The sequence below is a fragment of the Rhinatrema bivittatum genome, chromosome 18 (genome assembly GCF_901001135.1).
Source record: "Rhinatrema bivittatum chromosome 18, aRhiBiv1.1, whole genome shotgun sequence".
NCBI classification, from domain to species: Eukaryota; Metazoa; Chordata; class Amphibia; order Gymnophiona; family Rhinatrematidae; genus Rhinatrema; species Rhinatrema bivittatum.
In genome coordinates, this window is record NC_042632.1 from 6,140,757 (window position 1) to 7,129,736 (window position 988,980).

Genomic DNA, 988,980 nt, shown 5'->3' on the forward strand with positions numbered 1-988,980 from the left:
GGTTATGATACAGTTCCTGAGGAAGGAGATGTTCGCAACAGTTGAGGGTAGACTGCAGGTAGCAGTTGTTGTACTCAGCTCTTGAAGTGTGAGAGATGAGCACTCTAATGTGGAATGGTAAATCCTTGGGCCGATGGCAGATGACAGCACCCTCAGGAGGATATCATGAGAGGGACCACCGACTAGGCTGGAATATGGAGACAGACACAGATAGTTCTTTATTAGACAGGTAGTAGAACCACCGGAGGTGGCAGTAGTGAGCTGATGTGCCCAGCAGGGCTGAAGTCCTTCAGATCCTGGAACTGCTATCTCCGGGTTTGCTGAGTTGTAGAGACAGACTCATAGATAGTGAGTAGATAGGGTATGCTGAATACATAACCAGAAGTAGATGATACACTCACATAGATTAATAAGAAGGCTCAGTAGCTGGAGAGAGTTAGGCCCTCAAGGAGCAAGTACCTGGTTCCAGGGCCAGCTCTGAGAGAGCGATGGTAACTCACAGTTATCTATCTCTGTATGGTTTCTAGGCCAATAGAGAATAGTTAGTATATTCAGGAACAGAAGCCTCTAGGCGAGTACTGGTTCCTGTATGCAAACTGAAATAAGAACTCACAATATCTGTATATGAAATAGCTTCTGAAATAGAAGAGAGTCTTCAGAGGGTTTTAGGAACATGGGCCCTCGAGGAGCGAGTACTGGTTCCTATCTGCAATCTGTAATAATAACTCACGATCTCCGAATCTGCAATAGCGTCTTAGACAAAAGAGAATCTTCAGAGTTCTAGGAACATGGGCCCTCAAGGAGCGAGTACCGGTTCCTATATGCAACTGGAATAGAAACTCACAATGTTCACGTCTGCGATCGCTTCCAGGCAATAGGGAGTCTTCTGAGCGTTCAGGGACATAGGCCCTCGAGGAGCGAGTACTAGATCCCATCTTAGCAATCTGAAAACAAGAGGAGAGAGCGGGGCCCCCAAGGAGTGGGTACCCCTGGTAAGTTCGAAGAGGCAGAGCAGCGGAGAATGAAGCGGGTCGAGATGATCCCCGCAATCAATCCCTTGCTTATTCAATTCGTAAGCGTAAACAAATACCTTTTATGTTGAAAGGGGATGACGTCACTACGCCTCTAATAAAGTTATGCCTCGGGTAGGCGTAACTTTCACGATAAAGGTAGGGGGGGGGAATTAGTTTAGGGCCAGGGGCGGGTTAGTTAGGAGGGGAAGGGAGGGGAAGGTGCGGGGGGGGGGGGGGGGGGGTGTGGAAGGAAAGTTCCCTCCGAGGCCGCTCCGATTTCAGAGCGGCCTCGGAGGGAACGGAGGCAGGCTGCGTGGCTCGGCGTGCGCAGGCTGCCGATTTTGCGGCAGCCTTGCGTGCACCGACCCCGGATTTTAAAAGATACGCGCGGCTAATCTACACTCCCCCAGATCTACTTGAGCACACCCCTCTCCCCTCATAAATTTATAACTGGCAATTTAAACATTCGTATCCCGCCATTATACTGGGAGATTTCAACCTCCACGTGGACTCCTTTACCCTCTCCCCCTCCTGTGAGTCCCTGCTTAACGCCCTCAAGACCATAGGCTTCGGCCAAATCATCACCTCTCCCACACACAAGGCTGGTCACACACTTGACTTAATCTTCATCAACTCATGCATATTGTGATGTAGTGCAGCGCTGCCGGGGGCAGGAAGGGATAAGATACCATAAGGCGAGAAACTACAAATCCCAGGTTCCTAGAACCACCACCTGACCTGTAGGGAGCCCCTGGAGGAGAGCAGGTGGCAGATTCTGACACTAATGAGTCAGACACAGGTGAACCTAGGGAGCTAGAGGAAGAGGGCGTGCCTAGGTGGTGGCAATGGCCAGAAAAAGCCAGTGTCAGGAAGCAAGGGGGTAGGAAGGAAATGGAGGTAGGTTCCAGGGGAGAGGAATCCTCCAGATGTCTCATGGATACAGCCTAGCCAGAAAAAGGAAATGTATAACCTGTACCATAGAAACATAGAAACATAGAAATGACGGCAGAAGAAGACCAAATGGCCCATCCAGACTGCCCAGCAACCTTCACACATTTTTTCTCTCATACTTATCTGTTTCTCTTAGCTCTTGGTTCTATTTCCCTTCCACCCCCACCCCCACCTTTAATGTAGAGAGCAGTGATGGAGCTGCATCCAAGTGAAATATCTAGCTTGATTCGTTAGGGGTAGTAGCCGCCGCAATAAGCAAGCTACACCCATGCTTATTTGTTTTACCCAGACTATGTTATACAGCCCTTATTGGTTGTTTTTCTTCTCCCCTGCCGTTGAAGCAGAGAGCTATGCTGGATATGCGTGAAGTATCAGTCTTCTCCCATGCTGTTGAAGCAGAGAGCCATGCTGGATGTGCATCGAAAGTGAAGTATCAGGCACATTTGGTTTGGGGTAGTAACCGCCGTAACAAGCCAGCTACTCCCCGCTTTGTGAGTGCGAACCCTCTTTTCTTCTCCCCTGCCGTTGAAGCAGAGAGCTCTGCTGGATGTGTGAAGTATCAGTTTTTCTTCTCCCCTGCCGTTGAATCAGAGAACTATGCTGTATATGCATTGAAAGTGAAGTATCAGGCTTATTTGATTTGGGGTAGTAACCGCCGTAACAAGCCAGCTACTCCCCTCTTTGTGAGTGCAAATCCTTTTTTCCACATTTCCTCTTGCTGTTGAAGCTTAGAGCGATGTTGGAGTCACAGTAAGCATGTGTATGTTTATTTAATAAGGGTATTGACTCCAGGCAGTAGCCATCATTCTGGTGAGTCACCCACTCTTCATTGGCAGCCTCTTGACTTTATGGATCCACAGTGTTTATCCCACGCCCCTTTGAAGTCCTTCACAGTTCTGGTCTAAGGGAAGTTAGGGCAGGGGTGACTGCTGGTGAACTGGAGAGCCGGGGGGGGGGGGGGGGGGGGGCTCAAACCGTACTTTCCTAGCGTGTAGCAGATGGACTCATTACAAATGGGTATAGTGTGCTAGTGTTAGCAGTTGGAGACGAATCTGACGTCAGCACGTAGTACATATACCCCTGCAGGAAGTGCAGCAATTCAGTAATTTCCGTCTCCAAAGCAGTTTGGAGCTACCTTACGCTCGCTGAGTGTTTTTCCAAATTATAACGACTAAATTTTTAGCAGAAATCCTACCTGAAGACGAGCCCCGCACTCCTGCGGTGATATCCTCGGGTCCCTCCCCCAGTTGAGTTTCCCGAGGTGATTTCCGTGGTCCCTCGGAGGTAAGCGCCTCGGTCTGGCGGCCGGATCGTGGCAGGGACCTAGCCCCCGAGTGAGAAGGGCTCGGGCGCGGCATAGAGGCAGCCTCGGTCCCGGTGAGGACTTAGCCCCCGAGCAAGACGAGTTCGGGCGCGGCTTAGAGGCAGCGGGTGCACTTCCTCGAGCGCGGCGGCAACAGTACTTACCCTCTCCCCCCGCAGCCGGAGACCGCCCAGGTCGCAGCCGGGAAGCGCTGAAGATCAGGTAAGGCGTACATCTTACTTTACTGGTCTCCGAAGAGCGAGGATTAGCAGAGTCTGCCTACGTGGCAGCCCGCCAAGGAGGTCGCCATTTTGCCTGCCTGCTCACCGTTGCCATCTGCCCTGGTTCGCCGCCTCGAGCTAAGCGGGGCGATGGGCGCGTATCATAGGCGCACATTGCTACGCGCATTGTAAGCGCACGCTGATAGGCACACGTTACTAAGCGCATGCTGATAAGCACGTTTATAGGCGCGCGTTCATAGGCGCACGTTCATAGGCGCTCATTGATAGGAGATCAGACGCTATGGAGCGTATGAGTCCCTGCAGCCGCAGAGCCGGCACCTCCAGACTCAGGCATAAGAGCTCTAGGCCTCTGCTCAGCATGCCACCTCAGAGCCACACAGAGCAAGGAAGCAGACTCCCTATGTGCCCAATGTGAGGAGGCCCTGGGAGTTCCAGGCCAGGGCCGGTCTCAGCCCAGTTTGACTGCCAGTTCCTCAGGGAACACCCCGAACCTAGCAGACCGCGGTGAGCAGCCAGGGAACCCCACGGACCTGGTGCCCCTACGGCTAGAACCTGCTTCCCTCTCCTGGGTGGAATTATTCAAGGGGATTCATGCCTTCGTCAAGATGCAGTCTGATCCCCGACCGGACCCGTACGTGCCGGATGGCCCTGCCCCGGGACCCTCAAGACCTACGCATAGCCACCCGCCACCCGGAAGCCCCACTTATGGGGACTCGGATTACTCTGAGGAAGATGGCGAACCCCCCGAGGAGGGAGAACTCCCCTTGGGGATAGAACCATATCGAACCATGAGACGCTTCTTTCCTAGGGAGGATCTTCCAGACCTGGTCTCTCAATGCCTGTCGGAGCTGGCTATCCCGGGCCAGGGCACCCCAGGGGAACCTAGGATGAACCCCCTGCTAGAGGGCCTGCGTCAAACGGCTCCCCATTTTCCCCTTCTACAAGCAGCACAGCAGTTAATCGATCTGGAGTGGAATGCGCTGGAGGCTTCATTCAAAGGGGGTCGGGCTTTGTCTAGCATGTACTCCCTAGGCCCGGCAACCAAGGAGCTGCTGGCGTGCCCGATGGTAGACGCCATAGTTAGCGCAATTGTGAAGCGCACCACCATTCCGGTGGAGGGAGGGGCGGCCCTCAAGGATGCACATGACCGGCGCATGGACGCCATTCTGAAACAAGCCTTTGAGGTGGCAGCCATGTCCCTACGAATTGCGACCTGCTGCACCGTGGTGAAGCGCTCCTGCTTATCACAAGCCAGGTACAACACCCTGGGAGAAGAAATGGAAGCAGCCCTCTCGTTCCTCACTGACACTGCCTCCGACCTAGTTCGTACAGCAGCCAAGGGAGTATCATCCTCAGTGGCAGCCAGAAGACACCTCTGGCTACGAAATTGGTCGGCCGACTCCTCCTCCAAGACGCGCCTTACAAGAATGCCCTTTAAGGGATCCCTCCTGTTCGGCAGCGACCCTCGAGAAACTGGCTAATAAATGGGACGCATCTCCATTACCCTGTCTACCAGAAGACAGGCCAAGGAGGAGCCAGCGCCCTTTTCCTAGACCATCCAGAGGTAGAAACTCTCAGCGCTTCAACCCTTACAGGGCTCGCTACCAAGCACCTCGTTCTCAGACCAGGAACCAGTCCTTTCGGACCAGGCACAACAAGAGGGGAACCGGCTCAGGGTTCCCCTCTTGTCCCGGCCGCACCCCACAATGAGAATCAGCCGACCCATCTGGGGGAAGAAGCCATAGGGGGCAGGCTAACCCTATTTTACCCCAGGTTGGTCGAGATTACTTCGGACCAGTGGCTCCTCGCCATTGTCCTGGAAGGGTATTACCTGGACTTTCTTCATCTCCCTCCGGACAAGTTTGTGGAATCGCCTTGTCCGCCCCTCAAGAGGACGGCGCTGGCAGCTACCTTGGAGAGACTCCTGTCCCTAAAAGCCATAATCCCAGTGCCTGCATGGGACATAAATTCTGGGCATTACTCCATTTATTTCATTGTCCCCAAGAAGGGGGGCACCTTCAGACCCGTCCTGGACCTCAAGTCAGTCAACCGGCACTTAAGGGTCCCAGGATTTCGCATGGAAACTCTGCGGTCAGTCCGAAGTGCAATACAGCCAGGGGAGTATCTCACATCCCTGGATCTCTCAGAGGCCTATTTGCATATCCCAATTCATCGGGATCACCAGCGTTACTTACGCTTCAAAGTCCTGGATCAGCACTTTCAGTTCCGGGCTCTACCCTTCAGGTTAGCCACCGCGCCACGGACCTTTACCAAGGTAATAGTAGTGGTGGCGGCGTCACTCAGGAAGGAAGGCATTCTCGTCCATCCCTACCTAGACAATTGGCTGATCAGGGCAAAGTCACCGGAGGAGAGCCACCGGGCAACCAACAGAGTTATATCTCTTCTGGAAAGCCTAGGATGGGTAGTCAACATAGTTCCCTACAGCCTTCGCAGTCGCTGGAATACCTAGGTGTCCGATTTGACACCTAGGAAGACAAGATCAGCCTGACCTCCAAGAGGAAATCAAAACTCCGGGATCGCTTGCAGAATCTGCTGAGCACCACTCGGCCCACAGCTTGGGATTACCTACAGGTCCTCGGCCTAATGGCCTCCACTCTGGAAGTGATACCATGGGCACGGGCTCATATGAGACCATTACAGCGCGCCCTCCTATCTCGGTGGTGCCCACGATTACAGAACTATACCGTGCATCTACCTCTACCGGCCAGAGTACGGTATCAGTTACGGTGGTGGCTGCAGCCCGGCCACATGAGCCGGGGGTCAAGGATGTCCTCCCCAACCTGGACCCTGCTCACTACAGATGCCAGCCTGAGCGGATGGGGAGCACACTGTGAAGAGCTAACCGCCCAGGGGCGGTGGAACAGAGAAGAGTCGGGGTGGAACATCAACCAACTAGAGGCACTGGCAGTCAGGTTGGCATGCCTGTGATTTGCCCACAGACTTCGCAACAGAGCAGTCAGAGTGATGTCGGACAACGCCACCATGGTGGCATACATCAACCGACAGGGCGGAACCAGAAGCCGACAGGTATCCTTAGAAATAGCCCCCCTGATGGCTTGGGCGGAAGCAAATCTCCAGGACATCTCCGCCGTCCACATTGCTGGGAAGGACAACCCCACGGCAGACTTCCTCAGCAGAGAAAGCCTAAACCCGGGGGAATGGCAGCTGTCACCCACGGCCTTCCAGATGATTGTGGATCAGTGGAGGACCCCGGGCATGGACCTACTAGCGGACAAGTCCAACGTTCAAGTACCCAGATACTTCAGTCGCAGGCGAGATCCTCTATCCCACGGGATTGACGCCCTGGTGCAGCCATGGCCTCTGGAGATCCTGCTATATGCCTTTCCCCCATGGCCCCTGCTGGGTGCCATTATACACAAGATTCAGCAGCACAGAGGCCTAGTTCTTCTGGTGGCCCCGGATTGGCCAAGAAGATCCTGGTACGCAGACATGAGAAGACTACTGGTGGGGGATCTTCTACCCCTGCCCCCTCACAGAGACCTGCTGCGACAAGGTCCCATCCTCCACGAGAATCCAGCTCAATTCTCTCTTACGGTCTGGCCACTGAGAGGGCTAGACTGAAGAAAAGGGGATACTCGGGGCCGGTAATAGACACATTCCTCTGAGCACGCAAGTTCTCCACATCACTAACTTATATAAGGATCTGGAGAGTATTTGAAGCCTGGTGCGAAACTCGCAGCACCAATCTGCATGCTGCTAAAATCCCCATCATTCTGGATTTCCTGCAAGATAGAATTCAGAAGGGTCTGTCCCTCAGTTCAATCAAGGTTCAGGTGGCAGCGCTATCCTGCTACGGCCCCAGGAGTGCCAGCAATAGCATTGCCACACACCCAGACGTTTCACGTTTCCTGAAAGGAGTCAAATACATTCGCCCGCCACTGAAGTGGCCAGTGCCCCTGTGGACCCTCAACCTGGTCTTGGAATTCCTAGCGGGACCCGCCTTCAGACCCCTCCGAGGCCTGTCCCTCCATTTGTTAACCTTGAAGATGGTGTTCTTGTTGGCCGTATGCTCAGCACGCCTCATCTCCGAGCTACTAGCGCTGTCCTGCCGCGATCTGTTTCTCAGAATCACTCCAGGGGCTATCCATCTTCGCACGGTTCCTTCTTTCTTACCCAAAGTAGTCTCACACTTCCACCTCAACCAAACCATATCCTTGCCAACCACGGAAGGTTTGAAGAAGTCAGAAGAAGGTCGCAGACTGCGCCATCTCGACATCGGCAGGCTGCTGTCCAGATACCTGGAAATGTCGGAAGCAGTACGAAAGACGGACCACCTGTTCGTCCTTCACAGTGGGAAGAAGCAAGGAGAAGCGGCCTCACGGGCGACTATTGCTCGCTGGATCAAAGAAGTTATCAAGGCGGCCTACGTAGAAACGGGAAAATCACCACCTCTACGGGTCAAGGCTCACTCTACCAGGGCCCAAGCAGCCTCCTGGGCAGAAACTAGGATGCTGTCGCCTTCAGAGATATGTAAAGCGGCAACGTGGTCCTCCCTCCATACCTTCTCCAGATTCTACCGTCTGGACGTCCAGGCCAGGGAGGATACAGCATTTGCGAGGGCAATCCTAAAAGGACCTCGGGCAGCCTCCCACCCAGCCCGGGAGTAGCTTTTGTACATCCCATTTATAGAAACATAGAAACATAGAAATGACGGCAGAAGAAGACCAATCGGCCCATCCAGTCTGCCCAGCAAGCTTCACACTTCTTTTTTCTCATACTTATCTGTTTCTCTTGGCTCTTAGTAACCTTTGGTTCTATTTCCCTTCCACCCCCACCATTAATGTAGAGAGCAGTGATGGAGCTGCATCCAAGTGAAATATCTAGCTTGATTAGTTAGGGGTAGTAGGGGCAGTAACCGCCGCGATAAGCAAGCTACACCCATGCTTATTTGTTTTACCTAGACTATGTTGTACAGCCCTTGTTGGTTTTTTTTCTTCTCCCCTGCCGTTGAAGCAGGGAGCTATGCTGGACATGCGTGAAGTATCAGTTTTTTTCTCCCCTGCCGTTGAAGCAGAGAGCCATGCTGGATATGCATTGAAAGTGAAGTATCAGGCACATTTGGTTTGGGGTAGTAACCGCCGTAACAAGCCAGCTACTCCTCGCTTTGTGATTGCGAATCCTTTTTTTCTTCACCCCTGTCGTTGAAGCTATGCAGGATATGCGTGAAGCATCAGTTTTTTGTTTTTGTTTTTGGTTTTTTTTCCCCTGCTGTTGAAGCAGAGAGCTATGCTGGAAATGCGTGATGTATCAGTCTTTCTCCCATGCCGATGAAGCAGAGAACCATGCTGGATATGCATGGAAAGTGAAGTATCAGGCACATTTGGTTTGGGGTAGTAACCGCCGTAACAAGCCAGCTACTCCCCGCTTTTTGAGTGCGAACCCTTTTCCTTCTCCCTTGCCGTTGTAGCAGAGAGCTCTGCTGGATGTGTGAAGTATCAGTTATTCTTCTCCCCTGTCATTGAAGCAGAGAGCTATGCTGTATATGCATTGAAAGTGAAGTATCAGGCATATTTGGTTTGGGGTAGTAACCGCCGTAACAAGCCAGCTACTCCCCTCTTTGTGAGTGCAAATTCTTTTTTCCATTACCTCTTGCCGTTGAAGCTTAGAGCGATGTTGGAGTCACAGTAAGCATGTGTATGTTTATTTAATAAGGGTATTGTGTCAATAGCCATCATTCTGGCGAGTCACCCACTCTTCATTGGCGGCCTCTTGACTTTATGGATCCGCAGTGTTTATCCCACGCCCCTTTGAAGTCTTTCACAGTTCTGGTCTTCACCACTTCCTCCGGAAGGGCATTGCAGGCATCCACCACCCTCTCCGTGAAGAAATACTTCCTGACATTGGTTCTGAATCTTCCTCCCTGGAGCCTCAAATCGTGACCCCTGGTTCTGCTGATTATTTTCCTACGGAAGAGGTTTGTCATTGTTTTTGGATCATTAAAACCTTTCAAGTATCTGAAAGTCTGTATCATATCACCTCTGCTCCTCCTTTCCTCCAGGGTGTACATATTTAGATTCTTCAATCTCTCCTCGTACGTCATCCGATGAAGATCCTCCACCTTCCTGGTCGCCCTTCTCTGTACCGCTTCCATCTTGTCTTTGTCTTTTTGTAGATACGGTCTCCAGAACTGAACACAGTACTCCAGGTGAGGCCTCACCAAGGACCTGTTCAAGGGAATAATCACTTCCCTTTTCTTACTCGATATTCCTCTCTCTATGCAGCCCAGCATTCTTCTGGCTTTTGCTATCGCCTTGTCGCATTGTTTCGCTGTCTTCACATCATTAGATACTATCACCCCAAGGTCCCTCTCCTGCTCCGTGCACATCAGCCTTTTCCCCCCCATCGAGTACAGTTCATTCGGATTTCCACTCCCCATATGCATGACTTTGCACTTCTTGGCATTGAATCTCAGCTGCCATATCTTTGACCACTCTTCCAGTTTCCTTAGATCCCGTCTCATTCTCTCCACTCCTTCCGGCGTGTCCACTCTGTTGCAGATCTTAGTGTCATCCGCAAAAAGACAAACCTTACCTTCTATCCCGTCCGCAATGTCGCTCACAAAGATATTGAACAGGACCGGTCCCAACACCGATCCTTGCGGTACACCACTTAAAACCACTCTCTCTTCAGAGAAGGCTCCATTTACCATCACACATTGTCTTCTGTCCGTCAACCAATTTGCAATCCAGGTCACCACCTCGGCACTCACTCCCAAGCTTCTCGTTTTATTCACCAGTCTCCTGTGCGGAACCGTATCAAAAGCTTTGCTGAAATCCAAGTAGATGACATCTAGTGCTCTTCCTTGATCCAATTCCTTGGTTACCCAGTCAAAAAAGTCAATCAAATTTGTCTGACAGGATCTTCCCCTGGTGAATCCATGCTGCCTCTGGTCCATCAATTCTCCAGACTGTAGATAGTTCACTATTCTCTCTTTCAGCAGTGACTCCATTACTTTTCCCACCACCGAAGTGAGGCTAACCGGTCTGTAGTTGCCTGCCTCTTCCCTGTTCCCACTCTTGTGAAGCGGGATCACCACCGCTCTTCTCCAATCACTCGGCACCACTCCCGTTTCTAGGGATCTATTGAGCAGGTCACACAGCGGACCCGCCAGAACATCTCTGAGCTCCCTCAATATCCTTGGATGAATCCCATCAGGCCCCATGGCTTTGTCCACTTTCAGGTTCTTTAGTTCTTCCCACACATTTTCTACTGTAAAAGGATTTTCATCTATTCCCCTTCCCTCCAGTTTCTTGTTGTTTAGAGATGGTCCTTCTCCAGGGTCTTCTTTAGTGAACACAGAGCTGAAGTATTCGTTTAATATTTCTGCCATTTCTTCGTCTCTCTCCACACATTGATCATTACCACCTTTCAATTTCACTATACCACTTTGGACCTTTCTCTTTTCGCTGATGTATCTGAAAAATGTTTTGTCACCATTTTTTATCTCCTTGGCAATCCTCTCTTCTGCTTGACTCTTTGCCAACTTGATTAATTTCTTTGTCTCCCTCAGTTGATACAAATATTCTTCTTTGTGCTCCTCCCTTTGGGATCCTTTATATTTCTTGAATGCTGTTCTTTTAGCTTTAATTTTGTCAGCCACCTCCTTTGAGAACCAGATAGGTTTCAGTTTTCTTTTGCTTTTCTTTACATTTCTAACATATAGAGCAGTTGCCTTGGTGATTGCTCCTTTTAGATTGGTCCACTGCTGATCCACATCTCTCTTGTTCTCCCATCCTTTAAGTTCTTCCTCCAGGTAGTTCCCCATTTCCTCAAAGTCTGTGTTTTTGAACTGTAAAACTCGGGTCTTTGTGGTTCTTTTCCCTATTCTTTTAGTGATATTAAACCATACCGTTTGATGATCACTGCTGCTGAGGTGGGCGCCCACCTGGACATCTGAGACATTATCTGCATTAGTGAGCACTAAGTCGAGTATAGCTCCTTCTCTCGTGGGTTCCAACACCATTTGTTTGAACAAAGATACTTGCATGGCATCCACTATCGCTCTACTATTTTTAGTTTCTGCAGATGGGATTTTCCAGTCTACATCTGGCATATTAAAGTCACCCACGATCACCACTTCTCCCTTCTTACCTATCTTATGGATGTCTTCAACCAGATCTCTGTCCAGCTCTTCCTTTTGGTTTGGAGGCCTGTAAACCACTCCAATATAAATGGACGCTCCGTCATCTTTTTTTAGGTCGACCCATAGAGCTTCTTCAATACCCCAACTTCCTTGTAGCTCAGTTGCTTGGATGTTGTTTCTGACATAAAGAGCCACACCTCCCCCTTTTCTATCCTCTCTGTCCTTCCTTAACAAGTTGTAGCCTGGTATTGTTGTATCCCATTCATGAGATTCTGTGAACCATGTTTCTGTGATAGCAACAATGTCCAATTCTGCGTCAGCCATTAGGGCCTGCAGATCTGGGATTTTATTTCCCAAACTATGAGCATTTGTGGTCATAGCCTTCCAGGTACTCTCTTTACGGTTATTGCATTTCCTGGACTCCTTGTGAGATATTTGTTGAGATTTGTTATTCACTTCACTATTTCTTTTTGCGGTAGTGCCACTGTTGACAGAGTTATCCATCTCAATTAGATTTTTCTTTTGCTTATGGATCTTGAAATACTGCATGCATTGTGTTTTCTCTCTCTTTTCTGGTAATACTGCAATGCTTTTCTCAAGAACTTCTTCAGTTTTTATTTTATGGTACATTTGGTACATTGTGTGTCTCCTCATCACAGGTCTAATTCTACCAGAGCCAACTGTATTCCTGGTTTTTAAAGAATTTCCTAATGACCTGTTTGAGTGGGGGGGTATGCCTGTTGGCTGCTCTTCTGTCAAGAATGGGTGACTGTGGGTCCTACCTGAGCCTAATGGATCTCCTTTTCTTGACTTCTGGTTTGTTTGTGGTATTGGGGAATTATTTTCTGAGTAATGCAATGTGGGTGTAATTCTTTTAATTGAAGCTAATTGATCTTTAATCACAGTCAGCTCCATTTTCAAGGAAGAGAGTTGTGCACAAATTGGGCAAGCTCTAAGTTTCCAGATGCTTTCCCTCAGAATAAAGGCTCCACAGCAGTTACATTGGATAGTCCTCATCTTGGTAATTTGTGACTTTATTTCCTTGACTGTAACCAATGTACTAATTTATCTTGCTGCCAATGGTAATCTAGGCAGTCTTTATTAGAAACAAGCCCCAGGGGTGGGTGGGTAGAGGGGTAGGATGGGAGGGAGTCAAACAGTTTAGCCTGGGACAAGCTGGGTAAAGCAGGGCACTACTGGACTGTTGTCTTTGCGTTTTGGTCAATTCTTTTTTAAAAAACAGTCTTTATGCCCCAGTTTTTAGTTTGTGCCAGCTAACCCCAAACTAAAGAGATTTTACCAGTTTAAAAGCTGATAGCTTTGCAGACAGGAAATAATCACAGAAGCTTTCTACACAAGCTTTCTACACAAAATGAAACAGACTATAAAGAAGTTAAAACACAGGCAGGAAATAATCACAGAAGCTTTCTACACAAGCTTTCTACACAACTTCAGATCAATAAGCAAAAATAAGTAAAAATAAGCAGAAAATACTTAGCCACAATGAAGATTTCGCAATGCAGTAAACAGTTCCACCAGAGAAATCCCTTTAGCATGTGCTCAGGACAACAATGGCTAACAATGGCTCCCTTCCTTGCTCTGATTACCTTGCACAGGTCTGAGTCACACCCAATTTAGTTAGAGTACGTCACTTCTGGACTGTTGTCTTTGCCTTTTGGTCAATTCTTTTTTAAAAAACAGTCTTTATGCCCCAGTTTTTTAGTTTGTGCCAGCTAACCCCAAACTAGAGAGATTTTACCAGTTTAAAAGCTGATAGCATTTGTAATGAGTCCATCTGCTACACGCTAGGAAATGGAGAGATTACTTACCTGATAATCTCGTTTTCCTTAGTGTAGGCAGATGGACTCAGCATCCTGCCCGGCTGCCGATAGACATGGAGTTTCACCAATTCGAGGTAAGCCATGTTTTTCCTTACATAGGGCATCCACCCTACCGGGTGTCGACGCTTTCCGGTTGAGAACACTGGCGGTCTCCAGCTACTATCAATCGGTCAGGTTAATCATGTTTGGTTAATCAATTGGTCAGTCACACATATATCCATGTCACACATATATCCAACATCGCTCTAAGCTTCAACAGCAAGAGGAAATGTGGAAAAAAGGATTTGCACTCACAAAGCGGGGAGTAGCTGGCTTGTTACGGCGGTTACTACCCCAAACCAAATAAGCCTGATACTTCACTTTCAATGCATATGCAGCATAGCTCTCTGCTTCAATGGCAGGGGAGAAGAAAAACTGATACTTCACGCATATCCAGCATAGCTCTCTGTTTCAACGGCAGGGGAGAAGAAAAACGGATACTTCACGCATATCCAGCATAGCTCCCTGCTTCAATGGCAGGGGAGAAGAAAAACAACCAATAAGGGCTGAATAACATAGTCTGGGTAAAACAAATAAGCATGGGTGTAGCTTGCTTATTGCGGTGGTTACTACCCCTACTACCCCTAACTAATCAAGCTTGATATTTCACTTAGATGCAGCTCCATCACTGCTCTCTACATTAATGGTGGGGGTGGAAGGGAAATAGAACCAAAGAGCTAAGAGAAACAGATAAGTATGAGAAAAAAATGTGTGAAGCTTGCTGGGCAGACTGGATGGGCCGTTTGGTCTTCTTCTGCCGTCATTTCTATGTTTCTATGTTTCTTTTGCAAGGAAGATTACTGAGTTGCTGCACTTCCTGCAGGGGTATATGTACTACGTGCTGACGTCAGATCCGTCTCCAACTGCTAACACGAGCACACTATACCCATTTGTAATGAGTCCATCTGCCTACACTAAGGAAAACGAGATTATCAGGTAAGTAATCTCTCCACTTTGGTCTAGCACGTGTGTTAAGGGCTTAGAGTGCTGGAGAGCGGGGGCAGGGTCATTTGTTCAGCTCCTGAGGGGATGGAGCCAATGTAATAGATTCAGCTACTCTGCTTTATAAAAATGCTTTGAGGAACCTTTCTCTCTCTGTGTTATCTTTGGGGGTTGGGGGGACTGGTTCAACCCCACTCCATACAGAGAACCCAGAAGCCCAGCAAAACCAGGGCCTGCGGAGACCTGAACCCAGGGAGTCCTGTGCGACTGACAGACTCCAGGGATATCCAGGACTCGCGAGGGGCCTGAACCAGAGGCAGAGGAGCAGCACCCAGGGCAGCACGGGCAGTGAGCCTTCACATATGGTGGCAGCAGTGGGATCCAACGGAACTCGCCATACAGAGGAGCCTTAAGGAGGAAAAGGCATACCAGGGCATTTACTGACCTGGGGAAGGTAAAAGTACCTCGAAAGCCTGAGAATAGGATTCCCAGCATGGTGGGGGGAAGAGGCTAAGCCACAGCAGGGGCTGTAGTTTAAAAAAAAAAAAAGAGGAAAACAAATTATTTTTTTTTGTTGTTTTATCCTCTCCCCTTCGTCTTACTTGGTTTGCTACCGAATGAATAGCAGTTGGTAAGCCCCTAGAGCTACGGGGTGAGGGGGCTGGCTACCCCCCAGATAAGGAGCCAGAGGGGTCAGGTGTAGAACGGCCGCACTTGGGTCCCGTCTTGTTGTTTTCTGGCAGAGATGGTGGCAGAAGATGTACTAAAGGGGGATAATTGAATCACACAAGGATACAGCCCGGACGAGTGCCCAACTTACAGACGAGGTTGCTGAGCCTAACCAGACCGCTGAGAGGACCGGACGGGATTAGGAGGAGCAGACCAGGCTGGGGATTAGCCGTGGAGAGCTCTGGATGCCTGTTGTGTCTAGGTTCCGGTAAGCGTACCTGGGGCTAGCTATACCATTGGAAGGAGAGGGGGCTCCGGGTACTGTTGTGTGTGGTGGTGCCAAGGAGATGCCCAGGGGTTATGCAATCGATGGCGGGGATGTATACTGCAGAAGTGCTGGTGTAATCTGTTCCTCTGGTGCCTAATAACTACGAGGATGTACGAAGAAACCCTGGCAAGCAGCGAGAGGCACCACATAGAGAGGATGCGGAAGCTCGCTGTGTTGGGAAAAGAAGGCCTGACGACGATGGAAAAGCCAAAGGAAATGGACGCCTGTGATTCACAGAACAGAAGCTATTACAACCCACCGTGGGAAAAGAGATGGGACTGTATACCTTCAGTTAAGAAATCACTGGGACTGATTCAACAGGGTATAGATTGTGATGTTAAAATTGGTGGTTTTATAGGCAGCCAGGGGGGCTGGAATAAGGAGCAGGGTCCTCAGGAGAAAGGGATATACGAGGAACCGCAGGAGACTGACACAGCAGGGGCCAAGAAGGCTAGATCTCCAGGGGTTGGGAATGAACCCACCAGCCAACGGCCAAAAGTAGAAATGGCTGGGAAGTCTCCTAAAAAGGAGAAGGAGGAATGCTTATGGGGCCCGCAGCCAGACCATCTTAAGGAAGACTGCCCGTGTGAAGAAGTACACAGAGAGTGGCAGGAGATTAAGGTGGCAAAGTTAGGGTCTGGCACAGGAAGTGTTGTACATAGAGGAGCCCGAGGGACACGCCAAAGAAAGGGGAAAAAAGGTAGAAGCCGGGGGGGGCAGTACCTCTTGCCAGATTTGTGGAGAAGACAGCCATGTAGGGGAGACTTGTCCCAAAGACCCACTAGAAATGCTATACAGAGAGTGGGTTGGGGAAGGGACGGACCTTGAGGGGTCTCCGCATGGAAGGGGTGAGAGTATAGGCAACCCCAATGTTTGTACCCAGGTTGAGAGTAGGGGTGGTCTGAAGGGGGAACAGTCAAAAGGTGCTTTGCATAGTTTCGGTAAGGACAATAAGACCCAGAAGATGAAGGGGGGTCATGCTAGGCAGATAATTTGCGACGGACTGCAACAGCGATCACAGGTCCCCGGAGCAGATAGGCGCTGGGAGAGAGGCCCGCGCAGCCGGCGCTTGAGCCCATCGGGGTAAGGCCTTAAATCTCGCCCTACCTCCGTGGGCCCCTGCTCCGGCCACGGGGAAGCGTACCACCTACCTCCTCCTCCGGATTCTTCTTAGGGTCGCAGCGATCCGGCTGCCTCGCCGCTCTCCGCCCACCGCCGCAGGAAGCCACAAGAAGGGCCCTCCCGCATGAAAGACGGACCGACGCCGCCCCAGTCGCGCTGGTGACCTCAGCACCACGCAACCGCGCCAAATTTAAAGAGCCAGCTCGACTTCTGCCACCCTCTTTGCGACGGACTGCAACAGCGATCACAGGTCCCCGGAGCAGATAGGCGCTGGGAGAGAGGCCCGCGCAGCCGGCGCTTGAGCCCATCGGGGTAAGGCCTTAAATCTCGCCCTACCTCCGTGGGCCCCTGCTCCGGCCACGGGGAAGCGTACCACCTACCTCCTCCTCCGGATTCTTCTTAGGGTCGCAGCGATCCGGCTGCCTCGCCGCTCTCCGCCCACCGCCACAGGAAGCCACAAGAAGGGCCCTCCCGCACGAAAGACGGACCAACGCCGCCCCAGTCACGCTGGTGACCTCAGCACCACGCGACTGCGCTAAATTTAAAGAGCCGGCTCGACTTCTGCCGCCCTCTTTGCAACGGTTCTTCCTCAACCAATCCCGGAGAAGCACACGAGATTTAATCCCGGACATCCGAGGCGCCGTGCGCCGTGCGTCGCGCGCCGAAGGAGCGCGACAAAGGGGCCCGCCCCTTTGTGCGCCCCTTCGTGCAGCCCCTGAGAGCCCCGGAATCCTCGTCCACTAACTGGAAGCCGGCTGAACACCTGCTAAAATCCACCAAGATTTCCAAGCGTATCAGAACCAGGTCCGTCTACACATTCAAGGTCAGCCATCTAACGCTCAAACGCTCTCCCTCTCAAACAACAATTCAGGACGACATATACAGAGGCAAACAGCTGTACCGGTGAAACACACTGACAACTCTGCAGGACTCCAGCAGCCTCTCAACAACGCTAAACAAAGACAATCAAACTTCACAAACGACTACACACTCCAACAACCACCCAGGAACCCAGCACTCACCCAACATCCACGCCAGGACTCCAGCATCCACCACCAGGACTCCAGCATCCACCCAGCAGCCACTCCAGGACTCCAGCATCCACTCAACAACGCCACTCCACTCAACAACTCCACTCAAACAAACACAGCATCCTCTATAACAACACCCACAATTAAAATGGACCTAGCCTCTAAAATGCATCCAACATTTGCAATCCCAATCATACCTCACTATTTCTCACAGAAAAGAAATCCAACCAGACAAGCAAACCTTCGCAACCTTAAAACACTCACACCAATCCTAATAGCTCCGATAACCCAACTACTAGGCCTCTCCCTATTCACCCTATCACTATTCAATGCGCAATCTATAACCAAAAAATCACTAATCCTCAACGACTACCTCACTGACGATAAACCAGATATTTGCGCAATAACTGAAACATGGTTGAAACCCTCAGATACTGCAATATTAAACCAACTACCGACGCTAACCTACGACATCTTCTCCCTGCCTAGACTGAAAAAGAGGGGAGGAGGAATCCTACTTGCAACTAAAAAAGACCTCAAATTCTCACAACATCCGATCCACTCCGATACCAAACTTGAAATTGGATTCTTCACATCACACCAACTTCAAATACTTCTCATCTATGCCCCCCCAGGACTCTTAGAAGCCGACATCTCACCCATCATCGAAATAACCACAACCTTCCTAAACCTGGACGCCCCAGCAATAATACTAGGAGATTTCAATCTCCACATGGATAACCCAGCTCTCTCAACTAGCTGCCAAACTCTCCTTCTAGCATTCTCAGCGATGGGCTTTACCCAAATAGTCAATAACCCGACACATAAAGCAGGACATACGTTGGACCTGATCTTTATCAACAAAGGCATAAAATCGTCTTCCCCACCAAAAAATACGAAGATACCCTGGTCGGATCACTCCCTGATTTCTACCTCATTCGCATTGGAAAAATCTACTGCTCCTCATCCACCTACTCCTTCCTTTAATTACAGGAAACCTTGTCACCCCGACGACCTCACCAATCAGCTGACCAAACACCTTCCCGCTATTGTTCTCACCGATCCCAATACGGCCTTACGATCATGGAACTCCATCACAGAATCCATAGCCAATAAGCTCTGCCCTCTAACAACAAAAAAATCCCACCCAGACGCCTCCAAAAAACAACCATGGTTCACCGACGAGCTTAGAAGGCTAAAACAAAAATTAAGACAAATGGAATCCAACTGGCGGAAAAGTCCTACTGCTAGCACACTCTCAACCTACAAACGCACGCTACAACAATACAAGGCCAGCACCTCCAAATCAAAAAGAGACTTTTTTGCCTCCAAAATCCACAACTTAGTCTTTGATGCGAAAGCTCTATTCTCCTATGTTTCCTCCCTAACCCAAGTACCCTCACCAGAATGCCCTAGTAACCAAGCTCAAGCTAAAGCAGATGAACTCGCCATCTTCTTTCAAAACAAAATCACAAATCTTCTTACTCAACTTCCCTCCAATATCATCCCTCTAACTCCAGCCCTAATGCCTCACATCAAAAACATTCATCTTGAAATGTTTGAACCCACTTCGTCTTCCGAAATCCAAACCATCCTTAAAAGAATGAAACCATCTTCGCACCCAGCGGACCATATTCCCTCAAAACTTCTCCTCTCAATACCAGACACCATATCCAAAACATTAGCAGACATCATCAACTGCTCGCTATCCCAAGGTTCCTTCCCAGAAGACCTCAAACAAGCCTCACTCAAACCTCTTTTAAAAAAACCCAACCTGGACCTAAAAAACCCCAACAACTACCGTCCAATAGCTAATCTCCCTATCATAGCTAAGATTATGGAAAGGCTTGTGAACGCCCAACTATCGGACTTCATCGAAGACAACAAAATTCTATCCGCCTCACAGCATGGATTCCGCAAAAATAGGGGCACAGAATCCCTACTTACCTCCCTAACAGACCTACTCATCTTAGGTACAGACAAAGGTCAATCCTTTCTATTGATCCTTTTGGACCTCTCAGCAGCTTTCGATACCGTAAATCACGCTATCCTCATCAAACTGCTAGCTGCGATAGGAATCTCTGGTTTAGCGCTCTCCTGGTTCAAATCGTTCCTAACCAACAGAGGCTACAAGGTAAAAATCCAGAATAAAGAATCATCACGCCAAGACTCGACCATCGGAGTCCCACAAGGTTCCTCTTTATCCCCTACACTCTTTAATATTTACCTCCTACCACTATGTCAACTCCTCATCAACCTCAAGTTAATACACTTTCTCTATGCAGATGACATCCAGATCCTGATCCCCATCAAAGAATCATACTCAAAAACCCTTGAATACTGGGAATCCTGTCACCTAGAAATCAAAAACCTCCTCAACAGCCTCAATCTGGTACTAAACTCCGCCAAAACTGAAGTATTACTCATAACTCCTGATAACAATCTCACAACCTCTCTGCCAAACAACCTACAAACCACTCATGTAAGAGATCTAGGTGTGCTAATCGACAATAAACTAAACTTCAAAGCCCACATCAATAAAACCACCAAAGACTGTTTCTATAAACTGCAAGTTTTTGTTTTTTTTTTTTGTTTTTTTTTTTTTTTAATTCTTTATTTTAATTTTCTTGAATTATAAAAGGCAAAAACAAATAATATGCAATCTTACAAATAAACTATCAAGATAAAGCAATATACCATTAATTACCCTTATAATCAAAACAGTAATATCTAAAGAAAAAATGTTACCATTGAAGAAGAATCAAAATAAGCGAAGAGTTACAAGGTATAATGGAAATAAATACCATTATTTTAGGTAAATAGAGATGACAACAATTTCTATATTTAAGCTCTCACCCATTTTCTGCATTTTGGGGATGTGAATCTAGGAATGTCTGTAGAGCTAGAACTTCAAAGAATACATACTTTTGATCCTTATACCAGATTTCACATTTGCATGGATATCTTAGCATAAATCTAGCTCCCCTTGATAGGGTTGCAGACTTTAATTTGAGAAATTCCTGTCTCCTTACCTGTGTTGCCCTAGACAGATCTGGATAAATCCAGATCTGTTGGCCATGAAAGTGTAACGATCTATTACGTAGAAATAGACGCAGAATTGTATCTCTTTCATGTGGGAACAAGAAGGAGACAAAAAGAGTTTCTCGTGCTGTTATTACTGTATCAAGAGCAGATTTTAAAATATCTGATAAATCAATTGATTGCTCTTGCTGCACGTCTCTTGTACCAGATTTTTTAGCAATATAATAAATTTTTGCAATAGCAGGCATAGCCTGTTCAGGTAGCTTTAATATATGTAGTAAATATTCTTTGAACATATCCTTCGGGGAAACCATTCTTATGAAAGGAAAATTTAGTACTCTTATATTAGAGTACCTAAGATTATTTTCCATATATTCTAGTTTCCTCATACTTAATGTTTCACCTTTAATCAGATTGTTTTGAATATTTTCTATTTTACCCAAACGGTGTTCTTGAATCTCTAAATTAGCCTGATTAGTTAAAACTTTTTTCTCTATTTCTGATGTCTTCTTTTGATCTTCAACATATGTTTTAGTTAGATTTATTATTGCTTTCTCAAGAGACTTAATTGCAGTCCAGATCACATCCATTGTTATCACAGATGATATTGGATCTACAATTATTTTTTCTTCAGGCTGTCCCGGTTCACAAACCCCTGCTTCAATGTTTCCCATCCCAAGTCCTACTTCACTTGATATAGCAGAAAATGTTATGTCTTCAATTTTATCCTGCGGGACTATTGGTGGAGATGGGATATTGGGAGCTCCGGGGCTTAAAGAGATGGCTTCAGCCAAAGAGGCAGATTCTCGCTCTGAATCTGCCTCTAATGCGGCCCTGTCCTCCGGATTGGTAGGTGTTGTCGTCACAAAGAATGATGGAATGTGGGATTAAGTTGGACCCGGTACTGGAGATGAGGATATAACCTCCCTTACTCGGGCCTTCCGTTTAGTATGAGGCATTATGGATCCGGAATATCAGTCTTTGTGAGTATCTCTAATTTAGTCTTCAACGGTAACAATAATGAGGCTAAGAGAGAGAAATAGCACTACTACTCACCAAGGGCTACGTGTAGAGCATGTTTCAGAGGAAAGTTCTTAGGCATAGGTTCAGTCCTCAGCAAAGCCGCGCGCCGGCGTCGTCTGCGCGCCGCAGGGGGGGCCGATTTTGTCCGTACCGGTCCCGCCCCCGATGACGTCAGTGGCGCGACAGGCAGGAAGGAACAGCAATGCGGAAGCGTTGAACAACGAGCCCCAGGAGGTAATACTTTGGAGGTAATTTAGGCAAGGGGAACTCGAGCCCTTTCTCCTCACCTCGCAGTTCCAGCTCTCTTTCTCTCTCTGCCCGTCTGCGCGCCGCAGGGGGGGCCGATTTTGTCCGTACCGGTCCCGCCCCCGATGACGTCAGTGGCACGACAGGCAGGAAGGAACAGCAATGCGGAAGCGTTGAACAACGAGCCCCAGGAGGTAATACTTTGGAGGTAATTTAGGCAAGGGGAACTCGAGCCCTTTCTCTTCACCTCGCAGTTCCAGCTCTCTTTCTCTCTCTGCCCGTCTGCGCGCCGCAGGGGGGGCCGATTTTGTCCGTACCGGTCCCGCCCCCGATGACGTCAGTGGTGCGACAGGCAGGAAGGAACAGCAATGCGGAAGCGTTGAACAACGAGCCCCAGGAGGTAATACTTTGGAGGTAATTTAGGCAAGGGGAACTCGAGCCCTTTCTCCTCACCTCGCAGTTCCAGCTCTCTTTCTCTCTCTGCCCCTATAAACTGCAAGTTTTAAAAAGGATAAGACCACTCTTCCATGCCAAAGACTTCAGAACCATCCTCCAAGCCCTCATTTTCTCAAAATTGGACTACTGCTGCTCCACTTTACTTGGCCTCCCCTCCTCATACACAAAACCGCTCCAAATGGTCCAAAACGCAGCAGCCCGTCTACTGACAAACACTAAGAAAAGAGACCATATCTCCCCAGTGCTACAAGACCTCCACTGGTTACCAATTCATTTCAGAGTCATTTATAAATCCATCACCTTGATATACAAAATCATTCACCAACATACCACAATCGATCTACAAATTCCTCCCCGCTTCCACAAATCCACAAGACCGACCAGGGAAGCCTACAGAGGATGCCTCATTGTTCCACCCACGAAAACCACTAATCACAGCACCTTAAGAGACCGAGCCCTTTCCACCGCAGGCCCACAGTTATGGAACTCCATCCCTCCAGAACTCAGAAACGAACCATGTCTCCTAACCTTTAGGAAAAGACTCAAGACATGGCTTTTCAGGCAAGCCTTCTCGAACTCTACCTAATATGCACCATAAACAAACTCTCTACTCAGAGACTGTACATATGAGACACCATATTTATATTGAACTTTTGTATATAATTATTCTCCTCTATCTCTTTCTATTTCTTACATTCCCAGTTCATTAGCCCTTGTTAATTGTAACTGCTTCTCTTCATCACGTTATTTATGTTTTTTGGTTGTATTATCCGCACCCCTGTTTTCTGTAAACCGACATGATGTGAACGAGTTCATGAATGCCGGTATAAAAAAACCTTAAATAAATAAATAAATAAATAAAAATAATGATGGGGGAGGTTGGAGAGAGTACCTCACAGTCTCAAGGTACAGGTGACCCAGATTTCTTCATGGGGGTTTGTCTTTCAGCAGAATCCCACGAGGTAGAAGAGGCACACTCTGGGCAGGAAGAGGCAGTAGAGGGGAATAAAAGGGAGGAATTTCTCCAAGCTTGTTTCCCAGCCAGAGAAGGGGGCCTGGCTCCGGAGGGGTTGAGCACTGCTGATACTGAACAGGAAAGCAGCACCAGTGACAAAATAGTAAGAGACTCCCCTTGCAGTGGTCAAAAGGGGGAGGGTTATTTGAAGATAAGGAGTGGGGAAGGAAGCCTAGAAGTACGCAAGACTCCAGGTCTAAAGGGGAGGAAAGCAAGGAAGAAGCAAGCTGATTTTAAGAAGAGGATAGAAGAAGAGAAAGTTTCCTCAGTACAAGGCATCCGGGTTGAGCAGGAGAGTCCGAGCAAGTCAGTGAGAAGAACAGGCCAGGACTCTGTGGGAGGGTCCTTGGCCCAACAACTAGCACTAGCCCTTCAGGAGAAGGTGAAGGTAGAGCTGGAGGTGGGGGCAGCCCTGAGTTTATTGCAGCAGCAGATAGAACAAAATCAGCAGTTGCTAATGTCCGGATTACTCGATAGCCATTCGGCAACTAAGGGGGAAGTTGCATGCCTACAGGGGAAGCTGCAGCAAGCACACCAGAGTAATGCTGAGTCAGAAGAAAGGTGGACAAGGGTGATTTGACCAGAGGCAAGTCTCTGCACTCTACAACTTTAAGAGGTTTGAAGGAAGCGATGGTGTGCTCTCTTCTAAAAGAATGGCTTTTTGTGTTCTGCGTGTATCCCGTGCAGAGACTTTTTAAGGGGGGGGGTGTGATGTAGTGCAGCGCTGCCGGGGGCAGGAAGGGATAAGATACCATAAGGCGAGAAACTACAAATCCCAGGTTCCTAGAACCACCACCTGACCTGTAGGGAGAGCCTGGAGGAGAGCAGGTGGCAGATTCTGACACTAATGAGTCAGACACAGGAGGGCCAACTGCAGCTACTCTGCCACACCCAGGCGCCTTGCCTTGGTAAAATCTCAGCAAAAAGTGTGAAGAAAGTGGCTTACCTGGGGTGAGACAGCAGCAGCTGCAGTGAGTTCAACCTCCTTGGGGGAAAGGGAAAGATTCTCCCCTGCTTTGGGGAGAAGAACCAGGGGAAAAGTACCCTGAAGAGCAAAAAGGTTCCCCGAAGGAGAGCAAAAAGCTAGCTGCTCTCTCCTCGGAGAGAGCTCGGGAATGCACCCTCCAGACAGCAGGGGGCCATATTTCAACCCAGAACAAACAAATCAGGGAGGAAGGCACATTGGCCGCCCCCCCCCCCCCCCCCACAATACAATAAACATCAACTGATGCGACCCTGCATCCCGCAGGGTGCACAAAGGAGGATTGAAACAAAGTCACGTTTGGTGGTATCGTGACTAGCTGCAAGATGCCGGAACTCATGAGCTTTGAGCAGGAGAAGTGGGAAAGGGGAGAAAATCGCCCACTGCTTGGTTCAGAGACCACCTGCATGACGGCTTTCCAGGGAAGAGGGGGTGGGATGCCGTAACCCAGGCAGGGGGGCTTTGGGGTTGCTCCCAGTTGCCCACATGGGACCCCAAGGCTCATGACAAGTAACTGGGGCGGGAGCGCCTCACTCTTCCCGTGCACGCGCTCCCGAAGGAGGGCGTGCGCCATTGCCCCGAAGGAACCCCTATGCGGCCTACAGCTGGATTGTGAGGGAAGGCTGAGGTCCAGGGGTAACTGTACACAGTCCATCGTCACACGCCCAATGCCAGACGAACTCCTGGACTCTGTCCGCTGCCACAGCATGCTTAAATTCCATCGTTAGCCTGGTCCGCACAACACCGCAGAAGATGGGCCAGCAGGCTTCCTGAGTACCGCCATCCATCGCCGCTATTCTGGAATGGTGAATAACCTGTTTGGCGGTGGCCAGGAGGAAATTGATAAGGCGGTCTCTCGCTCTCAGTCTGGGATTCTTGGCGGTGATGTGACCAAAGACCAACAGGTGCGGACTAAAATGGACCCAGAACCTGAGGAGGAGGGCTTTGAGGTCTGCGAGGAAGGTCGTCAGCCGTGGACACCGGAGAAAAATGTGCTCCAGTGTATCCTCTTCTCCGCAGAACTCACACCCTCCTCCCGAGCCCCGGATACGCTCCAGCAGGCCCCCAGTAGCGATAGCCTCATGAGCGATGCGCCAACTGATATCCCCGGTGGGTTTGGGAATCAATTCGGAGTAGAATTGTTCCCACCGAGGCTTCTGCGCACCGCCCAGCACCCTCCGCCACGGTGTATCAGGGCGGCTAAGGAGGGTACTCTGGTGCACCCGGTGGTGTACCAGTAAGTTGACAGCTACCTTCAGGGCATCCTGGAAAGACAGCTGCTGGAGCGTATCCAGCCGACTGAGGCTGGGGGGCGGGGGACAGGGAGGCCGAGGGGGTCCTTGAAGGTGTTGCGGCGGGCCGATTAGCAGGTCTGGGAGAATAGGGGGAGGGACGGGCGGGGGGGGGGTCTCCCGGCCTGAAGGACCCCCCTCGTACGGACTGGAGGGGTCGGGGGGTAAAAAGGCTCCGTATCTTCCTGAGCAGATGACCGGCTACGTACGGGTGCCCCATGCCCATGCGCTGGGCCAGCACTTCTGGGGTCACCCAACATCGCCGGTCTGTGCTCAGGAGATCACCGACCCGTGTGGTCCCGGACTCTATGAGCCATCGGCGCACCTGAGGGGAGCCCAGGGCATTCACAACCAGAGAGGGGTTGTGAATAAGGGGCTCTTCCGGAATCTCCAAACCCAGGGGCGCCAAGGGGTCTCGTGTTCCGGAGACCACACTCCAGGCTTTGAAAATGTCCTGGTAGAAGACCGGCAGCGCAGGGAAGTCGCGAGAGTACACTTCCCTGTCTATCACCAAGAGCTGCCAGTCGTACCGCAACCCGCCCACTTGCTGGAGGAAAAAGGCCCCCAGCGGGCGCCACTGCGGAGGCGGGTCTGCGTACAGGAACCTCCGCAAGGCCTGGAGTTGCAGGGCGTGGACCTTGCATTTTATGTCCACTACCCCCTGCCCTCCCTCCCCGAGGGGGAGCCCCAGGACACCTGCGGAGACCCAGTGCTTCCTCCCGGCCCAGAAGAAATCCAGCAATTTCCTCTGGGTCCGGGAGATGAACTCCGAGGGCGGCCTCAGGGCGGCCAGCCGGTGCCACAGCATGCTTGACACCAGCTGGTTCACCACCAAGGCCCTCCCTCGGAAGGACATGAGCTTTACGAGACCCTTCCACGTCCCCAGATGAACTGCGATCTTATCCTCCAACTCCTTCCAGTTCGCCGGGGACGCAGACTTCACAGCGGAGAGGTGGACACCCAGATATTTCAGGGTCCCCCTGCCCCACGAAAAATTAGCAATCTGACTAGGGGGCGGGTCCACCTGTTGCGGCCCTACCCAAAGTCCGGAGCTTTTGGCCCAGTTGATTCGGGCCGAGGATGCGGCTGAAAAAACCCGCTGGCAGGTGTTGTGACACGCCTCCTTCTATGACGTCACCCCCTTCTGTGACATCAGATGCTGGGGGGATTTAAACCCGGCGTCTCCTAGGTTTCCTTGCCTTGCAACACAGTTACCAAGAAAGTTGCTTGCCTGCCAGTCTGCCTGCTTGCCTGCCAGCCTGCCTGCCTGCCAGTCTACCTGCCTGCCTGCCAGTCTACCTGCTTGCCTGCCAGCCTTCCTGCCTGCCTGCCAGTCTACCTGCCTGCCTGCTTACCTGAACTGCCTCCTGACCGTCTTCCATCAACGGTTGGCCCAAGGATCCACTTCTGGATTTACAACAGTTTGCAAGGCCATGGATCCGGCAGACCTCGCTAGCCTTCAAGCCATTCCCGGACTGGCTCAACGGCTAGTACAGCAGCAACAGGTCTTGGACAACCTGGCTGTCACTGTGGAGCAACTGGCCGCTCGGATGGATGCTGGTCCGCCAGCACCAGCACCGGACCCGGTTCCGGCTCCGGTGGTGACCCTTCACACTCTTACGCAACTCCCTGCGCCAGCACGGTACACGGGAGATTCCAAGGCTTGCAGAGGCTTTCTGAACCAATGCTTCGTAAGGTTCGCTCTCCTGCCCAACCAGTTCCCCTCGGACGCCGTCAAGGTGGCCTACATCTTCTCACTGCTGGATGGTCGGGCTCTGAACTGGGCATCTCCTATGTGGGAGAAGAACGACCCGGCTCTGAACGACTTGAATGTCTTCGTAGCTGATTTCAAGGCAGCCTTTGATGAACCAGCTCGCCAGACCTCCGCAAACTCCGAATTGCTCCAACTCAGGCAGGGAATTCGGCCCCTGGCCGATTATGCTTTGGAGTTCCGTACCCTCGCACTGGAGGTCGGATGGCGGGACGACGCCCTCCGTGGAATCTTCTTAGAGGGACTTGCTGCAAGGATAAAAGACGAATTGGCGGCTCGAGACCTTCCGGAGGACCTCAATGCTCTCATCGAAGTGGCTGGCTGCATCGATCGCCGCCTTCAGCAGAGGGCCAAAGAGGGGCGACCTCTCCGCCTAGTTCCGCTGGCTCCAACCTCTCCTCGCCTATTCCCACCGGGGGCTAGCACGTCCATGGAAGCCACATCCAAGGAGCCCATGCAGCTGGGAAGAGCGTCCCTGACACCTGAAGAAAGGCGGCGCCGCCATAGTATGGGTTTGTGCCTGTACTGCGGGGGCAAAGGTCACTTCCTTGCTCAGTGCAAAGAGCGAGCGGGAAACTCCCGCGCCTACGAGTAAGGGAGGAGTGCCTCCTAGGTTGTTTGAATGCTGCTCCTCTATGTACCGTTTCTATAACCCTCAGATATCCCGGAGGGTCTTTCAAGACTCAGGCATTCATTGACTCTGGGGCAGGAGGGAACTTCATCGCTGCCAATCTTGTACATCAGCTCCGCCTGGCCACACAATCCTGGGAGCCTCCTTTACGGATTACTTCCATACAAGGTACCTGCCTGCCTGGCCACATTTCTACCGAGACTGCACCACTGATCATGCAGACCGGGATCCTACATTTTGAGGAGATCTTGTTTTTGGTTCTGGAGAACTCAGTTCATCCGGTGGTCCTCGGCCTACCCTGGCTCCAGCAGCACTCTCCAGTGATCCAATGGAGCGATTTGCAAATTACCCAATGGAGTCCTCACTGCGTCAAATCTTGTATCAAGTCTCTACCAGTCCAGCACATTCCCTTGGCTCACACCGGCGTCACCCTTCCCAGTCATTATGCGGACTACACGGACGTATTTCTAAGGAAAAAGCAGAACTTTTGCCCCAACATCGTCCTTTCGATTGCGCCATCGAACTGGTGTCTGGGGCAACTCCACCCCGAGGCAGGGTGTATCCACTATCACAACCTGAAACCAAAGCAATGTCTGAATACATTGCTGAGAACCTCGCCAAGGGCTTTATCCGACCTTCAACGTCACCCGCAGGGGCGGGATTCTTCTTCGTGGCAAAAAAGGACGGGTCCTTGAGACCATGCATAGACTATCGGGGATTAAATGCCATTACTAAAAAGAACCGCTATCCGCTTCCGCTAATTCCAGAATTATTGGATAAACTCCAGGGAGCCCGAGTATTTACCAAGTTGGACTTAAGGGGGGCGTACAATTTGGTGCGTATCCGTCCCGGGGACGAGTGGAAGACAGCGTTCAACAGCCGGGACGGGCACTACGAGTACTTGGTTATGCCCTTCGGTTTGTGTAACGCTCCTGTGGTGTTCCAGCACCTCATGAATGAGGTCCTCCATGAACTGCTGAACTCTTGCGTGATAGTCTACCTAGATGATGTCCTCATCTACTCACAGAATTTGACCTTTCATAGGCAACAGGTTCGGCAAGTGCTCCAAATCCTTCGTAATCACCACCTATACGCTAAACTGGAGAAGTGTCTCTTCGAACAGGAGTCGCTGCCTTTTCTTGGGTACATCGTTTCAGCTACGGGATTCCTCATGGATCCAAGTAAGGAGTCCGCCATTAAGAATTGGCCCCAACCAGTAGGCCTGAAGGCTTTGCAGCGTTTTTTAGGATTTGCCAATTTCTACAGGCACTTTATACCACAATACTCCCGACTGGTCGCACCTCTGACCGCCTTGACCAAAAAGGGGGCCGACACGCACGTTTGGTCAGCCGAGGCATGTAAGGCCTTCAAGGATTTAAAGGAGGCCTTCCTGTTGGACACTTGTCTGCGCCATCCGGTTCCGTCAAGGCCCTTCTTTGTGGAGGTTGATGCCTCCAATATAGCTGTGGGGGCAGAACTGTCTCAAAGCTCCGACTCCGGGCATTTGTTGCCTTGCTCCTACTTCTCAAGGAAGTTTACGCCAGCCGAAGGTAATTACGGTATAGGAGACAAGGAACTGCTTGCCATTAAGTTGGCACTTGAAGAATGGAGACAGTGGCTGGAGGGAGCCGCTCACCCCATCACGATCTATACCGACCATAAGAACCTGGAGTTCCTCAGCCAAGCTCAACGACTCAACCCAAGGCAAGCACAATGGTCGCTATTCTTTAGTCGCTTCGATTTTACCCTCAAATATCGTCCAGCATCTAAGAATGTTCGAGCGGATGCGCTCTCTCGGAATGCCATCATGGATGAAAAGGAGGAACCCCTTCAACATGTCATCGACCCAGCAAAGATCGAATTAGCCAGCACCACAATCTCTACACAGGGCAGAATTGTTGTTCCACACAAAGACCAGAAGAAAGTCCTGCAATGGGCCCACGATTCCCTCATTGGAGGCCACGCCGGCAGAGGGAGGACGCTCGATCTATTAAACCGTCATTATTGGTGGCCCCGAGTCCGGCAGGATGTGCGACTTTACGTAGACTCGTGCCCGGTATGTGCCCAACAGAAGCCTCTCGGCGGCCAACCATGGGGTCTTCTACAACCTCTACCAATACCTACAGAACCATGGACTCACATTGCCACAGACTTCGTGGTGGACTTGCCTCCTTCCGAGGGTAACACAGTAATCTGGGTCACCGTAGACCGGTTTTCTAAGATGGTACATTTGGTACCATTACCTAAGCTTCCGTCTGCACCAGAGTTAGCACTTCTTTTCACGCAACATATCTTCCGGGCTCACGGCCTTCCACAGAGCATTGTCTCCGATCGGGGACCACAATTTACAGCCCGGTATTGGCGTGCCCTCTGCAAAAAGTTTGGGGTACAACTGAACTTGTCTACCGCTTTCCACCCACACTCTAACGGGCAAACCGAGCGGATGAACCGTTCCCTCAAGACGTTTCTCCGAAGCTTCATTTCGCAGAGAAAGGACAACTGGGTCTCCCTCCTTCCCTAGGCTGAATTCGCCTATAATAACCACACTCACTCGGTTACTGAGCAATCTCCCTTTCAAACGGTCTTCGGACGCCACCTCAGGACACCCGTCCCGGTACCTATCGATGTCGCTTCACCGGCGGCCCAGACAGTGGCTACCCAACTTCACGATCTCTGGAGAGCCCTTCAGCGACGTCTCACCTCTGCAGCAAAGAAAGCACAAAGCTGTGCAAACCGCCACCGACGTGCCGGTCCAACACTTCTACCCGGTACTAAAGTATGGTTAAGTACCAAGAATCTCCACTTAGCTGGACAATCACGTAAGTTGGCATCCAGATACTGCGGCCCTTTCCAGGTGGCAGAACGAGTTGGTCTGGTGTCCTATAGACTTCGTCTGCCATCCTCCATGCGCATCCACAACATATTTCATGTGTCGTTGTTGAAACCAGTGATATTCTCCCGTTTCCATCGGCTCACGCCGGATGCGATCTCCACCTCCCCGAACGAAGATCCTGTTTACCAAGTACGGGAAGTATGGGACGTACGTTTCCACAACCGCCGATGGGAGTATCTATTGGCCTGGGAGGGCTGCGGCTCTGAGGAGGACTCTTGGGAACCTGCCCGAAATATACTGGACAAGTCCCTGTTAACCCAGTTTCATCATGACAATCCCAATAAACCCGGACCCTTGAGGAGGGGGCGTAAGAGGGGGGTACTGTTGTGACATGCCTCCTTCTATGATGTCACCCCCTTCTGACATCAGATGCTGGGGGGATTTAAACCCGGCGTCTCCTAGGTTTCCTTGCCTTGCAACACAGTTACCAAGAAAGTTGCTTGCCTGCCAGTCTGCCTGCTTGCCTGCCTGCCTACCAGTCTACCTGCCTGCCTGCCAGCCTACCTGCTTGCCTGCCAGCCTGCCTACCAGTCTACCTGCCTGCCTGCAAGTCTACCTGTCTGCCTGCTTACCTGAACTGCCTCCTGACCGTCTTCCATCAACGGTCGGCCCAAGGATCCACTTCTGGATTTACAACAGCAGGCTCGCACCCTCTCCAAATCAAGTGGGTCCTGGACCACGAGGAGTACGTCGTCGGCATAGGCCGAGAGGGTGATCCGCATCTCCGGCGCTCGCAGCTCCAAGCCAACGAGCCACCTGCGCAGGAGACACAGGAACGGCTCGATGGCCAGGGCGTAGAGCTGCCCGGAGAGCGGGCACCCCTGACGTACTCCTCGACCGAATGCCAGAGGCGCCGTAAAGGACCAGTTGACCTTAACAAGGCACTCTGCAGAGGAATACAGGACACGGAGAAGACCCACGAAACGGGGGCCGAACCCGAATGCCTGGAGGGTGCCCATGAGCTAGGTGTGATCCACCCTGTCGAAGGCCTTCTCCTGATCAAGGGACAAAAAGCCTACCGACAGGCCGGTCCTACGGCAAAAATGAAGCAGGTCCTGGACCAAAAAGATGTTGTTAAAGATGGTCCGGCCCGGGACGGTGTAGGACTGGTCGGGGTGAATCACACGCGCCAACACAGACGCCAGCCGCTGCGACATCGCTTTGGCTACGATCTTGTAGTCTGTGCAGAGTAGGGAGACCGGACGCCAATTCCGAATGTCAAGCGGGTCCCCACTCTTGGGTAAGAGGGTGAGCACCGCGCGACGGCTGGAGAGGGGAAGGGCGCCGGCCTTCCAGGCTTCCTCTAGGACCCGCAGGAGGTCAGGTCCTAGGAGATCGAAAAAATGGGCGAAGAACTCAACGCTCAGGCCGTCGATGCCCGGTGTCTTATTGTGGGGCATCTGACCCAGCACGGCAGAGAGGTCGGCCAGAGTGAAGGGCTCCTCCAGCCTCTCTCTGTCACGCTGACTGAGCGCGGGAAGCCCATCCCATAAGTCCCTACAGGCATTCGGATCGACAGGGTCCGGAGAGAAGAGGGCAGAGTAAAAGTCCCGTGCCCTCGCCCTGATCCTTTCCGGATCCGTGAAGGGGGTTCCGTCGGCGGAGAGTAAACAGGTCATCCGCCCCTTCTTCCCCCTCCTCTTCTCAAGTGCGTAGAAGAAGCGCGAGCTGCAGTCCATTTCACGAAGGAACTGGACTCTTGAGCGCACAAAGGCCCCTCGGCCTCGCCGCTCCTCGAGGGCCCAAAGGGTGCGCTTCTTCTCCTCATACTCCGCCTGCAACTGGTGCTGGGCGTCAGAGAGCCCCGCCTCGACAGCGAGCAGCTCCCCCTCGAGCAGCTCCATCTCGCGACGCCGCTCCCCGTTAACGTCTCTAGCATATTGCCGACAGAGAAGCCCAAGACGGATCTTCCCCACATCCCACCATTCGGCGAGCGAGGAGAAGTCCGCCTCGAGCTTGCGCCAGTCTCCCCAAAACTCTCGGACCGCCGTCACGAGCCGTTTCTCCTCTAAAAGCGAGTTGTTAAAGTGCCAATAGGCAGCACGAGGCCCGACCGGGTCGAACCTCACCTTCACGGTCACCGCATGGTGGTCCGTGAAGGCCGCCACCTCATTGGCACTAGAAAGGGCTCGTGACATCAACCCGGAGGAGAAATAAAAACGGTCGATCCGAGAGCGAGACACCCGTCCGAGCCACACCCTGATAAAGGTGTGGCCGTCGGAGGCCCCGGGGTGTTGCGTTCGCCAGACGTCAGCCAGGGACAGGCGACGGACCACCTCCCTCAGGACGGCCGACGAGGCGGGGTACCAATCGCTCCCCGTGTGGTCGCCGCGCTCGAGGGTGCAATTAAAGTCACCCCCGAGCACGACCTCCTCATCGGCATCCTGGGCGTCCAGGTAGGCTGACATCTGGCGAAAGAATGCTTCACGTTCGGGTCCGGCGGTTGGGGCATACAAGTTAACCAGGTTAATCATGCAGCCCTCGATCCGGGCCCGGAGGTGAAGCATGCGACCGGGCACGACAGGTCGGACATCCAGCACTTCGGCCTGCAGGGATTCCGCCAGCAGGATGGCCACCCCGCCGGATTGCCCGACGGAGTGGTTGAGCGCCACCCCAGGAGCCAAGCCTCCTCGGTCTCCGGGGTGGAAAGGGTCTCCTGCAGGAAGGACACCGAGTACCCTCCCGCCATGAGGAAGGAGAGCACCCAGTGCCTCCGGAGACCCCTCCTGCAGCCGCGGACGTTCAAAGTGCCGAATGTCAGAGCCATTCTCTGTCAACAATGCAACCGGTCACATGGGGTGGCAACTTACAAAGGGTCACCAGCCCCATGTTGGTCCATATTCTCCAGCCCGTCATGCTGGCCGAGCACCTCCTCAGATGACAGGAGGAGGGTCGGCTCAGCTGAGGGAATGAGGGGTCCCGGGAGGCCAAGGGATACGGCGGCAGCCGTAGGCCCTCCCTCAGGGGATCGACCCTCATTCCCTGCCTCCCTGGTAAGGGAATCGGACCTCCCCCTGGGTGACGGGGGGGGGGGGGGGGGTGAAGTTGCGGCTCGACAGCCGGAGGAGCACACGTTGATGAAGTTCCTGCGTCCTCCCCACCAAGAGAGCCTCCCACAGTACTATCGGGAGCTGCAGAACAGTGAGGAGGGGATGTCGCACCACCATTCGCGTGCTCCTCAGCCTGTCGAGATGCAGATGGAGCAACAGAGCACTGTGTGCCCCCAGTATTCCCTGGCGCAGGCTCGGGAGGCCTTCCCCTTCCCTCCTCTACAGCACCACCAGAGGGAAGAACCATTTGCGGTGGGATGGAGGGGGTGGAAGGATCCACTCCTAAGTCGGTCGTGTTGTCGCCAGGAAGCGGGCTAAACAGGGGGAGGTCCAGGGCGGTGGTGAACGGGAAAGGAGAGACTAAGGGTCCTCCGCAAACCAACTCCAGAAAATTGTCAGCGTCCCAGCTCTGGGCTGGCAGGCCGGAGGCATCAAGGGCAGGAAGGCCAGGAATGGGCGGTGGGGCCTTCTTTTTCGGGCTGGGCGGGTGCGCCTCAGAAGTCAAGGACCACCCTAACCCAGGTGTAGAAGCCCCCTGACCTGATTCGCAGCCTTGAAGTCTCCTCTTCCTGGAAGGAATGGTTTGCGGAGGAGGATCCGGTGTGACACCATCGGTAGTAGCCAATGCTAGTTGGTTATGAATGTGTCCTACACCCACCGCGTGGTCAGATGTTGCCTCCCCTTCCCCGGCTGCCGAAGAAGCCCTCAAAGAACTGGGGGGACAGGATGGAGCCTGGGCTGCACTGTCACCAACCTGAGCTCTCTGTTGCCGAACAGGGACCCCACTACCCTTTTTCGGTGGAGGCTCGATCACCTCCATACTACTGCTGGACGAGGGGGAGAAATGTCCACTCCGGGGGCCAGGAGCAGCTCAGGCTTTCTCCCTTTTCCGGTGACATTCTTAGTGACTGCCACCTCTAGGCCCGTGGGTACGGACTGGGCGCCCACACTCTCCATCGGAGGGTCGTGACCCTCCGAGGCTTGCTGAGGTTCGGCAGCTGCAGCAAGTCGCTTCTGCTTTGGAGGCTTAGCACGTGGAGCCGGTGGAACTGGTGGAGTTGACGCCTCTCCCAGAGGTGGAGAGGGGGGGGGGGCCTGGCGTCCGGGGTACCATTCACGAGTGCTGCGGCTCTCGGAGGACCGGCTTCGGGGGCGACCTCGTGCCCTGGCTGTAGTTGTCCTTTCCGCAAAGGACACTCCTTCCTCTCGTGGCCCACCTCTCTACAGAGGTAGCACCGGTCCTCCATCGTACTGTAGAATATTTTGTACGAACGGCCCCCAACCCACACAGGGAACCACCCCTCGACGGTCTCCGTGCCCCTGGGGAGTACAATCCACGCCTGGCGGCGATGCGACTCCACGTGCTTCATCGCCTTTTGTTTGAAGCCTAGGGGAAGGACAGAGATGGCGGTTTTTACTTCCCCTAGGGAAGCGAGCTTGTGCAGCAGCCCCTCCTCAGTCAAGAATGGTGGCACATTAGAAAGGATAATGCGCACCCCCTGTGCATCTAGCGGCTCAAGGATGTGAAAGACATCGTCCACCACAATCCCGGTAACTAAGGCCGCACGAGCCGCGGCCAGGGATCGAAGGTAGATCACTGCCTTACCACTTTCCCGGCTCGCGGAGTGTACATTTTCTGCCCCCACTACCGCAGCCGCAGCCAGCGCATAATCACGAATGCTTTTTGTGGTCAGCATGCTGCACCGGACGGCATGCTTGCGGCTCAGGCCGCACCTCCCCCCAACGATGCCCGGCGAGGGGGCGGGAATTTGCCTATTCCTGGTGTACCCGGTGGAATGGGCGGCGCTGGTGCCGGCAACGGCAGCTGCGTACGAGAGGCCTAGTGGTGGAGGCGTGGCTTGGGCAGGGGCCTCTCGCACAGTCTTGTCTTTCCTCTTTCTCCCAGCCGGGGCAGTAGCGATGGGACCTGGAGCGCTCGGGTCGCCGGGGCCCGGGGGGGGGCAGAGGTGGGCGGGTCAGGCCTGCCCTTCGAAGTGGTAGAAGTCAGTACGGAGCTAGCTCCTGGCGAGGCGGGAAGGGCGGGAGGCTCCACAGTGGCCTGGGAGCCACCCACAGAATCCCCGCCAGCACTGGCATGAGGAGGAACACTCGTGGGCTCGACCTCAGCGCTCGCACGCCGGATGGGCTCGATGTGGTCACCCTGGGGATCGGTAGGACTCGGCATCGGAGCGGTCTTCTTCTTCTTATTGGAGCGCCCCGCAGCCCCAGGGCCTATAGGCGAGGGAAGGGGATCTTCCACGGCGGGTACCTCGGGGAGAGCTCCCTGCGCCTCTGGTTGGTCACGGACAAGGGTCCACTGTACCCGCTGCAGTAGCTGAGGAACGGGGACATCATCTGGGTGGCGAAACACGTGAGAGGTCCCCTCTCCTGGACTCTCCGGTCCTCCATCTGAGCAGGGCGCTGCCGGCGGCCCCGCTGGCTCCTTAACCTTACGGAGCTTGATAGAGGCTACAGAGTCCTTCTTCCTCCATCTCGCAGGCCCCTTTATGGGCATGATGGCTTTGAACGTGGACCCTAGCCGCCGGCGATGTAGGCGAATGCGCCCAGGGAAGGGATCACTGAGCCGTGCAGGGTTTCTGTAGGATACAGTCCGTAAGTCCTTCCTAGGACCCTCAGCCCTCCTGGATTTCAGCTTGCCTCTCGGTGTGAACGAACAAAACGGAGGGGAGGGGGAGGGGAAGGGGGAAGTAGGGTGGAGTACACAAAGCAGGGGAGTGGGGGGAAGGGAGAAACTGCTCAAAACTCAGGAACTGCAGAGGAACCGTACGGAAGTGAAGAAGGTAGGCTGTGCACAGGCCACCAAGCACTGTGCACTGTGGAATAGCCTCAATGGGGGAAGGGAGAAACAAAATGGAGGAAACCAAAATGGGGGAGGGGGATTAAAGAAAACTGGGAACTAAAGAACCGAAAAGGGGACAAACACAAGCCAACACAGAACTAAAAAAAGGACAGACAACACCACAAACACACAGAACTACAAAGGGACAGACAATACTCAAATAACCCCCTCAAACAAGGAACCAAACACAGAGAAACAAAACCTCAAACTATAAACTATGCAAAAGAACAAGTGGAACTAACCACCAACCAAACTAATTCCAAAGAAACTCTAAGGAAATACAACAAAGGGAAACCAAAGCAAAATGGGGGAAGGGGAGAGGGACAAACCACAGCTACCCCTGCCCCACCCCAGGTGCCTTGCTGGGCAAGTTCCTCAGCAGAAGTTTGAAAACTGGCTTACCGTGGGTGAGGCAGTGGTTGCAGCAACAAGTCTAACTCCCAGGGGAAGGAAGGAAAGAGATTCTCCCCTTCTAGAGGGGGAGAAGAGCCAGGAGAAAGGCAAGTTTCCCCGGGGAAAGAAGCCAAGAATTGCAGCTCTTCATTGCTCGGAGAGAGCTCCAAAAGCTGCAGCCTCCAAGCAGCAGACGGCACGGGGAAGAGGAGAAGAACTACGAATCCCAGGTTCCTAGAACCACCACCTGACCTGTGGGGAGAGCCTGGAGGCGAGCAGGTAGCAGGCATAGAGGGTAATGAGGTAGACACTGATGAGTCCATGGAAGTGGAGGAAGAAGGCGTGCCCCCTTGGTGGAACTGGCCACAAAAGCCCAGCTCTTCGGAGTCAGGGGAGGAAGAGATGGAGGTAGGTTCAATGGGAGGGGAGTCCTCCAGTTCATGTATGGATACTGAGTAAGATGTGTGGGGGTGAAGTATACTCTTTATCCTAAAGGGGAAGCCCGGGAGGAGGGCTCTAAAGGGGCCTGTTGTGTTGGGTTTTAGTAATAGCACTGAGCAGAGGCAGTAAAGGTTACTCTGTAATAGCACTGCTTGTAAGAGTACCGGAGGGCTGGAGGGGGAGGGGGCAACCCTCATGTAATGTATCCAGTTGTTACTTTATAAACTGCTTGGAAGGAACTAGCTCTCTCCCTGTGTTGTCTTTGGAGGATTGGGGGGGCTGCTTACCCCCAACCCTGCTCTAAGGGAACTTAGGAGCCCAGCAAAACCAGGGCCAGCCGAGGCCCGGACCCAGGGAGTTACGTGAGCCTGTCGAACTCCAGGGACCTTGGCAGATGGTGGCGGCTCAGAACTGAAGACCGAAGAGCGGCACCCGAGGCCTCACGGATGGTGAGCCATCACAATTATTTAGTGTGTTTGTGTGTTTGTACTTTTAATATTCAGTAAGGCAGTGAATAAACAAGTTAGACTTTGTATTTTTAAATAGTCAGTCAATAAGGCAGCTAGTAAGCAGTAGGTAGTGTGTTTATTTTTAAAAGTCTGTAAGGCAGCTAGTAAGCAGAACTGAGTGTTTGTATTTAAAAAATAAAACAAACCCCCAAAAAGTAGCCAGAAGCTAGAAATAAGCTAGGAGCAGTGTATACCTAAGTAAAAAGGTTGAAAAGATCAGCTCAGTTACTCACCTTGGAAAGGTGTTGAGGTAGTATGATTTGGTTTGAATACGTACCAACATTTGTTAATCAAGAGAGCAGCGAGTCACTCTGGCTGACTAACTGAAGTTAGACTGTTTTTCCCAACCCACCCCTAGCTCATCCTTTAATTTATAGGCAGGTGACACTTTCACAAAAAAAAAAACCCCAACAACAAAAAATTTATTGAGAGTTTGATCAGACACCGGTAGGCCACTACCAGACATATAGTGAATTCACTAATACATTTAAAGGACGTTAGACACATTCCTACTCCCATAGCAACCTAAAATTTAACTAGGAACTGATCAAAATTGAGATGAAGGCAGCAGTCCAGCAGCAAGAGGGGGGCTTCCTAGTATTTTGCATCGAGTGTCACATGTATGATTTTTTACCCACCGGTGAGAAGTTGTACATGTGCATGCGATGCAAAGAGCTCCTGGCTCACAGAGAACGAGTCCGATCTCTGGAGGCTAGGGTGGCAGACCTGGAGGAGCTGAGGCAGACAGTGAGGTATATAGATGAGACCTTCAGGGACATAGTAGCCAAGTCCCAACTTCAGACTGGCAGCCCTGGTGCTGCCTTAGAGGAAGAAGGTCTCATGATTGGAGAGCATCAACCAGGTGCAGCAGGAAAGGATCCTGTAGCAAGGACCTGCTCTCCAGGTGATGCATTGTCCTTTCACACTGAGGATATCTCCCCAAGGCCTACTGCCCAGGAGAGAAGGGTTAGGTCGGCCGTCATAGTTGGTGATTCGATTATTAGGAATATAGACAGCTGGGTGGCTGGTGGGCGTGAGGATCGCCTGGTAACATGCCTACCTGGTGTAAAGATGGCGGACCTCACGCGCCACCTAGATAGGATTTTAGACAGTGCTGGGGAGGAGCCGGCTATCGTGGTACATGTGGGCGCCAATGGCGTAGGAAAATGTGGGAAGGAGGTTCTGGAAGCCAAATTTAGGCTCTTAGATAGAAAACAAAAATCCAGAACCTCCAGGTTCTGCTGGCACTAACCTTTAAAAAGGAGATAGAGCAGCTTTTAAACTAGAACAAAGGGGAAAGCCGACAGTCGCTCAGCAGCGCATGGTTCGGAGAGAGGTATCTTCAAAGGATACTAATGATGCATTAGAATTAAGGCATCCCGACAGTGAGGTTCCAATAATAAGAAAAGTAGTCCAAGTGCCTGTAATTGAAAACTCACCTGAGCTAAAAAATTCTAACTTATCCCTATCAATTAAAAAGCAGAATGTAAATACAAACAAAAAATGAACTTTGAAATGTTTGTATGCGAATGCCAGAAGTCTAAGAATTAAGATGGGAGAATTAGAATGTATAGCAGTGAATGATAACATAGACTTAACTGGCATCTCAGAGACATAGTGGAAGGAGGACAACCAATGGGACAGTGCTATACTGGGGTACAAATTATATCGCAATGACAGAGAGGAGCACCCGGGAGGCAGTGTGGCGCTTTATGTCTGGGATGGCATAGAGTCCAACAGGATAAACATCCTGCATGAGACTAAATGCAAAATTGAATCTTTATGGGTAGAAATCCCTTGTGTGTCGGGGAAGACTGTAGTGATAGGAGTATACTACCATCCACCTGGTCAAGATGGTGAGACGGACAGTGAAATGCTAAGAGAAATTAGGGAAGCTAACCAAATTGGTAGTGCGGTAATAATGGGAGACTTCAATTAACAAATATACACAAATGTGGAACCCAAACAAACTTCAAAAAATAGCCTATGAAGGTGTCAGCAAGCCTTGACGTTATGTGTCACTTTTCAATTAGACACTAACCGGTCTTATCGATCATTCACCTTCCTCATTTTTTTTAATACCACAATTTGATCTTTTTTCTTTTTCAATAGATAAAAATGTCCTCCGTTTGTATTAGCCAAAATGACTCTTTCAAAATAGTTAAACAGCATTGCCCACACGGGCCGGTGTTTCGCTAGGTAAGCTTCCTCAGGGGCATATATAGATAATTACAACGAGAGCCATTTATCTTTTTCGACGGGACCAGACGGGACCAGACGTATACAGAAGAAACAAAAAGTTTTGTTTCTTCTGTAAGAAGGTTGAGACGTCTGGTCCCGTCGAAAAAGATAAATGGCTCTCGTTGTAATTATCTATATATGCCCCTGAGGAAGCTTACCTAGCGAAACACCGGCCTGTGTGGGCAATGCTGCTTAACTATTTTGAAAGAGTCATTTTGGCTAATACAAACGGAGGACATTTTTATCTATTGAAAAATAAAAAATAAAAAATTGTGGTATTAAAAAAAAATGAGGAAGGTGAATGATTGATAAGACCGGTTAGTGTCTAATTGAAAAGTGACACATAACGTCAAGGCTTGCTGACACCTTCATAGGCTATTTTTTGAAGTTTGTTTGGGTTCCACATTTGTGTATATTTGTTTCTATATTGTGGTGAACCACCGACTCCTTTTGTGTGAGTAGACTTCAATTAACCCAATATTGACTGGGTAAATGTATCATCAGGATATGCTAGAGAGATAACGTTCCTGGATGGAATAAATGATAGCTTTATGGAGTAATTGGTTCGGGAACCGACGAGAAAGGGAGCAATTTTAGACCTAATTCTCAGTGGAGCACAGGATTTGGTGAGAGAGGCAACTGTGGTGGGGCCGCTTGGCAATAGTGATCATAATATGATCAAATTTGAATTAATGACTGGAAGAGGAACAGTATGCAAATCCACGGCTCTCGTGCTAAACTTTCAAAAGGGAAACTTTGATAAAATGAGAAAAAATGTTAGGAAAAAACTGAAAGGAGCAGCTACAAAAGTAAAGTGTGCAAGAGGCGTGGTCATTGTTGAAAAATAACTGTTGAGGTTCTGGCCGCGAGCGCCGCGACCAGACCCTTATCTCTGTGTTCCTGGACCTATTCCCGCTTCTGGAGGCCTGGTTTGCTCCCTGTTTGGTGGCATCCCCGCGGGGGCTGCGCCGCCGGGAAGCTTCCCATGGACGTCCTCTTCTAGGCGCACGCGCGCGCCACGTGGACGCTTTTCTAGGCCGTTTCCCGCCAGTGGTGACTCCGCCCAGTTCCTGACGTCAGACGCCAAGGCCTTGATAAGCCGGCCGCGGACACTCAGTCTTTGCCTTGCAATGGGTTTACCTCCTGTTTCCCTGTTGCGTCGTGCCCCGGAGTGAGCTGCCTTGCTACTCGCTCCGTTCCTGCTTGCCTGCTACAGTACCTGCTTGGTCCCTGCTTGCCTGCTACAGTTTCTGCCTGGTTCCAGTACCCGAGTCCTGCTACAGTTTCTGCCTGGTTCCAGTACCCGAGTCTTGCTACAGTTCCTGCCTGGTTCCAGTACCCGAGCCCTGTTACAGTACTTGTCTACTGTTCTAGTCTGTTTCCAGTCCTCAGTCCTGATCAACAACCCGCCTAAGTCCCAGCGGTTGGGCTCCTATGGGCTCCTCCCGGGGGAGTACCAGCTTCCAGGGTGAAGAGCACCTCTACGTCCTGCCTGAACATCTGCCTCCCGGCCTGCCACATACTAGAGACATTGACCACCTTTCCCAGTCTCCTGCAGGTCGGCCCAAGGGTCCACTAAATTGAGACTCCATAACAGATTGCAAGGCCATGGACTTGGCGGAAACACCTGTCCCCCTGGACCTGCCATGGTTGGCCCAGCAGCTGCAGTATCAACAACAGTACCTCAAGGTCCTTACTGGGTCGGTAGGGGAGTAATCGGCCCGATTCGATGCCAGGGCCTAGTCTGCCCCAGAACCAGCACCCAAGGGTCAAGACTCTTCAGTGACTTAGCTGCCGGCACCCTCTCATTACGCTGGTGATTTAAGGACCTGCCGCGGCTTTCTGAACCAATGTTTTATACGGTTCTCTCTGTTGCCCCGGCAGTTTCCCTCGGATGCGGTGAAAGTGGCGTATATCCTGTCCCTGCTTGATGGGAAAGCCTTAATATGGGCTTCTCCCCTTTGGGAAAATAATGATTCCTCGCTAACGAACTTACAACAGTTCATCTCGAACTTTCGACAGGCCTTTGATGAGCCTGCCCGAGTAGCCTCGGCTACCTCTGATCTGCTGCAACTCCGTCAGGGGGCTCGCTCCTTGGCAGATTATGCTATGGAATTCTGGACTTTAGCCCAGGAAGTAGGTTGGCAGGATGGTAGTCTTAAGGCCATCTTCTTGGAGGGCCTCTCTGGACGCATAAAGGATGAGATTGCTGCTCGAGATCTGCCGGAGGACCTCAACGCCTTGATAGAGATGGCTGCCCGCATTGACCGCTGCCTACAACAACGGGCCAAGGAGCAGCGCTCCTCTCGCCACAGTCCTGCTGCTGTGTCGGCGAGACCTGTGTCTTCTAAGACTTCTCGTCCAGATGCTCCCACCTGCGAACCCACGCAGCTGGGACGGGCCCCGCTCTCTGCTGAAGAGAGGCAACGTCGCCGTTCGTTGAAGTTGTGTTTGTATTGTGGTCAGAAGGGCCACTTCTTGGCACGCTGCCAGGAGCGTGCAGAAAACGCCAAAGCCTAGGAGGTCGGGAGGAGCTCCTCCTAGGCTGTGCTACAGCTCCTCAATGTACCGTGCCTGTTACCCTGGAATACCCTGGAGGGTCCATTGAGACGATTGCATTCCTGGATTCTGGAACCGGAGGTAATTTCATGCTGCAGGACTTAGTCTCCCAATTGCGAATCCCTATGCATAGACGGGAGGTCCCGTTACAAATTACCTCTATCCAGGGGATGCTCCTTCCAGGACTTGTCCTGATGTCCACAGCACCCGTTACTGTCTGCACCGGGGAGATCCATTCGGAGGAGATAGCCTTCCTAGTGTTGGATAAGACTGTCCACCCTGTGGTGCTAGGGTTGCCATAGTTACAGAAGCACTCGCCCACGATTCAGTGGGATACTCTACAGATTGTCAAGTGGAGCCCTTTCTGCCTAGCTAACTGTATGAAAGTGCCTAGGGTTCCCGCACTTCTGTTGTTGCACTCTGCCCTAGGTCCTCCTGCACCGTATGAGAACTTTACGGACATTTTTTCTAAGATCAAGGCGGAGATCCTTCCGCAGCATCGCCCATATGACTGCGCTATAGACCTGTTACCTGGAACTATGCCCCCCCCCCCGAGGAAGGGTGTATCCCTTATCATTACCTGAAACCCGGGCCATGTCCGAGTATATTTCAGAGAATCTGGCCAAGGGGTTCATTCGCCCATCCAAGTCACCTGCAGGGGCAGGCTTCTTCTTTGTCAGCAAGAAGGACGGCTCGCTGAGACCGTGTATAGACTATCGAGGCCTAAATTCCATTACTAAGCGGGACCGTTACCCGCTCCCGCTAATGTCGGAGCTCCTCAATAGGCTCCAGGGAGTGAAGATTTTCACAAAGTTGGACTTACGAGGTGCTTACAACTTAGTCAGAATTCGTCCTGGAGACGAGTGGAAAACCGCTTTTAATACCAGAGATGGGCATTACGAGTATCTTGTGATGCTTTTCGGCTTATGTAATGCTCCGGCGGTGTTCCAGCACCTTATGAATGAGGTGTTCCGGGACCTTCTGAACTCCTGCGTAATCGTCCATCTCGACGATGTGCTAGTCTACTCCCAGGACATGCCTTCACACTGTCAGCATGTCCATCAAGTGCTCCAAATACTTAGGGAGCATGGTCTGTACGCGAAACTTGAAAAATGTAGTTTCGAGAAGACGTCCCTGCTGTTCCTGGGCTACATAATCTCCGCAACAGGCTTTCAAATGGATCCTGAGAAAATAGCGGCAATTAAGAATTGGCCCCCGGCCGAGGGGCCTTAAAGCGTTGCAACGCTTCCTCGGATTTTCCAATTTCTACCGTCACTTTATTCCTTAGTTACCGTATTGTGGCCCCGTTGACTGCCCTCACCCGAAAGGGGGCCAACGCGGTGGATTGGCCTGTTCCCGCCTGCCAAGCCTTTGAGACCCTTAAGGAAGCGTTGTTGTTAGACACTTGCCTTCATCATCCGGATCCCAGCCAGCCCTTTGTGGTGGAAGTCGATGCCTCCAATGTGGCCGTGGGGGCCGTGATGAGCCAGTACTCTGATTCTGGACAACTGTTACCCTGTTCATATTTCTCGAAGAAATTCTCCCCGGCAGAGAGCAACTACTGTGTTGGTGACAAAGAGTTGCTAGCCATGAAACTTGCCCTGGAGGAATGGAGACAGTGGTTGGAGGGAGCCAACCATCCGGTTACGATTTACACCGACCACAAAAACTTAGCATTCTTGAAGGAAGCCCAACGCCTGTACCCAAGACAAGCCCGGTGGTTGCTGTTTTTTGATCGGTTCGACTTTACTTTACGCTACTGACCCGGTTCTAAGAATGTTCGAGCCGACGCGCTCTCACACTCCTCTGAGGTCGAAGAGACTCCTGACACTCCCCAGTATATTTTGGATCCTGTGAAAGTGAGCCTTGCAGCAACCTTGGTGTCCTCCCAAGGGAAGACCGTCGTTCCACGTCACTCCCGGAGAGCAGTTCTTACTTGGGCCCATGACTCCCTCACTGGGGGCCATGCTGGCTGTAAAGGGACCTTAGACTTGTTGAACCCATTCAACTGGTGGCCGATGGTGAGACAGGATGTCCAAGCTTTTGTGAACTCTTGCCCTACCTGCACCGTTCAAAAGCCCCTCATCGGGAGGCCCAGGGGCCTGTTGCAACCATTGCCCATCCTTGGAGCCTTGGACACACATCTCCACCGACTTTGTCGTGGACCTTCCCATCTCAGGAGGTAATTCGGTCATTCGGGTGACAGTAGACCGATTCTCCAACTTGGCGCACTTTGTCCCCTTGCCAAAGTTGCCTTCTGCACCTGACCTAGCTAACCTCTTCACTCAGCATATCTTTAGACTTCACGGTCTCCCGCAGGATATAGTCTCTGATCGAGGACCACAGTTTACTGCTCGATATTGGAAAGCACTTTGCAAACGCTTCAATGTGCAACTTAAGTCTTTCGTCGGCGTTCCATACCCAGAGTAATGGGAAAACGGAACGGACTAACCGAACCTTAAAGACTTTTCTCCGTTCGTTCGTGAATGAACGACAAGATAATTGGGCCAAGCTACTCCAGTGGGCGGAGTTCTCGTATAATAATCATACGCATGCTGCTGCTGGAAGTTCGCCTTTCCTCGTTGTCTATGGGAAGCAACTTCGACCGCCCTTGCCTTGAAGACTAGCTCCGAGATTCTGTAGGCCTTTTTGAGTCGCCGAACGAGTGGGAGCAGTCTCATATCGACTACGCCTACCCTCCTCCATGCGCATGCATGACGTGTTCCATGTGTCATTACTGAAGCCTCTTGTTTTATCCAGATACCACTCCCGGGCTCCTGAACCATCGGACCCTTCATTACCGGACGAGGTTACATATCAAGTACGTGAGATCTTGGATGTCCAGTTCCATCAACGCCGCTGGGAATACTTGCTTGCCTGGGAGGGTTGCGGACCCGAGGATAATTCTTGGGAACCGGCCCATAACATCCTCGACAAGGACTTATTACGGCAGTTCCATCTGGACCACCCAAGTAAACCCAGACCGGCTAAGAGGGGGCGTAAGAGGGGAGGTACTGTTGCGGTTCTGGCCGCGAGCCGCGAGCGCCGCAACCAGACCCTTACCTCCGTACTCCTGGACCTATTCCCGCTTCTGGAGGCCTGGTTTGCGCCCTATTTGGTGGCATCCCTGCGGGGGCCACGCCGCCGGGAAGCTTCCCATGGACGCCCTGCTTCTAGGCATGCGCGCGCGCGCCACTTGGACACTTTTCTAGGCCGTTTCCTGCTAGTGGTGACTCTGCCAAGTTCCTGACGTCAGACGCCATGGCCTTGATAAGCCGGCCGCGGATACTTAGTCTTTGCCTTGCAACAGGTTTACCTCCTGGTTCCCTGTTGCGTCGTGCCCCGGAGTGAGCTGCCTTGCTACTCGCTCCATTCCTGCTTGCCTGCTACAGAACCTGCTTGATTCCTGCTTGCCTGCTACAGTTCCTGCTTGGTTCCTGCTTGCCTGCTACAGTACCTGCTTGGTTCCTGCTTGCCTGCTACACTTCCTGCCTGGTTCCAGTACCTGAGTCCTGCTACAGTTCCTGCCTGGTTCCAGTACCTGAGTCCTGCTACAGTTCCTGTCTGGTTTCAGTACCAGAGTCCTGCTACAGTTTCTGCCTGGTTCCAGCACCCGAGTCCTGCTACAGTTCCTGCCTGGTTCCAGTACCAGAGTCCTGATACAGAACTTGTCTACTGTTCTAGTCTGGTTCCAGTCCTCAGTCCTGATCAACAACCCGCCTAAGTCCCAGCGGCCGGGCCCCTACGGGCTCCTCCCGGGGGGGCTTCGGCTTCCAAGGGTGAAGCCACCTAAGTCCCAGCGGTTGGGCTCCTACAGGCTCCTCCCGGGGGAGTACCAGCTTCCAGGGTGAAGAGCACCTCTACATCCTGCCTGAACATCTGCCTCCCAGCCTGCCACATACTAGAGATATTGACCACCTTTCTCAGTCTCCTGCAGGTCGGCCCAAGGGTCCACTAAATTGAGATGCCATAACAATAACATTCTGGAAGCGCAGTCCAGATGTATTCCACACATTAAGAAAGGTGGAAAGAAAGTAAAATGATTGCTGGCATGGTTAAGGGGGGGAGGTGAAAGAGGCTATTTTAGCCAAAAGATCTTCATTCAAAAATTGGAAGAAGGATCCAACAGAAGAAAATAGGATAATGCATAAACGTTGGCAAGTTAAATGTAAGACATTGATAAGACAGGCTAAGAGAGAATTTGAAAAAAAGTTGGCCGTAGAGGCAAAAACTCACAGTAAAAAAAAAAAGTATATCCAAAGCAGAAAGCCTGTGAGGGAGGCAGTTGGACTGTTAGATGATCGAGGGGTTAAAGGGGCACTTAGAGAAGATAAGGCCATTGCGGAAAGATTAAATGATTTCTTTGCTTCGGTGTTTACTGAAGAGGATGTTGGGGAGGTACCCGTAATGGAGAAGGTTTTCATGGGCAATGATTCAGATGGACTGAATCAAATCACGGTGAACCTAGAAGATGTGGTAGGCCTGATTGACAAACTGAAGAGTAGTAAATCACCTGGACCGGATGGTATACACCCCAGAGTTCTGAAGGAACTAAAAAATGAAATTTCAGACCTATTAGTAAAAATTTGTAACTTATCATTAAAATCATCCATTGTACCTGAAGACTGGAGGATAGCAAATGTAACCCCAATATTTAAGAAGGGCTCCAGGGGCGATCCAGGAAACTACAGACCGGTTAGCCTGACTTCAGTGCCAGGAAAAATAGTGGAAAGCGTTCTAAACATCAAAATCACAGAACATATAGAAAGACATGGTTTAATGGAACAAAGTCAGCATGGCTTTACCCAGGGCAAGTCTTGCCTCACAAATCTGCTTCACTTTTTTGAAGGAGTTAATAAACATGTGGATAAAGGTGAACCGGTAGATATAGTATACTTGGATTTTCAGAAGGCGTTTGACAAAGTTCCTCATGAGAGGCTTCTAGGAAAAGTAAAAAGTCATGGGATAGGTGGCGATGTCCTTTCGTGGATTGCAAATTGGCTAAAAGATAGGAAACAGAGAGTAGGATTAAATGGGCAATTTTCTCAGTGGAAGGGAGTGGACAGTGGAGTGCCTCAGGGATCTGTATTGGGACCCTTACTTTTCAATATATTTATAAATGATCTGGAAAGAAATACGAGTGAGATAATCAAATTTGCAGATGACACAAAATTATTCAGAGTAGTTAAATCACAAGCAGATTGTGATAAATTGCAGGAAGACCTTGTGAGATTGGAAAATTGGGCATCCAAATGGCAGATGAAATTTAATGTGGATAAGTGCAAGGTGATGCATATAGGGAAAAATAACCCATGCTGTAATTACACAATGTTGGGTTCCATATTAGGTGCTACAACCCAAGAAAGAGATCTAGGTGTCAAAGTGGATAACACATTGAAATTGTCGGTACAGTGTGCTGCGGCAGTCAAAAAATCAAACAGAATGTTGGGAATTATTAGAAAGGAATGGTGAATAAAACGGAAAATGTCATAATGCCTCTGTATCGCTCCATGATGAGACCGCACCTTGAATACTGTGTACAATTCTGGTTGCCGCATCTCAAAAAAGATATAATTGCGAAGGAGAAGGTACAGAGAAGGGCTACCAAAATGATAAGGGGAATGGAACAACTCCCCTCTGAGGAAAGACTAAAGAGGTTAGGATTTTTCAGCTTGGAGAAGAGACGACTGAGGGGGGATATGATAGAGGTGTTTAAAATCATGAGAGGTCTAGAACGGGTAGATGTGAATCGGTTATTTACTCTTTCGGATAGTAGAAAAACTAGGGGGCACTCCATGAAGTTAGCATGGGGCACATTTAAAACTAATCGGAGAAAGTTCTTTTTTACTCAACGCACAATTAAACTCTGGAATTTGTTGCCAGAGGATGTGGTTGGTGCAGTTAGTATATAGCTGTGTTTAAAAAAGGATTGGATAAGTTCTTGGAGGAGAAGTCCATTACCTGCTATTAAGTTCACTTAGAGAATAGCCACTGCCATTAGCAATGGTAACATGGAATAGACTTAGTTTTTGGGTACTTGCCAGGTTCTTATGGCCTGGATTGGCCACTGTTGGAAACAGGATGCTGGGCTTGATGGACCCTTGGTCTGACCCAGTATGGCATTTTCTTATGTTCTTCTGTTCTTATGGTGAAGGAGAGTCTTATCTAGGATGTTAGAGGCCGGCTCCCATGTATTCTCCTCGGGGCCATACCCCTCCCAGGAGAGGAGGTACTCCCATCTACGATGGAGGAACCGCACGTCCAACAGTCCTTCACCTGATAGATGACATCTTGTTCAGCTGCTGAGTTGGTGGGCTCAGGAGGCTTGTCGTGGAAAACAGACATGATCAAAGGCTTGAGAAGAGATACATGGAAAATGTTGCGGATCTTCAGGGTAGATGGAAGGCGTAGGCGCTAGGAAACTGTACCTACTCGCTCCGCTATGGCGACCGGGCCGATATACCTGGGAGCCAGGCGCATAGAGAGAATACGCAATCGGATGATCTTGGTGCTCAACCACACCTTATCCCCTGGGAGAAAGACAGGAGCAGGGCGTCATAGCCTGTCTGCATATTTCTTCGCCATAGCGGCAGTCTGTCGAAGCTTCTCCTGAGTGGATCTCCAAAGGTCATGTAACTGTCGTCCTGTAAGTTGCATGGCAGGGGACGGAACCATCAGAGGCAAGGGCAAGGGAGGTCTAAGGCATTTCCCATAGACCACCTGGAAGGGAGACATGTTGGTAGCAGAATGTTTATGGCGGTTGTAGGAGAATTCTGCCCACGGCAGTAAAGCCACCCAGTCACCTTGGAGATCTCCCACAAAGGCACGGAGGAAGGCCTTTAAGGTCCGATTTGTGTGTTCTGCTCAGCCATTGCCTTGGGGGTGAAAAGCCGTCGTAAAATCTAATTGGACCCCAAATTTCCTGTAGAGAGCTCTGCAATATTTACCCGTGAACTGCGGGCCTCGGTCTGAGGCAATATGGAGCGGGAGCCAGTGTAAGCGGAAGATGTGTTGTGTGAAGAGACTTGCGAGTTCGGGCACAAAGTAGGGGGAACAAAGTAGGCCATTTTCGAGAATCTATCGACCGTAACCCATATCACAGTCTTCTCTTCTGAGGGAGGCAAATCCACAATGAGGTCTATGGACAGATGGGTTCATGGCTCGGTGGGAATGGGTAATGGTTGTAGAAGCCCCAAGGGGCTTCTGTCGAGCGCAAGTAGGGCAGGAACTGACGTAAAGACGGACATCCTTCTTGACGAGGCCACCAATAGTATTTAGTCAACAAGTCCAAGGTCCGAGCGACTCCCGGATGACCCGTGGTCAATGAGTCGTGAGCCCGCGACAAAACCTTCTTGCGCAGGTGGGCCAGTGCTACCGTCTTGCCTGTAGGAACCACGTTTGAAGCAGCAAGAAGGACCTTGGCCGGATCAAGGATATATTGAGGCAGGTTAGGGCTATCCTCTGTCTCCGTAGTGCGGGAAAGGGCATCTGCCTGGATGTTCTTGGAAGCTGGTCTATATCGGAGGAGAAAGATGAACCGACTAAAGAATAGGGACCATCGAGCTTGTCTGGGGTTGAGGCATTGGACTTGACATAGGAATTCCAGATTCTTGTGGTCGGTATAAACAATCATGGGTTGTTGAGCCCCCTCCAGCCACTGGTGCCATTCCTCAAATGCCAGTTTTATGGCCATTCACTCCTTGTCCCCTATACCGTAATTCTTTTCAGCAGGCGAAAACTTCCAGGAGAAGTAAGAACAAGACAAGGATTTGCCGTTGGTGGATATTTGGCTCAGGGCGGCTCCTACCGCAAGGTCAGACGCGTCTACCTCCACAATAAATTGACGCTGGGGATCAGGATGATGGAGACGGACGTCTAGCAGAAAGGCTCTCTTCAGTTCCTGGAAGGCCCTTAGCTCCACCGGGGACCAGTTTTTTGCATCAGCTCCCTTCCTACTAAGGGCAGTAAGCGGGGCCACCATCAGGGAATAATGGGGTATGAACTAGGGATGTGAATCGTGTTCCATATCGTCTTAACGATAGAAATCGTGTGGCAGGGCAAGAAAATCGTGTTAGGCACGATTTTTTAGTTAAAAAATCGTTAAAAATCGTTTTTTCCGATTAGTGCGCACTAACTCGAGTTAGTGCGCACTAACTGGGAGTTAGTGCGCACTAACTGAAAATGATACAATTTGACACTTTTCAGGTCAGTTAAGGTCAGTTTAGGAATGAATATGTATTCCTATTGGCTGCCCTCTTATTTATTCATGTTACCAAGGTTCCCACTGACAGTATATGGGGGATGGGAAATTGAAACAGTTGGTAGCTTGACAAAACAAGTAATGTGATCAGTCAATGTGACTAGAACTTGTGCCCTAACCCTGATACCAGGGGTATTGTGATCTTCCTGCACACAGTGCCCTATCCCTACCAGGAGTGTTGTGATCTTCCTGCACACAGTGCCCTAACCCTGACACCAGGGGTGTTGTGATCTTCCTGCACACAGTGCCCTATCCCTATTAATACCAGGAGTGTTGTGATCTTCTTGCACACAGTGCCCTAACCCTGGCACCAGGGGTGTTGTGATCTTCATGCACACAGTGCCCTATCCCTATTAATACCAGGAGTGTTGTGATCTTCCTGCACACAGTGCCCTAACCCTGGCACCAGGGGTGTTGTGATCTTCCTGCACACAGTGCCCTATCCCTATTAATACCAGGAGTGTTGTGATCTTCCTGCACACAGTGCCCTAACCCTGGCACCAGGGGTGTTGTGATCTTCCTGCACACAGTGCCCTATCCCTATTAATACCAGGAGTGTTGTGATCTTCCTGCACACAGTGCCCTATCCCTAATACCAGGGGTGTTGTGATCTTCCTGCACACAGTGCCCTATTCCTGATACCGGGGGTGTTGTGATCTTCCTGCACACAGTGCCCTATTCCTGATACCGGGGGTGTTGTGATCTTCTTGCACACATCCCGGTATCAGGGATAGGGCACTGCATGCAGGAAGATCACAACACCCCTGGTATTAGGGATAGGGCACTGCGTGCAGGAAGATCACAACACTCCTGGTATTAATAGGGATAGGGCACTGCATGCAGGAAGATCACAACACCCCTGGTATGAGGGATAGGGCACTGTGTGCAGGAAGATCACAATACCCCGGAGGAGTGAGGGTCAGGCAGCTCCCCCCTGTCTGTGAAGCCAGCCTCTCACTAGTAATGCAGGGAGGGAGCTGTCTCAGACTTCACCATCCTCCCCCCCCCCTCACCCACACACCATTCACTGGCTGGGACATGGGGGAAGTCAGGAGTGAGGGTCAGGCAGCTCCCCCCTGTCTGTGAAGCCAGCCTCTCACTAGTAATGCAGGGAGGGAGCTGTCTCAGACTTCACCATCCTCCCCCCCCCTCACCCACACACCATTCACTAGCTGGGACATGGGGGAAGTCAGGAGTGAGGGTCAGGCAGCTCCCCCCTGTCTGTGAAGCCAGTCTCTCACTAGTAATGCAGGGAGGGAGCTGTCTCAGACTTCACCATCCTCCCCCCCCCCCCCCCCCCACCCACACACCATTCACTGGCTGGGACATGGGGGAAGTCAGGAGTGAGGGTCAGGCAGCTCCCCCCTGTCTGTGAAGCCAGCCTCTCACTAGTAATGCAGGGAGGGAGCTGTCTCAGACTGGTATCAGGGATAGGGCACTGAGTGCAGGAAGATCACAACACCCCTGGTATCAGGAATAGGGCACAGGTTCTAGTCATATTGACTGATCACATTACTTTTTTTGTCAACTACCAACAGTTTCCATTTCCCATCCCCCCAACCATCACCTCAGTTGGAACCTTGGTAACATCAATAGATAAGAGGGCAGCCAGCCAATAGGAATACATATTCATTCCTAACTGACCTTTACTGACCTGGAAAGTGTCAATAATTTGTATCATTTTCTGTTAGTGTTCCTGAGTTTCCATTTCCATTTCCCATCCCCCCAACCATCACCTCAGTGGGAACCTGGTTAACATCAATAGATAAGAGGGCAGCCAGCCAATAGGAACACATATTCATTCCTAACTGACCTTTAATGACCTGGAAAGTGTCAATTTGTATCATTTTCAGTTAGTGCGCACTAACTCGAGTTAGTGCGCACTAACTCCCATTAGTGCGCACTAACACGATTTAACGATTTTTAACGATAAATCGTTAGAATTTCTATTGTATTGTGTTCTATAACGATTTAAGACGATATTAAAATTATCGGACGATAATTTTAATCATTAAAAAACGATTCACATCCCTAGTATGAACTGGTGGTAAAAGTTGGCGAACCCAAGGAAGCGTTGATTGAGGCCAATCCTTGATGGCCGCTACTTTCTCTGGGTCCATATGGAAGCCTGTGGAGGAGATAATATATCTGAGGAAGGGCAAAGATTCTTGCTCAAACTGGCACTTCTCCATCTTGGCGAAGAGACAGTTGTCTCGAAGCTTCTGTAGCACTCATCGAACGTGTATGCGGTGCGTGGCCAGGTCCTTAGAATATATCAGTACATCATCAAGATATACTATGACAGAGATGTGCAACATATCTCTTAACACCTCGTTCATTAGGTTCTGGAATACTGCAGGGGTGTTGCAGAGGCCGAAGGGCATAACCAGGTATTCATAATGCCCGTCTCTCATGTTGAACGCAGTTTTCCACTCGTCGCCTGGTCATATCCCTACCAGGTTGTACGCCCCCCGGAGATCCAGCTTGGTAAAGACCTTGGCTCCTTGTAGTTGATCTAGCAGCTCATGAATCAATGGCAAGGGATATTTGTTGCGTCGTGTAATGGCATTGAGACCATGGTAGTCTATACAGGGTCGAAGTGACCCATCCTTCTTCGCAACAAAGAAGAATCCGGCTCCTGCAGGAGAAGTAGAGGGCCGAATGCAGCCCCTGTCTAAATTCTCCTGGATGTAGGACGAAATGGCCCGGGTTTCTGGAAGCGACAAAGGGTATACCCGCCCCTTGGGTGGTGTAGTGCCAGGGATCAAGTTTATGGCACAGTCAAAGAGCCGATGTTCAGGGAGAAGTTCAGCTCTCTCCTTCGAGAAGACATCCTGGTAATCCAGATATTGTGGCGGAACTGCCACTGACATGGTCAGAAGAGGCACACTGGGCCGAGGAATAATCGCCAGGCAGGAGTCGAAACAAGACGGACTCCAAGATGCGATTTGGAGCATCCCAGTGGATAACGGGGGAGTGCTTCTGAAGCCAGGGCAAGCCCAAGATGATAGGGTGAATGGACCTCTCCAATATGAGGAAGAAGATCTCTTCGGCATGGAGGAGACCGGTACGTAGAATTAAGGGCTTGGTGTTGTTGCGACCGTTGCTGCCCGACGTCTCCACTCTGCCCTCCTCACCTCTTTGGCGACTCCCTCTTGCTCAATTGGAAGGTTGGCTGCCGCGGTGTCATTCTGCCGTCTTCCTCCGGGGTCCCCGGAGTGGCTCGACACTGCAATCCGCCATGTTCACAAGGGCCTAAGGGCGTGCGAGCAGCGCAGCCCTGACTGATGTACCAGCAATGGCGCGAACCTCAGGGGCGTCCCCCTGAGATGACATCAGCAGTACCGGATATATAAGGTTTTAGAAATCGCTAACGAATCGAGTTAGCAAGGACCAGTTTCGCACTCTCCTAGCTACTCTGCCTCCTCGGACTTACCAGTGTTCCGAGCTGGTTCGTGGACCCTTGTTTCTGCGGTAGATACAGGACGGAAACTCCTCGATGACTACTACCGTCAGATGGCGAGGCCTGTGGACGACGTGGCTCGAACTTCGCCCTGGAAGCACGTGAAACCCCCAGGAGGAGCCCGTAGGATCACAGCCGCTGGGACTTAGGCGACACACAGAAGACAGAAGGTGGTCTGGATGCAGGCGCCTCCTGCAGGTCGTGATTTCCAGACGGCTGGCGCCTCCAGCAGGTCGTAAGAAGGTCTCTGTGGGGAGTAGGGAAAATCCAACAAGCCGGTCCCAGAGTCGGTACACAACCGTAGTCCGCAGCCAGTCCAGGGGTCAAAAGCCAGATCGTGGTCCAAAGCCAGTCCAAGGGTCGAAGGTCCAGTGCGAGGTCCAAAGCCAGTCCGAATCAAAGTCCAAAGCGAGATCCAAGTCCAATCCGAAGTCAGAGTCCAAGAGGGGTCCAAATCCAATCCGAAGTCCAAACCAAAAGAATCAAGCAGCAGGGAAGGCAAAGCAGGAGCAGGACGAAGAACCAGGAACCAAAAGCGCAGATCCAAACTAACCTCGATACCAAGGCAAGGTCTGAGGGACAGACCTTGCCGTTAAATACAGAATCCAGGGGAAGTGCTGCAAAAGGGAGCCACGACACTTCCTGTCGTGGCCCCTTTAAGAATAGTCTTCAGCCGCGCGCGCGGCCCTAGGCAGTCCGGGAAGGGGGCGGAGCCACGGAGGGAGTCAGGAGCCTGCGGCCGGCCGCCTGTCGGCCCTGGCCGCATGGGGAACAGCGTCTGAGGCTCCCTGCACCCGCAGGAGTCCCCCTGGAGGTCCGACGCTGAGGGTGAGTGCCGGGTCCCGACCGCGGGCCGCCGCGACCGGCCGCCATGACAGTTGGCCCCGGTCGCGCGCTGCCGCGGCGGGCGGCCATAACAGTACCCCCTCCCCTAGGCCTCCCCCGAGAAGGCTTGGGCTTAGTCGGATGTTCGGAGTGAAAGGTATGAAGAAGCGATTTGTCCAAGATGTTCTTAGCAGGCTCCCAAGAATTCTCCTCAGGCCCGAATCCTTCCCAAGAGAGAAGGTACTCCCATGTCTTGCCACGTTTCCGAATATCCAGTACCTCGTGTACCCTGTAGATGGACTCATCTGCAGACTGAAGCTGAGGTACCCCAGGCAGTTTCCGAGAAGGCCAGGTGAGGACCACAGGTTTCAAAAGAGACACGTGGAAGGAATTATGGATGCGTAAAGTCGTAGGTAATCGGAGCTGATAAGTCACAGGTCCCAGTTGGCGAAGCACCGGAAAGGGCCCAATGTAGCGCGGAGCCAATCTCATGGAGGGAACACGGAGGCGGATGTGTCGGGTGCTCAACCATACCTTATCGCCAGGACGGATTTGAGGTCCGGGCGTCCGGTGCTTATCGGCAAATTTCTTGGCCAGAAGAGCTGCCCGACGGAGCAGCCGCTGGGTACGGATCCAAAGCTGTTTTATCTGAGCCGCCGTAAGTTGAGCCGCCGGGGAAGGAACCGGTAACGGGAGCGGCAAGGGAGGTCGGGGCTGCCGGCCGAAGACGATCTGAAAAGGAGACGCTCCCGTAGATACACAAGCGTGGGAGTTGTGTGAAAACTCAGCCCAAGACAGAAGCGTTGCCCAATCATCTTGACAGGAATTGACATATAGGCGTAAAAATTGCTTCAAACCCCGATTTGTGCGTTCCGCCTGACCATTGGCTTGCGGGTGAAACGCGGTTGTAAAGTCCAGGGAAATATGAAATTTTTTACAAAGGTTACGCCAGTAATGAGCAGTGAACTGAGGTCCCCGATCCGAAACAATGTGAAGCGGAAGTCCGTGAAATCTGAAGATATGGCGCATAAACAACTGAGCTAGCCGGGGAGCAGACGGAAGAGAGGGTAGAGGAATGAAGTGGGCCATTTTGGAGAAACGATCCACTACTACCCATATAACAGTGTTGCCTTCCGAGGATGGTAATTCCACAATGAAATCCGTCGAGATGTGTGTCCAGGGTCTCGAAGGAATTGGCAATGGCTGCAAGAGTCCGTGCGGTCTTCCTGTAGGAACTTTATGTTGTGCACAAGTTGGACAGGATGCCACATATGCACGAATGTCTTTACCCATACCCGGCCACCAATAATATCGCTGAATACATGCCTGCGTCCGGGCTTGTCCAGGATGCCCAGATAGCAGCGAGTCATGTCCCCAAGCCAACACCTTGTTTCGTAGTCTCTTAGGCACCACCGTTTTCCCAGGTGGTACCGTGAATGTTGCGGCCAAGCAGACACGAGCTGGGTCAATAATATGTTGGATAGGTTCCTCTGTATCCTCTTCCAAAAATGAGCGGGACAGTGCATCTGCTTTAATATTCTTGCTAGCCGGACGATACCGTAGTTCAAAGTCAAATCGTGTGAAAAACAAAGCCCATCGGGCCTGACGAGGGTTCAAACGTTGGGCTTGTTGAAGATAAACCAGATTTTTATGGTCTGTGAAAACTGTAATCCGGTGCTGCGCTCCCTCCAGCCACTGCCGCCACTCTTCAAAAGCCAGTTTAATGGCGAGCAGTTCCCTGTCTCCAATAGAATAATTTCGTTCGGCTGTGGAAAATTTCCGAGAATAATAAGAGCAGGGATGAGAAGTTCCCGTGAGATCGTTTTGACTCAAGACGGCCCCTACCCCTTCAGCAGAAGCATCAACTTCAACTACAAACGGTCGTCTAGGATCTGGGTGTCGCAAGCATGGCTTCTTGAGAAAAGAGTCCTTGAGTGCCCGAAATGCCTCCTCGGCTTCAGGAGGCCAAACTTTGTTATTAACGCCTTTGCGAGTAAGGGCCGTGAGAGGTGCTGCTAGTCTGGAGTAGTTCAGGATGAAACTACGGTAATAGTTAGAAAAACCGAGGAAACGTTGCAAGGCCCGTAGTCCAGTAGGTTGAGGCCAATCCTGTATACATCTTAATTTGGAAGGGTCCATCTGAAAGCCTTCTTTCGAGATTATGTACCCCAAAAATGGTAAGGATTCTTGTTCAAAGATGCATTTTTCGAGCTTGGCATAGAGGTGATTCTCTCTTAAACGTTGTAATACTAGGATAACGTGTTGTCGATGCACCTGTAAATTCTGAGAGAAAATTAAGATATCATCCAGATAAACGACCACACATACGTATAACAGATCCCTGAATATCTCGTTAATGAAATGTTGAAATACTGCTGGAGCATTGGTTAACCCAAACGGCATGACTAGATATTCATAATGTCCATCTCTTGTGTTAAAAGCGGTTTTCCACTCATCCCCATTTCGGATTCGGACGAGATTATAAGCTCCTCGGAGGTCAAGTTTCGAGAAAATTTGGGCTCCGTGTAAACGATCAAAAAGCTCCGCTATGAGTGGTAGCGGATACCGGTCCTTTATGGTAATAGCATTTAGCCCACGAAAGTCTATACATGGACGTAGAGTTCCATCTTTTTTTCCCACGAAAAAGAACCCAGCTCCAGCAGGAGATTTGGAGCGTCTGATGAATCCCTTCCGTAAATTGTCCCGAATATATTCAGACATAGCTTGGGACTCTGGAGCTGATAATGGATAAACTCTTCCCCGGGGCGGAGTGGTACCGGGGATCAGGTTGATGCCACAGTCATATTCACGATGGGGAGGTAAAATATCCGCAGCCTTTTTGGAGAAGACATCAGAAAATTGCTTATATTGAGAGGGCAGACCCTCTAATCGGGAGGTGCAGATGAAACTATGCGATGAATTGGGTACAGGGATACATGTTTTCTGACAATTGGGACCCCAACCGATCAGAGCCATAGAAGTCCAGTCGAACTGTGGATTGTGCTGCTGCAACCAAGGGATGCCCAGGACTATGGGGTGAATAGCCCTCTGAATGACATAGAATGAAATACTTTCAGAGTGGTTAGGAGAAATGTGGCAGTCCATCGGAACGGTGTGATGAGTTATCCTCCCCGGCAGGGGATCTCCATGGATGGAAGAGATAATCAACGGCTTAGGACATAAGCACGTAGGAATGTGTAGTTGTTGGACCACATCTTGAAGAATAAAATTCCCGCCAGCTCCTGAATCCACTAGAGCTAATGCGGAGAATCGATGGTTGTCAAACCCCAAGGAAACATGCAGCGTGAGTGGGGGAGCCGGAGAGGTGATGCCTAGGGTAACTCCCCCGATGGAGCCTAGGCTTTGAAGTTTCCCGGACGCGTGGGACATCGGGCAATCAGATGACCTGCTTCTCCACAGTACAGGCAAAGCCCTGCTTTCCTGCGTCTCAGTCTTTCTTCTGGAGAAAGTGGACCCCGACCCAACTGCATGGGCTCTTCAGTGGATCCTTCAGGTTTATTAGAGGTGTGGGAAACCGGAACCGGGCGATTAGCTGCAGCCCCCGGAATGTGTCTCCTCGTGCTAGATGCTTCTCTTGCTCTCTCTTGAAGACGCCGGTCAATTCGGGTTACTAACTCGATGATAGAGTCCAAGGGTTGAGGTAATTCCCGGGCGGCCATTTCATCCTTTATTCTGGGTGACAGTCCTTCCAGAAAAATAGATCGAAGACAATTCTCTTCCCAGTGGAGTTCGGATGCCAATGTCCTAAATTCAATGACATAGTCGGCCAATGGTCTTCCTCCTTGTCTGAGCTGTAGAAGTTTGGAGCCCGCGACCACTTGCCTTCCAGGATCGTCGAATACTGCTTGAAATAGTTCTAGGAATTTGGACAGGTCTCGGAGGACTGGATCTGAACGTCGCCAGTATGGAGAAGCCCACGCAAGGGCTTTACCCTCCAGTAATGATAAAATGTATGTGGTCTTGGTGATGTCATCTGGAAATAAGGAAGCTTGTAGCTGGAAATGCATACTGCACTGGTCGAGAAACCCCTGACAGGATCGAGAATCACCGGCATATCGCGGAGGGGTAGGTAGAGTAATCATATGCCGGGTATTACTTGGTACCACCGGAATCACAGGTGGCGGGGTAGCCTGAGCAATGGCCATAGCGTCCATCCTGGCGTTCAGTCTCTCCAAGGATGCTGCCATGGATTCCAAGATGCGCTGTTGTTCCATAACCTTCTGGGCTATGCCAGGAATAGCCTGCCGGGCTGAGGCCTCTGCCGGATCCATGGCCTTGGTATTCTGTTACGAGCTGGTTCGTGGACCCTTGTTTCTGCGGTAGATACAGGACGGAAACTCCTCGATGACTACTACCGTCAGATGGCGAGGCCTGTGGACGACGTGGCTCGAACTTCGCCCTGGAAGCACGTGAAACCCCCAGGAGGAGCCCGTAGGATCACAGCCGCTGGGACTTAGGCGACACACAGAAGACAGAAGGTGGTCTGGATGCAGGCGCCTCCTGCAGGTCGTGATTTCCAGACGGCTGGCGCCTCCAGCAGGTCGTAAGAAGGTCTCTGTGGGGAGTAGGGAAAATCCAACAAGCCGGTCCCAGAGTCGGTACACAACCGTAGTCCGCAGCCAGTCCAGGGGTCAAAAGCCAGATCGTGGTCCAAAGCCAGTCCAAGGGTCGAAGGTCCAGTGCGAGGTCCAAAGCCAGTCCGAATCAAAGTCCAAAGCAAGATCCAAGTCCAATCCGAAGTCAGAGTCCAAGAGGGGTCCAAATCCAATCCGAAGTCCAAACCAAAAGAATCAAGCAGCAGGGAAGGCAAAGCAGGAGCAGGACGAAGAACCAGGAACCAAAAGCGCAGATCCAAACTAACCTCGATACCAAGGCAAGGTCTGAGGGACAGACCTTGCCGTTAAATACAGAATCCAGGGGAAGTGCTGCAAAAGGGAGCCACGACACTTCCTGTCGTGGCCCCTTTAAGAATAGTCTTCAGCCGCGCGCGCGGCCCTAGGCAGTCCGGGAAGGGGGCGGAGCCACGGAGGGAGTCAGGAGCCTGCGGCCGGCCGCCTGTCGGCCCTGGCCGCGTGGGGAACAGCGTCTGAGGCTCCCTGCACCCGCAGGAGTCCCCCTGGAGGTCCGACGCTGAGGGTGAGTGCCGGGTCCCGACCGCGGGCCGCCGCGACCGGCCGCCATGACAGTTGGCCCCGGTCGCGCGCTGCCGCGGCGGGCGGCCATAACAACCAGGGGTACCCGCTCCTTGGGGGCCTCACTCTCTCTTTGTTTTTCAGGTCACAGTCAGGAATCGGCACTTGCTCCTCGAGGGCCCATGTTCCCAGACTGGTTGCTGAATACTTACTCTGCCTGGAAGTCATCGCTGCCTACTACACCAGTGAGTTACCATCTCACTGGTGTAGTAGGCAGGTACTGGTGTAGTAGAACCAGGTACTCAGTCCTCGAGGGCCTAACTCATTCCAACACCAGGACTACTTCTAGAGACTATTGTGTGAGTGTTACCATCAAGGTTCTGTTCCTGAACTCTGCCTACTCACTATATTCAGTTTCTCTACAGCTCAGTTATCCAGGATCGCTATTCCAGTACCTGGGGGACTACAGCCCTGCCGGGCACTTCCAGCTCACTACTGCCACCTCTGGTGGTTCAATATACTGTTTAATAAAAGAACTAGTGTGTGTCTGTCTCCATACTCTGAGCCTGACCGGTGGGGTCTCTCGGGATCTTCCCCCGGGGGCGTGATCATCTGCCACTGGCCCAAGGATCCACCCACAACTACCTCAAACACCAACAGGTGTAGGTAGAAATGCTCCCCGGCAGAGGAGGGTACCGTGAATTGAAGATACTCAGAGTGGAGGAAGTCAGGGTTGGACCTCAAGCTGCAACTGTCAGACGAGATCCGCAAGGATGAAATTCCCTCCTGCTTCAGAGTCAACCAAAGCCAACATATCAAAAGTACCTCCGGGGTAGACAATGGTAACCGGTACGATGCATGGGGAGGCAGAATTTGTATTACCTAGGGTCAGCTCCCCTATGATCCCTAGGTTCTGGCATTTTCCAGTCGGTCACTACATTGAGCAAGGAAGTGCCCCTTGTTGCTGCAGTATATTATAGGCTGTTGCGACTGTCGCTGCCCGACGTCTCCACTCCATCCTCTGCCTTTTGGCGACTCCCTCTCTTACCTTCGCGGCCAGTCGGGCTGCTGACGCTGCTTCTCTCTCCCTGAATCAGCTGGGGCCGTCCCTGTAGCTGTTGCCATGCGGCCAGCTCCTTTGCTGCTGTTTCTGCCTTTCCCCGACGTGCTGCTGTGATCCCGGGACCTTCAGCCCGGGTCCTCGTCCAGCAGGGAAGCCATCCCTGTCGGTGCCTGCAGCCTGCTACAGCTCTCTACTCTGCCTGCAGTCTTACCTCTCCTCCTGGGACTGTCTTCACGGCATGGAGCCGTTCCTGCAGTCAGCCCTTCTCCTGCTTCCTGCTTCAGTCCTTGCAGCTCTCGGTTCTCCCTGCAGCCAGCTTACCTCACTTCTGCCTTCCTGCTTCAGTCTTCGCGGCTGGGAGTCGCTAAAGCAGCCTGCCACCTCTTTACCTTCAGGGCAGGGCTGCTCCACTCCCTGCCTGGCTTCCTTGGATTCTCCACGTGGCCGGGAGGACGCCACCAGCTTCCAGCTTGTCTCTCCAGCTTCCTAGGGCGCAGGCGCGTGCCTCTATACTCCTCTTCAAGGGCCAGCCAAGTGTGGCCCCCTGCTGACCCTTCCCTGGGCGTTGTCCACCTCAGCTCTACTAAAGGGCTCAGCGTTCAGTCTGTCTTTGCCTTCGCAAGGAGTTGGTCACTCCTGAGATCCTTCGCTCCAGGAAGTCGTCCGTGTTCCAGCACTTCTGCAAGGTCCTGTGTTCCGTGTTCTTTGTCGGAGCTCCACGTCCAGTCCTGATGTCTGCCTGCTGTTCCAGTCCTGATGTCTGCCTGCTGTACCAGCCCTGATGTTTGCCTGTTCATGTTCCTGCCCTAAGGTCTGTCTTCCAATCCGGTATCCATGTTCCAGTCCAGATGATGCAAGCCTTGTACCTTGTTCCTGAATTCGCCTGAAAGCTAAGTACCTTCTTCTCGAATCTCCTGAAAGCTAGCACCTTGTTCCTGAGTTGGTTAATGTCCTGGTACCTCGCGGCAAGCTATGTCGTGGTCCGCGACCAGCCCCACGGGTGGGCTGAGTAGAGCGCTTCGTGTTGCAAGCCATGTACCTCATTTCTGAGTTTCCGAGAAGTATTTACCTTGTTCCTGAATCTCCTGAAAGCTAGCACCTCGTTCCTGTGTCTTCAAATGTCCTGGTACCTCGCGGCAAGCCATGTCATGGTCCATGACCAGCCCCACGGGTGGGCTGAGTAGAGCGCTTCGTGTTGCAAGCCATGTACCTTGTTTCTGAGCCTCCAAGAAATCCTTACCTTGTTCCTGAACCTTCTGAAAGCCTGGTATCCTGCTGCAACCCATGTCGTGGTCCGTGACCAGCCCCACAGGCGGGCTGTGTAGGGGCCTCATGTTGCCAGTCTCGTACCTCGCCCTTGAGTCTTCTGTATGCATCATACCTTGTTCCTGAATTCGTCTATGATTCCAGTACCTCATTCCCGAGTCCACGTCTGTGCCTGAGTCTATGTCTCTTCTCCCAGTACCTTGTTTCTGAGTCTACGTCTGCACTTCCAGTACCTCGTTCCTGAGTCCACGTCTCTGCCTGAGTCTAACTCGTTTCTAAGTCTTGTCTGCATCCATGTTCCAGTCTTCGCTGCCCTGGCCTCCATCCAGCCTGCTGCTTCGTGCCGTACCCTGCGGCAGGTCCGAAAGGGCTCGGAAAGGTCGGAGGACTGTTCACAAGACCAACATTGCGTTGTTGGGTCTTCCGAAGCGTGCAGGTCCGGAGGAGGGCCTGTCTTCCCAGTCTTCAGTCCAGCCTCACTCCCGTCCAACCCATGCACGGGCATGCCTCACCTCCCGCGGCACCTCTTCAGACTTCTCTGGCGTCGAGCCGCAGCCCAAGGACACACACATCTCCCAGGAGTGGGATTGCTCTCCTAGCGCTCCTCAACACTCTCTGCTCGCTGGAAGTTTTGGTTGCCGCGGTGTCATCCTGCGGTATTCCAGAACCAAGCTGGATCTCCAGGGGGCGTACAACCTGGTAAGGATACGACCAGGCGATGAGTGGAAAACTGCGTTCAACATGAGAGACGGGCATTATGAATACCTGGTTATGCCCTTCGGCCTCTGCAATGCACCTGCGGTATTCCAGAACCTAATGAACGAGGTGTTAAGAGATATGTTGCACATCCCTGAAATGACATCATACGCTCTGGATATATAAGGTCTTTGAAATCGCTAACGAATCGAGTTAGCAAAGGTTAAGGTTACACTTACCAGGGGTTACACTACCTAAGCTACTCTGCATCCTCGGACTTACCAGGGGTACCCGCTCCTCGGGGGCCTCGCTCTCTCTTTGCTTTTCAGGTTGCAGGTTGGAACCGGTACTCACTCCTCGAGGGCCCATGTTCCCAGACTTGCTTCTGAATTGGGAATTATTAGAAAGGGAATGGTGAATAAAACAGAAAATGTCATAATGCCTCTGTATCGCTCCATGGTGAGACCACACCTTGAATACTGTGTACAATTCTGGTCGCCGCATCTCAAAAAAGATATAATTGCGATTGAGAAGGTACAGAGAAGGGCTACCATAATGATAAGGGGAATGGAACAGCTCCCCTATGAGGAAAGACTAAAGAGGTTAGGACTTTTCAGATTGGAGAAGAGACGGCTGAGGAGGGATATGATAGAGATGTTTAAAATTATGAGTGGTCTAGAATGGGTAGATGTGAATCGGTTATTTACTCTTTCGGATAGTAGAAAGACTAGGGGGCACTCCATGAAGTTAGCATGGGGCACATTTAAAACTAATCGGAGAAAGTTCTTTTTTACTCAACGCACAATTAAACTCTGGAATTTGTTGCCAGAGGATGTGGTTAGTGCAGTTAGTATAGCGGTGTTTAAAAAAGGATTGGATAAGTTCTTGGAGGAGAAGTCCATTACCTGCTATTAAGTTCACTTAGAGAATAGCCACTGTCATTAGCAATGGTAACATGGAATAGACTTAGTTTTTGGGTACTTGCCAGGTTCTTATGGCCTGGATTGGCCACTGTTGGAAACAGGATGCTGGGCTTGATGGACACTTGGTCTGACCCAGTATGGCATTTTCTTATGTTCTTATGTTCTTACCTCTTTTGCCTGAAAGTCATCACTGCCTACAACACCAGTGAGTTAACATCTCTCTCTCAGAGCTTTCCCTGGAACCATGTACTCGCTCCTCGAGGGCCTAATTCATTCGAGCTCCTGGGATGCTTCTAAGAGACTTTTGTGTGAGTGTTACCATCTAGGTTCTATACCTGAACTGCATATCCTGCCTACTCACTATATTCATTTTCTCTACAGCTCAGCCATCCTGGGATAGCTGTTCCAAAATCTGAGGGACTACAGCCCAGCCGGGTGCTACCTGCTCACTACTGCCACCTCCGGTGGTTCAATATACTGTTTAATAAAAGAATTAGTGTGTGTTTGTCTCCAACTTCTGAGCCTGACCGGTGGTCCCTCTCAGGATCTTCCCCCGGGGACATGGTCATCTGCCACCGGCCCAAGGATCCACCCACAACTACTCCAAATAATGCAGATTGCTAACTCCATGGATCCAGCCAACTCAATGCCTTGCAGGCCATACCGGGCCTGGCCCAGTACATTGAGGAGCAGCAAGACGCCTTGGAGAAACTTACTTCAGCGTTTCATCAGCTACACACACAGAAGATTCAAAGCACAGCTTCCAACCAAGAAGGTCAGTTACAGGAGGTTAGGGGTGTGCATTCATTTTGAACGCATATGTAAAACGCAACTTTTTTTTTTTTTAACTTAAAAAAAGTGATGATGTGCAACGCATCACATTTTCAACTTATTCAACATAGCTACGTTGAATACGTTGAACCTAAATAAACACTTAAACCCCCACGCTCCTGACCCCCCCAAGACTTACCAAAACTCCCTGGTGGTCCAGCGGGGAGTCAGGAAGCCATCGCTGTTTTCCTTTGTGAGGAGCACATGACGTCGGCGTCACATCGGAGTGACGCAGACGTCACGTGTTTCTCCGCGCCTCCGCTCCGGGACCCCCGTTGGACCCAACCGGAACTTTTGGCCAGCTTGGGGGGGTCAGGAGGCCCCCCCAAGCTGGCCAAAAGTTCCGGTTGGGTCCAACGGGGGTCCCGGAGCGGAGGCGCGGAGAAACACGTGACGTCGGCGTCACGTCGGAGTGACGCGGACGTCACGTGCTCCTCGCAAAGGAAAACAGCGATGGATTCCTGACTCCCCGCTGGACCACCAGGGAGTTTTGGTAAGTCTTGGGGGGAGATTAAGGAGGGTGAGGGGTTTAAATTTTTATTTAGGGAACCGGTGAACGTATGGACAGACCCTCAACTTATGGGATTCTCCATATATCCATACTGAACGAAATCGACCCTCACCTTCAACTTATCAACTTATGAACGCAAACTTTTTGTCTGCACATCCCTACAGGAGGTAACTTTGAAGACTGCTGTACCACTGGCGGCTCCAATTTGCTTCTCCGGAGAAATCCAGAAGACCCGGGGCTTTTTAAACCAGTGCTGCATGCGTTTTGCCTTACAGCCATCTTTATTTCCTACGGCTCTCTCCAAGACTACCTACATCCTTTCATATCTGGATGGTAGGGCCTTGTCTTGGGCATCTACCTTGTGGGAACGCAAGGACACCATCTTGCAGGACATAGAAGGATTTATGGACTTGTTTAAATCCGTTTTCGATGACCCTGCTCGAACCTCTGTCGTCGGTTCTGTTTTGGTTGAATTGAAGCAAGGCAACAAATCATTGGCTGAATTTGCCATAGAGTTCAAAACTCTTGTGGCAGATCTCCACTAGGACCCAAAATGTCTCAAGATTCTCTTTTGCAGAGGCCTTGATACCCGTTTAAAGGATGAACTGGCTGCTCGCGAAACATCTGACTCGCTGGATGAATTAGTAGCCTTGGCCACTCGGATTGATCACCGGCTCCGGGACAAGGTGAAGGAAATCCGGCTTAAGGTGTTACCTGGGTTGAAACAGGCTAGTGCTCCTATTCACCTCGGATGATTCCAGTAATCCCTACTGCTGATACAGATGAGCCTATTCAACTTGGACATGGACGTTTGACCTCCAAGGAGAGAAGATTTCGGAAGAGGCGCATTCTTTGCATGTACTGTGGTCAAGCCGGCCATGATGTCTCTACATGCTCTATTCGTCCGGAAAACGGATGGGCCTAAGTCCTGCAGGAGGACTGTTCTTAGGCCATACTGCGACTTCTCTTCCACTCTCTCTCCCAGTCTCCTTGACTTACGGACCAGTCACGGTTCAAACTCCTGCCCTGGTGGATTCAGGGGCAGGAGGCAACTTCATTCTGGGGGGAGGAGGAATAGCCTAGTGGTTAGAGCAGTGGACTATGAACCAGGAGACCAGGGTTCAAGTCCTGCTGTCACTCCTTGTGACCTTGGGCAAGTCACTTTACCCTCCATTGCCTCACATACAAACTTAGATTGTAAGTCCTTTGGGGATAGAAAAATACCTACAGTACCTGAATGTAAACTGGTATGATATCTCAATTGAGATCAAATGTCAGTATATAAAAATAATAAATAAAAAATTCTCAGATGATTAGTGGAAGACTTGAGGAGTCCCCTCATCAAGTTGAAAGATCCACTGCTGTGTCATCTTTGAAGTGGGTTATGGACGTTCCCCAACATCACCACTTCCACTGAAGCTCAGTGACGTCCCAACAGCTCCATCCACCACTGCTGATATCTATTTGCTTTTCAGCAAATTTTCTTCCAAATCTCAAGATCCACCTGTGATCAATGCAGAAGACGACTTAGAATTCAAAGTCGAAGAGATTCTGGCTGTTCGTAAAAGAGGCAATGTTTTTGAATACCTTCTGAAGTGGGAAGGTTTGGGCCCAAAGAAGATTCTTGGGTGCCTCAGGCCAATATCCTGGATAGAGATGCTTCATCTGTTCCACCTCGCACATCCTTCAAGATCCAAGTCTGGTACCCGAAGAGGAAATCGCCCCTTGAAGGGGGGTACTGTTGCGACCGTCGCTGCCTGATGTCTCCACTTCACCCTCTTTAACTCTTGGCAACTCCCTCTCTGCTCGCTGGAAGCTTTGGTTGCCGCAGTGTCATCCTGCAGTTCTCCTCTGGCGTCCCCGGACTGGCTAGACACTGCACTCTACCATGTTCCCAGAAGGCCTAGGGGCGCATGCGCGGTGCGACCCCAACTGAAGTACCAGCAGTGGCGCGAACCTCAGGGGCGTCCCCCTGAAATGTCGTCATATGCTCCGGATATATAAGGTCTTTGAAATCGCTAATGAATCGAGTTAGCAAAGGTTAAGGTTAAGCTTACGAAGGGTTACACTACCTAAGTTACTCTGCCTCCTTGGACTTACCAGGGGTACCCGCTCCTCGGGGGCCTCGCTCTCTCTTTGCTTTTCAGGTTGCAGGTTGGAACCAGTACTCGCTCCTCGAGGGCCCATGTTCCCGGACTTGCTTCTGAATACCTCTTTTGCCTGGAAGTCATCGCTGCCTACAACACCAGTGATTTACCATCTCTCTCTCAGAGCTTTCCCTGGAACCAGGTACTCGCTCCTTGAGGGAGCAACTGGGCAACTGGGCACCGCTCCTGGGCTGCTTCTAAGAGACTGTTGTGTGAGTGTTACCATCTAGGTTCTATACCTGAACTGCATATCCTGCCTTCTCACTATATTCAGTTTCTCTACAGCTCAGCCATCCTGGGATAGCTGTTCCAAAATCTGAGGGACTACAGCCCAGCCGGGCGCTACCTGCTCAGTACTGCCACCTCTGGTGGTTCAATATACTGTTTAATAAAAGAATTAGTGTGGGTTTGTCTCCAACTTCTGAGCCTGAACGGTGGTCCCTCTCGGGATCTTCCCCCAGGGGCGTGGTCATCTGCCACCGGCCCAAGGATCCACCCACAACTACTCCATATAATAACACAGGCCCTGGGTGCGGCGACATCGTCTCTCCTCTTGCGAGATTGGCCCTCGTCCTAATTGCATGGGTTCTGCCCCTTGGGCGCTGGTAGAAGCAGAGGAGGAAGGCACAGATCGGGGAAATGTAGACCCCGAGTTACTGGGTCTACGACCGGACTTCCCTTCACGGAACCAATGTTGGATTCGGCATTCGACCCTTCCTGTCAGGTCGATCAAGCTATCCAGGTCATCCTGGATAGCTGAAGCCATTCCCCTTGAAACAGGAGTACCACAAGGGTCCGCTCTATCAGCGACACTCTTTAATATTTACCTACTGTTGCAGTCTGCTCCGCAACCCTCGCGTCCCGGCCCTTACCTCAAAGTTCCAGCTGGGCCACTCGATGCCTGAACCAGCTCCATGAGCGTCTCCGCAGGGGAGGCGCCATTACCCTGGGCTCCTTAGGCGCGCGTGCGCTGTCACGGCGCTGATATAGCCCATTTCCCGCCAGAGCGCGCTCCGCCCCCGCTCCTGATGTCAGACGCCCAGTCCTACTTAAACTCCCCGCGGACCCCACTACAACGCCTTGCAACAGGGTCCCTTGCGGTGCCCAGTTGCCCTGAGCTCCGGTGTGTGACTCCCTCGCACACCGTTCCTGCCTGCCTGCTTGGTCTACTACGTGACTTGCTCGCACTTCTAACCTCTTAGTTCTTGCCTGCTTCAGCACCTGTCCAGGTTCCTACCTGGCCCGCTCTGCCTGCCTTCAGCTTGCTACAGTTCCTGCCTGGTTTCGCTCTGCCTGCCTTCAGCTTGCTGCAGTTCCTGCCTGGTTTCTCTCTGCCTGCCTTCAGCTCACTACAGTTCCAGCCTGGTTTCACGCAGCCTGACTTCGGCCCGCTGCAGTTCCTGCCAGGCCTCCTTCATCCGCTTCAGCTCCAGCCTACTCAAGATCTGGACCAGAGATCACCTAAGCCCCAGCGGCCGGGTTCCTACGGGCTCCTCCCGGGGGGACACCGGCTTCTAGGGTGAACCTCCTGAGTCCCAAGCGGCTGGGCTCCCAAGGGCTCCTCCCGGGGGAATACCAGCTTCCGAGTGAAGCCTACTGTCTACATCAGCCTGGTCTGCCTACCGGCCTGCTGCCCCGAGACCATAGTCCAACTACCCCAGGTCTCCCACAGGCCAGCCTAAGGGTCCACTGTCTAGCTAGTCCACAACACCTACTCCCACTCTGCCAACTCATCGCAAGTCTAGGCGTAACATACTATATGTACGCCGACGATATACAACTCCTCATACCAATAACGTCCACCATCAAAGACGCTCTGTCACTAGCAGCCTCTCACCTGGATTCAAATAGAAACATGCTAAACCTCCTAAAGCTATGCCTCAACATGAACAAAACAGAATGCATTCTGATAGAAAGAAAAAACTCAGGATCAAAAACCAACCCTTCCTTGCAAATAGACAACATCAGTATCCAACTAAAGGACAATGTAAAAGACCTTGGTATATGGATTGACAATGAACTAAACTACAAAAAACACATCAACAAAAACAAAACAAGGCTTTCATAAACTCCAAATACTTAAACATTTAAAACTGCTGCTCCACTACCAAGAATTCAGAACCGTCTTACAATCCCTTATCTTCACCAGCCTCGACTACTGCAACTCACTCTTGATAGGACTCCCAAAAATGGCCTTAAAACCTCTTCAATTACTACAGAATGCAGCAGCTAGAGTTCTATCCAGCAAAACAAATCAGGCCACATTACCCCGGAACTCATCAATCTACACTGGCTACCAGTAGAAAAAAGAATCAAATTCAAAACACTGACAATCTTACACAACACAATATACAAAGCAGATAACACTGCGCTCAATAACATCCTACAGATACACAGATCATAATGCACGACAAGAACTGCAAGTAAATTACATCTAGTCATACCATCACTTCCATTAGCTAAGCTATCCAACAGAAGGAACAGAGCCATTTCCATTGCAGGACCAAAATTATGGAACTCACTACCAGATCACCTGAGTTCACAAAGCAACATCAAATCATTTAAAAAAGAGCTCAAAACATGGATCTTCAGTCAAACTTTCAAAGAAGGTATAGGATAACTACATACAACTGATCCAACACATAACCAATTTCGGTCATGCATGAACAATCCCAAGACTATTCACTTATAACGTTCAAGCCTAACAATAAGTTGTTTTAATTTACATAAGTTTCAATCAATTTGTTGACCACCACCCGGTTTAATCACAGTTATTCCCTGTTTGTATCAGTTGTTTGAAAAAATGTAATAAGTTGTTATATCTGTAAACCGGAGTGAAGGCTTCTAGATATACTTCGGTATAAAAAAACATTTAAATAAATAAATAAATAAATCCGGGAGGTCCCTTGCTGCTAACTCGTCCTTGAGACATGAAGATATTCCTTCCAGGAATATACCGTGAAGACTGTCGTCCCGCTAATCCAGTTCGGCAGCCAGCATGCGGAATTCAACTGCGTACTCGGCAAGGGAACGGCATAACTGGAGTAACTCGGAAACTGCTGTGGGTCTGCGGGCAGGCTTGTCAAAAATATGTTGAAAGGCAGAAACAAACTGTTCCAGGTTTCCAAGAATGGGATCCTTACGTTCCCATAATGGGGAGGCCCAGGCCAGGGGTTTCCCATCTAGCAAGGACACGATATAGCTGGTCTTTACTAGGTCAGTCAGAAATTGAGCAGGCAGCAGGGTGAAACATATGTAGCACTGGTTGAGGAATCCGCGACATTGGTTCGCTTCCCCAGAGAATCCGGGTGGCACTGGCAGTTGGGTAGAGGTCTTAGGAGCAGGACTAGGCATAGAAGCCAGTGCTGGAGGTGCTGCCAAAGACGTGGCGTCCAAATGGTTAGCCAGCCTCTCTATGGTCGCCGTCAGGACATCTAAGCAGTGTTGCTGCTGCTGCAGCTGTTGGGCGATTCCAGGGATGGCCTGAAGGCCGTCCAGGTCTGCCGGGTCCATGGCCTTGCAAACTGTTGGATTCGTGGACCCTTGAGCCGGCTGGGACCCACAGTGGATGTCGAAGCCGGGAGGCAGCACAGGACAGGAGACTGAAGGGATCTTCACCACTGGAAGCCCAAGGTCCTCCCAGGAGGAGCCCGTGAGGACCCAGGCCGCTTGGACTTACATGCGGTCTCCTGTGGGCCGGTGTCTGAAGGGGAGTTCTGGAGGATTGAAGAGAGTAGAAGCTGGAGCCAGGAGGCCAAGTGGAACTTCACCACTGGAAGCCCGAGGTACCCCCAGGAGGAGCCTGTGAAGACCCGGGCCGCTTGGACTTAGGCGAGGCCTCCTGGACTTAGCGGAACAGGACACCGAGAGCAAGTTGAAGTCACGAACCAGGTACGGAAGCTGAAGCTGAAGACTATGATGATTGATACCATGTTGAAAGATGGTAACCACGATTTTATTGCAGTAACAGAGACATGGCTGAAAAAGTCAGACACTATGATTTTAAATCAAATTGCAAATGAAAAATACAAGGTAGACTCAATCCCCAGATTACAAAAAAAAGGTGGAGGGATAATGTTGATTAGCAAAAAAAGTTTAGAATTAAAGAGAATTAATGTAGAACCTCCTGAAAAACATGAAATTGCTGTATTCGAATCCAACAATCTGCAAATATGTATTGTGTACTGTCCTCCTGGATTATTTAATATATCTCCAATAATTGGATATTTGTTATTAGTCATGAAGCCGAATAAGCCAGCTATTTTATTAGGTGACTTTAATTTGCATATGAACAATTGTCCATTATGCCCAGCCTGCATTATACTGATTGAAACACTTTTAAGCAATAGGCCTAGAGTGCCTCAAAACTAGCGCCACACATAAAAGAGGAAATGCATTAGATTTGATTTTCCTTAACTCTAAATTTACCACAGCAGCTAATACCTTTGTCGAACCAGTTCCTTGGACGGACCATTATCTGATACATGTAAACATTTCACAGCATGATAAAACCTAGAAAAAAATTGGAGTTCCAATATAGACATCAATTCAACATAGAAACACTTCAGAATGATCTAGTACAATATTTACCAAAGTTAAAGTTAGAAACAGCACAGGAATCCACTGAAGAATGGTATAGATTGTCACAAGAAATTACAGATAAAATAAATCCACTGAAAACCAAAATAGTGAATGATTCCAAAAAACAAAATCCCTGGAATAACAGTAATTTAAGGCAAATAAAGAAAGACCTTAAAAGAAAAGAAAGAAAATGGCAAAAAGAGAAAACTTCTATTGCACTAACAAATTATCGTGTGTATCTAGCACATTATAAAAAAAAACAATAAATATAAGAAAAAGAGAGTACTACGACATGAAAATTCAAAGATTCACAAACAATCAAAAAGCATGTTTTGATATTGTAAAAAATTTGACAAGCAATCCCTCTGAAAGAGAGAACAATCTATCCGAGATAAATTGCAATGATTTAGCCCTATTCTTTAAAAGGAAAATAGATACCCTACTAGAGACATTAGATAAAAAGAATAATCAGATAATTGTCATGCCAAAAAAAGAGATGCCTCTCTGGTCCAACTTCAACAACACAACCATAGATAAAATTGAGAAGTTAGTAAGGAAGCTAAACCCGGCAAACCACCCTATTGATGTAATTAATACATTTACATTTATTTATTTATTTATTTATTTATTAGCAGTTTTTATATACCGACATTTGTTTAGTAACTTCACATCGGTTCACAATCAACATAAAATTGCAACCGTGCTAAAGAAAACAAGAGGTTAGCAACGGAGCATTACAGGTAACAAATTAACCAAGGGGAGATAGCCGTTCCGGGGACGCCAGAGAGGTCAGCTTGACAATGCTGCGGTAGCCATCTTGCCTAGGTAAGCGAGAGGAGCCCAGATAGGGGTGCAACAAGCAGGGCGAAGCCGTTGAAGACCGACGGATGCACGCAACAGTACCCCCCCTTCAAAGGGCGTCCACGCAATGACCTACCAGGTATAGGTTTTTGCGGATGTAGATGATGGAAATCCTGTAGCATCTTCCTATCCAAGATATTGGACACTGGAGTCCAAGACTTGTCTTCTGGGCCATAAAATGGTCATAAAATGGTCAATTTTCTCAGTGGAAAAGGGTAAGTAGTGGAGTGCCTCAGGGATCTGTACTTGGACTGGTGCTTTTCAATATATATATAAATGATCTGGAAAGGAATACGACGAGTGAGGTTATCAAATTTGCGGATGATACAAAATTATTCAGAGTAGTTAAATCACAAGCAGACAGTGATACATTACAGGAGGACCTTGCAAGACTGGAAGATTGGGCATATAAATGGCAGATGAAATTTAATGTGGACAAGTGCAAGGTGTTGCATATAGGGAAAAATAACCCTTGCTGTAGTTACACGATGTTAGGTTCCATATTAGGAGCTACCACCCAGGAAAAAGATCTAGGCCTCATAGTGGATAATACTTTAAAATCGTCGGCTCAGTGTGCTACAGCAGTCAAAAAAGCAAACAGAATGTTAGGAATTATTAGGAAGGGAATGGTTAATAGAATGGAAAATGTCATAATGCCTCTATATCGCTCCTTGGTGAGACTGCACATTGAATACTGTGTACAATTATGGTCGCCGCATATCAAAAAAGATATAGTTGCGATGGAGAAGGTACAGAGAAGGGCAACCAAAATGATAAAGGGGATGGAATAGCTCCCCTATAAGGAAAGGCTGAAGAGGTTAGGGCTGTTCAGCTTGGAGAAGAGACGGCTGAGGGGGGATATGATAGAGGTCTTTAAGATCATGAGAGGTCTTGAACGAGTAGATGTGACTCGGTTATTTACACTTTTGAACAATAGAAGGACTAGGGGGCATTCCATGAAGTTAGCAAGTAGCACATTTAAGACTAATCGGAGAAAATTCTTTTTCACTCAATGCACAATAAAGCTCTGGAATTTGTTGCCAGAGGATGTGGTTAGTGCAGTTAGTGTAGCTGGGTTCAAAAAAGGTTGGATAAGTTCTTGGAGGAGAAATCCATTAACGGCTATTAATCAAGTTTACTTAGTGAATAGCCACTGCCATTAATTGCATGGGATCTTCTTAGTGTTTGGGTAATTGCCAGGTTCTTGTGGCCTGGTTTGGCCTCTGTTCGAAACAGGATTCTGGGCTTGATGGACCCTTGGTCTGACCCAGCATGGCAATTTCTTATGTTCTTATGTTCATGACAGGAGGTATTCCCATACTCTGCTTCGTTTTCTTACATCGACAACTGCATCAACTTTGTATTTGATGTCTTCTTCTGCGTCTACTGGAGTAGAATCGGGTATCTTGTTGGAAAATTCACTATCACTGGTTTCAATAATGAGACATGGAATGCATTGTGGATCTTTAGAGTAGCCGGTAACTTCAGACTGTGGGTGAGGTTGCCCAGTCGTCGGAGAATGGGAAATGGTCCAACGAAGCGAGGAGCGAATCGAGCTGAAGGAAGTTTGTGTCTTAAATGTTTAGTTGAAAGCCAGACCTTGTCACCAGGCTTGAAGTCTGGAGCCTTGTGGTGATGAGCATTGTATCCTTTCTGGGCTATTCCTGCTTTCATAAGCATCTCTTTAGTCTGAGTCCAGAGCTGATGGATATCTGTAGCAGTCGTTTGAGCTGCTGGGGACGACACTGATAATGGAAGTGGCAGTGGTGGTAATGGTAGTCTTCCGTAGACCACTTTGAATGGTGTTGATCCAGTGGATGTTGGTGGATGAGAGTTTATGGCAAATTCTGCCCATGGCAACAGTTCACTCCAATCATTCTGTCAGGTGTTCACGTAAGCACGAATGAACTGTTTGAGTGTCCTGTTCATCCTTTCTGTTTGGCCGTTGGACTGAGGATATGCCGATGTGAAGTCGAGGGCTATATCGAACATCTTGCATAATGCCTTCCAGAAGTTAGCTGTGAACTGAACTCCACGGAGACTATGTGCTTAGGCAAGCCATGCAGGCGGAAGATGTGCGTGATGAACAATTGGGCGAGCTCCATGGCGGTGGGTAAGCCTAGGAAAGCCACAAAATGTGCCTTCTTTGAGAACCTGTCAACGGTTACCCAAATGGTGTTGTTTCCTCCAGATGATGATAATTCTACCACAAAGTCAGTGGCAATATATGTCCACGGTTCTTCAGGGTTGGAGGAGACCCCATGGATGTCCCGGCGGCATCTTCTGTTTAGCGCAGCTTGCGCAGGAAGCATCGTAGGCGAATGTGTCCTCTTTCATGGTGGGCCACCAATAAAAGGTTTGCAGTTTACACAACATCCTTCGTTACCCAGGATGTCCTGAGAGTTTGGAGTCATGGGCCCAAGCCAATAGCTTTTTCCTGAGGTTCTTGTGTACGATAGTCTTTCCTGCAGGCACTGAATGGGTAGCTGCCAATATGACCTTCTCGGGGTCAATGATGTGCTGCGGCTCTTCAGGTACGTCCTTGGAGATGAAGGAGCGTGAAAGAGCATCAGCTCTGATATTCTTGTCTCCTGGACAATACTTGAGCACAAAGTTATATTTGTTGAAAAACAGCGACCATCTTGCTTGTCTATGGTTCAGGCGCTGTGCGTGGTGGAGATACTTTAAGTTCTTATGGTCTGTGAAGACCGTTACTTGATGTTGCGCTCCTTCGAGCCAAGGGCGCCATTCTTCGAATGCCATCTTTATAGCCAGAAGTTCCTTGTCTCCAACTCCGTAATTTCTCTCGGCAGAAGAAAAGCTACGGGAGAAAAATGAGCATGGATGTGGGACCTCAGAATCGCCATACTGGCTTAGTATTGTCCCTATGCCAAGGTCTGAGGCATCAACCTGTACGATGAAAGGTTTTGAGGGGTCTGGATGTTGAAGGCATGGCTTAGTCAAGAATGCATCTTTCAGCTTTTGGAATGCATCAATCGCTTCGGGAGACCAATTAGCTGTGTTAGCACCTTTTCGTGTCATAGCTGTCAGCGGTACTGTGAGTAAGGAGTAATTCTTGATGAAGGTCCTATAATAGTTGGTGAAACCTAAGAAGCGTCTGAGAGCCTTTAACCCAGTGGGTTGTGCCCATTTCTTTATACTCTCCAGCTTCTGTGGGTCCATTTGAAAACCTTCTTTGGAGACAATGTAGCCTAGGAAGGCACTGATTCCTTATGAAATTCACATTTAGATAGCTTGGCGTGGATGGTTCTCATGAAGCTTCTGTAGTACTCTTGACATCTTCTTGGTGAGTGGTGATGTCTTGTGAGAAGATTAAGATGTCATCTAAGTAGATAACAATAAATTTATAGAGAAGGTCTCAGAAGATGTCGTTCATTAAATTTTGAAAGACAGATGGAGCATTGCATAGGCCGAATGGCATCACTAGGTACTCGAAGTAGCCATCTCGAGTGTTGAAGGCTGCGCTGGGTAGTAGAGAGAGTCCCGGATGCAGACTTGCAGCGCTGAAGCTGAGACAAGCTGACAAGGTTAGTTGCACACTGAAGTAGATAGCTGTATTAATGAAGATCCTGGCAAGCAGAAGTAGTTGAACTGTAGGCACTAAGGTAGGGAGAGTGTTATTATTTGGAATAGTTGTGGGTGGATCCTTGGGTCGGTGGCAGATGACCACGCCCTCGGGGGAAGATCCCGAGAGGGACCACCGGTCAGGCTCAGAAGCTGGAGACAAACACACACTAATTCTTTTATTAAACAGTATATTGAACCACCAGAGGTGTAGTCCCTCAGATACTGGAACAGCGATCCCAGGATGGCTGAGCTGTAGAGAAACTGAATATAGTGAGTAGGCAGGATATGCAGTTCAGGTATAGAACCTAGATGGTAACACTCACACAACAGTCTCTTAGAAGCAGCCCAGGAGCTGGAATGAATTAGGCCCTCGAGGAGCGAGTACCTGATTCCAGGGAAAGCTCTGAGAGAGAGATGGTAACTCACTGGTGTTGTAGGCAGCGATGACTTCCAGGCAAACGTGGTATTCAGAATCAAGTGCGGGAACATGGGCCCTCGAGGAGCGAGTACCAGTTCCAACCTGCAACCTGAAAAGCAAAGAGAGAGCAAGGCCTCCGAGGAGCGGGTACCCCTGGTAAGTCTGAGGAGGCAGAGTAGCTTAGATAGTGTAACCCTTGATAAGCGTAACCTTAACCTTTGCTAACTCGATAGTTAGCGATTTCTAAGACCTTATATATCTGGAGCGTATGACGTCATTTCAGGGGGTCGCCCCTGAGGTTCGCGCCACTGCTGGTACCTCAGTCGCGCACCCCTAGGCGCACCCCTAGGCCTTCTGGGAACATGGCGGAGTGCAGCGTCTAGCCAGTCCGGGGACGCCGGAGAACGGCAGGATGACACCGTGGCAACCAAAGCTTCCAGCAAGCAGAGAGGGAGTTGCCAATTTTACTTAGGGAATATCCACTGCTATTAATTGCATCAGTAGCATGGGTTCTTCTTAGTGTTTGGGTAATTGCCAGGTTCTTGTGGCCTGGTTTTGGCCTCTGTTGGAAACAGGATGTTGGGCTTGATGGACCCTTGGTCTGACCCAGCATGGCAATTTCTTATGTTCTTATGCCAACAGTTAAAGAGGGCGGAGTGGAGACATCGGGCAGCGACGGTCGCAACAGAGAGCAGGCCCTCGAGGAGCGAGTACCTGGTATCCCAGATAGGTACCTGAAAGAAATCATAAGGGCCCCCGAGGAGCAGGTACCCAGGTTAGAGATGAAAGACCCCGAAGGGCAAAGAGAGCTTCCAGCAGCAGCAAGGAAGCGGCAGAGCAACTTAGACCGGAGGCAGTCCAATGCATTCACGATCCTTGCTAACTCAGCTTGATAGCAAACGAAGGGCAGGCTAAATACCCAGATGTCGTGATGTCACTTGGAGGAGACGCCCCTGAGGTTCCCACCATGACGTGGATGGTGTGCGTGCGCGCACCCTAGGAGAGCCTCGCATCCCGACGGTGGGGACCTGTGGGGCTCAACTCCACAGGTAGCACCAACCCCACCTTGGTTCAAGGGTCCACATTTCCTAACAGATTGCCAAGTTCCATGGACCTGGCGGAGGTCTCTGCAATACAGGCCATTCCTGGCCTGGCGCAAAAAATCATCGAACAACAAAAGATCCTGGAGACCCTCACGTCAGCAGTGGAGAATCTCAGCATTCGCCTTGATGCCGCCGTTGCAGTACGTCCGCCGCCAGCATCCAGCTCTTCGGCCAACTGTCCCGCTTCCGGCGCCTCCGTGCTTTTCAGGAAATCCCCTTGATGTGACAGGGTTTTCTAAACCAATGTAAAATGCACTTCTGCCTTCAGCCGGCCTTCTTCCCAGACATAGTGACTAAAACTACTTACATCCTCTTTCTTCTGGATGGGAAGGCCTTGGCCTGGGCCTCACCCCTGTGGGAGCTCGCGGATCCCATCCTCCGAGACCTGCTCGGCTTCCTCGCCCTCTTCCGTTCGGTCTTCGATGATCCGGGCAGACAATCAGCATCAGGATCCACGCTTCTTCACCTTCGTCAGGGCACTTGATCCCTCATGGTCTATGTCATTGAATTCCGAACCTTGGCCTCGGAGCTGCACTGGGGACCAGATTGCCTTCGATCCATTTTTCTTGAGGGACTGAGTTCCCGGATCAAGGATGAGCTCGCAGTCCACGAACTACCCACATCCCTGGATTCTCTCATTGATCTTGCTGGATGTATCGACCGGCAGCTCCAGGAACATTCGCAGGAGTTACAAGCTTCAAAAAAACCTGCTACAATCTCCCGCCGCATCCGACGCTCTCCTTCCCCCAGGTTGGATCAAGCTCCTCCAGCCAGGACCGGAGAAGGGCCCATGCAATTGGGTCAGGGTAAGCTCACTCCTGAAGAACACCTCCGACGCCATCTGTCTATATTGTGGTAAATTGGGGCACGTTCTGGCAACCTGCCCTGTGCATCTGGTAAACTCCTGGGCCTAGGTTCAGTGGGAAGACTGCTCCTAGGCCTTTCACCATCTCCTCCACTAACAATTCCGGTGTCTATCACCGTGAACAATCAGGAATTCCATACCCTGGCCCTCGTAGATTCGGGAGCCGGGGGCAACTTCATCTTAAAATCATCCATTGTACCTGAAGACTGGAGGGTGGCCAATGTAACCCCAATATTTAAGAAAGGCACCAGAGAGCCTGACTTCAGTGCCGGGAAAAATAGTGGAAACTATTCTCAAAATCAAAATCATAGAGCATATAGAAAGAAATGGTTTAATAGAACACAGTCAACATGGATTTACCCAAGGGAAGTCTTGCCTAACATCTGCTTCATTTTTTTGAAGGGATTAATGAACATGTGGATAAAGGTGAACCGGTAGATATAGTGTATTTGGATTTTCAGAAGGCGTTTGACAAAGTCCCTCATGAGAGGCTTCCAAGAAAACTAAAAAGTCATGGGATAGGAGGCGATGTCCTTTCGTAGATTACAAACTGGTTAAAAGATAGGAAACTGAGAGTAGGATTAAATTATCAATTTTCTCAGTGGAAAAGGGTAAACAGTGGAGTGCCTCAGGGATCTGTACTTGGACCAGTGCTTTTCAATATATGTATAAATGATCTGGAAAGGAATACGACAAGTGAAGTTATCAAATTTGCGGATGATACAAAATTATTCAATCACAAGTGGATTGTGATACATTACAGGAGGACCTTGCAAGACTGGAAGATTGGGCATCCAAATGGCAGATGAAATTTAATGTGGACAAGTGCAAGGTGTTGCCTATAGGGAAAAATAACCCTTGCTGTAGTTACATGATGTTAGGTTCCATATTAAGTACTACCACCCAGGAAAAAGATCTAGGCATCATAGTGGATAACTCTTTAAAATCGTCAGCTAGGTGTGCGGCAGCAGTCAAAAAAGCAAACAGAATGTTAGGAATTATTAGGAAGGGAATGGTTAATGAAACGGAAAATGTCATAATGCTTCTATATCGCTCCATGGTGAGACCGCACCTTGAATACTGTGTACAATTCTGGTCGCCGTATCTCAAAAAAGATATAGTTGCGATGGAGAAGGTACAGAGAAGGGCAACCAATATGATAAAGGGGATGGAACAGCTCCCCTATGAGGAAAGGCTGAAGTGGTTAGGGCTGTTCAGCTTGGAGAAGAGACGGCTGAGGGGGGGGATATGTTAGAGATCTTTAAGATCATGAGAGGTCTTGAACAAGTAGATGTGAATTGGTTATTTACACTTTTGAATAATAGAAGGTCTAGGGAGCATTCCTTGAAGTTAGCAAGTAACACATTTAAGACTAATCTGAGAAAATTCTTTTTCACTCAACGCACAATAAAGCTCTGGAATTTGTTGCCAGAGGATGTGGTTAGTGCAGTTAGTGTAGCTGGGTTCAAAAAAATTTTGGATAAGTTCTTGGAGGAGAAGTCCATTAACAATTATTAATCAAGTTTACTTAGGGAATAGCCACTGTTGTTAATTGCATCAGTAGCATGGGATCTTCTTAGGGTCTAGGTAATTGCCAGGTTCTTGTGGCCTGGTTTGGCCTCTGTTGGAAACAGGATGCTGGGCTTGATGGACCCTTGGTCTTGACCCAGCATGGCAGTTTCTTATGTTCTTAAACAACTGACGGAACACCTTCAGATTACCACCATCTGCACCCAGGTGCCTCTGCTCCTTTCAGCAATCCACGGCGAACCCTTGCCAGGAAGGGTCACCTATGCCATCTCCGCACAGGTTCCTTGCACGTGGAGTCCATCACCTTCCATGTTCTGGACAAGGCCATACACCCAGTGGTCCTAGACCTGCCCTGGCTGCAACAACATTCACCCCAGTTTGACTGGGCTACTCTGCAACTCTCTCACTGGGGACCCTCCTGCCATTCTAATTGTCTGGAGGTCATCTCGCCCCGGCCCTGTCTCAGTACCTCGCTCCTACCTCCGGGCCTTCCACCACAGTATTCTGCTTATGCAGATGTGTTTCCAAAAAAGGCCGCCGACACTCTGCCACTGCACTGTGCCTACGATTGCACTATCAACCTCCTACACAACATCAAGCCTCCCCGAAGCAGAATTTACCCGTTCTCACTCACCGAAACCCAGGCTATGTTGAAATACATCTGCGAGAACCTGGCCAAGGGATTCATCCATCCCTCCACATCCCCTGCTGGGGCTGGTTTCTTCTTTGTGGGGAAAAAGGATGGAACGCTCCGTCCCTGCATCGACTATCGTGGACTGAATGAAATCACCCAAAAGGACTGTTATCCTTTACTCCTCATCGCAGAACTCTTTGATAGGCTCCAAGGGGCCAAAATATTCTCCAAGCTGGATCTCGGAGGAGCCTATAATCTCGTTCACATTCGAGAGGGTGATGAGTGGAAGATGGCTTTTAATACCAGGGATGGCCACTATGAATACCTCGTGATGCCATTCGGCCTTTGTAATGCCCCAGCTGTCTTCCAGAACTTAATGAACGAGGTCTTCAGGGACATGTTGTACTGATGCGTTGTGGTGTATCTCGATGACATCTTGGTCTTCTTGAAGGATCTGCAAAGTCATTGCCGAGAGGTTTCCTGTGTCCTCTAGCATCTCCGAGAAAACCAGCTGTTTGCAAAATTAGAGATATGTTCCTTTGAGCAGGAGACTTTTACTTTCCTGGGATACATCGTGACAAGCCAAGGCTTCCGGATGGACCCTGAGCAGCTGAAAAGCATTCGAGACTGGCCTCAGCCTACCGGCCTTCATTCTCTGCAGAGGTTTCTCGGCTTTGCTAATTACTATCAGTCCTTTATCCATCATTACTCTACTTGGCAGCACCCCTTACGGCCCTGACACGCAAAGGGGCAAATCCATCACAATGGCCACCTGAGGCCATTACCGCATTCCAGAATCTGAAGGCTGCCTTCCTCCGTGAGCCCTGTTTCCGGCATCCCGACCCTTGGCGTCCATTTATCGTAGAAGTTGACACCTCCGCCAAAGGAGTTGGGGGCAGTCTTAAGCCAGTACTCTGCTAATCACACTTTACATCCATGCTCCTTTTTCTCCAAGCGTTTTTCCCTGGCGGAGCAGAACTATGCTGTAGGAGATAAAGAGCTCCTGACTATCAAGGTAGCCTCTGAGAAGTGCGCCCTTGGCTTGAGGGGGCCCAGTATCAAACCACTGTGTACATGGACCATAAAAATCTCAAATATCTGCATCGAGCACAACGCCTAAACCATCGCCTAAACCATCGCCAGGCTCGCTGGGCCCTCTTCTTCACACAGTTTAACATCCTGCTCTTCTGCACTGCCAACCTGCCAACAAGAACTGCTGGGTTGACGCCCTCTCCAGATCCTTTGTTCCAGAAGATGTTCCAGACCCTCTGCGGCACATTATCGACCCTGCTAAGATCATGCTTGCTGCCACTTACCCCGTCCCACCTGGGAAAACGGTGGTTCTGCTCAGGCTACACCGGAGGGAATTACGTTGGGCCCACAATTCCCTCGTCGCGGGGCATCCAGGACAGTCCAGCACCCTGGCCACCCTCCACCGGTTCTACTGGTGGCCAAGTATGAAGAAAGACGTACAGGCTTATGTGGAGTCCTGTCCTGTCCTACCTGCGCCCACCACAAACCTCTGGTGAGACGTCCTTGTGGACTACTACAACCTCTACCAATCCCTAGTGAGCCCTGGACCTACATAGCGACTGATTTCATTGTCAACTTCCCGCCCTCCGGTGGCAACACTACCATCTGGGTCATAGTGGATCGGTTTTCTAAAATGCCCACTTTGTTGCCCTGCCTGGCCTTCCATCGGCCCCTCAACTTGCCCAGCTCTTCGTCCGCCATGTTTTCTGGCTTCATAGACTACGTAAGCACATACTGTCCGACCACAGAGTCCAGATCACTGCCCGCTACTGGAGGTCTCTCTGCAAAAAATTCAGCGTCACTCTGGACTTTACCTCCGCTTACCATCCCCAAGCAATGGGCAGGCAGAGAGAACCAACAGGACACTCAAGCAATTTCTTCGTGCCTACATAAATATCAGGCAAAATGGGCAGACCTACTCCCATGGGCAGAATTTGCTTTAAATTTGCACCCATCCTCAGCCACCTGTTCCTCACCTTTCCAGGTAGGCTACAGTCGACAGCAAATTCCTCCGCTAACACTACCTCTGTCAGTTCCATCACCAGTGGCTCAATTGACTGCCCAGGAGCTGCATTGGCTTTGGGACCTTACGCAGCAATTACTGCTTAAAGCGGCCCAAAGAGCCAAGAAATTCTCTGATGCCCATCGTCAAGCTAGCCCTCAGTTCGAACCAGGCGACAAGGTGTGGCTTAGCATACAGTATATCCGCCTTAAGCTCCCGTCAACGCACTTCACGCTTCCGTATATCGGTCCCTTCCTGGTGCTCCGCCGTCTGGGTCCAGTTACCTACAAGCTCTGCCTTCCACTCTCATTAAGGATCCATAACTCCTTCCACGTGTCCTTACTAAAACCCGATACTGTCCTGGCCTTCCAGGAAGCTACCTCAGCCACAACTACTCTCATCCGAGGCAGATGTGGTATACCAAGTACAGGACATTTTGGATGTATGGAAGTGTGGATGAAGATGGGAGTACTTGCTTGTATGGGAAGGCTTCGGGCCAGAGGAAAATAGTTGGGAGCCAGCCTCCAACATTTTAGACAAGGACCTCATCGCGCAATTCCATACCACCTATCCTCAAAAACCAAAACCCCCGGGGTGGGGGTCTGTTATATCTACCGGCCGCGGCCAGCACAACTCACCCCGTGTCTTACTTTGTTCCTTGCTCCGAGTGTTCTCACGGCCACAGCCAGCCACTGCTGCCGTGCTCTGTGCCTCCAGGACTCCATGTGGCGACCGGGATGCCGCCGACTAACGTTCTGACTCGGGCCCCCCCTAGGTGTGCGCGCATGCCGCCAGCCCTCCTTTTAAAGGGCTTTCGGTGGGAACTTCAGGGCCATCCCCGGCTGATGACATTAGACACCTGGAATATTTAAGGACAGCCTCTTTCCTCCACTAGTCGGCTTGGCAACGAGTCTCTTGGTTCCTGCTTTGGTGCTTTGGCCCCAGCACTCCGGACCTTTTGTTCCTGTTCTACGCGTTCCTGCCTTGCTTCCCGCTCTACGGAATCCGGCTTCTGCTCCACGGAGCTTGATCCATGCTTCTACCTCACGGGACCCTGCCACTTCGCTCCTGCTCTTCGGGGCCTGCTTCAGCGCTTTTACATCACGGGACCCTGTCTCTGCATTCCCGCTCCTCGGGGGTCTGCCTCAGTGCTTCTACACCATGGGATCCTGCTACTGCACTCCTGCTCCTTGGGGCCTGCCTCAGCGCTTCTACACCACGGGATCCTGTCTCTGCGCTCCCGATCCTCGGGATCTGCCTGTGCTTCTACATCACGGGATCCTGCTACTGCGCTGCCGCTCCTCGGTGCCTACTCCAGCACTTCTATTTCGCAGGATCCTGCTACAGCGCCTCCGCTCTGCAGAGCCCGCTTCAGCGTTCTATTCCACAGGTTCCTGATCCTGCACTCCTGTTCCACGGGGCCTGTCCAACGTGATCCTGCTGTAGTGCCCCGGGAACTGCTGCAGCACCTTATCCCTCTTCCTCCTTGAGGGCACCTCGACCTCGGACTGGACTCTATACTCGCTTCTTACCGCCTGCCCTCGACTGGACCTGACCTCCCTGATTCTCCCTGTCTTCATCCAGCTATCTCTCTGGGACCAGCCATGTAGAGGCCCACCTAAGGCTAGCTGGCCCCGGCACCCAAGGGCTCAACCTGCGGTGAACGTGGGCTGGTACTGGCAAAGTTCCTGTTAGCCTTGTAGGTAGTGCCAACCTCACCTCCTAACAAATGAGTTACTTGCTAATTTCATGGAGTGCCCCCTAGTCCTTGTATTATCTGAAAGAGTAAATAACCGATTCACATTTACTTGTCCAAGTCCTTTCATGATTTTGTAGACCTCTATCATATCTCCCCTCAACTGTCTCTTCTCCAAGCTGAACAGCCCTAATCTCTTTAGCCTTTCCTCATAGGGGAGCTGTTCCACCCCCTTTATCCTTTTGGTCACCCTTCTCTGTACTTTCTCCAGTGCAACTATATATTTTTTGAGATGCAGCGACCAGAACTGCACACAGTATTCAAGGTGTGGTCTCACCATGAAGCGATACAGAGGCATTATGACATCCACCATTTTATTCGCCATCCTTTACCTAATAATTCCTAACATTGTTTGCTTTTTTGATCGCCACAGCACACTGAGCCTGTAGGGAGATATCCCATGTTTTACCACTGAAAGCACCAAATATGAATCATAAAGCCAAGAAATATGCAGACCAGTGTACTGACAGGCCAAGACTCTGTCTCAGAGGAAAAAGAAGAAACTTTGGCTGTATGAGAACTGTAAACCAGAACTGAAAGATGCTATCAAAATCTGCCTGTTTGTATGCTCCTGTGTAAATAAAAAGAAGACAGAGGGACAATGCAGCAGCTAAGCTCATAAGCTAAAGGCAAGGACCGGCCAAGGCAAGTCGAGGTCAGAAGGACCCCCATTCTTGGAAGAAGGGAGGGGGGCAATCTGAGACAGAGAAAACACTGACTCTGGCAAACAGCCTTGGTCCAAAATGTGGCAGGACCCCTGTTGAAGAAATGGGGAGGGGGAAAAGACCTGCAATGAGGCAAGGACCCTCCACCTACCAAGTGATTATGCATGAGCTTATGCATATTTATTAGGGATGTGAATCGTTTTTTGACGATTTAAAATATCGTCCGATATATTTTAAATCGTCAAAAATCGTTAGGGCCACGATACAATACCAATTCCCCCGATTTATCGTTAAAAAATCATAAATCGGGGGAAGGGGGAGGGCAGGAAAATCGGCACACTAAAACCCCCTAAAACCCACCCCCGACCCTTTAAATTAAATCCCCCACCCTCCCGAACCCCCCCCAATGCTTTAAATTACCTGGGGATCCAGCGGTGGTCCAGAACGGCGGCGGTCCGGAACGGCCCCCTCAACTGAATCCTTTTGTCTTCAGCCGGCGCCATTTTGCAAAATGGCCGCCGCAAAATGGCGGCGGCCATAGACAAAAACGATTCAACGCAGGAGGTCGTTCCGGACCCCCGCTGGACTTTTGGCAAGTCTTGTGGGGGTCAGGAGGCCCCCCCAAGCTGGCCAAAAGTTTCTGGGAGTCCAGCGGGGTTCAGGAAGCGATTTCTTGCCGCAAATCGTTTTCCGTACGGAAAATGGCGCCGGCCATACGCGTATGCAGGAGGTCGCTCAGCGGGGGTTCCGGACCGCCGCTGAACAACCTCCTGCAGTCGATCTCCTGCCGGCGCCATTTTCCGGAAAACGATTCGCGGCAAGAAATCGCTTCCTGAACCCCGCTGGACTCCCAGAAATTTTGGCCAGCTTGGGGGGGCCTCCTGACCCCCACAAGACTTGCCAAAAGTCCAGCGGGGGTCCGGAACGACCTCCTGCGTCGAATCATTTTTGTCTATGGCCGCCGCCATTTTGCGGCGGCCATTTTGCAAAATGGCGCCGGCTGAAGACAAAAGGATTCAATTGAGGGGGCCGTTCCGGACCGCCGCCGTTCTGGACCACCAGGTAATTTAAAGCATTTGGGGGGGGTTCGGGAGGGTGGGGGATTTAATTTAAAGGGTCGGGGGTGGGTTTTAGGGGGTTGGCTCATGATTTTAACGATTTTTCACGATATTTTTAAAACCCAAACGGCAACAATACGATTCCCTCCCCCTCCCAGCCGAAATCGATCGTTAAGACGATCGAGGACACGATTCACATCTCTAATATTTATCAGCTGGAAAGTATAAGATTATTATTATATTATTATTTAAAGCTTTTCTATATCGGCATTCATGATACAATCATATCATGCCGGTTTACAAATAACAGGGGGTGCAAAAAACTTTGTTCTTTTAACCAGTGCCTAGGAAGTAAAAAAGTTACAATATAACAAGGTTGTTAAAACTGGGGGAGGAAGGAGACAGGAATAGACAAGAATTATATAATCTTTACAGAGGTAGATTATTTACATTGTGTAGTAATGTCTCTTAATGGATATTATTTACATTGTGCAGAAGGGTCTCTCAATTGTGCAGTAAGGTCTCTCAATGGGTATTGCCGTAGGATCTCTCCCTGCTGTAGGATCTCTCCCTGGCTATTAGACTCGGGAAAGGCTTGTTTAAATAGCCAAGTCTTAAGCCTTTTTCTGAAAGTTAATAGACAGGGTTCAAGTCTAAGATCCGGTGGTAAGGTATTCCAAAGAGCGGGGCCCGGTGAAGAAAAGGCCCGGTCTCTGAGTGCAATATGGTGTGTAGATTTAGTTGGGGGAACAGACAGCAAACCTTTGTAGGCTTCTCTGATGGGTCTGGATGATGTGTGTAGTCTGAGGGGGATTTGGAGGTTGAGAGGGGCTTGGGAGTGGATTGATTTATGGATGATGGTGAAGGACTTGTGGAGGATTCTATAGTGTATTAGTAGCCAGTGTAGATTTATTAGAATGGGAGAGATGTGGTCTCTTCTTCTGGAATTAGTTAGGATTCTGGCTGCCGCATTCTGGAGTATCTGAAGTGGTTTGATGGTTGAGGATGGGAGACCTAGCAAGATAGAGTTGCAGTAATCTATCTTGGAGAATATTACGGATTGTAGGACTGTTCTGAAGTCATGAAAGTGTAGGAGTGGTTTCATTCTTTTAATTACCTGCAGCTTGTAGAAGCAGTTCTTGGTTGTATTGTTAATAAATGATTTTAGATTCAAGTGTTTGTCTATTACTACCCCTAGGTCTCTTGCTTGTGTAACCATGGTGTTAATTGGAGCAATTTGTGGGGGGTTGCTGTTGTCTGGGGTGATGAGGAGAAGTTCCATTTTTTAGCCAAGTTTAGAATCAGGTTTAGGTTTGCGAGGAGTCCGTTGATCTCTTGGAGGCAGTTTTCCCAGAATTTAAGCGTTTTTGTGATAGATTCTTTGATGGGTATCAGAATTTGAACATCGTCTGCGTATAAGAAATGTTTTAGTTGCAGGTTAGTTAACAGTTGGCATAGAGGAAGAAGATATATGTTGAATAGTGTTGGGGATAGTGAGGAGCCTTGAGGAACTCCTAGTGAGGAATGGTAGCGGGGGGATTCTTTATTATTGATTTTAACTTTGTAGCCTCTGTTACAAAGGAATGTTTTGAACCATGTGTGAGCAGAGCCTGTTATTCCTATGTCCGATAGGCGGTTGAGGAGGGTGGCATGGTTGACAGTGTCGAACGCTGCCGACAGGTCCAGTAGAATTAGTAGGAAAGATTGACCTTTGTCCAAGTCCATGATGAGGTGGTCTGTGTTGCGATCCCGGGCCGTCCCCGGGACCGCCACTCACCCCGTCGCGGTTCCCCTCCGGTTTCGCCGCATCTTCGGGCTCCCCCGAGCCTCGGTCGGGCCGTGCAGGCCCCGAGAACGGCGCTCCCACGCCGTGCTGGCTGCCGGCGTTCTCCGCGGCTAGGCCCCGCCCCCTAGCCACGCACGCGGCAGGCCCCGGGTCTTAAAGGGGCCAGCGCGGGAATCCACAGAACTGCCTCCTAGAAGACGTCAGACGCTCAGGGTATTTAAACCCTGCTCCGAGATCCTCTCCTTTGCCTTGCAACGAGGTTCCCAGGTATTTCCTGTCTACAGTTGCGGCGTTCCTGTCTCGTTTTGTTCCTGCTTGGCTTCTGACCCCGGACTGGCTTACGGCGATCCTCTAGCTTCTGACCCTGGACTGGCTTACGGTGATCCTCTGGCTTCTGACCCCGGACCGGCTTACGTTGACTCTTTGGCTTCTGACCTAGGACTGGCATTCGGTGATTCTTCGGTTCCTGACTCTGGACTGGCGAGCGACGACCTTCCGGCACCCAACCTTGGACTCCACCTGGCTTGGCCCCCGCGGGCCCTCCTAAGTCCCAGCGGCCGGGTTCCTACAGGCTCCTCCTGGGGGAACTCCGGCTTCCAGGGTGAATCTCCTAAGTCCCAGCGGCTGAACTCCTACGAGCTCCTCTCGGGGGAGGATCGGCTTCCAGGGCGAAGATCTTCCCACTACTGGGCCGGCTCCATCGTCTCCTTCTTCCTCGCCAAAGCCCTTGGTCGCATAGGGTTTCCAGAGGCCTTCCTTCAGCCATCCACGAGTCCGTCTTTGCCGCCTCCCGGTCGGGGCCACTGCTGCAAACATCTTCAGCAACTCATCCTCTGGTTCCGATCGGCCCAAGGGTCCACGAATCCAACAGATTGCAAGGCCATGGACCTGGCCGGCCTCAAGGCTATTCCAGGCATAGCCCAGAAGCTGCAACAACAACAGTCCTGCCTCGATACTCTGATGTCAGCCTTTCAACGCCTGGCGGATCGCGTTGAAGGAACCTCTGCAGCTCGCCCCGTAGTACCCTCATCCCAGGCCAGCGCGGCTTCCCCTGTCCCGGTACAGATGCCAGCACCGCCTAGATATTCTGGAGATCCGAAGGCGTGTCGGGGGTTTCTCAACCACTGCTATATCCGCTTTGACCTACTGCCTGCTCAGTTCTCCACGGACCGGTCCAAGACGACCTACATTATTTCTCTCCTGGACGGGAGACCCTTGGCCTGGGCTTCTTCCCTTTGGGAGCGCCAAGACTCCCGACTGAATAACCTTGTACTCTTCGTCAAGGCCTTCCGGAGGATTTTTAACGAACCATCCCGGGCCTCCACGGCTGCCTCGGAACTCCTCCAGTTGAGACAAGGTAATCGCCCCCTAGAAGAATATGCGATGGAGTTTCAGACCCTGGCCACCGAACTGGCCTGGGGGGAGGACAGTTTACATGGGATATTCCTGGAGGGTCTTTCCCCACGGCTCCAGGATGAACTCGCGGCTCGGGACCTCCTGGACGACCTCCAAGAGCTCATAGAATTGGCCGGACGAGTGGATCGACGCATTCAGCGCCGCTTCCGAGAGCGAAGGTCGGTGCAGGGGCCGGCCGCTCATCGTACCATGCCACCTCGGCTCAGAGCTTCGCCTTCTGCGGCAGCTGCCGTCCCGCCGGAGGAACCCATGCAGTTGGGCCGAGGCCCCCTCTCGGCAGAAGAACGAAGGCGTCGACGCTCGCAGGGGCTATGTCTCTATTGCGGTGGTAAGGGGCATTTCCTGGCTCGCTGCACAGAGCGTCCGGGAAACGCCAGAATCTAGTCGAGTGGGGAGTTGACCCTAGGCAGTACCTCTCCGAACTCCCCATGTACCGTTCCAGCTAAACTCTGTCTTCCTGGAGGAGGGTTCGATACCCTGGCACTGCTCGACTCTGGGTCCGGAGGGAATTTTATCCTCCGTGATCTGGTGCAACAACTGCAGCTTAAGGTCCTGCCTCAGGAACCCCCTTTGCGGGTATCATCCATCCAAGGGGTTCCCTTTCCAGGGTCCATTACTACTCGTACGAGTCCTCTCCAGCTTCAGGTCGGGCTCCTTCATAAGGAGGAGATCTCTTTTCTCATCCTCGAGAGATCCATTCACCCGCTCATCCTCGGACTGCCCTGGCTAAGGAAACACTCGCCAGTAATAGACTGGCACTCGCTTCAGATCACGTCTTGGGGGCCAGCCTGCTCCCACAGTTGTCTTCCTGCTCGTCCGCTTCAGACGCTTCCACTTCTGACCGCCCCGCTGACAATACCACCACAGTACCAGGCCTTCCGGGATGTCTTCTCTAAGGAGAAGGCTGAGTTACTACCTGAGCATCGCCCGTTCGACTGTGCGATTGATTTACTGCCAGATACCACGCCTCCTCGCGGTAGAGTTTATCCTCTATCCCTGCCCGAGACCAAGGCCATGTCTGCCTACATTAAGGAGAATCTAGACCGAGGATTCATAAGACCATCCAAGTCCCCCGCAGGAGCTGGCTTCTTCTTTGTGGCCAAAAAGGATGGGTCTCTTCGGCCCTGTATCGACTACCGGGGCCTGAACCAGATCACCCGACGAGACCGCTATCCATTGCCCCTGATTCCGGAACTCCTAGATCGGTTGCAGGGGGCCCGCATCTTCACCAAGTTGGACCTTAGAGGGGCGTACAACCTCATACGGATACGACCGGGAGACGAGTGGAAGACCGCCTTTAACACCAGGGACGGTCATTATGAGTACCTCGTCATGCCATTTGGTCTCTGCAACGCTCCAGCCGTGTTTCAAAATTTAATGAACGAGGTGCTGCGCGACCTCTTGTACACCTCAGTCATTGTCTACCTGGACGACGTGTTGATTTTCTCCCGGGACTTTGAGGAACACCGCCAAGACGTGCGCCAGGTTTTGCTAAAGTTACGAGAGAACCGACTGTATGCCAAGCTGGAGAAATGCCAGTTCGAAGAGGAATCCTTGCCCTTCCTGGGGTACATCATCTCCTCGACTGGCTTCCGCATGGACCCCGATAAAGTTGCAGCTATCCGGAAGTGGCCATAGCCGATGGGAGTAAAAGCGCTCCAGCGTTTCTTAGGCTTCGCCAACTTTTACCGTCACTTCATCCCTCAGTACTCCGCCTTGGTGGCCCCTCTAACGGCCCTCACACGCAAGGGTGGCGATGCCCGAAACTGGACTCCAACCGCCGTACAGGCCTTCCAGGCTCTAAAGGAAGCCTTCCTTCAAGACACCTGTCTCTGGCACCCGGATCCCGTACGCCCATTCATAGTAGAGGTGGATGCCTCCAGTGTGGCCGTTGGGGCCGTCCTGTCCCAGATTTCTAAAGACGGTAAAGCCCGGCCATGTTCCTACTTCTCCCGGAAATTTTCGCCTGCCGAAAGGAACTATGGCATCAGGGACAAAGAACTACTGGCCATCAAGCTGGCCTTTGAAGAATGGCGCCAGTGGTTGGAGGGGGCCCAACACCCAATCGTAGTGTATACGGACCACAAGAATTTCTCGTACTTATCCCAAGCACAGAGGCTCAATCCCAGACAGGCACGCTGGTCACTCTTTTTTAGTCGGTTCAATTTCTCCCTTCGGTACCGACTGGCGGCCAAGAATATTAGGGCGGACGCTCTCTCACGCACTACAGAAAGTGAAGACACCTCGGAACCCCCTCAGTACATTCTGGATCCAGCGAAGGTCCAATTGTCTGCCTCCGAACTGGCACCCGCTGGGAGGACGGTAGTTCCACTCCGCTCGAGGAAAAAGGTCCTAGCTTGGGCGCACGACTCACTGACGGCTGGCCACCCCGGGATCGCCCGGACTTTGGAACTACTGACCGAGTTCTATTGGTGGCCACGGGTAAAGGAGGATGTTCGCCTATATGTCCAGTCTTGTCCCACGTGCGCACAGCAGAAGTCGTTACCAGGCCGTCCCTGGGGCCTCCTCCAGCCACTCCCTGTACCCACGGAACCGTGGACTCACATCTCCACGGACTTTGTGGTAGAGCTGCCCCCGTCCCAGGGTAAAACGGTGGTGTGGGTCACCATTGACCGCTTCTCGAAGATGGCTCATTTTGTGCCACTGGCCAAGTTACCTACGGCTCCGGAGTTAGCTGAACTGTTTTATCCAGCACATCTTCTGACTGCATGGTTTGCCGCTACACATTGCCTCGGACCGAGGGCCCCAATTTACGGTGAAATACTGGCGGGCGCTCTGTAGGAAATTTGGGGTTCAGCTAGACTTGACCACGGCATTTCATCCCCAGAGCAACGGCCAAGTGGAACGCACGAACCGAACTCTGAAAGCGTTCCTCCGAGCCTTTGTAGGGGAAGAGCAGGACAACTGGGCTGCTCTTCTCCCGTGGGCAGAGTTCTCTTACAATCGCCATCGACACTCCGCCATGCTACAGTCTCCCTTCAAGCTGGTTTATGGAAAGGTTCCCAAACCGCCACTACCGTTATCAGTCTCTACCTCCTCGCCAGCGGCGCAACTGACGGCCAGCCAGATTCAGCAGCTTTGGCACTCCACACAAGAGAAGCTCCACCACACCGCCGCACGGTTCAAGGCTTACGCGGATAAGTCTCGGCGACCTGCTCCAGTGTTTCTGCCCGGTTCAAGGGTATGGCTCAGTACTAAGAACATCCAGCTCCGGCTTCCGTCTATGAGGCTAGCGCCCCGTTACATTGGTCCCTTCCAGGTAGCTGAACGTGTTGGCGCGGTTTCCTACCGCCTACGTCTTCCATCTACCCTTCGCATCCATGACGTCTTCCATGTCTCTCTCCTCAAGCCGGTGGTCCTCTCCCGCTTTTGACCTTTGCCTCCGAAGCCCACCACTGTCACTTCTGACCCGGGAGCCACGTACACTGTTAAGGAGGTGCTGGATGTCCGGTTCCGACGTCATCGCTGGGAGTACCTCCTTTCTTGGGAGGGCTACGGGCCCGAGGAGAACTCGTGGGAACTCTCCTCTCACATCCTGGATAAGGATCTCCTCTGCCGGTTCCATCTGGCTCATCCGGCCAAGCCCCGGCCTCCAGGAAGGGGGCGCAGGGGGGGGGTACTGTTGCGATCCCGGGCCGTCCCCGGGACCGCCACTCACCCCGTCGCGGTTCCCCTCCGGTTTCGCCGCATCTTCGGGCTCCCCCGAGCCTCGGTTGGGCCGTGCAGGCCCCGAGAACGGCGCTCCCACGCCGCGTTGGCTGCCGGCGTTCTCCGCGGCTAGGCCCCGCCCCCTAGCCGCGCGCGCCCGGCAGGCCCCGGGTCTTAAAGGGGCCAGCGTGGGAATCCACAGCACTGCCTCCTAGATGACGTCAGACGCTCAGGGTATTTAAATCCTGCACAGAGATCCTCTCCTTTGCCTTGCAACGAGGTTCCCAGGTATTTCCTCTCTACAGTTGCAGCGTTCCTGTCTCGTTTTGTTCCTGCTTGGCTTCTGACTCCGGACTGGCTTACGGCGATCCTCTAGCTTCTGACCCCTGACTGGCTTACGGTGATCCTCTGGCTTCTGACCCCGGACCGGCTTACGTTGACTCTTTGGCTTCTGACCTAGGACTGGCATTCGGTGATTCTTCGGTTCCTGACTCTGGACTGGTGAGCGACGACCTTCCGGCACCCAACCTTGGACTCCACCTGGCTTGGCCCCCGCGGGCCCTCCTAAGTCCCAGAGGCCGGGTTCCTACAGGCTCCTCCTGGGGGAACTCCGGCTTCCAGGGTGAATCTCCTAAGTCCCAGCGGCCGAACTCCTACGAGCTCCTCTCGGGGGAGGATCGGCTTCCAGGGCGAAGATCTTCCCACTACTGGGCCGGCTCCATCGTCTCCTTCTTCCTCGCCAAAGCCCTTGGTCGCATAGGGTTTCCAGAGGCCTTCCTTCAGCCATCCACGAGTCCGTCTTTGCCGCCTCCCGGTCGGGGCCACTGCTGCAAACATCTTCAGCAACTCATACTCTGGTTCCGATCGGCCCAAGGGTCCACGAATCCAACAGTCTGTTAGCGATAGGAGTAGGGTTTCAGTGCTTAAATCCTTGCGAAATCCGTATTGTGTGGGTTGTAGTATTTGGTGATCTTCGAGGTAGGTGGAGAGTTGCGAATTGACCAGTTTTTCCAGAATTTTTGCTACAAAAGGCAGGTTGGAGATTGGGTGGAAGTTGTTTGGGTTCTTGGGATCCAAGTCTGGCTTCTTTAGTAGTGGTCTAAGAGAGGCAGTTTTTAGGGCTTCAGGGAAGATTCCCTGTGTTAAGGAACAATTTATAATGTCTGCTAGCGGTTTGGAGATGGTTTCGGGTATTAGCAAAAGCAGTTTTGATGGTATTTGGTCGAAGGGATGGGAGGCAGGTTTCATTTTCTTCAACAGAGATTGGATCTCTAAGGCAGTGGTAGGTTCGAACGAATCCAGCGTGATTCTTTTGTTGAGTAGGTGGTAGGAGCTAGTCTGAGGGGAGTGGCTAGGTGGCAAGAGTGTTAAGAGATTAGTGATTTTACTTTGGAAGAATAGGGCTAGTTCATCAGCTTTGGATTGTGCTTGTTCATTGGGGATAGATGGTGTGTTGGGTTGTGTTAGTTCGGAGACGTAGGAGAAGAGGGCTCTTGCGTCGAAGGTAAAATCATGGATCTTGTGAGCGTGGAAATCCCTTTTTGCCTTTAGGGTAGAGTTCCTGTAGTGGTGGAGGGCAGATTTGTAGGTGCAAAGTGTGCTGGGACAAGGGGTTTTGCGCCATAAGTTTTCCTTTTTTCTGAGGATTTGTTTGAGTTTCCGTAATTCATTGGTGAACCATGGTTGTCTCTTTGGGGAATTTTGGTTGAGTGTTTTTGTTGAAAGTGGACATAATTTATTTGCTATTTCCTCTGTGATATTGCTCCAGGAAGTTAATGCTGAGTTGGGATCTGAAAGGTTTAAGTGTGGAAGTTCTTTAGCCAGGTGGAAGCTGAGGTCATCAGAAGAGCAAGATTTTCTGTAGGTGAATGGGGGTTGAGGGGAGTGAAGATTATGGGTTTCTGTTATTGAAAAGGTAGCGGAGATTAGTGAGTGGTCCGACCAGGGGACTGGAGTGCAAACCGGAGGGGATGAGTGCGTGATGCTGGAGTTTGTGAAAATGAGGTCCAGGGTGTGGCCTGCTTTGTGGGTGGGCTTGTTGATAATCTGTTGGAAGCCCATGGCTGTCAGAGTGGAGAGTAAGGCTTCACAGTTGGTTGTGAGTGTGGTGTTGTTGACGTGAAGGTTGAAGTCTCCTAGGATCAAGGCGGGGAAGTCCAGTTTAATGTGTTTAGCAATTAATTCTATTATGAGGGCGGCATCCGAGTCGAGGAGACCTGGAGGGGCATAAACTAAGAGGATTTGGAGTTGGATTGTTTTGACGAGGCCTATTTCCAGTTTTGAATCTGATTTTACTGGTAGTTGGACGACTCTCAACTCTTTTTTGGTTGCTAGAAGTAGGCCCCCTCCCCTTTTCTTTAGTCGGGGGAGGGAAAAGAAGTCATACATCTGTGTGGGGAGTTGATTTATTAGGGCTATATCTGTTGGTTTAAGCCAGGTTTCCGTAATGGCGCAGATGTCCGGTTTGGCGTCCAGGAGATAGTCATTGAGGATCAGAGTTTTCTTAGTGATGGATTGTGCATTGAAAAGAGTTAGGGAGAATAAAGCGAGACCTAGGAGTTGGCTGAGTGGGGTGATCAGGATCGGGATGAGGGTTTTGGAAGAGCATGAGTGGTATTGCATTATCGTTTTATCTGAGTTGTAGCAACTGCGCTGAAGAATAGGGATTGGGAATCCCGGTGGCATAGTGGTCTAGTTATGCGATAGAGGATGAGATAAGTGCTGGATGAGTGCTGGAGAGGCTGGATGAATGCTGGAGAGGCTGGATGAATGTTGAGAAGGCTGGATGAATGCTGGAGAGGCTGGACGAATGCTGGAAAGGCTGGATGAATGCTGGAGAGGCTGGATGAATGTTGAGAAGGCTGGATGAGTGCTGAAAAGGCTGGATAAATGTTGAGGAGGCTGGATGAATGCTGAGAAGGCTGGATGAATGCTGGAGAGGCGTGAGGAAGTTGGAGGTGGAGTAAGTATGTTGGCTGTGACGGGCCTTAGTCCTAATTCCTTGGGCTCACCAAGGGGCGCACTAAGGGGCAGGCCCCTTAGGTCGCGCTCCTTCAGGCGCGCGACGCCGATGAGGAGTGCTGCGATTTAAAGATCTTTTCTGCGCTTCCTGATAGGCCTAGTGCCTTTCAGGGGGGCGTGGCTGACTCACCGCTGTGATCGGCGGCTTCTTTTAGTTTTTTTAATTTTCTTCTTTCCCTCTCCCCATTGTTTCCGGTCCCGATGGCCTCCTCTGCACGGCTTGCTGGTGGAGAACAAGCAGGTTCTTGCCCCGATTGGGCCTCGTGAGCCTCAGCAGAGGAGGTGGCGTGGAGGGATTGCTGCTGGGAGAGGGCGGGAGCAAAAGATGGGGGGGGGGGGGGGGGGGGAAATAAAGCAAGGGGACCCCTGAAAGAAGCGGAACCAGAAAAGTGATTGGGGAGCCCGAAGCAGACCAGCACCCCCTGCTATCAAGGAGGGAGAAGACTAAATGTGGGCAGGAGACCGGAGAGAGGAGACGCCCTGCTCAGGTTCAGAGAGTGACACGGAGTCTGAGACGGTAAGGGGCGAGAGCAAGCCCCAGACAGCTCAGCAAGTACCAGAGCCAGAAGCAAGTCTCCTTCCCAGACCGCCTGCCAGCTCTGCCTGTACCAAGCCTAGAAAGCAAGCCTTCTTCCCTGCCCACATTCTCCAGTCCTCCAGTCAGAGCTGCTTCAGAGGTGAACTGAGAGATATCGCTTGAAGTTGGGACCAGGGGTAAGTTGCCATAAGTATTAATATATTGAGCAGGCTAAGGTTTATGGCATGTTTGAAACCACCCCTGGTACAGAATTTTCTTAGGGTAAATTGATGCTCAGTGGCCAGGATGTTAGATAAGAATTGTAGTTATTTCCTAAATGCTAAATCTGATAAAAAAAAAGTCTGAGAACTCGTTGTCTTTTTCCTTAGCTTAGGATCATGAAGTAAAGTGGGAGGGCAACTGGAAGTGTCCTGTAGCAGACAGGTCCCTGCACCCCTAAACTTGCTTACAAGCCGACAATTTCACTATGACGCCTAGATCTCTGTCCTGAGTGGTAACTCCTAATGTGGAACCTAACATCGTATAACAAGAGAGATCCAGCTGTAATTTCAGTTTTTTTATGAGTTGGACATTGATTCAGTTTTGATAAAAATAAGTAAACTATTATTTAAACATCCAATTCTGTGTCATAACCATCTATCTCAGTCAAGCAGCACTACAGCACCACTTCAGATAAACAGACACATGGGTGAAGGAAGCACCTCACCACTTGGGCTATAAGCACCAATTTCCCCTCACAGACAGGAACCATACCTTTGGAGATACAGGAGAGGACAAGCAGTAACAGTGAAGACAGCCCCATATCTATGCTTTGTGTGTTCCTTTGAAGAACATACCACTTCAAAGAAAAGGGTTACAGCCCTATTCTGGAAGACCTAGACAACTTTCCTTCTCCTTGCAGGGAAAAATAATATTGAAAAAATCTGCCTGTTTGGCTCTGACTCATTATTGATATAAGTCCCTCACTCCAGCCAGTGCTATCCTCCTTAGCCTGCTGCAAATTAAACCCTCAGCTGTCACTACAGTGAGGCCCCATGAAAAGTAGAAAAGAAATGAAAAAAATATTTTATACAAGGCTTAGTGCAGAAATCCTTGAACTGACACCATCTGCTGCATTATGAGCATCTGAGTGAGGCTGGTCAGAGAAAAGCCTCAGGCTAGACACTAGCTTGTCTTCAGAAACTTCTATTAATAACAAAAAACAGCTGTTTACCTTTACAGTCTTAAACAAAAGAAAACAGTATTGTAGTTTACAACTTCTCAGTCTGTATCCCGACAATCCACTCCCCTAACTTCAAATCGAGGTGAGCATGAGCATGCATATCAATGCTCATCTGGAACAAAGAGACAGGACAGCATGCTGCTGAAGGAGATGCAGGAGACCTCATGCAGCAGGGACCAGAGCCGGTGGAAGCACAAGAGCAGTAGCAGTGATTGAGGGGCCAGCAGTGGCAAGGTTGCTGGGGTTTTCCAAGCCCTACGAGCAGCAGGAAGATGAGGCCAGTGGTGGGAAAGAGAGGTGATGGTAAGAAAGGGGTGGGCATGAATTAGACAGGAGGGTGTGAAAAGGAGGGGAGAGCTAGAGGAGACGGGGAGAAAAGAACATGGAGGGGGCAACTTAAGAGTGAAATGAGGAAATGTATTTATTTATTTATTTATTTATTTATTTATTTATTTAAAAGCTCTTCTATACCGTCGTTAAGTTAGATAACCATCACAACGGTTTACAGCAAGGCATGATAATGCATAAGGTAAGTGGTATAGATTACACTTAATCATGTGCCATCATAGTGCGGTAACAATTCACTTCAATAAACTATGTGTGTACATTAAGTTTGAAATAAGGTACACATAAACACACGCAGCCTTCCATCCCCCTCTTCACATCCTCCCCAGTACACAACCACTGCCTCCATACCCATCCCCCCCCCCACCACAGTAGAAGGAAAGAGGAAGTGAGAATGGGGGACAAGGTGGAAAATACGAGCGGGGAAGCATACATAACAACATAAGAAATTGCCAAGCTGGGTCAGACCAAGGGTCCATCAAGCCCAGCATCCTGTTCCAACAGAGGCCAAAAGAAACTGGCAATTACCCAAACACTAAGAAGATCCCATGCTACTGATGCAATTAATAGCAGTGGCTATTCCCTAAGTAAACTTGATTAATAGCCGTTAATGGACTTCTCCTCCAAGAACTTATCCAAACCTTTTTTCAACCCAGCTACACTAACTGCACTAACCATATCCTCTGGCAATAAATTACAGAGCTTTATTGTGCGTTGAGTGAAAAAGAATTTTCTCCGATTAGTCTTACATGTGCTACTTGCTAACTTCATGGAATGCCCCCTAGCCCTTCTATTATTCGAAAGTGTAAATAAACGAGTCACATCTACTCGTTCAAGACCTCTCATTATCTTAAAGACCTCTATCATATCCCCCCTCAACCGTCTCTTCTCCAAGCTGAACAGCCCTAAACCTCTTCAGCCTTTCCTCATAGGGGAGCTGTTCCATCCCCCTTTATCATTTTGGTTGCCCTTCTCTGTACCTTCTCCATCGTGACTATATCTTTTTTGAGATGCGGCGACCAGAATTGTACACAGTATTCAAGATGCAGTCTCACCATGGAGCGATATAGAGGCATTATGACATTTTCCGTTTTATTAACCATTCCCTTCCTAATAATTCTTAACATTCTATTTGCTTTTTTGACTGCTGCAGCACACTGAGCCAACGATTTTAAAGTATTATCCACTATGATGCCTAGATCTTTTTCCTGGGTGGTAGCTCCTAATATGGAACCTAGCATCGTGTAACTACAGCAAGGGTTATTTTTCCCTATATGCAACACTGTCAGAAATCTGTTAACAAAGCTCTGTAGAGAAAGCTGGGAGTTAGCAATCTATCAGAAATGTTGAGATTACTTACCTGATAATCTCCTTTTCCTTAGTGTAGACAGATGGACTCAGAACAAATGGGTATAGTGTGCTCGTGCTAGCAGTTGGAGACGGATCTGACGTCAGCACGGGTACATATACCCCCACAGGAAGTGAAGCAACTCAGTAATCTTCCTTGCAAAAGCTGTTATGGATATATGTGTACTGACGATCAATGAAAATAGTGAAACAGGATTCCCCTGACCGATTGATAGTAGCTGGAGACCGCCAGCGCTTCCAACCGGAAGGCGTCGACACCTGGTAGAGTGGACGCTCTTCTGTAAAAAAATGACCTGGCTTACCATGAATCGGTGAAACCCATGTATACCGGCAGCCGGGCGGGATGCTGAGTCCATCTGTCTACACTAAGGAAAAGGAGATTATCAGGTAAGTAATCTCAACATTTCCTGGCGTGTAGCCAGATGGACTCAGAACAAATGGGATGTACAAAAGCTTTTACTCCCGGACTGGGCAGGAGGCTGCCTGAGGACCGCGTAGGACTGCCCTCGCAAATGCTGTGTCCTCCCTGGCCTGGACATCCAGACGGTAAAATCTGGAAAAGGTATGGGGGAAGGACCATGTCGCCGCCTTACATATTTCTGCGGGCAACAACATCCTCGATTCTGCCCAAGATGCTGCTTGCGCTCTGGTAGAATGAGCCTTGACCTGTAGAGGTGGTGACTTTCTGGCCTCTACGTAGGCTGCTCTGATAACTTCTTTGATCCAGCGGGCTATGGTAGGCCGAGAGGCCGCTTCCCCTTGCTTCTTCCCGCTGTGAAGGACGAACAGATGGTCCGTCTTTCGTACTGTTTCTGTCATTTCCAGGTATCTGGGCAGCAATCTGCCGATGTCGAGATGGCGTAACAAACGCCCTTCTTCAGATTTCTTCAAACCCGCCGTGGTTGGCAAGGATATGGTTTGGTTGAGGTGAAATTGTGAGACAACTTTAGGTAAAAAAGAGGGAACCGTGCGAAGATGGATAGCCTCTGGAGTGATTCGCAGAAAGGGATCATGGCAGGACAGCGCTTGTAGCTCTGAGATGCGGCGTGCTGAACATACTGCCAGCAAGAACATCATTTTCAAAGATAGGGAACGGAGAGACAGGCCCCGAAGGGGTCTGAAGGTGGATCCCGCGAGGAAATCCAAAACTATGTTGAGGTTCCACAGGGGCACTGGCCACTTCAGTGGCGGACGAATGTGCTCGACTCCTTTCAGGAAGCGGGAAACATCTGTGTGTGTGGCAATGGTCTTGCCATCCCTCCTGGGACCGTAGCAAGACAGCGCAGCCACCTGGACCTTGATGGAGCTTAGGGAGAGACCCTTCTGAAGCCAATCCTGCAGGAAATCCAGAACAATAGGGATTGTGGTCGCATGTGGATTGGTGCCATGAGTGTCGCACCAGGCTTCAAATACTCTCCAGATCCTTATGTAAGTAAGGGATGTGGAAAACTTAAGGGCTCGGAGGAGCGTATCTATCACCGGCTCCGAGTAACCTCTTTTCTTCAGTCTAGCCCTCTCAATGGCCAGACCGTAAGAGAGAATTGAGCTGGATTCTCGTGGAGGATGGGACCTTGACGAAGCAGGTCCCTGAGAGGAGGCAGGGGGAGGGGCTCCCCTGCCAGTAGTCTTCTCATGTCCGCGTACCAGGGTCTTCTTGGCCAGTCTGGTGCCACTAGAAGAACTAGACCTCTGTGTCTCTGAATCTTGCGAATAAGGGCGCCCAGCAGGGGCCACAGAGGAAAGGCGTATAGCAGAGTCCCTGGAGGCCATGGCTGAACCAGGGCGTCGATCCCGTGAGAGAACGGATCTCGCTTGCGGCTGAAGTATCTGGGTACTTGAGCATTGGACCTGTCCACTAATAGGTCCATGTCCGGAATCCCCCACGGATCCACGATCATCTGGAAGGCTGTGGGGGACAGCTGCCATACTCCCGGATTTAGGCATTCCCTGCTGAGGAAGTCTGCCGTGGTGTTGTCCCTTCCGGCAATGTGGATGGCGGAGATGTCCTGGAGATTCGCCTCTGCCCAAGCCATCAGCGGGGCTATCTCTAGGGACACCTGTTGGCTTCTGGTTCCGCCCTGTCGGTTGATGTATGCCACCGTGGTGGCGTTGTCGGACATCACTCTGACTGCTCTGTTCCTCAGTCTGTGAGCAAATCGCAGACAGGCTAATCGGACTGCCCGTGCCTCTAGGCGGTTGATTTTCCAACCCGACTCTTCTCTGTTCCACCGCCCTTGGGCGGTGAGCTCTTCGCAGTGTGCTCCCCATCCGCTCAGGCTGGCATCTGTGGTGAGCAGAGTCCACGTGGGGGAGGACATCCTCGACCCCCTGGTCGTGTGGTTGGGCTGCAACCACCACCGTAGCTGGGTCCGCTCTCTGGCGGGTAGAGGCAGATGCACGGAATAATTCCGGAAGCGTGGGCTCCATCGAGATAGGAGTGAGCGTTGCAGTGGTCTCATATGGGCCCGCGCCCAGGGTACCACTTCCAGGGTGGATGCCATGAGACCGAGAACCTGCAGATAGTTCCAAGCAATGGGCAGGCTGGCTCCCATCAAGGACCGTAGACGCATCTGGAGTTTTAACCTTCTCTTGGAGGTGAGGCTGACTGTGTCTGCCTGGGTGTCGAACTGGACTCCCAGGTATTCCCGTGATTGGGAAGGCTGTAGGCAGCTCTTGTTTAGGTTGACTACCCAACCCAGGCTTTCCAGAAGGGCGATCACTCTGTTGGTTGCCCGATGACTCTCCTCTCGTGATTTCGCTCTGATCAGCCAATCGTCTAGGTAGGGATGGACAAGAATTCCTTCCCGTCTGAGCGCTGCAGCTACTGCTACGATCACCTTGGTGAAGGACTGCGGCGCCGTGGCTAACCCGAAGGGCAAAGCCTGGAATTGGAAGTGTTGTCCCAGAACCTTGAAGCAGAGGTAGCGCTGATGATCCCGATGGATCGGGATATGCAGGTAGGCTTCTGACAAGTCTAAGGCTGTGAGGAATTCTCCTGGCTGTACTGCGGTCTTGACTGAGCGCAGGGTTTCTGTTGCGATCCCGGGTCGGCCCCGGGACCGCCACTCCCTTCCCGCCGAGCCCGGGCCGCCTCCACCTCCGTTCGGGCCGCACAGGTCTCCGACGCGGCTCTCCTGCTCCAAAGGAGCAGCCGGCGTCCACCCGCGGCTGGCCCTGTCCCCTAGCCGCGCGCGCGCGCTAGGCCTCTGGATTTAAAGGGGCCAGCGCGGGAGAAATCACTGCTTCCTCCGGGTGACGTCAGATGCTGTAGGGCTATTTAAGCCCTGCAGCCAGAGCCGTTCCCTGCCTTGCAACGAGGTTCCTCAGGGCTTCCTGACATCAAGTTGCTGCGTTCCTGCTTTGATTGCTTCCTTCTGACCCGGCTTGCTTCCTGACTATTCTTCAGCTTTATCCTCTGGTTCCGGCATCGTCCTCTGACTCCTGGCTTGACCTGTTTCCGTCTTCGACTCCGCACTTGCCTCTCCCCTGGTTCTGACTCGGATCCGCTTCACGACTCCGCCTTGCTTCTCTTTTGGATTACGACTCGCCTGGACCACTGGACTCTGCCTCGGATCTCCTCGGCTCTTCAGTTCCTGGTCGGCTGGCCCCGAAGACTCTCCTAAGTCCCAGCGGCCGGGCCCCTACGGGTGCCTCCTGGGGGGGCTCCGGCTTCCAGGGCGAATCTCCTAAAGTCCCAGCGGCCGGACTCCTACGAGCTCCTCTCGGGGGAGTACCGGTCTCCAGGGCGAAGACCTTTGAGCTACAGGGCCAACGCCGTCACCTCCTCATTCCACTACCGAGCCCTTGGTCGCATAGGGCTTCTCCGTGGTCCACTATCCAGCCGTCCACGAGTCCGTTCAGCCGCCTTCCGGTCGGGACACCTTCTGCGATCCGTCACAGCGCTCCACCTCTAGTCCTGACTGGCCCAAGGGTCCACAAAGCTAACAGTTTCCATGCGAAACCTCGGGACCCTTAAGTATCGGTTGACTGACTTGAGGTCCAATACGGGCCGGAAAGTGCCCTCTTTCTTGGGTACCATGAAATAAATGGAATAGTGCCCAGAATCCATTTCCCCTGCAGGTACTGGGATAATGGCTTTCAAGGACAGGAGCCTCGCTAGGGTAGCTTCAAATGCTGCCTTCTTGTGGATTGGACACGGAGATTCCACAAACCTGTCCGGAGGGAGGTGATGGAAGTCCAGATAATACCCCTCTCGGATGATGGCGAGGACCCACTGGTCCGACGTAATCTCGACCCATCTGGGGAAGAAGAGGGTTAACCTGCCCCCTATGGCTCCTTCCCCGGATGGATCGGCTGATTCTCATTGTGGGGTGCGGCCGGGACCTGAACCCGAGCCGGCTCCCCTCTTGTGCTGCTTGGTCCGAAAGGACTGGTTCCTGGCCTGAGGACGAGGTGCCTGATAGCGAGTCCTAAATATACAATATGCGCTTAATAATATGCGCTCAATACACAATATGCGCTTAATAATATGCGGTCAGCAATATGCGCTCAATAATATACAATATGCGCTCAATAATACGCACTCAATATACAATATGCGCTCAATAGTATGCGCTCAATATACAATATGCGCTCAATAATATGCGGTCAGCAATATGCGCTCAACAATATACAATATGCGCTCAACAATATACAATATGCGCTCAATAATATGCGGTCAGCAATATGCGCTCGATAATATACAATATGCGCTCAATAATATGTGGTCAGCAATATGCGCTCAATAATATACAATATGCGCTCAACAATATACAATATGTGCTCAATAATATGCGGCTCAACAATATGCGTTCAGCAATATGCGCTCATCAACAGGCGCCTATTATGGGCGCTCAATACTTGAACAAGGCAGACAAAATGGCGACCTCCACGGCGTGCCACCTGCAGGGAACGCCGCCAATCCTCGTACCTCGGAGACCAAAAAGTAAGAGACATACGTCTTACCTGATCCTCGGCGCTTCCCGGCTGTAATCCGGGCGGTCTCCAGCTGCGGGGGGAGAGGGGAAATACCGTCACCGCCGCGCTTGAGGAAATGCACCCGCTGCTTCTAAGCCGCCGAACTCGTCACGCTCGGGGCTAAGTCCACTCCGGGACCGAGGCGCCTCTCAGCCAGGCCCGAGCCCTTCTCGCTCGGGGGCTAGATCCCTGCTGCGATTCGGCTACCGGACCGAGGCGTAGACCTCCGAGGGATCGCGGAAATCACCCCGGGAAACTCAGCTGGGGGAGGGACCCGAGGGTATCACCGCAGGAGTGCGGGGCTCATCTTCTGAGAACTTTGGAAAGTAGAAAGTAGAAATAGAAAGTAGATTTGGAAAACACGCTCAGCGAGCGTGCAGGCACTCCAAACTGCTTTGGAGACGGAAATTACTGAGTTGCTTCACTTCCTGTGGGGGTATATGTACCCGTGCTGACATCAGATCCTTCTCCAACTGCTAGCACGAGCACACTATACCCATTTGTTCTGAGTCCATCTGGCTACACGCCAGGAAAGCTCTGTTGTTAAAGCTGGTATTTAGCAATCTGTAGTTATTTAGAATAGTTGTGGGTGGATCCTTGGACCAGTGGCAGGTGACCATGCCCTCGGGGGAAATCCCGAGAGGGACCACTGGTCAGGCTTAGTGTAGGAGACAGACACACATTAGTTCTTGTATTAGACAATATAGTAAACTACCAGAGGTGGCAGTAGTGAGCTGGAAGCGTGGAAGTGCCCGGCTGGGCTGTAGTCCCTCAAGTACTGGAACAGCGATCCCCAGGTGGCTGAGCTGTAGAGAAACTAACGGCTCGATCCAGTAAGGCCGCGGTAAAAACAGTGAGGTAGTGTCAGGCGCACCCTTCCTCCCCGCACGCACAGTTCTCTTCACTAACTCCCCGATACTCTCCTCTAATCGCATGCAAATGCATGCCGCGGCTGTGAAGCGTTAGGGAAGGGTTATGCCCGCGCAACCCATTTTACTGTATAGGCGCTGTAACAGCGCCTATACAGTAACCTGGGTGCGCTGGTACCTGTCATTTCAAATGACATTTGAAATGACAGGCACCAGGAAGTGTAAAAAAGTTTAAAAAGTGTAAAAAACAAAAACCTGTGTGTTATATAAAAAAATAAAACAATTTTAAATACCTGTCGGAGGGCCGTGGGTCCAGGCGGCCGGTGGGCGGCGGGCAGCCATCAGCGGCATCCGGTAGTCCCTTCTCCCTTCCTCCCTCCCTCCCCTGCCTGGATGAGCGCCAAAATCGCACGGGCGGGTCGGCAGCGGGGGGGGGGGGGGCGGCAGCAGGATCCGGGAGCGGCGGGTAGGCAGCAGCGGGGTCCGGGGGGGCAGGGGCAGCGGCAGCGGGGGGGGGGGGGGGCAGCAGCAGGGGGGCGGCAGCAGGATCCGGGAGCGGCGGGTAGGCAGCAGCGGGGTCCGGGGGTGGCAGCGAGATCCGGGGAGCCAGCAGCGGCAGCATGTACGATCGCGCAGGCAGGTAGGTGGCAAAGTAAAGATGGCCGCCAGCACGGGAAAATCGTGCAATTGGCCGCTGAAGACGTGACGTCACACCCCGTGACGCCAAACGTCGTGACGTCACGTCTTCAGCGGCCAATTGCACGATTTTCCCGTGCAGGCGGCCATCTTTACTTGCCACCTACCTGCCTGCCCGATCGAACATGCTGCCGCTGCTGGCTCCCCGGATCTCGCTGCCACCCCCGGACCCCGCTGCTGCCTACCCGCCGCTCCCGGATCCTGCTGCCGCCCCCCCGCTGCCGCCCCCCCCCCCCCGCTGCCCCGGACCCCCCGGACCCCGCTGCTGCCTACCCGCCGCTCCCGGATCCTGCTGCCGCCCCCCCCCCCCCCCCCCCCCGCTGCCGACCCGCCCGTGCGATTTTGGCGCTCATCCAGGCAGGGGAGGGAGGGAGGAAGGGAGAAGGGACTACCGGATGCCGCTGATGGCTGCCCGCCGCCCACCGGCCGCCTGGACCCACGGCCCTCCGATAGGTATTTAAAATTGTTTTATTTTTTTATATAACACACAGGTTTTTTTGTTTTTTACACTTTTTACACTTACCATAGCAGGCCCGAGCCTTGCTACTTTTTCGTTTGTTTTTTTTTGCCCTGGTCCCGTCCGGTCTCCTGCAGCCCCGTCCGGTCCGGACGGGGCTGCAGGAGACCGGACGGGACCAGGGCGGGTAAGCAATGTTTTTACCCTACACTACACTACACTAACTCCTACTAGGGGGAGGCGGTAAACTAGCAGGTTAAGGCCGCGGCAGAACAGCGGGTTACGGAGGAGATAATATCAGCGCCCGTTACAGTATCGCAGGGGAATAGCTAATTCCTTCATTATACAGCTTTTTCGTTCATTTACATGCCGGGTGCGGAAAGGGTTATGCGTCTGTTTTCAGAAGCGATACGGACGCGTGAAACTGGACACTGTATCGCCGAACTGCCTTGCGCGCCCGAATTGTGCGCTACGAGCACGTTACAGACGGGCAATCCTCGAGCGGACGATACTGGATCGAGCTGTAAGTGAGTAGGCAAAGAATGCGGCGTTCAGGAACAAGTCCTTGATGGTAACACTCACACAATGTAGAGATTACTTACCTGATAATCTCCTTTTCCTTAGTGTATGCAGATGGACCCAAAACAAGTGGGTACAGTGTGCTCGAGCTAGCAGTTGGAGACGGATCTGACGTCAGCACGGGTACATATACCCCCACAGGAAGTGTAGCAATTCAGTAATCTTCCTTGCAAAAGCTTTTATGGATATATGTGTGACTGACCGATCGTTTAAATGAACAGGATTACCCTGACCAATTTGATGGTAGCTGGAGACCGTCAGTGTTCTCAACCGGAACGCGTCGACACCCTGCAGGGTGGAAGCCCTATAGAAGCAAACATGGCTTACCGTGAGTCGGCGAATCCCCATGTATACCGGCAGCCGGGCGGGATGCTCAGTCCATCTGCATACACTAAGGAAAAGGAGATTATCAGGTAAGTAATCTCTACATTTCCTAGCGTGTAGCAGATGGACTCAAAACAAGTGGGATGTACAAAAGCTACTCCCGGACTGGGCGGGAGGCTGCCCGGGGTCCATTTAGGATTGCCCTCGCAAATGCTGTGTCCTCCCGGGCCTGAACGTCCAGACGGTAGAATCTGGAGAAGGTATGGAGGGAGGACCACGTCACCGCTTTACATATCTCTGCAGGCGACAGCATCCTAGTTTCCGCCCAAGAGGCCGATTGCGCTCTAGTAGAGTGAGCCTTGACCTGTAGAGGTGGTGGTTTTCTCGCCTCTACGTAGGCCGCCTTGATAACTTCTTTGATCCAGCGGGCGATGGTTGGCCGTGAGGCCGCTTCCCCTTGCTTCTTCCCGCTGTGAAGGACGAACAGATGGTCCGTCTTTCGTACTGCTTCTGACATTTCCAAGTATCTGGACAGCAACCTGCCAATGTCGAGATGGCGTAGGATTCGACCTTCTTCCGACTTTTTCAAACCTTCCGTGTTTGGCAAGGATAAGGTGAAATTGTGAGACTACTTTGGGTAAGAAAGATGGAACCGTGCGAAGATGGATAGCCTCTGGAGTGATTCTGAGAAACGGATCACGGCAGGACAGCGCTTGTAGCTCTGAGATGCGGCGTGCTGAGCATACGGCCAGTAGGAACACCATCTTCAAGGTTAACAAACAAAGAGACAGGCCTCGAAGGGGTCTGAAGGCGGATCCCGCTAGAAATTCCAACACTAGGTTGAGGTTCCACAGGGGCACTGGCCACTTCAGTGGCGGACGAATGTGTTTGACTCCTTTCAGGAAGCGTGAGACGTCTGGATGTTTGGCAATGGTGTTGCCTTTACTCCTGGGACCGTAGCAAGACAGTGCTGCCACCTGAACCTTGATGGAGCTGAAGGACAGACCCTTCTGAAGTCCATCTTGCAGGAAATCCAAAATGATAGGAATTTAGTCGTTAGAATTTGGAAACACGCTCAGCGAGCGTGAGGTAGCTCCAAACTGCTTTGGAGACGGTAATTACTGAATTGCTACACTTCCTGTGGGGGTATATGTACCCGTGCTGACGTCAGATCCGTCTCCAAGTGCTAGCACGAGCACACTATACCCACTTGTTTTGAGTCCATCTGCTGCACGCTAGGAAATAGTCTCTTAAGGCAGCCCAGGAGATGGTATACATTAGGCCCTCGAAGAGCGAGTACCTGGTTCCAGGGAACGCTCTGAGAGATAGATACAGACTCTCTGATGTTAAGCAACAAAGACTTCTTAGAAGCAATATATCAAATCAGCAAAGGTGGCAGTAGTGAGCTGGAAGCGCCCGGCTGGGCTGTAGTCCCTCAGGTATTGGAACAGCGATCCCAGGGTGGCTGAGCTGTAGAGAAACTAAGAAAGTGAGTAGGCAAAGAATGCGGCGTTCAGGAACAAGTCCTTGATGGTAACACTCACACAATAGTCTCTTAAGGCAGCCCAGGAGATGTATACATTAGGCCCTCGAGGAGCGAGTACCTGGACCCAGGGAAATCTCTGAGAGATAGATGGAAACTCACAATGTTGTAAGCAGCGATGACTTCTTAGCAGAAGTGGTATTCAGGAGCAAGTCCGGGACGTAGGCCCTCGAGGTGAGAGTACCAGTTCCGGACTGCGACCGGAAAAGAAAAAGAGAGAGCGAGGCCCCGAGGAGCGGGTACCTGTAGTGAACTCCGAGGAGGCAGAGTAGCTGGGTTTGCTGAGAGCGAATCCCATCCGCAGCGACCAGGAGGAAGCGAACCGTTGCTAACTCGTCTTGTTAGCGAAAACTGAGACCTTAAATATCTGGAGCTGATGACGTCATCTCAGGGGGACGCCCCTGAGGTTCGCGCCAACGCTGGTACATCAGTCGGGCTGCGCGCCCTTAGGCATCTGGTCAACATGGCGGCTTGCAGCGTCGAGCCGGTCCGGGAACGCCAGAGGGCTGCCTTAAGAGACTATTTCCTAGCGTGTAGCAGATGAACTCAAAACAAGTGGGTATAGTGTGCTCGTGCTAGCCTGGAGACGCCGCAGCAGCTAGCCTTCCATCAACCCCGAAGGGAGTCGTCAGTGAGGTAAGGCGGGCAGAGCAGAGACGTTGGACAGCGATGGACACAACAAACACCTTGCACTTGTCCACATTAAATGTCATCTGCCATTTGGATGCCCAACCTTCCAGTCTTGCAAGGTCCTCCTGTAATGTATCACAGTCCGCTTGTGATTTAACTACTCTAAATAATTTTGTATCATCCGCAAATTTGATAACCTTGAAGGAGTTCAATCTTATGAACAATCATTGAATGAGAAAACTGAAAACTTCTAGTTAACAACGCCAGCAGTGGAACGCATTGAAACGCACAGCCATATTAAATGCATTAACATTTGAGACGCAATGGCATGTACTACGTACTTACGTACTGACATTCAGTGAAACGCACTACCATTTTGTAATAATAATTTGTATTGTATTAATACGATTGCTGCTATAAAATGTCTAACATATCACGTCAATTAAATGACGAAAACAATGGTCTGATTATAAGCTACACCTACTTGAAAGAATGTATAAAAGTCCACTCCCCACGGGGAGTGGCATGCAGTTGTACTAAGCCATTGTCTTAGCTGCATCTTGCTGGCAATAAAAGTCTATCTTTACGGATCAGTTGTCTGGACCTCTTTCCTGACTTTTAGAGACGGTTACATTTGGCGAGCCAGCCAGGAGGTGCCAGGGACGCTATATTAGCCCCCCAGTTGGTCCGGTAGTTTGGTGGCGGAGCGATCCCCCAGACTTACCTGGTGAGTGGCCACCGCTGAGTTCAGCGATCAGGTTTCTGAGGGGACCATTCCACAGAAAATCTCCTGAGACCTCTGGGCTGGTGATCTGGAAAGGAGGCTTTCTTGACGATCGAAAGAACTTTGCAGGCAAGTATTTTGGGAAAAGAAAGAAATAAGATAAGAATAATTTTAAAGCCGATCCGTTATCACGAAGGATCGAGGGGGCCTTGATCAAGCCCAGCGCAGTGGCAAGTAAGAATTAAGCTCTGAAACCACTGCGATTTGGGAATACTTTGGGAACAGGTTTCTTGTTGTGTGAAAGAGAACGAGTGGCCTCGCAGTTCTAGGCCGGGCGACCGCGTCCTAGTCGGGGCGATTGTGACCCTTTTGTGTCTGGCGGATATGGACCCCTTACCTATCCGCTTTCCCCTTTTGTCTGTGTTTCTATCCTACAATGGGAGGGGGAGGTTCTACTCCATTAAAAACCATGACTGAACACTTTAGTGAAGTGTTCGATAAGCACAAATGCACTAAAACCGGAATGATTCAGCGATGCGCATATAAATGGCCGAGTCTATCTGCTAATTGGCCCCAGATCGGAACTTTTGATTTTCAAACGGCCACGAAAGTTCAAAATATAGTAATAGTAGAAGGTAATCCAGGATGTCCCGAGGATATACCGTATATCGATGCCTGGATTGCAGTCATTTTGGATCCACCGTCATGGGCAAAAAAGTTAGTGGAGGGAGCCGCTCTCGTAATGGTGGCGCATATACAAAAATCCAAAGACCGGAAGTCCTCAAACCGAAAGAGAAGGGAGAAGGCGGCCATTTTGACTACAAAAGAAGATACGTCATCGGCGGCGGCCATATTTTTAGTCAAAGGAGATGACGGAAAGCAAGAGAAAGTTAAAACGCCGCCTCCTGTAGCGAAACCCATTTATTTATTTATTTAACACTTTTTTTATACCGGCATTCGTAGGACACATCGTGTCGGTTTACAAGTAACTGAGAAAGGAAATTACAATGAACGAGTAAAGAGGGCTAACTGGATAATATACAAAAGTACAGATGAAGAGAGTCAACGAACAGGGTTACCACTTTTTGCATTCATGCTAGGGTTAGATATGCAAGTGAACTATAAACAATGTTATAAACCCATATTAACAGACGAACCGGAAAATCCCTCTCCGCCACCATATGTTCCGATCTACCCACAATTGATTAATTTGTCAGCGACTCCCTCTTATGAGCAAGTTGATCCCTTACCCGGACCGTCACATGAAACAAAAGAAGAAATAGAAACGGCGAAAAGTGAAACAGATGTGAAACCCTCCGTTTCAGACTGCACTCGCAGTAAAACACAAACCGCAAGTTTACAGCTCCTACGGAAGAAAATGATTATCACACTACACAAACTATAAAGTTATTTACATATGTACTTTTCTCATCTGCTGATCTTTTTAACTGGAAGCAACATGGTCCTTCATACGCCGAAAAGCCAGATCAGATGATCGATTTTTTATCTGGAATTTTTACAGCTCATAATCCTAATTGGGCTGACATTCGTCATTTAGCCTCTTTCCTTTTTACTACAGAAGAACGACGACAAATACAACAGAACATGGAAGAATCAGCTAGAGAGGGAGCTGGGTCAGACGGCAGCCCCGATGAAGCAATGAGAGAATTTGCCCCACTTACAGACCCCTCTTGGGATTATCAGACATCAACAGGACGAGAGCGCATCGCTGCCTACCAAAAAGCCTTCCTAGAAGCTTTGAAAAAAGGAAAAAGAAAAGTTATGAATATGAGCAAAATACAGGACGTAGTGCAGAAAAAAGATGAAACTCCCGGAGATTTCCTAGAGCGCCTGATGGATGCCTATCGCAAATACAGTCCTTTTGATCCAGAAGATTCGAAAAATCATTCTATTATAGTAATGAGCTTTGTAGGAGAATCATATCCAGATATACGTCGGAAACTTCAGAAGACAGAGGGATTTGAAGGAATGACTATCAGCCAATTAAAAGTAATGGCGGATAAAGTTTATGGAAATCGGGAAATAGAAGAGGAAAAGAAAGATAAAAAGAAACTGGCCGCCGGATTAGAGAAAGTGTTAGTGTTCTAGGCGCAGCCATGGAGGAGACCAACTTTGGGGACCAAGCCAAATATTATCAAGGATATCCTGGGTATAGAGGAAGAGGCAGATCACCATTTAGAGCACCGTTCAGAGGAAGATTATCCAGAGGAGGACCGTTCAGAGGAAGAAGAGTGCCTCTAGGATTGAATCAATGTGCATATTGCAAACAAGAAGGACATTGGAAATCTGATTGCCCAGAGACACCACAACCAAAAGGGGAAGGATACAAACAATCTAAATCACAAGAATCTGAGTGGCAAATGGCAGTAGATGAGATGTCTGGAGATGATGGTGACAATGCTGGACAAGACTCCTGACTAGACAAGGAAAATCTACCACTCGACCCTTTAGTGGAAATAAAAGTGGGAATAAAAACGTTTAAAGGATTATTGGACTCAAGAGCACAGCGATCAGTCATGACTACTGCAATAACTACTCCAACATCAAAAAGTATTTCCATTGTAGGAGCCTCTGGAAAACCACTAGCAGCTCCTATTCTTCAGAATCGACAAATTCGAGTTGGAGGACAATTAGTATCTCACCAATTTCTTTATGTTCCAGGATGTCCAGTGCCACTAATTGGTAGAGATCTTCTTTGCAAACTAAGAGCAAATTTACAGTTTGAATCAAATGGTGAAATTAAAGCTTCCTTTGCTGATAATCCAGTTTCTTTAATTTGCCCTCTTCAAGAAGAATGGAGACTACATCTTCCTGTTATTGAAAAAGCCATTGAACATCGATATGAAGAAGAAACACCTCTCAATGAAAAACAAAGGCAACTGATGGACAGTGTACCTCAAGTATGGTCTGAAAATAATCCAGGAGGACTAGCTAACGAAGCTATCCCTATATGGATTGAAATGAAGGAAAATGCACAGGTCATCAATCAAACTCAATACCCCATTCCATACATGGCCAGACAAGGAATACAAATACATCTGCAGAGATTATTTGACTTGGGTATTCTTCGACGAATTCGATCTGCTTGGAACACTCCTTTATTACCAGTAAAGAAACCAGGAACTAATGATTATCGGCCAGTGCAAGACTTAAGAAAAGTGAATAATCAAGTAGCGGACCTGGTAGCCCTCATACCAAATCCGTATTCAATCCTGGCTCAAGTTTCTCCTAATTCTAAATGGTACAGTGTCATTGATCTCAAAGATGCTTTCTTCTCCGTTCCAATAGCGGAGGAATGTCAGAAAATTTTTGCCTTCACGTGGGAAAATGCCCTAACTGGAGAAAAGCAGCAGTATACTTGGACTCGTTTACCGCAAGGATTCAAACATTCACCTACTCTGTTCGGAGAACAGCTGGCCAAGGATTTGAAGATGTACCAAGTTATGTATGGACCAGTTATACAGTATGTGGATGATCTCTTGTTGTTTAGAGAAACTTATCATGAATGTGCAGTATCAACCCTACATTTGTTAAAGACTTTGTACTCGAAAGGGTACCGTGCAAGCAAAAAGAAAGCGCAAATCTGTGAAGTGGAAGTAGAATATTTGGGCTTTCGTATCCGAGAAGGCACTCGTTGCCTCGGAATTTCTCGTACAAGTTCTATAAGAGATCAACCTGTACCTACCTGCGAAAAAGAACTTCGTGCATTTCTAGGAGCCGCAGGATACTGTAGACTTTGGATTGCAAACTATGCCATTTTGGCCCAACCATTATATGATAAATTAAGAGGCAAAGAAGCAGAATCTCAGCCCTTCCAATGGGAGAGACATGAACTAGCAAGTTTACATCAACTGAAAGAAGCTTTAATTTCACCCCCTGCTCTAGGATTACCTGATGTAATGAAACCATTTCATTTGTTCATAAATGAGAAAAAAGGAATGGCCATAGGGGTATTGACTCAAACTTTAGGATCATGGGAATGACCTGTGGCATATTTATCAAAAGGGATGGACAATGTTGCTAAAGGATGGCCTGGTTGCCTTCGAAGCATCGCTGCCGCATGCTTATTGATACCTGAAGCTGTTAAATTAACATTTGGACAAACTCTGCAAGTAACAACTCCTCATACGATTCAAGGCCTACTTGAAACTCATGGACCAAAATGGATGACTAATTCACGTCTCGTCAAGTATCAAGCTTTGTTATGTGAAACACCTGAAATTCAAATACAAGATAGTAAAAACTTGAACCCCGCTACTCTAATGCCAGCACCTGAACCAATTACTCATAACTGTGAAGAAGTCATGGCTACAGTACATTCTAGTCGACCCGATTTGAGAGATCAGCCTTGGCAAGGGGCATGGACTTTATTCACTGATGGAAGTAGCCAAGTTATAAATGGGGTATGAGTTGCTGGATATGCTGTAGTCTCTGAAGATGAAATCATTGAATCCAAACCTTTGCCTCCAGGAACATCTGCACAAAAAGCTGAACTAATTGCCCTTACTCGAGCTTTACAGTTAGCAGAAGGAAAAATTGTAAATATTTACACGGACTCTAAATATGCCTTCCTTACCATCCAAGTACATGGAGCCCTATATAAAGAACGAGGATTTCTAACTGCAGAAGGGAAACAACTAACCAATGCACCTGAAGTACATGAATTGTTAAGTGCAGTCTGGTTGCCTCGCAAAGTGGCTGTAATGCATTGTAAAGCACATACTAGGAAATCAGATCCTATTGCTCGAGGAAATCAAAGAGCAAAAGAAGCAAAAGAAGCAGCTCAAGAACAATTTCAAATAACCACAACTACATGTCCTCTTTTACAGTTCCCGACGGAGATTCCTATTTATACCACAGAGGAAAATGAATGGGCACAATATGAACATTTTCATCAACAAAACGGATGGTGGATCATACAAGATGGTCGAATATGGATACCTGAAACTATTGCCTGGACAATAGTTAAAGAAGCACATGATAATACACACCTTGGTCGTGATTCATTAGCAAGACTACTGGAAAAAACGTATTACATCAATCGGATCACTCAGCTGACTAAACATGCAATCACTCAGTGTGTTACATGTGCAAAGAACAACCCTCGAAATGGACCTGGTTCCGCCCCTGGACATGTCCTTCGAGGAACTATACCATTTCAAGTTTGTCAAATTGATTTCACTCACATGTCTCCATCAAAAGGATACAAAGCTATGTTAGTAGCAGTCTGCACTTACACTGGATGGATTGAAGCAATACCTACACGGACAGAAACAGCTAAAGAAGTGACTACTCTACTTCTATATCAGATCTTACCACGATATGGACTGCCAAGACAAATAAATTCTGACAATGGACCAGCTTTCACTAGCGAAGTCACTCAACAATTAAGCAAGATTTTGGACCTTAAATGGCATCTACATTGCGCCTGGAGGCCACAAAGTAGTGGAACAGTTGAACGAGCTAATAGAACTTTGAAAAGTCAATTAGCCAAATTATGTCAAGAAACAAAAACCAAATGGCCAGATGTCCTACCGTTAGCTCTGTTACATATTCGATGTATTCCAAGAAAATCTGGTTTAACACCATACGAGATGATGTATGCAAGACCACCACCACTTCCATCCTTCCCTGAATCATTACAAATCCAAGGAGAAATGTTGCTCAGCAAACAACTAAAAGGATTGCATGACACAGTAGTGGCGATCCGCAACTATACATGTGAAACGGAGCCACTAATTTTGATTACGCCTACTCATCAATTTCATGTTGAGGATTCTGTATGGGTAAAAGAATGGGATGAGTCTGACTGCCTCAAACCTCGATGGAGAGGACCATATACTGTACTGTTGACTACTCCTACTGCTGTGAAAGTCTCTGGATGTCCATCATGGATTCATTGGACCCGAATTAAACCTGCCTCCAGTACTTGGCAGGTCTCCAGAACTGGCGACAACAAATTAAAATTCACTAGGAAATTTTATTTTATTTTATTTATTTGTGTTTTTCTATACCGGCATTCACGGGAGTACGTATCATGTCGGTTTACATAAAACAAGGGGTGATCAATACATTATAACTACATAACTAAAACAGTAGATGATAAAAATGAAATACTGAAGAATAATAATGTGTTTATTTCTTTTCCTTCTTTGCAGGCATAAAAATACATGACTTCATCACTTTGGAAGTGGGCCATCTATGCTCTTCTGATTACCATTTTCAGTACTATTTGCCCATCTAACAGTTTTTAGAAGTGGTTCATCACCGTTATCTACATCATCGGTTCTGCTCTATTATGGATCATTTTCATTATCTTCAGAGAATTATACAGTTCCTAATGATATAATAATAAAATTCCAAGTTTATCCTCCTGTTCGATGTAATTGCACTCTGTCGTGCATGTTTAATTGTTACAATGTAAACCGAATTGATATGTAACATTTGCTACATGAATTTCGGTATATAAAAAAAATTAAATAAATAACTAAATAAATAATCAATCCTGTGCACAATAACAAGATCTCTTAACTCTCCCTTAAGTCAGAATTGCACTGAATGTATCAAGCAAGTACGCACTACAACCCAAGATGGATTTCAACTTGTTTCTACCATTATACATCAATCTCAGCCACCATCATCCTGCACAGCAAAACCTGCTTGTTCCTTAAATACTACTCAAGGATATCAGTCTTTTCATCGATGTATACTAAACAACAAAGTTATTTGTCATTCTCCAACTACTCCTAAGTACTACAATGTAACACTTACAACAGGTCTTCCAAAAAGTCCAACAACTCACATTATACCGGATGGAGAAGGAATACTATATTACGTTAACTCTACAAAAGTCTTAATGGGAGGACATTCCAGTGTTACACTTACCTTTAATGCGTGCAACGCAATTGATAAACATCCACATCCACGTGGATCTGATTCATGGAAAGCAGCATATGTTTTCAACCATAAATATCTGTCCATACAATCGAGTATACAATCCATCCAGTTGGTTACCATGTGCTGGAGATATTAAATTCTCTGGATGGAACTTAGTGTGTGATTATACAGGAGGAGGATACACAGGTTGTCCAGGAGTGGGTAGATTGGAGAAAGGAACTGGTAATATCGTCTCTTTGGACTGGACAATTAGAACTGAAGGATCCCCTTGGCAAGATACATGGGGATTTGGAATCGATGGATTAGGAGGAGATCCTATGACGTACATTACAATCACACAACAAAGAGATAAGCCACGCCCGATTATATATCAAACTACAATAGTTGGATATCAATCATTCTTCGATGAAGTATCTCACCTTGACGAGGAACTCAAGAAACATGCTATTTCACATCAAGCCAAGAACATGTTCGTAAATCTGGCCGAGAATATAGCCCTATCCTTGGAAGTGAAAAACTGCTTTGTATGTGGAGGTACAAATATTGGAGAACAATGGCCTTGGGAAGCTAAGGAAATCTTCCAATCCGACCTGACTGCTTTAAACGCTACCATAACATATAACCGAAAGAACAATCCCTATGAATGGGCCCTTCAGACTGATGTTGTTGGACGCCAATGTTTATCAAGAGAACGTTCTAAGCTGTATACTGTATCAATTGGTAATTCACCGTGTACAGGAGTCCTTACAGTTTCAACAGCTGATCATAAATGGTGGCAAACGGAGAATCTTACCATACCTGCTTCATTCTGGACTGAACCAATTCTGAATGCTACATGGGAAGCAGCTGGAAAATCTTCAACATCATTCATATCTCCTGATGGATATTACTTTGTATGCGGACGAAGAGCTTATGAGCAATTGCCTCCTAAATGGTACGGAACATGCTTCCTAGCAACAATACGTCCTAGTTTCTTCCTGTTACCAATTACAGCAGGTGAAACTTTAGGTATTCCTATATACAGCTCAATGAAACCAAACAAACGACGAAGAAGTGATAAAGTTGCAATTGGTGATTGGACTGACAAAGACTGGCCACCAGAACGTATCGTACAGTATTATGGACCAGCGACCTGGGCAGAAGATGGGTCATATGGATATAGAACACCCATCTACATGTTAAATCGTAAACCCTGTTCATTGTAATTTCTACCTTTAAAGTTACATTGTAAACCGGTATGATGTATGCATACTAATACCGGTATATAAAAGTTTTTAAATAAATAAATAAATAAATAAATAAATAAATAGTCTCATTAGACTTCAAGCAGTACTTGAGCTTCTTACCAATGATTCTGCAATGGCTCTCAACATTTTGGCCAAATAAAACACAAAACTTCCTTCTAGCTCAGGAAGGTGGAGTGTGTGGAAAATTTAATCTTTCTAATTGTTGTTTACAGATCGATGATAAAAGCAAAGTCATCGAAGAAATTACTGATCGTATGGTGCGACTAGCTCATGTTCCTGTGCAGACCTGGTCCGGGGCTTTTGATTGGACTTCATCAATGCCTAGCTGGTTATCATCCATCCCAGGACTCAGGGAACTTTCCATTCCTGTAATACTTTGTTTACTTTCCTGTGCTATAATTCATTTATGCTTTCCTCTTTTACTTAGGAACTTACGTGCAATGATGGAAACCATAGCTGACCGAAGAGCAGCAGCCCAAATCATGATGATGAACCAATACACTTCAATCTCAACATTTCCCTCATCAGATTCAGAAGATGAAGATTCTTTAACTAACCTTTAAAATAATTAATATAACTAATGTACATGGGCCATCATTTTGTTAGGGTTAAGTCCGGCTACAAAGGGGGGGGGTGCTCCACTAGGGACCCCTCGTCTCAACCCCGGTAAAGAAACCAACGACCTAACAAAATATTAGGGTCCACACAGAGTGATTATGATACTAATTATTGTTTGTCTTTTCAGCTACCTCATGGAAGAAGGTGATACTTGCACCTTCTAAAGAAGTTGAAGTATCAAAGGGGGGAATGAAGGAGTTCAATCTTATGAACAATCGTTGAATGAGAAAACTGAAAACTTCTAGTTAACAACGCCAGCAGTGGAACGCATTGAAACGCACAGCCATATTAAATGCACTAACATTTGAGACGCAATGGCATGTACTATGTACTTACGTACTGACATTCAGTGAAACGCACTACCATTTTGTAATAATAATTTGTATTGTATTAATACGATTGCTGCTATAAAATGTCTAACATATCACGTCAATTAAATGACGAAAACAATGGTCTGATTATAAGCTACACCTACTTGAAAGAATGTATAAAAGTCCACTCCCCACGGGGAGTGGCATGCAGTTGTACTAAGCCATTGTCTTAGCTGCATCTTGCTGGCAATAAAAGTCTATCTTTACGGATCAGTTGTCTGGACCTCTTTCCTGACTTTTAGAGACGGTTACAACCTCACTTGTCGTATTCTTTTCCAGATCATTTATATATATAGTGAAAAGCACCAGTCCAAGTACAGATCCCTGAGGCACTCCACTGTTTACCCTTTTCCACTGAGAAAATTGACCATTTAATCCTACTCTCTGTTTCCTGTCTTTTAACCAGTTTGTAATCCACGAAAGGACATCGCCTCCTATCCCATGACTTTTTAGTTTTCGTAGAAGCCTCTCATGAGGGACTTTGTCAAAAGCCTTCTGAAAATCCAAATACACTACATCTACCAGTTCACCTATATCCACGTTTATTAACCTCTTCAAAAAAAATGAAGCAGATTTGTTAGGCAAGACTTCCCTTGGGTAAATCCATGTTGACTGTGTTCCATTAAACCATGTCTTTCTATATGCTCATGTAACCGTCTCTTTTTAGTCAGTAAGGAGGCCCAGACAACTGATCCGTAAAGATAGACTTTTATTGCCAGCAAGATGCAGCTAAGACAAAGGCTCAGTACAACTGCATGCCACGCCCCCTTAGGAGCAAACCTTTATACACTTTAAGGTTCTTATCTTTCACACATGCGTTCTGGTTTTTGCTGAACAAACAATTTACAAACTGCTGAACAAGCAATAGCTAGCGTGGTCTCTAGTAGGTGTAGCTTATGATCAGACTATTGTTTCGTCATTTAATTGACGGGTTAGACATTTGCGGTGGCGTTCGTATTAATACAATACAAATTGATTCCAAAATGGAGTTACGTTTCACTAAATGTTAGTGCGTGAATACGTCACTACGTATTAGGTTCCGTTTGCGTTGCAAATGTTAGTAAATCAAGATGGCTGTGCGTTTCACTGCAAGCATGAAGAGACGAGAGGCGTCTCAGGGGTGCAGTCTTCAGGGGTTCATGGAATCGAACTCCTTCACTCACACCCCAGAACCTCCTTTACCGTATGCATCGCCACCATCTTCCATACCCCATAATCACACACCCTACATCATACCCCACCTCCCACACATGGGGAGAGGACGCGGGAAAGGTCGTAGGCACACATCCTAAGCCCTGCACCCTGCCATGTCCTTGGATTTTCTGTAATCTGCACGTCTTGTTCATATAGCATGCTCTTTGAAGTTGGCATGCAATTCTAAATATTTTATTTATGTATTTAAGGTACAGGCATGCTCAGACAGGAAAAACCGGAGGGTAAGGGTCATAAGTTCTATACCTTTCTCCCTGCCCTTTGTTTCTTTAATACACCAAACACCCTATTAATACATATCACTCAGTATCTCCTCCTGCAGGGTTGGCAAGCGAAAAGTGAGGGGCCACAGCCCTTAGTATCTTGAAATAATTCGGCTGTAAACGCATCTACCTAAAATCTTTTGATTTAATAAATATATTGGAAATCATTCCACCCTAGCTTTGAGTTAATTTTGAGACATATAGTCTTTTTCCAACTGTTCAGATCAACCAGCAGAAGACCAAACCAACTCTTCTCGCGCTACGGAAACAAACATGTCCCGGACACGCTTTTAGCTATAAGAAGGTCATCATAGGGCGCGCCATCGAAGTTTTTTTTTCGTTTTGGAGTCGCGTGCGCGGATATTGTATTGCTCATGGCATTGGAACGGGTTCACGAGAGGTTGCGTTTGCGTGCGAACCGCGGAGGGATCTGTGCAGCGAAGTTGTGTGGCGCATGCGCACAGCGGTCCCGGCGGCTTCTCTTTCTCTGAGAACCCGGCGCAGAGAGTTGGTTTGCCGGAGGGTTACGGTGTGGGAAGTGCTACAAGGTGACGGCGAACGGATTCAGCTTTGACAGTAGGCTCTGTGTTGTAGGAATACATTGATCTGCGCGACAGTGTTTCCTCTTTAATCTTTGTTTCATACACAGAGCCCTTCCTACCTGGCTACCGCATACCATGGCGCTGAAGAGAATCCATAAGGTAAGGGGAAAGAGTCGCCTGCGGCTGATGCAGGCCGCGCGGAGAAGGGGAGAGCTGTACTGGGTAGATATACTTGCCGCTGGGTTAAGGAGAGACAGGGAGAGTGCTTGACTGGCTGCGGGCGAGTAAAGAGATTTAGAAGAGGCCGCGAGAGCAGCCTTGTGTTAGGTAGAGAGGTCACAGGCTCCGGATATGAGGCAAAGGTGAAGAGCGACATCCTCCGACTCTAAGGTTCTGGCCTAAGAAGGCGTCAAAGATCTGGGCAGCGAGTAGGAGCTGGGCCTAAAGCCGCCATTCTAAAGTGAGGTTCTGTGTTCCCGGATGGCGGTCTTGGTCTGTCCTGTCAGCAGCGTTGTGTCTTACTCCTACAGGCTGGACGATCGGGTGAAGGAAGCTGTCCCTGTTACCAGGTTTGCGTTAAATGAGACTAGAAGACTTTGTGAGTGTAAAACTGGCCCCTTTCTGTTCTGAACAGTGTTTCTACTGTACTTGGCAGAAAACCTTTAGCGCGCCTACTCTATTGGTTTAAATGCTGAAGTTTAAGGTAAGCTGCCCCTGCAATTTTTATGTACCTCTGGGAGTAGCCTTGTGTAGAATAATCTCACTAATTATCGTAGAACGAATTATGATTGTGGCGAGGGATGTCCGTGTATAAATTACCACAGACCAGCTTGATGGCCGACAGCGTAGTTTGTGGCTTCTTTTTTAATATGGCTGGGGAAAGTTGCTTACAAATTACTTCAAGGTCTACACAAAAATGCTATTGCTATTAATATTGTGTCCCCGATAGGAAACGAAAATCTTTTCAGTAAGTCATTTTTTTAAACTCTAAAACTGCTGCGCAGAGTTGTTCCTGAACCTTCTGAAAGGCAGTGTTGCCAGATTTTTAAAAGGGTTTGGAGCCCAGGTAGTCCAAAACTAGGCCAAGTAACCCATGGAAAGGGAGATCCCTAGCCCAATCTTCAAAAGACTACATAAACACTTAAGATAAATGATATTTTCAATAATCATTTTATTCTGATGTATTAAAACATACAAACTTGTAGTGTATTCATTGTATAGCAACAAGTGGATATACAAAACTGCATCAAGCAAAATTCAAAAGAAATTGAATTTTGTAATTAATAAATGTCTGTGTTCACAAAACTGTACTCCATTCCTTTGGTGCTCAACATCCTATTTTTCTTCACCAGCCCTTTTCTTTCCCCTCCTCCCCTTGTACCTAACAACAATCCCACAGTGCTGTTGTCTCTTCCTGAAAAAGTAACCTGGATTTTATTTCCAAACTCAGTTGACACCTTCATAACTCATTAGCATTCCTCCAAAAATGAAGATTAAATTGAAAGAGAACGCTGCCATTCACATCAGGTTTTAACATAGTAATGACGGCAGAAAAAGACCAAATGGTCCATCCAGTCTGCCCAACAGGTTATCCCATGTTTCTCTTAAGGGTAGTAGCTGCCGCTCTGTGCAGTTATCCCCAAACCATTTGATAACGGTAGTAATATTTGCAATCAAAACCAAACAACTGTCAAACACACAAAAAATTACTGCTAGCAACATTTTTACTGGGCAAGGAGCCTTCATGAAAATGCAGACAATGCTGCTTTTGATGTCTTTTGCTTTTTCCCTTATGTCTGTCTACGTATTAGTACCCAAGACTATAAAAGTTGGGGCCTGCATTGGTTGTTGTCTGAATCCAGTTTCCCCCCCTCCCCCACCTTCGAAACGGAGAGCAATGTTGCGTCTAAAGCATCAAGGTGTATTGGTTAAGGGTAGTAATCCCATGCCTTCTGTTGAGGGTAGTAACTGCCACTCCAGACTGTAAAAGTCGGGGCCTGCCTTTGTTGTCTGAATCCAATTCTCCCCCCCACCGTCGAAGCAGAGCACAATGTGATTGCTTCAAGAGCATCAAGGTTTATTGGTTAAAGGTAGTAATCCCTTTGCCTTCTGTTAAGAGTAGTAAGTGCTGCTGCACCTTGCAGGTAACCCTATGCATTCTTTTCTTCATTTTCATCCTTTAGGGATCCATAGTGTTTATCCATTGCCCTTTGAATACTTTGACTGTTTTGTCTTCATCACCTTCTCCAGAAGGGCATTCCAGGCATCCACCAGGGTGGATATTTCTGTGAAGAAATATTTCCTGATGATCTGAGTCATTCCACTTGATCATTTTATGACTTCTCCCCCCCCCCAGTTCTGGTTCCTTTCCAAAGGAAAAGGTTTGAAGTTCATGCATCATTAAACCTTTCAATTATCATATCTCCCTTGTACCTCTTTTCTTCTAGGGTATACATATTTAGATCCTTCAGCCTCTCCTCTTAACATATTTGGTATTTCTTTAACTCAAGAGCATATAAAGTGTTACATTTTCAAATGCTCACATGGAATTTACATGTAAAGTAACTTACACCGATACACTGGTTGAATTTCCATACATGCATATTGAGCCATCTGAGCGTACATATATATTTTCATAAAGTGTACTTTTGTCTGCATTGAAAGAGGCACTCATAGGGACATTTCAGAGATGTTTGCAAGCCTTGCAGGCATATTTGTGTTTAAAAAAAAAATGCATGTAATGGAACACAACTTAAATTGGTAGTTTATGTTGTCAGTCAACAGGATGCTGGGCTTGATGGACCCTTGGTCTGACCCAGCATGGCAATTCCTTAACATTCTAAGGCAGTGGTTCTCAACCTTTTTTCTGTCGGGACCACGCCTGACAGATGGTTCTCACATGCGTGACGCACTGACCCATGATCGTCACGGGGCTAGATGTAAAAGTACAGTTTCATCCACGGGAACCCCCCTGACCCACAATAATGGATGTAAAGCAGAATTATGACATTCCCCATACAATTCACCCTACAAAAAAGATGTTCTGGTGTCATCTCAGTAACAGCAACTCAAACTCCTTCTACTTCCAGGCTCAATAGCCCTACTTATGAAAAGACAGCAGTTTACCACCAATGCATATCCTCTTGAGAAAACACAACAAATAAGACTGATAAAACTCTTACATGCTAGTAAAATATCTCATCTCGGTAACAGACACAGAACCGACCTAACATACTCCCAGGATCTGTAGTAATGCACTTAAACTAATCCGCACACAGTTACACCTGTATTATGGAATACACTCAAACAGGAGCAACCCTATCTATGAAAAGGCAACACTATAAATATTAAATCAGGCCCTAAAAACCAATACACCTCTTATTAGGAAAACAGAACTAGCAAGCAGCTATAGATCCCCACACAGAAATAATTGTAAAACTATACTAATAAGCAGAATAAATGTTTCTAAACAGCTGTGAACAGAATAACATCCAACAATTAAAAACTCATAAAAACTATTAAAAATTCTCCAAACACCAATAAAATATTTCAAAAAAAGCAGACACATCACATAATATTAAATAATTAAAATGGCAGTCAATCGAGAAAAATAAACTTAAAAAGCCACCTTTACTTACTCTCCTCCAGCAGCTCTCCTACTCCTCTTCCATGCAGGCCGTAGCACACAGCAGAAGCAGCAGTAGAGGCTAAGCTCTATACTCATGGTCCTCTTCCTTAATGCCCATGTCTCTCACACACACACCCCATACCAGTCATGCCCCCATGACCAGTTTCTGTCTCTTACACACCAATCATCTCCCAAACAGTCTTTGACACACACACCAGTCACCTTCCTGAAAAGTTTCTCTCATGCCATACACACACACAGGCTTCCCACTCCCGTGTTCTACTTACATATACGGGCTTCTCACTCTCATAATCACTTTCTCTGTCTCACACACACTCACCAGTCTCTCACTCCCATGCTTGTTCTCTCCACATGCACAGGCTTCTCATTCCCATAATCACTTTCTTTCTCTCACACACACACACACCAGTCACCTGATCTCTCTCATGCATACACACACACAGGCTTCCCACTCCCATGTTCTTTCAGATATACAGGCTTCTCACTCCCATGCTGTGTCTCACACACACCCAGGTTGCTCACTCTCTTCACATGCACAGGCTTCTCATTCCCATAATCACTTTCTCTCTGTTACACACTCACACACGTCACCTCCCTGACTAATGTCTCACACTCTCACATACACATCAGTCATCTCCTTGAGCAGTCACTTTCATTGTCTCTCACATATACAGACATATCAGCTCTCTGACCAGTTTCTCTCACTCACACACATGCTCTCAATCACACGCAGGCTGGCTGCTTCTTTCTCTCACTCACTTCCTCTTCCCCGCCCCTCCCCGAGCACAACTGGTAGCTGCAGCAGCCTCCTCCTCCAGCCCCCACAAGCCAAGAAAGAAGAATCCCATCGGCCGTGGGAGGCTCAAGCTGCTCTCTCCTTTCCCGATTACCGTCTGCTTCAATTGCTCGGGGGCCGATGCTGCAGCCGCCGCTGCTACTTTATCACGCGGCACTGCTCTTTCTCCTTCCCGCGCACTGCGTATCACTTCCTGTTCCGGGTCACGGGGGGGGGCAGGCGCGGGAAGAAGAAAAGGCCCAGCCACAAGTGCCACAGCTTTTTTTAGCACTGCTGCCGTTCCCACTGGGCTTGAACGTGTTGATAGTCCGGCGGCAACGGCAGCAGGGAAGAAAGAGCAGCGGGAGAGACCGGGAGCACGCAACACAGCAGCCGGTGCTTGGCAACACACTAGTGTGTCGCGACACACCGGTTGAGAACCGCTGTTGAGAGCCGCTGTTCTAAGGTACGCACATACTTTTATCTGCATCACAAGCTGATATTCAAACACACTACACAGAGGTATTTCATGTTTGAAAAATCAGTTGAGATTGTGCAGGCTAAAACTGTTGAAAATTTACTGTTAAGTTACTAATAGCAGTCTTTGCTCTTGCCCTTCAGTCCTCAGCCACCAGCTTTGGTCCTTTCACTGAGCACTCACCTTCCTCCCCCATCCTTCTCTCTATCTCCCACTTTTTTACCCCACACTCCTATCCCTCTGTCTCCAATTCATCTCTCTTCCACTTTTTCCCAGCTTCTCTTTCTCTATTGTGCTCCCCCTCTTCTCCTGCCCCACTTTCTACAGATCACCAGCTTCCCCCAACTAATTTATGAACAGCCTGGAAAAGTGTACAGAAAAGCAGAAAATACTAGGGATGTGAATCGTGTCCTCGATCGTCTTAACGATCAATTTCGGCTGGGAGGGGGAGGGAATCGTATTGTTGCCGTTTGGGGGGGTAAAATATCGTGAAAAATAAAAAAAACGTAAAATCGCAAAACCGGCACATTAAAACCCCCTAAAACCCACCCCCGACCCTTTAAATTAAATCCCCCACCCTCCCGAACCCCCCCCCAAATGACTTAAATAACCTGCGGGTCCAGCGGCGGTCCGGAACGGGCTCCTGCTACTGAATCTTGTTGTCTTCAGCCGGCGCCATTTTCCAAAATGGCGCCGAAAAATGGCGGCGGCCATAGACGAACACGATTGGACGGCAGGAGGTCCTTCAGGACCCCCGCTGGACTTTTGGCAAGTCTTGTGGGGGTCAGGAGGCCCCCCCCCAAGCTGGCCAAAAGTTCCTGGAGGTCCAGCGGGGGTCAGGGAGCGATTTCCCGCCGCGAATCGTTTTCGTACGGAAAATGGCGCCGGCAGGAGATCGACTGCAGGAGGTCGTTCAGCGAGGCGCCGGAACCCTCGCTGAACGACCTCCTGCAGTCGATCTCCTGCCGGCGCCATTTTCCGTACGAAAACGATTCGCGGCGGGAAATCGCTCCCTGACCCCCGCTGGACCTCCAGGAACTTTTGGCCAGCTTGGGGGGGGCCTCCTGACCCCCACAAGACTTGCCAAAAGTCCAGCGGGGGTCCGGAAGGACCTCCTGCCGTCCAGTCGTGTTCGTCTATGGCCGCCGCCATTTTTCGGCGCCATTTTGGAAAATGGCGCCGGCTGAAGACAACAAGATTCAGTAGCAGGAGCCCGTTCCGGACCGCTGCCGTTCCGGACCGCCGCTGGACCCGCAGGTTATTTAAGTCATTGGGGGGGGGGGTTCGGGAGGGTGGGGGATTTAATTTAAAGGGTCGGGGGTGGGTTTTAGGGGGTTTTAGTGTGCCGGCTCACGATTCTAACGATTTATAACGATAAATCGTTAGAATCTCTATTGTATTGTGTTCCATAACGGTTTAAGACGATATTAAAATTATCGGACGATAATTTTAATCGTCCTAAAACGATTCACATCCCTAGAAAATACTGCTTTTCTGTATACCCTCCGACTTAATATCCTAGCGATATTAAGTTGGAGGAACCAAAAATGTGTAAAAAAAAAAGTGCCGTCCGGTTAGGAGAACGGGTGCTCAATTTTACAGGCGTCCATTTTCCTAACCGATCAACATGAGCGGGTTCGGAAAACAGACGCTCTTAAAATTGAGCATCTGTTTCCTGATCCTGCTGACAGAGCCCATCTCTCCTGGGCCAAGGAAGCGCTAGGGGCGCGTAATTGTCCCTAGCGCCTCCTTTTAGCATGACCCCTCATTTAAATATAGGATCGCACGCCCAGGAGAGGGGGCTGGAAGTGCGGCGGGAGAGAGGGCATTCAACACGGAGCGCCCATTCTCCTGGGATCTTTATTGAATTGGCCTGATAATGATTAAAATAAGAGAGGAAAAAATTAAAAATTAGTAAAGTAAAATTACAAATGACAGGAAGTAGAAGAACAAGTCTCAGGTTTTTGTAGACACATAAAATTGTGAGCTTTGAGAGAAGTCTCGACTTAACAACCATATTCCCTTTACTGGCAGATGCATCGACTCACAGATCCTATTAATCTATGTAATAAGACCTGCAGTGAAATAGGTGCCATTTTTCAGTGCATATTTTTTTAGTATGCACTGCAAAAGCAGGAGCTTCCATGGGATATGTAATAAGGGGATGGCTTACAAATGAGATAAGTGCAGAAAATCCACACAAAACAAATATCCACACAGATGCGTGCTACAATGCATGCTGAAGGTTCTATGCAATAAACTGCAAAAACACACTTTCCTAGTGTGTAGCAGATGGACTCAGCACCAATGGGTATAATGTACTCCTGATAGCAGTTGGGAGACGGAGTCTGATTTCAATCTGATGTCAGCCTACATATACCTGTGCAGGAAGCTTAGCTCTTCAGTATTTCTACGTCTCCTAAGCAGTTAGGGACACTACACACACTTGCACAGTGTGAGAAAATTCAAACCAAAGAAGAAATAAATCTCACCTCTACAAGACAAGCCCTCCCCCAGTCGAGAATTCCTGAGGTGATTTCCGAGATCCCTCAGAGGCAAGCTTCGGTCTGGTAGCTGGTTCCCAGCGTGGACTTAGCCCCCAGAGTGGCTGAGAGGCAGCGGGTGCGATACCGAGCGCGGCGGTGAAATAATTTTCCCTCTCCCCCTGCAGCCAGAGACCGCCTGGCATGAGACCGGGAAGCGCCGAGACAAGGTAAGGTAGAAAACTTTTTTAAAGTCTCCGATCTCCGAGGCTCGGATAGCTGCACAGATCGTCCTTCCGACGTCTGTTAAATCGGGTTGAGCAGCCCCGTCTGGGCTAGACCACCGATCCTTTGCGAGGGTCCACACACGAGTGTGGACCCTCGTACCGGGAGAGGTCTAGCCATCTTGCCTGCGTGGTCGTCTGCACCATTTCCCCCCCTAGATCGCCGTATTGTTCGCATAACTGAGCCATGCGCACAAAGGACTCGTGTGCGCATCTGTGCTGGGCGCACAGATAGGCCTGTGCACACAGCGACGCACGCATCCCCACTAAGTGCACAAATAGCGGCCTGTACGCACATCGTTGGCGCACCTGGAGTGCACAACTAAGTCTCCCGGCGCGCGCACCTAAGCGCACAGATGAGTTTTGAGCCACTCCAAGTGCACAAATCATGGCATTGCCGGTCAGGAAAGCCAAGGGACAAGCCCTCTGCCCAGCCTGCCACCTGAGAGCTGCGCAACCCGAAGTGGCTTCTGCCCTATGCCTGCAGTGTGAAGATACTCAGGAGGAACCGAAGCAAGGCCCCTTCCAGCCAGTAGAGGAATCCGGCCCCACCAACGATAGTACCCCGGACCTCTGTATCTCCGACCCAGTCCCTCCTCAGATGGGCTTCTTGGGGAAACTCCACTGGATTCTATATGGACCCAGGGACCTTTTCCTGGGTGGAATTCTTCAAAGGGCTACAAACCTTTGTCCAGGCACAATCGGTGCCGCCTGTGACACAGCCACAGTCTCCACCAGAAGCGCAAAACCTTCCAAGCCCTTCTCAGCCCCCCCCCCCCCCCCCGAGATGTGCCCCAGCCGGGCAAAAGCCTCCCCCTAGGGGACACACACCTCGGGGGAAGAGCCTGACTCCCTGGAGGAAGGGGAAATTCCTCCAGGGATGGAACCATACCGAACTATGATGCAGTTCTTCTCCAAAGATGAGCTGCCAGATCTCGTGTGTCTGAGCCTGATGACGCTGGCCATCCCTGGCGCAAGTTCCACAGCGGAGCCAAAGACGAACCCAGTTCTGGTCGGTCTCCATCAGGTCTCATGCTATTTTCCAATGCTGCAGGCCGTACAACAACTGATTAACCTGGAATGGGAATGCCCCTGAGGCCAGCTTCGAAGGAAGACGGGCCCTAGAAGCCCTATACCCCCTGAAACCTACGACCAAAGAGCTCCTAGGGTTCCCAAAAGTGGACGCCATGGTCTGCGCGATCTCAAAGCATACTACCATCCCAGTCGAAGGAGGAGCTGCACTCAGGGATGTTCAGGACAGACATCAGGAATCCATCCTTAAACAGTCATTTTTTTTTTTCAATTTAAATTTTTTATTGAATTTCATTTAAAAATCCATTTAAACAAAATATATAGATTGCAATATACAGATCATAATTTCCAAAATGTATACACAAAACATTTCATATCTGTAATTACTAAATCCATAATAGGGGGAGAGATAACAAATTTTCAACATATTAACAAAGATTCGATAAGAGAGAATCCCTACTTTTATTCGGCCTTATTATTTCCTTCAACATTGGTCTTATCCTGCAAAAACGTCTCCAAATGCATCGGATCATTAAAAGTAAACTTATTTCCTTGATATGTTACAAAACATGAAGATGGGTACTTTAAGAAAAAGGTAGCCCCCAAAGCTAGTAATCTAGTTTTTAAGGATAAGAAATGCTTTCTCTTCATTTGGGTAACCCTGGAAACATCATGGAACATTTGTATGGGTTGACCACAAAAGTTCAAATCCTTAAACCTAAAAAAATCTCTAAATACTTTATCTTTCTCAGATTCCAATTGTAAGGATACAAACAATGTTGATCTCTTATTAATTATGTCAATGGATTCCTCCAGAAAGGTGGAGACTCCAATTGTTGAGTCATCCACCTGCCCCTCTAACACCTCTCTATTATCTTTACTCACTTTACTGGAAAAATAAAAGATCTTAGAAATTTGTGGAATATCTTTAACCTCGTACTGCATTATTTCTCTAAGATATTTTAGGAACATTTCCTTAGGTGAGAGGAGTCTAGTCTGTGGGAAGTTGACCAATCTCAAGTTTTTATATTGTATCATATTCTCTAAATGTTCCATATTTCTATGGATAGCGAAGCTATCTTTTATATGGATAGTCTCGGTATCCTGTAATGTTTTAACCTTTGTTGTCAATTTTCCCAACTCTTGTTCCACACCTATTATTTTCTTTCCCTGATCTTCAAGTTTCAACTTATTTTCATTTACAATCATTGGTAAAGATAATTTCATTTGGTGGATGTTTGCATTTACTGACGAAATCATTTTCCATATATCTACCAACGTTACATTGTCTGGGGGAGTCGTGGGCCACTCTTCTGGCCTCAACAACTCTCCTGACAATGATAATGATAGATTATCTATAGGAGTCGAAGCTCCTAAAGCCATATTGGCGTTTCCCAAGCCTACCTCACTATCTTTTGAGGTGCTTGATTTCGCCATTTCCAAAGATATTGGTAATGATACCGTCGGTTGAGGTGGAAATACCTGACCATTGCCGGGGCTCAGAGAGGCAGAATAATGCTCCTCTGAATCATCCCCTGTTGGCGTTTCAACCCGTCTAGTGACATGGTTGTCCATGGGGCCTCTAGTTACTACTGGGGAAACAGGAAAGTTCTTCAATTTTCTCTTCCTCCCCATACACCCAACTGGGGAGCGCCCAATTTAATCAACAAATATAACACCCTCTCCCGTTTCACCAGTAGTATCCCCCAGCTTACCGAACTTATCCGGACAAAGCCGGCGCCCCTTTGGAGCGCGCGGCTTAGGAGGCGCGCCGGCGGCGAGATGCGCCGCAGGAAGCCCGTTCTTATAGGCAGTCGCTTGCCTATGACGTCAGTCCCAGATTTCTCTCAAGCCGAGTCTCCCAGCTGTTCTCAGCGATGTTATCGGGAAACGCACTCGTGTGGCAGATGGTAAGCTGGTTTGAGCCCTTCTCTCTCCTCTCCTCGGCTCTCCCCAGAATTCAAACTCTGGCGCCCGCTCTTATAGGCAGTCGCTTGCCTATGACGTCAGTCCCAGATTTCTCTCACGCCGAGTCTCCCAGCTGTTCTCAGCGATGTATCGGGAAACGCACTCGTGTGGCAGATGGTAAGCTGGTTTGAGCCCTTCTCTCTCCTCTCCTCGGCTCTCCCCAGAATTCAAACTCTGGCGCCCGCTCTTATAGGCAGTCGCTTGCCTATGACGTCAGTCCCAGATTTCTCTCACGCCGAGTCTCCCAGCTGTTCTCAGCGATGTTATCGGGAAACGCACTCGTGTGGCAGATGGTAAACTGGTTTGAGCCCTTCTCTCTCCTCTCCTCGGCTCTCCCCAGAATTCAAACTCTGGCGCCCGCTCTTATAGGCAGTCGCTTGCCAATGACGTCAGTCCCAGATTTCTCTCACGCCGAGTCTCCCAGCTGTTCTCAGCGATGTTATCGGGAAACGCACTCGTGTGGCAGATGGTAAGCTGGTTTGAGCCCTTCTCTCTCCTCTCCTCGGCTCTCCCCAGAATTCAAACTCTGGCGCCCGCTCTTATAGGCAGTCGCTTGCCTATGACGTCAGTCCCAGATTTCTCTCACGCCGAGTCTCCCAGCTGTTCTCAGCGATGTTATCGGGAAACGCACTCGTGTGGCAGATGGTAAACTGGTTTGAGCCCTTCTCTCTCCTCTCCTCGGCTCTCCCCAGAATTCAAACTCTGGCGCCCGCTCTTATAGGCAGTCGCTTGCCTATGACCGTCAGTCCCAGATTTCTCTCACGCCGAGTCTCCCAGCTGTTCTCAGCGATGTTATCGGGAAACGCACTCGTGTGGCAGATGGTAAGCTGGTTTGAGCCCTTCTCTCTCCTCTCCTCGGCTCTCCCCAGAATTCAAACTCTGGCGCCTGCTCTTATAGTCAGTCGCTTGCCTATGACGTCAGTCCCAGATTTCTCTCATGCCGAGTCTCCCAGCTGTTCTCAGCGATGTTATCGGGAAACGCACTCGTGTGGCAGATGGTAAGCTGGTTTGAGCCCTTCTCTCTCTTCTCCTCGGCTCTCCCCCTAAACAGTCATTTGATGTCACAGCACTGACCTTGCAAATCGCCTCCTGTTGCGCTGTGGTGACACGTGCCTGCTTGCTCCTCTCCAGGGATGCAACCACTTCCACCAAAACATTAGAACCGGCGATATCTTTCCTCATGGATGCGACCTCAGCCACGGGCGTCTCATCCATAGTGGCAGCCAGAAGGCAAACTATGGCTCTGAAATTGGTCAGCCGACACGATCTCCAAGACGAAACTCACGAGAATGCCTTTTAAAGGATCCCTCTTGTTCGGAAGCGAACTGGAGAATTTAGCCAACAAATGTGTTGAATCCCCAGTCCCTCGGTTACCGGAGGACAGGAACAAAAGAACTCAGCGCTCCTCTCCCCGAAGAACCAAGGGCAGAGGAGCCCAGTGTTTTTAGACTGTATAAAAACCATACCAAGCACCTCGCCCCGCAGGCAGGGCCCAGTCCTTTCGGAACAGGCACAACAAGAGGGGAGCCGGCTCAGGTACAGGCCCTGGCGGCAACCCACAATGAGAATCAATAGACCCATCCACAGGAAGAAGCCATAGGGGACAGACTTACCCTCTTCTACCAAAGATGGGTTGAGATAACGTCGGACAAGTGGGTCCTTATCATTTGAGAGGGATACTATCTAGACTTCCACAGCATCCCTCCAGACAAATGTGTGAGATCACCGTGCCACTCCCTCTCCAAGAGGTCAGCAGTGGAAACCACACTGACAAAACTACTCAACCTAAAGGCGATAACCTCAGCGCCCACGCACCAACAAAATACTGGTCACTATTCCATCTATTTTATAGTCCCCAAGAAGGACGGAACGTTCTGGCCCATCCTAGACCTCAAGACCGTCAATCGCTACCTGAAGGTACTGCACTTCCACATGGAAACCCTACGCTCAGTCATAAGGGCAGTACAATCGGGAGAATTCCTGACTTAACTGGATCTATCTGAAGCCTATCTGCACATCGCGGTCCACCACGACCATTAGCACTTCCTACGCTTTGCGATACTGGACCATCATTACCAGTTCCGGGCGCAACCCTTTGGACTAGCTACTGCTCCTCGGACATTCACCAAAATCATGGTGATAGTGGCGGCAACATTGAGGAAAGAAGGAATTCTCGTACATCCGTATCTGGATGATTGGCTGATCAGGGCAAAATCTCCAGAGGAAAGTTACCAGGAACCACCAGAGTCAAGAATCTACTGCAGAATCTAGGGTTGGTCGTCAACACAGCCAAAAGCTGCCTTACAGCCCTCCCAATCGCTAGAGTACTTGGGAGTCCATTTCGACACCAAACAAGATAAGGTCGTTCTTCTTCCTACAAGGAGAAGGAAACTGATGGACCAGTTGCGAAAACTGTGGAACTATGCTCGCTCCAAGGACTACCTCCAAGTCCTCGGTTTCATGACATCAACCCTAGAAGTCGTCCCATGGGCAAAGGACCACATGCACCCATTACAATGTTTCCCACTGTCACGATGGAATCCGATGTCCCAGAACTACTCCGTTCGCCTCCAGCTACCGGCAGAGGTTTGGACCTAGCTCCAATGGTGGTTACAGGAAGACCATCTGAGCAAGGGAGTAAGACTGTTCCCACCGATCTGGATCTTTCTCACCACAGATGTGAGCCTACGAGGGTGGGGAGCCCACTGCCAGGAGCTGATGACCCAGGGGCAATGGGACAAGGAAGAGTCGGGATGGAACATAAACCGACTGGAAGCCCGAGCAGTCAGGCTAGCCTGCCTACAGTTCAGTCACAGACTTCGGGGCGTATCTTTCAGTCATGTCGGACAACGCCCCAACAGTTGCCTTATCAACCGCCAGGGAGGAACCAGAAGCCAACAGGTGTCCCTGGAAATAGACCCCCTAATGGCGTGGACGGAAGCAAACCTGCAAGGGATCTCAGCTGCCCATTTCGTGGGAAAAGACACGTCACTGCGGACTACCTCAGAGAGAGAGCCTAGACGCAGGGAATAGATGCCGTCGATCAGTCTTCCAGATGATAGGAAACCGCTGGGTAACCCCAGCCATGGATCTCCTGGCAACCCGGTCAAACGCCCAAGTTCCCGAGTTCTTCAGCTGCAGACGAGAACCGCAGTCCCGGGGAATCGATGCCTTCATCCCGACCTGGCCACAGGAAGACCTGCTGTATACCTTTCCCCCATGGCCACTACTGGGCAGGATCATCTGCAAGATAGACCACCACAGGGGGGCAAGTACTTCTTGTGGCTCCGGACTAGCCAAGAAGGCCATGGTACGCGGACATGCGAAGACTTCTTGCGGGGAGCCCTCTGTGCCTACCTCCACACAGGGACCACCTCCGGCAAGGACGATCTCCACGAAGACCCGACTCATTATCTCTTATGGTCTGGCCATTGAGAAGATTCGCCTGAAGAAGAGCGGATACTCTAAGGCAGTGATTGACACCTTGCTCCGAGCACGCAAGTTCTCTACGTCTCTAGCTTGCATACGAACATGGAGATTTATTTATTTATTTATTTATTTAAGAGATTTTTATATACCGGGGCACGTTAAAACATCACCCCGGTTCACAGTGTAAACGTAAACGTAGCAACGGGCTTTTACAATAATTTAGAGTAGAAAAACATATGTAACGTAGCAACAGGCTTTACAATAATTTAGAGTAGATAAACATAGGTAAACATTATTTAGATTTACAGCTTATTTGAAGCCTGGTGTGAGGACTGCGAGATTCTTCCACGGACAGACAAAATCCCCATGATCCTGGAATTTCTGCAGGACGGTTTGAAGAAGGGGTTGTGTCTCAACTCGCTCAAGGTTTAGGTGGCCACGCTGGCCTGCTTCAGAGCCAAAGTGGACGGCATCAGTCTATCAACCCATCCAGATGTTTCCCACTTCCTGAGAGGGGTCAAACAAATCCAACCACCGTTAAAGTGGCTGGTGTCCCTATGGAATCTCAATCTAGTACTAGACTTCCTAGCGGGAGCTTCCTTCAGACCTACTCGTGGTCTTTCACTATGGCTGCTGACCTTGAAGACTGCATTCCTAGTGGCAATATGTTCATCCCTTCGCATCTCCGAGCTTCAAGCCCTATCCTGTCGAACCGTTCCTCAGGTTCACACCAGGATCCATACAACTGCGCACGGCCCCCTCCTTTCTTCCAAAGGTGGTTTCTCAATTTCATCTAAACCAAACCATATCTCTACCATCTCCAGATGAACATAAGGACTCGGAAGACTCATGCCGTCTTCGCCACCTAAACGTCGGCAGACTCCTAGTCCGATACCTGGAAAGATCGGAATCTGTAAGAAAAACGGACCACCTATTCGTCCTTCACAGTGGAAGAAGAAAACAAGGGAAGCAGCCTCGCGGGCAACCATAGCCCGCTGGATCAAAGAAGTAATCAAGGCGGCCTACATAGAGGCAGGGAAACCTCTGCCTTTACAAGTCAAGGCACATTCTACAAGGGAGGGCCCAGGCAGTGTCCTGTGCAGAAACCAAGATGCTGTCACCCGTTGAGATCTGTCGGGCGGTGATGTGGTCCTCCATACATACCTTCTCCAGGTTCTACCGCCTGGATGTCCAGGCCCGGGAGGAAACATCAATTGCAAGGGCAGTACTAAGTGGGCCACGGGCAGCCTCCCACTCGGTTCAGGAGTAGCTTTTGTACATCCCATTGGTCCTGAGTCCATCTGCTACATGCTAGGAAATGGAGAAATTACTTGCCTGATAATTTCGTTTTCCTTAGTGTAGACAGATGGACTCAGCATCCCGTCCATGGCTGCCCCAAAATCAGGAAACCTCGAGTGACAGTCCCCGAGAGCAAGACAAGCACGGGTAAGCCCGGCATTACCCCTAGTTCAAGACACCCATAGTTGCCGGGTGTCGGCGTTTTTTGGTTGAGTGCACTGGCGGTCTCCAGTTTGGAAATCAGTTGAACCAGTCCTAGTTAATCAAGTTAATCAATGTAGCCAAGTTAATCAAGTTATTAAAACACTCATATATCCAATGTTGCTTTTCGAGGAGAATACTGAAGAGCTAAGCTTCCTGCACGGGTGTATGTAGGCTGACGTCAGATTGAAATCGGACTCAGTCTCCCAACTGCTATCAGGAGTACACTGTACCCATTGGTCCCGAGTCCATCTGTCTACACTAAGGAAAACGAAATTATCAGCTAAGTAATTTCTCCAATTAATGTGGCAACCCAGGATTGATTCTTGGTTGAAAGCCTGCCCTTTTTTTATAAGATAAGAGTGAATTAGTGGTCCAGGAGTGGGACTGAAGGTGAGTAGAGCAGTGTCTAACCCCTTCATGATCTGTCACCGACTGCATGGGAGCTATAATGGCTAATGCCGATGAGCGGGGGAAATGCAGCAGGATTTGGAAGGGACTACAAAAGTATTCAGCATTTCTGACATGTTCCTCTTCCCTTTCTGATCTCTCTTTGGCTTCTGCTGCTTAATTTTTTTGACTTCCAGGCAGGTGCTTACACTTAACTCCTGCCCTAGGCACTAAAACCCCCCACTAACTCCAGCATTGCTCTCTGCATGGCCCATGAATAGTTAAGTACATCCTTTGCATGACATTAGCATGGACTTGCGCTAAACCTGCTTTTTGAGCAGGTTTGTACATTTTTTTTCCGCACTAACCTTATTACTGCATACACATGTAAGATTACTGTGGGGGAAAATGCGTGTACAACCAAAAACCTGAGGCAGGTTTACCTTAGCTTATTACATCGGCCCCATTGTCTTGTATGATTTTGGGGTGTTTAATGCTCAATTTTTGAGACCCATATTTTTGGGAAAAACAAGAAATCGGACTAATGCATAATGATGGCTGTATTCAGGATGGGGAGGCTTCTGCTATTCGGATTCACACTTGATGCCGGTTTCATTTCTACCATATTGTCTCTGTGTAGAACCTCCTGACTGGAGTTAGCTATGTTTAGTGGTCTGTTGGCTAGAAAATGTCAGTGATAGCACAAAAACAAGCTTGTGAAGAACTTACTTACCTTCCAGTTTTGAATTTCATGTTAATCTGTTATTTGTTTCATGAGCATGCTGGTTAAGAGCTTTCTTGCTATATGATCATACTTCTTCCCCATCCCAGCTCTGTAAGCTGCAGCAACCCTTGCTTCCTGTGGCACTGCTGTTCTTGCAGCTTTTGATTGGCTGCTGCTGTTGAGTCATCACACTGTGACTGCTGGCAAAGCTGGCCGGCTGCCTGCAGCAAAGACAAAACGTGCTAGCAAGAAAGAGGGTTACTGGTACTCAACTACCCATTTGCCCAGCACAAAAAAAGTGTGCCCAACGGGGAAAAAAAAAGTAGACCATTTGGGTAGGAAATAGCCCAGTCTGGTAACAGTGGTTGCAAAAGGCCTCACCCAGATGGGAATCTGCTTACTTTGTGTGGAATGTGATGTCATTTATGACACATCCAACATGGACATTCAGAGTCTATGTGGGGTACTAAAAATTACAGGCGTTGGATGGCATCTTATAGACTCACCAGTTTATTTGAAGCATGAGCTTTTGTCAGATTTTTCCACTATATGGGGTATTAAGTTTAATGCATGGTTGCCATAATTTTAAAGCATATATTATTTAACTTTCAGTGTATTAATGTGATAACACACAAAAACAGCGCTGTTTGTCTTAAGACTTAATGCACCTCTTTTAGTAACATCCATGCAATTGAGATTTAATGTGTAAAACAGGAAGGACTGGAAAAACCTTTTTTTTTTTTTTTTTTTTAAAGAATACTTAAGGGCCTATTTACTAAAGGTTGTATCTATGGGTCAATGATTAATAAATAGAGCCCTTGAGTGTCAGCCAACATTTTTAGGGGGGAAGAATGAGAAGGGGAAATCTTATTTCCCGTTGATAGCAGGGCTGAATTAACCATGCTGTCATGGGAGCTGTCTGTCAGGCTTTGGAGGCAGGGCTTTACCAGGCTGTTAGAGCTTAGCTCTGTGCGGCTGAAAAATAAATAAATACAGATAGAGAGCAAGACATCTGATCCATGACATCGCTGCTGCACACCGCGATGTGCTAGCAATGCAGCTGTATGTCGCCTTGAGCACAACGTCAAAGGGCCGCTAAGATCTAGAAATTAAACATTTAGCTCATGAGCTCATACGCCCGCCCCCCCCCCCCCCCTCGGAGGCCCTTTCCTCCCCGGGACCAATACCAATGCACGCCCCCTCGCAGAAGTGAGCGATCTCCCTGGAACCCAGCACCTCTCAGTCAAGCCGGGGAAGATCTAAGGTAAAACACCGCGAGGCATCGAAGCATAAAAAATCTGAGCAAAAATCTCGACGCCACCACCGAAACTCGGAGGAGTTGGTGACCACGTTGACGCAGAGGCCCGGGACATCCAAGAGCATCTATTCCGCCTCAACCGCACCATCGATGCATGTCCAACCGCATCCTTCGCCCTCGACGCACTCAAAGAAGAGGGACCCGAAGCGTCTGTCGACGCAACACCGGCATGTACGTCGAAGCACTCGTCGACTTATGCATCGACACACCCACGGAAGAATAGGTCGCCTCAGTCAACATCGACCCAACCTATGATGGAGCGTCATTCGACACAGACCCAGGGCCCCGCTTCGTAACGGGCATCGAAAGAGTCTAATACGAAAGGCTCTAGTTTGCAAATTCTACAGCCACAAGAACCATCAGGACTAGAAGAGCATACGCCACCCTCGGGCATAGGCACATCCAACTGCAAATGCCTGACTCTGGCAGATCGGAGTCCCCACTTGAGTCAGAAGACGATTGGGTGGCAATTTCTTCGTATTCCCCCTCATCTTCCTCATCAGTTCTGACCTTTCTTCTGTTTCCAGAAGGAAACGCGCCTCTCCGCAATTACAGGAACCATTGGTGAAACTTCAATGAATTCAAGAGGATGTAGGGCCATATAAACATCACCCTAGAGTCCCAGACTCCGATATACTCCTGACGGCGGTTCCATACCACCCCCAGTGACCCATACTACAGCCCAATCAGCCTCAGATACCTGACATGGCAAAACAAGCCATTGCCCAATTATTGACAGCTTTCTCTGGTTTCCTTGCCTCTCTGCAATTAGGCTACACTCTCTCTCACAACCTGTCCCAACCAGCCCTCGTGGGGTATCTCCACTATCACCAGATCCTTCACCGGACAAGTCAACAGTGATACCACGGCCTACGCCAACAAAGGTATCTTCGCCAATATCACATAACTCACCGGAGCATTTGCTTTACACTCCTATGCCTAGAACCTTTCTGCAATAACCTAGACAACCAGACTACTCCACAGGGTATCCTTCTGACCCACCAGAGGGTCCACAGGAACCTTATGCTCCACTGGAGGATCTTTCATACCCGAAATTTAGACAAAGTTGGCTCGGCCCTCAATGTCGAAGTCCACAAATTGCCAGACCCCAGATTAGAAATGATGGGAATATTAAACATTTTCGATCTTCCATCTGAACCAACAGCGCTCCTATCACATTGGGTTTTATATGCGGTACTTGAGAAATCCTGGGAGACACCATTCTCTATCACCCCAGTATCCAGAAAAACGGACATGAAATTTTAGGATGCAGCAATCTACGCTTTATTCATCTCCACAACTGCCACACAATTCTATCGTGGTGGAATCTGCAATGCAACGTGCCAAGAAAAAAAGACTGCATTACACACACCACCCAGTAAAGACAATAGGTATCTCGACGAATTTGGAAAAAAGTATTTTCCGTCAGTGATGTTAGAAGCTCGGATTCACCAACATCTGTTCTATATCATCCAGTACCTGTATGAGTCACCTCAACAACTCAAGGGACTCCTACCAGATACGGATCCCACGACTCCCCCCGCCACAGCTGAGGAAGGCATCAGACACCTCCTCAGAACAGTTTATGAAGGTTTTGAAGAGTCTTCCAGAGCCTCTGCATCAGCTATCGCGACCAGATGCTTGGCTCTGGGCTAGTGCCATAAGAGACGACGTCCTTGAGAAACTGGCCAACCTTCCTTGCCGAGGGGTTAATCTGTTCGGTAACCATCTCCAAGAAACAATCGCTTAATTAAAGGAGCATAACGTGGCAATGCAATCTTTAACAACTCACACATATGGTGCCTTCTCTCGGTGCTATTTTTCACCCAATCGTCGCGCACCATATCAAAGACGTCCGTTCCAGTCCTATCCTTCCTATCACCTGGTTCCCTATCAGCAGCCACCTCGACAGCTGTCACAACAGCATCAGCAACATCGAGGTAGGCCATGGTTGCAGCGACAACAGGGCCAACCACTCTCCACCTGCTCAAAAACCCCACCATCTTTTTAACTCCAGCACAAGGCCACCACTCCTCATGGTTGTGGGAGGAAGAATAATGGTATTCAGACAAGCCTGGTCTCAGACCACAACAGATTGCTGGGTTTTAGAGATAATCCACCAGGGCTATCAACTCCAAATCCCCCCTCTACTAATCCACCCAGGCTATCAACTCCAAGACCCCCTCTACCAAATCTTGTTCTGATCAAGAGAGTGGGATCCAATTATCTTCAACTAGCTGAAGAGATATCAACAGGCAATTCATGTCATACCCCCACGGTTCCGGAATACGGGATTTTACTCCCCCCTACTTCTTAATTCCCCAAAAATAGGGGGGGTCTACGCCCGATTCTGGATCTATGTGAGTTGAACAAACATCTGGTCCGGGAGAAATTCAAAATGGTCTCCCTGAAAATAGTTCTTCCCCCTTCTTCAACTCACCGATTGGATGTGCTTGCTGGACTTGAAAGATGCCTACATGCATATACCAATGCACCCTTCTTCATTGTAATACCTCTATTTCCAATACAGGGGGGCAACATTACCAATACAAGGTTCTTCCCTTTGACCTATCGGCAGCCCCCCGAGTATTCACAAAGTACATGGCAGTGGTGGTGGCCCACCTTTGACAGCTGGGGATCCAGTTATTGCCGTACCTGTGTAACCGTCAGTAATGAGGCAGGAAAGAGGTCCAGACAACTGATCTGTAAAGATAGCTGCATCCTGCTGGCAATAAAAGTCTAAGACAAAGGCTTAGAACAACTGCATGCCACTCTCCTTGGGGAGTAGACTTTTATATATTCTTTTAAGTAGGTGTAGCTTACAATCAGACCATTGCACACGTCATTTAACAGACATGATATGATGGACATTTTATAGCAGCAATCTTATTAATACAGTACAAAATATTATTACAAAATGGTAGTGCGTTTCACTGAATGTCAGTACGTAAGTGCGTAGTGCATGCCATTGCGTATCAAATGTTAGTACATTTAATATGGCTGTGCGTTTCAAGAAGAATGGAGACTTCATCTTCCCATTATTGAAAAAGCAATTGAACATCAATATGAGAAAGAAACACCTCTCAATAAAAAACGAAGACAATTGATGGACAGTGTACCTCAAGTATGGGCTGAAAATAACCCAGGAGGATTAGCTAACGAAGCTAACCCTCTATGGATAGAAATGAAAGAAAATGATCAGATTATTAATCAACCTCAATACCCCATTCCATATATGGCCAAACAAGGAATACAAATACATCTTCAGAGACTATTTGTTTAGGTATCCTTAGACGAATTCGATCTGCCTGGAACACTCCTTTATTACCAGTAAAGAAACCTGGTACTAACGACTATCGACCTGTACAAGATTTAAGAAAAGTGAATACTCAAGTGGCAGATTTGGTAGCACTCGTGCCAAATCCATACTCAATCCTGGCTCAAGTTTCTTCCAGCTTCAAGTGGTACAGTGTCATCGATCTCAAAGATGCTTTCTTCTCCGTTCCAATAGCAGAGGAATGTCAGAAAATTTTTGCCTTCACTTGGGAAAATGCCCAAACTGGAGAAAAGCAGCAGTATACTTGGACTCGCCTACCCCAAGGATTTAAACATTCGCCCACTCTGTTTGGAGAACAACTGGCCAAAGACCTGAAAATGTACCAGGTCATACATGGGCCCGTTGTACAATATGTGGATGATCTCTTGCTATTTAGGGAAACATACCATGAATGTGCAGTATCAACCCTGCACTTGTTGAAGACTTTATACTCGAAAGGGTATCGTGCAAGCAAAAAGAAAGCACAGATTTGTGAAGTGGAAGTAGAATATTTGGGCTTTCGTATCAGAGAAGGCACTCGTCGACTTGGAATCTCTCGTACTAGTTCTATAAGAGATCAACCTGTACCCACTTGTAAAAAGGAACTCCGTGCATTTTTAGGAGCTGCAGGATATTGTAGACTTTGGATTGCTAACTATGCAATTATTGCTCAACCATTATATGAAACTACGAGGCAAAGAAGCAGATCTCAGCCCTTCCAGTGGGAAAAACAAGAACTAACGAATTTACATCAACTGAAAGAAGCCTTGATCCTCACCTCCTGCTCTAGGGTTACCTGATATAACAAAACCATTTCATCTGTTCATAGATGAGAAGAAAGGAATGGCCATTGGGGTATTGACTCAAACTTTAGGATCATGGGAACGACCTGTTGCATATTTATCAAAAGGAATGGACAATGTTGCTAAAGGATGGCCTGGTTGTCTTCGAAGCATTGCTGCTGTATGTATATTATAGAAACATAGAAGTGACGGCAGAAGAAGACCAACGGCCCATCCAGTCTGCCCAGCAAGCTACGCAGTTTATCCATTTATTTTCCCCTTTTTTTCTCCCTCCCACCCGTCTCTATTGGCTTCCAGCACCCTCCAGTGATACCTGAAGCTGTTAAATTAACATTTGGACAAACTTTACAAGTAACAACTCCTCATACTATCCAAGGACTGCTTGAGACTCATGGACCAAAATGGATGACTAATTCACATCTTGTTAAGTATCAGGCTTTACTGTGTGAAACACCTGAAATTCAAATACAAGACAGCAAAAACTTGAACCCGGCTACTCTTATGCTGGCACCTGAACCAGTTACCCATGACTGTGAAGAAATCATGGCTACAGTACATTCTAGTAGACCAGATTTGAGGGATCAACCTTGGCAAGGAGCCTGGACCTTATTCACTGATGGAAGCAGCCAAATCATTAATGGAATACGTTTCGCTGGCGTTGTTAATCAGAGATTTTCGTCTCCTGGGTCACGGAGGAGATTTCCCCTTCAATCGTTTCCAACTTGCTGCTCATTGTTGCCTCCGGCCGCTCCACAACCATCCACAGAGAGCCCAAAGTCCTGGGCTGCAGGGGATCCAGAGCCAGCCCTGCCCCCTCCTCTGATCCCGGGGGCTCTGCCAGAGGCTGCACCGAGGAGGGATCTGGCTCTGGAGAAGGCAGAACCCCCTTCCTGGGCTCCGCTGAAGTCCCAGAACCCATAAAACCATCCATGGGAGACGGGCAAGATTTAGACTTTCCCTTTCTATTCGTTGTAGTCAGGATCAGAGACAGGTCGGGTTTAGCTATAGTAGATCAAATCCATTTAGTAGCGTAGCAGCCAATGACGGAAACAGTAGGTATGGACAGGCTTTCTTACAAAGGTGATCTGAAGCAAGGAAGGCAACTCCTAACATCAGGACCTGATGACTCTCCACAAAGGGTCAACTGTCTGCGATAAGGCTTACTGATAGGATAGTTCCTCACTAGCGTTTGAGGACATCGCTGTCTCTTTCTCCCAGGAGGAGTGGGGGTATTTAGATGAAGAGCAGAAGGAGCTTTACAGGGAGGTGATGAAGGAGAATTATGAGACCCTGAGCTCTCTAGGTCTAGCAGACAATGAGGCAGGAAAGAGGTCCAGACAACTGATCCGTAAAGATAGACTTTTATTGCCAGCAAGATGCAGCTAAGACAAAGGCTTAGAACAACTGCATGCCACTCCCCTTGGGGAGTAGACTTTTATTCCCCAAGGGAAGTGGCATGCAGTTCTAAGCCTTTGTCTTAGCTGCATCTTGCTGGCAATAAAAGTCTATCTTTACGGATCAGTTGTCTGGACCTCTTTCCTGCCTCATTACTGACTGTTACATTTGGACGACTGGCTCTTAGTAGCCTCAGATCCGGAAACTCTTCAATCCCACCTTCTAAACACCATCTCTTGTCTTCAGAACCTATGACTCATCATCAACTATGAAAAGTCAAATCTCCAACCCTCCTGAATTCTTCAGTTCATAGGAGCTCAGTTGGATACGACCAAAAACAGAGCCTTCCTTCCCAAGGAACGACTATTAATACTACAGACCCTAATGAGATCTACGTTCTACAACAAAGCCAACGGCCTGCCAGATTCTGACAGTTTTGGGTCATATGAGAGCAGCCATTCACATGGTCCTAAACAACTGTCTTCACATATGCTGGCTACAATGGGGCCTGAACCGTCATTGGTCACAACACTTTCAACCATTATCTCGGGCGATCTCCTTGACTCCAGACATGATCCTAGACCTAGATTGGTGGATAAAACTGCACATGCGTCTCAAGGGAGCACTATTCACTGTACTACCTCACATCGTCATTCTAACAACGGATGCTTCCCACAAGGGATGGGGAGCCCACCTCGACCACCTACAAACGCAGGGCATATGGTCCCCTCGAGAACAGTCATATCAGATCAATCTCCTCAAACTAAGAGCCATTTGATATGCCCTCAAGACATTTGTCTCAAACTTACAAGGGAAGCGGGTCATGATATACACGGACAACCAAGTGGCTATGTTCTATATCAGTTGCCAAGATCCCCATGGTAACCAGTTCATCGTCTCACATCCGATGAGGAGCTCATGCTGATAACATCACATTCAACATCTTCTGCAGAATCACAGGTCTATTCAGATTTGTCATCTGTGTCTACAAACAGAAAGAAAACACAGAATCTACAGGAACCCCTTACCAAAAAATGGAGGTTAACCTAGGACTTACGTCCACAGAAACCGGTAGATGTAGTGTATTTGGATTTTCAGAAGGCGTTTGACAAAGTCCCTCATGAGAGGCTTCTACGTAAACTAAAAAGTCATGGGATAGGAGGCGATGTCCTTTCGTGGATTACAAGCTGGTTAAAAGACAGGAAACAGAGAGTAGGATTAAATGGTCAATTTTCTCAGTGGAAAAGGGTAAACAGTGGAGTGCCTCAGGGATCTGTACTTGGACTGGTGCTTTTCAATATATATATATAAATGATCTGGAAAGGAATACGACGAGTGAGGTTATCAAATTTGCAGATGATACAAAATTATTTAGAGTAGTTAAATCACAAGCAGACTGTGATACATTGCAGGAGGACATTGCAAGACTTGAAGATTGGGCATCCAAATGGCAGATGAAATTTAATGTGGACAAGTGCAAGGTGCTGCATATAGGGAAAAATAACCGTTGCTGTAGTTACACAATGTTAGGTTCCATATTAGGAGCTACCACCCAGGAAAAAGATCTAGGGATCATAGAGGATAATACTTTAAAATCGTCAGCTCAGTGTGCTGCAGCAGTCAAAAAGCAAATCGAATGTTAGGAATTATTAGGAAGGGAATGGTTAATAGAACGGAAAATGTCATATTGCCTCTATATCGCTCCATGGTGAGACCACACCTTGAATACTGTGTATAATTCTGGTCGCCGCATCTCAAAAAAGATATAGTTGTGATGGAGAAGGTACAGAGAAGGGCAACCAAAATAAGGGGGATGGAACAGCTTCCCTATGAGGATAGACTGATGAGATTAGGGCTGTTCAGCTTGGAGAAGAGACGGCTGAGGGGGGATATGATAGAGGTCTTTAAGATCATGAGAGGTTTTGAACGAGTAGATGTGACTCGGTTATTTTCACTTTCGAATAATAGGAGGACTAGGGGGCATTCCATGAAGTTAGCAAGTAGCACATTTAAGACTAATCTGAGAAAATTCTTTTTCACTCAACGCACAATAAAGCTCTGGAATTTGTTGCCAGAGGATGTGGTTAGTGCAGTTAGTGTAGCTGGGTTCAAAAAAGGTTTGGATAAGTTCTTGGAGGAGAAGTCCATTAATGGCTATTAATCAAGTTTACTTAGGGAATAGCCACTGTTATTAATTGCATCAGTAGCATAGGATCTTCTTAGTGTTTGGGTAATTGCCAGGTTCTTGTGGCCTGGTTTTGGCCTGTGTTGGAAACAGGATGCTGGGCTTGATGGACCCTTGGTCTGACCCAGCATGGCAATTTCTTATGTTCTTATGTTCTTAAACAATCCAGACATAATGACAACTCAGACATCCTGTCAGCGGCTCTGCCTCTTAAATGGGTACAAGGAGCGTCAAAACCTCCAATGCCCCCTGACACACAACAAGCTTTCTCGCAACTCTCGGAGGCGCTGTCTGGGTTTTTCCATACATTACAGACCACATTCACTCTTACTCCGTCCCCGAGGGAGAATCCATATGTTCCAAACCTTCATCACGGGAACAGTCGCCGGAGCCTACTCCTGTAGCTCCACCGGCCAGTCCAACACCAAGGGCTCCCATAATGCCTTCACTGACCCGGCCGGACTCCCCTTGTTCGTCACCGGATACCTCCACTGGGTATCCTTTGGAGGCACTGGACGAACCTCCAGAGCCCTATTCGCTTCCGGAGGATTTATCCTATCCGAAATTTTTAGAAAAGGTGGGGTCCATTCTTCATGTAGAAGTTCAAAAAATACCGGACCTGAGGGCTGAAACACTAGACCACCTGAAAATCTTTGACTTACTGGCTGAACCAACGTCCTTACCCTCCCACAAGGTTCTGGACTCAGTTTTAGAAAAATCGTGGGAAACACCTTATACTAATGCATCTGTGTCTCGTAAAACAGATCTAAAGTATTGTATGAAACAATCCCCGTGGTACTTATTACCACAGCTCCCATACAACTCCATTGTGGTGGAATCAGCCATGCAGAAGGCTAAGAAATCTAAATTGCATGCCTCTGCACCCTTGGGCAGGGATCAGCGGACACTGGATGAATTTGCAAAGAAAACATTTGTCTGCCGTGCTAGCCGCTCACATCCACCAACACCAGTTTTATATTGTACAATATTTGTTCGAGTGCTTGCAAGCCATTAAGGGTCAACTCTTTACCGCAGAACTCCCGGATCCTAACACATCCAAGCCTATACAGGATATTGAAGAAGGAATTCGACACTTACTTAGAACAGTATAATGAGGCCTTTGAGACCACTACTAGATCATCTGCAACAGCCATTGCGGCTCGTCGTATGGCATGGTTGAGAGCTAGTGCGATTCGAGAAGACGTACATGCTAAACTCGCCAATTTACCATGCAAAGGTGACAATTTTATTCGGTTCAAGATTTCAAGAGACAGTATCCAATCTCAAGGAACAGTCGGTAGCAGTACAATCGTTGACGGCACCTCCGGTGTACAGCGCACCGAGATGCTACTTCTCGGGAGGACGTAGACAAATGTATTCCCGTAGGCCCTTTCGGTCCTACTTATCCTATCAGCTCCCTCCGTACCAACCGCAGAAACAACTGCCACACCAACAGCCTCAAAGAAGACGGGGACTCCAGAGACCTAATCGTAACCAGGCTCAACAACAGACGACTCAGGCTAAACCAGCACAGTATTTTTAAGGATTCCTTCGCCATCACCACAGTTCCATCCACCAGGACATCTCACAGCATGCTTCACGAATTGGCAAAACCTGACCTCCGACCGTTGGGTTCTGGACATTTATTTATTTATTTATTTATTTCTTTCTTTTATATACCGACATTCGATCGAGATATCACATCGGTTTACAGGAAACAGAAAAAGGGCGGGGTCCGCCCTATTTTACATTATAACATGATAATAATTATAACATGGTAACGAGTATAACAAATACATGGAAAAAATAAAAAATAAGAGTATAGCATATAACATATATACATTAAAACTTGGTGACAATATAATTTAGGTATCAGGATTGGTTGAGGGGAGGTATGGGATGGGTGGGGGGGGGAGGGTCGGGGGGGGAATAGGGTGTGTGGTTGGGTCAGGGGAGGGCGGGATGCATGCGGGGGATTGCGATGTGGCGAGGGTGTGATCATTCAAAACGGATATCAACTTCACTTCCTGGGAAAACCCCCACTACCGCATATGTCAGCAGGGGATCCCAAACTACATTAACCTCAGTTAGCACTGAGCTCAGTCTCCCTCTTCCTGGCTTCACCCTGCCCCCCTTACTCCCAACAGGATCCACTTTATAGCGAGGTACTATCCCTTCAAGTGTGCTGGTTTCTGGGTGACCAGTGGCTTGCCAGCATTGATGTTCAACCTTGTTCTGGCCCATAAGAGGAGAGGCTCCGGGGCAGTTAATGAACCTAACAAAAAAAAAAATTCCTCCAAAGCAGGTGAGCCTCCCAATCTTGTTAGAACAGTTAATAATCTGCAGTAGCAGCAGTCTCCAGTATTAGGTCCTGTCTGTGGTTAGGGTTGACAGAGTACCTGTAGGTGTAGTATCAGGTAAAGTGGCGCCAGTAAGTGGGAAGACTGCCCCCAAGCCCAGTTAGCATGGGGTTGGAGGCACAGCACCATGGAGGAAGAGCAGCTGGAAGAGTAGACTACTATCTTCATATTTTAGTCCATTCAGGACAACTGTGACCACCTGTCTCGTCCAGCCACATAAACCGATGGTCTTACTGCTGCCTTCTGAACTTCGTAGCTGCATAGAATTCCCCCAGGAGTGTATGCTTTATGCTTTTTTACAGATTAGGCATTACATTCATGTCTTAATTGCTAATGATAGAAATCATCTGTGTGATCATGCCCTTTGATACATTTTGTACATATATTTCTTTAGGGAAAATATTATTGTCTCTCTTGTCCGTCTGGTTTCTAATGTTTTACCTGAAGTTTCTGAAAAATGATGGGAGGATGCATGTGGCAATTTTCCAATTTCTGCACTGTCTATAGTTTTAAACAGATCAAGGGTTTGGCAGAATGTGTGTGTCTAAGAACATCAATTTAAAATTTTGCATAGAATATATGTTTCTCCACTCTAGGCACATAAGGCAGGTGAGGCTGAGACAAATGTTTATTTTGCAGAAAAAGATATTTTCATACATTTTATTTGGAAATGCCGAGGTTAAATTTTGAGATGGTATATATTTTGCCCACAATACTAAACATCCACTGAATAAATCAGTACAGTTAATTTATTTTAGATGGTACAGAGGATATTGGGGGAGGGGAGGGAGGGGGAAGAAGTGTAAACTATTTTTGCTTAAAATATTTCTGGTTAGAGAGAAATTGATTATGATTGAATGAAAGTCTTTACCTCGGGCATAGTGCTATGTTAAATGATAGTGATGGAGAAAATGACAGCCAGTGTAGTTTATCTGAAAGGTATTGAGGCATTCAACCAAGTACGGAAGTCATATTTTTGCTTTTCCTCTTAGGGCATATAAATCTGAGTTCTGACATAGGTTAGAGAATGTGGTGTGAGAAGAATAAGAAAATCTATCTACATTTAGATCCATGTAAAGATATTGGTTTGTATTATTTCTCATTTTCTTTTTACTTACTAGAATTTTTTGTTGGATATGAACTAAGGAAGTGGTGGGAATGATTTGGGGTGAAAACAAATTTGAAAGGAAGCTAATTTAGGGAGAATAAAACGTAGTAATATGAAGTTTGATTTGCAGTTTGTGTAACTTCGTAATATTTTAACAAGTTTAAAAAACCCCCAACATTTTAGTTTAAGCACTTCACCTCCACTCTGTTTTCAAATTTCATGGCACCTTATTATTATTATATATTAATATTGGTTCGAATTATATTAACTTTTATTTTTTATTTTATTTATCACTTTTTGTAATTTTGCGCTTTTTTAAATAATTTTTTATAATTTTATGCTTTTTATCAATTTAGTCTTTTTATTTCATTTATGTAAACAGTTTTGATTAAACATTGTTTGTAAAAACGGTATACAAATACTTTTAAATAAATAAAATGTGCTCCCACCTCCTGCAACATAGTAACCATTCTTTAAACTCTACTCTTTTCTTCAAACATTACAGTGTACTGAAGGTTTTATTTCTGTTTTCTCTCAGGGATAGTTTCTCTAAACGGGTTTGGTTTGCACATACTGTGACAGGAATGAACCTCATTCTCAAGCCAGGGTATGTTGAATACAATCTCACTCTCTCCATTTTTCTGGCTGTGCTCTTTCTAATACTTTCATTTTTGCCAGAGAAATTTCTTCTGGGGCTTGTAAGGGAGCAATGATATAGGCAACATATTGGAGGGCTGCATCAGTGTTTTGATTAGGGTTGTGGCACCTAGAATAACTGACTTTTTGTATTTCTACCACATTTCTTTCTGATTGCATCTCATCATATGCAATTCTTTTTTTTTTTTTTTTCTGTGCTTAGTGCAGAATAATGACTTGGAACATGTATGTGGTGTGTTTTTTACTTGGTCAACAAAAACTCTTGGTAAAAAAAATGTAGCATGTTACTCAGTAAAATGTTTATGTACATGTTATCCAATACATTTTTCTGAGAGCATGCTAAAACTTTCCCTCAATAGCATGGCCATGGTCATTGACACAGGAAACTCATGCAGATGTGAGGAACTGTTTATTCAATTGTAATCAGCTTTGGACTTACTTGTTAAAGTGGGATATCAGGTTTTACAGAATGAATGGGTGCTGCAAAATTTCCCCCATAGTAACCTCTCCCTCATTGAGACTAGGAGGGATGGGGAGGAAGGTGGCCCAGACAGGAATACATCATTGTTGCTGGGTAAGAATGGGAGGACTGCACCAAAAGAGGTTGTATGATACTGGGAGTGGGATGGGATTGTATAGTAAAGGTTGGTAAATGTGTGGGGGATGGGGAACAAGGAAATCCCCTTGCTAACTGGCCTTTGCGCTTCAGGCAGGTTAGCATGGTGAATTTTCAGGTAGTATGCAATTTTCAAAAAACATTTGCCCGGGTAGGTACTGATTTACTCTGGTAAAAGGACTGTGAAAATTGCCCATCCTTTACTTAAGTGTGCATGGGATTAGACAACACATACTTTTAGCCACATTAGAATGTAGCATTCTTGGGGGCATGTTTGGGTCAGGGAGAAAAATAATGAACATAGTTTGCATTTTCAAGTCTGTAGGTAATTTTATTTATTCTAACTTCCATACAAAATTGTGTTCAGTGCGGTCAACATAAATAACATGCATGCAATTATTGAAAACCAGTACATCAAAACAACTAAAATCTTAAGATTACTAAAATATTAAAACAATCACTACAGTATTACAATATAACATTACGCTCTAAAAATGCCTCTTGGAAAAGTAGTCTTAACACACTGCCTAAACGTTTTAACATCAGCCTCTTTCCTTAAGTTCAATGAAAGTGCGTTCCATAGTGCTGGAGCTACATAAGGGAAAACTTTGGCTCTGGTTAACTTCTATTAAAAAAAAAAAAAGCCCCGGATTAAAAATCAGGGGCAATTTTCAAAGTGAAAGACATCTACTTTCAGTGTGAAAATGGATGCAAAGACCACCGGTAAAATGAACTCATGGACTTTGCTCCAATGTAGGGAGTTTCTCAGAGGACAAGCAGGATGTCATGTGTGGATGACATCATCTGAAGGAGCCTGGTCTGGCACTTTTAGATCAGTTTGTAGAACTTTTTGAGTATACCTCACTGGGCATGCCCATGTAGTGGCCCCTTCAGTCTTTTCTGCTGAGCCCACCAGCTGCAGTTCTTCACTCTCCTGTACCTTGTGTTTTTCTTTGGGAGATGAATTTTGCAGAATGGTTCATCATGGGGCATCGTGATCTTGTTTTCTTTTAGTTACCTAGGTAGAGTTTTTGTTCATCTTTCCAAGTTTCCTGAACTGTACACCATCTGTTCCTGGCTATTGAGTTTGATTTTGCTTCCTTGTTTTCTGGCAGCCAATGGATTAGTAGACCAGATGCTTCTCATGATGCCTTCAGTTAGGGTTATATTAAGTTATTTATTTAAAAGACTTGTATCCTGCACTGGACAAAGTTCTAGGCAGGTAACGGGGTAATGCAATCATAAAAATTGTAAACAAAGATAAAACCAATTACGATAAAATGTCCTGTTCTAGGAGAGACCTTAATCTGAATGACTTTGCTAGACTAATCTAATCATCAATAGGTGGGCGACATTGGATTTTTTTTTCTAATGGCTGAGATGTTGAAACTGAAAAGGCTAACTGAAATAAATGTTAAAGATTTTCTTAAACAACTTAAAACAGGTAGTTAGCTTTAGTTGCTCTAGAAGACTATTTCAGAAAATGGGCCGGCAGTAGAAAAAGCTTTATCCAGTGTGTTGACCAAATGTGCTGCTTTTATTGAGGTAATGTCGAGGAATCATGTAGTGGCTTACAAATTCAGAGAATAGGACTTATCCATGGACACTCAATTTTCCCCAGGACTCTATGGATTAATGTGCCTATTTTATATTGGATTATCTGAGCAATATGTAACCAACTGTTCTCTCAACTGTTCTCTAGAGCATGGCATTGTCCCGAATTTTCTGAAACAAGCAATAGTGAAACCACTACTCAAAAAATCAAACCTTGACCCCCACCACCCTCTCTAATTACAGACCGGTGTCCAACCTACCCCTCCTAGCTAAAGTTCTTGAAAAGCTAGTGAACTCACGCCTATCCGATCACCTTGAACAGAACAACATCCTCCCTTCCACCCAATATGGTTTCAGGAAGCATTTAAGTACTGAAACACTGCTCCTCTCCCTACACGATACTCTTATCAAAGGAACCGACTCAGGATCCTCCTATCTGATCGCCTTACTTGACATCTCGGCTGCGTTCGACACAGTCAATCACGATGTCCTACTCAACATACTCAGAAATATTGGGATCACTGGCAAGGCCATTGACTGGATTCAATCGTATCTCCAAAATCGCACTTTCACTGTCCTAATGGACAACAATGAATCTGATCCCATCAGTCTTCCCCAAGGTGTACCCCAAGGTTCTTCACTCTCCTCCACGCTATTTAATATATACATGCTTCCCCTTACCACGCTTCTCACTAACCTGCACATCAAGCATTTTATTTATGCTGACGATGTGCAACTCATCTTCCCTTTCTCTGACACTGTCCAAACTGCTTTACAAAACTGGGAATCCTGTTTGTCCTCCATCAACCAACTCCTAAAGGACATGCACCTAGCTCTCAATTCCAACAAGACTGAGCTATTAATCATATCTAATAGGCAACCGCTCCCAGACATACCACTTGCTTACTCAGACACCAATTTCCCATCGCACACTCGCAATTTAGGAGTTATTATTGATAATCACCTCTCATTTAAACCATTCATCAAATCCATCATAAAGGATTGCTATTTTAAGCTCCAGACAATAAAGAAACTCAGACCCCTACTCCACTTCAATGATTTCCGTACAGTCCTCCAAGCTATTATTTTATTGAAGATTGACTATTGTAATGCACTCTTACTTGGCATTCCTGCAACTCACACCAAGCCACTTCAACTCCTACAAAATGCCGCCGCTCGGATACTGTCAAACACAAAGAAAAGAGATCACATCACCCCCACGCTTATTGAACTACACTGGCTCCCTATACAGTCAAGAATTCTTTATAAAACACTTTCCATCATACACAAGAGGTCTAGTAAATTCCAACCTCAACTGGCTTAATCCCCCCCTCTTACCCCGTACATCCAAGAGACCTACCCGCCCAGCCCTCCAAGGAGCACTCCATGCCCAATCTATCAAGTCTTTTAAACTCTCCGCTACTATAAACAGAGCCTTCTCTCTTGCCGGCCCCACCATTTGGAACTCACTGCCCCATGATATTCGCATAGAGACATATACCCCCACTTTCAAAAAGAAACTTAAAACCTGGCTCTTTCAGCAAGCCTACTCCATCTCACCCCCTATTACATCAAACCCCCTATGAATGTTACACTGATATTTTGTTATGAACGCCTTATGTCTGATGATTTTGTACTGTGCACTTTCATGTATATAGTTATAGTTCTATTCCATCGCATCTACCCATTGATGCTTGTTATATGTAAGGGCTCCTCCCAAAAGTTATTTATATTCTTCCTAGTTCACCACGTTTCCTGTTATATGTAAGGGCACTGCCCAAAAGTTGTTTGTTCACTGTGAACCGATGCGATGTGCGAACGGATATCGGTATAAAAGAGATGTTAAATAAATAAATAAACAGTGATGGCAAAAAAATTGGTATAATATGTGTCTTCGTGCCTATGCCTGTTAGAGTAAGCAATTGCATTATGTCTGACCTGGAGTGCCCTTAATACTGCTACATTTAGTTATAGGGAATTAAATAGTTGCGGCCTCTATTATTCTCGAGCCTTAACACATTTCAAAAATCTTGCAGTTTGTTCAAAGGTCTTAACTGATGCAAAATATGTAACTTGACAACTGCAATTATTTGTGGCCACATCGATAGTGTTGTCCAAAATGACTCCAAGATATTTTTTACCTGAGACCTAATTGGGATCTGATGAGCCCCCAAAATAAATGAGCTGGGGCCTATCAGTTGCTGGGATCTTCTCCAAAACCAGTACTTCGGAGCCCCATGATGTTTCCTGTGCCTGGGGGCAATGCATGATGTCCAAAGGTGTTGCTTGTGTGTGACTTCAAGGGACAACTGTTCCAGCTAAAGCTGATGGAGAAGCACTTTGGGTACTGGACTTGCCATACTGGGTCAGACCAAAGGTCCATCAAGCCCAATATTCTGTTTCCAGCAGTGGCCAATCTAGGTCAGAAATACCTTTCATGATCCCAAGGGGTAGGTAGATTCCAGGCTTCCCAGGGATAAGCAGTGGATTTCTGCATCGCCTCCTTAATTAAATGGTTTATACATCTTTTCATGTAGAAGGTTGTCCAAGCTTTTTTTAAACTCAGCTAAAGAAATAGCATTCACCACATCCTCTTGCAACATTCTAGAGCTTAATTATGCATTGAGTAAAAAAATATTTTCTCTTATTAGGTTTAAATGTATCATCTAATAACTTCATTTTGTATTCCCTAGTATTTCTATTTTTTGAAAGAGTAAATAACCGATTGTTTACTTGTTCAATTCCACTCATTTTATTAACCTGTACCATATTTCCCATCAACCTCTTTAGCCTTTCCTCATAGGGGAATTGTTCCATCCCCTTTATTACTTTGATCGCCCTTCTCTGTACCTTTTCTAATTCTGCTATATCTTTTTTGAGATTTGTGACCAGTACTGCGTGCAGTATTCAGGATAAGGACACACCATGAAGTGAAACAGAGGCATTGTGATAATCTGTTTTATTCTCTATTCCTTTTGTGATATTCCTAGCATTCTATTTGCTTTCTTGGCTACTGCTGTACACTGATCAGAAGATTTCAAAGTATTATCAATGATGACACCTAGATCATTTTCCTGAATGGCGACTCCTAATGTGGAACCTCGCATTGTGTAGCAATTTTGGATTACTCTTTCTAAGTGCATCACTTTACACTTGTCCACATTAAATTTCATTTGCAATTTACATGCCCAGTCTCCCAATTTTGCAAGGTCCTCTTGAAATTTTTCACAGTTCTCCTGTGATTTTAAAAACTGAATAATTTGGTGTCATCGACAAATTTGATCACCTCATTCATTATTCCCATTTCTAGATTGTTTTATAAATGTATTAAAAAGCAGTGGTCCCAGAACAGATTCCTGGGGCACTCCACTATTCACCTTTCTCTCAGGTCTATCCAGTAACGAGCGGTAGGAAGAGCTGCGTTAGTGCCCGGCGCACCTGCGGTTGCTGCACGCACAGTGCAGCTCACCTATCGCTCGATCCTGTATGTAAATAGCTTGCAAATGCAAGCTGCGTCTAAGAAGCGACCGTGAAGCGTTAGGCCCACGCAACCCATTTTACTGTATAGAGCGCCTATACAGTATCCTGGGTGCGTGGGCCTAACGCTTCACGGCCACGCTGGTATCTGTCATTTCAAATGTCATTTGAATTGACAGATACCAGGAAGTCGGGATTGCCAGTCCCCTCTCCCCTCCTCCCGAAGCAGGGCGCAAAAAGCAGCCTTGCTCCGGGAGGAGGGAAGAAGGGACTGGCAGTACGAAGCGGAGAAGCGACTTACTTTTTGCACCCCCCCTCCGGACATCGGATGACCTCTCCTGCCTCCAGCTGCTCGCGAAGATGGACGCCTGCACGGCCGCTGAAGACGTGACGTCACGACGTTTGGCGTCACGGCATGTGACGCCACGTCTTCAGCGGCCGTGCAGGCGTCCATCTTCGCGAGCAGCTGGAGGCAGGAGAGGTCGCTTTACACTGCCAGTCCCTTCTTCCCTCCTCCCGAAGCAGGGCGCAAAAAGCAGCCTTGCTCCGGGAGGAGGGAAGAAGGGACTGGCAGTGTAAAGCGGCGAAGCGACTTACTTTTTGCACCCCCCTCCGGACATCGGACGACCTCTCCTGACTCCAGCTGCTCGCGAAGATGGACGCCTGCACGGCCGCTGAAGATGTGACGTCACATGCCGTGACGCCAAACGTCGTTACGTCACGTCTTCAGCGGCCGTGCAGGCGTCCATCTTCGCGAGCAGCTGGAGTCAGGAGAGGTCGTCCAATGTCCGGAGGGGGGTGCAAAAAGTAAGTCGCTTCGCCGCTTTACACTGCCAGTCCCTTCTTCCCTCCTCCCGGAGCAAGGCTGCTTTTCGCACCCTGCTTCGGGAGGAGGGGAGAGGGGACTGGCACGGGGGAAGCCACAATGTCCGGAGGGGAGCTGCAAAAGTAAGTCGCTGAGCGTAGGATTGCCCGTTCTCTCCCCTCTCTCTTGCAACTTTTTTTTTCGCTTTTTTTTTGCTTCGGGAGGAGGGGAGAGGACTGGGGCTGCCCCGGAGACCAGCATCCATGGACGCGGCCAGGGCAGGTGAGCGGGGGCTGGGGGAAAGCTTGCCGCCTACCCTTACCCCTGCCTCTAACGCAGGGGTAAGGGTAGGCGATAAGTTAGCAGGTTAAATGCGCGGCAAAACGGCAGGGTAAAATAGCGATAGTCGGGGCGCGGGTTACTGGATGCTAGGGAATAGCTAATTCGCTCGTTTGCATGCAATATACATGCCGCGTGCGGAAGGGGTTGCCCGGGGATTTTAGGACGCGGTAAGGGTAGTTAAAGGGGGTTGTGGATCGCAGGAAGGGCTAAAGCTGCCGGAAAGTGAGTAGAATGCGGGTTAGGAGTGGGGTAAACGCGGCCGCACTTTACTGGATAGACCTGTCGGGAAAATATACCATGTAGCCCTACTCTGTTTTTTAACCAGTTTTCAATCAACAATTGGCCACTGCCTTCTATCCCATAATATTTTTTATTTTCTTAGGGGCTTTGTCAAATGTTTTCTGGAAATCCAGATACACTATATCAGCTGGCTTAAGTTTATCCACACGTTTTATGCCCTAAAAAATTTTTTCCCGTTGATAGCAGGCTGAATTAGCCATGCTGTCATGGGAGTTGTCAATCAGGCCCAGGAGGCGGAGCTTCTTTAAGTGATGTCAGAACTTTGCTCTGATCCTGCACGTGAGTTCCTGTGGTGGAATTGACTCTCCTCAGTCTGTTTTTCCATGCGCGGGATCACACGTGGAGCTTCAGACCTCCTCAGCAAAATTCTCCAAACTTTTCTTAAAACTCAAAAAAAAAGTCCAGGAAAACCAAACCGATGAAAGACCGTGGTAGAAGGAAGGGGGGCGACCCTCTGGCTTCAAGGCCGTGCCCCTGCAGCAAGGGGATGTCCATCACAGATGGACATGACCACTGCTATCTGTGTCTGGGCCCAGACCACTCAATGCAGACCTGCCAACACTGTGGGAAAATGTCCCCGAGAGTGCGCCGACAACGGCACGAAAAAAATGATTGCACTCATAGGCAGAGGAAGGCTCCTATGCCCTCCCATCGGAGGCCCGATCGTCCTGGGGCCGCCTGCCCCGACGCCTCCGCAGATGTTGCCGAGCGTCATCACTAAACCGACGACATCCACAGGGAGCACTGACAAACGACTCAAACTGACCAGCACCATCTGTCTCGAGGGCAGGGATCCGAATGAGTCGAGTGCCTGAGTCGAACTGCTCAACCAGCGCCGGACAGACAACAAAGTCTGAAGTGGACGCTGGAATACAGAGGCTTCGGTCCGGCCGCACGGTGCGAAGGCGTCGAAGGGTGCCACAGTCATCGCCTCGACGGCGCATCTGACGTACGAAACGTCCTCAAAGCGGACACACGACGCACCCTGTTCGGCGCCATCGACGCATGGGGCAACTGCTAAGTCGACGCAGGCACGGAGCCACAACCTTCGCCGGCGCTGATGCACGGGAGTAGCTCCACAAAAAGCCTACCAGAGACCCCAAGATCGGGCAAGACAGACTACCATTGACGCAGGAGAAGCGCGTCCCCAGCCATAAGCGACGCATAACAATGCAGTCGTGGGAAACAGCATGCAGACCATCTCCAGTACAGCTCATTGCAGCGCCGTTGACGCAACCTTCAACATCTGGCCTGAAAATGGCGTATAGTTCGATGGATAAGTCAACCAAAGCACAACGGGAATTCAATACTGAACAGGGCTCAAGTTCCCTTTCATCCTCTGAAGCAGAGGACCCACTGGAGAACACCCTCATCTTCGGGATCGTCCTCACCGTCTCTTCAAGTATTCTCGGACCTTTCTTCAGTATCACGACGGTCCGCCAGAGGCTCGTTGCAGGAACCTCTGTCAAAAAAGCCTAGATTACCGACGAAGTCTCGGGAACCCCGACACCAGACTCCACCGCCAGACTCACATCCTAAAAGCGGTGTTACCACTGAGATCCTTGACCTCCCCTCGCCAACCGATGCCTCCTCAAACGACTCTATCCTTAGCACTAGCAGGATTTTATGAGGTGATGCAAGCGTCATTTCGCATGCCAATTTCGTCCCCAGACAGCGGTGACCGATCACCGCCGCCCTCGGCTCATAGGTCTCCCACACAGTCCAGATCACCTTCTTCACAGGTCAAGTCCTCACCTGCGTCCAGCTTGCCACCCTCACCGGCCCATATCACTCGGCCCGCCTCTCCGGGGGATCCAACTACTACGCCGGATTCCTCCACGGGATACCCATCTGACCCTGGAGAAGGACCGGCGGAACCCTACTCCTCACCGGAGGACCTAACATACCCCAAGTTCTTAGAAAAAGTAGGGAAAACACTTAATATACAACTGCAAAATGTGACAGATCCTTGAGCAGACACCTTAGGCCTCTTAAAAATATTTGATCTCCCTGTGGAGCCCACAGCCCTTCCAGCACATGAGGTCCTGAATACAGTCTTGGAAAAATCTTGGGAGACATCCTTCTCGTTACCGGCGGTGTCCAGGAAAACGGACCTAAAGTATATAAGATGCAACAATCCCCTTACTACGCTGCGCTGCAATTGCCCCCGCGTCAATCGTGGTGGAATCGACAATGACTAAAGCCAAGAAATCTAAACTTCACTCCGCAAACCCCCCGGGAAGAGATCTGTGTTCCTTGGATGAGTTCACGAAGAAAGCCTTCCAGTCTTCAATGCTGGCGACCAGGATCAACCATCATCAATTTCACATCGTACAATACCTCTATGATCCAATGAGTGAAGGACACCTCCCAGCCTACAGATCCTGACCCCAGGGCCTCGGACCACGTCAGTTAACTAGAGGAGGCCACTCGTCACCTGTTGAGAATAGTTTATGAAGGCTTTGAAGCCTCGTTGCGGACTTCGGCAGCTGCTATTGCAGCACGTCGCCTCGCCTGGTTTAGAGCCAGCTCCATCAGAGACAACGTCCACAGCAAGCTAGCCAACCTACCATGCAAAGAGGACAATCTGTTTGGCACAAGGTTCCAGGAAACCGTAGCCCTATTAAGGAACAGTCGGTGGCAGTTCAATCACTTACTGCACCGCAATCCTACCCGGCAACACGCAGATGATACGCTTCTCCCAGGAGGAAACCTTTCCAAAGACGTGCGTATCGCCCATATGCTTCATACCGACCACTTCCCTATCAAGCCCAACCGAGGCAACAAACCCAGTCCTCCCAAAGTAGAAGAGGTCATCCTCGGCCGCAGCGAACCCAACCCCAGCAGCCGGCCACCTCTAACAAATCGGCGCAGTCTTTTTAACACACCCACACCCGAGATATCCAAGGTATTCGCCCGAGGCATCCAAGCACACTTTCAGCACTGGCAAGCCATCACCACGATCAGTGGGTCCTAGACATAGTCCGCCTCGGCTACTGGATCCCATTTCCTTATCTCCACTTCCACACTTAACATCCAGAGGGACCACATCCAACCTCACGAGGTTGGAAAAAGAGATCTCCCTACTGCTACAACAAAAGGCAATTCAACGAATTCCACCTTCCCAACACCATACGGGATTCTACTCCCCTTACTTCCTTATACCCAAGAAGTCGGGGGATCTACGTCCCATCCTGGACCTCCGAGACAACAAATACATTGTCACAGAAAATTCAAGATGATATCACTCAAGGCCCTATTGCCTCTGATTCAACCCAATGCTTGGATGTGTTCCATAGACCTCAAGGATGCTTACACTCATATTCCAATGCACCCTTCCTCCTGGCAATAACTGTCTTTCCAAGTCAACAGCCAACACTTCCATTGCAGTGTGCTACCCTTTGGTCTCTCAACTGCACCTTGAGTGTTCACCAAGTGCATGGCAGTGGTGGTGGCGCATCTCAGACAGAAAGGAATCATGATATTCCCTTTCCTCAATGACTGGTTGATTGTGGCACCAAACCCAACAGTACTACGCCAATACCTTCATGACACAATCACGTGCCTCAACCAATTGGGTCTAGTCGTCAATTACCAAAAATCACACCTGCAACCGTCTCAACAGCTGCAATTCATAGGGGCCTGCCTGGATACAGTTGTAAACCATTATGATGGCTCTACCGAATGACGGTATATAAAACTCAACATAAATAAATGGGGGCCTGCCTAGATACAGTCAAGCACAGTCTTCCTGCCAAAGGACAGACGGGCCACCAAGCGCCAGTTGCTTCGCTGGCTCCGGATTACCCCGTCTCCCTCCACCCGTCGGGTGTTAATGGTCCTGGGACACATGGCGGCATCGATCCATGCAGTGTCCAATATGTAACTTCACACGAGACATATTCAGTGGGACCTCAAAAGACAATGGAAGCAACATTCACCATTGACGTTCAAGATACACCTGACGGCGACAATGACTCAAGAACTAAATTGGTGGCTACAGCGCTCAACACTCACCAAAGGCGCACCGTTTGTCCTGCTTCCACACAATGCATACTCACCACAGATGCCTCCCACATGGGATGGGGGGGCACATCTCAACCAACTGCAAACTCAAGGTCAATGGACCTCACACGAATGATCCTACCAAATCAACCTCCTAGAACTAAGGGTGATAAGTTATGCCCTTCAGACCTTCGCTTCTCACTTCCAGGGCCACCGAATCATGGTATACACAGACGATCAGGTGGCCATGTTCTACATCAACAAGCATGGAGGGTCGGGCTCCTGGATCCTGTGCAAGGAAGCCCTCACCTTCTTCCAGTGGGCCAACAGTCATTCAATTCTGCTACAAGCCACTTACCTTCCCGGCATCACCAACACTCAAGCGGACAGGCTGAGTCGAGTGTTCCACCCCCACGAGTGGTCGCTCAATCCGGAAGTGACCGACACTCTCTTCTGCAGGTGGGGAACACCCTCGATAGACCTCTTCGCCACAGAGGTCAACCGGAAGGTGGATCTTTTTTGCTCAGTATGGCCCAGCCTATATAGGGACGCTCAAGATGCGTTTCTTCTACCATGGAGAGAACCACTAATGTATGCATTTCCACCGATTCCACTTATCACTCGTACTCTACAAAAGTGCATGCAGGACGGGACCCAACTAATCTTAGTGGCACCTGCGTGGCCACGTCAACCATGGTACACACACCACCTGCAGTTATCAATCGATACACCGCTACAGACTACCAACAGTGAGAAAGACCTGCTGTCCCAGGAGCAAGGGACACGCCTTCACCCGCTCCACTCGTCTCTACATCTAACAGCTTGGAGATTGAACGGGTCCTGTTATCGGAACAGGGATTCTCCATCACAGTCCAAGACATAATGTTGGAATCCAGGAAACCTTCTACCAGACGCAGTTATCAATTCAAATGGAAGAGATATGCGACTTGGTACGCTGCTAAGGGCATAGACCCTCTCACATGTGTACCGGAACTGCTACTAGATTACCTGTACTCCTTTTATGCCGCAGGGTTTGCTACGGCCTCAGAGTTCACCTTAGTGCCATCGTGGCGTTTCACAGACTATATGAAGGTCAGTCCATTTCACTACATCCTTCTGTGTCCAGATTCATCAGAGGTCTCCACCGTCTCCGACCACCGGTTTCTAAACCGCCAGTACCCTGGAATCTCAATCTCGTGCTAGAACTGATGTCACCACCATTTGAGCCAATGGACTCTGCACATATCAAATACCTTACATGGAAGGTAGTATTTCTAACAGCTATCACATCAGCTCGACAAGTTAGTGAACTACAAGCGTTAGTGCATTATAGCCCTTATCTTCAATTTTACCACAACAAGGTACTTTTGCGTACTCATCCCACTTTCCTACCGAAAGGCATTTCTCAATTCCATCTCAATCAATCCGTTGAACTTTCAACGTTTTGTCCGAAGCCACACCGTAACGAAACAGAGAAACTACTACACACCCTAGACTGTAAAAGAGCATTGGCTTATTATAAACACCGAACCAACTCTGAAACCAGATCTTCTCAACTGTTCGCCTCATTCAATCCCAATGCGATAGATCTTCCAGTAGCCAAACGCACAATCTCCAGCTGGATCACCCAATGCATACAATTCTGTTATGAAAAACAGTGCAAACTATCTTCCCTGCCCACGGCTCATCAAACCCATGCAGTGGCAACATCATTGGCCCATCTTCGACACGTGGCTCCACTGGACATTTGTAAAGCTGCCACATGGGCTTCTCTCCACTCTTTCACTTCCCATTACTGTTTGGACCAACAGACTGCGGAAGACTCCAAAGTGGGAAGAGTCATACTACAAACATTGTCCACAGTCGACTGTCACTAATTTCATCACACTGCACGCAGAATGAGACAGTATTAATCGCAACAGTGTGAAGTGGAGCTTAGGACTTCCATGATAGCATGGCTAATTCAGCCTGCTATTGATGGGAAAAAGCAGTTTGCTTACCGTAAACGATGTTTCCGTAGATAGCAGGATGAATTAGCCATGCTGACCCATCCACCTCCCTGAACAGTCGACTTCACGTTACGATCACGCTTAAGGACTGAGGAGAGTCTATTCCAGTGCGGGAACTCACGTGCAGCCTCAGAGCAAAGCTCTGACATCACTTAAAGAAGCTCCGCCTCCCAGGCCTGATTGACAGCTCCCATGACAGCATGGCTAATTCATCCTGCTATCTACGGAAACACCATTTACGGTAAGCAAACTTGCTTATATCAGCTGAATACATGTTGGCTTTGTCCCATCAAATTATGCCTATCTATATACGTTCAGCAATTTTGTTCATCGTTATAATTTCCACCATTCTACCTGGCACAGATATCACTCACTGGGTCTATAGTTTCTTGGATCACACCTTGATCCCTTTTTAAAATCTGGCGCTACATTGGCAACCCTCCAGTCTTCAAGTAACATAGATGATTTTAATGATAGTTTACAAATTTCCAATACTAATTTCGCAATTTCAGTTTTCAGTTCTTTCAGCAGTCTTGGGGTATTTGCCATCTGGTCAGGTGATTTGCTACTCTAACTTGTCATTTCCTAGCGTGTAGCAGATGGACTTAGGACCAATGGGTATAGTGTGCTCCTGATAGCAGTTGGAGACGGAGTCAAATTTCAATCTGACGTCAGCCCTAGTACATATACCCCTGCAGGAACTCTGCTCTTCAGTATTTCTGTCTCCATAGCAGTTCGGGACTCTAAACGTGCTTGCACAGCATTAGGTTTTTTTTTTAATTTTATGTTTATGCATGTTAAACATTATAGACAGCAATATCAGCTTGTCAATGAATAAGTACAGTTATTACACTTAACGTTACATATAGGCTGGTCTTTATAAAATCTTACAAAGAAAATATAATAAGCAATTTTTTATCCTAATTTTCCAGCCTTATATTTAAGGTAATTCCCCTGTTTATAAAGCAATTGGGGATACAAGATGCATAACAATTGAGCAAATACAAGAAAAATCAAATGTAATTAGATGGAGAGTAACACACATTATACATTTCCCTGATTAGGATACAGTGTTAATAGGTAATCTTGCATCAAGAAATTTGCGCAACTCAAGCAGTTCTAAGAATACAAACCTTTCATTCTGATCTTTTACTACACATTTACTAGGATAGTAGATTGTAATCTGAGACCCTAAGTTTTTTACTTCTTGACTCATTTGGAGAAGATTTCTCCTTTGTACTTGTGTAGCTCTTGTTATGTCCGGAAAAGCCCAAACTTTTTGGCCTAAATACAACTTTTCTCTGTTTTTAAGAGACAATTTTAATATTTTGTCTCTATCTGCTACATTAACAAATCTTACACATAGCGTTCCCTGATATATGAACATAAAGAAAATGCCATACTGGGTCAGACCAAGGGTCCATCAAGCCCAGCATCCTGTTTCCAACAGTGGCCAATCCAGGCCATAAGAACCTGGCAAGTACCCAAAAACTAAGTCTATTCCATGTTACCATTGCTATTGGCAGTGGCTATTCTCTAAGTGAACTTAATAGCAGGTAATGGACTTCTCCTCCAAGAACTTATCCAGTCCTTTTTTAAACACAGCTATACTAACTGCACTAACCACATTCTCTGGCAACAAATTCCAGAGTTTAATTGTGCGTTGAGTAAAAAAGAACTTTCTCCGATTAGTTTTAAATGTGCCCCATGCTAACTTCATGGAGTGCCCCCTAGTCTTTCTATTATCTGAAAGAGTAAATAACCGATTCACATCTACCTGTTCTAGACCTCTCATTAAACATCTCTATCATATCCCCCCTCCAAGCTGAAAAGTCCTAACCTCTTTAGCTGTTCCATTCCCCTTATTTTGGTAGCCCTTCTCTGTACCTTCTACATTGCAATTATATCTTTTTTTGAGATGCGGCGACCAGAATTGTACACAGTATTCAAGGTGCGGTCTCACCATGGAGCTATATAGAGGCATTATGACATTTTCCGTTTTATTCACCATTCCCTTTCTAATAATTCCCAACATTCTGTTTGCTTTTTTGACTGCTGCACGACACTGAACCGACGATTTCAATGTGTTATCCACTATCACGCCTAGATCTCTTTCTTGGGTTGTAGCATCTAATATGGAACCCAACATTGTGTAATTATAGCATGAGTTATTTTTCCCTATATGCATCACCTTGCACTTATCCACATTAAATTTCATCTGCCATTTGGATGCCCAGTTTTCCAGTCTCACAAGGTCTTCCTGCAATTTATCACAATCTGCTTGTGATTTAACTACTCTGAACAATGTTGTGTCATCTGCAAATTTGATTATCTCACTCGTTGTATTTCTTTCCAGATCATTTATAAATATATTGAAAATACAGATCCCTGAGGCACTCCACTGTCCACTCCCTTCCACTGAGGAAATTGTCCATTTAATCCTACTCTCTGTTTCCTGTCTTTTAGCCAGTTAGTAATCCATGAAAGGACATCACCTATCCCATGACTTTTTACTTTTCCTAGAAGCCTCTCATGAGGAACTTTGTCAAACGCCTTCTGAAAATCCAAGTATACTATATCTACCGGTTCACCTTTATCCACATGTTTATTAACTCCTTCAAAAAAGTGAAGCAGGTTTGTGAGGCAAGACTTGCCCTGGGTAAAGCCATGCTGACTTTGTTCCATTAAACCATGTCTTTCTATATGTGTTCTGTGATTTTGATGTTTAGAACACTTTCCACTATTTTCCTGGCACTGAAGTCAGGCTAACCGGTCTGTAGTTTCCCGGATCACCCCTGGAGCCCTTTTTAAATATTGGGGTTACATTTGCTATCCTCCAGTCTTCAGGTACAATGGATGATTTTAATGATAAGTTACAAATTTTTACTAATAGGTCTGAAATTTCATTTTTTAGTTCCTTCAGAACTCTGGGGTGTATACCATCCGGTCCAGGTGATTTACTACTCTTCAGTTTGTTAATCAGGCCTACCACATCTTCTAGGTTTAACGTGATTTGATTCAGTCCATCTGAATCATTACCCATGAAAACCTTCTCCATTACGGGTACCTCCCCAACATCCTCTTCAGTAAACACCGAAGCAAAGAAATCATTTAATCTTTCCTCGATGGCCTTATCTTCTCTAAGTGCCCCTTTAACCCCTCGATCATCTAACGGTCCAACTGACTTGCTCAGACATGGTTTGTCCAGGAAAGCAGTAATATTGCTCAGATCGATCGTTCTTTTGCAAATCATTTTTTTGATTCCCTTCATTTTCTTTATTCCTAATAGTACAAAGAAAATCTTTGCTATTGGGGGAATCTCTTCCAAAGTTAACTAAATTTTCCATCAGGTATTTCTTATATTGCTCATATGGAGATATGAGCCTCACACTTGGGGAAAATTAAGACTTCTTAAATTATTATATCTTATTTGATTTTCCATAGTCTCAATTTTGCTGCTGTTTGCTAGCTCTCCTTGGATCAGTCCAGCCTGTACTTTCACCACCTAGCAAACCCGATTTTCAAGGCCAGATAATTTCTCATTATGTGTACTTACTAACGGGTCTATCTGTAGCACACGATTCTGTGTGTCTACCACAGTTGTGTTCAAATTCAGAATAATTGCTTTTAAATCCATTAAAGTGGACCATATATTTTTCCAGAGTAATGGTATGTGTCTGTAATTTGCTCGAGTTTGCGGGTACACTCGCTGTTCCTTGCAGACTGCGTTCCTGTCTCAACACTGAGGCCGCCGCCCGGCCGTTATGCTCCTCCGGTGTCGAGGTTAGAAGGGTTCCACCATTCCCATTGCCATCCCTTTTAACCTTCAGTCTCGCACCTTCTCCCTCCAGGTTTCCCCGATGGGGTCAGCAACCTCCGGCTGCTCCGGTCGGCCATTTACGCCCAAATCCAGGGTCTGTGTAAGGTGAGGTGGCAGAGGCATCAATGAGCCTGGGGACTCAATGAGGTGTTAAAATGCAGCGGCATCTGTGCTTGCTCCACACCCATGCCGACATCTGGTAACTCTCCCGGGATTCTAGCGCTACTCGGAGAGAAGAAGGTCCCGATGGTTAGCTCTTAGTGTGTGGCATTTTTTTCGGGGAAATTCAATCAAGCTCAGGAGCACTCCTCTCTTGCAGCCTTCTAGTCCGACACCATCTTGGATCCCGGCTTCTCAGCATTAGATTATTCCAACCAAAGAAATTCAAAAAAAAGAAGAAATCTTACCTCTACAGACGAGCCCCACTTTCCTGCGGTGATACCTACGGGTCTCTCCCCCAGTTGAGAATTCCTGAGGTGATTTCCGCGATCCCTCAGAGGTAGGCCTCTGTACGGCAGCCGGTTCCCGGCGTGGACTTAGCCCCCCGGCAACGGGTGAGGCTGAGAGGCAGCGGGTGCATCTTCGAGCGCGGCGGTGAAGGTACCTTTCCCTCTCCCCCTGCAGCCGGAGACCGCCTGGAACGAGATCGGGAAATGCTGAGACAAGGTAAGGTAGAAAACTTCTTAAAAGTCTCCTGTCTCCGAGGCTTTAATAGCCGCACAGATTGCCAGCTGGCATCAGTGCTGCCGGGTTGATCAGCCCTGTCCGGGTTAGACCCCAATCCAATATGAGGGTCCTCCCACGTGGAGACCCTCTGAGGTGGTTGCCATATTGCTCATGTGGTCACAGACGCCATTTTCCCTTGATTTCTGCCCTGTCCGCCGATCCGATCCGGGTGCACAAATCTCTTGTGCGCACATTGGCGAGCGCGAGGGTGCCAGGCGCACAGCCACATGCTCAACTGTGCCGGGTGCATAAGTTAAATCTGTGTGCACAGCGGCGCGCGCATCTGACCTACACGCACAACTTCGGCGCGGCCGGAGAGCATAACTAAGCCTCCCGGCATACACTTGAACGGGGGTTTCTACAATTCTACACGCACTAGCCATGGCACTACCGGACAAGAAGCTCAAGGCTCAAGTCCTCTGCTCAGCATGCCACATAAGAGCTGCGCGGCACGAAGAGGCCACGGCTCTGTCTACAGTGCGAGGAGGCCCTGGGTGAACGAGGTCAGTGTCCTCCCCAGCCAGTACTGGGATCCGGATCCACAGACAGTACACCGGACCTCTACCCCACAGTGGGAGCCTTCTTCAAACGGGGCTCCCCGGGGACGCAGTGCCTCTCAATTTAGACCCAGCATCTTACTCCTGGGTAGAATTCTTCAAAGGCCTACATACCTTTGTCCACATGCAACCGGCGCCTCCGATGTCACAGCCTCCCCCAGAGGACCCTAACATCCCGGGTCCCTCTAAACCCAGAGAAGTGCCTCTCCTGCCCAAAAACCCCATTATTGGGGACACGGACACCTCGGACGAGGATCAGGACTCCCTGGAGGAAGGGGAAATTCCCCCAGGAACGGAATGAACTATCAGACCTCGTGGCTCCACAGCCTGAAAGAACTCTCTATCCCAGGCACGAGTACCACAGGGGAACCAAAGACTAACCCCCTCGAGGGACTCCGTCAGGCCTCCCACCATTTCCCTTTGCTGCAAGCTGTTCAACAGCTGATTGACCTGGAATGGGAGGCTCCAGAGGCCACGTTCAAGGGGGGATGGACCCTGGCAGCCCTATACCCCCTGGACCCTGCTGCCAAAGATCTCCTGGCATTCCCCAAAGTGGATGCCATGGTCTGCGCAGTCTCAAAGCGCACTACCATCCCAGTCGAGGGAGGAGTGGCACTCAAGGATGCCCAGGACAGACGTCTGGAATCCATCCTCACAGTCATTCAACGTATCAGCTATGTCAGTACAGATCGCAGCCTGCTGTGCCGTGGTGACAATCGCCTGTTTATCAAAGACCAGGAACCAGCAGTATCATTCCTCACGGATGCGACCTCTGACCTGGTGCACACCGCAGCCAGAGGCGTCTCGTCCGTTGTGGCAGCCAGAAGCAAACTCTGGCTCCGAAGCTGGTCAGCTGACGCGGCGTCCAAGACTAGACTCACGAGAATGCCATTTAAGGGAAACCCTCCTGTTCGGAAGCGAACTGGAGAAGTTAGCTGACAAATGGGGCAAATCCCCAGTACTGCGGCTACGGGAGGACAAGAACAAGAGAAGCCAGCGCCCCCCCCCCCCCCCCAAATATCTAAGGGCAGGGGATCACAGCACTTCAAACCGTACAAAAGTACATATCAAGCGTCTCGCTCCGCAGGCAGGGGCCAGTCCTTTCAGAACAAACACAGCAAAAGGGGAGCTGGCGCGGGTCCAGGCCCCAGCCGCACCCCGCGATGAAGATCAGCCGACCCATCCACAGGAAGAAGCCATAAGGGGCAGACTTGCCCTATTCTACCAAAGATGGGTCGAGATAACTTTGGACAAGTGGGTCCTAACTATCATTCGAGAGGGATATTATCCTCCGGACAAATTTGTGAAATCTCCCTGCCACGACCCTTCCAAGAGGACGGCAGTGGAAACCACACTGACCAGATTGCTAGACTTAAAGGCCATAATGCCAGTGCCCACGCATCAACAAAATACTGGACACTATTCCATCTATTTTATCGTTCCCAAGAAAAAAGGGTACGTTCCGGCCCATTCTGGACCTCAAGTCCGTCAACTGCCACCTGAGGGTACCTCGCTTCTGTATGGAAACCCTGCATTCGGGCATAAGGGCGATTATAGCTGGGAGAATTTCTCACATCCCTGGATCTGTCAGAAGCCTACCTGCACATCCCGGTCCATCATGAGCATCAGTGTTTTTTTTACGCTTAACGATCCTGGACCACCACTACCAGTTCCGGGCACTACCCTTCGGGCTAGCCACAGCACCCCGAACGGTCACCAAAATCATGGTTGTAGTGGCGGTGACACTGAGGAAAGAAGGAATCCTCGTACACCCATATCTGGATGATTGGCTAATCAGGGTAAAATCCCCAGAGGAAAGTCATCGGGCGACCACCAGAGTCAAAACTCTACTGGAGAACCTTGGGTGGGTGGTCAACACAAACAAGAGCTGTCTGCAGCCCTCCGAATATCTCGAATAACTGGAAGTCCGGTTCGACACCAGACAAGACAAGGTCATTCTGACTCCTACAAGGAGAACAAAACTGATGAACCAATTGTGAAGCCTGTTAAGCAGTCTTCTCCCCAAGGTGTGGGACTACCGCAAAGTCCTCGGTCTCATGACATCCACACTGGAAGTGGATCCATGGGCAAGAGCTCACATGCGACCCCCTACAGCGTTCCCTACTGTCACGATGGAATCCAATGTCCCAGAACTACTCCGTTCGCCTCCAGCTCCCGGAAGAAGTTCGAACCCAGCTCAAATGGTGGCTACAAGAAGACCATCTGAGCAAGGGAGTAAGGCTATCCCCGCCGACCTGGATCCTGCTCACCATGGATGCGAGCCTACGAGGGTAGGGAGCCCACTGCCAGGAACTGACCGCCCAGGGGCAATGGGACAAGTAAGAGTCTGGATGGAACATCAACCGACTGGAAGCATGGGCAGTCAGGCTAGCCTGCCTATGGTTCAGTCACAGACTCCGGGGCTAATCGGTAAGAGTCATGTCTGACAACGCCACAACAGTTGCCTTCATCAATCGACAGTGAGGAACCAGAAGCCAAAAGGTGTCCCTGGAAACAGTCCCCCTAATGGCGTGGGTGCAATCGAACCTACAAGAGATCTCAGCCACCCACATCGCGGGAAAAGACGTCACTGCGGATTACCTCAGCAGAGAAAGCCTAGACCCAGGGGAATGGAGGCTGTCGGCCACAGCCTTCCAGTTGATAGTAAACCACTGGGGAACACCAGCCATGGACCTCCTGGCAACCCGGTCCAACGCCCAAGTTCCCAACTTCTTCACTCGTAGACAGGAACCACAATCCCAAGGGATCGATGCCCTCATTCAGGCCTGGCCACAGGAAATCCTGCTATACGCCTTCCCTCCATGGCTGCTACTGGGCGGGATCATCCGCAAGATAGACCACCACAGGGGACTAGTACTTCTAGTGGCCCCGACTGGCCAAGAAGGCCGTGGTACGCAGACATACGAAGACTACTGACAGGGAGCCCTCTCCCCGTATCTCCACACAGGGATCTGCTCCAACAAGGCCTGATCCTCCATGAAAACCTAACTCTATTCTCTTATGGTCTGGCCATTGAGAGGACATGCCTGAAGAAGAGCGGATATTCGGGGGCGGTGATTGACACACTGCTCCGAGCACGCAAGTTTTCCAGATCTCTAACCTACATACGAATATGGAGAATATTTGAAGCCTGGTGTGAAGACCGCGACATCCTCCTGCGGACAGTCAAAATTCCCACGATTCTGGAATTCCTGCAGAACGGCTTACAGAAGAGGTTCTCTCTCAATTCCATCAAGGTGCAGGTGGCCGTGTTGACCTGCTACAGAGCCAAGGTGAAGGGCGGCAGCCTAGCCTCTCACCCAGACATCTCCTGCTTCCTGAAAGGGGTCAAACAGATCCGACCACCCTTAAAGTGGCCGGTACCTTTATGGAATCTCAATCTAGTTCTAGATTTCCTAGCAGGAGCCTCCTTCAGACCCACCCACGATCTGTCCCTCCGACTACTAACATTAAAGACTGCATTCCTAGTGGCAGTCTGCTCGGCCCGTCGCATCTCCGAGCTTCAAGCACTTTCCTGTCGAGAACTGTTCCTCAGGTTCACACCGGGATCCATACAGCTACGCACTGTCCCCTTCTTCCTCCCAAAAGTGGTTTCTCATTTCCATCCAAACCAAGCCATCTCGCTGCCATCACCAGACGAGCATAAGGACTCGGAAGAATCTCGCTGCCTTTGCCATTTTAACGTATACCTGGAAAGGTCGGAATCTGTATGAAAGACGGACCACCTATTCGTCCTTCACAGTGGGAAGAAACAAGGGGAAGCGGCTTCATGGGCAACCATAGCCTGCTGGATCAAAGAAGTTAAAGGCGGCCTATGTAGAGGAAGGCAAGTCTCCACCTCTACAAGTCAAGGCCCATTCCAATAGAGCCCAGGCAGTGTCCTGGGCAGAAACCAAGATGCTGTCACCTGCCGAGCTCTGTGGGGCGGCGACATGGTCCTCCAGTCACACTTTCTCTAGGTTCTGCCGCCTGGGTGTTCAGGTTCGGGAGGACACAGCATTTGCAAGGGCAGTACTAAGTGGGCCACGGGCAGCCTCCCACCCGGTTCGGGAGTAGCTTTTGTACATCCCATTGGCCCTGAGTCCATTTGCTACATGTTAGGAAATGAAGAAATTATTGACCTGATAATTTCGTTTTCCTTAGTGTAGACAGATGGACTCGGCATCTCGCCCATGGCTGCCGACAAACACTGAAACCTCGGGTGACAATCCCCGAGAGCAAGATAAACACGTGTAAGCCAAGCTTCCCTCTAATTAAGACACCCATGCCTACCGGGTGTCGGCGGTTCTCGGTTGAGGGCACTGGCGGTCTCCAGCTATAACCACATCAACCAGTTCAAGTTAATCACGTTAACCAAGTTAATCAAGTTATTCAGTCACATATATATCCACTATTGCTTTTCGAAGAGAATAATGAAGAGCAGAGCTTCCTGCAGGGGTATATGTACTATGGCTGACGTCAGATTGAAATCTGACTCTGTCTCCAACTGCTATCAGGAGCACACTATACCCATTGGTCCTGAGTCCGTCTACATTAAGGAAAACGAAATTATCAGGTAAGTAAATTCTCCAATTTACCCTAGTACATCTTCCAGAATCACTGAGATTTTTTTCAGTTCTGCTGAATTATCATCTTTCTAGAATGGGTATCTTTCTGAGGTGACACAAGTAGAAGGAACAGCAAAACTAAAATCAAGGCGAGAAGTACGGTTAGCGAAGCCCACAATGGGGAATGACAGATCTGGTTTGAGCGACTTCCAAGATTACACCTCGTTTAATATAAGTCCCCCTGATGCATGAGATCCGAAACGCCAGCTGATGTCTAGGTTTTATTTCTCTCATTCTTGTTGATTTCTCTTAAGATGTGCCTAGAGGCATTTTTATTTGCATAAAAAACTGTGCTTAAAAAAGATAAGTGTGTAGCAGAATTTCCACAGCACCTATGGTGCTGGGGGTGGATGATTGAGAGGTCTGGGTAACCACATGTTGAAAGGAGGTCTTACACATTCACCTGGCTTGCTGACAATGCATTCTTCTTATTTGATAACTGATTTGGCTAACTGTACTTCTCGCCTTGATTTTGGTTTTGCTGTTCCTTCTATTTGTGTGACCTTATTGATTTGAGGGCAGTTCTTGTGGGCTTTTTTTTACGTCTTCCTCAGTGAATATAGAAGCAAATAATTCATTTAGTTTTTCTGCTGTCTTTGTCATCCTTTAGTACCCCTTTTACCCCTTGATAATCGAATGGTCAAATTGACTCCCTCGCAGACTTTAACTATAGACCAGTGAGCCTAACTTCAGTGCGGGAAAAATAGTGGAAACTATTCTCACGATCAAAATCGTAGAGCACATAGAAAGACATGATTTAATGGAACACAGTCAACACGGATTTACCCAAGGGAAGTCTTGCCTAACAAATCTGCTTCATTTTTTTTGAAGGGGTTAATAAACATGTGGATAAAGGTGAACCGGTAGATGTAGTGTATTTGGATTTTCAGAAGGTGTTTGACAAAGTCCCTCATGAGAGGCTTCCTACGAAACCTAAAAAGTCATGGGATAGGAGGTGATGTCCTTTCATGGATTACTAACTGGTTAAAAGACAGGAAACAGAGTAGGACTAAATGGTCAATTTTCTCAGTGGAAAAGGGTAAACAGTGGAATGCCTCAGGGATCTGTACTTGGACTGGTGCTTTTCAATATATATTTGTGATCTGGAAAGGAATACGACAAGTGAGGCTATCAAATTTGCAGATGAAACAAAATTATTTAGAGTAGTTAAATCACAAGCAGACTGTGAAACATTACAGGAGGACCTTGCAAGACTGGAAGATTGGGCATCCAAATGGCAGATGAAATTTAATGTGGACAAGTGCAAGGTGTTGCATATAGGGAAAAATAACCCTTGCTGTAGTTACACAATGTTAGGTTCCATATTAGGAGCTACCACCCAGGAAAAAGATCTAGGCATCATAGTGGATAATACTTTAAAATCGTCGGCTCAATGTGCTGCAGCAGTCAAAAAAGCAAACAGAATGTTAAGGATTATTAGGAAGGGTATGGTTAATAAAACGGAAAATGTTATAATGCCTCTATATCGCTCCATGGTGAGACCACACCTTGAATACTGTGTACAATTCTGGTTTCCGCATCTCAAAAAAGATATAGTTGAGATGGAGAAGGTACAGAGAAGGGCAACCAAAATGATAAAGGGGATGGAACAGCTCCCCTATGAGGAAAGGCTGAAGAGGTGTTAGGGCTGTTGAGCTTGGAGAAGAGACAGCTGAGGGGGGATATGATAGAGGTCTTTAAGATCATGAGAGGTCTTGAACGAGTAGATGTGACTCGGTTATTTACACTTTCGAATAATAGAAGGACTAGGGGGCATTCCATGAAGTTAGCAAGTGGCACATTTAAGACTAATCGGAGAAAATTCTTTTTCACTCATCGCACAATAAAGCTCTGGAATTTGTTGCCAGAGGATGTGGTTAGTGCAGTTAGTATAGCTGGGTTCAAAAAAAGTTTGGATAAGTTCTTGGAGGAGAAGTCCATTAACGGCTATTAATCAAGTTTACTTAGGGAATAGCCACTGCTATTAATTGCATCAGTAGCATGGGATCTTCTTAGTGTTTGGATAATTGCCAGGTTCTTGTGGCCTGGTTTGGCCTCTGTTGGAATCAGGATGCTGGGCTTGATGGACCCTTGGACTGACCCAACATGGCAATTTCTTATGTTCTTACCTGTAGAAATTTTTATTATGAGTTTTTGCTTCCATGGCAAACGTTTTTCCTAATTTTCTTTGCCTTCCTCATCAATGCTTTTTCATCTAACTTGCCATACCTTATGCTGTTTCCTGTTTTCTTCATTCAGATCCCTTTTCCATTTCTTGAAAGATGTTCTTTTAGCTATTATAGCCTCTCTCACTACCTTTTTAACCATGCTGTTAATGTTTTAGCTTTCCTTCCACCTTTTCAATGCATTGAATACAACTTGTCTGGGCTTCCAAGTTATTTTAAACATGTCCATGGTTGATCTAAACTCTTACCTTTTGCAGTTGCACCTTTCAGTTTTGTTTTCCTAACCAAGGCCGATCCATGTGTATCGGAGGCATCTGTGTAGATGGACCTGAGAGCTGAACTGCACATTTTTGATGCACTGAGATAGATGGGGCATTCTACTCTGGATGTTGATAAGGACCAGAGTGACCAGTCATCACCTGCCCTTTCCTGGGGCATTGGAGCATTTGGTTCCACTTCTTTGACAATGGCATTGAGGAGCTCCAATACCGGACACCCAGCAAATGCAAAAAAGCATCAGTCTCCATTGGCTCTTGATGCAGAGAGTGGAGACAGCCTGACAGTAGCTGTGAACCTCTTGAAGAGGTCCCATGGAGAGGAGAGCTCATCCTCTCTGAAGGCTCAGGAACTGTACCATGGGTCCAAATAGCCACTGATACACCTCTTGACAGGTGGCACCTTATGGACTAATCAGTTTATTGAAGCATGAGCTTTCGAGTACAGTATCCACTTTGTTAGATGCATGGGTAAAATACATACAGAACAAAGAGAAGGTATTGGATTAGGCTGGACAAGGTGTGGAGAGAGTGTTAATACCATTATAGTATAGCCTACTGACAGCTGAACTAAGTGTGAAAAGACAGAATGATCTGATAAAGCAAGTTCCTATATAGTTGAAATGAGTCATGAAGCCGTGGTCTCTGTTCAGACCTAAGGGATTATGTTTTTTGATGAGTTCCAATTCAGTATTTCACGTTGGAGTGTTGCTTTGAAGTTCTTATTTAGGAGTATAGCAATCTTGAGGTTAGATAGAGAATGTTCTGGAAGGTTGAAATGTTTTCCATCTGACAGTGGACACTGTCCTCGAAAGCTCATGCTTCAATAAATTGGTTAGTCTGTAAGGTGCCACCTGACTCCTGTCATTTTTTTGCTACACCTCTGAAGATTTTTGATGCACCTCTTGTTCCTAGGAAGACATGGCCAGCCTTCCTGGGTGTTGGCATTGGCTGTCTTTGAGGAGGAGCTGGACAAAAAGATATACTAGATCCTTGTTTAAAACATTGCAAGGTCTCAGTACTCTGGTATTGACTGCATTGGAACCAAAGGCAAAAGTTGAGTCCTTTGTATCTGTGCCTATGCTGATTCCTGGAGAGGAATCTGTGTCAAGGGCAGCCAACCCTATCGTGATTTCTGGCACATTGAGGGAGGAAGCTGAGATGCTGGAGTTCCAGGCACAAGCAAACAAGTGTGTCCCTCTCTGGTGCCTTGTCTGGAGGATATGCACAGTCTGGGACTTCATCACTGGCCTACCAGATCTATATCTGGTTTTGTCTCTGAAAAGGGGGCATTTATAAGTCTTCCTTGAGATCCTTCTACCCCTCTCCCAAGAGCAAAGAATGACCCCTCCTGAGGACTACTTCTTCACAGGATTCATTCGAAGAATGACTAAGGTCATTCCCTTTACTTCGCTAATGGAGGATGAAACCAGAAATAAGATGCTGGACAGTTTGTGGAGTCCCCTAAGGAAGTTATGGCAGTCCCAGTTAATAGAGTCAAGAGGTGCAGAAGAGGATGGTGGGAGAACTGCCTCTCTGACCCCCTGTGAATAAGAAGGCGGATGCAATTTATCTCATCCAAAAATCTCCTGGGTTTGAAAAACGGCAGCTACCACACTTCTGTGGCGGTTGAATCCACACCCAAGAGGGCCAAGAAGAGTAGGACCCATTTGTGGGTGCCCCCAGGAGAAGAGTTTTAGAACCCTGGACATGCTTGGGAGGAAGGTGTTTGAAGGAGCTATGCTAAATGCTTGCATAGCCACCTACCAGCTCTTCATGGGAGGAGAGTACTTGCAAGACCTGTTGAAGCAGATACAGGGGTGTAGCTGAGCAGTTTCTTCAGAAGCAGCAAGATTGCCTCCAGTCACTGGTGGAAAAGGAATTCAATTGCAGAAAACACACGGTCTGCTTGATCCTTAATGAAAGAGAAAGTCAAGTTGGGTTCCCTGGGTGCCTTGATTCCTTTTCTTCAAAGAGGGGACTGGCTGTACTCTCTCAGTCTCAAGGATGCTTACACCCACGGTGATTTTTTTCCCTGTTGCACAAAATATCTTAGATTTGTTGTGCAAGTCTGTCATTTGGCCTAGTGTCAATCCCATGTGTCTTAACGAAATGTCTTCCTGTTTTGGTGACACACCTGTGCAAGCTGGGGTTCCACATGCATCCCTGTCTGGAGAATTGGCTTGTCAAGAGCTCATTGCAGGCGGATGCCATAGAATCAGTGCACAAGACTATCCAGGTGTTGGAGTTACCAGGGTTTGTCATCAATTTCCCTAAGTCTCACTTGATCCCATCATCTCAATTGGAGTTTATCAGAGTTGTGTTAGACAAGACTCAGGCAAGATCCTTCTTTCTGCCACAGTGGACGATCACCGTGATATCTGCAATGGAAAGAATCCAGATGAGTCAACAGACATCAGCATGGGACATGTTGAGGGTATTGGGCCTTATAGCCCAACAGGTGGAGGGGTAGCAATCCATATAGTCCATGAGCAGGGCGCACACCCAGGGTGTAATTATTTGCATCCACTTAGAACAGGAAAGTTCCACTCTTTTTTTCCAGGAAAAGGGCGAAGGGCAAACCAACCTCAGATGATTTTGCCCTAGATTGGAGCAAGAACTTGTTGTATGTGTATTCTCCGATTACCACTAGTTGTGAAGACTCTGAAGCTGAAAATAAACCAGGGGACCATGATACGCTAGCTTCCTTTTGGCTGAGACAGATTTGGTTCCCGCTTCTCAGGGAGATGTTCATCAGAGAAACAATTGGGCTGGGAATTCCCCAAATATCCCTTGGAATCGAGGCAGCTTGAATCATCCCAATATTAGGTCCATGGCTCTCACCTCCTAACCGTTTGAGAGGCTAACCATGCAACCTCTTAATCCGTTAGAGGAATTGTCTCGCATTTTTTAGATTCAAGAAAGGATACCACTTGGAAGTCCTGTGGACTGAAATGGAGGAGGTTTGCCTTGTGATGTGAACAAAAGGCCCTTCATCCTTTATCCTCCTCTATATAAAAACTGCTTGATTTCCTTCTGCATTTATCTTAGTCTGGTCTCAAGACCAACTCAGTAAGATTTCACCTCAAGGAGGCTGTCGGTGAGAATTTCCTGTTTCTCTCGTGCTAGAGAAAGCTAATTTGTATTGCCTGAAAGAGAGAGACTGATGTGTGAGAACCCGTTCATGATGTCAGAGGGAGGCGCCGGAAGATCTACATAAAGAGAGCACCCCTGTGGCACGCTGCCAAAGCCGTGCGCGTCCCTTTGTTCAACTTAGTTTAAATTAGTTTGAATTGGTTGCGAGGAAATCTTTTTCTTTTTTGATCAATTTGATTCTCCCTGGATTAGGGTGCAGCGACATAGAGGTCAAGGAACGTTTTAAGAGGGATTAATTATGTCAGCGAAGAGGAAGGGAAAAATTAGAGTGTTTCCCTCAACACCCATAACTTTTTCCCTGACTCAACTTGAAATTAACAAGTTCCTGACACAACTGGAAAGTCGGGGAGCTGAGGAATCTGTTGGAGCCACACAACTTGGAGAATTGGGTGGCTCCCAAAACGAAGCGTCCCTAAGCTTGGATAGCCGACCTCCACCAGCCCAATGCAGTTTGGAGAATGGTGTTGCCCAGTCGCCAACCATTGATATGGGAGTGGCGATAGAGCAGGAGGATCCGCCATCCCAGAATATAGAAGATCAACTGCAGACTCCAACTCTGTCTGGAAAGGTAACATTGGAAGCAATATGGGAGCAGTAAATGGGTTGAGCACTGCCATGACTAGACTGGAACAAAAGATCGATGCTGTATCTTCAGAATTTGAAGGGAAGCTAATGTCTACTCAGACTCAAAATATTGAGATTTTACAGAAAGTAAATGAGAACGAGAAAAATATTCAGTCTTTGCAGAAAATAAATGTATGTGTGATTAAAGATCAAATTGTTTGCTCACGACGTTTAGAAGTTCTAGAAAATCATGTAAAACATCTAAACATTAGACTGACAAATTTTCCGCCGGTTCTGGGAGAACTTCCTTATATTTCTCTAAAAAGATATTTTAGAGAAATATTATACTCAGAGAAAGAAATTCCTTCGATTAACACGTTGTTTCTTATCAAAAAAATCTCCTGTTCCAGCTAATCTTACTGATTTCCTAGAAGATTCTAATTTAGATGTCATACACAGAATTACGTTGATAGTATCTTTCATAATAGCTCAAGATATAAACAAGGTAATGAAAAGATATTTTCAGAAGTTTCCAACAATGTTTTATGGGCAAGCGGTTAAAATGTATCCAGATTTAGCCCCGGTTACCAGAACAAGACGTAGAGAATTTCTGGCCTTGAGGCAACAGATAATTTCATTAGGATTTACTTTCTTTTTATGTTATCCTTGTAAGTGTGAGATCAAAAAAGGAGAACGTATTTGTCTTCTATCAGATAGAGCAATTACAGCAGTTTGTGGAGGCTCAACAACCTATTGTGCCCTCTCCATTGTCTATTGATGAACCACCTGTTAGTATTGACGAACCATCTGCTAGTGTTACCTATTAGTGAGTAGCTTGAATCAGGCATATATATAGAAGTACCAGTTGTATCTATGTAAAGCTTTCTATGAATATTTTCAATATTATCTCCTAAAAATAACCTATGCACTCTAAAATAGCCTCATTTTTCCTTATATTGATGATTTAATTAGTGATGTTTTGTGCTCAGATATAGAATATTATCTATATTCTTCTTTCTGTTTTTGGACTTGTCAATATTTTATTTTTGTATTTTCTATGAATCATGTCATGAAGTGGTAATTCTTTTTGCTTAATGTATATGTGAAATTAAAATCTATAAATAATTTAAAAAAAATTGTCACCTCAGTGCAATTGGCACATATTACCAGCATGTAGAAGGTAGACCCATCTCTGTACTGCTTTTGGTTATCTAATTCATGCCCAGTGAGATATAAAGGTTCTGGGCCAGGTTCCGTCAGATGGTGACACCCACATGGGAGGACTGAGCAACTCTGATTTGTAAATTGCCCCTAAAAATGTAATATCTGGTCTGAAGCAGGTGTTAAAATTTTGATGTAATGAGCCCACAGTTAAATAGGTGTGAAGAACATATTGGAGAAATTACTAATCTGATAATTTCGTTTTCCTTAGTGTAGACAGATGAACTCGGGACCAATGGATATTGTGCTCTTCTGCTAGCAGATGGGAGACTGAGTCAGATTTCAAAGCTGACGTCACTCTACATATACCCATGCAGGAAGCTTAGCTCTTCAGTATTCTCCTTGAAAAGCCATTGTAGATATGTTTGCTTAAATAACTTGATTAAACTTGTTTGAACTCAAACTGGTTCAACTGAAATTTATTTATTTATTTTTTTAAACGAGACCGCCAGTGCACTCAATAAATCAACGCCAACACCAGACAAACCATTGGTGTCTTGAACTAGGGGTAGGACATGGCTTACTCGTAATAGCTTAGTCTCAAGGTTTGTTATTTGAGGTTCTCTTTTTCTGGGGCAGCCGTGAGCGGGATGCTGAGTCCATCTGTCTACACTAAGGAAAACGAAATTATCAGGTAAGTAATTTTTCCATTTCCTAGCATGTAGCCAGATGGACTCAGGACCAATGGGATGTGCAAAAGCTACTCCCGAACAGGATGGGAGGCTGCTCATGGCCCACTTAGTACTGCCCTTGGGAAGGCTGTGTCCTCCTTGGCCTGAACATCCAGGCGGTAGAACCTGGAAAAGGTGTGTATGGAGGACCACGTCGCTGCCCGACAGATCTCGGCGGGCAACAGTAGCTTGATTTCCGCCCAGGAGACTACCTGGGCCCCCGTAGAATGAGTCTTAACTAGTAGATGTAAGGGTTTTCCTGCCTCCATGTAGGCTGCCTTGATTACGTCTTTGATTAAGTGGGCTATGGTTGCCCCTGATGCCTCTTCCCCTTGTTTCTTCCCGCTGTGAAGGACGAACAGATGATCTGTTTTGCGCACAGGTTCAGATCTTTCCAGGTATCGGACCAGGAGTCTGCCGACATTCAGATGGCGAAGAAGGCATGAGTCTTCAGAGTCCTTATGCTCATCTGGAGATGGTAGCGAGATGGTTTGGTTCATGGGAAATCACTTTCGGTAAGAAGGAGGGGACAGTGCACAGTTGTATGGTTCCAGGCGTGAAACTAAGGAACGGTTCCCGACAGGATAGTGCCTGAAGTTCAGATATGTGATGAGCTGAACATATTGCCACCAAGAATACCGTCTTTAAGGTTAAGAGATGTAGTGAGACCGCTTGTTGGTCTGAAGGAGGCCCCTGCTAGGGCGTCTAGTACTAGATTGAGATTCCATAGAAGCACCAGTCACTTTAGGGGTGGTCGGAGTTGTTTAACCCCTTTCAGGATGCGGGACACATCTGGATGAGTTGATAGTCTGATACCATCCACTTCAGCTCTGAAGCAGGCCATTGCAGCAACCTGGACTTTGAGGGAGTTGAGTGACAACCCCTTCTTCATCCCATCCTGTAAGAATTCCAGGATCATGGGAATTTTGGCAGTTCGCAGGAGGATCCCTCTGTCTTCACACCAGGTTTCAAATACTCTCCAGATCCGTATGTATGATAGGTATGTGGAGAACTTGCGTGCTCAGAGTAGGGTGTCGATCACGGCCTTTGAGTAACCGCGCTTATTCAGGCTAGTCCTCTCAAGGGCCATACCGTAAGAGAATTAAGACGGATCTTCATGGAGGATCGGGCCTTGCTGCAGAAGGTCCCTGTGTGAAGGTAGGCACAGAGGGTTCCCTGCAAGTAGTCTTCGCATGTCTGCGTACTATGGTCGTCTTGGCCAATCTGGGGCGGCTAGTAGAACTAGCCCCCTGTGATGCTCTATCTTGCGGATGACCCTGCCCAGTAGTGGCCAGGGTGGGAAGGCGTACAGGAGGTCTTCCTCTGGCCAGTTCTGGAAGAGAGTCGATTTCCCTGTGATTGTGGTTCTCGTCTGTGGCTGAAGAACCTGGGAACTTGGGCATTGTGGTGGGTTTGCCAGTAGATCCATGGCTGGGAGGCCCCAGCGATTTGCTATCAGTTGGAAGGCTGTGGTCGACAGTGTCCATTCCCCCGGGTCTAGAGACTCTCTGCTGAGGTATTCCGCTGAGACGTTGTCTTACCGTATGTGGGAGGCCAAGATTCCTTGCAGGTTTATTTCCGCCCATGTCATGAGGGGGTCTTATCTCCAGAGACACCTGCTGGCTCTTGGTTCCTCCCTGGCAGTTGATGTAGGCAACTGTTGTTGCATTGTCCAACATTACTCTGACTCGCCCCAGAGTCTGTGGCTGAATCTCAGGCATGCTAGTCTGGCTGCTCGAGCCTCTAGGCAGTTTATATTCCATTCCGCCTCTTTCTCATCCCATTGTCCCTGGGCCATCAGTTCCCGACAGTGTGCTCCTCACCCTCGCAGGCTCACATCCATTTCTATTGACGCAGCCGTGGCCCGGGAGTGGAGGATCGCCCCGGGACCCCCCCCACTGGATCCCAGGTGGTTTGGAGCATTTTGGGGGGGTTCGGGAGGGTGGGGGATTTGTTTTGAGGGGTCGGGGTGGGTTTTGGGGTTGTTTTGGTGTGCCGGTTTTCCCGACCTCCCCCGATTTACGATTTAAACGATTTAAAAAAACAAAACAAAACTGCGACGATCAGATTCCCTCCCCCCCCAGCCAAAATCGATCGTTAAGACGATCGATCACATGATTCACATCTCTAATGGTTACATGGAATAGACTTAGTTTTTGGGTACTTGCCAGGTTCTTATGGCCTGGATTGGCCACTGTTGGAAACAGGATGCTGGGCTTGATGGACCCTTGGTCTGACCCAGTATGGCATAAGAACATAAGAAAATGCCATACTGGGTCAGACCAAGGGTCCATCAAGCCCAGCATCCTGTTTCCAACAGTGGCCAATCCAGGCCATAAGAACCTGGCAAGTACCCAAAAACTAAGTCTATTCCATGTAACCATTGCTAATGGCAGTGGCTATTCTTTAAGTGAACTTAATAGCAGGTAATGGACTTCTCCTCCAAGAACTTATCCAATCCTTTTTTAAACACAGCTATATAAGAAACTGCACTAACCACATCCTCCGGCAACAAATTCCAGAGTCTAATTGTGCGTTGAGTAAAAAAGAACTTTCTCCGATTAGTTTTAAATGTGCCCCATGCTAACTTCATGGAGTGCCCCCTAGTCTTTCTATTATCCGAAAGGGTAAATAACCGATTCACATCTACCCGTTCTAGACCTCTCATGATTTTAAACACCTCTATCATATCCCCCCTCAGTCGTCTCTTCTCCAAGCTGAAAAGTCCTAACCTCTTTAGTCTTTCCTCATAGGAGAGTTGTTCCATTGACCCTTATCATTTTGGTAGCCCTTCTCTGTACCTTCTCCATCGCAATTATATCTTTTTTTAGATGCGGCGATGAGAATTGTACACAGTATTCAAGGTGCGGTCTCACCATGGAGCGATACAGAGGCATTATGACATTTTCCGTTTTATTCACCATTCCCTTTCTAATAATTCCCAACATTCTGTTTGCTTTTTTGACTGCCGCAGCACACTGTACCGACGATTTCAATGTGTTATCCACTATGACACCTAGATCTCTTTCTTGGGTTGTAGCACCTAATATGGAACCCAACATTGTGTAATTATAGCATGGGTTATTTTTCCCTATATGCATCACCTTGCACTTATCCACATTAAATTTCATCTGCCATTTGGATGCCCAATTTTCCAGTCTCACAAGGTCTTCCTGCAATTTATCACATTCTGCTTGTGATTTAACTACTCTGAACAATTTTGTGTCATCTGCAAATTTGATTATCTCACTCGTATTTCTTTCCAGATCATTTATAAATATATTGAAAAGTAAGGGTCCCAATACAGATCCCTGAGGCACTCCACTGTCCACTCCCTTCCACTGAGAAAATTGCCCATTTAATCCTACTCTCTGTTTCCTGTCTTTTAGCCAGTTTGCAATCCACGAAAGGACATCGCCACCTATCCCATGACTTTTTACTTTTCCTAGAAGCCTCTCATGAGGAACTTTGTCAAACGCCTTCTGAAAATCCAAGTATACTATATCTACCGGTTCACCTTTATCCACATGTTTATTAACTCCTTCAAAAATGTGAAGCAGATTTGTGAGGCAAGACTTGCCCTGGATAAAGCCTGGATAAAGCTTTATCCAGGGCAAGACTTGCCCTGGATAAAGCCATGCTGACTTTGTTCCATTAAACCATGTCTTTCTATATGTTCTGTGATTTTGATGTTTAGAACACTTTCCACTATTTTTCCTGGCACTGAAGTCAGGCTAACCGGTCTGTAGTTTCCCGGATCGCCCCTGGAGCCCTTTTTAAATATTGGGGTTACATTTGCTATCCTCCAGTCTTCAGGTACAATGGATGATTTTAATGATAAGTTACAAATTTTTACTAATAGGTCTGAAATTTCATTTTTTAGTTCCTTCAGAACTCTGGGGTGTATGCCATCCGGTCCAGGTGATTTACTACTCTTCAGTTTGTCAATCAGGCCTACCACATCTTCTAGGTTCACCGTGATTTGATTCAGTCCATCTGAATCATTACCCATGAAAACCTCCATTACGGGTACCTCCCCAACATCCTCTTCAGTAAACACCGAAGCAAAGAAATCATTTAATCTTTCTGCGATGGCCTTATCTTCTCTAAGTGCCCCTTTAACCCCTCGATCATCTAACGGTCCAACTGACTCCCTCACAGGCTTTCTGCTTCGGATATATTTAAAAAAGTTTTTACTGTGAGTTTTTGCCTCTACAGCCAACTTCTTTTCAAATTCTCTCTTAGCCTGTCTTATCAATGTCTTACATTTAACTTGCCAGTGTTTATGCTTTACCCTATTTTCTTCTGTTGGATCCTTCTTCCAATTTTTGAATGAAGATCTTTTGGCTAAAATAGCTTCTTTCACCTCCCCTTTTAACCATGCTGGTAATTGTTTTGCCTTCTTTCCACCTTTCTTAATGTGTGGAATACATCTGGACTGTGCTTCTAGAATGGTATTTTTTAACAATGACCACGCCTCTTGGACATTTTTTACTTTTGTAGCTGCTCCTTTCAGTTTTTTTCTAACAATTTTTCTCATTTTATCAAAGTTTCCCTTTTGAAAGTTTAGCACGAGAGCCTTGGATTTGCACACTGTTCCTTTTCCAGTCATTAAATCAAATTTGATCATATTATGATTACTATTGCCAAGCGGCCCCACCACCGTTACCTCTCTCACCAAGTCCTGTGCTCCACTGAGAATTAGATCTAAAATTGCTCCCTCTCTCGTCGGTTCCTGAACCAATTGCTCCATAAAGCTATCATTTATTCCATCCAGGAACGTTATCTCTCTAGCGTGACCCGATGATACATTTACCCAGTCTATATTGGGGTAATTGAAGTCTCCCATTATTACTGTACTACCAATTTGGTTAGCTTCCCTAATTTCTCTTAGCATTTCACTGTCTTATGTTCTTATGAGCAAGATCCAGTTCGGTGGGGTAGGTTCACTCCTCTGCTTAGGTGGTTTTCCTGTAGCCACTATTGGAGCTGATCCTGAACCTCTGCTGGTAGTTGGAGGTTAATTGAGTAGTTCTGGGACAGTGGGTTCCATTGTGACAGGGAGCGCTGAAGCGGCCGCTTATGGGCCGTTGCCCACGGATTGACTTCCAGGGTTGATGCCATGAGGCCGAGGATTTGCAGGTAGCCCCAAACCTTGGGATGTGCCTTGGTAATCAAAGTTTGCAATTGTCCCATCAGTTTCCTTCTCCTTGGAGGAGGGAGGAAGATCTTCTTCTGTTTAGTGTCGAACCAGGACCCCAGGTACTCTAGTGACTGAGAGGGCTGTAGGCCTTGTTCACGACCCACCCGAGCTTTTGCAGTAGGTTTTTGACTCTGGTTGTCCCCTGCCGGCTCTCCTCCGGAGACTTTGCCCTAATCAGCCAATCGTCCAAGTAAGGATGTACCAGAATCCCGTCTTTCCTCAGTGTTGCCTCCACAACCACCGTAATTTTGGTGAAGGTCCTGGGGACGGTTGCTAGGCCAAAGGGTAGTGCCCCGAACTGGTAATGGTGACCCAGTATCGCAAAGTGCAGGAAGCACTGGTGATCCTGATGAACTGTGAAGATAGGCTTCGGAAAGGTTCAGGGAGGTTAAGAATTCTCCCGGTTGTACTGCCATTGTAACGGAGCGTACCCTCAGATAACGGTTGACATTCTTGAGGTCCAAGATTGGCCGGAATGATCCTTCCTTCTTTTGGGGACGATAAAATAGATGGAATAGTGGCCAGTATTTTGTTGGGACGTGGGCACTGGGGTTATTGTTTTCAGACTGAGTAGTCTTGCTAGTGTGGTTTCTACTGCCAGCCTCTTGGAGTGGGAGTGGCAGGGTGATCTCATAAATTTGTCTGGAGGGATATTGTGGAATTCCAGAGTACCCTTCTCGACTGTTTCGGGCCCACTTGTCCGACATTATCTCGACCCATCTTTGGTGGTAGAGGGCAAGTCGACCCCCCCCCCCCCCCCATATCTTCTTCCTGTGGATGGGTCAGCCTCTTCTCATTGTGGGGTACGGCTGGAGCCTGCCCCTGAGCTTGCTCCCCTCTTGATGCATCTGTTCGAAAAGGACTGGGACCTTCCAGAGGGGCGAGGTGCCTGGAACTGTGTATTCTTGTAGGGTCTAAAGCTCTGCGATCCTCTGCCCTTGGTTCTTCTGGGAGAGGAACACTGAGGTCTTTTATTCCTATCTTCCAGTAGTCGGGGCACTGGAGATTCGCCCCATTTGTTGGCTAACTTCTCCAATTCGCTTCCGAACAGAGATCCTTTAAAAGGCATTCTCGTGAGGTTCGCATTGGATGTCGTGTACGCCGACCAATTCCATAGCCATAGTTGTCTTCTGGCTGCCACTGCTGAGGCCATGTCCCTGGTTGAGGTGTGCACTAGATCTGAGGTAGCGTCGGTGAGAAAAGAGGCCGCGGGTTCCTTCGTTTCTCAGGACATAGTTGCGTCTCTGGAGAGGAGCAAGCAGCAGGCCTTCGACGCAACAGCAATGACACAGCAATCTGCAGTGTCATTGCTGTTGCGTCGAAGGCCTGCTTAAGGATGGACTTCAATCGTCTGTCCTGTGTGTCCTTCAGTGCCGCTCCTCCCTCAACGGGAATCGTTCGCTTCGAGACTGCACAGATCATAGCGTCCACTTTCGGAAAACGCAGGCGTTCCTTGGCTGCGGGTTCCAGAGGATATAGGGCTTCCAGGGCCCGCCCCCCTTTGAAGCTGGCCTCCGGGGCATTCCATTCCAGGTCAATCGGTTCCTGGATGGCTTCCATCAGTGGAAAGTAGCATGAGGCCTTACGAAGGGACACCAAGATGGGGTGGTTCTTTGGTTCCCCCATAGGGTCAGTGCCCGGAATGCCCAGCGTCTTCAGTCTGGGAAACAAGGGCTAGTAATTCGTCTTTGTGGAAGAATCGAAGTATGGTTCTATATGGCTCCATCTCTATATGGCTCCATCCCTCCATCCTTCTTCCAGGGAGTCACTCTCTTCATCTGAGGTGTCTGGATCCATATTAGGGAAGTTCTTGGTTAAGCGAGGCATGTCTCGAGGAACCGGAGTGGTGCCAGGAGGATCTTGTGCGTCTGGCAGGGGTTGAGCCTGGTGCGCAGCAGGGGCTGGTTGCTTGGGCGAAAGTTTACAGCCCTTTAAAAACATTCTACCCAGGAGAAAGTCTCTGGATCCATGTTGATCCCTGGAGGAGTTAGAGTAGGGACCCCAGAGGTGCCTTCCTGTGGGGGGTTCAGATTGGAGATATATAGGTCCGGGGTACAATCGGCAGTGGTTTCGGACCCCTCTCCTGGTTGTAGGGGACCAGGCTTTGGTTCCCCTTGGGCTTCTTCGCACTGCTGGCACAGGAGGGACTCCAATTCAGGTAGCGCAGCTCTTATGTAGCTCTTATTTAGTAGCTACAAAAATAATTGAAAAACCAAAAAAGGAACCAATGATAATCACTTATCGCCCCCCTTTTAACACTGAAACCCTAAAAGATAAACTACAAGATGAACTTAAATCTGTTAATCACCCTGACTGTACTACAGCAACAACAGCGTGGATCAACCTGACTAGAAAGTTAGTGGATAACATAAACCCGCAAAAAACCATAATCGCAAAAGAACCAAAACAAAAAAATCCATGGTACACGAAACAAATTAAGGAACTAAAACAAAAACTTAGGAAACAGAGAAAATCTGGCAAAATCACAAATCGGTCGACCATGTGACACAATATCGAAAACAACTAGCCTTTTACAAAAAAACAATCCTCGAAGCCAAAAAAACTTACTTTAGCACAAAGTTAGAGAAACACATGAATAACCCCAGAACCCTATTCAGAATAGTTGACAATTTTACTAAAGACAACACAAACTCACCAGAGAATATACCAGAAAACAGATGCAATGAAATAGCGAGATTTTTTAATGACAAAATTGAGACCCTGAGAAACAAAATACCTAAGACACCTGTAAATAATGTAAATAAATAAAGTTACCTGAAAGCAGGAAACAATGGGAATCAGTATTTTGGCCAGCAATGCGATCTGAAGGTAAGCAGAATAGTTGGGAGAGAGGGTGCTGACAGCCGGACATCTATTTTGTTCTCTCTGTTGTGATAGTGCTCAGTCAGGTCTGATACAGAGAGTCAGGCAACAGAGTAGAGCACTGAACAAGATACATCAGGAAGTAAACAGTGAGAGAAGAGCTATGATGTCTTGGGCAATGCTGCTGTTCAGAGTGATACAGGAGTGAGGAGAGGAAAGCAGCATGTGAAGGATCAGCTAGCTGGCAGCGATCTGCTGGTTTTGATCCCAGTCACTGCTGGTGGCTGTCCTCTTCCATGTGCAGAGCACCAGAGCTGCTGAGGAGCAGAGCTTCTGGGTGAGTTTTTGATGAGGGAAACAGAAAGGATTCTGACCTGGTGTGGCTGGGCAGGGGTTCCGGTGCAGGCCTAGGTTCTGACAGTTTAAATGAGGTCATCAATGACATAAGCAGGAGCCTGTGTTTAAGTGGGGAAGACTACCAATTTGTGATAAAATAAAAAAAATGATACACTTTTAAAAGTAAATGGCAGTAGTGTTTAAGAAAAGTGACCCTGACTTCCTGACTGGAACCAACTCCACAGTCCCAGGAACAGTTTTAAACATACAAATTGCCCAGTTAGAAGCACTATTCATTTGAGAATAAAATGACCTGTGAAACTCAGGGAAAAGTTTTTTTAAATATAGGAAAAGGGTTATTGAAACTTTAGAGCTTAAGTTTAATTATTAAAAATAATTTTTGATTTGTAGTTTCTGAGACACATATTCGTGCTGACTGCTCATATTGTGTAGGTGTTTAAAGAGAGAGAAATGTAGAGAAAGTGAAAAATAAATATAAATAATATATTTAGTAGGTTTAGAGAAAATTTGAAAGTTTGTAAAAGCTAAGAAAATTAATTAAAAAGACTATTGGTATGATCCATACATCCCTGGTTGGGATGGTGCATTCCACAGCATAAAAAAAACAGAAGGTTAAACATGAAGCCTTGACAACGGCTTCCCTAGAAACCAGTGAACAGGTGAGCGCAGGTATACACAGTTAAGCCATAGTGCTTGATTAAAAAGAGAAATAATAGGCAATTTGATTAATAAAAGATGTACTAAAAATTTTATAAAGATGAAAATAATAATCCCAGCTAAAAATTCAATTGATAATACAAAATAGAAATAGCTAATATATAACATATAGTACTATTTAATAGGGTGACATCAGCAAAAGTAGGGATCTGCTGAGCTCAGAAAAAGAAAAAGCAGTTATAGAATACAGACAGTTGAGAGCCAGAAGTCTAAGAAAGCAGAGGTGCTGTCGAGGTCCTCTGACTTCTAGGCCCATAAAAAGTAGTATAAAGCATAAATAAGTAATGAAAGAACATTCACACTAGTAGAGATGATTGAGTGAATGAGTGAATGTATAAGGGTAGGTTCCTGATAAAGGTAAGGTAATAGTAAGGGGAAATTAAATATAAAGTTAATGCTGTTTCGCGTATTAGTACAGCAATTAATAGGATTAATGATGGAATGTGAGTGGTGATCTCTAACCCTGATGAACACTAGAAAATTGAAAATTCAGACTGGTTCATCAAATGAAGTAAAGGTCACATGATATACACTCTATGCTGAGAAGTTGTTAAAGATACTGTCAAATGACAGAGAATCTGTTGATTGCAACAGTAATAATAATACTTGACAAAGCCAAGTATTATATGCACTGATATACAGAATAAGAGAAGCCAAAGTTCATACTGGATGCAAATAAAATCTTAGTTTCATGGGACAGGAACCAAAGAATGAATGCTTGAGTCACCAAGGTAATTTTATTATTTTGTGATTTGTTCTTTCATATAAAAAGAAAAGTAGGGACATTGAAATTATCCTTTGGTTTATACTAGCTAGATGCACAAGTAACAATAAACTGCAAACACATCCACATTGAGGGAACACACTGACCAGCTTACGGAAAATCTGGAGCGGTTTTAGGGAGAAAGTTTCTTTTGTTGATTTCATTTAAAGAATAAGTTAGTAGGAAGAAGAAGAAAAAGTAGTAGTAAAGAAAAGAAAACTGGCCAGCACCGACAGATGAAGAAACATAAGTTTTCATACCTAAAGAACACTTTTGTACTTGAGCCAGGCCTGAACACTTATAAACATCAACAGCGTATTTCTAAAGATAAAACACAGGAAAATACAGTGAAAGAATAAAAACTGAGATAAAGAGAGAAAAGAAAAGACTATGTTGAAAGAATAACACTTAACTGAATGACAAGAAAAGAACTAAGAATACTGGACCTAAAATAAAAAGAAAATATAGAGAATCAATTTTTTAGTCAAAAGAAACAATATATGCAATAACTTAGTACAGAGTTAAAAGAGAGAATTAAAGGGTAACGCTTATCTGATAAGTTGACAAGATAGAAGCAACTGAATACTTGAGTAATTTTTCTTTATTTGTAATTTCTTGTTTAGTTATAGATTATAATTTCTGTAGGAAATAGAAGAGAAATGTGTTAAGGTTATTTGAGAAAGTGGTTGTTTAAATGTGTACACTTATAAAGAAACAGCATATTTTCTTTAGTGTTTTAAATAAAATAAAAAATAAAATATAAAACAAATACAATATCATACTATTTATCCTTGCCTCCCCTCTTTACAGCCAAGAGACTTTACTGGGTGGGTGGTAGCATCCCGGATCCCTACGCACCCCAATCCTAAGTGAGACCCAGAAGGGAGGAAGGCATTGAACTGCACTCTCTTGTGGGTAACATCTGAGAGCTTGCTGCCTGTTCTGAAGACTACATTTTAACACCAATCCCGGTCACGACAGCAATCCCATCCCACAGGAAAGGTGGTTTACACACCCAAACGAGATTAAAATGAGTAAAAGAGACGTGACACCTTGGTCCGAATTTGTCGAAATAACAGACTATCAGGTCGAGAACATGATCAAGAAACTGAATCCTGCCCCACACCAAATAGACTCACTACCCATAGTAGAAATCAAAAAGCTTACTGAAATCACCGCGCCCACTTTCACAAAAATTATAAACTACTCCCTAGAAGAAGGACACGTGCCAGACACACTGAAAGGAGCAATCATCAAACCAACAATCAAAAAGAAAAACATGGACCTCCAAATACTAGCAAACTACAGACCAGTGCCAAACTTACCTCTGTTGGCCAAATTATTCGAAAAAACAGTACAAACGCAGTTATCTGAACACTTAGATAATAACAATACCCTTTATTTATTTATTTATTTATTTATTTATTTAACAGTTTTATATACCGACCTTCATAGTTAAATAACCATATCGGATCGGTTTACAATTAACAAGAATATAACGGGGGTAACAATTCAAGTAAACGAAAGGTAAACAATAGGAATGAGTCAAAGTTACAATCAACAGGGTAAGAGAACTTGGGAGCTTGCAACAAGCTGGAAAGAAGATAAGGCAGGAAATAAATATAAAGTGATAAAATATCCAGCATGGCTTCCGTAAGCACTATAGTACTGAAACACTCCTACTCGCACTAACATAATATACTAAGAGGGTTCGATAACGGTCAACAATATATTCTGATATTATTAGATTTATCTGCAGCCTTTAACACAGTGAATCACATAATACTTATCAAAAGACTCGAAGAAATAGGTCTACAAGACAAAACAATCAAATGGTTTAAATCATATCTAAATAACAGAACATTTCAAGTTCAAATCAAAAACACACTATCCGACAAGATAACCTTGAAAACTGGAGTCCCACAAGGGTCAGCACTTTCTGCTACGCTGTTTAACATATATCTTCTGCCACTATGCCATCTCCTCGCTGGACTTGGAATCATACACTACATCTACGCTGACGACATCCAGTTAATCTTACCAATCGATGATACTATTGAAAAAACAATAGGCCTAGCCATGATGTATCTTGAAATAATAAAACAACTTCTAAACCAAATGGAGCTAATAATCAACATTGATAAAACCGAATTTATACACTTAGAAAGGAAAAGCATGAACATCACTCAAACCCCAATATTTCTCAATAACAACCAACAGATTGACTTAGCAAAGAAAGTTCGCAATCTCGGAGTAATAATTGACAATGAACTAAGCCTCAAACACGTATCAATAAAGGTTAAGGAAGGATATGCTAAACTCATGACACTAAGAAAACTCAAACCATTACTATCATTACCCCATTTCCGTACTGTGCTCCAATCACTAATTTTCGCCAGCACAGACTATTGTAATGCCCTGCTACTAGGCCTACCTAACACTACAGTGAGACCTCTACAGATTTTACAAAATGCTGCTGCAAGAATTCTCACAGGAAAAAACAAAAGAGATCACATAAGATACGCTTGCCACCCTACACTGGCTTCCCATAGAACAAAGAATACAGTTCAAAGCACTGTGCCTAATACACAAACTCATCCACGACGATAAAGCAGAATGACTGAACACAGCACTTAGAGTACATGTCCCACACAGAAATCTAAGGTCAGCTAACAGAGCACTCCTTCCCATTCCCTCGGTAAAAACCGCAAGACTTACCCAAGTAAGGGACCGAGCTCTGTCTCTAGCTGGTCCCATATTATGGAACTCCATGCCCCTTGACCTTAGACTCCAGAGCAATCATAAGCTTTTTAAAACACAGCTCAAAACCTGGCTTTACATACAAGCCTTCAAGAAAGAAAACTGATGCGGGCAATGACGGAAAAGTTATGCGGCTTAAAGCACCGAATGCCTAATTTTATAAATCCTTACCGAATTATTTCAACATTTTTAACTGTAGGCAACATTCAGGACATATTGCTATGATACACTTAATCCCCCTAATAAACACCTTATTGTTACTGAAAACTATTGGCACCACCTATGTAATGTACGACCCATATTTTTACTGGTGCCCTATTGTAAACCGTTGTGATGGTGAATAACTTAATGACGGTATATAAAAACTCTTAAATAAATAAATGTGGCAGGCTATGCAAAGGGAGTGTCCCTTGGCCTTCTTGGACGGCGGTGCCATTGTTTGTGCACGTGGAAAACCTCAAACGAGGCTGTGCTTAGTTGTGCGTGCTGGATGTGCTCAGATTATGCGCACGGAGTGCGCACGTCTCAGTTGTGGGCGCCACTGCGCAGAGCTCTGCGTGTCTTTATGGATGCGCGCAAGTTAGACACTTCGGCCGACCGGCCTGCCTTGCACGTACCGCCGGTCAAGGAGGGGATATGGTGCCGCCGACCACACTCGCAAGATGGCGCCTTCCCCCCTCCCCCCCCCCAGATCCAGGGCCTAGCCCAACTAGAGCTGCTCAACCCGATCGGTGTCCCTTTAAACCTCGCTGGAAGAAACGCTCGGTATGGCTATTCGAGTCCTGGAGACCGGAGACTTAAATTTAAAGGTTTCTACCTTACTTGGTCTCTGCGCTTACCGGTCGCGTGCCGGGTGGTCTCCAGCTGCGGGCGGAGAAGTAAATACCTTCACCGCCACACTCGATTCTGCACCCACTGCCTTTCAGCCACCCTGGGGGCTAAGTCCACGCCGGGAACCAGCTACCGGACCAAGGCTCACCTCTGAGGGGTATTGGCAATCACCTCAGGAAATCTCGACTGGGGGAGGGACCCTTAGGTTTCACCGCAGGAGAAGCGGGCCTCGATCTTCTTTAAAGGTAAATTTTCTTTCTTTCTTTGTAATTGTTACACTATTTTAGTGTGTGGATAGTGTCCGCATCTGCTGGAGACGGAGAAATACTGAAGAGCTAAGCTTCCTGCACGGGTGTATGTAGAGTGACATCAGCTTTGAAATCTGACTCAGTCTCCCATCTGCTAGCAGAAGAGCACAATACCCATTGGTCCTGAGTCCATCTGGCTACATGCTAGGAAACACATACTTATCTTGCACTTGGTAAAGCTTCCTTTGCAAATGACCTTCCCTTATTCATTTTAAACTACATTCTAATTTTTGGAGACCATTTTAATGTGAATGTTAAGTCTTTATAGCTGGGGACCTTTGTTTTCAGTTTTTATTATTTTTTCCTGGGAATTTTAAAGGTGTAACAAAAAAAAAAAAAACAGTGGAAGGCCCTTACCATCCATGTAAAACTTTATTTCATGTATGTAATTAGGAACAAACTTTGTTTATTGGCATGTTGTCAATACCATAGTTTATGTACTCTGCAGCAAAAAAGCAGGGTTAAGGCTTTAAAATCTTTCATTGCTCATGCAGTTAGCTCCCATGCTGCCATGACCCTGTGGCTCCCCTTTGTTTCTTTATCTCTGCCAGAGCCATTGGACACATTATCTTCTCTGTGGCCTTGTAGAATTGCTGAGGAAATATGTTTTTTTCCTCTCTTTAAAATTTTCCTTTTGGCTTAGACCAACCACCCCTGCAACCTCTCCATCATTAGGACATAGGAATTGCTACGGTTGTGTCCCCTTTTAAATTAAACAAAATCCAGTTTTTCAACACATTCAATTCTTTGGATAATATACCAGTACATTTTCATAATCTTAATATTCATTGCTAAATGTAAAAATTGTAAGGGGCAAACTATTTATTCATTTGATAAAACTTATACATTTCTTAAGGTAATTTTCTAGCTAGAAATCTTTCCTTTATATTTTCTCCTTGTGACTCTTGTGGGGCAGTGTTTCCATCTTAAAACTTGACTAACAGATTTACTTTCAGATGTCTACAGTGCTTCTTTTTGAAAATGTAATAACTTATTGTCATAAGAATATAAGAAATTGCCAAGCTGGGTCAGACCAAGGGTCCATCAAGCCCAGCATCCTGTTTCCAACAGAGGCCAAACCAGGCCACAAGAACCGGGCAATTACCCAAACACCAAGAAGATCCCACTCTACTGATGCAATTAATAGCAGTGGCTAATTCCTAAGTAAACTTGATTAATAGCAGTTAATGGACTTCTCCAAGAACTTATCAAAACCTTTTTTGAACCCAGCTACACTAACTGCACTAACCACATCCTCTGGCAACAAATTCCAGAGCTTAATTGTGCATTGAGTGAAAAATAATTTTCTCTGATTAGTCTTAAATGTGCTACTTGCTAACTTCATGGAATGCCCCCTAGTCCTTCTACTATCCGAAAGTATAAATAACCGATTCACATCTACTCATTCAAGACCTCTCATGATCTTAAAAACTCTATCATATCCCCCCTCAGCCGTCTCTTCTCCAGGCTGAACAGCCCTAACCTTTTCAGCCTTTCCTCATAGGAGAGCTGTTCCATCCCCTTTATCATTTTGATTGCCCTTCTCTGTAACTTCTCCATCGCAACTATATTGTTTTTGAGATGTGGCGACCAGAATTGTACACAGTATTCAAGGTGTGGTTTCACCATGGAGCGATATAGAGGTATTATGACATTTTCCGTTTTATTAACCATTCCCTTCCTAATAATTCCTAACATTCTGTTTGCTTTTTTGACTGCTGAGGCACACTGAGCCGACGATTTTAAAGTATTATCCACTATGATGCCTAGATCTTTCTCCTGGGTGGTAGTTCCTAATATGGAACCTAACATCATGTAGCTACAGCAAGGGTTATTTTTCCCTATTGAAAAGCACCAGTCCAAGTACAGATCCCTGAGGCACTCCACTGTTTACCCTTTTCCACTGAGAAAATTGACCATTTAATCTTAGTCTGTTTCCTGTCTTTTAACCAGTTTGTAATCCACGAAAGGACATCGCCTCTTATCCCATGACTTTTTAGTTTTCTTAGAAGCCTCTCATGAGGGACTTTGTCAAATGCCTTCTGAAAATCCAGATTACACTACATCTACCGGTTCACCTTTATCCATGTTTATTAACCCCTTCAAAAAAATGAAGCAGATTTGTTAGGCAAGACTTCCCTTGGGTAAATCCATGTTGAGTGTGTTCCATTAAACCATGTCTTTCTATATGCTCTATGATTTTGATCTTTAGAATAGTTTCCACTAGTTTTACCGGCACTGAAGTCAGGCTCACTGGTCTATAGTTACCCAGATCACCCCAGAGCCCTTTTTAAATATTGGGGTTACATTGGCCACCCTCCAGTGGCCAATGTATGATTTTAATGATAGGATACAATGGATGATTTTAATGATAGGATAGAAGTTTTAACTAATAGATCAGAGATTTCATTTTTTAGTTCCTTTAGTACCCTAGGATGCATACCATCTGGTCCAGGTGATTTGCTACTCTTCAGTTTGTCAATCTGGTCTACTACATCTTCCCGGTTCACAGTGATTTGGTTTAGTTCGTCTTACTCATCACCCTTGAAAACCATCTCCGGAACTGGTATTTTCCCAACATCCTCATTAGTTAACACGGAAGCAAAGAATTCATTTAGTTTTTCTGCAATGACCTTATCTTCCCTAAGAGCCCCTTTAACCCCTCGGTCATGTAATGGTCCAACAGAATCTCTCACAGGTTTCTTGCTTGGGATACATTTAAAAATATTTTTATTATGAGTTTTTGCCTCTATGGCCAACTTAATTTCAAATACTCTCTTCACCTGTCTTATCAATGTTTTACACTTAACTTGACAGTGTTTGTTTTATCCTATTTTCTTCAGATGGATCCTTCTTCCAATTTTTGAAGGATGTATTTTTGGCTAAAATAGCCTTTTTCACCTCACCTTTTAACCATGACAGTAATCATTTTGCCTTCATTCCACCTTTCTTAATGTGTGAAATACATCTGGACTGCGCCTCTAGGATTGTATTTTTAAACAATGTTCATGCCTGTTGAACACTTTTAACCTTTGCAGCTGTACCTTTCAGTTTTTTTCTAACTATTTTCCTCATTTTATCAAAGTTTCCCTTTTGAAAGTCTAGCGTTAGAGCTGTAGATTTACTTATTGTCCCCCTTCGTTATTAGTTTAAATTTGTTCATGTTACGATTACTATTGCCAAGTGGCCCCAGCACCATTACCTCTCTCATGAAATCCTGCATTCCACTAAGAATTAAATCTAAAATAGCTCCCTCTTGTTCATTCCTGAACCAGTTGCTCCATGACGCAGTCATTTATTACATCCAGGAATTTTGTCTCTAGCAAGTCCTGATGTTACATTTACCCAGTCAATATTGGGGCAATTGAAATCTCCCATTATTATTGCACTGCCAAATTGGTTAGCTTCCCTGATTTCTCTTAGCATTTCATCATCTGTCTGACCATTTTGTCCAGGTGGACGGTAGTCTGCTCCTATCACTATACTCTTAACCAACACACATGGGGTTTCTATCCATATTGATTCTACTGAGCATTTAGTCTCTTGTATAGAAACGATGGCAGAAGAAGACCAATGGCCCATCTAGTCTGCCCAGCAAGCTTCATACTTATTTTTCTTATACTTATCTGTTTCTCTGACCACTGAGGTCAGGGCCCTTATTGGTAACTTTTAGGTTCTAATTTACTTCCACCCCCCACCATTGAAGTAGAGAGCAGTGCTGGAGCTGCATCAATGTGAAGTATCAAGCCTAATTGGTTAGGGGTAGTAGTAGTAGTAGTAATCGCCGCAATAAGCAAGCTACTCCCACCCTTATTTGTTTACCCAGCCTTTGAAATTCAGTCCTTGTTGGTTGTTGTCTGAATATAAATACTCTTTTCTTCATTCCCTCCTGCCGTTGAAGCATTGAGCTGCGCTGTACATGTATTCAAAGTGAAGTATCAGGCATGATTGGTTCAGGGTAGTAGCCGTTGCATGAAGCAAGATACTCCCATGCTTATTTGTTTTTCCAGCCTGTGCAGTTTAGCCCTTGTTGGTGGTTTGAATATAAATCCTCTTTTCTTTATTCCCCATAAGAACATAAGAACATAAGAAATTGCCATGCTGGGACAGACCAAGGGTCCATCAAGCCCAGCATCCTGTTTCCAACAGAGGCCAAAAACCAGGCCACAAGAACCTGGCAATTACCCAAACACTAAGAAGAACCCATGCTACTGATGCAATTAATAGCAGTGGCTATTCCCTAAGTATAATTGATTAATAGCCATTAATGGACTTCTCCTCCAAGAACTTATCCAAATCTTTTTTTAACCCAGCTACACTAACTGCACTAACTACCTTCTCTGGCAACAAATTCCAGAGCTTTATTGTGCGTTGAGTGAGAGAGAATTTTCTCCGATTAGTCTTAAATGTGTTACTTGCTAACTTCATGGAATGCCCCCTAGTCCTTCTATTATTCGAAAGTGTAAATAACCGAGTCACATCTACTCGTTCAAGACCTCTCATGATCTTAAAGACCTCTATCATATCCCCCCTCAGCCGTCTCTTCTCCAAGCTGAACAGCCCTAACCTCTTCAGCCTTTCCTCATAGGGGAGCTGTTCCATCCCCTTTATCATTTTGGTTGCCCTTCTCTGTACCTTCTCCATCGCAACTATATCTTTTTTGAGATGCGGCGACCAGAATTGTACACAGTATTCAAGGTGCGGTCTCACCATGGAGCTATATAGAGGCATTATGACATTTTCCGTTCTATTAACCATTCCCTTCCTAATAATTCCTAACATTCTATTTGCTTTTTTGACTGCTGCAGCACACTGAGCCGACGATTTTAAAGTATTATCCACTATGATGCCTAGATCTTTTTCCTGGGTGGTAGCTCCTAACATGGAACCTAACATCGTGTAACTACAGCAAGGGTTATTTTTCCCTATGTGCATCACCTTGCACTTGTCCACATTAAATTTCATCTGCCATTTGAATGCCCAATCTTCCAGTCTTGCAAGGTCCTCCTGTAATGTATCACAGTCTGCCTGTGATTTAACTACTCTGAATAATTTTGTATCATCCGCAAATTTGATAACCTCACTCGTCGTATTCCTTTCCAGATCATTTATATATATATTGAAAAGCACCGGTCCCAATACAGATCCCTGAGGTACTCCACTGTTTACCCTTTTCCACTGAGAATATTGACCATTTAATCCTACTCTCTGTTTCCAGTCTTTTAACCAGTTTGTAATCCACGAAAGGACATCGCCTCCTATCCCATGACTTTTTAGTTTTCGTAGAAGCCTCTCATGAGGGACTTTGTCAAACGCCTTCTGAAAATCCAAATACACTACATCTACCGGTTCACCTTTATCCACATGTTTATTAACCCCTTCAAAAAAATGAAGCAGATTTGTTAGGCAAGACTTCCCTTTGGTAAATCTATGTTGACTGTGACCCATTAAATCATGTCTTTCTATATGCTCTACAATTTTGATCTTGAGAATAGTTTCCACTATTTTTCCCGGCACTGAAGTCAGGCTCACTGGTCTATAATTACCCGGATCGCCCTGGAGCTTTTTTTAAATATTGGGGTTACATTGGCCACCCTCCAGTCTTCAGGTACAATGGATGATTTTAATGATAGGTTACAAATTTTAACTAATAGATCAGAAATTTCATTTTTTGAGTTCCTTCAGAACCCTAGGATGCATACCATCCGGTCCAGGTGATTTGCTACTCTTTAGTTTGTCAATCTGGCCTACTACATCTTCCAGGTTCACAGTGATTTCATTCAGTTCGTCTGAGTCATCACCCCTGAAAACCATCTCCGGAAATGGTATCTCCCCAACATCCTCATTAGTAAACACGGAGGCAAAGAATTCATTTAGTCTTTCTGCAATGGCCTTATCTTCCCTAAGAGCCCCTTTAACCCCTCTGTCATCTAATGGTCCAACCGACTCCCTCACAGGTTTCTTGCTTTGGATATATTTAAAAAAGTTTTTATTATGAGTTTTTGCCTCTATGGCCAACTTCATTTCAAATTCTCTCTTCGCCTGTCTTATCAATGTTTTACACTTACCTTGACAATGCTTATGTTTTATCCTATTTTCTTCAGATGGATCCTTATTACAATTTTTGAAGGATGTTTTTTTGGCTAAAATAGCCTCTTTCACCTCACCTTTTAACCATGACGGTAATCGTTTTGCCTTCCTTCCACCTTTCTTAATGCGCGGAATACATATGGACTGCGCCTCTAGGATTGTATTTTTACCCCTGTCATTTTTACCCCTGTCATTTTTACCCCCTGTCATTGAAGCAGAGAGCTGCTTGGATATGCATTGAAAGTGAAGTATCAGGCTAATTTGGGTTGGGGTAGTAACCGCCGCAACAAGCAAGCTACTCCCACGCTTATTTGTGAATGCATATCCTTTTTCCCACATTTCCTCTTGCCGTTGAAGCATAGAGCAATGTTGTAGTCACATTAACTGTGTGTGTTTATTGAGTAAGGATAGTAGCCATCATTCCCGCAAGCAACCCCCATTGCCTCTTCTCTTCATTTCATTCACATCCTCAAGACTTTACTTCATTTCCCCCCTGCCATTGAAGCAGAGAGCTATGCTGGATATGCGTGAAGTATCAGACTTTCTCCCCTGCTGTCGAAGCAGAGAGCTATGCTAGATAGGCATTGAAAGTGAAGTAGGCTTATTTGGTTAGGAGTAGTAACCGCTGTAACCAACAAGCTACTCCCCACATTTTTTGGGACTGGAAATCCTTTTTTATTTTTTTTCCCACATTACCTCTTGCCGTTGACGCTTAGAGTAATGTTTGAGACGCATTAACTGTGTGTATGTTTATTGAATAAGGGTATTATCTCCAGCTAATAGCCGTCATTCCCGCGAGCCACCCATTCTTCATACACATCCTCTAGACTTTATAGATCCACAGTGTTTATCCCACGCCCCTTTGAAGTCCTTCACAGTTCTGGTCTTCACCACTTCCTTTGGCATCCACCACCCTCTCCGTGAAGAAATACTTCCTGACATTGGTTCTGAATCTACCTCCCTGGAGGTGGTTCTGCTGATTTTTTTCCGACGGAAAAGGTTTGTCGTTATCTTTGGGTCATTAAAACCTTTCAAGTATCTGAAAGTCTGTATCATATCACATCTGCTCCTTCTTTCCTCCAGGGTGTACATATTTAGATTCTTCAATCTCTCCTCATAAGTCATTCGATGAAGACCCTCCACCTTTTTGGTAACCCTTCTCTGTACCGTTCCATCCTGTCTATGTCCCTTTGTAGACACGGTCTCCAAAACTGAGCACAGTACTCCAGGTGAGGCCTCACCAAGGACCTGTACAAGGGGATAATCACTTCCCTTTTCTTACTCAATATTCCTCTCTCTATGCAGCCCAGCATTCTTCTGGCTTTAACTATCACCTTGTCACATTGTTTCGCTGACTTCAGATCATTATATTATTATACACAAATTAATTCATTCCGATCACCACAAACAAACAAGCTTAAAAATCACGCTACAGAACAACAAGGAATCTTCGATCAAATAATACTTCTCGTCTAATAATTCCACCCATTAAAGATGCTCATCTTTCAACAACAAGAAATAGAGCTTTCTCCATTGCCTGTCCTAAAAAAAATGGAACTCCTTACCACCTTATTTAAGAACTCAAACTAACATACAAACTTTCAAGAAGGATCTAAACACTTTTCTTTTTCATAAAGTCTACATTAACGATTATTTATTTCAACAATCTAATTTTAACCAAGACTACCAACCATACTCATGCAAAAGAGAGAATGAAATATAGTCTGGCAACGACCATTATAATAGCAATATGAACTTATAATTAGCAACACTAGAAGACCATCCCGAAGATGTTTAAATACCAATACTGTTACCATAATCCTTTTCCTTTCTTTTCCTTATGCTCCCTTTTTCTTCACCAACCTCTCCCCGATCCCTTCTTCTTTCCCACTATTAATTTATGCATCAATGTTTTTAATGGTTTATTCTCTGTTTGATTTTTGTAAACAGTTATGATGGCTGCACCGAATGACGGTATATAAAACTGAGCGAACAAATAAATAAATTAGACACTATCACCCCTAGGTCTCTCTCCTGCTCCGTGCACATCAGCCCTTCACCCCCCATTGAATACAGTTCTTTTGGATTTCCACACCCCATATGCATGACTTTGCATTTCTTGGAATTGAATCTCAGCTGCCATATCTTCGACCACTCTTCCAGCTTCCTTAAATCTCGTCTTTCTCTCCACTCCTTCCGGTGTGTCCACTCTGTTGCAGATATTAGTGTCATCTGCAAACAGACAAACCTTGCCTTCTAATCTCGTCTGTTATGTCGCTCACATAGATATTGAACAGGACCGGTCCCAACACCGATCCTTGCGGCACTCCGCTTAACACCGCTCTCTCTTCAGAGTAAGTTCCATTTATCATCACACATTGTCGTCTGTCCGTCAACCAATTTGCAATCCAGGCCAACACCTCGGCACTCGCTCCTAAGCTTCTCATTTTATTCACTAGCCTCCTGTGTGGGACCGTATCAAAAGACTTACTGAAATCCAAATAGATGACATTGAGTGCTCGCTCTTGATCCAATTCCCTAGTCACCCAGTCGAAAAAGTCGATCAGATTTGTCAGGCAGGATCTTCCCCTGGTGAAACCATGCTGCCTCTGGTCCAGCAATTCCTCAGACTGTAGATAGTTCACTATTCTTTCTTTATCCTGTTGGACTCTGTAACCTCCCAGACATAGCCACACCCCCACCAAGTTGATCCTCCCTATCATTGCGATATAATTTGTACCCTGATATAGCACTGTCCCATTGGTTATCCTCCATCCACCAAGTCTCTGTGATGCCAATTATGTCAATCTCATCATTTTACTGTTTGCATTACTGTGGCATACAGACATTTCAAAGTGTGTTTTTTGTTTTATTAATAACTTGCTTTTCAGTTGTTAGGGATAATTTGGAAATCATTAGCTTCAGTGATTTTTTTATATATAGGTATATGGGCTACGTTTTCTTTTATTGGAACCTCTGTTGGGATGCTCTAATTCTCCTGTTTCATTAGTATCCTTCAATGATACATTGCTCCGAACCATGCAGTGCTGAGTGACTGTCTGATTTCCCCCTTGTTCTAGTTTAAAAGCTGCTCTATCTCCTATTTGAAAGTTAGTGCCAGCAGCTTGGTTCCACTCTGGTTAAGGTGGAGCCCATGCTTTTGGAAAAGTCTCCCCCTTCCCCAAAAGTTTCCCCAGTTTCTTACAAAACTGAATCCCTCTTCCCTGCACCATAGTCTCATCCATGCATTGAAACTCTGGAGCTCTCCCTGCTTCTTGGGACCTGCACTTGGAACAGGAGCATTTCAGAGAATGCCACCCTGGAGGTTCTGGATTTCAGCTTTATACCTAAAATCCTAAATTTGGCATCCAGAACCTCTCTCCCACATTTTCCTATGTCGTGGGTGCCCAAAGATACCACGACAGCCGGCTCCTCCCCAGCACTGTCTAAAATCCTATCCTATAATCCATAGGATTCTGATATATTGTTGTGAAAAAAGATCTTTTTTTTTTTTCTAAAATATCCGGGTCTGGACCTCTGCTGTGTTAATGTTTATTTGAAATGTTAAATGTCTGTTTCTCTCATTCAACCAATGATAGAAATTATTCAACTTCTCAGTATCTCCATTCCAGAATGTCATCTATGCATCTCCTAAGGTAAACTAGTTTGAAAAGAGTGCATTGTCAGAAATCTTTCTTTAAACTCTGTTATATAAAGGTTTGCAATGTTAGGAGCCATAGTGGCTCCCATAGCAGTACCCTTAATCTGTTGAAAGAAAATAAATTGTAATTTAAAGTCATTTTTAGTAAGAGTGATTTCAGGTAATGTACACATGAACTCAGGGCTTCTACCATATGTTTTCCTAATGACTCTGTCCAAAATAGCAAGGATAAGATTAGAAAGATCATAATCAAAATCCTTAAGAATATTAATATGAGAAGAATCATATACATAGAGCATTTGTTGTATAAAAGTTTAAAAAAAAATCAGTAAAAATGAAAAAAGTTCTAAAATGGATCCAATTGCAGAGTCTACGGGCTGACCCAATGGACTGATGTGATTTATGGATCTTAGGTAATAGGGTTAGTCACAGGACATTTATCTTCAAGGAATTCAGTCTTTCCTTGTTAGGAAGCCCCCTATTTCCTCTATTTCAAAGTCTTCCTGTATCTCTGCTAATAGATGAATCTTCTTTAGAGATAAGACGTAGGAATGTGCATTCTTGTGTCAATTCGTTTGATTCATTTTGTCGGGTTTCGTGGCTAAGCATGCATCTAAGGAATGAACACACAACGAATGGTGTGCGTGTATGTGGGTGCATATTGCCCTAAGCGCGCACATTCATTTTTTGCTGCAGTGTTTACTGAAGCGGATGCTGGGGAGATACCCCTATCAGGGAAGGTTTTCATGGGTAACGATTCAGATGGACTGAACCAAATCACGGTGAACCTAGAAGATGCGGTAGGCCTGATTGACAAACTGAAGAGTACTAAATCACCTGGACCGGATGGTATACACCCCAGGGTTCTGAAGGAACTAAAAAATGAAATTTCAGACCTATTAGTAAAAATTTGTAACCTATCATTAAAATCATCCATTGTACCTGAAGACTGGAGGGTGGCTAATGTAACCCCAGTATTTAAAAAGGGCTCCAGGGGCAATCTGGGAAACTACAGACCAGTTAGCCTGACTGCAGTGCCAGGAAAATAGTGAAAAGTGTTCTAAGCATCTAAATCACAGAACATATAGAAAGACATGGTTTAATGGAACAAAGTCAGCATGACTTTATCCAAGGCAAGTCCTGCCTCAGAAATCTGCTTCACTTTTTTTGAAGGAGTTAATAAACATGTGGATAAAGATGAACCGGTAGATGTGGTATATTTGGATTTTCAGAAGGCGTTTGACAAAGTTCCTCATGAGAGGCTTCTAGGAAAAGTAAAGAGTCATGGGATAGGTGGCGATGTCCTTTCGTGGATTACAAACTGGCTAAAAGACAGGAAACAGAGAGTAGGATTAAATGGACAATTTTCTCAGTGGAAGGGAGTGGGCAGTGGAGTGCCTCAAGGGACCCGTACTTTTCAATATATTTGTAAATGATCTGGAAAGAAATACAATTAGTGAGGTAATCATATTTGCAGAGGATACAACATTGTTCAGAGTAGTTACATCACAAGCAGATTGTGATGAATTGCAGGAAGACCTTCTGAGACTAGAAAATTGGGTATCCAAATGGCAGATGAAATTTAATGTGGGTAAGTGCAAGGTGATGCATATAGGGAAAAATAACCCATACTATAGTTACACAATGTTGGGTTCCATATTAGGAGCTACTACCCAAGAAAGACTGGGCGTCATAGTGGGTAACACATTGAAATCATCGGTTCAGTGTGCTGCGGCAGTCAAGAAAGCTAACAGAATGTTGGGAATTATTAGAAAGGGAATGGTGAATAAAACGGAAAATGTCATAATGCCTCTATCGCTCCATGGTGAGACCGCACCGCGAATACTATGTACAGTTCTGGTCGCCGCATCTCAAAAAAGCTATAGTTGCTATGGAGAGAAGGTACAGAGAAGGGTGACCAAAATGATAAAGGGAATGGAACAGCTCCCCTATGAGGAAAGACTAAAGAGGTTAGGACGTTTCAGCTTGGAGAAGAGACGGATGAGGGGGATATGATAGAGGTGTTTAAAAGCTTGAGAGGTCTAGAACGGGTTAATGTGAATCAGTTATTTACTCTTTCGGATAATAGAAAGACTAGGGGGCACGCCATGAAGTTAGCATGTGGTACATTATTAATGGAGAGGGGAGCTGAAAAGTTAACAGGGTAGAAACAGAATCAAACCCTTTTCCTTATTCTTTTCCTACTCCCCCCCCCCCCCCCACCTGATCATCACTTCCAACTGTATATGGTCTGCGAAAGACACTTAAGGCTAAATTTTAAAAGGCGTACACGTGCAGGAGATACGCTTGTGTCTAGGTTGCGTGCAGGCCGCACGGATTTTCAAATGCTTGTGGCCATGTGCATGTCTCCTGATATGCGCGGAAGAATGGCTTTGGGAAAAAGGGGTGGGGTCTGGGCAGGGCATGGCTGGGACAGCGTCATTAGAACCTGTCCCTCTGAAGTGTGCGCTGGGAGCAGACTGCCCACGCATCCTGCTGCTGCCTCGGTGATCACATACAGGCCGATACAGTAAAGTTCGCGGGAGAGCGGGCGAGCGCACAGGACACTGGCCTGTGCACGCGATTCAGTAAACTAAAATATTTAAATTAGGGCCGGCGGTAAAAAGAGGCGCTAGGGACACTAGCGCGTCCCTAGCGCCTCTTTTTGGACAGGAGCGGCGGCTGTCAGTGGGTTTGACAGCCGACACTCAATTTTGCCGGCGTCTGTTCTCGAGCCCGCTGACAGCCACGGGTTCGGAAACCGGACGCTGGCAAAATTGAGTGTCTGGTTTTCAAGCCGCGGGCCAATTTCAAAATTTTTTTTTTTCTTTGTTTAACTTTTGGGACCTCCGACTTAATATCGCCATGATATTAAGTCGGAAGATGCACAGAAAAGCAGTTTTTACTGCTTTTCTGTGCACTTTCCCGGTGCCGACAGAAATTAGCGCCTACCTTTGGGTTGGCGCTAATTTCTGAAAGTAAAATGTGCGGCTTGGCTGCACATTTTACTTTCTGTATTGCGCGGGAATGACTAATAGGGCCATCAACATGCATTTGCATGTTGCGGGCGCTATTAGTCTCGGGGGGGGGGGGGGGGGGGGGGGTTGGATGCTCGTTTTCGACGCACTATTACCCCTTACTGAATAAGGGGTAAAGCTAGTGTGTCCAAATGCAGAAAAGTAAAGAAAAGCAAAAGTAAAATGAAACCTGTATGGTTCTCAAAGAAAATGGCTGACAAAATAAAAGCTAAAAGAACAGCATTCAAGAAATATAAAGGATCCCAAAGGGAGGAGCACAAAGAAGAATATCTGGTACAACTGAGGGAGACTAAGAAAGTAATCAAGATGGCAAAAAAGTCAAGCGGAAGAAAGGATTGCTAAAGAGGTAAGGAGAGGTGACAAAACATTTTTCAGATACATCAGAGAAAGGAGAAGTTCCAAGTGGAATAGTGAAATTGAAAGGTGAAAAGGATGAATGTGTAGAGAGAGACGAAGAAATGGCAGAAATACTAAACAAATACTTCAGTTCGGTGTTCACTAAAGAGGACCCAGGAGAAGGCCCGTCACTAGTTAACAAGAAACTGGAGGGGAGTGGAGTAGATGTAACTCTGTTTACAGAAGAGAATGTATGGGAAGAGCTGGGAAAACTGAAAGTGGACAAAGCCATGGGGCCTGATGAGGTTCATCCCAGGATACTGAGTGACTGCTAATACCTGGAGATAATACCAATGATGGCTATTACCTGGAGATAATACCCTTATTAGTAAACATACACACAGTTAATGCGACTCCAACATTGCTATAAGCTTCAACGGCAAGAGGTAATGTGGGGGAAAAAAAATGTCCATTCACAAAAAATGCGGGGAGTAGCTTGCTGGTTACGGCGGTTACTACTCCTAACCAAATAAGCCTGATACTTCACTTTCAATGCCTATCCAGCATAGTTCTCTGCTTCAACGGCAATGGAGAAAGTCTAATACTTTATTTATAAGTTTTCTATACCGAAGTTCAAATAACAGAGTTAATTATCACTCCGGTTTACATTGCAACCATAAAACAGTGACAAAGTTGTCTTGCATAGAACAGGGGGAGATAAAAACTTGGATACAGCTTAAGCATGGGGAGTAACGTGTCAAAACTGGTAAGAACTGATAAGAGTTGGCTTTTTGGGGTAACAAGGTATTCAGAGGGAAGGGGTAGGAATGAGGGATTGGAAGGGGGTTGGAAGGTGGGGACGGAGGGTAGCGGAGGGTTACCATAGATTTAATGAAACTAATATACATATATTAAATAGCTTAGTCAGCAGAAGAAAAAGTGCTTAGGCATCTGAGCTTAGGAAGAGAAGGTCTGTGGAGGATGAGGCAAGGACAAGTGTTATGGGAAGGCTTGTCTGAATAGTAGCATCTTAAGTCTCTTCTTGAATGTAATTGGGCATTGTTCCAGCCTAAGGTCTGGTGGGAGCAGGTTCCACTGTTTGGAGCCTGCGGTGGAAAAGGCTCTTTTACTAAAGGAGGTTTTGAATGTAGGTGTTCTAAGAGTCCCTCTTTGCGCTAATCTCAGAGGACGGGTTGAAGTATGAAGTTGCAGGGGGGTCGATAGGTCCAGCGGAGAGATGTTAAGAATGGCTTTGTGGGTGATTACTAAAAGCTTGTAGAGGATTCTGAATTTTGGAGCCAATGGAGCTTCTTAAGGATCTGTGTTATGTGGACCCTTTTGTTAGACTTTGTGAGTATCCTTGCAGTTGCATTCTGAAGCAACTGGAGAGGTTTAATGGAGTTGTCTGGAAGGCCTTGAAGAAGAGCATTGCAGTAATCGATTTTTGAAAAAATGATCGCTTGTAAGACGGACCTGAAATCTTGAAAATGAAGGAGGGGTCTTAGTCTTTTTAATACTTGAAGTTTGAAGTAGCACTCCTTTATTGTGTTGTTAATGAAGCCTGTGAAGCTCAATTGAGTGTCCATGACTACCCCTAGGTTTCTGACTTTGGGAGAGATGGTTGGGAGAGTTGTAGGGGGTAGGTTGTTTAGAGAAAAGTTACCATCCTGTGTGATTAAGAGGAATTCGGTCTTGTTTGTGTTGAGAATCAGGTTAAGATTTGAAAGGAGGTTATTAATGGAGCACAGATAGGTGTTCCAATGACATAAAGTACTGTCCAGAGAATCTATTATCGGTAGGAGGATTTGGACATCGTCTGCATATACGTAATGTGTTAATTTGAGCTCGGAGAGGAGTTTACAAAGTGGGAGTAGATAGATGTTAAATAATGTTGGTGATAATGACAAGCCTTGAGGGACTCCGAGGGTGGAACGGAATGGAAAAGATTCTTTGCTGTTGATCTTGACTCTGTAATATCTGTTCTGGAGGAAGGATTTAAACCAGTTTAAGGCTGTGTTTTTGATGCCGATGTCGGTTAATCTGTCAATGAGACAGTCGTGGTTAACTGTGTCTAATGCGGCGGTTAAGTCCAGAAGGGTGAGCAGGCAGGACTGTGTTTTTTTCAGGGTTCATGAGGATGTTGTCTGACAGTGATAATAGCAGAGATTCTGTGTTTCCGGATTTTCGGAAACCAAGTTGTGCTGGGGAGAGGATGTTGTTGATTTCAAGGAATTCTGAGAGCTGTTTGACTATTCTTTCGAGGATCTTCGCAATGATAGGGAGATTTGCAATGGGGCGAAAATTAGCTGGGTTGTCTGTGGAGAGGTGGGTTTTTTTAGTAGAGGTTTCAAGATGGCAAGTTTGAGAGGGTCAGGGACATGACCCTGGGATAAGGAGTCATTAATGATCTGGGCGAAGGGCTTAGCGAAGTTTTTGGCAGAAGCTATCAGTATGTTGACTGGAATCGAGTCCAGTGGGTGAGCGGATGGCTTTAGTTTTTTTAATATTGATTTGATTTCTAAGGCTGATGTGGATTCAAAATTCTCTAAGATGTCTGCCCGTGGAGGTAGGACACCGGGTAGTTGTGTGTGGTTGGGGATGGGAGGCTGAGAGGTGGAGACCGGATGTGGTTGGCTTGTAACATTGTTATCTATGCAGGAGGCAAGTAAGTTGGGTATTTTGTTCATGAAAAAAGTAGCCAGCTCCGTGGCTTTGTAAGATGCTTTGTCATCTGGAATTTCTGATGTCGGTGGTTTGGTAAGGGATGATACCAAGGAGAAAAGGGCTTTAGGGTCAAAGATGAAATGGTGAATTTCCTGGCGTGTAGCCAGATGGACTCCGAACGAATGGGATAGTATCTGCGTGCTAGCAGTTGGAGACGGATCTGACGTCAGCACGGGGTATATAAATCCCCACAGGAAGCGTAGCAACTCAGTAATTTCCGTCTCCAAAGCAGTTTGGAGAGCCTGCACGCTAGCTGAGCGTGTTTTCCAAATCTACTTTTCTTTTCTTTTTCTACTTAGTAAAACTTCTATAGCATCGAGCCCCGCACTCCTGCGGTGATACCCTAAGGTCCCTCCCCCAGTAGAGTTTCCTGGGGTGATTTCCGTGGTCACCCCGGAGGTGTAAGTCCTTGGTCCGGTGGCCGAATCGCGGCAAGGACACAGCCCCCGGGTGAGGTTCGGGTGAGGCTTTCGAGGCGCCTCGGTCCCGGCGTGGACGAGGCAGCGGGTGCATATCCTCAAACGCGGCGGTGAAGGTACTTGCCCTCTCCCCCCGCAGCCGGAGACCACCCGGGTTCCAGCCGGGAAGCGCCGAGGATCAGGTAAGGCGTACATCTTTTATTTCTGGTCTCCGAGGAGCAGAGGATCGGTGGCGTGGCACGCCGTGGAGGACACCATTTTGGGGCCTTGTTAAGATATTGAGCGCCCGTAATAGGCGCGGCTCTATTCCTCCTTGTGCGTATATTGACTTATTGCTGTGTGCATATGCCACTGAGCGTGTATTACTACCCGCCTGTTGATGAAAGCATATTGAATGCCACTGAGCGTGTATTGCTAACCGCCTATTGCTGAGAGCATATTGCATGCTATTGCGTGTGTATTGCTAAACATTTATTGCTGAGAGCCTATTGAATGCCATTGAGCGTATATTGCTAATCGCTTATTGCTGAGCGCTTATTGAAAGCCGCGTGTATTGTTGGCGGCATATTGCTGAGAGCATATTGCATACAATTGTGCTGTTTTCAGGACCGCCTAGTGCTGAGAACCTATTATTATTTTTGTGCGCCCGTTGTACTAAGCGCATATTGCTGCCGCATATTATTCTTATTGTGCGCCCGTTGTATTAAGCGCCTATTGCTGCCGCATATTATTATTCTTGTGCGCCCGTTGTATTAAGCGCCTATTGCTGCCGCATATTATTATTCTTGTGCGCCTGTTATATTAAACATATATTATTGCCGCTTCTCTTTCAATGGAACAGAACGCATCAGCGTCTTCAGCGGCGGCGCCGCCTGCATCAGGCATTAAAGCCCTTGGCCTCTGCTCTGCATGCCAGCTTAGAGCCACGCACAGTGAAGAGCCAGACTCCCTATGTGCTCAATGTGAGGAGGCCGTGGGACCCTCGAGCCAGGCCCAGTCTCAGCCACGGTTTGCTGACAGTTCCCCAGGGGCTGCCCCGGATTTAGAGGGCAGTCTCGACCAATCGGGAATCCTGGGGGATCTTGTACCCCGGCGATTAGAGGCTGCTTCCATTTCCTGGGTGGATCTCTTTAAGGGGATTCATGCCTTTGTACAGATGCAAACGGCTTCCCGTCCGGGCCCTGCGGTTCCTGTTGTTACTGCGGTGGCTGCGACTGCGGCGGCTGCTGCGGCTGCCGCTGCGGTGGCGGCTCCTGCGGATTCTGTTCCTGGACCCTCACGCCCTTATCGTGAGCGGGACCTCCCACCGCTGGACAGTCCAGATCAATCGGACCAGGAGGTTTCACCGGATGAGTCCGAACTCCCGGACGAGGGGGAGCTTCCCCCAGGGATTGAGCCATATAGAACCATGAGGCGGTTCTTCCCCAAGGAGGATCTCTCCGACTTGGTGTCTCAGTGTCTGGCGGAGTTGGATATTACAGGTCCCAGCGCTACGGTGCCCTCTGCGCAGAACCCCCTGCTGGAAGGGCTTCGTCCTACAGCCCGCCACTTTCCATTCTTGCAAGCAGCACAGCAATTGATAGATTTAGAATGGGCGGCACCAGCGGCCGCTTTTAAAGGGGGTCGGGCCTTGACGGGCATGTACCCACTGGCACCGGCTATCCAGGAGCTGCTTGCGTGCCCTCAGGTGGACGCCTTGATTAGCGCTGTGGTCAAGCGCACTACCATTCCAGTTGAAGGGGGGGCGGCCCTCAAGGAGCCTCATGACCGGCGACTGGACGCCATTCTGAAACAGACCTTTGAGGTGGCAGCTCTATCTTTGCGGATCACGACTTGCTGCACAGTGGTGACGCGTGCCTGCTTGTCACAGGTTAGGAACAACGCTCCAGCAGCTGACATAGAGTCGGCTCTTTCGTTCCTCACAGATGCTGCATCAGACCTGGTCCGGACAACAGCTTAAGGGGATTTCATCCTCTGTAGCCGCCAGGAGGCAGCTCTGGATCCGGAGATGGTCAGCTGATGCGCCTTCAAAGACACGCCTCACCAGATTGCCCTTTAAGGGCTCTTTCCTATTTGGCAGCGACCTTGATATACTGGCCAGTACATGGGGTGCCTCTCCAGTGCCTAGACTGCCGGAAAGATCGGTTCAGAAGGGGCCAGCGCGCCTTTCCAAGGCCCTCCAGGGGCAGGAGTTCACAGCGCTTTGTTCCTTACAGGGGTCGCTACCAGGCACCACGTCCTCAGGCCAGGAATCAGACCTTTTGGACCAAGCAGCGCAAGAGGGGAGCAGGCCCGGGCTCGGGTCCCGGCCATGCCTCACAATGAGAATCCGCCGATTCATCTGGGGGATGGAGCCATAGGGGGCAGGTTAACCCTCTTCTACCCCAGATGGGTCGAGATCACGTTGGACCAGTGGGTCCTCGCCATTATCCGGGAGGGATATAATCTGGACTTTCATCATCTCCCTCCGGACAAGTTTGTGGAATCTTCATGTCCCATGCACAAGAAGGCAGCATTGGAAGCTACCCTGGCGAGGCTCCTGTCCTTGAAAGCCATCATCCCAGTACCTGCCTGGGAAGTGAATTCTGGACACTATTCCATTTATTTCATGGTACCCAAGAAAGGGGGCACCTTTCGGCCTGTGCTGGACCTCAAGTCAGTCAATCGCTACTTACGGGTACCGAGGTTTCGCATGGAGACTCTGCGCTCCGTCAAGGCTGCAGTACAGCCAGGAGAATTCCTCACGGCGTTAGACCTGTCAGAGGCATACCTGCATATCCCGATCCATCCGGATCATCAGCGCTACCTACGCTTCAAGGTTCTAGGCCGCCACTTCCAGTTTCGGGCTCTGCCCTTCGGGTTGGCCACGTCACCACGGACATTCACCAAGGTGGTCGTAGTGGTAGCAGCGGCACTCAGGTGGGAAGGAATTCTGGTCCATCCCTACTTAGACGACTGGCTGATCAGGGCGAAATCTCGAGAGGAGAGCCTTCGGACAACCGACAGAGTGATCGCCCTTCTGGAAAGCTTGGGCTGGGTAATCAACCTCAGCAAGAGCTGCCTACAGCCTTCCCAGTCTCTGGAATACCTGGGAGCACAGTTAGACACCCGGGCGGACACAGTCAGTCTCACTTCCAAGAGACAGTTGAAAGTTCAGCAGCGTATCCAGTATTTGATGGGAGCCAGTCGGCCCATAGCCTGGGATTATCTGCAGGTTCTTGGTCTCATGGCATCCACCCTGGAAGTGGTGCCTTGGGCGAGGGCCCATATGAGACCTCTACAACACTCCCTGCTCTCTCGCTGGAGCCCCCGTCTACGGAACTATTCCACGCACCTGCATCTGCCAGCCAGAGTGCGGACCCAGTTGCGGTGGTGGTTGCAGTCCAACCACATGAGCAGGGGGTCGAAGATGTCTTCACCCATGTGGACTTTGTTCACCACAGATGCCAGCCTGAGCGGCTGGGGAGCACACTGCGAAGAACTCACCGCACAAGGGCGGTGGAACAGAGAAGAGTCAGCGTGGAACATCAACCGTCTAGAGGCCCGGGCAGTCCGATTGGCATGCCTTCGATTTGCTCACAGACTGAAGAACAGAGCAGTCAGTGATGTCCGACAACGCCACCACGGTGGCATACATCAACCGTCAGGGCGGAACCAGAAGCCGACAAGTATCTCTGGAGATCGCCCCACTGATGGCTTGGGCAGAGGCCAATCTTCAGGACATCTCCGCCGTCCACATTGCCGGGAAGGACAATACCACAGCAGACTTCCTCAGCAGAGAAAGCCTAAATCAGGGAGAGTGGCAGCTGTCACCCACAGCCTTCCAGATGATTGTGGATCACTGGGGGATTTCGGACATGGATTTACTGGCGGACAAGTCCAATGCTCAAGTACCCAGATACTTCAGCCGCAAGCGCGACCCGTTCTCACACGGAATCGATGCCCTGGTCCAGCCGTGGCGTCCAGGGACTCTGCTATACGCCTTTCCTCCATGGCCTCTGCTGGGGGCCATCATCCACAAGATTCAGAAACACCAGGGCCTAGTTCTTCTAGTGGCACCAGACTGGCCAAGAAGACCCTGGTACGCAGACATGAGAAGACTACTGGCAGGGGAGCCTCTTCCCCTGCCTCCTCTCCGGGACCACCTACGTCAAGGTCCCATCCTCCACGAGGATCCAGCTCAATTCTCTCTTACGGTCTGGCCATTGAGAGGGCTAGACTGAAGAAAAGAGGTTACTCGGAGCCCGTGATTGATACACTCCTCCGAGCTCGTAAGTTTTCCACGTCCCTCACCCACGTAAGGATCTGGAGAGTATTTGAGGCATGGTGCGACACTCACGGCACCAATCCACATGCGACCACAATCCCTATTGTGTTGGATTTCCTGCAGGATGGACTTCAGAAGGGTCTCTCCCTCAGCTCCATCAAAGTTCAGGTGGCTGCGCTGTCTTGCTATGGTCCCAGGAGGGATGGCAAGACCATCGCCAAGCACCCAGATGTTTCTCGCTTCCTGCAAGGAGTCAAGCATATTCGTCCGCCACTAAAGTGGCCTGTGCCCTTATGGAACCTCAATCTTGTTTTGGATTTCCTCACGGAATCCAGCTTCAGACCCCTTCGGGGACTGTCTCTCCGTTCTCTAACCTTGAAGATGGTGTTCCTATTGGCGATATGTTCGGCACGCCGCATCTCAGAGCTACAAGCACTGTCCTGCCGTGATCCCTTTCTCAGAATCACTCCTGAGGCTATCCATCTTCGTACGGTTCCCTCCTTTCTACCTAAAGTGGTTTCACAGTTTCATCTTAACCAAACCATATCCTTGCCTACCACGGCAGGTTTGAAGAAATCTGAAGAAGGGCGTTTATTACGCCATCTCGACATTGGCAGATTGCTGCCCAGATATCTGGAAGTGACACAAGAACTACGAAAGACGGACCATCTGTTCGTCCTGCACAGCGGGAGGAAGCAAGGTGAAGCGGCCTCGCGGCCCACCATCACCCGCTGGATTAAAGAAGTTATCAGAGCAGCTTACGTAGAGGCTGGGAAGTCTCCGCCTCTACAGGTCAAGGCTCATTCTACCAGAGCACAAGTGGCATCCTGGGCGGAATCCAGGATGCTGTCACCTGCAGAAATATGTAAAGCGGCGACATGGTCCTCCCTCCATACCTTTTCCAGGTTCTACCATCTGGATGTCCAGGCTAGGGAGGACTCAGCATTTGCTAGGGCGGTACTACATGGTCCTCAGGCAGCCTCCTGCCCAGGCTGGGAGTAAAGCTTTTGTACATCCCATTCGTTCTGAGTCCATCTGGCTACACGCCAGGAAATGTTGAGATTACTACCTGATAATCTCCTTTTCCTTAGTGTAGACAGATGGACTCAGCATCCCGCCCAGCTGCCTGTGTACATGGGTTTCACCGATTCAAGGTAAGCCATGTCATCTATTTCCATAAGAGCGTACACTCTACCAGGTGTCAACGCCTTCCGGTTATGAATGCTGGCGGTCTCCAGCTACTATCATTCGGTCAGGGGAATCCTGTTTCACTTTTCACTGAGCGTCAGTACACACATCCATAACAGCTTTTGCAAGGAAGATTACTGAGTTGCTTCACTTCCTGTGGGGGTATATGTACCCGTGCTGACGTCAGATCCGTCTCCAACTGCTAGCACGAGCACACTATACCCATTTGTTCTGAGTCCATCTGTCTACACTAAGGAAAAGGAGATTATCAGGTAAGTAATCTCAACATTTCTGATAGATTGCTAACTCCCAGCTTTCTCTACAGAGCTTTGTTAACAGATTTCTGACAGTGTTGCATATAGGGAAAAATAACCCTTGCTGTAGTTACACGATGCTAGGTTCCATATTAGGAGCTACCACCCAGGAAAAAGATCTAGGCATCATAGTGGATAATACTTTAAAATCGTTGGCTCAGTGTGCTGCAGCAGTCAAAAAAGCAAATAGAATGTTAAGAATTATTAGGAAGGGAATGGTTAATAAAACGGAAAATGTCATAATGCCTCTATATCGCTCCATGGTGAGACTGCATCTTGAATACTGTGTACAATTCTGGTCGCCGCATCTCAAAAAAGATATAGTCACGATGGAGAAGGTACAGAGAAGGGCAACCAAAATGATAAAGGGGGATGGAACAGCTCCCCTATGAGGAAAGGCTGAAGAGGTTTAGGGCTGTTCAGCTTGGAGAAGAGACGGTTGAGGGGGGATATGATAGAGGTCTTTAAGATAATGAGAGGTCTTGAACGAGTAGATGTGACTCGTTTATTTACACTTTCGAATAATAGAAGGGCTAGGGGGCATTCCATGAAGTTAGCAAGTAGCACATGTAAGACTAATCGGAGAAAATTCTTTTTCACTCAACGCACAATAAAGCTCTGTAATTTATTGCCAGAGGATATGGTTAGTGCAGTTAGTGTAGCTGGGTTGAAAAAAGGTTTGGATAAGTTCTTGGAGGAGAAGTCCATTAACGGCTATTAATCAAGTTTACTTAGGGAATAGCCACTGCTATTAATTGCATCAGTAGCATGGGATCTTCTTAGTGTTTGGGTAATTGCCAGTTTCTTTTGGCCTCTGTTGGAACAGGATGCTGGGCTTGATGGACCCTTGGTCTGACCCAGCTTGGCAATTTCTTATGTTGTTATGTATGCTTCCCCGCTCGTATTTTCCACCTTGTCCCCCATTCTCACTTCCTCTTTCCTTCTACTGTGGTGGGGGGGGGGATGGGTATGGAGGCAGTGGTTGTGTACTGGGGAGGATGTGAAGAGGGGGATGGAAGGCTGCGTGTGTTTATGTGTACCTTATTTCAAACTTAATGTACACACATAGTTTATTGAAGTGAATTGTTACCGCACTATGATGGCACATGATTAAGTGTAATCTATACCACTTACCTTATGCATTATCATGCCTTGCTGTAAACCGTTGTGATGGTTATCTAACTTAACGACGGTATAGAAGAGCTTTTAAATAAATAAATAAATAAATAAATAAATAAATTTCCTCATTTCACTCTTAAGTTGCCCCCTCCATGTTCTTTTCTCCCCGTCTCCTCTAGCTCTCCCCTCCTTTTCACACCCTCCTGTCTAATTCATGCCCACCCCTTTCTTACCATCACCTCTCTTTCCCACCACTGGCCTCATCTTCCTGCTGCTCGTAGGGCTTGGAAAACCCCAGCAACCTTGCCACTGCTGGCCCCTCAATCACTGCTACTGCTCTTGTGCTTCCACCGGCTCTGGTCCCTGCTGCATGAGGTCTCCTGCATCTCCTTCAGCAGCATGCTGTCCTGTCTCTTTGTTCCAGATGAGCATTGATATGCATGCTCATGCTCACCTCGATTTGAAGTTAGGGGAGTGGATTGTCGGGATACAGACTGAGAAGTTGTAAACTACAATACTGTTTTCTTTTGTTTAAGACTGTAAAGGTAAACAGCTGTTTTTTGTTATTAATAGAAGTTTCTGAAGACAAGCTAGTGTCTAGCCTGAGGCTTTTCTCTGACCAGCCTCACTCAGATGCTCATAATGCAGCAGATGGTGTCAGTTCAAGGATTTCTGCACTAAGCCTTGTATAAAATATTTTTTTCATTTCTTTTCTACTTTTCATGGGGCCTCACTGTAGTGACAGCTGAGGGTTTAATTTGCAGCAGGCTAAGGAGGATAGCACTGGCTGGAGTGAGGGACTTATATCAATAATGAGTCAGAGCCAAACAGGCAGATTTTTTCAATATTATTTTTCCCTGCAAGGAGAAGGAAAGTTGTCTAGGTCTTCCAGAATAGGGCTGTAACCCTTTTCTTTGAAGTGGTATGTTCTTCAAAGGAACACACAAAGCATAGATATGGGGCTGTCTTCACTGTTACTGCTTGTCCTCTCCTGTATCTCCAAAGGTATGGTTCCTGTCTGTGAGGGGAAATTGGTGCTTATAGCCCAAGTGGTGAGGTGCTTCCTTCACCCATGTGTCTGTTTATCTGAAGTGGTGCTGTAGTGCTGCTTGACTGAGATAGATGGTTATGACACAGAATTGGATGTTTAAATAATAGTTTACTTATTTTTATCAAAACTGAATCAATGTCCAACTCATAAAAAAACTGAAATTACAGCTGGATCTCTCTTGTTATACGATGTTAGGTTCCACATTAGGAGTTACCACCCAGGACAGAGATCTAGGCGTCATAGTGAAATTGTCGGCTTGTAAGCAAGTTTAGGGGTGCAGGGACCTGTCTGCTACAGGACACTTCCAGTTGCCCTCCCACTTTACTTCATGATCCTAAGCTAAGGAAAAAGACAACGAGTTCTCAGACTTTTTTTTTATCAGATTTAGCATTTAGGAAATAACTACAATTCTTATCTAACATCCTGGCCACTGAGCATCAATTTACCCTAAGAAAATTCTGTACCAGGGGTGGTTTCAAACATGCCATAAACCTTAGCCTGCTCAATATATTAATACTTATGGCAACTTACCCCTGGTCCCAACTTCAAGCGATATCTCTCAGTTCACCTCTGAAGCAGCTCTGACTGGAGGACTGGAGAATGTGGGCAGGGAAGAAGGCTTGCTTTCTAGGCTTGGTACAGGCAGAGCTGGCAGGCGGTCTGGGAAGGAGACTTGCTTCTGGCTCTGGTACTTGCTGAGCTGTCTGGGGCTTGCTCTCGCCCCTTACCGTCTCAGACTCCGTGTCACTCTCTGAACCTGAGCAGGGCGTCTCCTCTCTCCGGTCTCCTGCCCACATTTAGTCTTCTCCCTCCTTGATAGCAGGGGGTGCTGGTCTGCTTCGGGCTCCCCAATCACTTTTCTGGTTCCGCTTCTTTCAGGGGTCCCCTTGCTTTATTTCCCCCCCCCCCCCATCTTTTGCTCCCGCCCTCTCCCAGCAGCAATCCCTCCACGCCACCTCCTCTGCTGAGGCTCACGAGGCCCAATCGGGGCAAGAACCTGCTTGTTCTCCACCAGCAAGCCGTGCAGAGGAGGCCATCGGGACCGGAAACAATGGGGAGAGGGAAAGAAGAAAATTAAAAAAACTAAAAGAAGCCGCCGATCACAGCGGTGAGTCAGCCACGCCCCCCTGAAAGGCACTAGGCCTATCAGGAAGCGCAGAAAAGATCTTTAAATCGCAGCACTCCTCATCGGCGTCGCGCGCCTAAAGGAGCGCGACCTAAGGGGCCTGCCCCTTAGTGCGCCCCTTGGTGAGCCCAAGGAATTAGGACTAAGGCCCGTCACAGCCAACATACTTACTCCACCTCCAACTTCCTCACGCCTCTCCAGCATTCATCCAGCCTTCTCAGCATTCATCCAGCCTCCTCAACATTTATCCAGCCTTTTCAGCACTCATCCAGCCTTCTCAACATTCATCCAGCCTCTCCAGCATTCATCCAGCCTTTCCAGCATTCGTCCAGCCTCTCCAGCATTCATCCAGCCTTCTCAACATTCATCCAGCCTCTCCAGCATTCATCCAGCCTCTCCAGCACTCATCCAGCACTTATCTCATCCTCTATCGCATAACTAGACCACTATGCCACCGGGATTCCCAATCCCTATTCTTCAGCGCAGTTGCTACAACTCAGATAAAACGATAATGCAATACCACTCATGCTCTTCCAAAACCCTCATCCCGATCCTGATCACCCCACTCAGCCAACTCCTAGGTCTCGCTTTATTCTCCCTAACTCTTTTCAATGCACAATCCATCACTAAGAAAACTCTGATCCTCAATGACTATCTCCTGGACGCCAAACCGGACATCTGCGCCATTACGGAAACCTGGCTTAAACCAACAGATATAGCCCTAATAAATCAACTCTCCACACAGATGTATGACTTCTTTTCCCTCCCCCGACTAAAGAAAAGGGGAGGGGGCCTACTTCTAGCAACCAAAAAAGAGTTGAGAGTCGTCCAACTACCAGTAAAATCAGATTCAAAACTGGAAATAGGCCTCGTCAAAACAATCCAACTCCAAATCCTCTTAGTTTATGCCCCTCCAGGTCTCCTCGACTCGGATGCCGCCCTCATAATAGAATTAATTGCTAAACACATTAAACTGGACTTCCCCGCCTTGATCCTAGGAGACTTCAACCTTCACGTCAACAACACCACACTCACAACCAACTGTGAAGCCTTACTCTCCACTCTGACAGCCATGGGCTTCCAACAGATTATCAACAAGCCCACCCACAAAGCAGGCCACACCCTGGACCTCATTTTCACAAACTCCAGCATCACGCACTCATCCCCTCCGGTTTGCACTCCAGTCCCCTGGTCGGACCACTCACTAATCTCCGCTACCTTTTCAATAACAGAAACCCATAATCTTCACTCCCCTCAACCCCCATTCACCTACAGAAAATCTTGCTCTTCTGATGACCTCAGCTTCCACCTGGCTAAAGAACTTCCACACTTAAACCTTTCAGATCCCAACTCAGCATTAACTTCCTGGAGCAATATCACAGAGGAAATAGCAAATAAATTATGTCCACTTTCAACAAAAACACTCAACCAAAATTCCCCAAAGAGACAACCATGGTTCACCAATGAATTACGGAAACTCAAACAAATCCTCAGAAAAAAGGAAAACTTATGGCGCAAAACCCCTTGTCCCAGCACACTTTGCACCTACAAATCTGCCCTCCACCACTACAGGAACTCTACCCTAAAGGCAAAAAGGGATTTCCACGCTCACAAGATCCATGATTTTACCTTCGACGCAAGAGCCCTCTTCTCCTACGTCTCCGAACTAACACAACCCAACACACCATCTATCCCCAATGAACAAGCACAATCCAAAGCTGATGAACTAGCCCTATTCTTCCAAAGTAAAATCACTAATCTCTTAACACTCTTGCCACCTAGCCACTCCCCTCAGACTAGCTCCTACCACCTACTCAACAAAAGAATCACGCTGGATTCGTTCGAACCTACCACTGCCTTAGAGATCCAATCTCTGTTGAAGAAAATGAAACCTGCCTCCCATCCCTTCGACCAAATACCATCAAAACTGCTTTTGCTAATACCCGAAACCATCTCCAAACCGCTAGCAGACATTATAAATTGTTCCTTAACACAGGGAATCTTCCCTGAAGCCCTAAAAACTGCCTCTCTTAGACCACTACTAAAGAAGCCAGACTTGGATCCCAAGAACCCAAACAACTTCCACCCAATCTCCAACCTGCCTTTTGTAGCAAAAATTCTGGAAAAACTGGTCAATTCGCAACTCTCCACCTACCTCGAAGATCACCAAATACTACAACCCACACAATACGGATTTCGCAAGGATTTAAGCACTGAAACCCTACTCCTATCGCTAACAGACTGTTGGATTCGTGGACCCTTGGGCCGATCGGAACCAGAGTATGAGTTGCTGAAGATGTTTGCAGCAGTGGCCCCGACCGGGAGGCGGCAAAGACGGACTCGTGGATGGCTGAAGGAAGGCCTCTGGAAACCCTATGCGACCAAGGGCTTTGGCGAGGAAGAAGGAGACGATGGAGCCGGCCCAGTAGTGGGAAGATCTTCGCCCTGGAAGCCGATCCTCCCCCGAGAGGAGCTCGTAGGAGTTCGGCCGCTGGGACTTAGGAGATTCACCCTGGAAGCCGGAGTTCCCCCAGGAGGAGCCTGTAGGAACCCGGCCTCTGGGACTTAGGAGGGCCCGCGGGGGCCAAGCCAGGTGGAGTCCAAGGTTGGGTGCCGGAAGGTCGTCGCTTGCCAGTCCAGAGTCACATATATCCATAACAGCTTTTGCAAGGAAGATTACTGAATTGCTACGCTTCCTGTGGGGATATATATACCCCGTGCTGACGTCAGATCCGTCTCCAACTGCTAGCACGCGGATACTATCCCATTCGTTCTGAGTCCATCTGTCTACACTAAGGAAAAGGAGATTATCAGGTAGTAATCTCAACATTTTCTGAGAATAGAAGTCTCTTTTAGCTTGCAGGATGACAATTCTGTATTGGTGCATGAGAGATTTAAAGGTTTGCAGGTTTGAAGGCGAAGGATTTTTGCGCCAGGTCTGTTCCATTTTTCTAAGATCACGCTTCTTGGTTTTTAATTCAGGAGTGAACCAAGGTTTTTTGTTGGCTTTGTTGGAGTTGATAATTTTGGTTGTGAGGGGGCAGGTCTTGCCCGCCACTATGTTTGAGATATTGATCCAAGAGGCTAAAGCTGAGTTAGCGTCTGTAAGGTCAAGTTGGTTTAATTCCGGTGGGAGTTGGGAGATTAGTGTTTCCTGGTTACAGAGTTTTCTGAATTGGACTGTGGTTTTCTGTGTTGCTGAGTGGTTTGGATGTTGGTATAGTAAGGTGGTGGAGATTAGCTTGTGGTCCGACCAAGGGATTGGTTGGCAGACAATGTGTGAAGATTGGGTTAAGCCTTGGTTGATGAAAATAAGATCCAGGGTATGTCCTGCTTTATGAGTGGGTTCATGAATGAGTTGATTGAAGCCCATGCAGAGGAGGGTGTTAAGGAAGGATTCGCAGTTAGGGGACCGAGGGTTGGCATCTACATGAAGGTTAAAGTCTCCTAGAAGAATGGCTGGTGAATCAGTGTTGATATGTTTAGCTATCATTTCAATTAAAGGAGATGGGTCAGAATCAAGGAGTCCTGGGGGGGCGTAAGTAAGTCCAATTTGTAGATGGGGAGATTTGAAGACTGAGAATTCAAGAGCCTGTTGTGAGGTCGCCACATGGAGCGACAATCGAAAAACCTTTTTTGCTGCAAGAAGCAGTCCTCCTCCTCTTTTCTTCACTCTAGGGATGGAGAAGAAGTCGAAGGATTGATGGGGGAGTTGATTGAGGAGAGCCGTATCCTCTGGTTTTAGCCAAGTTTCTGTGATGGCGCACAGATCTGGCTGCTCATCAGTGAGGTAGTCATATAAGAGGTGTGTGTGTGTTTTGTTTTTTTTTTGAGTGATTGGGCATTCAAAAGGGTTAAGGAGAATAGGGTGAGACCCAGTAGTTGGTTTAGAGGAGAAAGCATAATGGGAATGAGTCTTTTTTTGTTGTTGTTGTTGCTGCTGGTGGCGAGGTGTTTGACCAAGTGTAGTGGCGGCGTTTCTCCTGTAGTTGTGGATGATTGGAATGGCCGAGAAGAGCATGCCTGTGCAGCTGCCTATTTGAGGTGCGGGGATAATTGGACAGTGGAGATTCCAGGCGCTCTTAGTGGGATAGTTGAACTGTGGTTGCGGACAGCGAGTAAGGGAGAGGGGTCTCCGGTAATAGTTGAGTCTGAGTGTAAGCAGTGTCTTGCTTCAGGGGCTGTACTAAGGGGCGTACAAAGGCGCGACGCCGGGAGTTAGAGCCTGAGATTTAAAGGCTCTCACCTGGCTTCCTCTGCCTCGCTGGTCGTCACTTCCTTATTCTGCACTTTCAAATTTGGTGCGGTTCGGGGTTTCTGGCTCCTGGCTTCTGATAGGCCGGCTGGTACCCACGTGGTGGCGATTGTCGGGAGCGGCGAAAGGAGGGCCGGAGGAGCGCTGAATCTGGTTCGGTGGTCGGCGGGGCTTGAATCCCAAGACGGGGCGGCGCCGACTGGGTGAGGCTGGGGGTCCCAAAGCGAGCTTCCGGGTGGTGAGCCATTCTTCTAGGAGACTTTAACCTTCATGTAGATGCCAACCCTCGGTCCCCTAACTGCGAATCCTTCCTTAACACCCTCCTCTGCATGGGCTTCAATCAACTCATTCATGAACCCACTCATAAAGCAGGACATACCCTGGATCTTATTTTCATCAACCAAGGCTTAACCCAATCTTCACACATTGTCTGCCAACCAAGTACAAGTATGTTAGTTGCGAGTTGTGTGTAGCACTGCTGTGGTGGGGTAGTGTAGCGAAAGGAGGGCCTTTGTCTGAATCCTCACAAAGGGGCGCACTAAGGGGCAGGCCCCTTAGGTCGCGCTCCTTCGGGCGCGCGACGCCCCGGGGAGCGTCTGTAATTTAAGGGCCTGAAAACAGTGCTGGGCTAGACCGGCTGGGTTGGGGGTGGGAGCAGTATCACTCACCACGTGGTCCTGCTGCTTCTCTTTATTTTGCAGGTTTCTGAGCCCTCTTCTCCCTTTTTTTCTCTTAATTTCCCGGTTCACTGTTCACTGCTGGCTCACAGAAGGGAGGGGTGAGCGGGCTACTTCACGCATATCCAGCACAGCTCTCTGCTTCAACGGCAGGGGAGAAAGTCTAATACTTCGCGCATATCCAGCATAGCTCTCTGCTTCAGTGGCAGGGGGTAATGAAGAAAAGTGGATCTATATACAGACAACAACCAACAAGGACTGAATTACATAGACTGGGTAAACAAGCATGGGTGTAGCTTGCTTATTGTGGCGGTTACTATCCCTATCTAAGCTAGATATCCATTTAGATGCGGTTCCAACACTGCTCTCTGCGTTATGGCGGGGGTGGAAGGGATACAGAACCAAAAGGTTACTAAGGGCCAAGAGTAACAGAAGTATGAAAGAGGAGAAAAAAAGAAAAAGTGCGGAGGCTTGCTGGGTAGACTGGATGGGCTGTTTGGTCTTCTTCTGCTGTCATTTCTATGTTTCTATGCTTGTCCTCAAACTCCTGAATGATCAAACTTGTCATTGGGCCAATGCAAGTCTTAAATTGTATCAACCCACCAGGCTATTGCGTTCCTCACAGCGAGACCTTTTGGAGATTCTTTTGCCCAAACAAGCTAGGCTTCACATCGCTCGTGAATATGCCTATTCCATCGCTGCACCTACTTTTTGGAACTCTACCAGTAGATATTAGTGTGATTAATGCAAGATGTTTTGAAAACTGATTAAAACTTTATTTAATCTGGCCTACATTTAATATTGTTATCCTTTTGCTTTTATTTTAACATGGCTTTATTTAATTTATTTTTTAAGCTAGTTTGTTTTAGCCTATGTAAATTTTTTTTAATTCAATTATTTTATCACTTAATATGTTTTATTATATCATATAGGTCTGTTTGTTTTTTCATATGTATGTAAAATTTTTGTTCTCTGCCTAGGCCTTTTATTTTAGGTGGGTTATAAATCCAAATAAATGTAAATGCCCTAGCTTGACAGTACCATCTTCACTGATGTGTGCTGTGCTGTTCGTATGTCTGCCTGTGCATGTAAAACTGGCCCCAAAACCCTAGTCCACCACCAAAACCTCACCTCGAGTTACTAGATGACCCTCCTATAGTGGTATAAATAGATGACTAATGTATGCCACCCCAGAGTTTGTCTGTCTGTCTCTCTCTCCCTCCTCTCCCCTTCTACTCCACTCTCCTCTCCCCCTCTACTCCTCTCCTTTGACTACATTTTCAAAATTTGCATCACATTGTGGGATGTGGAAAATAATGCACACATTATGGTGTTATCGCGGGCATTAGGACCCTAATGCATTTTGATGAATGACCCTTTTAGTCTGTAAATTAAATGCTCTGTTTATAGCTCAAGGGTATATAAGGCTCTTATAGTCACTATCATATTTAATTTTTAAAAATGTCCATTTTTTTTTAAATTGAAGTCATCAATGAGCATATCATAATTCAAATTGCATTCTGTAATTTCTTTATTTTTTTTTTATCTGTGTTCACCCTATTAGGCTCTGCCTTCTTCTTAGAGTTGTCTATGGTCATAAGATATAAGGAACATTAATTTATAACTTAATTCCAATTGTTGACATTGTCATCATTGAACATTTTAAATTCATTATACATAAACATCGCTGGATTTTCTTAACCCTGCAATACTCCAGAATGCTTTCTCTAATGAAGTTAAGCTTGTATAAGTTTTTTTAAGTCTTGTTAGTGCCGCTCATTGATCGATTATTTTCAGCAAGAATTTTTGAAAAGTAGTGGATCCTATAGTAACTATTAGATGAGTATCATGATAGCTTAGAACATTATCCCAAGGTACAAATCAGGAACTGATTTTGTAATTTGACTGCTTGTATTTCTATTTGTTTTATGTATGTAATACTGTATCCTGTCCTGAACTGTGTGTGTGTGTGGGGGGGGGAGGGTAATAAATATTTAAAATAAGTACCGTATTTTTCGCTCCATAAGACGCACTTTTTTTCCCCCAAAAGTGGGGGGAAAATGTATGTGCGTCTTATGGAGCGAATATAAAAAAAACAAAACAAAAATCTACCAACCCCCCCCCCATACTCCCCCAAGACCTGCCGACTTAGTTTACCGCAACCCCCCACCCTCCTGACCCCCCCAAGACCTGCCGACTTAATTCACCGCAACCCCCCACCCTCCTGACCCCCCCAAGACCTGCCAAACGTCCCTGGTGGTCCAGCGGGGGTCCAGGAGCGGTCCGGGAACGATCTCCAGGGCGTGGGCCGTCGGCTGCCAGTAATCAAAATGGCGCCGACGGCCCTTTGCCCTCACTATGTCACTGGGACTGACCAATAGCAGCGGTCGGTCCCAGTGACATAGTGAGGGCAAAGGGCCGTCGGCGCCATTTTGATTACTGGCAGCCGACGGCCCACGCCCTGGAGATCGTTCCCGGATCGCTCCTGGACCCCCGCTGGACCACCAGGGACGTTTGGCAGGTCTTGGGGGGGTCAGGAGGGTGGGGGGTTGCGGTAAATTAAGTCGGCAGGTCTTGGGGGGGGTCAGGAGGGTGGAGGGTTGTGGTAAATTAAGTCGGCAGGTCTTGGGGGAGTCAGGAGGGTGGGGGTTGTTAATTTAAAGGGTTGGGATGGGGTTTTTTTTGGGGGGGGGGGAGGGGTTCCCAGAGAAAGAAAAGTTTTCTGATCTGGGGAGTGGACCTTAATGGCCCTCCCCAGACCCGAAAACAAAATGGGGAGGAAAAAAAAAGCTATGCACTCCCCTAATTTGCTCCATAAGACGCCCAGACGCAGAGCCGGTTTAGCACAAATTTTTTTTTTTTTTTTAATTTTACCCCTCTGAATCCTAGGTGCGTCTTATGGTCAGGTGCATCTTATGGAGCGAAAAATACGGTAAATAAATGCAATACTGAGGTCTCACTAGACCAACAAAACTGAAGAGGCTGGTGAACACACACCAGTGAAGTAGATACCAAGCAGCAGGAACGTAATGAAAACGTAATAGCAATAAAAATGCAAATATAAAAAATATATATTTTAAATACAGAGAAGTGAAAACACAATAAGATATAAAGTCATTTAATAAAAAGTATAATATATATATAAAACAGTCAAAATCTAAAAACATACATTATATATGAGAAATAATACAAATTAAAACATAGAACCTAACATAGTAACAAGGTAAATGAATGCAGATTAAGACTCAAATGGGCCATTCAGTCTGCTCAGCAAATTGATTAGGATTGTAACTGTCTATGTAGGCCACCACTATACAGAAATGTTACACAGTTACCACAGGTACCCCATTTCTTCATTTCCTTTCTCTAGCCAGCCACTAGGAATCCTCTGTGTTTATCTCAGTGTGCTACAGCAGTCAAAAAAGCAAACAATGTTAGGAATTATTAGGAAGGGAATGGTGAATAAAACGGAAAATGTCATAATGCCTCTGTATCGCTCCATGGTGAGACCGCACCTTGAATACTGTGTACAATTCTGGTCACCGCATCTCAGAAAAGATATAGTTGCGATGGAGAAGGTACAGAGAAGGGCGACCAAAATAAGGGGATGAAACAGCACTCCTATGAGGAAGACTGAAGAGGATAGGACTGTTCAGTTTGTAGAAGAGACGGCTGAGGATGGATATGATAGAGGTGTTGAAAATCATGAGGTCTAGAACGGGTAAATGTGAATCCATTATTTACTCCCTCGGATAATAGAAGGACTAGGGGCACTCCATGAAGTCAGCATGTAGCACATTTAAAACTAATCGTAGAAAGTTCTTTTTCACTTAACGCACAATTAAACTCTGGAATTTGTTGCCAGGGGGTGTGGTTAGTGCAGTTAGTGTAGCTGGGTTTAGAAAAAGGTTTGGAGGAGAAGCCCATTACCTGCTATTAATCAAGTTGAATTAGAAAATAGCCACTGTTATTACTAGCATCAGTAGCATGGGATAGACTTAGTTTTTGGCCATTGTTGGAAACAGGATGCTGGGCGTGATGGACCCTTGGTCTGACTCAGTATGGCATGTTCTTATTTTCTTACCTTTTGAATTCCATTACCACAGTCTTCACCACTTCTTTCTGGAGGGCATTTTATGCATCTACCACCTTTTCTGTGATGAAATTCTTCTTGATGATCTCAACTCTATTTTCTTGTAGTTTCATCTTATGACCCTAGTTCTGCTGCTTTTTTTTCCATCTGATTTATGTGCATTATTTCTTTCAGGTATTTGTCTGTATCATATTTTTTCCCGTCGATAGCAGGCTGATTTAGCCATGCTGTATGGGAGCGCTCTGCGTTCCTGGTATGCGGAGCTTCCCTCAGTGAGTCAGTTTTGAACTCTGTGCAGCTGCGTGGTGTGTTCATGCACGAATCAGCATTCGTGCATTACATGCATTAAAGGGTCCTCATGCGTCGATGGCGCTGGAGTGCGTGCAGTATGCTTCAATGGCGCTGTAGACAACACAACTTGCTTCGATGGCTTCCTAGATGGCTCCATATGCTTTGGTGTCATGCATGGCGCATCATGCGAAGGTGTCGTGAACGGTGCAGCCTGTTTCGAAGGCGTCGTGGACGGCGCCTTGTGCTTCCTGGGAGTCGTGTATGGCTCAAGACGCTTTGATTGTGTCAAGGACAGCACATGCGTCGTATGTGATGAGTGGTCATGCACCGTGTGCTTCGTCGCAGACAGCGCCCTAGGCCGCAAAACGCTGGGGACAGATCCATGTGCCTCGGACGACACAGCGTCTCCTCCTCAGTCTATTTTTTTCCACGAGCCGAATGCACGTGGGCTTTTTTTCTCTCTCAGTGAAGTATTTTTCCATTCAAATTTTTTCGAGTTCCCCCTCCCCCCCCCCTCCCCCCCCTCTCAACCCGCAAAATGGCACTGAAACAGTCAGGTTTTAAATATTGCCAATGCGGGAAGATTGTCCCTGACAGACGGACATAATTATTGTTATTTATGCCTCGGGCCTGATCACGACTAGGGATCCTGTTGTGATTGTGGGAGAATGTTACCCCGAGCGAGCTGACATCGCGCAGAGCGGATCGAGTGCTTAAAATCAGGTGCTTATGCCCCGACGCCATCGGCGCTATCTTTGCCTAGCCAGGTGAAGACACCATCGACATCGCATCAGAAACGGGCCTCCTCCCTGGGACCACTGGAGAAGCCGCGACATTTATCAGGAGCTGGGCCCAGGTACTCTTCGCCTACAGAGCCCAAGAAATCGTACCAGGGGTCGAGGATCCCATTAAGGCACCAGCTGTGTCGTCCGAGGCACATGGATCTGTCCCCCAGCGTTTCGCGGCCTAGGGCGCTGTCTGCGTCGAAGCACACGGTGCATGACCGCTCATCACATACGACGCATGCGCCGTCCTCGACACAATCAAAACGTCTTGAGCCATACACGACTCTCTGGAAGCACAAGGCGCCGTACACGACGCCTTCGCACGATGCGCCATGCATGACACCACCAAAGCATATGGAGCCGTCTAGGAATCCATCGAAGCAAGTTGCGTCGTCTACAGCGCCATTGACGCATACTGCATGCACTCCGGTGCCATCGACGCATGAGGACCCTTTAATGCATGTACCTTCCAAAAAACATAAAATAAAGACTCACTCGGGGTCCAGACACAAACACAGAGGGTCTAAAGGAAAACCAGATACATCCTCTGTACATTTGGGCTGCTCGTCTCATTCCAGAGCAACACTTACAGATGTGGATGTAGAATTTTTCTCTGACCCTCCTTCTCCTTCATCCAGGGCGAGCTCCAATAGTGCGATCTCTATATATTCTGACATGTCTTTCACCTCCAAACGGAGAAGCCATTCGCCGGCCTTACATCCACCTTCTACTAAAAGAATAAAACATCCATCAGGTCTTCATTCTCAAGAAATTCCATATCCCCGCCCATCTTCCAAAAAAAAGTCAAACTAGAACACCACGGGGCGCACTAGCATCAAAAGCTATGTCTACAATTTCTCAGGCGTTATCTACCTTCTTTGAAGATCTAGAATCCATGGAGGTACTACAATCTCCACCTAAGGATTCTCCACCACCAGCTTCTCCTATGGAAAAGATTTCTGCACCTCCAACAGGAGAGGATATTCCCTAGTTTCCAGGCCCGGATCACCCCCTATAGCCTGGAATCGCCAATTACATCGGCCTCATCTCCCTCTTTCTCCACGGGCATGCCGTCAGACACACTGGACACCTTACCAGAACCCTATTCTCCATCGGAAGATCTCTCATACTCTAAATGTATTGAGAAAGTGGGAACACTCCTCAATGTGGAGACGGAGAAAGTATCTATCTGACCCACTTTCAGAGACACTCTGTATCCTTAAGATTTTTGACATGCCACATGAACCCATTGTGCTACCACCTCATGCAGTTCTTCAGGGAGTTATAGAAAAGATGTGGGAAGCTCCTTTTCCACTCCTTCCACATTTAGGAAAACTGACTTAAAATTCCGAATGCGAAACTCAGCAATTTATAACTTTGCTCAGCTTCCGCACAACTCAATCATTGTTGAATCTGCAATATCCAAGGCAAAGCGTCCAAAATTGCATGCCAACACTCCACCAGGTAAAGACAACAGATATCTGGATGAGTTTGGCCGAAAGTCTTATGCTGCAGTGCTGTCATCAAAAATAAGTACTCACCAATTTTATGACGCAGTACTTATTTGAGTCTGTACAAAAGTTATGACAACTCTGCCTAACAGATGACAATTCTTTACCGCAACCCTTCACAGATTTGGAGGAAGGCTTGCTTAATTTGTTACGTTCCATATACTAGAACTTGGAGACATCTGCCAGGACCTCGTCTGCAGCAATTGCAGCTCGTCGCATAGCTTGGTTGCGAGCTAGCGCCATATGGGACGATGTCCATGAAAAGCTGGCAGATCTTCCCTGCAAACCTCAATCTGTTTGGAGACCAATTTGCAGAGATTGTTTCCAAGTTAAAAGAACAGAACTTAGCGGTACTCTCTTTAACTTCACCAGCTGATTTCTATTCTTCATTGAAAAGATACACAACCCCTTGTATCATCGTAGAACGTACCCAAGGGGCCAATTTCGCTCTTATCCTTCATATAGAGCACAACCATTCACTCCAGCTAGATCTTCTTCACAGTCTTCGCTACCACATCAGCGTTCTCGACAGTAGTGTCCTGCTAAACAAACTACAGCACCCCCACAGAAGCAGTCTCCGGCTTTTTGAGAGAGGTGACGCCATCCTCACGGCTACCAGTTGGGGGACGCCTACAATTCTTCCACAAGCATTGGGAATCCATCACTTCAGATCATTGGGTACTACAAATTATAAAGGAAGGTTACCAATTGAATTTCATATCCAATCCCCCTCTGCCACATATGCCACCTCTGCATGGCTTCCATTATCAGATACCCTCATTAGAAATGGAGGTCTCAGAACTCCTGGTAAACATCCATTCAGCTTCTTCCATCTCATCAAAAGGATCAAGGATTCTACTCCCAATACTTCCTCATTCCCAGGAAATCAGGAGATCTTCGACCCACTCTCAATCTTCGAGACCTGAACAAACATATCCAGAAGGAGAAATTCAAAATGACCTCTCTCAAAAACATTCTTCCTCTTCTGAAAAAGAACAATTGGGTGTGTTCCATCGATCTGAAGGATGCTTACTCACATTCCCATGCACCCGTCCTCCTGGTGTTTCCTATGTTTCCGGGTCCAGAACACACATTACCAATACAAGGTCCTTCCGTTCGGCCTTTCCTCGGCACCCAGGGTATTCATGAAGTGCCTAGCGGTGGTGGTGGCTCATCTCAGGCAACAGTCAATCCAAATTTTTCCTTACCTGGATGACTGGCTTCTAGTAGCCTCAGTCCCAATTACGCTCAAGGCCCATGCAGCCACCACATTGCAATGTCTCCAGAATTTGGGATTCATTATCAATTATGAAAAATCCCATCTCCAACCCATACAACTACTGAAGTTTATTGGAGCAGTGATACACACCGTACACAACAGGGCTTATCTGCCTCGAGACAGATCTCTCACCCTCTCGAATCTAGCACAACATATTCACATGCTCCTCTGCACAATGTGTTCTCAAACTACTCGGCCACATGGCGGCTTCAATCCATGTAGTCCCGCACATGAGACTCCATATGCGACAACTGCAATGGGGCCTGAAACGTCAGTGGTGCCAGTACAAACAGCCTTTAACCAAAAAGATCCACATTACTGCAGCAATGAAGTTGGACATTCAGTGGTGGCTCTCCCATTCCAATCTCTCCATGGGTTCCCCATTCAGGACGCCTCCTTATCAGCTGATTCTCACCACGGATGCCTCCTGAAGGGGCTGGGGAGGACATCTAACCACTCTAAAGATTCAAGGATTGTGGTCCCCCAGGGAATCGACACTACACATAAATCTCCTCGAACTTCAAGCAATATGGAAAGCACTCCAAACCTTCTCAGCTCAAGTAGTAAGGAAGCGACTCATGATTTATATGGACAATCAAGTCGCCATGTTCTACATAAACAAAGAAGGCGGGTCAGGTTCATGGACTCTTTGCCGGGAAGCCCTCTGGATATTTCGTTGGGCGGAGTCCATGCAGACGTCCCTCCAGGCAACCTACTGGCCGGGATTAGACAACACCACAGCAGACCGCCTCGGCAGGATTTTCCATCCACACAAGTGGATGCTCAATCAGGAAGTGGCAGCATCTCTCTTTCGAGAATGCGGCTATCCCACACTCGACTTATTTGCGGCAGAGGACAATCGACAATTGCCTTGAAGATTCGATAGGGCAAATTGATAAACTAAAGAGTAGCAAATCATCTGAGCAGATAGTATACATCCCAGAGTGTTGAAAGATCTGAAAAATGAAATTAGAAATCTGTAAACTATCATTAAAAGCAGCTACAATACTTAAAGATTGGAGGTTGGCCAACATAACGTCCATTTTAAAAATGGGTTCTGGAGTGACCCTGACATCCGTGTCAGGAAAAATGGTTGAAACTATTATAAAGAGCAAAATTACTGAACATATAGTCATAGTTTAATGTGACAAAGCCAACATGGATTTAACTAAGGGAAGTCTTGCCTTATCAATCTGTTACTTTTTTTTGAAGGAGTGAATAAATATGTGGATAAAGGTGAGCAGTTGAAATAGTATATCTGGATTTTCAGAAAGCATCTGACAAAAGTACCTTATATGAGAGACGAGGAAATTAAAAAGTCATAGGACTTTTTAACCAGTTCTCTGTTGTGGATTAGAACTGGGTAAAAGATGGAAAACAGTCGAGCTAAATGGTAAATTTTCTCAGGAGAAAGGTGAATAGTGGAGTGTCCCAAGGATCTGTACTAGGACCACTGCTTTTTAGCATATTTATTAATGAGCTAGAGATGGGAACGAGCGATGTGATCAGATTTGTTAAATAACAAGAGGATTGTGAGAAATTCCAAGAGAACCTTGTTATACTGGGCATCCAAAAGTCAAATAACATTTAATGTGGACAAGCGCAAAGTGATGCACGCAGGGAAAAACAACCCAAATTATAGCTACACAATGCATGGTTCCACATTGGCAGTCACCACCCAAGAAAAGGATCTAGGTGTCGTCATCAATTAGTTGAAATCCTCTGCTCAGTCTGTGGCAGTGACCAGGAAAGGAAAGAAAATGCTAGGAATTTATTAGGAAAGGAATGGAGAATAAAATAGAGAATATCATAATGCTTCTGTAAAACCTCATGGTGCGACCTCATCTAAAGTACTATGTGAAATTCTGGTCACTGCTTTTCAAAAAATTAGCAGAAGGGCGACCAAAATGATAAAAGGGTTGGAATAATTCCTTTATATAGTGTTCTTTAGCTAGGAGAAGAAATGCCTGAGGGGGAGATACGATTGCGGTCTAGAAAGTGAGTGGAGTAAAATGGTAAACGTGAATCTGTTGTTCACTCTTTCAGAAAGTACAAAGACCAGGAGACAAGCTTTGAAGTTACTAGGTAATGCATTTAAGACAAAATATTTTTTATTCATCACATAATTAAACTCTGGAATTCATTGCTGGAGAATGTAGTAAAAGCTGTTAGTGTAGCTGAGTTTAAAAATGGTTTGGACAAGGTCCTGGAAGAAAAGTCCAAAAACAATTAAGGTGAACGTAGGGAAATCCACATCTTATCCCTGGGGTAAGAAGCATGGAATCAATCGATCTTTTGGGATCATACCAGGTACTTGTGTCCTGGATTGGCCACTGTTGGAAACAGGATATTGGGTTTGGACTGTTGGTCTGATGCAATAAAGCAAGTCTTATGTTCTTATGACCTTCACTTTGGATCTTTTCAAGGTTCTGTGCACTTTTGTCTCACATCCAACTTTTTATTGCTTTTAAGCAGCATATAGTGTGCATCAAAGCAACCAACATGGTTGATTATCTGTCTTAGGGCAACATAGAACATTTCAAATCACCTGGGAGAAGGGTGCAGGAAGAGAGAGAGACTCTCATGAATTTGCGGAGAAAGATTGAGGGGAGGGGGGGGGGGACCATGTCTGAATTTTTCTGGTTTTAAATGCTGGAGTTCATAGGGAGTAGGGTTATGGCAGATAGTGACAGTAACAATATTTTTAGATTTCTCCAAAGGTGGCAACCCTGCCATATCCCCAACAAGCTTGCCCATTGCCTCCCCGCATTTCCAATATCTACCTACTGGAGTCACTGAGGGTAGGTGAATGGGGGTGTGTGTGTGTATTGTGTGCTCTCTTATACACCACCATGAACGCTTGATTTTCTCTACTTCTGTTTTCTTTCCTCCACCCTTCTTTTTTTTTTCTCCCTTCTCTTGTAATACATGGTATGAGACTTGGTCTTTGTATCTGGGTTATAATAGAGGATTTCTGTGCCTCCATAGCCTGCATCCTTAGAGGATGATGCCATGCTCCCTCCCCTGCATATCCGCAGTATGGTTGGGAGCTCCATGAGCCACTGCCCGTACTTGGCTTTGCCTGGCAACCCTGCAGAACCCATGACTTGATACTGCAAGTGCCACCTTCCCTGTGGTCCGCACCTCCCTCCACAGTGGGTGAAAACTCCTTGGGACTGTGTTGCAGCCTCTCTCCGTGTCTTTGGCTCAAGTGGCTCCACCTGCCAAAGCATCACTAACAGTAAAAAGGCATAATGCAGCCAGTGAGTGGTGGCCTTGTACTGGAATACCCTATCATGAAACTCTGACATGCCGCTACTTGCACTTCTGATGTCAAGTATCTGAGCTGGTGGTGGTGGCAGAATGCACTCCTGCCATTGCAGACCAGATCAAGCTTCTCCAGCCTTCGCTGCTGCATGCTGCTGTTGCTGCTGGGGGCCGGATGAAATGCAGCCAACAGCCACATCCAATTTTCAGGCCATAGTTTGGGGATCCCTGATCTAGATTGTGGTATCTTGATTTTTTTTGTCATCTTTTTCATCTTCACCAGATGTTTCCTGTCGATAGCAGGGCTGAATTAGCCATGCTGTCTGGGAGCGTGCACGCGACCGGAGCAGGCAGAGTTTTTCTTGGTGACAGTTTTAACCTGTGCGGTGGTCTTCCCGCATTATTCTGTCGTTTTCTCCTCATTTTCTTTTTTTCCACGAGCGCATGTGGGTTTTTTTTCCTCTCCTCCTCATCTCAACTTTTCGAAACTTTTTTGGCACTGCGAAGGCTCCTAAGCCACCAGGTTTCAAGTATTGCCAATGTGGTAAGGTTATGTCCATCACAGATGGACATAACTTGCTACATTTGCCTGGGGCCGGACCACGACCAAGCCTCATGCCGAGACTGTGGTTGTATGTTCCCCAGGCCCAAAGGCAATGTGCGGAGAAAATGGTGCATTTGAGGGCACCTTCAACTCAGTCTTCGCTGGGACCGGCGAAGAAACCTAAGACGACGCCAAAGAGAGCCTCTTTGGAGCCGGGGGGTCATCTTAGCGCCGACCCGGGCGCCACAACCAGGTTTGACATACTGTCAGGGCCAGGGAAAAGAATTGAGGCCTCATAGAAACATAGAAACATAGAAATGACGGCAGAAGAAGACCGAATGGCCCATCCAGTCTGCCCAGCAAGCCTCACACATTTTTTCTCTCATTCTTATCTGTTTCTCTTAGCTCTTTGTTCTATTCCCCTTCCACCCCCACCATTAATGTAGAGAGCAGTGATGGAGCTGCATCCAAGTGAAATATCTAGCCTCGACTCCTCTTCCTCCAAGACCCCCTCAGGAAACGGTTGGGACACAGGGAACTGTTCCCGTTCAACTATGATCCTCTGTGCTGAAGCCATCGGAGCATGCAAAATCGAAGGATCCAAAACTATCAACACATGATGCATCGAAGCATCCGGAGCGCCGGAAGATTACAGTGCATTCGAAGCACAGCACATCCTTGCACAGAAAGTATATGAAGCACTTGACGCCTGAAAAGGACACGGCACGTTCCGCGTGCCCGGCACAAACCCTGACGCACGCGACACTTTTTTCGATACAGTCGCTGCTTCAGGGGCAGAAACAACACCCCAAGAAAACAGAGAAGACGAAACATAAGAACATAAGAAAATGCCATACTGGGTCAGACCAAGGGTCCATCAAGCCCAGTATCCTGTTTCCAACAGTGGCCAATCCAGGCCATAAGAACCTGGCAAGTACCCAAAAACTAAGTCTATTCCATGTTACCATTGCTAATGGCAGTGGCTATTCTCTAAGTGAACTTAATAGCAGGTAATGGACTTCTCCTCCAAGAACTTATCCAATCCTTTTTTAAACACAGCTATATTAACTGCACTAACCACATCCTCTGGCAACAAATTCCAGAGTTTAATTGTGCGTTGAGTAAAAAAAAAAACTTTCTCCGATTAGTTTTAAATGTGCCCCCTAGTCTTTCTACTATCCGAAAGAGTAAATAACTGATTCACATCTACCCGTTCTAGACCTCTCATGATTTTAAACACCTCTATCATATCCCCCCCTCAGTCGTCTCTTCTCCAAGCTGAAAAGTCCTAACCTCTTTAGTCTTTCCTCGTAGGGACGTTTCTCCATTCCCCTTATCATTTTGGTAGCTCTTCTCTGTACCTTCTCCATCCCAATTATATCTTTTTTGAGATGCGGCGACCAGAATTGTACACAGTATTCAAGGTGCGGTCTCACCATGGAGTGATACAGAGGCATAATGACACTTTCCGTTTTATTCACCATTCCCTTTCTAATAATTCCCAACATTCTGTTTGCTTTTTTGACTGCCGCAGCACACTGAACCAACGATTTCAATGTGTTATCCACTATGACACGTAGATCTCTTTCTTGGGTTGTAGCACCTAATATGGAACCCAACATTGTGTAATTATAGCATGGGTTATTTTTCCCTATATGCATCATCTTCCACTTATCCACATTAAATTTCATCTGCCATTTGGATGCCCAATTTTCCAGTCTCACAAGGTCTTCCTGCAATTTATCACAATCTGCTTGTGATTTAACTACTCTGAACAATTTTGTGTCATTTGCAAATTTGATTATCTCACTCGTCGTATTTCTTTCCAGATCATTTATAAATATATTGAAAAGTAAGGGTCCCAAAACAGATCCCTGAGGCAGTCCACTGCCCACTCCCTTCCACTGAGAAAATTGTCTATTTAATCCTACTCTCTGTTTCCTGTCTTTTAGCCAGTTTGCAATCCATGAAAGGACATCGCCACCTATCCCATGACTTTTTACTTTTCCTAGAAGCCTCTCATGAGGAACTTTGTCAAACGCCTTCTGAAAATCCAAGTATACTATATCTACTGGTTCACCTTTATCCACATGTTTATTAACTCCTTCAAAAAAGTGAAGCAGATTTGTGAGGCAAGACTTGCCCTGGGTAAAGCCATGCTGACTTTGTTCCATTAAACCATGTCTTTCTATATGTTCTTTGATTTTGATGTTTAGAACACTTTCCACTATTTTTCCTGGCACTGAAGTCAGGCTAACCGGTCTGTAGTTTCCCGGATCACCCCTGGAGCCCTTTTTAAATATTGGGTTACATTTGCTATCCTCCAGTCTTCAGGTACAATGGATGATTTTAATGATAAGTTACAAATTTTTACTAATAGGTCTGAAATTTCATTTTTTAGTTCCTTCAGAACTCTGGGGTGTACACCATCCGGTCCGGGTGATTTACTACTCTTCAGTTTGTCAATCAGGCCTACCACATCTTCTAGGTTCACCGTGATTTGATTCTGTCCATCTGAATCATTACCCATGAAACCTTCTCCATTATGGGTACCTCCCCAACATCCTCTTCAGTAAACACCGAAGCAAAGAAATCATTTAATCTTTCCGCGATGGCCTTATCTTCTCTAAGTGCCCCTTTAACCCCTTGATCATCTAACGGTCCAACTGACTCCCTCACAGGCTTTCTGCTTCGGATATATTTAAAAATGTTTTTATTCCAGGACAAGCAGGATGCTAGTCCTCACATATGGGTGACATCGATAATGGAGCCCTATGTACGGAAAAACTTCTTTAAAAGTTTCCATGAAACTTTTGAATGGCACCGGAGTGCCTACTGAGCATGCCCAGCATGCCATGATATTCCCTGCCACAGGGGTCTCCCTTCAGTCTTCTTTTTTCCGCGAAGCAATTAGCATCGCGGGCTATTGGAGTCCTGAGGTGATTTTCACCTACTTCAAAAGTTTAGATAATTTCGGAAAAAATTACTTCCACTGCAGGGGTTTCCCTAGGTATCATCAGCGGTAACTTTTTCCGTTTCTGGCCGGGACCGATATTTTTAGGTCATCGCCGTCGACAGCTGTCCGGCGCCATGGCCTCCGGGTTTAAAAAATGCCCGAACTGTACGCGGACAATGTTTGTAACCGATCCGCATTTTGAATGTGTTCTTTGCCTAGGCAAAGACCACAATATTCCAACTTGCAAATCCTGTGCAGAGATGACTTCCAAAGGTCGTCGTCTCAGAGCCGAAAAAATGGAACAACTGTTCAACATACAGTTGCTTCCAAGGGCCTCAACTTCAAGGCAGTCATCGCCAGCAAGATCAGTCCAACAAGCTCTTCTGACAAAGACTCGTCCGGAGGCGGGAGATGCCTCAACGCCATCCCCTTCAGTGTCATCGAAGGCATCGACTTCAGGTAGCGAGAAACAAAAAGAGAAACATCGCCACCGGCATCGAAGACGACTAGCACCGATGACCGAGGACCCATCGTCAGGTACGGCCTCACCTGCAAAGAAACCCCGGACGGGAGCGGAGGCTTCGAGGCCTACAGACCCAGGGCGATCCCCACCGATATCGGTGCCGGGCTCCGTACCTCCTCATGGCTCTGAGGAGGTATCGGCATCGCCAACACCGCCTCCCTCCATAGCTGCTCTGATATCACCAGCTATGAGAGTGGAACTTGACATGTTTTTACGTCAAGCGGTGCAACAGGCTCTGCGCGATGTGATTCCGCCTCAGCCATCGACACCTCCATTGATGCCGAGCCCGATGCCGAGGGATCCATCACCATCGATTCCTCGGGCACCGACAATGCCAATGGAACCGGTCCCGATGCCTACTCCGGTACCCTCACCGGTGCCACCAGTTCCTACACCGATGCCAAAAGAAGATGTGTCGATCCTTCATCCGGTCCTCTCCAAATTGGACACACTCCTGGATATTTTGTCCAATAAAGTACCAGAGGAACCCGTTCCAGGTCCATCTGGCATACCGAGACCTCCAAGGCCTCGTTCTCCTCTTCTGCCATCAGGGCCTAAGGAGCCACTTCCTCATCACACTCCACGAGAGCTGCCTGTGGACACCAGTTCTGAATATTCTTCAGATGAAGACATTTTTTCAGAACCATCTCCACCAGATCACAGGAAGTCACCTCCTGAGGACCTCTCCTTCACAAATTTCGTTAAAGATATGGCTGAAACCATCCCCTTTCCCATACCAAACGGAAGTGGATGCAAGGCAAAAAACCTTGGAGGTCCTGCAGTTCGTGGACCCTCCTAAAGAAATGTTGGCAGTCCCTGTCCATGAAGTTTTCCAGGAACTGCAATACAGGATTTGGGAGCATCCAGGATCGGTGTCGGCAGTAAACAAGAGAGCAGAGGCAACTTACTTGGTGCAACTTATCCCAGGATTTCAAAAAACCCAGTTGCCTCACCAGTCAGTTGTCGTCGAATCCGCCCAAAAGAAGGCGAAAAGACTAAAGTCCCATTCCTCTGTACCACCTGGAAAAGAGAGTAGGTTTCTGGACAACTTTGGACGAAAGATATTTCAAGGTTCTATGCTGGTGTCTAAGATCTCATCTTACCAATTATATATGAATCAGTACCAAAGGAACCTTTGGAAACAGGTTCAAGAAATGTCTCTCTCTCTTCCCGTACAGTATCAGGAGCCTTTCAACAATATTATTCACAAAGGCCTTGTATCAGGGAAACATGAGGTCAGAGCCATCTATGACTGTTTCGAGACTGCGGCAAGACTTTCAGCATCTGGTATAGCTGCTTGGAGGTGGGCATTGCTCAAGGCCTCTGATCTGCGCCCAGAGGTACAAGAGCATTTATCAGATCTGCCTTGCTTGGGGGATAACCTTTTTGGAGAGAAGGTAAAAGAAGCTGTGGCAACCATGAAGGACCACACAGAAACACTAAAGCAGTTATCTTCACTACCACAAGATACTCAGCCTTCTGCAAGGAAGCTTCCAAGGCGTGACACTAGACGGCCTTATTACCGTCCACGTCGATATTACCCCCCAGCAAGTAGGCCCAGAACTGGCCGGCCATCTCAACGCCAACAGCCTAGACAAAGGCCTGCAAGGGCTCAACCTCCACCACAAACTGCCACTACATCTGGTTTTTGAAAGGCCCCAGAGAGCAGCAGCCAGATCAACCCATTCCCAAATATGCCAGTAGGGGGTCGAATAAAATACTTCCACAGCATTTGGACCTCCATCACCACCGACCAGTGGGTGTTATCCATCATAGCCCACGGTTACAAACTGGATTTTCTTAGTGTTCCAAAAGAAAACCCACCACTTCCATCTTGGACAGTAAATCATCATTCCATAATTCTTCAAACAGAATTATCCACCCTTCTGAAAGCCAGGGCTATAGAACCAGTTTCTGGACCTCAAAAGGGCAGAGGATTCTACTCCAGATATTTCCTCATTCCAAAGAAAACAGGAGGCCTTCGGCCCATTCTAGACCTCAGAAATCTCAACAAATTTCTCAGAAAGGAAAAATTCAGGATGGTATCCCTAGGCACCATTCTGCCTCTTCTTCAAAGGGGAGATTGGCTTTGCTCTCTGGATCTTCAAGATGCCTACGCTCACATTCCCATCTTTCCTCCACATCGCCAGTACCTGCGATTTCGGGTAATGGATCAACACTTTCAATACAAAGTGCTGCCATTCGGCCTTGCATCAGCACCAAGAGTATTCACAAAGTGCATGGCTGCAGCAGTGGCACACCTCCAAAAACAAAGAGTGCACGTGTTCCCTTATCTGGACGACTGGCTTATCAAGAGTCAATCAAAAGAAGGAGCTCTCACTTCTCTCAAACTCACTATCCATGTGCTTCACTCCTTGGGATTTCTCATCAACTATCAGAAATCCCATCTGTCACCAAATCATCTTATACAGTTCATAGGTGCAGACCTAAACACTACAGTAGCAAAAGCTTTTCTTCCAAGACATCGAGCTCAAACACTTGTCCTTTTGACTCACAATCTTCGCAACCAAGTCCAGGTAACGGCTCACCAGTGCCTAATTCTTCTAGGGCACATGGCTTCCACAGTTCACGTAACTCCCATGGCCAGATTGACCATGCGCCTACTACAATGGACACTCAAAACACAGTGGATACAAGCCACTCAACCAATGTCCACGCCCATTCATATCACACCAGAACTCAGAGCTGCACTCATCTGGTGGACATCAATGAACAACTTGCTCAAAGGCCTACCTTTCCAGCAACCAATTCCACAAGTGACTAACTACAGATGCATCCACCTTAGGGTGGGGAGCACACATCGGTCAACTAAAGACACAGGGCAAGTGGACAAAACTCGAAGCCTCTTTTCAGATAAACTTCCTGGAGCTTCGAGCTATACGCTATGCGCTACATGCATTCAAGGACTGCCTTTCACACAAGACTGTTCTGATCCAAACGGACAACACAGTAGCCATGTGGTACATCAACAAATAAGGGGGGACAGGTTCCTACCTCCTTTGTCAAGAAGCAGCACAGATTTGGGACTGGGCCCTGACACACTCAATTCTTCTACGGGCCACTTATCTAGCAGGCATCCACAACATAGTAGCAGATCGCCTCAGTCGTCAGTTCCAACCGCACGAATGGTCCTTGGATCCAGCAATAGCATCCAAGATCTTCCAACGCTGGGGTCAACCGACAATAGATCTCTTTGCATCCCAGCTCAACTACAAAGTGAACAATTACTGCTCTCTCTTCTGGCAGCAGAACAACCTACCAAAGGACGCATTTGGCCTGTTATACGCGTATCCACCGATACCACTCATAACCAAAACACTAGTGAGACTACAACAGGACAAGGGGACTATGATACTCATAGCCCCATATTGGCCTCGACAAGTATGGTTCCCCACACTGCTAGATCTCTCAGTCAGGGATCCAATTCGCCTGGGAGTAGCTCCCAATCTCATAACTCAGGAACAGGGTCAGTTGCGCCATCCCAACCTTCAATCCCTGTCCCTGACAGCATGGATGTTGAAAGCTTGATCTTACAACCTCTCAACCTTCCATCTTCTATATCTCAAGTACTTATAGCTGCACGTAAACCTTCCACTAGAAAGAATTATTCCTATAAATGGAAACTGATTACATTGTGGTGCACTCAGAAGGATTTAGATCCTTTCACTTGCCCCACTACCTCGCTACTAGATTACCGTTACCATCTCTCAGACTCTGGTCTTAAGACATCATCGGTAAGGGTACACTTAAGGGCAATCTCAGCTTATCATAACAAGCTGGGAGATACATCTATCTCCACACAGCCTCTCGTCAGTAAATTCATGAGAGGCCTAACTCACATTAAACCTCCAGTTCATTCCCCAAGCATACAATGGGACCTGAACGTAGTATTAACTAGACTTATGCGTTCTCCTTTTGAACCCATAAATACCTGTGACCTTAAATACCTTACTTGGAAAACGGTATTTCTCATAGCCATTACATCAGCTAGAAGGGTCAGCGAACTACAAGCGCTAGTCACATACGAACCTTTTACAAAGTTCCTACATGACAGAGTAGTCCTCCGTACACACCCAAAATTCCTTCCTAAGGTTGTCACGGAATTTCACTTGAACCAATCAATAGTTTTACCAACATTCTTTCCTAGGCCTCATTCCCATCAGGGTGAAAGAGCCTTACACACTTTGGACTGCAAGCGTGCGTTATCTTTCTATTTAAACCGCACAACAGCCCAAAGGAAATCCAGTCAGCTGTTTGTATCCTATGATCCAAACAAACCAGGTATAGCAGTGGGTAAGCATACTCTGTCAAACTGGTTAGCAGATTGCATACAATTTTGTTATGAAAAAGCAGGCCTTACTCTTCAAGGGCGAGTAAAAGCACACTCAGAGCGATGTCAACCTCAGTAGCACACCTTCGCTCTGTACCTATTCGGGAAATTTGTAAAGCAGCAACATGGAGTTCTCTTCACGCTTTTACAGCTCACTACTGTTTAGACAAGGAAGGAAGACAAGATTCAGCATATGGACAATCTGTCTTAAAGAACTTGTTTCCAGTGTAATCCCAACTCCTTCTACATCCAACCTGCTGTGATCTTCGGCTGATTCATTTTCATCAACAATACTTCACTGTTGCTTCACTACAAAATGACTCAGCCTCTAGCTTGCTAATCACCCATATTTATTTATTTATTTATTTAACACTTTTTTATACCGACCTTCATAGTAATAACCATATCGGATCGGTTTACATTTATTTTTTATTTTATTTAAGTTTTTTTATATACCAACATTCAAGACGATAGTCCCATCATGCTGGTTCACAAGAAACAGGGGTGCAATTAAAATAAACGTTACAATTTGAACAATAGTGCAGAAAAGCAGTTACATGTAACAGGGAATCAATAACTTGGAGTAAGAAGGAAAATGAAGATCAGATATTTATATATATATATATATATATATATATATATATATATATATAATAACATTATAAGGGGTGGCTATTAATGCTATTACTAGCGAAGTATGTTGATTGAGGGGAGTTAAGTAATGTTGGAGTTAGGAAAGGCCTGTGTGAACAGCCACGTCTTGAGTCTTTTCTTGAATGTTGAGATGCTGGGTTCCATTCTAAGATCCGGGGGAATGGAGTTCCATAAAGTTGGACCAGCTGTGGAGAAGGCCCGATCTCTAAGCGTGATGTGTCTGGTAGTTTTGGCTGGAGGTACTTGAAGTGATCCTTTGTAAGCATCTCTTGTCGGTCTTGTTGAGTAGTGTAATCGGAGGGGGATATGGAGATCGATTGGGGCTAATTGATGGATGTTTTTGAAAATGGTGAGAATGGCCTTGTAGATTATTCTGAAGTGGATAGGCAGCCAGTGGAGGCCCATCAGGATAGGTGTTATGTGTTCTCTTCTCCTGGTGTACATAAAACAAGGGTATAACTGAAGCAATAAAAAAAAAAGTAATTAACAAGAGAAGTGAATAAGGCAAAGTTACATTTAACAAGGACTAAAAAACTTGGGAAGCTTAAAAGCTGGAAGAAAGGTAAAGGCAGAAGGTAATTAAAAAACATAATACAAAAAGGAATTTGGGTTAGAGCATAAGATGCTTTAACCAGTGAGTGCCAGAGTCCTTCGTTTGAATGGCTGGAGGACCTCAATCTTCTATGTCCAAGTGAGGGAAAAGAAGACTAAGGATTGTCTGGAGGATCATCGAAGGCTTGGTGGAATAGCCACGTCTTAAGTTTTTTCCTGAACGTAATGAGACAGGGTTCTAATCGGAGGCTTGAAGGGATGTTGTTCCAAATAGACGGACCTGCTATTGAAAAAGCTCGGTCTTTGGTCGAGGAAAGGCGTGAGGCTTTAGTTGGGGGGTAATTCAGAGTACCTTTATGATTATCTCTAATTGGTCTGTTGGAGGAGTGAAGTTTGAAGGGTATTTCAAGGTTGAGTTGGAGTTGATGATGGATGGATTTATGTATTAGGGTGATTGATTTGTAAAGGATTCTAAAATTTACTGGTAGCCAATGTAGGTTTCTGAGGATGGGTGAGATGTGATTTTCGTGGCTGGTGTTGGTCAGTAATCTCGCTGCAGCATTTTGTATCATCTGAAGCGGTTTAGTGGTCGATTTGGGTAGGCCAAGGAGAAGGGCACTGCAATAGTCAATCTTGGCAAATAGCAACGCTTGGAGGACTGTCCTGAAATCTTGGAAAAATAGAAGTGGCTTAAGTCGTTTCAGAACCTGGAGTCTGTAAAAGCAGTCTTTGGATGTAGTATTGACCATTTTCTTTAGGTTTAGTCTATTATCCAGAATTACTCCTAGGTCTCTCACCTGCTTATGAGTGATGTATGCGTTGTGTGGGTATGGTATGGGAATATTTTCTTCATTTGCAGAGATAAGGAGGAGCTCCGTCTTTGAGGAATTAAAGACCAAATTTAATCTATTGAGGAGGCTGGTGATAGATATAAGGCAGTTATTCCAGTGGGTGAGTGCTTTTGAAATAGATTCTGTAATAGGTATAAGAATCTGTACATCATCTGCATACAGATAATGAATTAAATTAAGGTCGGTTAGCAATTGGCAAAGGGGGAGGAGGTAAATATTAAAAAGGATTGGAGAAAGGGATGATCCTTGTGGTACGCCTAGGGTGGATTTTGTTAATGGCGATTCTTTGTTATTGATTTTAACTTTGAAGGATCTATTGCAGAGGAAAGATTTGAACCAATTATGGGCAGATCCGGAGATACCAATATCTGTTAGGCGATCCAGGAGAATGGAGTGGTTGACGGTGTCAAACGCCGCCGAGATGTCTAGCAGGATTAATAAAAAGGAGTAGCCTGTCTATACCCATTATAATATGATCTGTAAGTGAGATAAGGAGGGTTTCCGTGCTGCGTGCTTTGCGGAAGCCATATTGTGAGTGGTGTAGGATATTGTGATCTTCTAGGTATTCTGAAAGCTGGGTGTTTACCAGCTTCTCTGTTAGTTTGGCTAAAAATGACAGATTGGAGATGGGTCTGAAATTGGCAGGATCATTAGGGTCTAGATTGTGTTTCTTGAGAAGGGGTTTGAGTGACGCGGTTTTTAGGCTGTCAGGGTAACTCCCTTGGGTTAAAAGGCAATTTATGATACTTGTTAAAGGTCCTGCGATCGTGTTTGGAATGAGAAGCAGGAGATTTGATGGGATGTTATCTGCAGGATGGCTAGATGGTTTTTGTCTTTTTAGAAGGGATTCAATCTCTTTGGAGGATATTGATTCGAAGCTTTCGAGCTTGGCTCCCTTGATTGATTGAGGATTCTTGTCTGAGGTAAGAGGTAGAGTATTTGGTGGTAGAAGGGCGAGCGTATTCAGGATCTTCTGTTGAAAAAATGAAGCAAGTTCATTAGCCTTAGATAGAGCTTGTTCGTCTGGGATAGACGGAGGAGTTGGTTTTGTGATTTGAGTGACGTATGCGAACAGGGCCTGGGCATCGTATTGAAAATGATGAATTTTGTTGGCATAGAATTCCCTTTTTGTTAGTAGAATAGAGGTCCTGTAGTGATGTAGAAAGCCTTTGTACTTAGACAGGGTAGTTGTGTTGGGTGTTTTTCGCCATATATTTTCCCTGTGGCGTAGCTCCTGTTTCATCTGTTTTAGTTTAGGGGTAAACCAGGGTTGATTACCTTTTTTTGTAGGATTGATTGTTTTAGAGACTGTTGGGCACAATTTGTTAGCAACCGATTCTGTGATCTTGTGCCAGGAAGTTAGGGCTGAGTCAGGATTAGAAATGTCTAGGTTCGTGAGTTCCTTGGAGAGCTGATCACTAAGTATTTCAGATGGGCATGGTTTCCTGAATTGAATAGTAGAAAGGTGATGAGAAGTGTGTGTCTATCTATGGAAAAGGAGGATTCTATCAAGAAATGGTCTGACCAGGGGATTGGTGTGCAAGAAGGTACTGATGTGCAGGAGAAATTAGAATTGATGAAAATTAAGTCCAGAGTGTGTCCTGCTTTATGTGTAGGGCTATTAATGATCTGTGTGAAACCCATAGCACTGAGGGTGGTGAGGAGCGCTTCGCAGTTTGAGGAGCGAGGTATAACGTCAGTGTGAAGATTGAAGTCGCCTAAGATCATAGTTGGGAGGTCTAAGTTGATGTTTCACAATGGATTCTATGAGTGACGAGGGGTCTATTTCTAAAACTCCGGGAGGAGCGTAGACTAGTAGAATTTGTAGTTGTTTTGACTTGACTAATCCCAATTCCAATTTAGATTCAGTCTTGATAGTATGAGTGGATAGTTTGAGTTCCTTTTGGTGGCTAGGAGAAGGCCACCTCCTCTTTTTTTGTGTCTGTGGAAGGTGAAAATGTCATATCTATGAATAGGAAGTTGATTGATTAGAGCAATATCAGTATTTTTTAGCCAGGTTTCTGTAATTGCACAGATATCTGGATTTGTATCCTGGAGATAGTCGTTGAGGATGTGTGTTTTTTTAGTTAAGGATTGTTGTTGAAAAGGGTTACTGAAAGTAGTGTGAGGCCTAGAAGTTGGTTCAAAGGTGAAGTCATGATTGGAATAACTCTTTTTTGTATGTTGTGGGTGGAGATAATTATGGAGCTTCTCCTTCGGTATTGAATGATTGGGATATTATAGGTATGCATGAGATTAGTTGGAGAGACTGGATGCTGGGGATGCTGTAAGTTAGAAGAATGCTGGACGAATGCAGGTTGAAAGCAGTTAGAAGAAAGCTGGGTGAATGCAGACAAAATTTTTTTTCCTTTTTGTAGGATCAAATAATAAGTTCCTCTGTAGGATCTGCTGACACCTCTGGCTATTCCACCGACTCTCGGGTAAAGCTGGCGTGATTAGCGCAGGTGTAGAGTATGGAACTTGGGCGGTGCTATCTAGATGTGGTTTGATAGGTTCTGTTGCGGGTGGATAGAGATTGAAGGTTAATGTGGCTGTATTTTGATGTTTGAGTTCTGAGGCTTCGTACAGTTGCTGGAGCCGCTGTAATGCTGATGGGGTTGAAATAGGTAGCCTGCTGAGGAGGAACCGAAGACCCTGGGGTGGATTCGGGGCTACCTAGGGGCTGAGCCGAAGGGGTGAGACTATGTGTGAGGACTAGCATCCTGCTTGTCCTGGGATAAAGCAAAATTGCTTACCTTGTAATAGGTGTTATCCCAGGACAGCAGGATGTAGTCCTCACGAAACCCACCCGCCACCCCGCGGAGTTGGGTCCGATACGTTTTATTATTGTATTTTTGGCTAACGCTTATTGCTACAAAACAAGACTGAAGGGAGACCCCTGTGGCAGGGAATATCATGGCATGCTGGGCATGCTCAGTAGGCACTCCGGTGCCATTCAAAAGTTTCATGGAAACTTTTAAAGAAGTTTTTCCGTACATAGGGCTCCATTACCGATGTCACCCATATGTGAGGACTACATCCTGCTGTCCTGGGATAACACCAATTCAAGGTAAGCAATTTTGCTTTACTGTGAGTTTTGCCTCTACAGCCAACTTCTTTTCAAATTCTCTCTTAGCCTGTCTTATCAATGTTTTACATTTAACTTGCCAATGTTTATGCTTTATCCTATTTCTTCTGTTGGATCCTTCTTCCAATTTTTGAATGAAGATCTTTTGGCTAAAATAGCTTCTTTCACCTCCCCTTTTAACCATGCCGGTAATCGTTTTGCCTTCTTTCCACCTTTCTTAATGTGTGGAATACATCTGGACTGTGCTTCTAGAATGGTATTTTTTTTAACAATGACCACACCTCTTGGACATTTTTTACTTTTGTAGCTGCTCCTTTCAGTTTTTTTCTAACAATTTTTCTCATTTTATCAAAGTTTCCCTTTTGAAAGTTTAGCATGAGAGCTGTGGATTTTGCACACTGTTCCTCTTCCAGTCATTAAATCAAATTTGATCATATTAAGATCACTATTGCCAAGCGGCCCCACCACCGTTACCTCTCTCACCAAGTCCTGTGCTCCACTGAGAGTTAGATATAAAATTGCTCCCTTTCTCGTCGGTTCCTGAACCAATTGCTCCATAAAGCTATCATTTATTCCATCCAGGAACGTTATCTGTCTAGCGTGACCCGATGATACATTTACCCAGTCAATATTGGGGTAATTGAAGTCTCCCATTATTACTGCACTACCAATTTGGTTAGCTTCCCTAATTTCTCTTAGCATTTCACTGTCCATCTCACCATTTTGACCAGGTGGATGGTATTATACCCCTATGACTATAGTCTTCCCTGACACACAAGGGATTTCTACCCATAAAGATTCAATTTTGTATTTAGTCTCATGCAGGATGTTTATCCTGTTGGACTCTATGCCATCCCGGACATAAAGCGCCACACCTCCTCCCGAGTGCTCCTCTCTGTCATTGCGATATAATTTGTACCCCGGTATAGCACTGTCCCATTGGTTATCCTCTTTCCACCATGTCTCTGAGATGCCAATTAAGTCTGTCATCATTCACTGCTATACATTCTAATTCTTCCATCTTACTACTTAGACTTCTGGCATTAGCATACAAACATTTCAAAGTTTGTTTTTTGTTTGTATTTTCATTCTGCTTTTTAATTGATAGGGATAAGTTAGAATTTTTTAGCTCAGGTGAGTTTTTAGTTACAGGCACTTGGACTGCTTTTCTAATTATTGGAACCTCACTGTCGGGATGCCCTAATTCTAATGCATCATTAGTATCCTTTAAAGATACCTCTCTCTGAACCATGTGCTGCTGAGCGACTGTCGGCTTTCCCCTTTGTTCTAGTTTAAAAGCTGCTCTATCTCCTTTTTAAAGGTTAGCGTCAGCAGTCTGGTTCCACCCTGGTTAAGGTGGAGCCCATCCCTTCGGAAGAGACTCCCCCTTCCCCAAAAGGTTCCCCAGTTCCTAACAAAACTGAATCCCTCTTCCTTGCACCATCGTCTCATCCACGCATTGAGACTCCGGAGTTCTGCCTGCCTCTGGTGACCTGCGCGTGGAACAGGGAGCATTTCAGAGAATGCTACCCTGGAGTTTCTGGATTTAAGCTTTCTACCTAAGAGCCTAAATTTGGCTTCCAGAACCTCCCTCCCACATTTTCCTATGTCGTTGGTGCCCACATGTACCACGACAGCCGGCTCCTCCCCAGCACTGTCTAAAATTCTATCTAGGTGACGCGTGAGTTCCGCCATCTTCGCACCAGGTAGGCATGTTACCAGGCGATCCTCACACCCACCAGCCACCCAGCTATCTACATTCCTAATAATCGAATCACCAACTAGGACGGCCGACCTAACCCTTCCCTCCTGGGCATTAGGCCTTGGGGAGATATCCTCAGTGCGAAAGGACAATGCATCACCTGGAGAGCAGGTCCTTGCTACAGGATCCTTTCCTGCTGCACCTGGTTGGTGCTCTCCCATCATGAGACCTTCTTCCTCCAAGGCAGCACCAGGGCTGCCAGTCTGAAGTTGGGACTTGACTACTATGTCCCTGAAGGCCTTATCTATATACCTCTCTGTCTGCCTCAGCTCCTCCAGGTCTGCCACTCTTGCCTCCAGAGATCGGACTCGTTCTCTGAGAGCCAGGAGCTCTTTGCATCGCATGCACATGTACAACTTCTCACCGGTGGGTAAAAAATCATACTTTCCTGGCGTGTAGCCAGATGGACTCAGAACAAGTGGGTATAGTGTGCTCGTGCTAGCAGTTGGAGACGGATCTGACGTCAGCACGGGTACATATACCCCCACAGGAAGTGAAGCAACTCAGTAATTTCCGTCTCCAAAGCAGTTTGGAGTGCCTGTACGCTCGCTGAGCGTGTTTTCCAAATCTACTTTCTGTTTTCTACTTTCTACTTTCCAAATTTCTCAGAAGACGAGCCCCGCACTCCTGCGGTGATACCCTCGGGTCCCTCCCCCCAGTTGAGTTTCCCGGGTTGATTTCCGCGATCCCTCGGAGGTCTACGCCTCGGTCCAGTGGCCGAATCGCGGCAGGGACCTAGCCCCCGAGCGAGAAGGGCTCGGGCCGGGCTGAGAGGCGCCTCGGTCCCGGCGTGGACTTAGCCTCGAGCGAGACGAGTTCGGCGGCTTAGAGGCAGCGGGTGCATTTCCTCAAGCGTGGCAGTGAAGGGACAACACCACGGCAGACTTCCTCAGCAGGGAATGCCTAAATCCGGGAGAATGGCAGCAGTCCCCCACAGCCTTCCAGATGATCATGGATCATTGGGGGATTCCGGACATGGACCTATTAGCGGACAGGTCCAATGCTCAAGTACCCAGATACTTCAGCCGCAAGCGAGATACGTTCTCTCACGGGATTGACGCCCTGGTTCAGCCATGGCCTCCAGGGACTCTGCTATATGCCTTTCCTCCGTGGCCCCGGCTGGGCGCCCTGCTTCACAAGATTCAGAGACACAGAGGCCTAGTTCTTCTAGTGGCACCAGACTGGCCTAGAAGACCTTGGTACGCGGACATGAGAAGACTACTGGCAGGGGAGCCCCTTCCCCTGCCTCCTCTCAGGGACCTGCTTCGTCAAGGTCCCATCCTCCACGAGAATCCGGCTCAATTCTCTCTTACGGTCTGGCCATTGAGGGGGCTAGACTGAAGAAAAGAGGTTACTCTGAGCCGGTGATACATACGCTCCTCCGAGCCCGCAAGTTTTCCACATCCCTTACTTACATAAGGATCTGGAGAGGATTTGAAGCCTGGTGCGACACTCATGGCACCAATCCACATGTGACCACAATCCCTATTGTTTTGGATTTCCTGCAGGATGGGCTTCAGAAGGGTCTCTCCCCAAGCTCCATCAAGGTCCAGGTGGCTGCGCTGTCTTGCTACGGTCCCAGGAGGGATGGCAAGACCATTGCCACACACCCAGATGTTTCCCGCTTCCTGAAAGGAGTCGAGCACATTCGTCCGCCACTGAAGTGGCCAGTGCCCCTGTGGAACCTCAACATAGTTTTGGATTTCCTCGCGGGATCCACCTTCAGACCCCTTCGGGGCCTGTCTCTCCGTTCCCTAACTTTGAAGATGGTGTTCTTGCTGGCAGTATGTTCCGCACGCCGCATCTCAGAGCTACAAGCACTGCCCTGCCGTGAACCCTTTCTGCGAATCACTCCTGAGGCTATCCGTCTTCACACGGTTCCCTCCTTTTTACCTAAAGTGGTCTCACAATTTCACCTCAACCAAACCATATCTTTGCCAACCACGGCGGGTTTGAAGAAATCTGAAGAAGGGCGTTTGTTACGCCATCTCGACATCGGCAGGTTGCTGCCCAGATACCTGGAAATGACAGAAGGAGTACGAAAGATGGACCATCTTTTCGTCCTTCACAGCGGGAAGAAGCAAGGGGAAGCGGCCTCTCGGCCTACCATAGCCCGTTGGATCAAAGAAGTTATCAGATCGGCCAACGTTGAGGCCGGAAAGTCACCACCTTTACAGGTCAAGGCTCATTCTACCAGAGCGCAAGCAGCATCTTGGGCAGAATCGAGGATGCTGTCGCCTGCAGAAATATGTAAGGCGGCGACATGGTCCTCCCTCCATACCTTTTCCAGATTTTACCATCTGGATGTCCAGGCCAGGGAGGACACAGCATTTGCGAGGGCGGTCCTACGCGGTCCTCAGGCAGCCTCCCGCCCAGTCTGGGAGTAAAGCTTTTGTATATCCCACTTGTTCTGAGTCCATCTGGCTACACGCCAGGAAATGTTGAGATTACTTACCTGATAATCTCCTTTTCCTTACTGTAGACAGATGGACTCAGCATCCCGCCCGGCTGCCGGTATACATGGGTTTCACTGATTCATGGTAAGCCATGTCATTTTCTTACCTAAGAGCGTCCACTCTACCAGGTGTCGACGCCTTCCGGTTGGAAGCGCTGGCGGTCTCCAGCTACTATCCATCGGTCAGGGGACTCCTGTTTCCCTATTTCATTAATCGTCAGTACACATATATCCATGACAGCTTTTGCAAGGAAGATTACGGAGTTGCTTCACTTCCTGTGGGGGTATATGTACCCGTGCTGACGTCAGATCCGTCTCCAACTGCTAGCACGAGCACACTGTACCCACTTGTTCTGAGTCCATCTGTCTACACTAAGGAAAAGGAGATTATCAGGTAAGTAATCTCAACAATGTGACACTCGATGCAAAAGACTGGGAAGCCCCCCTCTTGCTGCTGGACTGCTGCCTTCATCTCAATTTTGATCAGTTCCTAGTTAAGTTTTAGGTTGCTATGGGAGTAGGAATGTGTCTAACGTCCTTTAAATGTATTAGTGAATTCACTATGTGTCTGGTAGTGGCCTACCGGGGTCTGGTCGAATGCTCAATAAAGTTTTTGTTGATGGTTTTTTGTTTTTTTTTTTGTGAAAGTGGCACCTGCCTATAAATTAAGGGATGAGCTAGGGGTGGGTGGGTTGGGAAATACAAACAGTCTAACTTCAGTTAGTCAGCCTGAGTGACTCACTGCTCCCTTGATTAACAAATGTTGGTCCCTATTCAAACCCAATCACACTACCTCAACACCTTTCCAAGGTGAATAACTGAGCTGAACTATTAAACTTTTTTACTTAGGTATACACTGCTCCTAGCTTATTTCTAGCTTCTGGCTACTTTTTTTGGGGGGTTTTTTTTTTGTGGGTTTTTTTTTTCCAATACAAGCACTCAGTATTAAATACAAAAACTCAGTTCTTTAAAAGTCTGGAGAACACTCAGTTCTGCAGACTTTTAAAAATAAACACACTACCTACTGCTACCTTATTGACTGACTAAAAATACAAATAGTATAACTTGTTTATTCACAGCCTTTCTGACTATTAAAGGCACAAACGTACAAACACACTAAATAATATTCCCAAATAGTTAACTTTGCCCCAATACTTTAAAAAAAAGACAATGTCCCAAGTAAAAACTTACTGATGAAACACATACATAAAGCTCCTTCTACACACTCAGAGGTCTCTGGTTATTCTATCACATCAAAACGACAAAGTACAAACTCAGAAGTGGAAGTAGAGCTCCTCTCCGATCAGGATTCTGGGTCATCTAGAGAAGCTTCTCTTAGATGGAGGTTCTATTTCGGGATGGTCATCAGCATCCCGAAGTAAACGACATTCCCCTCAACTGCAGGCGCCTCTTCATAAACAGCACAAACCATCGCTGACGCCTCAAGACCTTCTTTTGGCAGCACTACCTTCCAGACCAATTCCATTACTGGGTCCATCACAGCCACAACCGGAACATCTAGTATCCAAGGCCATGCTACATTAGAAATACAAACCTAGGCCACCCCTAGGTTTGTATTTCTAATGTAGTCATCCTAACTTCATGATAGGCAACCAGATAAATTAGTAAATTGATTATTCCTTAGGTGTACCAATCAAATAACTTACCTAAATGAGTGCTATTCAATGCAACTGCTGTGGAGCCTTTATATTGAGGGTAATCATATGGAAACTTAAGGCTTGCCCCTTTTGTTCAAAACTCTCTACCTTGGAAAAGTTGCTGGATGACTTTAAAGCTGAATTAGCTTCAATAAAGAGAATCTCAGCCACGGTACATTATTCAGGAAATAATTTCCACTTACCACTGAATAACCGAAACTCAAGAAAAAAGAGATTTACTGTGGGCTCAGGTAGGATAAGACCTGTAACCCACAGACACCCATTATTGAAAGCTGTGCAGCCCACAACTCTCTCCCCCCACTCATACAGGCCATTAAGGAACTTAAAAAGTATTACAGTGGGCTCTGGTAGAATAAGAGCTGTGTTCCGTAGACACACACTGTATCAAGTGCAACAAGTACAAAATGCCGTATTGAATTCTGAAGAAGTCCTTGAGAAAAAGATTGAAATGTTATCAGAAAAGAGAGAAAAAACCCCAATGCATACAGAAATTCCAGATCAGAAACCAAAGGAAAAAGCTCACAGTGATGGATGACTCTGTCATCAGAGGCATTAATCTCTTCCCTTGCACAAATGCAAAGAGAAAAGTGGATAACAAAACTCAACTAAATAGGTCACAAAAGGAGTCCAGGAACAGCAGTAACCTGAACAAAGAAAGCTGGAAAGCTATGAGAACAAATGCTCGTAGTTTGGGTAATAAAATCCCAGAGCTGCAAACCCTAATGGTGGAGGCGGACTTGGACGTTGTTGCTGTCACGGAAACGTGGTTTACGGAATCTCATGACTGGGATACGGCAATAACTTGTTAAGGAAGGACAGAGAGGATAGGAAAGGGGGAGGAGTGGCTCTTTATGTCAGAAACAATATCCAAGCATCTGAGCTGCAAGGAAGATGGGGCAAAGAAGCAGCACTATGGGCCGACTTAAAAAAAGATGGGGCATCCATTTTTATTGGAGTGGTTTACAGGCCTCCAAACCAAAAGGAAGAGCTGGACAGAGATCTGGTTGAAGACATCCACAAGATAGCAAAGAAAGGAGAAGTGGTGATCGTTGGAGACTTTAATATGCTAGATGTAGACTGGAGAATCCCATCTGCAGAATCTAATAATAGTAGAGAAATAGTAGATGCCCTGCAAGTAGCTTTGTTCAAACAAATGGTAATGGAACCCACGAGAGAAGGAGCTATACTCGACTTAGTGCTCACTAATGGAGATAATGTCTCAGACGTCCAGGTGGGTGCCCAGCTCAGCACCAGTGATCATCAAAGGGTATGGTTTAATATCACATAAAGGACACGGAAAAGAAGCACAAAAACCCAAGTTTTGATGTTCAAAAACACAGACTTTGATGAAATGGGGAAGTACCTGGAGGAAGAACTAAAAGGCTGGGAAAATGAGAGAGATGTGGATCAACAGTGGACCAATCTAAAAGGAGCAATTACCAAGGCAACTAATCTATATGTTAGAAAAGTAAAGAAAAGCAAAAGAAAAATGAAACCTATCTGGTTCTCAAAGGAGGTGGCTGACAAAATAAAGGCTAAAAGAACAGCGTTCAAGAAAAGATCCCAAAAGGAGGAGCACAAAGAAGAATATCTGGTAGAACTGAGGGAGACGAAGAAATTAATCAAGATGGCAAAAAGTCAAACGGAAGAGAGGATTGCCAAAGAGGTAAAGAGTGGTAACAAAACATTTTTCAGATACATCAGTGAAAAGAGAAAAGTTCCGGAGACCAGACTGCCAGGTCCCTCTACCGGGACCGGACCAACAACCCGCCCTTGCTGCTGCGAGTGGGAGGAGCCGGGAGCCGTGAGCCATAAAAACGCCGCGGCGGCGTCTAGGAGGAGCCGGAGACCAGACTGCCAGGTCCCTCTACCGGGACCGGACCAACAACCCGCCCTTGCTGCTGCGAGTGGGGGGAGCCGTGAGCCATAAAAATGCCGCGGCGGCGTCTAGGAGGAGCCGGAGACCAGACTGCCAGGTCCCTCTACCGGGACCGGACCAACAACCCGCCCTTGCTGCTGCGAGTGGGAGGAGCCGGGAGCCATAAAAATGCCGCGGCGGCGTCTAGGAGGAGCCGGAGACCAGACTGCCAGGTCCCTCTACCGGGACCGGACCAACAACCCGCCCTTGCTGCTGCGAGTGGGAGGAGCCGGGAGCCGTGAGCCATAAAAACGCCGTGGCGGCGGCGCATTAACGCCACCGGCGCGTCACCAAAGCCGTGCGCACGGCTTTGTCCGGCTTAGTCCGGATTAAGACGGATTGAGGAAGAACCCTTACGTCTGAATCTCCATACTGAGGTCAATGGATAACAGGTACTAAGTAAAGCGCTTATCTCATTTATTTTTGCTTGTAATAAAATGCCTGCTAAGAGAAAAGGGAAGGTGAGGGTGTTTCCCTCAGAACCTCTACCTCCCCTATTGCAATTAGAGATAGATCGCTTTATGACCCAGTTCAAAAAAGAAAATGCCGAGGATTCCTTTGGAGGCAACTTGGAAGGAGAACAAGGAGCCTCCCAGGAAGAGGCCTCTCTTAGTCCTGTCTACCGTCCGTCTCCCTTCCAACGTGGCACAAGTGGAGGAACTGAATCTTTGCCCACTGAAGATGTGGAGCAAAAGAGGGCATCTGAGGGAGAAACCTCTGCTTTGATATTGGGAGTAAAAGGAACTGAGGAGGTCCCTCTTGAAATAGGGGAATCCTCATTGTCCATAGTCGGTCCACAACAACGACCTCTTCCACCCGATATCCCCGTGGAAGAACGGCCATTAACAACAAGGCCAGAGACAGTCACATTGGGAGCCATCTGGGACCTGGTGAGCGGTTTGAACGCCACAGTGAATAGGTTGGAAGGGAAACTTGATAACGTAGCTTCTAATTTACAACAACAAGTTTCTACTATGCAGAATCAAGTTATTGGACTTTCTACTAGAGTTGATGTAATTGAGAAAAATATAGAAGTGGTACAATCTGTGAATAACAAGTTGATTAGTGACTATCTTATATGTACTAAACGTTTAGAATATTTGGAAAATAATGCCAGACACTTAAATGTCAGGATTATTAATTTTCCTAAAGTTTTAGGTGAAACTGTTTTTCTTTCTTTAAAAAGATTCCTGTCTGAGATACTTGGATTTACAGAAAATGAAATCCCTTCTATCAATACATGTTTCTTTGTTAAAAAGAAATCCTCAGATCCAATAGTAACCATTCCAGAAAACCTTACGGGTTTTTTGGAAGATTCAACCTTACAGGTTCTAGACAGGAACACTTTAATTGTATCATTTGTCACTACTGGAGATATCACCAAGTTAATGAGACACTACTTCCAAAAGTTTCCTGTCTCTTATATGGGACAGGATGTAAAAATTTTTCCTGACCTTGCACCAGCCATGCGTAGTAAGCGTAGAGAATTTCTAGTATTAAAACCCAGAGTTTTAACTCTGGGTTTTTCATTTCTTTTGAAATATCCATGTAGATGTTTAATTAAAAGAGGTAATGAATCTTTTTGTTTTAATCTTGTGGAACAACTGACCCAATTCATTGTCGCTAGAGAACCAATCACCTCTTCTCCAGTGGTAACCTAGGTGTCAAGTAACATAAATATAAACTGTGGAAAGTACCTATTTTGAATATATATCCCTGGTTTATATTCTCCTTTCATTTTCCTTATATTGACTCTCAGATGTAGTATTAAATACTCCTGATGAAAAATTTACTAATAATGATTCTATTTCAACATAGATATTTTTTGTAATGTTTATTTGGGTAATGGTATAACTTTATTTTGTTGAAGTGAAGAAATTGAATTGTGAATTTCAAATGTTGTATTTGAAATGAATGACATATTATTGTTAATTATTTGAAAAATATTATAAATAAATTAAAAAAAAGAAAAGAGAAAAGTGGTATAGTGAAATTGATAGGTGGAAAGGATCAATGTGTGGAGAGAGACGAAGAAATGGCAGAAATATTAAATGAATACTTCAGTTCTGTGTTCACTAAAGAGGACCCTAGAGAAGGACCGTCACTAGTTAACAAGAAATTGGAGGGGAATGGAGTAGATGTAACTCCATTTACAGTAGAAAATGCATGGGAAGAGCTGGTGAAACTGAAAGTGGACAAAGCCATGGGGCCTGATGAAGTTCATCCCAGAATACTGAGGGAACTCAGAGATGTGCTGGCGGGTCCGCTGTGTGACCTGTTCAATAGATCCCTAGAAACGGGAGTGGTGCCGAATGATTGGAGGAGAGCGATGGTGGTCCCGCTTCACAAGAGTGGGAACAGAGAAGAGGCTGGTAACTACAGACCGGTTAGCCTCACTTCGGTGGTGGGAAAAGTAATGGAGTCACTGTTGAAAGAGAGAATAGTGAACTATCTACAGTCGGGAGAATTGCTGGACCAGAGGCAGCATGGATTCACCATTGGAAGATCCTGTCAGACAAATCTGATTGACTTTTTTGACTGGGTAACCAAGGAATTGGATCAAGGAAGAGCACTCAATGTCATCTACTTGGACTTCAGCAAAGCTTTTGACACTGTCCCGCACAGGAGACTGGTGAATAAAATGAGAAGCTTAGGAGTGAGTGCCGAGGTGGTGGCCTGGATTGCAAACTGGTTGACGGACAGAAGACAATGTGTGATGGTAAATGGAACTCTCTCTGAAGAGAGAGCGGTTTTAAGCGGTGTACCGCAGGGATCGGTGTTGGGACCGGTCCTTTTCAATATCTTTGTGAGCGACATTGCGGAAGGGATAGAAGGTAAGGTATGTCTTTTTGCGGATGACAATAAGATCTGCAACAGAGTGGACACGCCGGAAGGAGTGGAGAGAATGAGACGGGATTTAAGGAAGATGGAAGAGTGGTCGAAGATATGGCAGCTGACATTCAATGCCAAGAAGTGCAGAGTCATGCATATAGGGAGTGGAAATCCGAATGAACTGTATTCGATGGGGGGAGAAAGGCTGATGTGCACGGAGCAGGAGAGAGACCTTGGGGTGATGGTGTCTAATGATCTGAAGTCGGCGAAACAATGTGACAAGGCGATAGCTAAAGCCAGAAGAATACTGGGCTGCATAGAGAGAGGAATATCGAGTAAGAAAAGGGACGTGATTATCCCCTTGTACAGGTCCTTGGTGAGGCCTCACCTGGAGTATTGTGTTCAGTTCTGGAGACCATATCTCCGAAGAGACAGAGACAAGATGGAGGCGGTCCAGAGAAGGGCGACCAAAAAGGTGGAAGGTCTTCATCAAATGACTTATGAGGAGAGATTGAAGAATCTAAATATGTATACCCTGGAGGAAAGGAGGAGCAGAGGTGATATGATACAGACTTTCAGATACTTGAAAGGTTTTAATGATCCAAAGACAACGACAAACCTTTTCCGTAGGAAAAAAATCAGCAGAACCAGGGGTCACGATTTGAAGCTCCAGGGAGGAAGATTCAGCACCAATGTCAGGAAGTATTTCTTCACGGAGAGGGTGGTGGATGCCTGGAATGCCCTTCCGGAGGATGTGGTGAAGACCAGAACTGTGAAGGACTTCAAAGGGGCGTGGGATAAACACTGTGGATCCATTTATTTATTTATTTATTTATTTAATTAACAGTTTTTAATATACCGACGTTCGTATGGCACATCACGCCGGTTTACAAGTAACTCAATTAAAGGAGGAATTACAATGAACATAAAATCAAGAGGCCGTCAAAGGAGTGGGTGGCTCGCCAGAATGACGGCTACTGCCTGGAGATAATACCCTTATTCAATAAACATACACATGGTTACTGTGACTCCAACATCGCTCTAAGCTACAACGGCAAGAGGAAATGTGGAAAAAAGGATTCGCACTCACAAAGCGGGGAGTAGCTGGCTTGTTACGGCGGTTACTACCCCAAACCAAATAAGCCTGTTACTTCACTTTCAATGCATTTCCAGCATAGCTCTCTGCTTTAACGGCAGGGGAGAAGAAAAACTGATACTTCACGCATATCCAGCATAGCTCCCTGCTTCAATGGCAGGGGAGAAGAAAAACTGATACTTCACGCATATCCAGCATAGCTCCCTGCTTCAATGGCAGGGGAGAAGAAAAACAACCAATAAGGGCTGAATAACATAGTCTGGGTAAAACAAATAAGCATGGGTGTAGCTTGCTTATTGCGGCGGTTACTTCCCCTACTACCCCTAACTAATCAAGCTTGATATTTCACTTGGATGCAGCTCCATCACTGCTCTCTACATTAATGGTGGGGGTGGAAGGGAAATAGAACCAAAGAGCTAAGAGAAACAGATAAGTATGAGAAAAAATGTGTGAAGCTTGCTGGGCAGACTGGATGGGCCGTTTGGTCTTCTTCTGCCGTCATTTCTATGTTTCTATGTTTAACAAGCTCTGAATACGTTTTTTCAAGATCTTGCATCTACGCACCCCCAGCCTCCAAGGGCATCTCCTCAACCCTCACCACCTGCATGATCTCGACCTACACCACCTACTCAGCCGCACGTACCATCTCCAATTGCAACTTGTCCAGATAGCCCGGACTCTCAGTGGACATCATCTTCGCCAAGTTGTTCTACTGGCATGTCTTCTGACCCACCGGAAGTTCTCCTAGAACCTTATTCACCACCAGAAGATCTGTCCTACGCATAATTCATAGAAAAGGTGGGAAACCTGCTAAACGTAGAGGCAGGAAAATTTCCAGATCCCAGGTCAGAGGTTCTTGGTATACTAAAGATTTTCGAGATGCCACCAGAACCAACAGCTTTACCACCTCATTCGGTTTTGGATGGAGTCCTTCACAAAATGTGGGAAAAACCCTTTTCCACTATAACCGCATCTAGAAAATCAGACCTTAAATACAGAACGCGAAATTCAACAATCTATGATTCTGCCCAGTTGCCTCTCAACTCTATTGTTGTAGAGCTTGCACTGTCAAAGGCAAAGCGATCGAAACATGATGCGAATTCACCCCCAGGGAAAGACCATAAGTCTATGGACGACTTCGGCCGTAAAGTCTACAACATTCCTTTTAACACTAACCTACATTCACCATCTGACATTCTCAATTTACAGCAAGTCCGCAGCCTCGGCGTTATCATTGACAATCATTTCTCCTTAAAGAAGTTTATCACTTCCACCATCAAAAAATGGATTCTTTAAGCTACATACTCTAAAAAGAATTAAACCTCTCCTACATCCACATGACTTCCGGACAGTCTTACAAGCTACAATATTGTCAAAACTGGACTACTGCAATTCCATCCTACTAGGTCTCCCTAAAAATTCACTACAACCATTACAGATGCTACAAAATGCCGCTGCACACTTACCAATACTCACCGTCATGAACACATTACACCAGCTCTCCAATTCTTTCATTGGCTTCCTGTAGCATCTAGGATATTATTCAAAGTACTCACCCTCATTCATAAGTCTATCTATAACCAAGATATGCAATGGTTCTCTGATCAGTTTACATTCCGCACATCAAAGAGACCAATAAGAAAAATGCACCAAGCCAAACTTGTTTCTTCATCACTTAAATACATCAAACACGCTGCTACGAGAGACCGCTCATTCACGATCGCCGGAACCAACATCTGGAACAAAATGCCTACAGACCTGCGCCTAAAGCCCTGCCATAGGAAATTTAAACAGAACCTTAAAACCTGGCTGTTCAAACAAGCTTACACTCAATCATCTCCTCTTCAGAAATGCTGATCCATGTTCCACTCAAAATACTTTATCTGCCTTCAAATAGAAATCTTACCATAACTCCTGCTCATCTATTGTATCTAAATGTCCTCTCTACACCCACCCTTTGTAAAGTCTGTCTTTCGGATCCATATCCACACTCCATATTAATGAATTGCTCGTTGCTAAGTTTTATTTTACCTGTTTCTGATCTCCCTTCCTTATTAGGCATGCCTCAACTGTAGAATATGATTATCATTGGTTTAATAGTTTTGTTTTATGTGGTATTTATAATGTTTCCTCTTAATTTCATTTATTTGTAAAGCTTGTTGCTGATTTATTGTTCTTTGTAAACCGAGGTGATGTTTTTAACGAGCCGCGGTATATAAAAAAAAATCACTAAATAAATACCATTCTTCCATGTTGACAACCAAGATACATCATCACCAATTTTACATGGTAAATACTTGTTTGAATGTCTTCAAAAATTGTGCCCTGTTTGTCTAGCCGCTGACAACATCTTGCCGCAGGCTTTCACGGACATGGAAGAAGGTCTTCGTCACTTGCTTAGGTCGATTTACGAGTCCTTCGAGTCTTTTGCAAGATCTTCTGCTACAGCTATAGCAGCCTGACGCATGGCTTGGTTAAGAGCAAGCGCAATTCGAGAAGATGTACATGACAAATTGGCAGATATCCCTTGCATGGGGAATAACTTGTTTGGGGATAAATTTGGAGAAACTGTAACTCATTCAAAAGAGCAAAGTATGGCAGTATTGTCCCTCACATCTGCCGATCCTCATACCGCCTCCTGAAGATTTAACCCTTCTTATAGGAGAAAATACTATCCAAGAGCATCTTTCAAACCTTACAATTCCTACTGCTCACAGCACTATAGTCAAAGATTTTCATCTCAACTTCACCAATCGCGTGGATGCCCTCACCAACAGCGACCACAAAAACAAGGATTAACAGCTCCACAAAAGCAAACACCAGCTTTTTGAGCTACATTGATCCACCTCCACCACCATTCATAGGAGGTTGCCTACAACATTTTTACACCAATTGGGTGCTCAACATCATCAGGGAAGGATATCGCTTGAACTTTATGAATCCTCCATCCCTTCCTCATGTAACGCCTCTCCGAAGTACATCGACCCACTTACCATATCTCCAGGAAGAAATAAGGAATCTACAAGTTAAAAGATCCATTCAAAGAACCCCACTTCCACAACAAAATCAGGGATTCTATTCCCATTATTTTCTCATTCCAAAAAAATCCGGGGGCCTTCTTCCTATCTTAGATTTACAGAACCTCAACAAGCACATCCAAAGGGAAAAGTTCAAGATGACCTCTCTCAAGAGCATCCTACCCCTTCTACAATCCAACGACGGTCTATGTTTTATATAGACCTGAAGGATGCATAGTCCCATATACCCATTCACCCTTCGTCGTGGCGCTACCTTTGTTTTCGAGCTCAGAACAGGCACTATCACTACAAGGTTCTACCGTTTGGCCTGACTTCAGCCCTGAGAGTATTCACGAAATGTTTAGCGGTGGTGGTGGCTCACCTCAGACAACTATCGATCCAGATTTTTCCCTATCTGGATGACTGGCTATTAGTGGCCTCAGATCAGACCACTCTGCGAGCACACATGGTGCGCACAATCAACTATCTTCAGACACTGGGATTCCTAATAAATTACGAAAAATCAAATCTACAACCAACCCAAATATTGCAGTTCATAGGAGCTCTCATCAGTACAGTGGAGGAGAGAGCCTACCTTCCACACGACAGGATTCAAACTCTCTCCTACCTAGCACAAAGACTATGCAACCAATCTCATGCATTGGCACATCAAGTCCTCCAACTGCTGGGTCATATGGTGCCGGCTATCCATGTAGTTTCCCACACGAAACTACACATGCGCCGTTTACAATGGGGCCTCAAAACTCAATGGTCACAGTTCCTGCAACCCCTCTCCTCCAGGATAAGATTTACCACACCAATATGCACAGACATTCAATGGTGGCATTCTCCCACCAACCTGTCCTCTGGGGCTCTTTTTCGGGTGCCTTCGTATCAGCTGACGCTCACAACAGATGCCTCCAGGAAAGGTTGGGGAGCCCATCTTGCTGATCTAAAAACTCAAGGTCTATGGTCTTCCCAGGAGTCCGCGCACGTGATCAACCTCCTGGAACTCGTGCAATCTGGAGAGCACTACAAACATTCTCTTCTCAAGTTCAAGGGAAGCGCCTCATGGTGTACACAGACAACCAGGTTGCCATGTTCTACATAAACAAAGAAGGAGGGTCTGGTTCATGGACACTTTTTCGAGAGGCTCTTTGGATACTACTTTAGGCAAATGCAAAGAGTGTCGCTTCAAGCCACTTACCTGCCAGGCTTGGACAATGTCATGGCGGATCGCCTGAGCAGGACTTTTCACCCACATGAATGGACTTTAAATCGGGAAGTAGCTCTAAACATATTTCGACGCTGGGGTTTCCCAACAATCAATCTCTTTTCCTGGAAAGCAATTGACAGACACAAACCTTTTGTTCCATTTACCCCAGCAAACTTAGTTATGTTCCAGATGCCTTCCTCATTCCATGGATGGAGGACTTGCTGTACACCTACCCTCCCATACCACTAATATCAAGGACAATTCAGAAATGTATTCAAGACATAGCAGACATGATTCTCTTAGCTGCGGCATGGCTGAGACAACCATGGTATGCGTATCTCATTTGACTTTCCATACGCCCACCAATTCCACTGGAAAAACCACCAAACGTTGCTAAAGCAAGACAGAAGCTCCCTCCTCCATCCAATGCATCACTTCCTCCATCTGATGGCATGGAGGTTGAAAGGCAAATATTGAACCACCTGGGCCTTCCTTCGCAACTGGAAGATATACTAATTGCATTGAGAGAGCCTTCAACCAGACGTAACTATGCAGGGAAATGGCATCGTTACACAGAATGGTGCAAACCACGGAAACCAGATCCTTTCTCATCTACATTCACACAACTACTGGAATATCTCCATACACCCAACAAGCTGGTCTAGCGGCCACGTCATTTCGAGTACATATCGGTGCTATTGCAGCTTTTTATCACTCATAATGGCCTTCCCATTTCTAACCATCCCTTGGTTTCCAGATTCATGCGGGGCATGCTACATTGACCACCAGTGATAAAACCACCTGTATCATGGGATCTAAACGACATCCTAGAACAGCTAATGGTGTCTCCCTTCAAACATTTAGATTCATGCCACATAAAATATCTAACTTGGAAAACGATATTCCTGGTGGCCGTCTCATCGGCAAGGAGAGTAAATGAACTGCAAGCCTTAGTTCACTATTCCCCTTAGTTGGAATTTTAACACAACGAGGTTACTCTTCGACCTCATCCTGCCTTCCTTTCCAAGCTGGTCTCTGCTTTTCATATTAATCAAACCATCACTACCAGTCTTCAAACCTAAGCCTCATCATAATGAGGGAGACAAACTTCTACACTTGCTAGACTGTAAAAGAACCGTGTCCTTTGCAGGCGTAGAGTGCTTCGTATGCTTTCTATGCATCGAAGATGTGCCGTGCTTCGAATGCACCATAATCTTCCGGCGCTCTGGATGAGTCGTGTGTCAGTAGTTTTGGACACTTCGATTTTGCATGCTCCGATGACTTCAGCACCGAGGAGCACGGTTGAATGGGAACAGGTCCCTGTGTCCCGACCGGCTCCTGAGGGGGTCTTGGAGGAAGAGGAGTCGAGGCCTCAACTTTTTTCCCCGGCCCTGACAGCATGTCAAACCTGGCTGTGGCGCCCGGGTCGGCACTAAGATGAACCCCGGCTCCAAAGAAGAGGCTCTCTTTGGCATCGTCTTAGGTTTCTTCGCCGGTCCCGGCGAAGACAGAGTTGAAGGTGCCCTCAAACGCACCATTTTCTCCGCACGTTGCCTTTGGGCCTGGGGGGACATATGACCACAGTCTCGGCATGAGGCTTGGTCGTGGTCCGGCCCCAGGCAAATGTAGCAATAGTTATGTCCATCTGTGATGGACATAACCTTACCACGTTGGCATTACTTGAAACCTGGTGGCTTAGGAGCCTTCGTGGTGCCAAAAAAGTGTTTTTTGAAAAGTTGAGATGAGGAGGAGAGGAAAAAAAAACCCGCGTACCAACGGCTCACGGAAAAAAAGAATGAGGAGAAAACGACAGAATCGTGCGGGAAGACGACCGCACAGCTGCACAGAGTTAAAACTCTGTCACTAACTAAGAAAAACTCTCCTGCTCCGGTCGCGTGCACGCTCCCAGACAGCATGACTAATTCATCCTGTTATCTATGGAAACACTGTTTACGGTAAGCAAACTTGCTTTTCTTCCCTGTGTTCTTCTTTTAGTTCCTTTGTACTTCTTGAATGCTGCTCTTTTTGCTTTTATTTTTCTGGCCACTTCTTTGGGGGACCATACCGGTTTATTTTCTTACTCAGATTTTTTGCCTTTTTAATAGCTGCTTTTAGTTTGGCCCACTGTTCCACTTCACCCATCTTCTTCCAGCCTTCTAGACCCTCCTCAAGGTATATCCCCATTTTACCAAAATAGATATTTTTGAATTCTAGAACTTTAATCATCATGGTTATTATATCATACCATACAATATGAACAGTTGGACACCTACCCAGACATTAGAGGTACTGTCTCCATTTATAAGTACCAGGTCCAGTATTGCTTTTCATCATGGGTTCCACTGACATTGAGCAGAGCCTCTTGAAGGGCATCTACAATCTCTACTTCTTATGGAGTCTGCAGAAGGGATTCTCCAATCCACATCTGGCAGATTGAAATGTCCAAAGAGCAATACTTCTTCCTTTCTTCCCTCCTTTGGATGTCTTAGGCCAGATCTCTGTCCAGTTCCTTTGTTGAAAGCTTATAGATCATATCAGTGTAAATGGAAGAACCATTGTGGGATTTTTTTTTATGCACTTCCTGCTTTCCCTATGCACCCTGCATTTCAATTGTTTTTGATATAAAGAGCATCTCCCCCCTTTGTCATCACTAAACAGTTACAGCTTAATATGGCCATAACCCATTCATGAGACTCACTGAGCCATTTCTTAGTAATAGCAACAATGATCTGGAACTTTATTGCTTAGACTACGAGTATTTGTTCTCACAACTTTCTAGCTTTTCTCCTTTGGCTTTTTTTCTTTCTGGTCTCCTTTTATGCTGTTTTGCTTAAGAGTGAGCTATTGAGCTGATTAATTTTCTTTATTTCCACACTCATTAACATCCTTCTATCACACATGATCTCTCTCAGGATCTTTTTCCTTTCATGGATAGATACAGGCCATTTTTAATGTATAGCCTTTTACTTATTCCATAAACTGCCCTAGTACGCAACATGTCTCAGACCTGCTTTTCATCAGGTTTTGAGCAACAAATTGAATGTCTATATGGCTTAGCCTTTCCTTTCCCTTTCTGCCCATGGAGGGCAGTTACCAGCTAAAAGCTTGCTGGGCAGGCAGGATGGATCATTGGGTCTTTATCTGCTGTCATTTACTATGTTGTTATCCACATCATTTGTTCATCTTTACAATCCTTTACTCTCTGAGATCCTCTGTGCTAGTCCCATTATTTCTTGAATTCTGATGTTGTCTTTGCCTCCTCCACAGGGAGGCATGCTAGGACAAGCATGATGTCACCCATCTGTGAGGACTACCATCGCCGAAATTTGCCGAGCAGCAACATGGAGTTTCCTTTGCATGTTTGCGGCTCACTACTGCTTGGACAAAGATGGTTGACAGGATACTGCTTTCGGCCAGTCCGTCCTGCGCAGTCTCTTCCAGACTTAAACCCAACTCTTCCTGCCTGGAGCCCCTGGTTGGAACCAGGCCTTCCCCTGCTGACCAACAGCACTGCAGTTGTTGTGCCTGTTGGCACTTTGTTCGGTAACTGATCTCACTTGTTGACAGGGACAAGTGGACAGGGACAAGTGGAGCTTGGTATTCACCCATCTGTGAGGATTACTATCTGCTTGTCCTAGGAGAAAGCACAGTTGCTTACCTGTAACTGCTGTTCTCCTAAGACAGCAGGATGTTAGTCCTCGGCAATCCCGCTTGCCACCCTGCAGAGTTGGGTTCTCCTTCCATTTTGTTATTTTTTGCTTGTATTTTCTGTTACGAGACTGGAGGGGGACTTCACGTGGACGCGCGGATAGTGGCATGCCAGTGTGCCAGTCAGAGTTTCTTGAAACTTTGACAAAAGTTTTCCGTGCCGGCCTCCATCTGATGTCACCCATCTGTGAGGACTAACATCTGTCCTAGGAGAACACCTGTTACAGGTGAGCAACTACGCTTTTCTATACCGCCAATATCGAAGGCCCTTGGTGGTTTACAGCAAAATATGCACTAGTTTTATCCCATAATTCAAATCAAACATGTAACTTCAAAGAAGACAAAAAAAGCCAGAATTTAAAACTGCAGTTTCATGTAATACAATTTGTAAAAGCTTGCCAGAAACGATATGTCTTTAATAGGCTCTTAAATGTCTTAGTACAGCCTGGAAGTCTGAGCTGATAAGGCGGTGAGTTCCAAACTGCTGGTGCAATGATCAATTCTTCCACCACGTTTAGTGTAAATAAATTTATCTCTGTGGGCAAGCAGGAACAAATTCAGTTATAGAAGTGGGTAATGTCATTGGGCGGTGCTGATGCAGAACATTCTCTTTCAGAGCATTTCTAGTCTTTCTGAGCATGCAACCATTCCCTGCGAGTCTCCTTAATTGTTTTTCTTTGACCAAAACAAAAAGATGTTGTTTTGCTCGCTTTCTAAATATAATTTCCTCTTCACCTCTTTGTCATGTTGGGAAGACTCTGCTAAATGCAGCCGCAAGTTGGCAAGCATTGACGTAAATGTCACCTGCCTAGGTTCTGCACATGATGTGAGTAATGGCACAGCATGTGGCAGAATTTCTCCTTGGGCTCTTATGTTTAGAGAATTAAAGCTAAAATATGAAGACTCCGCTGTGGAGAAAAACAGGGCCAAATCCTCAGGTAGACCATTATCTCATAAGAAAAAGAGGTCAGATTATCAAACATGTTGGAGTTGTTACTCCTTTCTGTCCTCATTGAAGCAGGGGTAAGAAAAGTTCCCTTTGGGTGCAAAATCTAGCCACTGTGCAGATAAAGGTTCAGTGCAGAAAATCCTAGTACTGAAAACAAAAATGAAGTTTCTATGCTGTTGACTTCAGTTTCCTTGACACAGAGACATCTACTTTGGTGCGAAAATTCTTGACTCTATCTGTACAGAAATCTTTAGTGCCAAAGTATCAAAATACATTCTTAATAATGTTCCTACCTATGTTGGAAAGCCAGTCATTTTTATGCAAAAATTGTGGCTAGAATTTTTAAGTACATGAAAAATTTGCCTTCTGCTCTGTCACCACCATCACAGAGATTCCATTGTTACAGAGGATTAATAATTGATCTTTGATTCTTCCTTGCCAAAGGGCTACTGTGAAATAGAATGCTGGACTTCATGGACCCAGCATGACTTTTCTTATGTTCATAATTGCACAAGTTGCCAGAACTAGAAGCTTCCTGAGCACTTGGGCTTGTGCTGAAAAGGAACTGTAACATTAACTTGTGTGGTCTCCCACTCTTGCAGTTTTCCCATATGAAATTTTGGGGCCCATTTAAATACTGCCTTTTCTGCTGTTTTGAATGTTTTCACAACAGCATGCACACTGGTGGAGAGGTAAAGGGAAATGAACATTGCATCTAGATGCCTGTTTGGGTCTGATGGTGATTATGCAGTGCAACATTTACTGTCAGTGCTACAGAAATCTTTTTGTATTTTTTAGGAGTTGAATGACCTGGCACGTGATCCTCCAGCACAGTGTTCTGCAGGTCCTGTTGGAGATGACAGTAAGAGCCCTTTTATTGAATTTGGTGAAACTGTAGTTTTCTCAGAAGCTTGTAGGATAAGTTTCCAAAATGTCTAAGCACATTTAAGTTCTATTTTCCTAAGTGAAGCTATTTTAATCTATATACTCCTAATTTGTACTTGATTTATGAAATCTTTTTTCCTGTATTGTTGGTACATAGTGAGGTAATCTTATATTTTCTTCAAAAATTAAGCATTCTGAATAGTCACAATAATGGATTACATGACCTGTTGTGTGCTACCCAAGCACTTTAACTTTCTTGATGATCTTATGTAGTAATATTGTAAATGATGGCAATGAAGAACAAAGTGTCTTTTCCATGCTAATTAGGGTTGTAACGGCCACTTTGTGTGGTTATCCCAATGTATTCCTTGATGCATAAAGCAGTCCTACCATTCCTGTTATGGCGGGCTGAACTGCTCTGTTTTCGGTTATCTTTGAGTCACTAGGAGGCTCTGCATGTATTTGGAAACTAACTTCAGTTTCTTTTTCACCACTGTAAGAACCCTTTTCTTGACTGTCTGGTTTTGCATCAGGTTTTTTGTTTCCTTGTTATCTTCTTACTATAGCTTTAGTTTTTGTTAAACCTTAATTTTAGTAGTAGTTGATGACAAAAACAACCAAAATCAATAATCTGTATAATCGCATATCTAATACAGCAGCATCTATAAAAATGCTGAAGAGGGCAAGCTATGATCAACCACACTCCCCTGCTTCCTCCTTTGGTTGTGTGGATACAGATTTAGAACTTGTACTAATCCGAAACAAGAGTACTTTCTACATTAGCACTAGCTTTCTAGAAAACAGGAAACTGATTCCCATATATCCCATATGCTCACCTGGCCAAGAGGATGAACCAGACTGTGAAATGCTAGATGAAATTAGAAAGGCAGATAAATTTGGTAACATACTAATGGGATATTTCAATTCCTCATTAAACAATAAGGGTAAGTATATAATCAGTTTTAAATAAACTTAAAACATATATTAAAATATTTTATTTATTTAAACAACTTGTATACCAATTTGTACCAACAATTAAATTTGTAGCAACAGTTACAATACAAATCAACTTATTTGTATATCAAATATTTATTCAGCAAAATTAAAAAAATCATACAAATAAATAATATTTTCATATAACATACATACCAAAACACTCATACACACAGTAATTTTAAAAACAGAAATAAAATCTGAATGAGTGCAGCTTTACAATAGCACTAACAAACAGCAAACTTTCTCTTGTTCATGAACTGTTCTTCAAAAGGCAACCAAATTTTCAATTCAAAATGTAAATCTTCATATGAGAGGTAATCCCAACTGGGGCCCAAGTTTTGCCTCGAGAATGAGGTGGCTATAGCTGGGGTGTCGTTTCTCTTCGAAGTTGGGGGGTTCAAGGCAGGAAGTGCAGTGGAGTTTCTATTATATGGCGTGCAGTGCCCTGCATTGGTAAGTGAGGAAGGTTGTGGTCCTCACTTCTTGTCTTCTACCCCTCACCCCGGTGGGGATGACTCCAAACCGAGAATGTTGCTGGAAGAAGTTAGTGGTGGCCGGTTTGATTTTGGGTGGTCAGAAGCCAGACAATTATTACTTTAGGCTCTATTTGGGGAACTCTAGCCACACTTGAGAGCTATTTCTTCTTTAACAGTTTTGACCATTGACATATATCGATGGATCCAGGCTGCAGAGACTTTGGTTTTCCTCCCAAAAGAGGAAGCTCAAGACTTGGAGAAACAGGTTATAGAAATTTGGAGGGTTCATTTGGAGGGTGCAAGGGAATTTGATTCATGCAAAGAAATTTGAAAATCTTGAGAACTCTACCAGATATCTAAATCTTAGTGTTTGGAGTATATTTCCCCAATGGTGCAGTTTAAAAAATACATGTCGGAAATTTTAAAGATTCCATCTGAAGCAATTCTACCTATTGCCAAATTATACTTTTTGCCTGTGGGAAAAGAATGAGTCACTAATGATGGGGCCCTTGTGAATCCTTGTGTCATTTGAAATTGGCCCTAATCCGACAAATTTCTTGGAAAGTTCAGCGTCTTTGGAAGAGGTTAGTAGAGGCACTCTTTTGGTCACCTTTATTTTTCCTCAGGATATAGTCATGAGACTGTTTTTTCAAAACAGACTTTTATTGTTTAAAGACCAGAAAGTTTTGATTTATCCAGATGTTGCAAGAACGACCCAAGATCATTTACATAAATTTGTGGCTATGCGCCAAGAGGTTTTGCCTTTGGGTGCACAAATCATAGTTCACTATCCCTGTATTTTGAAGCTGAATGATGCTAGATATGTTTATTTTGAGCCATCCCAACTGAGATTTTTTTCTAGACTCTGGAAAGGCTGTGATGCCTAATCTCGATTAAGGGGTAGTAATATGTAGTATCTGATGCTTTCTGTATTTTCTTTTTTTTTTTTTTTTCATTTTCTTTTGATTAACTCTTTTGCATCTTGCTCCCCTTTGCTTTCAATAATTGGGCTTTGTAGTTGGTTTTCCTTTTTCTTGTAGACTACTTTCTTTATAGTAGTTTTGTTAAAACTATGTTAAGCTGAGAATTTTTGTCAAGTTTATTTTGAATTATTATAAACTTCAATAAAAAAAAAAAGTACAGCCCTAAGTTTCAGTTGAACCCATGTACCCCTGTAATTGTCAAGACAAATTGTGGCTGACATTCTGCCTGACAGAGCACTAACTGGGCACACCTGACCTGAGAGTCCCTGCACTGTGGACACACAAAGGTTTTGGTTGTTAAATGACATTTCAACAGCTCCAAGAAGGAGGATTTGAACAGCCACTTAATGTTAATAAGTTGAAAATCTGTAGTGCTCTTACCTACTTGGGTATACTTGGTATAGCGCGGGACCTTTCTATAACGGGATCCCAATCCCCTCTAAGTGCTTGATATAATTCCATGATAGCCTGATAGCTGAGGCAATATCTCATAATCACATGTTCCTCTGGCACCCCCAGCAATATGGTTCGTGGATGAAAGATGCGCTCCCTGTGCTGCCTGCATGACCTCCTGCATGGCAAGCCCTCCAACAGTGGGTCTTGCAGCTCTGGCTCGGATTTGGGTACTTTCCTAGGAGGTGTTTGGGTACTTCCCTTGCCTGTTGTAGTCATTGTTCTTGTTGCTGAACAGCTCAAGCAGCCAGTATCCCACTACTAGTAAGAACATAAGAACATGCCATACTGGGTCAGACCAAGGGTCCATCATAAGAACATAAAAACATGCCATACTGGGTCAAACATTGTAGCTTTAGAAAGATAGAGCAGGTAAAAAAAAAAAAAAAAAAGAAGCTGTTTTTATTGGGCCAGCAGTGCTGTGTACGTGTGTTTAGAGATGACCTCTCTGTAATAGCTGCGATCCATGGTAATAGTCCTGGGGGAATTCTGCGCTACTGCGGAGTGCAGAATTGCCAGAAACTGGCAGAGGAGACCCTGGCATGCTGTGAACGTTGCGCACCATTTGTGGTGAAGATGAAGGTCCCCCAGTGCGCCATTCACAGTGAAGATGAAGGTCCCCCAATGCGCCATTCGCGGCAAACATGAAGGCCCCCGCGGGACTCGCTCCATTGGCCGAAGATGCAACTTGCAGCAAAGATGAAGGGCCCATTGAGCATGAATGTATGTAGAGAGGTGTGTGGGAGGGGGTGAGAGAGGTGAGAGATAAAGTTTGCAGAATTTTAAGTTTTTGTGCACAGGTTAAGATGACAATGAAGGGTATGTATCAGCACCTGTGCCATGCCGCTGACTATCCTTTTAACTTAGTTGGATAAGCTGTATCTGTCTAAGTTACTTTAAATATCTACCCCAGAGCTCTAAGATGGCGCTGATGTGATAGCATCCTGAGTGTGGAGCTCTTACCTTGGAATTTTTTCTTTGAAACTAGTTGCTCTAATGCCCCATTCAGCCAGGAAAAGGCGAGCCAGGGAGAAAGCTATCCCTGGGACTCTCCCTGAGACACCTAGGAGAGGCCCGATGGACGCCCACGTTCTTCGAGGGGTTTGAACATCGGGAGGTGAGTCGCGAGAGCAGGGAACTGTGGTGGAGGAAGTGAGTTCCTTGCCGGACTCCGAAACTACCTTGTCCCCGATGGTGAGGGAGGCGCCGAGGAATCCTGCGTCATTGTGAGACCTGGATGGAGACCTGGAAACTCCGTTGGCCGAAGATGCAATGGGAAGTAGCTGGGCAGGGAGTCTCTTTGCGGGAGAGGACAGCATGGGAGATCGGCCCTTGGGGCATGATGCGGCCATCGGCAGCCCAGACAGAGGTACAATGGGACTGAGTATACCTGGAAGTTCATCTACACCACATCAGTTAAGTTTGAATATTTCTCACAGGACAAGCAGGATGGTTGTCCTCACAAATGGGTGACATCGAGGATGGAGCCCACCACGGAAAACTTCTGTCAAAGTTTAACAGAACTTTGACTGGCCCCTACTGGGCATGCCCAGCACGGCACTGACCCTGCAGCCAGCAGGGGTCTCCCTTCAGTCTTCTTTTTTCCGCGCAGCAGTTGCCACGCGGCGAAAGGAGCTCTTCTTACCACGTTCCTGACAGGAATTCGGTTTTTTCTTTCCGAAGAAAATTTGCCCCTCAGGGGTCTCCCTTCGACAAATTTTTTTCAACTTCGCGGAATCCGGTAAGTTTTTTGCCGATTTTCATCGACTTCCGTCGATTTTGGCCCTCGAGGCCTGTTGGCAATTACCGATCCCGCGGCTAAATTTTGGCCCAAGGCCATGGCGACGGGGTTCCGTCGATGTCCGGATTGCACCCGGACTATGTCAATCACAGACCCCCATAGGGTTTGTGTTTTGTGTTTAGGTAGTGAGCATGACGTCCTGACTTGCACCAAATGTGCCTTAATGACACCCAAAGGTCGCAAAGCCAGGATGGAGAAGATGGGGCTCCTCTTCCATGCTCGCACCCCAACGCCATCGATAGCATCGACGTCATCGGAACCGGCACCGTCGAAGTTGCACCATCACCGTCAACCCTCCGGTGACCGTCCACCATCGATGACTTCTCGGCCGTCGACTCCTGTCCCCTCCCCGGATGGGCGAGGAGATCGGAAAGACAAACATCGCCATCGACGGCACAAGTCTCGGCCCGTCGAGGATCCAGAGCCATCGACCTCCGTACAGGCCGAGCCACCGACTAAAAAGCCTCGGTCAGACCTGGCACGGTCCACGTCTCGTTCGCAGGCACCGAGGAAACCCTCACCCTCTCGGGGTGTGGGAGCCGTGATCCCACCGGTTACGGTGGTCCCTCCGGCTCAGCCTCAGCCTCCCTCTCCCGTCGAGCCGGGGTAACGTTACCCCTGGCTCTCGCGGCAGAACTGGACCGGCTGGTCCAGGAGGCCATCGAGAAAGCGATGCAGAAGTTGCACCGTCTCCGGCACCGACTCCGGCACCGACTCCGCCACCGAGGAGGGAACCGACCACCGAGCCTCTGGTGGAAGCTCTAGCACCGCTACTGCGCCGCATGGAGGCGCTTATGACGGCCCTTCCATCGGTGATTTCAGTAGCACCGACAACACCCACCGTCTCCGACAGGGATTCTCATCGGCAGGAGAAACACCGTTCCTGATTCCCCCTTCCGGGGTGGTCCCATCGGTGCCTTCTCGTGTCTCTCCACCAATTTATCCTTCGGCTCCATCGATTCCAAGACCGGCACAGATTCCATCGGCAGCGCCGAAGCCCTCGATGCCATTCCCAGTTCCGCCTGCAGCACAGATGCCATCAAGATTTCACTCGATGCCCTCGGATCCTCAACCAGGACCTTCAGGGCTTCAAGCCCCACATGATCCCTACGATACCTGGGGTGATGATACATCTTCTGACACAGATTTACCTTCACCACCATCTCCTACAGAGAGTAGAAAACGTTCTCCTCCTGAGGATCTCTCTTTTATTAATTTTGTGAAGGAGATGTCGGAAATTGTACCCTTTCAGCTGCAATCTGAAACCGATGACAGACACCAGATGATGGAACTGCTCCAATTTCTGGATGCTCCTAAAATCATTGCTTCCATCCCTATTCACCAGGTGTTTCTGGATCTTTTAAAGAAAAACTGGGAATCTCCTTCATCTGTTTCACCAGTTAACAAGAAAGCTGACTCCACATATCTTGTCCAGTCAGCACCAGGGTTTCAGAAGCCTCAACTGGATCATCGCTCTGTTGTGGTTGAGTCCGCGCAAAAGAAGGCCAAGCGTCTAAAGCCACACTCTTCCACTCCACCTACCAAGGACAACAAATTCCTGGATAGTGTGGGACGGAAAGTGTATCATGGAGCTATGCTGATTTCACGCATAGCTTCTTATCAACTTTACATGACTCAATATAACAGAGCCATCCTTAAACAGATGCAAGACTACGCTGACACCTTGCCGGAACAATACCAACCACAGCTTCAAGCCCTTCTTCACAAAGGATTTGAGGCAGGGAAGCACGAAATTAGAACGGCCTATGACATCTTCGATGCTTCCACAAAAGTTTCAGCCACAGCCATCTCAGCCAGACGTTGGGCTTGGTTAAAGTCATCCAACCTTCGCCCAGAGGTCCAGGATCGTCTATCTGATTTACCCTGCTTAGGGGACAATTTGTTTGGAGAACAAATTCAGCAAATTGTAGCTGAATTAAAAGATCACCACGAGACGTTGAAACAACTCTCATCCATTCCATCTGAGGTGTCCTCCAAACAACCACCTAAGAAGGACTCTAAAAAGTCGTTCTTTCGGCCACGTCGTTATTATCCTCCATCGGCTAGGCCTCGACCTGCACGGTCCTCCAACAGAGCTCAGCCACGCCAGCCTCGGAAGCAAAGACCTGCTGTAGCCCCACCTCCTGGGCCTGCGGCGGGCCTTTGACTTCCCTGTAGGGAGCACATGCCAAACCCCTCTTCCAGACATCCCTGTGGGGGGTCGACTGTACCACTTTTTACAACACTGGATACAGATCACCTCAGATCAGTGGGTACTAACAATTATCGTACAGGGTTACCACCTCAACTTCATTACTCTTCCGGCAGACTCCCCGCCTCTTCAAGCATGGAGTCTAACCAGCCATTTGACTCAATTACAACAAGAAGTATCCCTTCTTCTGCAATCAAATGCTATAGAACCCGTCCCTCCCTCTCAACGAGGGAAGGGATTCTACTCCAGGTACTTCCTAATACCAAAGAAATCAGGGGGGCTACGTCCTATTTTGGACCTTCGAGCCCTCAACAAGTACCTTCAAAAAGAAAAGTTCAAGATGGTAACCCTGGGCTCGCTTCTCCCTCTGCTGCAAGAGGGGGATTGGCTGTGCTCTCTCGACCTCAAAGACGCTTATACCCACATTGCGATAACACAATCCCATCGCAAGTATCTGCGTTTTCTGGTGGGCCGAAACCATTATCAATACCGGGTACTACCTTTCGGTCTGGCGTCTGCTCCACGAGTCTTTACCAAATGTCTCGTCGTGGTAGCAGCATTCCTCAGGAAGGAAGGTGTCCACGTCTACCCCTACCTGGACGATTGGCTAATCAGGGCCTCCACCCAACAGATTGCTCAATCCTCCCTAAAATTGACAATTCAAACACTCCTTTCCTTAGGGTTTCTTGTCAATTACGAGAAATCTTGCTTAGTCCCATCTCAAACCTTATCCTTCATTGGGGCAGACTTGGACACCTTTCAGGCAAAGGCCTACCTTCCGCTTCAAAGGGTCCAAACTCTCATGTCCCTAGCTCGCCAGCTCCAGTCTCAAAACACTGCCACGGCTCGCCAATTCCTCATTCTCCTAGGACACATGGCATCCTCGGTTCAAGTCACTCCCATGACCCGACTAGCCATGAGAGTTACCCAATGGACTCTGCGACATCAATGGATTCAAGCTCTTCAGCCCCTGTCCTCCATTGTCACAATTACACAAGCGCTACGCCTATCTTTAACCTGGTGGACGACTCAAGTCAACCTCCTTCAGGGCTTACCTTTTCTTCCACCAGATCCCCAAATAATCCTAACTACCGATGCTTCCCACATCGGTTGGGGAGCCCATGTGGACGATCTCCAAACTCAAGGACTCTGGTCTCGAGAGGAAGCCGAACACCAGATAAATTTCTTGGAACTGCGAGCAATTCGCTACGCGCTCAGAACTTTCCAAGCTCACCTATCGAATCAGATAATCTTGATCCAAACGGACAACCAGGTGGCCATGTGGTACATAAACAAGCAGGGAGGCACAGGCTCCTTCCTTCTGTGTCAGGAAGCTGCGCAGATTTGGGCAGAAGCCCTCTCCCACTCTATGTACCTCAGGGCCACCTACCTGCCGGGAGTAGACAATGTATTGGCAGACCAACTGAGCCGTGTCTTCCAACCACACGAGTGGTCACTCAATCCCTTGGTAGCGACCTCTCTATTTCACAAGTGGGGTTATCCTTACCTAGACCTCTTTGCGTCCCCTCAGAACCACAAAGTGGACAATTACTGCTCTCTCATTCGGAGCCAACACTCTCGGCCCAGGGATGCCTTCTCCCTCAAGTGGGCAACCGGTCTGCTTTATGCATTCCCTCCACTTCCTCTTCTGTCGAGGACTCTCGTGAAGCTACGCCAGGACGGAGGTACCATGATCCTGATAGCACCTTACTGGCCACGCCAAGTATGGTTTCCCATACTCCAGGATCTCTCCATCCGCAGGCACATTCCCTTGGGAAAGGACCCGCATCTCCTCACTCAAAACGACGGATGCCTCCTCCATCCCAACCTCCAAGCCTTGTCCCTGACGGCATGGATGTTGAAAGGTTAGTCCTTCAGCCTTTTAACCTTTCGGATTCAGTTTCTCGTGTCCTGATAGCTTCACGAGAGCCCTCCACCAGAAGGTCCTATTCATACAAATGGAAAAGGTACACATCATGGTGCACTTCTCAGTCCCTTAATCCCCTTTCCTGTCCAGTCTCGAAATTCTTGGACTATTTATGGCATCTATCGGAATCAGGTCTTAAAACCTCTTCTATAAGGATGCATGTCAGTGCGGTAGCCGCTTTCCATAAAGGTATCGAGGGTGTCCCTATTTCAGTACAACCCCTGGTAACACGCTTTCTTAAGGGCTTGCTCCATCTGAAGCCACCCTTACGTCCTCCGGCCCCATCTTGGGACCTTAATCTGGTTCTTGGTCGTCTAATGAAACCACCTTTCGAACCTCTGCACTCCTGTGACTTGAAATATCTCACTTGGAAAGTGTTATTCCTTTTGGCTGTTACTTCAGCTCACAGGGTTAGTGAATTGCAGGCCCTAGTTACCTATCCGCCTTACACTAAACTCCTGCAGGACCGGGCGGTACTCCGCACTCACCCTAAATTCTTACCTAAGGTAGTTTCGGAGTTTCATATCAATCAATCCATCATACTACCTATCTTTTTTCCCAGGCCCCACTCCAACTCCGGGGAACAGACTCTGCATACCCTAGACTGTAAACGAGCTCTAGCTTTTTATCTAGACCGTACAGTTGCTCACAGGAAGAGCACTCAATTATTTGTCTCTTTCCATCCTAACAAGTTAGGACAACCTGTGGGGTAAGCAGGCTCTTTCCTCCTGGTTGGCGGACTGCATTTCCTTCTGTTATCAGCAAGCTGGCATTCCTTTCCAAGACCGTGTCAAAGCACACTCTGTGAGGGCCATGGCGACTTCAGTAGCACACCTTTGATCGGTGCCGCTTCCTGACATCTGCAAGGCTGCAACCTGGAGTTCCCTACATACATTTGCAGCCCACTATTGTTTGGACAAAGCTGGAAGACAGGACTCCATCTTCGGCCAATCTGTCTTGCGTAACCTTTTTTCCAACGTGATGTACCAACACCCTTCCACCTGCCCGGTGGGGTGCAGATGCCCTTTCCCAAATTCCACCCCAGTTGTTGTGCCTTTTGCACGCCGTTGGGTGCCTTTGGTGCAATTTAGGACATCCTCAGCTCGGTACTCACCCATTTGTGAGGACAACCATCCTGCTTGTCCTGTGAGAAAGCAAATGTTGCTTACCTGATGTAACAGGTGTTCTCACAGGACAGCAGGATGTTAGTCCTCACGAAACCCGCCCGCCACCCCGCGGTGTTGGGTTCGTTTTATTTTTACTTTTAGGCACTGCCTGTAGCTTTGAAAATCAGACTGAAGGGAGACCCCTGCTGGCTGCAGGGTCAGTGCTGTGCTGGGCATGCCCAGTAGGGGCTAGTCAAAGTTCTGTTTAAACTTTGACAGAAGTTTTCCGTGGTGGGCTCCATCCTCGATGTCACCCATTTGTGAGGACTAACATCCTGCTGTCCTGTGAGAACACCTGTTACATCAGGTAAGCAACATTTGCTTTCTCCTTTTTCCCTTGCAAAAACCAAGCCAAATAACACTGGAGTTGCTGTGGGAAGCAATGGGAGGGGCTTGGAAATTTAATTATCAAACAAACTGAGCCACTTGTAGAAAAACTGCAAGACCATGAGGTCCGCATTAAAACGCTGGAAAATACAGTTAAAGTTCTGATCAACAGGACTCAGAGGAAACCATTCCTGGATTCTACATGAGCTTATGGTAAAATAATTTGGCACTGTTAAATAGAAAACATGGAGAACACTCTAAGAAACAAGAAATTGCGTGTAGTGAATTTTCCTAGAATTCCACATATCTTGCCAAGAGATATATTTAATAAATATTTACAAGAAATACTGAAAGTGAGACAACCAAATTCCACCACTTCGGGTATTTTATGTACCAGGGAGAGAAAACAGGAGAGGAGTGCCTTTTGGAATGATACAGCGAGATAATCTAGAATCCCTGGGAGCGATAGGAGGGGAAAAAGATATAGAAATTGGGGCAAATGTTACTGATTTCTTAGAGACGTCAGATCAAGCTCAAGCTGTGCCTGCAACTTTGGTCGTGACATTTGAATTGGAGATGGACAAGGAATGGGTGTTGAAACTTTTCTTTAAACAGCGCCTTGATATCTTTATAGGAATGCAAGTTAGGATATACCCAGATGTATCTAAAACAACCCAGAAAAGGAGAAAATTGGTTAAGACCTCAGGTGTTACAGATAGGGGCATCATTTATACTTAAATTTCCTTGCAAATGTTATGTTAAATTTAAAGATAAGTCTTTCCATTTCTTTTTACCTTCACAGTTAATGCAGTTTTTAAGCAATGATAAGGGCAGTTAAATGTGAATGACCTTTAAATACTCAGTTGTCGCTACCTAGATTGGGTAATTGCCAGGTTCTTGTGGCCTGGTTTGTTGGAAACAGGATGCTGGGATTGATGGACCCTTGGTCTGATCCAGCATGGCAAATTCTTATGTTATCCCAGGACAAGCAGGATGCTAGTCCTCACATATGGGTGACGTCATTCACGGAGCCCTTAAGCGGGAAAAACTTCTGGCAAGTTTCTAGAAGCTTTTAACTGGCTGCCTGAGGCTACTGAGCATGCCCGGCATGCCATGATATTCCCTGCCACAGGGGTCTCACTCCAATATTCTTTTTTCCGCGCTGCTAGCTGCATCGCGGGTTATAGGAGCCCTGTGAGTTACCTCACAAAGATAAAGTTCATTTTTCAAATTTTTGCCCCTTACGGGTCTCGCTCGGTTTGTCACAGACTGGTGACAAACAATCATATACTTTTTCGCTAAGAAAAGGGAATCCGAATTCATCGACGGATGTCGACGGAGAAAACTTCAGGATTCAAAAAATGTCCGGTCTGCAACCGGACTATGTCGATCACGGACCCGCACGTCGAGTGCGTTCGCTGTTGGGTGGAGACCATGACATCGCCTCTTGTGCCCAATGCCAAGAAATGACGGTGAAAGGTAGGAAACTTCGCCATGAAAAGATGGCTCAAATTTTTCAAATCCGGACGTCACCGTCGCCCACGACTTCGACAAAATCCTCACCGGTGGGCATATCGAAAAAGATACTGATAAAGAAAAGGATCCCGGAGGGTTCGGGGGATGCTCCTTCGCCAACACCATCCGTGGCATCATCAGAATCTGTATCTGAGGTTCGCAACAAACATAAACACCGTAGGCACCATTCGATTCCTCCATTACCACCGCCAGAGGAACCGGTACCTAAACAACGAAAGTTATCATCGACCTCCGTAACACCTACAGGGGAATCGATACCATCGACTTCTGTGGCAGACTTAACCGCTTTGATTAAGCAAATTGTCACTGATGCCCTGAAGGAGAAGATACCGGCGTCATCGCCGATGCCGGCCCTAGGGTTGATGCTGACCATCGGGTCGATGCCGATTTCTCAGTCGATGCCGGCCACCGGGCCGATGCCGATTTCTCAGTCGATGCCGGCTACCGGGCCGATGCCGATGGACCAGTCGATGCCGACTATCGTGTCGATGCCCTCCTCGATATCGATGCCGTTGCCATCGTCGATCTCGATGCCGATGACGGCGGCAGCGTCTACATTAACAACTCTGTCTATGCCGAGTGATGTGCCCAGCTGCTCTTCAGCGATGCCCGCTTCTCAGCTGATACCAGAAGCCTCATCGTCGGTGCAAATGCCGGAGCCATCGATGGAATCGAATATTTTACAAACCTCGATGTCCACAATGGCAGGCAGGCCCATCTCTTCAATGATTCCTATTTCGATGTTTTCTTTCCTAACTTCAACACTGTCCACTACTTCGCAAGTAACACCTCAATACACCCTAGCTCCATCCAGAGCTCCTGTACAAGGGAAGAAGGCATTAGGAAAGTCTAAGCACACTTCCATACATGCTCCAGAACTTTATTCTGAGAAAAGGTTACATGCCATTCTTACAAAAAGATATCAAGACCTTTTAGCTTCCTTGCCTACACAGCCTGAAGAGGAAAGTGAAGTCAGTGATGATGCACCTGACATTCAGGATCCTTTACAAGGCCCATCTGGAGTGTCACCGTCTAGAAGGCTGGAACATCACCAATACCAGCCCCCAACAGACACATGGTCGGATACACAATCGGAGCATTCTTCTGAAGATTTTTTGTCAGAAGGTACTCCACCTCAGGCCAAGAAACAATCCCCTCCTGAGGACTTATCATTTGCCTCCTTCATCCAGGAAATGTCAGAATCCATCCCTTTTCAGCTCCAAGCTGAAAAAGATGAAAGGCAACAGACACTGGAGATACTACAATTTGTAGATCCCCCAAAACATAACTTGGCTATCCCAGTGCATGAAGTGCTGCTGCACCTTCAACAAAGAATTTGGGAACACCCGTGTACAACACCTGGTGTAAATCGAAGAGTGGACTCCACGTACTTAGTTCAAGCAGCTCCAGGTTTTGAAAAACCACAACTGCCACACAACTCATTAGTCGTAGAATCTGCTCAAAAGAAATCACGCAGATCCAGGACGCACGCCTCTATTCCTCCAGGGAAAGATAACAGATTCCTAGACCTTATGGGAAGAAAGATTTACCAGGGAGCCATGTTGAATTCCAAAATTGCTGCGTATCAGCTGTACATGACGCAGCATCAGAGAAATCTCTGGAAACAGATAGAGGAATTTCTCCCATCCCTGCCTCAACAACAACAGGAGGCAGCGCAACAAATAGTGCAAAAAGGTCTAGATGCTGGAAAACACGAGGTACGAGCGGCGTATGATGCTTTTGAGACTTCTTCCAGAACTGCAGCATCTGGCATCAGTGCACGAAGATGGGCCTGGCTGAAGGCTTCGGACTTACGTCCGGAAGTACAAGACAAACTAGTGGACTTGCCTTGCCAAGGTGATAATTTGTTCGGCACAAAGGTGCAAGACGCCGTGGCACAGCTTAGAGAGCACTCTGAAACATTAAAGCAGCTCTCCACTTTGTCACATGAAACTGCACCTCACCCTACCCGCAAGCCGCCACGTAGGGACACAAGACGTCCTTTCTACAGGCCAAGGAGATATTACCCTCAGGCCTCTAGACCACGGTCTACAAGACCTCAACAACGTCCTCAGCAAAGACAGCAATGAGCTGCAAGGCCGCAGCCTCCGCCCCAAACAGCTTCCACCTCTGGTTTTTGAAAGCCATCCCAGAGAGCAGAGCCAACCAAACCCTTTTCCGGAATTACCAGTAGGGGGAAGGATTTCCCAATTTTACAACGAATGGGAAAGCGTCACCACAGATCAGTGGGTCTTATCCATAGTTCATCAGGGTTACCACCTAGACTTCACATCTCCCCCTCAGGAGTTTCCACCACAAAACTCCTATCTCGAACACATTCCTCAATTACAAACGGAATTATCTACTCTTCTGAAAGCAAAAGCTGTGGAACACGTGCCACACTCTCAGAAGGGAAGAGGATTCTATTCCCGGTATTTCCTCATTCCAAAGAAAACCGGAGGCCTTCGTCCCATTCTAGATCTCAGAAATCTCAACAAATTTCTAAGGAAAGAGAAATTCAGAATGGTATCCTTAGGCACCATGCTTCCACTCATACAAAGGGGGGATTGGCTTTGTTCTCTGGATCTCCAAGATGCATATACTCACATACCTATATTCCCACCTCATCGCAAGTACCTAAGATTCAAGGTGGGACACCAGCATTTCCAATACAGAGTCCTACCATTCGGCCTCGCCTCAGCTCCCAGAGTACTCACCAAATGCCTAGCAGTAGTAGCAGGACATTTGCACAAACAAGGTGTTCATGTCTTCCCTTACCTAGACGATTGGCTAATAAAAAGTCAGTCGCAACAAGGAGCACTGACTTCTCTACATTACACAATACAGTTACTTCACAGACTGGGTTTTCTCATCAATTATCAAAAATCCCACCTGCAACCGTCTCATCTCCTCCAATACATAGGAGCAGAATTGGACACAAACCTTGCACGAGCTTTCCTTCCAGCAGACCGTGCACAATCTCTGGCCCAGTTGGCGTACTCCATGTCCACACAACCACAAGTGACAGCACATCAGTTTCTCATCTTACTAGGCCACATGGCTTCAACGGTTCACGTCACTCCTATGGCCAGACTTGCCATGCGACTAACCCAATGGACTCTTCGCTCACAGTGGATCCAAGCCATTCAACCACTACATTATCGAATCCAAGTAACCCGCCAACTACGCTCCTCGCTACAATGGTGGACAATCAAGGACAATTTACGCAAGGGTCTACCCTTCCAAAAACCGATCCCTCAGATAACATTAACTACAGATGCATCCACCTTGGGATGGGGAGCTCATGTAAACTCTCTTCAAACTCAGGGAACTTGGACAAAACTCGAAGCCACATATCAAATCAATTTTCTGGAACTTCGAGCTATACGTTATGCGCTGCATGCGTTCAAAGACTGCCTTTCGCACAATACTGTGCTAATCCGGACAGACAATACAGTAGCCATGTGGTACATCAACAAACAGGGGGGTACGGGGTCGTATCTCCTTTGTCAGGAAGCGGCACAGATTTGGGACTGGGCCTTGAACCACTCCATGTTCCTACAGGCCACTTATCTAGCAGGGATTCAAAATGTACTAGCAGACCGACTCATCGCCAGTTCCAACCACACGAATGGTCTCTGAATCCCTCCATTGCGACCAAAATATTCCAACGTTGGGGACAGCCAACAACAGACCTCTTTGCGTCGCATCTGAACCACAAAGTGGACAACTTCTGTTCTCTGCACAAACAGAAGAACCAACCAGCCAAGGACGCTTTTGCTCGCCCTTGGAACTCAGGCCTACTATATGCATATCCTCCAATACCGCTCATCACCAAGACACTGGTGAAGCTGCAACAGGACAAGGGATCCATGATCCTCATAGCCCCATATTGTCCTCGACAAGTATGGTTTCCCACACTGCTAGACCTGTCAGTCCAGGATCCAGTACGCCTGGGTGTAGCTCCCAATCTCATCACTCAGGGTCGGTTGCGCCATCCCAACCTTCAATCCCTATCCCTGACTGCATGGATGTTGAAAGCTTAATCCTGCAATCACTTAATCTCTCAACTAATGTTTCTCAAGTACTTATAGCTTCACGCAAACCTTCCACAAGAAAGAATTATTCTTTCAAATGGAAACGGTTTACTTTCTGGTGCAAGCAAAACAATATTGATCCTTTCACTTGCCCCACATCTACTCTTCTAGATTATTTGTACCATCTTTCGAACTCTGGTCTGCAGACATCGTCAATCAGAGTGCATTTGAGTGCAATCTCCGCTTATCATAACAAAATAGGAGATGCACCTATATCCACACAACCTCTCGTCAGTAGATTTATGAGAGGTCTAACTCACCTTAAACCACCAATTCGGCCTCCAGCTACACAATGGGACCTGAATCTGGTTTTAACTGGATTAATGCGTTCCCCTTTCGAACCCATAGATTCCTGTGAACTTAAATTTCTCACATGGAAAACTATTTTCTTCATAGCCATCACGTCAGCTAGAAGGGTTAGTGAGTTACAAGCACTGGTCACATATGAACCTTATACAAAGTTTCTCCATGACAGAGTGGTTCTCCGAACACATCCAAAATTCCTTCCTAAGGTAGTTACGGAATTCCACTTAAATCAAACAATAGTTCTACCCACATTCTTTCCAAGGCCTCACTCTCACCAAGGCGAAAGAGCTCTACACACTTTGGACTGTAAACGTGCGTTGTCTTTTTATTTAAATCGCACTACGTCCCTCAGAAAATCCAATCAGCTTTTTGTCTCTTATGACCCAAATAAGCCAGGTAAAGCAGTGGGAAAGCATACTCTATCCAATTGGTTAGCAGATTGCATACAATTTTGCTATGAAAAAGCAGACCTTCCTCTCCAAGGGCGAGTAAAGGCACATTCAGTAAGAGCAATGTCAACCTCAGTAGCACATTTTCGTTCAGTGCCAATCATTGACATTTGTAAAGCAGCAACATGGAGTTCTCTTCACACCTTTGCAGCTCATTACTGTTTGGACAAGGAAGGGCGACAGGATTCAGCCTATGGACAATCTGTCTTAAAGAACTTGTTTCCAGTTTAATCCCAACTCCTTCTACATCCAATCTGCTGTGATCTTCGGCTGACTCATGACTTCAACAAGGCATTCCGGTTACCTGCATGGACAATGACTCAGCCTTTAGCTTGCTAATCACCCCAAAACATTCAACCATTAACAATACCATTTGTACATAGTATTTAATTTAATTTGTATTTTGTCTAACCAGTTATTCTTTCCTATCTCTTCCTTCTTCTCCAAGTTCTGTGACCCTTGTTAATTGTAACTGTTTCCTTCGATCACCACAGTTTTAGTTTGATGTATTTAATGCACCCCGTTTCATGTAAACCAGCAAGATATGTCCTCATGATTGCCGGTATATAAAAACCTTAAATAAATAAATTAAATAAATAAATATGTGAGGACTAGCATCCTGCTTGTCCTGGGATAAAGCAAAATTGCTTACCTTGTAATAGGTGTTATCCCAGGACAGCAGGATGTAGTCCTCACGAAACCCACCCGCCACCCCGCGGAGTTGGGCCTCAGACTTTATTATTTTATTTTTGCTAACGCTTATTGCTACATACAAGACTGGAGTGAGACCCCTGTGGCAGGGAATATCATGGCATGCCGGGCATGCTCAGTAGCCTCAGGCAGCCAGTTAAAAGCTTCTAGAAACTTGCCAGAAGTTTTTCCCGCTTAAAGGCTCCGTGAATGACGTCACCCATATGTGAGGACTACATCCTGCTGTCCTGGGATAACACCTATTACAAGGTAAGCAATTTTGCTTTCTTAGACATGTCTGAGCCTGTTCCATCTCACAAGCATATTAATAACCCCTGCCGATGCTATGTTTTGGTACTGTATTTTTTGTTTTTTTACAAAAGTTAATAGTTCTGGATACATTGCTAAACTTGGAGTTTTTATAGTGGACTTAGAAATGTATACTTGAGTTAGTATTATTTCCTGAAAAATATGATGTGAAGACTTTTTTGTATGCATTTATATTGATGTCAAGATGGATTTCTTGATGTAATTATGGAAAATGTTGTTAAAGAGAAAAAAAAATATCTACCCCAGTGTTACTTGAATGAGCTAATAGCTGTTATCTATTTATCTTTTATACTCCTCAGTCGTATCCCTCATCAGTTGGTCGTCTCTTCTCTCTTCTTCAAGTCCTATTGCGGAAAACTTTCTGTCAAAGTTTCTAGAAACTTTTGACTGGCACTCTGAGCCCACTGAGCATGCCCAGCATGCCATAATATTCTCAGCCACAGGGGTCTCCCTTCAGTCTTCGTTTTTCCACGCTGCTTTTGGCATCGCGGAGCAGGAGCCTGTGTGAGTTTTCTCACATACATTTCTGACTAAAAAAATCAGATTTAAAAGCAATTTCCTAGCGTGTAGCAGATGGACTCAAAACAAATGGGTATAGTGTGCTCGTGCTAGCAGTTGGAGACGGATCTGACGTCAGCACGGGTACATATACCCCCACAGGAAGTGCCGCAAATCAGTAATTTCCGTCTCCAAAGCAGTTTGGAGCTACCTCACGCTTGCTGAGCATGTTTCCAAATTCTAACGACTAAATTCCTAGAAGAAACCTATTGAAGTCAAGCCCCGCACTCCTGCGGTGATACCTGGCGTTCACTCACCCAGTTGAGTTTCCCGAGCTGACTTCCATGGTCCCTCGGAGGTAAGAACCTCGGGCCGGTTCGCGGCAGGGACCTAGCCCCCGAGTGAGAAGGGCTCGGGCGCGGCTTGGCCCCCGAACGAGACAAGTTTGGGCGCGGCCTGGAGGCAGCCTCGGTCCCGGCGTGGACTTGGTCCCCGAGCGAGACGAGTTCGGGAGCGGCCTAGAGGCAGCGGGCGCACTTCCTTATGCGCAGCGGTTGAAGGTACTCTCCCCCGCAGCCGGAGACCGCCCGGGTCGCAACCGGGAAGTGCCGAAGACAAGGTAAGGCGTATATCTTTACTTGGTCTCAGAGGAAGTGTGGATTTGCTGGGCCTGCCTACGAGGCAGCACGCCAAGGAGGTCGCCATTTTTGCCTGCCTACTCATCTTCAAGCCGATGAGCGCACGTTGCTAAGGTAAGCGCACGCGATAGGCGCATGTTGTAAGCGCACGCGATAGGCGCATGTTGTTCGTACATTGTAAGCCACCCGTGTATAGGCATTTATAAGCCGCCCGTGGATAGGCGCATGTTTATAAGCCGCCCGTGGATAGGCGCATGTTTATAAGCCGCCCGTGGATAGGCGCACGTTTATAAGCCGCCAGTGGATAGGTGCACGTTTATAAGCTGCCCGTGGATAGGCGCCTGCTGTTACGCGCACTTGTTAAGCACACATCATTGGGCGATACCCGAATTTCAGGCGAATGGGGCATAAGAGAGCCCATGCGGCCGCAGTGCCGGCACCTCCGGAATCTGGCATAAAGCTCTAAGCCTCTGCTCAGCATGCAACCTCAGAGCCACACAGAGCGAGGAAGCAGACTCACTATGTGCCCAATGTGAGAGGAGGCCATGGGAGTCCCAGGACAGGACCGGCCCCAGCCCAGCGGTTCCTCAGGGAGCACACTGGACTTAGCGGGCCGCGGCGAGCAACCAGGGAACCTGGGAGACCTGGTGCCCCTATGGCCAGATCCGGCTTCGCTTTCCTGGGTGGAATTATTCAAAGGGATTCACGCCTTTGGCCAGATGCAGTCTGCTCCTTGAATGAGTCTTTCCATCCCGGTTGATCCGGTCCCTGGACCCTCGAGACATAGGCGCAGCCATTCACCACCCGATAGCCCTGCTTAAGGGGATTCGGATTGCTCCCAGGACAGTGAGGAGCCCCCCGAGAAGGGTGAACTTCCCTCGGAGATAGAACCATGTCGGACCATGAGGCACTTCTTTCAAAAAGAGGATCTTTCAGGCCTGGTCTCGCAATGCCTATCGGAGCTGGCCATTCCGGGCCAGGATACCCCAGGGGACCCTAAAATGAACCCCCTGTTAGAGGGCCTGCGCTAGCCGGCTCACCATTTTCCCCTCCTACAGGCAGCACAGCAGCTAATCAATCTGAAATGGAAGGCACCGGAGGCCTCATTTAAAGGGGGTCGGGCCTTGGCAGGCATGTTACCCTCTGGCTCCGGCGTCAAAGGAGCTGTTGGCGTGTCCCGAGGTAGACGCCATAGTTAACGCAATAGTGAAGCACACCACCATTCCGGTGGAGGGGGGGAGCGGCCCTCAAGGATTCGCATGACCGACGCATGGACACCATTCTGAAACAAGCTTTTTTAGGTAGCAGCCATGTTCCTACGAATCGCAACCTGCTGCACTGTGGTGACGCGCTCCTGTTTATCACAGGCGAGAAACAACACCCAGGGAGCAGACATGGAGCAGACCTCGTCCATACGGCAGCCAAGGGAGTATCCTCTTCAGTGGCAGCCAGGAGGCAGCTTTGGCTACGTAATTGGGCGGCCGACTCGTCCTCCAAGACACGACTCACCAGAATGCCTTTTAAGGGTTCCTTACTGTTCGGCAGCGATCTCGAGAACTGGGCTACTAAATGGGGTGCCTCCCCATTACCCCGTCTACCAGAAGACAGGGCGAGGAGGAGCCAGCGTTCTTTTTCTAGACCATCTAGAGGTTAGAAATTCGCTGCGCTTCAACCCTTACATGACCCGCTATCGAGCACCTCATTCCCAGGCCAGGAACCAGTCCTTTCGGACCTAAGCATAACAAGAGAACCGGCCCGGGTTCTGGCCCCGGCCGCACCCCACAATGACAATCAGACGATCCATCCGGGGATAGCAGCCATAGGGGGCAGGCTAACCCTCTTCTACCGCAGGTGGGTCGAGATTACTTCAGACCCTGTGGGTCCTCGCCATCATCCATCATCCGAGAAGGATATTAACCTGGATTTCTTTCGGCTTCCGCCGAACAAGTTTGTGGAATCTCCTTGTTCACCGCTCAAGGCAGCGGCACTAGAAGTGACCTTACAGAGGCTCCTGGCCCTAAAAGCCATAATCCCAGTACCTGCGGGAGAGATAAATTCTGGGCATTACTCCATTTATTACATAGTACCCAAGAAGGAGGGCACTTTCAGGCCTGACCTGGACCTCAAGTCAGTCAACCGACACCTACGGGTCCCCTGCTTTCGCATGGAAACTCTACGGTCTGTCAAGAATTCAGTACAGCCAGGGGAGTTTCTCACCTCCCTAGATCTGTCGAGCACGCAAGTTCTCCATATCCCTAACATATATCAGGATCTGGAGAGTTTTTGAAGCCTGGTGTGACTCTCACGGCACCAACTTGCATGCCTCTAAGATTCCTCTCATTTTGGACTTCCTACAAGATGGACTTCAGAAGGGTCTGTCCCTTAGCTCCATCAAGGTTCAGGTAGCAGCGCTGTCTTGCTATGGTCCCAGGAGTGACGGCACCACCATTGCCAAACACCCAGACGTCTCACGTTTCCTGAAAGGAGTCAAACACATTCGCCCGCCACTGAAGTGGCCAGTGCCCTTGTGGAATCTCAACCTAGTATTGGAATTTTTGGCGGGATCAGCCTTCAGGCCCCCTTCGAGGCCTGTCCCTCCGTTTGTTAACCTTGAAGATGGTGTTCTTGCTGGCTGTGTGTTCCGCACGCCGCATCTCAGAGCTACAAGCAGTATCCTGTCGTGATCCATTTCTCAGAATCACTCCAGAGGCTATCCATCTTCGCACTGTGCCATCCTTTTTACCCAAGGTGGTCTCACACTTTCACCTCAACCAAACCATATCCTTGCCTACCACGGAAGGTTTGAAGAAGTCGGAGGAAGGTCGAATGCTACGCCATCTCGACATCGGCAGACTGCTGTCCAGATACCTGGAAATGTCAGCAGCAGTACGAAAGACGGACCACTTGTTCGTCCTGCACAGCAGGAAGAAGCTAGGGGAAGCGGCCTCACGGCCAACCATCGCCCGCTGGATTAAAGAAGTTATCAAGGCAGCCTACATAGAGGCGGGAAAACCACCGCCTCTACAGGTCAAAGCTCATTCTACCAGAGCACAATGGGCCTCTTGGGCAGAAGCTAAGCTGCTGTCGCCTGCAGAGATATGTAAAGCAGCGACGTGGTCCTCCCTCCATACCTTCTCCAGATTCTACCGTCTGGACTTCCAGGCCAGGGAGGACACAGCATTTGCGAGGGCAATCATAAACGGTCCTCGGGCAGCCTCCCGCCCAGTCCGGGAGTAGCTTTTGTACATCCCATTTGTTTTGAGTCCATCTGCTACACGCTAGGAAATGTAGAGATTACTTCACCTGATAATCTCGTTTTCCTTAGTGTATGCAGATGGACTCAGGATCCCGCCCGGCTGCCGGCATACATGGGGATTCACTGACTCACGGCAAGCCATGTTTTCTTATAATAGGCCATCCACCCTGCCGGGTGTCGACGCCTTCTGGTTGTGAACACTGGCGGTCTCCAGCTACTATCAATCGGTCAGGGTAATCCTGTTCATTTAATTGATCGGTCAGCTACAGCTTTTGCAAGGAAAATTACTGATTTGCGGCACTTCCTGTGGGGGTATATGTACCCGTGCTGACGTCAGATCCGTCTCCAACTGCTAGCACAAGCACACTATACCCATTTGTTTTGAGTCCATCTGCATACACTAAGGAAAACGAGATTATCAGGTAAGTAATCTCTACATTATTTCTCTCCCGTATTGGGGTCTCTCGCGTTACTACTGGCCAGTGAGTAATTTTTGTGTCATTTTGACTCTCTTGAGTAAAAATATTTTTCTTCTCATTTTCATCGATGGCTGTCGAAGGAAATATGGCCACGGGGTTCAAAAAATGTCCCAATTGTAATCGGACCATGACCATTACAGATCCACACCTCGAGTGTGTACTTTGTTTGGGCCAAACACACGATGTAACATCCTGCCCAAAGTGTGCCGAAATGACCATGAAGGGTCGAAAGGCCGACAAGAAAAGATGGAACACTTCTTCCACCTACAACTTTTACCTTCTCCATCGACATCCACTCAATCATCTCCGGCCAGAGTTTCAAAACGTCTAATTCTCAAAAAAGTCGTCCAGAAGGTTCTGGGGTTCGTTCATCGCCGACCCCATCCATGGCATCGATGAGGTCAGCGACGGAACATTGACCGAAGCATCGACATCGCCATCCATCTATTCCGGAGGCTCTACTATCCCCAGGGAAATCGACCGCCAAAAGGCCTCGTCTCCAGGAAATACCGAGGCCTCCGACGCCAAGGCGTTCACCTCCTCCCGATGTACCAGCTATCGAACCTCCACCGCCACCATGTGTAGCTGCTCTGCCTGCACCAGCTATCATGGAGGAATTGAGCGGATTTATCCGCCAAGCGGTGGTGCAAGCATTATAGGACCATCGATGCTCTTGTCGATGCCGGCGCCCGCACCGATGCCGGTACAGACACCGAAGCCGCTGACTGCACCGGTACCAAGGCATCTACCGACGCAGACGCCTTTACCATCACCGATACCCGGACCAATGCTGGAACCAATCCCGACAATACTGATGCCAGTGCCTGGGGCCCCAGTACAACCGGAATTGGCGTTATTTCGACTCCTGATGGATAGATTTGACGCAGTCGGTGCTCTCCCACCAAAATCTATTACATTTAAACCAAATGAAGAAGTTCCTGGACAGACACCGTTTGATGATCCACAGCCAGGACCTTCAGGACTTTTTCCACCTCAGAGGTCTTCTCCCGCTTCTCCTTGTAGAGAAGAACCATATGATTCGTGGGAAGACAAGCATACGGATACTTCCTCCGAGAGCTTCATGTCTGACCCTTCTCCTCCGGAAGGTAGGAAGAAATCCCCACCAGAGGATTTGTCCTTTACTAATTTTGTTAAGGACATGGCAGACACAATACCATTTAACTTGGTATCTGAAGAGGACACGAGACAGCAAACTTTGGAAGTTTTACAGTTCGTGGACCCTCCAAAAGAAGTACTAGCTATCCCTGACCACGAAGTACTGTTGGAATTACAGCATAGACTCTGGAAACATCCATGCTCAGTTCCACCTATTAACAAAAGTGGACACCACTTATCTGGTCCAAAATGTTCCTGGATACCAAAAATCACAACTGCCACATTAATCAGTTGTTTTTGAGTCGGCACAGAAGAAATCCAAGAGAATAAGACCTCATTCCTCCACTCCTCCTGGAAAGGACCACAGATTCCTGGACTCCTTCGGCAGGAAAGTGTACCAGGGAGCTATTCTCAGTTCAAGGATTGTGTCATATCAGCTATATAGGATGCAATACCAGAGGAATGTTTGGAAGCAGATGCAGGAACTTTCCAACTCCCTGCCTCAGCAGTACCAAGAAGCAGCTCAGGCCATAATACACAAAGGACTTGAAGCTGGAAAACACGAAGTCCGAGCCGCTTACGACAAGTTTGAAACAGCTTCGAGAGTAGTGGTCTCAGGTATAAGTGCACGTCGCTGGGCATGGTTGAAAGCCTCTGACCTCAGGCACAGGAAAAACTGGTTGATTCTGCTTTTCATAGGTGACAACCTTTTTGGCTCAAAGGTACAGGATGCTGTAGCCCAACTGAAAGAACATACGGAAACCTTGCGCCAACTGTCGTCAGTTCCACATGACTCTGCTGCATCATCATCTCGCCATCCTCCATGGAAAGAATCTCGAAAGCCTTTCTACAGACAGAGATGTTACTATCCTCCAGCATCCAGGGGCAGATCTTCTCGTCCGCAGCAAAGATCTCAACCCAGGCAGCCTAGAGCTGCTAGGACTCAACCTCCACCGCAGACTGGACCGGCTGCAGGTTTTTTAGGCCATCACCAGAGACCAAAGCCATATCCACAATCCAAAACAGACTCTGCGAGTAGGAGGCCGAGTTTCCTCCTCCTACAATCATTGGTTACAGATAACAGACCAATGGGTACTCTCAACAATATCTCGAGGTTACCAACTCAATTTCCTCTCAACTCCAAGAGACTCCCCTCCAAAACCTCTTTCGCTAAACGAAAATCACATAATTCATCTACAAGCAGAATCATCCACCCTTCTGAGGGTCAGAACCGTAGAGCCGGTGCCCCGGTCTCAGCAGGGCAGAGGATTCTACTCCCGTTATTTCCTCATTCCAAAGAAAACCGGAGACCTATGTCCCATCCTAGACCTCAGAAATCTCAACAAATTTCTGAAGAAAGAAAAGTTCAGGATGGTATCTCTAGGCACCATGCTTCCACTTCTTCAAACAGGAGATTGGCTTTGTTCTCTGAATCTACAAGACGCTTATGCTCACATTCCAATATTCCCTCCTCATCGCAAGTATCTGCGCTTCCTGGTGGGTCATCAACATTTCCAGTACAGAGTACTACTGTTCGGACTCGCTTCAGCTCCCAGAGTATTCACAAAATGCCTGGCAGTAATAGCAGCACACTTACACAAGGAAAGTGTCCATGTCTTCCCTTATCTAGACGACTGGCTCATCAGAAGTCAATCTCAACAAGAAGCACTAACTTCTCTCAACCGAACAATTGCTCTACTTCACTCCATGGGTTTTCTCATCAATTATCAAAAGTCCCATCTCATTCCGTCTCACCTTCTTCAATTCATCGGAGCAGAATTGAACACCATCCTCTCAAAAGCCTTTCTACCCGATGATCGGGCAGAGACACTTTCCTATTGGCAAACTCGCTCCACTCGAAGAAACAAGCAACAGCTCATCAGTTTCTAATCTTACTAGGCCACATGGCCTCCACAGTTCATGTCACTCCTTTGGCAAGACTAGCCATGAGAATAACCCAATGGACTTTAAGATCACAATGGATCCAAGCCATTCAACCACTGTCCTCTCCAATTCAAGTAACCTACCAGCTGCGTTCATCTCTACTTTGGTGGGCGAACAAGGACAACTTGCGCAAGGGCCTGCCCTTCCAACATTCAGTCCCACAGATAACTTTAACTACAGATGCATCCAACCTAGCTTGGGGAGCTCAGATAGACAATCTTCAACCCAAGGTACTTGGACAAAACTCGAAGCAACATTTCAAATAAATTTCTTGGAATTTCGAGCTATACGTTATGCTCTGCATGCGTTCAAGGACTGTCTTTCACACAAGACTGTTCTGATTCAAACGGACAACACAGTCGCCATGTGGTACCTGAACAAACAGAGAGGTACGGGCTTGTATCTCCTTTGTCAAGAAGCTGCAGATTTGGGACTGGGCCCTAACACACTCAATGTTTCTCCGGGCCACTTATCTGCCAGGCATTCACAACGTAATGGCAGATGGCCTCAGTCGTCAGTTCCAACCACACGAGTGATCCCTGGATCCCTTAGCAACCAGGATATTTCAACGTTGGGGACAACTAACAATAGACCTCTTTGCATCACACCTGAATCACAAAGTGGACAAATTCTGCGCTCTGCACAGACACGAACAACAGCCAGTCAAGGACGCCTTTGCTCGCCCTTGGAACTCCGGCCTTTAGAACATAAGAACATAAGAAAATGCCATACTGGGTCAGACCAAGGGTCCATCAAGCCCAGCATCCTGTTTCCAACAGTGGCCAATCCAGGCCATAAGAACCTGGCAAGTACCCAAAAACTAAGTCTATTCCATGTAACCATTGCTAATGGCAGTGGCTATTCTCTAAGTGAACAGCAGGTAATGGACTTCTCCTCCAAGAACTTATCCAATCCTTTTTTAAACACAGCTATACTAACTGCACGAACCACTTATCCAATCCTTTTTTAAACACAGCTATACTAACTGCACGAACCACATTCTCTGGCAACAAATTCCAGAGTTTAATTGTGCGTTGAGTAAAAAAGAACTTTCTCCGATTAGTTTTAAATGTGCCCCATGCTAACTTCATGGAGTGTCCCCTAGTCCTTCTACTATCCGAAAGAGTAAATAACCGATTCACCTCTTTTATACACGTATCCTCCAATACCGCTCATAACCAAACTCTAGTGAAGCTACAACAGGACAAGGGGTCCATGATACTCATAGCTCCATATTGGCCTCGACAAATATGGTTTCCCATACTTCTTGACCTCTCGATCAGAGAACCAATTAGCCTTGGTGTAGCTCCCACTCTCATAACTCAGGAGCAGGGTCGGTTGTGCTATCCCAACCTTCAAACCCTATCCCTGACAGCGTGGATGTTGAAAGCTTAATCTTTTAACCACTCACTCTTTCAACCAATGTCTCTGACGTGCTTATAGCTTCACGTAAACCTTCAACACGAAAAAACTATTCTTTGAAATGGAAAAGGTTTGCCTTGTGGTGCACGCAAAAGGACATAGACCCTTTCTCCTGCCCCACACTTTCTCTACTAGACTATACCATCTTTCTGACTCTGGTCTCCAGACCTCATCTATAAGAGTACACTTAAGTGCAATCTCAGCTTACCATAACAAGAGGCAGACAGAGAGGTATACTGATGAGACCTTCAGGGACATAGTAGTCAAGTCCCAACTTCAGACTGGCAGCCCTGGTGCTACCTTGGAGGAAGAAAGTCTCATGATGGGAGAGCATCAACCAGGAGCAGCAGGAAAGGATCCTGTAGCAAGGACCTGCTCTCCAGGTGATGCATTGTCCTTTCGCACTGAGGATATCTCCCCAAGGCCTACTGCCCAGGAGGGAAGGGTTAGGTCGGCCGTCATAGTTGGTGATTCGATTATTAGGAATGTAGATAGCTGGGTGGCTGGTGGGCGTGAGGATCGCCTGGTAACATGCCTACCTGGTGCGAAGGTGGCGGACCTCACGCGTCACCTAGATAGCATTTTAGACAGTGCTGGGGAGGAGCCAGCTGTGTTGTACATGTGGGCACCAACGACATAGGAAAATGTGGGAGGGAGGTTCTGGAAGCCAAATTTAGGCTCTTAGGTAGAAAGCTTAAATCCAGAACCTTCAGGGTAGCATTCTCTGAAATGCTCCCTGTTCCACGCGCAGGTCACCAGAGGCAGGCAGAGCTCCGGAGTCTCAATGCGTGGATGAGACGAGGGTGCAAGGAAGAGGGATTCAGTTTTGTTAGGAACTGGGGAACCTTTTGGGGAAGGGGGAGTCTCTTCCGAAGGGATGGGCTCCACCTTAACCAGGGTGGATCCAGACTGCTGGCGCTAACCTTTAAAAAGGAGAGAGCAGCTTTTAAACTAGAACAAAGGGGAAAGCCGACAGTCGCTCAGCAGCGCATGGTTCGGAGAGAGGTATCTTTAAAGGATACTAATGATGCATTAGAATTAGGGCATCCCCACAGTGAGGTTCCAATAATTAGAAAAATAGTCCAAGTGCCTGTAACTAAAAACTCACCTGAGCTAAAAAATTCTAACTTATCCCTATCAATTAAAAAGCAGAATGAAAATACAAACAAAAAACAAACTTTGAAATGTTTGTATGCTAATGCCAGAAGTCTAAGAAGTAAGATGGGAGAATTAGAATGTATAGCAGTGAATGATGACATAGACTTAATTGGCATCTCAGAGACGTGGAAAGAGGATAATCAATGGGACAGTGCTATACCGGGGTACAAATTATATCGCAATGACAGAGAGGAGCACCCGGGAGGAGGTGTGGCGCTTTATGTCCGGGATGGTATAGAGTCCAACAGGATAAACATCCTGCATGAGACTAAATACTAAACTGAATCTTTATGAATAGAAATCCCTTGTGTGTTGGGGAAGACTATAGTGATAGAGGTATACTACCGTCCACCTGGTCAAGATGGTGAGATGGACAGTGAAATGCTAAGAGAAATTAGGGAAGCTAACCAAATTGGTAGTGCAGTAATAATGGGAGACTTCAATTACCCCAATATTGACTGGGTAAATGTATCATCGGGACACGCTCGAGAGATAACGTTCCTGGATGGAATAAATGATAGCTTTATGGAGCATTTGGTTAAGGAACCGACAAGAGGGAGCAATTTTAGATCTAATTCTCGGTGGAGCACAGGACTTGGGGAGAGAGGTAACGGTGGTGGGGGCCGCTTGGCAATAGTGATCATAATATGATCAAATTTGATTTAATGACTGGAAGAGAAACAGTGTGCAAATCCAAGGCTCTCGTGCTAAACTTTCAACTTTTGAGTAATAGTTGTGATTCTAACTTGGTAGCCCGAGTTCAGAAAGAAGAATTGGGGACTATGGAAGGATCCGAACTACAAAAGATAGTGTCGGACCCCATGGATCCCCAAAACATAACATTGGCTGATGTGTGGAGGGCAATAAATGAGATGCAAAAAGGCATGTTAGGTTTTATGGCCCAGAGTAATAAGTCATCTATTGAAATAAAGAATGTATTAGATGTACATGGAAATAAGCTGAAACAAATGGAGGAAGGAAGTAAGATGGTCAATATACAGATAGATACCTTACAGTCAGCTAACAATGCCTTTATTAAAGATAGCATAAGTATTCACAGGCAGATCGAAAGTCTCGAGAATGAAAATAGAGTAAGGAACATAAGATTTTTGAATTTTCCTATAACGAGACTATTATCACCTGTTGAATTATTAAAGAAATATATCGTAGAAATTCTAGCGATAACTTCGATAGATGATAAATCATTCTCTAAGATTTATTATATAACAAATACTAAACTTAAAAAACAGGAAGGGGAGGAAGAGATGGACATTGTCCAACAATAATCTCCAAATTTGACAGCTTTCTTGGAGTCTTCCTTGGATGATATTCCTCAAAGGTCAACATTACTAGTAACTTTCTGTAGAGAAAGTGATAAGATACTAGTTATGCAGAAATATTTCAAAAATAAGGAGATTTTGTTTTGCGGGCAAAGAGTCCAACTCTACCCAGATGTGTCACGAATTACACAGGTTAGGAGGAAGCAATTTTTGAACTTGAAGCCTAGAGTTTTAGCTCTAGGAGCAACATATTTCCTTAGGTTTCCATGCAAATATATTGTTGTGTATCAAAGAAATAAATTTATATTTCAAGATCCTCCTCATTTAGAGACCTTCCTGTTAGATAAAGAAAGAGGTTGAGTTGAGATAGCTGCAAGAAACAGATAAATATGCCAGATAATGTAAGATAAATTACATATTTTCTTGACAATTATGTTATTAGTTCCTCCCTTAATGTGGACTAGAAAAATTTTGGTCTAAAATCTTTGTATAGTTTGAGTTGTTTATTTACTTATGTGATAAAGTTTTGTTCTTTGATTTGTTACATTGTAAAAATGTTTTAAATCCCAATAAAATATAAATAAAAAAAAAAATCATCCATTGTACCTGAAGACTGGAGGATAGCAAATGTAACCCCAATATTTAAAAAGGGCTCCAGGGGTTATCCAGGAAACTACAGACCGGTTAGCCTGATTTCAGTGCCAGGAAAAATAGTGGAAAGTGTTCTAAACATCAAAATCACAGAACATATAGAAAGACATGGTTTAATGGAACAAAGTCAGCATGGTGTTACCCAGGGCAAGTCTTGCCTCACAAATCTGCTTCACTTTTTTGAAGGAGTTAATAAACACGTGGATAAAGGTGAACCGGTAGATGTAGTATACTTGGATTTTCAGAAGGCGTTTGACAAAGTTCCTCATGAGAGGCTTCTAGGAAAAGTAAAAAGTCATGGGATAGGTGGCGATGTCCTTTCGTGGATTGCAAGCTGGCTAAAAGACAGGAAACAGAGAGTAGGGTTAAATGGACAGTTTTCTCATGGAAGGGAGTGGACAGTGGAGTGCCTCAGGGATCTGTATTGGGACCCTTACTTTTTCAGTATATTTATAAATGATCTGGAAAGAAATACGACGAGTGAGATAATCAAATTTGCAGATGACTCAAAATTGTTCAGAGTAGTTAAATCACAAGCAGATTGTGGTAAATTGCAGGAAGACCTTGTGAGACTGGAAAATTGGGCATCCAAATGGCAGATGAAATTTAAGAACATAAGAATATAAGAAAATGCCATACTGGCTTGTTACGACGGTTACTACCCCAAACCAAATGTGCCTGATACTTCACTTTCGATACATATCCAGCATGGCTTTCTGCTTCAACGGCATGGGAGAAAGGCTGATACATCACGCATTTCCAGCATAGCTCTCTGCTTCAACAGCAGGGGAAAAGAAAAACTGATGCTTCACGCATATCCAGCATAGCTTCAACGGCAGGGGAGAAGAAAAACTGATTCTTCACGCATATCCAGCATAGCTCTCTGCTTCAATGGCAGGGGAGGAAAAAAAACCTGATACTTCACGCATATCCAGCATAGCTCCCTGCTTCAAGGGCAGGGGAGAAGAAAAACAACCAATAAGGGCTGTATAACATAGTCTGGGTAAAACAAGCATGGGTGTAGCTTGCTTATTGCGGTGGTTACTACCCCTATTACCCCTAACTAATCAAGCTAGATATTTCACTTGGATGCAGCTCCATCACTGCTCTCTACGTTAATGGTGGGGGTGGAAGGGAAATAGAACCAAGAGCTAAGAGAAACAGATAAGTATGAGAGAAAAAATGTGTGAAGCTTGCTGGGCAGACTGGATGGGCCATTTGGTCGTCTTCTGCCGTCATTTCTATGTTTCTATGGGTCAGACCAAGGGTGTCCATCAAGCCCAGCATCCTGCTTCCAACAGTGTCCAATCCAGGCCACAAGAACCTGGCAAGTACCCAAAAACTAAGTCTATTCCATGTTACCATTGCTAATGGCAGTGGCTATTCTCTAGGTGAACTTAATAGCAGGTAATGGACTTCTCCTCCAAGAACTTATCCAATCCTTTTTTAAACACAGCTATACTAACTGCAGTAACCACATCCTCTGGCAACAAATTCCAGAGTTTAATTGTGCGTTGAGTAAAAAAGAACTTTCTCCGATTAGTTTTAAATGTGCCCCATGCTAAGTTCATGGAGTGCCCCCTAGTTTTTCTACTATCCGAAAGAGTAAATAACAGATTCACATCTACCCGTTGTAGACCTCTCATGAATTTAAACACCTCTATCATATCCCCCCTCAGTCGTCTCTTCTCCAAGTTGAAAAGTCCTAACCGCTTTAGTCTTTCCTCATAGGGGAGTTGTTCCATTCCGCTTATCATTTTGGTAGCCCTTCTCTGTACCTTCTCCATCGCAATTATATCTTTTTTGAGATGCGGCGACCAGAATTGTACACAGTATTCAAGGTGCGGTCTCACCATGGAGCGATACAGAGGCAGATCAGAACTGTGAAGGACTTCAAAGGGGCGTGGGATAAACACTGTGGATCCATAAATTCAAGAGGCCGCCAATGAAGAGTGGGGGACTTGCCAGAATGATGGCTACTGCCTGGAGACAATACCCTTATTCAATAAACATATACATGGTTACTGTGACTCCAACATCACTCTAAGCTTCAACAGCAAGAGGAAATATGGAAAAAAGGATTTGCACTCACAAAGAGGGGAGTAGCTGGCTTGTTACGGCGGTTACTACCCCAAACCAAATGTGCCTGATACTTCACTTTCGATGCATATCCAGCATGGCTCTCTGCTTCAACGGCATGGGAGAAAGACTGATACATCACACATTTCCAGCATAGCTCTCTGCTGCAACAGCAGGGGAAAAGAAAAACAACCAATAAGGGCTGTATAACATAGTCTGGGTAAAACAAATAAGCATGGGTGTAGCTTGCTTATTGCGGCGGTTACTACCCCTACTACCCCTAACTAATCAAGCTAGACATTTCACTTGGATGCAGCTCCATCACTGCTCGCTATATTAATGGTGGGGGTGGAAGGGAAATCGAACCAAGAGCTAAGAGAAACAGATAAGTATGAGAGAAAAAATGTGTGAGGCTTGCTGGGCAGACTGGATGGGCCGTTTGGTCTTCTTCTGCCGTCATTTCTATGTTTCTATGTTTCTATTATGACATTTTCCGTTTTATTCACCATTCCCTTTCTCATAATTCCCAACATTCTGTTTGCTTTTTTGACTGCTGCAGCTCACTGAACCGACGATTTCAATGTGTTATCCACTATGACACCTAGATCTCTTTATTGGGTTGTAGCACCTAATATGGAACCCAAGATTGTGTAATTATAGCATGGGTTATTTTTCCCTATAAGCATCACCTTGCACTTATCCACATTAAATTTCATCTGCCATTTGGATGCCCAATTTTCCAGTCTCACAAGGCCTTCCTGCAATTTATCACAATCTGCTTGTGATTTAACTACTCTGAACAATTTTGTCATCTGCAAATTTGATTCTCACTCGTCGTATTTCTTTCCACATCATTTATAAATATATTGAAAAGTAAGGGACCTAATACAGATCCCTGAGGCACTCCACTGTCCACTCCCTTCCACTGAGAAAATTGTCCATTTAATCCTACTCTCTGTTTCCTGTCTTTTAGCTAGTTTGCAGTCCAGAAAAGGACATCACCACCCATCCCATGACTTTTTACTTTTCCTAGAAGCCTCTCATGAGGAAATTTGTCAAACACCTTCTGAAAATCCAAGTATACTATATCTACCGGTTCACCTTTATCCACATGTTTGTTTAACTCCTTCAAAAAAGTGAAGCAGATTTGTGAGGCAAGACTTGCCCTGAGTTAAAGCCATGCTGACTTTGTTCCATTAAACCATGTCTTTCTATATGTTCTGTGATTTTGATGTTTAGAACACTTTCCACTATTTTTCCTGGCACTGAAGTCAGGCTAACCGGTCTGTAGTTTCCTGGATTGCTCCTGGAGCCCCTTTTTAATATTGGGGTTACATTTGCTATCCTCCAGTCTTCAGGTACAATGGATGATTTTAATGATAAGTTACAATTTTGTACTAATAGGTCTGAAATTTCATTTTTTAGTTCCTTCAGAACTCTGGGGTGTATACCAGCCAGTCCGGGTGATTTACTACTCTTCAGTTTGTCAATCAGGCCTACCACATCTTCTAGGTTCATCGTGATTTGCTTCAGTCCATCTGAATCATTACCCATGAAAACCTTCTCCATTACATGTACCTCCCCAACATTCTCTTCAGTAAACACCGAAGCAAAGAAATCATTTAATCTTTCCGCGATGGCCTTATCTTCTCTAAGTGCCCCTTTAACCCCTCGATCATCTAACGATCCAACTGACTCCCTCACAGGCTTTCTGCTTCGGATATATTTAAAAAAGGTTTTACTGTGAGTTTTTGCCTCTACAGCCAACTTCTTTTCAAATTCTCTCTTAGCCTGTCTTATCAATGTCTTACATTTAACTTGCCAATGTTTATGCTTTATCCTATTTTCTTCTGTTTGATCCTTCTTCCAATTTTTGAATGAAGATCTTTTGGTTAAAATAGCTTCTTTCACCTCCCCTTTTAACCATGTTGGTAATCGTTTTGCCTTCTTTCCACCTTTCTTAATGTGTGGAATACATCTGGACTGTGCTTCTAGAATGGTATTTTTTAACAATGACCACGCTTCTTGGACATTTTTTACTTTTGTAGCTGCTCCTTTCAGTTTTTTTCTAACAATTTTTCTCATTTTATCAAAGTTTCCCTTTTGAAATTTTAGCACGAGAGCCTTGGATTTGCACACTGTTCCTTTTCCAGTCATATTTGATCATATTATGATCACTATTGCCAAGCGGCCCCACCACCATTACCTCTCTCACCATTCCTGTGCTCCACTGAGAATTAGATCTAAAATTGCTCCCTCTTTTGTCGGTTCCTGAACCAAAGCCTTGTTTAATATGTTTCTTGTAAAGCCAGGGGCACTGTTTCCCGTCCCGCGGCATTATTGTTGTTACCTGTAAACCGGACTGATTTGTTTCCCAACAAGAATTTCGGTATATAAAAATTCTAAATAAATAAATAAATAAATCATTAATTCCATCCAGGAACGTTATCTCTCTAGCGTGACCCGATGATACATTTACCAGGTCAATATTGGGGTAATTGAAGTCTCCCATTATTACTGCACTACCAATTTGGTTAGCTTCCCTAATTTCTCTTAGCATTTCACTGTCCGTCTCACCATCTTGACCAGGTGGACGGTAGTATACCCCTATCACTATAGTCTTCCCCGACACACAAGGGATTTCTACCCATAAAGATTCAATTTTGTATTTAGTCTCATGCAGGATGTTTATCCTGTTGGACTCTATGCCATCCCGGACATAAAGCGCCACACCTCCTCCCGAGTGCTCCTCTCTGTCATTGCGATATAATTTGTACCCCGGTATAGCACTGTCCCATTGGTTATCCTCTTTCCACCATGTCTCTGAGATGCCAATTAAGTCTGTCATTCACTGCTATACATTCTAATTCTCCGATCTTACTTCTTAGACTTCTGGCATTAGCATACAAACATTTCAAAGTTTGTTTTTTGTTTGTATTTTCATTCTGCTTTTTAATTGATAGGGATAAGTTAGAATTTTTTAGCTCAGGTGAGTTTTTAGTTACAGGCACTTGGACTATTTTTCTAATTATTGGAACCTCACTGTGGTAATGTAGGCATCCAGGACATCACTCGCTCGCATCCGCCCCCTTTCACACTTCGAATAAATGCTATTGACAACATGCTTTGGGTTAACTGGGCCGCAGCTTTCATAAACCTGGAGGTCCGAGCCACTGAATTAACATTACAATTTTAACAACAAACCCAACCAATCGTCCGCCACTCCTCTAGCAAGACGATCCTCGCCTGCCACACGGCTCGTTCCTCGGCCCTCACCGGGTTCAGGCCCCCACCGCCTGCCAGCAAGGAGCCAACCCGGCAGGCCTCCGACCAGCAAGGAGCCAGGCCAGGGGACTCCCACCGCCTGCCAGCAAGGAATCCGCAACTGACAACTACCCCAGTTGTCCATCATTCTTAAATTGCCACATTATTCCATCTTTTTAGTTACCCTATACATAAGCTGTATCGGCTCGGGCCATCCGCCGTAGACACGGGCATACATGTCCTGTGACCCCCAAAGATGCGGCCCAACTATAAGGGAAATATCTCTTCCAAGGCCTCCTGAATTGAATTAAGGAACAGGTCCATCCCAATAAATGAAAGATGAATCCCGTCCTTACCAAAAAGCCCCGTGACCTTCTCCCAAGACCACTCATACTTAATGTGCCGCCCGCCCAATAAAACCAGTCAGGAGCCAATCTGCTGGTTCGCCTTAGATCTACTTCGGCGCCGAATCACCTTATCCGATTCAGCAGGCCTCACGATAATATCTGACCAAAGCAAGACAGTGGACGGCAGCAGCATGGACACCATCATCAAGTCCTTGCGGACCATGCTGATGAACTGCCTCCCCGACATTTTTCCCCAGTCATTACCACCCAAGTGGATCACCAGCGCCCGCGGTGATCCGAGCCGCTCCCGACCCTGCCGCACACAGGGGATCAATTCGTCCCACACCATTCCCCGTCGCCCAAGCCAATGCAAACCAACCCCCCTCTTTTGTAAGTCCAAATGCGTCCCATACGGCCGTCCCAGGCATGCCTGTGAGCCCATTAGGTGTAAGAGTGCCCAATGATCCACCCAGACTGTCCTGCAGACTCTGCACCTGGGAAGAAAAACAGAGTTAGACACCGATCATACGTGTCCATGACCCGGACGAACATAACTTCTGAACGAGTCAGATCGCCACCGTCCAATCCTGCGAATCACCTCCCCGGGCAAGCCCGTGGAGGCAGCAGCCGTCGCCGCCCCGATCCGAAAGGAATGGGTCCCAAAGCGACTAACATCCAAACCCAACGATGACAACGCCGAACGCAGGACAACCTCAAACTGATGTTTAGTCAAAGGATGTAGGTCCTCATGAACCAAGAACTGAGCTGGTCCCCTCACTCGCCCCTGACAATATCGCACCGTGTTGCCGACCGGGCAGGATAGCAAGCCGGGCATGGCTCGCAACACCACTGATAACCCCCTACCCTGCTGGTCCGTCTTGGCCCGTGGAATACAGATTTTCACTGACCGAGTAGTAACAGTCACATGCCTTTCCAATAAGCCCGGAGAGTCCACGCTTGCCGCCGACCGTGCCACCAACTCGCTAATCCTGAAAGCCCCGAAAAAGGCAAAAACAAACGCCATCCGAAAAAGAACCGTTTCATAGCGTGAAAAGCAGATACTCTGTAAGGCATCTAACAATCGCAACAGAATATCGTGCGTAATCGGGAGACGCCTGTCCACCCTCCTTCCCACTTCCTTGGCCCAGCCGACCAGCACTCGCCGAACTACAAACCTACCCGACGGGAAACCCCACCCGTGAGCCCTCATAAAAAAGGAAAACCCAGCCAGTTGCCGTGCCACCGCCGCTCTCGAGCACCCCGCAGCCTTACTCTGCTCAAGAAAGCGGAGAAGAGCAGCATCTGATACAGGGCCCCGAACCCAACCCGCTGCAGACAAAATAGCCGTAACCTTCCGAGCACCCCCCATGTAACTTGACCACTTTGAAGGGGCTAATGAAGCCCGCAGCATTGTCCAGGCTTCGGGGAACCAACGTTCCAGAGGAAAGACGGCATCACCACTCCACAGGGATCTGCCTCCGGGGCCAGCTCTCGAAACCCCTCCCACTTGAAACGAGAAAGAGAGTCTGCTACACCGTTAGCAACCCCTGGCACATGACAGGCCCAGACTGTCACATTGAACGACATGCAACACAGTACCAACTCCCGCAAGAGTTCAGACACCCGAAGACACTTAGCAGCCCGCTTGTTGATAACTTCCACCACCCCCATGTTATCACACCAAAACACCACCCTCTTACCTCTCAAATGCTCCCCCCAGATGTGCAAGGGCACCACTATCGGGAACAGCTTAAGGAACGTAATGTTCTTTGTGGCGCCAGACACCACCCAATCCTCCGGCCAAGCCGCCGCGCACCACGCCACTTGGAAATAGGCGCCAAAACCCACAGATCCCGCTGTATCTGTAAATAGGTCCAAATCATGGTTGGAGAGCGGATCCGATTGCCAAAACGCGATTCCGTTGAACCCAACCAAAAACTGATCCCACACACGCAAGTCTTCCCTCATCAAACTGGTCACGCGCACTCGATAGTGTTTCTTCCGAACCCCCGCCATAGCCCTAGTCAGCCATCTCAAAAATACTCGACCCATCGGAATCACTCGACACGCGAAGTTAAGACTGCCCACCAGCGATTGCAACTCTATAAGCGTCAACTTAGGCCATCGTAATGCCGATCTTACCAGACCCCGCAACCGATCTACTTTATCCGGAGGCAAGCGCGACACCATTGCAACTGAGTCCACTTCAATCCCCAAAAATACCAACCTAGTGCATGGACCTTCTGTTTTACCTTCTGCCAGAGGAATTCCGAACTCCCTAGCAACCTCCTGGAAACAACTCAACAAAGTCATACAATCGCCTGCGCCAGCTGAGCCCACCAACAGAAAATCATCATGGTAAAGGACGAGGATCGAAGAACCAGATCGTCGCCCCACCACCCAATGCAGGAAGGAGCTGAATGCCTCAAAGTAGGCACACACTATGGAGCAACCCATTGGCATACACATATCGAAATAGAACTCCTGCTGAAAACTAAAACCCAACAGGTGAAAACTCTCTGGGTCTACGGGCAATAATCTGAAAGCCGCCTCAATGTCAGCCTTTGCCATCAACGCACCCGGTCCACAACGCAAAATCACCCGTACAGCTGAATCGAATGAGGCGTAATGGACCATACACAAATCCTTGGGAATAAAGTCATTCACCGAGCCCCCGTCAGGGAACGACAGGTTATGAATCAAACGATATTTGCCTGGCTCCCGTTTTGGCACCACTGCAAAAGGGGAAAGACCAAATTTGGAAGTGGGGGCGCCGCAAAAGGACCAGCAATACAGCCTAGATCAATCTCCACCTGCAATTTAGCCCGAACCACCTGGGTCAAACGGTTAACCGAAGGACAACTCATCCCACCACCCACCGGGTCCCCCCCTGAACATGGGATCCGAAACCTATGTGTAAAACCTCGGGTTAACACCTCCGCCATCGCGCCCACTGGGTACGCCTGCAGCCATGGACGCATCGCTTCTATACGGATAGGCGTGGCCGCCCTACCAAAGCCCTTACTTACCTCACCCTTTGGTCCCAAGAGGAGCCGAGCCCGTCCCCTTGCCTCTTGACACACTTGGAGGCAGGGTGCCCCGCTCCACAAGAGGCACATGCGTACTTGAATTTACAGTCATTAAACATGCATGTGGATCTGTTGAACCTCCAACAGACATCGCTACCGCCCGCTCCGGCCTTACCCGTGCTAACCATGGGGAACCCCGTACGAAATGGCCGATTGGAACCTACTCCCAGGGACGCACCTGCCCCCGAACCCCCCACCGTGACCTTGGAGGCCATCTGCGTCAGCCACAAACCCACATCCTGAGTACCCCAGGACATAAATTTGTTTTCCTCCATACGGTCCTGGAAACGCTCATCGTAGTTCAACCACGACCAGCCTTCGTAAGTCTTACTGGCAGCCAAAATCGCATCCGCATACGATAACAGAGGCCCATATTGGGATGGGTCATAATGGCCGATCACGCTTGCCATCCGCAAAAAGGAACGCATACAATTATGAATGTTCTGTGCGACCGTCACCAGGTTCCGGGAAAACGCCCGCTTTTTCCCCGCTTTTTCTTCTCTCTTCTCTTCCCGCGACGTCCCTCTAACAATTGAAAAATATCAATAAACCTTCGGTGCTGTATCTTCTTCCGAAGCGCCCTGGGCACCTCCTCCCATAACTCCGTAAGTGCAACCAGCGCTGGAGTACCCCGCACCGCTTCCCCCATCTTGGAGACCGCCTTCCCCGATCCAGTAGAGTCGGACGAAGTGGAGGAGGAAGACAATGAAGAGGACGAAGACCCAGGAGTTTTACAAACTATCCTGCGCTCGCCGCCGTTTGGACTTGTATTTCTTTGCAGGTGCCTTTCGCACCCGACCCGCTACATCCCCCAAGCCGACCCCCCTCTTCCAACCCCTGTTCACACTCCCCTCCGATGTCTGCCCCAGTCCTGTCCATACTCCGATCCACAGCCTCCGTCCCTTCGCGTACACCACCCCTGGGAAATAAAACCAACTCACCCTGCAACGCACGATCCGCTGCTGTCAAGCCTGGAACTCCTGCAAGCTGCCGAGGCGCACGTCCGTCCTCCGTGGGCGCCGCATCCTGCCTCGACGGCCTCGGCTCCTCCCACTCCGCGCTTGTCAAATCCTCCTGCGGAACACAAGCAGGAGCAGGAGAAGGAACCTGCCCAAGCCCAATGGCCCTCCCTGCCACAAGCCTAGATCCGGGAACAGTATCAGAGTTCCCCGGCCACCCATCCCCTGCCGACCCCCCCCGCTCCCCGAACCATTCCAACCCCGAGGAAAAGAGTCCTCAGAACGACCCCTGCCGAGGACCGCGTGGGAGGGGTTCGCACGGGACCAAGCGGGACAACATGGGAAGACTGGAGCCCCATCCCCCTACCATTCGCTTCCCCTGTAAAACCCTCCCGGCCTGCAGCAAAAACTTCACGCGCCACAGAGCGCCTCTTCCTGCCACTCAGAAGGCGACTAGCCTGGCGCTCCCCTCCATCCCCTCCATCCCCTCCATCCCAACCAATTCCCTCCATCATCCGGCCAACTCGGCTCCCCCGAACCCTCCTCCAGGCCTTCCCTAAGCCACCCTGCCTGCCGCCCCCCAGGGATATGCCGCGAGGCGAAACATCAAAAGAAGGCAAAGCAGGGGCCAGACGAGCACCCGCGCCGCCCTGCCCTATTGTGCCTGCAGACCCCGCTGGGCCTCCACCCCTGAACATCGCGACGCTCCCTGCATGACCCCCCTCTACCCCTACTCCCTGCACTGGGACCCCACGCACTGTGCCTCTCGCTGAGCCCCGCTCTGGCCCAGCAGACCTTGCTCCTCGTCCTCTCCCCCCTCCCCGCGCATGCGAGTGAGATCGGGAAGCTCGTGTGGCTCTCCCGCTACCGACGGCCCGCCCTGCCCCCACCTGTCTGGGACCTCCGTCCCGCAGAGGGCTTCCTCTTTCCACGTCCCCTACTCCCCTTCCGCCAACCACAGTCCGCCCGCTGGCCCCAGCAACCCCCAGTGGCTCAGGACTCACCCAGTCAGCCTCCAGCGGGACAGCCTCGTGTATCCACACCGGTAAGACTCCACCCTCCTCCTGTTCTCCGGGAACACAGGCAGCCTCCTCAGACTCCATCACCACCCCGGTTCCTGAATTGCCACCAGCCAACCTCCGGCCCGTCGCAGCCCCCGCTGCTAGCCTCCTCGATCGCGACAGCCCGGAGAGCCGCATGTAAATCTCTCGGCCCGCCTCTCTCCTTCTTTTGTTCCCTCCCTCGTCTTCTTTTTTTTTTTAATTCGTATGTTTTAGAAGCCAGAAAAAACGGCCTGCCGGCTCTCGGGGCAGTCGCGGCGAAGTGAGAGGCAGACGACGCGCTGCCCCGAGACTCCACCTACCCACGGTCATCCTCGTGCTCGCCTGCCAATCACGGCAGGCCAACACAACTGCTCCTTGTCTGCCAATCCCTACTCTGCGCCCACAAGGCACAGAGTAGGGATTGGCGCCCCTCTGCGCCCACAAGGCGCAGAGTAGGGATTGGCGCCCCCCCTTGCCTTCCTGACCCTAACCTGACCTAACTGTCCCCTCCCTGAGGCACCCGCCCCAGGCCTGGACCTGCTCCCAGAGCGAGCCTGGGCCCACATTATCCTGGCCAGCCGGACACAGGGTCCAGCTGACCTTTCAGGATGCCCTAATTCTAATGCATCATTAGTATCCTTTAAAGATACCTCTCTCCGAACCATGCGCTGCTGAGCGACTGTCGGCTTTCCCCTTTGTTCTAGTTTAAAAGCTGCTCTATCTCCTTTTAAAGGTTAGCGCCAGCAGTCTGGTTCCACCCTGGTTAAGGTGGAGCCCATCCCTTCGGAAGAGACTCCCCCTTCCCCAAAAGGTTCCCCAGTTCCTAACAAAACTGAATCCCTCTTCCTTGCACCATCGTCTCATCCACGCATTGAGACTCCGGAGCTCTGCCTGCCTCTGGTGACCTGCGCGTGGAACAGGGAGCATTTCAGTGAATGCTACCCTGGAGGTTCTGGATTTAAGCTTTGTACTTAAGAGCCTAAATTTGGCTTCAGAACCTCCCTCCCACATTTTCCTATGTCGTTGGTGCCCACATGTACCACGACAGCCGGCTCCTCCCCAGCACTGTCTAAAATCCTATCTAGGATAAGTGCAAGGTGATGCATATAGGGAAAAATAACCCATGCTATAAGTACACAATGTTGGGTTCCATATTAGATGCTACAACCCAAGAAAGAGATCTAGGCATCATAGTGGATAACACATTGAAATCGTCAGTTCGGTGTGCTGCGGCAGTCAAAAAAGCAAACAGAATGTTGGGAATTATTAGAAAGGGAATGGTGAATAAAACGGAAAATGTCATAATGCCTTTGTATCGCTCCATGGTGAGACCGCACCTTGAATACTGTGTACAATTCTGGTCGCCGCATCTCAAAAAAGATATAATTGCGATGGAGAAGGTACAGAGAAGGGCTACCAAAATGTTAAGGGGAATGGAACACCTCCCCTATGAGGAAAGCTAAAGAGGTTAGGACTTTTCAGCTTGGAGAAGATATGGCTGAGGGGGGATATGATAGAGATGTTTAAAATTATGAGAGGTCTAGAACGGGTAGATGTGAATCAGTTATTTACCCTTTCGGATAGTAGAAAGACTAGGGGGCACTCCATGAAGTTAACATGGGGCACATTTAAACTAATTGGAGAAAGTTCTTTTTTACTCAACGCACAATTAAACTCTGGAATTTGTTGCCAGAGGATGTCATTAGTACAGTTAGTATAGCTGTGTTTAAAAAAGGATTGGATAAGTTCTTGGAGGAGAAGTGCATTACCTGCTATTAAGTTCACTTAGAGAACAGCCACTGCCATTAGCAATGGTAACATGGAATAGACTTAGTTTTTGGGTACTTGCCAGGTTCTTATGGCCTGGATTGGCCACTGTTGGAAACAGGATGCTGGGCTTGATGGACCCTTGGTCTGACCCAGTATGGCATTTTCTTATGTTCTTATGAAATCAAAGAAAATATGGGGGCCCTGCGAATCGAGGTGGAGGAGATCGGTGAGAGGGTGAATGCGATGGAACAGATCACAGATGAGCATGCCGCAACCATCACGCAGCAAGCCAAAGAACAAGCGACCAAAGAAATGGCCAACAAACTTGAGGACATGGAAAACAGGCACAGACGAAGCAACATACGAATCCGAGGAATCCCAGAGGCAGAAGAAAACCACTGATTATGTGGTACTAGTCCAGGACATTTGCAGGGCCGTACTCAGCACTGAGGCTCAGCAGCCATATGAACAGAATATAGCCATAGACCGGGCACATAGAGCACTGGGAAAACAATCTAACAATAAGCCCTGGGAAGTCATCACCTGTTTACATAGTTTCTCGGTTAAGGAACCCATTATGAACAAGGCTCGTACACTAGGGAATATCATGTGGCACGGATCAGCGATTCAAATATTTAATGATCTTTCGGCAGCTATGCTGCAAAAACGCAAGGCTATGAAAAGTATTACCGATACCCTGAGAGCGGAGAATGTTGTACCCGTTTGGTCTACTGTTTAACATCAGTGGGACCTCCTGTACAGCGAGAATTCCAGAGGGAGCCAAAAAATTCCTGTGGCAGCAAGGTATTGAGGTGAAAACGCAGAGCCAAGGGGGTCAGTCCGCTGGGAATATGACACTACCAAATGGTAAAGAATGGGGAAAGGTGGGAAGCGCCTGAGACAAGAGGGCAATAAAGAGCCGGCTGGGAATACCGATGGATGAACCAGTATTTTCACTTGGAGACCATTGGGTTCAATATGACGTCTGGGGCCTCTTCTTCCATTCGCTATCTTATTTTTTGTTCTGTATATGCGCAAAGGATCCAACGCCGGGGAAAGCTTAATTGCAGCGAGACTGAAGACTGAACTCCTTTGGGATGTTTGGACTAGTTCATGAGGATATAACATGTAAAAGGAGGGGAATTTCATGTAAATGAGCTCAGTAACAATTCTTATAAGGTTCACATTGAATGGGCTACACGGGATAATGTCATTCCTCCGTAGAAATAAGGGTGAGGATGGGAACCTCACTAATGCATGTAGGGGGAGGGGGGTGGGCAAGTTAAATGGAGAAAATCTCTGGTGTATAGGTTTGGGATTCCATGTGTGCAGAGGTGCGTGAAATCATAGATTATTGGAGGGGCTTAGCAGTCGGCAGTTTACTTAACACCCACAATAGCTGATCTGCATATCGTATCCCTTAATGTTAAGGGCCTAGGAAGCGTCAACTGCTTTTTAATGATGCACGAGCGCATACGGCAACGGTCTATTTTATCCAAGAAACACATCTACTCCGAAAGGATGAAAGGCTATTATGGGTAGGTACTATCCGTAGATTTTTTTAGCTTCTAACTGTGAGGAGAAAAAGACATGTGGGTTAGGTATTATGTTTGCTAAAGATTTAAGAGTGGAAATCATAGATAGTAGAAAAGATAGGAAGGGTAGATGCATAGCACTGGTGACCAAAATTGACAATGTTCTTGTCACACTCCTTAATGTCTACGCACCTAATCACAATCAGGGCGAGTACTTTACCCAGATAGACCAATCTTTAAGTGATTTTCTTCAAGGGCCTCTACTAATGAGAGGTGATTTTAATACCATCTTAAATCTTCAGTTGGATCATAGCAACCAGTCTGGCAGGGGGCCTAAAGGGCATAGAGAATGGCTGAAAATTCTCATGGATCATTGGGTCCTTTATGATATATGGTGCCTACAATATCCAAAGGATAGGGACTACTCTTTTTTTGTTTTTTTCTCCAGAGTCCATGGATCCTACTCCTGCATAGATATGTGGCTAGGTAGTAAACTTTGGTATATGGAATGTAAAGACTCCAGGATCGGGGACATAACGTGTCCGACCATGCCCCACTTCTTGGCTCTTTTTGTGTACAAAAAGAACCAGGTGTTAAATATTGGCGATTAAACAACACCCTACTTACTGACTCTAGGGTCTGTGATTCCATTCGGGCAGATATTACAGAATACTTTTCACTTAATGATAATGGAGAAGTTACCCCGGGACACTATGGGACTGCTTTAAGGCAGTCATTAGAGGGAAACTGATTGCCAAAGCGGCAGCAATCAAAAAAGCGGCCCATCAGACCCATCTAGATTTGATTAAGGAAATCAGCCAATTGGAGGAGAAACATAAGATCACTGGGGGCGGGCGTACACTTAGGGAATTGGATAAAAAGAGGAATGAGCTATGTACTATTCTCGATGGTGAAATAATTGACAAGCTGGATAAATCTAGGGGAACCTATTTTATAGAAGGCAACAAGCTGGGTAAGTTGTTGGCGAGACTATTAAAACAGCAGATAGCGCAGAGCACTATCCTAAAAGTTAAGGATCCCTCCGGCCATTAAATTCTGGATAATAAACACATCAGAACCAGATTTACACAATTTTATAAGGAATTATATACCAATGAGCATTCAATCTCTGATAATGACATTGATACATACTTAAAAGGGATACAATTGCCATCCCTAAATGAAGAGCAATCAAACATTAGATGGGCCCATAATTCAAGGGGAGATTTTTTACGTCATCTCTACTCTTAAGCCTCTTAAAGCCCCATGCTTAGACGGCTATTCTGGTCTTTTCTATAAAAAATTTCAGGAACTTCTTATTCCTCACTTACAATTAGTATATAATGACCTTCTCCGTAATCCATCATTGCCCTCATCTATGGACTTACCTAAACCAGGAAAGGATAAATTGCTCTGCAGATCGTGTAGACCCATATCCCTCCTTAATTTGGATCTAAAAATTTTGGCGCAAATTCTTGCTAGTAGGTTAAATAAAGTGTTGCCGATGCTCACACATCCAGATCAGTTGGGGTTTATACCAGGTAGACAAGCAGAAGACAATTTTTACGTAAAGTTGTTAATTTGATGTGGAAAGCCCGAGCACACCAGATCCCATCTGTCCTAATGGTGATAGATGCTGAGAAAGCGTTCAACAGGGTTCATTGGGGATTCCTGTTTAGTGTTCTAAGAGAGGTTGGATTGGGCGACAATTTTAGGACTTGGCTAGCGGCTATGTACTCCTCTCCCAAGACATGTATAAAGGTCAATGGCTCTTACTCTCCTATATTTGAACTAGGACGGGGAACCTCCTATTCGCTCTTTTCATGGAACCACTGGCGGCCACCATTAGACAAAATGTGGATATCAGGGGGATCGACATAGTGGATGTTCAATACAAAATCTCGCTATTCGCAGATGATATTCTCTTTTTGGTTGCATACTCCTAACTTACTCTACCTGTCCTGATACAGGAATTAAACACATTCAGCTCAATTTTGGGCTTTAAAGTTAATATGACAAAGACTGAGATCTTGAATGTCTTGCTCACAAAACACCAGGTTTCCTGCATTCAGGACCATTTCCCTTTTAAATGGACCTCTCACAATATAAAATATCTGGGAATACACTTGGGCATGGATTGGAAGCAGCTTTTTGCCTTAAATTACATTCCCCTGATGGCAAAAACTGCTAAAGACCTAGAGATCTGGGATCCCTATATGCTCTCCTGGATGGGAAGAGCGGCGTTCATAAAAATGAATGTGCTACCAAGGTGGCTATATCTATTCCAGATGCTCCCAATAGAATTACCAACCAAATTTCTGAAGGCCTTACATACCAGGGCATTTCACTTTATATGGCACAGGAGCCCTCTCGCATTGCACGTCAGTTCCTTTATTGACCTAAAGTCAAGGGTGGGTTAGCTGTCCCCAATTTTTTCAAATATTACCAAGCTACTCAACTCCGAGTATTACCGGAATGGTCTGTGGGCCAGACCCAAAAACAATGGGTACTTATAGAGCAGTTGACAGGGAGAGAAACCTCCATGTATGAAAGGGTATGGGGGCTCCCAATGAATCATAGAGAGAGGGACATTGACAATCCCTTAACAATGGTCACTCTGAAGATTTGGAATAAAGTCGATCTACCCTGACTAGTAAAGGGTTAGTTACACCATTGTTACTTATAGGCCTAAATAAAGATGGGTACTTAATTGCTCACGTGGGTCTGATCAAACTGTCAAAGTTTTTTTTGTTTTTTTTTTGTGAAAGTGGCACCTGCCTATAAATTAAAGGATGAGCTAGGGGTGGGTGGGCTGGGAAATACAGTCTAACTTCAGTTAGTCAGCCAGAGTGACTCACTGCTCTCTTGATTAACAAATGTTGGTACCTATTCAAACCAAATCACACTACCTCAACACCTTTCCAAGGTGAGGAACTGAACTGAACTTTTCAACCTTTTTACTTACTTATACACTGCTCCTAGCTTATTTCTAGCTTCTGGCTACTTTTTTTGGGGGGGGGAGGGGGGGGTTGTGTGTTGTTTTTTTTAATACAAACACTCAGTTCTGCTTACTAGCTGCCTTACAGACTTTTAAAAATAAACACACTACCTACTGCTTACTAGCTGCCTTATTGACTATTTAAAAATAGTCTAACTTGTTTATTCACTGCCTTACTATTAAAAGCACAAACACACTAAATAATATTCCCAAATAGTTAACTTTGCCCCAATACTTTTAAAAAAGACAATGTCCCAAACAAAGACTTACTGATTCCTTTCAGCCACCAGCAAAGTGATCCTCTCCTCTCAGTGCTCCCACTACGTCCAAGTATTTTTTTTCCCCAATACAAGAGAGGTTACTACCACTGCAGGCCATTCCGGTACTATCAACCCTATCAATCAACCTACAAACCACAGCCTTTCCAACAACAGCGGGCTCAATCTCAGATGCAGGGACAAAGACCACGCCAAAGAGCCCAGAGGCCACAAAAACCTCAGACTACTCAACAACCTAAATCTTTTTAAGTTCACCTGCCACAACAACAGTTTCTTTAGGAGGAAGGCTGTCTCTGTTCCATTCCCAATGATCCCATATCACTACAAACCAATAGGTCTTGAGCATTATAGTGCAAGGATATCATCTACATTTCAATTCAATTCCAATGCTTCCTCACATCATTCGTCCCAAGACTCCTTTGGTTCAAGTTCCATCGCTCCTGAAGGAAATTTTATCCGGCTGGTACCTTCCAATCAAATGGAGCATGGGTTTTATTCCCAATACTTCCTCATTCCCAATAAATCAGGAGGTCTTCGCCCTATTTTAGATCTTTGGGAACTCAACAAATATCTTGCCATTGCCAAAGAAAAATTCAAGATGACCTCTCTCAAAAAGGTTCTCCCCTTTCTTCAGATAAACGACTGGATGTGCTCACTCTATCTAAAAGATGCTTACAGCCACATCCCGATTCACAACCGTTGCTGGCGATATCTCTGCTTTCAGGTTGCAAATCAACACTATCAATACAAAATGCTTCCCTTTGGTCTCTCCTCAGCTCCAAGAGTCTTCCAAAATGCCTTGCTGCTGTTGTGGCACACTTACGCAAACAGGGCATAAACATTTTTCCCTACTTACACGACTTGTTAATCGTATCGCACGACCTCCAGTTGGTACAGAATCACGTAGAAAACACACTCCGCTGTCTCCAAAACCTGGGTTGGATAATAAACTACGAAAAGTCTCAACTCCATCCAACCCAAAACATTCAATTCATAGGAGCGATCATCCGAACCCCACTTTCCAGAGCTTTTCTACCTCCAGAAAGAATCCACACCTTATGGTCGCTTGCTCAGACTCTTCTACGTTGGAAAAAAGTTCCGGCTCAACACATTATGGTACTGTTAGGTCACATGACCGCAGCGATACATGTGGTCCAAAACACGTGACTCCACATCTGACTGCTCCAATGGGGCCTAAAATCTCAATGGAACCAACTCACTCAACCAATGTCTCACAAAGTACAGGTTACAAACTCCATGAAAAAAGATATGATGGTGGATTCAGCCATCTATCTTGGAGGAAGGGAGCCCATTCCAACAACTCCCTCATCAAGTAATTCTCACTGCAGATGCTTCAACAAGGGGGTGGGAAGCGCATCTCCTCCACCTGCAAACTCAAGGACTTTAGTCCAGGGACGAACAAAACTTTTAAATTTGTTGGAGGTCAGGGCAATAAAAAAATTTCCTACTGGCATTCCAGACATGGATTTGTGGAAAATCTCTGATTCATACCGACAATCAGGTAGCGATGTTTTATATAAACAAACGAGGATCCGTTTCCTGGATCCTTTGCAAGGAAGTGGTTCAGATATGGGAATGGACAGCACACAACAATATTTGCCTTCAAGCATCCTACCTACAGGCCTAGTGAATACCAAATTAGACAAACTCAGAGTTTTCCACCCTCATGAGTGGTTGCTCAATCAATCTGAAGCAAACAAAATCTTTGCGTTCTGGGGAACTCCAGTCATAGACCTCTTTGCAACAGAAGACAACCGGAAAGTAGAAAGATTTTGTTCTCTACTTCCCAGCAAGTGCAGGATTTTGCAAGATGCCTTCCTGATTCCTTGGAACAAGGGTCTCCTATACGCCTTCCCTCCAATTCCGCTGATCTCATGCACGATCCAAAAATGTATAGCGGACACGTCAGACTTGATCCTCATAACACCTGCGTGGCCAAGACAACCATGGTATGCCTGTCTTCTCAGTCTTTCCGTTCATCCTCCAATTCTCCTGCCAAAGGACCCAACTCTCCTTTCGCAAGACAAGGGAGCCTTAATCCACCTGATGCAAGCCTCCCTCCACTTAACAGCATGGAGGTTGAACGGCACATACTGAGTTCCTTAAATCTCTCATCCGACATTACAGATGTTCTCATTGCAGCAAGAAAACCCTCCACCAGACGTAACTATGCCTTCAAATAGAAACTATACTCTACATGGTGCACTCTCCACAAACTTGACCCTTTTTCTTGTCCACCAGAGTCAATACTAACTTATTTACATTCTTTATTCCTTTCCGGTCTGGCAGTTGCATCTATTAGGGTTCACCTTAGCGCTATTGCAGCGTATCATGTCTTGGAACACAATCGTTCCATCTCCTCCCATCCTTTGATTTCAAAATTTATGAAGGGTTTACTACGTTTACCCCACCTCTTAAGAAACCGATAGTACCATGGGATACCAACTTAGTCCTGGACGCATTAATGAATCCACCCTTCGAACCCAAATCTACTTCTTCCCTTAAATTTCTAACCTGGAAGGTACTTTTCCTGTTAGCTATCACTTCTGCAAGGAGGATAAGTGATCTCCAAGCACTTGTAATCACTTTCCCATATCTCCAATTTCATCACGATAAAGTAGTTTTACGAACTCATCCTTCATTTCTACCAAAGGTGGTTTCTGCTTTTCATTGAATGAAGCTATCTCCTTACCGGTCTTTTGCCTGAAGCCACACACTATCGCCAAAAACTCCTTCATACTCTAGACTGTAAACGAGCCTTAGCTTATTGCAAAAGCACCACTGAAGCAATCAGATACTCATCACAATTGTTTGTTTCCTTCAACCCAAATAATCCAAGTCAACCAGTTACGAAACAAACTCTTTCTAACTGGCTAACAGCTTGTATCCAATACTGCTATTCTGCAAAGGACACACCTCTGGTCGGTCCAATTAAGGCCCATCAAATAAGGGCCACTACAGCTTCCATTGCGCATATCCAGGGAGCACTGATTCAGGAAATCTGCAAGGCAGCGGCCTGGTCTTCAAATCACACACTTAGTTCTCACTACTGTCTTGACCAGCAGTCAGCGGCAGATTCCTCACTGGGTTCTGCGATTCTACAAACTTTTTCTAACTCCTAATAGCTGTCCACGTTTCTACCGGTTGCAAAAAAAAAAAAAAAAAAAAAAAATCTTTAATAAACAGTGTTTCTTTAATGTTACTGTTTTTTTCTGTTTCAAATCTGCAACCTGTACACTTGGGAATCCCACTATGCATGGCTAAATGCACTGCTTGCCGTAAATGGTGTTTTCCGTAGATAGGGAATTTAGCCATGCATTCCCTCCTACCTCCCTGGACAGCCATACTTCTTACAACACCTACACCACCATTAGCTTGGAAAATCAACTGAGGCAGGCTTGAGGAGCGCGGGAAGTCATGCACATGCGCACTTCAAAGCTCTTCGAACGTAGAGAGAAAGCTCCGCCTCCATGACATCATGGACTACGCCACCCACTATGCATGGCTAAATTCCCTGCTATCTATGGAAAACACAGTTTATGGTAAGCAAACTTGCTTGTTTCAGAAGCAACATCATTTTTCTTATTGCAGTTCTCGTTATGTTTAGCAGGAGGTGCATCCAAATCTGCAACTTCGACTGAAAACTTTCAATATAGGAATTAAATTACAAGTGTACCATGCCTAAATATTTAATTTTTCGTTGTGCCCACTTCATTGGGAAGTCTTCCCAATTCTGTTCTAGTCTCCCAGATATATCTAGTGCTTCTGATTTCTCTACATTTTGAACACAGAACAGCTCCTATATCTCCTAAAAATGTTTAGGATCTCTGCTATGTGATCCTTTTCTTCAGGCAAAAACAGCAAGATGTCCGCAAAAAAACACAGAGGGAAGTTTTTCTTGTTTAATTATATATGTTTTGTATTTAACTCTCTCTCTCTAGCGGCTCCAACTTTAATATAAAAAGTATAGGAGAAAGAAACATAGAAACATAGAAATGACGGCAGAAGAAGACCAAACGGCCCATCCAGTCTGCCCAGCAAGCTTCGCACTTTTTTTTTTTTCTCATACTTATCTGTTACTCTTGGCTCTTAGTAACCCTTTGGTTAATGCAAAGAGCAGTGTTGGAGCTGCATCTAAGTGAAATATCTAGCTTAATTAGTTAGGAGTAGTAACCACCGCAATAAGCAAGCTACACCCATGCTTATTTGTTTACCCATACTATGTGATTCAGTCCTTGTTGGTTGTTGTCTGTATATAGATCCACTTTTCTTCATTCACCCTGCCGTTGATGCAGAGAGCTATGCTGGATATGCACGAAGTATCAGACTTTCTTCCCTGCCGTTGAAGCAGAGAGCTATGCTGGTTATGCATTGAAAGTGAAGAATCAGGCTTATTTGGTTTGGGGTAGTAACCGCCGTAACAAGCAAGCTACTCCCACCTTTTTGTGAATGCAAATCTTTTTCCACATTTCCTCTTGCAGTTGAAGCTTAGAGCAATGTTGGAGTCGCATTAACCGTGTGTATGTATATTGAATAAGGGTATTATCTCCAGGTAGTAGCCTTCATTCCTGCGAGCCACCCCCTCTTCATATCTCTCCCCTCAGGCAGGGTATTTTCAACATCAACGCTGCTGTTTTTCTGACACTGCTACAGTGTCTACTCTCCCTCCTCTCTTTGTGCAGGCTCCATCTTCGTATGGTGCCACCTTGTTCTCATATCTCCCCTTGGATTGTTTTCTCAGATCCTCCGTTGATCCTGTTGCATTTTTGAAGAAACTCTGTTTCTACCACCGATGTAAAAGTATACATCTTCCCTTTGCACAACACCTTCAGCTTTTTCGGGTATGTGAGGGTAAATGTAATACTTTTCATAGCCAGTTCCCCACACACGGTGGAAAATCTCTCCTTTTTGCTATGACACCTGGTGAGTAAACTTGAAATAAGAGCATTTTATAATTTTGGTAACTTGTTAAAACTTTCACAAAATCGCCATTTTATGGGCGAAGTTTAGGATCTTTGCTATAACCACTCTTGGGCATGATCTGTTTTCCTTATGAGGATCCAGACCAACACCGGGTCCTGTACATCGTTAACACCATAGCTGATGATAACCAGGATTCAAAGGTCATGGAGTGGTCTCTCTCTCTAGCAGACTTTAGGGGAAACCCACAAAGCGCAGACTGTTTCTTCTAGACCTGTTTTCCAGGTCTTATAGTTTCATTTCTTTTCCGCTCATGAATTTCTCTAGTGCTGTTATCTTATTCTGCATCGCGGTGATCTCATCCTCGTTATGGCATGTCCGTACTTCCATCATATCCATGCAGTTGAGTCTTATCGAGTCATGAACCTCCTGAATCTTTCCTGGTAGCTTTCATATTTGTTTAGTGCATCTTTTCCCTGCTCACTCATAATACCTACTTCTGATTTGCCATGTGGCTCCACCATTTTTGACTCTTGTGCCTTACTTTTTTTTTCTTTTCTTTTAAACAGGTTTTGTTGCCATTTCCTTGAAATGTTTTCAAATTGGCCGCATACCTCTATCATCAGTCTCTAATTTCGCAGTCGGGAGAGTCCAATTAAAGGGTAAAACTTTTAATTGCTGGGAATAGCACCTGAAGTTCAGCAAACTTGCGTCTGCCTTGCTTCACCGAATCACTTGACCCCCCCCCCCTAATGACTGCTTTATGGAGCAGCTGGTACAAGAACCATTGAGGGAGAGCTATTTTAGCCTATTGCTTAGTTGAACACATGATTTGGTACAAAGGTAATGGTGTTGGGATCTCTTGGCAATAGTGATCTAACATGATCAAATTTGACTTGATAACTGGAAGGAGGATACCAAGGAAATCTACTGCGATAGCATTTAACTTTCAAAAGGGAAACTGATAAAATGAGAATAAAGATTAGAAAAAACTGAAAGGGGCACCTGCAAAGGATAAGAGCTTACAACTGGCATGGATGTTTAAAAATACCATCTTGGAAGTATAGATCAGATGTATTCCACGCATTTAAAAAAGATGGAAGAAGGTCAGGTTGACGTCAGATCTTTCAGGAAAGACTGGATGCACCCACTGGTAAGGACCCTGTTGGCGATGCCTGGACGGAAATCGGCATCAAATACTGACATGCTAATTTCTAGCACATTGGGTTGTATGTGTGTGTGGGTGGGTGGGTGTGACTTCTCCTGCTCCCAGAAGTGCTGTCCTCTCTGAGGCCTTGGCTGCTAGCTGTGCGTGATCCCTATCCATACCCATTGGGCTTGAACTCAAGTATTCTCCCAGGACAAGCAGGATGGTAGTCCTCACATGTGGGTGACATCACTGGACGGAGCCCAATCACGGAAAACTTTCCTGTCAAAATTTTTAGAACTTTTAACTGGCACATTCAGCATGCCATGATTCCTGCAGCCACAGGGGTCGCCCTTCAGTCTCTTTTTTTTTTTTCCGCGCTGCAGTTTGCCTCGCGGTTAGGAGCTCTGTGAGAATTCTCACACAAATTTCCTCACGGCAAAATCTTAAAATTTACTTCAGAAAAAGATTCCCTCATAGGGGTCTCTTATCGGGATATTTTTTCCTATCGTTCGGTGAGTAAAAATCACTATTCCTGGTAGATTCCCGCTCTCATCTTTTTCTGTGTCCGCAGGCCGTCGACCGTTTTCGGGGCCTCAACCTCTGTCATTATGGCAACAGGTTTCAAAAAATGTCCGGAGTGCCCCCGAACCATGTCTATTACTGACCCACATGATGTCTGTTTGCTGTGCCTCGGCTCATCACACGACGTGTCTAACTGCCCAGGTTGTGCCCAGATGACTCCGAAGGGTAGGGTGGGCTCGCCTCAATAAGATGCAGACTCTGTTCAAAATCAAGTTGACTCCATCGACGTACACTCAATCGTCAGCGGCAGGAATATCGAAAAATTAGTTATCAAACCTCGTCAGGAGCACCAGGGCAGCGGTGACCATCCGTCACCGGCGCCTTCTAAGGCATCTACATCATCTACCTCTGTGCTGGAGAAAGACCGAACCAAGCATCGAGGGAAGCACCGGCACCGATGCGAGTAGACTCCCAGTGCCGGCACCGACACTGCATCGGCCTCTGGCTATGGAGCTGATTGCGAAGAGGACACGGGTAGAGGAGCCTTCAACACCCCCTCTGCCCGAGAAACCAAGGCGATCCCCACTGATATCGGTACCGGGTACTGAGCCCCAAGTTTCTGTGGAGGTGCCAGTAACGCCTAGCCTGCCACCCCCTGTACCTGTGATATCTACACCAGCATTCAGGGAGGAACTGGACTATTTCATCCACCAGGCAGTGCTCAATGCTATCAGAGACTTGCAAACATTGATGCCAGCCCCCATACCGACACCGGAGCCATCGGTATTTGCACAGTTACTAACCAGGCTGGATACAGTCATCGGTGCCTTTCCATCATAACCCGGGCCACCGATGCCAAAGCAACCGGGAAAACCTCTGAAATCCCCAATTCCCATTCAGGGGTCCTCAGACGACAAAGGCACGAATTCCAGTCCTCTGTCACCGATGCCTGACCCGATGCCTGGTCCATCAGGGCTCTTGGGACTGAGAGGCCCTCGTTTTCCATCGATACCTCCGGTGCCATCGAAGCCTGCATCGGTGCCACCGCGTATTCCATTGAGTCCATCGAAGGATCCATCGGTGCCAACCCGTCCTCCTCTACCAATCTTCTTCCCTCCTTCAGGATCTTGACAGGAGAAAATCTCCCCCAGAAGATCTCTCCTTTGCCAGTTTTGTTAGGGAAATGTCAGAGACAATTCCCTTTGAACTTACTACAGAGGAGGACACATGCCACAAAACATTAAAGGTTCTCCAATTTGTGGATGCACCGAAACAAGAAATGGCCATCCCAGTACACGAAGTGCTAGTGGATCTGCAACATCGTCTCTGGGAGCATCCTTGTGCTGTGCCACTTATCTCGTCCAACATATTCCTGGATTCCAAAAACCACAACTGCCCCATCAGTCGGTGGTAGTTGAATCTGCACAAAAGAAGGCCAGAAGACTGTGACCACACTCCAACACCTCCTGGCAAGGACCAAAAATTCCATGACATCTTGGGTCGCAAGATGTTTCAAGGTTCTATGCTAGTGTCACGCATAGCTGCATACCAACTGCACATAATACAGAATCAAAGGAATGTCTGGAAGCAGGTTCAAGGAATCCTCACCGCAAGTACCTGCGCTTCCTAGTGGGACATCAACACTTTCAGTAGTGGGTCCTGCCTTTCGGACTTGCCTCGGCACCCTGTTTATTTACAAAGTGCCTAGCAGTGGCTGCGGCCCATCTACGCAAGAAACACATACATGTCTTTCCTTACCTGGATGAGTGGCTCATCAAGAGCCAATCCAAGCCAGGAGCTATCGATGCCCTCAAGCTCACTATCAATCTACTGCACTCGTTGGGATTTCTCATCAACAGCCAAAAATCCCACTTGACTCCATCTCACCTCCTGACTTTCATCGGAGCAGATGTGGACACCACAGTGGCGAAGGCTTTCCTGCCCAACGACTGTGCAGACACACACTCTCCTGACTAGCTGTATCTCTGCGCACAAAGAAAACAGCCTCAGCCCATCAATTCCTAACTTTGCTGGGCAACATGGCTTCCACGGTCCACAATCACTCCTATGGCCAGGTTGGCCATGAAAATAACTCAATGGACTTTGAAAACTCAGTGGCTCCAAGCCAATCAACCACTCTCATCCTAGGTCCAAGTAACCCATCAGTTACGTTTATCGCTTCTCTGGTGGACGAACAAAGACAACTTGCTAACAAATTTGCCTTTTCAGCAACCACTTCCACAGATAACTTTGACCACAGATGCATCCACCTTGGATTGGGGAGCTCATGTGAACAATCTGCAAACTCAGGGTTCTTGGACACAACTCAAAGCAACATTTCCGATCAACTTCCTAGAGCTTCGAGCTATACGTTATGCTCTCTATGCTTTCAAGGACTGCCTTTCACACAAGACTGTTCTCATACAACAGACAACACAGTTGCAATGTGGTATTTGAACAAACAGGGCGGCACAGACTCTTGCACACTCCATGTATCTCTGGGCCACTTATCTGGCAGACATACAGAACTTAGTAGCAGATCGCCTCAGCCGACAGTTCCATCCCCACGAGTGGTCTCTGGATCCTGTGGTAACTTCCAGAATCTTCCAAAGCTGGGGTCAACCAACAATAGACCTCTTTGCATCCAAACTGAATCACAAAGTGGACAGATTCTGCTTCCTGCACAGGCAACCAAACAAGTTAACCAGGGATGCCTTCGCTCGCCCCTGGAACTCAGGCCTGCTATACATGTGTTTTATTTTATTTATTTATTTATTTTTAATTTTTATATACCGAGGTTCTTGTATCAGATACAAATCACTCTGTTTTACATAAAACAGTGAGATGCCCAAAAGGCATCTTTTTGGCTATAAGCGGTATCCCCCGATACCGCTTATAGCCAAAACTCTAGTGAAGCTACAACAGGACAAAGAGTCAATGATACTCATAGCCCCGTATTGGCCTCGACAAGTATGGTTTCCCATACTTCTCGACCTTGCGATCAGATAACCCATTCGCCTGGGCACAGTGCCCACTCTCATAACTCAGAATCAAGACATGCTACATCAGCCGAACCTTCAAACACTATCCCTCACAGCCTGGATGTTGAAAGTTGATCCTCCAACCGCTCAACCTTTCAACTGATGTCTCTCAAGTGCTTGTAGCTTCATGAAAGCCTTCCACACAAAAATCGTATCATTCTAAATGGAAAAGATTTACCTTCTGGTGCCGCAATAAGGTATCGACCTCTTTTCCTGCCCCACGCCATCTCTATTAGACTATCTCTGGCACCTTTCAGATTCTGGTCTCCAGACTTCTTCGGTGAGAGTACTCCTAAATGCTATCTCAGCATACCACAAAAGAGTTGGGGATGCCCCGGTAACGGCACAACCCCTTGTCAGTAGATTTATGAGGGGCCTGCTACAACTTAAGCCCCCTCTACGGCCACCAATTACTGAGTAGCATTTCACAATGAGAGCAATGACTAACAACACATACAGCTGAAAGTCGCCAACAAACAGAAAATTGACAACTTTATTATTTGTTACCCAATATTAAATTGAAACAGTATACACATATGATTTTCCCAAAATCATATAAATGGTAACCCCAACCCATCTCTCAGTTAGAGTATATTACTGAACTATGTAACCGTAAAATATTGGCACACCATGGATAACTTAGAAACCAAACCAACCTATTTCGTGCCGAAATGTAAACCGTTGTGATGGTATATTACTAAACGACGGCATAGAAAATTTTTTAAATAAATAAAATAAAATAAATGTGATATTTACAAGACTCATGCTCTCCCCTTTTGAGCCTTTGCATTCCTGCGATGATAAATTTCTTACATGGAAAATTCTCTTCCTAGTAGCCATTATATGTGCACGAAGGGTTAGTGAGTTACAAGCACTTGTCACATACTCACCCTATACCAGGTTCCTACATGACCGAGTGGTCCTACATATTCACCCTAAATTTCTTCCCAAAGTGGTAACGGACTTCCACTTGAATCAGTCTATAGTCTTGCCCACCTTTTTCCCAAGGCCTCACTCTCACCAGGGCCAGAGAGTTTTACACAATTTGGATTGTAAATGTTCACTTGCATTTTACCTAGATTGTACTGCAGTCCATAGAAAATCCACCCAACTCTGTCTCTTGACAAAAACAACCTGCGAGTTGCAGTGGGCAAACAAACTCTCCCCAACTTGCTAGCAGACTGTATCGAATTCTGCTATGAAAAAGCAGGCCTTCCTCTCCAGGGACGAGTGAAGGCGCACTCAATAAGTGCCATGGCAACCTCGGTAGCACACTAACGTTCAAAACCGATTGCTGAGATCTGCAAAGCTGCAACATGGAGCTCTCTTCACACATTTGCAGCACATTACTGCCTAGTCAAGGAAGGATGTCAAGACTCTGCTTTGGCCAATCCGTCTTGAAGAACATATTTCCAGTATAATCCCAACTCCTTCCACAACCATTTGCTGTGATTTTCAGGCTGCCTTATTTTTCCCAACAGTACACCAGTTGTTGTGCCTGTTGCACAAGTTGTACACTGTTGGTCCAAACAAATATGAGTCAGCAGAGTTGCTTACCTGTAACAGGTGTTCTCCCAGGACAGCAGGATGTAGTCTTCACGGAGCCCATCCACCACCCCGCGGAGTTGGGTCCGCTTACGTTTTATTTTTCGCTCGCATGTTTTTGCTACAAATGAGACTGCAGGGCTGTGGCTGCAGGGATTGTGACATGCTGGGCATGCTCAATGTGCCAGTCAAAAGTTCTAGAAACTTTGACAGGAAAGTTTTCCGTGATAGGGCTCTGTCCAGTGACGTCACCCACATGTGAGGATTACATCCTGCTGTCCTGGGAGAACTCCTGTTACAGGTAAGCAACTCTGCTTTCTTGTAGGTACGGCTATGGATCTTGAGAGGGGTCAGCAGGTTTCCCTTCAGACCTGACTCCTCCACAGGAAAGGAGAAAATCTCCGCCAGTGAGCCTCTTCTCCATTGACTTTGTGAAGAGAATGGTGAATGCTATTCCTTTTGAGATGTAGAAAAAGGACAAGCCCAGGGCCGTCTAGTTTGTATTCTCCCCTGCAAGGATATCATAGTGCCTATCCATTCGATCCTTCAGGAGACCCACATGAGAATGTGGAAGACTCACCTCACTATGACTCATTTTAACAAGAAGGCAGACATATATATTTTATCCAAAAGACTTGCGAATTTGAAAACAGCTACTACATCAGTTGATAGTGGTCAAATCTGCCTTTAAGAAGGCCAAGAGATATAGGACCCACATATTTGTTCCCTTGGGGATGGGTTCTTGCAATTTAACTCTTTTTGGGAGAAAGGTTTATTAGGGAGCTCCATGCTCACATAGCTTCTTATGTGTCAGGACATATGAAACATTCTGAAAGACATCAAGGGGGTGTTGATACAGCTCTTTGAAAAGCAGCGTGACACTCTGGAATCACTATTGGACAAGGGGCTGGCATGTGGAAAATACATGGTCCGTTCAACCTTTTGATGATTTTGAATTGATATAGAGACTCCCTGCAGTAGATTCTGGTGCCTGCAGACTTATCTGAGGTCCACAGCTTAGACCTACAATAGGAGTCCAGGATAGACTTGCTGATATGCCATGTAATGGGAGAATCTCTGGAGATGAGTTCATAGAAGCCATGATAAGATCACAGCGTGGCACTTCAGGCTTTCTGTAGTACTGTTCCAGTCCCATCCACTCTCAGCTAGGCATGCAGATGGCCAGAAGCCACATCCTAGCCAAAACCTGGAATGGGGTTTTGACTGGATTAGAGAGAGTATAGCTGCAATCCTAGTACTGGATAACCTTCTCTTGGGAGGAGAATTAGGTTTTACATTAACTACTGACCCAAAGTAACCTTAAATGCTTGGGAATTGAAGCCCCACAATGTATTTGCTTGTTACCAAAAATGTATTGACAAGCAAGAAGTCTTAATTCTTCTGGACAGTGTTTGTTGGATGTGCCCTCTGCCCAGTGCATCAGATTAGTAGAGACAAGAGGGAGGGTATCAGGCCCAGTATTATAGAATTGACCCCCGAGATCTCCAGAAGGAGGTATACTTCAAAAACATTTTAAAACTTTCAGTCTGAACTGCGATTAAAATTGCATTGAAATGCTTCAGGATTGCTATTCAGGCTAGTGCCCTAATTATAGTTTTGAAGTTGTAATGAGCAGAATATTGGTTCTAATTTATTTTGTAAACATGTTTGTCATTTACTTATGAATGGTTTTATGTAAGCTGCTTAGTACCTCAGATAACACAGGTAAACAAAGTTTTTGTTTCCTTCAGGCTTTTTGGAGTTCCAAATAGATTTTTTGATGCTGATCACAGATATTACTTCGAAATTTGTACATAACTTAAGGTTTATGAGACATGGAAATTTTAAAACATAATTTCGCTTACATATATTTTCTTGCTAGACAGTAGTTTTTTTGATTTTTAAAATTCATGTCTTATTTTCGACGGCCATAAGCAACGTAACATGTAACAGAGACTAACTTTTTAAAAAATACACCAAGAAACTCTGCCTGATCATGCCAGAACTTGCTTGGTCAAGCCCCAGCTCGGCTGCAAGATTCCAACTTGTTTCCATGACGACTTTATATAAGCAGCAGCAATGAGTAGTCTCCTATGCAACATCTGTGTGAATGAGCGAATCATATTGCTAAAACTGAGTTTAAAGCTTGTGAATTTAATTTCATATACTTTATGAAATGTCACGCCAATGTTGTAATAGTCGTGACACGTTTTACATCTGTGGTGAGTTTACTCTGAAAGCACAGAAAAGGAGTATTTATTTACCGACATTCCTTTAAAGAATACAGATCACACCGGTTTACAGTAAAACAGAACCTTCACTGGGAGGCGATACATAAAACATTAGAGCATTATAACATTCAAAAACATTTTGAAGAACAAGGAACATTTGCGAGCTGAAAGAAGCTTCAAAGTAGTGTGAATAAAATACATCAATATAGTATAGAAATAAAACATTTGGTTAAGATGCTTGGATTAGGGGGTAAGAGAGGAGGGAAAGAATAGCGAGAGGGGTGGGAGGAAGGGTAAGGGGCAAGAAGGAGCGAGGGGCAGAGCATATGGCAGAAAGCAGAGGAGGAAGAAACACAGATGAGGCCTGGGAGGGCTATATGGAGAATACGGCATGCCCATTTAACCACTAGCCTTAGTCCTTAGTCCATGTTCTAAGAGTGGCGTCAGAGAGATCTTGGGTTTCCGGGGAAAGCTTGACTGAAAAGCCAAGTTTTTAAATCTTTCTTGAAAGTTTGAAGACAACGTTCTTGACTGAGGTCTGGTGGGAGAGTGTTCCATAGAGTCGGCCCTGCTGTTGATAACCCTCGCTTTCTTAGAGAAGATTTAGCAGGGGGGGCATACAGAGAGCCTTTGTACGCTCTTCTGACTGGTCTGTCAGAAGTGTGCGGACAGAATTGGTTACTGAGCTTGAGAGGGGCGATGTTATGGATGTCCTTGTGGATCATCATGAGAACTTTGAAAGAGATCCTGTATTTGATGGGAAGCCAGTGCAGGATGGGAGAGATATGATCTCTTATTTGAGTTTGGTGAGTATCCTCGCGGCGGCATTCTGTACCATCTGCAGAGGTTTGATAGATATCGCAGGGAGACCTAGCAGGAGGGAATTGCAATAGTCTATTTTAGAAAGGATAATGGATTGCAGCACCAGACGGAAGTCTCGAAAATGTAGGAGAGGTCAAGATTGTGAGATGGACAGTGAAATGCTAAGAGAAATTAGGGAAGCTAACCAAATTGGTAGTGCAGTAATAATGGGAGACTTCAATTACCCCAATATAGACTGGGTAAATGTATCATCGGGTCACACTAGAGAGATAACGTTCCTGGATGGAATAAATGATAGCTTTATGGAGCAATTGGTTCAGGAACCGACGAGAGAGGGAGCAATTTTAGATCTAATTCTCAGTGGAGCACAGGACTTGATGAGAGAGGTAACGGTGGTGGGGCCGCTTGGCAATAGTGATCATAATATGATCAAATTTGATTTAATGACTAGAAAAGGAACAGTGTGCAAATCCAAGGCTCTCGTGCTAAACTTTCAAAAGGGAAACTTTGATAAAATGAGAAAAATTGTTAGAAAAAAACTGAAAGGAGCAGCTAAAAAAGTAAAAAATGTCCAAGAGGCGTGGTCATTGTTAAAAAATACCATTCTAGAAGTACAGTCCAGATGTATTCCACACATTAAGAAAGGTGGAAAGAAGGCAAAACGATTACCGGCATGGTTAGTTAAAAGGGGAGGTGAAAGAAGCTATTTTAGCCAAAAGATCTTCATTCAAAAATTGGAAGAAGGATCCAACAGAAAAAAATAGGATAAAGCATAAACATTGGCAAGTTAAATGTAAGACATTGATAAGACAGGCTAAGAGAGAATTTGAAAAGAAGTTGGCTGTAGAGGCAAAAACTCACAGTAAAAACTTTGTTAAATATATCCGAAGCAGAAAGCCTGTGAGGGAGTCAGTTGGACCGTTAGATGATCGAGGGGTTAAAGGGGCACTTAGAGAAGATAAGGCCATCGCGGAAAGATTAAATGATTTCTTTGCTTCGGTGTTTACTGAAGAGGTACTGAAGAGGATGTTGGGGAGGTACCCGTAATGGAGAAGGTTTTCATGGGTAATGATTCAGATGGACTGAATCAAATCACGGTGAACCTAGAAGATGTGGTAGGCCTGATTGACAAACTGAAGAGTAGTAAATCACCTGGACCGGATGGTATACACCCTAGAGTTCTGAAGGAACTAAAAAATGAAATTTCAGACCTATTATTTATTTATTTATTTAACACTTTTTTTTATTAGTAAAAATTTTTTTTATTATTTTATTAGTAAAAATTTTTTTTATTAGTAAAAATTTGTAACTTATCATTAAAATCATCCATTGTACCTGAAGACTGGATGATAGCAAATGTAACCCCAATATTTAAAAAGGGCTCCAGGGGCGATCCAGGAAACTACAGACTGGTTAGCCTGACTTCAGTGCCAGGAAAAATAGTGGAAAGTGTTCTAAACATCAAAATCACAGAACATATGGAAAGACATGGTTTAATGGAACAAAGTCAGCATGGCTTTACCCAGGGCAAGTCTTGCCTCACAAATCTGCTTCACTTTTTTGAAGGAGTTAATAAACATGTGGATAAAGGTGAACCGGTAGATATAGTATACTTGGATTTTCAGAAGGCGTTTGACAAAGTTCCTCATGAGAGGCTTCTAGGAAAAGTAAAAAGTCATGGGATAGGTGGCGATGTCCTTTTGTGGATTGCAAACTGGCTAAAAGACAGGAAACAGAGAGTAGGATGGATTAAATGGGCAATTTTCTCAGTGGAAGGGAGTGGACAGTGGAGTGCCTCAGGGATCTGTATTGGGACCCTTTCTGTTCAATATATTTATAAATGATCTGGAAAGAAATACGACGAGTGAGATAATCAAATTTGCAGATGACACAAAATTGTTCAGAGTAGTTAAATCACAAGCAGATTGTGATAAATTGCAGGAAGACCTTGTGAGACTGGAAAATTGGGCATCCAAATGGCAGATGAAATTTAATGTGGATAAGTGCAAGGTGATGCATATCACACACAGATGCATAATCACACACAGACTAAGAATACCTTTAAATTTCAATCTTTCCAGGCGCCGCGCGCCAAGCGTCGCGCGCCGAAGGGGCGAGACAAAGGGGCTTGCCCCTTTGTCTCGCCCCTTCGTTGCAGCCCCGAAGGAGCACCGACCCTTGAGTGCCCACAGTTTAACCTCTGCGTTTGCACTGTATCTGACAGCAAATATTTTTACAACTCAACGGTTCACGCAGCTGTGTTTGCAACGCTCCGCACTTCCAGGCTCCTGGCCGTTTCTGAAGTGTACCATACCTTGTCTGTACCCTGCTTCTGAGTGTTCTCAGCATTGTAATCTGCCTGTAATATGGAATTTGTACCAGCCATTCCTCACCTCCACCTACGTAGGTTAGGTATCTCAGCTATGCGCTCCAACTAATACCCCCCAAGAGAAATCCCCTCTTCTTGCTACACTTACTGCTTTGGTAACCTAGTCAGTTGCTCCTAATTTATTTTGAATTCCAGTCTTCTAATATGTGATTTTCCCTGTTTTCTCTATACTAGCCCTATTCAACCATATTTCTGCCTGTTAAATGTGCAATATTTGGTTCTCTGTATTTTGCAGCATTATCACTCACACCCAAATCTTTACCTGCATTACTCTACGGCTCTACAATGCCTCCTTTAATCGACAATTATTCATTATCATACCAGCCAGGACACCACACTAATTTTCCCCTCGCTTTCACACATCAGACCGCACACCACAAGACAACTCAAAACAAAAGAAGGCTTATCCCAATACACACACTCACACGCACACAAGCCATCAGTCTCTCTCTCATTACCATTATTCTTTTCAACGCACAATCACTCCAAAAGAAAACTCATCTCTTACATGACATTCTCATTGACTCCAAACCTGAAATATGCGCTGTCACGGAAACCTGGTTCAAACAGCATGACACTCCCCTCATCAACCAACTACCCCTAGACAGCTACGATGTTTTCTCAATCCCTCGAAAAAAGAAGAGAGGAGGCGGCATACTCCTGGCTGTAAAAAAGGACTTTCAACTCTTGGCCCAGAAATGTGACATCCCTAAGCAATATGAAATTGGCTTCTTCAAATCAAAATCACTCCAACTATGTCTCATTTATACCCCCCCAGGTCTCCTTGAGAAAGATTCATCCCCCCTTATTGAATTCTTTGCTAACTCGTTATCCCCCGACGTACCCACGATTCTCCTAGGAGACTTTAACTTACACATAGATACCATCCCACAATCCCCAGCATGCGAAGCATTCATGTCCTCCCTCGAAGCCATGGGTTTCCAACAAATTGTGAACTCGCCCACACACAAAGCTGGCCACACTCTTGATCTGATTTTTATCAACTCCCACTTCAACATAAGCAACCCCCCATCATGCATGGCAGTACCCTGGTCTGATCACTCCCTGATTCAAACTAGACTCACCCTCCCTCAAAGTTCTACTATACTGCCCAGTCAGCCCATAGCATTCAATTTTCGCAAATCCTGCGATATAGACACCATCACACAAGCATGCTCGGATATAGGCAACCATATTGATCTCTCCTCCACCGACAACGCCTTCTCCACCTGGGTTAATTCCACCCTCAGCATCGCCAATAAACACTGCCCTTTAATAACGAAAACTGTAAACCCAAACCGTAGAAATCGAAAACCCTGGTACACGCCTGAGCTCAGGGATCTTAAAACCCATCTCAGAGCTGCAGAAAGGTCCTGGCGTAAGCACCAATCCCCCGCAACCAAAACAATATACTACCAACGTATGCATGAATATAGAAAGTCCATACTCCAAACCAAACGAGAATATTACGCCAAAAAAATACATGGTCTGCAACACAATCCCAAGGCCCTCTTCTCCATGGTTGCCAATCTAACCTCGCCCTCCCTCACACAACAACCTGCAATTTCCTCAAAAAATCGGTGCAATGAGCTTGCACAATTTTTTAAAAACAAGGTATCCTCCATCACAGCACAATTCTCTCGCAACAGCTTCAAAATCTGTCTCCCCTCTATAAACGCACCAGTCTCCCTTTCCATTTTTGATTCCTCTTCCTCCCTGGAAGTTGAGAACATCCTAAAAAAAATGAAACCCTCTTCACATCCCTCTGAAACTATTCCTTCTAAACTCTTACTATCTATACCCAAAGTGATCGCCAAACCTTTATCGAATATTCTTAACTGTTCCTTAGAGCATGGCACAGTCCCTAATTTTCTTAAGCAAGCAGTAGTGAAACCGCTACTCAAAAAACCCAATCTTGACCCTGCCACCCTATCTAATTACAGACCCGTCTCCAATCTACCCCTCCTAGCTAAAGTCCTGGAAAAACTAGTTAATTCACGCCTATTTGATCACCTAGAACAGAACAATATTCTCCCATCCACCCAACACGGTTTCAGGAAGCATTTAAGTACTGAAACCCTACTGCTCTCCCTACATGATACCCTCATCAGAGGAATCGACTCAGGATCCTCGTACCTGATTGCAATGCTTGACATTTCTGCTGCATTTGATACAGTCAATCACGATGTCCTCCTCAATATCTTGAAGAGTATCGGGATTACTGGCAATGCCCTCACCTGGATTCAATCGTACCTCCAAAATCGCTTCTTTACTGTTTTAGTGGACAACAATGAATCTGACCCCATCAGTCTCCCTCAAGGTGTGCCCCAAGGATCCTCTCTCTCTTCTACCCTCTTTAATATATACATGCTTCCCCTTACCACGCTTCTCACTAACCTTCACATCAAGCATTTCATATATGCTGACGATGTGCAACTCATTTTCCCATTCTCTGACTCTCTACAAACTGCGCTACAGAACTGGGAATCCTGTCTCTCCTCTATCAACCAACTTCTCAATGACATGCAGCTAGCTCTAAATCCCAACAAAACTGAACTATTAATCATATCTAACAGGCAGCCGCTCCCAGACATTCCTTTTGCATACTCATCTACCACTTTCCCCCCGCACACTCGCAACCTAGGTGTCCTTATTGACAATCATCTCACCTTTAAACCATTCATTAAATCCATCCTAAAGGAATGCTACTTTAAGCTCCAAACGATAAAAAAACTCAGACCCCTGCTTCATTTCTCCGACTTCCGCACAGTTCTCCAGTCTATCATTTTGTCTAAAATAGACTATTGTAACGCTCTCTTCCTTGGCATCCCTGCAATACATACCAAGCCTTTGCAACTTTTGCAAAACGCCGCCGCTAGGATTCTGTCAAACACAAGAAAAAGAGACCATATTGCCCCCACACTCATAGAACTACATTGGCTCCCAATAAAATCACGAATTCTTTATAAAGCACTCTCCATCATTCATAAAAGTCTGTTAAACTCCAACCTCAACTGGATCAACCCCCCCCTCCTCCCCCGCACCTCCAACAGACCCACCCGCACAGCCCTTCAAGGAACCCTTCGTGCCCAACCCATCAAAACTTTCAAACTATCCTCTACTATTAGCAGAGCTTTCTCCCTCGCCGGCCCCACCTTATGGAACTCCCTACCCCATGATATACGCCTAGAGACACATACACCCAAATTAAAAAAAAAACTGAAAACCTGGCTTTTCCAGCAAGCCTACTCCATATCCCCCCCTACCACTTAGAATTTCCCCCATTAGTGAATCCCTCTATAATATATACTCTTCGAGCTATGACTATGAATGCCTCCGATTTAAGACTAAGAATTTGCCTGCTGTTTTTTGTACTTTGAACTCTCCTATCTGTGTATATAGTTGGTTTACTCATATTGAGTTATATTTATAGCTAGTTTTCACCCCCCTGTTTAATGTACTCTATTGGTTATATGTAAGGGCCCCGCCCAAAAGTTAATCTTGTTCCGCTGTTATATGTAAGGGCTCTGCCCAAATGTTTTTGTTTTTTGTAAACCGATGCGATGTGTCAACGGATGTCGGTATAAAAGAGACCTTAAATAAATAAATAAATAAATAAATATAAGGAAAAATAACCCATGCTATAATTACACAATGTTGGGTTCCATATTAGGTGCTACAACCCAAGAAAGAGATCTAGGTGTCATAGTGGATAACACATTGAAATCGTTGGTGCAGTGTGCTGCGGCAGTCAAAAAAGCAAACAGAATGTTGGGAATTATTAGAAAGGGAATGGTGAATAAAATGGAAAATGTCATAATGCCTCTGTATCGCTCCATGGTGAGACCGCACCTTGAATACTGTGTACAATTCTGGTCGCCGCATCTCAAAAAAGATATAATTGCGATGGAGAAGGTACAGAGAAGGGCTACCAAAATGATAAGGGGAATGGAACAACTCCCCTATGAGGAAAGACTAAAGAGGTTAGGACTTTTCAGCTTGGAGAAGAGACGACTGAGGGGGGATATGATAGAGGTGTTTAAAATCATGAGAGGTCTAGAACGGGTAGATGTGAATCGGTTATTTACTCTTTCGGATAGTAGAAAGACTAGGGGGCACTCCATGAAGTTAGCATGGGGCACATTTAAAACTAATCGGAGAAAGTTCTTTTTTACTCAACGCACAATTAAACTCTGGAATTTGTTGCCAGAGAATGTGGTTCGTGCAGTTAGTATAGCTGTGTTTAAAAAAGGATTGGATAAGTTCTTGGAGGAGAAGTCCATTACCTGCTATTAAGTTCACTTAGATAATAGCCACTGCCATTAGCAATGGTTACATGGAATAGACTTAGTTTTTGGGTACTTGCCAGGTTCTTATGGCCTGGATTGGCCACTGTTTGAAACAGGATGCTGGGCTTGATGGACCCTTGGTCTGACCCAGTATGGCATTTTCTTATGTTCTTATGTTTGTTTTTTTAGTACTTGTAATTTAAAGAAGCATTCTTTAGAGGTGTTTTGGACAAATGATTTAAGATTGAATTGGTTGTCGAGTTGAACCCCTAATTTCCTAGCGTGTAGCAGATGGACTCAAAACAAATGGGTATAGTGTGCTCGTGCTAGCAGTTGGAGACTGATCTGACGTCAGCAAGGGGTACATATACCCCCACAGGAAGTGCCGCAAATCAGTAATTTCCGTCTCCAAAGCAGTTTGGAGCTACCTCACGCTCGCTGAGTGTGTTTCCAAATTCTAATGACTAAATTCCTCGAAGACACCTATTGAAGACAAGCCTCGCACTCCTGTGGTGATACCAGGCGGTCCCTCACCCAGTTGAGTTTCCCGAGCTGACTTCCGTGGTCCCTCGGAAGCAAGAGCCTCGGTCCGGTGGCCGGTTCGCGGCAGGGACCTAGCCCCCGAGTGAGAAGGGCTCGGGCGCGGCTTGGCCCCCAAGCGAGACGAGTTCGGGCGCGGCCTAGAGGCAGCCTCGGTCCCGGCGTGGACTTGGCCCCCGAGTGAGAAGGGCTCGGGCGCGGCTTGGCCCCCAAGCGAGACGAGTTCGGGAGCAGCCTAGAGGCAGCGGGCGCACTTCCTTATGCGCGGCGGTTGAAGGTACTCTCCCCCCGCAGCCGGAGACCGCCCGGGTCGCAACCGGGAAGAGCCGAAGACAAGGTAAGGCGTATATCTTTACTTGGTCTCCAAGGAAGTGTGGATTCGCTGGGCCTGCCTATGAGGCAGCACGCCAAGGAGGTCGCCATTTTTGCCTGCCTACTCATCTTCGCCGATAGGCGCACGTTGTTAGCGCACGCAATAGGCGCACGTTGTTAGCGCATGTGATAGGCACATGTTAGCTCACGCGATAGGCGCACGTTCGCAACGCCCGTGTATAGGCGCACGTTTGTAAGCCGCCCGTGTATATTTATTTATTTATTTATTTATAACTTTTCTATACCGAATTTCAAATAACAGAGTTAATTATCACTCCGGTTTACATTGCAACCATAAAAACAGTGACAAAGTTGTCTTACATAAAACAGGGGGAGAGAACTTGGATACCGCTTAAGCATGGGCAGTAACGTGTCAAAACTGGTAAGAACTGATGAGTTGGCTTTTTGGGGTAACAAGGTATTCTGAGGGAGGGGGTAGGAATGAGGGATTGTAAGGGGTTGGAAGGTGGGGGGGGGGGGGAGGGTAGCGGAGGGTTACCATAGATTTAATGAAACTAATATACATATATTAAATATCTTAGGTAGCGGAAGAAAAAGTGCTTAGGCATCTGAGCTTAGGAAGAGAAGATCCGTGGAGGATGAGGCAAGGACAAGTGTTATGGGAAGGTTTGTCTTAAGTCTCTTCTTGAATGTAATTGGGCATTGTTCCAGCCTAAGGTCCGGTGGGAGCAGGTTCCATTGTTTGGGGCCTGCGGTGGAAAAGGCTCTTTTACTAAAGGAGGTTTTGAATGTAGGTGTTCTAAGAGTCCCTCTTTGCGCTAATCTCAGAGGACGGGTTGAAGTATGAAGTTGCAAGGGGGTCGATAGGTCCAGCGGAGAGATGTTAAGAATGGCTTTGTGGGTGATTACTAAAAGCTTGTAGAGGATTCTGAATTTGACTGAGAGCCAATGGAGCTTCTTAAGGATCGTTGTTATGTGGTCCCTTTTGTTAGACTTTGTGAGTATCCTTGCAGTTGCATTCTGAAGCAACTGGAGAGGTTTAATGGAGTTGTCTGGAAGGCCTTGAAGAAGAGCATTGCAGTAATCGATTTTTGAAAAAATGATCGCTTGTAAGACAGACCTGAAATCTTGAAAATGAAGGAGGGGTCTTAGTCTTTTTAATACTTGAAGTTTGAAGTAGCACTCCTTTATTGTGTTAATGAAGCCTGTGAAGCTCAATTGAGTGTCCATGACTACCCCTAGGTTTCTGACTTTGGGAGAGATGGTTGGGAGCGTTGTAGGGGGTAGGTTGTTTAGAGAAAAGTTACCATCCTGTGTGATTAAGAGGAATTCGGTCTTGTTTGTGTTGAGAATCAGGTTAAGATTTGAAAGGAGGTTATTAATGGAGCATAGATAGGTGTTCCAACGACGTAAAGTACTGTCCAGAGAATCTATTATCGGTAGGAGGATTTGGACGTCATCTGCATACACGTAATGTGTTAATTTGAGCTGCACTGTGGTAACGCGTTCCTGTTTATCACAGGCGAGAAACAACACCCAGGGAGCAGACATGGAATCAGCTCTCGCATTTCTCACTGACGCAGCCTCCGACCTCGTCCGTATGGCAGCCAAGGGAGTGTCCTCCTCAGTGGCAGCCAGGAGACAGCTTTGGCTACGCAATTGGGCAGCCGACTCGACTTCCAAAACACGACTCACAAGAATGCCCTTTAAGGGTTCCTTACTGTTCGGCAGCAATCTCGAGAACTGGGCTACTAAATGGGGTGCCTCTCCATTACCCCGTCTGCCAGAAGACAGGGCTCGGAAGAGTCAGCGTTCTTTTTCTAGACCATCTAGAGGTAGAACTTCTCAGCTCTTCAACCCTTACAGGACTCGCTATCGAGCGCCTCGTTCCCAGGCCAGGAACCAGCCCTTTCGGGCTAAGCACAACAAGAAGAGAACCGGCTCGGGTTCCGGCCCCGGCTGTAACCCACAATGACAATCAGCCAACCCATCCGGGGGTAGCAGCCATAGGGAGCAGGCTAACCCTCTTCTACCACAGGTGGGTCGAGATCACTTCGGACCAGTGGGTCCTCGCCATCATCCGAGAAGGATATTACCTGGATTTCCTTCGGCTTCCGCCGAACAAGTTTGTGGAATCTCCTTGTTCACCACTCAAGGCAGCGGCACTAGAAGTGACCTTACAGAGGCTCCTGGCCCTAAAAGCCATCATCCCAGTACCTGCAGGAGAGAGAAATTCTGGGCATTATTCCATTTATTTCATAGTACCCAAGAAGGAGGGCACTTTCAGGCCCGTCCTGGACCTCAAGTCAGTCAACCGACACCTACGGGTCCCCAGCTTTCGCATGGAAACTCTGCGGTCTGTCAAGAATTCAGTACAGCCAGGGGAGTTTCTCACATCCCTAGATCTGTCGGAAGCCTATTTGCATATCCCAATCCATCGGGATCACCAGCGCTATTTACGCTTCAAAGTCCTGAATCAACACTTCCAGTTCCGAGCTTTACCCTTCGGGTTAGCCACCGCGCCACGGATCTATACCAAGGTCATAGTAGTAGTGGCGGCGGCACTCAGGAAGGAAGGAATTCTAGTCTACCCCTACCTGGACGATTGGCTGATCAGGGCGAAGTCACAGGAGGAGAGCCACCGGGCAACCAACAGTTATAGCTCTTCTGGAAAGCCTCGGATGGGTAGTCAACATAAACAAGAGCTCCCTACAGCCGTCCCAGTCGCTGGAATACCTAGGGGTCCAATTCGACACCCAAGAAAAGGTCAGCCTAACCTCCAAGAGGAAGGCAAAACTCCGGAGTCATCTGCAGGTCCTGCTGAGCGCCAGCTGGCCCACAGCTCGGGATTTACCTACAGGTCCTCTGCCTCATGGCATCCACTCTGGAAGTTGTACCATGGGCGCGGGCTCATATGAGACCACTGCAACGCGCCCTTTTATCTCGATGGAGCCCACGATCACAGAACTACATCGTACACCTGTCTCTACCGGCCAGAGTGCGGTATCAGCTACGGTGGTGGTTGCAGCCTGGCCACGTGAGCCGGGGGTCAAGAATGTCCTCCCCAACCTGGATGCTGCTCACTACAGATGCCAGCTTGAACGGATGGGAAGCACACTGCGAGGAACTCACCGCCCAAGGGTGGTGGACCAGAGAAGAGACAAGGTGGAACATCAACAGACTAGAGGCACGGGCAGTCAGGCTAGCGTGCCTGCGATTTGCCCACAGACTTCGCAACAGAGCAGTCAGAGTGATGTCAGACAATGCCACCATGGTGGCATACATCAATTGACATGGCGGAACCAGAAGCCAGCAAGTGTCCCTAGAAATAACGCCCCTGATGATTCGGGCAGAAGCACATCTTCAGGACATCTCCACCGTCCACATTGCCGGGAAGGACAACACGACGGTAGACTTCCTCAGCAGAGAAAGCCTAAACCCGGGGGAGTGGCAGCTGTCGCCTACAGTGATTGTGGATCAGTGGGGGACGCCGGGCATGGACCTATTAGCAGACAGATCCAACGCTCAAGTACCCAGATATTTCAGCCGCAGGCGGGATCCGCTATCCCAGGGGATCGATGCCTTGGTACAGCCTTGGCCTCAGGGAATCCTGCTATATGCCTTTCCTCTGTGGCCCCTGCTGGGTGCCATTATACGCAAGATTCAGCGACACAGAGGCCTAGTTCTTCTAGTGGCCCCGGACTGGCCAAGAAAACCCTGGTACGCAGACATGAGAAGACTACTGGCAGGAAATCCTCTACGCCTGCCTCCACACAGGGACCTGCTGCAGCAAGGTCCCATCCTCCGCGAGGATCCGGCTCAATTCTCTCTTACAGTCTGGCCATTGAGAGGGCTAGACTGAAGAAAAGGGGATACTCGGAGCCGGTTATAAGTACACTCCTCCGAGCATGCAAGTTCTCCACATCCCTAACATATATCAAGTTCTGGAGAGTTTTTGAAGCCTGGTGCGACTCTCACGGCACCAATTCGCATACCGCTAAGATTCCTATCATTTTGGACTTCCTACAAGATGGACTTCAGAACGGTCTGTCCCTCAGCTCCATCAAGGTCCAGGTAGCAGCGCTGTCTTGCTACGGTCCCAGGAGTGACGGCAACACCATTGCCAAACACCCAGACGTCTCACATAGAAACATAGAAACATAGAAATGACGGCAGAAGAAGACCAAACGGCCCATCCAGTCTGCCCAGCAAGCCTCACAAGTTTTTTTCTCTCATACTTATCTGTTTCTCTTAGCTCTTGGTTCTATTTCCCTTCCACCCCCACCATTGAAATATCTAGCTTGATTAGTTAGGGGTAGTAGGGGTAGTAACCGCCGCAATAAGCAAGCTACACCCATGCTTATTTGTTTTACCCAGACTATGTTATACAGTCCTTATTGGTTGTTTTTCTTCTCCCCTGCTGTTGAAGCAGGGAGCTATGCTGGAAATGCGTGATGTATCAGTCTTCTCCCATGCTGTTGAAGCAGAGAGCCATGCTGGATATGCATCGAAAGTGAAGTATCGGACACAATTGGTTTGGGGTAGTAACCGCCGTAACAAGCCAGCTACTCCCCACTTTGTGAGTGCGAACCCTTTTTTCTTCTCCCCTGCCGTTGAAGCAGAGAACTATGCTGTATATGCATTGAAGGTGAAGCATCAGGCTTATTTGGTTTGGGGTAGTAACCGCCGTAACAAGCCAGCTACTCCCCTCTTTGTGAGTGTGAATCCATTTTTCCACATTTCCTCTTGCTGTTGAAGCTTAGAGCGATGTTGGAGTCACAGTAAGCATGTGTATGTTTATTGAATAAGGGTATTGTCTCCAGGCAGTAGCCGTCATTCTGGCGAGTCACCCACTCTTCATTGGCCGCCTCTTGACTTTATGGATCCACAGTGTTTATCCCACGCCCCTTTGAAGTCCTTCACAGTTCTGGTCTTCACCACATCCTCCGGAAGGGCATTCCAGGCGTCCACCACCCTCTCCGTGAAGAAATACTTCCTGACATTGGTTCTGAATCTTCCTCCCTGGAGCTTCAAATCGTGACCCCTGGTTCTGCTGATTTTTTTCCTATGGAACAGGTTTGTCGTTGTCTTTGGATCATTAAAACCTTTCAAGTATCTGAAAGTCTGTATCATATCACCTCTGCTCCTCCTTTCCTCCAGGGTGTACATATTTAGATTCTTCAATCTCTCCTCGTACGTCATGCGATGAAGATCCTCCACCTTCTTGGTCGCCCTTCTCTGTACCGCTTCCATCTTGTCTTTGTCTTTTTGTAGATACGGTCTCCAGAACTGAACACAGTACTCCAGGTGAGGCCTCACCAAGGACCTGTACAAGGGAATAATCACTTCCCTTTTCTTACTCGATATTCCTCTCTCTATGCAGCCCAGCATTCGTCTGGCTTTTGCTATCGCCTTGTCGCATTGTTTCGCAGACTTCATATCATTAGACACTATCACCCCAAGGTCCCTCTCCTGCTCCGTGCACATCAGCTTTTCCCCCCCCATCGAATACAGTTCATTCGGATTTCCACTCCCCATATGCATGACTTTGCACTTCTTGGCATTGAATCTGAGCTGCCATATCTTCGACCACTCTTCCAGTTTCCTTAGATCCCGTCTCATTCTCTCCACTCCTTCCGGCGTGTCCACTCTGTTGCTGATCTTTGTGTCATCCGCAAAAAGACAAACCTTACCTTCTATCCCGTCCGCAATGTCGCTCACAAAGATATTGAACAGGACCGGTCCCAACACCGATCCTTGCGGTACACCACTTAAAACCGCTCTCTCTTCAGAGAAGGTTCCATTTACCATCACACATTGTCTTCTGTCCGTCAGCCAATTTGTAATCCAGGTCACCACCTCGGCCCTCACTCCTAAGCTTCTCGTTTTATTCACCAGTCTCCTGTGCGAAACCGTATCAAAAGCTTTGCTGAAATCCAAGTATATGATATCAAGCGCTCTTCCTCGATCCAATTCCTTGGTTACCCAGTCAAAAAAGTTAATCAGATTTGTCTGACAGGATCTTCCCCTGGTGAATCCATGTTGCCTCTGGTCCATCAATTCTCCGGACTGTAGATAGTTCACTATTCTCTCTTTCAGCAGTGACTCCATTACTTTTCCCACCACCGAAGTGAGGCTAACCGGTCTGTAGTTGCCAGCTTCCTCCCTGTTCCCACTCTTGTGAAGCGGGACCACCACCGCTCTTCTCCAATCACTCGGCACCACTCCCGTTTCAAGGGATCTATTGAACAGGTCACACAGCGGAGCCGCCAGAACATCTCTGAGCTCCCTCAATATCCTTGGATGAATCCCATCAGGCCCCATGGCTTTGTCCACTTTCAGGTTCTTTAGCTCTTCCCACACATTATCTACTGTAAAAGGATTTTCATCCATTCCACTTCCCTCCAGTTTCTTGTTGTGTAGAGATGGTCCTTCTCCAGGGTCTTCTTTAGTGAACACAGAGCTGAAGTATTCGTTTAATATTTCTGCCATTTCTTCGTCTCTCTCCACACATTGATCATTACCACCTTTCAATTTCACTATACCACTTTGGACCTTTCTCTTTTCGCTGATGTATCTGAAAAATGTTTTGTCACCATTTTTTATCTCCTTGGCAATCCTCTCTTCTGCTTGACTTTTTGCCAACTTGATTAATTTCTTTGTCTCCCTCAGTTGATACAAATATTCTTCTTTGTGCTCCTTCCTTTGGGATCTTTTATATTTCTTGAATGCTATTCTTTTAGCTTTAATTTTGTCAGCCACCTCCTTTGAGAACCAGATAGGTTTCAATTTTCTTTTGCTTTTCTTTACATTTCTAACATATAGAGCAGTTGCCTTGGTGATTGCTCCTTTTAGATTGGTCCACTGTTGATCCACATCTCTCTCGTTCTCCCATCCTTTAAGTTCTTCCTCCAGGTACTTCCCCATTTCCTCGAAGTCTGTGTTTTTGAACTGTAAAACTCGGGTCTTTGTGGTTCTTTTCCCTATTCTTTTAGTGATATTAAACCATACCGTTTGATGATCACTACTGCTGAGGTGGGCGCCCACCTGGACATCTGAGACATTATCTGCATTAGTGAGCACTAAGTCGAGTATAGCTCCTTCTCTCGTGGGTTCCAACACCATTTGTTTGAACAAAGATACTTGCATGGCATCCACTATCGCTCTACTATTTTTAGTTTCTGCAGATGGGATTTTCCAGTCTACATCTGGCATATTAAAGTCTCCCACGATCACCACTTCTCCCTTCTTACCTATCTTATGGATGTCTTCAACCAGATCTCTGTCCAGCTCTTCCTTTTGGTTTGGAGGCCTGTAAACCACTCCAATATAAATGGACGCTCCGTCATCTTTTTTTAGGTCGAGCCATAGAGCTTCTTCCTTACCCCAACTTCCTTGTAGCTCAGATGCTTGGATGTTGTTTCTAACATAAAGAGCCACACCTCCCCCTTTTCTATCCTCTCTGTCCTTCCTTAACAAGTTGTAGCCTGGTATTGTTGTATCCCATTCATGAGATTCTGTGAACCATGTTTCTGTGATAGCAACAATGTCCAATTCTGCCTCAGTCATTAGGGCCTGCAGATCTGGGATTTTATTTCCCAAACTATGAGCATTTGTGGTCATAGCCTTCCAGGTACTCTCTTTAAGATTATTGCTTTTCCTGGACTCCTTATAAGATATTAGTTGAGATTTGTTATTCACTTCACTCTTTCTTTTTGTAGATGTGCCACTGTTGACAGAGTTATTCATCTCAATTAGATTTTTCTTTTATTTATGGATCTTGAAATACTGCATGCATTGTATTTTCTCTCTCTTTGCTGGTAACACTTCAATGTTTTTCTCAAGAACTTCTTCAGTTTTTAATATAGAGAAGGCTTGTTGTTCTTTTTGCATTTGGTACATTGTGTGTCTCCTCATCACAGGTCTAATTCTACCAGAGCCCACTGTAATCCTGGATTGTAAAGAATTTCTTAATGACCTGTTTGAGTGGGGGGGTGTACCTCTTGGCTGCCCATCTGTCAAGAATGGGTGACTGTGGGGCCTACCTGAGCCTACTGAATCTCCTTTTCTTGACTCCTGGCTTTTCTGTGATATTGGGGAATTATTTTCTGAGTAATGCAATGTGGGTGTATTACCTTTAATTGAAGCTAATTGATCTTTAATCTCAGTCAGCTCCTTTTTCAAGGAAGAGAGTTGTGCACAAATTGGGCAAGCCCTAAGTTTCCAGATGACTTCCCTGACAATAAATGCTCCACAATGGTTACATTGGATAGTCCTCATTTTGATAAATTTATCTGATGGATAACACCTAAGGAACAACTAAATTACCAATTTATCCTGTTTCCAATTGTGGTTAGGTAGACTATATTAGAACAACCAACCTAGGGGTGGGTGGGTATAGGGGCAGGGTGGGAGGGAATCAGACAGAATGGCAAAAGTAAAGCTATGTAAAAAGGCTTAATGTAAAGAAATCTTAGCTTTGCCAAGTAAGTTGGACTGTAGTCTCTCCTCTCTCTTTCAAGCAGACTGACTAGAGCTGGCCTGATCACCACCTATGATGCACAAGTCACCTGTGAAGTGTCTTGTTAACAACTCCCTCTTTTTTTTTTTTTTGGTATATTTTGATTGCTTTTGGATCAGGCTAACACAAAACAATTTAAATCACTTATAACAATATCTGGAGAAATAAGCATATAAGAATAACAGCAGACAGAATGGCAAAAGTAAAGCTATGTAAAAAGGCTTAATGTAAAGAAATCTTAGCTTTGCCAAGTAAGTTGGACTGTAGTCTCTCCTCTCTCTTTCAAGCAGACTGACTAGAGCTGGCCTGATCACCTTCTATGATGCACAAGTCACCTGTGAAGTGTCTTGTTAACAACTCCCTCTTTTTTTTTTTTTGGTATATTTTGATTGCTTTTGGATCAGGCTAACACAAAACAATTTAAATCACTTATAACAATATCTGGAGAAATAAGCATATAAGAATAACAGCAGACAGAATGGCAAAAGTAAAGCTATGTAAAAAGGCTTAATGTAAAGAAATCTTAGCTTTGCCAAGTAAGTTGGACTGTAGTCTCTCCTCTCTCTTTCAAGCAGACTGACTAGAGCTGGCCTGATCACCACCTATGATGCACAAGTCACCTGTGAAGTGTCTTGTTAACAACTCCCTCTTTTTTTTTTTTTGGTATATTTTGATTGCTTTTGGATCAGGCTAACACAAAACAATTTAAATCACTTATAACAATATCTGGAGAAATAAGCATATAAGAATAACAGCAGACAGAATGGCAAAAGTAAAGCTATGTAAAAAGGCTTAATGTAAAGAAATCTTAGCTTTGCCAAGTAAGTTGGACTGTAGTCTCTCCTCTCTCTTTCAAGCAGACTGACTAGAGCTGGCCTGATCACCTTCTATGATGCACAAGTCACCTGTGAAGTGTCTTGTTAACAACTCCCTCTTTTTTTTTTTTGGTATATTTTGATTGCTTTTGGATCAGGCTAACACAAAACAATTTAAATCACTTATAACAATATCTGGAGAAATAAGCATATAAGAATAACAGCAGACAGAATGGCAAAAGTAAAGCTATGTAAAAAGGCTTAATGTAAAGAAATCTTAGCTTTGCCAAGTAAGTTGGACTGTAGTCTCTCCTCTCTCTTTCAAGAGTCAAACACATTCGCCTGCCACTGCAGTGGCCAGTGCCCTTGTGGAACCTCAACCTAGTATTGGAATTTTTGGCGGGATCAGCCTTCAGGCCCCTTCGAGGCCTGTCCATCCATTTGTTAACCTTGAAGATGGTGCTCCTGCTGGCTGTGTGTTCAGCACGCCGCATCTCAGAGCTACAAGCACTATCCTGTCGTGATCCATTTCTCAGAATCACTCCAGAGGCTATCCATCTTCGCACAGTTCCATCCTTTTTACCCAAGGTGGTCTCACACTTTCACCTCAACCAAACCATATCCTTGCCTACCACGGAAGGTTTGAAGAAGTCGGAGGAAGGTCGAATGCTACGCCATCTCGACATTGGCAGACTGCTGTCCAGATATCTGGAAATGTTAGAAGCAGTACGAAAGACGGGACCACCTGTTCGTCCTGCACAGCGGGAAGAAGCTAGGGGAAGCGGCCTCACGGCCAACCATCGCCCGCTGGATTAAAGAAGTTATCAAGGCAGCCTACATAGATGCGGGAAAACCACCGCCTCTACAGGTCAAGGCTCATTTTACCAGAGCACAATCGGCCTCTTGGGCAGAAACTAAGCTGCTGTCGCCTGCAGAGATATGTAAAGCGGCGACGTGGTCCTCCCTCCATATCTTCTCCAGATTCTACCGTCTGGACGACCAGGCCAGGGAGGACACAGCATTTGCGAGGGCAGTCCTAAACGGTCCTCGGGCAGCCTCCCGCCCAGTCCGGGAGTAGCTTTTTTACATCCCATTTGTTTGGAGTTCATCTGCTACATGCTAGGAAATGTAGAGATTACTTACCTGATAATCTCGTTTTCCTTAGTGTATGCAGATGGACTCAGCATCCCGCCCGGCTGCTGGCATACATGGGGATTCACAGACTCACGGTGAGCCATGTTTTCTTATAATAGGCCATCCACCCTGCCGGGTGTCGACGCCTTCCGGTTGTGAACACTGGCGGTCTGCAGCTACTATTAATCGGTCAGGGTAATCCTGTTCATTTAATTGATCGGTCAGCTACAGCTTTTGCAAGGAAGATTACTGATTTGCGGCACTTCCTGTGGGGGTATATGTACCCGTGCTGATGTCAGATCCGTCTCCAACTGCTAGCACGAGCACACTATACCCATTTGTTTTGAGTCCATCTGCATACACTAAGGAAAACGAGATTATCAGGTAAGTAATCTCTACAATCTCTGACAGAAGGGGAGTGATTGATAGCAGTTCTGGCTAATTGTGATGCACTTGGGGAGCTGAGGAGAACTTGGTTTTCATCCGGTGAAATGAGGATCTCGGTCTTATTTGTATTGAGAATCAGATTAAGGCTGGATAGAAGACTATTAATCGATTGCAGACAAGTATTCCAGTGGGACCAGGTTTTTTTTGAGAGTCTGTGATAGGGAGAAGAATCTTGACATCATCCACGTAAAGGTAATACGTTAGTTTTAAGTTGGAGAGTAATTGGCAGAGTGGGAGCAGGTAGATATTAAAAAGTGTAGGAGAAAGGGCTGAGCCTTGTGGGACTCCAAGGTTTGATCTGATGGGGTGCGATACCTTATTGTTAATCTTAACCTTGTAAAATCTATTGTCAAGGAAGGATTTCAACCAACTGAGTGACACTCCTTTGAGTATGACTGCACTCATTAAGAAGGCATACGAGTTGTACTTTGGGTGCAAAACTGTTGACCAGGACAGAGCATGGGCTCATCTTATATGTTGCGCATCTTGTGCCAGTAGTCTGCGAGCTTAGCTGAAAGGTGTGTGACCATCCATGCCGTTTGCCATCCCAATGATATGGAGGGAACAGAAAGATCATATAACTGACTGTTACTTCTGCATGATGAATGTGTCAGGATACTCATCAAAGAACTGGAAGTTTGAGTAACCTAACCTTGCATCGGCAATGAGACCAGTGCCGCATGACGACAGTCTTCCTGTTCCAAAACTGCCAGAAGTGTGGACACTTGATGAGGTAGGCGATGATGGCAAACCGACTTTGTGCCATCAAAATCCAGCGATCCTCATTTAATATCTGTCAGAACTGAATGATCTGGTCAGAGATTTAACTTTATCGAAGAGTCAGGCAGAGCTGCTTGGGTCAAGGCTGCAAGGATGGAATCTTTGTGAGCGACATTGCGGACGGGATAGAAGGTAAGGTTTGTCTTTTTGTGGATGACACTAAGATCTGCAACAGAGTGGACACGCCGGAAGGAGTGGAGAGAATGAGACGAGATCTAAGGAAACTGGAAGAGTGGTCGAAGATATGGCAGCTGAGATTCAATGCCAAGAAGTGCAAAGTCATGCATATGGGGAGTGGAAATCCGAATGAACTGTATTCGATGGGGGGGGGGGGGAGGGGAAAGACTGATGTGCACGGAGCAGGAGAGGGACCTTGGGGTGATAGTGTCTAATGATCTGAAGTCGGCGAAACAATGTGACAAGGCGATAGCTAAAGCCAGAAGAATGCTGGGCTGCATAGAGAGAGGAATATCGAGTAAGAAAAGGGAAGTGATTATTCCCTTGTACAGGTCCTTGGTGAGGCCTCACCTGGAGTACTGTGTTCAGTTCTGGAGACCGTATCTTCAAAAAGACAAAGACAAGATGGAGGCGGTACAGAGAAGGGCGACCAGGAAGGTGGAGGATCTTCATCGGATGACGTACGAGGAGAGATTGAAGAATCTAAATATGTACACCCTGGAGGAAAGGAGGAGCAGAGGTGATATGATACAGACTTTCAGATATTTGAAAGGTGTTAATGATCCAAAGACAACGACAAACCTTTTCCGTAGGAAAAAATCAGCAGAACCAGGGGTCACGATTTGAAGCTCCAGGGAGGAAGATTCAGAACCAATGTCAGGAAGTATTTCTTCACGGAGAGGGTGGTGGATGCCTGGAATGCCCTTCCGGAGGATGTGGTGAAGACCAGAACTGTGAAGAACTTCAAAGGGGCGTGGGATAAACACTGTGGATCCATAAAGTCAAGAGGCTGCCAATGAAGAGTGGGTGACTCGCCAGAATGATGGCTACTGCCTGGAGACAATACCCTTATTAAATAAACATACACATGCTTACTGTGACTCCAACATCGCTCTAAGCTTCAGCAGGAAGAGGAAATGTGGAAAAAAGGATTCACACTCACAAAGAGGGGAGTAGCTGGCTTGTTACGGCGGTTACTACCCCAAATCAAATAAGCCTGATACTTCACTTTCAATGCATATACAGCATAGTTCTCTGCTTCAACAGCATGGGAGAAGACTGATACTTATATATAGAAACATAGAAATGACGGCAGAAGAAGACCAAATGGCCCATCCAGTCTGCCCAGCAAGCGTCACACATTTTTTCTCTCATACTTATCTGTTTCTCTTAGCTCTTGGTTCTATTTCCCTTCCACCCCCACCTTTAATGTAGAGAGCAGTGATGGAGCTGCATCCAAGTGAAATATCTAGCTTGATTCGTTAGGGGTAGTAGCCGCTGCAATAAGCAAGCTACACCCATACTTATGTGTTTTACCCAGACTATGTTATACAGCCCTTATTGGTTGTTTTTCTTCTCCCCTGCCGTTGAAGCAGGGAGCTATGCTGGATATGCGTGAAGTATCAGTCTTCTCCCATGCTGTTGAAGCAGAGAGCCATGCTGGATGTGCATCGAAAGTGAAGTATCAGGCACATTTGGTTTGGGGTAGTAACCGCCGTAACAATGCGTAACTTCACGCATATCCAGCATAGCTCTCTGCTTCAATGGCAGGGGAGAAAAAAAGAAAACTGATACTTCACGCATATCCAGCATAGCTCCCTGCTTCAATGGCAGGGGAGAAGAAAAACAACCAATAAGGGCTGTATAACATAGTCTGGGTAAAACAAATAAGCATGGGTGTAGCTTGCTTATTGGCAGGGGAGAAGCTTGCTTATTGGCAGGGGAGAAGAAAATCAACCGATAAGGGCTGTACAACATAGTCTGGGTAAAACAAATAAGCATGGGTGTAGCTTGCTTATTGCGGCGGCTTCTACCCCTAACTAATCAAGCTAGATATTTCACTTGGATGCAGCTCCATCACTGCTCTCTACATTAAAGGTGGGGGTGGAAGGGAAATAGAACCAAGTGCTAAGAGAAACAGATAAGTATGAGAGAAAAAATGTGTGAAGCTTGCTGGGCAGACTGGATGGGCCGTTTGGTCGTCTTCTGCCGTCATTTCTATGTTTCTATGTTTTGTCATCTGATATGAAAATTTCAGTATTTCGCAGCCGTCATGAAGGTTTGACAAAATATTTCAACCAAGTAGACAGTCTGACTCTTTGCTGTGATATTAATGGATTGTTTTGTGCTCTCGGATGTGACCACGATCCAACAGAATGTGGACTGTTAAGTGATTCATCAGTCTTAAGTTTGAAGGCTGTTTTGCTGCACAACGGCAATATCTACCCATCAATACCTGTCATGCCATTCATATGAAAGAAATGTATGAGAACATGCAGCTACTGCTGAACCACATTGAGTACTCGAGGTACAACTGGAATTTGTGTGGTGATCTCAAGGTAGTTGCAATTCTACTGGGTCTGCAGCTTAGTTATACCAAGTATTGTTGCTTCATTTGTGAGTGGTACAGTCGAGCAAGAGATTCACATTACGTCAGAAAGGTTTGTCGCCTCCGCAAGAAGTTGGTTCCAGGGCAGAAGAATGTTGTGCACGACCCACTGGTGGATCCAAGTAAGAACATTAGAATGTGCTATGCTGGGTCAGACCAAGGGTCCATCACGCCCAGCATCCCATTTCCAACAGAGGCCAAACCAGGCCACAAGAACCTGGCAATTACCCGAACACTAAGAAGATCCTGTGCTACTGATGCAATTAATAGCAGTGGCTATTCCCTAAGTAAACTTGATTAATAGCCGTTAATGGACTTCTCCTCCAAGAACCTATCCAAACCTTTTCTGAACCCAGCTACACTAACTGCACTAACCACATCCTCTGGCAACAAATTCCAGAGCTTTATTGTGCATTGAGTGAAAAAGAATTTTCTCAGATTAGTCTTAAATATGCTACTTGCTAACTTTATTGAATGCCCCCTAGTCTAATTATTCGAAAGTGGAAATAACCGAGTCACATCTACTCTTTCAAGACCTCTCATGATCTTAAAGACCTCTATCCACCTTTGCACATCAAACTTGGGCTGATAAAAAAACTTTAAGGCAATGAACAAGCAAAGTAAAGCCTTTGATTATTTGCGGCAAATGTTTCCATGCATAAGTGACGCCAAGATAAAAGAAGGCGTTTTCGTTGGCCCATAAATCCGAGTTCTGATGGACAGCCACTTTGATGGTCTTCTGCAAGGTACAGAATGTGATGCGTGGACAGCCTTCAAGAATGTCGTTTGTAACGTTCTAGGCAACTATAAGGCAGCAGACTGTCGGACAGGTTGAAAATCTGCTTCAGGCATACAAATTGATGAAGTGCAACATGTCTTTGAAGATACATTTTCTTCATTCCTACTTGGACTTCTTCCCAGACAACCTTGGCACTGTGAGTGATGAACATGGTGAAAGATTTCATCAAGACATTGTCAAAATAGAGAAGCAATATCAAGGCAAGTGGAACCCCTCCATGCTATGTGACTATTGTTGGACTCTCATCTGTGAAGCTTCAGACAGTGATAACAAATGAAAATCTGCAGCAAAACATTTTTAGTTTTGTTTTCTGGTACCAACATTGCCATTATAGCTTATGCTGCTACAGACATGTAACAATGCTTAATGTATATCACACTTTTCTGGCAAATGGTACGTGATACAGACATAATAAATGCATATTTGTATTCAGCTTGTTAAAATCTACTTGTTTCACCTAAGGTTGTAAAGGAAACAAAATGTTCTCAGAAATTTGTTTACCAGTGTAATGTAGCATGGAAATTAAAAAAAAATAAAAATACACATGCCTATTATATATTCCTCCAAATCACCACCAGTAGGTGCCTGGGCAACTTCTTAGTATCAGGAACTGCCTCATAAGAAGCTTACCTTTCTCTTGGAAGCCAATGAGGATGAATCTATTCTATCAGGGAAAAGAAGATGGGGGTTTAACTCCAAATACTTCCTGATCCCCAAACATATGGGGGACTCCTTCCTATCCTAGATCTAAGAGCATTGAACAAATGCATGGTAAGGAAAAAAATTTAAATGCTTTATTTTGGCACCCTGATTTCTTTTCTAGAATAAGGGGATTAGCTATGCTCTCTAAAGCATAGTTATACCCATACATAGTGATTTCCAGGTCACAGGAAATATTTTAGGTTTATTGTAGGGAATTGCCACCTTCAATATCATGTGCTGCCTATCAGCCTTGCATCTGTATTCTGCGTGTTTATCAAATGTCTTGCAGTGGTGGTTGCACATCTATGTAAATTTGGGGGTGCATGTTTTTTTTTCCTATATGGAGGATTGGCTGGTCAAGGACACAACTTAAGAAAGTGCTGCAAAACAATGAGCAAAATCATCTGGGTATTGGAGTTGATAGGGTTTGTTGTCAATCCTATCTGAATCCATCATCTCAATTGGAATTTATAGGATCTTTACTAGGCAAGATTCAGATAAAATCCTTTCTCCAGCAGAAAAGGTTCACCACAGTGATAACCACTATGGAGAGGATAAGAACAAGTCAGCAGGCATCAGCATGGAAGCTGTTGATGTTGTAAGGCCTCATGTTACTCCCATGACATGTCTTCACATGCGAAGTGTCCCGTTGACCCTAAGATCTCAGTGTTATCAAGCAACTTGTGATCTCTAGGATAGTATCTGCATCACCCACCCTATGAGAGACTCTGTACTGGTGGTTGATTCATTCTAATCTGATCAAGGGAATTCCCTTCAGATTCCTCTGGTACAAATTGTCCTAACTATGTGTCCAGCTTAAGCTGATGAGCTCATATAGAATGGCTCTGCACCAAGAGCCTTTGATCTGCTCAGGAAAAGCATTATCAGAAACTCAAGCAAAGAGTGATAAGGTATGCTCTAAAGGTTTTCATTGATCGATTTCCAACAAAATTGTCCTCGTCCAAAAAGACAATCAGTTAGCAATGTTTTAAATCAGTGTTTCCCAACCCTCTCCTGGAGGATCACCTTACCAGTCGGGTTTTCAGCATTACCACAATCAATATGCATGAGATTGATTTTCATATAATCTCATACTCATATTCATTACAGATATCCTGAAAACCTGACTGGTTAGGTGTGCCTCCAGGAGAAGATTGGGAAACACTGCTGTATATCAATAAGTAGGGAGGAACAGGCTTGTAACTCCTGTGTCAGGGAGCTGTCCAGATATGGCACCGGACTATTTCAAGTGGAATGGTCCTTGGTACTGTGGGTGAGGAGAATGTCCTGAAAGTGAATTGGGACCTGGAACCTCATGAATTGTCTTTGGACAGGGGGAGTAGCAAAGCATATTCTGTGAATGGTATATATCCATGATAGATCAGTTTGCATATCTGCTGAATAGTAGGGCCTGAACTTCCCTTCCAGAAGAAGAGGTCTTGCCTTCTCTCACTGGGGACAGTCCCTTTTGTATGCATATCTTACTCTTGTGAAGGCAAAAATCTTGCTGAAACTCAGAAGAGACTGGGGATCAGCATAGCTTCCTATTGGCCGAGATGGATCTGGTTTCTACTGCTGTGGGAACTGTCCATCAGGGATCCAGTCAATCTAGGGAATTCCCCAACACTCATCACTCGGGATGAGGGGCTGTTACAGTACCTCAGCACTGGGTCTCTGGCCCTTTCAGCCTAGTAATTGAAAGAATTGCTCTTTAACCCCTAATCTGTCAGAGAGCCTCTTATGGCTTCTAGGAAGGATTCTATAAGAACATTTTGTTTAAAATGGAGGTGGTTTGCCATGTGATATGAGGGAAAGGCCCTAGATAGTTTTTCCTGTTCCACACAAAAACTACTTGAATAATTTCTATACCTCTGAGTCTGGTTTTGAAAACCAACTATGTTTTGGTTCATCTAAGTGCATTTAGCACTTATCACCTTTGATGTCTGTTTCATGTGAGGCTTTCTTCAGTTGTAGCCTCCCGATGTCATGGGACTTGAGTGAATATTTTTTTTTAATACTCTTTATTATAGATTGTTCTTAGAATACAAAGCAAACAATAAAAGGTTACAGTTTCAGTTCCCTTCTAGCCTCTGGATTCTTGTGACCTGGAAAGTCATAACTTTTGTGGCAGTAACTTCAGTATGCAAAGTCAGTGAGCTCCAGGACCTAGTAATCTATCAATTTAATACAAAGTTTTCAACAATATGGTGGTTCTGAATATGTATCTTAAGTTCCTGCCTAAGGCAGTGTTGGACTTTCACCTTAACCAATCGTCCTTCCAGCATTTTTTTCCCCAGGCCACATGTCCCTAAAGGTGAATGGACATAGTCTGGATTGCAAGAGACCCTTGACTCTGGAGCGGACTGAAGCCCTTAAAAAAAATCAACCCAACGTTTTGTTTCTTTTGACACCAGCAAACCTGGAATTGCCATGTGTATTATTTTCTAATTGACTATCAGATTGCATCTCCAGCTGTTATACCTAGGCCTGTCTGAATCAGGTGAGCCATGTAATGGCTTATAATTTTGGAGCCAGACATTGTCGGTAGCCCACCTAAGATCACTCTCAGTGAAGGGATATTTGTAAGGCAGCGACATGGAGTGATCACACATTTTCATTGTATTTTTGCTTGGACAGGGACTCCTGATGCATCAGTAAGTTTGGCAATTTTGTCCTGTCAAGTTTTTGAGATGTAGAACCCAACTCATCCTTCTTAGAGTCTGTTATTTTGGTTCCAGGCTGCTGTGCAGGTGAGAAAAATAGAAAATAAAGTGGCTTATTGCCACCAGCAACAATTTTTGTCCATGGTAGTGTAGCTTGGATATTTCCCCTTTTTCGTTCAAACTAGTCTGTAGCTAGAGATTTCCCACATATGAAGACTGCAATTTTGTTTGTCCTCAGAGAAAAGACAGTTGCTTTCCTGTAATCAGGACCGGATTTAAGCATAGGCAACATAGGCACATGCCTAGGGTGCCAGATTCTGAAGGTGTCTAAAAATTAGGACTCCTCCACTGTGAAACCTCTTAGCCCCAGTCTTCTATTTGTGGGCGTCATAATCTTAAATTCAGCCCTGTCTGTAGCTAGTTTTATGAGGACCACATCATGTCAGTCCATACAAAACCTCCCCCTCATCTTGGAGTTGGTTTTACCAAGTCTTTAGCTGTATTTATTTTTCTCACAGGACAAGCAGGATGGTAGTTCTCACATATGGGTGACATTACAGGCTGGAGCACAATCACAGAACACTTTTGTCAAAGTTTCTAGAACTTTGACTGGCACTTACTGGGCATGACCAGGATGGCACTAACCCTGCAATCAGCAGGGGTCCCCCTTAGGTCTTCTTTTTCCCCGCGCAGTAGTAGCCACGCAGGTTAAGGAGCTGTACAGAGATTTCTGACAGGAATTTTCCTCACAGAATTACTTCATAATTTACTACCCCACAGGGGTCCCCCTATTCAATTTTTGCTTCCGTGGTGGTCCGGTAAGTTTTTTACCCGATTTCGGTTGATTCCCGTCGAGTTCGGCCCTCGTGGCCTACTGGCTGTCGACTGCACCGCAGCTAAATTTTTTGAGAGGCCATGGCGTCGGGGTTCCATCGATGTCTGGACTGCACTCGCACAATGCCCATTACTGACCCTCACAAGGTTTGTGTAATGTGTTTAGGGAGCGAGCATGATGTCCTTACTTGCACCAAATGTACCTTTATGACCTTCCTTCCCATTCCTTTTTGCTCCCCACCCCTCTCTTTCCTCCAGTCTTTGCCCTGATACTAGATAAAGTTGTGCAATCACAGTTATTTTTACTCTATTTTATTACCTATTATTAGCTAAATACGTTGTTCTTGATACTGTATTTTACTGTTTTAATATATTGTTGAATTCAGCTATTATTATACTGTTATATGTACACGCAACTGCGTATTTTTGTTCTATGTACACCGACGTGATATCTTTGAGCGGCGGTATATAAAAACCAATAAAAAATAATAAATAAAAAAAAAAGGTCACAAGGCTAGAATGGAGACGATGGAACTTCTTTCGGTCACAAACTCCGACTCAGTCCATAGTCTCGACGTCGTCCGAACAGACTCAGTCTACGTCGTGCCAGTATCGTGCACGGACTGGTGTCCGACCGGCATCGCCGATTCTGCGGCCATCGACGCCCTCTATTCCTCCTCAGCATAAGGACCGAGGAGATAGTCGAGAAAAGCATCAACACCAGAGGTCTCGACCATAGCAGGCAAGCCCTCGATGTCGCCACAGTCTGAGCCTCCACTGAAGAAAGCCCGTCCAGAAAAGGCACCATCCCTATCTGGCTCCAGGTCACCGAGGCAACCTTCACCGGGACCGGTGATAGGAGCCGCGATTCCTTACTGAAGTTGGCTGTAGAGGCAAAAACTCACAGTAAAAACCTTTTAAAATATATCCAAAGCAGAAAGCCTGTGAGGGAGTCAGTTGGACCGTTAGATGATCGAGGGATTAAAGGGGCACTTAGAGAAGATAAAGGCCATCGCGGAAAGATTAAATGATTTCTTTGCTTCGGTGTTTACTGAAGAGGATGTTGGGGAGGAACCCGTAATGGAGAAGGTTTTCATGGGCAATGATTCAGATGGACAATGATTCAGATGGACTGAACAGCCCCAACTAGAACGGGTAGATGTGAATCAGTTATTTACTCTTTCAGATAGTAAAAAGACTAGGGGGCACTCCATGAAGTTAGCATGGGGCACATTTAAAGCTAATCGGAGAAAGTTCTTTTTTTACTCAATGTACAAATAAACTCTGGAATTTGTTGCCAGAGGATGTGGTTAGTGCAGTTAGTATAGCTGTGTTTAAAAAACGATTGGATAAGTTCTTGGAGGAGAAGTCCATTACCTGCTATTAAGTTCACTTAGAGAATAGCCACTGCCATTAGCAATGGTAACATGGAATAGACTTAATTTTTGGGTACTTGCCAGGTTCTTGTGGCCTGGATTGGCCACTGTTGGAAACAGGATGCTGGGCTTGATGGACCCTTGGTCTGACCCAGTATGGCATTTTCTTATGTTCTTATGTTCTTAACCTAGAAGATGTGGTAGGCCTGATTGACAAACTGAAGAGTAGTAAATCACCTGGACCGGATGGTATACACCCCAGAGTTCTGAAGGAACTAAAAAATGAAATTTCAGACCAATTTGTAAAAATTTGTAACTTATCATTAAAATCATCCATTGTACCTGAAGACTGGAGGATAGCAAATGTAACCCCAATATTTAAAAAGGGCTCCAGGGGCGATCCGGGAAACTACAGACTGGTTAGCCTGACTTCAGTGCCAGGAAAAATAGTGGAAAGTGTTCTAAACATCAAAATCACAGAACATATAGAAAGACATGGTTTAATGGAACAAAGTCAGCATGGCTTTACCCAGGGCAAGTCTTGCCTCACAAATCTGCTTCACTTTTTTGAAGGAGTTAATAAACATGTGGATAAAGGTGAACCGGTAGATATAGTATACTTGGATTTTCAGAAGGCGTTTGACAAAGTTCCTCATGAGACGCTTCTAGGAAAAATAAAAAGTCATGGGATAGGTTGCGATGTCCTTTCGTGGATTGCAAACTGGCTAAAAGACAGGAAACAGAGAGTAGGATTAAATGGACAATTTTCTCAGTGGAAGGGAGTGGACAGTGGAGTGCCTCAGGGATCTGTATTGGGACTCTTACTTTTCAATATATTTATAAATGATCTGGAAAGAAATACGACGAGTGAGATAATCAAATTTGCGGATGACACAAAATTGTTCAGAGTAGTTAAATCACAAGCAGATTGTGATAAATTGCAGGAAGACCTTGTGAGACTGGAAAATTGGGCATCCAAATGGCAGATGAAATTTAATGTGGATAAGTGCAAGGTGATGCATATAGGAAAAAATAACCCATGCTATAATTACACAATGTTGGGTTCCATACTAGGTGTTACAACCCAAGAAAGAGATCTAGGTGTCATACAGACCCCTCTCCTCTAATAGAAAATATTGCTAGACACATCAACACGGACTCACCAGCCATACTGCTCGGAGATCTCAAATTTCACGTTGATGCTAATCCCCGTTCACCCAACTGTGAAATTCTCATCAACACTCTCAACCTCATGGGCTTTCATCAGCTAATAAACGAACCCACCCATAAAGCCGGACATACCCTCGATCTAATTTTTATTAATCAAGGTTTCTCCCTCATGGCTCCAGCAACCTGCTTGCCAATCCCATGGTTTGATCACAAATTAATCAACACATCGTTAGCCATTCACCTACCAAGCCCTATTACCGCAACGAAAACATCGGTTCAATTCAGAAAATTATGCAACCATGAAACCCTCATCACCCACCTTTCAGACGAACTAAAACATATCAACACATCAGACGCTGACGCTGCCCTCGCATTCTGGTCCACTATCACCAAAAAAGTAGCAGATCAGCAATGCCCTCTTATCTCCAAATCCATCAACTCTAATAAAGAAAAGAAAAAGCCTTGGTATACCCCAGAACTCAGACACCTAAAGCGGGAACTGAGAAACAAAGAACTCATTTGGCGAAAAAACCCCACTTCTGCAAACAATTCAGCCTTCAAAACCAGCATGCACCAATACAGAATATCCGTCTTCAGACAAAAAGAGATTTCTACTCACGAAAAATCCACCACTTCATCTATGACCCAAAAGCCCTTTTCTCCCTGGTCTCATCCCTCACCAAACCACCCCCAACTGTCATTCCGGAGGATAAAGCTGCAAACAAAGCTGATGAACTCGCAACTTTCTTCATGGAGAAAATATCCAACCTACTGAATCCTCTTCGGGATGACAAAAATCCTTCCTCCCAATCTATTCTCCCAGTATCAACTCCATCTCAGACCTCAAGTCTGGAAGACTTCGACCTTGCATCCTCGCTAGAGATTTGAAAACATACTAAAAAAACTTAAACCTGCATCCCACCCACTTGATTCGATTCCTGCTAATCTTCTCATAGCCTGTGCCAAAGCTATTGCTAAACCAATTGCTCAAATCATCAATGCCTCTCTAATACAGGGCTTAGTACCAACCCCTCTCAAACTCGCTATTCTGAAACCTCTTCTAAAAAAGCCAAATCTCTCTCCGGAAAATCCAGCCAACTTTTGGCCTATAGCCAATCTCCCTTTCATAGCTAAAATCCTTGAAAGAATAGTCAATCATCAACTCTGCGAATTCTTAGACGACAACAACATCCTTGCCACAACGCAGTTCGGCTTCCGTAAATCCCGAAGCACTGAATCACTTCTAATTTCTCTAACTGACAACATTCTATTCAACCTCGAGAAAAAACAACCATGCCTACTGATCCTCCTAGATCTATCAGCGGCATTTGACACCGTCAACCACAAAATCCTCCTTGACCGACTAGCAGAGATTGGAATCAAAAACACCGCCTTCAACTGGTTTAAATCCTTCCTTCAAGACAGATTTTATAAAGTTAAGATCAACAACAAAGAATCCCAACCGATTAGTACAAGTCTAGGCGTCCCCCAAGGATCCTCCTTATCTCCGACCTTATTCAACATTTACTTGCTCCCTCTCTGTAATCTACTTTCTAAGCTAAATCTAACCCACTACCTATATGCGGACGATGTCCAAATCCTCATTCCAATTACTAAATCTCTCCAAGAAACCCTTCTTTTTTGGAATTCATGCTTCCTCTCCATTTCCAATCTCCTTGCTGATCTCTGCCTAATTCTAAATGCCAACAAAACAGAATTCCTCCTAATCACCCAAGATGGCAACTACCAACTCTCCAACACTCAACTTCAGGCAGCACCCCCTCTATCTCCCCGGGTCAGAAACCTAGGAGTCTTCATGGATGACAAACTGAATTTCAAAAGCTTCATCAATAACACCGTGAAAGAATGCTTCTTCAAACTCCAAGTCTTAAAAAGACTCAGACCCTTACTCCACCCCCAAGATTTTAGATCAATTTTGCAAGCAATCATATTCTCAAAAATTGATTACTGCAATTCTCTTTTACTTGGGCTCCCAGCTATTGCCCTAAAACCTCTACAAATGCTCCAAAATGCCACCGCTAGGATTCTAACTAAAGCCAAAAAAAGGGACCACATTACGCCAATTCTAAAGAATCTCCATTGGCTCCCTATAAAATATAGAATCCTCTACAAAACACTCTCTACCATCCATAAATCTATCTACAAAACATCACACCTTGACCTCAGGATACCTTTGCAACTACACTCATCCTCCCATCCACTGAGATCTGCACATAAAAGTTCGCTAAAAATACCTCCATTCAAAATATCTTCCAACAAAAGAGCCTTCTCCACAGCAGGTCCTAACCAATGGAATTCTCTCCCCGCAGACCTTAGGCTCGAACAATGCCCCATCACATTAAAAAAAAAGACTCAAAACCTGGCTTTTCACACAAGCCTACACCTGAACTGATCTTTTATATCACTTTTCCTGCCTGGTTAATGATCTCTTTATCCCACATTGCTTAATAATCCTTGAATTAATCCGAATTTCCCTCCTGCCAATCTTCAACCACTTGTTGCATGATTAACCTAATTTATAGGAATTCTGCTAGTTAAAATTGTATATATTGTATATTGTATAAGTTATTATTTATTCAATTCAATGTTGTCCAAGTTCCATAGTTTCCCTGTTCTCTGTAAGACATTCGTGTTAAATCATTTCTAAGTTCTATGTAAACCGAAGTGATTGGTAACATTGTTACTAGAACGTCGGTATATAAAAATGTTAAATAAATAAATAGTGGATAACACATTGAAATCGTCGGTACAGTGTGCTGCGGCAGTCAAAAAAGCAAACAGAATGTTGGGAATTATTAGAAAGGGATTGGTGAATAAAACGGAAAATGTCATAATGCCTCTGTATCGCTCCATGGTGAGACCGCACCTTGAATACTGTGTACAATTCTGGTCGCCGCATCTCAAAAAAGATATAATTGCAATGGAGAAGGTACAGAGAAGGGCTACCAAAATGATAAGGGGAATGGAACAACTCCCCTATGAGGAAAGACTAAAGAGGTTAGGACTTTTCAGCTTGGAGAAGAGACGACTGAGGGGGGATATGATAGAGGTGTTTAAAATCATGAGAGGTCTAGAACGGGTAGATGTGAATCGGTTATTTACTCTTTCGGATAGTAGAAAGACTAGGGGGCACTCCATGAAGTTAGCATGGGGCACATTTAAAACTAATCGGAGAAAGTTCTTTTTTACTCAACGCACAATTAAACTCTGGAATTTGTTGCCAGAGAATGTGGTTAGTGCAGTTAGTATAGCTGTGTTTAAAAAAGGATTGGATAAGTTCTTGGAGGAGAAGTCCATTACCTGCTATTAAGTTCACTTAGAGAATAGCCACTGCCATTAGCAATGGTAACATGGAATAGACTTAGTTTTTGGGTACTTGCCAGGTTCTTATGGCCTGGATTGGCCACTGTTGGAAACAGGATGCTGGGCTTGATGGACCCTTGGTCTGACCCAGTATGGCATTTTCTTATGTTCTTATGTTTCCACCTCCAACGGTGGTCCCTCCGGCTACGCCTCTGCCACCTCCTCTGGCATCGGGGCTCCAGGTTTCCGAGAGGAGTTGGATCAGATGATTCAAGAAGCCGTCGGCAGAGCGATGCAAGGCTTCAAGATTCCTCTGCCGGTGCCTGAACCGGCTACCTATCCCATTCCCGTAGCGCTGGTACCGCTACTAACAAGGATGGAAGCGCTGCTCGCCGCTTTTCCTCCGATGGATCCAGGGCCACCGATGGGCCCGGTGCTCTCCTCCCCAATTCCTCTTTCATCGACAGAAGGAGAAACACAGTTACTTCCTCCATCGGGAGTCCTACTGAAACCTCTGCCTTCAATGTCACAGATAGCATCTTTGCTACCATCGATGCCGCCGACCCGCCCATCGATGCCTCCGGTGACTCCCTTGATGTCTTCGGAGCCTCAACCAGGACCTTCAGGAATACCTTCATTCCGTCCCTCTAAGGATCCTAGGGGTGCTGGTGATGAACCCTATTACACATGGACCAATGATTCGTTCCAGAATACCGATGACTTACCATCACCACCTTCTCCTACTGAAAGCAGGAAGCGTTCTCCTCCAGAGGACTTGACCTTCATTAATTTTGTGAAGGAATTGTCTTAGTTCTATTTCAACTTCAGTCAGAACTGGATGATAGACTCCAGATGATGGAATTTCTGCAATTTCTGGATGCTCCTAAAGAAATCACCTCTATCCCTATCCATGATGTCCTCTTGGATCTGAAGAGGAATTGGGAGCATCCTGGTCCGGTGGCACCAGTTAACCGAAAAGCGGATACTACATACCTAGTCCAGTCAACACCAGGTTTCCAAAAAACCCAATTGGATCACCATTCAGTGGTTGTTGAATCAGCCCAAAAGAAAGCCCGGCTCTCCAAGCCTCACTCTTCTTTCCATCCAGTGAAGGAGCAAAATTTCCTGGATGCCATAGGTCAGCGTGTCTTTAAGGGATCAATGCTTATATCCAGCATTGCCTCTTACCAATATATGACCCAGTACAACAGGGTCCTCTTTAAACAAATACAGGACTTTGAGTCCCTGCCTCAGCAATCTCAGGAGCTATTACATGCCCTGGCTCAGAAAGGATTAGAAGCAGGCAAACATGAAATAAGATCAGCATATGATATTTTTGACACCGCTTCCAGGGTATCAGCAACAGCTATTTCTGCAAGGAGATGGGCCTGGCTAAAGTCTTCGGACCTACGACCTGAGGTCCAGGGCAGACTATCTGACTTGCCTTGCACTGGTGACAATCTTTTTGGTGAACAGATACAAGCAGTGGCACAAACTCAAGGATCACCATGAGACTCTTCGCCAACTCTCCATGTTGCCTTCTGAATATCCTGTAAGCAAACATTCAGAAAGGATCCCAAAAAGTCTTTCTACCGCCAAAGGAAATCTTATCCTCCACCATCCAAAGGTCACTCTACTAAGCCTTACCAGAAAGGCCAGTCCAGGCAACCTCGCAGGCAAAAACCACAGACAATTCCTCAGCCAGGCCCAGCATCTTGTTTTTGACTCTTTCCTAGAGAGCAGCATTCAGCCTCCACTACTGCATATGCCAGTGGGAGGTCGATTGTGCCACTTCAGCAACATCTGGCACACAGTCACCTCAGACCAGTGGGTTCTTGCCATAATTACTCAAGCTTATCATCTCAACTTTCTCGCCATTCCACAGGACTCCCCACCTCAACTGACGTGGGGAACATCCGATCACTCACCACTCCTGGATCAGGAGGTCTCCCTCCTCATTCGATCCAGAGCAATCGAACCAGTGCCCTACTCTCAACAGGGCCTCAGCTTCTATTCCCGGTACTTTCTAATCCCAAAAATGTTAGGTGGCGTTCGCCCAATACTAGACCTTCGTGCCTTAAACAAGTACCTACAAAGTGAAAAGTTCAAGATGGTAACCTTGGGTTCCCTCCTTTCCCTTCTGCAAAGGGAAGACTGGCTCTGCTCTCTAGACCTCCAGGACGCTTACACCCACATCGCAATAACTCAGTTTCTTCGCAAGTTTCTGCGATTCCTGGTAGGCCCAAAGCACTATCAATACCAAGTGCTACCATTTGACCTGGCATCTGTACCACGAGTCTTCACCAAGTGCCTCGTAGTAGTAGTAGTAGCAGCAGCAGCATTCCTCAGGACTCAATGTGTCCATGTCTACCCCTACCTCGACGACTGGTTGATCAGGGCTCCCACCCAGCAAGTTGCTCTGACGTCCCTACGTCTCACTTTGCATACCCTGATCTCCCTAGGGTTTCTCATCAATTACCCAAAGTCCAACTTAGTCCCATCACAAACCCTGTCGTTCATAGGAGCAGACTTTGACACCTTCAAAGCAAAAGCATTTCTTCCTCGATCGAGCTCTCACTCTCACTTCTCTCACCCATCAACTACAGTCTCAAACGCTCAACTGCGCGTCACTTTCTAGTGTTGCTAGGACACATGGTGTCCTCGGTATATGTCACTCCAATGATTCAGCTCGCCATGAGTCATGCAGTGGACTCTAAGGTCACAGTGGATACAATCATCTCAACCACTGTCAGCCATTGTCCACATCACTAACCCACTTTGCTTATCTCTGGCATGGTGGAAGAATCAGTCCAACCTCCTCCAAGCCTTTCCTTTCCAGGCTCCAGACCCTCAAATAACCCTTACAACTGATGCCTCCAACCTCTGCTGGGGAGCACATGTTGCCAATTTGCAAACTCAAGGCACCTGGTCTCCAGAGGAAGCCAAACACCAAATACATTTCCTGGAACTACGAGCAATCAGATATGCTCTCAGGGTGTTTCAGGATTGCCTTTCCAACCAGGTCATCTTGATTCAGACAGACAACCAGGTGGCCGTGTGGTACATCAACAAACAAGGAGGAATGGGCTCCTACCTCATGTATGAGGAAGCTGCACAGATATGGGCGGAGGCCCTTTCCCACTCGATGTACCTCAAAGCCATCTACTTGCCGGGAGTGGACAATGTGTTGGCAGACAAGCTGAGTCACACCTTTCAGCCGCACGAGTGGTCCCTCAACCCCTCAGTAGCGGACTCAATATTCCAACGTTGGGGTTACCCTCACATAGACCTCTTTGCGTAACCTCAAAACTGCAAAGTAGAGAACGTTTGCTCTCTCACTCGCAGCCAACACTCACTACCAAGAGATGCGTTCTCCTTCTCTTGGGCAACTGGTCTCCTATATGCATTCCCTCCACTTCCACTTCTCTCAAAGACTCTCGTGAAGTTACGTCAGGACAAGGGAAGCATGATCCTGATAACTCCTCACTGGTCACGCCAAGTGTGGTTTCCGATTCTTCAGGACATCTCCATTCGCAGGCACATTCCACTGGGGAAGGACCCGCTTCTGATTTCTCAAAACGGCGGGTGCCTACACCACCCCAATCTTCAGGCCTTGTCCCTGACTGCCCTGGATGTTGAAAAGTTAATTCTTCAGCCGCTCAACCTTTCGGAACCAGTTTCCCGTGTCCTGATTGCTTCACGAAAGCCTTCCACAAGAAAGTCATATTATAAAAGGAACAGGTTTAAGTCATGGTGTTCCTCACTGTCCCTTGATCATTTCACTTGTTCCACCTCGAAGTTTCTGGACTATCTCTGGCACTTGTCAGAATCAGGTATAAACACTTCTTCCATCAGGATGCATGTCAGTGCGGTAGCTGCCTTCCATAAAGGTGTTGGGGATGTTCCCATTTTGGTACAACCCCTTGTAGCACGTTTTCTGAAGGGCTTGCTCCACCTCAAACCTCCACTGTGCTCTCAGGCCCCTTCTTGGGACCTCAACCTGGTTTTGGGTCGGCTCATGAAACCTCCATTCGAGCCTCTCCAATCCTGTGATCTTCACTATCTCACATGGAAGGTGATTTTTCTTCTGGCAATCACATCCGCTCGCAGAGTTGGTGAGTTACAGGCCTTAGTCACCTATCCACCTTATACTAAACTTCTGCATGATAGAGTTGTACTCCGCACTCACCCTAAGTTTTTGCCTAAGGTAGTATCAGAGTTTCATATCAATCAATCCATTATACTACCCACCTTCTTTCCCAGGCCCCATTCAAATCCAGGAGAACGGGCTCTGCATACCCTTGACTGTAAACGGGCTCTAGTATTTCATCTAGACCGTACAGTTGCCCACAGGAAGAGCACGTTTCTTTCCACCCTAACAAATTAGGGCTACCTGTGGGTAAGCAGACTCTCTCGCCCTGGTTAGCGGACTGCATATCCTTTTGCTATCAGCAAGCAGGCATTCCACTTCAAGACCGTGTTAAAGCACACTCTGTCAGGGCCATGGCAACTTCAGTAGCGCACCTACGCTTGGTGCTGCTTCCTGATATTTGTAGGGCTGCTACCTGGAGTTCTCTCCATAACTTTATAGCCCATTATTGTTTAGACAAGGCTGGAAGACAAGATTCCATCTTTGGCCAGTCTGTCTTGCACAACCTATTTGCAACTTGATGTACCAACACCCTTCCGCCTGCCCATTAGGGTTCAGGATGTCCTCTACCAAATTTCCATCCCAGTCCTTGTGCCTATTGCACATCTTGGGTACATTTGGTGCATTTCTCGGACATCCTCAGCTCCGTACTCACCCATATGTGAGGACTACCATCCTGCTTGTCCTGTGAGAAAGCAGAAGTTGCTTACCTGTAACAGTTGTTCTCACAGGACAGTAGGATGTTAGTCCTCACGAAACCCGCCCGCCACCCCGCGGTGTTGGGTTCGTTCTGTTTTCTTATTTTATTTTTTGGCACGTACTATAGGTTTTAAACAAGACTGAAGGGGGACCCCTGCTGGTTGCAGGGATAGTGCTATTCTGGGCATGCCCAGTAGGTGCCAGTCAAAGTTCTAGAAACTTTAACAAAAGTGTTCCGTGATTGGGTTCCATCCTGTGATGTCACCCATATGAGGACTTACATCCTGCTGTCCTGTGAGAACACCTGTTATAGGTAAACTTCTGCTATTTATCATATTTATATGCCACTATATCGCAAAGTTCAAAGCGATGCACAATAAAAACATTCATAATCAAAGAATACAAACATAAAATAAACATATATATATATATATATGACATTATCCAGCCACAGAACTACTACTATCATTGATTCAATGGCATATCCTATTAGCCAAGTAAATCAAAAGCCTTTTTCAAGATTTTAAGATTTTCTTAAGCTTTAAAATACTGTTTGAGATGTAAAGTTACTGGTAACTTATTCCATAAGATGGGGCTAATAATGGCAAAGAGCCTCTCTATTCAACCAGCAACATTTACGGTGTAAGGCACGTGGAGGCCTGTAGATTTTAAAAAACTTGCCAGTGCATCATTGTTGAGAGCTTTATGGATCAATGTGTGGACTTTATATTTAATCCTTTATGCAACAGGGAGCTAATGCAAGGCACACAAAACAGGAGTAATGTGATTGAATTTAGAAGTACCTTTAAGGATGCAGGAGTGGTTAAGGCTGCATATGCCCAGTGGGGCATGCTTAAAGCTTCTGGAAGCTTTGAAACCAAACTTTTGTGCTGGGCTCCATCTGGTGATGTCATCCATATGTGAGGATGGATATCTTGCTGTCCTCAGAAAATTCATATTACAGGTAAGCAACTCTTTTCTTTGTCACATTGTATTTTGTTGTGCATTGTGTTCATTGATTTTATTGTGGTCATATTGTATGGTTTTTGCTATTTATTCATTGATTTTATTTGCTCTTATGATATTTTGCTTTATAGTTTGCTATGGATTTTTTTCTTAATATAAATGAAATTAAATACATTTTATTCAGAGATTGAAAAATGGAAGCAGTCCGTGCCGGAGCACCATGGCATAAAGATAAAGCAAACAAGGGATCCAGTTCATTCTCTAGCCTTTACTACCCAGCTAACCTAAAGGCTTCTACATCTACACTTGTCTTCTTTAAAGGTGGAAAGTATAGGTGAGTTATTCGATTGGTAGAGATCCTTCAGAAATGATGAAATATTCCTAAGTATTTGATGTTATTTACATTCCATTTCATGGAATCTTGAATCTTATGCGAATCATATTCATTTTTTTAACTTGATAATTTATCGGCGCTTGGTTATTTAATTACACCAGTATAGCTCTCCAAATCTGATAGTATAACAGTCCTTTGTTACGTTTGGTGGCTTGCAGGATGTTCCCGCAAGCCACCATACTCACCTCCACACTAATAGCAGGAAGAGCCCACTCCAGCAGCAGACATCGCCGGCATCCACCAACGTGGCAGGACTCCACCGTCTTGGTGTCCCCAGCACCTCCCCTAGGTCCACGTGGCCCCAACACTACAGGACTTAAAGATCTCGCTGCAGGAAACAGGCTGCAGCGCCTTTGGATGACATCACGGGCTTCAATCCTTAACAGGGCCTTTTGGATGTCCAGACCTCTCCTCAGCAACAAGTTCCTTGCATTCCTGTGCAGTGCGTGTTGCTTTCTGGATTTCTGGTTCCAGCCTTGCCTCATCTTATGCAGCTCCTCCAGCCTACTTCTTGTCCTGCTGTGTAGGTCCTCCTGATTTCCTTGTCTCCTTTTGGACTGACTCTTGGATTGAACTTTGCCTGGATTCTGACCATTTTTTCCTGCCGCCCACCACTAACCTTTGCCTGGACTCTGACCATTTTTGCCTGCTGCCCACCTCTGACTTTTGCTTGGACCCTGATCAGCCTTGCTTGCTGCCTGCCTCTGACTATTGCCTGGCCTTGGGAGCCCTGTGTATGCCATCTTCTCAGAGACTCTCGCCTAAGCCTTGCTGGCCCCCGGAACCCAAGGGTTCAACCTGCAAGGACAGGTCTTGGTCCAGGTGAAGTCCAAATCCAGCCTTAGCCAGGAAGTCCCTGCCAGCTGTCGGAGAGGACCTACAAGGCCTCCCCATAGGTTGCATCAACCTCTTCACAGTAGCAAAGACCCACATTGGTTACATACTTGTTACCTTGGACAAGTCTCTTCATCCTCCATTGCCTCAGGTATAAACTTAGATTGCAAACTTTCTGAGGATAGGGAAATATTTGCAGTACTTGAATATAATCTGCTTTGAAGTATCATGAAAGATGGATCATAATACAGTCAAATTGGACATAATCACCTGAGCTAAAAAATTCTAACTTATCCCTATCAATTAAAATGTTTACTGTTCTTACTAATGCTCAGTTACAAGATATTTTACACTTTTGTAAACCGTTATGATGGCTCAACCGAATAACGGTATATAAAACTCATCAAATAAAAAGCAGAATGAAAATACAAACAAAAAAGCTTTGAAATGTTTGTATGCTAATACCAGAAGTGTAAGAAGTAAGATGGGAGAATTAGAATGTGTAGCAGTGAATGATGACATAGACTTAATTGGCATCTCAGAGACATGGTGGAAGGAGGATAATCAGTGGAGCAGTGCTATACCGGGGTACAAATTATATAGCAATGACAGAGAGGAGCACCCGGGAGGCGGTGTAGCACTTTATGTCCGGGATGGCATAGAGTCCAACTAAATGCACAATCGAATCTTTATGGGTAGAAATCCCTTGTGTGTTGGAGAAGACTGTAGTGATAGGACTAAATTACTGTCCATCTGGTCAAGATGGCGAGACTGACAGTGAAATGCCAAGAGAAATTAGAGAAGCTAACCAGATTGGTAGTGCGTTAATGGGAGATTCTAATTTTCCCAATATTGACTGGGTAAATGTATCATCTGTTTCCCAGCACTAGCAGGCTGAATTAGCCATGCTGTCTAGGAGTGTCGCGACCGGATCAGTAGGCGGAGTTTCTCCTAGAGTACAGAGTTTTGAACTCTGTGCGGCTGCGCGGTGAGGTTCCCACGTGATTGCCTGATTTACCTCAGTCTCTTTTTTTCCGCGAGCAGGACTGCACACGGGGTTATTTCTCCTTCCTCGTCTCTTCAGATTTTTCTTCAATTTTCGATTTTTCGATTTTTTTTCTCTTGGCAACGATGGCTCCGAAGCCATTGGGATTTAAATACTGTCAATGTGGCAAAATTATGTCCATCACTGATGGACATAATTCTCCATGGCCTTCATCGTCCCCTTCCTCATCTACAGGATTTCTGTCAGAACCCCTGAGGGCCTTCCTGAACCGTATTCTCCTCCTGAGGATTTATCCTACGCTAAATTCATAGAAAAAGTAGAATCTCTCCTAAACATTGAAACAGGAAAGGTTCCCGACCCTCCCGCTGAGGTTCTAGGAATCCTAAAGATATTTGAAATGCCGCCAGAACCAACAGCTTTACCACCACATGCTATGCTAGATGCGGTTCTACATAAAATATGAAAAACCATTAATTACCTCAGCGGCCTCAAGGAAGACTGACTTAAAATACAGGATGCGAAATTCCAAGGTCTATGAGTCCACGCAATTATCCCATAACTCGGTGGTAGTGGAATCTGCACTATTACGTGCCAAAAGGTCAAAACTTGTAGCTGGGTTCAAAAAAGGTTTGGATAAGTTCTTGGAGGAGAAGTCCATTAATGGCTATTAATCAATTTTACTTAGGGATTAGCCACTGCTATTGATTGCATCAGTAGCATGGGATCTTCTTAGTGTTTGGGTAATTGCCAGGTTCTTGTGGCCTGGTTTTGGCCTCTGTTGGAAACAGGATGCTGGGCTTGATGGACCCTTGGTCTGACCCATCATGGCAAGTTCTTATGTTCATACAAACTCACCACCAGGAAAAGATCATAAATCCCTGGATGATTTTGGCCGTAAGGTATATCATTCCTCCATGCTGGCCACAAAGATACAACACGTAATACAATATCTCTTTGAATGTCTACAGAGACTACGTCCAGTATGTGTGGCTTCTGATAATTCCTTACCGCAACCATTCACAGACATGGAGGAGGGTCTCCGACACTCCGTTCGGTTTGAGTCATTTGAATCATCGGCTCGATCCTCAGTGACAGCAATAGCAGCACATCGCATGGCATGGTGAAGAGCTAGTTCCATAAGGGACAATGTCCATGACAAGTTGGTGGATATTCTATTTGGTAATAAATTTGGTGAGACAGTTACCCTTCTAAAGGAGCAGAATACGCCAGTTCAATCTCTGACTTCATCAGACCCGCATCCTTCTTCTAAAAGATTTTATCCTTCATACAGAAGACGACCTTATGCAAGGGCAACTTTCAGGCCGTATAATGCTTATAGATCTCATATTATAGAAACATAGAAATGACGACAGAAGAAGACCAATCGGCCCATCCAGTCTGCCCAGCAAGCTTCACACATTTTTTTCTCATACTTATCTGTTTCTCTTAGCTCTTTGGTTCTAATTCCCTTCCACCCCCACCATTAATGTAGAGAGCAGTGATGGAGCTGCATACAAGTGAAATATCAAGCTTGATTAGTTAGGGGTAGTAGGGGAAGTAACCGCCGCAATAAGCAAGCTACACCCATGCTTATTTGTTTTACCCAGACTGTTATTCAGCCCTTATTGGTTGTTTTTCTTCTTCCCTGCCGTTGAAGCAGGGAGCTATGCTGGATATGCTTGTAGTATCAGTTTTTCTTCTCCCCTGCCGTTGAAGCAGAGAGCTATGCTGGATATGCGTGAAGTATCAGTTTTTCTTCTCCCCTGCCGTTGAAGCAGAGAGCTATGCTGGATATGCGTGAAGTATCAGTTTTTCTTCTCCCCTGCCGTTGAAGCAGGGGAGAAGTGTTACCAACCACAATCTCAACCTTCACGTGGATGACCTCGCCAACCACGCCCTCCAAAACCAACTCCAGCAGCACCACCAAAACAAACGCAATCTTTTTGAGTTACCCAGAGCCACCTCCACTGCACTACATAGGGGGCCGCCTTCAGCATTTTTATGCCAGCTGGAAAGCGGTTACTTCAGACCGCTGGATGCTAAACATCATAAAAAGTTACAGATTAAATTTGCTAACTCTTCCCACACTGCCTCAAATTTCACCTCTCAAGAACACATCAAAACATTCATCAGACCTACAGGAACAGTTAGTCACTCTACAGTTGCAGAACTCAATTCGAGTAATCCCAACCTCATTAAAAAACCAAGGATTTTACTCCCCATATTTTCTCATTCCAAAAAAATCGGGAGGTCTTCGACCAATCTTAGATTTGCGAAACCTCAACAAACACATTAAAAAAGAAAAATTCAAGATGACATCTCTCAAGAGCATTCTACCCCTTCTGCAACCCAATGACTGGCTATGCTCCATAGACCTGAAGGATGCTTATTCCCATATACCCATGCACCCTTCCTCCTGGCAGTACCTTTGTTTCCAAGTTCAGAACAATCATTACCAATTCAAAGTCCTACCCTTTGGCCTTTCCTCAGCCCTGAGGATGTTCACAAAATGCTTAGTGGTGGTGGTGGCTCATCTGACAGCTCTCGATACAGATATTTCCCTATCTCGACGACTGGCTGTTGGTAGCTTCGGAGCCAACTACATTAAAGACTCATGCATTCCAAACAATCAATTGTTTTCAGAAGCTGGGATTCATAATCAATTATGAAAAATCCCAGCTGCAACCAACTCAAGTTTTACAATTCATTGGGGCGCTCATCAACACGGTACATCAGAGGGCGTACCTACCACAGGACAGGATACAGAAGCTGTCTTCCCTAGCTCAGCATCTATTCAATCAATCGCATGCATCAGCACAACAAATTCTTCAACTGTTGGGTCATATGGCAGCAGCCATCCATGTAGTCCCATAAACAAGAGTCCACATGTGTCGTCTACAGTGGGGACTCAAGAACCAATGGTCATAGTTCTGGCAACCACTATCAACCAGAGTACGCCTCACCAGACAAATGCTTATAGACATTTAGTGGTGGATGAACACCAACCACATGAACTCAGGAGCACAGTTTCAGCGGCCTCATCAAGTCACTTTCACCACCTTGAACCGGGATGTAGTGTCCAACGTATTCCATCAGTGGGGTTTTCCAACTATGGATCTGTTCGCCACAGAGAGCAACCAACAAACTCAGGCATTTTGCTCCATCTACCAAAGCAAACTTCGTTGCGCTCCAGATGCTTTCCTTATCCCATGGACGGAGGGCCTACTTTATGCTTACCCTTCCATTCCACTCATATTAAAAAGATACAAAATGCATCAGAGATGCAGCGGACATGATACTCCTAGCCCTATCCTGGCCAAGACAACCATGGTATGCGTATCTCAAACGACTATCCATTCGCCCACCAATTCTACTGGAAAACCATCCCCAACTTCTAACTCAGGAAGGGGGATCCCTTTTTCATCCAATGCATCAATCCCTCCATCTGACAGCATGGAGATTGAAAGGCACGTACTAAATTACCTGAGAGTCTCATCTCAACTTGAGGACGTTCTCATTGAATCCAGAAAACCGTCCACCAGGCGTAACTATGCCGGGAAATGGCGTCGGTACTCAGAATGGTGCAGACCAAAGAATCTAGACCCTTTCTCTACAACGATAACACATCTTCTGGAATACCTCCATACTCTTCACAGCGGGTCTTGGATATGCCTCTGTTCGAGTACATGTTAGTGCAATTGCAGCTTTTCACCGTACTCACAACGGACTACCCAGTTCCAACCACCCTTTAATCTCCAGATTCCTGCATGGCATTCTACATCTGAGACCACCGGTCACAAAGCCGCCGGTACCATGGAATCTCAATATTGTACTGGAACGGCTAATGTTACCTCCTTTTGAACCTCTAGACGCCTGTCATGTCAAATACCTTACTTGGAAAACAGTTTTCTTGGTGGCAGTAACATCAGCACGGAGAGTAAGTGAACTACAAGCCTTGGTTCACTCCTCCCCGTACTTAGAATTCTTTCATAACAAGGTCACCCTTCGACCTCATCTGGCCTTCCTCCCTAAGGTGGTATCTGCGTTTCATATCAACCAGTCCATTACTCTTCCAATTTTCAAGCCAAAACCTCATCAGAATGACAGAGATAAGGTTCTCCACACCTTGGACTGTAAAAGAGCATTGGCTTATTACAAACGGAGAACTCATTCAGAATCGAGACCATCTCAGCTGTTCCTCTTCTTTAACCCAAACTCTCCTAACCAACCTGTCTCCAAGAGGACTCTGGCTAGTTGGTTGTCCCAATGCATTACCTTTTGCTACAATAAGCGAAATCTGCCATTACATATGAGACCAAAAGCACACCAAATAAGAGCAACTGCAAAGTCAGTCGCCCACTACAAAAACGTTTCGCTGATGGACATTTGCAAAGCGGCAACTTGGTCTTCTCTACATACTTTCACAGTGCACTACTGTTTACAACAACAGAGCTCTTCTGATGCAGCCATGGGTTCCGCAATCCTGTCAACCATGACACAAAAAATAAGACTGTCTACTGTTAAGAATTTAGGAGTGGCGTCATAACCTACAAACAAACACCTGGGCATCACCCGTGAGCTTGGGACTCCCAGACAGCATGGCTAATTCAGCCTGCTATCGCTGGGAAAAAGCAAGTTTGCTTACCGTAAACGGTGTTTCCGTGGATTGCAGGATGAATTAGCCATGCGATCCCTACCTCCTCCCTACTCAGTCTGCATACACACTAAATACACCTTTATTTTTCTATATTCTTCTCGCTTTGTTACAAGAGACTGAGGTAAATCAGGCAATTGCGCAGGAACCTCACCACGCAGCCGCACAGAGTTCAAAACTCTGTTCTCTAGGAGAAACTCCGCCTACTGATCCAGTCACGATGCTCCCAACCAGCATGGCTAATTCATCCTGCTATCTACGGAAACACTGTTTACAGTAAGCAAACTTGCTTTTCATGCTAGAGAGATAAAATTCCTGGATGGAATAAATGACAGTTTTTTTTTGTTTTTTTATTTATTTATGCAGTTTAAAAAGATTTTGACAGCAAATAAACATGACAATTACAAGGCAATTTATGTATATAATTGATCAAATTTATCAGTACGCAAGACATACAAATTGACAGTTTTATGGAGCAATTGGTTCAGGAACAGACGAGAGAGGGAGCAACTTTAGATCTAATTCTCAGTGGAGCACAGGATTTCATGAGATGTAATGTTGTTAGGGCCGCTTGGCAATAGTGATCATAATATGATCAAATTTGAATTAATGGCTCTCGTGCTAAACTTTCAAAAGGGAAACTTTGATAAAATAAGAAAAATAGAAAAGAGCTGCTACAAAGGTAAAGTGTGCAAGAGGCGTGGTCATTGTTAAAAAAAAAAAAACCAAAACAAACCCAAAAAACCAACCTAGAAGAACAGTCCAGATTAAGAAAGATGGAAGGAAGGCAAAACGATTTCCAGCATGGTTAAAAGGTGAGGTGAAAGAAATTATTTTAGCCAAAAGATCTTCATTCAAAAATTGGAAGAAGAATCCAACAGAAGAAAATAGGATAATGCATAAGAATTGGCAAGCTAAATGTAAGGCATTGATAAGACAGGCTAAGAGAGAATTTGAAAAGAAGTTGGCCGCAGAGGCAAAAACTCACAATAAAAACTTTAAAAAATATATCCGAAACAGCCTGTGAGGGAGTCAGTTGGACCGTTAGATGATCGCGGGGTTAAAGGGGCACTTAGAGAAGATAAGGCCATCGCGGAAAGATTAAACTATTCCTTTGCTTCGGTGTTTACTGAAGAGGATGTTGGGGAGATACCCGTACCGGGCAATGATTCAGATGGACTGAACCAAATCACAGTGAACCTAGAAGATGTGGAAGGCCTGATTGCCCAACTGAAGAGTAGTAAATCACCTGGACCCAGATGGTATGGTTCCTTCAGAACCAGGGTTCTGAAGGAACTCAAAATGAAATTTCAGACCAATTGGTAAAAATTTGTAACCTTTCATTAAAATCATTCACTGTACCTGAAGACTGGAGGGTGGCTAATGTAATTCCAATATTTAAAAAGGGCTCCAGGGGTGAACCAGGAAACTACAGACCAGTTAGCCTGACTTCAGTGCCAGGAAAATTGTGGAAAGTGTTACAAATATCAAAATCACAGAACATATAGACAAGGTTTAATTGACCATAGTCAGCATGGCTTTACCCAAGGCAAGTCTTGCCTCACAAATCTGCTTCACTTTTTTGAAGGGGTTAATAAACATATAGATAAAGGTGAACTGGTAGATATAGTGTATTTGGTTTTTCAGAAGGCGTTTGACAAAGTTCCTCATGAGAGGCTTCTAGGAAAATTAAAAAGTGATGGGATAGGTGGTGATGTACTTTCGTGGATTACAAATTGGCTAAAAGACAGGAAACAGAGAGTAGGATTGAATGGACAATTTTCTCAGTGGAAGGGAGTGGGCAGTTGTGTGCCTAAGGGATCTGTATTGGGACCCAGATGTTTCAATATATTTATAAATGATCTGGAAAGAAATACGACGAGTGAGATAATCAAATATGGGGATGATACAACATTATTCAGAGTAATTAAATCACAACCAGATTGTGATAAATTACAGGAAGACCTTGTGAGACTGGAAAATTGGGCATCCAAATGGCAGATGAAATTTAATGTGGATAAGTGCAAGGTGATGCATATAGGGAAAAATAACCCATGCTATAGTTACACAATGTTAGGTTCCATATTAGGTGCTACAACCCAAGAAAGAGATCTAGGTGTCATAGTGGATAACACATTGAAATAGTTGGTTCAGTGTACTGCGGCAGTCAAAAAAGCAAACAATGATGGGAATTATTAGAAAGGGAGTGGTGAATAAAATGGAAAATGTCATAATGCTTCTGTATCGCTCCTTGAATACTGTGTATAGTTCTGGTCGCCTCATCTTAAAAAAGATATAGTTGCGATGGAGAAGGTATAGAGAAAGGCGACCAAAACGATAAAGGCGATGGAACAGCTCCCCTATGGGAAAGACTAAAGAGGTTAGGACTTTTCAGCTTGGAGAAGAGACGGCTGAGGGGGGATACGATAGAGGTGTTTAAAATCATGAGAGTTCTAGAACGGGTAAATGGGAATTGGTTATTTACGCTTTCGGATAATAGAAGAACTATGGGGCACTCCCTGAAGTTAGCATGTGGCATATTTAAAACTAATTGGAGAAAGTTCTTTTTTGCTCAACGTACAATTAACTCTGGAATTTGTTGCCAGAGGATTTGGTTAGTGCAATTCATGTAGCTGTGTTTAAAAAAGGATTGGATAAGTTCTTGGAGGAGAAGTCCATTACCTGCTATTAATTAAGTTGACTTAGAAAATAGCCACTACTATTGCTAGCAACAGTAACATGGGATAGACTTAGTTTTTGGGTACTTGCCAGGTTCTTATGGCCTAGATTTGCCACTGTTGGAAACAGGATGCTGGACTTGATGGACTCTTGGTCTGACCCAGTATGGCATGTTCTTAAATAAAACTACTGCAGTAGAATATAACTTTAAAAAGGAGATTATAATAGAATGAAAAAAGTAGAAACAAACTAAAAACAGCGGTTGCAGGAGTTAAAAATTTGCATGAGGTGTGGACATAGTTTAAAATTAATTAATTGAAAAGAAACCCAAATGAAGGATAGACCTGTCAGGTTAGATGTTAAACAGTAGGTAACAAAGGCCAAGAAAGACTTTGTGAGAGAGCTTGCAAGTGAGGCAAAAACAAATATAACTTTTTCAAGTATATTTGAAGCAAAAGGCCTGTGAAGGAGTCAGTTGGGCCTCTAGATGATTGAGAAAGAAATGGCAGAAAAACTGCATGAATTCTTTGCCTCTGTCTTTATGGAAGAGGATATTGGGAACATCACCATCATTTAAAGTTTTAAGTGTTCTGAACAACTAAAACAAATATCTGTGACAATGAAGGATGTAAAACAGAGTAATAAATCACTTAGCATCCACCTAAAGTTGTAAAAGAACTAATACATGGAATCGCTAACATGTTACTAGCAGTCTGTAGTTTATTTAAAACAGCCACAATTCCTGAGGACTGGAAGGTGGTCAATGTGATGCAAATTTTTAAAAAGGCTCCAGGGGTGATCTGGGAAACTACAGATTGAGCCTGCCGTCTGCTCTGGGCAAAATGGTAGAATCTATTCTTAAAATTAAAATCACTGGCCACATAGATGTGATTTAATCAAGAAGAATTCTTTTAGAATTTTTTGAAGGTGTAGATAAAGATGAGCTGGTTGATTTTCAGAATGCACTGTAAAACCCAACTACAACCCAGTATCTCAACTAATTCAAACATCCCTACCTCTTTCAAATTCAGACCACATTTTCATCCAAACTACAAAAAGAACTAGGAAAACAACTCTCTAACCTCGACCTCTCCAGCATCAAGAGAGCAACTCAATCTTGGCACCATCTAACCAAACTAACAGCCAACAATATAAACCCAGTGAAAACTAGACAGCGAAATCTAAAAAACGACAAAAATAACCCGTGGTTTGACTGAAACCTAAAATCAATGAAAACAAACCTCAGAAAACTGGAAAAAGAATGGAGAAAATCGATGTCCTCAACTAACCAACAAAGATACCGCACTCACCTTGCCATCTATAAAAGCACGATTTCAAACACGAAAAGAAACTACTACAGCCAAAAGATTAAAAACTCTCCTAATAATTCAAATGCCTTATTCAACATCATAAAAAACCTCACAGAGGACAAAAACACTACCACCCACTCACACAATGATATCAACTTAACTCAAGAACTTGCCACGTTCTTCAATGACAAAATCAACAGACTAATAAGCTCTCTCAACAAATCTACTACCACTGATGACTGGTTAGAATCTAAGAATATACACCCCAGTGGTCACATTTCAACCCTGTCTCCAACACTGAAGCCGAAAAAATGCTAAATAAAATAAATCCTGCACGTCATGAATTTGACACTATCCCAACACGGAACCTCAAAGATATGGCACATATCATCGCCCCCATCTTAGCCGCCATCATGAACAAATCATTAGAAGAAGGCGAACTCCCAACTGAACTAAAATCAGCAACCATCACTCCCATTCTAAAAAAGAAGAACCTAGATCCGTCAGACCCGAATAACTACCGCCCCATCTCCAATCTACCCCTACTAGCCAAATTGACAGAAAAAGCTGCTTTATCCCAACTAAACGAACACCTTGAATCAAACAACATACTACACGCGAATCAACACGGATTTAGAAAAAATCACAGCACGGAAACACTTCTCGCCAACCTATCCAATGAAATTCAAAGAAGTGCTGACATCAAGATTAACCACCTCCTAATACTCCTAGACCTCTCCGCGGCATTCGATACTGTTGATCACAAAATCCTTCTATCTAGCCTCACAAACATCGGCCTCTCCGACACCACCCTCAAATGGTTCACCTCCTTCCTAAATAACAGATCCTTCAAGGTCACTATGAATAACATCTCATCAAAACCCCTCCCTCTAGACACCGGTGTACCACAAGGTTCTGCCCTTTCGGCCACCCTCTTTAACATCTACCTAATCCCTCTCTGCCACCTCATCTCCAGTCTTGGAATAACTTTCTTTCTGTACGCCGATGACATTCAGTTCATCATCCCTATCACCAACTCAATAGAAGACGCTCTCCGCACTGCTGCCAAACACCTAACCACAATTAGTAATATGCTCAACAAGTTAAAATTATGCCTAAACATGAATAAAACTGAATGTATCCTCATTGGAAGAAACGTCTCAGACCAAACCATCTCCCTCAACTCTCTTCTAATCAACAACATCTCCATACCTCTAAAAAGCTTAACAAAGGACCTCGGCGTATGGATCGACAAAGATCTTAACCTAAAAACAAACATAGCAACCAAAACCAAGGAAGGTTTCTATAAACTTCATGTACTAAAACACCTAAAACCGCTCCTCCACCATCAAGAATTCCGAACAGTACTACAATCCCTGATCTTCAGCAGCCTAGACTATTGCAACTCAATGTTACTAGGTCTCCCCAAATCCACCATAAAACCACTACAGTTACTGCAAAATGCCGCTGCTAGAGTACTGACCGGAAATAAAAAATCGGATCACATCACCCCAGTATTAAACAGTCTACACTGGCTACCAATCATTCAGAGAATAGAATACAAAACCCTGACTATCATCCATAACGCAGTACACAATACAGATAACTCTGCAGTCAGTAAAATGTTCCAACCCCACAAACCTCAACGGAACACCAGAACCTCTGACAAACGACTTCTCGAAATACCCACATATCCCATGGCAAAGCTTACGAACACCAGAAATAGAGCTCTCTCCATAGCTGGGCCAAAACTCTGGAATGCCCTACCATACTACCTAACCAATATCATCGATAATAAAGCATTCAAAAAAGAACTGAAAACCTGGATCTTCAGCCAGACTTTCAATGATGACTTAAGCAAATTACAATTATGATGCCTTAAGCCTCCACCTACTTCTCCCCTCTTCTCTTTTCCGCAGATATTTACCCCTTCCTCCTCCCACTGCCTCCCCCTCTATTGTATATACCTTCCTCGTTTTTCGTTTCTATATTCATTTTCGTTATTTGGCTTAAACTATTTTAGTTATTTCCTGTTACAACCTGCTCCATGACCTGTTATATATACTTTTGTTTCACTACTTGTTCTATGTATCATTGTTTCGTTTCAATGTAAACCGGGGTGAAGGCATGCGCTAAACCTTGGTATATAAAAGCTTCAAATAAATAAATAAATAAATTTGACAGTCCCCCATGAGACTCTTCAGGAAAATAGTCATGGGATAAGAGGCAGTGTGCTGTTGTGGATTGGTGACTGGTTAAAAGGGTAGAAACAGAGAATAGGACTAAATGGGCATTTCTCCTAGGGACAAGCAGGATGGTAGTCGTCACAGATGGGTGACATCAGATCGAGCCCGGCATGGAAAAAGTTTGTCAAAGTTTCTAGAAGCTTTGACTGGCACACTGAGCATGCCCAGCATGCCATTGTCCATGCGAGGTCCCCCCTTATTCTCTTTTTCCGTGGTGCAGTTGCCTCGCAGTTTGTTGAGCTCTGCTTCATTTTTTTTTTCTTTTTTGCTCCTTTCGGGAATTTTTCCCCGTTCCATTGACAGGTCCCCCTTCGCTTTCAGTGCCTCTCCTCAGTGTGGTAGATAAAAACATTTTTTCTCCTTTTTTGCGGGCGATTCCTGGAGTCCCACTTCTCGGTGCCCCCCAGTCATCGACCACATGCTGGTTGTTTTTCATCGCGGCATCCTTTCGTCAGTGCCCCCAGTGCCCGTGGACCATGTCCATTACAGATCCGCATGAGGTTTACACCCTTTGCCTGGGGGCCTCGCACGACGTCCGAGGGGGGCCAGCTCTGTGATCAGATGACCACCCAAGGGCCATCGTGCTCGTCTCGATAAAATGGAGAAACTTTTTGTTTCTAAAAAGTCTGCTCCATCAACACCCGTGTTGGATTTCCCGACACACAGGGGTTGTGGGAAGCCGCTAGATATGCTCCCCCTCGCCGCTCCCCCAGCGTTGACTGCTAAAGACCAAGGGAACGGTGATCGGTCCTCCATGATCTCACTGGTTTCCAGGACATCGGTATCCTCCACTTCTTCGGTGCCTGGGAAAGACCGGTCTGAGCACCGTGGGAGATCTCGTAAGCATCGACACTAATTGACGCACGGCTCCGGTTCTGGTGTGGAGCCGGCAGCTGCTGCACTACCACCGAAGTGACCCCGTGGTAAGGAGGCGCCACCTTCCGATAAATCCGGGAGTCCCAGGCGATCCCTACTGACATCTGTGCTAGGCACTGTGCTTCCTCGGAGAGCCAAGAAAGCACCGGTGATACTTCGTCCCTCTTCCTCAGTCCTGGGCTCACCGGCTTCCAGGTGGAGCTGGACCGCAGAGTGCAGAGCACAGTGCTCTGAGCTCTGCAGAGTGTTGAGCCACCTCCGCCACTGGTCCCTATGTTGGTGCAGGAGCCTCTGTCATCTCTTTTGGCACCACTACTCGAGTGTTTGGACGTCCTTCTCGGCGCCCTCCTGACGCAACTAGTGCCCGGGGACCCTTGGTGCCCCAGTGGCCACAAATGCCTCCATCAGGAGCTATCACTATTGGGTCCTCCGAAGAGGAAGGTGTGGCCAGTGCCACGGCCCCAAATCCTCAGTTCTCTGAGCCTTTACCCAGGCCCTCTGGCCTTCCGCAGCTCTAGGTTCTCCCGTTACCGGTGGGACCACCAATTCCCACTGTGCCCTCTGTGCCTTTGAAGCTCTCGGAGCCCAAGGCCAGGGATTTCCTCAGGCATCGCCCACGCAGGTCCCACGATGGTCTCAGTGAGAAAGGAGGCCCTTATGACCCGTGGGGTGAAGACTTTTCAGTCGTCATCCGAAGTCTCGGATGACTCCCTCTCAGAACATTCCCTATCGGAGGAAAGGCGTTGGTCTCCCCCGGAGGACCTCTCCTTTGCGGGGGTTGATAGGGCCATGGCCAAAGCTATCCCTTCCAGCTACTCACAGAGGAGGATGCGTGACATAAGATGGAGGTACTCCAGTTTGACAATGCTCCTAAGGAGATAGTGGCCGTTCCTACTCATGACATCTTTAAGGAGATTCTCCTTAGAATGTGGGAACACTCGATCTTCATCTCTCCAGTGAATAGGAAGGCGGATGCCACCTTCTTGGTTCAGCAAGCGTTAGTGTTTGAGAGGCGGCATCTCCTTCACCAGTTTGTGGTTGAGGAATCTGCTCTCAAAAAGGCCAAGCACTCCTGCACCTATGCCTCTGCCCCTCCGGGGTGGGAGCATAAGGAACTGGATTGTTTGGGTAGGAAGGTTTTTCAGGACGCTATGCTCACCGCCCGTATCACCTCTTATCAGTTGTAAATGATCCAGTACAACCGAAACCTGTGGAAACAGGTCCAGGAGCTCGCAGAAAGCCTCCCCCAGCATCAACAGGAGTCGCTTTCTGCCATTGTTCAATTGGGTCTGGAAGCTTGGAAACAGAAGGTGAGGTCCACCTATGACGTTTTTGAGACAGGTGGCCGCCCTGGGCATTGGCACCCATAGGCCTGGCTACGGGCTTCCGACCTCCGTCCAGAGGTGCAGGAGAAGCTGGCTGACCTCCCATGCACAGGTAACAACCTTTTTGGGGACAAAGTCAGGATCTCCACGAAACTCTCTGCTAGTGCTTCAGTCCCACCTTCCTCTGCCAGGAAATCTTCCAGGCCAAGCTTCAGGAAGTCCTTTTACCGGCAGTGGAAATATTATCCCCCTACCTCTCAGGCTCACACACCCAGTGCTATCTCCAGGGGCCGTTTCCATCAGCTATGTGCCCCTATGCCCCAGCCGCCCGCCCCCCCCCCCCCCCCCCCAACAGGCCCCGATTACGGGCTTTTGACTGGCAGCGAGGCAGCACGATGTCAGCAGGACATACCTCTGGCACTGGATCCCCCAGTGGGAGGCAAGCTTCTTTACTTCGCCCATCACTGGGGAACCATCACTTAGGACCAATGGGTCCTCACCATAGTTCGTCATGGGTACTGTCTGAATTTCAGAAGGATTCCAGAAAACTCTCCCCCATGTCCATCGTGAGGTTCATCTGTCCGGCAGGTCATACTTCGGACAGAGCTATCCACCCTTCTCACGGCAGGAGTGGTGGAACACATTCCTCGCCCTCAGCAGGGCTGGGGGTTCTGTTCAAGATTTTTCCTCATACTGAAGAGGACTGGGGATTTGCACCCCATTCTCGACTTCAGGGCATTGAACACATTTCTTGCAAGAGAAAAGTTCAAGATTGTTTCTCTGGGCATTCTGATTCCCTGCCTCAAAAGAGGAGACTGGCTCTGCTCCCTCAGTCTCAAGGACACCTACGCCCTATTGCCATCTTCCCCGGGCACAGAAAGTATCTGCACTTCGTGGTGGGGAAGGCTTACTTACCAGTACAGGGTACTAACTTTTGGTTTGGCTTCAGCCCCTTGAATTTTCACCAGTGCCTGGTAGTGGTGGCCGCGCATTCGAATGCCGTGCGGTGCAATGTGTTCCAGTAACTATAGTACCTAAATTGTAACTCATTGAGCTAGAATTTGTAAAAGGCAAGTAATTTAAATCTAATATGTATCCACAGTACATGCACAGTGGTATTATAGTATGAATATTATGTATTTTTAGTCAATATTTAATTTCAGGAAGATAAGTTTTTATGTACTGAAAGAAACAGTGAAGAACCATGATTTACACATTTTCTTAAAATGTAAATAATCTCATTCTCATTTGTTTTGTAAATGCATTCCATAAACTTGATGCCATATAGAAAAATGCCTATTTCTGATATATTTGACCTCAGCTAGAGCTGATAAGGTCAGTAATAAGTCTTTAGAAGAATGCAGAGCTCAACTTGATTTGTACAATTTTTACTTTGTCCCTAAGGGCCAGAACCATAGATTGATCAATGTGCCGAGGACAAGATTTTAAAAGTAGTCCTGTATGCTACAGGGTGCCAGTGAAAGGCATTCCTTAGCAGGAGAAACCTGATCTGAATTTTTCAGGCCCATTAAGATTTGTGCTGCTGTCAGGGGCGGTTCTACCATGAGGCAGATTGAGGCGGTCGCCTCAAGCGGCAACATTTTGGAGCAGTAAAGTTGCCCCCCCCCCCCCCCAAAAAAAAAAAAACCAAACAGCTCTGCAGTGACCGCCTCATTTCCCAACTAAAATAAGAAAACATCCTGCACAGTGACGTGAGTAGAGGAACCAGTGGAGCTCCCAAAGTTGCCGATGACAGAAAATTATTCAAAGTTCAGAATCACAAGAGGATTGTGAGAAATTGCAGGACGACATTGCCAAACTGGGAGAATGGGCACGTAAAATGGCAAACGATATTTAATGTGTACAATACTGTGTGCAGTTCTGGTCACTATATCTCAAAAAAGATATAGTTGCACTGGAGAAAGTTCAGAGAAGGGCGACCAAAATAAAGGGCAGGGAATGGCTCCCCTATGTGGAAAGGCCAAAAACATTAGGACCCCTCCAAGCTGCCCTGCCTCAAGTAGTCCTTACCACAGATGCCTCTCCTTAGGGCTGGGGAGTCCATGTGGAGCTTCAGGAGATTTGTTACGCCCTCTCGGCATTCTGGGAGCGGTTGTCACAAGGAAGTCCTGATTCAGACAGACGACTAAGTCACGAGGTGGTATATCAACAAACGGAGGCATGGAATTGTTCCTTATGTCATGAGGCAGTGCAGCTCTGGGCCTGGGTCCTGTCGCAGAGGATGTCACGGGCGACGTACCTACTCGGGGCTATGAAAGTGCTGGCAGACCGTCCAAGCCGCACAAGTGGTCCCTGAATCCAACGGTGGAGGCCCGGATTTTCCACCGATGGGGGACCCCAGATGTAGACAGTTTCTTCTCCTGTACAATTGCAAGGTGAGCAATTTTTGCTCTATTTTCGCACGGGACAGTCATCCAGCCTCCACCTTCTCCATTCACTGGGGGAGGAGCCTCCTGTATGTGTATCCTCCTTTCCCACTCCTCTTGAGGACTCTTCTAAAACTTCAACAGGACTGGAGGACCATGATACTCGTTGCGTCCGTCACTGCTCGATGCCCTCCGGGCCTGATGGACGGTTTGATGCCGTGGTGTCTTCTTGCTGTCTTCCTCCGGCGTCAACAACCTCATCAAACTAAAAGAAAATGTGAAAGATCTTGGAGTTTGGATAGACCCAGAACTCAACATGAAAAAACACATTGCAATGAAAATAAAAGAAGGCTTCCACAAGCTATCAATTCTCAAACACCTCAAACCACTACTAAACAAACCAGACTTCAGAACAATTCTACAATCCCTGATATTCTCAAGCATAGACTATTGCAACTCGCTCATGATAGGACTTCCCAAAACAACCTTACATCCCCTACAAATACTACAAAACGCCACTGCCCGAATCCTCACTGGACTTAAAAAAAAAACAGACCACATCTCCCCTGTCTTAAAAGAACTTCACTGGCTCCCCGTAGAAAAAAAGAATCGAATACAAGATACTATCAATCATTCACAACTCAATTCACAACAACGACTGACTGCCTTAGCACCCTAATTCAAAAACTCCACACACAACGTAACACCAGATCATCAAACAAAGCACATCTTGAAATCCCACCAGTCACAATGGCCAAACTTACCACCGTAAGAAAGAGCATTCTCAATAGCTGGACCACACCTCTGGAACACCCAACCTGACAGTCTAAGATTACAAAGCAGCAAAAAAATGTTCAAAAAGCTACTCAAAACCTGGCTTTTCAAACAAGCCTACAAGGATGGGATAGGATAAACCAATCAAGATGGTATGACCCCTGTAAAGACAATAAGCAAGACCCCTATAAAGACCATAAGCCCCACAAATTAACCAGCCAGCTAATAACTCTCACTACACCTCAACCATACCATTTTAACATTCCATCCTCATGGTAACATGTAACTCACAACATGCACATCACCCTTAACGCACTCCCAAACCTATCCATGAAAACGTATTTAATAACTATCACTTATAACTAATGTTATTCAATGTTACTCAATGTTAATGATTATTTATTTATTTAATCATTTGTATATACCAATAATCGTTTGCACATCGTACTGGTTTACATGCAACAGAATGGAGGTGCCAGGGAACGGGCGCATCCTTTACATAGAACATAAAACAGTAAAAACAGTAATGGTAACAATAACCAATTATATTATTTGCAGCGTTAAAGAAAATGGAGAGAGCAATTTAGGAGTGAACAGCTACAGGGCAAAGATAGGATAATTGGACAGTTAGAGTATATTTACAGACTATATAAATAGAATATCTAGAATACATCTTTGAAAGATACTCAATAACATGGCATAATGCAGATTTGTATATCATTATTACAACGAAGAGCTAATATATCATTAGATTAACAAACATATCTAAATGTGGAAGGGCAGGAGAGGATCTATTTATTTATTTATTTAGCATTTGTTTATATACCGAGGTACAGCTGACAATGCCTTCACTCCGGTTTACATTACAACGAACCAGTTACATTTAAATTCATAACATTAAAACAGATAGAAACAGAGTATTAACTTAGTAAAAGTTAATAAGTACATTGAACAATAGATAAGAATGTATACAGTTCTTGAAGTTGACGGTTGAAGCCGTTAAAGAGAAAGAAGGTTTCTGCAAGTCGGGCGAGAGTCAGAAGGATTGTTGGAATAAAAAGGGGGCGAGAGGTGGATATGAAAAAGGATTTATGCTCTGTTATCATTGGGTGAACAGTCATTGTAAGACTGTGAGAGTAGCCATTCTTTAAGTTCCTTTTTAAAGGATTTAAGATTTTCTTGTGAATTGAGGTGTAGAGGTAAAGAGTTCCATAATTTTGGGCCGACTATAGAAATGGCTCTATTTCTGGTGGAGGAAAGTTTGGCTTGTGGTAATGAAGGGACATCCAGCTGAATTTTATATGTAGATCTTGTTGTACGTGATGGTTTATGCAGATGTATAATATTGTCCAGGGCAGTGAAGTCTGCTTTGTGAATTGTCTTATGTAGAATTGTGATGACTTTGTACTCTATTCTTTTTTTAACAGGGAGCCACTGTAGGTTGTGGAGTACTGGGGATATATGGTCGGATTTTCTTTTACCAGTCAGGACTCTGGCAGCTGCATTTTGGAGTAACTGTAGTGGTCTTAAGGTTGCATTGGGAAGGCCAATTAGAAGGGAGTTGCAGTAGTCAATACTGGAGAAGATGAGGGTTTGAAGAACGGTTCTGAAATCCCGGGGGTGAAGCAGCAGTTTAAGGTGTTTGAGTATTTGAATTTTGAAGAAGCCTTCTTTTGTTTTTGCTGCGATGTGTTTTTTAAGATTTAGCTCATTATCTAGCCAGAAACCCAGATCTTTAATGTTGTCTTTGAGTTGAATTTGAATGTTGTCAAATTGGAAGGGAGGAGTGTATGTTATACCAGAGTTTTTCCTTGTGATTAGTATACATTCTGTTTTGCTCATATTTAAGCATAATTTTAGGTTGTTTTAGGATGGGAAGAGAGGAGGTCAAAGAGGGATTTGGGTTGGATGGTGGGGCGTGGGGTTTAAGGGAATAAGATAAAAAGGAGCAAGAGTAAAGTTAAGGGTTAGTGGACTGTTTAGGAGTAGGCCTGAAGGAACAGCCATGTTTTTAGTTTTTTGTGTGTGTTTTTTTTTTTTTAATTTAGGGGTGAAGGTTTCAAGACGTAAGTCCGGTGGCATGGAGTTCCAGAGAGTGGGGCCAGCCAGGGAGAATGCTCTTTTTGTTGTGGAGGAGAGTTTGATGGATTTGATAGAAGGGAGGTGAAGCATTCCTTTGTGGATGGATCGAGTCAGTCTTGTGGAGGTGTGGGATCTGAAGGGTGGGTTGAGCCAGTGTGTGTTATCTATAATCGATTTGTGAATGATGGATAAGGTCTTGTATAGGATTCTTGAGTTGATTGGTAACCAGTGTAGCTCTTTGAGGGTTGGAGTGATATGGTCTTTCTTTTTGGAGTTAGTGAGGATACGTGCTGAGGCGTTCTGTAGGGGTTGTAGGGGTTTGATGTAGGTAGCGGGGAGGCCAAAGAGCAGAGCATTACAGTAGTCTATTTTGGAAAAAATAATAGACTGAAGAACGGTTCAAAAGTCAGAGAAATAGAGCAAAGGTCTGAGCTTTTTGATTGTATGTAATTTAAAGTAGCAGTCTTTAAGGATAGTTTTAATAAATGGTTTTAGAGTGAGTTGATTGTCAATTATGACGCCAAGGCTTCAAGTGTGTGTGAGAAGTGTGATAGGAGAAGAGGAGAGAGCGTTGGAAAGTAGGGGATGGTTCGAAGAGATAAGGAGTTCGGTTTTTTGGGGATTAAGGGTGAGCTGCATGTCTGTGAGGAGTTGGTTAATAGCGGTGAGGCAAGAATCCCAGGCTTGAAGGGCTTGTTGGTAGGAGTCTGTGAAGGGAAAAAGAATTTGCACATCATCTGCATAGATGAAGTGTTGAATTCCCATAATAGTGAGGAGATTGGCCAGTGGGAGCATGTAGTTGTTAAATAAAGTTGACGATAGCAAGGAGCCTTGGGGGACTCCTCGGTCAAGGCTGATAGGGTCAGATTCATGGCTATCAATGGTGACTGTGTAGTGTCGATTTTGTAGATAGGATTGTAACCAGGATAGTGCAGTGCCTGAGATCCCAATACTGATAAGCATGTTATGAGTAACAGTATCGAAAGCTGCAGAAATGTCTAACATAGTCAGAAGATAAATTACCGCTGTCGATTCCTTTGAGTGTATCAGGGCGAGAAGCAAGGTTTCGGTACTTAAGTGTTTCCGAAATCCAAATTGTGAAGGTGAGAGGATTTTATGTTGATCAAGATAATCAGATAAGCGTGTGTTGACTAATCTTTCTAGGATCTTGGAAAGAAACGGGAGATTAGAAATGGGTCTGAAATTGGCTAGGATGGTGGGATCAAGATTGGGTTTTTTAAGTATGGGCTTACTACAGCTTGGTTCAGAATATTTGGGATGGTACCTTGATCTAGAGAGCAATTGAGAATATTAAATATGGGTTTGGCGATAATTTTAGGGATGGACAAGAGGAGCTTGGTTGGAATTGTTTCAGCAGGGTGAGAGGAAGGTTTTATCTTTTTTAGGATGTTTTCTATCTCCAGGGAAGATGATGAGTTGAATGATGGGAGAGAGGCAGCTTGCTTAGTAAGGGTGAATTTCGTGTTTTCAGAACAGTGGGGGAAGTGGGCAGTGAGTGAGGTGATTTTGCTTTGAAAGAAGAGGGCCAATTCATTACATTGGTTTTTGGAACCAGGTTCTTGGGGGTGTAAGGGATGGGGATTTAGTAAGGTTGGAGACGATGGCGAAAAGAGCTTTTGCTTTATATTGGAAATTGTGAATTTTTTTTGCGTAGTACTCTCGTTTCATTTGGAGAATAGATTTCCTGTAGTGGTGCATGTGTTGATAGTAAGCTGTTCTTGTCTGTGGGGAGGGATGTTTACGCCATTGCTTTTCTGACGTCCTGAGGAGTGTTTTTAGCGAGTTGAGGTGAGTACCATGGTTTTTTGTTTGAGCGGGTTTGATGGTTTTTGAAGCAATTGGGCAGCTTTGATTCGCAATATTGAGGGTGATATTGAACCATGTAGAAATGGCATTGTCTGCTGAAGTGTAGTCTATTTTCATTGGGTAAATTAGAGCAAGCTGTGGTGAGGACATCTATGGGGCAGGATCTGTGGTATTTAAGAGTGTGGTTGAGGTGGGGGGGGAGGGGTAGAGGTTGTTTTAGGGAGAGGGTCGTTTTAATGGAGTGGTCGGACCATGGAACTGGGCAACATGAGGGGGAGATAGTGATATTGAAGGCTGAATTAATGAATATAAGGTCAATAGTGTGGCCTGCCTTATGTGTGGGGGAGTGTATGAGTTGTGTGAAACCCATAGCTTCGAGGGAGGAGATGAAAGCTTCACAGGCTGGAGATTGTTGATCAGAGTCAACATGTAGGTTAAAGTCACCAAGAAGAATGATGGGGAGGTCAGAGGAAAGGGCATCAGCAAAGAATTCAATTAAAGGCGAGGAGTCATTTTCTAAAAGGCCAGGAGGGGTGTAAATGAGGCAAATCTGGAGAAATTTTGATTCAAAGAAACCTAATTCGTACCTAGGAGGAGGAGTGTTGCCCTTTTGAAGGATGAGTTTTAATTCTTTTTTAGCAACAATTAGTAAGCCGCCGCCTCTCTTCTTTTTTCGGGGTATGGAGAAAATGTCGGAGATTTCAGAGGGTAATTGGTTTAGGAGGGGGATGTCATAGAAACATAGAAATGACAGCAGAAGAAGACCAAATGGCCCATCCAGTCTGCCCAGCAAGCCATGCACTTTTTTTTTTCTCATACTTGTTACACCTGGCTTTTAGTACCCCTTAGTTCCATTTCCCCTCCACCCCACCACCAATGTAGAGAGCAGTGCCGGAACCACATCCAAGTGAATATCTAGCTTAATTAGGGGTAGTAACCGCAGCAATAAGCAGGCTACACCCATGCCTTTGTCCACCCAGACTATGTAATTCAGACCTTGTTGGTTGTTGTCCATATACAGATCCTCTTTTCCACATTCCCCCTGCCGTTGAAGCAGAGAGCTATGCGTTGAAAGTGAAGTATTTAGACTTTCTCCCCTGCCGATGAAGCAGAGAAGCTATGCTGGATATGTATTGAAAGTAAAGTATCGGCTTATTTGGTTTTGGGGAAGTAACTGCCGTAACAAGCTACACCTCACTTTTTTGTGAATGCAAATCCTTTTTTTTTTTTCTTCCACATTTCCTCTTGCTGTTGAAGCCTAGAGCAGTGATGGAGTCTCATTAACCGTGTGTATGTACATTGAACAAGGGTATTATCTCCAGGTAGTAGCGCTCATTCTCGTGAGCCACATTAGCAATCAACAAATATTGAACAAGCCTAATAATTGGCAATACCTATAGCCTATGTCCTCACCGGTAATTTTACATACTCTTACCCACCCCTCTGCTTTTTTTTTTTTTGGAGATGGAAGCCCTCCATCCTTCCGCTCAGTGAAAGTGGTATACCATTGGCATCCCGCTCCGTGAATGCCACTCCAGCCTTCTGCTCCGTGAAGGTGGAACACCGACCACTGGCATCCCGCTCCGTGAATGCCTCTGTGGCTACTGCCGCTCCGTGCAGTGTTCTGCTGCCTCCTCCCTCCTCCTGGTAAGGAGGCAGGACTTGGGCGGGCAGAGACGGAGAGTCAAGGCCGCGTGGTGAGGTGGCTCTCCCGGACCCTGATGGGTCTTGTGCCGGTATTTAATGATTATTTATTATTATTTATACATCACTCACTCAATCCTTTACATATCGCTCTCACCTGACAATATAATCTCTACTGACTCTACTTCCTCTCCACCTCCACATTTTCTCTGTAGCCCTGTTCAGCAGCCCCCACACTCCCTCTCGTTCCATCTGAATCTTCCCAGCATCCCCAGCCTCCTTTCCCCCACCTTCCACAGGGTGAAGAGATCATCAGCAACATTACTTCCAGACTCAGTAAGAGAAGATAGTTTGCATCCCATCAGGCCCAGAACAGCAGGAGCTAGCAATGTCTTGCTCTGATCTGGGTGAAGTAGGAAACAGCCTCCCATTGGGCAAGGAAGTGAGAGTAGCCTCTCATCAGGCCCAATGTAAGAGAAATCAACCAACTCCCACCTGGGCTGATAAGGATGCAGCCATCTGCTGATCCTGCGACACACCGCCCTCGGACCTCGCGACACATCAGTGTGTCCCAACACACCTCTTGAGAACCCCTGCTATAGACTGTATAGTTCTTAAATCTGTCTGGCTTAGAAATGGTTGTAATCTCCATTATAAATGTAACTTGAAATAAGATGTTTTTATAACTTAGATATTTGTGGCTTCAAGGATAAGGTTGTATCCAAGATAAATCCTAAATTCCTAGCTTTTGTTACAATTGGTATTTGTAGATCATCTAACATTAATTTGGCAAATTAGGATCAGGAAATCTCGCCAGGTGCAGGATTTCGGTTTTTGAAAAATTAATAAAAATCATTACAAAAAAAAACCAAACAGGCAACAGGGAAGATCCCTGTGGCACTCCAGTATTGAGATCAAACCTATCGGAGAATTTACCTGAGGTATAAACAGATTGAGAGCGATTTTTTAAAAAAAAGAAGAAAACCACCTTAGACTTGTCACCAATCCCAATACTACTTAAACAATGAATTAAAATAGAATGGTCTATAGTGTTGAGTACTACACTAAGGTCAAGAAATACCAAAAGAAATCCTTTTCCGCTATCAAAACCTTGCCGGAAAGTGTCTACAAGAGACAGTAATAATGTTTCTGTATTAAAGTTCGGCCGAAAACCATATTGAAAATCATCCAATATATGGTTGGCATCCAAAAATTCTTCAAGCTGAGATAAGACTACTAACAATTTGACAACAAAAGGAAGATTACTAATGGGACGATATCCCGTGAGGTCCATTGGATCTGCTGTGGGTTTTTTTTTTTTAAAAACTGGAACTTTGAAAGCTGCCACAGTGAGACCAATCGATTGATTAATTAATTCACCCAGAGAGTGAGAGAGTTCCATTACCCTTTTAGGTACCAACGTTCCACAAGTGGAACATTTTTTCATATACTTTTAATTACTTATTTATACCATATTTGGGTCTAGTTAACTAAGATATGTAAAAAGGGGCATCAGGAAATAATTCCTTCAATGACAGGATCTAAAAGCTTAATGTGGCTGCTTTCAAAGTTCCAATCGAACAATTAATTAATCAATTAATTCACCTAGAGAGTGAGAGAGTTCCATTCCTAATTGTTTAAATTGGCTAGCTGACTGCATTGCCTTCTGCTATGCACAAGCGGGCTTTCCGTTTGGAGGCAAAATCAAAGCTGTATCTTTGAGAGCCATGGCGGCGTCGGTAGCCCACTTGCGGGAGGTCCCTGTTGCCGACATTTGCAGAGCAGCGACGTGGAGTTCCTTACCCACGTTCCCTGCCCACTCCTGTTTGGTCAAGGATGGTTGATAGGACAGTGCCTTTGGCAAATCTGTCCTCCGCAATCTCTTCTAAGTTTAAATCCAGCTCTCCTACCTAAGGCCCCTGTTTGGAACCAGGCCATCTCCCTGCTGACCAACAGCACCGCAGTTGTGCCTGTTGGCACCTTGTTCAGTGACTGTTGGTCTTAGTTGTGGCCAGGAGCAGCCTAGAGCTTGGTATTCACCCATCTGTGAGAACTCTCATCCTGCTTGTCCTAGGAGAAAGCGCAGTTGTTTATCTGTAACAGGTGTTCTCCTAGGACAGCAGGACATTAGTCCTCAGGAAACCAACCCGCCACCCCGCAGAGTTGGGTCATTATGTGTTTCGTTATTTTATTTTTTGCTCATATTTTTGCTATGTTACGAGACTGAAGGGGGCATGCTCAGTGTGCTAGTCAAAGCTTCTAGAAACGTTAACAAAAGTTTTCCGTAGGAAGCTGAAATCCAGAACCCTCCAGGGTGGCATTCTCTGAAATGCTTCCTGTTCCACGTGCAGGTCCCCAAAGGCAGGCAGAGCTCCAGAGTTTCAATGCGTGGATGAGACTATGGTGCAGGGAAGAGGGATTCAGCTTTGTAAGGAACTGGGGAAACTTTTGGGGAAAGGGGAGACTTTTCCGATAGGACGGGCTCCACCTTAACCAGAGTGGAACCAAGCTGCTGGCACTAACTTTCAAAAAGGAGATAGAGCAGCTTTTAAACTAGAACAAGGGGGAAAGCAGACAGTCACTCAGCAGTGCATGGTTCGGAGAAATGTATCCTTGAAGGATACTAATGAAACAGGAGAGTTAGGGCATCCCAACAGAGAGGTTCCATCAAAAGCAAACATAGTTCATATGCCTATATGTAAAAAATCACCAAAGCTAATGATTACCGAATTATCCCAAACAACTGAAAAGCAGGTGGTTAAAACAAGCAAAAACCACACTTTGAAATGTCTGTATGCCAATGCCAGAAGTCTAAGAAGTAAGATGGGAGAGTTAGAGTGTTTAGCAGCAAATGATGAGATTGACATAATTGGCATCACAGAGACTTGGTGGAAGGAGGATAACCAATGGGACAGTGCTATATCAGGGTACAAATTATATCGCAATGATAGGGAGGATCAACTTGGTGGGGGTGTGGCACTTTATGTCCGGGAGGGTATAGAGCCCAACAGGATAAAGATCATACAAGAGAGTAAATGCTCAGTAGAATCTATATGGGTAGAAATCCCATGTGTGTTGGGTAAGAGTATAGTGATGGGAGTATACTCCGTCCACCTGGACAAAATGGTCAGACAGATGATGAAATGCTAAGAGAAATCAGGGAAGCAAACCAATTTGGCAGTGCAATAATAATGGGAGATTTCAATTACCCCAATATTGACTGGGTAAATGTAACATCAGGACTTGCTAGAGACATAAAGTTCCTGGATGTAATAAATGACTGCTTCATGGAGCAATTGGTTCAGGAAACTACAAGAGAGGTAGCTATTTTAGATTTAATTCTTAGTGGAACGCAAGATTTGGTGAAAGAAATAACGGTGGTGGGGCCACTTGGCAACAGTGATCATAACATGATCAAATTTAAACTAATAACTGGAAGGGGGACAATAAGCAAATCTGCAGCTCTAACACTAAATTTTAAAAAGGGAAACTTTGATAAAATGAGGAAAATAGAAAAAAACTGAAAGGTGCAGCTGCAAAGGTTAAAAGTGTTCAACAGGCTTGGACATTGTTTAAAAATACAATCCTAGAGGCGCAGTCCATATGTATTCCGCGCATTAAGAAAGGTGGAAGGAAGGCAAAACGATTACCGTCATGGTTAAAAGGTGAGGTGAAAGAGGCTATTTTAGCCAAAAAAAATCCTTCAAAAATTGGAAGAAGGATCCATCTGAAGAAAATAGGATAAAACATAAGCATTGTCAAGGTAAGTGTAAAACATTGATAAGACAGGCGAAGAGAGAATTTGAAATGAAGTTGGCCATAGAGGCAAAAACTCATAATAAAAACTTTTTAAAATATATCCAAAGCAAGAAACCTGTGAGGGAGTCGGTTGGACCATTAGATGACAGAGGGGTTAAAGGGGCTCTTAGGGAAGATAAGGCCATTGCAGAAAGACTAAATGAATTCTTTGCCTCCGTGTTTACTAATGAGGATGTTGGGGAGATACCAGTTCCGGAGATGGTTTTCAGGGGTGATGAGTCAGACGAACTGAACGAAATCACTGTGAACCTGGAAGATGTAATAGGCCAGATTGACAAACTAAAGAGTAGCAAATCACCTGGACCGGATGGTATGCATCCTAGGGTTCTGAAGGAACTAAAAAATGAAATTTCTGATCTGTTAAAATTTGTAACCTATCATTAAAATCATCCATTGTACCTGAAGACTGGAGGGTTGCCAATGTAACCCCAATATTTAAAAAAGGCTCCAGGGGCGATCCGGGTAATTATAGACCAGTGAGCCTGACTTCAGTGCCGGGAAAAATAGTGGAAACTATTCTCAAGATCAAAATTGTAGAGCATATAGAAAGACATGATTTAATGGGACACAGTCAACATGGATTTACCCAAGGGAAGTCTTGCCTAACAAATCTGCTTCATTTTTTTGAAGGGGTTAATAAACATGTGGATAAAGGTGAACCAGTAGATGTAGTGTATTTGGATTTTCAGAAGGCGTTTGACAAAGTCCCTCATGAGAGGCTTCTACGAAAACTAAAGAGTCATGGGATAGGAGACGATGTCCTTTCGTGGATTACAAACTGGTTAAAAGACAGGAAACAGAGAGTAGGATTAAATGGTCAATATTCTCAGTGGAAAAGGGTAAACAGTGGAGTACCTCAGGGATCTGTATTGGGACCAGTGCTTTTTAATATATATATAAATGATCTGGAAAGGAATACGACGAGTGAGGTTATCAGATTTGCGGATGATACAAAATTATTCAGAGTAGTTAAATCACAGGCAGACTGTGATACATTACAGGAGGACCTTGCAAGACTGGAAGATTGGGCATCCAAATGGCAGATGAAATTTAATGTGGACAAGTGCAAGGTGTTGCACATAGGGAAAAATAACCCTTGCTGTAATTACACGATGTTAGGTTCCATATTACCGTGTTTCCCCGATAGTAAGACACCCCTGATAGTAAGACGTAGTGGGAATTTTAGGGGGGTCGGCTAATGTAACACATCCCCCGAAAGTAAGACGTACCTGTCATTTCAAAAAAAATTATTTTTAAATACCTGTCGGAGGGCCGCGTGGGTCCAGGCGGCTGGCGGCGGGAGCCGGGTGGTCGTGTGTTAAATCTAGGCCGCGGGCGGGTGGGCGCTTGTTCCAGGCGGCGGCGGGTGGACGCGCGTTAGTTCGAGACGGCCGGCGGGTGGTCGCGTGTTAAATCTAGGCCGGGTCGCACAGGCGCGCATTCATTCACTGCCGGTGGGGGCTGCCTCGGCAGCCCCCACCGGCAGTGAATGAATGCGCGCCTGTGCGACCCCTGCGATTCGGCGCTGGGGGCTGCCGGTGGGGGCTGCCGGTGGGGGCTGCGGCAGTGAATGAATTCATTCATCCAGGCGGAGGAGCCGGCTGCTTTCGCCGCTGCCGGCTGCTTTCGGCGCTCAAGGCAGTCACATGCTGTGACGTCACGGCATGTGACTGCCTTGAGCGCCGAAAGCAGCCGGCAGCGGCAGCCGAAAGCAGCCGGCAGCGGCGAAAGCAGCCGGCTCCTCTGCCTGGATGAATGAATTCATTCACTGCCGCAGTCCCCACCGGCAGCCCCCAGCACCGAATCGCAGGGGTCGCACAGGCGCTGTGGGCCTGTGCGCGCATTCATTCACTGCCGGTGGGGGCTGCCGAGGCAGCCCCCACCGGCAGTGAATGAATGCGCGCCTGTGCGACCCGGCCTAGATTTAACACGCGACCGCCCGCTGGCCGTCTCGAACTAACGCGCGTCCACCCGCCGCCGCCGCCTGGAACAAGCGCCCACCCGCCCGCGGCCTAGATTTAACACGCGACCACCCGGCGCCAGCCGCCTGGACCCACGCGGCCCTCCGACAGGTATTTAAAAATAATTTTTTTTTGAACACTCAGGTTTTTTTTCCAATATAAGACATACCCTGAAAGTAAGACATAGTGGGACTTTTGGGGGGTAAAAAGAAAGTAAGACGCTGTCTTATATTCGGGGAAACACGGTAGGAGCTACCACCCAGGAAAAAGATCTAGGCATCATAGTGGATAATACTTTAAAATCGTCAGCTCAGTGTGCTGCAGCAGTCAAAAAAGCAAATAGAATCTTAGGAATTATTAGGAAGGGAATGGTTAATAGAACAGAAAATGTCATAATGCCTCTGTTTCGCTCCATGGTGAGACCACACCTTGAATACTGTGTACAATTCTGGTTGCTGCATCTCAAAAAAGATATAGTTGCGATGGAGAAGGTACAGAGAAGGGCAACCAAAATGATAAAGGGGTTGGAACAGCTCCCCTATGAGGAAAGGCTGAAGAGATTAGGGCTGTTCAGCTTGGAGAAGAGACGGCTGAGGGGGGATAGGATAGAGGTCTTTAAGATCATGAGAGGTCTTGAACGAGTAGATGTGACTCGGTTATTTACACTTTCGAATAATAGAAGGACTAGGGGGCATTCCATGAAGTTAGCAAGTAACACATTTAAGACTAATTGGAGAAAATTCTTTTTCACTCAACGCAGAATAAAGCTCTGGAATTTGTTGCCAGAGAAGGTAGTTAATGCAGTTAGTGTAGCTGGGTTCAAAAAAGGTTTGGATAAGTTCTTGGAGGAGAAGTCCATTAATGGCTATTAATCAATTATACTTAGGGAATAGCCACTGCTATTAATTGCATCAGTAGCATGGGTTCTTCTGAGTGTTTGGGTAATTGCCAGGTTCTTGTGGCCTGGTTTTTGGCCTCTGTTGGAAACAGGATGCTGGGCTTGATGGACCCTTGGTCTGTCCAAGCATGGCAATTTCTTATGTTCTTATGATGTCACCCATCTGTAAGGACTAACATCTTGCTGTCCTAGGAGTAACTATACTTTTTCCAGATAGGGTAAGGACATTTATTAGAGTACTGCGACCTGTAGTGTTTAAGATTTTTACAAATTTAACACTCACCCTCGGGGGTCCACACCGTCGACCGCGAGGCTTCCTGCTCCGTCTCTTCGGCAAAGCCCGCCTTCAGCCAGTCCCTCCAGGGACCAGCCTATCAGCGCCGCCGCTCCCTGCTCACAGACGGCCAATCAGGCGAGGCCCGCAAGGCCTTTAAATCTTCCTCTTCTCCGGCGCCTCCTCCTCTTCTGCCAGCGACCGCGAGGACCCGACGACCGGACCGAGGCTGGCCTGTGCGATCGGCGCCGCAGACCCACCGGGGTAAGGCCACAAATTTAACACTCACCCTCGGGGGTCCACACCGTCGACCGCGAGGCTTCCTGCTCCGTCTCTCTGGCAAAGCCCGCCTTCAGCCAGTCCCTCCAGGGACCAGCCTATCAGCGCCGCCGCTCCCTGCTCACAGACGGCCAATCAGGCGAGGCCCGCGAGGCCTTTAAATACTCCTCTTCTCCGGCGCCGCGCACCGAGCGTCGCGCACCGAAGGAGCGCAACAAAGGGGCCCGCCCCTTTGTGCGCCCCTTCGTGCGAACCTGTGCCTGTGGCCGCGGTCCCGTCCCACACTCTGCACAGGATCCAAAACAACTGGTGCCTTGTCCACTGCCAGAAACCACTGGCAGACCCACCAGACCTACCAAGGCCTACCAGAGCCAAGGGCCTGCACCGTCCACAATAGGAGGAAACAGAGAAGTAGAAGATCCATACAGTCTCCAGCACTCATCATACTTAATCATCCAGTCCAGCAGTCATCACACCCAGCCTCCTATAGTCACATTTCCAGCATACAAGAATTCAATTCATCCTACCCAGCACAAGATCACAGCACAACACAATGTCTATGGGCATTCCAATCCCTATTCTTCACCACAGTCTCATCACAAGAAAAGCAACGATACTCCAACCTCGCACCGCTAAGACCCTTATCCCAATCATGATTTCACCTATCACGCAACTCCTAGGCCTCGCTTTATTTTCACTCACTCTTTTCAATGCTCAATCCCTCACCAAAAAATCACTGATTCTCAACGACTATCTCCTAGACGCAAAACCAGACATCTGTGCCATAAGAGAAACCTGGCTTAAACCAACAGACACAGTGCTAATAAATCAACTCCCCATCCAGCTCTACGACTTCTTTTCCCTTCCACGGCAAAAGAAAAGAGGCGGGGGCCTCCTTCTAGCAACCAAAAAAGAGCTCAGATTCTCACAGTTGCCAGCAATATCTGACTCTAAACTAGAAATAGGTCTCTTCAAAACAGACCAATTCCAAATCCTCCTAGTCTATGCCCCGCCAGGACTTCTGGAATCAGATCCCTCCTCCATCATAGAAATTGTCGCAAAATATTTGAACCTAGACGCACCTGCTCTGATCCTAGGAGATTTCAACCTCCACGTCGACAATACCACACTCACATCCAGCTGTGAGGCCCTTCTCACCTCGATGTCATCCATGGGCTTCAAACAGATCATCAATAAGCCCACCCACAAAGCAGGTCATACGCTGGACCTTATGTTCATAAATTCTGGCATAACACACTCATCTCCCACTGTATGCACTCAGGTCCCTTGGTCGGATCACTCAGTAATTTCAACCTCCTTCAAAGTGATAGAAAACCGTAACAACCATCAAACTCAATCATCGTTTCTCTACAGAAAAGCCTGTTCATCTGAAGACCTCAGCAGCCAATTATCTAAAGAACTCCCACTCATCAACCTGACAGACCCAAACACTGCCTTACTTTCCTGGAATAACATTACAGAGTCAGTGGCAAATAAAATATGTCCTATTTCATCCAAAAAACTTAATCCCAATGCCCCAAAAAGACAACCTTGGTTCACCAAAGACCTCCGAAAACTCAAACAATCCCTCAGAAAGAAAGAAAGTGAATGGCGCAAAACACCTTGTCCAAGCACACTATCCACATACAAATTTGCTCTCCACCACTACAGGAACTCCACCTTAAGAGCAAAAAGGGATTTCTACGCCCATAGGATCCATAACATTATCTTCGACCCTAAAGCTTTATTTTCATACGTATCTGAACTAACACAAACCAACGCCCCAACTACCCCCATTGATCAAGCACAATCCAAAGCAGATGATTTAGCGCTTTTCTTCCAAAACAAAATATCCAACCTCTTAACTCAACTGCCCCCAGGCACACCTCCTACTATCAGCCTCTCCTGTCAAACAAACAAAAACATACTTTTTGAAGCATTCGAACCCACTACTGCTTCAGAGATCCACTCTCTCCTAAAGAAACTGAAACCCTCCTCCCATCCATCTGACCAAATTCCTTCAAAACTTCTCCTTCTAATATCAGACACCATATCCAATACCCTGGCCGATATCATAAACTGTTCTTTAGTGCAAGGAATTTACCCAGAAGCCCTAAAACTAGCATCTATCAAACCCCTTCTAAAGAAACCAAATTTGGACCCAAACGACAACAACAACTTCTGCCCTATTTCCAATCTTCCTTTTATTGCCAAGATATTGGAAAAATTAGTCAATTCACAACTCTCAGATTACCTGGAAGATCATAAAATACTGCTCCCTACACAATACGGATTCCGCAAGGCATTAAGTACTGAGTCTCTCCTCATCTCATTGTCAGACCACATCATCATGGGCTTGGACAAAGGACAATCCTTTTTACTAATCCTCCTGGACCTGTCTGCGGCGTTTGACACCGTCAACCACGCTATCCTCCTTAACCGACTGGTGGACATCGGAATAACAGGAACAGCTTTCTCCTGGTTCAAAACCTTCCTTTCGAATAGAGGATACAAAGTCAAAATAAACAATAAAGAATCTCCTCGATGCAATTCTTCACTAGGAGTTCCTCAAGGCTCCTCCCTTTCCCCTACCCTCTTCAACATTTACTTACTTCCTCTCTGCCAACTGCTAACTAACCTTCAACTAAATCATTTTCTTTATGCAGACGACGTGCAAATATTGATCCCCATCAAAGAATCAATTACAAAAACCCTCAAATTCTGGGAATCCTGTCGACAAGAAATCAACCTCCTACTTTCCAGTTTAAATCTGATTTTAAATTCAACAAAAACCGAACTCCTCCTCATTTCTCCGGAAAACAGCAACACCACACAAAACACACCACCAAACATCTTTGTCTCCCAAGCTAGGGACCTAGGAGTCTTAATTGATAATCACTTAAATTTAAAAACTTTCATCAACCGCACTACAAAGGACGGCTTCTACAAATTACAGATATTGAAAAGAATAAAACCACTTCTTCATTTTCAAGACTTCAGAACAATCCTACAATCCATAATTTTCTCCAAGATAGACTACTGCAACTCTATCTTGCTACGTCTCCCTTCCTCATCCTTAAAACCACTCCAGATGCTGCAAAACGCTACTGCCAGGATTTTAACAAACGCCAGAAGAAGAGATCACATCTCCCCCATTCTCAAAAAATTACACTGGCTCCCAATTCACTTCAGAATACTCCACAAGACCATCACCATCATCCATAAAACCATCTACTCTCAAGCCCCACTCAATCTTCAGATACCACTCAGACTATACTCCTCGTCAAGACCAATCAGAGAAGCATACAGAGGATCCCTACACGTTCCACAAACAAAAGCTACACACCATCAAACATTCAGAGAACGGGCCTTTTCCACCGCTGGACCATCATTATGGAATACCATCCCCCCCGACCTCAGACAGGAGCCTTGCCTACCAACATTCAGAAAAAGGCTAAAGACATGGTTGTTTAGGCAAGCCTTTCCTGATCACAACTGACAATCACAATGGACTCTCATAACTTTCTCCAAAAATACTACATCCACTATGTAATTAATCTGAACACTATGTAATTAATTAATTTATTGTAATTGACTAAATCGTTCCAGCTACTCTTCTTCTTCTCCAAGTTCTAATTTTCCCTTGTTTATTGTAACTTCTTCGCTACATATCAACACCAGTTTTCGTTCAATGTTTATCACTCCCCTGTTTTCTGTAAACCGGCATGATATGATTTTATCATGAATGCCGGTATAAAAAAGCTTTAAATAAATAAATGATCTGGAAAGTGGAACAGTGGGTGAAGTGATCAGATTTGCAGATACACAAAATTATTCAAAGTTTAAAAAAAATAAAAAAAGCAGTGGATTGCAAGGAACTGCATAAGGACCTTTTGAGAATTAGAGACTAGGCAACTGAATGGCAGATGTGTAAAACTGCAAAGTGATGTACATAGGGAAAAACAATTCCATTTCCTCTGGGAGTTCCTCCTCTACTCCATTCCTTTATCAATTGGTGTGCCTAAGGGTTCTGTCCTGGGCCCTCTTCTCTTCTCACTATATACGAATTCCCTTGGTAATCTGGTTTCCTTTCAATACCATTTTTTATGCTGCTGATTCCACAAATCTACCATTCTACACTAGAAACTTTACCAAAAATCCAGTACTGGATCTCTGATTGCTTGTCTGATATTGCTGCCTGGATGTAAGCTCAACATGGCCAAGATAGAGCTCCTTATCTCCCTGCCCCCCTCCCCCCAAGCTCACCTCCCCATTTCCTCCTTTTTCTATTTCTGTGAATAACGCAGTCATCCTCTTAGTCCCCTAAGCCCGTAATGTAGGAGTCATCTTCGAATCATCTCTCTCCTTCTCTAAGCATACCCATAAACTCTGCTAAAATGTGCTGTTTCTTCCTCTATAACATTGCCAAAATCAGTCCCTTACTTTCTGAACACGCTACCCGAACAGTTATTCACGCTTTCATCTCCTCCCGCTTAGATTATTGCAACCTGCTCCTCACAGGTCTCCTTGCAAGCCATCTCTTTCCACTGCAAAATGTCCTAAAATCAGCTGTCACTACACTCACATAATCCCTCTTCTGAAGTCACTACAATGGCTGCCTATCTGCTCGTGCATACAGTTCAAGCTCCTCTTTCTCACCTACAAATGCCTTCACTCTGCAGCACCTCACTACTTCTCATCTTATCTCTCTCTCTACACCCTACCTGTGCACTCCGCTCATCGGTTAAGTCACTCCTATCTCTGCCCTTCTCTACTGCCAATTCCTGACTCTATGCTTTCCACCTGGCTTCGCCATGCTCTTGGAATAAACTTCCTGAACTGGTGCATCGTGCTCCCTCTCTCGCTGTGTTTAAATTCCATTTAAAACCCACCTTTTTAAAGCTGCATTAGCCTCATTAACTAACTTCCTTTTCTTTTTTAACCATTATCTTGCTTTATGAAATGCCCCAAGTCTCTTGTCCTGTATGTTTGCTTTATTAGATTGTAAGCTTTATTGAGCAGGGATTGACTTTTTGTTTGTACAATGCTGCATATGTCATTTAGTGCTATAGAAATATTAAGTAGTAGAAGTAGTAGTTACAGGTTTATGATATTGAGTTCTGTATTGGGAATCACTACCCAGGAAAAGGACCTTGAAGTCCTTGTGGACAATATGTTGAAATCCTCTGCTCAGTGCAAAGCAGTGGTTAAAAAAGCAAATAGAATGTTAGGAAAGATCCAAAAAGGATTGGAGAATAAAATAGAAAATATATTACCTCTTTATCAAGCATCTGTGTGCAGTTCTGGTAACCCCCATCTCAAGAAATTCCTAGAGGAATTAGAAAAGGTGCAGAGGAAGGCAAGAAAAATGATAAACTGGCTATAATCCCTTCTGTGATGAGGTTATGCAGGCCAGGGCTGTTCAGTGTGGAAAAGAGATGACTGCAGGGGGCTAAGATAAAAGTTGTGGGGAAGTATAGGTAAATAAAATTATTTACACTTTCAAATAATAAAACAAGGGTACACTCCAGGAAACTAACAAGCACAAGCAACACATAAGAGAGAGAGTACACTCACTGAAAAAATACTATCAAGTTGTGGAATCTGTTGCCACAGGATGTGATCAAGGCAACTAAAATAGGGGCTGATGCAATACAGTGCACTCAGCTGAGCACACTGTTTAACCCGCGTCGGACGCGGAGTGAATGTAATAGCACCCATCACATGCAAATTATTCATTCCGCATGCAAAACAAAAAGTGTGCGTCTCAGACGCACATTTTGCGCTCAGCTAAAAAAACAAAAAACAAACCTCGACAGATCGCTGAGTTATGAAGACCAACGCTGGTAAACTTGGCATTGGTTTTCATAGCCGGCATTGGTTTTCATAACTACTTAATATTTCTATAGCACATAGGCACGACCCCCTAATTAGGTTATAGCATGGTGCCCCCCTTGCGGGTGCCATGCGCATGTTAGGAAAGCGGGTGCTGACTTTTCAGCACCTGCTTTTCACGCTTTTTGTTGCATCGGCCCCATAGTGAGGTTTAAAAGAGATTTGGATAAGTTCCTGAAGGAAAAGTCCATAACACATTATTAGCTAGATAGACAAAAAATCTGGAATTGGATCTACTTTATGAGATTGGGCAGTTCTTTGTTACTTAGAGTTTTATAGAATTTCTGCTCTGCCCAATTGCCAAAATCTGTTCTGGGCAGTTCTCAAAATAACACACATAATCATAAAGCAAACATCAAACAATGTAATATATGAATAAAAGTCAAAGAATCCCATTTATAACCACACTAATTAAAAGCTTCCTGAAACAAGAATGCTTTTACCTGTCTGCAAAAAAGTTTTATAATCCTGCAGCTGCCAAATACTAGCTGGGACTAGATTGACCACTGCTAGGCTTGGTCTGCCCAGCATTTCAGTTCTTGTATTTGTTTGGAGTTTATCATCCAACCTAGTAACTTATTCAGATTCCTCAGATCCAGGAAGGGCTTTAGCCTACCTGACTTCTTGGGAATTAAATAGTTCTGGGAGTAGAAACCTGTGCCATATATTTGAGGAGGGACAGGCTATGATCACCAGATGTAACAGGCATGTTATCTTCATATGTAACTAAGCTAATTAGGAATAGTCTGATTGTGAATCCGATGTCCACTGGTTTGGGGAGAGGTGAAAGAATTGCAAGCAGTAGCCATACGTCACAATTCTAAGGAGCTTGTCCCCCTGTTCTGGCAAGAAGGACTGGATTCCCTTCCTCTTGCCAGTGGGCATAAAAAATTCATCCAGGCTTGGACTGTGGTTAGTGGTTTATCTATCAAAAGCCTTTATATTCCATAAAATCCACAGAAAATATCTGTCAGTGAGGATTACAAGTTAAGCAGCATTCAACAAACTAGGACATAGTGGACATACAAAATCGAGCATAAAATAAAAAAAATCTCAAGTCAGTTATGAATGAATTAAAATTGTAATTTTTTAAAATGCTTACATCTAATAACAATGTGGCATAAAAGAAATATATAATTCCAGATTTAAATTTACATGTTGCATCTCCCTCTCGCTATTGTTTACTTACACCTGTTATTCTTCATACCATCCCCTAATGTCTATTATTTACTTGTTCCATGTAAAGCCTGTTGCTGAATTTGATGTTCGCTGTAAACCGATCAGATGTTCCAAACGATGAGCGGTATATAAAAACCCATAAATAAATAAATAAATGTTCAAGAAAGTGTGATTTCTGTCTTCAAAGATAAGGGGGAGAGAATCCCATAGTTGTGGATCCATTATAGAAAAAGCACAATTATGTGTAGTTTGTAATTATAGTTTTTAAACAAAGGAATAGCAAGAAGAAATTGGTTGCTAGTCCACAAGGTATAAGTGGGAACATAAAAAGAAAGATGGGATTTCAAATATAATGACCTGTTCTCAGAAAGTGTCTTCAGCCTTTTAAATAGCCACGCCGACTGACCTCACAACAGCTACTTCTCTCCCTCCCTCTGCCGGGGCTCCCCGCTGCCTTCCTAGGCTCGAGCCCACTTGCTGCATAGCAAGCCGTGCAGGGAAAACTAACAGCTACAAAAGGGAAGAAAAAAGAAAACCAGCTAGAGGGAAGGCGGAAATCAAGAGAGGAAGCCGCCATCCCAGCGTGGTGGTGAGTCAACCACACCCTCCGAGAGCCCCTGAACCTATCGCAGGGCTGCTTCAGCCTTTTAAATTGCCGCGCCTCCGGCGTCGCACGTCCAAAGGAGCGCGAACTAAGGGGCCTGCCCCTTAGAGTGCCTCTTAAAGCGTCCCAGGGCCAGGGCATATCCCTCTCGCAGTCAGCCAGTGTCAAGGTACGGGGTTCTAGCCTCTACACAGCCGAGCCTACACAGACTCTAAAACGTCTTGTTCCCTGCAGAACACTAGTACCTCTAGTGCCTACTCCGAACCATCTAGGTGAGTCCGAGGCCAGGACTTCACCTCCAGAAGCACCTTGACACACTTCAGCCCTGCCCTTAAAGTGCCCAGTACCGTTTACCCCAACTCACTTTTCACTCCAAGCTCCAGCATTCACCTGATCCTACTTCAACACTCATCCAAGCAGTCTCCAGCACTCATCCAAGCAGTCTCCAGCTTCTCATTAAACTCCCTCATCCTACTTCCCTCAGTCAAGAAATAAAGACTCTATACTCTAAAAAAAAAAAAAAAAAAAAAAAAAAATCCAGCTCACCGGTTAGATCAGGCCACAATGCCTACTGGTCTCCCAATTCCAATCCTCCTTCACAGGACCTTAGTCACAGGAAAATCTTCCTTGATCTCACGTCCATCCACCTACAAATCTCTCATCCCCATCATGATTTCCCCTTTCACACAGATTTTAGGTCTAGTTCTTTTCTCACTGATACTATTCAACGCACAATCCCTCACCAAGAAAACGCTTATACTCAATGACCTTCTAGACACAAATCCTGACTTCTGTGCCATAACTGAAACTTGGCTTAAACATACGGACACCGCTCTAATAAACCAACTTCCAACTCAAACCTACGATATCTTCTCTATTCCCCGACGGAAAAAAAGAGGAGGGGGTATTCTCCTAGCAGCCAAAAAAGATCTAAAAATTACTCAAATCCCAATAAATTCACCTACAAAAATCGAAACAAGTCTATTCAAATCAGACCAACTGCAAATCCTTCTAGTCTATGCCCCCCCAGGCCTTCTGGACTCCGACGCCTCATCCATGCTAGAATTAACAGCCTCGTTCCTCAATCTGGAGTACCCGGCCATAATATTGGGAGACTTTAACTTACACGTCGACGACCCCATTCTCTCATCCAACTGTGAATCATTTCTAACCGCCATGTCCGCCATGGGTTTCAAGCAGATTATCAACAAACCTACCCATAGAGCAGGCCACACCTTGGATCTCATCTTTGTAAACTCGGGCATCTCACACTCAACTCTACCCATATGCAAAACAGTCCCTTGGTCAGACCATGCATTAATCTCCACCACCTTTTCGATGGCACCTACAAGTAATAAACATGTCCCTCTTCCCCAGTTTACCTACAGGAAATCCTGCTCATCCGAGGAACTACACAATCACCTTGGCCCAGAGCTCCCGCTCATAGACATCTCCACGCCTATCTCGGCCCTCCACTCCTGGTCCAAGATAACTGAAACGGCAGCAAACAAACTCTGTCCATTGGCAACAAAAAAAAATCAAACACAACACCACCAAAAGACAACCTTGGTTTAACGATGATCTTCAAAAACTCAAACACTCACTTCGACAGAAAGAAAACAAATGGCGGAAAGCACCTTCACAGACCTCCCTCACCACTTACAAACTCGCCCTGCACCAATACAAAAGTTCCACGTTAAAAACAAAAAGGGACTTCTACGTGCACAAGATCCATCATCTTATCTTTGATTCAAAGGCCCTTTTTGCCTACATTTCAAATTTAACGCAAACCATTACCCCTGACATCGACATCAACCAAGCGCAAGAAAAAGCAGAGGAGTTGGCCCTTTTCTTCAGCAACAAAATCTCCAACCTTTCTAACACAGCTGAGGTCCAATACTTCAGCGCCGTCCAACACATACTATCATCCCAACAAAGTCATTACTCTACAATCATTTGAACCCATCACAACTTCAGAGATACAAGCTGCTGTGAAGAAAATGAAACCATCTTCATATCCTTTAGACAACATCCCATCTAAACTACTCCTGCTAATACCAGATACCATCTCCAAAGCTCTGACAGACATTATCAACTGTTCTTTAGCCCAAGGAATCTACCCAGATGACCTGAAAATTGCCTCCATCAAACCGCTCTTAAAAAAACACAACTTAAATTCTAAAGATCCTACCAACTTCCGTCCAATTTCAAATCTCCCTTTCTTAGCCAAGGTAACGGAAAAATTAGTTAATGCTAGACTTTCAGACTACCTCGAAGAACATAAAATTCTGTTCCCGACCCAATACGGTTTCCGAAAATCTTTAAGTACTGAATCACTTCTCATATCCCTGACAGACTACCTCATCATGGGCCTTGATAAAGGTCATGATTATTTACTGATCCTTCTGGACCTATCAGCAGCCTTTGATACTGTTAACCACTCCACCCTACTAACTCAATTAGCAAACATTGGAATAACAGGTACTGCACTGTCTTGGTTCAAATCATTCCTAGGGAACAGAGGCTATAAGGTCAAAATACACAATAAAGAATCTCAACACTATCCTCCTTCTTTGGGAGTTCCGCAGGGCTCCTCCCTCTCACCCACGCTCTTTAATATTTACCTGCTACCCCTCTGCCAACTGTTAACCAAATTAAACCTTAAACACTATTTATACGCGGATGATGTCCAGATCGTCATCCCCCTCAAAGAATCCTACACAAAAACTCTAGAATTCTGGGAAACTTGTCTTCAAAAAATCGACGGACTCCTCTCCAGTCTAAACCTAATTCTAAATTCCTCAAAAAGCGAACTCCTTCTAATTTCCTCTGAAAACAGTAACATCTACACAAATCCTCCACCCAACTTAAAAATCTCACAAGTAAGAGACCTAGGAGCTATCATTGATAACAGGCTAAGCTTAAAATCTTTTATAAATCAAACCACAAAGGACTGCTTCCACAAACTCCAAGTCTTAAAAAGAATAAAACCACTATTCCACTTTCACGACTACAGAACAATATTGCAATCAATAATCTTCGCTAAATTAGATTATTGCAACTCTATTCTACTAGGTCTCCCATCATCCCACACTAAACCACTGCAGATGGTTCAAAACACAGCAGCGAGAATATTAACAAACACACGGAGAAGAGACCACATATCTCCAATCCTCAAAGACCTACATTGGCTGCCAATCCACTACAGAATCATATATAAGTCCATAACTACCATCTACAAAGCCATCCATCAATACTCTCCACTTAACCTTCAAATTCCACTCAGAAAATATACATCCGCCAGACCCATCAGAGAATCTTACAGAGAATCACTACAAGTACCTCACACCAAAACAACCCGGCAGATAACCGCCAGAGACAGGGCTTTCTCCACCGCGGGACCGACTCTATGGAACTCCATTCCACCAGACTTGAGACAAGAACCCTGCCTTCCTACATTTAGGAAAAGACTCAAAACGTGGTTATTTATGAAAGCTTTTCCAGACTCCGACTGAACCTTAATTTCTCCATTAACTAACGCTCAGAACCTTCTTTAACATGATAATTAGTAACTCTACCTCAATAGGGTAATTTCTTCATCGTTGCAAAAACCGTACCATATCTCACACCGTTAATTGGCATACTTGTTCTCTATGTTAAATTCATAGCCCCCTTTTTCTTTGTTCCAAGTTGGGTAATTCCCTTGTTTTATTGTAACTGCAATAGTCTTATCAGCACCTGTTAATATTTATTTGTATCATTTAAATATTATTATTTTGTGTTCCTGCACCTCTTGTTAATTGTAAACCGGCATGATGTGATTCTCATTGCGAATGCTGGTATAGAAAAACTTAAAATAAATAAAATAAATAAATAAAAATGTTAAAAGCTTAAATTTTACTCCTGTCACAATTGCCAGTCATTTCAGATCGATTAGGGTCATATGCTCATACTTATTACATGCCTGGATTAGCAGAGCAGCAGAATATTGAACAATTTGTAAAGCTCTTAGGTGAATTTTTGGTACTACAACATAAATAATGCTATAGTAATCCAAAGCAAGCAGTACAACTGTATGTACATGTGTTCAAAAGTCTGCTGCATGGAGTACATATTTGGGACATCTCATCAAGCACAGTTCATAGAAAGCTGTTTTTGTTTTTCTGTATTTGTTGTTTGTGTATAAGTCTGTTTTGAGATTATTGTATTCATTATTTTTGTTGTACACCGTTTTGATTTTGTGTAGAAAATTTGATATATTAAAATAAAATTATAGATACCATTCATTAACAGATCTAATCTGAGATTTAAAAGTAAAGGATGATTAAAATGATATACTAGATCAAACCAAAGGTCCATCAAGCCCAGTATCCTGTTTCCAACAGTTACCAATCTAGGGCACAAGTGTTCGGCAGGATCCCAAGAGGTAGGTAGATTCCATGCTGCTTATATCAGGGATAAGAAGTGGATTTCTGCAACTCTTACCTTAATGGTTTACTGACTTTTCCTCCAGGACATTGTCCAAACCTTTTTTAAACGCAGCTACATGAATAGCTTTCACACCACTTCTGGCAACAAATTCAAGAGTTTAATTATGCTTTGAGTAAAAAAAAATATTTTCTTATTAGTTCTAAATGTATCACATAGTAACTTCATTATGGGTTCCTCTATTCTTCATACTCTTTGAAAGAGTAAATAGATTAACGTTTACTCACTCCACTCATTTTATAGACCTCTATCATGTTTCCCCTGAGCTGCCTCTTCTCCAAGTTGAAGAGTTCTAACATCTTTAGCCTTTCCTCCTAGAAGAATCATTCTATCCCCTTTTTCATTTTGGTTGCCCTTCTCTGTCTTTTCTAATTCTGCTGTATCTTTTTTGAAATATGGTGACCAGAACTGCACACAGTACTCAAGATTAGGTTGCATCATTTGTTTATCCAGGTTGTGAAGTTCAGTTCTTGTTGGTTGTTGTCTGAATGCAAATCCTCTTTTCCACATTTCCCCTTGCCATAGAAACAGAGGGCAATGTTGGAGTTGCATTAACCTTGCGAAGGCTTATTGAGTAAGGGTAGTAATCACCATGTAGTAGCCTCTACTCCAGTAATCCACCCCCATGGCTCCTCACTTCATTCCCATCCTCTAGCCTTTTTGGATCCACAGTGTTTATCCCATGTCCCTTTGAAATCGTTCACAGTTTTAGTCTTCACCACTTCCTATGGAAGGGCATTCCAGCCATCCACCATCCTCTTCGTGAAGAAATACTTCCTGACATTGGTTCTGAGTCTTCCTCCCTGGAGCTTCAAGTTGTGGCCCCTAGTTCTACTGATTTTTTTCCAATGGAAAAGGTTTGTTGAACATGTATCATTAAAACCTTTCAAGTATCTGAAAGCCTGTATCATATATCACCCCTGCTCCTCCTCTCCTCCAGGGTATACATATTTAGGTTCTTCAATCTCTCCTCATAAGTCATTTTATGAAGACCATCCACCTTTCTGGTCGCCCATCTCTGGACCGCCACCATCCTGTCCCTGTCCCTTTGGAGATACAGTCTCCAGAACTGAACACAGTACTCCAGGTGAGGCCTCACCAAGACCCTGTACAAGGGAATCATCACTTCCTTTCTCTTACTAGGTATTCCTCTCTCTATGCAGCCCAGCATTCTTCTGGCTTTAGCTATCGCCTTGTCACATTGTTTCGCCGACTTTAGATCGTTAGATACTATCACCCCAAGGTCTCTCCTGCTCTGTACACATCAGCCCTTCACCCCCCCCCCCCCCCCCCATCAAATACAGTTCTTTCGGATTTCCACACCTCATATGCATGAATCTGCACTTCTTGGCATTGAATCTCAGCTGCCTTATCTTCGACTACTCTTCCAGCTTCCTTAAATCCCGTCTCATTCTCTCCACTCCTTCCAGCGTGTCCACTCTGTTGCAGATCTTAGTATCATCCGCAAAAAGACAAACCTATCCCGTCCGCAATGTCGCTCACAAAGATATTGAACAGGACAAGTCCCAACACCGATCCTTGCAGCACTCCACTTAACACCGCTCTCTCTTCAGAGTAAGTTCCATTTACCATCACACATTGTGTTCTGTCCGTCAACCAGTTTGCAATCCAAGCCACCATCTCGGCACCCATTCCTAAGCTTCTCATTTTATTCACAAGCCTCCTGTGTGGGACCATATTAAAAGCTTTGCTGAAATCCAAGTAGATGACATCGAGCGCTCTTCCTTGATCTAATTCCTTAGACACCCAATCAAAAAAGTCAATCAGATTTGTCTGACAGGACCTTCCCCTGGTGAATCCATGCTGCCTCTGGTCCAGCAATTCTTCTGACTGTAGATAGTTCACTATTCTTTCTTTCAGCAGCGACTCCATTACTTTTCCTACCACCGAGGTGAGACTAACCGGCCTGTAGTTTCTAGCCTCCTCTCTGCTCCCACTCTTGTGAAGTGGGACCACCACCGCTCTTCTCCAATCACTATCTAATGAACAGGTCACGCAGCAGACCTGTCGGCACATCTCTTAAGCTCCCTCAGTATCCTGGGATGAACCTCATCAGGCCCCATGGCTTTGTCCACTTTCAGTTTTCCTAGCTCTTCCCATACATTCTCTTCTGTAAACAGTTACATCTACTCCACTCCCCTCCAGTTTCTTGTTACCTAGCGATGGTCCTTCTCCAGGGTCCTCTTTAGTGAATTCATTATTTTATTGTATTTTCCTTTAATTTAATTGTACACCGTTGTGAAGGCCTTGCTGATGTAACGGTATAGAAAAGCAATAAACTATTAAAATATAGTGGTCCCAGAACAGAACCCTAGGGCACTCCACCATTCACCTTTCTCCATTGGGAAAATTTATCATTTAGCCCTATTTTTTCTATTTTTTAACCAGTTCCCAGTCCATAATAGGACACTGCCTCTATTCCATGACTTTTTAATTTCCTAAGAAATCTATCCCTAGGGCTTTGTCAAATGCTTTCTTGAAATCCAGATACACTGTATCAATGGCTCATCCACATATTTATTTATACTGTCAAAATAAATTTAGCAGACTGAGGCAAAACTTCCCTTGGCTAAATCCATGTTGACTTTGTTCCATTAAACTATGCCTATCTATATATTTAGTAATTTTGTTCTTTGATTGTTTCTACCATTTTGCCTGAGACAAACACTCAATGGTCTGTAGTTTTCCCTTCATCCCATTTTAAAAATTGGCGTTACATTGGCAGCTCTCCAGTCTTCCAGTACCACGGATGATTTTAATGATAGTTTACAAATTACTATTCCTGAACATACCCGGATCAGTCCAGACAGTGGTTGAGCCTCCTTTCCAGCAGGTGGAGACAGACTAAAACTTGCAGGATGCCCTATATCAGGACAGAGCCTATATCCGAAGCAGAAAGCCTGTGAGGGAGTCATTTGGACCGTTAGATGATCGAGGGGTTAAAGGGGCACTTAGAGAAGATAAGGCCATCGCGGAAAGATTAAATGATTTCTTTGCTTCGGTGTTTACTGAAGAGGATGTTGGGGAGGTACCCGTAATGGAGAAGGTTTTCATGGGTAATGATTCAGATGGACTGAATCAAATCACGGTGAACCTAGAAGATGTGGTAGGCCTGATTGACAAACTGAAGAGTAGTAAATCACCTGGACCGGATGGTATACACCCCAGAGTTCTGAAGGAACTAAAAAATGAAATTTCAGACCTATTAGTAAAAATTTGTAACTTATCATTAAAATCATCCATTGTACCTGAAGACTGGAGGATAGCAAATGTAACCCCAATATTTAAGAAGGGCTCCAGGGGTGATCCGGGAAACTACAGACCGGTTAGCCTGACTTCATTGTCAGGAAAAATAGTGGAAAGTGTTCTAAACATCAAAATCACAGAACATATAGAAAGACATGGTTTAATGGAACAAAGTCAGCATGGCTTTACCCAGGGCAAGTCTTACCTCACAAATCTGCTTCACTTTTTTGAAGGAGTAAATAAACATGTGGATAAAGGTGAACCGGTAGATATAGTATACTTGGATTTTCAGAAGGTGTTTGACAAAGTTCCTCATGAGAGGCTTCTAGGAAAAGTAAAAAGTCATGGGATAGGTGGCAATGTCCTTTCGTGGATTGCAAACTGGCTAAAAGACAGGAAACAGAGAGTAGGATTAAATGGGCAATTTTCTCAGTGGAAGGGAGTGGAACAGTGGAGTGCCTCAGGGATCTTTATTGGGACCCTTACTTTTCAATATATTTATAAATGATCTGGAAAGAAATACGACGAGTGAGATAATCAAATTTGCAGATGACACAAAATTGTTCAGAGTAGTTAAATCACAAGCAGATTGTGATAAATTGCAGGAAGACCTTGTGAGACTGGAAAATTGGGCATCCAAATGGCAGATGAAATTTAATGTGGATAAGTGCAAGGTGATGCATACAGGGAAAAATAACCCATGCTATAATTACACAATGTTGGGTTCCATATTAGGTGCTACAACCCAAGAAAGAGATCTAGGTGTCATAGTGGATAACACATTGAAATCGTCGGTACAGTGTGCTGCGGCAGTCAAAAAAGCAAACAGAATGTTGGGAATTATTAGAAAGGGAATGGTGAATAAAACGGAAAATGTCATAATGCCTCTGTATCTCTCCATGGTGAGACCGCACCTTGAATACTGTGTACAATTCTGGTCGCCGCATCTCAAAAAAGATATAATTGCGATGGAGAAGGTACAGAGAAGGGCTACCAAAATGATAAGGGGAATGGAACAACTCCCCTATGAAGAAAGACTAAAGAGGTTAGGACTTTTCAGCTTGGAGAAGAGACGACTGAGGGCGGATATGATAGAGGTGTTTAAAATCATGAGAGGTCTAGAACGGGTAGATGTGAATCGGTTATTTACTCTTTCGGATAGTAGAAAGACTAGGGGGCACTCCATGAAGTTAGCATGGGGCACATTTAAAACTAATCGGAGAAAGTTCTTTTTTTACTCAACGCACAATTAAACTCTGGAATTTGTTGCCAGAGGATGTGGTTAGTGTAGTTAATATAGCTGTGTTTAAAAAAGGATTGGATAAGTTCTTGGAGGAGAAGTAGATTACCTGCTATTAAGTTCACTTAGAGAATAGCCACTGCCATTAGCAATGGAATAGACTTAGTTTTTGGGTACTTGCCAGGTTCTTATGGCCTGGATTGGAAACAGGATGCTGGGCTTGATGGACCCTTGGTCTGACCTAGTATGTCATGTTCTTATGTTCTTATGTTCTCTCACCCTTCAGTATTCGTCTGTCTCCCAGCAGGTACAGCATCTCCCCTTCGGTTCTCTGCTGTAGGCTAGTCAGCCTCTTTATTCTCTTTAGGTTCAAGCAAGTACTTCTTTTGGTTCTTGTTTTTAAAAAAATTATAGAAAGTGAATCTCTGAAGGAATTTTTGCCGCCTTTAGTGCCTTTTTGTGTGAGAGACGTCCGTCTCCCAGCTCTTGCCCGGCTCAGGGGGGCTTGTCCCCTTTTGCAGGAGGGGGTTCCCTGCTTAGTCCTGAGTCCGTGTACGCTTCCAGGTGTGGGGACAGACGCTCTCTGGGCCTCGTTCCCCCTCTTACTGCCGAGAGGGTTTTGAACCCGCTGCTGCGCTCAGTAAAAAAAAAAAAAAAAAAAGTTTCAAAGTTTTTAACTTTCAATAAGTTGCAGGTACTCACCTACCTCTAACTTATTTGCAGCAGTTGACCAGCTTTTTTAACTTTTTCTGGTCAGTATAGGATTAGATCCGGCAGTCAGAGAAGCAGAAGGCAGCAGGTTCCCGCCTGCTCTCTCCTGCTGTGCAGGCTGTCAATCAAGCTTTGGTTTTTTTTTTTTTTTTCCAGCTTTTTTTTAATCCTCAGCCGAGGTTGCTATGTCCCGGCTGACAGCCTGTGTTTCTTGTGGGCTGTCCTCCTCACATTTTTCGCGGCAGGGCCTCTGCACTGCTTGTCTGCCGGGTGGGGAAGGTCCCTTCTCGGCAGGACAAGCAAATTTAGCCCGGGGCTCCACTCCTCCCAGCATGGCTAGGCCTCCATCTTGGATTATTCGTCGGGGCAGATTTCAGTGCTCCCTGGGGCTGGGGGGGGGTCGGAGTTTTTCGATTTAACCCCTGATTTGGCCACCGTGGGTTCCCAGGAGGGGGGGGGGTCCTGACCTTCCCTCCCCCCCCCCCCCCTGTAAACCCAGGGTCCCTTTTTCCGCAGATTTCGTCCTCATGCAGAAATCTTATTTAGCTAGCCTACATGAGATGGATGAAAGCCCCCTCCTTGCCCCCCCCATCTAAAATCTCTCACTCAGCGCCATTGATCTCTGGATCGGCTGCGGAGCCTCAGGGACCAGTTCGGGTGTGGGTGGTCCCGGGGGTGCCCCCCTCCTCCCCTCCCCCGGTGTCTCCTGGGTCCTCAGACCCCGCTGCTTCCTCGGATTCGGCAGATGGCCACCCCCCCAGAGGGGGATGACCCCAGAGCCCTTCGTCTTTTTCGTAAGGAGGAGCTAGAGCCCCTCCTCCCTTTTGTTTTGGAGGAGCTGGGTCTGGAAAGTCCCTCCGTGGATAATCTCATGCCCTCACTTCCTAAGGATATGAACCCGGTTTTGGGAGAGGTCCGGCCTCTGCCTTTCCCTTCCACCCCATGCTTAACCTCCTTATCCTACGGGAATGGGAGGCTCCTGAGGGTTCGCTCCGTGTGGGGCGTGCGATGGATAAGCTCTATCCCCTCCCGGAAGAGGGCTTAGAGCTGTTGCGGTATCCATCAGTGGATTCTTATGTTTCTGCAGTGGCCAAGCACACCACGATCCCGGTGGAAGGTTCCACGGCCCTAAAGGATTCGCAAGATCGTAAGCTGGAGGCTCACCTGAAGCGCATCTTCGACGTCCTGGCCCTCGGGGTTCAGGCATCTTGCTGTAGCAGCCTCATGATGCGGGCAGGCCTCCAGTGGGTCCAACAGTTACTCTGCGCCCGGGAACTTCCGCCAGGTGAGACAGAACAGGCTGAACGTCTGGAGGCGGTAATCGCTTACGTGTCGGACGCCCTCTACGATTTGGTCCGTGTCCAGGCGAAGGCGATGGTTTCAGCAGTGACTGCCCGGAGGCTCCTTTGGCTTCGCCACTGGTCGGCTGATCAGTCCTCGAAGACCCGGCTGGGCACGCTTCCCTTCAAAGGTAAGATGCTCTTTGGCGAGGACCTCGACAAGCTTATGGACTCCTTGGCTGACAACAAGGTCCATAAACTTCCAGAGGACCGCTGTAAGGCTTCTCGGTCCTTCGCAGCCTCTCTCTTTCGCTTCAGGGGTCAGCGTTGCTTCGCTTCTCGAGGGCGGGGCGGTACTCCTAGGGGGTCTTCTCATGCGCAGTCCTTGTCGCAGTCCATTTGTGGCCGGCAGCCCTGTCGCGAGGGCCAGCCTGCGCGTACCACCGCTAAACCTGCCACGCAATGAAGTTCAGCCGGCCCATCCCTCGGTCCCTTACCTCAGCGGACGCCTCTCCCTGTTTTTCGAGGAATGGGTCAAAATCACTTCGGATCAGTGGGTCCTCGACATTATCAGAGACGGGTACGCTTTCGACCTTGTCATGGAACTTCCAGATCTCTTTCTGTTCTCACCTTGCTGACGGGCCAAGAGGGACGCGGTGGTCCAGACTCTGTCCGAGCTTCTGGATCTGGGGGCGGTGGTCCCAGTCCCGGAAAGGGAAATTGGCGCCGGCCAGTATTCTATTTACTTCACCGTGCCAGAAAGGACGGGTCCTTCCGCCCAATCCTGGAACTCGAGGGTCAATCGGGCCCTCAAGATCCCCCACTTTCGCATGGAAACCCTGCGGGCGGTCATTGTGGCGGTCCGTCCAGGAGAGTTCCTTGCTTCCCTCAATCTCGCAGAAGCATATTTTCATATCCCCATCCACCGTGACTACCAGAAGTTTCTCCGATTCCACATTCTCAACCAGGACTTCCAATTTCGAGCTCTCCCCTTCGGCCTCGCGACCGCTCCTCGCACTTTCACGAAGGTAATGGTAGTAGTGGCTGCGGCCTTGCGCCGGGAAGGGATTCTCGTCCATCCCTATCTAGACGATTGGCTCATCAGGGCCAAGTCGGAGACCTCTTGCCGGCGGGCGGTGGATCGAGTCCTGGAGCTCCTTGCCTCTCTCGGGTGGATAGTGAACTTTTCCAAGAGCAAGCTTCAGCCCTCCCAGGAGTTGGAATTTCTGGGAGTACACTTCGACACTCGAGTAGGCAAGGTTTTCTTACCTCGGGCGCGAGCTCTCAAACTGATTGGTCAGGTTCAGAATTTGATTGCGCTCTCTTCACTGACGGCCCGGGATTATCTCCAAGTCCTGGGCTCCATGGCTTCTACCATTGATCTGGTCCCCTGGGCTTTTGCTCATATGCGTCCATTACAGAAAGCTTTGCTGTCTCGGCAACCAGTGTCGGAGCAGTTCCACGTAGTCCTTCCCTTCTTGGAGTCTACTGCCGACGAATTACAGTGGTGGCTGTCCCTTCCTCATCTCCTACAAGGGATGCCTCTTCAAGCTCCACAGTGGACGATAGTAACCACGGACGCCAGCTTGTTGGGCTGGGGTGCGGTCTGCCTATCTCAGTCCACCCAGAGGACATGGTCCCAGACTCAGTCGCGCTGGCACATCAATCGACTGGAAACTTTGGCGGTCCGCCTAGCCCTTCAGGAGTTCCTTCCTCTGATCCGCGACAAGGCGGTACGAGTCCTGTCCGACAACTCCACCACAGTCGCCTACATCAATCGCAAGGGGGCACTCTCAGTCCCCTGGTAGCCTTAGAAGCCAGCCGCCTACTCGCTTGGGCGGAGCGTCACCTACCCTTGTGGCCTCTCACGTCGCCGGAAAAGACAATGTTCAAGCCGACTTCCTCAGCCGGCATTCGCTTGATCCGGGAGAATGGGAACTCTCGGACGCGGCCATGGCTCTGATAGTGGACAGGTGGGGTCCTCCTCATCTCGACCTCATGGCGACTCTGCGCAATGCCAAAGCCAATCGGTTCTTCAGCTGCTAGAGGGAACACTGCGCAGAGGGTGTGGACGCCCTGGCTCTCCCTTGGCCGGCGGACGTGCTTCTGTATGTGTTCCCCCCGTGGCCTCTGGTAGGGAAAGTTCTCAGGAGAATCGAACTCCACCGGGGTCCTGTGATTCTTGTCTCTCCCGAGTGGCCGCAAAGGCTGTGGTTCGCGGATCTCATCAATCTAGCAGTGGACGGGCCCCTGCGCCTCAGTCATCTCCCTCGTCTCCTCTGGCAGGGGCCTGTATTTTTCGAGCAGGCCGATCGCTTCTGTCTAGCGGCCTGGCTTTTGAACGGCGTCGCCTGAGGTGCAAAGGTTATAGGGAGGAGGTCATCTCCACCCTGCTGCGAGACCGGAAGCAGTCGACTTCTCTGGCCTATGTGCACATCTGGAAGGTCTTTGAGTCCGTGTGTACGGAGGCGGGCGTTCCGGCGCGCTCCGCCTCGATTCCTTTGGTTCTTTCTTTCCTTCAGAAGGGTCTCTCCTTCAGTTCCTTACGCGTTCAAGTCTCTGCGCTTGGCTCTCTCCTGGGTCGGGTGGATGGTCATGCCTTGGCTGCTCACCCGGACGTCATTCGTTTCCTGAGGGGCGTTAGACACCTCCGCCCTCCCTCTTGGGCCACGTGTCCATCTTGGAGTCTCAACCTCGTCCTTCGTGCTCTCTGTGCGGCTCCCTTTGAGCCTCTTCGCCATGCTACGCTCAAGGATCTTACTCTTAAGACTGTCTGTCTATTTTCTATCTCATCTGCTCATCGTATTTCCGAGCTTCAGGCGCTGTCCTGTCGGGAGCCCTTCTTGCGTTTTTCTAATTCTGGGGTCTCTCTCAGGACTGTTCCTTCCTTCTTGCCTAAGGTTGTCTCCGCTTTTCACGTCAACCAGTCGGTGGAACTCCCTGCGTTCTCTCCGGAGGAGATTGCGGGTACGGCTGGGGGCGACCTCAGTCGACTGGATGTCAAGCGAGTCGTGTTTCGTTATCTTCAAGTCACCAATGACTTTCGCGTTTCGGATCATCTCTTCGTCCTTTGGAGTGGTCCCAACCGAGGTAAACAGGCTTCTAAGACCACGATTGCGCGGTGGTTGAAGGAAGCCATTTCCTCGGCATATCTTTGTCAGGGTCGTCCACTTCCTGAGGGTCTGAAAGCCCATTCTCTGCGTTCTCAGGCTACTTCTTGGGCGGAGAGTCAGTCTGTCTCTCCGCAGGAGATTTGCAGGGCTGCCACTTGGACGTCTCTGCATACTTTTGCTCGGCACTACCATCTGGATGTACACGCTCCGGTGTTCGGTTCCTTTGGGCGGCACGTGCTTCGAGCGAGACTGTCTCGGTCCCACCCAGTTTAGGGAAGCTTTGGTACATCCCACTGTCTGGACTGATCCGGGTACGTACAGGAAAGGAAAATTAGTTCTTACCTGTTAATTTTCGTTCCTGTAGTACCACGGATCAGTCCAGACGCCCTTCCCTGTCTGTCTTCTGTCCTCTCGAAGCTTGTTTTCTTGCAGGTCTACAGATTTCATATTTTCCTTGGTGCAAGATTACTGAGCATTTACACCGGAAGCCTTGGTGGTTATTTTATACCAAGTTTATGCAAGAGCGTATAGGTATACTATGCTTCTACATTAATCTATGGTTGCTCCATTCAGCTTTTGGTTACTTGCTTGATCCTATTCTTGGTTTTATTGTTTTCTGCTTTGACATACGTTATACTGAAGGGTGAGAGGATAGGATCTGTCCTGATATAGGCCATCCTGCAAGTTTTAGTCTGTCTCCACCTGCTGGAAAGGAGGCTCAACCACTGTCTGGACTAATCTGTGGTACTACAGGAACGAAAATTAACAGGTAAGAACTAATTTTCCTTTCCCTGTACGTACCCGGATCAGTCCAGACTCCTGGGTTTTGCCCCCCCCCCCCCCCCCCCCCCCCAGCAGATGGAGACGGAAGTTTTCAAAACAAACTCTGCCTTATAAAGGATGGTGCTACCTTCAGTCCGGCAGTATTTCTGTCTCCAGCAGATGTTGGAGATGCAAAACCTACAATCTGTGCTGATTGCTCATTGGAGTTAGAGTAGAGAGATCTGTGAGAGTTAGAGAGATTTTGTTCTTTAAAACTTTTTTACTTTAAACAGAGGAGCAGTTTCTGTCCTGAGCCTCCCAGGGGGTTTGTAAGGTCCTGAGGGGACCATCCCCCACTGGTCTTGAGGCAGCTGCATTACAGGATCGAGGACCCTCTTGCTCCCAGCTGGCAGCTCTGGGTGCGATACCGGGGAGCTCAGTTTACTCCACCCAGCTGGATCAGGACCATGGACCACTGCCACTCCAGGGAGGAAGACTCAGAACCAATGTCAGGAAGTATTTCTTCATGGAGAGGGTCCTAGATGCCTGGAATGCCCTTCCGGAAGAAGTGGTGAGGACCAAAACTGTGAAGTATTTCAAAACGGTGTGGGATAAACACTGTGCATCCATAAAGTCTAGAGGATGTGAATGAAATGAAGAGAAGAGGCATGGGGTGGCTTACGGGAATGCGGCTACTACCCTTATTCAATAAACATACACACGTTTAGTGCAACTCCAACATTTCTCTATGCTTCAACGGCAAGAGGAAATGAGGGATAAAGGATCTGCATTCACAAATAAGGGTGGGAGTAGCTTGCTTGTTACGGCGGTTACTACTCCAAACCAAATTAGCCTGATACTTCACTTTCAATGCATATCTAAGCAGCTCTCTGCTTCAACGGCAGGGGGGGATGAAGAAAAGAGGATTCATATTCAGTCAACCAACAAGGACTAAATTGCACAGGCTGGGTAAACAAGTGTGGGAGTAGCTTGCTTATTACAGCAGTTACTACCCCTAAACAATTAGGCTTGATATTTCACATTGATGCAGCTCCAGTACTGCTCTCTACATCAGTGGCGGGGGTGGAAGGAAATTAGAACCAAAAAGTTACTAAGGGCCCTGAACTCAGCGGTCAAGGAGTAACACATAAGTATGAGAAAAATAAGTATGAAAGTTTGTTGGGCAGACTGGATGGGCCATTTGGTCGTCTTCTGCTGTCATTTCTATGTTTCTATGCCTGGCAAGTGTTAAAGTCAAAACTTTTTTTTTTAAATTTCATTTTCGATCAGTGCTACTGGCGCTGCGGCTCTCTTCCCTCCCTGACTCAGCGCTTTGGCGGACCGCGATTGTTTTTCTGTTTTTATCAGAATTGAATTTTAGCTTCCTCAGTCCTGCTGCCCAATGCTGCGATCGTCCGCGTGGCTCAGCCCACCTGCGTCTTTCCCGGGGAGTAGGGATCCTCCGGGGCCATGAAAATGGTTAAAGGCAAGTCTGCCCGAGTGCCTTCAGTGTTAGCTGCATCGCGATCAGCTGAGGCAGATCCATTCCCGTTGAGAGCAGGAACGGAAGCTATTTTGGAGTCTTTTAGATCAGCGACTCATGCAGCAATGGGGGAGGGGATCCTCCTGCCTCCTCTCTCTCCTCATCCAGGGTTTCCCGGAGGGAGCAAACCTTTACAGCCTCACTCACCTGCAACGGAGGATAGCCCCGAAGGGGCTTCTGACTCCTCCTCTTCCTCCTTCTCCTCTGTGTTTATTTTATTTCTTCATAAGGCTTTTAAAGCCTGGAAGGTAGGGAAACTGTAGGCTGGAGGTAAAACTTCCTCAAGTGATCTTAAGTCTTTTTCTCGTAATCGGTCAAAGTCTAAGGAAGACTCCGGGTCCTCAGAAGCTGAGCGCCCTTTGCATACAGGGGCTCTTCAGACCGATACTGATTCCATGGGTCAGGATACGGACCCAGGGGACCAGGACCTGCAGGGCAAGCCTCCGATGGGGGTGGATACGGACCCTGATCAGCATCCACAGGATCCAGCACGGGGCTCTCACATTGTGGAAGATGACCCTGTGGTCGTCTGTTTAGGAGGGAGGAGTTGGCTCCACTTATCCCTGCCATACTCGGAGAGCTAGGCATAGATGCGCCGCCAGAGGAGTCCAGACTAGGGCCATGGACCCAGTATTGTTGGGCTTGAGGGGCCCGGCTACTTCCTTTCCTTTTCATTTTTCTGTCACGGACTTGCTATTCAGAGAATGGGATACTCCGGATCTGGGATTGAAGGTTAGCAAGGCTATGAATACTCTATATCCTCTGCCGGAGGACACAATTGACATGCTGCAGGTGCCCAAGGTGGATGCGGTGGTGTCTGCAGTCAACAAAAAGACCACGATCCCGGTTACGGGTGCTACAGCCCTTAACGACCTGCAGGATAGAAAGTTGGAGCTGCAGCTCAAGAAAGGTTTTGAAGTATCAGTACTGGGAGTGTGAGCAGCTATGTGCAACAGTTTTTCGTTACGAGCGGGCCTTCGCTGGGTTCAGCAACTACAGGCTAACGCTGGTCTTTCTGATGCAGAAGCCCAGCAAGCAAGCAGGGTGTCTGGAAGCTTCAGTCGCTTACAGTGCAGATGCACTCTATGATCTGTTACGGACTTCGGCCAGATCCATGGTGTCGGCGGTCACAGCTCGTCGGCTCCTGTAGTTAAGGAACTAGTCAGTGGATATTTCCTCCAAGGCTCAGCTGGGGGTCATTGCCTTTCAAGGGTAAGTTGCTTTTTGGCAAGGACCTCGAGGATATGATTAAATCCCTGGGGGAACAAGGTTCACCGACTGCCAGAGGATAGGCCCAAGTCGAGGGGCTCTTTTTCTTCCCGGTCTCGATTCAGAGGGAATTGGAGATTTCTTCCGTCCAAAACTCCAGGTTCTTCCTTTCGGCAAGCGTCAAATCGGTAACAGATCTGGTCTCAGTCCTTTCGTGGCCGGCGCTTTTGCAGAACCGTTACTCCCCAGTCCGCATCTGGGGCCAAGTCTTCACAATGAAGGGATGCCGACCCATTCCTCAGTCTCAGCTGTTGGGGGCAGATTGTTCCTGTTTTACGAGGAATGGGTCAAGGTGACATCGGACCAGTGGGTCCTTACTGTGATAAATCAAGGCTACGCTTTAGATTTTGCACGCCGCCTTCCGGATCGGTTTCTGGTCTCCCCGTGCGATTATGAAGAGAAACGGCAGTCAGTACAAGATACCTTGCAACGCCTTCTGCAGCTCAGCACCATTACTCCAGTTCCTCAGGCGGAACAGCGAAAAGGGCGTTATTCCATTTATTTCTTAGTACCCAAGAAAGAAGCGTTCTTCCGACCCATTCTTGATTTGAAGTGCGTAAACCGCTGCCTCAGGGTACCTCGTTTTTGCATGGAGACGTTACAGTCCATCATTGCCTTGGTGCGAAAAGGAGAGTTTTTGGCGTCACTGGACCTAATGGAAGCATATCTTCACAGAGGCATCCGGGCCGACCACCAGAATTTTCTGAGGTTCTCTGTGATGGGTTGCATTTTCAGTTTCGAGCTTTGCCCTTCGGTCTTGCCACCGCGCCCATAACGTTTACCAAGGTAATGGTTGTGGTGGCGGATCACCTTCGGAGAGAGGGGTTCCTGGTGCATCCATACCTGGACGACTGGCTAATTCGGGCAAAGTCGGAGTCGCTCGGCCAGTTGGCAATTCACAAAGTACTTCAACTACTGCAGTCGCTGGGTTGGGTGATCAACTTAGCCAAGAGCCGACTGGCGCCCACCCAACCTTTGGAGTTTTTGGGAGCTCTTATTCGACACTCAACAGGGGAGAGTGTTCCTTACCTCGGACCGGATTGGCAAGCTACAAGGACAAGTGCGGGATTTATTGTCCAACAGTCTCCCCAGAGTGCGGGATTGTTTGCGGGTCCTCGGCTCCATGACTTCCGCCCTGGAGCTGGTGCCCTGGGCCTTTGCTCATATGCGTCCTTTACAGTCCGCGTTGCTTTTGCGTTGGAATCTGATCTCCGAACAATTTCACCTACCTCTCTCTCTTATGGATGCGGCAAGCTCCAGTCTCGATTGGTGGCTTATCTTGGACAACTTATCCTGAGGAATTCCCCTGGAAGTGCCCGAGTGGACACTGTTGACCACGGATGCCAGCTTCTCTGGTTGGGGAGCGGTTTGCCAGAGGAAGTCTGTGCAGGGACAATAGTCCCAGGAAGAATCTCAGTGGTCGATCAGTCGTCTGGAGACCAGGGCAGTGTGGTTAGCGTTGCAGGCGTTCCGTCCTCTCCTCCAGGGGAAGTCAGTCAGAATTCTTTGGGTCAATGTGACCATGGTGGCTTATATCAATCGCCAAGGGGGAACCAAGAGCCAGCCAGTGATGATGGAAGTCGGGCAGTTGATCAGCTGGGCGGAGAAGCATTTAGCAAGCATTGCAGCATCTCACATAGCCGGCGTCGACAACGTTCAGGCGGACTTTCTCAGTCGACACCGCCTCGATCCCGGGGAATGGGAGCTGGTAGACAAAGCATTTCAGCTCATATGCGACACATGGGGCGTACCCCACATGGATTTCATGGCAACGTTTCAGAACGCCAATGCCCACGCTTCTTCGGTCTCTGAAGAGAAACAGGAGCAGAAGGGGTAGATGCCCTGGTGCTACCCTGGCTGACTAACGTGCTGCTGTATGTCTTCCCACCTTGGCCACTGATAGGCAAAGTGCTCAGGAGAGTGGAGATACACCCAGCAGAAGTCATCCTCGTAGCTCCAGAGTAGCCAAGACGTCCTTGGTTTGCAGACCTGGTCAATTTCACAGTGGCGGGACCTCTGAGGTTCCCAGTGCTCCTGGACCTTCTCCAACAAGGGCCCATGTCTTTGAAAGAGGTCGATCGCTTTTGTCTAGCGGCATGGTTTTGAGAGGCGCCGCCTGAGGAGCAAAGGGTATTCGGATGCTGTGGTGGCTACACTCCTCCTATCTCGCAAAACATCCACCAACCTCGCGTATGTGCGCATATGGAGAATCTTTGAATCTTGGTGCTTGGACCGTGCGGTTGTTCCTACCCGGGCTTCAGGTTCAGGTGGCAGCTCTCTGTTTTCTGCACGGTTCCATTCAAGGTGTGGCGTTAGCTGCTCACCCAGATGTGGCTCGTTTCCGAAAGGGGGCAAAGCATTTACATCCCCCGGTCAGGCACCCTTGCCTTCTTAGCATCTGAACTTCCTTCTCTCAGCTCTGTGTATGGCACCCTTTGAGCCTCTGAAAAGGGCGACAATAAAGGATCTCGCGTTAAAGGTAATTTTCCTTATAGCTATCACATCTGCTCGCAGGGTATCTGAGCTCCAGGCTCTATCCTGTAGGGAGCCGTTTCTGAGAATTTCGGATGCGTGTGTGTTCTTGCGACTGGTTCCTTCCTTTCTTCCGAAGGTGGTGTCTACCTTTCATGTGAATCAATCAGTGGAGCTTCTGTCATTTCCCGACTTGGACTGGTCGGATCCTAGGTCTAAAGACTTACGGAAATTGGATGTTCGGGCATTGTTGCGTTATCTGGAAGTTATATATGCGTTTCGTGTGACGGACCATCTTTTTGTGCTATGGGCTGGTCCGAATTGAGGGAATATGGCATCTAAAGCTACGATTTCTTGCTGGTTGAAAGAGGCTATAGGCTTGGCATATTTGCTGCGTGGTAAGTCCGTACCGGTTGGAATTCGGGCTCATTCTACTCGTTTGCAGGCTGCTTCTTGGGCGGAGTGTCAAATGGTCTCCCTGCAGGAGATCTGCAGGGCGGCGACTTGGAAGTCTTTGCATACCTTTGCCAGGCACTACAGACTGGATGTTCAGGCACCGGGTGAAGGAGCACTTCGAGCGGGCCTCTCCGGATCCCATCCCAGGTAAGAAAGCTCTGGTACATCCCAGGAGTCTGGACTGATCCGGGTACATACGGGAAAGGAAAATTAGTTTCTTACCTGATAATTTTAGTTCCTGTAGTATCATGGATCAGTCCAGAGTCCTGCCGTTGGAGGCATGGAAGTAAGGGAGAGTCCACTCCGTTATTGATTGATTTGCTTTCAGATCTGCAGAAATTTGATTGACTGCTCTCAAGTGGTTCTACATGTTCGTTAAGTGTGTTAAGTGAGCCGGTTATTTTTCTTGTTGAAGGGTTATTGTACATAGTTAAGGTGGTTTTTGAGAGCCATTCTGCTTTGACATTGAGTAATTCTGCCGGACTGTAGGTGACACCATCCTATATAAGGCAGAGTTTGTTTTGAAAACTTCTCTGTCTCCATCTGCTGGGGGGGGGGAGACCCAGGAGTCTGAACTGTTCTGTGGTACTACAGGAACGAAAATTATCAGGTAAGAAACTAATTTTCCTTTAGCAGGTCCACAGATTCATTTTTCTGTTTTTAGCACTCTGGGATGTATACTGTCTGATCTAGGTCATTTGCTACTCTTTAGCTTTTGCTTCCACGGCAAGCTTCTTTTCAAATTCTTATGCTGTTTCCTGTTTTCTTCATTCAGATCCCTTTTCCATTTCTTGAAAGAAGTTCGTTTTAGCTTTTATAGCCTCTTTCATCTCAACTTTTAACCATACTAAGAACATAAGAAAATGCCATACTGGGTCAGACCAAGGGTCCATCAAGCACAGCATCCTGTTTCCAACAGTGGCCAATCCAGGCCATAAGAACCTGGCAATTACCCAAAAACTGTCTATTCCATGTTACCATTGCTAATGGCAGTGGCTGTTCTCTAAGTGAACTTAATAGCAGATAATGGACTTCTCCTCCAAGAACTTATCCAATCCTTTTTTAAACACAGCTATACTAACTGCACTAACCACATCCTCTGACAAATTCCAGATTTTAATTGTGCGTTGAGTAAAAAAGAACTTTCTCCGATTAGTTTTAAATGTGCCCCATGCTAACTTCATGGAGTGCCCCCTAGTCTTTCTACTATCCGAAAGAGTAAATAACCGATTCACATCTACCCGTTCTAGACCTCTCATGATTTTAAACACCTCTATCATATCCCCCCTCAGTCGTCTCTTCTCCAAGCTGAAAAGTCCTAACCTCTTTAGTCTTTCTTCATAGGGGAGCTGTTCCATTCCCCTTATCATTTTGGTAGCCCTTCTCTGTACCTTCTCCATACTAGTAGTCCTTTAGCCTTCCTTCAACCTTTTCTCATGTGTGAAATACATCTAGTTTGGGATTCCAGGATGGTATTTTTAAACAATGTCTGTGCCTGATGTAAACTCAACTTTTGCAGCAGCTCCTTTAAGTTTTTTCCTAACCATTTTCCTCATCTTTTCCCCACCACATGTCACCCCCTATTACATAAAACCCCCCTGTGAATTTTACAATGTCATTTTGTTATGAATGCCTTATGTCCGCTGATTTTGTACTGTGCACTCTCATGTATATAGTTATAGTTACAGTTCTATTGCTTTGCATCTACCCATTGATGTTTGTTATATGTAAGGGCTCCTCCCAAAAGTTAATTGTATTTTTCCTAGTTCACTAAGTTATGTTACATGTAAGGGCACCGCCCAAAAGTTTTTGTTTATTGTGAACCGATGCGATGTGTGAACGGATATCGGTATAAAAGAGATGTTAAATAAATAAAATAATAAATCTTACGATAGGCATCCTTCTGAAGCACACACAGGAGCCACCCATACCACTTGATGCCTTGGGAGTAATCTCCCCCTTCCACTTGACAAAGGATTCAGGTCCTGAAAGGATTCAGTCAGTGTTCAAGCTAGCCTGGGAAGGTTCTAGTCCCGAAGAGTAAAACAAATACTTTTATGGTCCTATCAGGTAGCAATCTTCACCCAGGGCTGGGGTTATTTATAATGCCACCCCTCCACCAATTTGATCCATCGTATCATTTTAGTATAATTTGTACCATGTTATCAGTGTCCCATTGGTTATCTTCCTTCCAACAGGTCATTGAGATGCCAGTTATATCATCCTTTTCATCCAGTGTTGTACACTCCCATCTTATTTTTTAAACTTATTTATTTATTTAACACTTTTTTATACCGACCTTCATAGTAATAACCATATCGGATCGGTTTACATAGAACAAGGGTATAACTGAAGCAATAAATAAAGTAATTAACAATAGGGGTGGATAAGGCAAAGTTACATTTAACAAGGAGTAGAAACTTGGAAGCTTAAATAGCTGAAAGCAGGTAAAGGCAGGAAGTAATAGTAACAATACAAAAGAATATGGGTTAAAGCATAAGGTGCTTTAACCCATATTTAAAAATGTTTATTTGCATCAACAACCTGCTTGTCAGTTAAAAGTGGTAATTTGGAATCTTTCTGCGCTCTCTGCTCTTTATTTAATGGTGTATCGGGTCCACTTTAGCATTTATTGCAATCTCGCTACTGGGATGCCTTAATTCCCCTGTTCTTTTAGTATAATCTGGTTTAAAAGCTGCTTTATCTCCTTTTTAAAGGCTAGTGCCAGCAGCCTGATTCCACTCTGGTTAAGGTGGAGCCCATCCTTTTGGAAAAGGCCCCCCTTCCCCCAAAATGATGCCCAGTTCCTAAGAAACCTAAAACTTTCTTCCCTATACCATTATCTCATTTATGCATGGAGACTCGGGAGCTTTGCCTCCTACTGGGATCCTGCACCTAGAAGGGGGGGGGGCATTTCTGAGAATGTTACCCTAGAGGTTTTGGATTTTAACTTTCTATCTACAATTCTAAATTTGGCTTCCAGAACCTCCCTCCTGGACTTTGTGTCATTGGTCCCACATGTACCAAGACAGCCGTCTTCTCCCCAGTACTATTAAAATCCTATCAATGTAATGCATGAGGTCAGCCACATTTGCACCAGGTAGTCAGGTTACCAAGTGATCCTCACATCCATCAGCCTTCCTAATCAAATTGCCAACTGCAATGGCTGTCCTAACTCTTCCCTCTGGACACGTGGCTCTGGAGACATATCCTTGGTGTGAGAAAATACTATATCACCTTGCATGCAGGTCCTAGCTACAGGATTGCTTCCTGCCTCATCAAAGGTGGTGCTCTTCCAGGTGACCTTTCTCCTTGAAGGCAGCAGTGGGGCTGCCAAATTGGAGGTGGAACTTCTATACTATATTCCTGAAGGTCTACTCTGAATATCTCTCGGTCTCCCTTAGCTCTTCCAGGTCTTCTACTCTAGCTTCCTGAAGTTGGACTTGTTCTGAGGGCTAGTAGCTCTTTGAATCTAATGCACACATACAACCTCTTGTCAGCTGGGAGGTACTCAGTGCAAAAGTCTGGAAAGCCTTCCTGTCCCTACTGGTCTGTCTCCATCTTAATTTATATAGATTTTTTTATCAAGCTAAAATTTCTAAGAGTAGAGTTGTAAAGCTCATTTAAAGTACTTTTTGTCTTTTGATTTATTTTATATTTGTGAATCATCCTCAAAACACAACAATTAATCTACTTATAACTACCTAGTTACCCACCTTATTAACTTTGAATTAATTTCCTTCTGTATAAAATCAGTAATACATTTATATTTAGGATCTTTGAGGTATGCATGCTGTTAGGCATATGCGTTCTGGTCCTCTTTTGTTGCAAGGGGTGCAGGCCTCTGGAAGCTGGAGCTGTGGAGCTTTGAAGTCTGGAAAGCTAGCTGTGACCTCTGGAGTCCTTTCCCAGGGGTTGCTGGGTAGTGTATGCAGATCCTTCCAATCCTTTTCTTCTCTTCCAGTCCTCTTCTGCATAAGTCATGAGCCTCTGTTAATAGAAATTGTCTCTTGAACTGTTTTTCGGTAAACCATTCAGAGACAGGCAAATGACTAAGCCACAAAAATTCTGTTTTAGCTACCTTTCAAGACAAAACGATTAAACATCTAAGGTTTGATAGCCCTTATACAAGACAATATACAAATGGGTTGATGAGTGGACTCTGCAGAAAGATATAATTGGGCGACATCCGCATAGAGTTTATAAAAGGCACCAAAAGAAGATAACATTTGTGCTAAGGGAAAAAGATAAAAGTTGTAAAGCTTAGCAGGCAGTGTAGAACTTTGAGAGACCTCTGAAGTAATTTGCCTAACATTAGAGAAGTCATTTTCTATCCCTGACTTGTTGGATACGGGACATCAGGAAGGAGTCAAATCACTTAAGACATGTTAATGTTTGACGATATCTGATGACTATTGGTATCAAAAGCATATCGCATGTACAAAAATACCAGCATCACGGCACTATCCTTGTCAGTCTCTCATAAGAAAGTATCACCATGTCATTCGCATTGTGATGTATATTTGCATTGTGATTGATATTCGCATTTCTGTGCCATGATAAGGTCTAAATCCACATTGATGTGTATCTAAAACCTTAAAGGTAGATTTTAAAAGTCTTGCGCGGGCAAAAACGTCCAAATACTCACATAAGTGGGCCGCACGGGAGCTACGTGAATTTTAAATAGCCAAGAAGGGTGCACATACATTGAGGTACATGAGCCCAGAAAAAGTAGGCAGAAAAGGGGCAGGGCATGGGCATTCCAGAGGAGGGGCCAGCATTGCACATAATTCCAATTTTCCTCAGCCGGTGCGCATTTGTTACGCACACCACTTTGCTACAGCTCCTCCTTAGGCGCAGGAGTCCGGTGAACATCAGGGGGTGGGGGGAGAGAGGGCTCAGTCTGATACTCTATATATGGACCACTGTAAGGGGGCACTTTGATTCGGGGTGACTTTTTGGGAGGTGGGTTGGGGTTAGGGGGGCGTTACAGACACAGAGGTATCCATTGTAAAATTGACATTAAAGAATTTTGACTTTATAACTGATGAAAATTCTTTTTTTTTTAAATTTTATTTTTATTGAATTTTCAGTGATTATAACATCAAAACAATGTTCTCGGGAAAATTTACAGAAAAAGAGGAAAAGATGTTATAATCAAGTGATGAAAATTCTAATGAGTTCAGTGTCTACTAGCTGCTTTGTACAAATCAACTCCTTTTCATCACTCAGTCTAAGGTCTAAAATTCTTTATTGATATCAAACTTCTGTTTAAGCAGCAACATAGCCAATTAGGACAAGGATTCAAGCTGCGTATGCACCCAAAGTTCCTGCCTAAGGTTGTGACTGACTTCACATCAATCAGTCCGTCTTGCCCACTTTCTTTCCAAGGCCTCATCCCCACCCGGGGGAACGGGCTCATTATACTTTGGATTGCAAAAGGGCTTTGCGAAGGATTAAGTAGAGAGAAGGGCTACCAAAATGATAATGGGGATGGAACAGCTCCCCTATGAGAAGACTAAAGAGGTTAGGGCTGTTAAGCTTGGAGAAGAGACTGCTGAGGGGGGGTTATGATAGAGGTCTTTAAAATGAGAGGTCTAGAACGGGTAAATGTGAATCGGTTATTTACTCTTTCGGATAATAGAAGGGACTAGGGGGCATTCCATGAAATAAGCATGCAGCACATTTAAAACTAATCAGAGAAAATTCTTTCACTGAACACACAAACTCAGGAATTTGTTGCCTGGGGATGTGGTTAGTGCAGTTAGTATAGCTGTGTTTAAAAAAGGATTGGATAAGTTCTTGGAGGAGAAGTCCATTACCTGCTATTATTTATTTATTTATTTTATTTAACATTTTTTATATACCGACAGCCGTTTGCACATCGTATCGGTGTACATTTAACTCAGAACTAATAGGCGATGCCTTTACATGGAACAGAAACTAAAAAATAAACAGTAAAGTAAAGTAACAGGTATTACAATGGACAAGTTAAACAATATTAATAAAAGTAATGTACAGTATATTTACAATAGCGACAATAGCGTCAACAGTCATATGTACAATAGCGTCAACAGTCATATAGACAAAAGATTTTCGTACGTCAGGTGGAGGGTGTAGAGGGGAAGTAGGCTTGTTGAAAAAGCAATGTTTTTAATTTCTTTTTGAATTTTGGGGTGGATGTTTCTGTGCGGAGATCTGGCGGGAGGGAGTTCCAAAGAGTGGGGGCAGCGAGGGAGAATGCTCTATTCATAGTATAGTTTAGCTTGTAGGGTTTGATGGAGGGGGAGTGGAGTGTTCCTTGGAGGGCAGGATGTGTAGATCTAGTGGAGGAGCGAGGAATTAAGTTGACTTAGAAATTAGCCACTGCTATTACTAGCAACGGTAACATGGAATAAACTTAGCTTTTGGGTACTTGCCAGGTTCTTGTGGCCTGGATTGGCCACTGTTGGAAACAGGATGCTAGGCTTGATGGACCCTTGGTCTGACCCAGTATGGCAATTTCTTATGTTTCTTATCTATTCGTATTGAGGGAACTTAGTAGTTCAAGAACTTCGGTGGAAGCTACAGTCTGAAAACACCAATTATTTGTAGAGGAAGCACCAGTTATCAAAAACCTTATATTTATTTATTTATTTAGGATTTTTATATACCGACCTTCTTAATACAAGTATCAAATCAGGTCGGTTTCCAAAGAACAAAACTGTCGCGGTTAAGGCGTTACAATAAACAGAGTTTCTGAACATAGGAACATCAATAAATATTACATAGGCAACAGTAACTTGACAAAGTAACGTGGATAACTATGGGTACTAGGTAATTAGGGGTAGTGTAACTTGGGATATACAGTTAATAGAATAATGTGTAGATGGGCACAAACATGATTAGTGCAAGAGCTCAACGAACTAATGCATCAACAGAAGAGTGTATTCAATACAGGTGGACTGTCCAGATCATGGGTGGTCGAGGAGCTTGTGGTGGACTATTTTGTTCTTTGACCGGTGTCAGAATGTTCTTGTGATTCTGGATAGGCTTGCCGGAAGAGCCATGTTTTTAGGTTTTTCTTAAAAGTTAGATGGCAAGTCTCTTGGCGTAGATCCGGCGGTAATGAGTTCCAGAGGGTGGGCCCGGCTGTGGAGAGTGCTCGTTTTGTAAGTGAAGTTTTCATCGGGGGAGCATATAAGGAACCTTTGTAGTTGTATCTGATGGGTCTTTGTGATGTATGAGGGCGGAGTTGCGAGTTTAGATTTAGATGGGCGATGCCCATAATATCCTTGTGAATCATTGATAGTGTCTTGAAGGTAATTCTGGCTTTTATTGGATGCCAGTGAAGGCTGTGAAGAATAGGTGTGATGTGGGCTCTTTTGTTTGTGTTGGTGAGTAGCCTCGCTGCAGCGTTCTGCACCATCTGTAAGGGTTTTGTAGATAAGAGCGGGAGACCTAGCAGTAAAGAGTTGCAGTAGTCTAACTTCGACAGAATTATAGATTGGACTACTAGACGGAAGTCACTAAAGTGGAGGAGTGGTTTCAGATTTTTTAGCACTTGCATTTTGAAATAACATTCTTTAGTTGTGTTGGTAATGAAGGATTTAAGGTTGAATTTGTTGTCGAGATGCACCCCTAGGTCTCTGACGGAAGGGGAGTGGTTGATAGATAATTTTGAGAATTGTGTTGCGCTTTGGGAGTTGATGAGAGTATGGTTTTCGTCTGGCGAGATGATTAGGATTTCTGTTTTGTTTGAATTGAGTATGAGGTTCAGGCTGGATAGCAGAGAGTTGATGGATTGTAGGCAATTAATCCAATGTGCCCAAGTTCTTTGCAGAGATTCTGTGATGGGAAGGAGTATCTGAATGTCATCAGCGAAAATATGTTTTAGCTTGAGGTTGGAGAGAAGGTGGCAGAGTGGAAGCAGATAAATATTAAATAGCGTAGGGGAGAGGGATGATCCTTGTGGTACTCCTCGTGTTGATTTGATAGGAGGCGATTCTTCGTTGTTGATTTTAACTTTATAGAATCTATTCTCCAGGAATGATTGGAACCAGCAATGAGCTTCTCCTTGAATTCCTATATCGGATAGCCGCTCGAGAAGGATGGCGTGGTTAACTGTGTCGAATGCGGCGGATAGGTCAAGAAGAGCGAGGAGGTATGGTTGTTTTTTTTCAAGATTGAGGAGGATGGTGTCAGATAGCGATGCAAGTAAAGCTTCTATGTTTTGCGATTTCCTGAAGCCGAACTGGAACGGGGAGAGTATGTTGTTCTCCTCCAGGTACTCCGACAGTTGCTTGTTGACGAATCTTACTGATGTTAATCCTAATGACATTAGGACTAACAGTGTTTTTCAAAATTCTTTAAATTTAGAATTCATATTATAAGACATATATATTATAAAGAATATCTTATGTTATTGATGAATACTGGATAATTGGTTTTAGATGTGTGTGTATGTGAGATGGATGAGTGTGCTAGAGAGAATTTTAATGTTAGGTAATTGGGGTATACATTAATAAATGAGATTAAATGTTTGATATGTCCTTTTCTTGTGTATATTGTGTATTACAGTAAGGAAGAGGTAGTTTGTTGTTTTAACCCTTGTGTGACTATACCATAGCTTTACATCCAGCCATTCCATCTGCATTGCCAATGCCATGTGCTGGAACCAAGGATGGGAGAGGTGGTATCTCTTCTGTACAAACTGTCAAGATACACCTGCAGGCAGTCAACAGAGCTAGTTGGGCAAATCTATCTGGCGGTGTGCCCTTACTAACCATCTCCTCTACCACTCCAGAGAGGAGAAACTCTACCATGTTTCATCACCACTAACCCAGTAGAGCTGCTCATGGCAAACACTGTATTCCAGAACACCTCTAGCCTTGGACAGTATAATAATCTGTGCATTAAGGAGCCGCTATCCTTGCTATATTTAATGCACAAAGGAGTAGAGGGCAAGCCCATGCAATGTCTCCACACGTTGTCAAAATAGGCATGGTGTAGAAGTTTAAACTGCAATTCCCTCAGATTGACATCTGTATTATAGCAGTGTAACGCTGTGAAACAGCTGGCCAGAAATTCCACTGTAATAGTTTTACCCAAGGCAGAAGACCAAAATGTAGCAAGAAGCACAAGAATCTGAGCCTGCAATCGTTTTACACATTTTATTCCACCCCACAATAGAATTGCTCATGAGTGTAGTGTCCTGAAGAATGTCTGCAAAGGAAACCTCCTTGGTAAAAGAAGCCATCTCCTGCTTTAGAGAACTCAAATAGTGCCTGGCCTGGAGATAAGCAAGAACTGTCGAGGCAGAATCCGAAAAGTTTGATCCAGCGCCGCAAAAGATACTACGTCCGGTGTATTTGCAGCATATGTGTAGGAGGAACTTAACCCCAATTTAGCCCAGCCCTGAAAAGTAGAATATTCCACAGCTGAGAGGAAACCTGTGTTATCCTCTAGAGGGAGCAATAGGGACTGGGACCCTCTCAAGTCCCACTTATTTCTCAGCCACCTCCAAGCCAGCACACAAAGGTATATCAGGATTCTGGAAACACCAGTTTTTGCAGTTCTCAGGGCAAAGACTGAATTAAATAAAGTGGGGACCAGGGGCAGACATCCTGACCAACAGCCTAGCTTTGCAGCAAGAGTATTGCTCCCTCTAGAGGATAACACGGGTTTCCTCTCAGCTGTGGAATATTCTTCTACTTTTCAGGGCTGGGCTAAATTGGGGTTAAGTTCCTCCTACACATATGCTGCAAATACACCGAACGTAGTATCTTTTGCAGCGCTGGATCAAACTTTTCGGGTTCCGCCTCGACAGTTCTTGCTTATCTCCAGGCCAGGCACTATTTGAGTTCTCTAAAGCAGGAGATGGCTTCTTTTACCAAGGAGGTTTCCTTTGCAGACATTCTTCAAGACACTACACTCATGAGCAATTCTATTGTGGGGTGGAATAAAATGTGTAAAACGATTGCAGGCTCAGATTCTTGTGCTTCTTGCTACATTTTGGTCTTCTGCCTTGGGTAAAACTATTACAGTGGAATTTCTGGCCAGCTGTTTCACAGCGTTACACTGCTATAATACAGATGTCAATCTGAGGGAATTGCAGTTTAAACTTCTACACCATGCCTATTTTGACAACATGTGGAGACATTGCATGGGCTTGCCCTCTACTCCTTTGTGCATTAAATATAGCAAGGATAGCGGCTCCTTAATGCACAGATTATTATACTGTCCAAGGCTAGAGGTGTTCTGGAATGCGGTTCATAGGTGGAATGCACCTATGAATCGCAATTGACAGGCTACATTATATAAACACATAACCAACCCACCCACCTCTTTGGGGCATTCCAGTGTAGTATAGCCTATTCGTGCTCTTACCATGCCAGAGGAATGTTAGTAAAGAGGAACGTAACTTATTCAAATCCTGTGCCGTAAGCCAGCAAGGTAGCATTTGCAACTTAAACAAAATCTTACAGGCGATCACCATCTTTAGAAAATGATGATGAAAAGTGATAAAAATAGGGATTGCCATGCTGTCAAGTGCGACTGTATGTAAGCGATAACCTCTTTGATATTCAGCTCACATAAAGTATCTAAATCTCTAGGAATCCATACACCCATGTATTTTATTTTAGTCTGGGTCTATGTGAGAGGGAAGGGACCCTCCCAGTCTTCCATCAACTTACTGTCATGTGCCAGACCTCTGACTTTGAAAAGTTAATTTTCAGGCCTGCAATCTGATGGAGAAAGATACTCCGGAGGCTGTCCTCTCGCCATCCCAACTTGGATGCTAGGGTGCGGAACTCTACCGCATACTCCGGCAAGCGGCGAGACCCCTGTTGTAAGTGCAGAAGCTCGGACGCAGCTGTAGACTGTCTTCCAGGCTCATCAAAGATCTGTTTAAACACTTTGACGAAACGTGGGAGTTCCTGGAGCAAGGGGTTGCCTCATCCCCAGAGGGGAGAGGCCCACGAGAGCACCTTGCTGTCCAAAAGTGACAGAATGAAGGTTGCTTTGATTCAGTCGTTGGAGAACTGAGCTGGCTGTAAGGAAAAGTGCATGAAGCAGTGGTTTAGGAAGCCACTACACTGCCGGGGATCTCCTGCTTAGCGAGATGGCGCCGGCAGATGGAGGTTCACCGCGGGATCAGAGGGTACTGGAACCAGGGCCAGCTGGGAACTGGAAGACGGGGTGGAGTCCAGTCGATCCGCCAGGCATTCCACCATCGCAGCTAGCACATCCACGCGCTGCAGTTGCTGGACCAAGCCAGGAATGGCCTGTAGGCTGGACAGGTCTGTTGGGTCCATGGCCTCAGCAATCTGTTGGGAAAGTGGACCCATGAGCAGAGACGAGATTGTTGCTAACCCTGCAGGGGGTGGTTTCTGGAGGTCCTCCTCGTCAGGTGGCGGTTCTGTGAGAGATGACCCAACAGGATCTTCACCTATACCAGCTCTCGTTCCCCGCAGGGTGAGCCCTTGGTACCAGGGTCGGCAGGCATGGGTCTTCCCAGGCATGGAACAAGTTAGAGAGAATAGAGGCAGCGGAGGAGTCCAGGTGTAGAGGCCAGCGGCAATCAAGCAGAGTTGAGTACCAGGCAAGGAGTCAGGGCAGGCAGAGATCAAGCAGAATCAAGTACCAGGCAAGGAGTCAGAATCGAGAAAGCAATCCAAGGGACGAGGAGTAAGGCAGGAACCAGAAGCAGGGAACAGGAACAAAGCAAGGCAGAGTCGGGAACGCAGGAATCAGGAACGCAGACAACTCACACTCTCAGGAGAGCAGGCGAATTGGAAGCAGAGAGGCAGGGTTTAAATATCTGCTAGCCTGACGTCATCAGCCCAGGCTGTGGAGTACTTTTCCGCCGCTGGCCCTTTAAATCTCGTGAGTCGGCACGCAAATGCGTGCCTAGAGAGAAGGCCACGAGGAACTGGAGTTGGCAGCATTCGGAGCGCTGCAAGCCGCTGTCAGAGGCAGCAGCCGGGATCGACGGCAGAGCCAAGCCTCCGGCTGGCACAGGTGAGAGGACCCGGTTGCGGGCCAGTGCAGCCAGGGTTCCTAACGCATCATAGTGGATAATACATCAGCTCAGTGTGTTGCAGTCAAAAAAGCAAAAATGTTAGGAATTATTAGGAAGGGAATGGTGAATAAAACAGAAAATATCATTATGGCTCTGTATTGCTCCATGGTGAGACTGCACCTTGAGTACTGTGTACAGTTCTGGTCATTGCATCTCAAAAAGGGTATATAGTTGCACTGGAGAAGGTACAGAGAAGGGTGACCAAAACGATAAAGGGGATGGAACAGCTTCCCTATGAAGAAAGGCTAAAGAGGTTAGGGCTGTTCAGCTTGGAGAAGAGACAGCTGAGGGGGGATATGATAGAGGTCTTTAAAATCATGAGAGGTCTAGAACGGGTAGATGTAAATCGGTTAGTTACACTTCCAGATAGGACTAGAGGGCACTCCATTAAGTTAGCAAGTAGCACATTTAAAACTAATCAGAGAAAATTCTTTTTCACTCAACGCACAATTATGCTCTGGAATTTGTTGCCAGAGGCAGTGGTTAGTGCAGTTAGTGTAGCTAGTGTAGCTGGGTTTAAAAAAGGTTTGGATACGTTTTTGGAGGAGAAGTCCATTAACTGCTGTTAATCAAATTGTCTTAGGGAATGGCCTCTGCTACTACTGGCTTCAGTAACATGGGATCTTCTTAGTGTTTGGGTACATGCTAGGTTCTTGTAGCCTGGTTTGGCCACTGTTGGAAACAGGATGCTGGGCTTGATGGACACTTGGTCTGACCCAGTATGGCAAGTTCTTATGTTCTTATGCCTGTTTGAAGAGGTATGTGTGAGAGAGAGACATAGGTAGCCTCTGTGAGGGTGTATGCATGAGAGAGAAAGGGAGCTTTGTGGGTGTGCATGCAGACAGAGAGGGGATGTGTGTGCATGAGAGAGAGGGGCCCTGTATGAGGGGATGTTTGTGTGCATGAGAGACAGGGAGCCTCTGAGGGGGGGTGTATGTGCACCACAGAGGGAGCTTGTGTGTGTGTGTGTGAGAGAGAGAGCGAGAAAGAGAAGGACAGAGGGAGCCTGTGTGAGAGGCAGTACTGACAGAGGGGTCAAACTCAAAGTAGAGCTAGAGTGGAATGGGCTTAGCCTACAGGGGGGGGGGGGGGGAGATACTGGCAGGTAGAGGAGTTGGGGCCTGAGAGGGCAAAGTGGTCAGGGGAGTAGGGAGAGAGTGGAAGGGACACACACTTAGTGAACTTCTAGGGAAATTCTGCTCAAAATATTTAAAATTCTCAATCTTTAAGTAATAACTTTTTTTTGCATTACATTTTAAATTAATTACTTAAAGACTCATGAATATTGTGTTATTTTGACCAATATAAAGTGTACAGAATGTTAAATGTTTTTGCACAGAATTCCCCCAGATGTAAATTTCCTTTCCTCTAAGGAAGGCAGGCCAATCCAGACAAGTGGGTTATGCACCTCTACCAATAGATGGAGACGGAGTAAAAGCTGATGTCATGAACATATAGTCCGGCCTCGAAAATATCCTGCCAATATTCTCTGGAAAACCCCACTGTGGACAAACTGATTATACTTGAACATGACTATCAACAATTAGCCACTCATGTTTCCAACCAATAGGGAACACTGAGCTTAGACAAATGAATGAACATTCACTAAACTGAGGGGCTGGTTAAGACACTTACCAGTCCTCCAATGAATAGCAGGAACAATACTCTGCATCGTCCACACCTAGAGGGCGAACCAAAGGAAAAATCAGCAACAGAGGGCAGGTTATGGATTGGCTTGCCTTCCTTAGAGGAAAGGAAATTATCAGGTAAGTAGTAATTTCGCCTTCCTCTGCATTAAGTGGGATGTACCAAAGATACTCCCGACAAGTCAGGAGACTGCCCATGGTCAAGTCAACACCGCCTGTGTGACGGCAGCATCCTCCTGAGCCCGAACGTCCAAGCAGTAATGCTTGGAAAAGATGTGTAAGGATGACCACGTCTCTGCTTGGCAAATCTCAACAGGAGACAATCAAATCTCTGCCCATGATACTGCCTGAGCCCTCGTGGAATGCAGTCTAACCTGCTTCAGCAAAAGTATCTCGGCATCCTCATAGACAGCCATGATGACTTCCTTAACCCAATGGGCTATATAGCTGCCTGCGTCGCCGGTTCACCCTGTTTACCTCCACCATGGAGCACAAACAAGTCAATCAGACTTCCGGATAGATTTAGTAACCTCCAAGTACCGCAGCAGATGCCACTTGACTTCCAAGGTACACAAAAGATGATACTCATACTCATCTCGATCCCTGTCCAACTTGAGCAGGAAATTAATTGAAATGAAACTCCGAAACCACTTTCGGCAAAAAGGAAGGCACAATCAGAAGCTGTACCATCCCCGGAGTCACATGCAGAAAGGGCTCACAGCAAGAAAGACTCTGCAGTTCGGAAACCTGATGTGCAGAACAGATTGCCACAAGAAAAACCATCTTCAAGGTAAGCAAATGCAAGGAAAGGTCATGCAGCAGCCGAAAGTTAGGGCCTGCCAAAAAATTCTGGACCAGATTAAGGTTCTACAGAGGCACCGGTAGTCGCAAAGGAGGACGTAGATGCTTAAATCCCTTCAAGACCCAGGACACATCTGGATGGGAAGACAAAGGCCCACAATTGACTCACCATCTATATTAAGCGAGAACTGCCATTTGAACCTTCAAGGTGTTAAGGGCCAAGCCTTTGCGCAATCCTTCCTGTAAAAATTCCAAAATTAAAGGAATTTCCACTTTAAGAGGCTGAGAACCTCGCTCCTCACACTACCCTCAAAAACTCTCGATCTCTAACATAAGCCAAAGATGTAGAAAATTTTCTGGGCTGAATCAAAGTGGAAATCACTGCAGCAGAATAACCATGCTTCAACAACCGAACCCTCTCAAGGGCCAAACTGTAAGACAAAATCGATCCAGACTGTCATGTAGAATGGGTCCCTGCCGCAACAGATCCTTCCGGAGTGGCAGTCTGAGAGGACTGCCCACCAGCAGCCTCTGCACAACATGGCCTCCAGGGCCAATCCAAAGCCACGGTTTTGGTCTGACTTGCAATCTTCTGAATGATACTGCCTATCGGTGGCCAGGCGGAAAGAATATAACACCCTGTCCCACAGCCACACCTGAATGAGAGCATCGATACACAGTGCTTTTGTATCCCTTTTCTGACTGAAGAACCGTAGCACCTTCGCATTGTTGGAAGTCACCAGCAACTCTAGATTTGGGCGACCACAGCGCTCTATGAGCTAAGAACATAAGAATATGCCATACTGGGTCAGACCAAGGGTCCATCAAGCCCAGCATCCTGTTTCCAACAGGACAAACCTTTTCCGTAGGAAGAAAATCAGCAGAACCAGGGGTCACGATTTGAAGCTCCAGGGAGGAAGATTCAGAACCAATGTCAGGAAGTATTTCTTCACGGAGAGGGTGGTGGATGCCTGGAATGCCCTTCCGGAGGAAGTGGTGAAGACCAGAACTGTGAGGGACTTCAAAGGGGCGTGGGATAAACACTGTGGATCCATAAAGTCAAGAGACCGCCAATGTAGAGTGGGTGGCTCACCAGAACGATGGCTACTGCCCGGAGACAATACCCTTATTAAATAAACATACAGATGCTTACTGTGACTCCAACATCGCTCTAAGCTTCAACGGCAAGAGGAAATGTGGAAAAAAGGATTTGCTATCACAAAGAGGGGAGTAGCTGGCTTGTTACGGCGGTTACTACCCCAAACCAAATAAGCCTAATACTTCACTTTCCAAGCATATACAGCATAGTTCTCTGCTTCAACGGCAGGGGAGAAGAAAAGAGGGTTCGCACTCACAAAGCGGGGAGTAGCTGGCTTATTACGGCGGTTACTACCCCAAACCAAATGTGCCTGATACTTCGCTTTCGATGCATATCCAGCATGGCTCTCTGCTTCATGGCATGGGAGAGGCTGATACATCAAGCATTTCCAGCATAGCTCTCTGCTTCAACAGCAGGGGAATAAGAAAAGCTGAGGCTTCACGCATATCCAGAATAGCTTCAACTGCAGGGGAGAAGAAAAAAAAAAAAAGGATTCGCACTCACAAAGCAGGGAGTAGCTGGCTTGTTACGGCGGTTACTACCCTAAACCAAAAGGGCCTGATACTTCACTTTCAATGCATAACCAGCATGGCTCTCCGCTTCAACGGCAGGAGAGAAGAAAAACAACCAATAGGGGCTGTATGACATAGTCTGGGTAAAGGGAATAAACATGGATGTAGCTTGCTTATTGCAGCAGTTACTACCCCTACTACCCCTAACTAATCAAGCTAGGTATTTCACTTGGATGCAGCTCCATCACTGCTCTCTACATTAATGGTGGGGGTGGAAGGGAAATAGAACCAAGAGTTAAGAGAAAATGATAAGTATGAGAGAAAAAAATGTGTGAAGCTTGCTGGGCAGACTAGATGGGCCATTTGGTCTTCTTCTGCCGTCATTTCTATGTTTCTATGTGGCTAATCCAGACCATAAGAACCTGGCAAGTAACCACTGCTAGTAATAGCAGTGGCTTTTTTCAAAGTCAACTTAATTAATAGCAGGTAATGGACTTCTCCTCCAAGAACTTATCCAATCCTTTTTTAAACACAGCTATACTAACTGCACTAACCACATCCTCTGCCAACAAATTCCGGAGTTTAATTGTGCGTTGAGTGAAAAAGAACTTTCTCAGATTAGTTTTAAATGTGCCACATGCTAACTTCATGGTGTGCCCCCTAGTCTTTCTATTTTCTGAAAGAGTAAATAACAGATTCACATCTACCCGTTCTAGACCTCTCATGATTTTAAACACCTCTTTCATATCTCCACTCAGCTGTCTCTTCTCCAAGCTGTGAAAAGTCCTAACCTCTTTAGTCATTCCTCATAGGGGAGCTGTTCCATTCCCCTTATCATTTTGGTTGCCCTTCTCTGTACCTTCACCATCGCAATTATCTTTTTTGAGATGCGGAAACCAGAATTGTACACAGTATTCAAGGTGCAGTCTCACCATGGAGCGATACAGAGGCATTATGACATTTTCCGTTTTATTCACCATTCCCTTTCTAATAATTCCCAACATTCTGTTTGCTTTTTTGACTGCCGCAGCACACTGAGCCGATGATTTTAATGTGTTATCCACTATGACGCCTAGATCTTTCATGGGTAGTAGCACCTAATATGGAACCTAACATCATGTAACTACAGCAAGGGCTATTTTTCCCTATATGCAACACCTTGCACTTGTCCACATTAAATTTCATCTGCCATTTGGATGCCCAATCTTCAAGTCTTGCAAGGTCCTCCTGTAATGTATCACAGGCTGCTTGTGATTTAACTACTCTGAATAATTTTGTATCATCCGCAAATTTGATAACCTCACTCGTCGCATTCCTTTCCAGATCATTTATATATATATTGAAAAGTACCGGTTCAAGTACAGATCCCTGAGGCACTCCACTGTTTACCCTTTTCCACTGAGAAAATTGACCATTTAATCTTATTCTCTTCCTGTCTTTTAACCAGTTTGTAATCCACAAAAGGACATCGCCTCTTATCCCATGACTTTTTAGTTTTCGTAGAAGCCTCTCATGAAGGACTTTGTCAAACGCCTTCTGAAAATCCAAATACACTACATCTACCGGTTCACCTTTATCCACGTTTATTAACCCCTTCAAAAAAATGAAGTAGATTTGTTACACAAGACTTCCCTTGGGTAAATCCATGTTGAGTGTGTTCCATTAAACCATGTCTTTCTATATGCTCTACGATTTTGATCTTGAGAATAGTTTCCACTATTTTTCCCGGCACTGAAGTCAGGCTCACTGGTCTATAGTTACCCGGATCGCCCCTGGAGCCTTTTCTAAATATTGGGGTTATATTGGCCACCCTCCAGTCTTCAGGTACAGTGGATGATTTTAATGATAGGTTACAAATTTTAACTAATAGATCAGAAGTTTCATTTTTGAGTTCCTTCAGTACCCTAGGATGCATACCATCCGGTCCAGGTAATTTGCTACTCTTTAGTTTGTCAATCTGGCCTACCACATCTTCCAGGTTCACAGTGTTTTCGTTCAGTTCGTCTGACTCATCACCCCTGAAAACCATCTCCGGAACTGGTATCTCCCCAACATCCTCATTAGTAAACACGGAAGCAAAGAATTCAGTTAATCTTTCTGCAATAGTCTTACATATATATAGAAACATAGAAATGACGGCAGAAGAAGACCAAATGGCCCATCTAGTCTGCCCAGCAAGCTTCACACATATTTTCTCTCATACTTATCTGTTTCTCTTAGCTCTTGGTTCTATTTCCCTTCCACCCCCACCTTTAATGTAGAGAGCAGTGATGGAGCTGCATCCAAGTGAAATATCTAGCTTGATTCGTTAGGGGTAGTAGCCGCCGCAATAAGCAAGCTGCACCCATGCTTATTTGTTTTACCCAGACTATGTTATTAGCCCTTATTGGTTGTTTTTCTTCTCCCCTGCCGTTGAAGCAGGGAGCTATGCTGGATATGCGTGACGTATAAGTCTTCTCCCATGCCGTTGAAGCAGAGAGCCATGCTGGATGTGCATTGAAAGTGAAGTATCAGGCACATTTGGTTTGGGGTAGTAACCGCCGTAACAAGCCAGCTACTCCCCGCTTTGTGAGTGCGATCCCTCTTTTCTTCTCCCCTGCCGTTGAAGCAGAGAGCTCTGCTGGATGTGTGAAGTATCAGTTTTTCTTCTCCCCTGCCGTTGAATCAGAGAACTTTGCTGTATATGCATTGAAAGTGAAGTATCAGGCTTATTTGATTTGGGGTAGTAACCGCCGTAACAAGCCAGCTACTCCCCTCTTTGTGAGTGTGAATCCTTTTTTCTACATTTCCTCTTGCTGTTGAAGCTTAGAGCGATGTTGGAGTCACCGTAAGCCTGTGTATGTTTATTTAATAAGGGTATTGACTCCAGGCAGTAGCCATCATTCTGGCGAGTCACCCACTCTTCATTGGCAGCCTCTTGACTTTATGGATCCACTTTATGGATCCACAGTGTTTATCCCACGCCCCTTTGAAGTCCTTCACAGTTCTGGTCTTCACCACATCCTCCGGAAGGGCATTCCAGGCATCCACCACCCTCTCCGTGAAGAAATACTTCCTGACATTGGTTCTGAATCTTCCTCCCTGGAGCTTCAAATCGTGACCCCTGGTTCTGCTGATTTTTTTCCTTCGGAAAAGGTTTGTCGTTGTCTTTTGATCATTAACACCTTTCAAGTCTTATCTTCCCTAAGAGCCCCTTTAACCCCTCAATCATCTAATGGTCCAACCGACTCCCTCACAGGTTTCTTGCTTCGGATATATTTTTAAAAGTTTTTATTATGAGTTTTTGCCTCTATGGCCAACTTCATTTCAAATTCTCTCTTCGCCTGTCTTATCAATGTTTTACACTTAACTTGACAATGCTTATGTTTTATCCTATTTTCTTCAGATGGATCCTTCTTCCAATTTTTGAAGGATGTTTTTTTGGCTAAAATAGCCTCTTTCACCTCACCTTTTAACCATGATGGTAATCGTTTTGCCTTCTTTCCACCTTTCTTAATGTATGGAACACATATGTACTGCGCCTCTAGGATTGTATTTTTAAACAATGTCCAAGCCTGTTGAACATTTTTAACCTTTGTAGCTGCACCTTTAAGTTTTTTTCTAACTATTTTCCTCATTTTATCAAAGTTTCCTTTTTGAATGTTTAGTGTTAGAGCTGCAGATTTACTTATTGTCATGTTATGATCACTGTTGCCAAGTGGCCCCACCACCGTTACCTCTCTCACCAAATCCTGCATTCCACTAAGAATTAAATCTAAGATAGTGCCCTCTCTTGCTGGTTCCTGAACCAATTGCTCCATGAAGCAATCATTTATTACATCCAGGAACTTTGTCTCTAGCAAGTCCTGATGTTACATTTACCCAGTCAATATTGGGGTAATTGAAATCTCCCATTATTATTGCATTGCCAAATTGGTTAGCTTATTTAATTTCTCTTAGCATTTCATCATCTGTCTGAGCATTTTGTCCAGGTGGACGGTAGTATACTCCTATCACTATTCTCTTACCCAACACACATGGGATTTCTACCCATATAGATTCTACTGAGCATTTAGTGTCTTGTATGATCTTTATCTTATTGGACTCAATACCCTCCCAGACATAAAGTGCCACACGCTCACCAAGTTGATCCTCCCTATCATTGCGATTGTACCCTGATATAGCACTGTCCCATTGGTTATCCTCCTTCCACCAAGTCTCTGTGATGCTGCTATACACTCTAACTCTCCCATCTTACTTCTTAGACTTCTGGCATTGGCGTACAGACATTTCAAAGAGTGTTTTTTGTTTGTTTTAACAACCTGCTTTTCAGTTGTTTGGGATAATTTGGAAATCATTAGCTTCAGTGATTTTTTCCATATAGGCAGATGGACTATGTGTGCTTTTAATGGAACCTCTCTGTTGGGATGCCCTAACTCTCCTGTTTCATTAGTATCCTTCAAGGATACATTTCTCCGAACCATGCACTGCTGAGTGACTGTTGGCTTTCCCCATTATTCTAGTTTAAAAGCTGCTCTATCTCCTTTTTGAAAGTTAGTGCCAGCAGCTTGGTTCCACTCTGGTTAAGGTGGAGTCCATTCTTTCGGAAAAGTCTCCCCTTTCCCCAAAAGTTTCCCCAGTTCCTTAAAAAGCTTAATCCCTCATCCCTGCACCATCGTCTCATCCACGCATTGAAACTCTGGAGCTCTGCCTGCCTCTGGGGACCTGCACGTGGAACAGGAAGCATTTCATAGAATGCCACCCTGGAGGTTCTGGACTTCAGCTTCCTACGTAAAATCCTAAATTTGGCTTCCAGAACCTCTCTCCCACATTTTCCTATGTCGTTGGTGCCCACATGTACCACGACAGCCGGCTCCTCCCCAGCACTGTCTATAATCCTATCTAGGTGACGCGTGAGGTCTACCAACTTTCCACCAGGCAGGCAAGTTACCAGGCGGTCCTTGCGTCCAGCCACCCTGCTATCTACATTTCTAATAATCGAATCACCAACTATGATGGCCGGCCTAACCCTTCCCTCCTGGGCAGTAGTCCTGGGAGACTTGTCCTCAGTGCGAGAGGACAATACAGATATGTCTAGGTGCTGTTGCTCTGCCCATTCCATGATTACAACTATCTCTTCTGATAATCTGTTGGCTTGTGGTTCTGTCCTCATAATTGACATAGGCCACAGTCTTCATATTGTCCAACATTATCCTGACCAGCCGAGCTTCTAGACAAGCGAACCTCAAGCATGCCAGCCGGACTGCCTGTGCTTCCAATTGATTGATGCTCATTGCCATTCTTTGACATTCTCGCAACCTTGCATTTGCACCTCCTGACAATGAACCCCACCAATCTAGAAGGCTCACATCTGTCATAAACACTAACCAATTCAGTGTCTCCAAGCAAACTTTCTGAGATGATCCACCTTTAACCACCACTGCAATTGGACACTCACCTCCAATGGTAAGTGAAGTCTCCCCACCTAGTCCTGTGACTGCAGACTCCACCAGGAAAGTAATGTGCATTGAAGAGGTCACATGTGCGCCCTTGCCCAGGGCACAACCTCCAATGTGGCTGCCATCAAATCCAGGACCTGTAGATAAGACCACATTGTCAGGCAAACAGTTCTTCTCAGAGTTTGAATATGAGCAAACTTCTGAATGGGATTCTCTGCAGAAGCATTCTGTCCAGCTTCATATCCAAACAGAGATACTCCAGCATCAGATGGCTGTAAGCTGCTTTTGACATAGATCACTACCCAGCCTAGATCCTGCAATAAGGAGACCACCTTGTGAGAAGCCAGGTGATTCTCCTCTACACTCTTGGCCCGAATCAACTAGTTGTACAGATGTGGGTGGACTAGGATGCTGTCCTGGTGCAAGGATGCCGCTACCACCACCATGACCTTAGAAAAGGTCCTGGGTGCAGTGGCCTGCCCAAATGGCAGGGCATGAAACTGAAGATGATGTCCCAGAAAAGGTAAACCACAGGAATCTTTGTTGCTCCCGGAAAATGGTAATTTTCCTAGCGTGTAGCCAGGTGGACTCAGAACAAATGGGTATAGGGTGCTCGTGCTAGCAGTTGGAGACGGATCTGACGTCAGCACGGGTACATATACCCCCACAGGAAGCGAAGCAACTCAGTAATTTCCGTCTCCAAAGCAGTTTGGAGTGCCTGCACGCTCGCTGAGCCTGTTTTCCAATACTACTTTCTATTTTCTACTTCTATATTCTACTTACTAAATTTCTAGAGGAACATCGAGCCCCGCACTCCTGCGGTGATACCCTCGGGTCCCTCCCCCAGTTGAGTTTCCCGGGGTGATTTCCGCGATCCCTCGGAGGTCCAGGCCTCGGTCCGGTGGCCGAATCGCGGCATGTATCTAGCCCCCGAGCGAGAAGGGGTCGGGCTGAGAGGCGCCTCGGTCCCGGCGTGGACTTAGCCCCAAGCTAGACGAGTTCGGCGGCTTAGAGGCAGCGGGTGTATTTCCTCAAGCGCGGCGGTGAAGGTATTTCCCCTCTCCCCCTGCAGCCGGAGACCGCCCGGGTTCCAACCGGGAAGCGCCGAGGATCAGGTAAGGCGTACATCTCTTACTTTTGGTCTCCGAGGTACGAGGGTCAGCGGCGTTGCCTGTATGCAGCACGCCGTGGAGGTCGCCATTTTGTCTGCCTTGTTCAGGTATTGAGCACCCATGATAGGCGCCTGTATATCATTACGCGTATATTGCTGACCGCTTATTATTGAGCGTATATTGCTGCTGCATATTATTGTGCGCATATTGGATATCATTGAGCGTATATTGCTGACCGCATATTATTGAGCGCCTGTTGTATTAAGCGCAGATTGCTGACCGCATATTATTAAGCGCATATTGCTGACCGCATATTATTGAGCACCTGTTGTATTGAGCACATATTGCTGCCGCATATTATTGAGCGTATATTGCTGCCGCATATTATTGAGTGCCTGTTGTATTAAGCGCATATTGCTGCCGCATATTGTATTCAGCGCATATTGCTGCCGCATATTATTGAGCGCATATTGTATTAAGCGCATATTCTTCAGCAAGCCGCGATGGAACATCCGAACGCTCCGGCGTCTCCGGCGGCGCCTCCTGATTCCGGCATAAAAGCTCTCGGCCTCTGCTCAGCATGCCAGCTTAGAGCCACGCACAGCGAGGAGCCAGACTCCCTTTGTGCCCAACGTGAGGAGGCAGTGGGAGCCTCGGGCCAGGACCAGTCTCAACCGAGGTTTGCTGACAGTTCCCCAGGGGCCACCCCGGATCTAGCGGGCAGTCTCGACCAACCGGGATCCCGGGGGACCTGGTACCCCGACGACTAGAGACCGCTTCCATTTCCTGGGTGGATCTCTTTAAGGGGATCCATGCCTTTGTACAGATGCAATCAGCTTCCCGCCCAGGCCCTGCTGCTGCTGCTCCAGCTGATCCTGCCCCTGGACCTTCTTGCCCTTATTGTGGGCACCCGCCTCCGAGCAGTCCGGTTCAGGCGGATCCTGATGTCTCGGAGGACGAGTCCGAACCCCCGGAGGAGGGGGAACTTCCCTCGGGGATTGAGCCATATCGAACCATGAAGCGGTTCTTTCCCAAGGAAGATCTCTCCGACCTGATATCTCAGTGCCTGGCGGAGTTGGCTATTACAGGTCCCAGCACTACGGTGCCCTCTACGCAGAACCCTCTGTTGGAAGGTCTTTGTCCTACAGCCCGCCATTTTCCCTTCTTACAAGCAGCACAGCAACTGATAGATTTGGAATGGGCTGCACCAGCGGCCTCATTCAAAGGGGGTCGGGCCCTGACGGGCATGAACCCCCTGGAACCGGCAATCAAGGAGATGCTGGCGTGCCCTCAGGTGGACGCCCTGGTTAGCGCTGTGGTCAAGCGCACTACCATTCCAGTTGAAGGGGGGGGCGGCCCTCAAGGAGCCTCACGACTAGCGACTGGACGCCATCCTGAAACAGACCTTTGAGGTGGCAGCTCTTTCTTTGCGAATCGCAACCTGCTGCACAGTGATGACGCGTTCCTGTTTGTCACAGGTCAGGAACAATGCTCCGGCAGCTGACATGGAGTCAGCTCTCTCGTTCCTCACGGATGCTGCATCTGACCTAGTCCGTACGACAGCAAAGGTGGGTCTCATCCTCCTTAGCAACCAGGAGGCAGCTCTGGATACGGAACTGGTCAGCCGATGCTCCTTCGAAGACACGCCTCACCAGAATGCCCTTTAGGGGTTCTTTCCTGTTCGGCAGCGACCTTGATAAACTGGCCAGCACATGGGGCGCCTCTCCAGTACCTAGACTGCCAGAAGATAGGTTCAAAAGGAACCAGCGCTCCTTTCCGAGGCCCTTCAGAGGTAGAAGCTCCCAACACTTCACTCCCTATAGGAGTCGCTACCAGGCACCTCGTCCTCAGACCAGAAACCAGTCCTTTCGGACCAAGCAGCATAAGAGGGGAGCCGGCTCGGGTTCACGGCCCGGCTGCACCTCCCAAGGAAAATCAGCCGATCCATCCGGGGGACGGAGCCATAGGGGGCAGGTTAACCCTCTTCTACCCCAGATGGGTAGAGATTACGTCGGACCAGTGGGTCCTCGCCATCATCCGAGAGGGGTATTATCTGGACTTCCATCACCTCCCTCTGGACAGGTTTGTGGAATCTTCGTGTCCAATACACAAGAAGGCGGCATTGGAAGCTACCCTGGCGAGGCTCCTGTCCTTGAAAGCCATAATCCCAGTACCTGCATGGGAAATGGATTCTGGGCACTATTCCATTTATTTCATGGTACCCAAGAAGGAGGGCACTTTCCGGCCCGTACTGGACCTCAATTCAGTCAATCGATACTTAAGGGTCCCGAGGTTTCGCATGGAAACTCTGCGCTCAGTCAAGACCGCAGTACAACCAGGAGAATTCCTCACGGCCTTAGACTTGTCAGAAGCCTACCTGCATATCCCGATCCATCCGGATCATCAGCGCTACCTACGCTTCAAGGTTCTGGGACAACACTTCCAATTCCGGTCTCTGCCATTCGGGTTGGCCACGGCGCCGCGGACCTTCACCAAGTAGTGGTAGCAGCGGCGCTCAGACGGGAAGGAATCCTTGTCCATCCCTACCTAGACGATTGGCTGATCAGGGCGAAATCGCGAGAGGAGAGCCATCGAGCAACCAACAGAGTTTTCGCCCTTCTGGAAAGCCTGGGATGGGTAGTCAACCTCAACAAGAGTTGGCTACAGCCTTCCCAATCACTGGAATACCTGGGAGTCCAGTTCGACACCCAGGCAGACTAAGTCAGTCTGCAGGATGGGCTTCAGAAGGGTCTCTCCCTAAGCTCCATCAAGGTTCAGGTGGCTGCGCTGTCTTGCTATGGTTCCAGGAGGGATGGCAAGACCATTGCCACGCACCCAGATGTTTCTCTCTTCCTGAAAGGAGTCAAGCACATTCGTCCGCCACTGAAGTGGCCTGTGCCCCTGTGGAACCTTAAGCTAGTTTTGGATTTCCTCGCGGGATCCACCTTTAGACCCCTTCGGGGCCTGTCTCTCTGTTCTCTAACTTTGGTGTTCTTGCTGGCGGTGTGTTCAGCATGCCGCATCTCAGAGCTTCAAGCACTGTCCTGCCGTGATCCCTTTCTGCGAATCACTCCTGAGGCTATCCATCTTCGCACGGTTCCCTCCTTTCTACCTAAAGTAGTCTCACAATTTCACCTCAACCAAACCATATCCTTGCCTACCACGGCGGGTTTGAAGAAATCAGAAGAAGGGCGTTTACTACGCCATCTCGACATCGGCAGATTGCTGCCCAGATATCTGGAAATGACAGAAGACGTACGAAAGACGGACCATCTGTTCGTCCTGCACAGCGGGAAGAAACAAGGGGAAGCGGCCTCTTGGCCCACCATCGCCCGCTGGATTAAAGAAGTTATCAGAGCAGCTTACGTAGAGGCCGGGAAGTCACTGCCTCAACAAGTCAAGGCTCATTCTACCAGAGCCCAAGCAGCATCTTGGGCAGAATCTAGGATGCTGTCGCCTGCAGAAATATGTAAAGTGGCGACATGGTCCTCCCTCCATACCTTCTCCAGGTTCTACCGTCTGGATGTCCAGGCCAGGGAGGACACAGCATTTGCGAGGGTGGTCCTATGCGGTCCTCAGGTAGCCTCCCGCCCAAGCTGGGAGTAAAGCTTTTGTACATCCCATTTGTTCTGAGTCCATCTGGCTACACGCTAGGAAATGTTGAGATTACTTACCTGATAATCTCCTTTTCCTTAGTGTAGACAGATGGACTCAGCATCCCGCCCGGCTGCTGGTATACATGGGTTTCACTGATTCAAGGTAGGCCATGTCATTTTCTTACATGTGAGCGTCCCCTTTGCCAGGTGTCGACGCCTTCCGGTTGTGAATGCTGGTGGTCTCCAGCTACTATCAATCGGTCAAGGGAATCCTGTTACACTAATTCATTGAGCGTCAGTACACACACATCCATAACAGCTTTTGCAAGGAAGATAACTGAGTTGCTTCGCTTCCTGTGGGGGTATATGTACCCGTGCTGACGTCAGATCCGTCTCCAACTGCTAGCACGAGCACGCTATACCCATTTGTTCTGAGTCCATCTGTCTACACTAAGGAAAAGGAAATTATCAGGTAAGTAATCTCAACAATACAGATTAGCTTGTACTGCCATTATTACAGAATGCAGAGTCTTCAATTGGAAATTAGTTACCTGCAAATACCAATTGAATCGTTTGAGATCCAGGATGGGTCGAAAGTACCCCTCTTGGGTACTACAAAATAGAGTAATTGTGGCCTGTATTCTCACAGGACAAGCAGGATGGTAGTCCTCACATATTGGTGAAATCACAGGATGGAGCCCACTCACGGGAAACTTCTGTCAAAGTTCCCAGAACTTTGACCCCTACTGGGCATGCCCAGCATGGCACTAACCCTGCAGCCAGCAGGGTTCCCCCTTCAGTCTTCTTTTTTCCGTGCAGCAGTAGCCTCGCGGTAAAGGAGCTCTGCAGACATTCCTCACAGGAATTTTCCCCACGGAATTACTAAAAGTTTATTTGCCCCACAGGGGTCCCTCCTCTAACTTTTTTCAAGCCGCGGTACTCCGGTAAGTTTTTACCTATTTTCTGTCGATTACCGTCGAGTTTGGCCCTCACGGCCTACTGGCCGTCGACTGTACCGCGGCTCAATTTTTTCTATGACCATGGCATCTGGGTTCCGTCGGTGCCCGGATTGTACTCGCACCATGTCTATTACAGACCCTGATAAAGTCTGTGTAATGTGTCTTGGACGAGAGCACTATGTCCTAACCTGCACCAAATGTGCCTTAATGACACCAAAAGGTCGCAAGGCCAGAATTGAGAAGATGGATCTTTTCTTCCGTGCTCAAACTCCGACTCCGTCCGTTGCATCGATGTCGTCGGAACCGGCACATCAACTTCACGCTAGTATCGACCACCGGCCGGTGACCGTCCGGCATAGACGACATCTCTGCTTTCGACACCTTCTACTCCCCATGAGGACAGAGGGGATCGCAGAGAAGAAACATCGCCTCGGACCATCGAGGGAGTGAAGTCATTGACCTCGCCATCGTTCGAGCCACCGTCGAAAAAACCCCGTCCAGAAAAGGCACCTACCTTTTCGGCGACCGGGTCACCGAGGCAACCCTCACCTGACAGGGGATTGGGAGCCGTGACTCCGTCTTTAACGGTGGTCCCTCCGGCTATGCCTCTGCCTCCTTCTTCTGTTCTGGCGCCGGGGCTGCTTGCTCCAGGTCTCTGAGAACTGGACCGGACAGTTCAGGAGGCCATCGACAAGGTGATGCAAAGTCTCCAGGTTCCTCCGGCACAGACACCGGTACCGATTGTGGAACTGAGCACGGACCGGATTCCAGCAGCATTGGCACCGCTGCTATCCAGGATGGAAGCGCTCATTGCTCCTTTTCCACCGATGGACCCCGGGTCACCAATGGCTCCGGTGCCCTCTCCACTTACTCTGTCATCGGGAGGAGAAACACCGTTCGTTCCGCATCCCTCCATCCGGAGTCCTGCCTCAGCCATCGATGCCAATACGTCCCTCACCACCGATCCAACCATCGGTGCCGATACGTCCGGCGCCACCGAGCCATCCATCGATGCCTTTGATGCCTTCATCGGTGCCTCTGATAATTCATCCGATTCCTTCGGAGCATAGACCAGGTATTCCACCACCCCGTCCCCCTCTAGTTCCTAGAGGGACAGGTGCTGATCCTTATACCTGGACTGATGATTCCTCGCCAGACACCGATTTACCTTCACCACCTTCACCCACTGAAAGTAGGAAGCGTTCTCCTCCAGACGATCTCTCCTTTATACATTTTGTGAAGGAAATGTCTGAATTGGTTCCCTTCCAATTGCAGACTGAACAGGATGACAGACATCAGATGATGGAGTTGCTCCAATTCCTGGATGCTCCCAACGAAATAACCTCCATCCCTATTCAACAGGTTCTTCTGGATCTCCTCAAGAAGAACTGGGAACATCCTGGCTCCATTGTTCCAGTGCACAGAAAGGCTGACACTACCTATTTGGTGCAGTCAGCTCCAGGCTTTCAGAAAACTCAATTGGATCACCAATCTGTAGTTGTTGAATCTGCACAAAAAAGAGCAAAGAGATCAAAGCCTCATACCTCTTTTCCCCCGGGCAAAGAACAGAAGTTTTTAGATGCCATTGGCTGCTGGGTATTCCAAGGCTCAGTGCTCATCTCCCAGATTGCTGCCTATTAGCTCTGTATGACCCAATATAATAGTCATTTTTAAGCAGATACAAGACTTCTCAGATACCCTGCCTCAAAAATTCCAAGATCAGCTTCAAACACTTGTAAACAAGGGTTTCGAGGCAGGCAAGCATGAGATCAGATCATCCTATGATATCTTTGACATTGCCACTAGGGTATCTACAGCCACTATTTCAGCAAGAAGATGGGCCTGGCTCAAGTCTTCCGACCTTCGCCCTGAAGTACAAGACAGGCTATCCGATCTGCCCTGTGTGGGGGACAATCTGTTTGGCGAACAGATTCAGCGAACAGTGGTGGAACCTAAGGACCATCATGAGACCCTAAGACAGCTCTCTGATGCCTTCTGACTATTCTTATAAACTGCCCTTCAGAAAGGACTCTAAAAAGTCATTCTTCTGCCCGAAGAAGTCCTACCCTCCACCAACCAGATCCCATGCCACGAGACCTTTTCAAAAAGCACAGTCTCGTCAAACACGTAAACAAAAGCCACAAGCAGCTCCTCAACCAGGGCCTGCTTCAGGTTTTTAACTTCCACCTAGAGAGCAGCAGCCAGATTCCACTGCCTCACATACCAGTGGGAGGTCGATTGTGCCACTTCCACAATATATGGCACTCAATCACCTCAGACCAATGGGTACTGGCGATAATTGCTCAGGGTTACCATCTGAACTTTCTCTCCATACCACCGGACTCCCCACCTCTACCGATGTGGACAACATTCATAGAAACATAAAAACATAGAAGTGACGGCAGAAGAAGACAAACGGCCCATCCAGTCTGCCCAGCCAGCTACGCACTTTATCCATTTTTTTCCCCCTTTTTTCTCCCTCCCACCCGTCTCTATGGCTTCCAGCACCCTCCGGTCCCAATTCCCTTCCACCCCTCCACCAATGCAGAGAGCAGCGCCATTCTAGTGAACATCCAGCTCAATCAGGGGTAGCAACCGCCGCAACCAGCAGGCCACACCCCTGCCCCTTACCCACCCCTGTTTCGTTTGCTTGTTTGTTTTTTATTTTTTTGAGATGGCAGCCCTCCATCCTTCCGCTCCGTGAAGGTGGAACACCAACCACTGGCCACTGGCATCCCGCTCCGTGAATGCCTCAGTGGCACTGCCGCTCCGTGCAGTGTTTGCTGCCTCCTCTCTATTTATGCCCACTAGACTTGATGGATCCACAGTGTTTATCCCACGCCCCTTTGAAGTCCTTCACAGTTTTAGACTTCACCACTTCCTCCGGAAGGGCATTCCAGGCATCCACCACCCTTTCCGTGAAGAAATACTTCCTGACATTGGTTCTTAGTCTTCCTCCCTGGAGCCTCAGCTCGTGACCTCTGGTTCTGCTGATTTTTTTCCTACGGAAAAGGTTTGTCGTTGTCTTTGGATCATTAAAGTTTTTCAAGTATCTAAAAGTCTGAATCATATCACCCCTGCTCCTCCTTTCCTCCAGGGTGTACATATTTAGATTCTTCAATCTCTCCTCGTACGTCATCCGATGAAGATCCTCCACCTTCCTGGTCGCCCTTCTCTGTACCGCTTCCATCTTGTCTTTGTCTCTTTGTAGATACGGTCTCCAGAACTGAACACAGTACTCCAGGTGAGGCCTCACCAAGGACCTGTACAAGGGGATAATCACTTCCCTTTTCTTACTCGATATTCCTCTCTCTATGCAGCCCAGCATTCTTCTGGCTTTTGCTATCGCCTTGTCGCATTGTTTCGCAGACTTCATATCATTAGACACTATCACCCCAAGGTCCCTCTCCTGCTCCGTGCACATCAGCCTTTCCCCCCCCCATCAAATACAGTTCATTCGGATTTCCACTCCCCATATGCATGACTTTGCACTTCTTGGCATTGAATCTCAACTGCCATATCTTCGACCACTCTTCCAGTTTCCTTAAATCCCGTCTCATTCTCTCCACTCCTTCCGGCGTGTCCACTCTGTTGCAGATCTTAGTGTCATCCGCAAAAAGACAAACCTTACCTTCTATCCCGTCCGCAATGTCGCTCACAAAGATATTGAACAGGACCGGTCCCAACACCGATCTTTGCGGTACACCACTTAAAACCGCTGTCTCTTCAGAGAAAGTACCATTTACCATCACACATTGTCTTCTGTCCGTCAACCATTTTGCAATCCAGGTCACCACCTCGGCACTCACTCCTAAGCTTCTCGTTTTATTCACCAGTCTCCTGTGCGGAACCGTATCAAAAGCTTTGCTGAAATCCAAGTAGATGACATCGAGTGCTCTTCCTCGATCCAATTCCTTGGTTACCCAGTCAAAAAAGTCAATCAGATTTGTCTGACAGGATCTTCCCCTGGTGAATCCATGTTGCCTCTGGTCCATCAATTCTCCGGACTGTAGATATTTCACTATTCTCTCTTTCAGCAGTGACTCCATTACTTTTCCCACCACTGAAGTGAGGCTAACCGGTCTGTAGTTTCCAGCCTCCTCTCTGTTCCCACTCTTGTGAAGCGGGACCACCACCGCTCTTCTCCAATCTCTCGGTACCACTCCCATTTCTAGGGATCTATTGAACAGGTCACACAGCGGACCCGCCAGAACATCTCTGAGCTCCCTCAGTATCCTTGGATGAATCCCATCAGGCCCCATGGCTTTGTCCACTTTCAGATTCTTTAGCTCTTCCCATACATTTTCTACTGTAAAAGGATTTTCATCTATTCCACTTCCCTCCAGTTTCTTGTTGTGTAGAGATGGTCCTTCTCCAGGGTCTTCTTTAGTGAACACAGAACTGAAATATTCATTTAATATTTCTGCCATATCTTCGTCTCTCTCCACACATTGATCATTACCACCTTTTAATTTCACAATACCACTATGGACTTTTCTCTTTTCGCTGATGTATCTGAAAAATGTTTTGTCACCATTTTTTATCTCCGATCACTCCATCCTTCTGGATCAAGAGGTCTCTCTCCTTCTCCAGTCCAAGGCAATAGAACCCGTACCCTACTATCAGCACGGCCTAGGGTTCTATTCCCGGTACTTCCTGATCCCCAAAAAATCGGGAGGTGTTCGTCCTATCCTGGACCTGCAGGCCCTCAACAAGTACCTCCAGCGAGAGAAGTTCAAGATGGTAACCTTAGACTCGCTTCTTCCTCTTTTACAAAGAGAGGAGACTGGCTCTGCTCTCCGGACCTCCAGGACACATACACTCTGCGCACAAAGAAAACAGCCTCAGCCCATCAATTCCTAATGTTGCTGGGCCACATGGCTTCCATGGTCCATGTCAGTCCAATGGACTTTGAAAACTCAGTGGCTCCAAGCCACTCAACTGCTCTCATCCCAGATCCAGGTAACCCACCAGTTACATTTATCGCTTCTCTGGTGGATGAACAAAGACAACTTGCTAACAGGTCTGCCTTTTCAGCAACCACTTCCACAGATAACTTTGACCACCGATGCATCCAACTTGGGTTGGGCAGCTCTTGTGAACAATCTGCAAACTGAAGGTACTTGGACACAGCTCGAAGCAGCGTTTCTGATCAACTTCCTAAAGCTTCGAGCTATACCTATGCTCTCTGTGCATTCAAGGACTGCCTTTCACACAAGACTGTTCTCATAAAACAGACAGGGTGGCACAGGCTCTTATCTCCTCTGTCAAGAAGGCGCGCAGATCTGGGACTGGGCCCTTGCACACTCCCTGTATCTCCGGGCCACTTATCTGGCAGACATAGAGAACGTAGTAGCAGATCACTTCAGCCGACAGTTCCATCCCCACGAGTGGTCTCTGGATCCTGTGGTAACGTCCAGAATCTTCCAACGCTGGGGTCAACCAACAATAGACCTCTTTGCATCCAAACTGAATCACAAAGTGGACAGATTCTGCTCCCTGCACAGGCAACCAAACAAGTTAGCCAGGGACGCCTTTGCTCGCCGCTGGAACACAGGCCTCCTATACGCGTATCCCCCCGATACCACTGATAGCCAAAACTCTAGTGAAGCTACAACAGGACAAAGGTTCAATGATACTCATAGCCCCGTATTGGCCTCGACAAGTATGGTTTCCCATACTTCTCGATCAGAGAGCCCATTCGCTTGGGCACAGCGCCACTCTTATAACTCAGAATCAAGGCATGTTACACCTTCTGAACCTTCAGACCCTATCCCTCATAGTCTGGATATTGAAAGCTTGATCCTGTAACCGCTCAACCTTTCAACTGATGTCTCTCAACTGCTTGTAGCTTCATGAATGCCTTCCACATGAAAATCCTATCATTCAAAGTGGAAAAGATTTATCACCTGGTGCATACAAAAAGGTATCGATCCCTTTTCCTGCCCCACGCCGTCTCTATTACACTATCTCTGGCACCTTTCAGGCTCTGGTCTCCAGACTTCTTCGGTGAGGGTACACCTGAGTGCCATCTCAGTGTACCACAAAGGAGTTGGGGATGCCCCGGTAACAGCGCAACCCCTTGTAAGTTCATGAGGGTCCTATTACAACTTAAGCCCCCTCTACGCCCACCAGTCACTGAGTGGGACCTGAATCTAGTACTTACAAGGCTCATGCGCTCCCCTTTTGAGTCTTTGCACTCCTGTGATGTTAAATTTGTTACATGGAAAGTCCTCTTCCTAGTAGCCATTACATCTGCTCGAAGGGTTAGTGAGTTTCAAGCATAGAAACATAGAAATGACGGCAGAAGAAGACCAAACGGCCCATCCAGTCTGCCCAGCAAGCTTCACACACTTTTTTCTCTCATACTTATCTGTTTCTCTTAGCTCTTGGTTCTATTTCCCTTCCACCCCCACCATTAATGTAGAAAGCAGTGATGGAGCTGCATCCAAGTGAAATATCTAGCTTGATTAGTTAGGGGTAGTAAGGGTAGTAACCGCCGCAATAAGCAAGCTACACCCATGCTTGTTTTACTCAGACTATGTTATACAGCCCTTATTGGTTGTATTTCTTCTCCCCTGCCGTTGAAGCAGGGAGCTATGCTGGATATGCTTGAAGTATCAGTTTATTCTTCTCCCATGCTGTTGAAGCAGAGAGCCATGCTGGATATGCATCGAAAGTGAAGTATCAGGCACATTTGGTTTGGGGTAGTAACCGCCGTAACAAGCCAGCTACTCCCCGCTTTGTGAGTGTGAACCCTTTTTTCTTCTCCCCTGCCGTTGAAGCAGAGAGCTCTGCTGGATGTGTGTAGTATCAGCACTTGTCACATACCTTTTTTTTTTTTTTTTTTTAATTCTTTATTTATTGTTTTAAAGAGCATAAGTACAATAAATAAATAAAATATACTGAGAATAACAACAGTAATGACTGATTCTTGAAATTATACAACCTTACATCAAATTAATAGCATAAAGAAAAATGTATATCTAGCAAGAGTCAGCCTATTGTTTACATATAGGTAAATCACAGTGATAGTCTACTATCTTATAAGCGGCTTTAAATTCAATACTAAGAAAGAATAAACATTAAACTTTAAGGAATAATTGCATTAATTAGACCCTTTCATATCAATGGACCCGATACTATGCACTGAGAAGGTTTCTGAGATCTTCTGGGTCTGAAAATATATAATTCTTCCCTTTAAATTTAACAAAACATCGACAGGGATATCTTAATATGAGAGATCCTCCCTTTTCCATTAAATCTTTCCTTAATGAAAGAAACTTTTTCCTTCGCAATTGAGTAGATCTTGCACAGTCTGGATAAATCCAGACCTTCTGTCCATAAAACAATTTTGTTCTATTGCGAAAGAAACATTTCATTATTGTATCCTTGTCCGTGGTAAAAGCACATTGGACTAATAATGTACCTCTTGATTTAACTTCGATTTCGTCCTGAGACTTTTGAATCAAATCTGACAGATCTAAAGAACTATCTTTATCGCCTTTTTTTTCTTCAGAGGGTAATCTAATTTGTTCTATATCTTCCATTTGTTGTTCTTGCCCTATATTCTTTTTCTTTATCCCCACATAAAAAGCTTTTACAATAGCTGGAAGGCATTTTTCAGGAATCCCTAAAATTTGCATCAAATAATCTCTAAAAAGCTCTATTGGGTTCAATTTCCTAATAGGGAAATTATTAATTCTGAGGTTTAAGGATTTATCGAATTCTCTAACCCCTCCATCTGTTTATATACCTCTGTTTCTACCGTAATTTGATGATTCTGCACTTTCTCTACCTGCTGTATTCTCTTATCTAATTCCTTCATAGTTCTTTCTTGTTCTACTAATTTTTCAGAATTTTGAACTGATATATTGGTGTTTTTCATAACTATCTCTGTTAGTTTATTGATTGATCCATCCATCTTTACTAAAAAATTCCAGACATTATCCAAAGTGACATTTGCTGGTTTAGACATCGGTACATCTGAAATAATAACTTCAACATTATGGTGGGAGTTCTCTCTATCGTGTTTAGTTAATTTTGGAGTACTAGTGCTCGTAGGAGATACATTTAATTTATCCAAAATAGTATACTGAGTTGTTCCTTGGGTAATTATATCTAATTTCTCCCCTTGATGTAATTTATTACTCAGATTTATCCCTTCCCGTTTTTCCCCTGGGTTGTCTGGGAGAAAATCTCCCTCTAACCCAGGTGGAGGTGGTACTTCGGGAGCCCCAGGGCTCAAAGATATTTCTTCGACCGGGAGGAGGGTGTTCCGCTCCAACACTGCTCCTTCAATGGTCAGCTCATCTGGGGAATTTAGGGTCAACCATTCAGATACAGTTCTCTGGCTTGAATTTGCCATCATTTCACCAGTCGGAGGCTTTAGTCTAGCCTTCCTCTTGGTGTGAGGCATATTTTTATAAGGAAATAAAAAGGAAACTAAATATTATTAAGTCAGAGTTGTATCTGATATGGAATGCAAATTTCGTAGCTATCACTTGATGGAGGGAGTTGAGAGACCTACGAATAGGACACTTAATTTAACAAGTGATAATAATTTGTGATCTTTAAAAATAAAGAAGGAAAACACAACAAGAAAAATATAATGTCCGGCTGAGTCCGGCTGAATCCCGGCTAAGCCCGGCAAAACCCTATAGCCGTGCGCCCCTTTAGCGCGCGCGGCGGTAGCTGCGCGCCGCAGAATAGTCAAATTTATGACATGTAAAAGTCACCTCATTTCCGGGCACAGCCCCGCCCCTCCAGCGGCGTCAGTCGCAGGCTGGAGATCTCAAAACCGTCGGGGCAAACGAAACTGCTTACCCCCGGGAAACTCAGCTGCTGCGAACAGGTATTAAAGGTATCCTCCTTCTGCTCTCACCCTCAGAGAAGTGAGAGGGAGAAAGTCTCTTATACGATCCCACTTCCGGGTCCGGGCACAGCCCCGCCCCTCCGGCGGCGTCAGTCGCAGGCTGGAGATCTCAAAACCGTCGGGGCAAACGAAACTGCTTACCCCCGGGAAACTCAGCCCCTGCGAACAGGTATTAAAGGTATCCTCCTTCTGCTCTCACCCTCAGAGAAGTGAGAGGGAGAAAGTCTCTTATACGATCCCACTTCCGGGTCCGGGCACAGCCCCGCCCCTCCGGCGGCGTCAGTCGCAGGCTGGAGATCTCAAAACCGTCGGGGCAAACGAAACTGCTTACCCCCGGGAAACTCAGCCCCTGCGAACAGGTATTAAAGGTATCCTCCTTCTGCTCTCACCCTCAGAGAAGTGAGAGGGAGAAAGTCTCTTATACGATCCCACTTCCGGGTCCGGGCACAGCCCCGCCCCTCCGGCGGCGTCAGTCGCAGGCTGGAGATCTCAAAACCGTCGGGGCAAACGAAACTGCTTACCCCCGGGAAACTCAGCTGCTGCGAACAGGTATTAAAGGTATCCTCCTTCTGCTCTCACCCTCAGAGAAGTGAGAGGGAGAAAGTCTCTTATACGATCCCACTTCCGGGTCCGGGCACAGCCCCGCCCCTCCGGCGGCGTCAGTCGCAGGCTGGAGATCTCAAAACCGTCGGGGCAAACGAAACTGCTTACCCCCTGGAAACTCAGCTGCTGCGAACAGGTATTAAAGGTATCCTCCTTCTGCTCTCACCCTCCACATACCTTATATAAGCACTGGATCAGCACTTGTCACATACCTTATATAAGGTTCCTACATTACTGCGTGGTCCTCTGTACTTACCCTAAAGTCCTTCCCAAGGTGGTTACTGGCTGCCACTTGAATCAGTCTATAGTCTTGCCTACAATTTTCCCAAGTCCTCACTCCCACCAGGGCGAGAGGGTTTTACACATCTTGGACCGTGAACGTGCACTTGCGTTTTACCTAGACCACACTGCAGTCCATAGGAAATCCACCCAACTCTTTGTTTCTTTTGACAAAAACAGACTAGGAGTTGCAGTGGCAATCAAACACTCTCCAACTGGCTAGCAGACTTTATCGAATTCTGCTATGAAAAAACAGGCCTTCCTCTCCAGGGACGAGTGAAGACGCCTCAGTAAGAACCATGGCAACTTCAGCACACTATCATTCAGTACCGATTGCTGAGATCTGCAAAGCTGCAACATGGAGCTCTCTTCCCACATTTGCAGCACATTACTGCCTAGACCAGGAAGGACGTCAAGATTCTGCCTTTGGCCAATCCATCTTGAACTTATTTCCAGTATAATCCCTTCCACAACCATTTGCTGTGATTTTCGGGGTGCCTCATTTTTCCCAACAGTACACCAGTTGTTGTGCCTGTTGCACTAGTTGTACGCTGTTGGTCCAAACAAATATGAGTCAGCCTGTAGCTTGTTAATCACTCACATGTGAAGACTACAATCCTGCTTGTCCTGGGAGAAAGCAGAGTTGCTTACCAGTAACAGGTGTTCTCCCAGGACAGCAGGGTATAGTCCTCATGAAACCCATCCGCCACCCTGCAGAGTTGGGTACGAATCATTTTATTTTATTTTTCGCTTGCATCTTTTGCTACATATGAGACTGAAGGGAGACCCCTGTGGTTGCAGGGATGATGGCATGCTAGACATGCTCAGTGTGCCAGTCAAAAGTTCTAGAAACTTTGACAGGAAAGTTTTCCGTAATGGGACTTCGTCCTGTGACGTCACCCACATGTGAGGACTACATCCTGCTGTCCTGGGAGAACACCTGTTACAGGTAAGCAACTCTGCTTTACTTGCTTTTTTACAGTTGCACATATTGTAGTTAGCCTCTAATGTTAGTGATACATGTTATCCATGGATGTTATGTATGAGCAGAGCAGCTAGCAGTTAGTTGGACAATGATATTGTACCGACTTAATGTTAATGTCACAGCTAGGGGTGCTATGCAGATACCTGAGCTGGGGGGGGGTGGGGGGTTTCGGACGTGATAGAGGGATGCATCACGGTCCAGGTTGGCAGTAGACTGGTGCTATGCATAGCACAGCATCCATACACTTCGGGAGGCACCCTTGCTTGGGGACATAGCGGGTGGGCTGGTTTGATGCTGCCTTGCCTGCTACTACAGCAGGCGGCATAACCTGTTCTGACAATTACCATCTTGGGTCAAGTATGGTTATTTAAAGGGAATTTATTGTTGAATAAAATTGTGGCCTTTTATATTCAATTGCTATTCTTATGTCGTCATTTCATTGCTATAAATACTCTACCAAGTCATGAAGGGGTTTTGGGAGAGAGAGGGATGTAGCCGGGCTGACACTATCATCGTGGCTGCTAGTTACATGGTCATACCAAGCAACGTCTTCCCAAAACACCTGCTTAATAACCCATTCTATCATTCCATTAGGTGCAAATAACAGATCCAATGGCCTGCTCTCTGTCAAATAAGTGACTAGTTAAGACTTTTGTAATGAGTTTAGCCAGGATAAAAATATCTTCAAGGCAGTTGGAGGCTCCTCATAATGAAGATTAAATTCTGAGAATAATTTCTTCAACTTTATGTAAAGAGAAATAAATATTTTTGCAAGAGATAAAAGATCAATATCTTCCACACCAGGAGAGCGATAGATAAGACAAATGGCTATCTCTTCAATACTCAAAATCTTAGGTTGTCACCTTTGCTTTTGCCTACCTCTAGAGGGGAGCTGTTGAGGATGAGGAGACCCTGTGGAAAAGCAGAAGGGTCTCCTTTGATGGAAAAGTTATTTGTGAAAGAAGTAGATATGCCTAGATGTGGTGGGCTAGTCTTGCACTACAAACTATGATTGGATGGATGCTCCTCGATAATTACCATGGTCTCCTGCACTTTCACCCAAACAGGTTCTCCTCTGCTCATGGGACATCGCTAGGTGATCAGGATGTCTTTCTGGAGGCTGCTCACTCAGCCAGGCCAGCCTCCTGGCTCCATTGGACACTGCTGAAGTTCTAGCTGCAGTGTCCAAGGTCTCATAAATGTATTGGATTAGCTGTTTCCTGCATTCCTTTGGATTTTGCAAAGCACGCTGGAATTCTGCCCTAGGATCCTTTTAATCTGCCAGAAGTTTAAGCTTCTGTGTGCGTGCAGATACTGCACAATGAAAACCTGATGGGCCAAAATTCTTAACCTGAGCATTGACCCCTGGTAGACTACTTTTCTGAACAAATCCAGGGCTTTCTAGTCCTCCTTTGGTGACATGTTAGATTGCTCCCTGGAGTGTTTTGCATGCTTCAAAGTAGATTTAATCACAAAATGGTGCAGAAAATGGACTACACCAAAGCCTGGACAGGCATAAACTGTACTTAAAATCAATTTTGCATGCCGCAGGTAGGTATGACATGGGGGTTTGTTACATCTTTAGTTGGCGATCCTTCTAAAAGGCCATGAACTGTGATGACAGAAGATTTTCTTCCTTAGATTAATAGACAACAATTTTGCTATCTGTTCCCGGAAGCCAAGAATAACTCGTGTCCTTAGGGGGTGAGGTATTCTTTGGTAATGCCAGAGAGAGGTCAGAAGAAATCCCTTTGAATCCTTTTTCATCCAACCATTGTAAGACACTCAACCATGACTTAGATGAAAAGGAAGGTAGTCAAGGAGAGAATCTGACACACCGAGGGACAGAGGATCAACAAGAACTCAGACTGACCCAATTCATACCCTTCCCCTTCTGAATCTGTTTGTGGGGGGGAGAGGAACTAACTTTTGCCATGAGGTTGAATGGACTTGTTCTGGCTGAAAAATGTCTCGAGAAACACTTGGACATCTTGAGGACATTTCTGGGCCCTCCTTCTGGATAGGAGAGATCCCATTCTTCCTTTCTGATCATCAGGAAGCAAGGAAGTAAAAAAACAAAAAAAAATCCCTCTATCTCAGAAAGCTTGGCTGCTATTTGCTGACGAGTTTGTTGGATATACTTAAGGAAATCTGAAAAGGGGAATATTCTTAAAAGGAAAAGTTTTAAATATGGCCCAGTTTGCAAAAGTAAATTTGAAAGCTGAAACGAAGCAAGCTACCTATAAAAAGAGAAGTAAAATTCTAAACAATTGATGGCCATACTCCAAGCTGAATGGGAAAACCAGGTGAAAGTTTGAGGGTACTTTCCACATTACAAATAGGAGCAAAGGGACACGTTAATTCCAATTTCAAACCTCTGTGGAAATAAGCTTTTTTATATAGTATCTAGAATTTTATTATGACTGATAAGCTATAATTCTCAAACTTTTATATCTGCTTTTATATCAAATAGAGCGCATATCTAAGTAAGGAGAAGGGATATAAAATTTGACACTTTGTCGGTTAGACATTCCCAGGATGTATTCACCTGACAAAAAATTTTAACCAATTCCCATGCTACATTTTCCACAAAGCTGTGAGGCTCGCAGTTGATTGAGCTCTTAAAAATTAGGGGGTTTTGCCCTAGTAGAAAACTTTTTTCGTGTTCTCGTGACTTTCTCTGTTTCGTTGCCGCGTCCCTCTGCTTTCCCATAATGTTCCCAGTCAGGGTTTTCGATGACTGACTTTGCTTACCTTTCACGGTTGAATCCCCTGTGGTGGTGATGCCTTGGTGATCTCTGGTCATTGATGCCTGCTGACACTGTTCTTTCTGCCCTTTTTGTTTTGCTCCATCATGGCCAAGTCTGGCTTTCACTGATGCCCCTAGTGCCCATGGACTATGTCAATCATCTTTTGCCTGGGGTCATTGCATATGAAGTCCAGGGCTGCCGCTTGTGTGACCAGATGACCCTGAAGGGACATTGACTTGACAAGATGGAGCACCTCTTCAGGTCGAAGAAATCCAACCCATTGACATCGGCATCTAAGGACCCCTGAGCTGCACCAATGGACACTTTGCCATCGGCGAGGCAATCAGTTCCATTGAGGTCGCAGGTGGATAGGGGCACTGGAGACCGTCCACTGTCTATCTCCGGATTGAGGATGCTAGGTTCATCGTTTTTGACCTTGGCACTGGGGAAATACCAGGCTGAGCAGTGTGGGAAGACCAAGAAGCATCGGCACCAGCCCCTGTCGATGCACAGCGCCAGGCGGGGGATGCAACAGCTTTTGCCGTAATGACCCTATGGTGAGAAATGCCAGTCCTCTATCGATGCCTGGGGTCCGCGACTGTCAGGTGCCAGTTGCTGATCCCCCTCATGGGTCCAAGGAAGATCTGGCCACCCCTCCTTCCAGCCTGTGACATCAGTAATGTTAGAGGAGTAGCTGGAGCATCAAGTCTAGATGGCGGTGGAGCGGGCAGTGCAGGGCTGTGGTCCTGTGGCATCGATGGAGCCGTTACCGCCCATTCTTGTATCGCTTCTGGAGAAGCTAAGTGTGCTCATCGGTTCCTTACCGACCCAGCTGGCATCAGTTCCAAGGCCTGCACCAGTGCTCAGTGGGGTACCAGGGCGCCTCCTACTGATAATGGTGGTTGTTGCTGGTTCCTCAGCGGAGAAAGTTCCACAGAGGCCAGCGGAATCACCAAGGCCTATGGCCCCCTGTCCAGTTCCACGGTGCCTGCACCTCTGGATGTTTGCCAAGCACTTAGGGCCCCATCCCCTGTGACAAACAGTAAGGATGAGGGTTCCTCTGACCCCTGGGGGGATGATCAGACTGAGTCTTCCTCAGAGGACTCAGATGGTATCCCATCAGATGTTTCCTTCTCCTTCAGAGGAGCGAAGGAAGTCTCTGCCTGAGGCCTTAACTTTCGCAGGTTTTGTGAGATTGATGACAAAGGCCATCCCATTCCATCTGTTGACAGAGGAGAATATCCAGCACAGATGCTTGAGATCCTTCAATTTGTGGAGGCTCCTAAGGAGATCAGTGGTGGTCCTGGTACACGAGATCCTTTTGAAGTCATTGAGGATTTGGGCATACCCTCTCATAGTGTCTCCTGTCAATAAGGCTGATGGGGTTTACGTTGTCCAGAAGGCTGTCGGATTCGATAAGCATCAGCTGCCCCACCACTCGGTGGTCAAATCCACCTTTAGGAGGGCCAAGTGCTCTTGGATTCCCACTTCGGTGCCCCCAGGGAAAGGAGCCCAGAGCAATGGATGCTCTTGGAAGGAAGGTGGTTCCAAGGTGCCATGCTTATTGCACGCATCGCTGCCTACCAGCTCTACCTAAACCAATATTAGCGGAACAACTGGAAGCTGGTACAGGAGGTGGATGAGCAGCTATCTCAACAGAAGCAAGATACCCTCATGTCACTGGTGTGCAAGGGTTTGGAATGTGGAAATCATGAGGTTCATGTGGCCTACAATGTTTTTGAGACTGCACAGAGAGTTCCCGCAGTGGGAAGCAGCACCCACAGAATGACATGACTGCGGGCCTCGAATCTCTGACCGGAGGTTCAGGAACGACTTGCTGATGTACCATGTACAGGAGAGAAGCTCTTTGGAAATAGGTTGAGGGACACCGTGGCCCTACTTCAGGACCATCCTGAGACTCTCCAACAACTCACTGCCAGAGCTCCAGACCTGTCCTCTTCCCATCCTTGACATCAGGTCTTGTGGCTGTTCCAGGCAACAGAGAGCTACCAAGCCCCAGTGGATCCTCAGTCAAACCCAGGGATGGGGTTTTGACTGGGCTGCAGGGAGCATCAGCCAGTCGCCCATACCCAGGGCGATGAACCCTCCAGTTGGTGGCAGGCTGCGGTTCTTTGCAAACCAGTGGCCCAGTGTAACCTTGGACCAGTGAGTTTTGTCTATCAGTCAGGGGTGCCAATTAAATCTATTGAGTATCCTACCAAATTGTCCTTCGTGCCCCTATGGGGGGGGGGGGGGGGGCCGGTAGTGCATCAGGAAGTACTACTAGCGGAGCTCTTCTCCCTCAACAGGCAGAGTGGTCGAACCCCTTCCACCATGGCCATCCTAGATCTAAGGGCCTCGAACAAATTTCTAAAAAAAGAAAAGTTCAAGACTGTTTCCCCGGGCACTTTTATTCAACCTACAGGCCGCAGAGACCCACTTCAAGGAAGTATCTCCGGTTTGTAGTGGGGGGACCGCACTTCCAGTACTGGGTGGTTGCCCTTTTTGCTCGCGTCTGCCCCACAGGTATTCACAAAATGCCTGTCCGAGGTGGCGACGCACCTACACAGGTTGGGAGTGCATGTTTTTCTCTATTTTGACAACTGCACAACACAGGCAGGGGCAGCCAGGTCCATGTGCTTGACCATTTGGGCGTTTTAAGTCACTAGAGTTCGTTCTCAACTATCCAGAATACCATTTCAGTCTGTCATCTCAATTGGGACTTCATTGGAGCCCTGTTAAACATGCCTCAGGCTAAGGCCTTTTTGCTGCACCAGAGAACTGTCAAAGTAGCGGCCATTGCAGTGAGGTTCAACAGAGCCAGCAGGTATTATCTTGGTACATGTTGAGGTTGTTGGGCCACATGGCAGCGACTGTCTGTTATCCCTGGGCACGATTACACATGTGCAGAGCCCAATTGATTCCGAGGACTCGGTGGTGGCAACCACACAGAACCTCCAAGATTGCATCCAAGTCACCCCATCCCTCCAGGTCTCCTTGTCCTGGTGGCGGATACTTTCCAGTCTGGAACAGGTAATCTCCTTTCAGATTTTCCCACTCAAATTGTGTTAACCATGGATGCATCTACCCTGGGGTGGGGAACTCATGTGGATGGGCTTACGGTCTGCTCAGGAACGTTCATGTCAAATCAACTTCCTGGAGCTCCGGGCAATCAGGTATGCACTATGGGCTTTCAGAGATCGGCTGTCCAACAAAGTTGCCCTGATCCAGATCGACAACCGAGAAGCATTGTAGTATGTCAACAAGCAGGGAGGCATGAGATCGTACCTTTTTTGTCAGGAAGCAGTCCAGATCTGGTTGTGTGCCCTGGCCCCTGAGATGGTGCTTAGGGCCATGTACCTGGCTGGAACAGAGAACATGGTAGCAATCAGGCTGAGACGAGCCTTCTGACCCCCATGAGTGGTCCTGGACCAGGAGGTAGCAAATTGGGTATTCTGACTCTGGGGGAACCTGGACGTAGATCTGTTCACGTCCCCCTGCAACAGGAAGGCGCCTCAGTTCCGCTCCTTGCACAGGACAGACGGCAAGCCAACCTCAAATGCCCTCACTTGCCATTGGGCACAGGGCTTCTATATGCGTATCCTCTGATTCCCTTAGTGGCGAAGACTCTTTTGAAGTTTCATGAGGACATAGCCCCTCATTGGCCAAGACAGGTCTAGTTTCCACTCCTTCGGGAGTTGTCCATCTGGAGACTGATTAGTCTGCGGCATCCCAACCTCCAGGCCTTGTCTCACAGCATGGATGTTGAGAGATTAATTCTGCAGCTGTTCGATCATTTGGAAGATCTGTCTCGAGTTCTGGTGTCTTCTAGAAAGTAAACACAACCATTCCTAAGCCATGTTTTCCATATGCTAAACACCATCTTTACATCTCTGTACAGCCTATAGTTTATGATTCATGCGGGGCCTGCTTCAATTGAAGCCTCCACTAAGCACCCCCCCCCCCCCTCCCGCTATGTCTTGTGACCTCAGTGTTGTGTTAGCTCAGCTGATAAAAGCTCCTTTTGAGCTACTGCATTCCTGTGACCTGAAGTACCTGACCTGGAAGGTCATGTTTTTGGTGGCAGTCACTTCAGCATGCAGGGTCAGTGAGCTCTGGGCCTTAGTGACTTATCCACCTTATACTAAATTCTGTCATGACAGGGTGATCTTGAGTATGCATCCTAAGTTCCTATCTAAGGTGGTGATAGATTTCGATCTTAACCAATCAATCATCCTGTTAACATTCTTTCCCAGGCCCCATTCGCACCAAGGTGAATTAGCACTGCACAGTTTGGACTGCAAGCGAGCTTTAGCTTTTATCTGGAGTGGATAGAAGCCCATAGACAGTCCACCCAACTTTGTTTCTTTTGATAAAAATAGGTTGGGTGTTGCTGTTGCCAAACAGACACTATCCAATTGGCTAGCAGATTGCATCCCCTTCTGTTATGCCCAAGCTGGACTGCATCTTGAAGGTCATTCTGTCAGAGCCATGGCTGCGACATTGGCCCACTTGCAAGCAATTCCCGTGGAGAAGATCTGCAAGGTGGAGTTCTCCACACATTTGCATCCCATTACTGTCTGGATAGGGATGGTCGACGCGACAGTAGATTCAGCCAGTCTGTCCTCAGGAACCTGTTTGAGGTGTAGAATCCAACTTTCCCAACCTAGGGCTCGTTGTTTGGGTTCAGGCTGTCTCCCCCTCTTACCAATCGCATCAGTGGTATTGTGCCCATTGGCACTTGTTAGGTGTCTTTTGGTCCCCTTTTATGTTGGGGAGCAGCCTGAAGCTAGGGATTCACCCATATGAGGACTACCATGGTTGACTTTGGAGAAAGCAGAGGTGCTTACTTGTAACAGTTGTTCTCCAAGAACAGCAATATGTTAATCCTCACAAAACCCACTTGTCACCCCGGGAGCTGGGTTTTTCATATTTTTATTTTTCATCATAATTCTATGTTACGAGACTGAAGAGGGACCCCATGTGGACGAGTTGTTTGGGGTATACTGAGCATGCTCAGTGTGCCTAGTCAAAGGTTCTAGAAACTTTGACATAAGTTTTCCACATTGGGCTCTATCTGATGTCACCCATGTGTGAGGACTAATATCCTGCTGTCCTTGGAGAACACCTGTTACGGGTAAGCAAATCTGCTTGCTAAATTGGCTGCACCTGCCCCTCACTCCCATCTAGCAGGTCCACTATATGCTACACTTTACAGGAGAGAACCAATACTGTTTGAGCGCTACCTGAGAGTATGGTCTGCTTGACTCCATTGCTACCACAGAGGAGAGTGACCTCCACCTCCTGTAGGTGACCTCATCCTTTCAACAATCCCTCCCCTTCAAATGGGGTGGCTTGTAACCAGACTTCTACTTGGAGAACAGTTAGCTGAAGGGTGCTACTTGGTACCTCTTTGTGTTGCCCTTAGCAATCTAATGGTAAGTGAGTTTGTATTTGTGATAATTTCGCCTTTGATAGGACTGGTTAGATTGTTGAATATATTATTTTTATTTATTTATTTAAAAACATTTCTATACCGTCGTTAAGTTAGCTAACCATCACAACGGTTTATATAAGGGCACAACAATGAAACATATGGGTGGTATAGATTACAAATTGGTTATGTGCCATCATTGTACAGTAACAATTCATAATTATAAACTAAGTGAGTATGTTAAGCTTGTTTGTTGGGAACATTTAGGCGGTTTGGTTTTACCATTACAATGCATTGTTAAGTTAAAATAACAGCTTCTAACTTTGGTGCGTCTTTATTCCTCATCTGTTTTTCTCCTTCTCTTTTTCTTTATAAAAAGCTGGTTTAAAAAGCCAGGTTTTCAGACTGGTTTTGAAAATTTTCAAATTTCTCTGCAGTCTTATTTCAAGTGGCATGGTGTTCCATAGTACGGGACCAGCCAGTGACAGTGCTCTTTCCCTTACTTGCGTGAGACGTGCTGATTTGACAGAGGGGATGGTTAGAAGAGCCTTATTGGCAGATCTCAGGTTTCTCTGTGGAACATGGACGCGTAGTGCTGTGTTAAGCCAGTCAGCTTTTTCATCGTGGATTAGTTTATGGATTATACATAATGCCTTATATTGTATTCTTTGCTCTATTGGAAGCCAATGAAGTTCAGCAAGTGTTCCTGTAATGTGGTCATTTCTTTTTTTGCAAGTCAAAATTCTAGCAGCGGAATTTTGCAGTATTTGCAGTGGCCGTATTGTAGATTGAGGTAGTCCTAATAGCAGGGAGTTACAGTAATCTGTGCTTGCGAATATCATTGCTTGTAGAACAGTGCGAAAATTGTTTGTCGTTAAAAGAGGTTTTAGTCTCCTCAGGATCATAAGTTTTGCGTATCCTTCCTTTATTTTCTGTGAGATGTGTTGTTTCAGGTTTAGTTCAGGGTCATCTATTACTCCTAGATTTCTTGTTTTTATTGCAAACTCAGTGTCTTGAATTTTTTTGGTTGTGAGTGTTGGTTGTATATGGTGAGTGTTTTTTCGTTCAAGGTGTAAGAACTCTGTTTTGTCAATGTTAATTACCAGTTCCATCTGGTTTAGGAGTTGTCTGATTATTTCAAGATACATATTGGCTAGTTTCGTTGTTTCTTCAATGGTGTTTACAATGGGTATCTATTAAGGGAGCTCCAGTTGAATACTGTCTTTGGAAGGGGTTTGAATTTATTATATAAAAAAATTTCTATACTGCCTAATTTTATTTTATTTATTTAGAGCTTTTTTATGCAGACATTCATGATCCCAATCATATCATATTGGTTTACAAGAAACAATGGTGCAATAACATTAACATCGACCTGAACAATAGGCGAAAAGTGATAAAAGTTACAATAAAACAGGGGCACTCGAACTGGGAGGAGGAAAAGTCAAAGGCATGGGTAACTCAGAGATAAATAATATCTGGTAATATACTCAGGATTAAAATAATAATATGAACTCAGGGCTGAATACTATCAAATATATAAATAAGATCATATACACAGGACTGTAATAATATCGTATATTCATGACTGAATAGTATCAGGTCTTAGAACTCGGAACTAACTAATATGGAGTCAGAGGCCATGTCAGGGCTGGGGTACATTGACTGGAGGACCATGGCGAGTTATTGTGGTTGGGGAAGTCATAGCTCTGGGAAGGCTTGTAGAAATAGCCACGTTTTGAGTTTCTTTCTGAATGACAGAATGCAAGGTTCTTGTCTAAGGTCGGGGGGCATGGCGTTCCAGATGGTTGGCGCCGCTGTCGAGAAGGCTTGATCTTTTGTGGATGAGAGGTGAGTGGATTTGGCTGGGGGGGTGTGTAGCGAGCCCTTGTAGGCTTCTCTGATGGGTCTAGAAGAAGAGTGCAGCGTGAGTGGGTAGTGTATATCGATGGGTGTTCTGTTGTATATAGCTTTATGGATGATGGTGAGACACTTGTGTAGAATTCTAAAGTTTACAGGGAGCCAGTGCAGGTTTTTCAGGATGGGTGTGATGTCTCTTCTGTTGGAGTTTGTTAAAATTCTGGCGGCTGAATTTTGTAGCATCTGGAGTGGTTTGGTGGTAGAGGCGGGAAGGCCTAGCAGAATAGAATTACAGTAGCATCTGGAGTGGTTTGGTGGTAGAGGCGGGAAGACCTAGCAGAATAGAATTACAGTAGTCTAATTTGGAGAATATAATGGCCTGGAGTACCGATCTGAAGTCTTGAGAGTACAGGAGCGGTTTGAGTCTTTTTAGTACCTGAAGTTTGAAGAAGCAGTCTTTGGTTGTGTTGGTGATAAACATTTTTAAATTTAACTGGTTATCAATTATAACTCCGAGGTCTCTTGCTTGGCTGGCCAAGGTGTTGCTGTGGATTGAATGTGGGTTATCGTTGTGGTTGAGAGATATAAAGAGCATTTCTGTCTTAGACTTGTTAAGAACAAGGTTTAAGGTAGTAAGGAGGTCGTTGATATCTTGGAGACATTTGTCCCAGAATCTCAGTGTTTTTTTGAGGGATTCGGTTATTGGGATCAGGATTTGGACATTGTCTGCATAGAGATAGTGTGAGTTTAAGATTCGTAAGCAGCTGGCAAAGGGGAAGAAGGTATAGGTTGAATAGTCTAGGAGACAGAGAGGAGCCCTGTGGAACACCTCTTGTGGTGTTGATGAGCGGAGATTCCTTATTGTTGATCTTTACTTTGTAGCCTCTGTTCGTGAGAAAGGAGTCGAACCATTTGAAGGCCATACCTTTTATCCCGATGTCTGAAAGTCATTTAAGGAGAGTGGAGTGATTCACCGTGTCGAATGCTGCCGAGATGTCGAGGAGTATTAGAAGGAAGGTGTGACCAGAGTCCATACTCATGATGAGATGATCTGTGAGGGAAATGAGGAGGGATTTGGTGCTTAGTGCTTTGCGAAATCCGTATTGCGATGAGTGGAGAATATTGTTATCTTCCAGGTATTCTGATAATTGGGTGTTGGATAAGTTCTTGGAGGAGAAGTCCATTAATGGCTATTAATCAATTTTACTTAGGGAATAGCCACTGCTATTAATTGCATCAGTAGCATGGGATCTTCTTAGTGTTTGGGTATTTGCCAGGTTCTTGTGGCCTGGTTTTGGCCTCTGTTGGAAACAGGATACTGGGCTTGATGGACCCTTGGTCTGACCCAGCATGGCAATTTCTTATGTTCTTATGTTCTTATGACTATTTTTTCTGTGATCTTTGCCAGAAAAGGAAGGTTGGAGATGGGGCGGAAGTTGTTGGGTTCCTTGGGGTCTAGATTTGCTTTCTTGAGAAGGGGTTTGAGTGTGGCTATTTTTAGGACATCCGGGAAGATTCCTTGAGATAGTGAGCAATTTACGATGTCCGCTAGGTACTTGGAGATGGAGTCTGGCACCGATAGAAGAAGCTTGGTTGGGGATTTGGTCGAGTGGGTGGTGAGAGGGTTTCATTTTCTTTATTAGCGATTCAATTTCCAGAGTAGAGGTGAGTTCAAAAAATTCCAGTGAGGGTCTGAAATTTGAGGGGGGGGGGGGGGGAGCTGGAGATGCGAGGGGAGGTCGAATTGGAAGGCAGGAGTGTTAGTAATTTAGATATTTTGCCTTTGCTTGTGCCTGTTCGTCTGGGATGCATGTGGTAGAGGTTTTTGTGAGCTCTGATACGTAGGGGAATAGACTCTTAGGGTCAAAGACAAGGTCATGTATTCTGTGACCGTAGAAATCTTTTTTCGCTTGGAGGGTGGTGTTTCTGTATAAGTGTAAGGTTGATTTGTATGCGTTTAATGTGCTTGGGCATGGGGGTCTTACGCCATTTGTTTTCTTTTTGTCTGAGGTTTCGTTTAAGTTCTCTGAGTTCATCGGAGAACCAAGGTTGTTTCCTATTAGGTGTCTGCTTGATTTTTCTGGCTGCCCGGGGGCATACTTTGTTCGCTATGCTAAGCCATGAGCGGAGTGCCGAATTGGGGTCAGAGACTTCTAGTTTGTGGAGTTCCTTTGTTAGATGCTCGCTGAGGACTTCTGGGGAGCTAATCAGGAGATTCAAGGAGGTTTACAAGAATACAAGCATCCATAATGATAAGAACAGATTAAAAGACTTAACGTATATAAAAATATCTTAAGAGTAAGAGTTGAAAAAACTCTGGTCATCATAGAACGTGTAACAAGGTTATAACTCCTTAGTTTGGTCCTGGGAATAATGACCTATCTGTTACATATCTAATTGAAATATCAGTTTAAAAGATGGGTTTTTAATCATTTTTAAAAACTTTTTGTGCGGGAAGTGATTGAGTGAGTCAGGCAGGGAATTCCAATGAGTAGAGCAGCCAGTGAAAAGGCTGATTCTCTGGTTGGGGCCAGAAGAACTTGTGTTAGGGAAGGTACCTGGATTACCTTGGTCGTAGTTATATGGTTGGCACATACATTTTTAGTAGATTGCTAATCCATAGCTGATCAGGGCTCAAGTATTTTGTGGATAACAGTAATGACTTGGTAATGAACATGCTATGTGATGGGGAGCCAGTGCAGATTATGCAAGGCTGATATATGTTCTCTCCTGTTTAAGTCAAGTAGGATTCGGGCAGTGGTATTCTGAACAACCTGCAACAGTCTGTGTGTTTGCTGGAATACCAAGGTATAAAGTATTGCAATAATCAAAACAGTAGACAATGCCTAAAGAACAGTTCTGAATTGGGTTGCGTCAAACAGAGTTCTTAAATGTTTCAGGAGTTTAATTGTAAAAAATGTTGCTTTTGTTACTGTGTTAACATATGCACTTATTGAAAGAGAAGAATCAATCATGATACAAAGGTTTTCAACTTGATAAGATACTGAAATGTGAATACCATCGTAGAGCATTGGTTTATTAGATGAAGATGAACTTTCTAATATCTGAATTTTTTTCCAGGTTTAATACCAGTTTATTGTGGGATAGCCATACTTTTAATGAACTTAAACATAGGGAAACCATTTGAGCAGTTTCTAACCATATGGAAAAAAACTGGAATAAAGAATTGGACATGATCCTCATATAATCAGTAGTGAACACTTAAACAGAATAGCTTACAAATTGGAGCAAGGTATACATTAAAAAGAGTGGCCGAAAGTGATGAATTTTGGTTGCGCTCCTGTCATGATATTGTGCCAGAGAGAGGTAGAATGGCCAATTTGGACTCATTGACGGTGCAATAGATATGTACTTAAACCAGTTCAGTACAGTGTCAGAAATCCCACACTCTCAAAAGTAGAATTAAGGTCTAGTGATTTATGGTAGCAAATGCTGCAGTAAGATCTAGTAGGACTAAATCAAATCTTTTTCCAGTGTCATATCCTCTGCAAATAACATTTAGGCTAGAAATTAGTAGAGTTTCTGTACCTACGGCTTTCCTGAAGCCAAACTGAAGTATCTAAGAGAATGTTCCTCAAGATATTCTGTTAATTGTATATACTATGGGGAAGAGTAAGACAGGGTTGACCAACTCCAGTCCTTGAGGACCATAAACCCATCTGATTTTCAGGATTTCCATATATTTCGGGCAATGTGCAAACCAGTTTCTCATGTATGTTCATTAGGGTTATCCTGAAAACGACAGGTTTGTGGCCCTTGAGGCCCATAGTTGGACAACCCTGATAAAAGCATTATTTAAACCCTCGTCTTTAGTAATTGAATTTACATCATGATATCCTTGGTGATTAATATTAATTACAAGTGGTCCAGTTACAAAACGAGGGATGGTAAATGGCATACTTTTAACCGTGTTTATTTTTTTCTCACCGAACAAGCAGGACTGTAGTCCTCACATATGGGTGACATCATAGGATGGAGCCCAATCATGGAACACTTTTGTCAGAGTTTCTAGAACTTTGACTGGCCCCTACTGGGAATGAAATTTGTGTTCAATTTTTATTCTTTAACAAACCTTTAAAAACATAAAACATCATCTATTTATATCAACCATACACACCACACTCACTCATACAACAATAGACTATTAAAATCTAACAATACAAACTTGTTACACTTTAACAATACAACAATATTGCAACATTCCCTAATTTACAATGTAAACATACTCCTCATTTATTAAATATCCCAATTTCTACCTCTACTACATTTAACACAAGTTTCCTTTACTATTATAAACAATCATTTGTAATTGGAATTCCTTATTAAATTGCTATTATTATTTTCATGAGTTTCATAAATTGCATCCCAACACAATCAATATTACAATTTCTTTACTTGCATCCCATTAGAGTTCCTTATTAAGTTGCTGTTCTTATTTTCATGAATTGCATAACTTATATCCCAACATAATCAATATTACAATTTCTTTAATTGCATCCCGACAGGAAGCTCCTGTTTCTCCCATTGGTTTCTTCAGGGGATTTTGTTCACACAATGATTTTCACTCATGAATCTCAACTTCACTGCCCAAATTTCAGCATTACAGGAAACCTTAGAACAAAAACATACCTAGTGAATGTGTGCATCTATTCCACCAATAGGCTTCCTCCTAATGAATATGATGAATATGATGATGAAATACTTGTTTGAGAATTTAGTGGAATGATATAGTGATATCGTTTTCAGGTTAGTATAACGGCTGAATAAAATGAGAGCTGGTCGCGAGGTGACATTGTGCAGCTTGTAAATATTGTTTTTGTTTTCATTTCATTTTTGAATTTGTATAGACGAAAAGCAGTTTCTGATGAAATAGACAGCGGTTCAATGGAAGTTAAAAGATTAGAATATGGGTAAGTGTAGTGATGACGGTAACAATGACTAGGGTGAATAATCGAAAAAAAAAGAATTTTTTAAATCGCTTTAAATTACTTTAATATTCATTAGGAGGAAGCCTATTGGTGGAATAGACGCACGCATTCACTAGGTATATGTTTTTGTTCTAAGGTTTCCTGTAATGCTGAAATTTGGGCAGTGAAGTTGAGATTCATGAGTGAAAATCATTGTGTGAACAAAATCCCCTGAAGAAACCAACGGGAGAAATAGGAGCTTCCTGTCGGGATGCAATTAAAGAAATTGTAATATTGATTATGTTGGGATATAAGTTATGCAATTCATGAAAATAAGAACAGCAACTTAATAAGGAACTCTAATGGGATGCAAGTAAAGAAATTGTAATATTGATTGTGTTGGGATGCAATTTATGAAACTCATGAAAATAATAATAGCAATTTAATAAGGAATTCCAATTACAAATGATTGTTTATAATAGTAAAGGAAACTTGTGTTAAATGTAGTAGAGGTAGAAATTGGGATATTTAATAAATGAGGAGTATGTTTACATTGTAAATTAGGGAATGTTGCAATATTGTATTGTTAAAGTGTAACAAGTTTGTATTGTTAGATTTTAATAGTCTATTGTTGTATGAGTGAGTGTGGTGTGTATGGTTGATATAAATAGATGATGTTTTATGTTTTTAAAGGTTTGTTAAAGAATAAAAATTGAACACAAATTTCATTGTAATACACGGGTATATTGTTTGTAATACTTATCAGTGTTAATACCTGTGGTAGACCCAGGGCAGTTTTATTATATATTTGACCATAGTGGTTACCTTTGGAGGTTTAAAGGGTCATATCTAGTCATTGTACGGAAAGGTCTAATAAGAGTGTATAAATAAATTATATGATGGAGGAACAAGCAGTAACAATGGTCACTACTGAAAGTAATAATTTTTTTAGTTTTCAGAACAAGCGGCTAGTTCCATTATCTCAAACTTCAGTTTATTTGAAAAAGATAAATCAGTATTAACAGTTGGAAGTGTGGATGATTATATAGCAAAAAGAAAGAAATATATAAGAATGGAATCCCACGCCGCATATCTATCCGAATATTGTAAAATTAAAAGAATCCCCCGTGGTCTGCGTATGATAAAAGAGCCATTGTTATTCGCTGACCAAGAGGATTTTATACAAAAATGGAATGCAGTGCTTAACAAGTGCTCTTATGATTTAATGGTGCTAATAATTGAACGAACTCAGCAGACTTTAGATATAATACAGGGGGAAGTTGATTTACAGGCAAAAGTATTACAGGAGAATTCCCAGAAGGAAATATATGATAAACAAATGGAACAAGCACATGAGCAATTGGAGAAATTTAAAGGGGAAACTCGAGAAGCTAAGGTAAATAAGTTCCTACGTGATCAAACCGATTACACTAAGGGATATGTATATCCGTGGATGAACAAACAGAATAAGAAAGGAAAGGGTAAAACATTTTCATCCTCATCAGATTCGTCTGATGAGGAAGTAGAAAGAGCAGAACCGATTATAAAAAGATCTGTAGCGTTTGCCCAACCACTAGTAAATAATGTGGTAGAGAATATAACTGAATGTGGTGAGCCCACGAGTGAAGACAATCAGCATTTTTTAAGGTCACAAAACAGAGGCGGGAGAAGGAATTGGGGTCCACAAGCGAATATGGGTTTACAGGTACAGGGGCCGGTATCAGAAGTACAAATAATAAATGGATCGGTAATTAACTTATCATCCCGGGAGCTATCTTGTATAGAGGTGGAGGTGTTGAATAAGGGATTATCTTTCGTGCCTACTGCAGAATATGATGCATTTGAGACTAGAGTAGATCTTTTTAAGTTCTTCCGTAGATTAAAGTTAAGAAGATTTTTTGCAGATTGTGATCAAGCAGAGAGTCAGAAAAAGGGATGTAAGGTTTGTGAAGCGATCAAGATGGATCCCTCCAGATCCTCAAGATCCATTCATAACGGTTTTTGAAAAACTAGTATTAAAAAAACTGAAAGAATTGGAATTACAACATTACCCAGTGTATACGAATTTAACGAGGGAACAGAAGTTTGCATTGACCCAGTTACAAAGGGATAAAAATATTATAATTAAACCAGCAGACAAGGGGGGTGCAACGGTCCTTATGGATAAAGAGATGTATACAAGGGAGGTATATAGACAACTGCATGATGGGAACTTTTATCATCCTTTAGATGAAGATCCGACGGAGGGCATTCAGATAGAGCTTTTTTCTCTTATACAGGGAGCAGTGAAAAGTAAGGTAATCGATAAGAAATTGGCAGATTATTTGTTTGAGGAAAGCCCAGTTAGTCCAGTTTTTTATACGGTACCTAAGGTACATAAAAATTTGTTATCTCCGCCGGGTAGACCGATAGTCTCGGGTATGGGTTCATTATTTGAGCCCATTTCTAAATATATGGATTCACTGTTGCAGCCGGCCGTACGTAATATAAAGTCATACATTAAAGACTCAGTGGACTTTATTAACAATGTATCACAATTAGAAGGAATAAAAAATGATTGGTGGTTGGTGACAGCAGATATATCTGCACTTTATACGAATATTCCTCAGGATTCTGTTCAAATTATATGTGACAGATTAGAAACAATGGATATGTCTACAATGAAAAAAGACTTATTAAAGTTATCGTCCGTAATTCTTAAAAAAAGTTTCTTCCAATTTGAAAAGGATTTTTTCCATCAAATTAAAGGCATACCGATGGGGTCTTCAATGGCCCCATCGGTAGCCTGTTTATATGTGGCAACATTTGAGGAGGTCCACATATATCAGTCTTGTTTCTGGAAAGAAATAGTTATTTGGAAGCGATTTATTGACGATGTCTTTTTCATATTTAAAGGCACATATCAACGGTTGAGTGAGCTAAAGGACTGGATTAATTCACAGGATGTTAACTTACAGTTTGAATTTAATGAGGACAGGAATAGTGTGTCTTTTTTGGACATGAGGGTCTATAAAGACAATGAGAGGTTATGTACCACGATTTATAGGAAACAAACGGACAGGAACACTACTTTACAATTCTCAAGTTTCCATCCTAAGCGATTAAAAGAAAACATACCCATAGGGCAATTTTTGCGTCTAAGACGCCTTTGTACAACAGTGGAGGAATATAAGTTAAAATCCCAGGAGATGTCAGCAAGGTTCTTAGAGCGTGGATATACAAAAAAAGTCATTAAGAGGGCATTCAAACGTGCATTATACGCCAATAGGGACAATTTGTTAATAACAAAAAGGAAGGAACCTCTAACTAGAGTGGTATGTACGCTTCCCTTTTCCCATTTGGGGTTCGATATCAAATCTATTGTGAACCAGTATTGGTCGGTATTGCGTAATGAGGGGGTGTTTGAAGAATTACCAATTTTTTCTTTCCGCAAGAATAGGTCCCTTAGAGATATGTTAACTTCTTCAGTGTTCCCCATTCAGAGGGATGAACAAGGAATTAGGGGACAGTTTATATGTGAAGGTTGTCTGGCATGTCCATATGTCCAACAGGTACAACAGGTTTACGTTCCATCCACAGGTGAGATCTATTATTTACCCAAATTTTTCAACTGTAAATCGGCTCAGGTAATTTATATGATCACTTGTCCCTGTGGGTTATTTTACATTGGACAGACGAAAAGAGTCATTAAAATCAGGATACTGGAACACATTAGCAATATCAGGATTAAAAAAGATAAAGCCCCATTAGTTACTCACTGGCTCAAAAAGGGACATAAGGTAGAAGATTTGAGATTTTGTGTGCTCTACCAATTGACATTACAACAGGGGGGAAATGTCTCTAGAGTTTTGACTCAAAAGGAGCAGCGTTTTATTTACAAGTGGGGAACAGTAGAACCAGGGGGTCTTAATCAAGAGATAGAATGGAGTATTTTTTTATGAATCTCCTTTCATTCAGGCTGAATGGTGGAATAGATTTGGCGTCTTGGTTGCTATGTAACAATATGGTGATGTTATATTGCGATACTTTAGGGTAATGCAATAACGCGGGTAAGCTTGAAAAAGGAGCGGTAGTAGGAAGTAGGTAGTACGCAGCCGCGGCGTTTTTGTTGAGGAGAGATTTCTCGAAGTATGGCGGTTCTCATGTCTTGAAGTAAGGTGGTTCTTATGCAATGAAGTAAGTAATTCTTTTTTAAAATATTTCGGATAGGGTATGTTAAAGGTGATTTTGGTGATGTTTGTTACAGAGAACGACATGATGAAATGATGGTCGGCAAGTGATATGATGAAATACTTGTTTGAGAATTTAGTGGAATGATATAGTGATATCGTTTTCAGGTTAGTATAACGGCTGAATAAAATGAGAGCTGGTCGCGTGGTGACATTGTGCAGCTTGTAAATATTGTTTTTGTTTTCATTTCATTTTTGAATTTGTATAGACGAAAAGCAGTTTCTGATGAAATAGACAGCGGTTCAATGGAAGTTATAGGATTGGAATATGGGTAAGTGTGATGACGGTAACAATGATTAGGGTGAATAATCGAAAAAAAAAAAAGAATTTTTTAAATCGCTTTAAATTACTTTAATATTCATTAGGAGGAAGCCTATTGGTGGAATAGACGCACGCATTCACTAGGTATATGTTTTTGTTCTAAGGTTTCCTGTAATGCTGAAATTTGGGCAGTGAAGTTGAGATTCATGAGTGAAAATCATTGTGTGAACAAAATCCCCTGAAGAAACCAACGGGAGAAACAGGAGCTTCCTGTCGGGATGCAATTAAAGAAATTGTAATATTGATTATGTTGGGATATAAGTTATGCAATTCATGAAAATAAGAACAGCAACTTAATAAGGAACTCTAATGGGATGCAAGTAAAGAAATTGTAATATTGATTGTGTTGGGATGCAATTTATGAAACTCATGAAAATAATAATAGCAATTTAATAAGGAATTCCAATTACAAATGATTGTTTATAATAGTAAAGGAAACTTGTGTTAAATGTAGTAGAGGTAGAAATTGGGATATTTAATAAACGAGGAGTATGTTTACATTGTAAATTAGGGAATGTTGCAATATTGTTGTATTGTTAAAGTGTAACAAGTTTGTATTGTTAGATTTTAATAGTCTATTGTTGTATGAGTGAGTGTGGTGTGTATGGTTGATATAAATAGATGATGTTTTATGTTTTTAAAGGTTTGTTAAAGAATAAAAATTGAACACAAATTTCATTGTAATACACGGGTATATTGTTTGTAATACTTATCAGTGTTAATACCTGTGGTAGACCCAGGACAGTTTTATTATATATTTGACCCTACTGGGAATGACCAGCATGGCACCAACCCTGCAGCCAGCAGGGGTCCCCCTTCAGTCTTTTTTCCGCGCAGCAGTAGCCACATGGTTAAGGAGCTCCACAGAGATTCCTGACAGGAATTTTCCTCACGGAACTACTACAACCTTTCTTACCCCACAGGGGTCCCTCCAATTTTTTCAAGCCGCGGTACTCCGGTAAGTTTTCTACCTGTTTTCGGTCGATTCCCGTCGAGTTTGGCCTTCGCGGCCTACTGGCTGTCGACCGTACTGTAGCTCAAATTTTTCATGGCCATGGCGTCGGGGGTTCCGTCGGTGCCCGGACTGCAATCACACCATGTCCATAACAGACCCTCATAAAGTCTGTGTAATGTGTCTCGGATGTGAGCACAATGTCCTGACCTGCATCAAATGTGCCCTAATGACATCAAAAGGTGGCAAGGCCAGAATGGAGAAGATGGAACTTCTCTTCCGTGCTCAAACCCCGACGCCGTCCATTGCATCGACGTAGTCAGAACCAGCACCGGCAACTTCGCGCCAGTATCGACCACCGACCGGTGACCATCCGGCATCGACGACTTCTCGGCCTTCAACCACCTCTTCTCCTCCCCTCGGGACCGAGGGGATCGCAGAGAGAAACATCGCCACCGACATCGGAAGTCTCGGACCATCGAGGGAGCGAAATCATCATCCGAGCTGCCGTCGAAGAAACCCCGTCCAGAAAAAGCACTGACCTTTTCGGCGATTGGGTCACCGAGGCAACCCTCACCCAAAAGTGGATCGGGAGCCGCAACTCCGCCTTTAATGGTGGTCCCTCCGCCTATGCCTCTGCCTCTGCCTCCTTGTTCTGTTACAGAGCCTGGGCTGTTTGCTCCAGGTCTCCGAGAAGAACTGGACCCGGCTGGTTCATGAGGCTATCTACAAGGCTATGCATAGACTCCAAGTTCCTCAGACACTGGTACCTATCGTGGAACCGACCACTGACCCGATTCCGGCAGCGTTGGCACCGCTGCTCTCGAGGATGGAAGCGCTCATTGCCGCTTTTCCACTGATGGATCCCGGGTCACCTCCAGGACGCATACACTCATATTGCGATAACACCATCTCATCGCAAATACCTGAGATTTCTGGTAGGCCCCAAGCACTACCGAGTGCTTCCATTCGGCCTCGCGTCTGCACCACGAGTCTTCACAAAATGTCTCGTAGTAGTTGCAGCCTTCCTCAAGACTCAAGGTGTTCACGTCTACCCCTATCTAGACAATTGGTTGATCAGGGCTCCCACTCAGCAAACTGCTCTGTCATCCCTACATCTTACCTTACACGCTCTGATTTCGCTAGGATTTCTCATCAACTACGACAAGTCCTACTTAGTCCCATCTCAAACTTTATCATTCATAGGGGCAGACTTGGACACCTTGCAGGCAAAAGCTTTTCTCCCTCGACAACGAGCTCTCACTCTAGTCTCTCTCGCACACCAGCTGCAGTCTCAGTGATACACGACTGCATGTCGCTTTCTCATCCTTATGGGACACATGGCGTCCTCAGTTCAGGTCACCCCAATGGCCTGCCTGGCCATGAGAGTCATGCAGTGGAATCTAAGGTCACAATGGACTCAATGCATTCAGCCCCTGTCGACCATTGTCCACGTCACTGACTCACTCTGTCAGTCTCTCGCCTGGTGGAAAAATCAGATCAGTCTCCAAGGCTTTCCCTTCCAGGCTCCAGACCCTCAAATAACTCTCACCACCGATGCATCCAACTTCGGCTGGGGAGCCTATGTGGCCAATCTGCAGACACAAGGAACTTGGTCTCCAGAGGAAGCCAAACACCAAATCAATTTCCTGGAGCTTCGAGCAATCAGATATGCTCTGAGTATTTCAGGATCGCCTCTCCAACCAAGTCATCCTGATTCAGAAGGGCAACCAGGTGGCCATGTGATACATCAATAAACAGGGAGGCACGGGCTCCTACCTCCTGTGTTAGGAAGCTGCACAGATATGGGCGGAGGCCCTCTCCCACTCGATGTACCTCAGGGCCACCTACTTGCCGGGAGTGGACAAGCTAAGTCGCACCATTCAACCGCATGAGTGGTCTCTCAACCCCTCAACAGCGCCTATACAGTAACCTGGGTGCGCTGGTACCTGTCATTTCAAATGTCATTTCAAATGACATTTGAAATGACAGGCACCAGGAAGTGTAAAAAACAGAAAACCAAAAATATGTTTACCGCCTCCCCCTAGTAGGTGTTAGTGTAGTAAAAAACATTGCTTACCTGCCCTGGTCCCGTCCGGTCTCCGGTCCAGCCCCTGTCCGGTCTCCTGCAGCCCCGTCTGGTCCCCTCCTCCCGAAGCAAAAAAAAACAAAAAACGAAAAAGTAGCAAGGCCCTTCTCCCTTCCTCCCGATTTCGCACGGGCGTCCATCCAGGCAGAGGGAGCCGGTGACTGCTGTGACCAATCAGAAACAAGTAAGCGTGATTTATGTTTGCTTAGTCAAACCCGTATCAAACGAGTAGTACGTGACTGCCGTGACGTCACGACACACGGGCATTCATTCCGGCGGAGGCCGTGCGATTCCGGCGAATGGCCGTGCGATTTTGGCGCTCATGACATGAGCGCCAAAATCGCACGGGCATTCATTCCGGCGGGGGCTGTGCGGTCATCCAGGCAGAGGGAGCAGACGACCGCCGGCTCCCTCTGCCTGGATGAATGCCCGTGCGATTTTGGCGCTCATAGCATGAGCGCCAAAATCGCACGGGCATTCATTCCGGCGGGGGCTGTGCGGTCATCCAGGCAGAGGGAGCTGGCGGTCGTCTGCTACCTCTGCCTGGATGAATGGCCGTGCGATTTTGGCGAAATCGGGAGGAAGTCGAGAAGGGAGGCCGTGCGATTTTGGCGAAATCGGGAGGAAGGGAGAAGGGACTACCGTAGCAGGCCCGAGCCTTGCTACTTTTTCGGTTTTTTTTTTTTTTTTTTTGCTTCGGGAGGAGGGGACCGGACGGGGCTGCAGGAGACCGGACTGGGGCTACACCGGAGACCGGACGGGCTGGACCAGAGACCGGACGGGACCAGGGCAGGTAAGCAATGTTTTTTACACTACACTAACACCTACTAGGGGGAGGCGGTAAACTAACACGTTAAGGCCGCGGCAAAACAGCGGGTTACTGAGGAGATAGTATCAGCGCCCGTTACAGTATCGGAGGGGAATAGCTAATTCCTTCATTATACAGCTTTTTCGTTCATTTACATGCTGGGTGTGGAAAGGGTTATGCGTCTGTTTTAGGAAGCGCTAAGGACGCGTGAAACTGGAGACTGTATCGCTGGATCGCCTTACTCGTCTGTATTGTGCGCTCCCAGCACGTTACAGACGGGAAATCTTCAACCGCACGTTACTGTATCGACCCGTTAGTGAGTTACAGGCCCTAGTTACCTATCCGCGTTACACTAAACTTCTGCAGGACCAGGCAGTACTCCGCACTCACCCTAAGTTCTTACCTAAGGTAGTAACAGAGTTTCAGATTAATCAATCCATTATACTGCCTACCTTCTTTCCCAGGCCCCACTCCAATCCAGGAGAGCAGGCTCTGCATACTCTTGACTGTAAACGGGCTCTAGCGTTCTACCTAGACCGTACAGCTGCCCACAGGAAAAGCACTCAATTGTTTGTCTCTTTCCATTCCATCAAATTGGGGCAGCCTGTGGGTAAGCAGACTCTCTCCTCCTGGTTAGCTGACTGCATATGCATTTGCTATCAGCAAGCAGGCATTCCACTTCAAGACCGTGTTAAAGCACACTCTGTGAGGGCCATGGCGACTTCAGTAGCACACCTACGATCAGTGCTGCTTCCTGACATTTGCAGGGCTGCCACCTGGAGTTCTCTCCATACCTGTACAGCCCACTATTGCTTGGACAAGGCCGGAAGATAAGATTTCATCCTCGGCCAATCTGTCCTGCGTAACCTGTTCACAACTTGACGTACCAACACCCTTCCGCCTGCCCGGTAGGGTTCAGGATGCCCTCGGCCAAATTTCACCCCAGTCCTAGTGCCTTGCACACCTGGGTCATTTGGGGCATACTCTGACATCCTCAGCTCTGTACTCACCCATATGTGAGGACTACCATCCTGCTTGTCCTGTGAGAAAGCAAATGTTGCTTACCTGTAACAGGTGTTCTCACAGGACAGCAGGATGTTAGTCCTCACGAAACCCGCCCGCCGTCCTGCGGTGTTGGGTTTGTTACGTTTCTTATTTTATTTTTCAGCACTTCCTTGTAGCTTTTTAAACAAGACTGAAGGGGGGGACCCCTGCTGGCTGCAGGGTTAGTGCCATGCCTGGCATGCCCAGTAGGGGCCAGTCAAAGTTCTAGAAACTTTGACAAAAGTGTTCCGTGATTGGGCTCCATCCTATGTCACCCATATGTGAGGGCTAACATCCTGCTGTCCTGTGAGAACACCTGTTACAGGTAAGCAACATTTGCTAAATCCCATTCAGTGGTGAACACCATTCTTATCTGTGATTTGTATTGCGTTCGTGCCTATTCTTGCCCTCGCTCCACCCTCTCTACTTTGGTGGCGACTCCCTTCGGGTCTGGCGGACAGATGCTGCCGTGGCTTCTCCTCGCCACTTCTTCCCGGAGTCCCCGGGCTGGCCTGATGCTGCAGATCCGCCATGTTCCTGATGACGTAAGGGTGCACGCGCTCCAGAATTTGTACCGGCAAGGGCGCGAACCTCGGGGACGTCCCCCCGTAGTGACGTCATCCGCTTCCAACTTAAAAGGTCTTTGCTTGCAACTACGAATCGAGTTAGCAAAGGGAATTCTTTCTTCGCTGCTCTGCCTCCACAAACTTACCAAGGGGTACCCGCTCCTTGGGGGCCCCGCTCTCTCTTCTTGATTTCAGATTGCTAAGACAGGATCCGATACTCGCTCCTCAAGGGCCTACGTCTCTGAATGATCAGAAGACTCCTTACTGCCTGGAAGCGATCGCAGACGTGAACACTGTGAGTTCTATTACAGATGGGAACTGGTACTCGCTCCACGAGGGCCTATGTTCCTAAAACCCTCCAAAGACTCTCTTCTATTCCAGAAGCTAGCTCATACACAGATATTGTGAGTTCTTATTCCAGACTGCATATAGGAACCAGTTCTCGCCTACAGCTCCTGTTCCTGAATATACTGAAGACTCTCTGTTGCATAGAAGCCATTACAGATATCTACAATTGTGAGTGTATCATCTACTACTGGTTATGTGTCCAGCATACCCTGTCTACTCACTACCTATAGTCTCTCTCTCTATAGCTCAGCAACCCAGAGATCACAATTCCAGTATCTGAGGGACTTCAGCCGTGCCGGTCACATCAGCTCACTACTGTCACCTCTGGTGGTTCTACTTCCTGTCTAATAAAGAACAATCTGTGTTTGTCTCCATACTCCAGCCTAGCCGGTGGTCCCTCTCAGGATATCCTCCTGGGGGCGCTGTCATTTGCCATCGGCCCAAGGATTCACCAATTTAGATTAAAAGGGTTCATTCCTTACACTACTAGAGCGGTATCATAACAGACTGCCACTCTGTGGGGACCCAACCCACAACAGATCACTAACTCCATCTATGGAGTACATCGGACTGCTGACTACTCCTCTCTGGAGGAACAGATCTACATCAGGTTGCTAACTCCTCTCCTTTGGAGGAGCTGATTACTAACAGTCTGCTAACTCCTCCCCTCTGGGAGAGCAGATCCATAACAATTTGTTGGTTGATGCATGCTTTCATCTGGCATTTATTGCCAAAAGCCTGGTTGTCCCATCACTTCCCACTGAATTATGCAATTGTTCATCAACCTATGATAGAGAAACAAGTGTGGGGGTTGCAGTTATTTACAAGTCTTATCTAGGTTTGGCCAAATTCTGGGTTGTGCCTTCAGGATTGTAAATGTTTATGGCTCAAAATAGGGATTTTATTTATTTATTTATTTATTTATTTATTTATTTATTGTTTTTGTTATACCGAGTTTCATGATAGGCATCACATCAACCCGATTTACAAATAACAAGGAGTGTAAAGCATAACGTAACGTAAAAAACAATATTTTCAATAAGAACCTTGAACTTTAAATACAGTGAATCAGAAAAAGGGAGAGAAAGGAAGAGAGGATGGGCTCTCTTCTGCTTTGTTTCTTCTGTATAGTCCACCAAAGTCTCCGAATTTACAAGACAAGTTCTTAATTTATTTTATTTATTTATTTATTTAAATTCTTTTACTATACCGATACTCAAGACGCGGTCTTATCGTACCGGTTTACAATAGAACAGGGGAAACCAATTAACAACTATATAGAAGGTAAAAAGTTACATCAAACAGGGAGCGAAAAACATGGGAGCTGGAGGACAGGAAAGATATTTTAAAACGATATCAACTGAAGAGTGCTAAAATAGTCATTGAAAACAATGAAAACAAAAGACAGCGATACAAAATCAGCTAGATTAAGCTCTGTTGTGGGTTAATCTTAGGTAATTATTCACAATTATTCATAAATCTTGTGGACGGGGGAAGCATGGAGGGGTAAGCAGGGGGGGAGGTGGGAGGGCAGGGATTGTTGGGGGGGGGGGGAGTAGGGAGGTGGTCAAGGGTGAGAGACAATGTGTTTGATAAAATGTTCCTTCAGCCGTAAACTTGAGTGAACAGCCAGGTTCACTCAATTGTCCGTTTAGCCAAATCTATTTCTGAAAAATTTATTTCTGGAAAATTTATTTTTTCTAGATTAACTGAGCTGACATTTCAAAGATTTGGCTGATTCATCAATTTCCTTGCAGCAGCTTCAGCTTTAGATCTGGTACAATTGAATTATGTCTCAAAGCACAGAGCCAGTCATGTCTTAGATATTTTGCTGGCTTGAAATGATATAACTAAGAATTCTGTGGCTATAGTGGATTGTTTTCTGGCTGCTTAGATGGATCATTATTTCATTTCAACTTCTCTGTTTCACAAATGAAAGATATCTCAGTCAGGGGAAAAATAGATGCAATTCAGCTGATGGAAGCTGTTGAGCTCCCTGAGGACCAGCTTGAAGATTGTTCAGTTGAAGAATTAGTGTTATCCTGAACACTTCACTGGCAAAGCATTAGATCAGATAGCTCCCTTTAAAGGAGAAATGTTTCTATAAAAATTGGATTTCTCAGTGGTTTATTGCTAGACTCACGGTATTAAAAAGAAAGTGCTTTTAGCTTGAGCATAGGTGGCTCCCCTGATATGAAAGTTTTATGGGTAATTCATTTAAAAAATATAGAACTGCAGCTTTAAAAGCAAAAAAAAATTTGGAAAGCTCTCTAGGGTTTATTTTGGGTTTTTTTTTTAATTTGCTCCATGATTTTTCTGGGCCTCTTCTTTACATTGTGGCTGGCCTCTGTCACAATCAGTGTTTGTTGTTTTTTTTCTTTTATATTTCCTTTAACTTTTTACACTGTTGCTTGTTTCTTTTACAAGTGTATGCTTGCATCTTTTTGTTCAAGCATAAATATATAGTTAAAAGAAAGCTAAAAGATGATTTTACAGAGCATACTCAATGCTAATAATTCAACTAAGGAGCTCTTTACCTTAGTTCGGAGTCTGCAACAGCTGAAGTCAGGTTTTCAAGATTTCCACAATGAGATCTAGCGAGGGTACATTGTAGAAATCTCATCTTTGTGTATCTTTCCTCATTCCAAATCACATCAAATCTTCACTGATGTGTACTGTGCTGTTCATACATTTGACTGTGCATGTAAAATTGCCCCCCAAACCCTAGACCACAATCAAAACCTCACCTCGAGTTACTAGATGACCCTCCTATAATGATACAAATAGTTGACTAATATGAGAGCCCTTCTCTCGCTCTCGTGCTCTCTCCTTCAGCAGCCGAAAACATGGAAATGCCTGTCTGGCACTTCTCAACTTGTGAAGTGGAAATATCGCGGGCGCAATAAATTTAGCGCGTTGCGGTAAAATACCTATGCGAAGAGCTAAAATAGCACGCATTGCAATAACTCATTAATTTCCTTAACACCCCCATTTTTCTATTGCGGACACTATTCTTGCGAAAATTATAGCAAAATGATTAATCTAGGCCTTAGTTTGGTCCTCAAACATTGAATTTGGGGATCCCTGACTTAATCTTTTAGAACAGGGGTCAGGAACCTTTTTGGCTGAGAGAGCCATAAACGCCACATATTTTAAAATTATTTATTTATTTTATTGAATAGTTTTTATATACCGGCGTTCATCCAAGGATATCGCGTCGGTTTACAGTGAACACAAAACAATACGTCAAGCGTTGTACATAGAACATGGTAGTAAAAAATATGAACTAATAAAAATAGCTATGAAAATGTAATTCCATGAGAGCCATACAATATGTTTAAAACTAAATACAAGTAAATGTGTGCATTTTATGTAAGATCACACTTTTAAAGTACAATAAGTCTCTGAAAATATTACACCAGGCCTTAAGACACCAATACATCTCCTATTAGGAAAACGGACCAAGTCAGGCTGCTATAGAGTCCTACACAGAAACTACACGCCAGCAGAAAACCTCACCTGAATCACGTGCTGTCCCTCACCTAACATAGAATAAAGAGACCAAAACGCATAACAAGAAGCATGCAGAAAAAACTGAATTGGAAACTGCAACAAGCCAGAGTCTCTACATGCAGTGTAACAAAGGAAAAAAGAAACATCACCCATCCTTATAAAACAAATCAAGAAATATAAAATCAGCAGCAGTAAAACTGTACTAACAAAAAGAACATATTTCGAAACAGCTGATGAGTGGAATATCCAATAATTAAAAACTCATATAAAACATTTCCAGATACCAACAAAATATTTCAAAATAGCAGACACAAAGACCCAGTAATGAAAAATAATAAGGATACAAAACTTTTTTTGCTCTGCATACCTGGGAACGTTTGATATCCAGGTATCCTGAGATTGTTCTGAATTAGCAGGAGGCGGGGTGGTTTCCTTGGAACTTTCTCCTCTCTCAGTCACATACCAGCGCTCTCTCTCACACACTGGCTCTCAATGACACACCTATACACACATGTTCTCAGTACTCACATATACACATGTTTTTTCTCTCTCACTTATATAGGCTCTTAATTACACATTTACACACATGCTGTCTATCTTTTCACGCTTACACACACACAGGCTTTCAATCACATAAATACATGCTGTCTTTTTCTCACACACAGACTCTCATTCACATGCTTACAAACATGTCCTCTCTTTCTCTCATTTACACACAGGCTCTCAATCACATACTCACATGCTCCCTCACCTAAATCAGCTCTCAATCACACACAGACACACATGGTCTCTCTCTTACTTATACACACAGGCTCTTAATCATACATACACATGATTTCTCTTACACACAAAGGATCTCAATCATACACACATACTCTTTCACACAAACAGGTTTTCAATGACAAACTTACACATACAGGTTCCCAATGGTAAACTTACATTCATGCTCTCTCTCACAGGCAGGCTCTCAATCACAGACATACTCTCTTTCACATATACAGGCTCTCAATCATTCACATACATACAATCTCTCACACACACAGGATCTCAAACACACATGCTTGCTCGCTCATTCACTCTCTCTCTCCCCCACCCCCACCCCGGGAACTCGCGGCAGCAGCAGCCTCCTCCCAACGCTAACCTCCTTCATTTTCAGCCGAGGCGGAGTCCCATCGGCCGCGGTTGAAGCTCTTCATTTTCCTCCGAGCCGCGCTGCAGTCTTCTTTTCGTCGGACACTAGCATGGCCTCTTCTTGCCGCACACGCACCCGATGCTCTCCACTTCCTCTTCCGGGCCCGGGGGGGGGGGGGGGGGCGGCGGGAAGAAGAGACCACACTAGCGTGGTCTCTTCTTCCCGCGCACACACCCGATGCTAACCACTTCCTCTTCCGGGCCGCGGGGCGGGAAGAAAGCATGCCGGTGCCGCTGACTCCAGCTGTCCTGCTGTGTTCCGCCCGGGCTGACAGCATTTTAAGCCCGGGCGGAGGAGGACCGGGGAGCAGCTGGGTCAGCGGGGGACTGGAAAATGTGGCGACACTTGTCTGCGAGCCAGATGCAGCCCTCAAAAGAGCCATATCTGGCTCGCGAGCCTTGGGTTCCCTACCCCTGGTCTAGTGTGAACTGCATGTTTGAGTTCTCCCTAAAATGACTTGATGTGGCATGTAAACTTTTGAACAGGACCATTTTATTATTTCCTTTGTTGCTATGGTTTGTTTAATGATTGTGCTATTCTGTATGCATAATAGTTTAATTTGAAACACATTAAAAATGACATGGTTTGTCTGAGTTTTCTTAAAATGCTACTCATCTTACAAATTGTCCAGGGGTATGTAAACTTATGATCACAACTGTATATAGAGGGAGACCTTCAGAGACATAGTAGAGAATTATCAACTTCAGTCTAGCAGCCCTTGTGCTGCTTTGGAGGAGCAAAATTACCTGGCAGGAGACCATCACCTTGGTGTGGCCAAAAGTGATCCTGTAGCTAGGACCTGTGTTCCATGTGATGCTTTATCCTCTCGCTCTGAGGATGTGACTCGAGGGTCTGTGACCAAATTCTCATATCCATCAGCTGGTCGGCTGCTGGATGCGAGGATCACATCGGAGAACACTTGTTACAGGTGAGCAACTCTTCTTTTACTTGCTTGCCTGGTGCAAAGGTAGCAGACCTTGTGTGCCACCTAGATTTAAAGAATGCTGGGGAGAAGCCGGCTGTTGTGGTACATGTGGGTACCAGTGACATAGGATGGTGCAGGAAGGAAGTTCTGGAGTCTAAATTTAGGCTTAGGTAGGACATTGAAATCCAGAACCTCCAGGGTTGCATTCTGAAAAATGTTCCAATGCTACTCCAGAGGAAGGTCGAGCTCCAGAGTCTCAATGAAGGGAAGACTATTTTAGGTTTATTAGGAACTGGGGAACATTCTAGAAAAGGGGGAAACTATTATACAGGATGAGCTCCATCTTAACCAGAGTGGAACCAGGCTGCTATCACTAACCTTTAAAAAGGAGAGCAGCTTTTAAATTTAGATGATGGGGAAAGCAGAGAGTCATTCAGAAGGGTATAGAATCAAGTATCTTTTAAAGCAGAGCTTTCCAAAGTGTGTGTCGGGACACATTAGTGTGTCGCCTGTAGTGTGGAGGTGTGTCGCCCGGTCCACAGGGCCGGCGGAAGCAGGGAACTATAGCAGGAAGATCGGCGGGCAGTGGTGGAGCTTACATCACCACGGCCCGAAGAAAAGGGTCACGTTCACTCCTCCTCCTTCCTGCCTGTGCAGCCCTGGAAGAAAAACGTTGCCGGAGCCGCGTGGGCAGGAAGAAGGAGGAGCATCTGCTGCGTACAGAAGAAGAGCAGCATTAATGGGCCGTTGCGGATCCCACGTCGCGACGGCCCGAGAAGAGGAGGAAACCCGATAGCAGGGCCGCTGCGGATCCCACGTCGCGGCAGCCCGAGAATAGGAGGAAACCCGATAGCAGGGCCGCTGCAGATCCCATGTCACGGCCAGGGAAGATCAGGGCCTCTGAAGAGCCCATCCTTTGGCAACCCGTGCAGAGGGACAGCATGTGCCAGTGAGAGCCTGTGCTTGAGCAAGAGAGCATGTAGGAGTGAGAGAGCCTGTGTGTGTGTGAGGGTGAAACAGCATGTGCACGAGAGAGACAGTATGTATGTATGAGAGAGAGGCATGTGAGAGTGAGAGTTGTGGATGTGTGAGATTGCATGTGAGTGAGAGCCTGTGTGTGTGAGAATGAGAACCTGATTATGTGTTTGAGGGAAGACAGATGGAGAGAAAAGAAATAGAAAAAAGACCCTGTAAAAGGAATTGGCAAAAAAACAAGAAAGGAAAGCTGGAAAAAAAAGCCTGTGACCAACCGATTAGAAAACTAAGATCAGACAGCAAAGGTAAAAAAAAAATTTACTTTTTAGTGATTGGCACATGTAATCTTTGGGAATGTGCAAGAGTAGCACTTTCTCTATGCCGATCTCACAATGTACGAGATCAGCATGGAGGAAGTGGAAGCCTGCAAATATTTATTATAAGATAGGTTGTGTTGTGAAACATTTTATTTATGTATATATTTAAGGAAACATACATAAATTGTTGAAATACATTTTGTTCATTTAACCTTTAACTTCTGGTTTGCTGGTAGACTGAATTACTGTGTCACGAAATTATGTTTGTCTAAAAAGTGTGTCACCAACATGAAAAGTTTGGAAAGCTCTGTTTTAAAGGATACTAACAAATCAGGGAAGGTGAATCCCAATAAAGAGGTTACAATAAATGCTTCTTGTGTGAGGAATTCTATGATGAGGGAGGGGTTTTTCTCAAGGATTCCTGGTGGTATGTAGACTATACATAGTTGCAGTTGAGGGGATTTGATGTTAGTTTCAATTTTTGCGGCAAGGAGAAGCCCACCACCCTCTTATTTGGGTCGGGGGATGGAGAATATATTATATCTGTGTTTGGAAAGTTGATTGAGTAGGACTGAATCTGTGTCCTTGAGCCAGGGACTCTGTGATAGCACATATATCTGGTGTTTCATCTTGGAGTAGGTCGTAGAGTAGGAGGATTTTTTTTGTTATAGACTGTGCATCAAAGAGCATTATGGAGAGGGCTGTGAGGCCTAAAAGTTGTGTGAGTGGGGTGAGCATGATGGGTAGTAATTGTCTGGCGAGATGGTTACAGTTGGTGAGGGAATGTCTGCTGGAATGGGAATAATGGCGTCTGAGAATGGGAATGAGGTGGTTGCACATGTTTTAAAGGAGTACAAGAAAGGTGTGAGTGTGGATAGCTGGAGTTGAGCAAAGAATGGGGGGAATAGCAGTAAGAGGCAGAGATTTTAAGGTGCGACGTTAAGGGGCGCGCCAAGGGGCTAGCTCCTTGGTTGCGCTCCTTAGGCACGTGATGCCTCGGGTCGCAGCCTTACTTTAAAGGCTGGTGGTGGAGCACCGGCCGATGTCAGCACATGGGCGGTCCGTGTCGGCTGAGAGGTGCGGCTGGCGTGTCTCGGTGCAGCCTGCTCCGGACCCCGATGGGTCAGTCGCCGACCGCAGGAGTGAAGGGCCGAAGTCGCGCAGGTCAGGAGGGCAACGGCAAAGAGGAATGCCTCGGGTCGCAGCCTTACTTTAAAGGCTGGTGGTGGGGTACCGGCCGATGATGTCATCTCCTGTCTGTCAGCATCTCCTGTCTATGATGGAGGTCTACACATTAAACCAATATAAATAGATGTTCCATTCCTTCTGTGCCTCCCCATAGTGTCCCCAGTCAGGGTTTTTAGCATTCAGGTAAGTTTCCTTTTGCGGTTAGTTCCCCCCGTGGTGGCAGTGCCTCAGTGCCCATCTTCCATCGACGCCCACCACCATCGTTCTGTGTTTTTCCCATTTGTTTCACCACGTCTGGCTTCTGCCAATGTACCCAGTGCCTGAGGACCATGTCGATCACTGATCGACATGGTCGATGCCCCTAGCATCCGCTGCCTAGGGGCATCCCAAGACATCCGGGGTTGAGGCTTTTGCGCCTAGAAGACCCTGAAGGAACGTCTACTTCGACTGAACTAGATGGATAACTTGTTCGGGTCAGAGAAGTCTGAGCCATTGGCATAGACATTGTCAGCATTGAAGAACCATGGGGCCGCACCAGTGGGCACCATGCCATCGACATCAGCAAGACTGTTGGTTCCGTCAAGGTTGCCGTTGGATAGGGATGAAAGAGACCGACCGTTGTCTATCTCTGGGCCGAGGATGTCTGGTTCATCGTCCTCGTTCCCGGTACCGAGGAATGACCAAGCCGATCTTCGTGGGAAGACCGTTGGTGCATGATGCAATCATGGGAATGCAATGGTATCTGTCCCGATGCCCCCGAAGCGACCCTGTGACAAGGAGTGCCAAAACTCCATTGGGGAGGACTTTCAGCTGGGAAGCCTCTCAACCGAGAGGCCGGCAGAGGAGGGCAGTTTTTGAGGCTTGTTTTACAGCTTGAGCCGTTCCATCGTTGCCCCGAAACCACGCCCCAGGAGTGACGTCATCAGAGGGGGTCGGGACGCTGCGATAAATTCGGGCCACCTGCAGTGAGTAACCGGAGGACTTTCAGCTGGGAAGCCTCTCAACCGAGAGGCCGGCAGAGGAGGGCAGTTTTTGAGGCTTGTTTTACAGCTTGAGCCGTTCCATCGTTGCCCCGAAACCATGCCCCCGGAGTGACGTCATCCGAAGGGGTCGGGACGCTGCGATAAATTCGGGCCACCTGCAGTGAGTAACCGGAGGACTTTCAGCTGGGAAGCCTCTCAACCGAGAGGCCGGCAGAGGAGGGCAGTTTTTGAGGCTTGTTTTACAGCTTGAGCCGTTCCATCGTTGCCCCGAAACCACGCCCCCGGAGTGACGTCATCAGAAGGGGTCGGGACGCTGCGATAAATTCGGGCCACCTGCGGCGTGCAGCCGCCGGCGCGCACCGAAGCCGCGCGCCAAAGGGGCGCGCCCCTGGATGAAAATTTCCTTTTGGTAGTTTCTCCTACATTTATGGGTAGGAAACGAAAATCAAAAGTGTGGACATCTTCACCCGCAGCTATGGAAAGTAGGGGACCAATGGATCAGCATGTAGTACGCCGAGTAAGTCAAGCAGCCCGCAGTACTATACCTGACATTTCATTTTCCTCAGGAGCCTCTGAAAGCCCTAGCCAGCAGTTTCAAGCTCAAGACCATATAGAGGTGGAGTTACCCAATTCATCAAGTTCAGAGGTAGTAGAAACTGTTGCTGATCTTCCTCCTCTAGAGGAAGATAGTACCAATGAAGTGGTTCTAAGTGGAGAAGCAGGACTACAGATACTTAGTTCTGCACCCTTAGACCCGCAGAATATAACCCTGACTGATGTGTGGAAGGCTATAAATGACCTTCAGAAGATTATGACAGGTTTTATGTTGCAAACTAAGAAAGGGAATGTCGAAATGAAAAATGATTTACATAAATGTGATAACCGTTTAAAACAATTGGAGGAGACAGGAAAGATCACTACAGATCAAATAACTAAATTACAGATAGCAAATAATTCCTTTATTAAAGATAGTTTGAGTACCCAAAGGCAGATAGAGAACTTGGAAAATGAGAACAGGGTTAGGAACTTAAGGTTCTTAAATTTCCCCATGACGAGACTTCTCTCTGCTATTGAGTTACTAAAAAAATATCTTAAAGAGAATTTGGCTATTCTTGACGTAGATGATAAGTCCATATCCAAAATTTACTATGTAATGACCTCTAAGCTTAAGAGACAGGAAGGAGAGGGTGGGATGGACAGTATACAGCAAGAGTCCCCCAATTTAACCTCCTTCTTGGAGTCATCTATTGACGACATCCCACAAAGAGCTACTCTTTTAGTAACTTTTTGTAAAGAAAACGATAAGGTTAATATATTGCAGAAATACTTTAAAAATAGGGAAATTCTATTCTGTGGGTATAAAGTTCAAGTATTTCCGGATGTGTCACGATTAACACAATACAGGAGGAAACAATTTCTTTCCTTGAAAGCTCGAGTATTGTCCCTAGGGGCAACATATTTTCTTAAATTCCCCTGTAAATGCCTGGTGACCTATCAAAATCATAAATTTATCTTTCAGGATTTTACACACCTGGAAGTATTTTTGACAGATAAGGAAAAGGTCTGAGTTGTTAAAGAACTGCATTTAAAAAATGATAGCCCAGCAAAATGCTATTATATTATATAACATTTGCTAGTTAAGTATTTCTTATTTAGGTCCTCCCATCTTGGGGACTATTGGATTTGCATCTTAGAAGTAATTACTTTTGGAATTATTTGATGTACTATTGTTATGTTGATTGCAAATTGTTTCCTGATTTTTTGCATATTTTTATAATTTGTAAAAACTCTAATAAACTATAAAAAAAAAAAAAAAAAACTCCATTGATGCCCGGGGTCCGTGACAGTCTCCATCGATCCTGGTGCCAGTCGCCCATTCACCTCACGGGTCCAAGGAAGAACTGGCCACCCCTCAGTCAACTCCAGGGACAGGGTTTTGACTGGACAGTAGGGAGCGTAAGCCATTTTGACCATACCCGGGATGATAGACCCTCGGTTCGGGGGCAGCCTGTGGTTCTTTGCAAACCGATGCCCAGTGTAACCTTGGACCAGTGGGTTTTGTCAGTCTGCCAGTTGTACCAATTAAATCTGTTGGGTGTGCCACCAAATTGCCCTCCATGCCCTTTTTGAGGGCCGGTAGTGCATCAGCATGTATCACCAGGGCAAAGAGTGTGGGGATTCTACTCCAGGTACTTCCTGATTCCAAGGAAAACAGGAGGACTCCATCCCATCCTAGACCTGAAGGCCGTGAACAAGTTTCTAAAAAGGAAAAGTTCAAGATGGTTTCCCTGGACACCTTGATCCCCCTTTTTGCAAAAAGGGTCTGGCTGTGCTCCTTTGACCTAAAGGACGCATACACCCACATAGAGAACTTCCACGGTCACAGGAATTATCTCCGATTTGTTGTGGGGAAACAGCACTTCCAGTACTGGGTGTTGCCTTTCGGGCTCGCGTCTGCCCCACAGGACTTCACAAAATGCCTGGCCCTGGTGGTGGCACACCTCCACAGACTGGGAGTGCATATTTTCCCATATCTGGATGATTGGCTGGTCTATTCGCTTGCCCATTTGGGTATTAAGAGTCACTAGGGTTTTTCTCAACTACCCAAAGTCCCAACTCGGTCTGTCAACTCATCTGGACTTTATCGGAGCCCTGCTAGACAAGACTCAAGCCAGGGCCTTTCTACCGCACCAGAGGGCTGTTGCTCTGGCAACCATTGCAACAGAGCCAGTAGGTATCAGCTTGGCACATGTTGAGACTGGGTCACATGGCCATGACCATCGATGTCACTCTCTTGCCATGCTTACTCATGCACAGAGCCCAATGGACCCTGAGGCTGAAATGGTGCCAAGCCTCTCAGAGCTTCCAGGATTGCATCCGAGTCACCATGTCTCTCCAGGACACTCTGTCCTGGTGGCGGGGACTCTCCAATCTGGAGCGGGTGATTTCCTTTCAGTCTCCCTACTCAAATTGTGCTAACCACAGATGCATCTACTCTGTGTTGGGGAACTCATGTAGATGGGCTTGGCACCCAGGAACATTCCTGTCAAATCAACTTCCTGGAGCTTCGGGCGATCAGGTACATGCGATGGGCTTCCAGAGATCAGCTGTGCAACAAAACTGTCCTGATTTAGACCGACAACCAAGTAGTTATGTGGTATGTTAACAAGTAGGGAAGTACAGGATCATACCTCCTGTGTCATGACGTGGTCCTGATCTGGTCCTGGGTCCTGACTCACAGGATGGTGCTCAGGGCCATGTACTTGGCCAGAACGGAGAACATGATAGTGGACAGGCTGAGTCAAGACTTCAGACTGCACAACTCATCCCTGGACCAGGGGATAGTGAATTGGATTTTCCGCCTCTGGGGGAGCCCATACGTAGATTTGTTTGCATCCTCCTGTAACCGAAAGGTGCTTTGATTCTGCTCCCTGTCCAGGTCAGATGGCAAACCAGCCTCAAACATCCTTGCTCGGCATTGGGGCCAAGGGTCTTCTATACACATATTCTACGATTCCCTTAGTGGCAAAAACTCTTGAAATTTCGTGAGGACAGAGGGACTATGATCCTCATAGCCCCTCATTGGCCTAGACAGATCTGGTTTCTACTCCTGTGGGAGTTGTCCATTCGAAGACTGATCAGTCTGGGGATTTACCCAGATCTCATCATGCAAGATTACGGCATGTTGCAACATCTCAATCTCCAGGCCCTGTCGCTCGTAACCTGGATATTGAGAGGTTAATTATGCAACCATTCGATGTCTCAGAGGATGTCACGTTCTGTGGCTTCTAGAAAGCCTTCCACTAGAAAGTCCTGTGGAGTGAAGTGGAGGTGGTTTTCCATGTGGTGTGACAAGAAGGCCCTAGATCCATTCTCCTGTCCCACACAAAAACTGCTTGATTACCTTCTACACTTATTGGAATCTGGCTTGAAGACCAACTCTGTTAGAGTTCATCTTAATGTGATTGGCGCGTACCTCCATGGTGCAGATGGTACACCTATCTCTGTCCAGCCTATAATTGTACGATTCATGTGGGACTGCTTCAATTGAAGCCTTCCCTAAGGCCTCCTGCTGTGTCTTGGGACCTCAACGTGGTGTTAGCTCAGATGATGAAAGCTTCTTTTGAGCCACTGCGTGCCGGTGACCTGGAAGGTTATACTTTTGATCGAGTTAGCGAGCTCCAAGCCTTAGTGACTTCCACATTACACTAAGTTTTATCATGACAGGGTGGTCTTGCGTACATACCCTAAGTTTCTGTGTAAGGTGGTGATGGTCTTCCATCTTAACCAGTCCATCATCCTGCCAACATTCTTTCCTAGGCTCCATTCACACCAAGGTGAATGAGCACTACTCAGTTTGGACTGCAAGTGAGCCTTAGCCTTCTATCTGGAGCGGTCAGAAGTTCATAGGCAGTTCACCCAACTTTTTATTTCTTTTGATAGGTTGGGTGTTGCTGTTGCCAAACAATCTAGTTGGCTAGCAGATTGCATCTGCTTCTGTTATGCCTAGGCAAGACTGCAACGTGGGAGGTCATGTCAATGCTCATTCTGTCAGAGCCATGGCAGCATCGGTGGCCCACTTGTGACCAGTTCCTGTGGAGATCATCTGCAAGGCTGCGACGTGGAGTTCTCGCCACACATTCACATCTCACTATTGCTTGGATAGGGAGGGCATATGCGACAGTAGGTTTGGCAGATCTGTCCTTCAGAATCTGTTTGAGGTAAGAACCCAACTATCTCCCGCCTTGGGCCAATTGTTTGGGTTCAGGCTTTCTCCCTGTCTTGTTACCAACAGCACCATTATTGTTGTACCTGTTGGCACTTGGTTGGGTGTCTGTTGGGGAGCAGCCTGTAGATAGGGTTTCACCCATGTGTGAGGACTGCCATCCTGCTTGTCCTCTTCAAAAGCAGAGTTGCTTACAGGTGTTCTCCTAGGATAGCAGAATGTTAGTCCTCACAAAACCTGCCCACCACCCGTGGAGTTGGGTTTCTCCTATTTTTTTTTCATTTATATATAATTCTATTGTATAAGACAGGGGAGGGATCCCATGTGGTCACGTGGTATAGGGCATGCTTGGTGTGCCAAATTAAAGTTCTAGAAACTTTGACATATGTTTTCCGTGTCGGGGCTCCATCTGATGTCACCCATATGTGTAACATCCTGCTGTCCTCTAAGTCCTCTGAGACAATGTTACATGTAAGCAAATCTACTTTCTCCCACTTGCCAATATTTTTATCACTACCCTATCCTTTGCCTATCATGTCCCTTTCTCTCTCCATATCCCTGAGAATCTCCTTCTTATCCCCACCCTATTGCAACAGCATTCATCCTTACTAGAGGTGGGTACAGGCCACTCTTAACTTCAGCAGCATACTTACTGAGGCTCCCATGCTCTGCGGTATTACATTTCTTCTTTTGTGGGACTAGGGAGTCTGCTGGGAAGTGCTTCTGGTGGGCATGACTTGCTTCAAATTTTGCATTGGTGGCATCAAGCAACAGGCACTTGGATGGCCTGGGAGAGGGGAATGTGGGATTTGAAAACAGCATAACAGTGGCATTGGAGGGCCATTAGAGAGTTGGGACTTGAAATATCGCAGATGCTTTGGCCTGCACTGGCTTCCAACAATTGCTGAACATCTTGAGACACTGTGTCTGCAGCTTTTGAGCTGTTCTTAATCAGCCTAAAATTAGGGTGAAAGTCATTATAAACAGATTGCCATTTTTGGAAAAATCTGGGAGTTTATGGTTAAAAATCTGTTTAAACTGAAAATGAAGGACCCTAGATATATTAAAACATAGGAGAGGGAGATCCAAGATGGTGTCTTAAGGAGTGGCCGCAGCAGAAGTAGCTCCTCGAGACTGCTATTTTTTTCCTGAAAATAATATGCCTCACACCAAGAGGAAGGGAAAGATTAGGCTGGAGACCATGGCGCCAGCCATGTCGACTCCCTCCCAACCGAAGATCGAGGGCTTTTTTGCACCGGTGGTGGTATCAACCCCAGAGAGGAGGTCCGCTGTGGTGATGGGTGAAGAGCACACCTTGTCGCCCTTGGAGACACAAATATCTTTGAGTCCTGGGGCTCCCGAGACCCCCTTCCCCCCTACTCCCAGCACGAACAGGGGGCAGGCTTGTCTCCCGCGGCAGATGAGGCCGATTGTGGAACCGGTAGCAGTGGATGTCTCCGATTCGGTTGGCTGTTGGTGCGGCTGAGGGCGTAACGGCTTCAAAAGAACAGCAGGATGAGGAGAAAGCCGCCATGGAGAGGAGGGATGTATCGAGCCAAAACGCCACAGCTATTTCTATCACGAGGGGAGAGGAACCGACAAATGAAATTCAGAGAATTTCAGAAGTTGGCTGGAGCAGCAAGATAAGCACAAAACTCAGTGTAAAGTTAAGACCGCAAGTAATAACTTGCGGTCTTAACTTAAGTAATAACTCCTTAAGTCTTAAGGTTCTTAAGGTCTTAAGTCCTTAAGTCTTAAGTCTTAACTCCTTAAGGTCTTAAGTAATAACTCCCAGTCCCATGGTCGGACCATCACGTCATCTCTGCAGAACTTCAAATTAAAGACCAGCCTCGTCCCATATTTCCAGCAACCACTATACGTTACAGGAAACCCTGCCCCATAGACAATCTTAGTAATATTCTTTCCAAAGAACTCGACAGACTGGATCTAACAGACGCTTCCACAGCTATCATCTCCTGGCTCAACATTACAAATGAGATCGCAGATCTCACATGTCCTTCTATCACCAAATCCTTAAAACCACCCCAAGCAAAAAGACAACCGTGGTACACTCCAACACTCAAAACCCTCAAACAAGAACTTCGGAAAAAAGAAAACAGTTGGCGCAAGTCTCCTTCCACCACCACAACGCTAAACTATAAATCCCATCTCAACATATACAGATTAGCCATCCTAAAGGCCAAAAAAGACTTCTTTGCAAAAAAAATCCACAACTTTGCACTGGACTCAAAAGCTCTATTCTCATTTGTATCTTCCTTAACAAAACCCACTCCACCTATCATTCCAGATGAACAAGCAGCCAACAAAGCTGAGGAACTAGCAATCTACTTTGATAAAAAGATCACCAACCTCCTTAAGCCAATCTCCAACCAACAAACAACAGTACCAAAGCTGACAAACTCAGCACATTACAAAGAATACAGCTTATCATCGTTCGAAACTCCTTCATCATTGGAAATCGAACTTATTCTCAAGAAGCTCAAACCATCTTCTCATTCTCTGGATACCATACCCTCGAATCTTCTCCTATCGACTCCTAACACCATCTCTAAATCAATAGCAGACATCATCAACTGCTCCTTAACCCAAGGAAAGGTCCCAGATCAACTCAAAATAGCCATTCTAAAACCTTTACTAAAAAAACCAAACCTTTCAACGGATGACCCTGCAAATTTCCGCCCTATCGCTAACCTTCCCCTGATCTCAAGAGTGATGGAAAGATTCGTCAACAAGCAATTGTCTGAATACCTGGAAGATAACAATAATTCTCTCCCCTTTCCAGTTCGGCTTCAGGAAATCACAAAACACTGAAGCACTTCTAACATCGTTATCCGACACCATCCTTCTTAATCTCGAAAAAAAACAACCATACCTCCTTGCTCTTCTTGACCTATCCGCCGCATTCGATACAGTCAACCATTCCATCCTACTCGAACGGCTATCCGACATAGGAATTCAAGGAGAAGCGCATAACTGGTTCCAATCGTTCCTGGAGAACAGATTCTACAAAGTAAAAATCAATAATGAAGAATCGCATCCTATCAAATCAACTCGAGGAGTACCTCAAGGATCATCTCTCTCCCCTACGCTTTTTAATATTTACCTACTTCCACTCTGCCACTTACTCTCTAACCTCAAGCTAAAACATATTTTCGCAGATGACATCCAGATCCTCATGCCCATCACAGAATCACTGCAAAAAACTTGGGCACATTGGAACAACTGCCTACAAGCTATCGACACCCTGCTATCCAGCTTGAACCTCATACTCAATCCAAACAAAACAGAAATCCTCATCATCTCACCTGACGAAAACCATACCCTTACCAACTCCCAAAGCGCTACACAATTCTCAAAACTAACTATTAACCACTGCAACTCCGTCAGAGACTTGGGGGTGCATCTCGACAACAAATTCAACCTTAAATCCTTCATTACCAACACAACTAAAGAATGCTATTTCAAACTCCAAGTGCTAAAAAATCTTAAACCCCTTCTTCACTTCAGTGACTTCCGGCTAGTAGTCCAGTCCATAATTCTGTCTAAGCTGGACTACTGCAACTCTCTACTGCTAGGCCTTCCAGCCTTATCCACAAGACCTTTACAGATGGTGCAGAATGCCGCAGCGAGACTACTCACTAACACAAATAAAAGAGCCCACATAACACCTATTCTTCACAGCCTTCATTGGCTTCCTATAAAAGCTAGAATCACCTACAAGACTTTATCAATGATCCACAAGGATATCATGGGCATTGCCCACCTAAATCTAAACTCACGACTCCGCCCTCACACTTCACAAAGACCCATCAGGCACAACTACAAAGGCTCCTTATATGCTCCCCCGATCAAAACCAAACGAACAAAACGAGCACTCTCCACAGCCGGGCCCACCCTCTGGAACTCATTACCGCCGGATCTTCGCCAAGAGACTTGTCATCCAACTTTTAAGAAAAACCTAAAAATGTGGCTTTTCAGGCAAGCCTACACAGAATCACAAGATCACTCCGACACCGGTCAAAGAGAAAAATAGTCCAACATCAGATCCTCGATCAGCCATACTCCCCTCCAGACCTAACCACGTCAGATCTGAACAACACACCTGTTTTAAGACTCCTTCTCGGATTATCAGTCTCCTTTTACTCATGCACTACTCGGACTCTGCACAGCAACAAGGTCTATGTACCCACATATCACTATTTAGACTACCCCTCTAATTATTCAAGATATATACTCAGGCCTTAAACATCCTTTGTATTTATCCACGTCCTGTTGACGAGTTATTAGTATTATTATAGTCTATGTTATATTTAAAATTTGTATTATTTATTTATATTTTATATGATATGTTATATGTTACTCATATGTCAAGAAACGCTGTTTAATGTAACGCCTTTATTGCGACAGTTTTGTTCTATGTAAACCGACCTGATTCGATACTTGTATTGAGAATGCCGGTATATAAAAATCCGAAATAAATAAATAAATAACGCTAGAGACTGTGTGGAATGCTCTAGTTACCTTAGAGAAAGCTATTTCAACTTTGACCAGTACATTAGCACATTCTCAGGAAAACATTCAACAAATAAAACCAGTTCTGGAAATGCATGATATTAAGATTAAAGAAATAGATGCAAAAGTCTCAAATATGCATGAAGTATAAGCAAAATTAGTTCAAAGTGATTCAGTTCTTTCCAAAAAAAAAATGGAAAATATGGAGAACACTCCTAGATACTTAAACCTTAGGTTTTTAAATTTTCCCTCTGTGAGAATGGTCTTGTTCAGAGACCAGTTCAAAAAATATATGACAGATATGCTTCAACTGCCAACTGCAGACATGCGGAGGCTTGTGGTGGAGATCCCCTATGCCTTCCTCCACACAGGGACCTGCTCCAACAGAGTCCGATCCTTCATGAGGTTCCGACTCAGTTTTGTCTTACGGTCTGGCCCTTGAGGGCTCTCCTGATGAAGTGTGGATATTCGGCAGCAGTAATTTCCACCTTGCTCCGCGCACAGAAGTTCTCGACGTCCTTAGTGTATGTGCGGATCTGGAGAATATTTGAGGCCTGGGGCAAGGAACGCAGAGTTGCCCCTCAGATGAACAAAATCCCTATGGTTCTGGAATTTTTACAGGACGGCCTGAATAAAGGGTTGTGTCTCAAATCCTTGAAGGTCCAGGTAGCAGCTCTGTCCTGTTTCAGAGGTGAGGTGAACTGAACCCGCCTGTTGGCGCACCCAGACTTGGCCCATTTCTTAAAATGTATGTATGTATTTATTTATTTAAAAACTTTTCTATACCATTGCTAAGTTAAATACCATCGCAACGGTTTACATGTAGGCACACATTTAATGTAGGTAAAAGTGTACTATAGTACATTCTAACAGGTGCCGTCAAAGGGATTAAACACCTTCTGCCACCCTTATTGTGGCTGGATCCCCTATGGCAAGCTTCCCAAACCTGTCCTGGGGACCCCACAGCTAGTCGGGTTTTCAGGATATCCACAATGAATATGCATGAGATAAATTTGCATATACTGAGTCTCCATGGTTTGCAAATGCATGTCATGCATATTCATTGTGGATATCCTGAAAACCCGACTAGCTGTGGGGTCCCCAGGACAGGTTTGGGAAGCCCTGCCCTCTGGAATCTTAATCTATTTATTTTATTTATTTAACACTTTTCTATACCGACCTTCATGGTGGAGACCATATCAGGTCGGTTCACATCGAATAGGGGAACTGAACCAAGAACAGTAACCAAAAACAAAAGGTTGAACATGAAAAAGCAAAGTTACATTTAACAGGGAAATTAAACTTGGAGGCATAGACTGCTGGAAGGAAGGAAAGGCTAGAGATAGCGGAGAAATTATTAGAATAAATTATTATTCTAATAATTTATTATTATAATAATAATTATTATATAAATTATTATATAAATTATTATATAAATTATTATATAATTATATAAATTATTATTTATATAAATTATTTATAAATTATTTATAAATTATTTATATAAATTTATATAAATTATTTATAAATTATTTATAAATTATTTATATAAATTTATATAAATTATTTATATAAATTATTATTCTAATAATTTATTATTCTAATAATTTCTCCGCTATCAGGAGGCTCTTATTCTGGGCTTAGGGGTAAAATGGAAATCCATTGCTCCGCTATCAGGAGGAAATCCATTTCTCCGCTATCAGGAGGCTCTTATTCTGGGCTTAGGGGTAAAATGGAAATCCATTGCTCCTAAAGGAAGTTCTGTCGACTATTGTGTGTCATGGGTATCTGAGAAGGCTTGGCGGAAAAGCCAGGTCTTAAGTTTTTTCTTGAATGTTGGTAGGCAGGGCTCCATTCTGAGGTCAGCTGGGATGTCGTTCCAGATAGTTGGGCCTGCTGTTGAAAAGGATCGGTCTTTAGTTGAGATGAGGCGTGTGGCTTTTGTAGGTGGGGTCTGTAGGGTTCCTTTATATATTTCTCTAGTCGGTCTGTTGGTGAGGTGGAGATTGAGGGGGAATTCGAGGTCCAGATGCAAGTGATTGTAGATGACTTTGTGGATTAAAGTGAGTGATTTGTGGAGGATTCTGTACTTCACTGGGAGCCAGTGTAGGTTACGTAGGATGGGAGATATGTGTTCTCCCCGGTTGGTGTTAGTCAAGATTCTTGCGGCAGCGTTCTGTATCAACTGTAGCGGCTTGGTGGTAGAGCTGGGGAGTCCCAAGAGGAGTGCACTGCAGTAGTCGATTTTAGCAAATATCAAGGCTTGCAGGACTGTTCTGAAGTCGTGGAAAAAAAGTAGGGGTTTGAGTCTTTTTAGGACTTGAAGCCTGTAGAAACAATCTTTGGTTGTGGTGTTGATCATTTTCTTGAGGTTTAAGCGGTTGTCTAGTAACACCCCGAGATCTCGTACGTGGGTATGCATGAGCTGGGTGTTAAGGATGGTCTGTGGGAGTGGGTTGTCTTGGTTAGAGGAGATGAGGAGGAGTTCGGTCTTGGATGCGTTAAGGACCAAGTTGAGGCTGTTAAGAAGGGTGGTGATCCGATTTAGGCAGTTGTTCCAGAGTGAGAGTGATTTTGCGATGGATTCTGTTATCGGAATCAAAATCTGCACGTCATCTGCATACAGAAAATGAATAAGGTTAAGGTCTGTTAGAAGTTGACAGAGTGGGAGGAGGTATATATTAAAGAGAGTGGGTGATAACGATGATCCTTGGGGTACTCCGAGTGAGGACCTTGTTGAAGGAGATTCTTTATTATTTATTTTAACTTTGTAACTTCTGTTACTAAGGAAAGACGTGAACCAACTGAGGGCTGAACCTGATATACCTATTTCTGCTAGGAGAGTCAGAAGGATGGTGTGGTTGACGGTGTCGAAGGCTGCTGAGATGTCCAATAGAACTAGGAGGAAGGAATGGCCCTTGTCTAATCCCAGAATGATATGGTCTGTTAAGGAAATGAGGAGTGTTTCTGTATTGCGAGATTTGCGGAATCCGTATTGGGAGGGGAATAGGATGTTGTGATCCTCTAGATATTCTGATAGCTGAGTGTTAACCAGTTTCTCTGTAAGTTTGGCTAAGAACGGTAGATTTGAGATGGGGCGGAAGTTAGCAGGTTCTTTGGGGTCTAAGTTATGCTTCTTGAGGAGGGGTTTAAGGGAAGCGGATTTTAAGCTATCTGGGTATCTCCCTTGAGCTAATGAGCAGTTTATAATATTAGCTAGAGGTCCTGCAATCATGTTTGGAATCAGTAGCAGGAGTTTGGATGGTATATTGTCTGCTGGATGGCTAGATGGTTTCTGTTTCTTAAGGAGAGATTCAATCTCCCCGGGAGATGTCAGATCGAAGTTGTCGAGCTTGATTCCAGTATGGGAGTGAGTGGTGGAGAATGTAGAGTATGTGGTGGTGTTGGTTGGTAGGAGAGCCAGGGTATTTGTGATCTTCTGTTGAAAGAAAGAAGCAAGTTCATTGGCCTTGGATTGTGCTATATCATCAGGTATCGTTGGTGGGGATGACTTTGTGATTTGTGACACATAAGAGAAAAGTGCCTTGGCGTCATATTGGAGGTTGTGGATTTTACTTGCATAGTATTCTCTTTTTGACTTTAGGATTGAGGTCCTATAATGGTGTAGGGTTCCTTTGTAAGATGAGAGTGTGAGATCTAGTGTTGGATTTTTTAGCGGGGCCTTCCCTTCGGCCGCTGCGCAATCTCTCCCTGCGCCTGTTAACACTGAAGACAGTGTTCTTTGTCTATATGCTCAGCTCAGCACATCTCTGAACTATAGGCATTGTCGTGTCGAGAACCATTCCTCCGGATAACTCCAGGAGCGCTACAGCTTCACACTCTTCTTTTCTTCCTGCCTAAGGTAATCTCGGAGTTTCACTTGAGTTAGTCCATTTCCTTACTGTCCCTAGATGGACTCAAGGACATGGAAGACTACTGCCTCTGCCATTTAAACATCAGTAGCTTTTAGTGCAGTATCTGGAAATAGAAACATAGAAATGACGGCAGAAGAAGACCAAACGGCCCATCCAGTCTGCCCAGCAAGCCACGCAGTTTATCCATTCCTCCCCCCCCCTTTTTTCTCCCTCCCACCCATCACTATTGCCTTCCAGCACCCTCCGGCCCCAACTCCCTTCCACCCCTCCACCATGCAGAGAGCAGCTCCGTAACCGCATCCCGGTGAACATCCAGCTCAATCAGGGGTAGCAACCGCCACGACAAGCAGGCCACACCCCTGCCCCATACTCTTACCCACCCCTGCTTTGTTTGTTTGTTTTTGTTTTTGTTTTTTTTGGAGATGGCAGCCCTCCGTCAAGGCGGAACACCAACCACTGGCCACTGGCATCCCGCTCCGTGAATGCCTCTGTGGCTACTGCCGCTCCATGCAGTGTTTTGCTGCCTCTTTATTTACGCCCATTAGACTTGATGGATCCACAGTGTTTATCCCACGCCCCTTTGAAGTCTTTCACAGTTTTAGACTTCACCACTTCCTCCGGAAGGGCATTCCAGGCATCCACCACCCTTTCCGTGAAGAAATACTTCCTGACATTGGTTCTTAGTCTTCCTCCCTGGAGCCTCAGCTCGTGACCTCTGGTTCTGCTGATTTTAAACACCTTCTGCCACCTTGTACTGGTGCACTTGTTTGTTCTTCATGGTGGAAGGAAACAAGACAAGGCAGCTTCACAAGCTACCTTAGCTCGCTGGATCAAGGAGGTGATCACGGGAGCTTATGTAGAGGCAGGGAAACTATTACCATTTCAGGTTAAAGTTTATTCCACTAGGGCCCAGGCAGTATCCTGGGCAGAAGCTAAGCTACTGTCTCCCATTGACATCTGCTGAGTGGCGACATGGTCTTCCTTGCACACATCTCCAGGTTCTATCATCTGGACGTTCGGGCCCAAGAGGTCACAGCCTTTGCAAGGGCAGTACTAACTGGACCACGGGAAGCCTCCCGTCCCGTTTGGGAGTAGCTTTTGTACATCCCATTGGTCCTGAGACCATCTGGCTACACGCTAGGAAATGGAGACATTACTTACCTGATAACTTTGTTTTCCTTAGTGTAGACAGATGGTCTCAGCATCTCGCCCATGGCTGCCCAAGAGTGGTGCCAGGGAATTGCCTATGAGGTGAATCCGATTCCAAGAGGGTACGAGTAAGCTGTCACCCAATCCCTAGATCAGGGCATCTATAATCTTGCTGGATTTGGCACTTATGTTTGGTTGAGTAAAGTTACGGTTATCCATTTTTAATAAAGGTTTTTATTCTTTATAAATTTTCCAATAAGTTTCAAGAATTACTCTTGAGAAATAATATTTCTTTACTTCTTTTCTAACAATGCAAAGAAAGAAAAAAGAAAATAGTAAATTACTCTCTCCAGTAAGTCCACAATGCGGGATCCAATATAGAAACAGTTATTAGAAAAAAATTACAAAGGAAAAATAGAGCCAGTGTTATTACTGCAGGTTACATTATACATAAATCAGGGTACTCAACCTTCTAAGGGAGAAATAGGAGGAGCAGACTCAGTACCTCCAGATTGGAGCGGTAATTTATCACATAAAAAGGTAGAAAGTTGAGAGGTTACAAAAAATACATAAGCAGATCCTTTATATTTAATTAGACATTTTCAAGGAAATTTCAAAGTAAATGTTGCTTAAATCTGCAATACCCTTGGTCGCATTAAAAGAAACTGACTACATTTCTTTTGTGTCTGCTGAGCATCATCGGTATATTCTAACCATCAAGTGAAGAAACAGCTCAAGGCGATGTTTGAAAAAGAGACACAAAACCCAGTCTCGATCAAACTCAAAAGCAAAAGTGACCACCATAGTGGCTGGCTGAGCTAAGGCAGTGTCCGATGTTTCCAGATGACATCCAGATCCTCATGCCCATCACAGAATCACTGCAAAAAACTTGGGCACATTGGAACAACTGCCTACAAGCTATCGACACCCTGCTATCTGCCTACAAGCTATCTGCCTACAAGCTATCTGCTATCTGCCTACAAGCTATCTGCCTACAAGCTATCTGCTATCTGCCTACAAGCTATCTGCTAAAATATCCAAATTAGGGGTCAAAATCTGCAATCCTTGGTCTTCATCCTGTTCCTTCTTTTTAAATGGAGGCAGATAAAAAAAATCTTAGAAATAGGAGGAACCGCAGCCTCAGGAACTTTAAGATGATCACCTAAATATTTTTTAAACATATCTTTAGTTGTTATATATGAGAGTTTAGGAAAATTAATAAAGGAAAGATTCCTACTACGAATCACATTCTCAAGACTTTCAATTTTAAATTGCAAAAATACATTTTCCTTGATCAAATGATCTTGGGAAGAATTCAGCCTTTGAGAACACTGTTTTATATCAGCAGTATCTTCCTGAGTAGAAATTTTAAATTGTTCCAGCAGAGAAATGTTATTTCCAATAGAGTTAATCCTATCAAAGATAGGATTAAACTGCAAAGAGAGACGTTCTCAAGTTAGTAATGGTGTCCCAAATAGTGTTCAGAGTAATGTGTTGAGGTTTTACCAATGTCGGCACAGAAATCTCCTTGAGAGGAGGAAGAGTACAGGCACGAGTGTTTTCCTCCCGCGTTGAGGAATCTCTCACAGGTGAGCTGGCCAAATCGCTTACTGGGCCTTCACCAGCAATGTCTTCAGAGCTTTCTGTGTGTCCTGACCCCGCTTCAGAATAAGGGGCATCAGCTACTTCAGAATTAGCCCCTGCCAACAGGGAACGGTGATCCCTGAATGCTCCCGGGTTAACTGGAGGAACTCTATCAATCGTGGATAAAGATGTTAAAGATTCTGGAGAGGGAGCAGGGAACTCCACTTCTGCCTCCGACTCCAATGACAAAGCCTCCAACCTTGTTACCCGGAAAACGTGAGCGTCCATTGGACCTGAGAAGGGGGGACCCAAAGGAACCGTGAGGTTGGATCGTTCTTTCGCCCACCATTTTCGGGCAGAGTGTGGCATTTCAGGAAATAGAATCTTTGAAACAAGAAAAGGTAAAGCTGTGCTCATGCAACAGACTCTACAATGGCCATCTTGGATTCCGGGTCAGCCCAGTTTTAATCAAGTTTTTCATTAGTATGTCCACATTGACTTTTGAAGAGAATTCTGGAGGGCTGAGGTCACTACAGGGGGGGTATATCTAAGGTGACAACAACTTTGAAACCTGACTCTGTCTCCATTTGCTAGCAGGGAAGCATATAACCCATTGGTCCCGAGTCCTTCTGTCTACACTAAGGAAAACAAAATTATCGTAAGTAATTTCTCCATCCCATCTCGTCCCATCCCTTCCTAGCCAAAATAATAAAAAATGCCACTTTGTCAGTTTTCATATTTCCTCACTGAACACTCGACGTTAAATACCAATTTGAATTTTGAAAACATCACAACAGCAAATCCTTACTGCTATCAAGCTTAGGTACTGTACATAGAGGCTTTTACTAAGGCATAAAATATATGCTAATCTTGCTTGATTTATCAGTATTCAGAACTGTAAATCATATTATCCTTCTGTCCCATCTTTCTGTACTTGGGATCCCTGGTACAGTTTTGACCTGTTTTTCATTCTTTCTTTTCCATGACACTCAACAGGTCAAGGTTAATGCCGAGGTTTCATCTTGGCATTTGATTTGCACAGGTGTACCCCAAGGTTCTGCATTATCAGTGGCTCTCTCTAACTTTTATATAACACGTCTTTGCTTACTTGTAAATCTTGAGGTCCACTATAAGTTATATGCTGATGAGACAGAGTTCTTGTTTCTGTTGAAATCATCAAGGAATTTGACTACTCAATTTGCTTGCCTTTGCCTATCCCCCATACTCTGTTGGCTTCACCATAGCAAACCAACATGAAATGTTGCTAAATCCAAAATCATTATCCTTTCACGGTTTTCTGTGGAAAATTTACTATCAACCCTGGTATTTGATAATCAGCACATTTGAGTACTTTCTGAAGTACGAAACCTCGGTGTAATCTTAGATCCAGTTCTCTTCATGAAATCTCACATTAAATTGATAGTCTGCACCTCATTTGCAAAGCTATGTCACTTAAAGCCACTTCGCTTTTATTCCGATTTTGATCATTTGAGAACTCTATTATTGTAACCCTCTGCTCATAGCTTTACCGATGTGCAAATCATTTAAAATTCTGCTGTAAGATTAATGACTGGTTCTAGAATCCACGATACCATAACTCCTGTCTTAACACTCCCAGTGTGTTGGCACATCAAATACAAAATGGCTGTCATTATTCACAGTCTGTTGTATAACCTCTACTCGCTCTGTATCACCGCCATATTAACAAATCTATATTCCAACACACAATTTTAAGTCATCTAGCCAGCACTCACTTGAGGTCCCTTCTTTTAGGATGGCACACCTTGATGAAACAAGAGAAAGGGCCTTCACAACAGGCCCAATAATATGGAACTCATTACCTATGTCCATACACCTCATTAGAGAACCCAGAGCATTCAGGAAGGTTTTGAAAACTCACTTCTTTAACAAAGCTTTTGCAACCTTTCAGGAAAACCCATTAATCTGTACTGCAGATATCATAGAATAGTGTTAGCACCCATTGTACTTTTATGTGCCTATTGTTTATAATTATTATATTGTCTGTTCATTGACTATTTTATGTATGTACAAATTGGAATCCATTACGAACCTTGGAGGGTGCGGGACATAGACTTTTTTATTTATTTAAAATATTTATGTATCATAACATACAGAATGACTGTTATGTGAAGTGGAATATACATTTTTTAAATAAAAAAAAAAATAAAGTAAGGAGATTGTGGCAGTCCAAGTTCGAGATCTTTCAGGAGCTACAGAGGAGATATGAGAAACCCCTTCTCCGTGGCTCCCATAAAGAAGAGTGGAAGCGATTTATCTTGTCCGGAAGGCTCTTGGATTCGAATAAAGGAAAGCTACTGCACCAATCTGTGGTGGTCAAATCAACTGTCAAAAGAACTAAAACCTATTCCTCAGTGTCTCTAGGGAAGGAATCCAGAACCTTGGATACTCTTACGAGAAAGGTGTTGGAGCTATGCTCAACATCTGCATAACTTCCTACTAGCTCTTTATGGGGCTGATGTAATAAAGTGCGCTGAAGCTGTTGCGGGTTCATGCACGGATGTACGTACATTTTCCTGTGAAAAGCCCTATATGGGGATGTAATAAGGGTTTTGTGCACGGGAAAACGTGTACGAACACATTCATGGTTTTTGCTGTACGAATTCATGCTAACGCATGCAAATGAGGCAATTAGCTAATCATAGGCAATGCAGGGAGCTGCACTAATGCTAGTGTGGGGTTTTTAATGCGGGTTTTTTACTGCCATGGTCACGGCAGGAGTTAAATGACAGCGCTGACTCAGGGGACCTATGTCTGCGTCTGAGCATCCTTAAAACCACCTAGCTGAGTGCCTATCTCCGTGTCTTGAGTGTCCAGCTTAGCAAGGCGCTTTTCTGGGCTTTGGAACAGCCAGCTTTAGGTAGGTGCTTTCCCTAGGTGCCTTTCTGGGTGCCCGACGACATACATTTGCGACCAAGAAAAGTGCTTAGCCTTACTGTGGGCGCTGAGCTAGGCGCTTACTTGGTCACGAATGTATGCCATCGGACGCACAGAAAGGCACCTAGCTACCATTGCTGCTCGGGAGCGACCAAGTAAGCGCCTAGCTCAGCCCCTGAGCGGCAACAGTAGGTGCCTTTCTGAGCACCCAATCGTGCAGATATGCAAGCAACTAAGCGCCTAGCTGAGCACCCAAATGGCAAGGTACGCTAGGTGCCTTTCTGGACACCTGATTGTGCAGATTTTTCTGTCACAAAGAGAACACAAGCGGCCTGATAAGCGCCTGGCTGAATGCCTATCTCAGCTTCAGAGTGGCCAGCTTTTCACGGCGTCAGAGGTAGGCGCTTCCCTGGGTGGAGAGATACATGGCCAGAAGAGCAGCCAGATTGTGGTGAATTATCATCCATGAAAATATTTGTCCTTTCTGCAGCACAGTTATTGGAAATACTTAAAAATACTTTCCAGGTTCATACTTTAACTTAATAGGGAGACCCGCTCACTCACTCGCTTTTATGCGTGGATTATCGGCACTGGTTTTGAGGACAGATGCGGCCATAGGCCCTTACCACGCTTAGGTACGTGCATTTTGCCATATGTGCGTGGCTTTATGCATGTAAATCATTTGCATAATTCATTTTTCTGCATCCCGCGGAAGCGGCAACTTCAGCCGCACGTGGCGATCAAAACCCACGCACATAACCGCCTAAAGCAGATATGAGAGTTGGCTGAGCAGCTTCTTCAGAAGCAGCACGATGACCTTGTTACCAATGCAGAAGGGAATGGAGTATGGAAAACACATGGTCTGGACGACCTTTGATGTTTTCAAAATGGCATCAAGTGTCTACTGTTGGGATTGGCACCCCTCAGACTCGCCTGGCTGTAGGCTTCAGACTTCTGACCTGAGATCCAGGAGACTCGCTGATGTGCAGTGGAGAAAATCTCTTCTGAGATAGTTAAGGAAGTGGTGACATAGATCCGTGAACATTGTGCAGTAGCTCTCCTCAGCTCTTCTCTTTAAGGAGGTATCTGAGCTTGGGGCTGAGGAGATACTACTTACAGCTAAGGAAGTATTCTTCTCGGTCCTGTTGGCAACAGGCCCCCTCATGGCCACTCAAAGCAGCAGAGGACCCCTAAGCCTTAGCTGGCATCCTAGACTAAATGTGGGATAGGATTTTGATTGGCCCACAGAGAGCGCGCCCATATCCCAATGCCTGTGTCAGAGGACCTTCTTGTCAGAGGCAGATTGAATTTATATGTAAACTTTTAGCCAAGCATAACTTCAAACGTGCATCCTTGGCATCATAAGGAAAGGGTAGAAATTGACCTCAAGACTCTACTTGGGCACTTTCTTTTCATCGGGAATTGCTTCAGAAGTATCTTTCCTCCATCTTAAAGTCCAATGCTGTTGAGCCCTTTCCACCAGGGGAAAGACGGTACCCAAGTACTTCCCGATTCCAAAGAAAACACCCAACTACTTGATCCATGATAGTTTATAATGCATTATGCCTTCTAAGGCATTATAGTTTTGGGTTTTTTTTGTTTGATTGTTTTGTTTTATTTTGTAAAGGCAAATACATTTTCCTTGTGAATGTGTGTATTGTAGCTACATTCTCCCACTTTGTTTCTTATGGAGCAGGGTCAGATCAGTGTGGACAAGTGATTTTACGTTCTTTCCCTTAGCTTGCATGGCTGTCATACTGTGAGCATTCTCTATTGTATGCCAGATGTTCCTGATATAAGCAAAGTGATTTTTCATGGCTGAAAAGGAATAAGCCTCATGCATGTTGTAATGAAGTCAGTAATGTATTAAATGCAGGTCTGTGGAGGCAGGCCTAAAATTTTGCATGAAAGGGATTTTCTAGTTGAATGGGGCCTCTTGATAACTTTTTCCAGATATAGAACAAGAGATACCAAATACACCCTTGCTGGAACTTTTTCTGAGTCCCAAGAGGGGCTGAATTAAGCCTAAAGTTCTTATGTAGTTGCTTCAACTAAAAGCAGTGTGCCTCAGGGATGAGGCAAGACTAAGTAGGATAAAAAATAAGTCTTTCTTTAATTCAAAGCAATTGTGAGAATAAATAAGGTAATTTTTTAAACTACAGACCTTGTGGCCAAAAGAATTGACAGTTTCTTGAAATCTTATTAGGTGATGATTACTAATACCAGATCTGTGATCACTGAGCATTTGAGTGACCAAGGAATTTGACAGTAAAGTTTAGATGCAACTTTTAAATCACAAGCTAATAGTGTTTGTTTTATTTATTGATTGCATCCAGTTAGCTCATAGTAATTTATACATTATAAATAATCAACATATATTAAAAAAAAACTTCAATACAACCACATGGTGCATAATACAACATAAACCACTCTACTACAAGCCCTTCCCCTCCCTGTTGCCAATCCATCACAAATAGGAGCAACCATTAATATGGAGGAATAGCTATTCTTCTCTTATTCATCTTAATTGTAATCTTTGAAATTCCAGAATTTTGAATTTGAAGCCTTTGTATGTTAGTTTCTAAGTGTCATTTTTTTAGTGTGTCCAAAGATGATGTGAAATTGGAGGCTAGCCTGATTGTCCATGCCAGTGCTGCCAAACTGGCAGTTTTGGCTTGATTCTCCCAGATGGCGCTATTCATCAGACTAGCAAGGGCTGGGTATGCTGCAGGAGCAGTCGTCTATGGTCTTTACCAAGGTCCCTCACTGAAATGGGTGGGTTGTAAATGGGTGGGAGTGACGAGGGGAAAGCCCTGTCAGCTTTGAATAAAAGACCTATTGTATTTTGTCTTGGGGCACTTATGTCAGAAAAGGAAATGAGCAGGGTTCAACTGGGATAAAAGCTCAAGTATTGAGCAAGAAGAGGGAGGCCCCAAAAGGTGTTAATAGTTTTTAACAGCAGGATAATGGACTGATTTTTGATGATCTAATATGCAAAATTGCCAATCAGAATATGACTAACTCCTTTATTGGCCACAGCCTTAGGTTTGTAATATGTATACATTAACATTTTATATTCTTAAACTAATTTAGGAAGTGAGTTGGTCATTTTTTGTTGTCTACTTTTATTCATTATACATTGAATGTCTGTAGTTCGTTGATCTGTAGTTTTATGTTGACATCTTAAAGTGATTGTCATCTCACTTTTTCAGTGTTCCATTGGCAAGCTACAATAATGGGGCCAGTAAGTATTTCTTTCTAGATTTCTCTCAATAAGTGCTTTTTAGATACGGCTAATCTCTAACTGTAATTCCTTTCCATTGACAGAATGACAGCCCCTATCAGGGGGGAGTATTTTTCCTGACAATTCATTTCCCTACAGATTATCCCTTTAAACCACCTAAGGTAAGGATTGTTTTCCTCTAAATCTACAATGTGCAGCCTTTGGTGTATGCTGAGGTGTAATCATAAGATTTCCTTGCTATTTTGCAGGTTGCATTTACAACAAGAATTTATCATCCAAATATTAACAGTAATGGAAGCATTTGCCTTGACATCCTGAGGTCTCAATGGTCCCCAGCACTAACTATTTCAAAAGGTTAATTTTTGTTTTATTTTCATTTATTCATAGTTTTTATATGGTATCTTAAGAACATTTAGAATATATCAATGCAAAGTAAATTGCAAAATGGAGAGTGGCACAAAAAATGACGGAATTAGATATCCAGGTAAGCTAGTTTGAACAGATAAATATTGAATTTTTTTTAGGGAATTGTCAGCGAGGAAACTTGCAGTGCGGTAACCTGTTGAAATTACTTGTCTCTAAATAACATTTAAAATCTGTAGTTTAGCTGGTTTGGATACTCATTTCTCCAAATCCATAACAATTGTTTTGAGTATGTTCATTAGGTATCCAGCTGGTCTTAAAATTATTTTGAGAGCAATTACTGAATCTTTGGAATTGATCAGTGGTAATGCACATCCTTTGACCACACTAAAAATATTTAGAAAATCTATCTAAATGACAATTCAGAATAGCTGCCTTAGCAAATAAGTACAGGCTAGGTTGTGCAGTCATAAATATTTGGCACATACTTTACATATGTTGTGAACACAAGATCTGGCGAAGTACCTGTTAAATACATCTTTTGAGACTTTTTGTCTCAGAATGCTTTATTCTTATAGTTTCGCTGAATACTTATTTTTGTTAAAAACCATCTTTTGGCAAACATATAATTTGAGTAGTGTACAAGGAAGAAGGCATTTCGGCTCTGTAATCGGCTAAACTCAAATGGCCCTTTATATTGCAATATATTGCTGTACACACAATTTTAAAAAAATCAGGGGCTCGATATTGAAAATACGTTTAGCGCTGAATAGTCAGATAACTTCATGGCTTTTTTGTAATTTACCTACATACATACACAACTCAGAGGTACTCGGCAAGTTATTATGCCCATACTTATTTAATTATACAAACTTTAAACACACTTTTTATTTATAACAGTACTTACTAGACCACAATGCCTTCTTATATCTAAAAACTTCCCCCCTACCATACATATATTATCCCAGGACAAGCAGGATGCTAGTCCTCACATATGGGTGACATCGGTAATGGAGCCCTATGACGGAAAACTTTCTGTCAAAGTTTCTAAAAGCTTTGACTGACACTGGCACACTGAGTGCACTGAGCATGCTCAGCATGCTATGATCCCTGCGTCCACAGGGGTCTCCCTTCAGTCTTCTTTTTTCCGCTCTGCTGTAAGCATAGCAGTTGGAGCTCTGTGAGAAATTCTAACACTTTTTTCCTCATAAAACATTTACATTTTTACTTCACAAACACCTTTCCCTGCACGGGACTCCCTCCGCGTTGGTTTAATTCGACGTTCGGTGAGTACTATGCCATATTTTTTTCGATCGGTTCCTGTCACCTTTCTGGCTGCCAACCGACTGCGGCCTTCCCTCTCCCTATTTTTCAGTTAGTCACACATAGCCTGCACTTCCTGCGGGGGTATATGTACCCGTGCTGACGTCAGATCCGTCTCCAACTGCTAGCACGAGCACACTATACCCACTTCTTTTGAGTCCATCTGCATACTCTTAAGGAAAACTCTACAATTCCAATCTCCCTCCCCTTCTGCAACTGGTGTGTCAAATAATCTAAACCCCGCCAAAATATCGGCTGACGCTTGGTCTGAGTAACTGTGCATGTTATCCAGATTCACGATATCACTTTTAAACACATATATTATCAATGACAACTAAAATAGCTGTTACTCCCCTAAATATGCACAACGGGGTAACCTCAACAGATCAAAACATAAGTGCAATCCCTCTGATATTTAAATTACCTACTTACACAACTCAGAGGTACTCGGCATGTTATTATGCCCATACTTATTTAATTATACAAACTTTAAACATACTTTTTATTATAACAGCACTTACTAGACCACAATGCCTACTTATATCTAAAAACTTCCCCCCTACCATACATACATTACCCTTCATTCACACCACTCATACCTCTCATACGATGCTCTCATTAAAATATTCAAATACATGTTATCCAACAATTCCTATAACCCAATTTGTTGCAAATTGTTGATGTTACTGTTTCGTTGCTTTCATATTATACTGATAACCAATATTACTGTTATATATTCATCCGTTTGTTACAAATGATGACTCACACTTTAACTGCATTGCCTTCGTATTATACAATTAATAGATATTTCAATTATATGTGCATCTGACAACAGCCTCATTTCACCCTGAAAAACACGGCTTCTTCAGGGATCTGCAATGCTAGATAGTGTCTTCATATTTCAACCATCAGATGTCTTTCCTCATATTTTCATATCTCAGTAACAGACATTGATTTCCATCAGCAAAACTTTATCCTGCTCGTGGTCTATCCTATTGCAGTGATATCCATGAAAAACAAGTACCAACCTATTGTCATATTGTTCACCTCCTTATCTCTACACATATACCACTGTGCTCAACATATTTGTGAACCATCACCATTACTATACACAAAAAATACCAACTTGTCAAAATCACATCCATGTTAGGACTAAAGAAGCTTTGTATTTCCATCATATCGTAAGCTCTTGCTATATATGAATGTGTTTGGTAATTGTGCCGGATTCCAGCCTCTTATGCAATTTGTTCATTCAAATATCTGTAACAAATATATAATCATGGCGGTTAACCCCTATATCCAAGGTATGTATTACCACTATCTGAAATATTCTGCTCAAACCAATTCTGCTACCTCATTGTAAAACATTATATAACTCAAATGTATACCATACTCACACTTATACACTTGGTACGTGCTTAAATAAATTACTCTTAAATACCGGGTACTCGCTTAAAATGTTGTCAGAGCATTCTCTCACCAAACCGTTCCTTCCAACATAACTTGTCTATTATATGTTTCATGTCCTATACTATTTAAATCAGTTACAACCAATCAAAAGCCACGTTTTTAGACACCTACGTCATGTCAGGTGCATCCGGGAACCAAGAACAATTTGAAAAAACTTTTTGTTGTTGAAGATGTGTTTTCAACGTAATACATCCGGGGACCAGGACAATTTGAAAGAAAAAACTTTATGGCTACTTCCAATGAAACACACCATAATGGCAATACACGTATCATATATCACGGATTATAACCGGGAACTTTCAGATTTAACACAACTATGCTAAAACCTTAGTCCCCTCCAATCATCTGCTACATTATCAATCTATTGAAAAGGCACGGCACAAAGTGCCTCCAGCTCATCAACAAACGAGCTTTATAGAGTGAATGTGTCATCACATCCTACCTATCCCATACATTCTTATGCTATCACATTCGTACAAAATCATACAATATACATTTGTTAACAATACTCACAACAATGTGTTTCCACCTTTTTAACAAATAAAACTATATTGCATGGATGTACCTTCATAACCTACCTGTCCCAACCATGCTCAAACATATTCATAGAGGCTTATTAACTATATTCTTCAATGGAAACTCCCCACTCTTCATGATGATCACTCAATTCTGCTGCTGTTCTCCGCTTCCTGTTAAAGTGCTTAAGTCTTCTACTACTTCATAACACTCTTTGCAAATATCACTACTCTGACTACAATCACTATGGGTACTTTACTCCCACTCCACTGCTTCATTAACGCCCTTAGGGGCTACTTTATTCCACTGATATATATATATATATCTTTGCTCTGTTCTTCTCAGAATTCTATTTACCTCCCCTTGTTGGCGTATGTGGCACTGTTGAATGACAAAGAACCGAAGCTGTTCAACACTATGATGCGCATTATGCCAATGGGCTACTAAAGGTGCTCCTATTTTTTCTGTTCTTAACCTGCTTTTATGTTCTATTATGTGTTGTCTGATTTGTCTCTTAATGTGACCTATATATAATCGGTCACAAGGACATATGATAGCATATATAGGCATGCTGGAACTACAGGTGAATCTGCCCCTAATAATGAATGGATGCTTCCTGCCCGATACATTAAATGTTTTATCATCAGGACATTATTGCAGACTGAAAAGCCCCACATTTGTATTGGCCCCATGTTGCATCCTCCTCTTGTACTTCCTTATGGGTTAACATTGATCTTAAATTGATGCCTTTTTTCATTGCAAAAATAGGGGGTTCATCGAACCCTGGTAGACATTTTACAATATCCCAATGTTTAAGTATAATTTGCTTTATGGTACTGGACTTGGATGGAAATGGGAGCGTACACACTGGTCTAATAATCTGATTGCGAGGACTTAACTGTAGTAAATGTTGCCTGTTGGCGTATAAAGCTCTCTTATATGCTTGCTTTATACATTTCTTAGGGTATCCTCTCTCTGCGAACTTAGTCATCAATGTGTTTGCACACTTTTTATATTCGTCAACCGATGAGCAGATACATCTATAACGCAAAAATTGACTTACAGGTATACTTTCTTTAAGTTTTTTAGGATGAAAACTTTGAAAATAGAGTGTCGTATTTTTATCCATAGGCTTTACATATATGGACGTGAATATTTTCCCATTACGTAATGTCACATTAATATCCAAATATGGTAATTGGGTAAAACTAGATTGTAAAGTGAATTTAAGATTAGAATCACAAGAATTCAAATATTCAAAATTCTTCAACTCACCACTATTGCCTTCCCATATCCAGAATAGATCTATATATCTCTTATAAAAACTTACTTGGTGGAAAAATTTAGACATATACAGATATTTCTCTTCATAAGAACATAAGAAGAAAATGCCATACTGGGTCAGACCAAGGGTCCATCAAGCCCAGCATCCTGCTTCCAACAGTGGCCAATCCAGGCCACAAGAACCTGGCAAGTACCCAAAAACTAAGTCTATTCCAAGTTACCATTGCTAATGGCAGTGACTATTCTCTAGGTGAACTTAATAGCAGGTAATGGACTTCTCCTCCAAGAACTTCTCCAATCCTTTTTTAAACACAGCTATACTAACTGCACTAACCACATCCTCTGACAAATTCCAGATTTTAATTGTGCGTTGAGTAAAAAAGAACTTTCTCCGATTAGTTTTAAATGTGCCCCATGCTAACTTCATGGAGTGCCCCCTAGTCTTTCTACTATCGGAAAGAGTAAATAACCGATTCACATCTACCCGTTCTAGACCTCTCATGATTTTAAACACCTCTATCATATCCCCCCTCAGTCGTCTCTTCTCCAAGCTGAAAAGTCCTAACCTCTTTAGTCTTTCCTCATAGGGGAGTTGTTCCATCCCCCTCCTCATCTCCTCTAAACATGCATCCATACCCTTACCCTTTCCCTCCACCCCCCTAACTTTCTCTCTGACACAAGAAACCTGGGGGTTATACTTGATAACCAACTAACCTTCAAACCATATATCAAATCTATCCTTAGCAGCTGCTACTTCAAACTACAAACCCTCAAAAAACTCAAACCCCTTCTCTACTTCTCTGATTTCCGGACAGTACTTCAATCTATAATTTTTAAAAAAATTGATTACTGAAATGCACTCCTACTTGGTCTCCCTGCTACCCACATCAAACCTCTACAACTCCTTCAAAACGCTACTGCACGCATCCTCACTAATGCCAATAAGAAAGACCACATTACTCCCACCCTCATTAATCTCCACTGGCTTCCCATTCACTCACGAATTATTTAGAAAACCCTTGTCCTCATCCACAAAAGTATTACTAACGAACATTACAACTGGCTAAACCCACCTTTCCTCCCTCGTACCTCCACAAGACCCACCCGCTCCTCTCTCCGTGGAACCCTTATTCCTCCTTCCATAAAATCCACAAGACTCATCTCCACCACCAATAGGGCCCTCTCCTTCGCAGGCCCTTCCCTTTGGAACTCCATGCCTCTTGACCTACGCACCGAAACCTCCACACCCACTTTCAAAAAGAAACTCAAAACCTGGCTCTTCCTCCAAGCATACCCCCAATCATCAGCATCTCCTACTAACACCCTAACCCGACCACCATCTCTCACCAACACCCCCCCACAGGACCTACACCCAACACCCACCCCCTCTAAGGAACTACAAACCTAAAAAATGTTACTTAGTACAACCGTACACATTTTCCCACCTCAATTATTATTGTTTTGCGCTTATACAATTTTGTATATAACCTTTGTAAATATCAATTGTTCCTCGAACCCCTGTACATATCTTTTCCTTATGTATCCATTTTCACCCTCTCCCCCACCCCCTCCTTTGTCTCGTCTACCCCTACCCCTCCCTCCCCAATTTATCTAGTTATTTGCCCTGTTACTGCGTTTGTTACACACTGTTCCTTGTAAAGGCTTTGCCTATATATCCTTTGGTTGTAAGTTATCTGTAAACCGGCACGATGTGCAAACGGTTGTCGGTATATAACATAAAATAAATAAATAAATAAATCATTTTGGTAGCCCTTCTCTGTACCTTCTCCATCGCAATTATATCTTTTTTGAGATGCGGAGACCAGAACTGTACACAGTATTCAAGGTGCGGTCTCACCATGGATACAGAGGCATTATGACATTTTCCGTTTTATTCACCATTCCCTTTCTAATAATTCCCAACCTTCTGTTTGCTTTTTTGACTGCCGCAGCACACTGAACCGACGATTTCAATGTGTTATCCACTATGACACCTAGATCTCTTTCTTGGGTTGTAGCACCTAATATGGAACCCAACATTGTGTAATTATAGCATGGGTTATTTTTCCCTATATGCATCACCTTGCACTTATCCACATTAAATTTCATCTGCCATTTGGATGCCCAATTTTCCAGTCTCACAAGGTCTTCCTGCAATTTATCACAATCTGCTTGTGATTTAACTACTCTGAACAATTTTGTGTCATCTGCAAATTTGATTCTCACTCATCGTATTTCTTTCCAGATCATTTATAAATATATTGAAAAGTAAGGGTCCCAATACAGATCCCTGAGGCACTCCACTGTCCACTCCCTTCTGCTGAGAAAATTGTCCATTTAATCCTACTCTCTGTTTCCTGTCTTTTAGCCAGTTTGCAATCCACGAAAGGACATCGCCTTTTTACTTTTCCTAGAAACCTCTCATGAGGAGCTTTGTCAAACGCCTTCTGAAAATCCAAGTATACTACATCTACTGGTTCACCTTTATCCACATGTTTATTAACTCCTTCAAAAACGTGAAGCAGATTTGTGAGGCAAGACTTGCCCTGGGTAAAGCCATGCTGACTTTGTTCCATTAAACCATGTCTTTCTATATGTTCTGTGATTTTGATGTTTAGAACACTTTCCACTATTTTTCCTGGCATTGAAGTCAGGCTAACCAGTCTGTAGTTTCCCGGATCGCCCCTGGAGCCCTTTTTAAATATTGGGGTTACATTTCCTATCCTCCAGTCTTCAGGTACAATGGATGATTTTAATGATAAGTTACAAATTTTTACTAATAGGTCTGAAATTTCATTTTTTAGTTCCTTCAGAACTCTGGTGTGTATACCATCCGGTCCGGGTGATTTACTACTCTTCAGTTTGGCAATCAGGCCTACCACATCTTCTGGGTTCACCGTGATTTGATTGAGTCCATATGAATCATTACCCATGAAAACTTTCTCCATTAGGGGTACCTCCCCAACATCCTCTTCAGTAAACACCGAAGCAAAGAAATCATTTATTTCCTAGTGTGTAGCAGATGGACTCAAAACAAGTGGGTATAGAGTGCTCGTGCTAGCAGTTGGAGACGGGTCTGATGTCAGCAGGGGTACATATACCCCCACAGGAAGTGAAGCAATTCAGTAATTTCCGTCTCCAAAGCAGTTTGGAGCTCCTTCACGCTCGCTGAGCATTCTTCCAAATTCTAACGACTAAATTCCTAGACTATCAACGACGAGCCCCGCACTCCTGTGGTGATACCAGTCGGTCCCTCCCCCAGTTGAGTTTCCCGAGGTGATTTCCGTGGTCCCTCGGAGGTAAGTTCCTCGGTCCGGTGGCAGACTCGCGGCAGGGACCTGCCCCCGAGCAAGAAGGGCTCGGGCGCGGCCTAGAGGCAGCCTCGGTCCCGGCGTGGACTTGGTCCCCGAGCGAGACGAGTTCGGGCGCGGCCTAGAGGCATCGGGTGCACCTCCTCGAGCGCAGCGGTGAAGGTACTCGCCCTCTCTCCCCGCAGCTGGAGACCGCCCGGGTTGCAGCCGGGAAGCGCCGAAGACAAGGTAAGGCGTATATGTTTACTTGTTGGTCTCCGAGGCGAAGCAGAGTGTGCCTCTGGGGTGGCCAGTTCAGTAGGCCGCCATTTCGTCTGCCTGCTCACCATCATCCTCTTGCGTCCCGCCTATTGCTACGTGCACGGCGATCGGCGTCCGTTGCTACGCGCACGGCGATCGGCGCATAGGCGCATATTGCTAGGCGCCCGTTCATAGGCGCACATTGTAGGCGCCCGTTCATAGCTAGGCGCAAGTCCTTAGGCGCCCGATTATACGCGCACGTTATAGGCGCACGTTGCTAGGTGCAAGTTCTTAGGCGCCCGTTATAGGCGCCCATTTATAGGCGCACGTTCTCGGCGCACTGCTATAGGCGCACATTGTTAGGCGCACCTTGCTGAGCGCTGATTCCAGGCGCCTGCTTTCGCGCACAGCGCAGACTCTTATTGAGTTCACCGGCAGCATGGAAAGTAAAAGTTACCAGGCTCCGGCAGTGCCGGCACCTCCAGTATCAGGCATCAATCTCTGCTCTGCATGCAACCTCAAGGCCACACAGAATGAGGATGCAGACTCCCTATGTGCCCAATGTGAAGAGGCCCTGGGAGTACCGGGCCAGGGCCGGTCTCAGCCCAGCGTTCTTGCCAGTTCCTCAAGGAACACCCCGGAGCCAGCAAGCAGCGGGGAGCAGCCAGTGAACCAGGGGGGCCTGGTTCCCATGCGGCCAGATATGGCTTCGATCTCCTGGGTGGAGTTATTCAAAGGGATTCATACCTTTGTCACGATGCAGTTAGCTCCCCGACTGGGTCCGTACGTTCAGAATGACACAGCCCCTGGACCCTCGAGGCTTAGGCACGGCCGCTCGCCACCTGATAGCCCCAATTATGGGGATTCAGACTACCCGGCAGAAGAAGATGAGCCCCCCGAGGAGGGAGAGCTTCCCTCGGGGGTAGAACCTTATCGGACCACGCGGCGCTTCTTTATTAGAGCGGATCTTCCAGACTTGATCTTGCAATGCCTGTTGGAACTGGCCCTTCCGGGCCATGACACCCCAGGGGAACCTAGAGTGAACCCCCTGTTAGAGGGTCTGTGCCAAACTTCTCACCACTTTCCCCTCCTGCAAGTGGCACAGCAGCTCATCGATCTGGAATGGGCTGCACCAGAGGCTTCATTCAAGGGGGGTCGGGCCTTGGCAGGCAGGTACCTTAGCCCTGGCAACTAAGGACATGTTGGCGTGCCCTCAGGTAGACGCCATAGTCAGCGCAATTGTAAAGCGCACCACCATCCCGGTGGAAGGAGGGACGGCCCTCCAGGATACACATGATCGGCGTCTGGACGCCATTCTGAAGCAGGCCTTTGAGGTGGCAGCCATGTCCCTACGAATTGCGACTTGCTGCACGGTGGTGACGCGTTCCTGCTTATCTCAGGCTCGGAACAACGCCCCGGGAGAGGGGATGGAATCAGCTCTCTCGTTCCTTACTGATGCAGCCTCCGACCTCGTCCGTACGGCAGCCAAGGGAGTGTCATCCTCAGTGGCAGCCAGGAGGCAGCTCTGGCTACGTAACTGGTCGGCCGACTCCTCTTCCAAGACGCGTCTCTCGAGAATGCCCTTTGAGGGATCTCTCCTGTTTGGCAGCGACCTGGAGAAGCTGGCCAATAAATGGGGCGCCTCTCCTTTACCTCGTCTACCAGAAGACAGACCACGCAGGAGGCAGCACCCGTCTTCTAGACCACCCAGAGGTAGAACCTCTCAGCGCTTCAACCCTTACAGGACTCGCTACCAGGCACCTCGGTCGCAGGCCAGGAACCAGTCCTTTCGGCCTAAGCACAGTAAGAGGGAAGCCGGCTCGGGTTCCGGCCCCGGCCGTACCCCACAATGACAATCAGCCGGCCCATCCAGGGGTAACAGCCATAGGGGGCAGGCTGACCCTCTTTTACCGCAGGTGGGCCGAGATTACCTCAGGCCAGTGGGTCCTCACCATCATCCGAGAGGGGTACTACCTGGACTTTCTTCGGCTCCCGCCAGACAAGTTTGTGGAATCTCCTTGTTCACCCCTCAAGAGGGCGGCGCTAGATGTTACCTTACAGAGGCTTCTCTCCCTCAAGGCCATAATTCCAGTGCCTGCAGGGGAGATACATTCTGGGCATTATTCCATTTATTTCATAGTGCCCAAGAAGGAGGGCACTTGCCGGCCCGTCCTGGACCTCAAGTCAGTCAACCGTTACCTACGGGTCCCCAGCTTTTGCATGGAAACCCTGCGATTGGTCAAAAATTCAGTACAGCCAGGGGAGTTTCTCACATCCCTAGATCTGTCAGCCTACTTGCATATCCCAATCCATCGGGATCACCAGCGCTATTTACGCTTCAAGGTCCTGAATCAACACTTCCAGTTCCGAGCTTTACCCTTCGGGTTAGCCACCGCGCCGTGGACCTTTACCAAGGTCATAGTAGTAGTGGCGGTGTCACTCAGGAAGGAATCCTCGTCCATCCTTACCTGGACGATTGGCTGATCAGGGCAAAGTCACAGGAGGAGAGCCACCAGGCAACCAACAGAGTTATAGCTCTTCTGGAAAGCCTAGGATGGGTAGTAAACTTGAACAAGAGTTCCCTACAGCCTTCTCAGTCGCTGGAATACCTAGGAGTCCGATTCGACACCCAGGAAGGCAAGGTCAGTCTGACCTCCAAGAGGAGATCAACGTTTCGGAATCGTCTGCTGGCCCTGCTGAGCGCCACCCGGCCCACAGCTTGGGATTACCTACAGGTCCTCGGCCTTATAGCATCCACTCTGGAGGTGATACCATGGGCGCGGGCTCATATGAGACCATTACAACGCGCCCTCCCATCTCGGTGGAGCCCACGATCACAGAACTACACCGTACACCTACCTCTACCAGCCAGAGTGCGGAATCAGCTACGTTGGTGGTTGCAGCCCGGCCACATGAGCCGGGGGTCAAGAATGTCCTCCCCAACCTGGACCCTGCTCACGACAGATGCCAGCCTGAACGGATGGGGAGCACACTGCGAAGAACTCACCACCCAAGGGCGGTGGAACAGAGAAGAGTCGGGGTGGAACATAAACCGACTAGAGGCACGGGCAGTCAGGCTAGCATGCCTGCGATTTGCCCACAGACTTCGAAACAGAGCGGTCAGAGTGATGTCTGACAACGCCACCACAGTGGCATACATCAACCGACAGGGTGGAACCAGAAGCCGACAGGTATCCCTAGAAATAGCCCCCCTGATGACTTGGGCGGAAGGAAATCTCCAGGACATCTCCGCCGTCCACATCGCCGGGAAGGACAACACCACTGCAGACTTCCTCAGCAGAGAAAGCCTAAACCCGGGGGAATGGCAGCTGTCGCCCACAGCTTTCCAGATGATTGTGGATCAGTGGGGGACGCCGGGCATGGACCTACTAGCGGACAGGTCCAATGCTCAAGTACCCAGGTATTTCAGCCGCAGGCAGGATCCTCTATCCCAGGGGATCGATGCCCTGGTACAGCCATGGCCTCAGAGGATCCTGCTATATGCTTTTCCTCCATGGCCCCTGCTGGGCACCATTATACACAAGATTCAGCGGCAGAGAGGACTAGTTTTCTAGTGGCCCCGGACTGGCCAAGAAGACTCTGGTACGCAGACATGAGAAGACTACTGGCAGGGAATCCACTGCCACTGCCTCCACACAGAGACCTGCTGCGGCAAGGTCCCATCCTCCACGAGGATCCAGCTCAATTCTCTCTTAGGGTCTGGCCATTGAGAGGGCTAGACTGATGAAAAGGGGATACTCGGGGCCAGTAATAGATACTCTCCTCCGAGCACGCAAGTTCTCCACATCACTAACATATATAAGGATCTGGAGAGTATTTGAAGCCTGGTGCGAATCTCACGGTACCAATCCACATGCCGCTAAACTCCCTATCATTTTCGAAATCCTGCAAGATTTATTTTTTTATTTTTTTATTTATTTACTTTTAGATACCGGTGTTCGATTTTACATATCACATCGGTTTACATTTAAACAAAATTTGCAGGAACTTATGCGTTACCTTTGTCAAATACATTAAACATTTAATGTATTTGAAGATGGACTTCAGAAGGGTCTGTCCCTCAATTCCATCAAGGTTCAGGTGGCAGCGCTATCCTGCTACGGTCCCCGGAGTGACGGCAACAGCATTGCCACACACCCAGACGTTTCACGTTTCCTGAAAGGAGTCAAACACATTCGCCCGCCACTGAAGTGGCCAGTGCCCTTGTGGAACCTCAACCTAGTTTTGGAATTCCTAGCGGGACCTGCCTTCAGACCCCTCCGAGGCCTGTCCCTCTGTTTGTTGACCTTGAAGATGGTGTTCCTGCTGGCCGTATGCTCAGCACGCAGCATCTCAGAGCTACAGGCGCTGTCCTGCCGTGATCCGTTTCTCCGAATCACTCCAGAGGCTATCCATCTTCGCACGGTTCCTTCCTTCTTACCCAAAGTAGTCTCACACTTCCACCTCAACCAAACCATATCCTTGCCCACCACGGAAAGTTTGAAGAAGTCGGAAGAAGGTCGAATACTAAGCCATCTCGACATTGGCAGGCTACTGTCCAGATACCTGGAAATGTCAGAAGCAGTACGAAAGATGGACCACCTGTTCGTCCTTCACAGCGGGAAGAGCCAAGGGGAAGCGGCCTCACGGGCAACCATCGCCCGCTGGATCAAAGAAGTTATCAAGGCAGCCTATGTAGAGGCAGGAAAACCACCACCTCTACGGGTCAAGGCTCACTCTACCAGAGCGCAAGCGGCCTCTTGGGCAGAGACTAGGATGCTGTCGCCTGCAGAGATATGTAAAGCGGCAAAGTGGTCCTCCCTCCATACCTTCTCCAGATTCTACCATCTGGACGTCCAGGCCAGGGAGGACACAGCATTTGCGAGGGCAATCCTGAACGGACCTCGGGCAGCCTCCCGCCTAGTCCGGGAGTAGCTTTTGTACATCCCACTTGTTTTGAGTCCATGTGCTACACGCTAGGAAATGTAGATTACTTATCTGATTATCTCGTTTTCCTTAGTGGATGCAGATGGACTCAGCATCCCGCCCGGCTGCCGGCATACATGGGGATTCACCGACTCACGGTAAGCCATGTTTCTTATAATAGGCCATCCACCCTGCCGGGTGTCGACGCCTTCCGGTTGAGAACACTGGTGGTCTCCAGCTACTATGAATCGGTCAGGGTAATCCTGTTCATTTAATCGATCGGTCAGCTACACATATATCCATACAGCTTTTGCAAGGAAGATTACTGAATTGCTGCATTTCCTGCGGGGGTATATGTACCCGTGCTGACGTCAGATCTGTCTCCAACTGCTAGCACGAGCACACTATACCCACTTGTTTTGAGTCCATCTGCATACACTTAAGGAAAACTCTCTACAATTCCAATCTCCCTCCCCTTCTGCAACTGGTGTGTCAAATAATCTAAACCCCGCCAAAATATCGGCTGACGCTTGGTCTGAGTAACTGTGCATGTTATCCAGATTCACGATATCACTTTTAAACACATATATTATCAATGACAACTAAAATAGCTGTTACTCCCCTAAATATGCACAACGGGGTAACCTCAACAGATCAAAACATAAGTGCAATCCCTCTGATATTTAAATTACCTACTTACACAACTCAGAGGTACTCGGCATGTTATTATGCCCATACTTATTTAATTATACAAACTTTAAACATACTTTTTATTTTAACAGCACTTACTAGACCACAATGCCTACTTATATCTTAAAAACTTCCCCCCTACCATACATACATTACCCTTCATTCACACCACTCATACCTCTCATACAATGCTCTCATTAAAATACTCAAATACATGTTATCCAACAATTCCTATAACCCAATTTGTTGCAAATTGTTGATGTTACTGTTTCGTTGCTTTCATATTATACTGATAACCAATATTACTGTTATATATTCATCCGTTTGTTACAAATGATGACTCACACTTTAACTGCATTGCCTTCGTATTATACAATTAATAGATATTTCAATTATATGTGCATCTGACGAGAGCCTCGTTTCACCCTGAAAAACAAGGCTTCTTCAGGGATCTGCAATGCTAGATAGTGTCTTCATATTTTAACCATCAATGTCTTTCCTCATATTTTCATATCTCGGTAACAGACATTGATTTCCATCAGCAAAACTTTATGCTGCACGTGGTCTATCCTATTGCAACGATATCTATGAAAAACAAGTACCAACCTATAGTCATATTGTTCACCTCCTTATCTCGACACATATACCACTGTGCTCAAAATATTTGTGAACCATCACTATACACAAAAAATTCCAGCTTTTCGAAATCGCATCCATGTTAGGACTAAAGAAGTTGTGTATTTCCATCAAATTGTAAGCTTTTGCTATATATGAATGTGTTTGGTAATTGTGCCGGATTCCAGCCTCTTATGCAATTTGTTCATTCAAATATCTGTAACAAATAGATAATCATGGTGGTTAACCTCTATATTCAAGGTATATATTACCACTATCTGAAATACTCTACTCAAACCAATTCTACCACCTCAGTGTAAAACAGTATAACTCAAATATATACCATACTCACAGTTATACAATCAGTACGCGCTTAAATAAATTACTCTTAAATACCTGGTACTCACTTAATATGTTGTCAGTGTTCTCTCACCAAACCGTTCTTTCCAACGTAACTTGTCTATTATATGTTTCATGTCCTATACTATTTAAATCGGTTACAACCAATCAAAAGCCACGTTTTTAGACAACTACGTCATGTCAGGTGCATCCGGGAACCAAGAACAATTTGAAGATGTGTTTTCAACGTAATACATCGGGGGACCGGGCAAATTTGAAAGAAAAAACTTTATGGCTACTTCCAATGAAACACCCCATAATGGCAATACACGTATCATATATCACGAATTATAACTGGGAACTTTCAAATTTAACGCAACTGTTACAACCTTAGTCCCCTCCAGTCATCTGTTACATTATCAATCTATTGAAAAGGCACGGCACAAAGTGCCTCCAGCTCATCAACAAACTAGCTTTATAGAGTGAATGTGTCATCACATCCTACCTATCCCATACATTCTTATGCAATCACATAATTTAGCCAGATAGGTCATATCCGGCTAAGTTACTTACCCATTCAGCGCTGAATATCGGGCCCCATAAAATTGTATAGCAAGATCTCTTATTCAATGTCTACTGGTTAAGTGGATGAGAAGAGAATTAAGAGAGCAACCGGTACTGCTTAAAGGAACAATGAAAATGAACTTGTAATAGTTGTTTTATTCTTTTTAATACATCTATAATATTATATGTTACCCCCTCATTAACGTACAAGTCAGGTATGGAGGGGGAAATAAAGTTATTTGTAAGTTATTCAAGGAAGAGATCCTGGCTAGCCTTTACTTCTCCTCCCATCTCAAGGTAAAGTCCTTCAGGCTGGGTCTGGAAAGGAGTCCTCTCCGGTCTCAGTACGGGGTGACTAGTGAGCTGTATTGGAGCTCCCTCATTCTGCTGTGTGCTGTGTACCAAGCAAACCACACTTGAACACGTAGGCAGTGTCCAAAATAATGCTTTACTGATACAGTTTCATTGAATGACACAATTAAATATGGTAAATCACACATGACAGTCTTTGCAGTTCATCCCTTCATTACAGGTCTTTTCTTTTCTATCTGTGCACTAGTCTTCAGTGGGCTAGGAATCCATCAACACATCTGGATTTGATGGTATGAAGGCTCCCCACGGGTTAGGGCTCCTTTGGAATCTGGGGGGAAAAACCCCTCCCAGATGACACAAAATTCTATCTTGGCACAGAGAGCTAATGTCTCTATCCCTCAGGGCTGTTTGTGGTTGCCAGATGGGTAGCCTCCCTTGAATGTGGATTTTTTACTCACAGTTAGTAGATTAATCTTCGGGTGGGATCTCTGGTGGTAGGAATCCTTATGGACTGCAATTCTTGCCATTTCCCTTGATGGGCAGGAAGAGGGGCAGAAAAACACTTCTCAGGTGTTGGAAAACAAATCTTCTTTCCTAACTTAAATAACTGCAGGAATCCGTTGCAACGGGTTACCACCTTGGTTGGGCAGATCTACCCTAAACACTGGGCGCCTTCAGCCCAGGGTTCCCCATTCCCTGGGCTTTGGAAAGGCCCACGCCTTCAGCAGGGCTCCTCTAAATGAACGTTCAAAATCCCAAAATTAGTCCAGAGCAGCCACACTACCTTGTGTGAAGAGTACAGCAGTGAAGCCCCTTTGACATATCCTGGAGGGGTCTTGGAGGGTTTCTGAGGCTCTAGGTAGGTCCAGAATCCAACGTAGGAAAATACAACCTCACTCTCAACTTAGACTGACCCCAGAGCCTATTGCAGAGCTCTGCTATAAAACCTCAGGTCCAAGGTTATCCATTACAGCTCCGGCAGTGTGAAGGCTGTCTATAAATGTGTACTCCCCTAATTTCCCTAACTGCACTAGACTTTTGTAAGACCTATTATTAATCCAAAAATGGTCTGGGTTACATATATATATAGGTAATGAGATGGGATGTATTTTATTATCCATTTGCAAACTCTGGCTTAATTCAGAGTAAGTCTTTCATGTGGTACAGTATCAAAAGTTTTAGTAGAAATCCTGATAAGTTACACAAATCCTGATAAATTATATTGATAATGTTTCCAGTATCAAATTTGCAGCTTTGTGAGGGAAAAAAAAAAGTTTGATCTAGCTGGACTCATTTATTTATTTATTTATTTTTACAAATTCTTTATATTCCACACTTAACAAACAGTTGTTTCAGGTGGATTACAACATGTAAAAAATATCTGAAACAACCCAACTAAAGCATAACATAAAACATCATTTAAAAGCTTTTCTAAACAGGTGAGTTTTTAACACTTTCCTAAAGCTTTTGTATGCATATCTGAAGGGAGATTAATCCATAATGCTGGCACAACCTGAGAGGAGGCTTAGTGAGAGGTTTGCTGCAGCCATGCTTCTTTAACACTAAGGATAGTCAACAACTGTTGAGTTGTGGAACGCAAAGGCATTGAGGACAATACAAATTCACCAAGTGTTTCAAATAAACAGGACATTCTCCATATATTAATCGATAAACTAGAGACAAAATTTAAAATTTTGTTCGAAATTCTATCGGAAGTCAGTATAATTCTTGTAATACTGGCATGATGTGAGCAGACAAGGACATTGCAGATTCTAATAAATGTCATGGCCCGAGTTGTCTCTGGCTGTTCTTTAAGTAGCATTTAGGAAGTCCTGTATAAAGGGCATTGTAGTAGTCCAAGTAAGACAATACAAATGCTTGCATCACTGCCTGAAATCATTCCTTTCTAGAATAAATTGCATTCTGCACAACTTCCTTAACTTTGTGGCTGCAAAGTAAAACCTGTGTCTGATAGAGCCCCTAAATCTCAAACCATCTCTACAGCAGTAACATTCACTTCCCCAACCTGACAAGAACCAAAGGAGGTTAAATCAGCCACATGAGAAATTGGTCGTATCTGTTTTCCTGAAATTCACTAATAAACCATTCTGCCTTATCCATATGATAATCTCTTTCATACTCTGGCTAATCTGAGAAATGGTATCTTGTATACTATTAGTCACTAGATGGATTAATTGCAAATTGTCAGCGTTAAAATGAAAAAAAAAAAACTTCATCTTTCCTAGCGTGTAGCCAGATGGACTCAGAACGAATGGGTATAGTGTGCTCGTGCTAGCAGTTGGACACTGATCTGACGTCAGCACGGGTACATATACCCCCACAGGAAGTGTAGCAAATCAGTAATTTCCGTCTCCAAAGCAGTTTGGAGAGCCTGCACGCTCGCTGAGCGTGTTTCCAATCTACTTTCTATATTCTTCTTACTAAATTTCTTCAGGAACAGCGAGCCCCGCACTCCTGCGGTGATACCCTTGGGGTCCTTCCCCCAGTTGAGTTACCCGGGGTGATTTCCGCGATCCCCCGGAGGTTTAAGGCCTCGGTCCGGTGGCCGAATCACGGCAGGGACGTAGCCCCCGGGCGAGAAGGGCTCGGGCGTGGTGAAAGAGGCGCCTCGGTCCCGGCGTGGACGAGGCAGCGGGTGCATTCCTCAAGCGCGGCGGTGAAGGTATTTCCCCTCTCCCCCCACAGCCGGAGACCGCCCGGGTTCGAACCGGGAAGCGCCGAGGATCAGGTAAGGCGTACATCTCTTACTTTTTGGTCTCCGAGGAACGAGGATCGGCGGCGTTGTCTGCATGTGGCACGCCATGGAGGTCGCCATTTTGTCTGCCTTGTTCAGGTATTGAGCGCCCATGATAGGCGCCTGTCTATGATTAAGCGTATATGGCTGCCGCATATTATTAAGCGCCTGTTGTATTAAGCGCATATTGCTGCCGCAGACTATTGAGCGCCTGTTGTATTAAGCGCATATTGCTGCCGCAGATTGAGCGCCTGTTGTATACTAAGCGCATATTGCTGCCGCAGGTTATTGAGCGCCTGTTGTATTAAGCGCATATTGCTGCCGCATATTAAGCGCATAGTTTTCAATGGAACAGAACGCCTCAGCGTCTTCAGCGGCGGCGCCTCCTGACTCAGGCATTAAAGCCCTCTGCCTCTGCTCCGAATGCCAGCTTAGAGCCACGCATAGCGAGGAGCCAGACTCCCTTTGTGCCCAATGTGAGGAGGCAGTGGGAGCCTCGGGCCAGGACCAGTCTCAACCACGGTTTGCTGACAGTTCCCCAGGGGCCACTCCGGATCTAGCGGGCAGTCTCGAACAACCTGGAATCCCGGGGGATCTGGTACCCCGACAACTCGAGACCGCTTCCATTTCCTGGGTGGATCTCTTTAAGGGGATCCATGCCTTTGTACAGATGCAGTCAGCTTCCCGTCCAGGCCCTGCTGCTCCAGCCGCTGCGGTTATTACTCCAGCTGATCCTGCCCCTGGACCTTCGCGCCCTTATCACGGGCACCCGCCTCCAAGCAGTCCGGTTCAGACGGACCCTGATGTCTCGGAGGACTAGTCTGAACCCCCGGAGGAGGGGGAACTTCCCTCGGGGATTGAGCCATATCGAACCATGAGGCGGTTCTTTCCGAAGGAAGATCTCTCCGACCTGGTATCTCAGTGCCTGGCAGAGTTGGATATTACAGGTCCCAGCACTACGGTGCCCTCTACGCAGAACCCTCTGCTGGAAGGTCTTCGTCCTCCAGCCCGCCATTTTCCCTTCTTGCAAGCAGCACAGCAACTGATAGATTTGGAATGGGCTGCACCAGCAGCCTCATTCAAAAGGGGTCGGGCCCTGACGGGCATGTACCCTCTGGAACTGGCAATCAAGGAGATGCTGGCGTGCCCTCAGGTGGACGCCTTGGTCAGCGCTGTGGTCAAGCGCACTACCATTCCAGTTGAGGGGGGGGCGGCCCTCAAAGAGGCTCATGACCGACGCCTGGACGCCATCCTGAAACAGACCTTTGACGTGGCAGCTCTATCTTTGCGGATCACAACCTGCTGCACAGTGGTGACGCGTTCCTGTTTGTCACAGGTCAGGAACAATGCTCCGGCAACAGACATGGAGTCGGCTCTCTCGTTCCTCACGGATGCCGCGTCAGACCTAGTCCGTACAACAGCCAAGGGGGTCTCATCCTCCGTAGCCGCCAGGAGGCAGCTCTGGATACGGAATTGGTCAGCCGATGCCCCTTCGAAGACACGCCTCACCAGTATGCCCTTTAGGGGTTCTTTCCTGTTTGGCAGCGACCTTGATAAACTGGCCAGCACATGGGGCACCTCTCCAGTACCTCGACTGCCGGAAGAACAGTTCAGAAGGAACCAGCGTGCCTTTCCAAAGCCCTCCAGAGGTAGGAACTCCCAGCGCGTCACTCCCTATAGGAGTCGCTACCAGGCACCTCGTTCTCAGGCCAGGAACCAGTCCTTTCGGAACAAGCAGCGCAAGAGGGGAGCCGGCTCAGGTTCAGGTCACGGCCGCACCTCACAATGAGAATCAGCCGATCCATCTGGGGGACGGAGCCATAGGGGGCAGGTTAACCCTCTTTTACCCCAGATGGGTCGAGATTACGTTGGACCAGTGGGTCCTCGCCATCATCCGAGAGGGGTATTATCTGGATTTTCATCATCTCCCTCTGGACAGGTTTGTGGAATCTTCTTGTCCCATACACAAGAAGGCAGCATTGGCGAGGCTCCTGTCCTTGAAAGCCATCATCCCAGTACCTGCATGGGAAATGAATTCTGGACACTATTCCATTTATTTCATGGTACCCAAGAAAGAGGGCACTTTCCGGCCCGTACTGGACCTCAAGTCAGTCAATCGATACTTAAGGGTCCCGCGGTTTCGCATGGGAACTCTGCGCTCCGTCAAGACCGCAGTACAGCCAGGAGAATTCCTCACGGCCTTAGACCTGTCAGAAGCCTACCTGCATATCCCAATCCATCCGATCATCAGCGCTATCTACGCTTCAAGGTTCTGGGACGCCACTTCCAATTCCGGGCTCTGCCCTTCGGGTTAGCCACGTCGCCGCGGACCTTCACCAAGGTGGTTGTAGTGGTAGCGGCGCTCAGATGGGAAGGAATTCTAGTCCATCCCTACCTGGACGATTGGCTGATCAGGGCGAAATCACGGGAGGAGAGCCTGGGATGGGTAGTCAACCTCAACAAGAGTTGCCTACAACCTTCCCAATGACTGGAATACCTGGGAGTCCAGTTCGACACTCAGGCAGACACAGTCAGTCTTACTACTAAGAGAAGCTTAAAACTTCAGACGCGTCTCCGGTCCTTGATGGGAGCCAGCCGGCCCATAGCTTGGGATTATCTGCAGGTTCTCGGCCTCATGGCCTCCACCCTGGAAGTGGTCCCCTGGGCAAGGGCCCATATGAGACCTCTACAACACTCCCTGCTCTCTCGCTGGAACCCCCGCTTCCGGAATTATTCCGTGCATCTACCTCTACCAGCCAGAGTGCGGACCCAGTTGCGGTGGTGGTTGCAGGCCAACCACACGAGCAGGGGGTCGAAGATGTCCTTCCCCACATGGACTCTGCTCACCACAGATGCCAGCCTGAGCGGCTGGGGAGCACACTGCGAAGAGCTCACCGCACAAGGGCGGTGGAACAGAGAAGAGTCAGGGTGGAACATCAACCGTCTAGAGGCACGAACAGTCCGGTTAGCCTGCCTGCAATTTGCTCATAGGCTGCGGAACAGAGCAGTCGGAGTGATGTTCGACAATGCCACCACGGTGGCATACATCAACCGTCAGGGCGGAACCAGAAGCCGACAGGTATCTCTAGAGATAGCCCCGCTGATGGCTTGGGCAGAGGCGAATCTTCAGGACATCTCCGCCGTCCACATTGCCGGGAAGGACAACACCACGGCAGACTTCCTCAGCAGAGAAAGCCTAAATCCGGGAGAGTGGCAGCTGTCACCCACAGCCTTCCAGATGATTGTGGATCACTGGGGGATTCCGGACATGGATTTACTAGCGGACAAGTCCAATGCTCAAGTACCCAGATACTTCAGCCGCAAGCGAGATCCGTTCTCACACGGGATCGACGCCCTGGTTCAGCCATGGCCTCCAGGGACTCTGCTATACGCTTTTCCTCCGTAGCCTCTGCTGGGCGCCATCATCTACAAGATTCAGAAGCACCGGGGCCTAGTTCTGCTAGTGGCACCAGACTGGCCAAGAAGACCCTGGTACGCGGACATGAGAAGGCTACTGGCAGGGTAGCCCCTTCCCCTGCCTCCTCTCAGGGACCTGTTACGTCAAGGTCCCATCCTCCACGAGGATCCGGCTCAATTCTCTCTTACAGTCTGGCCATTGAGAGGGTTAGGCTGAAGAAAAGAGGTTACTGAGAGCCGGTGATAGATACACTCCTCCGAGCGTGCAAGTTTTCTACATCCCTCACCTACATAAGGATCTGGAGAGTATTTGAAGCCTGGTGCGACACTCATGGCACCAATCCACATGCGACTACTGTCCCTATGGTCCTGGATTTCCTGCAGGATGGGCTTCAGAAGGGTCTCTCCCTAAGCTCCATCAAAGTTCAGGTGGCTGCGCTGTCTTGCTACGGTCCCAGGAGGGATGGCAAGACCATTGCCACGCATCCAGATGTTTCTCGCTTCCTGAAAGGAGTCAAGCACATTCGTCCGCCACTGAAGTGGCCAGTGCCCCTGTGGAACCTCAACCTAGTTTTGGATTTCCTCGCGGGATCCACCTTCAGACCTCTTCGGGGCCTGTCTCTCCGTTCTCTAACTTTGAAGATGGTGTTCTTGCTGGCGGTGTGTTCAGCACGCCGCATCTCAGAGCTACAAGCGCTGTCCTGTCGTGATCCCTTTCTCAGAATCACTCCTGAGGCTATCCATCTTCGCACGGTTCCCTCCTTTCTACCTAAAGTGGTCTCACGATTTCACCTTAACCAAACCATATCCTTGCCTACCATGGGGTTTGAAGAAATCAGAAGAAGGGCGTTTACTACGCCATCTCGACATCGGCAGATTGCTGCCCAGATATCTGGAAATGACAGAAGACGTACGAAAGACGGACCATCTGTTCGTCCTGCACAGCGGAAAGAAACAAGGAGAAGCGGCCTCTCGGCCCACCATCGCCCGCTGGATTAAAGAAGTTATCAGAGCTGCTTACATAGAGGGCCGGGAAGTCTCCGCCTCTACAAGTCAAGGCTCATTCTACCAGAGCACAAGCAGCATCTTGGGCAGAATCCAGGATGCTGTCGCCTGCAGAAATATGTAAAGCGGCGACATGGTCCTCCCTCCATACCTTCTCCAGGTTCTACCGCCTGGATGTCCAGGCCAGGGAGGACACAGCATTTGCGAGGGCAGTCCTATGCGGTCCTCAGGCAGCCTTCCGCCCGGGCTGGGAGTAAAGCTTTTGTACATCCCATTCGTTCTGAGTCCATCTGGCTACACGCTAGGAAATGTTGAGATTACTTACCTGATAATCTCCTTTTCCTTAGTGTAGACAGATGGACTCAGCATCCCGCCCGGCTGCCGGTATACATGGGTTTCACCGATTCAAGGTAAGCCATGTCATTTTCTTACATACGAGCGTCCCCTTTGCCAGGTGTCGACGCCTTCCGGTTGTGAATGCTGGTGGTCTCCAGCTACTATCAATCGGTCAGGGGAATCCTGTTTCACTATTTCATTGATCGCCAGTACACATATATCCATAACAGCTTTTGCAAGGAAGATTACTGATTTGCTACACTTCCTGTGGGGGTATATGTACCCGTGCTGACGTCAGATCAGTCTCCAACTGCTCGCACGAGCACACTATACCCATTCGTTCTGAGTCCATCTGTCTACACTAAGGAAAAGGAGATTATCAGATAAGTAATCTCAACATTTTCTAACAGAGTACCCAGGGGAAGAAGGAAAATATTAAACATGGCAGATAAGACCCCTGAGAGACTCTACGTTATAACGATGACCAAGTAGATTTGTCACTACCAAACCTAACCTGATAAAAGCGACCTTTCAAATACAAGGAAATCATTTCTCTACTGAACCTCCAATCCCTATTTTCTCAAGTTGAGTCAGCAGAATAGGATGTGACTATAGAATCAAATACTGATTATATATCTAAAAGACAGCAATCACCATTTTATTCTTATCCAACTCCCAAAGAACATAGTTTGCAACTGAAATTAGTACAGTCTTGGTGTTAAAAGAAAGATTAAACCTGCTCTGATAATCATTTAAGATCTTATTATCCTCCAAATAAGTAGACAACTGATTCTCAGTTATTTTCCCCACTGATGGTAGAACTGAAATGGAGTGATACTTGGATCAGCCTAATTCATGGATTTACTTGAACCCTTCAAAACAGGGTACATAACAGCTCTTTTAGAAAGATCAGGAAAATAACCCTCCATCAAAGATAAATTCATTAATTTTACCAGTATATCAATAAATAACTTCCTATGGTTTTATAATAACCAAAACAGACAAACATCTATTAGGCTGCAAGATCTCTTCAAGCCCAATATTATTACTTCAATTTCAGTAGTAGCTACCAAGGCAAAGAAACTGCATTTTGTAGTACCAACAGATACAAAGTTAGGACTGTTAGGTTTCAAACACTCAGTGCCAGTAACTGAAACAATCTTTGAAATTATACTAACGGACAATTATACATATATATCTAAAATATTTGTAATCTCCTCTTAGCTCTCCAGGTGATTATGGGACAATTCTTCTGTTTCCTGGCATACAGAGTTCTGCTTTTCATATGGATGGGAGAAGAAACTAAAACCTTTCACTAAGATGGTTCTTGGTGCCTTGCAATTCTTCCATCTAAGAAAACTATGTGCAGAAGTTTGAACCAGTAATTCTGGAAATGAAATATTTGTACATGGTACTCCTTAGGCACATAACCTGAATAGTAAATAATAAAAAGGATATTTTGTTACAGAAATAAGGTTCAAGGAAAAATATTACTATAGTCACAGGCAGATCTGCAACAACGAACAGACCTCTTTCCTTCATCTCTTGCGGTAATTGCCATGTCTCTGTGTCCTTGTCTCTTTCCAGAAGTGTATGATGGATGCATTTGGTTGTCAGTTGGGGCTTTGAAACAAAATAAGCATTCAGAAGAGTGGCGGCATTACATTTCCTCTGGGTCTTCCTGTTAGGCTCCACAGTACCAGGGTTCTGGTAGAGCCCAAGCATTGGACAGCAGACAGAAGCTGGTGATATAAGCACAATGTTAATTGGGAGCCAGGAGCAGGAGTTGCTGGGATGTCTGGGCAGGAACTGGAGCAAAGTCTGGCTGAACAGTTTCCACAGAGCCGATGCCAAGGAGTTTGCTGGGGCAGCAAGATCTGCCTAGCTGAAGCTGTTTATATGCTGGTCTCAATTTGGGGCACATGCAGTTGCTGGTCCAGTGGGGAGTCTAGCTCTTGCAAGTATAAAGGATAAGTATTCTATGACTTCCTGGAGAGCTTGGCGCCTCCCTAGCTTTGCTGCAGTTTTCCAGCCTGCCGCTACCAGGGCCCCTGACCTTTCTTGGTACAAGGTTCTTTGCCCTGACTAGAATAGTGGGTTTAAGAAACTTCCATGTAATTCAAGTTTAAGAGGACGACCTTTTGCACAGTTTGAGTATTAAACATTGCCTTTCTTGATCAGAGTGGGTAAAATGTATTTATTGATTGATTGATTGATTAGCTGATTTTTGTATACTGTTGTTCAGTGGGTCCATCACAACACTTTACAACATAGTAAAAAGAAATATGCAATATATAAGAACATAAATACAATGCATAATAGATAAAATAATAATAAAAATAGTAAAATGTTGTTATTTATTTATTTATTTAACATTTTTTATATACCGCAATTCATGTAGCAAAGTTACATATCATTTCGGTTTACATTATAACAATAACAAGCATGTAAGAATGCGATTACATAAAACAGGGGAGTAAACTAGGATAAGAGTGAACAGGGTAATATAACCATAACATATAGAATAATAGTAATACTGCGATTATTTTGAAAGATTGGCTATAGCTCTGGGTGTGAATTAGGTTAATATAGTATACGGACTTTAGAGTATACGGACTTTAGAGTAAAAGTGTTTATTGAAGTATCTTAGACTTCCTATTTTTCCCCAAATATAAATGGAGCTTCTAGGCCAGGGGTCAGGAACCTATGGCTCGGGAGCCAGATATGGCTCTTTTGATGGCTGCATCTGGCTCGCAGACAAATCTTTAATAAAAAAGTAAAAATCTAACAAAATCCCCCACCCTCCTGACGCCCCCCCCAAGACCTCCAAAATTAATTTACTACAACCCCCACCCTCCTGACCCCCCCAAGACCTGCCAAAAGTCCCTGGTGGTCCAGCGGGGGTCCAGGAGCGGTCCGGGAGCGATCTCCTGGACTTGGGCTGTCGGCTGCCAGTAGTCAAAATGGCGCCGATGGCCCTTTGCCCTCACTATGTCACTGGGGTAGACCAAGGGTGGCGGTAGCCCCTGTGACATAGTAAGGGCAAAGGGCCGTCGGCTGCCAGTAATCAAAATGGCGTCGACGGCCCTTTGCCCTTACTATGTCACAGGGGCTACCACCGCCATTGGTCGACCCCAGTGACATAGTGAGGGCAAAGGGCCGTCGGCGCCATTTTGACTACTGGCAGCCGACAGCCCAAGTTCAGGAGATTGCTCCCGGACCCCCGCTGCACCACCAGGGACTTTTGGCAGGTCTTGGGGGGGGTCAGGAGGGTGGGGGTTGTAGTAAATTAATTTTGGAGGTCTTGGGGGGCATCAGGAGGGTGGGGGGTTTTGTTAGATTTTTACTTTTTTATTAAAGATTTGTCTGTGAGCCCTGGACCCCCGCTGGATCAGCAGGGACTTTTGGCAGGTCTTGGGGGGGGGGGGGGGTTGTAGTAAATTAATTTGGCAGGTCATGGGGGCGTCAGGAGAGTAGGGGGTTGTAGTAAGTATGGCTCTCACGGAATTATATTTTAAAATATGTGGCGTTCATGGCTCTCTCAGCCAAAAAGGTTCCCGACCCCTGTTCTAGGCTGTCATCTTCTCAGCACTAAAACATAAACATAGAAACATAGAACATTACAGCAGATAAAGACTATCCAGTCTACCCATTCATATCTCCCGCTTAACTTTACAATCCCTTCCTCTCTGTCAGAGATCCTCTGTGTCTGTCCCATGCTTTCTTGAACTCTGAAACCGTCCACCACGTCTACTGGGAGAACATTTTATTTGTCCACCACCCTCTCTGTAAATAAATATTTGCTTAGAATCGAGGAAAGATGGGGTAGGGGAGATATGATAGAGACATTTAAATACCTCCAAGGTTTTCATGCAAAAGAGGCGGGCCTTTTTCAACAGAAAGGAGGTAAAGGGGTAGGTTCAGGAGTAATCTAAGGAAATATTTCATTATAGAGAAGGTAGTGTATGCATAGAATAACCTCCCTGTGATGATGGAGACAAGGACAGTATCTAAATTCAAGAAAGCATGGAACAAACACATAAAATCTCTGAGAGACTGGTAGGGATTGAAAAACTGAATAGTTGATTGTAAATTCCTCCTCTTCACCTCTGAGTTTTAATATGTCAATAATAAATAAAATAATAAAACATAGTAAAAGGATTACGATTTCATAAAAAGATAAAATAGGGTGAAATAAGCATGAGAGGGTAGATTATTTGGGTTCTTGTTATGCCTTCATAAATAGCCAGGTCTTAACATCCTTTTTGAAGATCTTTAAACTGTTGTAATTGTATATCCGCTGGGAGAGAATGCCATATCTTTGGGGCCACTAATGAAATCGCACGGTCTCTTACTTCAGAGAGATGTGCAGATCAAACAGAGGGGATAGTTAATAAACCTTTGTTTGCCGATATTAAGGTTTCGTTGGGATGTGTGGAGTTTGATTGCAGCATTTAGCCAGTCAGTCTGATCCTTGTTTAGCACTAAATCAGACACAAAGATACCACACCAAAATTTTGGATAACCCAATATTAATTTTTTGTATTGTATATCAATAAGCTCTACAGGTACCCTTGGGAGGAACAGAGGGACAGGACCTCTCCAGCCAGATGCTCAGAAGCTCTACCTTCTGTTTCTCTCTGTACATTAGTAAAGTCTTCTTTTTATAGATAACATAGACAGTCTCAATCTTGGTGAGAGAGGTAACAGTGGTGGGGCTGCTTGGCAATAGTGATCATAATATGATCAAATTTGATTTAATGACTGGAAAAGGAACAGTGTGCAAATCCAAGGCTCTCGTGCTAAACTTTCAAAAGGGAAACTTTGATAAAATGAGAAAAATTGTTAGAAAAAAACTGAAAGGAGCAGCTACAAAAATAAAAAAAATGTCCAAGAGGCGTGGTCATTGTTAAAAAATACCATTCTAGAAGCACAGTCCAGATGTATTCCACACATTAAGAAAGGTGGAAAGAAGGCAAAACGATTACCGGCATGGTTAAAAGGGGAGGTGAAAGAAGCTATTTTAGCCAAAAGATCTTCATTCAAAAATTGGAAGAAGGATCCAACAGAAGAAAATAGGATAAAGCATAAACATTGGCAAGTTAAATGTAAGACATTGATAAGACAGGCTAAGAGAGAATTTGAAAAGAAGTTGGCTGTAGAGGCAAAAACTCACAATAAAAACTTTTTTAAATATATCCGAAGCAGAAAGCCTGTGAGGGAGTCAGTTGGACCGTTAGATGATCGAGGGGTTAAAGGGGCACTTAGAGAAGATAAGGCCATCGCGGAAAGATTAAATGATTTCTTTGCTTCGGTGTTTACTGAAGAGGATGTTGGGGAGGTACCCGTAATGGAGAAGGTTTTCATGGGTAATGATTCAGATGGACTGAATCAAATCACGGTGAACCTAGAAGATGTGGTAGGCCTGATTGCCAAACTGAAGAGTAGTAAATCACCTGGACCGGATGGTAGACACCCCAGAGTTCTGAAGGAACTAAAAAATGAAATTTCAGACCTATTAGTAAAAATTTGTAACTTATCATTAAAATCATCCATTGTACCTGAAGACTGGAGGATAGCAAATGTAACCCCAATATTTAAAAAGGGCTCCAGGGGCGATCCGGCAAACTATAGACCGGTTAGCCTGACTTCCGTGCCAGGAAAAATAGTGGAAAGTGTTCTAAACATCAAAATCACAGAACATATAGAAAGACATGGTTTAATGGAACAAAGTCAGCATGGCTTTACCCAGGGCAAGTCTTGCCTCACAAATCTGCTTCACTTTTTTGAAGGAGTTAATAAACATGTGGAAAAGGTGAACCGGTAGATATAGTATACTTGGATTTTCAGAAGGCGTTTGACAAAGTTCCTCATGAGAGGCTTCTAGGAAAAGTAAAAAGTCATGGGATAGGTGGCGATGTCCTTTCGTGGATTGCAAACTGGCTAAAAGACAGGAAACAGAGAGTAGGATTGAATGGGCAATTTTCTCAGTGGAAGGGAGTGGACAGTGGAGTGCCTCAGGGATCTGTATTGGGACCCTTACTGTTCAATATATTTATAAATGATCTGGAAAGAAATACGACGAGTGAGATAATCAAATTTGCAGATGACACAAAATTGTTCAGAGTAGTTAAATCACAAGCAGATTGTGATAAATTGCAGGAAGACCTTGTGAGACTGGAAAATTGGGCATCCAAATGGCAGATGAAATTTAATGTGGATAAGTGCAAGGTGATGCATATAGGGAAAAATAACCCATGCTATAATTACACAATGTTGGGTTCCATATTAGGTGCTACAACCCAAGAAAGAGATCTAGGTGTCATAGTGGATAACGCATTGAAATCGTCGGTGCAGTGTGCTGCGGCACTCAAAAAAGCAAACAGAATGTTGGGAATTATTAGAAAAGGAATGATGAATAAAACGGAAAATGTCATAATGCCTCTGTATCGCTCCATGGTGAGACCGCACCTTGAATACTGTGTACAATTCTGGTCGCCGCATCTCATCTAAGGGAGGAGGAATAGCCTAGGGAGGAGGAATAGCCTAGTGGTTAGAGCAGTGGACTATGAACCAGGAGACCAGGTTTCAAGTCCTGCTGTCGCTCCTTGTGACCTTGGGCAAGTCACTTTACCCTCCATTGCCTCAGGTACACACTTAGATTGTAAGCCCTCTGGGGATAGAAAAATACCTACAGTACCTGAATGTAAACCAGTGTGATATCTCAATTGAGATCGAATGTCGGTATATAAAAATAATAAATAAATAAATAAAATAAATAAAAAAGATATAATTGCGATGGAGAAGGTACAGAGAAGGGCTACCAAAATGATAAGGGGAATGGAACAACGCCCCTATGAGGAAAGACTAAAGAGGTTAGGACTTTTCAGCTTGGAGAAGAGACGACTGAGGGGGGATATGATAGAGGTGTTTAAAATCATGGGAGGTCTAGAACGGGTAGATGTGAATCGGTTATTTACTCTTTCGGATAGTAGAAAGACTAGGGGGCACTCCATGAAGTTAGCATGGGGCACATTTAAAACTAATCGGAGAAAGTTCTTTTTTACTCAACGCACAATTAAACTCTGGAATTTGTTGCCAGAGAATGTGGTTCGTGCAGTTAGTATAGCTGTGTTTAAAAAAGGATTGGATAAGTTCTTGGAGGAGAAGTCCATTATCTGCTATTAAGTTCACTTAGCAATGGTTACATGGAATAGACTTAGTTTTTGGGTACTTGCCAGGTTCTTATGGCCTGGATTGGCCAATGTTGGAAACAGGATGCTGGGCTTGATGGACCCTTGGTCTGATCCAGTATGGCATTTTCTTATGTTCTTATGTTCTTATAACCTATGGGAGTATCACGTGCACAGTTTCTTATGTCAAAACGAGATGAATTAAACCTATATTACCCTGACCCTCCTCCCAGATTGGAGCCTACTTGCCTAATGTTCACATCAATCTTCTGTTAGTCCTTTGTCCTATCAGGTTTTCACCCTCAGGGAGGTATCTAAAACTCTGGTTTCGCTGGTGCCACTGTAGTTGAAACGTTAGCCTGTGAAATTCTGACCTTTTCCTTCTGCTTTTTTGTAACCCCATGACCTTCAATCATAAGTTTTTGACAGCTTCTGCTGCTGTCCGGATGTGTCCTGTAATTTCTTCAAATTAGAATCAATAGGGCATTTAATGTTCCCATTGCCAGAACTGCAAGCAGGCCAAGGCAGCAGAGGATTCTGGGTGAGTCATAGTCTCCATGTTGGTCTCAGACTCAGGCACACATATCATTGTGCCCCTTTCAAATGGCAAGAGTGGCACACCAAAGCACCAGAGAGGGTCAGTGAGTGATAGTTCATGGCAAGTAGGCCTAGAAGTGTAGTCTATCCCTTGGTGTATATTGGGTGTATAGAGCAGTGCATATATCCCTCTAGATCCCTAATAATGTAAGTGATACATATATATAAGCATTTCTCAGTTAGCAAATGGCAGCATTAAGGCTAAGTTACAATAGAAGTCATTCAGCTCTGTCGTTGAACTGCAAGTGCGACTGCATTATCATGACATTAGTCTTAAGCTTTAGTTTACATTACATGAGTATAGAAGTACTGTATGAAAAAACTAACCTGCAAAAGAAAGATATTCTTAATGGGTATAGGGAGAATGATAAGAGGCAGTCCTTTATATTGGACAAAAAAGAAAAAAGGAAAGACATAGAAGAGCTTTATAGGAAAAATGTTTGAAATCACGTTTAGTATTCTCTAAGTCAAGAAACCACATAATAGTATTGGAACCATCATAAGGATAAAAAGAACAATGAGAAGTTATTATGGAAGAAAGTATAGAAAATATAGTTGCACATCCCTGCTACATTGAGCACCATTTATAATGGGTGAGTCTCTGCAAGGAGGACAGTCTCATAATGAGAGTTAAGAAGTAGAAAGATGTAACATAGGAGTACGAATATATGATAAAAGAGAGAAAGAGCATTGGAAACAACAACAGCCGATTTTAAGAATAGCAAAGATGACAAATAAAGAAGTAACGTATGCAGCCAGGAAAGTGAGGGAAGCCAGGAAAATAAGGAAGCAAACGAAGAATCAGCAGAAGAATTCACACCGCCTTGTGCATACATAATAGACAGATTACGAAGGTGTCGAAAAACATAAGACATATGTTCATAGGCAGCAGTGGGAACATAGGTACAACACGCAGTGCCAGTAATAACACACACCACCCTTAAGAGTCAAGAATAGAGTCTAAGGCTAAACTATTTTGCTGAGCCATGACAGCGGTAGCACATAGTTCAGAATTGATAGCATTAAGTCCAGCAGTAGTTAGATTCACAAATTTCATAAATTGGTAACGGATTGTCTGAATCCATTTGATATTTGTAGCAGCTTGGAACCAGGTGTCAACCAAGAAGCAAAGAACATTTCAGTTTGACTAAACAATTTAAATTCATCAGGTACATCAGAGTAGAAAGATAAGCAGAGCGATGAGTGCGAGTTGAAAAAGCAGAAGGTGAAAATACAGAAAGGGGAGAAATAAACACAGGAGCGAACAAGATCACCATAGCACAGGTGCCATGCCATCGGAATGGAAGGAACGGATAAACAGAAATATCACACTGCCAGAAAACACCCATAAGAGGTTGTGAACCAAACTCTAGAAACATAGCGTGATAAGAAGTGTTACAAGAAGAAATACCCAAAAAAGGTCCAGTGCCATTTTGTGGGAAAACAAAAGGAGAAATGAGTGGGAGCAGTATGAAACAGAGGGCCAGGAAATGGTGGCCAAGCACTAACGAGAGAAGCAAAATGAGAAAAGGAAACAGGTAGGCGAGGGAAGAAAAGGGATAGGAGAAATACAAAGTGTAGGTGAAGACACTGAATCACAAATGGTCCATTTTTCTCGTTGACGACAAGAATAAGTAAGATAAGTAACCTGATGGAGTAAATTTTGGGGACAAGGAGGAGAAGTCTCATTAAGAACAGATGCATTCCACAGAGAAATCATAGTGGAAGGGGAAAAACCAAATTTGGTATGTTGGTTAGAATTAGAAGCAGGGAGAATGGAATATGGAGGACCAGCAGTGTGATTATCATAAAAACAGGTTGCAGAAGAAGAAATAAGAGAAGAGACTTGTGCCGAGGTACCAGCAATAGGGCAGGCAAGAGAATGATAAAAACAGGAAGCATTCGAAGGGGATAATGGTATAGTAAGGACAAAACCTGCCATCTGAGTAGTATGAAAATGTTGAGAACAAGCAATACAAGGAGTGTTGGGATAAGATGCAATAGAATGTTTATACATTAACTGATACCACATATTGGTAGAGAAAGGTATATGTGTGGGTAAAGAGAAATTAAGCAAAAGGTCAGGGGAAAGAAAGGTAACAGAAGGAAGTAAAAAAGAGTAAAGAAAAGGAGAGATACATGATGACTAAAAGCTTGTTGTTAGTAATAATACATGTATTGGAACTACCAGAGCTAAGAAAAAGAAAACAAGAATAATGAATAGCAAATTAATTTATTTCAACATTTTTATATACCGAAGTTTGTATGGACATCACATCGGTTTACATAAAACGATAGGGAGAGGAGGAAGAGAGATCGGAAGAAAAAAGTTACATTAAAACAAAAATCTGTTTTGTTTAAAATATAATATAGAGAAAGGAAACATGCACCTACTAAAAAGGTACTTCAATGTTCAAAGATCAGTCCATTGAAGAAAAAAAGTCTTTAGACAATCCAAGGAATCTGAAAGGCTGGAATAGGTTCAGTCCGAACTGGTGAGGCTAGAGAAGCAGGAACAAGAGGTAAAGTTTCAGAAGATAGATTCTGTGCTTGGACAAGGCCTCAAGTCAGCTAGGTGCATGAAGGTGGTGTCAGCGTCTAATAGAGCAGCTGTAGGAATTAGCGTTATTTTGTATGGTCCAGTGTATATTGGATCTTTCCACGTTTGGATAAAGTTGTGTCGATAAACTAGGTCTCCTACTGCATACACCCTCAGGGGTTCAAGCGCTTCGGATTGCTTAGCTCTAGCGGCATTTATTTGCTGTGTTGCCACCTGTACATTTTTTTAGAAATACAAACAAGTTATTGTTACCTTAGCATGTTTCTGATACTCAACTTGGGGTAAATTCATACATCGGCCTGTACATAGTTCAAAAGGAGTGAGTCCTATAGATCTCACTGGAATCATTCTAAGTGCCATCAGGGCAGCTGGTAAGGCGGTAAGGCGGTAAGCCAATTTTGCTCATGAGACAACATCAGTTGTCTTAACTTAGTTTTCAGAATGTAATTCATTCTCTCTGCCAAACCATTAGAAGTTGGGTGATATACAGAGACATGACGGCATACAATGTTCAAATCTGATGTTAAACCATGCATTAACTCATTTCTGAAATGTGTCCCATTATCTGTCACAATTTTTACTGGTACCCCAAATCTGGGTATAATGTGGGTCAGCAATGCTTTTGCCATACAAGTGCCTGTTTCCACTTTACAGGGTATGGCCTCCAGCCATTGAGTATATGGACAGACACAAACAAGTAAGTAACTGTAACCAGAACAGAATTGGATCATATCAGTATAATCACAATGCCATTCTAAGTAAGGTCCCTGTGGTTTTGGAATATGTCGACTAGGGGTCACTGCACCTCTATGGGGGTTTGCAGTAGCACATATTGGACATCTAGTCACAAATTGGGAACAAAGTGTCTGTAAATTTGGAGCCCAAATGCTTTGAGACAAATTGGAGTACAGGGTATGTGCACTGTTGTGCATAGGCCAATGAGACTCATGTAGCATCAGATTTAAAACATTCAAAGCACAACAGAGTACCAGCTGGATGAGAAGTAGGTCATGACCGAGTGTACCAAAGGTACTTTCACGGGTAAATTTATCATACATAGTGTTATAATTATGCTTATTGTGATGTAGAGTTCATAGACTACTCTACAGTCTTAAGTACTGTGCGTCGGTGCTCTTCTGCCTATTCCTGAATAATTCCTATTCTCCCGTCTCTTTGTAAAATGCTTGTTTAAAAAGCCATGTTTTTAAACTTTTCTTAAATGCCTTGAGATCACTTTGTAATCTGATCTCTGGAGGCATTGTGTTCCAAATTATGGGTCCTGCTAATAAGGCCCTTTCTCTCACTTGGGTTAGTCTTGCTGTTTTTACTGAAGGAATGGTTAGGAGTACTTTATTTGCTGATTGAAGGTTTCTGTGTGGGACGTGTACCCGTAATGCTGTGTTTAGCCAGTCTGATTTCTCATCATGAATTAGATTGTGAATGGTACATAGGGTTTTGTATTTAATTCTGTGTTCAATCGGTAACCAATGTAGTTCCGCAAGGGTTTCAGTTATATGGTCCCTCCTCTTTTTTCCGGTTAGTATTCTAGCTGCTGTGTTTTGAAGTATTTGAAATGGTCTTAATGTAGAATTCGGGAGTCCTAGTAGAAGTGCGTTACAGTAATCGGTGCTGGAAAAAATTAGTGCCTGTAGAACTGTTCGGAAATCAGTTTGTGTTAGTGGTTTTAGTTTTCTCGCCTCTCCAGCATCCCCCCCTTAATCCTTCTTGTACTAATGCTTAAGGTCACAGAAGATCAGTGGCGTCTCTAGACAGAAGAATTGTTGGGGGGAGCGCCAAAATGACATTTCTTCATCACACCCACCTCTATAGCATGGATCCTGCTTTAAAATTGGTTTATAAAAAAAAAGATGTTAATAAAAAAGTCCAAAGGGTCTTCTGCATAATTTTAAAAAGCTGGCCAATTTCACACTATAAAATTATTTGATAGCCTCATTCAACTAATTCTATATGGCTGAGAGAGAAGTCAGGAGTTTATAGGAAGGAACAGAATGTCAATACAAATCCTGCACCTCCAGTTCTGTAACTCTGTGCATCCACTTAAGACCACTTCAAATACTTCAGAACACAGCAGCTAGAATACTAACCGGAAAAAAGAGGAGGGACCATATAACTGAAACCCTTGCGGAACTACATGAATGGAATGGAAAGGAACAAACTGCAAGCAAATATTTATTTATTAGGTTTAGATACCGCCTATCAACATTCCTAAGCGGTTAACAAAAAAAAATCATAATCATTTGTATATTCTAAACCAGTGGTTCCCAACCCTGTCCTGGGGACCCCCACAGCCAGTCAGGTTTTCAGGATATCATCAATGAATATGCATGAGAGAAAATTTGCATGCACTGCCTCCATAACATACACATGCATATTCATTGTGGATATCCTGAAAACCTGACTGGCTGGGGGGTTCCAGGACAGGGTTAGGAACCACTGTTCTAAACAGATAAACTAATAGCATGGTAAAGAAAATTAAACATAAGTATTGATGAGATATAATCAATAAAATAAGGCATTATAAACAACAAAATCAACCTAAAATAACACTAAATTCAGACACATTGCCCTCTGCTTTAAAAGAACTTAAAATTTCAAATTCATTGTCCTAAATAAAATGTTGCTGAAATAAGCTTTCACTATCTTAAGGAATTTTAACAAAGAGCCCTCATCTTTGTTGTTTACGTTGTCCCACATTACTAGGACCAGGGGACATCCAGTGAAACTGTGTGCTAGCAGTTTCAAGATGAACACAAGAAAGTATTCATTTAGTCACCATGTAGTTAAACTGTAGAATCAGTTGCTGCCAAATGTATTCACAGCGAGCAGCATGGCAGGTTTCCGGATGTATTCCTGGAAAGCATGGACTTATTTCCCAAGCCTTATTGTTGTGAACGGGGGTGTTTAGTGTGCCCTTGGGCCTCAGCCCGGGCCCAGACCTTCAGGGCCGAGCCGAGGGTTGACGGTGGCTCCGCATGGCTGATGGGCTGACCCTCTGCCAGGCCAACATCCAAGGATGATGGAAGTTGAATGGTCCTTCGACCATTCCGAGCCCTTTCGGACCTGCTGCGAACAGCATGGAGCAGCAGGCCTGGCCTGAGGTTGAGGGCAGACGGAGGCCTTGACACGTAGACAGGACTATGGCCGATGCGGCGGCATCGCAGACAAGACATTTGACAACAACTGGGTTGATGCAACGGCATCACGGACGAGGATCTTGAAAACAGCTGGGATTGATGCATCGGCATCACGGACGAGGAGCTTGACAACAGCAGGGTTGATGCATCGGCATCACGGACGAGCTTGACAACAGCAGGGTTCATGCATCGGCATCACGGACGAGGAACTTGACATCCATACAGGGAAGACACAAGGCATGGACATTGGCACTGTCTCTCAGGGCACAATACTCGGCCCACCCGTGGGACTGAGTCGCAGACCACCCTGTCCCACTGCGCGCCCTACACAGCCCTTGCAGGCTGGTCACGGACCACGAGCAGAGCGGAACAGCGCAGGGAAGATCCAGGTAAGGCGGAACTCCAATAACTGAGCCGGTGTCATTCGAAGCTTCCCCCAAGGCTGGCAGGAACAGAGGCTCAGGAGCACAGGGACACTTCCCACCTGCAAGCCACCTCATTCTCAGGCATACACCATCCGAGAGCACCAGCTTACAGGAACAGAAGGCTCGAGAGCACCAGACGAAGACGCAGGGAAGAACATCCTGGCAGGCGGACACATCAGGATAAGGAAGATCATGGTGGAACATCAGGACATGGTCAGGGACCCTCAGGCAAGACATCAAGACACAAAGACGTGGTATAAAAGCAGACGAGACGAGGAGCTCCACAAAGAACAGAAGACCTTACAAACTCTGGCAGGCAGGAGCCTCCAGAGGGAAGTCACGATGATGCAAGGCCAAGACTGACTGAAGTTGAAGTCCTTTTATAGGGCTGCAGACCGGCGACTCCCTGGGAGGAGTTTGGCAGGCCCACGCCTAGCTGGCCCTATAACTACGGAGAAGTGCTGCGGGCCGGCCCCTAGGGAAGGGCATGGCGCAAACCAAGAAGTCCATGCAAACACAAGCAGCCTCAGGCAGGTCCCACGGACATCGAGGCCTCCCAGGCCCTGGAGCAAATCCTGGATAGTTCACAGGTGAGACCCTGGCTTGGAGCGGCCTCCAGGAAGAGGTAAGAAGCCTCCTGTAGCCCAGCTACAGGAGGGTTCATAACACTTATGTCCTCAAAGGTAAATGGACCTTACACAGTTTGGACTGCAAGAGATAATTTTGTGCGCTCCTTAGTGCACTCCCTTTGTGCACTCCCCTCTTTGTACCACTGCCTCGTTAAGTGACTCATTACTCATAGACCTCCCCACATCCCTAAACAACCAATCCACCCTACTCCCTCCTTCCAACACTCAACCCATGAAATCTTCCATGCAATCCTCTACTTACAAACTGTCCCACATCATTAAACAGTCACGCAGCAATCAAACAGGCTCCCTCACACAACAAATACACACACAATGGATCCAATCCAACGCATTCCCAAACTACCCCACCGCTACATCCAGCACCTCCCTCCCAAATCACATCCCTCCACCAGACGCCTCACCAAAATCCACTCCAACCCTAAAATATCCTTTAACACTCTCACCCTCATATCTCTCCTCCTCATCAATGCACAGTCCATCACCAAAAAAATCCCAATCATTCACGACCTGCTCACAGACTACCAACCAGACATATTCTGTATAACGGAATCCTGGCTCAAACACACTGACACAGTCCTACTCAATCAACTGCCCCGAAACACTTACAACATATTCTCCATACCTAGAAACAAAAGAAAGGGAGGTGGACTACTATTCCTTGCACACAAAAAATTTAAATTCTCCTCTTACCCCCTAAACTTACCCCCCCCAACTTACCCCCCCCATTCGAGACCAACCTATTCAAATCAAAACATCTACAAATACTTCTCCTCTACGCCCCACCTGGATGCGTACAGCACAACCTCTCCCCCCTGGTCGAAGCCATCACAACACACATCAACCTACAAGAACCAGCCATCATACTAGGAGACTTCAATCTACATATTGATACCCACCCACCATCTCCCACCTGCGAACTGCTCCTATCCACCATGACTGCCCTCGGATTCTCCCAAATCATTAACTCCCCCACTCAGAAATCTGGGCACACCCTTGATTTAATCTTCATTAACAATAAAATATCTACAACTGAACCACCCACTACAACCCCGACTCCATGGTCCGACCACTACCTCATACAAGCCAAACTTCAACATCAATCGTCCACAGTAAAAACAGACCCCTGCTTCATCGAATACACTAAACCATGCTCCAGTAAAGATCTTGCAGAGCTGCTACCCGAAGCACTAAAAACAATTGACCTACATGATGCCAACTCAGCCACAAACTCCTGGATTTCCATCAACGCTGACATAGCCAATACTTTATGCCCCACAATAAAAAAGGAAATCAGACCATCTACTAAACAAAATGCTCCTTGGTACACCCCTGAACTGAAAACATCAAAACGAACACTGAGACAAACCGAAAAACAATGGAGACGAACTCCCACACCAAACCTAAAAGACAAATACAGAACCCTACTACACAACTATACAGCCGACCTCAACACAGCAAAGCGCAATTTCTACACAACAAGAATTCATGAATACCAATTTAACCCGAGGACCCTCTTCTCTTACGTCAAAGAACTCACCAACCCTATCCAGAACGACTCAACGCCAAACTCCAACAGCATCTCCAGTGACATACTAGCACAATTTTTCAAGGACAAAGTCGACAACATCATTGCCAAGATTCCCCCATCCCACAACGAATCAACGAACATCCATCCACCCATCCACACTTGGACCCAATTCACACCAGTTGCATCTACAGAAATTGAACCCATCATCAAAAAAACCAACCCAGCTTCCCACCCCGTAGACTCCATCCCCATCAAAACCCTAAAACTCATCAAAGAGAGTATTGTCAAACCTATAACACAAATCATCAACCTATCACTTGAGCAAGGAATCTTCCCTGACAAACTCAAAAATGCCATCATCAAACCAATCATCAAAAAAACCGCAACTCGACAAATCAGATCCTGCAAACTACAGACCAGTCTCCAACCTCCCATTCCTTGCAAAAATCATCGAGAAAACTGTAAACAATCAACTTACAGACCACCTTGATGCCCACAATTTTCTCCACCCAACACAGCATGGCTTCAGAAAATTCTACAGCACAGAGACTCTCCTTCTCGCTCTCACCGACACCATTCTGAGAGGCCGTGACAGTGGAAAAACATTTCTTCTGATACTCCTCGATATATCAGCCGCCTTTGACACCATCAACCACAGAACACTCCTCAACAGGCTTAAAGAAATCGGTCTTCAAGACACTACACTCAATTGGTTCAAATCATACCTCACTAACAGATCCTTCATTGTCAAGACAAACTCATCTGAATCCTCACAAGTGCCCCTCAACCATGGCGTCCCTCAAGGTTCTTCTCTATCCTCGACCCTCTTCAATATCTACCTCCTCCCTCTATGCAAATACCTCTCTGATGCCAACCTCACCTACTTCGTTTACGCAGACGACATACAAATTCTACTCCCCATAACCAAATCCATTGAACTCACCTTGGAAAGATGGAACAAACTCAGTTCAAAACTATCACAACTGCTATCCCAACTATCACTCTGCCTCAACCAAGCCAAAACAGAAATCATTCACATCCAGGAAGACCGTCCCTCCTCCCCCCTCGAGAGCACCCCTTCAAACAACTCAGGAAGCTCAAACAACACGGGGATGCCAATCATACCAAGAACCTCACTCACACCATCCACAAAAAACCTAGGAGTAACTATCGACAGCCAACTCAACTTTAAACGACACATCTCCAATACAATCAAAGATGGATTTTTCAAACTACAAACACTTAAAAAACTCAAACCCCTCCTCCAACCCCATGATTTCCGAACAGTACTTCAATCAATTATTTTCTCAAAACTCGACTACTGCAACTCCCTCCTCCTTGGACTACCAGATACCCACATCAAGCCCCTACAAGTCCTACAAAACGCCGCCGCCAGAATTATCACCAACCACAAAAAATCCTCCCACATCACACCCACCCTCAAAGACCTCCACTGGCTGCCCATCACACAGAGAATCCAGTATAAAACCCTCACCCTTATACACAAAAAAATAAACAACAACAAAATGGTCTGGCTAAATAACACCATCCAACCATACATCACACAAAGATCTCTTAGATCCACCAACTCAGGTCTCCTCTCCATACCAAACCTCAAAAATGCCCACCTCAATGCAACACGCAAACGAGCCATTACAATAGCTGGCCCTACACTGTGGAACTCCCTCCCCACACATCTCAGAAACGAACCCTCACCACAAGTCTTTAAAAAAACAGCTCAAAACATGGCTGTTCTTAAAAGCGTTCCCTCCTGAACCCCACCATACTAAAATACATGTTCTTGAAAGCCTACCCACTTGACTACCACACTGCACTAACGCTTAACACCCCATTCCCCCTTCACCACCACCCCCACCTTTCCCTCCCTCCCTCCCTTTCCTCCCATATCCTTGTCCCCTCTCTACCCGTACCCAAGACATATTGTACATTTTGTAAATAGGCTATATGCCACAACTCTATACTCACATTTATATATACAACTGTTGCAATGTTTCTTATGGTATATTATTTTATTGTTTAAATTAATTTAATTGTTATCTTGTTACAATGTAAAAATAGGGCAGTTCTCGCCCTATTCAACCTGTTATCTGGAAACCGATGTGATATCTCGATCGAATGTCGGTATACAAAATAAATAAATAAATAAATAAATAAATAATTTAGCTTTCTATCTGATGTGGACTGAAGCATTTATTATTTTTGTGATTTATAACCTGCCTTTCAGGCACATCAAAGCAGATTACATTCATGTACTGTAGGTATGAGCCTAGCCCCCAGAAAACTTATAATCTAACAACTAGATGCACTAAGCTGCGATGTTTTCTCGCAGGAGGGGGTCCCACTATTGCAATAGGGGGGGTTGCTGCAATAATGGGTGCCCCTCCCCTCCCCAAAATGGTGGCTCTGTAGCGCATTCTTTTGTGTTGCAGCCAAACACCACAGCACAAAGTTAAGAGGTGAGCGGTCCTTTAACGGCCCCAACCTCATAGGACCGCCATCGCCTTAAAGGGCTGCTGGCACAAAAAAATAAAAGATGCGGCAAATGGGGAGGCTGAGCGGGAATCAGTGCTGACCCCCATCTCAACCCAGGGCCCCCAGAAAGACAAAAAAAATAGAAAACTTTAGGTGTGCAGTGACTGCCCCTTCCCATGTCATCCAGAAGCCCCTCAGTCCATAAAATTAACTTGAGGCTTCGGCCCCAGCCCCCTAAAAATCCAAGAAAACTCCCCACTCCCTCAAAAAATAGATGAACCCCACCACATCCTCCCCCTGCCTCTGACCCTCCCTTTCAGAACCCCTCCTCCCATACCTTAAACCGGATCCTGTGTCAGAGCAGTGTGCAGTTTAGCACCTGACCTGGTTGGCACCATTCTCCAGAATGGCACTATGCTGACCTTGCCCCAGACATGTGACTGGGGTAAAGTCCAGGGATCGGACCCTGGCCATGTGGGAGTTCGAGAGAGCCTCTAATTGGGACTGCAACTCAGATTTTAATATTTTCATGTTAAATATTTCTCTAACAATTAAGAGCACGTCACCACAACAGGATTTCCTGTCTTGGGAAAAAAAAATCTGGTAGCTGAGAACTTCTAACTGCTTAATTAAAAGCTTGACAGATTCCTTAACCCAAGATTCTGTAATGCTGGTTTCTGGCTGAAATATGTATTTATTTGATTTATCACAATTTCTTAACCAAATATAACTCAATGTGATGTACATATAAGATCTGCAGAGTTGGGGGTGGAGTCAAGATGGCGGCGGGACCCTAACACTGCGCTGCTCAGCGTTTTTGTTCTCTTGAAAATTTTTCTCTAAATCGAAATGCCGGCGAAAAGGAAGGGGAAAACAAAGACCTATCCCTCCGAACCCCCTACCTTAACCGGGCAGCCGACCATCAAGCAGTGTCTGGAGACAGCTATCAAGCAAGGGCCAGGAGGTCCAGCTGTCGAAGGCAACGGAGGAGAGTTACCTTCGACCTCGGAAGATGTTTCCCTGAGCCCAGATGTCAGACCTCCGCCGCAAGAGCGAGAATCCCAGCAGAAGTCAGTCAGCCAAAGCCCTGAAATGGTGACCTTGGATTTGGTCTTGGAGGGAGCAACTGCTGAGACTGATCCCGCTCTAAGAACGCTGGAATCCTCAACCGGAGAGAGAGATGGGTGCCCGGTGGAGGAAACATCTGCGAGCGGAGGAGAAGGTGAGACGCTGAAAATTCAGCCAGCCTTTGTCATGATTCCAAAACCAGCAAATGTTACCCTTGATTCTATTTGGGTCGTGTTGAAGAACATGGGTAATGCAGTAAATGATTGCTCAATGAAAATAACAACTCTGTCTCAACAAATGGAAATAATTTCTAACAAAAATAATGTTAAAATAAAAGAAAATCAGGAAAAATTCGTGAAAATGGAGGAGGATATAAAGGTAATAAAAGAAGTGCAAAGTTCCCTTATTCAAGATGGAGATTTCTTGAGTAAGAGGGTGGAATTCATAGAGAACAGACTGAGACATTTAAATCTGCGTTTCTTAAACTTTCCCAAAGTGGTGGGGGAATTACCCCGTGTTACGTTGAGGAGATATCTCCTAGAAAATTTAGAATTTGCGTCTGAACAAACCCCACCTATGGACAAAGTTTATTTTCTGCCAACCAACGCAAAGTCTCAAGTACAAATACAACCGATGGACCTTGAGAATCTCACAGATTACCTTGAATCATCCCATTATGAAATCATTGAAAGAGCTACACTGTTGGTTACTTTTCTGACTGAACTTGATCTTAGTTCAGTCATGAAGAAATATTTCAAAAAAGCGAATAACCCATTTATGGGACAGCCAATAAGAATATTCCCTGATTTATGTAAAATCACTCAACAGAGAAGGAAAGGCCTTTTAGCCCTGAGACAAGAAACCCTAAATATTGGGGCTTCCTTTTATTTAAGATATCCAGCTAAATGTTTAGTTAAAATAAGAGGAGATAATTTTGTCTTTACAGCCCCAGAACAGTTAAAAAAAACTCATAGAATCAAGGAAACAGGGAACAGCAATTGGAACCAGTGAAAAGACATAAATAATTGGAATATAGCTATGTAACCCGCTAGGTTATTTTTTCCTATAATTGTTTCTTGTTTTATCTCCTTAAAAATTTCTCCACCCCCAAATGTTTTGGGGTCTAATGGATACTAAGATAAAAGTTATATGGTTTCTTTTTGAAATATGTTTTAGTTTCTTGTTAACATGTATATGTATCATGTTTCTCAAGCAAAGTTGTATCTTTGTGAAATTATTTGAAATTAATAAAATATAAATTAAAAAAAAAAAAAAAGATCTGCAGAGTTGCAGTCCATACCTTTTTATTATTTACTGTTTGGATAGGGACTCCTGATATTACAGTTTGGTCAGTCTGTCTTGAGAGGTTTATTTGAGGTTTTGAATTAAACTTCATCCTCTCTAGGGCCCATTATTTTTATTTTCAGGTTGCTGTCTTTAAAGGAAAACAATTGAAAATGGCCTTTTGCCAAAAAAAAAAAAAAAATCAACATTGTGCCCACTGGCAATCATGTTGCATTTTCCCCTTTTTGTTTTAAGTCATAAGAACATAAGAACATGCCATACTGGGTCAGATCAAGGGTCCATCCTGTTTCCAAAAGTGGCCAATCCAGGCCATAAGAACCTGGCAAGTACCCAAAAACTAAGTTTATCCCATGCTACTGATGCTATAATACCAGTGGCTATTTTCTAAGTCAACTTAATAGCAGGTAATGGACTTCTCCTCCAAGAACTTATCCAATCCTTTTTTAAACACAGCTATACTAACTGCACTAACCACATCCTCTGGCAACAAATTCCAGAGTTTAATTGTGCGTTGAGTAAAAAAGAACTTTCTCCGATTAGTTTTAAATGTGCCACATGCTAACTTTATGGAGTGCCCCCTAGTCTTTCTATTATCCGAAAGAGTAAATAACTGATTCACATCTACCCGTTCTAGACCTCTCATGATTTTAAACACCTCTATCATATCCCCCCTCAGCAGTCTCTTCTCCGCAAGCTGAAAAGTCCTAACCTCTTAGTCTTTCCTCATATGGGAGCTGTTCCATTCCCTTTATCATTTTGGTAGATGTGGCGACCAGAATTGTACACAGTATTCAATGACATTGAGGCATTATGACATTTTCCGTTTTATTCACCATTCCCTTTCTAATAATTCCCAACATTCTGTTTTCTTTTTTGACTGCCGCAGCACACTGAACCGACGATTTCAATGTGTTATCCACTATGATGCCTAGATCTCAATCTTGGGTTGGAGCACCTAATATGGAACCTAAGATTGTGTAACTATAGCATGGGTTATTTTTCCCTATATGCATCACCTTGCACTTCTCCACATTAAATTTCATCTGCCATTTTGATGCCCAATTTTCCAGTCTTATAAGGTCTTCCTGCAATTTATCACAATCTGCTTGTGATTTAACTACTCTGAACAATTTTGTATCATCTGCAAATTTGATTCTCACTCGTATTTCTTTCCAGATCATTTATAAAGATATTGAAAAGTAAGGGTCCCAATACAGATCCCTGAGGCACTCCACTGCCCACTCACTTCCACTGAGAAAATTGTCCATTTAATACTACTTTCTGTTTCCTGTCTTTTAGCCAGTTTGCAATCCACGAAAGGACATCACCACCTATCCCATGACTTTTTACTTTTCCTAGAAGCCTCTCATGAGGAACTTTGTCAAACGCCTTCTGAAAATCCAAGTATACTACATCTACTGGTTCACCTTTATCCACATGTTTATTAACTCCTTAAAAAAAAGTGAAGCAGATTTGTGAGGCAAGACTTGCCTTGGGTAAAGCCTTGGGTAAAGCAGATCATGATACAATATTTTGCAATAAAATCGCCAACCACTTTAAAACAAAAGTAACCAACATTTCCACAGAATTTTCACAACTACCCTACCCCACCTGTGTCAAGAAAGAACCTAATTGTCAATGGTCCGAATTTAGTCCGGTTTCAGACAACTCAATTCAAATTATAATCAGCAAACAAAAACCCTCAAATTCACCTTACAACCCTTGTTCAGGAGTCTTCTTCAAAGCTATTGGTCATCATGCATACTCTTTTCTCAGTAGCCTAGTTAACCAATCATTAGAAACAGGACAATTTCCATCTAATCTGAAAAAAACATCCATTCTACCAATTCTAAAATCAAAAACAAAAGGTACAGCCGATCTCAATAACTACAGACCTATTGCCTCCCTCACATCATTAGCTAAACTAATAGAATCTGCAGTTTTACGTCAACTTTCTGACTTTCTATCCGAAAATAACATTCTCCACATTAACCAGCACGGCTTCAGAAAGGGACACTCTACAGAAACACTTCTCCTATCTACCTTTGACACATTATTCCGGGCATTTGATTCATATACAGATTACATTATAGTATTTTTAGATATCTCAGCAGCATTTGATACGGTCGATCACCAAATTCTCATCTCAGGCCTACAAGCAATAGGCATCACTGGAACAGTATTAAGTTGGTTTTCATCTTTTCTTACAGATCGTCCTCAACAAGTTAATATTAACCATCAATCCTCTACCCCCTACACAATTCCATCCGGCGTTCCCCAAGGATCTTCATTATCTCCCATACTATTCAATATATATCTTCTTCCGCTTTGTCATATCTTATCTTCACTCAACCTACAATTCAAAATTTATGCAGACGACATTCAATTTCTGGTCCCCTACAAAACTTCCTGGTCCGATACTCTATCTTTAGTTTCACTCTACCTTTCCACCATTAACTCTTGGCTATCTCATAATCGTTTAAAATTAAATCCATCAAAAACTGAATTAGTCCATTTAACATCCATTACAGATTCCTCTATAGGCCCACCATCTCATTTCACTTTCAATGGCTCAACCATCCCAATTAACTGCCATGCCATAAATCTAGGTGTAACCATAAATACAGACTTATCTATGAAACAACAAATCTCCTCCCTAACAAAGAAATCATTCTACAAATTACAGCTTCTGAAACGTCTTCGTCCTCTTCTTTTCTATCGTGATTTCAGGACTGTTCTACAATCTCTTATATTTTCTGGTCTAGACTATTGTAACGCTCTTTATCTAGGTCTATCTGATTCATCAATTCACCCGCTACAATTAGTTCAAAATAGTGCAGCTCGCTTATTATCCGGTACCTCCATTCGCAATCACATTACACCTATTTTACATTCCCTTCATTGGTTACCCATAAAATACAGGATAAAATACAAAGTAATCTCAATCATCCATAGTTTAATCTACAACTCTACATCCACTTGGCTTTGCACCTTACTCCGCATTTACAAACCCACCCGACACTTAAGATCACTTACTCAAAATCTCTTAGACATTCCATCACCACGACAGGCTAGATTAGATATCACCAGGAAAAGAGCTTTTTCAGTAGCAGGACCATCTCTCTGGAACTCTTTACCCAACCCACTCCGTTTAATATCAAATCCTCATCATTTCAAAAAGGCTTTAAAAACATTCTTTTTTCAACAAGCATTTAACACTCCCACTAAGCATCTCCCCGATCAAAAATGAAACTCCATCCCCTAAATTTCTCTCATCAGATACATATTACCTTAACGTCTCTCCTCTATCATCCCATCCGTGTTCTTTCTAGGACATTACAATTCGATAAGTTCCTACCCCCCCTCCCCCCCTCCATCCCTTTTACCCTCCCTACTCTTTACCCATGGCATGTTACCATTATTATTATTTTGTTATTTAATAATTTGTTTTAGCTAACATTTATCTAGCTATTTAGTTAAATTTATGTATTTTAAGTTTATTTTAGTTATATTTTATTTTTACTTTATTTTAACATGTTGTAAACCGTTTTGATAAAATTTTATTTTAAAAAGCGGTATATAAATACTTTTAAATAAATAAATAAAATAAATGCTGACTTTGTTCCATTAAACCATGTCTTTCTATATGTTCTGTGATTTTGATGTTTAGAACACTTTCCACTATTTTTCCTGGCACTGAAGTCAGGCTATAACCGGTCTGTAGTTTCCCGGATCGCCCCTGGAGCCCTTTTTAAATATTGGGGTTACATTAGCTATCCTCCAGTCTTCAGGTACAATGGATGATTTTAATGATAGGTTACAAATTTTTACTAATAGGTCTGAAATTTCATTTTTTAGTTCCTTCAGAACTCTGGGGTGTATACCATCCGATCCAGGTGATTTACTACTCTTCAGTTTGTCAATCAGGTCTACCACATCTTCTAGGTTCACCGTGATTTGATTCAGTCCATCTGAATCATTGCCCATGAAAACCTTCTCCATTACGGGTACCTCCCCAACATCCTCTTCAGTAAACACTGAAGCAAAGAAATCATTTAATCTTTCCGCGCTGGCCTTATCTTCTCTAAGTGCCCCTTTAATCCCTCGATCATCTAACGGTCCAACTGACTCTCTCCCAGGCTTTCTGCTTCTGATATATTTAAAAAGGTTTTTACTGTGAGTTTTTGCCTCTACGGCCAACTTCTTTTCAAATTCTCTCTTAGCCTGTCTTATCAATTTCTTACAATTAACTTGCCAATGTTTATGTATTATCCTATTTTCTTCTGTTGGATCCTTCTTCCAATTTTTGAATGAAGATCTTTTGGCTAAAATAGCTTCTTTCACCTCCCCTTTTAACCATGCCGGTAATCGTTTTGCCTTCTTTCCACCTTTCTTAATGTGCGGAATACATCTGAACTGTGCTTCTAGAATGGTATTTTTTAACAATGACCACACCTCTTGCACATTTTTACTTTTGTAGCTGCTCCTTTCAGTTTTTTTCTAACAATTTTTCTCATTTTATCAAAGTTTCCCTTTTGAAAGTTTAGCACGAGAGTCGTAGATTTGCATACTGTTCCTCTTCCAGTCATTAATTCAAATTTGACCATATCATGATCACTATTGCCAAGCGGCCCCACTGCCGTTACCTCTCTCACCAAGTCCTGTGCTCCACTAAGAATTAGATCTAAAATTGCTCCCTCTTTCGTCGGTTCCTGAACCAATTGCTCCATAAAGCTATCATTTATTCCATCCAGGAACGTTATCTCTCTAGCGTGTTCCGATGATACATTTACCCAGTCAATATTGGGGTAATTGAAATCTACACACTAGAAACAGTTATGATGAAACACAACGAATACAAATCTTCTCTAAAAAGACGTCATGTAAATATAATTTTGCTTAATGTGCTGAATTACTTACAGAGCATTCATAACACCTGCAGGCATACCAGCGTTTTTTGCTTTGAGGTCTTGCCACTTCAGGTCACATTTAATCATTGGCTCTAGTCCTTTATTCTACGACGTATTTTTTAAGTTTTTGCATTTTTCATAAAATTCTGTATCGGGGTTGAATCTTCTTTGAAGTGACTCAAAATGTCAAAATCACAAATCAGTCCGACGCGCGTTTCGCATCGCTGCATCAGGGACTGAAACACACTCTGCTTCAATTTTTTACGGATTGCCCCGTTTTACTCAGATTACTTGCTTGGCTATTAATTTTCTGCGAAGGACAAACAACTTGTAGTTACTTAATGGAGCACATTGTATTAATGTAAAATAATTTGGCACATACCTTGGGGGTGCTGAATAGAAGCAACAGTAAACTCACCCAACCTTGCCGCCATTTCCTCTTACCGGCGTCTGAGCAAAGTTGCCGCGAGAAGTCCACTGAATTTAAATGATTTTTCAGCTGTATGAAATCAATCCAATTCAGCTGTGCATGGAATCAGTACAATTCAGCTGCGGAGATGACGTTTACATAAAATGGACCCACTCAATTTCTTTATTGAGTCCATGAGGATGCACTGTATTTAATATGTAAATCCATCGTTGCTCATATTGGCGAAGACGCTGTACTCTATCACCCCGTCTCCTATGTTGAGATATAATTTCCAAAACAGTCCATTTTATCTCTGTGAATACATGTTTATGTTCCAAAAAGTGTGTGACCAGTGGCTCCTCAATTCTTCCCGTTTTTAAACAACACTTATGTTCTGTTAAGCGGGTACGAACGGGGCGCTTTGTCATGCCCACATAGATTAAAGGACAAGGGCAGAAGATGGCATCATCTCAGACCACAATCTGCACTGCAACAGGACGTACCATGAAGTTACCCCAATCCTCGTGTAGAACATCACATGTCGTCTATGCCATCTTCTGCCCTTGTCCTTTAATCTATGTGGGCATGACAAAGCGCCCCATTCGTACCCGCTTAACAGAACATATGTTCTGTTAAGCGGGTACGAATGGGGCGCTTTGTCATGCCCACATAGATTAAAGGACAAGGGCAGAAGATGGCATAGACGACATGTGATGTTCTACACGAGGATTGGGGTAACTTCATGGTACGTCCTGTTGCAGTGCAGATTGTGGTCTGAGATGATTTTAGAGTGCACAACGTGCAACCAGCACAAGTAGTGTCTGTGGTGTGAGAAATTGATGGTTCGCATAGACTTGAATGCACCACTTGATCCTTAATGTTCATGCCTCTGGAGTAGGCTATTCGTATGGGTTCATTGAACATGGGATGAAGATCCTGCAAGATAGACCAATCCTCGTGTAGAACATCACATGTCGTCTATGCCATCTTCTGCCCTTGTCCTTTAATCTATGTGGGCATGACAAAGCGCCCCGTTCGTACCCGCTTAACAGAACATAAGTGTTGTTTAAAAACGGGAAGAATTGAGGAGCCACTGGTCACACACTTTTTGGAACATAAACATGTATTCACAGAGATAAAATGGACTGTTTTGGAAATTATATCTCAACATAGGAGACGGGGTGATAGTGTACAGCGTCTTCGCCAATGTGAGCAACGATGGATTTACATATTAAATACAGTGCATCCTCATGGACTCAATAAAGAAATTGAGTGGGTCCATTTTATGTAAACGTCATCTCCGCAGCTGAATTGTACTGATTCCATGCACAGCTGAATTGGATTGATTTCATACAGCTGAAAAATCATTTAAATTCAGTGGACTTCTCGCGGCAACTTTGCTCAGACGCCGGTAAGAGGAAATGGCGGCAAGGTTGGGTGAGTTTACTGTTGCTTCTATTCAGCACCCCCAAGGTATGTGCCAAATTATTTTACATTAATACAATGTGCTCCATTAAGTAACTACAAGTTGTTTGTCCTTCGCAGAAAATTAATAGCCAAGCAAGTAATCTGAGTAAAACGGGGCAATCCGTAAAAAATTGAAGCAGAGTGTGTTTCAGTCCCTGATGTAGCGATGCGAAACGCGCGTCGGACTGATTTGTGATTTTGACATTTTGAGTCACTTCAAAGAAGATTCAACCCCGATACAGAATTTTATGAAAAATGCAAAAACTTAAAAAATACGTCGTAGAATAAAGGACTAGAGCCAATGATTAAATGTGACCTGAAGTGGCAAGACCTCAAAGCAAAAAACGCTGGTATGCCTGCAGGTGTTATGATGGCTCTGTAAGTAATTCAGCACATTAAGCAAAATTATATTTACATGACGTCTTTTTAGAGAAGGGTAATTGAAATCTCCCATTTATTACCGCACTACCAATTTGGTTAGCTTCCCTAATTTCTCTTAACATTTCACTGTCCGTCTCACCATCTTGACCAGGTGGACGGTAGCATACTCCTATCACTATAGTCTTCCCCGACACACAACGGATTTCTACCCATAAAGATTCAATTTTGCATTTAGTCTCATGCAGGATGTTTATCCTGTTGGACTCTATGCCATCCCGGACATAAATCGCCACACTGCCTCCCGGCTGCTCTTCTCTGTCATTGCGATATAATTTGTACCCCGGTGTAGCACTGTCCCATTGGTTATCCTCCCACCAGGTTTCTGAGATGCCAATTAAGTCTGTCATCATTCACTGCTATACATTCTAATTCTCCCATCTTACTACTTAGACTTCTGGCATTAGCATACAAACATTTCAAAGTTTGTTTTTTGTTTGTATTTTCATTCTGCTTTTTAATTGATAGGGATGAGTTAGAATTTTTTAGCTCAGGTGAGTTTTTAGTTACAGGCACTTGGACTACGTTTCTTATTATTAGAACCTCACTGTCGGGATGCCCTAATTCTAATGCATCATTAGTATCCTTTGAAGATACCTCTCTCCGAACCATGCGCTGCTGAGCGACTGTCAGCTTTCCCCTTTGTTCTAGTTTAAAAGCTGCTCTATCTCCTTTTTAAAGGTTAGCGCCAGCAGTCTGGTTCCATCTTGGTTAAGGTGGAGCTCATCCCTTCGGAAGAGACTCCCCCTTCCCAAAAAGTTCCCCAGTTCCTAACAAAACTGAATCCCTCTTCCTTGCACCATCGTCTCATCCATGCATTGAGATTCCGGAGCTCTGCCTGCCTCTGGTGACCTGTGCGTGGAACAGGGAGCATTTCAGAGAATGCTACCCTGGAGGCTGTGGATTTAAGCTTTCTACCTAAGAGCCTAAATTTGGCTTCCAGAACCTCCCTCCCACATTTTCCTATGTCGTTGGTACCCACATGTACCACGACAGCCCAGCTCCTCCCCAGCACTATCTAAAATCCTATCTAGGTGACGCGGGAAGTCCTCCACCTTTGCACCAGGTAGGCATAAGAACATAAGAACATGCCATACTGGGTCAGACCAAGGGTCCATCAAGCCCAGCATCCTGTTTCCAACAGTGGCCAATCCAGGCCATAAGAACCTGGCAAGTACCCAAAAACTAAGTCTATTCCATGTAACCATTGCTAATGGCAGTGGCTATTCTCTAAGTGAACTTAATAGCAGGTAATGGACTTCTCCTCCAAGAACTTATCCAATCCTTTTTTAAACACAGCATGTTATGAGGCAATCCTCGCGCCCACCAGCCACCCAGCTATCTACATTCCTAATAATCAAATCACCAACTATGACGGCCGTCCTAACCCTTCCCTCCTGGGCAGTAGGCCTTGGGGAGATATCCTCAGTGCTAAAGGACAATGCATCACCTGGAGACCAGGTCCTTGCTACAGGATCCTTTCCTGCTGCACCTGGTGGTTGCTCTCCAATCATGAGACCTTCTTTCTCCAAGGCAGCACCAGTGCTGCCAGTTTGAAGTTGGGACTTGGCTACTATGTCCCTGAAGGTCTCATCTATATTCCTCTCTGCCTGTCTCAGCTCCTCCAGGTCTGCCACTCTAGCCTCCAGAGATCGGACTCGTTCTCTGAGAGCCAGGAGCTCTTTCCATTGCATGCACATGTACAACTTCTCACCGGTGGGTAAAAAATGATACATGTGACACTCTATGCAAAAGACTGGGAAGCCCCCTCTTGCTGCTGGACTGCTGCCTTCATCTCAATTTTGATCAGTTCCTAGTTAAGTTTTAGCTTGCTATGGGAGTAGGAATGTGTCTACGTCCTTTAAATGTATTAGTGAATTAACTATATGTCTGGTAGTGGCCTACCGGGGTCTGATCAAACTCTCAAAGTTTTTGTTGTTTTTTTTGTTTTTTTTTGTGAAAGTGGCACCTGCCTATAAATTAAAGGATGAGCTAAGGGGGGTGGGAGGGTTGGGAAATCCAAACAGTCTAACTTCAGTTAGTCAGCCAGAGTGACTCCCTGCTCTCTTGATTAACAAATGTTGGTACCTATTCAAACCAAATCACACTACCTCAACACCTTTCCAAGGTGAGTAACTGAGCTGAACTTTTCAACCTTTTTACTTAGGTATACACTGCTCCTAGCTTATTTCTAGCTTCTGGCTACTTTTTATGGATTGTTTTTTTTTCTTTGTTTTTTTTAAAATACAAACACTCAGTTCTGCTTACTAGCTGCCTTACAGACTTTAAAAAATAAACACGCTACCTACTGCTTACTAGCTGCCTTATTGACTGAATATTTAAAAATACAGTCTAACTTGTTTATTCATTGCCTTACTGATTATTAAAAGCACAAACACACTAAATAATATTCCCAAATAGTTAACTTTGCCCCAATACTTTTAAAAAAGACAATGTCCCAAGCAAAAACTTACTGATTCCTTTCAGCCACCAGCAAGGTGATTATTTCTTCTCAGTGCCTTTAGCTAGGGATTCCTCATCTGTGAGGATTTGCATCCTGCTTGCCTTAGGAGAGTTAGCTGTAGCAAGTGTTCTATGAGGACAACAGGATGTAAGTCCTGGCACAGCTCACCTACCTCCCCTAGGAGTTGACTTCATTATTTAGCTAATTAAAGAACACAAAAGGTCCCTGCACAACAGTCAATGGCATGAGGTGTGCCTGCATATGCTTGGTAGAGCTCTGAAGCTCTAGAAGCTATAAAGTCAGCTAGACCGAGCTTTGACATCACCCACCTGTGAAGACTTACATCCTGCTGTCCTCGGAGAACACCTGCTACAGATCAGTAACCTTCATTTTATACATGGAGATGATTTTGAAAATTGTCCTCTTTTCAACATAAATCTAAAAACATTATTTCAGGATTTGATTTTAATTATTTATACTGTTTATTTTGATATAAATAGCTGTATCATGGTTTGATTTGTTAAATGTTAGCCTGTAGATTGCCTTGAACTAAGGATAGGCGATTGATTAAGTTTATATAAATAAGCAAGCAATTATAACAGCATTAAAAACTTACTGTTTATAATACATGCCTTCAATATATAACATAATATATAACATATAACCCATAGTGCATGTGGCAATTATCATCTTTGCAATCGGTTGTCTGTTTAATATGCTCCCTGTTATATATTTTACTCAATTGTTAAAAACATTGTAATCTGAACTTTGTAAACCGTTATGATGGCTCTACCGAATGACGGTATATAAAACTCAGCAAATAAATAAATAATCTATTTTTATTTCTTTAATGACATTTCTTGATCACTTTCCTGATTAAAAATCGCCCGAAGTGATGTACATATAGCTTTCTTCCTCTTAGCAGATTAATAGATACTTTCAAAAAGCTTTTGACGAGGAAATGAAGTCACAAACCATGGATTTTTAGACCCGATTTTTCTGCCTCCTCCACAGCATTTTATAGCATCTTTGTCTATCTAACTTGGCGCTCCCCTCAGGAAAACACTGAATTTGATGCAGAAGAGTTTTGCTGACATGACCAGCAAAAAAAAACGGCAGTCTATTTGGCCCAATACTCTTACGATGCCACAGGATCCAGATTTGCGGCCTTGGGAGCAGTCGGCCGGGCATGGTGGCGAGAAACAGCCTGAACCCTTTTTATTTATTTATTTATTAACTTTTATATACCAATCTTCTTGTATAGAATACAAATGAAACCAGTTTACAGTGAAACAATAACCTCGCATGAGAGCATTACATAGAACCTTAAACACAGAATAAACTTTGAATAAATAACATTAAACAGATGGGGCATTGATTGAACCAAGGATGAACAGTTAATAAATGAGATACAAAGGACTTAATAAATGAGGTACCAATGACATGGAGGTAGCCTGAAGAGCTATGTGACACTAATCAAGAAGGTTAATAAATGCATAGATGTAACTTAAATACAATATACAATACTTGCTGGTTACCATAAGACAAGCTACGGTGAATTGGTTTGGCTAACGTGACGGTTCTGGAAACGCTGATCTAAATAACCACGTTTTGAGTTTTTTTTGAAGGAAATTGGGCAGGGGTCTTGTAGGACGTCTGGTGGGAGAGTGTTCCATTGCATAGGACCTGCCGTGGATAGGGCTCTATTCCTTAGGGATGTTTTTGCTTGGGGGGCGAATAGTGTTTTGGTAGGCTCTTCTAATCGGTCTGACTGAGGTGTGAGGGCGCAGCTGGATGGTGAGATCAATTGGGGAGAGATTATGTATGGTTTTGAGCAAAATGGTCAGGACTTTATAAAGTATTCTGAATTTGATAGGGAGCCAGTGGAGGTTGTAGAGGATAGGCGTGATGTGGTTACTCTTTTTTGAGTTCGTCAGGATCCTGGCAGCCGAGTTATGTAACATCTGAAGAGGCTTGATGGTGTTAGCAGGAAGGCCGAGAAGCAAGGAGTTACAGTAGTCGATTTTAGTGAGGATGATTGTAGTGCCAAGCAAAAGTCTTGCAAATGCAGAAGGGGTTTCATCTTTTTTAGTACTTGTAATTTGAAAAAGCATTCCTTAGTAGTGTTTACAAATCTTTTGAGGTTAAGCTGGTTGTCCAGGAGCACACCCAGATCTCTTACATAAGACGAGTTTTTGTAGTTGTTGGGAATAGCGGAAGGAGAGTTGAGAGAGTGGCTATCCCCCTGGAGATGAGGATTTCAGTCTTCTCCTTGTTGATGACTAGATTGAGACTAGAGAGGAGCATGATGATTTTGTGGAAGCAACTATTCCAGAAGCTTAGGGTTTTATGTAGCGATTCCGAATTAGGGATGAGAATTTGCACATCATCCGCATAGAGATAATGTTTGATCTTTGCTTGGTAAGAAGGTGGCAGAGAGGTAGAAGGTATATGTTGAAGAGGGTTGGTGAAAGGGAAGATCCTTGAGGGACTCCCAGGTTGGAGCTGACCGGATGCGATTCTTTGTTTATTTTTACCTTGAAGGATCTGTTGCTGAGAGAGGATTTGAACCAGGTGAGTGCGGTACCTGTGATACCAATGTCTACGAGCCGGTCTAAAAGGATTGTATGGTTGACCATGTCGAAGGCTGCAGAAACATCTAGGAGAACAAGTAGGTGAGGTTGTCTTTTGTCCATGCTCAGGATAATGGAGTCAGTGAAAGAGGTTAGAAGGGATTCCGTGTTTAGTGATTTGCGAAATCCTTATTGCGAAGGAGCTAGAATCTTGTGTTCCTTCAGGAATTCTGCGAGTTGTTTATTAACTATTTTATCCCAGGACAAGCAGGATGCTAGTCCTCACATATGGGTGACGTCATTCACGGAGCCCTTAAGCGGGAAAAACTTCTGGCAAGTTTCTAGAAGCTTTTAACTGGCTGCCTGAGGCTACTGAGCATGCCCGGCATGCCATGATATTCCCTGCCACAGGGGTCTCACTCCAGTCTTCTTTTTTCCGCGCTGCTGACTGCATCGTGGTTCATAGGAGCCCTGTGAGTTACCTCACTACTAAAAAAGTTTTTATAACTAATTTCGCCCTTTATGGGTCTCACTCGTTTTGTCACCGGCTGGTGAGAAACACCATACGTTTTTTCGCCAAAAAGAAGGACCGGATTCATCGGATGTCGACTAAAAAGACTTCGGGCTTAAAAAAATGTCCGGCCTGCAACCGGACTATGTCGATTACGGACCCGCATGTCGAGTGCGTTCGCTGTCTTGGTGGAGACCATGACATCGCGGCTTGCGCCCAATGCCAAGAAATGACGGTGAAAGGTAGGAAGCTTCGTCATGAGAAGATGGCTCAAATTTTTCAAATTCAGACAGCGCCATCGCCGACGACTTCCACGAAATCCTCACTGGTTGGCATAACAAAAAAGATATTAATAAAGAAAAGGATTCCGGAGGGTTCAGGGGATGCCTCCTCGCCAACACCCTCTGCGTCATCGACAAAGTCGGTATCTGATGTTCGTCCAAAACACAAACACCGACGGCACCGTTCAATTCCTCTATTACCACCGCCGGAGGAACCGGTACCTAAAAGACAAAAAATATCATCGACCTCCGTAACATCCGGACAGGAATCGATGCCATCGACATCTGTGACAGACTTAACTGCATTGATTAAGCAGATAGTCACCGATGCCCTGAAGGAGAAGATACCGGCGTCATCGCCGATGCCGACCCCTGGGTCGATGATGCCGACCACCGGGTCGATGCCGACTGTCCAGTCGATGCCAACTACCGAGTCGTTGCCTACATCGATTTCGATGCCGATACCGGCTACAGCGCCTATGGAAACAGCCCTGTCGATGCCGGATGACTTGCCGAGGTTTTCAACAGCGATGCCGGCTACTCAGCCGATACCATCATCACAGATATACGCATCTACCTCTGCGATGCCAGTACCATTCATGATGCCGGAGCCATCGATGGCATCGATTATTTCACAAACCTCGATGTCCACAATGGCTTCTAGGCCCATTTCATCTATGGTTCCCATTTCCATGTTTTCATTCCTGACTTCATCGATTCCAACTACTTCCCAATCGATGCCTCAATACACTCTAGCTCCAACTAGAGCTCCTGTACAAGGAAAAATTCCTTCATCAAAGAAGGCATCAGGAAAATATAAACATACTTCCATGCCAGCTCCAGAAGCCTCTTCTGAGAGAAGATTACATGCATTGCTCACTAAAAGGTATCAAGACCTTTTAGCATCTTTACCTACTGAACCTGAAGAAGAAGAAATGGAAGGTGAAGGCAGTGATGGTTCACCAGATATTCAAGATCCCTTGCAAGGACCATCTGGAGTTTCCCCATCTAAAAGGCTGGAACCTCATCAGTACCAACCAACGTCAGACACACAATCCGAGCATTCCTCAGAAGATTTTTTATCTGAGAATACTCCGCCTCAGGCTAAGAAGCAGTCCCCTCCAGAGGACCTGTCATTTTCCTCTTTTATTCAGGAGATGTCAGAATCCATCCCATTTCAGCTCCAAGCCGAAAAGATGAACGACAACAGACGTTGGAGATACTACAATTTGTAGATCCTCCAAAACATAATTTGGCCATCCCAGTGCATGAAGTACTGTTACAACTTCAACAAAGAATTTGGGAACACCCTTGCACAACCCCTGGAGTAAACAAGAGAGTAGACTCTACGTATCTGGTGCAAGCAGCCCCAGGTTTTGAAAAACCTCAACTCGCGCACAACTCCCTAGTTGTAGAATCTGCTCAAAAGAAGTCACGCAGATCCAGAACACATGCCTCTATCCCTCCTGGGAAGGATAACAGATTTTTGGACCTCATGGGAAGAAAAATTTACCAGGGAGCTATGCTGAACTCAAAGATTGCTGCATATCAGCTTTATATGACGCAGCACCAGAGAAATCTCTGGAAACAAATAGAAGAATTTCTCCCATCCCTGCCTCAGCAACAACAAGAGGCAGCACAGCAAATTGTACAGAAAGGCCTAGATGCTGGAAAGCACGAGGTAAGAGCAGCGTATGATGCTTTCAAAACATCATCAAGAACTGCGGCATCTGGCATCAGTGCAAGAAGATGGGCCTGGCTGAAGGCTTCGGATTTACGTCCTGAAGTCCAGGACAAATTGGTGGACTTACCGTGCCAAGGTGATAATTTGTTTGGCACAAAGGTACAAGATGCTGTGGCACAGCTTCGAGAACACTCAGAAACCTTGAAGCAGCTCTCCACTTTGTCACATGACACTACAACTCATCCAACCCGCAGGCCGCCACGTAGGGACACAAAACGTCCTTTCTACAGACCAAGGAGATATTATCCTCAAGCCTCTAGATCACGGCCTCCAAGGACTCAACAACGTCCACAGCAAAGACAGCAACGAGCTGCAAGGCCACAGCCTCCGCCTCAAACGGCTTCCACTTCGGGGTTTTGAAAGTCATCCCAGAGTACAGAGCCAACTACCCAATCCTTATCCCGAATTGCCAGTTGGAGGGAGAATTTCCCAATTTTACAAAGAATGGACAAACATTACAACAGATCACTGGGTCCTGTCCATCGTTCACCTAGGTTACCGCCTAGACTTCACATCTCTCCCTCAGGAGTTTCCACCACAAAACTCCCATCTCGAACATATTCCTCAATTACAAACAGAATTATCTGCTCTTCTGAAATCAAAAGCGGTGGAACACGTACCACACACTCAGAAGGGAAGAGGATTCTATTCCCGGTATTTCCTCATTCCAAAATAAAACCGGAGGCCTACGTCCCATTCTAGATCTCAGAAATCTCAACAAATTTCTAAGAAAAGAAAAATTCAGAATGGTATCCTTAGGCACCATGCTTCCACTCATACAAAAAGGGGATTGGCTTTGTTCTCTGGATCTTCAAGATGCATACACTCACATTCCAATATTCCCGCCTCATCGCAAGTACCTCCGATTCACGGTAGGACATCAGCATTTCCAATACAGAGTCTTGCCATTCGGCCTAGCCTCAGCCCCCATAGTATTCACCAAATGCCTAGCAGTGATAGCAGGACATTTGCACAAACAAGGGGTTCATGTGTTTCCTTATCTCGACGATTGGCTAATAAAAAGTCAGTCACAACAAGGAGCGCTAACTTCTCTACATTACACAATACAGTTACTTCACAAACTGGGATTTCTCATCAATTATCAAAAATCCCACCTGCACCCGTCTCATCTACTCCAATACATAGGAGCAGAATTAAACACAAACCTTGCACAAGCTTTTCTTCCAGAAGACCGTGCACAAACACTGTCCCAGTTGGCGTACTCCATGTCCATACAACCACAAGTGACAGCTCATCAGTTTCTAATCTTACTAGGCCACATGGCTTCAACGGTTCATGTCACTCCTATGGCAAGACTTGCCATGCGACTAACCCAATGGACTCTTCGATCACAGTGGATCCAAGCCATTCAACCACTGCATTATCAAATCCAAGTAACCCACCAGCTACGCTCATCGCTACAATGGTGGACAATCAAGGACAATTTGCGCAAGGGCCTACCCTTCCAAAAACCAATCCCTCAGATAACATTAACTACAGATGCATCCACCTTGGGATGGGGAGCTCATGTAAACTCTCTTCAAACTCAAGGAACTTCGACAAAACTCGAAGCCACATATCAAATCAATTTTCTGGAACTTCGAGCTATACGTTATGCGCTGCATGCGTTCAAAGACTGCCTTTCACACAAGACTGTGCTAATCCAGACAGACAATACTGTAGCCATGTGGTACATCAACAAACAGGGAGGTACGGGCTCGTATCTCCTTTGTCAGGAAGCTGCACAAATTTGGGACTGGGCCTTGAACCACTCAATGTTCCTACAGGCCACTTATCTAGCAGGGATTCAAAATGTACTAGCAGACCGACTCAGTCACCAGTTCCAACCACACGAATGGTCTCTAAATCCCTCTATTGCGACCAAAATATTCCAACGTTGGGGACAACCAACAACAGACCTCTTTGCATCACATCTGAACCACAAAGTGGACAACTTCTGTTCTCTGCACAAACAGAAGAACCAACCAGCCAAGGACGCCTTTGCTCGCCCTTGGAACTCAGGCCTACTATATGCATATCCTCCAATACCGCTCATCACCAAGACACTGGTGAAGCTACAACAGGACAAGGGGTCCATGATTCTAATAGCCCCATATTGGCCTCGACAAGTATGGTTTCCCACACTGCTAGACCTGTCAGTCAAGGATCCAATACGCCTGGGAGTAGCTCCCAATCTCATCACTCAGGATCAGGGTCGGTTACGCCATCCCAACCTTCAATCCCTATCCCTGACTGCATGGATGTTGAAAGCTTAATCCTACAATCACTTAATCTCTCAACTGTTTCTCAAGTGCTTATAGCTTCATGCAAACCTTCCACACGAAGGAATTATTCTTTCAAATGGAAATGGTTTACTTTCTGGTGCAAGCAAAACAATATTGATCCATTCACTTGCCCCACAACTACCCTTCTAGATTATTTGTACTATCTCTCAGACTCTGGTCTTCAGACATTGTCAATCAGAGTGCATTTAAGTGCAATCTCCACTTATAACAAGATAAGCGATGCACCTATATCCACACAACCTCTCGTCAGTAGATTCATGAGAGGTCTAACTCACCTTAAACCACCAATTCGGCCTCCAGCTACACAATGGGACCTGAATCTGGTTTTAACAGGATTAATGCGTTCTCCTTTCGAACCCATAGATTCCTGTGAACTTAAATTTCTCACATGGAAAACTATTTTCCTCATAGCCATCACATCAGCTAGAAGGGTTAGTGAGTTACAAGCACTTGTCACATATGAACCTTATACAAAGTTTCTCCATGACAGAGTGGTTCTCCGAACACATCCAAAATTCCTTCCTAAGGTAGTTACGGAATTCCACTTAAATCAAACAATAGTTCTACCCACATTCTTTCCAAGGCCTCACTCTCACCAAGGCGAAAGAGCTCTACACACTTTGGACTGTAAACGTGCATTGTCTTTTTATTTAAATCGCACTACGTCCCTCAGAAAATCCAATCAGCTTTTTGTCTCTTATGACCCAAATAAGCCAGGTAAAGCAGTGGGAAAGCATACTCTATCCAATTGGTTAGCAGATTGCATACAATTTTGCTATGAAAAAGCAGGCCTTCCTCTCCAAGGGAGAGTAAAGGCACATTCAGTAAGAGCAATGTCAACCTCAGTAGCACATTTTCGTTCAGTGCCAATCATTGACATTTGTAAAGCAGCAACATGGAGTTCTCTTCACACCTTTGCAGCTCATTACTGTTTGGACAAGGAAGGACAACAGGATTCAGCCTATGGACAATCTGTCTTAAAGAACTTGTTTCCAGTTTAATCCCAACTCCTTCTACATCCAATCTGCTGTGATCTTCGGCTGACTCATTTCTTCAACAAGGCATTCCGGTTACCTGCATGGACAATGACTCAGCCTCTAGCTTGCTAATCACCCATATGTGAGGACTAGCATCCTGCTTGTCCTGGGATAAAGCAAAATTGCTTACCTTGTAATAGGTGTTATCCCAGGACAGCAGGATGTAGTCCTCACGGAACCCACCCGCCACCCCGCGGAGTTTGGGCCTCAGACTTTATTATTTTATTTTTGCTAACGCTTATTGCTACATACAAGACTGGAGTGAGACCCCTGTGGCAGGGAATATCATGGCATGCCGAGCATGCTCAGTAGCCTCAGGCAGCCAGTTAAAAGCTTCTAGAAACTTGCCAGAAGTTTTTCCCACTTAAGGGCTCCGTGAATGACGTCACCCATATGTGAGGACTACATCCTGCTGTCCTGGGATAACACCTATTACAAGGTAAGCAATTTTGCTTTCTCCATAAGCTTGGCAATGATGGGTAGGTTGGCTATGGGACGGAAGTTCGCTGGGTCCGCTGTCGACAGGTTGGGTTTTTTTTAGGAGAGGTTTCAGGATGGCCAGCTTTAAAGAGTCTGGGACTAGACCTTGAGTTAGCGAACAGTTAATTATTTCTCCGATGTGTTTCGCAATGGTGTTTGGGATTGAGATGAGGAGGTTCGACGGAATGGTGTCTAATGGGTGGGAGGAGGGTTTGAGCTTCTTGAAAATGTTTTCAATTTCAAGTGAAGAGGTGGTCTCGAAAGTTTCTAACCTTGCGACCAGTTGAGGTGAGGTTGCGACCGAGGGAGGGGGCAGAGGGTTAGAGGAGGAGAATTTATTTATTTATAACTTTTATATACTGAGGTTCTGGCAACAGAGTTACTAATCACTTCGGTTTACATTTATTTATTTATTTATTTAACGTCTCTTATATACCGATAGCCGTTCGCACATCGTATCGGTTCACAAAGAACAAAAAACTTATGGGCAGCGCCCTTACAAATAACAGATAACAATACAAATAACCAGGGAAGGAGGCAATGCAACTTAATAGGTCAATAAATAGGGAGAAACTATAAATATAACATGCATAAAACTATATGCAAAGCATCAGTCGTCGTCAAAAACGTCAAGGCATAAATCGGCGGTCGTGGAGCATACTTAATCGTAGGTTGCTGAATAATTATGAATTGGATGGTGTCAGGGGATAGGCTTGCTGGAAAAGCCAGGTTTTCAATTTTTTTTTGAACTTGGGGGTGTAGGACTCCATGCGTATGTCATAGGGCAATGAGTTCCATATTGAGGGTCCGGCAAGGGAGAAGGCTCTGCTTATGGTGGAGGATAGTTTGAGAGATTTGATGGGTTGTGTGCATAAGGTTCCTTGCAGGGCAGGGCGGGTGGGTCTGTTGGAGGTACGTGGGAGGAGGGGGGGGGTACATTCCAACATCAAACACAACAATGACATAAATTATGTCTTACAATGAACAGGGTTGAAAAACTTGGATACAAATAACTTGGTAGAACAAGGTGTCACAGTATGAGGTGCTAGACTTGTGAGGCCTAGGGCCAACTGGAGAATGGTCTGGTGAGTTTGATAATTTTATTCTCAAAGTAGTTAGCCAGTTTTGTAGCTTTGATGAGTGCTTGGTCGTCTGGAATGGTCGGTTGGGGGGGGGGGGGGTTTGGTGAGAGCAGAGATGTAAGCGAAGAGAGCTTTGGAGTCAAAGATGAAATGGTGAATTTTTTTAGCGAAGAAGTCTTTCTTTGTTCTAAAAATGGTGTTCCTATACTTGTTGAGGGTAGATTTATAAGTTGCTTGAGTCGTAGGAGAAGGATTTCTGCGCGATTTATTTTCTTTGTTTCTGAGGTCGAGTTTGATAGCCTTCAGTTCAGGTGTGAACCACGGTTTTCTGTTGTCCAGGGACTGGTGTAAAACTTTAGTGATTAGGGGGCAGGTTAGGTCTACTACTTTATTGGTGATAGTATACCAAGAGGTGATAGCCGCATTTGCGTCTGAGAGGTCGAGATGTGACAGTTCCTTGGAGAGTTGGCTACTTAGGGAGTCTGAAGAACAGGGTTTCCTGAAATGGACAGTGGTTTTGGGGAAAGAAGGGGGGAGGGTGATGACCTGGTGATCTGACCAAGGTACAGATGTACATGTAGGATTAGAGGAGAGTGAGATGCCTTCATTCACGAAGATTAAGTCCAAAGTATGGCCCGCTTTGTGAGTGGGGCTGTTGACGATCTGTTTGAAACCCAGGTGTCGGAACGTAGATAGAGTATCGCAGTTGGTGGAGCGTGGGGCTGAGTCAACGTGTAGGTTGAAGTCTCCCATTATTATTGCTGGGGTATCATAGTTGATGTATTTGGCGATGTATTCAATGAGGGGAGAAAGGTCTGTTCTAGATTTCCAGGAGGAGCGTAGATAAGGCAGATTTGGAGCTGTTTGGATTTGAAGTATGCACATTCTAGGTTGGAGATTGGATTTGAAAGTTGAAGGGTTATATTTAGGCCTTTCTTTGCTGCCAAAAGGAGTCCGCCTCCTCTTTTCTTGAGTCTTGGGATCGAGAATATGTCATAAGTTTGAGTGGGAAGTTGACTTATTAGAACTGTGTCTGTGGGTTTCAACCAAGTTTCTGTGATAGCACAGATGTCTGGTTTGGCTTCCAAGAGATAATCATTAAGAATGTGGGGTTTTTTAGAGAGGGATTGGGCGTTGAACAGAGTCAATGTGAATAACAAGAGGCCCAGAAGTTGTGTGACTGGTGAGATTATGATCGGAATTAGCCTTTTTTGCTGGATGTTGTGAATTGGAGGGAGTTTCTCTCTAGTTCTGAGGTGTTTGATGGGGATGGTGAAGGTGTGCATCTTTAAGTGGTGTGGAGAGCTAAAAGGAGTAATTGGCCTGTTACGGTTTCCGGTGTAGTCAGTGGTTGAGGAGGAAGGCGAGAGAAGCAGAATAAGTTTGAAAAAGCTGCACTACTGGGCTGCACGAAGGGGCGCACAAAGGGGCAGGCCCCTTTGTCGCGCTCCTTCGGCGCGTGACGCTCAGCGCACGGTGCCGGTGAAGCTATTCAATTTAAAGCCCCTCTTGGGCCACGTGTGATTGGCTCGCAGAGAGAGCCACCGCGATTGGGTGGACTCTGGAAGGCAGGCTCAGAAGCAGGCTGCACGTCTGGAAGTGGACGGGAGGACTGCGCTGGTACCTCGCGGTCGGTGGCGGTGCTGCTGTGGGTAAGAATGATACGCAGGACCGGGATGCAACTCATTAACAAAGATTTCGACAACTGGTTTGCAGAAATAAAGAGATATCCGCTCTTTAAAAGATGATGTGAAGTTTTGTTGAGAACCCAATCAATAGCCCGCCGTCATATATCATGATTGATAAAGAATGTATTCCAATTACTAAACAAGCTCGTAATTTAGGAGTCACATTAGATTCAAACCTTTTCCCTATCTTCTCATATTTCAAAAACTGTCAAAAATTACTCCTGGGGGAATTCTGCGCTACTGTGGAATGCAGAATTTGCGCAGAATTCCCCCCCTGCACAGAAAATATTCCAAGGGGAGACCCCGGTATGCCGCGAACGGAGCGCGTCCCGCGGCGCACACTCCATTTGCGGCGAAGATGAAGGCCCAGCGCGCCGTTCGTGGCACAAGGGGGCCTTGCCTTTTCGCTGCGAACGGCGCGCTGGGCCTTCATCTTCGCCGCGAATGGAGCGTATCCCGCGGCATGCCAGTGAGAGAATGTGTTGAGGGGAGGGTGAGAGAGCATGGGGGGATGCTGGATGAGAGAGAGAGAGTGTGTGTGTGTGTGTGTGTGTGTTAGAGATGGGAGGGTGAGAGAGAGCATGCTTGGTAAGAGGCGGGTATGGGGAGGGTGAGAGAGAGCAGGAGGGTGTGAGAGAGCATGGGAGGTAAGAGAGGGTGGGTGGGAAGGATGCTTGAGTGTGGGCTTCAGAGAGACGGAGCCTATATGAGGGGAGTGGGATGCCGGTGAGAGAGAATGTGTGTGTGAGAGAGAGAGGGGAGGGTGACAGAGAGCATGGTTGGTAAAAGGAGTCTGGATGCTTGTGTGGGTTTGAGAGGGAGCCTATGTGAGTGGAGGGTGACAGAGAGCAGGAGGGTGTGAGAGAGAGCATGGGAAGAGAGGGGGCTGGGGGATTCTTGAGTGAAGGTTTCAGAGAGAGGGAGCCTATATGAGGAGATTGTGAAGGAGTGTTATGTGTGTGCGAGATTGGGAGCTCGTGTGTATGAAAAAGGGATTGTGTGTATGTGAGTGTGCTAGCCTGTGTGAAGGGATTGTGTATGTGTGAGACAGAGCCTGGTGAAGGGCTGCGTGAGAGAGAGACAGGTAGCCTGTGTGAGGATGTATGTGTGAAAGAGAAAGGGAGCTTGTGTGGGTGTGTATGGAAGAGAGAGGGCCCTGTATGAGGGGATGTGTGCGTGCGCGAGAGAGTGAGGGAGCCTGTTTGAGGGTGTGTGTATGTGGCAGGGACACTCTTTTATAGTGAATTTCTAGGAAAATTCTGCTCAAAATACTTAAAATTCTGCAACTTTAATTTTTTTCTGTAATTTCAAAATGTAATTACTTAACACAATTTACATGACAGTCTTTATTTTGACTAATATAAAGTTTTGCAGAATTTTGCAGAATTTTGCAGAATTTTCAGGTTTTGTACGCAGAATTTAAAATTCTTTTGCGCAGAATTCCCCCAGGTGGTATAAAATGCCTTTTCCTGTACGTACCCGGATCAGTCCAGACAGTGGGTTGAGCCTCCTTTCCAGCAGGTTGAGACAGACTAAAACTTGAAGGATGCCCTATATCAGGACAGAGCCTATCCTATAACCCTTCAGTATTCGTCTGTCTCCAGCAGGTGCAGCATCTCCCCTTCGGTTCTCTGCTGTAGGCTAGTCAGCCTTTTTCTTCTTTCTTTTGCTAGGCTCAAGCAAGTATTTCTTGTCAAAAAAAAAACCAAAACAAAACTAGAAGGGATTTTTGCCTTTTTAGTGATTTTTCCTGTTTCTGTGTGGGAGACGGTGCCGTCTCCCAGCTCTTGCCTGGCTCAGGGGGGCTTTGCCCCTTTTGCAGGAGGGGGTTTCCCTGCATAGCCTGAGTCCGTGGACGCTTCCAGGTGTGGAGACCGACGCTCTCTGGGCCTCGTTCCCCCCCATCTGGCTGCCGAGAGGGTTTTGAACCCGCTGCTGAGCTCAGTAAAAAAAAAACCAAAAAAACATTAGTTTTAAACTTTAAATAAGTTGCAGGTACTCACCTACCTCTAACTTATTGGCAGCAGTTGACCAGCTTTTTTCCTTTTTTTCTGGTCAGAGTAGGCCTAGAACCGGCAGCCAGACAAGCAGAAGGCAGCAGGTTTCCCTCCTGCTCTCTCCTGCTGTGCAGGCTGTCAATCAAGCTTTTATTCAGCTTTTTTTTCTTCAGCCGCACCTTAGCCTTGTCCCGGCAGGCAGCCTGCCTTTCTTGTGGGCTGCCTTCTTCGCGTTTTTCGCGTCAGGGCCTCTGCAATGCTTGCCTGCCGGGTGGGGAAGGTCCCTCCTCGGCAGGACAAGCAAATTTAGCCCGGGTCTCCACTCCTCCCGGCATGGCCAGGCCTTTCCTGGGTCGGCAGAGCCCGGGAACGGCCGCCATCTTGGATTTTTCATCGGGGCCGATTTCAGTGCTCCCTGGGGCTGGGGGGGCGGATTTTTTTGATTTAACCCCCGATTTGGCCCCCGCGGGTCCCCGGGAGGGGGTCCTGACCCCTCCTCGCCCCCCCCCCCCCCCCCCCCCCCCCCGTCAAATCCAGGGTCCCTTTTTCAGTGGATTTCGTCCTCCTCATGCACAAATCTTATTTAGCTAGCTTGCATGAGCAGGACGAAAGCCCTCCCCTTGTCTCCCTCCCCTGCCATAAATCCCTCACTCAGTGCCGTTGACCGCCGGACCGGCTGCGGAACCCCAGGGACCAGTTTGGATGCTGGTGGTCCTGGGGGTGCCCCCCCCCCCCCCCCGGTGTCTCCTGGGTCCTCGGACCCCGACGCTTCCTCGGATTCGGCAGATGCTCCCACCCTAGAGGGGGATGACCCCAGAGCCCTTCGCCTTTTTCGTAAGGATTAATTGGAGCCCCTCCTGCCCTTTGTTCTTCAGGAGCTGGGTCTGGAGAGTCCTTCCGTGGATAATCTCATGGCCTCGCTCCCTAAGGATATGAACCCGGTTCTGGGGGGGCTCCGGGCTCCGGCCTCGGCCTTTCCCTTCCACCCCATGCTCAAGCTCCTTATCCTTCGGGAATGGGAGGCTCCTGAGGGTTCGCTGCGGGTGGGGCGTGCGATGGATAAGCTCTATCCCCTCCCGGAAGAGAGCTTGGAGCTGCTGCGATATCCCTCGGTAGATTCCTATGTCTCTGTGGTGGCCAAGCACACCACGATCCCGGTGGAAGGTTCCACAGCTTTGAAGGATCCCCAAGATAGTAAGTTAGAGGCTCACCTGAAGCGCAACTTCGACGTTCTGGCCCTCTGGGTCCGAGCGAATTGCTGTAGCAGCCTCATGATGCGGGCGGGCCTTCAGTGGGTTCAACAGTTACTCTGCGCCCGGGATCTTCCGCCAGGTGAGGCAGAACAAGCCGAACGTCTGGAGGCGGTAACCGCCTACGTATTGGATGCCCTCTACGATCTGGTCCGTGTGCAGGCGAAGGCGATGGTTTCGACAGTCGCTGCCCGGAGGCTCCTTTGGCTACGCCACTGGTCGGCTGATCAGTCCTCGAAGACTCGGCTGGGCACACTGCCCTTCAAAGGTAAGATGCTCTTTGGCGAGGAGCTCGAGAAGCTTATGGACTCCTTGGCTGACAACAAGGTCCATAAGCTTCCAGAGGACTGCCCTAAGTCTTCCCGATCCTTCGCGTCCTCCCGCTCTCGCTTCCGGGGCCAGCGTCGCTTCGCTTCTCGGGGGCGGTTCTGCGAGGGGGTCTGCTCGTGCTCAGTCCTGGTCGCAGTCCTTTCGTGGCAGGCGACCCTTTCGCGAGGGCCAGCCCGTGCGTGCCACCACCAAACCGGCCACGCAATGAAGTTCAGCTGACCCATTCCTCGGTCCCTTACCTCGGTGGCCACCTCTCCCTGTTCTTCGAGGAATGGGTCAAGATCACGTCGGATCAGTGAGTCCTCGACATTATCAAAGACGGGTATGCTTTCGAGCTAGTCGGGGAACTGCCGGATCTCTTTCTTTTTTCGCCTTGTGGATGGGCCAAGAGGGACGCGGTGGTCCAGACTCTCCAAGCTTCTGGATCTGGGGGCGGTGGTCCCAGTCCCGGAGAGGGAGCTTGGCGCCGGCCAGTATTCTATTTACTTCACCGTGCCCAAAAAGGACAGGTCCTTCCGCCCAATCCTGGACCTCAAGAGGGTCAACCGGGCCCTCAAGATCCCTCACTTCCGCATGGAAACCCTGCGGGCAGTCATTGCGGCGGTCCGTCCCGGAGAGTTCTTTGCTTCCCTCGATCTCGCAGAAGCATATTTTCATATTCCCATTCACCGCGACTACCAGAAGTATCTCCGATTCCACATTCTCAACCAGGACTTCCAATTTCGAGCTCTCCCCTTTGGCCTCGCGACCGCTCCTCGCACCTTCACGAAGGTCATAGTAGTAGTAGCGGCGGCCTTTGTGCTGGGAGGGGATTCTCGTCCATCCCTATCTGGACGATTGGCTCATTCGGGCCAAGTCGGAGACCTCTTGCCGGCGGGCGGTGGATCGCATCTTGGAGCTCCTTGCCTCCCTCGGGTGGATAGTGAATTTTTCCAAGAGCAAGCTTCAGCCCTCCCAGGAGTTGGAATTTCTGAGAGTTCACTTCGACACCCGAGTAGGCAAGGTTTTCTTGCCACGGGCGCGCGCCCTCAAGCTGATCGATCAGGTCCGGAATCTGATTGTGCTACCTTCTCCTACAGCCTGTGATTATCTCCAAGTCCTGGGATCCATGGCTTCTACCATCGACCTTGTCCCCTGGGCCTTTGCTCATATGCGTCCGTTGCAGAAAGCTTTGCTGTCCTGTTGGCAGCCAGTGTCGGAGCAGTTCCACGTAGTCCTTCCGTTCTTGGATTCTACTGCTGACGAATTACAGTGGTGGCTGTCTCTTCCTCATCTTCTGCAAGGGATGCCTCTTCAAGCTCCACAGTGGACTATAGTGACCACGGATGCCAGCCTGTTGGGCTGGGGTGTGGCCTGCCTTTCTCAGTCCACCCAGGGAACTTGGTCGTAGACTCAGTCACGCTGGCACATCAATCGACTGGAAACTTTGGCGGTCCGCCTGGCTCTTCAGGAGTTCCTTCCCCTGGTCCGCGGCAAGGCGGTACGAGTCCTGTCCGACAACTCCACCACAATCGCCTACATCAATCGCCAAGGGGGCACTCGCAGTCCCCTGGTAGCCAGAAGCCAGCCGTCTCCTCGCTTGGGCGGAGCGTCACCTACAGTGCCTTGCGGCCTCTCACATCGCAGGCAAAGACAATGTTCAAGCCGACTTCCTCAGCCGGCAGTCGCTCGATCCGGGAGAGTGGGAACTCTCTGACGCGGCCATGGTTCTGATAGTGGACAGGTGGGGTCCCCCTCACCTCGATCTCATGGTGACTGCGCAATGCCAAGGCCAATCGGTTCTTCAGCCGCTGGAGGGAGCACGGCGCAGAGGGCGTGGATGCTCTGGCGCTGCCTTGGCCAGCGGACGTCCTTCTGTACGTGTTTCCACCATGGCCTCTGGTGGGGAAAATCCTCAGGAGAATCGAGCTCCACCGGGGTCCGGTGATTCTCGTCGCTCCCGAGTGGCCGCGAAGGCCGTGGTTCGCGGATCTCATCAATCTACCGGTGGACGGGCCCCTACGCCTCGGTCATCTTCCTTGTCTCCTCCGGCAGGGTCCTGTATTTTTCGACCAGGCCGATCGCTTCTGTCTAGCGGCCTGGCTTTTGAACAGCGTCGCCTGAGGTGCAAAGGTTATAGGGAGGAGGTCATCACTACCCTACTGCGAGCCCGGAAGCAGTCGACTTCTCTGGCCTATGTGCGCATCTGGAAGGTTTTTGAGTCCGCGTGTATGGAGGCGGGTGTCCCGGCGCACTTCGCCTCGATTCCTTTGGTTCTTTCTTTTCTTCAGAAGGGTCTCTCTAAGGGCCTCTCCTTCAGTTCTTTACGCGTTCAAGTCTCTGCGCTCGGCTCTCTCCTGGGTCGGGTGGACGGTCATGCCTTAGCGGCTTACCCGGACGTGATTCGTTTCCTGAGGGGCGTCAGACACCTCCGCCCTCCCTCTCGTGCCACGTGTCCATCGTGGAGTCTCAACCTGGTCCTTCGTGCTCTCTGTGCAGCTCCCTTTGAGCCTCTTCGCCACGCTACGCTCAAGGATCTTACTCTCAAAGCTGTCTTTCTGGTCTCTATTTCCTCTGCTTGCCGCATTTCCGAGCTTCAGGCGCTGTCCTGTTGGGAGCCCTTCTTGCGTTTCTCGGATTCCAGGGTTTCTCTCAGGACGGTTCCTTCCTTCTTGCCTAAGGTTGTCTCCGCTTTTCCTGTCAACCAGTCGGTCGAACTCCCAGCATTCTCTCCGGAGGAGATTGCGGGTATGGCGGGTGGCGATCTCCGTCGGCTAGATGTAAAATGAGTCTTGCTTCGCTATCTCCAGGTCACCAATGACTTCCGGGTATCGGACTATCTCTTCGTCCTTTGGAGTGGTCCCAACCGAGGTAAACAGGCTTCTAAGACCACAATTGCGCGGTGGTTGAAGGAAGCCATTTCCTCGGCGTATCTTTCTCAAGGTCGTCCGCTTCCTGAGGGTCTGAAGGTCCATTCTCTGCGTTCTCAGGTTGCTTCTTGGGCAGAGAGTCAATCTGTCTCTCTGCAGGAGATTTGCAGGGCCGCCACTTGGACGTCTCTGCACACTTTTGCTCGGCACTACCGTCTGGATGTACACGCTCCGGTGTTCGGTTCCTTTGGGTGGCAAGTGCTTCGAGCGGGACTGTCTCGGTCCCACCCAGCTTAGGGAAGCTTTGGTACATCCCACTGTCTGGACTGATCCGGGTACATACAGGAAAGGAAAATTAGTTCTTACCTGTTAATTTTCGTTCCTGTAGTACCACGGATCAGTCCAGATGCCCTTCCCTGTCTGGCTTCTGTCCTCTCGATGCTTATTTTCTTGCAGCTCTGCAGTTTTTCCTAGTTTTTCTTTGTGCAAGATTACTGAGCAATTACACCGGAAGCCTTGGTCGTTTTCTTATACCAAGTCAATGCAAGAGCGTATAGGTATCCTATGTTTTTCTACATTATTCTATATTTGATCCGTTAAGCTTTATAGTTACTTGCTTGATCCTATTTTTGGGTTTCTTGTTTTATGCTTTGACAAACGTTATACTGAAGGGTTAGAGGATAGGCTCTGTCCTGATATAGGGCATCCTTCAAGTTTTAGTCTGTCTCCACCTGCTGGAAAGGAGGCTCAACCCACTGTCTGGACTGATCCGTGGTACTACAGGAACGAAAATTAACAGGTAAGAACTAATTTTCCTTTTCAAACTACATTTATTAAAACGTTTAAAACCATTGTTGTTCAAGATTTTCGCTCTGTACTCCAATCATTATTTTTTTCAGGTCTAGATTACTGTAATAGTTTATATTTAGGTTTACCAGAATCAACAATTAAACTGTTATAGTTAATACAAAATACAGCAGCTCGCATTCTTAGTTGCACACCGGTAAAACTGCATTTTCCTAGTGTGTAGCAGATGGACTCAGGCCCAGTGGGTATAGTGTGCTCCTGATAGCAGTTGGAGACGGATTCACATTTCAATCTGATGTCAGCACTAGTACATATACCCCTGCAGGAAGCTCTGCTCTTCAGTATTCTCCATAGCAGTTCGGGACTCTAACACGCTTGCACAGCGTTAGAGTATTTAAACCAAAGAAAATTACAAACAAGAAGAAATCTTACCTCAACAGACGAGCCCCACTCTCCTGCAGTGTTACCTACGGGTCCCTCCCCCAGTTGAGAATTCCTGAGGTGATTTCCGAGATTCCTCAGAGGTAGGCTTCGGTCCAGCAGCCAGTTCCCGGCGTGGACTTAGCCCCCAGCAACGGGAGCGACTGAGAGGCAGTGGGTGCAACACCGAGTGCGGCAGTGAAGGTACTCCCCTCTCCCCCCACAGCCGGCGACCGCCCGGGATGAGACCGGGAAACGCAGAGACAAGGTAAGGTAGAAAACGTTCTAAAAGTCTCCGGTCTCCGAGGCTCGGAAAGCCACCCAGATCGCCAGTCGGCCTCTGTGCTATTGGGTTGATCTGCTCCTTCCGGGCTAGACCCCGATCCAATACGAGGGTCCTCCCACGTGGAGACCCTCCGAGGTAGTCGCCATATTGCTCGCGTGGTTGCTGAAGCCATTTCCCCTCGATCGCTGCCCTGTCCGCCTAACTGATCCGTACGCACAGAGGCGAGCCGGGTGCACAATTTAATTGGGCGCACATCGGCGCACGTATAAATGCCATGCACACAGTGACGCGCACAACCACACGCTCAACAGTGCCGGGCGCATAAGTTAATTCTGTGCGCACAGCGGCACGTGCATCCCGTCCTACATGCACATTTTCGGCGCACCCGGAACACATAACACCTATTTTTGCAGACATTTCAAACGAGAAAAGACCAGACTTTCTGTTAATAACTGAATCATGGATAGCTGAAACAGCCACAGTTATTCTAAACAGTTTGTGTCCCAAAGATTACACAGTCGTCGTCTTGATCAGAGTAAAGCGCAAAGGAGGAGGAGTTGTTGCATTTATAAAATCATATCTTTCCCCGATTAGGAAAATGGTTACTGACACAGATCCGTTTGAAATACTTATAATAACATCAATATCCTTAAATATAATCATTGTCCTCCAACAATTCTTGAAGTGTATCTATCAAAGTTTTTAGAACTTCTTGCCTCTCTAAACTTGAACTTAGAGAATATTATAATAATAGGTGATTTCAATATACACATAAATGCTTTAAAAAAAATCTACTTGTGCCACCTCTTTCCTAGAAGCTATGCATGGTATGGGCTGGCTGCAGCTCATTACTGAACCTACTCATATAAAAGGTAATACTTCAGATTTGATATTCTATAATACTGCACATATCACTATATCTTCTGACAAATACAGGAATGAAAAAGTACCATGGTCAGATCATCATTTAATTTATTTTTCCAGAAATATTGAAAACCAAGATAGAGCAAGAAATACAAATAGAATTATAAATATAAGGAAAAATTACAACTGAGGACTTTTTTACAGCATTTGCCAATAAACTGCCTACAATCTTGCAAGAAGATATAGAAAAAACAGTTGAAAATTATTGACATGTTAGATTCAATAGCCCCATTAAAATCTATTATGATAAAAAAGAAAAAATCAAACCATCCTTGGTATACTGAGACTACGCTGCCTGAAAACAACTCTGAGAAAAAAGGAGTGCCTTTGGAGAAAGCAAAAAAGGTCATACAAAAATAGCTACTTTTCAATATTAAGAACATACAGACGAGAGATAAATATAGAGAAAAAGAAGTATTATGCCAACAAAATCAACTTAGCAAATAAGAATCCAACTGCCTTATTCAATATTGTTAAATCTTTGACCCATTCTCCCAGTTATGAATTATCTGACATTGATAACAATACTTGTGATAAAATAGCATTATTTTTCCAATCAAAAATTCTGATATCACATCAGAATTTAATAATTTACCTTATCCTACATATGCAGATCAAATTCCAACATATCATTGGAACACGTTTGATAAAATTTCAATCAAAACAGTTCAAAAGATAATAAACAAAAAATATCCAATTCCCCTTTGAATCCCTGCTCGGGTGCTCTCTTCAAAGGTCTAGGAGAACACGGTCCTAACATAATCTGCTCGATAATGAATCAATCATTAGAAACTGGGAATTGCCCATATCAATTGAAACAAGCTTCCATTACTCCAATTCAAAAGAAAAAGTCAACAACATTCCTGGATCTCCCTAATCTCAGACCAGTTGCGACTCTGACTTCCCTATCCAAAACAATAGAATCATTTGTATTATATCAATTGAATGACTACTTGCTTGAACATAACATATTGCATCCAAATCAACACAGATTTAGGAAGGGATACTCAACAAAAACAGTCCTGCTTTCCTCTTTTGACACATATGTCAGAGGATTCAATTCGAATACAGATTTTCTGTTAATACTATTGGATATTTCCGCAGCGTTTGATACACTAGATCATAAGATACTAATGTCTAGACTACAAACTATCGGTTTACAAAATACAGTATTAAGCTGGTTCAACAGCTATCTCAATAATCGCTGTTATCAAGTAAGAACATAAGAAAATGTCATACTGGGTCAGATCAAGGGTCCATCAAGCCCAGCATCCTGTTTCCAACAGTGGCCAATCCAGGCCATAAGAACCTGGCAAATACCCAAAACTAAGTCTGTTCCGTGTTACCATTGCTAATAGCAGTGGCTATTCTCTAAGTGAACTTAATAGCAGGTAATGGACTTCTCCTCCAAGAACTCATCCAACCCTTTTTTAAACACCGCTATACTAACTGCACTAACCACATCCTCTGGCAACAGATTCCAGAGTTTAATTGTGCGTTGAGTAAAAAAGAACTTTCTCCGATTAGTTTTAAATGTGCCCCATGCTAACTTCATGGAGTGCCCCCTAGTCTTTCTACTATCCGAAAGAGTAAATAACCGATTCACATCTACCCGTTCTAGACCTCTCATAATTTTAAACATCTCTATCATAACCCCCCTCAGCCGTCTCTTCTCCAAGCTGAAAAGTCCAAACCTCTTTAGTCTTTCCTCATAGGCGAGCTGTTCCATTCCCCTTATCATTTTGGTAGCCCTTCTCTGTACCTTCTCCATCGCAATTATATCTTTTTTTGAGATGCGGCGACCAGAATTGTACACAGTATTCAAGGTGCGGTCTCACCATGGAACGATACAGAGGCATTATGACATTTTCCGTTTTATTCACCATTCCCTTTCTAATAATTCCCAACATTCTGTTTGCTTTTTTGACTGCCGCAGCACACTGAACCGACGATTTCAATGTGTTATCCACTATGACGCCTAGATCTCTTTCTTGGGTTCTAGCACCTAATATGGAACCCAACATTGTGTAATTATAGCATGGGTTATTTTTCCCTATATGCATCACCTTGCACTTATCCACATTATTTATTTATTTATTTATTTATTTATAGATAGTTTTTTATATACCGCGGCATGTAATGCACATCACCTCGGTTTTACAGCAAACAGTAATTCAGCCAAAGGCTTTACAATGAACATAAGTGGAATAAGTAAAGTGCTAATTTAACAGAAAAACTAGGAGTATACATATCAAATATATATGAGTAATAATATTAACAAAAGTCTGACTTGAATGGAGTTATTTGTAAGGGAAAAGAGGGAAAGGGAAAAAGGGGAATCATAGAAGGGGGGGAAGGGAGTCATACCCACACTATTAGTCTGACTCTCTTGTCTCCTCCCAACCCCCCATATCAGGGAGGAATGGGAGTCGGTGGGAAAGGGAAAGGCAAGGCAGTATACAGGAATCAGGAGTAAGTTGAGAAGCAAATTATGTAATTGCATAATTTACATCTTTCAAAGGAAGGCCTTTCTAAATAGCCATGTTTTTAAGTTCTGCTTAAATTTTCGGTGGCAGGGTTCTTGGCGAAGATCCGTGGGCATACTGTTCCACATTTTGGTTCCTGCTATGATGAGGGAACGTTTTTTTGTGGATGTAAGTTTGGTTAGTTTAGGAGAAGGGATCGGCAGTCTGGCCTGATGTTGAGATCTGATTGGACGGTTTGTTTTTTAGAAATACAGGTGCTCGGGAAACCATTGCATATTTTGGTTGCAAATGGCCGTATGAATTAGAGTAATCGATTTGTAAATGATCCTGGATGCAACAGGTAGCCAGAGAAGTGATTGAAGCACAGGAGTGATGTGATCGTAGTGGTGCGTGTTGGTGAAGATGCGCGCCGCTGCATTTTGAAGTATTTGTAATGGCTGCAATGTGTTTTTTGGTAGGCCTAATAGCAATGCGTTGCAGTAGTCAAGTTTTGATAGAATTGTGGCTTGTAGAACCGTGCGGAAGTCGTATGGGTGTAGTAAAGGTCTGATATGCTTTAGTATGTTAAGCTTTAAATTTCATCTGCCATTTGGATGCCCAATTTTCCAGTCTCACAAGGTCTTCCTGCAATTTATCACAATCTGCTTGTGATTTAACTACTCTGAACAATTTTGTGTCATCTGCAAATCTGATTATCTCACTCGTCGTATTTCTTTCCAGATCATTTATAAATATATTGAAAAGTAAGGGTCCCAATACAGATCCCTGAGGCACTCCACTGTCCACTCCCTTCCACTGAGAAAATTGTCCATTTAATCCTACTCTGTTTCCTGTCTTTTAGCCAGTTTGCAATTCACGAAAGGACATCGCCACCTATCCCATGACTTTTTACTTTTCCTAGAAGCCTCTCATGAGGAACTTTGTCAAACGCCTTCTGAAAATCCAAGTATACTACATCTACCGGTTCACCTTTATCCACGTGTTTATTAACTCCTTCAAAAAAGTGAAGCAGATTTGTAAGGCAAGACTTGCCCTGGGTAAAGCCATGCTGACTTAGTTCCATTAAATCATGTCTTTCTATATGTTCTATGATTTTGATGTTTAGAACACTTTCCATTATTTTTCCTGACACTGAAGTCAGGCTAACCTGTCTGTAGTTTCCCAGATCACCCCTGGAGCCCTTTTTAAATATTGAGGTTACATTTGCTATCCTCCAGTCTTCAGGTACAATGGATGATTTTAATGATATGTTACAAATACTAATAGGTCTGAAATTTCATTTTTTAGTTCCTTCAGAATTCTGGGATGTATACCATCCGGTCCAGGTGATTTACTACTCTTCAGTTTAAACACAAAAATAGATGCCTTGATCTTTTTCAGTTGTTTTATTAAAACAGAGACGTGTTCACAAATTGCCCGACTCAGGCCGAGTTTCACGGCTCAAAAGCCGCTGCCTCAGGGGCTACAAACAAACCAAACATAAATTAATATCAATATCTAAAAACAACAAACTAATTACCAACATCATTAAGATCTTATAAATATTAAAAAGTCATTATTAAAAATTAATAATAAAAACTTTTTTAATCCTTCACTAAGATCTCAGATATTGATTAAAAATAAATTGCTAAAATGATGACAAAAGTTCAATTGAATATCAAACATACCCAGAAGTATAGCTATCTAAAAAAAATTTTTTTGCTTAATAAATTTTATAAATTATCCCTTCCTGCTTAAGAAAATAATATTAAACAATATATTTACTTCTTAGCAGGTACAAAGATAAATTTACCTTAAACACTCCACAGTCGTAATAAGAACTCAGTAGTGTAATTCTCATCTAATATACAATCAATGATTGTCAGCAATCCATAAGATAACCGGAGAAAGTGTATAAGACAACTTAAAAAATTAGATATCATCTCAATACCTGCCAGTCATTCTTAGTGCATTCCTGATTACGATGTTAAATGTCAAATGGCAAAGAATTAATTTAAACAACGCTAAATGAAATTAAAAAATAAAATCCTTTATTTTGATGTTACCAGCCCATAACTTGACAGATTTAAAAACCAAAAAAAATCAATGAATCAAAAAATTACTATAGACTGCACTCATTTTACAAAGTCATAAAAATACAGTAAAAAGATTGTAAAAAAATAACATGCCATTAAGAGCATTAAAAATATAATCTTTTACCCTTTACTATAAAAACACAGTGATCACTCGCCAAATACTTTCCATAACAAACTAAAAATCGGGTGCACTACAAAGGCACAAAACAATCAATAAAGCCACAGAGATTAATTTATGGAGAAACAGCCTTAATTGCTCAAATCACTATTTTAAACTAAATTACAAGACAAAAAAGCTGAAATCTAATAAAGAGAGAGTTCTTTAAAAGAACGTTTTACCTTTTACAACAGCGCACAACTTCAGGTCTCTGCTAATACAAAGCTTGGCACTTCAAGTCCTCCATTTTAAATCGCCATTTTTGGCGCCAAAAATCGGAACCAGAGACAAACAAAATTTCTTTTGCCTAGTTTTTAATAGAACTCGTATTAATCTAGAAACAATTATAAAGCTATCTTTGACTGTCAATATAATATTTTTTCTTTTAAAAAGACTTTTTAATCAATTGAGTGGGCATTTCCTCAGTTGTCAATCAACTGCATGGGTGTGTTCTTCTTAGAACATTATTGGCTGTCTGATAGACACACACCCGAGTTTAAAGAGTGAACTTATCATTTAGTCAATGGCATGTTAAAAACAACCTGCTTTAGATAAAAATGAGGAATAAATATATAATAAAATTATATATTAAAAAAAAAAAAACTATAAATTGTCATTCTCAAATCTAACCACCCATTTTTAATGTATAACTTACTATAAAAATTGTATAAAAAGAAAAAACCATTTTAAATGAATGCAGTATGTAAAATATCTTAAAATAATGAATAGGGTATTGTATAGCATGTTAAACCAATTTCAATGCCATTTGTCAATGATTTGTACTAATATTGGATGCTGCAAAATAAAACACATGGAATAGCTTATTACATAAAACTGTAGATAACACATTTTCTATGCAGAAAAAGTTGAATTAACAGCAAACATCTATAATAAATGATGTTACAGACAATATTGATTAAAGAAATATGGAAAGATCTGTTTCCAAGTTTAAACCATTTGGTGTCATTGTGTTAAACTCATATATATATTTCTGCTCTATCTGTAATAACAGTTTGTCTAAGTTTCCTCCTCTCCAATTTAAACTCGGTGCTGAATTACACAGAATCTATACTGCTCAAATGTATGACCAAATTCCAAAGAGTGATCCACTAGAGGTTTCGACCTGACACTTCTTTTCATACTGCTTTTGTGTTCCTGTATGCGTTTATTAAATTCCCTAATAGTTTTGCCAATGTAATATTTATCACATGGGCAAATTGCTGCATAAACTACCCCTTACTTTTACAGTTAGTAAAAGTTTTCAGTTTAAAACCATTATCTCTTCCTGGTATGTGTAAAATATCTGTCTTCAAATTAACTCTGCACACTGAGCAGTTACCACATGGGCGATGGCCCGGAGGTCTCTTATCAATACTTGTTTTGATTGGTAATGCTGAAGGAGCCAATATATCTTTTAAGTTTTTATCTCTTTTATTGGCAATCATTAATCTCATCTTTGAAGGCAGGCAACACCTGTAAGATTGGCCAGAATTTCTTAAGAACTGTATTAATACTGTGTGACATGTCACTGTAAGTGATAGGGCAAACTAAAAAATCTTTAGCTTCCATCTCTCTTTTCTTCTTAGTCAATAAATCAGAGCGATTCTGTTTCTGTGCTTTATTTAAGCCATCCTGAATGTCGCAATAGGTACCCTTTTTCCAAAAATCTTTGCTTCATTTCGATGGATCTATTACCAAACATAGAATCAGTAGTGCAGAGTCGTCTCAATCTCAAGAATTGTGAGTAGGGAAGATTCTTCAGTAAGGATTTACTGTGACTGCTTGGGTAATGTAACAATTTGTTAGTGTCAGTGGGTTTCCTGTATATGTCTGTAATAAATTTCCCATCTTTCAATGTAATCTGGATATCTAAAAAAGGAATAGACGACCCACTGTAACTCACAGTGAATCTAAGATTAGCATCCAGTACATTCAGCCAATTGTAAAATTCTTCTAATGTCTCCACATCACCTTTCCATATTAGAAAAATGTCATCAATAAATCTCTTCCACAATAGTATATTTCTTTGAAAAGCATGAGAATCCAAGTGTTTCTTTTCAAATTGGGCTACATATAGATTTGCAACTGATGGGGCCATTTTGGACCCCATTACTACTCCTTTAATTTGCTGATATATGGCATTGTTAAAACTGAAAAAATTATTAGTAATAGCTATTGTTGCCAAACTTATAAGAAATTCATTTGGAATACGTTTATGCACGGTTCGTGTCTCAAAAATTTGTGTCATGATTTCTATTGCTGCCATTTGGGGTATGTTTGTATATAATGCTTCAATGTCTAGTGTCACCATGATTATACTTTCATTCACTTCTCCTAAATTATTAAATTCTTCCAATTTGAGGATAAAATCTGAAGAGTCACGGATGTATGAAGGTGCTTCAGAAACTCGTGTTTTAAGAAATGTATCAAGGAATGATGAAATGGGTTCTGGTAACGAACCAATCGCTGAGACTATAGGTCTGCCCGGAGGATCAATCAAGGATTTATGTACTTTGGGTAAAGTGTAAAGGGTTGGCAAAATGGGGTTATCGACCCTCAAAAAACTTATTTCTTTACTTGTAAGGAAACCCCTATCATTTGCATTCTTCAACAGGGCATCTATTTCTTTTTTAATGACAGTAGTAGGATTTTTCTCAAGTCTCAGGTAAAATGATTGATCCGAAAGCTGTCGTTCTATCTCTTTTATATAATTAACCGTGTCCTGAAGGACTATCAAACCTCTATCTGCTGATTTAATGACTACAGATTTATCACTTTTCAATCTGTTCATTGCTTCTCTTTCTATTTTAGTAATATTGAAGAATTTTTTATCATTACCTATGTTTTCCATATTGCCAATTTCCCATAAAATCAAAGTTTCAAAAGTCTGTATAACTGGATTAGGCATACCTGGAGGAATCCAATTGCTGGGTTTCTTAACAATCGAGAGATCAGTATTCTCTACCACCTTATCTTCAAAAAAATCTATGATTTTAAGCCTCCGAATGAACTTGAAAAGTTCAACTCTTGTACGAAAGGGGTTATAGGCGGGGGTAGGAATGAATGACAAACCTTTACTGAGTATATTTACTTCATCGTTATCTAGATTTCTTGATGATAAATTAATAATCTTATTTTTGTCTAGTTGTTGTCTAGTATTGATATCTCCGGTCTTGGTTCGTTGTGAACCGATTATTATAGCTGCCTCTCCTCCCTCTTCCTCTTCCTCTCCCCCTCCACTCTCCTCTCCCTCTAAAAAAAAGAAGTAGAAGGTTTACTAACCAGGGCTTCCCCAATGCTCTTAATCGCATGTTATTTTTTACAATATTTTTACTGTATTTTTATGACTTTGTAAAATGAGTGCAGTCTATAGTAATTTTTTGATTCATTGATTTTTTTTGGTTTTTAAATCTGTCAAGTTATGGGCTGGTAACATCAAAATAAAGGATTTTATTTTTTAATTTCATTTAGCGTTGTTTAAATTAATTCTTTGCCATTTGACATTTAACCTCATAATCAGGAATGCACTAAGAATGACTGGCAGGTATTGAGATGATATCTAATTTTTTAAGTTGTCTTATACACTTTCTCCAGTTATCTTATGCATTGCTGGCAATCATTGATTGTATATTGGATGAGAATCACAATACTGAGTTTTTATTACGACTGTGGAGTGTTTAAGGTAAATTTATCTTTGTACTTGCTAAGAAGTAAATATATTGTTTAATATTATTTTCTTAAGCAGGAAGGGATAATTTATAAAATAATTTATTAAGCAAAAAATTTTTTTTTAGATAGCTATACTTCTGGGTATGTTTGATATTCAATTGAACTTTATTTATTTATTTATTTATTTATTTAAAGTCTCTTCTATACCGATAGCCGTTTGCACATCGTATCGGTTCACAAAAAACAAAAACATTTGGGCGGAGCCCTTACAAGTAACCGAAGAATACAGTTAACAGGGAAAGTGGATAAAACTGAAAGGCATAACAAAATCAATAAATAAATACAACTTTAACATAATTTACAATGTACAAGAATCAGCGGTCATAAAGCATTCTTAGAGATAGGTGGATGATCATTTTAGCAATTTATTTTTAATCAATATCTGAGATCTTAGTGAAGGATTAAAAAAGTTTTTATTAATAATTTTTAATAATGACTTTTTAATATTTATAAGATCTTAATGATATTGGTAATTAGTTTGTTGTTTTTAGATATTGATATTAATTTATGTTTGGTTTGTTTGTAGCCCCTGAGGCAGCGGCTTTTGAGCTGCGAAACTCAGCCTGAGTCGGGCAATTTGTGAACACGTCTCTGTTTTAATAAAACAATTAAAAAAGATCAAGGCATCTATTTTTGTGTTTATCCTGACGGCTATCATAGATCGCCTACCTCTCTGTTTTCTTGGACCTACTCTTCAGTTTGTCAATCAGGCCTACCACATCTTCTAGGTTCACCGTGATTTGATTCAGTCCATCTGAATCATTACCCATGAAAACCTTCTCCATTACGGGTTCCTCCCCAACATCCTCTTCAGTAAACACTGAAGCAAAGAAATCATTTATTCTCACAGGACAAGCAGGATGGTAGTCCTCACATATGGGTGACATCATTAGGATGGAGTCCAATCACGGAAAACTTCTGTCAAAGTTTCCATAACTTTGACTGGCCCCTACTGGGCATGCCCAGCATGGCACTAACCCTGCAGCCAGCAGGGGTCCCCCTTCAGTCTTCTTTTTTCCACGCAGCAGTAGCCTCGCGGTTTAGGAGCGCTGAAGAGATTCCTGACAGGAATTTTCCTCACGGACTTATTTAAAATTAGATTGCCCCACAGGGGTCCCTCCTCTAACTTTTCTCAGGCCGCGTACTCTGGTAAGTTTTTCACCGTTTTTCGTCTATTACCGTCTAGTTTGGCCCTCGTGGCCTACTGCCGTCGACAGTACCGCAGCTCAATTTTTTCTATGGCCATGGCGTCAGGTTTTCGTCTGTGCCCGGACTGTACTCGCACCATGTCTATCACAGACCCTCATGGAGTCTGTGTATACCATGAGGCCATGAGCATGATGTCCTGACTTGCACCAAATGTGCCCTTATGACACCAAAAGGTTGCAAAGCCAGAATGGAGAAGATGGGACTCCTTTTCCATGCTCACACCCCGACGCTGTCCATCGCATCGACGTCATCAAAACCGGCACCGTCGAAGTCACACCACCATCGACAATCATCTGGTGACCGCCCGCCATCGACGTTTCCACGGCCATTGACTCCCGTTTCTCCCCCTCAAGATCGAGGGGACCGTAGGGAGAAACATCGCCATCGGCATCGTAAGTCTCGGACCATCGAGGGAGCGAAATCATCGACCTCGCCACCGTCCGAGCCACCATCGAAGAAGCCCCATCCAGGAACGGCACCGACCACTCCTGCGACCGGGACATCGAGGCCACCCTCACCTGATCGGGGTTTGGGAGTCGCGATTCCGCCTGTAAAGGTGTTCCCTCCGACTGTGCCTCAGCCTCCCTCTTCCATCACGGAGCCGGGGCTGATTGCCCCAGGTCTCCAGGAAGAACTGGACCGGCTGGTCCAGGAGGCCATCAACAAGGCGATGCAACGGCTCCAGGTTCCTCCGGCACCGAGAGTGGAACCGGTCACCGACCTGATTCCAGCAGCACTGGCACCGCTGCTATCCCGGATGGAGGCGCTCATAACCGCCCTACCACCAGTGATTCCTGGGTCTCCGATGGCTCCGGTGCGCTCCCCAATGACAGCTTCATCGGGAGGAGAAACACCATTCCGCATTCCTCTGGTGGTATTGCCTCAGCCATCGATGCCATGTCGTCCCTCGCCACCGATTCATTCATCGGGGGCGATATGCACATCGGCACCATCGATGCCTTCGATGCCGGCACCGATGCCCCCCAGGGCGTCCGTGGTGCCCCCGGTGATTCCTTCGATTTTCTCGGAGCCTCAGCCGGGCCCTTTGTGTATCCAACCCCCTTCTCATCCTACAGGTCAGCCTGCTGATCTTTATGACAACTGGGGTGATGATACTTCCACAGACACAGATGATTTACCTTATCCTCCTTCTCCTACTGACAGTAGAAAGCGTTCTCCTCCAGAGGACCTCTCTTTCATTAATTTTGTGAAGGAAATGTCGGAATTGGTTCCTTTTCAGCTTCAGATGGAGCAAGATGATAGGCACCAGATGATGGAGCTTCTCCAATTCCTGGATGCCCCTAAAGTGATCACTTCTATTCCTATTCATCAAGTTCTTCTTGACCTCAAAAAGAACTGGGAAAACCCTGGATCCATTGCCCCAGTACACAGAAAAGCTGACACTACTTATTTAGTACAGTCAGCCCCTGGCTTTCAAAAATCTCAGCTTGACCAGCACTCAGTTGTGGTAGAATCAGCTCAAAAGAAAGCAAAAAGGACGAAGCCACACTCCTCTGCCCCTACTTTCAAGGAACACAAGTTCCTAGACAATATTGGTCGACAAGTGTTCCAAGGGGCCATGCTCATCTCCAGAATTGCTTCTTACCAGCTGTACATGACCCAATACAATAGGGTCATTTTCAAGCAAATACAGGACTTCTCTGAAACCCTGCCTGACCAATTCCAAGAACATCTTCATACCCTTGTCATCAAGGGGTTTGAGGCAGGAAAGCATGAGATACGAACAGCTTACGATATCTTCGACACCTCCACTAGAGTGTCTGCAGCTGCCATTTCGGCAAGATGCTGGGCCTGGCTCAAGTCTTCTGACCTTCGCCCAGAAGTGCAAGACAGGCTCTCTGACCTGCCCTGTATAGGAGATAATCTATTCGGTGAACAGATTCAGCAAATAGTAGCTGAGTTAAAGGACCATCATGAGACCCTCAAACAGCTCTCATCGATACCTTCTGACTTCCCTTCTAGACAGCCCTTCAAGAAGGACTCTAAGAAGTCATTCTTCCGCCCAAGGAAGTACTATCCCCCCACCAACAAGGTCCCGAGTTACGAGGCCTTAACAAAATCTCAGCCTCACCAGCCCCGCAAGCAAAAGCCACAAGCAGCTCCCCAGCCAGGGCCTGCTTCAGGTTTTTGACTTTCACTTGGAGAGCAGCAGCCTGATCCCTCTGCCAGGCATACCAGTGGGAGGTCGATTATGCCACTTTCATGGAATGTGGCAATCAATCACAACCGACCAATGGGTGCTAGCAATCATTGCTCAGGGTTACCACCTGAACTTTCTTGCTCTTCCACCGGACTCCCCACCTCTACAAGCGTGGAGAGTAACCGACCACTCTGTCCTTCTGGAGCAGGAGGTTTCCCTTCTTCTCCAGTTAAGAGCAAAAGAACCCGTTCCTCTTTCACAACAAGGCCTAGGGTTCTATTCCCGGTACTTTTTGATCCCCAAAAAATCCGGGGGGCTTCATCCAATTCTGGACCTACGTGCCCTCAACAAGTACCTCCAGCGGGAAAAGTTCAAGATGGTAACCTTGGGCTCGCTTCTAGCTCTTCTACAAACAGGAGACTGGCTCTGCTCTCTGGACCTCCAGGACGCATACACCCACATTGCGATAGCTCCAGCTCATCGCAAGTACCTCCGGTTTTTAGTAGGCCCAAGGCACTGTCAATACCGGGTGCTTCCATTCGGCCTAGCATCGGCACCACGCGCCTTTACCAAATGTCTCGTAGTTGTCGCAGCCGTTCTCAGGAAAGAAGGTGTTCACGTCTACCCCTATTTAGACGACTGGTTAATCAGGGCCCCATTCCAGCAAAGCCGCTCTATCGTCCCTGCATTTGACCCTACACACTCTAATTTCTCTAGGATTTCTCGTCAATTACGAGAAGTCCTATTAGTCCCATCTCAAACCTTGTCCTTCATTGGGGCAGACTTGGACACCTTACAGGCAAAAGCCTTTCTACCTCAACAACGAGTGCAAACCCTCGTGTCTCTCGCCCACCAGTTGCAATCTCAGTGTACAGCAACAGCTCGGCAATTCCTTGTCCTTCTCGGACACATGGCGTCCTCAGTCTATCTCACACCGATGGCCCGCCTGGCCATGAGAATCATGCATTGGACTCTGAGGTCACAATGGATTCAAGCGACTCAGCCTCTGTCAACCATTGTCCACATCACTGACACACTCCGTCTGACTCTCGCCTGGTGGAAAGATCAGAACAATCTCCTCCAGGGATTGCCTTTTCATCTACCAGATTCTCAACATATTCTCACCACCGATGCCTCCAACCTCGGCTGGGGAGCTCATGTGAACGATCTACAGACACAAGGATCTTGGTCTCCAGAGGAAGCCAAACACCAGATAAATTTCCTGGAACTTTGAGCAATGCGATATGCTCTCAGAGCTTTTCAGGATTGCCTATCAAATCACGTCATCCTGATTCAGACGGACAATCAGGTGGCCATGTGGTACATCAACAAACAGAGAGGCACAGGCTCCTTCCTTCTGTGTCAGGAAGCTGCACAGATTTGGGCGGAAGCGCTCTCCCGCTCGATGTACCTCAGGGCCACCTACTTGCCAGGAGTGCACAATGTCTTGGCAGACAAACTGAGTCGTGTCTTCCAACCGCACTAGTGGTCGCTCAATCTCTCAGTAGCGACCTCCCTCTTCCAGCAGTGGGGTTATCCCCAAATTGAGCTCTTTGCGTCCCCTCAGAACCGCAAAGTGGACAATTACTGCTCCCTCATTCGGAGCGAACGCTCTCAGCCCAGAGATGCATTCTCCCTCTCGTGGACAGCCGGTCTGCTTTATGCATTCCCTCCACTTCCTCTTCTTTCGAAGACTCTCGTGAAGTTACGTCAAGACAAGAGAACCATGATCCTGATAGCACCTTACTGGCCATGCCAAGTGTGGTTTCCCATACTTCACCATCTCTCCATCTGCAGGCACATTCCCTTGGGAAAGGACCCGCTTCTGATTACTCAGAACGACGGATGTCTATGCCATCCCAATCTTCAGGCCTTGTCCCTGACGGCATGGATGTTGAAAGGTTAATCCTTCAGCCACTTAACATTTCAGATTCGGTTTCTCGTGTCCTGATTGCTTCACGGAAGCCTTCCACAAGAAAGTCTTATTCCTATAAATGGAAAAGGTATACATCATGGTGTTCTTCACAGTCCCTTGATCCCTTTTCCTGTCCAATCCCAAGTTTTTGGACTATCTCTGGCATTTATCGGAATCAGGTCTAAAGACCTCTTCAATCAGAATGCATGTCAGTGCGGTAGCCACCTTCCATAAAGGTGTCGGGGATGTCCCTATATCAGTACAACCCCTCGTAACACGCTTTCTTAAAGGCTTGCTCCATATCAAGCCACCTTTACGTCCTCCGGCCCCTTCTTGGGACCTTAATCTGGTTCTCGGTCGGCTCATGAAACCTCCATTCAAGCCTCTTCACTCCTGTGACCTAAAATATCTCACATCGAAAGTGATTTTCCTTTTAGCTATCACTTCAGCTCGCAGGGTTAGTGAGTTACAGGCCCTAGTTACCTATCAGCCTTACACTAAACTCCTGCAGGACCGGGCGGTAGTCCGCACTCACCCTAAATTTTTACCTAAGGTAGTTCCAACCCAGGGGAACAGGCTCTGCATACCCTCAACTGTAAACGAGCTCTAGCCTTCTACCTAGACCGTACAGTTGCCCACAGGAAGAGCACTCAGTTATTAGTCTCTTTCCATCCCAACAAATTAAGGCAACCTGTGGGTAAGCAGACTCTCTCCTCCTGGTTGGCGGACTGCATATCTTTTTGCTATCAGCAAGCAGGCATTCCTTTCCAAGACCGTGTTAAAGCACACTCTGTGCAGGCCATGGCGACTTTAGTAGCACACCTACGATCTGTGCCGCTACCTGACATCTGCAGGGCTGCCACCTGGAGCTCACTCCACACTTTCGCAGCCCACTATTGCTTGGACAAAGCCAGAAGACAGGATTCCATCTTCGGCCAATCTGTCCTGCATAACCTATTTCCAACGTGACGTACCAACACCCTTCCGCCTGCCCGGTGGGGTTCAGGATGCCCTCTACCAAATTCCACCCCAGTTGTTGTGCCTGTTGCACGTTGTTGGGTACATTTGGTGCATTTTCGGACATCCTCAGCTCGGTACTCACCCATATGTGAGGACTACCATCCTACTTGTCCTTTGAGAAAGCAAATGTTGCTTACCTGTAACAGGTGTTCTCACAGGACAGTAGGATGTTAATCCTCACGAAACCCGCCCGCCACCCCATGGTGTTGGGTTCGTTTTCTTATTTTATTTTTCGGCACTGCCTGTAGCTTTCAAAACAAGACTGAAGGGGGGGACCCCTGCTGGCTGCAGGGTTAGTGCCATGCTGGGCATGACCAGTAGGGGCCAGTCAAAGTTCTGGGAACTTTGACAGAAGTTTTCCGTGATTGGGCTCCATCCTGATGATGTCACCCATATGTGAGGACTAACATCCTGCTGTCCTGTGAGAACACCTGTTACAGGTAAGCAACGTTTGCTATCTTTCTGCGATGGCCTTATCTTCTCTAAGTGCCCCTTTAACCCCTCGATCATCTAACGGTCCAACTGACTCCTTCACAGGCTTCCTGCTTCGGATATATTTTAAAAAGTGTTTTAACTGTGAGTTTTTGTCTCTACAGCCAACTTCTTTTCAAATTCTCTCTTAGCCTGTCTTATCAATATCTTACATTTAACTTGCCAACGTTTTTGCTTTATCCTATTTTCTTCTGTTGGATCCTTCTTCCAGTTTTGGAATGAAGATCTTTTGGCTAAAATAGCTTCTTTCACCTCCCCTTTTAACCATGCCGGTAATAGTTTTGCCTTCTTTCCAGCTTAATGTGTGGAATACATCTAGACTGTGCTGCTAGAATGGTATTTTTTTAACAATGACCACGCCTCTTGGACATTTTTTACTTTTGTAGCTGCTCCTTTCAGTTTTTTTCTAACAATTTTTCTCATTTTATCAAAGTTTCCCTTTTGAAAGTTTAGCACGAGAGCCTTGGTTTTGCACACTGTTCCTCTTCCAGTCATTAAATCAAATTTGATCATATTATGATCACTATTGCCAAGCGGCCCCACCACCATTACCTCTCTCACCAAGTCCTGTGCTCCACTGAGAATTAGATCTAAAATTGCTCCCTCTCTCATCGGTTCCTGAACCAATTGCTCCATAAAGCTATCATTTATTCCATCCAGGAACGTTATCTCTCTAGCGTGTCCCGATGATACGTTTACCCAGTCAATATTGGGGTAATTGAAGTCTCTCGTTATTACTGCACTACCAGTTTGGTTAGCTTCCCTAATTTCTCTTAGCATTTCACTGTCTATCTCACCATCTTGACCAGGTGGACGGTAGTATAATCTCAAAGGCAAGTCATCACAAATTTATACCCAATCTATTGGAGTCCCACAAAGGTCTTCTTTGTCACCGGTATTATTCAACATTTATGTATTACCGCTGTGTCAAATACTATCTATCTTAACCATGCAATTTAAGATCTATACGGATGACATACAGATCTTTGTCCTGCACAAATCTTCATGGGCTGATACCATCTCCCTATGTAAAATCTACATTAAGACAATTGAGCAATGGCTGAATTACAGCAGACTCAAACTTAATACCAAAAAAACAGAGATCTTATTGTTAAATGTGATAGAAAATCCAGTAAACTGTCCACCATCTTCGATGACTTAATAGAAATCAAGAATAGCTAGCAACTTAGGAATCCAATTAGATACTAATTTGTCCCTAATGTACCATCTTTCAAATTTAGTAAGAAATTCATTTTTCAAACTTCATACTTTAAAAAGATTAAAACCACTCTTATTCAAATCTGACTTTCAAACAGTGCTTCTCTGGATTAGATTATTGTAACAGTCTTTATTTAGGTTTATTCGATTCCAGTCTGAAGCTTCTGCAGCAGATCCAAAATGCTGCAGCTCGTTGACTGACAGGATCTCCAATGAGACAACACATTACACCTACTGTTTAAATTACATTGGCTCCCAATTAAATTTAGAGTTAAGTATAAAGTATTATCTCTAATACACTCGCTGATGCATGATCATGACTCTACCTGGTTATGCACCGCATTGCGGCTTTATAAACCAACCAGAAGCCTCAGATCTGCCAGTAAGAATTTACTTGATGTTCCCACAATCAGGCTTGCAAGATTAAATATAACCAAAGAGCTTTTTCCAAAGCTGGTCCCTTACTCTGGAATTCACTTCCAAATGCTTTGAGACAGACCAACCAGAAAGAATTCAAAAAATCAGTAAAAACATATTTATTTAAAGAAGCATTTGCAGGACAAGAAGGAGTGAACATACAACAATCATAAACTTCATATATCTATTGATTCCCTGCCAATTATACTATTGTAAAATTCAATGAAAAGTTCTGGGAACCTCTGTTCTTAATCTAATTTTAAGTTATTTTCTGACTGTACCCTTGTTTGTTTATGAGTTTTTAGCATAGTTAATTTAAATAATTTGAGGAGTTTCAGTTAGAATTAGGGTTTAAATTATAAATTGTATTTTTTTCTCAACTTTCTATTCTGTTTACCTTATATGATTTTTTTCTATATTTTGATTGTAAGTTTTTTATCTTAGTTAATTTGAGTTGTTTTCTCCTATTTTTATTTTGTAAATTGTAAACCGTTTTGGTCAACTCCTGCTGTGAAAGACGGTATAGAAATGTTTTTAAATAAATAAAATAACTAGCCTGCCGGCGCGCGCATTAAACGCACAGACCGGGTTTCTGCGATCCTACACGCACAAACCATGGCTCCACCGGCTAAGAAGGTCAAGGCTTCAGCCCTCTGCTCAGCCTGCCACATAAGAGCTGCACAGCACGAAGAGGCCATGGCCCTGTGTCTACAATGCGAGGAGGCTCTTGGAGAACCAGGTGAAGGCCCTCCCCAGCCAGTACAGGAATCCGGATCCACCGATAGTACACCGGACCTCTCTACCCCCAGCGAGAGCCTCCCTCAAATGAGGCTCCCTGGGGACGCAGCGGCTTTCAATTTAGACCCAGGATCCTTTTCCTGGGTAGAATTCTTAAAGGTCTACACACCTTCGTTCACATGCAACTGGCGCCACCGATTACACTCACAGCCTCCCCCAGAGGATCCTAACCTCCCAGGGCCCTCTAGGCCCCCCAGAGACGTGCCTCTCCCGGCCAAAAGCCTCACCATAGGGGACCCGGACACCTCGGACGAGGAGCAAGAATCCCTGGAGGAAGGGGAAATCCCTCCAGGAACGGAACCTTACCGAACCATGAGGTGTTTTTTTCTCCAAAGGCGAGCTATCAGATCTTGTGGCTCACAGCTTGAAGGAGCTCGCCATCCCAGGTACTAGTGCCACAGAGGAACCGAAGACGAACCCTCTCCTAGAAGGGACTCTGTCAGGCCTCCTGCCATTTCCCTCTGCTGCAAGCCATACAACAGCTGATCAACCTGGAATGGGATGCTCCGGAGGCCAGTTTCAAAGGCGGATGGGCCCTAGAAGCCCTCTATCCACTGGAACCCTCAGCCAAAGATCTCCTAGTGTTTCCCAAAGTGGACACCATGGTCTGCGCGGTCAAAAAGCGCACTACCATCCCAGTCGAGGGAGGAGCGGCACTCAAGGATGCCCAGGACAGACGTCTGGAATCCATCCTTAAACAGTCATTCGACGTATCAACTGTGTCACTACAGATTGCTGCCTGCTGTGCCGTGGTGACTCGTGCCTGCTTATCCATGACCAGGAACGCCACCAGAACTAGAACCAGCGGTATCCTTCCTCACGGATGCGACCTCTGACCTGATGTGCACCTCAGCTAGGGGCGGCTCATCCATAGTGGCAGCCAGAAGGCAACTCTTGCTCTGAATTGGTCAGCCAACGCAACTTCCCAAAACTCATGAGAATGCCCTTTAAAGGAGCCCTCCTGTTCAGAAACGAACTGGAGAAGTTAGCCGACAAATGGGGCGAATCTCCAGTACCTCGGCTACCGGAGGACAAGAACAAAAGAAGCCACCGCCCCTCTCCCCGATTACCTAAGGGCAGAGGATCACAGCGCTTTAGACCCAATAAGGGTACTTATCAAGCACCTCGCCCCACAGGCAGGGGCCAGTCCTTTCGGAACAAACACAACAAGAGGGGAGCCGGCTCTGGTGCAGGCCCCAGTTGCACCCCACAGTGAGAATCAGCCAACCCTTCCATAGGAAGAAGCCATAGGGAGCAGGCTTGCCCTATTCTACCAAAGATGGGTCGAGATAACAGCGGACAAGTGGGTCCTAACCATCATTCGAGAGGGATACTATCTGGATTTCCACAACATCCCTCTGGACAAGTTTGTGAAATCTCCTTGCCACACACCCTCCAAGAGGACGGCAGCGGAAACCACACTGGCCAAATTACTCGCCCTAAAGGCCATAACACCAGTGCCACGCAACAACAAAATACTGGGCACTATTCCATCTATTTTATCATCCCCAAGAAAGAGGGAACTGTCAACTGCTACCTGAGGGTACCATATTTCCACATGGAAACCCTGCACTCGGTCATAAGGGCGATAGAGCCGGGAGAATTCCTTACATCTCTGGACTGTCAGAAGCATACCTGCATATCCCGGACCACCACGAGCATCAGCGCTTCCTGCGCTTCGGATCCTGACTGACCAGTTCCAGGCACGAGGACCCAACTCTATTCTCTCTTATGGTCTGGTCATTGAGTGGGCATGCCTGAAGAAGAGCGGATACTCAAGGACAGTGATCGACATCTTGCTCTGAGCACGCAAGTTCTTCACATCGCTCACCTGCATACGAATATGGAGAATATTCGAAGCCTGGTGCGAAGACTGTGACATCCTTCTGCGAACAGTCAAAATTCCCACGATCCTGGAATTTCTGCAAGATGGCTTACAGAAGGGGTGTTGTCTCAATTCCATCAAGGTTCAGGTGGCCGCGTTGGCCTGTTTCGGAGCCAAAATGGAAGGCAACAGCCTAGCATCTCATCTGGACGTCTCCCGTTTCCTGAGAGGGGTCAAGCAGATCTGCCCACCCCTAAAGTGACCAGTACCCCTATGGAATCTCAATCTAGTACTAGACTTCCTAGCGGGAGCCTCCTTCAGACCTATCCGTGGGCTGTCCCTTCGACTCCTGACCTTGAAGACCGCATTCCTAGTGGCAATATGTTCGGCCCGCCGTGTCTCTGAACTTCAAGCACTATCCTGCCGAGAACCGTTCCTCAGGTTCACACCGGGATCCATACAGCTCCACACGGTCCCCTCCTTCCTCCCAAAAGTGGTTTCTCACTTCCATCTAAACCAAATCATTTCTTTGCCATCTACAGACTAACATAAAGACTCGGAAGAATCTTGCAGTCTTCGACATCTTAACGTCGGCAGTCTCCTAGTCTGATACCTGGAAAGGTCGGAATCCTTACGGAAGATGGACCATCTATTCGTCCTTCACAGCGGGAAGAAACAAGGGGAAGCGGCCTCACGGGCGACCATAGCCCGCTGGATCAAAGAAGTAATCAAGGCGGCCTACATAGAGACAAGCAAGCCTCCACCTCCACAAGTCAAGGCCCATTCCACTAAGCCCAGGCAGTGTCCTGGATAGAAACCAAGATGCTGTCACCCGCTGAGATCTGTCGGGCGGCGACATGGTCCTCAATTCACACCTCCAGGTTCTACTGCCTGGATGTGCAGGCTCGGGAGGACACAGCATTCACAAGGGCAGTACTAAGTGGGCAGCCTCCCACCCGGTTCGGGAGTAGCTTTTATACATCCCATTGGTCCTGAGTCCATCTGCTACACGCTAGGAAATGAAGAAATTACTGACCTGATAATTTCGTTTTCCTTAGTGTAGACAGATGGACTCAGCATCCCGCCCAACGCTGCCGACAAACACGGAGCCTCGGGTGACAATCCCCGAGAGCAAGACAAACACGGGTAAGCCACACTTTCCTCTAAGACACCCATAGTTACCGGGTGTCTGCATTTCTCGGTTGAGTGCACTGGCGGTCTCCAGCTATAATCCACATCAACCAGTTCAAGTTAATCGCGTTAATCAAGTTAATCAAAGTTAGTCAAATTATTCAGCCACACATATATCCACAATTGCTTTTCAAAGAGAATACTGAAGAGCAGAGCTTACTGCAGGGGTATATGTACTAGAGATGTGAATCTGAACCGGAATCTGTTCCGATTCAGAGTTTGGGGACTATCAGGGAATTGTTTTCGTGAGGTCCGATCGTTTTTTTTTTTAACCTGCTGCGCCCGAGCCAATAAACAAAAAACCCACCCCGACCCTTTAAAACACATCCTTTAGCTTCCCCCAACTTCCCTCCCCCCCAAAAAAACTTTTTAAAAGTAACTGGTGGTCCAGTGGGGGTCCCGGGAGCGATCTCCCGCTCTCGGGCCTTCGGCTGCCACTAATCAAAATGGCGCCGATGGCCCTTACCATGTGACAGGGTATCAGTGCCATTGGCCAGCCCCTGTCACATGGTAGGAGCACTGGATGGCCCACGCCATCTTTAAAGATGGCGCCGGCCGTCCATTACTCTTACCATGTGACAGGAAAAACTATTCACATCCCTAATATGTACTAGTGCTGATGTTAGATTGAAATCTGAATCCATCTCCAACTGCTATCAGGAGCACACTATACCCATTGGTCCTGAGTCCATCTGTTTACACTAAGGAAAACAAAATTATCAGGTAAGTAATTTCTACAATTACCTCCATTTTATATAAATTGCACTGGTTACCGATCAATATCAAATTTTGCATAAAATACTAATTATAATTCATTCATTATTAAATAACCCAGACTCCTCATGGCTTTGTTCCATTTTAAGAATTTTATGTTAGCAAGTAGCACATTTAAGGCTAATCGGAGAAAATTCTTTTTCACTCAACGCACAATAAAGCTCTTGAATTTGTTGCCAGAGGATGTGGTTAGTGCAGTTAGTGCAGCTGGGTTCAAAAAAGGTTTGGATAAGTTCTTGGAGGAGAAGTCCATTAATGGCTATTAATCAAATTTACTTAGGGAATAGCCAATGCTATTAATTGCATCAGTGACATGCGATCTTCTTAGTGTTTGGGTAATTGCCAGGTTCTTGTGGCCTGGATTGGCCTCTGTTGGAAACAGGATGCTGGGCTTGATGGACCCTTGGTCTGACCCAGCATGGCAATTTCTTATGTTCTTAAGAATTTACAAACCATCAAGAGAACTTCGATCCTCAAATATGAGTCTCTTGGATTTTCCATCTGTAAGATTAGTAAGACTGAGTCTAACTCGTCAAAGAGCATTTTCGGTCGCAGGACCCATACATTGGAATGTTTTAGCAAATTCAATATGTCAAATTTCTATCAGTAAGGTATTTAAGAAATCATTAAAAACATATCTTTTCAGAGAAGCATTTATAACCATTGAAGAAGAGACTAGGTAATTCTCTATTTTTTCTGTTATAAATTATGCTTTTATTTTTTCTTTCTATCTTTTCTGTTTTATTAAAGTTAAGGTAAATTTTAATTTATAAAGATGTATCAGTTAACTAATTTTATGTCACCAATGTTTTTTTCAAACTTCATTATTTTCTTAATGTTTTATTTTTATTATTTTTACCTATTTAAGTTTTATTTTTTATCAACTTGTAAACCGTTTTGTTCAAATTTATTTGCTAAGACGGTATAACAAAGTTTTAAATAAATAAATAAATATGGAGAATTTCCAAGTGGAAATCCATGGCATGGACCGCCGGGTAGAGGAAGGTCTAGGGCAGTGGTTCTCAACCTTTCTAATGCTGTGACCCCGAAATACAGTTCCTCATGTTGCGGTGACCCCTCGCCCTGCCCTCGCCCTGCGAGGGCGGGGTGAGGGTGGGGCTTTGGTCATATGGGGGCGGGGTTATGGATGGGGTTGGATTTTAGTGCATACTTATTTATTATGACATTTATAAACAGAACCACCATTCCTCATAAAACAATAAAATTAAGAAACATAAAGCATCAGTTATAATAGTAAAACCATACTAATAAAAGAATATTTTAAAATTACTGATAAATAGAATTTCTATTAATTAAAATCATATACATTTTTATAATTTCCCAAACACCAATAATATTTCAAAACAGCACATATATCAAATAACACCCAATAATTAAAACTAATAAGGATTTTAAAAAGCCCCTGCTTGTCCATACATGGGAGCTCTTGATTTCCAGTCACCCTGATATTGTCGAGGATTAGGAGGTTATCCTCTCTCTCTCACACATACACTCACATGTCCATTCTCTCTCACACATACACTGTCACATACTTATTTTATTTATTTATTTATTTATTTAGCATTTTTCTATACCGAACTTCATGGTTAAATACCATATCAGATCGGTTTACATCGAACGGGGGATAGAGAAAAAACTTGTAACAGAAATGGAACAGTACAAAATACTCAGAAGAGAGCAGTAAGTTACATTAAACAAGGACTATAAACTTGGAGGCTTTACAGCTTAGAAGTAAGAAGAATAGAAGGCCCAAGAAGGGCAATAACTTAAACACAAAAGTTGTAATGGATTCAGATTAAACAGGAAACAATATTATCTGAGGAGTTAGGATAATCATAATAATAGGCAACAAAATAGTAGCATGGTTCCGTAGCTCGTGAAAAGGTTGTTTGTCTATTGTGAGTCTGAAGGATCCGAGAAGGCTTGTTGGAACAGCCAAGTCTTAAGTTTTTTTTTTGAATGTTAGTAGGCATGGTTCTAGCCTGAGGTCTGCGGGGAGGCTATTCCAGATGTTTGGACCTGCAAAAGAAAAAGCTCGGACCCTAGTCGAGACGAGGCGAATAGCTTTGGTTGGAGGGGATTGTAGCGTTCCTTTATGGATTTCTCTAATTGGTCTGATGGAAGTATGGAGTTTGAGAGGGAATTCAAGGTCAAGATGAAAATAGTTATGGATGGACTTATGTATCAGGGTGAGAGATTTGTGAAGGATTCTGTGGTAGATTGGTAACCAGTGTAGGTTTCGGAGAGTGGGAGTAATATGTTCTCTTCGGTTGGTGTTGGTTAAAATTCTGGCAGCAGCATTTTGAATCATTTGAAGTGGTTTGATGGATGAGTTGGGAAGGCCAGTGAGAAGAGCACTGCAGTAATCTATTTTTGCAAATATTAAGGATTGGAGAACAGTCCTAAAGTCGTGTAAATAAAGGAGGGGTTTGAGTCTTTTCAACACCTGTAGTCTGTGGAAGCAATCTTTGGTAGTCGTATTGATCATGGTCTTTAAGTTAAGGCGGTTGTCAAGGATTACTCCCAGATCTCTTACTTGAGTGAGGGTGAGATGATAACTGTGGTGTGTTTGTGGGGGGTGGTTGTCTGGGTTGGAGGAGATAAATAGTAGTTCAGTCTTAGCGGAGTTGAGGACCAGATTTAGGTTGTTGAGGAGATTGTTGATAGATTGAAGACAATTTTTCCAAAGCGAGAGAGTTTTGGTGATGGATTCTGTTATGGGAATCAGAATCTGAACATCGTCAGCGTAGATGTAATGAATGAGGTTGAGACTTGTTAACAGATGGCAAAGGGGAAGGAGGTAGATATTGAAAAGGGTGGGAGAAAGGGAGGATCCTTGGGGGACGCCAAGAGAAGAATTTGTCAATGGCGATTCTTTGTTATTGATCCTGACCCTGAAGTTTCTGTTATCAAGGAAGGACTTGAACCAGCTGTAGACTAATCCGGTTATGCCAATGTCTGACAAGCGATCTAGGAGGATGGAGTGGTTGACCGTGTCGAAGGCTGCTGAGATGTCTAGAAGGATTAGAAGAAATGAGTGTCCTTTGTCCAGTCCCATAATAATATGGTCTGTTAGTGAGATGAGCAGGGTTTCTGTGTTGCGTGATTTGCGGAAACCATATTGGGAAGAGGAAAGGATATTGTTTTCTTCTAAGTAATCTGATAACTGGGAGTTAACTACTTTCTCTGTAATTTTGGCTAGGAAAGGAAGATTAGAGATTGGACGAAAATTAGCTAGAATGCTTACACATTCATGCTCTAATACCCACCATAACCTCTCACTCTCACAGACACTGACACACTCTCAGGGTGTAAGACACTCTCTCCCCCCCCCCCTCACTCACACACACTCTTACTCCCCTGGATTTTCTCATACACACTCATGCTCTCACTCTTACTGGCTCCCTCACAACCTCAGAGCCTCTCAGATAAAACTCTATGCAGCAGAAATAATGCTGAATGTTGAGAATTGTGTTATGCAGACTAATCTGGAAAATGCACTAATTTCTACATGAGTCATAATGAATCAGACCTCAGCTGCAGGCATCAATTGATTATCCTGGCTCCCTTTATGTTTGCCAAATACAGTTCATGTGTAACAGCAATCCTAATTCTCCACCAGATCAAGCTGATTTCACATCCCACTTCATACTTTGTCACCTCCAGCTGAGTCAAACAATTAATCTAATTACTGCCACTGCTGCCACGTGGCTATTGGGGAGGCACTGATTGCTGCTATTGGCACTGAAGCCCATTCTGCTGCCTCCTCTGTGCAGGCCCCGTGGTTTTCCACTTCCTCCATGTTGATCTCGTACATTGTGAGATCCGCCATAGAGAAAGTGCTACTCTTGCACATTCCCAAAGATTACATGTGCCAATCAGTAAAAAGTAATTTATTTTTTTTTTTACATCTGCTTCCCTTTCTAATTTTTTTGCCATTTCCTTTTATATTGCCTTTTTTTCTATTTCTTTTCTCTCCACCTGTCTTCTTCCCTCAAACACACAGTCAGGTTCTCATTCTCACATGCATTTCTCTCTCACACACACATACACAGGCTCTCACTGGCACAGGCTGTCTGAGTCTCACACACAGGCTCTCTCACACCCCCACATGCTGCCTTGCTCAAGCACAGGCTCTCACTCTTACATGCTGTCTCTTTCACACACACAGAGGCTCTCACATGCAGTCTCTGCAAATACACACAGTCTCTCAACTCATCTCATACTCGCACACACCTCTCTCTCACCTCTGGGCCTCTTCTTTACGGGTTGCCACAGGATGGGCTCTGCAGTGGCCCTAGTCTTCCCGGCCCCGCTGCTCCTCTTCTGCACGCGGCTGAAGCGCCTCTTCTACCCACGCGGCTGACGCCTCTTCTACCCCCGTGCGGCTCCGGCAACATTTGTCTTCCGGGGCAGGGCAGGCACGAAGGAAGTAGGAGGAGCACCTGCAGTGGCTGATACACCTCCTTCCTGCCTGCGCGGCTCCAGCAACATACGTCACTGCGACGCGCTAGCTTTTTGGGCCATGTCTCTTCCCTTTTGGGGTTGGAGGAGGCAGGTCGCCAGCTTCGCCCCGCCTCCCTGCAGCAGCCGCGGACCGGCAAAAAACCCCAACGGCCCGGTACTGGTCCGCGGACCGGTGGTTGGGGACCTGCTTTAGGCGACCCCTGCGTTTTGGTCGTTCGACCTCCGCCGGGGTCGCGACCCACAGGTTGAGAACCGCTGGGTTAGGAGCACCATGGACACCACGGGGTGGGGTATGCTGGTGAGTAGAAGGACTTTTTGGAGGGGTGATGTGCTCATTTTCTTGGTTCCCGTAACATTTAGTTGGTAATGTTAGTAGTTTATGATGTTTATGAAACTTTAATCAAAGGGGGGTGTGAGGGGACCAGATTGAACTCAGTTGGGGGAAAAGGGGGCTGTTGGATATACTCAAATATCAAAGGCGAGACGAGGATGGGCAGTGGAGAAGGCAGGAGGGTATTCCTCCCTAGTTAGGGATCCACCATTAGGGTGGGCGAGAAGATATGGGGGAGGGGAGAGGCTTGCTGGAAAGGATAAACATTCCCAGTCGCAACAAGGGGTCTTGATAACCACGAGGGAACCGCGAGGGAGGGTTACAGAAGTGGCGGGTATGGGAGTTGGAAGCCAATATTTTAAGGTTCTTTGTATGAGCCTGGTAAGGGTTGGGTATTACACTTAATGTCGGCCATCGTAGCGGTATCTCGAATGTCAAAGGACTAAATTCCCCCTTTAAGAGACAGATGCTCTTTAAGGAACTCACGAGACTCACAGCCACCATAGCCTTTGCCCAGGAAACCCACTTGAGACGCAGGGACGAGCTTTTACTGGTTTCCAATTTTTTGCACCTGCAACAATACACCGGAGATACAGTGGGGTGGGAATTCTTTTTGCCCAAATTTACTAGTCCAGGTACAGGACAAATATTTGTGACCCACAGGGTCATTTCCTCATCCTGCGAGTCACAATACATAACAGGCCTATGGTGTTGGTGAGCATTTACTGCTGACCATCTATGCAAGCAAAGACCCTGGGGGTGGTGACTCAATGCTTGACAAGCTATTCAGGCGCTAACATAGTGATGGCAGGGGATTTTAATGTGGCTAGGACACCTGCAGCGGACACCTCCACCCGGCTCTCTAAAGGGACAGGGAGGGCCAGAAGGGCATTGAAACAATCTCTTACGGCATCTAGTGGATATTTGGTGACTTAAATATCCACATAGTAGAAACTATACATTTTATTTCCACCCTCACACTTCATATACTAGAATTGATTATTTTTTTAATTACAAAGGATCTAGTTGGAGACACGATACTAGCAGATATAGAGCTGATAACGTGGACGGACCATGCCCCAATCTGTTGATCAGTGTTCTTGCTGCCTAGTGAAACTGGTCGAAAGTTCTGGAGACTAAATGACTCTCTTATGAAGGTGTCAGGCTTTCATGACCGTATTAAGGACGTGTTGGAGGATTATTTCTCCCTTAGCAGTATGGAGGGGGAATCATCAGTATCTATCTGGGAGGGTATGAAGGCCATACTAAGGAGTAATTTTATTAGCTTAGGCTCCTATTACAAAAAACAAAAACAGGCCCGCCGAGAGGCTTTATTGACGGACTTACTTAGAACGGAGACACAAACACAACCCAGGTGCCATTCCCATTCGCCTGTTGACTCAAAAACAGGAAGAGATTGTGGCATTAGATGCAGAAGCCATAGCTTTTACGCTAGATATCCTAAAGCAACGATATTATGAGTTTGGGGATAAAAATAGCAGGCTGTTAGCCAGACGGTTGCAGGCACAAAGAGTAAAGGTGCTGGTTTATCGTATTAAAAAAACCTTCGGGAGAAATGCTACTGAATCAGGAAGAGGTAAGGAATCATTTCCAGGAGTTCAATGAGGCATATTTACCTGAGGAGGACATTTCCTCTTTCTTGGCTGATATACCTATGCCCAGTCTCTGAGACAGACTAGATTCAGCTTGGGAAACCGATCTCTCATTTAGAGGTGGACTGGGCAATTAAAGACCTAAAAGCTGGGAAATCCCCCGGACTTGATGGGTTTACACCCTTCTTTTACAAAAAAAATATAGACCCATATTGCGGGGCCCCTTAGAAGCCATGTTTAATCAGTTAATGGAAGGGGGATGTCTCCTCCCATTTGGTAATGTAGCGAGTATTACTATAATACCCAAGCCGGGGAAAGATTCTACAAGCTGTGCCTCCTATAGACCTATCTCTCTCATAAATATTGATTTGAAAATCCTAGTAAAACTTTTGGCATTTTGACTCTGGGGCTTGATCGGTCAGCTCATTCATGTGGACCAAGCCGGATTTATGCCAGGCAGGGCAACATCTGATAACATCCGGAAGCTAATTGATTTGATACATATTGCCAACTCTAAGGGTGCACCAGCAGTTTTTATGACACTAGACACGGAGAAAGCTTTTGATAGGGTCTATTGGGCCTTCTTATTCTCTGTAATGAATAAGTTGGGATTGGGGGGTACCTTTTCCACTTGGGTAAGGGAGCTTTACAGGGATCCCCTAGCATGCTTAAATATTAATCATAGCTACACTGCAAACTTTCCGATACGTACGGGAACCAGACAGGGTTGCCCGCTGTCGCCCCTCCTATTTGCCATCAGTTTGGAGCCCTTGGCGGAGGCAATTCGAAGAGCAAGCGATGTGCATGGGATTTGGAGCGGTGGGCAGCAGTACAAGATCTCACTATATGCTGACGACATCATTTTCTCACTTTTAAAACCAATTTTCTCTTTGCCAGTGGTGATATCCATGATAGAGCAGTTTGGTAGGTTATCCAGTCTACGGATTAACCCAGATAAATCTGAGATCCTCCCGGTGAATTTCCCAGTTGAGCTATTGAGAACCGACAAATGGGGGTTCCCGTTTTGCTGGACATCTGGCCCCATCCACTATCTCGGGGTAAATTTAGGACTACACCTAGATCAACTCATGCAACAGAATTATAGACCTCTAATTAGATCATTGATGGGAGACATCGACAAATGGGAGCGGTTGCAATTCTCATGGTTTGGTAGGATGGCAGCGATTAAAATGGTTACCAAAAATAGGCTACCTTTTTTCAGGTACTACCCTGCTTACTCCCAGCTGCGGAGTTGCGGCCGCTCCAACGTAAACTTTTCACCTTCATTTGGCACAGACTATCCCCACGGGTATCTCGGCAGGTACTATACAGGTCTCGGAGAGAGGGAGGACTAGGATTGCCATCCCTGTTGCGTTATTATGTAGCTTCCCAGCTTAAATTTGTAATAGATAGTCATGACCTGGGCTCCCCTAAGCAGTGGGTACTGATAGAACCCAGAACCTAGCGGGCGGGGCACCATTGCATGCTCTGTATTGGCCAATGTCTTGTACACCTGTTTCAACCGTCCCTTCCCGACGGCTTCGCTCTGCCTACCTTTATTTCTTTGCACCTCCTCTCGCTATGGATGGACGCCTGGCTGCCATGGTGTCTCCTGCCGTCCTCTCCGGCGTCCCCAGACCGGCTTGGGCGCTGCCTTTCACCATGCTCCGCTGGTACCTTAGGACGCGCGCACCGTGCAGCCCTCACTCTTATTTCCTACTTGGCGCGAACCTCAGGGTGGTCCCCCTGTATTGGCATCTGGATATTTAAAGCCTACGATGTTTGCTAGCCTTTGAATTAGCACGGGGATATCTTACGGATGGGATTTGCTCTCCGTACCCAGCTACTCTGCCTCTCCAATTTCCACTGGACTCTTAACGCTAGCGGGGTACCCGCTCCTCAGGGGCCTCACTTGCTTTTCAGGTCGCTATCAGGAAACCGGTACTCGCTCCTCGAGGGCCCATATTCCCTGACTCGCTGCCTGCTCCTACCTTCTCTTCTGCCTGGAAGGATTCACTATCTTCAACATCAGTGAGTACTACCATCTTCACCTCAGAGCTGTTTCCTGGAACCAGGTACTCGCTCCTCTGGGGCCTGCCTCCGTTCCAGCCCTAGTGCCATCTCCTACGTGGAACTACTGTGGGAGTACATTACCTTCAAGCCTCTCTGCTCTCAGGGATCAGGTACTCGCTCCTCGAGGGCCTGCTCTCCCTATCCTGGGGTTCTCCATACTGGGGCTTTGTGCATATTCCACTGTACTCATTATTCTCAGTTCTTTCCACTACAGCACTGCTACCGGAGAAGTCGCTGTTCCAGCACCTGGGGGATAATAGCCCAGCCGGGCTACTTCTGCTGCTCACTACTGCCACCTCTGGTGGCTTCATCACATTGTCTAATAAAAGATCAATCTCTGTTTGTGTGTCCTAAGCTGAGAACATAAGAACATGCCATACTGGGTCAGACCAAGGGTCCATCAAGCCCAGCATCCTGTTTCCAACAGTGGCCAATCCAGGCCATAAGAACCTGGCAAGTACCCAAAAACTAAGTCTATTCCATGTTACCATTGCTAATGGCAGTGGCTATTCTCTAAGTGAACTTAAATAAGGACATAAGAACATAAGCCTGACCTGTGGCCCCTTACGGGACTTCCCCCTGTGGGCGTGGTCAGCTGCCAGTGTCCAAGGGTCCACCCAAACCTCACTAATTCTAACACACCGCAAATTGGCTTTCCCCCCCCCCCCAAGCCTACCACCCACACTCACAATCTGGAAACAATGGAAACCTAAGTTAGTGGGTATGAAGCAATACTCTTTGTCATCTATTCGTTATCTTAGGGAATTCTCCATGGGTCAGCGGAATCCGGTCTTTCGGCGATGGGAGGACCGGGGCTTGACTAACACAGGCCAACTGTGGCGGAATGGGATGGTTCTCTTTTTAGATCTACAAAACACTTTCCAAAAAGGAGGACTTTTTAGCTTATGCACAGGTACAGCATTTTATGGGCACTAAGGGACCCTGACAGGACCTACAACACCCTCGATCGATATTTGAAGGATACTGCATCCTCACGGGAAGGGTACACAAGGGCATATCTAAGGTCTAGCAATTGCTCATCAATAGTGATGAGAGAAGAGCCACACATTTGGTGGCATGGGAACGGGATTTGGGAACCTGGTGACGTGGGGAAAAGTGGGAGGAGTGTTTCCGGATGCTTGGACGGTTTTCGATGTCCGCATCAATGATGGAGAATCGGTATAAACTTTTATATCGGTGGCACTATTCTCCAGCTAGAGTGGCGCAGTGGCTTCCGGAGCGATTCTCCCCCCATGCTGGAGGCAGTGTTCTCAAATTGGCACATTTTGGCACCTGTGGTGGCAATGCCCCAGGATACAACTGTTCTGGAGTGCATGCCAACGAATGGCTGCTGGTGCACTGGGGGTTCGGGTCCCCTTACAGGCAGAATATTGGCTTTTAGAGCTCCCATATCAGGATTTGGATGATGAGAGACAGAAGATATTTATATTTTTTACTACAGCTGTTCGTCTTCTGATTGCAGCCCAGAGGAAAACCCCAGACCCCCTGGGCATATCACAATTATGCACCAAACTGAGACAAATCCATTACATTTTATTTATTTTATTTATTTTTGGTTTTTATATACCGGAAGTTCCTGTATACAATACATATCACTCCGGTTCACATTTAACAGAAATAACTATCGCCGGGGAGGCGGTTTACATGGAACATATCGAATATAATGAACGGATAATAATCAAGGTAAAATCTATTATGAAACAGCTAAGATCAACTTAGAGAACAACTTAGAAAACAACTTGAAACATATAACTGACACAATATGAACATTACAATAATGCTGTAAGACAAGGCTGAAAGTTTGTTCTTCTTGCTTTTAGCTCTCTGGGAAAGCTTGATGAAAAAGCCAAGTCTTGAGTTTCACTTTGAAAGTAGTATGGCACGGTTCAAGGCGGAGGTCCGGTGGTAGTGAGTTCCAGAGAGACGGGCCTGCTGTGGATAGAGCACGTTTCCTCAGGGTAGATTTAGCAGGTTGGGTGATCATTCTATTCTGGTATGCCCTTCTGGTTGGTTTGTTAGAAGAGTGTAGTTGAAGCTGGAAAGTTAAGTTGAGGGGGGAGATGTTATGTAGTGCCTTGTGAATCATCGTGCAAGTCTTGAACTGAATCCTATATTTGATGGGAAGCCAGTGGAGATGCTGGAGGATTGGGGTGATATGGTCCCTTTTTTTGGCATTGGTAAGGATCCTTGCAGTAGCATTCAGAACCATCTGGAGTGGTTTGGTAGTGTATGCTGGAAGGCCTTGCAGGAGTGAATTACAGTAGTCTAATTTGGTAAGGATGATGGCTTGGAATACTGTGCGGAAATCCCTGTAGAGTAGAAGGGGCTTTAGTTTCTTTAGCACATGTAATTTAAAGAAGCATTCTTTTGTAGTGTTATTTATGAATTTATTGAGGCTGAGTCTGTTGTCTAGTAGTACTCCCAGATCTCTGACTTGAGGTGCTGTGGAATATCCTGAGGTGTCTGGAGAGTTGCAGGATGTTGGCGGGGTAGAATGCTCTGGTGCTATTATGAGAATTTCCGTTTTTTTGGTGTTTAGCACTAGATTGAGGCTGGTTAGAAGATCGTTGATGGATGATAGGCATTTTTTCCAGTAGGCCATGGTTTTTTGTATGGTTTCCGTGATAGGGATGAGAATTTGAATGTCATCCGCGTATAAGAAATGGGTGAGCTTGAGGTTAGTAAGTAGATGACAGAGTGGGAGAAGGTAAATGTTGAAGAGGGTGGGGGAGAGTGATGATCCTTGTGGTACCCCCATCTTGACTTGGATGGGGTGAGATTCCTTGTTGTTTATCTTAACTTTGTATGTTCTGTTCTCTAGGAAGGACTTAAACCAGTTGAGAGCTGCTCCAGTGATGCCGATGTCTGTTAGTCGTTGTAGTAGGCTAGGGTGGTTCACGGTGTCGAACGCTGAGGAAAGATCCAGCAGCGCGAGGAGACAAGGATGGCCTTTTTCGAGATTGAAGATAATGGTGTCCGTTAGTGTGGCTAATAAGGATTCGGTGCTCTTTTTCTTTCGGAATCCATATTGGTTATTGGTGAGGATATTGTTGTCTTCGAGGAATTCAGAAAGTTGTCTGTTGACAATTTTCTCCATAATTTTAGCTAGCATAGGGAGGTTAGCTATGGGTCTATAGTTAGCCAGATCTGTAGTAGGAAGGTTGGGTTTTTTGAGTAGAGGTTTAAGTAGTGATAACTTGAGTTGGTCAGGAACTTGGCCTTGGGCAAGGGAGCAATTAATGATATCGGCAACTGGCTTGGCAATGATGTCATGGATAGAATTCAGCAAGTTTGATGGTATATGGTCTAAGGGGTGAGAGGATGGTTTTATCTTCTTAATGATATTTGCTATTTCTAAGGTGGATGTGGGTTCAAGAGATTCGAGCAATGATGTTTGTGTGTTGGGTTGAGAAGCGGTTGCTGTAACTGATTGTTGGCTGTGGTTGCTTGCGAAGCTTGCTTGCGGTGTTGGCCCTTTGAGGGGGGTTACGAGGGCTGTGATTTTGTTGTCGAAATAGTCGGCAAGTTCTCTGGCTTTTTTTAGAGCTTGGTCATCTGGGATGTTTGGTCCGGGAGGTTTAGTGAGGGCTGAGACATAAGAGAAGAGCGCTCTTGAATCAAATGAGAAGTGGTGTATCTTTTTGGAGAAAAATTCTCTTTTTGTTTTGTTGATTTCGTTTCTGTAGGTGTTGAGGCATGATTTGTAGTTGAGTAGGGTTGTTGTAGATGGGCTTTTACGCCATTGGTTTTCCTTGCTTCTGAGCTCGTGTTTACGAGACTTTAGTTCTGTGGTGAACCAAGGTTTCCTGTTGTCTTTGTCCGGGTTGATAGACTTTGTTGTCAAGGGACATACTTGATCTGCAACCTTGTTGGTGATGTTGATCCATGATGAGGTTGCTGAGTTAGCGTCGGTGAGGTCCAGATTCATTAGTTCTTTGGTTAGGTGTTTACTTAGGTGATCTCCTGAACACTGTTTCCTGACTGAGATGTTAATTGTTTGGGTTGTTAGGGGAAGGGGCTCAATGATCTTTAGCATTGAAGAGATGACTCGGTGGTCAGTCCAAGGAACCGCAAGGCAGGTTGGGGTGGAGTGGGATGTAAGACCTTCGTTTATAAAGATCAGGTCTAAGGTATGACCAGCTTTGTGGGTAGGTTCTGTCACAATTTGTCTGAAACCCATATGGTTGAGGGAGGAGAGAAGGGTTTTGCAGTTGGAGGAATGAGGTTGGACATCCACGTGGAGGTTGAAGTCTCCCATCAAGATAGCCGGTTTTCCTGAATTTAAGTGTTTAGCTGTTAGTTCTATGATTGGGGAGGGGTCTGATTCTAAGAGACCGGGAGGAGCGTAGATTAAGGCGATAGTCAGATGTTTAGAGTTGAATAAAGCGAATTCCATTTTGGCTATGGTATTGGATGTCTGCAATGTCAGACCTAGTGATTTTTTGGTTGCTAAGAGGAGGCCTCCTCCTCTTTTTTTGTGTCTGGGTATGGACAGTATGTCGTAGGTCTGTATAGGTAGCTGGTTAATTAGAGTTGTGTCAGTTGGTTTTAACCAGGTTTCTGTGATGGCACAGATATCTGGTTTAGAGTCGGATAGGAAGTCATTGAGTATGTGCGTTTTCTTGGATATGGATTGCGCATTAAACAGAGTGATTGAGAAAAGAGCCAGGCCAAGGCATTGGGTGATAGGTGTCAGCATGATGGGCCTGAGTCTCTGTTGGCGGTTGTGGTGGAGTGGTGTGGTGGGGAGCTTGGGTGCTCTCCACCTTAGGTTGTGGATGATGGGGATGGTTAGGGGGTACATAATGGAGAGAAACTGACAGCAATTAGATTGGATACTCTACCCAAGTTTTATAGAATATGGTCAGCCCTGATACGATACATTGAGGGAGTGGAAGGGGCCTACTAAGAGAGACTCACAAGATATTTTATTATATATTTTATAGCTAAAAACGTGGGGCGGGCAACAGGTGCTGAGGGAATGCTGACAAGGAGGTATTTGAATGACTTTGAATGTGGCACTCAACAGGAGAGGACGGGGAGATAGTTTTGGAAAAGTGACAATATGATTTTTCCGAGTAAAGGGCGGGGGGGTTATATAAATGAGAAGGTATCTTGGCTTGACTCCCAGATTCTGCCATTGAGTGATCTGTATTGCTGTGGTAGCTAACATTGTGAATGTATCTGGAAGTTATTATCTTGTTGTATGGTTCATTATCCCAGGACAAACAGGATGCTAGTCCTCACATATGGGTGACATCATTGATGGAGCCCTATTGCGGAAAACTTTCTGTCAAACATAAGAACATAAGAACATAAGAAAATGCCATACTGGGTCAGACCAAGGGTCCATCAAGCCCAGCATCCTGTTTCCAACAGTGGCCAATCCAGGCCATAAGAACCTGGCAAGTACCCAAAAACGAAGTCTATTCCATGTAACCATTGCTAATGGCAGTGGCTATTCTCTAAGTGAACTTAATAGCAGGTAATGGACTTCTCCTCCAAGAACTTATCCAATCCTTTTTTAAACACAGCTATACTAACTGCACGAACCACATTCTCTGGCAACAAATTCCAGAGTTTAATTGTGCGTTGAGTAAAAAAGAACTTTCTCCGATTAGTTTTAAATGTGCCCCATGCTAACTTCATGGAGTGTCCCCTAGTCCTTCTACTATCCGAAAGAGTAAATAACCGATTCACATCTACCCGTTCTAGACCTCTCATGATTTTAAACACCTCTATCATATCCCCCCTCAGTCGTCTCTTCTCCAAGCTGAAAAGTCCTAACCTCTTTAGTCTTTCCTCATAGGGGAGTTGTTCCATTCCCCTTATCATTTTGGTAGCCCTTCTCTGTACCTTCTCCATCGCAATTATATCTTTTTTGAGATGCGGCGACCAGAATTGTACACAGTATTCAAGGTGCGGTCTCACCATGGAGCGATACAGAGGCATTATGACATTTTCCGTTTTATTCATCATTCCTTTTCTAATAATTCCCAACATTCTGTTTGCTTTTTTGACTGCCGCAGCACACTGAACCGACGATTTCAATGTGTTATCCACTATGACACCTAGATCTCTTTCTTGGGTTGTAGCACCTAATATGGAACCCAACATCGTGTAATTATAGCATGGGTTATTTTTCCCTATACGCATCACCTTGCACTTATCCACATTAAATTTCATCTGCCATTTGGATGCCCAATTTTCCAGTCTCACAAGGTCTTCCTGCAATTTATCACAATCTGCTTGTGATTTAACTACTCTGCACAATTTTGTGTCATCTGCAAATTTGATTATCTCACTCGTCGTATTTCTTTCCAGATCATTTATAAATATATTGAACAGTAAGGGTCCCAACACAGAACCCTGAGGTACTCCACTGTCCACTCCCTTCCACTGAGAAAATTGCCCATTTAATCCTACTCTCTGTTTCCTGTCTTTTAGCCAGTTTGCAATCCACGAAAGGACATGACTTTTTACTTTTCCTAGAAGCCTCTCATGAGGAACTTTGTCAAACGCCTTCTGAAAATCCAAGTATACTATATCTACCGGTTCACCTTTATCCACATGTTTATTAACTCCTTCAAAAAAGTGAAGCAGATTTGTGAGGCAAGACTTGCCCTGGGTAAAGCCATGCTGACTTTGTTCCATTAAACCATGTCTTTCTATATGTTCTGTGATTTTGATGTTTATAACACTTTCCACTATTTTTCCTGGCACTGAAGTCAGGCTAACCGGTCTGTAGTTTCCCGGATCGCCCCTGGAGCCCTTTTTAAATATTGGGGTTACATTTGCTATCCTCCAGTCTTCAGGTACAATGGATGATTTTAATGATAAGTTACAAATTTTTACTAATAGGTCTGAAATTTCATTTTTTAGTTCCTTCAGAACTCTGGGGTGTATACCATCCGGTCCAGGTGATTTACTACTCTTCAGTTTGTCAATCAGGCCTACCACATCTTCTAGGTTCACAGTGATTTGATTCAGTCCATCTGAATCATTACCCATGAAAACCTTCTCCATTACGGGTACCTCCCCAACATCCTCTTCAGTAAACACCGAAGCAAAGAAATCATTTAATCTTTCCGCAATGGCCTTATCTTCTCTAAGTGCCCCTTTAACCCCTCGATCATCTAACGGTCCAACTGACTCCCTCACAGGCTTTCTGCTTCGGATATATTTTAAAAAGTTTTTACTGTGAGTTTTTGCCTCTACAGCCAACTTCTTTTCAAATTCTCTCTTAGCCTGTCTTATCAATGTCTTACATTTAACTTGCCAATGTTTATGCTTTATCCTATTTTCTTCTGTTGGATCCTTCTTCCAATTTTTGAATGAAGATCTTTTGGCTAAAATAGCTTCTTTCACCTCCCCTTTTAACCATGCCGGTAATCGTTTTGCCTTCTTTCCACCTTTCTTAATGTGTGGAATACATCTGGACTGTGCTTCTAGAATGGTATTTTTTAACAATGACCACGCCTCTTGGACATTTTTTACTTTTGTAGCTGCTCCTTTCAGTTTTTTTCTAACAATTTTTCTCATTTTATCAAAGTTTCCCTTTTGAAAGTTTAGCACGAGAGCCTTGGATTTGCACACTGTTCCTTTTCCAGTCATTAAATCAAATTTGATCATATTATGATCACTATTGCCAAGTGGCCCCACCACCGTTACCTCTCTCACCAAGTCCTGTGCTCCACTGAGAATTAGATCTAAAATTGCTCCCTCTCTCGTCGGTTCCTGAACCAATTGCTCCATAAAGCTATCATTTATTCCATCCAGGAACGTTATCTCTCTAGCGTGACCCGATGATACATTTACCCAGTCTATATTGGGGTAATTGAAGTCTCCCATTATTACTGCACTACCAATTTGGTTAGCTTCCCTAATTTCTCTTAGCATTTCACTGTCCATCTCACCATCTTGACCAGGTGGACGGTAGTATACCCCTATCACTGTAGTCTTCCCTGATACACAAGGGATTTCTACCCATAAAGATTCAATTTTGTATTTAGTCTCATGCAGGATGTTTATCCTGTTGGACTCTATGCCATCCCGGACATAAAGCGCCACACCTCCTCCCGACTGCTCCTCTCTGTCATTGCGATATAATTTGTACCCCGGTATAGCACTGTCCCATTGGTTATCCTCTTTCCACCATGTCTCTGAGATGCCAATTAAGTCTATGTCATCATTTACTGCTATACATTCTAGTTCTCCCATCTTACTTCTTAGACTTCTGGCATTAGCATACAAACATTTCAAAGTTTGTTTTTTGATTGTATTTTTATTCTGCTTTTTAATTGATAGGGATAAGTTAGAATTTTTTAGCTCAGGTGAGTTTTTAGTTACAGGCACTTGGACTACTTTTCTAATTATTGGAACCTCACTGTCGGGATGCCCTAATTCTAATGCATCATTAGTATCCTTTAAAGATACATCTCTCCGAACCATGCGCTGCTGAGCGACTGTCGGCTTTCCCCTTTGTTCTAGTTTAAAAGCTGCTCTATCTCCTTTTTAAAGTTTTAAAGTTTCTAGAAACTTTTGACTGGCACTCTGAGCCCACTAAGCATGCCCAGCATGCCATGATATTCTCAGCCACAGGGGTCTCCCTTCAGTCTTCGTTTTTCCGCACTGCTTTTGGCATCGCAGAGCAGGAGCCTGTATGAGTTTTCTCACACAATTCTGACTAAAAATAAGATTTAAAATTTATAATTTCTTTCCCATATCGGTGTCTCCCTCGTTACCACCAGCCAGTGAGTAAGATATTCTCATTTGACTAATTCGAGTACATATTTTTTCTTCACATTTACATCGACTGCTGTCGACGGTATTATGGCCACGGGATTCAAAAAGTGTCCCAATTGTAATCGGATCATGTCCATTACAGATCCACACCTCGAGTGTATACTTTGCTTGGGCCAATCGCATGATGTAACATCTTGCCCAAAATGTGCTGAAATGACCGCTAAAGGTCGAAAGGCGTGACAAGAAAAGATGGAACACCTGTTCCATTTTCAACTTTTACCTTCTCTATCGACATCCACTCAGTCATCTCCGGCTGGAGTTTCAAAACGACTGATCCTTAAAAAACGTTGTCCGGAAGGTTCAGGGGATTGTTTATCGCCAACCCCATCCATGGCATCGACAAAGTCAGCGTCGGAACACCAACCGAAACATCAACATCGCCATCCATAGATTCTGGAATCTCTGCTATCCCCAGAGCAGTCGACCGCCAAACGGCCTCGCCTCAGGAAACACCGAGGCCTTTGACACCAAGGTGTTCACCTTCTATTGAGGGTGCCATCCATCGAACCTCCACAGAGCCCTGTGGTAGGACCGATAACGCCACCACCGCCACCACGTGTAGCTGCTCTGCCTGCATCAGCTATCAAGGAGGAATTGAGCGGATTTGTCCGCCAAGCAGTGCTACAAGCGCTACAGGAGCATCATCCATCAACGCCGATGCCCTCACCGACATCATTGTCGATACCAGTGCCAGCACTGATGCCGGCGCCTCTGCCGAAGCCGGTACCTATACCAGTGCCTGGACCACCCCCGACGACACCGATGCCGCTACCTGGCGCTCCAGAAAGGCAGGAGGCAAATCTTTTTTTCTTCAGTTTTTTTCTCAGTGCGGCTCTCCCTATGCCGCGGCAGGCAGTCTACCTCTCTTGTGGTCAGCCCTCGTCACGATTTTCGCGAGAGGGCCTCTGTTCTGCTTGCATGCCGGGTGGGGAAGGTCCCTCCCCGGCAGGGCAGGCAAATTTAGCCCGGGGATCGAGTCCCCACAGCATGGCCAGGCCGTTCCCAGCTCGGCAAAGCCCGGGAACTGTAGCCATTTTGGATTTTTCAGCGGCTCCGTTTTCAGAGCTGCCTGGGGCTGGGGGGCCGATTTTTTTCAGATTCTCCCCGCGATTTGAGCCCCGCGGACCCCCAGGAGGGGATCTCGGACCTCCCCTCGCCTCCCCCTCCCCCCCCTGGGAATTCTAGGACCCGTTTATCCACAGAATTTGGCCTCCTCCTGCCTAAGTCCTATTTAGCTAGCCTGCAGGAGGAGGAGGAGGAAGGTTCCCCACCAGACACCCCCCCCCCCCCCCCCCCGCAAAAAAAAAAAAAAAAAATTCCCCGCTCCGCGCCGTTGACTATTGGCCCAGTTGCGAAGCCCCCGGGGTCGATTTGCGTGCGGGTGGTCCCGAGAGTGTTCCCCCCTCTCCCTGATCACCCGGTGGACCCGGTATTCCCGGATCCTGACGCCATCCCTGATGTGGAGGGTACCTTGCCTCCCCTGGAGGGGGACGATCCCAGAGTCCTACAGATGTTCCGCAGGAAGGAAATTGAGCCCCTCATCCCCTTTGTCTTCCAGGAATTGGGGTTGGAGGGGCCCCCCGTGGACACCTTTACGGCCTCTTTGCCCAAGGATACGGACCTTTGCCGGGAATCAGGGCTCCGACATGCGCCTTCCCTTTTCACCCCATGCACAAGCTGTTGCTCTTGCGGGAATGGGAGGCTCCCGAGGCGGGACTCCGGGTGGGGCGGGCTATGGATAAGCTTTACCCCCTCCCGGAGGAATGTCTGGAAATTTTGAAAAGTCCTTCCGTGGACTCCTCCATCTCTGCGGTCACAGAACATACCACCATCCCGGTGGAGGGTTCCATGGCTCTGAAGGACGCCCAGGACCGCAAGATCGAGGCGCTTATGAAGCGTATTTTTGATGTCCTGGCGCTGGGGGTTCGTGCAACTATCTGCAGCAGTCTCATGTTATGGGCAGGCCTCAGGTGGGTTCAACAGTTACTCTGCACCCAAGACCTCCCATCGGCAGAGGCGGACCAGGCTGAGTGTCTCGAGGCCGTCGTCGCTTAGGGGGCTGATGCACTTTCCAACCTCTTCCACGTCCAGGCAAAGGCGATGGCCTCGGCAGTGAACGCCAGACTCCTCCTCTGGCTGCGCAATTGGTCCGCTGATCCGTCCTCCAAAGCCCGGCAGGGCACATTGCCCTTCAAAGGTAGGTTGCTTTTTGGTGAGGACCTTGAGAAGCTTATGGATTCCTTGGCAGAAAATAAGGTCCATAAGTTCCCGGAGGACCGTCCGAAACCGTCCCATTCCTTTACACCCTCTCGTCCTCGCTTTCGGGGCCAGAGACGGTATACCCCGTGCGGACAGGGTGGCTCCTCGAGGGGTTACTGTTTTCGGTCTCGGTCTTGGTCGCAGCCCTTTCGCAGGGCCTGCCCACACGCTCCGCCCCTAAGCCTGCCATGCAATGAAGTTCAATTGACTCATTCCTCAGTCCCCTCCCTAGGCGGCCGCCTTTCCCTGTTTTTCGAGGAATAGGTCAAAATCACGTCGGACCAGTGGGTCCTCAACATTATCAGGGATGAGTACGCCTTCGATATTGTTCGCAACCTACCGGATCCCTTTCTCTTTTCCCCATGCTTGCGGTCCAAGAGGGACGCAGTAGAACAAACCCTCGCCAGGCTCCTGAAGCTGGGCGCGTTGGTCCCGGAGAGGGAGCTTGGCGCCGGCCAGTATTCTTTTTACTACATCGTTCCCAAGAAGTACGGGTCTTTCGCCCGATCTTAGACCTCCGGAGGGTCAACCGGGCCCTCAAGATTCCACATTTCCGCATGGAAACCCTGCGAATGGTCATCGCAGCGGTTCGCCCCAGAGAGTTCCTCGCTTCACTCGATCTTGCAGAGGCATACTTCCCTATTCCGATCCACCGCGACTACCAGAAGTATTTTCACTTCCACGTCCTCAACCAGGACTTCCAGTTTCGGGCGCTTTCCTTCGGCCTCGCGATCACGCCTCGCACTTTCACCAAGGTCATGGTGGTGGTTGCGGCGGCTCTTCGCTGGGAGGGAATCCTTGTTCACTCCTACCTGGACGACTGGCTCATCAGGGCCAAGTCGGCGGCTCTTTGCCAACAGACGGCGGATCGCGTGTTAGCTCTCCTCGCGTCTCTCGGGTAGATAGTGAATTTCTCCAAGAACAACCTTTAGCCCTCCCAGGAGTTAGAGTTCCTGGGAGCTCACTTCGACACACGAGTGGACAAGGTCGTCTTACCTCGTGCGCGAGCTCTCAAGCTGATCGGGCAGATTCAGAATCTGATTTCGCTACCTTCCCCAACGGCCTGGGACTACCTGCAGGTCTTGGGATCCATGGCTTCCACCATCGACCTAGTCCCCTGGGCTTTTGCTCATATGCGTCTGGTACAGCAGGCTTTGCTATCCCGTTGACAGCCGGTGTCGGAACAGTTTCACATAGTCCTTCCGTTCTTGGACTCTACAGTCGCTGACTTGCAGTGGTGGCTGTCGCTCCCTCATCTCCTTCAGGGAATGCCTCTCCAAGCTCCTCAGTAGGAGATAGTAACCACGGATGCCAGTCTGTCAGGCTGGGGTGCGGTCTGCCTCTCCCAGTCCACTCAGGGACCTGGTTGCCAACTCAGTCTCGCTGGCACATGCATGGGCGGAACGGCATCTGCAGTGCCTGGCGGCATCCCACATCGCAGGCAAGGAGAATGTTCAGGCCAATTTCCTCAGTCGTCAATCGCTCGATCCAAATTGGGATATAAGTGCTGTGGGATCCTTTTACTAGCTAAAGGACAAGTAAACTTTCAGAAAGTGTCTTGCCCTACCCAGCTTGACCTAGGTATAAACTGTTTCATTTTGGGATTATAAGTGCTGTGGGATCCTTTACATTTACTAGCTAGAGGACCAGTTCCAGGATCTTTAAATTTACTAGCTAGAGGACCAGATCCAGAAGAGTCCAGGTATAGCCAGATTGGGTGTGGCTCACTCAGTGGCTAGAGGTAGCTAACTTGTGAGCCAGCAGAAACAATACAGCCTGTGCACAGCCCAGGAGAGGAGCCAACTGTTCCAGTGCAGATAAGATACTAGTTTTTGGAAATACTGCTCTGTGTTTCATAATCCCTTTTTATTCTAGTATTATAATCTGTGGTTCCTTGATATTGGTTTGATTCTGTGTAGAAAACTGCTCTGTGATTTCAAATCCCTTTCTATTCCAGTGTTGTATACTAATCAGTTTGGTTTCTTGATTATATTGTATACTAATCTGTTTGGTTTCTTGATATTAGATTGTTGTAAGATTCAAAAAAGCCAAAAAAAAAAGAAAAAAATTCCCAGTATCCCTCTAATTGTATAACTGTTATATAATCTGTTCCAAATTGGGATATAAGTGCTGTGGGATCCTTTTACTAGCTAAAGGACAAGTAAACTTTCAGAAAGTGTCTTGCCCTACCCAGCTTGACCTAGGTATAAACTGTTTAACTCCCTCCCACCCTACCCCTCTGCCCACCCACCCCTAGGTTTGTATTTCTAATGTAGTCATCCTAACTTCATAATAGGCAACCAGATAAATTAGTAAATTGATTATTCCTTAGGTGCACCAATCAAATAACTTACCTAAATGAGTACTATTCAATGCAACTGCTGTGGAGCCTTTATATTGAGGGTAATCATATGGAAACTTAAGGCTTGCCCCTTTTGTTCAAAACTCTCTACCTTGGAAAAGGAGCTGGATGACTTTAAAGCTGAATTAGCTTCAATAAAGAGAGTCTCAGCCACGGTACATTATTCAGGAAATAATTTCCACTTACCACTGAATAACCAAAACTCAAGAAAAAAGAGATTTACCGTGGGCTCAGGTAGGATAAGACCTGTAACCCACAGACACCCATTATTGAAAGCTGTGCAACCCACAACTCTATCCCACCACTCACACAGGCCATTAAGGAACTTTAAAAGTATTTCAGTGGGCTCTGGTAGAATAAGACCTGTGTTCCGTAGACACACACTGTATCAAGTGCAACAAGTACAAAATGCCTTCTCTGTATTAAATTCTGAAGAAGTCCTTGAGAAAAAGATTGAAATGTTATCGGAAAAGAGAGAAAAAACCCAATGCATACAGAAATTCCGAATCAGAAACCAAACGAAAAAGCTCACAGTGATGGATGATTCTGTCATCAGAGGCATTAATATCTTCCCTTGCACAAATGCAAAGAGAAAAGTGAATAACAAACCTCAACTAAATAGGTCACAAAAGGAGTCCAGGAACAGCAGTAACCTGAGCAAAGAAAGCTGGAAAGCTATGAGCACAAATGCTCGTAGTTTGGGTAATAAAATCCCAGAGCTGCAAGCCCTAATGGTGGAGGCGGACTTGGACATTGTTGCTGTCACGGAAACATGGTTTACGGAATATCATGACTGGGATACGGCAATACCAGGCTATAACTTGTTAAGGAAGGACAGAGAGGATAGGAAAGGGGGAGGAGTGGCTCTATATGTCAGAAACAATATCCAAGCATCTGAGCTGCAAGGAAGATGGGGCAAAGAAGAAGCACTATGGGCAGACTTAAAAAAAGATGGGGCATCCATTTTTATTGGAGTGGTTTACAGGCCTCCAAACCAAAAGGAAGAGCTGGACAGAGATCTGATTGAAGACATCCACAGGATAGCAAAGAAAGGAGAAGTGGTGATCGTTGGAGACTTTAATATGCCAGATGTAGACTGGAGAATCCCATCTGCAGAATCTAAAAATAGTAGAGAAATAGTAGATGCCCTGCAAGTAGCTTTATTCAAACAAATGGTAATGGAACCCACGAGAGAAGGAGCTATACTCGACTTAGTGCTCACTAATGGAGATAATGTCTCAGACGTCCAGGTGGGTGCCCACCTCAGCACCAGTGATCATCAAACGGTATGGTTTAATATCACAAAAAGGACACGAAAAAGAAGCACAAAAACCCAAGTTTTGATGTTCAAAAACACAGACTTTGATGAAATGGGGAAGTACCTGGAGGAAGAACTAAAAGGCTGGGAAAACGAGAGAGATGTGGATCAACAGTGGACCAATCTAAAAGGAGCAATCACCAAGGCAACTAATCTATATGTTAGAAAAGTAAAGAAAAGCAAAAGAAAAATGAAACCTATCTGGTTCTCAAAGGAGGTGGCTGACAAAATAAAGGCTAAAAGAACAGCATTCAAGAAATATAAAAGATCCCAAAAGGAGGAACACAAAGAAGAATATCTGGTAGAACTGAGGGAGACGAAGAAATTAATCAAGATGGCAAAAAGTCAAGCGGAAGAGAGGATTGCCAAAGAGGTAAAGAGTGGTAACAAAACATTTTTCAGATATATCAGTGAAAAGAGAAAAGTTCAAAATGGTATAGTGAAATTGAAAGGTGGAAAGGATCAATGCGTGGAGAGAGACGAAGAAATGGCAGAAATATTAAATGAATACTTCAGTTCTGTGTTCACTAAAGAGGACCCTGGAGAAGGACCGACACTAGTTAACAAGAAACTGGAGGGGAATGGAGTAGATGTAACTCCATTTACAATAGAAAATGTATGGGAAGAGCTGGTGAAACTGAAAGTGGACAAAGCCATGGGGCCTGATGAAATTCATCCCAGAATACTGAGGGAGCTCAGAGATGTGCTGGCGGGTCCGCTGTGTGACCTATTCAATAGATCCCTAGAAACGGGAGTGGTGCCGAATGATTGGAGGAGAGCGGTGGTGGTCCCGCTTCACAAGAGTGGGAACAGAGAAGAGGCTGGTAACTACAGACCGGTTAGCCTCACTTCGGTGGTGGGAAAAGTAATGGAGTCACTGTTGAAAGAGAGAATAGTGAACTATCTACAGTCGGGAGAATTGCTGGACCAGAGGCAGCATGGATTCACCATTGGAAGATCCTGTCAGACAAATCTGATTGACTTTTTTGACTGGGTAACCAAGGAATTGGATCGAGGAAGAGCACTCGATGTCATCTACTTGGATTTCAGCAAAGCTTTTGACACTGTCCCGCACAGGAGACTGGTGAATAAAATGAGAAGCTTAGGAGTGAGTGCCGAGGTGGTGGCCTGGATTGCAAACTGGTTGACGGACAGAAGACAATGTGTGATGGTAAATGGAACTCTCTCTGAAGAGAGAGCGGTTTTAAGCGGTGTACCGCAGGGATCGGTGTTGGGACCGGTCCTTTTCAATATCTTTGTGAGCGACATTGCGGAAGGGATAGAAGGTAAGGTATGTCTTTTTGCGGATGACACTAAGATCTGCAACAGAGTGGACACGCCGGAAGGAGTGGAGAGAATGAGACGGGATTTAAGGAAGATGGAAGAGTGGTCGAAGACATGGCAGCTGACATTCAATGCCAAGAAGTGCAAAGTCATGCATATGGGGAGTGGAAATCCGAATGAACTGTATTCGATGGGGGGAGAAAGGCTGATGTGCACGGAGCAGGAGAGAGACCTTGGGGTGATGGTGTCTAATGATCTGAAGTCGGCGAAACAATGTGACAAGGCGATAGCTAAAGCCAGAAGAATGCTGGGCTGCATAGAGAGAGGAATATCGAGTAAGAAAAGGGAAGTGATTATCCCCTTGTACAGGTCCTTGGTGAGACCTCACCTGGAGTATTGTGTTCAGTTCTGGAGACCGTATCTCCGAAGAGACAGAGACAAGATGGAGGCGGTCCAGAGAAGGGTGACCAAAAAGGTGGAAGGTCTTCATCAAATGACTTATGAGGAGAGATTGAAGAATCTAAATATGTACACCCTGGAGGAAAGGAGGAGCAGAGGTGATATGATACAGATTTTCAGATACTTGAAAGGTTTTAATGATCCAATGACAACGACAAACCTTTTCCATAGGAAAAAAATCAGCAGAACCAGGGGTCACGATTTGAAGCTCCAGGGAGGAAGATTCAGAACCAATGTCAGGAAGTATTTCTTCACGGAGAGGGTGGTGGATGCCTGGAATGCCCTTCCGAAGGAAGTGGTGAAGACCAGAACTGTGAAGGACTTCAAAGGGGCGTGGGATAAACACTGTGGATCCATAAAATCAAGAGGCCATCAATAAAGAGTGGGTGGCTCACCAGAATGACGGCTACTGCCTGGAGATAATACCCTTATTCAATAAACATACACATGGTTACTGTGACTCCAACATCACTCTAAGCTACAACAGCAAGAGGAAATGTGGAAAAAAGGATTCGCACTCACAAAGTGGGGAGTAGCTGGCTTGTTACGGCGGTTACTACCCCAAACCAAATAAGCCTGATACTTCACTTTCAATACATATCCAGCATAGCTCTCTGCTTCAACGGCAGGGGAGAAGAAAAACTGATACTTCACGCATAGCTCTCTGCTTCAACGGCAGGGGAGAAGAAAAACTGATACTTCACGCATATCCAGCATAGCTCTCTGCTTCAACGGCAGGGGAGAAGAAAAAAGGATTCGCACTCACAAAGCGGGGAGTAGCTGGCTTGTTACGGCGGTTACTACCCCAAACCAAATAAGCCTGATACTTCACTTTCAATGCATATCCTGCTTCAACCGCAGGGGAGAAGAAAAACTGATACTTCACGCATATCCAGCATAGCTCTCTACTTCAACGGCAGGGGAGAAGAAAAACTGATACTACACGCATATCCAGCATAGCTCCCTGCTTCAACGGCAGGGGAGAAGAAAAACAACCAATAAGGGCTGAATAACACAGTCTGGGTAAAACAAATAAACATGGGTGTAGCTTGCTTATTGCGGCGGTTACTACCCCTACTACCCCTAACTAATCAAGCTTGATATTTCACTTGGTTGCAGCTCCATCACTGCTCTCTACATTAATGGTGGGGGTGGAAGGGAAATAGAACCAAAGAGCTAAGAGAAACAGATAAGTATGAGAAAAAAATGTGAAGCTTGCTGGGCAGACTGGATGGGCCGTTTGGTCTTCTTCTGCCGTCATTTCTATGTTTCTATGTTTCTATGATCCGGGGGAGTGGGAGCTCTCGGACGAGGCCATGGCTCTGATAGTGGACAGGTGGGGTCCCCCCCACCTGGACCTCATGGTGACCTCGCGCAGCACCAGGGCATCTGTCCTTCAGCCGCTGGAAGGAGCATGGCTCGGAGGGCATGGATGCTCTGGCTCTCCCTTGGCCGGCGGACGTCCTTCTGTACGTGTTCCTCCCGTGGCCCCTGGTGGGGAAAGTTCTCAGAAGAATAAAGCTCCACTGGGGATCTGTGGTTCTGGTAGCACTTGAGTGGCCACCAAGATCGTGGTTCGCAGATCTCATCAACCTGGCGACGGACGGATCCCTCCGGCTCGGTCATCTCCCTCGTCTACCTCAGCAGGGACCTGTATTTTTCGACCAGGCCGATCGCTTCTGTCTACCGATCTGCCTTTTGACGGGCGACGCCTGAGGCGTAAGGGCTATAAGGAGGAGGTTATCTCCACCTTACTGCGGGCCCGAATACAGTCGACTTCTTTGGCTTATGTGCATATCTGGATGGTCTTTGAATCTGTTGTGCGGAGTCGGGTGTCTCAGCGCACTCCGCCCCGGTCTCAGTCCTTCTTTCCTTCAGAAGGGTCTTTCCAAGGGCCTTTCCTTCAGTTCTCTGCATGTGCAAGTCTCCACTCTCAGCTCCCTCCTCGGTCGGGTAGAAGGTCATCCCTTAGCGGGCCACCCGGACGTGATCCGGTTCTTGAAGGGTGTCAAAACACCTACATCTTCCTTCTCGTACCTTTTGCCCGTCGTGGAGTCTTAACCTGGTCCTTTGGGCTCTCTGTGCTACTCCATTCAAACCTCTCCGTCTCGCTACGTTACAAGATCTTACACTCAAGACTGTTTTCTTGGTCTCTATCCCCTCCGCTTGACGAATCTCCGAGATTCAAGCGTTGTCCTGTCGGGAACCTTTCTTGCACTTTTCCGATTCAGGGGTATCCCTCAAGACGGTCCCTTCCTTCTTGCCAAAGGTTGTTTCCAACTTCTATGTCAACCAGTCAGTAGAAATCCCTGCGTTTTCCCCAGAGGAGATTGCGGGTAAGACTGGGGGTGATCTTCATAAGCTGGTTGCCAAACGGGTTCTACTTCGCTATCTCCAGGTTACCAATGACTTTCGAGTCTCGGACCATCTTTTTGTCCTCTGGAGTGGTCCCAATCGGGGCAAGCCGGCGTCTAAGACCACTATTGCGCGGTGGTTGAAAGAAGCAATCTCCTCGGCCAATCTTTGCCAAGGTCGGGCGGTTCCGAGGGCCTAAAGGCTCATTCGCTACATTCTCAAGCTACTTCCTGGGCAGAGAGCCAATCATTCTCCCTGCAGGAGATTTGTAGAGCCGCCACATGGACGTCTTTGCATACTTTTGCTTGGCACTATCGTCTGGATGTGCAAGCTCCAATCTTTGGTTCCTTTGGGCGGCAAGTGCTTCGAGCAGGACTGTCTCTGTCCCACCCGGTTTAGGGAAGCTTTGGTACATCCCACAGTCTGGACTGATCCGGGTACGAACAGGGAAAGGAAAATTAGTTCTTACCTGTTAATTTTCGTTCCTGTAGTACTACTGATCAGTTCAGACGCCCTTCCCTGTCTTTCTTTCGGTCCTCTCGAAGCTTGTTCTTGCAGATTCACAGATTTTGATACTTCATTCTTTGTAAGAATACTGAGCAATTTACACCGGAAGCCTTGGTTGTTAAAGTACCAAGTATATGCAAGAGCGTATAGTCATACCATGTTTCTTACATTGTTCTACAGTTGCTCAATTGAGCTTTCTGGTTACTTGCTTGATCCTATTCTGGTTTTTGTTATTTTCTGCTTTGACAATGGTTATACTGAAGGGTTACAGGATCGGCTCTGTCCTCATATAGGATATCCTTTCAGTTTGTCTGTCTCCACCTGCTGGAAAAGAGGCTCAACCCACAGTCTGGACTGATCCGTGGTACTACAGGAACGAAAATAGGTAAGAACTAATTTTCCTTTACATGTAAACCGGCATGATGTCTCTGACGAATGTCTGTTAAGAAAAACATTAAATAAATAATTACCTAATTTTGTGCATTGATCACTGTCAGTTAAGCTGACAGATTGATCAGCATAGGGGCATGGAGGGGCATCTTTTGGATTCATTGTCCTTTGGCTCTCATAATTGGATATTGAGAGAAATAGGGGCTTTGAAGATTTGACAATTTACCATGTTTCCTGCAGCATCAGGTGACAACGAGCATATACACTAATATAATGTACATAAACTGCCCAAACTGCACACCTACACCAGGTTGCATTCTAGTGCAGTAGTGTCCATTTGATGGAAGTGCTCTGCGCAAAATACCTATAGCATGTACTATCAAACCATACAGTATGAAAATGCAATAATACATGCACTGAAGCAAGGTGATGTGTAATAAAGGCAGGTTGCACCTGTGAGTGAGCCAGTGAGCCAGTAAGAGGGTGGATTAGATTAAGGAAGTGATAAGAGAAAGCTTACATATCCAAGAGATTGCCATGGCCCAAGAAATGGAGGACATACTTTATCAAAGTGCAGGCAGCTTTGTGGCAGAACTTAACCTGGTGTCACCTTTGGAGATTTGCAGAACATCAACTTGGTCTTCCTTGCATACTTCTTCAAAGCACTGGATCTTCAAGCCAGGAAGAAGCCTTCCTTTGGTTCGAAAGTCTTGAGAGCGGACTTGGCAGTTTCCCACCAAGTAGAGAGATAACTTGGGTACCTCCCATGTATCTGGACAGATCTGGCTGGATAAAAAAGGAGAAATTCTGGTAATTTCCTTTCCTTGAGTTCAGCCAAACCAATCCAGGACCTTCTCTGTTCTGCCAAGTGTATTATACTCCTGTGCCATTTGCTGAATAACTTCTTATGTTTGCTAATTGGCACTTTGGATAACAAGGTAATTAATGTCTTTTAGTATTTATTGGTTTAATATTTATGGCTTCTGACATTATTTTATTAATATACCTTTTATCTTTTATTTGTTAAATTTTATCTCCTATTATTATTATTGCTTGTAATTTCTTTTACTGTATTTATTATCATGTTAACCGCTGTGAAGGCTATGCCGAGACAACGGTATATAAGTACTAATAAACCTTAAACCTTGTCAAGGATTGCAGAATGTTTGTCACATTTCTTGTTTTCTAATTGTTTTCTCTTGGAAGCCACCTAGTTTTTGCATAGTGGGTGTGGAAAAGGTTTAGCATATTAAAAATATTTGTCTTAGGGAGGCCTACCGTGGAGACAACGCGCCGTTCGGCGTCTGGGTGAGAGGACTGAGTAATCAGCTGTGGAGAATCCCTCCCCCTTCCTTTTTTGGGAAACCGGAAGTGAAGGGCTTCTCGATAAAAGCTGCGAGCAGCAAGTGAATATCGGAGGCCTACCGTGGAGACAACGCGCCGTTCGGCGTCCGGGTGAGAGGACTGAGTAATCAGCTGTGGAGAATCCCTCCCCCTTCCTTTTTTGGGAAACCGGAAGTGAAGGGCTGCTCGATAAAAGCTGCGAACAGCGGCGCGCAGCCGCCGGCGTGCCTAAGCCGCGCGCCAAAGGGGCGTGCCCCTGGGAGATTTTTTCTCAGCCTCAGTTCTCGAGCCTGTGATGGGGAAAAAGCGAAAATTGAAGATCGTAGCCTCCGCACCGGTGCCAAAAGAGGTGAGAGGACCAATGGACTCACATGTGAGAAGGGTGAGTCCAGTCTCTAAGGAGACAATGTTTGATTTGTCATCGTCATCGGGTGCATCTGCTAGTCCTGCCCAAGATCCAGCTCCAAATGAATCTCTAGGAAGCGGTGGGATTAGCATGATTCAAGCTAATCCGTGCTTAACAGAGACATTAATATCAAGTGCACCAGCAGCAGTAAATACGACAGGAGAAAAAGTGGAAGAAGGAGAGACCCCAGGGGAAAGTGACCAGGGATTAACATCAGAACCTGAAAATATTACTTTGCTGGATGTTTGGAGGGTTGTGAAAAACATGGAGGGGAAACTATCCCAATCCATAGCTCAATCCACTATTAATCTTACAAAAGTTAAGGAGGTGGTGGAGGAACAAGGTAAACGAATTGAAGTTTTGGATGCTACAAATGTTACCTCAGTATCTCAAATTTCATCTCTTCAAAGTGCTGGGGCTACATTCATGAAAGACTCTATGGTTATTTATAAACAAATGGAAAATTTAGAAAATAGTATGAGAGTTAAAAACTTGCGCCTCCTGAATTTTCCAATTACAAGACTTTTGTCGGCGGAAGAATTATTTAAGAAATATACTAGAGAAATTTTAGGAATAACTAAAGATTTGTTAATTTCTAAGATTTATTATCTTTCTACCCAAAAAAGAGTAGTCGTGGCACCTGAGGGGGGTATAGACATGTTATCTGAACAGAACCTTAATTTAACATCTTTCCTAGAGGCGTCAGTGGACGATATTCAAACCAGAGCAACATTGATTGTTGTCTTTGGTTTGGAGCAGGAAAAAAATCTAGTCCTACAGAAGTACTTTAGAAATAAGGTATTTACGTTTTGTGGGCAGACCATTCAGGTCTTTCCTGACGTCCCTAGGAATACTCAGATGAGAAGAAAAATGTTTCTTGCTTTAAAAGAGAGAGTAGTGGCCCTCGGAGCTACATACTTTCTCAAGTTTCCTTGTCGTTGTATAGTAACGTTTAATAAAAATAAATTTGTATTCCTTGAGCCAACACACCTAGAAACTTTCCTAAATGATAAAGAAGGATGAGATGTTATCACAACAGATTAAAAAAAAATCCTGGACATATAGATAAATACTCCACATTATTTCATGCTTGAATGAAAAATTTCTTATTTACTAATGATATAGCCTCCCATAATGTGGACTTTATTTAGGAGTACATGTTAAAAAAAATTTTCTTTGAAGTCATATGTATATTGATAATATGAATGTAACTTAAATTTTCTTTTTTCTTTATTCATTGTAAAATGTTTAAGAAAATTTAATAAACAATAAATATTAAAAAAAATATATTTCTCTTATCTTGTTATTTAGAATAGTGGCAGGCCAAGATCAGCATGTGAGCCCATATAGGGTGATGTCAGCAAGCCTGTTAGTCTCCAGCTGCTTGTTGAGAGGCATAAACCTATGCATCTGGAGTGGTCTGCTTGGACTCAGAGAAAATAAATTATCAGGTAACTTTGCAGGGGCAAAGATTGTTTGCTATTCCTTCCTTGTGGAATTATCTCCTGCAGGAAACAATTTAAAGCCTTTACTTTCTCAGGATCAGTACTAGACAAGACTGATAACTTTCACTTTTTTTTCAAAAATGCAAGTATTCTTATTTTAGCAGGCATATGGTTAGGTGGGTAAGCTGATAATTTTAATGTTTTAGATAGTCTTCTGTTTTGTATTTTGTTATGTATGGTTATGAATGTATTGTTGGAATCCATACCAAACATTGTATGATGGAGTATGTGGAACGTAAGGATTTTTAAATAAAATAAATGCGGAATGGATGCTGTTTAAAACCATCATCCTGGAAACCCAGACAAGATATTCCATCCAGTAGAAAAAGTAGGAAGGAGACCAAGTAACTGCCATCATAGTTAAATGGTGACGTGAAAAGAGGCTATTACAGCCAAAAACATCTTTCAAAAACTAGAAAGTGGATCCAAATGAAGAAAATAGGAAAGAATGTAAGAGCTGGCAAGTTAGATGTTAAGCTTTAATGAGGCAGACCAAAAGGGAATTGGTAAAGAAGATTGCTAGGAGGAAAAGTCCATTAACTGCTGTTAATCAAGTTGTTTTAGAGAATAGTCACTGTTATTACTGGCATCAGTAGCATGGGATCTTCTTAGTGTTTGGGTACCTGCCAGGTACTTGTAGCCTGGATTGGCCACTGGTCTGACCCAGTATGGCAATTTCTTATGTTCTTATATTCAAAGCAAGAAGCCTGTGACTGAGTCCATTGAACCATTAGATGACTGAGGGGTAAAAGGGGTGTGCTCAGGAAAGACGAGGCCATAGCAGAAAAATGAAACATTCTTTGTTTGTCTTGACTGAGGGAGGGTATCAAGGAGATAGATACTTGTGCTGAACACATTCTTTGAGGGTGATGATTATGAAAAACCTGAAGCAAATCACAGTGAATTGGGAAGATGTAATAGAGCAAATTGCCAAACAAAAAGTAACAGATCACCAGATCCAGATGGCATACACTCCAAAGTTCTGAAAGAAATTTAAAAAAGAAATTGCTGATTTTTGCTAGTAATGCCTAACTTCTCCTTCAAATCAGCTATGGTATCTGAGAATTGGAGGGTGGTCCACACAATGCTCATTTTTTTAAAGGTTTCTGGAGTGATCTGGGAAACTAAGGATCATCTATACCATCTGAATAGACATAGATTAATGGGCCATAACTAACATGGATTTAGCAAAGGGAAGTCTTGTCTTATAAATATGTTGGATTTGTTTGAAGGGGTTAATAAATGTGGACAAGGGTGAATTGGTTGGATTTTCAAAAGGCATTTGATAAAGTCCTTCATGAAGGGCTCATCATGGAATTATTCATGGGAGAGGAGGCAGTCTCCTAATGTGGACTGGTAACTGGTTAAAGGATAAGATATAGATTAAGACTGAATAGTCATTTCTCTCAATGGAGATAAATACTGGAGTTCCCCAAGGATTTGTACTGGGGCCGATATGCTTTTAATATATTTGCAAAGGATCCAGAAAAGAGAGTGAGGAATGAGGTGATCAGATTTGCAGATGACACAATTATACAAAGCAGTGAAGAATTGCAAGAGGTCCTTGCAAGACTAGGGGATTGGGTGTGTCAATAGCAGATAAAATTTAATGTTGACAAGTGCAAAGTGATGCATATAGAGAGGAATAATCTGAGCTATAGTTATATGATGATTTAGGGGTGAGCACTTATCTGAAAGGTGTTTCCGTGAGTGGGTACCTCTGTGGATTGGCTTGCATGTGAATGGGATCGAGGAGACTGAGCACTACCAATGTGACAGCGCACATTTCCTGTGGATTCTGTGTAGTTTGTCATGCATAATCATGCATATCATGTATAATTCCAGCAAAGAATGCAATATAGCCCACACTTGGCAGTATGTTTAATATATATTTCCCTTATAGTTGCCTCTTTCTATTACCCTCTTGGTTTGAAATCCTTATACTGTGGCCAGTGGCAGGACCGGCGGAACAACTAGGCCTGGACCTAGGGCGCCGACCATTAGGAAGCACAAGCCATGTGGGGCTGTGAGCGGCGTTCTGGTGTCAGTAGTTGGAGATGTGGCTGGAGAAATGGCTTGCTTCCCAAAAACCACTTGTTTTATAGAGATTTGCCCCATAGGCAAGACTGTCTCTTAGTTTATTGGTGGGTTTTAGGTGGAGTCCCTTGCTAATTTCTTTGCAATTGTTGGGGCCTAGAACGGGGGCCTTGGTGACTTCCTGGTGATTGATGGACCCTCATTTCTAGGGTAAAGTTCATTATCCTGGGTCCAAAATCTGCTTCTTACTCATGTATATGCACTGCTGTAGGGTGCTGGCTATTTTCTATTGATGTTTTATTAGTCTTTATTAAAGTTTCCAATTAACTGATGCAGAGGTTTCCCAAAAGTCTTTTAGTATGTCTTTTACTATTTTATCTTGATTGATGTCTTTTAATGTCTTGTGTTGAAGCCTTCCTCTTCAGGCTTTAGGTGTAAGGAAAAATAAGCTGCAGAAATCAAGAAAAGTCCCATATTTCCTTTACAAATCCTGATCTCAGTATAAAACTAATCAACAGGTCCCAAATTGTTCTCCAGGAGCATGCCTTTACCAAGAAAATCTGACATGAAACAAAATCATCCTCTTATGTGGTTTATTCCAAAAAATACATCTCTAACAGTGAAATCTAAAAATTGTTTGCTTCCCTTGTCCTCAGGCAGTTTATTTCCTCTACACTCAGGCAGGTCAATCCATTCAAGAGGATTATGCACCTCTACCAGCAGATGGAGATGGAGTGAAAGCTGATGTCATGGATATACAGTCCCGCCCCAACATCAGCCTGCCAGTATTCTGTCTCCAGGATGCCCTAATTTTGTATCATCTGAAAATTTGATAACCTCACTCATCGTATTCATTTCCAGATCAATTATAAATAAATTGAAAAGCACCAGTCCAACTACTGATCCCTGAAGCACTCCACTGTTTAGCCTTTTCTACTGAGAAAATTGATCATTTAATCCTCTCTGTTCCCTGTCTTTTAACCATTTGTAATCTACGAAAGGACATCACCTCCTATCCCATGACTTTTTAGTTTTCTTAGAAGCCTCTCATGAGGGACTTTGTCAAACGCCTTCTGAAAATCCAAATACACTACATCTACCAGTTCAACTTTATCCACATGTTTATTAGCCCCTTCAAAAAAACTAAGCAGATTTGTTAGGCAAGACTTCCCTTGGGTAAATCCATGTTGACTGTGTTCCATTAAATCATGTCTTTCTATATGCTCTGTGATTTTGATCTTTAGAATAGTTTCCACTATTTTTCCCGGCACTGAAATCAGGCTCACTGGTCTTTAGTTTCCAGGATCGCCCCTGGAGCCCTTTTTAAATATTGGGGTTACTTTGGGCATCCTCCAGTTTTCAGGTACAATGGATGATTTTAATGATAGGTTTTTTAGTTCCTTCATTACCCTAAGATGCATACCATCAGATCCAGGTTATTTGCTACTTTTTAGTTTCTCAGTCTGGCGTACTACATCTTCCAGGTTCACAGTGATTTGGTTCAGTTCGTCTGACTCATCACCCTTGAAAACCATCTCCGGAACAGGTATCTCTCTGACATCCTCTTAAGTAAACACCAAAGCAAAGAATTCATTTAGTCTTTCTGCAATGGCCTTATCTTCCCTAAAAGCCCCTTTAACCCCTCGGTCATCCAACAATCCAACCGACTCCCTCATGGGTTTCTTGCTTCGGATATATTTTTTAAAGTTTTTCCTGTGAGATTTTGCCTCTATGGCCAACTTCTTTTCAAATTATCTTAGCCTGTTTTATCAATGTCTTACATTTAGCTTGCCAACACTTATGCTTTATCCTATTTTCTTCTGTTGGATCCTTCTTCCAATTTTTGAATGAAGATCCTTTGTCTAAAATAGCCTCTTTCACCTCACTTTTTAACCTTGCCGGTAATCGTTTTGCCTTCCTTCCACGTTTCTTAATGAGTGGAATAATTCTATACTGTGCTTCTAGGATGGTATTTTTTAACAATGTCTATGCCTCTTGCACACTTTTTCTTTGTAGCTGCTCCTTTCAGTTTTTTCTATTTTTCTCATTTTATCAAAGTTTCCCTTTTGAAAGTGTACCGCTAGACCCATGTATTTACTTATTGTCCCCCTTCCAGTCATTAATTCAAATTTGATCAAATTATGATCACTATTTCCAAGCTGCGCCACCACCTTTACCTCTCTCACCAAATCCTCTGCTCCTCTGAGAATTAGATCTAAAATTGCTCCCTCTCTCATCTGTTCCTGAACCAATTGCTCCAGAAAAACTATCATTTATTTCATCCAGGAACTTTCTGTCTAGCATGTCCTGATACTACATTTGCCCAGTCAATATTGGGGTAATTGAAGTTTCCCATTATTACTGCACTACCAATTTGGTTAGCTTCCCTAATTTCTCTTAGCATTTCTCTGTTCGTCTCACCATCTTTTCCAGGTGGACGATAGTATATTCCTATAACTATCATCTTCCCCAATACACAAGGGACTTCTACCCATAAAGATTTGATTGTGCTTTTAGTCTCAAGCAGGATCTCTATCCTGTTGGAGTCTATGCGATCTCGGACATTAAGCACCACCCCACCTCCCAGATGCTCCTCTATCATTGCGGTATCATGTGTACCCCAGTATAGCACTGTCACATTGGTTATCCTCATTCTACCATGTCTCTGAGATGCCAATTTAGTCTACCAAACTATATTGCATGTAGCCCATGAGGAACCCAAATGCAACATCTGTCATCATCACTGCTGTACATTCTAATTCTCCCATCTTCTTAGATTTTTGGCATTAGCATACAAACATTTCAAAGTGTATTTTTTGTTTGTATTTTCAATCTGCTTTTTAATTGATAGAGATAAATTGGAATCTTTTAGCTCAGATGAGTTTTTATTTACAGGCTCTTGGACTACTTTTCTTATTATTGGAACCTCACTGTTGGGATGTGTCCTCACTGTTGGGAGGTATCCTTTGAAGATACCTCCCTCCGAACCATGCACTGCTGAGTGAATGTCGGGTTTCCCCTTTTTTCTAGTTTAAAAGCTGCTCTCCTTTTTAAAGGTTAGCGCCAGCAGCCTGGTTCCACCCTGGTTAACGTGGAGCCCATCCCTTTGGAAAAGACTCCCCTTTCCCCAGAAGGTTCCCCAGTTCCTTCAAAACTTAATCCCTCTTCCATGCACCATCGTCTCATCCACACATTGAGATTCTGGAGCTCTGCCTGCCTCTGGGGACCTGCACGTGGAACCAGGGGTATTTCAGAGAATGCTACCCTAGAGGTTTTGGATTTCAGCTTTCTACCTAAGAGCCTAAATTTGGCTTACAGAACCTCCCTCCCACATTTTCCTATGTTGGTGCCCACATGTACCATGACAGCCAGCTCCTACCTAGCACTGTCTATAATCCTATCTAGGTGACGCCATAGTCATGTCAAGGTCTGTCTCTTCGTCAGTTCTGCACCACAAAGTACTGAGGAGCACTAGCAAGGAAGATGTCATCACACACTCTGTGAATTGCCTTTTGGGAGCATGCAGCTTCAGATTCTAGCAAGTGGTGCTCTGTCCTTGCTGTGTAGCATGTGATGCTCGGTCTTTGCTGTGCCGTGGGATTCTACCCACAAGCACGGTAAGTGGGGGTCATAAATGTGCTGCCATCCATAGGATGGAATACCACTATATGAGTACTGGTCAGGGTATTTTTACAACAGAGGGCTCTATTCTCCAGTTGCCTTATACTATATGGGGGGAGGGGGGTGTCCCTTGTGACGAGCACAACAGGTTGTGCACTTCAGCCACAGGACTGTATTACTGGTTGAACTCTAAGGGAAGTAGACATCAAGAGGGTAGTGCTGGGAGTCTTTACTTTCTTCAGAAGAGAAATATGTCTTTCGATCCCTTAAGTGTCACAAATCCCCTTTGTGGGGAAGCCTCTGGGGCTCCATCCCTGGTAGGTTTATTGCAGAACTAGAGCCTTGATTCTTTGAATCTGTGCATCTCCTTGTAAGTCAGTGCCGGGGGACAGCAGCAGCTGTCATCTGACCATTTTTGCTGGGGCCCCTTCGTTGATTACTGTGGTGGCCTTCCGCATCAGAGGATGGCTGCCAATGGTAGCTTGGTCGCTTCTGAACCACAGCGATCAGTGTTTGTGTCTCAACTGGAGAATTGACAGGTTTTTCAGGATTGGGAGGCCCCAATTCCCATTGCTTTCTTGTCCCTTCAAGAAGGGGAGATTCAACTAGGTTCCAGAGCAACTATTATGGGTTCCCTTCTGGACATCTGGTTATTCACTCCTACAAGGGGTATCCCTCGTTCTCAGTTTCCTGGAGAAGGCATGACACTGTTTCTGACTGGTGGTCGCTCTCAGTTCCTCATGGGATCTGAGAGCCAGTTGAGCGGTAGTGCTCGCTGTAGGTCATTCTAAGGCACAGCAAGTCTATTTCACAAGGGATCCTTTCCAGAGTCGCTCCCCAGTGAAGATTAGGGGTTTCTCCCTTCCAGGAGTCACCTTTGATATCTGTTGAGCTCAATGGGCATTTGTTGATAAGGACCACTATTACCAGTCATTCTCACCTGTGGGACCCTCCTCAGCGAGGAGGGCTCTAAACTGTCTAATCGGATAGCATGCCTTTCAACCTATCGCCATATCCATGGCTGAGGGAGATGGGGGATGAGGGACACTGTAACCGTCTCTAATCTCAGAAAGGAGGCCCAGACAACTGATTCGTAAAGATAGGCTTTTATTGCTAGCAAGATGCAGCTAAGGCAAAGGCTTAGTACAACTGCATGCCCCTCCAGAAGCAGACTCTTATGCACTTTACAGTTCTTATCTTTTACACATGCGTTCTAAGCATTGCTGAGCAAGCATATCCCGGCTGAAGGGGCTACTGACCCCCTCCCTAGACACCCTGGAACTTTCGTGAAACTTTTCCCATGTTCTGCAGGAGAGGCTGCTGGGACTTGCAGTTCTGGAAAGGAATTTGCGAGTCGGCAGTAATACAGCCCGTCACATAATACATCCATTGTTCTAATCTAGGTTACAGCAGTGAAAGCTTATCAGAGAATAAGAACAGCGAAGCCAAAAAAATGTGCAATGTGCTGACAGAGAGTTTCTCAATGTCCTAATTACAGCTGTATTGCAGACTGTAAGTAAACCCGTCATGAAGCAGGGAATTCTGGTACATGAAGTCTTGTTTGGCAGGAGTTTCAGATTGTCCTTGGTCAGGTTGAAGCGTTCAGACCCCTTCATTCCCCCCTTTGATACTTATCATTCTTTATGAAAAGTATCACACCATCACAACGCAGCTGTGGAGCTGAAAGAAACAGAAACAAGAAAAATTAGCAATTTGAGTTCTCAGGGGGCCCTAATTTCCCAAACAGTCCGATGGTTTCTTCACGGGTTTGAGACGGATGGGCCCTATTGGCTTCACCCCCCTTTGTAGCCCGAACTTGTCATGTATGGGAAGATGGCCCAGGATAAAACATGAGGATGGTTAAACAGGTTCTATAGGCTCAGAGGAATACATGTACAGTGACAGGAGCTGCGTGGCTGTTTTGCGTTCGGCAATGTCCTCCATCATCCGACGAAGGCGATTTGAGCAAGAAAGGAAGAATTCAGGGTCCTAAAAGACAAAACAGAATTAAACTGGCTAGGATAACAAACAAGCTCTTAAATCCACCGATCATGGAAAACCAACCACGGAATCCATTGGCCCATCCCAAGCACTATTCCACTGCTGGACAGGGACGTGAGCCATCTTGACCATGTGATCAGTGATGTCTTGGATAACCTTGCTTTGGTCATCTACCTGTAAACAACAATTGGAGAGGTTAAATGTTCCACAAACCTCCTTCCTGGGCCAGAGGGTAATCTAAAACCAATCTATTCTGGTACACTGCAGTCATAATTTTGGTATTTTGTTTTTGTCCAGAGTTTAAGAACGAAAGCAGTCGTTGGTGATGAGCTCCAGGACTACCTGAAGCCTGATGATTCGATCTCTGGCTGTTTCTGTCCGTGTGGGTATAGCTTCAATTCATCCAGTGTAGGTGCAGACCGCTACTAGCATTGCTTTGTAGCCTTTTGCCGGAGTCATGTGAGTGAAATCAATTTGACAGACTTGGAATGGCAAGGTCCCTCGAAGGACATGCCCAGGAGCAGGACCCGGTCCGTTGCGAGGATTATTCTTTGCACACGTAACACACTGATTAATTGCATGCTTAGTCAATTGTGTGATTCGATTAATATAATACATCTTTGCCAGTAACTTTGCCAATGAATCACGTCCAAGGTGTGTGTGACTGTGTGCTTCTTTTACTATTGTCCAAGCAATAGTTTCAGGTATCCATATTCGTCTGTCTTGTATAATCCACCATACATTTTGTTGCTGGAAATTTTCTGACTGTGCCCAATCATTTTCTTCGGTTGAGTAGGTAGGTATTTCAGTCGGAAACTGCAAAAGGGGGCATATGGTCATTTCAGTTTGATATAAGTCCTGGGCTCCAGCTTTGGCAGCAGAGTCGGCTTTCTGGTTTCCCCGAGCAATAGGATCAGACTTTCCAGTATGGGCTTTGCAGTGCATCACGGCTACTTTATATGGTAACCATACTGATTTTAATAGTTCATGAATTTCTGGCGCATTTGTCAATTGTTTTCCTTCAGCAGTGAAAAATCCTCTTTCTTTGTACAGGGCTCCGTGTACTTGAATAGTTAGGCATATTTAGAGTCTGTATAGATATTTACAGTTTTTCCTTCTGCCAACTGTAAAGCTCGAGTAAGGGCAATTAGTTCAGCTTTTTGTGCAGACGTTCCTGGAGGCAAGGGTCCAGCCTCAATAATCTCGTCTTCAGTGACTACTGCGTAACCAGCCACTCGTATTCCATTTATGACCTGACTACTTCCATCAGTAAACAAAGTCCATGCACCTTGCCAGGGTTGGTCTCTTAAGTCAGGTCGACTGGAGTGTACTGTAGCCATAACTTCGTCACAATTATGGTTAACTGCCTCAGGGGCTGGCAGTAAGGTGGCTGGGTTTAGGTTTTTACTATCTTGTATTTGGATTTCAGGTGTTTCACATAACAAGGCTTGATACTTGACAAGACGCGAGTTTGTCATCCATTTTGGTCCATGAGTTTCAAGTAATCCTTGTATCGTATGGGGGGTTGTTACCTGCAGAATTTGTCCAAATGTTAACTTAACAGCTTCGGGTATCAGTAAGCATGCAGCAGCAATGCTTCGAAGGCAACCAGGCCATCCTTTTGCATCATTGTCCATTCCTTTTGACAGATATGCAACAGGTCGTTCCCATGATCCTAAAGTTTGAATCAATACCCCAATGGCCATGCCTTTTTCTCATCTATGAACAAATGGAAGGGTTTCATTACATCAGGTAATCCTAGAGCAGGGGGTGAGATCAAGGCTTCTTTCAGTTGATGCAGATTTGCTAGTTCATGTCCCTCCCACCGGAAGGGATGAGATTCCGATTCTTTTCCTCATAGTTTATCATATAATGGTTGGGCAATGATTGCATAGTTAGCAATCCAAAGTCTACAATATCCTGCGGCTCCCAAAAATGCACGGAGTTCCTTCTTACAGGTTGGTACAGGTTGATGTCTTATAGAACTAGAAAGCATCTTTGAGATCAATAACACTGTACCATTTGGAAGTAGAAGAAACTTGAGCCAGGATTGAGTACGGATTTGGCACGAGTGCTACCAAATCTGCCACTTGAGTATTCACTTTTCTTAAATCTTGTACAGGTCGATAGTCGTTAGTACCAGGTTTCTTTACTGGTAACAAAGGCGTGTTCCACTCAGGTCTGGTTGCTTCCAGGACTCCCTGCTTCAGGTCTTTCTGACTCAGATCCGATTACTGCATCTGGCGGCATATGGCACGGGGTATTTGGTTTGGTTAACTATTTGGGCGCCTTGCTTTAGTTCGATCCAGACTGGGGGCGTTCACGACTAATCCTCCAGGACAAATCCCGTCTCTGTCGATGATGGGGTGTCTTCTGGGTATTGACTGGTTGAGGAAGTAATCTCCATTTCTCCCTGAGGGGGCAGATGAGTATCACTGAATGGTCCCCGAAGGAGGCTTTAACTTCTGGTTGAATTCTCAATGTGGTCTGTAGTTTACACAGTAGGTCCCGTCCGATAAGGGATACCATGGTCCGCCTACTTGTATAGTTCATTCTTTCTGCAGAGGGGCAGTGAGTACCTGACCTGAGGCACCCACTATAGAAACAGTCTCTTTCGTCGGGGGGCCGATTGGTGCAGTCATGACAGATCGTTGGCCTCTGAGTCCAACAGGCCCCTGATTTTGTTGTGTTCCCTCGTGGATCTCCACCAAAGGGTCAGTGGGGATTCTTCCCTCCCGATCTCTTCAGGCTGTATGCTCCTTGTCGCCTCCCCCGCAATCTGCCAGTGGGGGTTGTCCGATCTCCTTCCACCTCGGCCCCTTTTTGTCGGTGCAGGTCCATTTTTGTCGTTAGTATTCACTGCAGGGCTCCCGTATTTCTTTTGCCATTCTTCACAGTCTCTCTTCCAATGGCCTTCATTTTTGCAGTACGCACACTGATTCTTTCCAAGGGGGGGTCTTGTTCCCCCTCCTCTTCGCGGTCTGCCATTGTCTTGGCTCCTTCCCGTCCGAGTGTCCTCGAGAGCGGCGGCTAACAGTCACTTTCTCCTTCATGTGTCTACTTGCTTCTCTCTTTTCTCTTCCACTTCCCTATTTCCACATACCTGGTCTGCTATAGCTTTTAACTGGCTGAGGCTCATGCCCTCAAAGCCTTCGGCCTTCTGCAGCTTCTTTCGGATGTCGGGTCTATTATTAAGTTCCTGGTTGCAGAGACGGGCCCTTTTCTTCTCTTCCTGATCCCTGTTCCCATACATCTCAAAATACGATGAAAAGATCACAGTCCATCTGGAAATTGAATAGGTGACCTGCGCCTGGAGGCAAATCAATTCTGACGAGGCTGAGAAACTGCAAAACATTGCTTCCTTCATACTTGTAAGTTTGGCATTGGGTTAATTCAATAAAGTCAACCTGGATGTGCAGGAGTGATGATCAAACCCTTGGAAGCCTTGTACCAATTACATTGCAAACACTAAGAACATATGGTAATAGCCAGAGCCCAGCCCCCACCAGTGGTAAAAGAACATAATTGCAGTATATATATATATATATATATATATATATATATATGCCACTGAATCAAAATTTTTAATATTAAGTCTTTGTGTTTTTACAAACGGCATCCTATAATTCCCACAGTCAGAGCTGCACATGCTTGGCTGTCTTATCTTGCCAGTTCCTTAAAACAGGGAGTAGCCCTGCATATTTAACAAAGCTTTAACAAAGGTCCCATTCTTAATCATTTCTCCTCTAATTTTCCCAGAAACAGCTTCAAAATAAACTGTGTCAGCAAAAGGGAGTTCATACTTTATCATACGTTCCAATGTAACTTTTAAATAACAGATAATATATAGGAGACAAGTAAGAACAATAATTAACATGGTATTAGAGAATAATTAACTAACCTGTGGATGTATCGAGTGAAGGATAAGCATAGGGAGGACACTGGGATAGAAGATATGAGAAAACTGAAAACTTCTGATTAACAACGCCAGCATTGAAACGCACAGCCATATTGAATGCACTATGCACTACGTACTGACACACTGACACGCAGTGGAACGCACCACCATTCCACAATTACATTTTTGTACTGTAACAATGAATTTGCTGCTATAAAATGTCTTAAAAATAACCTGCATCATAAGGCACTGTTTCCCTGTATGCAGGAGGTGTAGCTATAGAAAAAAACCTCTAGGTTATTACAGTGCTCGGTAAAAATGATTTGTAAGGGACCCTTGGTTCTGGTATTTCTTTGCAAGTAGCAATCCTTTGTCAGATTACAGACAGTTTTAGCAAGGACAGGCCTTCGGAGCCATTGTGGAATAATACCAATTTTTGTTTTTAACCTTGGAGAATAAATTTAATCAGCAGAAACTCGGAGCTACAAAAAAAACTTTTACTTCTGTGAAACAACCTAGGGAGTAAATGTACTGATGTGAGTACTAAACCTTTGACCAGCCCCCACTAGTGATTGAACACCAAGGAATCTTCCTTTCTTTTAATTAACATACCACAATTCTATCTTTATTCACATACGCACACCATCAACTAACTTTCAATAATGCTTGCTCTGTTTAAACAAACGAAACTTAATGTTTTCTTTCCCTTTGTCCTCATTCACCCAGGCTGGCTCAATGTCTTTTTTTTTTTCTCTCTCTGGCTCGATCCCCTCCTCTCTCCTGTAATTATCTCTGCCGTTAACCCTTAACTGCCATCAAGTTCTAAACTTCAACACCAGTAAATGCATTCTCCAGTAATCAAATCAGTATTTTGACTTAACACTGTAAATTAATTTGTTGTATAGTAGTCTTGTGCAGCATCTGTAAACCAAAAATCTCTTCTTATTAGGGTTTAAAACAATTAAAAACAATTAAAAAATCCCTGGTACATGTGCTTGCAATTCACAGATAGCAGTTACATACATCACAATCCTTAATTAATAATTTGAAAACCCAAACGTACCAGAGAAATGTTTTGGGGGTTAAACTGTCCCGCTGAGAAGCAGCCTCTGCCCAGCCAAACTAGTTAACTCTCAAGCTCCCAACAGCAGCTAACTGCCGCTGTTCAGCACACATATACAGATAAATAATTCACAATCACTTTTAATAAGTTTTCCTTAAGTAAAAATAGTCTGCATCAACAGAGTAGATCAAAAGAAATAATGCATTTGATCACAAAAAGAAATTTGTCTAACCGATCTACCACAGTAGAATTTTTTTTTTTTTTAAAGGTACCTTACAGACAGACAGACACTCTCCTTCACACAACAAGAAACCTATTCCCAAAAATTTCTACCTATTCCCAAAAATTTCTAAAATTCCAATTCCAATTCGCGTGGTCTTCGGAGCGAAACCCCTACTAACCACTGCGCGGGGTTTGATCAAAGCCCCCTCGATCCATCTTTCAGGGTCGGCTAGTAATTTCAGCTTGATCTTATCTCTAATTCAAGTTCCCACTAATTCTCATTCATGTGAGAATAAAAATTATACTTGCCTGAAACGTTCTCTCGATCGCGAAGAAAGCCTTCTTCCCGAATCACCTGCCCAGAGGTCTCAAGAAGTCTCCTGCGGAATGGTCCCCTCAGAAACCTGATCGCTGAACTCAGCGGTGGCCACTCACCAGGTAAGTCTGGGGGATCGCTCCGCCACCAAACTACCGGACCAACTGGGGGGCTAAAATAGCGTCCCCGGTACCTCCTGGCTGGCTCGCCAAATGTAACAGTCTCTAATCTCAGAAAGGAGGCCCAGACAACTGATTCGTAAAGATAGGCTTTTATTGCTAGCAAGATGCAGCTAAGGCAAAGGCTTAGTACAACTGCATGCCCCTCCCCTCCAGAAGCAGACTCATATGCACTTTACAGTTCTTATCTTTTACACATGCGTTCTAAGCATTGCTGAGCAAGCATATCCCGGCTGAAGGGGCTACTGACCCCCTCCCTAGACACCCTGGAACTTTCGTGAAACTTTTCCCATGTTCTGCAGGAGAGGCTGCTGGGACTTGCAGTTCTGGAAAGGAATTTGCGAGTTGGCAGTAATACAGCCCGTCACATAATACATCCATTGTTCTAATCTAGGTTACAGCAGTGAAAGCTTATCAGAGAATAAGAACAGCGAAGCCAAAAAAATGTGCAATGTGCTGACAGAGAGTTTCTCAATGTCCTAATTACAGCTGTATTGCAGACTGTAAGTAAACCCGTCATGAAGCAGGGAATTTTGGTACATGAAGTCTTGTTTGGCAGGAGTTTCAGGTTGTCCTTTGTCAGGTTGAAGCGTTCACACCCCTTCGTCTAATCGGATAGCATGCCTTTCAGCCTATCGCCATATCCATGGCTGAGGGAGATGGGGGATGAGGGACACCGCACAGAGGGTGCTGCTCTTGGTTGAGGTGGCTTGCAAGCTATACTTCCCCATTTTAGGGATATCCCTCTCTGCGGACAGGGGAGTCCTGGTCCATGCAATGATTGTTCCATTTACTGGATCACGTGCTTCCTTGGGGGAAGTATATGCTGCATAGCTGAGGTATTAATATCTAAGCCATGTTCAAGGCAGTCTGTTTTGAGAGAGCCCTTACCCTGCCTTGGTACTCTTAGAGTTTCCATGCCAGTGAAGAAATCCTGTTTGACAGGGGTTTGCACTTTTGGCACCCCAGCTTCCTATCTCTGTGTTTCTGGATGTCTTCCCTATGGAATTTGCTCTGTTTTAGCTGTTCTAAGCAGGCTGAGGGCTCTTTCTTGGTGGGTAACTCCCTACTGGAATTGCAGTGAGCTATTTGCTTGGGGTTGTTATACAACCTAGCGACTTGTGCTTACCCCAGCAGTTCAGCGGTCCGCCTCCTTGTGTTCTTCGCTCCTTCCGACTTCCAGTTGGAATTTTGGGGGGCGGGGGAAACCTAAGGATTCATGGAATATCTACCTGCAGAGAAAGATACACCACTTTTTCCCTATATTTTCTCCAAGCTCTGGCCAGTATTGCCTTTAGTTTTTCTCACTTCACTAGGTTACCCAAAGTGTCTTCCTGCTCACCTGAACTATCCTGAAGACAGGATGGATAGCCTTGCCCTTGGCAGGGTTTGGTATGGGTTGAGCTTCAGGCCTAATACATCTCCCTGCTCGGGGGTTTGGGCTAGCGATCCCATTCAGGGATTCAGCTATGTCTGGTACTTTGGCACTTAGGATCTGTTACAGACCTGGCCGTTATTGCTGATTATTCTTCCAAGTGTTGCTTGGGTTTTCTCCCCATTATGGGCCGGATTTTAAAACCTCTATGCAAGCCGGGCCTATTTTATAAAGGCCCGACGATGCGAGTAAAGCCCCGGGACGCGTCTAAGTCCAGGGCTTTACAAAAGGGGCGGGGCCAGAGGCCTCCGGCACAGCGGCCATTTGCTGCTGTTTCGGAAGATCGCGTGCCAGCAGGCTGCCAGTGCGCGCAACTTGCGCCTGCCCAGAGGCAGGCGCAAAAGGTAAGATAGAGGGGGGTTAGAATAGGGCTAGGGGGTGGAAAGGTTAGAAGAAGGGGTGGGAAGGTTAAAATAGCAGGGAGGGAACGGGGGAAGGTCACGGGCGTCGGCGCACACAAGATGTCTAGTGTGCACCCCCTTGTGCGCGCTGACCCCCGATTTTATAACGGTAGCATGCGCACATGTACGCCCGCACGTATGTTTTAAAATATACCCCTATGTCTGTTAGCCAGACATGGGCACACTTCTGCAGAGCCATTCTGTCCTTTGGATGTCAGTGGTCCGCGGTTTTTCTGGAGAAGTCTCGGGCCCCAGTTGGAGTTTCGGTTGTCTTGTAACAAGAATCTGTTTTTGTCCAAGAATCTTTCTCTTGTTTACATCTCTAGACATTTTCATGTATCGATGAGGTTCTACACCTACTGTCATTGTCAGGATTTATTGATCGGAAGCGCTGCTTGCAATGTTTTCTGGTATGCAGAGTGTTTCTTCTTGGCACTCGTATCACTCCCCTGCCTTAGGCACCTCTGCTACACCTCTGGGTTTTGTGTCTCCGGTCTTTTCTGTGTTTTTCTCTTTGTAGAACCCAACTTTTTTCCTGCCTAGATCCCTCTGTGGGTCAGCTGCCTCACAAGCAAAAGGGAGAGAGGTGGTGCTTTCAGCACAGTGCGGTTTCCCACTTTGTCCTGCTCAGACAGCCTATAGCTTGGGATTCACCCATGTGTGAGGACTGCCATCCTGCTTGTCCTCTGAGAAAGCAGAGTTGCTTACTTGTAACAGATATCCTCCGAGGACAGCAGGATGTTAGTCCTCATGAAACCCACCTGTCTCCCCTAGGAGTTGGTTTCTTCATAATTTAGCTTTATTATGGACTGAGGGACTTTGCAGTCATCACCCTGCTTCCTAGACAACTGCACATGCTGAGTATGGCATGTTTGAAAGTTCTAGGTTCTTTAAGATCTTTAAGAAAAGATCTTAAAGATCTTAAACTTAAACTTAAACTTAAAGATCTTAAACTTAAACTTAAAGATCTTAAAGATCTTAAACTTAAAGATCTTAAGAAAGATTCTTTAAGTTCTTTAAGAAAGTTCTAGGTTCTTTAAGTAATTTATACAAAAAACTTCACAGTATAATGTATATAATGTAAATAATGTAATCCTTACAGTTCTGCTCTCCTATTCTTATCTCTCCTCCAAGTTTAAGACCCTTGTTGTAATGTAACTTTTGATCTCCTTGCACTTGTTTATGTTCCGTTCTTTGTTCTCACCCCTTGTTGCATGTAAACCGGCATGATGTGGTTTCTAACCATGAATGCCGGTATAGAAAAAACGCAAATAAATAAATAAATAAATAAATAAATAAATAAAGATAAAAGTTCTGTACTGGGCTCTATCCGATGATGATACCCATGTGTGAGGACTACCATCCTGCTGTCATAAGAACATAACAAAATGCCATACTGGGTCAGATCAAGGGTCCATCAAGCCCAGCATCCTGTTTTCCAACAGTGGCCAATCCAGGCCTTAAGAACCTGACAAGTACCCAAAAACTAAGTCTATTCCATGTTACCATTGCTAATGGCAATGGCTATTCTCTAAGTGAACTTAATAGCAGGTAATGGACTTCTTCTCCAAGAACTTATCCAATCCTTTTTTAAACACAGCTATACTAACTGCACTAACCACATCCTCTGGCAAGAAATTCCAGAATGGTGCCTCATGCTAACTTCATGGAGTGCCCCCTAGTCTTTCTACTATCCGAACGAAAGGATAAATAACAGATTCACATCTACCCATTCTAGACCTCTTATAATTTTAAACATCTCTATCATATCCCCCCTCAGCCGTCTCTTCTCCAAGCTGAAAAGTCCTAACCTCTTTAGTCTTTCCTCATAGGGGAGCTGTTCCATTCCCCTTATCATTTTGGTAGCCCTTCTCTGTACCTTCTCCATCGCAATTAAATCTTTTTTGAGATGCGGTGACCAGAATTGTACACAGTATTCAAGATGCGGTCTCACCATGGAGCGATACAGAGGCATTATGACATTTTCCATTTTATTCACCATTCCCTTTCTAATAATTCCCAACATTCTGTTTGCTTTTTTGACTGCCGCAGCACACTGAACAGATGATTTCAATGTGTTATCCATTATGATGCCTAGATCTCTTTCTTGGGTTGTAGCACCTAATATGGAACCCAACATTGTGTAATTATAGCATGGGTTATTTTTCCCTATATGCATCACCTTGCACTTATCCACATTAAATTTCATCTGCCATTTGGATGCCCAATTTTCCAGCCTCACAAGGTCTTCCTGCAATTTATCACAATCTGCTTGTGATTTAACTACTCTGAACAATTTTGTGTTATCTGCAAATTTGATTATCTCACTCGTCGTATTTATTTCCAGATCATTTATAAATATATTGAAAAGTAAGGGTCCCAATACAGATCCCTGAGGCACTCCACTGTCCACTCCCTTCCACTGAGAAAATTGTCCATTTAATCCTACTCTGTTTCCTGTCTTTTAGCCAGTTTGCAATCCACGAAAGGCATCCCCACCTATCCCATGACTTTTTACTTTTCCTAGAAGCCTCTCATGAGGAACTTTGTCAAACGCCTTCTGAAAATCCAAGTATACTGCATCTACCGGTTCACCTTTATCCACATGTTTATTAACTCCTTCAAAAAAGTGAAGCAGGTTTGTGAGGCAAGACTTGCCCTGGGTAAAGCCATGCTGACTTTGTTCCATTAAACCATGTCTTTCTATATGTTCTGTGATTTTGATGTTTAGAACACTTTTTCCACTATTTTTCCTGGCACTGAAGTCAGGCTAACCGGTCTGTAGTTTCCCGGATCGCCCCTGGAGCCCTTTTTAAATATTGGGGTTACATTTGCTATCCTCCAGTCTTCAGGTACAATGGATGATTTTAATGATAGGTTACAAATTTTTACTAATAGGTCTGAAATTTCATTTTTTAGTTCCTTCAGAACTATGGGGTGTATACCATCCGGTCCAGGTAATTTACTACTCTTCAGTTTGTCAATCAGGCTTACCACATCTTCTAGGTTCACCGTGATTTGATTCAGTCCATCTGAATCATTACCCATGAAAACCTTCTCCATTACCTCCCCAACATCCTCTTCAGTGAACACCAAAAAAAGAAATCATTTAATCTTTCTGCTATGGCCTTATCTTCTCTAAGTGCCCCTTTAACCCCTCGATCATCTAACAGTCCAACTGACTCCCTCACAGGCTTTCTGCTTCAGATATATTTTTAAAAGTTTTTACTGTCAGTTTTTGCCTCTACAGCCAACTTCTTTTTAAATTCTCTCTTAGCCTGTCTTATCAATGTCTTACATTTAACTTGCCAACGTTTGTTTTATCCTATTTTCTTCTGTTGGATCCTTCTTCCAATTTTTGAATGAAGATCTTTTGGCTAAAATAGCTTCTTTCACCTCCCCTTTTAACCATGCCGGTAATCGTTTTGCCTTCTTTCCACCTTTCTTAATGTGTGGAATACATCTAGACTGTGCTTCTAGAATGGTATTTTTTAACAATGACCATGCCTCTTGGACACTTTTTACTTTTGTAGCTGCTCCTTTCAGTTTTTTTCTAACAATTTTTCTCATTTTATCAAAGTTTCCCTTTTGAAAGTTTAGCACGAGAGCCTTGGATTTACACACTGTTCCTCTTCCAGTCATTAAATCAAATTTGATCATATTATGATCACTATTGCCAAGTGGCCCCACCACCATTACCTCTCTCACCAAGTCCTGTGCTCCACTGAGAATTAGATCTAAAATTACTCCCTCTCTCGTCGGTTCCTGAACCAATTGCTCCATAAAGCTATCATTTATTCCATCCAGGAACGTTATCTCTCTAGCGTGTCCCGATGATACATTTACCCAGTCAATATTGGGGTAATTGAAGTCTCTCGTTATTACTGCACTACCAGTTTGGTTAGCTTCCCTAATTTCTCTTAGCATTTCACTGTCCATCTCACCATCTTGACCATCTGAGAATAACCGTTACAGGTAAGCAATTCTGTTTTCTACGCACTTGCCAGCGTTTCCTGAACTTGGCCATTTTGAAATGTCGTCATTGTTTTCAGGCATTGTCCTTCTCGCTGGTGGTTGCGCACATGAGCCTTCTGCAAGGTCATGGTGGTAGTATTATCGAATCTGCACAAATGAGGTACATATCTATATTTACAGACACACTGGAGTATTTCGGCGTGCTGCTGGTGTGGAACTGTCATAGTCGAGAGTTCATTGCTCAGTTCCTGGGGCCGATGGAGGCCACTTTGGACACCGTCCCTGGTCAATAGGCACGCTTTCAGCCTCTTCAGCGCACGTTGCTCCCCTGCTGGCATCTGTGGTCACAGGAGTACATTTTCTGGTTTCATTTGCTCCTGCCAGTGAGGGTCCAGTTGCAATGGTAAGTACAGACGGATCATCATAGGGTGGGGACACTGGGCTGCGAGTTATGGGACTTCCTATCAGGAATTGGCAGCGAGTGTAATCCGACTGGTATGTTTTATGCTTCGCCGAATGGCTGGAAGCTTGTCCGGTCACAGTACTGTCAGACAGTAGTCTATATCATTCATCTAGGTGGAACAGAAGTCTTTCCATTCATGTTAGCCTGTTGGGGTCATCCAATCTCAAGAGAATACCATGATTCTTCAGTCTGCATTCAGACAGCTAAATTTCGGTGCACCTATTCAGGTGTGGCCGCGGGGTAGGATATTATAAGCTTTCCCACCAGGAACATAGATAAACAGCATCTTTCACAAGATTGCTATCCAGACTGCAGTCGTACTTCTGATATCTACAGATTGACTCTGGAGGACATTCTTGGCTGTTCTGTAGAGGCTGCTAGTGGGCAGTGCTCTTAGCCTGTCATTCAGGTAAAATCAATTGCTCCAGGGACCCTTCCACTCAATGATCCAGATTGATTTTACTTTATGGTTTCGCCCTTGAAATGTTCGGTTGCTGAAGCTTGCTTATTTTTCTGCAGTGATTTCCAGTTTGCTCCCAGCTGCTGTGTGTTTTACTTTTCTGGCTTATGTTAGAGTCTGAGACCTTCCAGGCCTCTCTGGGAGAAATTCCTTTCCTTTTGGAATTTCCTGCTAGAAGGTTGGCTTAGAGGCTTGGTCTTTACCACCCTGAAAGTTCAGTGTGCTGCGGCAATCAAAAAAGCAAACAGAATGTTGGGAATTATTAGAAAAGGGAATGGTGAATAAAACGGAAAATGTCATAATGCCTCTGTATCGCTCCATGGTGAGACCGCACCTTGAATACTGTGTACAATTCTGGTCGCCGCATCTCAAAAAAGATATAATTGCGATGGAGAAGGTACAGAGAAGGGCTACCAAAATGATAAGGGGAATGGAACAACTCCCCTATGAGGAAAGATTAAAGAGGTTAGGACTTTTCAGCTTGGAGAAGAGACGACTGAGGGGGGATATGATAGAGGTGTTTAAAATCATGAGAGGTCTAGAACGGGTAGATGTGAATCGGTTATTTACTCTTTCGGATAGTAGAAAGACTAGGGGGCACTCCATGAAGTTAGCATGGGGCACATTTAAAACTAATCGGAGAAAGTTCTTTTTTACTCAACGCACAATCAGACTCTGGAATTTGTTGCCAGAGGATGTGGTTAGTGCAGTTAATATAACTGTGTTTAAAAAAGGATTGGATAAGTTCTTGGAGGAGAAGTCGATTACCTGCTATTAAGTTCACTTAGAGAATAGCCACTGCCATTAGCAATGGTTACATGGAATAGACTTAGTTTTTGGGTACTTGCCAGGTTCTTATGGCCTGGATTGGCCACTGTTGGAAACAGGATGCTGGGCTTGATGGACCCTTGGTCTGACCCAGTATGGCATTTTCTTATGTTCTTATGTTCTTAAGTCTCTCTTATGATGGAGGGCGAATATTTCTTGGACCAGATGTGTCCCAGTTCTTGAAGGGAGTTACATTTTTGGCTTCCGTTGCAGCTCCCTGTGCTGCTGTGGAACCTTAATCTGGGCTTGACTTTGGCGTGTCCCACATTTCATCCATTGTGTGGATGTTCCTTGCAGCTACTTACCTTTTCAGGCAGGTTTTTTTTTTTTTTTTTGGTGGCAATGTGTTCTGCATATCAGGTTTCTCAGCTGCAAGATCTTCTCCATAAGCTGGTTTGTGCATGACTCCAGGGGCAGTACAGTTTAAAGCTGCTCCTTCCTTCCGACAGTGGTTTTGGGAGTTTGTTGACGTGCTCTATTCCCCTTCCCACTCTGGAGGGGGTTAGTGATGAGAGTGGGTCTCGTCTTTTGTGTGCCTTGGACGTCAGTTGACATCAGATGAGGTTCGTGCAGTTTTCTGGCTCTTTCAGATAGTCTGATCGATTGTTTCATGTTGGAGATAAAAGGAACTGACAATTTGGGCAGCTATAAGAACATAAGAAATTGCCATACTGGGTCAGACCAAGGATCCATCAAGCCCAGCATCCTGTTTCCACAGTGGCCAATCCAGGCTACAAGTACCTGGCAAGTACCTAAACACTAAGTAGATCCCATGTTACTGATGCCATGCTGATAATATGCAGGGGCCGTTCCCTAAATCAACTTGACTAATAGTAGTTTTATGGACTACTCCTCTAGGAACTTGTCCAAACCTTTCTTAAACCCAGATTTGCTAACTGCCTTAACCACTTGCTCTGGCAAAGAATTCCAGAACTTAATTGTGGGTTGAGTGAAAAAGAATTTTCTCTGATTTGTTTTAATTGTGCTACTTGCTCACTTCATGGAATCGCCCTAGTCCTTGTATTATCTGAAAGAGTAAATAACTGATTCACATTTTCCCATTCTAGACCTTTCATGATTTTATAGACCTCTATCATTTCCCCCCTCAGCCATCTCTTCTCCAAGCTGAACAGCCGCACCCTCTCTAGCCTTCCCTCATAGGGGGAGCTGTTCCATCCCCTTTATCATTTTGGTCACTGTACCTTCTCCATCGCAACTATATCTTTTTTGAAATGCAGCAACCAGAATTCTACACAGTACTCAAAGTGCGGTCTCACCATGGAGCATAAGAAATTGCCATGCTGGGTCAGACCAAGGGTCCATCAAGCCCAGCATCCTGTTTCCAAAAGAGGCCAAATCAGGCCACAAGAACCTGGCAATACCCAAACACCAAGAAGATCCCATGCTACTGATGCCAATAATTGCAGTGGCTGTTCCCTAAGTAAACTTGATTAATAGCAGTTAATGGACTTTTCAAGAACTTATCCAAACCTTTTTGGAACCCAACTGCACTAACCACATCCTCTGGCAACAAATTCCAGAGCTTAATTGTGCATTGAGTGAAAAAGAATTTTCTCCGATTAGTCTTAAATGTGCTACTTCCTAACTTTATGGAATGCCCTCTAGTCCTTCTATTATCCGAAAGTGAAAATAACCAATTCATATCTACTCGTTCAAGACCTCTCATGTTCTTAAAGACCTCTATCATATTCCTCCTCAGCCGTCTCTTCTCCAAGCTGAACAGCCCTAACCTCTTCAGCCTTTCCACATAGGGGAGCTGTTCCATTCCCTTTATCATTTTGGTTGCCCTTTTCTGTACCTTCTCCATCGCAACTATATCTTTGAGATGCGGCTACCAAAATTGTACACAGTATTCAAGATCCTATAACTCAAATGCAGAGATTTCTTTCTCTGAGTAATTTAGAGTATGTTCGCTAGAATTCTGGTGGTATTGTGTGCGGAGAGTTGGTTATTTTCTGCTGCTAAAATTTCCTGGGTAACAACAGGATATTCCATGTACACCTTCCCAACATTGTCACTTGGATATTTGGGCTGTGGAGGCGCAGCCGTCATGCATGCGATGGTGTCTGCTCCGCGGGCTGCCTCCCGCCCTGTTTGGGAGTAACTTTGGTGCATCCTATTTGTGTAGATTGAACTGCCCCAGTTTCAGAGAGAGGAGAAATTACTACTTACCTTATAATTATTTCCTCTAACGAAGGCAATCCACAACCTGCCATCAGCTGCCTTCTTGATTTTCATTTTCCATTCTTGCGAATGATGCAAACTGTTCTGTTCATTTGTTTAAGAACTGATAAGTGACAAAACCAGCCCCTGAGATTAATGCATGTTAATGCTTTTGGCTGAGATCCGTATTCCCAATTGGCTGGAAGCATGACTGGTTGACTGTTAGTAATCATGTTCTCGTATATCCAGTGTGTCCACAGTTTGGCTTTTCCAGAGAATACTGGCAGGCTGATGTTGGGGCGGACCTATATCTCTGTGACATTAGCTTTTACTCCATCTCCATCTTCTGGTAGAGGTGCATAACCCACTTGTTTGGATTAACCTGTCTTCCTTAGAGAAAAGGAAATCATCAGGTAAGTAGTAATTTCTCCTTACTTCATTACATATACATTATCCATTTCCTTGCATCATATTTTCATGACTTCAGCACCTCATAGAGCCAGTCATGAATGGGGTTTATTCCTTTATCCAAAGATATACTAATTAGTAATTAGTTTGATGTAAGTTATAATATGTCCATTTCCTCCATCTTAGATCCTATCCATCATTTTAGATCTAAGAGCAAGTTGTCCTTTAGTCCTCAAAGTTAGATGGAGCATCATGTGATGTTTTTCACTCTTTCAACTGGAGAACGTTTATCTCCTACAAAAAGAGGAACAATTGGAGTTTCATTTATAATCTAATCTCCAGATGCGGGCTTAAAATAATTGTTTTCAGACAGTTATGACTTAATCATTCATTTCTTAATCAGATCATAAGACTTTAGACACGTGCACTAACAAATTGCCTAGCTTTGCTTTTTGTTCCACAGTCTTACTCTTTGCAGAACTGGCCTAGTAATGAGGACTCTGACATCAAGGGTCTTTTCTATTCTAAATTCCACAAAACTAGTATCTAGACCTACCTTATCCTATTCCTAAGTTCTTGGAGGAAAAGTGCATTAACCTCCATTAGCCTTGTAGACTTGGGGAAGCTACTTCTTATCCTGGTTATGAGCAAGAAGGATTGGACCTATTTTTTGGGATCCTACTGTTGCGACCGTCACTGCCCGACGTCTTTACCTCTGAGGTGACTCCCTCCAGGTCTGAAGGACGGCTGGCTGCCGCAGCGTCTCCCTGCCATCTCTCTCCGGTGTCCCCAGGCCGGCTTGACGCTGCAGATCCGCCATGTTGCCTGAAGCCTAGGACGCACGTACGCTCTCTGAGTGAAGTACCAGCAAGGGCGCGAACCTCAGGAGCGTTCCCCTGAGATGACGTCATCCACTTCCGATATTTATAGGTCTCTAATATCGCTACTAGTGGAGTTAGCAAAGGCTAAGGTTCAGATTGGGTTCCGTGCCTAAGCTACTCTGCCTCCTCGGACTTACCAGAGGTACCCGCTCCCCGGGGGCCTCGCTCTCTCTCTTTGCCTTTCAGGTTACAGACAGGAACCAGTACTCGCTCCTCGAGGGCCCTCGTTCCTGACTATCTGCTGATTCTCTTCTGCCTGGAAGTCGTCATTATCTTCATCATTGTGAGTTACCATCGCTCTCTCAGAGCTTTCCCTGGAACCAGGCACTCACTCCTCGAGGACCTATCCTTTCCAGCTCCTAAACTCCCTGAGACCAATATGTGAGTGTTGTCATCTAGTTCTGTTCATGAACTCTGCATACCCTGCCTACTCATTGTCTACAGTTTCTCAACAACTGAGCTTTCCAGGAATCGCTGTTACAGTATCTGAGGACTTCAGCCCTACCGGGCACTTCAGCTCACTACTGCCACCTCTGGTGGTTTCAAGACCTGTTTAATAAAAGAACTAGTGTGTGTCTGTCTCAATACTCTTAAGCCTAGCCGGTGGTCTCTCTCGGGATCTTCCCCCAGGGGCGAGGTCATCTGCCACCGGCCCAAGGATTCACTTACTACTATCTCCGGCAGTCTATAACAACAGATTGCTAAGTCCGCCTACGGAATGCATCAGATTGACACTCCTATCTGATTGCTCCTCCCATCAGCATAGCGGATCATGACACCTACTGGATGTTTGTAACCTGGATTGGCCACTGTTTGAGACTTTTGGTCTGTTCCATTATGGCATTTCTTATATTCTTTTTTTTTTGTGTTGAAATCTTTTATTATGTTTTATAAGAAAGCAAATACAAAAACAAATACAAAAACATTACAATGCTCTCATAGAAAGAGAAACTATAAGAGTATCCAAAATCTGTGTTACAAGCATCAACAAAGAGACCTAACTATGGTGGCAGTAGGCCAGGGTATCAGGGTATACTTAAAAGACTAGTAATCAAGAGAGCATAGAATGAGGAAAAGAATATTGTGAATCCAAGAAAAAGCGAAACATAAGGAAAAGAAAGAGAAGAAGTACTAGGGAGAGAAGGGAAAGGCAAGAGAAGTAAGAGTAGACCAGAGAGGAAGAAAGGAAGAAAAGAAAAGAGGAGAGAAAGAATGCCATGAAAATGAAGAGATGTATGAGAGACAGGCCGCTATACTTCAAAACTGTAATAGTAGGTTAAGAGTGAAGCTGTAGGTAAACGTCTAATGATTTCCACACTTGTGACCAAGCCGCAAGCCTCCAAAACTTCACTGCCATTGCCTTTTCATATTTCACATATAAACATACCGTGTTCCACCAAAGATGTTCGGACAATAGGTCACTCCTCTTCCAATTAAAAAGAATGTTATGGTGTGCAATAGTTAGAAGGAAATCCAGTAACTTACATTGAGGATCTGGGAGGGTTATATCGGGATGCGCTCCTTTCAAAATAGTGAGGGAATAAGATAATGGCACAGTGAACTGAAAAATCTCAGTTATTATCTGCCACACACGAGTCCAAAAATGGAATGTATGTGGGCAGGAGAATAACATATGCTGGAGAGTAGCCTTGTTGCTGGCACATGACCAACAGTTATGGGATGTGAGGACTCCAGCCCTGTGAAGCTTCCAAGGAGTCCATAAAGCTCTGTGCATTATAAAAAACATAGACTGGGTAAGACTAGAGGATAATGTGATGCGCAGCATAACGTTCCAAACATGAGACCAACACTCAGATGAAATCGGAGTAGACAGTTCCTCAGCCCAGACTGTGGACAACTGCGAAGGAGTGGAGGTAGAGGATAAACGAGAAATCAATTTATACAGATGAGAAGCCAGGTGGCCTCTAGGGCCATATTCCTGATACACATCAAGCAAAAAAGGGGTCTTAGCTGGATAAACTGTTTTCTCACTAACCTCCAGCATCAAATTTCGAAGTTGCAGCCAAGAATAAAATTGTGTCTTAGGAAGAGAGAAACGATCCCGCAACATTGAGAAGGGACAGAGTCCAGTATCATCAAAAATATCAGAAATGGACCAAATGTTCGCTTCACCCCATATTGGCCACGCAATGGGGTGACCACCAATACGGAGCAGAGCATTCCTTCCTATTGGCCCAAATTTTGATGCTTTCCACATATACGTGGAAGGGGGGCGAATAGACTCCAATTCCCCGAAAGCTCTATGTAAGGAGCGTAAAATCGGATGTGAAGCTAGCCGTGGATATATAGTGATCCCTGGATAGAGATGTAGGGGCAACGGGGAAAGGAGGGCAGTTTCTATCCCCAACCATCTCGGGAAGTGGGTAATAGAAAGATGTTAAGAGAAGTAATAAAAGCCAGATTGTAGGATAAAGGCTTGGTGGTACCTATAGAAATCAGGGAAATTAACCCCGCCATCCTTTTTTGCAGCTTTCAATTTATTTAGTGCTATCCGGGGGGTCTTATGGTTCCAGAGGAAAGTGGTTAACAATCTGTCTACATAAGAATAAAAGTCAGCAGAAAAAAATATAGGAACCATTGCCAAAATATATGTGATCTTTGGAGCTAGTACCATTTTAATAGTCTCTAAGCGACCCCACCAAGTTAAATAGAGAGGAGACCATTTAAGAGTGGTGTCCCTGAGTTGTTGCAAGATCGTCTCTTCACAGCAGGTTACTGTATCACTGGGATCGGTATGAAAATAAATTCCCAAGTACTTAAGTTCCTTCTTCATCTTTTGTATTGGACAGTGAGAGAGGTCCAGGAGGGATCCACTATAATTGAGAGGGAGGAGTTCTGTCTTGTGCCAGTTGATTTTATATCCTGACAGTAGGGAGTACCGAGAGATAAGAGAAAATAAAGCAGTCAGAGAAGAGGAAGGCTTAGTTAGAAAAAGCAGAACATCGTCAGCATAAGCGGACAATTTGTAAGATTCCTTACCAACAGTTATGCCAAGAACATCAGAGTTAACTCGAATAGCAGTTAAAAGTGGTTCCAAAGCCAGGTTGAAAAGCAAAGGGGAGAGGGGACACCCCTGCCTGGTACCTCTATATAAGGGGAATCGGGAAGACTTCTGATTATTAATATACAGATAGGCAAAGGGAGAATGATAAATATGTTGAATCCAGGAGAGAAAAACCGGCCCGATCCCATACCATTGTAGGACATAAAAAAGAAAAGGCCATTCACACGGTCGAAAGCCTTTTCCGCGTCCAGTGATATAGCAACGGACGGCTCAGATGCAGAAAATTGAAGATTGCTTAAGTGTAAAAACAGGCGGGAGTTATTGGTAATAAGACGGCCTTTAATGAAGCCTGATTGATCTGGGTGGATAAGTATCGGCATAAGATGTGATAGCCGAGTAGCTAAGATTTTAGCGAAAATTTTGTAATCTGTGTTAAGGAGCGAGATTGGCCGATAATTAGAGGGAAGGGAGTCATCTCTACCTGGCTTAGGAAGGACCACTACACAAGCTTCAGTGAACTCAGAGGAAGACAATGGATTAGCCAATAGGGAGGAGAAAAAAGTTTGTAGATGCAGACATAACGATCTATGAAAAGCTTGAAAAAATTCTGATGTGAAGCCATCCGGTCCCGGGGCTTTCCCAGATTGTAGAGATGATATAGCAGCTGAGATTTCCGCCGACGAGATAGGAGCATCCAGTTGCGTTCTCTGATCATCCGTCAGCATGGAATGAGGCAAAGAAGACAAGAAGTCCTGTAATTGGGTAGTAGAAGGAGAGACCTCACTTTGATAGAGGTGTGCGTAAAAGTCGCGGAAAGTTTGTAGAATATCCTTGTCCGAAGTCAGGATTTGCTTAGTTGGAGACTGGATTTTCACAATTTTCTTTTTTTCCGCCCTTTTCTTCAACAATGAGGAGAGAAGCCTACCACATTTATTGTTCTCAGCGTAGTATCTCGCCTTGTTTTGAAAAAGCAAAGCTCCACTCGATCACTCAAAGCCTGATTGTAAAGGAATCTAGCCTTCAGCAGTGGGGTCAACGTTCGTGGAGACGGATTCTGGATATGCATGCGTTCTAGTCTTCCCACTTCCTGCTGTAATTGAGAAAGTTGAGCTTTGTATAGCTTGTTTTTGTGTATAGAATAACTGATGACTTCACCCCTGATAGTGGCTTTAAAGGCCGCCCACACTGTGGGCATTGGCATCTCAGGAGAGACATTGAGAAGAAAAAACTCTTCAATTTTGGTAGTGAGTGTAGACAGAAATGTAGAATCTGAAAGCAGAGACGAGTTGAAACGCCATTGACGATCTGTCTGAATCGGCGTCTGGAAGTCACAAGTGAGAGTAACTGCAGCGTGATCGGATATTAAGATGGGATGGATTTTCGCAGCGCGAACCTTGGGAATCAAAGCATGTGATGTCAGAAAAAAGTCTATCCTTGAATAGGACATATGGGGACTGGAATAAAACGTGTAATCTAACGTAGAGGGGTTGATAAGTCGCCATGGGTCGGAGAGTCCATAAGTATGCATTACATGCTGTAAGGTCTGAGTAGATCTCGAGATGGAGGGTTTAGCCTTAGTACGTCTATCTAGTATAGCATCCATAGGTTGGTTAAAATCTCCACCCACTATGTAAGGCGCAGGATCTAATAATAAGAGTTGTGCAAACACTGTTTGAAAAAAATCCGGGTCGTCTTGATTTGGGGCGTATATATTAAGGATCGTAAATTTCTCATTCTGTAATAGTATCTGTATTAAGTTCCAACGCCCTTCAGCATCCGCAGCTTGATGGAGAATTTGAGCCCCTAGATTTTTGTGGATCAAGATGGCCGTACCCCTTTTTTTTTTTAGTGGCCAGACTAAAAAGGACTTGACCTACCCACTGTTGCTGCAGTTTAGCTGATTCCACAGAATTCAGATGAGTCTCTTGAATTAGGGCAATGTCTGTATGAAGAGACTGCAAATAAGTAAGGATTTTTTTCCGTTTCACCTGGTTCGTGGAACCATTGACGTTTAGCGATGCTATATTAAAGCTGGATATTTTAGACGCCATGAGGAAGCAGCCTGCCCTGGTGGATCTCACATCCACCAGGGCAGCTGCCTATCCCTTCTTATTCCAGTAGGCAAAACAGAGGGCATTCCAGAGAAAAAAGAAAAAGGAGAGAGAAGTAAAAATAAGACAACCCATAGAGGAGTATAGCCTCTATACATTCCAGTAGAGTGTAGATGCTTAAAATAGAGCGTAGTAAAAAAGGTATTAGTGATGCGCCCAGCAGTAATCACTGAGGGCAACGCTAGGAATGATGAGCCTCTAGGTGGACAAATGGCACCGTGGCCTCCGCAGCCCGTAGAATCTGCGCTGATGGTCCAGTTCGCTAATACAGAGCTTAAAAATGATACTCATAAACCAAAAAGATTATAGAAGTCCTTCTTTAAGAGCCAGTCCTTAGAATGAATGGTTCTTTTACCATTGATATTATGAGAGTCAAAACAATACGAATACCTGTCGTAGCAGGAAAAATTGGAACCGCCAGTTCTGATGTATATGAACCCCTCGTCAAGTCCTCTCGTTTGTTAGAGAGGATATAAAAAATGAAAACGTGAGGGCAGGATAACACCATCCTACAACTTGTTAGTGTGCAGAGAAAAAAAAAAAAAAGCGTCTCCCTGAAGAGTACGCAAAGCCCAATTAGGGCCTAGGCCAGCCGGCGAGCCAGAGAGTTAATAATCAACAATATGACTTAGATCCTTTCAGGTGATCATGCCAGCCGATTCCTCCTGCTGGGAAAGAAATTGTTCGGCTTCAGCCGTCGTATGAAAAAGCTTTGTTTGGTTATTAAAAGTTACCTTTAGCTGCGCCGGATAAAGGATCCCATACTTCGCTCCCAACGCTTGCAATCTGGGTCTCATGGATAGGAAGGCTTTGCGCCGTTCCGCCATCGTCTTAGCGAGATCAGGAACAAAAAGCACTGAATTACCTTGAAAGGTAAGAGGAGCTTTAGCGCGAGCAGTGGTGAGGATAGCCAAGGCATGTGGGAATCGCAATGTTTTAAAGATGATTGGCCTGGGGAATCTAGAGTTTCGTGGAGACCAAGAGGGAACTCGATGCGCGCGTTCGATTTCAAAAGGTTGCTCAAATGTGACATGCAATAGCGCTGGTATGCACGTCTGGAGAAAAGCGATCATATCCGTGCCCTCAGAGCCCTCAGGAATCCCCAAAATGCGCACATTGCTGCGTCGATTCTGGTTAGCCAAGTCCTCAAGGTCTTGCTGTAATTTTTCAACGTCCTTTAAGACGCGTGGTAATGGCGCCGTGGTGACCAGCAAGGTAGTTGTTTGCGACTCCAGGTCATCCAATTTCAACTGAAAGGATCCCAGTTGAGTAGTTACTGCTTGTAAGTCTGATCGAATTGCCGCCGTGGCGTCGATATTAAGTTGAATCATGTCCTTTAGCTGCTTAAGTTCTGCTAGAACTAATTCGGCAGACGCCATTGCTTTCGTGGTTGGGGCCTTGTCGGGCGTCGGCTGGTCTTGCTTAGCCCTTTTTGTTCCCGTGCCAGCCGCAAACGCCGCTTCTATTTTGCCCGTTTTCGCTGCAGCCATCTCTGGGGAGCAATAGCACACCAAAATTCCAATGCGAGGGGTCCAAAAAAAAGACTCTGTATAGCAAAAGCTTAGGAGGCTTGTCGGAGCGGGGAAGTCAGGCGGCCATCTTGTCTCAGCGCTAGAGCGCCCCCCCCCCCCCCCATTTCTTATATTCTTAAGTTTGTAGTTAAATTGGATTTCCAGACTTTGCACTTAATCATTTGGTTATAAGGTAGTACCTTTCGGAGAGGACAGGAATAGTAAGAGCTGTCCTTAGCGAATTAGCCAGAGGATTTCTTATTTGGAGGGGTTGAGTTTGTGGTTATGGGAGCCATTGGGCTACAGTTGTAAGACAGAGATTAAGGTTAGCAATGGATGAGGTTTAATCTGAGCCTACTTCAATGCAGAGTTGATGTAGTCAGCAAAAAAGTGACAATATTGAGGGACTGGATGAGGTTACAGATTGAATAAATGTAAATGTTGGAAAGAATGGAGAATAGCACTGAACCCTGAGGTGCACCACGGGTGAGGTCTATGAGTGAGACAATTTATTGGCCCATGATACAAATTGAGTCCTTTTTCCCAGGAAAGATTCAGATCATTGGAAGGCTGTGTCTTCAATGCTAATATCACTTAAGCATTGGACTGAACCAAATCACAGTGAACTTAGAAGATGTGGTAGGCCTGATTGACAAACTGAAGAGTAGTAAATCACCTGGACCAGATGGTATACACCCGAGGGTTCTGAAGGAACTAAAAAATGAAATTTCAGATCTATTAGTAAACATTTGTAACCTATCATTAAAATCATCCATTGTACCTGAAGACTGGATGGTGGCTAATGTAACCCCAATATTTAAAAAGGGCTCCAGGGGCGATCCAGGAAGACCAGTTAGCCTGACTTCAGTGCCAGGAAAAATAGTGGAAAGTGTTCTAAAGATCATGCCACTCGAAATAAGACTACAGAGAGATTTGAAATTATTCAAAACCAATCTGAAAACCTGGCTTTTTAAGCAAACATTTTATAAAGAGAAGGAGAAAAATAGTTGATAAGGATGCACCAATCTAGAAGTTATTAGTAACCTACAAAAGCATATCAGTGTTAAAATCAAACCGCCTATTTTGTTCCTAACAATCAGGATTAACTTACACACTTAGTTTATGATTTTAAATTGTTACCGTACTATGATGGCACATGATTAATTTGTAATCTATACCACCCATATTTCTCTCTATTGTGCCCCCCTGTAAACCGTTGTGATGGATATTTAACTTGACGGTATAGAAAAGTTTTTAAATGAAAATATAGAAAGATATGGTTTAATGGAACAAAGTAAGCATGGCTTTACCCAAGGCAAGTCTTGCCTCACAAATCTGCTTCACTTTTTTGAAGGGGTTAATAAACATGCAGATAAAGGTGAACCGGTAGATGTAGTGTATTTGGATTTTCAGAAGGCATTTGCCAAAGCTCCTCATGATTCGCTTCTAGGAAAAGTAAAAAGTCATGGGATAGGTGGCGATGTCCTTTCGTGGATTACAAACTGGTTAAAAGACAGGAAACAGAGAGTAGGATTAAATGGACAATTTTCTCACTGGTGGGGCTGGGCAGTGGAGTGCCTCAGAGATCTGTACTTGTACCGTGCTTTTCAATATATTTATAAATGATCTGGAAAGGAATACGACGAGTGTGGTAATCAAATTTGCAGATGATACTATAAAATTATTCAGAGTAGTTAAATCACAAGCAGATTGTGATAAATTGCAGGAGTACTTTGTGAAACTAGAAAATTGGGCATCCAAATGGCAGATGAAATTTAATGTGGATAAGTGCAAGGTTATGCATATAGGGCAAAATAACCCATGCTATATGCTTTTCAATATATATATAAATGATCTGGAAAGGAATACGACGAGTGTGGTAATCAAATTTGCAGATGATACTATAAAATTATTCAGAGTAGTTAAATCACAAGCAGATTGTGATAAATTGCAGGAGTACTTTGTGAAACTAGAAAATTGGGCATCCAAATGGCAGATGAAATTTAATGTGGACAAGTGCAAGGTGTTGCACATAGGGAAAAATAACCCTTGCTGTAGTTACACGATGTTAGGTTCCATATTAGGAGCTACCACCCAGGAAAAAGATCTAGGCATCATAGTGGATAATACTTTAAAATCGTCGGCTCAGTGTGCTGCAGCAGTCAAAAAAGCAAATAGAATGTTAGGAATTATTAGGAAGGGAATGGTTAATAGAACGGAAAATGTCATAATGCCTCTGTATCGCTCCATGGTGAGACCGCACCTTGAATACTGTGTACAATTCTGGTCGCCACATCTCAAAAAAGATATAGTTGCGATGGAGACGGTACAGAGAAGGGCAACCAAAATGATAAAGGGGATGGAACAGCTCCCCTATGAGGAAAGGCTGAAGAGGTTAGGGCTGTTCAGCTTGGAGAAGAGACGGCTGAGGGGGGATATGATAGAGGTCTTTAAGATCATGAGAGGTCTTGAACGAGTAGATGTGACTCGGTTATTTACACTTTCGAATAATAGAAGGACTAGGGGGCATTCCATGAAGTTGGCAAGTAACACATTTAGGACTAATCGGAGAAAATTCTTTTTCACTCAGCGCACGATAAAGCTCTGGAATTTGTTGCCAGAGAAGGTAGTTGGTGCAGTTGGTGTGGCTGGGTTCAAAAAAGGTTTGGATAAGTTCTTGGAGGAGAAGTCCATTAATGGCTATTAATCAATTATACTTAGGGAATAGCCACTGCTATTAATTGCATCAGTAGCATGGGTTCTTCTTAGTGTTTGGGTAATTGCCAGGTTCTTGTGGCCTGGTTTTTGGCCTCTGTTGGAAACAGGATGCTGGGCTTGATGGACCCTTGGTCTGTCCCAGCATGGCAATTTCTTATGTTCTTATGTTCATGTTAGGTTCCATATTAGGAGCTACCACCCAGGAAAGAGATCTAGGCGTCAAAGTGGATAATACATTGAAATCGTCTGTTCAGTGTGCTGCGGCAGTCAAAAAAGCAAACAGAATGTTAGGAATTATTAGAAAGGGAATGGTGAATAAAATGGAAAAAGTCATAATGCCTCTGTATCGCTCCATGGTGTGACCACACCTTGAATACTGTGTACAATTCTGGTTGCTGCATCTCATAAGATATAGTTGCAATGGAGAAGGTACAGAGAAGGGCGACCAAAATGATAAAGGGGATGGAACAGCTTCCCTATGAGGAAAGACTAAAGAGGTTAGGACTGTTCAGCTTGGAAAAGAGATGGCTGAGGGGGGATATGATAGAGGTGTTTAAAATCATGAGAGGTCTAGAACGAGTAAATGTGAATCGGTTATTTACTCTTTCGGATAATAGACTAGGGGGCACTCCATGAAGTTAGCATGTAGCACATTTAAAACTAATCGGAGAAAGTTCTTTTTCACTCAACGCACAATTAAACTCTGGAATTTGTTGCCAGGGGTTGTGGTTAGTGCAGTTCGTGTAGCTGGGTTTAAAAAAGGTTTGGATAAGTTCTTGGAGGAGAGGTCTATTACCTGCTATTAATCAAGTTGACTTAGAAAATAGCCACTGCTATTACTAGCTTCAGTGGCATGGGATAGACTTAGTTTTTGGGTACTTACAAGGTTCTTATAGCCTGGATTGGCCACTGCTGGAAACAGGATGCTGGGCTTGATGGAACCTTGGTCTGACCCAGTATGGCATGTTCTTATGGTCATTGTAATAGGAGTTGGTGGTTGATTGTGTCAAAGACAGTGGAGAGATCTAGTAGGAGTTAGGAAGGAATCACTATTTTGGTTGGTATGTGGGTACTCTTAAAACTAAAAGTACAGATTATGTTCCATGACCTTTTTGATCCTAGAATGAAAGATGTTGCCGATTTCTAGTAACAACAAATCGGTAAATGCAGTAAGGTTTAATGAGTCCCAAACAAAATGAAGTTAGTTGTAGAATATACTTTTTATTGGCGGCAACTCCATTGCTTAAAAGGGCACAGTTCCTTAAAAGGGCATATGTCCCTCCCGATGCAGCCACGTTTGGCGAAACACGGGTCCGTGTCGGGGGACCCTGTCTAAAACTGTGCCCTTTTAAGCAATGGAGTTGCCGCCAATAAAAAGTATATTCTACAACTAACTTCATTTTGTTTGGGACTCATTAAACCTTACTGCATTTACCGATTTGTTGTTACTGAATGCTTGAAGTGCAGTTTCTTGCTCCTGCATTTGTTTTGTGGATTTCGCCGCTTTCTAGTAAGTCATAGAGTTGGAAGCAGACAACATTTTCCATTAGTTTAGAAAGAAAGGTCAGGCTAGAGTTTGGATAGTGGTGGTCAATTGCTTTTGAATTGGAGCCTAATTTCTTCAAGATGGGTTTGATTTTGGCCTTTTTTGTTGGGGAGGCAAGGAGCTTAGGATAGCTTCACATGTGCTATGATGGTTAGCTGGGGACTAAATTGTGTCTTCAGTCGTAGATGTATTTAGGAGATGTCTGATCTAATGGGCTGTTGCTTTGGCTAATTCTCTGAAGAATATTTTCATTCTCTTTGGGGGAGACTGTTCTGAATTTGGACAGAAGGATGCAGTGAGAAGCAAGTTGTACTGTTTTGACTGGGGTAGTGGGAGGTGTAACATTGTTTGAAAGAGTGGCATATGAAGAAGGTAGTCATTTAAGCTTGGCTGAGTATGGGAGAAAGGGAAGTACTTAAGGAGATGGATATATTTTATTACATCCATTAAGAATCCTGCAGAGTCTTCAGCTTAAGTATGGTCTGTCATTGTGATAGGTGTTAGCTGAGTTTGATTTGAGATTGGAAAGTTGGCCTGCACTAGGTAGTGATCTGACCAAGAAACAGATTCGATTGGACCTGTACTCACACTGAAGGAGTGGATTATCAGATCCAGAGCATGACCAGCCTTATGGGTGGGAACTGAGTGAGGCCAAGATCTTCCATGTTTCATTGAAAGCTAATGATGTTGTCTTTGGGATAAGCATCAGCATGGTAGTTCATATCTCCTAAGTCTGTAGTGATTGCAAAGTCACATTTAAGTTTGGAGACTTAAAGGAGTAGGGTTGACACCAGCTCTAATATACTGGTTGGCAGTAAATTAGGGCTACTGTCTGTCAAAAAAGCAAATAGAATGTTGGATATTAATAAGGAAAAGAATGGAAACTAAAACAGAAGATGATATGCCTCTATCGATCCATAGTGCAACTGCACCTGGAGTATTGTGTACAGTTGGGGCATCCCACTTTCAGAAAGATATGGCAGAAAGTGCAGAGAAGGGGGAATAAAATGATAAAGGGGATAGAACTGCTCCCCTATGAAGAAAAACTATAAATAGGTAAGGGCACTTCAGCCTGGAAAGGATATGATAGAAGTTTATAAAAATCTTGAGTGGTGTGGAACAAATAAATTAACCCTTTCCAATAGTACTAGGCCTACTTCATGAAGTTAATGGGTAGCACTTTTAAAACATCTGAGAAAGTGTTTTTCACTCAATGCACAGTGAAACTGTAGAATTTGTTGCCATAGGACATGGTTAATGAAGTTATTGTTGCTGGTTTTAAAAATGGTTTAGGGTTCCTGGAGGAAAAATCTACATGGCTAATAATCGTTTATAGACCTGGGAAAGCCACTGTTTATCCTGGTTATGAACAAGAAATATTGGACCTATTTTTTTGGGATCCTATCGGGTTGTGACCTAGATTGACACTGTTGGGCTTAGGATGCTGGGTTTGATGGACCTTTGGTCTGTCCAATTATGGCATTTATATTCTTATGAGATGAGAAATGATGGTAGCTCCACTACTACAGCCCATGGGATAGGATATGATGTACTTGGATTGATGGACTGGGTTTGAGGCTGACAGTGTCACATTCACCTATCCAGGTCTCTGTGAAGCAGAGGATATGAAACATGAATTCTTCAATTATGTTTGGGATGCAGTAAGCATTGATCTTAGCAAAACAAGCATTGTGCAGTCCATATTTGGGGGGGGGGGGGGGGTTTGAATTGTAATTCAGACTGGGCAGGGTTGCAGAGTGGCAAAGGTACCTAGAGAAACTTATTTTTGTTGGGTGAGCCTCCTTCCATAAACTATCTCTATACCTGAGGTGGTTTTGTTGAAGCACATTGTGGAGATATACTGTAAATATTTTATTTATTTATTTATTTAGCATTTTTTTATATACCGAGGTATAGCAGAGTTGCCTTCACTCCGGTTTACATACAGAAACAACATGTTACATTGAACGATGTATGAAGTTTAACAATTTAAAATTAACGATAAATAAAGACATAACAAGGAGAATGTATAACAAGATAACACAGGATAGAACCCTGATGTACATATATCTCATGAAGTATTGAAGGGCATCTGTATCATTGAAACAGGGAGATTGGAAAATAGCAGAAAATATAAAAGTATTTTAAAGTCATTGAGAGCTATCTTTAAAAGATTGGCTGAGTAGCCAGGGTTTTAGGTCTTTTTTGAAGGATTTTAAGTTTTCTTGATTGGTGAGGAAATGAGGTAACGAGTTCCAGAGCTTAGGGCCGATGATGGAAAAGGCTCTGTTTCTGGTGGAGGATAATTTAGCCTGTGGAAGTGAGGGAATCACTAGATTAATTTTGCTGGCAGTTCTTGTAGTTCGTTGAGAGCAATGAATGTGAATGATGTCATCAAAGGCGGAGTAGTCTGCTTTGTATATTACTTTGTGGAGTATGATGAGAACTTTGAATTCTGCTCTTTTTTCAATAGGGAGCCACTGTAATTGGTTGAGAACAGGTGTAATGTGATCAGCTTTTCTTTTGCCTGTTAGTACTCTGGCTGCAGCATTCTGAAGGAGCTGCAAGGGTCTCAAAGAAGATTTTGGAAGGCCGATCAAAAGGGAGTTGCAGTAATCCAAACCTGAAAAAATGAGGGCTTGAAGGACGGTTTTGAAATCATGGGTGTGAAGTAGGGGTTTTAGATGTTTTATTATTTGAAGTTTGTGAAAGCCTTCCTTTATTTTTGTGGAGATGTGTTTTTTGTAGATTAGGTCAGTGTCTAACCAAACACCCAGGTCTTTAACGCTCTCTTTGAGATGGACATGGGTGTTGTTAAAGTGGAAGGGTGGAATTGTTAAATGTCCAGGATTTTTTTTGGCAATTAGGATACATTCGGTTTTGCTTGTATTTAGACATAATTTAAGATGAATTAGCAAGTTTCTGATTGCATCCAGGTGTGAGGCTGCTTTAGACATAGCATCTTCTATCGAGGAAGAAATAGGAATGAGTAATTGTATATCATCTGCATACATGTAATACGTTATGTCAAGTCTAGATAAGAGATGGCATAGAGGGGTCAGGTAGATGTTGAATAAAATTGGTGAAAGTGCTGATCCTTGAGGCACACCTGTATCGAGGGGGATAGGAGACGAAGAACTATTGTTGTGAAAAACTTTGAAGTGTCTGTTACTGAGGAAGGATGTGAACCAACTGAGAGTTTTGCCAGCTAGCCCAATGGATTCTAGACAGGAGATGAGAATTTTATGATCCACTGTGTCGAAGTCTGCAGAGAGGTCTAAGAGAATCAGAAGGTATCCTTTTTTGTTGTCAAAACCTCTTAGGATGGTATTGGAGAGTTTAAGGAGGAGGGTTTCAGTGCTGTGGTTTTTTCTGAAGCCGAATTGGGAGGGGTAAAGAATTTTATTATCGTCTAGATCAGGGGTCAGGAACCTTTTTGGCTGAGAGAGCCATAAACGCCACATATTTTAAAATGTAATTCCATGAGAGCCATACAATATGTTTAAAACTAAATACAAGTAAATGTGTGCATTTTATGTAAGATCACACTTTTAAAGTACAATAAGTCTCTGAAAATATTACACCAGGCCTTAAGACACCAATACATCTCCTATTAGGAAAACGGACCAAGTCAGGCTGCTATAGAGTCCTACACAGAAACTACACGCCAGCAGAAAACCTCACCTGAATCACGTGCTGTTCCTCACCTAACATAGAATAAAGAGACCAAAACGCATAACAAGAAGCATGCAGACAAAAACTGAATTGGAAACTGCAACAAGCCAGAGTCTCTGTATGCAGTGTAACAAAGGAAAAAAGAAACATCACACATCCTTATAAAACAAATCAAGAAATATAAAATCATCAGCAGTAAAACTGTACTAACAAAAAGAACATATTTCGAAACAGCTGATGAGTGGAATATCCAATAATTAAAAACTCATATAAAACATTTCCAGATACCAACAAAATATTTCAAAATAGCAGACACAAAGATCCAGTAATGAAAAATAATAAGGATACAAAAATTTTTTTGCTCTGCATACCTGGGAACGTTTGATATCCAGGTGTCCTGAGATTGTTCTGAATAAGGAGGAGGGGTGGTTTGCTTGGAACTTTCTCCTCTCTCAGTCACATACCAGCGCTCTCTCTCACACTGGCTCTCAATGACACACCTATACACACATGCTCTCAGTCACTCACATATACAAATGTTTTTCCTCTCTAACTTATATAGGCTCTTAATTACACATTTACACACATGCTGTCTATCTTTTCACGCTTACACACACACAGGCTTTCAATCACATAAATACATGCTGTCTTTTTCTCTCACACACAGACTCTCATTCACATGCTTACAAACATGTCCTCTCTTTCTCTCATTTACACACAGGCTCTCAATCACATACTCACATGCTCCCTCACCTAAATCAGCTCTCAATCACACAGACACACATGGTCTCTCTCTCTCATTTAAACACAGGCTCTCAATCACATACTCACATGCTCCATCACCTAAACCAGCTGTCAATCAGACACAGACACACATGATCTCTCTCTTACTTATACACACAGGCTCTTAATCATACATACACATGATCTCTCTCACACACAAAGGATCTCAATCATACACACATACTTTTTCACACAAACAGGTTTTCAATCACAAACTTATACATACAGGTTCCCAATTGTAAACTTACATTCATGCTCTCTCTCTCTCTCTCACAGGCAGGCTCTCAATCACAGACATACTCTCTTTCACATATACAGGCTCTCAATCATTCACATACATGCAATCTCTCACTCACACACACAGGATCTCAAACACACATGCTTGCTCGCTCATTCACTCTCTCGCTCCCCCTTCCCCTCTCCCCCCCCCCCCCCCCCGGGAACTCGCGGCGGCAGCAGCAGCAGCCACCTCCCAACGCTAACCTCCTTCATTTTCAGCCCTCGCGGAGGCGAAGGCGGAGTCCCATCGGCCGCGGTTGAAGATTTTCATTTTCCTCCGAGCCGCGCTGCAGTCACCGGCGTGCTCTCTTCTTCCCGCGGCCCGGAAGAGGAAGTGGAGAGCATCGGGTGCCTGCGCGGGAAGACCCGCGCAGGCACCCGATGACTCCAGCGCTGGCACCCGGCTGACACCCAATGACTCCCGCGCAGGCACCCGGATGACTCCAGTCGGCGTGCTCTCTTCTCCTCCCCCCCGCGGCCCGGAAGAGGAAGTGGTGAGCATCGGGTGCCTGCGCGGAAGAAGAGACCACGCTAGTGTGGTCTCTTCTTCCCGCGCAGGCACCCGATGCTCTCCACTTCCTCTTCCGGGCCGCGGGGGGGGAGGAGAAGAGAGCACGCCGGTGCCGCTGACTCCAGCTGTCCTGCCGCGTTCCGCCCGGGCTGACAGCATTTTAAGCCCGGGCGGCGGAGGACCGGGGAGCAGCTGGGTCAGCGGGGAACCGCGAAGTATGGCGACACTTGTCTGCGAGCCAGATGCAGCCCTCAAAAGAGCCATATCTGGCTCGCGAGCCATGGGTTCCCGACCCCTGGTCTAGATGGTCGTTGAGTTGTTTCAAAGCCGCCTTCTCTATCATTTTTGTGAAGAAGGGTAGGTTGGAGATTGGGCGGTAGTTGTTTAGGTCGTCTGGGTTGAGGTTTTTTTTCTTTAATAAAGGAGTGACGGTGGCGATTTTTAACTTGGGAGGCAGCTCGCCTTCCTCGAGCGATTTGTTAATGATTGCTGAAATTGTTGGAGCTAAAGGATAGGCAATTTCTTTAAGAACTCGGGTGGGAATGGTGTCAAGTTCATGACGTGCAGGGTTGATTTTCTTCAACATTTTTTCTGTTTCTGTGATGGATATAGGTCTGAAGTCGAGCCAAGGAGGGATGTTATTTGATGAAGTTTGTAAATTGAAGAATGAAGAGGTGATGAAGGTGTTTGTTATTTTGGAGATTTTATCCTTAAAGTAGATGGCTAAATCTTGGCTTAGGTTTTTTTTGGTAATAGAAGCGTTGGAGATGTAGATATCAGAGATGAGGTTGTTTACAAAGTTGAATAAGGATTTGGGTTTGTTAGAGGAATTTATAATTTTATTGCCGAAGTAGTTCCGTTTTGTGTTTTGGATAGATTTCTTGTAGGCTGCTAATTGTGAACGGTATTTTTGTAGTGTAGCAGGCAGCTTATTTTTTTGCCATTCTTTCTCTGTTTTCCTGAGAGCTGATTTCATGTTTTTTAGGGTGGTGTTAAACCAGGGGTTTTGAATTTCTTTTTTGTTCTTTAGGTGTTTGATCTTCTCCGGGTTGATGTTGTTAGCGGTTGTTTCAGTGATTGAGGACCAAGATTGGATAGCGTTGTTTATGTTTGATAAGTCAAGATTCGCTAGTTGAAGTCCCAGCTCTTGAAGGAGAAGATTAATTTGATAAGGGGGACGGAATTTGAAGGATTTTTTTGTAGAGTTATTATTAGTTGGGTTGTTGAAGTTTGTTTGGGATTTGCAGAGTGGTCAGACCAAGGGACTGGGTTGTGAGAAATGGAAGTTCATGAAGAAGTTGTTGGTGAAAATCAGGTCAAGAGTGTGACCTGCTTTGTGTGTGGGGTTGTTCACTTGAAGGATGAAGTTTAAACTTGATAGCATGTCGAGAAGAGTTTCGCAGCTAGGAGAACGGGGGTTGGCGTCTGTATGGAGGTTGAAGTCTCCAAGAATGATAACAGGTTTTTTTATGTTGATGTTAGAGATGAGAAATTCAATGAGCGGAGAAACGTTGTTGTCTAGTAGTTTAGGAGGGCAATAAACGAGGCAGATTTGTAGATGTTGGGAGTCGAAGAGAGTAACTTCAAATTGTTTAGGGAGGATATGTGGGATTATTTTCATTGAAAAGTGTTTTCTTATGATAAGTAGCAGGCCTCCTCCTCTTTTGTAGTTACGGGGAATTGAAAAGGTATCGTAGTCATTGTGGTTAAGGTGGTTCAGAATTACTTGATCGGTGTTTTTTAGCCAGGATTCAGTTATGGCGAAGAAGTCAGGATTGTTTTCTTGTAGTATGTCAGAAATTAACATGTGTTTCTTAGACAAGGACTGAGCATTGATGAGAAGAAAGGTGAGACATAGAAAGTTTTTGTTGTTTTTCAGTAGGGGGATGTTTATAAGGTGGCTGTGTCTGTTTTGGAAATGAAGTTTGGAGAAAGTCGCCATCTCTGATTGGGTGAGGGAGAGGAAGAAGGAATCGGGAGAGGGGTACAGGAAGATGAAAGAGACTGAAAGGACTGGGTGGTGGACACTGGAGGTTGAATGCAGTCCGAGTGGTGGATGCTGGAGGTTGAATGCAGTCCGCGTGGTGGAAGCTGGAGGTTGAATGCAGTCCGCGTGGTGGAAGCTGGAGGTTGAATGCAGTCCGAGTGGTGGAAGCTGGAGGTTGAATGCAGTCAGAGTGGTGGAAGCTTTTTCCTTCCCTCTGGGGGTTGAATCAATGTAGGAGCAGCAAAGAATGTTCCTCTTTATGTGGGAAATGTAATTATAATCTTGCAAGAGACTGTAACACAATTAACAGTGATGTTTTCCGAATAGGAAAGTATAGCACATTCAGATATACATTTGTAGTATTTGTTTCTTGGTAGGTAACTGTAGTTTTGTTCAGTGGCTTTTTAATTAGTGAGAAGAGACACCCAGAAAATTTGTAGGTTTCTTGCTTTTGGGAAATTTTTTTAGGGTGTCCTTAAAGAGGTTGCAGCCAAAGTTGCGCATGAAGTGACAGACACAGGGGCCAGGCCTTTGGCGGTGGCTCTTTGTCAACCAGCCAGTGAAGGGCCCAGCTGCTGATGGTGAGAATAGTTCTGTGACCAGCAGCAGCTCCTTAGATGCTCAAGGGCGGGAGGGGGGAGAAAGCCCCTTGAGAGTGCTGGTGGGGTCTCCCTCCTCTCCTGTGATGCTTCTTTCCTCCAGCCCTAGCTGCATGTAGCAGTCAGGTTTAAAGGGTGCAGTTGCTTATGGTGACATGCTGATGGATAAAAATTCCATATATAATGGGTAAGAATAAAGCAATGGGTTTATACTATCATCCACCTGGCCAAGATGAAGAAACACTGTGAAATGCTAGTTTAAATTAGAAAGGCAAATAAATTTGACAACACAATAATTCAAGATTTTAATTATCCCAGTATTATCCCAGGTCAATATCTTTTTGGGACATGCTAGAGAGGTTACATTTTAAATGTCATAAATGACTGCTTTATTTAGCAGCTGATCCTAGAACAGATGAGAAGGGAAGCTATTTTAGATCTAGTCATCAGTGAAATACATGGCCTAATGCAAAGAGTTACTATTTTGAGGCCACTAAACAATAGTGATCATAATGCAATGAGGACATTAAAGAGAGGACATTAAAGCAGTGAAAGAACATAAATTGCCATGCTGGGTCAGACCAAGGGTCCATCAAGCCCAGCATCCTGTTTCCAACAGAGGCCAAACCAGGCCACAAGAACCTGGCAATTAGCCAAACACCAAGAAGAGCCCATGCTACTGATGTAATTAATAGCAGTGGCTATTCCCTAAATAAACTTGATTAATAGCAGTTAATGGACTTCTCCTCCAAGAACGTATCCAAACCTTTTTTGAACCCAGCTACACTAACTGCACTAACCACATCCTCTAGCAACAAATAGTTTAATTGTGCGTTGAGTGAAAAATAATTTTCTCCAATTAGTATTAAATGTGCTACTTGCTAGCTTCATGGAATGCCCCCTATATAACTTTAAAAAGGGAAACTGATAGAATTAGAAAAAAATTAAAAGGAGCACTTGCTAAGGTTAAAAGTTTACATAATGAGTAGATATTGTTTAAAATACCATTTTGGAAACCCAGATAAAATGATTTCATTCATTAAAAATGGTCAAAGGAAGAACCAAACGACTGCCATCATGGTTTTTTGGTGAGGTAAATTAAAAGGGGTACCTTTCAGAAAATGGAAATTAGACACAAAAGATGAAAATAGCATAAGCACTGGCAAGTTAGATGTAAACAGTAATATGACTAGCCAGGAAAGAATTTGTTAAAAAGCTTGCCAGTGAGACAAAAACTAATACAACTTTTTTAAGTTCATTCGAAACAAAAAGCCAGTTTGTCCACTATTTGACTGAGGTAAAAAAATTTTTAAAAAAGGATGCTCAAGGAGAAATAGAAAATCTGAATGAATTCTTTGCCTGTATCATTTTTTGATAATGACTCAGAGCAACTAAAACAAATATCTGTGATGGTGCCAGATATAATAGATCAAGTTGAAAAACTAAAGAGTAACAAATCACTAGGACTGTATAGTATCCATCAGAGAGTTCTAAGAGAACCGCAAATAAAGTTGCAAGTCTATTGCTAGTAATTTTTTACCTATCATTTAAAACAACCACAATATCTGAAGACTGGAGGATGGCTTATGTGATGCTGACTTTTAAAAATGGCTCCGGGTGATCTGGAAAACTATAGACCAATGAGCCTGACATTGACTGAACAAAATGGTAGAAGCTATTCTTAAAAACAAAATCGCTGACCATATAGTTAGACAAGACTTAATGGGGAAATCGCGTCTTATCAATCTTTTAGATTTTATTGAAGATGTAAATAAACATGTAGAAAAAAGCGAGCCAGTTTATATACTATGGAGGTAATTTTCAAAAAGGATTTATGCACGTAAATGGATTTTTGAGCATTGCTACTTTTATGCACATAATTTCACTCCAGTATTTGGATTCTCAGAAGGCATTTGACAGAGTCCCCCCAGAGACTGCTTAGGAAATTAAAAAGTCATGGGATAGAAGGCTATGTCCTATTGTAGATTGGTAAACTAGTTAAAAGGATACAGAGGATAGGACTAAATGGTTATTTTTAAAATGGAGTAAGTCAAAATACAAAGGTGAAAAACTCACCTTCCTCACAGCTTTTCTCATCTTCCTGTAACCATCGAAATTCAGAACTTTGTCTATTACAAATTGGGGTCACCATTGCACGAGTTAACCTATATACTATAAGGTAATCATATATAAAATGAATTCCATCTGTCCACAAATCTTATGTCTAATCATAATAATGTAAAATGTCTGTGCTTTGTTTTATTATGTGGGAGCATCATTAGTCAAGACATCTCACTCTTTGACTCCACACTGATAGTATTCTGTCCCTGCTGATGCAGCACTTTGCAAAACATGTATGTGTTAGGGATACAGCTGTTTGTACATTCTTCAAACCTGCCATATTAAAATTAAAAATTTCCTTTGGAATGGGAATAATTGAATAATGTTTATGCTTCTTTTTTTGAACTGAGTCTGCAATTGACATTACTTATGTTTCCTCACCTCCTTCCTTTGACATTAGTGGAGTACCACAAGGATTTATGGAGTACTGGGACCTGTGTTTAACATATTCATAAATTATCTGGAAAAGGGAACAAGTGAGGTGATCAGATTTGCAGATGAGACAAAATTATTCAAAATTCCTCAAATACAATTGTATGGTACTGTAGAAGGACCTCATTAGACCTATGGTTCAGGGCAGATGAAATTTGATGTGGAAAAGTGTAAACTGATGCACATAGGAAAAAATAATCCCAACTACAGGTACACAAGGCTGTGTTCTGTATTAGCAGTCACTACCCAGGAAAAGGACCTTGGAATCCTTATGGACAATTCATTGAAATCCTCAGCTTGGTGTGCTTTGGCAATCAAAAAAGCAAATAGAATGTTAGAAATGCAAAAAGCAAAGGAGAATAAAACAGAAAATACATTGCAGGGGTAGACAATGCTAGTCATCGAGAGCCACAAACAGGTCAGGTTTTCAGGATATCCACAATGAATGAATATGAATGAGATAAATTTGCATGCACTGGAGCCGTGTATGGAACAGTATAAAGCTCTTTGTCAGAGATGGCTTACATCTGTCTGTGGCAGGAAAAAGGATCCTAAAGATAAATTCAAATCATATGTCATAAGGCATTTAAACTAGATGCCGGGGATGGCAGAAGGAAATTAGAATGTCATCCCACAAATACTATGGAAAAGGATGAAGTGGATAACAAAAGTCTCACAAAAGGAGTCCAAGAAAAGCAGTAACCTCAATGAGAAAAGCTGGAAAGCTATGACCACAAATGCTCGTAGTTTGGGCAATAAAATCCCAGATCTGCAAGCTCTAATGATGGAGGCAGTCTTGGACATTGTTGCTGTCACGGAGATGTGGTTCACAGAATCTCATGACTGGGATACGGCCATACTGGGCTATAACTTGTTAAGGAAGGACAGAAAACGGGGAGGAGTGGCTCTTTATGTCAAAAATAATATCCAAGCATATGAGCTGCAAGGAAGATGGGACAAAAAAGCACTATGGGCCGACCTAAAAAAAAAAGATGATGGGGCATCCATTTTTATTGGAGTGGTTTACAGGCCTCCAAATCAAATGGAAGAACTTGACAGAGATCTGGTTGAAGATATCCAAAAGATGGAAAAGAAGGGAGAAGTAGTAATTGTTGGAGATTTTAATCTGCCGGATGTAGACTGGAGAATCCCTTCTGCAGAATCTAACAGTAGTAGAGAGATAGTGGATGCCCTGCAAGGGGCTCTGTTCAAACAAATGGTAATGGAACCCACGAGGGAGGGAGCTATACTCAATTTAGTGCTCACTAAGTGAGATAATGTCTCTAATGTCCGGGTGGGTGCCCACCTCAGCACCAGTGATCAACAAACGGTATGGTTTCATATCACAAATAGGATACGGAGAAGTCGCATGAAGACCCGAGTTTTGCAGTTCAAAAAACACGGACTTTGTTGAAATGAGGAAGTACCTGGAGGAAGAACTAGAAGGCTGGGAGAACATGAGAGATGTGTAACAACAGTGGGCCAAACTAAAAGATGCAATTGCCAAGGCAACTAATCTATATGTTAGAAAAATAAAGAAAAGCAAGAGAAAAATGAAACATATCTGGTTCTCAAAGGAGGTGGCTGATAAAATGATCCCCAGTACTATACGCCCTAGCTCAGGGGTCGGGAACCTTTTTGGCTCAAAGAGCCATGAACACCACATATTTTAAAATGTAATGCCGTGAGAGCCATACTAACTACAACCCCCCACCCTCCTGCCTCCCCCAAGACCTACCAAATTAATTTACTACAACCCCCTACTCTCTTAATGCCCCCAAGACCTGCCAAAAGTCCCTGGTGGTCCAGCGGGGGTCTGGGAGCGATCTCCTGGACTTGGGCTGTTGGCTGCCAGTAGTCAAAATGGCGCCGACGGCCCTTTGCCCTCACTATGTCACAGGGGCTACCGCCGCCATTGGTCGACCCCAGTGACATAGTGAGGGCAAAGAGCCGTCGGCACCATTTTGACTACTGGCAGCCGACAGCCCAAGTCCAGGAGATCGCTCCCGGACCGCTCCTGGACCCCCGCTGGACCACCAGGGACTTTTGGTAGGTCAGGAGGGTGGGGGTTGTAGTAAATTAATTTTGGAGGTCTTGGGGGGCGTCAGGAGGGTGGGAGATTTTGTTAGATTTTTACTTTTTTATTAAAGATTTGTCTGCGAGCCAGATGCAGCCATCAAAAGAGCCATATCTGGCTCCCGAGCCATAGGTTCCTGACCCCTGCCCTAGCTAATTCTAGTTTGGTTTTTTTTATTATACTATAATTTGAATGTTTTCAGCTATTGTATTCTTTCTTAAATATGTTGGATTATAAAGCCTGTTGCTCACTTAATGTTCATTGTAAACCGAGGTGATGTTTGCCAACGAGCCGCGGTATATAAAAATAAATAAATAAAAGCTAAAAGAACAGCGTTTAAGAAATATAAAGGATCCCAAGGGGGAGGATCACAAGGAAGAATATCTGGTGGAACTGAGGGAGATGAAGAAAGTAATCAAGAAAGCAAAAGGTCAAGCGGAAGAAAGGATTGCCAAAGAGGTAAAGTGAGGTGACAAAACATTTTTCAGATACATCAGAGAAAGGAGAAAAATCCAAAGTGGTATAGTGAAATTGAAAGGTGAAAAAGATCAATGTGTGGAGAGAGACTAAGAAATGGCAGAAATATTAAACAAATACTTCGGTTCGGGGTTCACTAAAGAAGACCCTGGAGAAGGACCGTCACTAGTTAACAAGAAACTGGAGGGGAGTGGAATAGATGAAACTCGGGTTACAGAAGAGAATGTATGGGAAGAGCTAGGAAAACTGAAAGTGGATAAAGCCATGGGGCCTGATGAGGTTCATCCCAGGATACTGAGGCAGCTCAGATGTGCTGGCGGGTCCGCTGCGTGACCTGTTCAGTAGATCCCTAGAAACGGGAGTGGTGCCGAGTGATTGGAGAAGAGCAGAGGTGGTCCCGCTTCACAAGAGTGGGAGCAAAGAAGAGGCTGGAAACTACAGGCCGGTTAGCCTTACCTCGGTGGTGGGAAAAGTAATGGAGTCACTGCTGAAAGAAAGAATAGTGAATTGAAATGGAAATTATGTATGACAAATGACTATCCTAGCCCTTTAGTTAAAATGTTTTAGATGTTGTGTTGACCTATAATATGAATGTCGTTTTTGTAAACCGTTGGGATCTTATGGAATGACTGTATATAAAATGCATAAATAAAATAAATAAAGCTATCTACAGTCAGAAGAATTGCTGGACCAGAGGCAGCATGGATTCAACAGGGGAAGGTCCTGTCAGACAAATCTGATTGACCTTTTTGATTGGTGACTAGGGAATTGGATCGAGGAAGAGCGCTCGATGTCATCTACTTGGATTTCAGCAAAGCTTTTGATATGGTCCTGCACAGGAGGCTTGTGAATAAAATGAGAAGCTTAAGAGTGAGTGCCAAGGTAGTGGCCTGGAACAGATGACAATCTGTGATGGTAAATGGAACTTGCTCTGAAGAGAGAGCGGTGTTAAGCGGAGTACCGCAAGGATCGGTGTTGGGACCGGTCCTGTTTAATATCTTTGTGAGCGACATTGCAGATGGGATAGAAGGTAAGGTTTGTCTTTTTGCGGATGATACTAAGATCTGCAGCAGAGTGGACACACAGAAAGGAGTGGAGAGAATGAGACTAGATTTAAGGAAGCTGGAAGAGTGGTCGAAGATATGGCAGCTGAGATTCAATGCCAAGAAGTGCAGAGTCATTCATATGGGGTGTGGAAATCCGAAAGAACTGTATTTGGGGGTGAAGGGCTGATGTGCACGGAGCAGGAGAGAGACCTTGGGGTGATACTGTCTAACGATCTAACGTCAGCGAAACAATGTGACAAGGCAATAGCTAAAGCCAGAAGAATGCTGGGCTGCATAGAGAGAGGAATATGTAGTTAGAGAACACAGAGGCATTCAAACACTGCACGGAGCGGCAGTAGCCACAGAGGCATTCAAACACTGCACGGAGAGGCAGTAGCCACAGAGGCATTCAAACACTGCACGGAGAGGCAGTAGCCACAGAGGCATTCAAACACTGCACGGAGCGGCAGTAGCCACAGAGGCATTCACGGAGCGGGATGCCAGTGGTCAGTAGTTGGTGTTCCACCTTCATGGAGCGGAAGGATGGAGGGCTGCTATCTCAAAAAAAAAATAAAATAAAATAAAAACAGGGGTGGGTAAGAGTATGGGGTAAGGGTGTGGCCTGCTTGTTACAGCGGTTGCTACCCCTAATTGATTAGGGCTGGAGGGTACTGGAAGCCAATAGTAACAGGTGGGAGAGAAAAAAGGGGAAAAAATGGATAAAGTGCGTAGCTTGCTGGGCAGACTAGATTGGCCGTTTGGTCTTCTTCTGCCGTCATTTCTATGTTTCTATGTTTCTATGAGAAAGGAAGTGATGATCCCTTTGTACAGGACCTTGGTGAAGCCTCACCTGGAGTACTGTCTTCAGTTCTGGAGACCGTATCTCCAACCGTTATGATGGTAAATAACTTAATGACGGTATAGAAAATCTTTTAAATAATAAATAAATAAGGGACAGAGACAGGATGGAGGCGGTCCAGAGAAGGGCGACCAAAAAGGTGGATGGTCTTCATAAAATGACTTATGAGGAGAGATTGAAGAGCCTAAATATGTAAACCCTGGAGGAGAGGAGGAGCAGGGGTGATATGATACAGACTTTCAGATACTTGAACGGTTTTAATGATCCATGGTCAACAACAAACCTTTTCCGTTGGAAAAAAATCAGTAGAACTAGGGATCATGATTTGAAACTCCAGGGAGGAAGACTCAGAACCAATGTCTGGAAGTATTTTTCCACGGAGAGGGAGGTGGATGCCTGGAATAATCTTCCGGAGGAAGTGGTGAAGACTAAAACCGTGAAGGATTTCAAAGGAGCATGGGATAAACACTATGGATCCATAAAGGCTAGAGGATGGGAATGAAGAGTAGAGCCATGGGAGTGGCTTGCTGGAATGGTGGCTACTACCTGGTGATTATTACTCTTACTCAATAAGCCTTCACATGGTTAATGCAACTCCAACATTAAAAAGGCCCAGAGCTCCCTTACACACGCCTCTGCCCCCCTGGGGAGAGAGCACAGGGAGTTGATGCTCTGGGCAGAAAGGGCTTCCAGGGCACTATGCTGGTGGCCCATATTGCCGCCTAGCAGATGTTATGGTTATACTGGGTCATGTATAGCTATACATGACCCAGTATAACCATAACCTCTGGAAATGTGTCCAGGACTTCGCAGAGGGCTTGCCTCAACAGTAGCAAGAAGCTCTCTCAGCCATTGTCCTGCTGGGTCTGGAAGCTGGAAAGCATGAGGTGCGTACCGCCTATGATGTCTTTGAGACAGCGGCCTGCATGGCTGCGGTGGGCATCGGGGCCCAGAGAATGGCCTGGCTCAAGGCATCCGACCTCCGCCCAGAGCTGCAGTTGCTGTGGCCGACCTTCCCTGCACAGGTGAAAACCTTTTTGGAGATGAGGTCCGGGATGTTGAAGGACCATCATGTTACCCTTCAACAGCTTTCCGCCAGCGCCTTGGACACTCTGTCCTCGGCCAGGAAACCCTCTAGTCCAGGGTCCCGGAAGCCTTTCTACAAGCAGAGGTAATATCAGTCTGCCTCCCGGACTCATCTGGCACCCACACTCCCCAGGGGCCGCCCTCGCCAGCAGCGAGCGCCCATGCCTCAACTGGCGAACCAGCAAGCCCCAGCTACAAGCTTTTAACTGGCGGTGAAAGAGCGAAAGTCAGCAGGGCATACCCCGACACTGGATCCCCCAGTAGGCGGCAGGTCCTAGGCTTTGCCCATCGCTGGGAGGATGTTACATCGGACTGGTGGGTCCTCGCCATTATTCGTCAGGGGTACCGTCTCAATTTCAGTCGACGCCCGGAGACCTCTCCATCATGCCCATCGTGGGGTTCGTCCACCCAGCAAGTCATACTTCAAACAGAACTCTCCGTCCTTCTTGCTGCGGGCACCATAGAGCCGGTCGCTCGCCCCCTCACCCGAGGATTCTATTTAAGGTACTTCCTCATTCCAAAAAGGACTGGTGACTGGTGCCCCATCCTCGACCTCAGGGCGTTGGACACAAGAGAAAATTTCAAGATAGTCTCTCTGGGTATGCTGATTCCCCTCCTCAAAAGAGGGGACTGGCTTTGCTCCCTCGACCTCAAGGAAGCTTATTCTCACATAGCCATTTTCTCTGGCCACAGCAAATATCTCTGCTTTGTGATAGGGAATGCCCACTACCAATACAAGGTGCTGCCCTTCGGGTTGGCCTCAGTTCCCCGTGTTTTCACAAAATGTCTGGCGTTGGTGGTGGCGGCGGCCTACCTCAGGCGTCGAGCAGTACATGTTTTCCCGTACCTAGACGACTGGTTGGTCAAGAGCTAGTCTCGTGCAGGAGCCTGGAGCACCATAGCCCTCACAGTGCGGACTCTACAAGCCTTGGGGTTTGGCATCAACTACCCCAAATCCCACCTTTGCCCATCTCCTCAGCTGGACTTCATAGGGGCCAAGCTGGACACGGCGCAGGCAAAAGCATTCCTGCCCTGAGATCGGGCTCGCACCCTTACTTCGCTATCAGCCTTGATTCACAGCAGCCGGCAGGTGTCCGCCCGCCTTCTGCTCCATCTGCTGGGCCACATGACTGCTTCCGTCCATGTCACCCCTCTTGCCTGCCTGTTCATGCGGAGAGCACAGCAGATCCTGAGATCACACTGGCAACAGGCCTCCCAGGACCTTGAGACTCCCATCACAGTCACAGAACCTCTGCGGCTATCTCTGTCTTGGTGGGAAGACCTCTCCAACTTGGTGAGGGGAGTTCCCTTCCAAACTGCTCCATCTCAGGTGATCCTCACCACCAACACCTGTCCTCAGGGCTGGGGAGCCCATGAAGACTGCTTCCACACTCAGGGTCTCTGGACCGACCTAGAAGCCCACTCTCAGATAAACTTCCTAGAGCTTCGGGCAATCCGTTACACCTTGTGGACGTTCAGAGACCAGTTATCGCACAAGGAAGTCCTGATCTGGACAGACAAGCAGGTGCCAATGTGGTACAACAACAAGCAGGATGGGACAGGCTCATTCCTCCTCTGTCAAGAGGCGGTGCAGGTGTGGACCTGGGCCCTGTCACAAAGGATGTCGCCATACTTGCTGGGTCATCTGAACATGCTGGCGGACCGCTTGAGTCGCACTTTCCAGCCACACGAGTGGTCCCTCAAAGTGGAGGTAGCAGCCAAGCTGTTTTGCTGCCGGGGTATGCCAGATGTGGACTTTTTCGCCTCCCCACAAGGGAGCAGGTTTTGCTCCCTTTGGTCAGGGGCCAGACATCTGGCCTGCAATGCCTTATCCCTCCACTGGGGGAGGGATCTGCTTTACGCGTACCCACCTCTACCGCTCCTCTTGAGGACGCTGCTGAAATTTCAAGACAGAGGGCCCATGATTCTTGTGGCGCCCTTCTGGCCCCCAACAGGTCTGGTTCCCACTTCTGCGGGACCTGTCGGTGCGGACTCCCATCCAGCTGGGGACGGCGCCCGACCTCATCTCGCAGAATCGGGCGCTCTGCACCATCCCAACCTTTCAGCGTTAGCTCTAACGGCTTGGATGTTGAGTGCATAGTCCTTCAGCCCTTGGCGCTTTCGGACTGTCTCTCCCAGGTACTGGTGGCATCTCGGAAGCCTTCCACCAGGAAGTCCTACAGCTTAAAGTGAAAACTTTTTTCTATCTGGTGTGAGGGGCGTGGTTTAGTTCCTTTCTCCTGCCCCTTTCCCCAGTTGTTGGACTACCTGTGGCACCTCTCCAAGTCTGGCCTTCAATCCAGTTCGGTTAGGGTTCACTTTAGTGTCATCAGTTCATACCATCGGGGTGTCGCTGTCTCGCCCGTTTCGGTGCAACCGTTAGTGGGCCACTTCATATGGGGCATTCTGTCCGGCCTCCTGTTGCATCCTGGGACCTCAACATTATCCTGGCACAGCTCATGTGCTCTCCCTTTCAGCTGCTACAATCCTGCGATCTGAAGTTCCTCACCTGGAAAGTGATATTCCTGGTGGCGATTACTTCAGCTCGTAGAATCAGTGATCTTGAGGCCCTGGTTACGTACCCGCCATACCCGAGGTTCTTCCATGATCACGTGGTCTTGCGTATGCATCCTAAGTTTCTGCCCAAGGTAGTGACCAATTTCCACCTCAATAGTGTTACCCACCTTCTTTCTGAGGTCTCATTCCCATCCTGGGGAAAGAGCTTTCCAAACCCTGGACTGCAAGAGGACCTTGGCTTTCTATTTAGATTGCACAGCCAGCCCCAGGCAGTCCACACAGCTTTTTGTGTCCTTTGACACCAACAGGCTAGGAATGGCAGTGGGTAAACAGACCTTGTCTAACTGGCTGGCAGACTGCATTGCCTTTTGCTATGCTTAAGCAGGCTTTCAGCTAGCCGGCAGAGTAAAAGCTCATTCTGTGCAGAAAATGACAATGTCTGTGGCTCATTTGCGTGCAGTCCCCATTGTAAAGATTTGTTGAGCCGCGAATTGGAGTTCTCTTCACATGTTTGTGGCTCATTACTGCCTGGACAAGGATGAGCGTCGGGACAGCGCCTTCGGTCAATCCGTCCTGTGCAACCTGTTCCAGACCTGACCCCAACTCTCCCTATTTGTCCCTCTTGTGGGAACCAGACAATGCTCTTTTGATCAACAGCACTACAGTTGTTCCCGTTGGCACCTTGTTCAGTTGCTGTTGGTCTCCCCTGTTGACTAGAACAGTCTGGAGCTTGGTACTCACCCACATGTGAGGACTACCATCCTGTTTGTCCTTGGAGAAAGCGCGGTTGCTTACCTGTAACAGGTGTTCTCCTAGGACAGCAGGATGTTAGTCCTCAGGAATCCCGCCCGTCTCCCCATGAAGTTGGGTTCTCCTTCCACTTTGTTGTTTCATTTTTTTGCTTGTATTTTAGCTATGTTACGAAACTGAAGGGGGACCTCGCATGGATAGTGGCATGCTGGCATTCTCAGTGTGCTGGTCAAAGCTTCTAGAAACTTTGACAAAAGTTTTCTGTGCCAAGCTCTATCAGATGATGTCACCTACATGTGAGGACTAACATCCTGCTGTCCTAGGAGAAATCTCAATTTGTCAACTATGCTAATTAATGTGGCTTCAATATTATAGTTTAAATTGAAGCCAGATCTACCATCATATTCTTTTTCTATGTGGTGATGGGGGGACATATTTGTAAACCTCACATTATGTGCCTTAGGTACAGAGATGAGCCTTGGGTTGTGCTCTTTGGGTATTGGGGCTTGGGGGACAGAAAAGGAAAGATGGGCCTTGGAGAACACTCTTTGGGGGAGGGACAGAAAACTAACCTCAAATCCCTCTGTGGATGATATTGAGGGAGGAAGTAAACAAAATGAGCGTTGAATTTCTCTATGGTAGATAAAAGAAAAAAATCTATGATCTGTGAATGGAAGTTGGGGAGACAGTATGGTCCTTGCCTTGTCCTTTCTGCTACACCTCAAACTAGTCACCATGCCTGTGGCATACCATGATTCGATGGACTTCTATCTATTATCATATCGAATTACACTGTATGTGACCAACAGGGTGGAGAGATTGAGTCAGTTCTTGGATCACTCTGCGGGAGACTGATTGGAGATCAAGATATCTATGTTCTCAATTTCCATTCTACATTATAAGCTTAGAAAAGATATCCAAATTCTTTTGGGGTTTTGAAGAGGTTTATTCATTTTTCCTGTATCTTCAGTCCAAGTTATTTTATTAGATTTAGTATGATTTTGTAATTGCCACTTTTTCTTTTTCTTATGTTGCTGTATACTAGTAACTTCTATATAATAGTTAATAGCAATTCCAAGATAAAAATTATGTAAAGTTTTTTTTTTTTGCCAATTGTTTTCCTATGATTTATATTAAAAAAAAAAAAAAAACCTTTCCTAACCACAGGAAAGCAATCACAACAAATTTCTGCTGAGAAAGCTTTCTGGAATGATTTATACTGAACTGCAGACATAACAGATCATCTTGATTATCTTTAAGTATTCAATTATTATAGTTGTGAAGGCATTTGGATCCTATGTATATAAATTGCTCTTTTAAAATTCATATAACATCTGTGTACAGGAAGCCTTGAAGGATTTTTATGAGAGGTGTAACCCATATATGTGTTTCATTGAATGAAATTTAACAGTTTTTTCTGTTTTTTTCTTAGTTCTTTTGTCCATCTGTTCTCTGTTGTGTGATCCAAATCCAGATGATCCTCTAGTGCCTGAGATTGCACGGATCTACAAAACAGATAGAGAAAAGTAAGTATGTAGTTCCTCAACAGACAAATGATTCTTCAAAATGCTAAAGTGATGGCATTATAATTAAGTAGCTGAAAGTCAAAACTTCAGAAGGATATTAATTGTTTTTGGAAACTGAGTAAAGATTTTTCTGCTATGATCCAGTGAAAAGTATGCAAAATCAAATAGATCTATGAGCAAGAACTAACTTGAGCCAATCCACTTACAAAAGTAGCTGTTGGTATGTGGCAGTGCAGACTCTGGGTTATTGTTGGAACGTTAATTACTGAAAAAAAAAAGGAACCTTCACTGCCTGAATGCATTCAACCTGTGATGTATTTCTTCAGCTTCCTTGAATATGCCATATGTGTTTGCCATGCCAGTGCCTAAATATGTATGGCCTGCTAGAAGTCTAAGATCGTGTGTTCTGAATTCTGTGATGAAATAGCATTGTTTTTATAAACTGAAGTATATTAATCTGTTATGAGGGCAATTTTCAAAGCCATTTACATTAGAAAGTAGTGATTTATGGGCATAAATTGGCTGTCTGAAAATTACCCTCCCTTAATGCAACTAAAAGTTATTGCAGTGTTTCATAGCATGCAGACTTTTAGCTGCCTATGAGGAGGAGTTCCCAGGATTGTGTTTAGGTCAGGGCTGGACAATAACATACATAGATTATATTTTCAAATCTTTGTGTTTTCCATGCAAAACGTACCAGCATGAAAAGCATGTACAAATGTCGCGTGTTTTGTGTCCATGGCAAGTTTCAAAGTGGAAGTACACGTGTGCTTTCTGTTTGAAAATTGGTTCAAAGTCCACAGATATAAAGTAATCATGGACTTTATCCCAGTGCAGGCAGTTTAAAAATTGTTTTGTGTGTTCTAATGCCTGATTTTAGAACCAAGAGGATTTTATATAAATTAAATAAATTTTTTTGTTTTATTGATTCATGGAACGTTTACGCTATTTACACTGGTTTGGTCATGTACTGCAATGCAATTTTACATAAAATCTTTATTTTACAGATACAACAGAATAGCTCGGGAATGGACTCAGAAGTATGCGATGTAATAAAAGAAAATATTGGATAACCTCTACCAAAAGCTAGGGGAACTCTGAAAGAGAAAATCCTTTTGATTTCCATTTGACTGCTTTCTATGAGCCCACGCCTCATCTTCCCCTGTGCACATGTTTACCTGATACAGCAGTGCTGCGTGTTGTACATACTTGGAACAACAGAATATATACTGTATCCCCCAGTTACCACCATTTGACTCTTTTCAAAGATGTGTATGTGAAAAGCCAGTTCTTCAACCATAACTTTGTTGTGAGACTAAAAGCATTGCTTATCAACTAAAAATTAGGGTAATAAAATGTGCTGCTGGGGTCAGCTCCGCTCATCTGAACAGGATTTTTTAAGTGGAATACTTTTAAACTCATAACAGTTATGAAAAGGAAGATGAAGAGCTCAGAGCTGTTTCTATATTAATTTTATTTGGAAAGGCCTACACTTAGGTAAAAGTTATGACCAACACAATTAAACTGTATCCACATCCATGTTTTAGGTCTAAGTTTCATTGGTCAGCATTTAAATGGCTTGGAGCTATTAGTGCATCAAGTGATGTTGATTTGTTTCAACTCTTCCCTTTCCTCATACTTTTTGGGTTTGTATCTGGTTTCTCAGTTAATATATAGCTAATAGCTCTTACTTTTCTTATGTTTTTTATGTGCTTAGGTCTGTCTGGATGTAAGGGCAAAAATTCATTTGACAAAAACTTGTGTATATTTAAAAACCCAAGGGCTCCCCTGGAGCTTGTACGTTCAAGAATGATTAATCTGTGTAATAAACTGATTACTACAGTCATTACGTATAAAACTGTGTGAATAAGCTTTTTAATTCTTATATTGGCTATACAGATGAGCAGATTTTAGCAGTGGCCTAAAATTGTTTTAAATCTGTTCTAAATACTGAGTCTTGAATGAAACGTAGAAATTTATGGTTTAAGAAAAGAATAAGAAATGACAAATTTCAATAGGTGACTATTGTAAACTGAAATACCATCACTTTGGAAGTGCATTGAAAAGTGTCACTAAAGTGTTCTGTAACCAAGAAACCTTCTCTACTGTTTAGCTTTTCAGATAAAAATGCTAACTTTTAATAAATCTCTCCCTTAACTTAGACATTATTAGAGGTTTATAGCTCTTGCTCTTACATTTCCCTTTCTTACATCTGGTCCTTGCAGTTTACAGTAAGGTACTTGGTAGATGCCTTTTGGAAAAGAGGTTCCTTAGGAAGAATTTTTCATGGCACAGAAATTCATTGTGCAGCATTACTCACTTGCCACTATTTCAGATTTTCATGTACATTCTTTTCCAGCATTTTAGACAGGAAGAAGCATGTAACTCAGCCAGCACTCAGGGATGGAAGTCTTGCTGCTTCCACTGTCTCCATATGCATTAACTCTGTGCTAAAAGTGTTGTGTCCGTCGCTGTCCGACGTCTCTGCTCCGCCCACCTTACCTCATTGGCAACTCCCTTCGGGGTTGATGGAAGGTTAACTGCTGCGGCGTCTCCAGGCCGTCCTCATCTGGTGTTCCCGGACCGGCTCGACGCTGCAAGCCGCCATGTTGACCAGATGCCTAAGGACACGCGTGGCCCGACTGATGTACCAGCGTTGGTGTGAACCTCAGGGGTGTCCCTCTGAGATGACATCACCAGCTCCAGATATTTAAGGTCTCAGTTTTCGCTAACAAGACGAGTTAGCAAGGGATTGGTTTACCTAGCTTCCTCCTGGTCGCTGCGGATGGGATTCGCTCTCCGCAACCCTAGTTACTCTGCCTCCTCGGACTTTACTAGAGGTACCCACTCCTCGGGGACCTCGCTCTTTTTCTTTTCAGGTCACAGTCCAGAACCGGTACTCGCTCCTCGAGGGCCCACGTCCCAGACTAGCTCCTGAATACCACTTCTGCTAGAAGTCATTGCTGCTTACAACATTGTGAGTTTCCATCTATCTCTCAGAGCTTTCCCTGGGTCCAGGTACTTGATCCTCGAGGGCCTAATGCATACATCTCCTGGGCTGCCTTAGGAGACTATTGTGTGACTGTTACCATCAAGGACTTGTTCCTGAACGCCGCATTCTTTGCCTACTCACTTTCTTAGTTTCTCTACAATTCAGCCACCCTGGGATCGCTGTTCCAATACCTTAGGGACTACAGCCCAGCCGGGCGCTTCCAGCTCACTACTGCCACCTTTGGTGGTTTAATATATTGCTTCTAAGAAGTCTTTGTTGCTTAACATCAGTGAGTCTGTATCTATCTCTCAGAGCATTCCCTGGAACCAGGTACTCGCTCCTCGAGGCCTAATGCATACCAACTCCTGGGCTGCCTTAAAAGACTATTGTGTGAATGTTACCATCAATGACTTATTCCTGAACGCTTCATGCTTTGCCTACTCACTTTCTTAGTTTCTCTACAGTTCAGCCACCTTGGGATTTTTGTTCCAGTACCTGAGGAACTACAGCCCAGCCTGGTGCTTCCAGCACACTACTGCCACCTCTGGTGGTTTACTGTATTGTCTAATAAACAAAACTAGTGTGTGTCTGTCTCCTACACTGAGCCTTACCAGTGGTCCCTCTCGGGATTTCCCCTGAGGGCGTGGTCACCTGCCACTGGTCCAGGGATCCACCCACAACTATTCTAAATAACTACAGATTGCTAAATACCAGCTTTAACAACAGAACTTTCTGACAGATTGCTAACTCCCAGCTTTCTCTACAGAGCTTTGTTAACAGATTGACAGATTGCTAACGCCTCCCGGAGAACACAACAAAAAGGTATTGACTCTCCAGGGTCTCCTTGTTTTTAATCACAGACTGGGGCTTGTTCATTGGAAGGGAGGGAGGAGAGGTTGGAGAGAGAAAAAGCCCCAACCTTGAGAATGCAAAAAGAAATAAAAAGCCAAGTATTTATTTTTTTAATTTCTTTTTTTAATATACCGGTATTCGTGTGGAACATCATATCGGTTTACAAGTAACTCAAAAACAGAACAAGGGAGAAGGTACATTAAATGAGGGGCATACAGGTTGGGGGGGGAAGGCAGAAATTAAGGAAAAGCAAAACAATGCAATAAATCACTAGTAGAAGTATGCTGGAAGGGAGGAGAAATAGCAGAATCTCCCAGAGAAAAATGGGAGGAAGCAATATGTAATCAGAGAAGAAAAGGGATGAAGTAATATGAGAAAAAGAGATGAAGGCAAGTATTCATACACAGATATTTATATTAAAAAAAAAAGGAGAAAATAAGAAATAGTGAGGAAAAAGTGGCACAAAATAAGATCCATTATCCATTTTTCATGTTTTCTTGCATTCTGGTAACATTTTTGTGCCACTTCTGAGAAGCTTGCCTGTGCGTTCACTACTTTTCTGTGAAGAAATACTTCCTTATGCCATATCTATGTCTATGCTCTCAGATTTCTATCATGATATCTATTCTAGAACATTGTTGTCACTGGGGAAAAAAAAAAAGAAAACGACTTTATTGACAAGCAGGCATGAATTAACCATTGTGCATGGTCATGGAGCCAGCTCTCAGAGGCACACAATGCCTCATCCATTAGTTGAGTCTCTGATTCCATTGGGAATGTCAAACTCTTGAGCAGACACTGTTATCCAAATTTGTTGGCACTGGCCCTTACGGTATGGATGTTGAAAATTGAACATATGCTGATTTCAGCTAGAAAGCCATCGATCAGAAGAGTCTAAAAAGTTATTGATGGTGTGGGATCAGCCATCTAATGCCTTCGCCTATGGCTTGCTTCAGTCTTTATTCTTCCTCTCATCCTTGGACCTCAGCACCTCTTCAATCAAAAGTTCATCTGAGTGACATTGTGGTACATCACCAGCAGGTGGAAGGGGCTCTGATCTTTAGCCATGTTTTGGTATTCAAGTTTATGAAAGAATTATGGCATCCTTGAAGTTTCTCACCTGGAAGGTGTTTCTTTTGTTTGTCACTTCAGCATGGAGAGTAAGTGAACTCTACAGACTCAAGTTTCATGTTCACTATACTTTGTTTTTCACAATAGGGTAGTTTTGTGAACTGACTTCAAGTTTCTTCCGAAAGTGATATCTGCATTCCACATTAACCAAGCCATTGGCCTTCCTACATTCTTTCTAAGACCTCAGGTGCATAAGGAAGAAAGAGCTGTTCACTCCTTGGACTGCAAGAGAGCCTTGGCATATTAGAGCAGTGATTCTCAACAGGTGTGTCGAGAGGCCAGCAGATGGCTGACTCCTTTATCAAAATACCAATACATAAGGGTAGTATATTTAGTAATATTAACTATTACACATATATCACAATCCTTTAATACTATTTGAGTGATTTATTAAATAAACATTTCAACATATCAGCATTATAACATTTCAATACATATAGATATTTAATTCCATATTATATGGGCACCCACTTTGTGCACATAACCTCCCTATTGCACTAGTATTGATTAATCCCCTAAAAATTATCATCACATTCATCCATCCACATTCACTTACTTGTCCCTTCACAAGGCAACACTAAAATTGATACCACCCCCCTATACTATAATACCATACCCCATAATAAATAAATATTCTTTAATATTATCACACTTTATCAGTAACTACGGTCTTGTATCTCCAAGTAGGGACAAGTAGGTGAATGTGGATGGATGGATGGATGAATGTGATAATTTTTAGGGAATTAATTAATACTAGTGCAATAGGGAGGTTATGGTAACAAAGTGGGTGCCCAAATAATATGGAATTAAATATCTATATGTATTGAAATGTTGTAATGCTGATATGTTGAAATGTTTAATACTATTTTAGTGATTTATTAAATAAAGGATTGTGATGTGATATGTGTAATAGTTAATATTACTAAATATACTACCCTTATGTATTGGTATTTTGATTAATTAATATAAGGGTGGATAATAGTCTCTTGTATTTGACTCCTTTATCAGCCCAGGTGGGAGTTGGTTGACTTCGCTTACATTGGGCCTGATGGGAGGCTACTCTCACTTCCTTCTGTTCTTTCTGGCCCAGTGGAAGGCTGTTTCCTCTTTCATCCAGATCAGAGCGAGACATTGCCAGCTGCTGCTGTTCTGGGCCTGATGGGATGCTGGGAAGATGAATGTGGAATGGAGAAGGGAGTGTGGGGACTGCTGAGCAGGAAGGGGTGGGAAACAAGCAGGGTAGCTGGGCAGGCAGGGAGATGGGATGAAGGGGGTAGGGAGCGTCAAGCAGGAGAGAGGGAGCACAGGGAAGAGGATATGGGGGGTCAAGAATGCTGGGCAGGGATATAAGTGTAAGCGGATGATTGAAAGGAAGTAATTGGAAAAGTGAGGATGCTGGAGGCATGAAAGGGGAGTGACGGGGTGCAAAAGCCATAATATGTCAGTTTTGGGAATGTGCATTACTTCTATCTTTGTACTTTGCTTAGTATAGGAAGAAATGTATTTCTGTTTATAGCTCTCCAGTTTTGCGCTGCATGCAGTGGCTTTTTGAAGTTTCCATTCCATTTTTGTCTCCACATTTGTAATTTGTGGTCTTTTAATCTGTATTTGGTGCATGTGTGACTGAGGTGAGCTATTTTACTAGTAGGTCGGGATTTGTATCAATCTTCTTTGTTGTGTTTTCTCATTCTCAATAGGATATGCATTGATGCTGCACTGCTGCCTTTTCATAGGAAGGGCTATTGCTGTTTGAGTTCTTGGAATTAGTGTTGCAATGGTATGGAAGGTTTGCTACACATGTGCTGAGTGTTTTGGGGGTTTGTTTTTCTTTCAGATTTTGTATTTTTCAGTGCGCCTGGTAATAAGGGAGTTTGTGTTTCTGTTACTGAGATAGCACCAGAATCAGAAAATCTTTTTTAAATAGCGAGTTGTATTTGAAATATCCTAGTTCTGCTCTGCATCCTTTGTTTAGGGATGGGGGGGGGGGGGGGGGGGCAGGGGCAGGTTCCTGTGGATGCAGAGTATATGTTTACGTTTAGCCCTATGATGGTCGAGTGTTCAGTGTGTCACTCCTGTAAGCATTATCTGCCAGGTGTGTCCCAATAGAAAAAAGGTTGAGATAAGTTCTTGGATAAGGATTGGATAAGTTCTTGGTGGAGAAGTCCATTACCTGCTATTAATTAAGTTGACTTAGAAAATAGCCACTGCTATTACTAGCAACAGTAGCATGAAATAGACTTTCCTAGCGTGTAGCAGATGGACTCAGGACCAATGGGTACAGTGTACTCCTGATAGCAGTTGGAGACGGATTAGATTTCAATCTGACGTCAGCCCTAGTACATATACCCCAGCAGGAAGTGCAGCTCTTCAGTATTTTCCGTCTCCAAAGCAGTTAGGGACTATCTGCACGCATTAGAGTAAAATTTAATGAAGAAAACCCAAAATAAGAAGAAAACTTACCTCAACAGCGAGCCCTGCTCTCCTGCGGTGATACCCTCGGGTCCCTCCCCCAGTTGAGAATTCCTGAGGTGATTTCCGTGGTCTCTCGGAGGTGAGCCTCGGTCTGGCAGCCGACCCTCGATGGGGACCTAGCCCCCGATCTCGGGCGCGGCTGAGAGGCAGTGGTTGCAACCATGAGCGCGGCGGTGAAGGTATTTGCCCTCTCCCCCCACAGCCGGAGACCGCCTGGAATGAAACCGGGAAGCGCCGAGACAAGGTAAGCTAGAAATCTTGTTCAGACTCCGGTCTCCGAAAGCTCGAGGAGTCGTACAGGTCGCCGGCCGGGACCAGTGCCACCAGGTTGATCCACCCTAGCAGGGCCCGACCCCGGTTAGAGCCAAGGACTCTCCCACGTGGGGACCCTCTGAGGTGGTCGCCATATTGCCCGCGTGGTCGCCGTCGCAATTTTGGCCCTGTTCGCCACCCTGCCCGTCGTCTCGATCCGTGTGCATATGGCGAGTCGTGCGCACAACATTACTTGTGCGCACAACATTACACGCTCAAGTGCATTATGCACAAGTTACGCACGCAAGTTACTGGACCAGGCGCATAACTGCGACTTGTGCGCACATCCGTCTACACGCACATATTCGACGCACAAGAGATTTTACGCGTCTATATCTATGGCACCACCAGAAAAGGAGCTCAAGGTTCAGGGCCTCTGCCCAGCATGCCACATCAGATCCACACAACATGAAGAGGCCGACGCCCTGTGTACCCAGGGTGAGGAGGCCCTGGGGGATCAAGCCCAGGGCCAGCCCCATCCGGGCCTGAGTGCTAGTTCCTCATTAAGTACTCCGGACCTAGCAAATCCCAGCGGGACCCCCCTCAAATGGGGCCCCCCAGGGACACAGCGCCTCTTAGCTTGGACCTAGCGTCTATCTCTTGGGTGGAATTTTTCAAAGGCCTTCACACCTTCGTTCACATGCAGACTGAGCCTCCGGTACCACGGCCACAGCCTTCACCAGAGGACCGCTACACTCCGGGCCCCGCTAGGCCCAGGGAAGTGAATCCACCACCCGGAAGCCCCACTTACGGGGACATGGACATCTTGGAGGAGGAATCAGAGCCCCTGGAGGAAGGGGAACTCCCGGGGACAGAGCCTCACCGGACCATGAGATGCTTCTTCACCAAGGACGAGCTTCCAGACCTGGTCACCCGCAGCCTGAAGGAGCTGCTGTGCTTGCTATCCTCTCAATGGCACAAGTGCCTCGGGGGAACCTAAGACTAACCCTCTGCTAGAGGGACTCTGTCAGACCTCCCGCCATTTCCCTCTGTTACAAGCCGTTCAACAGCTAATTGACCTGGAATAGATTGCTCCAGAGTCCGCATTCAAAGGGGGACGGGCTATGGCAGCCATGTATCCTCTGGACCCGGTGGCCAAAGACCTTCTGACATGCCCAAAAGTGGATGCTATGGTCTGCACAGTCTCGAAGCGCACTACTATCCCAGTGGAGGGAGGTGCAGCACTCAAAGATGAGCAAGACAGATGTCTGGAATCCATCCTTAAACAGTCCTTTGACGTTGCCGCTATGTCCCTACAAATAGCGGCCTGCTGCACTGTTGTGACACGTGCCTGCCTATCACAGATCAGGAGCAATACCCCTGGGGAAGCCATGGAACCAGCAGTATCATTCCTCGTGGATGATGCTTCCGACCTGGTACGCACCGCAGCTAGAGGAGTATCATCAGCTGTGGCAGCCAGGAGACAACTCTGGCTCTAAAGCTGGTCGGCTGAAGCGTCCTCCAAATCGAGACTCACAAGGTTGCTCTTCAAGGGATACCTCCTGTTCGGCAGTGAACTAGAGAAACTGGCTGACAAATGGGGCGAGTCCCCACTACCGCGGCTACCGGAGGACAAAAGCAAAAGAAACCAATGACCCTTCCCCCGATCCTCCAGGGGCAGAGGTTCACAGCACGTCAATCCATAAGGAAACAATTATCAAGCGCCCCGTCCTACAGGCAGGAACCAGTCCTTTCGGAACAAGCACAACAAAAGGGGAACCAGCTTGGGTCCAGGCCCCAGCCGCACCCCACAATGAGATTCAGCCGATCCGTCCAAGGGAAGAAGCCATAGGGGGCAGACTTGCCCTATTCTACCACAGATGGATTGAGATAACTTCGGACAAGTGGGTCCTAGCCATCATTCGAGAGGGGTACTACCTGGATTTCCTCCGAATCCCTCTGGACAAGTTCGTGGAATCCCCCTGCCACGACCCCTCCAAGAGGGTAGCAGTGGGAGCTACACTGACCAGATTACTGGCCTTCGAGGCCATAACCCCAGTACCTCCACAAGAAATAAATGCTGGGCATTATTACATTTATTTTATCGTCTCCAAGAAAGAGGAGACGTTCAGGCCCACCCTGGACCTCAAGTCGGTCAACCGCCACCTGAGGATTCTCCGCTTCCGCGTGGAAACCCTACGCTCTGTAATAAGGGCAATACAACTGGGAGAATTCCTCACATCCCTGGATCTTTCGGAAGCCTACCTACACATCCCGATCCATAAGGAACATCAGCGCTTCCTACGCTTCAAAATCCTGGACCGTCACTACCAGTTCCGGGCACTACCCTTCGGGTTAGCCACAGCACCCCGGACGTTCACCAAGATCATAGTGGTGGTGGCGGCAGCACTGAGGAAGGAAGGAATCCTCATACACCCTTACCTAGACGATTGGCTGATCAGGGCGAAATCCCCAGAGGAAAGTCACCAAGCAACCAACAGAGTCAAAACTCTACTGGAGAGCCTCGGATGGGTGGTCAACACAAACAAGAGTTGTCTGCAGCCCTCACAGTCTCTAGAATACCTAAGAGTCCGATTTGACACCGAAGAAGACAAGGTCAGCCTGACTCCCACAAGGAGATCAAAACTGAGGAACAAGTTACAAATCCTGCAGAGCGAACCTCGCCCCACAGCATGGGATTACCTCAAGTCCTCTGTCTCATGGCATCCACACTGGAGGTAGTGCCATGGGCACGAGCTCACATGAGACTCCTACAGCGCTCACTTCTATCACGATGGAATCCACTGTCCTAGAACTACGCCGTACGTCTACAACTCCCGGGCAGAGTTCGGACCCAGCTACGATGGTGGTTGCAGGTCAGCCACCTGAGCCAGGAAACAAGACTATCTTCACCAACCTGGACCCTGCTCACCACAGACGCCAGCCTCCGAGGATGGGGAGCACACTGTGAGGAGCTAACAGCCCAAGGGCAGTGGAACGCAGAAGAGTCTGGATGGAACATCAATCGCCTAGAGGCACGGGCAGTCAGACTAGCCTGCCTACGGTTCGTTCACAGACTCCGAGACAAAGCGGTCAGAATAATGTCAGACAACGCCACAACAGTGGCCTACATCAACCATCAGGGGGGAACCAGAAGCTAACAGGTGTCTCTGGAAATAGACCCCCTAATGTTGTGGGCAGAAGTGAATCTCCAGGAGATCTCGGCTGTCCACATCACCGGGAAAGACAACATCACGGCGGACTACCTCAGCAGTGTCCAATATGTGCTACTGCAAATCCCCGTAGAGGTGTAGTGACCCCTAGTGGACATATTCCAAAACCACAGGGACCTTATTTAGAATGGCACTGTGATTATACTGATATGATCCAAACCTGTTCTGGCTATCGATATTTACTTATGTGTGTCTGTCCATACACTCAATGGCTGGAAGCCATACCCTGTAAAGCAGAAACAGGTACTTGTATGGCAAAAGCATTGCTGACCCACATAATACCCAAATTTGGGGTACCAGTGAAAATTGTGACAGATAATGGATCACATTTTAGAAATGAATTAATGCATGCATTAACATCAGATCTGAACATCAAATGCCGTCATGTATCTGTATATAGACCTACGTCTAATGGTTTGGCAGAGAGAATGAATGGAATTCTTAAAACAAAATTAAGACAACTGATGTTGGCTTATGAGCAAACTTGGCTCACGGCCTTACCAGCTGCACTGATGGCAATTAGAATGAGCCCAGTGAGATCTATAGGACTCACTCCTTTTGAGCTGTGTATGGGTAGAGCTATGAATTTACCTCAACAAGTTGAGTATCAGAAACATGCTAAGGTACCAGATAACCTGTTTGTTTGTCTAGACCCAGGAGAATGGAAGCTGTTGAACGCAGCGTTCCACATGATAGTGAACCGGTGGAGAACACTGGACATGGACCTTCTGGCAAACCAGTCCAACGCCCAAGTACCCAGGTACTTCAGCCGCAGGCGAGAACCTCAGTCCCAGGGGATCAATGCCCTGGTACAGACCTGGCCATAGGGGACTCTATTATACGCCTTCCCGCCATGGCCCCTATTAAGCGCAGTCATTCACAAGATACAGCTACACAGGGGACTAGTACTTCTGGTGGCCCTGGACTGGCCAAGAAGACCGTGGTACGCAGACATGAGTAGACTAATGGCAGTGACCCCACTGCCTCCACACAGAGACCTGCTCCAACAAGGGCCGATCCTCCACGAGGACCCAGCTTCATGCTTCCTGAAAGGAGTCAAACACATCCGCCCATCCCTAAAGTGGCCGGTACCTCTTTGGAACCTCAACCTGGTCCTGGATTTCCTAGCAGGAGCCTCCTTCAGGCCCCTCCGTGGACTGTCTCTCCGACTATTGACTTTGAAGACATCATTCCTGCTGGCAGTTTGTTCAGCCCGCCACATTTCAGAACTACAAGTGCTATCCTGCCATGAGCCGTTCCTCAGGCTCACCCCGGGAACCATCCAGCTACGCAGGGTCCCTTTGTTCCTTCCCAAAGTGGTGTCACACTTACATGTCAACCAAACCATCTCGCTACCATCGCCGGATGAGTTTAAAAATTCGGAAGAGGCTCGAAGTCTACGCTAACTCAACATCGGCAGACTCCTATCCAGATACCTGGAAATGTCGGAAACCGTATGAAAAATGGACCACCTATTCGTCCTCCACAGTGGGAAGAGGCAAGGGGAAGCGGCCTTGCGAGCAACCATAGCCCGCTGGATCAAAGAAGTCATCAAGGCGGCCTACGTAGAAGCAGGCAAGCCACCGCCTCTACAAGTCAAGGTCCATTCTACTAGAGCCCAGGCAGTGTCCTGGGCAGAAACCAGGATGTTGTCACCCGCCGAGATTTGCAGGGTGGAGACATGGTCCTCTATCGACACCTTCTCCAGGTTTTACCGCCTGGATGTTCAGGCTCGGGAGGACACGGCATTTGCGAGGGCAGTACTAAGTGGGTCAAGGGCAGCCTCCCACCCGGTTCGGGAGTAGCTTTTATACATCCCATTGGTCCTGAGTCCATCTGCTACATGCTAGGAAATGGAGAAATTACTTACCTGATAATTTCGTTTTCCTTAGTGTAGACAGATGGACTTAGCATCCCACCCTTGGCTGCTGTTACTCATGGAATTCTCGAATGATTCAAGGGTAAGTCAGGCTTTCCTTCATTTAGGACACCCATCCTACCGGGTGTCGACGTTTTCCGGTTGAGGGCACTGGCGGTCTCCAGCTATAGCCAATTCAACCAGATCAAGTTAATCAAGTTATAAATTTTAACCAAGTTATGAAGTTATTCAAGTTAATCAAATTAGTCAGTCACACATATAACCACAATGGTTTTTGAGGAGAATACTGAAGAGCTGCACTTCCTGCAGGGGTATATGTACTAGGGCTGACGTCAGATTGAAATCTGATCCGTCTCCAACTGCTATCAGGAGTACACTATACCCATTGGTCCTGAGTCCATCTGTCTACACTAAGGAAAATGAAATTATCAGGTAAGTAATTTCTCCTTTAGTTTTTGGGTATTTGCCAGGTTCTTATGGCCTGGATTGGCCACTGTTGGAGACAGGATGCTGGGCTTGATGGACCCTTGGTCTGACCCAGTATGTCATGTTCTTAACCACTGACTTAAAGGACTCAACCCTCACCATCAAGTTCTCAACAGTTGGTGTCTTTTGTTCCCAATAGATTACATAGAAACATAGAAATGACGGCAGAAGAAGACCAAACGGCCCATCCAGTCTGCCCAGCAAGCTATGTACTTTTTTTTTTCTCTCTCTCTCTCTCTCTCTCATACTTGTTTACGCTTGGTTTCTAGTACTCTCTAGTTCTATTTCCCCTCCACCCCACTTTCAATGTAGAGAGCAGCGCTGGAACTGCATCCAAGTGAATATCCAGCTCAATTAGGGGTAGTAACCACCGCAATAAGCAAGCCACACCCCTGCCCCTGTCCACCCAGACTATGCAATTCACATACAGATCCTCCCTTCCTCATTCCCCCTGCCGTTGAAGCAGAGAGCTACGCTGGACATGCATTGAAAGTAAAGTATCTGCCCAGCTACACCTCGCTTCCCTGTGAATACAAATATATATTTTTTTTTTCTTCCACATTACCTCTTGCCGTTGAAGCCCAGAGCAATGATGGAGTCTCAACCATGTGTATGTACACTGAACAAGGGTATTATCTCTAGGTAGTAGCCCCCATTTCCGCGAGCCACATTAACAAACAACAAATATTGAACAAGCCTAATAATTGGCAATACCTATAGCCTATGACCTCACCGGTAATTTTACATACTCTTACCCACCCCTGTTTGGTTTTTTTTTTGAGATGGCAGCCCTCCATTCTTCTGCTCCGTGAAGGTGGTATACCATTGGCATCCCGCTCCGTGAATGCCGCTCCCTGAATGCCACTCCATCCTTCTGCTCCGTGAAGGTGGAACACCGACCACTGGCATCCCGTTCCGTGAATGCCTCTGTGGCTACTGCCGCTCCGTGCAGTGTTCTGCCGCCTCCTTCCACCTTTGGGCTTGCGAGCCCCAGTTATTGATCCCTGCGTCTGCTACTTTTCGTGGCTGTGACAACTCCCCACCCCACCCCCAACAACAAGACCTTTTATTTCCTAGCGTGTAGCAGATGGACTCAGGACCAATGGGTATAGTGTACTCGTGTTAGCAGTTGGAGACGGATCAGATTTCAATCTGACGTCAGCACCTAGTACATATACCCCTTAGGAAGTGCAGCCGATCATTCCCTGTACGTACCAGGATCATTCCAGACTGTGGGTTATGTTCCCTGTCCAGCAGATGGAGTTAGAACCAAAAATTCCCAGGGGAGGACCTATATAGCCACGCCTCCCTTGCCTCAATCCTCAGTATAGTTCTAACTCCAGCAGATTGAGCAGGGGACACGGTGGTCCCCAGCACTTTTCTAGTTTTATTTTCTCTTTGAGGAATCAATTAAATAATATTAGATAAAGGTTTTCTTCTAAGGGATAGGTTCTGTAGTGTTCTGACAGGACCACTAAGAGAGACACTGTTTTCCAGTCAGGAACTTGCTGACAGGCTGTGTTTTTTGCCTGTCACTTTATTTCTCTCTTCCTATCTCTTTGTTTTTTTCCTCTTCCTTGCCTGGCTAGAGTGTGGTAAGTGTTATTTTTATTTCATTTACAGTCGTTGGTAGGAACAGGAATTTGTGAGGGGTGAAAGTCTGTAGTGCCGACCGCTCCCCCTAGCCCCAGAGTTTTCCTTTTCCCCTCCTCCCTTTCAGGGAGTGATTGGAGTTCCCGCCCTGCAGCTCTGCGACGACCCATTCCCCGGAGCTGCTCACCGTCGGGACGACGTTTTTCCCCGACGGTCTCTTGGGGACGGTGAGGGGTCCGGAGGCCGAAGAGTTTTTATTAATTCGCCGCTTCAGTTGTTGCCGCGCGCTGCAGCCGCCCCTCCCCCTCCCTCCCGCCGCGATGCATAAATCGCCGAACGGCTCCGGAGCTCGGCACGGGCTTCAGCAGACCTCAGAGGGATTTTCTTCAGCTTTTCCTGAGGGGGAGTATGGCTTACCTGGTAGGCAGCTTGGAGGAGAGTCGGACCGCGCTGGCAGGAAGAGGCATGCCCCGTTTCCCCTCAGCGCGGGAACGGCGGCCATTTTCTCAGCTGACTCGGAGGCAGCTCTCTCTGAGGAAGACGTTGACGCTCCTCTCCAGGTTTCCTCTAACAGTATGGAGTTTCGGAGTGTAACGGACCAGGGCAGGCAAGGGGACGACGTCTCGGGGGGCCCCTCATCAGCACTTCCCGCTTTTTCGCCAGTATTCATTGTTTTAATGCACAAGGCATTTTTACAGAGCAGGGATCCGAATCTCGGAATTTGGGGTCCCTCTCCCCCCAAACTGGCCTGCTTGACACAGCTTTCGACGGCAGACCCTCCCTTAGGGAGTGCTTCTTTGCCCACAGGGGGTGCGGGGTCCACTCAGCCCCCCCCCCCCCCCCACGTGGTTCCTATACCGCTGCAACAACCGTCGGGGGATCCATGGCAAGATCCAGATGCGGATGATCCCTCCCTGGCGGCCCAGGTAGAAGGTGACGACCCAAGGGTCCTCCGTATGTTTCAAGCAGTGCAATTGGATGATCTCATCCCCCACATCCTCCAGGAAATGGACATTGACCCTCCTCCGGATCCTGTGGCTCAGGATCCGAAGTTTAAGAAAGGAGATCCTCTCCTAGCGGGCTTACGACCTCTAGCGAAAGCTTTTCCCACGCATCACAACATCTTGCAATTGATTTCAAGGGAGTGGGATACTCCTGAGGCCAATCTTCGAGTCGGTTGAGCCATGGAAAAGTTATCCCCTCTCCCCACTGATTTCTTGGAGATTCTTAAGGTTCCTGCTGTTGATTCAGCGGTATCCACGGTCATGAAACATACTACCATCCCGGTCACGGGCTGGACGGCGTTGAAGGATGTCCAGGATCGCAAGCTCAAGGTTTACCTCAAGCATATCTTCGAAGTCTCAGCATTGGGGATGAGGGCTGCTATCTGCAGTTCCCTAGCACAGCGAGCAGCTCTGCGTTGGGTACAACAGCTTCTCACTTCCCAATCTTTGCCACAGGCAGAGACTATTCAGGCTGATAGACTTGAAGCGGTGGTTGCCTATGGAGCTGATGCTTTTTATGATCTGTTAAGGGTCCTCGCTCGTTCCATGGTGGTGGCGGTGTCCGCTCGTTGTCTTTTGTGGCTACACAACTGGGCGGCAGATGCTTCGTCTAAGACGTTCCTGAGTTCCCTTCCTTTCAAGGGTAGGTGCCTATTTGGGGAAGATTTGGATCAGATCATCAAATCTCTTAATGAGAATGTGGTGCACAGGCTACCAGAAGATCGTCCACGTTCTTCTAGATCTTTTTATTCCTCCAGAAATAGGTACCGGAATCAACGGAGGTCGCGTCCTACTAGACAGCAGACACCTCAGGCTCCTTCTACACGATCACACACCTGGAACTGGTCCTTTTGAGGGCACCGCCACGGTAAGGATACTCAAGGGGCAGGTCCTTCCTCGAAGGCTTCACAATGATGCCAGAAGGACGCAAGAGGGGATCCCCCACTTGAGGGGTCGCCTTACTCTCTTTTACAAGGAGTGGGCCCAAATTACGTCGGATCAATGGGTGCTGGACATCTTAAGACAAGGCTACGTATTAGATTTTGTACACGAACCCCGAGATCGTTTTCTGTTTTCTCCTTGCGGTTCCCGTCTCAAACAATTAGCAGTCCGACAGACTCTCGATCGTCTGCTACAGCTGGGGGCGATAGTACCGGTAGCGGCCTCCGAACTGGGAAAAGGTCATTATTCAATCTACTTCGTGGTTCCCAAGAAAGAGGGCACTTTTCGACCTATCCTGGATCTCAAGACGGTCAACAAGTGTCTCAGAGTTCCTCGTTTTCGTATGGAAACGCTCCGTTCAGTGTTAGCAGCCGTGCATCCGGGAGAATTCTTGGCCTCTTTGGACCTTACAGAGGCATACCTTCACATCCCGATCCATCACCATCGTCAGCGCTTCTTACGCTTCAAGATTTTGGGACAGCATTTTCAGTTTCGTGCTCTCCCTTTTGGTCTGGCGACGGCTCCGCGTGTCTTCACCAAGATCATGGTAGTGGTGGTGGCGGCGCGCCGCAAGGAGGGTATCCTTGTAAATCCCTATCTAAACGACTGGCTCATTCGGGCGAAGTCGAGGACGCAGGGTTACCGTGCTGTAGACAGGGTAGTACAGCTTCTTCAGTCTCTGGGATGGATCGTCAATTTCTCAAAGAGCAAACTGATACTGTCCCAATCGCTGGATTTTCTGGGAGCACACTTCGACACCAGCCGAGCCAAGGTATTTCTGCACCCGGACAGAGCTCGGGCTCTGCGTGCTCAGGTAACACGGTTCATGGCACTAGTTGCTCCCACGGCGTGGGATTATCTCCAGGTACTGGGAACCATGGCCTCAACAATCTATTTTGTTCCGTGGGCCTTCGCTCATCTCAGGCCTCTCCAGAGGTCTCTGCTTTCACGATGGAACCCAGTGTCGAGAGATTTTCAAGCAGTACTGCCCATCCCGGATGTTGTCTTGCTCAGCTTACAGTGTTGGCTGGACCCTCAACAATTAGCTCAGGGAGTGTCTCTACAGAACCCGGATTGGGTGGTCGTCACCACGGATGCCAGTCTCACCGGCTGGGGGGCGGTCTGTCAGGACAGGTCTCTCCAAGGTCGATGGACGATGGAACAGTCCACTTGGCCCATCAATCGGCTGGAGACCAGAGCAGTCCGTCTAGCGCTGCAGGGGTTCTACCCACTGGTACGCAGTTGAGCGGTTCGGATTCTTTCAGACAATGCAACCACAGTGGCCTACGTCAATCGCCAGGGGGGCACCAGAAGCCATCTAGTCTCGTTGGAGACCGACGAGTTGATGACATGGGCGGAGCTACACTTACAGCGGCTAGCGGCTTCGCACATAGCGGGCGTGGACAACGTTCAGGCAGATTTTCTCAGTCGACAACACCTGGATCCCGGAGAGTGGGAACTCTCGGAGGACGCAATGCGAAGGATAGTACAGCGTTGGGGGAGACCCCATGTGGATCTAATGGCAACCGCGACAAATGCAAAGGCCGCCCGGTTCTTCAGCCGCAGGCGAGAGCGCGGCGCGGAAGGAGTCGACGCTCTGGTTCTTCCCTGGCCTCGACAGTGTCTCCTGTATGTCTTTCCTCCGTGGCCTCTAGTGGGCAAGGTTATCCGACGGATAGAGACACATCAAGGTCCGGTGATCCTAGTTGCACCAGAGTGGCCTCGTCGACCATGGTTTGCAGATCTTCTCAATCTGGCAGTAGACGGCCCTCTTCGGCTCAGTCATCTGCCACGTCTTCTTCGCCAAGGACCAATATTTTTCAAGGAGGCAGATTGCTTCTGTCTTGCGGCTTGGCTTTTGAGAGGCGTCAATTGAGACGGCACGGATATCCAGAATCTGTCATCTCCACGCTCCTGAAAGCTAGGAAGACATCCACGTCGGTTACTTATGTCAGAGTATGGAAGGTTTTTGAGGAATGGTGCGAGTCAAAATCGATTCTACCAACGCAGGCCTCGATGACGCATGTGCTTTCCTTCCTACAGGCTGGTCTGGACTTGGGCCTTGCCTATAATTCTCTTCGTATGCAGGTGGCGGCGTTGGGAGCCTTCCTACGTAGTAATGATAGGGAGCTCCTGGCCTCACATACAGATATCCTACGTTTTCTAAAGGGGGTAAAACACTTGAAGCCTCCAATTAGACCACCTTGTCCTTCTTGGAATCTCAATTTGGTACTCCGGGCTCTATGTGCACCGCCTTTTGAGCCTCTGACTTCGGCCACACTCAAGGATGTCACCATTAAGACCATCTTTCTGGTGGCGATCAGCTCAGCACGTCGGATCTCTGAACTACAAGCTCTATCATGTAGGGAGCCATACCTTCGTTTCACGCCAGGGGGAGTATCCCTGCGGACAGTTCCATCTTTTCTGCCGAAGGTGGTCTTGACTTTCCATCTCAACCAATCGATAGAGCTTCCGTCATTTTTATCCTCTGATTCTTCTGACCTGCATCGGTTGGATGTCCGACGTTCTTTGATACATTATTTGGAAGTCACTAATGAATTTCGACTCTCCGATCATTTGTTTGTCCTTTGGTCGGGACCCAGGAAAGGTTGCATGGCATCCAAACAATCAATCGCTCGCTGGCTGAAAGAAGCGATTATAGCCGCATACATCAGAGTGGATAAGTCTCCACCTTTAGCTGTTAAGGCGCATTCTCTCCGCGCTCAAGCGACGTCGTGGGCGGAAAGTTCTGCAGTTTCTTCTCAGGAAATCTGTAGGGCGGCCACATGGAAGTCTCTCCACACTTTCACAAGACATTATCGTCTAGACATTCGCGCGCCGTCTCACAGTCAGCTTGGAGACAGGGTCATACGGGCAGGGCTGTCCGCGACCCACCCATGATGGGGAAGCTTTGGTACATCCCACAGTCTGGAATGATCCTGGTACGTACAGGGAAAAGAAAATTATTCCTTACCTGCTAATTTTCGTTCCTGTAGTACCATGGATCATTCCAGACCCCTCCCTGGTTTTGGGGGTTCTTTGTGGGCCATCCCTGCTTTCCTGTCTTCACAATATTTTCACTCTGTATCTCTAGTTATTGCGAGCTGTGTCTTTGAACACAGTGCTGTTTGCAAGTTCTCAGTTACAGTTTTTTGAGTACAAGTTAGTTGCTGTCACTTACAGCTGTTATTTTTTCTCTATATTTTTGAGATTAATTGATTCCTCTGGTTCTGTCTCTTCTCGTCTTGGCTTTGCTAGTCCAGTTACTGAGGATTGAGGCAAGGGAGGCGTGGCTATATAGGTCTTCCCCTGGGAATTTTTGGTTCTAACTCCATCTGCTGGACAGGGAACATAACCCACAGTCTGGAATGATCCATGGTACTACAGGAACGAAAATTAGCAGGTAAGGAATAATTTTCTTGTATTTTCCGTCTCCAAAGCAGTTAGGAGCTATCTCACGCTTGCTGAGCGTTCTACCAAACAAATTTTAAAGAATCCTACCTGAAGACAAGCCCCGCACTCCGGTGATATCCTCGGGTCCCTCCCCCAGTCGAGTTTCCCGATGTGATTTCCGTGATCCCTCGGCGGTAAGAGCCTCGGTCCGGTGGCCGATTCGCGGCAGGGACTTAGCCCCCGAGTGAGAAGGGCTCGGGCATGGCTTAGAGGCAGCCTCGGTTCGGAGCTGTTCGCGGCAAGGACTTAGCCCCCGAGCGATTCGAGTTCGGGCGCGGCTTAGAAGCGGCAGGCGCACATCCTCGAGCGCGGCGGTGAAGGTAATCACCCTCTCCCCCCGCAGCCGGAGACCGCCCGGGTCGGGAAGCGCTGAAGACAAGGTAAGGCGTACATCCTTTACTTACTGGTCTCCGAGGATCGAGGACTAACAGGGTCTGCCCACGTGGAGACCCTACAAGGAGGTCGCCATATTGCTTGCCTGCTCGCCGTCGCCATCTTGTCCTTGTTCGCCGCCCTCCGCCCGCTCGAGCGCCCAAATAAAGCTAATTGCTGAAGCAACGGGCGCGTATATTAGGCGCCCGAAAATAGTTGGGCGTGTATCTTAGGCGCCCAAGGATCGGGCGCGTATCATAGGCGGCCAAGGTTTGGCGCGTATCATAGGTGCCGATAATTGGGCGCGTATTATAGGCACACATTAATAGGTGCACATCTTTAGGCGCACGTTAGTAATCCTCCGCGCTTAAGCCTCGCGCATACTACTAAGCGCACATCTACGGCTGGGAGCGCATCGGCGCACATTGATATCCGACACAATGGATCGCATAAGAGCCCACACGTCCGCAGAAGCGGCACCTCCAGAGTCAGGCATAATTGCTCTAGGCCTCTGCTCTGCATGCAACCTCAGAGCTGCACAGAGCGAGGAAGCAGACGCCCTATGTGCCCAATGTGAAGAGGCAATAGGAGCTCCAGCCCACGGCCAGGCTCACCCAAGATTAAGCGCTAGCTCCTCAGGAAACACCCCGGACCTAGCAGGCCCCAGTGAGACCATCCCTCAGACGAGGACCCCCAGAGATCTGGCACCCCTCAACTTAGAACCGGCCTCGCTCTCCTTGGTGGAATTATTCAAAGGGATCCACGCCTTTGTCCGGATGCAGTCTGAGTACCGAGCAGACCCATATCCACCGGAAGACCCTCATGCCCCAGGACCCTCGAGGCCTAGGCACAGGCCCCCACCTCCCAGAAGCCCCACATACGGGGAAACTGATTACTCCGAGGAAGAAGTCCCCCTCGAGGAGGGAGAACTTCCCTCGGGGACAGAGCCGCATCGAACCATAAGACGCTTCTTCACAAAGGAGGACCTTCCGGACCTGGTATCTCAATGTCTATCTGAGCTCGCTATCCCAAACCAAGGCACCCCGGGGGAACCTAGAATGAACCCCCTGCTAGAGGGCCTCCGACAGACGGCCCACCATTTTCCCCTCCTACAGGCGGCGCAACAGCTAATCAACCTGGAGTGAAACGCACCAGAGTCCTCATTCAAAGGGGGTCGAGCCTTATCCACCATGTACCCCCTGGACCCAGCGACCAAGGAGCTGCTAGCGTGCCCCAAAGTGGATGCCATAGTTTGCGCAGTCGCTAAGCGCACCACCATTCCAGTGGAGGGAGGGGCAGCCCTCAAGGACGCACATGATCGGCGCCTGGAAGCCATACTGAAACAAGCCTTTGAGGTGGCAGCTATGTCCCTTCAGATTGCGACCTGCTGCACCGTGGTGACACGTTCCTGTTTATCTCAAGCCAGGAACAACACCCCGGGAGAAGACATGGAATCAGCTCTCTCCTTCCTCACGGACGCTGCCTCCGATCTGGTACGAACAGCAGCCAGGGGAGTGTCATCCTCAGTGGCAGCCAGGAGACAACACTGGCTGCGAAATTGGTCAGCTGACGCCTCCTCCAAGACATGCCTTACAAGAATGCCCTTCAAGGGTTCCCTCCTGTTCAGCAGCAAACTGGAGAAATTGGCTAACAAATAGGGCGACTCTCCATTATCTCGTCTACCAGAAGACAAGTCAAAGAGAAACCAGCGCCCCTTTCCCAGGCCATCCAGAGGCAGACGCTCACAGCGCTTCAACCCTTACAGGAATACCTACCAAGCACCTCGTCCCCCGGCCAGAAACCAGTCCTTTCAGAACAGGCACAGCAAGAGGGGAACCGGCTCGGGTTCAGGTCCCAGGAGCACCCCACAATGAGAATCAGCCGACCCATCCAAGGGAAGAAGCCATAGGGGACAGACTAACCCTATTCTACCGCAGATGGGTCGAGATAACTTCGGACAAGTGGGTTCTATCCATCATCCGAGAAGGGTACTAACTAGATTCCTTCAAACCCCTCTGGACAAGTTCGTAGAATCTCCCTGCCACGACCCCCGCAAAAGGACGGCAGTGGAGGCTACGCTGACCAGACTCCTCACCCTACAGGCCATAACCCCAGTGCCTTCACGGGAGATAAATTCTGGACATTACTCCATTTACTTCATTGTACCCAAGAAAGAGGGCACCTTCAGGCCCATCCTGGACCTCAAGTCAGTCAACCGACACCTAAGGGTCCCAAGATTTCGCATGGAAACCCTGCGGTCAGTCTTACGTGCAATACAGCCAGGAGAATTCCTCACATCCCTGGACCTGTCAGAGGCCTACTTGCACATCCCCATCCATCAGGAACACCAGCGCTACTTACGCTTCAAGGTCCTGAACCAACACTTCCAATTCCGGGCACTACCCTTCGGGTTAGCCACCGCACCGTGGACCTTTACCAAGGTAATAGTAGTGGTAGCGGCAACACTCAGGAAGGAAGGAATCCTCGTCCATCCCTACCTGGACGATTGACTGATCAGGGCAAAGTCACCGGAGGAGAGCCACCGAGCAACCAACAGTCATACCTCTACTGGAAAGCCTAGGATGGGTAGTCAACTCGAACAAGAGCTCCCTACAGCCATCACAGACGCTGGAATATCTAGGAGTCCAATTCGACACCAAGGAGGACAAGGTCAGCCTGACCCCCACGAGGAGATCAAAACTGCGGAACCGACTCCAGACCCTGCTGAGCGCCACCCGGCCCACAGCTTGGGATTATTTACAAGTCCTCGGTCTAATGGCATCCACATTGGAAGTGGTACCATGGGCGCGATCTCACATGAGACCTTTGCAAAGCTCTCTCCTATCTCGGTGGAGTCCACGATCACAGAACTACACCGTACACCTACCGCTGCCGACCAGATTGCGGACCCAGCTACGTTGGTGGCTACAGTCCAAGCACATGAGCCGGGGATCAAGAATATCCTCCCCAACCTGGACCCTGCTCACCACAGATGCCAGCCTAAGCGGATGGGGAGCACACTGCGAAGAGCTAACCGCCCAAGGGCGGTGGAACAAAGAAGAGTCGGGGTGGAACATCAACCGACTAGAGGCACAGGCAGTCAGGCTAGCCTGCCTGCGATTTGCCCACAGACTTCGAAACAAAGCAGTCGGAGTGATGTCGGACAACGCCACCACGATGGCATACATCAACCGACAGGGCGGAACCAGAAGCCAACAGGTTTCCTTAGAAATAGCCCCCCTGATGTCCTGGGCGGAAGCAAATCTCCAGGACATCTCCGTCGTCCACATCGCCGGAAAGACAACACCACAACAGACTTCCTCAGCAGAGAAAGCCTAAACCCGGGAGAATGGAAGCTGTCCTCCACAACCTTCAAGATGATAGTGGGTTGGTGGGGGACTCCGGAAATGGACCTGCTGGCGAACAGATCCAACTCTCAAGTACCCAGATACTTCAGTCGCAGGCAAGACCCACAGTCACAAGGGATCGACGCCCTGGTACAGATCTGGCCACCGGGGACCCTGCTATACGCCTTTCCCCCATGGCCCCTGCTGGGCGCAATCATTCACAAGATTCGGCGACAGAGGCCTAGTCCTTCTAGTGGCCCCGGACTGGCCAAGAAGACCCTGGTACACAGACATGAGAAGACTACTGGCAGGGGATCCGCTACCCCTGCCCTCCACACAGGGACCTACTGCAACAAGGCCCCATCCTCCACGAGGATCCAGCTCAATTCTCTCTTACGGTCTGGCCATTGAGAGGGCCCGACTGAGGAAGAGGGGATACTCGGGGTCAGTAATAGATACCCTCCTCCGAGCACGCAAGTTCTCCACATCTCTAACGTACATAAGGATCTGGAGAGTATTTGAAGCCTGGTGCGAAAATCACAGCACCAAACCACATTCCGCTAAAGTTCCTATAATTTTGGACTTCTTACAGAATGGACATCAGAAAGGACTGTCCCTCAACTCAATCAAGGTTCAGGTGGCAGCCCTGTCATGCTACGGTCCCAGGAGCGAGGGCAACAGGATTGCCACGCACCCAGATGTTTCACACTTCCTCAAAGGGGTCAAACACATTCGCCCCGCACTGAAGTGGCCAGTGCCCCTGTGGAACCTCAACCTAGTTTTGGAATTCCTAGCGGGACCCGCCTTCAGACCCCTCCGAGGCCTATCTCTCCGTCTACTAACCCTTAAGATGGTGTTCTTACTGGCCATATGCTCGGCCCGCCGCATCTCAGAGCTACAAGCGCTGTCCTGCCGTGATCCATTCCTCAGAATCACTCCAGGAATCATCCATCTACGCACGGTTCCCTCCTCCTTACCCAAAGTAGTCTCTCACTTCCACCTCAACCAAACCATATCATTGCCAACCATGGAAGGTTTGAAGAAGTCGGAAGGAGATCGATCCCTGCGCCATCTCGACATAGGCAGATTGCTATCTAGATATCTGGAAATGTCAGAACCAGTACGAAAGACGGACCATCTGTTCGTCCTTCACAGCGGAAAGAAGCAAGGGGAAGCGGCCTCTCGGGCAACCATTGCCCTCTGGATCAAAGAAGTCATCAAGGCGGCCTATGTAGAAGCAGGAAAGCCACCACCTCTACAGGTCAAGGCCCACTCTACCAGAGCTCAGGCGGTCTCCTGGGCAGAAACTAGATTACTGTCGCCTGCCAAAATCTGCAGGGCGGCAACATGGTCCTCCATCCATACCTTCTCCAGATTCTACTGTCTGGATGTTCAGGCACGGGAGGACACAGCATTTGCAAGAGCTAACCTAATCGGACTTCGGGCAGCCTCCCACCCAGTTCTGGAGTAGCTTTTATACATCCCATTGGTCCTGAGTCCATCTGCTACACGCTAGGAAATGGAGAAATTGCTTACCTGACAATTTCCTTTTCCTTAGTGTAGACAGATGGACTCAGCAGCCCACCCTCGGCTGCCGTTATATATGGTTGTTCATCAAACAAGGTAAGCCATGTTTTTCCCTTACATAGGGCATCCACCCTTCCGGTTGAAGATACTGGCGGTCTCCAGCTATAGTCAATCAACCAGTTCAATGATCAAAATTAATCAAATTTTAACGTTGCACCTAAATTATCAGAGTCAAACTCATTAAGTTAATCAATCACACATATATCCATACTGCTTTGCAAGGAAGAATACTGATCGGCTGCACTTCCTGCAGGGGTATATGTACTAGGTGCTGACGTCAGATTGAAATCGGATCCGTCTCCAACTGCTAACACGAGTACACTGTACCCATTGGTCCTGAGTCCATCTGTCTACACTAAGGAAAAGGAAATTATCAGGTAAGTAATTTCTCCATTAGGGCTTCAAGGGCTGCTGCTTCTCCCTTTTACTGCAACAGGTCTGAGGCGATCTCTAGCTCAGCCTTTCTGCGCACTTTGGCAGCAGCTGCTTCCTGTTGTTCTTCTATTCTGAGCCCTTCTATCTTGAGGGCTGCTGCTTGTTCAGCATTCTGTGTGCGAGCCACCCCCTCTTTATTCACGTCCTCTAGACTTGATGGATCCACAGTGTTTATCCCATGCCCCTTTGAAGTCCTTCACAGTTTTTGTCTTCACCACTTCCTCCGGAAGGGCATTCCAGGCATCCATCACTCTCACTGAAGAAATACTTCCTGATATTGGTTCTTAGTCTTCCTCCCTGGAGCCTCAGCTCGTGACCTCTGGTTCTGCTGATTTTTTGAGGTGGAAATGAACTTTGTCAAATTGGTTGGTGGACTGCATATTGCACTGTTAGGTGCTAACTAATTTGATTAAAGATTCTGTCAAGGTTCATCAAGTAAGAGCCAGGGCAACTTTAGTAAATCAACACAGGGCAACATCCATTGAAGATATTTGCAAAGCTGGTGCTTGGTCATCTGTGTACACCATTATGGCCCACTACTGTTTTGACAGCATATCCCAAGGAGACAATTCTGAAAAAGCATTTCTGTGCAGCCTGTTTATCCAGTAGTCCACTTTTAACTGGTGGGGCTGAGTTGCCTTTTAAGCGTTTCTGCATTATAACCCTCAGATTGGGATGCTCTCATGCAATGGTTAATTCATGCCTGCTTGTCAATGAAAACAAGTTTTCTTATTTGTAAACAGGCCTCAGACCACTGGATTAATTAATCATTTTTAATGTCTGCGTGCTTCCTGGAGACTTGACTACCCTGCTGAAGCTTAAACTCTGGAAGAAACTGAGGGGTTCATGAGCAAGATATGGGAATTCTTGCACATGCTCAGTAAAGATTTTAAACTGTGAGAGCTGGATCTATGGTGTCACTCCAAGGAATGACTAGGTGTATGCAATTTTTTTTCAGTTGAGCAACAATTTTTTTAAACCAACAATTTTTGAACAATATTAGTGTTGCATTTATGTCACAAACCTGATTTCACTTTCATTATGGGGTATTTTATATAGACTGAGGAGAGAAAAAGCATATTATCCATTTTAGAATAAGGCTGTAATGGAATAAAATGTGGAAAAAGTGAAAGGATCTGAATACTTTCTGAATGCACTGTAGCACAAAGAAAATAAGCATTTCAGCAACCAAATAAAACCTATGAGCAACACTCTTAAATGTATGAGCAATCACTCAAATGCTCAACTTAGAGGGAACTGTGGTTGGAACCATCGGATGATGGTTTATCCTGCTGTTTACAGAGAACCCTGTTTACAGTTAAACAGACTTGCTTTGCATAGTTTTCTGTGGTAGATTATATCATAGTTTTTCATAGCCCTCTGAATCGCTTTTACTATGTCTGTATCCTCTCTTTGATGCAGCCCCCAAAACTGGATTCTGCAGTCCCAACACTTGAGGTACAACCATCTTTTTTTTTCTACTTCTTGCTAAACAGCATTGTATTTCACTGGTTGTCCTAACTGCTTTGTCAAACTGACAATCTTAAGGTCACAAAATAAAATCATGTTTATATATTTCTCACAGGACAAGCAGGATGGTTGTCCTCACAAATGGGTGACATCGAGGATGGAGCCCACCACGGAAAACTTCTGTCAAAGTTTAAACAGAACTTTGACTGGCCCCTACTGGGCATGCCCAGCAAGGCACCGACCCCGCAGCCAGCAGGGGTCTCCCTTCAGTCTTCTTTTTTCCGCGCAGCAGTTGCCACGCGGTGAAAGGAGCTCTCTAACCACGTTCCTGACAGGAATTTGGAAGTTAATTTCCTAAGAAAATTTGCCCCTCAGGGGTCTCCCTTCGACAAATTTTTAGTCATCTTACGGAACCCGGTAAGTTTTTTGCCTTTTTCCATCGACTACCGTCGATTTTGGCCCTTGAGGCCTGTTGGCACTTACCGATCCCCAGCCTAAATTTTGGCTTCAGGCCATGGCAACGGGGTTCCGCCGTTGTCCGGATTGTACCCGGACTATGTCCATCACAGACCCCCATAGGGTTTGTGTAATGTGTTTGGGTAGTGAGCATGATGTCCTGACTTGCACCAAATGTGCCTTAATGACACCCAAGGGTCGCAAAGCCAGGATGGAGAAGATGGGGCTCCTCTTCCATGCACCCACCCCAACGCCATCGATAGCATCGACGTCATCGGAACCGGCACCGTCGAAGTTGTACCATCATCGTCAACCCTCCGGTGACCGTCCGCCATCGATCGCTTCTCGGCCGTCGACTCCCATCCCTTCCCCGGATGGGCGAGGGGATCGGAAGGAAAAGCACCGCCATCGACGGCACAAGTCTCGGCCTGTCGAGGATCCACAGCCATCGACCTCTGCTCAGGCCGAGCCACCGACAAAGAAGCCGCGAACAGACCGGACACCCTCTACGTCTCGTTCGCCGGCATCGAGGAAACCCTCACCCTCCCGGGGTGTGGGGGCCGTGATCCCACCGGTTACGGTGGTCCCTCCGGCCCTGCCTCAGCCTCCCTCTCCCGTCGAGCCGGGTATGGTTACCCCTGGTCTCCGGGCAGAACTGGACCGGCTGGTCCAGGAGGCCATCGAGAAAGCGATGAAGAAATTGCAACCTCCATCGGCACCGTCTCCGGCACCGGTTCCAGTGCCGCCCCCGACACCGGCACCGGCTTCGCCACCGAGGAGGGAACCGACCACCGAGCCGTTGATACAAGCGCTAGCACCACTACTAAGCCGCATGGAGGCGCTCATGACGGCCCTTCCATCGGTGATTCCAGTACCATCGACAACACCACCGTCTCCGACTGGATTTTCATCGGCAGGAGAAACACCGTTCCGGATTCCCCCTTCCGGGGTGGTTCCATCGGTGCCTTCTGGTATATCTCCACCGATATATCCTTCGGTTCCATCCATTCCACGCCAGGCACCGATTCCATCGGCAGCACCGAAGCCATCGATGCCATTTCTGGTTCCACCTACGGCACCGATTCCACCTCGGTTTCCATCGATGCCTTCAGAGCCTCAGCCAGGTCCATCAGGGCTACAAGCCCCACTTGATCCCTACGATACCTGGGGTGATGATGATGATACATCTTCTGACACAGATTTGCCTTCGCCACCATCTCCTACAGAGAGTAGAAAAAGATCTCCTCCTGAGGATCTATCTTTCATTAATTTTGTGAAAGAGATGTCAGAAGTTGTACCTTTTCAACTACAATCTGAAGCTGATGACAGACACCAGATGATGGAACTCCTTCAATTTCTGGATGCTCCAAAAATCATCGCTTCCATCCCTATACACCAGGTGTTTTTGGATCTGCTCAAGAAAAACTGGGAATCTCCTTCATCAGTGTCCCCAGTTAACAAAAAAGCTGACTCCACCTACCTTGTCCAGTCAGCACCAGGTTTCCAAAAACCTCAACTGGATCATCGCTCTGTTGTGGTTGAGTCCGCGCAGAAGAAGGCCAAGCGTCTTAAGCCACACTCTTCTACCCCACCTACCAGGGACAACAAGTTCCTAGATAGTGTTGGACGGAAAGTCTATCATGGAGCTATGTTGATTTCACGCATAGCTTCATATCAACTTTACATGACTCAGTACAACAGAGCCATCCTTAAGCAGATGCAAGACTATGCTGACACGTTGCCAGACCAATACCAACCGCAGCTTCAAGCCCTTCTTCACAAGGGATTTGAGGCAGGGAAGCACGAGATTAGGACTGCCTACGACATATTCGATGCTTCCACAAAAGTTTCAGCCACAGCCATCTCAGCCAGACGTTGGGCTTGGTTAAAATCATCCAACCTTCGCCCAGAGGTTCAGGATCGTCTTGCTGATTTACCCTGCTTAGGCGATAATTTGTTTGGAGAGCAAATTCAGCAGATTGTGGCGGAGTTAAAAGACCACCATGAGACGTTGAAACAACTCTCATCTGTCCCACCTGAGCTGACCTCCAAGCAACCGCAAAAGAAAGACTCTAAGAAGTCATTCTTTCGACCACGCCGTTATTACCCTCCATCGGCCAGGCCTCGTCCAGCTCGATCCTCTACTAGGCCTCAGCCGCATCAGCCTAGGAAACAAAGGCCTACTGTAGCCCCTCCTCCTGGGCCTGCGGCTGGCCTTTGACTCCCCTGTAGGGAACACATGCTAAACCCCTCTTCTGGACATCCCTGTAGGAGGTCGACTGTACCATTTTCTACAACCTTGGTTGCAGATCACCTCAGATCAGTGGGTGCTAACAATTATCGCACAGGGTTACCACCTCAACTTCATAACTCTTCCGGCAGACTCCCCGCCTCTTCAAGCGTGGAGTCTATCCACCCATTTGGCTCAATTACAACAGGAAGTATCCCTTCTTCTGCAATCAAATGCTATAGAACCCGTTCCTCCCTCTCAACGAGGCAAGGGATTCTATTCCAGATACTTCCTAATACCAAAGAAATCAGGGGGACTACGTCCCATTTTGGACCTTCGAGCCCTCAACAAATACCTTCAAAAAGAGAAGTTCAAAATGGTAACCCTAGGCGCACTGCTCCCTCTGCTACAAAGAGGGGATTGGCTGTGCTCTCTCGACCTCAAGGACGCTTATACCCACATTGCGATCACACAGTCCCATCGCAAATATCTGCGGTTTCTAGTAGGCCACGACCATTATCAATACCGTGTCCTCCCTTTCAGTCTAGCTTCTGCCCCACGAGTCTTTACCAAATGTCTCGTAGTGGTAGCAGCATTCCTAAGGAAGGAAGGTGTCCACGTCTACCCATACCTGGACGATTGGCTAATCAGGGCCTCCACCCAACAGATAGCTCAATCCTCCCTAAAATTGACAATTCAAACACTCCTTTCCTTAGGGTTTCTCGTCAATTACGAGAAATCTTGCTTAGTCCCGTCTCAAACCTTATCCTTCATTGGGGCAGACTTGGACACCTTACAGGCAAAGGCTTACCTTCCTCTTCAGAGGGTCCACACCCTAATGTCCCTGGCTCGCCAGCTCCAGTCTCAGAACACTGCCACAGCTCGCCAGTTCCTCATTCTCCTAGGGCACATGGCATCCTCGGTTCAAGTCACTCCCATGACCCGACTAGCCATGAGAGTAACACAATGGACTCTACGACACCAATGGATTCAAGCTTTTCAGCCTCTGTCCTCCATAGTCACAGTCACACAAGCGCTGCGCCTATCCTTAACCTGGTGGACGACTCAGGTCAACCTCCTTCAGGGCTTACCCTTTCTTCCACCGGATCCGCAAGTAATCCTAACCACCGACGCTTCTCACATCGGTTGGGGAGCCCATGTGGACGAATTACAAACCCAAGGGTTATGGTCCAAAGAGGAAGCCGAACACCAGATAAATTTCCTGGAACTTCGCGCAATCCGCTATGCACTCCGAACTTTCAAAGATCATCTATTCCATCAGATAATCTTAATCCAGATGGACAACCAAGTGGCCATGTGGTACATAAACAAGCAGGGAGGCACAGGCTCCTTCCTTCTGTGTCAGGAAGCTGCGCAGATCTGGGCGGAAGCCCTCTCCCACTCCATGTACCTCAGGGCCACTTACCTGCCGGGAGTAGACAATGTATTGGCAGACCAGCTGAGCCGTGTCTTCCAACCACACGAGTGGTCACTCGATCCTCTGGTAGCGACCTCTCTGTTTCACAAGTGGGGTTCTCCCCGCATAGACCTCTTTGCGTCCCCTCAGAACCACAAAGTGGACGATTACTGCTCTCTCATTCGGAGCCAGCACTCTCGGCCGAGGGATGCATTCTCCCTCAAGTGGACAACCGGTCTGCTCTATGCATTCCCTCCACTCCCTCTTGTGTCAAAGACTCTCGTGAAGCTACGCCAGGACGGAGGAACCATGATCCTGATAGCACCTTACTGGCCACGCCAAGTATGGTTTCCAATACTCCAGGATCTCTCCATCCGCAGGCACATTCCTCTGGGAAAGGACCCGCATCTGCTCACTCAAAACGACGGATGCCTCCTCCATCCCAACCTCCAAGTCTTGTCCCTGACGGCATGGATGTTGAAAGGTTAGTCCTTCAGCCTTTCAACCTTTCAGATTCCGTTTCTCGGGTCCTGATAGCTTCACGAAAGCCTTCCACAAGAAAGTCTTACTCATACAAATGGAAAAGGTACACATCATGGTGCACTTCTCAGTCCCTTGATCCCCTTTCCTGTCCAATCTCCAAATTCTTGGACTATTTATGGCATCTCTCTGAATCAGGTCTTAAAACCTCTTCTATCAGAATGCATGTCAGTGCGGTAGCCGCCTTCCATAAGGGTATTGGGGGTAATCCTATTTCAGTACAACCCCTAGTAACACGCTTTCTTAAGGGCTTGCTCCATCTAAAGCCGCCCTTGCGTCCTCCGGCCCCATCCTGGGACCTTAACCTGGTTCTTGGTCGTCTTATGAAACCTCCTTTCGAACCTCTGCACTCCTGTGACTTTAAATATCTCACTTGGAAAGTGTTATTCCTTTTGGCTATTACTTCAGCTCGCAGGGTTAGTGAATTACAGGCCCTAGTTACCTATCCGCCTTACACTAAGCTCCTGCAGGACCGCGCGGTACTCCGCACTCACCCTAAATTTTTACCTAAGGTAGTTTCTGAGTTTCATATCAATCAATCCATCATACTACCTATCTTTTTTCCCAGGCCCCACTCCAACTCTGGAGAGCAGACCCTGCATACCCTAGACTGTAAACGAGCTCTAGCTTTTTACCTAGACCGTACAGTTTCCCATAGGAAGAGCACTCAATTATTCGTCTCTTTCCATCCTAATAAGTTGGGACAACCTGTGGGTAAGCAGGCTCTTTCTTCCTGGTTGGCGGACTGCATTTCTTTTTGCTATGAGCAAGCTGGCATTCCTTTTCAAGACCGTGTTAAAGCACACTCTGTGAGGGCCATGGCGACGTCAGTGGCACACCTTCGATCGGTGCCGCTTCCTGACATCTGCAAAGCTGCAACCTGGAGTTCTCTCCATACCTTTGCAGCCCATTATTGTTTGGACAAGGCTGGAAGACAGGACTCCATCTTCGGCCAGTCTGTCTTGCGTAACCTTTTTCCAACCTGATGTACCAACACCCTTCCACCTACCCGGTTGGGTGCGGATGCCCTTTCCCAAATTTCTCCTCACTTATTGTGCCTGCTGCACACCGTTGGGTACATTTGGTGCAATTCGGGACATCCTCAGCTCGGTACTCACCCATTTGTGAGGACAACCATCCTGCTTGTCCTGTGAGAAAGCAAATGTTGCTTACCTGATGTAACAGGTGTTCTCACAGGACAGCAGGATGTTAGTCCTCACGAAACCCGCCCGCCTCCCCGCGGTGTTGGGTTCGTTTTATTCTTACTTTCTAGGCACTGCCTGTAGCTTTGAAAATCAGACTGAAGGGAGACCCCTGCTGGCTGCGGGGTCGGTGCCTTGCTGGGCATGCCCAGTAGGGGCTAGTCAAAGTTCTGTTTAAACTTTGACAGAAGTTTTCCGTGGTGGGCTCCATCCTCGATGTCACCCATTTGTGAGGACTAACATCCTGCTGTCCTGTGAGAACACCTGTTACATCAGGTAAGCAACATTTGCTTTCTCTTCCTTTGCACGCAGGCATGTCAATCCACCCAAGTGGGTTATGCACCTCTACCGGCAGATAGAGACGGAGTAAAAGCTGACGTCACGGAAATATAGCCCTGCCCTGACATCAATCCGCCAGTATTCTCCGTCTCCAGCAGATGGTGGACATGCATTCTCTTTTGGGGATTGCCTGTGGTAAAAAATTAATGAAAGAAAAGGAGAAAATGGAAGAATTTTTGAACATCGCTTGAGCTTCTGAGGTGACACCAGTAGATCCCTCCCTTAGTTGAATATTTTCAGTTCGGGAGCCTGTCTCAGGCATGGACATTATTTAAAAAAAAAAAAAAAAAAGGCAGTTGGAGCCAGAGGGAGTGCTTGGCAGTGACGGATTGTGCCCTCTTCCTCCGTAGCGAGGGACCCGTTCGTGTTCTCAGTCAGGAGCGCTGAGCTCAGGTACAAAAAAAGAAAAGGGAAAAGAGTTTAGGGAGGTTTTTTTTCCCTTCCTTCCTTACTGGGTCTCTTTCCCTCAACACTAAGTGTTCAACGTCCCTTCCCCTTCACTTTCCTCAGTTTAGTCTAGAGCGGGCGGCACGAGCTCAGTGGGTTGAGCAGTCTTATACTGTTTGAGTGCATACTGCATGAATTCTGAGCACCTACTATCTGAGTACCTCCTGTCTGAGCACCTACTGAGCGCATGCTATCTGGGCACATTCTTGATTTGTTTAGGTTTGAGTGCATACTATTTGGTTGCTTATTGTTTGAGCACATCCTGTCAGAGTGTATTCTGTCTGGGTGCATACTATTTGAGTACATTGTATCTAGGTATATGAGCGGATATTATTTGTGCACTTACTGTATAGAACCATAACCCTTTGCGGATGAGTGATGGCATATGTTCTCCTGGAATGGTTCTGGTGCCAGGGGCATAGAGGATTCAGTGAATAACTAGGCTGGCCTAGAAGTTAAGACTCCAGTCCTCAACCTTGCAGCCGATGCCAGTTCAAGCCCCATTGGGGATCCTTTCTGGACAAGCAGTTTTTGCAGGATTCTTCAAAGGAACCTGTTCTAATGAAGTCATATCAAGACAGTTTGCACTGTGTGTGTATGCTGTAATTATGTTTATGTGGCTTGCCATATAAGGGCAATGAAGCCATCGCCTTCTCGGTGTCTGTGTCCATGCTGGTTGGACAAGATGATTTACCTACTATAGTTTTTTGTTGGTGCTGTCCATTCCCTCGGTTTAAGGGGAGTGGGACAGAAGGTGATACAATGAATGTATCTCCTTCTTGCTTTCCCATGACAGAGACATCTACGAGATATGTAGTTCAGTCCAGCAGTGTTAATCTTGGGCTTTTGGACCCATCCTCCCTTTCCTGGGTGAAATTCCAGGGTGTTCAGGGTTTTTTTTCAGGGTTGTCCAATGGAGATTCAGGGCTCCCAGTTTTCAGCCACTGTGTACAAGTGCTGCAGTGAGAGTGCCTGGTAATGTTCTGGAGAATGTGCTTGACAATATGTTGGATGCTTCAGACATGAATTTGGGTTTCTCCCTTCTGGCTGAAGGGGAGATTCTTCTGGATTTGGAACCACATTACACTCTGATTCGAATTTTTCACAGAGTTGAGTTGCCAGGTCTGTTTCAGATGTTCGGTGTGGCTGGGAATAACTGCCAGTGTGCAGCAAGACGACACCTTATTGGTCATCTTACGCGTCATGTTTTTCTTTCCCCTCCTGAGTGCGATTTCAGGGTTGGTTGTCCTTGAATGGAGCGTCTCAAACTAATTTCATTGGACAGTGCACTTTGGCGGTATTGTTTCCCTTGGTTGAAAATGAGGGTGTTCTACACGATGCTCAAGATAATTTTGAGACTATCATGAGGCAGGTCTTGCAGCCATGGCAATGCATTTGTAGATTGCATCCTGTTGCTTCCTGGTAGTGCAGGCTAGTTGCATCTCTCTAGAGACAAACAAGGAATGGGGGTCTGATGGCAGTTTAGAACCAAGGGGGGACTGCATTCTTAGCCAATGCTTACCTAATCCAAGTCCAAACTCACAAGTTTACTGTCACAGAGCACGAGTGGTCTATGACTGACTGGAGGACAAATTTACAACTCATTTTCCTCTGCACAACTGTATTTTTTGCACACACAACAGAGTATGACTGCTTACCTTGCAGTATAACAGCAAAATAACTTCAGTAGGTCAGTTATGTTTAAGGAGCTACCATCTCCCCAGGGTCTGTCATGCTCTCCTCTGAACCTACACTTTATTCCTGTGCAGAGGAGACACCCTGTATCCAGAATGCCCTGTGCTAATATGGGCCAGGCCCAGACTGCTGGGACTGATCTATTAAGGTGTTCTGAGGGTTTCTGTAGGGCACTCTGTCATAGTTACCCTTTTAGAATTTTAATTTTTGAGGTATCCTCTGGTACCAGAGCACCTCAGTCTTCACAATGAAGGTCCAGAGGTTCACTACTGGCTCAGAGATGAGTCCAGAATAGTCAGACCACTAGGTCTTTGACTTAAGGGATGGCTATGCTCTGGAATTTCTCTGGATGCTTCTATAATCTTTCCATGCAAATCTCTACTGAACAGAGTGCCGATAGAGACTACTTTAACAAGGCTGCTGGACTTGAAGGTCATCATGCTTTTTCCCAGATTGCAAAAAAAAAGAAAATTGCGGGCCGCTATCCCCCTTTTTCTGTCAAGGAAGTTGATAGTCATTTATGTTTGATTCCTTCCAGAAGAAAACTGTACATTAGAGAAGTTTCTCAATTCTTCGTTTCTGACAGAGGCATGTCTACACATTTGCCAGGAACATCAGTGTTTCCTAAGCTTGGCCATTTTTAGATGTCATTATCGTTTTCAAGCATTGTCCTTCGGGCTCATAGGTGTGCGCATGAACCTTCTACAAGGTCATGATGGTAGTACTGGCATCTCTACGCAAAGGAGGCACGTTTCTAGATGATTTATATTCTCAGACACTGGAGTCTGAGAATATAAATCATTTATATGGAGTCAGTGTGCAATTGGTGTTTGGCATCACAATCTGGAGTTCATTGTTCAGTTCCTGAGGTCAATGGCGGGCACGTTGGACATTGTCCCTGGTCAGTAAACACACTTACGGCCTCTTCAGGGCATGTTGCTTTCCCGGTAGCATCCACAGTCACAGGAGTTCATAGTGTGGTTCCACTTCCTCCTGCCAGTGAGGGTCCAGTTGCAGTGGTGACTACAAGTGGATCATCTCAGGGAGATTTCCCTGGAGTCACCAGGCTGCGAGGTTCTCATATCAGATGCGAACATGCTGAGTTATGGGACTCCCTATAAGGAATTAGGAGCGCATGTACTCTGACTGGCATGTGTGTGCTTCACTGAATGATTGGAAGTTTGTCTAGTTACAGTACTGTGACAATGCATAGACAGTAGTCATCCATCTAGGCAGACCAGAAACCTTTCCACTCATGTTAACTCGTTGGGGTCATCCGATCTCGTAAAGGTACTGTGATTCTTCAGTCAGCAGTCCAAGAGTGCAAAATTTCGGTGTTCCTGTTGAGATGTGGCCACAGGGTAGGATATTATAAGCCTTCCAGCCAGGAACAGAGAAAGACAGAATCTTTCACAAGATTGCTATCCAGACCGCAATCGTACTTCTGATATTTATTATTTATTTATTTACGAGTTTTATATACCGATGTTCATTTCAAAAAGAGATATCACATCGATTTACAATATTAGTTTGCTCCGCCTGTCTTGGATTGACTAATGATCCTGGAATTGTGTGTATATTTGGTCTGTAGGTTTATTTCTAGGAACTGTGACCCTAGGTTGTGAGGGATCTGTGTCCCTAGAAAGCACCAGGGGATAGCTTGCGGGCGGGGAACTTGCCCAGAGGCAAGCAGGAACCCAACCCAGTTAGTGAGTGGTAGGTTGCCAGTGTTGAAGCACGTGACAGATGCAGGCAGGCCTTGCAGTGCTTGGCAGGTCCCTCCAGGTGGGTACAGGGTTACCCAGTGTGGGTATTAGGGGTGTGCTGTGGCGTTAGACACCATGGCCTGCTGGGACTTATAGTCCTGCTTTTCTTAGGGTTCCTAGTCAGAACTACAAGGCCATAGATGCAACAGGGTCTAACCAGGCCTGGCTCAGCCTATCTCGGATCACTTGGAATCATCGGGTGAGCTTCTATTGGGGATTTTCAACTGCATTACCACCATTGTTTCAGTGGAGGTGTTCTAGGGAAGGATTTACCCTAACCATAAACATTGGCAGTGCCTCAGCTGGTGGCAGAAGGACCGTGGCTACCCCAAAGCCCCTTTGTACTTCCCCCAACTGTGTCCTATATACTGCACTGAATACACACTTTGACTTCATATATGGCAACAAATAATATATGGCAACAAATAAATAAAGATATCTACAGATTGGCACCGGAGGCCGTGTTTGCTGATCTGCCTTATGGTTTGGCCCTTGAGAGGGTTCAGTTGCTGAAGTATGCTTATTCTTCTACAGTGATTTCCACTTTACTCTGGGCCACAAAGTGTTCTATCTCTCTGGCTTATGTTAGAGTCTGAGGCCTTTCAGGCCTGGGGTGAGGAACGGAGTCCTCATCCTCTCAAGTAGAAATTCCGTTTCTTTTGGAAGTTCCTAGTGGAAGATTGGCTTAGAGGATTGGTCTTTTACCACCCTGAAGGTTCCGGTAGCAATTCTCACTTGTGACGGAGGGTGAGTCTTTGCTAGACCAGAGGTATCTGTGTTCTTGAAGGGAGTTAACCATTTTTGGCCTCCCTTGCAGCTACCAGTGCTGCTGTGGAACCTTAATCTGGTCTTGACTTTGGCAAGTCCCACATTTCATCCACTGTGTGGATGTTCCTTGCAACTACTTACCTTTACAGGCAGTTTTTTTCTCGTATCAGTTTGGTCAGCATGTCGGGTTTCTGAGCTGTGAGATCTTATTGCCATAAGCTGCCTTGGGAGCGGTACAGTTTGACTGTTCATTCCTTCTTGCCAACAATGGTTTCGGAAGTTTCAGTTGACTCACTCTATTCCTGTTCCCACACTGAAGGGGGTTAGCAATGAGTGGGTCTCGTTTTTTGCGTGCCTTGGATGTCAGGTGGCATCAGATGAGGTGCTTGCAGTTTTCTGGCTCTTTCAGATAGATTGATTGTTTATGCTTTATGGAGATAAAGGCATCCAACAAAGCAGGCAACTATAGCTTGGATGCCGAAATTTTTCTCTAAGTAACTTAAAGTGCATTCTGCTAGAGCTCTGGCGGTATCATGTGCGAAGAATTGGTTAATTTTGCCTGCTAAGATTTCCTGTGCAGCAACAGGATATTCCTTGCACACCTTCCCAAGCATTGTCACTTGGATGTTCGGGCTCTGAAGGGTGCTGCCTTTGCATGTGTGATGTCTGTACCGTGGGCAGCCTCCTGCCCTGTTCAGGTGTAGCTTTGGTACATCCCACTTGAACATAAGAACATAAGAAATTACCATGCTGGGTCAGACCAAGGGTCCATCAAGCCCAGCATCCTGTTTCCAACAGAGGCCAAAACCAGGCCACAAGAACCTGGCAATTACCCATAACACTAAGAAGAACCCATGCTACTGATGCAATTAATAGCAGTGGCTATTCCCTAAGTATAATTGATTAATAGCCATTAATGGACTTCTCCTCCAAGAACTTAACCAACCCTTTTTTGAACCCAGCTACACTAACTGCACTAACCACCTCCTCTGGCAACAAATTCCAGAGCTTTATTGTGCGTTGAGTGAAAAAGAATTTTCTCCGATTAGTCTTAAATGTGTTACTTGCTAACTTCATGGAATGCCCCCTAGTCCTTCTATTATTGGAAAGTGTAAATAACCGAGTCACATCTACTCGTTCAAGACCTTTCATGATCTTAAAGACCTCTATCATATCCCCCCTCAGCCGTCTCTTCTCCAAGCTGAACAGCCCTAACCTCTTCAGCCTTTCCTCATAGGGGAGCTGTTCCATCCCCTTTATCATTTTGGTTGCCCTTCTCTGTACCTTCTCCATCGCAACTATATCTTTTTTGAGATGCGGCGACCAGAATTGTACACAGTATTCAAGGTGCGGTCTCACCATGGAGCGATACAGAGGCATTAAGACTTTTTCCGTTCTATTAACCATTCCCTTCCTAATAATTCCTAACATTATATTTGCTTTTTTGACTGCTGCAGCACACTGAGCCGACTATTTTAAAGTATTATCCACTATGATGCCTAGATCTTTTTCCTGGGTGGTAGCTCCTAATATGGAACCTAACATCGTGTAACTACAGCAAGGATTATTTTTCCCCATATGCAACACCTTGCACTTGTCCACATTAAATTTCATCTGCCATTTGGATGCCCAATCTTCCAGTCTTGCAAGGTCCTCCTGTAATGTATCACAATCCGCTTGTGATTTAACTACTCTGAATAATTTTGAATCATCCGCAAATTTGATAACCTCACTCGTCGTATTCCTTTCCAGATCATTTATATATATATTGAAAAGCACCGGTCCAAGTACAGATCCCTGAGGCACTCCACTGTTTACCCTTTACCACTGAGAAAATTGACCATTTAATCCTACTCTGTTTCCTGTCTTTTAACCAGTTTGTAATCCACGAAAGGACATCGCCTCCTATCCCATGACTTTTTAGTTTTCGTAGAAGACTCTCATGAGGGACTTTGTCAAATGCCTTCTGAAAATCCAAATACACTACATCTACTGGTTCACCTTTATCCACATGTTTATTAACCCCTTCAAAAAAATGAAGCAGATTTGTTAGGCAAGACTTCCCTTGGGTAAATCCTTGTTGACTGTGTCCCATTAAATCATGTCTTTCTATATGCTCTATGATTTTGATCTTGAGAATAGTTTCCACTATTTTTCCCGGCATTGAAGTCAGGCTCACTGGTCTATAGTTACCCGGATCGCCCCTGGAGCCTTTTTTAAATATTGGTATTGGGGTTACATTGACCTGCCTAACAGGCTATTACAGTACAGTGCGCTCCAACGGAGTGCACTGTTAGCCAGCATTTGGCCGCACGTTTTCGACACGCTAGCTTTATCCCTTATTCAGTAAGGGGTAATAACGTGTCGAAAACGCGCATCCAACCCCCCCCCCCCCCCACCCGAACCTAATAGGGCCAGCAACATGCAAATGCATGTTGCTGGCCCTATTAGTATTCCCGCGCGATTCAGTAAGTAAAATGTGCAGCCAAGCCGCACGTTTTACTTTAAGAAATTAGCACCTACCCAAAGGTAGGCGTTAATTTCTCCGGGCACTGGGAAAGTGCACAGAAAAGCAGTAAAAACTGCTTTTCTGTGCACCCTCTGACTTAATATCATGGCGATATTAAATCGGAGGTCCCGAAAGTTAAAAAAAAATAAAATAAAATTTTGAAATAGGCTCGCGGGTTGGAAACTGGATGCTCAATTTTGCCGGCATCCGGTTTCCGAACCCGTGGTACAGAGAAGGGCGACCAGGAAGGTGGAGGATCTTCATCGGATGACGTACGAGGAGAGATTGAAGAATCTAAATATGTACACCCTGGAGGAAAGGAGGAGCAGAGGCGATATGATACAGACTTTCAGATACTTGAAAGGTTTTAATGATCCAAAGACAACGACAAACCTTTTCCGTAGGAAAAAAATCAGCAGAACCAGGGGTCACGATTTGAAGCTCCAGGGAGGAAGATTCAGAACCAATGTTAGGAAGTATTTCTTCACGGAGAGGGTGGTGGATGCCTGGAATGCCCTTCCGGAGGATGTGGTGAAGACCAGAACTGTGAAGGACTTTAAAGGGGCGTGGGATAAACACTGTGGATCCATAAAGTCAAGAGGCCGCCAATGAAGAGTGGGTGACTCACCAGAATGATGGCTACTGCCTGGAGACAATACCCTTATTCAATAAACGTACACATGCTTACTGTGACTCCCAACATCGTTCTAGCTTCAACAGCAAGAGGAAATGTGGAATAAAGGATCTGCACTCACAAAGGGGGGAGTAGCTGGCTTGTTACGGCGGTTACTACCCCAAACCAAATAAGCCTGTTACTTCTATTTCTATGCATATACAGCATAGTTCTCTGCTTCAACGGCAGGGGAGAAGAAAAAACTGATACTTCACGCATATCCAGCATAGCTCCCTGCTTCAACGGCAGGGGAGAAGAAAAAAGGGTTCACACTCACAAAGCGGGGAGTAGCTGGCTTGTTACGGCGGTTACTACCCCAAACCAAATGTGCCTGATACTTCACTTTCGATGCATATCCAGCATGGCTCTCTGCTTCAACAGCATGGGAGAAGAATAAACTGATACCTCAAGCATATCCAGCATAGCTCCCTGCTTCAACGGCAGGGGAGAAGATAAACAACCAATAAGGGCTGTATAACATAGTCTGAGTACCCCTAACTTATCAGCTAGATATTCACTTGGATGCAGCTCCATCACTGCTTTCTACATTAATGGTGGGGGTGGAAAGGAAATAGAACCAAGAGCTAAGAGAAACAGATAAGTATGAGAGAAAAAAGTGTGTGAAGCTTGCTGGGCAGACTGGATGGGCCATTTGGTCTTCTTCTGCCATCATTTCTATGTTTCTATGGATGGTTTGTATCTCCGTGGAAGAGACGGGTTCAAAGGTGTTTAGGCTGACGTTTTTGTGGGCAGGTTGTTGATATGTCTGGAGGTCGGCTGTATTGGAAGGCAGTTGTGTTAGGAGATTGGTGATTTTATTTTGGAAAAATTGAGCGAGTTCTTCAGCTTTGGGTTGTGCCATGTTGCCGGGGATTTCTCGCGGAATGGTTTGAGTGAAGCTGGAGACATAAGCAAAGAGGGCTTTGGCGTCAAAGACCAGGTTGTGAATCTTGGAAGCATAATAGTCTTTTTTTGATTTTGAAGTGAGGGATTTGTACTGGTATAGTGTGGATTTGTATGAAAAGATGGTGATGTCACAAGGGGTTTTGCGCCAAGTCGCTTCTTTTTTTCTTAAACTTTGTTTTAGTTTTCTGAGTTCATTAGTGAACCAAGGTTGTCTGTTGGATGCATTGGTGTGAGATTTTTTTTTGTAGTTGAAGGACAGAGCTTGTTGGCTATATTTTCTGTTATGTTGTTCCAGGAACGAATGGCGGTGTTCGGGTCGGTGAGGTCTAATAGGGGGAGCTGTGAGACCAATTGGTTGTTAAGGTCTTCTGGTGAGCATCGCCTCTTGTAGTGGAATGAAGGAGAGGGAGTGTTGGATTTTTTTTATCTGTTTCTCTTAGCTCTTTGGTTCTATTTCCCTTCCACCCCCACCATTAATGTAGAGAGCAGTGATGGAGCTGCATCCAAGTGAAATATCAAGCTTGATTAGTTAGGGGTAGTAGGGGAAGTAACCGCCGCAATAAGCAAGCTACACCCATGCTTATTTGTTTTACCCAGACTATGTTATTCAGCCCTTATTGGTTGTTTTTCTTCTCCCCTGCCGTTGAAGCAGGGAGCTATGCTGGATATGCGTGAAGTATCAGTTTTTCTTCTTCCCTGCCGTTGAAGCAGAGAGCTATGCTGGATATGCGTGAAGTATCAGTTTTTCTTCTCCCCTGCCGTTGAAGCAGAGAGCTATGCTGGATATGCATTGAAAGTAAAGTATCAGGCTTATTTGGTTTGGGGTAGTAACCGCCGTAACAAGCCAGCTACTCCCCGCTTTGTGAGTGCAAATCCTTTTTTCTTCTCCCCTGCCATTGAAGCAGAGAGCTATGCTGGATATACGTGAAGTATCAGTTTTTCTTCTCCCCTGCCGTTGAAGCAGGGAGCTATGCTGGATATGCGTGAAGTATCAGTTTTTCTTCTCCCCTGCCGTTGAAGCAGGGAGCTATGCTGGATATGCGTGAAGTATCAGTTTTTCTTCTCCCCTGCCGTTGAAGCAGGGAGCTATGCTTGATATGCGTGAAGTATCAGTTTTTCTTCTCCCCTGCCGTTGAAGCAGAGAGCTATGCTGGATATGCGTGAAGTATCCGTTTTTATTCTCCCCTGCCGTTGAAGCAGAGAGCTATGCTGGATATGCGTGAAGTATCAGTTTTTCTTCTCCCCTGCCGTTGAAGCAGAGAGCTATGCTGGATATGCATTGAGAGCTATGCTGGATATGCATTGGCAATCATCTCTTCTGCTTGACTTTTTGCCGACTTTATTAATTTCTTCGTCTCGCTCAGTTGACTCAAATATTGTTCTTTGTGCTCATCCCTTTGGGATCTTTTATATTTCTTGAACGCTGTTCTTTTAGCCTTAATTTTGTCAGCCACCTCCTTTGAGAACCAGATAGGTTTCATTTTTCTTTTCTTTACATTTCTAACATATAGAGTAGTTGCCTTGGTGATTGCTCCTTTTAGATTGGTCCACTGCTTATCCACATCTCTCTTGTTCTCCCAGCCTTTTAGTTCTTCCTCTAGATACTTCCCCATTTCTTCAAAGTCCGTGTTTTTGAACTGTAAAACACGGGTCTTTGTGCTTCTTTTCCATATTTTTTTAGTGATATTAAACCATACCGTTTGATGATCACTGGTGCTGAGGTGGGCGCCCACCTGGACATCAGAGACATTATCTCCATTAGTGAGCACTAAGTCGAGTATAGTTCCTTCTCTAGTGGGTTCATTTACCATTTGTTTGAACAAAGTTACTTGCATGGCATCCACTATCGCTTTACTATTTTTAGATTCTGCAGATGGGATTTTCCAGTCTACATCCTGCATATTAAAGTCACCAACGATCACCACTTCTCCCTTCTTTCCTATCTTAAGGATGTCTTCAACCAGGTCTCTGTCCAGCTCTTCTTTTTGGTTTGGAGGCCTGTAAACCACTCCAATATAAATGGTCACTCCGTCATCTTTTTTTAGGTCGACCCATAGTGCTTCTTCATTGCCCCAACTTCCTTGCAGCTCAGATGCTTGGATATTGTTTCTGACATAAAGAGCCACACCACCCCCTTTTCTATCCACTCTGTCCTTCCTTAACAAGTTATAGCCTGGTATTGCTGTATCCCAATCATGAGATTCTGTGAACCATGTTTCTGTGATAGCAACAATGTCCAATTTTGCCTCCGTCATTAGGGCCTGCAGATCTGGGATTTTATTTCCCAAACTATGAGCATTTGTGGTCATAGCTTTCCAGGTTCCCTCTTTAAGGTTATTGCTTTTCCTTGACTCCTTATGAGACTTTAGTTGAGATTTGTTATTCACTTCACTCTTTCCTTTTGCAGTTTTGCCACTGATGACAGTCATCCATCTCAATTTGCTTTATCCTTTGGTTATGGATCTTGAAATTCTGCATGCATTGGGGTTTTTTTCTCTTTTCTGGTAACAGTTCAATGTTTTTCTCTATAACTTCTTCAGTTATTAATATAGGGAAGGCTTTTTGTTCTTGTTGCACTTGATACTGTGTGTGTCTTCTCGTCACTGGTCTAATTCTACCAGAGCCTACTGTAATCCTGGTTTTTAATGAATTTCTTAATGACCTGTTTGAGTTGGGGGGTATACTTGTTGGCTGGCCATCAGTCAAGAATGGGTGACTGTAGGACACATGTGTTATCCTACCTGAGCCTACTGTATTTCTTTTTCTTGACTCCTGGTTATTCTTTGGTATTGGGGAATTAATTTCTGAGTAATGCAATGTGGGTGTAATTCTTGTAATTGAAGCTAATTGAACTATAACCTCAGTCAGCTCCTTTTTCAAGGAAGAGAGTTGTGCATCAGCCATAAGCTATGAATGATCACATCAGACAGTGCTGCCACACACCCAACTCTGAGTTTAGTAAAAGTTTTAAAGAGCGTGTTCAGAAGTTCCATTCCATACATGCTGCCTCATGAGCCCTTCAGTCTTACTTTGTCCAAGCTATCACACAGACGTGTTCCTAGGCTGTTTAAGATTTTGTTAGTTTTTTTTGTCTTTTGCTTAGTATTTTCTTGCTGCATCATTTTCTCTTGCTGCTGCCACTGCAACCTCTCAACAGAACTGGTTATAACTTTTTTTTTTTTTAAAGAATTATTCCTCTGCATTTTGGCAGGCCAATCCTCACCAGTAGGTTATGCACCTCTGCCAGCAGATGGAAACAGAGCAAAAGCTGACGACCCGGATATATAATCCTGCCCTGCCAGTATTCTCTGTCTCCAGCAGATAGTGGACATGCATTTCCCTACCGGGGATTGCCTGTGAGTGAAAAAGAAAAAAAGAAAAGGAAAAAAAGACATCAAGAAGACGAGACGTTTATATGAAGAGTGGGTGGCTCGCGGGAATGACGGCTACTGCCCGGAGATAATACCCTTATTCAATAAACATACACACGGTTAATGCAACTCCAACATTGCTCTAAGCTTCAACGGCAAGAGGAAATATGGAAAAAGATTTGCATTCACAAAAAAGCGGGGAGTAGCTTGCTTGTTACGGCGGTTACTACCCCAAACCAAATAAGCCTGATACTTCACTTTCAATGCATATCCAGCATATAGCTCTCTACTTCAACGGCAGGGGAGAAAGTCTCATAGATAACTTTCAATGCATATCCAGTATAACTCTCTGCTTCTATGGCAGGAGAGAAAGACTGATACTTCACATATATCCAGCATAGCTCTCTGCTTCAACGGCAGGGGAGAAAGTCTGATACTTCACTTTCAATGCATATTCAGCATAACTCTCTGCTTCAATGGCAGGGGGAATGAAGAAAAGTGGATCTATATACAGACAACAACCAACAAGGTCTGAATTATTTAGACTGGGTAAACAAATAAGCATGGGTATAGCTTGCTTATTGCGGCGGTTACTACCCCAAACTAATTAAGCTAGATATTTCACTTAGAGGCAGTTCCAACACTGCTCTCTACATTAATGGTGGGGGTGGAAGGGAAATAGAATCAAAAGGTTACTAAGAGCCAAGAGTAACATAAGTATGAGAAAAAAAAAGTGCAAAACTTGCTGGGCAGACTGGATGGGCCGTTTGGTCTTCTTCTGCTGTCATTTCTATGTTTCTATAGCACCACTTGCCTCCTGAGATGATACTGCTCGGTCCCTTCCTCGGTAGAGGTGCCTTCAGTCCAGTAGCCTTGGGTGGCGTGGACTTTAAATTTAATTTGTGGTTGCAAGCCGAGAGAGGCTCAGTGGTGAAGGCTTTTGCCCTCTCTCCCCATAGCTGGGACCCATTCCTGCTCTCAGCTAGAGAGGGCTGAGCTGAGGTAAAAGTTTTTACTTTGTTAAAAGAAAATGCAGGAGAAAGAAGAAAGGAGTTTTCCTGCTGGGTCTGTTTTCCTCGGCGTTTGACTGGTAAGTTCTGTGAGGTGTGGAGATAGTTCAGGCACAGTGGGTTGAGCAGCCTTTTTGGCTAGGATCCGCTTCCATACTGCTTCATTTTGGTATGTGGTAGGCCACGAGTTATTTTGCTCGTTTTTCATTGTGCCATTGGTGCGTGCCTACGCGTCTCATGCATCTGCCACTTCTCCCATTTGGACACGTGTAAGTGGCTAGATGGTTCCTTGGACGCACATCCTGTGCATCCAGGTTAGGCGTCCTTACTTTGGGACACATTCCTTGTGTGCTTAGCTTGGGTGTTACTTAGAGCATGTGTACCTGGATGCCCGGTTTGGATGAGTGTAGCAAATGCATGTATCTGGACGCACATTTTTTGTGCACCCTTTGTGGGCATGACTTTTACACGCAGGTATCTTAACTGCACATTTTGTGTATCAAGCTGGGCGCATGCCTATATCTCTGAGTACATTACAACCATGGGGCCGGCAGCAAAGAAGTCTAAGCACTTATTTATTTATTTATTTATTTATTTAAGGTCTCTTTTATACCGACATCCGTTGACACATCGCATCGGTTTACAAAAAACAAAAACTTTTGGGCGGAGCCCTTACATATAACAGCGGAACACGATTAACTTTTGGGCGGGGCCCTTACGTATAACCAATAGAGTACATTAAACAGGGGGGTGAAAACTAGATATAAATATAAATCAATATGAGTAAACCAACTATATACACAGATAGGAGAGTTCAAAGTACAAAAAACAGCAGGCAAATTCTTAGTCTTAAATCGAAGGCATTCATAGTCATAGCTCGAAGAGTATATATTATAGAGGAATTCTCTAAAGGGGGAAATTCTAAGTGGTGGGGGGGGATATGGAGTAGGCTTGCTGGAAAAGCCAGGTTTTCAGTTTTTTTTTTAATTTGGGTGTATGTGTCTCTAGGCGTATATCATGGGGTAGGGAGTTCCATAAGGTGGGGCTGGCGAGGGAGAAAGCTCTGCTAATAGTAGAGGAGAGTTTGAAAGTTTTGATGGGTTGGGCACGAAGGGTTCCTTGAAGGGCTGTGCGGGTGGGTCTGTTGGAGGTGCGGGGGAGGAGGGGGGGTTGATCCAGTTGAGGTTGGAGTTTAACAGACTTTTATGAATGATGGAGAGTGCTTTATAAAGAATTCGTGATTTTATTGGGAGCCAATGTAGTTCTATAAGTGTGGGGGTAATATGGTCTCTTTTTCTTGTGTTTGACAGAATCCTAGCGGCGGCGTTTTGCAAAAGTTGTAAAGGCTTGGTATGTATTGCAGGGATGCCGAGGAAGAGAGCGTTACAATAGTCTATTTTAGACAAAATGATAGACTGGAGAACTGTGCGGAAGTCGGAGAAATGAAGCAGGGGTCTGAGTTTTTTTATCGTTTGGAGCTTAAAGTAGCATTCCTTTAGGATGGATTTAATGAATGGTTTAAAGGTGAGATGATTGTCAATAAGGACACCTAGGTTGCGAGTGTGCGGGGGGAAAGTGGTAGATGAGTATGCAAAAGGAATGTCTGGGAGCGGATGCCTGTTAGATATGATTAATAGTTCAGTTTTGTTGGGATTTAGAGCTAGCTGCATGTCATTGAGAAGTTGGTTGATAGAGGAGAGACAGGATTCCCAGTTCTGTAGCGCAGTTTGTAGAGAGTCAGAGAATGGGAAAATGAGTTGCACATCGTCAGCATATATGAAATGCTTGATGTGAAGGTTAGTGAGAAGCGTGGTAAGGGGAAGCATGTATATATTAAAGAGGGTAGAAGAGAGAGAGGATCCTTGGGGCACACCTTGAGGGAGACTGATGGGGTCAGATTCATTGTTGTCCACTAAAACAGTAAAGAAGCGATTTTGGAGGTACGATTGAATCCAGGTGAGGGCATTGCCAGTGATCCCGATACTCTTCAAGATATTGAGGAGGACATCGTGATTGACTGTATCAAATGCTTATCTATTTGTGCTGTAAGCCACATCAGGACGATACAGCCACAGCTTTCTTTAAGCATGTCAGCACTGCCTAGATGCTTGTGGGGATTTCTCTCCTGATTTTGGTCCATCTCTTCAGTCTTAGGGGAGTGGGCCTGAGGGCAACATGATTTTATTTTATTTATTTATTTAACAGTTTTATATACCGAGGTTCTGGTAACAGAGCTACTAATCACTTCGGTTTACATTACAACAGTTACAATGACAGAATAAAGTATAATGTCTTACAATGAACAGGGTGAATTGAAACTTGGATAATATCTTATAATATGATATGGGTGTCTCCTCCTTTAGTTGATCCACGAGCCGAATTGTCAGGGGAGACTCGCTCTCAGGATGTCAGGTTCGGGCCTGGAATGGTCCCGTCCTTTTCCTGGGTGCAATTCTTCCAGGGATTTCAGATATTTCTACAGGGGCAGTCTTCTGAGTCATCAATACATACTAGTTTAGGTGCATGCATTCAGAGTTCTCCTATGCCTGCCACCACAATCAAGCATCATGGCGCAGTGCGGCCTGACAAAATTCAAATGCATGTATATCAAGATGACACCGATGATACTGGTGGCTCTTGTGTTTGAGGCATTGTGGACCCTTGGTCGCAATGGAGATGACTCCGCCCACGAGGAGGAGGAGCCCCGTGGGGAACCACTGCGACAGGCTGACACAGATAGCAGACACAGAATGGATAGAGTCTTTATTGAACTGCTGTAATTAGATGGTGAAGCAGGAAGGTAAGGCACTGATCCACGAAGTGCCAGTACGTTCAACAGGCTCAGAAGTGTAGTCTCACCCAGATGTTCACAATAGCCAGGAGCCCGCAGTGCTCCTGGCTATTGTGAACAATGGCGCTCCAACTCCACCCACCAGCCGCGGCTGGTGGGTGGAGTTGGAGCGCCGGATCGTAGAGGTACTCACAGAGAAAAGGTGTCTTCCTGATGGTAGAATGGTGGGACCGAAGATCCATGGTGCAGGATATGAAAGAGAGAGGCCCTCAAGGAGTGAGTACCCAATGGTCCAATATCCTGAAAAGGAATAGAGAGAAAAGACCCCCGAGGAGCGGTTGTCTTGGTTAGTGAGGACCCCGAAGGGAAGTTGGAAGCGAGAGACCCCCCGAGGAGCGGGTGTCTAGAGCTTTTGCTGGAGCGAGGCCCTTAGTGTGAAAGTGGCATCTAAGCATGCAGCTTAGAGCAGTCAATAGCAAGCGAAGTCTTTGCTAACTCAAAGTGGTAGCGGAAGCGGAGGCTAGATATACCCGGAGGTAGTGACATCATGCGATGGGGCCGCCCCTGTGGTTCCCGCCATGACATGTATTTGAGTGTCGGCCCTAGGAGGCCACGGGAGTGAGCATGGTGGATGGGGACGCCCATGCTGGTCTGGAAATGCCGAGGCACTCGGCACTGGAGACAGCCATCTTGCCCAAAGAGAGAGAGAGGGGAGAAAGAGGTAAGGCAGAGCAGTCGCAGATGTCTGTGACTGTCGGACGCAACAATACCCCCCTTCAAAGGGCCCCCTCCAAGACCTCTTCTAGGTGGTCTGGGCTTGCATGGGTGTGCCAGGTGGAATTGGCGTAGCATCTCCTTGTCTGTAATATTGGCCAGTGGTTCCCAGGAGTTTTCCTCTGGGCCATAGTTCTTCCAAAATATGAGGTACTCCCATGTCTTGCCTCTTTTACGTACATCAAGGATGTCGTCTACCGCATATTCAATGTCATCTTCTGTGTCCAGGCTGGTAGGCTTTGGTTCTTTTCTGGAGAACTAGGAGAGTATCACTGGCTTTAGTAGAGATACATGAAATGCATTGTGTATCTTCATTGATGGAGGCAGTTTGAGACTGTATGTTAAATTTCCTAATCGCCGAATGATGGCGAAAGGTCCCACAAAGTGAGGAGCAAATCTTGCAGAAGGGAGCTTAAGTCAGAGGTATTTTGTGCTTAACCAAACTTGTCTCCAGGCTGGAACTGGGGTGCCTTTTGATGATGAGCATCATAGGTCCTTTTTGCCTTTTGTCCTGCTTTAAGAAGGAGCTCCTTTGTCTCCAAAGCTGGGATAATTCTGCAGTAGCCTGGGCAGCAGGAGAGGCTACTGTCAATGGAATTGGCAGCAGAGGTAAAGGTTGCCTCCCGTAGACAAGTTGGAAAGGGAAAGACCCCGTTGAAGAAGCAGGATGTGAATTGATGGCAAATTCTTCCTGTCTAGAGTTGACATAGGATTGCAGAAATTGTTTCAGCGTCCTATTCATCCTCTTAGTCTGACCGTTAGACTGAGGATTGTAGGCAGAGGTTAAATCCAAGGCGATGTGAAAGTTTTGACATAATGCTCTCCAAAACTTTGCAGTAAATTGCACTCCATTGTTGGATAGGATATGTTTGGGCATCCCATGAAGACGGAAGATGTGTTTAATGAAGAGTTTTGCTAACTCAGTAGCAGAGGGTAATCCTGGTAATGCTACAAAGTGTGCCATTTTAGAGAAACGGTCAATCGTAACCCATATGGTGTTATTGCCGCTGGATGATGGCAGGTCCATTACGAAATCAGTAGCAATATGGGTCCATGGTTCATCCGGTGATGGAAGAGGCTGTAATAAACTCCAAGGTCACCCGGGTGGTGGCTTTTGCTTGGCACAAACAGCGCAGGAACCCACGTACGCTTGCATGCCCTTCAAGGTTGGCCATCAATAGTATCTTTGCAACATTGCTAAGGTACGACTCTGTCCAGGATGGCCTGCCAGACGGGAATCGTGTGCCCATTTCAACAGTCTTTTTCTTAAACCTCTAGCCATCACTGTCTTCCCGGCAGGTACCGTATGGGTGGCTGCGAGGACCACTGTTGCAGGATTGATGATATGATGGGGTTCATCTGGCAAGTCCTGTGGTGAGAAGGAGTGCGATAGGGCATCAGCCAGGGTGTTCTTCTTTCCTGGACTGTATTTCAGAAGGAAATCAAACCTGTTGAAAAATAGAAACCATCTTGCTTTGACAGTGGTTGAGTCGTTGAGCATGTCGAAGGTACTCTAGGTTCTTGTGATCGGTGTATACTACTATTTGGTGTTGAGTGCCTTCTAGCCAGGGACGTCACTCTTCAAAAGCCAGTTTGATCGCGAGAAGCTCCTTGTCTCCTATCCCATAGTTTCTCTCAGCAGGCGAGAATCGCCTAGAAAAGAAGGAGCAAGGATGGAGCACATTGGATTCGCTGTACTGACTTAGAACCTTACATAGAAACATACATAGAAATGACGGCAGAAGAAGACCAAATGGCCCATCCAGTCTGCCCAGCAAGCTTCACACACTTTTTTCTCTCATACTTATCTGTTTCTCTTAGCTCTTGGTTCTATTTCCTTTCCACCCCCACCATTAATGTAGAAAGCAGTGATGGAGCTGCATCCAAGTGAATATCTAGCTGATAAGTTAGGGGTAGTAGGGGTGGTAACCGCCGCAATAAGCAAGCTACACCCATGCTTATTTGTTTTACTCAGACTATGTTATACAGCCCTTATTGGTTGTTTATCTTCTCCCCTGCCGTTGAAGCAGGGAGCTATGCTGGATATGCTTGAGGTATCAGTTTATTCTTCTCCCATGCTGTTGAAGCAGAGAGCCATGTTGGATATGCATCGAAAGTGAAGTATCAGGCACATTTGGTTTGGGGTAGTAACCGCCGTAACAAGCCAGCTACTCCCCGCTTTGTGAGTGTGAACCCTTTTTTCTTCTCCCCACACCAACGTCGGATGTGTCAGCCTCCACGATTAAAGGACGGTGTGGGTCAGGGTGGCGGAGACATGGCTTCTTTTGAAAAGCCTTCTTGAGCGTCATGAAGTCTGAGATGGTTTCAGGAGACCAATTGGCAGGGTTGGCTCCCTTGGTCATAGCAGTTAAAGGGACTGTCAATGATGAGTAGTTTTTAATAAAGGATCGGTAGTAATTGGTGAATCCCAAGAAGCAATGCAATGCTTTCAAGCCTGTGGGTTGAGGCCAGTCCCGGATACTCTCAAGTTTCTTGTGGTCCATTTGAAAACTGTTCTTCGAAACGATATATCCCAGGAAGGGTACAGCTTCTTTGTGAAATTTGCACTTCTTAAGCTTTGCGTAAAGGTGGTACTCACGCAGACGTCTTAGGACTTTCTTAACATCCTCCTGATGACTTTGCAGATCCTGAGGAAAGATCAGTATATCATCAAGATATACTACTACACATTGATAACAGTAAATCCCGTAAGATGTCATTCATCATATTTTGAAAGACTGCAGCTGTGTTACTTAAACCGAAGGGCATGACGAGGTATTCAAAGTGTCTATCACGGGTGTTAAAAGCAGTCTTCCATTCGTCTCCTTCTCAAATACGCAACAAGTTGTAAGCTCCTTTTAGGTCCAATTTGGAGAATATTTTGGCCCCTTGGAGTCTATATTAAGGGCAGGGGGTACTTGTCCTTGATGGTAATCTCATTCAGACCCCTGTAGTCGATGCAGGGGCGTAAGGTGCCATCTTTCTTCCCTACAAAAAAGAAGCCAGCACCAGTAGGGCATTTGGAAGGTCTGATAAATCCCTTCTGTAGATTTTCTGTATGTAAGTAGACATAACTTTGGTCTCAGCTACTGAAAGAGGGTAGACTCTCTTCCTTTGGGAGGTTCAGAATTTGGCTTCAGATTTATGGCACAATCGAACTCTCTGTGTGGCGGAAGGACATCAACTGCTTGCTTAGAGAAAACATCCTGAAAGGAGGCGTATTGTGGAGGTAAGCCAGGTAATGATGGCGTGGTAGGCAAGCAGATGAGCGGTGAAAGTTCAGCAAGACATCGACCATGACAGTCTGGTCCCCACCGGGACAGTTCCAAGGTAGCCCAATTAAATTGTGACATATGGCCTTGAAGCCACCGGATGCATGAATTTTTCCAACACTAGAAAGGAAATTGATTCTGAGTGCAGGGCTCCAGTGCGCAGGCCAATGGCCTGGTTGGTCAATGAAACTTCTCCAGGAAGTGGTTCTCCATGGATGGATGACAATAGCAGAGGCTTAGCTATTGGTGTGGTAGGAATCCTCAGATGTTCGACCAAGCACTTCAGAATAAAATTACCTCCGGCACCGGAGTCGAGAGCGAGAGTCTGAAATTCGAGACCTCTGCAAAGCAGAGATACAGGTAAAGATAATGGAGTAGGAGAGGTGAGGTCCAGGAGAAGTCCTCCCGCAGATCCTAGGCCCAACAGTTTCCCGGACAAATGGGACAGGTTTGGACTGCATGACCCGATTGGCCACAGTACATGCACAACCCCATGCGCTTGCGATAACTTCTCTCCTTAGAGGTCAAGTGGCTTCGGCCTACTTGCATAGGCACTTCCTCCTCTAGGGGTGCAGACGGTAAGCTGGAAGCAATAGACGCAGGTTTAGGATGGTTAGCCCCCACTGTAAACTTTCATGTACTCTTAGCCTCTTGAGTATAATCGCAGATACAGCGGTCAATTCTCCCTGCTAGTTCCATCAGGGACTCAAGGGAATAAGGCAAATCACGAGCCACTAATTCGTCCTTTATGCGAGAGTTGAGACCCTCCATGAATATGGCACGTAAGCATCCAGTGTTCCAATGCAGTTCGGATGCTAGAGTCTTAAATTCAATAGCAAAGTCTGTAAGTGGCTTGTTACCTTGCTAGGTAAGAAGGGAGAAGTGGTGATCGTGGGTGACTTTAATATGCCAGATGTAGACTGGAAAATCCCATCTGCAGAAACTAAAAATAGTAGAGCAATAGTGGATGCCATGCAAGTATCTTTGTTCAAACAAATGGTGTTGGAACCCACGAGAGAAGGAGCAATACTCAACTTAGTGCTCACTAATGCAGATAAGGTCTCTGATGTCCAGGTGGGTGCCCACCTCAGCACCAGTGATCATCAAACGGTATGGTTTAATATCACTAAAAGAATAGGGAAAAGAACCACAAAGACCCGAGTTTTACAGTTCAAAAACACAGACTTTGAGGAAATGGGGAAGTACCTGGAGGAAGAACTTAAAGGATGGGAGAACGAGAGAGATGTGGATCAGCAGTGGACCAATCTAAAAGGAGCAATCACCAAGGCAACTGCTCTATATGTTAGAAATGTAAAGAAAAGCAAAAGAAAATTGAAACCTATCTGGTTCTCAAAGGAGGTGGTTGACAAAATAAAAGCTAAAAGAACAGCATTCAAGAAATATAAAAGATCCCAAATGGAGGAAAACAAAGAAGAATATTTGTATCAACTGAGGGAGACGAAGAAATTAATCAAGTTGGCAAAAAGTCAAGCGGAAGAGAGGATTGCCAGGGATATAAAAAATGGTGACAAAACATTTTTCAGATACATCAGCGAAAAGAGAAAGGTCCATAGTGGTATAGTGAAATTGAAAGGTGGTAATGATCAATGTGTGGAGAGAGACGAAGAAATGGCAGAAATATTAAACGAATACTTCAGCTCTGTTGTCACTAAAGAAGACCCTGGAGAAGGACCATCTCTACACAACAAGAAACTGGAGGGAAGTGGAATAGATGAAAATCCTTTTACAGTAGAAAATGTGTGGGAAGAGCTAAAGAACCTGAAAGTGGTCAAAGCCATGGGGCCTGATGGGATTCATCCAAGGATATTGAGGGAGCTCAGAGATGTTCTGGCGGGTCCGCTGTGTGACCTGTTCAATAGATCCCTAGAAACGGGAGTGGTGCCGAGTGATTGGAGAAGAGCGGTGGTGGTTCCGCTTCACAAGAGTGGGAACAGGGAGGAGGCTGGCAACTACAGACCGGTTAGCCTCACTTCGGTGGTGGGAAAAGTAACAGAGTCACTGCTGAAAGAGAGAATAGTGAACTATCTACAGTTCGGAGAATTGATGGACCAGAGGCAACATGGATTCACCAGGGGAAGATCCTGTCAGACAAATCTGATTGACTTTTTTGACTGGGTAACCAAGGAATTGGATCAAGGAAGAGCACTCGATGGATTTCAGCAAAGCTTTTGATACGGTTCCGCACAGGAGACTGGTGAATAAAACGAGAAGCTTAGGAGTGAGTGCCGAGGTGGTGACCTGGATTGGAAATTGGTTGACGGACAGAAGACAATGTGTGATGGTAAATGGAACCTTCTCTGAAGAGAGAGCGGTTTTAAGTGGTGTACCGCAAGGATCGGTGTTGGGACCGGTCCTGTTCAATATCTTTGTGAGCGACATTGCGGACGGGATAGAAGGTAAGGTTTGTCTTTTTGCGGATGACACTAAGATCTGCAACAGAGTGGACACGCCGAAAGGAGTGGAGAGAATGAGACGGGATCTAAGGAAACTGGAAGAGTGGTCGAAGATATGGCAGCTGAGATTCAATGCCAAGAAGTGCAAAGTCATGCATATGGGGAGTGGAAATCCTAATTAACTGTATTTGATGGGGGGGGGGAAAGGCTGATGTGCACGGAGCAGGAGAGGGACCTTGGGGTGATAGTGTCTAATGATATGAAGTCTGCGAAACAATGCGACAAGGCGATAGCAAAAGCCAGAAGAATGCTGGGCTGCATAGAGAGAGGAATATCGAGTAAGAAAAGGGAAGTGATTATTCCCTTGTACAGGTCCTTGGTGAGGCCTCACCTGGAGTACTGTGTTCAGTTCTGGAGACCGTATCTACAAAGAGACAAAGACAAGATGGAAGCGGTTCAGAGAAGGGCGACCAGGAAGGTGGAGGATCTTCATCGGATGACATACGAGGAGAGATTGAAGAATCTAAATATGTACACCCTGGAGGAAAGGAGGAGCAGGGGTGATATGATTCAGACTTTCAGATACTTAAAAAACTTTAATGATCCAAAGACAACGACAAACCTTTTCCGTAGGAAAAAAATCAGCAGAACCAGAGGTCACGAGTTGAGGCTCCGGGGAGGAAGACTAAGAACCAATGTCAGGAAGTATTTCTTCACGGAGAGGGTGGTGGATGCCTGGAATGCCCTTCCGGAGGAAGTGGTGAAGTCTAAAACTGTGAAGGACTTCAAAGGGGCGTGGGATAAACACTGTGGATCCATCAAGTCTAGTGGGCGTAAATAAAATAAAGTGGAGGCAGCAAAACACTGCACGGAGCGGCAGTAGCCACAGAGGCGTTCACGGAGCGGGATGCCAGTGGCCAGTAGGTGCTCCACCTTCAGGCAGCAAAACACTGCACGGAGCGGCAGTAGCCACAGAGGCATTCACGGAGCGGGATGCCAGTGGCCAGTAGTTGGTGTTCCACCTTCAGGCAGCAAAACACTGCACAGAGCGGCAGTAGCCACAGAGGCATTCATGGAGCGGGATGCCAGTGGCCAGTAGTTGGGGTTCCACCTTCAGGCAGCAAAACACTGCACGGAGCGGCAGTAGCCACAGTGGCATTCACGGAGCGGGATGCCAGTGGTTGGTGTTCCGCCTTCACGGAGGGCTGCCATCTCCAAAAATAACTAAAACAAGAAACAAACAAACAAAGCAGGGGTGGGTAGGAGTATGGGGCAGGGGTGTGGCCTGCTTGTTGCGGCGGTTGCTACCCCTGTTTGAGCTGGATGTTCACTGGGATGCGGATACAGCGCTGCTCTCTGCATGGAGGAGGGGTGGAAGGGAGTTGGGGCCGGAGGGTGCTGGAAGCCAATAGGGATGGGTGGGAGGGAGAAAAAGGGTGGGAAAACAAATAAATAAAGAAATAAATGGATGAACTGCGTGGCTTGCTGGGCAGACTGGATGGGCTGTTTGGTCTTCTTCTGTTTCTATAAGGCGGATCCAGCGATGGTCTGGCGAGCTGGGTCATCAAACACAGACTTTAAAAGTTGTAGAAATCTTGGTAGGTCATTCAGGATAGGATCTTCACGTTCCCATAGCGGTGAAACCCAGGCCAGGGCTCGTCCTTCAAGGAACGACAGGATGTAGGTGGTCTTTGAAGCCTCAGTGGGAAAGAGGGTAGGCTGTAATGAAAAATGCATTCTGAATTGATTAATGAACCCTCTGCACATCTTGGCTTCATCCGTGAAGCGGGTAGGTGTAGATAAAGGCACAGTGGTCTTAAGAGTTACCACTGGCGACAGCAATTCCTTCACAGGAGGAGCTGAAGAGTTCAGTTGAGCGTGTAACTGATTGAAGGCAGTAGCTAGGTTCTCCAAAGACTTTTGTTGTTCTGTAATCCGCTGGGCTAGGCCAGGAATGGCCTGCAGGGCTGCAAGCTGAGCCGAGTCCATGGAGTTAGCAATCTGTTGTGTTTGAGGCATTGTGGACCCTTGGTCGCAATGGAGATGACTCCGCCCAAGGGGAGGGGCCCCATGGGTAACCACTGCGATAGACTGACCAGATAGCAGACACAGAATGGATAGAGTCTTTATTGTACTGCTGTAATTAGATGGTGAAGCAGGAAGGTAAGGCAGTGATCCACAAAGTGCCAATACGTTCAACAGGCTCAGAAGTGTAGTCTCACACAGATGTTCACGATAGGCAGGAGCCCGCAGTGCGGATAATGCCGCGGCTGGTGGGTGGAGTTGGAGCGCCAGATCGTAGAGGAACTTACAGAGAGAAGGCGTCTTACTGATGATAGAATGGTGGGACCGAAGGTCCGAGGTGCAGGATATGAAATAGATAGGCCCTTGAGGAGCAAGTACCCAATGGTCCAATATCCTGAAAAGGAATAGAGAGAAAAGACCCCCGAGGAGTGGTTGTCTTGGTTAGTGAGGACCCCGAAGGGAAGTTGGAGTGAGAAACCCCCGAGGAGCAGGTGTCTAGAGCTTCTGCTGGAGCGAGGCCCTTAGCGTGAAAGTGTCTATGTGTGCGGCTTAGAGCAGTCAGAGTAGCGAAGTGAAGTCTTTGCTAACTCAAAGTGGTAGCAGAAGCGGAGGCTAGATATACCCGGAGGTACTGGCGTCATGCGGTGGTGCTGCCTACGAGGTTCCCACCATGACGTGTATTTGAGCGTTGGAGATGTACGCGCTCGCGCCCTAGGAGGCCACCGGAGTGAGCATGGCGGATGGGGACGCCGATGCTTGTCTGGAAACGCCAAGGCACTCGGCACTGGAGACAACCATCTTGCCCAAAGAGAGAGAAAGGGGAGAAAAAGAGGTAAGGCAGAGCAGTTGCAGCCATCTGCAACCGACGGACGCAACAGCTCTCCTATTAAAGAAGGGGAGATTCCCTCAGATTTGGAGCCACATAGAACTCTTCTCCATTTCTTTCATAGAAATGAGTTGCCGAGCATGATCTCTGACTTTGAAGACCCTCAGAGTGCCTGGAATGGACGCCTCAGGATGCAGAACAACCCCATTTTGATCACCCTCTGCAAGGCCTCATGTTTCTTTCCCCTCCTGGATGCAATTCAGGAGTTGATTGATCTGGAATGGAGTGCGTAAGAGGCATCTTTTAAAGGTGGTGCGCCTTGGCAGGTTTATACCTCTTGGATTCACAGGCCAGGGAACAATTGCATTTCACTAAGTTGGATGCTCTGATGTGTTCTATTATGAAATGAACCACCATCCCGGTAGAAGGAAGAGCAGCGCTAAAGGATACTCAGGATAGAAGAATTGAGGCTATCCTAAAGCAAGTATTTGAGACTGGCAATGAACTTAAAAATTGCTTCTTGTTGTGCCCTAGTAGCTCAAGCTACCTTGCATCTTTCTCAAAAATCTGGCAGCACCATTTCAAATAGCAGACCTATAGTATAACCGGGGGCTGCTTCCTTAGCTGATGTGAGATGTGACCTGGTTTGCGCAGCCGCCAGAGGAATTGCTTCTGTTGTTGCAGCCAAGTGACAGCTGTGGCTGTGCAACTGGCTGGCAGATAAGATTTCAAAGTTCAATCTTACCAAGCTGCTCTTCAAGAGTTTGCTTTTATTTGGCAGTGAATTGGAAAAAATGGCAAGTAAATGGGGGGAAACCCATGCCCCTCGCTTGCCAGTTTCCCAGATTTCTCGGGCAAGTGGCTGCTCTCAAGATTACCGGTGTTTTTCCCATACATAAGCAGCTGAATTAGCCATGCTGTCTGGGTACGTCCTCTATGCCACTAGGTAGCAGAGTTCACCAAGATCACCCAAAGTCTTTAGATGAGGTGTTCCCTCCTGCCTGTGCCTGCTCAAGACTTCTCAGTCTGTGTTTTTTTTCCGCGCAACTGATCGCATGCGGAGCTCTATAGCTCTTGTGAGGAAAAGTTGTAAGGAGAAAACTTCAATTTATTTCTTCAAAACTTCTCTGAATTTCACAGGATACTTTCATCATGCCTCGTCCAGGTTTTAAATTCTGTGACTGTGGCAAAATAATGTCTGTAACTGACAGACAACGGTTTTGTTACATTTGCCTTGGTCCAAAACATGATCAGGCAAATTGTACAGATTGTGGATGGATGTCCCCAAGGGCGCGGTGCCAGAGAGCAGCGTAGATTGCCCAGCGTAGAGAGGAGGCATCGGGCTCATATGCCCCCTCTGATGCTTCAGCCAGGTCGGCTCCGGGACCGAAGTCGACCACTAAGACCCATGCCCATCAGAGGGCCACCTCTGCTGACCCTCCAGGTCACAAAAAGAAAAAGAAAAATCCTTCGATGCAAGGAGCTGGGGACGCGCCGCAGACACAACCTGCGTCAGATGCGTCGAGACTTCATGACATCGAAGCATTCCCAGAACATCGACGCACTACAGATAGGACGACTCAGCGGCACCCCGACGCCTCAGGAAAAGATCAACGTACCGATGCAACTGAGGAACACCGGCACACCGAAGCACCTGAAGAGTGTCATCACCTCGAAGCACCTGAGGAAGATCGACGCAGCAGCGTATCGACACCTCAGCAACCTATAAAACAATACAAAAAAAATACAACGGGTCATAAAAGGCCTTGGAGCCCATCTCCACTCTTAGTGGTGGACTCGGAGGATTCCTTATCTCCACCACAATTATCAGAGGCCTCTTCCCACTGATCTGAGGTCTTTTCAGGACTTTCTGCAGCATCTCAACATCGTAGAAGATCCTTGCTTCAGGAACCTTTACATTCCAAACTCCCTTATCCACGTGAGGATATCGGACGTCCTCAAGGATCGAACAAGGACATCCTCAGGACAGCCTTGTCACCATCAGGTCAAGGACTGGATGTCAGACCTTCCACATCAGTTTCAGCTGCTGATACACTGACACAGATTACGTCTATCTTGTCACAATTTTTAACATATGTTCAGCAGCAAAATCAGCCAACCCCTGATCCACCGACCGAGATGCCTTGATCACCTGCACCGGAACAAACACCAAAGACACTACCTAGCAGACCATCTCCTCTGCCAGTAGATTTTCCTACTGCATCTTCATCATTAGGGTCATCAACCAGCTACCCATCTGACCTACAGGAATTGCCTCCAGAACCAGTATCACCACCGGAGGATCTCACATACTCCCAATTTTTTGAGAAAGTGGGTCAGCGTTTGGGAGTAGAAACGAAAAAGATACCTGACCCTAGACAAGAGATGTTCGGTGTCTTAAAAATATTTATTTATTTATTTATTTATTTTAAGTTTTTTTATACCGATTTTCCTGCATAAAATGCATATCAAACCGGTTTACAATGAAACAGAATGAGCAGGAAGTAAAATTCCTTAGTCTAATACATTTAAACATCAATAATGAAATAATTTTAAACAAAGCAAAAAGCTAAATAACATTAATAAAAGTTAAATTTGATATTTGATACACCGGCTCAACCTACAGCACTCCCTTCTCATCCAGTGCTGGAATCTCTTTTGGAAAATACTTGGGATTCTCCATATTCCACGACTCCAACTTCAAGAAAGACGGATTTGAAGTACAGGATGCAAGATTCTCCTTTTTACACCAACATGCAGTTACCGCACGCGTCCATTGTGGTTGAATCAGCCATGCAAAAGGCACGCAAATTTCGCTTACATTCAAATAATCCACCTGGCAAAGACAACAAAAGTCGGGATGACTTTGCACGGAAAGCAAACCAGTCAGGAATCCTTAACGCTAAGATACAGAACCATCAATTTTATGTAGCTCAGTATCTTTTTGAATGCCTTCAGTACTTAAAACCTTTGCTACAACAAAGCTGTGCAGATAATACATCTCCATCTGAATTCCATGATATGGAAGAGGGACTCAGGCATCTGGTATGTTCCATTTATGAGGGGTTTGAAACCTCTGCAAAAACAGCTAATGCTATAGCAGCCAGGAGACTGGCATGGTTACGTGCAAGTGCCATACGTGACAACGTTCACGATAAGCTGACCAACCTACCTTGTCGCCCCCGATAACTTATTCGGTGATAAGCTTACAGAAACTGTGGCAAAATTAAAAGAACAGAAAGTAGCTTTACTTTCCTTAACTCAGCATGATTCATCATCCTCTAAGCGTTAATTCGGTTCATACAAAAAACCTTACCAGAGACGTCAATATAGGCCTTATACTACCTGTAGGCCCCAACCATATCAATCGAACCGCCAACAGCCTTACCAACAACCAGCTTCTCACCAGCGCCCACACGCACCTCGTCAACCATGCCAGACTACAGAACCTCAACCCCCTAAAAACCAACAGAGTTTTTAGAAATGATTCCACCACCACTACACGCCTAGACAGTAGGAGGTCGACTTTCCCACTTCTTTGCACAATGGAGCACTATCCCAACGGATTCCTGGATCATGAATATAATAAGAGATGGATATTCCCTCAATTTTATATCTCCGCCTCGTCTTCCTCACTTGATTACCATAAGATCTCAGAGTATTCATCGGGAGACTCTTCTTCAAGAGGTCAGTCACTTACTTCAGCAACACTGTATAAAGGAAGTACTCCCCTCCCAACATCTAAAGGGTTTTTATTCAAAATACTTCCTCATTCCCAAGAAATCCGGAGGTCTGCGTCCAATTCTGGATCTACACTTCCTCAAACACATTCAAAAAGAAAAATTCAAAATGACCTCTCTCTCAAATCAATTCTTGTTGCAACCGTTGCTACTCGACACCCTCACTCTGCCCTCTTTACCTCTGTGGTGACTCCCTCCGGGTCTGATGGACGACTGGCTGCCGCGGCATCTCCATGCCATCTCCCTCCGGTGTCCCCGGACCGGCTCGACGTTGCAGATCCGCCATGTTGCCTGAAGACCTAGGGCGCGTGCGCGCTCTGAAGTACCAGCAAGAGCGTGAACCTCAGGGGCATTCCCCTGAGATGACATCATCCGTTCCAGTATTTAAAGGTCTCTATTTTGCTATCTAACTGCGTTAGCAAGGTGGGGATTGCTTCGGCTACGCACCCAAGCTACTCTGCCTCCTCGGACTTACCAGAGGTACCCGCTCCTCGGGGGCCTCGCTCTTTTCTTTACTTTCAGATTACAGATAGGAACCGGTACTCCCTCCTCAAGGGCCCATGTTCTTGGACACTGAAGATTCTCTACTGCCCGGAAGCTATCACTGCTACAAACAATTGTGAGTTACCATTGCTCTCTCAGAGCTTTCTCTGGAACCAGGTACTCGCTCCTCGAGGGCCTAAACCTTTCCAGCTCCTGAGCTTCCTTGAGACCTTATGTGAGTTTTGTCATCTAGTTCTGTCATGAATTCTGCCTACTCACTTTCTACAGTTTCTCAGCAGCTCAGCCATCCTGGGATCGCTGTTCCAGTACCTGAGAGACTACAGCCCTGCCGGGCATATCACCTCTGGCGGTTTCAAAAACCTGTTTAATAAAAAGAACTAATGTGTGTCTGTCTCCATACTCAAGCCTAGTATTGCACTCGTGGCTGCCCTTCGCCCTCGCTCCACCCTCTCTACCTCTGTGGCGACTCCCTCCGTGTCTGATGGATGGCTTGCTGCCACGGCGTCTCCATGCTGCTTCTCCCCGGCATCCCCGGACCGGCTCGACGCTGGTGATCCGCCATATTCCTGATGATATAGGGCATGCGCTCCGAAGTATGTACCAGCAAGGGCACGTACCTCAGGGGCGTCCTCCTGTATTGACCTCATCCGCTTCCAACATAAAAGGTCTTCACTTGCGCTTAAGATTTGACTTAGCAAGGGGATTGATTGCGGGGATTCATCTGTACCCGCTTCTCTCTACTCTACTCTGCCTCCTCTGACTTACCAGGGGTACCCGCTCCTCGGGGGCCTCGCTCTCTTTTCTTGATTTCAGATTGCTAAGACAGGAACTGGTACTCGCTCCTCGAGGGCTCATGTTCCTGAATACACTGAAGATTCTCTACTGCCTGGAAGCCATTACAGATACAGACAATTGTGAGTTACCATCGCTCTCTCAGAGCTTTCCCTGGAACCAGGTACTCGCTCCTTGAGGGCCTAACTCTTTCCAGCTACTGAGCTGATTCAGTAAATCCGCGGGAGACGCGCGCACAGGCCACTCACCTGTGTGCGCGATTCTGTATTTAAATGAGGCCCGGCGGTAGAAACAGGCAAAAGGAGGCGCTAGGGACACTAGCATGTCACTAGCACCTACTTTTGGCCCAGAGTGGCGGCTGTCAGCGGGTTTGACAGCCGACTCTCAATTTTGCCGGCGTCTGTTGTCGAGCCCGCTGACAGCCATGGGCTCAGAAACTGGACGCCAGCAAAATTGAGCGTCCGGTTTTCGACCTGACAGCTGCGGGCTGACTTCAAATTTTTTTTTTTTTTACTTTTTTTACCCTTCGGGACCTCCGACTTAATATCGCCATGATATTAAGTCGGAGGGTGCACAGAAAAGCAGTTTTTACTGCTTTCCCGGTGCCCGAAGAAATTAGCGCCTACCTTTGGGTAGACGCTAATTTCTGAAAGCAAAATGTGCGGCTTGTCTGCACATTTTGCTTTGTGAATCGCGCAGGAATACCTAATAGGGCCATCGGAGCGCACTATACTGTATCGGCCCGTACGTGAGTGTGTCATCTACTACTGGCTATGTATACAGCATACCCTATCTACTCACTATCTATAGTCTCTCTACTGGTCAGCAACCCTGGGATCGCAGTTCCAGTATCTGAGGGACTTCAGCCCTGCCGGGCACATCAGCTCACTGCTGCCACCTCTGGTGGTTCTACTAACCTGTCTAATAAAGAACTGTCTGTGTCTGTCTCCATACCCAAGCCTAGCCAGTGGTCCCTCTCAGGATATCCTCCTGGGGGCGCTGTCATCTGCCATCGGCCCAAGGATTCACCTATTTACATTAGAGTGCTCACTCCTCCCACTTCAGGAGCTGAGCACAACAGACTGCTAACTCTCATCTGCTTGCTCCTCTCATCAGCATAGCAGATCCTACAGATTGCTAACTCCTCCCCTCTGGAGGAGCAGATCATAACAGATTGCTAGCTCCTCCCCTCTGGAGGAGCAGATCACAACACATTGCTAACTTTAGTGAATCCGGCTTTAATAATTGGAGGCTAGAGTGGCAGACCTGGAGGAGCTGAGGCAGACAGAGAGGTATATAGATGACACCTTCAGGGACATAGTAGTCAAGTCCCAACTTCAGACTGGCAGCCCTGGTGATGCCTTGGAGGAAGAAGGTCTCATAATGGGAGAGCACCAACCAGGTGTAGCAGGAAAGGATCCTGTAGCAAGGACCTGCTCTCTAGGTGATGCATTGTCCTTTCGCACTGAGGATATCTCCCCAAGGCCTACTGCCCAGGAGGGAAGGGATAGGTCGGCCGTCATAGTTGGTGATTCGATTATTAGGAATGTAGATACCTGGGTGGCTGGTGGGCGTGAGGATCGCCTGGTAACATGCCTACCTGGTGTGAAGGTGGTGGACCTCACGCGTCACCTAGATAGGATTTTAGACAGTGCTGGGGAGGAGTCGGCTGTCATGGTACACGTGGGCACCAACGACATAGGAAAATGTGGGAGGGAGGTTCTGGAAGCCAAATTTAGGCTCTTAGGTAGAAAGATTAAATCCAGAACCTCCAGGGTAGCATTCTCTGAAATGCTCCCTGTTCCACGTGCAGGTCACCAGAGGCAGGCAGAGCTCCGGAGTCTCAATGCGTGGATGAGACGATGGTGCAAGGAAGAGGGATTCCGTTTTGTTAGGAACTGGGGAACCTTTTGGGGAAGGGGGAGTCTCTTCCGAAGGGATGGGCTCCACTTTAACCAGGGTGGAACCAGACTGCTGGCGCTAACCTTTAAAAAGGAGATAGAGCAGCTTTTAAACTAGAACAAAGGGGAAAGCCGACAGTCGCTCAGCAGCGCATGGTTCGGAGAGAGGTATCTTTAAAGGATACTAATGATGCATTAGAATTAGGGCATCCCGACAGTGAGGTTCCAATAATTAGAAAAGTAGTCCAAGTGCCTGTAACTAAAAACTCACCTGAGCTAAAAAATTCTAACTTATCCCTATCAATTAAAAAGCACAATAAAAATACAAACAAAAAACAAACTTTGAAATGTTTGTATGCTAATGCCAGAAGTCTAAGAAGTAAGATGGGAGAATTAGAATGTATAGCAATGAATGATGACACAGACTTAATTGGCATCTCAGAGACGTGGTGGAAAGAGGATAACCAATGGGACAGTGCTATACCAGGGTACAAATTATATCGCAATGACAGAGAGGAGCAGTCGGGAGGAGGTGTGGCGCTTTATGTCCGGGATGGCATACAGTCCAACAGGATAAACATCCTGCATGAGACTAAATACAAAATTGAATCTTTATGGGTAGAAATCCCTTGTGTGTCAGGGAAGACTACAGTGATAGGGGTATACTACCGTCCACCTGGTCAAGATGGTGAGATGGACAGTGAAATGCTAAGAGAAATTAGGGAAGCTAACCAAATTGGTAGTGCAGTAATAATGGGAGACTTCAATTACCCCAATATAGACTGGGTAAATGTATCATCGGGTCACACTAGAGAGATAACGTTCCTGGATGGAATAAATGATAGCTTTATGGAGCAATTGGTTCAGGAACCGACGAGAGAGGGAGCAATTTTAGATCTAATTCTCAGTGGAGCACAGGACTTGGTGAGAGAGGTAACTGTGGTGGGGCCACTTGGCAATAGTGATCATAACATGATCAAATTTGATTTAATGACTGGAAAAGGAACAGTGTGCAAATCCAAGGCTCTCGTGTTAAACTTTCAAAAGGGAAACTTTGATAAAATGAGAAAAATTGTTAGAAAAAAACTGAAAGGAGCAGCTACAAAAGTAAAAAATGTCCAAGAGGCGTGGTCATTGTTAAAAAATACCATTCTAGAAGCACAGTCCAGATGTATTCCACACATTAAGAAAGGTGGAAAGAAGGCAAAACGATTACCGGCATGGTTAAAAGGGGAGGTGAAAGAAGCTATTTTAGCCAAAAGATCTTCATTCAAAAATTGGAAGAAGGATCCAACAGAAGAAAATAGGATAAAGCATAAACATTGGCAAGTTAAATGTAAGACATTGATAAGACAGGCTAAGAGAGAATTTGAAAAGAAGTTGGCTGTAGAGGCAAAAACTCACAGTAAAAACGTTTTTAAATATATCCGAAGCAGAAAGCCTGTGAGGGAGTCAGTTGGACCGTTAGATGATCGAGGGGTTAAAGGGGCACTTAGAGAAGATAAGGCCATCGCGGAAAGATTAAATGATTTCTTTGCTTCGGTGTTGGGGAGGTACCGGTAATGGAGAAGGTTTTCATGGGTAATGATTCAGATGGACTGAATCAAATCACGGTGAACCTAGAAGATGTGGTAGGCCTGATTGACAAACTGAAGAGTAGTAAATCACCTGGACCGGATGGTATACACCCCAGAGTTCTGAAGGAACTAAAAAATGAAATTTCAGACCTATTAGTAAAAATTTGTAACTTATCATTAAAATCATCCATTGTACCTGAAGACTGGAGGATAGCAAATGTAACCCCAATATTTAAAAAGGGCTCCAGGGGTGATCCAGGAAACTACAGACAGGTTAGCCTGACTTCAGTGCCAGGAAAAATAGTGGAAAGTGTTCTAAACATCAAAATCACAGAACATATAGAAAGACATGGTTTAATGGAACAAAGTCAGCATGGCTTTACCCAGGGCAAGTCTTGCCTCACAAATCTGCTTCACTTTTTTGAAGGAGTTAATAAGCATGTGGATAAAGGTGAACCGGTAGATATAGTATACTTGGATTTTCAGAAGGCGTTTGACAAAGTTCCTCATGAGAGGCTTCTAGGAAAAGTAAAAAGTCATGGGATAGGTGGCGATGTCCTTTCGTGGATTGCAAACTGGCTAAAAGACAGGAAACAGAGAGTAGGATTAAATGGGCAATTTTCTCAGTGGAAGGGAGTGGACAGTGGAGTGCCTCAGGGATCTGTATTGGGACCCTTACTGTTCAATATATTTATAAATGATCTGGAAAGAAATATGAGTGAGATAATCAAATTTGCAGATGACACAAAATTGTTCAGAGTAGTTAAATCACAAGCAGATTGTGATAAATTGCAGGAAGACCTTGTGAGACTGGAAAATTGGGCATCCAGATGGCAGATGAAATTTAATGTGGATAAGTGCAAGGTGATGCATATAGGGAAAAGTAACCCATGCTATAATTACACAATGTTGGGTTCCATATTAGGTGCTACAACCCAAGAAAGAGATCTAGGTGTCATAGTGGATAACACATTGAAATCGTCGGTGCAGTGTGCTGCGGCAGTCAAAAAAGCAAACAGAATGTTGGGAATTATTAGAAAAGGAATGATGAATAAAACGGAAAATGCCATAATGCCTCTGTATCGCTCCATGGTGAGACCGCACCTTGAATACTGTGTACAATTCTGGTCGCCGCATCTCAAAAAAGATATAATTGCGATGGAGAAGGTGCAGAGAAGGGCTACCAAAATGATAAGGGGAATGGAACAACTCCCCTATGAGGAAAGACTAAAGAGGTTAGGACTTTTCAGCTTGGAGAAGAGACGACTGAGGGGGGATATGATAGAGGTGTTTAAAATCATGAGAGGTCTAGAACAGGTAGATGTGAATCGGTTATTTACTCTTTCGGATAGTAGAAAGACTAGGGGGCACTCCATGAAGTTAGCATGGGGCACATTTAAAACTAATCGGAGAAAGTTCTTTTTTACTCAACACACAATTAAACTCTGGAATTTGTTGCCAGAGAATGTGGTTCGTGCAGTTAGTATAGCTGTGTTTAAAAAAGGATTGGATAAGTTCTTGGAGGAGAAGTCCATTACCTGCTATTAAGTTCACTTAGAGAATAGCCACTGCCATTAGCAATGGTTACATGGAATAGACTTAGTTTTTGGGTACTTGCCAGGTTCTTATGGCCTTGATTGGCCACTGTTGGAAACAGGATGCTGGGCTTGATGGACCCTTGGTCTGACCCAGTATGGCATTTTCTTATGTTCTTATGTTCTTATGGTCAATCTCCCCTGTTTCTTGATTCAGATGCCTCTGTTCATGATGCTCCCAGATATCTCTGTGCAACTATTCAGGGTATCTACCCTGTGTTATCTTGTTCTATTCATTCTCCTTGCTATGTCATCTCTCATTATTGTAAATTTTTTAAATTTCAATCATCGTTCAATGTAACATGTTGTTTGTGTATGTAAACCGGAGTGAAGGCAACTCTGCTATATCTCGGTATATAAAAAAACGCTAAATAAATAAATAAATATCTACTTTATGGGATCTATCAGGTAACTGCAACCTGGATTGGCTACTGTCAGAGACAAGATGATGGGCTCAATGGACCTTGTCTGATCCAGCATGGTAGTTCTTATGTTGCCACTGTGGATGACTGCTTTGCACCTCTCATGATGCTTTAGGGTCTTCCTGCTACTCTTTCTGCTGCTTTGAACCTCTGTCTCTACCTTGGACATTTTCCTCTCTTTTTGGTGCTTTGTTCTTCCTTCATGGTGCCTCGTGTTTTTCATACCACATTTGATGCCACTTGCCCCTCCCATCAGCCTTGGGGAAGATTGTTCATCTATTGTAGGTAAACTTTATTTCACTTCTGGAGCCTTGAGGTGTTCTGGCCACTCTTGCTGCTGCTACCACTGCTAGCAATGTCTTATCCCATTGCAGGTCTGAGATAAAGCAGGGGTTTTACATACACTGAAGCAATTTAGAGAGAACAGGTAGAAACTCCAGAAGACAGATGGAGAACACTGTTTCAAAGGGAGGGGAGGGGGACCCTGAATTGTAAAGCCAGATGGAACAGGAAGCACAAGGCTGCTGGGAAATGGAGTTTTGAGAGCCTTGACAGAAAAATAATCAGGATCCAGGTGGTATCCAGAGAAAGGTATGTTATTGACTGTGAGTAATTGAATATACTTCTCTGAAGGGAAGACAATCTACTGTTGTGTGATTGAGAAGCAGTAATAACGATAAGTCTTTTAAGAAAGGCTGGAGTTAGACTGCATTTGTGTCTTCAGGCCTGGGGGATCACCACTTAATCTCACATACCCATATCTTAAGTAGGTTGACATGGTAAATCTGAGTTTTCCTAGCGTGTAGCAGATGGACTCAAAACAAGTGGGTATAGTGTGCTCGTGCTAGCAGTTGGAGACGGATCTGACGTCAGCACAGGTACATATACCCCCACAGGAAGTGAAGCAATTCAGTAATTTCCGTCTCCAAAGCAGTTTGGAGCTCCTTCACGCTCGCTGAGCGTTCTTCCAAATTCTAACGACTACATTTCTAGACGATATCTTACAGACGAGCCCCGCACTCCTGCGGTGATACCAGTCGGTCCCTCCCCCAGTTGAGTTCCCGAGGGGATTTCCGTGGTCCCTCGGAGGTGAGTGCCTCGGTCCGGTGGCCGACTTGCGGCAGGGACCTGCCCCCGAGCAAGAAGGGCTCGGGCGCGGCCTAGAGGCAGCCTCGGTCCCGGCGTGGACTTGGCCCCCGAGCGAGACGAGTTCGGGCGCGGCCTGGAGGCAGCGGGTGCACCTCCTCGAGCACGGCGGTGAAGGTACTCACCCTCTCCCCCCGCAGCCGGAGACCGCCCGGGTTGCAGCCGGGAAGCGCCGAAGACAAGGTAAGGCGTAGATTTACTTGTTGGTATCCGAGGAGAAGCAGAGTGTGCCTCTGGGGCGGCCAGTTCAGTAGGTCGCCATTTCGTCTGCCTACTCGCCATCTTCTACCTGAAGCGTCCCGCCTTACGCGCACGGCGATAGGCGGCCATTGCTACGCGCACGGCGATCGGCGCATAGATAGGCGCCCGTTCATAGGCGCACATTGCTAGGCGACCGTTCCTAGGCGCATATTGCTGGACGCAAGTCCTTAGGCACCCGATTATACGCGCACGTTATAGGCGCACGTTATAGGCGCACATTGTTAGGCTCACGTTGCTAGGCGCAAGTTCTTAGGCGCCCGTTATAGGTGCCCATTATAGGCGCACGTTTATAGGCGCACATTATAGGCGCACTGCTATAGGCGCACATTGTTAGCCGCACGTTGCTGAGCGCTGCTTCCAGGCTCCTGCTTCGTGCACAGCGCAGACTCTTATTGAGTTCACCGGCGGCATGGAAAGTAAGAGTGACCAGGCTTCGGCAGTGCCGGCACCTCCAGTATCAGGCATCAATCTCTGCTCTGCATGCAACCTCAGGGCCACACAGAATGAGGATGCAGACTCCCTATGTGCCCAATGTGAAGAGGCCCTGGGAGTACCGGGCCAGGGCCGGTCACCGCCCGGCGTTCTTACCGGGAACACCCCGGAGCCAGCAAGTAGCTAGGAGCAGCCAGCGACCCAGGGGGGCCTGGTTCCCATGCGGCCAGATATGGCTTCGATCTCTTGGGTGGAGTTATTCAAAGGAATTCATACCTTTGTCACGATGCAATCAGCTCCCCGACCAGGTCCGTACGTCCAGAATGACCCGACCCCTGGACCCTCAAGGCCTAGGCACGGCCACTCGCCACCTGATATTTAATTTAATTTAATTTAAAAACTTTTCTATACCGTCGTATAGTAGAGCACCATCACAACGGTTTACAGTTAGGCACAAATATGTGGTTTCTAATTTATCCAAAGGGTGCCATTATTATACGGTTACATAGTTCGATAATATACTCTAAATGGGAAAGGGTGTGGTTACCATTTATTATTAACTGTCTTTATAAATTAATACTTAAATTGTGAGAAAATAATAAAAGTAAGCAATACTGCTTTTTCTTGGTGATTTCCTGCTTTCTGTATGTTATTCCGTTGCCTCACTGTGAAATGCTTTTTTGAAGAGCCATGTTTTTAAGCCTTTTTTGAAGAGTTTTATTTCTTTCATTAGTCTTAATTCTAGTGGTAATGTGTTCCATAATAAAGGTCCTGCCAAAGATAGTGCTCTCTCTCTAACTTGGGTCAACTTTGCTGTTTTGACTGAGGGTATGGTTAGTAGAGCTTTATTGGCTGATCTGAGATTTGTTTGGGGGACATGTAGTCGTAATGCGGTGTTTAGCCAGTCCGAGTTTTCGTCGTTTATTAGCTTATGAACTGTGCATAGTGCTTTAAATTGAATTCTCTGCTCTATTGGGAGCCAGTGTAAATCTGCAAGTGTTTGGGTGATATGATCTCTTCTGCCTTTACCAGTAAGTATTCTGGCAGCCGAGTTCTGTAGTATTTGCAGTGGCCTGATAGTGGTGTATGGTAATCCTAGGAAAAGTGTGTTGCAGTAGTCCGTGCTGGCAAATATTAACGCTTGTAGTACTGTACGAAAGTGTTCCTGATTTAATAAGGGTTTTAGTCTTCTAAGGACCATTAGTTTGGCGTAGCCTTCTCTTGTTTTTATTGATATGTGTTGCTTAAGGCTCAGTTCCGTGTCTATAATTACTCCTAGGTTTCTAGCTTTATCAGTTAAGTCTACTGATTTATCATTTTTAAGTCGAATGGGATTTTGAATTCTTTCGATGTTTTTTCGTTCAAGATGTATAAATTCTGTTTTTTCAATGTTGATTACTAGTTCCATTTGGTTTAATAGTTGTTTAATTATGTCTAGGTATAGCATTGCAAAGTTTAGTGTTTTTTCAATTGATTCTTCAATTGGTAGTATTAATTGAATGTCGTCAGCTAATATGTAGTGTATGACACCTAGTCCAGCCAGAAGGTGGCAGAGTGGGAGCATGTAAATGTTAAATAGAGTTGCTGAAAGTGCTGAGCCCTGGAGGACTCCTGTCTTTAGTGTGATTTTGTCTGATATTGAGTTTTTTATCTGGACCTGATAGGACCTATTGTTAACATAGAAACATAGAAATGACGGCAGAAGAAGACCAAACGGCCCATCCAGTCTGCCCAGCAAGCTTCACACATTTTTTCTCTCATACTTATCTGTTTCTCTTAGCTCTTGGTTCTATTTCCCTTCCACCCCCACCATTAATGTAGAGAGCAGTGATGGAGCTGCATCCAAGTGAAATATCTAGCTTGATTAGTTAGGGGTAGTAGGGGTAGTAACCGCCGCAATAAGCAAGCTACACCCATGCTTATTTGTTTTACCCAGACTATGTTATACAGCCCTTATTGGTTGTTTTTTCTTCTCCCCTGCCGTTGAAGCAGGGAGCTATGCTGGATATGCGTGAAGTATCAGTTTTTCTTCTCTCCTGCCGTTGAAGCAGAGAGTTATGCTGGATATGCGTGAAGTATCAGTCTTTCTCCCATGCCTTTGAAGCAGAGAGCCATGCTGGATATGCATTGAAAGTGAAGTATCAGACACATTTGGTTTGGGGTAGTAACCGCCGTAACAAGGTAGGAAATGAACCATTTGATTGTTTTGTTTTGTAATCCAATTTCTTCCAGTCTTTTTAACAGTATGTCATGGTTTACTGTGTCAAATGCTGCGGACAGATCTAGCAGTATCATGATGTAGTGTTTTCCACTGTCGAATCCACGAAGTACGGTATCTGTTAGAGAGATTAGTAACGTTTCGGTGCTATAGTGTTTTCTGAAGCCATTTGTGATGGGAAGAGTATGTTATTGTTGTCTAGATGTTCTGCTAGTTGCTTTTGTACTGCTTTTTCTATTAACTTTGCGATCATGGGCAAGTTTGAAACAGGTCTATAGTTACTTAAGATGGTTGGATCACTGTTTTTCTTTTTCATAATCGGTTTTATTATTGCATTTTTCAGTGAGTCTGGCATAACCCCTTCACTGAGTGATAGGTTAATTATTTTGGTTAGTGTGTGTTGTGACGTCAGCTGGACACGCCTCCTTCTGTGACGTCAGACCTCCTTCTGTGACCTCAGATGCTGGGGGGATGTAAACCCGGTGTCTGCTAGGTTCCCTTGCCTTGCAACGCGGTTACCTAGAAGGTTGCTGTTCCTGCTCAGCCTGCCTGCCTGCCTGCCAGCCTTCCTGCCTGCCAGTCTACCTGCCTGCCTGCCAGTCTACCTGCCTGCCTGCTTACCTGAACTGACTCCGACTTGTCTCATCGCTCCGTATTCTGCTGCCTGCCCAGACCTCGGTCCGTCTGTCTTCGCTGCCTCTGGTGGCCCGTCCAGCTTCTACTCTGCTCCTGGTCTTCTTCCACAGTGCCTTATCTCCTAAGTCCCAGCGGTCCGGGTCCCTACAGGCTCCTCCTGGGGGGACCGCGGACTTCCAGGGCGAAGCCGCCTAAGTCCTAACGATCCGGATCCCAACAGCTCCTCTGGGGAGGTCACGGGTTTCCAGGTGAAGATTCGGCTCCAGCAGCGTGTGTCTGCCTCCCGACCGTCCTCCATCGTCGGTCGGCCCAAGGATCCACTTCCGGATTACATCAGTTTGCAAGGCCATGGATCCGGCAGACCTCGCCGGCCTTCAAGCCATTCCCGGACTGGCTCAACGGCTAGTACAGCAGCAACAGGTCTTGGACAACCTGGCTGCCACTGTGGAGCAACTGGCCGCTAGGATGGATGCTGGTCCGCCAGCACCGGACCCGGTTCCGGCTCCGGTGGTGACCCTTCACACTCCTACGCAACTCCCGGCACCAGCACTGTACGCGGGAAATTCCAAGGCTTGCAGAGGCTTTCTGAACCAATGCTTCGTAAGGTTCGCTCTCCTGCCCAACCAGTTCCCCTCGGACGCCGTCAAGGTGGCCTACATCTTCTCGTTGCTGGACGGTCGGGCTCTGAACTGGGCATCTCCTATGTGGGAGAAGAACGACCCGGCTCTGAACGACTTGAATGTCTTCGTAGCTGATTTCAAGGCAGCCTTTGATGAACCAGCTCGCCAGACCTCCACAACCTCCGAATTGCTCCAACTCAGGCAGGGAACTCGGTCCCTGGCCGATTATGCTTTGGAGTTCCGTACCCTCGCACTGGAGGTCGGATGGCGGGACGACGCCCTCCGTGGAATCTTCTTAGAGGGACTTGCTGCAAGGATAAAAGATGAATTGGCGGCTCGAGACCTTCCGGAGGACCTCAATGCTCTCATCGAAGTGGCTGGCTGCATCGATCGCCGCCTTCAGCAGAGGGCCAAAGAGGGGCGACCTCTCCGCCGTTTAGTTCCGCTGGCTCCAACCTCTCCTCGCCTATTCCCACCGGGGGCTAGCACGTCCATGGAAGCCACATCCGAGGAGCCCATACAGCTGGGAAGAGCGTCCCTGACACCTGAAGAAAGGCGGCGCCGCCGTAGTATGGGTTTGTGCCTGTACTGCGGGGGCAAAGGTCACTTCCTCGCTCAGTGCAAAGAGCGAGCGGAAAACTCCTGCGCCTAGGAGTAAGGGAGGAGTGCCTCCTAGGTGGTTTGAATGCTGCTCCTCAATTTACCGTTTCTATAACCCTCAGATATCCCGGGGGGTCTTTCAAGACTCAGGCACTCATTGACTCTGGGGCAGGAGGGAACTTCATCACTGCCAATCTTGTACATCAGCTCCGCCTGGCCACACAATCCCGGAAGCCTCCTTTACGGATTACATCCATACAAGGTACCTGCCTGCCTGGCCACATTTCTACCGAGACTGCACCACTGACCATGCAGACCGGAATCCTACATTTTGAGGAGATCTCGTTTTTGGTTCTGGAGAAGTCAGTTCATCCGGTGGTCCTCTGCCTACCCTGGCTCCAGCAGCACTCTCCAGTGATCCAATGGAGCGATTTGCAAATTACCCAATGGAGTCCTCACTGCTTCAAATCTTGTATCAAGTCTCTACCAGTCCAGCACATTCCCTTGGCTCACACCGGCTTCACCCTTCCCAGTCATTATGCGGACTACACGGACGTATTTTCTAAGGAAAAAGCAGAACTTTTGCCCCAACATCGTCCTTTCGATTGCGCCATCGAACTGGTGTCTGGGGCAACTCCACTCCGAGGCAGGGTGTATCCACTATCACAACCTGAAACCAAAGCAATGTCTGAATACATTGCTGAGAACCTCGCCAAGGGGTTTATCCGACCTTCAACGTCACCCGCAGGGGCGGGATTCTTCTTTGTGGCAAAAAAGGACGGGTCCTTGAGACCATGCATAGACTATCGGGGATTAAATGCCATTACTAAAAAGAACCGCTATCCGCTTCCGCTAATTCCAGAATTATTGGATATACTCCAGGGAGCCCGAGTATTTACCAAGTTGGACTTAAGGGGGGCGTACAATTTGGTGCGTATCCGTCCCGGGGACGAGTGGAAGACAGCGTTCAACACCCAGGACGGGCACTACGAGTACTTGGTTATGCCCTTCGGTTTGTGTAACGCTCCTGCGGTGTTCCAGCACCTCATGAATGAGGTCCTCCGCGAACTGCTGAACTCTTGCGTGATAGTCTATCTAGATGATGTCCTCATCTACTCACAGAATTTGACCTCTCATAGGCAACAGGTTCGGCAAGTGCTCCAAATCCTTCGTAATCACCACCTATACGCTAAACTGGAGAAGTGTCTCTTCGAACAGGAGTCGCTGCCTTTTCTTGGGTACATCGTTTCAGCTACGGGATTCCTCATGGATCCAAGTAAGGTGTCCGCCATTAAGAATTGGCCCCAACCAGTAGGCCTGAAGGCCTTGCAGCGTTTTTTAGGATTTGCCAATTTCTACAGGCACTTTATACCGCAAAACTCCCGACTGGTCGCACCTCTGACCGCCTTGACCAAAAAGGGGGCCGACACACGCGTTTGGTCAGCCGAGGCATGTAAGGCCTTCAAGGATTTAAAGGAGGCCTTCCTGTTGGACACTTGTCTGCGCCATCCGGATCCATCAAGGCCCTTCTTTGTGGAGTTTGACGCCTCCAATATAGCTGTGGGGGCAGTACTGTCTCAAAGCTCCGACTCTGGGCATTTGTTGCCTTGCTCCTACTTCTCAAGGAAGTTTACGCCAGCCGAAGGTAATTACAGTATAGGAGACAAGGAACTGCTTGCCATTAAGTTGGCACTTGAAGAATGGAGACAGTGGCTGGAGGGAGCCGCTCACCCCATCACGATCTATACCGACCATAAGAACCTGGAGTTCCTCAGCCAAGCTCAACGACTCAACCCAAGGCAAGCACGATGGTCGCTATTCTTTAGTCGCTTCGATTTTACCCTCAAATATCGTCCAGCATCTAAGAATGTTCAAGCGGATGCGCGCTCTCGGAATGACATCATGGAAGAAAAGGAGGAACCCCTTCAACACGTCATCGACCCAGCAAAGATCGAACTAGCCAGCACCACAATCTCTACACAGGGCAGAATAGTTGTTCCACACAAAGACCGGAAGAAAGTCCTGCAATGAGCCCACGATTCCCTCATTGGAGGCCACGCCAGCAGAGGGAGGACGCTTGATCTATTGAACCGTCATTATTGGTGGCCCCGAGTCCGGCAGGACGTGCGACTTTACGTAGACTCGTGCCCGGTATGTGCCCGACAGAAGCCTCTCGGCGGCCGACCCTGGGGTCTTCTACAACCTCTACCAATACCTACAGAACCATGGACTCACATCGCCACAGACTTCGTGGTGGACTTGCCTCCTTCCGAGGGTAACACAGTAATCTGGGTCACCATAGACCGGTTTTCTAAGATGGTACATTTGGTACCATTACCTAAGCTTCCGTCTGCACCAGAGCTAGCACTTCTTTTTACGCAACATATCTTCCGGGCCCACGGCCTTCCACAGAGCATTGTCTCCGATCGGGAACCCCAATTCACAGCCTGGTATTGGCGTGCCCTCTGCAAAAAGTTTGGGGTACAACTGAACTTGTCTATCGCTTTCCACCCACAGTCTAACGGGCAAACCGAGCGGATGAACCGTTCCCTCGAGATGTTTCTCCGAAGCTTCATTTCGCAGAGAAAGGACAACTGGGTCTCCCTCCTTCCCTGGGCTGAGTTCGCCTATAATAACCACACTCACTTGGTTACTGGGCAATCTCTCTTTCAAACGGTCTTCGGACGCCACCTCAAGACACCCGTCCCAGTACCTATCGATGTCGCTTCTCCGGCAGCCCAGACAGTGGCTACCCAACTTCACGATCTCTGGAGAGCCCTTCAGCGACGTATCACCTCTGCAGCAAAGAAAGCACAAAGCTGTGCAAACCGCCACCGACGTGCCGCTCCAACACTTCTACCCGGTACTAAAGTATGGTTAAGTACCAAGAATCTCCACTTAGCTGGACAATCACGTAAGTTGGCATCCAGATACTGCGGCCTTTTCCAGGTGGCAGAACGAGTTGGTCTGGTGTCCTATAGACTTCGTCTGCCATCCTCCATGCGCATCCACAACGTGGATTGCAAACTGGCTAAAAGACAGGAAACAGAGAGTAGGATTAAATGGGCAATTTTCTCAGTGGAAGGGAGTGGACAGTGGAGTGCCTCAGGGATCTGTATTGGGACCCTTACTGTTCAATATATTTATAAATGATCTGGAAAGAAATACGACGAGTGAGATAATCAAATTTGCAGATGACACAAAATTGTTCAGAGTAGTTAAATCACAAGCAGATTGTGATAAATTGCAGGAAGACCTTGTGAGACTGGAAAATTGGGCATCCAAATGGCAGATGAAATTTAATGTGGATAAGTGCAAGGTGATGCATATAGGGAAAAATAACCCATGCTATAATTACACGATGTTGGGTTCCATATTAGGTGCTACAACCCAAGAAAGAGATCTAGGTGTCATAGTGGATAACACATTGAAATCGTCGGTTCAGTGTGCTACGGCAGTCAAAAAAGCAAACAGAATGTTGGGAATTATTAGAAAAGGAATGATGAATAAAACGGAAAATGTCATAATGCCTCTGTATCGCTCCATGGTGAGACCGCACCTTGAATACTGTGTACAATTCTGGTCGCCGCATCTCAAAAAAGATATAATTGCGATGGAGAAGGTACAGAGAAGGGCTACCAAAATGATAAGGGGAATGGAACAACTCCCCTATGAGGAAAGACTAAAGAGGTTAGGACTTTTTAGCTTGGAGAAGAGACGACTGAGGGGGGATATGATAGAGGTGTTTAAAATCATGAGAGGTCTAGAACGGGTAGATGTGAATCGGTTATTTACTCTTTCGGATAGTAGAAAGACTAGGGGACACTCCATGAAGTTAGCATGGGGCACATTTAAAACTAATCGGAGAAAGTTCTTTTTTACTCAACGCACAATTAAACTCTGGAATTTGTTGCCAGAGGATGTGGTTAGTGCAGTTAGTATAGCTGTGTTTAAAAAAGGATTGGATAAGTTCTTGGAGGAGAAGTCCATTACCTGCTATTAAGTTCACTTAGAGAATAGCCACTGCCATTGGCAATGGTTACATGGAATAGACTTAGTTTTTGGGTACTTGCCAGGTTCTTATGGCCTGGATTGGCCACTGTTGGAAACAGGATGCTGGGCTTGATGGACCCTTGGTCTGACCCAGTATGGCATTTTCTTATGTTCACTTGGAAGCAGCTCCAGCACTGCTCTCTACATTAATGGTGGGGGTGAAAAGGGAATTAGAACATAAGGTTACTAAGAGCCAAGAGAAACAGTTAAGTATGAGAACAAATGTGTGAAGCTTGCTGGGCAGACTAGATGGACCGGTTGGTCTTCTTCTGCTGTCATTTCTATGTTTCTATGTTATGTTCTTATGTATTTCATGTGTCATTGTTGAAACCAGTGGTATTCTCCCGTTTCCATCGGCTCACGCCGGATGCGATCTCCACCTCCCCGAACGAAGATCCTGTTTACCAAGTACGGGACGTACGCTTCCACATCCGCCGATGGGAGTATCTATTGGCCTGGGAGGGCTGCGGATCTGAGGAGGACTCTTGGGAACCTGCTCGAAATATACTGGATAAGTCCCTGTTAACCCAGTTTCATCACGACTATCCCAATAAACCCGGACCCTTGAGGAGGGGGCGTAAGAGGGGGGTGGTACTGTTGTGACGTCAGCTGGACACGCTTCCTTCTGTGACGTCAGACCTCCTTCTGTGACCTCAGATGCTGGGGGGATGTAAACCCGGCGTCTGCTAGGTTCCCTTGCCTTGCAACGCGGTTACCTAGAAGGTTGCTGTTCCTGCTCAGCCTGCCAGTCTACCAGTCTACCAGCCTGCCTACCCGTCTGCCTGCCTGCCTGTCAGTCTACCTGCCTGCCTGTCAGTCTTGCCTGCCTGCCTGCCTGCCAGTCTACCTGCCTGCCTGCTTACCTGAACTGACTCCAACTTGTCTCATCGCTCCGTATTCTGCTGCCTGCCCAGACCTCGGTCCGTCTGTCTTCGCTGCCTCTGGTGGTCCGTCCAGTTTCTACTCTGCTCCTGGTCTTCTTCCACAGCGCCTTATCTCCTAAGTCCCAGCGGTCCGGGTCCCTACAGGCTCCTCCTGGGGGGACCGCGGACTTCCAGGGCGAAGCCGCCTAAGTCCTAGCGATCCGGATCCGGATCCCAACAGCTCCTCTGGGGGGGGGGGGGGGGTCAAGGGTTTCCAGGTGAAGATTCGCCTCCAGCAGCGTGTGTCTGCCTCCCGACCGTCCTCCATCGTATGTCAGCCCAAGGATCCACTTCCTGATTACAACAAGTGTGTATGAGGTTATATCAGCTAGTTTATTTATATCTGTGGTGGGAATGGTGTCAATTTTATGTGGTGCAGGATTCAGTTTTTTTATCATGCGTTCCACTTCGGACTGAGATACCTCGTCGAATGTGGAGAATTGTCACATCTCTTTTTTGCATCTTGATTTCCTGTTTTGTTAGGGATGGAATCTTTGCTTTAAGGTTAGTGATTTTGTCTGAGAAATAGAGTGCTAGGTCATAGGGATGTGAATCGTTTTTCAACGATTAAAATTATCGTCCGATAATGTTTATATCGTCTTAAATCGTTATAGAACACGATACAATAGAAATTCTAACGATTTATCGTTAAAAATCGTTAAATCGTGTTAGTGCGCACTAACTCGAGTTAGTGCGCACTAACTCCCCGTTAGTGCGCACTAACTCGATTTAGTGCGCACTAACTGAAAATGATACAAATAAACACTTTCCAGGTCACTGAAGGTCAGTTAGGAATGAATATGTGTTCCTATTGGCTGGCTGCCCTCTTATCTATTGATGTTACCAAGGTTACCACTGAGGTGATGGTTGGGGGGATGGGAAATGGAACTGGAAACTAACGAACACCAACAGAAAATGAAACAAAGTGTTCACACTTCCCAGGTCAGTAAAGGTCACTTAGGAATGAATATGTATGTATGTATTCCTATTGGCTGGCTGTGCTCTTATCTATTGATGTTACCAATATGGTTGGGGGGATGTGAAATGGAAACAGTTGGAAGCTTGACAAAAAAAGTAATGTAATGATCAGCACTCACGTGACTAGAACTTGTTTGTTTATTATTTTTGTTAGCAGGCACCTGAAATGCTAGTGCATGTTGAATTTGCCAATCACTGTGCATTTTAGAAAGGTGGTCCTGGCTGGAACTGTACACAGTTCAAATATATGTAATTGATTGTTGGTAAGTGTATTTTTTAAGTAGCCACACTGGCACCAGTATGTTTACTTTTCCTCCTACTTAACTCACTAGCTCAGCTTTGTAAGAAGGGCTTCTCTGCTTGTGTGTTGTTTTTGTTTGGTGTGAGGAGAGCAGAAACATCAGATCTTTATTCAATCTACTACAGTCATCTCTTACAGTGCCCTATCCCTATTAATACCAGGAGTGTTGTGATCTTCCTGCACACAGTGCCCTAACCCTGATACCAGTCTGAGACAGCTCCCTCCCTGCATTACTAGTGAGAGGCTGGCTTCACAGACAGGGGGGAGCTGCCTGACCCTCACTCCTGACTTCCCCCATGTCCCAGCTAGTGAATGGTGTGTGGGTGAGGGGGGGGGGGGGAGGATGGTGAAGTCTGAGACAGCTCCCTCCCTGCATTACTAGTGAGAGGCTGGCTTCACAGACAGGGGGGGGCTGCCTGCCCCTCACTCCTGACTTCCCCCATGTCCCAGCTAGTGAATGGTGTGTGGGGGAGGGGGGGGGGGGAGGATGGTGAAGTCTGAGACAGCTCCCTCCCTGCATTACTAGTGAGAGGCTGGCTTCACAGACAGGGGGGAGCTGCCTGACCCTCACTCCTGACTTCCCCCATGTCCCAGCTAGTGAATGGTGTGTGGGTGAGGGGGGGGGGGGGAGGATGGTGAAGTCTGAGACAGCTCCCTCCCTGCATTACTAGTGAGAGGCTGGCTTCACAGACAGGGGGGAGCTGCCTGACCCTCACTCCTGACTTCCCCCATGTCCCAGCTAGTGAATGGTGTGTGGGTGAGGGGGGGGGGGGGGAGGATGGTGAAGTCTGAGACAGCTCCCTCCCTGCATTACTAGTGAGAGGCTGGCTTCACAGACAGGGGGGAGCTGCCTGACCCTCACTCCTGACTTCCCCCATGTCCCAGCTAGTGAATGGTGTGTGGGTGAGGGGGGGGGGGTGGATGGTAAAGTCTGAGACAGCTCCCTCCCTGCATTACTAGTGAGAGGCTGGCTTCACAGACAGGGGGGAGCTGCCTGACCCTCACTCCTGACTTCCCCCATGTCCCAGCTAGTGAATGGTGTGTGGGTGAGGGGGGGGGGAGGATGGTGAAGTCTGAGACAGCTCCCTCCCTGCATTACTAGTGAGAGGCTGGCTTCACAGACAGGGGGGAGCTGCCTGACCCTCACTCCTGACTTCCCCCATGTCCCAGCTAGTGAATGGTGTGTGGGTGAGGGGGGGGGGGGAGGATGGTGAAGTCTGAGACAGCTCCCTCCCTGCATTACTAGTGAGAGGCTGGCTTCACAGACAGGGGGGAGCTGCCTGTCCCTCACTCCTGACTTCCCCCATGTCCCAGCTAGTGAATGGTGTGTGGGTGAGGGGGGGGGGTGGATGGTGAAGTCTGAGACAGCTCCCTCCCTGCATTACTAGTGAGAGGCTGGCTTCACAGACAGGGGGGAGCTGCCTGACCCTCACTCCTGACTTCCCCCATGTCCCAGCTAGTGAATGGTGTGTGGGTGAGGGGGGGGGGAGGATGGTGAAGTCTGAGACAGCTCCCTCCCTGCATTACTAGTGAGAGGCTGGCTTCACAGACAGGGGGGAGCTGCCTGACCCTCACTCCTGACTTCCCCCATGTCCCAGCTAGTGAATGGTGTGTGGGTGAGGGGGGGGGGGGTGGATGGTAAAGTCTGAGACAGCTCCCTCCCTGCATTACTAGTGAGAGGCTGGCTTCACAGACAGGGGGGAGCTGCCTGACCCCCACTCCTGACTTCCCCCATGTCCCAGCTAGTGAATGGTGTGTGGGTGAGGGGGGGGGGGAGGATGGTGAAGTCTGAGACAGCTCCCTCCCTGCATTACTAGTGAGAGGCTGGCTTCACAGACAGGGGGGAGCTGCCTGTCCCTCACTCCTGACTTCCCCCATGTCCCAGCTAGTGAATGGTGTGTGGGTGAGGGGGGGGGGGGGGTGGATGGTGAAGTCTGAGACAGCTCCCTCCCTGCATTACTAGTGAGAGGCTGGCTTCACAGACAGGGGGGAGCTGCCTGACCCTCACTCCTGACTTCCCCCATGTCCCAGCTAGTGAATGGTGTGTGGGTAAAGGGGGGGGGGAGGATGGTGAAGTCTGAGACAGCTCCCTCCCTGCATTACTAGTGAGAGGCTGGCTTCACAGACAGGGGGGAGCTGCCTGACCCTCACTCCTCCGGGGTATTGTGATCTTCCTGCACACAGTGCCCTATCCCTGATACCAGGGGTGTTGTGATCTTCCTGCATGCAGTGCCTTATCCCTATTAATACCAGGAGTGTTGTGATCTTCCTGCATGCAGTGCCCTATCCCTATTAATACCAGGAGTGTTGTGATCTTCCTGCATGCAGTGCCCTATCCCTGATATCGGGATGTGTGCAAGAAGATCACAACACCCCCGGTATCAGGAATAGGGCACTGTGTGCAGGAAGATCACAACACCCCCAGTATCAGGAATAGGGCACTGTGTGCAGGAAGATCACAACACCCCTGGTATTAGGGATAGGGCACTGTGTGCAGGAAGATCACAATACCCCTGGTATCAGGGTTAGGGCACAAGTTCTAGTCACATTGACTGATCACATTACTTGTTTTGTCAAGCTACCAACTGTTTCCATTTCCCATCCCCCATATACTGTCAGTAGGAAACTTGGTAACATGAATAAATAAGAGGGCAGCCAATAGGAATACATATTCATTCCTAAACTGACCTTAACTGACCTGAAAAGTGTCAAATTGTATCATTTTCAGTTAGTGCGCACTAACTCCCAGTTAGTGCGTACTAACTCCCGTTAGTGCGCACTAACTCGAGTTAGTGCGCACTAATCGGAAAAAACGATTTTTATCGATTTTTTAACTAAAAAATCGTGCCTAAGACGATTTTCTTGCCCTGCCACACGATTTCTATCGTTAAGACGATATGGAAAACGATTCACATCCCTACTAGGTCATTGCATTTGTTCTCTTGTGGGGCTTGGGGCATATCTGCTTTATCCTTAGTCAGATTTTTAACTATGTTGAATAGTGTGCGTGGGTTGTTTGAAAATTTTTCAATTTTTGAATTAAAGAATTGTTTTTTTGCTTCAAGAATTGATTTTTTATAATAAGCTAGCTGTTTCCTAAATTTGGTTAAATTTTCTGCTGATTTGTCTTTTTTCCATCTTTTCTCTTTTTTTCTCAGATTTTGTTTAATTTCCTTTAATTTTTCATTAAACCAAGGGTTATTTTGTTTTGGTTCATTGATTTGTATTGTTCTAGTGGGGTTAATTTCATCTGCCAATTTACTTGTTTTTGTTATCCACTCATTTGTTGTGTCTATACAGTTTAGGTGATTGAGGTTTATTAAGGTTTCTTCTAATTTATTTTTTAGAATGTCATGGTTAAAGGGGGGACGATATTTAAATTCTAAGGGATAATTTTTCTGTAGTTCTTTTGGTTTTATGAATTTGATGGCGGATTGGATTAAGAAGTGATCCGACCATGGAATTTGATTATAGCTGGTATTTAGGTGTTCAGTGAAATTATGATTAATGTATGTCAGGTTGAGAGAGTGTCCAGCTTTGTGTGTGGGTTTGTCTGTGATTAGTGTGAAACCTAGTGCTTCCATTGTGTTGTTTAGTGTCTGGCATGTATTTGATAATGGAACCACATCCATGTGAAGGTTAAAATCACCCATTATAATCGTGGGTTTTGATGTGTTTAGGTTAATGGTTAAATATTCTATTAAAGGGGATAGGTTTAGGTCAAGCAGGCTGGGTGGGCAGTATATAATGCATATTTGTGTGTGTTCTGTATCAAATAGTGCAATTTCGTGGTTTGGGGGGGTGTTGTTGGAATCAGTTTACATTTAAATTTTTTTTCAATGATTAAGGCTATGCCACCTCCACGTTTATTAATCCTTGGAATTGAGAATATGTCATAGTTTTTGTGTGCTATTTGATTTTTGATGATAATGTCGGATTTTTTAGCCATGTTTCAGTGATAGCGATGAAATTTGGTTTAATGTCGTACAATAGGTCTGTAATTATTGGGAATTTTTTAGTTATGGATTGGGCATTTATTAGAATGAACGTTAAGGTTAGTATTTTATTTATACTCTGTTTGGTTGAGCTCTTGGTTTTCTTTACTTCGATGAGATTATGTTGGATAGTATTTTTGTGGTCATGTGATTTGTAACTTTCTTTATGTGTTTGTGAAAGTTTGTGTTTGTAGCTGTACTTACCTTTGTTGGTGCATGTTTCTATGGGATGTGTGGTTGAACCATCTTCTTTCTTCAGTAGCTCCATTGTTTTTTGATTTTGGTATGTGTTTTGATGTTCTGTATCCATTGGTTTTACTTTAGGCGTACGAAGGGGCGTACAAAGGGGCATGCCCCTTTGCCGCGCGTCCCGGGCCCACTTTTAAATCCCTCCTGGGGAGCTTCTGGTGTCGTCAGCAGGGGGGAGGGGCCTTGATGCTCCTTCCGGGTTCGGCGGCAGCGTCTGTGGGAAGAGAGAGAGAACCTGGAAAAATGAAAAGAAAAAAAGAAAACCAGTTTTTTATTTTTTGGTGTAGCGATTTCACAGTGATTTAGTTAGCCTCCGGGTCTACAGCGAGGCAGCAGGCAGTCACGCGTCGCCGCGGGTCCCGGGCCCACTTTTAAATCCCTCCTGGGGAGCTTCCGGTGTCGTCAGCGTCAGCAGGGGGGAGGGGCCTTGATGCTCCTTCCGGGTTCGGCGGCAGTGTCTGTGGGAAGAGAGAGAGAACCTGGAAAAATCAAAAGAAAAAAAGAAAACCAGTTTTTTATTTTTTGGTGTAGCGATTTCACAGTGATTTAGTTAGCCTCCGGGTCTACAGCGAGGCAGCAGGCAGTTATGGGGATTCAGACTACCCGGCAGAAGAAGATGAGCCCCCCGAGGAGGGAGAGTTTCCCTTGGGGGTAGAACCTTATCGGACCATGAGGCGCTTCTTTATTAGAGCGGATCTTCCAGACTTGATCTCGTAATGCCTGTCGGAACTGGCCCTTCCGGGCCATGACGCCCCAGGGGAACCTAGAGTGAACCCCCTGTTAGAGGGCCTGCGCCAAACTTCTCACCACTTTCCCCTCCTACAAGTGGCACAGCAGCTCATCGATCTGGAATGGGCTGCACCGGAGGCTCCATTCAAGGGGGGTCAGGCCTTGGCAGACATGTACCCCTTAGCCCCGGCAACTAAGAACATGTTGGCGTGCCCTCAGGTAGACGCCATAGTCAGCGCAATTGTAAAGCGCACCACTATCCCGGTGGAAGGAGGGACGGCCCTCAAGGATACACATGACCGGTGTATGGACGCCATTCTGAAGCAGGCCTTTGAGGTGGCAGCCATGTCCCTACGAATTGCGACTTGCTGCACGGTGGTGACGCATTCCTGCTTATCTCAGGCTCGGAACAACGCCCCGGGAGAAGGGATGGAATCAGCTCTCTCGATCCTTACTGACGCAGCCTCCGACCTCGTCCGTACGGCAGCCAAGGGAGTGTCATCCTCAGTGGCAGCCAGGAGGCAGCTCTGGCTACGTAACAGGTCGGCCGACTCCTCTTCCAAGACGTGTCTTTCGAGAATGCCCTTCAAGGGATCTCTCCTGTTCGGCAGCGACCTAGAGACGCTGGCCAATAAATGGGGCGCCTCTCCTTTACCTCGTCTACCAGAAGACAGACCACGCAGGAGGCAGCGCCCGTCTTCTAGACCGCCCAGAGGTAGAACCTCTCAGCGCTTCAACCCTTACGGGACTCGCTACCAGGCACCTCAGTCGCAGGCCAGGTACCAGTCCTTTCGGCCTAGGCGCAGTAAGAGGGGAGCCGGCTCGGGTTCCGGCCCCGGCCGTACCCCACAATGACAATCAGCCGGCCCATCCGGGGGTAGCAGCCATAGGGGGCAGGCTGACCCTCTTTTACCGCAGGTGGGCCGAGATTACCTCGGACCAGTGGGTCCTTACCATCATCCGAGAGGGATACTACCTGGACTTTCTTCGGCTCCTGCCAAACAAGTTTGTGGAATCTCCTTGTTCACCCCTCAAGAGGGCAGCGCTAGATGTTACCTTACAGAGGCTTCTCTCCCTCAAGGCCATAATTCCAGTGCCTGCAGGGGAGATACATTCTGGGCATTATTCCATTTATTTCATAGTGCCCAAGAAGGAGGGCACTTTCCGGCACGTCCTGGACCTCAAGTCAGTCAACCGCTACCTACGGGTACCCAGCTTTCACATGGAAACCCTGCGATCCGTCTAAAATTCAGTACAGCCAGGGGAGTTTCTCACATCCCTAGATCTGTCAGAAGCCTACCTGCATATCCCAATCCATTGGGATCATCAGTGCTATATACGCTTCAAAGTCCTGAGCCAACACTTTCAGTTTCGAGCGTTACCCTTCGGGTTAGCCACAGCGCCGCGGATCTTTACCAAGGTCATAGTAGTAGTGGCGGCGGCCCTCAGGAAGGAGGGAATTCTCGTCCATCCCTATCTGGACGATTGGTTGATCAGGGCAAAATCGCCAGAAGAGAGCCATCGGGCGACCAGCCGAGTGATTGCTCTTCTAGAAAGTCTAGGCTGGGTAGTAAACTTAAGCAAGAGTTCCCTACAGCCGTCTCAGTCGAAGGAATACCTAGGAGTCCTATTCGCCACGCAGGCAGACAGAGCTTGACTCCCAAAAGAAGAGAAAAGCTCAAGAATCGTCTGCAGGCCCTGCTGCATGCCGTCCGGCCCACAGCTTGGGATTACCTACAAGTCCTCGGCCTGATGGCATCCACTCTGGAGGTGATACCATGGGCACGGGCGCATATGAGGCCGTTACAACGTGCCCTCTTATCCCGGTGGAGCCCGCGATCACAAACTTACACCGTACACCTACCTCTCCCAGCCAGGGTACGAAATCAGCTGCAATGGTGGCTGCAGCGAAGCCACATGAACCGGGGATCAAGGATGTCCTCTCCGACCTGGACCCTGCTCACTACAGACGCCAGCATGAGCGGCTGGGGCGCACATAGCGAAGGACTCACCGCCCTAGGGCGGTGGAGCAGAGAAGAGTCTGGATGGAACATCAACCGACTGGAGGCACGGGCAGTCAGGCTAGCGTGCCTGCAATTTGCCCACAGACTGAGACACCGAGCAGTCAGAGTGATGTCCGACAACGCCACCATGGTGGCATACATCAACCGACAGGGCGGAACCAGAAGCCAACAGGTAGCCCTAGAAATAGCTCCCCTGATGATTTGGGCGGAAGCAAATCTCCAGGACATTTCCGCCGTCCACATCGCCGGAAAGGACAACACCGCGGCAGACTTCCTCAGCAGAGAAAGTCTACATCCCGGAGATTGGCAACTGTCACCCACAGCGTTCCAGATGATTGTGAAGCGGTGGGGGACCCCAGGCATGGACCTACTAGCGGACAGGTCCAACGCTCAAGTACCCAGATATTTCAGCCGCAGGCGGGATCCTTTATCTCAAGGGATCGATGCACTGGTGCAACCATGGCCCCAGGAGATCCTGCTGTACGCTTTTCCACCATGGCCCCTGCTGGGCGCCATTATACACAGGATTCAGCGGCACAGAGGCCTAGTTCTTCTAGTGGCCCCGGACTGGCCAAGAAGACCCTGGTACGCAGACATGAGAAGACTACTGGCAGGAAATCCACTACCCCTGCCGCCGCACAGGGACCTGCTGCGACAAGGTCCCATACTCCACGAGGATCCGTCTCAATTCTCTCTTACGGTTTGGCCATTGAGAGGGCTAGACTGAAGTCACGAGGATATTCAGGACCGGTAATAGATACACTCCTTAGAGCACGCAAGTTCTCCACATCACTAACTTATATAAGGATCTGGAGAGTATTTGAAGCTTGGTGCGAAGCTAATAGCACCAATCCACATGCCGCTAAGATTCCTATCATTTTGGACTTCCTACAAGATGGTCTTCAGAAGGGTCTGTCCCTCATTTCCATCAAGGTCCAAGTGGCAGCACTTTCCTGCTACGGTTCCCAGAGTGACGGCAATAGCATCGCCACACACCCAGACGTTTCACGCTTCCTGAAAGGTGTCAAACACATTCGTCCGCCACTGAAGTGGCCCATTCCTCTGTGGAACCTCAACCTAGTTTTGGACTTTCTAGCGGGACACACCTTTCGTCCACTGCGAGGCCTGTCCTTCCGTTTGTTAACCTTGAAGATGGTGTTCCTGCTGGCTGTTTGCTCTGCACGACGCGTCTCAGAGCTACAAGTACTGTCTTGCCGTGATCCGTTTCTCCGAATCACGCCAGAAGCCATCCATCTTCGCACAGTCCCTTCCTTCTTACCCAAAGTAGTCTCGCGCTTCCACCTCAACCAAACCATCTCTTTACCTACCACAGAAGGTTTGAAGAAGTCAGAAGAAGGTCGAATTCTACGACATCTCGACATCGGCAGGCTACTGTCCAGATACCTGGAAGTGTCCAAAGCAATACGAAAGACGGACCATCTGTTCGTTCTACACAGCGGGAAGAAGCAAGCGGAAGCGGCCTCACGGGCAACTATCGCCCGCTGGGTCAAAGAAGTTATCAAGGCAGCCTACGTAGACGCAGGAAAATCACCGCCTCTACAGGTCAAGGCTCACTCTACCAGAGCGCAAGCAGCCTCTTGGGCAGAAACTCGGATGCTGTCGCCGGCTGAGATCTGTAAGGCGGCGACGTGGTCCTCCCTCCAAAGCTTCTCCAGATTCTACCGTCTGGATGTCCAGGCCAGGGAGGACACCACATTCGCGAGGGCAATCCTGCACGGACCGCGGGCAGCCTCCCGCCCAGTCCAGGAATAGCTTTTGTACATCCCACTTGTTTTGAGTCCATCTGCTACATGCTAGGAAATGTAGAGATTACTTACCTGATAATCTCGTTTTCCTTAGTGTATGCAGATGGACTCAGCATCCCACCCGGCTGCCAATATCCATGGGATTTCACAGGCTCAAGGTAAGCTATGTTTTAATACATAGGGCATCCACCCTGCCGGGTGTCGACACCTTCCGGTTGAGAATCCTGGCGGTCTCCAGCTACTATCAACCGGTCAGGGTAATCCTGTTTAATTAATCGATCGGTCAGTACTCATAGAGCTATGACAGCTTTGCAAGGAAGATTACTGAATTGCTTCACTTCCTGTGGGGGAATATGTACCCGTGCTGACGTCAGATCCGCCTCCAACTGCTAGCATGAGCACACTATACCTACTTGTTTTGAGTCCATCTGCATACACTAAGGAAAACGAGATTATCAGGTAAGTAATCTCTACATTTCTTCCTTTTATCTGGCTGCGCTAGTTTATAATCGTCTGGGCTGTTTTTTTCCCAAGACCTCATAAGGCCCTTGCCAGTGGGCGAGCAATTTGCTTACAGATGAGGGCAAGAGAATGAGGACCCAATCTCTGGACTGGAAGATTCTCTGAACTGTGGTATAGTTATACACTCAAGCCTGGGTGGTCTGAGCTTTCTCCAAGCTTATGCGGGCTGCCTCCCCAGCTTTTTTAAGACGCTTCTATATCTGTATGACATAGTGCATGAGATTCTGTCCAAGGTTTCCTGCATCCTTCCATGTCTCTTGAGCCACATCTAGTATGCCTCTTGCTCGTCTTCCGTACAATAACTTGAAAGACGAAAAGCTCATTGAGCTCTGGGGTACTTTGTGAATTGCAAATAGTACATAGGGCAGTAGCAAATCTCAATTTTTGCCATCTTCAACTATGAATTTCCACATTTGTTTGTGTCCGATTGAAGCATTCCACGAGGCCGTCGGTCTGTGGATGGTACACTGATGTACATAGAGTTTTCACCTTCAGTAGGCTGCAGAGTTGCTTCATTACTTTAGAGATGAACGGGATTCCTTGATATGTTAGGGTTTCTTTAGGAAGCCCCAACCGAGAGAAAACCTCCATTAGGGCTGTCACCACCATCATGGTCTTCATATTTTTTAGGGGTAGTGCCTCAGGATATCTTGTAGCATAATGTAGGATCACGAGAATATACTTCTTAACTCGAGTTGTTCTCTCTAGTGGCCCAACGAGGTCCATGACCACCCTTTCAACAGGAGTTTCAATTATGGGCATAGGAATGAGATGTGCCACCTGAACACTGGCAGGTTTGGTGAGTTGGCAGGGTAGGGCAGAACTGGAAATACCACTGGACCTGTTTATATAAGCCTGGCCAATAGAATTGGGCCAATGTTTTCTCTCATGTCTTTTCCTTGCCCTGGTGACTCCCAAGGAGGCGATTATGCACTAGCTGCATGATTTTCTGGCATAGGACTTGGGAACTAGAATTTGCTGTATTAGCTTCCCTTCCACACTCCCCTTTATTTCTCGATATAGTAAGTCTTGCTTTATTATGAAATATGGAGGCCCAGGTGTAGTTGCTGGAGCTCCTGGAATCTCATTACCATTTATCCTTTGTAGGTGCTTCCTAGCCCACTTAAAGGTATCATCCTCCCTCTGGGCGCATTTGAATCCCTCCGATTTACCCTTCCTTTCCCAGTTAAAAGGGCTTGGGCATCAGGTTCGAGCTGTGGTATGCATCTTCCTCTGCCTCAGAGGCTACCTTCCCCTCTATCTCTTGGTCAGCTACAAAACTATAATTGTCCTGTCTCTATTGTCTCCAGGATTTTGGTGTCTTTGAGACTTTAGGAAACAAATCCATGTCCTCTATGGGAAAGAGTTTGGGAAATGGTAACTCCTCATTATTGATGCTGGGCATCCCCATAGTAAGCAGGTTTCAAACACTGTTAAAGTTTGGGCAGTCTCTCCCAATTAAGATGAGGTAGGGGAGCCATGGAAGAAACCACATTTCTATTTTGTATAGGCTGACAGGTGTCTTTAACTGCAGTTGGCAAGTTGGATATTGTTTGTGATCACCTTGAATGCAGGTCAAAAGTACCACATTATCATAGTTGATTTGGACCTGTTTTACCAGCTTATGTCGAATAAGGGTCTTCATGCTTTCTGAATCTACCAGGGCCTGCATTGGGACACCATCTACTTCGACTGAGATTACAAAAGTGGTGATCTCTTGCTTGGGAATGTCTGCTAAATGATAATAATGTGGAGCCGCAGCATTAATGTCCATAGCTGCTTCTTCATGGTGGGGACAATCCTGAGCAAAATGGCTGCTTTCTCCACAAGCAAAACATGGGGTTCTCCCCACATTAGGCTCTAGGGTTACGACTCACATTCAGACCTGCTCTTCTGGCAGCCAGAGCTCTGAATCTTAGGATTGCATCAGTCACTATGTCCGTCCCATAATTTCTCAGGGGAACACAGTGTCTCTGGCATAGAGTGATCCTGGTAGCAGGCTTCAACCACTTCTAAGGCCTTTTTCCAGTGTCAGATTCAGTTGTTGGTAGACTGACTTCCACAGGGCCCATCTGAGGCCATCTAGGCATTGCTCCAAGAGAATTATCTTGGTGACCACCTCACCAGTCTGTTACGGGGAGCGCTAAGGAGCGGTCCCCATTCTAGAGAGATAGTGTGCCCTTGAACCATGGCATGACCGCAGAGGGGCTCCGGGGAAGCGCCAAGGCAGGTGATGCGTGTCCAAGAACAGGTGGACAGGCTGAAAACCAGGGGCCCTGACCTCTGCCGAACCTGAACACATCAAAGAGACACAACGCAATGTTGGTCTCCGGAGTAGCCCTCCAGCCACTCGAAAGCCCTTTTGGACCTGCCACTTAGGAACAGCAGATGCGACAGGACAGACAGAGGTCGAGGACAGGTGATGGTACTGGAACTTGGAACTCAGATGAGACGAGGATGCTTGGAGCTTGGATGCAGGATGCTCAGACATGGATGGGGACTCAGGATACTCAGCAGAGGACAAAGGCTCAGGACCTAGGTCAAGGACAGAAGCAGGCACAAGGTACTCCAAAGACCAAGAACAGGATACAAGATTCAGGATTCAAGACGTGGAACTTGGAACTCGAGACTTGGAACGTTAAAAACAAGGGTCTTCTGGAGGCTTGTGCTGCCGACGAAAAAGACATCTGGATACGAGAACATCTGGACACAAGGACATCAGGAGAACAGGATGCCTGGAACATCAGGACTTCAGACCCCCAGGACACTCAGTCAAAAGCATCAAGGAGGCACCAAGGGACAGAACATCTGGGCATCAGAACATCTGGAGAACCAGACACCTGGAACATCTGGATTTTGGAACCCCAGGACACTCAGTCAAGAGCATCAAGGAGGTGCCGAGAAATGGAACATCTGGAGAACAGGACATCTGGAACATCAAGGCAACAACATCCGGAACCAACGAGACGGAGACGCATCCAATAAGAGACCAGGACATGGAACCATAGACAAAGACAGGGAATTCCCACGAAGAACAGAGTGCCTAGGAGAAGTTGAAATGATGAGAAGTCCAGGAGCGGATTGGCTCCTTACAAAGGCAACTAAGAACTAAAGAAAGACCCTTTTTATAGGGCTGAAAAAGAACACCCAGGATGACATCATCAGGAGGAGTCACGTTGGACTACTCCCAACGCGGACCCTTTAAGAACCGGAGAGAGGAGCGGCCTTGTGCCTAGGGGCAGGACCCTGGAAAGCAGCATCCATGCCGTGAAGAGAAGCAGGAGTGTGGCACTAGGCCGCAGGACCAGACCCAGCGTTGGCGGCAGCTTCCAGGCTGCAGAAAGGAGGCTGGGGGCGGCTCCATGCCGCAGAGGAGGAGCTGACAGCAGAGGCTCCCTGCGCAGGGGAGCATGGAAGCACGGCGGTGATTCCCTGCCACTGTACGGCAAGGGAATGTCGGCAGCCTCCGGGCCACATGGAGATGGCGTCGGCAGCCTCCAGACCACATGGGGCACGGCGGAGAGGTGAGAGGCTGCTCGCGGTGCTTGCCATGAGCAGAATCATAACACAGTCTTTCCTAGCGTGTAGCAGATGGACTCAAAACAAGTGGGTATAGTGTGCTCATGCTAGCAGTTGGAGACTGATCTGACGTCAGCACGGGTACATATACCCCCGCAGGAAGTACAGCAATTCAGTAATTTCCGTCTCCAAAGCAGTTTGGAGCTACCACACGCTCGCTGAGCGTTTTTCCAAATTCTAATGACTAAATTCTTAGCAGAAACCTACCTGAAGACGAGCCCCGCACTCCTGCGGTGATACCATTCGGTCACTCCCCCAGTTGAGTTTCCCGAGGTGATTTCCATGGTCCCTCGGAGGTGAGTGCCTCGGTCCAGTGGCCGGTTCGCGGCAGGGACCTAGCACCCGAGTGAGACGGGCTCGGGCGCGGCTTGGCCCCCGAGCGAGACAAGTTCGGGCGCGGCCTAGAGGCAGCCTCGGTCCCAGCGTGGACTTGGCCCCCGAGCGAGACGAGTTCGGGCGCGGCCTAGAGGCAGCGGGTGCACCTCCTCGAGCGAGGCGGTGATGGTAATCACTCTCTCCCCCCACAGCCAGAGACCGCCCGGGACACTGCCAGGAAACGCCGAAGACAAGGTAAGGCATACATCTTTACTTGTTGGTCTCCGAGGAACCGAGGAGTAGCAGAGTCTGCCTACGTGGCAGCCCGCCACAGAGGTCACCATTTGCCTGTTTTGGTTTGCAATAAGCACACGTTGATAGGCGCATACTATTAGTCGCCAGTTGCTAAGCGCATACTGTTAGGCACCCGCTGCTATGCGCATAGGCGCCAGTTGCTAAACGCATGTTGAGAAGCACGTTGATAGGCGCCCGTTGATAGGCGCCCATTGATAGGCGCCCATTGATAGGCGCCCCCGTTGCTAGGCGCACGTTGCTAGGCGCACGTTGCTAGGCGCACGTTGCTAGGCGCACGTTGATAGGCGCACGTTGCTACTCACATGTTGATAGGCGCACGTTGATAGGCGCACGTTGATAGGCGCCCGTTCATAATAAGCGCCCGTTCATAGGCGCCAGTTGATAGGCGCACGTTGATAAGCGCCCGTTCATACTAAGCGCCCGTTCATAGGCGCCAGTGGATAAGCGCACGTTGTTAGGCGCACATCTTTCGCGCATATTACAAAGCGCAGACTCTAGCTGGGTTAATAGACGAGATGGAGCGTAAGAGAGCCCATGCGTCAGCGGAGCCGGCACCTCCAGTATCAGGCATGAGTCTCTGCTCTGCATGCAACCTCAGAGCCACACAGAGCGAGGAAGCAGACTTCCTATGTGCCCAATGTGAAGAGGCCCTGGGAGCTCCAGGCCAGCACCGGTCGCAACCCAGCGTGCTTGCCAGTTCCTCAGGGAACACCCCGGACCTAGCAGCAGCGGGGAGCTGCCAGGGAACCCGAGAGACCTGGTGCCCTTATGGCCAGATTCGGCCTCGCTTTCCTGGGTGGAATTAATTAAGGGGATTCATGCCTTTGTCACAATGCAGGCTGCACCCCTAACGGGTCCATATGTACCGGATGTCCCGGCCCCTGGACCCTCAAGGCCTAGGCACGGCCGTTCGCCACCCGGAAGCCCCACTTATGGGGATTCAGATTGCCCTGAGGAAGACGAAGAGCCCCCCAAGGAGGGAGAATTTCCCTCGGGGATTGAACCATACCGAACCATGAGGCGCTTCTTTCTGAAAGAGGATCTTCCAGGCCTGATTTCTCAATGCCTGTCGGAACTGACCCTTCCGGGCCATGACACCCCGGGGGAACCGAGAATGAATCCCCTGTTAGAGGGCCTGCGTCAAATGACTCACCATTTTCCCCTCCTACAAGCAGCACAGCAGCTAATCGATCTGGAATGGAATGCGCCGGAGGTCTCATTCAAAGGGGGTCGGGCCTTGGCTGGCATGTACCCCCTAGACCCGGCAGCTAAGGAAATGCTGGCGTGCCCTCAGGTAGACGCCATAGTAAGCGCAATTGTGAAGCGCACCACCATTCCGGTGGAAGGGGGGACGGCCCTCAAGGATAGACATGACCGGCGCATGGACGCCATTTTGAAACAAGCCTTTGAGGTGGCAGCCATGTCCCTACGAATTGCAACCTGCTGCACTGTGGTGACGCGTTCCTGTTTATCACAGGCCAGGAACAACACCCCGGAAGAAGAGATGGAATCAGCTCTCTCGTTTCTCACTGACGCAGCCTCCAATCTAGTCCGTACGGCAGCCAAGGGAGTATCATCCGCAGTGGCAGCCAGGAGGCAGCTCTGGCTACGTAATTGGTCGGCCGACTCCTCTTCCAAGACACGTCTCACGAAAATGCCCTTTAAGGGATCCCTCCTGTTCGGCAGCGACCTCGAGAAACTGGCCATTACCCCGTCTACCAGAAGACAGGCCAAGGAGGAGCCAGCGCCCATTTCCTAGACCATCCAGAGGTAGAAACTCGCAGCGCTTCAATCCATACAGGACTCTCTACCAAACACCTCGTCCACAGGCCAGGAATCAGTCCTTTCGGACTAAGCGCAACAAGAGGGGAACCAGTGCGGGTTCGGGTCCCGGCCGCACCCACAATGACAATCAGCCGACCCATCCAGGGGTAGCAGCCATAGGGGGCAGGCTAACCCTCTTCTACCACAGGTGGGTCGAGATTACCTCGGACCAGTGGGTCCTCGCCATCATCCGAGAAGGGTACTACCTGGACTTTCTTCGGCTCCCACCGGACAAGTTTGTAGAATCTCCTTGTTCACCCCTCAAGAGGACGGCACTAGAAGTTACCTTGCAAAGGCTCCTGTCCCTAAAGGCCATAATCCCAGTGCCTGCAGGGGAGATACATTCTGGGCATTATTCCATTTATTTCATAGTGCCCAAGAAGGAGGGCACTTTCAGGCCCGTCCTGGACCTCAAGTCGGTCAACCAACACTTACGAGTCCCCAGCTTTCGCATGGAAACTCTGCGGTCTGTCAAAAATTCAGTACAGCCAGGGGAGTTTCTCCCATCCCTAGATCTGTCGGAAGCCTACTTGCATATCCCAATTCATCGGGATCACCAGCGCTATTTACGCTTCCAAGTCCTGAATCAACACTTCCAGTTCCGAGCTTTACCCTTCGGGTTAGCCACCGCGCCGCGAACCTTTACCAAGGTCATAGTAGTAGTGGCGGCATCCCTCAGGAAGGAAGGAATTCTCGTCCATCCCTACCTGGATGATTGGCTGATAAGGGCAAAGTCCCCGGAGGAGAGCCACCAGGCAACCAACAGAGTTATATCTCTTCTGGAGAGCCTAGGATGGGTAGTAAACCTGAACAAGAGTTCCCTACAGCCTTCTCAGTCACTGGAATACCTAGGAGTCCGATTCGACACCCAGGAAGACAAGGTCAGTTTGACCTCCAAGAGAAGATCAAAGCTCCGGAATCGTCTGCAAGCCCTGCTGAGCGCCACCCGGCCCACGGCTTGGGATTACTTACAGGTCCTCGGCCTTATGGCATCCATTCTGGAGGTGATACCATGGGCGCGGGCTCATTTAATCTGAATCCATTACAACTTTTGTGTTTAAGTTATTGCCCTTCTTGGGCCTTTTATTCTTCTTACTTCTAAGCTGTAAAGCCTCCAAGTTTATAGTCCTTGTTTAATGTAACTTACTGCTCTCTTCTGATTATTTTGTACTGTTCCATTTCTGTTACAAGTTTTCTCTATCCCCCGTTCGATGTAAACCGATCTGATATGGTATTTAACCATGAAGTTCGGTATAGAAAAATGCTAAATAAATAAATAAATAAATAAATATGAGACCGTTACAACACGCCATCCTATCTCGGTGGAGCCCACGATCACAGAACTACACCACACACCTACCTCTACCAGCCAGAGTGCGGAATCAGATATGGTGGTGGTTGCAGCCCGGACACATGAGCCGGGGGTCAAGAATGTCCTCCCCAACCTGGACCCTGCTCACTACAGATGCCAGCCTGAACAGATGGGGAGCATACTGCGAAGAACTCACCGCCCAAGGGCAGTGGAACAGAGAAGAGTCGGGGTGGAACATCAACCGACTAGAGCAGAGCTTTCCAAACTTTTCATGTTGGTGACACACTTTTTAGACAAACATAATTTCGGGACACAGTAATTCAGTCTACTAGCAAACCAGAGGTTAAAGGTTAAACGAACAAAATGTATTTCGACAATTTATGTATGTTTCCTTAAATATATACATAATAAAATGTTTCACGACACAACCTATCTTGTGAAAATCTTTCATTTATATTAAAAATATATAATATTCCAAGATTAATGTTATTGTTATAATTTATGAGTAACAATAATAAAACAAAGTTATTGTGTTATTCAATTTACCTCTTTAATGAGATATTTGAGCTTGATGGGATGAGCACAGCTTTTGAATATTTGGTGTTAATAAGAAAGTCCAAAGGGTCTTCTGCGTAATTTTAAAAAGCTGGCCAGTTTCACACTATAAAATTATTTGATAGCCTCATTCAACTAATTCTATATGGCTATGAGAGTGAAGACTGGAATTTATAGGAAGGGACAGAATGTCAATATAAATCCTGCACCTCCAGTTCTGTAACTCTGTGCATCCACTGAAATTCCCCCAAACAATGGAGCTTGAATGTTTCCCTTACAGCTCATCATACTAAAGATGTTTTCAAATTCTGGTGTCACCTCACAGTAACAGCAGCACAAACACCTTCCACTGCCAGGCACATTGTGAACGAAAATAAAACCTCGCAAAAAAAAAAAAGACACTCAAAATCTATACTGCAATCCCATCATAACATAACAGTAATAACACCAAGGACTCAAACAACAATAACCCTACCTGTGAAAAAGCAAGGGTAAATATTATACTGGGTCCTAGAATACCAATACACCACCTACTGAGGAAACAAAACAAACCCGATTGCTATAGATCCCTATGCTAGTGAATTTCTCATCATGGTCACACACACAGAGCAGAGACAGACCCTCACCAAATACAGAATACAAAATAAAGGAGCACAAATTAGACAAAACCTGAAATGGAAACCCCAAGAAGCCAGACTCTGTGTATTAATAATGGAAAAACAGAACCACCATTCCTCATAAAACAAATAAAATCAAGAAACATAAAGCATCAGTTATAATAGTAAACCATACTAATAAAAGAATATTTTAAAACTACTGATAAATAAAATTTCTATTCATTAAAATCATATACATTTTTTACAATTTCCTAAACACCAATAAAATATTTCAAAACAGCACATATATCAAATAACACCCAATAATTAAAACTAATAAGGATTTTAAAAAGCCCCTGCTGTCCATACGTGGGAGCTCTTGATTTCCAGTCACCCTGATATTGTCAAGGATTAGGAGGTTATCCTCTCTCTCTCACACATACTCACATTTCCATTCTCTCTCACACATATACTGTCACATACATACACATTCATGCTCTTATACCCACCATAACCTCTCGCTCTCACAGACACTGACACACTCTCAAGCTCTAAGACACTCTCTCTCCCTCCACACACACACCCCCACACAAACTCTTACTCCCCTGGATTTTCTCATACATACTCTGTCTGGCTCCCTCACATACACACAAACACACACACCCAGGCAAGCTCCCAGTCATTCTCACACACTGAAACTGACCCCCAGGCAGGCTTCCATTCAATTTCACACCACTCCCTCAGGCATGCACACATTCATTCTCACACACACAGACCCCCAGGCAGGCACCAATTCATTCTCACACACACATACACCACACACAGGCCGGCACCTATTCTCACACATACAAACCCCAGGAAGACACCCATACATTTTCATACACAGACACACCCTCAGGCAGGCACACACTAAAGGCAAACCCCCTCTCTTTCTTTTGCCAGCAACCTCGGAGCCTCTCTCATTCCTCTGCTGCCACTGTCACTGCTGCCGCATGGCTATTGGGGAGGCGCTGATTGCTGCTATTGGCACTGAAGCCCATTCTGCTGCCTCCTCTGTGCAGGCCCCGTGGGTTTCCACTTCCTCCATGTTGATCTCCTACATTGTGAAATCAGCATAGAGAAAGTGCTACTCTTGCACATTACCAAAGATTACATGTGCCAATCAGTAAAAAGTAATTTATTTCTTTTTTTTTACCTTTGCTGTCTGATCTTAGTTTTCTAATCGGTTGGTCACAGGCTTTTTTGTTCCACCTCCCCTTTCTTATTTTTTTGCCAATTCCTTTCATATTGTCTTTTTTTCTATTTCTTTTCTCTCCATCTATCTTCTTCCCTCAAACATTCAGTCAGGTTCTCATTCTCACATGCTTTCTCTCTCTCACACACTCACAGGCTCTCTCTCATACAATCATTCATACAGTCTCTCTCTTGCACATGCTGTCTGACTCTCACACACCCAGGCTCTCTCTCACACCCACATGTTGTCTTGCTCAAGCACAGGCTCTCACTGTCACATGCTCTCTCTCTCATACAATCATTCATACACAGTCTCTCTCTTGCACATGCTGTCTGACTCTCACACACCCAGGCTCTCTCTCACTCCCACATGCTGTCTTGCTCAAGCACAGACTCTCACTGTCACATGCTGTCTCTCTCACACACACACACACAGGCTCTCTCACATGCTGTCTCTGCAAACATTCAGGTCCTCACTCCCACACACAATCTCTCAACTCACCTCATACACACACACAATCGCTCAACTCACCTCATTCACGCACACAATCTCTCAACTCAGCTCACAGACGCACACAATCGCTCAACTCAGCTCACAGACGCACACAATCGCTCAACTCAGCTCACAGACGCACACAATCGCTCAACTCACCTCACACACGCACTCTACGGGCCCTTAGCCTCTCTCTTGCCTCTGGGCCTCCTCTTCACGGGTCGCTGCAGGATGGGCTCTGCAGCGGCCCTGATCTTCTCGGGCCGATCTGCGGTGGGGACCCTGCATCTGGCCGCCTCCTCTTCTTACCCGCTGCAACAACGCTGCTGCTCCTCTTCTGCACGCGGCTGATGCTCCTCCCCCTTTCTGCCCGAGCGGCTCCGGCAACATTTTTCTTCCAGGGCCGCATGGGCAGGAAGGAGGCGGAGCACCTGCACGTTTAGACGTGCCCTTTGTCTTCGGGCCGTGGTGACGTGAGCTCACCACGGCCATGCCGATCTTCCTGCTGTGTGTCCGCGGCACACAGCACAGCGATTCTTTACTGCTCAGCCGCCAGTGGGATGAGCTCCACCGGCGGCTGCATTGGCTCCTACTTGCCGGTGTGTCACGTGCACCGGGCTTGCGCGACACACCGGCACACCTCAGGCGACACACCAAAGTGTCGCGACACACACTTTGGAAAGCTCTGGACTAGAGGCACGGGCAGTCAGGCTAGCGTGCCTGCAGTTTGCCCACAGACTTCGCAACAGAGCGGTCAGAGTGATGTCAGACAATGCCACCACGGTGGCATACATCAACCGACAGGGCGGAACCAGAAGCCAACAGGTATCCCTAGAAATAGCCCCCCTGATGACTTGGGCGGAAGCAAATCTCCAGGACATCTCCGCCGTTCACATCGCCGGGAAGGACAACACCACGGCAGACTTCCTCAGCAGAGAAAGCCTAAATCCAGGGGAATGGCAGCTGTCGCCCACAGCTTTCCAGATGATTGTGGATCGGTGGGGGACGCCGGGCATGGACCTACTCGCAGACAGGTCCAACGCTCAAGTACCCAGATATTTCAGCCGCAGGTGGGATCCGCTATCCCAGGGGATCGATGCCCTGGTACAGCCATGGCCGCAGGGGATCCTGCTATATGCCTTTCCTCCATGGCCCATGCTGGGCTCCATCGTACACAAGATTTAGTGGCACAGAGGCCTGGTTCTTCTGGTGGCCCCGGACTGGCCAAGAAGACCCTGGTACGCAGACATGAGAAGATTACTGCCAGGGACTCCATTTCCCCTGCCCCCACACAGGGACCTGCTGCGGCAAGGTCCCATCCTCCACGAGGATCCAGCTCAATTCTCTCTTACGGTCTGGCCATTGAGAGGGGGCCAGACTGAAGAAAAGAGGATACTCGGGGCCGGTAATAGATACACTCCTCCGAGCACGCAAGTTCTCCACATCACTAACATATATAAGGATCTGGAGAGTATTTGAAGCTTGGTGCGAAACTCACAGCACCAATCCACATGCCGCGAAGATCCCTATCATTTTGGATTTCCTACAAGATGGACTTCAGAAGGGTCTGTCCCTCAAATCCATCAAGGTCCAAGTAGCAGCGCTATCCTGCTACGGTCCCCGGAGTGACGGCAACAGCATCGCCACACACCCAGACGTTTCACGTTTCCTGAAAGGAATTAAACACATTCGCCCGCCACTGAAGTGGCCTGTACCCCTGTGGAACCTCAACCTAGTTTTGGAATTTCTAGCGGGACACGCCTTCAGACCCCTTCGAGGCCTGTCCCTCCGTTTGTTAATATTGAAGATGGTATTCCTGCTGGCTGTATGCTCAGCATGCCGCATCTCAGAGCTACAAGCACTGTCCTGCCGTGATCCGTTTCTCAGAATCACTCCAGAGGCTATCCGTCTTCGCATGGTTCCTTCCTTCTTACCCAAAGTGGTCTCACACTTCCACCTCAATCAAACCATATCCTTACCTACCACGGAAAGTTTGAAGAAATCGGAAGAAGATCGAATACTACGCCATCTCGACATCGGCTGGCTACTGTCTAGATACCTGGAAATGTCGGAAGCAGTACGAAAGACGGACCACCTGTTCATCCTTCATAGCGGGAAGAAGCAAGGGGAAGCGGCCTCATGGGCAACCATCGCCCGCTGGATCAAAGAAGTTATCAAGGCAGCCTACGTCGAAGCAGGGAAACCACCGCCTCTATGGGTCTAGGCTCACTCTACCAGAGCGCAAGCAGCCTCTTGGGCAGAAACTAGGATGCTGTCACCTGCAGAGATATGTAGAGCGGCGACCTGGTCCTCCCTCCATAACTTCTCCAGATTCTATCGTCTGGACGTCCAGGCCAGGGAGGACACAGCATTTGCGAGGGCAATCCTGAACGGATCTCGGGCAGCCTCCCGCCCAGTCCGGGAGTAACTTTTGTATATCCCACTTGTTTTGAGTCCATCTGCTACACGCTAGGAATTGTTGAGATTACTTACCTGATAATCTCCTTTTCCTTAGTGTATGCAGATGGACTCAGCATCCCGCCCGGCTGCCGGTATACATGGGGATTCACCGACTCATGGTAAGCCATGTTTTTTCTTATAATAGGGCATCCACCCTGCTGGGTGTTGACGCCTTCCGGTTGAGAACACTGGCGGTCTCCAGCTACTATCAATCGGTCAGGGTAATCCTGTTCATTTAATCGATCGCTCAGCTACAGCTTTTGCAAGGAAGATTACTGAATTGCTTCACTTCCTGCGGGGGTATATGTACCCGTGCTGATGTCAGATCCGTCTCCAACTGCTAGCACGAGCACACTATACCCACTTGTTTTGAGTCCATCTGCATACACTAAGGGAAAGGAGATTATCAGGTAAGTAATCTCAACATTTCCCTCCAGATGGAGCCACTTCCAGGCAATGTCTCAAAGTCTATGGAAAAGGTTTCTTGGATTCTTCCCAAGCTGCAGGAAGCCAGATGGGAAGCATTGTTGATTAGGTCTCTGGGGTTTACCCATCTCTCTGAAGAATGGCGGTCTTAACATTTTGGTATGTGGCTGTGCCATCAGAGTTCACAGTCTGGAAAGCAGCTTAACAATCTCCAATTAGTAAGTTACATAGGTAAGTCAACCACCTGGCCTTTGGCCAGTCAGTGAAGCAGTCCGCTCAAAATTCTTTAAGAAGCTATCAGGATCCTCTTCAGCAGACATCTTCAGTACAGCCATGGCCAAGGGAGGTGGTTTAGTCCCCACTGCTTGTGCCACTTGTCAATATGGTGTTCTGCTGAGCCACTTGCTCCTGTAAAACATACTGCTGATCTATCTGGACCTACAAAGCATGTTGAATCTTTGAATCTGTATGACTAGCTCCATATTTCCCTGCATTCTGAGGGGGAGAAGGGGCTAGGCAAACACCTCTCCTTGGAAGGAGAGAGCGAGAAATAAAACCAAAATCCTGCTGACCCACACAGCCCTGCCTCACTTCTTGAACCCTCTCTATCCCAGGCAGGCTACCCCTTTAGCTTGGTTGTAGTGCCATTAAGTGAGAAACAAGGAAGGCCCCAAAAAACAGGGAAACAAAAATCTGTTTTTTTGTTTTGTTTTTTTTTACTGCAGCTATGGGTCTGTGCCTGTGATTCCCTCTTCAGGCAACCAGATCCCACATCTTACACCACATGTAGCATATGGACTGGCCACAGAACAGCCAAGGAATTCAGTAAAACTTGGCTGTTTTAGTCAGAAACAAGAATTTATTTACAGAAAAAATAAACAGCAAAACAAAAGTAGCTCATTTCACTTTAAACATCAAACAATTCATATGTATTCAGTACAGGTGTAACATGGGTTCACAGCAGCTTCCCGGGGCCTGCCTAACTCCTCTAAGCCTTGATCCCTTAGTGTTAAGGAGGAAACCTTCCAGGACCCAGAATCCTTTGTGGCTCTGCGCCATAAGGTGAACCGAAGCAGATGGCTTTAGCCAGGGTTTTGAAGTGGTCTGATGGAGTCTTTTGTATATTACCTCACATGCAGAAAGATTCCAAATTATCCTGTCAACTGATAAGCAAACAAACAAAAAACATACTTTGAAATGTCTATTTACAAATGCTAGCTCTAAAAAATAAGATGGGAGAAAAAGTAGAATGTATAGCACTGGATGAAGAAGTAGATATAAGTGGCATCTCAGAGACCTGGTAGAAGGAGAATAACCAATGGGACACTGTGATACCAGGGTACAGATTATATCAAAATGATAGGATGGATTTAATTGGTAGAAGCATGGCACTATATGTGAAAGAGGGCATTGTCTCAAAAAGGATAAAAATTCTGCAGTAAACAAAATGCTATGTTGAATCTTTATGGATAGAAATTCCAGGTGAATAGTGGAATAAAATAGCAGTGGTGGTTTATTTCTATCCACCTGGTGTTATGTTTGCCACTCGAGGGGTGGCCCTGTGAGCGGCTTCACTCACCCCAATGCTGCCTCTCCCTGCGGCAAGAAAATGCCACCGATGTACGGCTGACACGATGCTCCTCAGATGCTGTTCCCTGGGCACCCACATGTGCAATACTACTCCAGTTAAATGGCCCATGGCACGCTTGGATGACGTCACTGCTGGCTGTCCTATAAAAGGGCTCTTCACTCTTCAGCCTTGCCTCAGCAAGGTCTTCTGCTTCCTGGTGCCAGTATCCAGTCTTGCTTAAGCCTGCACTTTGCTTCCGAGTCTTCAGCCTACTCCCAAGTCTTCAGTTTTCAGCCTACTCCCGAGTCTTCAGTTTTCAGCCTACTTCAGAGTCTTCAGTTTTCAGCCTGCTCCCGAGTCTTCAGCCTTTAGCCTGCTCCTGAGTCTTCCGTCTCCAGCCTGGTTCCCTGTCTCACTCTGCTTCAGTCTCCAGCCTGTACCAATCTTCAGCTCTGCTTCAGTTTCCACCAGCGCTCTGTGCAAGCCATCAGCCTTGCCTGCACCAAGTCTTCAGCTTCAGCTTGTCTTCTCAAGTTTTCAGTTTCAGCTCTGTCTTGGTATAGACTCTTGGATTTTGCATTAGTCTGGCCCGAGCTAAGACTCGCTCGCCTGCTGTTGGCAAAAGCCTTAGGGCTCAGCTGATGAGGTTGCGCTAATTGTGCCAGGACAAAAGGGACTCACACTCACATTGTTCCCAACACCTGGCCAGAATGAACAGACAGACAATGAAATGCTAAAAGAAATTAGGGAATCTAACAAAATCAGCAGCACAGTAATAATGGGTGATTTCAATTTCCCCAGTATTGACTGGGTGAATATTACTTCAAGATATTTTAGAGAGGTAAAGTTCCTAGATGAAATAAATAACTGCTTCATGGAGCAGCTGGTACAAGACCCAACAAGAGGGGGAAACCATTTGGTGTGAGAGGTAACAATGTTGGAGCCACTTGGCAATAGTGATCACATTATCAAATTTTCTTAACAGGAGGGAGCACAAAAAAATCTACTGTGAAGGCATTTAACTTTCAAAAGAGTGATTATAATACAATGAGGAAAATGTTTAGCAAAAAAACTGAAAGGAAGAACAGGACAGATTAAGAGTTTAGCTCAGGCATGGACATTGTTTAAAAATACCATCTTGGAAGCCCAGACCAGATGTATTCCATGCATTAGAAAAGGTAGAAGGAAGGCTAAATGACAACTGGCATGGTTAAAAGGTGAGGTGAGAGAGGCTATAATATCTAAAAGAATATCTTTCAAGAAATGGAAAAGGGATCCGAATGAAGACAACAGGAAACAGCATAAGCACTGGTAAGCATGATCAGGAAGACAAAGAATTTGAAAAGAAGCTTGCCATGGAAACAAAAACTCATAATAAAAATGTTTTCAGATGCATTTGAGGTAAAAAGCCTGTGAGTTAGTCAGTTGGATCATTAGATGATCAAGGGATAAAAGGGGCACTTAGGGATGACAAAGCCATGACAGAGAGACTAAATCAATTATTTGCTTTGGTATTCACTGAGGAAGATGTAAGAGATATACCCATGCAACAATAGAATAGGTGAAAGCCCAACTCATAATAGTATCAAAAAATAAACTAGAAGGACAAGAGAACAATTTTAGTTGTCTGTATTTTTATTTTTCAGTATAGGTCCAAGCTTTCAGATGTTTCATCAGATATCTAAACTTCAATAGCGATTACAAAATCCCATGACAACTGTGTTTCTTAGGAAACTGTGTCGGGAGGGATTGAACATCTAAATTAAAACAAAAAGTATATTATGTATTTAAAGGGATACTGGAGGATAGCAAATGTAACCCCAATATTTAAAAAGGGCTCCGGGGCGATCCGGGAAACTACAGACCGGTTAGCCTGACTTCAGTGCCAGGAAAAATAGTGGAAAGTGTTCTAAACATTAAAATCACAGAACATATTGAAAGACATGGTTTAATGGAACAAAGTCAGCATGGCTTTACCCAGGGAAAGTCTTGCCTCACAAATCTGCTTCACTTTTTTGAAGGAGTTAATAAACATGTGGATAAAGGTGAACCGGTAGATATAGTATACTTGGATTTTCAGAAGGCGTTTGACAAAGTTCCTCATGAGAGGCTTCTAGGAAAAGTGAAAAGTCATGGGATAGGTGGCGATGTCCTTTCGTGGATTGCAAACTGGCTAAAAGACAGGAAACAGAGAGTAGGATTAAATGGGCAATTTTCTCAGTGGAAGGGAGTGGACAGTGGAGTGCCTCAGGGATCTGTATTGGGACCCTTACTTTTCAATATATTTATAAATGATCTGGAAAGAAATACGACGAGTGAGATAATCAGATTTGCAGATGACACAAAATTGTTCAGAGTAGTTAAATCACAAGCAGATTGTGATAAATTGCAGGAAGACCTTGTGAGACTGGAAAATTGGGCATCCAAATGGCAGATGAAATTTAATGTGGATAAGTGCAAGGTGATGCATATAGGGAAAAATAACCCATGCTATAATTACACAATGTTGGGTTCCATATTAGGTGCTACAACCCAAGAAAGAGATCTAGGGGTCATAGTGGATAACACATTGAAATTGTCAGTACAGTGTGCTGCGGCAGTCAAAAAAGCAAACAGAATGTTAGGAATTATTAGAAAGGGAATGGTGAATAAAATGGAAAATGTCATAATGCCTCTGTATCGCTCCATGGTGAGACCGCACCTTGAATACTGTGTACAATTCTGGTCGCCGCATCACAAAAAGATATAATTGCGATGGAGAAGGTACAGAGAAGGGCTACCAAAATGATAAGGGGAATGGAACAACTCCCCTATGAGGAAAGACTAAAGAGGTTAGGACTTTTCAGCTTGGAGAAGAGACGACTGAGGGGGGATATGATAGAGGTGTTTAAAATCATGAGAGGTCTAGAACGGGTAGATGTGAATCGGTTATTTACTCTTTCGGATAGTAGAAAGACTAGGGGGTACTCCACGAAGTTAGCATGGGGCACATTTAAAACTAGTCGGCGAAAGTTCTTTTTTACTCAACGCACAATTAAACTCGAATTTGTTGCCAGAGGATGTGGTTAGTGCAGTTAGTATAGCTGTGTTTAAAAAAGGATTGGATAAGTTCTTGGAGGAGAAGTCCATTACCTGCTATTAAGTTCACTTAGAGAATAGCCACTGCCATTAGCAATGGTAACATGGAATAGACTTTTTTTGGGTACTTGCCAGGTTCTTATGGCCTGGATTGGCCACTGTTGGAAACAGGATGCTGGGCTTGATGGACCCTTGGTCTGACCCAGTATGGCATTTTCTTATGTTCTTAACATAAACAAAAGAACCCATATAGGAATATAAATTGGCAACTTACCAAAAGCTTTGTAAAAGGGTCAAAATTTCTTTAGATTTAAAAGCAAAATGTAAGCCCCCCCCCCCCAAATTACCCTAGTAGTATAGTGCCCTCACCCCTGACCCCTCTTGGCCCCCTACCTTTAAAAAAGTCATTGGTCAGTGGAGGGCCCAGGGCACCCCCAAGCCCAATCAGTGCAATTTTCCAAAGAATGTTGGAGAGGGGCAAAACATTGCAGGATTGCCTCCCACTGTGATATTTTGGCCCTTCTGCGATAAAATAACGTGGCTTAGTAAATAGACCCCTATGTAACTATGCCAGTTTTGGTGCCACGTTTGACCTGAAGCCGGATCCCGTCACCGAGGCCCAGATGCACAGATCATTTCCTCTCAGCATTAGAAAGGTGTACTCCATGGAATACACAGAATTCACAAACTGTGTGTCTCTTCAATCCCTGGTCCTTTTTTATTCCCCCCCCCCCCCCCCCCCCCCACCCCCCCCCCCCCCCATTACTTAATCCACAGTCCTTTTTACCCTCCTCAGTTTGGCCAATTCTTCCCTTAGTTCCCTTTAGTCATATTTTACCACAACTTACTTATGGTAGCTCAAGACAAGTGTATCAATGTTATCTAATAAATATACACACATACATAAAAATATACATAATATAAAAATGTATAATATTGCACACCTTACTTAATTTCAGTGTTAGAATACAGCTGCCTTCCCAGAATCCCTGGCTTTGGATGCTCACTATGTGGCAGGGTACCACCAGCAGGCTCCCTGACACATAAACGACTAAAACCCAGTGGAGGAGTGCACAGGCGTATGTGTACATTGGTTTGCATGATTCTGCACACATTGGAGGGAGAGCTGGGCATTCACCCCAATGATAATGTCACACGCTCCAGACTACTTAGCCTGCTTGAACCTGGACTCTTTGCCTTGGCAACAGGTTCTTTAGTCTATTCCTGGTCCATGCCTTGCTCACTGTGTGCCTGGTTTTGGATTCTGCCTGCTCGCTCCCTGCCTTGACCTTGGACCGCTCAGGATTCTGCCTGCCTTGACCCTGGACCAGTTACTGGATTCTCCTCTCTCGTTGCCTGCTTCAACCCCCAGATTGTGTGGGATTTTGCTTGCTTTCTGTCTGCTGGACCTTCTGTCAGACTCTGCTGCTGTGTTCTTTGGCTTGCTTTGTGTCTTCTGATTGGCCTGGTTCCGGTCTTCAGTTCTGCTCCAGTTCATTTGTGCTTTGTGCACCATCATCTTTGTTAAAAGTCATCAGTCTTGTCTCAAGCCATCAGCCTTGCCCTTGCTGGTTCTTTGCTTCAGCTTATCTTTGTCAAGCCTTCAGCTATACGTCCTGCCTTCATACAGACTTGTGACTCTGGTCCATGTCAGGAAGCGCTCGCTTGCCGTTGGCGTGGGCTTTGGGCTTTGCGTTGAGGTTACACCGCGGCACAGGGGCTCATGCATTCGCTGTTTCTGTTCGTCTCTCTGAAAGGGCTTTGGAGTGGTTACCCCCAGGAACCACCAGAGGGCTGCCCAGCCTTATCGCCCAGTTCCCCCTGCAGCCGCTCATTTCCTTATCTCAGCAGAATTAATTGACATTTACCACATCTTCAGCTTCAATTCTTTCGTTTAGCCTCAGCAACCCCCTTTCCCCAGCAGCCTTAATCTCAGCCTCAACAGTCTCCTATCCTCAATTTCCTGTTTGTGTGTGACTAGGGGGCACTCCATGAAGTTAGCATTTGGCACATTTAAAACTAATCGGAGAAAGTTCTTTTTCACTCAACGCACAATTAAACTCTGGAATTTGTTGCCAGGGGATGTGGTTAGTGCTGTTAGTGTAGCTGTGTTTAAAAAATGATTGGATAAGTTCTTGGAGGAGAAGCCCATTACCTGCTATTAATTAAGATGACTTAGAAAATAGCTACTGCTATTACCAGCAACAGTAACATGGGATAGACTTAGCTTTTGGGTACTTGCCAGTTTCTTATAGCCTGGATTGGCCACTGTTGGAAACAGGATGCTGGGCTTGATGGACCCTTGTTCTGACCCAGTATGGCATGTTCTTATAAAACTCCTTTCAACAACTCAGAGGTACAAAATTGAGCCACTGGCTAACAGTGTGGTTGCCTGGTTGCTCGGTAACTGCAAGATGTGTGCATTGCTGTACAGATAAGCATAAGAGAGAGTTCCTGTTCCAAGGGGCTTACAAACTTGTCAAATATGTGTTCAGGAAGAATAAGTATCAGCAAGAGGCTTTATGACATCCTTGTATGGGAGCATGACAGACAGCTGGACATGTGCATATGTGTTAGTATTTCTTATTTGTATCTTAAATTCTTCATTGTGCATTAGTGTAGCCCTGTAAATATATTTGTATATGTCTTCACATCAGTATGTAATGTGCATTTGTGTTTATATGTTAGTAGCTATGTATGTGTGTATGCATATGTCAGCATATCTTTCTTTCAGTGTGTTTCTGTGCTTTTCTGCCTGGCTTATTTTACAGCCCTGAGCTGCATCTTAGCAGCTCGATCGATTCTCATTGATTGTCCCTGACGAGCTGCTCCACTTTCCAGCCAATGTCAGCTGTCTGCGCAGGGAAAGAGAGAAATTAAGGAAAGTCTCGGTTGCCCTGCTGGTGTCACTTCCACACTCTTCAGCTGGCAAGTTGCCGAGCTGTGGCTGCCTGCAAGCCCAGAACTGGATCCAGCTGAGGAAAGCAGATCCTTTCTTCTCACAGACATACTAAGACAGGCAACAATAACTGTAACTGAAACCAGACAGCCTTAAGCAACTCTGGACTCGGGAGCATACAGGCATTTTGGCCCTCTTGTAGCCAAGGTTCAAGGTGAATATTATAAAACATACATAAAATCAAACTATATCAAAACTAATATAAAACAAAGGAAAAAAACCTACAGCTTGTCAAGACTAACAAGGCACACTAAAACGAGCCTTACCCCACAGGTAAATAACAAAATCAAAGTATAGAAGCTGCATGTGTGGCTAAAGCTTTGTGGACAGCATGCCTAGAATTACAATCCAAGCAGCAAATTCACAGTTGGATCTATACTTATGAAACATCAACAAAAAGCCTCTTGCTTTCTACATGTCTGAAATGTGCCTGCTGGAACAGATGTGTTCTCACAGGACAAGCAGGATGGTTGTCCTCACAAATGGGTGACATCGAGGATGGAGCCCACCACGGAAAACTTCTGTCAAAGTTTAAACAGAACTTTGACTGGCCCCTACTGGGCATGCCCAGCAAGGCACTGACCCTGCAGCCAGCAGGGGTCTCCCTTCAGTCTTCTTTTTTCCGCGCAGCAGTTGCCACGCGGTGAAAGGAGCTCTCTAACCACGTTCCTGACAGGAATTTGGAAGTTAATTTCCTAAGAAAATTTGCCCCTCAGGGGTCTCCCTTCGGCAAATTTTTAGTCATCTTACGGAACCCGGTAAGTTTTTTGCCTTTTTCCATCGACTACCGTCGATTTTGGCCCTTGAGGCCTGTTGGCACTTACCGATCCCCAGCCTAAATTTTGGCTTCAGGCCATGGCAACGGGGTTCCGCCGTTGTCCGGATTGTACCCGGACTATGTCCATCACAGACCCCCACAGGGTTTGTGTAATGTGTTTGGGTAGTGAGCATGATGTCCTGACTTGCACCAAATGTGCCTTAATGACACCCAAGGGTCGCAAAGCCAGGATGGAGAAGATGGGGCTCCTCTTCCATGCACCCACCCCAACGCCATCGATAGCATCGACGTCATCGGAACCGGCACCGTCGAAGTTGTACCATCATCGTCAACCCTCCGGTGACCGTCCGCCATCGATCGCTTCTCGGCCGTCGACTCCCGTCCCTTCCCCGGATGGGCGAAGGGATCGGAAGGAAAAGCACCGCCATCGACGGCACAAGTCTCGGCCTGTCGAGGATCCACAGCCATCGACCTCTGCTCAAGCCGAGCCACCGACAAAGAAGCCGCAAACAGACCGGACACCCTCCACGTCTCGTTCGCCGGCATCGAGGAAACCCTCACCCTCCCGGGGTGCGGGGGCCGTGATCCCACCGGTTACGGTGGTCCCTCCGGCACTGCCTCAGCCTCCCTCTCCCGTCGAGCCGGGTATGGTTACCCCTGGTCTCCGGGCAGAACTGGACCGGCTGGTCCAGGAGGCCATCGAGGAAAGCGATGAAGAAATTGCAACCTCCATCGGCACCGTCTCCGGCACCGGTTCCAGTGCCGCCACCGACACCGGCACCGGCTTCGCCACCGAGGAGGGAACCGTCCACCGAGCCGTTGATACAAGCGCTAGCACCGCTACTGAGCCGCATGGAGGCGCTCATGACGGCCCTTCCATCGGTGATTCCAGTACCATCGACAACACCACCGTCTCCGACTGGATTTTCATCGGCAGGAGAAACACCGTTCCGGATTCCCCCTTCCGGGGTGGTTCCATCGGTGCCTTCTGGTATATCTCCACCGATATATCCTTCGGTTCCATCCATTCCACGCCAGGCACCGATTCCATCGGCAGCACCGAAGCCATCGATGCCATTTCTGGTTCCACCTACGGCACCGATTCCATCTCGGTTTCCATCGATGCCTTCAGAGCCTCAGCCAGGTCCATCAGGGCTACAAGCCCCACTTGATCCCTACGATACCTGGGGTGATGATGATGATACATCTTCTGACACAGATTTGCCTTCGCCACCATCTCCTACAGAGAGTAGAAAAAGATCTCCTCCTGAGGATCTATCTTTCATTAATTTTGTGAAAGAGATGTCAGAAGTTGTACCTTTTCAACTACAATCTGAAGCTGATGACAGACACCAGATGATGGAACTCCTTCAATTTCTGGATGCTCCAAAAATCATCGCTTCCATCCCTATACACCAGGTGTTTTTGGATCTGCTCAAGAAAAACTGGGAATCTCCTTCATCAGTGTCCCCAGTTAACAAAAAAGCTGACTCCACCTACCTTGTCCAGTCAGCACCAGGTTTCCAAAAACCTCAACTGGATCATCGCTCTGTTGTGGTTGAGTCCGCGCAGAAGAAGGCCAAGCGTCTTAAGCCACACTCTTCTACCCCACCTACCAGGGACAACAAGTTCCTAGATAGTGTTGGACCGAAAGTCTATCATGGAGCTATGTTGATTTCACGCATAGCTTCATATCAACTTTACATGACTCAGTACAACAGAGCCATCCTTAAGCAGATGCAAGACTATGCTGACACGTTGCCAGACCAATACCAACCGCAGCTTCAAGCCCTTCTTCACAAGGGATTTGAGGCAGGGAAGCACGAGATTAGGACTGCCTACGACATATTCGATGCTTCCACAAAAGTTTCAGCCACAGCCATCTCAGCCAGACGTTGGGCTTGGTTAAAATCATCCAACCTTCGCCCAGAGGTTCAGGATCGTCTTGCTGATTTACCCTGCTTAGGCGATAATTTGTTTGGAGAGCAAATTTCAGCAGATTGTGGCGGAGTTAAAAGACCACCATGAGACGTTGAAACAACTCTCATCTGTCCCACCTGAGCTGACCTCCAAGCAACCGCAAAGAAAGACTCTAAGAAGTCATTCTTTCGACCACGCCGTTATTACCCTCCATCGGCCAGGCTTCGTCCAGCTCGATCCTCTACTAGGCCTCAGCCGCGTCAGCCTAGGAAACAAAGGCCTACTGTAGCCCCTCCTCCTGGGCCTGCGGCTGGCCTTTGACTCCCCTGTAGGGAACACATGCCAAACCCCTCTTCCGGACATCCCTGTAGGAGGTCGACTGTACCATTTTCTACAACCTTGGTTGCAGATCACCTCAGATCAGTGGGTGCTAACAATTATCGCACAGGGTTACCACCTCAACTTCATAACTCTTCCGGCAGACTCCGCGCCTCTTCAAGCGTGGAGTCTATCCACCCATTTGGCTCAATTACAACAGGAAGTATCCCTTCTTCTGCAATCAAATGCTATAGAACCCGTTCCTCCCTCTCAACGAGGCAAGGGATTCTATTCCAGATACTTCCTAATACCAAAGAAATCAGGGGACTACGTCCCCATTTTGGACCTTCGAGCCCTCAACAAATACCTTCAAAAAGAGAAGTTCAAAATGGTAACCCTAGGCGCGCTGCTCCCTCTGCTACAAAGAGGGGATTGGCTGTGCTCTCTCGACCTCAAGGACGCTTATACCCACATTGCGATCACACAATCCCATCGCAAATATCTGCGGTTTCTAGTAGGCCACGACCATTATCAATACCGTGTCCTCCCTTTCGGTCTGGCTTCTGCCCCACGAGTCTTTACCAAATGTCTCGTAGTGGTAGCAGCATTCCTAAGGAAGGAAGGTGTCCACGTCTACCCCTACCTGGACGATTGGCTAATCAGGGCCTCCACCCAACAGATAGCTCAATCCTCCCTAAAATTGACAATTCAAACACTCCTTTCCTTAGGGTTTCTCGTCAATTACGAAAAATCTTGCTTAGTCCCGTCTCAAACCTTATCCTTCATTGGGGCAGACTTGGACACCTTACAGGCAAAGGCTTACCTTCCTCTTCAGAGGGTCCACACCCTAATGTCCCTGGCTCGCCAGCTCCAGTCTCAGAACACTGCCACAGCTCGCCAGTTCCTCATTCTCCTAGGGCACATGGCATCCTCGGTTCAAGTCACTCCCATGACCCCGACTAGCCATGAGAGTAACACAATGGACTCTACGACACCAATGGATTCAAGCTTTTCAGCCTCTGTCCTCCATAGTCACAGTCACACAAGCGCTGCGCCTATCCTTAACCTGGTGGACGACTCAGGTCAACCTCCTTCAGGGCTTACCCTTTCTTCCACCGGATCCGCAAGTAATCCTAACCACCGACGCTTCTCACATCGGTTGGGGAGCCCATGTGGACGACTTTCAAACCCAAGGGTTATGGTCCAAAGAGGAAGCCGAACACCAGATCAATTTCCTGGAACTCCGAGCAATCCGCTATGCGCTCCGCACTTTCAAAGATCGTCTCTTTCATCAGATAATCTTAATCCAGACGGACAACCAAGTGGCCATGTGGTACATAAACAAGCAGGGAGGCACAGGCTCCTTCCTTCTGTGTCAGGAAGCTGCGCAGATCTGGGCGGAAGCCCTCTCCCACTCCATGTACCTCAGGGCCACTTACCTGCCGGGAGTAGACTATGTATTGGCAGACCAGCTGAGCCGTGTCTTCCAACCACACGAGTGGTCACTCGATCCTCTGGTAGCGACCTCTCTGTTTCACAAGTGGGGTTCTCCCCGCATAGACCTCTTTGCGTCCCCTCAGAACCACAAAGTGGACGATTACTGCTCTCTCATTCGGAGCCAGCACTCTCGGCCGAGGGATGCATTCTCCCTCAAGTGGACAACCGGTCTGCTCTATGCATTCCCTCCACTCCCTCTTGTGTCAAAGACTCTCGTGAAGCTACGCCAGGACGGAGGAACCATGATCCTGATAGCACCTTACTGGCCACGCCAAGTATGGTTTCCAATACTCCAGGATCTCTCCATCCGCAGGCACATTCCTCTGGGAAAGGACCCCGCATCTGCTCACTCAAAACGACGGATGCCTCCTCCATCCCAACCTCCAAGTCTTGTCCCTGACGGCATGGATGTTGAAAGGTAGTCCTTCAGCCTTTCAACCTTTCAGATTCCGTTTCTCGGGTCCTGATAGCTTCACGAAAGCCTTCCACAAGAAAGTCTTACTCATACAAATGGAAAAGGTACACATCATGGTGCACTTCTCAGTCCCTTGATCCCCTTTCCTGTCCAATCTCCAAATTCTTGGACTATTTATGGCATCTCTCTGAATCAGGTCTTAAAACCTCTTCTATCAGAATGCATGTCAGTGCGGTAGCCGCCTTCCATAAGGGTATTGGGGGTAATCCTATTTCAGTACAACCCCTAGTAACACGCTTTCTTAAGGGCTTGCTCCATCTAAAGCCGCCCTTACGTCCTCCGGCCCCATCCTGGGACCTTAACCTGGTTCTTGGTCGTCTAATGAAACCTCCTTTCGAACCTCTCCACTCCTGTGAATTAAAGTATCTCACATGGAAAGTGTTATTCCTTTTGGCTATCACTTCAGCTCGCAGGGTTAGTGAATTGCAGGCCCTAGTTACCTATCCGCCTTACACTAAGCTCCTGCAGGACCGGGCGGTACTCCGCACTCACCCTAAATTTTTACCTAAGGTAGTTTCTGAGTTTCATATTAATCAATCCATCATACTACCTATCTTTTTTCCCAGGCCCCACTCCAAATCCGGGGAACAGACTCTGCATACCCTAGACTGCAAACGAGCTCTAGCTTTTTATCTAGACCGTACAGTTGCTCACAGGAAGAGCACTCAATTATTTGTCTCTTTCCATCCTAACAAGTTAGGACATCCTGTGGGTAAGCAGGCTCTTTTTCTCCTGGTTGGCGGACTGCATTTCTTTTTGCTATCAGCAAGCTGGCATTTCCTTTTCAAGACCGTGTGAAAGCACACTCTGTGAGGGCCATGGCGACGTCAGTGGCACACCTTCAATCGGTGCCGCTTCCTGACATCTGCAAAGCTGCAACCTGGAGTTCTCTCCATTCCTTTGCAGCCCATTATTGTTTGGACAAGGCTGGAAGACAGGACTCCATCTTCGGCCAGTCTGTCTTGCGTAACCTTTTTCCAACCTGATGTACCAACACACCTTCCACCTACCCGGTTGGGTGCGGATGCCCTTTCCCAAATTTCTCCTCACTTATTGTGCCTGCTGCACACCGTTGGGTACATTTGGTGCAAGTCGGGACATCCTCAGCTCGGTACTCACCCATTTGTGAGGACAACCATCCTGCTTGTCCTGTGAGAAAGCAAATGTTGCTTACCTGATGTAACAGGTGTTCTCACAGGACAGCAGGATGTTAGTCCTCACGAAACCCGCCCCCGCCTCCCCGCGGTGTTGGGTTCGTTTTATTCTTACTTTCTAGGCACTGCCTGTAGCTTTGAAAATCAGACTGAAGGGAGACCCCTGCTGGCTGCAGGGTCAGTGCCTTGCTGGGCATGCCCAGTAGGGGCCAGTCAAAGTTCTGTTTTTAAACTTTGACAGAAGTTTTCCGTGGTGGGCTCCATCCTCGATGTCACCCATTTGTGAGGACTAACATCCTGCTGTCCTGTGAGAACACCTGTTACATCAGGTAAGCAACATTTGCTTTTTCTAACTGTCATGGTGCAAGCCATTTGATGCAGATGTTCAGGTAAAGAGTTCCAAAGAACCGGGCCTGCTACCAAGAATATCCTTTCCCTAGTCTCTGTGTGGAGAAGGTACGTCCAGGAGCGCTTTATGTGCTGACCTGAGATCACAAGTTGACTTGAAAATGAAAGCATTAATAAACATGTAGCTAAAGGTATTTAACAAAGTCCCCCATGAGAGACTCCTAAGAAACTTAAAAAGTCATGGGATAAGAGGCAATGCCCTTTGGTGAATTGGAAACTGGTTAAAAGATTGAAAACAGAGCATAGGATTAAATGGTCAGTTTTCTCGGTGGAAAAGGATAAACAGTGGAGTCCCTCAGGGATCTGTACTGGAACCAGTTCTTTTTAATATATTTATAAATCTAAAAAGGGAAATGAGTGAGGTCATCAAATTTGCAGATGACAAAATTATTCATAGTTATTAAATCACAAGTGGATTTTGATAATTTGCAGGAAGTTCTTGCAAAACTGAAAGATTGGGCAGCCAAATAGCAGATTAAATTTAATCTGGACAAGTAGAAAGTGATGCACATAGGGAAAAGTAACTCACACTGTAGTTACATTTATTTATTTATTTATTTATTTATTTAAAATCTTTTCTATACCGTCACTAAGTTATATAAGTTATATGTTTCAAGTTGTTTTCTAAGTTGATCTTAGTTGTTTCATAATAGATTGTACTTTGATTATTATCCGTTCATTATATTCGATATGTTCCATGTAAACCGCCTCCCCGGCGATAGTTATCTCTGTTAAATGTGAACCGGAGTGATATGTATTGTATGCAGGAACTTCCGGTATATAAAAACCAAAAATAAATAAATAAATAAATATACCATCGCAACGGTTTACATGTAGGCACATATTTAATGTAAGTAAAAGTGTACTATAGTACATTCTAACAGGTGCCATCAAAGGTTCGGTTACAATATATCATTAGACAAACTAATTTTTAGAGAAGTGGGTCATGACCGAGTGTACTGAAAGTACTTTTACGGGTAATTTATTATACACAGTGTTATCAATATGCTAGTTGTGACTACTCTACTGAATTGTCATAAGTACTGTGTGTCGGTGTTTATCTGCTTATTCCTGAATAATTTCTATTCTCCCGTCTCCTTGTAAAATGCCTGTTTAAAAAGCCATGTTTTTAAACTTTTCTTAAATGCCTTGAGATCACTTTGTAATCTGATCTCTGGAGGCATTGTGTTCCAAATTGTGGGTCCTGCTAATGATAAGGCCTTTTCCCTCACTTGGGTTAGTCTTGCTGTTTTAACTGAAGGGATGGTTAAGAGTGCTTTATTTGCTGATCGAAGATTTCTGTGTGGGACGTGTACCCGTAATGCTGTGTTTAGCCAGTCTGATTTCTCATTATGAATTAGTTTATGGATGGCACATAGGGTTTTGTATTTAATTCTGTGTTCAATCGGTAACCAATGTAGTTCCGCTAGGATTTTGGTATGTGGTCCCTCCTCCTTTTTCCGGTTAGTATTCTAGCTGCTGTGTTCTGAAGTATTTGAAGTGGTCTTAACGTAGTATTTGGTAGTCCTAGCAGCAGGGCATTACAGTAATCCGTGCTGGAGAAAATTAGTGCCTGTAGAATTGTTCGGAAATCATTTTGAGTTAGTAGTGGTTTTAGTTTCTGAGTACCATGAGTTTTGCGTATCCTTCCTTTACTTTTAGTGATATGTGCTGTTTTAGATTGATTTCAGGGTCCCTTATTATTCCAAGGTACGTACTTTTCCAGCTAGTTCAATTTCTGGTTGTCTTTGAGGATTATTGAGGTTTGGCTGATTTCAGTATTTTTTCCGTTCTAGGTGTAGAAATTCTGTTTTATCAGTATTAATAACAAGTTCCATTGTGTCAGTAGTTGTTTTATAATGCTTAGGTACATGTTAGCTGGATTTAATGTTAGGTTCCTTATTAGGAATTACTACCCAGGAAAAAGATCTAGGTGTCATAGTGGACAATACATTGAAATCATCAGCTCAGTGTGCTGCAGTGGTCAAAAAAAGCAAACAAAATGTTAATAATTATTAGGAAAGGAATTGTGAATAAAACAGAGAATATCATAATGCCTCTGTATCGCTCCATGGTGTACCTTGAGTTCCTTGAGTACTGTGTGCAATTCTGGTCACTGTATCTCAAAAAAGATATAGTTGCACTGAAAGAATACAGAGAAGGACGACCAAAATGATAAAGAGGATGGAATGGCTCTCCTATGAGGAAAAGCTAAAAAGGTTCAGCTTGGAGAAGAGATGGCTGAGGGGGGGCTATGATAGAGGTCTATAAATTCATGAGAGAACTAGAACAGGTAAATGTGAATCAGTTATTTACTCATTCAAATAATACAAGGACTAAGGGGCACTCCATGAAGTTAGTAAGTAGCACATTTAAAACAAATCGGAAAAAATTATTTTTCAGTCAATGCACAAATAATCTCTGGAATTCATTGCTAGAGGATGCTGTTAAAGCAGTTAGCATTGCTGGGTTTAAAACAGATTTGGACAAGTTCCTGGAGGAGACGTCCATAAACTTGTTGCGGGCATGGACCCTTGGACTGAAGTGGAGTTGGCGCAACTTGGAGGGAGGACCCTGCAGGTCCCCACCATCAGCAGGTGGAGTTGAATGAGGCAAAGGCCCGACTGGAACTTCACCTTTACCAACCCTTGTTCCCCTCGGATTGAGCTTTCAGTTTCTCGGGCTGGCAGATGTTAGGAGGGGCCTCTGCTAATGACAGATTTATATATTTATTTACTTACAAGTTTTTGTATACCATCATTCGGAGGGGATCCATCATAATGGTTTAAAACAGTTCTGTGATTCTTTGATGTAGCTGGGTTGGAGCGGATAGAGACAAGGTGTATCCTGAGGCAGGCTGGGATCAATGGCAGGCAGTGTTCAAAGATATCCCAGAGACAGGAAATGGTCAGTGGTTGGCGGCATGCAAGGATGTATAGGAATCAGGGCAAGGTCAAGTACTGGGTATCCGTCCAAAGGGAAGAAGAGAGGATAGTCAGGGCAGGAAGGCAAAGAGCAAACAGGCAGGTGAGGGATATGCAGAAGAACTGAAGAAGTAATGCGGACCCTGGAGTTGAAGACGAGCTGGGACTGAAGACTGATGACAAACTAGAACTGAAGAATGATATGCTGGCAACTCATACCACTCAACGAAGCAAGCTGACCTATTGCCGAGGCACTGGAGTCATGTCAGGAGAGGCCTTTTATAGGTCTCAGTGGCGGACTCATAAATAGGGCTATGGGGAATTTACCGCTGCAGTCCCTTTAAATCCTGAACATAAGAACATACCATACTGGGTCAGACCAAGGGTCCATCAAGCCCAGCATCCTGTTTCCAACAGTGGCCAATCCAGGCCATAAGAACCTGTCAAGTACCCAAAAACTAAGTCTAGTCCATGTTACCGTTGCTAGTAATAGCAGTGGCTATTTTCTAAGTTAATTTAATTAATAGCAGGTAATGGACTTCTCCTCCAAGAACTTATCCAATCCTTTTTTAAACACAGCTATACTAACTGCACTAACCACATCCTCTGGCAACAAATTCCAGAGTTAATTGTGCGTTGAGTAAAAAAGAACTTTCTCAGATTAGTTTTAAATGTGCCACATGCTAACCTCATGGCGTGCCCCCTAGTCTTTCTATTATCCGAAAGAGTAAATAACCGATTCACATCTACCCGTTCTAGACCTCTCATGATTTTAAACACCTCTATCATATCCCCCTTCAGCCGTCTCTTCTCCAAGCTGAAAAGTCCTAACCTCTTTAGTCTTTCCTCATAGGGGAGCTGTTCCATTCCCCTTATCATTTTGGTAGCCATTCTCTGTACCTTCTCCATCGCAATTATATCTTTTTTGAGATGCAGTGACCAGAATTGTACACAGTATTCAAGGTGCGGTCTCACCATGGAGCGATACAGAGAGGCATTATGACATTTTCCATTTTATTCACCATTCCCTTTCTAATAATTCCCAACATTCTGTTTGCTTTTTTGACTGCCACAGCACAATGTGTTATCCACTATGACGCCTAGATCTCTTTCTTGGGTTGTAGCACCTAATATGGAACCTAACATTGTGTAACTATAGCATGGATTATTTTTCCCTATATGCTGCTAGAAAGTGCTTTGCTTTTGGACTTGACCGTAGAAACAGTCCTGTGCTGTTTGCCTAATGTCTGTGTATCAGTTCCCTGGATTGTAAAAGTCAGGGTCCTGCGTTGGCTGTTATCTGAATTCAATTTCCCTTTTTATCACTTTTCTCTTCCCCGTTGTCCGGCTTTAAAATTGAATAAGGGTATTAATCACCAGGTAGTAGCCGTCATTCCTGCAAGCCACCCTCATGCCTCTTCTCTTCATTCACATCCACGAGACTTTATGGATCCACAGTGTTTACCCCACACCCCTTTGAAATCCTTCACAGTTTTAGTCTTCACCACGTCCTCCAGAAGGGCATTCCAGGCATCCACCACCCTCTCCGTGAAGAAATACTTCCTGATATTGGTTCTGAGTCTTCCTCCCTGGAGTTTTAAATCGTGACCTCTGGTTCTGCTGATTTTTTTTGTAATGGAAAAGGTTTGTCATTGACTTTGGATCATTAAAACCTTTCAAGTATCTGAAGGTCTGTATCATATCAACACTGCTCCTCCATTCCTCCAGGGTATACATATTTAGATTCTTCAATCTCTCCTCATAAGGCATTCGATGAAGACCATACACCTTTTTGGTCACCCTTCTCTGGACCATCCTATCTCTGTCCCTTTGGAGATACGGTCTCCAGAACTGAGCACAGTACTCCAGGTGAGGCCTCACCAAGGACCTGTAGAAGGGGATAATCACTTCCCTTTTCTTATTCGATATTCCTCTCTCTATGCAGCCCAGCATTCTTCTGGCTTTAGTTATCGCCTTGTCACATTGTTTCGCCAACTTCAGATCGTTAGATACTATGTTAATGTCTAGTGCAAAAGGTCATGCCATTCTCCCTATATCCATTTTCAGTGCAAAAGTTTAGTGGAGTAAAAATTTGTTAAGTCTGAGGTACCCTTTTATAGAAACATAGAAATGATGGCAGAAGAAGACCAAACGGCCCATCCAGTCTGCCCAGCAAGCTTCACACTTTTTTTTTTCATACTTATCTGTTTCTCTTGGCTATTAGTAACCTTTTGGTTCTATTACGCCTCCACCCCCACCATTAATGCAGAGAGCAGTGTTGGAGCTGCATCTAAGTGAAATATCTAGCTTAATTAGTTAGGGGTAGTAACCGCTGCAATAAGCAAGCTACACCCATGCTTATTTGATTATCCAGACTATGTAATTCAATCCACTTTTCCTCATTCCCCCCGCCGTTGAAGCAGAGAGTTATGCTGGATATGCATTGAAAGTGAAGTTTCAGTCTTCTCCCCTGCCGTTGAAGCAGAGAGCTATGCTGGATATGCTTGAAGACTTTCTCCCCTGCCGTTGAAGCAGAGAGCTATGCTGGATATGCTTGAAGACTTTCTCCCCTGCCGTTGAGCAGAGAACTATGCTGGTTATACTTGAAGACTTTCTCCCCTGCCGTTGAGGCAGAGAGCTATGCTGGATATGCTTGAAGACTTTCACCCCCGCCATTGAGCAGAGAGCTATGCTGGATATGCTTGAAGACTTTCTCCCCTGCCGTTGAAGCAGAGAGCTATGCTGGATATGCTTGAAGACTTTCTCCCCTGCCGCTGAAGCAGAGAGCTATGCTGGATATGATTGAAGACTTTCTCCCCTGCCGTTGAAGCAGAGAGCTATGCTGGATATGCTTGAAGTGTCTGACATTTTCCCATGCCGTTGAAGCAGAGAGCTATGCTGGATATGCTTGAAGTATCAGACTTTCTCCCCTGCCGTTGAAGCAGAGAGCTATGCTGGATATGCATTGAAAGTGAAGTATCAGGCTTATTTGATTTGGGGTAGTAACTGCCATAAAAAGCAAGCTACTCCCTGCTTTTCTGTGAATGCAAATCCCTTTTTTTCCCCCACATTCATTTACGTCCTCTAGACTTTATGGATCCACATTGTTTATCCCACGCCCCTTTGAAGTCTTTCACACTTCTGATCTTCACCACTTCCTCCGGAAGGGCATTCCAGGCATCCACCACCCTCTCCGTGAAGAAATACTTCCTGACATTGGTTCTGAGTCTTCCTCCCTGGAGCTTCAAATCGTGACCCCTGGTTCTGCTGATTTGTTTCCGACGAAAAAGGTTTGTCGTTGTCTTTGGATCATTAAAAACTTTCAAGTATCTGAAAGTCTGTATCATATCACCTCTGCTCCTCCTTTCCTCCAGGGTGTACATATTTAGATTCTTCAATCTCTCCTCATAAGTCATTCGATGAAGACCTTCCACCTTTTTGGTCGCCTTCTCTGGACCGCCTCCATCTTGTCTCTGTCTCTTCAGAGATACGGTCTCCAGAACTGAACACAGTATTCCAGGTGAGGCCTCACCAAGGACCTGTACAAGGGAATCACTTCCCTTTTTTACTCGATATTCCTCTCTCTATGCAGCCCAGCATTCTTCTGGCTTTAGCTATCGCCTTGTCACATTGTTTCGCCGACTTCAGATCATTAGACACTATCACCCCAAGGTCTCTCTCCTGCTCCGTGCACATCAGCCCTTCTCCCCCATTGAATACAGTTCATTTGGATTTCCACTCCCCATATGCATGACTCTGCACTTCTTGTCATTGAATCTCAGCTGCCATATCTTCGACCACTCTTCCAGCTTCCTTAAATCCCATCTCATTCTTTCCACTCCTTCCAGCGTGTCCACTCTGTTGCAGATCTTAGTGTCATCCGCAAAAAGACAAACTTTACCTTCTATCCCGTCCGCAATGTCGCTCACAAATATATTGAACAGGACCGGTCCCAACACCGATCCTTGAGGTACACCGCTTAAAACCTCCCTCTCTTCAGAGAGAGCTCCATTTACCATCACACGTTGTCTTCTGTTCATCAACCAGTTTGCAATCCAGGGCCACCACTCGGCACTCACTCCTAAGCTTCTCATTTTTATTCATAAGTCTCCTGTGCGGGACTGTATCAAAAGCTTTGCTGAAATCCAAGTAGATGACATCGAGTGCTCTTCCTTGATCCAATTCCTTGGTTACCCAGTCAAAAAGTCAGATTTGTCTGACAGGATCTTCCCCTGGTGAATCCATGCTGCCTCTGGTCCATCAATTCTCCCGACTGTAGATAGTTCACTATTCTCTCTTTCAACAGTGACTCCATTACTTTTCCCACCACCAAGTGAGGCTAAACCGGTCTGTAGTTTACCAGCCTCTTCTCTGTTCCCACTCTTGTGAAGCAGGACCACTACCGCCTCTTCTCCAATCACTCGGCACCACTCCCGTTTCTAGGGATCTATTGAACAGGTCACACAGTGACCCGCCAGCACATCTCTGAGCTCCCTTCAGTATCCTGGGATGAACCTCATCAGGCCCCATGGCTTTGTCCACTTTCAGTTTCTCCAGCTCTTCCCATACATTTTCTACTGTAAATGGAGTTACATCTACTCCACTCCCCTCCAGTATCTTGTTAACTAGGGATGGTCCTTCTCCAGGGTCCTCCTTAGTGAACACAGAACAGAAGTATTCGTTTAATATTTCTGCCATTTCTTCGTCTCTCTCCCACACATTGATCCTTTCCACCTTTCAATTTCCACTATGCTACTTTGAACTTTTCTCTTTTCACTGATGTATCTGAAAATGTTTTGTCACCTCTCTTTACTTCCTTGGCAGTCCTCTCTTCTGCTTGACTTTTGCTCTCTTGATTAACTTCTTCGTCTCCCTCAGTTCTACCAGATATTCTTCTTTGTGCTCCTCCCTTTGGAATCTTTTGTATTTCTTGAATGCTGTTCTTTTTTTTTTTTTTTTTTTTTTATTACTTTATTTATCAATTTGAAAGTTAACACAATATAACTTCAATATTAGACACAAATCAATTTTGCAAACATTATTGGTCGGACAAAGCAAGAATCACTTGTTAACAGTATTAAAATAGGCTAACATTATATTTCGTCCTATACCAATTTCTATATAAATCAAATCAAACTTGAGAGAGCTGCATGGAAAATAGAAATTTAAGGGAGAATATATTTACCACAATTTACTAACAGGGCAATATTGACTGGGTATTCCTTTCTTTTTTTACTTCAGTTATGACAGTGGGGATGAGGTGGTTAATTTACGTTGTTCTATGAAATTCTTCAAATGGTCGGCAAAAAGAAAATAAAAATCTCGTCTTGCTTTGAGATTAAACATTGCATGGAAAACCTTAAAACAAATTTATAACCCAGAGCAATGACTTCTGTTCGGAAAGCCAAAAAGGCTTTCCGCCTTTATTGAGTTGTTGCAGCTAAATCAGGAAAGATTTTCATTTCCTTGCCAAGGTAATTGATTGGGAATTTAGAAAAGTATTTTTTCATAATTAGATTTACATCTTCAATATATGAAAAAGTTGCCATTAGTGTTCCCCTATCAATTATCTGAGCCGTGAATTTTCTAAAAAAATTAGTAAGATCTCCTTGAAACATTTGATCTTCTAAAGGAATTGGATTACTAGATTTAGGTAAAAAAATAACAATTAGTAATCACTGGAGAATTCTCTAATACAAACCCCCAAAGCCTCTATCAGAAATTTTTTAAGGGAAATCAACGATACTTCCCCCACCACCCTGGGGAAATTTAAAAATCTAAGGTTTAACCGTTTGGCGTTGTTTTCGAGATTCTCCAGGCTTTTAGAAATATTTTCTCGGTCTTTGACCACCGCAACTTGAAAGTCTGTGTTCTTCTTTCCATTTATCTCCAATAGCTTAATTTTCTCTGCTGATTCTTTTAACTGTTTTTGAGTTTGAAGAAGATCCATTTGATATCCTGCATTTATCGCATCAACTTTATTTTCCAACCTTTGGATATTGTTTAAGGTTCCAGCCATCATATCCCAGAGCATATCTAAAGTAACCACCGCTGGGCGGGTTACTGGGATAGGGGGTGTCCTGTTGATCAGCTTTTCACCACCTTCCGCTTGGGGGGGGTGTTTGTTATACTCTCTCCATTAGTTACAACACCCTCAGCTACTCCTGGAGCTTCTCCAATTGACCCATTCCCTTCCCTTTGTGCCGGTGGCAGCCCAGCATTTGGGCTGAGGGAGGCCTCCTCTGCAGGCACTGCCAATCCTCCCTGATTGGCAGGCAGACCAGATTCTTCGACACACTGACCCATCTACCCCAGAGTAGCAAGCATGAAACGGCTAATGTCCAATTGAATTGGAGAGGGTAAGAGGAGAGATGGAAATACTCTCACCCTTCCTTTCCTCTTCGGAGGCATTTCACATTAGATATAGGAAATATAAGCCGTTCTGCAATTTAATATTGCCTATATTCCCCAGCAGATGTTTCACGGGAGTATTAAGTAGAGTAAAGGAAAAACTTTTACCTCAAGTCAAATATAAGAAAGACCCAGGTGTCCAGGCGATCCGGGCGAAGCCGGGCAAAGCCGACCTGTCGCGCGCCCCTTAGGCGCGCGCGGCTTTGGCGACGCGCCGGCTCTGCTGCGCGCCCGCACGCAGTTAGCTTTTCACTGCTTCCTGCCTCCTCCTCAGCCGGGTCCGCCCCCTGACGTCGGCAGTCACGCTGATGGTCAGGTCGGGCTCTGCAGGTGCTCCCTCTCACTCCGGATGGCTCAGGTCAGCCTCAGATTGAATTCCTCTGCTTCCCTTCTCCGCCTCTCTCAGCGTTCTCTCTCCGCAGCCAGCTTTTCACTGCTTCCTGCCTCCTCTCGCCGGGTCCGCCCCCCCTGCCTGTCGGCAGTCACGCTGATGGTCAAGTCGGGTCTGCAGGTGCTCCCTCTCACTCCGGATGGCTCAGGTCAGCCTCAGATTGAATTCCTCTGCTTCCCTTCTCCGCCTCTCTCAGCGTTCTCTCTCCCGCAGCCAGCTTTTTCACTGCTTCCTGCCTCCTCTCGCCGGGTCCGCCCCTGACGTCGGCAGTCACGCTGATGGTCAAGTCGGGTCTGCAGGTGCTCCCTCTCACTCCGGATGGCTCAGGTCAGCCTCAGATTGAATTCCTCTGCTTCCCTTCTCCGCCTCTCTCAGCGTTCTCTCTCCCGCAGCCAGCTTTTCACTGCTTCCTGCCTCCTCTCGCCGGGTCCGCCCCCTGACGTCGGCAGTCACGCTGATGGTCAGGTCGGGTCTGCAGGTGCTCCCCTTCTCACTCCGGATGGCTCAGGTCAGCCTCAGATTGAATTCCTCTGCTTCCCTTCTCCGCCTCTCTCAGCGTTCTCTCTCCCGCAGCCAGCTTTTCACTGCTTCCTGCCTCCTCTCGCCGGGTCCTCCCCCTGATGTCGGCAGTCACGCTGATGGTCAGGTCGGGTCTGCAGGTGCTCCCTCTCACTCCGGATGGCTCAGGTCAGCCTCAGATTGAATTCCTCTGCTTCCCTTCTCCGCCTCTCTCAGCGTTCTCTCTCCCGCAGCCAGCTTTTCACTGCTTCCTGCCTCCTCTCGCCGGGTCCGCCCCCTGACGTCGGCAGTCACGCTGATGGTCAAGTCGGGTCTGCAGGTGCTCCCTCTCACTCCGGATGGCTCAGGTCAGCCTCAGATTGAATTCCTCTGCTTCCCTTCTCCCGCCTCTCTCAGCGTTCTCTCTCCCCGCAGCCAGCTTTTCACTGCTTCCTGCCTCCTCTCGCCGGGTCCGCCCCCTGACGTCGGCAGTCACGCTGATGGTCAAGTCGGGTCTGCAGGTGCTCCCTCTCACTCCGGATGGCTCAGGTCAGCCTCAGATTGAATTCCTCTGCTTCCCTTCTCCGCCTCTCCTCCAGCGTTCTCTCTCCCGCAGCCGCTTTTCACTGCTTCCTGCCTCCTCTCGCCGGGTCCGCCCCCTGACGTCGGCAGTCACGCTGATGGTCAGGTCGGGTCTGCAGGTGGCTCCCTCTCACTCCGGATGGCTCAGGTTCAGCCTCAGATTGAATTCCTCTGCTTCCCTTCTCCGCCTCTCTCAGCGTTCTCTCTCCGCAGCCAGCTTTCCACTGCTTCCTGCCTCCTCTCGCCGGGGTCCGCCCCCTGACGTCGGCAGTCACGCTGATGGTCAGGTCGGGTCTGCAGGTGCTCCCTCTCACTCCGGATGGCTCAGGTCAGCCTCAGATTGAATTCCTCTGCTTCCCTTCTCCGCCTCTCTCAGCGTTCTCTCTCCCGCAGCCAGCTTTTCACTGCTTCCTGCCTCCTCTCGCCGGGTCCGCTCCCTGACGTCGGCAGTCCACGCTGATGGTCAGGTCGGGTCTGCAGGTGCTCCCTCTCACTCCGGATGGCTCAGGTCAGCCTCAGATTGAATTTCCTCTGCTTCCCTTCTCCGCCTCTCTCCGCTGTTCTTTTAGCCTTTATTTTGTCAGCCACCTCCTTTGAGAACCAGGATAGGTTTCATTTTTCTTTTGCTCTTCTTTACTTTTCTAAACACATAGATTAGTTGACTTGGCAATTGCTCCTTTTAGATTGGTCCACTGTTGATCCACATCTCTCACATTCTCCCAGCCTTTTAGTTCTTCCTCCAGGTACTTCCCCATTTCATCAAAGTTTGTGTTTTTGAACTGCAAAACTCGGGTTTTTGTGCTTCTTTTCCGTATCTTTTTTGTGATATTAAACCATACTGTTTGATCACTGGTGCTGAGGTGGGCGCCTCCTGGACATCAGAGACGTTATCTCCATTAGTGAGCACTAAGTCAAGTATAGCTCCTTTCTCTCGTGGGTTCCATAACCATTTGTTTGAACAAAGCTACTTGCAGGGCATCCACTATTTCTCTACTATTAATTAGATTCTGCAGATGGGATTCTCCAGTCAACATCTGGCATATTAAAGTCTCCAACGATCACCAATTCTCCCTTTCTTTCCCATCTTTGGATGTCTTCAACCAGATCTCGTCCAGTCTTCTTTTTGGTTTGGAGGCCTTGTAAACCACTCCAATAAAAATGGATGTCCCCTCTTTTTTTAGGTTGGCCCATAGTGCTTCTTCATTGCCCCATACTTCCTTGCAGCTCCGTGCTTGGATATTGTTTCTGACATAAAGAGCCACTCCTCCCCCTTTCCGTTCTCTCTGTCTTTCCTCTTAACAAGTTATAGCCTGGTATTGCCGTTTATCCCAGTCATGAGATTCCACTAAACATGTTCTGTGACAGCAACAATGTCCAAGCCGCCTCCACCATTAGGGCTTGCAGATCTGGATTTTATGCCAACTACGAGCACTTTGTGCTCATAGCTTTCCAGCTTTCTTCATTCAAGTTACTGCTGTTTCTGGACTCCTTTGTGACCTCTTTAGTTGAGTTTTGTTATCCACTTTTCCCTTTGCATTTGTGCAAGGGAAAGGATTAGTGCCTCTGATGGCAGAGTCATCCATCACAGTGAGCTTTTTTCTTTGGTTTCTGATCTGGAATTTCTGTATGCATTGGGTTTCTTCTCTCTTTTCAGATAACATTTCAATCTTTTTCTCAAGAATTTCTTCAGTATTTAATACAGAGAAGGCATCTTGTACTTGTTGCACTTGATACAGTGTGTGTCTCCGGATCACAGGTCTAATTCTACCAGAGCCCACTGTAATACTGTTTTTAAGCTTCTCAATGCCCTGTGTGAGTGGGGGGGTAGAGTTGTGGGCTGCACAGCTGTCAATAATGGGTGTCTGTGGGTCACCGGACTTATTTTACCTGAGCCCACAGTAAATCTCTCTTTCCTTGACTTTTGGTTATTCAGTGGTAATGGGAAATTAATTTCTGAATAATGTACAGTGGCTGAGACTTTCTTTATTGAAGCTAATTCAGCTTTACCTTCAGCCAGCTCCTTTTCCAAGGTAAAGAGTTGTGAACAAATGGGGCAAGCCTTACGTTTCCATATGATTACCCTCAATATAAAGGCTCCACAACAGTTGCATTGGATAGACCTCATTTTGGTAATTTGTCTGATGGATAGCAATTAGGGAAATACTAATTTACCTTGTTGCCATTTATGAATTTAGGCAGGTTATATTAGAAACACAAACCTAGGGGTGGGTGGGTAGAGGGGTAGGGTGGGAGGGTATCAAACAGTTAAAGCAGACTAACAGCACTCCCAAATTTCTATTTCAGTTGTGCTTCTTTTTAACAGACAGTGCACAAGCTTTGGCAAATATAATGCCCTAGTTCTAAGCATTCTCATTCCCTAGTTCTAAGCATTCTCATTCCCACTGGGCCTTCCTTTAATTCCCTCTTCTTTAAGGCAAACACAACTTAAAACCATTTCTTTTTTAACAAGTGTATTTATTTTTTCACAACCAATATTGCATTTTAATTCAAGCTGTGCCAGTCTTCAAAACATACAAAACCTTAGAGGTTGATTTTAAAATGAGTGCGAATGCACCTGTACACGTGCGTATCGGCGCGCAAGTGGGGACATACTGGAATTTTTAATTGTGAGTATCATTTAAAATGGTACCAACCACGCATAAGTATGCTTCTAATTTTAAGAGGTTACTCGAGCACATCTAGCACACTTCTGTTTTCCTTAGGATCTTGTCAGCTTTTACGCGCATATGTCAGCGAATTTTAAAACATGCTCGCTCAAAGCATATTCCCACTTTTCCAATCAGTCCACCAGTTTGTCCAGTTAATAGCAAGGTCTTTCACACCTCTCTAGTTCTTCATTCTACATGCTCCACCAGTTGACCCAGACCCTTCACCCTGTACTATAAGCCCTAAAACCCAAGATCTATAGACTTGCTCCTCATTACGAGCAGCAGTAAAGTTACGCAGATATCTTGCACTGTAATTTTTGGCTTTAAAATTCAGAGTTAAGAACATAAGAAATTGCCATACTGGGTCAGACCAATGGTCCATCAAGCCCAGCATCCTGTTTCCAACAGTGGCCAATCCAGGCTACAGGTACCTGGCAAGTACTCAAACACTAAGTAGTTCCCATACTTCTGATGACAGTAATAGCAGTGGCTATTCCCTAAGTCAGCTTGATTAATAGCAGTTTTAGTAATTTCTTTCTTATAAATTTTAGCTGTTTTCATCTTTTATGACTGAATGTAATTTTCTCACTGCATATTTATTGAAATATAAACCGTTGTGAAGGCTTGCTGAGACAATGGTATATAAATAATAATAAACCTTAAACCTTAATGGACTTCTCCTCCAAGAACTTAGCCAAACCTTTTTTTAACCCAGCTACACTAACTGCACTAACCACATCCTCTGGCAACAAATTCAAGAGCTTAATTGTGCATTGAGTGAAAAATAATTTTCTCCGATTAGTTTTAAATGTGCTACTTGCTAACTTCATGACGTGTCCCCTAGTCCTTCTATTATCCGAAAGAGTAACTAACAGATTTACATTTACCCGTTCTAGACCTCTCATGATTTTAAAGACCTCTATGATATCCCCCCCTCAGCTGTCTCTTCTCCAAGCTTAACAGCCCTAATCTCTTCAGCCTTCCTCATAGGGGAGCTGTACATCCCCTTTATCATTTTGGTTGCCCTTCTTTGTTCCTTTTCCATCGCAACTATATCTTTTTTGAGATGCGGCGACCAGAATTGTATAGTACTCAAAGTGCTGTCTCACCATGGAGCGATACAAAGGCATTATAACATTTTCTGTTTTATTAACCATTCCCTTCCTAATAATTCCTAACATTCTGTTTGCTTTTTTGACTGCTGCAGCACACTGAGCCAACGATTTCAAAGTATTATCTACTATGATGCCTAGATCTTTTTCCTGGGTGGTATTTCTTAATATGGATCCTAACATCGTGTAACTACAGCATAGGTTATTTTTCCCTATATGCAACATTTTGCACTTGTCCCCATTAAATTTCATCTGCCATTTGGAGGCCCAACATTCCAGTCTTGTAAGGTCCTCCTGTAATGTATCTCTATCTGCTTGTCATTTAACTACTATGAATAATTTTGAATCATCCGCAAATTTGATAACCCCACTCGTCGTATTCCTAACCAGATCCTTTATAAATATATATTGAAAAGCACCGGTCCAAGTACATATTCCTGAGGCACTCCACTGTTTACCCTTTTCCACTGAGAAAATTGACCATTTAATCCTACTCTTTGTTTCCTGTCTTTTAACGAGTTTGTAATCCACAAAAGGACATCGCCTCCTATCCCATGACTTTTTAGTTTTCTTAGAAGCCTCTCATGAGGGACTTTGTCAAACGCCTGGATTTAAGGAAGCTGGAAGAGTGGTCGAAGATATAGCAGCTGAGATTCAATGCCAAGAAGTGCAGAGTCTTGCATATGGGGTGTGGAAATCCAAAAGAACTGTATTTGATGGGGGTTGAAGGGCTGATGTGCACGGAGCAGGAGAGAGACTTTGGGGTGATAGTGTCTAATGACCTGAAGTCGGCAAAACAATGTGACAAGGCGATAGCTAAAGCCAGAAAAATGCTGGGCTGCCTAGAGAGGAATATCTAGTAAGAGAAAGGAAGTGATGATCCCCTTGTGCAGGGCCTTGGTGAGGCCTCACCTGGAGTACTGTGTTCAGTTCTGGAGACCGAATCTACAAAGGGACAGAGACAGGATGGAGGCGGTCCAGAGAAGGCGACCAAAAAGGTGGATGGTCTTCATAAAATGACTTATGAGGAGAGATTGAAGACCCTAAATATGTATACCCTGTAGGAGAGGAGGCGCAGGGGTGATATGATAGACTTTCAGATACTTGAAAGATTTTATTTATTTTTTTTATAGTTTTCAAAGATAACAACATATGTTTACCACGCAACATGTATATATAATAAAGGCCTGCTATAAAAGACTAGCGTCGGCAAACATATAAAGCATACAATGCATGCAGTGTATAGATTTTGTTTTATAGTCCATTTCCCCCTTCTCCAGTTCCCCTTACCCCTGACAATCCGGTGTTCATGAAGGGTGTATGGTGTCAAGTATGGATGGATACTTCTGTCTATTCTGCCAAGATGTGAATCGGTTCCATTGGATCAGGTATTTTTTTAATTTGTTATCTTTTGAGGGCTTTGTCAGCTTGCTGAGATACCATACTTTTGTCAGTCGTTTGTAGAGCCCTTGTACGAGAAGGTACTTCCCGCTTCTTCCATGAGCATGCAATCTCAGCTCGAGCTGCCTGAATAATCTGTTGTATCAAATATACATTCTGCTCACAAATTTCAAGGGGATATATGTTGAGAAGAAAATTTTCCAGTTCCGTTATGGCAAATATGAGTCTAGTTATCATATCCCAATGCCCCCGAATAGCCTCACATTGCTTCCGAGGTAGGGTCACTGTCTCCTTCCTGTGACCCTACAGCCGGACCTCTCACGCCCGAGTTCACTGGCTTGACTGCACACTGCTCGATGGTTTTCTGCCCCGGAGGAACTGTAGAAATCGAGGGGTAACTTCTAGTCTTTCCTTTGCGTTTTGGAGCCATTATTTGCAGAGGTAATTTTCTTTCAATGGTTTTGATACCTCTGTTTGCAATATCACATACTTTGCCTCTTGGGGGTTTTGATATCTCTTTGTCATTTGTTATAACCCACACTCTATCCTTTGATTGTTTTTGATGCCTCCGTCGTTGCTGCCTTGCTGCCATGTACGTGTCTTGATACAGTTGTGTTATGATGTTTTTCTATAACCTGTCATCTCTAGTAAAAAATAAAAATGCAGCAAAGTGCAATGCTTTTCAACATGTATGTGTGTATGCCTGTGTGCACTGCAGTCTCTGCCAGTGTTTATGTGCTTATGAGAATAGCAAGTAAGAGAAGTGCACATAACTAAAACTACTTGTAAAAAAGACAAACCTCTATCCATAGGCAGTGTCACTGCTGCTGGTGCTGCTTCACCCCTCTCACCAGGAGCTGAAAGATCTGTGGATCTTTGCTGCTGTGGTGAGATTGGCTCAGCCTACGGGATAAACCCCGTAGGCCCTCACTGACAGCTGGCAGAATGATGTAGGAGACAGAGAGAGAGACTAACTAGGAGCTTCATCCATACCAACTTCTTTCCCCTTGGATTCTGGGGGCCAGCAGGTCTTAGGTGAGTGTCTCTGTGACACTGGTGTTGGTGTTGATCCAGGGCCAGGAGGCAAACAAGAATGGTCAATGTCCAGGCAAGGGTCAGATTCAGAAGTCTATCTGAGAGGAGACAAGGAAATGAGGCAAGGCTGGTCTGGAGAGACCTGGCAAGGACCGCAAACTCTTGAACCAGGAATGAAGAAGCAGCACCATACAACTACACAGGAGTTGTAGAAGACCCATTTCTGAAGCAGAGAAATGTTGCAAGGCTGAGGGATGATATTTATCAGAGAGTGCCCATTCTGGTTTCCTGTCACTGGGTGCATAGGAAGTAGAGCCTTGGCGGCATGGCAGTCATGGAGGTTGGGGATGAATGGTGTTCCCGATGTGCTGAAGATGCCTGCTGAGGTTGTAGACATGGTGGCATGGGAGAGGGGCTTCAGTGGCTTCTAGGCATGTGGAAGCTGAGTGGCTTTCGGTGGTGAGTGAAGTAGCTTGCAAGCCACCAAACGTAACAAGTACCCACCCTTCTTAAGCCCCCTCCCTCAAGCTTTGGCTTCTGGAAACTGCTTTACTAACAAAGGTGCATGGGAATAGGCCGCCGGCTCCCAGGAGTTCTCTTCTGGTCTGTAATCTTTTCATGCAAAGGGATATTCCAGCTTAATGTATCATCTGCGAGAGTTTGGGAGATTTGGAAGGCTTTCGAGAGGGCCAGGAAAAGACCAGTGGTTTCAACAAGGAAATGTGGAAAAAATTATCTATTCTTAACATGGTTGGAAGTTTGAGTTAATACGTTCATGCCCATTTGACCTAAGACCAGAAAGGACCTATGAATCTAGATGCGAAATGAAGAGAAGGAAACTTGGAGACACAGGTTCTGCATACTTAACCACACTTTGTTCTGGGTTTAGACCACTCCATGAAGTTAGCATGTAGCACATTTAAAACTAATCGGAAAAATTCTTTTCATTCAACACTTAATTAAACTCTGAAATTTTTTTGCCAGGGGATGTGTTTAGTGCAGTTAGTGTAGCTAGGTTTAAAAAAGGTTTGGATAAGTTCTTGGAAGAGAAGTTCTTGGAGGAGAAGTCCATTACCTGCTATTAATCAAGTTGACGTAGAAAATAGCCACTGCTATTACTAGCATTAGTAGCGTGGGATATACTTAGTTTTTGGATACTTGCCAGGTACTTGTAGCCTGGATTAGTTACTGTTGGAAACAGGATGCTGGGCTTGATGGACCCTTGGTCTGACTCAGTATGGCAATTTCTTATGTTCTTATGCACACTGGCATTATGCCCAGGGGCTATGACTTGGGGGGCTAATCTCACTGAGGTCTACACTGGGGGGATATTTGAGGGGCTTATCACCTGTGTTCACACAGGACTACCTCGGGGGCTTACCTAATATAAACAAAATTATTGGGATTATACCTGGGGGCTTGAACTCAGGAGTCTATTCCCTACAAATAGCCACACAAATACTTAATGGGATTGTACCTGGGGGCTTGAACCCAGGAGCTTATTCCCTACACAAATAGCCACACACACACTTTGATTCAGTATATCATGATTCTGGGTACTTAGGAAAGTAAGTTTATTTGAGCAATAGGAGGAAAGAAGAAATAAAATCATGTCATACAGAAGAAATAATAGTAGATAATAACAATTGCTACATGTAAGCTTATATGTTTCCAAAAGATCAACTTGTGCTATCACGTCCAGACGTGTGCTCTCCCTCTCTTTCTAGCTGTTATTACTCCCTTGTACACTAAATGCTTGGGAAAAACAGAAATGTTCCCTCCTGAGTTCTCATCAGTCTCAGGCGCAGCTGTGTGGCCTTCACTCTCTTTCAGTCTTTAGTATAAGTTAATTGCTTGTTTTCTCATCATAGATCTACTGGAATAACTAAAATAGACTCTTGGCCTGTTTGTAAGCATTTCACAGTGCAAACAGTAAATATGAGTTCACTCAGAGGTTGGTCTGTGGCCTTCAAACTAGTTTGTGCCTTGGTGAGGACTCTGAATCCATACATCCCAAACTCCACGCACATCCTCAGGCAAAAAATGACTCCAAGACACCTAGAATTGCAGAGCTGGTCTGTATCTCTTATCTGCTTGTTTCTTAGCCTGAGCTGCTGCTTTGGAGATCAAGCGTTTGGTTTGCATCCAAAAATCCTGGAGCTCATGGGCTGTGAGGCAGGCTTACAGAAAGGGCACAGAGAGAGGCAACGGAAGAGGAACATGAGGGTGTTTGCTGTAAATAACATTGAATGGCAAAGAGCTGGTGGAACTACTGACATGATTGTTGTTGCGTCCGTCGGACTCAGACGGCTTCATCCCACATGCCTCACATCAATATTCGCTTTCTCCACCAGCCTCGGGAAAATGGCGACCGCCGCGTCTGCTTGCCGCATCTCCCAGCGTCCCCGGAACGGCTATGGCAAGGCATTCCACCATGATTCACCTGAGGGCCTCCTAGGGTGCGCGCCCCATCCACGTCTTTATTCCAGCATTGGCATGAACCTCGGGGGCGTCCCCCTCAAGTGACGTCACATCATCCGGATATTTAGGTTGCCCATTTGCTGAATGACTTTGAGTTAGCAAGGATTTGGACTTGCTCCGGTCTAAGCTGCTCTGCCGCTTCTTGCTGCTGCTGGAAGTTCTCTCCACCCTACGGGGTTCTACTAACTGGGTACCCGCTCCTCGGGGCCCTATGCTTCTTCCAGGTGCCCTATCCAGTATCCAAGTACTCGCTCTCGAGGGCCTGAGTTGTCTACCTTGGTGCCTGCTACCATTACTTCTACCTGCTGGGAACATCTTCCAGTCTGTCTCACCTACAGCTCCTCATTGAAAACCTGCATCGGAGCTCCCTACATCACCATTGTGGGATGGGTCTCCTCAGCCGAGGACCCCAGACTGCTTCTGCAGAAATCTACTCACTACTGCCACCTCTGGTGAACTCTACAAGCTGTATAATAAAAACTATCTCTGTGGTTCTGCATCTGAGTCTAGCCTGGTACTGCAGCTCCCCGCTGGGCTCCTCTCCGTGGGCGTGATCATCACTGCAGCACCTAAGAATCCACCAAACACCTAAAACCATAACAATTGTGTGAAAACTCAGCCCAAGGTAAGAGAATGGACCAATCGCCTCTTATTGACAAATAGGCGAAGGAAGGTCTTGAGGACTTGATTAATTTTCTCTGTTTGGCCATTCCCTTATGGATGGTAGGCAGTGGTGAGATCCAAGGTAATGCCAAATTTTTTTACAAAGACCCCTCCAATATTGGGCCGTAAATTGGAATCCTCTGTCAGAAAGGATGTGAGAGGATAGTCCATGTAGTCAGAAGACATGCTGGACTAAGAGATGGGCTAGGTTGAGAGCAGAAAGTAAGCCCGGGAGAGGAACAAAATATGCCATCTTGGAAAATCTATCCACCACTATCCATATCGTGGTATAGCCATGTAAGAGAGGGAGGTCTGTAATAAAATCAGTGGACAGGTAGGTCCAGGATTCATTGAGGATTAGCAATAACTATAATAAACCCCAGAATCGGGCCAGGAGTAGCCTGAATGCTGTGCACTGACAGGGTAAGACTCCACATAGGCCTTCATATCCATCTTGACCTGAGGCCACCGGTAGTGGCACTGGAGGAGTTCAGGGGTATGGGCTACTCCAGGGTGCCCCTACTAGGTGAGAATTAAGAGCCCATTTTAACACTGGAACTGGTATTGCAGCAGCGGCAATGACTTTTTCAGGGTCGATGATGTGTTGAGTATGATAGGGAGGATCAACTTGGTGGGGGTGTGGCACTTTATGTCCGGGAGGGTATAGAGTCCAACAGGATAAAGACCATACAAGAGACTAAATGCTCAGTAGAATCTATATGGGTAGAAATCCCATCTGTGTTGGGTAAGAGTATAGTGATAGGAGTATACTACCGTCCACCTGGACAAAATGGTCAGACAGATGATGAAATGCTAAGAGAAATCAAGGAAGCTAACCAATTTGGCAGTAATAATAATGGGAGATTTCAATTACCCAAACAAATAGGAGAGTCGGTGGTATACCACATAAATATAATCAACACAAAAATTAGTGGAAACCAAAATAACTTTGACGTTGTAGCCTAAAAGGTGTCAGCAAGCCTGTCTTTGTGACACTTAACAAAGTGACCAAACCGGTCTACACATCACCCACCTTAGAAGTCCTTTTAATGAAAATAAGGTTTTTTTGATTTTTGTAAAATTTCTTCTAATATATTATTAGTGAGAGACTCTTCACATTCAATTTCACCAGACCCGTGTTTTGCTGTGAAGCTTCTTCAGGCGGCATGTAATGTTATCAACGTATGGCGAGTCACATCACTTTACCTGAAATCATCATTTGGCAAAATTAATTAAATTTCTTAAATATAAAGTAAAAAGACAGAACAATACTTATCTAAAACTTGAACTTGGCTACCATTTTAAATTCGGACATGGCGTCTCAATGTCTCTTCGCCTGAAAAGCAAAGGAAGCGAAGCCGAGGCTATTGCTAGTTTAAATACTTAGTCATCAGATGACGTCATGAATGAACGGAACCTAAATTACCCCAATATTGACTGGGTAAATGTAACATCAGGACTTGCTAGAGACATAAAGTTCCTGGATGTAATAAATGACTGCTCCATGGAGCAATTGGTTCAGGAACCAACAAGAGAGGGAGCTATTTTAGATTTAATTCTTAGTGGAACGCAGGATTTGGTGAGAGAGGTAACGGTGGTGGGGCCACTTGGCAACAGTGATCATAACATGATCAAATTTAAACTAATAACTGGAAGGGGGACAATAAGTAAATCTACAGCTCTAACACTAAACTTTCAAAGGGGAAACTGATAAAATGAGGAAATAGAAAAAAAACTGAAAGGTTGCAGCTGCAAAGGTTAAAAGTGTTCAACAGGCATGGACATTGTTTAAAAATACAATCCCAGAGGCACAGTCCATATGTATTCCATGCATTAAGAAAGGTGGAAGGAAGGCAAAACGATTACCACCATGGTTAAAAGGTGAGGTGAAAGAAGCTATTTTAGCCAAAAAAAAATCCTTCAAAAATTGGAAGAAGGATCCATCTGAAGAAAATAGGATAAAACATAAGCATTGTCAAATTAAGTGTAAAACATTGATAAGACAGGCGAAGAGAGAATTTGAAATGCCTTAGAGGCAAAAACTCATAATAAAAACTTTTTAAAATATATCTGAAGCAAGAAACCTGTGAGGGAGTCAGTTGGACCATTAGATGGCCGAGGGGTTAAAGGGGCTCTTAGGGAAGATAAGGCCATTGCAGAAAGACTAAATGAATTCTTTGCCTCCGTGTTTACTAATGAGGATGTTGGGGAGATACCAGTTCCGGAAATGGTTTTCAGGGGTGATGAGTCAGACGAACTGAACCAAATCACTATGAACCTGCAAGATGTAGTAGGCCAGATTGACAAACTAAAGAGTAGAAATCACCTGGACCGGACGGTATGCATCCTAAGGTACTGAAGGAACTCAAAAATGAAATTTCTGATCTATTAGTTAAAATTCGTAACCTATCATTAAAATCATCCATTGTACCTGAAGACTGGAGGGTGGCCAATGTAACCCCAATATTTAAAAAGGGCTCCAAGGGCGATCTGGGTAACTATAGACCAGTGAGCTTGACTTCAGTGCCGGGAAAAATAGTGGAAACTATTCTCAGGATCAAAATCGTAGAGCATATAGAAAGACATGTTTTAATGGAACACAGTCAACATGGATTTACCCAAGGGAAGTCTTGCCTATCAAATCTGCTTCATTTTTTTGAAATGGTTAATAAACGTGGATAAAGGTGAACTTGTAGATGTAGTGTATTTGGATTTTCAGAAGGCGTTTGACAAAGTCCCTCATGAGAGGCTTCTAAGAAAACTAAAAAGTCATGAGATAGGAGGCGATGTCCTTTCGTGGATTACAAACTGGTTAAAAGACAGGAAACAGAGAAGAGGATTAAATTGTTGTGGACAGAACAGTGGACCCTTGGGCCAGCCTGGCGGAACAGGAGGCTCCGCTGTAGTAGATAGGCCGGGAGGTGGAACCACGGCAGAGGCGCAGGTACAGTCTTCACCCTGGAGATCCGAGATCCCCCCAGGAGGAGCCCATGAGGATCTGGACCGCTGGGACTTAGGAGATGGCAGTGAGAAGAGATGCGAAGACGGTCCAGAAGTCAGTGAGACTAGCGGAGAAGAAGGAATCTTCACTCTGGAGAACCGAGATCCCCCCCAGGAGGAGCCCATGAGGATCCGGACCGCTGGGACTTAGGAAATGGCAGTGAGAAGAGATGCGAAGACGGTCCAGAAGTCAGGGCGGGCGGCAGGCACGGGGAGTCGGAAGCAAGTCGGAGTCAGGAACCAGAGGAACAAACCAAGGGTAGTTGGATCAGGAACAGCCGAAGCTGGCACAGGAACAGCAGGAGCGGAACCAGGATCAGCAGGAACGCAACTAGACTCTCAAGCAGAGGAACCTCGTTGCAAGGCGATTTCCTGCAGGCAGACGCCGGCTTAAATATTCTCCCGGAGTCTGACATCATCCAGGGGGCTGTCCACTGCTTCCGGGTGCTGGATCTTTAAAAGGTTCCTCTTCGCACGCGCCCCAGGAGGGATGGAGCTAGGATCGGGGCTCGGTGGCTTCTCCCTTGTGGAGGCACCGCTGCAGTGCGGGCTGGCAGGCCCGGACACACGCCGGGACCCCAACGCGGCTCAGAGCGGGTAAAGAAGGTAAGGACCCCGGTTGCTAGACTATCGACCGGGACCGCAACAGTAACCCCCTCCCTTACGCCCCCTCTTCAAGGGACCCAGTTTACTAGGGTGATCCAAGTGGAATTGGTGCAGAAGAGACTTGTCTAGGATGTTGCGAGCAGGCTCCCAGGTGTTTTCCTCCTCACTGCAACCCTCCCAAACCAGCAAGTACTCCCAGCAACGGTTTGAAGAAACGGACGTCAAGGACCTCTCGAACCTGGTATTTATTTATTTTATTTAACGCGTTTTATATATAGTCATTCAGAAACGTCAAAATAATGCCATCATAACGGTTTACAAAATAAGGTTATAGGGATAAAAGGGTTAACAAGGGGTGTAAATGCATAATATATTAGGCTTAGTAGTAAACAAATTCATGCTTAAAATCAAAACGAGTTCTTTCTTATTTTAGAAAAGTATAGATGTGCTGATATTCATTTAATCATGAGGTTGTAATGGAGGGCGGTGATGATTAGTTGATTCTTTGGGTGGTTTGATATGCTTTGTTGAACAACCAAGTTTTTAATTCTTTTTTGAATGTTTTTAGGTTTTCTTGAATTCTGAGTTTAGTTAGGAGGAGTTCCAAAGTTTGGGCTAACAAGGGGATATCGCTTCTATTTTGAGTAGAGGTGAGTTGATTTGAGTGTGTTGGTGGTATTTTTAGGCGATCGGCGCCATTTTGAATACTGGCAGCAGATCGCCTTTGCCCTCACTATGTCACAGGGGCCGACCATCGGTACCTGTGACATAGTGAGGGCAAAGGCGATCGGCGCCATTTTGAGTACTGGCATCGGCCGGCGTGCAGGAGGTCGCTCCAGGACCCCCACTGGACTTTTGGCAAGTCTTGTGGGGGTCAGGAGGCCCCCACAAGCTGGCCAAAAGTCCCTGGGGGTCCAACGGGGGTCCCGGAGCAACCTCCTGCACTCCGGCCGTCCGATGCCAGTACTCAAAATGGTGCCGATAGCCTTTGCCCATATTATGTCACAGGGGCTACCGGCCATTGGTCAGCCCCTGTCACATGGTAGGAGCACAATATGGTGCCAATGGCCATGTAACAGGAGCTGACCAATGGCACCGGTAGCCCCTGTGACAAAGGCTATCTGCGCCATGATGAAACTGGCACCGAGGGTGTGAGTGCAGGGGATGGCTCCCAGACCCCTCGCTGGACCACCAGGGAGTTTTGGTAAGTCTTGGGGGGGTTCAGGAGGGTGGGGGGTTGTAGTTAATTTTAATTTTAGCTGGGACACGAATAGAAATCGCCGTATTAACGCATCGGAGCGCCATACGGCCGAATGCAACATATCTGCTCCCCGACGAATCCGAATCACGAATGCAACATATGGCATTCCTCTGCACATCCCTAGCAATTATATCTTTTTTGAGATGCGGTGACCAGAATTGTACACAATATTCAAGGTGCAGTCTCACCATGGAGCGATACAGAGGCATTGACATTTTCCGTTTTATTCACCATTCCCTTTCTAATAATTCCCAACATTCTGTTTGCTTTTTTGACTACCGCAGCACACTGAACTGACTATTTCAATGTGTTATCCCACTATGACGCTTAGATGTCTTTCTGGGTTGTAGCACCTAATATGGAACCCACATTGTGTAATTATAGCATGGGTTATTTTTCCCTATATGCATCACCTTGCACTTATCCACATTAAATTTCATCTGCCATTTGGATGCCCCAATTTTCCAGTCTCACAAGGTCTTCCTGCAATTTATCACAATCTGCTTGTGATTTAACTACTCTGAACAATTTGTATCATCTGCAAATTTGATTATCTCACTCATCATATTTCTTTCCAGATCATTTATAAATATATTGAAAAGTAAGGGTCCCAATACAGATCCCTGAGGCACTTCACTGCCCACTCCCTTCCACTGAGAAAATTGTCCATTTAATCCTACTCTCTGTTTCCTGTCTTTAGCCAGTTTGCAATCCACGAAAGGACATCACCACCTATCCCATGACTTTTTACTTTTCCTAGAAGCCTCTGAGGAACTTTGTCAAATGCATTCTGAAAATCCAAGTATACTACATCTACTGGTTCACCTTTATCCACATGTTTATTAACTCATTCAAAAATGTGAAGCAGATTTGTGAGGCAAGACTTGCCTTGAGTAAAGCCATGCTGACTTTGTTCCATTAAACCATGTCTTTCTATATGTTCTGTGATTTTGATGTTTAGAACACTTTCCACTATTTTTCCTGGCACTGAAGTCAGGCTAACCGGTCTGTAGTTTCCCAGATCACCCCTGGAGCCCTTTTTAAATATTGGGGTTACATTTGCTATCCTCCAGTCTTCAGGTACAATGGATGATTTTAATGATAGGTTACAAATGTTTACTAATAGGTCTGAAATTTCATTTTTGAGTTCCGGTCCAGGTGATTTACTACTCTTCAGTTTGTCAATCAGGTCTACCACATCTTCTAAGTTCACCGTGACTTGATTCAGTCCATCTGAATCATTACCCATGAAAACCTTCTCCAGTACGGGTACCTCCCCAAAATCCTCCAGTACGGGTACCTCCCCAAAATCCTCTTCAGTAAACACCGAAGCAAAGAAATCATTTAATCTTTCCGCGATGGCCTTGTCTTCTCTAAGTGCCCCTTTAACCCCTCGATCATCTAATGGTCCAGCTGACTCCCTCACAGGCTTTCTGCTTCGGATAAATTTTAAAAAGTTTTTACTGTGAGTTTTTGCCTCTACGGCCAACTTCTTTTCTAATTCTCTCTTAGCCTGTCTTATCAGTGTCTTACATTTAACTTGCCAGCGTTTATGCATTATCCTATTTTCTTCTGTTGGATCCTTCTTCCAATTTTTGAATGAAGATCTTTTGGCTAAAATAGCTTCTTTCACCTCCCCTTTAACCATGCCGGTATCGTTTTGCCTTCTTTCCACCTTTCTTAATGTGTGGAATACATCTGGACCGTGCTTCTAGAATAGTATTTTTTAACAATGACCACGCCCCTTGCACATTTTTTTACTTTGTAGCTGCTCCTTTCAGGTTTTTTTTTTCTAACATTTTTCTCATTTATCAAAGTTTTCCTTTTGAAAGTTTAGCACAAGAGCCATGGATTTGCATACTGTTCCTCTTCCAGTCATTAATTCAAATTTGATCATATTATGATCACTATTGCCAAGCGGCCCCACCACCGTTACCTCTCTCACCAAGTCCTGTGCCCCACTGAGAATTAGATCTAAAATTGCTCCCTCTGTCGTCGGTTCCTGAACCAATTGCTCCATAAAGCTATCATTTATTCCATCCAGAATGTTATCTCTCTAGCGTGTCCCGATGATACATTTATCCAGTCATTTCCTAGCGTGTAGCAGATGGACTCAAAACAAGTGGGTATAGTGTGCTCGTGCTAGCAGTTGGAGACGGATCTGACGTCAGTACGGGTACATATACCCCCACAGGAAGTGCAGCAATTCAGTAATTTCCGTCTTCAAAGCAGTTTGGAGCTACCCATGCTCGCTGAGCGTTTTCCAAATTCTAACGACTAAATTCTTAGAAGACCTAAATGAAGACGAGCCCCGCACTCCTGCGGTGATACCATTCGGTCACTCCCCCAGTTGAGTTTCCCGAGGTGATTTCCGCGGTCCCTCGGAGGTAAGAGCCTCAGTCCGGTGGCAGGTTCGCGGCAGGGACCTAGCCCCCGAGTGAGAAGGGCTCGGGCGCAGCTTGGACCCCGAGCGAGATGAGTTCGGGCGCGGCCTAGAGGCAGCCTCGGTCCCGGCGTGGACTTGGCCCTACGAGCGAGACGAGTTCGGGCGCGGCCTAGAGGCAGCGGGTGCACTTCCTCGAGCGAGGCGGGTGACCGGTAATTACCCTCTCCCCCCACAGCCGGAGACCGCCCGGGTCGCAGCCGGGGAAGCGCCGAAGACAAGGTAAGGCGTACATTTTCTTGTTGGTCTCCGAGGAACCGAGGAGTAGCAAAGTCTGCCTACGTGACAACCCGCCAAGTGGGTCGCCATTTTGCCTGTCTGCTCGCCGACGCCTTCTGTCCTGCTTCGCAATAAGCACACATACTGTTAGGCGCTCGCCGCTAAGCGCATACTGTTAGGAGCCCGTTACTAAGCGCATACTATTAGGCGCCCGCTGCTATGCGCATAGGCGCCAGTTAATAGGCGCATGTAGATAGACGCAAGTAGATAGGCGCACTTTGTTAGGCGCACAGCTTCGCGCATATTAAAAAACGCAAGACTCTAGCTGGGTTAATAGACGAGATGGAGCGTAAGAGAGGCCCATGCGTCAGCGAGAGCCGGCACCTCCAGAATCAGGCATAAGCCTCTGCTCTGCATGCAACCTCAGAGCCACACAGTGCGAGGTTAGCAGACTCCCTATGTGCCCAATGTGAAGAGGCCCTGGGAGCTCCAGGCCAGGACTGGTCGCAACCCTGCGTACTTGTCCAGTTCCTCAGGGAACACCCCGGACCTAGCAGGCAGCGGGGAGCTGCCAGGGAACCCCAAGAGACCTGGTGCCCCTAGGCCAGAATTAGGCCTCGCTTTCCTGGGTGGAATTGTTTAAGGGGATTCATGCCTTGTCCACAATGCAGGCTACGCCCCGAACGGGTCCATATGTACAGGATGACCCGGCCCCTGGACCCTCAAGGCCTAGGCATGGCCGCTCACCACCCGGAAGCCCCACTTATGGGGATTCAGATTGCCCTGAGGAAGACTAAGAGCCCCCCGAGGAGGGAGGATTTCCCTCGGGGACTGAACCATATCGAACCATGAGGCACTTCTTTCTGAAAGAGGATCTTCCAGGCCTGATCTCTCAATGCCTGTCGGAACTGGCTCTTCCGGGTCATGACACCCCGGGGGAACCGAGCATGAACCCCCTATTGGAGGGCCTGCGTCAAATGACTCACCATTTTCCCCTCCTACAAGCAGCACAGCAGCTAATCGATCTGGAATGGAATGCGCCGGAGGCCTCATTCAAAGGGGGTCGGGCCTTGGCTGGCATGTACCCCGTAGACCCGGCAGCTAAGGAAATGCTGGCGTGCCTTCAGGTAGACGCCATAGTAAGCGCAATTGTGACGCGCATCACCATTCCGGTGGAGGGGGGACGGCCCTCAAGGATACATATGACCGGCGCATGGACGCCATTTTTAAACAAGCCTTTGAGGTGGCAGCCATGTCCCTACGAATTGCGACCTGCTGCACCGTGGTGACGCGTTCCTGTTTATCACAGCCCAGGAACAACACCCCGGGAGAAGAGATGGAATCAGCTCTCTCGTTTCTCACTGACGCAGCCTCCGATCTAGTCCGTACGGCAGCCAATGGAATATCATCCACAGTGGCAGCCAGGAGGCAGCTCTGGCTACGTAATTGTTCGGCCGACTCCTCTTCCAAGACACGTCTCACGAGAATGCCCTTTAAGGGATCCCTCCTGTTCAGCAGCGACCTTGAGAATCTGGCCAATAAATGGGGTGCCTCTCCATTACCCCGTCTACTAGAAGACAGGCCAAGGAGGAGCCAGCGCCCGTTTCCTAGACCATCCAGAGGTAGAAACTCGCAGCGCTTCAACCCATACAGGACTCGCTACCAAGCACCTCGTCCACAGGCCAGGAATCAGTCCTTCGGACTAAGCGCAACAAGAGGGGTAACCGGCGCGGGTTCGGGTCCCGGCCGCACCCCCACAATGAAAATCAGCCGACCCATCCGGGGGTAGCAGCCATAGGGGGCAGGCTAACCCTCTTCTACCACAGGTGGGTCGAGATTACCTCGGACCAGTGGGTCCTCGCCATCATCCGAGAAGGGTACTACCTGGACTTTCTTCGGCTCCCACCAGACAAGTTTGTGGAATCTCCTTGTTCACCCCTCAAGAGGACGGCACTAGAAGTTACCTTGCAGAGGCTCCTGTCCCTAAAAGCCATAATCCCAGTGCCTGCAGGGGAGATACGTTCTGGGCATTATTCCATTTATTTCATAGTGCCCAAGAAGGAGGGCACTTTCAGGCCATCCTGGACCTCAAGTTGGTCAACCGACACCTACGGGTCCCCAGCTTTCGCATGGAAACTCTGCGGTCTGTCAAAAATTCAGTACAGCCAGGGGAGTTTCTCCCATCCCTAGATCTGTTGGAAGTCTACTTGCATATCCCAATTCATCGGGATCACCAGCGCTATTTACGCTTCCAAGTTCCGAGCTTTACCCTTCGGGTTAGCCACCGCGCCGCGAACCTTTACCAAGGTCATAGTAGTAGTGGCGGCGTCCCTCAGGAAGGAAGGAATTCTCGTCCATCCCTACCTGGACGATTGGCTGATCAGGGCAAAATCCCCGGAGGAGAGCCACCAGGCAACCAACAGAGTTATATCTCTTCTGGAAAGCCTAGGATGGGTAGTAAACCTGAACAAGAGTTCCCTACAGCCTTCTCAGTCGCTGGAATACCTAGGAGTCCGATTCGACACCCAAGAAGACAAGGTCAGTCTGACCGCCAAGAGGAGAGCAAAGCTCCAGAATCGTCTGCAGGCCCTGCTGAGCACCACCCGGCCCACAGCTTGGGATTACCTACAGGTCCTCGGCCTCATGGCATCCACGCTGGAGGTGATACCATGGGCGCGAGCTCATATGAGACCATTACAACGCGCTCTCCTATCTCGGTGGAGCCCACGATCACAGAACTACACCATACACCTACCTCTCCCAGCCAGAGTGCGGAATCAGATAAGGTGGTGGTTGCAGCCCGGCCACATGAGCCGGGGGTCAAGAATGTCCTCCCCAACCTGGACCCTGCTCACTACAGATGCCAGCCTGAACGGATGGGGAGCACACTGCGAAGAGCTCACCGCCCAAGGGCGGTGGAACAGAGAAGATTTGGGGTGGAACATCAACTGACTAGAGGCACGGGCAGTCAGGCTAGCGTGCCTGCGATTTGCCCACAGACTTCGAAACAGAGCGGTCAGCGTGACGTCGGACAACGCCACCACGGTGGCATACATCGACGACAGGGCGGAACCAGAAGTCAACAGGTATCCCTAGAAATAGCCCCCCTGATGACTTGGGCGGAAGCAAATCTCCAGGACATCTCCGCCGTTCACATCGCCGGGAAGGACAACACCACGGCAGACTTCCTCAGCAGAGAAAGCCTAAATCCAGGGGAATGGCAGCTGTCGCCCACAGCTTTCCAGATGATTGTGGATCGGTGGGGGATGCCGGGCATGGACCTACTAGCAGACAGGTCCAATGCTCAAGTACCCAGATATTTCAGCCGCAGGCGGGATCCGCTATCCCAGGGGATCGATGCCCTGGTACAGCCATGGCCGCAGGGGATCCTGCTATATGCCTTCCCTCCATGGCCCATGCTGGGCGCCATTGTACACAAGATTCAGCGGAACAGAGGCCTAGTTCTTCTAGTGGCCCCGGACTGGCCAAGAAGACCCTGGTACGCAGACATGAGAAGATTACTGGCAGGGACTCCATTTCCCCTGCCTCCACACAGGGACCTGATGCGGCAAGGTCCCATCCTCCACAAGGATCCAGCTCAATTCTGTCTTACGGTCTGGCCATTGAGGGGGCTCGACTGAAGAAAAGAGGATACTCGGGGCCTGTAATAGATACACTCCTCCGAGCACGCAAGTTCTCCACATCACTAACATATATAAGGATCTGGAGAGTATTCGAAGCCTGGTGCGAAACTCACAGCACCAATCCACATGCCACGAAGATCCCTATCATTTTGGATTTCCTACAAGATGGACTTCAGAAGGGTCTGTCCCTCAATTCCATCAAGGTCCAAGTAGCAGCGCTATCCTGCTACGGTCCCCGGAGTGACGGCAACAGCATCGCCACACACCCAGACGTTTCACGTTTCCTGAAAGGAGTCAAACACATTCGCCAGCCACTGAAGTGGCCAGTACCCCTGTGGAACCTCAACCTAGTTTTGGAATTTCTAGCGGGACACACCTTCAGACCCCTTTGAGGCCTGTCCTTCCGTTTGCTAACCTTGAAGATGGTATTCCTGCTGGCTGTATGCTCAGCACGCAGCATCTCAGAGCTACAAGCACTGTCCTGCCGTGATCCGTTTCTTAGAATCACTCCAGAGGCTATCCATCTTCGCACGGTTCCTTCCTTCTTACCCAAAGTGGTCTCACACTTCCACCTCAACCAAACCATATCCTTGCCTACCATGGAAGGTTTGAAGAATTCGGAAGAAGGTCGAATACTACGCCATCTCGACATCGGCAGGCTACTGTCTAGATACCTGGAAATTTCGGAAGCAGTACGAAAGATGGACCACCTGTTCATCCTTCACAGCGGGAAGAAGCAAGGGGGAAGCGGCCTCACGGGCAACCATCGCCCGCTGGATCAAAAGTTATCAAGGCAGCCTACGTAGAAGCAGGGAAACCACCGCCTCTACGGGGCAAGGCTCACTCTACCAGAGCGCAAGCAGCCTCTTGGGCAGAAAACTAGGATGCTGTCGCCTGCAGAGATATGTAAGCGGCGATGTGATCCTCCCTCCATAACTTCTCCAGATTCTATCGTCTGGACGTCCAGGCCAGGGAGGACCCAGCATTTGCGAGGGCAATCCTGAACGGACCTCGGGCAGCCTCCTGCCCAGTCCGGGAGTAGCTTTTGTACATCCCACTTGTTTTGAGTCCATCTGCTACACGCTAGGAAATGTTGAGATTACTTACCTGATAATCTCCTTTTCCTTAGTGTATGCAGATGGACTCAGCATCCCGCCCGGCTGCCGGTATACATGGGGATTCACCGACTCACGGTAAGCCATGTTTTTTCTTATAATAGGGCATCCACCCTGCCGGGTGTCGACGCCTTCCGGTTGAGAACACTGGCAGTCTCCAGCTACCATCAATCGGTCAGGGTAATCCTGTTCATTTAATCGATTGGTCAGCTACAGCTTTTGCAAGGAAGATTACTGAATTGCTGCACTTCCTGCGGGGGTATATGTACCCGTGCTGACGTCAGATCCGTCTCCAACTGCTAGCACGAGCACACTATACCCACTTGTTTTGAGTCCATCTGCATACACTAAGGAAAAGGAGATTATCAGGTAAGTAATCTCAACAATACTTGTTGCGGTCTCGACCGCTTCCCTTCTGTTAGGGCTCAGGCCCGCCTACCTCCGCTTCAGGGAGCACCGCATTTCACCCGCTCCGGACCCCGTGGGCTTCTCTCACGCCACGTGGCGGCCGCCATTACGGGCCTGCTTCCCTTCGGTCTCGTGTGCGCGCGAGGACGTCCCTCTTGAGCGTGCAGCTCCTGGAAGCCCGGCCCCGCCTGCACTGCTGACGTCACGCTTAAGTCCCGATATAACCGGCGTTCAGACTCTCTCTCAACGCCTTGCAACGAGGTTCACAACTCCTTAGTTGTTCCCAGTTGCGTTCCTGTTGATCTCCACGTTGCCTGCTTCTGACTCCGGTTTGCTTCTGACTCCGCTTCAGCTTGCTGCCTGCCTCCGACTCCGGTTTGCTTCTGACTCTGCTTCAGCTCGCTGCCTGCCTCCGAATCCGGCCTGCTTCTGACTCCGCTTCAGCCTGCAGCCAGCCCCTGACTCCGGTCTGCTTCCGACTCCGCTTCAGCCTGCAGCCAGCCTCTGACTCCGGTTTGCTTCTGACCCTGCTTCACCCACTGCCTGCCTCTGTCTCCGGTTGCTACAGACTCCACAGCCGCCCGCTGCCCTGCCTTCAGCCGGCCCTCGGCCCTGTGCAGCCGGTCCTCTGCCTTCCGGGTACCTTGGACTTCCTAGTCATTCTGCTTGCTCTGGTCCCGGCCTACGCTCATCTCAACCTCAGGACATTCCATAGACAGCTCCCAGTCCCGAGGACCCAGGACCCTACGGGCTCCTCCCGGGGGGTCCCTGGTTCCTGGGTGAACCCGTCCAGCTTGTGGCTCCGACCCCCGGCCTGCCCTGTCTCCCTAGGTAGGCCGGCCCAAGGGTCCACTATCTTCTCCAGCAGCACCAAACTGCAACAATACTGGGGTAATTGAAGTCTCCCATTATTACCGCACTACCAATTTGGTTAGCTTCCCTAATTTCTCTTAGCATTTCGCTGTTCGTCTCACCATCTTGACCAGGTGGACGGTAGTATACTCCTATCACTATAGTCTTCCCGGACACACAAGGGATTTCTACTCATAAAGATTCAATTTTGCATTTAGTCTCATGCAGGATGTTTATCCTGTTGGACTCTATGCCATCCCGGACATAAAGCGCCACATCGCCTCCCGAGTGTTCCTCTCTGTCATTGCGATATAATTTGTACCCCGGTATAGCACTGTCCCATTGGTTATCCTCTTTCCACCATGTCTCTGAGATGCCAATTAAGTCTGTCATGATTCACTGCTATACATTCTAATTCTCCCATCTTACTTCTTAGACTTGTGGCATTAGCATACAAACATTTCAAAGTTTGTTTTTTGTTTGTATTTTCATTCTGCTTTTTAATTAAGGATAAATTAGAATTTTTTGGCTCAGGTGAGTTTTTAATTACAGGCACTTGGACTACTTTTCTTATTATTGGAACCTCACTGTCGGGATGCCCTAATTCTAATGCATCATTAGTATCCTTTGAGGATACCTCTCTCCGAACCATGTGCTGCTGAGCGACTGTCGGCTTTCCGCTTTGTTCTAGTTTAAAAGCTGCTCTATCTCCTTTTTAAAGGTTAGCGCCAGCAGTCTGGTTCCACCCTGGTTAAGGTGGAGCCCATCCCTTTGGAAGAGACTCCCCCTTCCCCAAAAGGTTCCCCAGTTCCTAACAAAACTGAATCCCTCTTCCTTGCACCATCGTCTCATCCACGCATTGAGACTCCGGAGCTCTGCCTGCCTCTGGTGACCTGCGCGTGGAACAGGGAACATTTCAGAGAATGCTATCCTGGAGGTTGTGGATTTCAGCTTTCTACCTAAGGGCCTAAATTTGGCTTCCAGAATCTCCCTCCCACATTTTCCTATGTCGTTAGTGCCCACATGTACCACGACAGCCAGCTCCTCCCCAGCACTGTCTAAAATCCTATCTAGGTGACGCGTGAGGTCCGCTACCTTCGCACCAGGTAGGCATATTACCAGGCGATCCTCACGCCCACCAGCCACCCAGCTGTCTACATTCCTGATAATCGAATCACCAACTATGACGGCCAACCTAACCCTTTCCTCCTGGGCAGTAGGCCTTGGGTATATATCCTCATTGCGAAAGGACAATGCATCACCAGGAGAGCAGGTCCTTGCTACAGGATCTTCAGTCATCTGTCTTCAGTCCAGCCTCGCTCCTGTCCAGCCCATGCTCGGGCATGCTTTGCCTGCTGCGGCACCTCTTCGGAGTTCCTCTGGGGTTGAGCCCTGGACCAAGGACACACAATCCCCTGGAAAGTGGACCCGCTGTCCTAGCGCTTCCTAACATTGATTAAATATGAAAAGTCTTTCTGAAAATAGTTAATCATACACATATCCTTTGATTACCAAAATTAGATGAAAGATCTGTTTTTATGTATTTTTGATTCAGATTATGGAATAAACATATTGCAATGAATAATCTGTAAACCCCAATATGGAATTAAGATTATTGATTGGTAAATTAAAATATTTGACTTTGTAACAATATTTTTGTCTCATTATAAAACATTATCTTTAGTGTCTGGTAATTATAAAAAAAATAAAATAATTCTGTCTATACATTTGGGTTTCTCCAGCCATCTTTGATGTATTGCTACACATAAGAAAAAATGTGTAACAAATATAAAAGAAAGAAGAATTGAGGTAAAAAATATATTTTCTTCCTTGTGTGAGTCGGGCATTTTACCTAATAATATAAACAAAAGGCTTCTTTCCATGGTACAAGGTACTTTTGTTTTGTTCACCTTGCACTTATCCACATTAAATTTCATTTGCCATTTGGATGCCCAATTTTCCAGTCTCAGAAGGTCTTCCTGCAATTTATCACAATCTGCTTGTGATTAAACTACTCTGAATAATTTTGTATCATCTGCAAATTTGATTACCTCACTCGTCATATTTCTTTCCAAATGATTTATAAATATATTGAAAAGTATGGGTCTAAATAGAGATCCCTGAGGCACTCCACTGCCCACTCCCTTCCACTGAGAATGCTGTGCATCCCGGCCGCGTGGGTGCCGCAACTGGGCCTGCTCACCTGGCACTGCAGTCCACAAGCGCAGGCTATCCCCCAGTGTTCCTGTCACTCTCTGCGACCTCCCTTGGCGTCCCCATCTCCTCAGGCCTCACAGAGGAGCTCCCGTCGGGGCTCCGTGTCCTCAGTCGGTTCGGTCCGCCCGAGCTCATCCTACTTAAAGGGCCCAGCGCGAGAAACCTTCGGGAGGCACGCTCCGATGACATCATCAGCCTTCCGTATATAAGGTAGGGCTCAAATTGAGAATGTTGTGTGTCCCAGCCGCGTGGGGCACCTGGCATTGCCGTCCACGTATATAAGGCAGGGCTCAAACTGATAATGTTGTGCATCCCGGCTTTGGCAATCAGGTCGACACAGCTTGAGTAGTGAGTTTTCCATCGTGTTCCAAGTGTCTCCTGTTCCAGTGTCTCCTGCTTCCGTGTCCTTCTCAGGTAGTACCTATCAGGACTGACTTCTTGGTACTGACCTTTGCCTGCCTGACCACTCTACTGCCTGCCGCCTGGAATTGACCACTGTCTGCTTGACCATTCTTTTGCCTGCCGCATGGAACTGACCACTGCCTGCCTGACCATTCTGTCTGGCACCTGAAACTGACCACTGCCTGTCTGAGCATTCTTCTGCCTTCCACCTGGAACTGACCACTGCCTGCATGACCATTCTTCTGTCTGCCGCCTGGAACCGACCCACGCTTGCCACGACTACACATGGACTGACTCTGATATTGACCCCTGCTTTGGCTGACATCTCTTGGACTGATATTCTGGCATTGACCTTTGCGCTTCACTCACTCTCTTCCGGCCCCTGGTGACCTTTGGGCCTACGTCCTTGGATAACAACCTGTCTCATCCGGAGGACCTCTCTGAACTGTTGCTTTCCCGAGGTCTCCAGAGCTTCCGGTTCTGGTCTAGTCCACTCGCTCTACATCAGCCATGCACCCTTGCTCATGGTGGGCATACCTCTCTGATTCCTCTCTGGGAGACCACTGGAGGCCCACCTAAGTCCAGGCGGTCCGGGTACCCAAGGGCTCAACTTGTGGAAACCCCGGACTGTTATTGGTGAAGCTCCAGCTAGCCTCTGTTTCCTTGTGTGCTCCGCCTCCTGGTGGCAATCGCTCTCTGGGTCCGACCAGAGGGCCGTATCAATCCTGCACCAGGCCAGTGGTCCACCTCCAGCGCAACAGGTTGCCATGGACATGGACTCGGCGGAGTTTCATGCCTTTCAAGCCATTCCTGTCCTGGCTAACCGTGTCCTAGAACAACAACAGGTCCTGGAATCATTGGCATCCTCCATGGAAAGACTACGCTCTCAATTAGAGGAGTCAGTCATGGTCAGCTCTGGGGGTCTTACCCAAAACTTATCCTCTCGGGACCACTGGCCCTCCCTGCTCCACCCCGTTTTTATGGGGATCCGCACCTTTGTCGAAGCTTCATAAACCAATGCTATATGCAATTTTCATTGCAACCCTTGCTGTTCCCTAATAAAGCAACAAAGATCACCTTTATTCTGTCACGCCTGGAAGGAAAGGCCCTGGCATGAGCTTCTTCACTATGGGAGTGTTCTAACGCCATCCTTCGTCAATTCCTCCAGTTCATCTCCATCTTCCGAAGGACCTTCAAGGACCCAGCCCGACAAGCGGTCGCTGGCCACCACCTACTCCACCTTCGTCAAGGCTCATACCTCCTTGCTGAGTATACAGTAGAATTCAGAACACTCGCTATGAACTTGATTGGCAGGCTGCTTGTGAAATCCCTCTCTTCCTGGAAGAATTGATCTCCCTGGTCGGTAGGATTGACTACCATCTCCGACAACGTCATCAAGAGGTAAGGGCTCTTCGAGCTCCTACTCCACGACCAAGTACAGCGAGCCCATTGAAAGCCTTGCCGGCTCCTCAGCCACCTGAGGAGCTCATGCAAATCAACCGGAGTCGTCTGACCCCAGAAGAACGTCTCCGACGCAGAAAGGCAGGTCTCTGTTTATATTGCGGTGGTTCCAGACACCTTCAAACCTGCCCCATACATCCGGGAAACTCCAAAGCCTGAGCCCGGCGGGGGTCCCGAGCTTGGGCACTACTGTTTCTGCCCCTCAACTATTACTCCCTATCTCCCTCCTAGGGGAGACACGATCTTTTGCTACCACCCCCTTTATTGACACTGGGGCGAGTGTCAACTTCGTCATGGAAGATATCGTAAAAATCCTTCAGATACAGATCCAACCTCTAGCAGTACCTCTTCGTATTGCCTCGATCCAGGGGGAGCACCTCCCTGATCGTATTACTCATCGTACCACGACTATTCGCCTCACTGTTGGAACACTTCATGACGAAGAGATCTCCCTTCTGGTTCTAAGAAAGTCCACACACCCGGTAGTCCTTGGACTTCCCTGGCTCCAGTTTCATGCACCCCACTTTGATTGGCAGTCCTTACAACTAACCCAGTGGGGCCCCCAATGTCAGAATTGCTGCTTATGCCAAGTGTCCCCATCCATGACCGTACTCAACACCATAACCCTTCCTGGACTATCTGTTCCCTACTCAGACTTCAAGGATGTCTTCTGCAAGACTAACACTGACATCTTGCCACCACTTCGATAATTTAACTGTCCCATAGACTTATTACCTGGAACCATGCCTCCTAAGGGCAGAACTTATCCTCTATCATTTCTGAAACACAAGCCATGTCTGAATATATCAAGGAGAACTTAGAGAAAGGTTCATCAGACCCTCTAATTCCCCGGCAGGAAGCGGGTTCTTCCTCGTAAAGAAGAAGGATGGCAGCTTAAGACCCTGCATAAACTACAGAGGCCTGAATGCAGTGACTCTTAAGGATTGCTATCCACTACCGCTTATCAGCGAATTATTTGATCGTCTGCAGTGCACAAATCTTTACGAAATTGGACCTCTGAGGGGCGTAGAATCTTGTATGAATACAACCAGAAGACATATGGAAGCCCGCCTTCAATACGAGGGATGGCCACCACGAGTACGTAGTAATGCCCTTTGGGCTTTTCAACGCCCCAGCAGTGTTCCAATGCTTAATGAATGAGATCTTTCGCGACCTTTTGTGTTCTTTTGTCATAGTGTATCTTGATGATATACTAATTTTCTCCAAAGATCTAAAGTCCCATCATGCACATGTCCAAACAGTCCTCCAATGTCTCAGAGACCATCACTTTTATGCAGAATTTGAAAAATGTATTTTTGAATAACTCAGTCTCCCATTTCTAGGATACATCATTTCCAACCGTGGCTTCACCATGGACCCTGATAAACTCCAGGGTATCCGAGACTGGCCACAACCAGTGGGCCTCTGTGCCCTGCAAAGATTCCTTGGGTTTACAAACTACTATCAAAACGTTATCGCTAACTACTCCTCCCTAGCCCCTCCACTTACCGCCATGACTAGGAAAGGATGCGACCTCCGAGTGTGGAGTCCCAAGGCCCAGTCAGCATTCCATGCCTTGAAAGAAGCTTTCTGTTCTGGTCCATGCCTACGCCATCTGTATCCTAACTGGCCATTCATTGTTGAAGTTGACGCTTCCGGCATCGAAGCCAGGGCAGTTCTAAGTCAATACTCCACTAAAGGAACCTTAGTACCATGCTCCTTCTACTCACACAAATTCTCCTCCACTGAACAAAATTACACTATAGGGGATTGGGAACTCCTAGCAGTGAAACGTGCCCTCCAGGAGTGGTGTCCGTGGTTGGACAACACAAGTTCACAATATTTACTAATCACAAGAACTTAGAGCATTTAAAGGAGGCTCAATTACTTAATCCCAGATAAGCCCGCTGGGCTCTGTTTTTTGAACGCTTCAACTTCGAGCTCCGCTATTGCCCAGCAACTAAAAACCGGGCAGATGCACTTAGTCGCTCCGTTGAACCAGAGGGATACACCTGAGACTCCTAGGCACATCATCGACCCCGCATGCATATCCATTGCTGTGACCACCATGGTACCAGCCGGAAAGACGGTGATACCCCACCACCTCCATGAACACGTGCTCCATTGGGCACATGGCTCTAAACTAGCTGGTCACCTCTGATGAGCCCGGACTCTCGAGATGCTTCAAAGGCATTATTGATGGCCTACCATGTTAAAGGACTCCCACAACTATGTGGACTCCTGTCCAGTGTGCAGCCAACAGAAACCTCTGACTAGCTGACCCTGGGGCCTTCTCCAACCTCTTCCTGACTGGTGGCTCAGCAGCTCTGTCTGACGGCTCCGTTACAGGGATTTGCTCGAATATAGGAGGGCGCGGGTTCGAGTCTAGCTTAGCCAGAAGCTAGGTGGGGGCCAGTGTAGGTAAGTGGTGCGGGTGGATGGGGAGGAGGGGGTCAGTTAGACCTGTGTTCCAAGCATATTCCGGTGAATACCTCTAATGCGAAAGAGCCTTAATTAATAACAAGAAAGAGCCACCAGCAACTGGGGGTTTTATTACTTTTATCGCTCCATGGTGAGACCGCACCTTGAATACTGTGTACAATTCTGGTCGCCACATCTCAAAAAAGATATAATTGCGATGGAGAAGGTACAGAGAAGGGCTACCAAAATTATAAGGGGAATGGAACAACTCCCCTATGAGGAAAGACTAAAGAGGTTAGGACTTTTCAGCTTGGAGAAGAGACGACTGAGGGGGGATATGATAGAGGTGTTTAAAATCATGAGAGGTCTAGAACGGGTAGATGTGAATCGGTTATTTACTCTTTCGGATAGTAGAAAGACTAGGGGACACTCCATGAAGTTAGCATGGGGCACATTTAAAACTAATCGGAGAAAGTTCTTTTTTACTCAGCGCACAATTAAACTCTGGAATTTGATGCCAGAGAATGTGGTTCGTGCAGTTAGTATAGCTGTGTTTAAAAAAGGATTGGATAAGTTCTTGGAGGAGAAGTCCATTACCTGCTATTAAGTTCACTTAGAGAATAGCCACTGCCATTAGCAATGGTTACATGGAATAGACTTAGTTTTTAGGTACTTGCCAGGTTCTTATGGCCTGGATTGGCCACTGTTGGAAACAGGATGCTGGGCTTGATGGACCCTTGGTCTGACCCAGTATGGCATTTTCTTATGTTCTTATGTTCCTGCACCCACCGAACCCTGGTCAAGCCTTGCTACCGACTTTATTGTAGATCTGCTACCTTCCAAAGGTAATACTGTCATTTGGATGATCATTGATCATTTCTCAAAGATGGCCCACTTTGTCCCATTGCCTGGTCTCCCATCAGCTCCAGAACTAGCTAAGCTCTTCCTGACTCATATTTTTCGTCTGCATGGAATCCCAAAGGAGATTGTCTCTGACCGAGGCCCTCAATTTGCTGCCAAATATTGAAGATCCCTTTGTAAGAAGTATAATATCTCAGCCTATCAACCGCAAGCTAACAGCCAAGCCGAGAGGACAAATCGCTCTTTAGTCATTTCTACGGGCATACGCCAGTGACCAACAAGATAATTGGTCTAACCTCCTGCCTTGGGCGGAATTATCCCACAACACTCACATCGCCTCTGCCACAGATGTCTTACCATTTACGCTAGTCTTTGGCCGCCGACCACGCCTACCCCTACCGGTTCCACTCACTGTACTTCACCGGCAGCTCAATCTACTGCGCAGACTATACGTAGGCTTTGGATCCAAGTAAAGGAGAGACTTAATGAGGCAGCCGAGTGAGCCAAGCGTTTTACCGATGCTCATTGCCGAGCCACACCACTCTTCAGACCAGGTCAGAAAGTCTGGCTCAGCACAAAGCACATTTGCTTGCTCCTACCATCTCAACGACTAGCCCCCAGATTTATAGGGCCTTTTCCAGTCCTTCGACGCATTGGTGTGCAGTCACTTACCAGTTGCAACTCCCTGCCTCTCTAGGAATTCACAACACGTTCCACGTATCACTGTTGAAGCCATTGGTCTTATTCTGGCCTTCTCGAAGACCTCCTTTGCCTACACAACTCACTGCTGAGCCCGAGAACACCCTACAAGTAAAAGAAGTTTTAGATGTCCGGCGCCATAGAGGCCATTGGGAGTACATCCTGTGATAGGAGGGTTTCGGCCTGGAAGAGAACTCCTGGAAACCCTCTCATCATATCTACGACAAGACCTTGCTTCAGAACTTCCACAGGGACCATCCAGAGAAACTTAAGCCAGTAAGGGAGAGGCCTAGAAGGGGGGGTACTGTTGTGCGTCCTGGCCACTTGGGTTCCACGACCGGGCCTGCTCACCTGGCATTGCCGTCCATAAGCACAGGCTTACCCACTGCTGCTAATCCCCAGCATCCCTGTCGCTCTCTGCGGCTTCCCTTGGTGTCCCCATCTCCTCAGGCCTCACAGCGCCAGTGCGCAGCTGACCTCATCCTACTTAAAGGGCCCAGTGCGGGCAACCTTCGGGAGGTGAGCCCCGATGACATCATCAGCCTTCAGTATATAAGGCAGGGCTCAAACCCCTGATCCCTGCATTGGCAATCGGGTCGACACAGCTTGTGTAGTGAGTTTGCCTTCATGTTAAAAGTGTCTCCTGTTCCAGCGTCTCCCTTCCAGTGTTTCCTGCTTCTGTGTCTTTCTCAGGTAGTACCTATCTGGACTTACTTCTTGGTACTGACCTTTGCCTGCCTGACCATTCTTCTGCCTGCCGCCTGGAACTGACCACTGCCTACCTGACCATTCTTCTGTCTGCCACCTGGAACCGACCCACGCTTGTCACGATACGCACGGACTGACTCTGGTATTGACCCCTGCTTTGGCTGACATCTCTTGGACTGATATTCTGGCATTGACCCTTGCACTTAACTCAGACACTCTCTTCCGGCCCCCGGTGATCTTCGGGCCTACGTCTTGGATAACAGCCGCAGCTTCCACGTGGATGGATCAGCAGGCGCTGCCTGTCTCATCCGGAGGACCTCCCTGAACTGTTGCCTTCCCAAGGTCTCCGGAGATTCCAGTTCTGGTCTAGTCCACTCGCTCTGCATCAGCCGCACACCCTTGTTCTTGGTGGGCACACCTCTCCGAGAGACCACCGGAGGCCCACCTATGTCCTGGTGGTCCAGGTACCCAAGGGCTCAACCTGCGGAAACCCTGGACTGTTATTGGTGAAGCTCCAGCTAGCCCCTGTCTCCTTTTGTACTCCACCTCCTGGTGGCAGGCACTCTCTGGGTCCGACCAGAGGGCCGTATCAGTCCTGCACCAGGCCAAGGGTCCACCTCCAGCGCAATAGAGAAAATTGTCCATTTAATCCTACTCTCTTTTTCCTGTCTTTTAGCCAGTTTGTAATCCACGAAAGGTCATCACCTCCTATCCCATGACTTTTTACTTTTCCTAGAAGCCTCTCATGAGGAACTTTGTCAAACACCTTCTGAAAATCCAAATAAACTACATCTACCAGTTCACCTTTATCTACATGTTTATTAACTCCTTCAAAAAAGGGAAGCGGGGGGGAGGCGCTGACGTCACGCGCCAAGATGGCAGCATAATTTTGGAGCTCCCACCGACTCCCGCTAAATGTAGCTGAATCTGATACCATCTGAAGGTACAACCATCTCTGGCTCATCACATTTTGCAGCGCTATCACCTACTATGACTACTAAAAAGAAAAATTTGGATCTCCAACGTTTTTCTTTCCTGAAAGAAGGAATCCGTGCCTCTACTGCAATGCCTGACCGCGAGGTAGGGGAACAAGATGGCGCCGGCCCGCACTCTCCTAGCCCTGATCCCGAAGGGATCCCCGACGAACTGCCGACCGCTTCAGATTTGGCTCACCCCACCCGTGCTGAATTCCGCGAATGGTTTGCTATCCTCCGCGCTGATATTAAAACGTATCGGAAAGAATTATTCGAACGCATGGAGGAAATGCACGAAGACCTCACGAGCGTAGGGCATCGGGTCGATGAGCTAGATGTACGAGTAGAGGGCCAGGCCGAGCTCACCGCCTCTAATAAACAGACATGCGACACTGAGCTCTGAAACTCAGCTTCTCAACACTAAGATTGCGGACCTTGAAAACATAATGAGGCGCAATAATCTTCGATTCCGCGTCTTTCCTGAGGCCTCGGGCCCCGAGGACTGTGTGGATCTAATCACTAAATTCTGCTCTTATCTACTGGCGGAGACCAATCGATTTGAGGGCTACATTCCTCCAGCTATCCGTCTAGACCGCGCTCATAGGGCCCTGAGAGCGCCGCAACCAAACCGCTGCAGGGACATTATTGTGTGTTTCTCAGACTTTACCATCAAAGAACAAATTGCGCGGGCGGCAAGGACCCGCAATGCTTGGGCCTGGGAAGGGCATAATATTCTAATATTCCCGGACCTTTCGGCAGCTACCCTGCAAAATCGCAAATCCTTCCGGGATATAACCACCTTCCTGCGCAGCAAGAATTTCAAGTACCGCTGGATGCATCCCTTTGGCCTCTCCTATACTATGGAGGGTGTCACACACAAATATACCAATCCATCAGAAGCCTTGCCACATCTCTCTACCTGCGGGCTTTCTGGCCCTTCAATAGCAGCTAAGCCGACTGGAGAGCCTCCTCTCGCCTATCTTTTCCAGCGTGGCAGAGGGTGGGCAAACGAAATAGCCGACTTCGGCGCCATTCTGGGGGTACCCACTCCCGCCCGGACCCTACTTGATAACTCTGCCTCTCTCATTATAGAGTCTCACTGTTGTTTGGTGCGCTAGACAGCCCAGGGCGAGAAGTTAACTGGCTTTTTGATATTCCTGCACTTGTATGGTCTCTATAGCCAGAATATCTTTGTTTTATCATTACTTACTTATCTAGTTATTAAGGTTGTACCTGTTTATACTACTCATTATAATTACAGATGGAACGGGAGACGGTGACGCCATCCTCTTTATTTTTCTCTCAATTGAGCATGGCGATCTCCCCCCCCAAACAGGGGGTGTTCCAGGCTTGCATGGAGGATAATGCAGGCTACTGTCTGTGCTTGAGGTCAACTTTTAGTCCTCTGGGGTTTCATGCTACTCTAATTGCTATTTTTGTGAGTATTCATGTTATGTATAATATACTGTTTTCCTCACATATATATGGTCTCCAGGTCGGGGGGATTAATACCTTTTGCTTTCAGTGTTATTGCTCCGTGATGTTTCACATCTTGTTTGGGGTTACCATTGCTGGTATTCCTGCCCAGTTTTTCATACACCAGGGATCTTTTACCTTGGTGACTCTCCCTCTCAGCCCATAATCATGGTGAATTTACACCTTTTCTCAGTAAATACTAAAGGTCTAAATTCTCCTCAAAAACGAGCTCTATTTTATAGGGAATTGGCTTCTACTAATCCTGATATAGTTTTCATCCAAGAAACTCATCTCAAAGCCAGACATGAATCTTTAATGAAATCCTCTAAATTCAATCATCAATATTATTCCCCAGCTACCAAAAACGCTAAATACACCGGAGTTGGTATATTATTTGCTTCTCAGGTTGTATTTGAGTGCAAGCACTGTGTCAAGGATCCTGATGGTCGCTACTTATTGTTATGTATCACTGTCCATGATTGTGAATATACACTTGTTAATATCTATGCTCCCAATCGAGAGCAGGCTGTATTCTTTCAAGCTCTGCGTCCGCTCTTAATCTATCACACAGTGGGTCATCTAATTGTAGCTGGAGATTTCAATGTTACTATCTCCCCGGCTCTGGATAACTCTAAGGGCCATTCACATACTACCTTGGCCCATACCAGAGCTCTCAAAGATTTGCTGGAGGATCACAACTTAATAAACCCATGGAGAGTGAAGTATCCTCACTCCCGTTCATACTCCTTCTACTCCCCAGCCCACGATTCATACTCTCGCATAGACTATATATTCCTGGACAAATCCTTGTATCATGTGGTAAGCCACACTGATCTGGGTATCATCTCTTGGTCTGATCATGCTCCAGTAATCCTGACCCTGAGGTTACAGGGAGGGGAACATGGAAGTCGCCTCTGGAGATTGAATAACTCTATTCTCCACGACCCATTATATATACAAACCTCCACGCAACTCATCAGAGATTTCTTTCAGGATAATGTTCATTCGGTAAATTCCCCAATCCTCCTCTGGGATTGTTTTAAATCTTTTATTAGAGGCCACTTTATTTCCCGCTCTTCATACCTCAAAAAGCAGACGGAGACAGCCTGTTCTCTTCTTTGAGATCGAATTGCAGCATTGACTGCACAACATGTTTGTAAAGGCTCTACTAAGATACTAACCCAACTAACCAAGGCTCGGGAGGACCTTCATAGGTTAGAAGTTGACCATATTGCCCACGCGATGAATATTACTCGCCAACATTACTTTGAGGGAGGCAATAAAGCCAGGAAAATATTAGCCCACCAATTGAAGAAATTATCCTGTCAAAATCATATTCTTAAAATAAAAAATGATCAGGGGCATTTAAAATCTACCAATAAGGATATTATACTACAATTCCTTAATTTCTACAAAAAGTTATACGCGGCTGAGTCCCACATCTGGAGTGATGACATAGACCAATATCTTCAGTCCACTGCTCTCCCCTCTCTGTCTTCAGAAATGAGGGATTATCTTAATGCCGAAATAGCGAGTTCTGAAATCCTCCATGCCATAAAAAATCTCAAGGTAGGAAAGGCCCCGGGCCCTGATGGCCTCACGGCTAAATTTTATAAAACTTTTGGGCCCGTTGTGGTTACACACCTCCAAAACCATTTTAATTTTCTCTGTGAAGGGGGAGCTCTTTTACCTGACTCCAACAAGGCTGGAATAACCATTATTGCTAAACCTGGTCGGGATCCAACTCTATGTGCCTCCTATAGGCCAATATCTTTGATAAATTTAGATCTTAAATTACTAGCTAAAATCCTTGCTGACCTTCTGAATGGTTTTATCACCAAGATCATACATCCGGATCAAGCAGGATTCATACCTGGCCGCATGGCCAGCGATAATGTGCGCAAGATAATAAATATTTTATGGGGCACCTCCAAACAAAATTTGGACCATATCCTCCTAGCTATTGACGCCGAAAAGGCGTTCGACATGGTCCACTGGCCTTTTCTGTTTAGTACCCTTACACAAATAGGATTCGGATCCTTTTTTCAAAATTGGATCCAGGCTCTTTATAGCTCCCCCTCTGCGTGTTTAAAAATAAATGGTAAATATTCTGATTCATTTTTAGTTCAGAGAGGCACTAGGCAAGGGTGCCCCCTCTCTCCCCTATTGTTTGCCATATTTCTTGAGCCAATGGCCATACGCATACGTAACAATCCCAATATCCAGGGGTTTTCTTTAAATTCTCAGCATTATAAATTGTCATTATTCGCCGACGACATTATGTTCACGGTGAACAATCCCCTATCCTCACTAAAGGAGATTGAACTCGAGCTTGCGCATTTCAGCGTTGTCTCTGGATTTAAGATAAATTGGGACAAGTCTGAAATCCTCAACATCTCATGTACTCCGGATGTGGTACAGGCCCTCCAAAGTTCCCATCCTTTTAAATGGGCCCCCTCCAAGCTTAAATACCTGGGAGTCTATATTGGTAAAGACATATCGGATCTATTTCAGCTCATTTATTTTATTTATTTATTTAACACTTTTTTATACCGACCTTCATAGTAATAACCATATCGGATCGGTTTACATAGAACAAGGATATAACTGAAGCAATAAATAAAAGTAATTAACAAGAGAGGTGAATAAGGCAAAGTTACATTTAACAAGGAGTAAAAAACTTGGGAAGCTTAATTAGCTGGAAGAAAGGTAAAGGCAGGAGGTAATTATAACATAATACAATAAGGAATTTGGGTTAGAGCTTAAGGTGCTTTAACCTGTGAGTGCCAGGGTCCTTCGTTCGAAAGGATAGAGGACCTCTATCCTCTACGTCCAGGTGAGAAAAAGATGACTAGTGATTGTCTGGAGGATCATCGAAGGCTTGGTGAAATAGCCACGTCTTGAGCTTTTTCCTGAACGTTGTGAGGCAGGGTTCTAATCGGAGGCTTGAAGGGATGTTATTCCAAATAGATGGTCCTGCTATTGAAAAAGCTCGGTCTTTGGTCGAGGAAAGGCGTGAGGCTTTGGTTGGAAGGAAATTCAAAGTACCTTTGTGAATATCTCTAATTGGTCTGTTGGAGGAGTGTAGTTTGAAGGGGATTTCGAGGTCGAGTTGGAGTTGATGATGGATGGATTTGTGTATTAGGGTGATTGATTTGTAAAGGATTCTAAAATTTACTGGTAACCAATGTATGTGTCTGAGGATGGGTGAGATGTGATCTCCGCGGCTGGTGTTGATCAGTAATCTCGCTGCGGCATTTTGTATCATCTGCAGTGGTTTGGTGGTCGATTTGGGGAGGCCAAGGAGAAGGGCACTGCCGTAGTCTATCTTGGCAAATAGCAACGCTTGGAGGACTGACCTGAAGTCTTGGAAAAATAGAAGTGGTTTGAGTCGTTTCAGAACCTGGAGTCTATAAAAGCAGTCTTTGGATGTGGTGTTGACCATTTTCTTTAGGTTTAGTCGATTATCCAGAAGTACCCCTAGGTCTCTCACATGCTTATGGGTGATGTATGCGTTGTGTGGGGATGATAGGGGAATATTTTCTTCGTTTGAAGAGATGAAGAAGAGCTCCGTCTTCGAGGCATTAAGGACCAAGTTTAATCTATTGAGGAGGCTGGTGATAGATATAAGGCAGTTGTTCCAGTGGGTGAGCGCTTTTGAAATAGATTCTGTAATAGGGATTAGAATCTGCACGTCGTCTGCGTACAGATAATGAATTAAATTAAGGTCGGTTAGCAATTGGCAGAGGGGGAGGAGGTAAATATTAAAAAGGGTTGGAGATAGGGATGATCCTTGTGGTACGCCAAGGGTGGATTTTGTTAGTGGCGATTCTTTATTATTGATTTTAACTTTGAAGGTTCTATTGCAGAGGAAGGACTTGAACCAACTGTGGCTGATCCGGAGATACCGATATCTGTTAGGCGATCCAAAAGGATGGCGTGGTTGACGGTATCAAATGCCACCGAGATGTCTAGCAGGACTAATAAGAAGGAGTAGCCTTGTCTAGACCCAGTATAATATGATCTGTAAGTGAAATGAGGAGGGTTTCCGTGCTGCGTGCCTTGCGGAAGCCATATTGTGAAGGGTGTAGGATGTTGTGATCGTCTAGGTACTCTGAAAGCTGGGTGTTTACCAACTTCTCCGTTAATTTGGCTAAAAATTTACACTCCTCTTATTCAAAAAGTAGATCAAGATTTTATCCGATGGAATTCCATGCCTTTAACGTGGTTGGGCCGCCTAGCTACACTCAAAATGAATGTCCTTCCAAGATATTTGTATTTATTCCAAACATTACCTATCCCGATTCGCCCGGATATTTTGAAAACATGGCAAAGGAAGCTACTACGATTTCTATGGAAATGCAGGCCACCCCGAGTTGCTCGTACGGTCCTTTATCAACCTAAAGCACAGGGAGGGCTGGGTCTCCCCAATTTACTCTGGTATTTTGTAGCTGCTCAATTACGACCCATTATTGACTGGCATCGTCCCAAGGACAACAAACCCTGGGTCCAGATTGAACAAGCTTGGCTTTCTAACATGCCACTCTCGGCGCTGATATGGAAACCAAATAAAACCTGGAGGCTGGATTTGCTTCTTACTCCCTGTGTCCGACAAACCCTTAATGTGTGGAAGCAATGGAAATGTAAGCTGGTTGGCCCAGAGGTCTACTTCTTACAGAGCTCTCTTTTTCACAACACCTCTTTTTCACCAGGTATGCCTCGACTTGCCTATAACACGTGGAAGGTGCAAGGAATTTCCTGCTTCTCCCATTTATTTCACTAAGGCTCGCTTATTACCTTTGACCAACTACAGAGCACATTCCACCTTCCAAGTGCAGAATTCGTCACTTTCTACTACAGTTACAATCTCAGGGTATGCTGTCCACCCAGTGCTCCTATTTTGAAGGCTATTGTTCCAGTTCACAATTACTGGTGGCCTTATTTCTAAGTTGTATAAGATATTGGCATCCCGTTCGCCTACAAAACCGGCACATTTGAAGGCCTGGGAAACTGATTTGGGCAGACTTCTTACTGACGAGGAATGGGATATTATTTTTACTCTAATGTCGCAGGGCATGGTATCAGCCCGAATTACGGAAGCTAACTACAAACTACTCTACAGGTGGCATTTTACCCCCATGTGCCTTCATCATTTTTCTTCTAGCAACGACCCAATGTGTTGGCGGAACTGCCACCAGTTGGGTACATACCTTCACATGTGGTGGGACTGTGTGTATATTCAAAAAGTTTGGACCTATGTCTCAACGATACTCTCTGAGATCCTGGGCAGCACTATTCACCTTACTAAGGATCAGGCCCTTCTTCATCTCCCTGATGATAATTTACCTACTTCTGCACAGACTTTTATACAGTTGGTCTGCACCTTGACTGCTATGGAAATCGCAGCCTCTTGGAAGAGAATGCAACCCCCAACATCCACGGAGATATTGACCCGCTTGGACATGACATGCACCTTGTATCGCCTGACTGCATTTAAACATCACCGACTATCTAAATTTCACCATATATGGAACCCCTACATATCCTGGAGACAACTACCGCTTCCAGCGCTTTCATAATATCATAGAACAATTGCATGGACATTTTACAGGACCTTTTCTTTCATTCATTTCTTTGGTTCTTTAGTAACCATCACTTACATGATATCTTGTTTTTTTTCTTCTTTTCATTTTATCGATTATGAGTAGCATGAAAGGGGGGAGGGAGGGGGGTCAACACTATCATGTATTACGTACTGCTGTATCTTCTGCTTCTTGTTTGTATTGTTCTTGTTAACAGCAATAAAAATTATAAATTTAAAAAAAAAAAAAAAGGGAAGCGGATTTGTGAGGCAAGACTTGCCTTGGGTAAAGACATGCTGACTTTGTTCCATTAAACCATTTCTTTCTATATGTTCTGTGATTCTGATTATTTAGAACACTTTCCACTATTTTTCCTATCCCATGACTTTTTAGTTTTCTTAGAAGCCTCTCATGCGGGGCTTTGTTGACTGCCTTCTGGAAATCCAAATATACCACATCTACCGGTTCACCTTTGTTTATATGTTTATTCACCCCTTCAAGAAAATGTAGGAGATTTGTGAGGCAAGACTTTCCATGGGTAAATCCATGTTGGCTGTGTCCCATCAAACCATGTCTATCTAAATGTTTTGTGATTTTATTCTTTATAACATTTTTCATGATTTTTCCCAGCATTGAATCTACGCTCCGCCAATAAAAGCCTACTGTCTGTACCATCAGTGCAATCAGCTCACTTAAATCAGGTTAGAGATAGAGCCCTGTCTCTTGCTGGGTCCAAAATTTGGAATTTATTACCAGCAGCAATTAGACTTGAGTCTAACTATAAACAGTTTAAGAAAGACCTTAAAACCTGTTTTTTTAACGAGGCTTTTTCAAGCAAATCTGAACAATGACCAATGTTTTACTTATAGTTTTTATCACTTGACGACAGCGCCCCTACCAGGAGAGTAGAGCGATGATGTTGCAAACTGTCTTAGCTAGTTTTATTCTTCTTCCCGTTTTGATTTGATTTGATTTAATTACTGTTAGATTTTAAGTACTACTCCAGGAAGTACTTTTAGGATCATTTAGGATGTGTTTTAGTTTATGATGCATTTTAGCCGTAATAGTGTATTTTAGGTTAATAATGTATTTAATGTATTTTAGATTTTAAAATGTTTTTAGGTTTAATAATGTATTTTAAGTGTAATAATGTATTTCCTAGTGTGTAGCAGATGGACTCAAAACAAGTGGGTATAGTGTGCTCGTGCTAGCAGTTGGAGACGGATCTGACGTCAGCATGGGTACATATACCCCCACAGGAAGTGAAGCAATTCAGTAATTTCCATCTCCAAAGCAGTTTGGAGCTCCTTCACGCTCGCTGAGCGTTCTTCCAAATTCTAACGACTAAATTTCTAGACGATATCTTACCGACGAGCCCCGCACTCCTGCGGTGATACCGGTCGGTCCCTCCCCCAGTTGAGTTCCCGAGGGGATTTCCGTGGTCCCTCGGAGGTGAGTGCCTTGGTCCGGTGGCCGACTCGCGGCAGGGACCTGCCCCCGAGCGAGAAGGGCTCGGGCGCGGCCTAGAGGCAGCCTCGGTCCCGGCGTGGACCTGGCCCCCGAGCGAGATGAGTTTGGGCGTGGCCTAGAGGCAGCCGGTGCACCTCCTCGAGGGCGGCGGTGAAGGTACTCGCCCTCTCCCCCCGCAGCCAGAGACTGCCCGGGTTGCAGCCGGGAAGCGCCGAAGACAAGGTAAGGCGTAGATTTACTTGTTGGTCTCCGAGGAGAAGCAGAGTGGGGCGGCCAGTTCAGTAGGTCGCCATTTCGTCTGCCTGCTAGCCATCATCTTCTACCTGAAGCGTCCCGCCTAACGCGGTGCTACGCACACGGCGATAGGCGGCCGTTGCTACGCGCACGGCGATAGGCAGCCATTGCTACGTGCACGGCGATAGGCGGCCGTTGCTCCGCGCACGGCGATCGGCGCATAGATAGGCGCCAGTTCATAGGCGCACATTGCTAGGCGCCCGTTCATAGGCGCACATTGCTGGGCGCAAGTCCTTAGGTGCCCGATTATACGTGCACATTATAGGCGCACATTGTTCGGCACACGTTGCTAGGCGCAAGTTCTTAGGCGCCCGTTATAGGCGCACGTTATAGGCGCACTGCTATAGGCGCACATTGTTAGCCGCATGTTGCTGAGCGCTGATTTCAGGCGCCTGCTTCGCGCACAGCGCAGACTCATTGAGTTCACCGGCGGCATGGACAGTAAGAGTGACTAGGCTTCGCAGTGCTGGCACCTCCAGTACCAGACATCAATCTCTGCTCTGTATGCAACCTCAGGGCCACACAGAATGAGGATGCAGACTCCCTATGTGCCCAATGTGAAGAGGCCCTGGGAGTACCGGGCCAGGGCCGGTCACCGCCCGGCGTTCTTACCGGGAACACCCCGGAGCCAGCAACTAGCGGGGAGCAGCCAGCGAACCAGGGGGGCCTGGTTCCCATGCGGCCAGATATGGCTTCGATCTCCTGGGTGGAGTTATTCAAAGGAATTCATACCTTTGTCACGATGCAATCAGCTCCCCGACCGGGTCCATATGTCCAGAATGTCCCGACCCCTGGACCCTCAAGGCCTAGGCACGGCCACTCGCCACCTGATAGCCCCAATTATGGGGATTCAGACTACCCGGCAGAAGAAGATGAGCCCCCCGAGGAGGAAGAGCTTCCCTCGGGGGTAGAACCTTATCGGACCATGCGGCACTTCTTTATTAGAGCGGATCTTCCAGACTTGATCTCGCAATGCCTGTAGGAACTGGCCCTTCCGCGCCATGACGCCCCAGGGGAACCTAGAGTGAACCCCCTGCGCCAAACTTCTCACCACTTCCCCTCCTAAAAGTGGCACAGCAGCTCATCGATCTGGAATGGGCTGCACTGGAGGCTCCATTCAAGGGGGTCGGGCCTTGGCAGGCATGTACCCCTTAGCCCCGGCAACTAAGAACATGTTGGCGTGCCCTCAGGTAGACGCCATAGTCAGCGTGATTGTAAAGCGCACCACTATCCCGGTGGAAGGAGGGACGGCCCTCAAGGATACACATGACCGGCGTATGGACGCCATTCTGAAGCAGGCCTTTGAGGTGGCAGCCATGTCCCTACGAATTGCGACTTGCTGCACGGTGGTGACGCGTTCCTGCTTATCTCAGGCTCGGAACAATGCCCCGGGAGAAGGGATGGAATCAGCCCTCTCGTTCCTTACTGACGCAGCCTCTGACCTCGTCCGTACGGCAGCCAAGGGAGTATCATCCTCAGTGGCAGCAAGGAGGCAGCTCTGGCTACATAACTGGTCGGCCGACTCCTCTTCCAAGACGCGTCTTTCGAGAATGCCCTTCGAGGGATCTCTCCTGTTCGGCAGCAACCTGGAGAAGCTGGCCAATAAATGGGGCGCCTCTCCTTTACCTCGTCTACCAGAAGACAGACCACGCAGGAGGCAGCGCCCGTCTTCTAGACCGCCCAGAGGTAGAACCTCTCGGCGCTTCAACCCTTACGGGACTCGCTACCAGGCACCTCGGTCGCAGGCCAGGAACCAGTCCTTTCGACCTAGGCACAGTAAGAGAGGAGCCGGCTCGGGTTCCGGCCCCAGCCGTACCCCACAATGACAATCAGCCGGCACATCCGGGGGTAGCAGCCATAGGGGGCAGGCTGACTCTCTTTATCCGCAGGTGGGCCGAGATTACCTCGGACCAGTGGGTCCTCAGCATCATCTGAGAGGGGTACTACCTGGACTTTCTTCGGCTCCCGCCAGACAAGTTTGTGGAATCTCCTTGTTCACCCCTCAAGAGGGCAGCGCTAGATGTTACCTTACAGAGGCTTCTCTCCCTCAAAGCCATAATTCCAGTGCCTGCAGGGGAGATACATTCTGGGCATTATTCCATTTATTTCATAGTACCCAAGAAAGAGGGCACTTTCCGGCCCGTCCTGGACCTCAAGTCAGTCAACCACTACCTATGGGTACCCAGCTTTCGCATGGAAACCCTGCGATCCGTCAAAAATTCAGTACAGCCAGGGGAGTTTCTCACATCCCTAGATCTGTCAGAAGCCTACCTACATATCCCAATCCATTGGGATCATCAGCGCTATTTATGCTTCAAAGTCCTGAACCAACACTTTCAGTTTCGAGCGTTACCCTTCGGGTTAGCCACAGCGCCGCGGATCTTTACCAAGGTCATAGTGGTAGTAGCGGCGGCCCTCAGGAAGGAGGGAATTCTCATCCATCCCTATCTGGACGATTGGTTGATCAGGGCAAAATCGCCAGAAGAGAGCCATCGGGCAACCAGCCGAGTGATTGCTCTTCTAGAAAGCCTAGACTGGGTAGTAAACTTAAGCAAGAGTTCCCTACAGCCGTCTCAGTCGAAGGAATACAAAGGAGTCCTATTCGCAACTCAGGCAGACAGAGTCAGCTTGACTCCCAAAAGAAGAGAAAAGCTCAAGAATCGTCTGCAGGCCCTGCTGCACGCCGTCTGGCCCACAGCTTGGGATTACCTACAAGTCCTCGGCCTGATGGCATCCACTCTGGAGGTGATACCATGGGCACGGGCGCATATGAGGCCGTTACAACGTGCCCTCTTATCCCGGTGGAGCCCGCGATCACTAACTTACACCGTACACCTACCTCTCCCAGCCAGGGTACGAAATCAGCTGCGTTGGTGGCTGCAGCAAAGCCACATGAACCGGGGGTCCAGGATGTCCTCTCCGACCTGGACCCTGCTCACTACAGACGCCAGCCTGAGCGGCTGGGGTGCACATTGCGAAGGACTCACCGCCCAAGGGCGGTGGAGCAGAGAAGAGTCGGGATGGAACATCAACTGACTGGAGGCACGCGCAGTCAGGCTAGCGTGCCTGCGATTTGCCCACAGACTGTGACACAGGGCAGTCAGAGTGATGTCCGACAACGCCACCACGGTGGCATACATCAACCAACAGGGCGGAATCAGAAGCCAACAGGTAGCCCTAGAAATAGCTCCCCTGATGACTTGGGCGGAAGCAAATCTCCAGGACATTTCCGCCGTCCACATCGCCGGGAAGGACAACACCACGGCAGACTTCCTCAGCAGAGAAGGTCTACATCCCGGGGATTGGCAACTGTCACCCACAGCGTTCCAGATGATTGTGAAGCGGTGGGGGACCCCGGGCATGGACCTACTAGTGGACAGGTCCAACGCTCAAGTACCCAGATATTTCAGCCGCAGGCAGGATCCTCTGTCTCAGGGGATCGATGCACTGGGGCAACCATGGCCCAGGGGGTCCTGCTGTACGCTTTTCCACCATGGCCCCTGCTGGGCGCCATTATACACAGGATTCAACGGCACAGAGGCCTAGTTCTTCTAGCGGCCCCAGACTGGCCAAGAAAGACCCTGGTACGCAGACATGAGAAGACTACTGGCAGGGAATCCACTACCCCTGCCGCCGCACAGGGACCTGCTGCAACAAGGTCCCATACTCCACGAGGACCCGGCTCAATTCTCTCTTACGGTTTGGCCATTGAGAGGGCTAGACTGAAGTCACGGGGATATTCAGGACCGGTAATAGATACACTCCTTAGAGCACGCAAGTTCTCCACATCACTAACTTATATAAGGATCTGGAGAGTATTTGAAGCTTGGTGCGAAGCTAATAACACCAATCCACATGCCGCTAAAATTCCTATCATTTTGGACTTCCTACAAGATGGTCTTCAGAAGGGTCTGTCCCTCAGTTCCATCAAGGTCCAAGTGGCAGCACTTTCCTGCTACGGTCCCCGGAGTGACGGCAATAGCATCGCCACACACCCAGACGTTTCACGTTTCCTGAAAGGTGTCAAACACATTCGTCCGCCACTGAAGTGGCCCATACCTCTGTGGAACCTCAACCTAGTTTTGGACTTTCTAGCGGGACACGCCTTTCGTCCACTGCGAGGCCTGTCCTTCCGTTTGTTAACCTTGAAGATGGTGTTCCTGCTGGCTGTTTGCTCCGCACGACGCATCTCAGAGCTACAAGCACTGTCTTGCTGTGATCCATTTCTCCGAATCACGCCAGAAGCCATCCATCTTCGCACAGTCCCTTCCTTCTTACCCAAAGTAGTCTCACACTTCCACCTCAACCAAACCATCTCTTTACCAACCACAGAAGGTTTGAAAAAGTCAGAAGAAGGTCGAATTCTACGACATCTCGACATCGGCAGGCTACTGTCCAGATACCTGGAAGTATCCGAAGCAATACGAAAGACGGACCATCTGTTCATTCTACACAGCGGGAAGAAGCAAGCGGAAGCGGCCTCACGGGCAACTATCGCCCGCTGGGTCAAAGAAGTTATCAAGGCAGCCTACGTAGACGCGGGAAAATCACCGCCTCTACAGGTCAAGGCTCACTCTACCAGAGCGCAAGCAGCCTCTTGGGCAGAAACTCGGATGCTGTCGCCGGCTGAGATCTGTAAGGCGGCGACGTGGTCCTCCCTCCATACCTTCTCCAGATTCTACCGTCTGGATGTCCAGGCCAGGGAGGACACCGCACTCATGAGGGCAATCCTGCACGGACCTCAGGCAGCCTCCCGCCCAGTCCAGGAGTAGCTTTTTTACATCTCACTTGTTTTGAGTCCATCTACTACACGCTAGGAAATGTAGAGATTACTTACCTGATAATCTCGTTTTCCTTAGTGTATGCAGATGGACTCAGCATCCCGCCTGAGTTGCTTCACTTCCTGTGGGGGTATATGTACCCGTGCTGACGTCAGATCCGTCTCCAACTGCTAGCACGAGCACACTATACCCACTTGTTTTGAGTCAATCTGCATACAGTAAGGAAAACGAGATTATCAGGTAAGTAATCTCTACATTTTAAATGTATTTTAGGTTTATTAATTTTGTATGATATATTCAGCTGCCTTCTTTATTTTGTTGTGAACCATTACGATGGATCCCTAGTGACGGTATATAAAACTCAATAAATCTAAATCTACTATGCCTTGTTTTTTTGGTCGGTTCCTGTCACCTTTCTGGCCTGCCAACCGACTGCGGCCTTCCCTCTCCCTATTTTTTCAGTTAGCTACACATAGCCTGTGAGTGTCCTTCTGTGACACTCTGCTTGGTTATTAGCACTAGTGGGACAGGGACTTCCATGGTTTCCGTTGCCGCCAGGGCCCCTGTATATTCAGGTCCTTTGATTTCCTTGGTACCCTCGCGCAGTTGATGCCCCATCGCTACCATTGGTACCCCCTTCAGACCGTCTTGGATTCTTAGATGACATCGGTACCCCTCCCCCCGAGGTACCTTGATGCCACCCTCCCTGCATCGTTTCTATCAATACCGTCCATGTTTTTCATCCATGGCACTGATTGTTCCTTGGGTTCCATCATTGCCCGGATGGATGCCATCGACGTACACCTTGTCTAGTCCGTGCCATCCATGCCCAGGTTGATGCCACCATCACCCGGGGCACTTCCATCGATGCCGGGGTCATTCCATCGATGCCATCCTTTATTTTATGGATGCCATCGATGCCCAGGGCCTTTCCATAGGTGGCCATTGATGCCCGCATCCGTGGCATCAATGCCCATGTCGAATCCATCGGTGCCTGCGTCCGTGGCGTCGGTGCCCGCGTCCGTGGTGTCAGTGCCCGCGTCCGTGGCGTCAGTGCTCACATCCGTGGCATCAATGCCAGGAATGCCATTGCTGCCCGAGTTGATCCAATCGATACTGTCGAAGTCCGGGGCCATGCCATTGATGGCCATGCCACCGATGCCCTTGGCGCCTGCCTCCATACATCGATGCCCTCGACGCCCACGTCATTTCCATCGGTGTCTTCGACGTTCCTATTGATGCGGTCATCGACTCCGTTGATGCCGTATCATTTTTCCGATACCAACGATGTTTTTTTCGATTATTCGATGTCACATCATTCCCATAGATACCTACGCCGATGCCGTCAGTGCTCCATCACTGTCGTCATTACTCTGGCAGAGTCATCAACGTTTTTTCATATATATTTTTGACGATACCCTCGAAGCCGCTTCGGCCGCCATCGACACCGTCAACACTGACATAGCACCGCCACGTAATGCCCTCGCCTAAACACAGTGCTCCATGCTTTGGGTTCTTATTAAAGCCCCGTTTTAGCCTAAGACACTACATAGTGCCAGGAGCAGTGCTGGCATGCTGACAATCTGTCATCAGTCACCATCCACGACAGCGAGGGCATCCATCTCAGTGCTGGGGAAAGACCGGGCCGAGCACCGTGGCATGCATCATCACCGACACGGTGACCGTCCGCCACCAATGCCATCCAGCACATCGGTGCTATCCTTCTCAATGCTGGACAATGCTCGGTCCGAGCAACATCACCACTGCCATCGGCACTGTTCCGCACTAGTTTTGGCAGTCCTTGGAGCTCCAGAAACATTGGAATGAGTTCCGAAGAATTCTGCATTGACGTCACGAGACATCGAGCCACTGCGACGAGAGTCGGGTTCATGAGCTCGTTAATTGGCTCCCCACGGCGTGCCCCTCCGTCATCTGTGCGGGATTGTTTCTACTCCATCGTGGCTTAGGCTCCTGCTTTGGCTGTGCGCATACCTCTTTTCTGGATTTAAAGGGCCAGCAGCAAGAAAAGCCCCACAGCCCCAACTAATGATGTCATCCCTCGTCGCCTCTTCAGTCCTATAAAAGGGCTCTTCGCAAGCCTGTTCCAGCTCGTCCTTCCAGTAGGCTTCTGAGGTCCATCTTCACTTCTTCAAGGTCTGTGTTCTTCGTGGGAGCTCCTTTGTTCTTCATTGTGTGTTCTTGGTCTCTCGACAGATCCTGCGTCATGTTTGTTCCTGTGTCTAGATGTTCCCATCTCTTCGGTTCCTGCGTCCAGATGTTGTCTCCAGTTGTTCCTGATTCTCCAGTTCCCGGGTCTGGGTTTTCCAGCCTTGTTCCTCGCCACCGGATCCAGACTCCAGAAGACTACCTTTGAGTTTGAGCCTGAGTCTGAATCTGAATCTGAACCTGTGTCCTGTCCCTGTCTTTGGAGTTCTGTTCCGGTTGGATTCTCTTGCCAAGTGCTGCCCGGATTTCTCTCCCTTCCTGAGCTCCAGCCCTGAGCCTGTCCCGCTCTCTGCGTGTTCCATGACCAGCCCATGGAGGGCTGTGTAGTACACACTGAGGGGCAGGGCCTTCTCTGAATCTTCAATCTCTAAGCCTCTTCAGATGTTACAGAATTCAGCCGCCAGGATTCTATCCAACTCCAAAAAGAGGGACCATATCACTCCCATTCTCTACAACCTTCACTGGCTTCCTATCAAATATAGAATCCGATACAAAGTGCTAACCATCATGCACAAATCTGTACACAATCTTGCCCCAATCGATTTAATTCACCAAATTCGCCCTAATAATCCCACTAGGCCAATGAGAAGAGCTTATCAAGGCACTCTCTTCGTCCCTCAAGCAAAATCATCACTAAAGTTCAGAGCTTCTCTACCTCAGGACCCACTCAATGGAACAATCTCCCACCGGACCTTAGACAAGATCCTTGCCCAATATCCTTTAAGAAAAAATTAAAAACATGGTTATTCAACCTTGCATTCCCAGAATCCGCATTTTAACTAATCACATTTTTCTCCTTTGAATGCTTTAGGATATTTATGACTATGCATTGTAAATATTTCTCTTCTCTGTTCAGTTAAATTTTAAATTTTAACTGTGTTGACCTGTTTATATTGTATGTTCTTAGTTCTATGTATCGCCGTTCAGGCAGTTTCTTGTTCCTTGTAAACCGGTTTGATTTGTATTTAATGCAGGAAGATCGGTATAAAAAAAAAAAAAAAAAAAAAAAAAAAATCAAAAATAAATAAATAAATAAATCTCTGCGTTTTGCTTACTCCACCTCCAAGTGCCCTCATCTCATCCAACTCTCCAAGTGTCTTCATCTCATCCAAGTCTCCAAGAGCCTTTACCATGTCTTGTCCTTGTTCCAGAGTCATCATCTGTCCCTGACCTCTGTCCGTCCTCATGCACTTGCCGTTCCCATGTGGCAGGTCTGAAAAGGCTATGGAGTGGCTGAAGGTCTACCCCAGAGACCAGCATTGCATTGCTGGATCTCCTCTTGGTGCATTCTGGTTCAGCAGAGGCCCAAGAGCTCCAAGTCTTCAGCCTGTCCACCAGTGCTCGGATACGCTTCATGTGCCATGGCGCATACCCTGGTCTCTTCCTCTGGGGTTGTGCTGTGGTCTAAGGGCTCTTCCACGCTCGCAACAAGTATCCTTTGAAGATACCTCCCTCTGAACCATGCACTGCTGAATGACTGTCGGCTTTCCCCTTAGAGCAGCTTTTAAACAAGAACAATCTCTTTTTTAAAGGTTAGCACCAGCAGGCTGGTTCCACCCTGGTTAAGGTAGAGCCCATCCCTTCGGAAAAGACTCCTCCTTTCCCAAAAGGTTCCCCAGTTCCTTAGAAAACTGAATCCCTCTTCCTTGCACCATCGTTTCATCCACACATTGAGACTCCAGAGCTCTGCCTGCCTCTGGGGACCTGCTCATGAAATAAGGAGCATTTCAGAGAATGCTACCCTGGAGGTTCTGGATTTCAGCTTTCTACCTAAGAGCCTAAATTTGGCTTCCAGAACCTCCCTCCCACATTTCCTATGTCGTTGGTGCCCACATGTACCATGACAGCCACTGTCTAAAATCCTTTCTAGGTGACGCGTGAGGTCTTCCACCTTCGCACCAGGTAGGCATGTTACTAGATGATCCTCACGCCCACCTGCCACCTGTTATGTTTTATTTGATAAATATTAATGTTTTATGTATTACTTGTACACCGCTTAGTACAATACATTTGTAATTAGCAGTGTATACATTTTTAAGATAAATAAAAATTGTGCTACTTAGCCAGATGTGTAGCAGCTTATTTATTTGATTTATATTCCCCTTTCAGCCACTTCAAAGTGGATTACATTCACAGCATGCTAAAATGGTATATGACTGGGTGGGCATGGCTGAATATGCCTCTTATAATTCCAAGAGCAGGTGGGTCTGTATTCTTATACAAAAAGCTTTGTCTCTGTTGTGTCCATCGGTGCTAGATGGCTTTGCCCCATTTCCCTCAGCTTGTTCACGGCTCCTCTCGCTTACCTTGGGAAAATGGCTACCGCCACGTCTACAAGCCGCCCTCTCTGGCGTCCCCAGAATGGCTATGGTGCAGCTTCCCGCCATGCTCCTCCCAGGGTCCTACTAGGGTGTGCGCGCGCCACCCACGTCTTTATTCCAGCATTGGCGAGAACCTCAGGGGCGTCTCCCTCTACTGATGACATGTTTTGCTAGCTCATTGAGTTAGCAAGAATTGGTCTCGGCCGGTCTAAGCTACTCTGCCACTTCCTGCTGCCGCGGGAAGCTCTCTCTCTGCCCTTCGGGGTAACTGCTAACCTGGGTACCTGTTCCTCGGGGGCCCTCTGCTTTATTTCAGGTGCCTTACAGGGATCAGGTAATCGCTCCTCGAGGGCCTGCTCTCCCTGCCTCGGTGCCTGTACCATCTTCTTCAACCTGGTGGAATCGCATACCTACAGCAACCATCTAGTGAGAAGTCTAACTCTGTCTATCTCATCCACAGTACTGCCTTACTGGGAAACCTGCACCGGAATTCCCCTATACCAACGGGGTGAGAAGAGTCCCCTCTGCCAAGGGTCCTGAGACTGCTACTTCCAGACTGCCTCACTGCTGCCACCTCTGGTGGTATACTCTAAGCTGTCTAATAAAAGAACAAACTCTGTTTTTGTGCATCCTCAGTCTAGCCCAGTACTGTGGCTCCTCACGGGGCTCCTCCCCGTGGGCGTGGTCATCTGCCACAGAACCTAAGAATCCACCCAAACACCGCTTAACCATAAAAGATTGCTAACTCCATGGATTCGGCTCAGCTCACCGCATTGCAGGCCATTCCAGGCCTGGCCCAGCGAATCTCTGAACAGAAGAATGCGCTGGAGGGTTTGACTGCTTCATTCAACCTGCTGCACATACAGATGAACTTACCCACCACGGGTAATGAAGTTACACCGCCAGAAGTGACGGTCAAGACGATTGTACCTCTATCTGCTCCTACACGCTTCTCGGGGGAAGTCTGGAGATGTAGAGCTTTCATTAACTAGTGTTGCATGCACTTTGCCCTGCAACCTAGCCATTTCCCCACAGCTTATGCCAAGACCACATATATCCTGGGTTTCTTCACTGTGGGATCGTGAGGATCCTATTCTACATAACCTTGAAGGATTTCTCGAGCTGTTCAAATCAGTTTTTGATGACCCTGCCCGGTATACCACTGCCGGATCTTCATTGGTTCACCTGAAGCAAGGTACCAAACCTTTAGCTGACTTCGCTATCGAATTCAAGACACTGGCATCTGAATTACATTGGGACCCTAAATGCCTGAGGACCCTCTTCTTTGAAGGACTGAACTCTCATAAGAACATAAGAACATGCCATACTGGGTCAGACCAAGGGTCCATCAAGCCCAGCATCCTGTTTCCAACAGTGGCTAATCCAGGCCATAAGAACCTGGCAAGTACCAAAAACTAAGTGTATTCCTTGTTACCATTGCTAGTAATAACAAATAGAAGATGGCGGCACAAGAGGGAGCCGCTCCTATCCTGCTTACCCAGTTCGTCTTCTCTCTGGTTTTCTATGCTTCGGCTAGACAAGGATATAAATTCCCGTTCTCAAACTTACGTCTTCTCCCCTCTCATTTTATTTGTTCCTAAGACTGACGGCCTCACGTGCTGAAAGGACTTGGGCCTCATTTAAGGTCTGGACCAACCAGCAATCCCACCACATGTGAAAATAGGATGCTGCAATACCACCCCCCTCCAGCACAATGAACTCTTAATTACTAAATTGGGAGAAGAACATCAGATATCAATAGCTCATTGGTGCCGTAAAGCTGAAATAGGTATTGGGTGAAGTTGGATATTAAAATCATGAATGTTCAAACTGAGTCCAAGCGAGGATTGCCACTCCCTGCGAAGTACAGATGTCCTTTCATTTGATGGGTCTTTTCGTGCTGTTTATCAGTGGTCCCTGATATGGCCCAGAGCTTTTTAGGTTGGAAAATAGTCTGAGATTGTCGGGAAGAGAGTTCTACAATGAGGGGCCTGCAACAGAAAAGGCTTGGCGTCAGATGTCCTGTATTTTATGGGTCTTTTCATGCTGTCTGTCGGTGGATCCTGAAATGTCCCAGAAATTTTCAGATTCAGTATATTGTTGCCTTGAAGATCTCTTTGGTCTCATTTTATGTCCCTCCTGATGCAGCCACTGCGAAACATGGCCCGTGTCGGGAAACCAATAGTGTTGCTACTTTAATTTGTGAATAATAAGTTTCATAGATAAGACTGCCTGACTATTCTGAATTACACACTAATAAAATTTACTTTATGAATTGAAGACACATTTTGTCTGTAGATGACCTTGAGTGTTTGGACACATCCTCTTCTTTTTGTGGTTTACCTTTTTTGATATGTTACATCCTCTATTGTGTTGGCAACATCTATCCTTCTACATCCATCAAATATAAAATTAAATCTTTACCTTGCCATTTCTGAAAAATCCCCTTCTGTGGCCAAGACTTTATTGCCTATTAGTGGATATGGCGATACCTTGTAATTCACTTGAGACTTATTACATAGCCCTTCCACAGTGTTAAAACAGGTGGATCATAATGGATCTAAGATTAAGTGGAATCTGGGATGGTACCGCATGAAGTATGTATTATTTATATTATATTATATATTATATTATATTATAAAGTAAGTATCTTTATTTATTACCAGTTAAAATATTACTTTAATTAGTACTATGTTAAATTGTCAACCAGTTATACTGTTACATATGTTATACGGTTCCATGTAAAGCTCCGCTCTCTGTTGAGCAGTTCTTCGTTTTATGTAAACCGGAGTGATTTGTAGCCCCTACAAGAACTTCGGTATATAAAAATTAAAAATAAATAAAATAAATAATAACAGTGGCTTTTTTCTAAGTCAACTTAATTAATAGCAGGTAATGGACTTCTCTCGTTTGAAGGACAAACTCGCTGCTCGTGAAATGCCTGAGACCTTGGCTGAACTGGTGAAGTTGGCAACAAGGATTGATCACCGACTTCGTGACAAGGTTCAAGAGACCAAGACTCTCAGAAAACCCTTTCAGGGTGAAGTTTGAGTTAAGTCCACTCCCAGACCTGTTCCCTTGGGTCCAGTTGCTGGCGAAGAAGAACCAATGCAATTAGGCCGCAGCCATTTGACGTCAAAAGAGAAAAGAACACAGAAGAAATTGGGGCTGTGCATGTATTGTGGACAAGCTGGTTATGCTGTTCAAAAATGCCATATATGTCCGAGAAACTGGCAGACCTAAGTCCTCTTCTTAGGTCTTACGGCACCCTCTCCTCCGCTCTCTCTTCCTGTAACCTTAATCTGCGGACCTTTAGAGTATCAGACTCTTGCCTTAGTGGACTCAGGGGCAGGAGACAATTTCATTCTACGATGACAAGTGGAGCACCTGCGGATTCCCACTACCACTATACGTAAAAGAAGCAAAAGACCCAAGTTTTGCAGTTCAAAAACACAGACTTTGATGAAATGGGGAAGTACCTGGAGGAAGAACTAGTAGGCTGGGAGAACAAGAGAGATGTGGAACAACAGTGGACCAAACTAAAAGAAGCAATTACCAAGGCAACTACCGTATTTTCCGGCGTATAAGACGACTGGGCATATAAGACGACCCCCAACTTTTCCAGTTAAAATATAGAGTTTGGGATATACTCGCCGTATAAGACATACATAGAAACATAGAAATGACGACAGAAGACCAAACGGCCCATCCAGTCTGCCCAGCAAGCTACGCACTTTATCCATTTTTTTCCCTTTTTCTCTCTCCCACCTGTTACTATTGGCTTCCAGTACCCTTCAGCCCTAATTCCCCTCCACCCCACCACCAATGCAGAGAGCAGCGCTGTATCTGCATCCAAGTGAACATCCAGCTCAATTAGGAATAGCAACCGCTGTAACAAGCAGGCCACACCCCTGCCCCATACTCTTAACCACCCCTGGTTTTGTTTGTTTGTTTGTTTGTTTTTTGTTGGTTTTTTTTTTGGAGATGGCAGCCCTCCATCCTTCCACTCCGTGAAGGTGGAACACCAACCACTGGCATCCCGCTCCGTGAATGCCTCTGTGGCTACTGCCGCTCCGTGCAGTGTTTTGCTGCCTCCTCTTTATTCACGCCCTCTAGACTTGATGGATCCACAGTGTTTATCCCACGCCCCTTTGAAGTCCTTCACAGTTTTAGACTTCACCACTTCCTCCGGAAGGGCATTCCAGGCATCCACCACCCTTTCCGTGAAGAAATACTTCCTGACATTGGTTCTTAGTCTTCCTCTCTGGAGCCTCAGCTCGTGACCTCTGGTTCTGCTGATTTTTTTCTGATGGAAAAGGTTTGTCGTTGTCTTTGGATCATTAAAGTTTTTCAAGTATCTGAAAGTCTGAATCATATCACCCCTGCTCCTCCTTTCCTCCAGGGAGTACATATTTAGATTCTTCATTCTCTCCTCGTATGTCATCCGATGAAGACCCTCCACCTTCCTGGTCGCCCTTCTCTGTACCGCTTCCATCTTGTCTTTGTCTCTTTGTAGATACGGTCTCCAGAACTGAACACAGTACTCCAGGTGAGGCCTCACCAAGGACCTGTACAAGGGGATAATCACTTCCCTTTTCTTACTTGATATTCCTCTTTCTATGCAGCCCAGCATTCTTCTGGCTTTTGCTATCGCCTTGTCGCATTGTTTCGCAGACTTCATATCATTAGACACTATCACCCCAAGGTCTCTCTCCTGCTCCGTGTACATCAGCCTTCCCCCCCCCCCCCCCCCCATCGAATACAGTTCATTCGGATTTCCACTCCCCATATGCATAACTTTGCACTTCTTGGCATTGAATCTCAGCTGCCATATCTTTGACCACTCTTCCAGTTTTCTTAAATCCCGTCTCATTCTCTCCACTCCTTCCGGCGTGTCCACTCTGTTGCAGATCTTAGTGTCATCCGCAAAAAGACAAATCTTACCTTCTATCCCGTCCGCAATGTCGCTCACAAAGATATTGAACAGGACCGGTCCCAACACCGATCCTTGCGGTACACCACTTAAAACCGCTCTCTCTTCAGAGAAAGTTCCATTTACCATCACACATTGTCTTCTGTCCGTCAACCAGTTTGCAATCCAAGTCACCACCTCAGCACTCACTCCTAAGCTTCTCGTTTTACTCACCAGTCTCCTGTGCGGAACCGTATCAAAAGCTTTGCTGAAATCCAAGTAGATGACATCAAGCGCTCTTCCTTGATCCAATTCCTTGGTTACCCAGTCAAAAAAGTCAATCAGATTTGTCTGACAGGATCTTCCCCTGGTGAATCCATGCTGCCTCTGGTCCATCAATTCTCCGGACTGTAGATAGTTCACTATTCTCTCTTTCAACAGTGACTCCATTACTTTTCCCACCACCGAAGTGAGGCTAACCGGTCTGTAGTTACCAGCCTCCTCTCTGTTCCCACTCTTGTGAAGCGGGACCACCACCGCTCTTCTCCAATCACTCGGCACCACTCCCGTTTCTAGGGATCTGTTGAACAGGTCAAACAGTGGACCCGCCAGCACATCTCTGAGCTCCCTCAGTATCCTTGGATGAATCCCATCAGGCCCCATGGCTTTGTCCACTTTCAGATTCTTTAGCTCTTCCCATACATTTTCTACTGTAAAAGGATTTTCATCTATTCCACTTCCCTCCAGTTTCTTGTTGTGTAGAGATGGTCCTTCTCCAGGGTCTTCTTTAGTGAACACAGAGCTGAAGTATTCGTTTAATATTTCTGCCATTTCTTCGTCTCTCTCCACACATTGATTATTTCCACCTTTGAATTTCACTATACCACTTTTGGACTTTTCTCTTTTCGCTGATGTATCTGAAAAATGTTTTGTCACCATTTTATATCTCCTTGGCAATCCTCTCTTCTGCTTGACTTTTTGCCAACTTGATTAATTTCTTTGTCTCCCTCAGTTGAATCAAATATTCTTTGTGCTCCTCCCTTTGGGATCTTTTATATTTCTTGAATGCTGTTCTTTTAGCTTTAATTTTATCAGCCACCTCCTTTGAGAACCAGATAGGTTTCAATTTTCTTTTGCTTTTCTTTACATTTCTAACATATAGAGTAGTTGCCTTGGTGATTGCTCCTTTTAGATTGGTCCACTGCTGATCCACATCTCTCTCGTTCTCCCATCCTTTTAGTTCTTCCTCTAGGTACTTTCCCATTTCCTCAAAGTCCGTGTTTTTGAACTGTAAAACTCGGGTCTTTGTGGTTCTTTTCCATATTCTTTTAGTGATATTAAACCATACCGTTTGATGATCACTGGTGCTGAGGTGGCTGCCCACCTGGACATCAGAGACATTATCTCCATTAGTGAGCACTAAGTCGAGTATAGTTCCTTCTCTCGTGGGTTCCAATACCATTTGTTTGAACAAAGTTACTTGCATGGCATCCACTATCGCTCTACTATTTTTAGATTCTGCAGATGGGATTTTCCAGTCTACATCTGGCATATTAAAGTCACCAACGATCACCACTTCTCCCTTCTTACCTATCTTATGGATGTCTTCAACCAGATCTCTGTCCAGCTCTTCGTTTTGGTTTGGAGGCCTGTAAACCACTCCAATATAAATGGACGCTCCGTCATCTTTTTTTAGGTCGACCCATAGTGCTTCTTCCTTGCCCCAACTTCCTTGCAGCTCAGATGCTTGGATATTGTTTCTGACATAAAGAGCCACACCTCCCCCTTTTCTATCCACTCTGTCCTTCCTTAACAAGTTATAGCCTGGTATTGCTGTATCCCAATCATGAGATTCTGTGAACCATGACTCTGTGATAGCAACAGTGTCCAATTCTGCCTCCGTCATTAGGGCCTGCAGATCTGGGATTTTATTTCCCAAACTATGAGCATTTGTGGTCATAGCTTTCCAGGTACTCTCTTTAAGGTTATTGCTTTTCCTGGACTCCTTATGAGAGTTTAGTTGAGATTTGTTATTCACTTCACTCTTTCCTTTTGCAGTTGTGCCACTGATGACTGAGTTATCCATCTCAATTAGCTTTTTCTTTTGGTTATGGATCTTGAAATTCTGCTCTCATTGGGTTTTTTTTCTCTTTTCTGGTAACACTTCAATGTTTTTCTCAAGAACTTCTTCAGTTTTTAATATAGAGAAGGCTTTTTATTTTATTTATTTATTTATTTATTTATTTTATTATTTTCTATACCGGCTTTCACGACCAGGGGTCGCATCAAGTCGGTTTACATTTAACAAGTCGTGCATTGAACAGAGAACTCGAGCAACTAAACTGGTGCAGAAATAGTAGTTACAATGAACAAGGAAGTATACAACTGGGAGAGGAGGAAGAAGAAGAAAAGGGTATGAATTAATAAAACACATTTACAGAGAATATTTACACAATATGCAAATTGAATCCGTGTCTAAATAAAGTCGGGGGCTGAATGAGGTCGAGGATGTAGTAGCAGATAAGGTGTTGGAATTTACACTGGGATAAAGGGATGATGGTGGCTTGGGACGACTATTTTAAGGGATGAAGGTAACCTGGATCAGTCTGAACTCTGATAGGCTTTTTTAAAAAGCCAGGTTTTTAGTCTTTTCCTAAAAGTTGGTAAGCACGGTTCCTGGCGAAGCTCGGATGGGATGGAGTTCCATAGATGCGGTCCTGCTGTAGATAGTGCTCTGTCTTCGAGTGATTTGTGTTGGAAGGTTTTGGCTTGTGGGACATGAAGTGATTCTTTGTAATGTTCCCTAGTTGGTCTGACAGTGGTGTGTTTTTTGAAGGGTATTTGTAAATTTAATGGTGCATTTTTTTTGTTCTTTTTGCATTTGGTACACAGTGTGTGTCTCCTCATCACAGGTCTAATTCTACCAGAGCCCACTGTAATCCTGGTTTTTAATGAATTCCTTAATGACCTGTTTGAGTGTGTAGGGGGGGGGGTATACTTGTTGGCTGCCCATCTGTCAAGAATGGGTGACTGTGGGTCACATGTGTTATCCTACCTGAGCCTAATGAATCTCTTTTTCTTGACTCCTGGTTTTTCTGTGGTATTGGGGAATTATTTTCTGAGTAATGCAATGTGGGTGTAATTCTTGTAATTGAAGCTAAATGAGCTTTAACCTCAGTCAGCTCCTTTTTCAAGGAAGAGAGTTGTGCACAAATTGGGCAAGCTCTAAGTTTCCAGATGCTTTCCCTGAGAATAAAGGCTCCACAGCAGTTACATTGGATAGTCCTCATTTTGGTAAATTTTTTGATTGGTATTTCCTTTACTGTTAACAATTTACTAATTTATCTTGCTGCTAATGTTACGTTAGGCAGTCTTTATTAGAAAACAAACCCCAGAGGTGTGTGGGTAGAGGGGGAGGGTGGGAGGGAGTCAGTTTAACCTGGGACAAGCTGGGTAAAGCAGGGCACTTCCTGGAACTTTAATAGTCCTTTATCTATTAAATGATCCCTCAGCACTTATGTGCCAATATTAAACAGGTTCTCCTGCTTCTCTAAGTTTACCTCCCCCAAGGTCTTAGACACACCCAATCCAGTTGGATCAGGTCACTTCTAGAAGTTTGTCTGTCCTTTTTTGTCAATTTTTTTAAAACAGTCTTTATGCCCCAATATTAAGATTTAAACAGATTATTTGTGCCAGCTAACTCCAAATGAGAAATAGATTTTATCAGATTAAAAGCTGGAGTGTTGTTTTTTTTAATCTTAACTCTATAGCAGAGCAACCAAACAGCAAATTAATTTACTAGAATAATATCTTACTATAAGGAAATGAAAACACAGACAGGAATTATTCACAGAAGCCTTCTACAAAACTTGTAAGTAATAAGCAAGAATACTTAGCCACAATGCAAATTCAGTTCCACAAAGAGAAATCAGCTCCAGCCTGTGCACTGGCCACAATGGCTCTCCTGCTTCTCTAAGACTGCCCTTCTGTGTCACTATATAACTATACTGTATGTGGTACCCAGTATACAACAACCAGCCAATCACGGCAAGCGATGTACCTTACCGGCGATTGGCTGGTTGTTGTGTACAAATCCTGCTTGGATTGGTCAGCTCTCCCTGCTTGCCCAGCCCTCCCTGTCTCCAAGACTATCAGAGTGGTAACGCATCCCTCTGGCCCACCCTTGTATCCTATTACTGGTACCTATTTCTCTGCCTCTCAGATCTCGCTCCTGAGGACTGCAGTGAAGCGGAGCAGATGTGCATGTGCGAGATCTGAGAGGCAGAGAAGGAGGTACTGGAAATAGAGATGTGAATCAGAACCAGAATCGGTTCTGATTCCGGTTCCGATTCACATCGTGTTTTTCTTTTCGTCCGGCCCGATTGGGTTTTGTTTTTTTTTTTATCAGCTGCGCCCGAGCCGATAAACAAAAAACCCACCCAGACCCTTTAAAACTAATCCCTCAGCTTCCCCCACCCTCCTGACCCCCCCAAGACCTGCCAAATTAATTAAATACAACCCCCTACCCTCCTGACCCCTCCAAAACCTGCCAAATTAATTAAATACAACCCCCACCCTCCTGACCCCTCCACAAGATCTGCCAAATTAGTTTTCTACAACCCCCCACCCTCCTGACCCCTCCAAGACCTGCCAAAAGTCCCTGGTGGTCCAGTGGGGGTCCAGGAGCGGTCCGGGAGTGATCTCCTGGACTTGGGCCGTCGGCTGCCAGCAATCAAAATGGCGCCGATGGCCCTTTGCCCTTACTATGTCACTGGGGTCGACCAATGGCAGCGGTAGCTCCTGTGACATAGTAAGGGCAAAGGGCCGTTGGCTGCCAGTAATAAAAATGGCGCCGACAGCCCTTTGCCCTTACTATGTCACAGGGGCTACCGCTGCCATTGGTCGACCCCAGTGGCATAGTAAGTATAGGAGTAATGAAGAGGCCTCAGACAGCTTTCATGGCAGGCAGGAAGAGGGAGAAGGCAAAGAGGGCAAAGAGGGTTTGTCCTCCCGAGCCTCTTCCTTTTATTGTACATTCATACAAAGGCAGATGATGTGTCATTACATGATTGGCTACTTTCCCATAGCAACAGAAGAGTCATTACACCATTGGCTTTGGCTCAGGGGGTGTGCACGGATCATATCATTGGCTGCTGAAATCTATACCTCCTGACTTTGTCCTGCCTCTGACTAGGGAAAACCCAGCCCTTCTTTCAGGCTAACAGGATTAATTATAGGCCAGAGAAATACATGAAGTCAGGTATCCTCTCCTAGGCAGAGAGGCTTAAGCACAAGTGATGCTTTTATTCAGGCAAATGTCAGGGAGAAGGGAAGTTAGTGTTTAACCCTGATGAAATGGCTTGCTGGCAAGCGCATATTTCCCACATCAAGGGCAAAGGGCCGTCGGCGCCATTTTGATTGCTGGCAGCCGACGGCCCAAGTACAGGAGATCACTCCCGGACCCCCGCTGGACCACCAGGGACTTTTGGCAGGTCTTGGGGGGGTCAGGAGGGTGGGGGGGTTGTAGTAAATTAATTTGGCAGGTCTGGGGGGGTCAGGAGGGTGGGGGGGTTGTAGTAAATTAATTTGGCAGGTCTGGGGGGGTCAGGAGGGTGGGGGGTTTGTTAGATTTTTATTTTTTTTATATTCGCTCCATAAGACGCAGACATTTTTCCCCCCACTTTTGGGGGAAAAAAGTGCATCTTATGGAGCAAAAACTTCGGTAAATATTCGCCCTATAAGACGACCCCCGACTTTTGAGAAGATTTTCAGGGGTTAAAAACTTGTCTTATACGCCGGAAAATAGGGTAATCTATATGTTAGAAAAGTAAAGAAAAGCAAAAGAAAAATGAAACCTATCTGGTTCTCAAAGGAGGTGGCTGACAAAATAAAGGCTAAAAGAACAGCGTTCAAGAAATATAAAAGATCCCAAAGGGAGGAGCACAAGGAAGAATATCTGGTAGAACTGAGGGAGACAAAGAAAGTAATCAAGACAGCAAAAAGTCAAGCAGAAGAAATGATTGCCAAAGATGTAAGGAGAGGTGACAAAACATTTTTCAGATACATCAGTGAAAGGAGAAAAGTCCAAAGCAGTATAGTGAAATTGAAAGATGAAAAGGATCAATGTGTGGAGAGAGACAAAGAAATGGCAGAAATATTAAACAAATACTTCAGTTCGGTGTTCACTAAAGAGGACCCTGGAGAAGGACCATCGCTAGTTAACAAGAAACTGGAGGGGAATGGAGTAGATGTAACTCCATTTACAGTAGAGAATGTATGGGAAGAGCTGGGGAAACTGAAAGTGGACAAAGCCATGGGGCCTGATGAGGTTCATCCCAGGATACTGAGGGAGCTCAGAGATGTGCTGGCGGGTCCGCTGTGTGACCTGTTCAATAGATCCTTAGAAACGGGAGTGATTGGAGAAGAGTGGTGGTCCCGCTTCACAAGAGTGAGAGAGAAGAGGCTGGTAACTACAGACCGGTCAGCCTCACCTCAGTGGTGGGAAAAGTAATGGAGTCACTGTTGAAAGAAAGAATAGTGAACTATCTACAGTCGGGAGAATTGCTGGACCAGAGACAGCATGGATTCACCAGGGGAAGATCCTGTCAGACAAATCTGATTGACTTTTTTGACTGGGTAACCAAGGAATTGGATCAAGGAAGAGCGCTTGATGTCATTTACTTGGATTTCAGCAAGGCCTTTGATACGGTCCCGCACAGGAGACTGATGAATAAAATGCGAAGCTTAGGAGTGAGTGCCGAGGTGGTGGCCTGGATTGCAAACTGGTTGACAGACAGAAAACAATGTGTGATGGTAAATGGAACTTACTCTGAAGAGAGAGCGGTGTTAAGCGGAGTGCCGCAAGGATCGGTGTTGGGACCGGTCCTGTTCAATATCTTTGTGAGCGACATTGCGGACGGGATAGAAGGTAAGGTTTGTCTTTTTGCGGATGACACTAAGATCTGCAACAGAGTGGACATGCCGGAAGGAGTAGAGCGAATGAGAAGGGATTTAAGGAAGCTGGAAGAGTGGTCAAAGAAATGGTAGCTGAGATTCAATGCCAAGAAGTGCAGAGTCATGCATATGGGGTGTGGAAATCCGAAAGAACTGTATTCGATGGGGGAAGAAGGGCTGATATGTACGCAGCAGGAGAGAGACCTTGGGGTGATAAGTCTCTAATAATCTGAAGTCGGCGAAACAATGTGACAAGGCGATAGCTAAAGCCAGAAGAATGCTGGGCTGCATAGAGAGAGGAATATCAAGTAAGAAAAGGGAAGTGATAATCCCCTTGTACAGGTCCTTGGTGAGGTCTCACCTGAAGTACTGTGTTCAGTTCTGGAGACCGTATCTCCGAAGGGACAGAGACAGGATGGAGGTGGTCTAGAGAAGGGCGACCAAAAAGGTGGAGGGTCTTCATCGAATGACTTATGAGGAGAGATTGAAGAATCTAAATATGTACACCCTGGAGGGAAGATGGAGCAGGGGTGATATGATTCAAACTTTCAGATACTTGAAAGGTTTTAATGATCCAAAGACAAAGACAAACCTTTTCCGTTGCAAAAAAATCAGCAGAACCAGGGGTCACGATTTAAAACTCCAGGGAGGAAGACTCAGAACCAATGTCAGGAAGTATTTCTTCACGGAGAGAGTGGTGGATGCCTGGAATGCCCTTCCAGAGGAAGTGGTGAAGACCAAAACTGTGAAGGATTTCAAAGGGGCATGGGATAAACACTGTGGATCCATAAAGTCTAGAGGATGTGAATGAAGAGAAGAGGCACGGGGGTGGCTTGCTTGCAGGAATGATGGCTACCACCTGGAGATTAATATCCTTATTCAGTAAACATACACGCAGTTAATGAGACTCCAACATTGCTCTATGCTTCAACGGCAAGAGGAAATGTGGAAAAAAGGATTTGCATCCACAAAAAAGCAGGGGAGTAGCTTGCTTGTTACGGCGGTTACTACCCCAAACCAAATAAGCCTGATACTTCACTTTCAATGCTTATCCAGCATAGCTCTCTGCGTCAACGGCAGGGAGAATGAAGAAAAGATGATGTATATTCGGACAACAACCAACAAGGAATGAATTACATAGTTTTTCTATTTTTTTTTTCTATTTTTTCCATTTTTCTTCTGGCCTGTTCTGCTCCTCCTGTTATCCCCCTCCCCCTAATTGTTATTTGTATTTCCTACTTTTAAGTTACAATGTAAACCGGTATGATGTTGTATACTAATGTAGGTATAAAAAAGTCCTAAATAAATAAATAGTCTGGGTAAACAAATAAGCATGGGTGTAGCTTGCTTGTTATGACAGTTACTATCCCGAATCAATTAAGCCTGATACTTCACTTGGAATAGATATCCAGCACAGCTCACTGCTTCAACAGCAGCGGGGAATGAAGTAAAGAGGATTTATATTCAGACAACCAACAAGGACTGAATTGCACAGACAGGGTAAACAAGCATGGGAGTAGCTTGCTTATTATTGCGGTTACTACCCCAAACCAATTAGCTAGATATTTCACTTAGATGCAGCTCCAGCACTACTGTCTGCATCGATGGTGGGGGTGGAAGCGAATTGGAACCAAAAAGTTACCAATAAAGGACCCTGACCTCAGCGGTCAGAGTAACAGATAAGTATGAAAACAAATAGGTGTGAAAGCTTGCTGGGCAGACTGGATGGGCCGTTTGGTCTTCTTCTGCCGTCACTTCTATGTTTCTATGTATGTTTCTATAAGTGCGTGAAGTGCTTGATGTCCGGAAATGCGGCAGCACATGGGAATACCTCCTAGCTTGGGAGGGATTCGGGCCTGAGGAGAATTCCTGGGAGCCTGCTAAGAACGTCCTGGATAAGACGCTTCTCAAGAACTTTCACACTGAATACCCGGGAAAACCCAAGCCTTCTAGGGGGAGGCCTAAAGGAAAGGGGTACTGTTATGGCTGCCGGCCATGGCATTCTGCGACCGGGGCCGGCCTCCCTTCTGTGGCGGCAGACTGCCTCTGATGCTCCTACTGTCATGGCCGCTGGCTGCAGTGGTCCGCAACCGGGTCAAGCACTTACCCATGACGTTGGACCACCTCTGAGGCTCCTGCGGGAGCAGGCAGCCACCTCTGATGCTCCCTTCGCGGCCACAGCTACTGTTGAGCCCAGCCACATGGCTCCTTTCCTGCCGGGCTGACTCCTCCCCCTCCGGGTCGCATAGAGCTGCGCGCACGGCTAAAGACTAAATTTAAAGGGGCCACGACAAGAAGCTCTCGTGGCTCCTTCCTGGGACTCCTCCTTTAGCTCAGGTATTTAAGGCAAGGTCTGCTCCTCAGCCCTTCCCTTGGTATTGAGGCTTCTCGTCTGGTTGGTTCCAAAGTTCCTGGTTCCGCTGTTTGGCTTTGTTCCTGTTCTCCATCCCTACTTCTGCTTCCTCTCTCTCGTTGGACTGATAGTCCTGGATTGACGCTTGGACCGGCTTCAGAACATTCTCTTGGCTTGACCCTGGACCGGCTTCCGACCATTCTCCTGGCATTGCCCTTGGACCGGCTTCCGACCACTCTCCTGGCATAGCCCTTGGACCAGCTTCCAACCACTCTCCTGGCTTTGTCCTTGGACCGGCTTCTGACCATCCTCCTGGCGTTGCCCTTGGACCGGCTTCCGACCATCCTCCTGGCGTTGCCCTTGGACCGGCTTCTGTCCCTTCACCTGACTTGGACCACAGGACTGGCTTCTGACCATTCTTCAGCCTCCACTCCTGGACTGACTTATGACCTGCAGGAGGCGCCTGCATCCAGACCTATCTTCAGTCTTCAGTGATTCTCCTAAGTCCAAGTGGTCCGGGTCCCAATGGGCTCCTCCTGGGGGGACCATGGACTAGGAAAGATAGTAACCTTCAGGTTTGGAGCCCCAAGGCTCAATCTGCTTTCCATGCCTTGAAAGAGGCCTTTTGCACCGGACCCTGTCTACGTCACCCAGATCTAACTGCCCCTTCGTCGTCGAAGTGGACGCCTCCGCCATTGGAGCAGGGGCGGGCTTGAGCCAATATTCCTCCAAGGGGGTCTTAGTGCCCTGCTCCTTCTACTCACACAAGTTTTCTCCCGCAGAGCAAAACTACATGATTGGGGACCGTGAACTCTTAGCTGTGAAATTGGCACTTCAGGATTGGCGCCTCTGGTTAGAAGGAGCACAGCATAAGTTCACGATCTTTACAGACCACAAGAACCTTGAACACTTAAAGGAAGCCCAGCTATTGAACCCCAGACAGGCCCGCTGGGCGCTGTTCTTTGAATGTTTTAACTTTGAACTCCTCTACCGTCCAGCAGCAAAGAACACCCGAGCGGATGCTCTCTCGAGTCTGAAGATACACCCGAAACTCCTATGCACATCATCGACCCAGCTTGCATAACCCTCGCAGTTACCAACATGGTACCAGCCGGGAAGACGGTGGTCCCATGCCGTCTCTGAGAGCGCGTCCTCCGCTGGGCCCATGACTCAAAGTTGGCCGGCCATCCTGGCCGGGCTCGGATCCTTGAGATGTTAAGAAGACATTACTGGTGGCCTAGCATGGTTAAAGACTCCCGCAGTTATGTGGACTCCTGCCCCATCTGTGCACAGCAAAAACGTCCAACCTCTTCCGGCTCCCACCAAACCCTGGTCAAGCATCTCTACTGACTTCATCGTCGATCTGACCCCATCAAAGGGCAACACGGTCATTTGGGTTATTATTGACCGCTTTTCAAAAATGGCCCACTTCGTTCCACTATAGAGCCTCCGTTCGGCTCCTGAATTGGCAAAACTCTTCCTAAACAATGTAATCCACATACATGGATTACCCAAAGAGATTGTTTCTGATCATGGGCCACAATTTGCTGCCAAGTACTGGACGTCCCTGTGTAAAATGTTTGATATTACCCTGAATCTAACCTCGGCCTACCACCCTCAAGCGAATGGCCAAGCCGAGAGGACAAACCACTCCCTGAAGACATTCCTAAGATCCTACGTCAATGATCAGCAGGATAACTGGGCTGACCTCTTGCCATGGGTCGAGTTATCCCACAATACCCACGTTGCCTCTGCCACTGATGTCTCTCCCATCTCCGTAGTATTCGGTTGCCAGCCACGCCTGCCTCTACCAGTGCCGCTTTCCGTACCCTCACCTGCAGCTCAGTCTACGGCACAGACGATCCGCCGTTTCTGGAACCAGGTCAAGGAAAGACTGGGTCAGGCTGCCGAGAGAGCCAAAAGCTTCACGGACGCTCATCATCGCACCGCACCCCTGTTTCGGCACGGCCAGAAGGTCTGGCTGAGCACTAAACACATCAGACTACGTCTTCCTTCAAATCATCTGGCTCCCAGACTCATCGAACCATTTCCGATCACTCGACGCATAGGTGCGGTTACCTACCAGCTGCAACTTCCCACCTCCATGGGAATCCACAACACATTCCATGCGCCTCTATTAAAGCCATTCATCTTGCCCTGGCCCTCTCGAAGACCTCCTGAGCCTACACAACTTGCTGCTGAACCTGAGGACATCCTCCAAGTAAAAGAGGTCCTGGATGGCCGGTGCCATAGAGGCCATTGGGAGTACCTCCTGTCGTGGGAGGGCTTCGGGCCAGAGGAGAATTCCTGGGAACCCTCCCACCACATCTACGACAAGGACCTCCTCGCTGAGTTCCACCAAGACCCATCATGAGAAGCCCAGGCTGGAAAGGGGGAGGTCTAGAAGGGGGGTTACTGTTGTGCTTCCCGGCTGCACTGGTGCCGCGACCGGGCCTGCTCACCTGACGCACCCGTCGACAAGCTCCTCTCTCAATCCCAGCGCTGCTCACCCACGGAATCCATGAGAGTCCCCAGGCCCATCAGGGCCTTCCTCCTCACGGCATTCCTCGCGCCAGGGCTCGGCTTCCTCGGCATCTGCCCCGCCCCCTAGTGCATGCGTGCGGAGCTCTTTTGACTTTAAAGGGCCAGGTGTGGGAAACTGACTGGCGGCGCCCGATTCTGATGTCACCTGAGCCCTGTATAAATAGCAGGACTCAGTCACTAGCGAATTGCCTTGGCAATCGGGTCGTACATTTCGGTGTCTCTAGTTTGCCTGTTCCAGCGTCTCCTGTTCCTTTGTCTCTCCATTCCTGGTAATACCATTCGAACTGATCTCACGGTACTGACCTTTGCTTGCTCTTGACCTCATCTGACTGCTGCCTAGATCCGACCTCTGCCTGTTCATTGACCATGTCTGACCACTGCCTGGAACTTGACCTTTGCCTGACCTGACTATTCCCGGATTGACTACAGGTACTGACCGCTGCTTCGGCTGACCATTCTGGACTGATACCCTGGCCTTGATCCTCGCTTTCTACTCGGACACTCTCTTCTGGCCTCCTGCGACTTCTGGACATTCTTGCTTGGACATCGACCGCGCACCCTTGTTCGTGTTGGGCACTCCCCTGCGCTTCCTCTCTAGGCAACCCTGCGAGGCCCACATAAGACAAGGCGGCCTGGGTAACCAAGGGCTCAACCTGAGGGAACCCAGGGTTGCTATTGGGAAAGCTCCAACTAGCCTCTGTCTCCTCCTGTGCTCCGCCTCCTGGTGGCAGGTGCTCTCTGGGTCTGACCAGAGGGCCATACCAATCCTGCACCAGGCCAAGAGTCCACCTCCAGCGCAACAGGATAGGAGGTGATGTCCTTTTGTGGATTGCAAGCAGGTTAAAAGACAGGAAACAAAGAGTAGGATTAAATGGTCAGTTTTCACAATGGAAAAAGGTAAATAGTGGCATGTTCAGAGATCTGTACTTAGACCGGTGCTTTTTAATATATTTATAAATGATCAGGAAATGGGAGGCAAGATGGCGGCATAGGCAGGTCGCTGAATGCAGGTTATAGAAACATAGAAACATAGAAATGACGGCAGAAGAAGACCAAACGGCCCATCCAGTCTGCCCAGCAAGCTTCACATTTTTTTCTCATACTTATCTGTTTCTCTTAGCTCTTTGGTTCTATTTCTCTTCCACCCCCACCATGAATGTAGAGAGCAGTGATGGAGCTGCAACCAAGTGAAATATCAAGCTTGATTAGTTAGGGGTAGTAGGGGTAGTAACCGCCGCAATAAGCAAGCTACACCCATGTTTATTTGTTTTACCCAGACTGTGTTATTCAGCCCTTATTGGTTGTTTTTCTTCTCCCCTGCCGTTGAAGCAGGGAGCTATGCTGGATATGCGTGTAGTATCAGTTTTTCTTCTCCCCTGCCGTTGAAGCAGAGAGCTATGCTGGATATGCGTGAAGTATCAGTTTTTCTTCTCCCCTGCCTGAGTTTTCCTCCTGGATTTTCTATTTTGTTTAGTTATGCCTTCGAAAAGAAATGGGAAAGTAAGGATTTTTTCACCTGAAACCTTACCTCCCACGGGGCAACTTGATATCCTGCGTTTTATGCGCCAGCTGGAGCAAGAAGAAGGAACCAGTGAATCTGCTGTGAGCCCCTGCGGGGGAGAGCAGGGAGCTCCGATGGACGAGGCATACCTCAGCCCTGACATCAGACCGCCTCCGGCGCAGTGTGACCCCCGATGGAGTCACTTCCCAGTCGCAGGTCGATGACGCGGCCAATGCAACCGGGGGGAGGTGGAAGTTGACTCAGGCAACATGCCGAGAACGAAGGAACTCGCCCGGGCAGGAACGGAAGGTGCTGTTGCTGGAGTGGGAGCTTCAGGGACCTCAAATCTAGAAGCCTGCCTCGGAGGGAGAAATGAGGAGGCTTCGGTGGATGGAGGACAGAATATAATATCTCTCGGCGCTATCGGTGAGTCCCCAATATTACCATCTAGACCGGAGGCAGTGACACTCGAGTCACTGTGGGACTTGGTGGCGGGCCAAGGTCAATCTATGAAAAGATTAGAATTAAAGATGGACTCCCTAAATTATAACTTTCAACAAAAGATACTTGGAATCCAGGAGCAGGCCACCGAGACAACAAATAAAATTTTAGAGACTGAAAATAAAATTCAGTCTCTTCAAGCTGTTAATGTGGCTGTAATAAAAGAACAGATGGCCTGTTCCAAACGTCTGAAAATCCTAGAAAACAACATCAGGCATTTAAATTTGCGAATTATGAATTTTCCTAAAGTTGCTGGAGAGATTCCCTTTACTACATTGAAAAGACTTTTCAGAGAAGGTCTTGGATTTACAGATGAAAATATGCCATCCATTAATTTTTGCAGATTTTTTAATAATAATAGACCTTCTACTGCAGGGACTGCTCCTGTATCAACTATTCCAATGAACTTAACCAGCTTCTTAGAAAGTTCCGATACGGATGTATTAGAAAGAAACACTTTACTAGTTGCCTTTATTTCTGTGTTAGATCTGAATAGTGTGATGCGAAATTTCTTTAGAAAAATTCCTTTAATGTTTTATGGTCAGATAATAAAAATATATCCGGATTTAGCCCAGATAACACAAATTAGGAGGAGAGAATTTCTGTCTTTAAGGCAGGATGTTGTTTCTCTGGGATATACATTTACACTTCGCTATCCCTGTAAGTGTATCCTTAAGAAAGGGGATGACTGTTTTATACTTTTTCAGACAGAACAACTTCATCAATTTGTAGATGCCCGTAGGCCTACCACATCTTCTCCACTTGATTAAGAAAGGGCTGGTAAAAATATGTCTCCACCCTAGTAACCTATGTTAATGTCATTGGGGCGGATTTTCAGAGCCCTGCTCGCGTAAATCCGCCCAAAACCGGGCGGATTTACGCGAGCAGGGCCCTGCGCGCCGGTGAGCCTATTTTACATAGGCTCACCGGCGCGCGCAGAACCCCGGGACTCGCGTAAGTCCCGGGGTTTTCAGAGTGGGCGTGTCGGGAGGCGTGTCGGGGGCGGGGCCGGAGCGTGCGGCGTTGCGGGGGCGTGTCGGCAGCGTTTTGGGGGCGGGTACGGGGCGTGGCTACGGCCCGGGGGCGTGGCTACGGCCCGGGGGCGTGGCCGCGCCCTCCGTACCCGCCCCCAGGTCGCGGCCCGGCGCGCAGGAGGCCCGCTGGCGCGCGGGGATTTACGCCTCCCTCTGGGAGGCGTAAATCCCCTGACAAAGGTAGGATGGGGGTTTAGACAGGGCCGGGCGGGTGGGTTAGGTAGGGGAAGGGAGGGGAAGGTGAGGGGAGGGCAAAGGAAAGTTCCCTTCTAGGCCGCTCCGATTTCGGAGCGGCCTAGGAGGGAACGGGGGTAGGCTGCGCGGCTCGGCGCGCGCAGGCTATACGAAATCGATAGCCTTGCGCGCGCCGATCCAGGATTTTAGCCGATACGCGCGACTACGCGCGTATCTACTAAAATCCAGCGTACTTTTGTTTGCGCCTGGAGCGCAAACAAAAGTAGGCTGTTCGCGCTCGTCTGAAAATCTACCCCATTATGTATATATATAATTGCTACAATTTCTCTCACTCAGTTTTCCTTTGCCTTCTCTTCTGTTTACCTAGTGGGTGTAACATTGTTAAGATGTTAAAGGTAGATGTTAAATGGTTTATTCTGTTTAATAAGTTACGATATGAGAAAAGAAACTGGATATATGGAATTTTCTTTCAGGATAAGTATTTTCTTTTTAAAAAACTGATTACATTCTATATCCTGATGTAAGAAACTCTACCTAAATATTTTCTTGTATTATTTTTTTGAAAATGATAAATAAAGAATAAAAAAAATATATATATATGATCAGGAAAGGGGTACAATGAGTGAAGTGATCACATTTGTGAATGACACAAAATTATGCAGAGTAGTTAAATCTCAAGCGGATAGTCCATGGAGATGGAAAATGTGCTTCAGAAACAACTTGGCTAATTCTGGGGCTGATGGAAGGCCCGGCAAGGGAATAAAGTGACCCATCTTTGAAAAACGGTCGATGATGACCCAGATTACGGTATTGTTCTGGGCCGGAGGCAGGTCCGTAATGAAGTCCATTGAAATGCTGGACCAAGGCTCGGTAGGTGCTGGAAGTGGTTGGAGTAGGTCCCAAGGCCATCCGGTAGGCGGCTTCTGTTGGGCGCAGATGGGACATGAATCTACGTAGTTACGAGAGTCTTGCACCATGTTGGGCCACCAATAATACCTTCATAACATTTCTAGGGTCCTGGCACAACCCAGATGTCCTGCCAACTTGGAATCATGAGCCCATTTCAGAACTTGTTCACGTAATCTACGTGGAACGACGGTTTTCCCAGCTGGAACTGTAGTGGTCATGGCAAGGGATACACAGGCAGGATCTATAATATATCTATGAACATCAGGGTCATCTTCAGGTTCAAAGGATCTGGATAGTGCATCAGCACAGAGGTTCTTGGAAGCTGGGTGGTAACATAGAAAGAAGTTGAACTGTTCAAAGAAGAGCGCCCATCGGGCTTGTCGAGGGTTCAAGAGTTAAGCATCTTTAAGGTGCTCAAGATTCTTATGGTCAGTGAAAATGGTAAACTTGTGTTGTGCCCCTTCCAACCAGGGGCATCACTCTTGGAGTGCCAATTTGATGGCAAGAATTTCTCAGTCACCAATGGTGTAATGTTGCTCTGTAGGAGAGAACTTGTGTGAGTAGAATGAGCAAGGTATCAATTTACCCTTGGCAGAAAACTGGCTTAAGACGGCTCCTGCTCCAATGGCAGAGGCGTCAACTTCGATGAAGAATGGGCATCTTGGGTCTGGATGCTGAAGACAAGGATCAGAGCAGAACCTTTCCTTGAGCGTCTGAAAGGCGGCTTGTACTTTGGGAGTCCACACACGAATGTTAGTCCCTTTCTTGGTCATGGCGGTGAGCGGAGCGGCTAGGGTAGAATAATTGGCAATGAAGCTCCGATAATAATTGGTAAAGCCAAGGAAGCATTGTAAGGCCCATAGGCCTACTGGCTGGGACCAGTCTTAGATCCCCTGGACTTTATCTGGGTCCATGGAGAAACCTCGATCATATATGATGTACCCTAGGAAGGGTAAGCAATTTTGCTCGAAGAGGCACTTTTCTAACTTGGCATAAAGATGGTTTTCTCTTAGGCATTGAAGGACAATCCAAACATGCTCTCAGTGGGATTCAAGGTCTTTGGAAAAGATCAGGATGTCAAGATATACGGCTATGAACGAGTATAAGAGATCTCTGAGTATCTCGTTCATGCGACGTTGAAAGACCGCTGGGGCGTTGCATAGCCCAAAGGGCATCATGGTATATTCATAGTGACCATCCCTCATGTTGAATGAGGTTTTCCAGATATTTTCAGGTCGGATGCGTACCAGATTGTATGCACCACTCAGATCCAACTTGGTGAAGATCCATGCCCCTTGAAGGTGGTCAAACAGCTCGCTGATAAGGGGCAGGGGGTATCGGTCTTTGCGGGTTATGGCATTGAGCCCTCTGTAGTCAATACAAGGTCGTAACCCGCCATCCTTTTTCTTAATGAAGAAAAATCCTGCACCAGCAGGAGAATCAGAGGGACGAATGAACCCTTTTTCTAGGTTCTCCTTAATATACTCAGACATGGCTAGGGTTTCTGGGTGAGACAGTGGATAAGTTCTGCCCTTGGGAGGCATTGTGTCCGGCAGAAGTTCTATGGGACAATTGAACTTGCGTAATGGAGGCAAGGTATCCGCCTTCTTCTTTGAGAAGACATCTTCTAAGTCTACATACTGAGTAGGCAACCCAAAGAGGGTAGTAACTTCAGTATAGGAACAACTAGAGATACTTGATGTAGACATGTCTTCTGGCATTTGGAGTCCCACTGCACCAACTGCAGGGACTGCCAAACGAACTGGGGTTCATGGACCTGGAGCCAGGGCAACCCCAGGATAACAGGATGTGTAGAACTTTTCAACCCATAGAAGGACGTCTCCTCCTCGTGGAGAGTGCCCACGGTAAGACGGACAGCCACTGTTCGATGGGTCCTGGAAGAGGTTCCCCTTGAATGGAGGCGATGTGAAGACTCACATCTAATGGCTGAAGAGGAATGTTCAGAAGCTTGACAATGTTATCCATGATGAAGCTGCCACTTGCTCCGGTATCAGCAAGAGCAGTGGTGGTGAAGTAATGGGCCTTGATGCCCAGAGAGACGGGAAGCAGGAGGTGGGGGCCGGAGACAGTAGCGCCTAAGCTCGGGACCCCCGCCGGGCTCAGGTGTTGCAGTTTTCCGGATGGACCGGACAGAACTGCCGAGTATGTCTGGAAGTGCCACAGTAAAGGCAAAGACCCTTCTTCCTCTGACGGAGATGTTCGGTTGGAGACAGTTACCCACGGTTCACCTCCATAGGTTCCACCACGGAGGAGGGCGGTGGTGCTGGAGTCTTAGCAGGAGGACTTAGAACACGCGTGGGATGCGGTGTAGGAGAGCGGGAGGCCTTTACTTCTAGGCGCCTTTGCCGGAGACGATGATCAATCTTCCCGGTGAGGGAAATCAGGTCCTCTAGAGATGTGGGAGTCTCACAGACGGAGAGTACATCTTTGAGAGCACTGGAGAATCTATCTAGGAAGATGGCTTGCAGACAGTCTTCTTGCCACCCAAGCCAGGGTCCTGAACTCCACCGTATACTCAAAGAGGGTCCGTGACCCTTGACGGAGGTGGAGTAGACTATGGCTGGCTATAGCCTGGTGGCCTGGGTCTCCGAAAGTCTGCTTGAAGAGAGCAACAAACTCGGATAACTCAGAAAGAATGGGATCAGAGCATTCCCATAAGGGAGAGGCCTAGCCAGAGCCTTCCCTTCCAGGTGGGAAAGGATGAAGGTCACTTTAGTGGTTTCCTTCAGGAACAAGGAGGGTTGCAGTGCAAATTGCCATAAGCACTAATTTATTTATTTATTTATTTATTTAACATTTTTCTATACCGACCTTCAAGGTTGAATACCATATCAGGTCTGTTTACATCGAACAGGGGGTAGATAAATATAAAATAAGGAACAACTTTTATAATTAAGAGGAAGCAAAAAAACAGAAAAAGTTACATAAAACAAGGACCATGAACTTGGAAGCTGATTCAGCTGGAAGAAGAAAGGCCTTAAGAGGGTATTAAATTAAATACAGTGAGTCATGTCCGAGTTTGGTCTAGAGCCAGTTAACTTATTAGGGTAGATAACTAGTAAATGAGGTGAATATTGGAGGAGCGAAGTTCCATATTCATGAGCGGATTAGTTATCTAATGAGAGTCTGATGGATCAGGGAAGGCTTGTATGAACAGCCAAGTTTTGAGTTTTTTCTTAAATGTTAGTAGGCAAGGTTCCAGTCTGAGTTCTGCGGGGAGGTTGTTCCAGATGGCTGGTCCTGCTGTAGAAAAAGCTCGGTCCCTGGTCGAGATGAGTCGTGTGGCTTTAGTTGGCGGGGCTTGTAGTGCTCCTTTGTAGGATTCTCTCATTGGTCTGTTGGAAGTATGGAGTTTGAATGGGAATTCGAGGTCGAGATGGAGGAGATTATGAATAGATTTGTGAATTAAAGTTAGAGATTTGTGTAGAACCCTGTGATTGACTGGTAACCAGTGTAGGTTTCGGAGGATGGGCGTAATATGGTCTCTCCGGTTGGTGCTTGTCAAAATTCTAGCTGCGGCGTTCTGTATCATCTGTAAGGGCTTGGTTGTTGAGCTGGGTAGGCCTGTGAGGAGAGCGCTGCAGTAGTCTATTTTGGCAAATATCAAGGATTGAAGGACAGTCCTAAAGTCATGGAAATATAGGAGAGGTTTGAGTCTTTTTAACACCTGTAGTCTGTAGAAGCAATCTTTGGTTGTGGTTTTGATCATATTCTTTAGGTTAAGGCGGTTGTCGATAATTACTCCAAGGTCTCTTACGTGAGTGTGGGTGAGAAGGTGGTTGTGATGGGTCTGAGACGGGAGGTTATCTTGGTTGGAGGAAATGAAGAGGAGTTCAGTATTAGAAGCATTGAGGACCAAATTTAGACTGTTGAGGAGATTAGTGATGGCTTGTAGGCTGTTGTTGCAGAGTGAGAGGGATTTGTTAATAGATTCTGTTATGGGAATCAGAATCTGAACATCGTCCGCATAGATGTAGTGAATGAGGTTAAGATTTGTTAACAGTTGGCAAAGGGGGAGGAGGTAAATATTGAAAAGAGTGGGTGATAGGGATGAACCTTGTGGTACGCCAAGAGAGGATTTTGTAGATGGTGATTCTTTATTGTTGATTTTGACTTTAAAACGTCTGTTACTGAGGAAAGACTTGAACCAATTGTGGACTGTTCCAGAGATGCCTATGTCTGAAAGGCGATTCAGGAGGATGGAGTGGTTGACGGTGTCGAAGGCCGCCGAGATGTCTAAAAGGATTAAGAGAAAGGAGTGTCCTTTGTCTAGACCCATGATAATATGGTCTGTTAGAGATATGAGTAGGGTTTCTGTGCTGCGAGATTTGCAGAACCCATATTGGGAAGGGAAAAGTAAATTGTGATCTTCTAAATAATCCGAAAGCTGGATGTTGACCAATTTCTCTGTGAGTTTGGCTAAAAATGGTAGATTCGAGATGGGGCGGAAATTAGCTAGTACACCAGGGTCTAAATTATGTTTCTTGAGGAGTGGTTTAAGGGACGCGTTTTTTAGACTATCTGGGTAGAATCCTTGTGTTAAGCAGCAGTTTATGATGTTGGTTGGAGATTATGTTTGGGATAAGTAGCAGTAGCTTGGAAGGTATGTTGTCTGATGGGTGGCTGGATGGTTTCTGCCTTTTAAGAATGGATTCGATCTCTTTGGTAGATGTTAATTTGAATTTGTCGAATTTGACTCCCTTAAGCATGTAGGTGTTATCGAATGAGGTGATGTGGTCAGTCTTGGTTGGAAGGAGAGCAAGTGTGTTTGAAATCTTCTGCTGAAAGAATAAGGCTAGCTCATTTGCCTTGGATTGAGCTTGTTCGTCAGGTATCGACGGTGGTAGAGACTTTATAATTGCGATGGAGAAGGTACAGAGAAGGGCTACCAAAATGATAAGGGGAATGGAACAACTCCCCTATGAGGAAAGACTAAAGAGGTTAGGACTTTTCAGCTTGGAGAAGAGACGACTGAGGGGGGATATGATAGAGGTGTTTAAAATCATGAGAGGTCTAGAACGGGTAGATGTGAATCAGTTATTTACTCTTTCGGATAGTAGAAAGACTAGGGGGCACTCCATGAAGTTAGCATGGGGCACATTTAAAACTAATCGGAGAAAGTTCTTTTTTACTCAACGCACAATTAAACTCTGGAATTTGTTGCCAGAGAATGTGGTTCGTGCAGTTAGTGTAGCTGTGTTTAAAAAAGGATTGGATAAGTTCTTGGAGAAGAAGTCCATTACCTGCTATTAAGTTCACTTAGAGAATAGCCACTGCCATTAGCAATGGTTACATGGAATGGACTTGGTTTTTGGGTGCTTGCCAGGTTCTTGTGGCCTGGATTGGCCACTGTTGGAAACAGGATGCTGGGCTTGATGGACCCTTGGTCTGACCCAGTATGGCATTTTCTTATGTTCTTTGTTATTTGAGAAACATATGCAAAGAGAGTTTTTGCATCAAATTGGAGATCATGGATTTTTTTACCGTAATATTCTCTTTTTGATTTTAGAATTGATGTCCTGTAGAAATGTAAGGTTCCTTTGTATGACGATAGCGTAGTGGTGGAAGGGGCTTTGCGCCATTTATTTTCTTTGTGACGTAATTCTTGTTTTATCCGTTTGAGTTCGCTGAGAACCAAGGTTGATTTCCTTTTTTTATGACGGGTTGATTAGTTTCGTGGTTGAAGGGCAGAGTTTATTTGCTACGTCTTCAGTGATCTTGTGCCATGAGAGCACTGCTGTGTTGGGGTTGGACAGATCTAGGTTTGAAAGTTCCTTGGAGAGATGTTCACTGAGGGTGTCAGAAGCACAGGGTTTCCTGAATTGAAAGGAGGAAAGGTGCTGGGGGGAGAGAGACTGTTTTTTTGTGGTGAGGGTGGTTGTTATCAGAAAGTGATCTGACCAGGGGATAGGGGTACACAGAGGTTCCATGGAGTTGGAGAAATTAGAGTTGATAAAAATAAGGTCCAGGGTGTGACCTGCTTTGTGTGTAGGTTTGTTTACAATCTGGGTGAATCCCATTGCACTGAAGGCGGTGAGGAGGGCGTCACAATTGGATGAGTGGGAAGAAGCCTCAAAGTGGATGTTAAAATCTCCCATGATTATGGTAGGTGAGTCAGTGTTGACGTGTTTCACCACGGATTCTATAAGAGGGGAGGCATCTGTATCTAATACTCCTGGGGGTGCATAAACTAGTAGTACTTGCAGCTGGTTCGATTTGAATAGTCCTAGTTCAATTTTGGATTCTGACTTAATTGTATGTGATGTTAGTCTGAGTTCTTTTTTGGTGGCTAGTAACAGACCACCTCCTCGCTTATTTTGTCTGTGAATTGAAAAAAAGTCGTATTTGTGGGTGGGTAATTGGTTGATTAGGGCAATGTCCAAGTTTTTTAGCCAGGTTTCTGTGATAGCACAGACGTCAAGGTTACTGTCCAAGAGATAGTCGTTGAGGATGTGAGTCTTTTTTGTCAGAGATTGAGAGTTAACTAGGGTCACTAAGAGGAGGGTTAGCCCTAGGAACTGAGTCAGTGGATTGATCATGATTGGGATGAGAGATCTAGGAGTTCTAACTGGTGGAACCAGAGCTGAGGGCATGCTGCGGTGGAAGCGATGGTATCTTATTGGAATATGTTGGGTTAGCATTTTTGGGTCAACAGGACTAATTGTGAAATGAAATGAATCTTAGATAATAGAAGTAGAGGTGGGGTCCTGAAGGATATCTTTAGAGGTCTGAGAATTCCTTAAGAATTTAGTTTGTGCGATAGTTATATGCAGAGGTGTATTGCTGAAGGTTGAAGGTTGAAGGAACTGTGACAGTGATGTCGTTAGAAGTTAGAAGTGCTTGTGCTCGTTTGTACCTTAAAAGGTGTAGAAGAGATGGTCTCCGTGTGGAAGTGTTCCGGCTTTGTTCTGTTGGATGCTCGAGATCACTTAGGCGAATGCAGTCTCCCAGATTCGTGGATTTCGTTGACGATTTGGATTGAGCCGTAGACGAGCAGGGTAAGAAGGGTAGAGTCTGCTCAGGGGCTGCACGAAGGGGCGCACAAAGGGGCAGGCCCCTGTGTCGCGCTCCTTCGGCGCGCGGCGCCGGACTGAAGAAAATTTAAAAGGCCTCAGGGCCTTACCGGATTGGCTGCTGGTTGAGGGAGGGCCGACTTGTGGGCGTGGTTCGCGGCTGCAGGGCGTCAGGGCGGCGAAGACAGCGCTGGAAGTCGCGCGATCGGCGGCGGACCCTTCGTGGGCTAGGCTGAAATTTAAAGGGCCTTACCCCGATGGGTCTGTGGCGCCGGTTGCGCACGCCCGCCTAGATGCTCTCTCGCCGCGATTGCCGAAGGTAAGGAGGAGCCGCTGGACTGAAGAAAATTTAAAAGGCCTCAGGGCCTTTCCGGATTGGCTGCCGGTTGAGAGAGGGCCGACTTGTGGGCGTGGTTCGCGGCTGCAGGGCGTCAGGGCGGCGAAGACAGCGCTGGAAGTCGCGCGATCGGCGGCGGACCCTTCGTGGGCTAGGCTGAAATTTAAAGGGCCTTACCCCGATGGGTCTGTGGCGCCGGTTGCGCAGGCCCGCCTAGATGCTCTCTCGCCGCGATCGCTGAAGGTAAGGAGGAGCCGCCGGACTGAAGAAAATTTAAAAGGCCTCAGGGCCTTGCCGGATTGGCTGCCGGTTGAGGGAGGGCCGACTTGTGGGCGTGGTTCGCGGCTGCAGGGCGTCAGGGCGGCGAAGACAGCGCTGGAAGTCGTGCGATCAGCGGCGGACCCTTTGTGGGCTAGGCTGAAATTTAAAGGGCCTTACCCCAATGGGTCTGTGGCGCCGGTTGCGCAGGCCCATCTAGATGCTCTCTCGTCGCGATCGCCGAAGGTAAGGAATTGAGGAAGCCACGGCAGGAGCATGGGTCCCCATTGTATTGAGGAGGTGCAGGGAGCGCCAATGATGCTTTGGGTAGCATAAAGGCCGAAAGGCCCACAGGGTTGGCCAGAGCAGTATCTCGCAGCTGGGAATGAAGCTCTTCCACCGAAGAGACTAGCGCTTGCAGAGTTTGGTGATGTTCTTTGACTGTGGCGGCCAAACCCGGTAGGGCCCTGGAGGCAGGAGACTCCACCGAGCCAATGGCCTTGGCAACCTGTTGCGCTCGGGGTGGACCCTTGTCCTGGAGCAGTGGAGAACGGTGGGCAGAGCACTGGAGGAGATGGGGGCTAGGATGAGCTTCACCACTGCAAGCCCGGTCCCCCCAGGAGGAGCCCGTAGGGACCTGGGCCACTTGGACTTAGGTGGGCCTTGCAGGGTCTCCTGGAGAGGTAGTAGACAGGCGTGCCCACAGACAGCAGGGGAGCGAGGTCGGACTCGAGGTTGTATGTCTGATGGAGCAAGGAAGACCAGAACAGCGTAGGCGATGACAAGGCAAGGGACAGAGCCAGAATCAGGAGGCGTGGTCAAGCAGGCAGAGGTCAGAATCCGGGAGTCAGTCCAAGGAGTAGTTAACGAGGCAGAGGTCAGGTTCCTGAATTCAGATGAGGTCACAAGGCAGGCAGAGGTCAGGAGGCAGGCAGCAGGCAGAGAGGTCAAGGAACAGTTCGAGGTCAGTACCAGAGAGACAGTCCGAGGGTACTATCTGGGAGATGGACGGACAGATGCAGGAACAGAGGGACGCTGGAACAGTAGGATGCAGGGAGAAGGCTAGAACGGTAGGATCCTGGAATAAGACTGGAACAAGGCCTAGAACGCAGTGACAATCTAGCACACAACAATGCCGATCCGATTGCCAAGGCAAGAAAATGCAGGCAGCGACTTCCTTAAATAGTTCCTTCAATCAGGGCGCGCCGCGGAGCTAGGACCCGCTCTTGGCCCTACAAGAGGCCGGGCGGTCTGTGTGTGCGCGTGTAGGGGCGTGGCCAACGTCACGGAAGACGCCGAACTCCGGCGTGAGGCCTGGTGCGCAGTGGAAGGCCCAGTGACCGACGCCGAGGCCTGGAAGAGCTCGTGGCTGCCGCTGGGGAGGCTGACCCGGGACCTGCAGGAGGAGCCAGAGAGGTAAGCAGGCCCGTGTGCAGGCCGGACGTGGATGGGGCACGTAACAATAACGAGGTTCATAAAACAACACCTACCCTTTTCTGGGAAATGGCTACGGTTGTCTTACGAGGGGAAATTATATCTTATGTAGCTGCCCACAGAAGGAATATGTTTAAGAGGGTCTTGCTCTTGAAAAATCAATTATGAAGGATAAAACGTATTTATGAAGCCAAGGTCACACCTGCTAATAAAATGAGCTTTTTGGAAGTCCAATCAGTGCTCAATTCCCTTTTAAATCAGCAAGCCCCAAAATTTTACCAATATAAGTCTGGCAGGTTGTTGGCTAATTTAAGGAAACATTGGGGGGGGGGGGGGGGCAGAAGTATATTAGGGCTTTGAAAACAGATTCTGGCGAGATTAAGAATTCGACTAAAGATATTAGTGATATATTGTGCCTATTGTGTATAGTAGCTCTTCTGTTGCAGCTAGGGATATTGCTGAGTACTTGCATAAAGTTAACTTGCCAAAGCTGCCTTACCATTGGAGAGAAGTTAAATGCCCCGGTTCAGTTGGGAGAGATACAAAAGGTAATCCAACGAGCACCACTTTTGAAGTCACCTGGCCCTGATAGGTACTCTGGGGAATTTTTTAAATTAATGGGAGACAACATTTTGTTACCCCTGGGGGAAATGTTTGAGGATCTTATAGCACAGTGATGGCCAACCTTTTGAGCTCAGTGTGTCAAAATTCATTAAAAAACCGAGCATAACTCGGGTGGTGTGTCACTTCTAGAAAAATCCATAATTTTGTGATATTTGTAGCTCTAATTAATAACTAAAAGTTACAATTTTAATATATGTACTGTATTTATTAATAAAGCAAAAACAAATAATTCTTTACCTTACCTGCTTAGTGACTTTTTTGTTGCTGAATTTCTTTGGCTAAATCTTCAATTGAAGGTTGGTATTTCGTACACTTCAAGCCCAAGCAAGCGTTACAAACTTCATCTGTCAGTCGGTTTCTTTTATTGGCTCCCATTCATTTTCACACCACTCCCTCCCCATGCCCCAGGCATGCACACATTCATTCTCACACATACAGACCCCCAGGCAGGCACCCATGCATTCACACACATACACCCCCAGGCAGAGTCCCATTCATACACATGCACACACTAAAGGCAGACCCCCCTCTCTTTTGCCAGCAACCTCGGAACCTCTCTCATTCCTCTGCTGCCACTGTCACTACTGCCACATGGCTATTGGGGAGGTGCCGATTGCTGCTACTGACACTGAAGCCCATTCTGCTGCCTCCTCTGTGCAGGCCCCTTGGGCTTCCACTTTCTCCATGCTGATCTCGTACATTGTGAGATCCGTAGAGAAAGTGCTATTTCCTGTCATGTAGCCAGATGGACTCAGAACAAGTGGGTATAGTGTGCTCGTGCTAGCAGTTGGAGACGGATCTGACGTCAGCACGGGTACATATACCCCCACAGGAAGTGAAGCTCTTCAGTAATTTCCGTCTCCAAAGCAGTTTGGAGAGCCTGCACACTCGCTGAGCGTGTTTCCAATCTACTTTCTATTTTCTACTTACTGAATTTCTATAGGAACATCGAGCCCCGCACTCCTGCGGTGATACCATTCAGTCCCTCCCCCAGTTGAGTTTCCTGGGGTGATTTCCGCGATCCCTCGGAGGTTTTGGCCTCGGTCCGGTGGCCGAATCGCGGCAGGGACCCAGCCCCCGAGCGAGGCTTGGGCGGGCTAAGACGCGCCTCGGTCCCGGCGTGGACTTGGGAGGCAGCGGGTGCATTCCTCAAGCGCGGCGGTGAAGGTATTTCCCCTCTCCCCCCGCAGCCGGAGACCGCCCGGGTTTCAGCCGGGAAGCGCCGAGGATCAGGTAAGGCGTATATCTTTTACTTTTGGTCTCCGAGGTATGAGGATCGGCGGCATTGCCTGTATCCGGCACGCCGCGGAGGTCGTCATTTTGTCGGCCTTGTTAAGGTATTGAGCGCCCATGATAGGCGCCTGTATCGTATTGAGCGCATATTTGGAGCGTATGTTGTCTACCATTTAGCGTATATTACTGACCGCATATTATTCAGCGCATATTGTATTAAGCGTATATTGCTGCCGCATATTATTGAGCGCATATTGTATTGAGCGTATATAGCTGCCGCATATTATTGAGCGCATAATGTATTGAGCGCATATTGTATTAAGCGTATATAGCTGCCGCATATTATTGAGTGCATATTGTATTGAGCGCATATTGTATTAAGCGTATATAGCTGCCGCATATTATTGAGCGCATATTGTATTGAGCGCATATTGCTGCCGCATATTCTTGAGCGCATATTTTTTCAGCGATGGAACATTCTGACGCCCCGGCGTCTCTGGCGGCGGCGCCTCCTGATTCCGGCGTGAAAGCCCTCTGCCTCTGCTCAGCATGCCAACTTAGGGCCACGCACAGCGAGGAGCCAGACTCCCTTTGTGCCCAATGTGAGGAGGTAGTGGGAGCCTCGGGCCAGGACCAGTCTCAACCGAGGCTTTGTTGTCAGTTCCCCAGGGGCCACCCCGGATCTCGCGGGTAGTCTCGAACAACCTGGGATACCGGGGGACCTGGTTCCCCGTACACTTGAGTCCACCTCCATTTCCTGGGTGGATCTCTTTAAAAGGATCCATGCCTTTGTACAGATGCAATCAGCTTCCCGTCCAGGCCCTGCTGTTGCTGCTGCTCCTGTGGCTGCTCCAGCGGATCCCGCCCCTGGACCTTCGCGCCCTTTTCGTGGGCAAGCACACCCGCCTCTGGGCAGTCCGGTTCAGGTGGACTCTGATGTCTCGGAGATTGAATCAGAACCCTCCGAGAAGGGGGAACTTCCCTCGGGGATTGAGCCATATCGAACCATGAGGCGGTTCTTCCCCAAGGAAGATCTCTCCGACCTAGTATCTCAGTGCCTGGCGGAGTTGGATATTTCAGGCCCCAGCACTACGGTGCCATCTACACAGAACCCTCTGCTGGAAGGTCTTCGTCCTACGGCCCGCCATTTTCTCTTCTTGCAAGCCGCACAGCAACTAATAGATCTGGAATGGGCTGCACCTGCGGCCTCATTCAAAGGGGGTCGGGGCCTGATAGGCATGTACCCCCTGGATCCGGCAATCAAGGAGATGCTGGCGTGCCCTCAGGTGGACGCCTTGGTTAGCGCGGTGGTCAAGCGCACTACCATTCCAGTTGAGGGGGGGGGGGGGGGGCGGCCCTCAAGGAACCTCACGACCGGCGACTGGACGCCATCCTGAAACAGACATTTGAGGTAGCAGCTCTGTCTTTGCGCATCGCAACCTGCTGCACAGTGGTGACGCGTTCCTGTTTATCACAGGTCAGGAACAATGCTCCGGCAGCAGACATGGAGTCCGCTCTCTCGTTCCTCACAGATGCTGCATCTGACCTAGTCCGTACAACAGCCAAGGGGATCTCATCTTCTGTGGCTGCCAGGAGGCAGCTCTGGATACGGAATTGGTCAGCCGATGCTCCTTCGAAGACACACCTCACCAGAATGCCCTTTAGGGGTTCTTTCCTTTCTCACAGGACAAGCAGGATGGTAGTCCTCACAAATGGGTGACATCGAGGATGGAGCCCTGTACGGAAAACTTTTCTGTCAAAGTTTCAACAAGCTTTGACTGACACTGGCACACTGGGTGCACTGAGCATGCCCAGCCTGCAATTATCCCTGTGAGCCACAGGTGTCTCCCTCAGTCTTCTTTTTCCGCTCTGCAGTCAGCATAGCGGTTGGAGCTCTGTGAGGATTTTTTAACTAATTACCTCATGGAAACACTTAACTTTTCACTTCAAAAAACACTTTTCCCTGCACAGGTCTCCCTCCGCGTACGTTTTTACGACGCTCGGTGAGTACTAATTCTTATTTTTCGGTCGGTTCCTGTCACTATCTTAAGGCTGTTAACTGACTGAAGCCTTCCCTTCCCCCATTTTTCAGTTAGCTTTAAACAGCTTGCGAGTATCTCTGTGACACTCTGCTTGCTTATGCTAGTGGGGTAGGGATTTTTTCCTTAACTTTAGGACTTCTGTAGCTTCAAGTCCTTCGTTCCCTGGTACCCTCATGCAGTCGATACCCTATCGCTACACCGGGACCCTCCTAAACCGCCCTGGGCTTTTATATGTCATCAGCGCCCCTCCCCCCACGGTGCCCTGATGCCTTTATCCATGTTTTTTGCTTTTCAGTGCTACCAGGCTTTTTCCTCCTACGCACTGTTTTTTTCCTTGGGCTTCCTCGGTGCCGTCCCTACCCGGATGCATGCCATTGACGCACACGCTGTTAGTCACTGCCATGCATACTCGGGTCGCCGCCACCGCTGCCCGAGACACTTTTTAACGATCCCAGGGTCACTTCATCGATGCCACCCCCCCTTTTGGGGATGCCATCGATGCCCCATCCTCCCCACCGATGTCCAGCCCTTTTCCATCGGTGGGCATCGGTGCCACATCGATTCGTCGGTGGGCATCGATGCCGGATGGTCCCCATCGGTGGACATCGGTGCCGGATGGTCCCCATCGATGGACATCGGTGCCGGATGGCTTGTCCGTCGATGGCATTGGTGCCGGATGGCCGTCCGTCGATGGCATCGGTGCCGGGTCCTTTTGCATCGATGGACACCGATGCCCAGGTGTTTCATCCATGGGCATCTATGTTAGAATGCATCCATCGAGGGCAGTCGATGCCAGGCTGCTCCCATCGGTGAAATTCGATGCCCAGGTGGGTCCCATCGGTGGGTATCCATGCCGGCTCGATTCCGTGGATGGGCGTTGATGCCAATGCCAGCCTTATGGCTGGCATCGATGCCCATGCCGATTCCAGGACTGGCGTTGATGCCGGGATGGAATTCATCGACTGGGAGATCCATGCCATCGATTCCATACGTGTCCATATCGATGCCACCGACACACGTGTCTGGGGCACCGATGCCATGTACACTTGGAAATCTGAGTCTGTCCAAATCGATACCGTCAACGTCTGTGGCCCTATAGTTGATGCCCGTGGCCATGCCACAAACGGCATAAATGCCCGCCTCCATGCATCGATGCCCTCGACACCTCCGTTTTCCTTCGGTGTCCTTGACGCCCTATTGATTCGACTTCGACTCAGTCGATGCCGGTATCTTTTTCAATAACGGCAATGTTTTTCGATTATTCGATTCCACATCGTTTCAAAGATACCTATGCCACTGCTGTCAGTGCCCGTCACTGTCATCATTCTCCTGGCCAGTCATCGACTATTTTTCATACCCATTTTGATGATATCCTCGAAGCCCCTTAGGTTGCCTTCAATATCGTCAATACCGACATAGCACCGCCACATAATACCCTCGCCTCCTCACATTGCTCCACGCTTTGGGTTCTTTTTTAAGCCCCGTATTAGCTTAAGACACTCCATTGTGTCAGGAGCAGAGCAGGCGTGCTGACAGTTCGTCATCGATCGCCTTCCAGGACGACGAGGGCTTCCATCTCGGCGCTGGGGAAAGACCGGGCCGAGCACCGTGGCACCCATCATCGCCGACATCGTGATCGTCCGCCGCTGACGCCATCCAGCACATCGGTGCCATCCTTCTCCAGGCTGGACAACGCTCGGGCAGAGCGACATCACCACTGCCATCAGCACTGTTCCTACAGTTTTGGCAGTCCTTGGTGATCCAGAACTTCCGGATCCAGGTCCGACAGCTTCTGCATTGGCGTCACGACACATCGAGCCGCTGTGACGAGGGAAGGGAACATGAGTTCCGTTAGGGCTCCTCTGTTCCTGGCGTGCCCCACCGTCAAGTGGTGTGGGACTATGGCCATCTGTTACACTTAGCAGTCTAAACGCCACTCACGCCTGGCCTGTCTCCTCTGTACCTGTGCCACCATACCGGGTTTCAGAGCGAGATGGACGTTTACGTCCCCGGCCTTACCCTCGAGGACTCCGGAGACCGTCGGGGTCAACAATCTTCACCGGCTCGTCTTGCGGCGATCCACGTCGGATGGTAAGTACCCGCTTCGGCGGCATTCCCATAGAGTTGTGTTCTCCCATTCGGACCGTGGTTCGAAAAGTTCTGGGTCATGTGCCTTTTAGAACTGTATTAGTGTCACATATCACTATGTTAGCTATGTTAGCCACAATATCAGGAGAACCCCTCTATCTTCTTGGGATTGCAGCAGGGCTTCTTCTCTTGTCAGTAACAAGTCCCTGTGCCGACCAATGCTCTGACTCTTGGTTCCCTCCCAACCAAGGTCCAGCTGCATTGGCTGATCTGCTAAACATGAGATTCAGCAACCATTGCCCCATGTACAAGTCCACCTTGAGGCCTGGCCACAGGTCTCAGTGTCTCCTTGTACAGCATACAGAAATGCGGGTACCACTTACCGCTCACACACCTGCAGGAGCCTACATGATATCCTCCATTGGGACACCTCCTGGTCTCCCATCTGGTCAGATATCAGAGCGGCCACCCCACCTTGTACCAAAGTCCCGGTACACTCCCCCAGGCGCTACGAAGTGCAGAGGGGAGAAGGGAGGGGGGTTGGGGAGTTTTAATTGCACTATTCTTTCTTTTAACAGAAAATAGTTACTCTCCGCACATCCTGGACCTAAGAAAATCCAACTTTCTTTAGACGTCACAGGTACAATGGTATCTTTGGTTACCATCTCTCCATACTGCAGTAAGTACATTATTTTAATGTTTCTATGTGCTTTATGGTGAGTCAACATTACAACCCCAAGCTCTGCCGCCGGCACCAGCTTCGGTAAGTGAACTGTCTCTTGCATCACTGTTGGTGAATGCTGTTTTCTCTGCGGAGTGTAACATCATTCACTTTCCTTGCATAGACTACTGCTAACCACTTTCAGTACATGCAAGGAGCTCTCACTTTTTTCAGGACTCACTATACATTTACTAACTGGGATTACTGTCACTGCCATAAATCCCTTCTGTAACACTTCTGGACACCACAGTCTTAAGACCCTCTTGTCCAGCATGCGCACAGACATTCTGATACATTGTTATATGTCCCTGCGCATATTTTCCATAACCTCAACTTTTCATGGTTGGGCTATGGGGTTTCTTCCCACTATGCATTTTTCTCATAATTCAAAACTGCTATGGGTTATATTCAGTGACATTCTATACTCAATGGACCTAAGTGGTTTCATTGCTTTTGTCCCTGATTCTTATCCCAGTTCGAACTAGGACCTAGTCTCCTTCGACTCATGCTCGCAATTCCTTAGGGTTATAAAGTTTCTCCTGAAAGCTGTCAACCCATTATGCATCTATTGCACTCCAGCATAGTTTCTCATAAACTTCCTGGACGTTGCACCCATGAGTTATGCCCTTATGCCTTCCAATACTGCTTTTGCAACAATTCTTTGTGCATACAGACAGACAGCATAGGGACAATGTGCTTTCCAACTCATAAGCACGCACAACCTCTTAGCTGCTCTGCTAGACAGCTGCGCAGCTCTACCCTTGGCCCTTGTTCACTTCATGCGTCCTTGGGCCACATATCTAAGAGATTTAATGAACGCTCTATCTGACCTTCTCCACGTAGGTTCTATCCTCTCGAATGGTCTCAATTACATGTGTACAGGGCAAATCTTTTAACGCTGAGTTTAACTAAACTTTCCTCTGCGTCTGCATCATTCCATACGATGCACAGGTTCTGCTCCCTACACATGTTTCCTATGCGTTCCCTTAGATGCCTTTTCTTCCATCAAAGGCCTCTTCAATATATCTCTTCTGCTGCCTCTCGTAGCCAGCATTCTTCTAATGTTGAACTGGGATGGGGTTCAGTATTCTTTTCCCCACTCCCTGACTGAGATCAGTATGCTTCCCATACTTCTCAATCCATCATATCAGTAACCTTTTATTCCCTCACCAGTCAGTCCCAAATCATAGACTTACTGATGTTCTTAGGTTCTGGTAGCGTCACAAAACCTTCTAAACATAAATCTTGCCGTTTAATATGGCAGGCTTTACCTCCTGACGCTAAAAAAAAAAAAAAAGAGGTATTACCCCTTTTACTTTTCCACCATTTTTTCTTACTCCCTCGGATTCTGTTCTCCAGACATCCTCCACATAGATACACCTTTCTCTTAGGAGGTGTATCGTTTTGGGAGTTGGATTCCCGTTTTCGGTAATCCTCTCTGAGTCGGCTTACCATGGATTATCCACTGATCAAGCCGCCTCTATTTCTCTAATCATGGAATGAACATATATATTCTCCTTATAAGTCTCATACATTCTACGTTTGAGCCTTTCCATTCCTCTCTTCCACAGTTTGGCAAGGGAACTTCTTTCCCTCTTAATGTCATTCCTGCCAGCAGGGTCCGTGAGTTATGCACTCTTTCCATACTCACCTGACTCCGTTCCTCTGCCACTGAGTAGTTCTACGCATTCAACTTTCTATCCTTTTCAGGTAGATGTTGTATCTCCTTTCCTCAGGAAATACTCTATTAATTTTTCCTAACCTCTCTCTCTCGCCCTAGGGAGAGACTGGGTTTTCCACATTCCTGGACAGTAATGCTGCGCTTACATTCTATCTACATTGCACTGCATTCCATGTGAATTCCACTTGACTCTTTCCTTCATGCAAGGGTCAAGCTGCTACTTCCAGTGGCCACACAGACCTAATCCTTCTGATTAAGTGGTCTATATTTCCTTTCCTACCAACAAGCAGACATTTCACTACAACATTGTGGGTATCCACATACTGTTGTGTCCGTCTTAGCCTTAACAGCTTCCCTTTGGTTACTGCTGCTTGTACTTTTTTATCAGGTTGCAGCCTGGAGTCCTCTCCATACCTTCGCAGCCTATTATTGCTTACATTTGACTAGCCGGCATGCTCCATGTTTGGCCAGTCCGCCTACTCTTACTTTTTTCAATTCACTACCCAACATCCTTCCACGAACCCATTATGGTGTTGCGGATGCCCTCCGTTCCCATTTCCACCTCAGTCGTTACGCCTTTGCGCATCTGCGGTGTATCTGGTGCATTCCCGGGCATCCTCAGCTCGGTACTCACCCATTTGTGAGGACTACCATCCTGCTTGTCCTGTGAGAAAGCAAATGTTGCTTACTTGATGTAACAGGTGTTCTCACAGGACAGCAGGATGTTAGTCCTCACGAAACCCGCCCGCCACCCCGCGGAGTTGGGTCTGTATACTTTTATTTTAGTTTCGCTTGCGCTTTTTAGCTATAAGACGAGACTGAGGGAGACACCTGTGGCTCACAGGGATAATTGCAGGCTGGGCATGCTCAGTGCACCCAGTGTGCCAGTGTCAGTCAAAGCTTGTTGAAACTTTGACAGAAAAGTTTTCCGTACAGGGCTCCATCCTCGATGTCACCCATTTGTGAGGACTAACATCCTGCTGTCCTGTGAGAACACCTGTTACATCAGGTAAGCAACGTTTGCTGTTTGGCAGCGACCTAGATAAACTAGCCAGCACATGGGGTGCCTCTCCAATACCTCGACTGCCGGAAGACAGGTTCAGAAGGAACCAGCGCGCCTTTCCGAGGCCATCCAGAGGCAGAAGCTCCCAACCCTTCATTCCCTATAGGGGTCGTAACCAGGCACCTCGTCCTCAGGCCAGGAACCAGTCCTTTCGGCCCAAACAGCAGAAGAGGGGAGCCGGCTCGGGTTCAGGACCTGGCCGCGCCTCCCAATGAGAATCCGCAGATCCATCCGGGGGACGGAGCTATAGGGGGCAGGTTAACCCTCTTCTACCCCAGATGGGTCGAGATAACGTCGGACCAGTGGGTCCTCGCTGTCATCCGAGAGGGGTATTATCTGGACTTTCATCATCTCCCTCCGGACAGGTTTGTGGAATCTTCGTGTCCCATACACAAGAAGGCAGCCTTGGAAGCTACCCTGGCGAGGCTCCTGTCCTTGAAAGCCATCATCCCAGTACCTGCATGGGAAATGAATTCTGGACGCTATTCCATTTATTTCATGGTACCCAAGAAAGAGGGCACTTTCCGGCCCGTGTTGGACCTCAAGTCAGTCAATCGATACTTAAGGGTCCCGAGGTTTCACATGGAAACTCTGCGCTCAGTCAAGACCGCAGTCCAGCCAGGAGAATTCCTCACGGCCTTAGACTTGTCAGAAGCCTACCTGCATATCCCGATCCATCCGGATCATCAGCGCTACCTACGATTCAAGGTTCTGGGACGCCACTTCCAATTTCGGGCTCTGCCCTTCGGGTTAGCCACGTCGCCGCGGACCTTCACCAAGGTGGTCGTAGTGGTAGCAGCGGCGCTCAGATGGGAAGGAATCCTCGTCCATCCCTACCTGGACGATTGGCTGATCAGGGCGAAATCACGGGAGGAGAGCCATCGGGCAACCAACAGAGTGATCGCCCTTCTGGAAAGCCTGGGATGGGTAGTCAACCTCAACAAGAGTTGCCTACTGCCTTCCCAATCACTGGAATACCTGGGAGTACAGTTCGACACCCAGGCAGACACAGTCAGTCTCACTACCAAAAGAAGGTTAAAGCTTCAGACGCGTCTCCGGTCCTTGATGGGAGCCAGCCGGCCCATAGCTTGGGATTATCTGCAGGTTCTCGGCCTCATGGCATCCACCCTGGAAGTGGTGCCCTGGGCAAGGACCTATATGAGACCTCTACAACACTCCCTGCTCTCTCGCTGGAGCCCCCGCTTCCGGAATTATTCCACGCACCTGCCTCTGCCGGCCAGAGTGAGGACCCAGTTACGATGGTGGTTGCAGTCCAACCACATGTGGTTAGTGCTGTTAGTATAGCTGTGTTTAAAAAAGGATTGGATCTGTTTTTGGAGGAGAAGTCCATTACCTGCTATTAAGTTCACTTACAGAATAGCCACTGCCATTAGCAATGGTAACATGGAATAGATTTAGTTTTTGGGTACTTGCCAGGTTCTTATGGCCTGGATTGGCCACTGTTGGAAACAGGATGCTGGGCTTGATGGATCCTTGGTCTGACCCAGTATGGCATTTTCTTATGTTCTTATGACGGACAGTGAAATGCTAAGAGAAATTAGGGAAGCTAACCAAATTGGTAATGCGGTAATAATGGGAGACTTCAATTATCCCAATATTAACTTGGTAAATGTATCATCGGCACACGCTAGAGAGATAACATTCCTGGATGAAATGGAGCAATTGGTTTAGGAACCGACGAGAGAGGGAGCAATTTTAGATCTAATTCTCAGTGGAGCACAGGACTTGGTGAGAGAGGTAACTGTGGTGGGGCCGCTTGGCAATAGTGATCATAATATGGTCAAATTTGAATTGACTGGAAGAGGAACAGTATGCAAATCCACGGCTCTCGTGCTAAACTTTCAAAAGGGAAACTGATAAAATGAGAAAAATTGTTAGAAAAAAACTGAAAGGAGCAGCTACAAAAGTAAAAAATGTGCAAGAGGCGTTGTCATTGTTAAAAAAATACCATTCTAGAAGCACAGTCCAGATGTATTCCACACATTAAGAAATGTGGAAAGAAGGCAAAACGATTACCGGCATGGTAAAGGGGGAGGTGAAAGAAGCTATTTTAGCCAAAAGATCTTCATTCAAAAATTGGAAGAAGGATCCAACAGAAGAATATAGGATAATGCATAAACGTTGGCAAGTTAAATGTAAGACATTGATAAGACACGCTAAGAGAGAATTTGAAAAGAAGTTGGCCGTAGAGGCAAAAACTCACAGTAAAACCTTTTTTAAATATATCCGAAGCAGAAAGCCTGTGAGGGAATCAGTTGGACCGTTAGATGATCGAGGGGTTAAAGGGGCACTTGGAGAAGATAAGGCCATCGCGGAAAGATTAAATGATTTCTTTGTTTCGGTGTTTACTGAAGAGGTTGTTGGGAAGGTACCCGTACTGGAGAAGGTTTTCATGGGCAATGATTCAGATGGACTGAATCAAATCATGGTGAACCTAGAAGATGTGGTCGACCTGATTGACAAACTGAAGAGTAGTAAATCACCTGGACCGGATGGTATACACCCCAAAGTTCTGAAAGAACTAAAAAATGAAATTTCAGACCTATTAGTAAAAATGTGTAACCTATCATTAAAATCATCCATTGTACCTGAAGACTGGAGGATAGCTAATGTAACCCCAATATTTAAAAAGGGCTCCAGGGGTGATCTGGGAAACTACAGACCGGTTAGCCTGACTTCAGTGCCAGGAAAAATAGTGGAAAGTGTTCTAAACATCAAAATCACAGAACATATAGAAAGACATGGTTTAATGGAACAAAGTCAGCATGGCTTTACCCAAGGCAAGTCTTGCCTCACAAATCTGCTTCACTTTTTTGAAGGAGTTAATAAACATGTGGATAAAGGTGAACCGGTAGATGTAGTATACTTGGATTTTCAGAAGGGATTTGACAAAGTTCCTCATTCGCCTGGCCCAGCAAATCACCGAACAACAGAGCACGCTGGAAAGCTTGACTGTGGCCTTTAATCTAATGCACTCACAGATGAATGCTTCTACTACCTCAGGTAAAGAAGAAACACCGCCAGAAGTGATGGTTAAGACAGTTGTACCCCTCTCCGCTTCTATTTGCTTCTCAGGGGAAGCCTGGAGATACAGGGGATTCCTTAACCAATGCTGTATGCATTTTGCACTTCAACAATTTTCCCACAGCCTATGCCAGGACCACATATATCCTGTCTTATCTGGATGGAAGAGCACTAGCTTGGGCTTCTCCGCTGTGGGAGCGTGATGACCCCATCCTGAGGGACCTTGCTGGGTTTTTGGAACTGTTCAAATCCGTATTTGATGACCCTGCCAGGTACACAATCACAGGATCCACAGTGGTTCATCTACAGAAAGGTAATAAGCCTTTACCAGACTTCGCCATCGAGTTTAAGACTTTGGCGTCAGAGTTGAATTGGGACTCGAGATGCCTGAAGACCTTTTTCTTTGAAGGCCTGAACTCCCGGCTGAAAGATGAATTGGCGGCTCGAGAAATGCCTGAGAGCTTGGAGGACCTGATGAAGTTAGCCACAAGAATTGACCAACGACTTCGGGATAAGGTTCAAGAGGTTAAAGGTTCCAAGAGGCCAAGCCAGGGAGAAATCCGAGTCAAGACTATACCTAAGCCTATTCAGTCTAAATCGGTTGCTGGCGAAGAAGAACCTATGCAACTAGACCATAGTCACCTGACTTCTAAGGAGAGATGAACGCGGAGAAGATTAGGCCTCTGCATGTATTATGGTCAAGCAGGCCACTGTTGCATCTGTCGGTCTTCGATGGCTTCGCCCCAGTTGTTGCACCCCTATCTTGGCTCCTCCTGCTTACCTGGGCAAGATGGCTTCTGCAGCATCAAGCCGACTTCTTTGGCGTCCCCGGAACGGCTATGGTGCAGCCGTATGCCATTGCTCCTCCCAGGTACTTGCTAGGGTGCGCGCACGCGCAACCCACATCTAACTACGCCCAGTGGCGCGAACCTCGAGGGCATTCCCTCATCTAACGTCACGCCAATCCGGGTATATCTACTTCTCAAGATTGCTAGCTCATTGAGTTGGCAAAGGCTCGAATAGACTCTTATGGACACGAACTGTTCCTGTCTGCACTACTCTACCGCTTTCCTGCTGCCTGCAGGAAGCTTTCCTTTTGCCCTTCAGGGTTTGTTACTAACTTGGGTACCCACTCCTCAGGGGCCCTCTGTTCTAATTTTCAGGTGCCATTCAGGGAACAGGTAATCGCTCCTCAAGAGTCTGCTCTCCCTGTCTCAGTGCCTGTACCTACGACAACTATCTGGTGGACTCGCATCCATAACAGCTAACACCGAGCAAGTACTCTAATATCTCATCTGTCTTATCCACAGTAACTCCTTGCTGCGGAACCTCCTGACATCACCTAAGAGAGAAGGGCTCCCTCTGCCGAGGTCCCTGAGACTACAACCAACCACTGCCACCTGGTGGCTATCTTCAAGCTGTATAATAAAAGAGTTCAATTCCGGTGTTTTGTGTATAGAGTCTAGCCCAGTGCTGTGGCTCCCCAAGGGGCTCCTCCCCATGGGCGTGATCATCTCTACAGCAACCAAGGATCCACTAAAACACACGTAATAACAACAGATTGCCAACTCCATAGATCGGGCTCAGCTCACAGCATTGCAGGCCTGGCCCAGCGGATCGTCGAACAGCAGACTGCGCTGGAGGGACTGACCGCTGCATTTAATTTGCTGCACCAACAGATGAACTTGCCTTCCACCTCAAGTAAAGAGGCTAAACCGTAAGAGATGATGGTCAAGACGACTGTACCTCTAGCAGATCCTACCCGCTTCTCAGGAGAAGTATGGAGATGCAGAGACTTCATTAACCAGTGCTGCTTGCACTTTGCATTACAACCTGGACTTTCCCCACAGCTTATGCTTATCCTATCATACTTAGATGGACGAGCCCTGTCCTGGGCATCTTTGCTGTAGGAAGGCGAGGACCTGATCCTTCACAACATTGAAGGATTCCTTGAACTGTTTAAATCAGTTTTTGATGACCCTGCCCGATATTCTGTAGCAGGATCCTCCTTGGTTAACCTAAAGCAGGGGAACAAGACCCTAACTTACTTCACTACTGAATTCAAGACACTGGCGTCTGAATTATCCTGGGACCCAAGATGCGTGAAGACGCTGTTCTTCGAAGGACTGAACACCCACCTGAAGGATGAACTCTCAGCCAGAGAGATGCCTGAAACCTTGGCTGAACTGGTGAAACTGGCAACCAGAATCGATCGCTGGCTTTGAGATAAAGTTCAAGAAACCAAGACTTCCAGGAGACCCTTTCTGAGTGAAGTCCGAGTCAAGACTGCATCCAGGGCTGCCCCTTCGGTCCTAGCAGCCAGCGAAGAGGAACTGATGCAATTAGGCCGCAGCCACCTGACGTCAAAGGAGAGAAGAACGCGGAAGAAATTAGGGCTGTGTATGTACTGAGGACAAGCTGGCCATTCTGTCCACAATTGCCCTATATGTCCAGGAAATGGACAGACCTAAGTCCTGCGGGAGGTCTCTTCTTAGGTTTCACCACTCCTTCTCCTCCGCGCTCTCTTCCTGTCTCTCATCTGCGGTCCTCTACAGTACCAGACTCTTGCCCTAGTGGACTCAGGGGCAGGAGGCAACTTTATTCTTCAACGACTAGTGGAACATCTACTGATCCCCACTTCCACTTTGTCACCTCCTCTACTTCTTTCATCCATCCATGGAGAACCCTTACCGGGAGAAGTAACACTACGTACCAAACCAGTGTGTCTACGTACCGGTGCTCTCCATACGGAGACCATCTCCTCCTTTATTTTAGAGAAGGCTATGCACCCCATAGTATTGGGATTACCTTGGCTACAACAGCATATGCCCTAATTCGATTGGGTCACTCTGAAACTGGCAAGTTGGGGTCCAGACTGCCATAGGCGATGCCTGACTGAAGTTAAGCCATTACCTTGTATGCCTACCACCCCAGTAAAGCTGGGCTTGCCGCCTCAATAGGCATCTTTTCAAGATGTCTTTTCGAAAGAAGCTTCAGATATACTTCCACCTCACAGACCCTATGACTGCGCCATTCGTCTGAAGCCGAATATGGAGCCACCCCAGGGCAGAGTGTACCCCTTGTCTGTGGCAGAGAACAAAGCCATGTCTGAATACATTCAGGAGAATCTCAACAGGGGCTTCTTTAGACCATCCAAGTCTCCTGTGGGCGCAGGCTTCTTTTTGTGGGCAAAAAGGACAGCACATTGCGTCCTTGCATAGATTACAGAGGCCTTAACGAAATAACTATCAAGGACTGTTATCCCCTGCTTCTGATTTCAGAACTTTTTGATAGACTACAAGGAGCCCAGATCTTTTCAAAACTGGATCTGAAAGGAGCATACAACCTGCTTCGCATTAAAGCTGGCGATGAATGGAAGAGCCTTCAACACTTGAGATGGCCACTTCGAGTACTTAGTGATGCCGTTCGGCCAATGCAATGCTTTGGCTGTCTTTCAAAATTTAATGAACGACATCTTCCGAGACCTCCTCTATAAATGTGTTGTTATCTACTTAGATGACATCTTAATCTTCTCACAAGACATCACCACTCACCAAGAAGATGTCAAGAGAGTACTACAGAATCTTCGTGAGAACCATCTCTACACCAAGCTATCTAAATGTGAATTTCATAAGGAATCAGTGCCTTTCCTAGGCTACATTGTCTCCAAAGAAGGTTTTCAAATGGACCCACAGAAGCTGGAGAGTATCAAGAAATGGGCACAACCCCACTTGGTTAAAGGCTCTAAGGACGCTTCTTAGGGTTCACCAACTATTATAGCACCTTCATCAAGAATTACTCCACTCACAGTACCGCTGACAGCTATGACACGAAAAGGTGCCAGCGCAGCTAATTGGTCTCCCGAAGTGATTGCTGCATTCCAAAAGCTGAAGGATGCCTTCTCAACTAAGCCATGCCTTCGACATCCAGACTCCTCAAAACCTTTCATCGTAGAGGTTGACGCCTCAGACCTTGGCATAGGGGCAGGTCCCACATCCATGCTCATTTTTCTCCTGTCGCTTTTCTCCTGCAGAGAGAAATTACGGAGCTGGAGACAAGGAACTTCTGGATATAAAGATGGCATTCGAAGAATGGCGCCCTTGGCTTGAAGGAGCGCAACATCAAGTAACGGTCTTCACTGACCATAAGAACTTGGAGTATCTTCACCACACACAGCGCCTGAACCATAGACAAGCAAGATGGTCGCTGTATTTCAACTTCGTGCTCAAGGGGCACTTAGAGAAGATAAGGCCATCGCGGAAAGATTAAATGATTTCTTTGCTTTGGTGTTTACTGAAGAGGATGTTGGGGAGGTACCCGTAATGGAGAAGGTTTTCATGGGTAATGATTCAGATGGACTGAATCAAATCACGGTGAACCTAGAAGATGTGGTAGGTCTGACTGACAAACTGAAGAGTAGTAAATCACCTGGACGGATGGTAAACACCCCAGAATTCTGAAGGAACTAAAAAATGAAATTTCGGACTTATTAGTAAAAATTTGTAACTTATCATTAAAATCATCCATTGTACCTGAAGACTGGAGGATAGCAAATGTAACCCCAATATTTAAAAAGAGCTCCAGGGGCGATCCGGGAAACTACAGACCGGTTAGCCTGACTTCAGTGCCAGGAAAAATAGTGGAAAGTGTTCTAAACATCAAAATCACAGAACATATAGAAAGACATGGTTTAATGGAACAAAGTCAGCATGGCTTTACCCAGGGCAAGTCTTGCCTCACAAATCTGCTTCACTTTTTTGAAGGAGTTAATAAACATGTGGATAAAGGTGAACCGGTAGATATAGTATACTTGGATTTTCAGAAGGCGTTTGACAAAGTTCCTCATGAGAGGCTTCTAGGAAAAGTAAAAAGTCATGGGATAGGTGGCGATGTCCTTTCGTGGATTGCAAACTGGCTAAAAGACAGGAAACAGAGAGTAGGATTAAATGGACAATTTTCTCAGTGGAAGGGAGTGGACAGTGGAGTGCCTCAGGGATCTGTATTGGGACCCTTACTGTTCAATATATTTATAAATGATCTGGAAAGAAATACGACGAGTGAGATAATCAAATTTGCAGATGACACAAAATTGTTCAGAGTAGTTAAATCACAAGCAGATTGTGATAAATTGCAGGAAGACCTTGTGAGACTGGAAAATTGGACATCCAAATGGCAGATGAAATTTAATGTGGATAAGTGCAAGGTGATGCATATAGGGAAAAATAACCCATGCTATAATTACACAATGTTGGGTTCCATATTAGGTGCTACAACCCAAGAAAGAGATCTAGGTGTCATAGTGGATAACACATTGAAATCGTCAGTACAGTGTGCTGCGGCAGTCAAAAAAGCAAACAGAATGTTGGGAATTATTAGAAAAGAAATGGTGAATAAAACGGAAAATGTCATAATGCCTCTGTATCGCTCCATGGTGAGACCGCACCTTGAATACTGTGTACAATTCTGGTCGCCGCATCTCAAAAAAGATATAATTGCGATGGAGAAGGTACAGAGAAGGGCTACCAAAATGATAAGGGGAATGGAACAACTCCCCTATGAGGAAAGACTAAAGAGGTTAGGACTTTTCAGCTTGGAGAAGAGACGACTGAGGGGGGATATGATAGAGGTGTTTAAAATCTTGAGAGGTCTAGAACGGGTAGATGTGAATCGGTTATTTACTCTTTCGGACAGTAGAAAGACTAGGGGGCACTCCATGAAGTTAGCATGGGGCACATTTAAAACTAATCGGAGAAAGTTCTTTTTTACTCAACGCACAATTAAACTCTGGAATTTGTTGCCAGAGAATGTGGTTAGTGCAGTTAGTATAGCTGTGTTTAAAAAAGGATTGGAGGAGAAGTCCATTACCTGCTATTAAGTTCACTTAGAGAATAGCCACTGCCATTAGCAATGGTTACATGGAACAGACTTAGTTTTTGGGTACTTGCCAGGTTCTTATGGCCTGGATTGGCCACTGTTGGAAACAGAATGCTGGGCTTGATGGACCCTTGGTCTGACCCAGTATGGCATTTTCTTATGTTCTTATGTTCTTATTGTCCAGGAGACAAGAATATCAGAGCTGATGCTCTTTCACGCTCCTTCCTCTCCGAGGATGTACCCAAAGAGCAATAACACATCACTGACCCCAAGAAGGTCATATTAGCAGCTACCCATTCAGTGCCTGCAGGAAAGACGATCGTACCCAAGAACCTCAGGAAAAAGCTATTGGCTTGGGCTCACGACTCCAAACTCTCAGCTCACCCTGTGCAATGAAGGACGTTGTATAAACTGCAAACCTTTTATTGGAGGCCCACCATGAAAGAGTTCACCTACGTCACTTCCTGTGCAAACTGCGATAAACAGAAGATGCCGCCAGGACGTCCATGGGGTCTCATCCAACCCTTGCCGGTCCCTGAAGAACCGTGGACACATATTGCCAATGACTTTGTGGTAGATTTACCATCATCAGGAGGGAACAACACCACTTGGTTAACAGTTGACAGGTTCTCGAAGATGGCACATTTTGTGGCTCTCCCAGGCTTAACCACTGCCATGGAGCTTGCCCGATTATTCATCATGCACATCTTCCGCCTGCATGGCTTGCCTAAACACATAGTCTCCGTGGAGTTCGGTTCACAGCTACGTTCTGGAAGGCATTATGCAAGAAGTTTGATACAGCCCTCGACTTCACATCAGCATATCATCCTCAGTCCAACGGCCAAACAGAAAGGATGAACTGGACACTCAGTTCATTCATGCCTACGTGAACACCCAACAGAATGATTGAAGCGAACTGTTGCCATGGGCAGAATTTGCCATAAGCTCTCATCCAGCAACATCCACTGTATCAACACCATTCGAAGTGGTCTACGGATGACTACCATTACCACCACTGCCACTTCCATTATCAGTGTCGTCCCCAGCAGCTCAAACGACTGCTACAGATATCCATCAGCTCTGGACTCAGACTAAAGAGATGCTTATGAAAGCAGGAATACGAGCCAAGAAAGGATACGATGCTCATCACCACAAGGCTCCAGACTTCAAGCCTGGTGACAAGGTCTGGCTTTCAACAAAACATTTAAGACTCAAACTTCCTTCAGCTTGATTCGCTCTTCGCTTCATTGGACCATTTCCCATTCTCCAACGACTGGGCAACCTCACCTACAGTCTGAAGTTACCAGCTACTCTAAAGATCCACAATGCATTCCACATCTCACTTTTTTTTTTAATTTATATTTTATTAATTTTCCAAACTTAACATAAGACAAGACCATCATAATCCTAATCAATAAAGATAATACAGTAGGGTTGCTACAAACCTTCCCAACCCTTCGTTCATCATTACAGTAACCATACATTGTTTTTCATAATACAGGTAAATGTACTTTTGTCAACCTTTCAGAGGCTTAATGGTAATTTAAGGAGAATTCTTTATCTCATAACTATATTTCAACAAGAAAAAAACACAATCTGTACAATTAATTATGCACTTTCACTGGGTAGTGGGGAGGAGGTGGTTATTTTCCTTTGATCAATAAAATGTTTTAACTGGTCTGGTAGAAAAAATATAAACACATCCTGTTCTTTCCTTATTACACATTTACAGGGGAATCTCAGGTTAAATATATATCCCAAAGCTATTACATCCTGTTGGTGAATCAAAAATTGTTTTCTCCTTATCTGTGTAGTAAATGAGATATCTGGAAAAATCTTTACTGGATTATCATGAAACGTAATAGGGTATTTCGAGAAATATTTTTTCATGACCTTATTTAGGTCGGCAAAATTTATGAAAGATACTAACAAAATGCCTCTATCTATTATTGAGTTATTTGAGTCTTCAAGAAAATTAGTTAAGTTACCTCCAAAATGTTCAAATTAGAATTTTTCTTAGGTAAAAAATAACAGTAACTTATTTCAGGAAATTCTTGTTCGGAAAAAAGTAATACTTCCATTAAAAAAATTTTTAATGTCTCTATCACAATTTCCCCAGCTATTCTTGGGAAATTGAGTAAACGTAAATTTAAACGTTTGGAGTTATTTTCAAATATCTCTATTTGTCTAGACAAGATCTCTCTATCTTTCTATCTTACTACAGGCCGGTTAGCCTCACTTTGGTGGTGGGAAAAGTAATGGAGTCTCTGCTGAAAGAGAGAATAGTGAACTATCTACAGTCCGGAGAATTGATGGACCAGAGGCAACATGGATTCACCAGGGGAAGATCCTGTCAGACAAATCTGATTGACTTTTTTGACTGGGTAACCAAGGAATTGGACCAAGGAAGAGCGCTCAATGTCATATACTTGGATTTCAGCAAAGCTTTTGATACGGTTCCGCACAGGAGACTGGTGAATAAAACGAGAAGCTTGGGAGTGAGTGACAAGGTGGTGACCTGGATTGCAAATTGGTTGACGGACAGAAGACAATGTGTGATGGTAAACGGAACCTTCTCTGAAGAGAGAGCGGTTTTAAGTGGTGTACCGCAAGGATCGGTGTTGGGACCGTTCCTGTTCAATATCTTTGTGAGCGACATTGCAGACGGGATAGAAGGTAAGGTTTGTCTTTTTGCGGATGACACTAAGATCTGCAACAGAGTGGACACGCCGGAAGGAGTGGAGAGAATGAGACGGGATCTAAGGAAACTGGAAGAGTGGTCGAAGATATGGCAGCTGAGATTCAATGCCAAGAAGTGCAAAGTCATGCATATGGGGAGCGGAAATCCGAATGAACTGTATTCGATGGGGGGGGAAAGGCTGACGTGCACGGAGCAGGAGAGGGACCTTGGGGTGATAGTGTCTAATGATATGAAGTCTGCGAAACAATGCGACAAGGCGATAGCAAAAGCCAGAAGAATGCTGGGCTGCATAGAGAGAGGAATATCGAGTAAGAAAAGGGAAGTGATTATTCCCTTGTACAGGTCCTTGGTGAGGCCTCACCTGGAGTACTGTGTTCAGTTCTGGAGACCGTATCTACAAAAAGACAAAGACAAGATGGAAGCGGTACAGAGAAGGGCGACCAGGAAGGTGGAGGATCTTCATCGCATGACGTACGAGGAGAGATTGAAGAATCTAAATATGTACACCCTGGAGGAAAGGAGGAGCAGAGGTGATATGATACAGACTTTCAGATACTTGAAAGGTTTAATGATCCAAAGGCAACGACAAACCTTTACCATAAGAAAAAAATCAGCAGAACCAGGGGTCACGATTTGAAGCTCCAGGGAGGAAGATTCAGAACCAATGTCAGGAAGTATTTCTTCACGGAGAGGGTGGTGGATGCCTGGAATGCCCTTCCGGAGGAAGTGGTGAAGACCAGAACTGTGAAGGACTTCAAAGGGGCGTGGGATAAACACTGTGGATCCATAAAGTCAAGAGGCCGCCAATGAAGAGTGGGTGACTCGCCAGAATGATGGCTACTGCCTGGAGACAATACCCTTAGTCAATAAACATACACATGGTTACTGTGACTCCAACATCACTCTAAGATTCAACAGCAAGAGGAAATGTGGAAAAAAGGATTTGCACTCACAATGACGGGAGTAGCTGGCTTGTTACGGCGGTTACTACCCCAAACCAAATATCCAAATTACTACCTCCACCTTCCTCTATTCCTGATGCCTTTCAACTAGCTTGATCACTCCATTCTTATACTTCACTTTCAATGCATATCCAGCATAGTTCTCTGCTTCAACAGCAGGGGAAAAGAAAAAACTGTTACTTCACACATCCAGCAGAGCTCTCTGCTTAAACGGCAGGGGAGAAGAAAAAAGGGTTCGCACTCACAAAGCGGGGAGTAGCTGGCTTGTTACGGCGGTTACTACCCCAAACCAAATGTACCTGATACTTCACTCTCGACGCATATCCAGCATGGCTCTCTACTTCAACGGCATCGGAGAAAGACTGATACATCACGAATTTCCAGCATAGCTCTCTGCTTCAACGGCAGGGGAAAAGAAAAACTGATACGTCACGCATATCCAGCATAACTTCAACGGCAGGGGAGAAGAAAAAAGGATTCACACTCACAAAGCGGGGAGTAGCTGGCTTGTCACGGCGGTTACTACCCCAAACCAAATGTGCCTGATACTTCACTTTCGATGCATATCCAGCATAGCTCTCTGCTTCAACGGCAGGGGAGAAGAAAAAAACTGATACCTCACGCATATCCAGCATAGCTCCCTGCTTCAACAACAGGGGAGAAGATAAACAACCAATAAGGGCTGTATAACATAATCTGGGTAAAAACAAATAAGCATGGGTGTAGCTTGCTTATTGCGGCGGTTACTACTCCTACTACCTCTAACTAATCAAGCTAGATATTTCACTTGGATGCAGCTCCTCCACCGCTCTCTACATTAATGGCGGGGGTGGAAGGGAATTAGAACCAAGAGCTAAGAGAAACAGATAAGTATGGGAGAAAAAATGAGGGAAGCTTGCTGGGCAGACTGGATGGGCCATTTGGTCTTCTTCTGCTGTCATTTCTATGTTTCTATGTTACCACGGATTGAAATTCCAAATTCCTTTCACCAATTTCTTCTAATTTCTTGATTCTATCCTCGGATTTTCTTACCACTTCTTGAATTTGCAAATATCCTGTTGATTTTTCCTTGTAATTGAATCTTTTTCTCTAGACCCTTTATATTATTAGACATTGAAACCATCAAATCCCACACCAAGTCCAGCGTTACCACTGCAGGGCGTGTCAATGTTTCCAAAGCCCCTCCAGTGGCTGTTAACCTCTCCCTTCCACCCGCGGCCTCGAGGATAACATCTTCCTCTTGTTCTATATTCTGGCCCACGGGGACAACAACCTCATCTGGAGCTCCCTCACTTAGAGAGCTTAATTGGGCAGATGTATTCCCTGGAGAAATCTCAATCGCCCTCTGCATCGGTGGTATATCAGGATTAGGACTCAGCGATGCCTCCTCCATGAATCCAGATCTGTCTCCCTCCTGAACTGGATCTGCGGGTTCCTTAGCCGCTGGTTTTTTTTGTACAGAGGCTGACATATAACGGACAATCTCCTGCTGAATAGGAGAGGGAAATGAGGTTGAGGAAAAAACCCTAACCTTGCCCTTCCTTTTTGGCGGCATTTTTAGAAGAAAGAGAAACTTTAATCAATTATCAGGGTTCCGTATATGTCCAGCACAATTGTGTTAAATTTCTCACCTCTGTGGCAGACTGTGATGGATCAAAGATATCTCTCCGCTCCTCCGTCCTGCTCCGGACTAAGCCGGAACAAGCTGGTGCGCCCCTTGTGTGCGCGCGGCTTTGGCGGCGTGCCGGCGGCAGCGGTGCGCCGCCCTAGCACCGATTTTATGGGCGCATAGGCCCCTTCCAATGACGTCAGGGGTGTCTGAGGCGGAGCTCAGATGTTCTCTCTGGGTCCCCAGGCCAAGTTCTCAGCGTCCAAAACAGCCGCAGTAACGCCGAAAACCAGATAGTTTCTCTGTCCCCCAGGTAGGTGTCTCTCCTTCCAGCACAGCCGCCTCCACGTCTCACTATTGAAACCAGTGATACTCAGAGAATTCTCCAACAAGATATCCGACTCTACTCCAGTAGACGTGGAAGAAGACATAGAATACAAAGTTGACGCAGTTCTCGATGTAAGAAAACGAGGCAGAGTATGGGAATACCTCCTGTCTTGGGATGGTTATGGCCCAGAAGACAACTCTTGGACTCCAATGTGCAATATCTTGGATAAGAAGATGCTACAGGATTGCCATCTTCTACATCCACAAAAACCTAGACCTGGTAGGTAATTTCGTGGACGCCCTTTGAAGGGGGGTACTGTTGCGACCGTCGGTCTTCGACGGCTTTGCCCCGCTTGTTGCACCCCTATCTCGGCTCCTCCGGCTTACCTGGGCAAGATGGCCACCGCAGCATCGTCAAGCCGACTTCTCAGGCATCCCCAGAATGGCTATGGTGCAGCCGTACGCCATTGCTCCTCCGGGGTACTTGCTAGGGTACGCTCGCGCGCAACCCACATCTAAGTACGCTCAGTGGCGTGAACCTCGAGGGCGTTCCCTCATCTGACGTCACGCCAATCTGGGTATATCTACTTCTCAAGATTGCTAGCTCATTGAGTTGGCAAAGGCTCGAATAGACTCATATGGACACGAACTGTTCCTGTCTGCGCTACTCTGCTGCTTCCCTGCTGCCTGCAGGAAGCTTTCCTTTTGCCCTTCGGGGTTTGCTACTAACTTGGGTACCCGCTCCTCGGGGGCCCTCTGTTCTAATTTTCAGGTGCCATTCAGGGAACAGGTACTCGCTCCTTGAGAGCCTGCTCTCCCTGCCTCAGTGCCTGTACCTACGACAACTATCTGGTGGAACTGTATCCATAACAACTAACAACGAGTGAGTACTCTAATATCTCATCTGTCTTATCCACAGTAACTCCTTGCTGCGGAACCTCCTGACGTCACCTAGGAGAGAAGGGCTCCCTCTGCCGCGGTCCCTGAGACTACAACTCACCACTGCCACCTGGTGGCTATCTTCAAGCTGTATAATAAAAGAGTTCAATTCCGGTGTTTTGTGTATAGAGTCTAGCCCAGTGCTGTGGCTCCCCAAGGGGCTCCTCCCCGTGGGCGTGGTCATCTCCACAGCACGCAAGGATCCACTAAAACACATGTAACAACAACAGATTGCCAACTCCATGGATCCGGCTCAGCTCACGGCGTTGCAGGCCATTCCAGGCCTGGCCCAGTGGATCGTCGAACAGCAGACTGCGCTGGAGGGACTGACTGCTACAATTAATTTGCTGCACCAACAGATGAACTCGCCTTCCACCTGTATAATAAAAGAGTTCAATTCCGGTGTTTTGTGTATAGAGTCTAGCCCAGTGCTCTGGCTCCTCACGGGGCTCCTCCCCATGCGCGTGATCATCTCCACAGCACCGAAGGATCCAATAAAACACACGTAATAACAACAGCCATGCAATACAAACATGCCTTATCTGTCCGGGAAACAGGCAGACCTAAGTCCTGTGGGAGGACTCTTCTTAGGTCTAACTGCACCTTCTCCTCCACTCTCTCTGCCAGTTTCCTTGACAAACGGACAACTTGAATTCCAGACTCTTACCCTAGTGGACTCCGGGGCAGGAGGGAATTTTATACTGAGACGTCTAATGGAACATCTGCGAATCCCCACTACGACTATGAAACCTCCTCTTCTGTTATCCTCTATCCATGGGGAGCCCTTACCGGGTGAAATAACCCTACAAACAGAACTGGTCAGTTTAAGGACTGGAGCTCTTCATACGGAATCCATTTCCTTCTTCGTGCTTGAAAAGGCTATGCACCCCTTTAGTACTCGGGTTAACATGGCTACAAAAGCACATGCCTCAATTCAACTGGGTTATACTGGAGCTTTCACGTTGGGGCCCAGATTGTCATGGCAAATGCCTGAAGGAACTTTCACCACTATTTATTTTATTTTATTTAAAGGCTTTTATATACCGGAGTTCATGCACTAGTGCATACCACTTCGGTTTACACGGAACAAGGAACAGAAAATTACATCAAACAGATTGAACAATTAAACAAATATACAATTACATCCAACAATTGGGTATAAATAACATGGCTAACTTAGTAGGAACTTAGAGTTAGAGGTGAAGGAGAGAAATAGTACCAAGTGAAGGAGAGAAATAGTACCAAGTGAAGAAATAGTACCAAGGTGAAGGAGAGAAATAGTACCAAGTGGTAATAGAACAATGTTAATAGCTAAATAATAAATATAAATAGTAAATACAAGTTCTTATAATAAATACAGGTGTTTACAGATTACAGTCTTCATGAAAAGTTTACGTCTACAGAATAGGGTTAAGTAAATAAGAACTGGCGGTTATTTCTATAGGAGTGAAGACTTCAAAAACTAAGGTTACATCTGGATTAAGAGGTATTGGTGTGGCATGTTCAAATATTTAATGATTTGGAATTGTGAGACCAAGGATAAAATTAGGAGTTGTTTGATATGATTATAAAAGCGAGAATGATTCAAGTTCTGGGATGTGGTTCTGAGCTAGACCTTTAAGTGTAGGCTTTTGTAAAGAGCCAGGTCTTGAGTTTCTTTTTGAATGTTCGAGTACACGTTTCGAGGCGAATGTCCGTGGGGAGGGCATTCCAATGAAGGGGGCTGGCAGTCGAGAATGCACGTTTCTTGAGTGAGGACTTGGCTGAAGGTACGTGTAAGGTGCCTAAGTATCTGTTTCTGATTGGTCGTGAAGACTCGTGTAGGCGAAGTGGAAGGCTTAGATCTAGCGACGTTTGTGAATGGATGTTCTTGTGTGTTATAGTTAGCACTTTGAAAATGATTCTGGATCTGATGATCGAAGGCATACCCTGTATGCCTTCGATTCCATTGATGCCTGGGTTACCACCTCAATACGCATCGTTTCAAGATGTGTTCTCTAAAGAAGTCGCTGATATACTTCCTCCACACAGATCTTATGACTATGCAATCAACTTGAAACCGAATACCAAACCACCCAAGGGAAGAGTTTACCCCCTCTTGGTGGTGGAAAATAAAGCGATGTCGGAATACATCCAAGAAAATCTGCAAAAAGGTTTCATAAGGCCATCCAAGTCTCCTGCAGGAGCAGGGTTTTTCTTTGTGGAGAAGAAGGACAGAACCCTACATCCATGCATTGATTATCGTGGTCTAAATGAGATCCCGGTCAAAGATCGCTATCCCTTACCACTCATCTCTAAGCTGTTTGACCGCCTACAGGGGGCTAAGATCTTCTCCAAGCTGGATCTTAAAGGAGCATATAACCTTGTTCGTATTCGTTCAGGTGACGAATGGAAGACAGCTTTTAACACCAGGGACGGACACTTTGAGCATTTGGTGGTGCCCTTCGGCTTATGCAACGCCCCAGCTGTCTTCTAAAACATGATGAACGACATCCTGCGTGACCTACTCTACCATTGTGTCGTTGTCTATTTGGATGACATCCTAATCTTCTCTCAAGATCCGAATACCCACATTATGGATGTCAAGAGAGTGTTACAAAGACTGCAGGAGAACCGTCTATACGCTAAGCTGTCCAAATGCAAATTCCACAAGGAATCTGTACCGTTCCTACATGGTGTCTAACAAGGAGTTCCAGATGGACCCACAAAAGCTGGAGAGCATTCAGAAATGTTCCCAACCTACTGGTCTAAAGGCTCTCAGAATGTTTCTGGGATTCACAAATTACTATAGAACCTTCATTAAGAATTACTCCTCACTAACTGTGCCTTTAACAGCTCTGACAAAGAAAGGTGCCAATGTTGCCAATTGGTCTATAGAGGCTGTCATCGCTTTCCAAAAGCTGAAGGACGCTTTCTCCAACAAGCCATGTCTCCAATACCCGGATCCTACACGCCTCTTTGTTGACGAGGTGGATGCCTCTGATGTTGGCGTAGGGGCTGTATTAAGTCAAACCAGTGACTCCAAGATCCTGCAGCCATGTTCCTTCTTCTCTAGACCAGCGGTTCTCAACCGGTGTGTCGCGACACACTAGTGTGTCGCCAAGCACCGGCTGCTGTGTCGCGTGCTCCCGGTCTCTCCTGCTGCTCTTTCTTCCCTGCTGCCGTTGCCGCCGGGCTATCAACAATATTGACTGGGTAAATGTAACATCAGGACTTGCTAGAGATATAAAGTTCCTGGATGTAATAAATGATTGTTTCATGGAGCAATTGGTTCAGGAACCAACAAGAGAGGGAGCTATTTTAGATTTAATTCTTAGTGGAACACAGGATTTGGTGAGAGAGGTAACGGTGGTGGGGCCACTTGGCAACAGTGATCATAACATGATCAAATTTAAACTAATAACTGGTAGGGGGACAATAAGTAAATCTGCAGCTCTAACACTAAACTTTCAAAAGGGAAACTTTGATAAAATGAGGAAAATAGTCAGAAAAAAACTGAAAGGTGCAGCTGCAAAGGTTAAAAGTGTTCAACAGGCTTGGACATTGTTTAAAAATACAATCCTAGAGGCGCAGTCCATATGTATTCCACGCATCAAGAAAGGTGGAAGGAAGGCAAAACGATTACCGTCATGGTTAAAAGGTGAGGTGAAAGAGGCTATTTTAGCCAAAAAATCATCCTTCAAAAATTGGAAGAAAGATCCATCTGAAGAAAATAGGATAAAACATAAGCATTGTCAAGTTAAGTGTAAAACATTGATAAAACAAGCGAAGAGAGAATTTGAAATGGCCATAGAGGCAAAAACTCATAATAAAAACTTTTTTAAATATATCCAAAGCAAGAAACCTGTGAGGGAGTCGGTTGGACCATTAGATGACCGAGGGGTTAAAGGGGCTCTTAGGGAAGATAAGGCCATTGCAGAAAGACTAAATGAATTCTTTGCTTCCGTGTTTACTAGTGAGGATGTTGGGGAGATACCAGTTCCGGAGTTGGTTTTCAGGGGTGATGAGTCAGACGAACTGAACGAAATCACTGTCAACCTGGAAGATGTAGTAGGCCAGATTGACAAACTAAAGAGTAGCAAGTCACCTGGACCGGATGGTATGCATCCCAGGGTACTAAAGGAACTAAAAAATGAAATTTCTGACCTATTAGTTAAAATTTGTAACCTATCATTAAAATCATCCATTGTACCTGATGTTGCAGTCCCGGTCGCTAGGCTAGCAACCGGGTCCTTACCTTTCTCCTGCCTCCCCCGGTCTCGCTGCAATCCGTTGCTCCTGGGGCCTGCAGGGCCGCATGGCAGCGTCTCTCTCCACGTGGAGACGCTGCCGAAGGACGATTCTGACTCCTCCCACTGCCAGGCAACGCGCGCGCGTGAGCAGGGGGCTCTTAAAGGTCCAGCACCCGGAAGTGCTGAACCGCCCTGTTCCTGACGTCAGACGCTGGCTGGCTATTTAAACCATCGTCTGACTTCCTTGCTTTGCCTTTGCAACGAGGTCGCTCTCCTGAGTGCTTAGTTGCTTCCCAGCGTTGCTTTCAGCCTTGGTTCCTGCTTGTTCCAGCCGTGCCTTGCTTCCAGCTCTGGTTCCTGCTTGTTCCAGCCGTGCCTTGCTTCCAGCTCTGGTTCCTGCTTGTTCCAGCCGTGCCTTGCTTCCAGCTCTGGTTCCTGCTTGTTCCAGCCGTGCCTTGCTTCCAGCTCTGGTTCCTGCTTGTTCCAGCCGTGCCTTGCTTCCAGCTCTGGTTCCTGCTTGTTCCAGCCGTGCCTTGCTTCCAGCTCCGGTTCCAGCTTGTTCCAGCCGTGCCTTGCTTCCAGCTCCGGTTCCAGCTTGTCCCAGCCGTGCCTTGCTTCCAGGTCAGGTTCTGTTTGGTCCTGCTGTGCCTTGGCTCCAGCTCTGGGCTCCACTTGCTGTCTACATATCCTGACTCCAGCTCCGGTTCCTGATTCTCCTTTGTCTTCAGCCAGCCACGAACCTTGCTCTTCTTCACGATTCTCCTTTGTCTTCAGCCAGCCACGAACCTTGGTCTTCTTCACGATTCTCCTTTGTCTTCAGCCAGCCACGAACCTTGGTCTTCTTCACGATTCTCCTTTGTCTTCAGCCAGCCACGAACCTTGGTCTTCTTCACGATTCTCCTTTGTCTTCTGCCAGCCTCGAACCTTGGACTCTTTCACGATTCTCCTAAGTCCCAGCGACTCGGACCCCTACGGGCTCCTCCTGGGGGGGTCTCGGGTTTCCAGGGTGAAGACGCCACCAGTCCGCTCCAGCTGAGTGCCGCCTCCCGGCTTATTAACTCCTGTGGACGCTGTCCACCTCAGCCGGCCCAAGGGTCCACTATTGACTTTACTCATAACATAACACCTGAAGACTGGAGGGTGGCCAATGTAACCCCAATATTTAAAAAAGGCTCCAGGGGTGATCCGGGTAACTATAGACCAGTGAGCCTAACTTCAGTGCCGGGAAAAATAGTGGAAACTATCCTCAAGATCAAAATTGTAGAGCATATAGAAAGACATGATTTAATGGGACACAGTCAACATGGATTTACCCAAGGGAAGTCTTGCCTAACAAACCTGCTTCATTTTTTTGAAGGGGTTAATAAACATGTGGATAAAGGTGAACCGGTAGATGTAGTGTATTTGGATTTTCAGAAGGCGTTTGACAAAGTCCCTCATGAGAGGCTTCTACGAAAACTAAAAAGTCATGGGATAGGAGGCGATGTCCTTTCGTGGATTACAAACTGGTTAAAAGACAGGAAACAGAGAGTAGGACTAAATGGTCAATTTTCTCAGTGGAAAAGGGTAAACAGTGGAGTGCCTCAGGGATCTGTACTTGGACCGGTGCTTTTCAATATATATATCAATGATCTGGAAAGTGACGTTATCAAATTTGCAGATGATACAAAATTATTCAGAGTAGTTAAATCACAAGCAGACTGTGATACATTACAGGAGGACCTTGCAAGACTGGAAGATTGGGCATCCAAATGGCAGATGAAATTTAATGTGGACAAGTGCAAGGTGTTGCATATAGGGAAAAATAACCCTAGCTGTAGTTACACGATGTTAGGTTCCATATTAGGAGCTACCACCCAAGAAAGAGATCTAGGCGTCATAGTAGATAATACATTGAAATCGTCAGCTCAGTGTGCTGCAGCAGTCAAAAAAGCAAATAAAATGTTAGGAATTATTAGGAAGGGAATGGTTAATAAAACGGAAAATGTCATAATGCCTCTATATCGCTCCATGGTGAGACCACACCTTGAATACTGTGTACAATTCTGGTCGCCGTATCTCAAAAAAGATATAGTTGCAATGGAGAAGGTACAGAGAAGGGCAACCAAAATGATAAAGGGGATGGAACAGCTCCCCTATGAGGAAAGGCTGAAGAGGTTAGGGCTGTTCAGCTTGGAGAAGAGACGGCTGAGGGGGGATATCATAGAGGTCTTTAAGATCATGAGAGGTCTTGAACGAGTAGATGTGACTCGGTTATTTACACTTTCGAATAATAGAAGGACTAGGGGGCATTCCATGAAGTTAGCAAGTAGCACATTTAAGACTAATCGGAGAAAATTCTTTTTCACTCAACGCACAATAAATCTCTGGAATTTGTTGCCAGAGGATGTGGTTAGTGCAGTTAGTGTAGCTGGGTTCAAAAAAGGTTTGGATAAGTTCTTGGAAGAGAAGTCCATTAACTTTATTTATTTCATATTGGAACACCGGTATATAAAAATCTAAAAATAAATAAATAATAACTGCTATTAATCAAGTTTACTTAGGGAATAGTCACTGCTATTAATTGCATCAGTAGCATGGGATCTTCTAGGTGTTTGGGTAATTGCCAGGTTCTTGTGGCCTGGTTTGGCCTCTGTTGGAAACAGGATGCTGGGCTTGATGGACCCTTGGTCTGACCCAGCATGGCAATTTCTTATGTTCTTATGTTCTGACGTTCAAGCCCAGTGGGAACGGCAGCAGTGCTAAAAAAAAAGCTGTGGCACTTGTGGCTGCGCCTGCCCCCCCCCCCCCGTGACCCGGAACAGGAAGTGATATGCGGTGCGCGGGAAGGAGAAAGAGCAGTGCCGCGTGATAAAGTAGCAGCGGCGGCTGCAGCACCGGCCCTCGAGCAATTGAAGCAAATGGTAATCGGGAAAGGAGAGAGCAGCTTGAGCATCCCGCGGCCGATGGGATTCTACTTTCTTGGCTTGCAGGGGCTGGAGAAGGAGGCTGCTGCAGCTACCATTTGTGCTCGGGGAGGGGCGGGGAAGAGGAAGTGAGTGAGAGAAAGAAGCAGCCAGCCTGCGTGTGATTGAGAGCATGTGTGTGAGTGAGAGAAACTGGTCAGAGAGCTGATGTGTGTGTATATGTGAGAGACAATGAAAGTGACTGCTCAAGGAGATGACTGATGTGTATGTGAGAGTGTGAGACATTAGTCAGGGAGGTGACTGATGTGTGTGTGTGTGTGAGAGAGAGAGAAAAAGCATTGAAGTGAGAAATCTGGGTATGTGAGAAAGCATGGGCGTAAGAAGCCTGCTGTTGGGGGGGGGGGGTGGATGTGTGTGAAAGAAAACATGGGAGTGAGAAGCCTGATTATGTGAGAGAGCATTGGAGTGGGAAGTCTGTGTGTGTGTGTGTGCATGCATGAGAGAGAGAGACTGGTTGTTAAGATGATGGTGTGTGTGTGAGAGAAAGAGACTGGTGTGTGTGAATGTAAGACAAAGAATGTGATTCAGGGAATGAGAAGCCTGTGCACGTGGAGAGCGAGCATGGAAATGAGAGAGAGACTGGTGTGTGTGTGTATGTATGTGTGTGAAACAGAGAGAAAGTGATTATGGGAATGAGAAGCCTGTGCATGTGAAGAGAGTGAGCATGGGAGTGAGAAATCTGGGTGTGTGTGAGACACAGCATGGGAGGGAGAAGCCTGATTATGTGAGAGAGAGAGCATGGGAGTGGGAAGCCTGTGTGTGTGTGCATGCATGAGAGCGAGAGACTGGTTGGTAAGGTGATGGTGTGTATGAGAGAAAGAGACTGGTGTGTGTGAATATGAGAGAAAGAATGTGATTCAGGAAATGAGAAGCCTGTGCAGTGGAGAGCGAGCATGGAAATGAGAGAGAGAGACTGGTGTGTGTGTGTGTATGTATGTGTGTGTAACAGAGAGAAAGTGATTATGGGAATGAGAAGCCTGTGCATGTGAAGAGAGTGAGAAACCTGGGTGTGTGTGAGACACAGCATGTGAGGGAGAAGCCTGTATATGTAAGACAGAACATGGAAGTGGGAAGCCTGTGTGTGTATGCATGAGAGAGATCAGGTGGCTGGTGTGTGTGTGTGTGTGTGTGAGAGAAAGAAAGTGATTATGGGAATGAGAAACCTGTGCATGTGAAGAGTGAGCATGGGAGTGAGAAACCTTGGTGTGTGTGAGACACAGCATGGGAGTGAAAAGCCTGTATATCTGAAAGAACATGGGAGTGGGAAGCCTGTGTGTGTGTATGCATGAGAGAGATCAGGTGACTGGTGTGTGTGTGTGTGAGAGAGAGAAAGAAAGTGATTATGGGAATGAGAAGCCTGTGCATGTGGAGAGAACAAGCATGGGAGTGAGAGACTGGTGAGTGTGTGTGAGACAGAGAAAGTGATTATGAGAGTGAGAAGCCCGTATATGTAAGTAGAACACGGGAGTGGGAAGCCTGTGTGTGTGTATGGCATGAGAGAAACTGTTCAGGAAGGTGACTGGTGTGTGTGTCAAAAGACTGTTTGGGAGATGATTGGTGTGTGAGAGACAGAAACTGGTCAGGGGGGCATGACTGGTATGGTGTGTGTGTGTGTGTGAGAGACATGGGCATTAAGGAAGAGGACCATGAGTATAGAGCTTAGCCTCTACTGCTGCTTCTGCTGTGTGCTACGGCCTGCATGGAAGAGGAGTGGGAGAGCTGCTGGAGGGGGGGTAAGTAAAGGTGGCTTTTTAAGTTTATTTTTCTTGATTGACTGCCATTTTAATTATTTAGTATTATGTGATGTGTCTGCTTTTTTTGAAATATTTTATTGGTGTTTGGAGAATTTTTAATAGTTTTTATGAGTTTTTAATTGTTGGATGTTATTCTGTTCATAGCTGTTTAGAAACATTTATTCTGCTTATTAGTATAGTTTTACAATTATTTCTGTGTGGGGATCTATAGCTGCTTGCTAGTTCTGTTTTCCTAATAAGAGGTGTATTGGTTTTTAGGGCCTGATTAATATTTATAGTGTTGCCTTTTCATAGATAGGGTTGCTCCTGTTTGAGTGTATTCCATAATACAGGTGTAACTGTGTGCGGATTAGTTTATGTGCATTACTACAGATCCTGGGAGTATGTTAGGTTGGTTCTGTGTCTGTTACCGAGATGAGATATTTTACTAGCATGTAAGAGTTTTATCAGTCTTATTTTTGTTGTGTTTTCTCAAGAGGATATGCATTGGTGGTAAACTGCTGTCTTTTCATAAGTAGGGCTATTGAGCCTGGAAGTAGAAGGAGTTTGAGTTGCTGTTACTGAGATGACACCAGAACCAGAATATCTTTTTTGTAGGGTGAGTTGTATGGGGAATGTCATAATTCTGCTTTACATCCATTATTGTGGGTCAGGGGGGTTCCCGTGGATGCAAACTGTACTTTTACATCTAGCCCCGTGACGATCATGGGTCAGTGTGTCACGCATGTGAGAACCATCTGTCAGGTGTGTCCCGACAGAAAAAAGGTTGAGAACCACTGCTCTAGACGATTCACTTCGGCTGAGAGGAACTATGGAATTGGAGATAAAGAATTGTTGGTGATAAAGATGGCATTCGAAGAGCGGAGACCCTGGCTCGAGGGTGCTTAACACCAGATTACGGTTTTTACTGACCATAAAAACTTAGAATACCTTTGTTAAACCCAGCGCCTCAACCATAGACAGGCGAGGTGGTCCCTGTTCTTTAACAGGTTTGATTTCATCTTAAAGTACCGACCTGGAGATAAAAACATCAGAGCAGATGCCTTATCTCGCTTCTTCTTATCTGAAGATGTGCCTGACGCTCCGCAACACATCATTGAACCTGAGAGAGTCATTCTATCAGCTACTCACCCAGTACCTGCGGGGAAAACGATTGTGCCTAGCAACCTCCGGAAGAAAGTACTAGCATGGGCTCATGACTCTAAATTGGCGGGATATCCCAGTCAATGAAGAACCTTGCCAAAGCTGCAAAAATTCTACTGGTGGCTGTCTATGAGAGAAAATGCCTTTGCTTATGTAGCGACCTGTATCAACTGTGCCAGACAAAAGCCTCCGCGCCAAATTTGGAATAAAGACGTGGGTGGCGTGCGCGCGCACACCCTAGGAGGCCTTCAGGTGCTACATGGCGGAATGCCTTGCCATAGCTGTTCCGGGGAGTGCGGCTTGCAGACACGGAGGTAGCCATTTTCCCGAGGCTGATGGAGAAAAGCAGAAATTGAGGTGAGGCATGTAGGACAAAGCCATCTGAGTCTGACGGACGCAACACATATCATCAGTTAGCATGAAAATGCCCCCCCCCCCCCCAATTAGGCTTGGGCCACCCTGTGACCCCCTCAAAGATGCAGCCCCCTGATTCATTTTAACAGGTCCTCCAAGGCCTCCTGAAGTGAGTTCACAAATAGGTCTATGCCTATGAAAGACAGATGAACACCGTCCTGTTGGAACAGGCCTGACCCCAAATCCCCTGACCATTCATGTCGTATGTGGCGACCCCCAATCCAATGGAGCCATGAGCCAATCTGCTGATTGGCCTTTGCTCTGCTCCTGTGCCATATTAGCTTACTCATCTCAGCAGGCCTTGGTATCATCTCGGACCAACAGATTATTGTGCCAGGGGCTAAAGCAGAAATTAATATAAAATCCTTGCGGACCATGCTAATAAATTTCTGCCCTGACAACTTCCCCCAGTCATTGCCCACCCAAATGAACAATTAATATCTTGGCTTGACCCAAATGTTCCAATTCCCAGCGGACACATGGGATGAGGTCATTCCACAACATCCCCCCACGCCCTAACCATTGCACCCAAACCCTAGTTCCTGGAAAGTCCAGATTAGCCCTGTAGGGCCGGCTGCATGCATGTTGGAAGGCTCAAGAAATGAAGGAATGCCCCAAAATCCAAACTTCCATTATCGCGCGTGCAGCATCTGAAAAGAAAGCAGAATTAATATCCTTCCTGGTCACCATCACTCCCCGGACATATGTAACCCTTGAATGCCTCTGATCTCCATCGACCAATTGACGGATCATTCCCCCAGATAAACCAGATATGGCCGCAGACGTAGCCGCGCCTATCCGGAATGAGTGAGTTCCGAAGGCCTTAGCGTCCAACCCCAGAACTGTTAAACTGGCTCTTAAAACCGCTGCGAATTGAAATTTGGTCAACGGATGCAAATCCTGGTGGACCAAGACATGGAAACCTCCCTGTGGCTGAATACACCTTAGAATTCTGCACGGGACACGTGACCATACCTCCAACGGCCCAGAACATTATCGAGTTACCATGCCCTGCTTGGTCTGTCTTAGATTTAGGTATGTGCAGTATCACGTAGTCTGGACCCAAAGTGACATGTTTCTGCAACAATCCTGAATCTTCTGCCTCTTTGGTGGCTCTGGCCACTAGTTCACTGACTCGGAAAGCTCCAAAGAAGGCTAGCACAAACGCAACTCGGAAAAGCGAACTCTCAAACGGGGATGTACAGACAGACACTAGGCAATATCTGCCTTAATTGCGTCAAAAGATCATGCGTAATAGGCAATCGGAAATCACGGCTAGACTCAACACTTCTCGACCAACCCATGATAACCTGCTGAATCACAAACCTCCCAATTGGGTAACCCCACCGATGAGCTTGCATGAAGAATGAAAAATCCATTAATTGTTTGGTCACTGCAGATTTGGACATCCCCTCCACTCTGGCCCTTTCGATGAATTGCAACAGCTGTGCATCCACCACTGAACCCCCGAACTCTAACCTATGGACAATAAGAATGACACCACCTTACAGGCACCATTCACATAACTGGTCCATGTGGAAGGGGCTAACGACACTCGCAACAATCTCCATGTTTCCGGAAACCAAAGCTCCAAAAGAAAGAAGGGAAGACTGCTCCAACCTTGTCTGCCTCCGGTGCCAGCTGGTGAAACAAATCCCATTTAGCACAAGAAAGAGAGTCCGCCAAATTATTAGCTTCACCAGGTACGTGTCGTGCCCATATGGTTATATTATAGGACTTGCATTGCAAAATTAGTTCTCGCAACAAATCAGATTTGAGTATACACTGGCCGCACGCTTTTTAATAACTTCTACCACCCCTAAATTGTCACACCAGAATATCACCTTTTTATTGGCAAGCTGCTGACCCCATAAACAAACAGCTGCCGCGATCGGGAATAACTCTAGAAAGGTGATAGTCTTAGTGACACCCAGTTCAATCCATCCTGCAGGCAAAGATCCTCAGAAATACGCCCCGAAACCGACCGACCCCGCAGCATCCATGAACAATTCAAGGTCATGGCTGAACTGACCATTCTGCTGCCAAAAGGCATGCCCATTAAAGTCTTTTAAAAATTGGTCCCACATTACCAAATCCTCTTTCATGCCTTTTGAGATCCGGATATGGTGAAAACTCCGCGAGACGCCCTGCATGGCAAATGAAAACTGTCCAATGAAAGCTCGCCCCATAGGGACGACTCTACAAGCGAAATTCAAATTTCCCCACCAATCTCTGCAATTCTTTGTGTCAATTTAGCCCGCCCTAACAAGCCCTTCACCAACTGCCTCAACTCGTTAACCTTGTCCTGAGGCAAACGAGAAACCATAATGTTCGAATCTAATTCTATTCCCAAGAAAACCAGGTTCGAAACTGGTCCCACGGTCTTATTCTCAGCAAGTGGAATGCCAAAATCCTCAGCTACGGCACAGAAGCATTGCAATAATTCTACACATTCCCGTGTTCCTGGTCTCCCTACTAGAAGGAAGTCATCTAAGTAATGCACAATTGCATGGGATTGCGAACGTTGTTCAACAACCCAGCAAACAAAGGAACTGAATGCTTCGAAGTATGCACATGCAGTTGCACAACCCATAGGCATACACTTGTCAAAATAATAAGCCCCGTCAAAGCGAAATCCAAATAACCAAAAAGAGTCCGAATGAATTGGCAACAATCTAAATGTCCACTTTAGCCATCATAGGGTTGTTTTTTGGGGGAAAAGGGAGGTTCACACACAAATACATACACTAAACTTGCACGATCTCAGGAACGCACCAAAATAGCCCTCCCCAGACCACAAAACAAATTTGGGTGTGCAAATTTGGTTAGGCACTCCCCTATTTGGCTACATAACGTGCACAGACGCCCAGGGACAGAACACATGTAGCACCAACAATTTTAATTTCCCAGGTCTTGGGGGGGGGCAGGAGGGTGGGGGGTTATTATTTGATTTAAAGGGTTGGGATTGGGGGTTTTTTTTTGGGGTGGGGGGGTTCCCACAGAAATAGAAAGACAAACGTTTTCTGATCTGAAGGGTAGGCAGTAGGTGGGGGGAGGTGACAGTGAGAGGAGGGAGAATGAGGGGAGAGGTGAGTGTGAGGGGAGAGAGTTGGCGTGGGGACAGGGGAGGGAAGGGGGGGTGAGTGACCAAGGGGGAGGAGGATGAGTGACTGAGGTAAATGGGGAAGGGGGAAGGAGGGAAAAGGACCTGACTCTGCCACTGCAACGTGTGGCGGGGTACCGCTAGTAAAAAAATAAAAATTGTGGGGCAGATTTTAAAATCTGCGCGCAGGTGCAGATTTGTTTGCGGAACCCGGTGCAAACAAATCTATGCCTGATTTTATAACATGCGTGCACAGCACGCGCCAAGCAGCGCAGCCTGCCTCCGTTCCCTCCAAGGCCGCTCCGATTTCAGAGCGGCCTTGGAGGGAACTTTCCTTCTGTCCCCCCTCCCGCACCTTCCCCTCCCTTCCCCTACCTAACCTGCCCCCCAGCCCTACCTAGAACCCCCCCCTTATCTTTGCTGAAGAAGTTACGACTGCCGGGAGGCAGGCGTAACTTACGTGCGCCAGCCGACGGCCGGCCCGTGATCCCAGGCACAGCAGCAAATGGCCGCAGTGCCTGGAGGCTCAGGCCACGCCCCGCCCCCCGGATAGGCAAGATAGGCTCAGCACTCTCAGGGGCAGGCAGGGGCAGCTTTTCGGGGGTTATGCGCGTAACTCTTTGAAAACCTGCCCCTATATATGTGATGATTGTAAACACGAGATGGGGGTGTTGCTTAGCCAAAATAACTCTTTCAATGATGTTTGTATGCTGATGTAAATTGTTGGTGCTACATGTGGTCTGTCCCTGGTCGCCGCATCTCAAAAAAGATATTATTTATTTATTTATTTAGCATTTTTATATACCGAAGTTCATGTAGCAAAGATACAAATCAGTTCGGTTTACATTGTAACATTAACAGGCATGTAAGAATGCGATTACATTGAACAAGGAAGAATAACTTGGATCAACGGAACTGGGGAATGTGGTATCACCATAAACAATAAATAATAAGATACTTTTGTGGAGCAACGGCTAAACATGGTTCAACCTGGATAGAGATCAAGGTGTGGACTGGATTTAAGTAAAAACATGTTGAAAGGAGCAAAACTTTGGATTGATAAGCTGCAATGTAGGAATGCTATCTGAAATGACATCATGGGTATAATCTGAGATAATTGCGATGAAGAAGGTACAGAGAAGGGCTACCAAAATGATAAGGGGAATGGAACAGCTCCCCTATGAGGAAAGACTAAAGAGGTTAGGACTTTTCAGCTTGGAGAAGAGACGGCTGAGGGGGGGATATGATAGAGGTGTTTAAAATCATGAGAGGTCTAGAACAGGTAGATGTGAATCGGTTATTTACTCTTTCAGATAGTAGAAAGACTAGGGGGCACTCCATGAAGTTAGCATGGGGCACATTTAAAACTAATCGGAGAAAGTTCTTTCTTACTCAACGTACAATTAAACTCTGGAATTTGTTGCCAGAGGATGTGGTTAGTGCAGTTAGTATAGCTGTGTTTAAAAAAGGATTGGATAAGTTCTTGGAGGAGAGGTCCATTACCTGCTATTAAGTTCACTTAGAGAATAGCCACTGCCATTAGCAATGGTAACATGGAATAGACTTAGTTTTTGGGTACTTGCCAGGTTCTTATGGCCTGGATTGGCCACTGTTGGAAACAGGATGCTGGGCTTGATGGACCCTTGGTCTGACCCAGTATGGCATTTTCTTATGTTCTTATCTTCTTATGTGCTGATGTAATTATATGTGCACAACAATATTATTCAAATACCTTATCAGCCACATCTGTTGGCTCTTCCACAGGCACACTATTTTTTAAGTTTACAAAGTATTGAATGTTGACTCTTTTCATACATATGGACTATGTATGAAAAATATACTTATTGCTTGAAACCACACTGTGAAAAGGGAAATATCATGATAAATACAGATATCATTTACTCTGTTTAAAAAATATAACAGAATAGGGACTAGAATGCTGAGGAGCGCTAGGAGAGCGGTCCCATTTCCCAGGAGATGTGTGTCCTTGGGCCACGGCTCGACCACAGCAGAACTCTGAGGAGGTGCCGCAGTAGGCGTGGCATGCCCGAGCAAGGGCTGGACAGGAACAAGGCTGGAGTGATGATTGGGAAGACAGACCCTCCTCCAGACCTGCACGCTTCGGAAGACCAACAACGCAATGTTGGTCTTATGAACAGTCCTCCGACCGTTCCAAGCCCTTTCGGACCTGCCGCAGGGTACGGCATGAAGCGGCAGGCCGGATGGAGGCCAGGGCAGCGAAGACTGGAACATTGAGATACTGACGAGACTTCTGGAACGATTTAGACTCAGGCACAGACGTGGACTCAGGAACAAGGTGTTGGATGCACAGACGTGGACTCGGGCATAGACATGGACTCAGGAACGAGGTACTGGATGCATAGACGTGGACTCAGGAACGAGGTGCTGGATGCACAGACGTGGACTCAGGAACGAGGTTCTGGATGCACAGACGTGGACTCAGGAACGAGGTGCTGGATGCACAGACGTGGACTCGCACAGACGAGGACTCAGGAACGAGGTACTGGATGCACAGACTAGACTCGGGTATTCGGACAATGACGCGATCCCTCAGGGCGCCCTACTCAGCCCACCGACATGGGCGGACCCCATGGGCTGGTCGCGGACCACCCTGTCCTACATCCGCAGGAGCGGGTCTAGCGCAGGAAGGAACGAGGTAATGGATGCACAGACGAGACTTGTGTTTCAGGACAGTGGCACGATCCCTCAGGGTACCCTACTCAGCCCACCGACACAGGCGGACCCCATGGGCTGGTCGCAGACCACCCTGTCCTACATCCGCGGGAGCGGGACCAGTGCAGGAAGGAAATATGCTGCGACAAAGTAGTTCAGGGAAATGTACTGCACTCCTGGCAGTCGAAGCAAGTTGCTGCACTCCTGGCAGCCGAAAGCTGGTGCTGCACTACTGGCAGCCGAAGGCAAGTTAAAGCATCAGGGTCAGGAACAAACACTGCGGATACTGGAACAAGAGACAGACCTCAGGGCTGGAACATGGACATCTGGAACAGCAGGTAACATCAGGACTGGAACACGGAAACTGGATCAGAAGACAAACCTCAGGGCTGGAGCATGGACAACTGGAACAGCAGGTAACATCAGGATGGGAGCACAGATACTGGATCAGGAGACAGACCTTGGGACTGGAACAGCAGGCGGACATCAGGACTGGAGCAGAAGGCGGACATCTGGACAAGACGAGGAGCTCCAACGAAGAACAAGAAACACAGGATCTTGCAGAAGTGCTGGAACATGGACGATTCCTGGAGCGAAGGATAGCAGGATCCCAGGAGTGACCAACTCCTTGCGAAGGCAAAGCTGGAATGGACGCTGAGCCCTTTTGTAGGGCTGAAGAGGACAACACCCAGGGAAGGGTCAGCAGGGGGCCACACCCGGCTGGCCCTTGAAGAGGAGGAGAGAGGCGCGAGCTCACGCCCTAGGAAGCTGGAGAGAAGAGCTGGAAGCTGGTGGCGTCCTCAGCCACGTGGAGGGCCCAAGGAAGCCAGGTAGGCGGTGGAGCAGCCCTGCCCTGAAGCTGGAGATGTGGCAGGCTGCTGGAGCGGCTCCCAGCCGCGAAGACTGAAGCAGGAAGAAGCATAGAGGGTAAGGCTGGCTGCAGGGACGGCTCCATGCCGTGAAGACAGCCCCAGGAAGAGAGGTAAGGCTGCAGGCACCGGCAGGGACGGCCTCCCTGCCGGGCGAGGGCCCAAGCAGCAACGGGCACCCTATTGGAATGCATTGCTATTACAGACAAATACCAGCTAGCGAATAAAAAATTGCAAGTTGTTCGAATCTTAGGACCTTTTGGAGACTTTTAAATCGAAATGGGATGCGCTGTCAGGAATTAATGGTGAATTAATTTCAGATCTGACTTACTTGCAGCACATCATCGAGTATAGTAATGACTAACCTGATGTGTCTCAACAAGGTGTATTTGTGTAAAGTCTCACGGTCATTTATTAAAAGCCCGCCAGAGAAAGGGGTATTAAAGTATGAAGAATGAATCTAAATCAATTATGTAATTAGAAAGTGTAACTAAAAAAGGGGGGGGGGCATAATATTATAATATGATAAAAATAAAAGAGAGTGATTACTGTGTGGTGTACTTTGAGTGATTAAAAGGTGGAGTGATCCCACATTATTATTATGTAGATAATAAATGACCCGATTATTATCAAAACAACTGTGAAGACAGTACATAACAATATGTATATTTATTATGCTAAGAGAGTTAACTACACAGACTTAAAACACACATATTAATTGTATTGGGATGGCAAAAAGATTAAAAATAGTGAACACGTCATAAAAATATATAGTGCCCGTAAAACCATAGTTATAAAAGAATGGAAAATGGCAATGATTATAGAATGACAAATGACCATGAAACTATGTAAATTAGATAAGAAGAAGATTATACTATGGAGGGAGTATGATTGCTAAAAAAACGCCCACATAAAAGATTAAAAATCAAAAATGAAAAAAAGAAGAAAATAGAATAATAAGACCAATGAAAACGAAAGTTGAATTTAGATGAAAAAAGTGTAAAAACTGCTTCATAAAATGTTTTAACACCAAGTTGTTTATAAATAAACATTGAGATCTGTGTCACAATTAAGACCAAACGGAGTAATCGTATTAAAATCAAATATGAACTTTTGTTCAAGTCTCAACAAAGTATTATGAAAATTCCCTCCTCGCTAATTTTTGAAAGGTTTCTGAACACAAAATTTAAAATCATTGAATATATGACCCATTTGTTGAGAATGTGCAACTAAAGGTTTACCTTCACTATGGGCCTCATTTTCTAAAGTATCGCAGGCCTGTGATACTTTAGAAGATGAGGGGCGGGGGGCTGAAACGGGGGGAGGGCCTGCGCTAGCCAGCAGCGATCGCACCGTCGCTGTGCGATCGCTGCCGGTTTCGCACCCAATAGCGACACCATAGGAGGTGTAGCTATTGGGAGCGAAAGCTGACGCGAAAAGGCACTTACCTTTTTGCTGTCCGCGGCATCGGCGCAGAGTCGGCCCCGGTGACGCGCCAACTCCTCCTCTTCCAGGGCCGACTCTGCCCCGACTCCGCCCCCATCCTGGTATCGCACGCGATAAGGGACTTTTCGCGTGCGAAAGGTCCCTTATCGTGTGCGAGCGGCGTGGAAAATGAGGCCCTATGTCTATTGATAGCACTTTTATTAAATTGTCTAATCGTTTTACCTATATAAATTTTGTTGCAAGGACAAATAGCCACGTAAATGACACCCGTGCTTTTGCAATTGGTGGAACCCTGCAACTTGAAAATCTTGCCAGTGGTGCCAATGGATAAAGTCTGCACTTTAAGATTAACTGAACAGATGCTACAATTGCCGCAAGGGCTATGTCCTGCAGCACTTTTTAATATATGTTTGTTAACAGGTAAAGCTGACGGAGCCAACAGATGTGTCTGATGAGGTATTTGAATAATATTGTTTTGCACATACAATTACATCAGCACATACATTTACATCAGCATACAAACATCATTGAAAGAGTTTTTTTGGCTATGCAACACCCCCATTTCTTGTTTATAATCATCACATATATAATTTTTATTTTTTATTACTTTTTTACTTAATTTTTAGTTTTTTTCCCTTTTTTTTTGGTACAATTGAACATCATTGATTGTTTCATATTATTATAATACCAAGGGGTAGATTTTCAAAGGGGTACGCGCGTAAGATACGTACGTACCTCCCGAAAACCTACCCCAATCCCCCCCTGCGCGCGCCGAGCCTAAGTCCCGGGGCTTTGCAAAGGGGGGGTGTCGGGTGGGCAGGACTAATTTCGGGGAGGGGGCATGTCGCCGGCCCGGGGGCGTGGTCGAGGCCTCCGGACCAGCTCCTGGGTTGGGTGATGGCGCGCCAGCAGCCCGCTGGCGCGCGCAGATTTACGTCTGCTTTCAGCAGGCGTAAATCTGCCAACAAAGGTAGGGGGGGTTTAGATAGGGCTGGGGGGGGGGTTAGGTAGGGGAAGGGAAGGGAAGGTGAGGGGAGGCGGAAGGAAAGTTCCCTCCAAGGCCGCTCCGATTTTGGAGCGGCCTCGGAGGGAACAGGCAGCGTATCTTATAAAATCCAGCGTACTTTTGTTCGCGCCTGGTGCACGAACAAAAGTACGCGTGCGCGTAAATTTATAAAATCTAACCCCAAGTCGTTAACTATAGAATGCAATGTATGTAGTACCTATAATTTCATAATGTTTGATCCATCCACTTTAAGTTGTTCACACAAACATGAAGTTAGTGTTCCTTTATCCCCTCCTCTCATTGGAAATTTGTTTGTACCTGCCATTTTGATATATTCACACACATACATGCGCTTCTTCACATAATTTATATATTTTTATAGATGATTTGTACACACAGACATCATTTTATATTTGGAAGTATTTATGCATTTTATATGTATCTACGTTTTTATGTTTTATACTTTACTATTTATTTATGTATTTAATTTATTTATGTTCAATTTGATTTTACACATTTATGTATGTGTGTTTTTATAATTTTATTATAAGTGTATTTTAATTTAACAATTCATTTATGTTTTACACATATTTATGTATGTGTGTTTTATACTTGTTTACAATAGCCCCTGAGGCAGCTCCTAGAAGAGCGAAACTCGGCCAGAGACGGGCAAGATACAATAAAAGTCCTTTTTACCGATCCTTCTCTTCGAGTTTATCATAATTACCCCCTGCCGTGTCCCCAAACTCTGGCCCAAAAGGCCATCTAGGAGATCCCAATTTGGCACCTTAGCATGACTTCCAGGATAAACTGGACTATCCCTGGCTGCACTGTAACCCCCCCTAAACGGGTGATGGTATGGATAAGGTCCTTCACACCAAGGCCTTCCCTGTGCTGTCTGTCTCATTCTTCTGTCTGTAGAACTGGAAGGGACTCCAATGTGTCTCGCTCCCCCACTACCTCGTGCACTATGCTGACCTGAGTTACACCACTCAGGACCCCAAAATATTGGCGGGGGTAAAGGAGCATTCCTTTCCTCAGAGGTATCCCTAAAAGTCTGCCTGTTGTTATCCTCCACTGCAGGTATCACTGAGTCTGCATTTGCACCCCCTTCTTGTGGTGTAATCGGCAGAGTAACTGATGTTGCGACCGGCGGTTCCACATTACTCTGAACTCCCTTTTTAGAGAGATTGCCACGCTGCGCCACAGCTTTCTGCCCTTGTGCTGTACCGCTGTTTATACCTGCTCCGTATCTTCCCTTTGACCTTCCCCTTAAGGGCAAAAGCCTTCCTCGCCTGTGCTTTTGATTGCTTTGCTGCCAGCGCATGAGCTGCTGCAACGACGCTTACCCAGGGTTCTTGACCACCAGGCTGCGACCTGGATGGATTCGTCCCTGGAAGACTCGATATCTCCCCCAATTCATCCAGCGCCACTGCTGCCTCCTTGGACTCCATCCCGTCATTCTCTCGACCAGAGCCGCTCTAACTGCTTTGCCAGTCTCCATAGGAATGCCCACTCATGCCTCTCCGCACTGCCTGATCCCAGGTCACGCCGCTGAATTCCCAAGTGTCCGGTCACAATCTTTCACCCGTCACCTGAACTTCACCTGTTCTTCACTTTTTTATTTTTAAATAGACTGCTTAACTAGGTGTTACAATTTCTACCCACGGAGCTACTCTCTACGAGCAGACCTCTCACCTCACACGCGGCAGGGAATGCCGCCAGCAGAGCCTCTTCATGCAGGATGCCACCGACTCCATCCTCCGCGGCCTGGGTGCCGCCTCCATCTTCGGCCCTGCACGGTAGGGCTATCTCTGCGGGAGCCACCATGCCACACTCTTCTGCGCGGCCTAGTGCCGCTGCCGACGCCCCCGGTTTCTCGTGCAGCCTGGAGCCACCGCCGGCCTGCCTCCACGGCAGGGAGCCGCAACGTCATCTTCGGGGTCCTCGTCAGACGGCAGGAGGCTGTCCTGAAGTCTGCCTGCTCCTCCCTGCGATGTTTCTTCGGGGCGCCGCTGTCCATGGTCCTGCTTCTCTCTTCCTGCTTCAGCCTTCCTTAGGCGCCAGCGCGTGCCTCTTTACTCTATTTAAAGGGCCAGCCACAGGAAGTGCTGCTGGCCCTGATGACAACTTCCTGCTTCAGCCCTATAAAAGGGCCTTGCTTCAGTACTTCCAGGCCTTCGGATCGGGTTCCACAGTCATCTGTGTCTTCTGACCTGTTCAGGTCCTCCGTGGTCATCTTCTGCTTTGACGGCTTCGTCTCCATGTTCCAGATGTCTTTCGTCCAGGTTTTCAGTCGTTTCCATGTTCCAGAAGTTCTTCGTCCAGGTTTTCAGTCGTCTCCATGTTCCAGATGTTCTTCTTCCAGGTCTTCGTTTGTCTTCATGTTCCTGATGCCTTTTGTCCGTGCTTCTGATGTCTTCAGGTTCCTGATGTCCTCTGTCCCTGTCTTCAGATGTCTTCGTGTCTCCGGTGCCTGATGTTCTGGTCTTCTTTTGTCTCGATGTTCCTGATGTCCTTGCCTTCGTCTCTGCCTCCATGTCTTGGTTCCCAGATGTCCACCTTACTGGCGTACTGCTGTCATGGTCCGTGACCAGTCCCACGGGTGGGCTATGTAAGGCGCCTCACAGTACAAGGCCATCTTCATCTCCGCAGCGCAACCCTCTGGAAGACCTCCTGCTTCAGTCCGTTGTTTTTAATCCTTGAGAATCAAATCCTGCTTCAGAGTTGTCCCGGTCTTCAGAGCCTATTGCAACTGCGTTAGTCCATATGAAGTCTCTGTTTGAACTTGCCCTGAGTCCGGCGTGGTCCGCGACCAGTCCCGCGGGGAGCTGTGTAGGGCGCACCCCAGTGCAGGCCTCTTCAGTTGCTTCGTCATGTTCCGGTATCAGCTTCCACTATTCCTCTTGGAGTACTGCCTCGAGGCCAGCGTGGTCCGCGACCAGTCCCGCGGGTGGACTGTGTAGGGCGCACTGCGTCGCAGTCTCACACCAGCTCTTGATCCTGTTTCAGCCCTTGTCTAGTGTCTCGCTTCAGCCCTCATCTACGATGTCATGCTTCAGTCCTCATCTATGTCGTCTTCACTCCAGTCCTCGTCTGTGGTGTCTTGTTTCAGTCCTCGTCTATGATGTCTTTACTCCAGCCTTTGTCTACAGTGTCTTCGCCTCAGTCCTTGTTTACAGTGTCTTCACTTCAGTCCTAGTCCAAAGTCTTCTGTGTTCCAAGGACTCCATCTGCCCTCGTCCTTTATCCAGCCTGCCGCCTATTGCCGTACCCAGCGGCAGGTCTGAAAGGGCTTGGAACGGTCGGAGGACTGTTCATTGATCAACATAGCATTGTTGATCTTCCTGGGGCGTGCAGGTCCGGTAGAGGGTCAGACCTTGTACCCTAGTCCTTGCTTCAGCCTTGACCTGCTCTCGTTACCTATGCTCGCACCAGCTCACCTCCCGCGGTGTCGCTTGGGGCTCCTCCCTGGGTCATGCCATGGCCCAAGGGCTCACATCACCTGCTTTAGAGATGACCGCACCTCCGTGCCTCGGAGTGTAACAGCTGCCGGTGGTCGTACTCGTAACAGGACCCGAAGGCCACTGTGCCCTAGGGTCGTAATGGGATCCGAAGGCCCCAAGCCCTCTGTCCCTACAGCTGCCGGAGGTCACGCTCGTAACACTAGGAAGCACTCCTCACTCTGTCTTGTTCCGGGCACTCGTTCACCGGCCCACACCAAATTAGACACCCCCCCCCCCCAATCTGGTCCCTCTCTCCCCCACCGGTATCTGACTAAACCCGAAATAAGTCAAATGTCTATAAACAACTCTGGCACCTCACTACTGACCTGTCTGCCGCGTGTAAACACCGACTCCACTCACACAGCCTCTGAAATTTCTCTGCTCCGCTCAAAACCCAACAGATAAGCGGAGGTACACGCAAACAGCGAACATCAAAAACGGCAGACTGGAGAGAGAGGAGAAGGGTAAGCCTCCCACTCAGAGCTAACTCCTCCCTATTCTGCTGACGCGCCCCGCCCCGCCCGCAGCCCAATGGGGCCTGTGATCCGGGCTGATTCAAAAAGAAGTGCAGGGTTCCAATGGGAACCCTGGCTATGGGCGCGCGAGTCTGAGCGCTCCGCCCATAGATCCTCCCCCCTCCCCCCCTCATCACGACTCAGTGCTAGCTGCAGGGAGGGCCTGGCACCACATTACATTGGGCATGTGTGCACGGAGCACTCCTGCCCTGCCAGTCTAGTTCAGTGGTTTTTAACCTTTTTTTGGCCGGGACACACCTGACAGATGGTTCTCACATGCATGACACACTACACATGTGACCATCTCGGGGCTAAATGTAAACATGCAATCTGCATCCACAGGAATCCCCTCAACCCCCAGCAATGAGTGCAGAGCAGATCTAGGGCATTACCTGTACAAATCATAAGAACATAAGAACATAAAAAAATGCCATACTGGGTGAGACCAAGGGTCCATCAAGCCCAGCATCCTGTTTCCAACAGTGGCCAATCTAGGCCATAAGAACCTGGCAAGTACCCAAAAACTAAGTCTATTCCATGTTACCATTGCTAATGGCAGTGGCTATTCTCTAAGTGAACTTAATAGCAGGTAATGGACTTCTCCTCCAAGAACTTATCCAATCCTTTTTTAAACATAGCTATATTAACTGCACTAACCACATCCTCCGGCAACAAATTCCAGAGTCTAATTGTGCGTTGAGTAAAAAAGAACTTTCTCCGATTAGTTTTAAATGTGCCCCATGATAACTTCATGGAGTGCCCCCTAGTCTTTCTACTATCCGAAAGAGTAAATAACCGATTCACATCTACCCGTTCTAGACCTCTCATGATTTTAAACACCTCTATCATATCCCCCCTCAGTCGTCTCTTCTCCAAGCTGAAAAGTCCTAACCTCTTTAGTCTTTCCTCATAGGGGAGTTGTTCCATTCCCCTTATCATTTTGGTAGCCCTTCTCTGTACCTTCTCCATTGCAATTATATCTTTTTTGAGATGCGGCGACCAGAATTGTACACAGTATTCAAGGTGCGGTCTCACCATGGAGCGATACAGAGGCATTATGACATTTTCCGTTTTATTCACCATTCCCTTTCTAATAATTCCCAACATTCTGTTTGCTTTTTTGACTGCCGCAGCACACTGTACCGACGATTTCAATGTGTTATCCACTATGACACCTAGATCTCTTTCTTGGGTTGTAGCACCTAATATGGAACCCAACATTGTGTAATTATAGCATGGGTTATTTTTCCCTATATGCATCACCTTGCACTTATCCACATTAAATTTCATCTGCCATTTGGATGCCCAATTTTCCAGTCTCACAAGGTCTTCCTGCAATTTATCACAATCTGCTTGTGATTTAACTACTCTGAACAATTTTGTGTCATCTGCAAATTTGATTATCTCACTCGTCGTATTTCTTTCCTGATCATTTATAAATATATTGAAAAGTAAGGGTCCCAATACAGATCCCTGAGGCACTCCACTGTCTACTCCCTTCCACTGAGAAAATTGCCCATTTAATCCTACTCCCTGTTTCCTGTCTTTTAGCCAGTTTGCAATCCACGAAAGGACATTGCCACCTATCCCATGACTTTTTACTTTTCCTAGAAGCCTCTCATGAGGCACTTTGTCACACGCCTTCTGAAAATCCAAGTATACTACATCTACCGGTTCTCCTTTATCCACATGTTTATTAACTCCTTCAAAAAAGTGAAGCAGATTTGTGAGGCAAGACTTGTCCTGGGTAAAGCCATGCTGACTTTGTTCCATTAAACCATGTCTTTCTATATGTTCTGTGATTTTGATGTTTAGAACACTTTCCACTATTTTTCCTGGCACTGAAGTCAGGCTAACCGATCTATAGTTTCCCAGATCGCCCCTGGAGCCCTTTTTAAATATTGGGGTTACATTTGCTATCCTCCAGTCTTCAGGTACAATGGATGATTTTAATGATAAGTTACAAATTTTTACTAATAGGTCTGAAATTTCATTTTTGAGTTCCTTCAGAACATACAAAAAAGATATTCTGGTTCTGATGACATCTCAGTAAAAACAAACTCCCTTTCCTACCAGGCACAATAGCCTTCCTTATGAAAAGACAGTAATTTACCACTAATGCATATCCTATTGAGAAAACACAACAAATAAGATTGATACAAATGCCTACATGCTAGTAAAATACCTCACCTCGGTCACACACCCTTCACCAAGTACAGAAAAACCTCAAATTATAAATATGGAGACAGAAACTGGAATGGAAAACCAAAAAAGCCACTCTGCATGCAGTGCGAACCTGGAGAAATGGAAAGAAAAATATATCACCTAACAGATGTTGCGTCCGTCAGTCGTAGACGGCTGCGATCGCTCTGCCTTACCTCTTTTTCTCCCCTTTCTCTCTCTTTTGGCAAGATGGCTGTCTCCTGTGCCAAATGCCGAGGGCCTTGGCGTTTCCAGACCAGCATGGGCGTCCCCATACATCATGCTCACTCCCGTGGCCTCCTAGGGCGCAAGCGCGCACATTTCCGACGTTCAAATACACGTCATGGCGGGAACCTCGGGGCGGCCCCACCGCATGACGTCAGTACCTCCGGGTATACCTAGCCTCCGCTACCACTTTGAGTTAGCAAAGACTTCGCTTCGCTACTCTAACTGCTCTAAGCTGCACCCTTAGGTGCCACTTTCATGCTAAGGGCCTCGCTCTAGCAGAAGCTCTAGACACCCGCTCCTCGGGGCCTCTCGCTTCCAACTTCTCTTCAGGGTCCTCACTAACCAAGACAACCGCTCCTTGGGGGTCTTTTCTCTCTATTCATTTTCAGGATATTGGACCATTGGGCACTCGCTCCTCAAGGGCCTATCTACTTCATATCCTGCACCTCGGACCTTCGGTCCCACCATTCTACCATCAGGAAGATGCCTTCTCTCTGTGAGTACCCCCGACTCCACCCACCAGCCACGTCGTTATCCGCACTGCAGGCTCCTGCCTATCATGAACATCTGGGTGAGACTACACTTCTGAGCCTGTTGAACGTATTGGCACTTCGTGGATCAGTGCCTTACCTTCCTGCTTCACCATCTAATTACAGCAGTACAATAAAGACTCTATTCATTCTATGTCTGCTATCTGGTCAGCCTATCGCAGTGGTTACCCACGGGGTCCCTCCCCATGGGCGGAGTCATCTCCATTGCGACCAAGGGTCCACAATGCTTCAAACACAACAGCTTGCTAATTCCATGGACTCGGCACAGCTTGTAGCCCTGCAGGCCATTCCTGGCCTAGCCCAGCAGGTTACAGAACAACGAAAGTCTTTGGAGAACCTAGCTATTGCTTTCAATCAGTTACACGCTCAACTGAATTCTTCAGCTCCTCCTGTGAAGGAATTGCTGTCGCCAGTGGTAACTCTTAAGACCACTGTGCCTTTATCTACACCTACCCACTTCACAGGTTGGTGAGGACCCTGAAGAGAAGTTGGAAGCAAGAGACCCTCGAGGAGCGGGTGTCTAGAGCTTCTGCTGGAGCGAGGCCCTTAGCGTGAAAGTCTAAGGGTTCATCAATCAATGCAGCATGCATTTTTCATTACAGCCTACCCTCTTTCCGACTGAGGCTTCAAAGACCACCTACATCCTGTCATTCCTTGAAGGACAAGCCCTGGCCTGGGCTTCACCACTATGGGAATGTAAAGATCCTATCCTGAATGACCTATCAGGATTTCTACAACTTTTTAAGTCTGTGTTTGATGACCCGGCTCACCAGACCATCGCTGGATCCACCTTGCTCAACCTTCAGCAAGGTAACAAGCCACTTATAGACTTTGCTATTGAATTTAAGACTCTAGCATCCAAACTGCATTGGGACACTGGATGCTTACTTGCCATATTCATGGAGGGTCTCAAATCTCGCATAAAGGATGAATTAGTGGCTCGTGATTTGCCTGATTCCCTTGAGTCCCTGATGGAACTAGCACGGAGAATTAACTGCCATATCCGTGATTGTACTCAAGAGGCTAAGAGTCCACGAAAGTTTACAGTGGGGGGCTAACCGTCCTAAACCTGTGCCTATTGCTTCCAGCTTACTGTCTGCACCCCTAGAGGAGGAAGAGCCTATGCAACTAGGCTGAAGCCACTTGCCCTCTAAGGAGAGAAGTTATCGCAAGCGCATGGGGTTGTGCATGTACTGTGGCCAATCGGGTCATGCAGTCCAAACCTGTCCCATTTGTCCGGGAAATTGATGGGCCTAGGATCTGCGGGAGGACTTCTCCTGGGCCTCACCTCTCCTACTCCTCCATTATCTTTACCTGTATCTGCTTTGTGGAGGTCTCGAATTTCAGACACTCGCTCTCATTGACTTCTGAAGTGCTTGGTTGAACATCTGAGGATTCCTACCACACCAATAGCTAAGCCTCTGCTATTGTCATCCATCCCTGGAGAACCACTTCCTGGAGAAGTTTCATTGACCACTCAGGCCATTGGCCTGCGCACTGGAGCCCTGCACTCAGAATCCATTTTCTTTCTAGTGTTGGAAAAAGCCATGCATCCAGTGGTGTTGGGCCTGCTGTGGCTTCAAGACCATATGCCACAATTTAATTGGGCTACCTTGGAACTGTCCTGGTGGGGACCAGACTGTCATGATCAGTGTCTTGCTGAAGTTTCATCACTCATCTGCATGCCTACCACTCATTTCAGGATGTTTTCTCTAAGCAAGCAGCTGATGTTCTTCCGCCACACAGAGAGTTCGATTGTGCCATAAATCTGAAGCCAAATTCTGAACCTCCCAAAGGACGAGTCTACCCTCTTTCAGTAGCTGAGACCAAAGCTATGTCTACCTACATACAAGAAAATCTACAGAAGGGATTTATTAGACCTTCCACATCCCCTGTTGGTGCAGGCTTCTTTTTTTAGGGAAGAAAGATGGCACCTTACGCCCCAGCATCGACCTCAGGGGTCTGAATGAGATTACCATCAAGGACAGGTACCCCCTGCCCTTAATATCTGAATTGTTTGATAGACTCCAAGGGGCCAAAATATTCTCCAAATTGGACCTAAAAGGAGCTTACAACTTGGTGCGTATTCGAGAAGGAGACGAATGGAAGACTGCTTTTAACATCCATGACGGACACTGACTACCTCGTCATGCCCTTCGGTTTAAGTAACGCACCTGCAGACTTTCAAAATATGATGAATGACAGCTTACGGGATTTACTGTATCAATGTGCAGTGGTATATCTTGATGATATACTGATCTTTTCTCAGGATCTGCAAAGTCATCAGGAGGATGTTAAGAAAGTCCTAAGACACCTGCGTGAGTACCACCTTTACGCAAAGCATGAGAAGGGCGAATTCCATAAAGAAGCTGTACCCTTCCTGAGATATATCGTTTCGAAGAACGGTTTTCAAATGGACCCCAAGAAACTTGAGAGTATCTGGAACTGGCCTCAACCCACAGGCTTGAAAGCATTGTGTCGCTTCTTGGGATTCACCAATTACTACCGATCCTTCATTAAAAACTACTCATCATTGACAGTCCCTCTAACTGCTATGACTAAGAAGGGAGCCAACCCTGCCAATTGGTCTCCTGAAGCCATCTCAGCCTTCATGACGCTCAAGGAGGCTTTTCAAAAGAAGCCATGTCTCCGCCATCCTGACCCACACCGTCTTTTCATCATGGAGTTGACGCATCCAACGTTAGTGTGGGGGCAGTTCTAAGTCAGTACAGCAAATCCAATGTGCTCCATCCTTGCTCTTTCTTTTCTAGGCGATTCTCGCCTGCTGAGAGAAACTATGGGATAGGAGACAAGGAGCTTTTCGTGATCAAACTGGCTTTTGAAGAGTGGTGTCCCTGGCTAGAAGGCGCTCAACACCAAAATGTAGTATACACCAATCACAAGAATCTAGAGTACCTTTGACATGCTCAACGACTCAACCACCGTCAAGCAAGATGGTCTCTATTTTTCACAGGTTCGATTTCCTTCTGAAGTACCGTCCAGGAGAGAACAACACCTGGGCTGATGCCCTATTGCGCTCCTTCTCACCACAGGACGTGCCAGGTGAACCCCGTCATATCATCAATCCTGCAAGAGTGGTCCTCGCAGTCACCCACACGGTACCTGCCGGGAAGACGGTGGTGGCCAGAGGTTTAATAAAAAGACTGTTGAAATGGGCACACAGCCATTCTGGACAGAGTCGTATCTTAGCAATGTTGCAAAGATACTATTGGTGGCCAACCATGAAGGACGTGCAAGCATACATGGGTTCCTGCACTGTCTGTGCCAAGCAAAAGCCACCACCCGAGCGACCTTGAGCTTTATTACAGCCTCTACCATCACCGGATGAACCATGGACCCATATCGCTACCGATTTCGTAGTGGACCTGCCATCATCCAGCGGCAATAACACCATATGGGTTACAGTCGACCATTTCTCTAAAATGGCACACTTTGTGACATTACCAGGATTACCCTCTGCTACTGAGTTAGCAAAACTCTTCATTAAACACATCTTCTGTCTTCATGGGATGCCCAATCATATCCTATCCGACAGAGGAGTGCAATTTACTGCAAGGTTTTGGAGAGCATTATGTCAAAAATTTGACATCGCCTTGGATTTAACCTCTGCCTACCAACCTTAGTCTAACGGTCAGACTAAGAGGATGAATAGGACACTGAAACAATTTCTGTGATCCTATGTCAACTCTATACAGAACGACTGGGCTGAATTACTGCCTTGGGCAGAATTTGCCATCAATTCAAATCCTGCTTCTTCAACGGTGTCTTCCCCTTTCCAACTTGTCTCCGGGAGACAACCTTTACCTCGCTGCCATTTCCATTGACAGTAGCCTCTCCTGCTGCCCAAGCTACTGCAGCAGAATTATCCCAGCTTTGGAGACAGACGAAGGAGCTCCTTCTTAAAGCAGGACAAAAGGCAAAGAGGACCTATTTTATTTATTTATTTATTTAAAAACTTTTCTATACTGTCGCTAAGTTATATACCATTGCAACGGTTTACAAATAGGCACATAGACTAAGGTAAGTAAATGTAGGATATCTTTGATTCTAACAGGTGCCATCATCAAAAGGCACCCCAGTTCCAGCTTGGAGACAAGGTTTGGTTAAGCACAAAATACCTCCGACTTAAGCTCCCTTCTGCAAGATTTGCTCCTCGCTTTGTGGAACCTTTTCAATGCTTCGGTGATTAGGAAATTTAACATAGTCTCAAACTGCCTCCATCAATGAAGATACACAATGCATTTCATGTATCTCTACTAAAGCCAGTGATACTCTCCGAGTTATCCAGAAAAGAACCAGAGCCTACCAGCCTGGACACAGAAGATGACATTTAATATGCTGTAGACGACATCCTTGATGTACGTAAAAGAGGCAAGACATGGGAGTACCTCATATCTTGGGAGAACTATGGCCCAGAGGAAAACTCCTGGGAACCACTGGCCAATATTACAGACAAGGAGATGCTACTCCAAGTCCACCTGGCACACCCACACAAGCCCAGACCACCTGGAAGAGGTCTTGGAGGGGGCCCTTTGAAGGGGGGTACAGTTGCGTCCGTTGGTCGCAGATGGCTGCGAACGCTCTGCCTTACCTCTTTTTCTTCCCTTTCTCTCTCTTTGGGCAAGATGGCTGCCTCCAGTGCCGAGTGCCTCGGCGTTTCCAGACCAGCATGGGCGTCCCCATCCACCATGCTCTCTCCCATGGCCTCCTAGGGCGTGAGCGCGCACATCTCCGACGCTCAAATACACGTCATGGCAGGAACCTCGGGGGTGCCCACACCACATGACGTCAGTACCCCTGGGTATATCTAGCCTCTGCGTCCGCTACCATTTTGAGTTAGCAAAGATTTCGCTTCGCTACTCTGACTGCTCTAAGCTGCACACTTAGATGCCACTTTCACGCTAAGGGCCTCGCTCCAGCAGAAGCTCTAGATACCCGCTCCTCGGGGGTCTCTCGCTTCCAACTTCCTTTTGGGGTCCTCATTAACCAAGACAACCACTCCTCGGGGGTCTTTTCTCTCTATTAATTTTCAGGATATTGGACCATTGGGTACTCGCTCCTCGAGGGCCTATCTACTTCATATCCTGCACCACGGACCTTCGGTCCCACCATTCTACCATCAGGAAGACGCCTTCTCTCTGTAAGTACCTCTACGATCCGGCGCTCCAACTCCACCCACCAGCCACAGTGTTACCCGCACTGCGGGCTCCTACTTATCGTGAACATCTGGGTGAGACTACACTTCTGAGCCTGTTGAACGTATTGGCACTTCGTGGATCAGTGCCTTACCTTCCTGCTTCACCATCTAATTACAGCAGTACAATAAAGACTTTATCCATTCTGTGTCTGCTATCTGTGTCAGTCTATCACAGTGGTTTCCCACGGGGGCCCCTCCCCGTGGGCAGAGTCATCTCCATTGCGACCAAGGGTCCACAATGCCTCAAACGCAACAACAGACTCTCAGGATTTGCAATAATGCACACAAACTAACCTGCACAAAGTTACACCTGTATTATGGAACACACTCAAACAGTAACAACGCTATCTAAGAAATACAACTATCTATCTATCTATCTATTTATTTATTTATTTAGGGGGTTTATATACCAACTTTCTTTATATAGATCATATCAACTCGGTTTACATAGAACAATAGCTCGTTAACAATAACAATAAACAACAATAACAATAGCTCTTTAACTATAACAAGTCAATACCTCAATTAGAGGAGACAGAGTGGGAGCAGAGTAAAAAGTTACATTATAACAAGGGTGAGCAACTGGGAGTTGGAAGTGAAGAGTAGGAGAAACCAATGTAGAGAGGTATAAACAGAGAGAAGGGGCTTGAAGCCAACCTCTAGAGATTAACTCTAGCATTATAACATGATTATGTAACATTCTGCTAGTTTATGTAGTAATATGAAATGACTGAAAAACAGCTAGTCTAGGGGTTGGGGAAGGCTCGACCGAACAGCCAGGTTTTGAGTTTCTTTTTAAAAGTTATGAGGCAGGTTTCCTGTCGGAGGTCTGGGGGCAGAACAACTATTAAACCAGGCCCTAAACACTAATACATTTCCTATTAGGAAAACATAATAAGCCAAGCTGCTATAGAGCCCTACACAGATACAACTGTAAAGCTATACTAAAAATGTTACAAAACAGCTGCTGAACAGAATAATATCCAACAATTAAAAACTCATAAAAATTATTAAAACATGTCCAAATATGAACAAAATATTTCAAACAGCAGACTTTGCATAATATCCAATAATGAAAATGGCAGTCAAGAGGGAGGATTTAAAGGGCAAGAAGGACCAGAGGCGCCGTGCTCCGAAGAGGCGCTCCAAAGGGGCATGCCCCTTTGTACGCCCCTTCGTACACCCATTCGTACACCAAAGGAACTTAGATCAACCGTCCAAACCACACAACAAACATGGAAAAGGAAGGAGAAGTCTCGAGTAAGCAACCAATATCAGTCTGCATGAACAAAGGTAAATATAACAAGAATTTTAAAATGTTCAGGTCTAATCACAACAAAAGAGATTTGCAGAAGTCATTTAAAAAAGAAAACAACCTGGTACAGATAATAAGAACCACCAAATCAAACACCCTAACTCTAAATAACTTACTAATGTTAACATTTATCTTAGTGCTCAATCACTAAAAAATTCCCAATCATCTCCGACCTACTGTATGACAATAAACCCAACTTTGTAGCAATTACTGAATCATGGTTAAAAAAATCTGATGTAGTCTTAAAAAATCAAATAGCACACAAAAATTATGAGGTATTCTCAGTCCCAAGGATAAATAAACGTGGAGGCGGCCTACTACTAATTATCGAAAAAGCTTTTAATTGTAAACTAATCCCAATAATACCCCCACCTAACCATGAAATTGCCATCTTCAACACTAACAATATACAAATATGCCTTATATACTGCCCTCCCAGTTTACTAGAGCTAAATATGTCACCACTAATCGAGTTTCTGTGTTAGGTGACTTTAATCTACACATGGACATCCAACCCCTTTCTAACACATGCCAGACACTAATGGATGCCATGACAGCACTAGAGTTTTCACTAATAACTGATAAACCAACACACAGAGCCGGATACTCACTTGATCTAACATTTATTTATTTATTTATTTATTTATGTATTTATTTAGATTCTTTTTTATACCGAAGTATAGCAGAAAGCCTTCACTCCGGTTTACAATTGAACAACTTCATACATGAAAACGTTTTTTGTAACACATAAACATAAACATTATAAACATAATTAACTTCTATGCGAAAGCAGAGTAGTATAGAGTAGAACGTAATTAAAGAAAGCATCTTAACATTCATAAATAGCAACTATCTAGAACACTTAGCAACAAACTACACACAAATTCCTTGGTCTGACCACCTCCTTATTCAGTCCAATATTAATATTCTCAATCCCCAGACCATACAAACTCATAATTCCATAGAATTTAAATATCGACCATCCTATAACAACGATGAACTAAAGGACAAATTAGAAGAAGAACTAAAAGACCTAACACTTAATGATTGTAACTCAGCTACAGAACTCTGGTTAGACTCGACAAGAAAATAGCCGATGAAATAAACCCCATCAAAACAATAACTATCAAAGAAACAAAACAAAATAACCACTGGCATAATGCAAAAAGAAAAGATGCAGAAAGAAAGCTCAGAAAATTTGAAAAAAACTGGAGAAAACACAAAACAATTGAAAACCTAACCAAATTCAGGAAACATCTAGTTTTCTACAAACAACTGATCCTCAATACTAAAAAAGAATACTATTCCAATAAAATAGAAAAGTTTGCCAATAACCCAAGAACCTTATTCTCCATAGTAACAAATCTCACAAATGACAAACAAGAATCACCTCAAAGTCTTCCTGAATCAAAATGCAATGAATTAGCTAAATTTTTTAGTGACAAAATATTAAACCTAAGAAACAAACTCCCAAAAAACAACAAACAAGCAATCATAATGCAAAAAAGAGATGTTAACATATGGTCCTCATTTATAGAAATATCAGAACAAGAAGTTGAATCAATGATAAAAAATATGAACCCTGCTCCACATAAAATCGATACAATACCAACAACTGAGATAAAAAAGATTACCAATGTAGTAGCCCCAACACTAACTAATATCATAAACCTATCCCTAACTGAAGGTTTAATGCCAGATACACTAAAAGGGGCAATCATTAAACCAATCATCAAAAAGAAAAACAGTGACCCACTAATCCTCATTAACTACCGCCCAGTCTCAAACCTCCCATTATTAGCAAAATTAATAGAAAAAATAGTACAGAAACAGCTAGCTGAACACCTAGATGATAATAACATACTGTACCCATCACAACACGGCTTCCGAAAACACTACAGCACTGAGACATTACTTCTCTCACTAACAGACAACATACTAAGAGGTTTTGATAACAGTAAACATTACATCCTTATAATGCTTGACTTATCTGCAGCCTTTTATACAGTAAACCACAGAATACTACTAAAAAGACTTGAAGAAATTGGATTATGTGACAAAACAATAAACTGGTTCAGATCCTACCTAAACAACAGGTTCTTTCAAGTCCAGATAAAAAACTCATTATCAGAAAAATTTAAACTTGAAACAGGAGTACCCCAGGGTTCAGCACTGTCTGCTACCCTCTTTAACATATATATGCTACCCTTATGTCATCTGCTGGTAGGCCTAGGGATAATACATTACATTTACGCAGACGACATTCAATTAATTCTACCAATAGACGACACAATTGAAAAAACATTAAGTCTAGCTAACATATACCTAGACATAATTAAACAACTAGTAAACCAAATGGAACTGGTTATCAACATTGACAAAACTGAATTCCTTCACCTAGAGAGAAAACATACTGAAATCATTCAAACACCGATTACCCTAAGAAATAACCAAAAAATTGAGCTAGCCGAAAACGTAAGGAATCTGGGAGTAATAATGGACCCAGAAATCAACCTGAAGCAATACATATCTATAAAAGTAAGAGAAGGCTACGCAAAACTTATGGTCCTCAGAAGATTGAAACCATTACTCACACCCGCCCACTTCAGAACAGTATTGCAAACACTTATCTTTTCCAGCACTGACTACTGCAATGCACTCTTACTAGGACTCCCAAACACATCGATAAGGCCACACCAGATACTTCAAAATACTGCAGCCAGAATACTGACAGGAAAAAAGAGGAGGGACCATATAACCGAAACTCTAGCAGACTTACATTGGTTATCCATCGAATACAGGATAAAATACAAGGCCTTATGTACCATACACAAACTAATATATGATAAAGAAGCAGACTGGCTAAACACAGCCTTACGAGTACACATTCCACAAAGAAACCTCCGCTCAGCAAACAAAGCACTACTAACAATCCCTTCAATAAAGTCAGCAAAATTAACCCAAGTGAGAGAAAGGGCTTTATCTGTTATAAGCACCGGCCGCGGCAGACCGTGACCGGGGACCGACCGCTTACCCTCTCGGCAGGTCCGGGCGCAAGACGTAGGGGCCGGCATCGGCAGCCGTGTTGGCGGCAGGGCTCCTGCTCTTCAAGATGGCCGCGGCGTCTCCGCGGAGCAAGCTAAGCAACGCCCCCTAAAGTTCTCTAAGGCCGCGTGGGTGGCTAGAGCCTGGCCTTAAAGGAACCCCTACAGGAAGTAGGGGGTTCCTTCCTGCCTGATTCAGAGCCAGCCTACTATTTAAGGCAAGGTCTGAGCCTTCAGACCTTGCCCTGGCTTTGTGGCTTTGTGGTGTTCCTGCTGTTTGGTTCCTGTTCTGCTCCTCCGTTTGGATCCCCGGATTGCCTGTCATTCCTGCTTGGCTCTTGACCTTTGGACTGGCTTGGATTATTCTGACTCTTGATTCCCGGACTGGCTGAGGTATCTTCTGGCTCTCGACCCTTGGACTGGCTGTGGACTCTTCTGGCTCTCAACCCTTGGACTGGCTGCGGATTCTTCTGGCTCTCGACCCTCTGACTGGCTGCGGATTCTTCTGGCTCTCAACCCCTGGACTGGTTGCGGTGAACGCTGGCTCTTGATCCTTAGCCTGGCGGCGGAATACGTTGGTGCTTGCTCCCCGGACCGGCTCCGTTTCCTCTTCTGCTTTAACGACCTGCTGGAGGCGCCAGCTTCTACTTTCACGACCTGCTGGAGGCACCAGCTATCCGGATTATACGACCTGCAGGAGGCGCCTGCATCTGGATTATAATCTACTACCTCCAGCAACCTTCAGATTGGCCTCGCCTACCGACGAGAGGACCTCGTCCCCTCGCCGGACCAAGGGTCCACGTTCCAGATCAGAACATTATCATTGGCTGGGCCCATACTATGGAACACGATGCCCCCTGAACTCAGATTACAGAATAATCTCAAAACTTTTAAGAAAAATGTAAAAACATGGCTCTTTAAAAAAGCCTTCACTAAAGAGTGTGGAGGGTAGAGAGAGATTGAAAGTACAGAGTAATGCAGATGAGAATGAATTTACTCAATCCTACATTTAAGAAGTAATATCTCAAAGAGATAGTAACTCAATAACATACCTGGACTTGACCAACATTACTCAAATAATGATTTTATTTATGAAATTGTAACTGAACTTTATTGGCACCTGTTAGAATGTACGATATCCTACATTTACTAACCTTAGTCTATGTGCCTATTTGTAAACCGTTGCGATGGTATATAACTTAGCGACGGTATAGAAAAGTTTTTAAATAAATAAATTATAATTAAAAAAGCCACTTTTACTTACTCTCTCCAGCAACTCTCCTACTCCTTTCCCTTCCAGGCCAATAACACTCACCAGAAGCAGCAAGGTTCTGCTGAAGCTCTGTCCTCACAGTCCTCTTCCATAGCGCCCACAACCAGTCACTCACACACATACACACACCCCCAATTAGACCCCACGACCAGTCTCGGTCTCTCTCAGAACAGTCATCTTCCTGACCAGTCTCTCTCTCACATAACACACACTAGTCATCTTCCTGACCAGTCTCTCTCTCAAACAGAAACACATCACCTCCCTGACCTGTCTCTCTCTCAATTACATTCATGGTCTCTTATATACTGTTGCGACCGTCGCTGCTCGACGTCTTCACTCTGCCCTCTTTACCTCTGTGGCAACTCCCTCTGGGTCTGATGGATGGCTGGCTGCCGCGGTGTTTCCATGCCATGTCCCTCCGGCGTCCCCGGACCGGTTCGACGCTGCAACTCCACCATCTTGTCCTGATGCCTAGAGCGTGCCGGCGCATCCCGACTCTTGTACCAGCCAGGGCGTGAACCTCAGGGGCGTCCCCCTGAGATGACATCATCTGCTTCTAATATTTAAAGGTCTTTGAAAATGCTAACAAACTGAGTTAGCAAGGGGATTGCTTCGGCTACGCTTCTCAAGCTACTCTGCCTCCTCAGACTTACCAGAGGTACCCGCTCCTCGGGGGCCTCACTCTTTTCTTTATTTTCAGATTACAGATAGGAACCGGTACTTGCTCCTCGAGAGCCCATGTTCCTGAACACTCTGAAGATTCTCTACTGCCTGGAAGCTATCACTGCTACAAACAAACGTGAGTTACCATCGCTCTCTCAGAGCTTTCCCTGGAACCAGGTACTTGCTCCTCGAGGGCCTAATCCTTTCCAGCTCCTGAGCTTACTTGAGACCTTACGTGAGTTTTGTCATCTAGTTCTAGTCATGAACTCTGCCTACTCTGCCTACTCACTTTCTACAATTTCTCAATAGCTCAGCCATCCTGGGATCGTTCCAGTACCTGAGGGACCACAGCCCTGCCAGGCATATCAGCTCCCTACTGCCACCTCTGCTGGTTTCTAATAACCTGTTTAATAAAAGAAATTGTGTCTGTCTCCATACTCAAGCCTAGCCGGTGGTCCCTCTTGTGGTATCCTCCCGTGGGCGTAGTCATCTGCCATCGGCCCAGGGATCCACCTACTACTATATCAGATCTCATAACAGATTGCTAACTCCCTAGCAGATCTATACAACATATACAAGCTCTCAATCACACACAAATGCTCTCACACCCATTCACACCAGCTCTCACCCAGGCTTCCATTCACACCCAAGCACCCATTCACACACAGACACACCAGCTCTCACCCAGGCACCCATTCACACACAGACACACCAGCTCTCACCCAGGCACCCATTCACTCACAGACACACCAGCTCTCACCCAGGCACTCATTCACACACAGACACACCAGCTGTCACGAAAAACTTCTTCTTTCTTCACTGCAGGGATGGGCTCCAGTTCTGCCGCAGCTTTTTTCGCCACCACTGGAATGGGCTCCCGTGATGGTCGGGGTCAGATTCCTCTTCGTCGCCACGCGGATGGGCTCCCGTGGTGGCCTTGGTCGGGTTTCCTGTTCGCCGCCACTGTCCTGTGGCGGCCTTGCTTGGTCGGGGTCCGGTTTCCTTTTCGCCACCACGGTCTCATGGCGGCCTTGCTTCGCCGGGGTCGGGTTTCCTCTTCGCCGGCACAGGCTAGGCGATGCCTGCCTCACCGGCCAATCAAAACTTCCTCCCTTCTTCCTACTCCCACTGGCAGGTAGAAGGAAGGAGGCTTCCGATTGGCCTGCACGGGGTAAGGCAGAATGAAGGAGGCTTCCCATTGGGCAGTGGAAGTAGGAAGAAAGGAGGCTTCCAATTGGCCCGTGGCGGCTGGAAAAGGGAGAATGAAAGGAGAACGGGGCAGTGGGACACCGGGAGACGGGACACACCTGCCAGTGTTTGGCGACACACTGGTTGAGAAGCGCTGGTCTAGCTTGTTAAGGTTTTCAGTTCAGTTTTTGTCTGTATGTTTCTATTTATACTTTATGGTATCTTTTTTAACATAATATGTTTATGGTGTCTTTATTCTGTATTTGTTGAAGTTCATCTGTGTTCTGTATGTATCATTAAGGTGAGATATTCTGCTAACATGTAGTTTCTGTGTAGGAATTTATAGCAGCCTGGTGTAATATTTGCAGTGTTGCCTTTTGAAAAGTAGGTTTGTTACTGTTTGAGTGTTGTAGTTTCCAGTGTTGTTTTGATATGGGAACACATTTTAAATGGGCAATTTTCTCAGTGGAAGGGAGTGGACAGTGGAGTGCCTCAGGGATCTGTATTGGGACCCTTACTTTTCAATATATTTATAAATGATCTGGAAAGAAATACGACGAGTGAGATAATCAAATTTTCAGATGACACAAAATTGTTCAGAGTAGTTAAATCACAAGCAGATTGTGATAAATTGCAGGAAGACCTTGTGAGACTGGAAAATTGGACATCCAAATGGCAGATGAAATTTAATGTGGATAAGTGCAAGGTGATGCATATAGGGAAAAATAACCCATGCTATAATTACACAATGTTGGGTTCCATATTAGGTGCTACAACCCAAGAAAGAGATCTAGGTGTCATAGTGGATAACACATTGAAATCGTCGGTACAGTGTGCTGCGGCAGTCAAAAAAGCAAACAGAATGTTGGGAATTATTAGAAAGGGAATGGTGAATAAAATGGAAAATGTCATAATGCCTCTGTATCGCTCCATGGTGAGACCGAACCTTGAATACTGTGTACAATTCTGGTTGCCGCATCTCAAAAAAGATATAATTGCGATGGAGAAGGTACAGAGAAGGGCTACCAAAATAAGGGGAATGGAACAGCTCCCCTATGAGGAAAGACTAAAGAGGTTAGGAATTTTCAGCTTGGAGAAGAGACGACTGAGGGGGGATATGATAGCGGTGTTTAAAATCATGAGAGGTCTAGAACGGGTAGATGTGAATCGGTTATTTACTCTTTCGGATAGTAGAAAGACTAGGGGGCACTCCATGAAGTTAGCATGTGGCACATTTAAAACTAATCGGAAAAAGTTCTTTTTTACTCAACGCACAATTAAACTCTGGAATTTGTTGCCAGAGGATGTGGTTAGTGCAGTTAGTATAGCTGTGTTTAAAAAAGGATTGGATAAGGAGAAGTCCATTACCTGCTATTAAGTTCACTTAGAGCAGGGGTCGGGAACCCATGGCTCGCGAGCCAGATATGGCTCTTTTGAGGGCTGCATCTGGCTCGCAGAGGTGTCGCCATACTTCGCGGTTCCCCGCTGACCCAGCTGCTCCCCGGTCCTCCGCCGCCCGGGCTTAAAATGCTGTCAGCCCGGGCGGAACGCGGCAGGACAGCTGGAGTCAGCGGCACCGGCGTGCTCTCTTCTCCCCCCCCCCCCCCCCCGCGGCCCGGAACAGGAAGTGGAGAGCATCGGGTGCCTGCGCGGGAAGAAGAGACCACACTAGCGTGGTCTCTTCTTCCGCGCAGGCACCCGATGCTCACCACTTCCTCTTCCGGGCCGCGGGGGGGAGGAGAAGAGAGCACGCCGACTGGAGTCATCCGGGTGCCTGCGCGGGAGTCATCGGGTGTCAGCCGGGTGCCAGCGCTGGAGTCATCGGGTGCCTGCGCGGGTCTTCCCGCGCAGGCACCCGATGCTCTCCACTTCCTCTTCCGGGCCGCGGGAAGAAGAGAGCACCGGCGTGCTCTCTTCTTCCAGCGGCCCGGAAGAGGAAGTGGAGAGCATCGGGTGCCTGCGCGGGAAGACCCGCGCAGGCACGCTAGTGTCCGACGGGAAGAAGACTGCAGCGCGGCTCGGAGGAAAATGAAAATCTTCAACCGCGGCCGATGGGACTCCGCCTTCGCCTCCGCGAGGGCTGAAAATGAAGGAGGTTAGCGTTGGGAGGTGGCTGCTGCTGCCGCGAGTTCCCGGGGGGGGGGGGGGGGAAGGGGGAGAGAGAGAGTGAATGAATGAGCGAGCAAGCATGTGTGTTTGAGATCCTGTGTGTGTGAGTGAGAGATTGCATGTATGTGAATGATTGAGAGCCTGTATATGTGAAAGAGAGTATGTCTGTGATTGAGATCCTGCCTGTGAGAGAGAGAGCATGAATGTAAGTTTACCATTGGGAACCTGTATGTGTAAGTTTGTAATTGAAAACCTGTTTGTTTGAAAGAGTATGTGTGTATGATTGAGATCCTTTGTGTGTGAGAGAGATCATGTGTATGTATGATTAAGAGCCTGTGTGTATAAGTAAGAGAGAGATCATGTGTGTCTGTGTCTGATTGACAGCTGGTTTAGGTGATGGAGCATGTGAGTATGTGATTGAGAGCCTGTGTTTAAATGAGAGAGAGAGACCATGTGTGTCTGTGTGATTGAGAGCTGATTTAGGTGAGGGAGCATGTGAGTATGTGATTGAGAGCCTGTGTTTAAATGAGAGAGAGAGACCATGTGTGTATGTGTGTGATTGAGAGCTGATTTAGGTGAGGGAGCATGTGAGTATGTGATTGAGAGCCTGTGTGTAAATGAGAGAAAGAGAGGACATGTTTGTAAGCATGTGAATGAGAGTCTGTGTGTGAGAGAAAAAGACAGCATGTATTTATGTGATTGAAAGCCTGTGTGTGTGTAAGCGTGAAAAGATAGACAGCATGTGTGTAAATGTGTAATTAAGAGCCTATATAAGTGAGAGAGAAAAAACATTTGTATATGTGAGTGACTGAGAGCATGTGTGTATAGGTGTGTCATTGAGAGCCAGTGTGAGAGAGAGCGCTGGTATGTGACTGAGAGAGGAGAAAGTTCCAAGCAAACCACCCCACCTCCTGCTAATTCAGAACAATCTCAGGACACCTGGATATCAAACGTTCCCAGGTATGCAGAGCAAAAAAAAGTTTGTATCCTTATTATTTTTCATTACTGGATCTTTGTGTCTGCTATTTTGAAATATTTTGTTGGTATCTGGAAATGTTTTATATGAGTTTTTAATTATTGGATATTCCACTCATCAGCTGTTTCGAAATCTGTTCTTTTTGTTAGTACAGTTTTACTGCTGATGATTTTATATTTCTTGATTTGTTTTATAAGGATGGGTGATGTTTCTTTTTTCCTTTGTTACACTGCATACAGAGACTCTGGCTTGTTGCAGTTTCCAATTCAGTTTTTGTCTGCATGCTTCTTGTTATGCGTTTTGGTCTCTTTAT

General features: G+C 46.2%; 1 protein-coding gene and 1 long non-coding RNA gene across 7 annotated transcripts; both read left to right on the top strand.

The window, feature by feature from the left end:
• Positions 1–122,461: 122,461 nt before the first annotated feature.
• On the top strand, positions 122,462–713,435 carry UBE2D2 (ubiquitin conjugating enzyme E2 D2). Of its 6 annotated transcripts, XM_029583549.1 has the most exons (9): positions 122,492–122,736; positions 152,313–152,381; positions 273,546–273,609; positions 374,119–374,268; positions 527,870–527,901; positions 527,985–528,062; positions 528,150–528,255; positions 711,496–711,589; positions 712,597–713,435. In XM_029583549.1, the coding sequence occupies exons 5-9, from the start codon at positions 527,893–527,895 to the stop codon at positions 712,640–712,642; spliced, it is 333 nt and encodes a 110-aa protein (XP_029439409.1). In that variant the 5' UTR covers positions 122,492–122,736; positions 152,313–152,381; positions 273,546–273,609; positions 374,119–374,268; positions 527,870–527,892; the 3' UTR covers positions 712,643–713,435. The 6 variants fall into 6 exon arrangements, with proteins under 6 accessions (XP_029439406.1, XP_029439407.1, XP_029439404.1 ...); XM_029583544.1 differs by lacking the exons at positions 152,313–152,381; positions 374,119–374,268 and adding an exon at positions 123,108–123,146 and having other exon boundaries at positions 122,486–122,736; XM_029583548.1 differs by lacking the exon at positions 374,119–374,268.
• Positions 490,564–491,621, top strand: LOC115079737. Its single transcript, XR_003853359.1, has 3 exons — positions 490,564–490,760; positions 490,862–490,924; positions 491,079–491,621. It is a non-coding gene; the product is annotated as an uncharacterized LOC115079737 (long non-coding RNA).
• Positions 713,436–988,980: the final 275,545 nt, after the last annotated feature.

What these genes read in the sequence shown, in the direction of transcription:
- UBE2D2 (XM_029583544.1), top strand. Translation starts at nt 122,713, where the DNA reads ATGGCGCTGAAGAGAATCCATAAG. An exon ending in GAAGCTGTCCCTGTTACCAG is followed by an intron (nt 123,147 to 273,545) that starts GTTTGCGTTAAA and finishes TGTATTTTTTAG; the next exon opens with GAGTTGAATGACCTGGCACG. An exon ending in AGCACTAACTATTTCAAAAG is followed by an intron (nt 528,256 to 711,495) that starts GTTAATTTTTGT and finishes TTTTTTTCTTAG; the next exon opens with TTCTTTTGTCCATCTGTTCT.